Source organism: Thermobia domestica, chromosome 12 (assembly GCF_964235325.1).
Source record: "Thermobia domestica chromosome 12, izTheDome1.hap1.1, whole genome shotgun sequence".
NCBI classification, from domain to species: Eukaryota; Metazoa; Arthropoda; class Insecta; order Zygentoma; family Lepismatidae; genus Thermobia; species Thermobia domestica.
In genome coordinates, this window is record NC_137465.1 from 87,787,212 (window position 1) to 88,940,644 (window position 1,153,433).

At 37.1% G+C, this 1,153,433-nt stretch overlaps 3 protein-coding genes and 1 pseudogene across 3 annotated transcripts; 2 read left to right on the top strand and 2 right to left on the bottom strand.

Annotated features, from left to right (window-relative positions):
- The first annotated feature begins 211,189 nt into the window (after window positions 1–211,189).
- LOC145666021 (putative gonadotropin-releasing hormone II receptor) lies at window positions 211,190–895,035 on the top strand. Its single transcript, XM_081733125.1, has 6 exons — window positions 211,190–211,256; window positions 232,243–232,307; window positions 233,846–234,050; window positions 424,541–424,740; window positions 727,329–727,459; window positions 894,044–895,035. The coding sequence occupies exons 1-6, from the start codon at window positions 211,190–211,192 to the stop codon at window positions 894,324–894,326; spliced, it is 951 nt and encodes a 316-aa protein (XP_081589251.1). The 3' UTR covers window positions 894,327–895,035.
- LOC145667127 (uncharacterized) lies at window positions 579,653–593,645 on the bottom strand. Its single transcript, XM_081734871.1, has 5 exons — window positions 593,585–593,645; window positions 586,534–586,733; window positions 583,476–583,566; window positions 581,946–582,064; window positions 579,653–580,027 (listed from the first exon to the last, which is right to left on the bottom strand). Exons 1-5 carry the CDS (start codon window positions 593,643–593,645, stop codon window positions 580,019–580,021), a joined length of 480 nt encoding a protein of 159 aa, XP_081590997.1. The 3' UTR covers window positions 579,653–580,018.
- On the top strand, window positions 684,503–687,474 carry LOC145665744 (uncharacterized). Its single transcript, XM_081732880.1, has 2 exons — window positions 684,503–687,255; window positions 687,355–687,474. Exon 1 carries the CDS (start codon window positions 684,579–684,581, stop codon window positions 686,958–686,960), a length of 2,382 nt encoding a protein of 793 aa, XP_081589006.1. The 5' UTR covers window positions 684,503–684,578; the 3' UTR covers window positions 686,961–687,255; window positions 687,355–687,474.
- A 2,579-nt stretch (window positions 895,036–897,614) lies between the features above and the next one.
- LOC145666022 (uncharacterized) lies at window positions 897,615–898,496 on the bottom strand (annotated as a pseudogene).
- Window positions 898,497–1,153,433: the final 254,937 nt, after the last annotated feature.

Consider the following 1,153,433-nt stretch of genomic DNA (forward strand, 5'->3'; position numbering starts at 1 on the left):
TAAAAATAACTGGTTTTCCAACTAAAAGTTTTTCGAACTAGATATTTTAAATCAAGTATTGGACGTAAAATTTCTAACCGAAATCTTGAAACTAAGGAAGTTTGGAACCAAGATACTTTGGAACAAAGATGTTTCACTTCGAAATCTTCAAATGTAAACTTCTGGAAAGATTTTCCAACAGAGGTTTAAAACGATCATTTAACCAGATTATACCTTGGAAATAAATGGTTATCAGCATATAAGCGTTTTCGACTGCATTTAATCTAAATATTCACAGTGTAAATTTAATAGGTTTCAAGCTCGAACTGGAAGTTAGAGGCAGGTGTTAACCAATTTTTGGCCAAAGTTAAAATTTCATCAAGAACTATCCTATACTCAAGTACTATACTCATAAAGTTCATCATTTTAGATCAGGTGAAACCCTCATAAAATTGAAAATTTGCCAATGATCTGTTTGCTCATAACACATTTGATAAGCCATAACCATAGCCCTTTATTGATTTTAAAATTTGAATTGTCTTTGAGAACTATTCAGGACTAAGGTTGAGACGATGAACTGTTCGGTTAGCTATGGCCTGACTGGTACATTGATATTGCTTGAAGCGTAGTTTAATCAAGCATTATCTCGTCAGACAAAGTGTTCGAACAGTTTTGGCGAACTATAACCTTTCATTTGTTTAAGATCAACGTCTACGTGGTGCGCTAGTTAGTCAGCCATAACAGAATGTTTTGTACCTTCATGAAAGCAAGTGAAGATTCTTAGAACGATCTGGATGAACAGTCTGGCTGGAAATAGCCTATAGCCTCTACGATTTTTGATTAAGACGTGAAAGCGAACCACTATGATAGAAGATACATAAACGTGTATTCCGTATAAACGTTACATCCTTACCTTGAATCGAACCCTGGCTCTTTCTAAGGGAAGGGTACTTAGCAAAGTGTTTCATATTCTATAAGTTCTATAAGTTCAAAATGGGGCGCGGTGGCTCAGTGGTAGAGCGTTCACCTCCGGTGGACTTTGTGGTGGGTTTTCACTGAAACCGGTTTCGGTTTTCTTCAAAACCGGTTCGGTTTTCTCTAAAACCCGTTCATCTTTTTATCGGATTCGGTTTGGGTTTCTTCAGAAGTGGTTCCGTTTTTTTCAAAAAATTGTTTAATTTATGACCAGAATAGTGTTTCGTTGTTCTCCGGAAACTGAATCCGTTTCCACAGAAATAGTTTAATGTGTTTTCCAAAAGTTTTCACCGAAATCAGTTTCGGTAAAAACCGAACCGGTTTTGAAGAAAACTGAAGCCGGTGTCAGGAAAAGCGAACCGGTTTTCGAAGAAGACCGAAATGTCGGTTTTTCGTTTTTCGGTTTTGCTAGAAACCGGTTTCCGGTTTTTACAAAATAACCGATTTTTCTCATCCCCAATTTTATCACTTCTACGCTAAACCTAAGTGTAAGAATCTAAAAGTCACATTTTAGGTTCCAAACAATACGTCTGGTAGGTACAGAAAGCATTGGCTGGGATATGCTCTCTTTATTTTGTTGTAAAAGTGTTTGTTTCTCTTACTTATCTTGGATCTATTTCAGTGGTCGCGGAACTTATGAATCTTCTGAGCTACAGTACCACTTTTAAATCCTACTGTAAGCTACCAATCAATAGAACTACCATTTGTTTTTGAAATCTTAAATTTGTTTAAGGAAGAATCAGTGGAAGAATCAAAGTTAACCAACCGGAGCGTTAACGCGATATACGTAAAATGTCCCCGCCAGCTACTAGTAGAAATCACGATCGATGGTTAGGCAATCACTGATCCATATGGTCTTTCAATTTTTCTCTCCCGTAAACTTAAACAAAAGTTTCAATTCTCTCTTTCATTATAATATATTTATAAGACAATGCAAAACATAACTGTAAGTTCCAAATGCATCACCTGAATTGGAACCCAGTGGAAACAAACGAACAGCAAACATTGACGGAAATACGTCATGCTTATTTTATCCATTGTACTGGTAAAGCTAGTAAGAGGATCCCGTTGACAAATAATTCAAGCAAATTTAGTTAGGATATACTAGCATTCTAGTCGTCTCCGTGCCCCCGAATTCTAACTTGCCGGAGACGCCCATGGTGCCGTGTATTAAAAGGGCGATTGCAAACTCATTTTTAATTTATGCCAAAGCCAGAATTATTTCTGTGACAATTAAGTCTATCTGTAAAATTTCCTTATTCTCAAATTTTGCAATTTATCAAAAATTATATATTTGTTCGCTCTTAGAAAATCAATGAAGAAAAACCAAGTCTAGAAAGCTTTTCTTGTTTCAAGTTCAAATATTGATAGTTACTAGATTACTACATCTACTTCTTCCTTGAAACATTAGCACCTGTCAATGAATTAGCACTTTGTAATTTCTTATGATCCATATTAATCAACTTTCCGTAATCAACAAGTTGTTTTAAATTCTAACTGTCAATCAGAATGCTCAACTCGTACTTCCGTATTCGTACCCAATGCTTTTATCATTGAACAAGATATTTTCAGACCAATTTTTAAGTATACACAAGAACACTGACTTGCAGTGCCTTCAACTTCGAAAATAGGGCAAACCTGAGTGTCCCCAATCACACCTGCTTTCTCATAACATAAAACTGACGGAAAACACAGATTTTAATATTCACTTTGAGTATTGCTACTGCAAGAAACACATCCGTGATTATCTGTGTTCGTAAGTACAATAAAATTAATTATATCTTTTTCTCATTATTCTACCTGATGCACTTTTGGATCGGGCTACGAGTTTTTCATCAGCACTTCGTAATAAGCATATGTAAGAAGTAGTGATCATAAGTGTAAATCAAGAAAGGACACTACAGGAACTCGATGTTGTGTCAACTTCAGACAATACATCAACCCACTGGAAGCCATCTGCCAGGCCATAGGATTTCATAGGCTATATCTCAAGGAATCGGATTACTAACGCAAATAAATAAGTTTTATAACATTTGCTATGGATTCAAGGAATCCTTTATAAAGATTTGAATGGCGTGACATATTTTGGCTGGAGTTAAGAAGATGAGTTTTGTACCCACTTTCGGTATATTACCTCAAGGCAATAAAGTGTAATTACAGAAAATGATTTTATGAATAAACATATTAAATGTATATTTACTTAAGATGACCTGGTTTTATCAGTGATTATACAGAATTTGTAATTGTAATAATTATTCTACGCGTGGTAATTGAGCTTAGCGAATCGAAGTATGTATATCCTTAGTTTACGTTTTTCTCAGCGTATACACCTTAATATAAACACCAAATAGTTGACAAAATTCCAATTTTGCTGTGATTGGGAATATTGATTATAAGCTTTACAGTAAACTGTCTCGATTTAATCGTATTTACAAGGAATATTGACCGAAAATCTGTATCTCTTTAGATTGAAATTTGTAGTTCATGTATGCATCAACAAAATGGATAAATGTATTTTTGGTTGCGTGCATACATGTATCAACAAAATACATGAATATATTGTTGGTTGCACCAAGGTTTAGGATTCTACGTTCAGTATGAAATATTTCAACTCTTACTTATTTTTCAAATTGACGAGTAGGCAGGAAATGAGCGGGGTGGTCTGCTGTCAAGTCTACCAGAAAGAGAAAACTTCCAGAAAAATTCTTATTTTTTCTTCTAACTGCACAGTTTTTACCATTGCCAATGTTTACGATAATGATTAACAATCGTTACAATCTTATTTGTTCCTTATAATTATGGATAAAATCATCATGGAACTGATCAGAAAATTTACAAGCAATTCTGTTCTTATTGGTGTGAGTGCATTTTTGTCACAATCGAAGCTTTTCCGAATTCTGATGTATATCTTCCATTCGCTAAATTATATTCATGTGATCTGACATCGGTGAAGATTGAAATTCAAATATTACCTAAAACTTTGAAACGATACGAGGACCAAAGTGGTTCATTTATTGGATTTCATCCGCTTCTTAAAGTGCAGGTCGGCATTCTATAAATGATACAAAATTACACCCGTTTCTCTGATAATTCCAGTCTCCCGAGCTGCGTGTGAAAGAACGTTCTCTTCTCCGAAGCAAATTATGAGCCTTGCTTGTAATAGAAAGCTGGATATAGTGTTAACGAATTTGGCTGTCCTGACTATAGAAAAAGAAGAATGCACACTTATATGCTCTGTTCAGCGCATAGCAACCAAAGACGCCGATCCTGGGGGGTAGGGGCCCGAGGCCTCCCAAAACTCATGTGGGTCCCCGCATTATATTTAAGAATATACAATATTTGACATAATTTGAATGGAATTTGTCTTAAAAATCCTCATATATGCCATCTGCATCTGAATGCCTCCCCAAAAAAAAAAATTTACAGAGAAATCGTCGCATTGATAGCAACATATGAAGCATAATGTCTTCTCATTAACATTTTTTATTATAACTTCGGAATAACAAAACACTACTACGTACGATATAGATGAATGTGACTTGTAGTATACGCGACAGTCATTCACTTTATGTTTAAGCTATTAAAAGTTGCATTAAAAAATATTTCATGCGCGTACGTTACCTTATTTGTTAGGTGCAAATTTTGCTTGAAATAAGTTTAATTTATAACTATATAATATGAAAACACCAACATAATACAAGTTGTACTCTTATGTAAGTCAAACAATATAAAACTATCATTTTGGTACGTAAAAATAACCGTCCGCCTAAAAATGTCTCTGCCCCTCCTTTGCCCCCGTAAGAAATTACAGCTGGCGTCGTCATTGCAGTGTAGCATTGTAATAAGACTGCTCTAGTTAATTCCTTCTTCCTGAAAGCGAACCAGGGTTATTATCAAGTTAACTCACTGTAAAATGACCTTGTTTTCTTTCTTTCCTTTCTTGTTTTTTTTTAATTTTTTTTAAAATATTACACACGTTCCAGACATTCCGAGACATTGAACAAGTGCTTAATGAGATACTGTATCTCTGCTGACTCGCTGCCAGTTTGTGCTTGGGAATAAAATACGCAACACTGTATGTACCCTATTAACGAGCGTGTGAGTGTGTGTGTGTGTTTCTCTGAGAAAAAAGTGTATTATAACTTATGCGTTTTCCAGTAGTAAATGTTGAAATTTTTAGTTATGCATTCGTTACAACCAGAGTATATATTAGTCGACGACAAGAAAAGTAATTAGTATGCTGTAACTTACGTGAAATTAAAGCAAACATTGTCACTGCCATTAGACCAAATAAGTTATCAGATCTAATTGTAAAACAATTAATCACCTTATATAGTACAGTATTATTTACCAACTTAAAATCTACTTACTGAGAAATCATTTTGTAAGATGAATACGTATCAAAATCAGTTTTGTGGCAGGCATATTTTTAAGTAAGTACTGTTTTGCATTAAAATAAGTGTATTTTTGTAACAATTTTATTGTTACACGAGAGCCAGTACCTTAATCTACTTTTCTATGTAGTTTCCACCCATATTAAGGCACTTATCCTATCGTACGTATCGTACAACAAGCTTTTGAATAAAATTATCATAGAAGTCTGCTGGCTGATTTGACAACCACTATAACACTGACGTTTTAACTTCATCATCATCATCGTCGTCGTGATGTTGACCACTCAGATCCTTCTTCGAATGCTAGAACATGCGATAGTCAGTAGGCGATAGATGGAGTCTGTATGGTGGGCAATGAAGCTCTCTCCAGCCAAATCATGTTGTGAGATTTTGAGTTTGAGTTTCCGCATATACACGGGCATTATCATGAAGAAAACGATCGTCTTACTCGGCAGGCTATGTCTTTTGTATTAGATTCTACAGCGTAAGTTTTGTAATGTCTTAAAATACGTTGTAAAATTTGTCGTCACCGCCAGACAAAAGAAAAAACACAAACAACACTCCGTTTCTGTCCCAAAATACAGCACACATGATTTGATTTTCTCAGATAAAATTGTTTGCTTGAGCTTAATTTTCTTGGGTGATGTTGAATGCCGCCATTTCATTGATTGTTGTTTCGATTTTGGTGTAACGTAAGTAACCTCTGTTTCATCACCTTCACCTTCACTGTCACATTCACCTTCATCATCATCATCCATTCATCATCTTCCTCAGTGTACCATCAAGAAAAGTAAACCCATTGGTTTTATGCACCGCAGTCAACAGTTTCGGTACCCAGCGTGAACACAATTTTCGATAATTTAAGCGTTGAATTACAATTCTGTAGAGAAAATTTCTCGAAACCTGAGGAAACTTATCAGATACAACTAAGTCGTACAGCCTCTGTTGTTTTCCGATTTTTTTTTTTTTTAACTTTTGCGCCAAGTCTTTAATGATGACAATAGGTAGCCCATTTCGTTCCTAATCATGAACATTAGTGCAGCCATCTTCAAAAGCCATGACTCATTTCCCTACAATTCCATCGCTCTGTTAGTATGTTTTCTGCGTACACTTCACTAATCCGGCGATGAATTTCAACTGTTTTCATGCCATACTAACAGAGTGAATCCCAGCGTATGTTTCACAATCGGCGGAGGAATTTTAAATACACACACACAAATGTAAACATGGGCGAATGTTTTCGTAATGGCGTCTGCGCCTTGTCAATAGATGCAGGTACACAGCGCGCATGCACGAGATGCCGACCGCAGAACTGTCTCAATCGTATTTCGAAACGGTAGTTACTTAAAAAATACATCTCGTAGATAATACATAGAAGTAATTTTTAAAAGTAATTTTAAGAATATCTCATTTGTAAAAGATTTGGTACAATTAAAAAGGAACATTTCAATCTGTAAGTAACGCTGATTTCTAATAGTTAATAATCGCCGCTCCTCGATCGCTGTCTGCCTGCGTTTATTCGAAAAGTAGATAGTGATGATACTGAATATGAAAAAAAAATGAAATGAAATCTTTAAGTTTGACGTCCCACGGTTATGCTGGTTAGGCTAAAAGAGACGGTGATAATGAGAAATGAGTGAAATAGTGGTATAAAGAAAGTGAGAGGAAATGGGAGAACCCGAGAAAACCCACGAACACGATGTTTGTCCACCAGAAAGTCCACACGGCGCGAGCTGGGATTGAACCAGGGACCCGAAGCACCGGAGGTGAACGCTCTACCACTGAGCCTCCGCGTCCCCATGCTGAATGTGAACGTGTTTTCCTGTTTACTATTAGGACAAAGGTTTATTAAATGTAAAGATTGTCTTAATTATACTTAATACATGAATGTAAAATCAATGTGTATTTATTCCACGTCGAGCACAATATAATTGAGCTATTGCGCTATGTTAATACAGTATAAAAGCTGGTTGTTACTCCACTTTTAAATCAGTGGAACTCCATATAGGCTTTACTAGCAACCCGCATGCAGTTACTATCATCAGCACTCACTATTAGATGTAAATAAATAATGATTAATATGTATTATATAGTTAGTAATTATATAAACTTCATAACTACTTATTCCATGTTAAACACAATTATTATTATAAAACGAAATAGTTTTGTTTGTGAAAAACGCTAATTCCTAATAATTAAGTCTCCCTAATATGTGTCACTACATACGCTGCCTGCCAATAGATGGCACTAGCTTGCAGAATATGTACAGGTGGAAAACTATTGCTGTGCTTGAGATATAAACCAATATGTAAGAATATTCTTGCGGATAATACTTTCGATCGAATGTCTTTCTTCTACGGATTCGATCCTATCGCAGCTTGCGTAGCTCACTGTGCTTTTTGTAAAATATCTTCATTTTATTCATCCTGGGCATTTTTCTCTGCATTGTCAGAGGCCATGAGCGTCAGGCTTATCCAGGCAAGGAGGTTTCCTGACACCGTTAAAGTGGAGTGAGCTGTCTAATCTTTACGAATATCCGAACGGGTCGTCTCACCTACCATTACATTTCATTCATCACTAACTATAACACATGTGAGCTCTACCCATTAGGCTACCTTCATGATGGCGGACAATGGCATCAATCATGGTATACACACAGTCAGCAGACACAATTTACAAAGTCTCATTCCTGGTTTTTCTGGTGTCTCCACTAAGGTGGAAAAACGAAGAGTGCAGTCGAAAGCCAATTCTGGTCCTACCAGAAGCTCATCTCAAAGCTCTACCTCGATGGCTTCCCCCTTTAACCAATCATAGTTATTCTAACCACTTGCAATTTTCAGCATCTGCGAAGAAAGCACACACTACACTAGATAGAAAACACAGTACTACGAACATGGAAACATTCTACTGCAGCTTCAACTTTACCCCGCTCTTCATCTCAATCAATTTATTCACAAATTTCGATTCACGTTTCTTGACTGAGAAACAAGTTACTCTACAACTACAAAAGTACCTTCCTCGTGCTCCGCTCAAAGAAACTGTCAAGACTAGGAACGGTTTTATTTTCAAAACAGAAGATGCTTAGCACTATAAAGAACAAAGTACCTATAGATACCTTCGGTAAAATGCTCAACTTACTAACCTGAGTACATATCAACGCAAGCAAATACCACTACATCGCCCTCAACCACTCCTTTCTGAGGTGATTCGCGGTGTTATAACGATGAAGAGATTCAAGGGAAACTTATCTAGGCAGGACACACAATCTAGAAGTTTATAAAAATCGCACCACGTACATTGTTTGAGTACTAACTCCTTCTCAAACCACCATCGATACTCTTCTGACTAATGGAGCATTCATATATAACAAAGTCACAGAGTCGAACCTTCACGGTTCCCACCACCATTACCACTTTGATGTGAGAAATGTCAGTCGTATATCCAACACTCTACTGCAACGTGTCCAAATACCACTGTTGTGGTGAACACTCGTACATGTTCGAATCTGCATCAACCACCGAATTGTTCTACTTGCAACGAAAAATATCCAACATATAGCTACAGGTGCAATGGCAAACTTGTCCCTATCGAGGCTCACCCTGAGAACGTGGCTCCATTACGTATACATAACTATTCTGCTGACATTCCTCAATCACGATTATTCTTCAAAACATTCAACCATTTCACCGTTCACACGTCTTAAAATAAATCATCCACGCAGCGAAAGAAATGTTTCACTTCACGTTACTTATTCTTATCAAAATTTCTATTTTCATACATCTCTTTTGGAAACTACTGTCTAACTTGGTTAGACTCATCATGGATATGGTCTTTGTATTTCTCAATATTAGATCAATTTGCGGAGGAAATAGCTGTAATGATTATCCTTAACGAAACCTTTCTGTCTCGCTTTACCATTTGCCACCTACTTTTGATATACACTAATTCGACAAGATAGCACAATTCCTATGAGATGTGCAAATGTAGGAACAGCCGTGAGATTTTCTCCAAGTATCCTGTCACGTCGACATTTTTGTCAGCTATCAGATCTTCCTGATATATTATGCTTCCGTAACATAGCCATAACTGTTGTTACTATTTATACCAGATCTGCAAAGCTGCTATCAAGTGCATTCGTGCAACACATTTCCGATAATTATAAAAGATTCATAATTATGGCCGACTTCAACACGTACATCAGATCAGAGAGAAAGAGAGAGACAGATCTACCTTTCAAATCTTTGTCAAAACTCTCACGACTGACATCATTTATGATCTTCCAAACTTCACTAGGCCTATATCATAAACCACACCAGGTATTGTCATTACTTCCGCTAATCTCCATGGGATTTTCAGCTGTCCTCGATCCGCTATGAAGTGCCCATGTTCGGATGAAATTGCAACTCAGTATTCCTCCTACGCTTCACTATCCACAATTTCAAAGATCTAATTTCCGCTTCGGGAAAGCTAGGTGGGAACAGTCAGGTCCGTGCTGGGATACTAATGAGGGCGGTGGACAAGTCTACTAAAAGGGCGCCCATACAAACGGGAATATATATATATATATATATATATATATATATATATATATATATATATATATATATATATATATATATATATATATAGACTGAAAGAAAGTATGGATGCCTTTCTTTATCAAAGTCATCACCAAATTTGTTTTAACGTAAATAGCTAATTTGTGGAAACCTTGAATCGAAATCCTCTTTACTTGAGAAAAACTTTTTAGTTCCTTTAATAACATTTCTGTAAAATAAAAAGAAGCTAAATGTATCAACAACTTAATATAGCTCTATGGCCTATGGACACAGGAGGTTCAGTGCCGCGTTTACAAAAGCTCTTCATTGATTTCTATCCTTAGTCTACTGGACCCAGTTTCTACTTTATATTTCAATCTCTGCGAGAACCATTTTAATATTGTCATCCCATCTGCGCCTCGATCTTCATAATTTTCGTTTTCGTATTTGGATGTTCAGTTAGAACTTTAAAAGCGTTTCTAATTTCTTCCATTCTGGCTACATAACCTGCCCATTTCAGCCTCATAGACTTGATGACCCTAACAATGTTTTTGTAAACGGTATGAAATTATGCAGTTCCTCGTTATGAAGTTCCCGCCTCCGTTCCTATTGGAGTTTGAATATTGGTTTAAGAATCTTGTTTTCAAATACTTTCTGTCTGCGATTTTCCCTCAGAGTCAGTGACCATGTTTCGCAACCATACAGCACAACAAGCATGATTATCGTTTTATATTTTAAGCTACAAATTCCTCAACAGAATTGGCGACAACAAAAGTTTTTTAACTGAATAATAACACGAAATCCTTGCTTTCAGTTGACATCAATTTTTTTAGTGATTATGGTTTTGGTCTGTTAATAATGATTCTAGATATTTGAAAGTATCCACTTTGTCGAAAGAAAATATTATTTGGTATTTTAACGCATCCATAAAATGCAGTATTACAATCCCGACAAACTTCCATTTATTTAGTTTTCTCTGCATTTACTTTTAAGCCCATGTCTCTGCAAGCGTAAAGTAAGATTTCTGCATTCCTTTTTATTGTTCTATCATCTCCTATTAAATTTATATCATAGGCATACGCCATAATCTGGTAAATACAATTCAGCTCTAGGACCTGATTGCTGTCTTTGATTTTCCTTATAGTATTCTCAATAACAAAGTTAAATAATAATAGCCACAACGCATCTCTTTCTTTCAGGCCATTCTCAATGTGAAAGCTCGTGAACAAAAATTTCTCTACTCGAACCTTACTTTGGTAATTCAATTAACAATAATTAATCTACCTTTTTCGGTATTGCAAATTCTGTAAGCATGTTGTACAATGTTTCCCTCTTACCCTAGTCTAAAGTCAATAATAGTTGTGCCAGAATATTGTATTTCCATTTCTTTTTCAATTATTAGTTGAATAGTAAATATCTGGTCGATAGTTGATCGATTTTACCTACATCCTCTCTGATAATCTCCAATAATTTCATCTGAGTATGGAGTCAGTTTTGCTAATAGAATGTTTAAGAGAATTTATTGGATGCTGACAGAAGAGAAGTGCCTCAATAATTATAAAATCAGTTTTGTTGCTTTTGTTTCTGAACTGGAACAATGATTGATTCTTTTCACTCTTGTGGTAATTCCTCCTTGTTCCAGATAAGGAAAATGAGTTTGTGTATCTTGCTCTACAATTTTTCCCCTCCAGCTAAAATTAAGTCAACCAGAATTTTGTCTACACCCGGAGATGTGTGTTTCTTAAATATTATTAAAGCGATTTCTATTTCTGTCTGATTAGGTTCTGGAATATACGGTTATGATGTATGCATTTCACTTTCTCCACGCACATTAGTTTTTTGCTATGTGTTAAGCAAATCGTCAAAGAAATCTTTCTATCTATTTAAGATGCTATCCTGATCAGTGAGAACTGTCCCTTTAGCTTTATTTAATATATAAGCACTAAATTGATAGCCTTTCTTAAGTTGGCTAATGCATTTATACATGTCCCGAATGTTTTTTATTTTTACTATTATCTTTAGATTAATTAAATTTTATGTAATTATTTCGTTCGGATTTTGTAGCTAACGCTGTTTCTTCTGTTTTCTTTTTTCTGCTACTTTAGTGCATTCCTGGTTGAACCATGCTTTGTTCCTACATATTTCCGCGTGTCCTAATATTTCTTTTGCTTAAATCTTAATGTTATCTCTAATTTCAACCAAGTATCCTGAACACTAGTGCACTCCGAACCTTTTAAAACCGAGAATCTATTTGACACTTGAATTGGGCTCCCCTATCACCTGACTCTCCTCTAATTTCTTTAAATTAAACCGCTCCTTTTCAGACATTGAATATTTCCTTTATTCAACGATAATCTCTCTCTTATTATCATAATCAACTACTCTGAACGACCGAATATCAGTTGTGCTAAACTGTTTTCTTCTATCTGCTAAAACGTGATCGATTTGATTATGTGTTTTTCCGTCTGGTGAGGTCCAAGTATATTTATGAACGTCTCGATGTGGGAATTTTATAATCATCACAATAAAGCTTCTGGATTTGCAAAGTTCACGAGTCTAACGCCGTTGTCACAACCTTCCTTATGTAGACATTTATTCCTTATAATCGGTTTGAAAATACCCTCTCGTCCTACCTTCGCATTGAAACCGCCTAACAGAATTTTCATATGGTATTGCAATAGATGATCAAATACCCGTTCTACTCTTTCGCAAAAACTTTTTTAGTGTCATCCTTATCTCCTGTTAAGGTATGTACATTTAAAACAATAATATTATACCATCGACCCTTAAGAGAAGTAAAAGAAAATCTATCATTTACAAATTCAACCCATGTAATTGCTGATATTACGTATTCGTTTGTGAACGGAAAGCCCTGATTCTAGTTGGTAATTTTTAATTCGTTCCCCGTAAAAGAACGTAAAATTTCCCGACTTGACACCTCCATTACCTTCTCATCTAACCTCCTGATATCCCACTAGGTCCATCTTCTATTTCTAAACTCATTCGTTACACATTTTAACGTGCCTGCTCTGTAAAGACTTATCTTCCATGTTCCAATTCTCATGTCGATTTTACTTTGCTGAGTTCGTGACAAGTTATCAGTTCTGATCCGAGGATTCTGCGAATATATCTGAAGAAGCCTTTTTTTACAGGATGAGTTGTTAGCCCCACATCAAATCTCCAAACTGGAGGATCACCCCTTGTCTGTCCGCGACTGCTTATTCAGAATATTCGTAGCTAACCTCTATATCCCAGAAGCCTTCTCCTCGATTTACAACCTAAGGATGCGCCGTGCCGTGGTGAAAGGAAGACCACATTTTACGGAAATTAATATAACTACATTTTAGGGTTACAATAGTTACTGATTATCCAAACACTGATTTAAAAAACACAGGAACAATCAATATGCTCGGATATATGGATGCATATTAAGACTGAAAGCTTCGATGCAGTAAAAATCGTAAATTAGAGACTAGCGTCAATGTAGTATTTCATGAATGCATCTTACGTTTGACTATCCGAAATATTCTTGATGTATTACATTGTTTCGTTTTATAGCTACATAAATTTATAATATTTTTGTAAGTGATTATACTCTTTACCTGTTCTCTGCCAATAGCAACTGTATGAATTTATAATACAAAACGGTAACATACAAGAATATTAAAAAAAAAAAGATATTTCGCAGAGCATCTCATGTAAAGGGCGCCTTGCATTCTTCACAGCTTCTTTGTTAACAATCACTATTCGAATTTATTATACAAAGCTGGCACACAGGGTAACTAAAACCACTTATCTATAATGTGATGTTTCGTAGGACGCCTTATGTAGAAGTCGCACTGTACCTTTCACGGATTCTTTACCAATAGTAACTGTATGTATTTATTGTACAGAACTATGGTATACAGAAGAGTAAATAAAATCGTTCATCTTTGATGTGGACTCGCAAGGGCGCTTAATGTAAAGCGCGCACTGCACCTTTCACGGGTTCTTTACCAATAAAACTGTAAGAATTTATTACTAAATTTTGTGCCTTTATTTATACTGTGAGGTTTCGGAGGGCGCACCGGGACACGTCCCGGTGTCCCGGTGGGCCAGCACGGGCCTGGGAACAGTACCGAGCATATTTATCAAGTGTGGTAGAGCCTTTACAAGATCCTACATCAGAAGATGAAATGTATCATGACATACATACAATTACAACTTCTATGCAAGAAGTCAATTCACTTTATATACCACTCACTACATCAACGCCATACCGACCAACATTGCCACCACAAAATTTCACATTTATCTTTCGTCCTCGATAGTTTTATCGTGACTATAAACGGACAAAATTCCCGAATTACTCCGTCATCATTAGCAACTTCAGAGGATAGTTAAGAACTACATCCGTAATTACAAACTACGATGTTGGGTTAAAACCTATAATTCTCCTTCTAATGTCACTCATCTGAACAAGTACTGCAAGTGTATTAATGCTCTTTGTGAAAAAGATACTAAAACACCATATCCACTATTAAAGAGAGACTTACCTATAGAAAATGATTCAGCCAAGGCCGATGATTTTGCTAATCTCCTCCAAGACATTTTTACACTACCCAGTCCCGCACACACATATATACATCCAGCTGACACAGTCAATCTATCTTCTTCTTCATTACAACTTCACTTTCTTCATGATATTCCGCAAAATCAACTTCTTGCAGAGCCATTCACAGTTCAAGATATCACCACAGTTGTTCGCAACAAAAGGAACAGTGCACCTGGCTTCGATATAATAAGTGATCTCCATTAAAAAAAAAGAAAAGAAAGCCCGCATAAATTGCCTACCTTATTAGACACTACTTTCATTCTCCGAACTGGCTATTTTCCTGTCATTTGGGAAACTTCTAAGACGGTAATATTTCCAAACCCAAAGAAACCTCCCACCAACCTATCATCTTACCGTCCGATTCAATTAACGTCTTCTGTTAGGAAAATCCTAGAACGTATTCTAGTAACACGTCTGCATGTATACATCGAAAGCCACCAGATTGTTTCCATTCACCAAGCAAGATTTTGCCCAAGTTATTCCGTCAACGATCAACTACTTCGTTTAGCCACTATGGTTATAGAACAATATAACTCGGTTGAACCATCATGTCTTGTATTATTGAACCTCTAGAAAGCATTTAACAGGTTATGGTACATCGCACTCATGTATAAATTATCTCCTATTTCCTGTTCAATATATAGAACTAATCTGCAACTTCTTAATAAGCCGCCTCTCATAAGCTTCAATAAATAACTGTCTCACTTCCTATTTTGCTTCACTCTGGAGTACCTCCAGGGTCGGCTCTGTCACCACTTTTTTATATTCTCTATGCTGCAGATGTGCCTCCACTTCTTGGTAAAATTAATTTATTTCAATACATCGATGACACTGCTTTCCTTGCCTTAGGATCATTCATTCAGTCCATCAACACTGCTCGACAGTTAGCAATTAACAATTTTTTTCACTAGTGTCCCAGAGGGCAACTAACGATCAGTGCCATGAAAACACAGGCAACAGTCTTCATTCCTAAGAAACTAATATCAAGAGTCGATCAAAATCCTGACCGCCTTTCATTACACGTACACTCCCATCCAGGCACGTTTAACAGTAACCTACTTGGGGCTTATATTCGATAAACATCTCACTTGGAAACAGCACTTTCAAACAATCATAAGTAAAGCCTATAGTAGACTTAACATATTAAAAAGGCTCACCTGCTGACTGAAACCATATACAATTCTCAACATATACAAGGCTTTTCTACGCCCGGTGCTGACTTACGGAAATGTTGGATGGATTGCGACTACACGCTTGTTTCACGAGAAACTTTTAGTGTTGGAACGACATGCTTTCCACATTTCATATCGAGTCAAACTGCCTAGTCTTACAGTCGACTTATAGAACAGAATTCAGTTTCCTACACTCCAGTTTCATTTTGAAACTCTACGTCTCACATATATACGCTGTGTTATCAAACCCAACACCCTTTACTTCTGAGTACTACGTACCTCTCAACTCTCCATCCTTCTCCATCTCGATATTACGCTTCACCGCTATCATTACTCTTTAATCTTCACTGTTATACTCTACCCCACGACGTCTTAGATCAGCAACTCCTTACAGACTATCAAGTTCATGATCATCTTTCACTCATATTTCCATCATTTGCGCACTGAATCCTTCTGCTACTAAGATGGATTGTCTACATTAAAGCCTAGAGCAGTCCTTAAGCGAGAAGATAACTTCATCTGTCTAACATTTCTTAGTGTTGTAATGTGATAGCACACCTTGCCTCATCCTTCATGCCATCATTCACAATTTATACGAATATAATTTACCTATCCATTATATTAATATATTTACCTATTTATATCCATTATTCCTTACATATTACTACTATCTCAGTATGTACGATATTACTCTAACTGCACTTTTCTCATTAATTTCTTGCCAAATGTTAAGGATCGCAAAGGTGTTTAAGACCTTAGAAATTATTCTAAAATAATAATAAATGAAGAACGTCTCTGAAGCCGTCACTGAATCTCTTATATCATCTGTTTATGCATTACTCTTCCCTAAGAGACGGCGTGACCCTTCTGAAATGGTCCTAGTCATCAATGACTAGCAATAAACGACAAACAACACAATATTCTTGCTAAATAATATATTTACTTTAGTCAAACACAAAGAATCCATATATTGTAATATGTAAAAATTAGCTCTGTTACAATTTATCTGCAACTTAAAAACTGTATTATTCGAATTAAATATCAAAATAGGATAAAGATCGAAACTATATTTAGATTTAGGCCTACACATTAATAATTGTGTGATTGTACTTTTAACCAGATAATAAACTTATTTCGTGTATTTGGTACAGATATGGTTTAGTTCTTACAAGCACCATTATTTTGTTCATGTGTTCAAGACAAAACTAATATTTAATGTATTCTTTGGGTTCACCTATGTTGATGTGTCGCTTTTTCATAATATATTATTTCTACTGTAACGCATGTGTGGAGTTTAGTACATCATAATCTGCAGTAAAATAGTGATGATTTAAGTGCAACCTAATCTACAATAAAACACGTTGACATTTCGTCCAAAGATATTTGGTCCAAAGGAAATTTCATCCAAAAGAAAATTGGTTCAGTGACATTTCGTCCAAGGGACATTTCCCCCAAATGACACTTCGTCCAAAGGCATTTGGGCCAAAGGACATTTCGTCCAAAAGACAATTGGCCCAACGGATATTTCGTCCAGGAATGTTCAAAGCATATTTCGTCCAAAAGACATTTGGTCCGGTAACGCTTGCACTGAGAAAAATGATTGGGTCGAAATTGACCCTATTGGTGCATATTTTAACCCAACGACATGGCTAAAACTGCTCCGACCCAAATAGGGTCAAAGCGTTTAGTTAAATTGGGTTGAAATAAACTCAACCCAACGTGTAGTTAAATATAGGAGTCCAACCCAACGACCCAATTTCTTTAAAATCGCTTAACCGGTTAATACGTTTAACCCAACTTGGTGTACAATATGACCCAACAAAGAGTAAATTCCATTAACCCGATAATGCGTTTGACCGAACGTGTAGTTAGAAGTAAATAAACATGAGGTAAGAAATGACCACAGTGTGGGGTCGCTTGGAGAAGAGGAGTGTAAATAACCCACCAATGAGATAAAATTGACCATGGTTGAGTTAAAACATGACTAAATAATTTGTTAAAAGAGTAAAGGTCACATTAACCGTTACACCGATTTAACAAACCATGAGTTGGTTACAAAGGTGACCCAACACTACACAATATAAAATGATTATCACTTTAGCGTGTTACTTGGAATTTTATTCCACACCTACGTTTTTTTTTTTTTGCTAGTCGCGGTCGACTAGCTCCCGCCCAAAGGGTACCGCCCTTTATATCGGGAAGTGGAGTAATGGGATCGTGAGGATTTGGAGAGTGTGGATGGGTATTATTATTTTTATTAAACTTTATTCAACATCAGTTTATACACAATCATAAATACAGTGGGGAGACATTAATTCATTTGATTAAATAAGCATATATTGTGGAAAAGGTTGGACATTATGGCCTTTAACCATAACCATAAATTAAGGTGGATGGAATGAATGGAAATGAGGTCCACCAAACGTCACAACATCGGGTATAGTTAGCAAAACAGATGCGTGTTATCTTCTTATCCGGGGGCGACTCCGGATCTGATGGAGACAGGGGAAGCCCAGTTAGACAATAGGACTACTGTGCATAAGATGGAATGATGCAAGGTGATGCCGTGGCGGTGATGTAGTCTGTGATGAATAGATGGTCTGGACTGTCGGGGGGTAGGGAGAAGTGGTAGAGGGTAAAGAGGAGGGAAAGCGGGGTATGGCGTAGAAGGATATTGGAAGGATGTAAAGCGAAATGATGCATTGTGGCTAGAAGCATGGGGTGATGAGTTTGAAACCGAGAAGAAATGTAGCGGTGTCGCAATGTTTCGAGATGGTAAAGAATGTGGGGAAATGGAGTACGGTCATAGAGTTCGTTGGTAGGGCTGGGAAGGCGGATTCGGAAAGCTAGTCGGAGGGCATGCCGTTCAAGAATTTGTAGTCGAGTATAAAACGAGGGAGCAGCGGCAATCCAGGCAGTAAAACCGAAGGTAAGAACGGGACGAAGGAAAACTTTGTAAGTGGTTAAAAGTGTTCGGGTGTTTAAGCCCCAAGTTGTACCAGTGATGCGGCGTAAAAGATTGAGACGATTGTAGGCTTTGGCACATATGGATTTCAGATGGGCTGTCCATTTAAGATGTCTGTCGAAGACTATGCCTAAATATGTAACAGTGTTTTGTGGCTGGAGAGGAACGTGGTCGACATGGACAGAGAAGTTAGCCGGATTGCGATAGACGCGTGAGCGCTTGTTCGGAAGAAGAAATATGATTGTTTGTGTTTTGCCAGCGTTTAATTTCAATCTCCAGCGTCTGCACCAAGCGAGAAAGGTGTCAATTGCAATCTGCAGTGTTTGATTTATCTCTTGGACAGTGTTTGCGGTTGCGAGGAAGACTGTGTCATCGGCAAACTGATATAAACTGATATTGCCAGGTAATGGAGGAAAATCGGCTACATATAAGAGATATAATAACGGAGATAAAGATGAACCTTGAGGAACTCCAGAATGCAGGAAAATGGGGTGTGAGAGGTGGTTGTTGATAGATATATAACTAAGGCGGCAAGAGAGAAAGTGGAAGATGAAACGGATGTAACACAGAGGAAGACGGAAAGAGAGGAGTTTATGTATAAGACCAAGATGCCACACCTTATCAAAAGCTTTTTCCAGATCGAATAAGACAAGACAGGAAGGTTTGGATGTATTGAACTGCAGTGTAATATGGGTTGTAAGGCGCATAAGCTGATCATTAATACTATAGGAAGGGCGAAAGCCTGCTTGCGAAAGAGGAAGTAAATTATGAGCGGATAGATGACGGTGCAGACGCGTAACAAGGATACGTTCTAGAATTTTGCTGAACACTAGCGTGAGCTAAATGGGCCGATATGAAGAGACAGCATGTGTAGGCTTGTTTGGTTTGGGAAACATGAGAGTGATCGAGGATTTCCAAGAAGTCGGAATGAAGCCTGTGCGTAAAATAAATGTATAGATAGCAGCCAGTAAATGAAGAACAATATATGTTGCCTCTTTCACATGTCGGTAAGAAATACTATCAGCGCCTGGAGCCGACTGACGTTTTCTGGCGACTGTGATGTGGATATCTTCAACCGTAATAGGAGCACTAAGATCACTATTTGCAGGGAGATGGTGGCTGGAATTGGGTTGAAGGTCTGGTGTTGAAAGATTGAGATTATTGGCTGAATGGCGGCGTAGAGACGGATCAGGTGAAAGAGGAGTGAAAATTCCTTGAAGGTAATCGGCAAAGGCGTTTGCTTTCGCAGTATTGTCAGCAAGGGGTTGGTCTCCGTCTAAGAGTGGGTAAGGTGTGCGAGATGAGCGGCCAGTAAGTTGGTGAAAACGCTTCCAGTATTTTGTGGGATGAGTGGTGGTGGAAAGATCATTGCAGGTAGTGGTCCAGCGACGGCGTTTATAAGCAACTATGTAGTTATGGACAGTGCGTTGATATTGACGTTGGAGGCGGAGAGACTCAAGATTGCCTGTTGAGTGTAGTCTCTATAATGTGCCCGGGAACGCCTGATAAGCGTTAGATAATGAGGAGGGAGAGCTGGTTTGAAAGTATGAACGGTGCGCATTGGAATGTTTTGGGCAGAGGCAGTGTTGATGGCAGCAGTAATAGTATCGAGCGCAACATAAAGATCGTCTTCTGTAGTGGGTGCTTGGACAGTTTCTAATTGATGTTCGAGTATGGTGCGATAACCATTCCAGTTGGCTTTATCAAACATTGGATAAGAGCGAGGAGGTTCAGAAGTAGTACTAGAAGCAGGACGTGGCGTTGTGATGGTAAGAAGTATCGGTACACGATCACTGCCAAGAGGATCTAGTACATCAAGTCTACAACGAGTTAATAGAAGTAACTATTAGAATAATAAGTAATAGAATTAACAATATCTGGCGTTGTGTTACTACTAGGTCGAGTAGGTTTAGGTAATGGATGAAAGTGTCCTGAAGTACGTGTTAGAAGGTAATTGTGAAAATCTTGCTGTTGACGGGGAGTGCGACTGTGAAAATTGAGGTCCGCGAGAATGATGTAAGTGCGATAATTGTCTGAGATATATTGAATAAACTGATACGGAAGAGGATGTCCAGGTCGAATGTAGATTTTCGCAACCGTGATGTTGAGTTGGTTAAAATACAAGGTAATAACTAAATGTTCAGGTAATGGCTGAAGGGGAAGAGTAGCACGGTGGAAAGGGAGAGATGGCGAAAATCCAATAGCTACTCCACCACAAGCCCTTCTTGCTGGAGACTGGTTATCGTGTCGCAGCATGGTATAACTTGGTAGGTGTACTTGCTTGCGGGCCGTAAGATGAGTTTCGTTTAAGAGGAAACATGAAATATGTTTTTCAAAGAGGAGTTGTTCAAATAAGATCTTATGTTGCGGTAAAGAACTAATGTTCATAAAAAAATTAATATCCATAATAATTAAAAGCAGTATAATGTGTGAGAGAGTGTTAAACATCAGTTTGCAATGGATCAGAGTGGAAGTAAACAGTTTGGCCAGAATAAGTAGCGTTGAAATTGATGTTGAGGATGGTTTTGGCAGCTTGTTGAACTTGACAGAGGATATGGTTGCACAATGAAGGATGAATATTTTGAAGTGTAACAGTGATAAACGATAAGAACTGTGTAATTGTGATTGGCTGACAGACATCGTGGGGAGCGGAAGCTGTTTGAGTAACATGTGGTTTCAGTGGTACGGTTAATTCAGGCTTGAATGGATCCGCAGTAGGTTTAGCCTTGCATTTGTAGCTGTAAGTGGCATGTCCAGTTTCGTTACAAGTGGAACATTTAGGAGTTTCTTTGAGATTAGTACAATTGCGGGTGCTATGAGGGCCAGTGCAGAAACCACATTTGAGTTGATTAGGACATGAAGCGGTCGGGTGGTCATTATATACCTGGCACTTTTCACACCGCACAGGAAGAGGTGCAGGAGATCGAGACGGCTCGACACGAAGACGTTTGCGATAGATGAAGGCCCCATTTGAAAGAAGAGAATCGATGGTGTCGTGTGAATTGGTTAGTATACGAAACATGTATGTGTTTCCCTGAGCGTTTTTAATACGAAGACATTTGATGATAGAATGACCATCAAGTTTGAGTTCCTGAGCGATTTCTTCGTCTGTAAACGAGGGGTCAACACCTCGGATGACGACAGACAGAGCAGGTTGTTTGCGTGGTGGCATCGGTTGTTTGGCTGATGGAGTGTTGAGCTTAGAAATAGATGCATTCTTCCCAAAGATTTCGTACGAATAAGTATTACGGATAGTTGAAGCGAATTTATCGTCTGGAGTTTTAATGATGATGCCTTTCTGTGTATAGATGATTTGAGCGATACTTGTCCGTGGGATGTATTTGCACACCAACTTTTTTTTTAAGGTAAGGGATTAGGTTTGTGAAATTTCTTTAATCATCTATTCTGTTTATTCCATCATATTTGGTTTCATATTAAAACAAACTAACCCCAGCCATTAGAGGGTTACGCCCTCTCGTTGGCAAAGGTTTTCAAAACATGTTGGTGGTGCTAATACATATACAATAGGTGGTCTAAGTGCAGTGGAAAAACAACAGGAAATTGAAAAAACACGTAAAATTAGTCTGGAGAAAAGAACAATATATAATACAGTGCAAGGTATCATATTAATGGTGCAAATATACAAATATATATATATATATAATTAAAGAATAAACGTAATTGGATATATCATATTTAAACAAGTATGATAATGAAATGAAGTGCATTGACGTCACAATCACATTGGGAACATTAGTTGAGACACATGAAGGTTAGATCTTCTGTCTCGGGGCGACTCGAGACTGATGTAAGACGAAATGATAGCCCAATGTTAGTGATGAGTGAAGAACATGTGCTAAAATGGAAAAATATGAGGTAGATGATCTCTGACGATGTAAATGCCAAATATTGCTCTCTCTGCAGAGTCCAAATTTGTTGTCTGAATATAAAGTGTGGTGAGGATGTGGAGCGGTGAGTGCTGATATCGAAATGGAGCATCTGTACGGGCATCAACTCTTAACGTATCAAGATAGAGCGGATGAGCATTTGTAACGCGGGATTGAAAGTATCTTGTCCTTAGTGTAGCAAGATGCTCGAAAATAGTTGAAAAGTCTATATGTTCGTAGGTCATGTAATTTGGATATGGTAGTCGAATCCGATATGCCAGGCGAATAACATGGCGTTCCATAATTGCTAACTTCTCGTAGAGTTTAGGTGAAGCATGACACCAGGCAATGTGACCAAATGTGAGAAGAGGTCGAAGAAAAACTTTGTATGTCTTTAGTAAGACATCCGCACTTAGTCCCCAGGTCGTGCCCGTAAGGCGTCGTGGAAGATTTAATCGAGTTGATGCTTTTTGCGCCAGTTTTTTAAAGTGAGGTTTCCGGGTGAGTTTGGTATCGAATACCACACCAAGATATGTCTCAGAGGCGGTTTTTCGAAGAAAATGTCCGTCAACTGATACACAAAGATTAGTAGGATTTCGGCGCACTTTAGTTCTACGTTTAGATGCAAGGAAAACAAGGGCTTGTGTTTTCTCCGAATTTACAGTTAATGCCCCCTTCCTGCACCAGATAAGAAAATTGTCGAGTGTCAATTGTAAGCTTCTGCTGATCTGAAGCATAGTTTTCTCAAGTGATAAAAATGCTGTGTCGTCAGCATATTGGAAAATATAGACATTAGGCGGTGGTCTAGGCATATCTGAGGCATATAAGATATATAATAATGGACTAAGTGCAGAGCCCTGAGGTACGCCTGTATGAGGAAAAACAGGTCTAGAGAGGGCACTTCCTATTGAAATATACGCTATTCGATTACTTAGAAAAGAGTAAATGAGACGGATGTAACAAGTTGGTAGTTGGAGTGACTGTAGTTCGCGCAGTAAGCCATAGTTCCATACCTTATCAAAAGCTTTTCCTAAATCCATAAGGACTAGACATGATGGAAGAGCTTTATTGTACTGATTAGTAAGGACAGTAGTTAGGCGTAGCAATTGGTCGTTAATAGAAAAGGCAGGCCTGAAACCTGCTTGATGTATTGGTAACATATCGTGTTCTTTAAGATAAACATGTAGTCTGTTGACGAGAATCTTTTCAAATAATTTACTGAAGACAGAAGTTAACTGAATGGGCCTGTAGGAAGAAACATCATGAATAGGCTTGTTTGGTTTATGAAACATGCACACCTTTGAGGCTTTCCAATGTACTGGATAATAACCAATGTACTGGATAATAGCAAAGAAATAAATATAGGTGGAGGTTCTTTCAGCATGCTGTACGAGACACTATCAATTCCTGGTGCTGTGTTTTAGGTTTCCGTCGGAGAGCGGAATGTAATTCGAGAGCAGTGATTGGTCTGGTAAGAGGATGATTAATGTCTGTTTGATATGATGTAGAAGGTTGTAAAGAATGTATTCTTGAAATATCAATGCGTTCGCTCTGGCATGGAGACTCGGTTGGAGTGAACACTGTTTGCAGTTGGTCTGCGAAAGCATTCGCTTTATCTGCATCTGAAAGAAGTGGAATATTATTGATATGGAGCTGATATGTTGTAACAGTGTTTTTTCCCGTTAATTGATGAAATTTCGTCCAGTAGCGGGTAGGATGAGCCTCGTCTCTCAGCTTATTGCACGCACTTATTCAGTGCCTCCGTTTATATGCAATGAGATAGTTTTTAACTGCCCGTTGCCATTGTCTGTGACAATGAAGATGTACCTCGTTTCCAGTACGATGATACTCTCGAATGTGCTGCCTTGCACGTTTTACAATGGCCAGATATTGAGGTGGTAACTTTGGTCTGTGGGGGTAGATTTGTTCCTCAGGAATGGATATTTGAGCATTTGTAGTTAAGGTATCTGTAAGCCGTGAAATAGTGTGATCCAATTCAGGTTCGGTAGTTGGTGCTGCGAGAGGTCTGATGTCTTTTCAATGGTTGTTCTATATGTATTCCAATCAGCTTTATCATAACGTTTAACAGTCCGGAACACTGGAGTAGTGTGACATAGATGCCCCTTGTTGAGTGTTAGTTTTACTGGGCAGTGATCACTACCGATTGTGTCAAGAACCTGTATTGTACAGTCACCGACTAGATAAAGTGATGTAATGACAATATCAGGTGTTGTTTGACTACTTGGCCGGGTATGACTAGGTAAGTCATGGATATGCAAATGTAACTGTTGAGTTACGTAGTTCATAAAATGTTGTTTTTCCCGGTCGCTTCGACTATGGATATTGATATCAGCCATAATGACGACATTTCGAAAGTTTTGGGCAATATAATTGAAAAAATCGAATGGGATTGGATGTCTCGGCCGAATATAAATTGTAGCAACGTTTATGACGATGGAGGGAAAGTAAACTGAGAAAAGAAGATGTTCTGGATGATTCATACAAGCCTGTAAGTGATATTGTCTGAATGGTAATTTTGGTGAGAAACCTATTGCAACTCCACCTTGAGCTCTGGCAGCAGGTTCTCTATAGTCATGTCGGTGAAGGATATAACCTGTTAGGCGTGCTGTGATATCAGGTTTGAGCGAAGTTTCATTAAGAGCAAAAATATCAATTTGTTCCTCGAGTAAAAGATGCTCTAGAGGAGTTTGTGTTGCTGGAAAGATCGTATATTAATAAATAAGAAATTCATGACTACAAGCAAAAACGACATGGATTAAAACAATAGTTTCAAGAGGCGCGATTTGAAAATGAGCATATTGTCTTGAATATGTGCCATGCATATTGATGTTAAAGAACGACTTTGCAGTGGCAGTAATGGTGCGAAGTATATGATCGCGTTGAAATGGCATCACGTTCTGGAGCACTATGGTGAGATAACGAAGAAAATCTTCGATGCTGAGCGGATGTAGGATAGATTGGGCTGGAGGTGTTGTTTTATCGCTACTTCGAATAGGTGCAGTAAACTCTGGGCGAGTAGGTTCTGCTGAGGGTTTTGCCTTGCAACGGTAGCTGTAAGTGGGGTGCGCCGCTCCGCAAGTGGAACACTTTGGAGGTTGTTGTTGATTTTGACACAACTTAGTTTCATGTTGGTTGCCACAATATCCGCATCGCGGTTGATTAGGACAGTTGTTAGTAAAATGAGAGTTGTAGGATTGACATCTCTCGCACCTAAGAGGTACTGGCCCAGGAGTTTTAGAAGGCTCAACTCTATGGATTTTCTTATAAATAGGGGCACCATGCGCCAGAAGGTAATCAATAGCCTGTTGGTTTTGTGATAAAATGCGAACCATATATGTCGGTCCGTTATTGTTTTTTATGCGTATGCATTTGTCAATGTTGATGGCCTCTTGAACAAGCTCTTCGCGCACTTCGTCGTCCGTGAACTCTGGGAGAACACCACGAATAACGACAGATAACATTGGCGATTTCTTAGGAGGTGGTGGTTGTTTCGGCCTAGAATCTGACTTTTTTGTTAGTTTTGCGTTTTTCCCAAAGATTTCGTGAGATGCTTTATTACGTAAATAGGTTCCGAAATTAGGATCTTTTGATTTTATAATGTATCCGTTTCTAGTCTGGACTATTTGTTCAACATTAGCGCGAGGAACGTATTTAATGATTTGGAGAAAGATCATCTTAGGATGGGTGTATTTCGTGTCAAAATCGGTGAGGAGAAAATTGTAAACAGGTTCTGGAATTACAGAGGATGATTCTGAAGGTAGCGATCCAATGTCCATTGGTTGGACGTTAGAAGATTGAGATCCACCGCGAAATCTCTTTGCAGATTGGGTTGTCAGTAGATGGATGTCTTTCTTTAGACGTACTCGCTACAGGTTGACTACCCCATGAAAAATGTCGAGTGCGACCAGTAGTACCAGTGGGTGCAGCTTGGGCACGCGAAGTGCCTATATTTGTCGGAAGAGAAACTGGTAGTCCTGTATGTCGACCGAGAACCGATTGTCCGTTAGCATTGGCAGAGTCCGCCATCACTATGGAATTGCCTGGGGCCGAAGCCCAAAGGAAGATGAAAATGAATGAAAAGATGATGATGAGGTTCAAAAAGCAAGTTTGCCCTTCGAAAGTGAAAACTTCCGTCCACCCTCTAAGTGCTGTATGTGTACTTTAGCTCACAAATGCGTATTGCAACACTTGTGCACACCAACGATTTTTTTGTCCGTCGTCCCGTTTAAAGGGTTTTGCCCTTTCTTCGGGTAAGTGCTTCATGAATAGAAAGGTTGATTGCACTTTAATGTGGTTGGTCTAAGAGTTGTACATATTTAATATTTATTCATTTATTGAGTACACATACATACAGAGAGGTGATTGAAGGGTGAAAAATAACATATAATGAAAATCAAACATAATATGATGGGAGGCCAAGTGTGCCACAAAAATACTGTAGAAAATAAAACATTTATTAGCATGTCGTGATGAATTATGGCGAAGCAAAACTGAATGATTGTAGTGCAGGATGCAGTGGGCAGAGAAGTAGATGAAGATGGAATGCAGTGCTCTGAACGCCACACACAGGGTTATGTTAGTACTGACGAATGCAAGTTATCTTCTGGTCCTGGGGCAATTCAGGAACTGATGGAAATAGAAGAAGCCCATGTTAATAGGTAGTTACGGTGCATATGATGGGTAGATGAATGATGAGAGCTCACGTTGTTCATAGATGTGAAAGATTTCGGGATCCACTGCAGCATCATCTAGTTGTAAATGATAGAAAGTCATGAAATGCTGGAGAGGAGTATCGACGTAAGTTGGAGGAGCGTCGTGATCCCGATCGTACCGTAGGATATCAAGTAACATGGGATGCTGCTGGTCAATTCGCTTGCAAACGTACCGAGTACGAAGCTGTTCGAGATGATGCGATAAAGGTGGAAAATCAATCAGCTCGTAAAGTAGCCGTGTCGGATGCGGTAAGGTGATGCGATGTGCTAGGCGTAGAGCATGACGTTCTAGGATTGCCAATTTCTGATAAAATTTTGGCGGGGCGGATGTCCAGGCAGTGTGTCCACATGTTAATATGCTGCGCATTAAGGCATTGTAAGTATTAAGTACTGTTAAAGCTTTTAGCTCCCAGGTTGTACCAACTAAGCGCTTGAGTAGGTTGAGCCGATTTTGTGCTTGGCGTACGATCTTGGTGAGATGTGGATTCCAGGTAAGTTTGGCGTCAAATATGACACCAAGATAAGTCAGAGTATTTGACGCCAGTACAGGTGTATGATTTACGTGAAGGTTTAATCGACTTGGATTCCTGTATATTCGTGAACGGCGTCTACGTGGCAGGAAAACAATAGCCTGAGTTTTCGTAGAATTAATACTTAACCGCCATATATTACACCAGTGAACGAATGCGTCAATTGCCGTTTGCATGGTTTTACTGATTGATTGCACTGTGCGGGCCGCCGTGAAGAAGGCGGTGTCGTCAGCAAACTGAAATATGCATATGTTGTGTGGGACAACAAGGTCGGCAACATACAATAAGTATAATAGAGGAGACAGTGAGGAACCTTGAGGAACGCCGGATTGTAGGAAGATCGGATGAGAGAGTGTTCCGTTAATAGAGATATATGCTAGCCTCCCTAATAAGAAGAAATGTATGAACCTGATATATGAAGATGGTAGGAGATAGTTATGGAGTTTGTAATGTAAACCAGGGTGCCAGACTTTATCGAATGCTTTGTCTAGATCAAAGGCTACCAGACAAGAAGGAAAACCTGTGTTGTATTGATTATAAATAGCCGTGGATAGTCGTAATAGTTGATCCATCGCACTAAAATGAGGTCGAAAACCGGCTTGGTGAATAGGAAGTAGGTTATGAGTTGCAAGGTGATCGTGCATGCGGCGGACTAGAATTCGTTCCAAAATTTTACAGAGGCAACTAGTGAGGTGAATAGGGCGATAAGACTGGACGTCAGACGGAGGTTTCTTAGGTTTCGGGAAGAGAAGAACTTTTGAGTATTTCCAGTCGATTGGAAAAAATCCAGTTCGGAGGATGAAAGTATATATGGTGCTGAGAAAAAGAAGAAGGTGGAGCTTGCCTGATGAGTACATACGTAACAGAATCAAATCCTGGGACAGTGTTGCGTTTACGGAATAATGTTTGGCGAATGTCGTCTGGTTGGATCGGAGTAGTAAGTTGATTATTGGTTTCCAAAGAGTGGTTGATAGATGGGCGCAGAAGAGCAGAAGAGGGATCTGTAAGTCGGTTTATTGACTTTTGTAGGCGTTGCGATGTATGCCAACCTGGGAGAGGTATAAAAATATCTTGAAAAAGTGAAGCAAACGTATTAGCTTTATCCCTATGAGTGATGACTGAGGTATGGTGTGCGAGAAACTGTCCCTGTGAGTTGATGAAATTTGCGCCAATATTTACTAGGGTGTGATTCACTTGCAAGTGTGTTACAAGTCTGAATCCAATGGCGTTTCTTATATGCAACAATATAGTTATGCGTAATCCTAAGGTATTGGCGATGAAACCGAAGCGCTTCAAGATTACCTGTAGCGAGATACTCGCGATGTGCTCTACGAGAAGCGGATATGAAAGGTAAATAATGGGGAGGCAATTTTGGTTTATGCAATTGTATTTCTGTTGTTGGAATGGAGCGTTGTGCGGCTTCTTGAATAGATTCAGTAAGATTAGCAATTGTGTGACCAAGATCGTATTGTGTAGTAGGCATGAGCAAGTTATTAACAGCAGTGTCCAGATCGGAGCGATATTGTTCCCAATTGGCTCGTTTGTAACAGAATACTTTCTGAGGAGGTGTGTTAGATTGAGAGCGAGGAGAACAGTGAAGTGTAAGTTTGATAGGCACATGATCACTACCAATTGAATCAAGCACATCGATATGAATACTCTGCGAGAGAGATGTTGATGTGATGACAACATCAGGAGTAGTATTGCTGACGGGGCGTGTAGGTTTCGGTAGAACATGGAACTCAGCAACTGTTTCAGTGTGAAGAAAGTCTAAAAAGTTAGTTTTGTCCCGCTGTGACCGACTATGAATGTTTAGATCAGCCATGATAATGTAGTGCCGAAAGGTAGAATCGATGTATCGAAAGAATTCGTAGTTGATTGGTTTACCTGGTCGAAAATATATGGTAACGAAGGTAACAGTGCGGCCTCGAAAATAAATAGTCGTGACATTATGCTCAGGAAGGTGGAGTGGGAGCGGAAGTGGAACCGTGACTGCTCTATAAGGAAGGCGTTGGCTAACACCTATAGCTGTACCTCCGTAGACTATTGGACCAGATGGAGCATCATGTCGGAGCAAGTGATATTTCGGAAAGTAACAGTTCAAATGTGGTGCGAGGTGCGTTTCGTTAAGTGCAAAGGCTGCAATTTGTTCTTCCTGAAGAAGTTGTGTAAAGAGCACATGGTGTGTTAAGACTGATCGAATGTTAAGAAAAAGCAAGTTATAAGCCATAATGATACGTATTATTCTAGCGTATGCAGAAGTACCCATATTAAACGTAGACTTCGAGTGGTTGAATTGGGAACCGGTCAAAACCCCCACAGCCAAAACCCTCACACTCAAGAAATGTCAAAACGCCCACACAAATGGTCATAACCCCCACACAAATGGACAAATCTCCCAAACGCACGACCGGTCAAAACCCCCACAGCCAAAACCCCCACACTCAAGAAATGTCAAAACGCCCACATGATCGGTCATAACCCCCACACAAATGGACAAATCTCCCAAATACACGAACGGTCATAACCCCCACAGCCAAAACCCCCACACTGGTAGTCGGTCATAACCTCCAACGGTCATAACTCCCACACAAATGGGCAAAACAGCCACACATAGAAACGGTCACAATCCCCACATAAATGGACAAAACCCCCACACAAATGGACAAAACTCCCACATGCAGAAATAGTCACAACTGCCACACAAATTGACAAAACCCCCATACTCATGTATTGCCCTTGTACTTTTTAATAACATTTTTTATTCCACTTAAACTGATGTTGCAACTATTCTTCTTGGGCGTCATAAAGAGCCGCAATAAAGACGTGAAATGACGATCATTTCAGAGTGTGGGGGATTTGTCCGATTTTGTGGGAGTTTTGTCCATTTATGTGGGGATTATGACCGTTGCTATGTGTGGCTGTTTTGTCCATTTGTGTGGGGGTTTTGACCGATTGTGTGGGCGTTTTGACATTTCTTGAGTGTGGGGGTTTTGGCTGTGGGGGTTTTGACCGTTCGTGCGTTTGGGAGATTTGTCCATTTGTGTGGGGGTTATGACCGATCGTGTGGGCGTTTTGACATTTATTGAGTGTCGGGGTTTTGGCTGTGGGGGTTTTGACCGTTCGTGCGTTTGGGAGATTTGTCCATTGTGTGGAGGTTATGACCGTTTGTGTGGGTGTTTTGACATTTCTTGAGTGTGGGGGTTTTGGCTGTGGGGGTTTTGACCTAGACCCGTTGAATTTGAAAGTGAACTGTAGATCCGGAATATGTAGCATGAAGTTGTAAGTTAAACAGTAATTTGGCTGCATACATGATCTGATTCAGGATATGATTGCGATCAAAAGGATGGATATTTTGTAGAGAAATAGTGAGGATGCGTAATAGGTCTTACACAGTTATTGGATGGCGCAGCGAATTTGCTGGCGGTGTTGAAGTGTCAACAGAGCGTATGGCACAACGAGTTCTGGCTTACCTGGATCGGGTTTAGGTTTAGCTTTACACTTGTAGCTATAGGTAGGGTGTCCCTCAGAACATCGAACGCAATGTGGTGGCTCCTTAAGATTAGGGTAGCTTTTTGTGGGATGTTCAAGTGAACAGTAGCCACATTTGATGGTGTTCGGACACTCAGATGTCGGATGGGAATTGTATTGTTGGCATTTCTCGCATCTAACAGGCAGAGGTGCTGGTGTGCGAGATGGTTCCACCTTGTAACGACGCCGGTATATATATGCACCGTGGAGAAGCAGTTGGTCGATCAGTTGTTGTTGATCAGTAAGAACGCGGACTAAGTATGTTGGACCCTGGTTATTCTTGATACGTATACAACGCTTGACAGGTAGTCCTTCTTGATGTAATTCGGAGTAAATTTCCTCATCAGTGAATTCAGGTTCCACTCCCCGTATGACGACAGATAACATTGGAGGACGCCGTGGTGGATGTGGTGTTTTTCGTCCGCTGGAACTTAAAGTTGATATTTTTGCTTTTAACCCAAAAATTTCGAAAGTACCTTTGTTGCGGACATGTGTAGCGAAGTTCGGATTTGTCGATTTCAGAATGATACCCCGGCGCGTCTTGATGGTTTCTCGTATTTCTGGCCGAGGAACATACTTTACTAGTTGTTGAAAGACAGCGCGCACTGTGTCGTATTTTGGATCGAAATCACTTAGTAGGAAGTTATAAATTGTTTCTTGGTGTAAAGTTGACTGATTTCCAGTGGAAGTGGATGCCCAATCCATATTGTTGCTGACATTAGTAGCAGTAGGATCTATTATTGGTGTAAGCCGTTGTTTCTTGGGATCTAAGGTTTGTTCGCCGTCAGAAAGAGATCTGGATCGAATTCGTTGTCCGGTAGTGACACAGTTTGCATAAGTGGTAGGAACCATGGTGGTAGTTGGTACTAGCCTTGTAGTGCCGGTAACAATACGCGATTGCGTTTTTTGGCGACCATGTGGGCCAATGTTCAATGGAGTTGTTTGAACAAGAGTCGATGGACCGGAAGCATTGCCAGAGTCCGCCATAGGGATGAGAAGTCCTAGGGCCAAAGCCGAAGAGGAAGCACTAATAAAATCGGTATCCGGTGGAGGTGCCAATGTCGTCAATTAGTTTCGGTGATATAGGCCTCCGAAGAGAGAATATCAAAAACAAATCGTTAGCCCAAGAGAATTGCAACTTCGTCAACAGTAAAGACAATTAGATGTGTTAGCCTCCGTAGAGGCTTAAACCAATTCGACGGTTGTTTCCTTAATCCTCAGAAAGGTAAGTAAACCAACCGTATTTCAGAAGTTCGCGATTCAACCAATGGGGATGGATAATTCAGTGACTCGCTTATTTTTCTCCGCCAGCTACGGATACCCTATTTTTTTTACCTGGTTAGAGATTCCAGGTGGCCAGTTCGGATGACCAACGTTTTTTTTTTTTTGAAGTGCTAGCCGTAGGCTAGCTCCTTTTAGAGGTCTACACCCTCTCTTACGTGGGAGAAGTGAAGGTAATATGGTAAAGATGTAACGCTTGGGTGGGCTAAGAGTAATTTATTTATTTATTTATTTATTTATTACTAGAACTAGGACATTATGATCTTTTCGATCATAATCATACTTGAGTGGTAGGTATAGTTTTAATAACATAAGAGCAGTAACATAATAACGAGTATAATTGAACACAACATAAATATAAATATGATAATTATAGAAATATATATATAGGTGAGAAAACAAAGCAAAACATGAGAACAATAGAAGTGCCAAAAGTAAGATGTGATATATTATATAAATAGATGAATGAAACGAAACTTTACATATATATGGTTGTTAATAAAGGAAAATACATAAGGAAGTAATCAGACAGTATATTATAAGCAAAGAACATTAATGATAATAACGAAGGATTAAGTATAGCATGTACGATACGGATGATCTAGTAATGGGCGTGAATGATGTGGTGAGGTGCATACACAGGACAACACGTGGGTGATGTTAGTTAAACAAATGAGCTTATCTTCAGCCTAGGGTCTGCTCTAGGCAATGATGAAAACGAATGAGGCCCATGTTAGTAATTGATGGTAATCACTGTGCTGGAAATGATGGGTGAATGAGAGGAAGATGTTCATGAATGACGTAATCGGCGATGATAAGTAAAGCGGGATCTAACGGTGGTAGAGTATAGTGATATAAGGTGAAGAGAAGTGAAAGTGGAGAATGATAGTAACGGTGAGGTGTTGGGTGAAGTGCTAAATAACGCATTGTATCCAGAAGTAAAGGATGTCGGGTTTTGAAACGTTTGGTGATATATGTTAGCCGCAGCTTTTGAAGATAGTATTGTAAGGTCGGAAAAGTAATTCGGCGGTACAGTTCCTCTGTGGGACTAGGTAGCTTAATACGGAACGCTGTACGAAAAGCATGGCGTTCTAGGATTAAGAGTTTATTGTAGAATTTTGTCGGAGCAGCTAACCAAGCAGTGAAGCCGTACGTGAGGACTGGTCGTAAAAAACTTTGTACGTATTTAGTATGGTGTGTGTTTTAAGGCCCAAGTGGTACCAGTCAATCGTTACAAGAGATTAAGTCTATTATAGGCTTTAGTAGTAACATTTTTCAAGTGTTGCGACCAGTTAAGGTGGCGGTCGTATGTAATTCACAGATATGTAACAGTATTACTGAGTTGAATAGGCACCCCATCAACATGGAGAGAGAGTTTTCGTGGATTTCTACGGAATTTGGAAGTTTGTCTGGGTGGTAAGAAAACTATGGCCTGAGTTTTCGCTGCGTTAATAGTAAGCCTCCAGAGAGTACACCAGGTGTAGAAGCTTTCGATAGCAGTCTGTAAGATGGTATTGATTTGCTGGATAGTTGTTCCAACTGCTAGAAGGGCCGTGTCGTCCGCATATTGAAAGAGGTGTACTTTATCTGGTAATCGGGGCATATCAGCTACATACAAAATATATAGTAAAGGAGATAAAGCCGACCCTTGCGGTACTCCAGTGAATAGAAAGATAGGTTGTGATAAACTGCCGCGTACGGAGATATAGGTGATACGATTGGTAATGAAATTATATATGAGGCGGATATATGAGATAGGAAGCTGGAATTTGATAAGTTTATATATGAGCCCAAGGTGCCAGACCTTGTCGAATGCTTTCTCCAAGTCAAATAACACTAAACAAGAAGGTTGAGTTGAATTATAATGTTGTGTGATGAGCGTTGTGAGTCGGAGTAGCTGATCGCTGATAGAGAAGGCTGGGCTAAAACCTGCTTGTGTGGCTGGGAGTAAGTTATGATCGGCGATGAAAAGATGTAATCGTTTAACCAGAATGCGCTCTAAGATCTTACTGAAGGTGGAAGCAAGTTGGATAGGTATATAAGATGCAATATTCTGCGGCGGTTTGTGTGGTTTAGGAAACATAAGCGTCTTAGATGTTTTTCAAGCTAAAGGAAAGTAGCCAGTGCGCAGTATGAATGTGTAAACATTCGCAAGAAGAAGCAGAAGCGAGATAGGACTTTCTTTTATATTTCGATATGTCACGTTATCGAGACCTGGTGCAGTATTTCCTTTGTTATGAAGAACTTGTGAGATTTCCTGAACAGTGATGGGAGCAGAGACAGCAGCATTAGTAGGTAAGATATGACTAATATTTGGTTGAAGTTGTGGCGATGAGGTGTTAAGTCTGTCTGCGGCGTGTGGTGCGTTGTCAGTTGACGGTGTGAAAATTTCTTGTAAGTGGTCTGCAAATGCATTCGCTTTATATCGATCAGTAGAAATAGGTGTGTCGCCTAATAAAATAGGGTAGGGTGTAGTAGTAAACTTTCCACACAATGCATTAAAGCGAATTCAGAATTTTGTAGGATGCGATGTTTGGGAAAGATTGTTGCATGTCTTCACCCAGGAGCGAAGTTTATATGCTTTGACGTAGTTGTGAACTGTCCGTTGGAGTTGTTTGTGATGTCGGAGTGCTTCTGGATTGCGAGTGCGAAGATAGTCTCGATAAAACTGGCGTGAACGTTTGATCATAGTGTTGTATTGAGGCGGAAGCTTAGGTTGATAGGGAACGGATTGGGTGGTTGGAATGTATAAGTTGCTGGCTTCTTGGATTGCAGAGGTAATGATGTCTACAGTCTGATATAAATCATCGCTTGTGGTGGGTTCGGTTAGATCTCTGGTGAGGTCTGAAATATGAGTACGATATTGATCCCATTTAGCTCTATCATAACGCAAGCTCACTCGCAATGGTAACGAAGAACTAGTTGTAGCTAAATATGGTTTATAGACGAGCTTGATGGGTGCGTGATCGCTGCCCAGAAGATCAAAGATTTCGACATTGCAGTGTGAGACAAGATTTGCTGAGGCGATGACTATGTCAGGCTTGGTGTTTGAGATGGGACGTGTAGCTTGCGGAAGATCAAGAATGATTCCAGTAGTGTGCGTCGTTATAAAGTTAACAAAATTGGTCCGGTCACCATCGCTGCATATTGAAGTCAGCCATGATAATATATCTATTGAAGGTGTTGGAGATATATTGTACGAACTGCTCAGGTAATGGATAGTTTGGTCTTATATATATAGTTGCCAGTGTGATGATGATATTTTTGAAATAAACAGTGGCAATCAGGTATTCGGGAACAGCTGTTGCAGTATAGTGATGCTGGCGAAAAGGGATGTGAGGAGAAATCCCTATGGCCACTCCCCCATTAGCTCGAAGTGTAGATAGAGGGTTTGCAGAATGAAGCATGGTATATCGTGGTAAACGACAAGAGTGAGAGCTTGTAAGAAATGTTTCATTAAGTAGGAAGACTGTTACATGCTCTTCGAGAAGAAGCTGTTCAAATAAAATTTTGTTCTTTGGTAGTGACCGGATGTTGAGAAAGAGAAAGGTTAAAGCCATGATATTAATCTATAGTAGTAGCATGTGATTTATGGAAATGGACAGTATTGCCGGAATATGTCGCAGTAAAATTGACATGGAAGGTTGATTTTGCTGCTATAATGATTTGTTGTAGAATATGAGGCCTAATGAAAGGATGCATATTTTGTAGAGCTAGTGTCAGAAACGTTAGTAGCTGGTCCAATGTAACAGGATCGTCAATTTGATGTGGAGTGGTTTGAACTAGCGTCGGTGGTCGCAAAGGAACGACGAGTTCAAGATGGTCCTGAATAGGGTCCGGCTTTGCCTTACACTTATAACTGTAGACCGGATGCTGTTCATTACAAGTGGCGCATTTTTGTGGCAATTGTAAGTTGTTACAAGTCCGGGTGTTATGTGGACCAGCACAGTAGCCACATTTACTTACGTTTTTGCAATCAGATGTCTGATGAGCATTGTAAACCTGGCATCGCTCACAGCGGATAGGCATAGGAACTGGTGTTCGTGATGGCTCTACTCGGTGTCTATGATTATAAATGTAGGCTCCTGATGCCAATAGCTCATCGATGGTGTCTTGGTGGTTTGTGAGTACACGAACCATATAAGTAGGGCCTTGGTCGTTTCGAATTCGTAGTACTTTCGTAATAGTATGACCTTCTAGCTTGAGTTCCTCTTGGACCTCTTCATCTGTATAAGAGGGGTCAACCCCCCGAATCACAACAGATAACAATGGTGATCGTTTCGGTGGTGGAGGCTGTTTACGTGTGGAAGAGTTCAGTGCTTGAATCTTCGCGTTGGAACCAAAACTGTCAATAGGCACTTTGTTTTTTATTGTAGCGAGCAGAGTTGCGTCCGGAGTTTTTAAGATTATACCATTCCTCGTATGGACGATTTCTGATATAGCTGCCCGAGGGAGGTACTTGCGTAGTTGTATGGCGACAAACTTCGCATTGCTGAATTTTACGTCGAAATTAGTAGCATTGAATGAACGGAAGGTGAAGTAGACCCGTCAGAATTATTCGACGATGTAGCTATGTCCATTGGAACTTGGCTTACATCTGGATTTGAAGAGAGATGTTGCTTTTTCGTAGGCGGAGATTGTTGTAGCCGTTCGGCGTAACTGTGTGTCTGTTCTGATGCATGTGGTGATCTGCTGCGAACAGAGTCAGAAGAAAGAACCAAAGTGGCAGACGCAACTGAGGCTTGAGAACCTCGCCGCTGCTGCTGAGATTTACTAATAGTGGAGCCGACGTGACTTGGATCCCTGGGGGTCCTGACCTTCGTGTTGTTCTCGGTTGGTCCAGCTAAAACTTGCGGTAATCCTGTATGCTTGCCTTTCATCGTTTTGCCTGATCCTAGCCGTGGGTCCGTCATCGAAAAATCCGCCCCTGGGCTGATGCCCAAATGAAAGGATATGTTACGCTTATAGATGTATAGTGAATGATTTGATGACTCAGGGTGTAATGATAGGTTCACCCTCCAGCACTGAAAAGCACTGTCAATCCCAGTAAGAGCGTATGCGTGCTGGTCTCGATTGTGCGTGTGCTACATAATGTCCTCGAAGGCACGTTAACACTTCCCAGCTAGGCTAGGTTTTATACAAAAGACAGCCTATGACGTTTGGTACGTCTAGCTGATGAGAAAGTATGACCAAAGTTTTTTTTTTAATGCTTGCCGAGGCTAGCTACCTCTGACCAGGGAACTGTACGAATGGGGCACTCGAGGACGAGGTGCAGCACATATGAAAGAGGATGTAAAAAGATGTCCATATGCAAAATTATAGTGGCTGAGGGCAACATGGACGAGCGTGAGAGGCGGAAGAAGTGGGGCCTACAGTGGGACATAATAACACAGAAATATGCAGAATCACACGTTTCACTCTCGAATGGTGAAAGAAATGCATGTCAAATGTATAGGAAGTGGAACATGAGAAGAGGTGCTATATTGTGGGGGATATGTACATCATGATCGCCATCTTGAAAGTAGCCATCTTGAATTTGAATTCAAAATGTTAAATGAAAAGTGGGGCATGTATATATCAATTAAGACTGAAATTTTACCAGAAATTCATTGATGTGAAAACTGCTATTGTAACTGTCTTGTGAATTAGAAAAAAACGAGCAGGTAAGAAAGAGCACAGAGATGGGTAAACAAATGTCACATACCCATGAAACAAACCTTAAGAATAAAAAATCCAAAGGTAATTAGATTGAGGTTACGCCAGTTTCTGATTCGTATACACCGTATACTGTTTGTTGCATTACAAGCCTACAATGTTGGAATTTTGGCACGTAGGGGTTTGAACACTGGACAACACAGAGAATGTCGGAATAAGTGACTGATGTTATAATGCTGTGACTTATGACTTAATTGATTAATATTATAACATATTGTAATATAAAATATTGTAAATGTGGCTTTTTGTTGCATTACGTTCTAATTGCAATTTCAATGTAGATCATTATAAACTCTGTGGCTAGATGCAAACTAGTTATGCGTAAGAAAAAGAAGTTACAAACGATAGAGGTCGACCAGGTAGTACAGAGCCATCGACAACATTCTGTGCTAACAGAGAGAGACTGCGCGAGCGATATGAACAACTAACGTGCGTTAGCAGCAAGTAGACGAAAATATAGAGACAAGAAAGTGACTAGTGCGAAGTTTAATGTGACCTAGGTCGTTCACTTCCTGGCAAATAAGTGTTATAAATTGACGTTTTGTGTTGTAGTGCTTGAAGTGTAGAAGGTATTTGGGTCCTGTTCGTGAACATGAATCCCCAAGTAGTGGTAGCGTTATTAGTTCGTGAGTTTGGGACATCCGATAATAATCCCCGTCGAGAAGATCGTAATGCTTTTGAACGCATCAGACGCTTATTGGTAAATAACGATACGGTGCTCGAATAATATCAAACGTTAGTTATAGACAAATGTCTAGCAGATGAGAATGAGATTGACAGTGAGAGTAGTGACAGTGACCATCGCGAAGAATCTTGTGTAGCGAATGCGTCTACTCATTCTCCAAAAGATAGCAGTTGTGAGCAGAGTAGTAGTTCGGCATACGCCCCTTCTCCACCAAAACAACCTACGAAATGTACGAAGGAACAGTTAGAGAAAGCCTATAATTACTGGATTCAGACAGAAAAAAACATCCGGTAAAAGAAGAAAAGCATCGTCTGTATTTTCACGGTACAAATTTCTACAGGGGAGTCTGAAGCCCCTTCGTACTTTTGAACGGAACCTCAACAAAGCGTCCGTCAGCAAAATAAACGACGAGGTGCTATTACGTTTTAAACGAACGCGGGCCATGAGTGGAATAATTCACGATCGGACAATTCGAATGTGGGCGATGAATGTAAAGAAAGGCATTGATCCAACTGACACTCTTAACTTCAAAGCATCGTCTTCCTGGGTAGCAAAATTTAAAAAGCGTAACAATATTGTGTCACGGAAAATTACGCACTCTGTGTCCAAATCTGCCAAAAGTGAGCAAGAATTACAGAGAATTGCAGACGTGTTTGTCGAGGAAACAGAGGCTATAATCGTGGAAGAAAACCTCAATTTAGGCCAAGTGTTTAACACAGATCAAAGTCGATTTGATAAGGAACTGCATTCAGGCAGAACACTGGCAACTAAAGGCGTCAAACGGGTGTATTCTAGCATTGGATCACCGACAGCAGTTACGCACTCTTATATGATAATGCCGATTATAGCGATGGATGGTAAACTGTTATCACCATTATTTCTAATATCTGCTGAACCTACAGGTAAATTCCCCGCGAATATGCGAGACACTCCTTCGAATATCAAGGCATTTGCTCGAAAAACTGCAAATATCAGCAAGAATGATCTGCAGTTATTCCTCCAAGACGTATTTTAGCCAACTGTGACGGAAAATCGCCCTTTGCTGCTTGTTGATTCGTGGTCTTATAACAAAGATGCGCAATTGATACATTCTACTGTTCCAGATAATGTTGTCCTTCACAAACAACTCATACCCCCCAAATGCACTGGACTTATTCAACCTCTAGACGTTGGATTCTTTCGCACTTACAAGCAGTATGTGCGATTTATCACTGAAGCAGCATTGAACATTGATGGGTTCCATATCTGGCATCGAGACAACTTCATCCGTCTCCAAGCTTTCACTCATTTTCAATTTCGTGCTTCCCGGTTCATTAATTCCATTAAGCATGCCTTCTACGTAGCTGGATATCTTAAAGAACATCCGGGAAAATTCCAAACTCCAATGACCTTTTGTTTTGATTCTGACATAGCAGCAGATTGTCAGGAAGATCAGTGTACCAATCCCAGCTTCGTCAGGTGTGCACACTACGAAAATGTCTTTTGCTTCCAGCACATTCTTAACGATACCCTCCACATCAACTGTGTTTCATAGACTGGTACGGTATCTTTTTGCGCCTATATTTACTTGTAATTGCCTATGTTATGATTCATGTTATTGTATTTCAAACGACTCACGGTGTAATGAAACGTGCTTTAGGCAAGTACGTATATTGTTCACTCACAGACAGAAATCTTTATCCCCTGCAACATTCCCCGTGAATTGCATGTGAACACACTTTTTGTACTCTTCTTATAGAGGTGCATCCAGTGACTACATTCTGCAAATGGTTTAGATAATATGCTTTTCCACACGATCACTATCAATGTTTCATTTGGACTCAAATGAAACATTGGTTATAGACTATTGCCTAAGTCCATATATCCCTTCCAGACGTTGTTGCATGTTCGTATTTCTCAACTCACAATAAAGAAACTATAAAATTATTCACACCAATGTATATCTGGTAAAATTTCAGTCTTAATTGATATCTCACATGCCCCACTTTTCATTTAACATTTTGAATTCAAATTCAAGATGGCTACTTTCAAGATGGCTACTTTCAAGATGGCTACTTTCAAGATGGCGATCATGATGTACATATCCCCCACAATATAGCACCTCTTCTCATGTTCCACTTCCTATACATTTGACATGCATTTCTGTCACCATTCGAGAGCGAAACGTGTGATTCTGCATATTTCTGTGTTATTAAGTCCCACTGTAGGCCCCACTTCTTCCGCCTCTCACGCTCGTCCATGTTGCCCTCAGCCGCTAAAATTTTGCATATGGACATCTTTTTACATCCTCTTTCACATGTGTTGCACCTCGTCCTCGAGTGCCCCATTCGTACAGTTCCCTGGTGAGAGGGCTACACCCTCTTTCAGGAGAAGATTTGACTGAATAGTAGGATTTGGTTAAGGATGGCTGGTCTAAGTGAAGGTAATTTATTTATTTATTTACTTTATTAACTTTATTATATCCTTGTGTAAGCCATTATGATCTTTGCGATCATAATCATGAGGATGTGAGGAGGAAAACTACACATATATATAACTTAACAAACACATAGAAATTATATAGTACAAAATGACAAAACAAAAAATGAATGATAGGAACAAATATACATATGGATAATAATAGAAAATGGAAAAAATTAAGATATCTGTATGGAGATGCAGGCATAGATCATGGGTGACGAATGGATATAGTGGCAGAGAAAGGACGTACGTAAGCTTCAATGATATTATGTTAAATCGTGATAAAAGGATGAGCGTGAAAGATGAGATGAGGTGCAAGCACAGGACAACACAAGGGAGATGTTAAGAAGACGAATGCAGTTATCTTCTGCCTAGGGGCGACACTAGGCTAATGAAGACAGGAGGAGCCCTATTAGTTGCAAGAGGATTTACTCTGCACTATATGAAGGAAAAACATGAGGTAGATGAGCATGCAGACGATAATCTTCCAGAAGTGTGAGGTCTAGGTGATCAGGGGGAAGCGAGTAGCAATAAAGGGTATAAAGTAAGTGTAACGGTGTGTAATAATATCGGGGTCGGGTGGGATGGAGTGTAAGATAGTGCATAGTGGCGAAAAGAAGAGGATGATGTTGGGTGTAACGTGTGATGATAAATCTTTGACGGAGCGTCTCCAGGTGAAATTTGAGAATAGGAAATGTGATGAGTGAATACAGGTCACGAGTAGGACGAGGTAGAAATATGCGAAAGGCAAGACGGAAGGCATGCCGTTCGAAAATATCAAGTTGCTTATAATAGGATAGTGGAGCGGAGATCCAAGCTGGAAAACCATATGTGATGACAGGTCGGAGGAAAACTTTGTAAGTATTAAGGACTATACTTGGAGATAGGCCCCAGGTAGTGCCGGTGAGACGTTTCAATAAATTAAGTCTGTTTCGTACTTTGATTGTCACTGATTTGAGATGTGGGGTCCAAGTCAGACGGTGGTCAAAAACTATCCCAAGATAGGTTACTGTTTTTGAAGGCCGGAGGGGAACCTGGTTAACTGTAAGAGAAAGTAAAGAAGGGTTGCGATGAACTTTAGTGTGTTTGCGTGGCGGAATAAATACTATAGTTTGGGTTTTGGCAGCATTTATTGTCAAATTCCATTCGCGACACCAGGTTATGAAGCGATTTATAGCTTCCTGAAGACAGAGATTGATTTGTTGGATAGTTCGGCAGAGTGCCAGAAAAGCTGTGTCGTCGGCATATTGTAACAGATGAACATTGGGAGGTAATTCGGGAAAGTCTGCCACAAAGAGAACATACAATAAAGGTGATAAGGCAGATCCTTGTGGCACACCGCACAGTAAAAAAATAGGATGAGAGACTGCGTCATTGATAGCAACATAAGACAAACGACAGACGAGAAAATGATAGATGAGGCGGATGATTGTGATAGGAAGTTTGAGTTTAATTAGTTTATAGATAAGTGCCAAATGCCAAACTTTATCAAAGGATTTTTCAAGATCAAAGAGAACCAGACATGACGGTTGAACGGAGTTATAATGATTGGTGATAAGTGTAGAAAGGCGGAGTAATTGGTCATTTATTGAATAGGAAGGTCGAAAACCAGCCTGATGAGAGGGAATAATGTTTCGATATGCTAGATATGGATGTAAGCGTTTGACGAGAATGCGTTCGAAAATCTTGCTGAAAGTGGAGGTTAACTAAATCGTCTGTAGGATGAAGTTTCGGATGGTGGTTTATTCAGTTTTGGAAACATTAGGATTTTAATACCTTCCAATCTATCGGGAAAAAGCCAATGCGAAGTATAAAGGTGTATATCAGTGATAGAAGCATAAGTAGTGTGATGGGGCTTTCTTTAATATGGTGATAGGTGATACGATCGAATCCTGGAGCTGTGTTGCGTTTTCGCCGGACAACACAAGTAATTTCTTCGACTGTAATCGGAGCAGTGAGAACATGCTCAGGAAGTCTATGAGTCACAGCAGGTTGAAGGGATTTAGATTGAGTGTTTACTGCTTCAGCAGGATGAGGGTGAAACATATGATCAGGTGGAGATGGTGTAAAGATAGCTTGAAGATGATTGACGAAAGCGTTCGCTTTATCCTGGTCGGAATGAATGGCTGTATTATCTAGTAGAAGGGGGTAAGCAGTCTTAGTGAGTTTTCCACAGAGTGCATTAAAGCGTTTCCAGTAGAGCGTGGGATGCGATATTTCAGCAAGATGATTACATGTTTTGATCCATTGGCGTTGCTTATAAGCGGTAATATAGTTGCGAACAGTTCTCTGGAGTTGATGGTGAAGACGTAAGGTGTCAGGGTTTCGAGTGTGCAGGTATTCGCGATAACACTGACGAGAACGACGGATCATAGCGAGGTAGTGAAGTGGTAGTTTAGGTCGATAAGGTACTGATTCAGTTTGTGGAATGTAGAGGGATGAAGCTTGCTGAATAGCAATGGTTATAGTGGTAACTTGCGTCGAAAGCTCGTCAGGAGTGGTAGGTGAATGAGAATGGTCGATGGTAGAAGAGATGTAAGTGCGATAATTGGCCCAATCTGCTTTATCATAGCGTGGTGTGAGATGAGGCGATGATGCTGCTTGTGAAGGGACGAGACCAGTATGATATGTGATTTTAATGGGAGCGTGATCACTACCTAGTAAGTCTAAGACTGCCACAGTACAACGTGTAACTATTGTATTGGAGGTAATTGCAATATCGGGTGTGCTATTGGAAACTGGGCATGTGGGCGAAGGAAGGTTGAGAAGAATTCCTGAAGTGTGACATGCTATATGATCTTGAAATTGGGTGCGTTCATTAGCAGAGCGGCTATGAAAATTTACGTCTGCGAGGATGAGAAATTTTGAAGTTATTGGAGATGTAAGAGAAAAAATCTAACGGAATTGGAGTGCCGGGTCTGACATAGATAGTAGTGAAAGTAAGAGCGATGGATTTAAAATACAAAGTAGCTACGATGTGTTCCGGTAAGGCTAGTGCAAGGCAGCTATGTTGTCTGAATGGTAGATTATGGCGAAAGCCCATAGCAACTCAACCGTTCGCTCTTAACGCTGGTGTCATGTTATCATGGCGAAGCAGCGTATAGTTGGGAAATCTGCACTGCATGGACTGAGTCAAAAAAGTTTCATTTAGAAGAAAAGCAGTGTTCTTGTAGGAGTGCTTGGAAAAGAGTTTTATTCTTGGTGATTGAACGAATATTTAGAAACAGAAAGCTAATATCCATGACGGCCAAGAGATTAAACAGATGTTTCGAGTGGTGTAGTATGGAAGTGAACGTAATTGTTAGAGTATGTTGCATACAGAGCTACATGAAAAGTGGCTTTAGCGGCAAGAGTGAGTTGCTGAAGGATGTGTGGACGATGAAAAGGATGAATATTCTGCAGTGCTAATGTGAGAAATTCTAACAGTTTACCGACGGTGACTGGATCATTTACTGAAGTTTCTGTGTTGGTGGAGGTAGACTGAGTACGTAATGGAACTACTAATTCTGGGTGTGTTTGGTCTGGTGATGGTTTGCGTTTACATTTATAACTATAGGTAGGGTGGCGTTCCGCGCACGCAGAACATTGAGGTGGAAGGTTCATATTAGGGCAAACACGAGTTAAATGTGGGCCAGAGCAATACCCACATACAGTGGGGTTTGGGCAATGCGCTGTTGCATGATTGTTGTACGTTTGACATTTTTCACATCGTAATGGCAATGGCGCAGACGATCGAGAGGGTTCAAGTCGATGTTTGCGCTTGTAAATGAAGGCACCATGAGTAAGCAGTTGGTCGATCGTATCTTGAGATATGGTTAATACTCGCACCATGTAAGTAGGCCCAGTGTTGTTACGAATGCGAATAATTTTATCAACGGTGTGCCCCTCGTTGCGCAATTCCTCGTGTATTTCATCATCAGAATATGATGGATCGACTCCTCTGATAACTACAGATAACATCGGAGAACGTTTTGGAGGAGGTGGTATCTTACGACGAGTAGCGTTCAAGGAGACAAGTGTAGCATTTTTTCCAAAAATCTTGAACGAGGCTTTATTACGGACTGTAGACAGGAAGTTAGCATCAGATGATTTGAAAATAAATCCATTGCGGGTTTTTACAACTTCAGTGAGTGGAATGCTTGGCAGGTATTTTCGAAGTTGAAGGATGATGAATTTTTCATTGGTGAATTTAGCGTCAAAGTTTTGAAGCAAAAAGCAGTGAGGTGAAGAAGAAACAGGATGAACAGATGTTGATGATCGGCGTGCTGTCGGTGAAACGTCGGCTTCCATGTCAGATGATTCGGTAACATCAATATGGTGTTTCTTAGCAGGAGGCGAGTTTTTGACCCTATCAGAGTAACTGGGTTGGCTCCGTGGAGATCGAGATCGAGATCTAGAACCAGCTGATGTAGTGGAGGCGGTCGAGCGTTCAGAAGCTCGTCTTTGTCTCTCAGCATAGTCCTTCCGCTTCTCCACCTTCGTGGAGATAGCAGGTGGGCTAACGAAGACTGGTGGTAAGCCTCCATGTCGACTTTCTAAAGGTGTTCCACTGCCTGAGCCTGGGTCTGCCATCGTAAATAACGAGCTATTGTCACGAGACCTGAGCTATACTCGAGAAGGTGGATGATATGTGTTGATGAGCAGGTAGGACAACCCGTTCGGATAGTTGTCCAGGGGGAGCAGGTCCCCTGCCTCGATCTGTAGAACCGGCTGCCCTTGGCTTGATCAGTCTGACAGACGGTTCGCGCAAAAGAGACAGGGAAAAAGCTCAGGATCAGGAGAAGGAAGGATATTTACGAAACTCGTCACTGTTCTCTCAGTGGCGCTTCAGAGCAAAGCTCTGGGAAAGTATATATGACCAACTCTTTTTAGGCTAGCCGGAGGCTACCATCCTTTTAGAGGGCTACACCCTCTTTTAGGTTTGGGATGTGATAGGATAGTTTAGGTTCATAGGAACAATGGTTGGGCTAAGTGATATTTTTTGGAATCTTTATTATTCTTATTTATCTGAAACCAGGACATTATGATCTTTGCGACCATAATCATAACTGTGGGAAAGGTATTCTACGTTTATTAGCCAGAACTTGCAATGTAGATTAATTGCTGTCACACATAGAAATATATAATAACAACGACTATCACAAAATACATACAATAAAAATAACTATTAACGTAAGCGCAACATAATGGAATACAGTAAATGATTATTTGATATGAACACATACAAAATAATTAACATGTAAAGTATTAATCAATAATGAGGGCGAAGAATGGGATGAAGTGAAATGCACGGGACAACACAGGGTTTTGTTAGGAAGACGAATGAATGTTATCTTCTGCCTAGGGGCATCTCTAGGCTGATGATGACGATGGGAGCCCTGTTAGTCACAAGAGGTATTACTGTGCAGTAAATGAAGGGAAAATGTGAGGTAGATGGGCATGAAGTTGATACTCGTGTAACAGGACTCGGTCTGGATGATCGGGAGGCAGAGTGTAGCAGTAAAGTGTGAAAAGGAGACAAAGCGGAGAGTAAACGTACCGAGGACGGACAGGATGAAGTTCATGAAAATGCATACTTGCCATGAGTAGTGGATGCTGAGAGCTGTAACGAGCTGAGATGAATTTCTGTCGGAGAGACTCAAGATGATATGTGATGCTGGGGAATTTGATGAGTTTATAAAGTTCTCTGGTAGGGCTGGGTAGCTGAATACGGTGGGCTATGCGGAAAGCATGTCGTTCAAGAATTCGCAGCTTTTCGTAAAAGGGAGCGGATGCAGAAATCCAGGCGGGGAAGCCGTAGGTGAGAACTGGACGCATTAATGCTTTGTATGTATTAAGGACTACGGTCGGTTGGAGTCCCCAGGTCGTACCAGTGAGGCGCTTCAGGAGATTTAAGCGTTTGTAGGCTTTGGCAGCGATGTGCTGTAGGTGAGCTTTCCAGGTTAGGTGAGTATCATAAATGATGCCTAGGTAGGTGACAGTTTTGGTTGGAATGATGGGAGTATCGTGAACCTGAAGGGAGAGCAACGACGGGTTTCTATGAACCTTAGAACGTTTGCGGGGAGGAATGAAAGTGATAGCTTGGGTTTTCGCTGCATTAATAGAGAGGTTCCACTTGGTGCACCAACGAGTGAAGCGATTAATGGCCTCTTGCAGATGCTGATTAATTTGCCGAATAGTGTTACCCAAGGCTAAAAAGGCTGTATCGTCCGTATATTGAAATAAATAAATGTCAGGAGGAAGCGAAGGAAAATCGGCCACAAAAATGATGTACAACAGAGGTGATAGGGCAGAACCTTGTGGGACTTCAGACAGAAGAAATATAGGATGAGAGAGCTGGTTGTTGATGGAAACGTATGAAAGGCGACAGACCAGAAAGTGATAAATAAAGCGAACGTAAACAGTGGGAAATTTAAGGTGAATAAGCTTGTAAAGAAGTGCAAGGTGCCATACCTTGTCAAAGACTTTCTCCAAGTCAAATAGTAGAAGGCAAGAGGGTTTAACAGAGTTGTAGTGTGTTGTGATTAGACTGGTGAGGCGAAGAAGTTGATCGTTGATGGAGTAGGAAGGTCGGAAGCCTGCTTGATGAATAGGGACTATACTTTTAGTTTCGAGATACGGATGGAGCCGCTTAACAATGATACGTTCTAGAATTTTACTGAAAGTAGATGTTAACTGGATCGGACGGTAAGAGGATGTGTCGGTTGGAGGCTTATTGGGCTTTAGAAACATCAGAGTTTTTGAAGTTTTCCAGTCTGTTGGAAAGAAGCCTGTGCGAAGAATGAATGTGTAGATGATGGCAAGCAGATTCAATAATAATGGAGGACCTTCTTTGATATGTCTATATGTAATGTTGTCAAAGCCAGGGGCTGAATTTCGCTTACGGTTAACAACAGTAATGATTCGTCAACAGTAGTGATGGATGCTGTGAGTGGTTGATTTGGTAACGTATGAGAGACGTTAGGCTGTAAGTCTGGAGATGCAAGATTGATGCGGTTAACAGGGTGTGCATTGATGAAATTTGTAGATGGTGCAGGTGTAAAGATGTCCTGTAAGTAATCAGCAAAAGCGTTTGCTTTCTCTTTGTCAGTTTGGAGCGGAGCGTTATTGTGAAGAAGTGGGTAATGCGGCTTGGTATATTTGCCACACAGGGCATTAAACCTTTTCCAGAATTTCGTTGGATGGCTGGTTTCATTAAGAGTATTGCACGTTCTGACCCATTGTCTCAGTTTGTAAGCCTTGATATAGTTTCGAACGGTACGCTGTAGTTGCGTATGATGATGAAGAGTATCAGGATTTCTAGTACAGAGGTATTCTCGGTATAATTGACGGGAACGGCGAATCATAGGTAAGTATTGTGGGGGAAGACGAGGTTTATACGGTGTGGACAAAGTGGATGGAATGTAAAGTTCTGATGCATGAGTGATAGTGGAGTTAATGGTATTAAGACTGTCATATAACTGGTCTTCTGTCGCTGGAGGTTGCAGATGATGTAATGACTCAGAGATATGGTCACGGTACTTGTCCCAATTGGCTTTGTCGTAGCGAAGAGTTGGCCGAAGATGTGGCGGATTGGTAGAGTGAGAGACCTGAGAATGGCGGTACGTCAGCCGAATAGGTGCGTGATCGCTGCCAAGAAGTGGAAGCACATCAACGGTACAATAGGAGGCAAGAGTACTAGAAGTGATAACTTTGTCGGGTGTCGTCTGAGAGACAGAACGAGATGGTGCTGGTAGATCATGAAGAATGCCTGTGGTATTGGAAGTAACAAATTGATTGAAGGTGGTGCGTTCATTATCGGTACGGCTATGGAGATTGATATCTGCCATGATTATATAGTGCTTGTATGTGTTGGAAATATGTTGGAGGAAAGCAAGAGGTATCGGATGTCCGGGTCTTATATAAATGGTGACGAGAGTGATGGCAATTTGAGGGAAATATAGAGTCGTGATAACATGCTCGGGAAGATTTGGTAACGGGCAACTATGGCGCCGAGTGGGAAGGGTATGGTAAAACCCTATGGCTGCCCCACCATTGGCTCTCTGAGCGGGAAGAAGGTTGTATGACCAACGTTTTTTTTTTTTTTGGAAAGGAGAAGAGAGAAATGGCTTCTTATAAGGATGATGGTTTTCAAAAACTTTATTCCTTCTCCAGCCTCTCAGAGGGTTACGCCCTCTCTTTGGCATGCGGTTCTCTAAACAAAAATACAATTTGGAAAATAATTTGTTGGGCTAAGGGAAGTTTGGGTAATATCATCAGTTGAGAAAGGTTATATCATCATTTTATTTTCCATAATTTATGTTAATTAAACATATCTTTATTATAAAGTACACAAGAACAGGCTGTGAAATGGAGGTGCGAAAAGTGAAATATAATGAATTTTAAATATAAGATAAGAAAAGGATAAATACTGTGTTATAAGATAAAGAGTGAAATAAAATTGAAAAATAAGTGCAAATGTGCGATAAGACATAACTGTACGATAATTGTGGCGGTAAGCAAAAACAAAAGATAATGATGATGTAATATGAGATGAAGTGCCATCACATCACAAACACAAAGAAGTTAGTAAGACAGATGTAGGTTAAATCTTCTGTCCCGGGGCAACTCGGGACTAATGATCACAAGGGGAAGCCCTAGTTAGTTGTGAGGATGTGTGTGCTAAGATGGAAAAACATGAGGAATATGAGCATGGATGATATAATTGGCATAGATGTCGCGTTCTGCTACTGTGAGGTTTGCATGGCGAACATATAATGAAATGAGTATATTCAATGAGGTATGCTTGTAACGATATGCGGCATCAGTGAGAGCATCCGTTCGAAGAATATCCAAGAAAAGTGGATGACCCGTTTCTATGCGAGATGTAATGTACCGATTACGAAGTTGTGCAATATGCTCTGTGATCTTCGGAAAGTTGATGTATTCATACGTGAGCCACGTAGGATACGGAAGTTTAAGTCGGTGGGCTAGACGAATAGCGTGACGCTCCAATATGCAAAGTTTTTCGTAGAAGGAAACAGAGGCATTGCACCAGGCAGTATGTAAAAGGTGAGAATAGGACGTAGAAACATCTTGTAAGTATGGAGTAGAACATCGGGTTTGAGGCCCCACGTAGTGCCCGTGAGACGACGTAGAAGATTTAAACGAGTAGTCGCCTTAGTTTTCAGTTTTTTCAGGTGTGCACTCCTAGTTAGTTTGGAATCAAAAACAACGCCCAAGTACGTAGCAGTGCTGGTAGTGCGTATTTGGTATCCATGTAATATGCCATTACAGTCTAATGATATTATGTTCTTAATAGGAGGGTGCCCGAAATTTTTTGCACCGACTGTACCTGACGTTTAAGAAAAAATTTCTGGCTGTTCATATAATTCGTAATATTGTTCATTATTCTATTTCAAATTAACATGGAAAAACTGTAAAAAATTTCATTGGGAATGATAGTTTTGGGAATCAATATCTTTATTTATATTTTAAATTAGTTATAAGTCTTGCATATGTATATGTAAATGGATTATTACAATTCTTACGGTGTCAGTGCTATCCGAAAATATAGATCCACTATTGGACGGAACTTTCCAGATCAAATAACCAATCTAAAATTCGACAGAATTTTCGGGACCACCCTTCACCTCTCTTTTAGATACCCAGGTCCTTCTAAAATCTAGTTTGATCCAGATTTTACCAAATTTTATTCGTTTCAAAGCCCCACCGCCAAAATGCTTAGTTTTGATTGGCTGATAAACCCACGCTATGATATTAGGGCGCAATTATTCCATTCCCTGCAAGAATTCCACGCCGGAAAGTGCTACTGAAGACACTGGTTTTTGTTCGTCTAACTTAAAAGTCGAAAGGAGTGAGAGAAACTACAAATAAAGGTAATATTGTGATGTTATCAACGTCTAAAAAATCACTGGAAGTCTGAGGAGCCATAAACTGTTAAATTTCCTAGTCAAAACTGGACAAAAAGCAAAGATAGGAAGCATAACTCGGTGACGCCATGTTGTGCAGATATAGTTCGTGATGGACAGAATTCAGGATAGTGTGTGCATTTAATCTCCTTTCCCAAACCCAGTTTGCAGTTCAGTGAATCGAATAGTTAAATTTCCCTCTTGCCCCTCCTGAATCAGTGTAGGTTCGGTCAGACCTGTCCGTTCAGTAATCTGTTTATGTAGGTAGTGAGTGATTTCTTTTTTACATACATGGCGGTATTTAATTTTGTGGTAGTTAGAATAGTAATCACAATGCACGTGTAAATTTACAGTAAGGTCTCCTATCTGACTCCCAAATTGGGAGTACGGCTTCCAGCGGGATGAGTTGAACATGTAGTTTGTTCCGGGTTCCTGCCCCTTCAGGGCAGGGGTCCTATTGTTAGCTAATACTCCGATATGTCCCCTCAGGGCATTGATTAAACAGGTTAAGTAAAGAATGTGATTTAGTGAATACAGGGCCAGTTGGCCCTGTTTCCTTTCTTCCCCTTTCCTTTCATAGAGCCGATTTAAAATGGTAAAATATGAATGTTTTCTGTGTATATTTATTAGTATAACATGTATTAATGTAGTGTGTAGAATGGATGTGGCATGTATGTGTTCGTAATGTAGAAACATGTTCTAGTAGTAGTAATTGTGGTAGTTAAGTGATGAAAGAGTGTGTGAGATAATTAAATATGGACAGTGTAGTATTTACTATGCGATAAATTCTTTATTATTCCGTCATTAAGTGAACTCATACACAATATTCAAAAGTGAACGTAATATAGTATAATAATTCCGTGTACAAGGTCACATTCAGTTGTTCAAGGGTTAATTATATCGTCGCTAGCCCTAGTGTCAAAAGTCAGTACTAACCGCCATTCTTCTGTCGAGATGCTTAGTGATTTAGTTTTCATGAAATTGACCTTTCTTTCCGAAATAAAACCTAGAAGGTATAATTCACAGCCCATATGAATGTACAGTTAGGTCAAGTGACCCAAAATTAATATATTCTGAAAGTTTCAACATTCTGCATAGTCTAGAAATCGAGATATTTAAGTAAATAAACAATACGTAATTTTTTAACAGAAGTCGGGCGATATGATGCTAGCTCTTCGCTTTGAAATTATATTAAATGTCCATTTTTTCTTCGTGGCTGCAGAAGTTCATTGTTACTGCAGAATTTTATAAACATTAAATATTATCGCGGATAATTCTATTTTCAGTGAACATACGTAGGATTTTTTTTCTCGTTCTTAATAAAGCTACCAGGTATTACATAGTATTGTGTGTGTGTGAAAGAGTCTTGAGTTCGAGTGAGGTTGTCGTGCGGTGATCGGAATGGGAAATGTTTGTAGTGACTATAGATTTTAAAGTATTATGATGAAATGTGTAAATAGGCTGGGCGTAGATAGAGGAAACAGGGTGTTTGTAGAATATAGCGTCGTGGCAAATGAATATTAATGTGAATATGAATATAAAGTGTATGAATATTGTAGTAAATGAATATAGAATATAGGACACCCATATAGTTAAATATATAGTAGCCCAGTGAATACTTCGCCGTGTGTTGATATATACATATTGAATAGATACGTGTAGCTACAAATATCTCAGGTTCTGACCCCTGCACCATGATATCACGCGGACCGGAGGGCAATATATAGTCGGACTATGGTAATACTTTGTAGTTTAATATGTTATAGTAATAATCAACCATAGTAATACCATCTGATAGAATAGGTAGCATCATATAATCGCTGACTAGACATATTGAATAATAAATTATGGAAAGACAGTAGCAGTTATACAACAGGCCTGTAGTGAATTATATTTTCTGGTCGGGTTTTAAAATAGAATATCCTGCTCCGTGAGATTTTTTTTTCCTTCACGTTACCTACTCGGGCTAGCTTACAATGTTCATGGAGGCGACAGCTCTGACAGGGTTACAGAATCAAAACAATTAATTATTGAAATTTATTTTAGCGTACCCGGATGTCGACCCCTAGTCCCTTTAAGTATTTTCATTTCTTTTCTTAGTTTAATTAGACGAGGGAAATTAACGACATCCCAGACCGTGGCGTGTCTGCGCAGGGTAGCTATCGCTGAGGTTTGGCATAGAAATCACCGATCCAAAATTCAGTTTATTTAATTTTTTTTTCGGCAAATCATTAGTTAGGGATATCTTAGATAATACTTCTATTCTAGTTTCATTACTGTCCTCGAAACTTCTTAGTTTTTTCTAAGGGGTCGATTATTTTTTTTTTTACTTAGAGATTTCAAAATTGGGGACGCAGTTACCTGGTCCCTTTCCCCATCGTGGACACAGACTTGTCTCATCTTCGCAGACAGCTTTTTCGGCTATTTATTTGGTAAGCCGAACCCCTTTTGGCTATGGATTTTGTTGAGAGCGAAATTCGACTTCTATCTTTGTAGCGTTAGTTATTTCTTACTTAAGTCTTTGGCGCCTCTATTCTTCGTCTTCCTTCTTCTCTATCTCTCTCTCTGTCTTCTTACTTCGAGATTTTTTTTTCAAATTTTCAACCTTCCCCCCCCCCGATTTTGAACTTGTCACTTACGATTTATTTAACGTACAACTCTGATCTGAAATTACCAGCTGAGACGTTGCAAGACACGATTCATGGATAAAGTAGATAGTGATTGGGTCCTCCATCACATTTTGACCTATCGCTGAAATGAACAAAGACTTAGTATTTGACGACACTTCGATTACGTTCTTTCACCGTCGTTCCTCTTAAGTTTTTTTTCTTTTTTGTAATCCGTTGGTCACTTTCCTTTCTGTTTTGGTTTTCAATTACCTTGTAGTTAACCTGGGCCCAGAAATTGTACTTTGGTTTATCTAGTTATATCTTTAGAAATGCTCTGTGTTACGTGCCTGCCTCACAAAGTTTTTTTTCCATTATTTAAGCACGAATTGAATATATAAAAGTGAAAAAATTTATAGATGCGCGGTATCAGGTAGTAAAGCGATTTTTTTTTCATATGTAATGTCGGAAATCATTTGTTTTGGGACAATGTTTGCAACCTTGTAAAAAATTTTATTATTGGGGTGATTAATTTAAATGTGTGCGCATTTATTGAATATAAATATATATATATATATAGAGAGAGAGAGAAATGAATACGTCGAAATGTATATGTACTTAATATGTGAATATGATTTTAAAGTAAAAGTATGATATTAGATGTATTATGAGTATATGTAAGAGCGCTCGTGTCTGTCCCCCCTAAACGTATATTGGTTGCTATAGTTTGCCAGTGAGTTTTCCGACGAATTTGAGAATGTAGATTTTGTCATGAATACCGCCGTGCACTTAAGTAATTTTCCTTTTCTTTTGAATAAATGTAAATGATACCTCATGTAATTCTGTAATGGCATGTATTGGAAAGTAACGGCAGGTCTAAACGTAACCCACATCATAACGAATATTATCCCTGAACTACCAACCAAAAAACATTGTGGAAAGTGTACCTTGAATCCTTCTCACCTGCATATGTATCCTGTGACTTGACCAGTTTTTTTTTTATCCTCAATTTGAACCTTTATACTCCGTACACCTGCGGGAGATCGTTTTAAAAATCCGAATTATATACACATATGTACGAAAGTGATCCTAAGGAAAGGCCTCATAACGTGTCCCAGTGTTGCATAAATAACTTAAAACTATTCAATTAATAAGTTTGGAAATGGACCGTCTAAGAGGAGAAACGCCCTCTAGCGATAGTGATTTTCGAAATCCCTGGATGGGTATAAAGCGTCGCAGTGTGCGATTGCAGATATAAACTGTTAAAAGTTATAAACCAAGTATAGACGACGAATGGTTTTGTAAACCAATATATATATATATATATATATATATATATATATATATATATATATATATATATATATATATATATATACATATAGAGATATATATAAACACGAACGAAGTTAAATGGAGCGAAATGTTTTGGACACTATGAGTAGTGCGTGATCTGTGATTTGAACGCTCAAAATCATTAATATCTTATTACCCAATGTGAGGTAGAGACTCATATAAGTTCTAATACACCAAAAAGTTTTTTTTTCTTTCCTCTTTGTCCAATTTTTTTTAAGTGAAATAAGTGTTTTCTTTGCGTATGTCGCAAATCATAATTTTGTTTTAGCATGCCTAAGATATGATACATGTAATTATTTTTTTTCCCATTTGTCAATACGATTGAATATATAAAAAAATTACTAAAATATAATACTATGTACTCTATTAATATATAACCAAGAACTTGTGCTTTTAAGATTTTCGTTGTAATTAATTTTTTTTTTCACTATGAATGTAATAAACTAATTGTACCTTTGTAGTTAGTTGGTTTCCTTTAAACATATATACACTGTCCTGAGTGAGTGAGCGAGTGAATGCATGATAGATTTAATATAAGCAATTTTAGTGATATCATCTGTTGTATTAACATCTATAATATATGTGTCATGTTTTAATATATGTGTTAAGGTAAATAACTTAGGTCATGAAGGACCGTCACTAACGGTTTAAATCGGCTCGAGGAGTGAAGCAAAATAGCAGGATGAGCCTAAATCCGACATCTTTCTTCTAGGAAGTCGAACCTTTTATTGATACGATACATAAATTTATATTGAGTTAATAAGTTTTTTTTTCCCTCTTGGCTTATTCATATGTGTGGTCGATCCTAGAGAACAGAGTTCAGATGCTGGATGGTTATCAATCACCGGTTAGAGTAACAGTACAAAGAATTAAATTTCACTTTTCTCATTTCCAGGTCTAGGTCTGGGCAACCCCATGATCGTGGTGCCTGGAGCTAGGTCTGGGTGGTATGAGGGAACATGTGTCTATTCCGAAGCATTCCAAAATTGATTAGTCGTTAATAACATTTAGAATGATTCATCTTTCAACAACTTTTCCGACCTCTTACTATATTTCCGGAATTATCCAGTAATCTGTTTCTTATTAAAATACCCTATTTCTTTTCTTTCTTCTTTACCTACCTCCTTCTTTTACCCTTCTACTTTCTTCTCTTTCTTTCCTATTTCTAAATGAAAGAAAACGGAGTCATGATTGAGAGTAGTCGCTATTGGCACGGTCAATAAGTTGTTTCGATGAGTTTTCTTCGGGAGTCCGATATGGAATAATTAACAATAACAAAAGGTTTATTGGAAGTTACTCTATTGGAAAATAATCTGGATTTCAATCAGTATGTGATCTTTCGTAATCGTCCTCGTTAAAGAGAATCAATTTTTAGCGACTTCTCACCTCTCCAGTACTTTGCGCCTTATCTTCGTTTACTACTATACTTTTTTTTAACGTTTTCTTTCAATATTGGCGACCGTTGACATCGGACAGTTACCATGGAAACAATTGTTTTCCCTGGTAACGAATCTGAAATTATTTATTAAACACTGTTTAGGATCGAGTACATATTGACTTGGCCACAAAAGGTGCATAATTAAAAAGTTATAGTGAGATTAAATAGTCGTAGTCATTGGCTATTCTGCTATCTTTGTCTCTCTCTGTAGAAAGGGGGAAATGAAGGAATTTGCTAAAGTGACTTCTAAAATTTGAAAATGCTGGAAGTTGACCCAAGGAGGGAATTAGATAGGAGTCCCTTAATTTATGAATAGTACCTGATTAATAAGTATTGTTAGTTTATAAGGATATAATTGCATGTGTTTATATTGTGTCTTTTTATATGGAAACTATGGCAACCAATAGGGAAGTAGTATCACACGAGAACGCGGAAGTCTCATGTACACAATGTACTTTAGAAAGTAGTGAGAAAGGAGCTCGCGTCTCTCGTAGGCTAGTGAGGTGTCACGAATGTGGGCTGAAATGGATCCATTTCAGTTGTATTAATTTAGAGGATACTGCTGAAAATGCAGAAAAGGTCCGGGCTGGTGAAATAGTTAAATACTGCAAAGAATGTGAGGGGAAGCTCCACCAGTCGCGTGAACCCATGAGTTTATCCTCTGAAAAAGAAAATGAACATCCCGATTCGGACGGTGAGCGAGGGTATAGTACCCCGAAGAACCGAGGCCAAATATCTCCAGTGGAGATATCTGACCTCGATGATGATGAAAAAGATGGGGATCCAATTGGTGATAAACCCAAAGAAAAGCAAAAAAAGACTGTGTCATCTAATAATGACGCTCTCCTCCTTTCATTGCAACAAATGCTACAAGAAATGAATGAAAATAACCGGGAAATGAGACGCGAAATAAATGAAAAAATAGATAAGAATAGTCTGGAAATGAGACGCGAAATAAATGAGAAAATAGATAATAATAGCCTGGAGATGAGACGTGAAATAAATGAAAAATTTGACACCTCGAAACGAGAAACCGAATCTCGATTCGAGGTATTAACCCAGAAAATCGACAACATATGTTTGGACTTTGCTTCCTCAATAACCACATTGAGGCAGCAAACGTCTACTGAAATTGATTTGGTCAGATGCGAGGCTCAACAGTCCCTAAAGCAATTTCAGCAGGAGACTGAGGGTAAATTAGAGCATGTAAATTCTGAAATTGAACAAATGGATACCAAATTGCATAAAATCAACAATAAATTAGAAACACAGCAGGCCGAAATTGATAGTTTAAAGTCAACCTTGTCAGACTTATCATTGGAAACCAAACTGGAAGTAACTGACCAGAAAATTTCGAAAATTCAAAACGAGATAGCAAATATTCAAAAAGAAATGACAAAATCTAGTCGCGAAAAATCAGAGGTAACCTATCCTTTCCCCGGTAGCGATTCCTCAGAAATATTACCCGCTATAACAACTACCCGTGGCGCAGGAAAAGAAAATTTAGTGTCAGTTGATGCACGGGATATTGCGACGCACTACCCCATGCATCGGTCAGAACCAAAGTCGTGGTTCAATTCCAATAGTGTGCCGAATCAGTCGAGTGTTGTGACGACTACGGTCACTAGTGTGAGTGCTCCCTCCTTACATGGAGGTATACAATCACATAGCGTGTTGCCGGGAAGAGGAGATGGGTGCCATTCTGAGTCGTTGTTCATGGGTGCGATTGGTCCGGGGATGGAGCCCAACATATTCAATACGACCAACAAAATCCCTTTCACTTACATGGGTAATTATAACACCGCTACTACGTCGTCGGTGGTAAGTCCGGTGACGACTCCGATTGTGCAGGATAATATGTTAATTCCCACTAACTATTCCCCTACTTATGTTAGTATGAGCTCTAAAGTGTCCCTCCGGGATATTGAACGTTTTTCCGCGTTTGATGGGAACATTGCGAACTGGTTACCTCGTGTTTTCCTGCTACCTAACAGGTGAACTCACAATTTCCAGAATCTTAAACTTTTCAACTGTACTGAGGACAAAAAACGGGAACTTCTATCTCAATACCCAAAGTGAATGTTACACTGAGTGCATGAGAGTATGAGTGATTAGTTAGTTTATTAGTATTAATACATGTTAATTCTATTCAACAAAATTTTGTTATTCAAACAAAATTTTTTTAACGACGCCGGGGAACTGTAATATGCCATTACAGTCTAATGATATTATGTTCTTAATAGGAGGGTGCCCGAAATTTTTTGCACCGACTGTACCTGACGTTTAAGAAAAAATTTCTGGCTGTTCATATAATTCGAAATATTGTTCATTATTCTATTTCAAATTAACATGGAAAAACTGTAAAAAATTTCATTGGGAATGATAGTTTTGGGAATCAATATCTTTATTTATATTTTAAATTAGTTATAAGTCTTGCATATGTATATGTAAATGGATTATTACAATTCTTACGGTGTCAGTGCTATCCGAAAATATAGATCCACTATTGGACGGAACTTTCCAGATCAAATAACCAATCTAAAATTCGACAGAATTTTCGGGACCACCCTTCACCTCTCTTTTAGATACCCAGGTCCTTCTAAAATCTAGTTTGATCCAGATTTTACCAAATTTTATTCGTTTCAAAGCCCCACCGCCAAAATGCTTAGTTTTGATTGGCTGATAAACCCACGCTATGATATTAGGGCGCAATTATTCCATTCCCTGCAAGAATTCCACGCCGGAAAGTGCTACTGAAGACACTGGTTTTTGTTCGTCTAACTTAAAAGTCGAAAGGAGTGAGAGAAACTACAAATAAAGGTAATATTGTGATGTTATTAACGTCTAAAAAATCACTGGAAGTCTGAGGAGCCATAAACTGTTAAATTTCCTAGTCAAAACTGGACAAAAAAGCAAAGATAGGAACATAACTCGGTGACGCCATGTTGTGCAGATATAGTTCGTGATGGACAGAATTCAGGATAGTGTGTGCATTTAATCTCCTTTCCCAAACCCAGTTTGCAGTTCAGTGAATCGAATAGTTAAATTTCCCTCTTGCCCCTCCTGAATCAGTGTAGGTTCGGTCAGACCTGTCCGTTCAGTAATCTGTTTATGTAGGTAGTGAGTGATTTCTTTTTTACATACATGGCGGTATTTAATTTTGTGGTAGTTAGAATAGTAATCACAATGCACGTGTAAATTTACAGTAAGGGCTCCTATCTGACTCCCAAATTGGGAGTACGGCTTCGAGCGGGATGAGTTGAACATGTAGTTTGTTCCGGGTTCCTGCCCCTTCACGGCAGGGGTCCTATTGTTAGCTAATACTCCGATATGTCCCCTCAGGGCATTGATTAAACAGGTTAAGTAAAGAATGTGATTTAGTGAATACAGGGCCAGTTGGCCCTGTTTCCTTTCTTCCCCTTTCCTTTCATAGAGTCGATTTAAAATGGTAAAATATGAATGTTTTCTGTGTATATTTATTAGTATAACATGTATTAATGTAGTGTGTAGTATGGATGTGGCATGTATGTGTTCGTAATGTAGAAACATGTTCTAGTAGTAGTAATTGTGGTAGTTAAGTGATGAAAGAGTGTGTGAGATAATTAAATATGGACAGTGTAGTATTTACTATGCGATAAATTCTTTATTATTCCGTCATTAAGTGAACTCATACACAATATTCAAAAGTGAACGTAATATAGTATAATAATTCCGTGTACAAGGTCACATTCAGTTGTTCAAGGGTTGATTATATCGTCGCTAGCCCTAGTGTCAAAAGTCAGTACTAACCGCCATTCTTCTGTCGAGATGCTTAGTGATTTAGTTTTCATGAAATTGACCTTTCTTTCCGAAATAAAACCTAGAAGGTATAATTCACAGCCCATATGAATGTACAGTTAGGTCAAGTGACCCAAAATTAATATATTCTGAAAGTTTCAACATTCTGCATAGTCTAGAAATCGAGATATTTAAGTAAATAAACAATACGTAATATTTTAACAGAAGTCGGGCGATATGATGCTAGCTCTTCGCTTTGAAATTATATTAAATGTCCATTTTTTCTTCGTGCCTGCAGAAGTTCATTGTTACTGCAGAATTTTATAAACATTAAATATTATCGCGGATAATTCTATTTTCAGTGAACATACGTAGGATTTTTTTTTCTCGTTCTTAATAAAGCTACCAGGTATTACATAGTATTGTGTGTGTGTGAAAGAGTCTTGAGTTCGAGTGAGGTTGTCGTGCGGTGATCGGAATGGGAAATGTTTGTAGTGACTATAGATTTTAAAGTATTATGATGAAATGTGTAAATAGGCTGGGCGTAGATAGAGGAAACAGGGTGTTTGTAGAATATAGCGTCGTGGCAAATGAATATTAATGTGAATATGAATATAAAGTGTATGAATATTGTAGTAAATGAATATAGAATATAGGACACCCATATAGTTAAATATATAGTAGCCCAGTGAATACTTCGCCGTGTGTTGATATATAGATATTGAATAGATACGTGTAGCTACAAACATCTCAGGTTCTGACCCCTGCACCATGATATCACGCGGACCGGAGGGCAATATATAGTCGGACTATGGTAATACTTTGTAGTTTAATATGTTATAGTAATAATCAACCATAGTAATACCATCTGATAGAATAGGTAGCATCATATAATCGCTGACTAGACATATTGAATAATAAATTATGAAAAGACAGTAGCAGTTATACAACAGGCCTGTAGTGAATTATATTTTCTGGTCGGGTTTTAAAATAGAATATCCTGCTCCGTGAGATTTTTTTTCCTTCACGTTACCTACTCGGGCTAGCTTACAATGTTCATGGAGGCGACAGCTCTGACAGGGTTACAAAATCAAAACAATTAATTATTGAAATTTATTTTAGCGTACCCGGATGTCGACCCCTAGTCCCTTTAAGTATTTTCATTTCTTTTCTTAGTTTAATTAGACGAGGGAAATTAACATCCCAGACCGTGGCGTGTCTGCGCAGGGTAGCTATCGGTGAGGTTTGGCATAGAAATCACCGATCCAAAATTCAGTTTATTTAATTTTTTTTTCGGCAAATCATTAGTTAGGGATATCTTAGATAATACTTCTATTCTAGTTTCATTACTGTCCTCGAACCTTCTTAGTTTTTTCTAAGGGGTCGAATATTTTTTTTTTACTTAGAGATTTCAAAATTGGGGACGCAGTTACCTGGTCCCTTTCCCCATCGTGGACACAGACTTGTCTCATCTTCGCAGACAGCTTTTTCGGCTATTTATTTGGTAAGCCGAACCCCTTTTGGCATGTTAAGAATATTTTGGCTATGGATTTTGTTGAGAGCGAAATTCGACTTCTATCTTTGTAGCGTTAGTTATTTCTCACTTAAGTCTTTGGCGCCTCTATTCTTCGTCTTCCTTCTTCTCTATCTCTCTCTCTGTCTTCTTACTTCGAGATTTTTTTTTCAAATTTTCAACCTTCCCCCCCCCCCCCCGATATTGAACTTGTCACTTACGATTTATTTAACGTACAACTCTGATCTGAAATTACCAGCTGAGACGTTGCAAGACACGATTCATGGATAAAGTAGATAGTGATTGGGTCCTCCATCACATTTTGACCTATCGCTGAAATGAACAAAGACTTAGTATTTGACGACACTTCGATTACGTTCTTTCACCGTCGTTCCTCTTAAGTTTTTTTTTCTTTTTTGTAATCCGTTGGTCACTTTCCTTTCTGTTTTGGTTTTCAATTACCTTGTAGTTAACCTGGGCCCAGAAATTGTACTTTGGTTTATCTAGTTATATCTTTAGAAATGCTCTGTGTTACGTGCCTGCCTCACAAAGTTTTTTTTTCATTATTTAAGCACGAATTGAATATATAAAAGTGAAAAAATTTATAGATGCGCGGTATCAGGTAGAAAAGCGATTTTCTTTTTCATATGTAATGTCGGAAGTCATTTGTTTTGGGACAATGTTTGCAACCTTGTAAAAAATTTTATTATTGGGGTGATTAATTTAAATGTGTGCGCATTTATTGAATATAAATATATATATATATATAGAGAGAGAAATGAATACGTCGAAATGTATATGTACTTAATATGTGAATATGATTTTAAAGTAAAAGTATGATATTAGATGTATTATGAGTATATGTAAGAGCGCTCGTGTCTGTCCCCCCTAAACGTGTATTGGTTGCTATAGTTTGCCAGTGAGTTTTCCGACGAATTTGAGAATGTAGATTTTGTCATGAATACCGCCGTGCACTTAAGTAATTTTCCTTTTCTTTTGAATAAATGTAAATGATACCTCATGTAATTCTGTAATGGCATGTATTGGAAAGTAACGGCAGGTCTAAACGTAACCCACATCATAACGAATATTATCCCTGAACTACCAACCAAAAACCATTGTGGAAAGTGTACCTTGAATCCTTCTCACCTGCATATGTATCCTGTGACTTGACCAGTTTTTTTTATCCTCAATTTGAACCTTTATACTCCGTACACCTGCGGGAGATCGTTTTAAAAATCCGAATTATATACACATATGTACGAAAGTGATCCTAAGGAAAGGCCTCATAACGTGTCCCAGTGTTGCATAAATAACTTAAAACTATTCAATTAATAAGTTTGGAAATAAACCGTCTAAGAGGAGAAACGCCCTCTAGCGATAGTGATTTTCGAAATCCCTGGATGGGTATAAAGCGTCGCAGTGTGCGATTGCAGATATAAACTGTTAAAAGTTATAAACCAAGTATAGACGACGAATGGTTTTGTAAACCAATAGATATATATATATATACATATAGAGATATATATAAACACGAACGAAGTTAAATGGAGCGAAATGTTTTGGACACTATGAGTAGTGCGTGATCTGTGATTTGAACGCTCAAAATCATTAATATCTTATTACCCAATGTGAGGTAGAGACTCATATAAGTTCTAATATACCAAAAAGTTTTTTTCCTTTCCTCTTTGTCCATTTTTTTTAAGTGAAATAAGTGTCTTCTTTGCGTATGTCGCAAATCATAATTTTGTTTTAGCATGCCTAAGATATGATACATGTAATTATTTTTTTCCCATTTGTCAATACGATTGAATATATAAAAAAAATTTACTAAAATATAATACTATGTACTCTATTAATATATAACCAAGAACTTGTGCTTTTAAGATTTTCGTTGTAATTATTTTTTTTTCACTATGAATGTAATAAACTATTTGTACCTTTGTAGTTAGTTGGTTTCCTTTAAACATATATACACTGTCCTGAGTGAGTGAGCGAGTGAATGCATGATAGATTTAATATAATCAATTTTAGTGATATCATCTGTTGTATTAACATCTATAATATATGTGTCATGTTTTAATATATGTGTTAAGGTAATAACTTAGGTCATGAAGGACCGTCACTAACGGTTTAAATCGGCTAGAGGAGTGAAGCAAAATAGCAGGATGAGCCTAAATCCGACATCTTTCTTCTAGGAAGTCGAACCTTTTATTGATACGATACATAAATTTATATTGAGTTAATAAGTTTTTTTTTTCCTCTTGGCTAATTCATATGTGTGGTCGATCCTAGAGAACAGAGTTCAGATGCTGGATAGTTATCAATCACCGGTTAGAGTAACAGTACAAAGAATTAAATTTCACTTTTCTCATTTCCAGGTCTAGGTCTGGGCAACCCCATGATCGTGGTGCCTGGAGCTAGGTCTGGGTGGTATGAGGGAACATGTGTCTATTCCGAAGCATTCCAAAATTGATTAGTCGTTAATAACATTTAGAATGATTCATCTTTCAACGACTTTTCCGACCTCTTACTATATTTCCGGAATTATCCAGTAATCTGTTTCTTATTAAAATACCCTATTTCTTTTCTTTCTTCTTTACCTACCTCCTTCTTTTACCCTTCTACTTTCTTCTCTTTCTTTCCTATTTCTAAATGAAAGAAAACGGAGTCATGATTGAGAGTAGTCACTATTGGCACGGTCAATAAGTTGTTTCGATAAGTTTTCTTCGGGAGTCCGATATGGAATAATTAACAATAACAAAAGGTTTATTGGAAGTTACTCTATTGGAAAATAATCTGGATTTCAATCAGTATGTGATCTTTCGTAATCGTCCTCGTTAAAGAGAATCAATTTTTAGCGACTTCTCACCTCTCCAGTACTTTGCGCCTTATCTTCGTTTACTACTATACTTTTTTTTAACGTTTTCTTTCATCCATCAACTGTTATTCGTAGCAGTTTCGGGTTACGGTAGACTCTGGAACGTCTATGAGGTGGTATGAAAACCAGTGCTTGCGTTTTGTCGTTGTTAATGGTTAAATGCCATTTCTTGCACTAAGTGATGAAATTATCCAGAGTTGCCTGTAGTACAGCGCTGATTTGATGGATAGTGTTACCAAGTGCAAGAAAAGCTGTGTCGTCTGCATATTGGAAAGTAAATACATTACGTGGTACTGTTGGAATGTCAGAAGCATAAAGAATATACAATAATGGACTTAGAGCCGACCCCTGTGGAACTCCAGTAAGCGGAAATATTGACCAGGAGAGTGCTTTACCAACTGTGACATATGCAATGCGATTTGTAATGAACGAGTAAATAAGCCTGAGATAGCATGTGGGAAGTTTGAATGACTGTAGTTTTGTAATAAGACCATAGTGCCATACCTTATCGAAAGCCTTTTCCAAATCCATAAGAATGAGGCATGATGGAAACCCTTTGTTAAACTGATTTGTAATTATGGTGCTGAGACGTAGAAGCTGGTCATTGATGGAAAAACGAGGCCGAAAACCTGCTTGGTGGATAGGCAGTAGAATGGTAGTTTCAAGATACTTATGAAGTCGAGAGACAAGAATTTTTTCCAGAATCTTGCTAAATACTGATGTGAGTTGGATTGGTCTGTAAGAGCAAACAGAATGGGCAGGCTTATTTGGTTTTGGAAACATACACATTTTAGAGATTTTCCACTCAGAAGGATAGAATCCAGTTTGAAGTATGAAATTATATATTGTTGTCAGTATCAGGAGAAATGAGTATGGCGCTTCTTTGATGTGTCTATAAGAGATGTTGTCCATCCCAGGTGCTGTGTTCCTTTTCCGTTTTAGAGCTAATTGGATTTCGTTGGTAGTAATAGGTGCAGTGAGTGGGTGTTCCGGGTCAATCACATGTTCTGTGGAAGGTTGTAGTGCAGGAATACAAGACAGATCTTTCCGTTCAGAGCGTTTAGAGGCAGCTGTTGGCGTAAAAACGGTCTGTAGTTGTGTAGCAAAGGCGTTGGCTTTTTCTTCGTCAGAAAACAGAGGAATGTCATCTGCAACTAACGGGTAGGTTATCGTGGTGGTCTTGCCAGTAAGTTGATGAAATCGCTTCCAGTAGCGAGAAGGGTGTGCTTCCTCGGATAAAGTGTTACAGGTCTTGATCCAATTACGGCGTTTATAAGCGACAAGATAGTTATGAACAGCTCTTTGCCATTGGCGATGTTGATGAAGACACGCTTCATTCCCGGTTCGATAATATTCTCGAAGATGCTGTCGGGCTTTCTGGATGAGCGTAAGATATGTCGGTGGTAAAGCCGGTTTGTGGGAATACACTTGTTGCATCGGGATATTCTGATGAGCACTGGTTTGAATTGCCGTGTAATAGCTGTAAGACAGGTATTAAGTTCAGTTTCAGTATTTGGAGGCGTAATGCTAGAAAGTGAATGTTCCAGGTCTTCCCGAAAATGAGCCCATTTCGCCTTATCATACCTCGGAACCCGACGAGGTGTAAGTATAGGACGTGGGGGTTTTCCTCGAGTTAATGTTAATTTAACTGGATGGTGATCACTTCCGATGGAATCTAGAACTTCAAGCTGACAGTCATTAAGAAGATTGATAGAGGGGATGACGACATCTGGTGTAGTCTGGCTGATAGGTCTGATATGTGCAGGAAGAACATGAAGATAAAGCTGAAGATTATTAGTTATGTACTCGTGAAACTGTTTTTTCGCGATCAGCACGACTATGAATATTAATATCCGCCATGATGAGAATATTCCGATGGTTAGTGGCTATGTAACGGAAATATTCTAATGGTATAGGTTGTCGTGGTCGAATGTATATCGTACTGAAATTGATTATGATCGATGGAAAGTATAAAGTGTCTAACAGGTATTCCGGGAGATGCCCTAAAGCTTGCGGAGTATATGTCCAAACTGGATATTTTGGAAAATATCCGATTGCAACTCCCCCTTGGGCACGAGCAGCTTGATCTTGAAAGTCGCAGCGTTGTAATTGATATCCTGGAATACGAGCACATACATTTGGCTTCAAAGCGGTTTCATTTAGAGCAAAAGCACTAATATGCTCCTCTAATAACAGAGTTTCAAGTAATAGTTTATGTTGCTTAAAGGATCGAATATTGATAAATAAAAAAATTATCCCCATTATGAAGAAGACTGTGTATATGGTTTCAAACCGTGGTTTCCAGCGATCCAATATGAAAATGAACATAATTATTAGAATAAGTGGCATGAAGATTAATGTTAAAAAGTGATTTGGCTGCAGAAATGATATGTTGTATGACATGAGGAAATATGTTTTGCAATACTAGACTAACATAGCGTATGAGATCTTCAACTGTGAGCGAGGGTAATACTGATTGTGTAGGTGGTGTAGTTTTGTCTGCTGTTTTCAATGGAACAGTAAGCTCTGGATGCTCAGGCGCAGGTGCTGGTTTAGCCTTACACCGATAGCTATATGTGGGGTGAAGCCCACTGTCACATGTATTGCATTTAGGTGGTCCTTTTAAGTTGGGGCAAGTTTTGGTTTCATGAAGGCCGGACCAGTAACCACATTTAGGTTGATTACGACAATTGCCCTTAGTGTGGTCGTTGTACAGCTGACACTTTTCGCACCGGATTGGTAGCGGACCCTGAGTTTTAGATGGTTCGACGCGATGAATTTTCTTATAGATAGGTGCTCCAAATCTGAGAAGATAGTCGATAGTATCTTGCCGCTGCGATAGAACTCTTACCATATATGTAGGACCAGTATTATTGCGAATGCGAATACATTTGTCCACTGAAATGCCTTCTTGCGCTAATTCCTCTTGAATTTCGGCGTCAGTTAGATCAGGAGAGACACCCCTTATGACTACCGATAGAAACGGAGGTTTTCTAGGAGGTGGCTGTTGTTTCGGTCGCTTGTCCGTGAGTTTAGTGAGTTTCGCGTTCTTACCAAATTTTCATAAGAAGCTTTAATACGGATTGTAATTCCAAAATTTGGATCATTAGATTTTAAGATGTAGCCATTTTTGGTTTTAACGATTTGTACTAGGGTATCTCGAACTCGAGGAACATACTTAGCAATTTGTAGAAATATCATTTTAGGGTTTGTGTACTTAGTGTCATAATCAGTAAGTATGAAATGGAAAAGAGAAGCGTGATTTGATGAAACTGCAGAAGATACACCAGAATCTTGTCGTTCAACCTCTATATCCATGGATGTTATTGGTGAGCGAGACCGGATGCGTTTCGCGGATTGCGTAGATTCGCTTGATGGATGTCTATCTCTAGATGCACTGATCGGTTCATGACCCCAAGAAAAATGCCGAGTGCGAGTGGATGGTTGTGCTACTGAAGTGCTGGGAATTGAAGGGGATAAAGATGGTAAGCCAGAATTTCTGCCAAGATTCTGTGACCAACTTTTTTTTTTAGTGCTAGCCATAGGCTAGCTCCCTTTTTAGAGGGCTACACCCTCTCTTAGGTGGGAGAAGTGAAGGTAATATGCTAAAGATGTAACGCATGGGTGGGCTAAGAGTAATTTATTTATTTACTTATTTATTTATTTATTACTAGAACTAGGACATTATGATCTTTTCGATCATAATCATACTTGAGTGGTAGGTATAGTTTTAATAACATAAGAGCAATAACATAATAACGAGTATAATTGAACACAACATAAAAATAAATATGATAATCATAGAAATATATATATAAGTGAGAAAACAAAGCAAAACATGAGAACAATAGAAGTGCCAAAAGTAAGATGTAATAGAGTATATAAATAGATGAATGAAACGTTACTTTACATATATATGGTTGTTAATAAAGGAAAATACATAAGGAAATAATCAGACAGTATATTATAAGCAAAGAACATTAATGATAATAACGAAGGATTAAGTATAGCATGTACGATACGGATGATCTAGTAATGGGCGTGAATGATATGGTGAGGTGCATACACAGGACAACACGTGGGTGATGTTAGTTAGACAAATGAGCTTATCTTCAGCCTAGGGTCTGCTCTAGGCAATGATGAAAACGAATGAGGCCCATGTTAGTAATTGATGGTAATCACTGTGCTGGAAATGATGGGTGAATGAGAGGAAGATGTTCATGAATGACGTAATCGGCGATGATAAGTAAAGCGGGATCTAACGGTGGTAGAGTATAGTGATATAAGGTGAAGAGAAGTGAAAGTGGAGAATGATAGTAACGGTGAGGTGTTGGGTGAAGTGCTAAATAACGCATTGTATCCTGAAGTAAAGGATGTCAGGTTTTGAAACGTTTGGTGATATATGTTAGCCGCAGCTTTTCAAGATAGTATTGTAAGGTCGGAAAAGTAATTGGGCGGTACAGTTCCTCTGTGAGACTAGGTAGCTTAATACGGAATGCTGTACGAAAAGCATGGCGTTCTAGGATTAAGAGTTTATTGTAGAATTTTGTCGGAGCAGCTAACCAAGCAGTGAAGCCGTACGTGAGGACTGGTCGTAAAAAAACGTTGTACGTATTTAGTATGGTGCGTGCTTTAAGGCCCTAAGTGGTACCAGTCAATCGTTTCAAGAGATTAAGTCTATTATAGGCTTTAGTAGTAACATTTTTCAAGTGTTCGACCAGGTAAGGTGGCGGTCGTATGTAATTCACAGATATGTAACAGTATTACTGAGTTGAATAGGCACCCCATCAACATGGAGAGAGAGTTTTCGTGGATTTCTACGGAATTTGGAAGTTTGTCTGGGTGGTAAGAAAACTATGGCCTGAGTTTTCGCTGCGTTAATAGTAAGCCTCCAGAGAGTACACCAGGTGTAGAAGCTTTCGATAGCAGTCTGTAAGATAGTATTGATCTGCTGGATAGTTGTTCCAACTGCTAGAAGGGCCGTGTCGTCCGCATATTGAAAGAGGTGTACATTATCTGGTAATCGGGGCATATCAGCTACATACAGAAGATATAGTAAGGGAGATAAAGCCGACCCTTGCGGTACTCCAGTGAATAGAAAGATAGGATGTGATAAACTGCCACGTACGGAGATATAGGTGATACGATTGGTAATGAAATTATATATGAGGCGGATATATGAGATAGGAAGCTGGAATTTGATAAGTTTATATATGAGCCCAAGGTGCCAGACCTTGTCGAATGCTTTCTCCAAGTCAAATAACACTAAACAAGAAGGTTGAGCTGAATTATAATGTTGTGTGATGAGCGTTGTGAGTCGGAGTAGCTGATCGTTGATAGAGAAGGCTGGCCTAAAACCTGCTTGTGTGACTGGGAGTAAGTTATGATCGGCGATGAAAAGATGTAATCGTTTAACCAGAATGCGCTCTAAGATCTTACTGAAGGTGGAAGTAAGTTGGATAGGTCTATAGGATGTAATATTCTGCGGCGGTTTGTGTGGTTTAGGAAACATAAGCGTCTTAGATGTTTTCCAAGCTAAAGGAAAGTAGCGAGTGCGCAGTATGAATGTGTAAACATTCGCAAGAAGAAGCAGAAGCGAGATAGGACTTTCTTTGATATGGCGATATGTCACGTTATCGAGACCTGGTGCAGTATTTCGTTTGTTATGAAGAACTTGTGAGATTTCCTGAACAGTGATGGGAGCAGAGACAGCAGCATTAGTAGGTAAGATATGACTAATATTTGGTTGAAGTTGTGGCGATGAGGTGTTAAGTCTGTCTGCGGCGTGTGGTGCGTTGTCAGTTGATGGTGTGAAAATTTCTTGTTAGTGGTCTGCAAATGCATTCGCTTTATCTCGATCAGTAGTAATAGGTGTGTCGCCTAATAAAATAGGGTAGGGTGTAGTAGTAAACTTCCCACACAATGTATTAAAGCGAATCCAGAATTTTGAAGGATGCGATGTTTGGGAAAGATTGTTGCATGTCTTCACTCAGGAGCGAAGTTTATATGCTTTGACGTAGTTGGAACTGTCCGTTGGAGTTGTTTATGATGTCGGAGTGCTTCTGGATTGCGAGTGGGAAGATAGTCACGATAGAACTGGCGTGAACGTTTGATCATAGTGATGTATTGAGGCGGAAGCTTAGGTTGATAGGGAACGGATTGGGTGGTTGGAATGTATAAGTTGCTGGCTTCTTGGATTGCAGTGGTAATGATGTCTACAGTCTGATATAAATCATCGCTTGTGGTGGGTTCGGTTAGATCTCTGGTGAGGTCTGAAATATGTGTACGATATTGATCCCATTTAGCTCTATCATAACGCAAGCTCACTCGCAATGGTAACGAAGAACTAGTTGTAGCTAAATATGGTTTATAGACGAGCTTGATGGGTGCATGATCGCTGCCCAGAAGATCAAGGATTTCGACATTGCAGTGTGAGACAAGATTTGCTGAGGCGATGACTATGTCAGGCTTGGTGTTTGAGATGGGACGTGTAGCTTGCGGAAGATCAAGAATGATTCCAGTAGTGTGCGTCGTTATAAAGTTAACAAAATTGGTCCGGTCACCATCGCTGCATATTGAAGTCAGCCATGATAATATATCTATTGAAGGTGTTGGAGATATATTGTACGAACTGCTCAGGTAATGGATGGTTTGGTCTTATATATATAGTTGCCAGTGTGATGATGATATTTTTGAAATAAACAGTGGCAATCAGGTATTCGGGAACAGCTGTTGCAGTATAGTGATGCTGGTGGAAAGGGATGTGAGGAGAAATCCCTATGGCCACTCCCCCATTAGCTCGAAGTGCAGGTAGAGGGTTTACAGAATGAAGCATGGTATATCGTGGTAAACGACAAGAGTGAGAGCTTGTAAGAAATGTTTCATTAAGTAGGAAGACTGTTACATGCTCTTCGAGAAGAAGCTGTTCAAATAAAATTTTGTTCTTTGGTAGTGACCGGATGTTGAGAAAGAGAAAGGTTAAAGCCATGATATTAATCGATAGTAGTAGCATGTGATTTATGGAAATGGACAGTATTGCCGGAATATGTTGCAGTAAAATTGACATGGAAGGTTGTTTTTGCTGCTATAATGATTTGTTGTAGAATATGAGGCCTAATGAAAGGATGAATAGTTTGCAGAGCTAGTGTCAGAAACGTTAGTAGCTGGTCCAATGTAACAGGAGCGTCAATTGGATGTGGAGTGGTTTGAACTGGCGTCGGTGGTCGCAAAGGAACGACGAGTTCAGGATGGTCCTGAATAGGGTCCGGCTTTGCCTTACACTTATAACTGTAGGCCGGATGCTGTTCATTACAAGTGGCGCATTTTTGTGGCAATTGTAAGTTGTTACAAGTCCGGGTGTTATGTGGACCAGCACAGTAGCCACATTTACTTACGTTTTTGCAATCAGATGTCTGATGAGCATTGTAAACCTGGCATCGCTCACAGCGGATAGGCATAGGAACTGGTGTTCGTGATGGCTCTACTCGGTGTCTATGGTTATAAATGTAGGCTCCTGATGCCAATAGCTCATCGATGGTGTCTTGGTGGTTTGTGAGTACACGAACCATATAAGTAGGGCCTTGGTCGTTTCGAATTCGTAGAACTTTCGTAATAGTATGACCTTCTAGCTTGAGCTCCTCTTGGACCTCTTCATCTGTATAAGAGGGGTCAACCCCCCGAATCACAACAGATAACAATGGTGATCGTTTCGGTGGTGGAGGCTGTTTACGTGTGGAAGAGTTCAGTGCTTGAATCTTCGCGTTGGAACCAAAAGTGTCAATAGGCACTTTGTTTTTTATTGTAGCGAGCAGAGTTGCGTCCGGAATTTTATAAGATTATACCATTCCTTGTATGGACGATTTCTGATATAGCTGCCCGAGGGAGGTACTTGCATAGTTGTATGGCGACAAACTTCGCATTGTTGAATTTTACGTCGAAATTAGTTAGTAGCATTGAATGAACGGAAGGTGAAGTAGACCCGTCAGAATTATTCGAAGATGTAGCTATGTCCATTGGAACTTGGCTTACATCTGGATTTGAAGAGAGATGTTGCTTTTTCGTAGGCGGAGATTGTTGTAGCCGTTCGGCGTAACTGTGTGTCTGTTCTGATGCATGTGGTGATCTGCTGCGAACAGAGTCAGAAGAAAGAACCAAAGTGGCAGAGGCAACTGAGGCTTGAGAACCTCGCCGCTGCTGCTGAGATTTACTAATAGTGGAGCCGACGTGACTTGGATCCCTGGGGGTCCTGACCTTCGTATTGTTCTCGGTTGGTCCAGCTAAAACTTGCGGTAATCCTGTATGCTTGCCTTTCATCGTTTTGCCTGATCCTAGCCGTGGGTCCGCCATCGAAAAATCCGTCCCTGGGCTGATGCCCAAATGAAAGGATATGTTACGCTTATAGATGTATAGTGAATGATTTGATGACTCAGGGTGTAATGATGGTAATGATAGGTTCACCCTCCAGCAGTGAAAAGCACTGTCAATCCCAGTGAGAGCGTATGCGTGCTGGTCTCGATTGTACGTGTGCTACACAATGTCTTCGAAGGCACGTTAACACTTCCCAGCTAGGCTAGGTTTTACACAAAAGACAGCTTATGACGTTTGGTACGTCTAGCTGATGAGAAAGTATGTGACCAACGTTTTTTTTTTTTTTTTTTAGTTAGGGAGGAAGAGACAATATGGGTTAACTAGGATAGTTGAAGTCTATGATAAAACGATTTTCATCCTCCTGCCTCTCAGAGGGTTACGCCCTCTCTTTGGCATGCGACTCTTATACTCAAAATAGGCGCTAGGAAAGGTAGGTGATGAGCTAGGAGATATTCTTTATTAACTGCTGAGGTGGAGCATCTATTAAAGAAGTTGTGAACTCATCATCATTTAATTTTATGTTACCGGTATCGCTTTACATTTATTTTAATTTATGCTGAAATATATAATACATGGTGCAACAATAACTGTAAGATTAAACAATTATACAGTGCAAAAGGAGAAATATGAAATAAATGCAAAAGAAGAAAAGAAAACAAACATGTTTAATCATCAGTGCAACAAAATCAAAAATATAGAGTAGGTGCAACATATGGCCAATGAAATTATGAGAAGTGAAAATGATAAAGGAGATGAAGTGCTAGCACGTCACAAACATAAATGTGTTAATCAGACAGATGAAGAGTTATATCTTCTGTCCCGGGGCGACTCGGGACTAATGAACACAGTGGGAAGCCCTTGTTAATGGTGGGGATCTTCGTGCAATAAGGGAAAAAGATGAGGAATGTGATCGGCAATGAAATAAATGTCGTAGATTTCTCGTTCGTCCGGAGTCAAGTGTGTGCTGTTGATATATAGAGATATAAATATGTTTAATGGTGTGACCAACGTTTTTTTTTTAGTGCTAGCCAAAGGCTAGCTTTTTTTTAGAGGGCTATACCCTCTCTTAGGTGACAGAAGTGAAGGAATGGTTATCTATATAGGAGTAAGGCATAGGTGGGCTAAGGGTTTTTTATTAATTCATATATTTTATTTTTATTTCAGAACGAGGACATTATGATCTTTTCGATCATAATCATATGGGAATGGTAGGAATATTTGAAAAACATAAGAACATAACAACAATATCATAATATAAATATAAGTGTACACAAAAGAAAAAAGGAAATGATAAAGCAAAATATAAGCACAAGAGTTTCAAGGACATTGATGATATAAATAGATAAAGAATGGAGTTACAATACATATATATGGTTATTGAGTAGGTGATCTTGGAATGGTAGACTGCCAAACGAGATTCAATGAACAATGAGAGTGAGAGATGGGGCGATGTGCAATACACGAGACAACACAGGGTACATTAGTAAAACAAATGCGTGTTATCTTCTGCCTAGGGGCTGCTCTAGGCTGATGAAGACATGGGGAGCCCTGTTAGAAACAAAAGGTGTTACTGTGCAGTGAAGGATGGAAAGATGTGTGGTAGATGAGCATGAAGTTGGTAGTCTTCGAGCAGAAATAAATCCGGATGGTCAGGTGGCAGAGTATAGCAGTATAAGGTAAAAAGCAGACATAGTGGGGAATAAGCGTAGCGAGGGCGGACAGGATGGAGTTCATGATAGCGCATAGTATCCATGAGTAAAGGATGTTGAGTACTATATCGCGCTGTGATGAATTTCTGCCTAAGAGATTCGATATGGTGGGTAAAGCTTGGAAAGGTGATAAGGTCATAGAGTGCTCGGGTCGGACTGGGGAGTTGTATGCGGTGAGCGATTCGGAATGCATGTCGTTCTAGTATGCGAAGTTTTTCATAAAAGGTGGGCGGAGAGGAAAGCCAGGCCGGGAAACCGTACGTAAGGACGGGGCGCATAAATGCCTTGTACGTATTGAGAACTGTAGCTGGTTTGAGGCCCCAGGTAGTGCCAGTAAGACGCTTGTGGAGGTTTAAGCGTTGGTAGGCTTTGGCAGCGACTTTCTGAAGATATGGTTTCCATGTGAGATGCTGGTCATAGATGATGCCAAGATAGGTAACGGTGCGAGTAGGAACTATTGGAGTATCGTGGATGTGGAGGGAGAGTAACGACGGGTTTCGGTGGACTTTTGAGCGTTTGCGTGGCGGAATGAAAGTGATGGCTTGTGTTTTGTTTGGATTTATAGAGAGACTCCACTTAGTGCACCAGCGAGTAAAACGATTAATAGCCTCTTGCAGGTCCTGATTAATCTGGCGAATAGTCTTTCCTAAGGCTAGCAAAGCAGTATCATCCGCGTATTGAAAAAGATATATGTCAGGAGGAAGCGGAGGAAAGTCTGCTACAAAAAGGATGTACAAAAGCGGTGAGAGAGCTGAACCCTGAGGTACTCCCGACAAAAGAAAAATGGGATGAGATAACTGACCGTTATTGTAGACGTAAGAGAGGCGACCAACCAGAAAGTGATAGATGAAACGGATATAGGCAACGGGAAATTTGAGCTGAATGAGCTTGTGAAGAAGTGCCAGGTGCCAAACTTTGTCAAAAGCTTTTTCGAGGTCAAATAACAGAAGGCAAGAAGGTTTGACGGAATTATAATGTGAGGTGATGAGACTGGTAAGGCGAAGAAGCTGATCGTTAATTGAATATGAAGGGCGGAATCCTGCTTGGTGAATGGGAAGAAGATGTTTAGTTTCGAGATATGGATGTAATCTTTTAACGAGGATGCGCTCCAGGATTTTACTAAAAGTGGATGTCAACTGAATAGGGCGGTAAGATGAGGTAGCAGTAGGAGGCTTGTTAGGCTTCAGAAACATGAGTGTTTTGGAAGTTTTCCAATCTGTCGGAAAAAAGCCGGTTCGAAGGATGAATGTGTAGATGAGTGCAAGCAGATTGAGAAACAATAATGGACCTTCTTTAATGTGGCGATATGTAATATTATCAAAGCCTGGGCGGAATTTCGTTTGCGATTTACAACAGTCATGATTTCATCAGTAGTAACAGATATGGTAAGAGGATGATGTGGAAGTGAATGAGTGACGTCGGGCTGTAAGTGTGGAGATGCGAGATTTAGGCGATCTGTTGGATGTGGAGTGGAGGGTGCTGCAGGTGTAAAGATATCTTGCAAGTAGTCTGCAAAGGCGTTAGCTTTCTCCAGATCTGTTTGGAGTGGTACATTATTATGAAGAAGAGGGTAAGAAGGCTCAGAGTACTTGCCACAGAGAGCATGGAATCGTTTCCAGTATCTGGTTGGATAGCTGGTTTCGTTGAGGTCATTGCAGGTCTTAACCCAATTCCGCAGTTTGTACGCTTTGATGTAATTCCGAACAGTGCGTTGTAGTTGAGTGTGATGATGGAGGGTTTCAGGGTTCCTAGTACGGAGGTAATCACGGTGTAGCTGACGGGAGCGACGGATCATGGATAAATATTGAGGTGGAAGATGTGGTTTATAGGGAGTAGAGTAGGTAGTTGGAATATACAGTTCGGAGGCATGGCTAAGAGTCGAGTTTATGGTAGAGAGGCTGTCGTATAGTTGCTCTTCGGTAGCAGGTGGTGTGTGATGATGTAAAGACTGAGAAATGTAGTCACGGTATTTTTGCCAATCAGCTTTATCGTATCTAAGTGTTGGCCGAGGGGGTGGTAGATGAGCAGATTTAGTGGCCTGGGTATGACGATACGTCAGCTTAATAGGTGCGTGATCGCTGCCAAGTAGTGCTAGAACGTCAACAGTGCAATGGGAAGCAAGAGTATTGGATGTGATGACTATATCGGGAGTTGTCTGAGAAATAGGGCGAGATGGGGATGGTAAAGCGTGGATGATGCCTGTTGTATTTGATGCAACAAATTGCGTGAACATGGTACGTTCGTTGTCTGGACGACTATGAAGATTGATATCTGCCATGATGATGTAATGTTTGTATGTATTGGATATATCTTGGAGAAAATGAAGTGGAATCGGATGACCTGGTCTGACGTAAATGGTAATGAGTGTGATGGCTATATTTGGGAAATATAATGTAGTTATTACATACTCAGGGAGATTGAGTATTGCGCTAGAATGACGTCTATATGGTAGGTTGTGGTAAAAACCAATTGCTGCCCCACCGTTTGCTCGCTGAGCTGGAAGAGTGTTGTCACAACGGAGGATGTTATAGCGTGCTATATGGCAAGTATCCGATAGTTTGAAAAAGGTCTCATTGAGTAGAAATGCATTTACTTTTTCCTCGAGTAGAAGCGCTTCGAAGAGAAGTTTGTTTTTGAAAAAGGACCGGATATTAAGAAATAGAAACACTAAAGTCATGATGATATGCTGTAAGAGTTGGCTGTTAAGAATAAGACGGAAGGTGTGACGTATGAAAATGAGCATTGGTATTCGAGTATGTTGCGTTGAAAGAGACGTGAAAAATGATACGGGCTGCGTGAATGATTTGTTGAAGGATGTGAGGACGGATAAAGGGGTGGATGTTTTGCAAGGCAAGTGTAGTAAAAGCGAGAAGTTTATCTATAGTAACAGGAGTGGAGTGAATGGGGAAATCCGTGTTGGTAGAAGTATCATGAGTGCGAAGTGGAGCAACTAATTCAGGTCGAGTACTTTCAGGTTGAGGTTTTCCTTTGCACTTGTAACTGTATGTGGGATGTTGTTCGTTACAAGTAGCACAACGGGGTGGAAGTTCTAAATTCGGACAAGTACGGGTAGGGTGGGTGCCTGTGCAGTAGCCACAGATAGCAGTGTTGCGACAGTTAGTAGTGGTGTGCTGATTGTATGCTTGGCACCTTTCGCAACGAATTGGAAGTGGCGGGGATGATCGGGAGGGTTCTACACGATGACGTTTTTTATAGATCATGGCGCCATGTGCGAGCATGGTGTCAATTGTTTCTTGCGATGTTGTTAAGACTCGCATCATGTAAGTGGGTCCCTGATCGTTCCGGATGCGGAGTACTTTGGTGATGGTGAAGCCTTCTAGTTTCAGCTCTTCAGAAACTTCCTCATCCGTGTATGTGGGATCAACGCCCCTGATAACAACGGAGAGAAGAGGAGGCTTTTTCGGAGGTGGTGGTTGTTTACGGCGAGAGGAACTGAGGGTGTCAATTTTGGCTGTTTTCCCAAAGATTTCGAAAGAAGCCTTGTTTCGTACAGTAGTAGCGAAATGTGGGTCCGTAGATTTCAAGATTATCCCATTGCGGGATTTGACAACTTGAGTGAGATCAATACTTGGGAGATATTTACGAATTTGAAGAACTACGTATTTGACGTTATCGAATTTTGGATCAAAATTTTGAAGAAGAAAGCAATGAAGCTCTGGTTTTGATAATGATGGAATGACTTGGTTTTGACGTTGATATGAAGATGAAGAGTGAGCGATTTCGGCGTCCATGTCTACGGAAGTTGATGTGCGACTTAAATGTTGTTTCTTCGCTGGCGGTGAGTTCACTAAACGCTCAGCATAGGTCTCTGAATGAATTGGCGATCGCGATCGACTGGAGGCATTCAAGACGGTGGAGCGTTCAGAAGCTCTGCGATGACGTGTGCCATCCTTTCGCTTTTCCACCTTTGTGGCATGAGCCGGTGGGGCGAGGAACACTGGAGGTAGTGTGACCAACGATATCGCCTTCCGAGTATATAAGAAACAATTCGGTTCTAGCTGTGAATATTTTCATTTTTCATAGCCAGTAAGTTGTTATTTCAAAGCTTTTCTCAGTATATATGACATTTGTGCAAAGCAACAAATAACGTTCTAAGTTTTCTGTAATTGGTCAAAATAATCGTCTCTTAAACTTGTTAACAGTCTGATAATAGTTACACAGTAACGGTGGCGCCATCTGTTATTCTTATATGCTAGGACGTAAGAATAACTTTAGGAAAAAAGATTACAGCACTGCTATTCATGCATTGTGGTTTCGATGCAATGATTTTTTTTTTCCTTTTTGGCACTACTTTCTTCCTCCCTAGGCTTCCGCTTGGAACGGAGCTAACGTTGCTATTGTAATCGTGGTCTGTCAAGATATAACTCTGTATAATTTTGACTGAATAGACAGTAAATAACAAACATGTGTTGTAATTTTTGTAGTACTTAATAGTCCACTTAAATCAGCTTCGATTAGACTATATGTTTCACGTATCATGATACTTTACGTTAACCAGGTATGACTCAAGTGTTGGTTTAAAATACTCTACGGTGACATATAGTCATTGTGTTGACCCAACGGTTAATGCAGTTGGGTTGCAAGTGACCACCCATCGTTCCTAAAAAAAAAAAAAAAAAAGACCAATTTGGTTTAAATCTTTTTAACCACACCGCATGGTCACGTTTCCAACCAATCATTTTTCTCAGTGTGGGGGGCAGGGGTTTGTTTCTATTAGAAGACTAAAACTGATGCCTATAACCCTATCACTCAGTAGCTTCTTATTTCTAAAGGAAATTTGAAATAAAGATTTATTCCGCAATTTTCATTTCGATAGAACAATAGGCCTATGCTGAGATATTCAGAAAAACGGAAACGCCTGAAAACGAAATGACTTCAGCCACTGTGTCAAAATGGGGTGTTCTAAAAATTTTTTTTAGAATTTCTATAAATAATTTAAAAAAATAGATTTTTTTAAGATTGTCGAGTGCACATGCTGGATTACTTCGAATGTATTGACTAAATGCAAAATGTAGGGCACCTTTCTATGCTTTCATTAATAATTTTACAAAAATACACCCGTTGGTTAAGGAATTCGCCTGCTCCCGAAATAATGATAACAACCCTTTGAAGAGCAAAATCCCTCTTTATTTGGGGGGCAAATTTGCCTCCGCATTGGCATGTGAATCTTCTATTTGGTTTAAGACAGGGCATTCTTGATTCAGCTTTTCTGTTCTTAATTTTCCCAGGATACTTTGAGGCCGGTGACGTCACGTGGTGGTATTGCGGTATTTTTCAACAGAACAAGTGAAATGCTGCATAAACAATTACGCTAGTTTTTCAAGATGGAAAAAAACATCTTAATTTCGCATTAGCTTATTGTAATAACAGAGGAAGCAATAAAATGAGATAACGTTCTATCGATTCCCTAAAAATGATGAACTTCAAAGAAGATTAATGTTCCTCTGTAATCAAAAGAACACTTTTAATATGGGTAACGCATGAATATGTTCCCCTTACTTTTCACCACAAGATTATAAAAGGGTCTGAAAAATGAGCTTCTAGGTTTCTCGCAAAAGTAGTCTTTAAAATCTGACGCTGTTCATTATTGATTGAATCTTCATTATTGATACCAAACTGGCATGGGGAAAAGATAAAATAGACGCTAATCAAGTTGAAAAACAGGTGTGTAACAATAGTTTATTTTACTTTTATTGACATTTGCTTCTGCGGACTGAAACTTAAGGAGTTTATGTACGTAAAGCGAAGTGGAAGTGGGTACCAACGAGAATATAAATGTATACTATCATATATTCTTTAGTTTAAATGATATTCTTAAGTTTTGTTCAATATCTGAATCATTATTCTGGCAAAGTGCTTATAGTCCACTTTGAACAGAGCATTCATAGGAACATACTAGGAACTAAACTTAACCTAACCTAATCTTGTGAAACGAACCGTATATGTTACGTACAAATTACATTGATTTTGTTCCTTCTCCAATGCCACATCGTGTGACAAAATCACTTGTTCTGCTCGTGCAGTTTTACCATTATTCTTATAATTGAAGGGCTGATTAGGGTTGCCAGATTTTATAAACGAAATCCGGGACACCAAACTCAGGCTCTATATAAGGTGAAGGTTTCTACTCATTTGGTCAGAATGAATTAATTACCTGTCTTTTCCAGGTTACTACTCACAATTTTCCAATTCATTTTATACAAGTTAATACACATGAAGCCGCACAAAAGCTGTATAAAGAATGTGGAAAGGCAGTGGCGTATTTAGGGGGGGGCTTCCGGGCTTAAGCCCCTCCCGAAATGTTACTTACTATAGTAAAGTATATGAAATATCTTGCAGAATTTTCACATTTTCAGGCAAAGCCCCCCCCCCCCGAAAGTTGGCAAAGCCCTCCCCGAAACAAAATCGTAAATACGCCATTGTGGAAAGGTAACGTAAGTGGAGCCGCCTGCCGCTCCTTATTCCGAATTCCGATTTGTTGTGTTTAATAGGTCCTATATATTATGCCAATTACGAAACACCTGCCACTTGTGACTGAAGAGATATTTTTTCTTTGTTGCATCATCACCTGAGTCAGAAACACTACTATAAAAGAAATACTCTCCAAAAGTTTGGCAGAAAAAAATGAGTATTAAAATTAAACAAGACACCTACCTTTACTGCTTAACTGCCACTTCTTATGCTAGATAAAACGCTTGATTGTAAATTGTGGCTCAGAAGTCGCCATTGTTGATTAAAGTCCAACAATGAAGCAGTTCTGTGCTGCCGATTGAAATATGAAATAAGTAGTAGTCAAAGCCCGTCACCGGAAAAGAAAGTCGTCCTTTTCTATTGAAAGTGATACGAATTCAAGAAATTACTGTCATAACATATTCTCCCTCTTGAATATTTTTTTTTAAAAAATCCTTTTTTCCACTCTTGGAAACTAAGCAACCCATAGGACGAAAAAATGGATTCGATATTTAAACTCGTTGTTAGTTTAGTAAAAGTAATTGCCTACACAATTCTTCCGAAAACCTTCCGTTTTTAGGTGAGTATAGGAGATTTTGAGTTTAACGTCCCGTTCAGCAGCGAGGCTATATAAGACATGGACCTGCTGATTAACGTGGAATCCGAACCACATGAGCTCCCGCCGGGTATCGAACCCGGGTCTCCCACGCCAAAGGCACGTACGCTAACCGCTTAGCCACGGAGGAGCTCTCCGTTTTAGGTGAGACGTACTAGACCTTGCAGGTTGGATTTTTTTTTCAACCTGAAGAACGTAAACTGGGACAAACAGGCGTCCCGAAAGCCTTTCTCGAAACAGTTAATTCTTTCAGTGAAAACCGGGACGTCTGGCAACCCTAGGGATGACCGACAGAGGGTGCTAAGCCACGACAAGTAAATTCCAAGATATCGAAGGGTAAAGTGTAGGACAAGTTACTGCAATTTTTTCCTTGTGAAGGCGCTTTTTTATGTATGTATACCACTCTATAGTTATCTGTGAAACTTGTAACCTGTAAGACATAATGTAAAATGTTGTATTGAATAATAAACGAATATTAACACTGTCAAGAAAATATTTTGCAGGAACGATATCTGAGCGTTTGATTAATACACACTAAATACAATAGCTTAGGTTAGATTTCTAACCTAACCCTACCCAGGCACGTAGCCAAGGGGGGTCCGGGGGGTCCGAACCCCCCTTCGACACTAGAAATGAAAAAAAATAGGGATGGATGAAACAAAATGAAATGAGGAAAAGAAGGATCAGCGTTAAAAACAAATTACAGGAAGCTTTTGGTTACTCTTTCTTATGAGAAGATTTGTATTACGTGCAATACATGGTTACGAGGCGAGCGATATATCCTGGAAGAGTCAGGGAATTTTAAAATTTCTAGAAAAGTTGCAGAATTCTCAGAATTTCTGCTATTAGTCAGGGGGATTTCAAGCTTCCGAAAGCATAGTGCCGTTGTGTAACAGCGTGGACATTTTTTATCATAATTTTTCATCATCACATCCTTGCAATATCAAACATGTTATTTCAAAAACAATTTTCTACTGCTCCTTTAATCTGTCATTTGAAACAGACAGTAGTTGCCGGAATAATAAAATCAAAACTATATGTGTAAAGAAAGTTCTGTTAACGTTTGATTCAACAGAAAAAGGAACGCAGATATTGCAAAATGTTTTACAAGACATTATTGAGTATGTGTTTTTTATAATAGTGAATATGCACTTTTTATAATAGTACATAATGGAAGGAAGGTCATAATGAAATAAAAATTATTGTATTTGAATAAACAGTGGAAGAATGTAAATATTGTATAATCTTTTTCAATACTTTTTTAAAAATTTTACTCGAGATTTCTTCATAGATTATTAAAATACTTACCAGCATATCCTCACAAACCAATATATGTTGATAGTAAAGTAGTTTAGATTGATCGAGCTCTTGGGCCTTCAGAATTTCATGTCACGCCCCCCCTCCTCGTTACGAAATCCTGGATAAACGAACCAATATATGTTCCAGTAAAATTGTTTAGAATGATCGAGCTCCTGATGTGATGACCACAGTATTTCATGTCACGGATCCCCTTCACGAAATCTTGGCTACGTGCCTGCCCTACCTAACGAAATGAAGTTTGGTTAGGTTCGGTTATGTTAGGACAGATTAGATTTGGAACATAACCTATCCTAATACAATCTAACCTAATTTGCTTTGCATACCCGGAATCTCTGAGTACTTTGAATTATGTTTGCTTCATGTATTTTACTACCTGAAATGCTTTCATGGAGAGGATTGGTTTATGGAAAGTATTTGAACTCCTTTCCCCTTAGATTTTTGTCATTACACTTTCATTGAAACGTGAATTCTATGTCACCCCCTTCCCCACTCCCAAAGAGGATGAATTTCGATTTAAACGGTATCGGGACAGTGACCCCGAAAATTATGGACTGTGCGATTATTTGTCGTCTCCTTCCTATCTCCTCTCACCCCCTAGCCAAAAAAGGATAAAATCCTTTTTTAGGCCTGAGTGCATTAAAGTATCAAAAATACTTAGTATCTAAGTTGGTCGAGGAGGGGTTAGCAGTCAAAAATTGTTATAATGTTTTTTTTTATTCGATTAATAGAAAATGCCCTTTCTTCCCCTTAAAACGGAAATTTTCAAAACAGTGGGACGTTTTCCCTTAAGTTTAATGAGGAATTTATATACCGAGTTTCATCTTTCTAACTTGATAGGCTCGTGAGATACTGCATTTTAGGCACAAATTTTGAATATTTTCTACCCCGTTAGGATTCGCCTCTTAATCAAGGTAATGTAATAAAAAATCTTAGTCAGGCCAGGTCAACTCATGTAATAAAAAACATAAAAATCCGCCGAAAGGTTTGCGATAAGTTAGCGAGCAAACATTGTATTCATTTTTATTTGTATAGATAATTAATTATTATCGAAGGTACTTATTTAATTATTAAATTATATTGTCTCATCTGTGAGTAAAAAAACTCATTATTTGTATTTGGAAAGAAAAGGAAGTACATAATTATGTTGTGATTCCAGTTTTACGAATAAAGCTCGTTAGTGTAACAAGCAGGCAAGCGAAAAAATCTTCGCCGATACCTCCACATGACGTCATGAACAGGGAGCCAATCAGAACGCTAATCGAGAACTGGGGCTACCTGTTACTTTATACATCTTGGATTTAAGACTTCGCAATGGTGTACTATACTATACCGAGAAAATTAATATGAAAGCCAAAATATATACTGCATTTGCATTTTAATAACACTAAAATAAAAATACAAAAAAAATTAACAATTTTGGTTTGTCATACAGCTCTGTAGTAATGTAGAAACGTCTGCCGAAGTTACACAAATCAATAGTCTACGAATAGAAACCAGTCTTGTGGTTAACCTGAAAACAAACATATATTCTACACGAAATGTTCCAACTTTCACTTTATATTTGTCAATCACTGATCACAAGGTTGCAGCCAAGAATGTGACTGTTTATTATTAACGGTAAAAAGAATATATTTCACACATGTGTATTTTTTTGTTCTGAGAGTTCAAAGAAACTTGACACACATTATTTTTCGTTTTTCTAACACAAAGGTTTGAACACCTAATATTTCACTTACTCAAATTTAAACTCCAATAACTTTAGTTACCGGTGCTTATTTTAAGACTATTTCATTCACAACATTAAAATTTTAGATGTCATGTCTGCAGTTATTACAGCAACATACTTCAAACTCCAATCTTTCCCTCATTCCTGTTGTTCGACCATTTTGTTTTCAGGCGTTTACGTTTTTCTGAATATCCCAGCATATATTTGTTCTATCGAAATGAAAATTGTGGAATAAATCTCTATTTCAAATTTCCTTTAGAAATAAGAAGCTACTAAGTCATAATGTTATAGGCATGTAGTGTGCCGTCAGCGCCATGCCGAATTGGCACCAAAATTTTTGCCACACTCCTTAAATAATTAAACATTGCTACTTACGTATACAATCTTATTTTTCTTAAAATCTTAAAACAGGGAAAAGAAAAGAACAGAAAGATGTTAGGCATTCTCCTCGCACTGCTTCAGTTCCTTCCAGCTGTCTTATTTTTTTTTCTTAGGATGAAATATTGTGTCTATTCCAGGGGTGTAGCCAGAAGGTTTGTGTAGGGGGGCCCGTCGTTTTTGAGGGGGGGCAGCTACAATGTACAAAGCCAAAAAAAAGTGTTGCTGCCAGTGTTTTTGAGGCCTGAAAGAAAGGAAAATTTTGGTTTTCTTCTGGAAAACTAAAAACACTATTTTAGCTTATTATTATTATTATTATTATTATTATTATTATTATTATTATTATTATTATTATTATTATTATTATTATTATTATTATTATTAAATTATATTCAAGATAGTTTTTATTATGCTTAATCAAGAACTACTGCCCGGGACCAAACGCTGTACTTTTGTGCATAACTATAAAGATAACCAAGAAAGTTCTGTCCCTTTTCGTGGAAGTCTGTGTTCAATTGGACCTCACACCGTGAGTTGAATGCGAGTGGAGATAAGGTGAACGTCAGTTGTAGGTGTGGGTATATCCAACATACTACATGGTTGTGGCAATTCAGACACACCGTGAATTTGCGTAAAGACAGAGGGAACATGGGACATCTATAGAGCGTCATAAGACCATGTATGCTGAACGAGTTCAAATGGAGGTCAAACGCCGCTGAAGCGGGACAGACGATATTTGGTGAGGGTGTCGTGACGACGCGGACATTGCAGCGATGGTTAAACAAGTTTAAGGACAATGACGAAACACCCGAAAACACCACGTGCCAGAAGACCAACACATGTACAAAGAGGAACTGGGACTACAATTCAGTGTGTGGAGAAACCATTCGGCAGCACAACCATCAACTTGTGAAGCACTACAAGTTGGGTCAATGGGTCTCACATATTTTGACTCCGGGCCAAAAGGCAACGCGGGAGTCGTCTGTGTTTATTTACTGTTTCGGAACCATTTCTGGACAGGGCGTTGACATGTGATAAAAAGTGTCCTATACGAAGCTCCACGGCGCCGTCATCATTGGTTAGCATCCCATGACCGTTTTCAAAACAGCCGAAACCAGCACTGTACCAGAAGAAGGTCCTTCTGTGTGTTTGGTGCATCGTGCATCGGGAACTTCTACCAGCTGGTCAGAGTATCAATGCAACTGTGTAGTGTCAGCAGTTGAGCTGTGCTCAACAAAAACTCAAAACTCTGGAGCCGTCGCTTCTGAATTGCAAATGGGTCCTCGTTTACGGGACAACGCTAAGTCCCACGTGGCTAAGATGACTTAGGACACCATTTTCCGCCTTGGATGGGAAGCAATATTGCAACCACTATATTCCCTGGGTATTTTACCGTCCGATTATCACCTGTTCCATTCTTTGAACAATCACCTTAGAGGACGCCAGTTCGAATCCCTAGTAAAAGTCCAAAATGCACCTGATACTTTCTTCGTTTCACGGCCCACCAAGTTCTACCGCGAAGGATTCCATGGCCTTCCAGAACGTTTTCAGAAGGTCGTCGATGCTGATGGGGACTATTTTTGATCTTCCAGGTTAGGTGACATATCAGTGTTAGAAGGTGGTGGGTGAAAAAGCAACAAAACTTTTCTTGGTTACCTTTATATTTAAATTTAAGACCTTGTATACAGAACCTATCTACACAAGATTGATTTTCTTTGAAATTTCTTTACGGTTTCCTGACAAAAATATTTATTCTGACTAAAAAAAAAAAAACATAATTATTTTATTACACTGAGTAGAAATAAAAGAGAGAGCGAATGAAATCTAAATTGAATAAAAGCATTGTTTCTCGTCAAATTTTCCATCCTCTATGTCTTTCAAAACACTTGTTAAAGCATATAAAAATATGTTGTACTTACAAATCAGTTTAATACCTTTGTTTTATGGCTGTATTTGTAGAACCTTGTTAAAACGTTTGTCTTCAAACTGTCAAATATAAATCGCAGTAAACTGTGTAATCTGATGTCAGAAAAAAGTATCCTATTTTTCAATCGGTATAAGGAAGAGATACTATACTATTTTTCGATCGGTATGGAAAAAAAACAATATTTATCCTTACTATTTTACCATAAATTATTAATTGTCAATAAACTTTATTACTTTTAAATGAATGAAGCAAGATAATTTTACTATGATGTTTTAAAAGCTGGTCATTTGGGGGGGGCCAGGAAACCATTTGGAGGGGCCCGGCTCCGATGGGCCCCCCTTGGCTACACCCCTGGTCTATTCCATCCTCCCTTCGCCAGATCACTGTCAGCTTCGAAGGCAGTTAAACTATAACCTTTCTCGTTTGAGAAGATAACATTTTTCTTTTTACGAGAAAAGTAACAGATTCTCACTTTGGTTATTCACAGCTTTAAATAAATAGAAAAGAAGGGAATATTCTGAATTTAATTTAGTTTACTCAAAGGTTAAAAGGTTATTTTTACCAGCCAGCAACATATTCTGTAACACTGACACGAAGTTCCATTTCCTCGCAACACAACCACAAGTGTTATATTATAAATTTGATTATTCACTCTATTTTTGACATTTTCGTAATACAAATTGTCATAGTTCTTAAGTTATTATTTTTACAGCGCACTTGTAAAGTTTGAACTTTTAAACCCTCTAAACTTTATTGGAATCATAATGTGGTCATGGTGTAATTAAAAGTGTCCTACTAAATTTTACTTTCTGTAACCAGACGTGACTCTTTGTACATATGGGGTCGAATGTCAACCTCCTAAATTTATCAGGTTCTGTATAAAAAAAATTATCACATGTAAAGGAAGCTTTTAGGAAACGCCTTCTCTTGCCTGACGCAGAATCAGAAAACTCAAAAATTCGTTTTACAGATAACTAAAATCCAATCAGGTAACACCCTGGCTGACCCCTGTATTCACACGTCCCTACAATAGTGCCGTGCGAAATTGATAAGGGTAAACAAAACCTGTTGACATCCTCTCTTTTTTGGGGAAAAAGGGAAGAGAGAAGGCGGATTAACATCTAGTTATCGAAGAGGCACGAGGTCCATGCTCGTTGCCCCTTTCGGGGTAAACTCCGACGAACTTCAAGACGTGGACATACTGTCCGCCGTCTAAGGGAGAACTTACGCCGGGACGTTGACACGCTGACTTCAAGCCGTTCTTCGCTCGGGTGAAACTTCTAAGTTGCTGACCGGGACTCATTGTCCTTCACAGCGCCGACTTCTATCGGAAAGTCATCGGACTTTTACTCCGAAAGATATCTTGTATCTCCCGTCGTCACGTCCTTCCCCGACCTATTACTTTGTTGTGTCGGTAATGACTTTTAATTCCACCTTACGGCGTATTTAGCAAATACTCTACTACCACGGTCGCTTCATTAAGACTTACCATCTCTGAATCTTAAAGGAGCAGTGCGTGTGTTATCGCCAATCCATTATTAGTGCTCACTTCAAATGGACAGTACCATTTGTCTAATCGTGAGTAGGCAGTCAATCTAGAGCTTACAGTGTTTAGTACTAACCAGAATTTTTCTATCAACTTCTGAGAACTAGCTCTGCACGGATCTCTTAAAGATCCCTCATTAACTTTGACTGCTTGTGTTCTTGAATGCTTCGTACTGCAATAATAGTTAGTCTGTGCTAATGCTGATTTACAAGACTCTCGAAGACCTCATGTACGAAGTCACTTGTGTTGTATCAAGTCCACGGACTTTCTCGAGCCAACAAATAAAACTCTTTCTAACTAGAACTTGCGTCGTTTACGTCATTGAGAATTCTCAATACTTCCTTTTCGAAAATCCCATCATTTCTTGAGATCTCTATTAACGCCTCATACATCGACATGCCAATGTTGTAGTCTACTGGAGAAAGCAGACGACCTGTGGAATGAAATTCCGTTGGATATAATTCTATTTGAAGCTGAGTTCTACCATTCGTCCCACCTCTATTCCATCATCGATCCAGGAGAAGACCAGCCTGTGCGAAATTCTAATTGTCCTGTACGAAGCTCAGTGACGACATCGTCTTTCACGAAGTCCTGACCATCGTCCGTCTATCCTGCTCTTGTACTTCAACCGCTCGAAGTACAAGTGAGTAAATTATAACAATAGTTTCCTTGAGTGTTTTAAGTGATTGTGCTACCTGATGTGTACGAAATGGCTACAGCAACGTCGAGGTAACCCAGAGTTTTCCCATCTCGACTTGGAGTGCCTGGAGGTAGAACCACGGACCTCAGGTGGATTACCATAGTTTCATGTACGTATCACTTGCATTTCAAAGCGATTACTTTGTAACCTTTTAATTGCTTTGATATCGCTTATGTGAATGTTGACAGAGCGAATCCTAAGCGCTCTTCTCTTTTGTTGAATTGTTAATTACATTTGATTTCGAAGATCTCTTTTAATCCGAGCGATAACATCCTTGTTTATTTGTAGCGAGATATTGTATTTTGATATGATAATTGTTAAGTATTCTAAACTGGCTGATAGCAGTGGTATTCCAACTCGCTGAAGCCCACACATTAATATTAACTGTGTTTTGAGATCTAATTGGACTTATTGTTTAAACGTTAATTTATACTACTCATAATCATTCATTCTTTTGCGTACTAACTCCACTTGTCCTCATTCTAACGAGACCGCATCAACTCTAGTTATCTGTATTCCTGTGGGACCCTAGCGCTGTCCCCTTGACGAGTAGACATTCGATTGCCTATTTGCTTGAAATGGACATCCGCACCTTTGCACCCAGACTCGATTGCTGTTGAAGTTGTATGCTTATAAATCATCTACCACCTGAGCTGCATAGCTCGCCTTTGATAACAGACTAATTTAAAGTCCCAATATAAACAGTCTTTTTCAAGGATACCTCTTGCTCTTTAGTATTATTATTGTGTTGATAATGACCCCGCCACCAAGACAGAATTGGTGGCATGCGGAAGGATTCGATACCACCACCGTCTCCGACATAGAAATAGTGACAGTTCGGTGCCATGCGACTGCGCCCGATGGGCCCTGGTATAATTTACGATTCTCCAGTGTGGTAGATTGTTGTGAATTGCACTTATTATTTCATATTTACGCTCTGGCGGTATATAAATACTTGCTGTTCTTGGCTATCATTCTCTGTCTCTGTCTTTACGCCCTGTTAGTACGCCCTTACATTAGTTAAACGCTCGTGTATGTCAAATGGATATTTTTGGATTCTACCAGATCTTACTTGGGAGCGTGAAGAAACTATTCGCTATTCTTCGAATGCAAGTGATAGAAACGGTGCTCTTACAATTTCCAAACACTGAACATCCTACCAGTCGGCCACTAAAGTCTAGTTCCCCTTGAGAACGTTCGTGGGCGCCACAGGCATCACTCTTACTCTGCTAATAGAAACGAACCCTAGACCTCCAAACGTTACCGGACCAAATGTCCTTTGGACGAATAGTGCTTTGAACTAAACATCCCTGGGCGAAATGTCCCTTGGGCCAATTGTCTTGTGGACCAAATGTCTTTGGACCAATTCTCTTTTGGGCGAAATGTCCTTTGGACCAATTCTCTTTTGGACGAAATGTCCTTTGGGCGAATTGACCTATGGACCAAATGTTTTTGGACTAAATGTTTCTGGACTAAATGTCTATGGAGGAAACATCTTTGGACGAAAAGGTGGTAACCGAGTCAGAATGGTATAGATATCACTTTTTTACACTTATAATAGAAACAAACCCCGGACCTCCAAGCGTTACCGGACGAAATGTCCTTTGGACGAAATGTTTTTTGAACTAAATATCCCTGGACGAAATGTCCCTTGGACCAATTGTCTTTTGGACGAAATGTCCTTTGGACCAAATGTCTTTCGGCGAAATATTCTTTGGATCAATTATCAATTAAGAAATGTTCTTTGGACCAATTATCTTTTGGACAAAATGTCCTTTGGACGAAATGTCTTCTAGACCAAAAGTCTTTGGACGAAATGTCCTTTGGACCAATTGTCTTTTCGATGTAATGTCTTTGTACGAAATGTTCTTTGGATCAATTGTCTTTTGGACGAAATGTCATTTGGACCAAATGTTTTTGGAGGAAATGCTCTTTGAACCAATTGTTCTTTGGAGGAAATGTTCTTTGGACCAATTGTCTTTTGGACCAAATGCGTTTGGACCAATTCTCTTTTGGACGAAATGTTTTTTTGGACTAATTGTCTTTTGGACGAAATGTCCCTTGGCCCAAATGTCTTTTGGACCAATTGTCCTCTGGACCAAATGTCCCTGGACGAAATGTCTTTGGACTAAATGTCTCTGGATGAAATGTACTTTGGACGAAATATTTTTGGACGAAAATTCTGGTCACCTAGGCATTCCTTTGCTTATAAACATCAAACCTCCCCCAATTCTAGGATTTCTAAAAAAATTAAAGTTAAATCTTGAAAGTACTGTATTTTTAATTAAAATTTCGTTCACTAGGAAATAATCAAGTATCTGTAGAATAAATTATTTATTGCATTATATTTCTTGATCTTCTTGTCGGTGGTAATTCTAATTAGTATAATTTTAATACAATGTGAAATTTCAGATAGCACTGCAAGGAAGTCCGCAGATCACTTCCCAAATGAACGGGGGTCCGCGCTATTGGAAAGTTTGAGAACCACTACTGATTTAATCCAACAGAAAAAAAGTCTTGTTTTTGTGCTGGATAAATAACGCTACTCATTTTAATTTTACTGACATGCTTTTACTTGCTACACACCTGTGAATTCCTGACTAGAAAAGTGAAGAAAATAAACATAGCATTAATTACGTCATTTCTTCATAAACGTCATCAAAGCCAAGTTCATATGAGACAGAACTGCCTGTCACAGTGTGAACAATCTGATTCCTATTCGCTGTGTTTATGCATACAAATTACGACTAAGAATTCACTTGTAGATTAATGTCGTTCAAGAGGTGAGATTATACTCACTGATACTTAGTCATCTTTATGCATATCACCCAATGATTTGGTGGGAAACTGACTGAGCGCTAGTCATAGAAGCTCTGAAAACCCATTTTCCATCGGAATTCGTAAGCGGTGGCGTGGATAAATGTTATCTAATCCGTATGAACATCTGTAGTTGACAAGTGTATTGCACCAAATTATACAGTAAGATTATTGCTTTGGAAGCCGTGAACGAAGTAAATGTGATCAATTGAGGTCACGTACTGGTATCGAAAACCGGATACCAGCGAATATGAAACTTCCTTGAACAGTATTTCGAAGCGGAGTCTCCTTCATCATACATGTTTTCATAATGTGGTCCAGTTCGCGTCTTTCAATTTTGGATACAATCATGGGAGGCGATTAGGTGGAGCAAGAGGGGGCAGTTGCCCCCCACTTTTTTGAAGTGGCACCTTAATTTATATAGTTTCATTTGGAAATGTAAACAGGGTGTCCACACAATTTTGAGAAAAAATCTCTGACTTTTTCCTGACTTTCCATGACGAAAGTTCCAGATTTTCCTGATCCCTGAATAACTTTAAAATGTAGAAAAAAGAAAGAAAACCCAACCTTCACACTCCCCACAGTTGGCGTTGTCGTCTCCCGCCTCTGTTTCTTTCGTTTTTCAATTTTCTTTTTAAAGGAAAGTAAATTTACAAACATATGGATTAGGCCGATATTGATTAGGTCTACATGTTACACAATAGGTAAAATTACAAACGATACTGTGCAGTATACACAGTACTTAAGATATGAAAAAACCTACACATGATATGCTGTGCAGTATACACAATACTTAAAATATGAAAAAAATTACACATGATATGCTTACACATTGTAATATTCCTACCAATTGCACAGCATTGTAATATTGCTTATAGTAATAAACAGTTCATATATGATTTTACTGATCATTAAAAATAACACACACACACATTATGTAACACATACTTTTGCTTGTGCAGTTGCTAAATGTAACCCATTTAGCAATTTGTTTACATCCTTTCTCACATAGTTTTCTTCTCGTTGATCTGAATATCCTTCTTGTTGTCTCCACAGTTTAATTTTCTTTTCTTCTTCCTCCAACTCCTTTATTTGTTGCTGAATCTTCCGTTTTTCTCTCCTTTTCTCCTCTCCAGCATTCATTTCTCTTTTCTTTCCAAATACACCTTATATTGTCTCATTGAACTTCTCACTGAATTTATCATACCTCTTCTGATTGATTGTTAATCCTGATGAACCACCTATTCTCATCACAGAATCATATATGATCCGTTGAGCCACCCGAGATTCTTCTTGTAAATTCTCAACAATAAGAATTTTATTTATTGCGAAACTACTTTAAAAAATAGTCCGCGAAAGAAGATAAAACACAACTTCATAACTGACCATAAGTCAACGAAATTCTTCCCATTTCCTAAGACTAAGTTAAAAAAAGGGAAAAAACTCATCAATTCCAATACCATCTCCGTCACTGGCTATGAATTCATTCAAGTGTTCCTTAAATCCCTCAGTCTGAGCTTTCACTGTGAGCTGGAGATACTATTTCTACGCATTCTCAGCCACTTGTCCAGATATCCTCTTGACACCATGCAATTCTTCTAGAACAACGTCTACTCTTTTGAGCTAATATTCCAGGATGCAGTTAGATGTGTTTCTTGTAGAATATTAGCTCCAGCAACTATATCAGAGAACACTGATTCCCTCAATATCATCATTGGGAAAACCACATTTTGCATCCAGTAATCCAGTAACAGTAAAGGAATCAACCCTATTCCATAAACTTAGTAATTGAACAATGGATCTAAATCGATTTTTCAGTGATTTTTCCCTAACCAATCTGTCATTTCCCTGACTTCAACTGATACATTTTTACTTCCCTGACCTTTCCTTGATTTTCACTTATTTTTCAGAATGTGCACACCCTTGTAAAGGTTTTGTATGTCTTACTGTTTCATAGAAAAAATGGTGCCATATGATATTTGCCGTTGCGTGAGTACGTATTGGTTATTTGTCTTCCCATGGAGTTAAGAAAGCTACATGAATTGCGTTTTAATTGCAATTCAAAGCAATTAAGATTGCAATTGCATATTTCTTTAAATGTCATAGCATATGCTGCAGTAGTTACTGTATTTCATTTTCTAACAGTAATAACATTCATTTAATGGTATGTGTGGAATTAAAAGTCTAAGTTGTTCATTAATCCCCAGTTTCAATATAACTTCTGCAAAACAAGCCTTATTATTCATTACTATGATTAATGTTATACCTTCTATTTATTTGTTTTGCAAATTTATTAAATAATCTGATCACACAGTTTTCCGGACAGAATTCTAAGATGTACATGAGCGAGAACTCAAACCTCTTCTTACATTTTCATTGTTTAAAAGTGTAAAGAGCTAGTATCTACCAAGATAGTATACTATTACTTGTATAACCAATAGGAACAGTGTTAGAAACAACTAGGAAAACTACCATTGATATACAAATATTCAGATTATCTCTTGCCCTCCCACTTTTAAGTCCAACCGGCGCCACTGGATAAATCGCTGATGCCTTCATCCCCAGATTCTTTTAAATTGTAGCGAGGATTTGATCAAGTAACACGAATTTATAAGATTTATAAAATTTCAAGTAGCTGTGCTGCATGTTTTCCAGTATGGTCTTCATCTTGGTCTTGCAAAAGAAACGAAAATATTTGTCCTTTTTTGATTCCTCCCTGTCGTTTTGTATTAACTAAAATAATTGGCAAGAAATATTGCAAATGCAAATGTTGGTACCCCTGTGCATTGAATTGTTTCATAATGATAATGGAGTAAAATTTGTGGGACCGTATATTTCGGGTTTCATAATCATATAAGATGAACGGATTCCGATTTACTTATGGAATGAAAATGACTACTTATTTCTGGAAATTTGGAAAATCAAAGCCAATTTTTGTTGTGACAATATGTGGCGTTCACAATATTCGCTCTTAGAAATCAATATACTTCATGTTTTCTAGTGGTTGCCATAATTCTGCGGGATATAATGGGTGCAACAATGGTAATCGTCTTTAATATATATATATATATATATATATATATATATATATATATATATATATATATATATATATATATATATACAGGGTGGCCCACGAAATGATCCACCCTTTGTTATTTTTTTTTTTATCGTTTCAGGGGAACAAGAAATCGCAATGTACACTTTTACAGCAGTAGGAGTAAAGTTTGGAGAAACAGTTGGTGAGGAAATTGACACCTAACTCACCCTGCGGCCGCTAGAGGGCTAGTTTTCAAGATGGCTGACAAGAGCAGACTGACAACAGAGCAGCGCTCAACATTCGTGCTTTTGTTCCATGAATCAAACGTGTTATTGCTGCTCAAAGACAGTTTCGAGAGAAGTTTAATATCCGATGGGCTCCCTCCAACAAAACCATCCACAGACTGTATGAAAACTTTCAGAGAGAGGGAACAATATTGGAGCCGAAGCGTTCTCGACAGAAGCATGTGTGTTGGCCTCAGAATATTGAAGCTGTCAGAGTTGCAATGCAGAGGAGTCCCGGGAAGTCGAGAAGAAAGGCAGCAGTGCAACTTGGCATATCAAGACGTTCGGTTCAACGAATTCTGAAGAGTGACCTCCATTTTTATCCATACAAGATGACCGTTGTGCAACGACTCACAAATGACCACAATATGCAGAGATTAGTGTTCGCGCAATGGGCAGAGGGTAAGCAACGAATCCTTCACAACGTTTGGTTTTCTGACGAGGCGCATTTCCATTTGGACGGTGTGGTCAACAAACAAAATGTGCGTTTTTGGGCCAATGAAAATCCACAGTTGATTCATGAAAAACAACACCACGCTTCCAGGATTACAGTGTGGGTTGCAATTTCCATCCATGGACTGATTCGGCCGGAATAACTTTCTCCCGCAGTTGCTTGCTACCGCTTTGCCCCTCAACACGCAGTGGTTCATGCAAGATGAAGCCAAACCCCACATTGCGAATGTTTTCTTGGATTTCTTACACGAAACTTTTCACATGCGCGTTATTTCTGATCGGTTTCCAGACCGGTTTCATGTTGGACAATCTTGGCCACTTCATAGTCCTGATGTTAACTCATGTGCTTACTTTCTGTGGGGGTATTTGAAGGAAAAGAATTTTCCGAAACATCCCAACAATTTGGTAGAGCTCAGACGACTTCCTGTTCAAGCTTGCAGCGAAATTGATAAAAAACATGTGTCGTCCAGTAGTGAATAACCTCAGTGTTCGATTAAATGCAGTTCAGACCAATAATGGCGGCCACATTGAACATGTTTTGAATTAGAACATTTCTCCAAAGTACACTCTTTCTTGTGACGTGCATTTCTTTCTGTTCTGATTGTGAATAAAGTTTTTATTTAAAAAGAAAATTGTGGATCATTTCATGAGCCACCCTGTATATATATATATATATTAAGAAGAACTAAATAGTTAAATATCTCTTATCCCAACAAAAGTCCTTATATTCCATTTTCCTTACTACCATTTCCCGAGTCGAGTCGAGAGCGTAACCTTTGGTGATGCTAGCTTGAGCTAGCGAAAAAGCAGAAGTATAGCTGAGGTTCGTCTTTACGTATTTAAGTAATTTATTTCAATTTGCTGTACGTATTCTAAATAATTAAAGTTAAGAAATATCATATGTGTAGGTTAGCTATTTAATCAGTGTATCAGTCCTAAAGTCCACCCATCGTTAATTTCAATAGCTTTCGAACATTTCAACAATACGTTACATACTTCAAACACAATTTCTACATATCTTGAATAGTAAGCGTACTGCATAAAATTTCATAGGTCACGGTATTCTAATGAGCCAATACAAATAATTATAAACACACATGTTCTCAAATCAATTTAAGCTTATTTCATCTGGTATTTCATTTGGTTTAAGCATAACTAAAGGCGAAAAATCTAATACTGACAAATAATGCGGTAGAATTTTCCATCATCAAAATGTATAAAACTTGTATGGGTGTAAGGAACTGAACAGTTATGAATAAATTAAAATGTATATTTCATTAAAATGTAAGGGAAGCCAAAAGATTTTTGGCATTTATAAGAAGTAAACGCCTTTCTGATCTTATGGTACAATTTGTACAATCCGCGGCAAAAACCTGCAACATGAGCATATAAGTTTATTGTGAAATGACGAAGTCTTTTGCTCCAAAATAAGTGTGCACGGGAGGAGGCCGAGGTTTATTCTGGCGTGATTCGCTCCACTTAGACGTTATGTTCATTCCCTGTGCTGTTAGGCGTAGTTTCACAATAAACTTACATCCTCATGTTGCAGGTTTTTTGCCGCGGATTGTACCATACGGGTGTTTCATGGTACATTGCGTTATAACTCTCCTATTTGACCTTTGTCGTCCGTTTTTTTTTTTTTCAAGTCCAGAGGCATTGTAGAAGACGTTACATATGGTTTTACACCTTCCAGCGTCGACACATAGAAGGTGATGACGTCATAACTTTAAACAATATGTTTTCTTTTATTAAGCCTATGTTCATTATTTTTGGCGGGCTTATTGTTACACGTAGAAGATTGAAATTTTGCACAAACATTCAGTCCACCGAGTAGTATTTACCAGATTTTTTCAGATTTCTGCGTTCACATAAGAGGGGTCCAGGGGCGCAAAAAGTTTCAAAAAGGGATTTTTTTTACCAAAAAATCCCTTTTTCACTATTTTTACGCCTCAGATACATGATGGAGACACGTAAATGGTAGTGTCTGAAAGACAGTTTTATTCTGAAGAGAATGATGTGTAAACCATGATCCTGGGGTAATCAGGGATGTCTCAGGGAATTTTTACAAAATATCCTTCTGTATATGGGAATATGGGACATTGTCAGTATCTTTTGTTTGGCGGGCTTACTTTTGCACCTAGAAGCTTGAAATTGTGCACAAACATTCAGTCCACCTAGTAATATTTATCAGATTTTTTTCCGGATCTCTGCGTTAAAACACGGGGATCCAGAGGGGCAAGAAGTTGGAAAAAGGGATATTTTAATCCAAAAATCATTTTCTTTGGTATTTTCCCGCCTCAGAAACATGATGGACACACATGTGAGTCATACCGTCTGAAAGGCAGTTCTATTTTAAAGAGAATGATGGGCGAGCCATGATCCTAGGGTAATTAGGGATATCTCAGGAAATTTTTATTAAAATACCCTTCTGTATAGGGGAATATACGGTATTGTCGGTATATATATTTTTGGCGGCCTCACTTTTGCATCTTGAAGATTGAAATTGTGCACAAACATTCAGTCCACCGAGTAGTATACAACAGATTTTTTCAGATCTCTGCGTTAAAACAGGAGGGTCCAGAGGGGCAAAAAGTTGTAAAGTTGCAAGAGTTGTAAGAGTAAAAGTTGTAAGAAGTTTCTTCGGAATTTTCCCGGCTTAGGTACATGATGGAGATATGTGAATGCTAACGCCTGAAAGGCAGGTCTATTCTGAAGAGAATGATTGGCGGATTATAATTCTATGGTAAATAGAGATGTCTCGGGAAATTTTTTACCTGAGATCAGGGTCTTTTGCGATAATTCTGGATATTGTGACAATTCTTGATAAAATTTCTCCCAACATTACTATTCAAGATAGAAACTTGAAATTTGGCACACACATTAAGCCTACCGAGTAGTATTTATCAGATTTTTTGAGATCTCTACGTTCACACAGGGTCGTTCCAGAGGGGCCTAAAATCTAAAACAAAAAAATCCACCGATATTTTCCCTTTGACATCAGTTTTTTCCTCTCCTGGTATATGGCACGGCATGTAAGTGGTACCATTTGAAAGCCTGCTCCATTCTGAAGAGAATAAGGTATGAACTATGATCCTAGGATAAATAGCGACGATGTAGTAGCTGCTAGATTGAAAGTCTAAAAAATACCCCAAAAACCCAAGATTTTGAAAAGGTTAATAAGCATTAAGTAGTGTCTCGCGTATCTCCTCGTCCAGTGTTTCTATCATACAACCTAATAAGCTTTTGCCAATTTCAAAACTATAGCTACAAAACAGATGTATCTAATATATACCATCTTTCCTCCTAAATACAATTATAATTCATAGGATACTAACTTTTAATCACATGTATAGCTCTCAATTCGTTCTGTCGGTAAAATATGTAGTCCCAAATGCCGTAAAGATTTGTGTCAACGGTGTCTTCTATTCGAGAAATTGTACCGGTACGCATCAACGTAAGACAAATTTTCCGTTAATTTACAATAATGTTGGTAATAATTATAACAAATATTCAACATAATGATATGATACACACGTTCTCTCAAGAAAGCGATGTAGTTTCCGCCAAATTACTTAATTGTTTTACTTGGGATTATACTCAACGTAAATTAACATTGAATTTCTAGAGCAATATGGCGTCCTCTTCTCTACTCTAAGTGCATGCAGTAGCTTCACATAACACAAGTAATAGATTCATAAATTCAATTTTGATGTACTAAATTTAAATACAATTTCTTATAAAAGAAAACTTGCTCAAAACGAACGGTAAAAGCTTCCCAGACACAACAGTCATCCTAAGGTAAAATTTCTTTGTAAAATCAAGCACATGTATATAAATTAGGTCCGTGTTTAGGTAAATGGTAGTATGTGCTCGAGAACAGGGCGGCAAGATTTTGGAATTTTTTTAGGATTCAGAATAAAGTATTATTTAAAACCATCACACAAGCGTGAGAAAATATGGTAATATGTTTAATTCGCTCTAATTACAGTAGTTACTAATTAGCTCTCCCCTCCCTCAATATCTCCACCTTGCCGCGCTGGTGGGGGCTTGCGTGCTCTAATGATCCCATGAGCTATGCCGGAGATAGCTTTGCTATCAGAGGGCTTCCCATGCCGAAGAAGTCTTTAGGGGTAAGAGTCAGACGAAGAGAGATATTATGGTAGTGGGCAGCAGCTCTACCATTACCACACTGAGGCTGAAGATAATTGATATCGGCAAGGCTCAGATGTGGAGAAAAATAGGCAGGGACAGGATGCCTTTATCGCTATTTCGCTGCGAGATGGAAGGACCTGGGACACCACCACATTACTCAGTCCCTAGAAAACAACAAGGAAAGAGAAATAAGAGAATGTATTATTAGGGAATATGACACTACTGTTTCACAGAGGGTAGTACCCAAAAGTGGAGGGAAACACAGCAGGGCCTCCTCGGTCGTCATCAAACGAAACCCCTGCAGGATAGGAACCTGGAATGTGCGATCTCTGTTACAGTGTGGAGAACTGCAAAACGTGAAAAAAGAAATGGAGCGCATGAAGATAGATATCTTGGGAATCAGTGAAGTTAGGTGGCCTGAAGGAGAAGACATGCGGAGTGAGGACTTCAGAGTCATTTACTCATGAGCTGTAAGTGGTACAGCGCGGGTCGGTTTTTTCTTGAATAAGAAGATAAGACACAAAGTTGTAGGCAGCTGGAGATACAATGAAAGGATAGTAATGTTAAAGATAGCAACCGAATCGAGGAATATGACGATAATTCAAGTATATATGCTTTCATCAAGCTACACAGATGAGGAAGTTATGAGCAAATAGAAGTAGTATTGATAAAAGTTGAAGACCAGGACAATTTAATATTCATGGGCGACTGCAACGCAGTAGTATCTATTGAAGCTTTTCTGGCGACGTATTGTGAACAGGTCTTCTCGGGCTAGCAGCCAGGTAAATACTGTTATATCTTGCGACGTTTCGAGGGCTGACATCGTCCTCATCTTCAGGCGAGTATGATGGTGCAATGGAGTGTACGGAATATATATACTCATGTATGTGTGATTGGACTCTTCTGATTGGTGGTTGAAATGGCGGCTTCTGATTGGTGCTTGAAATGGCGGGATCTGATTGGTGTCCATGTTTTACTCAGTTGGAATCCTGTGTCTCTGTTAAGGTTCGTTTTTTCTTGTATGGTTGCAACGGCTTCTTTTATCCTCCTGTCCCAAACTCTTGAGCATTTTGCTATTATTTCGGCATCTGTGAACAAAATCTTATGTTGCTGTTTGATGCTATGTTCAGCCAGTCCGGATTTTTCTGGTTGGTTTAGTCTGATGTAACTGTTGAGTTCTTTGCATCTGGCTTTAATGGTTTGCAACGCAGTGCAGTAGTCGGCGAAGGCAAAGAAGAGAATGTAGCTGGGAATTTCGGCCTAGGAGAAAGGAATGTGAGAGACGCACAATTAGTTGAGTACAGCAAAAGCCATAATCTGACTGTAACGAACACTCTCTTCGAGCAACCAATAAGAAGAAGATACACATGGACAAGACCAGTAGACAAAGAAAGATATCAAATAGACTATATACTTGTCCGACAAGCATTTAGAAATCAGTTAAAGGACAGTAAGAGTTACCCAGGAGCAGACGTTGACTCAGACAATAATTTAGTTTTGATTAAGCGCGAACTCCGACTGAAGAGGAAGTGAATGGTAGCACCAAACAAAAGATGTAACATAATCAAGCTAAAGAGATGAAAACACGAAAAAAGAATTTGCAAATGCGACAGGAAAGAAATTTTCAAGGTTGCTTTAGCAGGTGATGACATCGACTCGACATGGGAAGCCATGAAAGCAGGGATTTAAAAGCTTCCGACGAGCGCATAGGAAGAGAAACGAGAACCCAACATGAACCCTGGATAACAGCCGAAATATTGGAAATCATGGAGAAAAGAGTAGTTCAAGATTACAAAGAAGAGGAATACAGAAGGTGCAGAAATCACATCAACAGAGAAGTAAAGAAGGCCAGAGAAAACTGGATAAACAACTTGTGCAAATCAGTTGAGGAAAATAGTCAAACGCAATACAGAAGCGGCATACTGAAAGGTTAGAAAACAGTTCGGTGAGAAAAAGAAACGCATAGACAAGGACTGAACAACGCTAATAGAATATGAGCAGATAACAAGAAGATGGAAGGAATACATTGAAGAACTCTACAAGGGAGACAAAGTGAACGAAGAAGATTTAGAGAAGGAAGAAGACGTCGATGAAAATGAATTAGGACAATCAATTTTACAGTGCGAATTTGGCAATGCTTTAGAAAAAATCCAACATGGTAAAGCCCCAGGAATAGATCAAATACCAACGGAAGTGATTAAGAATCTCGGAATAGCAACAAAGAAGAAACTATTTAATCTTGTTAATGAAATATACATCTCGGGAAAAATTCCAAGACACTTCGAGAAAAGCATATTGGTCCCAATCCCGAGGAGGAAAGGCGCACGGAAATGCGAAGATCATAGAACGTTAAGGTTGCTTTGTCATGCATAAAAATACTGTGCAAAATTATCGCACGACGAATAGAAAGGAAAATCGAAGAATCGCTATCGCAGGATCAGTTTGGATTCAGGAGGAAAAGGGGATCAAGGAAAGCAATACTGAGTCTACGGTTGATCATGGAACAGCACATCAGAATAAACACACCAATTGTGATAGCATTTGTAGGTATAGAGAAATCTTTTGACACCATAGATTGGAGTATCATGTTCAGAGCGTTGAAGAATTTGAAAGTGGATTACATAGAAGAATAATATACCAAATTTATAGGAACCAGACAGCTGTTATAGGAAGAGATAAGGAGGAATCAAGAATAAGTATAGAAGTGAGGCAAGGATGTGAACTTTCACCTCTCCTGTTGAACATCTACATAGAAGAGGCTGTGAAAGAATTTTTTTGGAAAAAAAAAAACGAGAAAGGTGTAAAGGTAAATGATCAGGTTTTCAGCACAATAAGGTTTGCTGATGGCAGAGCAATGATAGCGGAGAACGATGAATACTTGCAGGAAGCACTTTCAAACTTGAACGACCAACTGGAGAAAACATGCAAAATGAAGATAAATAAGAAGAAAACCAAAGTGATAAAATGCACAAGAGTAGGATAGAAAGGGGCAAACGTATGGCTAGATGGAGAGAAAATCGAAGACGTTAAAACTTTCCCCTACTTAGGAAGTATAATATCCTCGGACGGAAGAAATTAAAAAGACATAAGTTCCAGAATAGCGCAGGCTAAACAAGCATTCTACAGGAAAAGAGAACTACTAACATCAAGAAATGTGTCGCTAGACGTTCGTTAGCCTAACCGGCATAACCGTGGAACGTAAAACTCAAAAATTTCATTTTTTCAATCGATTAGTTGCTTCTACTAGTCAATACAACTCCTCCCTCTCCTCCACCTCTACTTGTCTAAAGCAGTGAGTGTTTTAAAGCTATATCGTTGTAAACCTGATTCCTGTTTCTTTTTCGTCTCAATGAAAAGAGTGTACTATGTCACAGTCTTTTCCATTCGTTTGTTCCGAAATATTTTTAACAGCCTAAATTTAAAAAAAATGTCACACAATGTTCCCAGAGCTTCATAAAGATCTCTAGTTTGATTCCTTCCCTTCTTTAAAGACTGCAAGCTAGTAAGATGCTCCCTAAGAAATCCATGGAAATTGCCAATAACGGCAGTAGATTTTGTGCTTCCTAAAGTCTGTAATGCACGCACAGAGCTCGAAAATATCTACTGACAGAAATGAGTGTTATTCAATGATTCATTTAATTTCTTTTCAGTAATTGCAAGCAAATGTTCCAGGTGCTCATTTGGGCAGGACAAGAGGTGTAATTTCCTCTCCCTTGAACTTCATAAATACTTATTGTTTGATCAAATGTATAGTAATAAACTAATAAAAAAAAGTGAAAATCTTATGTCGGCGGAGAATCCCCCCCCCCCCGAACAAAATCTAAAAGACGCTGCTTTTAGCAAAATACATATACAGTTATGATAGCACATTGCTAGAGAGCTTACATTTGGTTTCAAGAGTCGAAGGTTTGATCTCAAGTCATATGAGTTCCTGGGCGACATTGAGAGGGAGAGGGAGAGAGAGAGAGATTCAAGTATGTAGACAGAGGGGGATGATTTATATACACAGATTTAGAATTGGGGAAAAATGATCGGACAGCATTCGTATTATGACGAAAATTGTGATTTTGTGAAAAAGAAGAAGGGAAGGTTTCGAACTGCGAGGATCACATTACGCAGTTGTCGAATTAAGGTAGAGAACTCTTTTTAGAGCATCAGATGATTACGAAGGCAGAGAAAGACCCTGAGAATTGAGGAATTAAGAATCTAAAATATCCGAAACTTCTGAGAAGGGTTTCAAATCAACAAAGATGTAGTTATCTAACCACGACTTTATCCATTCTTCTACGGAGAACTCTATGTACTCCTTTACATACGTTTCCTTTAGGTACATTGAAAGCTAATTTAATAGGATATTCCAAAAGTTGACTTGGATGCGCCGTTCAGATAGGACGTAAACCTCTTGTTACTTAGTTACAATGTATCGTGGCGGATATAAATCATTGATCAGGTAATCGCGACTCCTTTGAAACAAATGCAGAGTATGAGAACTAAATCAGCCTTATCTGTGGTTTCGTGTGGAGAAGAGACAAACTTTTGAACCAAAGGCTTAAGAATAATTCAAGTTATTAATATAATCTCTACCGAAGATTATTAACTTAAGACGTTCTGAAACGAAGAAATACAACTGTGGAAGCGGAGGCAAAGAAACCTGAAGCAACCAGACTAAAGACGAACAATTTACCGCGTAGTGATCTTGGTTCAGTAGTCTCTAGGTTCGTGGTTCGAATCCACGTCGGACATTTTTTACTTTAGGATTTTTGATGGCGATTAATCGAAGATGAGACACGTTTTATTATATTGAGATATTAGAATACTCGGATGCTTCAATACTTGAACTATCAAATCTTCATGAATAATAATAGTAAGAATAATAAACTAATTATAATAATAATAATTATCTCGTACAAGATTAAAAGCTAGGAGCTAATTATCGCTCAGTTCATACCATTACAAGCAGAAACGTGACATTTGGCAAGAATATTTTGGTTTTGTTTAATGTTGCCCACGAGAAGAGGAATTCTTCATTTCGTTTCTAAAACAAACAAGAAAATGAGAATTAACGATTTACATTCGACACGGGACAAGGTTAACTCAAATTATCGTCTCGCTTTGGAGATGAGAATCGAGTCGAGACGAAGAGTATGGTAAACATTTCTCCTCTTGTCTCGATTCTCGAAATTGAAATACAAAGTAACTAAAAGCCTATAGGATTCAGTCTACAGAGCAATTGTTACTTAAAGAATGGTCATGCACTGAGCTCATTGAATTATGGTCTGTGTAATTGCTTTTGTAGCAAAGCTTTTATAATTACCTCTGCATATCCTAAAAATCAGTTTATTATATGCCTTAGTGTTGAGTGATATTCATTTATTTTTATTACAGTTATTTTCCTTAAAACATACAGTAGAATACTTTCTACATGAATCTTTAGTGGAAAGATTTTGTTTAAAATGTGGGTAGTTGCAGAGGTGTGTCTTGAAAGTACGGAACCCTTTCTCTAGGATCCCTACGTTTAAGTAAGTTTTGCCAAATTTTAGGGCAACTTTAAAACTTTTAATACCATTATTATTATTATTATTATTATTATTATTATTATTATTATTATTATTATTATTATTATTATTATTATTATTATTATTATTATTATTACTACTGAAGTGTTGTTACTTTAATGGTTCACCCTCTTCCACCTCCCGCCGAGTGGGCATTGTGCTGAACAAACACCCTGTGTGTAGGTTTTCTCCGGGTTCCGCTTCCTGCCACTTTCTTTATTCGAATCTTTCTTTCTCATCATCGACGTCTTCTGTAGCTTAGCCGGCATAACCATTACTTAAAAATAAATTTTCTTACGGCTCTTGTAAGGTCTGTATCCCTACTTTCTACATGAAATTTACCTCGAAACTTTCCGTTATAACATTTAGCTAGTTGTAGGTACGTATGCAGAGGGTGAGGGGCACGGTGGCTCAATGGTAGAGCGTTCACCTCTGGTGCTTGTGGTCCCGGGGTCGATCCCAGCCCCCGCCAAGTGAACGTTGTGGTGGACAAACACCGTGCTCGTGGGTTTTCTCGGGGTTCTCCCACTTTCTTCATTCCACCATTTCACTCATCTCTCATCATAACCGTAAAACTCAAAGATTTCATTTCATTTTTATGCAGAGGGTATGTCCTCATGGTCCTGACACTTCTCTCCAATCCCGGCTAGTTTGTAACTTCTGCCTAAAGCTACGGGCGATTTTACAGATTGTAATACAGTGTGTCCTCATACAGAATTTGTCTTCTATATTATTATTATTATTATTATTATTATTATTATTATTATTATTATTATTATTATTATTATTATTATTATTATTATTATAACTGTATATTTGAGACCTCAATATTACGTCCTATACCAATGGAAATTGCATACTTAAGTTAAAAAAATAAAAAGAAATGTTTTAGATCCTCTATAAGGATGAATTGCCTTATAAGAGATACTTTGGAAAGAAAGGAGGGGGAAAGCTGTCAGGTACTGGACAATATGAAAATCGAACCTTCGGATGCCTTAACAGAAACTAAGTAGGGTTTGTCTTTATCACGATACATAGTAACACCCTTTCTTTGGGTAAAAGACATTGGATTATGTGTGCGTTATATTGATATTTTAATAAAATATAGAAACAAATATATATATATATATATATATATATATATATATATATATATATATATATATATATATATATATAAAAGAATGGTTCCTATTTACCAATTTTTGTTGAACGAATATATGGAACGTTAAAAATGGCGAACGAAAATATTATTATTTCTAGTTAGTGTGGAAGAACTTAATAAGATTTCCGCAATGATGTTTCAGACAAATTTATGACTCATACTAGGCCTGAAGGATCACCCGTTTGTATTCATAAATTGTTTGCGAAACAGTCGAAGTTTTCAGACAGTAGGAATCGAGATTGTAGACTCTGACGTCATGTTTTTAGTTTTTCCCCTGTGAAGGAAGTCTCTTCAACTCTAACTTGTAAGAACGAGAGAAATTGACTATTTTTCATGTTATTATACTTCAGAAATATTTCCATTCTAAATTATAAAAAGTTTCTCAATATCGGCGTACTGACGCGAACCGTGGACCCGTAACTCACGAAACTAATCCTCAATCCACTACCCTAAGATCGCTCTTTTAAGTAAGAATCAAGAAACACTCGTCTATGTAGCAAATTGCAAACGTTTAGGATTCCAATATTTTGTTAACGATGAAACACTGATCTCGATTATGATAAAATAATATAGTCCTGAGAATTCAAGTTTAAATTTAAAAAAGGACCGAAAATATATCCGTAACTTATCTCTATTGTATTCGGTTAATCTCGTTTTACAGGTGTTTCCAGTAACCGTGAACGACAGGGACACGAACACAGACATAGCAAGGACATTTAATATTTCAAAGACTCTACCAGCGGGAATCGAAACTGAGACCCCGCCTACTGAACTATCTGATGGTTGGGGTTCCTGGTTCGTTCCCAAGGCAAGTAATCTTGAGACGGATATCGTGTTCGTAGGTTTTCTCGGGACATTCCCACTTTCTCATTCCACCATTTCGTCCATCATAATTCACTTGTTTCAATCATAGTCTTCCTCAACTTAATAGGTATAATTGTTGAACATTAAATGTAAAGATTAAATTTTCAAGCTGTTAACCCAAACAAATACGAATCGAAAAACAGTTGTATTTTCTATTGCTCATTAACGTTTTTCCACAAAAAATATGTAGAAAAAAAGATGGGGAATCGTAATTCCATTCACAAGTCACACAGCAGACCCATAATCCCTTAACCTAAAACGAAACCATTACATTTCGTTTTAACTTTTCCAAAATATATGCGCATATTCTAAAAAGTGGCAATATAGTGTCTATTTTGAAACAAAACTGAACCAAATTACGGTTCGTTTTCTGAAATAAACGGACACATCCTGTTTCAAGTTTAAATCTAATCCAAACCCGTTAACCTAGAGATGGCGTGGATCAATGGAACCTTGACCCAAAACCCACTGACCCAGAAACCACCGCGACCCACTCTGACCCATGAAACACAGTGACCCAACACCCACCGCGACCCACTATGGCCCACCATCCGCTATGACCCACTCCGACCCAACATCAACCTTGAACCACTAACTCACCCAAACATCGTGATTAACTCTGACATGATCCACGGCCTCTTTACCGACTAAAGAGTTTACACTTTGAATACAATCAGGTTGTGAAATTCTAACTAATCGGAGTTTGAATTTCTACTGTCAATCACTCAAGCACCGCTATTACAATAACGATGGATCGGACCTTTACGATATCAAATGGTAAAGTGTTTGTAATGGGTAAAATTACGAAAAATTTCAACTAAATTCTCATGGTCTAATTCTTTCCTTGTTGAATTATCGATACTTTTAAGTGGGAAAACGGATGAAATTTTTAAGTCCGAATTCAAGGTCAGTAAACCAACATAAAGAAGCTTATATATTGCAAATTTTATGTCTATTTTTCTCATAATAAAAATAATAATAATATTAATAATATAGAAGACAAATTCTGTATGAAGACACATTGTATTAAAATCTGAAAATCGCCTGTAGAGTTATGCACAAGTTACAAAATAGCAGGGACTGGAGAGAAGTGTCAGGACCATGAGGACATACACTCTGCATACGTCCCTACAACTAACTAAATGTTATAACGGAAAGTTTCGAAGTAAATTTTATGTAGAAAGTAGTGATACAGAACTCACAAGAGCCGTAAGGAAATTTATTTTTAAGTAATGGTTATGCCGGCTAAGCTACAGAAATCGTTGATGATGAGAATGAAAGAAATATTGGAATAAAGAAAGTGGCTGGAAGCGGAATCCGAAAAAAAAAACTACACACAGTGTCTGTTCAGCACAATGCCCACTCGCCGGGAGGTGGAAGAGGGTGAACCATTAAATTAACAACACTTCAGTAATAATAATAATAATAATAATAAATAATGGTATTAAATGTTTAGAAGTTGCCCTAAAATTTCGCAAAACTTACTTAAACATAGGAATTTCCGAGAGGGAGTTCCGTACATTCAAGACACACCTCTGCAAGTACCTACAATTTAAACAAAAGTTTTCCATTAAAGTTTCATATAGAAAGTATTCTACTTTTTTAAAGGAAAATAACTGTAATAAAAATAAATGAATATCACTCAACTGTAAGGCATATAATAAACTGATTTTTAGGATATGCAGAGGTAATTATAAAAGATTTGCTACAAAAATACCTACACAGACCATAATTCAATGAGCTCTGAAATACAAAGTAACAAAAAGCCTATAAGATGCAGCCTACATAGCAATTGTTACTTAAGGAATGGTCATGCACTATTTCGAGAATCGAGACAAGAGGGGAAATGTTTACGATACTTTACGTCTCGTCTCGACACTCATCTCCAAAGTGAGAGGATAATTTGAGTTAACCTCGTCCCGTGTCGAATGTAAAATGTTAATTCTCATTTTCTTGTTTGTTTTAGGAACGAGATAAAAAATTCCTCTTCTCGTGGGCAACATTAAACAAAACCAAAATATTCTTGCCAAATGTCACGTTTCTGCTTGTAATGGTATGAACTGAGCGATAATTAGCTCCTAGCTTTTAATCTTGTACGAGATAATTATTATTATTATAATTAGTTTATTATTCTTACTATTATTATTCATAAAGATTTGATAGTTCAAGTATTGAAGCATCCGAGTATTCAAATATCTCAATATAATAAAACGTGTCTCATCGTAGATCAATCGCCATCAAAAATCCTAAAGTAAACCAAATGCCCGACGTGGCTTCGAACCACGAACCTCCAAATTACTGAACCAGTGCCTTGACCACTGAACCAAGATCACGGCGCGGTAGATTATTCGTCTTTAGTGTGGTTACTTTAGGTTTCTTTGCCTCCGCTTGCAAAGTTGTATTTCTTCGTTTCAGAACGCTTTTGTATTTCTTTTATGATGTTATAAGAGAATAATCTTCGGAAAAGTTTATATTAATACCTTGAGTTATTCTTAAGCCGTTGGTTCACAAGTTGGTTTCTTCTCCACACGAAACCACAGATTTGACTGATTTAATTCTCATACTCTCCATTTGTTTCAAAGTAGTCACCATTACCTGATCAATGATTTATATCCGCCACGTTACGTGGTAACCAAGTTACAAGAGGTTTACGTTCTATGTGAACGGCGCATCCACCAAGTCAACTTTTGCAATATCCCATTAAGTTAGCTTTCAACGTAGCTAAAGGAAACGTATGTAAAGGATTACATAGAGTTCTTCGTAGGAGAAAGGATAAAGTCGTCGTTCGATAACTACAACGTTTGTGGTTCGAAACCCGTCTCGGAATTTTCAGATTTTTTAAATTCTTAATTCCTCAGTTCTCAGGATCTTTATCTGTCTCCGTAATCATCTGAAGCTCTAAAAGGAATTCTCCACCTTAATTCGACAACTGCGTAATGTGATCCTCGCAGTTCGAAACCTTTCCCTCTTCTGTTTCACAAAATCACAATTTTCGTCATAATGCGAATGCTGTCCGAACATTTTTCCCCAATTCTAAATCTGGGTATATGAATCATCCCCTCTGTCTTCATATTTGAATCTCTCTCTCTCTCCCACTCTCTCAATGTCGCCCAGGAACTCATATGACTTGAGATCAAACCTTCGACTCTTGAAACCAAATGTAAGCTCTCTACCAATGTGCTATCGTAACTCTATATGTTTTTTGGTAAAAGGAGTGTCTTTTAGACTTTTTTTTGGGGGGGGGGGAGATTCTCCGCCGACATAAGATTTTCACTTTTTTATTAGTGTATTACTATACAGTTGATCAAACAATAAGTATTTATGAAGCTCAAGGGAGGGTAAATTACACCGTCTTGTTCTGCCCAAATGAGCCTCTTAAACATTTGCTTGCAATTACTGAAAAGAAATTAAATGAATCATTGAATAACACTCATTTCTGTCAGTAGATATTTTCGAGCTCTGTGCGTGTATTACAGACTTTAGGAAGCACAAAATCTACTGCCGTTATTGGCAATTTCCATAAATTTCTTAGGGAGAATATTACTAGCTTGCAGTCTTTAAAGAAGGGAAAGAATCAAACTAAAGATCTTTATGAAGCTCTGGGAACATTGTGTGACTTTTTTTTTAGTTTAGGCTCTTAAAAATATTTCGGATCAAACGAATGGAAAAGACTGTTTTAAAGCTATAATGTTGTAATCTTGATTCGTGTTTCTTTTTCGTCTGAATCGAAAGAGTGTACTAAGTCACACTCACTGCTTTAGACAAGTAGAGGTGGAGGCGGGGAGGATTTGTATTGAATATGAGAAGCAACTAATCGATTGAGACATGTATTTTTGGATGCATAAGAAAACGGGGCAAGAGTTTGTTATTAATTTGGACTCAGATTTTTTGTAACAATTTCTATGCCGCGAACTGTACAAGCTACGGTAAAACTCACTACACAAATGGATTTCCGAGAAAATGTTACGTGAATTTGATGTATCGCTTGCACATATTCTATGCGGAAAACCGAAAGTTGAAACCAATGTGGCGGATCCAATATAGTGGCCGGGATGTGTTGCATATATTTTATCCCTGCCCCAGCCTAGCCAAGGCTCATTTTCATTGGCTGGTGGGATTATGTGGCAACCTTCTTTTGTCCGTCTTTCCTTGTATTCATTTTGGAACATGAGTCATGAGGCAGGAAGAATTGTATGCTTATAAGAGAATATAAAACAAGACGACGTGTGTATGTGTGGTGCCGCGGTGGCTCAGTGGTAGAGCGTTCACCTCTGGTGCTTGGGGTTTCGGGTTCGATCCCAGCCCCCACCAGGTGAACTTTGTGGTGGACAAACCCCATGTGCGTGGAAGGACCATTCTAGCGTAGAAGGATCATTCATTAACGTAGAAGGATCATTCTTTCTTTATTGTACATCTAATGTTATAGGCAATGTAACAAGTTATTATAACTTTTCTGCGAGTAACCATTTTTGCATAACTTTAGGATAAATTGAAAAATTGGAATCTGTATTAGGGGTCATATTCTTTTCATTGCCTCATACAACTTAACAGAGTAGAAATGTGAAAAAAGTGCTCGAATAAAAGGTGTTGGAAATTTCATAAGCTTTAAAGCGATGTATATATTGTCATTATATACAATGTTAGAGATGCGCAATGAAGCTTCAAACTTCATCGGACTGTGCACAGTTTCTGTAGAAACATACGAATGAATCATTTAACATGAATAAAACGATATTTAGTGACTGGAGATGCTTTTCATCGCAATTTCCGGTAAGTATCAACAGGTTTGGAAGTCCGGCTACTTTAGTTAATAGTTCGTAAACAGTGGTGTCGGCAAAGGTACGCAAGAACCCTGAAAGTAGACTTTCGCATTATCTTTTTTTTTTTTTTTTTTTTTTTGCAGGTTTGTGTGGGTGCATTGAAATTAATATTTGAGATAAACGTTTCAAAAAGATGAAATCTATTGAAATACGTTGTATTGATGATATCCTACAAAAAATACACTTGCGGGTTTTCCGCCTTTTAGGGTAAATAGCCTTTGTCGAGTGCAATTACGACAAAAATCGATCAAACTTAAAGATTTTTTTAAAAAAAGATTAATCCTGTTAGAATATGTTATATGCATTGTTATTATACTAAAACAGTCCCAAAACTCTAGTTGTTGGTGTTCCATAATTTTTGCGGCCAATTATTTGAGCAATATGTAAGGTTTATCACGAAACACTATGGTAAATAATGTATTGTATTTGTTGGTTATGATGGTGGACCTAGCGTAAAGGATATAAAACACTGGGCATTAACAAAGAAACCATGAATATGCGTAATCGTTGAGGATAACATCCACGTTGTTCGGTTGTCTCAACAAGAATTTCTTTCTAACACAAAGAACAAATCCTAATGATATCACATCTGACGAAAAATTTCGAGAAATCTGTTTGTACCGTACATCGGTCACCTGGAGATGCAGACACATTAGTTGTGTTAATCCCAACGAATCTTGCAAAATCTGGCTCTTCAGTAATAGTGGGAGAAGATTCAGATTCGCAACAGCTGAGACTTACATCTTTATTGCTGGCTCAAAGCCACCACATAAGATATACAGCAATACCAAACTTCAGAGAGCATTGGGAGATATGGTCAACCGCATTTTATTTTTGCATTCTGTGAACTTCCACACAGTAAAGGGAAGAAAGTTGAGTACAAAACACTGGGAGGAAATGAAGATCTTCGTCGAGAAATGGATGTTTACAACAACTCCACATCATCTGCTGGAGAAAAATGTTCTTAGCATTATATAGATTTGCAGAGAAAGAAAATCTGTATGGTACAAGATTCTGTATGTACAAAAGATTGTATCCAAACAACGTATCAGTGACACTTTCAACTTTGCAGAACTACCGCAAATCAGCTGCCGCAAATTAGCATAGTCTCCATGTGTTCTATCAAGTTCAGCATTGGAAAAATCAAGAGATGATTCCAACTGAATGGGGCTGGAGAATTTGTGGTGATTGTGGTTATTTGTAATAACATTTGAACAACCTGCTCCAGAAGATTTGTTTAAGTTTATAACATGCAACTGCCAGGCGAACTGCGGAAACAATTGTGGGTGTAAAAGAAGAGAACCAGATTTGCATTATTTTGTGGGAAGAGTAGTGGACACGGATGTAGTAATAGCACTTCTTTAATTGAAGATGTAGATGAAGGAAGTGATGACGAAGCTGTCACCAAAACCAACTTCTTTGAGAAGGAAATTAACGAAAACTGTGGACATTCAACTGCAAAACGCGATCGAGAGAAGTAATTCTCAAAGTATACTGGTATATTTAGAACTTTTGTTTAAGTTCATGTAGGCCTATCATAGCAAAGCTTTCTACGGTGCCATATACACTGATCAGTAGTGGAATTAGAGACAGCAGGACAATTGTAGAAACCGCTTTGCAGATGCTCCACCAGTACATGTGAATGAAATGCATCGCGAGGGTACTGCTGCCGTGTATTTCCTCTCTCGATATGCGTGCCAGTGTGTGATGGGCAAGACGAAGGATCTGAGTGGACTTGACTCTGGTCAAATCGTAGGGGCCAGACGATTGAGTGGTTCGATTTCGGAAGTGGCTGCTGCACTCGAATATTCAAAGGAAACTGTGTCAAGGGTGTATCGTGAGTACCTGGCTTCCGGTAAAACCACATGGGCAAACTGCCGCGTTCAGGGGCGTGTCGATGACAGGGGTAGACGCGGACTGGCCCGCATCGTAACAGAAGATAGACGGGTCACAATGTGTCAAATCGCGGAGAGGTTCAGTGCAAGACAAAAACGCCAACGCCGTGTCAGCAGCCACACAATTCGCAACCACCTTCTCGGCATGAGGTACAGAAGCCATCGGCCCAGGCAAGTATCCCTTCTAACAGCTCAGCACAGGAAACAACGTCTAGCATGGGCAAATGAACAGTGCCTCTGGACCGTGGAAATGTGGGAAAAGGTTGCCTGTACAGTTTCACATTGGTACCTGTCGATGACCGGTAAGGGTGCGTCACCAACCGCAAGAGGAAATGGATCCATCGTGACAGCAAGAAACTGTGCAGGCTAGTGATGCTGGTATTCTCATCTGGGGCGTGTTTACAAGGACTGAAATGGGTCCCCTAACACGTGCAACACATTCCCTTAAACGCTACCGCGATATTCTGGACGACCATGTCATGTCATTTGCTCCGCAGCTACATCCAGATGGTGAGCTCGTCCTGCAGCAGGACAATGCGCCGGCCCGCCGCTTTAGGATGGCAGCAAACTGGTTTGATGAGCATTAGGGTGCAGCGTTTCACCACTTTTTTCTCAGAACGAAATGTAATACCTGGCAAAAGTGGCCAATCCACATGGATATTTCAGATATAGATTTTTTTTTTAGTCAGACAATACCTTCTGTGAGAACTATTGCCTCAAAGTTTCAAAATTTACCTGAAAATTACAAAAAATACCAAAGTTGTTCATTAATTTTAGTTATTTTAAAGTAAACATATTATTGGTTAAATACATGTCAGTTGCTATGAAAACTGACATTCAAGTATAAAAATGCCAGTTATATGCACTTTGGGGAAATAGGGGTGCCCCCTCTGGGGCCAGAAAAGGGGCAAATTCAGTACAGTTAAGCGGTTGTGCAGTTCCTCGCTCACCTGGAAATATAGCCTGGCCAAGTGACCTAGAGCCCACCATGCAAAGATGGCTGCACCTAGGGCTCCTCCGCTAGGCCTATCCAATCAACCAACCATATGTTCGGCCGGATGAGCAGATCCGATTAGTCACTGTCAGGAAAAATTGTCACAAATTGAGACTTTGATTGAAATTTAGACGCAGCTTGCCTAGAAAGTAAGGTTGACCAGATTATTCCGCCTCTAGCATTACTGGCACATACTCGGGAGGCTTCTTCTTCAGTGACCAATTTCACTATCCGTTCTACTGCCACCGTGTGGCACGGATGGACGGTGAAGGACCATTCTGGCATAGTGTTGTCAGAAAGTGAAAGTTTGACCATGAGCTGTTTGTTTGGTACCGTTCATAGAACTTGCTGGTAATACAGTTATTGAAACATCACTGCTTTCCCAAACGGTCATTGCAGTGTAATCGTTTGCCTCAAAATTCAGTCTGGAAATGATGTTATATCTAATGGAGTTATGGAGATTCTCTGCTTCGTGTTCTCGAGCACTAAGAATCTTATGTAATGCATCTTGTCGGACAGCAAATCGACCATCAGTCATCATGGCGAGAAGAAATTTCCTGGGAGCGCAAAGAATGCATTCATCTGAATGGATGAATGGATTACAGCCTGGTATTCCCTTGTTAAGCATCTAGACCTATGAATGGTCTCAAAGACGTGAGAGTACCATCAGGAATGGAATACTATGTTCTGATACGGTATTGCATAACCACACTGACACGTAAGTATGAATGTCGCAATTTCTATTAATTTCTTGGTAGGTTTTTTGTTGCAATATAAAATGTTAAATTTCTGTTTGCACTAGTCAACCAGCTAGCTTTGTTTAGTTTGCCAGGGAACATAGAAACAACCTCTTCCGGGCATGCTCCGGAGTCAATGGCTTGAGATATCAGGAACAAGCATCTCAGTTCTTTACTGACTTTTCTGTGTTCTTCTGGACTATGATGAGATAAGTCATATTTTATTGGTCTGAATAACAACACTGAAAGCTTTTCACAGTTAGATAGTTTTGAATCTATGGGACCTGTCTAAGAATAGGGGCTTGAATAAGCGCCGTGAATATGCGTGAAGAGAGCGCTCGGAACACCAGTGCATTAAAATGCAAGAGACAAATAGCCCATTGCATAGGTTTTCCTGTTAGTTCCTCTAATTTTCGAAGAACAACTCCATTCCAACCAGTGTTAGTGTATTTCCAACACACCCAGGAACCTCAAGTTTATCAAAGCCAACTCTGAGTTGATTCATGACGTATTCGAAAATAGCTGTGGTTTCGTTATGTGCAGAGCCAGAGGATGGTGTCACGTGACCAACGTATTGAGAGTTAGGTTCAGCCGCAAGTGATAAGTGATATTTCACTGCTCTTCTCTAACGATGCCTGTGTGTATTTTAGTGTCATCCCTTCGATCATCAAAGTATAGGCTTTTAATGGGATCATCATTTCTAGAACTTTCTTTTAAATTCCGAGCAAGTTTAAGTTTCGCACGCCTTATTTTGTTCCTGTCTACAGTTAAAGCAGATGCTATGTCGCTAGATTTTTGAGAAGTTATGATTCCAGCCTTTGAAGCTGCCCGAAGCACAGTTGTTATATGTGCCGCAGCCCTCTCGCTTACATTGTGTCTCTGAGCAATCATAACAGTTTCAGTCAAATCTACGAAAGTCGTTCCGAAAGTAATGCCTCCTTTCTTATGGAAACTAATGGAGATACATAACTAACAATAGCACAGCTAAACAGAGCAATATTTCAGCTATAGACTCATTTTTCCACATAATTCCCACCATTTCTTATGCACTTTTGCCAACGATGTACCAGAGCCTGCATGTCGCGCTTGTAAAAATCGGCATTCCATGGACTGTCTTTCGGATTCCGGCTCGTAGTGATAACACCACGTATCATCTCCAGTGACGATCCTATCCAAAAAATTGTCACGTTCATCTTCATATTGGTCCAGCAGGTCCCGAAGGAAAAGGCAAGGATCAAAAAAGCTGTAGAAACGCTTAATTGTACTGAATTTACCCTCTTTTCCGGCCCCAGAGGAGGCACCCCTATTCCCCCAAAGTGCATATAACTGGCATTTTTATACTTGAATGTCAGTTTTCATAGCGTCTGGCATGTATAAACCTAAAAATATGTTTACTTTAAGATAACTTTACAAAAATGAACAATTTTGGTATTTTTTGTAATTTTAGGTAAATTTTGAAACTTAGAGGCAATAGTTCTCACAGAAGATATTATCTGATTTGAAAAAAAAATCTATATCTCAATGTCCATGTGGATTGGCCACTTTTGCTAGGTATTACATTTCGTTCCGAAGAAAAAGTGGCAAAAACGACCCACCCTAATGAGCACTCCTCTGATCTGGCAACACGGTCATCGGACCTCAATCCGATCTAACACATCTGGGACGCTATGGAACGACACCTTCGGCTGTGAACCCTCTTCCAACTAACCTCCAAGCTCTTTGGGAGACTTTGCAGCAGCAGATATGGATTGAGATTCCACAACAACACTTCAGGCGCCTCGTGGAGTCCATGCCGCGGTGGGTAGCCACCATTATCAAAGCAAAAGATTGTGTTTCACGCTACTAGGTAGGTGTTTGTAATTCAACTGGTGATCAGTGTATATTGTCTTCCTTTTATAACTACAATACTTTTAAGTTTAGCAGTTTAATAGATGCTCAGAAGAATCTAAGCACAATTATAAAAGCTAGTACGTATAGTGAAATAGTGAAAATCATGAAACAGAATATGATGGTATTTGCTTTAAATCGGATACAAAATGCATCTCAAGTAATTCCGGTAAGTACATTTTCCTTCATTTGTAATAATTAGTCCCTTGTTTAAATCACCATTTTTATTTTTTCCTAAGTTTATATTTTTAAGCACTTATAGATAAAACTTTAATTTACACTGAACTTTTGGTAAGGATAACGCCAACGCGGAGAAAGCGATCACTTATTATGTAACCTATAATATTAGAAGTATAATCAAGAAAGAGTGATATTTTTACGTTTATTGCCTTAGAAGTCATAAGACAAAAACTATGTATTAGGGATAATTTCAAGATGGCGTACTGCTTATTTAAAACCTGCATCTAGAGTTTTGGGACTGTTTTAGTATAATATCAATACATATAGCGTATTCTATCAGGTTTAATCATTTTAAAAATATCTTTAAGTTCGATCGATTTTTGTCGTAATTGCACTCGACTAGGGCTATTTATTCAAAAGGCGGAAAACCCACAACTGGATTTTGCAATGGTGATTTAAATAGATTCCATCTTCGTTTTGAAACGTTTATCTCAAACATTAATTTCAATGGACACAGGCCTACATACAAAAAGATAGTGCGAAAGTCTACTTTCAGTGTTTTTGCGTACCCCTGTCGACGCCACTGTTTACGAACTATTTGTTAAACTAGCCGAACTTCCAAACCTGTTGATACTTAGCGGAAATTGCGATGAAAAGCAGTCTTAAATCACTAAATATATTTTCCTTCATGTTAAATGATTCATTTATGTTTCTACAGAAACTGTGCGCAGTCCGATGACGTTTGAAGCTTCATTGCGCATCTCTAACATTGTATATAGTGACAATATATACATAGTTTTAAAGCTTATGAAATTTCCAACACCTTTTATTCGAGCACTTTTTTCATATTTCTTCTCTGTTAATTTGTATGAGACAATGAAAAGAATATGACCCCTAATACAGATCCCAGTTTTTCAATTTATCCTAAAGTTATGCAAAAATGGTTACTCGGAGAAAAGTTATAATAACTTGTTACATTGCCTATAATATTAGATGTATAATAAAGAAAGAGTGATCCTTCTACGTTAATTAGTTTAGAAGTTATGTGGCATAAACTAAGTAGCCTATATGTTAGAAATCCAAGATGGCAGACTATTTATTCAAAATAGCGGCAAACCCGCAACTGTTTTTTTTTTCTGGAGGTTAATGAGGAAAATATCACGAACAAATTCCAGAAGGTTCAATCTTTTAATTATAAATGTCTAAATTTGGCCCGTTTTTCATATAATTTGATTGGACTAAAGTATTTGAAATGGCAAATGAAAATATTGTTACTTTATTTCTAATAGTAGAACAAAAAGAAGTAGAACATTATGAACAATTCCACAATTATTAGGAAACAATAACGTTTGTATGTGCGTTATGCATTCATGACTTGTTTGCTAAACACGTGACATTCAGAAACAGTACGAATCTACGTTGTTACGTTTGACGTATTTTCTAGACATGTTGGTATTTCTATGGAGCAAGAATCGAACCCAGGACCCCACTTATGAAACCGATACTGAAGCCACTACTGGAAGACCGCTTTTAAGGCAGGAGGAAAATACTCAGCGTGAGATGTATTTAGCAAATAGCACATTTATACGATTCCAATGCTTTAGTAACGACGAAACACTCTGATTTCTGTAACTATAAAATACTAAAGTTTTCTGTAGAAACAATAATCCAGAGAATTGAAATTTAAATTGAAGGAAGAAAAAAACATGTAAACACGCAAGAATATGAAGAAGAAAAGGGTCTTTAACCCTTAACCCTTAACTGGCACTCCTCTTGACTGGAATCTGGTGTTTCGGACCGATTTTTTAAAAAGTGATTAACTGAATGTTCCTCAATAACTTAATTTCCCTATGTATTACTCGTTTTATTTAATTTTACCGTTTTCCCATTGACTTTCTTTAAGGCAGGGACACAAAAACCCAAACATCGAGTAGAGTTAAAATTTCAAATCTTGTCCCACCGGAAATCGAATCCGGGACCGTGTACACTAAAGGCACACGGGCGGCCACTAGACCAACGTGGAGAGCAACCATTGGATTATTTGTGAATAGCAAAACCGGAGCATAATAAAAAAAAGATGTAGAAGGACGATGTGAAACGAATGTTCCAATCGAAATGATGTCAAACAGAAAATGTCCAAAGAATGAAATATTAATTCGTATGTTACCTCCATATTTATTATTATTACTATTACTAGTAGGTAGTTGTAGTACTAATAGTTGTAATTGGTATTGTTGAAATATGAGTGGTAGCAGTAGTATTAGTGGTTGTTGTAGCAGGATTTAAATAATCGGAATTTTAGTCCCTGCTTGAGCATCGATGCTATATGTTATATGAAACTACAGTTTAAAAATATTTTTCGGGCATTTGTTTATAATAATATGCCTTCACAAGCCATTAATATTCATTGTATATTGCCGTGTTTAGTTTTTTATCCAGTCTCCTGGATAGTGGGTGAATAAAATGTGGAGAGCAGGCATATCTAACGGTTGGCCCGCGTCCTAAAACGTATGGTTTATACACATTTTCTGTTTACTAAGATATTTTGTATGGACGTTTTGTCGTAATTGTGAAAAGCGAAGAATTATAATTTAAACAACCTGAACTTAAGAACATTGGCTTTTAGACCCCAAGAAAAGCTTAAATAGTTTTGAAATAAATAACACCTGTATTAATAATATCCATCATGGAAAAAAAAACGTTAAAGCATGATGATATTACGAAAGTTGCCACACTTTTGCATATAAATGAAACAGGAGTAAATTTTAAATCCATATTAACAACTTCTAACATTTAGAGTATGCATAGTAACTATAAAACTTCAGCTTTTTGTATCTAATTTTTACAGAAACGTTGACATATTTTTAAACATGGACTTTGTAAAGAAGACTGCAGTCGACTGCTTTTATTGCTTTTCATTGTAGCCTTTAACATGATGCCCAACTGCTCAAATAGACGATGGATTGAAAACGACATTGGGCATTCTAACCTAGAGAGGGACCATGCTCTTTACCTTACATTTTATAGTTATGAGTATGGTATTCTCTATAGCATTTTAATAAACAGGAAATGTGTGTAAAACGTACGTTTTAGACGCGGGTTACTCATCATGGCTTCGCGAGCAAACCGTTAGACACGCCTACTGCCTACTCTCCAGATTTTCATTCTCCCAATATCGAGGAAACTGGACAAAACACTAAACACGACAATCTACAATATATATTAATGCCTTGTGAAAGAAAATAGTTATAAAGAAGTACCCGAAATATATTTCTAAACTGTAGTTTCACACAACATATAGCATCAATGCTCAAGTAGGGTATTAAAATCACCGGATAAACATCTACCGGCAATATTTACAAAAAATGTTAAATTGTAATATTTTTTAAAATTATGAATGGTGTAGAAGTGATTCGAATCTACGGTCCTCTTACTCGTAAACCAAAACACTACGTACTGTGCCACGAACCCAGCATGAAATACGAGCCACAACGAATTTACAGTGTATGTGGATATAACTACATGCCGTAAACGTCCCCAACACCTAGTGGCCTACTTGCCGGTAAATGTTGATCGTCGATATAGCGAAACGTCGAAGGATTACCGCTAGTGTGTCAGTGACGGCAGGGTTTCGTCGAGTCGAAACAGGTATCTAGAGTCGGAATGTTGAAGTTACAACCGCGTAGTAGCGAGGGCTTCATTTTCGTCCCCGGTCATTCCGTTCGTCGCGAAGAATCGCGAAGGGAATAACACGAATTATCGCCAGTCATGTGCCTGTGGTTATTATTATAATAATTTTTTCCTCATGAATTGTTCTCAAAGTGATCTCCGGGGGTCAAGAGTAACTCCTGCCTCAACATCATGAAGTGAAAAATCTTGAGATGAGTTCGTATAGTTGTATGAATTTAGATGGCAACTGTCAGCGATCATTAGAAAGTGAATATGGGAGAACTATCAAATAAAGTAAATAGACTCGCGATTCGCGTCAGTTTGTTATTAAGTTACATGGCGAACGCATTTTATCTGATCACAAACTTTTATCGTCGAATATAAACGGTTAAACGAGCACTCTGATTGACCAAATTGAAAAGATCTCAACCATTTATCACTCTACAAGCGAGATCTTCTTCACTGCCTCCGTGGCGAATTCCGAAGAATACGCGCCTAGTAATCATAATGTTGGTGGTTCGCGCCCACCCCGGAGTAATTTTTCAGTAGTTTTTAGACTCATCTCAATGTAAACAAATCACTCATATAGGCGATTTAACGTATTTTGGGGAGCTCACTCGCCTTAGGTCGTGTCTCTGCTGCTAGTGGTATAATTTTCGAAACGGAAGTGAAGTCACCGCAAATCGTCGCTACGGGGCAGCCAATTTTTGGGGAGAGATCGCTAGTTGCCCATCGGTGGTCCACTGACACTTAAGGCATGGAGGTGTGCAATTGAAAAGAACATAACAATTCCTCGTTCCTCTCAGCTTCACAACATTACACATACTTTTTAAAATATTTTTCATCTAACATTTCTGGGCATTTGTGAATCTACATCAGTAAAGAGAATTGTTTGTATTACGAATAGGTGCTATAAACATTGTCTAATGGTTTGGGTAAGACTCGAACTGCCAACAGTACAAAGTGAACACCAAGAAATTAAGAACACGGCTGCTAGAGAGTGATGTTGAAGCTGTTACTGTGACACATAGAAAGTGTAACGAGTGGAGAATAACTTTTTATAACAAGACAGCCTCGTCAAATCTTGTCTTGTGTGCATGAATATCAGTATTTACTTACTATCAAGGCAGACACGTGAACGGTCTAATGTTAAACGCCAAGCCGAAGTCCAACACGGACCAAAGAGTTCTGAACGTTTTTGGCGTACGAACGATAATTTTTAACCATTTTTGGCACAAGAGGGAATACATGCTTCTTCGGAACTCAAACCAAGAACCTCGTGAATGACATCTTTGCCTCCTAGAGTTCTTGATCCCCGTTGTCAGCAGTCAATCAGTGAACAAATACTGTACCTTTTAGTGTTCGCGTAATAAAACAGCCCATCTTTCATGTCTGTACGCGGTATTATAATAGAAAAGAAGAAAGATAGTAAGATATATGAAAGAGACAGAAACGAAGGTAAAGCTTGAAAGAAGGGAAAAATCTTATCAGTTTTCTTCTTGTTCCTGTTGTTGTTGTTGTTGTTGTTCTTCTTCTTCTTCTTCTTCTTCTTCTTATTATTATTATTATTATTATTATTATTATTATTATTATTATTATTATTATTATTATTATTATTATTATTATTATTATTGGTATAATTGCAGTGCAGTGGACATTAAAGTCCTGTGTGATCCTTCGTATTTTTGTACCTCACGTCCTCATCTCTTCTTTCCAGAGCACTTAAGACTACACACAGAATTTGCTTCGTTTTAAATGGACTCGACTTCAGTTGGAGAATTTTTTCGAGTCAAGTTTCAAATAAAACTCGCTCCAAATTGCCTATGCCCATCCCTAGGAAGCAGGATCAGTAATCACAGGAGCCGCATGTCTTCAAACACTGCCACACAAAAGTATGGGTGAATAAATACTTATTATTCACATTCAGTTTGCACGTCTTTACAAATAAACAATACTTTCATTTCCTTCCTATGATTTTTTGTTTAAAAATAGTTAATCATTTTTCAACAACTGTAAATGTAAAAGCTCATTAATTCACCATGAATCGAGTCAGCCAGAAGTGTTTTTGTAAGGAAGAAATAAAATGAAATATGAAAATCTTTTAACAAACTGTGGATATTTGAGAGTCGAGAAACTTTACACTTTCAGGTAGCGATTACCTCGAAACCCCGGTAGCCAGAATTAGCCCAGGATAAGCGACTTAGATTTAAAACAAATACTAAAAGACTTCTGCATTTTGCTGTGACTGGCAGACAGGGGTGTAGCCAGCAGGTTTATGTAAAGGGGCCCGTCGTTTTTGAGCGAAGGCCAGCTACAATGTATATACAAAGACAAAAAATGTGTTGCTGCTAGTGTTTTTGAGGTCTGAAAAAAAGGAAAATTTTGGTTTCCTTGTGGAAAACTAAAATCACAAATTTAGCTTCTTCTTCTTCTTCTTCTTCTTCTTCTTCTTCCTATTATTATTATTATTATTATTATTATTATTATTATTATTATTATTATTATTATTATTATTATTATTATTTTCTCCATAAATTACATTCAAGGTAGTTTTTATTGTGCTTAATCAAGAACTACTGCCCTGGACCAAACGGGACCCACTTTTGTGCATAACTATAAGGGTAACCAAGAAAGTTCTGTCACTTTTCGTGGAGGTCTGTGTTAAATTGGTCCTCACACCCTGACTTGAATGAGAGTGGAAATAAGGCGGTCAGTTGTTGGTGTTCGTATATCCAACATACTACCTATTTGTGTCAATTCAGATACACCGTGAACTTGCTTAAGGACAGAGGGAACATGGGACATTCACAGAGCGTCATAAGCGCATGTATGCTGAACGAGTTCAAATGGAGGTCAAACGCCGCTGAAGCGGGACAGAAGATATGCCAGGCCTTTGGTGAGGGTGTCGTGACGACGCGGACTGTGCAACGATGGTTTAACAAGCTTAAGGACGATGATGAAACAACCGAAAACACCACGTGCAGGAAGACCAACACATGTACAAAGAGGAACTGAGACTCCAATTCAGTGTGAGTGGATAAACCATTCGGCAGCACATCCATCAACTTGGGAAGCACTACAAGTTGGGCCGATGGGTCCCACATATTTTGACTCCGGGCCAGAAGGCAACGCGACAGTCGCCTGTGTTTATTTACTATTTCGGAGCTATTTCTGGGCAGGGTGTTCACATATGATAAAAAGTGGGTCCTATACGAAGCTCCACGGCGCCGTCATCATTGGTTAGCATCCCATGAACCGATTTCAAAACAGCCGAAATCAGCACTGCACCAGAAGAAGGTCCTTCTGTGTGTTTGGCTCATCGTGCATCGGGAACTGTTACCAGCTGGTCAGAGTATCGATGCAACTGTGTAGTGTCAGCAGTTGAGCTGTGTTCAAGAAAAACTCAAAACTCTGGAACCATCACTTCTGAATTGCAAACAGGTCCTCGTTTACGGGACAACGCTAAGTCCCACGTGGCTAGGATGGCTCAGGACACCATTCTACGCCTTGGATGGGGAACAATATTGCAACCACTATATTCCCCGTGTATTGCACAGTCCGATTATCACCTGTTCCATTCTTTGGACAATCACCTTAGAGGACGCCAGTTCAAATCCCTAGTAAAAATGCAAAATGCACCTGAGACTTTCTTCGTTTCACGGCCCACCATATTCTACCGCGATGGAATCCGTGGCCTTTCAGAATGTTGGGAGCTCGTCAATGCTGATGGGGACTATTTTCGATCTTCGAAGGTGACATATCGATGTTCGAAGGTGGTGGGTGAAAAAGCAACAAAACTTTTCTTGGTTACCTTTGTATTTAAATTTAAGACCTTGTATACAGAACCTATCTGCACAAGATTGATTTCCTTTGAAATTTCACTTTATTTCTTTACGGTTTCCTGACAAAAATATTTATTTATTATTCGTGACTAAAAAAAGAAAAAAACATAATTATTTTATTACACTGAGTAGAAATAAAAGAAAGAGGGAATGAAATCCAAACTGAATAAAAACATTGTTTCTCACAAAATTTTCCATCCTCTATGTGTCTTAAAATACTTGTTAAAGCATATAAAAATATACTGTACTTACAAATCAGTTTAGTACCTTTGTTTTATGGCTGTATTTATAGTACCTTGTTAAAACGTTTGTCTTCAAACTGTCAAATATAAATCGCAGTAAATTGTGTAATCTGCTGTCACAAAAAACTATCCTATTTTTCGATCAGTATGGAAAAACAATATTTTTCCATACTATTTTACGGTAAATTATTAATTAATTGTCAGTAAACTTTGTTACTTTTAAATGAATGGAGCGAGATAATTTTACTATTTTTTAAAAGCTGGTCATTTGGGGGGGCCTGGCCCCGATGGGCCCTCCCTTGGCTACACCTCTGCTGGCAGAGACAGAAAAAAAACACAAAAGATTGCAATCTCTACTTTCTAGTTCTATTAGTCTTGTACCTGTAAGTCTTAGGGAAAAGTACTGATAGAAATAAGGACAATGAAAAGTGATTATTTTCTAGAACATTCAACTTTAATATCACGGAATTTCATCTTCCGGTTTGCTTAGTTGTGGAAAATGATAGAGTATATTGCTATGCTTTGTAAAGTACATGTACTGTCGCACATTTGTGTTGATAATTAGAAACAGAACTAAAAGGTAAATTACAGTAATAGTTTTCTATTAAGCGGAAAGTATAACTACTTTTATTGTAACAATTTTTTTGGCTTAAAGTCTTTGTTTGGATTCAGCCCCTTCTCCCTCGACCTTGGATGCGGAAATGGAAGAAGATATTTAAATTTTGATTGTTGATTTCAGTATATTTCAATCTAGATTCACTTCCCGAAACTAGGCCTGTGGTATACGTCGATATATCGATATCTTCAATACCAATATTGACGTATATCAACATTCGATATCGCAGATATATCGACATCGAAATATCAACATCCTAAATTTTCGACATCGATGTTCGGAGGGGTGAGGTATAACGCCCTTAAGATAGCGATGGGTAAATAAATAAAATTTACTTTTTACAGTAATGTCTTGTAATTGCAATTTCTTTATTACCACAAATTTCAATATAAATAAATCCACTTGCAAGTTATGCAATATCATATGCTGTAATTTCTTAGCCGCCAGAAGTTTTCTCTCAAAAAAAAAAAAAAAAAAAAAAAACTTTCAGAAGCAAGTACTTCGAACTTTGACCTAGAATTTATCATAAGATAGTTTTTTTTTTCTTTTGTTCGTCTCTCTCGGAGATTTCCATTCCTTTTGGCTTTTGGGACCGCTCATTGACAAAAATTGCATACATACATCCATATGCAGACATGCTGTTAGGCAGAGTCAGAGATTGTAAAAGGAAACGAGCTTTGATTATTATTATAATTGACAATAAAATAATAATTAAAATAATATAAATAATAATTATTATTATTGGGTTTAAAACTAGGGCCCCACCTTCTTATCTTGCATTGGAGGCCCACAAGTCTGCTACGCCTCTGGTGTCCCCTATTCTGTGTTTCTTTCTCTTTCCATTTTGTGGATATTTGTTTTTGTGCTATTAGGTTTTTATATTAAACCTTTGCATCATGTTACTTTTTTTTACGATTTTTTTTTGGAGGGAAAGGAGAGAAAGTTCTTCCCTCTGAAATCTATTTGTTAACATTCATTCTGTTTGAATTGCTTAAGTAAGATCTTTTAGTAACTTTTTGTGTCATCCATCGCCCTCAAGATAAAGAAAGTCGTCGTTCTTAACACTTTATTTTATTTTATTATTTGCCATTTGCCATATTGATATACAGGGTGGCCCAAAAGTTGGTATACCGTACAGTCCCGTACTAATTGGCTCCATAATTTACTTATTGTTATCCACACAGGTATTGACTTAGTTTCTTCCTTATGTGTTCTTAACCCTGCGTTAGGCGCGTACGTTTTGGTTGCGCTATTAGGCGCGTGGGTGACAGGTGTCACCCACCTATTAAAATGTAACTAGAGTAAGTAAAATTATTTTTAAATGACGATTCTTTCGTTTGTTTGATAAAATGTTGATCACAGTTTATATTTTTGGTTGTACTCAGCGTTGTACTGAATATAACAGGCTTTTGTTTTATGACTACTAGACTGATTCCAAGCATGTTACACAAATGCCTTTGAGATGTTCTCCACTCATCCATCTCTTACATATCAAGCACCTCTACCTTTTAGTTTTGGCTCTACCTCTTCCATAAGTATGTGAACATCCTCTGGAGCATGATGGCTTCTTAACATTGACCATTTCTTCTTCTTTAACATCAAGTAACAGTCGCAGTCGCCCCTCTTCCTAATTTCGAGTGTAATTTGGGGAATACAGCATATTCGTTGTATCTGAGATTTAATCATTTCCCAGCCAATATCCTAAAAAAAAAAAAAAAAAAAAAAAAAAAATCCTTCGTGACAATTAAGGTGAATTGGTGTTGAATTTCAGGATACAAAGTGCATTAATATCACATATTTTTAGAATATCAAAGTATTACACAATGGACCATCTTGTTCCGACTCAATGTTGTGGTCACTTGCACTCACGTGATAATTTTCATAATCACTTTCACCAGAACACACCTCCAACCCCTCCTCTTCCTCCTCAAGCCACTCCAGAACAACATTCTTATATTTTGTCATCTCTGTCTTCCGGCGTTTCGACATTTTACTTGTTACGTATATAGGCGCGTGGTTGACAATTGTCACCCAAACACGCTGCTGCAGAGAGAACTTATTTCTTACAAACTATATACGGTAAACAGAAGTGTACTACTGCCGCCATAACAAACATCAACAACTAACGTTCAGCTACTGAAAGGCGCGACTCCGAATACCAACGCACAGTGTTGCAAATTTGAGATAAAAATCACTGGGTGACACCTGTCACCCACGCGCCTAATCTAGGGTTAATTGATTTTCACTCATACTTTAAACTCGGAAGAAACCAAAGCAAATAAATTCATTATCTTAATAAATTAAAATACCATACTTGATCGATGCAGGTCTTTATACCTACTTTTGTTCCACTCTATATTTCTAACAAAATTGAGGTTTGATTCAACGCTTTTCTAATTTTCAACTACCCCAACGACCCTGTCTTTTGGCTTGCCTACTATTGAAGAAATGGGAGAATTCCAGGAAGGATGTACTGTACTTTTGGAGTCGTGTGTACGTATTTTATTTTGAACTTAGTATTCATTATTTTTGAGCTGTAAATACTTTATCAAACTATATAGATGAATAAATGAATTTATGTATATTATTTTGTCGCTCTTAATAATTTACTACTGACTTTATTTCGTATAGGAACATCGTATATTATAAGAATTAGCTGGGTGCTAATAAAATTAAATATTACACTTATAAGTGAGTTTGCTAAAGCACTTATGTAGACGAAAAATATTTTGGAAAAGAACGAAAGTAGAGTTTACTACAAACCTAAAGGCTTGCATATCTTCCGCGTGGTTGAACACCAAGGTCACACATTACTCAAAGTATCACGCAACTCTTACTTTGCCTGGCATCCACCCTGTCGTTCATCCAGTTCACAATTCCCTCCCCTTTATTTTCCTTCCAACACGCAAACATGTTTCCGCAGCTTGAATAACACTCTCACTATGTTTAGATGTTTTCCACTTTTGTGGTCAGTCTTAATTGAATACTTTAAGAGCTCATTTTCTGAAGCGTAAAATAATCACTTGTACTTTTTAACAACAGAAAGGGGAAAATGGGTTTGTTAGCCGTTGGTTTCTGCTAACGTAAGACTAGTAAATTAGTCTTCAGCCTATAGGGTAGGATAATGACCGCAGGAATTTAGAATACATTTTACATGTACAGGAGCCATTGAAGTTACACTGTTGTGTTTATCTACAACAGACTTATGTTCTTAGCAATGTTACTAAGAGGAATTAATTTACTTGTTCCAAGGGTTATTTCATCTCACAAGTAAGATCATCTTAATCATCCAAGTCGATTTCGATTAAATTTGGCAGGTAGATACTACGAAATAAATGAATACGTGATTTTTAAATTTAATTTAATTTTATTTATTTTTGTGGGAAAATGGTTCCCAGTAGGGTTGCCAACTCTGGACAATAAAAACACCGGCTCCTCAAAATTCCCTGTGATATAGGTCTAAGTGTGAAGTTTGAACAAAAGTGCATTAGCGCCTGTATTCTGCATATTCTTAGGACATTCACCAATAAGCTTAATAGATACATTCTGACAGGGCCTTGCCTATCTTTATCCGTTGTAATTTTTTAGGAAGTGAGGGGATGACGTTCTCCCGCATTCCCCCTCAGTTTATCTCTGCATTGTGTTATAAATGAAAAACTGAAATCGGCATTGGTCATTTTATTGTATTTACCAGTAACTGCCATTTGTTTAAAATTATCGAAACAGACTAACAAAAGTATATTGATCTTTACATGACAATTTTGGATTTGGAAAATGAAATGAATTCTTTAAACTTATACTTCAACTACAGAAAATTGTTTTAAAAAGTCCATTTTCACTCTCAATAAATGTATAAAATTCCTTACAAGTAAATTTCAAATTTTCTCTGATACAGTCTCTGTAATCTCTTTAATATTATCTAAACAGATGAACAAAGTATATTAATCGTTGATAGTGAAAGGTGACAGTTAGGGATTTACAGAATAAAAACTACTTTTTAAATCTATATTTCGAAGTAGATACAAATATGAAAAAAAAAAAACGGTCATAAAGGGGCTGGTAAGAAATTTGTATCGGTCACCGGCTTTACTCAAAATAACAGCAATATTTCCGGCCAGGTCGGTGAAAAACCGGTCAGTTGGCAACCCTAGTTTCCGGAAACAAAAGCCCATCTAAACGTTTGAAATTTGAAATCAAGAGCATGAGAATAAGTAAACCGAATCGAAAGCAGTTGCACAGAAATATAGTAGGTGTAGAATAAGGAACCTTTGTTTAGGCTTACCAAGTGGCAGGTTTTTCACCGGCCTGGCCGGAAATATTGCTGTTATTTTGATTAAAGCCAGTGACCGATACATACTTCTAACCAACCCTTTATGGCAGTTTTTTTTTTTTTTTTTTAATTTGTATCTAGTTCGAAGTATAGATTTAAAAAGTAACTTTCATTCTATAAATCCAAAACTGCACCTTTCACCATCTATCATCGATTAATATATTTTGCTCATGTGTTTGCAATTTCCTGTAGTTGAAGTATAAGTTTAAAAAATAAATTTTATTTTCCAAATCAAAAATAGTTTCGTAAAGATTGATATACTTTTGTTCATGTGTTTCGATAATTTTAAAGAAATGTAACTTACTGGTAAATACAGTATAATGATCAATGCCGATTTCAGTTTCTCATAGCACAATGTATCTATTAAGCTCATTAGTGAATGTACTAAGGATATGTAGAATACAGGTGCTCAGAGGCGTATTTAGGAATTTGTTTCGAGGGAGGCGTTGCTAACTTTGTTTCTGGAAATGTGAAAATTCTGCAAGATATTTCTTTTACTTTAAAATCGTAAATAAAAATTCAGTGAGGGGCTAAACGCCAGAAGCCCCCCCCCCTAAATATGCCACTGCATGTGATAATTCACTTTCGTATTTCCTTCCGATGGACGAGTCCGAACCATGGCCAGCTTTAACTAACATGCACCATTCGTCAATGTGGCAACACCGCAAAAGGTCCGCCATGAAGGCCTACGGAGGCTATAAGAATACATAGGGAAATATAGGCTCGATAGCATATTTTAATTAATTTATAGGGGCAGTTATTAAAGTTGTAGCTAGAGAATAAAATGGTATAAATTTAAGGATATTTATTACTATTTGAATACCCTAGCATATATATAACTTACATATACATGTCAAAATAGGGTGATAAATAAGTGGCTATGGGTGCATGTTTTGATATGTAATCATAATGTAGGGATCACAAGAAAGAAAATAATTTTTAGTTAGTTACTTCGGAAAATCTCACAGTAAGAGGCCTGAGGGTATATTGATAAGTGTAATACAGAAAAATGATATCCATATAGTTCTGTACTGCGCAGAATGGTATGCAATGTACATGAAAGTATATCAGAATTGTATAACATCAGTATTATCATGGCGTAATGAATATTGGTATTAATTACTCTAGGGTATTAGTTTGGAAGATTTCTTGAACTAAACGTTCAATTCCATTTTGTGCTTCCATTCCAGTTCGTTTCTCGTGTGTTTACGGCGACATTTCCCAACTAGGTGTGCCTTTGTACTCACAGGTATCTGGGTACTCTAGGTTGTTTTTCTGTTTGTTGGGTCTGCTGCAGATCCGTCACTTCATCTCCATGGCCAACCTACTACTGATACTACATACTGACTGGACTGAACTTCCCTAGGCTAAGTTAATCCGACCTACTAGTTAGTATGGAGCGTCGGATCTGTACAGTATATTATCCTTTCAGCACCGAAACTATATCAAACGTGAACCTACAGTTTAGGGTGGAATCTGAACTATTGTAACTTCGAAGACTCTAAACGGGAATCAAACCCGCAAACATGTGCACTGAAGGTGCACTCGCTAGTCGCCGAGGAAGGCTCTGGTGTTGTGGGAGATGCATAAGTGGAAATTAAGAATCAGGATTGGTTAAAATACTCTGCACATATGTGCTATTATTATTTCAATATGTGCTAGGTATGCCTCCGGGCAGATTTGTTTCGCGAACCAGAATCAAGCGTGAGGGCTGGCAATAGCGACAGTGAAGAATGCAGGCAAGTAATTAAGGGTTACAGTGCCGAAGGCGCATGGGCGGGCGTTGTTCGCAACCACTGTAAAGATAAAAAAAACGATATGACAGAATCAATCTAATCTAATCTAATATAAATAACATAAAGTGTTTGTGCATCTGTCTGTCTCTGTGAAGTGGACCGAGAGTTACCAAACTTTGGTCATGGGTACCTCGGTACCGGCCCCAGACCAAGACGAAGCGATCTTTTTTTTTTTTTTTAAATTTCGAACCAGGAGGCATTTACCACGACATGTAAAAGTAGTAGAAAATGGACGATATTAGTGTCAAGTTTATCGATTTCGAGGTTGCTGAGATCAATGGTGACACTTCCATTAGCGATGACTTTCAAATTCAGCTACCATTGTATGCGGGCTGGGTGTCACCGAGACATGTAGCCTAAAAATAATCCAAAATGACCGATATTAGTGTCAAAGTTTCGCGGTCGCTCAGATGAATGGTGATTGTCCCACAGGCTATGACTTCCAAATACAGCCCCCATTGGCTGGAGGCCAGAGGCGTTTTTTAAAATCAAAATTCCAACCAGGGAGTCTCAGGGGGCGTTTACCGGAATATGTAAAAGGAGTAGAAAATAACCTATATTTTTTTCCTTTTCGTTGTTCAGTTTCTGGGGCCGCGGTGTCTCAGTGGTAGAGCGTTCACCTCTGGTGCTTGGGGTCCCGCGTTCGATACCAGCCCCTGCCAAGTGAATTTTGTGGTGGACAAACACCGCGTGCGTGGGTTCTCCTCAGGGTTCTCCCGTTTCCTCCCACTATCTTCATTCCACCATTTCATCCATTACTCATCGTGGGGATAACTGTGGGACGTAAAACTCAAAGATTTCATTTCATTTTTGTCAGTTTCTCTACACAGATATTTTATCTGATCCATGCGAAGAATGTGTATTTCAGTTTGTATATTATAAAGTAAGTAGAGGAATTAGAAGCTATCTTGTACGCTTTCCTCCTCCCACTACCAGTATACTTTTTTGCGAACATGATTTCGTTTTCAGGATCACTTTTCATTTTTATTTTCTTTAGTGACTGTATGCTATTGCACTTTTAGTTAATCAACAAATAAACTATTCACGTGCCTTAGTGCCTTTTATTTTATTTTATTTTATTTATTTATTTTTTTTGTATAATGTATCTTCTGACAACTTCTGGGTGTTTGTTATGTTGAAAAACTTTGTTCTCTTAACATCTTGTGAAATTTATTTGTCTTGATAAATACAGTATGTATGGTACTACGGCAAATAAATTCACTAAGGTAAGGGAGTTTCACAGAGGAACAAAAGCTTGAGGTCAGGAAGTTAGGAACGAAAATTGCACTCGATACTATCACAAACACACACACACACACACATATATATATATATATATATATATATATATATATATATATATATATATATATATATATATATATATATATATATATATATATATATATATATATATATATGGGCCGCGGTGGCTCAGTGGTAGAGCGTTCACTTCTGGTGCTTGGGGTCCCGGGTTCGATCCCGGCCCCCGCCAAGTGAACTTTGTGGTGGACAAACACCGTGTGCGTGGGTTTTCTCGGGGTTCTCCCGTTTCCTCCCACTTTCTTCATTCCACCATTTCATTCATTACTCACCATCACCGTCTCCTTTAGCCTTACCGGCATAACCGTGGGACGTAAAACTCAAAGATTTCATTTTACATATATTTATTTATTTATTTATTTATTTATTTATTTATTTATTTAGAGTATCCAAAGACCTGGATTTTCCCAGAATGGCTAGGGATACGGTGAATGCCATGTTTGTGAAGAAGTCAACTTAAAGATCGAATTCCGTAGCCTTGTGTTCTTCTCTGCAATGCACTTTGTGATTTATTTGTTACCTATTTAGATTTATTTCTATTTCCTCAAAATCAAACTATTCCGTTCATGTGGTTTGCGGTGAGTCAATAGCAGGGTGGTCTTTCTAAACCTTGGTGCATAAAACGGGTCAGCGTTGGCTCAGCTGTAGAGTGTTCACCTCTGACTGTGGGTTCCTCGTTCGATCCCAGCTTGCGCGAAGTTTGCTTTGTGGTGGACAAACACCATGTGCGTGAGTTTTCTGGGAGTTGTCCCATTTTCTTTCAGTTTCTTCATTGCACCATTGTTATCATCACTCTCTCTCTCTCCCGTTGTTTCGGAGCACAAATGTGGACCAAACAAACAAACAAAAATAAAAAAATCCGATTAGTTGTATCTGACAAGGAAGGAATCCCTGGTCAGAGGTAAGCAGACTTCCAGAGCCACTATATACTCTAATTTGATTCAAAAGTACTGGTATGGTCACGTGACCGAACATCAACGTTTCACCACAAAATTTTTCAATTAAAAAGTTCTACGCGAAAGATGATTATGAAGGATGAAGAGAAAGCATCGCCGTAGAAGAAAATGGATATACCACACACAGCTTCCATGGAGAGAAGGATATTATTTAGATCTATTGCACTAATAGTCGAATCTCTATGTACAGTCGAGAGCAAAAGATGCATTCCTCGTTCCCACATGTTATCAATAAATAAATAAATAAATACATTTCCCCTGAAGACTGCACAGGTGTGCTCGAAAGAAACAGTATTACTCGATATACAGGGTGACGCAAAAATAAATTTTCCCTAGGAGAGATCAAAATTATGGCACTTATATTAAGGAACTCTCTCTCAACTGAGCAGACTCTACACAAAGGCACTAATGTTCAACACAATTCGTCAGAGGAATTCTTAGAATTAGATATGCAGTTTTTCTTAGGGAAAATCTACTTTTGGGCCACCCTTTGCAGTGGGCAGTCTATGCTTCGATAAAATCTTGGAAGAAACTATTTTTGAGAAATATACATATATGAGTTGAGTTGATTTTGAGTTTAACGTCCCGTTCAGCAGCGAGGCTATATGAGACGTGGACCTACTGATTAACGTGGAATCCGAACCACATGAGCTCCCGCCGGGAATACATATATATGAATTCTGTATGTTGAAACACTCCAACACGAAGAGTTTATATATTTCTTTCAAGTATTGGGTACCTATGCATCGAATAAAACCTTGGAAGCAGTCAACCATTTATCATGTATATTTGAGGCTAGTACTGTCAGTGCTGAGCTTTCAAAAGATACCTAAGTAGTCAGTTTAGAGAACCAGGGAGACATGAGGTCCTTAGTTTGATCCCAGACCATATGAGTTTAAGGTGGACAACATCGTGTTCGTGAGTTTTCTCGAGGTTTTCCTGTTTCCACCGACTCTTCATTACATTATTTCATTCATCATCATCTCGGACTCCCTTAGCGTTGAAGCATAATCATGGGAATGTGAACTATAAAATAATTACATTTTGAACAACACCAGTATCGACAGAACATTGTTTGTCATTCCATTAGAGTAACTGCCAACCCATTAATTTATTTATTTTTCAAGTGACACTACGTCTGCTTATTACATACTTCAGATTTGCGTACTGAACGAATTCTTTTTAAGTTCGTTCCTTCCTATTCATCCGAAATGCCATTATCATGATTATGCATTCCACAGTATTTTAGCCCTGTATTGCCCCGTTCGTCTCAGCGTGATCACTGCTGTAGAAGCATTCAAACTACTTTTTGATGCTGTGATATCCTTACTGTGAAACAATGAATAACAAATTTGGTAGTATAACAATTTGTTTAATATGTAGATTTGAAATATGTAATAACCTGACCTAGTGCCATTTAAAAAAAAAAAATAGAACTTTATGTTGGATTAACAGCATTGTTGATCTGATAGTGATACGTTATTATTTGCAAGAGCGTTTCAAAATAAATGGTGCATCCTGTATATACACCATATTCTCTCTGGATGAAAATAGATGATAAGCCACCGCGCTAATGCACTTAGCTTTACACCAGCAATCATATCTCAACATTATTTACATATTTCCTTACTTTGCCTTTGTTCAACTAATTCAACGGACTGTACCGCAAATAACAACCCTGTTATCCGACAACCTAGTGAGTATAAGATTAATGAACATCCATGGTGTCTGAATGAAACGCCATAAAATGAAAGGAATCAGTTAAAAAAAATTCTCTGTATGTATAGGAATATGAAATTTGAAGTGCGAACATGGACTGACTAGTGACAGCAGATGTAACTAGTAACAGTTCATTACTACCTCAAGAGCGAAAATGTTCGTTTGCTGCGTTGTGGTTGCTGACAAAAACATGGTTACTTTAGGGTGATCAGATGCCCTGCTTTTGGCCGGATCGTCCGGCTTTTAGAGGTCTTGTCCCGTGTCTGGCTTAGTCGTCGAGCCGGACGCTCATTTGTCCTGCTTTTCAGTTGTTTCATTATAGACGATTAACTTTCCATTATAATAATGGCTCCAGTCTCGGACATTTCAGAATTCGCAAATTATTATCAGTGGATTTTTGTAAGTTGTATTCAAGGTGTTTCAAGACAAAGAATTCAAGATGTTTCAACCCCAGATATGTCCAAGAAGTGTACAACTTTTGAAAAAAGTTATTTAAAACTTTTCTAACGTGCGAAAACACCAAGCGAAAAAAGGTTGAGAATTTGAAGAAAGTCTATTCATATACCGGTATTCTTTCAAACAAAGTAGTAATGCTTTCTGCGAACAGGTATTTACATTAATGAATGCTGCTTGGACAAAGGAACGCAATCGACTTAATATCTCCAGAGTTAAGTCCGAACTTCAAGTTTGTTTCAACTTTGAAGGAAAACGTGAGAATGGAACACGTAGTGGGAAATTTAAAGAATTCTTACAGAACAAGCGTTTATGAGAAACCTATTGAGGAGGCAGAGAAATATCAATGAGGCAAGAATTTCAACATGTAAACGTAGCTCCATTTCCCTTCTTATGGTCATGTTACAGACAATTCAGATTACAAGAATAGTACTACAATTTACGTTCCCTGTACTTAGCCTTAATAATCATAGCTATACCTACGGGGTATACACAAGCACACCATAATAAAATAGTCTGATACTTTTTCTTTCTTCAGTTGGCATGCATTCTTTGTTATCTAATTCTTCAGTTTTTTAGTTTCCTTTTTACGGAGTCTGCTAATCTGCGTAATTGTATAATTCTAAAACAGTGGTTCTCAAAGTAGGGTCTGCGGACCCCTGGGGGTCCGCGACGCCTAAAAATTAAAGTGTGTTGTAATAAAATGAAACTTACATATGTTATGCAAAAAGTGTTTTTTCAGTTACTACAAAGAAATCAATTAGAAGTTATACCTACATTTGTAAATTTAAATGTTTTCAACTTTACTAAATTTCTGCCCTGTGAGTACGAAGAGCTGACTATAAAGGCATTGCAACATTTGATGCCCTTCCCTGTGAGCAGACCTTTTCTGCTCCTTGCAGTATTAAAGACTTAAAGCGAAATCGTCTTAATGTGGAATCGGACCTAACATTGATTGTGACAAAACTTATTCCGGATTTTAATGCAATTATGGGAAAACAGAGAATTTCATTCCTCATATTAGTGACCCCACATTTGATAACATTGTTTATCAAGTGAATTTCCTTAAAAAAAAAAAAGGAAAACAAAAATACATTGATTTTTAGTCTTGAAATTTACTGTATTTTCAAATCAAATTTCGTTCACTAGGAAACAACCATGTATCTTTCGAATAAATCCCTTATTGTATTTTTTTCTTGTCAGTGGTAATTCTATTCAGTATAGGCCTATTTGTAATACCATATGAAATTTCAGATAGTATGCACTAATAAAATATGAAACTGTTTACAAGTGTTGAAGCAATGTGTTCTTTAACTCAACACTACATAAGAAGTCCTATTTGTATAGAATGCTTTTCCATATCCTGCTTTCAGAATAACTAAAAAAAATACTCCTCTGTGATGTTAGTTTCAACTTCCAATAGTGTTCATAAATTTTCTATACCAAATCAGCGATAAATAACTTTCAAGAATAGGTGTGAAACAACCTCTGATGTTCAGAGAATGACCTTGAAGTAGAACAAATATAAACAGTAATAGCAAGAAGTTACAGATGATGGCCGTCAATAAAATTTCTTTTTTTAAATATATAATTTGTGGGATGCAAGATCAGTACTCTTTTTTAACATTTTATCTGATTTGTAATAACACTAAAAATCAGATAAAATTTAACATGTGAGAATGTAGTAGTGAGAGGTTGGGTTTTAATTACCTTTATGCATACCGAAATGAAAACTTGTGATTTAAAACAAGTACCTTTGTGCACACTCATAAAAAGATTTGGCTACGCCTACGCTAACGACTATATGTATTTCATGAACAACAGATTATATCCATGACATGCTATAAAAAGATACCACATACACACCATTAAATGTAGTATAGAAACAACGTCGTACAAATCATGCCCATAAGTTCTTGCTTTCGCAATTTGGGTTGCCCAATCATAATAGATATACAATGGCATAATCTACTGCTTGAATGCAAACTTCAAGACTGAAAATATGGTTAAGTTATCTTGAGCAAATTTTAGACAGCCTGATAATGCACCAAGAAAATAGTGGTCCATATGGAATCCTGACCAGGATCCTCACTTCTTAAATTTATGCAGGATATTTTCACACGAAATTACGTCTTAACAACATGTGTATTAATTTACTTAGAGACGTAAAGTGAAGTTAAGTAAATATTCCTTATACTCTGTATGTTCCCTGTAGTAGCCAAATAATTAGTAGCTCCTAAATGTTTCGAGAAGTAACAACTTTTTTTCATCAGCATACCGAAGGTTGTAGGATGTGCAAAAATCTTAAGTTGACACAGTAAAGAAAAGGGATATTTTCCCACATGATTGAATGGAAACCTTGTTCTGCTGATGAAAGACTGTCATACTTAAAATATTTAGAACCTGCTAGTTGTTTGACCACTACGGGGAACATAGAGGTGAGTAAAGTGAATGTGTACGTTAGTTAAGATTCGGTTTGAATATCGAACCATCACCTGTATGGTCACTGTGTTGTTATCGTAAATATAATACAATGGTTCCCAACCTGGGCACGAAGACGTGAAAACCAAGCAAGAGGGGAGGGGTGCAAGCTTCTGTCAAAACTGAACTGAATTCGAAAGTACAAATATTACACAAGTTGTAAGAAAGAGGCTCCAAATGAAATACGAAGTGAGTAAAAAGTATGGTTTCATTAAGAACAAGGTGGGAAAAATACAATACTGCACTACACTGTACCACAATTGTATGGGGAAGTCTTGTTGAAAATTAATATAAAGGGCCTAGCGGAATAAGCATGTCAAAACTGCCTCCAAGCATATCTGCACCAAATTTACAGTATCGATTAACATTTATGAGGAACTTAATCGCTTTTTCACAAACCTTTGCACTCTTCAAAAACAAACCGCGTAACTCAATTTGTATCACTCTGCGCACGAGTATTCAGCGATTGGTGCAGGAGAAAATGCTTCGTCTGTTTCCCGCAATATTTCTGCTTCTGCACGTGCATGTAATCCTTCACTGGTAACCTTCCTGCCTGCATGGCCATCATCAAATATAGCGCGCGCTCTGCGTATTTGTGAGTGGGTGTAGCTGTTTTCCTGTTAAATTTAAATTTTTGTGTAAGATGTCAATCCACATATAGAGATGTGCTTTTAATTGAAACTAAAATGTTCTTAGTGTGATTTAAAAATACAATAATTGCTATTTAGGTTGAACAAGTGGAATTTCTTGGGGACTATTTTCTTATGGAAGAATAATGGTCATTTGGCTCATTGCAAGTGTTGCTCACTTCTGATTATATTTCGTTTTTTTTTTTTTTTTTTTTTGTGAAGAATCGTAGTTAGACTGTTTAGTCAGTTTCAGAGAACTGGGATGCAAATGTTCATTATGTTACCCAAAAGAAAAACTGAGCCCTTGTACTAAATTTCTATTTAATATATTAAATGCATTATACTTCAGATAATTGGAGAGCCTTTCATTGGATATAAAAAGTTGTAGGCCTATTATTTTAAAGCTAAGTAAGAAATAAAGATAAAAGCAATTTCACCAATTCGAAGTAGCATAACGTCTGATGTTAATTCTGTATGTTATAATCAGAGGTAAAAGTGGATCTGAAAAGGTAGGGGTACGGTAGCAAGCGGCATGACGTCACGCCGTCCCCCCGCCTATCCTTACCCATTTTAATTTCTTAGGAACTGGGGGACATCGTACATATTTTTCCGAGGTCGGGGATGGCGTTCTCCCGCGTACCCCCACTTTTACCCCTGGTTATAATTCGCATATCGATTAAAAGAAACGATCGGGTTTAACTCTTAACATACCAAGCGGGGTCCTCTAGGAACCCCAGAGGGCGATATTTGGTGATACTGCTGCAACTATAAGAATCAATTTATTCTGGATTTTTATGTGTGTCCTGCATCCGTTTGGGATATACTATCTATTACATAGTTAGATCAACGATGCGTTCGTTAAAAAAAAATACAAAAAATAAAAACACACTTGAAAATGTAAAAGCTCCATTGTTAAACTTGTATTTCAGATTTACGAACACAAAAGTATAAGATTGTACGAAAAACTGAATATTGCTCAAGTAAACATAATATTTGATGTCAACAATGCTCATTTAACTTAGGTATGCTTTTAGACATCCAAAAAATAATAATTTGTGTTGCAATACTATGTTGAGATATTAAAATAATACTTGGGGTCCCCAGAAGACCTCAGCTTGGTAAACAACGTTGAAAAGTTAGGCTTGGTACGTTAAGGGTTAAATGAACATTTAAGAGTCGTAAGAATGATTGTCCGTTCTCAGGAGTAACAAAATATCTGAAAAAATCTTCAAGGGATACTAAAATTGTAATCCATTCAATAAATAAACTTTTTTTTTTTTTTTTTTTTTTTATGAACAATTATCCACATGTTCTCTTGCCTCTACTTGAGAGTCATGTAGTGATCCGAAACAGAGTTTTGAAATGGATGGAGGTAAAAGAGCATATGTTTTAGTACATCTGCTAGTCAAGCTAATAAATATAGTAAGACAACAAAGACTAGAGAACATAGTAAGATCCAATAGCTCTGATTCTAATTTTCTATGTTATCTCTTGACGCTATGGGCAGGCTAAATAAAATTTAGTAGTGATAGATTGAATATTTTGAACCATTAATGCGAACTCCCTGATATACAGAGGACGAAGATTTATCGTCAACCACGATTAGCCATGATTTGCAGTTACAGGGAAAATTTAAGAGATTGTTCAGCCCGGCTTCCAGGCATGGACATCCGCAGGACTTTTTCAAGGAGATAAAATACTGATTCCACGGAAGGGACAAAAGACCGACACACAAACTCAGTCGCGAATACACAATATTTTGATAAACGAGGGCACATAATACATCAAGTAAAACAACAGTTATTTACGCGCGTATGCTTATTAACTACAGTAAATAATCTATAATACCAGATACTATATTATTTAATATGAATATGTTAAGTGTTATAACATTTAAGTAAGCAAATTAGTATGTCTTGACATGCACTTCCAAAAACCTTTCAAAACCCAGGGAGGCAACATCCCCTTTGCCCCTTCCCCGCTGCGGGCAGCCATGCTTCCTAGTGTTCTTTGTCTATATTTATATGCTGCTTCAAAGATTCAGGAGAGAGAAAATGCATCTTGGTAATCTATCAGAAGTCCATGCCATTTCATTTTCAATCTCCCGCTCTTCGGTTTGTTTCTTAATTTGTTAGCTCGAGGTTTTCTATAAACTTTTTAGTCTGTTGGTTGGCAACATTTACACACTGCCGTCTGCGTTGTTTACAAGAGCTGCAAAGCTTCGTGAAAAAACGATTAGTTTCCAAAAGTTTCAGCCCCCAATCGCTTTAGGAGGAGTGTTAGGAGGAGGGAAGGAAAATTGATTTTTTTTTCCCTGAACGGCTCAACCGATTTGCATGAAATAAAGATGTTAGGTGTTTTCAACAAGCAGGGCCGCAACTAGGGGTGGGCAGAGGGGGCACGTGCCCCGGGCGCGTGGTTGGAGGGGGCGCCGGAAAGAAGATATATCAATTGTTTTAAAAATCGCACCCTTTCCCTTGAGGAACTTATTCTAGAGGTTAAAAGAAATCAAAAGTTCACTTGGCCTTTTCCATGGGACCTCTTTTCGTTGATTATATATATATATATATATATATATATATATATATATATATATATATATATATATATATATAGAGAGAGAGAGAGAGAGAGAGAGAGAGAGAGTCTCATCTAAATAGGTGTAATGTCATACATTAAAAACCTAATATTGCATGCATTTGTTCCCTTGGGCGACCACAGAGAATCCGCCCCCTTTCCTTTTCCTACCACAAGGAGCTGTTTGTTTGTATAATTCCATTGAGAACAGCTCTGAAGTTTAAAACGCTGTTATCAATAGGGGCGGGGGCGAAAAGTTCCCGATTTTTGTTGCTTGCTGGTGGTTGAAGAGTTTAGTTCAGACGCGCCCCCTGTAATGTTACGCAATTGCTGTAATGTTTTTAAACTAGAGGGCAGTTTTGTGGCGGAAAAGATAATTTACTTGTTTCTTTAATTGTTTCTTGTACGCCTACCAAGAAATTTTGCGAGTGAAGGCTGTATGAAGCTTTATCTATTAGTTTTGCTTGAGAGCTTTTCGAGGCATTTTGAATTATCTATCAGTCCAACTTATGCTTTATTATGCTTTATTGTTAATTTCAATCATTTTTTTACATTAATCGTATATAATGTATAATATTTACTATACATTAAATAATCTAAATATCTTGATCTATTTATTAATATTTTATGAAGCAATTTCTTTAATATTTAATGAACTTTCTAGTTAATGCACTGTAAAGAGAGATGCTTTGCTCGAATCAGTTTTTTCTATCACTTGTGTGCACCTTAGAGGTGCATATATACAGAAACAGAAAGTATACAGAAAGGTGGCCAAAAGGTACAGAAAGTGCTCAAGTTCGAGAGGTACACATAACAATATAGTGTGGAGTTCTTGTGTGCTTCATTGTTGATGGAAAGTTTTCTTCTTTTCTCCACATCAAAGGATTACACCGAAAAATTTACAGAAATAGAAATAAGCTTTTCATTGTTGCATTGTTATGTTCTCAATGATTTTGGATCGTAAATATTGGTTTTAAAAACATTTCTCATCAGAATTGGCATTTTGCAAACTCATTGACCATCTGATCAACATTCAAACTATAATGAAAAAACTTTGAAGCTTTGGAACACCCGTGACATCAATAGTCGCGCGGGCTACGTAGCCCATGAAACTTTCAAGCAGAATAACAATGAGATCCTTTCGATTTTACGTTTGACCACACCCTAAACACGCAGAATGATAGTTCATAGAAAGGTACACAGACACCCTTTGAGTTATCATCTCGAATTACTTTGCGGCAAGGAAAATAAAAACGCTGGGCTACAATGGTAGCCCGCGCGCGTATTGGAGGGTTAAAGTACTTAAAAATCGATATAACTGGTTTCATTAAGAATGTTATTTACAGTTGCAATCCATAAGTGATACTTTTCGACTAAACCTTGGAAGGGGGGGGGGGGCGCCGAATTGTGTGTTTGCCCCGGGTGACAGAAACCCTAGTTGCGGGCCTGTCAACAAGAGAAAAGACGGAAAATATTTTTTTTGAAATTTTTGGGGTTGAAAATTGGTTAAAATTTTTTTTGAAATTAAAAAAAATAGTGGAAGACTAACTGGGACATCCACAACTCTTTGCCAGTTTTGTCTTGAGAGGGTCCCTAACAACATATATTGTTTTCATTTTGTTTGCAAGTATATCTCATAGTGAAAAAAAGGCAAATATACATAGGCAGCTTCTATGTGGTATACGTATGATGCACACTGTACACCATTAGGATAACCAATACCTTTGAATGGAGGGATGAAGTTGTTATAACATTGGAATCTTATGGTAACAAATATTTTTTGTCTTAATGGTAATTGATCTCTGAGGATGAAGCGGGTTCTCGACCCTGTTCGCACCTCCCTTGTCTACGTCACTGTTGTACATCAACTGAAATTATACATTCCTGCATTTTGTGTTAATTTTGCACATAATCAATGTTCTGTGATATATATAGATCTTTATTTAGTAATTGTTCTTGTTTTGTAACAGTTGGTTAATAATATGCCTATTGCTAATGAGGCAGACTACTAAATATTTTTGAAAAGCTAACAAAGTTTCTTTTGCCCGTTTTTAGTAAATGAAAAGAGATAATGAAATGTAACTTACCACAATAATAGATAATGTTATTCTACATCTCAAAATACGAATCGGAAGAATTATCAGTGTTGCCATCCATAGAAATTACAGTGTGTCCAAAATTTGAATTACCCAAAAATCTAGGTTAAGGCAACGACTAGAAAAATGAACTCAACGGTAGTTGATCACTATCCATGTTGTCTTGGTTTTTTTTACTACTTTTTAAATAATGTTTGTATTTATTTTGTAATAACTTATAAGTTATTATAAATTATTGTGAACAGAATTAGTTTTCGTGGACAGAACTATTGGCTGCGGTTCTCGCGTTCCTGCTATGGTGTATTATTTATTATATGCGAGATACTTATCGAAAATCATTCGACCAGCTGAAATACTCAGTAAAATGTTCACGAAAGCCGAAATTGTTGCAGTAGTGCACGAAAACAGTGATGAGGATTAATTTCTTTTAATTCATTCTTTATTTGAGCATATTAAACACAAATATACAGTAATACAATCGAAACAAACTAAACACATAAATACCTATTAACAACAGGCATATTATTAACCAAATGTTACAAAACAAGAACAATCACTAAACAAAGGTCTATATATATATATCACAGAACATTGATTATGTGCAAAATTAACAAAAAATGCAGGAATGTATAATTTTAGTTGATGTACAACAGTGGCGTAGACAAGGGAGGTGCGAACACGGTTGAGAACCCCCTTCATCCTCAGAGACCAATTACCATTAAGACAAAAATACTTGTTATCATAAGATTCCAATGTTATAACAACTTCATGCCCCCCATTCAAAGGTATTGATTATCCTAGTGATGTACAGTGTGTATCATATGTATAGCACATAGATGCCGCCTATGTACATTTGCCCTTTTTCACTATGAGGTACACTTGCAAACAAAATTAAAACAATATATGTTGTTAGGGACCCTATCAAGACAAAACTGGCAAAGAATTGTGAATGGCCCAGTTAGGCTTCCACTATTTTTTTTTTTTTTGAAAATTTGAAAAAGAAATTTTGACTTCAATTTTCAACCCCAAAAATTAAAATAAAAAAAAAAAAACTATTTTCCGACTTTTCTCTTGTTGAGAACGCCTAGCATCTTTATTTCATGCAAATCGGTTGAGCCGTTCAGGAGAAAAAAAAATTCAATTTTTCTTCCCCCCTCCTAACAACCCTCCAAAAGCGATTGGGGGGCTGAAACTTTTGGAAACTGAGTTTCTCATAAATATTAATCGATACTGTAAATTTGGTGCAGATATGCTTGGAGGCAGTTTTGACATGCTTATTACGCTAGACCCTTTGTTGCAGTATGGCTATTATTATTGTTAGCTGAAAGCCCGTTCTTTTACGGAAATGATTATTTTATGGAAAATTTTTGAAAGGTTTATTTGAACATTGTTCCCCCTTTACAAAATTTATTTCAATAAATGTGAACTTATAAAAAGTATTCTGTGTAAATTACATTTTATCAATAGTAATATGTCTTGACTTGATGAGTCACTCTTGCTCTTTTATATAAATTAATACTAAATATTTCAGAAGACGGTCGAGTAGCCCATACAGATCGCCAGTCATGTTTCTTCGCAAACCCTCAGGAGCGATTCGAAAAATCATTGACCTTCGGGAAATTAACAAGTCAATTGTATTTCAAAGCGTACAACTTCCTCCTATCCAGGACATTGTTCAGAAACTTAGTGGTCATAAATTTCTGACATATTTCGATGTCACCAATGCCTATTTCCATTTGGACCTTCATCCTTCGTGCAGAAAATATACTGCATTTGCTATTCCTAACATTGGAGTTTTCGAATATTCTAAACTTCCACAAGGTCTAAACGTATCTCCTGCATTCTATAATAAATTTATGAGTATCGTTTTATCGAATTTGGAACCTCAATCCCTCGAATATTATTTTGATGATATTGTCTATTCAAGCGATTCGGAAGAACAAGCTTTAGTAACATTGGAAAAGCTGTTCAGACGTTTTCGCGTTAGTGGACTTCGTTGCAGCGTTGCCAAATCTAAATTCCTTTTCGATCACTTAGATATATTAGGCTATACTATCTCTCAAGACGGACATAGAATTAGTGAGAAATTGATAAATGCAGTGAAAGCATACCAACCACCTAAAAGCACGCGCCAACTTAGACAATTCTTAGGTTTAGCGAATTACATGCGTAGAGGAATACGGGACTATGCCAACTATGTAGCCCCTTTCCGTCCTCTCCTACGTACAGGTGCTAAATTCCACTGGTCCCCGGAAATGCAGTCCGCCTTTGAAACGATCAAAGACAAATTGGTCTCTTCCGAAGTACTAAAGCCCTATGATCGGAATAAACCTCTATGGGTATATACGGACAGCTCTGAAACTTGTATCGGCTCGATTCTCTTACAGCAAGAAAGCGAGTCTGACACTGAATTTTACCCAATAGCTTACTTCTCACGTTTGTTAACACCTAATGAACTCAAGTTGTCTATTCTCCATAAGGAGCTTTTATCCATCATTGCCACCTTCAAAGCATTTAAGTTCTATTTGCTAGGTAGGAATTTTACTCTTTGTTGTGACAATAAGAGTTTGACTTACTTACAAACTGCGAAAGAACTGAATTCGAAACTTTTACGCTGGTACATGACTTTCAGTGAATTTCAATTTGATGTTAAATTTATTAAAAGTAAGGACAATTTCCCAGACCCCCTCTCACGTTACACTATCCGCCCATGCGATACCGAAGATGTCACATTTGAACGTCTTGCAGCGGAAAATTGCTTTGTGTCGAACGCAAAGAAGACAAAAGGCATCCCCGATTTTAAGTTTTTGGACCCTGTAGATGTCGTAACAGCGCAGAAAAACGATTCCTTCTTTGGTCCGCTGTACAAATTGGTGAAAGACGATCAACCGCCTCGTAATCCCGCCGAAGCAAGAGCATTGCGAAGCTTCAAAATTGTTGATGACAAGCTTTACAAGATTGCTCGCTACACTAACTGTGAAAGATATCTGTTGTGTATTCCCGAGAGCCTCAGAGAAGAAGCGTTTCATCTCATACACACGCTTCCTGAACTTGGTAATCATGGTGGACAACAGAAAACATACGCGTTGGCCCACTCTCGTATCTTTTTTCCGAACATGCGTGAATATCTAAGAGAAAAAGTTCGCCTTTGTGAGTCTTGTTTGTTACACAAACGAAACTCCAATCAGAGAAAATTATATCCTCAAACTTATGCAACAAATGAACAGCCCTTCTCCACGCTTATTTTGGATGAGATAGGTAAATTACCAATCACAAAACATGGGAATACCTACATCTTAATTGTTTCTGACCTCACCACCAGATATTTGATTGCTAGCCCCATCCCTGATGTGAAAGCAAACACAATCATAGAAGCGCTTCGCACCCATGTCTTTCTTGTATACGGGTACCCTCGTATTTTAAAACTGGACAAATTACCAAGCCACTCCAGCAAAGTTTTCAAGGAATTTGCTGAGAAATACTCTATACAAACAGAGTATGCTACAACTCAAAACCATAACAGTATTGGCTTATGTGAGAAATATTGTGACATTTTGCAATCATCCATTCGGCATTACATAAGTAAAAATCGCGATGATTGGGATGAGATATTACCCGCTATCACATTTGCTATTAACACGTCTGTTAATTCCAATACTGGAGATAGCGCATATAGACTTCTTTTCGGCCACTTTCCCCGAACGGCTTTTGATGTCAAATTCGACACTTGCACCGATCCCGAAGTCTATACCGAACGTCTCAAATTATTGCGACAAATTCGAGACGAGGCGCAAGAAAAACTTAAGAACATATTCAAGAAAAGGCTAGATGCTTTTCACCCAAGTCCCCGTTCACATGACTTTGATATTGGTGATCCTGTAGCCATACTAGATGTCACGCCTAAAGTTAATGTGCCGCAATTTTTAGATTATACCTATAAATTCCGTGGACACATTATTGGCAGATGTCATGGCACGAACAAATATCTCGTTCGTTATGTCAATGGTAGAGGTATCCAAATTGAGGAAGAGATTGCAGTAGAACGATTGAAGAAACTACCTGCAAACCCCTCTCCCCCCTCACTTGGCAAACGACAAAACGCTCAACCTGCGAGTAATACACAAGGGATGTCCACAGACTCCGTAAACAGAGCTCCGCCTCTGAAACTCAAGCGAGTCCAAGGTCATTGGCAGACTGTGTACCCCATGGTAACCGCAAACTTGCTGTCAACCCCTCTCCCTGTGTTTTACCCTCGCCTCATTCCTGTTGTGTAGCCTTCCCCTTGGAACTATGCATCCCGCCTCTTCTCCCTCAAGTTCGAACAAAAAAAAAAAGTATTCAGGCAATACTTAGAGGACACTGATTTGGAAAACGAGTACTGGAAACGGAAATCGAGAATCAACCCCTTCCCCCACCCTGATCGAGTGGTCTGATCAACGACGCCTTCCCAACCCCTTTCCTCCCACATTCTCATTTCCTTTTCCCACTCACATTTCCTTCCCCGTCGGAGAAGAAAAGGAGACATTCCCCCCTTGAAAGACACAAAATAACTCGACGTTATTACGTAGGACTTTCGAGACGAAGACAACAGAGAAACAAAAGGGTAGTACAAGACAAATCGCGTTAGACATGCGAATGGAGTATGTATGAAACACCCCCCTTGCTTGCAACAGTGCATCCAAGAGACCATGTGAATTCCATTGACACTTTTGTATATAGACTATACCGGGAGAATTAATGGATATTCATCATTCTTTTCTTTCTGTCTTCACTTCTATTCATGTCAAAACCTGAACTCAAATTTTAACTCTACATATTCCTTTATACACACGAGTAAAAGGGCATATGAATATCAACGTAATGTTTTACATGCACAGATCCGACTCCTGCTTGTTTCTGTTGCATTCACCTCGCACGACTTCGTGCTTCTCTGCGAAGAGCTTTGCTGACAGCGCTCGCTCGCTCACTTATTGTTATCTTGTCATATGTTGACCTTGAGTTGGAGTGAACACACATGTTTGTTCTCCCCTCCTCTCATTCTAAGAAACTGTAATATGATTTTGAGGATTCTTGTCTTTAAATGATTACTATTAAGATAGGTGTCCGTTCCACGAACAGACATTGAATCTACTTAATAGAGACATGATTTTCAGTGCTACAGTAATATACAAAATGACATTGACATTTTGCAATTGGCAATGAATTAATTTTATTCCATTAGTGTAGAATTCGTGTTTTGAGTGTGTTCATGTAACACAGGACTCTAGAAGCGAATATGATATCAATTTATTTACATGTTATTTTAGTTTGATTGATTTTTAAACTCATTTTGCATTTTATTTTAGTTGGTAATATTCATTACCCATAACTACTTAGTGCTTGCTGAAATAAGTATGTGCTCATATATTTTTCATTTCAGGTACATTGATTTAAATTTTTTTGTCGTACCTTTCGCATATATTTTATGTTCATTTCATGTTTAATTTTCAATTTACTTTTGATTATTGAATGATACATATATTATGCAATTTCAAGAAATCATTTCCAGATTCATGCGTTATACTTTTATGCGATTTTAATAATTTTCATTACTTTCAGCTTTGATTTTATATTCAATATTTGCTTTTATGATTTGATTTTGATTATTGCATGTTTATGTCATAGTTAGTCTTACACTCAATTTACGTGTTTACGACCAGAATGATATACAGGGCTTTCCATTTCAATTCGCCCTTATTTTGAGTTTACATTTTCACATATGTATATGTTTCAATTTTCTTTCAAATTCAAGTTTCATTCACTTTGTTATGTTTCAGAAACTCATTTTTTTCGTTTTACTCCGTATTGCATATTTTCAACTTTTCATTTTTGTATTTGAGAAAATTGCAACTTCGCGGAGGGAGCGTAAAACAGATCTAATTTGTAATTTCTAAAAGGAATACAAAATAAATCAGAAAAGAGTAAAAAGGAAATAAAGATACGCGATTATTCTAAATTTAATTTTACATTGCATAGAAACGATTTCTTTCGCGTCTCATGCAATTAGCTTTCAATCATTCAACATTAGCCGGAAGCAAACATGCAGATAGAGCAGAATAGAAAAAAAAAAAAACACACACAACGAAACTGCAGACATAGGATGGAAACACACTGAAGAGAACGTTCTCATCACAGGCAATTGATTTGCTGAGATAGGGACGCCAGATCCTTCGAACAACGCCGAGCGAACTTACAAATAGAAGCAAGGACTTGTAACACTAAGCTTTCTACCTCGGCATTTCAAACTCGCAACACCTCTGTGCGCGAGCTACTCCGATTTGTGTTATTTTGTTATCCAAGTATATATGAATCTGAAGAAGAAAATACCTAAAATGAGAAAAGGACTATCATAGACTTTTAGGGTATTTCAGATCCTTAGAAGACACCCTCGTGGTCCGCCCAAACGAGGGAACATCACCGAAAACTTCGCCCATAAAGGAAAGAAGGAAGAGATGATTGCCTAGCTGTCTACGATGCTGGAGTCCAGATTTATAATTGGTCGTCGCCCAGAGCTAATCTCCAATCAATTTAGATGCTTGATGGACTAAAAACCTTCCCACCTCAGTTTTCGGACTCGTGTCACTTAACAATCTTCAAGAACTGTGTATTAGTGATGTGCTAGTGTGAGTGTTCATACAGACTACTACGAACTGGAATGGATGGAACCAAAGCCGTAAGTAGTATTCATTTATTGGCAAATCCGAGTCAATTGCAGTTTCTATACATATACTCTCCATTCTGCTCTAGTGTCTGAATGTTTCCTTTTAGGCTGTGTTGTTTCCAATCTAACACCAACCCAAAATTTTGTCGGGAATTAAATTTCAAATTAGATTCGTTTTAAGAAACAAAGGCACTCGCATTAAAGCCTCACACATTGCCTTTACTGTGAATGAATATTTCCTTTCTACTCGCTCTTTTCCTCCTCGAAAACTGTGTACCTTCATTCACCCCAAAATGCTCTCCCAATAACTTAGAAATGAAGATACGTTCTAGATTGAAGGTACGGAAACCTCATCTAGACAAGAACGTTTAATGTGCGCTGTGTCCTGAGTCCAGGTAAGACTCAGGAGCATATGCACACAACGATACTGTCTGTATCTGAGATTGTAGAAAGGGACAGACGAGAAACACGTATGGTCTACAAGCGCGAATGACTGAGGGTTGATGAAGTATGCATGGTTTACGAAAAGGGCGCCAGGTATAAAAGGTTGGGGACCACTGGTGTAACAAATGCCACGAAATTATGTAATCCACAGTATTAGGTATCAACACAGAGTCGAGAGCTTTGCTTTTACACTCATTTTCTTTTGTTGTATAAAATCATTTCTGTGTCTTCCGTAGTTATTTAATAAAATGTTACAGATGTTCACCACCCTGTTGAAAATTTCATTGTAGTTTTTCCCACACACACATACATCGTTTAGAACCTCCTTTATTACTGGTGCTGACACCAAGGCTTTTAAACACAAATCCATTAAAATTTTCCTATGTGTCTGGAATTCAAAAGAGAGAAATCTCTTCATTTTCTTCACAAGATATTAGTGCCTGAAAGATAGAAAATATATGACTACCAACTTCAACAAGAAGATCGGAAGGAACGGTAAGCCCATCTCTATTTATCGTTGCGAAATAAATACCGTCATCGTTTGTATCACTTGTTAGCAACAAGTTACAGACGCAACACTTAATAAAGGAAGACATTTTGTAAGCTACATATCCACAGACATACAGAAAGCCAGGTTCATTATTAAGGCTCTCAATAACTTCGTATGACGACTCAGTTACACCAAAGTTTTCAGTATCTGTAGAAGGTGATGCTTCTTCGCTTCCACCTATTGCTTTTAGAGTCAGTTTGTCGACATCTAAATTGAAAGCTACATGTCCATACTGTGTAGAACGAAGACCTAAAATGCTTTTGATCCTAATGTTGCATTACCGTACATAGAGTTGGCATAGCACTGAAGGCAACTTAGAAAATGTAAGAAAATCATTGCTCAACAGATTGGGGATGTTGTCTCCACCACCAGTTTTTGTGAAAAGCTGGAAACATGAATAATTAAATTGTATATTTCTTTCATGAAAATGCAAGAGTGCTAAATTCGGGATGTAGCTTTAACAGAGCTAATATTGTACTTATAAATGAAATACACAAAATAAATATTTTAAGAGATGCAGCAGAATTTGGGTAGGTAAACGAGAATGTTAGGTCTGCAAAATGTAATGGTTTGTAATGTAAAGTTCCTTCAATATGTCAGCTGATTACAATACCTTCAAGTATCGAAGTAGCTCCATGACCTGTCGTCTCACGATGTTATCTCCGTCAAAATCTTATACACTCTTCCCCGACCATCTCGGTGTTCGTGGTTTTATTCAAAGGCTGGTTTTACAAAACCCAACCTCTTTTCTTCTTTTGTCCATAAAAGGTAACAAAACTTCAAATGTTCGGGAACACCCACAATCACGTTGTTTTGACGTAATATCGAAAGTTTTAGAAGGTTTAGGACAAAAACCTCCGAAGTTCAGTACCACAAGCATTACCCTCAATTGATCTCACAGGAGGTGACATCGTCCAACGTGAACTCACCAATATAGCTGATAACAAAGAAAATAAGTATTTCCAGAATAAAATAATGTTTATGTTTGCGGATATAAATCACTTCACTCAATAGAAAGAGCATTATCTGGCATGTTAGTCAATATCAGAATATTGACTCAACAAAATAGCAAAACAAAGTATAGCTGACATATAACAAGATGTGTAATGTGAAAAGTAGCAAGTAAGGGGAAAAAGGGCAGGACAAGGACTAAACTGTAGACATGTGCGGAGTAAAGGACTTTTGTCATTCCATCTAGTTTAATGAACCATAAAAAGTTACAAATTGCTTCAAAGAAGCTTGAGGCTACATGAGTTCAAATCTTCTTGGGGAAAAAATAAATGTTACATCCACCAGAGTCGAACGACGGACTTCCTGGACCATATCTCTGATCATGTAACGTGGCCGCCACCAAATTTATGTTTTTAGTCCATGAAACGAGAAAACCGCAGAGTCTGGACGAAAAACATGAAATCTGAAAAAAAAAACTAAACGAATTTTTAAATAATTGATATTCAAAATAAACACAAGATGAAGATAAAAAAGAATTTTGACGTAATACCAAAAATGACCTGTAGATGGCAACTAAGTACAGGTAATCACAATAAGTGTACAAACCCAGAAAGAATGGCGCTGGTATCTTGTAGAAGGAATCGGTCATTCAAGAAAGCAGTCTCCCGACTCCAAAGGAATTGATCAGTATGAATCAGAACTCAATCGTAGACTCACAGAGTCAAGCATGATGATTCACGACTCGCTGGGAGTAAACTTGGCATCAGCGTAGCACAGAAAAGTAAGAAAGAAAAAAAATAACGGTGATTAGAAATAAAAGTGGGACTAAAGGCTGCACTTAATGTTCAGCATGCTATTACTGCTATACCAAAAACGATATTGAGATGATCCATACCAATTAACAAACCTTATTCTTTTGTCTATAAAACAGACTGGGTAGATCTATTGTGTATGCAAACATTTATTTTATTGATATTTCTGTATAGAAATTCACAAACTAATTATATTATTTGTTAAAATATTCTTCTATGTACATATGGTTTCTATTGATTGTAATTAATATTTTAAATAAGTATAATTAGAATGTATATATTGTTATACACCATAAAAAATTAATAATTACAAATAAAGGTATGATAAGTAGAATAAAAAAATAGCTGAATAATTATCAAAATGATTTCAAACATAAATCTTAGACTTGTATGTGTAAAAATGGTATAAGTGCAAAGAGATGAGTGTGCACACTTTGATAAACAGCAAACATACGCTATAAGTTGTAATTAAAAATGTATATATATATTTAAATGCATTGAAAAACACGAATAAAGGGGAAATAACAACCAGCAGGGTAAAACTGAAAACAACAGGGGAAAGGCAAATCTTAAAGTGCAAATGGTCCTAGTACTAAACTGTAGGGAGGGAGTGATGTTATATTATGAAAGAGTATAAATAGTGCAAAGAGAATGTAAATTATAATAAGCATATTAAAAAAAACTCTAATTGAAGAAAATCACTTTAAGTTGGTATACGGGCTAAGTAGCTAACCAAAGAAGATAGAAGATGGGGGGAGGGAGAATAAAAAACTGAGAAAGGGTTTCAACTCTCAATCCTCGAAAGAGAAAAACTTGAGGTGTTTTAAGTCTCAAGTGACCGAAGGATACAGGTTTATTGCGACCTGGGCTCGCTTGTGAGGGTGGAGAGAAACGAAAGACCATCACCACTACTATATATAACTAAACACGGACTAATTCGAAGAACTATATCAATATGAGATAATAACTGTAATTCATAAGCTTGTAGTCCAGGAAATACCAGTGTAACATAATCAGCAAAGTGTCCGTAAAGTAAAATACATCCATATTTCTACAATACGCTGACAACAAATTCAAATTCTGCACCCATAATATCACTGTTAACAGAGGGTAGCGTAATGTTAATCAAATTCCACAAAATCGAAGAAAACTTATCGTTTTCTTGGCCCTTTTCCTACTGTTTAAGCTGTACAAACGACGTGTTCTTATTCGAAGAAACACTCACCTTGTTCGTGCATCAAGCTTGCCACCACCCCCTCGCTCTGCTACTTCTAACACCAAAAATGCATGATCATCTACCAATATTCCTATGTCTGTGTGTTATTTGAATAATTATACTACGTATTATTAACCGGTTTTACATCCTGCTCTTATTTATTATAGTTGAATCTATTTTATTGTTTTGTTGAATATTTAATTCATTCTTATGCATATTTGGATTTTACTGTGTATATTTTATATTTTGTGGTGGATTTTAGAAATAAATATATATATACATTTATTTTATTTGCACTATACGCTTTTTTTTTAAAAAAAATAAATGTGACATCCACCAGAGTCGAACGACGGACTTCCTGGATCATATCTCTGATCATGTAACACTAAGCTTCTTTTCAGATTCAAATATTTCCTCTACACTCACATTGTAGTTTCCTCCTGACAGTTGCCGGTATGAACTAAATCTTCTCTCTAAATTGTCCGTCTGAAATTTACCAGGTAGTACGTAGCTTACTTTATAATTCTGTATAGATAAGGTTATAACATCAGTAATAACGGATATACTCCAATACATAGCGTCAAATGTGTCCTTTGTTAAACTATTCTCAGGCAAATTCAATTCTCTCCACCTCTGTATCCACTGCAGGAATCTTCGAAGAAAAACAAGTCTCCAGTCATCTACACTTGTGAAAGGACTTTCGTATCGATTCCTCTTTTTTGTCTCTACAATAATGTCTTTTGTGTTTATAATTGTCCACCACTTGAGACACTGGCGGATTAAACCAATTGTCTTGGAGGGGGGCTCTTTGTTGTGGAGTGGAATATGTTCCCATAAATTACCCCCCCCCCAAAAAAAAGAAAGGTAAAACGGATTCAGGGAAAGAGGGTAAAGATATAATTGCTACGGAATTTTCACCACAATGCCCCCTCCCCCAAAACGATATTCTATCTACAGGCCTGGTCGTGGCTATGCTTTACTAAATATTTCGCTAGAAAAATATCAGATTAAACATTTCTTAGAACGCTCATAAGGTTTCTGTATTTTAGCAAAATGAATTAGACAAAAGGACAAAAGAACTTACGAGAAGTTACAACGCAAAACGCGCTTTTTGGTGAATACCACCCAAGGCGTATCTGTCGATATAATATTGTCGCGATCTACGACGATGCTCCTGAGATTCAAAAGTGCTAGTCCTCCTACTTTCTCCATTCCACCATTTCATTCATTGCTCATCAGCACTGTCTCCTTTAGCCTAGCCCGCATAACCATGGGACGTACAACTCAAAAATTTCATTGTCATTTTTTCCATTCATCCGCTTTTCGCCAGAACGAGATCGCAACCACGTTTTCAGTCGGTGCAATGTGGATTGAGATCGTTCTGCACTGACCACACTCGAATGCAGTGTTACAAGTATGCACAGCAGTTTTTGAATAGTCACGCAAAGATCTTCGTCACTGGTGGCCAAGGCTTCCAACGCAGTCCGTGATAGAGTTTCACCTTCCTCTTTAATTCTGTTCCATTTAGAAGTACAGATTGCAAATTCAGAACTAAGGAGGGAAAACAGCATTTTTTTCTTCAGTTCCGATAGTTTTAGAACGCGGAGGTGTTGCTCAGAGTTTTGTCAGTTGTACCTGTTGGCAATAGAATGTTAAGTCCGTATACGTTTAAAACTTCGGCGCAAGACGCATTTTGAGGTCTTCTACGACCGACTCTATCAACGGAATGTAGACAGTTCTTCAGTAGTAAGATGTCTTGTCATCTGCCCTCAAGTGAGTACGATGTATTTGTCTTTGGGTGAGATGAGGATTTCGAATCTGCACGTCGACACTGGCAGCCATTCTGGATATTGCTTCGAAAATTGCCTTGAATTCTTTGCTGTTTGAATGCTTCTTGTTTAATGCTGCGATAGTGTCCTGAATGACATCTGACGCTGCGTTCATGTCTAAATCTGTCTTCTGCAAAAGTCGATGAAGGAGAGAGTTATCGTGAGAACATCGTGAAGACAAGTAATAGTTATGATAAACTCGTTGTCGTGCATGGCAGAAGAAAGTGCCCGTGCTTTGGCTATGTCTAACTTGGATCACTTGGAACACACTGTAGAGCCTCAATAATTTTTTTGGAATTTCAAGTGGAATTGTAACACCATGTCGTTCCGTTCAACCCGTCTCGTTTCACAAAATGTCTCCAATTGGCCACCAAGCGTAAGTTTAAGGACAGTATTACGTTTTGACGATGCGGTGGAAAACACAATGATCTCTTTCATTGTTCCCAGACATTTCCTCACGCACTATACTGACGATGACCTGAAGATGGACAAGTTGAGGCTATGATTGCAATATGAACAGTACAGCGCGTTTGAAGCCTCCTTCTGGAACTCCTGCACTGCCCCGCGACTTTGAGAGGTAATAACGGCGCCACCATCTGCACCAATACCAACGCAGTTTTTCGGGTCGAGTGAGAAATCTCGTAGCAAAGATAGAGCAATTTTTTCAATTTTCTCTCCAGTCAGTGAGAGTTCGGGCGGTTCTGCGTCTTCGGATTTCGAGCTCGAACCAATGCCCTCACGTTTCATCTCTGCTGATCGAGGATCAATGAAACTGAAGCAGTCTTCTCTTATTTCACCCATGTGTTCGCTCCTTAGAATCAAAGACAGCTGAGATGTGTGCGAAACGTCCGTATTCTCATCAAACATAATAGAATAAAACTGACCCTCCCGCACTTGATTGACAATATTATAGATGTGATTTCTCATCCACAACCCTCAATGAGGGCATTTTGTGTGGTTTTATTGGCAAAAATTGTCCTTTTCGATGCTTTCTTCCAGTGATTCTTTAAAACATCGTTACCACAAGTCATTCCAAATTTGCCCAATTCTCGAAAATTGCCCTCGTTGAACTTAGTTTCTACACCGTCACCATCTGAGATCCAGTTATCCGCACAAGCATCTTCCCTGTGGCCTTGAAAAGCAATGCCTTGCCTTCCAAGGAATATTACATTCTACAACATTAATTTCAGTTTGTCGCGATTTAGGATTACTTGTCTTCTTGACTAGTTGATTTAATTCTCGACTGATTTCACTGGTTCCCAGTAGTTTTTCAGAAACGTATTTCCGACCTCAACAGCGTTAATGTACTATTATGCCTCGTTGTGTTTCTAAAATACCGTAGAAAGTAACGAATTTCTTCAAAGGTTTAGTCACAAGAGTTTGGAGAGGCATGTTTATTCGATAGCCCCCAACCAAACCCGTTGCAAAAAATGAGCAATATTTACCCAAAAAAAAGACCCTCTCATGGGAAAGAACCAGCCATGGATAGAATTTATGGCATGCTGGACAGACACAATTTTTTAATAGAATTTAAAGAACTAACCCTCTTTTGAAATAACGCAAGAACGATCCCAAATTTTCGTTCGTGTGGCGGTAAGCTACAAGCAGCAATGTGTGTAATTTTAATATTTTGGAGGGCTCTTGGGGCCCCCCTCGTCCCCCTTTAATCCGCCCCCTGACTTAAGAATTAAGTCTATAAACACTGCTGTTTCATTACAGCCTGAAGCAACCAAAGCAGCATGTGTCTTCTCGTTAAATACATTCAGTACTAAGCTTATGTTTTGCCTTTCTATATTACTAAGATAGACACTCTAAAAGCTGAGACTTGGACAATTATTAATCAGCTGTTTTGATTCCTCCATGTACAACTCTCTGATATCAGAAAACGTTGCTGTTAGTATAATGGGTTGCTCACCGTGAGTCTAATCGAACTTAGGGAAACAGAATATTTTTTTTTCGTTGCTTTTAAGATTTTACCAATTGTTCCGAACATTTTTCAGTATATGAATAGTGTCAAACATAAAATAAATGAAATCCGATATAGGGGTGAACTGAGTTTTGAACCTGCCAAATGATTCTGTAAACATACGAAACATGCTTCTATTTATTCTATTATTGTCTGCAATTACTGCCAACACCGTGAGTCTACAGTTGTGCAACAATACTAAGACCTTTTTGGTCAATTTATATAGATCAGCAGCTCTAATATTTCTAACAGGTGCTAATGACACAACCTCGCTGAATTTGCCGAGTGCAGATGAAACGAGAAATGCCTGTACAGTTGTTGATCCTACCTTAGTCATTGGAAGCATAACCTTTAAGCTCACCACCTTTGTAAGAAATTCCTCATTTGCATAAATCTCATCAAGCTGCAAAATCACAATTTTTTCCCGATTAGTTAAATCTCTTCACAGCCAGATGTAGGAAATGACTATTTTGACCGTCTTTGGCAATTTTGGAATGCAAAAGCGCTTTCCACGCAACATGTTCTTTATTGTGGGGAATTAAAAAGAAATCACTGGGGCTAAATCAAAGGAATAAATTGGATTTGTCATGAATTCAACGTTTTCCTAGCCAGAAAATCACCTGTGACATCTGCTGTGTGCGAGCTGGCATTGTTGTGATGCAGAATGATTCGACGGTTGGGGTTGGTCTGTCTGCTCACATTCAATACTTCTGTTGTGTACCATTCTGCATTGACTGTTCTACGATTCTTCAGTGGGACAGTTGCAATATGATCTGATTTACCAAAAAAATGATGCAATCATTTGTTTGGAGTCATTGCGTGCAGGAACAACGTTGGTTAGTTTAGGTTCATTACGGAACACCTACAAACTAGATTGTCTCTTTGTTTCCAGTTCGTATGCATAGAATCACGTTTCATCACCTGTTATTTGAAACTCCAAATTAGATGATGCAGGCTTGAACCGTTTCGTAATAGCTTTGCACCACTTCACACGGACGTCTTTTTGTGCTTGAGTTAAATTGTGTGGGATCGAACGAGCGCAAAGTTTGTTTACCTGAATGATCACGTAATATTGTTTGTATTTGTCTCATGCCAATGCCTAAGTGTCCCATGAATTTCACGATAAGTCACATGTCGATCAGTGTTAATTAATTGACGAACATATTCAATGCTTTTGGGTACAATGGAAGTCGATGGACGACCTGCACGATCCTAATCACTCAGGCTGACCTGACCACATCTGATGAAATCACCTGTAAATTGTCGTCTGCGAAGGGGGTCTCATCAGGAAAGTAGTAGTCATCCAACGAACACACTCTTGTTATGTTAACCCTTGGCAAAAATCGTAATAAATTATGGCACATAAGTGCTTTCTCGTCACATCCATTTTTGATCACGATTACCTCACTTCAAACTGGTGCCCTGCAACGATAAAATTCCTAGTTACATACAGTTTTGCATTCAGAGTGTACAAAGATGACAATTTATAATTACAACAAAATCTAACGGGTATTGTTCTCAGTATGTGATTCCCGAAACTTTCAGTGCAACCCTCGTATGACGTTTACTTCTAACTTCTTGTTATATACATTAGTTTCTGCAGAACGTTTTTTTAAAATCCCTGTTACATATTACAGATAGTCTAACGAGGGTTCTAGTCTTCAAAAAATTTAGAAACACTAGTCTGGGAACTAGTTTTACTTTTATCATGCTTCTGTTCTTAATTTTTTTTTCAGTGTAGTGCAAATACATTTCGTCTATTCATTGATATTTTCTTTCCTTTCGTAGATGCCTAACAAATGCTGCGTGCCTGGGTGCAAAAGTAACTACAAATCAAATGCAAAAGAAGGGCACATTTCCGTTTTCAGGTTTCCTGAAAATGAAGAAATGAAGATTAAATGGATACAAAGTATACCGCGAAGAGACTGGCAACCAATTAAAACTAGTGTTGTGTGTGCTAAACATTTTACAGAGAAAGAAATTAGTAGAACAGAAGTGCGGAAAGATAAAGATGGTATCACCCACGAGGCTGAAAGAAGCAGGCAATACTACATCCACACGTTGTGCCGTCGTTATTTCCCGGTCTGCCAACGTATTTTAGCAAAGCTGGAACAGTAAGTCGAAGGGACCCTGCTGATCGTAAGGAAAAGTATCACGTTGGAGAGGAAACTGCACTGGAGACTTGGCTGTGTGAGATATCATTCAAAACTTCGAAAGTTTTGTTGAGAATTATGAATCAAAATTTGTCGGAGATCTTGCATGTGAAACAGCTCTTTCACCGTGTTTTGAATGGTGTGGTATTATTTTATGTACTTGATATTGGACATATTCCTAAGGTGAAGTTTAGTGTTAAGGTGACATGCGACCACCTGCTGAGCTTCAGAGTTTTAGGTAAAATCCATGAAACATTATTTGCACATTCGATTAAACCATCTTTCACAACCTGCGCTGACATATTGCATGTCACCTTAACACTAAACTTCACCTTAAGAATATGTCCAATATCAAGTACATAAAATAAAACCATACCATTCAAAACACGGTGAAAGAGCTGTTTCACATGCAAGATCTCCGACAATTTTGATTCATAATTCTCAACAAAACTTTCGAAGTTTTGAATGATATCCTCACACAGTCAAGTCTCCAGTGCAGTTTCCTCTCCAACGTGATACTTTTCCTTACGATCAGCAGGGTCCCTTCGACTCACTGTTCCATTTTTGCCAAGGGTTAACATAGCAAGAGTGTGTTCGTGGGATGACTACTACTTTCCTGATGAGGCCCCCTTCGCAGACGACAATTTACAGGTGATTTCATCAGATGTGTTCAGGTCAGCCTGAGTGATTAGGATCGTGCAGGTCGTCCATCGACTTCCATTGTACCCAAAAGCATTGAATATGTTCGTCAATTAATTAACACTGATCGACATGTGACTTATCGTGAAATTCATGGGACACTTAGGCATTGGCATGAGACAAATACAAACAATATTACGTGATCATTCAGGTAAACAAACTTTGCGCTCGTTCGATCCCACACAATTTAACTCAAGCACAAAAAGACGTCCGTGTGAAGTGGTGCAAAGCTATTACGAAACGGTTCAAGCCTGCATCATCTAATTTGGAGTTTCAAATAACAGGTGATGAAACGTGATTCTATGCATACGAACTGGAAACAAAGAGACAATCTAGTTTGTAGGTGTTCCGTAATGAACCTAAACTAACCAACGTTGTTCCTGCACGCAATGACTCCAAACAAATGATTGCATCATTTTTTTGGTAAATCAGATCATATTGCAACTGTCCCACTGAAGAATCGTAGAACAGTCAATGCAGAATGGTACACAACAGAAGTATTGAATGTGAGCAGACAGACCAACCCCAACCGTCGAATCATTCTGCATCACAACAATGCCAGCTCGCACACAGCAGATGTCACAGGTGATTTTCTGGCTAGGAAAACGTTGAATTCATGACAAATCCAATTTATTCCTTTGATTTAGCCCCAGTGATTTCTTTTTAATTCCCCACAATAAAGAACATGTTGCGTGGAAAGCGCTTTTGCATTCCAGAAGAAGCCAACGAGGGATACAAACTACATGTTTTCCAGGTATCAACTTCGAGTGGCGTACTGTTTCAAGATGCGGTTGTATCGCATGAAACAGTGCATTGCTGCATAGGAGTGGTACTCTGAAAAGCAATAAAAATTTAATGTACTGTGCTTTAATGTCCTTGGGTTGTATCGTTTTCCCGGAACTTTCAGTGCAACCCTCGTACGAGCCAATTGAGATTAAGTCAAATCGCATCATGTGAATTAAAATTAAGAAAAAAAATTAAGATCTTAAATGTTACTTTTAAAATGTATGCCATCAAGTTATACGGAAATATAATTAGAGAAATAGTGGAAGAACTAGCGGAATGAGAATGTCGGAGGAAATAACGCCGTGAAAACACAATGACACATGACGTCCACTACAAATACATCCCACACAGCAATGAAATATTTTCAAAACGTTTTTAAAACGTGCCATCATTTTCCTTCAGAAAATGTATCCTACTTCCCTTAAGGAAATATATTCCATACGTTGTTGAAAACATTTTCCAATTAATACTGAAAATATTCTCGTAATACACTCAAAAACGTTGTAGAAATATTTTATACGCCGTTAGAAAAGTTTTCCAAAAAATGTTTTCCGTACGATTTCCAAACATTACTGAAAATGTACTTGAAACGTTTTATACAATGTTAACGGAATGGTTTTTAAAATGTTTCGCATGGAATATTTTAAAATTATTTACTAATAACACAGAAAATAATTTGTCAAGAATGAAGAAAATTGTTTTCTAAATATTTTTTAAATGTATTGCGTACATTAGTTGAAATATTTTCTGAAGATTTCTAATTCATTTTTAACAAAGATTAATGATCTGTAAAATAATAATTTTAAAATGTTTTCCATACATAACAAAAAACATTTAGTGAATATTTCCTGTATATCACAGAAAATATTTAGAGAATATTTTCTGTATATGACAAAATATTTAGAGAATATTTTCTGTACATGACAGAAAATGTTCAGAGAATATAGGGTAGACATATCAAAAGCATTTTCAAATTAATTTCCTTGGTGTTCTGTAACAGTAGAAAATGTTTAGAAAATACTAAACTAGTTTCAGATATGAATTTTTGATAAAGAAAATATTTACGAATTATTTTTCAAATTGCAATTGATATGTTTTTGATTTGTTGTTGTATGTAGTTTCAGATCTTACTTAAAATATGTTTCTAACATTTTCTAGTTTTCAGAGAAAAATATTTTAAATTCCTTCTGAATATTTTTCGTCATTACCACAATAACACCTACAGTTTGAAATACATTTCTTTCTTCAAAACTGAAGGAAATGCATATGAACAGTTTTCCAACTCTTGTGAGTTAATATATCTTGATTTCATTTATACAAATTCATGGGGTGGTAGAAATTTGTGTATGCTGGAACCGGTTTAGAATACACGGAAACTTCTAGCATCACATAAATTTGTGGAAATAAATTCTAGTATTTTAACTTACAGGTTAAAGAAAGAAATGTATTTCAAACTGTACGTGTTATCGTGGTAATGACGAAAAATATTCAGAATTTAAAATATTCCTCTGCGAAAACCAGGAAATGTTAGCAAAAATATTTTAAGTACGTTCTGAAACTACATACAATAATAAATCAAAAACATACAAATTGCTATTTGAAAAATGAATCGTAAATATTTTCTTTCTTAGCACAAATTCATATCTGAAACTAGTTTAATATTTTCTTAAAAGTTTCTACTACTACAAAACACCAAGAAAACTAAATTGAAAATATTTTTGATGTGTCTACCTTATATTATCCGAATATTCTGTCATGTACCTGGGATCCCTTAATATTACAAGGCGACAAGACAGGGAACACTGTACAGTATAAGTGGAGAAAAACTAAGTCATCTTGGACACAACACATTCTATATCTATTCATTGAAAGATATGGAGGAACAATAACAATCGGAACAAATCACATACATTTTGAGAAATGTATTTATAATGGAACTCCTAAAAAATACATTACATAAGTATTAAAACATACGAAACTTACAAACACGTGCATATAGTGAGTTTTTCTTTTAAGGAGTCATTATGAAACGTGATCATACCACCATGCAACCACTTTATTGCACCATGTCTCTCAACATAAGGACGACGTGGACCACTCAGATGTTCACAGGTGGGATGTCTTCATTGTTCTCTTCGTTGTATGTTTTACGCAACACTAAAATAGCTATTGTAGTGCGGAAAATAAATGACTGAGCACAAGAAAGACACCCCAGGTGTCAACATGTGAGTGGTTCATGTCGTTCTTGTGGTGGGTTCACTGGTGGTTAGATATATATATATGATAAATGGAGAAAGTAACTGATTTTATATCATGTAAATATTTAATGTGATATACAATCGATTACTCCCTTGAGTTATCGTATATAATAAGAGAAATTAAACCGTTTATCCTTAAAATTATCTAAATTCCAACATCCTACATTACTTAGATTGCGTAACAAATCGAAAGCCAAACAAAGGAACGAAGGTTTAAAAGACAATACACAAAATAACATCCTGTACATTTATTGAGAATAATTTCTTAATTTTACATCAAGTATGAATTTGTTGTACACAATATACTTAATGTGAATACATAAACAAAAAGTCTATAATAATTTAAGTCTAGTAATTGCATACCGTATATTAAAATAATTTGAAATGTATATACACCTCATCAGTGTAATGTTAAGTAGTGTTACATAACATTTTAAAAAAGCACTTACTCTGTAAGAACAGTTCAAATAGAGTTGCAGCTTATATCCATTTTCAGTCTTGTCCCCACATCCTAGCATTGTAGTTCAGAAGATGGCAGTACCAATCACCGAAAACCAAGCCCCAGAATCATGCGTTTACTTACGTTTCCCTCTCCTTCAACACACACCCACAATATAAGTTAAACTATTTCTTGGAAAGTTCTCTGCTACCTTCTTCTAAGAATATATTTAACGATACCAAATAGGTATATTAACATTACTTTAGCATTTGAAGTGTGATTTAACTGCCATAAATTAAAACTGATCACAATATTCATGCAAATTAGCACTAAACGAACTACGCCAATAAAAAAAAAATCACAGTCAATAAGAATTAGATCTTCAGTATAGATTTTTAAATTGCTGCTATGTTGATGCTATGAATTTTGGGCTTCTCAACCCAAATGTCTCTATGCCAAACGTTTTTGGTCGAAGCTGTGAGCAAACCGCAGGCTAACGATCGGATGATGATGATAGCATGCAGGCTGATGATAGTTAATCACTTATAGGAAGACAGTTCGAAGTACTAGGTGAGACAGAACACTCTTCTTTTTCCTGGGATTCATCCACACTTACGGTCAAACTCAGTACCGTCTATGTAGTATCTATGTGCGGTGCAGCTTGAAATCATCTCGGTTGATAGCCTCTACAGTGCACTTCTAAAATAAAGCAATTGTTTTAGAATTATAATTTGCAGCATGTGTGGCAAAATTTAAAAACGAAATACATCTCAGAATCAAGGCTAAGTCAAACGAAGCGATATATGGGTATTTTTTTTTATCTTACCACAGGCTATCCAAAACACTAAAACATTGTTTTCTATACTTTTGGAAGTTATATACTAAATATCTTAGTAGCTGACAATCAAATTTGGAACGCTGAATAAGTTGTAGTGTAGATATACAATTGAGGCTATGATACAAACATAAAATAATGATATTACAAATAAATAAAATTATCTTAGGATGAAAATGGAAGCTGTAGACGCATGAGTATTACTGAGTGAAGGAAGGAAAGTAGCAACGTAATGCACCTTCAGCTGGGTTACGAGTTTGACACAGTTCATACACAGAAATCGTTCGGTGGTTTATATTTCCTGGTTCGACTTAAAAGATAAAGAAAATTCGCTCGCTTTAAAAGAGTTAAAAGGTAAAAACTTTAAAAAGGTTTAATTTATTGTATTTTTGTTAATGTAAATAAATAATGTAGAAAACTGACACAGAGCTTGCCCGCTGGACCTTGGCGCCCTAATCCAACTGCCATTTATATGCCTGCCATAAACTAATAAAGATATAAACTTTTTTAAAAAGTGCAGATTAAAGGTAGCTTAATATTTACATTTTTAACGATACCTATAAATTAATAAGGTAGAAGTATATGTGGTCCTTCTCACTATGCTTACTTATATGCCTTATATATATCTTAAAGCCTAGTGATAAATAATACCAGCCCTCTGCTCCTATATCACCCTGTGATACCGGAGCAGGACGTTTGGACGCAAAGCCATATAAGCCTACCTAAATAGGTTAATCTACTTAAATAGGTTATAATGTATTTCATAACCAGAAACCAGATGATTACGTACTAAAAGCCTTAAAAATAGGCACTAATATCACAAAAACTCTTAAAAAATAACTGCACAAGCTAAAATCAAGAAGTTCAGAAAGGTGAAATTTGATCCAAATTTTCTTTAAAATGCCATCTTCAATACTCTAAGTTTTCGTTATGTTATAATATGTCCTATGGTAAACAGTCACTGAAATTCTCAGTTGCAACAAATGCTTAATTTAGTTCCGAAAAATTTTTGTGTGATGCAGAAAGAAAACATATGGGTCTAATTATTTTGTTTTTAGAATGACATATTCTAATTTCAGGAAAATCGGAGAAATGACCTGCAGAATGTCTTTTTCAGCATGAATCTATCATGAGCTAAAATAAAACTTGCTGTAGGCATCCTGTAACACCCCAAAGTAAACTTCAGCGAAGTTACCTTTATAATATCTCTAACATAAAAGATATTCATAACTTCATAGCAACTCATAACATTGCATTACTGCTTATTACTATGTATTTGCAACAGAGATACTTGGAAAAGGAAACAACAGTGAAACCAGAAGTAAATAGTGATATCTATTATACATATTGAATAATTTATTTTGTCTTATGTTACAATTACCATGACATTATCATTCCATGACGGAATTATGGGCCAAATCCAGCATTATTCTACAATTTCAAAAGTTTCAAAATTCTGTACGGCGAATTCTTTCATCTGCCTGAATATATTTCCTTCTTTTGAGTTGATTTTAAGATTAACGTCCCGTTCAGCAGCGAGGCTATATGAGACGTGGACCTACTGATTAACGTGAAATCCGAACCACATGAGCTCCCGCCGGTAATTTTCTTCTTTTCTTGGGCGGATCTTTTCTCGAAGCATTGCCTCGTACACTAAGTCCTGCTTTTTTTTTTTTTTTTTTTTGGTCTGAAATGCATCAATAAAGCGACAAATCGACCAATATCGTTCCTTTACGTTAGATATACTATAAAGAACAGAAGTTATTTTATTTTGGGGTATCACAGCCTGCCTATTTCTATCAAAATTTATTAATATTATAATGTCTCAACTTTCTATTAATACAATAGCCTCCACTATCCGGTCTAATGGGCATATCGAATAACAAAAAAGTGCCTTCCATTTCAATTCAGGTAGAGCGTGTACCATCACCATCTCAGATATTGATGAAACGTTTTTTATGGCAACTAGACATGCTTTTAAGGGACTCGTATTTTTTGCTTTGTTTTGTAGAAAAAACTTTTCCCGCCAAGTAATGGGCATCAAAGATGGGGAGTACAATTTATGAATTTTACAAAAAATGGAAACGGTCAATTTCGGAGCACCACCATTCAGCTATGGAGGCAGATAGAGTTATAATTCTTGTTGTGGTATGTACATAAGGATATAAGTAAATATATTTTATTATAGTTTGGTTTGCATATTTGTATCTTTCTTATAAGTTAACAAATGAAATCCAGTTTATCTGAAAAATCGAGGTTTGCGATTTTTTCGAGCACTTCCGGTTCGAATTTTAAAATTCTGTTTTCACGGTTAGTGAGACCTAGTTACCCGCTTTCCGAAAAAAAAATTGCATCGCTTCTGTGTGCAACCGTTTTGGCGCAAAAAATTCGAGAAATCGTCAAATTTTTAAAAATTGTCAATTTTGGGTGCCGTTTTCTCGAAAACACCATAATTTAAAATTCTGAAATTTTGTCAATGGTTCAACTTTACATGAATAACAAACACACCAAATAGCATTCTCGACCATTGGTTCATGAATTAACTACAGCCTTTTGAAGTTAGAGAAGATTCGTTAACTTTGATGTCACAATTGGCAGCACTGAAAACAATGAAAGTGCAACAATTTAATGATGCTTTTGGTTCACATTCACATTGGTTCACGTTGGCTCAATGATGCTTTTATTGTTAAATAATGAATAAAAAGTTTTCCTGGCTGCTTTTTATTACTTTGATCCAAATGCCTCTCTGAAATGGTAAAATGAGCCTCCAACTACTCCATCTTCTTAAATCGATCTAATCTGATATGGAAATTACGATTATGAAACACACACATTTTAAGTTTACTCTAAACGGCCATCCAATAGATCCTGATGATCTACAAACAAACTGAACTATTACCTCAATAATGAACTGGAATGCTCCAGACAAAATCCCAATAAGTGCGATGTCATTACAGTGATGGAAATTGACAAAAAGTTAAAAAACCGAAAGATTTTCTTACGCGTACTATCAAAGAAATTTACGGGCTGTTTAAACAGATCAATACCAGCATAAGAATGGTTCACTCGAAATTTCATAGTATTCGACCAAAGTGGGTCAGTCCGCAACCTGCGAGGGAGGTGTTTGTGTGTTGTGCAAGTTTTAAGTTAGCTGCTACTGCGTTGCAACAAATCAAAGGAGCAGCCTGTATTGAAGCTGTTATGAGTGACCTATTTCCATTAGTAGTATGATTCGTATAAAATGACAGCTGTCTTCTTCAATAATGTGGTGATTGTCATGGAGCGGAAGGAGTAAGTGTGGAGTCTTTAATTATTGATCCTGATGAAAATGAAAATATTACATATACCATATGGGAAAATAATGATCTTGTTAAAAAAAACTGATTTTTGAAAAAAAACACGATTCCGCTCGTACTCATAGCCATGGATAAGATTCTAAAAAATACTTGAAGAAAAGCGAAAATATAGGTTTTAGAAAAAGGTTCGAATACGTGAAGATAAGTGTGTAAAATTTATCAAACCGTTTCAGTGATTTCTAATGGTGCTGCATCCCACTTTAAAAATTGCTTTCAGATGTTCGAGACGCGGACAGGTCCGATAAAGCAGTGGCCTTTTCAGTGAAACCGGCCGAGGCAAGGGTCTCTGCGACGGTATTGGGGGTGTGAGGGGAAATGTATAAAGAATGTGGCAACACGGCATTACCTTAGGCAAGAACAGATTCACAATATTAAAACTGCAGAATAATTCCTGAGTATAGTGCAAGTACAAACTCCGGGTATTACTCTCGTAATGTTGTCAAGAACCGAATTGGAGAATTTTCAAAAAAAAAAAAAAAAAAAAAAAAAAACAGAATGGGAAAGTGTGCGACCGGTAACTGGTATTCGACGAAGTCATCTTTGGCTTTTATGGCAGTAACGGGTCACCATTGGACTAACTTCCTGCTTTCCCCAAAATCGAGCTTCTGCAATTCAAAGTGTTTTAAGAAATCTGCAAAAATGACTGCATACATGCATACATGATAACCAGTGATGGATAGGAGAAATATTATCAAAAAAATCATGAATTACATGAAGTTGAAGTGTTCTTTATGTTTCCACATAGACCTTCAACAGGGTACAGGTTTCAAAAAAGGCATAAGAGAAGTAAAAATAAGTGTTCTGTGACTATCGACAACGTGCTAAGCGTTGTGAGTGCACCAACACCTATTAGAGCATCTGCACGTTTAGATGCTATTAGCGAAGAAGACACTAAGCAAGCAAATAATTACTTCAGTGTGATAAAGTCAGTGAAACTTTGATTTCGAAAACCATTTTAAGTAAGTTAGTATAAAATTTGTGTGTTTCGTAATCGTAATTTTCATCTCTGATTACATCGGTTTAAGAAAACGAAGGAGTAGGGGGAGGTTCATTTTACCATTTCAGAGATCCATTTTGATCAAAAAAATAAAAAGCAGCCTGGAAAAACTTTTATTCTTTATTTAATGAATGTGAACAACAAACATCATCAAATTGTTGCACTTTCATTGTTTTCAGTGTTGCCAACTCTGATATTAAAGTTAATGAAACTTCGGTAACTTCAAAATGCTGTAGTTAATTCATGAAGCATTGGTGGAGAATGCTATTTGGTGTGTTTATTATTCATGTAAAGTCGAACCATTTGACAAAATTTCAGAATTTTAAATTATGGTGTTTTCGAGGAAATGGCGATTTTTAAAAAATTTGACGATTTTTTTTTCGACAAAACGGTTGCACAAAGAAGCGATACAATTTTTTTTTCGGAAAGCGAGTGGAAACAGAATTTTAAAAATCGAACCGGAAGTGCTCGAAAAAAATCGCAAACTTGGACTTTGCAGATAAACTGACGTTCATTTGTTAACATATGTACAAAACGATACGTATGCGCGAACCAAACTATAATAAAATATAGTTTATTTATATCCCTATGTACATACCACAATAAGAATTATAACTATCTGTCTCCATAGCTGAATGGGGCTGCAAAGTTGACCACTTTCCATGTTTTCTAAAATTCATAAATTGTACTCCCCATCTTTGATGGCCCATTACTTGGTGGAAAAATTTTTCCGACAAAACAAAATATACGGGTCATTTAAAAACATGCCTAGTTCCTATAAAAAAAGTTTCAATAATATCTGACATGGTGATGGTACATTTGGGGGGGGGCTGAGAGGATGGTACAGTTTTTTTGGGCTGTTACGAATACAAAAAAAATCCCTAAAATATAAAAAAATTACTCTTTTCTTTATAATAGCACTATCTTATTCTAGATTCCTCGCTCTACTAAATGAGGATTCGAACTTATGAAAGATCAATAAAAACTGTATTCTATAACCATAGCCGCCCGCTGCAGGGAACAGTTGCTTTCCCCATGGATTTTCAAAATACGTAACGAAATTTTAAATTTTCTTATTCACACACAACAGTTAGTGAAGTTAGCAGTGGATGTAAATAATTGTTTTTTACATTAAATATTATATGGTTCTAAGTATCTGTGTTCGTGACTTTCCTCGTATGTCGGTCCTTTTGCCCCCTCCCCCTGTAAAATATACTTTGGGAGTTACTATGTCTAAATTTCCCTTTAAAATTCGCTTATATACTACATATATATCTATATAGCAACTAGTTTTTAAAGATGAATATATTTATGATTACACCAACCAAAACGATTAAATTAATCGAGAACCGTAATTAGTAGACACTACTTACTCGGTTAGTGCATTGCATACATGACAATGACAACCAGCATATCTGAGAATGTTTCATACTGTGAAGAGATAAATTTACTTCGAAATATCCCATACTGCAGCTAACTTAATATTATATAAGAATTTCGATACTCGAAAAGAAAGATCAATTGAGACGTGTTAATTTAATCTGAATAACCGAGTCCTGTAACCAAGGAAGAGTGGTTAAAATAGCTAATTGTCTACAACAGCTCAAGTGCCCGGCAATAATTAAGTGCAATGAGCAATTACAAAGAAGAGACGATTATGGTTACTCCTATTGCTTAATGTAACCAGGTAAGTTGGTTAACACCTTGTGCTCTTTTTCTTGGTAACTAAAGTCCAGAAGGTATAACGTCATTGACTTCCCGCACTTGGACATGCTCGTCACTGAGGGTGTGGTAAGAGGATAGCCAATCACCAGCCACAATTCACCGCACTCAGCGAGCCATGAGTAACCAAGTTAGCAACTCCGCATAAACGTCACTACATCTTTTCGCGGGAAGCAAACGACGTTATACCTTCCGTATTATAGTAATCCAGGAAAAGGCAAAGTGTACTTTCACTGAAAAAAATGAAATATTTAAGTTTTACGTCCCACGGTTATGGCGGTTAGGCTAAAGGAGACGGTGATTGAGAAATGAATGAAATGCTGGAATGAAGAAAGTGGGAGGAAACGGGAGAACCCCGAGCAAGACGTTTGCCCAATACGAAGTCCACACAGTGCGAGCTGGGTTCGAAGAGGGACCCCAAGCGGCGGAGGTGAACGCTCTACCACTGAGCCACCGCGACCCCCGGATTAGACTTGATGTTAAGGCGGATCGTCACTTAAAAGTTTCTTTTTTTGATCCTGACATTTCCAAGTTAGTGGCTGAAAGATAACACCACCCATCATATTAATGAAGTTGTGTATCTCGGTGAGTCATACACTTAGTGTCAGGTTAATTTGTTGAAGCTAATACATTTTATATTCTTCCAGAAAAAAATACGTTTTTGTATACTGCACCGGTAGGCTATTGTGGTTTTGTGTTGTTTACGTACTGGATTTATTTGCAACATCTTAGTCAAGATATCCGGCCTGAGATTTAAAACCAAGGACCACCTGATTACGCGATTGGCATCATACAACACTAACATGATTATACCACTGCAAAGAAAAACAAACACACCCATATATGCACTAACATGGGAAAAAAATATAAATACTAACCGTATATTATTGCAAGGAGTCCTTCACATGCATTGTAGACTCTAAAGTAGGCCGCAGTGTGGCGTAAAGGTTGGGAAAGGCTGCTCTACGATATCAAGGGTTGCGGTGGCTCAGTGATATAGCGTTCACCTCTGGTGCATAGGGTCCTAGGTTCGATCTCAGCTAACGCTATATGAACTTTGTGGTGAACAAACACTGTCTGCATGGATTTTCTCGTGGTTTTCCCTTTTCATCCCACTGTCTACATTTCACCCTTTCGGTCATTTCTCATCATCGTCTCCTTTAGCCTAGCCGGAATAATCATGGGACGAAAAATTTTCACGATATCAAATAAAGAATATATCAATTAAATAAATTTCCGATATATCACATTACAATTGTTAGCATATATAGGGGCCAAATTTTTACTTTGATTCGGACAGTAACTCCAACCAATTCACCTGACCCGGTTCCCGAAGCAGTTTAGGAATCACAGTCAAGTTGCTCCACCAGGTCGTGATGTAAGGTCATGTGGTATTATCATGAGGTAAAAGTGGAATAAAACGATCTCTGCGGGATTTCTAACCCAATTTGCTCGCTGACGCTCGCTCAGCTACGTTTCGTTGCGTAAGTAAATCACTTATTTTTTCTTTCTTAAATCTGTGTTTGCAAAGTGGAGCAGCAAAGGCATGAACAATTCCAACAAGTGACTGAGGCACAAAACATTTCCAGGAAGTGACTGAACCTATAAGAACCGATTGAAGTTACTGTCTGACTCAAAGTAAAATCTTGCCTAATAGGTATACTCGAGCAGACGGTTCTAATAAATTTTGACACATTTCTTGTAGCCTATTTTCAGGTTAGGTAAGCGTTCACTAAATGAGGAGCTCCATTAGTACTAGCAGATTGACTTACGGAGGGCTCATTATAAATACAGTGTGAACGTATGTCATAAAAAGTACAGTTCATAAAACACAAACGAACTTGTGCTATGTGGACACTAGAAACCACAAATGCTATCTAACCAAGTCAGGGCAGGAGTGAAGCAGGGGCAAGCGTTAGCGAGGGAGTGAGTCCGTAGAGAGCTGGTGGGTCAGCGAAAATGAAAATAGTGGAAGAGAACACTTACACATACAATACTTTCACTATCACTCAAAATTCATTTCAATATACTGTGCACTGACGGTAATTACTTATATACACACTCGCATCCCCTCACGAGAAATGTTTCACATAGTATTTTACCTTTAAATTTTCTATTTGCTAGTACCGTCTGCTCGAGTTAACTTTATGTCGGCTCTTTGTGGCCCAACATTTTTGGTAAAAATTACTACATTATTAAAAATTGGCTAATTTTGGTTAGGTCATGTTAGTTTAGCTTAATTTAAGCCAGGTCTAGTTTGCTATTTCGTAGTAACGTAAATTTGTACAAATAGAAAATTTATAGGTAAAATACGATGTGAAACTTTTTGTGTGTGTGAAGTAATGACCGTGTAAATATAACCAACTGTCAGTGCACAGCATATTGCAATGAATTTTGAGTAACATTAAAAGCATTGTATGTTTAGTTAGTGTGCTCTTACACTATTTTCGTTTATGCGCATAACCCCCGTCGCTGACGCGCCTGCTCCCTACGGACGCACCCTCTTGTCGTTCTTGTTTCCGTGCTGCACTCCTGCCCTCACTCAGTTAGGTAGCATTCGTGCTTTTCAGTGGCCACACAAAAAACTGATTCGTGCTTTATGCACCGTAGTTTTTATGTCTTACGTCCACACTGTACTAGTACTGACCTCTCCTGATGTCAATCTTCAAGTAGTAATGGAGCTCCTCATTTAGTGCATGGTGTTAATAGAAATACAAAGCTCTACCCTAACCTGAAAATGGAAGAAATGTGTTAAAATTTCGTACAACCGATTCCTCGAGTAATGCCATTAATCTTCCCAAAAGACCAACTCTTCACTTTGTCCAACGTCACCTACTTTCAATTGTTTGCGTGTGGATGTCAGTTTATCATTTAATAACTTATTATTATTTCGGAACACCTTAGCATTGCGTTTCTATTGTATGCAGCACTTCACAAATTTTCCACACATCAATTACCCTTCCAGTGCACGAACTCATTTCTCCTGTAAACAATGTTTTTTTTTTTTAACCTACTTTTGGTCCCAAAAAGACGATATTACACAATTGTCAATAAAAACAGTGGATTTTACCTTTGATGTCTTCTTTGCTTGAATACTTCGGTTGGTCAATTCTCTCCTGTCACAAACCTCAGTTCAAAAATAGCCGAATTTGCCTGTTTTAAATATACTTGTCTTTACATTGTAAGATATATTTACATATATATCACACAACACAAACCTATACTTTAAAGTTCACCCCACCACTACGACATTCATTTGTTTTCAAAACTCGCTCTGAATTCAGTGATGCCAGTTTTGTAACAGCGAAATTCCCGTCCGGAACTATAAATTTCCCGATTACATACAAAATTTACCGTCTACTCCAGTAGATATAATTTACAATATCTATAGCAGGCCAAAATTAAAAATAAATAAATAAATAAATAAATAAATAAATAAAATAGAATGTACACCATTTTTACGAACAGTATGGTGCTTTTTGCATTTTGGAAGGGTTGTTATGTTCAGCAAAGCAACACTTAATTAAATTGTATTAACCTTAACACGATTCTGGTGTTGCTTGCACACCGCTTGTTCCTTGCATAAAAATAAATAAATAATTATTTAAAATGTTTAAAAATGCAGAGATAAGTAGGGTATTTTCCAATAGTTTACATTAGCTTGATGTTTCAAGTCTTTTGTGTGTTTGTAATGTTCACTTTTACCCAGGGATAACGTAGATCTCAGAAGGTAGGGGGACACATTACGTAAAGCCGTCTCCTATACCTATCTTTTCCCATTGTAATTTTTAGAGGCGTGTGATGCCACAGATATTTTCTGGAAGTGAGAAGACGATATCCACCTGCGTTCCCCCTCACTTTTAGCCCTGCTTTTACCCACGGGTAAAAGTGGATCTGAAAAGGTGGGGGGACGGTAGCGGCATGACGTCACGCCGTTCCCCCTGCCTATCTTTGCCCATTGTAATTTTTTTAGGAATTGAGGGGACGCCGTATATATTTTTTCGAGGTGGGGGGACGGCGTCAACGCGCATTCCCGCACTTTTATCCCTGCTTTTACCAAGAAAGAGCTGAGTGTTGCAGGTTAGGTTGTTGTACGCCTAGAAAAGTTGAGAATGCAAGAATTTCCCGTTTTCAGACTATTTTTAAAAAACTCCGCATTCCCGTCAGTGCTCAGAATTTTACGTTTAACGGGAAATTTCCCGCCCACTGGTATCACTGACTGAAGTTGAAATACTTGCTCCCTGGCGCTGCAAACTACATGTAATAGAATTATGTGTAAAAAAAACTTCCACATGTATCTTAACATCGTCATTTTTGTTATCATTATTTAACGTAACAAATGACGTTATATTTCTTCGCCTGACGTCTTTGGAATTTCATGACCAACATTTGACGTTGTTATGACGTAAGTGTGCTACTGAGGCCGAGTTCGATTCCTAGCGGGAGCTCATTTAGTTAGGATTCCACGTTAATCAGTAGGTTTCTTTAAGAAAATTTCCCTCGAGTGACAAAATTTTTCCTTTTCTTATGAATTTTCCCTGGTTTTTGAGTGTCCGATACCTATGACAGAAGTTATGTACAGATATGCCACATTGACTTGATCCCTAGTCTTCCGTTGCAAGCGCTGCTATCGGCTGAAGGAATTCCAATCCCTTTCTCTTGCTTTGCAACAGCTGAACCCTTATTGGCTCAACGCGTGGGTGTGTGAGGGTGTGAGCTTTAGTTCGCATTTTTGCCACGGCTCAAGACATGTTGGCAGCACAATAGTAAGATTATTTTAGCTATATTAAAGGAACTACGAACCGCATTTGTTTTATTCATTTGCTTTTTGCTTCTATTTTTTCGTGTATTTTTCATGCATTTTTTAAAAAATATACACCGAAATACACCAAGCCAAAAAAATGAAATGAAATCTTTCGGTTTAACGTCCCACGTTTATGCCTTTAGGCTGAGAGAGACGAGGATTAAAGCAAGTGAACGTTAATGGAAGAATTGGTTGAATGAGAAGGTAGAACAAAACGAGGGTATCCCGAGACAACCCACGGACACGATGTTGTTTACAACAAGTTTACTTGGCTGAGGATGTAAAAAGGGACCCCACGAACCAGAGATAAGCGCTCTACCACTGTGAAACCGTGCCGCCCCCCATTCAGCCAACAATGGTTGCAAATTATGCTACTTTCAGCACACAAAATCTATATCTATTGTATTGGTTTACTTATGAAGAACAAAGAAAAATTTAAACATTGATATTTGAGAATTTTCCTGGATTTTTCACCTTTCTGTTAAATTTACCTATGAAATTTCCCTAGCTTAGGGAAATTTCACTCAAACTACGAACACTGATCAGTAGGTCCACGCCCCGCTCCTTACAGGAACGTTAAACTCAATATTAACTCAACAATATATATATGTGTGTGTGCTTATGTGAATTTCCTCGCGTCTGTATGGTTAGCACATACGCCTTGAGCGCGGGAGACCATGGTTCGATTTCCGCTGGGAGCTCATGTAGTTGTTATCCCACATTAAACTGTAGATCCATGTCTCAAATAAGCACACATATATGGTATATATCTTTGGTACACTTATATTCTGATCCGTCGAAAATTTCGGAACACAGTGTCCCGCAGACCGAAAAGTGAGTAGCATGGGTACAGAGAAAACTTGTCATGGAAATTTAAGCTAATTCATATGTTAATCCTTACATATAATGAAACTAGCTTGGCCAAGTTACAATGGAAAAAATGCAATCACCTGCAATACCCTGATAGCAGAAAATATTCTCCAGTTATTATTATCCCCCTCTCCGGCAGAATGAAAGCCCTGAGTTAAACGCAATATTATTTACATATAACTACAACCTTATAAAACTAACTAACTCTATAGCCTATGGAACCCGGAGGATCAATTCCGCGTTCACAAAAGCTCTACACTGACTTCTATCCTTAGTCAATTGGATCCAGTTTCTACTTTGTATTCCTATCTCTGCGAGATCCATCTTAATATTGTCCTCCCATCTGCGGCTAGATCTTCCTAATGGTCGTTTTCCGAGTGGTCTTCAAGTCAAGACTTTGAAAACGTTTCAACTTTCTTCCATTCTAGCTACACGACCTGCCCACCTAAGCCTTCTAGACTTAACGACCCTAACAATGTTGGGTAAACCGTATAAATTATGTAGTTCCTCGTTATGAAGTTTCCGCCATTCCCCATTCCCGTTCCTCTTGGGTCCAAATATTCGTCTCAGGATCTTGTTCTCAAATACTTTTAGTCTATGTTCTTCCCTCAGGGTAAGCGACCATGTTTCGCAACTATACAGAACAAAGGGAAGATTATCGTTTTATATATTTTAAGCTTCAAATTCCTCGACAGAATTCGCGACGACAAGAGATTTTGAACCGAATAGTAACTCGAATTCCCTGCTTTTAGTCGACATTTAATTTCTTCGTGAATATGATTTTCGTCTGTTAATATTGATCCTAAATATTTGAAAGTATCCACTTTATCAAAATTATTATTTAATATTTTCACGCATCCACAATTTGCCGTATTACGGTCCCGACGCACTTCCATGTATTTAGTTTTCTCTGCATTTACTTCTAAACCCATGTTCCTGCAAGCATTTAATAAAATCTCTGCATTTCTTTCTATTGTTCTCCTATCATCCCCTATTAAATTTACATCATCAGCGTATGCCATAACCTGGTGAATATCGTTCAGCTCTAGGCCCTGGTTGCTGTCCTTGATTTTCCTTATAGCGTATTCCAGCACAAAGTTAAACAATAATGGCGACAACACATATCCTTTTTTCAGGCCATTTTCGACATGAAAGCTCGTGGACAAAAATTTTCCTACCCGGACTTTACTTTGGGATTCATTTAAACATGGCTTATTTGATCTAATTAGCTTTCTCGGTATTCCAAGTTCTGTAAGAACGTTGTATAATGTTTCTCTCCTAACCGAGTCGTACGCCTTTCTAAAATCAATAAATAGTTGATGTACCGGGGTATTGTATTCCCACTTTTGTTTCGAGTATTTGGCGAATGGTAAATATTTGGTCGATAGTTGATCGATTTTGTCTAAATCCGCACTGATAATCTCCAATAATTTCATCTGCGTATGGGGTCAATCTTGCTAATATAATATTTGAAAGGATTAAATAGGATGTTGAAAGAAGAGAAATGCCTCGATAATTATTACAGTCAGTTTTGTCGCCTTTCTTGTGAATTGGAAAAATGTAACTACAACCTTACTTTGTGTAATATACCAAACAGTGGCGGTTAGAATCCAGTCTTTCTTTTTTTCAGAGATCCCTCCGAGGGTTCGCTTCCATCTCCCCCTCCCCCAAGAACTAAAATAAATAACAATTGCGATTACTTTTTATTTTAGCACAAGGGACGCAATTAAAGTCGCAGTTCAGCACCTTCACACTTAGATTTTGACCCTGGAAGAAATCCTATTAGCATTGTTTCTTGGTTTCTCATATGATCTCACATACATAAACAAAGTATAAGAGTGTAGAACTTCATATGCCATAGTTAATGGAAATTTTCTCCTGAAATCAGGAATTCGTATACGGATAAAATTAAAGTCCCAGCTCAGCACCTTCACACTTAGATTTTGCCCCTGGATGAAATGTTCTGGAAGAAAACCTATTAGCATTGTTTCTTGGTTTCTCATGTGATCTCACATACATAAACAAAGTATAAGAGTGTAGAACTTCATATGCCATAGTTAATGGAAATTTTCTCCTGAAATCAGGAATTCTTACACGGATAAAATTAAAGGATGGAACATGTTTAGAGGGCTTGCTCGTGACATCTAACTATAGTTCTCAACAAATGTGTTACAAATGAAGATGTCTGACTTGCCTCTATTTTCTGGTACTTACGTTTTATTTATTTTATGTTCCTCAAATTCATTGGGAAGCAAGTAAAGACTATGCCTGTGTGCGTGACAAAACATAAATGTACCGGATAATTATTTCTTCACTTCCTTGAAAAAAAATACAAATTTAGTCCACCTCATATCTGCTAACAAAAGGAGGTAGCAGACCAAAGATAGCCGCTGTTTATTAAAGGTCGTTACCTAGCAGAGGATTCATTCAGTCAGAGAGGAAAGAAGAATAATTGGAAGTTTCTATAATCGTTCGAACTGCAATATACAATTATTTTAAGAACCATTTCCTTGCTATTTGTCTGCATCAGGAAGGAAACGCCATAAAAAACACTAGAATGTGCAGATTTACCTGAAGTACATACTAGATCACTATATCAATAGCAAATGTGGCATATATATTAGAGACATGCAAGAGCCGAAGTTTTCGCCCCAAGCCTAATCTGAAAAGCAATAAAAATTTAATGTACTGTGCTTTAATGTCCCTGCGTTGTATCGTTTTCCCGGAACTTTCAGTGCAACCCTCGTACGAGCCAATTGAGATTAAGTCAAATCGCATCACGTGAAATAAAATTAAGAAAAAAATTAAGATCTTAAATGTTACTTTTAAAATGTATGCCACCAAGTTATACAGAAATATAATTAGAGAAATAGTGTTAGAACTAGCGGAATGAGAATGTCGGAGGAAATAACGCCGTGAAAACACAATGACACATGACGTCCACTACAAATACATGTGGCTTAGGAACGAAAATGAAATGGAATGAAATATTTCGTTTCACGTCCACAACGCACTGAGGTTAAGGGAGACGGTGATGATGAGATATGAATGAAGTGGTGGAATGAAGTAAGTGGAAAAATAATCCGGAAAACCGCGAGAAAACCCACGCACGCGGTGTTTGTCCACGAGCTGGGATCGAACAAGGGACTCTACATAGCGGAGGTGAACAGTATACCACCGAGCCACTGCGGCTCCGGCTTAGGACTGAACAGGAACCGACACCGTTTCTACTACTGCTGAGACAACTTTGTCTCTCATTGTTTTCGTTGTTGCATTTGAAACTTCATAAAAGACAACTATGTAATATCAGTATTTAAGGCTAAGTCATACAAGGGAGAAAACTTCAAACTGACGAACAGGGATAAAAGGGTCGTGATTTTTTAGATGGTTTTTGCGTGGCTTTTATCACTGACGTAGCACAATACGTCACGAGATTGACAGAGATCCTCTCAGTCGAAGTCCCTTTCACTTCCACAATGGTCAGAATCCGACTCAGGAAATAGTCCCTACATTCTACACGTTGGAGCCAACTGCTGAGCTGACGAGGGAGTAAGTCTTGAGGAGAAAGAATCCTGCGGAAATCGTGGGCAAGAGGCCGTGAAAACCCGGCGAAGACCTCTTTTGTCCTGTGTGCTCGCAAATTTCCGCTTCTAAACACAACAGGCAGGGGGAGGGAGAAGTTGGCACTTGCTTGCAGGGGGTGATGCTCAAAACCTGTTTGAGACTTCCAGCATCAAGTGCTCGTCAGCCTACGACACGAATTGCCACTACGCATAGAAGAGCCAGTTCGAGCTGTTCAAACTATTAGTCCAGTAAAGATAGCCCAATTTTCTGCCAAGAAAGGAACAAATTAGTAACAAGCTGAAAATTGGTATGGAAGTAAGGGGATGTATCAGGAATAACATACTAAAAGTCCCCTAAAATCCCACTGTAGCTTTTCCCTCAATTTTGAAAAATGTCCGCCATCTTTAGACGACTACAAGGAATTTATGGAAATCGTCACCCTTTATATTTATTCCTCTAGCCACCGTTCTAATTATCACAAAACCATGAATCATATATGGTTGGAAAGCTTGAAAGACAAAAAAATCTAAGTAAATAACATATATGCCCATCGTGCTAAATTTCTAGAAGAAGAGGAAGAAGAAAACAGCTTTTTTATTTAAAAAAGATATATTTTCAGAAATCATGAGAGTTTGCAACACTGACAGTTATTGCACATCAACGAAACTACACCAACAGATGTCCTTGATATTCATCTCAATCATAGCGAACAATGACACAAATCGGTGCAATACAAGCTGAGAAAAAAGATACAACTAATGTTACTTTCTGACCTCTTTGTACAAAAGTGCATAAGGTGACATACACTTTCACGGTTCTAGTCACCTTCTTTTATCACATAGGACCAAGAGTTACATATCATTGGAAATCTTAAGAAACGTAAATTCGAACGAGGTAATACTTATACTAATCAAGCCCAATTTGTGGAAGAAGCGGAAAACCCAAAATTTCGGGACAAAATGTGATTTTCGCATAAATTCTTTAAAACTTGCAACACTGACAATTATCGTATGCTAACAAAACTCAGTCACCGTTTTCTCTATCATCATTATTAATTTACATTTAAAATGGCCAACGTTTTTCCCAATGGAGTAAGCATTTATCACACATAGTTTTACATCAGTTAAATATAGCACAACAATTATTTATTGACAGCGTTAGAAAGTACCAGAAATTGGTAGTCTCCTATTCATAGGAAAATCGTAATTCACATACTTGAAATCACTCTCAACTACAATAGTCATTTGAGTATATTTTTTTAAAAAATGTCTTGTTTATAACTAGAATGCAATTTCTGCTTTCCGACAACCATACATACTTTCACAGCCCTTTTTACAGCTACAGGATATTACACGTAGCGGGTTCCTTGGTCATTCTTGCTGGTACGAGAATACCTACTAATGTTGTCCATCCATATTCAGTCGCTTGCAAATCATTTCCACGGTACAATTGAACCTGATGATATGGTGTTTCACAGCGTCATTGGTGGGTGGCAATTTTACCAATTGTATTTCGTTCTGAATGGGGAGCGACTTACTGCAAGGATGTATGAATGATACTGGAATTCATTCATTGTTGGAGAATCGTAGTGTGCTAGTAGAAATGATGTGCCAACTTCATAGATTGTACACTAGCATTATCATCGTTCAAAACTTCAAGTGGTCGGCATAAATCTTCCCGTTTTTGAAGTAATAGCAATGGCTTTTTCTTTTCCTGTCGATACAAACCATATGATGTGTCGCATCCAGTTAAAGCATGGTAAGTGAGCAAAACAGTTAGTATATTTGTCTGTGTATCTTACAACTTCTTAGTACTAAATTCTTTACTCACGTCTTCTCCACATCCAAGCTTTCGAAATGTGATGTACTGATTATTACCTTGTTCAAGCAAAATGATTAAAATGTCAACATCCTCGCCAATTACTACGACGTGCCTACAAGGATTTAAAGACTTGGCTACAGCAGTTTTAGCTATAAGTGCGTCAGCGTCACTTCTTGCTTGCTGGGTTTGAATTCCAGCTTGTGTCAAATGAACCATCAACTCACGGGTGAAACAATCCTTATTTTTTATTAAATTATCCTTATTTTAAAAAGAAGCCAGCCTCCATCTATAAAGTACACAGTGTTTTCAATTTGAGTTTTAAAATCTATCCGATATTCAAACATGTCGTACAAAGCAGACTTTTTCGTTTTTCTCATGGATATTTCTGTGCAAGCTCGTAAGCAAAACACTGCTGGAGTTCTTTTTCGGATTTCTACTCATATGATTCAGTTGAAGTATGGTGTTTACAGCCAGTAGCTCATCACAGATACGCACTACATTGTACAATATGGACAGTGGGATGACTTTACCTTTTTGTTTAAGTTTCACATTTCCAAAAGTCTGTCCAAACATTCCTTCCATAGCAGCCAATCCGATTTCCTTAGATTTATCAGTTGACCATTTAATTATTTACCATGGCAGTGCTTAGGGACGCGAGCTTCGGATATGAAGGGAATTGAGAATGCTGGCAAAACAATTGTAATATATCACGCGATTGACTGCTTTGGTACAGGTACACATGCCGACCAGTGTGAAGATCATGCCTATCTTTGTTTAATAATTTTTCAAGACATTCTCGTAAGTGGCACGCTGCTGGCAAACTTGACACACACCTAGATATTATCTTTTCAGTCATGCCTCTCCCATGGGTCAGTCCCCGCTGCTCTTCATTGCTGTAGCCAAAACCTGCTCAATCGTCATATCAGACCATGTACCACTCCAAAATATATCTGTTTTACGAATAGTGAAGTAACCGTCTCCTGTAAATAACTGGAACTCATGAAGATCCATTTCATTCTCCAACCGCAACATTTCTTGTAAGTACAGATGTGCGTATTTGGCATACAAAAGATACCCAGCTGCATAGAAGTATGGTAACAGTTCTCACATGCAGTGAAGATGAAGATTCAAGTCTCCAGTTCTTTCGAATTAAAAGACGCATAATTTCTACGTGACTAAGCACGCTTATTTGCTTATTTCCTGCACATTCTTTGCTGGCAAACATAAGCGCCGAGTATACAGCATCCATGCTTATTTGCTGAAGATTGATGAAAGGTTGAATTGCTACTTGATATGTTTGGTACTTATGGTTGTTGCTTGTCACCAGCTGCATAAATCCATTCCAATTCGGGCAAGTTGGTGTCTTCAACCACTTGAGAATCATCCATGTTACATCGTACAGACGGTGGATTTCAGTTTAAATATTCAGAACACGAAGGTATCTTATATCTTCAATGATTAAATCTGAAAGGCCATTACCTTTGCGTGTGTACGTTAAAAATGGTATATTCCATTCATTCTTTGACAGTGTATGTTTTTTGAGCCCAGGTATTGATCAATGATATGCGAGCGACTGAATATGAATGGACAACATTAGGAAGTATTCTCGTACCAGAAAGAATGACCAAGGAACCCGCTCCGTGTAATATCCTGTAACAGTAACAAGAGCTGTGAAAGTATGTACAGTTGTTGGAAAGCAGGAATTGTGTGCTCTAATTTATGTCAACGTCGAGGAATTGGATGTGTGAATGCAAAACCAAATTATGAAAACCATGGAGATGAACGAGATGATGATAACCTCATTGATTTCCAATAAAATAAGTCCGAATTGACTACTTACAAAAATGTTCTTAAAGTGCATACTAACATCTAATGTAAGTATTCAGTTGATTTGAAGAATACTAGGAGGAAAATTGCATTCTAGTTATAAACAAGACATTTTAAAAAAATATATACTGAAATGACTATTGTAGCTGAGAGTGATTTTAAGTATGTGAATTATGATTTTCCTATAAAAAGGAGACTATCAATTTCTGCTACTTTCTAATGCTGTCAATAAATAATTTTTGTGATATATTTAAGTGATGTAAAACTATGTGTCATAAAAGCTTGCTCCATTGGGAAAAACATTGGTCATTTTAAATGTAAATTAATAATGATGATAGTGAAAACGGTGGTTGAGTTTTGTTAACATACAATAATTGTCAATGTTGTAAATTTTAAAGAATTTATGCGAAAATCACATTTTGTCCCGAAATTTTTAGTTTTCCGCTTCTTCCACAAATTGGGCTTGATTAGTATAAGTGTTACCAGGGGCGTAAATAACTGCCCCGCGGACCCCGCATTGCAGGGGGCCCCAAATTGTGAAGCGGGAAGTAGAGACGGGGCCCCATTCCGCGCTGTCTGCGGTGGGGCCTCCAAGCCTTTAGTTACGCCACTGAGTGTTACCTCGTTCGAATTTACGTTTCTTAGGATTTCCAATGATATATAACTCTTTGTCCTATGTGATAAAAGAAGGTGACTAGAACCGTGAAAGTGTATGTCACCTTATGCACTTTTGTACAAAGAGGTCAGAAAGTAACATTAGTTGTATTTTTTTTTTCTCAGCTTGTATTGCAGCGATTTGTGTCATTGTTCGCTATGATTGAGATAAATATCAAGGACATCTGTTGATGTAGTTTCGTTGGTGTGCAATAGCTGTCAGTGTTGCAAACTTCTCATGATTTCTGAAAACATATCTTTTTTAAATAAAAAATGCTGTTTTCTTCTTCCTCTTCTTCTAGAAATTTAGCACGATGGGCATATATGTTATTTACTTAGATTCTTTGTCTTTCAAGCTTTCCAACCATATATGATTCATGGCTTTGTGATAATTAGAGCGGTGGCTAGAGGAATAAACATAAAGGGTGACGATTTCCTTAAATTCCTTGTAGTCGTCTCAAGATGGCGGACATTTTTCAAAATTGAGGGAAAAGCTACAGTGGGATTTTAGGGGACTTTTAGTATGTTATTCCTGACACCCCCCCTACTTCCATCCCCCTACCTCCCCCTACTACCAAATAAGCGTAACTACATTTTATCCCCCCCGCAAGGTAATACCCAAGAGTCCCCGATCCATGATCAACATTTTTCGTAGTAGAATTGTAGATAATTTAATTATAACTAGGGCTAGAATGTATATAATTTTGACCTTTTTTTATTTGGTAAGTAACAAAATAACAAAAGGGGACCGCGTGGCTCAGTGGTAGAGCGTTCACCTCTGGTGCATACGGTCCTTGGTTCGATCCCAGCTCGCGGCAAGTTAGCTTTGTGGTGTACGTGGGTTTTCCTGGAATGTCAAACGAAGTGACAATCCTTCCGAAGTTTCACTAAACAGGTGTCAATTTGCACTAAACAAAAGTTCAAAAGAACTTGTTTTGTGTGACAGAGGAATAACCTTCCGAAGTTTGTCGTATAGATCTTGTAAGAACCCGTATATTATTACTAATTTAGCTTCCTTCAAGTATAAATGCAATAGAAATGAGACAGTTCTAAGTGCCAAAATATGCTACACTAAACAACAAAAACATAAGTCATTAGGTGAATAATGGCAGAAACACATAGAAGAAATACATGCAAACATATATATGTTTCTGAAATTCGTAGGAAACGGTCACTATGCAATACAGTATTAATAACATTGGCGTAGGAGACCCGGGTTCGATTCCCGGTGGGAGCTCATGTGGTTCGGATTCCACGTTAATCAGTAGGTCCACGTCTCATATAGCCTCGCTGCTGAACGGGACGTTAAACTCAAAATCAACTCAACTCAACAATATTAATAAGTTTAAAGTGTTCCTATCTTTCTCCACATTTCGTTTCTTAAGCTTCATAACACCTTAAAAACAATTTAATAAATTATATGTACATGTATAGAATGTTACAATACCAACGCGAAAAACCTTTGGGCAAGTGCGCCGATTTGTCTGTAAATTTGGGGGGGGGGGACATTCATATGCAGAAGGTATATATATGAAGATTTTAAGACAAATTGCACTCAAATTATGCCAAATATTGTATATTCATAATTACAATAGGGGGCCCACGTGAGTTTTTTGGGCCCCCCAGGATCGGCGCCCTTGCCTTCGGGGCTTATTACGGTAACAAAACAAGAAAAACGTCCCCCAAAGAAGACCCGGACAATATGCCAAGCAAAGATGCGTTCTATTTGAAATCCCTTGCGCACACAATGCGGAGTTCTGAAAGTTTTTTTTTTTTTTTAATAGAAAAGATATGATTTCGACGGTGATTAATGAAACTGCACTGTCTACGATGGATAGTTTTTAAAAATATAATTAGGCCTGTAAAGTTTATTTTCCGACACATTCGACATCTTATAGCTCCGAAACTAGTTTCACTAAGCAAAAGTTCAGAAAGGATTTTTCGTGTGTCCGGAATAACATCCCGAAAATTGTTGTGTAAGTTTTGTTACACCCTGTAGACCTATAATATTGTCGGTGTTAAAGAAAAAGTCATTAACTGTAATTTTTGTTGATTTTAAGTTCTTTGTTATATTGGATAATTTTCAGTATAAACTTCATGTTGATCATCGAGATCTGCTAATAGTTGGAGGTTGAAACAAATGTAGTTGATGACTTCTTCAGCATGAAGTTTATGCTAAAAATGATCCAGTATAAGAAATAACTTAAAATCACAAAATTACAGTTATTGACTTTTCCTTAAGGTCGACGATATTACTAATTTAGCTTCCTTCAAGTACAAGTCACAGAAATGAGGTAATTCTAACAAAATAAGCAACATATGTTATATTGGAACCAAACAACAATAATAACATTGAATCATTAGCTTAACAATATGACAAACACATACACGTAACCAGTAAGGTTCTTGAAATTAGTCTACAGAAAACGTTTACTATGCAATGCAGTAAGAATAAATACGCACGTACATATCAACATTTTTTTTAAAAAAAAATAAGGATTTCTTATCTTTCTGTATATTTAGTTTTCTAAGCACTATAATACTTCAGGGAGAACTTACATGATATAAGGGTAAGTCATAAGTCTTGCAATATTCTGGTACACGATAATTTGAATACTTTATTTGAAAGTAATGCTCTCAACAGGTCGAGTCGAGCCAAGGTATCCTCGTCGCCAAAAGTGCCTTTACATCGCCGTGACGGGTATGTGACCACGCAGTACTCCAAGGAAGGGATGGTTGCATAAGAAATTGTGAATAATTTTGAAGAGTTTTTATTTTGACTAGGGAAATAACGTATGTATAAGGAGTAAAAGAACATATTTAAAGCATCAGTACACTGTCATCTCTGAAAAGATTCGTATTCTCAGTTTTTCAGTTTATTATCTTCTATGTTCAGTTAATAACTGCTAACAATTGCTACTAGCGCATGTCACTCTTCAGGAATTTACTACGACATGTTCGCAGGACACTTTTCTAAGTCCTAAATGTATGCATAAATAAATTCATTCATCTCACTGTCCATATTTGATAATGGAAACTGATTGCGCTGAACGTGAATATGTTTCGCTGTCGTAAAGCAAGGTCCGTAATAAATGTAAATAAGGTTCTTCTTATTAAATAGAATACAGATGTATTTATTGTGTGCATAGCACAATATAATACAGTAAGTAAGCAACATGATAATCCTTAACAACAGCAAGATTTTTCCAACAGGAGGGGGGAGCAAAAGGCCGATATAGAATTTTTCGATTTATTGCGCTATATATATTAAGTTAAAATTCATAACATTTGTAATTGATAGGATATATCGTCTTACTTTTTAAAATCGCCACTGTAGCCTATTAGTCAGAACATTCATCTCCAGACATGATGTAGAGAGAAGAGAAAGAAAGAGATATGATCAGTAGCGTAGCTAATTTTACTGCACCAGGGATCGATTAATAATCGATTTACTCATACCCGCCGCCTGCCCCACGCATTTCAGCTGCTGCGTTATATATATGGTTCTATGTGAGAAGGGCCAGACGAAAGGGCGACGACAGAAAGGCCGGAGTCAAAACAGGAACGATCAGAAGGACCCGCGACATAAGAGCTCAAGGCAAAACGGACCCGCATCAAACGGGCCCTTGTCAAAAGGACCCTACGCCAAATGAACCGGTGTCAAAACGGGCCCCGCAACTAAAGGGCCTCAGTCAAAAGAAAACTGCTCAAAAGGCCTCCGAAACAAAAATACCCGAGCCAAAACGGCCCCGTGTCAAATGGGCCCGGGTCAAAATGGCCCCGAGTTAAAAAAGCCCGGGTTAAAAGGGCCCTGGTGACTGCCTCCGCGACAAAACGCCCCAAGTAAAACCGGCCCCGGGTCATAAGCTCTCTGCGACAAAGGGGCCCTGTGCCAAAAGGGCCCGAGTCAATACAGCCACGCATCAAAGGAGCCGGGTCAAAAGGGCACGGGTCGAGAAAACGCGTAACATAACGGACCGAGTCAAAACGGACCCGAGTCTAAATGGCCTGGGTCAAAAGGTCTCCGCGACGAAAAGCGCGAGTCGAATCTACCCCGCGTCAGAAGTGTCCGGTTCAAAAGTGTCCTGCGTCAAAAGAACCCGGGTCAAAAGGACCCCGACTCAAAAGGTCCTGGGTCAAAATGATTTCGTGACAAAAAGACTCGAGTCAAAAGGTTTCTGCGTCAAACGTGCCAGAGTAAAAACGCCCCCGCAATAAAAGAGCGTAGGTTAAGATGTCTGCGAGTCAACAGAGCTCGGGTAAAAGAGCCCCGAGTAAAAACAGCCTGGGCCAAAAGATATCCGTGACAAAACGGCCCCGCGTCAAACGGTCCCGCAACAAAAGGGCCCTAATCCAAAAAAGGCCGGGTTAAAAGAACCCGCCTTAAAAGGACACCGATCTAAAAAGACCGCTACAAAAGAGCCCGATTGAAAAAGGTTCCGCGTCAAAAAGGCCTGGGTCAAAACTCTCCGCGACAAAAGTGCCAGAGTCAAAACGACCCCGCGTCAAAAGGTTCTTAGTCCAAAGGGCTCGAGTAAAAAGGGCACTGTGTTAAAAGAGTGCGGGTCAAAACGACCCCGCCTCAAAAGGGCCCAGGTCAAAAGGACCGGTTTCTAAAGGGCAAGGGTCAAAAGAGCGAAGCAACGAAAAGGCCCGAGTCAAAACGGCCTAGCGTCAAAATTGTACAGGTCAAAAGGGATCAACTTAAAAGGCCCTGTGTCAAATGAGCCCGGGGTCGAAAGGAACCCTCCTCAAAAGGACCCGAATCAAAACGGCCCTGCGTGAAAAAGGTCTGGGTACAAAGGTAACCGCGACAAAAGAAAACGACTCAAAACAACCCGCCTCAAAAGGGCTCGAGTTAAAAGGGGCCTGCGTAAAAAGAGCCCCGGTCAAAAGTATCCCGCCTAAAAAGGGCCCGTGTCAAATCCGTACAGCTTGAAAAAGTTCAGGTCAAAATCGTCCTGCGACAGAGACCAGAGTAAAAAAGAACCTCGTGTTAAGAGAGCTCGAGTCAAAAGGGATCTACGCCAAACGGACTGTGTCAAAAGAGGCCCCGCTACAAAAATGCCCGAGTCGGAAAGGCCCGGGTCTAAAGCTCTTCGCAAGAAACGTTCCTGGATCAAAACGGCCCCGCGTCAAAAGAGCTCGTGTCAAAAGTGTCCTGCGACGAAAAGACCCGAGTCAAAATGGACCTGCGTCAAACAGGCCCAAGTAAAAAGGGGTCCGCGTGAAAAGAGCCCAGGTCAATAGTGCTGGGATAAAAGAACCCCCGACAAAAGGCCTGGGTTCAAAATATCTCTGCAAAGAAGGGCCCAAGTCAAAAGGACCTGTGTGAAAGTGTCTCCGCGACAGAAGGACCCGAGTCAAAATGGCCCAGGTTAAATGGGCTTGAGTTAAAAGTTCCCTGCGTCAAAATAGCCCGGGTCAAAAGGATCCCGCGAGAAAAATCCCGAGTCAAAAGGTTACTACGTCAAACGGGCCCGAGAAGAAACGGCCCCGCGTTAAAAGAGCGCAAGTCAAAAAGTCTGCAGGTCAAAAGGGCCTAGCGACAAAAGGCCCCAAGTAGAAACGGCCCCGCGTGAAAAGGAGCCGAGTCAAAAGACCCCGCGACAAATGGTCCCTAGTTCGAAAGAGGCCGGGTCAAAAGGATGCAACTCAAAAGGGCACGTTTCAAACCAGCCCCGCTAGAAAAGAGCCCGCGTCAAAAAGGCCTGCGTCGAAAGGTCTCCGCGACAAAAGTGCCCGAGTCAAAATGACCCCGCGTCAAAGGGCCCGGGTCAAAACACTCCAGAGTGAAATGTCTAGGTCAAAAGTCTCCAAGTCAAAATGACCACGCGTCAAAATGGCCCTGGTCGAAAAGGCTTGAGTTAAAAGTTTCCAGGATAAAACGACCGAGCGTGAAAAAGACCTGGGTCAAAATGGTCCCGCGACAAAAAGAACCGAGTCAAAAGAGCCCTGCGTCAAACGAGCCCGAGTATAAACAACCCCGCGTCAAGGAACTCTAGAAAAAATAAATAAACATTCGCAATAATGTTACCTCGCCGTTTTAGAATGCTTAAGGCACCGGCTGAGAGTTACGGGGCTGAGCGAATGCAAAAAAAGAGCTCAGGTCAAAAGGTCTCCGGGTCAAAAGGCCCAGCGAGAAAAGTCTCCGAGTCAAAAGATCTCCGCAACAAAAGGGCCTGAGTCACAACGGCCCCGCTACAAATGGATACGAGTCAAAACAGTCCGCGCCAAAAGGGCTTGGTGAAAGGGCCTTGCGACAAACGGGCCCTACATCAAAAGAGCCCGGGTCAAAAGGACCCGCCTCTAAAGGACACGCTACTAAAATAGCCACGCTTCTAAAAGGCCAGGGTCAAAACGGCCCCGCGTCAAAATTGCCCGGGTCAAAAGGAATTGAGTTAAAAGAGTCCTGCGTCAAAGCAGCCTGGGTCGAAAGAACCCTGCCTCAAAAGGGCCCGAGTCGAACGGCCCAGCATTAAAAAGTCTGGGCGTAAGTGCTCCGCGACAAAAATGCACGAGTCAAAATGGAACAGCGTCAAAGTTACCCGGTAAATACGCTTTCACGTGTAAAAAGCCTGAGATCAATGCAAGAGTGAAAATCAGTTATGCACGAGGGGATAATATCCCCTTCGTAAGTTGAAGTGATTGTGCAAAAGAAGGAGAAACATCTGTAGTTATTATTAACAAATAGTAAATTTGAATGGTGATATTAATTTTGTTTTTTGTTAGTTGTTCTGCAACAATATCTATCGCTTAAGTCGTTTTCCATCAAAGTTCGCTTGCACTTCCGAATTTCTGAATCAAACCTTATCTATTATTGACTTTCCCCTTAGTTCTAAAATTCAATTTCCACCCCTGGATCAAAGTGTAGAATGAAAAATATTCTGTGGAAAAGATTAGTTTAATGTTGCTCTGAGAAGACATATGTGGATCTGTATACAGGGCATTGGGACAGAACAATAATATAGAGTTTTCGATTTATTGTCCTATATATATTAAAAGTCATAGTTTATCATTGATAGCGTATATCCTCTTACTTTTTAAAATTGCCACAGTAGCCGATTAGTCAGAACATACATCTCCAGATATAATGTAAAGAGAAGAGAAGGAAGGAGATATGCCCAGTGGCCTAACTAGTTTTACTGTGCCCTGGATCGATTCATTCCATTGGTGATCGATTTGCTCATACCCTCCTGCCCCACGCGTTTCAGCTGCTGCGTTATATATATATATACTAACAGTATACAAAGAACTTCTTATTTTTCTATATATATACTAACAGTATACTTCTTATTTTTATTAAGAAATCTAAGTTCTTACTTATCTTTTTCCTAAGTTATCACTACATACTTAACTCGTAACTACTATCGTAGGGGATCAAATTTGACCTCAGCAAACACATTTCTAGCTGTGGAATATATATATATATATATATATATATATATATATATATATATTGTTTCACTGAGGCTTCAGTCGTCTGTTCTCAGTTGACCTTGCTAGGGGGCCGCGGTGGCTCATTGGTAGAGTATTCACCTCTGGTGCATGGGGTCCTGGGTGTGATCCCAGCCCCGCGCAAAGTGAACCTTGTGCTGGATAAACAATGTGTGCGTGGGTTTTCTCGAGGTTCTCCAGTTTCGTCCCACTTTCTTCATTCCACCATTTCATTCATTTCTCATTATCGCCGCCTCCTTTAGCCTAGCCGGCATAATCGTGGGTCGTAAAACTTAACGGTTGCATTTTTTCAGTTGATCTTGAGATTTCGTAGCGACTTGTTGTTCGTGTCCATGCACTTTGTGGTTTCGATAGTTTCGGACCTCTGGGGTCGAAATTTTCCCCAGGATAGTATTTGCGCTATACGTTTCCTGCATTATATTTTTTCTGTGTTTTTTTTGGGGGAGTGTTACAGAGATGTGTGCAGAACTCGGAACTGGCAGATTTTGCAGAAGGTGGTTTCTTGCAATTTTCTATAGAATACTGGACGTTGCATGCTTAAGTAGCCTTGTTTTTTTACCATCTTTCCAACGAACCAAGAAGACTTCAGAGACTAGACTTCATGAGGAGTATTACGATGACTCTCGCTCAAGATCACCTAAAAGTAAGGGGCGAATGCGGAACACTTTCTCGTAGGCTTTGGCAGTCATTGTTACGACTAACTGATAGGAACATCAATAAAGACTGTCCGCAAACAGATTCTCCAGCTAAAAGGAGGAGATGTGCTATTTGTCCTCGAATTGATGACATAAAATGTTCTTGGATTTGTTCTATGTGAATAAGGGTCAATCAAGAAAAATCACTATATGTACTGACTGTCAGTAGAAGAACTAAAGTGTCTATATTTGTTTTGTGTCTAATGGATATGTGATTAAGATACATTTAGGGGTCGTCCACATATTACGTAACGCGGCAAGGAGGGAAGGGGGTCCGGCCTTGCGTTACGAAGAGTGATAAGGGGGAGGAGGGGCTTTTGATCTTCGTTACGTAAGAGTTTTTTCTGCTGTATTTTTTATTTTTATTCTTTAATAAGCAATCTTTTAAACAAATAATTTTATTGTTTTTTCTTTTTTATAAATTAGCTAGAATACCCGTTTTTCATACGGGGAGAATACGTTTCATTTTGGATATATAGGGCACCAAAACTGTCTCCATCAACTTACGGACTCCAAAAACTATGGATTCGACACAAATATCGGTCATATTCGACCACTTTTATATATCTCCTCTTCCCCAAGTTGCATGGCCAAATTTTAATTTGAACGGCATCGAAAGTGTTACTCTTCATCTCAGCAACCCCAAACACCATGGTCTCAACTCTAATGTCAGTCATTTTTGAACATTTTGTATATGTCATCCTCCACTTTACCCAAGTTGCGGGGTGAATTTGGATTTAAACTGCATCGAAAGAGTCACTGTTTATCTCAGCGACCCCGAAATCTATGCATTTGACACTAACATCGTTCATTTTCAATCCTTTTTTATATATTCCCCCTCCCCCAAGTTGCACCTTCAGCGTAAAATGATAAAAAACATCCCAGGTCAGAACTTCATCTATGTTGAAAATTTGAACGAGATCGGTCGCGTGGTTAAGAGTTATTAAGTTACAAACATAGTCACTTTCATTTATATATATATATCAATATAGATAAATAAATATTCCTATTGTTTTGGAAAATTGCGAACTATAGCCTATATAAATTGAATTATACAGAAGAGATTCGAAAACGCACTAGACACCAGCGTAAATGGTGGCGAATCCTGCATGTATTACAATACAATAAAACTCCGTTTTGTGGCTATCGCAGCATTGGATTTAGGGAACACGCTTTTCCGGAGTTAGTTGTTAGTGATCGTAACCACCGCCTGAAAATACCCTCATGTTCCCACTAGTATTGCTATTTCTGAGAATGTTATCTGAAACCTTTGATTTGAATCATTACTCACTATTCTTCTAAGGGATTTTGCATGGGAAACAGAAGAAATTCTTTTTCGTGAAATTATATTTTCCGCGATGGAACGATCCAGGATTTGTAGATCAAAATAAGATAGGCTATAGGCTATAGATAGAAAATCTAATTCGTCGGATATTATCTCGTACTTAATTTTTGATTTTTGAATTTGAATATTTCTAAACAAATTGAGTCTATTCGCATTCTCGCACTGATTTAGGACAAGAAGAATATGAAAAGAGGTAAACTGAAGTCCGAACTCCAAAAAAGATGCTCGAGAGCTTCTTCACAAACGAGATGTCCCTGCTTCTTCACATGCGCAGCCACTTTGAATCTGTGGTCGACGAGGAAGGCAACTTTGCATCGTCGAAACTGGCGAACTTCAAATGCACGAAGCATCCTGGATCCCTGAAAAAGAAATCGATGTTAGTTATTCAGATCCTGTTCCACCTTCATCTTCCTTGTCAGTACGAGGGTCACTACGAAAGTTTTCAGATGTGAAATAACTTACTTAAACTCAATTTAACACTTACATTTTCTCAAAGTATTCACCATTACACTGTACATACTTTTGCATCCTCGAAAGCCACTTTTGGAAGCAGTGCTGCCAGCCTTTTTCTTCAAGTGTTGAAAGTTCGTTCTCGTAAGCCACTACACCTTCTTCAGGGCTGCAAAATCTCTTCCCACGCATGCGATCTTTGATCCTGGGGAACAGAAAAATGTCACACGGGGCCAGGTCAGGGCTATACGGCGAATGAGACATAAGTTTGACCTCCCTAGATTCTAAAAGCTGAATTGTGACATTGACCGTGTGTGCGGACGCGTTGTCATGATGAAGCAGGATCCCACGCAATCCAGTTCTTTGACGCCGTTCCCGAAGCTTCTGGAACACTTTTGTTTAGCAAACAGTAGTGTACCATTGAGCAGTAACAATCCTTTGTTCTTCAAGTGGAACAGTCGCAACATGGCCAGATTTGGAGAAGAAAGTTGCGACCATATTCTTCCCCACACTTCGCGGTCGTTTCACTTTCGTGGGTGGATTTTCGTCTGGAAAGATCCAAACTGTAGACTGGCGTTTATTTTCAGAGTCAAATTGATAGATCCAAGTCTCATCAGCAGTAACGATGTCAGAGACGCGTCGAGAATTGCCTCCATGAAATCTTGCAAGCATTTTTTCACACCATTACACACGCATGCGCTTCTGCTGTTCAGTCAAAGTGTGAGGCACCAAACGAGATGAAACTTTCATGAACCGAAGATGAACATGAAGAATTTTTGTCATTGCTGGCGATCCAATGTTCACTGTAGATTCAATGTCCTTGAAAGTTGTTCGAGGATTTTCTCGAATCATTTGTTCCACAGCGGCAATGTTTTGATCTGACACAGCTTTTGCAGAACGTCCAGCTCTCTCTCCATCTTTAAGCGATGTCCGGCCTCTTCTGAATTCACCAAACCACCGAAAAATTGTAGCACGGGAATTATCAAGGTCCCCAAATGTCTCCTGCAAATGGTCAAGGCTTTTTTCCGAGTCGGAACTTTTCTGAATTCCGGAATTTTTCCGAATTCCGGATTTTTTCTGAATTCCGGAATTTTTCCGAAATCCGGAATTTTTACGAATTCCGATTTTTTTTGAATTCCGGATTTTTTCCGAAATCCGGAATTTTTCCGAATTCCGGATTTTTTCGGAATTCCAGATTTTTTCTGAATTCCGGAATTTTTCCGAAATCCGGAATTTTTCCGAATTCCGGAAAGTAAATTTTCCGATTCCGGAAAACAAAATTTACGGAATCCGGAAAATTTTGGCCATCCCTATTATATACCTAGTTTCACCTTCCTCTTACACCACACATGTTAATGAATGTAATATTATAAAAATCCGATTGGAGCCAAATGGTACATACAGTATAGTAAAAAAAACTAATTTAAAGCAGATCATCCGTTTTAATGTGAACACAAGATATACAAGCTCAATGTCATCATTCTTAAATGAATAAAAGTTATAGATATTGACCCTCTCCTCACTTTATACCGAAATTTATCAAATTGCTTGGATACATGCTTACTCGTTTTTGATAAGGATTTTATATATCGTAGGACAGAGTTACTTTGCACATCAGGGGTTACTTTGCACAAAATATGAAAAGAGTTTCACAGTCCTCTGTTGGCAAACAATGGACAGAAGAGAGGAAGTTTCAACTGCCCCCGTAAGGTAGAATATTTAACTGTATTTTGGCTATGATGTTGGCGGTTAACATCAGTTCTAATAACCAAGAAGCTCATTGTTGTAGAGGTATGGAAAGCAGTCAATGTAAAGGCCGCCAAAATTGGAAAGATATCACGTACAGCCACGAACATTAGAAAGTGGAGGTTGGAATAATAAGAAATGATAACTTTTTCCAGTAGCAGCACAGCTTCACTGTATGTCTAATAGTTGGACAACATGACACCAAATACATGCCCGAAAACATAACATGCCAGGATATTCCTCCACTTGGGGGAAAAAGTATTACTATCTGAGAGCATCCCTTAGACAAACAATCACGAGATAAATCTGCAGAAATTCCATTCACTTTAAGTTCAAAGAGATAGAAATTAATGCAAAGGAAACGAAAAGAAGAATGCACATCATGAAGAGACCGAAAAAGTATGAAAAGCTAAGCAAAATGAAAATAGAAGGAAAGAGGGAAAGGAAAGAGCAAAAGACATAGGAGTAAATTAAATTTTAACTCTTAAGGATAAAAAGTCTCCGTCTTTCCCCATGACCCCTGTATTGTATTGGTTTTTCTCCCTTCATACGATAAATCTCTCTCAGTATCAAACGCGAACATCAGGTATAGTGTTTAATTCCTTGAAAAAAAAGTAACTCAGTCTAGGCTGAGACTCGAACATAGAATGCTTAGAACGACAGTCACACATGGTACCCACTTATCTACGCAAGCTCTATCAACAGCGTTTATAAATCAGCCATTACACGCGCTCTTATCAAAAGTGTTAAATCAGTCATTGTCGGTGAGTTACCCCAGTTACACTTGAAGTTTGAATTTTATTTAAGGCCTTCAGCCATCTACGGCAACAGGTCTCATGTTTTCATTAACAGCATTTGTCCTGTAGATTAACATCAAGAATAAGTTAATCATTTATGAATTAATCTCTTGGGTGCACCAAAACACACACACGCATACATCATATATATATATATATATATATATATATATATATATATATATATATATATATATATTATAGGATTGATTAAGGATTAAATAAGTTATTTCGTGAATTTACGAAACGAGTCTTGAAGACGTTGGTCGCACCAATACTGACATCTGATAGCGTTGTTACGTAACACGCAATATAAATAAAGCTTCAAAACCAAACATTACAAGTTCTGTTGTGGTTAAATCGGTAAAATGTCTGTTTCTTGAGTGGGGAAACGCGGGTTCAAATCTCGGCTGATTCATCTTGTTTCAGCTCTGATTCACCTGATAAAAGCCAAAACTGGTATTGAAACCGGAAGTATTAATAAACTTAAACCATTTTCAATTTTAGTAGAGTATTCTGGATTGCAATGATATGTCGCTTATACACACGAAATGCTTTACGGAAATAAACATCTTCTAGTTGTATGTTGCTGTTTCTATCTATGGGTTAAATGTTAGAACCGGAAATAGCTAATTTAAACCACTTCTGGCTTGAATATGGAGTTAACTGATGGTATGGTACCTATTCTTTGGATGCAGAATCAATGGCAGAAAATCACTTCTCGATATTACTTACTGTCTTTGCCGTTCTATCTATCGACAGACATACGAATGAAACCACTCTATAAGACTTCCGACTTCTATGCACGGCATGTTTGGAAGTTTCAAACCTGTCTTCGGTTTTATAAATATTATTAACACTAACATATCAATGATACTCTTGTGTATAATTGAAAAAGTTAGCCGTGAAATTTGTGCTAGATTAGATGCAGTTGTGGGAAGGCCTCTTTCTATATAAAATTTGTGGGTGTTCAGGTAAAACCAATATAATGTTTCTATTTTACATCGGGTTAATAATGCATAGGTCATTTCTACTGTATATCAAGTTCCCGGAAAAAAGCGACTCGTGACTCAGAAAAATCGTATGTTAAGATGGAAAGGTTAATAGAAGATCGTGGAGCATGGCAGTTTCTCAGCCGCGGTAAGTGACCCGCTGGTAATGGCGGATTACTTGTGATATAATAATGCCGATGATGCACAGTAGAAACAGAAAAATCCACTTTACTGTCATTACTAATACGAATCATAATGCAAATTTCTACAGGCTGTCAAAATGCCTTGCTCTAAAGGCTGTAGAGATCTATCTGTTACTATGAGAAGGGAAATCATAGGTCGAGTAACTATGGAACAAACTGCCATTCACATAGCTAGGGGTATGGGCTGTGACAAGAAAACAGTGAAGAAATTGATGTAGTGATATGAAGAAGGTGGTGAATATTTCACATCTCGGCCAAGAAGTTCCAATAATAATAATAATAATAATAATAATAATAATAATAATAATAATAATAATAATAATAATAATAATAATAATAATAATGCAAGGTATTTATATTTATTTAAAGCAAATCTTTAGCATACCCTTGTAGTACAGTATTATTTTTAGACAGTCACTATAAAATTGTCAAGCTAAATTTTAAAGAATCATTACAAGTGGTGCTTTATTTATTTATTTCACAATTCATTTCTGCCAGTAGCTTTCGCCCCCTTACTCCCTCTTCATGTTTCACCAGGAAGAAGCTACGCGTCCTCAAGTTGGGAACCACTACTTCCTTTGACAGCCTGTAGAAATTTGCATTGTGATTCGTATTAGTAATGGCAGTAAAGTGGATTTTTCTGTTTCTATTGTGCATCATCGGCATCATTACATCAGAAGTATTCCTCCATTACCAGCGGGTCACTTACCGCGACTGAGAAATTGCTATGCTCCACGATCTTCTATTAACCTTTCCACCTTCACATAAGGTTTTTGCTATTTTGATATCGCCAATAGCCTAATTCTGTTTCTATATAGTCTAATTAATACCCTCCCTCTCTTTCGTGCCACCATACCCTCTACAACATCCCTCATGATACAGTTCCTTCTTAACCAATATCCCAACCAGTTTCTCTTCCTCTTCTTAATAATATTTTTTCCTTCCATTTCTAACGCACTCTCTTTCGTTTTCCTCTCGACCCAGCATTTCTCTCCATTCTTGTCGACGCACATATTTCGAAACCCTTCAATTGTTTCTCATCATTTTTGCATTATGTTCATGATTCTGCCTATAAATACAGTAAAGTACAGTACACGAAGCATTTTATGAGTCTTTTTTCAACTCTAATCAATGTCGCACAAAATAGTATTTTCTTCATCCTAAAGGCTTCTTTCGCCATTTCTATCCTTGCTTTTATTTCACGTTCGCATATATGATATCATTACTAATAATACTATTGAGATATCGAAAACTAGTCATTTGTTCTTTTCCCCGCTCCTACTTCTATATTTGACACCGATCGCTTCGTTTCAATCACCATGGATTTTGTCTTTCTAACATTTATTTTCATCCCATATTCTTCAGAAGCCTTTCTCAAGTTTTCTACATCTTATTAATTTTCTTTTTAGATTCTGCAACAACAATTATATCAACCCCAACCCGTATACACCTCATCATTTCATCTCCTACCGAAATTCCATCTTCATTAGGTAGACTCGTTTCGCTATCTCTTCTATATAGCTATTAAATAATGTCCGCGAAATACATAATCTCTGTTGAACTCACCTTCCAATTACACTGTCCATCTACTGTGCATGCACAAGCGAATTTCCATGAAAGATCATGAATAATTCTGATAATTTATATAATATTTATGGACGAATACGTAATAGAACCTATATAAATAACATATATCGTTCCTCAAAGTGACGAATACGGTAAATATAAAAACATCAGTAGACATATTACATCAGGGCGAAATAGGCATAAACTTCAGACATTTCAAAACAGATTTCATGCGTTCTTCTCGCTGATGTAGTGGCTAGCACGTGTGCCTTTGGTGTACGGTGTCCCCGGTTAGATTTCCAGTGGGGGAATTTTAATTGACCTAAATGTTGCATTTTTGCATTCGTGTTCCTGTCGTTCAAGCTTAAAATAATTTATTGTAAAACGTGTATAGCCGAGTAGAAAATAAAGACAAATTGCTCAGATACGTTCAGTGAATCAGTTAACTTAAAGACAAGAAACAAAGTGTCTAAGCCATTTGTAACTTGAAAGGAACTCTTCAAGGTTAGTTCCAGTCCCACCAAAGTAACATTTTTCTTTTACCAGTTCTCGAAGTTTCTCTTTGTATTTCTATCGGATTCGAATAAATAGAACTTCTAATAGAGACCACGTTGAATTCATTTATTGAGTATGCATAAAGTTCTTATAAGATATGGCTATGATTTTATTATTATTATTATTATTATTAAAGTACGAAATTTCAGGCGATGCAGTATTTACGTAAGCTAAATGATAATTTCTTTGAAAATATTCACTTGCCCACTATACATTTGTGAGGTTTTGTTTTGGGAAATGTAGTGTATAGGACATTGAATAGTAAAAATATTATAATAAAAATATATTATTAAATATTTTGATTAAGTAATTGGAGTTAAACATGTTTTCCAGTAAGAATTATATATAGAGAGGATTTACTTTAAAGTGCGATGCAAACGAATATTCTAGTTTTAATCCGATTAGAAACCGATAACTTACACAATATTATTTACTTCATTAGTTCTATAAACCTTTATGCTTATCGTATTATAATTATCTTTAAAATTATGATTTTGTCATTTCAAAACGTAGAACGAGAAATAAATGTAATATTCTACCTAGGTATTTGTTAAGGAAACCTTTGAAACAGTGATGATTTCAGGGATGACCTGTGGGAGAATTTGAGATCCTGTCGGCATAAATTCGTGGCCATATCTTCGATCATGCTCAAAGTGGACTAATAATGTTCTATCAATTTCCTCTCATTTATATATTGAACATTACATGGAGAGAATCTTCTGAAATCATCAATGCTTATAATTAGTTTTTCATTACAAATCAAAAGATAATAATGAAATATTGAACATACTTAATATTTTGTTTTCAGTTTTGGATTTTAAATTTGCAATTCATATAATGTTTCCTTCTAATAGAATTTGAGAGAAAAGTAGTTGCCAAAGATTTATTCAAAGAAATGTTTTCAGTGTTCTGATGAAAATAAGGAACAAACACACTTTTAAGGAAAAAATACAAAACGAATACATTCTAAAGGGTTTGAGAACATAAACGTATGATTGATAGACAACTGATTCAAACCGCTTGGCCAGGTCGTACGTCTTCACTGAGTTTCTTTAGACTTTTGTGTAAAGTAGTTTCCTGCTACACACTTTTTTGTTTATGTCGATACCACTATAACTTTGTGGTGAATATTTAAGCGTTACAGGTCTTGCAATGCATAAAGGTCTTTTTAGTATAAACTATATTCAATTTTACATCCTAATAACTTATATGCAACTGGTTGAATCTGTGAAATGATTGGGGGAGTGATCGTAAATGTTTTCGTAGTTAGAAGCCTGGATATGGAAACCCGCTTAAGGATTTACTATTGTGAAATTTGGTATATTCTTCAAGCATATTACATAGACAGTATAATTATTATCAATGACACTACTACTACTACTACTTTTATTATTATTATTATTATTATTATTATTATTATTATTATTATTATTTGTAACAACTCTGTATGTAAACGTGAAAGATTGGCGGTTTGTATTTGAATACTGAAAAACTAGTTGAATCAGAACCTCGGTAGTCTTGAAGTCTAGGAGTCAAGGACATTGTTCACTAGCTTCTGAATTTGGGTTGATGGTCTAGGTTGAGTATTCGGGCTCGAGCGAAACACTGTTAAAAGTTATAGGTCACTGGCCAAATATCCTCAAAACTGCTCGGTCCGGGTTTAGTATTGTCAACGACTCGAGCAGCTCGGCTCACAGCTCATTTACTATCGACCCGAACCGAGAAGTGAGCCGAGCCAACAGCTCACCCAACGACTCGGCTAGAGCCCTCTTCTCAGTTGAGCCGAACCGAGCAGATGGCTCATCCCAACCAAGCCAGCTCGAGCCGATGGTTCACCGCAAGTGAGCCGGCTCGAGCCATCCTCTCAGTTGAGCCGAGCCGAGCTGAGCTTGTTATGAAAAATCTCTCGTGGTTTCGGTTTCGAGACGAGGCAAGATGCGAGCAGTGTCCCCTCTCATGAGCAACACTAAAAGTATTCCATATTACTGTTTAGCTTACATTTCTCATGGCTTTCGTTTTGCAGTGTAATCAGACCATGATTTCAAGACGAGTTAAAACGAACGAAGTATTTATCAAACTCGACTGAACTCGACGCGAAAAACTGAATCGGCTCGGAACTCGACTCGAGGTTATTACCTTTGACTTGAATCGAAACTCAATTTGAATTCGAGTCGAGTACTCTTAGCTTGAATCGTGCTCATCCCTATGCGTTAGAAAAAATGGTTGATTATTATTATTCTACTAAACTAATTATATAATAATAACAATGTTCTTATGTAAAATTAAAAATACAGAATATAGAAAAATATTACAATGCAACTAATAAAATGAGAACACATGAACTGGGAATGAATAAAAACTTGTCAGTAACTAAAATCGATACATGCTTTTTAAAGCTAGTTTCATACTCTATAATCTAGGGGACTCTAGGATAAGCAAACTGATCTGAAAGAACTCGAATATTACAAACCATCAGCAAACTATTTTCTAGTAATAAAGTTGGCCTGCTCATCAGAACTCAGTTTATTCATATTAACCCCTCACTATAAATCGTTAATTATGGCACCCTAGTTGTTGATAACTATTTTCCGCCGGGGTAGTTCAGACTGTTTACTTGTAAATTTTGTTTACCATCATCCTCAGCTCTTAAGAAAAAAGTATTCTTTCAAATGTTCGAACGGTAAAATATTTTCGTTCTCCATCTTTATAAAAACAACACCAATCAAAGTAAAATAGAGTACCGGTATCATTGCACTCCTAGTTCACTCACTGAATGTATCGATTTGGAGCTGCCAAATCTACGACAAAATCTTCCAGGTGCTTGCAATCATTACACATGGTTTCCCTAAGGCTGTCTTCATCTTCCAAAAACAACAAGTGGCACTACGAACTTCGGAGCACATGGTATTTGCCTCCACCCAGCTATAACCAATGCACTCAATTTCCTTCGTGCAGTTGAAACCGATTTTCCTTCAAGCTGTTACACAACGACAATTAGTCCAGTTGTCTACGTGTTGACCTACTGAGCCAAAGGACGAGGGATAGAATCTCGGAGAAGGACATGAACATTTTTATTACTTGCAGAATTATACATTTCACACATAATAAAATGAGCATTCAAACAGTTTGTGTTTCCGTGGAAAAGTAAGAATTTATTTCAAGTTAAACTTGTAAGCAGTGAAGCAAAACGAATTGGGCTCATGGTTGTCTGAATACCTGATGGTTTGAGTAAATCATACGACACGCCTTTAGTATGGAGTTAAAGAGCTTTCTGATAGGTATAAAGAAATCTACACATCCTATCCTCTTTCAAGTTCAGTTCCACATGCCATTCCATTTAGTTTCATATATTCTGTTCGATTACATACACATTCATCAATCTCTTATAATATGTCTAAATTAACAAAACGGTTCTCTTGCTTTCTTTCTAATAATGATTATTTAGATTTCAAGACAGTTAATTTTAAATAAACATGCAACCAATTTGTTACTTACTATGAGCATTCACTTCTTCCTCATTGTGTGTTAAGATATATTCTTCAGTGTTTACATTCTAATAATAATAAATATTTATGCCAAACTTAGGTATAATTGCAATATACGAAGGTTAAGTGGGTAATAAAGCAGTTCAAGCCAATATCTTACTTCAATCTGTATCGTAGATTACAATTACCGTTAAAAGAAATATAATATTCGTATCCAAAATTCATTTTATATAGGTAGAGTGGATAGGGATGCGCGAGGCAAGATTTGAGGTCGTCTCGTCTCGACAATATGCTGTAAAAGTGATGCCTCGACTCGAAAAATTTATTTTTTTCTATTGGAAGAGCTGTGTGTCGACTTGAGTTTTGTCATGAAAATTCTGTCTCGACTCGACTCTGCGCATCCCTAAGCATGAACAGTTTGAAGAGCCCAGTATTCCAACTCTGGCGGGGTAACTAACTACACCATTACGCAACATCTATTTCGGACATAACCATTATTATATACTTCATTTTCAGAAGCTTCTTATAATAGGTATATCGATTTCCTAGTTAAATTCAATTATAGATAATTGTTTCTTATGTAGCAGCTAATATTCATGCTATACAGTATAAAACAAGTACAAATTCAATGTAAATAAATGAAAATGTAAGATTTTACAAATTACTGGCGTTGCGATTTTATCCGATTTTAAGCAGTACATACTTTCTAAATAATTGTTCAAATTACTTTATAAGAATCCTTATTATGAGACACCCTAAGGTTTTGTAATTCAAAAAAAAAATACAAGAATATATATATATATATATATATATATATATATATATATATATATATATATATATGTGTGTGTGTGTGTGTGTGTGTATTTTAGGGGTCTTCCGAGCTTGATCCCCCCGCCAAATTTTATTTTTGTTCAAATAAAATATTGTAAAATTAATGAAATATCTTGTAGAATGTTCACATTTCCAAGAATGAAGTTAGCAATGCCCCCGAAATATATATATGAATAATTTTCATTTTGGACGTGTGGTTTTAGGTATTCAACTGTGTTCACATTTCTCATTTCAAGCGTTTTCGTGTATGAATCATGGACATGGTGGGCTAGTAAATGTGACAGGGAATTGAAAAGTGACTGTTTGTCGGATAATGTGTTTCCAATCAGTTCACAGTAGAAATGTATATTTATAAAAAAATTCTCATATATTTAAAAAAAAGGAAGAAAAACTTTAAATTTTCGTACGAAGGCTCTAACCGTCGCTCTTCTTTTCAGATATGTCAGTAGCAGTACTAAACATGCTTGACCACAGACGCAACTTACAAGAGCTTGTATTATAATATTGATAATAGAATCGCTCCAGCACAGGTTTCCACTTGGAGGTTTAAATATCCATTTTCTGTCGTTTTCAACCATTTCTGCTTAAGATAATGGTTGATTTTGCATATTGGAACTGTGCATGAGGTGTGCAATCAATATTAATAATAATAAAAAGGTAGTTTGATTTTGTTTTTACATTTTCACATCGTTCGGATGACAGTACGATTTGTAGCTAGTGTCCATATAAAGAACGGCGGGAACATGCAAGTCCCTGCTTATAGATCTGCGGAAATTGTGACGGATGTAGGCTTAGTTTCTGAACGAGTTTCCAGCTGTTTGTGTACAGTTATTTCCAGTAACCTTGAACGACAGGGACACGAACACAGATACATCGAGGACATTTAATATTTCAAAGGCTTTCCCACCGAGAATCGAAACTGAGACCCCGCCTACTGAACTATCTGACGAATGGGTTGCCTGGTTCGTTCCCAAGGCAAGTAAACTTGTGAAAAATCTTAGGAAGTAACGTAACGCAAGTAACGGGTTACATTTATCCAAAGTAACTGTAGGGGTAACGCGTTGCAAATTTTTAAGTAACGTACCTAGTTTGCGTTACTTTTTTCGCGTTTGGAAACAAATGTTTCTTTCCTTTAAGTGAATTTCTCAGAATGAAACAATCGAGCATGAACTACGTATGTCAGTGACCGACAGTCACAAACACACAGAGAAACAGATAAGTTCGTAGTGTCACTTGCTGTTTTTGGAAGAGCAGGAAGACGAGATGGAAAGTGTTCCTTTGTTTAAAATTATAACCGAAGGGCACTATTATGTGCAGCACTAATTCCCTCTCTTTCTTTCTCTCTCTTATGTTTCACAAGTATTACATGTTTCGGGCATTTTTGAATATTAGCTATGTTTTATGTCTGATTATTTAGCCGTAGTTTCTAGAAGACGGTTCTTCCAAATAAATCTTAACTAACACAGTAGTAACCAATGTTTTGTTTACTGATTTTCTGGAGGGTAAAGAACTTAGACTCTTGGCTAGCTTTTGGCAAGTTAAAAATTGCGGCTCCCCTCCTGGGCCAGGGGTGGCCATTCCTCCACATGCTTGAGAAAAACAGGTATGTCTTGAGGTTTTGGTTTGGAGGTGCTATATACTGTAGCAAATGAAGTTTCGTCACTGCAATTCCATTATACGACATTTTCTTCCTATGGATATGTGCCTGTCTTTACAGGTATTTCTTTACCTTATATCAGTAACGAATTTACAAGAAACCCTTTTTATTAATCTCGGAATTGGCGGAAAGGAATGCAGTTTTTAAATATATATATATATATAATTAACAGTAGCTTCTTTTTTCTAATAAGCCAGAGTGTAATTCTCAAATAAATATGAATAACTTACCCGACATTCACATTTCAGTTGCTATTTTCTTCCACTCTATTTAAAACGTGTCTATTATGATGTTTTGTGTTTCTTATCCCATATTGCTGGAACATTCCTCACTAGTTCTATTAATATGTCTTTCATAATCACATTTAACAGTGCAGCAAAACCTCTCGAGTATAGACATACAGAATCCTCTGCAGACGAAATTTTAAACAAATGAAGACTTTATTCCTTGCAGAGCTTCAAGGAGAACCAAAGAGAACATGAGCCACAGCGGTGCTTCCGTTGAACATCGATGTAAAAACAAACTCGGTTGTTTATCATCGCGACCACTGATTCACCCTCGCGGTCGACCTCTAGGTCGCAATGTAGCGTACTCGCATGTGCATACCCATTTGAATCCATGTGTTTGTGCCAGTATCGAGAGTGACACCTCGACCTCTTTCGCGAGGTCTCTTCAGTATTTTTCTACAATTGGGCCTTATTTTAACAACTTGTGCAAATGTCCGGAGGTTCCAGACCTCCTGGCTCCGCCACTGATTGGTAGCATGCATTTCTCTGTTCACTTCTACCTCCAGCCATAATTTTATTCTTTCAAGCCAAAGAGAATACATTCGTTCTCCTTCGCATTTGGCATTCTTAAAAATAAAATTATGTTATAATTAAACGTGCGATTTTGCCATTTTCAATGGAAATTTCTGTCCCCTCCTCCGCAAAACAAATCTCATGGGCGCAACTTGCGTGTGTGGTCCCTCTGTTCCAAATAGAAAAATTGATTTTTTTTCTATATTTTCTGCAAGACTATTGCCAAAATATAGAATTTCATATCTAGTATTTCTGTTTACTTGGTACTGGAATTAATAAAATTGGAAGTAATTGTTTTGTGTATGTATAATTGTGCAGAACAGCCATGGATAAATATTTTGTGCTGCTATATATAAATGTATGAAAATTGTTAGGAAAGTTTCTAGAGGGTGGAAAATATTCTTCCCAGGCTGGGACAACAGTAATTAAGTTAGTGCCAGGGAAAGAAAAACTAGAGGCGGGGAATTTCCTTAGCTTTCCCCCTTACAAAAATGTTTTGTAAGTAACAAACGTGTCTGACGTGTGACTGCCTAGCGTTTAGTGTGGCTCCGTGGGTGAGTGAGTAGTCCTTGCTTAGTATTATAAGTTCCGTGGTTCGAGTCTTGCTCAGAGCAGTCCAATTTTTTTCATTATTTGTTTCCCATATCTGAAGATGTTTCTCCCCCTCCGTAATCATCTGGTGCTCTCAACTAAGTTCTTCACTTGAATTCAACAATTGGTAGTGGAATGCTCTCAGGTTTGGGCGAGTTTTTACATGTCTACTTACCAAATCAAAATTGTCGACAAAATATGGATGCTATCCGATCATTTTGTCTCAAATTCTAAATTTGCGCATGTGACTGTATGTCTCTTTCATCATATTTGCATTTCTCGTTCTTCAATGTTATTAGCTATGGCATGAGATGGCTTGGGAGCAAAACTTGAAATCATAACAGTGCCGTACCAATGGGCTCACACTCACTAAGCATTTAATTAAATGTATGTGTTTTCACACTAAAGGAGGGGGTATCCGCTCTTCCTACCCTCCTGAAGTGACATAATATTTATTCAGACTCCGCAAAGTCATTTCAGATGAAACGACAGAAAGAGTGTTCATTCCAACAGCAACAGGATTGGACTTTAATTTTTTGCTTCAATTTATCGTCTCAAATAGGACAAATATCAAGTAATATGTTTTCCATAAGAAGTATACGTCTAAGATTCATTTCATTTGGAGAAATGATGCTGTAGACAGTAGTGGGAATTTTGCCCAAGTGTACGGGAATTTTCTGCTCCTGGCGATTATGTCCCCCCTTCCTTTACAGCTAATTTGGTTGCATACTTCCCGGCAAATACTTCGGACTCAACTGGTGGAGCACCTTAACCGTAAATCTCCATATGGTTGTACCATCCAAAAGTGTCCCTCGCTGTACCATCCAGAAGTGTCCCTCGCTGTACCATCCAGAAGTGTCCCTCGCTGTACATGTAAACAAGCGTGGGACACAAACAATTGCAAGTGTGTTCAGGCTTCAGTGGAGTGCATGAAAACCTGTAGCTGTAATGGTAACGAGTGTTATAACTTACTTATAAACACTTATGTACCAAATAATGATTAATCTGATGAGGATTCAAAAGACTAAGGAAATATGCAATTTTGCACAGGTTCGATATGATGATGTAGAATATTATTATAGTTTAGTTGTTTCCAGTAATTAGTAAGTATTTAATCAAGTTCGATGTAATATTCAGAAAAATTACATACAAATTGAATTTTGAGGTTTCTCAAAAACATTTTTTAAAATGACCACTGAGTAAATAAGGACCATTCTTGATTTTAGAAATACCCTTCAGGTTTACAACGATGTTATCAATCACCCTATATATCACCTGTAAATGGTGTTTACCCTCGCTCAAGGCAGCTTTACATATGTTCTTAACTTATTTATATTTTCTGTTTTTTCATTATGGTAAGATAAACGATTTTGTTAAAGAAATAAGGAATTATTTTCAACGACCTGTGGTAATACTGCACAAAAATAGAGTTGAAAAATCCGCATCTACCTGAATATCAACTGTAAATGGATATCTCTACTTACCTAAAAATTTTGTGACCCTTAACGCATGGTCGTATCAAGTGCCGGAGATCCAGAAATGATCATGACAGTGCAGGAGAGCTCATCGGAGAAGGGTGAGAACTGATTTTCAAATACTGGAGGAAAAAATCAGCTTTTACCTAGGAAACAAAACATTTATTGACTGACGTGAGCTGAAATTCAGTGGTACTATTCGGAGCATCAGCATTCAAATCAAAGTGCGCTTTCCTTCAAACTTTCCTCGCTGTACGGCTATTTTTGGAAGCAAACCTAACAATATTGGTGCCGTTAGAAAGATAATTTAATGCTCTACAAATTAAACTAGGGATGTTTTCTCATTTCTCAACTCATTGGGAGATACAGAGCAAACATAAAATATTAAGAACAAAATATATCAGTTTTTAATGTTAAGTCAAATTATCCGAATACCGGCTGGGTCTGTCCAAAGCATGAAAAGACAAAATCGTAAAGCATACCTTCGAGATAAAACCGGAAAAAGAAATTCATTAATATCTTGATTAGTTTCGGAGATATGGCCTTTTATTGGAAACGCTCATATTTTAGCTTAAGTAGAGGGGAGGGGGTGTATGGGGGAACGTTCCGCTCGCATGAAGCGACGGCGGTCTAGAAATAATCAGGGTAGTGGACTTGATGATTTAGAACCACCGGTTGCTTTTTCTCTCTTGGGTTGATCCAACTTCTTACTTTGGAGACTTTCCCAGATTCTGCCTCCCGACTATAAGTCTTATATATATATATATAATATCTTCTTATATGTTAATAATTATAAGAAACGATATGTTGAAAACAACTATTTTGAAAGCTCATCACCGATATCGTTCTTATAATTTGCACTATAATACAAGACGAGATTTTTTTCGAGTCTCGTGAGCAACACCAGTTCACCCAAGTCTTAGGCCCGTTACACAGTCACGCGGAGTCCCGCATGGCAAGATTGTTCTATTGATTCTTATGGGGCATACATAGTCACGCGGAGGCCTCCGCGCGCGGAGCAGCCTCCGCGTGGCCCTATCCGCGCTCCGCGAGGCAGATAAGGCCATTGAGCAAATGGGTGCTTACATAGTCAAGCGGAACTCCGCGCGCGGAGCAGCCACTTCTCTTTAAAATTTAAATAGAACGTGCATGGTAGCAAAAGCAAAATGCAAATTGATCCAGATTTCTTTTCTTATTTTTGATAGTGAGTTGCTAAATAATATTTTATACTGTTCTATAATACTATTTTCATATTGTTTAGTGTTATTTTTAATTCAGCTATATTGTCTTCGTTTAATTGGAACTTTCAATTAATGTCTTTGCTTAATTGGAACTGTACATGTGGTGCCTCTAACATACCACTGTTAACAGTACGTGACTATTGTAATTTTTGGACTTTCTTTCAACAAATTTCAGTTTCAGTTTCAATTATCACGGAGGTTAAATTAACACCATGTTAATGGGATCCCTCTTGTGAGGAATAAAAAGACCTTACATTCGTGAACAGGCATGGAACGAGATATGTAAAAGTTTTTTTTTTTTTTGTAAAAATGAAGGTATGGGCAATGAAAAAAGATAAATTGAGGCAAATAATTTATCTCTACTATTAAATAGTTGATTGGATGTGAAGTTCTAACCAAATGTACAAACATAGGTTATTTTCATTTGTTAAAAAACAGTATCTGTTAAGTGCTGTATTTTAAGAGCGTGCATATGAATTTTATTTAAATTGCATTTTTATAATTTCCAATGATTTTTTTTTTTCAATTAGGTCATCGAACGACTGAATTGACGTACGGAAATTATTGAAGTACTTCTCGTCTTCTCGCAAATCTATATACACAGACGTAAAGCTCCCTTCAAACTTCTTTGAGAAACTAAGGGGTGAATCTTGAGACATTTATTTTTCTGTGTTCTTCGTTTTCTCTTCTTACAGAAATATTAAGATGCCACTATTGTCGTTTCGAACTTTTTATGTTGATTCGCAACACTGACTGAGAAGAATCCTGTATATAATCACGTGACGCGTAGCGCGTAGCTACGGATGACTGTGTAAGCACACACGCGTAGTGCGGAGGGCGGAAGACGGGACGCGGAGCGCGGAGCTCCGCTTGACTGTGTAACGGGCCTTAGGTCTCAAATACTATTTTAGTGCTAAATGATCCGTATGTAAAGTCTATAAATTAGCAAAAGTGATTGTACAGTCACAATGAAGAACATTTAAAGATACTCAAATCATTACACAATATATTCCAATAATAAATATGGTTTAAGTATTGTTTGACCCTCTTACACCTCTCGTGATTTAGAAGGATTCTGAGAACTTCTAGATAAGGGAATACATTTTGTATGTAAATTTACTGAACGAGACGAGAAGTGAGTCGTCGAGGATCGAGACAATAGAGAAGTTTCCAACAATTGAGACGAAACGAGCCTTGTATAAAATTTAATAGACGAGACGATAAACCTTAATTCTGGTGTCCTCCCGTCTCATGGGCAACACTAGTTTGCACCGAAAGATATAAAGGAAACTGTTCAAATTGTAAAAAAAAAAAAAAAAAAATCTTTAAGTTTAACGTCCCACGATTATGCCGGTTAGGCTAAAGGAGACGGTGATAATGAGAAATGAGTGGAATGGTGGAATGAAGAAAGTGGGAGGAAACGGGAGAACCCCGAGAAAACACACAACCACGGTGTTTGTCCACCACAAAGTCCACACGGTGCGAGCTGGGATCGAACCAGGGATCCCAAGCACCGGAGGTGAACGCTCTACTACTGAGCCACCGAGCCCCCCGCTGTTCAAATTGTATGTGAACATATTCATGGTAGTATTAAGCGTGGAGTAGTTAATAATTTGTTCCATTTTAGGTGATCCGGCGAAAGTTATACGATGGTATGTTTAGTTTTCTTTGTTTAGAACGTGTGCTAAGGAAATAATTTACCAAATAGGATAAAAAATTCAGGATATGATCCTCACGACGGAGGCCCTCCTCACCCTGAATTATATGAGGGCGAGCGAGGGCGAGGGCCAACTTTCGCTTCTAGAGCGAGGAGAAGTTTCTAGCACGAGGGCGAGGTCGATGGACTATTCCCATTGCGAGGGCGAAGGTCAACTGCCACTCCGAGGGCGAGGGTGAGTGAGGTAGGGGTAAAGTAAAACTCTATGCATTACACTATTACCATCTGACGGAACAAGTACACTAAGAGACCAGTTTTACTTTTCTTCTTACTTTACAAAATAGTAAAAAGTACGAGTGACGGCGATGGTATTCTCGAGAGTGAGGGCCAACCTTCACTGCGAGGGCGCGCGATGGCATGACAAGCTTCCAGCACGAGGGCGAGGGCGGTGGACAATTGGCTAATTTATACCAGTTAGCCACTAGATAATTGTTTATAAATTTATTACTTCAAAGATTGCTTGCTGAACATTGCGAAAAAGGAAGTAAGTGTAGCAGTTAATGTAGTTATGTAATCAATGCGTAAAAGAAACACACTTCTGTTCATTCACGAACCTCAACGAAAAATGTGAAACAAAATGATATGTTTAAACTGAAAAGATTGTATGCATCTACCTGAATTCAGAAAATATTACTTCAATTACTTCTAACCTATATACGTCTCTTACTTAAACGTACTCAATAAGTAGTTGGTCATTAACAAACGTAAGTGGAAAACAAGAAGATGCTATTTAAAAAATAACAAAAATAAATACTTATCTATAACAACGAGATGATGTAACTAATACCTAGAAAATCTAGTTGGTTAGTTTTAATTCAAGTGATAAAACATCCTTCCGTCTTCCCTCTTTTACCTTTTGTCCCATTACATGCTTTAAGTTCGTCATTATAACTTAGTGTAGTCATCGCAAAAGTACAGTAAACTCGAATAAAAATACGCAATAACAATATACAAGCCACCAGATAATTTTGCCCTGTACAACTAGAAACTTCCATTAGTTTAAATATTTTTTGAATAATTCACAGTACTAACTTAGTACTTATGATAGTACGAAATACTACGAATCTGATATTTAATTAACAGGCATTTGACACATTAATTTTTACTAACTAGATATCTCCTATGCTTCCGGAATTACAGCTATCAGCGAAAAATTATTGAGGATGTGTCCACCTTAAAAAATATTCCATCCAATAAATGGTAATTTATCATTATTGATCTACTTCTAAAACCTTCAAATAGAAACTGGTGACCCTGTCTTTAAGAATAACAAAAAGATGCAAACCACCTCGACAGATTTTACTAAGGCTTTTGTGAATTACGATATACCCCATCCTTTTCTCATGACATTATTCTGGTACAGACAAGACATCAAGCCAACCTCCTTTGTAAAGTTACAATATTCACACTTTTGTATTTGCTACCTGGCGCTCACAATTACGTATTCCTTTGCATATACATTCAGTACAACTTCATTCATATAAAGATTTTTCTTTTAGTAAAAAGAGAGTGTATGATCTAGGATGTCGGGACCACACCCTTCATGTAAACGCAACACCCTGTAGTATATTTAGAAGAGAAGCTTAGTCTGTCCAGCTACACGTAGGTAGTCCCACTAACGTATAGTCAGCACACTGTTTCCCTCACATTAATGATAAAAAATTCTATCATCACGAATAATATGGTACAAACGTTCCATTTGGGTTAATGATGATAAGTTGCTTAGACAATTGGTGACATACGTGTGCTAACCAATGATGACGGCACCAAGGAGTTTCGTACAGGACCCATTTCTTATCACATGTCAAAACCCTGTTCAGAAGTGGCTCCTTATTCAGACGAGACAGCAAAGAAACACGGGTGTCTGCTCGCGTTGGCTTTTGGCCCGGAGTCAAATCATGTGTGACCCATCGACCCAACTTGTAGTGCTTCTCAAGTTGATGGAGGTGTTCCCGAATTTTTTTCCACTCAGGCTGAATTGTAGTTCCAGTTCCGCACATGTCTGGCAACAGTTCGACTGAAGATCTTCAGTTTGTACGTGTGTTGATCTTCCAGCACGTGGTACGTGTTCAAATGTTTCGTCAATGTCCTTAAACTTGTTAAACCAGCGCTGCACTGTCCAAGTAGTAACGAGAACCTCACCAAACTCCTGGCATATCTTCCGCCCCGCTGCAGCGGCGTTTAATCCCAGTTTTAACTCGTACAGTATACACGCCCTTATGATTCTCTGTGGAGGTCCCATGTTCATTCTGTCCTTACACAGGTCCACAGTGTAACTGAACTGCCACAACCAGGTAGTATGTTCGATATATCAATACCAACAACTGATCTTTCCTATAGCTCCATTAGCATTTAACTCGCGATGTGAGGGGCAATTGAACATAGACCTGCACAAAAAGTGACAGAACTTTCTTGGTAACCTTTATAAGAATTAACAAAAATCATGCTTGGCATTGTCAACCCACGCACAGACTTAAAGACTCCCGTATTTGATCCCAAATCCAATAGTATGTGTTCAGTCACCATTTGTGTTTCATGTCATTCTTCATCCCCATTTTTGGAATAGGATACTTGGAATAGGCATTTTTCCCCAGTCACCATTTAGTTCTCCTGCAGGCAGGAATCTGACATCTGTCTCCCAGTAAGATCGTACCGCATACTACGTATACGTTGTAGCATGGCTACCCTCGGAACCGAATGGTACGTGTAGGGCACCATTGGAACTAACCACCACACTCTTCCTCGGTAGGGTCCTTCAAGCAAAACAGAACTTCCTCTCATTGCGGTACAGGTACACCGTACATTATCAGACCCATTTATTGATGTAGACTGTCTCCCTTTAACCCTTTTAAATTTTTTGGCCTGTATACAGGCCATGGCGTTGACCTTCGGAATTTGTTTTATAAATCTATAGTAAAGCTTTTCACACCGGGTTTTTTGCATTTATTCAAGTCTGGAAGCATCAAAGAACATGTTTTATGGGCATTTTGCAGTCACGTGTGCGATGCCTGGGGGCAGTGACGTCACTTTTAAAAAAGGGTAAATTTTAAAGCTTTATTTTTAAAAATTCGTGACGCATCCCTATTCATCTTAGAAACATAGTTTGTAAGTTGTTGGTTTCGTTATAAAGCAGAGTTTCCTAATGTAGCACTCAAATTTCCCTATTATGTACCAGAAGTGGGAAAATCCCGCCCAAATCGAAAACAGGGATTTTTTAGGAGAAAATTTTCCTTTTTTTTTTTTAATTTCTCCCCTCAAGGATATAGAGACATATTAGAAGTGGTACCATTGGAAACCTACTCTTATTTGGAACAAAGCGAGATACAAATCATGATCCTAGAATAAATAGAAATGTGCCAGGAAATTTTCCAATTTTTGAATTCTTGCCTTATTTATACATTTTTAGTCAATTAGTTCAGTAAAGTATCTACACTATTATCACTATTTATCCTAAAATCATAAATCGTATCTCGTTCTCTTTGACATGAATCGGTCTTTCGAACGGTATAACTTGATATCCGTATCGTGCATCTGAGGGGGAAAATTCCCCTAAAAGGGAAATTTTTGTAAAAAAAGATCCTTTTTCTCCAATTTTGGGCCCCTCCGTGCGCCGCGGGTGGTAACGCTCAACACCCAAAATATTCCAAAATATACTACATAGTGTATGTAATAACTGTACGAAATACCAATCTCGTATCTTAAAAACTAAGGGCGAGAAAAAATATTGACCCATGTCTCAACAATACGCATGTTCCCCTATAGCATAAAACAAAAAACGCCGAATTCTAGATAAAAATTTCCTGACACATCCTTAATTGTCGTAGGAATACGAATCATACCTCACTTTCTTTGGCATGAATCGGCCTTTTCAACGGTAGAACATGCATATCCGTATCGTGCAGCTAAGGGGAGAAACTTTCCCCAGAAGGGAAACTTTTGTAAAAAAAAAAAAAAACATTTTTAAATTTTGGGCCCCTCTGTGTGCCCCGGGTGTTAACACTCAACGCCCAATGTAATAACTGTGCGAAATACCAATCTCATATCTTGAAAAGTAAGGGCGAAAAAGTATTGACCCATGTCTCAACAATACGCATATTTCCCTATAGCATGAAAAAAACGCCAACCTCTAGATAGAAATTCTCTGTAAAAAAAACTTTTTTTTTCAAAATCATGCATAACAGAATTATAACATTAGGAATTATAACAGCAAATTGTACTTACTTTATGGAGCTTGATGCAAGTCCTTCCACCATGCTCCATCTTCTGACACGCAGTAGTACACTGCACTTCAAGCATATGTGGTATGTGTTGAGTGATCTCTGCTTTGTCTTATAGCAGAGTTTGCACCTCCTCTGCACTTTAGTTTTCACAGGCGCATGATCTGCAGCCTCTGGAAAACTACTCCCAGATGTACGAGGGCCATTCGCCCGTGATGGACCAGCCATACCACTCTTTCCGAATTCCACCAACTCATACAGCAGAATTGTTGAGACAGGGTTAAATATTTTTTCTCGCCCTTAGTTTTCAAGATATGAGATTTGTATTTCGCACGCTTATTACAAACACTATGTAGTATATTTCCAAATATTTTGGGCGCTGGGTGTTACCACCCGGGGCTCACAGAGGGCCCAAAATTGGAAAAGATGATTTTTTTTTTTTTTACAAAAATTTCCCTTTTGGAAGAATTTTCTCCCCTCAGGTGCACGATACGGATATGCAAGTTATACCGTTGGAAAGGCCGGTTCATGCCAAAGAAAACAAGGTATGATTCGTGTTTCTACGACAATTAAGGATGTCAGGAAATTTTAATCTAGAATTCGGCGTTTATTTCATGCTATAGAGGAACATGCGTATTGTTGAGAAACGGATCAATATTTTTTTCTCGCCCTTAGTTTTTAAAATATTAGATTGATATTTCGTACAGTTATTACATGCACTATGTAGTACATTTCAAAATATTTTGGGCCCTGAGCGTTACCACCCGGGACGCACAGAGGAGCCCAAAATTGAAAAAAAGATTTTTCTACAAAAATTTGCATTTGGGGGAATTTTCTCCCCTGAGATGCACGATACGGATATGCAAGTTATACCGTTCGAAATGCCGATTCATGCCAAACAAGACGAAGTACGATTCATGTTCCTACAACGATTAGTCTTTATGCTGAAGCGCATTGGATAGAAATTGACTGAAAGTGTATTGTAGAGGGAAAATTGGTAAATCGGCTATAACGTCAAGACTATTTTTCTCCGTACATTCTTCGTTCCTCATTATTTTCACAACGAGGTAAAGTTTTTTGGTACCATTCGTATGTGCATGTCGTATACCTGAGCGGAGAAATTCGCGATAAAAGAGGATTTTTTCCCAAAAATCCCTTTTTCCCACTTTGAGCGGGAATTTCTCACATTTGGTACGTAATAGAGAAATCGGACTGATGCAGTTGGATACCTGCTTCAGTACAAAAAAACGAGGTACGAACCATGATCCTAGCGTCAATAGTAATGATATTGTAGCTGCTTGGCTGAAAGCCTAAAAATTACCTTAAAAACCCCAAAATTTAAAACAGTTAAAGAGAATGGGAATGTTGGAGCGGCAGCTTTTCTAGTAGAGTCGTGAATCCTGCACCCAGTAAATATGTACGAAAATCTGAGACGAAGGATTATATCACTAACTTACTTACTTCTGAGGTACGAGTGTGCGTTATAATACAAGAGCACCATCCCATACAGTAGTAGTGGTCGACGTATATCTCGCCGAGTCAGCAAAAATTTCTCGATTCTGATTGGCTGAGAGAGGTCACGTGACGTTAGGCCCCGCCCACGCGGGAAATTCAAATTTTCCAGGTCACGTGGTATGACGTCATGAGTCACCCTGCGGGGAAATCCCTCACTAATTTGTTTGCTTTTACGGGTAAGATGTGTGTTTCTGATTGGTTGATAGCTGTCACGTGATCTTAGACCCAGGGATATTTGAAATTCGTTCCCTTTTACGGGTAACATGAATGCTTTGGTACCACGATGATGATTGGCTGACAGAGGTCACGTGATCTTAGGTTGTGTGATATTTGAAATTTGTTCCCTTTTATGGGTAAGATGAGTGCTTTGATACCTCATTCTGATTGGTTGACAGCTGTCACGTGATCTTAGGCTCTGGGATTTTTAAAAATTCGCCCCCTTTTATGGGTAAGATGCGTGCTTTGATACCTGAGGTCACATGATCTTAGACCCTGGGATTTTTGAAATTCAGGTATCCTCTTTGATGAGTACTTTGGTACCACGATGCTGATTGGTTGATAGAGGTCACGTGATCTTAAGCCCCTGTGACTTTTGAAATTCGTTCCCTTTTTACGAGTAAGATGAGTGCTTTGGTACCTCGATTCTGATTGGCTGATAGAAGTCACATGATTTTAGACCCGCCACACGGTGAACAGATTACGTGGGAAAAACCCCCTCACTCATTTGTTTCCATTTTACGGGTAAGATGATTGCTTTGGTACCACGATGTTGATTGGTTGATAGAAGTCGCATGATCTTAGCCCCCCCCCAGTTCATGAGGGAAATACAGAGCGATATGACGGCGATCCACCCTAGACCTGGATTTTAGAATTTGTTCCCTTTTTTATGGTTATGCGTAAAGTTCCCATGGAGGGTTCAACCTCCTCTTAAATAACCTTTTTTAGGTATCATGATATTGTACTGAAGTTTACATTAAATATTATCGTTCTCTTTGGCAGATAAGATGATTACCAGCTTTTTTACTTTGATGGAGATCCTGTCCTTGAATTAGTAGCCTATGTCTCTGGAAGTAACAATGGTGAAAGAGGGTTGTCGCTTGTAGATTTCTTATAACACATTGTTGTGAGTTTAAGCGATTTTTTAAACGCTCAGTAAGCGCTTCATTAATGGAAACAGTGTTGCCAGATTTTTCTTACCTAAACTGCTCTGATTCTTTTCGAAACGGTTCCGCAGAGTGCAAGAAATTTTAAACTAAAAATTTTTTCGAACTAAAAAAAAAATTTTAAACAAAAATTTTCAAACAAAAAATTTTCGAACTAAAAATTTTGAAACAAAAATTTCAAAAAAATTTCGAACTAAAAAATTTAAACAAATTTTTTTTTGAACAAAAAATTTTAAACTAAAAACTTTCGAACTAAATTTTCAGATCAAAAATTTTTCGAACAAAAAATTTAAAAAAAAATTTCGAACCAATTTTTAAAAACAAGTTTCGAACTAAAGTTGTAAACCACATCTAAAAATTTTCAAATCCAAATTTTTTTCGAACTAAATTAAAAATCAAATTTTGGACACTAAAAAAATTCTTTAATTATTTTTTCGAACAAAATCATGTAAACCAAATCTTGAATATATTTTCCACCTTAAATTTTCAAGATTACCATGATTTGAAAACAAGTGTTCAGGGTTTCAAGAAATAATAAAACATATTTTTTTTAACTTGTTGTATTTTAACGAAAAGTATGTGCTCTTCCTATACATGTTTATTAACATAATAAATACAGGATCTAGTTTAATGAATATGTTGGACGTGTCATCATCTTCGAATGTTGTAGACGTATCCTGTAAAGAAAAAGAAGAAACGACGGATTACTTTAAGAATTTCTTTTTTTTCTGAAACAATAAAAACGAGTCAATATTGATAAGAGAGAAATAAAACTTACTCGTAAATGATGGATCTGTTTAGGCTCATCTTCCTCCTCGGGTACATTTCATCCACTGATGGATGTTTACGAACTCTTCTGGGTACTGCATTTTTCTAGGTGTTGCTGCTTTATGGTCAAGGTTCCCCCTTGGGTACGAGATTCTGCATTTCTTCCACTGATGGTGGTGTTGGTGGTGATTTATGAACTCTTGTGGGTACTTCATTTTCTTCTTGGTGTTGCTGCTTTGTGGTTAAGGAAGGGAAAAAGAAAAGGAAAAGGAAAAAAGAAATGGTGGCCTTATTGGGTATTTACAGTTTTTTCTTTTTCATCTTCTTTTTCCAGTTCCATCTTCTGTTTTTTAACGTACCCGTACGGAACCGTATCATAAGAATTGAGTTCTTTAAATCGACGTTTTGTGTACTGGATACTGTACATTTTTTCTTCCTTTCGTGTGATGATGGTATGGTCTTTGGTCCTGCATATCTTATGGGGGATAGTGATGGTGACTTGTCCACGGCATTGATTTGTAATCATTTCTTTTAGCGTGTTGAAATTTAATTGTTGTCCTGCATTGTAGTTTAATGTAAATCCTCTAATTTTACATATGTAGCTGGTGACGTTGGTATCCGGATTGTATATTTCTAGGCTGTAATTTTTTGGTCCTCCACTGACAAATGTTTTGATGTATGCTCGTGGTCCGTAAGACTCCATCTCATTCGATAAGCATCCCAAGTACGTAGAAGGTTCAATGGTTGACTCCCCGGGCTTCTCCGTAAATATTACAGAATCCGTGTCGAAATATAAAACACGTTCCTGCAACATTTCCAGGTACTTGTACAGTTCCAGACGTGCCTGACATGTTGTAAATACACCTAACACGACATTGGTGTTTCGGTTTTGAACAGGCACATGTTCATTGTACTCCCAGAACGCATACAACATCGTATCATTGATGGGTACAATTTGATGGAGTTTAATGTCGGGGGAAGTGAGTTTTTCATAAAATTCTTCCGGCCGATCAATAATTGTGGTCTGGCTAAAGTTTGTACGCTGGCAAAGCTTTCCCCATAGAGAGTTCCCACAAAGCTTAGATAAACTTCTTCGTGCAGGATTATTTTCAATTTTGGTCGGATCCAATGCAATACCTTCACGCTCCAGGACGGTTTGTATGAATTTTGATTTGTCTTCTTCGGTCACACAGGAACTGGGCCAGCCAGACGCTTCCATTTTTGATTTCAAAAACGTATTGATATATTCCGTGAACAAGCCACCTGTTTTCGTGATGGGATCATATTGTTCAATGTCATAATCCCAAATTTCAAAAATTTCCACTGGTTGATATCCTAATTCTACTGCTTTCTGGATTTCATATGATACCCATGTTCCAGTGAGGCACCGCTCCTGATCGTTGTGCGTACACGTTGCTGTAGGGTCTGGGTTCATTTCTTCGGCACACGCAGCACACAGTGGAAAGAGTAGTTTCTTGTTACATCGGTAAGGCAGGAGACCATGATAAAGATGGCGACTTGGTAATATCGTCATTTTGATTAGACCATTGACTTTATTTATTGGTGGTATATTTTCATCACCCTGTAGATAAATTCGTGGATGCCCTACAGGGTATTTAGCACACTTATTTATGTAAGGATAAAGCGAGACAATATCGTAATATTTTATTACTTCCCCCGCTTTTTCATCGACTTGGTGGTACAATTTCACGCAATTGGTCCTTCCTCCAAAAAAGCTATCTCTTGGATTTAATGGTCTGCGGTTCATGTACGGGTGATTCTTCAGATACGTCGCCATTGCAGGATTTTGTTTTAAGAACTGATTAAATTCGCACTCCCACATTTCATGTACAATGTACCCCAATTCACGCAGTCTTGCATTTTTTCTTTGCGTTCGTTCATAACGGAATTCCATGGTGTCTTCTGGATTGCCATAGATGGGCTGATTACGACCTGTAGTAAAACATACTTTACACCCGTGATAAAAGCAGCCGGCATGCTCGTAGACGTGCTCCTCTAACGTCTCAGGATCTTGGTAGTACCCATCAACATGGAATCCCGCAATAAACACTTCTTTTTGTCGGGCCGCATGTAAGATTTGTTTTTCTTCGGTTTTTTCAATGTAGGCCAGCCATTGCATTGCAGCGATCGATTGGGTACTTCTCCATCGATAGCCATGTGCCGGTAGAATTCCAATGGTGTTGGGTTTAAGGAAATTCCGGCGGAATACTAAATTGGAAGCACTTGCAATCGTGATCGTCTCCAAGAAGGGATTCACTTTGGTTTCTGTTTCAAATGACGTCATAAACGAAACGCATGCTTGTCGCAGTACATTGACATCTTGAATACAATACTTGATAATTTCTTTCTGAAAATCAAACGTGTCATTACGATGATCGTTGTACCAATGCATGAACTTGTTTCTGTCTTCGACGGCCATTTCATCTGCACCATAATACTTCGTTTCTGGAAGTGGTCCAATATACGATTGATTCTCCTTGGTGTTGAAGAAATGCGGGAAGTAGCCTTTGGTTGCGGGTAAATTGAACGCTTTTGACAATTTACTTAATGCCATAGGTAGGAAGTTCAACGAGTCAATGAACGTCAGATTATTCAAGGTTAAACTCAGTATCTTGGGCCCATTTAATATGACGTCATGTCTCCATTGGCATTGTTCTACCATGGTCTTTAGGATAAAATGTCCATCGTATCCCTTAGCGTTGTGCGCGACACAGAAAATCCTATTTATATTGGGACGACGTTCCCGCAAGTACTGGAGAAAATCATAAACTGGATCCTCTCCTTGGAAAATATGCTGGCGCTGACCACACGTACTGCAAGACTGCTGGATATTATTGTTTTCAACACATGCATAACATACTTGTTCTGCAACCAATAAATTTGGAATGTGTACATACGTATTATCGCCAATATTTTTGTCCTGCATAGATTCTATATCATAGAATATCAACAAGGCTTTCTTTGCGTGCATGAGTGAAGGAACACCAGGTTTCAAGCATTGGCGATCAGGAAGCATAAAACATTGATGCGATCCTGGAACAATCTTCTTACATACATTGCAAAAGATCTCATTGCAATCATGAAGTCGTTGTCCTGTATGCACAAAAGAATATACTCTGTAGCATTTAGTACATTGCTTCACCATTTTGCATACAGGTTCCCCATGTTGATATACAATATTACGATGATTGTTAAAACATTGTTCGCCGTAAAATTGACGATTGCAGTCTTTGCACAGCACTAGCGTTTGGTTCTTGTCGCATAGAGGTCTCTGTAGACATTTGGAGCACGTAACAGGACAATTTTTCACATGTCTGTTACGCTCACTATATTTTTTATGGCACGCCTCACAGTAGAAATTGGTTGCAAAACAAGCAGTTAAAGATTGGATGATGTCAAAATGGCCAGCCAAACAAATCAAATTTATGGGAGTGCGATTTTCATCGTTGGGCCCCTCGTACATGATATCATGGCCTGTGCAACTGGTATACACTGTAATTTTATATTCTTTGAGGTATGCCTGGAATTGTCGAATTTCATTTACACTGGAACCATGATCCAAATTCACTCCTGCATTTGCACATAACGCATCGACTTCTTGGTCCACAATACATTTTCTCTGATTTTGATACTGCTTATGTCGTTTCATATCTGTATTCTTGTATTTTTTCAGGCCAATAGCAATAACAAGGGCGTACGCCAGACACCTCGAATCTTGATTTTTTACTCGTACAATCCCTCGCTTGATTCGTAACAATTCTTCATTTTGAAGTATTCCTTGCCGCAAACCGCCGTAGCCACGTGGAATATCGACACGATGAAAATGAACGGTGAATGGTTCGTGCAGGAGAAATGCATTGTTACTTTGTAACACTCTTTCGAACGAGGCCCACATCGTTTCCAGTGTCAGGTTTCGTGCTTGGCGAAAACTCACCCAAAATGGTTTATTCGTGTTGCGTGGCGATATTACCGATAAACCAACCATCGCCTCATCGTCGACATTGGCTAACAAATGGTCCAGCATTGCTTGGAAACTATTATGTACATACTGTATGATATCGGTTCCTACGGGCGGTGCATTGAATTGAACTTCGAGCATTCTGCCTTCAATGTTAAATCGTCTATAATGACGAGTGATTTCATTGCGAACAGTAAAACCCGATTCGGCCATGTTAATAAAAGGAGAAAACAAACAAACAGGTACAATTACGGTAAAACAAATATGTAATGTGGGGAAAAAGGAATTATGCAGTGTGAGTTTACTACAAAAGAAAAGAAGAAAGAAAAATATTAATCACCTGATAAACAGGAAATCATAACATTCATGATAAATTCTTAACTAAGCAATTCATGTAAAGGTCCTGAGTTTGATTCCTGGCGGTGACGTTCAGAATCTCATTATGAAAGCATATGTACTAGAAATCAAAGTTTTTTTTTTAAATAATTATGTTACTGAAATGAGTGTTTTATTGCTGTCAAACTCGAGAGCATTACATCAGCATGTAACTGACCTACCATTCTATAGTGATAAAAAGAATGCATGAATGAATGTTTCATCAGTACTGAGATGTTAGAAAGTACGCGTAAGCATTTTTTTTTCCCCACTCACAACGACCTTTAAATGATGCGTTTGCAAGTTGAAGAGATTCATCAAACATTAACGATACCCATGCGTAATTGTCAAAACAAAATCTGTATAGCGTATTTTTTTTATCATTATTGTGACTAAGCGGTTAGCGTACATGGTTCGGACGTGGAAGGTCCTGGTTCAAGCCTCGATGGGTTTGCTTTCCACGTCGGGGCATGTCAAGCCTATTCTGAAATTTAATATTCTCACGCGTTATCATACATTCTTTTCAAAACTAAGCTAAATGGTTGACGTACACCTCATAATACATAAACGTACATAAATCGTCTATAATGACGAGTGATTTCATTACAAACAGTAAAACCCGATTCGGCCATGATTAAAAATGAAAACAAACAAACAGGTACGGTAAAACAAATATGTAATGGGAAAAAAGGAATTGAGCAGCGTGAATTTGAGTTGATTTTTTGATTTTTAGTTTAGCGTCCCTTTCAGCAGCGAGGGTATATGAGACGTGGACCTACTGATTAACGTGGAATCCGAACCACATGAGCTCCCGCCGGGAATCGAACCCGGGTCTCCCACGCCAAAGGCGCGTATGCTAACCGCTTAGCCCAGGAAATCATAACATTCATGATAAATTCTTAACTAAGCAATTCATGTAAAGGTCCTGAGTTTGATTCCTGGCGGTGACGTTCAGAATCTCATTATGAAAGCACATGTACTAGAAATCAAAGTTTTTTTTTTAAATAATTATGTTACTGAAATGTGTGTTTTATTGCTGTCAAACTCGAGACCATTACATCAGCATGTAACTGACCTACCATTCTATAGTGATAAAAAGAATGCATGAATGAATGTTTCAACAGTACTGAGATGTGATAAAGCACGCGTAAGCATTTTTTTTTCTACTCACAACGACCTTTAAATGATGCGTTTGCAAGTTGAAGAGATTCACCGAACATTAACGTTACGCATACGTAATTGTCAAAACAAAATCTGTATAGCGTAAATCTTTTAACCAAATATTCATGCACTCTTTTTTATTTAAGCGGTTAGCGTACATGCTTCGGATGTGGAAGTCCCTGGTTCAATCCTCGGTGGGGTTTGCTTTCCCACGTCGGAGCGTTGTCAAGCCTTTTTTGAAATTTAATATTCTCATGCGTTATCATACATTCTTTTCAAAACTAAGCTAAATGGTTGACGTACACGCCTCTGGCCTTGGTTCAATCCCAGGTGATTGCTCGAATATCACGTTAAGCTGAAGGGACGCTAATGGTTTCAAAGGGTATCGAACCATATTATTCTCAGGCATAGTTTCTGAAATTTTGTAATGTATTCTTTTCAAAACTAAGCGCACACATCTTTGGCCATGGTTCAATTCCCGACGGGTGCTCAGATTCAACATTAAGCTGAAGGGACGCTAAACATATCATTTATCGTGCTTACTTCTAATGTGTGGGGATTCCTGATTCGTACTTCCACTTTCCCATTCCACTAATTCCTTCATAGCATAAATATTTCGTACTAAAAGTAAAACAGTGTATTCGTGATCCGCCCACAAATATAAAATAAAAATGATTTTCGAATCTTGTGTGAAAAATAAAATCTCACTGAACTTACCTCAAATTCAATGAACGAAAAATCGGTGCAGTAAAACTTCTTAAATGAAGACACTTTTAAAAAACAAACCTTATCACTCGATAGTTGAGAGCAATGTAGGATTTGAAAAATGAAATTTAGATTTTTATTTAGGTCGCTGTGAAAACGATGTCACCGTCAACCAATCAGAAACGAGGAAATTTATAAAATGACATCACAACGAACCAATCAAAACGCTCGCTGCTTTTGTCATGAATCACGAACCAAAACGATGTGTAACAATCGATCGTGACGTCATTCACGTTTCTCAATAGTATCGCAATTCCGATGCCAATTCCCTTCTGCCAGGATCATGTCACTACTTGTCGTAACTGTGACGACATTTCATTTTCCTCATATTCCATACGAGAATGTCAATGTTTGCTTTTTTTCCATGAATCATGCTGACACGTTCGTAGTAAAACAAAAAGTAATGCGATCCGCTGACGTTTGCATTTTTTCAATCATATGTGCTTCTATGTCGTCACACAAAGAAGTCTATCAGCATTTTATTTTAATCCACGAACGGAAGCGTTACACTGTCAGATTTATTTTCTTAAAGTATAAGTGTATCCTTTTCAAGGACCATGGTTCGAAACCCACCAAGCATGATTAAATCCGAATTCATTCATAGCTAAGCGGTTAGGATACACATCTTTGGTGTGAAAGACCTGAGTTCGATTCCTGGAGAAACATTTCTTAGGATTTTTCTAAAACTTGGTTTAAATTTCTAGTTCGAAAATTTTAAAAGTTTAGTTCGATAAAAAGTTTGATTTGAGAAGCGTTACACTGTCAGATTTATTTTCTTAAAGTATATGTGTATCCTTTTCAAGGACCATGGTTCGAAACCCACCAAGATCGATTAAAACCGAATTCATTTAAGCGGTTAGCATACACATCTTTGGTTTGAAAGACCTGAGTTCGATTCCTGAAAAAACATTTCTTAGGATTTTTTCTTAAACTTGGTTTAAATTTCTAGTTCGAAAATTTTAAAAGTTTAGTTCGATAAAAAGTTTGATTTGAAAATTTTTAGATGTGATTTACATCTTTAGTTCGAAACTTTTGTTTTTAAAAATGTTTTAGTTCGACAAAATTTCGTTTCAATTTTTAGTTCGAAATTTTTTTTTGGGTTCGAAAATTTTTTGTTTGAAACTTTTTTGTTTCAAAATTTTTTAGTTCGAAAATTTTTTTTTTGAAAATTTTTGTTTAAAATTTTTTAGTTTTGAAATTTTTTTTAGTTCGAAAAAATTTTAGTTTAAATTTCTTGTACTCTGCGGAACCGTTTCGAAAAGAATCGGAGCAGTTTAGGTAAGAAAAAATCTGGCAACACTGTTTCCATTAATGAAGCTCTTACTGAGCGTTTAAAGAATCGCTTAAACTCACAACAATGTGTTATAAGAAATCTACAAGCGACACCCCTCTTTCACCATTGTTACTTCCAGAGACATAGCCTACTAATTCAAGGACAGGATCTCCATCAAGGTAAGAAAGCTGGTAATCATCTTATCTGTCAAAGAGAACGATAATATTTAATGTAAACTTCAGTACAATATCATGATACCAAAAAAGGGTTATTTAAGGAGGAGGTTGAACCCTTCATGGGAACTTTACGCATAACCATAAAAAGGAACTAAATTCTAAAATCCAGGTCTAGGGTGATCACCGACATATCGCTCTGAATTTCTAGCATTGGGGGTGGGGGTAAGATTATGCGATTTCTATCAACCAATCAACATCGTGGTACCAAAGCAATCATCTTACCCGTAAAATGGAAACAAATGAGTGAGGGGGTTTTTCCCACGTAATCTGTTCACCGTGTGGCGGGTCTAAAATCATGTGACTTCTATCAGCCAATCAGAATCGAGGTACCAAAGCACTCATCTTACTCGTAAAAAGGGAACGAATTTCAAAAGTCACAGGGGCTTAAGATCACGTGACCTCTATCAACCAATCAACATCGTGGTACCAAAGTACTCATCAAAGAGGATACCTGAATTTCAAAAATCCCAGGGTCTAAGATCATGTGACCTCAGGTATCAAAGCACGCATCTTACCCATAAAAGGGGGCGAATTTTTAAAAATCCCAGAGCCTAAGATCACGTGACAGCTGTCAACCAATCAGAATGAGGTATCAAAGCACTCATCTTACCCATAAAAGGGAACAAATTTCAAATATCACACAACCTAAGATCACGTGACCTCTGTCAGCCAATCATCATCGTGGTACCAAAGCATTCATGTTACCCGTAAAAGGGAACGAATTTCAAATATCCCTGGGTCTAAGATCACGTGACAGCTATCAACCAATCAGAAACACACATCTTACCCGTAAAAGCAAACAAATTAGTGAGGGATTTCCCCGCAGGGTGACTCATGACGTCATACCACGTGACCTGGAAAATTTGAATTTCCCGCGTGGGCGGGGCCTAACGTCACGTGACCTCTCTCAGCCAATCAGAATCGAGAAATTTTTGCTGACTCGGCAAGATATACGTCGACCACTACTACTCATACTTAAGAGCAGGAACGAAACGCTCCTAGACCCTATACCATCCCCCCGGTAGGACGTTCCGTCCCCTGGGCATACCAACTACCCTCTTTCATACGTGTTGGGGTACACGTAGTTTTATCTTCCGGACCCAAAGGCACGACCAAGCTGCCCATTTTGGAGGATATCCGAAGCCTCATCTCCGCCGGTAGGGACGGTAGTTTGCAGTACCTACATCGATGAGAACATGACGAGCTGGCACGTACTCTCACAGATCCAAAGACTCGAATTAATAGCTCATTTCGGAGGTTAGCCGAAGCCTCACCTCCGCCGGTAGGTTGTTGCACGACGTAAAAAGAGCAGTCCATTAATGAGACGACGCCTCCAGAGCGGACATACTAGACTATAACATATTTTCACGCACATCCTGACTACTTTTACAATTTTCAGATCTACAGGCCACCACAAAGTATGTGAACTGATTCTTGGCGAGGAAGGGGGTTCTTGGGCCTTTTTCTCAGCACGGGCTTGGAAATGGCCATGACGGGGTGTCTTTTTCTACTGGGTACCAGGACATGTTACTATTAATGGAAATATGCGTGCAAACACAGCATCCAAGAACCCCACTGAAAATTAACATAAGTTAGCAAGCATGTTTAGTGTCGTCCATGCCAACGATAATGTAGTTAAGCATTATCATAAAAAGCAAGATACATCACTGAATGCTCTATCGTCTTTTTTTTAGGTTCGACTGTCTGTCGAGAATGACAGGACTATAAAGCAGTGCACTGGTGGCTCTTGTTTAATATGCTCTATTAAAGAGAAAGATCATACCTCGAAGATTTTTTTCTTTTGGAACTACATTGGGAATGGCATCACTATTTAAGCAACTTGTTTAGTTTTCTTTTTGCGCAAACCGTGAAGAAAGCGCTTCTTTCGCAAATATTTGCTCTCGATGACAATTACTAACGTAATAGAATAGTCATTAACCGATATAATGGATGTTCATCCACATATATGTATTAAACAAGTGGCCCCAAATAGCGAGACTTCCTTCAAAATCAGTATGCATGCCAGTAGAAGCTCTATTCACTTATTGGCTAATAATGATTTATTTGATCTGACAGCGAGAAAGACAATGGTGAAGAATTATTGCTAGATTTCAATTCCCTCTTCTACTACAGAAAATATTTTTTATATAGCTTTGTTAATTGATTAATAGCCAAGCTGTACACATATTACTGAACAAGTGCTAGCTGTAGAGAGTCATTGCTGGGAGCATTAGTTGATGATATTCCAAAGGAATGATTCAGGGTATCTAGTGTGCATCTGTATATTGTATCATGATTCAAATTGCTCTTGAACGTAGGGCACACATCAGGATGACTTGGCGAGTTCACCCGATGTCATTAACCGAGTGCTTATCGTGGACCTGCGGAATTCCTGATGATCGTTCGGAGAATCGTGTAACAGGTTGCACCGGAAGTGTATATGTGTATCAATGTTGGCGTCGTTTATCTGAGGAAGGTGCATACACATTTAATCCTAATTCGGACATCAGCAGGATATGAACATAATCATAGACATTCACGTCAGATGAGCTACTTTTGGAATAGCGTAGTAACTGTTTCACAAATAAGGATCAATGTCAGAGTCAGCTATGACGATCTGAAATTACCAAACGAAGGATTGCAGTCGCTGATAACTCCAAACCTTTTTTCCCTTCAGGCCTTGCTAGGGTGCAGGCCGCGTCAAGTGGAGTAGCAGAATATGAAACTCAAGGTTTGAATATGGCACGTTATTATGTGCTGAGTGATGTCACTTGGTTCTAACTTGTCACTAGTGATGATTATTTTGTGAGGTATTCACTGTAAGTGCTACCTTTTATGGAAGAACACACTACCACCAAAGTCATATTTCTAAAGCCAAAACTTACAGAAACCTTCTCCTCTGGCGGTCTTCAACGCAAAGTTGGTAAGTGCAGCATGCATCCAGAACATTGCACAATTCGTTCTGTTGCTGTTCTTGTCTCATAGGAAGATATACTTATCTAGTGAAAACTAACACTGTCCTCGACACCGACGTGTTATCCAATGTGGTTTCCAGCGTATTTATATGAACTTCCCTGTACTGCAAAATCACCAGACTTGTCCTATTGAGCTTTTCTGGAAATAGATTTCTACAGTTCTTTCGTTGCTGTGAAGTTTCGGATACTTGTCGCTGGAATTGAAGTCTGGAAACAGGCTTCCAATCCACTTCGCATAATGATGTCTACCTCTACCATTTCCATACCTGCATTATATAACGCACATGATCTTTTGACACACCCTGTATGATGTGCTTATAAGTGTATGGCCCTAAGAGCGATTGCAGTGTATAAATGTAGAGACTTTAGGCCTATGTAAAATTCCATTTCGTGGGCCATAATTTCTGCGTGTTGGTCCTCCATCTTCTGCTGGTGAATTTTAAAAATTTACTTTTAAATCACAAGCTTCAACACCTACAATTCTTCTTTTCATTTCCAAGTCCAAAACAAGTTCTCATCAACACCTCTCCTTCCATTTTAAGTTTTAACCTTTAAGTTTTTCTGTGATCTATACCTTTTAAAAATCTGTATTAATAGAAGTAAAACACAAGAACTAATAGTGAAGAATTTATAAATTGCCCACTATATTCTACCAGCGAAATTGTGAAGATAATTTTGCCAAAATTTTAAATGCACCAGCTTCAGCATTGCCTAGGATCAGAAAGAAAGTAGTTCATTGAGTTTTGTTCGAACTTTTCAAGTTAAGTTAAAACATCATTATAAAAACTTATATTCGGAATATGATAGGGGTAGGGTTATTGTGTGTAAAAATCGTATTTTAGATTTACTATTATTATCATTAGTGTAAGCATTATTTATCTAGTTTTCATTATTTCAGCATATGACCTCTTGAGAATGAGAAACAATTACTTTAACTTCATTGTCAGTTGTAAAATTGATCATAAATCAGAAGATAACATGGAATTGACCAAAAAATGATTAATACTCAGAAACCCTTTTTCCTGTTTCCAACATCATTCTTGTAGATTAGATTTAAGTATCATCATATTGAACGGACACGTCATATACACAAAAAGAATACTTAGAATACATGGTAGTCTTCTAGCCTCACTTAGGATTATACGAGGGAACCACACAGAAAAGGGAAGGATGTAAGCTTAATAAACGAGTAGTATTGGTCCAAAGAGCTCTGAAAAAATGCATATTACATTTAATGAAACTTCTTACGTGTTTACTCATCGCTCTATTTTAGAGCTTTACTTGTAATTAAATAATATTTAACAGAAATATGTTTTTGTTTTTCAGCTTGTGATATTTCACATTGGAAAAGGACCATTTTATGAGGAATTCTATCAATGTGTTACATTTGGATTCTACACAGCAAGGTGGCAAGAGTTCGTTTACACTACGTTTACGTGTGTCTTTACATATATTTTGCCACTTCTAATTCTCATCTCAACATACGTGTCTACATTCATCACAATAGCCCGTAAGTATAATTTGTTGTTTATACTACTGATAATTGTACGGTGTTCTGAATACAATTCAGTATTATCATAACCTATATAAGGTCTAATTTAGTATGGAACTGCATAATTGCATTAAATATTACTTTCATCAACTTCTGATATATTAGACCTTTTTAAAATATTCAGCTGTCAGGACCTTTTTGACTAGTTTTTCTTATGTTCGAGCCTGAAGATGTTCCTTTCACCTTTCTTGATCTTCGGCTTCCTCTTTGAACTCCGAAGATTTCCATAGTTTTTCAAATTATCGATCAATTGTTTTCTTCTCCTTTCTACTCCTTGTCTTCTTTCCATCTTTTCCTTTATGGTACAATTAAGAAGGCAATCTCCTCTTAAGATGTGTTGAATCCAATTTCCCTTCCTAGGAAGAATGATGACTATAAGCGTGCTCTTCCCTCCTATGCATTGTAAAATATCTTCATTTGTTACTCTTTCCGTTTTATCTTCTCCATCTTCTTCCAACACCACATTTTGAAGCTCTCTAAAACATTCTTCCTCTAACTTCAGTAATATTTAAACATAAGAACCACATAGTCCAATACACCATATATAGCACTTGACCAGCTACTTTCTTAGTTCAATATTAAGTCTGCTAGTTAGGATTTATATACTCTTGCTGAATGCTTCATCGGCTTCGGCCTTGTGTTGGAATTAGTATGTTGAAATAAATTCTTGGAGATCCACAAGGAAAAACCATAGCCGTTGTCTGGAATTCAAGTGAATAACCAACTTCAATTATTTCCGGGCACGAGCAACTTTTCTTATTTTTGATTCTGCAATATTCTCATTATTTCTCTATTTTAACTTCTGTTATAGAAATGTCCATTATGATGTATTAGTTTCGCGAGAATCGAACGGTGCTGGAAAAGTATGTCGTTCGTTGGCAATGTTAATTAGCAACTTACTATAGGCTATTTTTATGTGAAAAATAAGTTATAAATGACAATCACAATAGCCCGTTGTTTGTATTCTTTTACCAGTGACAGTCATGATTGAAACAATTATACAAATAGGAGAGACGGGGGCTGGTTGCCACAGTTTTTGATTTTTGGAATGTAACTCCGCAGAAAAAAAAGTTTTTCAAGTATTGATAGTTCTGTATTAACTTCGGTATCTATTTCACACAATACCACGGTTTTCATTTATAAATGTTACTGCGAAAGAGGCACTTTTGATGTTCGAAAAATATCTTTCGAAAGTGACCACCTGTCCCGTCTCTGGGTTGGTTGTCTCACTGAAGAGGATCGGTTGTCCCAGCTATTTTAAATAGAAAATACAGTAAATTTTAACTTCAATCAAAATAATTTATTTCAAAAGTGCAGCAAAGGAAACTCAGAAAATTGTTCATCCGTAAGAAATTTTAAACTATAAAACATAATACAAAAGACATACTTTGTGCAAGAGCAGTTGCTTCAGGTATTAGTGGATCTTAAAATTGAACTTTACCTTTATTAGGACAATAATAAAAAAAAATATGATTAAAGAAACCAGCAAATTTTATGCCTACAATAATAATAAATGTGAATTAGACATAATAAAGTTCGTAGAAGAACAAATAATACGCATTGAAGACAAAATAACTTGTGTTACTTGATTCATAGGCCTACTAACGTAACTAAAATATAAGTACGAAAGAAGAATAAAAGACTGTTATTCAGCCGATTAGTCAGATTCTGCGCAAGAAATAGAGGACTCACAGTTATGACAAACATAAGAACTAAATACTGGATAAGGGATACATTGATAGTGGGACCATTCTTTACATTCAATACATTGCCCCAACCTTCTCTGGGCAAACTATTTGAAAATGATTCTGTCAAGATAGCGGTTTCTCTTTTGTGAGTGTTTTTTATTTATACCACGCTGTTCTGCTTTCTGCAGTGGCCTAATCATTTCAGGGGAAATTTGTAGTGGTTGGCTTACTACATCATTAGGGCTTCCAACTGAACTGGTTATCTTCGTCCGAATTACATCAGTGTAGGTAGGCCTATGTATTTCAGAGTTGTTTCTAGGTTGAAGTTGATCGGTATTGTATGTATGGATGTCAGGGTTGTCACCAGTTAAAAATTCAGGATTAGGTCCAACATCAGAATCAATTTGGTCCGAAGTATTATGAGATAACTTTATTTGTGATTCTGGTCGTTCAGTTACTTACAATGGAAGGAAGTTGGCTTCAGAAAATACCAGATTGAATGTTTGCTGGTGTCATAGCAAGGGGATAAGAAGTAGCCATTATCTTAGGGATGTCATAAATAGTCATCATCTTACCAGGATTGTTGAGCATCCAAAAGTAACATGCAGAATTAATATACTTTTTTACTTGTCCAAACACAGTTCGGTCCAAGAGCTGTAGGTAGTGGGAACAATGTGGTACAATAACATGAGTACGCTGTGTTCCTTTGCGAAGTCAAGACCTTGAATGCTTAGGTGGAAATGTGGTTGTTCAGGAGCAACAAAACTCATTTCTCAGGTGAGCATCGAACTACAGAAACAAAGTGTTGAAGGAATGTAACAAAGCGTGATTCTGTCATCCATCCAGACGAGTTAGTACATTCCTTGAAGCCTGGAGGTTCACGTGCAATAAAATGATCCTTGAACATTGAGATAATATATAGACCTAGAGGTGCCCTCCCCTATGCCGCAGTATTGATTCGAACGTACTGTCGATTGTAGCGTTCGATTCGAGTTTTCCATACGTAAGATGGTGTATTCCGCAAGTTTCAGTTAGCTGATATATGTAAAGAAACAATCAGAACTCCATTTGTATACAATGTACAGGCATCAGATAACCAAAATGGTGTTAGTGTATCTAATTCGATTATCGATTTTTTATCCATTCGGGCGTGAATGGATACAAAAGTAGAATAAAATTAAACTATGTTTGTTATAAAATATGGACATGCACTCTAGCAGACGGGTGTTACCAAATTGAACATTTATATTGGCATTACTCGAGCAGACGGTTTTACCAAATTTTGACATTTTTATTACATTTTCAGGTTAGGTGAGAGCTTTGTATTTCTTTTAGCAGAGCATGCACTAAATGAGGAGCTCCATTACTACTTGTAGATTGATTTCAGGAGGGCTCTGTATAAACGCATTGTAGGTTTATGGCATAACAATTGCAGTGCATAAAACACGAACTTGTGGTAGGTGGCAACCAAAACGCACGAATGCTATGTAACCGAGTCAGGTCAGAAGCTCAGCAGGAGGCCCGAGCGGAAGCCAGGGAGTGCCAGTAGAGAGCAGGTGCGTCAGCGACGGAGGGCATACGCATAAACGAGGATAGTGCAAGAGCACATTTACGCATACAATGATTAACTAGCCTACCATATGTGTACTATGAAAATTTATAGGTTAAATACGATGTGAAATATTTTTCGCGAAGAAATGGAAGTATGAATATAAGTAATTACCGTCAGTGCTCAGCACATTGAAATAAATTTTGATTGATAGTGAAAGTATTGTATGTGTGTGCTTTTCCACTATCCCTGTTTATGCGTATACCCTCTGCCACCGACGAGTCTGCTCCCTACGCACACACAACATCGCATACCGCTCGGGCCCCATGCTGCGCTCCTGCCCTGACTTGATTGCATAGCACTTGTTCTTTCCAGTGGCCAAGTAAAACAAATTTGTTCCGTTTTATGCACTGTAGTGTTTATGCCATACATCCACTCCGTATTATACAGAGCCGTCCTAAAGTCAATCTGGAAGTAGTAGTGGTGCTGCTCATTTAATGCATGCTCTGCCGAAAGAAATACAAAGATTTAACCTACCCTGAAAATGTAAGAAATATGTCAAAATTTGGTAGAACCATCTGCTTGAGTAATGTCAATATAAATTTTCAATTTGGTAGAATCTTCTGGTAAAGTAAACGTGAACCCATTTGCAAATATAATTTTTGTACAGAATATTGATAAATAACGTACGACTTGTATAATTGATAGGGCTATTGTTACTTTAAACAGTGATTGAGGATTATTTTATGCAGTAATTGACATCATTAGCAATTTTTAACGTAGGCAGAGTAGGTCTTCTCCACACAGTTGCGTTGCCAAGGTGTCACAGAACACTCGTAGCTTACATAATTTTGGCAAAATTACCAACAACTCATAAACATACATTTCATAAATAAGCAAACTTAATAATAGTTTGACAGTTCTCTAGGTACTAGTCTTTACGAGCCTTTCGACATGAAATACAATGCATATGCCTGTTAAGCCAGTATTATTACAAGTACACAACCAAGTTTTATTATCGATTTAAATTAAGGGAAGAAAATGACTTTAAATATTATGAAATTCCAAAGAAAGCTGATTTAATTCGCCCTAAATTTCTCTTCGGAACACAGATAATCAACAAATAACACAAAAATGATTTATTATTGAGCTTTACATGAAAACGTCTCTTTTTCCCTACATAATATAGCGGATCGATTCGATATATGCGAGTTCGATACCGTCAAAGATCTTGCGTTAGGGCACCTCTAGGTCGTTATATTATCTCGATGTCCTTGAAAGAAAAAGAAGGGTGGTATGTGATTTTCGACTGACGAAACTGCTGTAGCTAAAGTTACTAAGTTTCTCCTTTCGGCCGAAACTATGGCTCCCACATGCTTGAATCCTCGTCGAGCGATTACTTTGTCTGGTCTCTTTCATCCATATTCCAAATGTCTCGCGGCAAAACTTGTGCCTCTTCAAGACGTCAGGAAGATTGGGTGAAATCGTTCTATATTTGTGCGGTTGAACGCTGAAATCCTTGCTAAACTAGTTGTCTCTGGTACAGGAAGAGAGAGTTTAGGACGCCTCTTCAAAAAAAAATAAGTCAACCAATCTGACGGCATTTTAAGGTTATTTGCTTAATATATAATAATTCAGTCTTCCTGTGAGTATTAAAGGAAAATGGCGAAATTAAACTTAATTAACTGTGGATGAATCATGACCAAAGTTCCAGTTTTAATAATTTATATCTTTTTTTATTATATAAGCACAGGAAACAACTAAAATGTATACCTAAGATGTATTTTGACAAATACAGTTGAAACATAAAAGTCGAAATAGAATAAAACTAATAAGCTTTAAGTCTAACATTATCACAGGTTTGATTTTGACAGAGATATGCTCTTACACTTCATTAAAAGCATATTTAAATAGTGTTTTCTAGTGATACAAATATGGTAATTAGCTTAATTTCTCGTTTTCTTTGTTACTGTAAAGTTCATGTTATAAAGACACTTTTCGGGCTTTCAATTTGGCAAAATCTCTTATTTATTTATTTATTTATTTATTTAATATACAACACAACAGGCTTAATACCAAATTACAGTGTTGTGTACATACAGCAAATGTTACATATATAAATTTCTTAATTATTTCTGCAGAAAATTTCTTGTTTCACATATGATCTGAATCTGTTTTCTGAAAGACTAAATACATCCACTTTATCAAGCTTATATACAATATCATTGTATAATTTACACAGCCTCCACATAGGGGATTTATATAATATACACTGTATTGCTCCTGGCTTTTGCACAATAAAATGTCCCTGTATTTTCTACTCTGGTTTTGCAAGTGGGAATCCGCAATATTTTCGAGACCAACTCCATACAATCAATCTTATTATTTAATAACTTGTATAAGAATAACAAGTCCAACATCCATCTTCTTTTTTCTAGAGTTTGAAAATTAAAGTTGTTTACTAGATCATTGTAGGAAAAATATTTGGGATAATAATTAGTTTTTTTTGTATGTAAGCATTTTCAATTGGATGTTTTCTATTTCTTGAGAGTATTTTTTATTATTCGGGGTCCATATATTAGAACAATATTCTAATTTTGATCTAACATGTGTAAAATAAAGTGATGTAAACGTTGTCTCACTGGAGAAATCTTGCCCTATTCTGTAAATTAAACCTAAGTTTCAATATGCGCTGTTTGTGATCATACCTATGTGTTGATTGAAATTTAGTTCAGGATCAAAAATAACGCCTAAATCTTTGACAGTACTTGGTTTAGACAATTTAGTTTTTTTCAGTGTATAGTCAAAGGTGATAGGGTTTCTTTTTCTCGTAAAAGACAGAGATTTACACTTGGATACATTTATTACTAATTTGTTGTCATCGCACCATGTTTGAACTCGCTGTAGGTCTTGTTGTAATTGTATGCAGTCTTCAGTTGAATTATTTCTAGAATATAATTTGAGATCATCAGCGAATAGGAGAATCTCAAAGTTTTCAATAAAAAGTGGAATTTCATTAATAAGTAGGAGAAATAGCAGAGGACCCAGATGAGATCCTTGAGGAACCCCAGACAGAGTAACAAACTTTTCGGTGACATGCCCCTTGTATAGAATAGATTGTTTCCGGTTACATAAATACGATACAATATATTCTATTGCCGACTTTGAAAAGTTTAGACTTGCTAGTTTCGCCATTAGAACATCATGATCCACGACATCGAATGCCTTACTGAAATCGGTATAAATAACGTCCACCTGGCCGCCTTTGTCTAACTCCGTTGCTATAAAATTTGTTACAACTGCTAGGTTTGTTGCAGTAGACCTATTGTGTAAGAAACCATGTTGATGTATAGATATAATTGGCTTTACGTGATTCATGATTCGTGTAGATAAAATACTCTCAAGAATTTTGGCAAAAGGAGATAATATAGCTATAGGTTTGAAGTTTTGTATTTCGCTTTTATTTCCAGACTTTGGCACTGGACACACTAAACTTTCTTTCCATAAGTCCGGAAAAGTGCCTGTTTTTATGGACATATTGAATATAGTATGGAGCGGATACTTGAATATATCAATACAGCCCTTGACAACATACGGAGGAATACTATCCGGTCCACATGACGCTTTAGATTTGAGTGCCTTTATAGCCACTTCAATTTCTCGCAGTTGTATTTCTCCAAGTTGAAAGTTGTCCAACAGGCTAATGCATTCCATCTTGTTAGATATAAAACTGTCTACGTCATATTTTGCTGAGACATTGTTATAAACAGATTGAAAGTAATGCGCGAAGGCCTGAGCAATCTCACTGTCCTTATTTAGTTCTTTCCCATTGTAAGTAAAAGAGGCTGATGACATATGCTTGGTTTTGCTTTTGACAAAACTCCAAAATTGGCCCGGATCGTTATGAATAGAAAGTTCAGATTCTAGAATGAATGTTTTATACGCAATTGATGTGTCGGTCTTTATCTGTTTACGTAACTAATGAAATTTTTCACGATGATATAGGCTTGTAGTTATTCCACTTTTCCATTTTTTATGATGATATGATTTGGATTTTATTTTTCTAATTATACTACAAGTGAACCAGCTCGGATAATTTCCATTAACATGTTTCTTAGTGGGAATACACATGCTAAATACATTATTAATCATGTTGTAAAAGTTGGATAGCACATTATTGATATCATTCATTTGCGAAAGAGAGCACCAGTTTATTTTGTGCAGTTCCACGTATAACTTTTTGAAATCAGCCTTCTTAAAGTTGAAACCAGATACTTTTGCTTCTCTGTTTTCGTTCTTTGTAACGTTTAATGGAATAGAGACACTTATTGCGGAATGGTATCTGTCTTCCCTAGAAACAAGAGGATAGTCTCTTTCAACGAGAACCTTATCAATATTTGATAATACCAAATCTAAAGTTCGGCCGTTACTGTTACGAATATTATTAATTGACGCTAAATCATATTAGGACATAAAGTTATATAATTTTTAACAATTTGTTGTTAGTAGTAGAAAATGGATCGATCTGGGCCATATGAGGCCATATTAGAACATATTAGGCCAACTCAGGAGCCCCTGCGAAATCGAGCATCGTGAACCGTCAACCACGGTCTTTTACGACCTCCATTTTAGGGGTGTATTTGTTCCCTTTTATGAGCACATTTTTAGGGGTGAACTCGTTCCCTTTTATGAGCATATTTTTCAACACACACATATTTCCACACGTATTTTAAGGGGGCCACTGCTTCCCGGGAGGAGATCAAAATAATACGTCTATAATATAATAAATAAAATAGTACAAGCAGTGGCCCTCTGAATACTGTGTGCCCCCCGGAATATTTTTTCTGAATGGAACACTACACCTATTAGGGATGCCCACGAGACACGATTTGTGGCTGTCTCGTCTCGAAAATGTGTTGTAATAGTGATGGATCGACTCGAAAAATGTATATTTCTCTATTGGAAGAGCCGTGTCTCGACTCGAACTTTGTCTATAAAATCTTGTCTCGACTCGTCTCGTGCGCATCTCTAGCACCTATGTCGGTACATCCCTGAACACAAGTAACTAATAATCAAAACTCTACTTTGCATTAGAATTATTACTAATTTAAAATATCGCTCCATCTAAACTTAATAATAGAGAATGGATTAATAATTATTGTTATCTGTCATAATAAAACGAGCATCTGTATACGCTGCTGTGATTGAAAGTGAGAGTACTGAAAAAAAACTTGACATCCAAATGACCTTTCGTCGCTTTCGATCATATCCTTTCAAGTTATATACTTATATGCCGCGTGAAAACTAATTGTATTCAAACAAATTTTGAAATACATGAAATTTAATTCAGACCCATAACCGAAATGACTGTATCGTTCCATTTTAATTCAACAATTAAATTACTGCAATCAGGTAAAATAAATTTACAGCTTCCAAAAAATGTCGACCTGCAAATGCTTCGTTAACAGTGACTGATATTGACAACTCCCCACCTCAACATTTGTATGATTTTGTCCAGAACTCGAAAGAACCTTTTTTAGAGCCTTCGGTTGCCTCTTATCTTGTTTCAAGTTTTTAGCTTTCTTTTCCGATAAAATGCTCACTTGGTTTTATATCGTTGGTCATTATTAATACATAAAAAACAAAGTACTATTAAAAAGTGAAAGCACACTTCATTATAAATTGAAAATATAAACAAAAAGGAAACGACTTAGGATAGAAATGAAAATGTTGACGGATGACAAATGGACTAATAGATATTAACAAAGTGAACATTAACCAGTAGACAGCGATTGTGAGTCATTAGTTAAAATTTCCCTCATTAATGATTTTTATAAAAATGCATTTGTACCGCCCGTCTTTTCTTAGTATTCGCTCCACTCCCTCGACGAATGGACAAGAAAAGCCTACTTGCTTGCATGGGGGCCCGAAGAATGTTTTAGGGGGTCATCTCCCTCGTTACTATATTACGTTTGGTATTTTTATTTGTATTAAGAAAATCTTAAGAAATTATACATATACATTATACTTGTCTAAGCCAGGTGGGTCCCGGCCCCTTCGTCCCCTTTTGGGCGACCATGCTTGCTTCAACTTTGATAATGTGAATTTCATTTACGGTGATCTTTCTGAACTCTTAACTGTTGAGAAAGGAGTGAAGAGTCTGTTATATTTGTATTTTGTGCATATGGTGGGATTGTGGAAAGAATACCACTGTCTTTAGCTCTACGGTCATAGTGCTTATACAACATCTATTGGAAAGCTAAATTTACCTTCATTTTTCTCATATTCGTAAAATATCCCTTTTACCTCTTTAAAAGATCTATCCTGTGCCGTGGAAATTTTTCTCAAACTAGCACCTCTTGTGAGTGTGCCATTGGCATCAATTGATGGACGAGTCCATTTCATTTGTAAAGGGGTGTTTTACAGCCAACCACGCAAAGATTCGACTTTATTGTTCTTTTGATGTATTTCATCTGTATCTTAATCTGTACAATGTTTATTTGAAGTTATATGAGGAAAATTTTTCATCATAACATTTTTTAAATAAATATTTACACTTAAAACAAAATTCATTTTGCTAATTTGGCGCCTTCTGCGAACGCGTAATTCGCAGGATTCAAGATCCGGCCCTGCAGTAACAATTCTGTATTACTGCCCGACTATCGTTGTTGTGAAAACATTCATCATGATGCAACGTAGGAAAATGAGTTACATTAAGGTTATAAGATCTAATATCAAAGTTGAAACATCACAAGTAAAACAAAAACATATAATAGCAAATAGTTTTGAAAATAATTTCAGTTTAAGCTAGCTGCGACCACATTTAATTCAAAATTGAACTTCTGGAGCGCAACATATGAGCGTAGCTAAAAGGAAAAATCAATAAGAACAGTCGGGATTTGAACCTAAGTCATACAAGTAGGAGTCCCTTATACTAACCATTCATCTACTATATTTTGTTTACTAAAAATATTTTCCATGCAGCAAAATGCCATTTCACACTGAAACATTAACAACATAAGAGCGAAGTTTTCAAGAAAATTTGCCAAAGCTTATGTATTAAAAGTATTCCGTTATTCGCCTAGTGGTACTGCAAAATCACTAGTCAGGATACCTCGTATCGAAATTTAAACCTGGAGACTCCCAATTACAACGCTAACCAGTAACCTACGTTGCTCAGTAAATGTCATGAAATTACTTTTCTGTAATTTTTTTGGAAAATGTTTATTATTTTCATGAAGCAAAGAGTGCATCTTCTATTCGGGTTGAGAACTATATCTACTACACTTCTAAGAGTCAACTAATAGTTGATGTTCATTATTTCCGTTGATTTTCTACGTCTACTAAGTTATTTCAATTTTTTATAAGTTTTCCCTTCCGGTTATGACAATGATTCGAAATGAAGGCTACTCTTCTTATACAATTCTTGATCATTGTAACATTTTTTAGTCTTAATTTCGAATTATTGAAAATCTTTAAATTAGTTAAAATGAAGAGGATAATACTAAGAAACATGAGTAGAAAAAAAGAAACATTGTTCTTTAACGAATTGATAGAAAAAATCTTTTCCAAAACATAAAAAATACTGTATGCTATGGGATGATCATGGAAAAAGTAAAAATAACCATCGAGGACACACTAACCAACCACTGTACGCAGATAAGTCAAGGTTCGTTAACTTGGTAGACGTATATGAAGAAATCACTAACAGAAAATAGCTGACAGCTTTACGCCTAACCATCTCAGCGACCTCGAAACTATGTACTCTACATTAACATCGGTTGTCGTTTTCGATCATTTTATGTTACTCCCTTCCAAGGAATGCAAGGTGTCTTGCCCCTTATCCCAATGCATGAAAAGCAAATGATATTTTCGCAAACACAGCTAGGAGCAGGGAGGGAGTAACTCAGAACGCACACAACTCGCTGTATAGCTTTAGGACAAATACCTAAAGGCACAAGCAATAGGCCACTTGACCAAGAGCAATGTTGCCAAACGTAAGACAAGGTAAGCCCACGCTCAGCCTGTTCGACACAAAATCACTGACCTTTCGAACAAGACAAAATTGTCGCGCTCTCAGAGTCAGGTTTTAATTGCATTTGTGTTGAAGTAGGTTTAATTTGGTTTTTAAACATTTGATGAATTTCTTACACACTATTGTGTATGATATTTTCTATGTGGAATATTATGGTATATTTTGTACTGTACATATTGTGTAAATAGAACTCATCTGTATTTCTTACATTGACTTTGAAAACTTTAGCAATGCCCTCATGCGCTGTGTACGGCTTTAAAATGAACACACGAAATTGAAAAGTTGGTGAAGAGAATGTCACGTTCCGTTCATTTCCAAAGCAGGGAGATTTACAGCAATTGTAAAGCAATAGGGGTGTAATTTTGTCATCTGTGGTTGGACCCAAAAAGCCGTAGGTCCACGATGCTTATGCCATTAGCAGAGCTGAGCTGATTTTGAGTTTAACGTCCCGTTCAGCAGCGAGGCTATATGAGACGTAGACCTACTGATTAACGTGGAATCCGAATCACATGAGCTCCCACCGGGAACCGAACCTGGGTCTCCCACACCAAACGCGCGTACGCTAAGCTTGTGCCCTTAGTTTTATGAATTTTACCAAATGAATGGATATCTACATATTTTAACAGTATATGAGTTCTTTGCTATACTGCTTTTGTAATAATACTTTTGTCATTTATTTGCTTATTATGTATCTTTCTATATAAAATAAGTTCTGGCTAACTGATTGATCAACGCCCAGGCCAAACCGCTTAAGCTAGAAACTTGAAGTTTAGAAAGGGCATATGATTTGTAATGTAAGGTCCCACTAAAAGAAGAATATTTGGAAATTTGAACGGAAAATGGAGAAAGAGGAGTGACAATTATTATCTTAAAATGCCCATAACTTGGAATCTTTGAGTGTTAACGACATGAAATTTGATATATGGACTTCTCGTTTAAAATAATTATATATGTATGTAAGCGTTTTTATGATATTTGCCCTAGAAAGGAAGAAAATAGGGTTCTGTTACTATTGTTATAATTAGATGGTCATAACTCGAAAATCGTTAAGGTTATTGACATGAAAATGGTTGAGTTGAGGTGATTTTGAGTTTAGCGTCCCATTCGGCAGCCAAGCTATATGAAACGTGAACCTACTGATTAACGTGGAATTCGAAATACATGAGCTCCAGTCGGGAATGAAAATTGGTGTTTAGGTTTTGCATGTAAAACAATTAAAGACATGTTTCTTCATGTTTCCTTAGAAAGAAAAGGTTTAAATTATAATTGGTAAAGTAGAATGGCCATATTCCGAAATCCCTTAAGAGTAAAAACATCTTGATTGAAGATGTATTTCAGCGTTTTTTGATATTACGGTTAGAAGAAAAAACAGCAGAAAGACAAAGTTGGGGGTTGAAATTGTTACAGTAAGATAGCCATATCTCGAAACCACTTAATATCAGAGATCTTAGGGATACAAGAAGTGAGAGGCCGGAGAAAGAGAAAATGCAAGCGTCTGGGGGCGGACTCCCCGCCTAGTCGAAAGCTATGTAGTTATGCAATTAAAAAATTTGCATCAGTTAGACTTTACACGGCGGTTTCTGGGTGTTGGTTTTTGAAGCTCCAAGTTAATCACGTAACTTCAATTTACATGTGTTTATTTTCTGAAATTCAGTAGTTGTTTAGAAGTGGGTATTTTGGACTCAAATTTTACATTTAAATTCATATGTTTTTTCGTAATTTTTTAACATTTTCAATGATTAAATTTATTTTCATCAAATTATATCAATCAGTGTTATTACAAGAAGCAGACAGTCAAGAGGATAAGGCTAGACTTCTCGCCTCCTCATCAGCAATTTCAGGTGCTTGCCTACAGGCATTACCTTCACACACGCTAGGACTGCACCTTCCAAACGAAAGTTTTCGTATTGCAGTTGCACTTCGCCTAGGAGTAGACATCTGTGAATCACACAACTGCTCTAAATGTGGTGCATCAGTCAAGCAGAATGGTCTACACGGTCTGTCTTGTATAAGTAGCTCCGGAAGACATGTAAGGCATTCGAACGTGAATGACATTATCTGGAGAGCACTCACATCGGCGGAAGTTCCATCTGTTCCTGAACCTTTGGGGTGTAACAGATCTGATGGCAAAAGACCAGATGGCATGACGCTGGTACTATGGAAGAGGGGAAGGATTCTTCTCTGGGATTTCACCTGCTCTGACACTTTCGCGTCATCTAATCTCACTCTTTCTTCATCTCGAGAAGGAGCTATTGCAGCCCGCAGAGAATGCGAGAAAAGAAGAAAATATAAAGATCTGCTCAATAGATACATTTTCGTGCCCGTAGCCATTGAATCGAGCGGCATTTGGGGCCTCGAAGGGCTCAATTTCATCAAAGAAATAGGCCAACGTATAGCACACGTTACTGGTGACAAGCGGGCTACTACTTTCCTGATACAACGTATCAGCATAGCAGTTCAGCGAGGAAATGTGGCTTCCATTTTAGGTACATTACCTCCTGGAAAATTATTAGAAGAAGTTTTTCTTTTATAACTAACTATTCAAAATTTGCTGTTTATCTTGTATATCTTTTAAAATAGGTATAAAGGTCAAGATGTATATTTAAAAAAAATTACAATTAACATGTATTAACAATGTAATTATATAATATTATTACATATTATAAATTTAAAATTTTTTCAATAAAGAAATGTCATCTTCATCAGAGATTAATTAGTATATATGTTCATAATATTAAAATATTATTGATATACAATATTAATCAAAAGAAAAACTATTTTCGTAATTAATATATGGTATCAACTTTATTTTCTTTATCAGAAAGATAGAAGCTAATTTATCAGAATATTTTCATAGCTGAGGGTTTTGTTATGCAATAATTTCAATCTTAAGCACTCTCCCTTAATATGTCACATTAGGGAGGGCCAAAATATAAAACGAACAGTAGCCGATTGTCCACAAGGTTTATTTTATTCCTTATGATGTATACAAATAACCAACGAAATTTCAGTACAATTAAGTCACATTCACAGGTCGCTTCATTTTGCCTTTTTTAGTTATTGTAGTATTAAAAGTGGATCTGAAAAGGCATGGGGACGCATTCGGTCACGCTGTCCCACGTGCCTATTTTTGCCCATTGTAATATTTTAGGAAGTAGGAGATGACACGTACGGCGTCCCCACATTCCCCCTCACTTTTACCCCTGATTTGTTGCCAAAACTTTTAGAAAAATGTCACTATTTGTATCCTCAATTTAAAAAACGCTTTCTTCAGTGGAGTGGAAACATTTTAAAGATGGTTTTCGACTGATCGAAGAATAAAATGTTTCTGTTCCTAGTCTTTTGTCAAGGCTTCATTATACTTTTGGAAGAAACTGATACCCCTTTCAACCACATGATTCACCACAACTATTTATTATGATAATTCACAAAATTCTTGAAAAAAGAAGTATTATCTCGCCAGCGGTATAGTGATTGTTTGAGAAAATATTGAGACTTCTCTTTGCCTTTTTCCATTAGGACATCAAATATTGAGTGTTCTCGCTGTTACTAGATCCTCCAAATTAAGTTCTTCGGGTTTCTTTGTCAACTTAAGTCGTAGTGGAATGTTTGGTAATGCTGGCCGCTGCAGGCTTTGGACCATCTTTTCCTTTGTTTCTTTTGATACTCTCTTATCAAAAAAAAATGCTAATCCTGATAAAAGTTCAGACAAAAACTAGAGATATCTTGAAAATGCTGCACATGCACTACTAGAAATGCAGTCCTCTGGGTAAGTTTTCAGAACTGACATAAAGTTAGTCATTGAGAGGGGTTTGGTTGACAAGGGGAGCTTCATTCCACTTTTTCACATAAACAAGGCTGACAAACAGCGCTTTAACATGTGATAATTTTGCTTTCGCGCACAGTCATCCTAAATTGAGACTTTAAAAAATTCAATGCTTAAATGCCTTTCCGCATCCATCTGGCGTGATGTTGTAGATCTCGAGCTCGAAATGACTGATTGTCGTTGCATCCACCAAGAAATATGAGAAATAGACGCAAACGTTCCTCATAATCATCCCTAGGCTTCTTGGCTTAAGGAGCACTTGGTAAATATTTTAACATCTGATATGTTTGTGCATCACTGGATTTCGTGAATAACATCTGTGCATCACTGGATTCTCAAATAGGTCGTCAGTTGTCTTTGTAAATCATCCTGATTTATTGATGACCACTGTTTATAAAATCGTTTGAACGATAAAGTTGATAGAACTTCTGCTGGACTAAACAAACATTTTAAGATACTAGAGAGGGGCCGTGGTGTGTCAGTGGTAGAGCGTTCACCTCTGGTGCATGGGGCCCTGCGTTCAGATTCTGCTCGCGCTAAGTGAACTTTCTGGTGGACAAACAAAGTGTGCGTTGATTTCCTCGGGGTTCTCCCATTTCCTCCTACTTTCTTCTTTTCACCATTTCATTCATTTCTCAACATCACCGTCTCCTTTAGCTTAGCCGGCATAACCGTGGGACGTAAAACTCAAAAATTTCAATTCATTTTTTAAGACACTAGAGAGGACTCCTTCCATAACATGATACCATATAATAATCACAATGAAAGCTACGAACTTATCCGGCTATTCGCCTATTAGCACAGCAACTGTGTTAAATTACATTATAGTCTTGACGCCTATAATATAGTATACATGAATATAATGGAGCGTATAGTCATTACCAACCTAATATTTTTATAGTGCAATATATATTTAACTTAAATTTACGAACGAACGAGTATATACAGAGAAGAGCATACGCTATATTTTTGAAGACGGTCCAGCGTATACCTCAGAAAACATCTAGCGTTAGTTCATTGGTAATACTACATAAACGAAAAGATTTAAAATCGAGCGTCCTTTAAATATTAAGCAATAGAGCTGAAATGAAGCAGGTAAGTAGCTTATGGCTAGAGGAAAAAAATAAGCCTTGGACTATTATTTTGAACAAGTTGAATTTTTACATTTGATTTTGGACCACCGTAATGTTACATGTTTCATTTAAAAAAAAAAAAATAATCCTATTCTTTCTAAAATTATTTATGTAGATCAAGCAAGAGAAAGAAAGAAGTAAAATTCGTCCTTTTCCGTTTGTATTTCAGCTGTGATTTGTTCCTTTCATTTTGTAGAAGAATCAAAGTACAGAATTGGGCAGGAAAATTGCTTTTGACAAAGGAATTAAATGAAGATTGTTTAGGAAATTGAAAGGGAATCACTTGCGGTATCGGCATTTGTGATACTGCAACAATTGCGGTTCTTCGAGTATTGACTTTTGCGGTACTATTTGAAATAACTTCTTATTCTCTTTGCTAAGAGAAAATATTTTCGAGTGTCCAGTTACAGGATAAGGACGCAGTATCAACTGCTACACAAAGACCAAATTTTATAACATTGATGTAGCTAGCACTTTGTTCTAGGGAAAAAATAACATGACTGTTTTAGGAGACTCGGGATTTTGTATACTAAAAGCATACTAAAAATCTTCTTTCAGAATATGAAACCATTATTTACTCACACGCATGCATACAAACTTTTCTCAAAACACTAACATGTAAACTCAAATATAAGGATCAATTATACAGAAAAGTGAAAAAAAAACATTTACTAGGATACATGGTAGCCGAAAGATGTAAATAAATGCTTGTTTGTGATTGGACAAAACTGGAAAATGTAAACAAATACTTATCTCTCATTGGTCAAACCCTTGACCATAATATTTAAAAGGAACTTCTAGAAATATTTCTATTTTTGTTTTCTTTCATAGTTTTCATTAACAATTTTCCAACAACTACAGAAAATTATGATTTAACAAAAGAGACACTGACCAAAGCTTAAAACTTTACTTTATTTTAAATTGTAATAAATTAAATTAAATTAAAATTATGATGGGTAGATTGAGGCAACTTACAATCACAATAATAAAAATAATAAACAACGTAGCCTCTCTTCTGGGACAAACAATAATTACTCCAACTTTTGAATGTGTACCGTTTTCCTCAAGAATTTCTTGACATCTTTTGAGGATACGTAATCAGTTAATGCTTTTTCTATTCTTTCGTCCAATTCTATGTACACTTGTTGTCTACGTTTCCCTTCAATGTTTAAAGGTCTTCCTTGATACAGCTAGCTGCTGTACACAGCCTCATTTTTTAGATACCGTATTTGCGGGCTACTTGGACCCAATTTTGCAGTAAATTCGTTCCTACGGCCTGTTTTCATCTACGAAAACTCGAAGTTATTGTCATAACCCATATTAAGTGAAACTACAGGCTTTATTGTATTATCTGTCAGGAAACTAAATGTACAACTATTTTTCGAGTCTGGCATTCCTGCGCTCCATCCGTGGAGAGTATGAGAATTAAATCAATCAAATGTTTACTGAGGGGCAAATAGAAAACTTTAATCTGAATAAGACATTGCAGAGGAGCACAAGCTGTGAATACGAATAGTGCATAGTGTAAATAAAGGATGACACCGAAAGAGAAAGCCAGAAACAGCTGTTAAACTTGGAAAAAAGAGTAAAAACTGTTGAAGTGGGAACATAAAACACAAATACAACAAATACGCCGACAACTAAACGTTCACCACGCCATGATCTTGGTGTAGTGGTTAAGGTGCTAACTTACAAATGAAAAGAACGCGAGTTCGAATCCCCGTCAAGGACGTTTTTAAAAAATTTTGTTAATAATACATACAGCTCATGAGAGATGGTAAAAGAGGTCGTATTTAGTCTTTCGTAGCAATTATTATTGGTAATGTTTAGTACTGATAATACTTTTTGTCTTTGCGTATTGCTTTTATTCTCTTCTTAATTTTGAAAGAGAAGAATATCCAAACAAATGCCACCAAAATTCCTCATATTTTGAATGTAAACGACATTTGCAATTAATAAAGAATAAAAATTGAACGTTCCGATGTAGCTGCAAAAAGTAAAAAGAAAAACATGGAAGTGGAGTGTTCGAATCCATACTCATGGTTATTAAAAATACAATTTTTACATGCTTTACACCTCCCGACCACGTTTCTACGTTAGCAATTAAGAGGTTTGTGTTTAGGTTAGGCTGGTCAATACGTTTTGCAAAGGGGCCCGGTTTAGCTCTGACGCACCACAAGTGCGAGCAGGGAGCAAAACAGCTTTTCTCTCTCCCTCTGTGTGTCTATTTATCTATCTATCTGTATATATGTATAACGCTATTTGTGAATGCCATAACCACCCTAATTTTCAGCGGATTGAGACGAAACTTGGCACAAACATTAATTGTTGAAATATCTTGATGAGTTCGTTAACCAGAATAATCAGATGAAAATGTTCAAAATGGCGGCCCTTCAAACTCTTAAAAGCTTCCAAGGGAACCAAATTTCGCCCATAAATAGGTATTCAGAAAGTTTGAATAACTTTTCCTCTTTTACTGAGATATTTATGTGCAGGGACTTATTGAAATATTGGATCCGATTAATCGCATAAACAAGGTTCACGCCCTTTCGCTACGGTCGGGCTGTTTTTTTTTATTTTTGCAGGAGGGAGTTATTTTCGTATCGGAACAAGATGATTGTTAGTGATGATATGAAATTACACATTGAAAATGAAGTAACTTGTGAAACGTGTTATTTGAAAGAATAATATAATAAATGTGCTTTCCCCTAACACAGAGAACTGTAAATCATGTATTTCGAGTTCGGGAGCGCGAATGGCGGGGAGTGTTATTTGATTTGCTTTTTAGTAACACATTGCATTGCAAATAAAGGTAGGCAACATTAGTGGTAAGTAAATTATTATTATTATTATTAATAATAATAATAATAATAATAATAATAATAATAATAATAATAATAGGTGTTGTTTGTGGCAAGGCAATATCTTCCTCAATTCTTCTTCAAACGTAATAATTGTAACGCCATATCTCCCTTACAAACAAAATATTAGCAATTTATATCGAGAGAACGGGAAATTGTAGAGTGATGGGAGCAACGTTGGACAGTATGCACTCATAGTAATCAGAAAAGTAAGCGATTTCAATGCAAAATGAACGAAGAGTCATTGTCATGGGTAGTCATGGATCTACGGCAGAGCCCTCTTTAGGCAAAATGTCGATAACTTATATCGAGAGAACAGGAGGTGACAGTGAGATGGGACTAACGTTCTGCCGTGTCATGACAAAACGCTGTAACTTTGGTGGAGCAGTTTTGCGAAAATGAGCCGTAAAGTTTTCATCCGAAAATGTGATCTGTATCGTGTAGAACAAGTGTAACTGGGCAATAATGGTCAACCAATCAATTTTCACCAAATTTAATCACACAACATTCATTTTCATAACATTACATGTAACCACGTGTTTCCAAAGTCAAGATACACTGGTTCTACACGATACATTTTCTGATGAAAACTTTACGGTTCTTTTTCGCAAAACTGCTCCGCCAGAGTTACAGCATTTTGTCACGACACGGCAGCGTTGGACACTGTGGACCCATAAGGCGCATCGAAAAAAATTAGTGGGGGGGGGCTCCAGCCAGCATTACTTATTTCCAGGTAATAATATAAAATTATATTGTCGAAATACACACACGAGTTAGCTAGTAATATTTGATATTATTATTATTATTATTATTATTACTATTATTATTATTATTATTATTATTATTATTATTATCGACAGCGTCTTTTCATTACGTGTGCATGTTTGTCATGAAGGCAAAGAGAAAATCCATGATTCGTAGAAAGAATAAGAATAGTCAGTTACTTTAACTGTGAACGACAGCGAAAAATACGAAAAGCGAAAAGAAGCGATACTTTCTCTCAAATCGATAAAAAACCAAGCCGAGATAGACTCGAACTCACATGGACGGCGTGAAAAGTCAGTGCTTTGTCCACTTTTTTTTTTAACTGAATCGAACGTGTTTCAGTAACTTACTTATTGCTAATTTTACTTGCTTCGCTCGTTTAACTTGCTTTTTCTAATAACTTATAACGACAGAGACACGAATACAGAAACATAAGAACAGTTAAAAATCATAGATGCTCTCCCGCCGGGAATCGAACCCGGGACACCAAACACCAAATTCGCACGTGGTAGCCACTAGACCAGAGGGGAGGGCACTCCTCACTCTCTGTGTCGTTAGGGATTAGGACCACTGTATTGCCAGCTATCACTTCTGTGGGTTGTATACTATGATCACATGTTTCTTCTTTGCTGGAAGAGTTAAACCTATTTGGTCTAGGAATTAATTCGTTCGGTTGATACGCACACATTGAAGCTGTAGTACAAACACAAAATACATAAATACCTTAAGAAAAATATTGTCCATCGCTAGCCACCACTTTCGCCCATCTGTCAGGCAATGTACGGATTTCGTGGCGAAAGAAGTCATCCTTGGAAGCGATCCAATCAGAGACCCATGTTTCGATATCTTCTGAAGAAGTAAACCGCTGTCCAATCAAATCGTTGTTCATGCAATCGAACAAGTAGTAGTCCGAAGGAGCAAGGTCTGGTGAATACGGCGGGTGGGGTAAAACGTCCCATCCGACATTTTCTAAATAGGTTTTGACCGGTTTTGCGACATGTGGGCGAGCGTTATCATGTTGAACAATAAGTTTATCATGTCTGTTCTCCCATTCTGGTCGTGTTCTGGCCAGAGCTTGCTTCAAACGCATTAATTGTCGTCGATAACGTTCTCCATTCATAGTTTCACCCGGTTGCAGCAGCTCATAGTACACCACACCTTTCATATCCCACCATATGCACAGCATAACCTTTGCACAGTGAATATCTCGTTTTGGTTGTGATGGACCTGGTTCACCTGGTTTCACCCAGGCCTTTTTTCGTTTAGGGTTCTCGTAATGGATCCACTTCTCATCACCCGTAATAATTCGATGCAGAAACCCCTTTCTGCTCTGTCGTTGAAGCAGCAATTCGCAAATGGTTTTTCGTCTTTCAACGTCTCTGTCTTTCAATTCATGTGGAACCCAATGTGACATCTTTTGAATCATTCCCATGGCTTTCAAGCGTTTGGAGACTGTTGTTTGATCAACGCCTAATGCTGCTGCAAGTTGGTCCTGCGTTTGACACGAATCCTGCTCGAGCAATGCTGTCAATTCTTCGTCTTGAAATATTTTTGGCTGTCCAGCTCGCTCTTGGTCTGCCAAGCCGAAATCACCACTTCTAAACCGTGCAAACCACTTCTGACACGTTCGCTCAGCTAGAGCATGGTCACTATACACTTCCACCAAAATACGATGACTTTCAGTCGCACTTTTCTTCATGTTAAAGTAATGCAGCAGGACACCCCGCAAAAACACTTTATCAGGCACAAATTGCGCCATTTTCAATTAACTACAAACTGGTGTTGTTGACGCTTTAATCCACTGCCCTATACTACGAACGATACGCGATGACAGGGGTTTGCAACACAGGGGTTTGCAACACATCAGAAATATTTATCTACGAGGCATGCGCAGTAGTATATTTCAGAATAGTTACTCCTTAGTTCAGTAAACGAAGAAAGGGGTGTAAAAAAGCAAATATGTCGCGTCAACGAGACCGACCAGAGTTGACAGAGGCGGAAGCAGATGTGTAGTAATACAATAACTTGGTTAAATTGATAATTGGTTCTTTATTCTGTAGTAGATCGTATCACAACTTTACGGGAGAGCAGAGAAAGACTTACTAACGCTGTCATATAGTAAGCTTTAGTAACACGATCATATAGACACAAATGGATGTAACTGTGAGTACTACAACTTGGATTTAACGAAAGCCGTTTATATATTCAGTGGTTTGCAGAGTTGTATAAGACACAAAAAGATAAGACACAATACAATTCTTCATACCTCAGCTTCCAGTAACTAGATACATGCAATTTCTGGTTAGATACTGAAACTACTGTCGGATTTTAATACATGACGTATTGCAGGATACAAAATGCTTTGCATTACTTGTTTGTTTGTAGACAGCTACTAGCTTAGCGTTCTGAAAGGTTGTGTATAAACTAGGGATAGCAAATTCCGGAATTATTACTTTCCGGACTCCCGAAGGTAAAACCGGACAAATTCCGAAATTCGGAAAATTCCCATTTTGGAATAATTCCGAAATTCGGAAAAATCCGGAATTTAGAAATTTCTGATTTCGTTAATATTCCGGAATTCGGAGCAATCCGGATTTCTTCGAAATCCGGAGTTTTTCTCAATTCCGGAATTTTCTAAATTCCGGATTCTTACCGAGTTCCGGAATTTTTCTGAATTAGGGAGTTTAACTGAATTCCATACTTTTCCGAAATCCGGAAAGTGAAAGTTCCGCTTCCAAAAAATGAATTTATTTTGGTTAATATGAATCGTGGCGGAAATAAGTCTTTGAGCAGGCAATGGCGACTGCTTTGAAAGAAATGGGGTGTATGAGAATGCAACTGTCATATTTGTAGTTTCGTGTGGAGAAAAAACAAACTTGTGAACCAGCGGTTTAAGAACAACTCAAGTTATTAATGTAAACTTTTCCGACTTCATAAAAGAAATACGGAAGACATTATGAATCGAAGAAATATAACATACAAGTTTACAAGCGGAGACAAAGAAACCTAACGTAACCAGACTAAAAACGAATCTTTTACCGCGTAGCGATCGCGGTTCAGTGGTCAAGATGCTTGTGCGAATGCACATTTTTTTTTTATTTTAGGATTTTTGATGGCGATTGATCGGCGATAACATACGTTTTATTATATTCAGATATTTGAATACTCGGATGTTTCAATACTTGAACTATCAAATCTTCAGGAATAATAATAGTAATAATAATAAACTAATAATAATTATTATTATCTCGTAGAAGATTGAAAGCTAGGAGCTAATTATCGCTAAGGACATACCATTACAAGCAGAAACCTGACATTTGGAAATAATATTTCGGTTTGGTTTAATATTGCTCACGAGAAGAGGAGTTTTTCATCTCGTTTCTAAAACAAATATAATAACATGAGAATTAACATTTTACATTCGAGACGGGTCAAGGCTAACTCAAAATTTTCGTCTCTTTTTGGAGATGAGAATCGAGACGAGACAAAAAGTATGGTAAACATTTTCCGTCTTGTCTCGATTCTCGAAATAGTGTATGTCCATTCTTTAAGTAACAATTGCTCTTTAGACTGAATCTCATAGGCTATTTCGTTACATTATATTTCAGAGCTCATTGAATTATGCTCTGTGTAGGTATTTTGTAGCAAAGCTTTTATATTTACCTTTGCATATCCTAAAAATTAGTTTATTATATGCCTTACTGTTGCGTGATAATCAGTTATATTTATTAAAGTTATTTTCCTTAAAACATACAGTAGAATACTTTCTACATGAAACTTCAACGGAACGTTGTAGTTTAAAATGTTGGTATTTGCAGAGGTGTGTCTTGAAGGTACGGAACCCTTTCCCCGAAATCTCAAATTTTAAGTAAGTTTTGAAAAATTTCAATGGCAAGTTTAAAACGTTTATTATTATTATTATTATTATTATTATTATTATTATTATTATTATTATTATTATTATTATATCAACACCGTGTATAATCTTTAAAAGATATACGGATTGTATCTGAATATTAAAAGCCAATTGACTGTCGATCTCGGTCGTCAAGAAGTCTTCAGGAGGGAAGGACATCGGTCACGTTCTGGGTTTGAGTTCCGAAGGGGCAAGTATTCGGGCTCCAGCCAAAAATTGTTAAAAGTTATTAGTGTTGCCACGAGACGAAGCGAGACGAGACTTTAGGCTGTCTCGTCTCGTCTCGTGTCTCGTCCCAAAACAATGAGCTCATCCCGTCTTGTGTCTCGTCTCGAGAGGATCTGTCCCGTCTCGTCTCTTCTCGTTTGTCTTGTTTTGTCTCGTAAAAAATATAGCAGCATACCATGGGAACGAAAGTAAAATGTAGCAGGTTGCACCATGCTAATCAAGATACAACGAAGTTACAAGTATTACCCAGAACACACAAGACAAGAAATGTCACAGTAACTACACTCTGAAGCCTTCACCTCTGGTGTATGTGGTAGTCGGTTCGATCTCGGTTAGTGCCATGTGAGCTTTGTGGTGGACAAACATTGAATGTGTGTGGGGACCGCGGTGGCTCAGTGGTAGAGCGTTCACCTCTGGTGCTTGGGGTCTCGGGTTCGATCCCAGCCCCGCGAAGTGAACTTTGTGGTGGACAAACACCGAGTGCGTGGGTTTTTCTCGGGGGTTTCCCGTTTCCTCCCACTTTCTTCATTCCACCATTTCATTCATTACTCATCATCACTGTCTCCTTTAGCCTAACCGTGGGACGGAAAACTCAAAGATTTCATTTAATTTCATTTCATATTTCGAATGTGTGTGTTTTCTTGAAGTTGTCTAGTATCCTACTACTTTCTTCATTCCACTAATTTCCCCATCATCATCCATCCCGCCAAAGTTGCCTAACGGTCTTAAAAATAAATTCAAATAAGCTCACAAGGCAAGGACAAATAATTTACAAGATAATATATCTCTGCTGTTAGTTGTCTGAGGCTTCTCGACCCTGGCTTTTTTTTTTTTTTTTTTTTTTACATTCTGAAACATTGAAATTTGTTTCACGAGTTTTAATACACGAATATACAGTAAATTGCTCATAGGTACGTCGAAGATGAAGCCACTAATGTCAAATAATGTTTACACGACAAGCAAAGTTCGATGTAAAGGTGTTACCATCCCAGACACTACCGTATACTATCAACCCACTTGCTTTATAGTGTATGTATATATGAGAGAGAGAGAGAGAGAGAGATGGAAAGATATATAGATAAATAGAGAGATAGATATGTGTACACTTTGATTTCATATATTCCAGCCTTTAGGTTTCACAGTGTTAACCCATACCAATCAAAAATTACTTTCCATTTTAGCATGTTTAGATTTGTTGCAATTATTATTATTATTATTATTATTTACAAAACAAGCTCGGAACCAAATAATTTTATTGAGTAATGGAAAGTATTTGATTGAAATTTTATGTTACTGCACAGTAAGCTCTACTTAAAGTGTCATAGTAATGGGAGCTGAACGACACATCGGACGAAAGAATGCTTGCGGCCAGTCTTCACCTCCATGGTTCAAATCTGTTCCCATAACCGCGGGGTGTGTGATACTATGTGGTGGTTGCCCCGTTTGTGTAACGAACTCATGACAGCCAGATTAGCTACTGGTCTAAAAAAAAAGTTGATTTTTGGGTGACCATTTTGGATTAAAGTTTCTTATATTGTCGTGATCTATTCGCAATCATACAACGTACATCTTCATACCAAGCCGAGCGGTCTGCGGCGATAGACCACCGGCTTGAAGGCCCCGAGTTAGTCCCGGAAGGGTCATCTGTATGGATTTTAACAGCATTTGTTTTTTCGTATTGTGTCAGGCGGAAATCGTACGGAATACAAGGATTTAAGTCTGAAAAAATTGGAGAGAATATCCTCCCCAGGATACTTTCATGGGAGTAAGGAATTAGTAAAAATATAGGATATACATTTTATAGCAGGTTTAAAAATATGGTTTGGGTATCCTATTTCTTTTCTGTTAATTATGTTCTTCAATGTTCGAATTCTCATTCTCATGATATTTTCTGCTTTCAACGGAGTTCCATGAATATTATACCAAATGTTCTTTACATTTATCAAGTTCGAAAGATTTTATGCGCCTGAAAGAAACCATTTTTGAAGATAATTCAGGTTCTACTGAATATTATTCACTAGGAAAGGGAAGTATTCCCCTCCACTCAACATGCAAGCAGAGGGCAATTTCGCACTCTGGTCAGATCAAACATTTCCTCGTAACAAAAGGAAGGCCCTTTGTAAAACCTCTTCAACTCCAGTGGTATTGTTAGTACCATAAATTTGCTAAAAGCAAACAATTTGAAGGGTTCGTCGACAATATTTTTGCTGTCTTTGTCCTTTGCCCGGCTTCCAAACGAAGAGGTGAATTGTACAACATGACTGCTGTATAATAAGCGAACGATTGGTAAAATGGTAAAAGTGTGTTTTTATGTGTATGTGTGTGTGTGAGAGAGAGAGAAAGAGAGAGAGAGAAAGAAGATAAAATTTTAGTTGCAAGATGACATACTTCAATTGCCGTTTTCGGTTCATACAGCAAAAGGAATACCGCCACCAGAGAATAAAGACAAGTGTAGTCTGTTCTGTTCTCTTCCGCCATCTCAGCCAGAACTTTCAACTACAGCCTGTAATGAATGAAGACCTTACCCAGTTTTCAAATTGAATAGATGGTGGTGGTAGTTCGGTTTCTTGACCTTGTAAAAATCTTCCCTTTCCTTGATTTTGTTTGGCATCGTTCCAGCCAGAAATGAAAAAAATGAGAATTCCTCAGTTTACAGCAAGAGGAATTGGGGACAAGACATTAAGGATGATATTCTTGGAGGCTCATGTATCACGATTGTTTCATTTAATAGACAGAGGACACTTTTCTATGAAGGCTTTTCAACATGTTTTCTCACAAAGGGGATTTTCCTTTTGCAATCTATTATACCACTGGCAATTTCAATCTTGGCCATTCCAGCCAACGTTTTCATTTTCGAGACACGAGACGAGACGAGACATTTCACGAGAAGTACTCTGTCTTGCCTCGTGTCTCGTGTAAAAGGGTTCTGTCTCATCTCGTGGCAACACTAAAAGTTATAGGCTTCAGGCAAAAATGTTCAATTCAGCTGGGACCGGGTTTAGGCTTCTCAACGGTTCGAGCGGCTCAGCTTACAGCTCATTCACTATCGAACCAAACCGAGAAGTGAGCCGAGCCAACAGCTCACCCAACCGAGCCGATTTGAGCCATCGCCTTAGTTCAGCTGAATCGAAACGTGCCGATGGACTAGTTTCAACTTAGCTGGCTTGAACCGGTTCACATGAGCCGAGTAGGGGACCTATCCCAACCGAGAAAGCTCAAGCCATCGGCTCAATTGAGTTGAGTCGATGGCTCGTTCTAACTGAGCCGGCTCGGGTCATCGGCACATCCCAACCGAGCCGACTCGAGGTGTTCGCTCAGTTGATACGAGCCGAGCCGGTTGATATCACTACCCGAGTTGGACTTCTGCTTGGGCTCAAGAATTCAACAGTGCAGATCTCAGCCTTGATTTTAAGAACTACAGTATATACTTATATTGATGATTACGACATTTGAGGCTGTCTCGTAAAAAAGAAAACTCTTGTCTTCTCGTTATCTAGACGAGACGAGGTACACTAAAATTGCCCCACGAGATGCACTCTAATTACGAGACTAGACGCACCCCTGTCGTGAGCAACGCTAAAAGTATTCCACATTACTGCTTACATTTTTCATGGCTTTCGCTTTCCAGTCTAATCAGGCCATTATTTCAAAACGAGTTAAAACGAACTAAACGCGCGAGCGAGCCATTATCAAACTCGACTCAACTCGAAACATGCCCTCGAAAACAGCTTGACCTTGATCGCTACGCGGTAAACGATTCGTCTTTAGTCTGGTTACGTTAGGTTTCTTTGTCTCCGCTTGCAAACTTGTATGTTATATTTCTTCGATTCAAAATGTCTTTCGTATTTCTTTTATGAAGTCGGAAAAGTTTACATTAATAACTTCAGTTTTTCTTAAACCGCTGGTTCACAAGTTTGTTTTTTCTTAACACGAAACTACAAATATGACAGTTGCATTCTCATACACCCCATTTCTTTCAAAGCAGTCGCCATTACCTGGTCAAAGACTTATTTCCGCCACGATTCATATTAACCAAAATAAATTCATTTTTTGGAAGCGGAACTTTCACTTTCCGGATTTCGGAAAATCGTGGAATTCAGTTAAACTTCCTAATTCAGAAAAAATCCGGAACTCGGGAAGAATCCGGAATTTAGAAAATTACGGAATTGAGAAAAACTCCGGATTTCGAAAAAATTCGGATTGTTCCGAATTCCGGAACGTTAACGAAATCAGAAATTTCTAAATTCCAAATTTTTCCGAATTCCGGAATTATTCCAAAATGGGAATTTACCGAATTCGGGAATTATTCCAAAATGGGAATTTTCCGAATTTCGGAATTTGTCCGGTTTTACCTTCGGGAGTCCGGAAAGTAATAATTCCGGAATTTGCTATCCCTAGTTTATACACAACCTTTCAGAACGCTAAGCTAGTAGCTGTCTACAAACATACAAGTAATGCAAAGCATTTTGTATCCTGCAATACGTCATGTATTAAAATCCGACAGCAGTTTCAGTATCTAACCAGAAATTGCATGTATCTAGTTACTGGAAGCTGAGGTATGAAGAATTGTATTGTGTCTTATCTTTTTGTGTCTTATACAACTCTGCAAACCACTGAATATCTAAACGGCTTTCGTTAAATCCAAGTTGTAGTACTCACAGTTACATCCATTTGTGTCTATATGATCGTGTTACTAAAGCTTACTATATGACAGCGTTAGTAAGTCTTTCTCTGCTCTCCCGTAAAGTTGTGATACGATCTACTACAGAATAAAGAACCAATTATCAATTTAACCAAGTTATTGTATTACTACACATCTGTTTCCGCCTCTGTCAACTCTGGTCGGTCTCGTTGACGCGATATATTTGCTTTTTTACACCCCTTTCTTCGTTTACTGAACTAAGGAGTAACTATTCTGAAATATACTACTGCGCATGCCTCGTAGATAAATGTTTCTGATGCCAATAGTTTCCGTTTTTTCCAAGGAATGTTCTTTTTCTTATTCCCAGCATGACCCTTTTATTACATTATATGAAGAGCATGTAGGTCTAAATACCTCATGTATTACATAGGATGTAGGTTTAACTCTTCCAGCAAAGAAGAAACATGTGATCATAGTATACAACCCACAGAAGTGATAGCTGGCGATACAGTAATGCTAATCCCTAACGACACAGAGAGTAAGCAGTGCCCTCCCCTCTGGTCTAGTGGCTACCACGTGCGAATTTGGTGTCTGGTGTCCCGGGTTCGATTCCCGTCGGGAGAGCATCTATGATTTTTAACTGTTCTTATGTTTCTATATTCGTGTCTCTGTCGTTATAAGTTATTAGAAAAAGCAAGTTAAACGAGTGAAGCAAGTAAAATTAGCAATAAGTACGTTACTGTAACACGTTCGGTGAGTCAGTAAAAAAAAGTGGACAAAGCACTGACTTTTCACGCCGTCCATGTGAGTTCGAATCTATCTCGGCTTGTTTTTTTATCCATTTGAGAGAATGTATTGTTTCTTTTCGCTACAGCTAATCACTCTTTTCGTATCTTTCGCTGTCGTTCACAGTTAAAGTAACTGACTATTCTTATTCTTCTACGAATCATGGATTTTCTCTTTGGCTTCATGTCAAACATGCACACGTAATGAAAAGACGCTGTTGATAATAATAATAATAATAATAATAATAATAATAATAATAATAATAATAATAATAATAATAATAATAATAATAATGTCAAATATTACTAGCTAACTCGTGCGTGTATTTCGACAATATAATTTTATATTTTTATGTGGATATAAGTAAGCCTGGCTGGCGCCCCCCCACTAATTTTTTTCCGATGCGCCTTATGGGTCCACAGTGTCCAACGTTGGTCCCACCTCACTATCACCTCCTGTTCTCTCGATATTAGTTATCGACATTTTGCCTAAAGAGGGCTCTGCCGTAGATCCATGACTACCCATGACAATGACTCTTCGTTCATTTTGCATTGAAATCGCTTATTTTTCTGATTACTATGAGTGTATACTGTCCAACGTTGCTCCCATCACTCTACAATTTCCCGTTCTCTCGATATAAATTGCTAATATTTTGTTTCTAAGGGAGATATGGCGTTACAATTATTACGTTTGAAGAAGAATTGAGGAAGATATTGCCTTGCCACAAACAAAACCTATTATTATTATTATTATTATTATTATTATTATTATTATTATTATTATTATTATTATTATTATTATTATTATTATTATTAATAATAATAATAATAATAATTTACTTACCACTAATGTTGCCTACCTTTATTTGCAATGCAATGTGTTACTAAAAAGCAAATCAAATAACACTCCCCGCCATTCGCGCTCCCGAACTCGAAATACATGATTTACTGTTCTCTGTGTTAGGGGAAAGCACATTTATTATATTATTCTTTCAAATAACACGTTTCACAAGTTACTTCATTTTCAATGTGTAATTTCATATCATCACTAACAATCATCTTGTTCCGATACGAAAATAACTCTCTCCTGCAAAAAAAAAAAAAAAAAAAAAAGCCCGACCGTAGAAAAAGGGCGTAAACCTTGTTTATGCGATTAATCGGATCCAATATTTCAATAAGTCCGTGCATCTAAATATCTCAGTAAAAGAGGAAAAGTTATTCAAACTTTCTGAATACCTATTTATGGGCGAAATTTGGTTCCCTTGGAAGCTTTTAAGAGTTTGAAGGGCCGCCATTTTGAACATTTTCATCTGATTATTCTGGTTAACGAATTCATCAAGATATTTCAACAATTAATGTTTGTGCCAAGTTTCGTCTCAATCCGCTGAAAATTAGGGTGGTTATGGCATTCACAAATAGCGTTATACATATATACAGATAGATAGATAAATAGACACACAGAGGGAGAGAGAAAAGCTGTTTTGCTCCCTGCTCGCACTTGTGGTGCGTCAGAGCTAAACCGGGCCCCTTTGCAAAACGTATTGACCAGCCTAACCTAAACACAAACCTCTTAATTGCTAATGTAGAAACGTGGTCGGGAGGTGTAAAGCATGTAAAGCATGTAAAAATTGTATTTTTAATAACCATGAGTATGGATTCGAACACTCCACTTCCATGTTTTTCTTTTTACTTTTTGCAGCTACATCGGAACGTTCAATTTTTATTCTTTACTAATTGCAAATGTCGTTTACATTCAAAATATGAGGAATTTTGGTGGCATTTGTTTGGATATTCTTCTCTTTCAAAATTAAGAAGAGAATAAAAGCAATACGCAAAGACAAAACGTATTATCAGTACTAAACATTACCAATAATAATTGCTACGAAAGACTAAATACGACCTCTTTTACCATCTCTCATGAGCTGTATGTATTATTAACAAAATTTTTTAAAAACGTCCTTGACGGGGATTCGAACTCGCGTTCTTTTCATTTGTAAGTTAGCACCTTAACCACTACACCAAGATCATGGCGTGGTGAACGTTTGGTTGTCGGCGTATTTGTTGTATTTGTGTTTTATGTTCCCACTTCAACAATTTTTACTCTTTTTTCCAAGTTTAACAGCTGTTTCTGGCTTTCTCTTTCGGTGTCATCCTTTATTTACACTATGCACTATTCGTATTCACAGCTTGTGCTCCTCTGCAATGTCTTATTCAGATTAAAGTTTTATTTTTGCCCCTCAGTAAACATTTGATTGATTTAATTCTCATACTCTCCACGGATGGAGCGCAGGAATGCCAGACTCGAAAAATAGGTGTACATTTACTTTCCTGACAGATAATACATATCGAGGACAGTTTTAGTTACATATCTTGAAAACAAGGCACAGGCGATTATTGTAAAAATGGGTCGTAGTAAGACTCGCGTTCGGACTACTTAAACCCACCCCCATATTTTCCTACAGAAAACCATTGAAATGTGCTCTGAAACTAAGTAGGACATAGGTGCTCCAAGAACAACACTTTTTATTTACTACCAACCACAAAGAGAACATGTTAAGAGGTACTACCAAATATAATGACTATAATACCTGATTACGTTTTCTTCTACAGCTGTACGAGCCCTATCTATATTAGCAGCAAATCTAGTCGTTGACTGGAGGTGCAGTTTCTAAAATAACTTCACCCAATCTCGACTGAGAAGATTGTCTTAGAAAGCAATGATAGTTCTCCCATGCATGGCTAAATAGGACTTCATAATAAATCTGAAATCAAGTTAATCAACGAGGAATCCTAAATCACAAACTTTATCAAGATGACTAGCAAAGGCTAATTATTCTTCTCCAGTGAACACTTTCAGATGGCCCGGATTCTGCCTTGACCTGTTCTTTAATCTTCTTTTTATAGTGGAACGACTTATCTTGAAGTGAACTTCTGTTTCTTTTCGGGACATTTTCCCCGACTGAATTGCTGGTAAACATTCTTCAAGCTGTTATGGAAAATCAGCATATTTTTGACCTGCAGGCAATCTTATATATTGATGTATCCTCATCCGCAAAAAAAAAAGTTCGCATATACTGTAACTTCCACATTTTCATTAATAACTCGCTTTTCTGACTATATTATCGCTTCTTTGTGCTTTCCTTAACAAAGCCGTTTAATAATGCATAATTATTTATTATTTTAGACAAAAAATAAAGCAAAATAAGAAAATTATAAGCAAAAAAACCTTTAATCTTATGAAATGTTAGTGTGTCAAATAATTACACGAAGAATATCCCGTGGGAAAAAAGAGGGAAAATGACACAGGTATTAGGAAACACTCACTAACATGTGAAGCTATTGAACAGAAACATGAACTGAAGAGTCAACTACGTATTTCTGCGTTTAATATGCAATTCACACTTCATGCACAGTTCCAATATGCAAAATCAGTCAATATCTTCAGTTGAAATTACTGATATAGGGAGAAAATGACTATTTAAAACTTCAGGTGTCAACGTGCGCTTGCAGCGATATATGAGCATTAGTACAGCATATTTTTTCATGAATTGTCTCGGTCAGTTCAGCGCTCGCAACGAGGCGAGTAACATCGTCTCTGCCGTCGCTCCAGTTGCGCGTGTTTCTTTACATCGCTACTTTCTTGTGTGAAGTTAAAGTTTCAGTGTGACTTACTTTCAGTTTAAAGTTATAACTTTATAAACATTTTCAGTGCATATTTATTATTGTTCATAGTTTGGTGACGTTTATCGTCGAATTAGTGCCATGAGTTGTATACGAGCTAATACATTGCGCATCAACTTTGTCACGGTGAGTCAAAAGCCCACGTCTATTGCCGTTCATGAATGGATACGTAAGGTATTTAAGTTAACTGTTGATCAGGTGTTGTCCATTCAAATGGACTTTATACGTAAGAACTTATATCTGAAATTAATTAACAAAGTGTTATGTGAACAAATCCTAGCTAATACTAATGGAGTAGTGACCTACTCAGATAATAATGGGGACCATGTGTTGCCTATTGATTTGGCGGATAATTCTGTGGTGATAGTCAAGGTGTCCTTGTGCCCCATGGAACTTAGTGACATGCAATTATCCCGTGTGCTCTCCCAATATGGCGATGTCACTAGTATTGTCGACGAACAATATTCAAAGGAACATGTCTATGCTACCAGAACGGGTCGTAAGCTTGTTAAAATGACTATTAAACGAAACATTCCTTCGTTTATCACGGTCTGTGGTTTACGTTTGTTTACCAGCTTTCCTGGTCAAATTCAAACTTGCGCCATCTGCAACTCCCCCGACCATTTTGTTCAGGGGTGTTCCAAGAAGAGGAATTCACGTCTTACTGTGCCTTCTACATCAACCAATTCCATTTCTCCCATTGTACGAGTACCTCATAATTTACCAGTGGATCCATCAGCTCCTGACACCGGTAGTTACAGTGTTTTTCCCGTGCTTCATAAGAATGTTCTGGAATCAACTTCTTAAAATCCACCGAATAAAGCAGACAACCAGCTAACAGATTCCGACATTCACTCCGAATCGGCTCCTGCAGAAGCTGCACCTTCTAATACCATGGAAGTGGAAGAAACTCAGGATACTAAGATTATTCCAGCACCCATCACACCCAGCACCGCACCAGCTGTTTCAACAGTCGTAACATCAGTTTCTACGGTAAGTGATTCTGGTTTAGTCGAAGAAACTTGTCCCGTCTCGCAGACTGTACCTTTAGCTGTTACACCAGAATTCCTTTAGCTGTTACACCAGAATTAACTCTCAACTTACAATCACGCTCTCGCGGTAGTGACTCCACAAGTGACTCAGATACAGAAATGATTCATAGTAATAAACGCAAACTCAGTAAACAAAAAGTACTCAGTAGTGTGTGTGGTAAGGACTTGCGTCCCATGCACGATCATGCACACCAAACACGAGCTTTAACAAAAAAGTTGAAATCAGTGGTTAATTCCGAAGGAGGTGGGCCCTAAAATTGTAGTGGCATCCTAATACTGTATTGTTTTCTTTTTCTTTATTCTTTTTGCAGTAATATTACATTCTATTTCTCATGTGGTGTTGCGCTTGCATATATTTCTGGTCTCTCCTCGTTTTTATGTTTACGTTCCGTTTAGCGACTGTTAATTTAAATAAGTTCACTTCTCTAGTTAAACAACATGCCCTGAGTGATTTTATTCATCAAGAAGAAATCGATGTTTTGTTCGCTCAGGAAGTCGCAGTCACGGAATTCCATTACCTACCCAATCATTCTCATGTTACCAGTGTTAGTGAAACAGCTTCAGGAACCACCATTATTTATCGCAGCGATCTCAATTTCTTGACACCTTTACAACATCCCAGTGAACGTATTACCACCGGAGATTTACAACATATTCGTTTGTGCAGTGTCTATGCTAAATCTGGATCTTCGTATAAACGAGAACGAAATAATTTCTTTGCTACTGAACTCCCACCGGCTTTGTATAATGGTCGCTCCCCATGCATTCTTGCGGGGGATTATAATTGCACCCTTTCTCCCCTCGATGCTTATCCTCATTTCAGTGATTCGTCTGCTCTACGTCAACTAATAACAACCTATGACTTAGTGGATGTGTGGCGACATTTCCATCCTAATGAACCAGGACATACATTCTTCACGTCTGGATCGTCTTCCTCTCGATTGGACAGATTCTATATCAGTAAGTCTCTTCTTCAAGGGGTTCGAGATGTACAAATTACACCCACCTGCTTTAGTGACCACCTGGCAGTTACAATGACCATCGATCTACCCGTCTCAAAATTTTTAAAACGAAGTGGTTTGTGGTATTTTAATACATCCATCCTCCAGGAGCCTGACTACATCCATCTTATTCACGAAGAATGGGCAGCCCTTTTACACCGTCATCAATATTACAAAGGATCCCTTATGCATTTCTGGGAACAAAGAGTCAAACCGAAGTTTTGTGTGGTTACCCAACAATATTGTAGGGATCGGAATGCTTCATATTGTACTCAGTATCAATATTACACCAATCTCTTAAGAGACTACATGAAAGAACCACTTCAAGGTAGCAATTTTCGACCTCAAATTCAAGAAATCAAAGCCCACTTATTAGCCATGCACAAACGACGCATCCAAGGTTTCACGACTCGCAGTAAAATACATCAATATGACGACTTAGAAACTCCCGGAATTGTACAAATCAGCAAAGAACTCATGCGCGGAAAGCAGAAATTTATATCTCAGCTTAAAGATGCCACAGGTCACGTGTATGTCGGTGAGGAAGTAATACATTGTGTAACAAATTATTATAAACAGCTGTATGCCAAGCTGTGACAGTCCTTCCTTCTGTGACAGTCCTGAAATTCCCAACTATCTTCCTACAGTCTTACAGGAACAGGATCAAGAATATTTATCTAGTCCATTTACAGTCGACAAGGTTAAATCAGCCATTGTTTCCGGCCGTCGAGGAAAATCTACGGGGATTGATTCCCTACCTTTAGAATTCTATATAACCTTTATCGATATATTAGCACCCTTTCTTACAAACCTTTTCAATGAATATAGGCAAACTCTTGTTCTAGGTGAATCTCTCCGCACAGGTGTTACAGTTTTAGTACCTGAACATTCTCGCACTTACAGTGTTAATGATTTAAGACCTATTTCCCTTCTGTGTTCGGATTAAAAAAATTTAACACGCTGTCTTACTGCACGAATAAAAGTGTTTAGTGACAAACTGCTAAGTTCACATCAATATGGAATAGACCAAAAGAACCCGATCTATAAGGCATTATCAAATCTTAGAGATTTCATTTCCTACCACAAATCCACTGCTCCTTCACCCGTTGCTGTTTTAGCCACGGATTATTCTCAAGCTTTTGACAGGATTAACCATGAATACTTATTTTAAAGTCCTTGAGAAATATGGTTTCGGGTCCTCCTTTATTTCTCTTGTACGAGGAATTTATACGCATAGATTGACAAAAATCAAGGTTAACGGTGGCTTAAGTAACCCAATAAACATTAATAATGGTATTTTGCAAGGTGACCCAATGTTAAGTTTGTTATTCAGTTTGTCCCTTGCACCACTTATGCACGCGAGTGAACGTTTACTCCCTGGTGTCTCTGTCTACAATACCAAACTAACTGTACAAAGTTATATAGATGATTCCCACTATTGTTTACAAAATCCGGCCGACATACATTGCCTACAACGTTTATTAACCTTGTATCAACAGGCTTCTGGAGCGCAACTCAATCACAGAAAAACAAAAATATTATGTATTCATCCAGAATACAATGCTTCATATAGCAACTACTATGATACGGTGCAAAGTGTCAAAATACTTGGTGTATGGTGGTACAATAATATCAACCAAACCGTAGAACAGTCATATCATCTTACAGCAAATAAAATCCGAAGTCTTCTTGTTATTCATAGACAGCGAAACATGAACATTTTTAGTAGAAACTTATTTCTCAAAACATCTGTTTTTAGTATTTTCAGCCACATTGCACAGATTTTACCAATGCCAGTTAAAATATCTAACCAGTTAACCAGTCAGGCTTTGTTTTTCTTATGGCATTCCAAAATCTTACGCGTGACTAAGAATCAACTCTACCTCCCCTCACGTGAAGGAGGCATAGGATTTTTGCACATAGAAGCACAGGCACGTGCCCTTCTTATGCGCAGAAGTTGTAAGCTTGTCTGTGAACACGAGACTTCGCTTACGGCTGCTATTATCAATGTCTGTTTCCACTGTTTAGACCTTCAGGCGCCAGTACACGTGTTTCCTTGGAGCTACAAATTTCCTCATTTACGTGATGTCATACTTGATATGATATACGCCTTGCTAGCAAAAGATCCCATTGAAACTGGTTCGGTCAACAACCTTTACTGGCGCTATGTTCGCTTGTGGATTCCTAGTATACCTACTGTCGTGTTAAAGCACCCACACAAAAATTGGAATGCTATATGGAAAAACATCAACGCTTCATTTCTCACCCACAACCAACGTACAACCTGGTATTTCATAGTCAATAATGTATACGAAACATTGGAAAAACTTCACAATATAGGTATTGTAAATAGTAATATATGCCCATACTGCAACTATCTCGATACACTAGAACATAAGTTTCATGCCTGTTCCAACGTACCAATCATCTGGACGTATTTTTGTATTTTAATTAGTAAAATTTGTCGTCTTTCACCTCATAGTTTTACTGTAACAAAACTTATCTTGTGGCCTGATTTTAATTATTTTCCGACAGTCCGAGAGTCTTTGTCCACGCATAAAATAAAACACAGATGAAGCAAAACTAAAACAAAGAAAACGTAATATTAAAAAAAAATGATGAAAACTCTATAATATACCTTTGTCACATCAGCTCCTGATAATGTAGGAATAACTCCTGGTAAAACTACTAATGATAATGTAACTTGCCTGCCCCGTGCAGACATCTCTGTACATATACATCGTTTTTGTTCATTATGTCATTTTGTTTCTTGTTTCTCAATAAAGAAGATTAAAAAAAAGGTGGTCAAGCGTGTTTAGTAGTGTTCTTGAAAGTCTAGCATCGGAGGGCGGCAGTTCGAATCTGCCTCCCGGCAGTTTTGATTTTTTTCAACATATGGAAACATTTCTTTAAATATAAAGTTCTTTTTCGAAGTGCTTGAAAAAAAAATCAGATGAACTATCACGTTTCAAAGCCAGTTACATTTGTTCACCCTGTCATCATTTATATACGAAGACGCTAAAATGAGGAACGTTAACATTGTTATAATGGGAACTACTTTCTGATTTGAATACCAACCACACGTCCAAAATGAAAATTTTTCATGTTCTGATACCTATTGTAATATACAGGTGTGTATATATAGAGAAAGAAAGAGAGAGAGAGAAAGTATGTGAGAGAGATAGAAAACAATATATGCTGTAATTTTAATTACAACGTAAAAAGTTATTGCAATTCATAATCTGGATTTTTACAAAGCGATTTGAACGCTTGAAGCGACTTAATATTCATAAAGCATCTTTTTCTTGAAGTGTCGCAAATAGTCCGATGCTTTGTAATATGTGCCAAAGAAATAAATGCATGTTTTTAACAGGATAGTATCGTCTACCTTTTGCTTCAATTGATGGTATAAAATAATGTTGAGTTGATTTTAACATCCCTTTCAGCATCGAGGCTATATGAGACGTTTACCTACTGATTAGCGTGAAATCCGAACCACATGAGCTCACACCGGAAATCGAACCGGGTCTCTTACGTCAAAGGTGCGTATGCTAACCGCTTAGCTACGAATGAACTCGGTATGAAACTAGAATAGCACACATTACAACATATTATTTCACCGAAAGATTTCTGTTTTATGATCAGTTAAAATAGTATTTCTGGACACCGTAGCGAAAAATGTATTTGCTTTTTCAAGTAGTGTACGAAAAATACAAAGAATAAACACAGTAGAAACGAAACTAAGAAATGAATTCAAAGTAAAGTGCTTTGCCTCTCTCGAATAAATCACTCAATGTATTACAAGTGCATATCTCGTGCATTTCCAGTAGAATTATTAAAACGCGCTGGTTTTATAACTTGGCTGTGTGGTCTAGTGGCTAGCATGTGTGTTTGTGGTGTACAGGGTACCGGGTTTGATTCCCGGTGGGAGAACTTTTGGAATTTTAAATGTTCTCGACGTGTCTGTGTTTGTGTCCCTATCATTCAAGGTTACTGTAAAACGTGTATAACCGAGTAGGAAATATACAGAAAGTACTGATAAGGGGAAAGTAGACTTTGGTAAGTGAACTTCGGGGCCGCCTTTCGCGACGTAAATTAAGAAGAAAATAAGTGGGTTTAGAGAGGCGCTTGAAATTACAGTAATGATTGACGGTTCGGTTCCCAGTCCGATTTTCTTTCAATATAAGGATATTTTATTTTTTCTAAATACGTTACAATTTTAACATTTGAATTGGTTATAAAAACAAAATCAGATAAACTGTCAGCTTTCAAACCTATGTCACTTTTATTCATCATCTGTTTGTATACGAAGATGACGCTATGGAAATGCTAGCACTACCAAAGTTCAAATAGATTTCTAAGTTAATATCAAATTGAAAACACACGCCCAAAATGAGAATATATGTTTCTGCTTTATATGTATAGTTCAATTATACCAAACAAAATCCGCTATCCCCATTCCCTTTGGCGGTAGGGGTAACTTTAAAATTTTAAAGTTGGACCCCCATTTCTTATTGGACATTTCAATTCTCCAGAAAACAGTGACTGATTTCGCCCAGAATTGAAAACAATTCCTTCACGGATGGCACTTTAATCGATACGGGAAAAGGAGGGGTAGCAAAACGTTATGAAAATGTTTTTTGTCAGATCCGTTCTCTGTGGTCATACAGTTAGCATACTGGACTGCACAGTCAGAGATCCTGATTTCAATTCCTAGTAACCCTAGGGGAACACCAAATGAGTACATAACAAGTAGTGACTATTTTCATGAATATATGCATAATATAAAAATCGCTTAAAGTTTGATACTAAGATATTATTATTATTATTATTGTTATTATTATGTTACATATTACTTGAGCTTATAATTAGGAAGACCTAGGCGCAGATGGGAGGACAATATTAAGATGGATCTCGCAGAAATAGGAATACAAAGTAGAAACTGGATCCAGTTAGCTAAGGATAGAAGTCAGTGGAGAGCTTTTGTGAATGCGGCATTGAACCTCAGGGTTCCATAGGCCATAGAATTAATTAGTTAGTTAGGAGGGTAAGTGTGCCTAAAGTCAGTCGTCTCCAGTAGTCAGCCATTTTTCAGTAAAAAGCATATTAAATAAACATACAGTAGCTTGTTATCAAACAAATAATCAACTACAACTTAAATCAGAGCTCCAGTATTCAACCTCATTTGTTCTGGCCTGGTGTGACTCCTCGTGGCAGAAAAGAAAAATTATCATTTGAGGTCTGCGGATGCAAGTGAGCAAAGTGCGCATTTTGTTAATAAAAAAATAAGGAAGAAGCTTTACTTCAAAGTTAAGTTAAAATTATATTATTGTATTGCATTTTTGATAACGTTTTCCGGTAGTCAGCCATTAGGGGCTGACTACTGGAAATGACTCTTCACTTCAATTTCCAATGGTCAGCCCCCCCTTACTTTCAACGGATGACTACTGGATACATACACTACAGTAGTCATCCACTTATCATTCACTCAATTTAAATGACACATGACATACAACTAAGACACTTAACTAATACGTAGAAGACTTTTCTAACGATTTAATGAAAAAGTAACTGTTATGATGTCACTAATTGCATCATACAAGTATAATACAGTTATAAAGTACGGGACAAAATTAAACGATCGAAAATGCCATTAAAACTTATGACGATGTTGGTCGTTTATTTTTGTCCCGTACTTTAATATCAGTCTGGTATTGTAACCATTTCAATTCTTGTATTTTTCTAGAACTGAGGGAAAAAAGGTTCAGGATTTATGGCTGGTCTGAATTATTTCTCTAAAATTTAAAAAGGACAGGTAATGAGTATTTATTTTACCCTAAGCATACGCCCTACATAAGCTTTGGGGGCCCGGGCCCCCGGCCCTAGCAGGATCGACGCCCTTGACCCTGATCATAGCTTAGTCTTTTAATCTAAGGTAGCTATGAGGAAGTAAGGGTTATCCATATCTAATTGATTTATTTTTTTAAATTACTCTTCACAATGTCGCGTTTCTGCACGTTTTTAATTCCAAGGCTGCAATTGCTCTTCAACTATTATTATTATTATTATTATTATTATTATTATTATTATTATTATTATTATTATTATTATTATCCGTTCTTATCTGCTCTGTTCCTAGAGTTGCCTGATTGCCGAAACAATACAGAATAATCATAAATATTTACATTCTAACTCACTATGAGCGTGAGGAAAATATGTCTAACAGTTTAAGAACGCGTGATTTAGCGTTTCTTTCAACCAGTCCAAAGACATCTACTGCAATAGACTCAGTGTCAGATGTTTTTGCAATCAGGTGCGTTGAGGATACTCTATCCAAAGAGTCTTCTTATTCTACACTAATGAACACATATAAGGCTATTGTTCTGTCCGAAGAGGATCGATCTGCTATCAGTAGATACTTGCTAGTGAAATGCTCGATATCTTAGTCCTGGAACATACCAAATTTTAGCAATTGACCGTCTAGAGCCTACAAATATATCTTCGATATCAGAAATAGACGTTACGTCTGACTCAAACCAGGAAAACAACATATCCGTTATGGCATCTTGTACTGAAGCGACGCAAGGTGAAAGGTCTGCTTCTGTTTCTACAGTCAGTAGAGCCAGAAATAACTCCATATGATCTAAGAAGAAATTCAAAGAAAACCTTCGTAAAATACTTCCATATCATCTGGCTTTGATTAGCATCTATTCTGGCTAGCTCCAATCAAAAACAAAACTACCAAACATGTGCCCAGAGAAAAAGTTCAAAGTGCAGTATCCTCCCAAGCATGGAGAAATTATCAGATGGTAAAGAATGAAAAGAAAAGAAAACTAGAAGAGGAATGTCTAAAATGAAAAAGGGAGAGAATACAAAAGAAAGAAAAAATTTTAAATCAAACAAAAAGAAAAGGACTGTCAAGCCAAGTAGCACTAGTAGTTAAAAAGACGAGACGCAAGAAGTTGCTGAAATGCCGTCTAAGGCCTGAAGAAGGATTCATAAGTGATATTGAGAACGATACGCTTAAATATATTGGGTGTCACTTTTGTGATCACTGGTACCACTTAAAATGCACGTGCCTCAGTGTATTATCGTACGAGGAACCTGCTAAACAAGTGCTTATGTGTCCTGAATGTGCTTAATGAACTTCATATTAAAGGGTTAATGTCATAGCTAAATATAAATATCAATGTAAATATAAATGTAAATATAAATAGGCCTATATATTAGTTTTAAATAGGCTAGTCTAGGCCGAGGCACATTTTTCTTAGTTTATGGTAAATATCATACAAGAAGTATTTTTTCCTGTATCGCAATATATTTTCCACCAGGCCTGCTTCTAGCCACAGAGGTTTGGGGGGGCAAAGATATGTTAGTGGGGGGGGGGGCAAGTCATTAAAAATCTCTTACACATATCTAAATTGTGTTTTTTGTGTTGAGGTCTGGAGGGGTCACGAAAAGTTTAGGAGGGCCAGGCCCCCTAGCTCCCTCTAGTTGCGGGCCTGTTTTCCATGTAGTTTTTCTTTGTAGGAACTCTGAGTGCAATATATTTGTCCCTTAATTTGCTACTGAGGAATTGATCTCTAAAATTCCATTAAAAAAGTCAATTCTATAGTGTGGCTGAGTACTGGTTAAAGTAATGGCTGACCTTTGGTTTTCATAGGCCGACTACTGTTTTTTTCAGGGTTTCTGGTATTTTCTTTTTTCTGTGTAATTATGTATAAAAGATTTCCTATGCGAGCTACACAAACGTAAAATTTAAACACTGTTCTTTCTAATGACATATGCAGTAAAAGTTATTAGTAAAAAATGATTTTTTTATACTTTAACAAAGTTGAAAATCTCCTTAAATGGTCGACTACTGGCACATTTACCCTATTACTTGAGATGCAAACTATAGTTGCAATTTTTTGAAGGAATGTTACCTAACTGGAAAGTAGAACTTTACATATTGTTTTGTTCGTGAAACATATGCTTGTTTAGCTTTATTTGAAAGTGTTAATTTTGCCAAAAATATTGAACGTTGGAAAACCGCAATAGCATTTCCTTATAGGGGCCAAAAAAAGAGAGCTGATATTTCTAAAGGAGGCAATCGTAACAAAAACGGATAGGAGCTAAACATAAATCGAAAATGTTATGTTGAAAAGATTTTCATTGATTTTGTCTTCTGCCTCAGGCACTGACAAGGTCAGACAAATATTGTCTATTACGTTTAAAATTGCCTAAAGGAAAGTTGAACAGAATACCACAGATCTTATCACTCAGTAATCAGTTGTGAAGTGCTCCCTTGTAGTCAAACAACATATATCGAAATAACGTGTTTTCTGCCTCTTAGCAAATAAAAACTACGATCTTACTAGCTCTTGGAGTAACCAACTGCGCATGTCGTTTAATAGCTTCAACTAAAAGGGGTGCTCATTCAACGTGCAACTCGTGAAAAGGGTAGAAGTCAGAAATGGCTGAGAATAGAAAAGAGCGTGTTCTTGCTTTAGTGCAAGAAGGCTATTGCGCTGCACAAGCCGCTGAAAGGTGTGGAGTTTTACCAAGAACAGCACAGAAGTGGATAAAGCGTTTTCGAGAGACTGGAGAAACTATGCGACGCCGAGGTAGTGGTAGGCGTCGTGTGACAACACCTGAGCAGGATGCCCAGCTTGTTGCTGCTGCGCGACTTAATCCCAACACGACCGCCAGACAACTTCGGCACGCATCAGCTTTTCCAGGCTCTCGAGATACTGCTGTACGGCGTCTTAGGGAAGCTGATCTTCACGCCCGTCGTGCTGCGGTGAAAGAATTCCTCTCGGAAGAGCATATAAGACGACGGCTTCACTTTGCGGAAGAAAATGTGAACCGTGATTGGAGACATGTTGTCTTCACAGACGAATGCACATTTTCTTCCTCAAATAATGGCCCAGTAGTCGTGTATCGTCCGAGAGGCTCCAGGCATGATCCCAGATACGTTTTCCACAAACGTCACTGTGGACGCGTATCTGTATCTGCTTGGGGTTTCATGACATCACAGTGTCTTGGAGTACTCCATAGGGTAGAGGGGCGTCTTACAGGTGAGCAATATTTACATATCCTTCGGGATGTTATGTTGCCATCTGTGCGTTTTATCTACCCCGATGGAGTAATCCAGTTTCAGCACGACAGGTCTTCGGTTCATATGTGTCAATTAGTTCAGAATTGGCTCTCGCAGCAGGCTGATTTAGAGGTCCTAGCTTGGCCACCGTGTGGAGCCGATATGAATATAATTGAGACAGTATGGGCAGAGGTCAAAAGGGTGATGAAGGAGAACTGGCCTAACCCGCCTCCATCCACAAAAAATCAACTATGGGAAATCGTTGAAAACAGCTGGGAGGAAGTCTCCCGTAGTGAACGCTTTCTCCGCAGACTTACCGAAAGCATGCCCAGAAGGCTCCAAGCAGTCATCGATGTAGATCATTGGACCTCCTATTAGACACTTATATATAAACAGCCCTTTTCAGGGCTACGTATTCCCTTCCATTTTTTTTGAATGCCAATGAAAATGTATCTACGTCACTTTCACCGTTAAACAATGAAAATGAAAAAAAACACAATAGCAGTGGACAAGACTCGATCGTGCGAACTTGTGTATTGTAATCTGTCACTTATCCCCTGAGCTACGAAGTAACACGTAAATTTTTTGAAAAAGATATTAGTAGTTCATAACAACACACTCCCTTTTTATGTAATTCATGTGCCCCTTGCTGCTATCGATGGCGTGAAAACAAAATGCTACACATTACCCCATATCATTTCACCAGTAGAATGCTGTTTTCTGATCAGTTAAAACAGGATTCCTGGATATCTAAGCGAAAAATGTATTTCTTTTTCATGTATTCTACGAAAAACCTAAAGAGTAAACAAAATCGAGACAAGCAACTTTCTCGAACAAACCACTCAATGTATCAGTGTCATTGCAAACAACGTCTCGCTGATGTAATGAATAACAACATGTAGTAAAGATCATGGGGTCTTCAGATCAAATACAGCTTGTCATATGGTTTTGTTTTCTTCAGCACAATAGAATTTTTTTAAAAAATATCCAGTCATGTGAGAAAAACAAATTTTGCAGAAATATAACATTTCGGTTTGAGAGGCGTATTAGTACGAAGAAATAGTTTTATTTCTTGCAATCCAAACCGTGAAGAATGAGCTAATGAATAGCGTTTATGGGTCTTTCAATAAGCATCATCCAGTGTGTTGTCGTCGGCAACGTTACGTTTTTCCTTTTCTTTTTTTCTCGTTTTCGCGCATCACATTCTGTTTTTCAATGACTTCTAATGCTAAATTTTAATCCGCTGTTACTACGTTCGTCGTTTTCACTTCCACCTACAATATTAGATTTAGGCATAGCTGACTATCTAATTTGTATCGAAGTTTTGTCAAGTTTCTAGTGAACGTCAGCTAACCATTTTCTTCCAAGTACTAAATGTATTCAAATATTTATTTCAAACGGCTGATTTGATTTCCCGTGATGATCGGACAGAAAAACACGACGTCACTTTTACATATTGACCGCCTTATTTGGAACTTGCCCCATTTTCCCCTCAAAAGTGGATTTTTAAGGACAACGGAAGATGGGCTCACATATTTTAAAATAAGGGGTTTATATCCATCTGTTCCTCTTACGACATATGTGTTAATGAATCCGACTGGACCAAATGCTAAATACCGTATATTTAAAAGATAATTTCAAGTGCTTCATCCGTTTTGCTGTGAAGACAAGACACAATCTCGATGTCATCATTCTTAAATATTGAGCAAAAACGATACAAATTGCCCCTCTTCTCCATTTAGTACCGAAATTTCTAAACACGGTCGGACACGTGCACACTCGTTTTAAATAAGGAATTTATGTATCATATGTCATCTCACAAACGTGAGAGATTCTATTTTTGGCATACATTTTAACTCCCTCTCTTCTGTTTGGATACGCATTTCAATAAAAATGGTGTGACAACAACCCAGTCCGAGGTAGGTGTTAACTATGTTAATAAAATTCATTTCAAACGGTTCAGCCATTTTTCGTTATGATAAACAACGTGTTTTTAATTTATATACTATGCAAATATTAATAGTATTGTTCTGTCTTGTTATTTATTTATTTAAGTTATTTATTGATATAAAATTGAGGTGTTACGTTTAATGTTTAACAATACCTAGCATTTACCATGTTATCAACCGTGAAGTAGCGAATTCTGTGTCTAATATTTATATTATATTCAATTTAATGTGTCACGCTAGTAGCAAATTAAGCATAAATGCGAAAACATTGTTCACTTTCAGTTCTCAAGAGAATTTCTTTCCTGTCTTCTATTATTTTGTCAATAGCTTACAAACCACTGGCATCAGACTTTTGCAATTATATTTTTTAACGTTTTTCCCATAAACTCCCCTGAAACTTTAACCTGAATCGACCCTTACCGGGAATCGAACCCAAGACTACAAGAACCAAAAACACTCGCGCTAGCCACTAGACTTTTTTTATTTTTATTCCACGTTAATTAGTAAGCCCACGTTTCATATAGCCTCGTTGTTGAAAGTGTTACGTGAATATAGACTAGACCAAAATTAATTATTGGTGTCCATTTCAGGATCACTCAGTATTATGTTTTTAAGTGTTAGAGTGTTACAAAATCCAACACTTTTCAGTGCCTTATTAAACAACTTATTTTTTAAAAAAAGTCTTGAATGTGTATTCACGGATACAATAAGAATAAAAATCACTATTAGAAACAAACATTTGCAGTAAAAGGAAAAGCAGAAACTATTTGTGTAATAAAAATGTATATCTTTGTCAAAATATTTGTGACTTGGTGTAATCTCTATTCACGTAACATTCCTCCACTAAAAACATGCTACCGAGTGATCCTGAAATGAACACCAGTAAAAAATTTTGATCTAGTCTATATTCACATAACAAAAGGAACAAGAAACTAAAAATCAACTCAACACTACTTTTATACCACCAATAGCAGCAAGGGGCAGACGATACTATCCCGAAAAAATGCATTTATTCCTTTGACCCGCATTGCAAAGCATCGGACAATTTGCTACATCAATTACAAAAGCTTGAAGAGAAAGAATCTTTATGGACAATAAGTTTCTTACATACAATATTCAATTATAAAATGCCTACTACTTATCTTTCTTATTTAATTTATGGGGCGCGATGGTTCACTGGTAGAGCGCTTACCTTTGGTGCATGCGGTCTCTGGTTTTATTCCGTTCAAGTAAGCTTGTGGTGGACAACATTATGTCCGTGACTTTTCTCAAAGCATTTCCTTTTCCTTCCACTTTCTCATTCCACCAATTCTTATATCATTTTCTTACTTTAATTATCTTCTCCCTTAGCCTAAAATAGCAGGATTCTAGAACACTGGTCCGTATACCAATTGAGTGGTGATGAAGAAAGCAATCAATCTGGTTAACCTCCTTCATTCGCTATCGCTTGCTCGACATTACTATATGAATTGCGTATTGAGATTTGATAAAGAAAAGAACCAAACTGGTTACTAATCCAAATTCTCCTCTATGTGAGGACCAGCAATCTAGAACCTTCCCGCCTAAAGGGCATAATAGTGGGATGTTAAATATTTCATTTCATTTTCTAATTTAATTTAGCTCTTCCACATAATATTTTATCTGAAATAATAATAAGATATTATCAAGTGCTCGCAAAGCTGGGAGCGATCTCGGAATCTACCGTAATGTGCGGTAATCTTATTAAATATGTTTCACTACTAGATCAGTTGTTGAATGTTTCATAATGCTATACTAAATTCCATAAACATTCAAGCGAAATAAGTAAAATTGATGAGATTGACAATTTAAACCGCACAGTATTACAAAGCTGGCGGTGTAAATATTTACTCCATTACGCAAACTCTGTTTCAAATACAACCATTATTATACAGTTCATTTTCATAAACTTGTTCTTATAGCAACTATATCATTTCTTATTTAAATTCAATTTATAGATAATTTTGTGTTACATATCAGCTGATACTCATGCTATAAACTATACAATAAGTTAACATTCGATGTAAATAAATAAGAAATGTATAATGTTACAGATTCTGGAATTGTAATTTAATTCAATTTTAAACTGTATACATTTTCTATATGATTGTTTCATTTACTTTATAAAAATCCAGATTATGATTTACACTAACTGTTTTAATTAAAAATACAAGCTTATACAGGGTGCGGGGAAAGTCCCGGAACGGTCCAATATCTCGCGAAATATACAGACCAGCAAAACAAAAATAACACGTGTTAAACAGTTTTGAAAAATCTATCCAATGATACCAAACGCAACCCTCCATTCCCACACGGGGGTAAGTTTAAAATTTTAAATGGAAATCCCCATATTTTGTTGCACATTTGGATTCTTCAGAATAAGTAACAGTGATTTGACCCAAAATTGAAAACAGTACCTTCACGGATAGCACTTGAATCGACACATAAAAAATGGAGGCGGCAAATCTTTATGAAAATGTGGCCTCTCAGTGTCGAGCTCTGGGCCATGCGGTTAGCGTACGGGACTGCGGCATGAAAGGTCATGAGTTCGATTTCCACGCAGAGAAAAATTTTCATGTGATTTTTTTACCCACATAACGAATTCATACATTTTAACTTCCATAAAATAATGCATTTGTCCATATTTATTAATTTGCAAGAAAATACAAATGGCTTATTTTTGTTGTAAATAACCCTACTACTAAGAACTACTTCATAAAGCTACTTTGCAAAACAATTATCGATATTGTATTCCATGTAACTTCATCTTCGCACACACTGTTTTCAATTTTTGATCAAAACACTATCACTTTTTCTGGAGAATCCACATATGAAATAAGAAATAGGGGTTCCCATTTAAAATTTTAAAGTTATCCCCCGTAGTTCCCAAGGAGGTAGGGATAGGTGATTGTGTTTTCTATCATTGGATAGCTTCTTTAAAACTGTTTAACATGTGTTATTTTTGTTTTGGTGATATTTATACCTCGCGAGATATTGGACCATTCCTGGAATTTTTCCGCACCCTGTATACAGTATTTTATCTCTCTCTTTCGCACTCTCACTCTCTATATTACAACTGAGTGTTGCAATAGGTATCAAGAACATGAATAATTTTCATTTTGGACGTACGGTTTAAGGTTGGTATTCAGATCACAAATCTGTTCTCATTATAACGGATGTGGTATTAACGTTAATAAGGATCGTTAACGTTCCACATTTTAGTGTCTTCGTATATAGCCTAATTGATGAACATAGTGAATAAATGTGACTGAGCTTTGAAAAGTGATTGTTCATCTGGTCTTGTGTTTTTAAGCACTTCAAACTAGACATTTATATTTTAAAAAATATTTCACTATATTGGGAAAAAAAAAAAGCGTTCCGCACTCATGCTCGAACTGCCACCCTTCGGTTCTAGAACTTCAACAGCATTGCTAAACCCGCTTGGCCACGCAGGCATGTTACGAAATAACTCGTTCTGATATTAGAAATAGACTCGCTCCAAGCGCAGGTTTACACTTGGAGTTTTAAATAGCCATTTTCTGTTTTTTTTTTTTTTTTTTTTTTTCAGTAATTTCAACTGAAGATATTGATTGACTTCCCATATTGGAACTTCACGTGAAGTGTGAATTGTATGTTCATCTCAAAACTACATTATTTTCTGTTCCTTCAATTTTACGTATTTGTGAGTGCTCCTAATACCTGTGCATTGTATGGAGTGAATTTCCCTCAGGATATTCTTCGCGTAATTATCTGACAGACTAAAGTTTCATGACAATCACAGTTTTTTGCTTATAATTTTCTTATTTTGCTTTATTTTTTCACAAAAATCATAAATAATTATTCATTACTACACTGCTTTGTTAAGGAAAGCACAAAGAAGCGATAATATATTAAGAAAACTGAGTTATTAATGAAAATGTGGAAGTTACAGTATATGCGAACTTTTTTTTTTGCGGATGACTATACCATTTTGTACCGGTATCCTTAAGGAAGTACTGAAAAGTCCTTACTTGTGTGACACGTGAAAACAGACCTTTATTTCTCATTGATAAGGATAACAAAGGATGGGGTGGGATAAAGATAACAAAAGATGTGGTGGGACAAAATATCCATGTTTTCCAGGTCATATGTACACACTTCATAAATAATGCAATTACTCACACATCTTATTGTATATGAGAAAGTTTACCATGTCAGTTTCATTAACCAATATGTAACTACGTATGTGTATACTTAGCATTGGTTCCACTACCTTGCAAATAGTGTCCACTAGTGCTCTCAACGGGTCGGGTCGGGTCGGGTTGAAGACCGACCCGACCCGTGACCGAATTGACTGACCCGACCCGACACGACTGACCCGAACCGTGTTCCGACCTCATTGACCTGACCCGACAAACCGATTCGAGCTGACCCGATTGACTCGACCCGACAACCCGACTCGAATATCCCGACCCGAGCTGACCCGATTAACCCGACCCGACAACAAGACCCGAATAACCCGACCCGACAACCCGACCCGAATAGCCTGACCCGACAACCCAACCCGAGTTGACCCGACTGACCCGACCCGAGCTGACCCGATCCGAGTCGGGTCGGGTCGGGTCGGGTCGGGTCGGGTCAACCCGATCCGTTTGAGAGCACTATGGTGACGACACTGGGTGAACGCCAAAATGCACTCTCATTGGGAATTAAAACCGGACCACGTGTACCGAAGTCCTACACGTTAACCACTAGCTAGATCAAGCGGTGGATTTGTATATGCATCTTAATGAATATTTGATACTTTTGAGTTTGAGTTTCTTTTTATAACTGATACGAATGTCCGACGTAGGAGAAGTTTATTTTTTTCTTGCTTTAGTTTTATGTGACGAAATTTTTATTCAAGGTCAGTGTTCTCACCTGCTTGGACGGCAGGGGTCTTCTCGGAAGGCAATAGCAAGAGTCTCTTGGCGGAGACATAAGGAAATCGTTTAACTACAATGATAAGGGTTGAGGAAACCGGAGAACAACTGTGATTTTTTCCAAGCCTTCAACTTTCATTCCAAAATCGGTTCTTATGATTCCGGGACCCGTGCCACTTTGATTTTTCTTTCTTGGTAATTAAAACGTACTTTACAGTATATATAGTTGCACGTAATAAGATACATAATATGAATTTTGTAATTTAAAATTTAAAAATACAAAAAATTAATTGAAATCTTTGAGTTTTACGTCCCACGATTATGCCGGTTAGGCTAAAGGAGACGATGATGATTAGTAATGAATGAAATGGTAGAATGAAGAAAGTGGGAGGAAACGGGAGAACCCCGAGAAAACCCACGCACGCGGTGTTTGTCCACCACACAGTTCAGTTGGCGGGGGCTGGGATCGAACCCGGGACCCCAAGCACCAGAGGTCAACGCTCTACCACTGAGCCACCGCGGCCCCATTTCAAAATACATTATGATATTTAATTACAAAGTACTAATTTTATTTCATCACTTTCAGCCCAACAAGTGGAATTCAAACAATTCGCTCCCTGGGTCTTGGTCATCAATACTGCGTCTTATTCTTTGTCTTGCAGTCAAGTCTTGGTCCTGCATTTCGTAGTTTTGGTGGTCTTTCATGCTATACAAGAGGCAAGAATGCTCGCCTCATCGGTACAAATGAAGACCAAGAGTGATTTTGGTTATGGTCTTTCATACTATACGGAAAGCAAGAAAATATGCTCATCGCTACTTGGTGATCACCAAAACAAGGCCAAGAGGAAGATTACAATGCAATTCGTCTTGCATATCCAATCTTTATCTTGTTCTTGTATCGATGTCCTTGGGCTTGGTGAAATAAAATGAAATACCGTATTCAGTTAAGGTCCCTCGATTCTGCACCGAGGCTAAGGGAGAACGTGATGATGAGAAATGAATGAAATGGTGGAATGAAGAAAGTGGGAGGAAACAGAACCCCGAGAAAACCCACTACACGGCGTTTGTCCACCACAAAGCCTACTTAGCACAAGCTGGAATCGAACCATGGACACCATGCACCAGAGTTGAACTCTCTACTACTGAGCCACCGCAGCCCTGCTTGGGCTTGGTGGTCCATATCCAATCATTCTTCTAGCCTTGCTTAACACGTTAGCTGCCATGTGGGTCCGATCGGACCTACTGGAGTGATCTAAGAAAATGTTCTTGTAGGTCCGATTGGATCCACAATTTCTAATTCGTCGAATTGACGTTAGAGTACTTGTATTGTTAAATCATGTCTCTACTGTTATTGAACTGTAGTGTTTTTATTACACATGTAGGTTTTGGTCTTTGATATTGATTATTAACGCCGTTAGGGGCGCCAAATACCAAGTAACAAGCATTTGTTGCTTTTGTAGACCCGATCGGACCTATGTTTTGCTTTTTCAGTGACACGTTAAAAAGTTTAACAATGGATTCATTATTTATTCTAATTTATTTTCACAAGATGTTAGTGTCCCTGTCATTTGCTGAATTTTCAGAAAAGTCTAGATCACTACACTGCTATTACTAATGAGATCGAGTTCTGCGCATATTTCTTCGTTTTTCACTGCACAAAGATATTACTTATTAGCACTAAAAGCAAGATGAATATATCCACACTTCTTACTTCTGTACATGTAGTAATAAACAAATAACTTTCTAACAGAGTTGCCAGTTGAACTGTAATTTATCCCCTTGCCCATAAACAAAATATACACACGTAGGTCCGATCGGACCCCCAACTTTTATGCACGCGGATTCACTACCATGCCTTAGATTATGTTTCAATATTAATATTATGTTTAAAAAATATGAACAAAACAAGAATAATGTAAGTAAGTACGCTTAGCACTCTACCGGTGAACAACAAAATTCACCCTTGGCAGCAACGTGTTAAACAACTTCTAGTTTTGTTCTAAATCCAGACTCCATATTGGCGTAGATATTAATATTACACTCGATTGGTAAAATCAATCTTCCACATTTACAAATTAAAGTACACACGAGTACAGAAATAAGCATTTACCATAAAAACACTAGCTGCAAGTGTTCAAAATAGATTTATGGCTTGTATAAAATCAATTGAAAATTGCTATTTTTAATTAGGCAGCTAGTGAAAAACAGCAGCTTTCGACTCCAACCGAGTTTAAGCTCAACCTAAACTCAGTTGACCAAAGTTTGCTTACCCGAATGACCCGACCCAATAACCCGACCAGACAACCCGACCCGATTGACCCGACCCGATAACCCGACCCGAGCTGCCCCGATTGACCCGACTCGACAACCCGACCCGAATAACCCGACCCGACAAGGCCCGCTTGACCCGACCCGACAACCCGACCCGAGCTGACTCGACTGACCCGACCCGACCCGAGTAACCTGACCCGACAGCCCGACCCGAGCTGACCCGACCCGACAAACCGACCCGACAACCCGACCCGAGCTGACCCGACAACCCTACCCGAGCTGATCCGACTGACCCGACCCGACAACCCGACCCGAGTAGCCTGACCCGACAACCCGACCCGAGCTGACCCGACAACCCTACCCGAGCTGATCCGACTGACCCGACCCGACAACCCGACCCGAGTAGCCTGACCCGACAACGCGACCCGAGCTGTCCCGACTGATCCGACCCGACAACCCGACCCGAGTTGAGCTGACCCGACCCGACCCGTAGCCCGATCCGTTTGAGATCACTATTGTCCACACATAAAAGTTTGGCTGTCAATGAATACACTCTTTTCGTCAACGACTTTTCTCCCCGATGCTGCTCAATCGTAGGCTACCACAGAACTAGTTTCAATGTGTGTACGCCTGCATTGTGATCCCATCTAACGGATCTAACTCTGAACTCACTCATTATTGCATTGCATATGGGACTTAAAACGAATTTTTGGTATGGGTCCAAGTAGCCCCTTAAGGTTTCAAGTAGCTCGCAATTACGGTACTTCTAAACAACACACTTAGGAGTGGATTTACTTATTAATGATTTGAGTCTGTAATTCCACCTTCAACAGCATTATTTGTTCTGTGCTTTTGATTCGAGTAGTTTCACATGAATATGTCAATATCAGTATTAACCGGCGTTATTACTTAATCACTATTCTGCAAGATAATCTAAAAACCTAAAGTCTTTCATGATGTGATGCATCTTCGATAATGGAAAGCCACCCAATATCGATATCATCTACAGGGAGAAATGGTAGGGCAAAAGAAATTCTGAGGCGGAGCCTCACGTCTGGAAATGATTTATAGTTATTTATGAGTCCTAATTCCTGAACCTTCCTGCAGAAGCACTGATTAAAATGGAACTTACACCAACTCATGTGCGTTTCCTGGAACAGTGTTCTTCGAGATGTTATTGCAGTTTGCTCGAACGTAATTTGCTTAATTTCGGATTCCAATAATAATATTAACCTTTATTATTATTTGTCATGAATTCACGTGTGTATGTCAAAATCAAATGGATGCTAAAGGTCTTCATGCATTGAGTTGCATTAGAAGCAGTGGGAGATTTTCACGCCACGGAGAATTAAACCAAATAGTAAAGCGAACTCTCGCCAGCATAGACATTCCTAGCATTTTGGAACCAACAGGAATGTTACGGGATGATGGCAAAAGACCAGACGGAACTACTTTAATTCCCTGGAAAAGAGGCCAAAGTCTAGTGTGGGATGTTACATGCGTAGACACTTTCGCACCCTCATACATAACATTAACCAGTGAGGAAGCAGGAAGTGCAGCCGAGGCAGCTAGTAAACGAAAGCATTCGAAATATTCAAAATTAAAAGAAGATCATTTTTTCATTGCTTTTGCTGCTGAAACCATGGGTGTTTTTAGTAAAGAAACAAGTAAATTTTTGACAAATTTGGGGTCAGCTTTAATTAATAAATCAGGAGACCCTAGAAGCAAACATTTCTTGTTCCAACGGGTAAGCCTTGCCATTCAAAGAAGCAATGCAATAAGTGTTTTAAATTCATTCCCATTCACACACAAAATGGATGAAATTTTTTATTTAAAATAAATCCTAAAATATTTTGAAATAAAAAAAATTACCGTATTGTAAGTTTGGTTGAGAATTGTCAACAATTATACATGAGAAGCTCAGAATAGTACACGTGTACAAGATGTTCAACATGCACCGTTAGAAAATTAAATACACATTGTTTATAATACAATGATTAGGAAAAAAATTAAATTTGACTGTTAGAATTAAAACAAAATTTGTTTTCTAATAATCATCTATGTACAATATTTTTGAGATTATATGAAACCCTACTGAAAAATGTAATATATTAACCTTCACCAAACTGAAAAACTCTGATATGTCTTACTATGTCTTGCTTGTAAAAGGCCCAAGTCCAAGGGACAATATTTGTTTCCTCCAAGATATGTTCCCGTCCTTGAAATTTCAATATTGTCTGTACTGAAAACCCTGATGAAAAACGCATGGTTTCTTCCTAAATGTTTCGATTATTGTGATAGTTTCCATTAAGCAGCCCGCGTGATCTCTTATATATTCATAACCTACTAAAATCAGCCAAACAGAATGAATCACGTATATTAGGCTGTTGCATCTGCATACCCAACCTCTTTATTAATGTATTCATTCTAATTTAGATTAACGGGGCTGAAACGGATGATTTCGGCGCACGTTCCACGGTGTGTATCGCAAATGTCCTCCTTTTTAAGGGAAAGTTTTGAATAGTACCGCAAATATCTCAGAAAAACTAGTGTTCTGGTTTTACCGCAAATGTCCTGATACCTAGAAAACTAATGAGTTCAACAATGACCATCCGGATTCTCGAGGATTTAAGTACAGACTAAGAGGGTATATAATGAAAAAGCATCCTACGGTAAAAATGTTGAAGCCATTGAAGAACCTATTACACAGCAGGAAGCATTAATATCTGCATTAATTGAAGATATATATACTTAAAAAACTCGGCACTCCGTGATGAATTATTACAGCAGTACCAGTGTTGTCAACGGCTTGGGCGGATCGGATCACGGCTCAGTAACCTTCGAGCCGAGCCGAAAATTGAGCCAATCCAACAGCTCTCCCAAGGGAGCCGGCTCGAGCCCTCGGCTCAGTTGGGCCGAACTGATGGGTCACCCGAATCGAGCCGAACAAAGCCGGTTGGGCGCAACATTGTCCTGATTAAAAACAAAGAAAAAATACAAGTTCACTTAAAAATATTTTTTCAGTTATTGATAAATAAATGGAAGTAATAAAACAAAACAAGTATCTAGATAAACACAAAAGATGCCTTTAAAAACTACAAAGATGCTGTTACACGTCCTTAACAATAATAGTTTTTTTCGTACTCGAACTTTTACATATTTGTACTAATATTTCATTAGTTTAATGAATGACATTTACAACAGAGATCAAACTAGTGCCCACTGATTTAATAGATTTATTAACGAATCAGTTACTACAAACTCAAATATAAAACATTTTGTTTGTCTTCACGTAATCTAACTTCGAAAATTGGGCTTTTGTTTTAACGTTTCGTAGCAAGTAGTTAGCAACTTTAATCACAGATTTATTTCATTGTAAAACAACCAATTATCTCATTAAACTGCATGAAGTATTAACTTTATAATTACAAAGGTTATGACAAAATAACCAGATGAATTTGAAGAAATACGAAATTTGATGAATATATTCTACATCACTTTTTTACTTGTTACGTGAGCGCACTATGGTTGAATGTATAACACACCTATGTTAGACGCAGAAGTAATCAGGTTTTGATTCCCAGTTGGGGCGAAAGGAACACAGTCTTGGTGCTGGTTTCCATAATAATAATAATAATAATAATAATAATAATAATAATAATAATAATAATAATAATAATAATAATAATAATAATAATAATAGTTTATTTCTTATGTTTACTACAAGCAAGAAAAAGCGCTCCGAAACAATCGTCTTTAACAACTACACGTTACTGCTGATTTGCAACGCAGGTTTATCACTCTTTTCAAGTTTTGATAAAATGCGATGATCTCCGCATGTAAGTTTGTTTCCAATGGGCCAACAACCAGTTTCTACTATGTTTCATTCTTAGCAATTTTTGGGCCGATTAACTCTGTCACATTATACATACGGAATGCAATATGAAACCCATCATTCTTTCCTCAGTTGGGTATTTCAAAAGATTACGATTATAACTTTTGCTTCTTTAACAAGAACCTACATTCTCCTAATTCCCTGTCTTTCCCTATACCTTAAACAGACAACATAATTTAAAAAATGATGACTTTAACCTCTGTATCCTTCGTTTGTTTATAAAGGAAATAATTTTTGGAAGACTGCAAGACTCTCGCAAGTGGGTCTCATTCTTGTCCAAATCTTGCGGACTTGGACTTGTTTTTGCACACTTGATTTTGGTCTCGGTCTTGCATATAAATACTCGTCTTGGTCTTCGAAAAAGGCAATTTTCACCCAAGTTAGCACTCTATCAGTTCCATTGGTAATTGGAGTTCGGAGGTTGAGGTCGACGGAGAATGATTTATTGTTGGAGTTTGAAGGTTGAGTGGTACTTATAGTTCGGAGATCGAAATCGAACCGAATGAAGGTCAAGGAGCAATCGGAGTTCGAAGGTTGAGATCGTAGTTTCCTGTAACTAATGTGATAAACGGCTCGAGTGGCTCGGCTCAAGGCTGTCACAACCAAGTCGAGCCAACAGCTCACCCAAACGAGCCGGCTCGAGCCCTCGAGTCAGTTGGGCCGAACAAAGCCAAGCCGATGGCTCACCTAAGTCAAGCCGAACCGAGCCGATAGCACACCTGAGCCGAGACGACCCGAGCCAACGGCTCATCGTAACCGAGCCGGCTGACATCACTAAACAGCACAGATGTAGACGCATATTTTACCAGAAGATAAAAATGAAAATTGAAGATAAAATGTATTCATTTAATACGCACGATCTTGAAAAACAAAATCTTATATTTATAGCTGAGAAGCTAGCTTTCTAATTTAAAATCAAATATCCACAGCTCTATGTCAAAGAACCTCTTCAGGAACTACAGTGCAACTGGACAAAATTTCTCTCAAAAGGAGGACTAACATTGTCATCAAAGGAACTTGTAAACCCAATCAAAAAAGCTAACGAATATTTTCTTGAAGAATGTAATAGAGAATTTATTCGCAAAGGAAAGAACATCATTATAAAATTAACAGGCATCATAAAAAATGAATTTATTAGCAAGTGTGAACCGGAGGTTTTAATATTTTATCCCATCTAGAACATACATAAGAACAAATTAACTAAGCAAGCAACTGAATAGTTCTTCTTCCAAAAGAACATTAGTAGTATAGAACCTTATTCTCACGAAAATTGATGTACAGACCGAAAATCTCACGAAAATTGATGTAAATTCCCCTCATTTTTCACGAAAATTAATGTACAGACCGAAAATCTCACGAAAATTGGTGCAAATTTCCTTCATTCTTACGAGAATTAATGTACAGACCGAAAATCTCACGAAAATTGGTGCAATTTTCCTATGATAAAAAATGGCCGGTTTTTATTAAATTTTTACGAATTTTATTCTATTTTTCAATACAATTTATGGTGATTGCTCACTGTTGTTTCCAAACCTTTAAGAAACTTCTTTTTCTTCTTTTTCTTTTCTTATTCCTCACAAAAGTGGTGAAGAATAGCTGAATGAACTTAAGAGGATGTCCACAGAGGTTTCTGTTAATCTTAAATAGAGTTGGTGTTGGTATTCAAGAAACTAATTGGAAGGAAGAAGACACATATGGTGAAGGAATGTGAGGTTCTAAGGTGAGGTAACCAGTGGGGGAAAAGAGTAGGAAGAGGGGGAGGCAGTAGTGGTTGGTTCTAAATGTATCCAACGTGTGTGGCCGGGAAATAGGGGGTGGGAGATAGAGAACCTTAGTATTTCAAAGAATACACTATTATCTTGTTGTTACCTAAATTTCGCCGTTGTGGTTTTAATACAATAGAAGTTATTGACACTTGAAATTGATAGATTGTTTTGGGTGAATGCTGAACTCAAAAGAGAGCAGAATAGTCTTTTATGTATTTGTCATATAAGTTAATTGCTTGTATTTAGAAGTTTAAATGTAAAGAATACAGTATTGTTTAAATGACAGAATGATAGCTAAGAGGTAGGAGACGGAAAAGGTGTAGAGAATTCTTTGACGGTCTGTAAAAGAAAAGGAAAGAGTACCAGATGGTTGAATGTTGGTGGTCCAGGTGGTTGGGGGTGAAGTGTGAAGTTCCATCTTGAGTAAAGAAACGCTCTTTAATTGGTTTGTCACTTGTCACCCAGTTTGTCAACGACCCTACCACCTGAGGTTACAGGACGATCGACCCTTCTTACCTGAGTTTGAATAGAATAAAGAATGAATAAAATCTTTACGTAAGGTGAGTCTTCCTTTTTTGCTTTTGGAGGAACGCTTGAAAGAAGCTTTCTTGAATATATTTCTGCAAAAATTAGTTTATTTTTTTTTAAAAAAAACTAGATTAATGAATTAATTATTTATGAATATGAATGAATTGGTAAAGAAAGGGTTACAAAGAATGATTTTTCGTGTTTATCGTATATTTTAGAGGTATATTGAGGTATATATAGTATAGAGTAGTACATATTGCACATAAATGTATGAGATATTGTGGGAGGAAACAGACGCAGCAATAAGAAAACTATTTTATGTATTTATATGGTATTTTCACTAGCTCATATGAGATTTTAGGATACAATATTATGTTTTGGATGATCTAAGGTATATAGGTGTACGAAAGGCAGATGAATAACAAATTAGATGTATATATGAATATATGTGTATATATATATATGAATAGTTTGTGAATGAGTGTATGTATGTATATTGTTTCTGATATCTGGACAGGAATTTATGTACCATATTGTAGATATATTATCTTTCGTTTGCATGTAAGTGTTTTAAGCATGTGTTGTTGGGTTGCATAACCTCTTTGATATAAGGATAGGATGGATAGCTTGTACCTCTTGGTTTGTATTGTAGAGTTATACATTGTGACTTTTTATGCATGTAACTTATTTAACGTAATGTAGGGTTGCATAACTTGTTTTGGTGATATGCTAGGCTTCATAACGTCCAACTTTAGGTTTGTATTGTAGGGTTATGTGACTCCTTATGTATATAAGTGTTTTGACATTACCTTGAATACAATGTTGGGATATATATTGTGATTGCAATTTACTTATTGATATCTTTCAACTAAAGTATTCTAATGAAAGTATTAGTACGTTTAATTATTTCTAAGATGCTTCATCTTGTAGAAGACATTATAACGTGAGCATGGTTTCCAACTTAGGATGATTTATTGTAAAAACATAAAATATTATAAATAAGTAAAAATAACCTTATATATATATATATATTTAAATGAGATGTTTGCTATACTTACAATATTCTTTAATTACTTATTCCCATATTTACATTACATATACGTAGAAGTACCAACTGGAGAGTCTTGTGAAAAACTTATGAACATATTTTAGGATATTATGACTATGTTACGACACCATGTTACCTTTACACAGTTTACTATTTACATATTTACTTATATATACAGAATACCAATTATTTAACACACTTAATACTTTGATAACCATATGGCAATGTTCTATAGTCAGTAATACTGTTATGATGTAATCGTCGTCTTTTATTTTAAACTTTCTGATGTGTTTTAGTTTCAGACTTGGATTCGATGACAAACCCTGGTTTACGTACAATTCTTCCTGGATTGTTTAACTGTTTTTTGTCAACTTTATCCCGAACTAGTTGATAAAATGTTCTAAGTTAATTTCTTGTCGTGTACGACGATTTAAAGTTATTCCTCTAATTTTAAGTACATAATCTCCTTTCCCCGTTTGAACTTCTTTCATTCAATAATCATAATTTTTTGGCCCTAAGCCTATAAATGCATCAATTTCCCAGCCATCAGGAACTTCATTAGTTAGTTCCCCCATATAGGAACCCAAAGAAAGTGGAGGCTTTTCATTACGTCGCCGTACAAACATAATACTATCAGTGTCACAGTACAATACATGATCAGGATGTACAGCTGTAAGTAACTCGTAAAGTTTTAGACGTGCCCACGAAGTGATGAATGCTGCAAGGACAACATTTGAAAATTTCCATGGTATGTTTTTGTTTTCAATGTTTTTATGATACAATGAGATGTTGCTCTCCAATAGGAAATACAGTTTGTACCCCATATTGTGGTGCCCATAGATAACTTAAAATTTTTTCTGGAGTATCTACAATTACAGATTGAGATAAATCTGTTCGCTGTCCCCATTTTCCATATAAGGAATTGAGGAATATTTTGGAAATATACCTTAGACCAGGATTTGATTTAATGTTATTTTCCGTTAACTGAATGCATTCATGGACATAACAGTCTGCAAGATATTTCTCTTGGTCTTGTTTAGTTTTGCACCAGCTAGGAAACCCTGAAGACTCCTGTTTCATTTTTAAGAAGAAATTGACATAATCTTTAAATAGGTTATATTCTGATCCGGATAATTTGTATTCCCAAATTTCGATAATTTGTAGAATTTTGTATCCGAGATCTATAGCTACATGAAGTTCAGGAGTACAGTATGTACCAATAATGACACGCTCGGTATCGTTATGCATGCAATTGTTATTACTTTGTTCCATACACGTACGACATAACCCAAACAAAAGGCGTTCATTACACGTATATGGAAAATTGGAAAATATAAGTCTCTTGGAGGTAAAATGGTGCATTTGACTAATCCATGAATACTTTTAACTTGTGGAAAGCTTGGTCCCTTGTATATTTTTGGTTTACCTATAGGCAATATCTTCCGTGCCATCACCCAAGGATATAACGAAGATACATCATAATATGCCATAAACTCTTCGCTGGTACATTCGTATAATGCATTGAAACATTCGGTACGTCCACCATGAAAACTATCTTTAGGTACCAGATGATCGACAAGATCATGACACTGTGCTTGAATAAACTGTTGTAATTTTTTGTCATTTTTTACCATCGACCTTATACCTCGCAAATCGTTTTTCCAAGCCATTCCCAGAATGGAGAATTTCATTACCAGTAGTACGTTCTAAGTACCGTACCCAATACAATGCCTTTAGACTTTGACGATCGCATTGATCAAACGCATAGGGTGGAATAATTGGAATAATTTCCTTGGGTAAATATAAGGTACGATACGTTAGTATTGCCAAACTAGCAATAGTTGGCGCGACAATGAAACATTGGATACCATTTGTTTTGTCTTCAATTAAATTTGAAAATTTAATGACAGCCTCTGCTAAAATTTTAACATCATTTCTACAATATTGCATCATTTTCTTTTGGAGATCATACTCCTCATCACTAGCAGCACGTTTTTCGTGCCAGATGATAAGTTGGTTTCGATTTTCAGTGCTCCTTGAATCAGGATCAAAATAGTTTAGCTCAGGAATTTTGCCTATATAATTTTGGTTGTGTAATGTAGTAAACAAGTATGGGAAATCTCCCTTTTGTAAATTTGGAGAAAGACTTAACGTCTTAGGTAATTTTGATAATTTAACTCCCATATACAAATATGTGTCACGGAAGTAAATCTTTTGTCCTAAACGCATTTCAACAATTTTTTGCCCCGACATTATTACTTCAGGTGTAAAATGATGGTTTATTATCGAAGTTTTAGCATAGAATTGCATATCAAAATTACTGCCATTACGTGAAAGTACAATGATTTTTAAACATTGGCCGAGTTATTAATACATGATTAACAAATTCATCAATGTTGTGGAAATCAAACGAACGGAATCCATTCTTATCGCCGCATACAAAGCATGTATCATTAAGTTTCATGTCCTCACAGTTGTAACAGACGTGAATACAATTTACGAAATTCACGTGATGTTATTGTTCTCCCTGTTCATTTTTAGGAAGCAACATTGTTTCTACATCAAAGATAATGTCCATAAAAGTATCTACATGCTGCATCGTAGCCGTTTGAATAAAACAAATATGGTCAACGCTTACATATGTATAACATGTTTTACAATAACGTTCACCGCATTCTTGTATTCTATATAAGATAAAGGAAGAATATGTATGCTTCATATAAGGTTATTTATACGTGTTTATAATATTTTATGTTCCTACAATAAATTATCCTAAGTTGGAAACCATGTTCACGTTATAATGTCTTTTACAAGATGAAGCATCTTAGAAGTAAGTAAACGCACCAATACTTTCATTAGAATACTTTAGTTAAAAGATATCAATAAGTAAATGGCTTATACTACAGTCATATCATTTGTGCTGAAAATACAACTAGGACATGCCTAACAAGCACCTACATACATAAAAATCACAATATATATCCCAACATTGTATTCAACATAATGTCAAAACACTTATATACATAAGGAGTCACAATATATAACCCTACAATACAAACCAAAAGTTGGACGTTATGAAGCCTAGCATATCACCAAAACAAGTTATGCAACCCTACATTACGTTAAATAAGTTACATGCATAAAAAGTCACAATGTATAACTTTACAATACAAACCAAAGAGGTTATGCAACCCAACAACACATGCTTAAAACACTTACATACAAACGAAAGATAATATGTCTACAATATGATACATATATTCCTGTCCAGATATCAGAAACAATATACATACATACACTCATTCAAAACTATTCATATATATATGTACACATATATTCATATATACATCTAATTTGTCATTCATCTGCCTTGCGTACACCTATATACCTTAGATCATCCAAAACATGATATTCTATACTAAAATCTCATATCAGCTAGTGAAAATACTATATAAATACATAAAATACTTTTCTTAGAGTTGCGACCGTTTCCTCCCACAATATCTCATACATTTATGTGCAATATGTACTACACTATACTATATATACACCTCAATATACCTCTAAAATATACGATAAACACGAAAAATCATTCTTTCTAACCCTTTCATTACCAGTTCATTAATATTCATAAATAATTAATTCATTAATCTAGTTTCTAAAATATTAAACTAATTTATGCAGATATATCTTAAAGAAAGCTTCTTTCAAGCGTTCTTCCAAATGCAAAAAAGGAAGACTCACCTTACGTAAAGATTTTATTCATTCTTTATTCTATTCAAACTCAGGTAAGAAGGGTCGATCGTCCTGTAACCTCAGGTGGTAGGGTCGTTAACAAACTGGGTGACAAGTGACAAGCCAATTAAAGAGCGTTCCTTTACTCAAGAAAGGACTTCACACTTTACCCCCAACCACCTCGACCACCAACATTCAACCATCTGGTACTCTTTCCTTTTCTTTTACAGACCGTCAAAGAATTCTCTACATCTTTTCCGTCTCCTACCTCTTAGCTATCATTCTGTCATTTAAACAATACTGTATTCTTTACATTTAAACTTCTAAATACAAGCAATTAACTTATATGACACATACATAAAAGACTATTCTGCTCTCTTTTGAGTACAGCTTTCACCCAAAACAATCTATCAATTTCAAGTGTCAATAACTTCTATTGTATTAAAACCACAACGGCGAAATTTAGGTAACAACAAGATAATAGTGTATTCTTTGAAATACTAAGGTTCTCTATCTCCTACCCCCTATTTCCCGGCCACACACGTTGGATACATTTAGAACCAAGTACTACTGCCTCCCCCTCTTTCTGCACCTTTCCCCCACTGGTTACCTCCCCTTAGGACCTCACATTCTTTCACCTTATGTGTCTTCTTCCTTCCAATTAGTTTCTTGAATACCAACACCAACTCTATTTAAGATTAACAGAAACCTCTGTGGACATCCTCTTAAGTTCATTCAGCTATTCTTCACCACTTTTGTGAGGAATAAGAAAGGAAGAAGCAAGTTTCTTAAAGGTTTGGAAAAAACAGTGAGCAATCACCATAAATTGTATAAAATCACCATAAATTGTATTAAAAATAGAATAAAATTCGTAAAAATTTAATAAAAACCGGCCATTTTTTAATATAGGAAATTTGCACCAATTTTCGTGAGATCTTCGGTCTGTACATTAATTCTCATTAGAATGAAGGAAATTTGCACCAATTTTTGTTAGATTTTCGGTCTGTACATTAATTTTTGTGAAAAAAGAGCGGAATTTACACCAATTTTCGTGAGAATGAGGGTCTATACTACTAACATTTTACAAGGAAATGAAGAAAGTGGTAAAGTGAGAGAATTAAAAGTTCAGGAAAGAAATTCTGATTGACAAACGCAACTGGATTAAGCCAACTGGGGATACAGTTTAAGAAAAAAATGAAAAATGAAATTTTTGAGTTTTACGTCCGACGATTATGCTCAAAGGGACGGCGATGATGAGTAATGAATGAAATGAAGAAAATGGGAGGAAACGGAAGATCCCCGAGGAAACCCACGCACACGGTGTTTGTCCGCACTTCGAGGGGACTGGGATCGAACCCGGGACCCCAAGCACCAGAGGTAAACGCTCTACCGCTGAGCCACCGCGGAAAAGAAAAGAAAAGCGCACCACAGACAATACTTCTAGAGTTGTGGGGAAACTTGTCCCAATAGACTTTTCTTTTTATTTACTTTTAAAAAGAAATAAAATATATTTCCATGACGGAATAGAATTCCACTAATATAATAGACATCTAAATTAGAAATAGCAAAGACAGCTGAAACTAAGGAGAAAACAGTAATTTCACATCAGGTTCCAAAGATAATACGCAGCAGCAAGCGAGTAAGCAGACAGCAGCGTTAGTCCTCCTGTGGTCCTATCTCGAGCGTGTGTCAAAGGTGATGTCATTGCACGAGTAGGACGGAAACGAATTCAGTGGTGAACTTACGAAGACAGTTACTACTGTATTTACGCCACGGAGTCCGACACTCTATAAAGTGCCTTTTATTATACAGGATTATGCGCGATCAATATTATAAATGTTACATTTTTCATTCTCTGTTGCAAGAAAATAATTGACATAAAGATAGGACCTGTACTTAAACGCAAAATTACATAAACCGTCTGGTTGTTTTAGGTAGAACAATCAACTGGAGGTGGGTAAGTTCTCAAATATTTAAATATAAACGTCTTATGTAGGTGCACTACGCAACCAGTTACTAGAGAACAAGCCCCGAAGTAGGACAGGTATCAAAACGAGACAATACGAGACTACTTACAGTAGTCTCCTTTTAATCGACAAATAGCGGTCTGTCTCGTCTAGATTGTTTCGAAATAAATTGTGTGAAATTATTCCACACTAAATTCGACAGTAGATAATTAAAATATACCTCCAATAGTTCTCCCTATTACTCAAAATATATCCTCGATGCACCATTTTCTACTAGATAAAGTATGAGTTAGAAATTCATATACAACATTCAAAAACACACATGTCTATTTCCATTAAATATACTCATTGTTTCTTAAATTATTTATTTACTAATTGAAATACCCGGCGTTGCACGAACAGAATAGGCTTATATTTCAAAGATATATTTGAGATTAGTTTTCCCAGTAGAATATATATTTGAATCGGAATGAAATAGTACGAATCCATTTCCAGCAGGAGCAACTGAATAAACTTGCCGCTAACGAAGAATAAAGCCTTGGGCTTCTATGGTATCGGGCCTGTCACTATTCACTTCAGCAACCGCAAAAACTATTGAATAGACACTCATATCTTTCAATTAGGAATTTTTAGGACCTCGAAAGCTATGGATTTAACATTAATATCGTTCATTTTCGATTATTTTCACATGTTCCTGTGTCTCCCATGATAGAACTAGAGGTGATAGATTCCCGTCAGGAGTCGTGTAGTTCGGGTTCCAAGGTTAAGTCGTAGATGCACGTCTTGTATAGAGCCGTAGCTGAAAGACACGCTAAACTCTATATCACCTCAGCTTGTGAGATATTCTACATTTGCATAATTTCTAAACCACTTTTATTCTTTGAATCCCCTCCTTCTTCTTAGGAGACGCATAGGTTCAAACCGAAACATTCTTCACGGTTGGAGGACGCAAGGCTACTGTACCATACGCGTACAACCCTTATGGGACTACAGTAGTGAGTTACGCAGTTTGAGTAGCACGCACGAATAAACCACGCTTACATTTATTATATATAATTAATAAAATCTCATATTAGGACTTACTTCGCACGTCAAAAATTTAACAAATGCGACACTTAAATTCTTCTTCTTCTTTTATTTTTTATTATTATCTATTATTATTATTATTATTATTATTATTATTATTATTATTATTATTATTATTATTATTATTATTATTATTATATTATTGCAATAGCTATATGAAGCAATTTTCTCGGCCAACTTCGTTAATACACACCATTCAGTAACCGGTAGTTGTAGAAATCAGGCTTTTCCAACAGAAGTTTTTAGCTCAATTGGTAGAGCGCTGAATCATGGATTCAAAGGTTGCGAGATCGAATCTACTCTAAGTCAAAAGACTTTTTTCTGATATAATTCTTGAAATGGAAATGTTTCTCTCTTCACCTTTATCTTGTAATTCTGAATAGGGATGTTTGGATGTGAAAGAAAAAGTATACTAGAATAAGAAAAGAAACATAAATTACATAACACCTTTTGCTATTTTTAATTATATGTTCACCTATCTAGGACGTTTCTAAAAAGTTCAGATTTCTAGACCTCCTTTTCGCTCTCTTATGTGTCCTTTAACTAATTTCTACAGTTACTTAGTGAATCACATATACATATATTACAGATGTCGTATCTCTTCCTCTTCTCTCTACATCATGTCCGGAGATGAGTGTTTTGACAACAGGTTACAAACACGATTGTAAAAAATAATACGATCTGCGATATCAGTGATACATATTGTGGTGTTTAACTTAACATATAAAACAATAAATAGAAAAACTGAGAATACGAATCTTTTCGTGCACTGATGCTTGAAATCTATGTCTTTACTCCCTTCACCTATGTTAATTTCCTAGTCAAAATAAAAGCTCTTCAAAATTAACCACAAATTCTTATACAACCATCCCTTCCTTGGAGTACTGCGCTGTCACATAACCGTCACGGCGATGTAAAGGCACTTTTGGAAACGAGGATATATATACAGAAACGTACGCAGGAGATGAGTCCTGATTGGACATTTCCGAAAATGCAGACTTTCAGTAAATTTAGTCTAATTTTTTAGGTGATTTTACGAATCTCAAAATCCTTAAATTTATCCTTATATTGAGAAAATTAATGATTTAAGCTTTCTGTACGCCAATAACCCACTCCTACATATGTTTTTTTTCTTGCGACGTTTCATTTCGGGCAAAAGGTAACTTTTCGCTTTTTCTAACTATTTTTTACTCTATATCGATCAGGATCAAAAACGAAAGATATTGACTTCTACCAAATCTGGTTTGAATAGAGGGTTAAGAGAAAATATAATGTATATTTTGAGAATGATAAATCGATTCCAAAATAAACGTTTCTTGCTATCTATTATCATTTATGATCTATGATGATAAATATTGAAACCAGAAGTTGTAGTGATATTTATCACTTGCGTTTTAGTAGAGAATTAAGAATAGAGTGGAAACGTATTCTTCCGATTATTAATCAATTGCAGATAAGCGCTTCTTTCTTTAGTTCTTTGTATAGTGGTCAACATTAAAATTAGAAATATTTGATATCCAGTCCTTCTGGTGAATGGACCACCTTCACCAGCAATTAGAATTCTAACTCTTGGCCTTTTACTATCCTCAGGAAAATTGATTATGATACGTGTAGCAGATTTTGAGATTTTTATCTGCCGAACGGCCGCGCGGACAGACTACATCTATATATTTAGAAGTTTTCGGTGAAGCAAACTCCTTGAGAACGATACATGTATTTGGAAATCATTTGCGAATTGTACATTTGAAAACACACTTATCGAGTGAGTTGTATAGAAATATTAGTCTTAAATGTAGAGAAAAGGGTTTCCTTAAAAATAAGTTTCAGTTTTTACAACTAAATACACTAAAATAATTCTAGATCTTGTGTGACTTTTAGTTTCGACAGTAAGATTACACTCGGGATATATATGCTGTAAAGAAAGATTGTTTACAACGCTTGGGAGGTGATTCTACAGATGAAAACAAGTAAAAATGTCTATGTAACTCAATGTCCATCTCGGCCTCCTAATCGAGTTACGGACGTCCAAAAGAGTGGGAAAATGAACTTTGAAGACCAATTCTGGCAAAACGGCAAAAGATAGAAGAGCAGTGTTAGGCGGCCCACACAGACACTCAACACGGACTATCCAAAGATACTAAGATTAGATATATAGAACGCGAGGGCAAGGGATTCCCCAAACGATGCGAAGCACGCCGCGGACGTTATGAGGGCAAAGTGAGGTGAGAGGGTGTGTGTGAAGTGTTCATGCATACAGAAACGAATAGCTGAAGTGTGTATGCGTATGCAAGGTGTCGGGAGAGGTGCGTGGTTGCACAACCGTACAGGAAAGAAGCGCAACTTCGACAGGTTTATTCAAAACATGTGTTCGAGAAAGCAGAAAGGGCAGTCCGACAGTGGGATAGGGATATACAGCGCTCTACATAGGGTCGACAGTTGTGTAATTAAAAACCGCTGATAGGGAGGTGATGCAACGTTCACGATAGAGCAACCGAAACGGTTCCGGTGATAGTACTCGTAGAAGACAAGCTGCAGCTGATTACTACAGTTGCAATACAAACAAAAATAATGAAAAACTGAGTAAAGAGATTCACACAGTACGGCAAGATGCCGAGGTACAGCAAAAGTTTGAACAGAAGAAGGAGAAGAACAAGAAGAAGAAGAAGAAGAAGAAGAAGAAGGAGGAGGAGGAGGAGGAGAAGATGTTGAGGAATACGAATGAAACGAATGTATTATTGTATTAGTATTTAGTATTAGTATTTAGTATTAGTATTAGTATTAGCACCGTCACTACAGCAATGTACTAGCTACCTGTTGTCTCAAATGGACCTACATCAAACTACAATGACCTCTTTAAATATTACAGATGCATCATGTGCCTCTCAATGTTCTGTGCGCATGCTTAGAAAGATTCTTCGAGACACTCAGCGTGTGTGTTGAAACTATCCTCCATGAACAGCATTGCACAAGTGACATCGGTTAATAAGACTGCCTGGTACTGCCAAATACTTCCGGTTTATCGGAAATTCGCGCAGCGGCAATCGAAATACGAGCTACGAGTTCTTCGGCTGTTTGCACAGGTGTTTCATAGACAATCCGTTTCATTTCACCCCGGAGAAAGAAGTGCATGGATGTGAGATCTGGCGAGCGAGATGGTCATAATACTGGACCACTTCTACCAAGCCATCGATTACCGAAAGTTTCATGCAGGAATATCCGTACACGTTGGTCACAATGAGCAGGCGCGTCGTCATGTTGGAACCAGAGCCGCTGTCTCAATGCCAAGGATACATCCTCGAGAAGTAGAGGTAAGACCTCACGCAAATGGTAAGATAATTGCCACCAGTCAGACGATTAGGTAAGATGTACGGTCCAATCAGGTAGTCATGTATGATGCCACACAAGACATTTACAGCAAACCTGTGCTGCTGCTGCTGCACAAGGGTTGCGTGAGGATTACAATCAGTCCATACATGATTGTTTAGGACGTTTAGTACGCCGGTTGTGGTGAATATACACCCGTCCGTCCATAAAATAACTGTTGGGAAGTCTGGTTTAGCAATATTGTGCGCTGCAGAAAGCACTGGCTGAAGTCCACACGCGGTTAAAAGTCTGCAAGGGATAAATCATAAACTTTTTGAAACTTAAAAGGTTGCCTTCGTTCCTCGTGCACAACCTGCCATACAGTCGTATGACTTGCGTTTAGCGCCTGACCTACGGAGCGCGAGCTGGTTTCAGGATGAGACGTAAATGCTTCCAGCACGTTTTCCTCAAATGCAACAGTTCGCACACTTCTATTTCGTTTACTTCTTGTCGAGGTTTTTGTAGTGATCCTGTGTCCCGAAGTCGGCGATCGATGGTTTGAAAGAAGACGTGGGACGGTAATTGCCTATTCGGGAACCGTTCTTCATACAGACGCCTTGCCTACCGGCTGTTACTTCTCGCGTCGCCATATATGAGATGCATATCAGCAAGCTCAGTAAAAGAGTAGTCCGCCATTCTATCAGTTGCACTGTTGTTCACGGTTCTGAGAGTACCACAATGATAAGCGGTAAAACTATTTAAATGATTATTGTTTCTATAGTTTCAACTATCATTCACGTGCGAGTCATCAGTTGCCCAATTCTATACACTGAGGCCCTTATACACTTTATGCTAACATTCACACACGCACACAAACACTCACACAGAAGCACTAAAATAGCATTTACTCGACGGCATCAACTATCAATGCAGCTCCAACTAATTGTGAAATTCAGTTACGAGCCCTGTGCATTCGATACGCCACCTAGTGTCAAACCAGAAAGAACCACGTATGTTGCTTAGTGAACGAAGAAACTACGTCACTTGCAGCCCGGGGACACAATTTCGTATTGAATTATGGAGAAACTTACTTATGGATCCTGTCATTCATAGCGATGTTTGTGTAGGGCAAAATTAACGAGTGATAAGATATTTTTTCAGAAGTACTGTAATTAGATATAAATTTACAAAGGTATTACTGGTTACATGTAAAGATAATTTGATTTCTTTTTTTCTGAGCTCCTAAACTCACCTTTGCGACTACTTGTAGCATGAACGTTGAACAGCTTTGGTGTGTTGTAAATCTGGATGATTTCTCATGGTGTGGATAAAATAGATGAATGCAAAATCAGCGCTAATGTCTTCGTGTTGAATTATTTTCGTTTCAGTGTTTTACCTTAAAAGGCTCGATACTTAAGCATAGTGCTCTCAACGGGTCGGGTCGGGTTGAAGAGTGACCCAACCCGGGACCCGAATTGACTGACTCGACTCGATGACCAGACCCGACCCGACAACCCGACCCAAGCTGACCCGACCCAGTTTCACGACACTGGGTGAACGCCAAAATGCACTCACATTGGGAATTAAACCCGGACCACGTGTACCGAAGTCTTACACGTTAACCACTGGCTAGACCAAGCGGGGATTTGTATATGCATCTTAGGGAATATTTGGCACTTTTGAGGTTTGGTTATTTCTTTTTATAACTGATACCAATGTCCGACGTGGAAGAATTTTTTTCTTGCTTTAGTTCTATGTAACGAAATTTTTCTTCAAGGTTAGTGTTCTCACCTGCTCGGAAGGCAGGGTTTCTTCTCGGAAGGCAGTAGCAAGAGTCTCTTGGCGAAGACAAAAGGAAATCGTTTAACTACAATGATAAGGGTTGAGGAAACGGGAGAACACCTGTGATTTTTTACCAACCCTTCAACTTTCATTCCAAAATAGGTTCTTATGATTCCGGGACCCGCGCCACTTTGATTTTTCTTTCTCGGTAATTAAAACGTATTTTACAGTATATATAGTTGCAAGTAAGAAGATACATAATATAAATTTTGTAATTTAAAAATACAGTATGATAATTAATTATAAAGTGCTAATTTTATTTCATCACTTTCAGCCCAACAAATGAAATTCAAATAATTCGCACCCTGGGTCTTGGTCATCAATACTGTGTCTTATTCTTTGTCTTGCACAGTCAAATCTTGGTAATGCATTTCGTAGTCTTAGTGGTCTTTCATGCTATACAAGAGCCAAGAATGCTCGCCTCATCGGTACAAATGAAGACCAAGTGTGATTTTGATTATGGTCTTTCATACTATACGGAAAGCAAGAAAATGTGCTCATCGCTACTTGATGATCACTAAAACAAGGCCAAGAGCAAGATTACTATTAATTTCGTCTTGCATATCCAATCTTTACATTGTTCTTGTATCGATGTTCTTGGGCTTGGTGAAATGAAATTAAATATTCAGTTTAAGGTCCCTCGATTCTGCACCGAGGCTGAGGGAGAACGTGATGATGAGAAATGAATGAAATGGTGGAATGAAGAAAGTGGGAGGAAACCGGAGAACCCCGAGAAAACCCACTACACGGCGTTTCTCCACCACAAAGCCCACTTAGCACAAGCTAGGATCGAACCAGGGACACCACGCACCAGAAATGAATACTCTACCACTGAGCCACCGCGGTCCAGCTTGGGCTTCGTCGTCCATATTCAATCTTTCTTTTGGCCTTGCTTAAACAACTTCTAGTTTTGTACTAAATCCAGACTCGATATTGGCGTAGATATTAATATTACAGTCGATTGGTAAAATCTATCTTACACATTTAAAAATTAAAGTACACACAAGTACAAAAATAAGCATTTACCATAAAAACACTAGCTGCAAGTGTTCAAAATAGATTTATGGTTTCTATAAAATCAATTGAAAATTGCTATTTTTAATTAGGCAGCTAGTGAAAAACAGCAGCTTTCGACACCAGCCGAGTTTAAGCTTAACCTAAACTCAGTTGACCAAACTGAACTGACCCGAGTGACCTGACCCGAGCTGACCCAACTGACCTGACCCGATAACCCGACCCGAGCTGACCCGATTGACCTGACTCGACAATCCGACCCGAATAACCTGACCCGACAACCCGACCCGAGCTGACCCGTTCCGAGCAGCCTAACCCGACAACCCGACCCGGCAACCTGACCCTAGCTTACCCGACTGACCCGACCCGACCCGTTTGAGAGGACTACTTAAGCATAGAGTTCTGCTTTTTATATAAGGCCCTTCTAAACGCTCCCCACAACTTTTCTCCCCGATTTATGAAATTCGTGTGAAAACTGAATAAATTATTCAGGTTTTGGAAAGTGCGCACATAGTAGTTACGGTACTCATAAACTAAAAAAAAAATTCAAATAAAATTTGAGACATTTGATAGAACAGCCTATGACAATCATTTGGCTGCCCTCAAAGGTATCGAATATCTCTTCTGGAAATCAATTATTTAAGATCACTTCACAGAGTTCCATAATTCTTGTGCGGCCGAATTTTCAAAATTCGACTACTTTCTTTCGTTTTCCCACAATTTTCAAAAACCAAGAAACGTTGAGGGGAACGATTATAGGAGCCTTACTCAGCAATGGGAAGTCCTTAAATTCCACAGTAACCTTGTCATGTCGTGGATAAAACTTGGAATAATTGATTTGCAGTGTATCAAATTATGTTAATAAGTAGTAAACATCTGGCTAGACGTGACGCTTAAGAAACGCGATCACACTTAAGCCATAGTCTGTCGGTTATAAAGAACTCTGCTTCTTCCTTTCGTAATGACAGGCAAGGTTGCCAGATTTCCAACACTCCTCAGAAAGCTATTCCTAAATCACGTGGTAACTTTTCGCTTTAGAGGTGTTTTACTGCTTCATAAAACAGTGGGTGCTGTTGGTTGCCCGACGCGTCAAGTGGGCGAGAGGATCATTTATTACACTGTTCAACAAATTTTGATGGAAAGTATGTAAATTCTTTGAAATTGCGATTTTTACATTCATTTAAGCATAATATGAAAGGAAATGATAATAGAAGAATTTTCTTAGCTCAGGTTGTGAAAAAAACGCCCTTGTACAACAGTAGCTGTATATATACAAATGAATTAATATTTACAGAACATTTAAGCAAAATCCTTGTAAAAACCTACATTTCACTTTTTTTATCTATTTCACTGTGATGTGATAAGCTGGGGAGTTAAGAAGTACCCTAACCTATAGCTTTCTATACCCTTGTACTTCCTTTTTCAAAATTGCGCAAATACCAGTTTCACAGCGATACAGAAAATAAAGTAACCGTGGTCAAGTTAAACATTAACTATTCCGTAATAAAAATCAGTATTAACATCAAAATATGAAAAATATGTACAAATACCTTTTTGTGCAAGACCTACACTGCAATGTAGACAAAAGTTTCAAGTGATCCCTTGTACAGGATTATGTTTATTTTATTTTGAGCGCCTTCGCTTGGCTTGCCTTTTGTAGGTTACATCTGGAGCATCCCTTGCAATAGTCCAACAGTAGTCGGCCAATATGTTAGAACTTCACTTTCCCTCATATCTCTTCTCCATGGCTGCAATATCCTGATGGAAACACTCACCATGTTCGTCACTTACTGCTCCACAATCTTCGGGAAAGAAGTCTAGATGTGAATGAAGAAAGTGGAGTTTCAGAGACATATTGCAACCAAGATTTTCGTAGCACAATAACAACTTTGCTACCAGTTGTTTGTAATTTGTTGCTCGGTGTCTTCCCAAAAACTGTGAACAAACACTCTTCAAGCTTTCCCACGCAGCTTTCTCCTCACCTTGGAGAATTTCGTCGAACTTGTGATCTTTGAATAGTTGCCTAATCTGTGGCCCTATGAAAACACCCTCTTTAACTTTGGCATCACTTAATCGAGGGAATTGTCCTCTTAGATACCTATAGGCCTCATCCTCTTGGTTCATGCTCTTAACAAAACTTTTCATAAGACCTAATTTAATATGTAGAGGGGGAAGCAAAATTCGGTTACGATCTACCAGTGATTCATGCTGCACATTTTTCACTCCCGGCTGAAGAGTTTCTCCGGTACTCCAATCACTTTTGCGGTAATGAGATCCACGATCTCTACTGTCCCATTCACATATAAAGCAACAATACTTTGTATACCCTAACTGCATACCTAGCAATAGTGCTATTACTTTAAGGTAACCACAAATGAGCCACTGAAAATCGTAATATTTAATGGCTTGAAGTAAACGTTTCAAGTTTTCATAAGATTCCTTCATATGAACTGCGTAACTTACAGGAATTGAAGGAAGTCCATTTCCAATATGTAAAAGCACTGCCTTTAAACTCACCTTGGACGAATCTATAAAGAGCCACAACTCCGTAGGTTCGTAATTAATTTTAAGTGCCCTCATGAGGCCATTTGCATCTGTACATGCCACAAGTGTGTCTTCCATAGTAAAAAATGAAGTGAACATCTTCTCCCTATTCCGATACACTGAAATATTTACTTTTTCCTGCCATAAATTCCATTGCTTTAAGCGTGACGCTAAAATTTCGGCTTTGCTTTTCGAGAGGTCCAAGTCTCTGATTAGATCACTTAGTTCCTCTTGAGTAAGTCTATGTGGTTCACATGGAGGTTCTTCTACAACAAACGTAGGGTCCTTCGAAGTACTTGATTCAGGAGCTTCAACTTCTTGATCATCACCAGAAAAAAAGATCGTATTCTTTAGGTGGGTCAGGAACAGGTAGTCCTTCTCCATGAGGAACGGGGCGCATTGCAGAAGGAATGTTAGGATAGATCAAGGCCCGCTTCTTCTTCGTGGAAATTCCCTTCTTGACGGAAGGAACCATACAAAAATAACAGTCTCTGATGTGGTCGCTTGGCTGCCTCCGAATCATGGGCACTGCAAAAGGCATTGAGCGCCCCTTCCCATTAATCCAATTTCTTAGATTGCTGGCACAAGTGTTACACACAATGTGGGGCGCCCAAGATTTATCTTGGTCTCCAATTTTACAACCAAAGTATTATTGATAGGCTTTTCTTATTAGTGGTGCTATAGTCTGCTTTTGTGAGGAAAATGTCACTTCCCCACACACGTAGCAGAAGCTATCCGCACTGTTTACACAATTTCGCGGCATTTTTGTTTATTGAAATCCTCAAAATATCACTTGAAATAGTTCCGACAACTATTTAAAGATATACATTCGAAATACCAGTATTTTTGCGTACTTGTAGTTGTATTTTTATGTCCTGCACTACACAAACGTCACACCCAAAACGCTGATAACTGCACTAAACCTGCCTTTTCTAACAATAGCAGAACACTACTGAGATAAGGAACACAATGAAACCAAGCGTTCATATAGTTTCTCCAGTGTTGCCGGATCAGCGTAACATTTTACCCCAAACGAAGCGAATATATTTATTTTTAAAGCGTGATTATTAGACATGCCTGTAAAACGAAAAGTAGAGCTAATATTCGAAAATAACTTTCAAATTCGTGATCAGCACCACAAAATCAATAAGAATTAGCTTATTTTGTTCAATTTACATTTTCGTTGTTGAACAGTGTTATTATTATTATTATTATTATTATTATTATTATTGTTATTATTATTATTATTATTATTATTACTTAAATGCTCATCGAATTGCCCGTTCACCCACATGCTCAATCCCGGATGCCAGTTCCCACTGCTGCTGTGTCTCGGCATCTTGTCGCACTGTGTGAATCTCTTTACTGGGGAATTCCACCTGAAGAACACATTTGTGTGGATAATTTCGTACAAACAAAAAGTACTTTAAAATTGTGCAGTCTCGCAATATCTTTTATACTTCTACCTACACTTTGAAAAGCATAGTCACTAAATAAAACTTGCTTTAATAATAAGAGACAAGTAGAACCACATTTCAAGCTCAGTTCATTATCGAAAACCGTAACTTCTCATTCAAATGCTCTTTTTATACAACAATGGCAATGATTAGGAATATTTTACTTTTTTTCAATGCATAGTTCAATGCATAAGTAATCTACAATTATCCGAATTCTCAACTTTGTGTGATCCATAGTTTCGTCATAAATATCCTCAAACGTTTTTTACATTCAAACGCAGTGGTCGAATTCAGCCTTAACTACTCAGTTTTTCATTCCTGCTGTTTGTATTGCAATTGTTGTAATCAGCTGAAGCTTATCTTCTACGAGTACTATCACCGGAACCGGTATCCTCTATCGTAAACGTTGCATCACCTCCCGATTAGCAGTTTTTAATTACACAACAGTCGACCCTATGTAGAGCGCTGTATGTCCCTATTCCACTGTCGGACTGCCCTTTCTGCTTTCTTGAACAAATGCTTTGAATAAACCTGTCGAAATTGCGCTTCATTCCTGTACGGTTATGCAACCACGCACCTCTCCCGCCATCTTGAATACGAATACACATTTCAGCTATTCGTTTCTGTATGCATGAACACTTCACACACACCCTCTCATCTCACTTTGCCCTCATAACGTCCGCGGCATGCTTCGCATCCTTTGGGGAACCCCTTGTCCTCGCCTTGTACACATCTAATCTTAGTATCTTTGGATAGTCCATGTTGAGTGTCTGTGTTGGCCGCCTAACATCGCTCTTCTATCTCTTGTCGTTTTGCCAGAATTGGTCTTCAAAGTTCATTTTCCTACCCTTTTGGACGTTCGTAACTTAGTTAGGAGGCCGAAATGGACATTGTGTTACATAGACATTTTTACTTGTTTTCATCTGTAGAATCACCTCCCAAGCGTTGAAAACAACCTTTCTTTACACCCTGTATATGATCACCTGTTGTCTAATTTTGGTATTAAGTTTGTCTTACAGAATTTTACATTGCCTCGGGAAATGGTTTTCTATTCTTTCAAGTCACATTTTTTTTCTTTTTTTCCTTTTAAAAATGTGATTACGTATAGTATGGAAATAGGTTATTGCATTCCTAATTGGTGCTGAAAAAGCTATTGTTTACAAGCCGTGACTTTAATTTTGTAGGTATGGAACTTTGTTCATCAACCATTGTTTAACTAAATAAAGCAGTGATTGTGATACAGTTTCCAACAACCTTTCATGTTACAGAAAATAATTCGACAGGAGGTAAAAACAAGAGCAAATAAATAGACTATCAGCAGGAGATTCGGTAAGGTTTATGTTCCAGCACAAGGTCAAAAATTTTAATAGTCTTTTTTGTGGTGCGTATAATGCCCTCATTCAAATACAGTAGAGGGACAGATGCTTTCTGCAAAGCAACAGAATAGCTCTGGAAATTATGAACTGTATGAACTGTATATATATATATATATATATATATATATATATATATATATATATATATATATATATATATATATATATATATATAAGTTTTACAAACTAAATTTAAAAAATGAATACAAATAAAATACAGATATTACTTGATTGTACGCAGGCACGTAGCCAAGGGGTGGGTCCGGGGGGTCCGGACCCCCTCCCCTTCGAAACCGTAAATGAAAAAATTAAGGAACGATGAAACAAAAAGAAACGGGAAAAAGAAAAATCAGCGTTAAAAATATAAAACTACAGCAAACGTTTGGTTACTCTTTTTTTTTTTTTTTTTATTATTGGAACGGAGCATTCCGAGTTACATCTAACTCCATGCTAATCCTATGGACTACAAATGACAATCAATGAATCGGTTCGATCAGATAGACTTTCAGGTAGAACTTAACAAATTCCCACAATCACCAATAAAATGAGCCTGGCAACATAGATTCCAGTTCATGTATTAATTCCAGTTACACGCGCATTTTCAATTTCGCAGCAACACAAATGCATTTTATAGGATGTCTTTACTGCCAAAGAGATCTCATTGCTATCCTTGAAGGCATTAAACGAAGATAAGAAAAAAACAAGAAAGAAGACAAGACGAACCGAGTTCGAATGACCTCGAAAGGCTATATGTTTTTCAATATTTTTAAAACATTCTTTTACTGGAGATTTCTTTATAATTTGTTATTAAAATACTTACTAACATGTCTTCATTTTATTGTCCTAATAAACCAGTTGTCCATGGGTATGTTGCCAGTAAAATAGTTTAGATTGATCAAGCCTGGTGTGTAAACACAATATTTCGTGTTACGACTCCCCCCCATTACGAAATCCTGGTTAAACGAACTAATGTACATTGACTCAAAAAAGTATTGGTCTGTCAAGATATGTAATACGTCAGGGTGTAAAATGGAAGGAAAATGCAATAATAAACGAACATTCACTGTACTTCCAGCTTATGTATTATCCCATGTAGCAGGTAAGATAGGAGAAACAAAGCAGTAACCGTGTCAAAAGGGCAAAACTATAAAAATAAAATAAACTTATCACAATTGCCACCAAAAAAGTATTGGGCAGTCAAGAATTATTACCATTTTTTAAACATTTCCACCATTCTTAGTGCTTGGTAGGTCCTTCGTTACTTTTGATGACTGCACACAACTTCTCTCGCATCGAACATACCAAGCTGTGTGTGGTCTTACGATAAGATTTACCCCATTTTACTAGTAATGCACTTTTCAGGTCCTTTTTGTTAGAGATGACATGTTTGCGAATATTTTGTTCCAAGTAGTGCCATAAATTCTCGATTGAGTTGATATCGGGTGATTATGGTGGTATTTCCATTCAACGAGGTGTGTTATATAACAACCAGAGCAAGGTATTTAGGGTTGTATGCTTGGGGTCATTATCTTGTATGAAGATATATTGGAGGGGGAGACCAATTTTTTCCATACTTGGAGAAAGATGTGTCATTAGAATGTTTATGTAAGCCTTGTGGTCCATGTCTCTTCAATAAAGCATAAATCACCCACACCATTTGTACTCATACAACCCCATACCATAACAGAACCTCCTACATCTTTCACAGAGGTTGTAAGATTTTTCTCATCTAGTTCTGCATTCTCCTTCCTCGACAATATCACACGTCCGTCTGACTTCAAGACATTAAATTCACTCTCATCGGTAAAAATGACTGATTTCCAGAACCCATAAGTGTCAATTTTGTGGTCTTTCAGGTACGTCAATCTCTTTTGCTTGTTCGTCTTGCTTATGTAGGGCTTTCGACGTGTTGTTCTTCCCATATATCACGAAGCACATTTCTGATGGTTTTAATTGCACACAGTCATTCCCACATCACGTTCCACTTTAGCTGCTAACTTCGGCGCACTTAACTCGGAAAGTTGGCCACTTGATGCACAATGTTTCGTTTTGCTGTCACTGAAAGCTTTGACGGCCTGCCGCTTCTCAGTGCATGTATCTACTCTTTTCGTTTACCTATACAATATATTCTTATACAATATTCGTGAAAAGTATTATGAACCATTTTTCCTGGTATTCGAATAGTTTTGCTGGTTTCTGCAAACGATTTTCTGTTCCAAAACAGCTCCACTACAATCTTCCATTCTTCCTCCGTTGTTGCCTTCGCCTTTCCCCCATTGCTGCTTCACGAAAGGCACGATGTTACTGCTGTCCACTTTCCTACAACTAGAGTCTTTTGTGTAGAAAGACACACGGGTCTTCGAGGGTGAAGCTACCTCAGAGAGCGCGTCTTCATAATCAAGATATTTACACGCCCAATATTTATTTGGCGTTGAATGCCGCCCGATCTCCAATATTGCTGTTCTGTTGGAAAACAAAGGTATATAAGCCGATTATCTGGGTATGTACGTGACATACACATGTACATGAATGTTCTCCATAAGTTTTACGATCACACGTAACATGGTTGTTCTACTATTCCTACTTTTGTCTCATACCTCTTATCCGCCCAATACTTTTTTGAGCCACTGTATGTTGCCAGTAAAATAGTTTAGAACGATCCAGTCCCTGGTGTGATAACCATAGTGTATCGTCACGGAGCCCCCCCTATTACGAAATCCTGGCTACGTGCCTGTTGTACGGTATTTTATCTAACCACTCTTTGTATCCACGCAATTATAAACGTGCGAGGTTGTTTACTTTATGACCTCAAGTAAAGTTGAATTGAAAGTGACTTTATTCATGAGGCGAGTTCAACCGTAGGCTGCTCTACCACCTAACCTCACAAAAGTACAATTAGAAATGTCACATGGGAATATATATAAAGATATTATACATGTACATATATAACGACAATAAACATATAGGGCCTTATGCAGAGTCATTCTGAAGCATGATTTGTGTTCGAGTAACATATGTTTCCTGCAATAGCCAGGTTTTAGTATGACGCTAATCATTCATCAAAACGACTCTGCATAAAGCCTATAGCGTTTAGTTAACTAACTAACTAACTAACTCTATGGCCTATGGAACCCGGAGGTTCAGTGCCGCGTTCACAAAAGCTCTCCACTGACTTCTATCCTTAGCTAATTGCATCCAGTTTCTACTTTGTATTCCTATCTCTGCGAGATCCATCTTAATATTGTCCTCCCATCTGCGCCTAGGTCTTCCTAATGGTCGTTTTCCTATGGGTCTACCAGTCAAGACTTTGAAAGCGTTTCTACTTTCTTCCATTCTAGCTACATGACCTGCCCACCTAAGCCTCCTAGACTTGACGACCCTAACAACGTTGGGTAAACAGTATAAACTATGTAGTTCCTCGTTATGAAGCTTCCGCCATTCCCCATTCTCGTTCCTCTTGGGTCCGAATATTCTTCTCAGGATCCTGTTCTCAAATGCTTTCAGTCTATGTTCTTCCCTCAGAGTAAGCGACCATGTTTCACAACCATACAGAACAACAGGCATAATTATCGTTTTATATAATTTAAGCTTCAAATTCCTCGACAGAATTCGCGACGACAAGAGATTTTGAACCGAATAGTAACACGGATTTCCTGCTTTCAGTCGACATTTAGTTAACTACAAACTAATATTATATGTTGTAAAAGATTATTAAGATTTCTGTTGATGTAAAAGATTATCTTTTACCCTACGTTTGAAGGTCAAGAATCCTTTGCACTCGATTATAGCGGAAGGTAATGAATTCCAAGCTCTCACAGCTGAAATAGAGAATGATTTCGCTGCTTTTGTTAATGTATGCCACGGGATGTCAAGTGTACGGGAACGTTTTGTTTCGTATAGATGGATTTAATTTCGAAACGTCAGCTTACTTTTAAGATAAAGGGGGCCATTATTGTGTATGACCTTATGTATCTGGCAGTACAGATGCAACAAACGCCTCCTTGACATTGTTAGAATATTGTCTTGATTTAGTAAGGGCAGTATATGTTCACATTTTCGCGTTATAGATAAATCTCATGCAGGCATTTTGAACTTTTAGAATTGATATCGCTAAGGATTTAGTAATGGCTGGTCCATATACAGAATTGCAATAGTCGAACAGTGGTAAAATAAGCGTGTTCACTAAATACAGTTTTGTGTTCTGATTTAGAAAATCATTATATTTATATAATAATCGCAGAATTGATATTGAGTTATTAGATACAGTAGATATATGTCGCTTCCAGTTTAAGTCACCATCTAGTATTAATCCGAGATTTTTTACTGAAGGTGAGTAATCAAACGTGTCTCGAATGGAAATATGAATTTGTCCAGTTTCCTGTTTCCTAAGATTTTCTCTTGTTCCCATGACTGTAAATATGCATTTACTTGCGTTTATTTTCAAGGAATTGGACAAGCACCAATCACTAAATACTTCTAAGTCCCCATTGATGAGGGCTGCACTTTGTAAGGCGTGCTCTGGAGACGTGGCTAAGCACAGTTGTGTATCATCTGCGTACAGATGTATTCTAGAGTATAGCTTTGATACGTTTGCTGTATATAGACAAAATAGCAGAGGTCCTAGTATTGATCTCTGTGGCATTCCTCTTTGAAGAGTGATTCGGTTTGATACCGCAAGTTTAGGATCTCTTAGTAGCACTCTTTGTTGCCTATCTGAAAGATATGATCCGAACCACTGTATCGTGTTGATGGAAAAGTTATAGTATTTAATTTTAGCTAGCAGTAAGTCGTGATGTACTGAATCAAATGCTTTATTAAGATCTAATAGTACCAGGAATGATATCTGGCTGTTATCTAATGCTCGAAAAATGTCGTCAGTGATATGAAGTAGGGCTCTGGCAGTGCTATGTGAATTGCGAAAGCCTGATTCGTGTAGGGGTAAGATATTATTATTAATGACGTAATCATTACGTTCCAAATAGTGATTCGATGTATTTTCACACATACAATATTGATTAAAAGAACGTGTAATGTGTGTTCCTGTCACATTGCAAGATGCGTCCTGAGGTTGCGGATCGAGTGGAACTTCTTTAAATATAGAGTTTAGGCGTGAATATACTGAATAAACAGTCTCGAAGAGACGACAAGGGGTGGTCCTCCAGCTTGGGTGTTTATCGTCAGGATGACAAACTCTTCTTGTAAAATAAAAGGCACTTGTTCAGAAAAAATCATAGAAGCCTTGGACCAGGACTGGTAACTTGGCAGGATCTCAGCAAAGTAAAATGGACATAAGATTTGGAACATGGAATATAAGAAGTCTTTATAGGGCAAATGCGTTAAAATCCGCAACGAGTGAGTCAGGGATATACAGGATGGACTTAGTAGAAGTTCAGGAAGTTAGATGTTAAAAAAATGGAACAGTGAAGTCCGGAAGTTTTACGTTATTTTACGAGGAACAAAAAAAGATCACCAACTACGAACAGGGCTTTTCGTTCACAAGCTAATAATATAAGCAATTAAACGGGTTGAGTTGGTTAATGATAACTTCATCCCATCACAGATATTCTGCCATTATTGGCAGGACATCTGTCGGAACTGAGAAGCTTCCATGCTCCACGGTCTTCCGCTGACTTCGTCTTCACGTACGATTTTTCTGTTTTGATGTTGTCCATTAATTCTGGTCTTCTTTGCCCCTCTCTCTCTTTTCTGCTACCATATCCTCTAGCATGTCCCTCATGATACAGTTCCTTCGTACCCAATGTCCCAACCAGATTATCTTTCTCATCTTAATAATATCTAAAATTGTTCTTTCCCCCACCATTTATATCACCTTCTCATTCGTTTTTAGCTCGACGCAGCCAATTCTTCTACACACCCACATTTCGAAAGCTTCAAGCCGTTTCTCATCATTTTTGCATAATGTCTATGTTTCTGACCCATACACCATAATACTCCACAGTCTTTTTCTCAACTCTTTGTTCAAGGTCCCACAAAGTAGTTTTTCTTCCTTCTAAAGGCTTCTTTCGCTATTCCTATCCCTTGCTTCTATTTCACGTTCGCACTGCATATCACTAGTAATACTACCCAGGTATCGAAAATGAGTCACCTGCTCTATTTTCTCACCTCCTATAGTCGACACTGACCGCTTCGCTTTATTCACCATGCTTTTTCTAATATTTATTTCCATCCCATATTCTTCGCAGCTCTTCCTTGAGTTTTCTGGCATCTTATTGATTTTCTTTACCAATTCCGCAACAAGCGCCATATCATCTGCAAACCATATATACCTAATCATTCTATCCCTAACTCAAATACAGCCTTTTTATGTACGCTCTTTTTCACTATCTCTTGTAATAAGTAGAGTGGTGTTATTCATTTTTTGAACAACCGGTCATGTATACATATAAATTCATACTTATATATGTATATATATATATATATATATATATATATGTGTGTGTGTGTGTGTGTGTAGGTATATGTATGTATGTATATGTATGTATATAGGCCTAGACGGAGAGAAAGAATATATGGATAGGTAAATAAGTAGATAACTTTGTTAGGAAACAACTGTACAAGATGGACAAAAGTAAATTTCTTACTGAATACTTCAAGTGACAAGTAGAGACTTACGCAGCATCCTAATACAGTTAGGTGTGACGAAATTAGGTAGCACTGATATCTTGGAAACAAATTATTCAAAATAGACGGTTGCCAAAAAGTATTGGAAAGACCTTAATCCAGCAATGGATCAAATTGTTGATTAGTAATATGTACCCGCTTCGAACATAAATAATCCTCACCACTACACACGTGTGATCCCAGTTCTTATTCTTGATATCTGAGTATTTGAGATTAAGAAATAAACATTTATCCCTTGTTCTGAGAAATCATAGTTAACCCTGTATCTGTAAGAGTTTCTGAAAACAAAGATAGTTAAACTGTTCCTGGTTATAACTAGATAATATTTACTGTTATGTCTGCGTATAAAAATGGGCATATCAAAAACATTCAGGACATATGTAAGTGTATCAAGGAATTTAAGAAAGGTTAACTTCTCGCTTATATATTAAAGCAAGCCGACGGAACAATTCTCAGTAATACAGATAGCATCTTGAATAGATGAAAAGATTCCTTTCATTTGGTTATCACGCACAGGGCCTGCCTTAGGTGGGGCGGGTCCTCAAGTTTATAACTAACTGGTACCAAGAAGTGTAAAACACACACACATATGAGGTAGACAAAACCTCAAAACTAGAATTTTTTTGTCACGACTTTCCAAGCTTTCAGCCCATTCTGAATTTTACCTGTTAAGGGCTTCATTTGGAATGCCGAGATTATTTAATTTCCTCCGATGCTCTCCATCTTGGAAGGAAGATGCCCTATTGGAAAAGTATGACGATACTCTTAAAACTGGTCTGGAATCCATCCTCAATTGTTCTCTTAATAACAACTCTTGGATACAAGCTTCTTAACCAGTCAAAAATGGAGGCCTTGGAATCCGTCGCGCCACAGATATGGCTATTCAGTCTTTTTTTTAGCGTCTTTCTACGGTGCAAGTCAAATAGTTAGTTCTCTTCTTCAATGGGATAACGACGAAATCACCAATCCAGATGTGATGGACTGCATAGCTAAATGGACAAATTTAGTTGGGTTAGACCCTCCGGCTCTCGAAAATCGTAACAATCAGTCGGCTTGGGCGAGCCCATCGTTAATTGCCAGGCAGCTTCTTTATTGCAGACTACAAATAACATTGAAGATAAAGCCAGACCTTTAGCGCTCATGTCCCCAGAAAACGGAGCATGGCTTCAAGCTTTACCATCACCATCTCTGGGCCAACACCTATCCAATGAGAGCTTCCGAGTATCAGTTGCACTACGGTTGGGAGCAGATATATGTGAACCACACCACTGCCCCATTTTTAACACCTTTGTAGATAAAAAAAAAAGGATTACACGGTTTGTCGTGCAAAACCAGTGCAGGCAGACACCAACGTCATTCAAGTGTAAATGATATAATATGAAGAGCATTAATATCAGCAGGAGTCCCAGCAGTAAGGGAACCGATTGGATGCAGCCGATCTGACGGAAAAAGACACGATGGTATGACATTAGTACCTTGGAAGAAAGGAAAGGCATTGATTTTGGACTTCACATGTTCAGACACCTATGCCCCCTCAAACCTACAATATGCCTCAGTACAAGCTGGACTCGTAGCTGCTCGAAGAGCGAAAGAAAAAAGGAATAAATATAGCAATCTACTCGATAACTATTGCTTTGTCGCAATAGCAATTGAGTCTAGCGGTTCTTGGGAAGAAGGAGGCCTCAAATTTATAAAAGAAATCGGCCACCATCTATCGATTAAATCAGGAGATAATCGAGCAAAATGTTTCCTGATTCAATGCATAAGCATAGCCATTCAACGTGGGAACGTGTCGGCTATAATGGGAACGTTACCTACTAGTAAAGAGCTAGAAGAAGTCTTTCTTCTGTAATTGCGAAGGGAGGTTAGGAGTAAAAACAGACATCATTGGTGTATCAATTTATGTAGCAACCGAGCAAGGAGTATGGAGAGACAGCTCACAGTCCATAAGTTTATATGTAAAATTACGGCATGAATGCTGTACCGTACGTCAAGACAGTGACATAACATGACAGGTTGGAGCCTTTGAAAGCAGGAGATTTAGTACTACCTGGCGAACATTATGGGAACAAAGTACCGAAGAATAGATATTTACTGTTTCATTTTAAATTTTCATTATAACAGTTTTTAAATAATCATTATTTTAAAAATTTAAAAATGTATAACAATATATCTATATATTATTGAGAAAAAAACATTATTAAATTGTTTTCCCGAAATACAGTGTATACTGAAGAATGAATATATAGTCTTCCAAAAGTCCTGCAAAACAGTAAAAAGCTGTAACTTTGTAACCGTTTATTGTATTTGTACAAAACTTTTAGTGGACTTGTAAGAAATTTTGTTTCCAAGCATTTTTTCCAACGACAAACCTCCAGCTGAGCACCATTTACGTCCAAACATTGCTGAAGTCTTTTCGGGAATCCAAGAATGGCATTTCGACGTACTTCATCCGTAATACTCCCAATCACATCACGTATCTTCTTCCGTTGGTCCTGAACACCTTTCGGTTTTTGCTTGTAAACTTCTGTATCATTTTCTTGCGAACGATATTGTGTAGCGTTGTCATTCGCACTCGCAGCTCCAGGGATCTGCATTTCAACGATTTCTTTGGACTTCGCAACACGCTTTCCTGCACGGACTGAATCACATCAATACTGGTTGTTGGCCTTCTGCCACGAGGCAAGTCCAAGACACTTCCGGTAGCTAGGAACTTATCGTACCATCTCTTGATACTTGAACCTGCAGGTGGTTGTTTCTGATATTTTTGTCGGAATTTTCTTCTCACCAAAACACTGGATTTTAACTCACAAAACCACGCCACACACTGCTCTTTATCTTGAGTAGACGCCATCTTTGTTACCGTGGTTTGCGGTTATGACGTCAACGTTTACATACACTCATTGTTGCCAACAAAAATTTTAACATTTCCACTAAATTTTAACAAAAGAGACACTGACCAAAGCTTAAAACCCACTTTATTTTAAATTATAATTTGTATCTGTTTCGGATATCTAGCATATCCTTCTTCAGACACTATCGAATTTTTTTTTTTTCGATAGTGTCTGAAGAAGGATATGCTAGATATCCGAAACAGTTACAAATTATAATTTAAAATAAAGTGGGTTTTAAGATTTGGTCAGTGTCTCTTTTGTTAAAATAATCAATCCAAAGCCATGAATAGTCTTACTATTTCCACTAAACATTACAAACAAAATACAAGATTGTAAGTAGTACTTTCAAAGTTACAACTTTTTACATTTTTGCAGGACTTGTTATATATATATATATATATATATATATATATATATATATATATATATATATATATATATATATATATATATCAGTATTTCATAGTTTTCTTCTCTTACAAGTTAACCTATCCATTCGAAAATAGTTTCTTGATCAAACTCGGCAGAGAAGTGTGAAATATCAAGAAACGAAAGCAGAATTTAAAGTGCTTCCGTCCATAAAGACGGCCGCAGTGGTCAAAAACCTGATTGATCAAAATAAGCCATAACAATGTGTTTCAAGTTTGAAAATTTCATTTTATTTGTAAAACAGGTAAAGGGATGAAAAACAAAAAATACATTAACCGACACCGGGAGGAAGTAGACATTTATTTGGGGGTACGCTTATAAAATTGTCGCCATCTTAAAGTCGGCCATCTCGTATCTCGCTGTACTTTTCTTTTTTAATAGGAACGGGGTCATGTAATGTATCAAATTGGGCTAGAATTTCACAAGAAATACAATGGTGAAGTCTATGTTTTCGTAAGTTTATATTTGTAATATATAATGAAATGTACATTGAAATGAATCCGTTGGTTCCAAGATTTCTTAACAGCTCTATCTTTTTGAAAATAATTCTTTAAGTCAGGAAAACCTAATTTAAGCTAGTGAGAACATCGTAGGTAGCTACTTATCAAAGGTATAATCAGCTTGAAATCGTTATCCGCTGCAGACAAATTGAAATTGTGATGAGACGATCACAAACCTTAAGGAACTGGCGGAAGATGGATGGCATATTTTCCATTGGATTATTCGAGTTATAAGACAAACCTTCACAAGCAACCACCTATTAAGTACGCACTAGTATACATTCGGTTTTCCTGACTTGATTTTAAAAATACATCTACGGGATTTTACGCAGGAGAGGGCGAAGTTTGTCCTCTGGTTTTGTATTTTCAATATAGCTATAATAAGAGAAAGAATATGCAAAGAAGTCGCACTGAGGCTGATTTATTTGATACTATCTCGATATTCATGGTAGTATCACATGACATAATCAGTAAGAACGCCAGAAACTTTTACTTACCAGGGAAGGTCGCGGGGTGTTACTCTGACTTTATATCGATACTATGCTCAATCGACTCCTTTTTATACATGAAATGGAGAAATCCTCGATCGCATGTGTGTTTGAATTACGAGCTTTAAAAGACCAAAATTGAACAGATTTTGCAAAACGTGAAGAAACTATTTTTGAGATAGAAACTTCATTTTTGGTATCGTGGGCTTCCTTTAGGTCGAAACGAACACATTTTACAAGATTAGGGCATTTATTAGGAAGCAGGTGAAGGGTACTAGAGTCTTACAACTCGCAAATTGCCTCCTGTTTGGCACACCAGGTCGATAGGCTGACAAAATGTATTTGCCACCCCTATTCCACTGTATTGTCATTCAAATATCACTTTCCGGTGTGGCCACCTTCAAAATTGAACAATGACATTTGTCTTCAAAACTCTTGGCAGCGGAACTAACGTGAACGGGACTCCGAACCCAGTCGGCTTCTGCTCAGGGGCGGATCCAGGACGGACTTCTCTGGGAGGGGAGTTAAATACTGCTACTTAGACCTACGTTTAAAAGCTCCAAACTCTGGGGTATATAAAATACAAGTTTCCTCTTCTGGGGAGGGGCGATTGCACCCTGAATCCGCCTCTCCTGCTTTTGCATTTTCGAAGACAGTATTTCAATAATTCATAGCTAGCATTTTTTAAAAATTTTCAACAAATTTGAATGGTGATTGTTGGAAAACAGTGTCTTATCTTCAGTAAATATTTTACGATAAATCGGCGATAAATGTGACCAAGAAACAAATAATCGGCCAGCGACGTTGTATGCAAACATCGGTTTCTCCGGAACAAAAGCCACCTTGTTCTCAAATTTGAGTGCACATTCCTGCTATTTATTGTTTATTTTATTTTATTTTATTTTTCGGCATATTTTATCGCTGAAAACCTTCAAATATTCTCTGGAGTTTGGCCAATATTTTCGCATAATTAGGATTAGAATTGGAATTTCAATTTGCAAAAAAAAAAAAAAAAAAAAAAAAAAAAAAAAGTAAAGCGATGGTGTATTGAAACACATCTTAAAAGTTAGAACCAAAACTTTTTTTTTTTGTTATAATTATTTAACCCGTAACCAAAAATGTAAAATGCAACAAAAAAGAAAATAAAGACGAAATGATCTTAGGTAACTGCAAGGTCATCCCAAGCGCCTTCTACTGAGTCATTACTCACATTGAATATCGAAGAAAACACACACTAAAATTAAATAATATGCTGTTATCAATGCAAAATTATGAATATTAAACAACTTTTTTTACTAAAATATCTTCGGTAGATTTCGTTGTGAGACAGGTTACAAGAAGTGCATAGCAAAATCTTTCTCGCGAGTCGTGACTCATCTTCATCTTCGAAGAGCATCCATTCTAAAATAAGGCAATTATCTGCTTCGTAAAGCAAATGGAGAGTGCAAAATATTTTTATTTTTACAAATCTCTTGGATAAATTTTGTTGTGAGTCAGCCCAAAGGAAAACCATCTCAAACCCTTTGTAATGAGACATGACTCACTTCTATCTTGGAAGCGCATCAATTTCAAAATGAAAAATTATGCGCCACTTAAAGCAAAAGAAGAATTCAACGTTATTTCATTATTAGAAATCTCGATAAATTTTGTTGAGTCAGCACACAGAAACACCATCACTAACGGTTTTTAATGAGACATGACTCACCTTTACCTTTGAAGTGCATCGCTTCTACAATTAGACAGTTATCTGGAATCTAAAGCAAATGGAGAATGCAAAGTATTTTTATTGCTAAAAATCTCTTCGATACATTTTGTTGTGAGTCAGCTCAAAGGAAGACCATCTCAAACCCTTTGTAATGAGACATTACTCACTTCTATCTTCGAAGCGCATCGATTCCAAATAGGGATGGTATCGAGACGAGACGAGACTTCGTACAGTCTCGGTCTCGTCTCGGTTGATAAATAACGGTCTCGGTCTCGGTCTCGTCTCGAGTAAAAAATCACCGTCTCGGTCTCGGTCTCGTCTCGGTCAACAGATGCTTGTCTCGATCTCGGTCTCGGTCTCGAGTACCAAATCTCGGTCTCGTCTCGAAAGTCTCGAAAGTCTCGAAATAAATAGTGTGAAATTAAAATAGTGAAAGTATTATTCTCGTACAGTCTGTCGTTTCCGCTTATTTTTTCCTTTCATTTTGACAGAATTATGGTATGGTGTAACTCTTCATAGCTAATTTGCTAGTGCTAATGCTTTCCATGTATTCCAGGTTCAATGATCAGTGTGTATATCACCCTAAAACCCTACTAGAACCCATATTTCACTTTCAGTAATAGACTTTGTCTCATATAGCCTCAGAACTGCCTATATAATTAAACTCTATTAAATTAACTCCAGTACTATACTGTAGTTTATTTCCTTCCTTTGAATCAGAATTGTTCAATACCTCCTAACGGATAACCCAACACATAGCAGCATGAATATATTTAATCGTACCGAAATTGAAACTTTACAATTTCTCATTTATTATTCAATACATTCTGCTTTGACTGTCATTTTAAAAACAATATAACGTTCATTATCTTAACAAATAGGGTAAATTATTACTACAATATACGTATTTTGTTTGAAATTGATGAAATGCTTTATTACCGTTTCACATCTCCGTGTTTAATTGACACTTTATAACACGAACGTCCTGAACCATGTGGTGGGAGCTACTACACTCATCTTTGCTATGTGAGGTCTCGAGTTGGATCACAAAACAAGTTAGGTTCAAAGTCCGATGTTTCGCATAGTTCGCGTCTCATTTTAAGTGCATTCTGTTTCTTATACAAGTTCATAAGGTCGTAATGCATTACGTAAGCACATATCCAGTGCCGTAACATAGATTAATCTTATTCCTGAGCTCTCAACGGTGCATGCAATCTTTATTCGAGAAAACTAATCTTGCGTTCATTACGTTGAAATTTTATATTGATTAAAAATTACTTGCGAAACATGGACATACATATTATATAAGTATATAGGTAATTCGAGTTATCTGTATCTATTTTTTCTTACTCGCCAAAACATGTGATTCTTAACTTTCTAGTTTTCTTTTGTATTAATTTTCGTAGTTTTGCTGCAACATTATGAATTGAATAGTCAAAAATATTTTTTTCGCTCTATGATTTTCATTAAATTTTGGATCCATTTTTACACTACCTTACCTAGTAAAATTTATATATTTAGTCTTAGTTGAGGAACCGGTTTTTCGCTTCTGTAAAATTACGAAATTATTACTTGGTTTAGTTTACCTCCGAGGTCCAGATATAATAAAATCATCACCATCATCATAATCAACCATTATCAATCCATTGCTGGATGAAGGTCTTTTCAAGTCTTCTCCACAACTATCTAACTTGGGCAATTCTTTTCCAGGTTACTCCTCAGTGGCTCTTAATTTCGTCACACCTTCTTGTATGTGGAGGTTTCCTAGGCTGTTTTTGTCTCGTGGGATCCAGTCTAGAATTGTTTTCGTCCGTCGATCATAATTTCTTCTTTCAATACGACCAGCACACTTTCCAGCTCATATTAAATTATTTCATTAGCACCATCAGTATTCATTTCTATATATTTGGGCTACAAATAGTTCAAATTCGCTACTTTCGGAGTACAGACACGCTACTTTTTAATCTTCGGATCTGGCAACACTGACTGAATGATTTAAATCAACACAATGTGAGGGCCCCCATTTGGTCTAGCGGCTAGCACTCTTGATTTCGTTTCGCGTGGTCCCGAGTTCGATTTCCGGTAGGGGTAAAGTTGAACGACCGAAGTGGTTCGGATTCCACTATAATCATTAGCTCCACGTATCCTTTAGCCGCCCTAGCATAAGTGTGGGACGTTAAACTAAAACAAAACAAAACAATAGTGAACACTGTGTATTACTAACTGTAAGTCCTTGAATAATTGCATATAGCTATATGGTATGGATCGAGTTTGAGGTGGTCGGTGGTCAAACTAAAGCAAGTGAAATGTAATTAGGGTGTAATTAAAACTTTTAATTAAGCACGGTCTTAATCTAAAGTGTACACCAGGCCTAAGGCTTAGGGGGAACAACTAGTGTTACTGAAAATGTATCAGTTATATTTAATTTCAGTTACAATTTGCATTTACATGTATTGCTGGAACGAAGACTTAAACATTAACATTATAAGTAGCCCAAAGACTATGAAAAACGTCGTCTCTTGAAAGTATTCTTGCACTATGAAACAAATTACGAGTAATTTTAAAATATTTTGCAGTTTATCTACGTTATTTGCACATATTTAGAATAATATTTAGCAATTTATTTAAGTGGGCAACACTGCTTAAAATAATGTAACTGCGACTTGTTGTAATTAAAACCACCAAAAACTATTGTTGTAATGTTATAGAAGCAAAGGAAAGCAATAATCATTATAAAAATTTAATACAAATACGACATTTTAACCAGTATAACAATCACATGGCGTTATAAGCATTTAAGTCTTTTGGAAGCATCTGCATGATGAGTCGTGATATGTCAGCGCGTTTTCGAAGTAAAGTCTTTAGAAACATTTAAATTTTCCGTTTCTTGTAACTTTGTTCCTTCATTCATTCGAAATATATTATACCATGATCACAGTATTTGACGCTAAGGTACAGTTGATGCGCATTGCACCATCCATGCCATTTGAGTTATTAGAGATTTCCAAGCTACACTAAATAATATATGGGCTATTTTGGTTTTGTTAAATAACTAAATTAGAAATAATGTAATACTTTACGTAGCGCAATTTGAGAAAATACAACTTTATTTTGCTTTAGCAACATTGCTTGATTATCTAGTGATATTGCAGAGTATCAAGAAGAATTCCCCAACTTGGTACAAAATTTCAGCATTTTATATATATATATATATGTATGTATGTATGTTTGTATGTATCGCAATGGATAAAATGGGCTTCAATCCTACTTTCTTTACACTGGATAAAGCGGCAAACTATAGTTTAGCCCCTCCCTTGATCATATACTGGGTCCGTGGCTATATATATATATATATAGCCTATATATCCAGGATGGCCCATTTTAATCTTTCCACGGAGATATCTCGAAAACAGTTGAACATAAATGAACCGAACAAAAACTCGAATAGGAAATCCCATGGGGCACACCGAATGGTGTTGTCGCGGCGCCTCCCGGGGCCGCCTTTCATGGGGTACCAGGGACCAACTTTAAAAATTTAAATGGAAACACGGAGCGAGTAATACCTTGTTCCATAGATCTTTAAAAAGTAAAAAGCGTTGTGGCAAAAGATTTTTCATATCGGTCACCGTATTCAAGATGGCCGCCAAGACATGGTACCTGTATCTGATAAAACGTCCAGTACCACTTATATGAAAACAGTTGGAGATAAACGAACAGTCAGAAAGTGAAACAGGAAAGGCATGGGGCGCGTCGAGTAATGTTCTCGCAGTGCTCCCAGGGCTGCCTTTCAAGGGGGCCAAACTCAGTAATTTTAAACCGAAATATGGGTCAAGTGATACGTCGTTGGATAAATCTTGAAACACTAAACAGTGTTGTAGCAAAAGATTTTTCATATGGGTCACCGTTTTCAAAATGGCCACCAAAACATGGTGCCTGTATCAGATAAAACGTCCAGTACCACTAATATGAAAACAGTTGGAGATAAATGAATGGAATAAAACTCGTATAGGAAAGCACAGAGGATATTTATCATTCCACGGCTCGAGTATAATGCAGCGGAGAAAACGATTATTAAAGTATAATTGACATGATGTAAAAAAGGAAATGATAGAAAATTATCTTTCCGATCTCTGTCGGTAAGTAGGTAAAGGGGGAATGACTGGTAAAATCTCAAATGAGAACCTCACTTTTATTTGCAATAGATATGGTTTGTCTGAAACACTTGTGGGTACAAATGACTGGTACTATAATGAATAAAAAATAGAGTGAAATAAGATGAATAAAATAAGGTGAAATTCAAATTTAACAACATTTTACCCGCCCCTTCGCTCCTGATAATTTAACGCATTGCGTGCAAGATTTTTGGGACATATCTGTATCAGTATGTACTGTTTCGTTACTAAGGATCACAACTGAAATTACCGTTGAAAGTTATTCGGAATGTAACTGTGGACATCTCAGTGAAACTCATATTCTATCACATGCAAGAAGACATAGATGGAAAAGAAGCGAACCAATATCATGCACACGGCTAGAGAGAGAGAGAGAGAGCGAGAAACAGAGAGAGACAGAGACAGAATTCTATTTGCATCAACAGTGGATTTTGTAATCATTGTTCTAAAATTGCATTGTTCGACAAATTTGTTTCGTATTTCAGTTGATTCATTTTTGCATCAAACCATTGCCTGCAATCAAAATGGAAGGTATCATTTAACAAGAATTTTACTTACTTTATCCCATTACAGAGACATTTATCTCTTATTAAAACACATTTCAAATAACTTTGTTTCGTAGATACAATCTGCAAAAACAATATGTCTCATTTGCTATTTCACCGATCCTTCCCGCTTCACTCACTTACGGAGTGAGGTTAGGATAAATTTCTAGGAGTTAGATTTCTTCCTTTCCATTATAGCACTTTCACTCTAATCATCTTTTCGACTGTTGCAACATTCCCGAGCTATAGAATGATAAATATCCTCTGTTATTTCCTATTCGAATATTTGTTCTGGTGTTTTCATATTAGTGATACTGGACGTTTTACCTGACGCAGATACCATGTCTTGGTGGTCATTTTGAAAACGGTGACCCATATGAACAATCTTTTGCAACAGCACTTTTTAGTTTTGAAGATATGTCGAACGAGGTATCACTCATCCCATGTTTCCATTTACAATTTTGAAGTTGCGCCCTTGGCCCCCATGAAGGGTGGCCCTGGGAGTCTCCGCGACAATATCAATCGATGTGCCACATGACATTTTCTATTTGAGTTTTTGTTCGGTTCATTTATGTTCAACCGTTTTCATATTAGTGGTACTGCACGTTATACTGTCGGTCATATTGAATACAGTGCCCGATATTAAAGATCTTTTGGCACAACGCTTTTTAGTTTTTAAAGGTCTATCGAACGAGGTACCACTCATATCTTGCTTCCATTTAAAATTAAAGTTGGGCTCCGGGAACCCATCAGGGTTGACCTGGGTGGTACCGCGACCATATATACACACACACACACACACACACACACACATATATATATATATATATATATATATATATATATATATATATATATATATATATATATATATATATATATATATATATATATATATATATATATATATAGAGAGAGAGAGAGAGAGAGAGAATTCTATTTGCATCAGCAGTGGATTTTGTTTCGGGAGAGGCTTGAGGAACGAGTAAGAAACATTTGCGTTGTACGTGCAATGCAAAAAAATATCACAAATTTATTTCGGGAGGGGTTTGAGCCCGATAACCACCCCCTAAATACGCTAATGTACATCAGTCAACCGTTCTCATATTATCTAACACAGCAACGAAACAAATTTTGAGTGAAGGCAATTTTAGTATCTATCAATATCAATATTCGAGACGAGACCGAGCCTGACCTAAGTCTCGTCTCGGTCTCGTCTCGATTTATAGAGGTCTGTCTCGGTCTCGGTCTCGTCTCGGTATTTAAAAGTCCGTCTCGGTCTCGGTCTCGTCTCGGTATATAAAAGTCCGTCTCGGTCTCGGTCTCGGCACCATCCCTAATTCCAAAATGAAGAAAATACACTGAGAAAAATCCATTATCCGGACAGCGGTATATTGTACAAATACAAGGATTCGTTATGTTTACTAAGGAAATTGTACGGAGCGTACTTTATCCATATGCTACACAGGTATTGCCTTTTACCCGCTTAGATATTACATCATGTCGCTGCAGGATGTCTGACATCTAACAATCTTCTGTATTTTACATACGTATACGTATGTTAAATACTTCAGCTATATGTTATATACGTCCATCTGTGTGTGAGGTCCTGACCTCCTATAGACACATCTTTCTTGCACCATAGATGACGTCATGAAACAACGGTCGTTTGCTTGCGAGTTGGTTTATAAACGAAGTTGTTTACAAACGGAAAAGAAGAGTGGAAGGAAACAAAAGCCTGGGTAAGTGCAATAGTAAACTATCACTTTAGTTAAATATTCCATTAATTATATATTCCTTTAGTATAACTTGTTTTAATATAGTACTAAACAAGTAATGTGATATATGACTACAATTCTTACTATTGTAACTCGTTAATGGTTGAGGAGAAAGGAATGGGTTAATCTGAATTTTGAGAAATCTTTGAATATTAATGTTTTGTAACTTTTTACATTTCAATGTACTCAAAATGAATGTTATGTGTTTATTCATTCCTTTTTATATGTGACGGTTTATTACTTGATGGAGATTTACTACAGGACTGCTTAACATAATTGCTAAGAAACCGTTTTCAGCGCGAACATTTTCTTGTGTAGTGAATGAAGATTTAGGATTTAGATTTCTGGGCTTTCGGCATCAATGACCTTGTTAGCCCGTCACATGTGAGTTATGACGTCCCTCGGTGAGCACACTATCCGGGGAAAGGGAAGGAAGCAAACGGCCTGGGACCTATATGTTGGGTACCACCCGGCATTTGCCTGGTGTGAAATGAGGAAAACCCAAGAAAGCCTCATTCAGGATGGCTGGACTTAAAAGCTTTTGATACTTTTTCGACCGAGTGCTTCTACCGGAATCGAACCTGGGTCCGCTCGTACCGAAGGCGAGAGCGTTAGCAACTACGCTACGCGGAGCCACTTGTGTCTAGAAAATTTATTTTTACTAGGATATTTGCAACAAAATTTATTTCATTTCTTTGTTTATTTTTCTTTTTCTTTTTGTTTTTTAACAATAAAACAAAACATATTTTACAGCCTCACTGAAATTTAAAAACAGCAGTCAGTTCTTTTTGTTTTGTTTTGTTTTGCTTGTTATGTTCTCTAGTTAACTAATATTTGAGTTACTGAGAATTAAAACATTATTATTATTGTTTCATAATTTTGGAACCAAAAGTTAGATGTTTTTCTTTTTTTCCTTGTGTTGACGTCATTGTGGCAAGTTGGGGTGTTTGTATCGTACCTTGGCATTAATTTGGTTACTAGCACTTAGTTTCAAGGTCATAAGTTGCAGACTGCTTGAAACAGCCACTACACAGCTTGAAGAGTTAGGAGTGTCAGGCGTTTGACTTGCAGCTTTCGTTACAGCGTCTAAATTGCAGTATTGGATTGCATCCAGCTTCTATCGCTGGTAAAAAAGTTATATCGCTTTCGTAATATGGTAAGAAATACAATGTAACAATTAGGTATAGTATATATGACTAGTTTAATCAGTCGGAAATTACTCTGTTTCCTTGTCTTATTCTTTCGATTATGTTTAAGTACTGTGACTTCATAGTATTGTTTCACTATTTCTAGAAGGAATTAAGTATTAACGAAGTAAAGAATAAGCAGAAGCCCACTTTGATTGATCTTTACTATTTCTCATACTTCATTGAGAATGTTTTGATCCCCAATTGCGCAAACTTCTAGTATATGTATATATATATATATATATATATATATATATATATATATATATATATATATATATATATATGTGTGTGTGTGTGTGTGTGTGTTTGTTTCTTTTTTTGTTGTTGTTGTTGCTTACACTGCTTTAGAAATGAGCTCCTTCATGGCTAACTGGTTAGCGTACGCGCCTTTGGTGTGGGAGACCCGCGTTCGATTCCCGGCGGGAGTGGTTCGGAGTCCATCAGTAAGTCCACGTCTCATACAGCCTCGTTGCAGAAAAGGATATTAAAATCAACTCAGCACTGCTTTATAGATGGAGTTGTTTGATTCAGGGTTCGAATGAAGCTTTTTACGGGAAGCAGGCACGTAGCCGAGGGGTGGGTCCAGACCCCCCCCTTTGGATCCAGAAATGAAAAATATTAAGGAAAGATGAATCAGCCTCAAAAATATAAAGCTACAAGAAGCGTTTGGTTACTCTTTCTTACGAGGAGCTTTGTGTGGAGGAAACGGGGGGGATCAAGTTGAAATTGGATATTATTGTAACGGAACATTCCGAATTCCATCTAGCTCCATGTTAACCCTATGCAGCGGCGCAAATCTGTCTTCAACATTGAGAGGGACGCGTAAGACAGTTCTCATAATTTTTTTAAAGATGTTCAAAATATTTATGAAGTTGAAAAACAATGCTGCGGAGGATCAGGGGAGCAGAGTTGTCTTCAAAATTGTGAGGCGGGCAGATTGAAGGCTTATTCTGGGGTGGGGACATCATTTCATCTTACTTTCCTTTGTGGCAATCGGACACAAATCATCACATTTCTCCCCCAAAAACGCATTTCAAATCGGATTATTGAGGGGAAAGTCCCCCCCCAGTTCTAAGATTGGAGGGAACATGTCCTCATCCCCCCGGGATTTGCGCCGGTAACCCTATGGACTAAAATGACGATCGATAAACCGGTTCTTTCAGATAGCCTGTCAGTTAGAACTTAAGCAATGCCCAGAATTACCAATAATATGAACCATTTTGATTTTCGCGGCAACACTAATCCATTTTATAGGATGTCTTTACTCCCGAAAGAGATCTCGTTGCTATCCTTGACGGCATTAAACTAAGATAAGAGAAATAGAAAGAAGACGAGAAGAACCGAGTTCGAATGACCTCGGAAGACTATGTCTTTGTTAATACTTTTTTCTATTCTTTTACGCAAGATTTCTTGATAATTCTTTAATTAAAATACTTACTAACATATCCTCATTTTATTGTCCTAACAAATCAATATGGATATGTAGTCAGTAAAATAGTTTAGATTGATCGATCCCCTGGTGTTGTAACCACAGTATTTCAAGTCACGCACCCCCTTCCATTACGAAATCCTGGCTAAACGAACGAATATATGCTACCAGTAAAATAGTTTAGAATGATCGAACCCAAACGAAGCAGGTAATTAACACTAGTACTAGGTATGTGTAGAGTAAATGAGGTGATTTGCTTCGTGACCCTTCGAACAATGTACGAAGCGGATGCAAGCAGTTAGTACATGGAGTTAGCTTACCTAAATTTAGATTTTGCTTTCCGAAATCTTAATGGATGTATTAAGTGATTTCGTTACTTACACTCTCAATCTCTAAATACAAGGATTCAAAACACATTTTCGATTCCAAACTATGACTCTGCTAGACAAAGAAAGCATAGTCCAGTGTATGTTTTACTTCATTTTCATATACGTGCTTGTAGGTTTTCTCGGGGACTTGGTTTCCTCCCACTTTCTCATTCCACCAAATATTCCATAACCATTAACTTGCTTTAATCACCGTCTTCCTTAGCCTAACAGCATAATCGTGGGACATTAAACTCAAAGACTTTATTTTTATTTTCAAGTAATTACTTTTCTCTCCCTTATTTATTTTTAATTTAATTTCTCTTTCAATTTCCCTCTTTTAGGAACATCAACATAATTTGCAATTCTTTCTCATTATAATAACACTATTAAAAGTCCCATATGCAGCTTACCACGTTGTAACCCAGCGGAAACGGATGAACAACGAATATTGTCGAAAATATGCATTGCTTACAGCGGCGTAGCGAGCATTACAAGATTGGGAGGGGGATGAAACTTGAAATTGCCAAGTCTTGGTTTCTTTTTTTAAAAAATGTCAAGTCTTGATAAAAAAAAAAAATTGCCAAGTGTTTCGAAAATCTTACAAACCCTGTGGAAAACTATTACAGGAACCTTATTTTCATATTCGTTCCATTCCATGCCCTGTCTGAGACACGAATAATAACAGCCCTTGTTCCGCTCTCGAGTCCAATTTAACATCTAACCTCAGGATCATTATCATCACCCACGATGCACAACTGTTCATTTGATAACTCATGGCTATGTTAGGTAACCTCCGCCAGCTAATCTTCACGAGAACCTTTAAAGTTACAATCAGTTGTAGAAATGCATTTAAAAACGTAGAATAAGGTAGGTTATATTTACTGTTTGTGATGTAGGAGTGCCTAATGTACATATTAAACATTCAATTGAGGGGTTCAGTGAGGACCAGGCTAACCTACATCCAGGTCAAGATTGAGATTTTGACGGAACAGCATACCAATGTCATTAATTGACCTTTGCCTCAACCACTTGTCGGTGTAGCTTGTCCTGAGTTAGGGGCGGATCCAGGGAGGGTCTATCGCCCCCAAGAAGAGGAAACTTTGTGTATTTTAATATAAAATAAAATCCACCCAGAGTTGAATCTCTTAAAAGTAGCGATAGCTTGTAAGTAGTGGCATTACAACCCACCGCCCCCCAGTAGTCCATCCTGGATCCACCCCTGTTGTATACTAAGCCAAACTATGAATATCAGACGTATCCCTTGTAACGTGCTGTTTTCATTTGTTTCCTTTTCTTTCAGAAAGTTAAAATTGTCAATTAGCCTAGTCTCTCGCTAAACTGTCAATTGTGACAAAACACACCAATAATTGTTGATGCCAACTAAAACATACATATCTAAAGCCTACAAAATATATCACATTATTTAAGTTTTTTTTTTTTTTTTTAATTGCTTGCAATGTTTTTCTTCGTGCCAAGCATCCGAATGTCATCTTGAATTCTGACCTTCTCATTTCACTACAATTCTTTGAAGTGTAAAACTGCACAGCTTTTTTTTTTTTTTTTTTTTTTTTTGTTTGTTTGTTTGTTTTTACCTCTCTCTCGCTCTCTTCAGTCCTTCAGTCTCCTCCACTTTGATTTCATGATTTCGCACTCTGATGAAAAGTATTAAACACCAAAACGGAAAAGTACTAATATATAACCTCTCTTTTAGTAGCCCCTCCAACCACGCGCCCGGGGCACGTGCCTTGCTTGCTCGCCCATAGCTCTGTGAGCTATATAAGTAACATACAATGCGCGCGCATATGTAAACTTGGTGCCAGCTTTGATTCTCGCTGAGAGAGTATACATATAATGTTGGTTCGAATTCCATCAAACCATAGGCTCATTTTTGTGTAACCTTGGTAGTGAAGAAGACAGTAGACTTCAACAAATATTCCTGTCGGGCCTCGATGGCTCAGTGGTAGAGCGTTCACCTCTGGTGTTTGGGGTCTTTGATTTGATCCCAGCTCGCGCCAAGTAAACTTTGTGGTGGACAAACACCGTGTGAGTGGGTTTTCTCGGGGTTCTCCCGTTTCCTCCCACTTTCTTCATTCCACCATTTCATTCATTATATCATCATCAGCGTCTCCTTTAGCCTAGCCGGTATACCCGTCGCACGTAAAACTCAGATTTCAACAAATATTCCCTTTTCAGCAAGACATTAGGTTAAATTGGAAACAACGATCTAGATCACATACTTCCAACTTCATTATTGATACAACTATTATATACAGGATGCATCAGAAGTCCCTTGTCATCCTTTCTGAAATCTACAGGGATGTAGTTTCATTGAATGCGAGATAAGAGATACACATTAGGCCCAGAAAGATACTTTCGGATTACATCACGCGGACGGTTACCACCTTAGATTCGAAATTGTAATACGGATGATAAGTGGGTAGTGTGATATATGGCCATGCACTAAAATGTTCTGAGGATGTCAAATGTGCAATCAGATATCATTTAACTTATTCTGGTGAAATGTTATTGGCAGTGAACCAAGTGAGACTATATGTAGTGGTATGTCATACCCTTCTGTTTTTTTGTTTTTTTTTTTTTCAGTGATAGAGACATACCGTTTCTGGTTTTTTAGTGATCAAGATATACCTTCAGGGAAGAATAAATGCTAAATACCTTTAATAAATCCATTTTTATATATTGACAAAGATTTTATTTCTCATGTAGAAGTAACTTCTAAGTTGACAATACTGACATTTTTTTACCTTTTTCTACCTTTTGTTTGTAAAATGAGGTGTTTTCAAAGAAGTTCATTAGTTTATATTTTGATGTGCCATATTGAATTGTTTCTTTCGTATGTTGGTATGTGTCGTCTTGTCTGAAGTCTTGAAAGCGTCGTGGTTTGAGCGTGGGCGGATTTAGGGGATTGCAGTGGGGACGAATCTTACGGGAGTTTGAAATACCCCTCATTCGAGTGTGTGGTCCAGGAGTTTTCCCGCTGGAAATTGTTAATATTAAAAGTCGGTTTTTGAGCACTTTCGTGTATAATTCCCTGATACAAGGTAAGGGGCTATTTTTATTTATTTTTTTTTCAGAAAGTTGTTCACGACGGATGGATCAGTCTCTCCATTTTTTCTCCGTAACTAAAGAGGCTTTCCAGTGGTTTTCAGACATTATGTAAATAGAAATGCAATCTTGTAGGCTTCACACTTCACTGCATTTGAACATTTAGATAGCCGATATGTCGAGTCAAAATCGTAATAAAACGCACCGCCTCTGATTGTTCCCACTTCGAACACATTTCCCTGTTATAGTCAGGGGTAAAAGCGAGGGGGACACAGTTCCTCACCTCGAAAAACATGTACGGCGTCTCCCAGACCCTAAAATGGTACAATGGGCAAAGATAGGCAGGAGGAACGGCGTGGAGTGATGCCGCTACCTACCGCCCCCCCACCTTTTCAGGTCCCCTTTTACCCCTGGTTTTAGTATATGTTCCACATGTTCCTACTGAGCAATAAACATTTGCAGAAGCTTCTTCCAATTAATGTGGACACAAAGTAGGATATAGGGTCAAATTCGTGCACAGACGATGGCGGTACTTTGTTCTAGATGATAAAAATTATGAATATTTACTGCACAAACCATAGGCTTAACATGTCCACAAAGCTAGAAATTGAACAGCGTTAGGTCCGGTGATCGGGCAGCCATTCAACTGCCTCTCGTCGATCAACCCATGTTTTAGGGAATTGTTCAAGTAGTGACGCACCACGAATCCATAATGAAGAAAGCGCCATGGTGTTGAAAAAACTGCGAGAATGTACCATCCTCGGGCATCGCAGCTCGCAATATCTATCCCTGTACGAGCGTGAGGTATTATTCCGCAGTTAATTTTATGGAATGAAAAAGTGACTGATTAGACGTATTCCTCATTTATCTGCCAACACCATAATTAATTTTCTTTGCGCTGGTCATGTTGGAGGGGTCTTGCACGCGGGGTTGTCCGGTGACCAATTGTGCATGTTCTGCCTATTAACCTTCCTATTTACGTAGAGGTCAGCTTCATCTGAAAAGAGTATTTGCATAAAAATGTTAGAGTTTAACCATAATTACTCGATAACTCGGTCACAAAACTGCACTTGGCGATCAAGATCGTTCTCGTGGAGATGTTGCTTCATTTGCACCTTGTACGGATGCACTTATACACGCGCAGACCCTATGACTCAACCCACATTGCATTAATAAATGACATGTGCTCCTTTGTGGCCACATCGAGAAGGAAGTCAGCACTGCCGTAGGCGTTGCTTCATCTGTAGCTGTCTAAGATCGTCCGCTACGACGTATGTCCACGAATGTGCCCGTCTCCTCAAATTTAGTTAATTACTGTGACACTGCAACATGTAACGCAGTCACATTGTGGATGATTCTGTTTGCAATCGGTAACCACTGCACAGGCACTCCTCCCGCCCCACAGTTTGAATATTTCGATACATTCCTCACGTTCTAACGGTATGGTTCTACATCTAGAAGAAAGAGGTAAATACAACGTTCAATTGGCAATAACTTTTCACCAAATTGAGCTCCATGGAATCTGATTGCATATTTGACATACTGAGAAAATTCTAGCCCGTGGCCATATATATGTATCACATTACCCACCAATTTATAACAAACAAATTTAATCCAAAATGGCGGCCATCTGTGTGAGTATTCCCAAGCGGCCTGATGTATCATCCATCTCACATTCAATTAAGCTACACCCGTGTAGAATTTAGAAAGGAACTTCGTATGATGTATACAGGGTGTTTCGAAAGTCCCCTGACACAGAGTAACTCTGTTATCAGAGTTACAACAAAATGTAAGAGGAAAAACCATTTCTAAATATGTTGTTTTCAATCTAAAGTGAACACTTTTTAAATCGGAGGAGCCGTTTGGGCTGTACTCTTTATGCGCCCAATGTGGAATGAAAATGCAATGTTACCATTTACCTGGACCCACAACATATGTGAATGAAGTTACTGTTTGAAATGGGCCATCGACATGTTAACGTAAAAGACAGTAACTTCATTCACTTATGTTGTGGGTCCAGGTAAATGGCAACGTTGCATTTTCATTTAACATTGGACGCATAAAGAGTGTACAGCCAAACGACTCATCCGATTTCGAAAATTCTTTCAACTTACATTGGAAACATCATATTTGGAGACGGTTTCCCAATTACATTTTGTTGTAACTCTGATAATAACCGAGTTACATTATGTCAGGGAACTTTTGAGACACCCTATATATCTTATGGAATATATGTTTGATGTCCCTATAACTGTAGTATAATTTTGTTTAAATTTACAAGTTATTACAAGTAGATTCTGACTTACATGCGTATGAGTTTGTATGTAACTAACTAATGAATTGTATTTCATGAAATTTACATTAAAATATTTAACACAAAATCTTTTATATTCATGCTTAGTGACTTGGCTTTGGACTGCAACTGATTATTGTACCCCATTATTGCTTGAGAAGAAAACCGATGTCCGAATCTTCATTTGGAGAAACCAAAGTTCTATTGGAATGCTGAGGATTGCAATTATTAATTTCTAGACTTCAAGGTGCGTAAATTATATCTAGGTATATTCTGTGTTTATTGTTATAATTACTATTACTATTATTGGGTTTAGAATCAATCAAGTACTTCATGATATTTTAGAGGGATCAAGATGGCTGCCAGATAGATAAATATTTGAGCGTCAGGCCCTTATTTCTTTTCAATTTTATATTTAATCAATGTCTATTTTTCCCCCTCATTATTCCACCAAATCGTATTCCAAGATCATCAATATTCAATACTCATTTGTGACTGTCAGCATACACAGCATAACCGTAGGACGTAAAACAAAGATTTATTTTTATTTTTCGTTTTCATGTCTTTTCTTCATAGCTGTGAAAAATAACGCCTTCAACATCATAAATTTGTATGCTACTTGCCTGCATTCGAGCACAGTAATAAACTATTTGGACATTACGAAGCAAAGCAGGTCTACTTTGCAGTTAGCATAGTTTTGAAAGGACGTGACATAATGATATTGGTGTTGCGATGTTCAGCACCGTAGATAATTAAACAGTGCTAGTAAATAAATCTGTAACAATTGTATTGGTGTTTAGCTTACATGACCTCCAGACGGGCCATTTTTTTTACAACATATTGTTACTTGTACTCTATATGAGGGGCCGCGGTGGCTCAGTGGTCCGAGTTCGGTCTGTGCAGTCGCGGTGTGCACATCGCTCGTCTGCTGTGTGCAGTTGCGAACGCTTCGTTTTTGTTCCTCGTGTTTTGCACATTTGTGTGTGGTATTGGACTGTGAACGTCTTTATTACGACCCAGTGCTATTCTTTTGGTCTTTTGATAACGGTTTTGCGACATGGTTAGTTTACGAGTGAATACTATACGTATTAATTTTCGTCCTGTCAGTAATCGTCCCACGTCGATTAAACTCCATGAGTGGATTGCTTCAACCTTCAAATTATCCCCGGACCAGGTTATCTCAATAGAAATGGACTTCAACAGGAAAATATTGTATATTAAACTCTTAAACCAGATTACTTATGAGCAAATACTACGTGATTCACAAGGTAAAGTTGTGTACAAAGATGATGACAGTGAATTTGTTCTGGACCTTGATTCTGCTAGTAATATGTCGCAATTAGTTAAACTACACGTATGTCCTAGTGAACTAGATAATGCAAAAATCATCAGTGTGCTTTCTAAGTACGGTGAGGTGCAACATATTGAAGACGAATACTATGATGCAGGTCACATTTATAAAACTCGTACTGGCAGGAAGTTGATACGCATGAACATTAAGCATTCCATACCTTCCTATGTGACAATCGCAGGTTTACGATTGTGGGTCACATATAATGGTCAAATCAAGACATGCAGTTTCTGTGATAGTCCTCTACATTTTTTCCAAGATTGTGATAAGCGTCGCTCTAGTACCCTTCCCCTATCCTCTCGTCCCGTACTCCGATCTTCCCCTTTGTCACGCCCTGCTCCTGTTAATCTTCCTTCCGCAACGCCCACACCAGAATTACTTAATTTCAACACCTTCCCACTTTTGACCTCGCCTCGTGACATTCCTGCTGTCAAATCGCCCGATCCTCCCGTGCACCTTCCTTGTGATTCCAGGATGCATACAGCTCCGTCGACTTCTGATACTATGGATTCTGCCAACGGCACAGTGAATATTGAAGAGGCCCCTCCCATTAGTGATGACCATATTGTTGCGCCTCCACAGGAACCTGATACAGGTTTATGTTCACTTTCTGATCAACGTGTTCTCAACAGTGATGACGTTCCCTCTGTGCACCGCCAATCTGATGTGACAACTCTCACCTCTCTGTCCCCTTCTGGTGCCCCACCTAGTGTCAACGCCCCACCTACTAGTGATAGTGTTTTGCCCAGTGATGTGGTGGTTTCTACTGCTAGTAACCTTAGTGCAAGTGAAAATGTGTTTTTGTCCCAAACCCGGCGCAAGAAAAAGAAAACTGAAAGTGGCGACAGTGATTTTTCTTTGAAGTTAATAAAGTCTCAAGATAGTTATATTGTAGAGTCCGCTCGTACCCGTTCAAAATCTCGTCCTAGGAAAGGGATTGACAGTGCATCGGATCTTTCGTAATATCCCCTCTCTCTATAATGTCCTCTTCTTTCTCCTTTCTACAAGTTTTTTTTTCTTTGGTGGATCCAAATGTATAGTTTTCGTATCGCCACTCTAAACTTAAACGGTTTAAGTTCCTTGGTTAAGCAACATGCTTTGAGTGATTTCATCCGTAAAGCAGAGATAGATATCCTCTTCACACAGGAAGTGGCTTTGCCTGAATTTTCCAACCTCTTTACTCACTCCTGGTGCTCTAATTTTAATCCCCAAGGCTTAGGGACTGCAATTATATATAGAAATGATATAGACTTTCTTGAACATCCTACTCCTCTGACTGATAGACTTACTGTGGGCCAACTACGGACTATACGGTTATGTAACAGTTATGCTCCTGCTGGGAACTCTCAAACTAGGGCACGGAACAATTTCTTCGAAACTGATCTCATGCAGGCGTTATATAATGGGTCCAACCCCTGTATCCTCGCTGGAGACTTCAATGCAGTACTTTCAGAGATAGATGCCCAGCCTCATTACCCCTTCTCACCTTCCCTCCACAAAGTGATTGAAACATATGACCTCGTCGATGTGTGGCGTTTCTATTTTCCCAGCGTTCCGGGTCATACTTTTTGGACATCCCATTCATCCTCGAGACTTGATCAAATTTACGTCAGCCGCATCTTATTGCCTTACGTCAAGGACATCAAAATTGAACCTGTGATTTTTAGTGATCATTATTGTGTCGTTATGACTATCAATTTACCTGTAACAAAATTCCTTAAAAGTAATTCATTGTGGTATTTTAATACGTCGATCCTCGCTGAAGCGGACTATCAATCTGTCATCCGTGCTGAGTGGGCATCCTTAATGGAGGAGAAACGCAGCTATAAAGGTACTTTTATGAACTTTTGGGAGAAACGTGTAAAACCTGTGTTTCGTTTTGTTAGTAAACAATACAGTATTCATCGTCATCAGGCCTTCTGTGAACAGTATGCATATTATTCTAAGCTTTTACGGGACTATGTGAAGGCGCAGGCTCAAGGAGAATCTGTTCGGCCTCAAATTAATCAAATCAAGGCTTTTCTTCTCTCTATGCATCGCCGACGTATGTACGGCCATATTGTTCGTAGCAAGATTCCTTCGACTGATTCCACAGAATCTGTTAGTACTGTCCACGTACAGCGAGAACGTAGTAGAGGTAAACAACAGCTGATTTCGCATCTTAAAGACCCCGATGGACATTTATATGAGGGACCTCACGTGACTGCATATCTTATAGAACATTTTAAACATCTCTATGCCACGCCTTCTTTGTTTGTCAGTGATGATACTCTTTTTGAACACATACCAGCTACCTTAACCGATGGTGACAGGGAGCGTCTTAGCCAGCCCTTCACGGTAGACGAGGTCATGACCTCCATTAAACTTGGTAAGCGAGGCAAATCCACTGGTGTCGACTCCTTGCCCGTGGAATTCTATGTCACTTTTATTGACATCCTTGCTCCCTTTCTCACTGACCTTTTTAACGAGTATCGTGATAGTGGCATTTTAGGAACCTCCTTACGAACGGGTATCACTGTGTTGGTTCCCAAACATGCAAACGCCCATGACGTTGATGCCCTTCGACCTCTCAGCTTACTGTGTACGGACCTCAAAATTTTGACCCGTTGCCTCACTCTGCGAATGAAAACATACATTGAAGATCTCTTAAGCCCCTGTCAATATGGCCATGGACAGACTCGCCGTATGTATGAAGCGCTATCCAATCTTCGAGATTTTATAGCATATTATGAGTGTAGAACTGATCATACAGTGGCTATTCTTTCAACGGACTACTCTAAGGCTTTTGATAGAATTCAGCATCAATATTTGTTTAATGTGTTAACTCGCTTTGGTTTTGGTGACAAATTTATCTCTATGATTAAAGGTGTCTATTCTCAGAGAATCACTAAGATGAAGATTAATGGTGGCTTAAGTGTAGCGATTCCTTTTAATAACGGAATCCTTCAAGGCGATAGCATGTCCAGTATTTTATTTAGTTTATCTCTGGCTCCTTTGTTATTTTCTGTTCACTCTCTTTTACCAGGGGTCCCTGTATATAATACTAAAATTGTTGCACAAAGCTATGTCGACGACACACATTACTTCGTGAACAGCCCTGTAGAAATTCAACATATTCTGTATTTACTAACCAAGTATCAAAGAATATCTGGTGCAAAATTAAATGACAGTAAAACGAAAATTATGTGTTTAAATGACAATTGTATTCAAGAGTATGGGGTTTATTTTGCGGTTGTCGACTCTCTTAAAATACTAGGAATTGAATGGTTTCCTAATACCACACGTACCATTACTACTAACTTTGCCCACGTTGCTGCAAAAATTAAAAATATTCTTTATTTTCATAAACATCGTCATTTTAGTTTATTAGGCAGAATGTTGTTTCTTAAACAGACTGGGTATAGCGTACTCTGGCACCTCGCCCAGATTTATCCCCTCCCCCACAATATCGCCCGCTCCTTACATAGTTCTGCGTTGTTTTTCCTTTGGCACGGCAAATTATTACGTGTGTCTTCCACTCAGTTACGTTTGCTTCCCAAGGACGGGGGCATTGGCTTTCTAGATGTAAACATTCAAGCCAAAGCTCTCTTGTTACATCGCAGCTGTCAGGTCGCGTGTTCTACTCACAGCACTGTCTCTGCAGCGGTGTTTGCAGCGTGTTTTGCCTGTATTGACCTTGAGGGACCTATCAATGCCTTCCCGTGGAGTTGGAAATATCCTCACCTGAAAGACGTCATAATAGACATGGCTTATGCACTTTTGACAAAATATGAAATAGAATGCATGTCTGTTAAGGACTTGTATTGGTACTATTTAAACATTCATCCCGCAGTTACACCACATATAATAGTCAAGCAACCCTCTCATAACTGGTCTAGTATCTGGTGTAATGTTCATGCTAAATTTCTGAACTATACCCACAAATCTCTTTGGTATGTTATTGTTAATAACGCATATGAAACAAAAGAACGTTTGTATCACTTAAACATTGGTGCTGATAACTTGTGTAATGTTTGCCAACAACCTGACTCTCTTAGTCATAGATTCGAAACTTGCTCCTCAGTCACTAGTATTTGGCAGCAGTTGTGTGTACTTTTAAGCAAAATATGCCGTCTTCCTCCTTCCTCTTTTCGTGCCACTGCTTTAATACTTTACCCAGATTTTAATTACTACCCTGTTACAAAGAATAATACTGTTATTTGGTTTGTGGCACACACTATTGTCTATTTGTTAACCACCCCCGGACCTTATCACCCTGATCTTTACCTTGCTTTCCTAAAATCCGCTGCTACCAGCATTTCTATTGCTCGTAAGCGAAAATATTTTGCTAATTTTTTAACAGTCTTAACTTAATCGTCTGGTCTTTTGTATATACTATCAATATGTATTGGTGAGTTTTTTTTTTAATGTTAAACCTTCCTGTGATCTTAATGTACTACTAAGCATGTAAATAAAAGTTTAAAAAAAAAAGTTAAAACAAAAAAAAAGTGGTAGAGCGTTCTCCTCTGGCGCTTGGGGTCCCGGGTTCGATCCCAGTCCCCGCCAAGTGAACTTTGTGGTGGACAAACACCGTGTGTTCTCGGGGTTGTCCCGTTTCCTCCCACTTTCTTTATTCCACCATTTCATTCATTACTCATCATCACCGTCTCCTTTAGCATACCCGGCAAAATCGTGGAACGTAAAACTCAAAGATTTCATTTCATATAAACTTTGGTGCAAAGTAACCCCATAGATGAAGATATTTTGCAACACATACAAAAAAGTATGTTCAACATAGTAACATAATGTTTGTCTGCAATGTTTTCTCTCCTGTATTTATACATTTCACTTTTTACACAAAACTGCATGCAGTCTACAAATATTGATGTTGGAATTATGGTACCGGTATCAGTACTTAGTATGAATTATCGATATTTGTAAAGAAAATTGTGTATTTTCTGGTACCGAAATAGGAGCCACATTCTGATAGTTTAGCATGGCCCACAAAAATGGCAACTGAAAAACAGAAAAAATCTCCGTGAGCAGATTTGCCTTGGTTGCTCTTTATATCCAAGAATATCATCTCAACCGTAATCAGTGGAAGATTTACGGGATTTGGGGCTTTCAGGCTGAAGCCCACCCAAATTGCACGATTTCTTTTTTAAAAAATCTAATTTAGTCATTCCTATGCGTATGCCCGTCAAGCCCTTCAAAAAGTCTAGTGATTTCTAAATAAACGAAGTATTTCTGTGTGAAGTCCCTCTCAAACTATTCTTCTGAATCCGCCACTGTTCGTAATTTATTTACCAACAAGAAATCCATTTCGACATCTACCTAAAGAGGAAATTTTCCTAAAGTTAGACGGGAGGAGGTGCCAGTAGTAAGAATTTCCCATTTAAGGGGTTACGTTGACCCGGTGCAAAGTAACCACGATTTGAGGCTCAAAACAGCCTTCTCCCAGTTTTATTTTTTCTATGACTTTACAATGTTTCACCCTTCAGTTTCAACTATTGCTTGGAAGTCCCATCATACACAGTAGAATTCTACGAAACCGACTTAACTTTGACGGAAATTCTTGTAGGTGATATCTTCCAAATTTTGTCTGCATTTACAGTGAGTGCTTTCCATACCTCTACAACAACAAACCCTCCAGGTGATTAGAACTGATGTTAACCGCCAACATTATAGCCAAAATCCAGTTAGATGTTCTATCTTACGGTGGCAGTTGAAACTTTCTCTTTACAGTTCATGGGTTTACCGACGGAAGACTGTGTAACTTTTTTCGTATTTTGTGCGAAGTTAACCCTGAAGTGCAAAGTAACCCCGTCTTAAGGTACTTACAGATTACCTAGGTAGTTAGCAATTTTCACATTCTTTTTTAAGGTGGTAACAGTTGGAGCCAAGGAATGTGCGGGTCTAGGTCAAAACCCCCACAGCCAAAACCCCCACACTCAAGAAATGTCAAAACGCCCACACGATCGGTCATAACTCCCACACAAACGGACAAATCCCCCAAACGCACGAACGGTCAAAACCCCCACAGCCAAAACCCCCACACTCAAGAAATGTCAAAACGCCCACACGATCGGTCATAACCCCCACACAAATGGACAAATTCCCCAAACGCACGAACGGTCAAAACCCCCACAGCCAAAACCCCCACAGTCAAGAAATGTCAAAACGCCCACACGATCGGTCATAACCCCCACACAAATGGACAAAACTCCCACACATAGCAACGGTCACAATCTCCACATAAATGGACAAAACCCCCACACAAATGGACAAAACCCCCACACAATCGGACAAATCCCCCACACTCTGAAAATATCGTGATTGCACGTCTTTGTTGCTGCTCTTTACGACGCCCACTTTAGTGTTTCTGTCATTACAAAACTGTGCAAGAAGAATAGTTGCAACATCGGTTTAAGTGGAATAAATTATGTTATTAAAAAGTACAAGGGCAAGACATACAACCAGGATCATTTCAGAGTGTGGGAGATTTGACCGATTGTGTGGGAGTTTTGTCCATTTGTGTGGGGGTTTTGTCCATTTATGTGGGGATTGTGACCGTTGCTATGTGTGGCTGTTTTGTCCATTTGTGTGGGAGTTATGACCGTTGGTGGTTATGACCGATTACCAGTGTGGGGGTTTTGGCTGTGGGGGTTATGACCGTTCGTGTATTTGGGAGATTTGTCCATTTGTGTGAGGGTTATGACCGATCGTGTGGGCGTTTTGACATTTCTTGAGTGTGGGGGTTTTGGCTGTGGGGGTTATGACCGTTCGTGTGTTTGGGAGATTTGTCCATTTGTGTGGGGGTTATGACCGTTTGTGTGGGCGTTTTGACATTTCTTGAGTGTGGGTGTTTTGGCTGTGGGGGTTTTGACCGGTTCCCGAATGTGCGATATTTCGATCGAACGATTAATATTTTCAAATATCAAACTATCGATATCGAAATTTTTGACCGATATATCGATGTTTTTGATCTTTATCAATTTCTATATTTTCGATTTTTGATATTGCTTATATTTTGATATTGCTGTATTTTTTGATATTTCGAACAAGTTTCAATAGTATTTCAATTTCGATTATCTATTTCAAAATTTGGATATCACAAAGCCCTATCGAAACCCCTCCGAAATGAAGTTTTTGTCTATGGCCTGATTAGGGTTGCGCACGGCACGAGACTAGACAGAATTTTTGTTACGAAATTCGAGACGAGACATAGCTCTTCCAATAGAAACAGATACAGATTTCGAGAGGAGACAACTTTCGCGACATCTTTGCGAGAGGTGACAGTCTCAAATCATGTCTCGTGCGCACCCCTAGCCCATATCGTGCGTTATCAAAAAGCATGTTAATGAGAAATAACAACATGTAAATGCAATGTAGGTAGTTAAAAACATTTTTGTTTTCATTCTTCAGTAATGCATTATTATTAACCTCAGTATTTTATAGTCCCTTCTTAATCTTAAGGTGATGTATAATTAAGTTTTGAATTCGGTTAACTGATTTTGTTTCTCAAATTGTTTTAAAAATGTATGTACAAACATGTTTATTTTCATTCTTGAGTGCTTAAAGTCACTATAGTTATTAAACATAGTATTTAATATTGTACTCTTAACGTTAAAATAATATACAGTTAACTTTTGAATTCGGTTAACATTTTTCTTACTGAAATTGCTTTAAAAAAGTATGTAAAAACGTTTTTATTTTCTTTCTTGAGTGCCAAAAGTGATGCACATTAGTACTTTATACTCTATTCTTAATTTTAAACTGATAAACAGTGCGTTTCTGAATAAATTATGTCAAGTTATTTGAGTGACGAACACTGGTAGAAAATTCTGACTACTAGTGGAACATTTTGATTTTAAGCTGACGACTACTGGTGCAAGGATTTAAAAATATTGTTTTTCCTTCAACGGGTACTCCTTTTTGAATTCTGACTACATGGTCATTATAGGAAAGATCAGTGAGTCTTTCCAACTATGGTACAGCTCCGACAGATTCACGATGCTCAGAGAAGAGACAAAATAGTATGTTTTCAACCTTAAAGTGAGAACCACTGGCGTTTTTACCCTGCTATGCAAAAGTAAGTGGGTACTCCAATCGGGTTCCAATGCGGTACCTAATTTCTGCATTTTAGATATATGGAAATGCATGTGTCTAAAATGTAAAGAACTGATATTTGTTTACTGAAAACTGCAACTCAGTAAGCCTTACGGATACCGAGATATGGGAAAATAAAGAGCGACACGATATGTATGTGGGGCTTGGGGCTTGCATACTTGAAGGTACAATTTGGAAAATGAATTAAAATATGACTAAGGCTTTCAAGATATTGTCAAATAAAGGGAGGACCAATACAAGTATGGGATTTTCGTGTTAGATGATAAAATTTCCGAAACCGGTCATGGAAAGTTAATAAGCACCAGTAGCAATTCCATCTTCAAGTAATTAGATATTTCCATGGGGTGTTAGAACATCTTACAGTCTACTAAGATTAAATTTTAAAAGCTTTTGAAAATATAACTTGACATTTGTAAAGAGTATTAGAAATATGTAAGTATAAATATGTTTACCTAAAACTTTCAACCAGTACATCTAACATATAGAGAAACACCGTAAAATAAAAGAGTATGAGATGTTGAAACTTCGGAAAAATTATTGGTCCCAACAAAATTAAATAAGATGGTACTTCTATGGGTTAAGTGAGTACCTCATTACAATTTCGATGGAAAGATTAGTTCTAGGTTTTCTTCAGGCAGTTCCAAAGGTTCATCGAGCCGTGTAAGAGAGTGAAAATTCCCTGTGAATATCTAATATAGTAACCAAAATATAACGAGTCATATGTTTTATGACGTAAAAATAGAGATCTTTTAGGATTTGTACTTCTGGGTCTTTGCTATAAGAAAGAAATTCAAAAACCTACTGTATATACCTTAATAGACAATTAAATCAGTGAGGACACAGTAACTTCGTGGTGGGGTGTTTACCTAGTATGTTTTGCAGAAACTACACTGGAGTATTCTCTTAATCCACAGAGATACGATCACACTTAACCGCCCATTTAATTTTAAAATGAAATTAAGGCAAATGAATGTTGATGATAGAATTGATGGAGTGCAAAGGTGGGAGGAAACGGGAGTACCCCGAGAATACCCACGAATACGATGTCGACTACAAACTGACTTGGCCGCTGATCGAACCAGGGACCCAATACACCAAAGGTACGCACTCTACCACTAAGCCACCGTGCCTGCACCCATTTAATTGTCTATTAAGGTATATACGGTAATTTTCTGAAATTTCTTCTTCTTACAGCAAAGACTCAACAGTACAAATACATGTGGGTCTCCATTTTTACGACGTCATAAAATACATAATTACTTATATCTCGGTTGCTATATTAGATATTGACAAAGAATTTTCATTCTTTTTGTACGCTAGGAATTATCACGCTTGGATTTACCCGAAGAAAACTTCGAGCTGAATTAATCTTTCGATCGGAATTGCCCTGACGACTGTGAGGTACTCACTTCACCCATATAAGTACCATCTTATTTAACTTTTATTAAGATCAAAAGTTGTTTTATGAAATTTCAAGATCTAATACTCTTTTATTTCACGGTGTCTCTCTAGCTGTAAGATGTACTGGCTGGAAGTTTTGGGTAACTCTATTCTCTTTTCTAATACTCTTTACAAATGTCAAATTATATTTTCCAAAGCTTTTAAAACTTAATCTTTTTAGACCCATGATGTTCTAAAACCCCATGGAAATACCCAGTTACTTTAGGATGAAATTGCTACTGGTGCTTATTCAGATTTCATGACCGGTTTCGGAAATTTTACCACCTAACACGAAAACCCCATAACTGTGTGGGTCCTCCCTTTATTTGACAATATCTTGATAGCCATTAGTCATATTTTCATTAATTTTCTAAACTGTACTGTCAAGTATGGAAGCCCCACATACCTATGGTGTTACTATTTATTTCACCATATTTCGGTAACTGTTAAACGTACCGACTTGCGGTTTCGGTAAACACACACCTGTAACGTTCTTTATAAGTTTATTAAGATATATTTTAGAATGTTTAGAAATGGGAGGTCTGTGAATGCCATAGTACCCGAAAACCCCCATAAGGACGTGTGTGTAGTGTATTGAATTGAAACTACTTTTGAGGTTGTTGTTAGCTCTCAGTAATTACGTTTTCGAAACTGCACAATCTGGTACTCAAACCTCACACTTCTATGGTGTTGTTCTTTATTTTCCCATACCTCGGTATCCATAAGGCTTACCGAGTTGCGGTTTTCTGTACTAAACAGATATCAGTTCTTTACATTTTAGAGACATATATTTCCACATATCTAAAAATGCAGACATTAGGTACCCCATAGTACCTCGAACGCCATTGGGTACCCACTTACTTTTGCATAGTAATACATTTCGAGTTGTTCAGCATCAATAAACACTTTTTTTTAATTAATCGTTTTTCTACCAGAAACCCAAAAGTCCATACCTGACTGAACAGATTTTGTCCATTTAATTTAAAAAAATGTTAAATATTTTAAAATGTAATATTTTAAATATTTTTTGGATTTTTGTTTCAGGTATTTCATGCATCAAAACAAAACCAGGATTCTGCATGAAAGACAGCGAAAAGAAGCAGTGTAATTTGTGGCTAAAAGCACGTCCTTTCTGAAGACAGACCCGATTATATTTACATTCTTTTGTACGAATATGTAACCTTAATAAATATACTGCTCCACAAATTATTTCTTTCTTCCATAAATTAGAATAAATGTATGTCTGTTTAAAGAAAATGTTTGTTAGCGTTAAGTCCTTTCAACTCTTTTTCTCTGTAAATAAGAACATTATACCTTGCAACATTTTTTTTTATCATTGCGCAATTCCGATTGGATAAAGTATCTGCACGAAGCACTATTATTTCAGACATACATTAATAACTAATGTATTGTTCTGTGAATAAGGCAATGGTATAGTGAACATGTTTTAACATAAAATCTGTAACTCAGCTTTTCAGTAGTCAACTTTATTGAGAATCCGAAGAAAGAAAGAAAAAATGTTGGACTTAATAACGAATTTCAAAATTATTTTTGTTCTAATTCTGGACTCATCCAAATTATCCAGAGAAATCATTTATGTTGCTCTCTACAGATGTATCCTTTATCCAAATCGTATGAAAAGGAGACTTCATACATCGCTATATTTTGTATGAACTATGTTTCGTATTTATTTAATCACTTTGTACCATTCTCTAGTGTTGACAAGGCCGCAAGTGTCAATCGAATAATTTAGTGTTTCACTCATGTAACCTTGTGACTAACGTACGTCCTGTCGGTATATATATGTTACTGGGTTCGATTAGCGACAAACAATTTTTAGTGTTAAACAAATACAAAAATCTACACGCAATGAGATATGATTATCTTTGCCTCATAGACAATACCAAGCAACTAACGGTACTGAGTGTGGTTGAGTTTACTAGTGGTATTATCTGGCTATAATCAGTGTTCCGAGAGCTATACTTCTTTTTGTACTCTGAATTGCAAACTTTGATATAACCGTTTTAAATTATTGTATATCTATCTATCTATCTATCTATCTATATATATATATATATATATATATATATATATATATATATATATATATATATATATATATATATATATATATATATATATATATATATATCATATAAAATTGTAAACTAGAAACTTCCGAGTAGTTCTGAGAATCATCGCTCTTTCTTTAAATAATGTATGAGACTATTACACTGCTCGTTACTTAAAATGTTGAACTAAGAAGGATACATCCAGGAAAGTCCAAATTTGCAGAATGTATAGAGCAGGGAAGGATAAATATTTTTGGTCGATGGCTGCACAGCTTCTCATACCTGTGAACTCCGCCAGCTACAGTTGATGAGCTGTGGCATTGGATCGTAAGACGCATGGCTTACCATACCAGAAGAGAATATCCTCTCGATGTCTCGCTGTGTTACAGTCGTTCTGGTTGTCAATGTTGGGTCAGTTCTGCTCCTTTGTCACCACGTTGTCACACAGCGAAAACAGCGGTAAGTTTAACCCTTAAGAGCCTGCCTTACTAAAAATAATACGAAATTTACCATTTTTATTTTGCTTGATTATTCATCAGTGAAAGGAGATAATGAAATACAAGTCACCACAATCATAGATAATGCTATTCTACAACAGAAAATATGAACCTGAAGAATGTTCAGTGTTGCCATCCATAGAAATTACAGTGTTGCCAGAAAAACAATTTCCCTAAAATCTAAGTTAAGACAAAGAGTAGAGAAATGAACTCAACTGCATTTGATTACGTATCATGTTGTTTTGGTGTATTGTGAACTACTTTTTAATTAACATTATTATCTAGTTGTAATAACTGTATGTTAAAACTATTTTGTTTATTACAAACTAAATACAACTATTATTTAAAAAGTAGTTCACAGGAAACCAAAACTATATGATACGTAACCAAATGCAGTTGAGTTCATTCCTCTACTCGCTGCCTTAACTTAGATTTAAGGGAAATTGTTTTTCTGGCAACACTGTAATTTCTATGGATGGCAACACTGAACATTCTTCAGGTTCACATTTTCTGTTGTAGAATAGCATTATCTATGATTGTGGTGACTTGCATTTCATTATCTCCTTTCACTGATTAATAAACAAGCAAAAGAAAAATGGTAAATTTTGTATAATTTTTAGTAAGGCAGGCTCTTAACGTACCAAGCCTAAGTCGTCAAAGTTGTTTACCAAGCTGGAGTCTTCTGGAGACCCCAAGTATTATTTTAATTTCTCAACATAGTATTGCAGAGGGTTACTCCAACTATTATTTTTTGGATGTCTAGAAGCATACTTAAGTTAAATGAACATTGTTGACATCAAATATTATGTATATTTGAGCACTATTCAGTTCTTCATACAATTTTATATTTTTGTGTTCGTAAATCTGAAACACAGGTTTAACAATGGAGTTTTTACATTTTCAAGTGTGTTTTTATTTTTTGTATTTTTTAAAGAAACGAGTCGTTGATCTAATCATGTAATTAATATCTCAAAGGGTTGCAGGATACATATAAAAATTGAGAATAAATTGATTCTTATGATTGCGGCAGTATCACTAAATATCACTCTCTGGGGTCCCTAGAGTACCCCGCTTGGTATGTTAAGGGTTAAGCATATTCGACACTTACTATTAGATATCGGCTTGGGAACTTTGGCGTAGCTACCCTGTCTCCCTGAAGTTGCATTTTTAATGGCAAGTACTGTAGGAATCATCTTGTGAGGGAACACGTTTTCAGCTGACACCATGTTTTTAATTATAGCGTCATTTAAAAAATAACTTATCTGTTAATTAAAATGTGCAGAGAAGTTATTTCTGGAAAATCCTATTCACGCCTCTTGTGGTAACAACTTCTGCATTTTGGAAGAGGATATTATTAAGGAAAAGAATGAGGTAAAGTCGTCTTTATATAGTACACACGGAAAAGAAAGTATTTGACAGTTGACAAATTTTCTTTTGCCAATAGCTCGGGAACAAATGAATTTATTTGGATCTTTTTGTTGTTATTCTTCGAATAATTATAACTTGACAACCTGCCAAAGTCGGTATTCTAATAGGTTAATTTATTGTTGAGTTTCTAGGAAAACAAATTTTGTCAACTGAAGAATATTTAATTTCGCGACTGTACAAGCAATGGATGATAACGGCTTAATAAATGACTGTACGTAAGTTTGTTTGAGTTTGAACATAGGATTGTACATAGCTGTGCATTTTGCATTATTATTGAAGTGCTGCAACTAAGTTATTGCAAAAGGTATGATAAATTCTTACAGTAATATTGTCACATATTGATTTACTCTGTATGAAAACTAAAATAGTTTAACATATGGTTAACCTCCTTTGTGCCAATAATTTTAAAATTAACGCTTGTGCCACTTTTCAACCTTGGCTTTGCAGTAGCTTTCCAAAGAATTAGCAGGAAGTCCAAACTTACACCCTGCAGGTAAATACATTTCTCTGGACATTTCACGGCTCCAAACTAAGATTGAAAAGTGTAGTATTTTTAATTTTATTATTATTGGCACAAAGGAGATCAACCATATTTTAAGCTATTTTTGTTTCCATACAGAGAAAAACAATATGTGACAACATTACAGTAAGAATGTATCCTGCATTTCTCAGTTAGTTGCAGCACTTCAATAACGGTGCACTATACGTACAATCTAGATCCTGAATATGTCCAATCCATATATTACAACAAGGCAATACGTATGCGATACAGGTAAAATCCGTATATTTCATACGGACAATCTATAAGCTACATACATCCAATCCATACATTACATATGGCCAGCCTGTACGCGACATACGTATAATCTACATACTGCATGCACACAGTCTGTAAGCTGCATATGTGCACTCTGTATGGTGCATACGGATATTCTGTATGCTGTATCGGGACAAGCTGTGTGCGACATAAGGAAAATCTGTATAATACATACGTACAATACGTATACTGTATCTAGTCGTACGTACGGGGCACAAGTACAATATAGATGCTGCCTCGGGGTTGAACGCAAGAAACACACGTACAGAACGTATATTGCATACTTCTTGAAATTATGCTCCGTCCTGATAGTCAGTGAGTGTCGTCATTATTAACCCACATGCTACATACGATCGTGACGACACAAAGCTAGATATTACCTCCGTATATACTTGTTACTGCAGATGACGTCACACGAATGACGTCATTGCACTTATGCAGACAGTATGTATAATACATACTTTTTCAGCTATACGTTTGCTGCAGGATGTTATATACGGTTGTACGTTAAGTCCGGAAACTACAGGAATTACGAATGTAACCTACGTTTTTAAGTATGCCACCTACATTTTTTTTCTCAGTGTATATGCCACTTAAAACAAATGAAGAATTAAACGTTATTTCATTAATAAAAATCTCGATAAATTTTGTTGTGAGTCAGCACAGAGAAAAACCATCAGTAACCCTTCTTAATGAGACATGACTCACCCCTACCTTTAAAGTGCATCGATCCTAAAATTAGGATATCATCTGGAATCTAAAGCAAATGGAGTATGCCAAATATCTTTATTACTAGAAATCTCTTCGATAAATTTTGTTGTGAGTCAGCCCAAAGGAAGACAATTTCAATCTCTTTGTAATGAGACATGACTCATTTCTATCTTCGAAGCGTATCGATTCCAAAATGAAAAAAATTATGTGCCACTTAAAGCAAATGAAGAATTCAACGTTATTTCATTACCAGAAATCTCGATGAATTTTGTTGTGAGTCAACCCACAGAAAGACCTTCACTAACGCTTTTTAATTAGACATGACTCACTTCTATCTTCGAAGCGCATAGATTCCAAAATAAGCCAATTATCTGCTATGTGAAGCAGATGGAGAGTCGAGCGTGTTTTATTACTAAAATTTTTCCGATAAAATTTTTTTACGAGTCAGCCCAAAGTTAGACCAGCCCTTTTTACTGAGAAATGACTCACTTCTATCTTCGAAGCGCGTCGATTCCAAAATGAAGAAATTATGTGGCACATAAAGAAAATGAAGAAGTAAACGTTATTTCATTACTAGAAATCTCGATAAATTTTGTTGTGAGTCAACATACGGAAAGACCATAAAAAACGCTTTTTAATGAGACATGACTCACTTTTACCTTTGAAGTGCATCGATTCTAAAATTAGACAATTATCTGGAATCTACTGCAAATGGAGAGTTCAAAATATCTTGATTACTAGAAATCTCTCCCAAAATTTTGTTATGAGTCAACCCAAAAGAAGACCATTTCAAACCCTTTGTAATGAGACATGACTCACTTCTATCTTCGAAGCGCATAGATTCCAAAATAAGGCAACTATCTGCTACGTGAAGCAAGTGGAGAGTCGAACATATTTTTATTACTAAAAATCTTTCCGATAAATTTAGTTACTAGTCAGCCCAAAGGCAGACCATCTGAAACTCTTTTTAATGAGAGATGATATATCTCTATCTTCGAAGAACATCGATTGCAAATTGAGGAAATTTGGTGCCACTTAAGGCAAATCAAGAATTCAACGTTATTTCATTACTAGAAATCTCGATAAATTTTGTTGTGAGTCAGCACACAGAAGGAAAATCACTAACGCTTTTTAATCAGACATGATTCACCTTTACCTTTGAAGTGCATCGCTTCTAAAATTAGACAATTATCTGGAATCTAAAGCAAATGGAGAATGCAAAGTATTTTTATTGCTAAAAATCTCTTCGATACATTTTCTTGTGAGTCAGCCCAAAGGAAGACCATCTCAAACCCTTTGCAATGAGACATTACTCACTTCTATCTTCGAAGCGCATCGATTCCAAAATGAAGAAAATATATGCCACTTAAAACAAATGAAGAATTAAACGTTATTTCATTAATAAAAGTCTCGATAAATTTTGTTGTGAGTCAGCACAAAGAAAAACCATCAGTAACCCTTCTTAATGAGACATGACTCACCCCTACCTTTGAAGTGCATCGATCCTAAAATTAGGATATCATCTGGAATCTAAAGCAAATGGAGTATGCCAAATTTCTTTATTACTAGAAATCTCTTCGATAAATTTTGTTGTGAGTCAGCCCAAAGGAAGACCATTTCAAACTCTTTGTAATGAGACATGACTCATTTCTATCTTCGAAGCGTATCGATTCCAAAATGAAAAAAAATATGTGCCACTTAAAGCAAATGAAGAAAAATGAAATGAAATCTTTGAGTTTTACGTCCCACGGTTATGCCGGTTAGGCTAAAGGAGACGGTGATTATGAGAGATGAGTGAAATGGTGGAATGAAGAAAGTGGGAGGAAACGGGAGAATTCAACGTTATTTCATTACTAGAAATCTCGATGAATTTTGTTGTGAGTCAACCCACAGAAAGACCTTCACTAACGCCTTTTAATTAGACATGACTCACTTCTATCTTCGAAGCGCATAGATTCCAAAATAAGTCAATTATCTGCTATGTGAAGCAGATGGAGAGTCGAGCGTTTTTTATTACTAAAAATTTTCCGATAAAATTTTTTTACGAGTCAGTCCAAAGTTAGACCATCTGAAACCCTTTTTAATGAGAAATGACCCACTTCTATCTTCGAAGGGCATCGATTGCAAATTGAAGAAAATATGTGCCATTTAAAGCAAATCAAAAATTAAACGTTATTTCATTACTAGGAATCTAGATAAAGTTTGTTGTGAGTCAACCCACAGAAAGACCACCACTAGTGCTGTTTAATGAGACATGACTCATCTCTAGCTTTGAAATGCATGGATTCTAAAATTAGACAATTATCTGGAATCTAAAGCAAATGGAGATTGCAAATTATTTTTATTACAATAAATCTCTTTGACACATTTCTCAGTGAGTCAGCCCAAAGGAAAACCATCTCAAGCCCTTTGTAATGAAACATGACTCGTTTCTGTGTTCGAAGCGGATCGATTGGGAAATGAAGGAAATATGTGCCATTTAAAGCAAATGAAAAATTAAACTTTATTTCATTACTAGAAATCTCGATAAATTTTGTTTTAAGTCAGCACACAGAAAGACCACCACTAGTGCTGTTTAATGAGACATGAACTGAATATTTTGCAATCTTTGAACTGAATCGACTCTAAAATTAGACAATTATCTGGAATCTAAAGCAAATGAAGATTGCAAAATATTTTTATTACTAGAAATCTTTTCGATAAATTATGTTGTAAGTCAGACCGAAAAAGACTTTCTCACATCCTTTGTTATGAGACATGACTCATTTCTATCTTCGAAGCGTAAAGATTCCAAAATGAAGAAATTATGTGCCACTTAAAGCAAATGAAGAATTCAACGTTATTTCATTACTAGAAATCCCGATAAATTTAGTAGTGAGTCAGCACACAGAAAGAGCAACACTAACGCTTTTTAATCAGAGATGACTCATCTCTATCTTCAAAGAGCATCCATTTCAAAAGGAGACAACTATCTGCTATGTAAAGCCAATGGGAAGTGCAACATATTTCTACTGTTATAAATCTCTTCTATAAATTTTGTTGTGAGTCAGCTCACGTAAATACCATCTGAAACGATTAAACGATTTTAATGAAACACTGCTCATGTCTATCTTCGAAGTTCCTCGGTTCCAAACTGAGGCAATTACGTGCAACGTAAAGCAAATGGAGAGCTCAACATATTTTTATTACTAGAAATCTCCTCGATAAATTTTGTTCTGAGTCAGATCAAAAGAAGATCATCTCCATACCTTTTTAATCACCCATGGTTCACTTCTATCTTCGAAGGAAATCGATGCCAAAATAAGGCAAATATCTGCTATGTAATGAAAATGGATAATCGAACATATATTTATTACTAAAAATTTTTCCGATACATTTTTTTGAGTCAGCCGAAGGGACGACCATCTTAAACCATGTTTAATGAGACATGACTCACTTCTATCTTCAAAGCGCATTGATTAAAAAATGAAGAATTTATGTGCCACTTACAGCAAATGAAGCATCCAACGTTATTAAGGACTAGAAATCTCGATAAATTTTGTTGTCTGCCAGCACACAGAAAGACCACCCATCCCTAACGCTCTTTAATGAGACATGACTCACTTCTACCTTTGAAGCGCATAAATTCCAAAATAAGTTAATTGTCTCCAACGTGAATCAAATGAAGAGTCGAACATATTTTTATTACTGAAATCTTTCTGATAAATTTTCTTACTAGTCAGCCCAAAGGAAGACCATCTGAAACCCTTTTTAATGACAAATGACTCACTTCTATCTTCGAAGCGCATCGATTCCAAAATGAAGAAATTATGTGGCACTTAAAGCAAATGAAGAAGTAAATGTTGTTTCATTACTAGAAATCTCGATATATTTTGTTGTGAGTCAACATACGGAAAGACCATAAAAAACGCTTTTTAATGAGATATGACTCACTTTTACCTTTGAAGTGCACGAATACTAAAATTAGACAATTATCTGGAATCCGAATCAAAGGGAGAATGCCGAATATTTTTATTACTAGAAATCTTTTCGATAAATTTTGTTGTGTGTCAGCCCAAAGGAAGACCATCTCAAAACCTTTGTAATGAGACACGACTCACTTCTATCTTCGAAGCGCATCGATTCTAAAATGAAGAAATTATTTGCCACTTAAACCAAATGGAGAATTCAACGTTATTTCATTACTAGAAATGTCGATAAATTCTGTTGTGAGTCAGCACACAGAAAGACCATCACTAACACTTTTTAATGAAATATGACTCACCTCTATCTTTGAAGTGCATCAATTCTAAAATTAGACAATTATCTGGAAACTAAAGCAAATTGAAAATGCAAAATATTTGTATTACTAGAAATCTCTTCGATAAATTTTTCTGTGAGTCAGCCCAATGGAAGACCATCTCAATCGCTTTGTAGTGACACATGACTCACTTCTATCTTCGGAGATCATTGATTCCAAAATGAAATGGTGTCCCACTTAAAGCAAATGAAGAATTCAACGTTATTTCATTACTTGAAATCACGATAAATTTTATTGTGAGTCAGTACACAGAAAGACAATCCCTAACGCGTTTTAGTGTGACATGACTCTCCTTTGCCTTTGAAGTGCATCGATTCTAAAATTAGACAATTATGTGGAATCTAAAACAAATAGTGAGTGCAAAATATTTAATTACTAGAAATCTCTACGAAAAATTTTGTTGTGAGTCAGCCCAGAGGGAGACCATCTGAAACGCTTTGTAATGAGATATGACTCACTTCTATCTTTGAAGCGCATCGATTCTAAAATGAAGAAATTATTTGCCACTTAAACCAAATGAAGAATTCAACGTTATTTCATTACTAGAAATCTCGATAAATTCTGTTCTGAGTCAGCACGTGCAAAGACCATCACAAAAGATTTTAATGAGATATGACTCACCTCTACTTCTGAAGAGCATCGATTCTAAACTTAGACAATTATCTGGAATCTAAAACAATTAGTGAGTGCAAAATATTTTATTGCTAGAAATCTCTTCGAAAAATTTTGTTGTGAGTCAGCATAGAGGAAGACCATCTGAAACGTTTTAATGACTCACTTCTATCTTTGAAGTGCATCGATTCTAAAATGAAGAAATTATTTGCCACTTAAACCAAATGACGAATTCAACGTTATTTCATTACTAGAAATGTCGATAAATTCTGTTGTGAGTCAGCACACAGAAAGACCATCACTAACACTTTTTAATGAGATATGACTCACCTCTATCTTTGAAGTGCATCAATTCTAAAATTAGACAATTATCTGGAAACTAAAGCAAAGTGAAAATGCAAAATATTTGTATTACTAGAAATCTCTTCGAAAAATTTTTCTGTGAATCAGCCCAATGGAAGACCATCTCAATCGCTTTGTAGTGACACATGACTCACTTCTATTTTCGAAGATCATTGATTCCAAAATCAAATGGTGTCCCACTTAAAGCAAATGAAGAATTCAACGTTATTTCATTACTTGAAATCACGATAAATTTTATTGTGAGTCAGCACACAGAAAGACAATCCCTAACGCGTTTTAGTGAGACATGACTCTTCTTTAACTTTGAAGTGCATCGATTCTAAAATTAGACAATTATCTGGAACCTAAAGCAAATGAAGAGTGCAAAATATTTTTATTACTAGAAAGTTTTTCAATAAATCTTGTAGTGAGTCAGACCAAAGGAAAACAATCTCAAACCCTTTGCAACGAGACCTGACTACCTTTGAAGTGCATCGATTTTAAAATTAGGCAATTATCTGGAGTCCAAAGCAAATGAAGAATGCCAAATATGTTTTAATAGAAATCTTTTCGATAAATTTTGTTGTGAGTCAGCCCAAAGAAGACCATCTCAAACGCTCTTTAATGAGACATGACTCACTTCTACCTTTGAAGAGCATCGATTCTAAAATTAGACAATTATCTGGAATCCAAAGCAAATGGAGACTACGAAATATTTTTATTACTAGAAATCTCTTCGATAAATTTTGTTGTGAATCAGCTCACATAAATATCTCTTAAATAACTTTTCAATGGGACATGACTCACTTCCATTTTGGAAGCGCATCACTTACAAAATGAGGCACTTATGTGCTACGTAAAGCAAATAGAGAGTCGAACATATTTTTACTACTAGAAATCTCTTCAATAAATTTCGTTGTATGCTCACAAAAATATCATCTCACAGCCTTTTTAATGAGACATGACTCACATTTATCTTCGCAGCGCATCGATTCCAGAAAACGGCAATTATCTTCTACGTAAAGCAAATGAAAATTCAAACTTATTTTATTACAATGAACCTCCTAGATAAATTTTCTTGTGAGTCAGCCCAAAGGAGGATCATGTCAAACCATTTTTAATGGGACGTGACTCATTTTTATCTTCGAAGCGCATGCATTCCAAAATAAGGCAATTATCTGCTACGTGAATCAAATGGAGAGTCGAACATATTTTAATTATTAAAAATCTTTCTGATAAATTTTCTTGCATGTCAGTCCAAAGAAGACCATCTCACATTCTTTGTAATGAGGGATGACTCACTTCTATCTTCGAAGCGCATTGATTCCAAAATGAAGGTATTATATGCAGAGCCATAGCTAAGGGGGGGGGGGCAGCGGGGCGCCCTCCCCGGGAGCTGAGAACAAGGAGAAAGAAAAAGTTATGTTGGACATGAATAAAAGACGAGTCGCCCCCAGAAAGTAGTGGCGCCTTATTAGATCAATATTGCTGTCGGTTATCAATGAAATACGTAGATTTCTTAAAAATTTTCTTGCTCGCTTCGCTCGCAATCCAAAAGTTTAAATAAGTCACAACAAGTTTTTACTTATTACTTAAAGAGTTATAAATGATTTCTTAATGACATGTGGTATACAAGGTGCCGAGTAATGACTCATAGTGTACGCAGGAGCATTTTTAAACTCAGAAACGAGCAAAGTCGTGTTCGGCGTTTTGACAGTGATGAGTTTGCTTAGTTCAAAACGTTTTTCTACCCCTGGGGGCTCAGTGGTAGAGCGTTCACCTCTGGTACTTGGGGTCCCGAATTCGATCCCAGCCCCGCCAAATGAACTTTGTGGTGGACAAACACCGCGTGTGTGTGTTTTCTCGGGGTTCTCCCGTTTCCTCCCACTTTCTTCATTCCACCATTTCATTTGTTACTCATCATCACCGTCTCCTTTAGCCTAACCGGCATAACCGTGGGACGTAAAAATCAAAGATTTCATTTCATTTTTTTTTCCTATCCAATCCGATTAATCACGACGCACAGTGGAGCCAAGGCACTGAACTCTTGGCAAAAATAAGAATTCGCAATATGAAGCAGAAAATTGAAAGAAAACCAATTAGTTTGGTGTGTACAGTGGCTACAATAATGTTATTTCGACATTATTTTATCAAAAACATAGAGTGTTACATCATACAAGGAAATATTCCTTATATTTGCGCCTAAATAATATAACAGATTATATGATTGGCATAAACAAACGCGTGGGCAATATGCTTTGATTTGGCAACTTACGATTGACTTACATTCTTACGCATGAAAGGAAAAAGTGTACTTATTCTTTTTACAACTGAAGAGTAATAAAATTGAAGAAAAGTTCTTGCTTCTCAAAATTATTTCCAAGTTGTGGAGGATTCGTTATGACAATGAAGATGCAAGGACGCATCAATACATAAAAATTATCTCATCACAAGTTCTCGATATATTATCAGATGTATTAAACATATTATGATTTACAAGCTTCAGTAACCTGTTCAGCTTGTTTCATATATTGCATCGTGCATTACGTGGGCTGATTTCAGGGCTTGATTGGAACACTCTGAGCTGGAGCGAGCGGGGGCTCATTACAGTTGATTCCAATGTCACTTCTGTGCACGCATCACATCACAAAAAAACGCAATACCAAATTGATCAACACCATTTTAAATATGGTTCTACCTTATGGTCCATAGATTGTTTGGCAAACATTGACGTTTCAAAATATCGCCACCATTAATCACACATGTTTAACTAGAGTTTAGTTCTGTCGGCGAATGCCAGAGAAGTATGATTGGATGTTGGTAACAAGATGGATCCTAGGGGGCGAAGCACCAAGTAGGTTTGGCGGCAAAATTCCCAGAATCGATCTATATTCAACTTTGTCACTGCGTGCATGGGGATCACACGTCTAATAATCTAACACTTGCTCTCACATTCATCCCACCTCAATTCGAAAGCAGCATTGCATCCAAAATGCGGTTTTCCTCAAACATTTTCATGCGCTATATTTCCCAAAATTGCAAATATGTGCAGGTTTTCACTTTGCATACAGTAAGAACAATGTTTCCGCTACGATATATTAAAAAATCACAGACATAACATTATTATGCCATATTTTCTACTAAAATGCCATTCTATCGTTTGACTACAGTTTATATGCTTTCAGTACCACAGCATTTTCCAAATATGATATTAAGTAGGGGATTACCATAGGGATATGATACTGATATTAACATCATTCCAAATATGATTATTGATTACATATTACCTCAACAATCTAAATATACAAAACGATACATACATGTTAGTCGTGTCACCATGTTTACCAGTCACGGAATATCTACACGCAATGTAGGAATAGTCACATTCAAAGTCAATTTCCTATCTTCTGTCACTAAGCAGCACCTTTCCTGCTTCGGTGGATAACCAAATTTACACGTCCCATGAGTTCATTGTAAATAGCTATCACTTCTTTCCCTGCACACCTTCTTATGTGTACACTATTAAGGTTTCATTATAGCAAATTATATCAAGTCAATCTTTTACTTCATTCTTCGAGTTTTTGCTAAGAATTGCCTGGTTTGGCCCCACTGTGCGACGTTGAGAATGAAGGTATGAAAGTGAAAAGAGTGAAGAGACACATTCAAGCTGCTGTTTGCGCGGGAGTATTAAAAATAAAAGTAAACGAGGGAAACAATAACATTTTCGAACTTCAAGCAGTTGTAGAATAAGGGCCTAAGGGATCAGAACTTAGCCCGACGAAGTTCGACTTTTTTACACACACTAATCACTACCAATGATTTATTTTAAAATTCCATTGACATATCAAATGCTTCCAATTTGGAGGAATTTATTGAGGTCATTTTTCATCAACTTTTTATATCGGCACCATATTATTTTGTGTATGCGTGTCTAGTTGTGTGATGCTTTTATCTATCTACATACATACAAAACATAAGTACACACATTCTTCATATATGTACGTGTTAGTGTATTTTAATATGTTAATTAATAATAAGTACCTTAAATTCGGAACTTTCATTCATTAAGAAATTAAGTAATTACTATAATTTCAGACATATGTAGTAGCCAAAGTATATTTTGGATTTTAAGTACTAACATTGAACATATTCTTCACCTCCATCGATCAATATTTAGAAATTCACAAAGAAGGATCCTTCTGAATTTCCATTACATTTCACAAAATATTTTTACCGTTAAGAGATCGAAATTAACATACTATTGATGTGGTCACATACAGAATAAAATTAAAAAGTTTACAATTATTACTGGAAATTAATACTGTCACCCATTTGGAACAATTTAAAAGCACATAGTTTTTAATGTATTAAAATTTCATTTCTTATCAATAGTATGAAATGTTGTAAATAGTAGTAACTTTCCATAACTGTTCTCCTAGCGAATTTGTATACAACCAAAGGTAGTTTTGTCAAGTTTAACAAAAAGTCCAAAATAAGACTCTCGAAAACAGCTCTTATTTGGAAAAGGATACATAATGATCGTTTTTGGTTGTTGTAATTGTCTTTCCAAGAAGATTAATAAAAATTCAGCGTAACAACAAAAGCTGCTTTTCTTATATATATATATATATATATATATATATATATATATATATATATATATATATATATATATATATATAATGATTGCTAAAGTGAGTGTAGGGGCGCTGAATTCTACTTCGCCCCGGGCGCAGAAATCTAGCTACGGCTCTGATTATATGCAACGTTAAGCAAATGAAGAATTAAACGTTATTTCATTACTAGAAATCCTGATAAATTTTGTTGTGAGTCAGCACACAAAAAGACCACCACTATCGCGTTATAATCAGAGATGACTTAATTCTATCTTCAAAGAGCATCCATTAAAAAATGGGACAATTATCTGCTATGTAAAGCTAATGGGGAGTGCAACATATTTTTATTGTTAGAAATCTCTTCTAGAAATTTTGTTCTGAGTCAGCTCACGTAAAGACAATCTGAAACGCTTTTTAATGAAACACTGCTCACCTTTATCTTCGAAGTGCATGAATTCCAAAATAAGGCAATTATCTGCTACGTGAATCAAATGGAGAGTCGAACATATTTTAATTATTAAAACCCTTTCCGACAAATTTTGTTGCGAGTCAGCTCGGAGCAAGACCATCTCACAGCCTTTGTAATGAGACATGATTAACTTCTATCTTCCAATCGCATCGATTCCAAAATGAAGAAATGATTTGCCACTTAAAGAAAAAGAAGAATTAAACGTTATTTCATTACTAGAAATCTTTACAAATTTTGTTGTTAGTCAGCATACAGAAAGACCATAAAAAACTCTTTTTAATGAGATATGACAAATTTCTACCGTCGAAGAGCATAAATTCTAAAATTAGACAATTATCTGGAATCTAAAGTAAATGGAGAGTGCAAAAGATTTTTATTACTATAAATCTCTTCAATAAATTTTGTTGTGAGTCATCTCACATTAAGACAACGTAAATCACTTTTTAATGGGACATGACTCCCTTCAATTTTGGAAACGCATCGCTTCCAAAATGTGGCACTTATGTGCTACGTAAAGCAAATAGAAAGTCGAACATATTTTTACTACCAGAAATTTCTTCGATAATTTTCGTTGTGACTCAGGTCATGTAAGTACCATCTCACAGCTTTTTAAAGGAGACATGACTCACATCTATCTTCCAAGCGCATCGATTCCAAAATGAGACAATAATGTGTTACATAAAGCAAACGGAGAGTGCAACATGTTTCTATTACTAGAAATCTCTTCGATAAATTTTGTTGTGAGTCAGTCAAATAGAAGACCAACCCACAGCCTTTGTAATGATGCATGACTCACCTCTATCTTCGAAGCGCATCGATACCAAAATAAGGCAATTATGTTCTACCTTAAGGAAATGGTGAGTTCAACATATTGCTAGAAATCTCCTCGATAAATTTTGTTTAGAGTCAGCACAAAGGAAGACAATGTCAAATGCTTTTTAGTGAGACATGACTCACATCTATTTTCGGATCGGATCGGATCGTTTCCAAAGTGAAGCAATTATATGCTACATAAAGCAAATGGATAGTACAATATATTTTTATTATTACAAATTTCCTTCATAAATTTCCCTCTAAATTAGCCCAAGGCAACGCCATCTAAACCCTTGTTAATGAAACATGACTCATCTCTATCTTCGAAGCACATCCATTCCAAAATGAGGCAATTATCAGCTACGTAAAGCAAATGAAGAGTGAAACATACTTTTATTACTACAAATCACTTTGATAAATTTTGTTGTGAGTCATCCCAAAATAAGACCATCTTAAGCCCTTTGTAATGAGACATGACTCACTTCTATCTTCGAAGCGCATCGATTTCAAAATGTAGAAATTATGTGCCACTTAAAGCAAATCAAGAATTAAACGTTATTTCATTACTTGAAATCACGATAAATTTTCTTGTCTGTCAGCACACAGAAAGACCGTAACTAAACCTTATTGATGAGACATGACTCACCTCTATCTTCGAAGTCCATCGATTCCAAAATGAGACAATTATCTGCTACGTAAAGCAAATTGAGAGTGTAACATATTTTTATTACTAGAAATCTCTTCCATAAATTTTGTTGTGAGTCAGGCCATATAAGTATCATCTCACAACCTTTTAATGAGACATGTCTCACCTGTATCTTCGAAGCGAATTGATTCCAAAATAGGACAATTTATGCTACTTAAAGCAAATTAAGAATTCAATGTTATTTCATTAGTAGAAATATCCTCGATAAATTTTGTTGCCATTCAGCATACAGAAAGATGATCCCAAACCTTTTATATTGGGCCATAACTCACTTCCATCTTCGAAACACATCGATTGCAAAATGAGACAATTATGTGCAACGTAAAGCAAATGGAGAGTTCAACATATTTTTATTACTAGAAATCTCCTCGATAAATTTGGTTCTGAGCCAGCCCAAAAGAGCACCATCTCAAACTTTTTAATGCCCACAAATCACTTCTATCTTTGAAGTGCATAGATTCCAAAATAAGGCAATTACCTGCTACGTCAAGCAAATGGAGAGTCGAACGTATTTTTATTACTAAAAATCTTTCCGATAAATTTTGTTACGAATCAGCCCAAAGGAAGCCCATCTAAAACCTTTTTTAAGGAAAGACGACTCACTTCTATCTTCGATGCGCATCGAATGCAAAATGAAGAAATTATGTGCCACTGAAAGCAAATGAAGAATTCAACGTTATTTCATTACTAGAAATCTCGCTAAATTTTGTTGTGAGTCAGCAGCACACAGAAAGACCATCACTAACGCTTTTTAATGAGACATGACTCACCTCAACCTTCGGAGAGCATATATTCTAAAATTAGACAATTATCTGGAATCTAAAGCAAATGGAGCGTTCAATATATTTTTATTACTAGAAATCTCTTCGAAAAATTTTGTTGTGAGTCAGCTCACATAAAGACCAACCATCTCGTAAACGTTTTAATGTGAAATAACTCACCTCTATTTTCGAAGCGTATTAATTCTAAAATGAGGGTGCTACTTAAAGCATATGGAAAGTCCAACGTATTCTTATTACTAGAAATATCCTCGATGAATTTTGTTGTGAGTCAGCCCAAAGGAAGAACATCAATAACCCTTTTTAATAAGACATGACTCACCTGTATCTTCGATGTTCATCGATTCCAAAATGAGACCATTATGTGCTACGTAATGCAAATGGAGATTCCAACATAATTCTATTACTAGAAATCTGTTCGGTAACTTTTGTTTTGAGTCAGTTCGCATAAAGACCAGCTCCCACCATTTTTAATGAGACATGACTGACTTCTGTCTTAGAAAGAAATCGATTCCAAAATGAGGCAATTGTGTGATACTTGAAGCAAATGGAGACTCCAACATATTCTTATTACTAGAAACCATTTCGATAAATTTTGTTGTGAGTAAGCCCACAGGAAGACCGTCAGAAACCGCTTTTAGTGAGACATGACTTACCTGTCTATCTTCGAAGCGCATCGATTCGAAAATTATGCAATTATTTGCTACGTTAAGGCAGTGAAGAGTCTAACATATTTTTATTACTAGTAATCTGTTTGATAAATTTTGTATTCAGATCATCTAAAGACCATTTCAAATACTTTTATGCCTACAATTGGTAATCGACACGCACAAACAAAGCGGAAACGACGTACTTTCTGAGTATCTCTAACGAAGACTCTGAACAGTAAGCGAACATGTCTAAGTTAGTAAGTAGTGGAGAATGTAAGTACAAATATTATTCTCTACCTAACATTTTTCTAATTATAAACATACAACGTAGAAATATTAGTTTTCATTTTTCAAGTGAAGAAATTATTGCAACTGATGGGGAAAATTCCTATATCGAGAACGAGAATATAGATTAAATAGAAGCGACTCAGGAATTATAATAAGTGATAATTAGAAGGCTAATAACTGTAAGGCTAATAACTGAGCTATACTACATCGTATCTTTGCTGTCCCCGCCAAGTGAACTTTGTGGTGGACAGACAGCGTGTGCGTGGGTTTTCTCGGGGTTCTGCCGTTTCCTCCCACTTTCTTCATTCCACCATTTTCATTCATTACTCATCATCACCGTCTCCTTTAGCCTAAGCGGCATAAACGTGGGACGTAAAACTCAAAGATTTCATTTCATTTTCATTTCGTATATATGCTAACATAGTCACTCTTTTCACACACACACACACACACACACACATGCACGCACACACATACATACATACATACATACATGCATACATACATACATACATATATATACATGCCGATCATATATTCGGCGTATACTTATAATATTAAGTAAATTTTTCTGTCCCATAATATGTAAGTTATGTTTCTTCGTTACTGTAAGAATAACAACTAGGATAAATAATTTACCTTATTATGAGTGATAGAGGTACGCAAGTAAATACATTTAAAGTATATAAATAATAATGACCACAATTTTTCGAACAGCCGGGGTTAAAAGAAACAAAACGATTATTTACTCTTTTTTCATGAATGTTCGTTCGTCAGTAGGACCAATCAAAGACTCCAAATTTGAATTTTAGGGAACTTTATGTGAAAAAGGGGCTAGGAAAGGCGTGGGATAGTGGAAACAAGTTGGATACATTGTTATAATAAGGTGAAATTCCATTATTTGTATTGCAGTACGCAGTTATTGTCTTGCAAATAAACTATCCACCTGGAAACGATGCGCTTCAAAGAAAGAGGTGAACCATGTCTCGTTAAAAAGGTTGTGAGACGGTCTTTCTATGAGATACTAAAACCAAAATTTTTCGAAAACTTTTCTAGTAATAAAAATATGTTGGAATTTCCATTTGTTTTACGTAGCAGATAATTGTCTCATTTTGGAATCGATGCGCTTCGAAGATAAAGGTGAGTCACATCTCATTAAAAAGTGCTTTAGGTGGTCTTTACGTGAGCTGACTCAGAACAAAATTTATCGAAGAGATTTCTAATAATAAAAATACGTCGCACTCTCCAATTTTCTTACGTACCATATAATTGTATCATTTTGGAATCGATGTTCTTCGAACATAGAAATGAGTCATATCTCATTAAAAATGGTTAGTGATGCTCTTCCCTTGGGCTGGTTCACAATAAAATTTATCAAGGAGATTTGTAGTATTAAAATAGCTTTGAATTCTTTATTTGCTTTATGTAGAACATAAATGCCTTATCTTGAAATCGATGCACTACGTGGATGCAGATGAGTCATGTCTCATTGAAAAGTGGTTTAGGTGGTCTTTATGTGAGCTGACTCACAACAAAATTTATCGAAGAGATTCCTAGTAATGAAAATATTTTGGAATCTCCTATTGCTTTACGTAGCAGATAATTGCCTCATTTTGTAATGGATGCGCTTCGAAGATACAGGTGAGTCATGTCACATTACAAAGGGACTGACATGGTCTTCCAGTGGGCTGACTAACAACGAAATTTATCGAGGACATTTCTAGTAATAAAAACACGTTGCACTCTCAATTTACTTCACGTAGCATACAATTGTCTCAATATGGAATCGATGCTATTCGAAGATTGAGGTTAGTCATGTCTCAATAAAAAAAGTGTTATTGATGGTTTTTCTGTGTAATGAATCACAACAAAATTTATCGAGAACATTTCTAGTAATAAAATAACGATCAATTCTTGATTTGCTTTAAGTGGCTCATAATTTCTTCATTTTGGAATCGATGCCCTTCGAAGATAGAAGGGAGGCATGCCTTATTACAAAGGGTTTGATGTGGTCTTCCTTTGGGCTGACTCACGGAGAAATTTGTCGAAGGGATCACTAGTAATAAAAATATTTTCCATTCTCTATTTGCTTTAGATTCCATTTAATTGGCTAATTTTAGAATCGATGCACCTCAAAGGTAGAGGTGAGTCATGTCTCATTAGAAAGCGTTAGTGATGGTCCTCCTTGGGCTGACCCACAACAAAATTTATCGAAAAGTTTTCTAGTAATAAAAATATTTTGCACTTCTTATTTGCTTTAGATTCCAGATATATGTCTAATTTTAAAATTGATGCACATCAAAGGTAGAGATGAGTCACGTTTCATTAAAAGTGTTAGTGATGGCCTTTCTGTGTGCTGACTTGCAACAAAATTTATCGAGATTTCTAGTGATGAAATAAAATTGAATTCTTCATTTGCTTTGGCACATAATTTCTTCATTTTGAAATCGATGCGCTTCGAAGATAGAAGTGAGTCATGTCTCATTACAAAGGGTTTGAGATGGTCTTCCTTTGGGCTGACTCACAACAAAATTTATCGGAAAGATTTCTAGTAATAAAAGTATTTTGCAGTCTCCATTTGCTTTAGGTTCCAGATAATTGTCTAATTTTAGAATCGATGCACTTCAAAGGTAGAGGTGAGTCGTGTCTAATGAAAAAGCGTTAGTGATGTTCTTTCTGTGTGCTGACTCACAGAAAAATTTATCGAGATTTCTAGTAATGAAATAACGTTGAATTCTTCATTTGCTTAAAATGGCACATGTTTTTTTTTCATTTTGGAATCCATGCGCTTCAAATATACAAGGGAGTCATGTCTCATTTCAAAGGGCTTGAGAATGTCTTCCTTTGGGCTGACTCACGGAGAAATTTATCGAAGGGATTTCTAGTCACAAAACTATTTTGCACTCTCCATTTGCTTTAGATTCCATTTAGCTGTCTAATTTTAGAATCGATGCACTTCAAAAGTAGAGGTGAGTCATATCTGATTAGAAAGCGTTAGTGATGGTCTTCCTTTGGGCTGATTCAGAATAAAATTTATCGAAGAGATTTCTAGTAATAAAAATATTTTGCACTTCCTATTTGCTTTAGATTCCAGATATATGTCTAATTTTAGAATCGATGCACTTCAAAGGTAGAGGTGAGTCACGTCTCATTAAAATCGTTAGTGATGGTCTTTCTGTGCTGACTCACAACAGAATTTATCGAGATTTCTAGTAATGAAATAACGTAGAATTCTTCATTTGCTTTAAGTGGCAATATTTTTTTCATTTTGAAATCGATGCGCTTCGAAGATAGAAGTGAGTCATGTCTCATTACAAAGGGTTTGAGATGGTCTTCCTTTGGGCTGACTCACAACAAAATTTATCGGAAAGATTTCTAGTAATAAAAGTATTTTGCAGTCTCCATTTGCTTTAGGTTCCAGATAATTGTCTAATTTTAGAATCGATGCACTTCAAAGGTAGAGGTGAGTCGTGTCTAATGAAAAAGCGTTAGTGATGTTCTTTCTGTGTGCTGACTCACAGAAAAATTTATCGAGATTTCTAGTAATGAAATAACGTTGAATTCTTCATTTGCTTAAAATGGCACGTTTTTTTTTTCATTTTGGAATCCATGCTCTTCGAATATACAAGGGAGTCATGTCTCATTTCAAAGGGCTTGAGGATGTCTTCCTTTGGGCTGACTCACGGAGAAATTTATCGAAGGGATTTCTAGTCATAAAACTATTTTGCACTCTCCATTTGCTTTAGATTCCATTTAGATGTCTAATTTTAGAATCGATGCACTTCAAAGGTAGAGGTGAGTCACGTCTCATTAAAATCGTTAGTGATGGTCTTTCTGTGTGCTGCTGACTCACAACAGAATTTATCGAGATTTCTAGTAATGAAATAACGTTGAATTCTTCATTTGCTTAAAATGGCACATGTTTTTTTTTCATTTTGGAATCCATGCGCTTCAAATATACAAGGGAGTCATGTCTCATTTCAAAGGGCTTGAGAATGTCTTCCTTTGGGCTGACTCACGGAGAAATTTATCGAAGGGATTTCTAGTCACAAAACTATTTTGCACTCTCCATTTGCTTTAGATTCCATTTAGCTGTCTAATTTTAGAATCGATGCACTTCAAAAGTAGAGGTGAGTCATATCTCATTAGAAAGCGTTAGTGATGGTCTTCCTTTGGGCTGATTCAGAATAAAATTTATCGAAGAGATTTCTAGTAATAAAAATATTTTGCACTTCCTATTTGCTTTAGATTCCAGATATATGTCTAATTTTAGAATCGATGCACTTCAAAGGTAGAGGTGAGTCACGTCTCATTAAAATCGTTAGTGATGGTCTTTCTGTGCTGACTCACAACAGAATTTATCGAGATTTCTAGTAATGAAATAACGTAGAATTCTTCATTTGCTTTAAGTGGCACATATTTTTTTTTTTTTCATTTTGGAATCGATGCGCTTCGAAGATAGAAGTAAGTCATGTCTCATTACAAAGGGTTTCCTTTTGGACTGATTCACAACAAAATTTATCGAAGAGGTTTGTAGTAATAAAAATACGTTTCACTCTCCATTTGCTTTACGTAGCAGTTAATTGCCTTATTTTGGAATGGATGTTCTTGGAAGATAGAGGTGAGTCATGTCTCATTAAGAAGGATTTGAAATGGCGTTCCCTTGGGCTGATTGTCATCGAAATTTATGAAGGAGATTTCTAATAATAAATTGATTGATTGATTTTGAGTTTTACGTCCTGTTCAGCAGCGAGGCTATATGAGACCTGGACCTACCGATTAACGTGGAATCCGAACCACACGAGCTCCCGCCGGGAATCGAACCCGGGTCTCCCGCGCCAAAGGCGCGTACGCTAACCGCTTAGCCATGGAGGAGCTCTTCTAATAATAAAGTATGTTGTAGTCTCCACTTGCTTTTCGTAGCATATAATTACCTCATTTTGGAACCGATGCTTTTCGAAGATGAAGATGAATCACGGCTCGCCAGGAAGATTTTGCTATGCACTTCTTGTAACCTGTCTCACAACGAAATCTACCGAAGATATTTGTAGTAATAAAAACTTGTTTAATATTCATAATTTAGCATTGATAACAGCATATTATTTAATTTTGGTATGTGTTTCCTGCGATATTGGATGTGAGTAATGACTCAGTAGAAGGCGCTTGGGATGACCTTGCAGTTACCTAAACTCATTTGGTCTTTATTTCCTTTTTTGTTGCATTTTACATTTTATAACCAAAAAAAAAAAGTTTTGGTTCTAACTTTTAAGACGTTATTGAAACATCGTTTTCCGCAATGAATAAGCATAGACCGTCAGAGTTGGAGTACCGCTCAAGATAGTCCCAGAGGCAGCCGATGCTCTGGTGCTTGCGATCTTTTTGAAGCAACAGTTCTTCCAAATTGATTACAAATAAAATGACAGTAATGTAAACTGATATTCGTATTCACTGTCAGAGCCATCCTGTGGTAGATAATTTATTTAGTTTAACTTCATTTTAACCTTAAACTAATTTTTATTTTACACATATGATACTATGTTGTACGGCGCAAAGTGCAAAAATTTTTGTTAGACAGCTGACCCGGGCAAAACAACATATTTATGACAGAGTCTCTTGAGAAAATGTTGGTCCCACTCTTACCTTAAAAAAAAAAAAAACATCGTAACATAGACTATCACAAGATTAATTATGAATCAAAGCCCTGCAAACCCAGGCCCGGTCCGGCCCGGCCCGGCTGGATCTGTATTCTGTGCCCTGTTCAACCCGGCCCGGCCCGAATCTCGAGCCGGGCGGGTAAAGGGCCGGGCTGCAACCGGGTCGGACTATAAACTGGCCCGGCACAAACGGGCCGGGCGCAACCGGCCTGAGAACAACCAAGTCGGATAAGTCAAGTCAATCCTTCAATATGCAACGGAAAATGAGAAATGTGTCGTCATAATATTGCAATGTCTATTTGTCCTTCCGGAATGGGAAAATCGAGTGAAAGGTTACCCAAGGTTTGTTTTCTATATCCTTATTCTCTGTCTGTCTACGTGCTATCTGTGCTTGCTCTGTCCAGCCATGTTTATATACTTAGGTAGAATAATACAGCTCATGGACGTAACAGTCTTACATTACACTCATTAGTGCATTACGAGTAACAGAGATGATATGTAAAACTGCTGGACCATATGTGATACTAATACTACAACAACTACTGCTAATACTACTATTACTATTACGATTACGAATGCTAGTGCTAATTCCACTATTGCTGCCACTGCTACTACTATTACTACTACCACTACTGTTACTACTCATTACTATACTAATACGACAGCGAATACAACTACTCCTATTACTAGTATTACGAAAACAAAGCAATGAAAATGAAATCTTTGAGTTTTACGTCTGACAGTTATGCCGGCTAGGCTATAGGAGAAATTGTGAATGAATAAAGTGGGAGGAAACGGGAGAACGCCGACAACCCCTTCCCCACACGGTGTTTGTCCACCACAAAGTTCACTTAGCGAGAGCTGGGATTGAACCAGGACCCCATGCACCAGAGGTGAACGCTCAACCACTGAGCCACCGTTCCAGCAACAGCTAATCGACCCTGGAGTCTTGGTGATTTATTTGATCATTATATTTAGTTATATTTGTAGTATCATACTATAAACAATACAGGAATATGTAACACCATTTGGTATTTCCCTTGCTAATTGAACATTACTACAAATTGCGCTGATCTTATGAACACGCCAGTTCACGGTTTTGGCGTCCGTGGTCTAATGGTAGCGTACCAAATTCTACTGAGTAGGTCAAGTACTTGACTTTATCATACGTTCTTTAGGTAACTACGCCTTAGGGCGTATGGATGATGATGGGATGAATTGCAGGAATGAAAACAGTGGGAGAAAGCAGGACCACCCCGGAAACTTCCACGCACACGGTGTTTGTCCACCACAAAGCTCACATATCACGAGCAGGGATTGATCCGACGACCTTTAGCACCAGACGTGAGTGCTTTTCCTAATGAGCCACCGTTGTCCCTCGTAAATCAAGCATCGGTTCACATTCTACGCAGACCAGCCATAGTAACTAGTATTTCTCCTTTTTTCTGTACTTAGAAGGTAAATTCGGTACCACCAGACGTGTCAACTCTGACGCGAAGTCGTAGCAGTTGTAGTAGTATTAGCAGTGGTCGTAGTAGTAATAGTAGAAATAGTAGTATTAGTAGTAGAAGTAGTAATAGTAGTAGTATTACATTACTTTGCGCTCTTGAATAAACAGTCAGTTTCCCAAACACATTACGATTAGCATAGGCTAACATTAGTTTCCGTTCCGTCTTTCAGAGTGTCAGAGTTAGAGCCCGGTCCAGTTTCAAACGGGCAGGGCCGGGCATATTCCGGGCCGAACCGGGCGCGCCCGGCTCGTGCAGGGCTCTGTTATGAATAAAACGACGTTCTTTAATGAATGTCTCACACCTGGCAAAAGTTTCGGAAACAAATGTCATTGTTTAATTTGATGGTGGTCACACAGGAACGTGATATTATAATGACAGTACAGTCGAATAGGGGTAGCAAATACATGTTATTAGCTTATCGACACGATGTGTCCAAAAGGAGGCAATTTGCAAGTTGTAAGACACTATTATCCTTTTCCATCTTCATAAGAACTGCGCTTATCTTACAAAATGCGTACGTCTTGACTTCACCATTATGCTGGGCACCCAAGAAAACACTCCGATATAAAAAATGAAATGTCTATCTCAAAAATAGTTTCTTTAAACTTTTTTACAAAATCTGTTCACTTTTGAACTTTTGATCCTCGTATTTCAAACATACTTGCAATAGAGGATAACTCAGTTTGCGTAATTGTGCCACATGTAAAAAGGATTCAATTGAGCATAGTATCGATATGAAGTCAGTGTAACACCCCGGGACCTACCTAGTTAATGGGATGTTAAAAATAAAGGAGGGTGTACACCCAGAATAATGATACACATTTTTACACAAACTCAAAGAAAACAATATTTTTACGCCGAGCGGTGTGTGTAAAGAAGTTTGGGGAAGTGTTAAGGATGTTGTGGGTGTAGAGAATACTTACTGGACATAATATATATTTTTACAACAGAAGTTGTAAACGTAAAAAATAAAGAAATTACTTCAATATTAAATTCAGAGAATATCTGCTTATGCAAGGAAACTTAATACAAACTGTTCATTTATTTGTTAGGGAAAGGGGATACAAACTATTCATTTACTTGTTAGGGAGAGGCCCTCCCTTGTGGGGTTCATGCATATAACTGTATTGCAGTATGTTGTGTGTACTTGACAACTGACAGTAGCAGAGCCACTTGGCTGGGGGCCCCGCGAGCAGAATGGCATGGATTATTACGTGTATTAGAAGCAAAAATTAGTCATAGGGACTATAACACACTTGTCTGCTCTGGGGCGTAATATGCTGTTTAAACGGCACTGAAGAGTAGATTAGACTGGACAGTAGAGTAGACGGCACTATTGCGGGGTCCCCTTACGCGCGGGGCCCGATTGGGAGAAATCGGTCCAATTGGCTTACGGCCGGCCCTGATCACGCAGCCAAAATGTAATGTTTGTGGAGAAAGGAGAACGTACACAGCAATACCATATACTCCAGAGGCTGAAATCGTTGTACAAGAGAAGAAATCGTTGTCAAGAAATTAAAGAAAAACAAGTAATTGTGTATAGACAAAATTTCGGCTGAGTTAGTTTTAACTGGGGGGAGGAGAATCTTGGAAAAAGGTATACAAACTCATTCTCCTTATCTGGGACAAGGAGGAAGGAGGAAGGTGGTGGAAAGAATCGTTCATTATTCGAATTAAGAAGCAGAGCCGTAGCTAGAGGGGACGAGCGGGGCGGTTGCCCCTGGCGCTGATAGCAAGGGGGCGCTGAACGAGCAAGAAAAACGGAAAAGCGTCGGAAAAAAGTAAACGACGCGACGTCCCGTAAAAGAATTGGTGCTCTATTAAATCAATATTGTTGTCGATTTGCAAAGATATACGTTTGTTAAAAATTTTCTTGCTTGCTTTGCTTGCAACCCAGCATTTACGATAAAACCACAACAATCTTTTACTTATTGCTTAAAGAAAGTTATTATATATGATTTGTTAATGACGATGTGATATACAAGGTGTCGAGTAATGACTTATAGTGTACGCAGTAGCGTTTTCAAAATCAGAAACGATCAAAGTCTGAAATACGTGTTCGACGTTGTGATGGTGATGTGTGCTTAATTAATCACGAATCGGATTAATCATAATCATGAGAATGAAGGTGTGAAAATGAGAGCAGTGTAGAGAGACACACTCAAGCTGCTGTTTGCGCGGAAGGTCAATAAGGGGAATAATATCATATTCGAAATCGTAGAGTAGGGGCTAAAAGAAGAATTTCGCCTTTTTCAAAGACTACTCATTATCAGTGATTTTTAAATTCCATTGACATGAAATTCTTCCAATTTGAAGGTATTCATTGGGATCACCTTTCCATCAACTAGTTGTATCACCAGGATATGTTTTCTGTGCATACGTATCAGCTGTGCCCTGTTTCATCTATCTACATACACACAAAACACAAACCTTTTGAACTTCCGTAAAATTTCACAAAACATTTTATACCGTAAAAGAACTAACTAACTCTATGGCCTATAGAACACGGAGGTTCAATGCCGCGTTTATAAAACCTCTCAAATGACTTCTTTACTTAGAATCCAGCTTCTACCTCGTATTCCTATTTCTGCGACATTCATCTTAATATTGTCCTTCCATCTGCGTATAGGTCTTCCTAATGGACGTTTTCCGATTGGATTTCCAGTCAAAACTTTGAAAGCGTTTCTACTTGTGGTAATTCCTCCTTGTTCCAGATAAGGAGAATGAGTTTGTGTATATTGTTCCACAATTTTCCCTTCTAGCTATAATTAACTTACCGGCAATTTCGTTTAAACCCGGAGATATGGTTTTCTTTAATTTCTTTATAGCAATTTGTACTTATGTTAGGCTGAGCTCTGAAATTTGTGGTTCTGCTGTGGATTTTTCTTTCCCCACGAATACTAATATTTGGTTGCGTGTTAAGCAAATCTTCAAAGATATAGAGATGCAAAAAAAAGCCGGCTTTTCTGAATAGATGGTTTTTTGCACATAAAGAGCCGGCTTTTTGGGAAAAAAAACGAGAATTTTGGAAATTTTGGCTTTTTTCATTTTCATGATTTTTCTGTTTAAATAGCTTTCTTATAGTATACTTTAAAGTTAAATAAGTTTCCATGACCTAAATGCCCTATTTCGCTCTGAAATTTACCATCATGATGGATGGAGTGCATTGTTTATGAATTAAAGTAAACAATTTTAGAAGCTATTTAAGTTTATTTTAACTTCTGAATTATCGACATTTTTTCTTCTCTAGATCATTTCTTTTTAGTCATCCGTGTTTCACTTAGAGCTTAGTACTCTAGCTTCTAGCACATAATTAAACTTATGTTTTTCAATATATTCATCAGAGCGTACGTTTTTCAATATATCTGTCAGAGCGTACTTCCACATTCCCATTACTGTAGCTGTGCAATGATTTAACAATAATCTTCCGGACACAACCTTGAATATCACTTGATAGAAATAATCAAAATCGGATTTAGAAAAATATTTGGGAGGGTTTTTTCTGAATAATGTTTGGTTTTCTAAAAATTCCTAACTTTTATTTAAGAGGAGCTTAAGTTTATAAGTACAGGCATAACAAATATTTCGTTTCGTTTATATATTCAGCTATAATCTTCCAGATACAACATTGAAGACCATTTTATACTGATAATTAATGGTGGATTTAGAAAAATATTTTGGGAGAGGCTTTTCTTATTAATGCTTATTTTTTCTAAAAATTCCTATTTTTTTTATTTGAGGACAGGTTGAAGTTTATGAGTAAAGGCAAAACTAATATTTTGTTTGTTTTAGAAATTCCGTAATTTCGGTGTAGCGGTTTCAATCCGAAAGACATCCCCACCCTAACCCTCTTCGCAAATCCATCACTGCTGGTAATTAGAAATAACAAAGATTAAAAAACGATTAGAAAGGAAGTCGGCCAGGACTCACAGTACACGCACTATCTCTACATTCACAGATGGAATTGAGAAAAACGTTTGTCAAATTGGTCGAATGCGGGGTTGAATCCTGGACTTCACGACAGAAGCGCGAAAGCTAACCAGTCGCTAATGTTTGTTGTGCAGTTGTGCTTAACTTACACGTATTCTCTCTCTTCTCTATGGCCACAAAAAATCTCTCCATTGATTCCTGTCCTTATCCAATTCAATCCAGTTTCTACTCTGTATCCCTATTTCTGCTAAATCCATCTTAATATTGTCCTCCCATCTCGGCCTAGGTTTTCCTAATGGACGTTTCCCGATTGGATTTCCAGTTAAAACTTTGAAAGCGTTCCTACTTTCTTCCATTCTGGCTACATGACTTTCCCACCTGAGCCTCCTAAAATTGATGACTCTAACGATGTTTGGTAAACCGTATAAATTATGTAGTTCCTCCTTATGAAGTTTCCGCCATTCCCGATTCCCGTTCCTCTTGAGTCCAAATATTCGTCTCAGAATTTTATTCTCAAATAATACAGTCTGAGTTCTTCCCCCAGCGTAAGCGACCATGGTTCACAACCATAAAGCATAACAGCCATGATTATCATTTTATATATTTTAAGCTTTAAATTGCTTGACAGAATTCGCGACGACAAAATATTTTGAAATGAATAATAAGAATTTCCTGATTTCAGTCGACATTTAATTTCTTTGTGGGTATGATTATGGTCTGGTAATACTGATCCAAGATACTTGAAAGTATCCACTTTGTCGAAAGTATTCATTAATGTTTTAACGCACTCATAATTTGCCGTATTACGATCCTTGTGAACTTCCTTGTATTTATATTTCACTTGCATTTACTCACGTCCCTGCAAGCGTTTAATAAGGCCTCTGCAATTCTTTCGATTGTTCTTCTATCAGATTTACATCATCAGCATACACCATAACCTGGTGAATACCATTCAACTCTAGGCCCTGGTTCCTATCTTTGATTTTTCTTATAGCGTACTCCGGAACAAAGCTAAATAATAACGGCGATAACGCATATCCTTGTTTCAGGCCAATCTCCACCTTTCTCTCGAACTTTACTCTAGGATGCATTTAAACACTTAATAAATCTAACTTTTTCGGTATTCCAAATTCTATAAGAATGTTGTACAATGTTTCCCTCCTAACTGAGTTGTAAGCCTTTATAAAATCAATAAACAGTTGTACTGGGTAATATATTCCCATTTCTTTTCGAGTATTTGTCGAATGGTAAATATCTGGTCGATTTCGACTAAATCCACACTGATGATCTCCAATAATTTCATCTGCGTATGGGGGCAATCATTAATAGAATGTTAAGAGAAATGCCTCGATAATTATTACTATCAATTTTGTCATCTTTCTTGTGAATTGGAACAGTGATTCATTCTACCACTCTTTTTAAATGTATTCCATAGTTTTTTTCTTTTTAGTAAAATAAAAGTTTCGTAGTGACATGTCAAATTTTCTTGTTAAAAATTCAGAAACCTTCACTACTGGGTAAACCGTGATGGTGGTTATATGTTCTACAGCCTAGGAAACTATACGCTCAGATGAACTGTCTATTACGTATATCATCCATAAACAGAAAATTTGATACTTTCCCGATTCTGAACAAGCTTAAGGAACAATCAGTGCATTACAGAATTTGGAGCTTTACCGATTTTGCAGATCCGAAGCACCTGATAGGTGGTAACAGATTATTACGTATGTTATCTCTTACGTTATGTTATCTCTTAGATTTCTCTTATGTTTTTCTTTATTTTGCTTCAAAAAGAGGGCGTGTGATATTTTGAAGTAAAAATACTACATACATTTTTGCTAGTTATTTGTGTATCATTTTTCAAAAGTACTTATTGTATATAAGAGGTTAAAATATTATTACATATATTGGTAGTATAGGAAAATTAGTTCGAAGTGCGGAAAAATAGTATAACAACAAGCTGAAAATTGGTGGATGTATTCTTTGGATACCCCTGATTAACATACTCAAAATCCCAAAAAATCCCACGTGGGCAACATGCCGCCATCTTGGAAAATGGCCACCATTGAATTTTTTTTTACTTAGGTTCCTTTTGAAGGCATTAACATCGGACACAAGAGAGATATTGATGTGCGGTTTGCGCGAAGTTATCGCAGACACTCCAGACTATTCACTGAAAACAACATTTAAACCTTTAATTGGACAACTATGTAAACAAACTATATAAAAATTACAACTGTGAAAATTTTTCGATACATATTTTCAATGCAACTCGATTTTCGCTCTTTTCCGTCCGTTTTATCATAAAAAGTAATGAAGCAAATGTTGTAGAGCACACAAAAATACACAAGAATATATCCTAGTTTTGTCCAAAAACTCAAGTCTGAATGGTTTAATAGAGCGCGCAGTAAACGCAGTGTCACTTGCTTAGCCTTAGTTAGTTGCTGCACAAGAATGTAACAAAACAACTTCCAGATGGGCAATACTTCCAAATATTTTACTTCGAGCGTTTTCTTTTGAAGGAACCTACGGATTTAGAGCATCCACGTCGCTTGCTTGCGGTTGATATCAGGTTCGGCATTTCGTTATCGGTCAGGTCTTCATGTTCTTCTTCATTGATCATTGAATCTGCAGTATCCTCTTGATTTGTACATCCCTCAATTGCACAGTTGCTGCAAAATGGTGAGCATTGAAGTCCATCTTTCCAACAACCAGAATATTTTTCACACCCTACGTGGCAATTGCAGCTTACAAGGTTCATCAGCATATCTGGAGCTGGAGGTTGAGTGCTAGGGACAGGTATTAACTCACCATTACTGTTTTTCTTCCAGCCCCATTCGACTGGGGGAAGGGACACACCACGCCATTCCTGAACCTGATGATACACTCTTAAGCAATGTTGCTTCGCTGCTGCTGATGTTGGAGGAAGGGTTGCACCTATTTTCTGTTTAGCAACAGTCCTGACGTAGCACTTATATCGAGTTTTGTTAAGCCCATCAGAAATTTTTCCACCGTACATAGCGACAAGAAATTCTTCACCAGCCGTCACGATCCCATCAACTGCTGCATTCTCCTTATTAAAAATGTCCACTTTCTTGCGAAGGTTTGGAGATGCTTCCAGTGTCTTAAAGGCGAGTATTTTTCCTCTTTTGAAAGGTGCCGATCTGGTGTCACAGCCAGATATTGCGTGAAGGAAAAGCATATGATTATATATGTCACCCAGGGCCAGCTGCAATTTCGTAGATTCGAACAATTTTGGGGGGTGCGACTTCGAGCCCGGTATAAGCAACCGAATGTTATTATTTGTTGGTGTAAGTGCCGTAAGAAGTACTAGCATGTCGGTGTCTGTGTCCACAATTGCAGGGTTTTCCTCACTTTTCCCCAGTTCGATAGCAGTAACTACTATGAGAGGGTCAGCATCACCCGAAGCGTTGATCACAGTAATTCCATTTCCTTTTAATTGTGATCCTAGAAGCGCTATGAAGCTTGCCTTGTTCGCCTCATTTCCTAAAAATTGATGCTGTTAAGCACTTGCTTCAGTTTGCAGCTCTACCAGCACTTCTGAAGACGAAAGTTGTGATCTTCGTCGCATGCGCTCTGTGACTTTTGTTGTACATTCCGTATAACCATAAAAAACTATCGTAACCTGTCCTTTATAATTTGCTTTGATGAATGAAACATAGCTCTGACATACATCACTGAAAGTCCCTTGTCTTGGCCAGTGAACTCGATGCAGTATATCTCCTCCGTCTAGAACAAAGCTTGAAGTTTCAGAAAAGGTTTCAGATGAGGGGCATATTTTCTCCATAGCACCTCTTAAAGTTGACCTTGTGCCTTTCCTAAGCATAGTTGCGTCGAAGAGTGCTGGTGGCATCGATGCCAGTTCGTAGTTCATACAACCTTCCAGTTCCTCTTCACTTCGAACAACGCATGCCATTCGATGGAACAGCTGGTTAGAATTCACAGGAATTAATTCACCCCGAACAACCATGGCATTCGTCATTGCTGCAAGAGTGACTACCTCGTCCTTCCGTTGAAGCTTGATGTCCGCAAAAGATTTCCAATCAAGCTTCTTTAAGGTCTTAATTCCCTGCTAGTAAGCTGAATCACAGTTCACTGTTTCGTCTGCTATAACACCACTGTGCAAAGAAACTAGAAGATCGGGAGGTTTCTCAAAAGGAGAATGCGTTCGTAACCACATTGCGAATATTTCTGTGTGCCTTAAGTCCCTTTTTTGGCAGGCTTGTCCAAGTTCTACATGCTGTTGTGATATTGCGATAGCTGCACCTGCGAAATCTTCCAATTCATCCAGTACCTTCATTGATGCCGGCATAAAATGTATCCAGCGTGCGAGAACAGAGTCTGACCAAACTCCGCTCCAGAATTTCGATTTTCGTCGTATAGTGAAAAATTCCTTCTTCACGAATTCTTCATAGTCGGAAGATGACAAATATGATTTCAGCTTTGTCATCTGCTACAAATACATGTGAGCAGATTTCGCATAATTAATATGGCCACCGGCATGCAAATAGGGAAGCATTTTTTGTACGCTGAATAAGCGCAGTGCCCAATCCCCTGTGCATTCTGCTCTAACAAAATTACGCATGATTTCTACCTGCTCAAAGTACTGGACCCATAGTTTGCCTGTCCTGCTTTTCAGAGCTTCTACTTCTAAAGCTGTTTTAATCGATGAAATAAGCTTTCTCACTGCATCGGTGCGTATAACATCATCTACTTTCTTCTTCCCCTGGAATAAAAGTTCATAATCTTCTTTAACTTCTTTCAGTCTTTCTTCACACAGCACTTCATCGTTAATGATTTTGGTCACAAGCAATAAGCAGAGAGCATTTTGAGTTAAGAAGTGAGCTCGTAGTGCTCTAGCGTAAGAATGTCCTGTCAACATATGTACTACAGAGTTTTTCGCAAATAGTTGCTGCCAAAGCTCTTGTAAACCACTGCCTTCCATAATTTTTCCAACGGCACCCATGAACGATATTAACAAATGGAATCCTCCAAGACGTACAATCACTTTTGAGAGCGGGCTGTCAACATTTGCTGCTAAAACGATGTCCATAGCTTTAACGTAATGTGGCTGGTCAAATGTTACGATACATGATGACTGATTTTGTTTCTTGCACTGCTCCGATGCAAACTCCAAACAGGAGTATACAGTCGACATGTTACTGGGTTCGAGGTTCACTATTGGAAGTGGTAGTACATCAGATATTTCCACACACTCCTCGGATTGCATTATTGTTTCCATGAATCCGCTCCATCCTACAATATTTGACACTTTACAACTTGGTCCAGACATCCATAACAAGTCGATATTTCTAGCGAATTCAGCATTCTGTGGCTTAATGTTAAGTATGCTAACATCCTCCATAGAAAAATGCTTGAGTCCCTTTTGTAGTGCTTCTTATACGTCCTAATCTTTGTGTAACCAAACCTCCCGATATTGTTGGAAGAAGGCACTGACGCTGGACGAAGAACCTCATTTTCAACTTTCACAAAAGAAGCTGGCGTTGCACAGACGATTCCACCCATTACATGAAAATTACCATATCCGTCAACACTGCTAACGTTGTGATCTATGTTATCGAACACATACTGAACGAAAGCTCTGTCGTCTATTAATATCGGGGCATGTTCCGTTACTTAAGATTCATACTTAATCGCTTCACTGTAAGATAAACACAATCCCATGGCACGGAAAAGGTCCATAATTGAGCGGCACCGAAACCTTCTATGCAAATAAACTGATACACCCAATTGAATTGGTGACACGAATGATCTTGGCCGTACTGCTGATATAATTGCATGGGCTACAGTCAGTGTTGTTTGTGATTTGCAGTAATGTTTCTTCTCTGTTACTGTTTCCAAAAACAGTTGTAAATTTTCTGGAACCATGTCAGCACCCCCTTTTCGAATGTCTTCAGCTGATGGATATGTATCAGTCGTGTATACAACAGAACAAATATCTTCTTTGATAATCTCAGCTGCCATTTGCACTATTCTCTTCTTTTCATTCGAAAGATTGATTTCCACACTTTTAAACCATTCGTCCGTTAGTACACGGCTCACTACACTTCTAAATGACACTACCATACCCGATTTGCCTTTGATGTGTGAGAAAATTACTCTTGGGCCAAAATGTTGCTGCAGTCTTTCTTTGAGGCGCCTTTCACTGTACAGTTCTACACCAAGAGACAACTCACTCATTACCCGATGAAGATCGGCTAAACAATATTGGCACTCATCATCATTTTCCATGAATTCACAGTTTTGCAAACGCTGTATCCTTTTCCAACTCAGGCCCTCTGCTGTGATAACCCACAGATGGACGATTTTGATTTTTCTCTGCAAACGTAGAAAAACATTTTCGGTGATACTTAGCTTCAACTGCAACAAGGTCAATCACAGGGCAGACCCGTAGAAGAACTTCGCTTCCCTATTCGTCATTTCATCTTTTTGCCTGTGCAATGATAGTTTCTTTAAATGGCCATGTAGTAACACAACTAACTGCGGGAAAACGTTCGGGATGTTTTCTCGATTCGGCAAACTGGGTTGGTTTTCCACACAGCAAGCAGTGTGCCTTGAAATCAAACGCATCGACACTTTTACGTAGGTTTATGCTAAAATCTTGTCCCTTATCTGTAACTTTCTTAATTCGACGTGTGTAGTCTTTCCTACATTTATTATGGACTGTCACTTTTTCTTTGTCCACTAAACTCTTATGCAAGTCATCTCCTTGAATTAAGCTTATGGAACGAATAGTTTCTAACCCTTTAGTCACGATCATAGCCTCATTTTCGGATATCGAGTCTTTGCATATCACACATACAACACTCTCCATCATATCCATTTTAAACCCTATTCAACACGAAAATTAGCACAGTTTGGTACTCATTTTCAAGCCAAAACCACTGATCCCACCAAACACTGTTCACTAGTCAAGTTTTTTTTTAACGCTGTCAAAACTGCATATAAAGACAGAGTTACAAACAAAAACATCGAACCGTTGTAGATACAACAACGCTAACATGTGTTAACGCTGTTGCCAAATTTACGCGTTGCCAGTTATGCATTATTAAAGAACCTAGCTTATCAAATTTTCTTTTCCATATTTGGGAAAATAAATATACTCACATACTTGGTTTTCTCGTACGTAAGAAACTAACGAACTTATAATTTGTGAAGATATAGTTTTGTACTTTCAAGTGCAAATATTTTGATTGCTTTTCATATAAATGAAAAAGGCACATAACCGGAGAAAAAAATACTGCACTACACTTGGTGCCGCGTTTACTGTGCGCTCTATTAAACCATTCACACTTGAGTTTTTGCACAAAACTAGGATATATTCTTGTGTATTTTTGTGTGCTCTACAACATTTGCTTCATTACCTTTTTTGATAACACGGACGGAAAAGAGCGAAAATCGAATTGTATTGAAAATATGTATCGAAAAATTTTCGCAGTTGTAATTTTTATATACTTTGTTTACATAGATTTCCAATTAAAGGTTTAAATGTTGTGTTTAGTGAATAGTCTGGAGTGTCTGCGATAACCTCGCGCAAACCGCACATCAATATCTCTCTTGTGTCCGATGTCATGGCCTTCAAAAGGAACCTAAGTAAAAAAAAAAATCAATGGCGGCCATTTTCCAAGATGGCGGGCATGTTGCCCAGGTGGGATTTTTTGGGATTTTGAGTATGTTAATCAGGGGTATCCAAAGAACACATCCACCAATTTTCAGCTTGTTGTTATACTATTTTTCCGCACTTTGCCCAATTTGGGCCTAATTTTCCTATATTATGGTTAATTCTTTGGAATTTATAATGTAAATATGTTAAGAATTAAAAAAAAAATCTTTTTGAAATTCATGGTTTATTTTCGAGGTTTCATATTATTATCTGTATCAACCACTAAATAAATGAGTTTTTTATTGTAGAGAAGCGAAATAAAGTCTACTTTATCAGTTTAAAGCAAAATTTTCAAAAAAGCCCAAAATTTCCCAAGCAAAAAAAGCAAAGGAGAAAAAACCGAGTTTTTTCCAAAAAAGCCGGTTTTTTTTTCGAGCCCTTGCATCTCTACAAAGATACCTTTCCATCTATTCAAGATTCTATCTGTATCAGTAAGAATTGTTTGGTCGTCTCTCTTTGACGCGCGAGGTTGATACAATTTCTTAAATTCGTTGATGCTCTTGTACATATCTCGATTTTTTCTTTTACTATTATCTTAATGTTCATCAATTTACGCTTTCAAAAATCACGTTTGTCTCTTCTAAACATTTTGGAAGTTTCATGTCTGATGGAAACTAAATTCAGGGTAGTTATATCGTTCGGATTTTCCACCCAACGCAGTTCCGCCTCTTTTCCCTTCTCCGTTAGTTTGATGCATTCGTAGTCAAACCATGATTTGTTCCTACGTATTTCCGTGTTCCTCAATGTTTCTCTTGTTGAAATTTTAATGCTATCCCTAATTTGAACCCAATTATCCTCAACATTAGTGCCCTCAAAACCTTCTAAAACCGAGAATCTATTACACTTCAACCTGGTATTCCCCTCTAGCCTGGTTCTCTTCTAATTTCTTTAAACTAAACCTCTCCGTTTTCAGATGTTGAATATTCTCTTTATTCAACGACAACCTCTCTCTCTTGTTATCTCTGCTACCAGATAATTATCAGTGTCACAGCCTTTTCCCTGAATGAGCGAACATCAATTATATCAGACTGTCTTCTTCTATCTACTAAAACGTGATCAATTTGATTGTATGCCATCTGACGAGGTCCATGTGTATTTACGAACGTCGCCATGTGGGAATTTTGTACTCTTCACAATAAGGTATTTGTATGTTCCAAAGTTCACGAAACTAACTTATTTGCCATTACCTTCCTTATGCAGACTTTCTTTCCCTATAACTGGTTTGAAAATATCCTGTCGTCCTATCTTCGCATTGAAATCCACTAATAGAATTTTCATATGGTATCGCGGGACTTGGTCGAATACTCATGATACTTCTTTTTAAAAAGTGTCTTATATATCGTCTTCCCTATCACCTATTGGGGCATGTACATTTAAAACAATAATATCAAACTACCGATCCTCAAGAGTAATAAAAGAAAGTCTATCATTAACACATTCAACCCGTTTAATTGCTGATATTAAAAGAATCGAAATTAAAATGCTATTTGTGTGGTCATATACAGAACAAAATTACAAAAGTTGGCAATTATTACTGGAAATTAATGCTGTCACCCATTTCGAACATTTTAAAAGCCATAATTTCTAATGTATTGAAATTTCATTTCTTATCGATAGTGTGAAACGTTATAAATAGTTGTACTGTAAATTTCCATAACTGCTCTCCAAGTGAATCTGTATACTAAACAAAAATAGCTGTCAAGTGTAACGAAAAGTCCAAAATACGCCTCTTGAAAACAGCTTTGATTTGTAAAACAATACATAATGATCGCTTTAGGCTGTTGCAATGCTCTGTCCAAGCAGCTCGATAATAATAATAAAAATCAACATAGCATATACTGTAAAAATCTCTCTAGTTTAAATTACCAAATATCAATCTAAAATCATATAAAATATGCCATTCATTTTGTAACTTGATATACGAGGGTCACTACGAAACTTGATATAAGAGATGTGAAATAACTTACATACTTAAAATCAATTTAACACTTCTATTTTCTCAAAGTATTCACCATTACACTGTACACTCTTTTGCATCCTCGAAAACCACTTTTGGAAGCAGCGTTGGCAGTCTTTTTCTTCAAGTGTTGAAAGTTCATTCTCGGAAGCCACTACAGCTTCTTCAGGCCTACAAAATCTCTTCCCACGCATGCGATCTTTGATCCGGGGGAACAGAAAAAAATCACACGGGGCCAGATCAGGACGATACGGCAGATGAGTCATAAGTTTGACCTCCGTAGATTCTAAAAACTGGACTGTGATGTTGGCCGTGTGTGCGGACGCGTTGTCATGATGAAGCAGGATCCCATGCAATCCAGTTCTTGGACGCCGGTCCCGAAGTTTCTGGAACACTTTTGTTAGGCAAACAGTGGTGTACCACTGAGCAGTAACAGTCCTTTGTTCTTCAAGTGGAACAGTTGCAATATGGCCAGATTTGGAGAAGAAAGTTGCCATCTTCTTCCCCACACTTTGCGGTCGCTTCTCCTTCTTCGGTGGATTTTCGTCTGGAAAGATCCAAACTGTAGACTGGCGTTTATTTTCAGGGTTAAATTGATAGATCTAAGTCTCATCACCAGTAACAATGTCAGAGACGCGTCGAGAATTGCTTCCATCAAATCTTGCAAGCATTTCTTCACACCATTCCACACGCATGCGCTTCTACTGTCCAGTCAAAGTGGGAGGCACCCAACGAGATGAAACCTTCCTGAGCCGAAGATGATCATGAAGAATTTTTGTTACTGTTGGCGATCCAATGTCCACTGTAGATTCAATGTCCTTGAAAGTTGTTCGAGGATTTTCTCGAATCGTTTGTTTGCAATGTTTTCATCTGACCCAGCTGTTTGTAATGTGCCATTACTGTAGGTGTATTGGAATTTTTTGTAGGGAGGACCCCAGTAATTTTTTTTAGGTACTGTATCTAGTGAAGTTTCTAAATTTTATTTTCGGTTTAACTAAATTACGTATTTATCTTCTTCTATTCAAAATTAAAACAAGGAATTGAAATATTTCATTAGAAACTATATTTTTAGGAAATAATATCTTTATTTACATTTTAATATATCGTAAATCCCACCTCTAAATATGTAAATTGAATAGTTACAAGTTTTACCGCTCTGACGTTATAAGGAAACAGTCCCACCATTGGATATACATTTTCGGAATTTCCGACCAATGTAAAATTTGGCAAGGTAATTTAAACCCTCCTCACCCCCTCTTAAGATTCCATGTTCACCTACAGATCCGGTTATATCCAGATTTTACTATTTTATTTATTCGTTTTGTATTTTCGCGGCTGAAATGCTTTGTTCTGATTGGAGGAATCTACCCACGTTATCGTTCTGGGAGCAATTACTCTCGTCCCAGAAGCTGAATTATTGAGGAGAACAGGATATAATTGCTTGTCCGAAAGATTTGGGAAAAATGACCGGAATATAGAGGAATTATAAGGTAACATTAGTTTTATTCAAAATATACACTCAGTGGCAGTAAATAGGAGCCTGGAGGAACTAGATTACATCCGGAAATTATCCAAATCAGTGAAATATATATGTGAGTTCGATTGGACGCCATGTCTTGCTAATAGTGTTACGAGATATCTGTAAGGCCAGTTTCTTTCAAAATCATCATTACTTTTCAAACAGTGTGAGTGACAGTGACGGCAAAGAATTTTTTGTAGTATTAGGGTTATTGCTCACACCTAGTATTAACGTGGCTTTTCAGCAGTTTTGGGTACTGTGATGTGTGACTCTAACATGACGATTAGATTAAAAACAAGGGCTCCTATTTCCTCCCAAATTGATTTATTTCTAGCGGGGATGGGCTAAATAGCGTTTTAGCTACGGTCATTCTCCCCTTCAGGGAAGGGGCCCCTTAATAATAGTTGTTGACGTGTTCCCGGGCATTGAAGATTTATAAATATGATATGATTTTCGGCAGGGTCAGTTGGACCCGTTTTCCCTTCCATTTTTCCCCTCGAAGTGTAATAGAGCCGGTATAAAATAGTGAAACCTGAATATACAGGGCAGTGTTCGTAACCAGCATTTTCACTTACTAGTCTGTTAAAGTTCTTAATATTTTAGTATATGTATTGTGTGATTTAGTGATTACATAGCAAGTAGTGTCTGTTTGAATCAGTGTTTTACTGGTGCCAGGACAGTGTATCGTTTGTCTGTGAATCTATTACAACCATGTTACTATACTCAAAGTCTTTATAATCAACTAAAATTCATAATATCGTATCGTCAACCGTAGTGTAAAGGTTATATTTATAGTACAGGGTAAACTGTTTCGCTAGCAGCGCCATTGTGTTCACTTTTGGTATTAGCAATTGGTTACGTTACGTCATCATATGGATTAGTGATTTAGTTTGTTTAAATTTGATCTTTTATTCCTAATTTACACCAAGTAGCCATAGTTTTCAGTCCAAATAAATAGACATTTATATAAAATGGAATGACATTGAACCATTCTGAAAGCTACATTCTGCTCTGTTTGGAAACCGAAATATACAGATAAATAAAGAATACCTTTATCGCTAACTAAAGTCAGCCTGCGTGATGCTACTTTCCTTTCTGAAATTACAATATTAAATTCTCTTTTCCCGTGGCTGTAGTATAAACTCCATTGCCGCTTTCATACGCTTATCAAATTTAAATAGTATTATCGTGGATAATTATACTTTCTGTGAACGTGTATATGAATTTTTTAACTGCGAAGTAAATATAATATGGTGTGTGATAAGAGAGTCTTAGGTTCGAGGGTGTTTTGTGTGGTGATCGAGGCGTGAAGGAGTATAATGTATACAATGTAACGTGCGTACAGTCTGGGCATAGGTATGGGAAATAGGGTGTCTATAAAGTACGGCGTCGTGAGAAATGAATATATATATGACTAAAATGATAATGTAGATATTTCATGAATATATTGTAGTAAAAAGTAAATATATGATGGGACACCCATATGCCTACGTATGCGCCCAGTGTATCCTTATCCGTGTAGTGATATATATTGAATAAATATGCTCAGTTATAAACCTTTTGCGTTTCGACCCCTACACTAAGGCATCACGCGACCATGTTCGTTATGTGACAGTAATATCAGTTTGAATTATATTTTGCCTCGTAGTTAGGTATCTCATAACAATAGTATTTGCTCATAAGAATCTCGTCTGACAGTAGGGGGGTAGCATCATACAGGAATCGATTCTAAAGGTTCACTGTTTGGTTACGAAACAAAACGGCTGTTAGAGAAAGCTCGGACTGTTGAAAATTACGTTTCGGTTAGTTGTAGCTATAATATCCATTGACATTACGAGATTTTTTCCCACGTCACTTACATGGATTATCACACAGTGTTCATAAAGACTACAGGTCGGATATTGCAAATCAAATTAACTGGTTACGGAAGACTTTGTATCGTTCCCAGATGTCGAACTTCCCTTGCCGCTTAAGTATTTTTTCGTTTTCTTGCTTGGTTTAATTAGTTAGTTATCGGAATTAATCGACATCTCAAGACTTGGCATTCTTGTGAATGGGGACTCCACTGGTGAGATTTGGGAAATAAATCACCAGTACAAAATTCAGTTTATTTATTTTTTTTTTTTAATTTTGGCAAATCATTAGTCAGGAGTATCTTATTTATCAGTCTTACCTTAGTTTTCATTACCGTCCTCGAACTTATTAGCTTGTGAGGGGTCGGATGTTTTTTTTCGGAGATTTCAAAATTGGTGACGCAGTTACCTGGTCCCCCTCCCCTCTCCTCTTACCTTGTTGGTCTGGGCCTAATAGAGAGTCGGATTTCAATCTTACAAGCGGACCCTTGTGGGATTGGGATCTGACGGCCCACAGACTTGCACCTTTTCAACAAGGTTCCCCTTGGGCTACGCATTTGAGTGAGCCAACCCGCTTTCGGCATGTAAGAATATTTTGGCTGCGAGTTTTTGTATATTAAGATTCGACCACTTGTCTGTGTAGTGAGTGGGTACCTTAATTTTCTCTTCTTTGGCACCACTATATTCTTCTATCTGTCCTCTCTTCCGTTGTATCTTAAGATTTATTTTCTCAACCTCCCCCCACAGTTCTAAGATTCATGAAAATAGAATATATATAGTATAAATATGTTAACTTAAATTACCAACTGAGACATCGAGAGACACGATTCGTGTAGGTATTCAGTATTTTACGGCAACGGAGGACCTTCTTCTATAACTTTTGACCCACTACGGGAGTGATGGAGGGACCAGTACACTATAACATTGCATTCTAAATTCTTTTTTCTTTTGTGTCCTTTCTCTTTCATTCACCGTTGAAAATTCTCGCTTAACTGGTTACAATTTCTGATTTTCTTTCTATTGACCTTCCTAAATAGTAATGGTGTTATAGTAGCTTTGGGCCCAAACATTTAGAGTAACCTCTGTTTTTATATTTCTCTCTCTCTCTCTCTCTCTCTCTCTCTATATATATATATATATATATATATATATATATATATATATATATATATATATATATATAGACTATATATTGGGATGTTACGTGCCTGCTATATTCATCAAAACCTCTTTTTCGATGTAAATTTATGAAATGTTGAATTGATCGTTACACGCGAACAGTAGTATATTCAATTTAATACAAAATGTCGGGACTGTATATGTAGTGTAGCAACCATATTAAAATTTGTTTGTCGCGGTCATGGAGCCAAAGAGTGTAAAAGTTTATTGAATTTGAAAGAAATATATGTGCTGATAGATAATTATAGACGAAATGTGACATTGATATTAAAGTGAAATTAAGTAAATGAAGTTATATGAAGTTATGTAAATGGATATGTGTATGAAGGGCTCGGTATCTATCCCGAACGTTTAGAGGTTGTCATAGTTTTGAACACCCTGTAGGAGTAACGCGTAATTTGTAGCGTACTGCCGGTACTGTAAACGGTAAGATTTTGTAGATTTCGTAATATAATGCATGTAACCATTAACTGTTTACGTTGTGATTGAAATTGCATGTAAATAAAATAGATGGCAGGTCGTGACAATAACCCTAAATCCGGAATTGAAGTTCTCTTGTGGAATAATAAACCTAATAAATTATGGAACAGTGTGCCCCAAATCCTCCCTGTACGACTTGAAAATATAACTATTGGCTCTTACCAGTTCAGTGATCCAAATCTACGATTCGAAAATGAAATAAAATTTTGGTGCTCCCGAATTTGATTTATAACTAATTCGATACATTTCCAAATAGTATAAAGGACCTAGGATTTGGTCCGAAGACTTAATTCGCCAAAATGATTCGTAACGAAAGATATGCTCTCTACGATTAGGTATACACTTTTATCTAAAGATTTAATGTGTCAAATATTTATTTGGTAATTGTGAATATGGACTAAACCTTTGTGGAGTGTATTGTGTGATGCAACCATATATATATATATATATATATATATATATATATATATATATATACAGGGTGACCGCGTGACTATGTTACAAAATTTAAGGGATGATTCCTGACACGGAAACAAGAAAAAAAGTTCAAATAAACTTCTGTCCAACGTACATAATTTCGGAGCTACAAGGTGCCGAAAGCGTGGGAAACTGACATTCAAAGCTCTATAGCTCGACTATGGTGAATGATAGAGCTAATGCGGCATGGTCACGTCAAAGACACCGAAGCTGCTGTATTCAAAAATGCTTAGGTCGAGATCGTGCAATTCGTGCACAAGGGATTCCCCAAAGGAGCGTAGGGATTCCCGGATAATCTGTCAAGAAAGATGGGTCGAAAAGGATACGGATGAATAGCTGTCTCAACTGCTAGCAATAATGCGTCTGTACTAAGTCGATATCTCGGACAAGCACAAAATGGCGAACAGTTTTATACGTGCCATGTGTGGTTGCATAACGCGCACTAAATAAGAATGGGAAACATGAAAGGAAAATGTGAATAATTTAGTACAAATGTTAAATATATAATATTACGCTGTCCTATCATTGAACATACGCATTTAATAAAAGGCAATAGTCATGAAACGTTCTAAAATGTTGTAAAAGGATCACACTATTAGTCTTTCTTCCATGTATTGTTTTCATTGAAAACAAATAAACAAAACTGAGCGAAACAACCATAATGCAAAAGAGGTTGTTTCCTAAAAACAAAAGTCACAAGAATGGGAATAATGTCTTCAATCAACATTTTACAGCAGGATTGAATGCAGCCAAGAACATCATCAATTACCTGTAAACGAGACAAATCTCCCAATTATCCTACAATAGGTGATGGACATGGCGTCCCTCTACTTCAACACAGGCGTTACAGCGTCGCAGTAAGATCTGACGCATCCGCTGTAACAACCCAGGATCTGTTCTTATAGTATCACAGACAGCGAGTATTCGTGCTAAGTTCTTCTGCGTTGTCTATAGACGTTTCATAGACAAGTGTTTTGACATGACCCCACAAGAAAAAATTAAGTGGATGCAAATCTGGGGAACGTGCATGCCAATTACAAGGACCGCCTCTTCCAATCCATCTGTCACGAAACGTTTGATTCAAATACTCTCGAGCACTAGCTGAAAAGTGGGCTTGGGCGCCATCATGTTGAAACCACATCCGTTGATAGTGTTGCCACGAGACGAGACGGAACCCTTTTAGACGAGACACGAGACGAGACAGATTACTTGTCCCTTCTCGAAAACGAGACGAGACGGGACGGGACGTCTCGTGAAATGTCTCGTCTCGTCTCGTGTCTCGAAAATTAAAACGCTTGCGGGAATGGCTAAGATTGAAATTGCCGTGGTCATATAGATTGCAAAAGGAAAATCCCCTTTGTGAGAAAACATGTTGAAAAGCCTTCATAGAAAAGTGTCCTCTGTCTATTGAATGAAACAATCGTGATACATGAGCTTCCAGGAATATCATCCTTAATGTCTTGTCCCCAATTCCCCTTGCTGTAAACTGAAGAATTCTCATTTTTTTCATTTCTGGCTGGAATGATGACAAACAAAATCAAAGACAGGGAAGATTTTTACATGGTCAAGAAACCGAACTACCACCACCATCTATTCAATTTGAAAACTGGATAAGGTCTACACTCCTTACAGGCTGTAGTTGAAAGTTCTGGTTGAGATGGCGGATTCTCTGGTGGCGGTATTCTTTTTGCTATATGAACCGAAATTAACCGAAAACGGCAATTGAAGTATGTCATCTTGCAACTAAAATTTTGTCTTCTCTCTCGTTCTCTCTCTCTCTCTCTCTCTCTCTCTCACACACACACACACATAAAAATACACTTTTACCATTTTACCAATCGCTCGCTTATTATACAGCAGTCATGTTGTAAAATTCACCTCTTCGTTTGGAAGGCGGGCGCAGGACAAAAAAAGCAGATATTATCGACGAACCCTTCAAATTGTTTGCTTTCAGCAAATTTATGATACTAAAAATAACACTTTAAATGAAGAGGTTTTACAGGGGGACCTTCGTTTTGTTACGCGGAAATGTTTGATCTGACCAGTGTGCGAAATTGCCCTCTGCTTCCAAGGTTCGTCGACCCTACTGTTCCTTTCCTCTTTTAAGGTCGCGTCATAACTACCCTTCTTTGAAAACCGAAGATGCAGTGAAATTGTGACGTCACGGCGGGAGCAGAAACAGCTTTCGCCCAAGGTCCTTGTCATTCACCCTTGTTTGTTTCTTTGATTATTGCAGGAAAGTGAGTGATTCTTGCTTTCCTGTATTAAGAAAACATTAATTACTGTAGTGCTCGTGTTAGCCTATAAGCATGTCGAATTCTACATTAAGTACTTGTCGCAATTATAGTAGAAATACTACGGGTTCCAAAGTTATTTATCATGTATTTCCCTTGGTTCCTTTGCGGAAAGTTTGGCAAAAGAAATGCTGTCGGAAAGACATCTTTAAAGTTGAAAACGCCAGCGTCTATTCCGATCATTTTATTCCCGAAGCTTATGGACATAATTTAAAATGTGAGCTTCTAAATATTCTACCCAAGAAAAAGTTTAAACAAGACGTGCCTTCACTAAACTTACCTTTACTATACGGAACCGTGTTGATGTAAATAATGAAAGAATTAAATGTACGGAAGTTAGGTGTTTAAAAAAAAAAACAAATCAGACATTGGGGTGCAGCCAGATGAAATAACTATTGTGACTGAAATAAAAAATAACTCTTTGTTTATGTTATTTTTCGTTTGTTTTGTGGAGAGTGAGGGGCATAAACCAAAAGAAGAGCTCTCTTTTTTGTGTAAAGAGAACGAAAAACAAGTCTAACAGTATGTACAAAGCCAAAATAATATGTTTACAAACGAAGTTAAAAGAATTGGAAAGCAAATATAATAAAGAATTAATTTCGAAGGCCAGTTCTAAAATATAATATTGTGATCGTTTCAATAAAGTGGTTAATAACCGGTGGTGGATATATTACGAAAAAGTTTTATACAGGGCCAAGTAAATATGCTAATGGATGGCAAGAAAAAACTAAGATGGATTGATTAAGATATCATTCGTGCATTAACACAACACGCCTCATTGATAAATTATACAATCATCTGCGGTTACAAGTTCGAATCCCCGTACCCAATGTGTCAACATTTCGACGTTGTATGCAAAAATTACCGTTTTTTCCTGGTATTCCTACCCCAGTTTTGAAAATTTTGACTTAGCAAGGGCGCTTAAGAGTGTGGAAAAATTTTCAGTGCTTATATTTGATGAATTGAATGTTAATAGGCGTGTATGCTATGACCAAAACGTTTATATATTTTTAGGACCACACAGAAATGTACAGGTGCCAATGATTCGAGGCTTAATAGATGTGTGGAAACAGCCAGTGTGTCATGATTTCGATAAGACTATGAAAAGTAAAAATTACTCTTCGAAATCATATCGAAAGTTGAAGTCTCAGGATTCAAGTTAGTTGCGATTCTTTCGAAGTTCAATGGTGGCAATATGAGGCTATGTGGTGATCTCGTTTCACCTTCTTCCAGGTGGATGGAAGCAATAAAATAGTATGAAGTTATATTTCGAATATTTCACGAAAAACTGAAATCGAAGAAAAGAAAAAGAATGTGATTGGCTGACCGTTTTATGACCTAAGAAAGACACTTCGATTTTGAAACTATTCGACAAGGCTAAGACATACTTCAGAATTCGGTTTTTGAGTAGAAAAACACAGGAACTCCACAGGAGGAATGTTCTTTAAGACAGTGGATGCAAAGCTGTTCTTCAAGTGATACTCAATGCTATAGTGAGTACATATTGTATCTGCATGTAGTCTTTACTTTTATTGCATTTAAAAATTTGTTTTCTTTTGCAAATCGCTAAGGCGGAACATACGCTTACCACACGATATTTGTCCCTGCTTCACCACGGTGTCGTCACACTACAGCTGGAGAAAGTGGCTACGCAGAAACAGCGAGTTATGAAGGGACCTGAAAAGCGCGGAACAGTAGGGTCTACGGACCTTGCTCTCCTTTCATGTTGAGAGGAGGGGAATACTTCCCTTTCCTAGTGAATAATATTCATTAGGACCTAAATTATCTTCAGAAATGGTTTCTTACAGAGTATAAAGAACATTTGGTATAATATTCATGGAACTCCATTGAAAGCAGAAAATATCATGAGAATGATCAAAATTCGAACATTGAAGAACATAATTAACAGAAAAGAAATAGGATACCCAAACCATAATTTTAAACCTGCTATAAAATGTATATCCTATATTTTTACTAATTCCTTACTCCCATCAAAGTATCCTGGGGAGGATATTCTCTCCAATTTTTTCAGACTGAAATCCTTTTATCCCGTACGATTTCGCCCCCTGACACAATACGAAAAAACCAATGCTGTTAAAATTCATACACATGACCCTTCCGGGACTCAACCCGAGGCCTTGAAGCCGATGGTCTATCGCCGCAGACCGCTCAACTTGGTATGAAGATGTACGTTGTATGATTGCGAATAGATCACGACAATATAAGAAACTTTAATCCAAAATGGCCACCCAAAAATCAACTTTTTTTAGACCACTAGCTAATCTGGGTGTACTGTCATGAGTTTGTTACACAAACGGGGCAACCACCATATAGTGGCACACACCCCGCGGTTATGGGAACAGATTTGTACCATGGAGGTGAAGACTGGCCCCAAGCATTCTTTGGTCCGATGTGTCGTTCAGCTCCCATTACTATGGCACTTTAAGTAAGGCTTACTGTGCAGTAACATATAAAATTTCAATCAAATACTTTCCATTACTCAATAAAATTATTTGGTTCCGAACTTTTTTAAAAAAAATTATTGCAACAAATCTAAAGATGCTAAAATGAAAAGTAGTTTTTGGATTGGTATGGAAACCTAAAGGCTGGAATATATAAAATCAAAGTGTACACACATATCTATCTCTCTATTTATCTATATATCTTTCCATCTCTCTCTCTCTCTCTCTCTCTCTCTCTATATATATATATATATATATATATATATATATATATATATATATATATATAATATACTGACACTATAAAGCAAGTGGGCTGATAGTATACGATAGTGTCGTGGATGGTGACACCTTTACATCGAACTTTGCTTGTCGTGTAAACATTATTTGACATTAGTGTCTTCATCTTCGACGTACACTCATGTCCAAAATGATTGTCGCATATCTATAACTGTCTTCTTGTAAGAATATAATTTGATAATGATTTTGCAGGGTACTTTTAAAACTGATACTATGTGTATAATCGGGAAATGTATATTTGTGGTGAATTTCATAGGAAAAGAATTATAAATACGAAAATTAGAATGAATAAAACAAAATATTGCTAAACTGACAAGAAAGTTTTCTTTTTGTTTTATTGTTCTTATTTACTGCTCTTTTGATATTAAATTTGCCACATACATGTTCTTACCAATTATACATATACTAACGTTATAAGAAATACCGGGCGAATTCGTTATCAAATTATATTCCTACAACAACATATTTATAGACATGCGACAATAATTTTGGACATGAGTGTACCTATGAGCAATTTACTTTATATTCGTGTATTGAAACTGGTGAAACAAATTTCAATGTTTCAGAATGTAAAAAAAAAAAAAAAAAAAGCCAGGGTCGAGAAGCCTCAGACAACTAACAGCAGAGATATATTATCTTGTAAACTATTTGTCCTTGCCTTGTGAGCTTATTTGAATTTATTTTTAAGACCTTTAGGCAACTTTGGCCCACCCCGAATGGATGATGATGGGAAAATTAGTGAAATGAAGAAAGTGGTAGGATACTAGACAACTTCGAAAAAACACACACATTCGAAAAATGAAATGAAATATTTGAGTTTTAGGTCCCACGGTTATGACGGTTAGGCTAAAGGAGACGGTGATGATGAGTAATGAATGAAATGGTGGAATGAAGAAAGTGGGATGAAACGGGAGAACCCCGAGAAAACCCACGCACACTGTGTTTGTCCACCACAAAGTTCACTTGGCAGGGGCTGGGATCGAACCCGAGACCCCAAGCACCAGAGATGAACGCTCTACCACTGAGCTACCGCGGCTCCCACACACATTCGATGTTTGTCCACCACAAAGCTCACATGGCACTAACCGAGATCGAACCGACTACCACATACACCAGAGGTGAAGGCTTCACGGTGTAGTTACCGTGACATTTCTTATGTTTGTGTTCTGGTTAATACTTGTGACTTATTTGTATCTTGATTACCATGGTGCAGCCTGCTACATTTAACTTTCGTTTCCATGGTATGCTGCTATATTTTTTACGAGACAAGACGAGACAAAACGAGACAAACGAGACGAGACGAGACGAGACGGGACAGAACCTCTCGAGACGAGACACGAGACGGGACGAGCACATTTTTTCGAGACGAGACACGAGACGAGACGAGACAGCCTGAAGTCTCGTCTCGTCTCGTCTCGTGGCAACACTATCCGTTGACGAACACCGAGAGGGACATCCTCTAATAACTCTGGAAGTATGTCTCGCAGGAATCTCATATACACTGGTGCAGTTAATCGTGATGGTAGTAAATATGGACCTATTATCTGATCACTGATAATACCCGCCCACATATTTATGGTGAATCGGTCTTGGTGGCCCCTTTCCACAATTCCATAAGGATTTTCGTCTGCCCATACATGACTATTGTGACTATTAAATATCCCGTCTTTCGTAAAACAAGCTTCGTCTGTGAAAAGCAGGTAGGAAGCAAACTGTGGATCAATTACAGAGCGTTGGAGAAACCACTCTCAAAACCGAACGCGAGGTTGAAAGTCAGTTGGACGTAAGGCCTGAACCCTCTGCGGGTGATAGGGGTGTAACTGTTGCTCGTGTACTACTTTCCAAAAAGTATCTTGTGCTACTCCCCTTTCACGTGCTACTTTCCGGGTACTTACTGTTGGGTCTTGGGTGAAACGGTCAAGCACTTGTTCTTCAAAGTTCGGAGTACTTGTGGTTCTTCGTCTTCCTTGGTCGTAGTATTGAGGTTGTAAATTCCCCGTGTCTCGTAAGCGTTGAAAAAGTCTGGCAAACATAGTATGGGCTGGATGTCTTCTTTCTGGATACTTCAGTCGATATAACCTATTAGCTTGTCGACTGTTGCCATTTGCTTGACCGTATACAAATATCATGTGCGCAAGTTCTGCTATCGAATACTCCATTTGATCTCACATTCGAACAAGCAAAGCACAAACTGCACTAAGGAACTCGTACGCTACGAACAAAACCACATGAAGAATGACCTTCCACCTTCCACAACACCTTCTAGTAGGGTTGTCTTATACTTTCCTTACCTTCCATTGTTTTCTACGACAGAAGTAAGAACAAATGCTTGTGATCGAACCTGCAAACTGTGGTGTACTTCAGGTGATAGCACCGTCTGTGAAAACAAAATATCTTCTAAACGATAACAATACGACATGTTAAGCATTCTAGACAAAATCTCGGAATTAGTCCTGCAAAACATCGGAAGCAGCGACTAAAACAAACGTCCTGATAATTTTTTTTTTCCTTGTTCTTTTTCAATGTTCGGGTAACGCACATTACGGCTAATGATAAGAAACGGATATTTTACTGTTGTTCTCTGGCAGTGGTCAAATTAACATGGGACGGCGGAAAAATCCCCCTCTCGTAAAAAGTATCCTCGGCTCGTATCATCAAATGAAATAAAGTTTCTGCCTGGAAGAAAGCACTCATATCCCCCGGTTTTTCCCCTTAGTTTTACTTGCTTTCAATGACAAAACTACATGAAAGAAAACAACGATAGTGTGATGTTTGTACAACATTTTAGTACGTTTCATGATTATTCCCTTTATTAAACGCGTCTATACGTACAATGAACAGGACAGTGTACTATCATGTATTTACCATCTGTACTAAATTATTCACATTTTCCTTTCATATTTTCCCCACTCTTATTTAGTGCGCGTTATGCAACCACACATGGCACGTATAAAACTGTTCGCCATTTTGTGCTTGCGCGAGATATCGACTTAGTACAGACGCATTATTGCTAGCAGTTGGGACAGCTATTCATCCGTATCCTTTTCGACCCATCTTTCTTGACAGATTATCCGGGAATCCCTACGCTCCTTTGGGGAATCCCTTGTGCACGAATTGCACGATCTCGACCTAAGCATTTTTGAATACAGCAGCTTCGGTGTCTTTGACGTGACCATGCCGCATTAGCTCTATCATTCACCATAGTCGAGCTATAGAGCTTTGAATGTCAGTTTCCCACGCTTTCGGCACCTTGTAGCTCCGAAATTATGTACGTTGGACAAAAGTTTATTTGAACTTTTTTTCTTGTTTCCGTGTCAGGAATCATCCCTTAAATTTTGTAACATAGTCACGCGGTCACCCTGTATATATATTCTCCCTTAGATACATATGTCTTTCTTTCTGACGACTGAACAAAAGTGAATATGAACACTATAAATGGTCATTTGAAATACTGGTTAATAACGTCTGTGTCGACGTATGAGAGAGGACTCAAATGTCGAAATTTCTTCTTAAGAGGCAGAGACTCAAGTAAATCTCTATTAAAGATTTTTATATTCAAATAAAACTATAAATTCGTAATGGATTTTTTCTTTTTCTTTGATATGTAGCTACTTCAAATTGAATCTAGAATATCTAAAATGCCAATTTTTCTTTATTAATGTAATGACACTCATTAATATATATAAAGATGTTCTACTTGATACTATTGCGCAAAAGGGTGGAGCGAAAAAAACTTAATTTCACCAAGCAAACCGCCTGGGGTCCAAAAAGTTGCGTAGTGGCCTGGTGTCAACGGGTGTAAAATATTTCCTTGATCGGTTGATATCTTCAGGTTGCGCATGCGCACTGAAATTTGACGAAAATGAGGGGAATTTGAAAAAATAGGATATTTTAATTTATTTTCTTTTATTTTTTTTGTCACCAAGCAAAACGCCTGGGGTCCAAAAAGTTGCGCAGTGGCCTGTTGACAACGGGTGTAAAATATTTCCTTGATCGGTTGATATCTTCAGGTTGCGCATGCGCACTGAAGTTTGGCGAAAATGATTAAAATTTGAAGAAATAGGATATTTTAATTTATTTTCTTTTATTTTTTTTTGTCACCAAGCAAAACGCCTGGGGTCTAAAAAGTGGACAACGGGTGTAAAATATTTCCTTGATCGGTTGATATTTTCAGGTTGCGCATGCGCACTGAAGTAACATCCTTTTTTGCTTTACCAATAAATGCTATTATTTCATTAAGCCCAATTCGTGCACTGAAGTTCTGTTAACAACATTCATGTATTGTTTGTAAGAGTAAGTTAAGAAGCAGTTAGTTAATTATTAATTAATTAATTAATTAATTAATTAATGATTAACATTGGCGAAAGTCTTTCTTAGTTTCAAACTTCGACATCACGAGCCGATTCAGAAGACGTGCCCGGATGAAACCATCGCGCCTGTTCTGTCCACAGACTTGAGTTGCAGCTTCTGTCACCACACGAATGCATCGTTCGACTGCTTGCGTATGGCACGATAGATCCTTCCACCACAGATTTTGAAGTTGATCTTGATCCAGGCTATCTTCTGGCAGTCCAATAACGAGTGGCGGTTCGGTGACAGCGAGGTCTTGCCAAAAGATGATGTCTGTGTAATCCTTGGCGCTGAAGTTCAACGGTGGAACTTCGAAAATTCGAATCGAGCCGCCAGGACCAGGAGGAGTCTCTCTTGCCTTCAGGATTCGTTTCTTGGCCAAAGTACGAATATGAGGTCTCTCGTCATGCTGCATCGCCAGTAGGAGGTTTTCGGGATGTGCGGCGAAGGCGTTTCTCTGCATGGTGTCGTAAACGATCTTCTTTAGTTCCGGATCGAGGTACTGCGACAACTGCATGGAATGCCATAGATTCTTTAGTGCATCCGTGATCTTCCAATGACGCTTGATATTGAACAACATTGGCGCGTACACGCGGACCACGAACGTGGACAGGATGACTAGGTTTTCAGATGGGATTTCACTCGCCACATACAGCCGCAAGATTCGATTTGCAGTAGCCAACCATCGTGGATGGGACAACATGGCAGGACTTCTTCCTTCCAGCCCTTGCGGGAATTGCCCGGTTGCGACAGCCCGACAGATGGTCGGTGCTGAGGTATGGGACGACGTCGGGAAGAATGCCTTGGATAGGCTGGAACTCCAGGACAGGAAGGTTCTCGCAAATATGAAGGTTCTTTGCGAGTGATCCCGTATACCCTCGTGGGCTACTCGTAGGTCCCTCTAGATACTCGATGACGTAGGGTAAGCTCATTGAAGTGGAGTTGACAGACTATCCAGTGCAATGGCTTGCCCAGCTGAACTTCCAGGCAATGGATAACCCCATTTCGCTTTCCTGTGTTGACAGCAGTACCGTCGCTGCCGATCGCCTGTAGTCCAGACAATTCCATGTTCACGACGGTTGCGTAGTCCAGGATTGCATTCGTAATTGCTATAGCAGATCCGGATTTTGGTGTCACGTGTCCAAAGTATGTAGACCCTGGTTCACTGATTAGGGACACGTGTTCCTCCACAATCTCCCTGCGATGTAATTTTCTATCAGCCATCATTTCAACAGACATCGTTTTGTCCTTTCTCCCGTCGAAGTAGAGTGCCCGCAGTGGTTGGAGCTGGAGAGGCGGATCTTGTAAACCCTCCCTCATCTTCTCTCGCTCTCGCCTGACTTTGCTTCTGTCGATGACCGTACTCTCAGATGACAGATGGGCTGTGCTGTGTCGTGCAGAATAGCAGAAGCAATCGCTGCGGCAGACCGGTCAGCAATCCCATATCTGTCTAACACCTGGGCAAACGTGGGGAGTTTGAGACTGGTACTGGGCGACTGTTTTGTGGATTTCCGGGTATCGAAGGTTACTGATTGGTCAGTTGTCTCAGCACTAGCAGACTCCGCGCAATCGACGCCATCGTTGGAATCCGAATAATTAGCTTCCGTGTCAAATTGGGAACATGGACCGGGGTCTTCCTTCCGCTTTTTTAAAAGATCTTGCTCTGGCTGCTTCGGACTTCTTCCTACTTAATCGTTTCTGAATGGCCTTGGTGACTTTGACGTCCAGTCTCCCAATGAACATCTGCCGGGCTGTTCTCTGGTCGACAATGAATTCTTGCTCCTGTCTGGGGACCTTCTTCCCTTTCTCGCACTGACAGAGGGAAAATTTCTGACATTTGCAAGCGGCGATGTCGAACAACTTGTCATTTTCATCTAGAAATGAGTCCAGCGATTTCTTGAAAGCGTCGACGTTCCTTCGACTTAAGGAACACTTCTTCAGCTTCTGTACTTTCTCCACATCCTTCTTAATTAGTTCCACGACTCTCTGGTGACTCCCTGTCGGAATCGATGCCTTAGTCCATACCTCCTCTACCTGACAGGCCACTTCGTCTGCGATGAAAGACAGAGGCGGGTCTTTCTTGTTCAGCTGCTTCTTTTCTTCACGCTTGAATTCCACGTACTTCAGGACATCTAGATGTGTGGGAAGAACTGCATCCGGTAGGCGGGAGGTACTCCTTACAACCGGGCAGTCAACCTGACGTCTTCTTTTCGAAAGATTATAAGTTTTCTCAGTCATTTTTTTACTGTGTAATTGTCCGTATACCCTTCTACCTGTCTCGGAACATAACTGCGACTGTTGAGCGTGGACTCTTTGTTCATTTCACTTCCTCAGCTAACTATACGGCAACAATCGCTCTCTGCAACAAAGAAAAATGCGTATTAGATTAAATATTTAAATAAGAAATAAATGAAAAATAGTAAATACACATATTTCGATAATGAATGAGAAACGACAAAAATATGGTGTAACAGTTTTATTTCATTTCACATTTGGTGACAAAAAAATCAATTAAAATATCCCATATTTTCAAGTTTTCCTCATTTTCGCCAAACTTCAGTGCCCATGCGCAATCTGAAGATATCAACCGATCAAGGAAATATTTTACACCCGTTGTTACCAGGCCATCCTCATTTTCGCCAGACTTCAGTGCGCATGCGCAACCTGAAGATATCAACGAATCAAGGAAATATTTTACACCAGTTGTCACCAGGCCACTACGCAACATTTTGAACCCCAGGCGTTTTGCTTGGTGAAAAAAAGTTTTTTTCACTCCACCCTAATTCGCAATAACGCATTTCTGTGCATGTTAATGACATAAATTTTAACAATTCATCTATCCATAATGTTCTGTTTTTCTTTTATTTCATTTTTTTTTAAACAGATGTAAATAAATGTTTATAAAAAGTAGCTAGATTAGTTTACCTTAACTAAATATAACCCGGTTTATGCATTGTCCTGTGTGAATGTGTGTGCGATTGAATAGTAGATTTAGTTTTAAGTTGTGACGCTAATATTAATTCATTGTACCAGAGGCGGCCGGTGGATTGTAGTTTCGGGTGTTGCAGTACGAACGATAAGATACAGAAGATATAAAGTTAACTCATTGACTAATCAGCATAACTCTAGGTGCAAATGCTATGTGACATGTCAAATAAAATTCTGTTTTTTAAAAAATAAAAAATGAAGAACATTTAATCTGATTAATTACCTTAGTTAAGTTCAGTCTCCTCTCTTTAATTGGAGCAAATCTGTCTAATACATGCTGGTTGAACTCTGGTATTCTTATTGTCAGGTCTTTTTCGATGGAAAGCATAACCAATGGTGATAGACTTTCTTGGGACATTCAATTCCTTGAAAGTGTCAACTCTTTCTCATGTGGAAAAAACTTTTCGTCTTATGCTGACGCCATAGGTACAGTTAGTATTAATTTCAGAAGCTTTGTTGATTCACTAAATATTTTTTCTAGATTATTGCGAATGATTCATTCTAGCAAACTCTGTCCCTGACAGTGACCCGAATTCCTCTTCAGCGTTGACTGAGGAGAGTTAGTAGCAGAGATTTGTGTTATGAAAATATGTACATTGAACACACTTTATTCACAGTTTATGAAGGAAAATTTAAAATAAATTGAGGAAATGTATCTGGTGCAAACAACACTACTGCTGTAAGATATCCTGTAAATTTAAACTGGAATTTTTTTGAACACTCTCCTGAATTGCCCTTGGCATGTTTTGTCTAAGCCTTAATTGCAAATTTTTCCTCGGTTGAAAGCTGGTCAATATTTTTTGTAAGTTATTTACAGAAGTCATGGTATACAATTCATTCAGAATTTGTAGGTTATTTACAGAATTAAAGCACACACAATAGAATTATACCTAATAATTAAAAACCAAAACAGCTGATACAAAATAGGTACTGGTATATGAATTCCGAATGTCACATATTCATACATCAACACACACATATATGCGTAAAAGAAAAAACTACATTCCAAATCATCCGTCTTGGTTGTTACGCAATGCACAATGAACACAATACACTTCCACATGAGGCGAAACAATGCTTACCAATGTGATGTGTTCTGGAAAGGAAACCTCGAAACTCGCCAGATGAAGGATCAGCATGTAACAGAAGCCAAAAATCAAAGAACACCAAAACAAACAGTTCTACACCCAGAAATGTTAACTGGGAGGGGTCCAAAGTATTTGAGGGAGGTCCAATACGTCTACATAATATGGAACCTGTCTTATACTGGACCCGAAAGGACGATAAGTAATTCTTACTTACTGTCATCTATATTTTTAGAAAAAATGATAGAACGATTATTTTTGTAAGAAAAGAAAGAGTACATGATGAGGAGTAAAGTAAAATATTTAGCTTACATCAATCATTTCTCTGTTAAACAAGTATAGTTTGTAAGGAAAGTCTACAAATGTTAGTCAAGTTTCGAAATTTTTGGGAGGTCCGGACCTGGTGGACCACCCTCGTGGCTACGCCCCTGAACATTGCTAACTAGTCCTAAATTCAATGTGGCTTTCCCCATCATACAGTTTTATGTGGAAATTATCAAGAGTATAAAATATACTTATTTTATAAAAGAAATGTGTTTATACTAAAATACTATCTATAGAAGGGGGCAGCGATTCTACATATTGACTTATTAATATTTGATTCACAAATTACTGTAGAAGGAGCCTTCATTATCAATATAAGCTAAGAATTAACTTGTAAATGCGGGTCTACTTTCATTTGTTTTCTCCTCTACCAAATATCTTCTTTCTTATTTTGTAATTCTGCAATCACTTTTTTAAATTGTCATTATATTGATTTGCTTCATTATGGTTCCGTAATTTTAAAATATGAATGCATAGATACAAATTCCATCTGTTTATTGCTAGTGACAAAAATTCAGAAATCTTATTTAGCGTGAAAAACCTTCTCGTTCACTGGAAACCGTGCTGTGTTGCAGAAGCACTGCAACGACCAGTCCCTTTAACTTCTGAGATAGGGGAAAGGAGACTTAACATTTGCTCCAATTGCCGCGCTGAAGGAATCTGGTCGTTGTATGCTCGCTGCAACACAATATAAATTAGAGACTCTGTGACGGATTATTTTACGCTTTTTAAAACGGATTAACGGAACGGACAGTTACAGAAGTAAAAAGTATGTTATTTAAAGTGTATATATATGCAAGTATTGAAAAGTATTTTTTCTGTTCTTTACTACTATTGATAATAATAATTTTTTCTTGAAATACTTTGGTCGTTGCGCAACGCTGCAACACTAACATTAGCCGCCACTGCATTGTACTAATTTCCATAACATATGTGTAATTGTCTGTGATAAACAGTAGTTAACAATCATATTTACTAAAGATGAATACTAACTTAACTTAAATCGGCTCTATAGGAGAAGCGAAGAGAACAGAAAGAGCCGGAACAAACGATCATCTTTTGGGAATCTCCGAATCCATAATCTACAAAGAATATGTGTTAGTTCAATGGTGTCTTTCGTGGTGTATGTGTCTTCTAGCGTTTCTAATACATGTTCAAATCGTTTTCTATAGTTCTCTAATTGACTATTAATACTGCCTCCTAATGGTCTAGATTGTCTTACGTTAACAACATTATTTAAATTCTCTAGTAGTTTTAATTTATCTTCACTAATATCAGTACCACTTATCCTACTTTTAACATTACCAAAGATATCCATATTTATTACATAAAAATTTATAACTATTTAACAGCGAGAACAGTTATACAAACTCAACCAAAATCAATCAAATCACCATTCTCATCTCGAATTGAAACTTTGAAATTATTTAATTTGTAGTGATATATTGGGGAAAATATCTTTTATCTAGACTCATATATAATTAGTTCTCTAAATTCTGCACTTGTTCTAAATGTTGCGATTAAATCTGTTTTGTTGATGTTGGTATCGTTATCTTTTGAAATCACTTCTTCTGCTAAATCGCAATGGATATTAATAATGTCAAATGGATGAAATTTTGGTACCTTATCTCCAATATATTCTCCAGAGTTAGATAAATTCTCACTAAAACCTAATACAGAACCAATAGTATCTAAACGTATGTTCACTCCACAGTTTCACTCTATTTTTTACCTATCCTCACTTAGCGTAACATTCTTCTGTCCTGATTGCTGTATATACTCTTCTAGTTCTTTTAAATTGTACTGACCTGGAGGAACTAATATTTCTAATACTTTACTGTTAGGTAGATGAATTGTTAATTTATTATTTTTTTCTAAAATGTTTGGTGTTAAGTACGTTGTGTAAAACCTTGCAAGACCTACTTATAAATTGTTTTCAAATGGATAATGGTGATACATCTTTAATACAGACGAATAACCATTTAAATTAAATATTCTCATTTATTATATAAAACAATTGATAACTGGGATAGTAAAGTAAGTTATACAGAAAGAACAACGAAGAGAAAGAGGAATGGTGTATTACTTCCTAACAATATAGGATGTTTAATAGTTGGGCCTAGTGGGTGCGGAAAAACAACGCTAATGATTGATAATTCTTCTTAACACCTGTATGGTTAAAATATGGAAATGTTAGTATCTATTCTAAAAGTCTCAATCAATCTAAATACCAACAGCTAATACAACTTTTTCAAGATATAGAATGTGATATTAAAGATAGAGTAGCAGTAATAAGAAGAAACAATGAAGAAATTATTCCACTAGATGAATGTGAGGATGATTCTTTGGTAGTTTTTAATGCTTTCGTTTTAGAACAAAATTATGTAAGAGAATATTTTACTCGAGGTCATCATAAGGCTTCAAACTGTTTCTATCTAGGACAAACTTATTCTAAAGTATCAAACAATTAGAGATAAACTTTCTTTGTATCTTTGGACAGAACAATGTGAATCTAAAGAACATTTATGATGAATTTGTTGGATCTCATATGTCGTTTGGAAAATACGATTTTTATACAAAAAGTGTTGGGAAGAAGAGCATGCTTTCTTAACAATAGATATGACTAGGAAAACGAATAATGGTAAACAGAAATAACATTAAAATGTTTTAGAAGTGTAAGTTAAACGTAGATAAACGTGGATAAACGTAGGTCAACGTGTATGTTGTGTTACGTTACGTTATGTTATGTTACGTTATGTTGTGTTGTGTTTTTTATTTTTCTTCATGTAATAAATGGATGCCCATAAAGCTAAGAAATATATAAAAGTTAAGACAAGAACTTGTTAAAAGATTTATGGAAATTAAACAGACTAATCGAAGTAAATATGAGAAATATAAAAAACAAGATCAGCTGTTATCGATGCAGTTAAAGATTTAGGACAAGATATATCAAAAGTAGCAGAAGAAAATATAAATATAATTCTAAAGGTAGTTCCAGTTTTACGTAAAAGTGCGAAAGTAGATTCAAGCTTATTAGTAACACCTCCTGTGTATGAGGGTTCAATAAGTAAAAGTGATACACCTATAACAGAAGAAATAAAATATATGAAAAAGCAAATTAAGTACAAAGTAAAAGGAATAGTCTTTAGCAACTACTCATTTTGGTAAGATTGCTTCAACATATTGTGCAATTAGAGATGATAAACGTTTTGGAATACAGCCATATGATGAAGATGGGAAAATCATATATATGATAGGGGATACGGAAGATAAAATTCATGTTAATGATTTAGTTATTAATAATCGGCATTACAGAGGAACAGAAGTTTTATGGGAATTACTAACAAAACATAATGCAAAAACTATAATGATAATGACCTAAAAATATACACAAATAGTCATTGATTCCAATGTAGTATATCATAACAATGATCAAATACAAGAAAACAACGAACTAGTAGAAGCGAAATATATAAAGAAATTATGAAACCTATTTGGGATAGATATATCAAACCAACTATGGCTCCAACACCAACAAGAAAGACAACAGGAGGGGGAATCAAGATATATAACGAATTACCAAAAGAATACGTATGGATGGATGATGTGAGGAAGCTAATTGATCGATTAATAGTTATTGACGGAGAGGAGAAATCTGGAAATGTTAACTTTTATAATGAGAAAGTAAGTATAATGGATATGATTAATTCTAAACTCTCAAAATTTATTCCTAATGATCCAAAGGGTATAGGTTACTTGATAAAGATATTGAATACGTTGCCATCAAAATTTTGGAATAATGAGAAGTATGGAAAAGGATTAATGAATAGGATTTTCAACATGAAGGGAATGCCAGAGTTACATATACCAGGCTATGAATATTGCGAGCCTTACACGAAGCTACAAGAAAGGTTAGAACGAGGAGATAAAGGTATTAACCTACTAGATGAAGCTTGTAGAGAACATGATATTTACTACAGAGATGATAAAGATACAGCTTCTAGACATATTGCGGACAAAGAATTAGAAAAAAACATGGAAAAGAGCTTTTGCTAGAGATGCAGAATTTATAGCAAAACGATTACCAGCTTTAGGAACTGCTTTGGCTATGAATACAAAAATAAGGTTTGTTTCAGGTTTAAAAGTATTGTGTTTAATTTTTATGGATTTTCCATAAAAGAAGTTTTATTAGTTTTATAATAAATATATAAGTATGAACATATATATATATATGAAGTACTTTTACGTTTACAATTCACCACAAGGAACTTAAACAATTAAATATTGATCACATTTTAACCAAGAAACAAATCAAAGAAAAAGAAGCGAAACTAAAAAAATGGCAACGTATGTCTTTAACACTTTCTATAACAACTTAAGAAAATGAACAAAGAAATAAAGAGAAATGATAATAAAGTTTATTATAAACGTTTTATATTTACAATTCCAACCATTTTAGCTTTAATAGGTGCTCTAGGTTCTGCTGCTACCGGAGCTGATGCTACAGTCAAAACGATATATGATGTAAAAAAGAATAAACAGGACTTAGAAGAAGGAAAAGAGACAACTTAGCAATGGAAGAGAAACAAAGTGGTGAGCTTCCAAGAAACGGAAAGCCCAAAAAATGAAGAAAAAGAAGTTATACCTTCAAGTAATTTGTACCTAATACATCTTGTTAAACTACTTTAGAGGTGTATTTATGAGTTATGAATTGCCTAAACAACCAAGGAAGAATGAGTATGTTATTATCAATTTTGATACATCTAAAAATATAGGAACACATTGGATTTGTTATTGGAAAGAAAGAAATTGAAAGTATATGGTTGATTCATTCGGAGGTTATCCACCAAAAGCACTCATAAAATATCTTGGTCATAAGAAAGAGTATAGTTGCAATTGTATACATTTTAATGAGGTAATCTGTGGATATTTATGTATTACAATGTTAAAAAGGATTACAGATGGGTACAGTTTTAAAGAAATTATTAGTGAACTAAATAGAAATAACGGTATTTGGAGAAAGTATTTTTAAGTTGCGGCGTAAATCAACATGCACGGCAGTGCATGGAAGCCAAGTTCCGCGAAGAAAGTGAAAACTGGCCTGCACTGCCGTAAGCATATTATACACGAACAAGAGTTTTGGGTAAAATCGCCGATTTCGAGGCTTTGTAAAAACGATTCTATTAAACGTAGAAAAATGAAATTTAGAATGTAAAGAGATACTCCACAGATGTACTCATATGCCAAATTTCACATTCTTATCTTCAACCATATTTGAGTACTGGACCCCAAAATATGCAGTTTTTAGGCTCACTGACTCACTGACTCACTCATCAAATTGATTAGGTACTTTCCAATGAGATAGAGACGTGAAACTTTGCATAAAGGCACCCTACAACGACTCAAGTATGGAAAAGGTCCGAAATCTGAGGAATGTGCTATGGGAAATTTTTTATGGGCAAAAAACTGTCCTTACCAGGAAAAAAATTGTTTCACTCACTCATCAAAATGATTAGGTACTTCCCAATGAGACAGAGACGCGAAACTCTGCACAAAGGTACCTTAAAATAACTTGAGTATGGAAAAGTCCGAAATTTGAGGAATGTCGTATGGGAAAGTTTTTATAGGCAAAAAATGTTCTTAGCCAAGCAAGAAATCGATTCACTCCCTCACTCAACAAATTGATTAGGTACTTCCCAATGAGACAGAAACGTGAAACTTTGCATAAAGGTACCCTATAACGACCTGAGTATGGACAACGTCCGAAATCTGAGGAATGTGCTATAGGAAAGTTTTTATGGACAAAAAACTGTCCTTAGCCAGGAAAAAAATTGTTTCACACTCTCACTCATCAAATTGATTACGTACTTTCCAATAAAATAGAAACTTGAAACTTTGCATAAAGGTACCCCATAACGACCTGAGTATGGGAAAAGTCCTAAATCTGAGGAATGTGCTATGGAAATTTTTTATGGACAAAAATCTGTCATAATCAGGAAAAAATCGTTTCACTCACTCACTCATCAAATTGATTAGGTACTTCCCAATTTGATAGAAACTTGAAACTGCATAAAGGTATCCTATAACGACTCGAGTATGGAAAAAGTCCGAAATCTGATGAATGTGCTGTGGAAATTTTTTTATGGACAAAAAACTGTCCTTAGCCATGAAAAAAATCGTTTCACTCATTCACTCATCAAATTGACCAACATGCATGACAGTGCATGGCAGCCAAGTTCCGCGAAGAAAATGAATCTCTGCATAAAGGTACCTTATAATGATTTGAGTATGGAAAATGTTCGAAATTTAAGGAAGTGCTATGAAAAAATTTTATGGGTGAAAATTGTCCTTAGTCAAGCACAAATCGGTTCACTCACTCGCTCATCACATTGATTTTGTATTTCCAATGAGATAAGTCTTGAAACTCTGCATAAAGGTATTTTATATTGATATGAATGTGGAAAAGGTCCGAAATGTGACGAATGTGCTATGGGAAATTTTTTATAGACGAAAAATTGTCCGTAGTCATTAGGTACTTCCCAATGAGATGAAGATGTGAATGTCTACACGAAGTTAGCTTATAATGGCTTGAATATGAAAAATATCCTAAATTTAAGGAATGTGCTATGGAATTTTCTATGGACGAAAAACTATCCATACTCAAACAGAGATCGGTTCACTTACTCACTCATTATTGATTAGGTGGTTCCAAATGAGATAGAGAATTGAAACTCTGCATAATGGTACCTACCTTACGTAATGACTTATGTAAGTAAAGGTTCCAAATTTAAGGAATGTACTACGGGAATTTTTATGGGCGAAAATCTGTCCATAGCCATTAGGTACTTCTTAATGAGATAAAGATGCGAAACTCTCCATAAAGGTACCCTATAACGGCTTGAAAATGAAATTTGAGGAATTTGCTATGGAAAATTTTTCATTAGCAAAAAGCTGTCCTTACAATCAGAAATCGGGAACGATTCCGTTATTGAACACGTCATATGCATAGTGATAATGTTGTCAATCGTCTGAGTGGTCATGTTGGTGCCCTCCTCGCTGGTCTATTGGCTACCATGTGGAGAGTTAAGATTCCCGAGGAGAGTTAAGATTCCCGATGGAAGAGCCATTGGAATCTTAACTTTCCTCGATGTTTCTGGGTTCGTGTCCCTGTCGTTCTAGGTTAATAGAAAAATGAGCTAAGGTCACTGAGAAAAATCCGTTATCCGGACAGCGGTATAGTGTACAAATATACGGGATCCTTATGTTTACTACAGAAATCAATACTTAACATACGTTATCCATATGCTACATACGTACTGCCCTCTTTCCCGCTTAGATGGTAGACAATGTCGTTGCAGGATGTCTGACATCTAACAGTGTTTCGTACATTACGTACGTCAGCTATAAGTTACATACGGCCATCTGTATATGAAACCCTGACCGCCGACATACAGTCTTTTCGTTCGTGCGGAAAATACGTTTATTCGGAACACTTATACGGAAAGTATGTTCAAATATACTTTTTCCATTATACGTTTAGTGTACGTTAAGTCCAAAAAACTACAGGATTTACACATATAAAAACGTTTTTACGTACACCACGTACGTTTTTTCTCAGTGTGCGTGTAAAATAAGTGAAAGCTAGTAATAAGTAGTTAAGCAAGTTAATGAGGCACGTTCTGTGAATCAGTTAACTTTTAAAAACGTGGGCTAAGACACGTACATACTGCCGTAAATTTTGTGGTTGGAAACCCAGACAAGGAAACCCAATATTTTGTCTTTTCCCGGTGAATATTTTTCCTTTATTGCAGTCATTGCTATTAAATAGATATTGAAATTAATTTGATAAATAAGATAATGTAGAGGTGAGAATATTTAAAATTAATGAAGTTTTCGAAGAAATGAGAAATCCAATTGTTCGAATTTATGTGAGATATCAACAAAATGTAAACGATTTCGTAAATATATTGGCACCACCAGTTATATTATAGTTACCACAGTCGTTATCTAAAAATGTTCTTGATGCTTCGTGTCTCTATCTGTGAACAGTGTGAGAATCTCTTACGTATCAGCCTTTTCATCAACAGTGAATTTCGTGCCTTTGCTCCTTATATTTCCTGAATTTGCCCTCCAGGGGTTCGCCTCCACACCCTCGCCTTTGCTCGGCCTTCTTCCTCACACCTCTTAAGCTTACAATTCCCGAATTTCAAGTTTCTTTTCCTATTTCAAATCTCTAAAAGATAAGATTTTGTATTCCAGGAAAAACGTCTATTTAAATAACATGGTGATTTCTTCATCTCCCTTCAGACTCCTTAAAAATTAAAAATATTCAATTTTAGCAATTTTCCTGTAGGTTAGTCCCGGGAGGCTACAATAGTGCCATATTTCATCATTCTAGTCCTGCCGCAAGTGCCTAAACATTTTGAGGTGTAGAAGACGTCCAATATAAATAACATGGAAAAGGTTTTTCTGTTTTCCATAAAACCACTCTAAATTTGGAAATTTTCATTTTTACTGACTTACTTAGGTAATACTAACGAAAACGTTGAAGCGTACCGAATTTCACGTTTGTATTCCAATTCCAAGTTCCTAAAACATGAGATTAAATGTCCAAAAGAAAAAAGACCCATCTAAATAACATGGGAAAATTCTTCATCCCCCTTCATCATTTCAACTTTCCACGTCAACCGCAAGCACCCCTTTAATTTATGTCAGTTCATGTAGTTTTATATACTGTTAGGATATGTTGGTGGCAGATATTATTAAGTTTACAAGCTATTTGAAAGGTGTATATCATTGGAAGGAAAACCCGAGGCAGTATGAAACTGCGCAACATGCGCGTCATGTAATGAACTCTGTAATTTCGCAATGTGAAAAGGTAGAGAACAACTAACTATACTTAAACACCAGCTATGTCTAGTGATGTAGCAGCGAGGATTCAGCATCAAGGGTTTTGGGCCCTGTTGATGCTCTTCGTATTTAGATAATGAAAAATGAGATGTTAGCGATCGTGATTTTGTAGTTCGGGTAAATGAATTAGAATCTCGTTTGGACATAACTCTCTGACAGATATTAATAGAATAAATCCTCCCCACTGTTCTAGTGGCTAGCTTGTGTGCCTTTCTTGTACAGGGTCTTGGATTCGATTCTCGGTAGGAGAGCCCTTGGGAACTAATGTTATATGTGACACATTATGACTCCTTTAAAAATATACAATTTTAAATTTAAATCCAGCAATATGCCACAATTGAGAATCCCAATATACGATATTGGCATGGTGAACTACAAAAAGAAGTGAAGAGCTCCTCCGTGGCTAAGCGGTTAGCGTACGCGCCTTTGGCGTGGGAGACCCGGGTTCGATTCCCGGCGGGAGCTCATGTGGTTCGGATTCCACGTTAATCAGTAGGTCCACGTCTCATATAGCCTCGCTGCTGAAAGGGACGCTAAACTAAAATCAAAAAGAAGTGAAATATGAACAAAAACACCAGAGGTGCAAAAAGTGCAGCCAACTTCGTCAGCCTCAAAAAGTATTGAGATGAGGATGGATGAGCCAAGTTCCTTGGCCACTGCATCTGAAACAAACACTGGAACTTGGCGGGAGGTGTCAAGGAAAATGATGTTAAGGAGCCTTAAGGATAGTAGTGGTGAAACTAAGCCGTGAAACTAAGAACAGACATCTTAATGTATTCGAATATGTTAGACACCTCGCGCCAAGTTCCAGTGTTCGTTTCAGATGCAGTGGCCAAGGAACTTGGCTCATCCATCCTCATCTCAATACTTTTTGAGGCTGACGAACTTGGCTGCACTTTTTGCACCTCTGGTGTTTTTGTTCATATTATTTTTTTCTTTATAATAAATATGGATAAAATGTAGTCATATGAATTACAATCTTTTAAATCTAATCAAAAGACAGTCGAGAATTTAAATAAACGAAACAGATCTATTGAGTTTGATATAGATGTTGGAGATGAATTTGTTCATCCTTATTATGCTGATATTTATGTAACTTTTGAAATTAGAGGTAGAGACGCTGATGGAGAATATACTACTGCTCAAAATCTTAGACTTATTAATAACTTCTTCCCATATCTGTTTTCTCAAATACAAGTTAGTAAACATTGACAGATATTGGATATTATAGATTATCCTGGTTTAACTTCAACACCTGTAAACACATGTACGATTTCAAAAAAAGAAGCAAATCATTATGATTAATGTAAATGGGAAGGAATTACATGGTGAAGAACACATGAAGAAAGTGTTTTTGCTAAAACTTTTACCAAGATTTTGTTCAGATTTTAAAGGTATTATGTTTAAATGAGGATTCAAATACATATTTAAAAGAAGTGGCTTGGATGATAATGCATTTGCTATTTGGAAAACAGAAAAGCAGGATGGAACATATGAGAATGATCAACCACATCCAGGTAAAGTTAAGATTACAAATATGGAGTGGAGAATGCCCGTTGTTAATCATGAACCTAACTATGCTACCTTGCTAACATCTAACATGTTAAAACAGGGTAAGATTGCTACTTCTTTACACATATCAATGTTCTTTCTTTTAAGAAGTAATTCGGTTAAAATTTACAAAAATTCATCAGACCAAAGAGCACAATAAGAACTCAGTTTCATTCAAGAGTCCTATTTGTTGCAACAGAAACGCTTCATGATGATAGATGTGTATGCAATTGTAAAAGTTCTGTAATTAATGTACAATCAGGAGTAAACGACTAAAAGACACATAAAGGAAATGAGTGCAGACTATTATTTTCCAAGAATACCTGGTAATTACAATACCTATTTAGTGTATTTTCGAATGCTTCTTTTTCTTTAAATATTTACAATATTGAAATTTCACAACTTACATTTTTTACGCGTTCGAAAATAAACTTCTATTACTAGTAAAACTAACTGATAAGAAGATTTTTGTTATTTTCCCCACTTTTTAATTTTTCCGGAAAGAGTCCGGAAAAAACTGTTTTGTACCAGTAGGTTCAAAATTTCCGGAAATTTTACACTATGCGTGACACAGAATGACACAAAACAATGTATATTGTTCACGCAACTATGTCTATTATGCGTGTAACTATAAAAGCAATAAAAATGTTTTATGTTTTATGTACCACAAAGGAATTTCCTCACATGATTCTGGTAACAGAGGAAGTAATGTTATTATTGTTTATGTAACAACAAATATGTTTCCAACGGCCATACCATGTTCAACTATATTTGTATGGTTCTCATAACGTACTCCTTTTTAGAGTACATAATTAAATTACCCCTTTATGTTTCGTAAATATCTCGTACATGAATGAAGTGGAGCAAAAAGAGAAAACGTAACATTGACGAGATTGCCGCTCAGAAAGGTCATTGATCGTGTTGCTAATGGTGAGAAGTTGTCTCATATTTTAATTGTGATCCCAGAACTGTGAGGAAACAGCTGGATGTCACGCTAAGGAGAGAGATAGAGAGTAAACTAGGAATAGATGACCACAGGCAACATCAGTGACCTAAGTTCAAATTCTGGCTCAATAATATGTCACTACTTTGTGCCTTCGAAGACAAAACCATGAGACGTCCACGTCCAGTCACTCACGTTCAGTTCAGATATAATATGAAATCTAATTATTTTACGCAAGCTATCTTAAGACATATTTTCAAAACTTTAGGGAGGGACTTACATGCGTTCCTTCTCCTCGATTGATTCTATACCCAAGCATTGGGGGACGACTGGAAAGCTTCAGCCTCAGATACCCGTATTCGATATTCCACAAAACTGAATATGTATTTACGAATGTTATCATGGAACATTTTTATCGGTAAAGTAAATCAATGCCTTATTTTAACTAACTCTTACTGTATCCAGAGGAAACCATTGGAAACCTTATATACGTGTATTTCATTGGGGATTTACCCTTAAATTCTTGACAGAGTTTAACTCCACACAAATTGGTGATTGGGAAGCCTAAAACAAACTATACACCATATTGGATTAAAGTACAATCATTATTGTCAAATTTTTTTCTTAATATCATATTTCAATAAGGAAACTACGAAGTTTTGCGAACTTTGAGATCTTTCACCAATTTTTGCTTGATCGGTTTCAATTGCAACCATTGGGATGTTTGGGACACCTCAAAGAGAGTATCCACTAAGTTTTATGAATTCAAATCATATTTGCGTAGTTCCTACCAAAATATAATTTTCTATATGTGAAACCTTGCAGCATGGGGAGGATTTTATTCCCTTTCTCACTCTTAATTTTAATCGATTCTTGTAATTTCAAACAACAATGTTATTTCAAAAGATTTGAGGAAGGCATATACCATGTTTCATTAAAATCGAATAAATTTTACGAGAAACAGACAGATGGACGGACAGGGACACAACTGCCGGTTACGTTAATTGGGAGACATCTGTTATTTTAATTTCAATTACGTGTAAATTTAGTTTGGGCTGTAAGTTTATTTCTATATTTTATTGATGGACAAGAACTAGATAATCCTTACTTTTGATCTGCAATCATACTTGTAGCCTTATATTATTCCCTTAGAATAAAATATGAATAAATATAACTGAATGAAACCACATCCAAAACTGTAATGCTACGTTAAATAGCTGTTCCTTCGACGAAAAGAAAAAATATTACATTGAGATTCGAATATTAATCGGGATCAGGATCGGGTAGCGTTTCGCATTTCATCCTATACGCACGTGCTGCATTTCTGCTGTACACTTTAAACATGCAAGTTAATTCTATCTTTCTGTTGTGTGAAACTTAGAATAAATGTTGTTTGTCTTTTCTTTGCTTGTTATACTGTTTGTGGTACTTTTTGTGTAGATTGCATTTGCAAACGTAATATATTTCGTTATTTTACCAGGATCTACAGCTTTACAAGTTTTAATAAGGTCAATTACATAATCAAGCGATCGGATTTTCTCATATCTTCCATTACTTCAAGGGGCGAAAGAGACTGTGCCGCGGAAACATGACTTTTTGTGACAGATAATACAATAACTATATGTAAAATTTGTTTAAAACGGTAAGCCATTTTGCCGTTTTGCAATCACAAATAAGGTTATTTTCAATTTTGCCGTTATTTTTCTTTAATTGCTTTGTTTAGAATCGGCTATGAGAATGCATAAACAGATTGAAACTATAATGCATGTTTATATAATTCTTATGTGGTTTCATTCATCATTGAACAAGTAATTATTGGTAATACTTACGGGAATTCCACATTGATGGACTTATATGCTGAAAATGATGGATGAATTTAAGACTGAATGACGTTTGATGACGACACTGAAATGTAATTTATGACGATCGGAGTGACGGTGGATAGAATGTGAGAAAATTGTCTTATTACAAATATTATAGAAAGTATGGCAAGGATAGGAGATAAAGGGAAAGATGGTAACAGCAACTGACAGACGATATTAAAGAGAGAAGTTCGTATATCTGACGACATTGAAGAGAAATGGAGAACAATAATACACTGGTGTTTTTAAATTGTAGCAGTTGACGTACCAATTGTATTAAAATACTTATGATCATGATAACTTAATTAGTTCACTTAAGAGCAAAAAAAAAGGATATATGGTACATTCAGAAGTTGTTTTCAACCCAAAATGGAACTATAGATTTTAAGTTATGATAAGTCGTGTAACACGTATTCGCACTTCGCTAGAGAATTTAACTTTAGTCCATTGATTTATTCATTTACACTCGGCATTCAATTGTATGTGACAGACTCTTGCAAGAAGCATTGTCATACATAATTACAGGATATGCTGCTTTCTATTTCGAGTATAGCCTTATCTAAGTGTGGTTATAATAAACGTTATTTCGCTACATATATGCTAGAATTAAATGTACTCACCATAACTCTCGTTTAACATAAGCAATACCAAACCAAATGTTTTTTATGTTTTTATAGGTAATGAGAAAGTGTTCAGGATAGAAATCGCCAGTCATGGTCAGTATGTACCTCCAGACCTCAATCGAAGACGATTAATGAGGCGTGCTAAAATGAAGTCACTTCGATTCTCTGTTGTCATAGTGATGGCCTTCATAATTTGTTGGACACCGTACTACATAAGGATGATAATCCATATGTTTCTGGATCATGACAAGACTGTAAGTATTTCTACAATTGTATTTAGGTTACTCAAAAATAACTAGGACGAAGTATGGATGCTCGGAAATAGTAGAAAGTAGTTATGCGCTGCAATGCTATTGTCATGTTTTATTCCTCAATCATAGGGTGGTGGGCTACAAATTTTAGAGCTTTTCTTCGTCTTGGAAGAGTTGTTTTATATTTTAATAAAGTATCTTCTTCGTAACTGAATTTCGATATTCCATCCTTGGTCTTCCTGGTTTTCCTTCTCTTTCCCCCTTTGAGAACTGTGATCTAATCAGAGTGCCGAATAAGATGGCCAAGCATGCGGTTTCCTCTTTTTCCTATTATCTTCATAATCTGTCGTCCTTCATTAGCTTCCTTTAGTACGTCTTAATTTATTTTCCTTTCGGTACATGGTATGCGCTAGATTGGGCACCAACACCACATTTAAAATGCTTTCCACTTGGATATTTCAGCTTTTCTCAACGTTCCCTTCTTTGATTCGTAAAGCACCACACTCCATACCAATCTTAATAAATCGTTTCCGAACGTCGAATGACATTTTTGATATTAGAAGTCCTCTTTTCCTACTGAACGCTTGTTTAGTTTCTAGAACTTACAATTTATTACTTCTTCCGTCCGAGGATATTACACTTCCCAAATAGGGGAACGTCTTATTGTCTTTTCTCTCCATCTATCAATAATTTTTGCCCCTTCCTGTCTCGCCCTTGTGCATTTTGTCACTCTGGGTTTCTTATTTATCTTCATTTTGCATGTTTTTTCCAGCTAATAGCCGAAGTTTGAAAATGAAAGCCCTTTTCGTTCTCCACTATCAGTGCTGTGTCATCAGCAAGCTTTAGTGTGCTGAAAACCTGGCTATTCACCTGTACCTTTTCTCACTCTTCTCAAAGAATTCTTTCATAGCCTCTTCGATATAGACGTTGAAGAGGAGAAGCCATTCCTTCCACTTGCCATTCCTTAATTTATTTTTGTTTCCTTCTGATCTCTTCCTATAAAAGCTGTCTGGTTCCTGTAGAGTTGGCATATTATTCTTCTATCTCTGTAATGTACTTTCAGATGCTTCAGCGCTCTGAATTGAGTTGATTTGATTTTAGTTTAGCGTCCTGTTCGGAAGCGAGGCTATATGAGACGTGGACCTACTGATTAACGTGGAATCCGAACCACATGAGCTCCCGCCGGGAATCGAACCCGGGTCTCGCACGTCGAAGGTGCGTACGCTAACCGCTTAGCCACGAGGGAGCCCTTTCAGCGCTCTGAACATGATATTCAAATCTACGTCATCAAAAGCTTTTTCTTTATGTACAAATGATATCACAATTGGTTTGTCGTGGCTAAAATTTCGACCAAACACGTTGTACATCCACGAGAAGTTCTCATCTACTTATGTGACAAAAATTTAGTTAAATCAGTTGTTACACGAGTCTCACCAAGACTTATTCTTAATTTTTACCTTTTACGAATTCTGTGGAATAACTCTATTTCTTAAAAACAAACTTGGAATGACGACAGATGTTAAGAGTGGTTCCCTTCCGTCGCAGACACTCTTCCCAAACCTTACGACCAATTATGATACGATAAGATTCTTTTTCTTTTCTCCCTTTTAAAATAACTTCTCTGTTTTACTGTGAATCATCTTACAATGTACAACCATAGATGCGACCTCCTGACCTTAACGCTTAGATTAGTCTATCCCCAATGTGTCGCTATTACTCACCATATCTGATATTAATGTTACCAAACCCTCTTAGAATATTACTCAGAGTTTTAAATAAAACTCTATATTTAGCACTGACTCAATATACCTTTACAGCTGCTAAACTGACCTTTGAACTGAACACTTCTGGTGACTATGCGTCACCTCTTCTGGTATAATGTTGTGCAATATTAACCAGTTGCAGCTGGAACCCATGTCTGTATTCTATTTATTTTTTTACTATGCGTTATTTTTCTGAGGGTGTGAGAATCGGAACATATCAGAGTCACTAAAATATTCGCGAGCCTATCTTAAATAAGATGAGATCATCCCCAGTCAATTAGAATTCACCAAGTGGTCCAGACCAGTACCTCACCAATAGCCTATCAACTTGTAAACAATCATCTCTAACTATTGCACAATCTGATGCAATACTGACACACCTATGCCCAATCGAAATAAAACCTCGGAATTGGGATCTCTCGGAGTCATTACCGTCGACACACACGATGTGCGTATAACGCGCGTCTTCACTCTCTCCCTCCACGGGAGGCAGGGCTCTGCAACTCCTGCAGAGTTCAGATACTTTATATTTTTCTTAAAGGAGACGCTGGCCTATTGTCTAAGCAAGCATTTATACTGGTGTGATTGTTTCAACTAATGGACATCTTCCGCCTTGTTTAGTTAATTATGTGAACTGTGAATTGTGTGTGCATACTTTATAAGTGTGAGATGGCCGCCACCATGCCCATCTCTAACATTTTTTCTGTTTGCGTTTCGACTGTAAGTACTAATCTCTCTCTGGTCCACATAGAGGGCTGTTTTACATTTATTCACTATCGCCTTAAGTATTCTGAACTATTTCGTAAACTAAGTTATCTATCTCCGCGCCGAGTCTTTGTAAACATTGAACTATTTTCATTATGTCGACTTCGATATCTGCCAGAATGCCACACCTACTCCTAAATTAACTGCTCCTTGGAAATTTGTGAACTGTGATCTTATTCTGTGATTTATCAGCTGTCTGTGAATTCTCCTGTAGTACGACCTATCAAGAAGTTGAACTCGTTAATAAATCTTCTTGCAACACAGTCGTTCTATTGTTAATATCCTCTTTGATCCGACAGATTTCTATATCAAAATCCCAAACCTCATTGTAATTAAGTGACTAGGTAACGCCTCAATCTGGTATCACTCGCTGCGAATTAAGTGATAAGCCACCACGTGGTGGGCCGTCGTGCTTGTTGTTTCTGCAAGTTGTCTAGTGCTTCAGAGTCCTGTTGACTTCCGGGGAATCGTTTGTCGTCGAGGGACATCTCCTGCTAAGTTCCACCGACATTCTGGCTCGACTAAGACGCATGCAGTTGACATCTCCTATACGCCCATCTAGAGGTAAAAACTAGACATCCATTAACCAAACCACTCGTGCTACCAATAATCACTGCCAGTCTCCTTCTTCAGGAATCGACTGTTAGTGTGTGAATTAATTTCGTCAACTATGACAAAGTGTTGTGATTCGATTCGCAGTTTGTGTTGTGTATGCCACCTGTGAATAGTTATGGGGGGCTTTGGTGGGAAAGTATCTCTTAGTGTAGATCATGTGTTCGTCATCCTCATTTTTATCTCAACGTTGCCGTCTTCCTATCCTTGCGATTATGAATCTTGTGCTTGTGATCTAATATTTTAAATGGCTAAGGGGAGACGCTTCCTCAGTTGGTCTGTTATTTGATGTCTAAATGAATAATCCTTAAGCCTTCATAATTTACTTAATTACGTTAATAATGTTCTTTGTCCCAACTGTTTGGTCGTTCAATTACCTTCCATCCTTAATTGCCATTTGCTTGAACCCTCTCATTTACGGCGAGGTGCACTCTTGCATTGTTGTTTCGTCCGCCTCCTTTGATGTAATTAGTGATATCGGGATGTGTTGGAACTCCCCCTCTTGTATTGTACGAGACGTGGAGATGACTCCTATCGCCACCTGTGTGGCCCACTTTCCTTATAAGAATTCATTGTGTGTTTAACTTACAATAAACGGATATAATGTGACAATATGGCGGGCAAGTAATTTCTAAGTATCCATTTGTTATTTTGTGTTAGGACTTTCGCCGGTTCCCATGCTTTATTGCACCGCTCTCAGATTCAACGACCGATCTTTTCTTGAGGCTTAGCCTCTGACCTTAGAATTATAAATCACACCGCTTCTTGTTCAGACCAATGCTATCGGTGTGATTCTTAGAGAAATTATCTAGATAATGTTTATTATGTTTGTTGCATTTGTATTGTCTTATGAACCTCAATTATTTGTGAGATTGAGGAAGCGACTATTCGACGAGCTTTTTACCTTCCACGCAAGGATAGAGGTTGTATTCTTAATATCAAAAGTTAAACAAAAAGTCCTACTGGTGGCTTCGCTGAGGGCCCGGCCACTGAGGGCCTGTCGTGGCTACAGAATTGGTGTTCAGTGGTGAGATCCGATTATTAGCTCGTCATATAATAAAGTGTTATTTCTTATTGCTTCATGTAATGCTGTGTTGTTTTAGAAAATGAAAAAGCAGGAGTATTTATATTATTACTTTAATTTGTGTTACATCATTTGCTTAAGGTCACATTTTTATTCTAAATGGGTTTTGTATAATTTAAAGTTGTAAGTATGTTTTTAAAATGATAGGTTTCCCATAAGTTGTTTGAAATTTAAATTTAAGAGTGAAGTTTTTGTTCATGTGTTGCACTGGGCAAATCCCCCTTCTATTCTTAAGCTTATCTATTTTTTCTTGTTCTCAAGAAGTCAAAAGGGAAGGAAAAAAGAAATAGTCATATATCAAAAGACAGGTTCGTTCCTTTTTCTTCCGCACAGAGAAACCATCTGTTCTCTGTCGTTTCTCGCAGCTGGGCGGAACCAAGAAAGGAGGAAAAGAAAGAGCAAGAAAAATGTTGTGTGTTGATTAGAGTTCTCGGTTTGTTGTAATATTTTAGTATACTTAAAACTGTAGGAGAAATATCAACACAATACCTTGAGAAGACTTTGTGGCGCCAAATACTTTCTTCTCCACCTATTGAGATGAAAGCTATTCCGTTCTGTGTTCAAAATTTCTCAAAGTATTCTTTGTTCGATTCTTGAAATGAATTTTCGTGATGTTCATTTCTAGAATCACTGGCCGATTGGCTAGTGCATCAACTCCACGTATTAAGATTCTGCTTGTGCAATTAATGAACAAGCGGAACTCACTTGGGCTCGTGCTCACTTATTTTATTGAAGCGTCCGTTCGGTTGAGTCCCGATTAAACCCGAGCCCGGTTGAGCACGAGTTCCGAGCTCACGAGTTTGGACACCTATAGTGCACAACGGATACTAAAACGATTCAAGTGCATTTCATAGCGGATATTAAGAAATATTAAGCATATATATATATGGAAATTACAATTAATTTTACTCATATTGATAAGGCCTTTTTCACTACTTGATATCAAAGTAATATATATATATATATATATATATATATATATATATATATATATATATATATATATATATATATATATATATACAGGGTGTTTCAGATAAAACGTCCAGTGCTTATAAATCCGAAACGGCTGAGAATAAAAAGATGAAACACAAACTGAGATAGAAACGATGATAAATCATATCAAGTGATGTTGCTCTGGTGACCCTCAGGAAACTCAGTGAATGGGGCCTTGGTGCCAACTTCAAACCGATACAGGACTTTTTGCTTCCATTTTGAAAACGGTGCCCCAAATCGAAAATTGTTTCCTACAAAAGTTGTTTCGTTTTTCAAGGACTATTGAATGAGGTATGATTCAATACATGTTCCCATTTGAAAATTTGAAGTTGGCCCCTGGGCTCTCTTGAAGGAGGGCCCTGGGGGTCACCACGACAACACCATGTGATGCGCCCTATGACATTTTCCTATCTCAGTTTTTGTTTTATCTTTTTATTCTCAGCCATTTCGGATTTATAAGCACTGGACGTTTTATCTGATATAGGACCCACTTTTTGTGGCCATTTAAAAACGGTGGCCCAAATCGAAAATTGTTTCCTACAAAAGTTTTTCGTTTTTCAAGTACTATTGAATGAGGTATGAATCAATACATGTTCCTATTTGAAAATTTGAAGTTGGCCCCTGGGCCCCCTTGAAGGAGGGCCCTGGGGGTCACCACAACAACACCATGTGATGCGCCCTATGACATTTTCCTATCTCAGTTTGTGTTTCATCTTTTTATTCTCAGCCGTTTCGGATTTATAAGCACTGGACGTTTTATCTTAAACACCCTGTATATATACATCACAAATGTAACTTTGTAGAATATGGTTTTCTATTGTATCGTGGCGGACCAGATAGTGTCGACTGCTTTAAAACAAATGCAGAGTATGAGAATTAAATCTGTCATATCTGTAGCTTCGTGTGGAGAAGAAACAAACGTACGAACCAAAGGTTTAAGAACAACTCATGTTATTAATATATGTCATAAAAGAAATGCGAAAAACTTTTTGGAACGAAGAAAAATAACATACAACTTTGCAAGCGGGGGCAAAGAAACCTAAAGTAACCAGACTAAAGACGAATCATTTACAGCGTAGTTATCGTGGTTTAGTGATCAAGGCGCGTGGCCAGTAATCTGGAAGTTATTCGATCGCTTCCACGTCGGACAATTTTTTTTTACTTTAGGAATTTTCATGGCGATTGATCGGCGATGACACACGTTTTATTATATTCAAATATTTGAATACTCGGATGTTTCAATGCCTGAACTATCAAATCTTCAGGAATAATAATAATAATAATAATAATAATAATAATAATAATAATAATACAATCTCGTTATAGTTATTATTATTATTATTATTATTATTATTATTATCTAGTAGAAGATTAAAACTGTAACGTTTCTGCTTGTAATGGTATGACTTGAGCGATAATTAGTTTCTATTAGGCAAAAAATATTTCCGTTTTGTTTAATGTTGCCCATGAGGAATTTCTGATCTCGATTCTAAAACAAATCACACGAAATCGGGATGAGACTTAACATTTTACTGTCGAGACGGGACAAGACTAACTCAAATTATCTTCTGGCTTCGGAGATGAGAATCGAGGCGAGACGAAAAGTATTGTAAACATTTCTGGTCTTATTTCGATTCTCGAATTAGTGTATGCCATGTTTAGGTAACAATTGCTCTGTAGACTAAATCTTATACGTTATTTTGTTACATTGTATTCCAGAGTTCACGAAATTATGGTCTCTGTACATATTTTTACAGCAAAGCCTTTATAACTACATCTGCAAATTCTACAAGTTGCTTTATTATATTCCTTACTGTTCAATGATATTCAGTTATTATTATTATAGTTATTTTCCTTAAAACGTACAGTAGAATACTCTCTATATGAAACTTTAGTGGAAAGCATACGTACAGATTTGGGTAGTTGCAGAGATGTCTCTTGAAGGTATGAACCCCTTCCCCAAAATCCCTACGTTTAAGTAAGTTTTGCCATATTTTAGGGAAACTTTAAAAGTTTTAATACCTTTATTATTATTATTATTATTATTATTATTATTATTATTATTATTATTATTATTATTATTATTATTATTATTATTATTATTATTATTATTACTGAAGCGTTGTTAATTTAATGGTTTCCCTGCTCCAATCAGCTCCCAGCTAGTGGGCATTGTGCTGAACAAACCACGTGTGTGTAGGTTTTCTCCGGGTTCCGCTTCCTCCCACTTTCTTTATTGCAATATTTTTTTCTCATTCTCATCATCGACGTCTTCTGTACCTTAGCCGGTATAACGATTATTCAAAAACAAACTTTCTTACACTATTGTGAGTTCAGAATCCCTACTTTCTACATGAAATTTGCCTGGTTACTTTACGTATAACATTTAGCTAGTTGTAGGGACGTATGCTGAGGGTATGTCTTGATGGTCGTGGCACTTCTCTCCAATCCCGACAATTTTGTAACTTTTGCCTAAGGCTAGGGGCGTTTTTACAGATTTTAATACAATGTGTTCTAATTTGTAATTTGTCATTATTATTATTATTATTATTATTATTATTATTATTATTATTATTATTATTATTATTATTATTATTATTACTGAATGTTTGAGACATCAATATTACTTCTTATTGTAATGCAAATAAGCATTACAATAAGAAAGGGTGTTACTATGACGACAAATCCTACTCACAGTTAGTTTCTGTTAGGGCATCCAAAGATTCAATTTTCATATTGTCTAGTAGCTGACACCTTCTTTTTCCCCCCTCTTTTCCCTTTTTCCCCCTCTTTTCCTTCCAAAGTATCTCTTATAAGGCAATTCATCCTTCTAGAGGGTCCAAAAAATTTCCCTTCATTTTTCTTAACTTCAGAATGCTTATTTGCATTGGAATAGGACGTAATATTCAGGTCTCAAATATTTGCTACTACTACTACTACTACTACTACTACTACTACTACTACTAATAATAATAATAATAATAATAATAATAATAATAATATAGAAGACAAATTACATATGAGGACACATTGTATTAAAATCTGTAAAAAATCGCCCCTAGCTTTAGGCAAAAGTTACAAAATGGTCGGGATTGGAGAGATTCGTCATGACCATCAGGACATACTTTCAGCATACATCCCTACAACTAGCTAAATGTTAAACGGAAAGATTCCAGGCAAATTTCATGTAGAAAGTAAGGATACTGAACTCAGAAGAGCCGTAAGAAAATTTGTTTTGAGTCATGGTTGTGCCGGCTAAGCTACAGAAGACGTCGATAATGAGAATGAATGAAATATTGGAATAAAGAAAGTGGGAGGAAGCGGAACCCGGAGAAAAAGTACACACACGGTGTTTGCTCAGCACAATGCCCACTAGGCGGGAGTTGGGTGGAACAGGGTGTACCAATGCTTCAGTAATAATACTACTACTACTACTACTACTACTACTACTACTACTACTACTACTACTAATAATAATAATAATAATAATAATAATAATAATAATGATTACTTTGAACACTCCACTATATAAAAGTTCCTGGCGTTCTTACTGATTGTCATGTGATACTATTGTGAATACCGAAATGATATCAAATAAATCAGCCTCAGTACGACTTCCTTGCATATCCTTTCTCTTGTTATAGTTGTATTAAAATACAAAAGCAGAAAACAAACTTTGCCCTCTACAGTGCAAAATCTCGTGCATGTATTTTCTTTAAACAAGTCAGAAAAACCGAATGTATGCTAGTGCGTATTCAATAGGTGGCTGCTTATGAAGTTTTGTCTTCTAACTAGAAAAATCTAATGAAAAATATGTCATCCAACTTTCATCATCTCATCACCATTTCATTTTGTCTGCAGTCGATAACGATTTTAAGCTGTTTATGCCTTTCATAAGTAGCTACCTACGATGTTCTCAATAGCGTACATTAGGCTTCCCTGACTTGAATTATTTTCAAAAATAATTAAAAACTGTTAAGAAATCTTTGAACCATCGTATTAACCATCAAATAGATGTCTACTTCCTTCCAGTGTCGGTTAATGTCCTTTTGGTTTTCATCACTTTACTCGTTTTAAAAATAAAATGAAATTATCAAACTTGAAAAATATTCCGATCAATAAGCTTTTTGGGCACTGCGGCCGAGCCATTCTATGTAAAATTAACCAAATTTTCAAAGAAAAAAACCTTGTCGTCTCAGAATTTGATGGGACTTGGTGTACATGTAAGCCCCTATAAGAGATGATCATGCACCTAATTTTATTTCTGTACCTCCTGTAGTTCCAGAGTACAGGCTGATAACAAATGGACAAATTATGTTTTTTGTAGGATCTTGTTAGCTTCAATTGGTCATATCTTCCGTAAATATTGAGCTAGAAAAGAAAAGTAATATACCATTTTGAAGAAGAAAGAATAGGCTACAAGGTATGTCAGTAACATTTATTTGAAAACCAGATATCATTTTCCAGGAAGTTTTGAGAAAATTTTGGATCAGTGACATCTCAGAAAGTGTTAACTTGAATTCCTTGAAATTGGGTACGAAGGTAGCCCATATGTCCGACAGAAGTGTGCCAAATGTCAACTTGGACCAAGAATGGACCTGGAGCCTACAATGATCATGTCGGGAAACATACCTATGGTGTCAATGTGGAAACTTGCCAATTTGTCAGTACTGATAAAGTAAGGTGTAACTGACCTAGCAGTAATGTTTTTCTGTGCAATTTGTAATTCCGTAGTCGTATGGAGATCTTTGGAACATTCCATTATCAATCGTTCAGTTGAGTTGATTTTGAGTTTACCGCATTTTCAGCAGCGAGGGTACATGAGACGAGACCTACTGATTAACCTGAAATCCAAACCACATAAACTGCCGCCGGGAATCGAACCCGGGTCTCCCACGCCAAAGGCGCGTACTCTAACCTCTTAGTCAGGAAGGAACTCATTTCAATCGTAGTACATTGCATTGAGCTAAATATGTGATGCAGCGCGACAGATTCCTGGAACCCATAGATTTCATTCTATAAAGAAAAAATATTTTTCTAAGCCACACTTTAAGGAAGAGATAGTAATTGCAGCAGATGTCTCACAAGCGGACATTAGCATTGATAGAATCGGGGGCTTCGTTATTTGCACTTCTGGGTGGCTTCTGGTGGCTTGTTTGTGTGTATCAACAGCAACGTAGTGTTTTCTGAACCCTAATGGACCAGCAGCTTCCTTTATATATACAAATATACCAGATGTGTTTGCACTGTCAGCTTTTGATCTTGTGACATCATCTCTCTTTTTGATCCCATAGCTGAAACTGGCCATACATATACGCCCAGCATAAAGATATGGAAGAAGCCAGTCCATTGTTTCAACACAGGCACCACTGACAATTGATCACTTACAGCAGGTCAGTAATAGCTAAATATCTCTTTCACTTTACTTCAGCAGTATTGACAAATTGACAAGTTACCACATTAGCATCCCAAGTGTGTCTCCCCATATGGTCACATGAAAATCATTGCAGACTCCAGGCCCATTTTTGGCCCAAGTTGACATTTGGCATACTTATGTCGACATATGGGGCTACCTTCGTACCCAATTTCAAGGAAATTAAAAGCACACTTTCTGAGATATCACTGATCCAAAAATTTTCCAGAATTTTCAGGAAAATGATATTTGATTTTCAAATAAATATTCCTGACATGTTTTGTAGCCTATTCTTTCATCTTCAAAATGATATATTATTTTTCCCTCTAAGCTCAATATTTACGGGAGATATGACCAATTGAAGCTAACAAGTTTCTACAAAATACATCAACTTTGTCCATTTTTATCACTCTGTACTCTGAAACTACAGTGGATACAGGGTAACAATTTGGTGCATGATCATCTCTCATAGGAGTCTACAAGTACACAAAGTTTCATAGAAAGCTGACATCATGAGGTTTTGGGCTTGGTTGATTTCACATGAAATGATCCGCCCGTCTTTATGAAAGGAAGCACTAAATTTTGATTATATTCGTTTCTTGATGTTTCACACTTCTCTACGAAGTATTTTCAAGAAACTAGATTTCAACATCGATAGGTTTACTTGTAAGGAGAAAACACTATGAAATAGCGGTACAGATCCTTCTGGAAAAATTGCGAGATCAAGGGTGAAATATACAGGGTGTTTCAAAACAACACCGACAATGTTTGGGAGGTGATACCTGACACCAAGATAAGACAAAAAGTAGAGAAAAACCGGGGTGCATAAATGCTTCCTTTCGGAGTAATAGGCTGAAGAACATTAAAATTGAATTTTAAAGGTTCATAGCTCTAAATCTATGGGAACTACCGAAGTCGGGTCAAGACTTCACTTCGGAACTAGTAGTGCCATATGCATAAATTCATGTTTCAGAGTCCTAAGGTACTCACACAACAATTTTTATAGGAGTGTGGTTACGCACATATAATTTGAAGTACTCACCAACTACCTCTTTAAAAATGATTTCGGAAGTAATGCAGCATTATAAAATATGGATATTTGGATAGCGCACATATTAGTTCGTAAGTGAAGTATTGACCCAACTACGGCAGATCCCATAGTTTTCGAGCTATGGATATTTGAAGTTCATTTCATCATGTTTTTGCCAGCCTATAACTCGGAAACCATTTGTGCACCAAGGTTGGTCTATACTTTTTGTGTTATCTTTGTGTCAGGAATCACCTCCCAAACGTTGTCGGTGTTGTTTCGAAACATCCTGTATATTATAAAATTTTTCGCTGTCTGCATTACCATTTGAGTTTTCTTCTGAACAATTAGCCGCTATAAGCAATGAACAGAGTTAGCGTTGTCACCAGAACATTTTCTAGATGGAAAAACGTTATAAACGAAAATGGGTATAACCACTAGACCAGCAAAGAGAGAACTATATATATATATATATATATATATATATATATATATATATATATATATATATATATATATATATATATATATATATATATTGGAGTAACCGGCTACAATAACGCCGTTTGTTTTTCAGCTGTATACAGCACAGAAACTAAGTACGTGGCAGCAATCTGCAATGTGTCAATGCATAGCAGGCACATCTGTCGTTTTCGCGCATAAGTTGATTTTCTGTGGTGCAACGTGTGTGTTGTGCAGTTTTTCTGTTATCAATTCAGCCCAGAAAATTGAGAACAGAAAACGTAACTAAAGTTTTTGAAGTCCTTTATATTAATATCCCTATAGCCGCCTAATGTGTAGAAATTTTAATGGTATTTTCTAATAGAAGAGCGTGGTCAATAACGAGTGTATCGACTGTATTTGCATGAATCAATGTGTTAATAGATAACAGTGGAACGATGATATGTTCATCGTGTTGTGTGGCTGCAATAACGCCCAACGCGATTGATGAAATAATGTTACTGTCTGGGTTAAAGCTGCCACACCTCAAAATGCAATATCTGCTTTTCAAGCTACTGGCAAATACTATTCAATCATTTAGTACTCCCAGAAACAAAATTTACGCTTAGTACCATCTCTTCATTGTTTCCGACACAAGCACCTACTGGAACTGCATTGGACAATAATAATCAGCCATCCACTGAAGATACCAACAGTCCTCCGTCGTCAACATCATCTCCTTGTATCCGTGATCCTGTAGCTAATGCTCCGTCTCAGCCTCCTCACTCTACATCCTCCAGTAACAACTATTTCACTGAACTTACCCCAAATCCAAAAATTAACAGATCTCTTCCTGGAAGATTGGATGAAAAAAATGTCCAAGCAGTAGTAGTGACTAGAAGTCTGTTTAACAAAACTCCTAACGTGAAAGATAATGAGTCAATTTTTCAACCGGGTGAACGAAAGAAAGGGGATACTTATAAAAAGAATAGCGAAAAGAAAAGTTCGAAAACGTCATCGCGAAGATAGCTCCTACTATTGCGTTACCTGCAAAGGGTACTGTTACGATGATACTGGTAAAACTATTCATTGGTACCAATGTGGAGTCTGTAAGGGATGGTATCACGAAACTTGTCATGACATATTGCCTGTTACTGGACACTGCTCTTCTTATTGCAACTAATTGTACTTGTTCCAACGTATCTCAGTAAAATCGTTTCATGATAATATGAATAATAATAACCTGGTGCTATTATATCAATAGTGTATGCAATTTTTCTGTATTACTTGTACAACATTTTTTTTCAGGTTCTTTGCACTATGTTGTAATCAGTGAACACCAAGTTACTAAACAATGCAACATTTATTTTTTCGGCCAAATATTAAATGTGAAATCCTCGAAATATTAAGAATGGTGGCGTTATGGTAGCCTCGCTCTCTCTCTCTCTCTCTCTGTATATATATTGAGGTTCTACAGACCTTGGTGCAAGTTACTTGTAAACCTGGTCCCCGCGAAAAGTTCCCAATCGGGCCCCGTACCACCTAAGGGCGGCTCAGATCCCCAACAAGTGCATCCGCAAAGGAACTTTTTTTGGTATATACCATCATGTGCAGCAATGTAAGGGAAATTCATTACAACCTGCAAATTGCGGATGAACAGAATCTAACAACAAATTGGTGCAGGTTTACTCAAATCTAGAACCTGCTCCTGCTAAGTTATTTCTTCAAAATCCTTTTTAAACAAATTAGCCACAGATAGTAAGAGAGATGATAACATGACAACTCCACCGGTTTGTTCATAGTATTGTCCCTCATAGAGAAATTCCGCCTCTTTCCTGCCAATATCTATATAAAAAAGACTTCTGTTTCTGTTCTCCCATACTTCACCCTGAAGACGAGAACAATGTTATAGGTTCTCGAAACGTTGAACGGCATAGAATTCGCCTGGCTGATTGCCCGAGAACAATTATATCCATCACAACACTAGGGAAATTTCACTTCTGGTCACTGAAGTTTTTTCAAGGAGTGTGGAACCATGAAACATTATAAGGGTTGGAAAGAACTAGACTGAGCAGACATAAGTACATGCACTTCTTAGTAATAATAAGACTTGAAAGAATGACGAGAGCAGTGGTGACCTAACTGAATAATGGCATGCGGGGTTTCCATCGGAAGAGAATAACTCTGAAATTCGGAGTATGAAAATAATGCCTATAAGAAAATTAGGAGGAGAGATTCTTCTACAGTGCGCTTTGCAAAACTTAAAAGAAATTTGAATAATGTAGTTAATTTAACTTGACGGATAAGCACTAAGTTTCAAAGTGGAAGACCAGCATCAGTTAGTTATTGATCAACTTCTTACAAGGGATCACACAAAATCTCGTGTCACACGAAATGTAGAACGAGACTATGTCAATCAATTTGCGTTAGTGAACAAGAAAATGCATACGTGGGAAAAAACCTCGATCGCAAGCGTTCCGTACTTATGTGTGGAGTAGGGGCACTGGCAACAAAACAAGTTGTGGATAATGAAACGAAATAAGGAGCGAGTTCGATGAAAATATGCATAGAAGCGTAGTTAAACATACACTACAAAGTGACATTACATTCGACAATACTCTCACAAGTGAGGGCAGAGGCGTAGAACGTAAAGACAGAAGAGGAGGGCGGGTAAGCGTGGATTATAGTGTAGAGGTTTGTATGGGCTCGGCTCGTCGGGCCTACAAAACATATGTTACTCCGGGCCCGGGTCAGGCTCACGCCGTAAATTGTTAAATATACAACCATATTTCTCGGTCCTTTTCGGGCCAACTTTGTAAATATCCTGTACAACGATATTTATTGGACGGTTCTTTCTGGAGTACTTTTAAAGCACAATTGCAAAATTAAACCTCTAATTGCTGTTTATAAATACAAGTTTACGTTAATTACTGTTTCTGTAATTCGGGCCTATTTCGGGCTCATTTGATTATCACACGAGCTCGAGCCTAAATGCTAAAACATAACGTGAGGCATAACCCGAGTCCGAAATATAAGTAATCCGGGCGGCCCAGGTCCGGGCGAAAAATTCTTGCCCGTGCAGACCTCTAGTATAGTGTAGGGGAAAAGTTCCATACATGGTAACAATACATACGAGCCGGACTTGAGCTGAATGTCATAGTAATGTATCATGGATATGATCAAGTACATGGATAGAGACTAGAAATACAAGAGAGCAACGGCCCCCGCCTTCCTGAACTGATCTTTCAATGTATAGTGGTGTATCGGACTTTCTCTGTCTTGCCTTCCACCAGTGCCATCATTCAAATGCGACCCGTCGTCCACGCCACTGTAGCATCAAATCACCAACACTAATCAATTAAGTCATACGAATGTAATAAATCACAAACGATAGACAGGCTAGAGACGATACGATACGAGACATCGACGTTATCACAGCTATGTACTGTCATGTCCAAAATTATTGTCTCGTGTCTATAAATATGTTATTGTAGGAATATAGTTTGATAAGGAATTCGCCCGGTATTTCTTAAAATGTTAGTATGTCTATAATCGGCATGTGGCAAATTTCATGTCAAAGGGGCAGTAAATAAGAACAATAAAACGAAAATAAAAGTTTCTTGTCCATTTAGCAACATTATGTTTTACTCGTTCTAATTTTCGTATTTATAATTCTTTTTCTATATAATTTACCACAAATATACATTTCCCGATTATACACATAGTATTAGTATGAAAAGAACGCAGCAAAATCATTATCAAATTATATTCTTACAAATAGACAGTTATAGATATGCGATAATTCTTTTGGACATGAGTGCACATGTGCACAGCTGTGTTGTTTATCTGCAGTATATTGTGCTTCTTTGGTGTTTTGTAGTTCATTCACACTGCAGTATATTGTTGTCTTGGTTGATCAACTGCTAGATGCATGGTTGATCATTATGCATGGTTGATCAACTGCTAGATGAATGTCTCTGCAATACTTCTCCACAAACATCTACTGTGGGCAGTCCATTATGTTGCACTACATTTTTTTCTACTTTATATTTTAGTCATACTTCTCTATCATACTTATTCATGTTAAATGTATACTTCCAACTAAGCACGTAGCAAGTCAGGACTTTAGGGGAAAGGGAGGATCCTAGCAATGTTGAGTGGTTTTATAGACAGTATCAGGTGCTACAAACATATAAAAATGAATGCCTACATGTATTCAACAGTCTACACACATCGAACTTTACGACGGGAGGAGGTCCGGACAGTACGAACAATCCCCTCTATAGCTGTCTTTCTTCCATTTCTGCTTCACGGTGTCGTCTACAGGCTGTCTATAGTTTGTGATTGATTGTTTGAACATGTATTTTACTGTATCATTCTCCTGACGCCTCGCTTCTCCGTTATCCCCCATTATATGACCATTTTTACTTGAGCTTACCCGCCCCCACCCGCAATTTACGATTTGTCTGTAAATTTGGGGGTCATTCACATGCAGAAGGTATATATATATATATATATATATATATATATATATATATATATATATATATATATATATATATATATATGAGGATTTTAAGATAATAAAATGCATTCAAATTATGCCAAATATTGTATATTCATAAATACAACAGTTGGCCGCATACAGAAGCTTTGAGGGGGCCATGGACCCTTGGTCCCCCAGGATCGGCGCTCTTGGCCCACCTACGTATTCTGTCGTTTCGTGTTACGCCTCTGCCCTCACTTGCCCGAGTACTGTCGAATGTAATGTCACATTGTAATATATGTTTAACTGCGCTTCTATGCATATTTTCCTCAAACTCGCTACTTATTCCGTCTCATTATCCACAACGTGTTGTGTTGCCAATGCCCCTACTCTCCCCATAAGTACAGAACGGTTGCGATCGAGGGTTTTCCCCACCTATGGATTTTCTTGTTCACTAACACAAATCGATTGACCATAGTCTCGTTCCACATTTCATGTGGCACCAAAAAAAGGTCCCTTGTTAAAGAAAACTGTATGTGAAGGTAAGAAAATTTCTTCCGCAGTCTGTTGGAAGTACTACTGAGTTTACTCTATCAATCGAAGTCAACATACTTCTATTGCAGTTTGCTCTTCAGCGAAAAAAAAGCTATGGAAGTTTGTAATGTACGATAGTTAAATCAGTAGCATTAGAGTTAGAGATTCGATTGGGTGGGTAATGGTACTTCTCATATTCAGTCTCCAGAATACATATTGTAATATCCTATCTGATGCTGTAAACAAAGAGTTCCAAACATCAGGGTTTACAAACACTACCACGTGGCTCGGTAAGAGGATCTCCCACCAGATGGATCTACAGTCACATGCTTCTAGCCCCTACCACGGAGCAGAAGACGACATCGGAGCAGCAGCCGCACCGCCACCCAAGGAACCCTATAAATCGGATGGACGAAGACAACTCGATACCAGTTTTCTGGTGACCCTCCTCTAGTCTGCAACGGCACTTTTGGAGTAACCTAACCACAGGCCTCTAGTCTGCTACGGGACTACGCCTATCCTATCTCCTGGCTTAGCCTGCTACGGGGCTCTGTCTGGGAATCCTAACCTCAGCCGCTTAGCCTGCTACGGAGCTCTGTTGGCCACTTAATCCGCCTCTGCTTGCTACGAAGCATTGGTTCCTTAAACCCCTCTGCTTAGCCTGCTACGGGGCTCTGTGGAGATCCTGTCTGCGACCTAACGGTCAAAAACTACCTATTTCTACCCTTTCATATTATAGAGATTATTTTGTATAGTATTTTGTGAAAATACTCTTATAGTGGAAGCTTTTATAATAAAGCTGGTAGTGGGAGTCGATTCCGGACTCTGTTTTTATTAAGTGCTCTACCTACAACCTATATGAGACAAAGTTTTACATGGTAGATTCTTTGACCGGCTCAGTATCAATCTGGTTACTCCCCTACCGGACAGTATTTTTATTGACTGAAAGTGCTCTCTCTCTCTCTCTCTCTTTTTTTTTTTTGGTAAAAAAAGTATGGGCTTTCCTTAAGTGTACAATTAGTGAATCGGACTTGACTTTATTTAGTGCATTCCTCAAACTAGAACTGGAAAGAACACTTTCCCGGAGGACGGTACAAATATGGAGCAGAATTCGCGCCCTTCTTTTAATATACTACACCTCACTAAGTATTCGGGACACCTTACGGAGGATCCTGATAGATTTTTTGTGCTTTTCGACAATCTTGCATTGCTGCATTCGTGGAATGGACAGGAAAAGAAAGAACTATTACCTATGTATTTTATGTATTTACAAGGCGTAGCACTTGATTTAGTCCTAAATTAAAGGCCCAGAACCTATTAGATGCACTTAATTAGAAGAATTAAAGAATAAATTAGTTGAATTGAGTAGACCAAAATTACCGGCATATCGGGCGGAAGTTGAAATTTTTCAAGTCCAACAAGGTAAAAATGAGCCAATAGATGCGTATTTTCTTAGGAAACTGAGAGTTATTCTGCAAGTTTTGCCTCCGGCCACTGAGGAGCAGAAAATACATTATTTACCCTTAGGTTTAAGGAAAAATTTTTTGCAATAGATAGCGTTGGAAACATTTACAACTGTTCACGCCTTACAAACACATTTACATAATCTGGAGAAAGCAAATGATTTAGTGAAGAAACGTGATTACGTGGAATTACAACAGGCAATATTTTCACTCTGTGATCATAATTCACCAGTCAGCAATTTACACTCACCAGCAATTGCTGGCGCTTCCTTCCCTGTGCATCAACAACAACTGACTTATCCATTATGTAACTCAACACCTAATTGGAATCAATACCAGCAACCAGCTCCAGTCTTTCCTACACCTCCAGCACCACAGCTACAGGGTGCATCACCAAATCAATTAGCTCCAAATCCTTCCACCCAGATTGCTAATCCGAATCCCCCTCCCGAACCCCCAGCGCCTAGCACATCTAGTAATTCTAGCAAAAATAATTCATTAGACTTCACGAAATTAGCAAATCAAATGGCTGAAATGCTATAAAGAACTCACAATTTAGGAGACGTGGCCGTAACAATTATAGGTCAAAAAAATACAAATAATGGTAATCAAAATCGACAGAGAAATGGAAATAAGAACAGTTCTAATAATAATAATTAAAATAATAATAGTAATCCTACGCCGGAAACAGTTACAGTATGCCGCACATACTATAAAAAAGGTATTCCTCCAGTACATGCTATAAGAAAAATCAGCAGGGAAACGCCTAGCAGGGCCTCAGGAAAAACCCTATCAAGAACATGTTCTGAGGGTGAAAATCAGCAAAGAAATGAACAACAAAAATTGGCAAATACATCACTTTATGCAGTGGATCTGTTATCAGATAGAAGGGACAACATTAAAATGTTAAGTCAGGAACATAAATTATTAATTAATGTAAAAATTAATAAAAAATATCCTGTAATCATTGATACAGGCAGCTCATTGAGTCTATGGCCTAAAAATTGGCTTTCTCCAAAAAAAAAAATGATTCCTTTTAGCACTAATCTACGAGGAATTGAGAATTCCGTCGTAAATTTACTCTTATTTGAGGGCACATATTAGAGACTTCACGGAAAAGGTGGTACCATTTCAAATTCTTTTGGACAAAAATTCAAAATGTAAATGAACAACACAGCATGATGAGCTATTTGAAAAACTTAAGATGGATATTATACAAGCTCCATCTTTGTTTCATTTTGATCCATCCTTGGAAATCCGAGCATATTCAGATGCATCGTCAACCTCCGCAGGCGGCATATTGGCTTGTTATGATAATAAAACCAATCAGGAACGTGTTGTTTCCTATTGTAGTCGCCGTTTTACCGAAAGCGACAGAAGAGCCTCAACATGGCAAAAAGAACTATATGCACTGTTAAATTCCGATATTTCTTACTAAATAGAAAATTTAAATTGTTTATAGATGCTAAATGCTTGGCTTCACTCAATACCCAGCCGGACAAAGTCGGGAAATTTAGTCGCTACAAAATATTCTTAGCGAATTACAATTTTGAAATTCAACACATTAAAAGTCAGTAGCATCCTGCAGACATTTTAACCGCTTAAAAGACAAGCAAGATATACAACAGGATGAGAATCAAGAAGTTGATAATTTCTCCGACACAGAAGACGTTAAAGTTTTTGCTTCGCACTCTTTAGAGCACACCTTTCAAATTGACCAATCCATTATGTTACCTCATTTAGCAGGTGAACAAAGGAAGGACACTTCATTTTCGGACATCATTACTGTTTGGAAAATAAAGAACCTAACAAGATATCTACCTCCGTGCCGCGAAATACTTTTCTCTTAAGAATGGATTGTTATACGTATAGGACTCAGAAACACCCTCAATTAGGACTCTGTATTTACCTTGCGTACCGAAATCTTTACTGGGCTAATGGTTTGAGGCTATCCATAACAACCAATGGCACCGCACTTCGGGTATTCCAAGACATACCAGTAGGCGCTTAGGAAATACTATTTTCCTAATATGAAAGCTTACATAGCCAATCGAATAAAGGCATGCAATCTTTGCCGAAGGCTCAAGAAGTTACCAGCTAAACCGGCGGGCCAATTGCTGCTTCACCCATCTAAACGCATTGCCACTGCCTGGCAGTACGATTCAATTGGGCGATGCCGGTCGCAGATGGAAAATCTAAACACATACTACTTACTATTGAAATGTCCACGCGATACTATGTAACCAGAGTTGTAGACAACATCACAACAGAAGAAATTCAACAATTTCTTATATATGACATTATTCTTAAGTACGGACCTTTTTCGTATCTGTATTTGGACAGACACCCTGTACATAATGCTAAGAGACTGCAGAAACTAGCAGAATTCTGCAATTTTGAATTTAAATTCTGTCCGACGTATGACCACAAAAATCTGGGTGTAGTGGAAACGTTCCACAGAATCATACAGAACGCTCTTAATTTTTTGTACAGGAAAATAAAAATCATTGGCCAAACCTAGTTCCATACATAACATTTACAATTAATACATTCGTACAAGCTGCAACTAAGTATTCAAGTTTTTTTCTTATGCACGGTTACGAACCTAGGACCATCTCTGATATAGCATTAGCCTCAGCTCCGACGTTATTCGTCGACAAAGAACATTTGAATAAGATGCGATTAAATTATCCTGTAAGATCCCACGTAAGTTATAATAAAGAGAAAAGATATTTTGACCGCAGACATCAACAAACTAATTTTGATAAAGGTCAGAAAGTACTTGTATTTTTCCCAATCCTGAAATTTGGATATCAGAATCCTTTTCGTCCAAATACGTACCTCTGGAAAATATCGAAAGAGTTAATCCTAATCTTTATAGGATCAAATTTCCAGACTCATCTCGTCAAACAATATAGGAGTTTTCAGTAGACAGAATTAAGCCATTTTATGAAGATAAAGAAGACATAGAGCAACAATAAATAACTTCTTTTTATTTTTTACACGAGCGAAGACTAAAAAATAATAATGATAATAATAAAAATGTATATAATAGCCAGGGCAGAGCGCAAGATATACTATATGATTTGGAATATCTATCTTTTACATGTTTCTCTTCTTTCGATTGGCAGCTCGAAAAGAAAAGAACAACATAACGAAATATCTAAATTATTTAACTCAATTGGCAAAGAATATTGGATAGCATAAAACATTTAATCATTCTCACTTCTTAAATAAAAAAACACTCACCACTAGGAAGAAGAAAATACGAAGACAACACTTCAGACGGATAAACATTTTTCATAACGATGCAAACATTCCTTCCTCTTTACTTTACAAAAAGCTGATTCATTATTCTACGGCAGAATGAAAGAATACTGAGATTTGCATTTCCGCATTTAAAAAGCAACTGATCTTTGCAAGGATACCTAACATAATTCTACATATTCATCGATAATTTTTTTCTTTTCATCTGTGAAATAAATATTGTCAACGACATTATGCAACTTGAATATTTTACGGGATCAGTCTTACATTATACAAGATGACCAGAAATTCAGGACTATCATTATCATCACTATTGCCTTTTAAAATTGGATTATTCTACTGAAATACATATATTTAATGCAAATATTTTAGAAATTTTACAACTTGTACAGGGTGACCAAAAAATCACGCCGTTCATATAACGGACTTCCCGATATAAATTATCTTTATATCTCTTTGTTAATTGCTACCTTTTAGTACTTGTAATTCTTATGATTTTAAACATATTATATATCCGTCTTTCCTCAATACCAAATATATCCAAAACTTCTCCCTTAGAAATATCTCCTCCTATTCCGATGGACACATTTAATACCAATAATATAACTAAGGAGCAACCGACATTACAGGCTTCAACGCCACTCACTATAAGTGCATTAATATATGTGTATTAAGCCAAAGCTTAAAACAGCCCTACCTCAAGGGAAATGAAGTGAAATATGCTCTGAACCGATCCTGCCTCTAATTAGGGACTAACTGTTTCGTGCTTTCTTCCGCTACTTTATTACTGCTCCGAAAAGTGATTTTTTTCAGTGTTGCAAGTGTTATTAATGTTACTAGTGATTTTTGTGTGATACATCAGTGGTGCCAACCCTCATATAAACAAAAATAACACTTCGGCTAATTTTTAAAACAAGCTAGGGAGTATAATATCCTATGTGAGGTTGAAAACAAACAGTTCCACACATCAGTGTTTACAAACTCCACCATGTGGTTCGGTAAGAGGATCTCCCACCAGATGGATCTACAGCCACATGAAGACGACGGCTTCTACCCCCTCCCACGGAGAAGACGACATCGGAGCCGCAACCCCACCGCCACCCAAGGAACCCTATAAATCGGATGGACGAAGACAACTCGATACCAGTTTTCTGGTGATCCTCCTCTAGTCTGCAACGGCACTTTTGGAGTTACCTAACCACAGGCCTCTAGTCTGCTACGGGACTACGCCTATCCTATCTCCTGGCTTAGCCTGCCACGGAACTCTGTCTGGGAATCCTAATCTTAGCCGCTTAGCCTGCTACGGAGCTCTGTTGGCCACTTAACCCGCCTCTGCTTGCTACGGAGCATTGGTTCCTTAATTCCCTCTGCTTAGCCTGCTACGGGGCTCTGTGGAGATCCTGTCTGTGACCTTACGGTCAAAAACTACCTATTTCTAATCTTTCATATTAGAGAGATTATTTTGTATAGCATTTTGTGAACATTTATAGTGGAAGCTTTTATAATAAAGCTGGTAGTGGGAGTCGATTTCGGACGCTCTTTTTATTAAATGCTCTTACTACACCCTACATGAAACAAAGTTTTACAATATATATAAACGTTCCTTCGATTCGGTTCATTCTTTTGCTCTTACTATGAATTTTCGTCGCGTAGTTCTTAGAAAAAGTGTCGATGACGCCACAGGAACAATTCTATTCACTAAGGCACACTCATTACATTTAAAAGGATGACGCAGCAATTTTTCTTAAATCGGCTAAAAATAGTATTTGTTTCAGCGAACAGATATTTTAATGCTCTTTAACGCCCAGAGTTTAAAACCCTAAATTACGTTTATCGATTCTGATGCAACAATAAGGTAGCTGATTTTTCAGTTCTTTGGTGAAATTTGGTTTGAAATCTCTACTAGATAAACGTCAAAATTACTGTAATGTAATGTTTCCTAAATCTTTCATGGTTTGAACAACTTCAAGGACAAATTTCCTTTACATAATTCCAGAAGAGAGTTTTCTTGCTCTCAACATGTCACAGTATAAGACGAATTGCACTGGTAGAAGACGAGATAATCACTTCGAAATAATGATAAGAGGTAACTACCAATGATGAATAAGTCATTAAATGGACCCAAATAACAAATACTACTTTCCAGATATTTGTCAAAACTATAAAAACGAAGTGTTTATTGTGGACAGTATTTAAAGACTTTTTCTTTAGTTTACATATGGCTGAACCTATCTCAAAACATTCTATATTCGTATCATGATTGTATTCCATATTATGAAAATCGATATTTTGGATATTAATCTTTCTATTCACAAGCGTGTGAAATATAAATAATCTTAATATGCATACTCTTAATGAATTGTGTATACAGAACTACAGAAATTCAATTTTTCAACATTTACTCGTCTCAGTAGAAACACAAGAAAAATGTTTGCACTGAATCGAAAAGCTTTGTTTGCTAGTAGAAAATTACTACTACCTAAACAGAGAGAGACCATGTCTTTACATTGACAACAATTTCACATGGTTTTAGTATATATCAAAGAAGATGATTAGGCATTTTACATTAGAAATATATTTCAAATTTGGTGCAGTGCGTTATACTAAAGTAACTAATCTATTTTTATCTTCTATTATTTTCTGTACAGCTGAGAAAATAAGTTCAGGTACATTTTGTACGTTTATTATTCCATTCATGCTATATCTGAGAACAACAGACAATCAAAATGTGGTAGGTGAAACACTAGTCATATCGTCATAGGTATTCTGCCTTTATTGGCAGGTCACTTGCCGCAGCTGAGAAGCTTCCATGCTCCACGGTCCTCCGCTAACCTTTTCGTCTTCGCGTATGATCTTTCTGTTTTAATATCATCCATTAATTGTAGTCTCCTTCGCCCCCTCCCTCTCTTTCCCGCCACCATACCCTCTAGGATGTCCCTCATGATACAATCTCTTCTTAGGCAATGTCCCAACCAGTTTCTCTTCCTCTTCCTAATAATATCTAGAAGTGTTCTTTTCTCACCCACCATTTCTAACACTCTCTCATTCGTTTTCCGCTCGACCCAACTAACTCTTTCCATTCTTCTCCACACCCACATTTCGAAGGCTTCCAGTCGATTTTCGTCACCCTTACGCAATGTCCACGTTTCCGCCCCATACAGCACAACACTCCACACGAAGCATTTTATGAGTCTTTTTCTCAACTCTTTGTTCAAGGTCCCACAAAACACACTTTTCTTTCTTTTAAAGGCTTCTTTCGCCATTCCTATCCTTGCTTTTATTTCACGTTCGCATTTCATGTCATTACTAAGAACACTACCCAGGTATCGAAAACTATTCACTTGTTCTATTTTCTCCCCTCCTACTTTTATATTTGACACAGACCCCTTCGTTCCAATCACCATGGCTTTTGTCTTTCTAACATTTATTTTCATCCCATATTCTTCAAAGCCCCTTCTCATTTTTTCTAACATTTTATTAAATTCTGCAACAAGGGCCATATCGTCTGCAAATCTTATGCATCTAATCATTCTACCTCCTACCGAAATGCCATCATCATCATGTAGGCTCTTTTTCACTAGTAATATGACTAAAATGAATACAACTTCCCTATAAATCATGATTCTCAATGGAAGTGAACTTGAAAAACATTCATATTTCAGAAACATGATTCTATTATTTAATGTTACACATATTACAATAAACTTCGTAGCTATTAATCTTTCTGAGTTATTGAATGTGTCGGTTTGAATCAGTTACATGCAACTTGGTAGTTGTAAATCTGTTCCCTGCAACGTATAAAAGACCTGGGTTTTGTAAAAACCTAATAAGACCAACGAGGAAAAAGTAGTCTATATTTATTTTTTGATATCATAGTTATGTAAATTTAAAAGAAATAAGTATGAAGAAATGTTATCATGCAAATTTATTTCAAAAGCAATAAGTTAACAAATTACGTTGCAAAAATTAATTTACATAATAACCTAAACATTTTAACACTGTTCTTATTATATATGACGAAATTGCTATGACTGTCAAAAAGTAAATTTTGAGAAGAACAACGATGCTTAACGGCATTTGTTGATTAAACCACAAGGTAATCAGCACACATCACATATCAGTTATAAGATTCAGAGTTTTTTGCTGTGGCTAATACGCAAACCGCATTTGAGAGACATGAGAAAATTCAAAAACCTGTATTAACCTAGATTTAATTAAATGTGGTTTGTTATCACATTTTACCCGCTACTAAATGTGGTTTAATCCAACAGGAATATTTTTAAAAACAAGGTATAATTAACGAAACCAAAGTCTTCCTGTTCTATACTCGCACTGAACCAGATATACAGTTGACTAATGATGCGTTCCTCTTCTCGTATATAAGAAAACATCGAACAAACTTAGAAACGTAACTAGCTAACAGGATTTGATTTTTCTTTTAGTATTCGTCGAATTTAGAAAGAAATATACACATCATTTCAATAATCACCACAAAGAGAAACAAAGAATGAGTATTCATTAGTTTTAGGTACTCAATATACATAATTAGTACCGGTATAGATACGAATTTTACGTGCTGACTCCCAGCTTCTTTCTTTCTATTGAATTGCCCAAATTTGGTTGACTTGCAAAGAAAACATAAAAATCATAACTATAATTTGGTTGCTCCTCTTTTCAAAGCAAACACCATCTTGTTTTTTTCTCAGAGTATTCACCTCTCTGCACTATTGTAAACATTTAAACATTTTTTTCTCCATTTTACTTCTATCATTATTAAATATAGAACACCGAGTGTGTGCAAAACCACATTACTTTCACTTTACTGTAGTCTCATTAGGTATACGCTATTGAATAGAAAGTAAAGTGAGGTTGCAAAGTGAACGGATGGATTGATTACTTGGTTGACTTGGACTTTAGCGTTTAGTTTAGCTTCAAGGCTATATGATACGTTCCCCTAAAGCCTAGCTTCGAATCCGAAACAGAAGAGCTTCCACCAGAAATCGAACACCGATCTCTTGCGCCGAAACTGTGTACCCTAAGCATATAGCCACAACTCTTTCTTAGTGACTGGAGATGCAATTCCAGTCACACAAAAAAAATGAATGTTAAATTTTACCTGTTTATTGCTTTCTCGATTTGTGATTGGCTTTAGGCAAAATATTTCATACATTACTAAATTTTCAGTTTTATACTGTTATGTAATTAGCTTTGATACCGTTTATAGAGTTTCGATCTGTAATTTGCTCCTTCTCTTTTTACATTTGTAACTAAAATTTTGCATTCAAAATTCCTTTCTCTAGTAACTACGTATAGATTGTGATTAAATTAGAATCACCATATAGGTGAATTAAGATAATATTCCTCCAATATGGTACAATTTATATGTCCTCTACAATTCCGTAAAATTATTGTTGAGGTAAGTTTTCTTGGATAATTTTCCCAGATACAGTTTAAGTAATTTTCTTCATAACCCATAAATCATAATAACACTTACTTTATTTTATACCTTCTCGGAATTTTTCAGGGACCAGTTTTCCGAGCGCTTTTATTTAAAAAAAAAAAAAAAAAAAAGATTGCTCCAGGCAATGTGCTATAATTTCATAAATGTACTTCATTAACAGCTGCAAAATGGCAAAAAGTCAGGGGTTAGGAGATATTAGGGTTTTTTCTCGAAAACTGCTGAAATTAGTCTTCTGTAGTTTATAAATAATTATTTTTCTAGCGAATTCACAATACAACAAATAATTTCCCTTTGGAAGATTCAGGAAAGTTTTGAATGAAATTTTCTGACTATTTAAGCAAAAGTCTTAGGTGATTTTGCCTATTATTCATATATAAGAAAAGAAAGTTTAGTTGCGGTGGCCGACAACGCTTATTAAAGTATTTTCCATTTTCCCCTTGGATTTCCAAAGATTTTTTCCCTAAGATTTTCCGATATAAAACTATACAGTCATTTCATGTTCTAGTTCAGGAAGACATGACAGAGACATCTGCTTACTTTAGATGTCATGGACTTTTATATTCGATAGCAAGTTCATATTGAACATTTCATCATTCTTTTACCTCCTTTATACATAATGTATACACGACTCCAAAAGTGCATTACCACCTGCAATTCTCGTTTTCCTGCAATAGCAGGCAACCCAAAAAGCTCGGCGGTTGGGTTGGTTCCGAATTCGAAAGGCGTTGGACCAAACGTCAATTTTGTTAAAAATATATCAGTGTGGCAAACTGAAAAATAAGGAAATAAAACAAATTGTTAAGAATGATAATTTTATTGTCGTGACGGAGTTGGATGACATCAAAAGTTACAAAATGATCTTACTTAAGCAGTTCAAAAAAAAATGAATGGCAAAAGACACATATCAGAAAAAACATTTCTCTCCTTCTCCCCCCCCCAAAAAAAAGAATTTTAAAAAAGAAAAAGTTACATAAAGTAAAGGTTTAATATAAAAGACTCACCCAAAATTTTGAAAATTGACACGCGAAAGGCAAGAATAACTAAACCCAAGTGAATAAAATTGTGCAGAGATATTGCAGACGTAAAATGTGGGAATACAGGCTTCATATTTTCCTGAAAAAAAACGGTAGGGTGGGGCACGGACCCCTCCAAACCCTTGATCACGAGATATCAAAAATGCTTGTAACAGTGTGTCAGATGTGTGTAAAGGACATGAAGAATTGTAACGAAACTTTTTCTATGGACAACACGTAAAAAATAAAGGAATACGAGGTTTTAATTTTCTGCGGAAAGCAGTTTTAGGGGGCAAAAGCCCCCACGAAAAATTTTGAAATTTGACGTCCGAAAGGTAAGAAGAAGTGAACCGAACTGAATGAAATTCTGCACAGATATTATAAACATAAAATGAGGGAATACGGGTTTCTTATTTTCCTTTAAAAAACGGCTGGGTAGGGCGCGGACTCCTCCAAACATTTGATCATGAAATATCAAAATTACTAGTAACAAATGTCAGATGGGTGTAAAGGACATGAAGAATTACAACGAAACTTTTTGTATGGACAACACGCAGAAAATAAAGGAATACGTTTTTTTTATTTTCTGCGGAAAGACAGTTTTATAGGGTAAAAGAACCCACCCCAAAATTTTAAAGTTGACGCGAGAAAGATAAGAAGAAGTGAACCGAAGTGAGTGAAATATTGAAAAGATGTCGTAGGTTTAAAATGAGGAAATACGGGTTTCGTATTTTCCTGCAAAAAAAGGTTCGGTGAGGCACGGATCCCTCCAAACATTTGATCACGAAATATCAAAAGTGCTAGTAACAGTATGTGAGATGTGTCTAAAGAACATGAAGAATTGCAACGAAACTTAATGTATGGATAATATGCGAAAAACATACGAATACTGTTTTTTTTTATTTTCTGCGTAAAAATGGTTTTACGGGGAAAAGCACCCACCCAAAGTTTTGAAAGTTGACGAACGAAAAGCAAGGACAAGTGAATCGAAATGAATGAACTTGTGCACACATATTGTAAACGTAAAATGAGTGAATACGGGTTTCGTTATTTCCTGGAAAAAACTGTTGGAAAGGGCACGAACCCTTCCAAAGTTTTGATCACGAAATATCAAAAGTACTATTAATAGTGAGGTGTGTGTAAAGGAAATGAAGAATTGCAACGAAACATTTTGTATGGAAAGTAACCATAAAATAAATCAATACGAGTTTCTTATTTCCTGCGGAAAAACTGTTTTAGGGGTCAAAGGCTCCTACCCAAAATTTTGAAAGTTGACACCCGAAAGACAAGAAGAAATGAGCCGAAGTGAATGAAATTTGCACAAGTACTGCAGACGTAAAATGAGGATAAGGGTTTTATATTTTCTTAGAGAAAACAGTTAGGTGGGGCGCCGACCCTCCCAAACGCTTGATAACAAAAAATCAAAAATAATATTAATAGTATGTGAGATGTGTGTAAAGGAAATGAAGACTTTCAACGAAACTTTTTGTGTGGGAAATGTGCTGAAAACAAAAAAATACGGGTTTTTCATTTTTGCGGAAAAATGGTTTTATGGGGCAAAAGGCCCCACCCCAAAATTTTGAAATTTGGCACCGAAAGGGAAGAAAAAGTGAACCGAAGTGAATAAAATTTTGCGCAGATATTGTAGACATAAAATGAGGGTATACGGGTTTCACATTTACCTAAAAAAAAAAAACGGTTAAGTGTGGCACGGACTCCTCCGAATCTTTGATCACGAAATTTCATAAGCGCTAGTAACAGTATGTCAGATGTCTGTAAAGGACATGAAGAATTGCAACGAAACATTGTGTATGGAGAATACGCAAAAAGAAAATGAATACTTGTTTCTTATTTTATGCGGAAAAAATATTTTGTGGGCAAAAGAACCCACCCCAAAATTTTGAAAGTTGATGCCCGAAAGGTAAGAAGTATTGAGCCGAAGTGAACGAAATTGTGCACAGATATTGTAGGCATAAAATGGGGGAGTATGGGTTTCGTATTTTCCTTGAGAAAACGGAAGCGTGGGGTGCCGACCCCTCCAAACCTTTGATCACGAAATATCGAAAGTACTATTAATAGTATGTCAGATGTGTGTAAAGGACATGAAGAATTCCAAAGAAACATTTCGTATCGACAATACGCAAAAAATAAAGGAATACGGGTTTTTTATGTTCTGCGGGAAAACGGTTTTAAAGGCTATAGCCCCACCCAAACTTTTGAAAGTTGAAGCCCGAGAGGCAAGAAGAAGTGAGCCGAAGTGAATTAAATTGTGCACAGATACTGCAGACGTAAAATGAGGATACGGGTTTCGTATTGTCCTGGGGAAAACGGTTCCGTAGTGCGCCAACCCCTCCAAACCTTTGATCACCTACTAGTAACAGTATCTGAGATGTGTGTAAAGGACATGAAGAATTGCAACATATCTTTTTGTATGGACAATACGCAAAAAATAAATGAATACGGGTTTATTATTTTCTGCGGAAAGACTGTTTTATGGGGCAAAACAACCCACCCCAAAATTTTAAATTTGAAGCTGGAAAGGTCAGAACAAGTGAACCGGAGTGAGTGAAATATTGCACAGATATTGAAGGCTTAAAACGAGGGAATACGGGTTTCGTATTTTCCTGGAAAAAGGGGTTGGGTGAGGCACGGACTCCTTCAAACATTTTGGTCACGAAATATCAAAAGTACTAGTAACAGTATTTGAGATATGTGTAAAGGACACGAAGAATTGCAACATAACTTTTTGTATGGACAATATGCAAAAAATAAAGGAATATGAGTTTCTAATGTTCTGCGAGAAACGGTTTTAGGGGGCAAAAGACCCCATCCAAAATTTTAAAAGTTGACGCCCGAACTGTAAAAAGACATTAGCCGAGGTAAATGAAATTCTGAACAGATATTACAGACGTAAAATGAGGATATGAGTTTCGTATTTTGTTGAAGAAAAAGGTTGGGTGAGGCACCGACCCCTCCAAACCTTTGATCACGAAATATCAAAAGCGCTAGTAACAGTATGTCAGATGTGTGTAAAGAACATGAAGAATTGCAACGAAACATTGTGTATGCAAAATAACCAAATAAATAAATGAATACTGGTTTCTTATTTTCTGCGGAATACTGTTTTAGGGGTCAAAATCTCTCACCCAAAATTTTGAAGTTGACACCCGAAAGAAAAGAAGAAATGAGCCGAAGTAAATGAAATTTGCACAGATATTGCAGACAGAAAATGAGATTACCGGTTTCGTATTTTTCTAGAGAAAAAAGTCGGGTGGAGCGCCGACCCCTCCAAACGTTTGATAACGAAAAATCAAAAGTGCTACTAAAAGTATGTCAAATGTGTGTATAGGACATGAAGAATTGCACCGAAACTTTTGTATGGACAATGCACTGAAAACAAAGGAATACGTTTTTTTTATTTTTGCGGAAAAACGGTTTTATGGGGCAAAAGACCCCATCCCAAAATTTTGAAATTTGACGCCAAAAAGTAAGAAAAAGAATGAAATTTTGCAGAAATATTGTAGACATAAAACGAGGGAATACGAGTTTCGTATTTACCTAAAAAAACGGTTAGTTGGGGCCCGGACTCTTCTGAACCTTTGATCACGAAATATCAAGAGTGCTAGTAACAGATTGTCAGGTGTGTGTGAAGCCCACCAAGAATTCCAAAGAAACTTTCTGTATGGACAATACGCAAAAAATAAAGGAATACGTTTTTTTTTATTTTCTGCGGAGAAACAGTTGTAGGGGGCAAAAGAACCCACCCAAAGTTTTGAAAGTTGATGCCCGAAAGGCAAGAAGAAGTGAGGCGAAGTGAATTAAATTGTGCACAGATATTGTAGACATAAAATGAGGGAATACGAGTTTCGTATTTTCCTGGGGAAAATGGAAGCGTGAGGGGCCGACCCCTCCAAACCTTTGATCACGAAATATGAAAAGTGCTAGTATGTCAGATGTGTGTAAAGGACATGAAGAATTGCAACACAACCTTTTGTATGGACAATACGCAAAAAATAAAGGAATACGGGTTTTTTATGATCTGCGGGAAAACGGTTTTAGGCGGCAAGAGACCCACCCAAAATTTTAAAATTTGACGCCCGAAAGACGCAAAGAAGTGAACCAAATTGAATCAAATATTGCACAGATATTGTAGGTTTAAATTGAGGGCAAACGGGTTTCGTATTTTTCTGAGAAAAACGGTTAGGGGGCTCGGACCCCTCCAAACCTTTGATCACGAAATATAAAAATTGCTGGTAACTGTATGTCATATGTGTGTAAAGGCCACGAAGAATTCCAACGAAACATTTTGTATGGACAAATACGCAAAAAAATAAAGGAATGCTTTTTTATTTTCTGCAGAAAAACAGTTTTATGGGGCAAAAGAACCCACACCAAACTTTTGAAAGTTGACTCCCGAAAGGTACATGTTGTCTCAAAGGTCGAGGGCATTCTTTATTGCTATTTTAAGGAAAAAATTTTCTAAGTCCAGCTTCGGGTATCTTCGGGAAAAAGTAAACCAGGTTCGTACCTCGAAGTCAACCTTTGCAATCGGGAGAAATTTTGCAGATGTCTTTTTCTTCTTTTAAATATAATAAGACTTGTTATTAATTGTATAAAAAAGCAACATTGATTGAAATACTTAATAATTCAATATTTCGAAACTTTGTATTAATATCAGCACATGCCTGTTTGTCATTTAGCTCTCCATACGTAATGAAACATTTAGATACGTAAACGAATCTTTCCATATGTGAAAGAATGCAGAAAATTAAGACATAGAACACAATTCTCGTCTGAGTACTAAAATAAAAGTCAAAATGGAACAAAAACAGCGTTTGCAGTGGATATGAATCAGAGCCCTGCACCAGAGCCCTGCACGGGCCGGGCGCGCCTGATTCGGCCCGGTGCCCGGCCCGGCCCGACCCGTTTCAAGTAATATCAAACTGGACCGGGCCCTAACCGGGCCGGGCACATTTCGGGCCGAACCGGGCCGGGCACATTTCGGGCCGAATCGGGCCGAACCGGGCCGAGCACATATCGGGCCGAGCCGGGCCGGCCCGATAGTCTGAAAGACGGTTCGGAAACTAATGTTGTCAGCCTACTTGTTTTTTTAATGTCCTCCACTACCTCTATTTTTGCCGTGTTTGTACGGTCTTACTGTCAGCCTATGTTAATCGTAATGTGTTTGGGAAACTGACTCTTTATTCAAGACTGTGATGTACTGGTAATACTATTACTATTACTACTTCTACTACTACTATTACTACTTCTACTATTACTACTACGACCACTGCTAATACTACTACAAGTGCTACGACTTCGCGTCAGAGTTGACATGTCTGATGGTACCGAATTTACCTTCTAAATACAGAATAAAATTGAGAAATGCTAGTTATTATGGCCGGTCTGCGTAGAATGTGAACCGATGCTTGATCTACGAGGGAGAACAGTGACTCAGTAGAAAAAACACTCACATCTGGTGCTAGACGTCGTCGGATCAATCCCTACTCATGCTATGTGAGCTTTGTTGTGGACAAACATCGTGTGCGTGGGAGTTTCTGGGGTGGTCCCGCTTCCTCCCACTGTTTTCTTTCCACCAATTCATCCCATCATCATCCATTCAGCCTGAGCCGTAGTTACCTAAAGACCGTATGGTAAAGTCAAGTACTTGACCTAGTAAGTAGAATTTGGTACGCTACCATTGGACCACGGAGGGCAAAACCATAAACTGGCGTGCTCATAAGATCAGTGCAATTTGTAGTAATGTTCAATTAGCAAGGCAAATATCGAATTGTGTTACATGTTCATGTATTGTTTATAGTATGATGCTACAAATATAACAAAATATAATGATCAAATAAATCACCAAATCGCCAGGGTCGATTAGGTGTTCCTGGAACGGTGGCTCAGTGGTTGAGCGTTCATCTCTGGTGTATGGGGTCCCTGGTTTGATCCGAGCTCTCGCCAAGTGAACTTTGTGGTGGACAAACACCGTGTGGGGGGTTCGCGGCGTTCTCCTGTTTCCTTCCACTTTATTTACTCCACTATTTCATTTATTTCTCACCATCGTCTCCTTTAGGCTAGTTGGCATAACTTGGAACCACCTACCAAGAAGAATAAACTAATGGATTGGGAAGATAGACATTCAGTCTCTGGTGAATTTGATGATGAAGTAGACATCTACCTCAACATGTCATCATGTGTAAGAGAACTAGATATACTGCAGTGGTGGAAGCAACAAGAACAAACATTACCAAAATTGTGTAAATTAACGCGTCAGTATCTCGTCATCCCTGCTTCTAGTGCGTCTACTGAAAGAGATTTTAGTATTCAGGAACGGAGAAATGCTCTAAAGCCTGAAACTGTTGAATCTGTTTCCGTGCTATTCGATGCGTACAAGGACATACAGTAAATCGATGTTCATTTTGCACTATTGGTTTCTTAGGAAACCTTATATTTTCATTTTCTTAATATCAACTATCCCTTCTATTATATGTGATGTTAAGAGGCATTTTTGATAGCTGATATCTATACATTTTTCTTTCAGGGGACTTTTGAGGTATTTTTTGATCAACAATGATATGTGTGGATTTTGTTTTGATTTACTGCCTCGCATTCCGTCATATAGCTCTGTTATTTACTTGTTACGCACCGTTCCAGGAACATTTCATCGATCCTGGGGTCTGGGTGATTTATTTGATCATTGTTTTTTGTTATTATTATTGTAGCATCGAATTATAAAGAATACAGGAACATGTAATATGATTTGGAACCTGCCGTGCTAATTGAACATTACTACAAATTGCGCTAATCTTATGAACACGCCAGTTCATGGTTTCGGCCTCCGTGGTCTAATGTTGCGGAACAAATTCTAATTAGTAGGTCAAGGACTTGACTTTCTCATATGTTCTTTAGGCAATTACGGCTCAAGACGTATGAATGATGATGGATGAATTGGTGGAATGAAGACACTGGACGAAAACGGTCTAATCCAAAAACTCCCACGCTCACGATTTTTGTCCACAACAAAGCTCACATAACACGAGGAGGGATCGATCCGACGACCTCTAGCACCAGATGTGAATGCATTCTACTGGCCAGATTACGCAGACTGGCCATAATAACTAGTATTTCTTCGATTTTTTCTGTACTTAGATTGTAAAGTATGAACCACCAGACATGTCAACTCTGACGCTCGTAGCAGTTGTAGTAGTAGAAGTAATAATAATAATAATAATAATAATAATAATAATAATAATAATAATAATAATAATAATAATAATAATAATAATAATGATAATAATAATAATAATAATAATAGCAGTAGCAGTAGTAGTAGTAATAAGAATAGTAGAAGTACAGTACTTTACAGTCTTGAATAAAGAGTTAATTTCCCAAACACCAGTGGCGGCGGTTGGACGTTAAAAGTGAGGGGGCAAGACATTATCTGAATATTTGTATATAAATGTTAGTTTTCTGGTTGTTTCTAACATTTTGTTTGACGAAAGTTTGTATAACTAATAGGATACTATATTTTCAGTTAAAATACCGTATATCGTATATAATAGTTTATTAAGTAAATTGAGAAGAACAACGCAAGTAGATACTAGCCCTTTGTACTCTTAAACAACGAAAGTGTAAGAAGAGATTTGATTCCTTGCTCATGAACATCTTAAAACTCTGTCTGGAAAATTGTGTGATCAGATTATTTAATAAATTTGCAAAACAAATAAATAGAAAGGATAATAATTATCATAGTAATGAATAATGATGCTTGTTTTGCAAAAGTTAAATTGAAACTGAGGATTAATGAAAAACTTAATATTTAATTCCAAACATGATATTAAATGTATGTTATTACTCTTAGAAAATGAAAGACAGTAAATACTACAAGCATATGATACGACATTTAAAGAAATATTTGCTTTTGCAACTTCTTGAAATATGTTCGTTGCCATTAGGTGCAGATTTCACTTTCTTGGAACACATCAAAACACAACAATACTTACAATCCACACTTCAGTTATACAAAATAAACTTAAAACCTAGAATTATGTTCAATTTACTAAATTTTATTGTATATACACTCGTACATCCTTAAACACAACACTTCACTCGTATATTACACTACAAAACAATGGAAAAGGTAGAAGTTGTTTCTTATCACGCTCTTTTTAATCGATATTCCTTACTTTAGAAAGAAGAAAAGACATTTTAGGAACTGTCAATTTTTGTGCAATTAAAGAATAACTTGTGAAATAGGCCCTACTTTTTTGCATAATGTTCTTTCGATTAGCTTCAAAGCGGCTCACTAACATATCGAGCCCTTGTAAGAAGAAATGAAAGTATGCCGAAATTGTGCTCCAATAGGTTATTTTTTGGGGTTATTTTCTGTGGCGATTAAAACTCAATTACTGTAGCTTTCTTTACTCCACGGGAAGACAACCAATACGTATTCACGCAACAGCAAATATTATATGGCAGCATTTTTTCCCATTAATCAGTAACACATACAAAATCGTTACATTTCCAAATGAAACTATATACATTAATTGATTACTTAAAAAAAGTGCGGGGGCAACTGCCCCCCTTTTCCCCCCTAATCGCCGCCCATGCCAAACACATTACGATTAACACCGGCTGCCAACATTAGTTTCCGATCCGTCTTTCACAGTGTTCGGGCCGAGTCTGGCCGGCCCGGCTCGGCCCGATTTGTGCTCGGCCCGTTTCGGCCCGATTTGTGCCCGGCCCGTTTCGGCCCGAAATGTGCCCGGCCCGGTTAGAGCCCGGCTCGAGATTCGGGCCGGGCCGGGTCGAGCCGGGCACAGAATTCAGATCCATTCGGGTCGGGCCGGGCCGTCTTCGGGCCTGGGTTTGCAGGGCTCTGCCCTGCACGGGCTGGGCGTGTCCTGTTCGGCCCGGGCACAAATGCTATAGGGCCGAACCGGGCGCACGTATTTCCGGGTTGGAACCGGGCACTCAAGGACGGATTGGAAACTCTTGTTGTCATTTTTTCCCTTAAATGTCCTCCACTACCCCTGCCTTTGCCGTGTTCGTACGGTCTTACTGTCAGTCTATGTTAATCGTAGTGTGTTTGGGAAACTGACTCTTTATTCAAGACTGCAAAGTACTGTAATACTACTAATATTACTACTACTTCTATTATTACTACTACGACCACAGTTAATACTACTATAACTGCTACGATTTCGCGTCAGAGTTGACATGTCTGGTGGTACAGAATTTACCTTCTAAGTACAGTATTTTATAACAAGACTTGTCAAACAGGGTGAAATATCCATATTTTCATTTTCCAACCATTTTTGACCATAAATCGACTTTTGCGAGGTGAGAAAGGAAGATACGACAGAAGGAAAACAAAGTTATTGTAGAAGCATTATCATCAATATTTTGCATTCCAAAATACGGAATGTTACTTAAAAAACATAACTTTAAAAGAAATATCTACTAAAATGAAAGAACAATCCTGGCATTTTAGGCGTGTGCGTAACAGTAATATACAAAATAAATATTACAATACTTTTGAGGGTCTAGATCATTTAGATTAGACAGGGGTGCCCACAAGGGGGGGCTATGACGCAAACTGCGTCATTGAAATATTTGGGGGGGGTTAAAAATCTATATAAATATGTTTGACGGGGGGGTTAAAAATTAATCGAAAAGATTTTTTTTATGGAAGAATACCTATGGATAGACAATTGCGGGGGGGGGGTGCGTCATGGACATAAGGGGGGGTGAGCACCACTGGATTAGATATTGGTATTCCAAAGGTAAACAAATGGATTTTTTTTCTTTTGACTGAAAACGTGATTTTGAATTTTATATATATATATATATATATATATATATATATATATATATATATATATATATATATATATATATATATATATACAGACTGTTATACAATTCGTGTAATTTTCTACAGCACTGGGAGAAGATGAAGTTTTCACACCATTAATATAAAATTTGGCACTCTTATTGAGAAATATCTGAATTTTTCGAATTTCTAAAGGAAATAGAAGAAAATTAATGTTTAGATCCCCTTTTGGAAGTGTAAACACAGAAGTTCATTTTCCTTATGGGAGGTTCAATGTTAAATTTTGGAAGCAGTTTTCTCCAATAATTATTCGTAAAGATTTTGTGGCAAATGAGGTGTATTTGTTACGAAATGCAAAAACACTCATTCACAAAGCTAGTAAAGCCGTCTCAAACATTATTTTGGGAAGGCCCCCCTTTGGGGGGCAAGGGCCGTGAAAAGCTGGTGGGTGATGTGTTACCAAATTCCAAAATTTATTTTCGGAGTGCCAGTAAACGTCAGATTAATCACGAATGTCACATAATTAATGCTCCAATGCTCCTTACATGTAAGAGTGACTGATAATGGGGCTACAGCCCCCTTTCAAAAGTAAGAAAATCACCAGAAATATCCTTAGTAGGGACATACGAGAAGAAGGTTTTTTTGTTAATTAGTGTGAAATTTGGCGTCATTGTAGCAAAAGAGTATGAATTTTTGAAATATGGAATGCTATTTTGGTAACGCACCGCCTTAGGGGGGCACAGGGGACGAAGCATTAGATGATGTACCTTTATAAAAATTCAAAATTTTGTTCCGGAAATGCCAGTGAGCGTCAGATTTTTCACAAATGTCACAGAATTAATATTCTAATGCTCCTTGCATGTGCCAGTAACTTGTGTGGGGCTATAACCCCCTTTCATAAAATATCCCCATAATTCTTCAATTTATTTGAGGTGACCTTTGTGCTGCCTCTGTTCCATATCGGGTTGTGCATTAATGGAAGCCATGGCTAAAAATAATATACATTTCCTTTCCCCCGACTTCGATCCGACATTTTGTTCTCGAGTTACGTCTGTTTTGGGCATTTTTCCGACTGGTTTTTGGCTGGTCATAGCGCCAAAAGGAAGCATTGTGCACCCAGGTTGTCTTATCACGGTGTCAGGAATGAGCTCTCAAACGTTGTAAGTGTTGTTTTGAAACACCCTCTATATTTCTATCCTGTTTCTGATTAGCTTCTCTTTGCCAATCAATTTCCAGTATTCCCAAAATAAACCAAAATTGAACTAAGTTCACTAAATCGGCTTCCCCCTATGTTTTCTTCTTGTATAGTACTTATATATATTTATATTGTAATTGACAGAGATTGCCAATATTGATTGAAATATCTGGTTAAAATTCTATTAGAGGAATTCCCTCTTCAGTACAGAAATTCCCTCCTTGCATCCTACCGCCATTTTAGGCGAGATGGGATTAAGTAAGATGGAAATTCCCATCTCGCCTAAAATGGTAGACATTCTTATTTTGGAGATATAAGGGGCTGATAAATCGTTAGGCGAGGTGGGATTAGGCTAGATGGGATGGAATCATCTGAAAAGGTAGGGGTACGGTAGGTAGCGGCATGACGTCACGCCGTCCCCCATGCCTATCTTTGCCCATTGTAATTGCTTAGGAAGTGGGAGGACGCCATACACAGTTTTTTGGAGGTTGGGATAGGGTCCCCCGCGTTCCCACGCACTTTAACCCCTGCTGCTAAGTATTAATTGCTGTGAGGACTAACGAAAAATATTATGTGATAATAATAATAATAATAATAATAATAATAATAATAATAATAATAATAATAATAATAATAATAATAAAGTATCTGAATGATACAGATATTTTTTCAACTTTTATTACAATTGCTGTGGGTTCCCATGAATCTGGTTATATTGTTTTTGAAAGGAATAAATAGGCTTCAAACAATATGATTTGTATAAAAGAAAAAAAGCCTTATCAGTTGCAAGAACTGACAAGTGGCCTTGTGTCTGTTTCTTTAAACACAATGTTACGAGGCACAGAAGCCACCACGCCTGCGGTGTGCTTGCTTTTTTGCCTCAGGCAGCTTCAGTACTAAAATTAAGTCTTTGCTTCAGGCAGACAGTACTAAAATTCTGTCAATTTATGTGTAGCTATCAGCAACCACACAGGTTCTTTGAAACGCTGAATTTTACAAGAAAGGTTTTGTCCATCGGATAGGAAGCGAACGAAGCCCATCGTACGTTGTAATCCCTCCCCTCTTTTGCACACTGTGTGAAATTTAACTTGTATACTGTAGTAAGTTACAGAAAAGAGAATGCTATTTTTTTTTAAAATGACATTATCGAATAAGATTGACCATTATTACAATATATTCAAGATGAAAAATATTCTTTTAACAGTCGTCGTACTTAGTTGTCTGCACTGAAATTCCCATAATGTGCTTTCTTCTTTTCTAATATGAGCTCCGAGCTTCTTCGTGTCTAAGTGGTTAGCGTACGTGCCTTTGGCGTGAGAGACCCGGGTTCGATTCCGGTGAGAGCTCATGTAGTTCGGGTTTGTCAATTAATCAGTAGGTCCCGTCTTATATAGCCTCGCTGCTGAAAGGGACGACAAAATCAATTCAACTCATATTGAGCACCATAGGAGATATAACTCCGAGGTGAATTTTGTCCCTGGAAAACCTCTCAAAATCATCAACGGTACGAAATATGTCTGCAATGCAACATGTCCATCATTTCCAACTCTATGCTCTGTGATCTAGTTTGCTTTTCATGTTTCCAGTAAACTAGACAGACAAAAGGAAGAATAGAGGCTTTCTTCCAGAAAATTGTGTTCGAGGGTAGGGGGTCACACAGGCTCGTATCCACGGGGAGTCTAGGGGGCCGGGCTCACCAAAACTTTTTACATTAGAATGATTTATGAGCATTAAAGTAGTCAGCCATTAGGATTTTTTTGTTTTAGGATGATACCAGAATCGACTCCTGGTGTAAGCTCAACTTTCAGTATTGTGTCATTTGCAGGTCTCGTCTCATACAGATTCGTTGAAAAACCTCTAAACATGTGCTATGACTAGTATGCGAACTAAAGTTTTTTTTAGCAAAAGAGAGAGAAATTTCTTGCTTTAGACTCTGCCCTGTAATCCAGTTTTTCTGGAGGCGAGATAGTATGGTTGGGAACGACCTATCAGATTCAAGTTCCGAACCCACATATAAAAGACCTTCCTTTATAACCTTGGTGTTGTATAAAGACGAAAAACAAAAATATACTGATAGCTCCAGTAATAGATATTATAGCAAAGAGATTTAAAAAATAGGTGGTTTTGAAATAGAGAAAGGACAGTACCTGAGCTTTATTAGTATTACTAGCATATATTACCCGCTTTGGTAAGTTAAAATGAAAATTTTAAAGCACAACTCCGTATTTCATGTGTTTAGTACCCGTGAAATATGCTGTTTTCGTTTTTAATGGCATCGATTTAAACAGCATCGGAAAGATCATTGATCAACTCGGCGACCCCAAAAATCATGGATTCGACACCAATAATGGTCATTTTCGGTCATTTATATATATATTTCCTCCTCCCCTATGTTGCGGTCCATGGCAACGAAAGTGTCACTGTTCATCTCAGCGACCCCCCACAAATGTGGATTCAACACTAATTAACGGTCATTTTCCATTATCTTTAAATATCTCTTCCTCCCTTTCCCCCAAGTTGTGGGGTTGAATTTGAATTTAAACATTATCGAAAGTACCATTGCTCATCTAAGCGACCCAGAAAACTATAAATTTGACACTGATAGTGGCCATTATCGATCATTTTATATATCACTTTCTCCCCTTCCCGCAAGTGGCGGAGCTGATTTTGCATTTAAACCGGATCGAAGATGTCACAGTTCATCAGAATGATCCCGAAAACTATGGATTAGGCACTAATATTGGTTATTTTCGATTATTATTATTATATATAGCTCCCCCTCCCCCGTGCTCCGGGACACGAAATCAGAATTGTCACTGTTAATCTCAGCTACTCCTAAAACTATTGATTCGACACTAATATTACTCAGTTTCGATCATTTTTAAACGTTTATCCCCCTCTCCTCCATTGTACCCTCCACCTTCCCAACTATTAGGGCTGAACTTGGATTGAAACAGCATCAGAAGTGTTACTGTTTGTCTCATCGGGCCCGAAAACTATGGATTCAACATTAATATCGGTCATTTTTGATCATTTTTAAATTTCTCTCCCTCTCGCCCTCCCCTAAGCTGTTTCGTGAAAGTAAATAGCCCAAAGTAATCCCTGCCCCTATACTCATGTATATTGAAAATTTGATTTAGATCGGTCGGATGGTTCAAGAGTGATGAAGTCACAGAGACAGGCATTTTTATTTTTATTTTTTTTTACATATATCTGCCCCCTCTCCCTCCCCTACGTTGGCTCGTCAAAGTGAAATGATAAAAAAATACCCAAGGCCCGACCCTCATATTTGTTGAAAATTAGATCGAGACTGGTTGGGTGGTTCAAAAGTTATTAGGTTTTATTAGTTTCTATTTATACGTTCCCCCCTCCCCCCTAGGATGTACCGTTAAAGTAAAATTACAAAAATGTTTCCAGATCCAAACCTCATACATCTTGAAAATTTGATTGCGATCGGTCGGATATTCAAGATATAGTTCAAGAGTTATTAAGTTACAAAAATAGTGGCTTTCAGTCTTATATAAATTGATTTTTATATATATATCTCCTCCTTCTCCGCCCCCACGTTGCTTCGTCAAATTTAAATAACACGATCCCAGTACTGAGCCTCATCTATGTTGATAATTTGATCAAGATTGGCCGAGTGGTTCAGGAATTATTAAATTTTATTTATTTTTACACCCCCCCCCCCCTAAGTTTTACCATCAAAGTGAATAGTCTAAAACCAGCCCAGCCGTAAAACTCATCCATGTTTCAAATTTGATTAAGATCAGTGGGGCGGTTCGGGAGATTTATAGTCACAAACATAGTGTTTCTCAATTATATAGTAGTGTCGAATCTAGATTTTTTCCTATGGGGGCAACGTAAAATTTTACGGCACATTCCACCAGCCCCCCTTCCAACAGAACGGCGAATATGCATCGTTTTTACCACTACCACTCTACATTGAGACTTTTCCCAAATAGGCAGTACTGGCTTCGATAGAAGGAAAAAAAAGTTTGAAGGGCCGGATCGGGACAGTGAAGAGAAGAGTGGCAGTGTTGGGCAAATTTCAATTGAATTGACAATTAACAATTAATCTGTAAATTTAATTGTTAATTGCAATTGACAACGGAAGTAAGTAATGGTTAATTGTTAATTGCAGTTGCCCATTAATAAAGGAGAATCAATTGCAATTAATCAATCGATTGAAAGTAATTGCAATTGAAATTAATTAGCAATTAATTCAATTGCAATTTTTGATTTCCACAGCAATTACTTTCAATTGATTGATCAATTGCAATTGATTTTCACTGATTAATTTTCAACACTGTAGTTCAGAGATACCTCATACACAGTAGTTCAGAGAGAGTGTGGGGCAATGAAAACTTTAGCCACGACCAACTGACCCACCACCCATCGTGACCCATGACCCACCGTGACCCACTCTGTCCCACCATCCACCATGAACCACTGTCACACACTGTGACCCAAGACTCACCGAAACCCATTGTCATCAACTCTAACCCATGAATCATGCCCTCTTCTATACTGACTAAAGAGTTTAAACTTGTAATAAAACAAGGCTATGAAATTATCACTCATTGGATTTTAAATTTCTACGATCAATCACTCAAGCACCGCTCTATTACAATAACGGTGGATCTGACCTTTCTAATATAAATAAAATAGAGTTTGCTTGAGTGTCTGTCTCTCTATCTGTGTGCGGCCCGTGGACCAGACTAGTGGACGAAAGTTTTTAAAAATTTGGTCGCGGGTAGCTTGGTCTAGGCCACAGATCAAGACGAAGAGTTTTTTTTTTTTTCAACCGGGACCGGCCTGGGAACCAGACAAGTTAGCAGAGAGTTGCCAAATTTTGGACACGGATACCTTGGTTCAGGTCCCAGACTAAGGTGAAGCGTTTTTGACTAAATTCGAACCAGGGGGGTCTCAGGAGGGCGTTAACCCAGACATGTAAAGTAGTAGAAAATGACCGATATTAGTGTCGATTTCATAGTTTTCGCGGTCGCTGAGATCAATGGTGATACTTTCATTAGCGATGATTTTCTAATTCAGCCACCATTGTATGTGGGTCGGGAGTCACCGGGGTGGAGAATTGCGAGACATGTAAAAATAATGGAAAATGACCGATATTAGTCTCAAATCAATAGTTTTCACTGTCGCTGAGATGAATGGTGATACTCACACAGGCGTTGACTTCCAAATACTGCCCCCTTCGGCTGCTGGCCAGAGGCATGGTTTTTTTCAAAATTGGAACCAGAGGATCATAGGGGCTTTTATCGGAATATGTAAAAGTAGTAGAAAATGGCAGATTTTAGTGTCACATTCATAGTTTTCGCGGTATCGGCTGGAGGCCAGAGGCGATTTTTTCACAATTCGAACCAAGGGGGTCTCAGGGGGCGTTTACCGGGACATGTGAAAGTAGTAGAAAATGACCAATATTTGTGTCGAATCCATATTTATCGGGATTGCTCAGATGTATAGTGAAAACCCCGATAGTGTTTACGTTCAAATTCAGCCCCCATCGGCCTTCCCAATGAAAACACATGTATATATATTATTTTGTTTTCCATGTAGTTAACATTAATGTCATAGTAGATTAAATGATAAAATTCGAATTAGTAATTCTGTTTTACATTGCTCCATACATACACTGGAGCAAATCCCGGGGGGATGAAGGGGACATGTCCCCTCCAATCTTGGAACTGGGGAGATTGTCCTCCCCAATAATCCGATTTGAAATGTGTTTTTTTTTTTGGGGGGGGAGAGAAATTTGATTATTTGTGTCCGATCGCTAGAAAGGAAAGTGAGATGAAATTAATGTCCACTCAGAATAAGCCTCGAATCTGCCCGCCTCCCAATGTTGAAGACAATTCTGCTCCCCTGATCCTCTACAGCATTGTTTCTCGGCTACAGAAATATTTTGAACATCGCTATATATGTATATATATAATATGGGAACGATCTTACCCGTCCCCCCCCCTCCCCTAATGTTGAAGACAGATTTGCGCTGTTGCATACATACCTGTCGTTTCTCGTTTCTTTTTGTCCATGAACTCAAAATCCTGGACAAGGCTTGCATAAATTTCTCGCCGTGCTTTTTGCTTTTCAATCCTGTCCTTGAAAGAGTCTGTTATCTTATCCCATATGCAAAGTCTACATTCCACAAGTTCAATAACGGTTAAAATATCGAATGGAAAAATTCCTGCCATCTCTAAAAATCTAAGCAAAACTAGAAAGGTAACAATGCAATAACACACAACCTTTTGATCCAGTCACTGTAGCTAAAATGCAGAACTCTATCAGGGGGTCGATCCCGGTACAAAGGGGAGAGGGAAAACTTGGATACATAGCTTTGGTCTTTGTTTTCAATTGCCATTCTACACATTATTTTTTAAAATGGGAGATTTGGGATAGTTTTGGAAGTGAGAGAAAAAATCTGTAACAAGTGAAGCATGAAGTCACATCCCTATTGTTGAGATCACAATCAAGAAAATGCCAAGTGAGTAACTTGTCCTTGGAGCTTGGGAAAGAGTGTTTGATTGTGTTGGTTTCGTTTCAAAATAATAATTCTACTTTGACTTGTCAAAAAATATTGTATTCAATCACTGCTTATTGAGTGGAACCGGGAAAAGTAATCTGCACACAATTCTAATGAAAATAAAAGGAAGTAATAATAATCAGGATTTTTTCCATATGCTTATGTTCACAGTGTATCAAAATTTGAAAATTACGCTTAAATTAATTTCCAGAATGTATTGAAATTTAAATGCATAAATAGATTAAAAAATAAACCATCAAAGAGTGTGTGTGTGTGTTAGAGAGAGAGAGAGACAGAGAGAGAAAGAACAAAAATTAAAAATTAGTGGAAAATAATCAAGAACTTGGTTATCTAAATTTTCTATATTCTATTTGGTACACTGAGAAAAAAAAATGTAGGTGGCATACTTAAAAACGTAGGTTACATTCGTAATTCCTGTAGTTTCTGGACTTAACGTACAACCGTATATATCATCCTGCAGCAAACGTATAGCTGAAAAAGTATGTATTATACGTACTGTCTGCACAAGTGCAATGACGTCATTCGTGTGACGTTATCTGCAGTAACAAGTATATACGGAGGTAATATCTAGCTTTGTGACGTCAGGGTCGTATGTAGCATGTGGGTTAATAATGACGACATACACTGACTATCAGGACGGAGCATGATTTCAAGAAGTATGCAATATACGTTCTGTACGTATGTTTCTTGCGTTCAACCCCGAGACAGCATCTATATTGTACTTGTGCCCCATACGTACGACTAGATACAGTATACGTATTGTACGTATGTATTATACAGATTTTCCTTATGTCGCACACAGCTTGTCCAGATACAGCATACAGAATATCCGTATGCACCATACAGAGTGCATATATGTAGCTTACAGACTGTCTGCATGCAGCATATAGATTATACGTATGTCGCGTACAGGTTGGCCATATGTAATGTACAGATTGGATGTATATAGCTAATAGGTTGTCCATATGAAATATACAGATTTTACCTGTATCGAATACGTATTGCCTTCTTGTAATGTATGGATCGGACATATGCAGGATCTAGAGTGTACGTATAGTGCACCATTATTAAAGTGCTGCAACATACTGCAAAGTGCATGATACATTCTTACTGTAATGTTGTCAAATATTGTTTTACTCTGTATGAAAACAAAAATAGCTTAAAATATGGTTGATCTCCTTTGTGCCAATAATAATAAAATTAACAATACTACACTTTTCAAATCTTAGTTTGGAGCAGTGAAACTGTCCAAAGAAATGTATTTACCTGCAGGGTGTCCTATAAGTTTGGGCTTCCTGCTAATTCGTTGGAAAGCTACTGCAAAGTCAAGTGTTGAAAAGTGACACAAGCGTTAATTTTAAAATTATGGGCACAAAGCAGGGGCGGATCCAGGACGGACTTCTGGGGGGGGGGCGGTCGGCGGTAATACTGCTACTTTTAAGAGCTCCAAACTTGTTATGGATGGGTTTATTTATATATAAAATAAGAAAGTTTCCTCTTGTGGGGGGGGGGGCGATCGCCCCGATCGCCCCCCTCTGGATCCGCCCCTGGCACAAAGGAGGTTAACCATATATTAAACTATTTTCGTTTCCATACAGAGTAAATCAATATGTGATATATTACTGTAAGAATTTATCATATGGTTTGCAGTTAGTTAGTTGCAGCACCTCAATAATAATGCAAAATGCACAGCCTTATACAATCCTATATTCAAACTCAAACAAGATTTACGTACAATCATTTATTAAGCTGTTATCATCCATTGCTTGTACGATATAAAGATTATTTTACCTCATTCTTTTCCTTAATAGTATCTTCTACTAAAGTGCAGTTGTTACCACAAGAGGCCTGAATAGAATTTTCCAGAAATAACTTCTCTGTACATTTTAATTAACAGGTTTTTTTTTTTTTTAAAATGTCGCAATAATTAAAAGTGTGGTGTCAGCCGGAAACGCATTCGCTTACAATATTATTCCTACTCAGTACTCGCCATTAAAAATGAAACACCAAGAAGGAGACTGGGTAGATGCGCCAAAGTTCCCAGGCCGATACCTAATAGTAAGTGCAGAATACTCTTAAACGTTCGCTGTATTCGCTGTGTGACAACGTGGTGACAGCGGAGGCGTTGTGCAGCCATCGACTAAACATATTTATTCTTCCCTGCTATAGACATTCTGCAAATTTGGACTTTCCTGGATGCATCCTTCTTAGTGCAACATTTTAAGCAACGAGCGGATTAACAGTCTCATACATTGCTTAAAGAAAGAGCAATGATTCTCAGAATTACTCGGAAGATATTATATATATATATACAATAATTTAAAACTGTTATTTCAAACTTTGCAATTCAGAGCACGAAAAGAACTATAGCTAAAGGAACACTGATTTTAGCCAGATAGTAACTAGTAAACTCAATCACACTCAGTACCATTAGTTCATGGTGTTATCCGTAAGTCAGAGATCATGGTATCTCATTTCGTGTAGACTTTTGCATTTGTTTAATGCTAAAAATGTATTTTATCGCTACTTGAACCCAGTACCATATATATATACCGACAGGACGTACCTTAGTCACAAGGTGACATGAGTGAAACACTAAACTATTCGATTGACACCTGCGGCCTTGTCAACACTAGAGAAAGTTACAAAGTGATTAAGTAAATACGGAACATAGTTCATACAAAGTATAGCGATGTATGAAGTCTCCGTTTCATACGACTTGGATAAAGGATACATCTGAAATAGCAACAAAGAAATATATAATGATTTCTCTGGATAATTTGGATTAGTCCATAATTCGAACACACACACGCTGGTAAGTCCAACATTTTTTTTTTTTTTAACTTCTTTCTTCGGATTCCCAATAAAGTTGACTACTGAAAAGCTGAGTTATAGATTCTGTATTAAAACAACACCTTCGCTAGACATGTTCAGTATACACATTGTCTTACATACAGAACAATACATTAGTTATTAATGCATGTCTGAAATAATAGTGCTTCGTATAGAATTTTACTTCATCCAATCGCAATAGCACAAAGATAAAAAATATTGCTAGGGATAATGTTCTTATTACAGAGAAAAAGAATTAAAATGACTTAACATTAACAATCATTTTCTTTAAACAGAGATAATATTTTATTATAATTTATGGAAGAAAGAAATAATTTGTAGTACAGTATCTTTATTAGGGTTATATATTCGTACAAAATAATGTAAGTACAACTGAGTCTGTCTTCAGAAAGGGCGTACTTTTAGCCACAACCTACACTGCTTCTTTTGACTGTCTTTCAAGCAGAATCCTGGTTTGATGCACGAAATACCTGCAACAAAAATCAGAAAATATTTAAAATGTTATATTCAGTGTGCTTAATTTGGTTGTACTTAACAATACAAAGTATCTTAACATTTTTGAGATTAAATGGACAAAATCTGTTCGGTCAGGTATGGACTTTTGGGTTGCACGTAGAAAAACTATGAAGTGTTTATTGATGCTGAACAACAACTCAAAATGTATTACCATTCAAAAGTAAGTGGGTACCTCAATGGTGTTCGGGCTACCATGGGGTACCTAATGTCTGTATTTTTTAGATATATGAAAATATATGTCTCTAAAATGTAAGGAACTGACATCTGTTTACCGAAAACCTCAACTCGGTAAGCCTTATGGATATCGAGATATGGGAAAATAAAGAGCGACACTACAGAACTGTGGAGTTTGCGTACTAGATGGTGCAGTTTCGGAAACGTAATTACGAGGGCTTACAACAACCTCAAAAGTAGTTTCAATTAAATACACTACACACACGCCCTGATGGGGGTTTTCGGGTACCATGATATTCCCAGAACTCTCATTTCTAAATATTCTAAAATATGTCTTAATAACGTTTTAAAGAACGTTAGAGGTGTGTGTTTACCGAAACCGCAAGTCGGTACGCCTAACAGTTACCGAAATATGGTGAAATAAAAAGCGACACCATAGGTACGTGGAGCTTGCATATTAGACAGTACAATTTAGAAAATTAATTAAAATATGACTATCAAGATATTGTCAAATAAAGGGAGGATCCATATAGTTATGGGGTTTTCGTGTTAGGTGGTAAAATTTCCGAAACCGGTCATGTAAAGTTAATAAGCATCAGTAGCAATTTCATCTTAAAATAATTAGGTATTTCCATGGAGTTTAAGAACATCATGGGGTCTACCAAGATTAAATTTTAAAAGTTTTGTAAAATATATTTTGACATTTGTAAAGAGTATTAGAAATATGTATTTACCTAAAAGTTCCAGCTAGTACATCTAGCAGCTAGAGAGACACCATACAATAAAAGCGTATTAGATCTTGACATTTCAGAAAACAATTATTGATCCTAACAAAAGTTAAATAAGATGGTACTTATATGGGTTAAGTGAGAACCTCAGACTCGTCAGTACAATTTCGATCGAAAGATTAATTCAGCTCTAAATTTTCTTTGGACAATTCCAAGCGTTCATCGGGCTCTGAAATAAAGTGAACATTTTTTGTCAATATCTAATATAGCAAGCGAGATATAAGGAATTATGTATTTTATGACGTCGTAAAAATAGAGACCCACATGGATTTGTACTTTTGAGTATTTGCTGTAAGAAGAAGAAATTTCAGAAAACAACCGTATATACCTTAATAGACAATTAAATGGGCGGGGGCACAGTGGCTTAGTGGTAGAGTGCTTACCTCTGGTGTATTGGGTTCTTGGTTCGATCCACGGCCAAGTCAGTTTGTAGTGGACATCGTATTCGTGGGTTTTCTCGGGGTACTCTCCTCCCACCTTTGCATTCCATCAATTCTGTCAACAACATTCACTTGCTTTAATCATAATCTCCCTGAGACTAAAATGCATAATCGTGGGTCGCTACACTGAAATATTTCCTTTTATTTAATTTTAAAATTAAATAGGGAGTTAAGTATGATCGTATTTCTATGGATTAAGTGAATACTCCAATAGTTTCTGCAAAAAAAAAAAAGATTAGTTAAATACCCTACCACTAAGCTACTGTGTCCCCGCCCACTGAATTGTCTATTAAGGTATATACAGTAGTTTTCTGAATTTTTTTTCTTTTAGGAAAGACCCAAAAGTACAAATCCATAAAGATCTCTATTTTCACGTCATAAAATATATAATTCCTTATATCTTATTTACTATCTTAGATATTGACAGCGAATTTTCATTCTTTTGCACAGCTCGATGAACCCTTGGAATTGCCTGAAGAAAACCTAGGACTGAACTAATCTTTCGATCGAAATTGTACTGAGGTACTGATTTAACCCATAGAAGTACCATCTTATTTAATTTTGTTGCGACCAATAATTGTTTCCGAAATTTCAAGCTTTTATTTCACAGTGTTTCTCCAGATGTTAGATGTACTAGCTGAAAGTTTTGGGTAAATACATATTTCAAATACTGTTTACAAATGTCAGATTATATTTTCAAAAGCTTTTAAAATTTAATTTTGGTAGACTCCATGATGTTCTAACACCCCATGAAGATATCTAATTACTTTAAGATGAAATTGCTACTGGTGTTTATTAACTTTCCATGACCGATTTCGGAAATTTTAGCATCTAACACGAAAACCCCTTAACTGTGTTGGTCCTCCCTTTATTTGACAACATCTTGATAGCCGTTAGTCATATTTTAATTCAATTTCCGAATTGTAGCGTCAAGTATGCAAGCCCCACATACCTATAGTTTATTCCCCCCCCCCCTAAAAAAATCAGTTCTTTACATTTTAGAGACATGTATTTCCATATATCTAAAATGCAGAAATTAGGTACCGCATTGGAACCCCATTGGAGTACTCACTTACTTTTGCATAGCAAGGTAAAAACGCCAGTGGTTCTCACTTTAAGTTTGAAAACATACTATTTTGTCTCTTCTCTGAGCATCGTGAATCTGTCGGAGCTGTACCATAGTTGGAAAGACTCACTGATCCTTCCTATAGTGACCATGTAGTCAGAATTCAAAAAGGAGTAGCCCTTGAAGGAAAAACAATATTTTAAAATCCTTGCACCAGTAGTCGTCACCTTAAAATCAAAATGTTCCAGTAGTAGTCAGGATTTTCTACCAGTGTTCATCACTCAAATAACTTGACAATTTATTCAAAAACGCACTGTGTATCAGTTTAGGGTTGAGAATACAATATAAAGTAGTAAGCTTAATAACTTTGCATCACTTTTAGCACTCAAGAAAGAAAATAAAAACGTTTTTACATACTTTTTAAAGCAATTTCAGAAAGAAAAATGTTAACTGAATACAAAAGTTAACTGTATATCACTTCCACGTTAAGAGTACAATATTAAATACTATGTTTAATAACTATACGTCACTTTAAACTCTCGAGAATGAACATAAACAATTGTACATACATTTTAAAAACAATCTGAGAAACAAAATAAGTTAACTGAATTCAAAATTTAATTATACATCACCTTAAGCTTAAGAATACACTATAAAATGCTGAGATTAATAAAAAATGAAATCTTTAAGTTTAACGTCCCACGGTTATGCCGGTTAGGATAAGGAGACGGTGATAATGAGAAATGAGTGAAATGGTGGAATGAACAAAGTGGGAGGAAACGGGAGAACCCCGAGAAAACCCACGAGCAAGGTGTTTGTCCACCACAAAGTCCACACGGCGCGAGTTGGGATCGAACCAGGGACCCCAAGCACCGGAGGTGAACGCTCTACCACTGAGCCACCGCCAACCCCTGAGATTAATAACAATGCATTACTGAAGAATGAAAACAAAAATGTTTTAGCTACCTATATTGTATTTACATGTTATTTCTCATTAACATTTTTTTTTTTTTTTTGATAACTCATGATCAAGTCTAGGGATGCGCAAGAGAAAAGATTTGAGGTTGTCTCCTCTCGAAAAGGTGCCGCGAAAGTTGTCTCGTCTCGAAAACTGGATCCGTTTCTATTGGAAAAGCTCTATCTTGTCTCGAATTTCGTAACAAAAATTGTCTCGTCTTGTCTCGTGCGCATCCCTAATCAGGTCCATAGCCAAAAACTTCATTTCGGAGGGTGCTCGATAGGGCTTTGGGATATCCGAATTTAGATATAGATAATCGATGTCGACAAACTATCGAAACTTGTTCGAAATATCGAAAAATACAGCAATATCGAAATATAAACAATATCAAAAATCGAAAATATAGAAATATGAAAGAGATCAAAAATATGGATATATCGAACAAAAATGGATATATGATCTTGGAATACGATTTGGTGGAATAATGAGGGAGAAAAATAATCATTGATTAAATATTAAATTGAAAAGAAATAAGAGCCTGACGCTCAAATACTTATCTATCCGGCACCCATCTTGATCCCCATAAAATATCATGAAGTGCTTCATTGATTCTAAACCCAATAATAGTAATTTAACAATAAACACAATATATAATTTACTACGCACCTTGAAATGTAGAAATTAATGATTGTAATCCCCAGCTTTCCAATAGACCTTTGATTTCTCCAAATGAAGATTCGGATATCTTGTTTCTTCTCAAGCAATAATGGGTTACAATAATCAGTTGCAGTCCAAAGCCAAGTCACTAAGTTAAGCATAAAAATAAAAGAATTCATTAGTTAGATGCATACAAAATCCTACGCATGTAAATCCGAATCTACTTGTATTAAATTGTAAATTTAAACAAACTAAATTATACTACAGTTATAGTGACATCAAACATACATTAAATAAGGTATACAGGGTGTCTCAAAAGTCCCCTGACATAGGGTAACTCTGTTATTATCAGAGTTACAACAGAATGTAGGAGGGAAAAGCATATCCAATTATGATGTTTTCAATCTAAAGTGAAGGAATTTTTAAAATCGGATGACCCGTTTGCGCTGTACACCTTCTATGCGCCCAATGTGAAATGAAAATGCAACGTTGCCATTTACCTGGACCCACAACAGAAGTGAGTGAAGTTACTGTCTTTTACGCTAACATGTCGATGGCCAGCCCCCGTTTCAAACAGTAACTTCATTCACTTATGTCGTGGGTCCAGGTAAATGACAACGTTGCATTTTCATTTAAAATTGGGTGCATAAAGAGTATACAGCACATTCATCTTGTCCGATTTTTTAAAAAAGTGTTCACTTTAGATTGAAAACGTCATATTTCGAGATGTTTTTCCTCTTACATTTTGTCGTAACTCTGATAATAACAGAGTTACCCTATGTCAGGGAACGTTTGAGACATCCTGTCAGTGGCGGTCGGTGACTTATGGAATGAGGGAAGCAATTGTTATAGCAGCTAATACTACAAACAACTGAAATATTTTATAATATTACTCACTTGTCACTTAAATTTTTCCATCGTTTCCTGACAAATTCTTCGTTAATTACTCGATTATAAAATTCACCATGTTACCTAAATTTTAAGTCTATTCGTCTTCTTTCCTGTCAAATTCTTCAATCATCCGCTAAAAAAAAAAAAAAAAAAGTTACCACTGTTTAACACTTCACTTAAATGTTAAGTTTATTTTACTTCCTTTCTTGTCAAATTGTTCAATTACCCGATCATAAAATTCACTATGTAACTTAAATTTTAGGTCTATTATTTCTTTCTTGAAAAACTCTTGAATCAACCTATTATAAAATCCACTACCTCACTTAAATTTTAAATCTGTTCTCCTCCCTTTTTTGTCAAACTCTTCAATCACTCGATTATAAAACTCATCATCACTTTCAGCTTGTTGCAATTTCACCAGCTTTTTTTCAATAGATATCAAGGATAGATCAGACAATCTCTTTTGATCTTGAGTGTTTCTGCAGAATGTGTGAATTAGTCTAAGTGCAGAAAAAGAGCGTTCAGCAGTAGAACTTGTAACTGGTATTGTGGCAATCAGACTACAAAGTTTATAGAGTTCTTTGGAAGCAGACGATGACAATCCAGTCCTTTTCAAATAGACAAGAAGTTTTGGAACACCCATTGATAAATATTCATTTGTAGAATATGCAACGCAGAGTTCGCTTCTGAGCCGGGCAAAATCGAAGTATTGGCCATAACTTTCTTTCAGTGAAGAAAATTCTGCATCTGGGAATGGTTTCTGTATGTTCTTTTCATCAAGTTACTGAAGAAATGTCAATTTTCCTAAATTACTGAATGTAAGCTCAATCTGGCTGCATATGTCGTCATATATTTCACAATATAAACGACGATAATGTGTTTTCATATCACTACCGTCATTTGTGCAACGTCTTTTCCTGTGAGGGCCTACATTTGCGACACGATTGTTCCATACTGAATCAAAATTATTTCTTTTGACTTTCAAGAATTTCCTCCGTTTCCTTCATTTTTTAAGGCAGTAATTTATATCAAGTGACTTGGTCTGGAGTACGTAGAGGGAGCCCGTTAAACAAAATATTTCGCTGAACATTAGTAGCAAGAAGTTAAACTCAAAGTCAGAAAGGACATAATCAAATCCTCGGGCTTCAGGATATGTGTCTTTATCCCATTCTCGTGGTACTCTACTATTGTTTCAATAAGCCTTGAATTGTAATTCCATCTAGTGTGACATACTTAAGGAAATCTCTTCTTAACTTCTGAATTTAAAGCTGCCATCCGTTTTGTGGAATTGGAAAAGAAAGAGGCAAAACTACTAAGTGTCATCAAAAAATTTTACATTCTTTGATAGCCGACACTGACTGAGAGAGTACTAAATTAAGCCGGTGTGGTAAACAATGAATAAACAATGCATCAGGATATTTATCCCTAACTTTCTTCTGAAGGCCATTAATTTCGCCAGACATGACTGCAGCACCGTCATAACACTGAGCGACTAGTTTGGAACCATTATCATACTTCTCGAGGGTTTGGAAAACGTGTTGTGCAAGCTCTCCATCGGGAAGAATGTACCTTACAACTGTTGAGAGTTGAGAATGTGATGATATATCACTCGTTTCGTCTAGTATCACAGAAATGAAAGATGAATCAGCTATTTCCTTTTTAATTTCATTTATTATGACAGTGGCAACGCTTTGAATCAGGTCATTTTGTATATGTTTTGACAGTCCCGAAAATACTGTAGCTGTTTGAAAATGATTGTCTAAAACTTCATCATATTTTCTTAATAACTGAAGTAATTCAATATAGTTCCCCCTGTTAACCGAGTCTATCTTCCACGCGGCCTCTGAAACTAAGTTCTTGACAAGACAAGAATATAACTACATCAATCATTCGTCGTACAATTTTCCTATTATTTTTCACTTGCTCGTTATACTTGATAGTCTCTTGCTTAAGTTGCTGGTCTAGCTGAAAGTCTATTCGTACTGAGCCAAAAGTTGTGAGACAGATTTGCGATCGAATATGATTTTGTGATTGCTGATGACGTTGCATAGCTTTCAATAAATTGTTTATGTCATCCAACCCTGACTGATTCCAAGTGCCTTTTTTCGTTTGAAAATAACAGGCAAGGCCAGCAGTACAATTTTAAAGTTTTCCTACCGCAAATAACCAGTCTGTCTTTTCACACTGTTGCTCACTAAAATGACGAATACAGCATTTTGATTTTGTTTGTATATGTGGCAGATCGGGTGTATATCATCCTTGTAAAATTATTTCTTTTTTATCTTGAAAACTAAAGGTATTAAATGACTGCCCTTTTAAAGTTTCTAACACGCATACACAATCTTGTATTTCCCCCTCCCGCTTTCCTCACTGGCTTGCGTCGACGCTGCCATAGGTTAAAGTTGATGGAATGCAAACTGGACAGTCATTCCCTTCCTAGCATAGCCGCCACAAGTATTAGGAAAGAGATGCACTTTACAAACCTGCGAAATAATCCAAGTTTTTCTTGAAGAAACCAAGTATAATCCTGAACATCCAAATTTTAACTCATTAAAATAAATATTTACTCCGCGAAACACTTTAGGCTATTTCAATTTGCAGTTCGAAACGAAATATATATACTACTCCCGCACACACTTGTTACTACGGAATGCTTACAAAAATGCATTCCCACTCGCAACACCACGGCACGGCAAGGCAATTGAGCCGGCTCGTTCCGACTAGGTCGCGCTGCGCAAAATGCATCAAAAGAGCTACGCGTTGGAATGACTATCTACGTTAGCTTCTGGCGTTATTTAAACTTAGAAATAAGTAAATTAAAAAGGTTTTAACATAAATAATTTGCAGTTTGAGTAAACTATTTCAGTACTTTATAATATTATTTTATTCCTATATCACAGGGGAATGACTCATTCCCTTCATTCCATTGAGTGACCGCCCCTGCATCCTGTATACATCATAAGAGGTTCCTTTCTTAATTCTACACGGATGTGGTTTCATTGAATGTGAGGTGGGTGATACACATTAGGTCTTTTGGGAGTACGTCACACGGACGACCGTCATTTTGTGTTCAAAATTTTTATGAACTGGTGGGATATGTGATACATATGGCCACGGGCTAGAATTTTCTCAGTATGTCAAATATGCAATCAGATTTCATGCAGCTTAATTTGGTGAAAAGCTATTGCCAATTGAACGTTACATTTACCTCTTTCTTGCAGATGTTGAACCATGCCGTTAGCACGTGAGGAATGGATCGAAATAATCAAACTGTGGGGCGGGAGGAGTATATGTGCAGTGGTTGCCGATTGCAGAGTCATCCACAATGTGACTCTGTGTCACATGTTTCAGTGTCACAGTAATTAACTAAATTTGAGAAGACGGGCACATTCGTGAACATACATCGTAGCGGTTCAAACTCGCGGGACCTTGTTCCTTCCCCATTTTGAACCGGTACATGAAAATGCCATTTACTCCATGTTTGCCTGCGCCGATTTTGAAAATTCCTTCACTAATCGATTTTTCCCGTTGAGTACTACAAGAACCAGTTAAAATCTCGCGGGCCCTTTATTCTTCCCCATTTCGAACCGGTACATGAAAGTGCGATTTTTTTTCATGCTTGCCTGCGCCGATTTTGAAAATTCCTTCACTAGTCGATTTCTCTCGACGAGTACTACAAGAATCAGTTAAAATCTCGCGGTCCTTTTTTCTTCCCATTTTGAACCGGTACCTGAAAATGCGATTTTCTTCATGTTTGCCTGTGCCGATTTTGAAAATTCTTTCAGTAATCTATTTCTGTCTTCGAGTACTACAAGAATCAGTTAAAATCTCGCGGGCCCTTTTTTCTTCCCCATTTTGAACCGGTACATGAAAATGCGATTTTCTTCATGCTTGCCTGCGCCGATTTTGAACATTCCTTCACTAATCGATTTCTCTCGTCGAGTACTACAAGAATCAGTTAAAATCTCGCGGTCCTTTTTTCTTCCCCATTTTGAACCGGTACATGAAAATGCAATTTTCTTCATGCTTGCCTGCGCCGATTTTGAAAATTCCTTCACTAGTCGATTTCTCTCGACGAGTACTACAAGAATCAGTTAAAATCTCGCGGGCCCTTTTTTCTTCCCATTTTGAACCGGTACCTGAAAATGCGATTTTCTTCATGTTTGCCTGTGCCGATTTTGAAAATTCTTTCAGTAATCTATTTCTGTCGTCGAGTACTACAAGAATCAGTTAAAATCTCGCGGGCCCTTTTTTCTTCCCCATTTTGAACCGGTACATGAAAGTGGGATTTTTTTTTCATGCTTGCCTGCGCCGATTTTGAACATTCCTTCACTAATCGATTTCTCTCGTCGAGTACTACAAGAATCAGTTAAAATCTCGCGGTCCTTTTTTCTTCTCATTTTGAACCGGTACCTGAAAATGCGATTTTCTTCATGTTTGCCTGTGCCGATTTTGAAAATTCTTTCAGTAATCTATTTCTGTCGTCGAGTACTACAAGAATCAGTTAAAATCTCGCGGGCCCTTTTTTCTTCCCCAAGCCAATATTTTTTTGTATATTTTGAATGTATTCAAGTATGGAACAAAAGTATTATATAATTCCCTTAGTAGGCTTCTCAACTTAATATTTTTCAACTTAAATTTTATTTATTTTAATTATTTATTTTCTTGTGACTCAATATTTAATTGCAATCGTTCATTGGGGAGAAGGGTGGCCATTCTCAAATATATAAATATAGTATTCTTAAAATTTATGTGTTCTCGTACTATTAGTTTCTTCCACTAGACCTGGAAATTGCAAAATTAATACCTGGAAAACCTGCAAACTTCAGGGAAATTGAGTTCCATATTTATGTATGAACACTGCTATTTACATTTTTTTTTTTTCGAATAGGGAGAACTGTACGAAAGGGTGGTTTGAGAATAGTATAACAGTAGGTTTCTGGGAGTGTTGTTCGAAATGAAATCTTTAAGTTTTACGTCCCACTATTATGCTGGCTAGGCTCAAGATGACGGGGTGTTGTTCGGTGGGGGTCAATGTTGCCAATTTTGGGTAAAGTCGCTAAATAAGGGGAATTCGACCTCAACGATAGCGCAGGGTGACCATAAAATTTTCAGTTAAAAACGGGACAGGTTCTTGCAACACTAGACTTTTAGATCTACCTTTGTTCTTATCAGTGCCTTGATATCAGAGTTCCCCCTCTCTCTCTTCGTTACAGAGCAGGTACTTATGAAAAAGGAAAGACACGTTGAAGTTTGTTTAACACACAACCAACTGCTAAAACCTCTGCTGCCTTTCGAGCAGTACTGCGAACTATAGAGTATGTTTAATATAGGGATTTTCAGTTCAATTTTTGCCGCTTTGTTATTATTAATACTTTTAAAAGGAGTAAAGGTACTGGGTTAGTTATTTACTTCTTTCATTTGCATAAAACGGGACGAATACTACTTTTTTCCATCTACTGACGGGACGGCCGCGACACGCCCCTAAAACGGGACTGTCCCGGTCAAAACGGGACGTATGGTCGCCCTACGATAACGAAAAAAAAAAATCCGATTGGAGACTTTTTTGGGTGATTTTTAAATAACGATTTACCTACTTACACATTTAGCGACTTTTTGCTGCAAACAAAATGTTCATCTGTAGAGAAGCATTATTAGTTCAAAACAGTTTTTACGTTCTTTTTTTCTGTTTGTTTGTTTTAATCAGCGCAAGTGATGAAGAGTTTGGAAATACAGCGTACTCACTACTCCACAATCCTGCATTGTTATGTTACCCTTGCCCTCTAACGAAGAATAACTACAAACTTGATGTCCTTTAGTTCGCAGAGTTTCCGTTGAGAGACACACGTAATACATCATTACCGATAGCAACAAGATTAGCTATAGATGCGTGAAAAAAGGCGAAGAAGGTGTTTGTTATATTTGTCCTCTGGGGTCTTTTAATTATTCTGCACTTTTTCTTTTACAAAAAATTGCTTAACGTAAGTACTGTAGTGTTAATTATTTCGGAACTATTTTGACCAGAACATGAACAAAAGTAACCGAAACAACCTGAAATGATCCCTGAATTAAAGGATTGGTTGCGCCCTGTTTACAAAGATGTGAATAGAACCAGCGGCGCAAATCTGTCTTCAACATTGGGGGGAGGGGGGGTAAGACCGTTACCATACTCTTTTTGGCGATGTCCAAAATACTTATGAAGTTGAAAAACAATGTTGTGGAGGATCAGAGTTGTCTTTAGCGTTAGGAGGCTGCAGATTTGAGGCTTATTCTGGGGGACATCTCACGTTCCTTTGTAGCAATCGGACAAAAATCATCAAATTTCTCCCAAAAAACACATTTCAAATCGGATTATTTGGGAGAAGTCCCCCTCAGTTCCAAGATTGGAGGGGACATGTATCCGTCACCCCCCCCCTGGATTTGCGCCAGTGAGTAGAACATATTGTTTAGTTTACATCTACAACTTTTACAATGCTTATAGACAATGAATTTCTCGATTATTTCTTATAGCGACTTTTCACCCAAAATTGGAGTCGTCACCTCTCGTTTCGCAAACTTATTGCCAACATTTTAGAAACTGGTTGCGGGGAGAGCTACAATGGATGATTCAAGTTATTTCGTCGCTTCCGCTGTGAACCTAAGTACAAGATTCCAAAAGTCACATTTTTTTGGTTCCAAACAATATGTCTGCTGGGTGAAAGCATAGACTGGAATGTGTTGCCTTTCCTACCTTATCTTTAATCCCATAGTAGCTCCTTTCCCAAAGTTAAAAAAATGCAATTCTTCCTTTCTTAATAGTACTTATGACCCAAAGTATTACGTAAGCATTGTATGTTACTTATGTAGCTCACAGAGCCGCAGCTATGGGCGAGCAAGCAAAGCACGTGTCCCGGGCGCGTGGTTGGAGGGGCGCCTAAAAGAGGGGTTATATATTAGTACTTTTCCTGGCGGTATTTAATACTTTTCATCAGAGTGCGAAATCATGAAATCAAAGTGAGAGGAAAAAATGAAATGAAATCTTTGAGTTTTACGTCCCACGGTTATGCCGGTTAGGCTAAAGGAGACGGTGATTATGAGAAATGAATGAAATGGTGGAATGAAGTAAGTGGGAGGAAATGGGAGAACCCCGAGAAAATCCACGCACACGGTGTTTGTCCACCACAAGGTTCACTTGGCGGGGCTAGGATCGAATCCGTGATCCCAAGCACCAGAGGTGAACGCTCTACCACTGAGCCACCGCGGCCCTAAAAGTGAGAGGAGACTGGAGGAGTGAAGAGAGAGAGAGAGAAGAAAACGCTCGCACTTTTACACTTCAAAGTAAATTAAGTCATTTATTTTTTCTGTCCCCCTCCTCCCCCTCCCCTAAGTTCTGTCAAAGTAAATAGCTAAAAACACTCCCAGGCCAGAACCGCATCTACGTTGGAAATTTGATCGAGATCGGTCGGTCGGTGCAAGAGATTAAGAAAAAATGAAATGAAACCTTTGAGTTTTACGTCCCACAGTTATGCCGGTTAGGCTAAGGGAGACGCTGATGATGAGCAATGAATTAAATGGTGGAATGAAGTAAGTGGGAGGAAATGGGAGAACCCCGAGAAAACCCACGCACACGGTGTTTGTCCACCACAAGGTTCACTTGGCGGGGCTAGGATCGAATCCGGGACCCCAAGCACCAGAGGTGAACGCTCTACCACTGAGCCACCGCGGCCCCCGGCCGGGAATCGAACCCGGGTGTCCCACGCCAAAGGCGTGTTCATTAACCACTTAGCCACGAGGGAGCTCATCTGTGAGGCAGTGTAAACCCCCCAAAAAAGAAAGAAAATAAACGCACACTGGATGTTTGCGCAATTGAGGATCAAAACATTCTCAATGGAGTATGAGAAATAGTAAACGTCAATCAATGTGTGCTTTTGCTTATTCATTACTTCGTTAATACTTAATTCCTTCTAGAAATAGTGAAACAATACTATGAAGAAACACTAATTAAACTAATAACAATTACGTTGTATTTCTTACCATACCGTTTTTACCACCCATAGAATTTCAATCTAGCACTATACTGCATTAGTCACGCCGTAACGAAAGCTGAAATTCAAAGACCTGGCACTCGTTAACTGTTCAAGCTGTGTTGTAGCTACCTGTATATCACGCGGCCTGCGTTGGTACTCCTCAACATAAATACGTCACAGCCCAAAGCCAGGAAACATCACAAACAGAAGACAGGGGCACAAGCAGTGCCTGACACTTCACGAACTCAAACCCACCAAGACTCAACTCAACATGACCTTCAATTACGTTCTAGAAACCAAACCAGTGCTAAGGCACAAACTCACCAACTTCCTATATGAAAACACAAGAAAAAAATCTAACGTTTTGGTTCCAAAGTGATGACATAACAATAATACTAAAAAGGTTTTAATTTTCAGTAACCCAAACATTAATTAACTAGGGAACATAACAAAGCAAAAATAAATAAATAAAAATAAATTAAATTAAAAAATAAAAACCTGACAAGTAAGCTCTCCCTGACTACTTTTTTTTTTAAATTTCAGTGAGGCTGTAAAATATGTCAATATCTTCGTTATATATATATATATATATATATATATATATATATATATATTCATTGTAAACAAGTTCTTTAAACAAAAGAAAGCTCTGAGAGCGCTTACCTCTGACGCGGTAGGTCCCTGGTTCGATTCCTGCTCCCGACAAATAGGCTTTTGGTGAACACTGTAGTTGTGGTTATTCTTAAGACTTTCCAGTTTCCTTACATTTTCTTGATTCCACCATTATCATGTATCTCATCGTCACCTTCTCTCTTACATTGATGTACAATCATGGGGCGTTAAACTAAAAGAAAAAAAAATCTTGCAAATATCCTAGTAAAAATGAGTTTTCTAAACTACACTAGTGGCCCCGCGTAGCGTATTCGCTAACGCTCTCGCCTTCGGTGCGAACGGTCCCGGGTTCGATCCCGGTGGGGGAACTCGGTCGAAAAAGTATCAAAAGATTTTAAGTCCAGCCATCCTGAATGAGGTTTCCTTGGCTTTTCCTCATTCACAGCAGGCAAATGCCGGAGTGGTACCTAACATATAGGTCCCAGGCCGTTTTCTTCCTTTAGTTATGCAATTATGTTAAGCAGCCCTGTAGTAAAACTGCTCCAAGTAATAAATCGTCACATATAAAACGGAATGAATAAACACATAACATTCATTTTGCTACCTTGAAATGTAAAATGTTTCAAAACATTAATATTCAAAGATTTCTCAAAATTCAGATTCACCCATTCCATTGTCCTCAATCATTAACGAGTTTTACAATAGTAAGAATTGTATTCATAAACTACATTACTTACTTAGTACTATATTAAAGCAAGTTACACTAAAAGAATATATAATTAATGGAATATTTAACTAAAGTAATAGTTAACTAGTGTACTTACCCAAGCACTTGTTTCCTTCCTCTCTTCTTTTCCGTTTGTAAACAACCTCGTTTCGCAAGCAAAAGACGGTAGTTCAATGACGTCAGCCATTTCGAAAGAAAGAGTGTCTATAGGCGGTCTGGATCTCACACACAGATGGACGTATATAACATATAGCTGAAGTATTTAACATACGTATTCGTATGTAAAATACGGAAGATTGTGAGATGTCAGACATCCTGCAGCGACATGATGTAATATCTAAGCGAGTAAAAGGCAGTACCTATGTAGTATATGGATAAAGTACGCTCCGTACAGATTTCCTTAGTAAACGTAACGAATCCTTGTATTTGTACAATATACCGCTGTCCGGATAATGGATTTTTCTCAGTGTAATAGCTATTTAGAGGGAAACCAGTACTCTTCAAACTTCCCACATTTTATACTTATTTAATAAAGGGAATTAGCTACTCCAAAACAGAGACTGTAAAAAAATAATAAGCTGTTCCGAAGTTGTTTATAGGACAAGATAATAATAATATTATTATACAATTATAATAGAAAAAAATGGAAACAACAAAATTCCAAAGACAAGAAACGAAACAAAAATATACAGCGCCTTGTCACTCACTCTCTTCATCTAACCCACTGGCCGGCCGACATTATCGGCCACATGTGCATCCAATCATAAGAAAACATTGCCACCGACAAAATCGGTGTCGGCGATACCGCCGACATTATCTGGGGCTTGGCCGACAGCATCTGCGTGTCGGAGGATCGGCCGATAATATCGGTGGCGTGTGTAAGCTACGATTTGAGTACATTGAACTCGATTTCACCGCCGACATTATCGATGCTTCCACCGATATTATCGTTGCCGTGTGCAAACGCACTAAGACTTCTCTTTGATCTGTATGTAAATTTTGTCAGTTGATGCAAAAAATAAGTGAGTTTGTTCTACGCTCTACATTTCGAAACTGATTTTATAAGATGAACAGACTCCCCACACTTGAAAACAACATAGACAGATTTTCTGAAACTTTCGTATGTTGTTAGCTGCAATATTCCTGTACAGGTAATTATTCGCGGAGATGTTTACATAGAATCAAGGAAATCTTTACGATCTATGAGGAGAAAGAAAACAGACTTTGTTCTTATTTGCTGTCAATCTGCATTCCATCGGTTTCTTTTTCTCCGCGGACAATCCTAAGTTCACGCACGTGACCTAGCGAGGGAAGAGAGAGAAAGAAATCTACCTGGTTAGATTCCTATCTGCTGTTCTGCACTGTTGCAAAATGCAGTCAATATCTTAAACAGCTTTTAAATGGAAGAAAATTAATTTTTAATTAGCGCGCTATAATATTACCTTAGCAAGAAAAAGTAAAAGTGAACATGCAATATTAATACTAATAAACATTTGGCCGAATTTTGAACTCTATAAAATAAATAGTTTTTATAAAATTTTGGAAAGAAATATGCTATGTTATTATATATATTAGGGATGGCAAAAATTTTCGGATCCGGATATCCCGGATCCAGTGAGATCCGGATCTCGGATCCGAATCTCAGATCCGGATCTCGGATCTGGGTCCGGATCTCGGATCTGGATCCGAAATTCGAATCTCAGATCTTGATTCGTATCCAAACCTACATCTGAAATTGTGATCTTATAAAATTGAATATCTAAAATTCGTTAAAACTTTTTTCGGATTCACTGATACATATAGTAGGTTGCTGTGCTTTTAAATGTTTCCGTAACACGTTTGTGCTACCTTTGTTCTTTATTTTATTTTAACCTTGCAATATTTACATGTTGCACTTTCTGTCGAAGTCGCTTTAGTAAAATGTTTCCAAGTTTGATTTCTTCCCATTTCAGAGTATAGTGAACTGTCTGAAAACTGATGTAAATGGTAACAAATTCTCCTGTTTAGCTCCTCTTCGAAACTTAATGTTAGCTTCACATTGATAATATTTACTTTATTCTTAGAAAAGAAACTTTCTCCTTTTCTCAGACACAAATGAAATATATTTTAGATAAGGCCCTTTTAATCGCAGGAATACTAGACAAAACAAACTCTTTATTAATAGTAGTTTCTGACTCACTAGAGTCCAACCATCAACAAATGTAATAATGAATATCTTTCACTTCGAAGGTATATACAACAAAAAATATAGACTGGTTGGCGTGAGAATTTCAGGAGAGCGATATGGTTGTGTTCGTTGTATGACTTTATTACCTAACATATGGCTTGCCCTTCTGAGGTCGGTCGTTTGTTGAAGGAGTAAATATAAAAGAGATTTCTATTATTTTTTCTTCACCCTCTATGTTTCTTTAAACATACATTGCAGGAGGTAACCAAAACATATCCATGCGTCGTATCATTGAAGCGTTTTGTGTTTTGTATATTAAAGTGTTCAAAAATATTTAACATATTCGCATTTGTTCATGTGATCTCAGGTTCAATTCTCGGTGGGAACATACATGAGAAAATTGAAAGCTGAAGCAATATGAAAATAGTATTTAAAAGTCAGGAATTTGATATTAAAACTTTAGTTATATATTGGGACTGTAAGGCTGTAGTTAAATTAACCCACACGTTTCGTGAAGATATATTACGTCGTTATTGTTTTTTTACTATAAGCTACCAGATACATCCTCAGAGGCTACTTTACACTGTAGTAATCAACAGATGAAAACATTGGAAAAGGAATGGAAGGAAGGTCTCCAGAGCCTTAGATCAAGGTACTAACCTAGCATTTGCCCAGTATAACTGAGAAACAAGCCTGGAAAATCCTCAGTCAGGAATGCTGGTCTCCGAATTCGAATCTGGTATTATCCAATTGCGAAGCAAGAATCATAACAAGTAGCCTGAGCTCGCTCCGTATTATTATTATTATTATTATTTAATTAATGTAATGTTTTAAAATTAGTGCAAATTAAACCGTACTTTATTTATTGCTGATGTTATAGTTAATACGTCTACATGAGACATCAGTCCGCTATCAAGAAAGAATACTAGAACTGGAATTCAGGAAGCGGAGGTAAAGAGATTAATGAGGATGAGGAAACTATGTACGATGCAAAAACTGAGTAATTATGACTTCGTCACAGATCTATTCACTTACATACGTCAATTAATATTTCTCTGATACAGTGCACTCTTACTTTCTATAGTGGCAGGAAAATGGCCCGCTTTTGTAAACGAACACACTAAGCACGTGGGTATAGGTGCAATGTCCGTGCAAAGAAATATAGGTAAAACTAGAAAAAAATAGGGAAAGCGAGGAGAAATGATAAACCGCCCTTCAACTTTAAAAAAAAACTAAAAATAACTAAACTTAGAGTTACGAAAGACGCGAGACGAATTTTATTGAAAAGATTGTTTTTCCTTAGTGATTAGTTCTTCTAACTATGAACATGAATTAAAAAGAAAACAAGTAGCTAGCTCCGAGTTTCGCAAACTAGTTGAAAAGAAAATATTGGATAAAATTTAATAATAAGGAAGGCATTTATGATAATTAAAACAAACTAAATTCTTGGCACGACAGTCCTTTGGTTCCTACCAGCGGCCTTACGTTCAAAGTGGGGATGTGTAGTCAACGCTTCGACACCCGAAGTCCTTATGCCGGCTTTCTAGACTGGAGTCCGCTACCTCTTACTTAATATAACTCCCCCACGATGCTGGGTCAACATCGAAATTGTTGAGTGCCTCTCCGGAAATTGAACCCATGACCACGGGCACCGAAGGCAGGCTTTCAGTCTTCTATAGATGAAAAGCTATAGTTACACACATTATCTAATACAGAAATAAGTTCTGATTCTCTAATAGCTGCTGATGGTGATAGTCAAGGTTCACCGAAGCATGAACCCAAACCCAAACTGATATATTGATGTCACTACAACGCCTGAAAAGTCATTGTGGGTAAGTGAATTGCCCGGATGTCCGGAATTGTCAGGATGAAGGGCGATGGTGATGTGAAATGCGGGGCTGTCAGAGGTACTACTTATGATAATTGGATTTATAATCTATGTTGCCATAAACCCTCTTCAAGAACATAACTGTTAATCTTAGCTTTGAAAATGTTACATAAGGAGTTTTATTGCTATTATTAGGTTGCATTAGGAATTATCGGATTTATTTTAACGCTTAATTTTTACATCTCTTCTAATTTACGAATATTTAAATCGCAATTATACCCTTAAGGTCAATTAGTGATATTTTAAATCATGAATTGAAATGAAATCTTTAAGTTTAACGTCCCGCGAATATGCCGGTTAGGCTAAAGGAGACGGTGACAATGAGAAATGAGTGAAATGGTGGAATGAAAGAAGTGGGAGGAAACGGGAGAACCCCGAGAATACCCACGAGCACGATGTTTGTCCACCACAAAGTCCACACGACGCGTGCTGTGATCGAACCAGGAACCCCAATCACCGGAGGTGAACGCTCTACCACGGAGCCACCGCACCCTTCATTTTAAATCATTTCGAACCAACTTTATATACGGTTAGTCTTACTATATTTGAATAATTGAGACCAGAAGCAGTCTACACGCTAAGTCCGAAAGAATCTTGGCCGACCTTCTGATAAACCACGTCTTTCAGAAAGGTGAATTGTGGCAATTCGATACCCACATGAGGAAATCTTCGGTTCAGTGTGAAAGCTTCCATAAGAACCAGCACTCTCATCAGTGAAATGTGCTTTGGTAATTTTTATTCAATGTGAAAGTACCTAACTTTATTGCTAAAAAAATGGCATTTATTTCAAACAAGTCGCCATTACAGTTTTCGTATTTAAACACAACACTCATGAAAAGTCATGTTAAAGCGCGACTTGCCCCTGAAAATATATATATATGTTTTTAGTTTCTCGTGTTCCCCAAAGTACACCCGGACTTAGTGCAAGTGCCTTCCGCTCGCACTACCTAGGTACAAACGGCTACGATCTTGGTACTAGCACTTGTTTCGGTTTCCAGATCTCAAATATTTATCTTTCAGCCTGATTCTATGTATGAATCCGAAATTTCAAATCTAGATAAGGGGCACCAAAATTCATAGTTTATTCTCGGTGCTCATATTGTGATTTATTAAATAATTATTAAATCTAATTGTAAGTTATACATTTGATATTTTGAGCAGACTGAGCAAGATAAATATAGGTAAAAACTAGTCAATACTTGTCTTAACTGTTTATGTTTTCTTAACTGTCAATGAAATAGGTGTATTGAGGAATTTTAAATATTCGTGTTTTGTATTCCGGTTTCAAATATAAATATGTATGTATTTCATCTCGGTCCTGCAACCGGGTGGACTTAGATTCGACATTCGAACTCTCATCCGGATCAAATCAGATTATTTTTTAGTTAGGCAAGCATTTAATCGTTAGTGTAGATTGAAGGAGACAAATAGACTTGCCAGTATTCTTCTTAATTTTCTGTTTTCTTCTTCACTGTCAGGACTTCGTGAAATTTCTTTCGGCGAATTTTTGATATTCAAGTTTATCACAATTGAATAAGAATCAAGATCTGAGATCCGAATTTCGAACCCAGATCCGAATTTCGAATCCAGATCCGAGATTCGAGATCCGGACCCAGATCCGAGATCCGGATCTTCGAATCCGACCAGATCCGGATCCGGCCATCCCTAATATATATAACGTTACCCTCGCGTTCCCCCTCAGTTTTACCCCTACTATATATGAGAATTAACATTTCCCTTTATACTTATTATGGACATAACAAAATGGATACTCAGAACAGTTTTGGTTTTCAAACACTAATGCCAAGAAGCAAGCATATCTCCATGAAACAAGCATATTGTTTTGTTTATTTCTTTCTTTCTTGACTCTTCGATCTAGTCGATCGCCTGAAGGCAAAACATCGCACAGCAAACAAGCTGCTTCGACACGTGCCAACGACAGAACGAAAGTCTTGATTTTAGTACTGAAACTACACTCAGGCAAAAAAAAGCAAAATGCCCGCACGCTTCTGTGCCTTGTAACATTGTGTTAAAAAAAAACAAACACAAGGTCAGCTGTCAGACACCTGATAAGACTTTTATACAAATCGCCGTTGTTTGAAACCTCTTTATTCCTCATAAAAACAATATATCCAGATTCGCGAAAGCCCACAGAGATTGTATTAGAAAGTTAAAAAAATATCTTTATCATTTAGATCATTTATTATTATTATTATTATTATTATTAGTAGTAGTAGTAGTAGTAGTAGTAGTAGTAGTAGTACTAGTAGTAGTAGAATTACCACATAATATTTTTCGTTAGTCCTTACAGCAATTAATACTTAGCAGCAGAGGTAAAAGTGCTTGGGAATGCAGGGGACGCCGTCCCCCACCTCCAAAAAATGTGTACGGCGTCCCCCAGTTCCTAAGAAATTACAATGGGCAAAGATAGGCATGGGGGACGGCGTGATGTCATGCCGCTACCTACCGTTCCCCTACCTTTTCAGATTCATTTTATCTTTGCTTAGCAGGAAATCGACACAAGAGTTAGTAGGACAGCCACTCTTTATTGATAAAAATCGTAATTTGGCGTTATTAAAAACAAAATTTCTGTGTCTAGAGGTAGAAGAGAGGGAACCATGGAAGTTACTATTGCCACGTACAAAAATAAAACCTGTATTCAACACTGACTACGTATAATTCAAGGATTTTTTTTAAAGCAAAATGCTTACACCTTTTCAAAAGTAAACTTAAAATAATTACTAAGAAATACATTCATTGAAAAACTCAGGGGTGGCAAGTCCACCGTTTTAAATCTGCTGCAGAGCGTTCGAGTCCAAATTTAAGTAAAGTTAACGCATGGAAGACCCAGGTTCGATTCCCGGTGGGAGTTCATGTGATTCAGATTCGACGTTAATTAGTAGGTCCACGTTTTATATACCTTCGCTGCTGAAAGGGACGTTAAGTTCAAAATCAACTCAAGAAAAGTTAAAACAATGAGAATGTTTTCTACTGTTTTGTCGTATGCAATTCTATGTTAAATAAAACTACATACACTATTTCATAATGGAAGCATCGTCAGAAATACAGTATCCAATAAATAAAACTTTTCACGGAGGGTTTATCTGAAGATACATACAAATATTGAAAATAGTTTAAAAAGGTGCATAATGCGGAAATACTATTTTATCGCGTATGAACTTAAGGCTTCTAGAACAGCAGGTTCTGACCAGATATTAACACCACAGAACCAGAATATGATCAAGGGATGGACTAAACCAGCGTTTCCCAACCGGTGTGCCGCGAATGGGTCGCTGGTGTGCCGCGAGGAAATCGGAACAAAATTATTAATTCTATAGCAATCAAATTGCAAGACATACAGAAAAAGGTATATTTGTATTTCAAATTACTACTATGAATCTAAAATTTAAAGTTTCATACTGTGTTACTTTTCTGTAGAACATTTTTCTGTACATTTCTAATTTTGAAAAAAAAAGTATTTGTTATCATTGTTATGACCATTATTGCTTCTTTATTGTTGCAGACTATTTCGTAACTTGAAATTTTAAAATATTATTCAATCCTTCCGGCAAAGTAAACATGCATACGAATTACCTATATTTGTGTTTTAAAAGTAAAAGAGATTCGTTTGTTCGTTCGTTATTTAGTGATCCTCCTTCTTAATGAAAGGTTGGATACAGTTTTCGAAAAAAAAAATTTTTTTAACAACTTGAGCCCTATATCTGATTGTAATTGTTTTCTATTTTTAAATTAAAATGGAAAATAAGCATAATGATTTACCACGGGGAAAAAACAGTGGTCTAGCTTGCTTCTCTGTGAAAAGGATGTCAGTAATCAGAAAAAAATACTACAGTATTTTATATTTTCAAATAATAATAATAATAATAATAATAATAATAATAATAATAATAATAATAATAATAATTATAATAATATGTGTGCCGCGAGAATTCAAGTTACCCTGAAGTGTGCCGCAAGTTGAATAAGGTTGGGAAACGCTGGACTAAACCACAGTTTCTAACTTTACCCAGTGTAAATAAAGTAGGATTGAAACCCACTCTATCCAGTGTACACCTGAGCGTCATGGGGGGGGGAAGCTGTATCCCTATCCCCTATGAAATTCCTCTTGGATCCGCGCCTGTTGAAACCAATTCATATTTCACAACTTCATACACGGCACGATCAAGCACTGAATCTATTGAAATCTTACTACATAAAATAATTATCGAGTGTCTACACTTTTTCTATTAAAGCTCATAGTATATTCTATCATAATATAAATTGTCACTCATGTAGTGTGTGCTAATATAACTAGGGATGCGCACGAGACAAGATTTGTGGCTGTCTCGTCTCGAAAATGTGCTGTAAAAGTGATGTCTCGACTCGAAAAATGTATATTTCTCTATTGGAAGTGCCATGTCTCGACTCGAATTTTGTCAGGAAAATCCTGTCTCGATTCGTCTCGTGCGCATCCCTAAATGTAACTCATGACAAAAATGTTTTGTTTTAAAACAAAATTAAACGGTTGAAGTGGACTCTGCCGAGTAGGAGACATCCAATTTATTAAACCGCCTCGCAACTCACTTGGCAGCACACTTAGGTTACACTCTTCACCTTTTTCCCATGCTATCTAAAGTATCGGCTAATCTTAAATTCGCATTGCCGATTCGGGTTTTCTAACAAGAATTATTATGTTGCAACTTAATTTGGATGTGAAATCCTGACTTAATTAGCATTTAAGAACTTCTAAGTCTGCATTAAAATCATGACAGAAATATAGTTAAATCTCAGTTCTAAATTTTATGTCTACCTTGCATCTAAATACTTGTGCTGTTATTTCTTTCAATGTTGGTAGGAGCCGAAGTTCCAATTGATCCCAATTTTTCGCTTTAATTCCCTCTATTTGTTCATAAAATTTTAGAGAAATATTATTATTAACAAGCAACACTTCTGAAGTGTAACACTCCGATCTTGATAAAATTTGGAAGGTAGATACTATACATGAAATAAACGAATACGTGTTTCTTATTTTCTGCGGAGAAAAGGGTTTTAAGGGGCAAGATACCCCACCCACAATTTTGAAAGTTCACGCCCCAAAGGCAAAAACCAAGGAAACCGAAGTAAACGAAATTTTACACACATATTGCAGATATAAAATGAGGGAACACGTGTTTCGTATTTTCCTGGAAAAAACGGTTAGGTGGGGACCGGATCCCTCCAAAACTTTCATCACGAAATATCGAAAGTGATAATAGCAATATGACAAATGTGTGTAAAGGACACAAAGAATTGCAACGAAACTTTGTGTATGAACAACATACCAAAAAATAAAGGCACACGGTTTTTTTTTATTTTGTGCTGAGAAACGATTTCAGGGGGCAAAAGCTATCACCCAAAATTTTGAAAGTTAAGGCCCGGAAGGCCAGAGGAAGTGAACCGAACTGAATGAAATTGTGCACAGATATTGTCGACATAAAATGAGGGAATACGTTTTTCTCATTTTCCTGAGAAAAAAAAGAAAACCCTTTTGGTGGGACACACACACCTCCAGAACTTTGATCATGAAATATCAAAACTGCTAATAACAGAAGTGTTTGAAGGACATGACGAATTGGAACGACACATTGTGCAGGGACAATACGCAAAAAATAAACGAATACGGTTTTTCTTTTATTTTCTGCGGAAAAACGGTTTTAAGGGGCAAAAGCCCCTATCCCAAATTTTGAAATTTGAGGCCAAAAATGCAAGAAGAATTGCACCGAATTAAATGAAATTGTGCGCAGATATTGTAGACGAAAAACGATATAATTGGGTTTCGTATTTTCCTGGGAAAAGCGGTTGAATGAGACACGGACCTTCTAAACCGTTGATTACGGAATATCAAAAGTGCAAATAAGCATACGCAAAAGTTCCTAAAGAATATGGAGAATTGGAACGAAACTTCGTAAAGGGACTATTTGCAAAACAGTATATGAAACGTGTTTTAATTTTTGCGGAAAAACAGTGTTGGGGCCTACGTCCCATCCCCCCCCCCAAAAAGGAAATATTACCGTAATAGCTCAGAAAGGAGTGGACCCAAGCAAATCAAATTGTGTGTAGACATTATATGTAAAATAAGGGCTCTCGTGTTTCTCAAGTGTTCCTATCCGTTTTGCTTCAAATTTGGCATACCAATAGCAAACTGGAAATAAATCGACACGTGATTTTCTTTATGCTGAAAATACATTGCAAGGGTTAAAGGTGCCTCCTGAAATACTATAAAATACGCTATACTGTTTGTGTTTGCTGTTACTTGATCTGCCAAATTTGAAGAAATCGGATGGAGACACGACACTTGTGAAACACGAGAGGCCATATTTTACATATCCAATATCTACATACAATTGCTTTCGCTTCGGTCCACTTCTCCCGCGACTCAACGCCTCGGTTCACTCACAATTTTTTTTTCTTTCAGGAAAATACGAAACACCTCTACAATATTAGTGGACATTTCATTCACTTCGGTCCACTTCTTCTTCTTGTCTTTTGGGGTCAAATTCCAAAATTGTAGACGGGGGCTTTTGCCAACCAAAACCGTTTTTAACCAAAATTAAAAAATGTATTCGTTTATTTTTTGCGTATTGCCCATACTCGCAGAGCTCCTCCGTGGCTAAGCGGTTAGCGTACGCGCCTTTGGCGTGGAAGACCCGGGTTCGATCCCCGGCGGGAGCTCATGTGGTTCGGATTCCACGTTAATCAGTAGGTCCACGTCACATATAGCCTCGCTGCTGAAAGGGACGCTAAACTAAAATCAACTCAACTCAATCCATACACGCAGTTTGATGCAATTCTTCATGTCCGTTACACGCATCTGATATACTGTTACTAGATATTTTGATATTTCGTGATGAAGGGTTTGGAGGGATTCATGCTCCAACTGGCCGTTTTTTCAAGGAAGATAAGGAAACTTATTCCCTAATTTTGTGTCTACAATATCTGTCCAAATTTCATTCACTTCAGTTCACTTCTTCTTACCTTTCGCGCGTCAACTTTCAAAATTTTGGTTTTGGGTTCTTTTGCCCATAAAACCGTCTTTCCGCAAAAAAGAAAAACATATTCTTTATTTTTTGTCCACACAGAAAGTTTTGTTGCAATTCTTCATGTCTTTTACACACATCTAACATATTGTTACTAGCATTTTTCATTTTTTGTGATCAAAGCTTTGGAAGGGTCGGTGCCCCACCCAACCGATTTCTAAAGGAAAATACGAAACCCGTATTTACTCACTTTATGTCTACAATATCTGTGCACAAATTCACTCCCTTCGGTTCTCTTCTTTTTGCCTTTCGGGAGTCAACATTCAAAATTTTGTTTGGGAGGTTTTGCCCCCCAAAAACCGTTTTCCCGCAGAACATATCAAAACTCGTATTCATTTACTTTCTGCGTATGCCCATACACAAAGTTATGTTGCAATTCTTTATTTCCTTTACACACATCTGACATACTGTTATTTTTACTTTTGATTTTTCGGAATCAAAGGTTTGGAGGGGTCTGTGCACCACCCTACTGTTTTTCCCAGGAAAGTACGAAACGCGTACCCTCATTTCACGTCTGCAATATATGTGCACAATTTCATTCACTTTGGCTCACTTCTTCTTGCCTTTCGGACGTCAACTTTCAAAATTTCGGGTGGTGGCTTTTGCCTCTGAAACCGATTTTCCGCAGAACAAAAAAAAAGGTATTCATTTTTCTGCGTATTGTTAATACACAAAGTTATGTTGGAATTCTTCAAGTTGTTTGCACACATCTGACATACTGTTGGTAGCACTTTTAATATTTCGTGATCACAGGTTTGGAGGGGTCCATGCAGCACCCAACCCTGTTTTCCAGGAAAATAGAAAACCGTATTCCCTCATTTTACGTCTACAATATCTGTGTAGAAATTCATTCACTTCGGTTCACTTCTTTTTGCCTTTCGGGCGTCAATTTTTAAAATTTTGTGTGGGAGCGTTTGCCCCCTAATACCATTTTTCAATAGAACATAAAAGAACCCGTATTGCTTTATTTCTGGCGTATTATCCATACAAAAAGTTTCATTGCAATTCTTCATGTCCCTTATACACTTTCTACATACTGTTATTAGCATTTTAATTTTTTGTGATCAAAGGTTTGGAGGGGTTCGTGCCCCACACGACTATTTTCTCCACGAAAATATGAAACCCGTATCCTTATTTTATGTCTACAATATATGTTCACATTTGCACTCACTTCGATTCACTTCTTGGGTCCGCGGTGGCTCAGTGGTAGAGCGTTCACCTCTGGTGCTTGGGGTCCCGGGTTCGATCCCAGCCCCCGCCAAGAAGTGAACTTTGTGGTGGACAAACACCGTGTGCGTGGGTTTTCTCGGGGTTCTCCCGTTTCCTCCCACTTTCTTCATTCCACCATTTCATTCATTACTCATCATCACCGTCTCCTTTAGCCTAACCGGCATAACCGTGGGACGTAAAACTTAAAGATTTCATTTCATTTTTTTTCGATTCACTTCTGTTTGCCTTTCGAGTTCAACTTTCAAAATTTAGGGTGGGAGCTTTTGCCCCCTAAAACCGTTTTCCCGCAGAACTTAGAAAAACCCGTATTCGTTTACTTTTTGCGTATTGTCCATACACAAAGTTATGTTGCAATTTTTCATGTCCTTGACACACATCTGACATACTAGCACTTTTGATATTTTGTGATCAAACGTTAGGGAGGGTCCGTGCCGCACCCACTTCTTTTTTCCAGGAAAATAGCAAACCCATATTCCCTCATTGTATGTCTACAATGTCCGTGCACAATTTGATTCACTTCGGTTCACTTCTTTTTGCCTTCCCGGCGTCAACTTTCATAATTTTGTGTGAGAGCTTTTGCCCCTAAAACCGTTTTTCCGCAAAAAAAACCCTTCTCCATTTTTTTTTTTTTTTGCGTATTGCCCGTACATAAAGTTTCATTGGAATTCTTCATGTCCTTTACACAAATCTGATATACTGTTACTATCACTTTTGATATTTCCTGAGCAAATGTTTGGAGTGGTCCGTGCCCCACCTAACAGTTTTTTCAGGAAATACGGAACTAGAATTCCCACATTTTATTTTCACAATATGTGTGAAAAATTTCATTCACTTCGGTTCACTTCTTCTTGCTTTTTCGGCGTCAAATTTCAAACTTTTGGGGTGGGTTCATTTGCCCTCCTAAAACCGTTTTCCTGCAGAACGTTAAGAAAACGTATTTTTTCATTTTTTGCCTATTGTTCATACACAAAGTTTCGTTGCAATTCTTCATGTTCTATACACACATTTGACATATTGTTACAAGAACTTTTATTTTTCGTGGTCAAATGTTTGGAGGGGTCCGTGCCCCACGCGGCCATTTTTTCCAGGGAAATACGACATTCGTATCCTCATTTTACGTATTCAATATCTGTGAAAACTTTTATTCACTTCGGTTTACTTCTGCTTTTCAGGGGCCGCCGTGGCTCAGTGTTAGAGCATTCACCTCTGGTGCTTGGGGTCCTGTGTTCGATCCCAGCCCCCGCCAAGTGAACTTTGTGGTGGACAAACACCGTGTGCGTGGGTTTTCTAGGGGTTCTCCGTTTCCTCCCACTTTCTTCATTCCACGATTTCATTCATTACTCATCATCAACGTCTGTCTCCTTTAGCCTAACCGGCATAACCGTGAGACGTAAAACTGAAAGATTTCATTTTTTCTTCTGCCTTTCGGGCGTCAACTTCCAAAATTTTGTGTGGGAATTTTTCCCTCTAAAACCGTTTTTCCGCGGAAAATAAAAAAAACAATATTCATTTATTTTTTTGTCCACACATAAAGTTTCATTGCAATTCTTCATGTCCTTTACACACATCTCAGATACGGTTACCAGCACTTTTGATATTTCGTGATCAAAGGTTTGTAGGGGTTAGTGCCCCACCGAACCGTTACTTCCAGAAAAATAATAAAACCGTATTCCCCCATTTTATATCTACAATATCTGTGCACAATTTCATTCACTTCGGTTCACTTCCTTTTGCCTTTCGGGCATCAACTTTCAAAATTTTGGGTTTGAGCTTTTTTCCCTTAAAACTGTTTTTTTCACAGAAAATTTAAATAAATGTTTTCCTTTATTTTTTGCGTATTGTTCAGAGACGCAGTTTGATTAAATTCTTCATGTCCTTTACATACATCTGACATGCTGTTACCAGCACATTTGATTTTCCGTGCCCCACCTAACCGTTTTTTCGAGGAAAATACGAAACTCGTATTCTCATGTTACGTTTGCAATATCTGCGCTTAATTTCGTTCACTTCGGTTCACTTCTTGCCTTTCGGACATCAAGTTTCAAAATTTTGGGTGGGAGCTTTTGCCCCTAAATCCGTTTTTCCGCAGAAAATTTAAAAACGCCGTATTCCTTTAGTTTTTGCGTATTTTCAATACAAAATGTTCCGTTGCAATTATTCATGTCTTTTACACACTTCTGACATACTGTTACTAGCAGTTTTGATATTTCGTGATAAAAGGTTTGGAGGGGTCCGTGCCTCACCCAACCGTTTTTTTCAGGAAAATACGAAACTCGTATTCCCTCCTTTTACGTCTACAATATCTGTGCACAATTTTATTGACTTTGGTTCAGTTGTTCTTGCCTTTCGGGTGTCAACTTTCACAATATAGAGTGGGGCTTTTATATTAAAACTTACGTAACTTTATGTAACTTTTTCTTTTTTATGAGATTCTTTTTTTGGGAGGTGAGGAGATAAATGTTTTCCTCTGATATGTGTCTTTTGCCATTCATCTTTTTTGAACTGCTTAAGTAAGATCATTTTGTAACTTTTGATGTCATCCATTTGCGTCGTGATAATATTATTGTCATTTTTAACAATTTGTTTTATTCCCTCATTTGCAGTCTGCCACACTGATATATTTATTACAAAATTGAGGTTTGGTCCAGCGCCTTTCGAATTCGGAACCAACACAACCGCCGAGCTTTTTGGGTTGCCTGCTATTGCAGGAAAACGAGAATTGCAGGTGGTAATGCACTTTTGGAGTCGTGTATACAACGAAGACTGGCATTTTTCCTAATCCCCACTCTGACTCACACTCAATCAATTCCATCAGACTTACACTCAACCGCCCTCATCCTCAAATACTATTCACGCCCTAGTCCTCATTCACACTAAATCTCAATTGATTCTCCCACACTCACACTCACTCGCCCTCACATTCAAATATTGTCGATACCCTCATCCACCCTCACCCTCAATCGACCCCATTACAATCACACTCACTCGTCCTCACACGGAAATATTGTTGATGGCCTCACCCTCAATCGAATTCCTGATATTATATTCATATACTCAGCCACACTCACCCTCAATCTATTCCCTCACCCTCACACTCAGTCGCCCTCGTTGACTACGTAACACTCACCGTCACTCACATTCACACACATCTATCGAAATGAGGATGAGTGTTACCGCCATTAAAATAATGAACTATATAAAGGATGAGTAATCGTATATAAGTCTTTATTCGAGTGAAATTTATTATATACATTATACTTAAATTATTATTTAAATCCCAAATAGTATATTGTATTGAATTGTTAAGATTCAAGTTTTGAAATATTCAGTTTCCAATTACATAGCAACGAAGTTTGTATCGTTGCAGACATGTCTTTGACCAGGTAATGGCGACTGCATTGATACAAATGCAGAGTATGAGAATCAAAGTAGTTATATTTGTAGTTTGGGATGTGCGATAGTTCGATATATCGACCGATCGATCGATATTTTGTGAATATAGAAATTTCGATATTTTGTAAATATCAAAATCGATATATCGATACTTCGATATTTCGATACTTCGATATTTCGATATTTCGAGATTTTTCGATAATTCGATATTCTTCGATATTTCGATATTTTCGATACTTAAATATTTCGATATTTTTCTATATTTCGATGTACTTCGATACCATTCGATATTTTGATGATAGAGGTGGTCTCCATAATTACTAGAAAACATGTTTTAATTACAAAATATAAACATAAAAATGTTAAGGTGCAGTTTGCCCGTAAATAGATGGCTGAGCGCCGCAGATCAATAACTGATATCAAGGCATATTTTGAGTTCTATACTGAAATGGCTGTAACATATTCTGTGTGCCAAACACGATCAAAGCCCAAACAATATAGTCAACATGATGCCAGAATCGAGAAAATGTGGCGATCCATAAGGGCGCATATAATCTGCAAGCCTTATCCTTAGTTTTCTCGAAACTTCTTTGATGTTAGTCAGTCATCTGTGGCGCTGAGCCGTTCAAACACGACATTGTTGAGTTGAGTTGATTTTAGTTTAGCGTCCCTTTCAGCAGCGAGGCTATATGAGACGTGGACCTACTGATTAACGTGGAATCCGAACCACATGAGCTCCCGCCGGGAATCGAACCCGGGTCTCCCACGCCAAAGGCGCGTACGCTAACCACTTAGCCACGGAGGAGCTTAAACACGACATTGTGTAACAGGAAAAGAGCTGAATAACGAGTACCTGCTGTGTTTATAAACTCTCGTATAATTGGATAGAATAGATATATTTATACAATATTCCAGATATATTTATACAATTTCTGCATACTACTCCTCTTGTGTTGTCAGAAACGCAAAAATTACGTGAACTACAACTAAACTTGCACACAAACTTTTATAGTATACATACTACGAATCTTTATTTCTTACAAATGAGTATAACTGGTGAACAGGAAACTTATTGAAGTGAATATACAAGAGAAAATGAGATTTTCGTAAAGATAATTCTCACCATCGTGATAGTAATAAAAATTTAAGTAAATGCTCAAAACTTGCACTAAATAGGAATTAAGATTAACTTTCTCTTCCTTACACAAATCTCATTAAAAAAGAAAAAAACAATAATGTTATACCACCGGACTGGATAAGCGAAGTCTTACTTAAATGTTACAGTGCTATCTTTAAAAATTACACAGTACTCTTCTGAAATCTAACATGTTTTTGTAAACCTGACAACATTTCAATTCTTTTTTAAGAGTAGGTAATAAAACCTTACCAATTTTTATTTTGTAAAGCATCATACAATTATCATATTTGTCATATTTACAATATGCTATGACGTGTTCACAACTTCAAAAATCAAATATTTTAATATTTATAAAAATGATAGCTACATTTTACTATATACCAAATAATTCAATCAGTTCTGCTTAAAGAAATTAGTGATGTAATATAGACAAATAGACTTGTATGTCAGTATATCCATAAAATTTATAATTTTACTTATAGGGTGTGACAATGAATCGGGCCATTTTAAAAACGTTATTAAGAAGAAATGATGAAATTTATTTGGGTATAACAAACTGGAATATAAACTAGATATGAAAGCATTTACTTATTTGTGAATTTAAGTCACCAGACAGAAAACAATCTTGCACAAAAAAGAAAAACAGTGTTGCACCAAAAAGTTACTGTCCAAAAATATCTTGCCGATGACCGCCATTTTGCACTACACTCTCAGTAAATCTCTTCCTAAGGTCACACTTTACTCTCTGCAACATATCTAGGAAAACCATGTTATCGCTAGATTATGGAACATCCCACTTCACCCGAATTTGCAGGAAGTGTTTTTGCTTAGGAAGCATCTGAAATTCAGTCTTCAAATTTACTGCACCACATACAATTCCAGAACTAAAGCGTTGCATTCAGAATGAAGTTGCAAGAATTTCCCCAAGATATGCTGCAAGGAATAATAAATTACCTTAGGAAGAAGCATAGTGAGCATGTAATGTAAAATAGCGGTCATAGGCAAGATGTTATTTTTGGACAGTAAGTTTTGGTGAAACATTTTCTTCTTTTCCGTGCAATTTTTTTTCTGTCTGGTGACTAAAATTCACAAATAAGTAAATGCTTTCATGTCTAGTTTGTATTGCAGTTTGTTATACCCAAATAAATGCCATCGTTTCTTCTTAATAACATTTCTAAAAATGGCCCAATAATTCACTGCTGCAGCCTTCATTTACAGTAAATATATTAAGACACAGAGAATACTGATACGCCCTTCACAGACTTAATATTATAATGTCCACTATCATTATCAGTACAATTGGTTAAGAAATACAGCAAAACAAATATTTCTGAAATAACCAAGAACAATTGAACATCAACGCCACTAATAATATTAAATACCGAGGTATATACAATGCTGTTTTAAAATGTATTGAATTAAGAGCACAATTTCTTTTTCATTTTCACTAACATTCTGAACCTTTCAAAAATTCCTAAATTAGAGTAGACGATTTACATCTAAACATTTGAATATTTGACTTTTAATGTAAATGTACTTCTTATATTTTATATTGTTTAGAACTGGATAACTTACCTACATCCAATTGGATTTGTTGTTACCTGAATAAACCTTTAATCATTCAGCACTGGGGAACAATTTTTTTGTTCATTACCAGAAAAATCAACTGCTCAGCATGAAACCCAGTAAGAGCAGTTCGGTTGTCTGTTACATTTCCTCCACTATTGAAAACACGCTCACGTCAGATGGAACGCTGGTACCTGGTACACACAAATATTTTTTAGCGAGTTTGCTCAAGTGTGGCAGAACTGACTGGTGATTACGCCACCAAATAAGAGGATCGTCATTCATACAGGGCTGTGGCATTTTTAGATAGTGATCAATCTCTTCTGCAATTTCATCCTTAGGAGTTTTCGATACTGGTGTTCCTTCTTCTTTCTTTTGGCAAACACTGCCTCAAATCTAGACAGTTGTTTTTCTGAACGCGTTTCACATGTCGGAAGTACCTCCATTGGCTGATGAATCTGGAGAAAGCTCGTCAATTATTGCTGATCTCACCGAAGACATTTCGTTTTCATTCAGGTAAGTTTCTCTGAAACGGACGTCCAAAAACGTGCTCATTTGCAGCAGTTTACATGGAGGTTTCAAATCTTCATGTTCATTTTCACTTACATCACTGTACCTTTTCTTCAGAGCGGAAAGGACATGTTGCTTGATTTCTGGTATCAGTGGATCCTCAGCTGTTGGTCTTGCATCCAATTCGATGCCAGGTGGACTTCTATTTTCATCAGCTGAGCCACCAGACACTTCCGCATCGTCAGATTCTTCAATTATCGACAGAAGTGGAAGGATTGCACTTCCTGTGACATGAATCTCCACTCATGTGTTGAGACATTTCCTCTAATGGTTTCAGAAGTGCTACAACTTTCTTCAGCAGTTTCAACTCTGAGGGATCAAGCAGCATTTCACTATATTTGCCCTTATAATATGAACTGAAGTGCTCGACTAACCCACTATATTGAGATTCTACAGCTTCCAGAAGGTGCAGAGTGGACCACCAACGAGTAGGTACAGCTGCTGAAAGTAGTCTTGGTTGTTTGCTCAAACTTTCCATGACATTTTTGAAATTTCTTCTCAGTTTGGAACATAATGAAAGTGTTGTCTGTATTTTCTTACACTTAATGATCACATTAGATAGTGGTTCATCTTTCAAGATCTTTTCAATTCCTATTTGAAGTGTGTGACCGAAACAGCTAATGTGGTTAAATTTCATTAACTTCATTGCTGAAAGAATATTAGCTGCGTTGTCTGTGGTAAAGGCAACAACAGATGCTGTAGCTATCACAGTCATCGAGTGCACTTAATAGGGCATCCTTTAGGTTTACAGCCGTGTGATCCATATAAAGGAGTAAACAATTAAGGCACACACTTAGTAGTTCCCAGTTGTCACTGACAAAGTATGAAGTCAATGAGATGAAAGGATTTTTCGCAGCAGAGGTCCATGTGTCAGTAGTTAAAGCTACTGACTTCGCTTCTTTCATTAACCTTGTTACGTGATTTTTTGTTTCTTCATAAAGTCTTGGAATGTAAGTATCTGTCATAGATCGTCGCCCTGGACATACAAAACCAGGTTGTAGACATTTTACCATGTAACGAAACCCTGGCTTATCCATAGTATTATATGGTTGCATTTCTGTAGCAATGAAATAGGCCACGCCCCGTGTACACCTCTCCTGTGTTCTTGAGTCCAGTGGTCGGTAATGTTGAAGTGTACGTTGTTTTAACTGTGGAAATGAACTCCTATCCTCTGCCCTATGCATTTGATTGACAGTTGTTTGCTGAGAACCAGAAAAAGATGATGAACTTTTTCTCCAAGCAAAACACGGAAATGATTAATTTTGCGACATGCATGTTTAAATCTGCATATATCTTTCATTAAACAATATATTTAGGCTGGAATTTTGGTAGGAGGAGGGAATTCGGAAATGTTACTTGTAATTCCACTACATTAAAGTACCCCGCAAGAGAATTCGGTTAAAATGGAGAAGTGATATAGTGAAACCGTTATTATGCCCAAATTATAGGGAAATTCTGGCCACATTGTAGTTCCTTCTATTTCTCCAGCTTTGCATTGTTTTGGCTGTCCCATGGCTGTTTAGCTGCGGGGAATGTTTTTAAGAAAAAATAAAATTGGTGTTTAGCTTAAATTTGGAATAATGGGCATTCGAATTTGCCGTTCATTTCCATCAAATTCGACATACAGAGCTGAATATTTTACGAACTGCTTATGCAACAGAATGAAGTCAAATGGTAGTAATGATGGGACAAAGGAGAAACATTATGACGAGTTACGGTCGTCGTCCGCCACCTTGGTGGCGACCATATTGGGTTCAACGTTATGTCAAATAAGAACATTGTCATGCAATATATCAAATGACACCCTCTTTTAATGAAAAATCGAATAGAGCAATTTGTTTTATGATATCTGTAACGTGTTTCACTTACTAACCATGTTATGGTACGTTAAGGTAGCTGAAACACAATTATAGCAATTTGTAAAATGAACTACGCCATTCTATTTCTCATTAAAAGAGGGTGTTATTTGATATATGAGATGGCAACGTTCTTAATTGAAATAACGTTGAATCCAATATGTTCGCCACAAAGATGGCAGATGACGATCATAACGTCATAATGTTTCTCCCTTGTCCCATCATTGATAGTATTTGATTTCATTCTGTCGCATAAGCAGTTTGTAAAATATTCAGCCCTGTCCCGACTTACACTAATACTTTGTACTTAGAGTTTGATGGAAATGAACGGGAAATTCAAATGCCAATTACTCCAAATTTAAGCTAAACACCAATTTTATTTTTTCTTAAAAACTTTTCTCACAGCCAATCCACAGCAAAGCAGCAGAAATCGAAGGAACGTATAATGTGGCTAGGCACCCCCTATAATTTGGGCATAATAACGCTTCACTACTTTACTCTTCATTTTTGACCGAATTCTTTTGCGGGCTCCTTTTGGAGTGGAGGAATACTGATAAGATGTAACAAATTATTGTCCAGAATCTGATCTGCAAATAGTCTTATACATTATTTTCAAGACATCAGCAAGTATCACCTACTGATCAGTGATCAACACTATTCTAACAAAAATAATGAAAATATAGTCGCTACCACATGTGTGTCAATGTAAAAGTCTATCAATTTAAATACAAAGTCAAAAGGTTATACTGATCTTGTAGCGACTGGCTGTGTTACTCGATGGAAATCAGATTATAAATTAATATTTCGACTATTCCCAGCATGAAAATGAAGTGGAACATTCACTATTTTATTACTACTGCTGTCACATAACATTTCGAGGGAGCACCATTTCTCTCGCCTTTAGGTGGTCTTTTTAGTTTTCATTTTTTAGCTAACTTCCGCCGGTGACAGGAAACTAATAGGGGAGGAGCCAGAGGGCCTCCAAATGCAACACCACCCTCTGCTCCTTTGGGACATATATTTCTATATTACCTACAGTTCAAGGAAAATTTGTAACCATGTTCCCAAAAAATAAAACTGATGCTACTATAAAATCGCGGATCTTTCTTTGTTAACCCACAGTGATTTACGGAAAGCGTATACCTTTACGTTGACGGTCCTAGAAATTCCCTTAATTATGACAGTGCCATGAAAAATACCTACCTCGTTGGAAAGCTTTTTAATTTGAAACCCTCTTCTTATGGAAATCAACCTCATGAAAACGAACATAGTTTTGGTTGCAAGTAATTGAAAAACAGCAAATGCAGATAAAAGTAAGTAAAATGTCAATAAATAAATAAAAGCACTCAATAAATAACTACATAAATAAACGAATGAAATAATATATTTTTTTTTTTTTTTTTGCAGAATACCAGAAAAGTCACGGAACGTAACAAAATTTACTTCAGATGGTTCTGTCAATTCTATGTATGTTTTGTTTGTATTATCCGTTTTAATGTACATTATCAGTGTGCTTTCCATTAATATCTGGAGGTATTCCGGAGCTACACCATGCATACCTTTGTCCTGTATTAAACGATTTGACAGGAATGAAACATCATAGATATCTAAACACCGCAGGCAATGCATTGCTGATTAACTTCTGTACACCTTATGCATTCAAAAATTGTAAAGAAACCGTTTATGTTGACAACCAATCGTGATTGGACTATATTGATATGTTGTCTTTATTATTAACGCATGCGATGGATCAACGACAAAGACAGTACTTTTCTAGACATCATCTGATATGTAAATTAATCCTAGAGCAATCAGTTAAAGTCAGGGTGCTCACGCAATGTGCCTATGATCGAGAATGAGGAAAGCTTTTGTAACACACTACGATGAAAACATAAGAAATATATATATATATATATATATATATATATATATATATATATATATATATATATATATATATATGTGTGTGTGTGTGTGTGTGTGTGTGTATGTATGTATGTATATGAAAGTAAATTATTCATACCTCAAATCTGCACCCTGCTGTTCTCTTTCTGAACAACCTGGATCTCCAGAAGAGACTTCGTCTTCAGCAGATACATCCAGAATTAACTGATTCGCTTTTTGAAGCTCAGAATATTGGCGCGGGTAATGTACACGCAGATGTGACTTCATGTTAGAAGTATTTCCACATTTGTCACTAAACATTTTGAACATCGCACACAAGGCCCACCATATTTAGTATCTGTCCATTTTTCAAAATATTTCCAGAGATACATTTCTTTTTCCTGTTGAACTACCACAATCTGCGTTTTCTTCAGCCATTTTTATGATCCCTGCCTCTCGTTCCAAATAGTAACTACTGGTATGGCATTTCAGTCACAACACAACTGTGTGAGATCCAACAACAATCACAGAGATTGTCACGGTTACCAAATTTACGAGGGGAAAAATTAGCGAAAGCACTGGATTCTTTCTGCAAGAATTTGATTTTCAGAAACTCTTACTTGATACATCTATCTGGAAGAAAAATAATAGTTCTTATCTTTGGGGGGAAGGGTATGAGGCGCTTGGTAGCACTTTCTTCTTTAAAATGAAGAAACAAAGGTGTAGGCGCCAACAAACAATTTGTAAATTAAGAAATCACTGTTTTGCATTAGATAGCCTTTAATCAAGTTGGCAGAGACAAATTAAATCATACAACAATCGTGTTGAAGCCAAAATGTTAAACCGGATTCTGAAGTTGTATTGTAATCCACATGTCTTAGTTGTATAACTCTTACCTCTGACCTTTGAAATTTCCCACACAGAAACAAAATGTCCTAGGTGGCAAAGAATAGTAATGATATTGGTTTGCTTCATAGAGAGAGGTTTCCACCTTTGCTGCAAATGTTAAACTTGTCTCTCCCCTCCATAAGGCTAAAGACAAGCAGTGCTTAAATACAGCGGGTGCCTCGAAATGTTGATAACCATGAAGGACCCCGGCACTTTTTTTCGTCGTTAATTTAACAACTATAAAAGTCAATCCGATGCGGTATTGCATTTGTTAAGGAAGGTAGAGAGGGTAATTTCATATACAGTGAAAGTCATAAGTATTCGTACACCAACTGCAAACTATGAATAAATACCTGTAGCTCTGATTTCCTTGGAGATAGAGCATTGAAACAAACGGCACTGCATTCTGCAGTAAGATATTTAGTATTTACAAAAGAAAGGTTCCGTGAATGTGCAAACATAGATAAATAATAGCAAAAAGAAACAAAAGTGGACGTGGTTTTGATGTGTCAACAGTATTCGTACACGTACGAAACGTCCAGAAAGAAAATGATTGTGCATGATTCAATACTTGGATGGGTACCCTTTGGCCCTAATTACAGCTAGAAGGAGCTTCGGTATCGATTGCGCCAAATGTCGAGAATCTTCGAGAGTTATAGAAACTCATTCCTCTTCAAGTGCATTTTGTAAAGAACGTTTACTCGTAATGCTGCGATTGCGGAGCTTCTTTTCGACTCAGTACCATAACACTCAATCGGATTGAGGTCAGGCGATTGATGAGGAGTGGCCAGTTGCTTTGGCACATTGCATAGTACCCAGAGCCTTGTATTGTGTGCTGTATATTTGGAATCATTATCCTGTTGAAATATAAAGTGGTCGTGTAGGCCCATTTGATCAGCACTAGTACGTAGATTTTTCTTCAAGACATCAGTATACATATGCTGGTATATAATACCGTTGATAATTGTCAATTTCCACACTCCCAAAGCACGCATGCGCCCCCAAACCAGCACTTCTCCACCTCAATGCTTGACGGTTTGCTGCAGATATTTCGGGTTCATCTCTGTATTTGGCTCCCGCCACATTATTTTTCTACCGTCGGAGCCAAACATACTAAATTTACTATCATCTGAGAATATCACTTTTTCCCAGAAAGCTACATCTTTGTTCACGTAAGCTTTCGCAAACCAGAGCCGCTTCTTTCTATTCATCTCGGAAGCAAAAAATTTCTTTCAAGCAACGCCCTATAACCTTGTTAGTTTCACGCACGACGCACAGTACTTTCCGAAACTAACATACCTGATTTGGCTGCTTCTGCCAGCATCTGTGGAGCACTGATTCTTGGGTTCTTCTTAATTTCATTCAGTAGTATGTGCTCACATCGTCCAAAGATCTTCCGTGTACGTCCACTTCCCGGCATGTTTTTGACTGTGTTTGTTTCGCAGAAGCTATCTATGATTGACTGCACGTTCGAATGTGGTCGTCCGATAACATCTTATATCTTCCGTAATAATTTGCAGTCAATGGTAGATCGTTATGAAGCCTTATAACTATTTTACTTTCTGCATCTGTAGTCTCCGTTCCTTTTTGACCCATTACGTCTTTCGTCTTGTATAACTCTTTGAATTTGTATGATATTTTGCTTGCCTGTAGTTGCATTTAGCTTTGCAAACCTCCAGAGAGCGTTCTATGTCAACAACAGCTAGAACAGCTGGACGTTTTTGTCTTTAATTTCAGTGTAGGAATACTTTTGACAAATCAAAACCATGTTCATTTTCGTTTCTTCTGCCATTATTTGTCTATGTTTTCGCACTCACGGAACGTTAGTTTTGTAAATAATAAAGAACTTAATGGAGAATGCAGTACCGTTTGTTTTAACGCTCTATCTCCAACAAAATCGGAGCTACAGGCATTTATTCATAGCTTGCAGCCGGTGTACGAATACTTATGACTTTCACTGTATTTATGTGCATAAAAAGCAAAAGTTTTAATCACGTGGAGGCAGGTAAAAGAGTGTTTGTTTCATGACTTTTTGTGCAAGAACAAGAAAAAAGAGCCAAGAAACAACTTGGAATTTAAATACCCAGTGTTTTTATTACATATTCTTTCATCACGGTCGAGAGAAAAAATAAATAAAAAACAAGAAACAAACGAGTCTCTTTTTAATAGTACTGCTGTAGTTTTAAAAGAATCGATTCTCGTTATCAGTAGACAAACTCCCTACTAAAGAATAGAAGGTTTAACAAATGCAGTTCCCCACTCCGATGATATTTTGCTTCTCTTTTGCCCTTTGAAGTGTGTTTGTGAAGAGAGGAAAGATAAATCTAACAGCATTTCTATTACCGCGATCCCGTCCTACAATCCCTTGATATCTTTAACCGTCGGAAAAGTTAGAAAGATGTCGCAGCAGTAGCGCTGAGCGCTCACTTTACCCAAAATAACACATTAGTACTGTGATCGGTTGTATCATCCCGTTGCCTTATCTGACGGTTAAGAGATATCGACACATTTTATTAGAACTGGCCCTGAAAGTGGCTGGAAAGCTTAGAAGCAAGCACTGTCATGCCCTACTTTCTAATATCCATAGCATTTTTTCTTCCATATTTTTCGATACTTCGATATTTTTCGATACTTCGATATTTTTCGATACTTCGATATTTTCGATACATCGATATTTTGATAATTCGATATTTTTCGATATTTAGATTTTTCGATATTTTGACACCGATGTTTTTCGATACTTCGATATTTTTCGATATTTCGATATTTTTCGATATTTCGATACTTCGATATTTTTCGATATTATCGACCGATATATTATCAAACCTTCGATTTTTCGATATTCGATATATCGATCGACTTTCGATATTTGGTCGATATCGAAGTTCGATATTCAAAACCGGATATCGCACAGCCCTATCTGTAGTTTCGTGTGGAGAAGAAACAAATTTATGAACGAAAGTTTTAAGAACAATTCTCGTTATTAATATAAAAATTTTATGTCCGTGAACCTGGCCCCACCCACATCGGCACTAATTTTAAAACATAAGCCAAAAATTGGTGCCCAATTAGTGCTGACGACCTGTAATGTTAAAAAAATTTGTGCCGTTACACAGACTAAAAAACAAAAAATATTCTGGGTGGGGCTAGGTTCACGCTAGCCCCACCCACTCAACCGATTGAGATGAAACCTATACCCAAAGTTAGTGTTAAATTAGTGCTGTCGATACCGCATAAAAAGAAAATTAGCGCTATTATCAGAAGACCAAAATATATTCGAAAATGTTCAATGGCGGTATCATCAAAGAAAAGAAAAGATCCCTCATTTTTCTGATAAGATATATAGCACTAATCTTCTTTCTATGCAGTATCGTCAGCACTAATTTAACACTAACTTTTGGCATAGTTTCCAAAGTCAGTGCTGTTACACAAACGTCAAAAAACCAAGTATATGTGGGTGGGGCTAGCGGGAACCTGGCCCCACCCACTCAACCGATTGAGGTGAAACCTATGCACAATGTCAGTGTTAAATTATTGCTGTCGATACCGCATAAAAAGAAAATTAGTGCCATTATCAGTAGGCCAAATATATTCGAAAATCTAATATGGCGGCATCATCAAAGAAAACAATTGATCCTCATTTTTATCATACTATACATAGCACTAATTTTCTTTCTATGCGGTATCGTCAGCACTAATTTAGCACTAATTTTGGCATAGTTTTCAAAATTAGTGCTGTTACACAAACGTCAAAAAAACCAAGAACATATGGGTGGGGCTAGCGTGAACCTAGCCCCACCCACTCAACCGATTGAGATGAACCCTGTGCACAATGTTAGTGTTAAATTAGTGCTGTCGGTACCGCATAAAAAGAAAATTAGTTTCATTATCAGTAGGCCAAATATATTCTAAAATCTAATATGGCGGCATCATCAAAGAAAACAATCGATCTTCATTTTTATCATACTATACATAGCACTAATTTTCTTTCTATGCGGTATCTTCAGCACTAATTTAACACTAATTTTTGGCATAGCTTTCAAAATTAGTGCTGTTACACAAACGTAAAAAAAACCAAGAATATGTGGGTGTGGCTAGCGTGAACCTGGCCCCACCCACTCAACTGATTGAGATGAAACCTATGCACAATGTTAGTGTTAAATTAGTGCTGTCGATACCGCATAAAAAGAAAATTAGTGCCATTATCAGTAGGACAAATATATTCTAAAATCTAATATGGCGGCATCATCAAAGAAAACAATCGATCTTCATTCTTATCATACTATACATAGCACTAATTTTCTTTCTATACTTTATCGTCAGCACTAATTTAGCACTAATTTTTGGCATAGATTTCAAAATTAGTGCTGTTACACTAACGACAAAAACGGCACTAATATTTTTGTTATTTCTGCCAAGTTAACGCTGTTTTCAAAGATTTTGTATTTACTTGTAGCACCTACATTAATAAATCAGGAACGGTAGGTTGTTGTGCATTTAGAAGCACTAGCGATGCACTAACAATTGCGCTAGAAGGGATCATCAATGCTTTTGATTTTGGTGGAAACTTAACGCAATGAAAACTTCCCCATGAATTTCCTATGGAGTTTCGTGACATGTAATTAGCCATATCTACATCAATAGTTAAGCATTTACGAAACTATGTGTGTTTTCTAGAAGCAGAAACGATGCATGAACGAATGAAACTTACTTTCCGTTAATGCTTAAAATGGGAGCCAAATTCACGCTGGTCCCAAATGTTTTTCTACTTGTAGAGCCTACACTAATGGAGCGCTAACGTTAGTTGTCAGTGCACTAGGGAGCACTAACGAATGACACTAAGTTTTTCATTAGTACTTGGAATTTTAGGTGCAGCGTCAACTTGGCGCCACAAAAGGTTTTTATTTGTAGCTCCTATAGTAATAAAGCATTAACGATAGGCGTTAATGCACTAAGAATCATTAACGATGCATTAGCGATTGACACTAAATTTATCGTTAGTGCGTTATGTGGAGGTTATGTTCAGGGACGTCGTAAGTTCTTCTTAATGAAGGTGTGAGAAGGAAAACTCTTTCGTGAGACAATTTCTCGCTGCTACAGATACTTCAACCACTAACGAAAAAATTAGAGCCATTCATTAGCGCATCGTTAGTGCTTCTTAATGCACCAACACGTAACTTTAGTGCTTCATTAGTATAGGTGCAACAAGTAAAATACTTTGGGAAATAGTATGAACTTAGGCCCTACTATAAGCACTTAGGAAAAAATTAGTTCGATTCGTTAGTGCATCATTAGTGCTTCTAGAAAAAGTTTCGTTAGTGTTTATAAGAAATTTATGAGGAATTTCTCAGTATATCAAAGTTCCACCACATTTAAAAGCACTCATGACCTCTTCTAGTGCAATCGTTAGTGCAGTGTTAGTGCTTGTTAGTGTATCAACCCCTAACGTTAGTGCATCGTAAGTGTAGGTGCTAAAAGTAAAATATATTTGGAAGTTGGCTTGAACTTTCTCCACTTCAAGCACTAACGAGAAAGTTAGTGTCATTCATTAGCTCTAGAAGACACTAACATGTTGTATACAATTTGATATTTCTGTAGTTTGTCCCCACCGAAAGCCTTGAAGAAATACCAAAATATGGTAGCACTAACGTTATTGCTTAGTGCGTTTAAGGGCACAACGATGCACTAGTGATTACCGTTGACCCTATGTTTCTACGTCAATTTATATGGAATTTGATATTTCTGAAGTTGCCTCCGCCAAACATCTTGAATAAATCCCAAAATATGATAGCACTAACGTTAGTGTTTAGTGCGTTTAAGTGATCTATTATCGATGCACTAACGATTGCCGTTAACTCCATGTTTCTACGTCAATTTGTATAGATTTGGATATTTCTGAATTTGCCCCCACCAAAAATCTCCAGTAACTCGTAAACGCTGATAGCACTAACGTTAGTGCTTAGTGCGTTTAAGTGCACTTTCCATGCACTAACGATGTGCGACGTTTGGTATAATTTGGGAGAGGTGAGGGGTCAAATTCAAGCACGTGTATACATAGCAATATTTTTATTTCTATGCGACGTGTTTGAAGTTGCCCTCTCCCTACCTCTACCAAATTACAACAAACGTCGTACATCGTTAGTGCATCGTTAGTACACGATAGTGCAATCACAATTTACGAGATATTGAAGATTTTTTTGTAGGGGCTAACTTCATATGTAGTTATTTTCCCCACTAAAGATGGATTAGTGATTGCCGTTAACCCATGTTTCTACGTCCATTTGTACTGATTTTGATATTTCTGAAGCAGCCCCACCACCAAAAGTATTCAATAAATCACAAAATATGATGGCACTAACGTTAGTGCTTAGTGCGTTTAAGTGCACTAACGATGCACTAATGACTGGCGTTAAATCAATGTTTCTACATAAATTTGTATGGAATCTGATATTTCTGAAGTTCGCCCCTCACCAAAAATCTTCAATTACTCGTAAACTCAGATAGCACTACACTTTGTGCTTAGTGCGTTTAAGTGCACTAACGATATGTGACGTTTGGTGTAATTTAGAAGAGATGGGAGCCAACTACAAGCACGTTTATACATAGCACTAATATTCTTTCTATGCGACGTGTCTGAAGTTTGGCTCCCACCTTCCGAATTACAAGAAACGTCGCAATTGTTAGTGCATCATTAGTCCACTAAACGCGCTAAGCACTAACGTTAGTGATATCAGAGTTTACGAGTTATTGAATATTTTTGGTGGGGGCCAACTTCAAAAATATCAAATTCCATATAAATTGACGTAGAAATTTGGGGTTAATGGCAATCCTTAGTGCATCGTTAGTGCGCGTAGACGCATTAAGCACTAACGTTAATGGTATCAGAGTTTACGTGTTATTGGAGATTTTTGGTTGGCGGACAACTCCAGAAATATCCATATCTATACAAATTGATGTAGAAACATGGGGTTAACGTCAATCGTTATAGCATTGTTAGTGCATTTAAACGTACTAAGCATTAACGATAGTGCTACCATATATTGTGATTTATTGAAGATTTTTATTGAAGGGCCAACTTCAGAAACATCAAATTCCATACAAGCTGTTAGTGTTTAATGGAAGCACTATCGATATACTAATGAATATCACTATTTTTTTCGGGGGGGGGGGAGTTCAAGCATACCTCGAAAGATATTTTACTTTTAGCACCTACACGAATGAAGCACTAGCGTTAGTGGTTGCTGCACTAAGAAGTACTAATGATGCACTTACGATTGCACTAGAAGAGATCATTAGTGCTTTTGAATTTGGCGGAAATTTGACGCAATGAAAAATTCAACATACATTTCTTACCTGTGTTTTCTGACATGTAATTGGACATAATTACACTAACAGTGAAGCACTAACGAAATTGTTAGTGTTTCATACAACCACTAAAGATGCACTAAGGAATGGTACTAATATTTTCGTTAGTACTTGTAGTGAGGGCGCCAAGTTCACGCACGGTCTATACTAACGAAACAATAACATTAGGTGTTGGTGCACAAAGAAGAACTAAAAATGCATTAACGATTTCCTTAGAAGAGATTTATAGTGCATATTAATTTTTCGGGAACCAATGCAATGAAAATTCCCCATACATTTCTTATGTGAATTTTGTGACATGTAATTGGCCTTAACTAAACTAATAGTCCAACATTATTGCAACTGTTAGTTTTTTGAAGCACTAACGATGTACTAACGAATGCGACTCATTTTTTTAGTTAGTACTTGAAGTGGGACAACTAACTTCACCCTAACGTTCAAACCTATTTTATTTGTAGCACCTATATTAATAAAGCATTAACTTCGGTTGTTGGTGCACTACGAAGCACTTACGAATCACTAACAATTGCAATACTAGAGGTAATTAGTGCTTTCGAATGTGATAGGATTTGGAACAATAAAATATCCCAATGTATTTCATATGGGAGATTCATGACATATAACTCAGCACCTACAGATAAGCAATAAAGGAAATATTAGTGCGGTTTTAGCAGTTTGTGTAATAGCACTGATTTTGTAAATTATGACAAAAATTAGTGCTGACGATACCGCATAGAAAGAAAATTAGTGCTATGTATAGTATGATAAAAATGAGGATCGATTGTTTTCTTTGATGATGCCGCCATATTAGATTTTTGATTTTATTTGGCTACTGATAATGACACTAATTTTCTTTTTATGTGGTATCGACAGCACTAATTTAACACTAACATTGTGCATAGGTTTCATCTCAATCGGTTGAGTGGGTAGGGCTAGGTTCACGCTAGCCCCACCCACTTATTCTTGGTTTTTTGACGTTTGTGTAACAGCACTAATTTTGAAAACTATGCCAAAAATTAGTGCTGACGATACCGCATAGAAAGAAAATTAGTGTTATGTATAGTATGATAAAAATGAGGATCGATTGTTTTCTTTGATGATGTCACCATATTAGATTTTCGAATATATTTGGCCTACTGGTAATGGCACTAATTTTCTTTTTATGTGGTATCGACAGGACTAATTTAACACTAACATTGTGCATAGGTTTCATGTCAATCGGTTGAGTGGGTGGGGCCAGGTTCACGCTAGCCCCACCCACATATTCTTGGTTTTTTGACGTTTGTGTAACAGCACTAATTTTGAAAACTATGTCAAAAATTAGTACTAAGTTAGTGCTGACGATACTGCATAGAAAGAAGATTAGTACTGTATATCTTACCATAAAAATGAGGGATCTTTTGTTTTCTTTCATGATGCCGACATTGAACATTTTCGAATGTATTTTGGCCTTCTGATAATAGCACTAACTTTCTTTTCATGCGGTATCAACAGCACTAATTTAACACTAACTTTGGGTATAGGTTTCATCTCAATCGGTTGAGTGAGTGGGGCTAGTGTGAACCTAGCCCCACCCAGAATATTTTTTGTTTTTTGAAGTCTGTGAAATTAGTGCCGATGTGGGTGGGGCCAGGTTCACGGACATAAAAATTTTGCCGGAAATTATTAAATTCTATCATCATAAAAGAAATAGGAAAGACTTTTTGGAACGAAGAAAAATAACATACATCTCTGCAAGCGGAGGCAAAGAAACCTAACGTAACCAGACTAAAGACGAATCATTCACAGCGTAGTTATCGCAATTCAGTGGTCAAGGCACGTGGCCAATAATCAGGAGGTTCTTGGATCGAAAATTGAAGAAGCAGTTGAGGTTAAATTTATATCATGGCAGTCAAGATATAACAAAACGAACGCTGCGGGGCTTCCAACCCGTTCTTACTACTACATGGGGAATCGTAATTCCATTCAAAAGTAAAACAGCAGACTTACAATACCTTAATCTTGAACGAACCCATTACATATCGTTTCAAACTTTTCCAAAATATATACGTATAGTCTGAAAAGTGGCAATATAGTGTCCGTTTATTTCAGAAAACGAAACGTAATTTGGTTCAGTTTTCTTTGAAAACACACACATTCTGTTTCAAGTTTAAACCGAACCGAAACCAGTTAACCCAGAGATGGCGTGAGTCAATGAAAACTTTACCCAGCATTCACTGTGTCTAACGACTCACCACCCACCGTGACTCACTCTGAATGATAACTCACCATGACCAACCACCCACCGTGACCTACTCTTACCCATCACCCACTATGACCCACTCCGACTCACCATCCACCATGAACCACTGACGCACCAAAATACATCGTCATCAACTCTGACGGCCTCTTTACGGCCTCGTCATCAACATGATGCACGGTCTCTTTACCGACTAAAGAGTTTACACTTGTAATACAACCAGGTTGTCAAATTCTAACTAATCGGAGTTTGAACTTCCATCGTCAATCGCTCAAGCACCGCTCTGTTTCAATAACGATGGATCTGATCCTTACGATATAAAATGGTAAAGTGTTTGTCATGGGTAAAATTACGATGAATTTTAATTAAATTATTATTATCTAATTATTTCCTTATTGCATTATCAATACTTTTTAGTGGAAAAACGGATGAAAGTCCAAATCAAGGTAAGTAGACCAACGTACAGAAGCTTTCATTACAAATTTTATGTCTATTTTGCTCACAGCTTTATGAGTTGACTGCCCTGTGCTCTAAGCCCTCCATATAATAAACAAGCTTAAGGCTGTTGCTACCTCTTTGTCAAGTCGAGTTTTCCCCTATCTAATAACATTGGAACTTTTTTCGAATTTTTCTCAGTAAGCAATGAACAAATCCCTACAAAAATTTGCATGGAGTCAGGTCAATAATAAAGGATTCCTTGTATGAGCTTATAATTTTACTAAAAGCCTCCAATTAAGATATTCATTCCCCCCCCCCTTTTTATCATGTGAAGATTCTCAACAACGCATTGACGACACTCGGTTCTCTCTTCTAGCAGGTTGCGGAGGGTTACTTTGAGGTTGAACATTGTCCACAGCTGCGAGAGGACCCTTTTCAAGAATGACATATTTATGGCATTTCATTGAGGAGGCGTTGGAGTACGTTTTCTTTGCTGAAAGCAGAAAAAAAGAAATAAAAACAATGAGAACAAATCCATTCTTCTTTTACATTAGCTTTTCCCCCGTTCATGGATAGACAGTTGTAAGCAATTAGAAGCGAACTGTCTCTATTGAATAAAGATACTTTTAGGAGGTGGCTATTTGAAGCGATCGCAAAGCGCATTTATTGCTCATGCGTAAGCTTGAAATACGCTGACCATGTATTTAAATCTGAGCGGCTAAACAGGAACGCGAAAGCAATAAAATCGCAGAGAAAACGTCGGCTCGAGCGTATTTGGTGCAGGTCGGAACAATAGACCGCCTGCTGTTAAAAAGATTTCAAAAGGAAGAACAGAAAAAAAAGACGTGTTGCCAGGCAAGGGGGATTGTAGCAAGAAACAGCTGCTTGGAAGACTCTTTGTGCAGAGAATGGAACTCTGCTATTATAAAGTATGTGTGTATAACAAAAGAAAATTCACAAAAATAGAAGGAAATTCCGAAAAATAGCTAATCACAGAAAAATCTATGTAAAACGGTGATTTCTCGTGATACACTTGATTGACAGTTAGCTGGTGCCATGGTAGGCAAAAGATGAAACAACGAAATAACTTGAATTTGAGCCCCTATCTCCGGAGCTCGAACTCCGCTCCCAAACAGATAACCACAAGTGTAATCACAAAGAGAAATTTTCAGTTGTGTTTGAAAACGTGTCCTGTGTACATCTCCAATCATGATTAGTGTGTTTAACACAGAGGCGTTTATAATCGAAATAAAAAAAAAGGCCATGCCTATATAATTTAAGAGATCCGAACTACATGAATCGTGACTTAAAAATAAAAATGTGGAGAGAAGTGGCTGCGATATTTGTTCCAGACTAGGAGGGAATGGAACAGAATTCTCAGAATGAAGAAGGAAGAATATTCTTATTTTATGATTTCATTTAATACGTTAAGTAGAGCTACATCGAGCTAAATTGTATGTTCACTATGAATAATAATAATAATAATAATAATAATAATAATAATAATAATAATAATAATAATAATAATAATAATAATAATAATAATAATAATAATAATAATAATAATATACTTTGTTACAGTTGTGCCAACTTCCAATATACCTAATATATACCAAACCTTAAGGCGCAACAGCCCGAAAGGGTCAGGGCCGGCTATGCGGCATTTTATGGGGTGGATATGTTAGATGATGGAACAATTGACCTTAGATGGTCTAAGCCATAGATGTGTTCACAAGAAAAAGGCGAAAAATGCCTCTCTAATAGTTTGGTACTTAGGTATATCGAAAATGTTTTAAACAGCAAAGACCATAATTTTAAATTGGGATTCAATACATCTTATTCTCTTTCCAGTCTTTGAAATGACCGAAAAACTACGTTGCCAAATTATTTCGAAACTTAGTTTTGTAAAACAAACACATAATGTTTCAGTTTCCAGACATTTCTTTCCATGCAGCTTAGAAATATTCCTGGGAAAGATATGTAATTTTATTTTATTTATTTATTTTAACTGCAACTGCTCGTGTTTTATCAACTTTGTTCTGAAACTGAAAATAAGGTGCTAAAATTGGTAGAGAGTAGGAATTTCAGAATTAGCCTAAATCATGAGAGGAAAAAAATTAAAAGATTAAACCAGAGAATTGGTTAAAAATATCATGATGTAAATTTTATACTTGGTGTCTTGGAATTTAGCGGTCCTTTCAGCACCGAAGCTATACAAGATGTGAACCTACAGTTTAAGGTGGAATCTAAACAACCTTTATGCGCTGAAACTTTTCAATGATCTCCCACAGGATTCGAATCCGGAACCCCATTCTCCAAAGGCACGTGCATAGCTAGTAAAGTATAAAGTAGTGTAAATGTTGGAATTTATTGATTGGGGTCTAATATTTGTTTTCGATACAGAGGATATCTTAGAAAAAAATGCCTCTTGCTCCGTCTCTTTCGACTATATCAGCGAGGCTACATCAGACGTGAACTACAGCTCAACGTGGGACCCTAACCTAGGGTAACCATCCGTTCACTACCATTCCCGGCGTCCCGAAAAATTTTCCCGGGACGCCAAAATGTCCCGTATTTACGTACACTGGGTACAAAAAACTTTCCAATCTAAAATTTCCTAATTTATATTATTATTTTCTAAGCTATGTAACTATATTGGAATATGTCTAATTACTGAGCAACGTCATTACGACGTTTGCGATATTGGATGTGGTGGTTGCACTGTTTTCCCTCCTAGGCCTCCCTCTCAAGACTCCCACTGCGCAGATGACAGTGCAACGGGCTGAAAGTCTTATAAAAAACAAACTGTTTTTACTCTCTGTTTTGGGGGTGGAAGACTGAGGCGCTGTCATCAGAACAGTACAGTTTTTCCGTGATTTAACTAAGATATAATATACTGTCATTTACGAAAGGGGAACAAAGTATAGAACAATAAAACTGAAAGTAAAAAGAAAACTAGTTCTAAGTGAAATAATGTTTAAAAGTAAGAAAAAGAAAATAAAGCTAGTTGGAAGTTGAGAGTAGTTCGTTATAAATTCTGCCAGTGACAGATTTTGTTGTTGACATATTGATGAGTGTTTCATATATTTTCAGTCTTCTTGTTCACCTCAACCATAGGTTGGTGGGCAACATGGATATTTTAAAACTTTTCTGTCGCTTGGAAGAGAGAATGTTTTCAAAATTTGTTTTTTTGTTAGTTGCTGATAGTTACTTGTTATTTAATTAATTCCACGACCTTTTCAATAGGTTTTAAAACGAAAAAGTGTAAATTTGCCTTTTTTGTGAGAGATACAGAGAGAGAGAGAGAGAGAGAAAGAAAGAAAGAAAGAAAGAGAAAGAAATAGAGAAGGGAGAGCCAAAATATATATTTAGGGGAGCAACCTATCCAAAAGTAAAAAGTTGTCCCGTTTTTTCTAGTTGATGATTTGATCACCCTATCCTAATCACATAACCTCCTGCCTAGAATCGAATCCAGGTCTACCACGCCAAAGACACGTACGCTTACCGCTTAGTCACGAAGGAGCTCCATATATTGATGGAAACGAGACCGAGATTAATACGATGTTTTTCGACTCGAGACGAGACGGAGAGTGTATTGAGTTTCATCTCGTCTCTATACCATTCCTAACATACATACACATCCTTTTTATACAGATACACAGATTAATATGGATGTAGGAATAAATTGAAAAAGCAACAATCTAACACCAACTGAATTGTTTTCCAAGTTTGATTAAGATAAAGTAAGCTGTTTTGGTCGTTTACTTTGTCTGCACTTAGTTTCCTCTGGGTCTTTTTTTCTTTACATAAGAAGAAACTGCAGCTAACACCAATACTTCTTCGATAACCTTCATATCTTGTCACAAGAAACCAACTGAAGCAGTTCATTCTCATTCTACACTTCTGGCGCGGGAAGTGAAAAGAAAAGACCTGGAAACCCTGACTGGCTCATAGTATGATTTACAACTCTGGTGAAACTAAAATTACCGTGTAGCCACCTAGGCCGCGTTCGCTCTGGGGGGTAACGCTCGCTCGACTAGCCTAGTACTTAGTCCCCGGCTACTTTAAGCGATCGCAAAGCGTATTTATTGCTCCTGCGTATGCTTGAAATACGCTGACCATGTATTTAAATCTGAGCGGCTAAACATGAACGCGAAAGCAATAAAATCGCTGAAAAAACGCCGGCTCGAGCGTATTTGGTGCAGGTCGGAACAATAGACCGCCTGCTGTTTAAAAGATTTCAAAAGGAAGGACAGAAAAGAAAGACGTGTTGCCAGGCAAGGGGATTGTAGCAAGAAACAGCTGCTTGGAAGACGCTTTGTGCAGAGAATGGAACTCTGCTATTATAAAGTATGTGTGTATAACAAAAGAAAATTCACAAAAATAGAAGGAAATTCCGAAAAATTAGCTAATTACAGAAAAATCTATGTAACACAATAGGGTGATTTCTCGTGATACACTTGATTGACAGTTAGCTGATGCCATGGTAATCTATAAGCAAAATATTTGGCTTTAGGCAAAAGATGAAACAACGAAATAACTTGAATTTGAGCCCCTATCTCCGAAGCTCGAACTCCACCCCCAAACAGATAACCACAAGTGTAATCACAAAGAGAAATTATCAGTTGTGTTTGAAATCGTGTCCTGTGTACATATCCAGTCATGGTTAGTGTGTTTAACACAGAGGCGTTTATAATCGAAATACAAAATATGCCATGCCTATATGATTTAAGAGATCCGAACTACATGAATCGTGACTTAAAAATAAAAATGTGAAGAGAAGTGGCTGCGATATTTGTTCCAGACTGAAAGGGAATGGAACGGAATTCTCAGAATGAAGAAGGTAAGAATATTCTTATTTTATGATTTCATTTAATACTGTTAAGTAGAGCTACATCGAGCCAAATTGATGTTCACTATGAATAATAATAATAATAATAATAATAATAATAATAATAATAATAATAATAATAATAATAATAATAATAATAATAATAATAATAATAATAATAAATACTTTGTTAAAGTTGTGCCAACTTCCAATATACCTAATATATACCAAACCTTCAGGCGCAACAGTCCGAAAGGGCCAGGGTCGCCTATGCGTCATTTTATGGGGTGGATGATGGAACAATTGCCCTTAGATGGTTTAAGCCATAGATGTGTGCACAGTAGAAAGGCGGAAAATGCCACCTCTAATAGTTTGGTACTTAGGTATATCGAAAATGTTTTAAACAGCAAAGACCATAATTTTAAATTGGGGTTCAATACATCTTATTCTCTTTCCAGTCTTTGAAATGACCGAAAAACTACGTTGCCAAATTATTTCGAAACTTAGTTTTGTAAAACAAACACATAATGTTTCAGTTTCCAGACATTTCTTTCCATGCAGCTTAGAAATATTCCTGGGAAAGATATGTTTATTTTATTTTATTTATTTATTTTAACCGTAACTGCTCGTGTTTTATCAACTTTGTTCTGAAACTGAAAATAAGGTGCTAAAATTGGAAGAGAGTAGGAATTTCAGAAGAAGCCAAAATCATGAGAGGAAAAAAATTAAAAGATTAAACCAGAGAATTGGTTAAAAATATCATGATGTAAATTTTATACTTGGTGTCTTGGAATTTAGCGGTCCTTTCAGCACCGAAGCTATACAAGATGTGAACCTACTGTTTAAGGTGGAATCTAAACTACCTTTATGCGCTGAAACTTTTCAATGATCTCCCACAGGATTCGAATCCGGAACCCCTTTCTCCAAAGGCACGTGCATAGCTAGTAAAGTATAAAGTAGTGTAAATGTTGGAAGTTATTGATTGGGGCCTAATATTTGTTTTCGATACAGAGGATATCTTTAAGAAAATGCCTCTTGCTTCGTCTCTTTCGACTATATCAGCGAGGCTACATCAGACGTGAACTACAGCTCAACGTGGGACCCTAACCACATAACCCCCTGCCTAGAATCGAATCCAGGTCTACCACTTCTGGCGCGGGAAATGAAAAGAAAAGACCTGGAAACCCTGACTGGCTCATAGTATGATTTACAACTTTGGTGAAACTAAAATTACCGTGTAGCCACTTAGGCCGCGTTCACTGTGGGGGGTAACGCTTTGTCGACTAGCCTAGTCCTTAGTGTATACGAAAGGGAATATCACTTTATTATTATTATTATTATTATTATTATTATTATTATTATTATTATTATTATTATTATTAAAAGTTTTTTGAATAAAGTGGCATACAAAACATATAAAAATAATACAAAGGCCATAATATGCGTGGCTTTGAAAAATGTGCAGAATTTGTGAAGTTCCCACATGAAAGTCGTAAAAATACATAAACCTTCCATTATTTCCATTTCCTCCCTTTTCTCTGTAACATCAAAACAAGAAACCCTTTTACCATTTTCGTCTTCAGCACCCTTATCCAATAATGTCTGCTTATGTCTCCGTTACACAATACCTACTAAAGTTTGGAGAATAGTGTAATTTTTAGATTCACCCTTTTCTCCGCGACAATTCAAAACAAAAACTAATCTCGCTTTTTCAATGCTATTTTCGTGTTTAGCACTCTAAAATTGTCCAAAAATGGTTATTCATAACTCCATTAGAAAATCTATACTGAACAACGTTATTTACTAAAGCGTTTCTAGGAGCAGATTTTTATGTATAATCACTATATCTGTATCCGGCAACTGTTCATTGTCTTTTCTTTCCACCTGAAACAAATTTCAAATTCATTATCATCATATTTCATGCATAATATAAATTACTGCATATGTATAAATAACTGCCTTTGCAGTTATAGTCACAACTTCGTATACTATTTTAAAAGCAAAGCTACCTCTCAAAAAAAATTGTTCCGCACTTTTATACTAATTACACTCCAAGAAACTTAACGGAAACTACCACAGATTTCATATTACAGAAGTAAAACTGTTAATTTGCCCACATCTCTAAGTACGTTGGGTAAGGTTACCATACATTAGCATTTTTACAGACATGTCCACATTTTGAGAGTTAAAATTTCCATCCACATACATTTCCTGACCAAATTGTTTCGTTGTCTTGAACATGGCTAACTCTAGTCACACAGGGACTCTACTTCTTACTATTGTGTTTAGTATAAGCTTTCCGCATATTACCCAGGTAAGGAGGGGAGTACACGTAGAACTATGCTCACATTTTGACATTTCAGAATATGGTAACCCTAAAATTGGCCATTTTCCCAACTTGACCTTAGTTTTGTAGAAGTTTCATTTTCTCATTGATCAAGACATGCATTACATGCTACCGTGTAAATTGATTATCTATCTATCTTGGAATTCGGCCGCATTGAAGCAGTCTCATTTTCGGGTGTTCCCTACCTTTGGGCTCCTATTTACGTTTATATTGGGCACACGGTATAATATTTTCTTCATCTCTTAAAAACCTTGAACGAGAAGAACATCTATTACTGTTGTTTTCAAAGGTCAATATATCAAAGGTAGTAAGAGGGAAAAGCTGCTCATTAAAACTAATTCTCCCAAAAATACGAGAGACGCTAGTAGTGTTCCTTGGTTTCTATGTTAACTGTAAGTGATTTTTGAACATAACGATACCAATATTATACGACATTGCAAATAATTTTGTATTCCAGTTGAAATGGATTTATTGAGCTTTAGATAACCTATTATTTTCTTATTGGAAGACAATTCCGTCTGGAAAACACAGGAAATTTATAACAAATAAGGGCCAGTTCATATTGCAAAACGAAATAAAAAAAATTAACAGCATAGCTCCTTGTTGGTTATCTATCAAAAGTTTAAATGTTTCACAATAGGGATCGCTGCTTTACGTACTTTGCTACTTAGATGGTGTTTCGAATTTTCCTTGAACCAGAGATCTTATTTGCATGTAGCGTTATACGCGGAAGAAATGAAACTCTGAAAAAAGGATGTACCATAGATGTGATTTCTCGGTAATAGCATGTTATATACTTGCCACGTTCAAATCATCCCCAACGGGCTCCCTTGTACTTAAGCAGAAAGTTTACCCTAATTGTATTCATAAATAACACTCGAAACAAACTATAAACGGCACTAGCTAGGGATGCGCACGAGTCGAGACATGTCTCGAATCTCGACTCGAATTTGAGTCGAGACACACTTTGTAAAATTCGAGACGAGTCGAGACAAACTTATTTCTCGACTCGAATTTTCGATTCAAGACACTAGTCGAGTAGAGATTGCTCGTAAAAATCTCGACTCGACTCTAATGTCTCGAAAATCTTTCTATAATTTGTAATATTATTTTGAAGAAAGTATTCGCTCCGAAACAGTTTTGAAACCAATTTCTGGGAGCATCCATGTGTCTAGTGGAGCTCGAGCAAGGCACCACAACTGCCCAGGCGTCACACTGTTTGCAGACTACGTACACCCCTTCATGACGACCATGTTTCCCAACGGTAGTGGCACTTATCGACAAGATAATGCACCATGCCACAAGGCCGTTGTTATCCGTGCCAAAGGTGGACATACTGACAATTAGGTAGATAGTCATAATGTTCTCGCTGATCTGTGTGTATATTTTAACTTGTATATTTTTTTGTCTCGACTCGAATTTCATTAATGTGGTAGCTTGATGAAACAGTATTCCTTCACATATTTTTATACTCATGCGAAAATGTTTTAGTTGAATAAGTATGACATTGACAAACGGGTGTACTTCAATAAAAAGTAAGGCCTGTATTTTAAAATGAAGCATCAAAAGATAATGTATAAAATTAAAATTAATCTGTTAATAATATATGGTGTACTATTTGCATAATACTGTATGTGTTGTAGCCATATATAAAATTTCACTTCCACCGTTTGGAAATAAATATTCCATGTGTAGAATGCGTAAGTTTCAAGGTTATTATTATCAGGTTACACTATATCCTGTAACCAAGAAATAAATCCCTATTCATATTTCGAAAAGTTATAATAATAGAAAATGATATTTGTATCTACATTAAAAGTACCTATTTCATTATGTATAGATGTATTTCTTGTGTAATAAAAGAATCCCTGATACTACAGTTCACTTTCTCCTACAAATGCGCTCTGTAAGAAGGGTAATGTGTGGTCAGTTCCTCAATTTCCCAATTGATTCGCTTTACTGAATCAATACCGAAAAATTTGTCATCACTAGCAATAGAATTCGACAGCATTCACGCTAAGAACAAATTTGTGTAACAAAAGAAGGTTTATTTCTAAATTTTCTTCGCATGTGGTAAGAAAAATGATTACTATTTAGCATAAAAATTCTATAATAGTATTCAAAGTTGTTAAAGCGATACATATTATAATTATAATTATTAGTCCAAAATGCTACCTTAACTGGTTTAGCTGTTTCCGTGAGGTTACAAAAGTGAGAGAGCGCTAGTGTATTCAATGTGAAAACCCAGCTGGTGTCGGCACGGAAACAATGAATTGATTTTAACGTCCTTTTCAGCAGCGAGGCTATATGAAACGAGACTACTAATTAACGTGGATTCCGAACCACATGAGCTCCCGCCGGGAATCGAATAAGGATCTCCCATGCTAAAGGCCGCAGGGAAACGAACATTACCGGCAAGGGAGAACCGATGTGGTGACCTCACATTTTAACTAGGTTGCTAGTGTCAAAGCCGCACCGAGATTCCCTGCTCCTTACAGGCTGTTGTTCCACGGATTCCCTATAATAATAATAATAATAATAATAATAAAATAATAATAATAATATTTCACACAGGAGATTCATCTAGAATCACAGCCGTCTGTTAATTTATATTTGTATAACCAATCACTAAATCTAAGACTTTGAAATACACGAGATGCAAGAGGCACCTCGTGCTTGCTAGGTTTGAAAGTAACCACAAAAACTTCCAATAAGACTTGACGAATATACTAAAAGCAATAGGTTCAGCAAAGAAAATAGAGAGAGCCCACTCTTCCTGAGTGCCATAAATCTGTCCTCGAAAAAGGCGACAGGGCTAGAAACATTCATTCCGCAGATGCGTTATGGACAGAGTTTTAAAACCTGTTTTAAATGGCTAGCCCAAATTTCTCGCACGCTGCTAACACAAACAGGAAGAAAGCGAGATCGCACTGTTGCAAATCTTCACATGGAAAAAAAAGGGGGAATGAATAACTTAATGGGAAGCTTTTAGTAAAATTATAAACTCATATAAGGAATCCTTTATTATTGACCTGACTCCATGCAAATTTTTGTAGGGATTTGTTCATTGCTTACTGAGAAAAATTCGAAAAAAGTTCCAATATTATTAGATAGAAGAAAACTCGACTTGACAAAGAGGTAGCAACAGCCTTAAGCAATTATTGTAGTAGAAAGCGCATGGTAAGGAGCGAAGGACCCAGGGGGCGATCGCCTCTCAGAAGAGGAAACTTTCTTCTTTTATATATAAATAAAACCTAGAGTTCGGAGCTCTTAAAAGTAACCCTAAGTAGCAGTATTACAACTCACAGCCTCCGCAGATGTGCGTCCTGGATCTGCCCCTGATGGTAATCATATATGGATATATAACGTGAAGGATTGTATTGTTTGTGTCTTAACTAATATAGATCGTTTTCGATTATTTTTACAAACTAGCCTACTATCAATTTACCATATATAAAAAGTGCCGCTCCTACCCAATAAAGGAGAAGTTTAAAAAATGCTAGATGTATTGCTCATTTTCAATAAAGAGTTAATATACTGAATTTCAGCTCTGTAGGTTGAACGACTTCTAAGATACTGATTTTTTTTCGCAAAAATTCGGATCCCTACTATACTTTAGGGGATTTTTATAATGAAAGCAACATGATAACATCGAAGTTTGATTTAAGGCCTAACTATATATCAAAAGTCATTTCATTTGATTGCAATTTGGCCGTAATTATTGGGAACACATAGTTACTTCATTTTCAATATAATAATTTATATATCACAGTGATTCAAAAATGTATTTTTTGTAGTTAGCTCCTCTGAAAACTCATAGTCTCCAAAGCCAAGTAGTAGTTTAAGTCCTATTGCTATTATTACAATTACAAATATCAATATCCAAAATTGAATCAAGTTCTTTTTTCACCTAGAGATACTCATCCCAGGTAAGTAAACAGAAACAAATGAAAAAGGGAAATGGAAGCCTTGAAAGTAAAACGTAGAGAAATTCACCAATGTTCAGAAATACATTTTTAAATCACGCTCGACCCTACTCATAGGAGGTAAATACGCGGATCTGCTTAGTTGCAGTTATCGTTTTCTCCCACGTAGCATATATAAATATAGCAGGAATCAAATAACTGTTACTGGCGGTCTTTGTGGCCGTGCATAGTAGTGCAATGTGCTAGTAATTATAATTGCTCTTGGCGTGGGTTCAAACCCAGGTCAAGGAATTTTTCAATTTTTATAAAAATATAATACCCAAAAAGTGATTTACTTAAGTTACGTTTGCAGTTTCGCTATACTATTCCACTTTATAAGAAAAAGAAGGAGAAAAAGAAGAAGAAATAGAAGTAGTAGTAGCAACGGATTGGAAGCCCCGCATTGCTCATTCTTTTCCACATTGACTGCCATGACATAAATTTAAAATCAACTGCTTCTTCAATTTTCTTCTTCAACTCCAACAAAGTGACAATTTTCTTCTATTAAAACTATAATACACAACATATACACCAAAAGGTTTGGACCAGGCCCGCAACAAGCCAATGAGCTGAAACGACACCCTTCGTAGCGGAAAAACTAAAAACATGACGTCACAGTATATAATCTCGATTCCTACTATATGAAAACTTCGCGTGTTTCGCAAACAATTCATGCATACAAACGGGTCATCCTTCAGGCCTAATATGAGTCATAAATTTGTCTGAAACGTCATTGTGGAGTTGTTACTAAGTTCTTCCACTCTTACCAGAAATAATAATAATATTTTCGTTCGCCATTTTCAACACGTTCCATATATTCGTTCAACCAAAATTGATAAATAAGAACCATTCTTTTTTATATTTGATTCTATAATTTGTTAAACAATCAATGTAACGCATACATAATCCAATGACTTATCCAAAGAAAGGGTGTTTTTATGTATCGTGATGACGACAAATCCTACTTAGTTTCTGTTAAGGCATCCAAAGGTTCGATTTTCATATTGTCCACTAGCTGACACATTTTTCTCTCCCCTCTTTCCTTTTCAAAGTATCTCTTATAAGGCAATTCATCCTTATAGAGGGTCCACATTTTTTCACTTTTCTTAACTTTAGTGCGCTTATTTGCATTAGATTGAGGTCTCAAACATTCAGTAATAATAATAATAATAATAATAACAATAATATAGAAGATAAATTCCATATTAGAACACATTGTATTAAAATCTGTAAAATCACCCCTAGCTTTAGGCAAAAGTTACAAAATTGTCGGGATTGGAGAGAAGTGTCACGATTATCAGGACACACCATTATGAGTGTATCAGGATTCAATTCTTTTACGTCCCTGTTCGGGAAGACATTTTATGACTGGTTTCAGGATCAGTGTCGAGCTATTAGGATAGATTAGGGCATACCTCCGGGTACCCACCCCCATTGACGAGCCACATAATACGATTACAACTGAACAATATGTGTGATGGTCTGACCGTCTCCAATAGCCTGGGTTTGCAAAACAATCATGTTTCGCAGCCTCAAGAGACAATATACAAAATGTAAGTATAAATAACTCGCGCACGCAGAGGTTGTCTGGAAAAGAAGTGTAAAATCGTACTGCATAACCAAATGTGCATGGCAAACAAACCAAAATAGCATCACACAAATATATTTAGAGCTTACCTGAAATAAGATTTTATCCGCACCACAATACGAATACATTCCAAAAATAAATAAACAACAGAACACTTATGACACTTATTAATGGCACTATGTATGCAATTTATAGAAATGATTTTCAACACTGAACTTTAAAGAAAAATTAAATTGATATGAAAGCTATCGATTTATTATTATTTCACCTTCCCAAACAACACTTCAATTTTACATAATGACCATATATTATGTGGGTATTTCACTCCCTGGCCCATCTTCTAACGAGCTACGGTCACGTTATTCGCGTCGCATAAGTAAAACGAAATGACATCGATGATGAGAGAATCCAAAAACAATTCATCCATCGCTTCATAGTGAAAGGTTCCCAATTTCTTGTCCGAGCTGCTGCTTTCCTACTCTTACTAGATTATCGCTTGCCCATGGTTTAGAGTATGCAAATATATAAAATTTATAAACTAGCTTCTGGGTTTTTGATGTGGGTACTTAAAACGAAATTTTTCATTTTAATACATTGATAACTTTTCTACCTTTATACGTTGCACCACAAAATTTATAAAATTATATTGAGTGAGAGTCGCAAGGAATGACGTGTTGAATTTTTGAGTTTTAAAGTCTCACTGCTCACGCTTTCTCTCAACGCTTTTCTGCAGACAAAGAGAGCGGATTGATACGAATGTTACTAGGATATAGTTCCTATGATACTGCACATTATTTTTAAACATTTTAGCCAATTAAACGCCATTAGGAGAATTATATGTCAGTCAATTGAGCAACTAATATGTAGACACTGGATAATTCACTAAATATCAGTCAATTACTGATAACTGAACATGTTAATACTTTGGACAGCAGACTGCGTAGGAGTGAGTGAGTGAATGAGCAAATACCTTCGCAAATCCGGTTGGACGAAAGGTGCTGAAATGTCTTGAGAAGAGAGACACATTCTGGGTAGAAAAATTCCATGGTTTCGCTCTTCTGCGAATTTCGTCTCGTTAAGCACTACTTTTAAAAATACCAGGGGTGGATAACTTAACGTAACTGTAACGTAACGAAAATAGCTCTCTGTAACAAAATTATTGGTTATTTAATGTTGGTAGATACAAGATATAACACCAATTTTCGTTACGACGCTGTAACGTTATTCGAGGATGTAACGTTATTGTACCGTAACTAATTGAAGGAACGAATCTGTTTCGGATATTCCTTGGCACACTTGGTGGGAGAAAATCGACAACGGATACCAGCAGATTGAGATTCTTTCCTCTGCGGGTATCTAATGGAACGAATATGAGCAAAGCAGAAGCTATTTTGTTACAAATACTATTTGCCACACGAATAACACAGATGAACAGACAGGTTTGGTAAAGGTATTGTGTTCATCAGTTACAGATCTTATCAGATCGTTGGAGAGCTCCTCGGACATGGTATCAATTGTATTGTTCTTCAGAGGGTGACACTGAATTTCGTTCTTCAGGTGGTGAAGCAGAACGAAATTTCATTTTCATATGTTGTTATTGCAAATCTAAAGTAGAGACAAGGAGAAAAAAAACACTTGAACTATTTCTGTGAATATCATAGGAGAAAATCAGTCACATACAAGGAAAAAGGCAGGTGGAAGGGTTTGCAGGGCCAGGGGGAAGCACAGAGTGAGACAAAAATAGCAAAAGGGAAGGAAAATAGACAATGTCTTTCATTCTTCATCTTGCTCTGTTTTCATAGCGCTCTTTGCTGTCCACAAGAGTAGGATTAATTGATGTGAGACCTGTTCCATGAAAGAGGGCGCAAGCCTGTGAAAATCATATTATTATTATTATTATTAAAACAAAGCCCACAAAATAGGTAGGAAATTGCGTGATGCATGGCCACGTCATTGGCTATCAGTCTGCATTTTTTTTGTGATATTTCACCGTTGTTTGCTGATTCTTAATCCATGCACACTCCCAATTTATTCACTATATTGAGTCAAACTATATTATTATTATTATTATTATTATTATTATTATTATTATTATTATTATTATTATTATTATTATTATTATTATTATTATGTCTAGCTAGCGTAGCCTAGTGGTTAGTGTTCTTCCTTCGCAAAAGGGAGATCCTGGGTGCAAAGCTTGTGGCCTGCCACCCTGACCAGTTTCACCAGTTTTTTCGCAGTTCCACAAGGTGAATGTAGAGATGTTATCTTTAAGCATAAATCCTTCCTTATTTTCTTCTTTCCTTTTTCCATTATTGATGTTAGAATATTCTGTTGTAAATTTGCTTAGAGGCTGCATTTTAAACATTATCACACAAATAAATGAATGTTTAGAGCACGCCAGACACGCACCCAGAATTGTTTTGTTTGGAAGGATCCGAAGATTTTTGCGGGTCTAATACGTATATGTAGTGTTGAACCTGTGTTATTCAACACCCGAAAAGACGATAAGTAATTGTTAAATAGTGCCTTCTATTAAAAATGTTAGAGCTAGAGATATTAAATAAAATTTTTAGGCTGTATCAATCATTTCGATGTTAAACTAGTACACTTATGTTGAAAAGTTCACATATGTTCGTCGAGTTACGAAGTTTTGTGGGGAGGAATCTGAATCCGGTGGATACCCATGTAGGTCCTGGTTTCAATTCCCAGTCGGAGCGAAAGTATTTTTCGGTGTTGACTCAATATCTGGAGACAATGAAAAAGCTTACGGTAAACTAGCGGAATCCGATTACGTACTATGCGCCTTCCTTTTACTTGCATTAATAATGCTGTTGTTTGGGGTTGCAATTCATCAAGTATAAAAGGGGAGGGGAGGGGAGTTGGTAAAATCAATCTCACGTTGAAAGTTTACACATGTACATGGAAAACAATATTTCAATATAAAATTATTATGACAAAACTTGGTGTATATTTTCTTTATGACATCGTGAATATCCCTCAATTTGAGGTTAAAATCTGCCAAGAATAAAACTGTAAGTTCACCTCCCCCTAAATTATATATATATATATAATATATTCCTAAATTTTATATTCATTGACTGATGCCCTTCAAAAAAAAGCAATCCACATATATATATATATATATATATATATACGATAATTTTCATTAGAAAGTATTCGATTTTGGCATAGTATGTCGTACTTTTCTTTGAGGCTTCTCCATTATTCCCTATGCAGTGAGTTAACATCAGCAAGAAATAAGTTAGTGGGTTTACCCTCGTAGCCCCCCTGCATGTCTTTTAGAGGTCAACGATAATTTTTTTTTCCAATTCATTCGGTTTCGATACAATATGATGTACATTTTGTTTGACTCTTTTCCGTCATCCCATGGCTTGGGATTAAAATCACCCAAGAACGAATGGTGAATTTAACCCTCTCATGTAGTATGGATTACCCTCTTCCCTCGATTTAAATATATATATATATATATATATATATATATATATATATATATATATATATATATATATATATATATATATATATATATATATATATATATATATATATATATATATATATATATATATTTATTTATTTATTTCTCGGTAATTTCCGTTACAGCTGCTCGATTTTAGTGTAATATTACCCTCTTCCCTCGATTTAAATATATATATATATATATTATTTATTTATTTCTCCGTAATTTCCGTTACAACTGTTCGATTTTAGTGTAATATGTCATATATTCCTTAAGGCTTCACAATCATTTCCACTACTTCGATTTAAACTGAGTGAACTTACCTCCCTCTCACCAGGTTAATACATAAATTACTAGCTGAAATACTCGTACTTCACATGGATCAGATAAAATATCTATGTAAACAAACTGAACAACGAAAGAAAAAATATCAATCATTTTCTACTACTTTTACATATCCCGGTAAACTCCTCCTGAGACTCCTTGGTTCGAATTTAAAAAAATCGCCTCTGGCCTCCAGCCGATGGGGCTGTATTTTGAAGCAAATGCCTGTGCGAGTATTTCTGCGACCGCGAAAACTATGGATTTGACACTAATATCTTTCATTTTGGATTATTTTTACATGTATCGGTAAATCTCCCTCCGCAGGTGATTCCCTGCCGCATACAATGGTAGCTGAATTTGAAAGTCATCGCTAATCAGGGTGTCTACTAAAATTCCAAAATGAAATTTCGTGACTTTTTCATGACTTTTTCTTTCCCAAACCATAAAATTTAGTAACATTCTCAAGAGCAAATTTCGGTGCGAATGTGGACAAATTTTCATGCATGTGATAGAAGTGTGCTTTGCTTGCGATTTGGTAGCGTCTAAAGCCGACGAAGACATTTTTGGTGGTGAATTTTGACGTTTTATAGAACAAAAGTTGTCCAGTCTATACTTATATTTGTACAGATAAAAAAATCGTGACCTAAAAGCTTAATTACGTGACTTTTTCTTGACTTTCATGACCGTTTTCTGATTTCGTGACTTTTTCATGACTTTCGTGACTTTCGTGACCGATAGACACCCTGCTAATGGAAGTATCATCATTGAACTCAGCGACCGCGAAAACTATGATTTCGACACTTTGTTATTTTCTACTATTTTTTACATGTCTCGGTAAACGCCTTTCCCCTTCAGAAACCAGGCGGCACACAAACAAACACAAAAACAAACTCTTTATATCTATATCTATATCTATCTATCTATCTATGTGGATGTCTGTGGAAGTGTTCAGTTACATTTCACTCTGTGAATTGAAATGTGTATTGGTGGGTAATATTATTTGCACATTTGCATAATTTATGTTATTGAATGCCAGAATATATCTGGCAGTCTAATATAAATGGGTAACAATTAATTTCCCCTAGAACGGGATATATAAATAAAAAGAATTTATAACTATAAATTTGTTGACTAGGAGCCAATATGGCTGCCATGGCAACAACGTCTACTACTGATATTAATACAGATAACTTGGTAAATAACGGAAAACAAACAGGATTGAATATGCAACCTAATAAAAAAAATTCTGTGGTATTCGATAGTACTCCTGGTTTAGTCTTAGAGGACTATTTAGTGGCTGTTGCAGATAAAGTGCAAGGTATAAACATTGCTTATGCTTCTGGAATTAGTGGTGGCAGAGTTTGTATTTATTTAAATAGTGAAGATAATGTTCAAAAGCTTATTAGTGCAAGTGGATTGTCAATTCAAGGTATATTTGTGCCGGTTCGGCGCTATATCTCACCTGCAACGAAAGTTGTATTATCAAATGTTTTACCTGGCATACCAAATGATTTATTACTGAATGTTTTGAGTAAGTATGGAAAAGTAGTAAGTACGATAAGGCATATACCTGTAGGATGTAAACGTCCAGATTTGCAACACGTTAGATCTTTTCGACGGGTTGTGTATGTGTTGTTTGAGAATCCAAATGTGGTACCAAACTCTTTTCCTTTAGAATATGATGGTACTCATTACAGTATATTTGTTTCTAAGGACGATGTGCAATGTCTAAAATGTCATTCATACGGACATGTTGCACGAAATTGTTCCCTTGTACCAGAAAAGCCTTCAGTATCTAATGAGAATCAACATCAAGTTACGTTGGCTGATATTGTTAGTTCTTCCCAACAGGCAAGAAAAATTCCGGAAGTTAATGACAACAAAAATAGAAGTTTTCCAACGCCAATGAAATCTCAGCCAGAGAATGTACAATTAAGTGAACCTAATCCAATTGTTCTTCCAGTAAAAATAAAACCCTGAGTTCGACCAATGATCATAAATAGGCCTATTTCAGATATAGAATTCCCTCCATTAACTCCAGTTGAGGATAACGAAGACATATTCACTGATAAATCTAATTCAAATAATTGCACTTCGAATTTAAATTCTGGTAATTCAAAATCTGAGAAGGAGCCCAACAATCAGACTGATAGTCCAGATAATATGAATACTTATAATAGTATAGTTTATCAAAATGGTGGTGATGTAAACGACGATACAATTAACGATTCAATGTCTGACGATAGTTTTATTCCTCCAGGACAACACGAGAAATCTATTTCTAAAGAAATCACGGATCAACAAAATGATATGTACATCACGGGTATAAAACGAAAGCAGATCAGTGATACCGTAGATGAAGTATTATCAAAAAAAAAAACAACCGGTATCAGTATCCGATAATGAAAATAATGAAAATGATGATCAATTATCCACAATATCAGCAAGTTCTGACTCGTCATTACAAAAAGACGAAAAAAAATTAGAGTTTAACCTAATGACAGAAACGCCTTTAAGCCAAACTCAATTCCAAGATTTTCTAACGAATGTTCGTAGTTTTAAGAAGGCCATGCCTATTGCTAAATCTTTTACTAGTGACATTCCTGGTCTTATTGTACAGCTAGAACAGGTCAAATCATCTGGAGTGGAATATAATTTACGAAGGCGTCTTAGCAGAATTACTAAATCACTACATAGTGATATGTGAAGTAATATGTCAGAGAATGTTCATTTTATGTAAAATAATTTGCCTATTTCTTTCGATTTTAATTATGGTTAATTTTTTATCTTTAAATGTGAATAGTTTAGCAGATGAAAAACGACAAATTAGTTTATATCTGTATACACAAAAACATAATGCGGATGTACTGTTTCTTCAAGAGACAAATGTACATGCGGAACCTACATCAAAAACTCTAAATGATTATGTTTTTTATATAAATCCTGGCAAACATGCTTTTTCTGGAACTCTTATTGGAGTTCGCAAACAATTTTATATCCAGTTGAGTGAAGTATCTCATAACATTAGATTTGATGGACAGGTACAAGTGTTATCGTGTATATACAATTCCCGTAGGTGGCATTTTATTAATGTATATATACCTTGTAACAGTCCAGCAGCTATGAAAGTAGTGAAGTCAATAGATGAATTTTTGTCTACATTACCTTCTGTTGATTATGTTATTATGGGTGGTGACTGGAATGTAACTTTGTACCCAGAGGACCGGAGTAATTCTGTGGAAAGAAATGCAACACTGGCTAATGTACTACGTGATATTATACAACATAATCATTTACAAGATGTATGGAAACATCTTTTTCCAAATAAATGTGGGTATACATATGTGGGAACGCAGTCACACTCTCCAAGATCTCGTCTTGATCGTTACTATACGTCATATTCAGTTTTACCTCGGATTTTAGACATAAAAATATTTCCGTCATTTTCAGATCATTCTAGTGTATTAATGTTTTTATCTGGATCAGAAACTCTAAATCGTCCTGCATATTGGCGTCTGGATAATGATTTACTTCATAACCCTTTGTATCGTGAAATTGTGGTTAATTACATTAATTTTTATGTTTCTCAGTTAGTTCGTGTTTCGGATAAAATTGGATTGTGGGAGTCTTTTATTAATGAAATTAGACGTATTTCTATTCAATTCTCAGTGTCTTGTAAGGACGATATAAACAGAATTAATATAAAACAAATTGAAGCCATTTGCAATGATTTCCTATGCAAAGATAATGTAAATCATGAAGAAATAAATGCATTTAATGAGTGTAAAGCTATGCTGAAAAATAAGTATGCGGTGCTAGCAACAAGATTAATTAATACTAAGAGGAGAGCCTTTCAACACACTAATGCTAGTAGTTTTTCCAATATAAGAGCTCTTCAGAATGATTGCAATAGAATTTCACATATTTCAAGACTTCGTGTAGGTGAGAATATAATATCTGATTCAAAAGCGATTGGAAAACGCATCCGGGATCATTTTCAAAGTCACTTTCAAGGCACTGACTGTCAAGATATTAAATTGTTTCATAGAACGTTATCAGAATTGCCGAAGCTATGTGACGTAGAACGGAATATTTACGAAGAACCTATTACAGAAGATGAAATTACGTCTGCAGTTTTTCAAATGAACAAAAGGAAAACGCCATCATGGGATGGTTTAACTGCAGAATTTTATATGTGTTTTTGGTCTCAATTAAAACCATTATTTATAGAAGTAATTCGTAGTTGTCTAACGGAATATCGTCTTCCTCCATCCATGACTATGGGAGTACTAGTTCTTCTACCAAAAAAGGGAGATCTTTTAGAACTTAATAACTGGAGGCCAATCACATTGCTAAACACGTCATATAAAATTTTTTCTCGTGTATTAGTTAACCGGATACGTCGAGTAATGCATTCAATTGTTCATGAAGATCAAACATATGGAGTATCCAACCGTTCAATGTATAATAATATTCATCTTATACGAGATGTTATTAGTTATTGCAATATAAAAGACCTCCCACTTGCATTACTTAACCTAGATCAATCATCTGCATTCGACAGAGTAAATCATTCATATCTTTTTGAAGTTTTAAATGCTTTTGGGTTTGGCCCTGGTTTTATTTCATGTATCAGATTATTGTACCAGAAGGCATCAACAGCAGTGCGTCATGGATCTGTATTGTTAGAGCCTTTTCTTCATCTTTGTGTTGTACATCAGGGTGATCCGCTGTCAGGTCCTCTTTTCGCTTTATCTATTGAGCCTTTTTTGCATATGTGTCGACGTCATTTAATCCAATATGGATTATCGATTCCAAAGCCTCTTCATATATCGCCTAACAATGTTGAAGAAAACAAAATAATTGTTTCAAGTTTTGCCGATGACGTAGTGTTATTCATAACACAGAATGAAGGTTTTAATGAAATTTATAATTTATTTTCTGAGTACAGTGTGGTATCTGGAGCAAAGCTTAATCTTCAAAAATCATGTGGACTTTGGGTTGGCAGTTGGAAACATCGCAAAAACGCACCACTGAAAGCCACATGGACTTCAAGATCGTGTAAATTTTTAGGAGTACACTTGGGGAAGACAGAACACGATGAAAGAGTTGACTGGGATAATCTAGAAAGCAAAATAAAGAAGAGTCTTTTAAGGTGGCAGCACTTTTCGTATTGCACTTCATATTATAGTCGTCGCCTATTATTGAATACGTTTGTGGGATCAAAGTTGACACACGTGTTTACAGTTTTACAACCTCCGTTGGATTTTTTTTTACAGCGAATAGATAAATTATTTTTGAATTTCCTCTGGAATAGACATCATTGGCTACATCCAAATTATGTATTTTCTCCAGTAATGCAAGGTGGTTTAGGAACAGTGCATATTTATAGTAAAGTAATATCGTTGCGATTACGTTTTATAGCAAATATTTTACGATCAAATTTTCATTCAGTTCTTAATGATTTAATTTTGTTTCATTTATCATCCTGCTGTACACATCCATTAAACCCTGTCCATTTTTTTATTATGGATTTTAATACAAATAGCATTAATGGTGTAAATTCTTTCTACTCATCTGTTATTAATTCATGGAAGCATATGAATGTCTCTGCAAATCTGGAAAAAATTACATTGGATTTCTTTCGTTCTTTGCCCGTTTGCAACTGTCTAATATTTCGATCAAACACAGGTTTGATTTCTTTGAGTCCTGAATGGAAGCGATTATCTGTATATACAGTTGGAGATTTAATATCTGAAACTGGTAGTTGGTACGAAGAGGACCATTTTGATTATTCAAATCTCACAAAATGCTCCCAACGTGTCTTGACACTTGGCTTAAGAAGATTTAAGAATTTACTGGAACAATTTTTGACAAGAATTGATCATATGGCTGAAAATAAGATTGAATATACCTTTCTGCGATTTGGAACAAACGATACTATACATTTTCCAACAACAGCAAAAACGCTGTATCGACAGGTACTTTCTCGATCATTTCTCCTAATTCAATTACAAATAAATGTCGTTGGACGAATGAAAGGATTCCGTGGACTGAAATATGCTGATTTCCCTCAATTGGATATGATGCTCAGAATTCATGGAGGTTTCTCCATGATAGACTAATAACTCCTGAAAGACTGCATCAATGGAAGAAATTAGATGGTCCGAAGTGTCTTTTCTGCCCGCAAGTCGGTACAGGTTTACATATAATTTATGAATGTGATGCTGTTCAGCCAGTTTGGAAATTTGTAAGCACTTTAATCTGTAAAGTTTTGGACTTAAATGAGATACCTAATAGTAAACTCATGGTAGGCTATTTTAACTCTAAAAAGTCAACTGCTATTTCTCTCTCTAACTTTTTGATTATTTTAGCACGTAGTACAATATATATTGTATATAGATATCATTTATATTGCAGTTTCAATTGTCCTCTGGATTTTTTGAGTATCTATATTCGCCATTTAAAGTATGCTATAAATAATGCTTATAAAGAAGCTGTATCTCAAAATAATATTGTAGCCTTCGCAAATATATGGACATACAATGATGTTCTTTGTACCTTCAACGAGGAAGAACTTGTGTATAAAATATAATATGCACTTATACGTTGAATATAAATACGAAAATTTAAATTTGTAGAACAGTGTACAGTCTAGTTTATAAAATATTGATGATAAGATTACCGATGTAACCTTATTGAATGGAAATAAAAAAAATCTATCTATCTATCTATCTATCTATCTATCTATCTATCTATCTATCTATCTATATATATATATATATATATATATATATATATATATATATATATATATATATATATATATATATACAGAGAGATAGATAGATAGATATAGATATAGATATATATATATATAGTATGTGTTCTGCGGTAACTCTCGTCTGAGGGGAGAAAAGTCCCTCCAATCATTTTGTTATTGGGCCAAAAGTAAACGTTCATTAATTCAAAGCATGAGCACCAGAAAAGATTAGAGGTATACACATACGTGCATGATCTCAGCGAAAATTTGTATCATGCAAACAATATACACAAAATAAGGGAATACGCTTTTCTCCTTTCCCTCAAAAATCAGATTAAGGGGGCAAAAGCCCTTCCGGAAGTTTTTTTTAGCTAGTTTTAAATAATATAGAAAACCACATCCAATTTACTTGAATCTTAGTGCAAACATCGCAACAATAAATAAGGGACATTCATTTTCCTTTTCTGTGAAAACTGGTATAAAGAGTTAATGGCCCCTCTCGAAATATTTTGTAGCTAAATCCGAAAACAGATCAATATGACTAATTCAGTTGTAGTTTCATTTATATGTACATTACAACGATAAACTAAGATAATATGAAGTTTGTCTTTCAATGCCAGTGCGAGAAAAGGTAGAACACGTCCAACTCATTTAACTTGTATATACGTACACTCATGTCCAAAATGATTGTCGCATATCTATAACTGTCTTCTTCTAAGAATATAATTTAATAAATATTTTCCATGGTACTTTTAACCCTTATCCGGGCAAGACATTTTTGTAACGTAAACAGGCAACCGGGGTCTGTGAGGCCCAGTATCTATTTTAAGTGCAGAATACACAAAAATCAATGCCTATTGTCACTTACTGTTCAGACTAGTCTAAAATGTACCTTTATATATTTTTGTCAAGTAGCGAAACTTCGTGTCACGCTTTTGTAAGCCGACTAAGCAGAATAGCAAATCAGGCCCAGTATATATTTTAAGTGCAGAACACTCAAAATTCAATGTCTGTTGCCGCATACTGTTCCGACTAAAGGTTACAATAGTCACGTGTTCAATATATAATTATGTGACAATTTGATCTAATATTTGACAGGAATTTCACTAAAGTTATACGGGGCCTCGTAGGCCCCGGTTGCCCGGTTACGTCAGGAAGATTTTCAAATTAAAAAAAAAAAAAAAGCTTTACCAACTCGATATGTTTATGATTTTAACTTCGACGAAAGATAGAAGAATTCAGTATTTTGTGTCTTAGAAATATGTATGGTTATTGAGAAATTTTAGAAAAATGAAGCTACTGGGCCTGGGAGGCTCCGGTTGCCCGGATAAGGGTTAATACTGATACTATGCGTATAATCGGGAAATGTATATTTGTGGTAAATTTCATAGGGAAATATTTATAAATACGAAAATTAGAATGAATAAAACAAAATCTTGCTAAATGGACAAGAAAGTTTTATTTTCGTTTTATTGTCATTATTTACTGCTCTTTTGACATGAAATTTGCCACATACATGCCTTTGCCGATTATACACATAAAACATTATAAGAAATACCGGGCAATTTCCTTATCAAATTATATTCCTAAAACGACATATTTATAGACATGCGACAATAATTTTGGACATGAGTGTACATACCAACTATAAAATATGAACGCTTTTTCCTTTCCTGAGGAAACCCGTGAAAGGAACAACACATCTAAACATTTTGTAGCTAACTCCGTAAGTGGCAATATCCCCTTCGAATTATTAAGCAGAGATTGTCGAATATGTCATATCAATTATGTACCATTAACTTGCAACTTGGTACAACAGCTGAACAGGAATGAATCCAGAGGTCAGCCTGATGGAAAATACCCCAGAAGTTCAGAATTCCCCCGGGAATATCATGTAACAATTTTATATTATCTGGGTTTTAGTTTTATGTATTTTACACCGAATGAAGCAAAAATGTAAAAAGTAAAATTTCTGTGTTACTCTACTTATAGTATAGTAGAATCTTAACAGATACGAAGCCAATTTATAGCCACTATTATTATACTAGGGTATCTCCGAGATTTTACTTTATGTCCGTTGTTTCTAGAAAAATGAAATTCTATATTATTTTCTAAGGTTGCTAAACACATCGATTTATACAGAACACTCACTCCTTGTAATAATATTCTTGGCCTGGACTGGGTTGGTATCGTCTCGAATTATAAATTTGTCTCGTCGCATCTCGAGACAGTATTGTTCGTCACAGTATAGGTGCCATCTTTGCTTTGAAGAAAGGTGTTTTATGACTCGTGTTTATTAGAAAGTTTGTCTCCTTTGCTATAATGAAGTGCATTGCATACTTGTGTATTTTTCTTCCGCAGGCTGTATATAATTGCTGAGTGTATGGCTATCAACAGTATATAGCTATGAAGATGACAGCGCCGTAGCTGGGAAGTTTCCCTGGAAGGGCAAGAACTAATATTTGGGTCCGCAGAATTTAAAATCTCAATAAAAATTTGTATTACTTCTAGAAGCACCAGTTGGTGTTTAGTGGAAGTAGAGTACGAATTACATTTATTTTATACTTCATTTTAGTTGTATGTTTTTAAAAGATAATGTTGGGCTAGCAGCAGTATTATAAATTATTTTCAATTCTTTTAGAAATATCATAGTGGTTCCAGATAAGATCATTGAAAATATTCTCTACAAAGTGCTGGAGGCAGAACGAGAATGAGTTGGAAAAGGTCTTGAGAGGGGGGAGGGAAATCCCTGCCTGTGAGCAGCACATCTGTTCGCAAAGATCAAATTAGAGCTGACAACCTTCAATGTTACCAAAAAATGTTCCTTACTCTTGATCTAAAATTAAGCGTAAAATTGAAATAATCATCTAACTTCTATTGCTTTTCTGTGTATATACAATTGGAGCATCTTTCGTTGTTGAGTACCATAATTCATTAGATATTCACGAAGTAAAATTTACGTTATCTTATGAGGACTGAGAAACCAGTGGTAAAAGGTATAAGATCCTTGATATTTATTAGCCAATGCGCATTCCGTGATGCACCTTCACGATTCTGTTCAATGACAGGGGGCTGCGGTGGCTCAGTGATGGAGCATTCGCCCCTGGTTCGTGTGATCTTCAGTTCAATCCAAGCTCGCGCCAAGTGGGCTTTTGTGGTGAACAAGCCTTGCGTGCGTGAATTCTCCCGTTTCTTTCCACTTTCTTGCCGTTGAAATCAGTAATAATTTCTCCTCGACACAGAAAGACATGATGGATCACCTTCACCATAAAACATTATCATATTAGCACCTTCTGCGGGTGGGTGGTGGTATTGAAAATATGTTCCTGAAGTGATCACGATCCTACTACGGTCCTGACCGTTTCCGATTGTTGTCTAAAGTCCTGATTGTTTACAATTGCAGATCTATTTTTCATAATCTAATGCAGGAAAACTTCTCGGTTATTCCATACACTCAAAGAATGGTATACTTTTCAACGGTGATATTAGCCGATGTCAACTCATGTAGCCATTAATCCAACTTTTTCTACTTGCTAATTGTGTGGAACCTCGAACAATAAATAGTGTCATGATCTGTATCAAATTCGTTTACAATTTTAGGAATACTTTTTCGAAGATCTGCTTTCACAGCTATCCTAAGGAGCTCATAAGAATATGCCGTTGGTCGGTGGATGCGGGGTTTATTTTTCAATATTTTCACTGGCACGAACGTTTACAAATCAATACCATATAGTGTGTTTATTCATCACTTCTGGAGCAAATGCACCGTTTGTATTTCGCGCTAGATGTGAAGAATATTTTAACTTGAAGTCTTGAACAAAATACCAATCACATTTATGCGTTCTCCATGATGTATTTTCGCACGATCCTGTTCAACGACAAAGGACCGCGTGGCTCAGTGACAGAGCATTCACTTTTGGGCGTGGGAGAAGGTAACACAAAGTTATACGAGAATGACAACGCATTTTGGGAGTATTTGGGAACTGTGTCGGACATCTTGAGCTTAGTTCCGTAGCGGTTTGCGTCAACGCAATGCAAATTTTGTGTTTTACAGTATTTTCTGATAGTCGAGGTAATTGTAATTACATGTTTCATTATTTACGTTACCTTGCCAAGGCTCTTGTAGATTGGCTCCTTTGTTGCTAATCGCATATTTCAGCGTTCTTTATAACTCGCACACAGTGACACACCAACGGGGTCCAACGGGTCTGGACCCCCTCAAAACATCCTAACTCTATATATATTTGTACACTTTCTCAATAAAACTATATTTGTTCAACATGGAAATGATTGATGTAGCATGAAAATTTGATCTTACAATTCAACTGTACTCTTTCTCTTATAAGAGGCAGCGGTGGTTCAGTTGCAGAGCGTTCACTTCTGGTGCATGGGGTCCCTGGTTCGATCTCCGCTCACGCCAAGTAAACTTTGTGGTGGACAAACACCGTGTACGTGGGTTTTCTCGGAGTTCTCCCGTTTCCTCCCACTTTCTTCATTCCACCATTTCATTCATTTCTCACCATCATCACCGTCTCTTTTAGCCTAGCCGGCATAACCGTGGAGGGTAAAACTGAAAGATTTCATTTCATTTCTTCTTTATTATTATTATTATTATTATTATTATTATTATTATTATTATTATTATTATTATTATTATTATTTGCTTGTTTGTTCGATAGAAGTGTTCACCGAGCTACATTGACATACTTCCGGTGTAGCACCGCGGCTACAGGAGGTGTAGACCAATAGTCTAAGGTAGGATCTAAACCATCGCAATGCCTTCAACCTCTTCCACCGAAAATCGTCCCAGGACCACGTCCATCAAAGGAGGGGCTCTAGGTTTTTAGACCAACAGCAGAGATGGAGTGGGTCAGTGGGTCAAGTTTTCTGAGTGGGTCGTGGGTCAACAGCATGGGACCCACCACCTATTGTGACCCACTGCGACCCACCACCCACCATGACCCACTGCGACCCACCGACTCAGTATGATCTACGGACCCACTCTGCTCACTGCATTGTAGACAGTATCTTCTGAAGACTGGTAAATTTTACTTCGTTTTACTTTCAAGACCTTCATTTCCTTTCCTTTTCCATTTGTTTCTGTCTACTTACCTGAGGTGAGTATATCTAACCAAGTAAAAAAAAAAAAATAAATAAAAAACCTTCAGGTACTTTTGGATATTGATAATTGTAATTGTAATAATAGCAATAGGGCTTAAACTACTACTTGGCTTTCGAGACCTGAGTTTTAGAGAAGCTAACTACTGAAAAAAATACATTTTTGAATCACTTTAATATATAAATTATTATATAAAAAATTGAATGTAACTATGTATGCCTGATGATCACGGTCAAATTGCAAAGTTAAATGAAATTATTTTTATATATAGTTAGACCTAAATCCAAACTGGGATGTTATATTGCTTTCATTATAATACATGATATCCTAAGGAGGTAGTGAGGATCCGAATTTTTGCAAAAAAAAAAAAATGAGTATCTCGCAAGCCGTTAAACTTACGGAGATGAAGTTCAGTGTATTAACTCTTTATTGAAAATAATCAGTGTGTATCCTAGCATTTTTTTAAATTCTCCTTTATGGAGGGGGCACTTTCTATATATGGAAAATCGGTAGTGAGTTGGTTTGTAAAAATAATCGAAAACGATCGATATTAATTAAGAAAAAAATCAGAAACAAAAAACACAGTGCTTTGCTTCATGTATCCATTGCTTTCTACTATAATAATTGTTGAAGCTTATGATTACTATATGGAGCGCTTACAGCACAGGGCAATCAATCCATAAAGTTGTGAGAAAAATAGGCATAAATTTTGTACTGTAAGCTTAATTACAAGGAAATTTTAAGTTTGAATTGTACGCATAATTATTTGGAAAATTTTACTCTTTTTTTTTTCCCTTACGTTGGTCTACTTACCTTGATTTGGGACTTTCAAATTTCATCCTTTTTTCCACTGAAAAGTATCGATAATTCATCAAGGAAATAATTATACTATGATAATTTAATTGAAATTCATCGTAATTCATCCCATGGCAAACAACAGTGTGGTAATTGAAGGGGAAGAAGGAGGGAAATTTCCATTTACCTCTCAACACTTTCCAGGAACCTCGTTCCCTTTCGCTTTCTAGAGGAGGGAAGAAACTTTGTAATGTCATCAAACCTTCATGTGTAATTACAAAAATTAAATTTATAAACAAGTAAATCATCAGTTTATCAGTCTTTAATTGATAATTTAGGCACAAGATTCCCTATCGAAGGTGTGGTAGATGAAATTTCTGTTCTCCATGAGTCGACATTCCCAACTGGTATGGTCGATATGGAAAAGATGTTGTATGGTGATAGAGAGATGATACTTCTTGCTGAGTATTTAAAAACTGACCGAGAAAAATCGTTATCAGACTGAAGTCTAACAAGCAGATTGTCGATGAGGAGTTGCAGAATCGGGTAGAAGTATTATCAATTTCTACGACAGAGTGCAAACGGATATTTCCCCTTATGAATTTATAGATGACTGATATTAGAAATAGACTAAGTGCTCAAACATTGTCTAACTTGTTCATCAATGCTAATGGTCCACCGCTAGACAAGCTCAAAGTAGACGAGCTAGTTATTTCTTGGCTGAAGGATGGACATCATTCCGCTGCGGATGGTTTACCACGAAAAAGTTCTGGAGGCCAATAGGAAAGAAACCCGATTTCAGATTTGTTTTAAGGTGGCAAATTACGAGTTAATAAATAGAACATAAATAGAACTTAATAAATAAAATACAACATACAAGGCAAGCCGAGCCGAGCCTGTCGCCGACCAAACTCGGCCATCACATGTAGTGATCTTTATTCCTTAGATGATTGGGTACTTGTGCCTCAAATTTGGTTTAAATTTAGGTGGTAGTTACCGAGGAATAAAGTACTACATACACATATACTTAATTACATCTGCAGTAAAACTACAAGCCCCCTTATGCTTACTAAGGAAACTAAAAGGAAAAGTTCTAACATTACAAATGGAACATACGTACTTCATGTAAGCAGAATCCACTTTCAACATTACAACACTAATGGGGGGAGCTTGAGCCGGGTGAGCCCCCCTGACTACGCCACTGTACTTTTGAGACACTTGAGAGCTATTCGATTGGAGAAAACTGCTTTCATCTATCTTTTATCGCTCTTGCTCTATGTAGACCAATATTTATTGACACGAGAAACTATAGTTGAATGAACCACTTCCGGTTTTAGTAGAGAGTTATTATTAGAGATTAAATATGTTCTTACGAAACAGAAACCTAGATCTTAATACGTATTACGTTTTTCGATCTATGATGATCAATGATCAAACCGGAAATGGTTTATTTAAACCACTTTCGGTTTGAGAAGACTATTTTAAATAACAAACTCAATTCCTAATTCTTGATTCTTTGTATTTTTGCCAAATTTGGTAATGATCCATGAAATACTTTATTTATTTATTTATTTATTTTTGTCACACACGGATACACGCGAATATGGTAAATATATAATGGAGTTTTGATAAACCAAACTTTAGTTATTCAAAAAACTTACAACGAAAACTTGATTTTTGCCATCCCTGCACACAATTAATCCGTTCTAACCACAGAAACATCGTACTATGTGTTTTTGTGATAAATATTATAAAATGAAAAGAAATCTATCCTTCCAGAAAACAAAAGAAATAAGCAAATATATAAGAAACATTTAGACTTTTTTTGGTTGTACATTCGTGAGTGGAAGAGATTAAATCTACTGCTTCCAAGGAGAATCCATCCGTTTGAAGCAACAAAAGATGTAGAAAAGCAATTGGAAAGACATTCCATACTGAGGTTTCAAAGATCTTTATTCTACGAAATATTTTGTTGACACGTGAATCACACCAACTTCCGCCGAAAATGCAAATTCAAATACTTGCCGTCGTAAAGTTGTGGGAACTCAGTAGGGAAGTGGGGGTGGGAGTGGGAAGAGAGACTGCTCAAGGCGTAAATTATTATGAAACTGGACGGGTAGACACGGGTTTCACTTTTCAAATTGTCATAATACATCCCTCCTCAGCATTTGTTCTTCAAAGAATGTCATCCGTAGTAATTCATGAGGTTTGCAAGTGGTGTTTTGACTCTACCTGCAGTAACTCAATATGGAAGAATGCATTACAATTAATCCAAGTAATTAGGTGCAAAATTTTGACAGTCATCTGAATCGTATTACTCTTTGGCAACAAAATTGCCATCTTTGTACAAAATACAAGTTCCTAAATGCAGTATTTTCGAAGATATTTATGATTTAAATTTTACATGTTATCTTATGAAGATTCTGAAGCCTCTGATGATGGGAAGACATCCTCTTAAGCTGTAGGTCATGTCTGACAGTGACGTAGTCAGAGAAGATCACCCGGCTCAATCCCCCCCCCCCCATTAGTGTTGCGATGTTGAAAGTGGATTCCGCTTACATACAGTATGTTCTATTTGTGATCCTGGAGTTAGGACTTTTCTTTTTAGTTCCCGGAGTAAGCCAACCGGATGTTGTAGTTTTACTCCAGATGTACTGTAATTATGTATGTGTGTATGTAGTACTTTATTCCTCGGTAACTACCAGCTAAATTTAAATCAAATCTGATGCGCAAATACCCAATCATCTAAGGAAAAAAGATCACTACATGTGATGGCCGAGCTCGGCCGGCGATAGGCTCGGCTCGGCTTGCCTTGTATGTTCTATTTTATTTCTCCGTTAACTACTGGTTTAATATCATCCAAATATGGTGCGCAGATAGCCTATTGTCTAAAGAATAAAGATCGCTATACTTTACAAAGCGTCAGGGCAAAGGACAGGTTCGCCTTTACAACAACACAAGAACTACGAATATATTTTGTTTGACGGAAGGGGAAGGAGTTGAAGTATAATCTTGGGTGTGAGAATGTGTTCATTTGGCCCTGTACATTGTCAGTTATTTGCTTCCAACGCCATATTTCTTACCTTTTCATGCCGGCATATGTAATGACTTCTATATATTGATTTGCTATATATTACAGGCATGCCACGAAACCTCAAGTCTGAATCCAGAAACAAGATCATAGAGGTTTTTTTTTTTCAAGATATAATTTATGCAAATGTCTATCACCAAACTGAAATTTTCAGTCACTAGTGGCGACCTGGCGATCGAAAATGCCAACCTGGCGACCAATTGGTACATGGTTTTGTTTTATATTAGTTAGGCAACAGATCAGGGTTGGAAAAATTACAGTCTTATTTTTAAAAAAAGAACAAAACGTGTTTAAAACATAAAAAAGATGTTCAAAATGTTTTAAAGATGTTTTAAAACACAGACAAAAAAACATGTTTTAAACATGATTTTAAACATGTTTCAAAATCATGTAATAACTTATTACTTAGGACTTTTTGCTCTTTACTTGCAACCGACCTTTTCATTTATTTTATCCTGGTTAATAACACTGTGCTGGGTACAGAATGTTTCAGTATAGATTAGTAATTCTCAACTTATTTCATATCACGACCCCTTTTTATTACACCCTCTTGCCAGTGATTCTCATAAGTACTTTCGTGGTTGTAATTAGCTTTTTAGGTAGATTTTAAAATCTGCCTACTGTGGAGATTTCACACAATCTATCAATATGCATGGTAAAACAAAAGTCCTCACCACCCTTGTGCGTTGAGAACGGGTTGAGGGAGAATGATGAAACTTTTAAGTGGTCTGACACATCAGATAGTGCTATCAAGCATCATGGCTGCCATCTTTGATTGGAATTTAAAATTTCAAATACAAATGGAGTCATGTTACGTGTTTTAAGCCTAGAACTTTACCAGAAATACGATTGTGCGGTTATTTTAGCCTTCAAACAAATAATTTCGGAGTTACTGCTTCTGAAAATTTCCTAATTATGCTCTTAGGGGCTAGGATCGCGTTTCTTGGAGGCGGGTGTAATTTTTAGTTTCAAAAATTTGATTACTATTTCAGAACACTCATCCTAATAAAATTATCTTAAAATAATAAATTTTCGAAAAGTAATGATAGTTTGAAGCAGACTTCATGTTGTGCTAACTTGTTGTGTTTCTAGATTTCTTTGATATCCTCAAATGATGAACACCTTTTTTCCATGGGCGCCCGATAGGAAGGCAGGGGTCGCCCCCTGGCTCACAAAAATGTATACGTAATATAGCAAACCATGTATATTAAATACCATATATACCAGACGTGATACAGCAACCATAGAGATGCCCCTCCCTAAAAAATTTTCTTCGGGCGCCCCTACCTCATTGATTTCTTTCTTATGCCATAAACATATTCAATCTAAACTTACGCTCCGTATCATTTTAACATGAAATTTTTTATTATATTAGAATCATAGATAAAGGCGGACCTACTCTAAATATTTAGTTAGTTGTCCCCTTGATAGAGTTAATGTATTCATAGAAATCAATTCAAAAATATAATATTAGGAAAAACGTATAAAAGATTGTTAATGTAATGAGAACATTCTCACGTATTAAATTCAGGTAGAGCGAAATGTTTCATAGTACATTTTGTTAGGTTCTAAATCACATTAGCATGAAACAAGTTAAAGAAGAGAGAAACTTATCTTCTTCCATTATCTTAGTATGAACGAATCGGTGACTCATAGGGCAGTTAACAGATCGAATCGGTCACTCATAGGACAGTTAACAGTTCTTGTCGCTAATAGGACCGTCGCAATTGGGAATACACCGATTTATTGGGGTGCAAAGGTGCACGTGTACCCCCCTTCCTTGTAAATATACACTACCTAAAGTGAGAAGCTAGGAGTGAAAATAGCAACACTTTCCGAAATTTTCTTCTGTCATGTTTCGATTTGGGCTTAAATCAAAGGGAAGTTTAGCAAAATCGATAGTTTAAGTCAATTTTCTAAAAGTTCAACAAAAGGATTCACCGAGAACAGATACTTAGGATTTCCAGGGCATTTCCTCATTCACACCACAGGTGTCTAAAGTCATTTAAAAAATTCCAATTCAATTTAAATGTACTGGTAGTTATTGGTGCACCCCCTCAGAAAATCCTTTCTGCGACCCTGTATATATATAATGCTTGTGTGTTGGCCCCCCCTTGATGAGTTTCTCGCTATGCCACTGATGTATGATATGTATTTCATTTATAAACTAAATTGCTTGCAAGCAAATGAAATGTCTTTCCTGCTTCCCTGGGGGTCAGTGTATGTGTAACTTTGGTGTATGTAGCTCCGGTTTCTATCCTTGATGGGAAGTGAGCTCGAGCTTCAACCACATTGGTCAGTGCAAGTCTGTTGTAAAATAAAGATATATGGTGACTACCGGCAGTGAGCTCCTTCATAGCTAAGCGCTTAGCGTACGTGCCTTTGAGCTGGGAGACCCGGGTTCGATTCCCGGCGTGAGCTCATGTGGTTCCGATTCCACGTTAATCAGTAGGTCCTGTGTCATAAAGCCTCGCTGCCGAAAAGGACATTAAACTCCAAACCAACTCAACTATCGGCAGTGTCATCACAAGAAGTAAAAGTCTTAGCAATAAGCTTATATTGAAAACTTCACTCTTTGATCATTTCTCTTTTTCCTCTTTTTAAATACAGAACAATCAAAGTAATGCTATTCCCAAAGGACATGTGCCTGGGGGCCTAAGGTGTTTACTGAATCTTAAGTATGAGGAAAAAGAAAACAGACTGAAAAATGTGGAATTTATTTACTAGTATAATGGAGATTCTTTTAAAGCCAACCTTAGACCCCCTGTCGGCAAGGATGTTTAAACGTTATACAAGCGTAACTCCAAGACCATCAGAATTGAAGAAGATGAAATACAGGTACAAAAGGTAACCGATAAAGAAAAGAAAAACATAGAAATGGTACTCATCATAACAAAAATATATCTACTTACACAAAAATGTTCTGCAGCATTCAATACGTTTCATATCGCTAAAATCAAGGAACAAAACACTTTGGGTTCGAGAGAGAACTGGTATTCATTGGAACTAGTTTTATCTTAACAATCTCAAGCAGGTACGAAATAGGTGGGTGTTTCGAGTAACGCTAATCCCTTGGCGACCGTAACTACAGCACCAAAATGCAGAATGTTCCAGTGAGTAACGTTATTCATTGTAACGTAATTCAGAGCGTACCATTTTAAAAGTTACACTGACTAATAACGTTATTAACTAGGTGCAGAAATGGGATACAAAATAGTAACCGTAACAGATAACGAATTGTAAATATTGCACATTTCGTTAAGTTATCCACCCTTGAAAAATACATTTTGTGAATACGAGGCTTGGTTAAAGAGTACACAACTTTAGTGTCACACCCTCAGAATACGTCCCTACAACTAGCTAAATGTTAAACGGAATGTTTCCAGGCAAATTTCATGTCGAAAGTAGGGATACTGAACTCACAAGAGCCGTAAGAAAATTTTTTTTCAAGTAATGGTTATGCCGGCTAAGCTACAGAAGACATCCATGATAAGAATGAAGGAAATATTGGAGTAAAGAAATTGGAGAGAAGCGGAACCCGGAGAAAACATACACACACGGTGTTTATTGAGCACAATGCCTACTAGTCGGGAGCTAGGTGGAACAGGGAAACAATTAAATTAACAACGCTTCAGTAATAATAATAATAATAATAATAATAATAATAATAATAATAATAATAATAATAATAATAATAATAATAATAATGGTATTAAACGTTTTAAAGTTGCTCTAAAATCTGGCAAAACTTACTTAAACGTAGGGATTTCGGGGAAGGGGTTCTATACCTTCAAGAGACACCTCTGTAGCTACCCAAATTAAAACGAAAGCTTTAGACTAAAGTTTCATGTGGAAAATATTCTACTGTACGTTTTAAGGAAAATAACCGTAATTAAAATAAATGAATATCATTGAACTGTAAGGCATATAATAAAGTAACTTGTAGAATATGCAGATGTAATTAGAAAGCTTTGCTATAAAAATATATACACAGACCATAATTCAATGAACTCTGAAATACAAAGTAACCAAATAACGTATAAGATTCAGTCTACAGAGCAATTGTTACTTAAACATGGCATACACTATTTCGAGAATCGAGATATGACCAGCAATGTTTTACGATACTTTTCGTCTCGCCTCGATTCTCATCTCCAAAGTCAGACGATAATTTGAGTTAATGTAAAATGTTAAGTATCTTCCCGATTTTTTTTTTTTTTGATTTGTTTTGGAATCGAGAGGAGAAATTCCTCATGGGGAACATCAAAGAAAACCGAAATACTTTTTGCCTAATATAACGTTTCTGCTTCTAATGGTATGACCTGAGCGGTAATAAGTTTCTAATTTTTAATCTTCTACGAAATAATAATTATTATTATTACTATTATTATTCCAGAAGATTTGATAGTTCAAGTATTGAAACAGCCGAGTATTCAAATATTTGAATATAATAAAACGTGTGTCATCCCCGATCAATCGCCATGAAAATTCCTAAAGTAAAAAAAAAAAAAAAAAATGCCCGACGTGGATTCGGTCGAAGAACCTCCAGATTACTGGCCACGCGCCTTGACCACAGAACCACGATAACTACGCTGTAAACGATTCGTCTTTAGTCTGGTTACGTTAGGTTTCTTTGCCTCCGGTTGCAAAGTTGTGTTATTTTTCTTCGTTTCAAAAAGACTTTCGTATTTCTTTTACGATGATATATGATAATAATTTTCGGCGAAGTTTATATTAATAACATGAGTTGTTCTTAAACCTTTGATTCATAAATTTGTTTCTTCTCCATACAAAACTACAGATATGACAGATTTAATTCTCATACTCTGCATTTGTATCAAATCAGTCGCCATTACCTGGTCGAAGACTCATGTGCGCCACGATATGTAATTCCGTTGCTATGTAATTCGCAACATTGAATATTTCAATACTTGAATCTTAACAATTCAATATAATATACTCTTTGGGATGTAAATTACTCATTGTTTATATAGTTCATTATTTTAAGGGCTGTAACACTCATCTTCATTTCGATAGATGTGGGTGAATGTGAGTGAGGGTGAGTATTACGTAATCAATGTGGGCGAGTGAGTGTGAATGTAAGAGAATTGATTGAGGGTGAGTGTGTCTGAGGATATGAACAATATTTTAGTGTAAGGAAGACGATTGAGGGTGAGCACCCTAAAAAATGGTATAGTTGGCATAACCATTAAATGGTTAATAATACCAGAATAGTATTGCTTATATAGGGACAGCTATGCTTATGGCCAGTAATAGCATACAGGTATGGCTATTAAATCCGGGTTATTGTTACCATACATATGTGCAATAGTGCCATATTTCTGTATTGTAAATTTAACTATAATCGGAGTTAATAGTCAATATTACCATGCAGATTACAATACAGCTACATCCCAACTATACCTTTATAGCTCTGCCTACAATACCATATTCGTTCGAATACTATACCGTATAGGTATTGCAAAGATACTAGATGGTTGGACAACAGGTGGACAACCATACCGTATAGTCATTGTAACCATTATATATTGTTGTATTTGCAAGACTAAATTACAGTACCTACAATACCGTATGGCTATTTTAACAATACTGTCTTATTGAGACAACCATATAGCAGGGTAGGTGCACCAAATTTTATACTTGATGTAACCATACTATATTGCTGTAGTTGCAATATTATATGACTATATCTACAATACGGTATGGCTATGTGAACAAGAACGTCTTGTTGAAGCAGCCATGTAAGATGGTAGATGGAACAACCTGCATAGGTACTATAACCATATTATATTGCTATGGTAGCCATGCCGTATTGTAATATTGAAGATAAAGTATGTTTGCTGTTACCATGCTAGATTGTTGACAGAACAATCTAGCATAGTGTGTGGAACAATTTCGGAATTGTTATAGAAACAACACGCATAAACACACCACCTTGATTCTGCTTCATATTAAACTTCACAGAAGATAAGACAAAGGTATTATTAGAAACAGTTTCAGTAACCATTTCAATACTTCTTTAAATGGTTAATGGAAATGTTTCTAATAATACTTTTGTCTTATCTTCTGTGAAGTTTGATATGAAGCAGAATCAAGGTGGTGTGTTTATAGCTATCGTAACCATGCAGTGTTGTTTCTATAACAATGGAACTGAGGTGGTATGCAATGTAGATCAGAAATTACACAGCATTTATAACAACTACTTTTATTTTCCTTTAATCAAGTATACATTACAGAAAAATTAGAAATGCAGCACAGTAATACCAAAAAAGGAACTTTACAATAATGCAGTTATGAAAGTATATAAATCTTTTAATCAATGCAATGAAAATATACCACATACTTTTGATTTACATTTCTTTCTTAATATTTTTACACGTATTTTATAAAATGTGGATGTTACTAAATAACAGTTATTCCAAGTAACTGAACACGGAAGACACATATTGATGATGTGTCCAAATTAGAATTATTTTTCATCTTACAGTTTCAGTGTACATCTGACACCATCTTCAGAGAGAGGAAATAAGATGGCAAATAATGGGTAAGGAAATTGAGAAGAACTCGAAGTATTCAATTTTGTAATCCATTCTTTTCCCATCCTATTTTTCTCTATCTGAAGATGCTGTCAGGTGTACAACCAGACTGTTAGACAAGATATAATTCTAATTTGGATATTGGACTTATTTTTAATTTATTTTCCACATTCCTAATACTGATACAATAAATCATTTTTCAACCAAAACTGCTAAGTTTTATCTTAGACAGAAAACCAAGAAGAAAAAAAAATGAGTACAACTTAACAAATATACACAATTCTTTTGAAACTTGGTAACCGTTTGCATTAAAAATGTAAATAATATGAAAAAAATACAAAACATGTTACAAGACTGCTTTTTTTAAATGGAAAATTTTGTAACTACCATGTAGTTCTTTAGTGTCAATACCTACATCACAATAAATGTGTTTCTTCCTACGTTTCATAAATAATACGGAAACATGCATAAAATAAAGCTTAGAAGATTGAACTGAATTAGTGTTTCGCTATGTTAACTGAATTTTCCTTATCATTTTATTATTATTTTTCAAAAAGCTTTTTGGAGTTGGTAGTGCGTATTTCTTATGTCATTTAATCTCTCAATTTTTTTTCTTTCTTTCTAAAGTGTACCGTATATAACGGAGTACTGAAAAGTTTTCAGAATAGTTTTGCAGCTCGTGAAGTTTAAGCTAGAATGATTAAACACCACCAAGCAATTCCTCGTACATCCTTTGTGAGTCAGTGCCCTAAGCGGCTTTGTCCTAGGAAGTCGCATTTAGTTTTTAAGCGTATCTTCCCCCAGTTATGCGCTGAGCAACAGCGAAATTGAAGGTGACGAAATTTATGAAACTAGGTAAAGCTAGAAAATCTGCTTCAGAAACACATGAAATGTTGAAGTCAACATTTGGAAAAGATGCTTTAGGCCATGGTCAAACGTAAGAGCATGTTAAAAGTGACAGAACATCGGTTGAAAATAATGTCCGTTCAGGATACCCGTCAATCGGCATAGGATTTTGTACCACGAAGAGAACATGGGAGGATTACTGTAAAGGCTGTGTAGAGACTTGCTGTAAAGACTGTGAAAAAAATTATACTACTAACTTTCCATCGGATTTACCCAACTCTGCACCGTGTAACATTTTCTTCTTCTTCAGAATGGAAATCAACTTCAAGGGCCGAGGATTTAACAGTATACAACACTCAAGCGAAACTGCCATCACGAAACACACGAGTGGAAATATATGCAAAAATTAAACGTGATCTTCTAGCACAAAGTCGCTTAAGCATTGACCACCAAGTGATGCACGAGGAGCCATCTGCCGGAATTTTACTGTACAGACACTGCGGAAACTGAGTACCCCATCATACACATGACATTATTTAACATGATAAACGCAAACAAAAATTTACATTAAATGCCCACACAGACTGGATTACAAACGACACAATTTCACGACGAATATTTCCGTTAGAAGTAATTATTATTATTTTACATTTTCTGAAATTATTTTCTTGGTACAATATGCATTATTTGCATCTAACAATAATACGAAAGTATTTGCTAAGCAGTAATAAGACTTGTAAGAAAAGGCACAAGGACAAATAAAATACTTAAATACAAGGGACAATAATTAGAACCATCGTTAGCGTAACGTTTCGTAACACATAATATAAACGTTACAATACGAAAGAATATCAACTGATTCATGTTCTATCATAGGTTCGCTACATGTTTCCGTACCTATCTCTTTTTAAGAGTTAATGGCATTTGATTTTCGCGACGTCACGCCTGTGGTTTTCATTCCTTAATAGTATTCGATTTCTCCTAGAAACTTTCCTTATTTTTATAAGTTTAAAATAAAATGAGGAGACAAAATGTATAACAAAGAAATTGGGGCAGCTCCTGAAAGTATCTACATTTTAAGGAGTAAAAATTTTGTTAGTGCACCAAGGATCAGAACAGGAATCGTCAGGCTGACGTCCTAGATTCAATCTTACGTCCAATAGCATATTTTCAACTCTAAAATTAGAACAAAGTATAGTTTGAACTCAGTAAAGGTTATAGTAAATGGTTTATGTAATTCAGTGAGATTTTGAATGAAGAAATATTATGACCACTAGCAATGTATTTGCAATCAATAAAAGCTATTCTTTTCGACGCACGACACATCATACTACCATATAATATTAATCGGAATTTAATGGCATCATATGTTTTTTTCTTAAGACGGACACCTTCCCAAGATACGGTTCTTGACTTTGACACATTTATATTAGAATTACAGAAACCTATTAAAAACTGCTTTCATAAATATCTTTTTAGTAATTTAAACTTAGTGTCACATGACATCCTTCCCAATTAAAAAAAATACTTAGAATTAAAGATGGCAGACAACGATTTACCTTCCTTTCTCGCAATATTGTTTAACTTTTGTTTTAAACCCATTTCGGTAACACTAAATCCTTTTCATTAGCAAATCCAAGTTACATTCTTATAAAGGAACCCGAACCCATACAAACTTTTGCGACTGGGTACACGGATTCCTTTTCCAAAGCGGTTTTATATATATCGGGTGTAAGGAAAAGGTAGTACACGCAGACAGACTTGATTCTACAGCTAAAACGATACGAAAATGTCTTTATAAAGTTGTCCTTTAAGGCCCCCTTTTGGAAGGGAGAGACCGGTAAACTTTGGTCGATATGGCAATATCGCACGGGTTGTCCGTAACAACACTTGATAGCAGCGACTTTGGAATGGTGTTTATCGTGGAGTAGAGGAAAGTGCCGTACTTCAAACGAAGGTACCTAACTTCAAAGCTCTTTGTCATTTTTCTTTTTCTTCTTCTTTTTTTAAAATAAAAGTATGGAATATCGGATGCAGCAAAAGGTCTGAAATGTGGCGGGAAAATGTGAAGAGATGAAAACGTACATTTAAAATGTCAAATTGAATAAATGTCGTACAAAAGGAAGCTTTCTGTGCCCAGATCATGACAAAACATGCCGTTTCAAATCTAGCCATTTTGTTGTTAAAATAAAAAAAACTGATTTAAAAAACCTTAGATAACGAAGAAGTTTAAACTAAACTCCAAAGCCGAAATCACGTGTTCCTACAGAGTACCGCAAGGTGTTACCTCATAGTCCAAATTTTACCTGTCTGTCACTTCAAAAGGGAACCTCGAAGGACAAAATATCGTAAGACATTTTCGTTTCATTTCAGCTGTAGAGTCAGATTCTGTCCAAGCTGTGCGATCTTTTCCTTACACTCGATATGTAACCTTTTTCTATTCCGAACAAAAAATCTGTATAAAATTTACATAGAACCAACCATGTTTTTTAAAAGTTTAGTTCCTACTTCGGTGGCCATAGGACCATGCAGGCAAAACATCTAGTAGTACAGGAATGTATGCTTCATTGCAAATGCTTTGCTAGTGGATATAATATTGTTTGACTGAAAATCACATGGATTAAGAAACATTTTCTTATGCTCGAGCCCTATTACGATTATGTTAGAAAACACTGCCCCACATGCAACACAAAATCATACCGAAACAGAAACATATATGTTGTCATTATCGATTATCTTATAATACGTAGGAGGCCCTGCAAAATTCAAATTTACTGGTATGCAGATCCACTCTTGCGTGAAAGACAAATGATATGCACAGTAGTGACTGTCATAGCCAACTGTTTTCATTTTCTTACATAGAAGGAAAATGTGCGACTCTTCGTCTAACAAAATTTTTTTTTATATTATAAAAGTTTAAACCATCTTCATGCATTTCGAACGCTACCATGCAACACTTGAACACAAATCCGTTGTATATGCACCAAGCTACTGACCGACAAAGTTTCAACAACGAAGGAGGTAAACACATTGAAAACAATGGAAAATTCTGATCTTGTGAAAGGTATATCTTTGCTCCAGGTCCAATTTCTTGTTGAATATGAAAACCGTTTTTCTGAAAGAACTTATAACATATCTGCAATTGGTGTTTCAAACCTATAGTTTCTAGAACATTCTTTCGACAATAAGCAATACGGGCCGCAATCTTGGACGGTTGGTGTTTGGATTCATACCTCATACACCATGTGAAAACAAGTGGTCCTATATGTCGCATTAAACGTGGATAGTGAACCATATGATGATGCTTAGGTTTTAATGTATCCTGAAAAAAAGATTTGTATATCTCATGATGTTCTTCAATTAATGTACAAAGTAATTCAGAAGTGTTTACGTGAATAACTTTTGATGTTAATATGACTGTTATTTCTCTTAGCAGAATATAAAATTTCCAAACGATATTTTCCTCGGGGATTAAGTCACCCATTATCAAACCAAAGTACCTTATGAGAAATAACATTTCAGCAGCAGACAAGTTTAATTTATTCTTTTCAAGATTTTCAGAAGATAAAGGTGCCGGCTTATTTACGTCATCTGACATGCTTGCAAAGGCCGAAATCCTACTGTTTAAAATATCCATTGTGAAAAGACGTGTTTCGTTGATGTAGTACTTCAAAATATGCATCATATCATAGTTCCCCACCCCTTCCAAAAGATCATGCATCACGTCCACACTGTAATTTTTGGTAACATGAAAACTCGGCAACATGTTCCAAGTGCTATTCTCTTTTACTCCTGTCTGTGAAGCATCTCCGAGAATTACATGTAGTTCATAATTCTCAACGTCCCGCAAATTCCGGACGTTTTCTCTTGACTGCGCCTGTAAATCTGATTTTGATGTAAGGCAAAACCTGCAAGGGTACTTAGCAGAAAATGACTCTGTAAAGCCAAGAACGGAATTCAATCCAAGATTGTCACCTGTAATAACACACAACTTAAAATAAATCTGTACTTCTAAACCATTATACATTACACATATACCTTCACATTCTAGGAAACGCAACTCTTCAATAAGAATTGAAAAGGTTGCTTTATTACCGAAAGTTTTTCTATCATTTGAATGAAAGAGTAAGGCGAGAAATATGTTCTCTAGTTTCGCGAAAAACTCCGGTGGAATACATGCAATTGTATAATAAACTACCCCTATCTTTTTTGTACCAGCATGCCCACTTAAAGGATTGTTAATTTCATAATCGTCAAAGTAAAGAAATAAAGGTAATATCAAACGATCATCAGAAACCCTTACCTCGTTTCTCCAATGCAGTCCTTGCACACTACTGAAAAGTACTTCAGTCTCTTGTTCTGCACTGTTCTTGAAGTGGAGTAACGTTGACAGAACATTCGGTAACTCCAAAAATCGTTTAAGCATTTTTCGCATAGGCACAAACTTTCCAAGCACTTGTAGTGTTTCCACCGAAACCTCGCCTTTCTTTCTCTTTGAAGATAATTTCTGTCCAATAACATAATCAATTGGTTTTATCAAACTGCCCATTGTCTCTAACATGCCAAGTCGCCTATATTCGGTTTCCAAGCTATAAAATGGACTGGACATTATACTAAACATGTTCATTACTTCAGTTACTGTATTATCATCAACATGATTTCCTCGAAGCGTTTGTAGAATTTTCTCTCTTAGCAGTTGCATCACACTACCGCCCATAAACCCGTGTACCCAGTCGCAAAGGTTTTGTATATGAGCTCTGGTTAAGTTACATTGACTATACAGTTTAGTAATAAAAAGAAGGGCTTCCTCCTTTACAGCCTCACGGTAATCTTCAAGAGAAAGGCTTTCCACAGAAGTTTCAATTGGTATATCACCATTATCAGTCAACTGTCTCTCAACATTGATGTGACACACCTCATTTTGGTATCCACGAAAAGGCTGGTTCCCATCACCACCCGTACTTGTTCTTTCGTGTTTCAGCAAGTGTTTGCGGAATGAATTGGCGTTATCAAATTCGCGTCCACACAATGATTCCCCACAACGAAAGGGGCTCATGGCACCTAATTTGTGACAAAATTTTAAATGAAGTAACAGAGACTGACTCGTTCTTAAGTCACTATGACAAACAAAACACTTAGGCATCTTCTTACAAACTAAAAAGAACGTATATACATGAAAAAACTATTTTACAAACTAAATGATTAACGGAAAACAACCTTTCCCGCCATTACACGGTACTAGATCTTTGATATTTCAGAGATAAGCGTGTTCACTGAAGGAAAATTCTTGTCGCAGTCATTTTCAACTTTGTACATATGTTTCTGCACAAATGTCCACACCTGTTCCGATTCCTTCGGATATTCTGCATCCAGTACTTGAAACGACTTGAATGTGCTATCGATTGCTTTCAGTGGAGTTTCAACTCTGTAGAGATTATCCTCAATACTCACGTAGAAGGCTTGAGGTTCATCTATTTTTGAAGCGACAACGACGGGCATGGGCTGCACACTACATCCAAAGCGCTGCATCTTTAGATGATGCCTTTCTAACTCTGTTTGAAGATCGGACGCTTCCTGTAAGTCATGTACACAGAATTATTATCACGTTACACACCTATTAACACGTTATCAAATTCCAAAAACTACAAATACACGTATAATTAAAATGAGCTTGTATTTTAAACACGAGGTGCACCAATAATATATATAGCAATCCAATTAAACTGCTACCAACTGTTTTCAGGCATTCTTCTATACTAGAAATGTAATGTAATGAGGTCATAATTGACGCGAGTCGCTTCTACGCGATATGAAATGTCTTGAAAACTAATATAGGTTAATATGACAGTATTTCGAATGTATTATTATACCCCTTGAGTTGTACATTTTTAATACCGTTCATTGTGTTTGTATTATCCGATGCAATTAAGAAAAGTTCTGGAAAAATTAAGTAAAGTTCCTTAGAGGAATCTACCCTTTAGTATAAGGTTTGAGAATAATCACAAAGAAAACAATCTGAATTATTGCACTTATAAACTTGACAGTAGTTACGTGAATAGATAACTGCGACATAAATAAAATTGTCCTAAGCTTACACTTAATGGTTTACATTTACAGTAATAAATATTTCAATTAAATGTGGCAAACTTGGAATCACATCCAGACATAAAGTAAGCACGGATATTTTAAAGATAAAATAAATTTAGATCCTGTACGTCAATGACCGCAATTCTTGACGTTACAAATCTCCAGGAAGAAGAAAGAAAAACCTTTGCGGAAATTTGAAAAGCAAGGATGCTACAATATTAATGAATTAGTTTTTAAAATAATGATCGCGAAAAGGTTGGTGCCGTTTCCCTACGTGCTGTTTAGTATTTTTATAAGATTGATATTACACACATATCATTACCTCGAGTATAAACACTTCTTACTTATTTATGCCATAAAATGAAGAAAGGAGTGCTATCATAGTTCCAATATTTGAAGGGTTGAATGAAGAACATTTTTAAAGACACTGGGAAAAAGCTGTTTTGAGCCAAGTAAACATTTTATCCATGACCATAAACATATTCAACCTCTACTTATGTTTTAGAAAGTTTACATAGCATTCACCGAAAGTTTTACAGCATTTTTACGTTTACTATTGTTATTGGAATATAGGGTTTCATCACGGGAACTTCATAAGGCATAAACCGACAGTGGAACCGAAAATACGAATAACATCCTAAAATCCCCTCCCCCTTCCTCCCGGGAAATCGAACGCAGTCGCCCAACAAAGGAGATAAGTGTACTAGCAACGAAGGAGTAACTTTTAGGTCGGCCTTAAGTTCGTCACGTTTGAGGAATGTCGTCCCTCGGAGAGCACACAATCCGAGAGAGGGGAAGCAAGAAAGGAATGGATGGGGAAGGAAGCGGTCTGGGACCTGTGTGTTAGGTACCATCCCGGCATTTTTAGCATCGTTCACTGTGTTTATATTATCCGACGCGATTAAAAAACAAAAAAAACTCACTCAACCCAGGAAAAAACACTCAGGATGATTGGCCTGAAAAAGCTGTTACACTTCTTTGATCGAGTGATCCCACCGGGAATCGAACCCAGAACCGCTCGCACCAAAGGCGAGGGCGTTAGCGACTAATAAATATTGTGTTTTGGGCCATTCCACGCGAAAGTGAGCCTGAACCCAAATTTTCGAAAACTGTTAAAATCAATGCATTTTTACGTATATATGAAGTAAATAGAACGAAATTTACTTTTTCACAAACAAAAACTTATTTATACTTAGAATTCACGTAAAATTTTAAGTCTAAGTTGTGAATTTGTAACATGTCAGCTGTGAGGAAAATTCTTATTCTTGTTATCGGCAACATTTTGCGGTATAATGTGCATGTTTGGCTGAAGTAACTTCGAGCTATTCAAGATGCTTCTTTTTGCTACAAGCTGCAGTTGAAATAGTGTTTACAGGATAAAAATTGTTTATAATATCATTAAAGATATAAACGTCAACTTGAGTGTTCTGCCCGTGACAGAAAACTACCAAAAGTTATTGTACTGAATTACTAAATTTGTGAATGTGGTTCGTACTTAGTAGAAGTAACAATTTTCACGTGTACTTCACATTTACCAAATTTTGGACTAATTCTAACAATATATTTCGATTTATTTCAATTTGAAAACTTGTCCTGCCCGTGACAGTGGGCATGCCACTGGTGGGATAGTTTGTGTACATTGGTTATTCACGATAGAAAATTATTCCATGTGTACTAAAATAAAGTTTTCTAAGCATGAACATTATTTACTTAAATAGAGGATTATGTATTACTGTCAGTATGATGTTTTAACTTAAAATAAATGACATAAATATTATCATTAGTGTCACCTTTCTGTTCGTTTCAAGGGAGCAGTAGATGGGATTGAAGTACGTACAAAACGGCCAGTATGGAACTTTGTGAAACAAAACAAAGTAATTGTAGAATGTGCTGCTAATTTCGTAGCAGCTTTAAACTCTTCGTTTCAAAATATATCTGTTTTACTACTATTATCAGCAGAATTAAAAAAAAAAAAACGTTTTAAATAAAAGACGGGAAAATGCTCTTGTCAATTGAATGTCCCCAATCAAAACAGTTATTCCTGCAATTTGACAGTGAAAATTTGGTAGTTTTCAAACTTTTAAATTAGAGCTTCATCCGTATAAAATCTTTAAATTTCTAACAGACTTTTATTCAGATTCTGAAAATGGTGACTCCAAAAGCCATGAAGGTATCCTGAGGGACGACTTACAAGGCTTGTGCATGTTAACAAGGCTTGTGTTAGACCAGCTGTTGAAGATATAACACAATAAACATTTTTGTTGATGGAATTTTTCTCTAGTTGACAGAAAAAGAAAACATAGACATGCAACTATCGCACAAAGCCCAGTAGAAGAGGACGAAGAAGTCAAGGAAATTCGTATGAAAACCGTAAGCGATTGCGGTAAAATTTTCAAGACTGTTGAAGATGTGTCTTACGTGCATTTCGATTAAATAATACCTTTGATACCAGCAGTGCTGTGCTCTGGGGGGGAGGGGGCGAGCGTGGTTACGGCCCCGGGCGTCAAAGTAAGGGGGCGCAAAGTTCAGGAGGAAAAAATTATATATATATATATATATATATATATATATATATATATATATATATATATATATATATATATATATATAAAATGGAAGGAAAACAGTATTAAAAAGTGCTCAAAATTAAGGAAAAGCAGAGTTTATTTTTGAAAATTTTCTTACGCATCGCGCCAACCATGGTGACGCTTTGCGGCTGGTCTGTCGATCTCACTCATATTTACGGGGGCGCCGTCGCGACACGTCGTATACTCTCGCCCCGGGCGCTGATTTTCCACGGCACGGGCACTGGATACCAGCACCTATTTTGTATACTGTTAGACAGTGTTTTGTACGAATTTCCCTACAAGGTGGGTGTAAATGGGCAAATAAAACCATTTCCTAAAGTGTAGGTCGTGAGAAATAAGTGTACGACATATTATTATTTTTATGTGGTAAAAGCGAGCCTCAACTAAAGTAAATATAATTATTTATGTAAAATGCTATAACAGAACAGCAGAAATTAACTAATTTTCCATTTTAGTTCATTTTTAAAATCATTCTTATTGAGATGTTGTGTGTTGATTCACACGGTGTCCTGCCCGTGACAACCATGTGTCCTGCCCGTGACACAGTAAAGTTTAGTTTATTCATTAAATAAATATTTGGCAAATTTCTATTATGTGAAGTTTGTTTAAAAATTTCATCATTTATACATTTCCGTTTAAATAAAAACATTTTGAGCTAAGAATTCAGAGAGTTTTGTAACACTCTCTTGGTGTGTCGAAAGTCACTTCTCTTTTTTGTCCCCACCCGTGACAAACATTTAGGAATTAATATTTTCTACTCTAAACAGAAAAAAATACTGGAAACATCAGCTACATATACTCCTTAAGTCTGTACTGCTCATATATCATACAATTAGCAGAATTTATGTTGTACTTTTAGAAATATACAACTTTAAAGCATCAAAAATGTAGTGTAAATGTCCTGCCCGTGACGATGGAATGGCCCTTTTCCTATTTTATGCATATTCCTTTCTATCTACACAACTTAGGTTCACGATATCTTCGTAAGATACAAATCGCGTCACATACACCGATATATGCTTTACTAATTGCATGAAGAAGAGTCATGTATATTGCAAAATATGGTTGATAGCTCACTCCACCAAGGGCGTGCTGTCCCGAGGGGGCCTTTTCTTAAACAAACTTTTTTGTTTCCATGTACTACCAATATGATCCTCTTGATATGGTATGGTAATCATATCAATTGAGTGCACATCAAAGATGGAGCGGGTCAGTGGCTATGGATCACGTGGGGATAATTTTGAGGATCTTGGGTTACATTTACATGTTCCACTGTTACGTATGACTACGCTAACCCAACAATAACAACTGACTCATTGTAGTCCTCAATATAACACATTCCACTTTGATCCACTCTCGACATATTCGGTCAGTAGGTCGAAGTAGATCAGTAGATCATGGTGACACGTGGTGAGTCAGAGTGGATCGTGGTTTGATGAAAATGGTGTTTGCTTACACAATATTTTTGTTTGAGCATAGCAGTTTTTCCAGAAAAGCTGATTTTTTTTTGTTTGTTTGTTTGTTCGATAAGGTTTCGTGCAATGTTCTCCATTCTCCAATCACTAATTAAATGTTAATGACATATTTCGTTGTAATCAAGTGTAGATATTAATACATTATATTACATAATGGTACATACTCTGACGTGAAAAAGGAATCCTTGCTGTGCCTCGTATTTGGAAGGCTTCCATAATCCACCTCCGTCTTTCCTTTTGATACACGTGGTCACAGATGGGAAATATCTTCCAAGAAGTATTAATATTACGACTGTTCTGGCATCTGGAAAAGAATGAAATATCAAGAACATTTGTAGGTAATTAATTTACGCTTATATAGCGAGGTCCGGAAGTGGGCGTACCTCTAATTGGTGTTTTCTGACGGTTTTTGGTTTTACCTACATTTGTTTGGTAACACTGCTTGGCCTTGTCTGGTAACATTCCTTTGCATTGTCTGGCAACATTGCTATCCATTTGTTTTCTGCTTGGTAACAGTTATCAGATCAGTTCCTGAATCAGACGTTTCCTGGCCGCTGGATTGGAAGAGGTTGTGCATCCAGCTCTTTGCCAGGCCTCCAAGAAGTCCCGATCTGACGATATCAGACAATGCTCCTTGGGCTTTCATGAAGCAACACGTAAGAAACACTCGATATCACACAACGCAGGAATTACGAGCAGCTGTGGAACACGCCTTCACCCTCGTTGACTCCGGAGTATCTCCGCAAAACATCTGCCAGAACTTTGTGCAGAACTCAGTTGTGTTATGACATGGATGGTGATCATACCTTTGTTTATGACTCTTACGACTTCAAGGTAGCTGTGTACAGAAATTCTACCATAACTAACACTATACTGTTGAAACTAAAGGGGGGTACGCCCACTTTTGGACCACTTTATACTAATTTATTTGAATGTAAGTGCTAACTTTCTTACTGCATTCATTCTCATACCTGCAGAGGTTTGCTCTGTGATACGCAATGAATACGGTATATTACTTTAATAATCAAAGAAAAAAGGAAATTACATTTTGTAAGCAATGGACAGCAGTCTGAAAAAAAACACACAAAAAGTATCATCTTTTGTAACTACACCCAGATTCGGCAAAGGGATAATGCGATGTTTCTTATATGCAAATATTGGGTCCAAATAATGGTGAAAACTAATCTTAATACGATACTTATCTATCGCCTATAAGTACGTGTATAAAAGCTGTACATGAAGTATATTATTTCAAGAACCAAAGGTTAAAGTCAACGTATGTATTTCTCTTTGGGAAGTTGCAACAGATACGGATAAAAAGAGAGAAATTGAACAGCTTAATGAATCAAAATAGACAATTAACAACAAGTTAAAGACTATACGCTGCGGAAAAGCTCTTTCGTCACAAATTCTAAACATTAGTTTCATTCATTGCTACAAAAGGGATTTCATATCTGCTTATTAACCCTACTGAATCTATCTTCTTCATATACTGTTATTCAAGTAAATACTGATTTCAGGGATGTAAACTGGTCACTGAAGTCAGTATTTCAGACTCTTTGGGAGATTAAACGAAAAATGTTCAATTACTATACAGCAGTTGAAATATTTCTCGTGATCGGAGCTCAAAAATGAAACAAAAGAATAACAGAGCTTTTTTAAGTGCTCGATATGTTGTCGATTTACAATTATCATTTATTTTTCTTCTAGATTTTGATTTATTCTGCTCGGACTTACGACTAAAAGGAGACAAGGGAAAATTGCCGGAGCAGCTGTAATTGATCTTTTCTTTGCTTACGGGAGTAGGCTGAACAGTGTTGCGTTTTAATAATTATAGTGAACAATACTTAATGAAATAATAAATAATGTGTACACCATTTCTCCACAGTCACAACTTACTTCCATGCACTTCCACCAATGGCGCAAATCGTCCCATAGCGTCGTCACGGTAGAGTTCCTAACCTTTGAAGCGACATCACGATCACAGCGCTGGAGATCCTCATCTGATAAATAGTACGTTTCCTTAAAGTGTTCCTTCAGTTTAGGATAGATGTAAAAGACGCTCTATGCAAGATCAGAATGAGGAAGAAGTAATACTGACTTGTGAATGGCGTTGTCCACAGAGTTTCTTCCCAAAGGTATACGAGCGGTACATCGAACACTAAAACACTAAAGAAGTTGAAAGTTTGACTGACGCGCGTCAGACCTGAGAATGGAGCCTTTCTTCACCGGAAAGGTGACCACCGACACAATATTAAAGCTTGGATACACTACACTCCATACAGCCCTGATCTTAAACTTAGTGACTTTTGCATCTTTCCTAAACTGAATGTACACTTAACCCACAATTTATCAGAGAACAATGTCCACCGTGCGATACGATTGTGGTGTTGCTCTATAGGCAAAGCATTCTACCGCGACGCCATTGAAGGTATGATGCGCAGTTGGAGAAGTGCGTGGAAGTGAAAGGTGACTATGTAAACAAGTAATGTTTCAGAACTGAACCCTACATGTCAATATGCTCTTGTTTTCTTCTTTTTCAAATTATGTTCACTATAACCCGATATATTAAACAACAAGCAAAAATTTTCAGCCCACCTTTGTAATAAAAGTGAGATTTCCGCAATCTGAAATACGGTATTATTATACACGATTTTGCTTTCGTAGTTCACGGTCTTAAGTCAGAGTTTTCATAAAATTGCAAGTTTTATTAATAATCTAACGAGTTTAGAATATATTTACAGCTGTTCTGGGACAGACTGTTAAACTGTTGTTACATAAATATTGAGAGACATCAATTTTTTGTTTAAAACCGTTGTTTTTGTGGCATACACCTTTCGCATACGGAAGTTCAAGTTATAGTAGATCTGAGTGCAATATTTTCTTTTAAGGGGAGGTCTACCCGCTTGCAAGTGTTTTAGGATCCCTATAAGATAACACGTAGATATTTCTATGTGAATATTTAACAAGATATTGCACTTACCGTCTCCAAATTTTCTATGATATTTTCCAACAGCAATACCTATATGTTCATGGTTTCTGTTTTTGATTTAATGCCCCAGATCAATTTAGATTAAGTATAATGTATACTTCCGTTTACACTTGGCAACGTAGAGGATAGAATTTCTCCAGGAATTGAGAGCTCTCTGCTGAACCTCTAGCCCTAATAGTCTTCGCGTCACGTGGTACTGATTTATGAGCGCTTCTGGCTAAAAACAAATGTTGTCTCTGTTTCTTTCTTTTTCTTTTTTTTTTTTTTTTTGTCAAAAACTTGTTTTGGGCAGCTTTGTCCTCAGTTTTGTCCACTGCCTCTATAGAAATAGCAGTTATACAATGGAGATCATTTCCAGATCTCATAGCAGATAATGTAACATTATTTGAAGAAACTCGAAGACTGACATACGAACCGCGTGACAATTTGGGGAGGGAATCTGGAGCGTTGCAATTTTGTGTTCTGAAGTCCGCCTTATCACACAAGACGAAATGACCATAAACAAGAGACTTGTGAAGGAAGAAGGAAAATGTTCTTAGTAATTGTTGTGTAGTATTCTTAGTGGTTGTGTAATAATAATAATACTGTATAAGGAAAAGGAATGAAGACGTACTAAAGGAAGCTAATGAAGGACGACAGATCATGAAGATAATAGGAAAAAAAAGAAACACTTGCTTGGACATGTTATTCGGTACTGCGATTGGATCACCGTGTTGATAGGGGAAAAGGCAGAAGGAAAACCAGGAAGTGGAAGACCAAGGATAGAAAAATCTATAAGTTTTACGTCCCACAGTTTTGCCTGGTAGGTTAAAGGAGCTAGTGATGTTGAGAAAAGAAGGAAATGCTGGAATGCAGAAAGTGGAAGGAAACAGGAGAGCCCCGAGAAAACCCCCACACATGGTGTTTGTCCTCCACAAAGTTCACTTGGTGCGAGCTGAGATCGAACTAAGGACCCCATGCATTAGAGGTGAACGCTCTACCACTGAGCCACCGCGGCCCGACCAGGGATAGATGCAGTTACGAAGAAGAGACCTTATCAAATTATAAAACAGCTCTCCCAGAGGAGAGAAAAGTTTTAAAATTTCCTTCTTGCGCATCAACCTATGATTGAAGTGAGAAAGATGATGATGATGATGATTATGATTATTATTATTATTATTATTATTATTATTATTATTATTATTATTATTATTATTATTATTATTATTATTATTATTATTATTATTATTATTATTATTATATCGAGAATATACTTCTGGGTTTCCTCCTTAAAAAATACACACACTATTTCCAATTATGGTTATCCTACTTTTTACAAATTTGTCTTTTTTCCCTCTGTCTTTCATTCCCATCATGCGATGGGCGGGCCATAGAAGGTGACGCCTTCTCTGTGGCCAGAGTGATCAAATTTGTCTAATTCAATATTGGTTTTAATAGTATTAGTTTTCAAGCTACATATATGAGTTCTTTGACTAACTGAATAGTGCACGCCCCTTCTGGCTCACTCGCCACTATTTAACATTAAATTTCAGATGCCTCGATATACTTGCATAAGTTTATTATTTCTAAAATAAACATTACGTAAACGTTTATTCAAATTGATATCAAGTTTTTCTGACATTTGTATATTACGCATATCTTTCTTAATTTTCATTACTCACATTACCCCAGAGAACGAACAAATTTTAGAGTTCTGGTTTGAACTTCTCTTACAATAATAAGCAAATATACAAGGAAAAAAATTACCATTATTGACGATGCGGAGGGGAGGAGACTTTCTGGTCTAGGAAGGAATGTGTCTGGATGCAGAGCAGAGGTCTGCACGGGCCGGAATTTTCAGCCCGGGCCCGGCCCGTGAATTTACAATGTGAAGCCCGACCCGAGTCCAAAATATGTCTTAGCATTTAGGTCCCGAGCCCGGCCCGAGCTTGTGATAATCAAATGAGCCCGAAATAAGCCCGAATTGCAGAAACTTAATTATTAATGCAAAATTGTATTTTTATTTACAGTAATTCGAGGTTTGATTTTGCAGTTGTGTTTTAAAGGCCTCCAGAAAGAACGGTGCAATTTGTATCGTTTTACACTATATTTACAAAGTTAGGCCCAAAATGTCCGAGAAATATGGTTGTATATTTAAAAATTCACAGCCCGAACCCACGGGCGTCATTTAGGGGGACAGGGAGAGGCATTTGCATCCCCTGAGTTTGAGATTTATATAGATTTTATCAATAGAATAGTAGTAAATCAGTGAAAAACGCGAAATTTTACATATATCAAGGGGTCTTGGCCCCCCAATCCAAATCTGAAATGACGCTACTGCCCGAACCTCTCCCGGACCCGAAGTGATACATTCTTTGTAGGCCCGAGCACGTGCAGATCTCTAGTGCAGTGGCGTTTCAAGTGGTGGGCGACAGCCCACGGCCTTGCATCTTGAGGGACCTCGCAAAGACCAACGAGCCTAAATCGATTTGGCACTCACTTTTGTCGATGCAACAATAGAAACAAATATGAATTCGGACTTATTTACAGAAAAACAATACATAAGGCTTCAAACTAACTTTTCATTTATTTGTATATATTAGATCGCTAGCATACGCGACAGGCGGCGAGTTTATTTTAAAATTGCAATAATGAATGTGTATAAGTCTCTATCGTTGAGATGAATTGTTTTCGATAAATTTTATTATAATTAGCAATTTTTAAAAAAGGGGGCAGGAAGGACTCGTAAACCTTATTCGCCTTCTGTGCAGATGGTATGGTAAAAATCAATACTGGATAATGAAAGTGTAAGTGTAAAGGCTAATATGGAACAGAGAAACAAAAGAGAACTTCTTCAGAAGGGAATTGGGAGGGGAGGGGATGAGAGTACAATGCTGTAACACTTAAAATGCGTCTTGATTTGTATACTTCAAAAAACTTTTCTTATTAGATTACGCAATTTCTAGTTTCTTACTCCGATTATTCAAAGTATTCAAATGTTCTCGGAGGGAGTGACCGCCCCTCCCTTTAATCCGTCCGTGGTGTCATTCGTTTGGCTTTTCGCTACTAATTCAAAATGCTTTCCGAAACAAGTTGTCTTCTTGTGACAGCAGGGGGTGGAAGAAACAAAAAACCGTGAAAGGAAGAAAGAAGTGGTTTTGGGCTCTTCCAGTCCAGACCATTCTAACCACTGAGAAGTGAGAATCACAACTTGATTTTTCTGGTAAGAGCGTCCTTTTTAAAGCAGCTAACAAGCAAACAGATGGTCAGCCCTCTTCCCTCTGCAGCATACTTTTTATTCTCTGTTGCCAAACTTACTGAAGAATATATTGCAATTAATCTAACGCATGTAACGTAAATTGGAGACCGTGGTTGGATTTATATCGGTCTTGTCTATTTGTATTAAAAATTTTAAGTCATTACCTACAATACTTTGTTAGAAATTACCATATTAAAATTTACATGTTTTCAAATGGGAAGTTAGAAACATAAGCGAAGAGGTAGAAGATCCCCTTAATAAGAAAAATAATTACCTTCCCTGATGCTCTCCTGCAGCAAAAGTTCTACTAATGTGGCTCCGTCATTTGTTGTTTATTTGGTCGTGGTAAGTATATGCTGAATCTTCTTTAAGTCTGCATTCTACGTTGAAAAAAATGTTATATCTTTCCCAGGATATAACTGGCCAAAATCAATGTCGATCTGAAAAGTAAAAGAAATTGTTGTCACATATACCTAACGCTGTTTGATGATATAATGTTCTATGCTTTCTTCTCTTTATACAAAAGTTTGGTAGTATAGTTTTCTTTGAAGTTCATTAAATAATCTTTGTTTCAACAGAGCGTTTTTAATCAAGTTATGAACATCAATGGCATTCACCCCACTATAGTATCCATTTTCAGAAAATACTATGTCTGATTGAAAAAGAAATCCCAAAGTAGGCATGTAAAAAACAATTACTTAGAGTGGAACTGATAAAATACACGCAAATATAAAACAAACTTCCAAGCGCTTTCGCATTTATGGAGTCGTCATACAGGGACGCAAAGACGAAAGTGTAATAAGAAATAGAGAAATACACAAGGACCGCGCCTATACCAATAGTGATTTCTCCACAAGGTTCTCTACTTTCTCGTATGAGTACTTGACAGCAGTCACGTGATCACATGGCCACCATAGCACCTAGCAGAAATATGGCAAAATGAAATGAAATGAAATGAAATCTTTGAGTTTTACGTCTCACGGTTATGCCGGTTAGGCTAAAGGAGACGGTGATGATGAGAGATGAATGAAATGGTGGAATGAAGAAAGTGGGAGAACCCGAGAAAACCCACGAGCACGAGTCCACCACAAAGTCCACATGGCGGGAGCAGGGTTTGAACCCGGGACCCCAAGCACCGGAGGTGAACGCTCTACCACTGAGCCACCGCGCCCTTTACCATTTAAAATTTTCAAGTTGACCCACGTACCTCCATAGGGGGGTACCTGGGGTGGACTTTTTATAGCTCAAAATTCAAGCCCCTTAAAATAATGATAGACGTGTTTTTGCCTTTTCTCATATTCGCAGTCGTTTCAAAGATATAGAGGGTGGCAAATTTTTAATATATATATATATATATATATATATATATATATATATATATATATATATATATATATATACACTACAGTATCAGAAAGAAAAATAAAAGTTTTTTCTTCCTCCACAACTTCCCTTCCAACTCCACTATCGTCATATATACATCAGTGGAAAGGTACTTCCATTGCCGTTCAAATACGCCATGCGTCATCTCTCTAAAGTACATACAGGATGAGTAATAAAATTTTGTCCTGAACAAATTTGTATAAAATATTTACCAACCTGTAACTATCAGACCGTTGAAAATTGAACATATTCTTATGGGATCATTTTTGCTTAGAAGTACATCAGCTATTATCTCCAAAAGTTGTCAGTATGGTTTCCGCACACTCTTCAAAGAATCATAAAATACTCCACGATTTTTAAAATTTTTCCAGTGAACGCAAAGAAAAACGAAAAATTAGCAATATACAAGAATTCCCTCACCTAACTGAATTTTACACAAACCTTGTTTTCAGCCGGAAACAATCGTACAATCGCCTCACTTATTGAAATGAATGACTGTCTACTGATCCTGTAAGACAGAAAATGAAATTTCACAAAGCAATTCCCATAGAAGTTTGAATAAATATTAAGAGACGACGCTCCATTGGGGAGGAAAAAAAAAACACTTGTTTATAAATTTTGTAACACTGGCACTAAAGAAAGAAGTGAATGTTTAGTTTCATTAAGTCAGGCAAATAAACGAACTGTAATATTTAATACAACTCAACGTGTTCCAAGTTACTGCAAACAGCTATTAATCAATCCAAAGGGTGCTATGCAGTCATCAGAACACTTTCAAATTCCAACTGATCCATATTGTTGTGTACCACAATGAGCAACTAACGAATTAATGCGTTTGAACTTTTGCTTTGATAATTTCAATGCATTTTGAGACCAAATTAATCCTAAAAACACAACTACAAACATACTTGTAATATAGATCATAAGTGAAAAATACTGTCACGGTGATAAACGCAATCAATACCGTCAAATATGTGCCATGTGAAAACGAGATTCTACTCGGAATTCTTAGTGAAGACGATAAATGTATAGGACAGCAATTACTTAATATTTAAGACTATTGCATTTACATTATCTTTAACATACGATACCACAAAATTTAACGAAACGATCTGTACCTTTTATCTGTGCCAATATATCGAACGATGACATCTGTTAATAAACTGCGAGCTCTGCTATTAAGATGTCCCAAATTCTTGTGCGTAGATAATACTTCTTTTCCTTGCAGTGAACTATTCAGAATCTTCTGCAAGTCCTAGAACAAGGTACTTGTGATCATAGAATTTGAAATAAAACAAAACTTAAACAACAAAAGCAAAACTATAAAATAATTTGATATCACTTATGTTAAGATCACATAAACGTGAATGCGTATAACCAGACGAATTTTATTTCAAAAATTTACAAAAAGAAATTCTTGTTTTCTACGAAAAACAAAAACTAGCATGAGCATGTATGTGTAAAAGTACACATATGTCCCAAATTTCGTCGAAATGGGTGCAGTATTTTTTATTTATTTATTTATTTATTTATTTTTTATTTATTTATTTATTTATTTATTTATTTTTTTTTTTTGCTATCTCTGGTGATTACCTGAAAAAGAATTTCATTTTCAACGCATCACAACTTTGACAATTTTTCACATGGAAATTTTATTTTGATGTCACTTGCAATCTTTTCTACCAGAAAACAAATGTTTTAAATTTCATTCATATCTGTTTCGTAGTTTTCGTAAACGAACAACGCCGAAATGCCATTTTTTGTATTCTAGAAGCGTAAGCACTAGTCGATCTACTTTTTAAAGCCTTGCTTGCAGGGCGACCGTCCTGCCTGATAACGTAGAGTTGGTTTTTAGTTTAGCGTCCCTTTCAGCAGCGAGGCTATATAAGACGTGGACCTACTGATTAACGTGGAATCCGAACCACATGAGCTCCGGCTGGAAATCGAACCCGGGTCCCCCACGCCATGCCTGATAACGTACACGTAGAAGAGTTTAATAACAGTCTAAGAGCCGATTTGAATGAATGTGGTATCAAATGAGTACATTAAATAAGGTTATAAATAATATGAGTTATGTTTACATTGAGTTCGTCCTACCAAACACATGCTCACTCTTGCGGTCATAAAAGATGTGTGACTAACTGATTATTACGATCTGGAAAATTAAACTTTAAATCTAGTAACGGTTACACAAGCTATACCAACATACTTATATATACGTAAATCTTCTATGGAAATACGAAGAATAGGTAGTCTCTTTGAGGATAAACGGACACTTACAATCAGTTTTATTTGTCTATTTCATCTGTGAAGAACCATTCAAGTGAAAATATATCTTTGGATGTGAATTTTCATCAATTTCATGGGCTCTTTACGTGAAATACAAGGTAATTTTACACCAGGAACAATGTGTTGTGAAAACTTACGAATTCCTCTTTTGCTGCACTTTCCTTCACTTGGGGGTCTTCCATCAACGGGCTATTTTTGCAGATATCTACATCTGTGGATGTATCTCTTGATCCTGCCGAACCACATACTACATCAACTGGAATACACAATAAATAAATAAATAAAATAATACTGTAAGAATTCTATATTAACCTATCCTTATTCTCTCTCTCAAATAAATTAATTGAAGTACCTTCATTACACGTAAAGCAATCACCCTAAGCAAACAGAAATGCATGCTAGCGTTAGGACTTCACACTTTGACATATTTTCTTTTACAAATCACAACCAGGAGTGGACCGTATATACCCATGTAACGGCTGCGCTTAAGTAATACTTGCACCCACGCTTTAAAAGTGAATTGAAACAAAAGTGGCCTGCTCGGACTGCCATTCTGATGGAGGTTTTCCTTAGTCGTACCAGGATAATGGAAGCAAGAACTGAAATATTTCCAGGTCACTACACCTCTGTCCCAGTTCAAGGGAACTCACATAATGTCTACATCCGAAAAACGATAATTTTCTCTACTGGAATATATAATTAAAAGTTTAAAATCATAAAATATGAATACGCAACTTACCACTGTCCTAATTGCTAATATATATTATAGTAGTGTAATATTTCAAGAGCTTTTCGACTGGCATGTTCACGCGAATCTTCTGTATATTAATAACATGTTATAAAATGCGAGAGATGTTCAACTCAAGATAAGAAATAAGAAGTAAGGAAGAAATTAACAATATTTATATATTCATTTGAAGACACAATTGAACTCACTTGTGAATGCTCATCGCATCACTGTGTCTTACACCATTTTTTTTAACAATTTGAGGAAAGTATCTCAGCAACCTGATGCTTTGATCATGGAATCTGTTTAAAGAAAGAAAAATAGTATATATTGTTTCTTTTCTTCCTTTTTTCTTAAAAAAAAATTCAGTTAAAAGTCACTTGCATTTTATAATAAGTTTCTCATATGCGGGAGGACGGTAGGAAAGTTCTCGAAATAAGGGCTATTTCAATTTATACGAGCGACTGGGACACTTACCCTTTAATTATCTTACCTATTTATTAACAACATTCCAAATACAGCCGAAAGGCATTTCACATTGAAACAAATAACAACAAAGGAAGGAAAGGAGCTTCGAAGTCGGCGAGGCGGGTCATATATTCAAGGTACCATCCAGACATATGCCTAATGAAACTAAGAAAAACCCTGGAAAACAATTGTTACGATGGCCTGCCTCAGGATTCGAACCAAGGACCTCTGCATACGCTAACCACTCACACACGCTCGCTCGGTTAACTATTAGCTGCAATAGTACACAAAATGCTTATCTTTAACTATTACCATTTTTCCATGCTCATTTTTCATTTTCATGCAATAAAACAGATAAATATTAATCCGAAAATAAATGTTTAAACATGTTTTCTAGCGGTGTTAGTTGGATGTGTCTAATTAAAAATACTTTTCTACGTAAGTCATTGAGATAGAATTACAATCTACTCACAAGGTTCCTCGTAAAAATACAATGTGCTTCCATTTGCATTGCTTATCCTATCTCCACCACCAACACTAGGGAAAAAGGAAATAGTTGTCACCTGGAATAAAAGTTTATTATTAGCTTCATTAAATACAATGATTAAAAAATATAAATGCATATAATTACATAGCGCAACTGCGTACGCGCGTAATTTCCTTTAAAGTGTTAACAACTGTTGATTGCCGTTACTTTTATTTTTTATCTTATGACAACGCACAGATTCAACAACTTCAAGATGCCTTTTCTTGAACGTGTGCTGATCATAACCAGTTTCATGTCAATTTTATTAATGCATTTTAGTTCAGTTTGTGGCATTTCATGTTAAGTGAACCAATGGTCCCCACTCCACCATCTATAATTTGTTTAAACTTTTGCTCCAATGTTACCTGACACAAAAATGAAGATTAGTCTTTTGTAGTCCGGCTATCTCAAAATAACCCTTGTAACAGCAACAATAAGTACTTTTTTTTAAGTGCTTGTCATTGTTCACTGAAAGGTCTAACAAACTTCAAAACTTGCTACCTGAGAGAGAGAGTTAGTCATCAATTCCCATGGATGCGCAGAATTTGTACATAAAATTCACAAAGTTTGCTTAAAACAAAGTGTGTGTGTGTGTGCAAGTGTAATGAGTGACAACGGTGTATGAAGTCAATTTAGTAGACTGATACTTGAAATAAATAAAAATGGTAGATGTACTATAGAATAAACAAAACCTCAAATCTGAAGCACAGATTGTTTTAGGGGCATGCGATCTTATAAAAAGGAAAAGTACAAGATGTGAAAAATGAATGCTCTTCGTATCTCAAAATGGTTATGTTGCCAAACTTGCACCAAATTGGAACCATAACCAATGGAAAGAATACGTTTTCATATAATTGGAAATACATTTTTACGTAGATAACTTTCTTGGTTTCTGGATGGTGGAAAAATAGCTATTAGGTCATTTCACACTGAATTCACTACCGACAGAATTTGCATACCATGTCGATGCAAGTAGTAATATTTGTAACAAAGTCGTAGGAAAGAAGAGAAGAGATGGGGATAAAGAATGGATGGAGAGAATGATGAAAAGGGGATAGAGGAATACAATACATTTTAGTAACATCATGCCAAAACTTACATTGAAGCCCTCCTCGCCTGTTAGTGAATAGAGTGCGTGAATAATTCACGCAGTCCCGGGTTCAATTATCAGTGGAAGAGCAACGAACACATTACAGTGTTTCTGATTTCACTTTAAAATGTAGTTTCACGTCTAATATAGCGTCAATGCTAAAATGGGACATTTAACTACAATTAACTAAATAACTTACACTAAGGCCAAATCTATGTCTTTCAACTTAGTAAAAAGGAACATTTGGCTATTTTGATTGCTGTTACATTAAGTACCCAAAATCACGATCTGCAATACAACATCGAGCATGAAAATTGATATGATCACCGAACCTTGAAAAAACTGGCTGTATTAACTTGTTCAATCTTTGCGTTATTGTAAAAATGAAAGTAAACTAACTAGAAACTTGATAGGTATTCCATATTCTCCAATATTATCTAACCAAATAAAAATTATTCTCAGAAGGTATTTCATCGACGCTTCCGATATTCTTTCAGAAAACATAATATATTTCTCAGAGGATTGACCCTCTGAAACAATCTGGTATCTATCAAGTCGAATGCAGTTAAGGACAGAGATATACCTTGGTGAAACAGAGATATATTTATTAAGACTAGAAGAACCTGTTAGAGAATCAAATCAAACCGTCATTTCGGGACTTTCGCTACATTTAGGGCTCTCAATATGATATTCGTACTCGTAAGTTCTTGTATCTCTTTCATTTACCAAACTTACAATTAAGTTTACATTTACATTTTTCTGCTATCTTTAAATACATGTAAAACTGCTGCACTGTGCGCTATAATTTAAGTATTAAATTGCAAACATTATTACATGGATAATTATTATATTTTTAAACATTGTCTCTTTTACGGATTTTTTTCCTGGAATCATCTGAAATGGATTACAATTTAACGTTTCGTTCAGAATATTAATTTACTGCGTTGAAGAAAGTATGTGCATTCGATTTCTTGGTTTAAGTTTAGCGTCTCGTTCAGTAGCGAGGCTATATGAGACGTGAACCTACAGCTTAATGTCGGATCGGAACATGAGCTTCCGCCGGGAATCAAACCCGGGTCTATCGCGCCAAAGGCGCGTCACTAACCACACAAGCACTGAAGACCTCGCATGTGCACTCGAGTTTGAAAAAACTAGGAGGGCAACAAAGAAAAGATTTAAATCATTAGTTTCCTTGTTTTGTTCTGAGTTAGTAATAGTATGACTGGGTTTGGAAAAAGCTTGCTAATATTTTTTACGAGTGAATTAAACGTACAAAATTGTTTTCATTTTTTTCTTTCTTTTGCGAAGCATCAACTTTTACACTTACACATTGACACGGACTAATCTTTACAAAATGCAAGTACCATAAGTAACTGAACGCAAAAGACAAATTTTAAAACATTAAAGTGTAATAATTAAAATTACATCTTCCTGACAGTTTCGGTATATTCCTGACACCATCTTCAGAGAGGGAATAGAATGGAAAAATAGTGGTAGCCTTTTCTCATTCTATTCCTCTATTTGAGGATGGTGTCAGAAGTACATTGAAACTGTTACCAATATATTTTAATTTGGGTTAATTTGAGTTTAACGTCCCGTTCAGCAGCGAGGCTATATGAGAAGTGGACCTACTGATTAACGAGGAATCCGAACCTCATGAGCTCCCGCCGGGAATCGAACCCCGGTCTCCCACGTCAAAGGCGCGTATATTTTAATTTGGGCACTGTAAGGTGTTTATATTTACAAGTAAAACACTTTGCTGAAAAAAATAGTGAGTATTATATCCAACACTTTCTCTACCGATTAAAATCGTAATACGGTTGACAATACACCTATGAATACGGTATTACAGGTACAATGATAACAAAGTACGATTATATTTGAGAAAAATAATAAGATATCAGTTATTTCTACCTCGCTATCACTAAAGGTACTGCGTTCTGAGCTGTGTGACAGGAAAGACACAGGGGATGAAGAAGTAGGAGATTTCATCTTCTGTTCGTTGTACAATTTATATTTTGATATAAATTTCATTCGTGGTCCAACTTTAGGAATTAATTCCTTTATTGCATCCACAGTTAAATTTTCGAATGCCTCATCATCGATTTCTTCCTCTGAAATAATAACAAATGTTTGTTCAATGAAATACACAGATTGCACAAAGCTCCTATTTAACGAACAATATAAAGATTATATCGGAATCTAAGGTACACGATGCTGGGTGAACATAAATTTTGAGCTCCTTTCGGGAATCGAATCCGTCACTCCTCACACCACAAGCGCTAGGCAAAACAAACTGGATGTGAAGAAGGTCTAAGGAAGTAAAGAAATATGAATAAAACTTCCCTGAAATAAGAAAAAAATTTTGAATCCTGCAACTCTTCATTCTTTCAATTTAATTTTATAAAACGACATGATAAAATTAGGCAGATTATACAAATATGTTCAACTTTTTGTCACGTCTTAGCTATTTTCATCAATGTCATTCAAACCGGTTAGCATCTTAAAATATAGGTCCTGAGCGACATATTTCCCATATTCCTATCTTTCAGTTGTGGGTCAGCTTCTTTAAGCCAAATGGCACTTTAAAAAAAAACTATTCGGAAATACAGCTTAGTGATTGCATGTAGAAAAAGTATTTATCCTACTTGGAAGTTGGGATACAAATAACTGAAGGTCTGTCCTGAAGAGGCAAAGTAGAACTAAGGAGGTACTGTTCTGTGCCTTTTCTCTTGATATTATTTCTTCATTTGTTTGGTATTTCGGAAAATCTTTTTTTTTGATGACTTCAATATGTGAATGGAATGAAGGATCTGTCAATGCTAATGAGGAAAGCATAATTACTATTGCAAAAATATTTTTAATTGAATAAACAGGAATGAAGTATAAACATCTAGCTTCATGTACCGCAGTTATGCCCTGTATGTTGATGGAGAAGAATCAACAAAGAAACAGCTGCTAAATTAAGAAAACCAAAGACAGGTCTTTTGTAATGGAACACCAAATCTTGGGAGTTACAGTTATTGTGATCTCAGAAATAAGCTGAGAAGAGGTAGAATATGCTTTAAAGAAAATGAAGACAGGGAAAGCAACTACAAGCTAAAACATGGGTGCTTAGGACCAGAAGTTGTCCTACCGCATACTATGGGATCTAATGAAAACAGTTTACAGACAAGAGAAAAATGCCAAGTCAGTGGAGAGAGAGAGAGAGAGAGAGAGAGAGAGTAGTACTGTATCTATATACAAAGAGAAGGAAGATGTACAAAATTGTGAAAATTACCGAGGAATCAAGCTGATGCCACATACAATAAACACTTGGACGATGAAGATTTAGAAAGAAAAACAACAGTTGAATCCATGCTACAGATGAGTACAACTGATACAATCAGTGGCGTAATTAGCTCTTAAATATTAGGGGGGGACACATGATATATCTCACATGTGCAAGTTATTTTCTAATTACATATTATGATTTGGTTTAATTTTATCGAAATAAATTAATGATATACCGTAACTCATGCAGTGCAAATAATAATAAAAAAATAAATAAAATACTGGCCAGCTGGTAACTTTATACACGACACAGAAAATTACGGGGGGGCATGTTCCCGTCACGCTAACGACGCCCGTAGATGCAATCTTATTAAAGCAAACAATGGAAAAGCGTCAGGGAAAGCAATAAGGATGCAGTATTTACTGAATGGGCAAAGACGTAAGACAGAGTACCAAGTCAGGAAGTTTGGAGGTATATGAAAGGAAAATGGAACTCCAGTAAAGTACAGGAAGATTGTTTAAGATCCGTATACAAGAGCTAGTGTCCCGGTAAGAAGCAGTGTAGAAATAATACATCTTACTGCATTTAGAGTTGGACTGCACTATGGTTCGGAAGTGAAATCTCTATCTGGTAGCCCAAAACGCAACAGCCCAATACGAGCATAACCTAACCGTAACTACCCTACGCCAGAGGTCACAAAACTATCTGGATATGTAAGTCCCTCAATAATGAATAGGCACGAAACGAATATAATAAAAACGTAACTAACTCAAGGAAGCAGTCACAAAACTAGCTGTGTGTATTTTTGATTATTATCTATCAGAGTTGGTTGGTGTAAACCAAGATGGTTTAAATTTTTAAAAAATCCAATTGGTTTAAGCCTAAAATATAAAATAAATGGTTCACAGCCAGAGTGAACACAAATTATTAGTATCTTTATTCACTTCTAAGCAATTTAAATTAGGACGCTGTACTTCGGATGCAGTGAACTACTTGAATTAAAGTAATCTTCTGTAATCTGTATAATCTTTTGAAATTGTCCATTTATATCAATTATGAAATGAAATATTTAGTTTAACGTGCCACGCTTATACACCGAAGCTAAGAGAGACGGTGATGATGAGTAATGACTGAAATGGTGGAATGGAGAAAGTAGGAGGAAATGGGAGAACCCCGAAAAACCTACGCACACGGTTACGGCCCACTGGCGCGAGCTGGGATGGAACGAGGGACCCCATGCACCAGAGGTGAACGCTCTACCACTGAGCCACCGTGTCCCCTTATTTCAATTATAAGTCTGTAAAGTGATTTCACTTATGCAGTTGTCCTGAAGTGACGGAAAATATGCACAAGTATGCAAATCGGTTAAACATATTTCTATCACGTGTCCTAAGGTTTAGTCTATAAACTCATCGCCTTTCTAATCAAGGGATCCCGAGTTCAAGTCCAGGTGAAGAACAATTTCTCTTGGATGTAAACCGAGTAGTGATTCAGGTCCAACCTTAAACTGTATTTCCCGTCCTTCATAACCTCACTGTTGAATAAGTATATATGGACCAGACATTTTCATTAATATGTAATCTCAACAAATAAAGTTTAAAGTGGAATAACGATGACCCCTACTATTTTTTTTTAAAAAAAGGAATAAAGTAATTTGAGGGTACTGGTGCTATTGAGCTCGATTTCAACCCCTTTAGAAAAAACAGTAACCCGGTCAAACTCGAAGGCAAATGTCAACTAGCTCTGTTTTCCTCGCAATCGATGACTTCCAATTCCAACATGTGCAGCAGCTGTGCGTGTTACTGAAGACTAGCCTTCGGCTAGCTGGAGGTCTCGCACCTTATAAACCCACAAGTATGCCAAATGTCATCCGCAAATGTTCAGGAAAAGTCTAAGCATTTTGAGATGTAGAAGATATGATATTAAATAACTGTGAGTTTTCAGTTTTCTAAAATAAATAATATATAAATAAATAAAAATAAAAAAATTAAAAAATCCCTCTATAACTAGTTTTTGGTCAATAACTTGCATATCGCTATCAAAAGCTTGCAAGCATACCGAATTTCAAACTTTTGTTCCAATTTCAATTACCTAAAACATGAGATTTTATGTCCAAAACAAACATGCATTTAAATAGCACCGGAAATCTTTCTCTTTATTTTAGAATTACTTTAAAAACTAAAAATATTTACTTTTGATATTTTTTGTGAGTTACTTCCAGAAGGCTACAAACATGCCAAACTGCATCACTCTAACCTTCGGGCTACATAATTTAACTTAATAATTTTTAATAATTTTGGGCTGTAGAAGGTATCTCCATATAAATAACAAAGGAAGATTTTTCACTTTCCCAAACAACCTCACTGAACTAGGAAATGTATAGTTTTGGTGATTTACTTAGTTAATTTTATGAAAACCCTACATGAATACCGAATGTAAAGTTTTTACTCAAATACAATTTCCTAAGACTGTTTTTTTAAAGTACACCGAAATAAGATGGGATTTTTACTCATTCTTTCTTTTCACCTACTAAAAAGAAAAAAAAATCCTGTATATTTTTCTCTGAAGGCTATATGTATGCCAAGTTTCAACTTTCCACGTCAACCGCCAGTTCCATTATTTTGTCAGTTAATGACACGATGAAAAGTTTGAAACTTCCGGCTTTTATCCTAACTTAACGTACGTTCTAATGCAACGTGTGAACCAGATAATTGCTAAGAAGAAGTTCTAGAACAAAGGTTCCCCATATAGGTTAGCAAGGTTGGTTCCTTTCTGTACCAAAATTTAAGTTTTATTTTACATAATATTGCTAGCGATCGTCAGCAAGTGAAAGCGGGTTAGAAGACCGCAGGATACGTTGTTTTCTGTTTTTATTACAGCTAAATGGGAAGTGGGACATGTGTTCTAGAACCTTGTAATTTCTATGACGTTTATATTTTCTTCTCGCTTATTACAAAGCTAAGGCATTACTGCCGCATCGCCGGACCAGTATTAAAATCGAAAGAAAGTACCAAAATGTACTGTATACGGTTATATTTCGTTGGACTACATTAACTTACATTAGATTACCTCACATTAGGATAAGGGCATAAAAAACTACAGTGCAAAAAACACAAACCAACTTGTGCTAGGTGGCCACTAAGTGCACGAATGCTATCTAACCGAGCCAAGGTAGGGCGGAGCTAGCGGACCAGCGCGGTAGTGTGCCCGAAGGGGGCAGGCGCGTCAGCGACGATGTGTACACGCGTAATCGAGGGTACTGAAAACATCTGGTTTCCGCAATCATATACATTTCAATAGCACTTGCCATGGTATCATACTAATAATGCTTTACTTGCAAAAACAGAAGTCACTTACCTTCAAAATCGTGAACAACAGTTTCTTGGGGTCTTCTTTCCTTAAACAAGTACTCAGCTAAATAGCCCTCTAAATGGTTTTCCTTCTTCCCTGACGCTGTAAAATAATACATTTAATTCATTCAATTCATTTCCACATTTTCCACACACCGTCAACTTTTTCAGTATACTGGTCTTTCACAAAATTTCAACAACTGTCGCTCGTTATTTTTGAACAGTTCTATGTACGTAACACACGACATGTGACAGCCTTGACACACACGAGCTATTTTCATACTCCTCTTCGCGCCACTACATCATAACAACTATATCCCTCCGCGAAATTGTCCATCCGCCTCCACATACAGTGTCGCTTACAACATCAAAAATAACCAATTTCTTCATTTTTACTATTCCCCTTACATGACTTTCACTCATTCTTGCTCATAAACAAACAAACAAAAAAAAAAAAAAAAAATTCCAACTGACCTGGCAAATTTTCTAAAACTGTTCCGGTGATACACCAGTTAACCCCAAAGCTAAATAAGCTCCATTTCGTGGGAACAATCACATACAAAATCATTATGAATACTTGACTAATTTCAGTAAACTGTGAGATCAACTAAGTTTATATATTAGTTTCATTAGATCATGGTCCCTTGTACGAAGGTACTGAATGGTTAAACTTAGGTCAAGCTTCAGTACTGCTGAATGGGCTGACTGGTAAATAATTTGTGAACTACTGGTACATCATTTGAGGAATTAGTTGACCTCTGACCGAGTCTGATCGGGTTAGATCACTTCTTGAGGTCAAAACCGAGCACTCAATCCAATCAGCGCCCCACCTTTACTTAGTTTTAAATAGGGACTTTGTTTATTCCACTTTAATTTAACCTAAATATATTTTAAAAAATGAACTGGTTCAAACAACATATCGGATTTAAAAAGAAAATGGTTTCTGCAAAACCTGTTATTTATGTGCTTTGAAGTTGGACATCACCATCATGAATTAAATTAAAAGTGCAAAGGTGGTGCCACTTAGTGTAACACAAAGAGAGAGGCCTTCTGTAATAATTTGAAAGCGACAGAAGCACACTTAAAAAGCATTAAATCGTAACCTATCGTGTTTTCTTTTTGCTACACATACCTAAACTAGCCTATCTAACCATACTTTCGCACGCTGTCGCTTGTTCAGCATTAATTAGTAAAAATTAAGGGTGAATTATTATTAAAATTCTTGATCCCACCAGTACTGTTTGTAGAAAGTAATAACAATTACAAAGTATAACAATTAAGGGGTTAAATTCCAAAGTTGGACGTCCGTTTTCAGCAAAATTTTGAAACTTGCACGGAAGATACGTATAATTTGATCTTAATTTGATCTAATAATATATAAGGATAATACAACAACACTCTCTCTATTTGTTATATATAATTGGTTATAAACATGGGACTACTAAGCGAGCGAAGAGAACTACCTCGCGCAAGGTAACCGAATAGTTGCATTGTGGGAAAGTAACGAGCATTCATAATATCAATATTGCGGGTAATATACCGAATCGCTGTACGGGATGTGAACTGACAGTGTTGAATTTCGTGAAGCTCCCGTCGAAGGGTACTTCTATTATAGATCCTAACGTAACCTAACCTAACCTACACTTTCTCCCAACTCGCGAAATTGAAAAATTATACATTTTAATAGCTTTTACGCAATTTTGGTAGAAAAGTATCGGACGTCCAACTTCGGAATAAATGCCCAATTAAGTAAAACTCAACGTAGAAATATCAACATAGGATCACTATGATCCTCAAGCATCGAATCGTTCTGCAAAAGCTTAAGCCTCTTCCAAATAGTACGAACTCTCACATTAATAATAACCTTTCTCTCAACTTTTCACACAAACATCTTACAAGAAGTCTTAAATCATTATTATACCTTATATAATTTCATCTGTACATTTTCGGGCTTAAGTTTAGATTTGCCCCTCCAGTTTCCAACCTACAAAAATGCAGTTAAAACATTAAAAATTGTTAGGTTAGGTTAGTTTAAATTACCTGGTAAGACTTTAGTTAGACTAGAACAGTGACTGAAACAGGTTCTAATATCGTAATTCCGAGTAAAAACGGGCTAGAAACTCTAAACTTACCCTCAATTGCGTGAACACATCGTGTCTCTATTTTGAAGTATTTTGATTTGGTGATAATAAAAATAATATTTTGGAAGCGTCATAAATGCTTAATAATACACTATTTCGTACAAGGGACTTTTGTTGCTTGTGCGTAATACAATTCAAATAAACATTTAGAAATACATATCTTCAATTTACATATTGAAACTTACTGACTATCCACTTACCTTGAAATTTCATTATTAGGGTTTCTAAACCCCAGTCTTTTAGAATATTTTGGTAATTCATATTAACTAGTATAGTTCTGTATAGTTCAGAGCCTGGTGTACGAAAACCACACAAAACTTAGCATTTGGCTTGTTCCTCTTTGTATTGACAAGAGATAATGAACTCTAACGTATTCCCATCACAGAACATGATGTTTGACATAAGAAGATCTGTATAAGAATTGTCAGTGTTGCCATCCATAGAAATTACAGTGTTGCCCGAATAAAAATACCGCCAAAAGCTTGGTTTGCAGCGAATGAAAGAGTAAACACAACGGTGTTTAGTAACATCATATTTTCGTGGTTCGCACGGAACTACGTTTTACATAATACGTTATTTAGTTTGTAAGAATCAAAGTAGTTATAATATACTTGTATTAACATTACAATATACTTGTATTAACATTATCTCTTCGCGTCGCTGTTATCGTCCTATGTGAATATTGTACTAACTGTTTTTGTTTATATCACTCGATATTTTCTGCTCTTCATATCAATTGTGTGGCTTAACACTGTCATTTGCATAACTATCTCCCCTTCCCAAAAAAATACCATTTGCTATTGCATAACACAAACAGGTTATTCCTTCTGTTTGCCATAGTCCCTCATGTTCACTTGGCAGCCCCATAATTTTGCCCTACCGGTGGACTGCAGCTAATAACGTGGTCACTTCATGATTGATGCTCTTTCAGAATATACTTTATAACCCATATTGTTGAATTCAAGTTCCGATCACGTACTATTTGCTTGCAAGCTTTTCGAGGTATTCTTATTCTGGTAACACTGTAATTTCTATGGATGGCAACACTGGCAATTGTTCTCATACAGATTTTCTTATTTCAAACATCATGTTCTGTGATGGGAATACGTTAGAGTTCATTATCTCTTGTCAATACAAAGAGAAACAAGCCAAATGCTAAGTTTTGCGTGGTTTTCGTACGCCAGGCTCTGAATTATACAGTGCCATAACTTTTTCTCTACTGACGGACTGCAGCTAATAATTTGGTAACTTACTAACTACCTGATGCTCTTTCTGTATATGTAACTCTTATTGAGCAATTTGAGTCTCGATATCGCGCCCCTTGCTTGTAAGTAAATACTTGTATGTACAAAAAAGACACAACTATACCGACTGCTAATAGCCGTGATTGGTCAGGTTAATGTTGCAACCTCACTTTACTTTCTATTCAATAGCGTTCACCTAATGAGACTACAGTAAAGTGAAAGTAATGTGGTTCTGCACACACTCGGTGTTCTGTGTTTAATTGTGATACAAGTAAAATGAAAAAAAAAAGTATAAATGTTTAAAATAGTTTCTCTTTGTGGTGATTATTGAAATGCTGTGTACATTTGTTTCTAATTTTGACACATACTAAAAGAAAAGTCTAATCCTGTTGGCTAATTACCTTACTAAGTTAGTTCGATGTTTTCTTATATATATATATATATATATATATATATATATATATATATACAGGGTGGGCCATTTTAATTAATCCACGGAAATATCTGAAAAATGATAAAACATAGAAGAAATGTTTCAAGTACACGTTATATATTGCTAAGGGGGAAACCCAATTCCGCCAAAAGTACCCCTCCCCGCCCCCACTAAATGGGGGTAACGGGGGGTAGCTGTGAAATGTCAAATGGGAACATGGGTCGAGTAATACCTCGTTCGAAAGGTCTTGGAAAACTAAGTAACGCTGTACCAAAAGATGTTCCATATTGTGCACCGGTTTCAAAATGGCTGCCATAATATGGTTCGGAAATTCCAGTACCCGTAGTGTGAAAACCATGGAAGGTAAAGGAATGGAACAAAATTGAAATACGTAAATATCATAGGGCATATCGAATGATGTAATCCCTGTGATCCCAGTGGCCTCCCTGAAGGGGTCTTGTGGGCTAACTTCAAAATTTCAATGTCCGACCGGACAACGGTTCGGGCGTACGCTTGACCTACCCAATGCTGTTTGGGAGGCAGACTTCATGCATAGAGAATTGGTGCACTAAGTTAACGCGGATGGCCACAGTTACATTTTGATTAACTATTAGCATTCATGTCATATTGTGAGCTTGAGGGACGAAACGGTGTGTACGTATATCCCCGAAATGCTTTCTGAATAACCACACCAGCACGCATTGCATAAAAGTTTCTCTTTTTTTAGTCACTTCAGCGTCATCCTTACAAACAAATATTTCAACCACACCATACCTATTTGTAAGGTTAGCCTTAATTTACGAATTAAAGTAGATTTCTCGTTTGAACTTTCACTTTACTTTCCACCCGACTCACATACAGAGCGCAGGGTGAGATTATTTTGCAGGACTTGGATTTCTCTATATACATTATGGCAATTTTACTCTAATATTTTTATCTCTGTTGTATTATTCTCGAGCCTTGGAACGCCTCCGTGGTTTTCCTACTTAATTTTCGTTATTTTCATTTATGTCTAACCGTATTCATACTATGGGCACTAGACGTTTTCTTAGACACAGTCACCATGTCTTTGCGATCATTTTGAAAACGGTGTCTCATGTCGAAAATTTTCTTACAGAAGCTGTTTGATATTAATTTGTCTATGTAACGTGATGTTACTCGCTTCAAGCTGCTATTTGACATTTTCAAGTTGGCCCCGGATACCTTTCAGTTGGCCCTTGGAGTCACCCCGACAACACCTCTCGATGTGCCTTACGTCAGTTAGCTACTCCAGTTTTTCTTTTGTTGATTTATCTCCAATCGCTTTCATACTACGGGTACTAAACCTTTTCTCTGACACGGATACTATGTTTCGGCGGCCTTTTGAGAACACTGCCATTTCACATCAATCGTTTTCTCCTGCAATATGTTAGATTTTGCAAGATTTATCGAACGAGGTACCACTCGACTCATGTTACTATTTGAAATTTTGAAGTTAGCCCCCAAGACCCCTTTAGGGAGGCCACTGGGATCACAGGGACCACACCGTTCGATATGCCCTATGATATTTACGTATTTCAATTTTGTTCCATTCACTTACTTCCATGGTTTTCACACTACGGGTACTGGAGTTCCCGAACCATATTATGGCGGCCATTTTGAAACCGGTGCATAATATGGAACATCTTTTGGTACAACGTTACTTAGTTTTCCAAGGCCTTTCGAACGAGGTATTACTCGACCCATGTTCCCATTTGACATTTCAAAGTTACCCCCCGTTACCCCCATTTAGTGGGGGCGGGGAGGGGTACTTTTGGCGGAATTGGGTTTCCCCCTTAGCAATATATAACGTGTACTTGAAACATTTCTTCTATGTTTTATCATTTTTCAGATATTTCCGTGGATTAATTAAAATGGCCCACCCTGTATATATATATATATATATATAGGTAGATAGATAGATAGATATAGATAGATAGATATACAATTAGAAGAACACATCATTAGTGTACTGTATATCATAGGGTTAAAAATCTGGTTCAGTGCAAGGAATAGAACAGGAAAGCTTTGGTTTCGTTAATTATATCTTGTTTTTATAAATTGTCCTGTTGGATTAAACCACATTTAGTAGCGTATTGAATGTGGTAATAAACCACATTTAATTAAAGCTTGATTAATACAGGTTTTAAAATTTTCTCGTGTCTCTCAAATGTGGTTTGCGTATTAGTCACAGCAAAAAACTCTGAATCTTATGGCTGGTATGTTTTGTGTGCTGTGTTATGGCTGGTATGTTTTGTGTGCTGTGTGATGTGTGCTGATTACTTTGTGGTTTCAATCAACAAATGCCGTTAAACATCGTGGTTCTTCTGAAAATTTAATTTCTGACAGTCATAGCAAAGTAACATGCTAATTGAAGAGCAGATATCACACAAATTTCCTCATATATAATAATATCAGTATTAAAATGTTTAGCCTATGATGAAGCTGTAAATTTATTTTTGCAACATAATTTGTTAACTTATTGCTTTTTGAAATAAACTTGCACGATAAAATTTCTTCATGCCTTTTTTTTTAAATTTACATAACAATAATATCAAAATATAAATATAGACTATGCTTTCCTTGTTAGTCTTCCTACATTTTACAAAACCAAGATCTTTTATACGTAGGAGGGAACAGATTTACAACTACCAAGTTGCATGTAACTGATTCAAACCGATACATTCAATAACTGAGAAACGTTAATTACTAGGAAGTTTATTGTAATTTATGTACCATTAAATGATAGAATCATGTTTCTGAAATATGAATGTTTTTCAAGTTAACTTGCATTGAAAATCATGATTTATAAGTAAATAGTATTCATTTTAGTCATTTAATTAGTGTTTCACCTATCACATTTTGGTTGTATGTTGTTCTCCGATATAGCATGAATGGAATAATAAATGTACAAAATGTACCTGAACTTATTTTCTCAGTTGTACAGAAAATAAAAATAGATTAGTTACTTTAGTATAGCGCACTGCACCAAATTTGAAAAACATTTCTATTGTAAAATACCTAATCATGTTCTTTGATATGTACTAAAAGCATGTGAAATTGTTGTTAATGTAAAGACCTGGTCACTTTCTGTTTAGTTAGTAGTAATTTTCTACTAGCGAACAAAGCTTTTCGATTCAGTGCAAATATTTCTTTGTGTTTCTACTGAGACGAGTAAATATTGAAAAATTGATTTTATGTAGTTCTGTATACAATTCATTAAGAGTATGCATATTAAGATTATTTATATTTCACATGCTTGTGGATAGAAAGATTAATATTCAAAATATCGATTTTCCTAATATGAAATACAATCTTACAAAGAATGTACAAATATGGAATGTTTCAAGATAGGTTTAGCCATATGTAAACTAAAGAAAAAGTCTTTAAATACTGTCCATAATAAACACTTTCTTTTTTTATAGTTTTGACAAATATCTGGAAAATAGTATTTGTTAGGTAGGTTCATGTAATGACTTATTCATTACCTCTTATCATTATCTCGAAGCGATTATCTCGTCTTCTATCAGTGCAATTCGTCTTATACTGTGACATGTTGAGAGCAAGAAAACTCTCTTCTGCAACTATGTACAGGAAATTTGTCCTTGAAGGTATTCAAAGCATCAAAGATTAAGGAAACAAAGCATTACTACAATTTTGTCTTTTATCTAGTAGACATTTGATACCCAATTTCGTCAAAGAACTGAAAAATCAGCTACCTTATTGTTGCATCACAATCGATAAACGTAATTTAGGGTTTTAAACTCTGGGCATTAAAGAGCATTAAAATTTCTGTTCGCTGAGCCTATTTAAGAAAAATTGCTGAGTTATCCTTTTAAATGTAATGAGTGTACCTTAGTGAATAGAATTGTTCCTGAGACGTCATAGACACTTTTTATGAGAATTACACAAGGAGCCTTCATAGCAAGAGCAAAAGAATGTACCAACTCGAAGGCACGTAGATATATATGGTCGATCCTCACCACCACTAGTGCGTAGAAATCAACTTTGAAAGTTGACGTTGGTCGTCCCAACGGTGCTGAGATAACTTTTTTATGTATAACTGCAGTTCAGGGTTTCATCGGTAGGTGCGCGACAGTCGCGAGCGTATAGTTCTATATACATCAAGGCGCGTTGGACCACCGGAAGTTCTCATTTCGCAGTTGTCAGCTGTGCTCACCATTGGCTCGTGCATGCACTTTGTTCTGTTTGCAGATAGATATATTTCTCACGGTTTCGGAAGCTAGAAGAAACAACATGAATGAAGGAATCAAACAATGATTAAAAAATAACTAAAAAAAACTGACAGAATATTCTATATAGTAATATACAAGACGATAAGAAAAAGTAACAATGTTTTTTAGCTTGTACATAGAATACATGTGGCTATCTACAAATAATTATTATAATACGTTGTTTCAATTATTATCATACATATTAATCGTTTGGGATGTCAAATAATTTTACAAGCAGAGTTGGGTGTCTTTGGGCCACTTTCACATAATAAAAGCCGAAAGTTACTGGCAGAAGTTTAAAAATGTTTTATATCCATTTATAAGAAAATTGTCAATCGTTTTATACTAGTTTCCTTAAATCTCGGATCCGTTGCTCGCAGAGCAGTAGCTAGAAGGGACGCGCGGGGCGGTCGTTCCGGGCGCTGATGACTAGAAAACGCCGAAAGAGGAAAAAGAGAGAAACAGTGCTAGAAATGATTTAAAAATTATTGACGCCCTATTAAATCAATGTAGTTGTCGGTTTCCAAACAATAGAGTTGTTAAAAATTTTCTTGCTCGTTCGGCTCTCAACACAAGAATTTCACTCACAGTTCCAACAAGTTTTTACTTTTATGTAACAGTTTCTAACTGTAACACTCCGATTTTGATAAAATTTGGCAGTTAAATACTACACATAAAATACACAAATACGTGTTTTTTAAAAAATTTTCTGCGGAGAAACAATTATTAGGGACAAATGCCCCTACCCAATATTTCGAAAGTTGACGCCCGAACGCAGTATGAAGTAGACCGAAGTGGATGAAATTGTGCACATATATTGTTCCTAGTAGATGTAAAATGAGGGTATACTTGTTTCGTATTTTCCTGAAATAAAGAAATAAATGGGTGGGGCAAAGACCCTTCCAAATATTTGATTACGAAATATGAAAAGTGATAATGAGTATACTTTCGAAGTGCCTAAATTATCGTACATAGAGAATCGCAACGAAAGTGTGTTAAGAAACAATACACAAATTATGCTAACCCGTGTTTTGTAGTTTGTGCGGAAAAACTGTGTGGATGCCAAGGTCCTCTCCTAAAAAAAAACTACATAATAAAGCAGAAGTGCAGGAAAGAGTGGACCGAAGCGAATGAAATTATACATAGACCTTGTATATGTAAAATAAGACAATACGTGTATCGCAAGTAGCTAGGGGGCGCTAACTTCAATCTTTGAACTTGAACTTTTGAGGGCAGAAACACGAAACACTCGAAATTCACTGTATTGATTCCTACTTTTAGGTCATCTATCTGTTGGTAAAATTTCACTATTTTTATACTAGTTTCTTCTACCTATAGCGTATTTTCGGGTGCGCCTTTAACCCTTACAGTGTTTTGCCCATAAATAAAAACATGTGTCGATTTGTTTGCTGTTTACTGTTGACAGGGCCGGATCTACGGGGGGGGGGGGGCAATTCGGAAATCAATCAAAGATCTGAAATTTGTAATTAATTTAGTATTTTGGGACTTGGTTTTGCATGAAATAAATGGAGATAACAAAGAAATACAGAATAAGCTGTATTTCTTTTAGAAAAAAAAATGTTCCTTGGGGCACACTTAGTATTTGGAGGGGCACATATTATTTTCACACGGTACTATTCTATTTAGTATTATAGACGTATTATTTTGATCTCCTCTGGAAGAGCATTCTGAAAGCTCCGGTGGGTAGTGCCCACCTAGAAACATGTCTGGAAGAAACACTGAGGATGAGGATTTGATTTTGCAAAGGTTTCTTGATTGGTTACCTGATCTTTTGAACACAATCTCTAGGTTTAGAATTATGGATTTGACAGATGGCTGTAGGAAGCGAAGGTTACTTTTAATTTGATCGATGTAGAAGATCAGTTCAGAGAAAAGTGTATCTTGAAGAAGTAGAGAATGTCAGCAGAGGATGAAGCAAGACTTTTTACAGAAGAAGATCGCCTTAGACAATCTTTCTTCAGAATTATTGACCTCTTACGGGAAGAACTCTTTAGTAGAATGGACAGGCTGAAAGAAGTAAACAAGGACTTCAGCTTCCTCAGAGGAAGCTAGTTGTGTGAAATGCCTTCGGAGGACCTGAAAAAATCGTGCGCGCATATCGCTTTGAAATACCAAGACGATTTGAATGCTGTGAGAATTATGTGTAGAAATTGAGTGTCTTAATGACCAGGCTGTTGTATTCTTGCCGGACCTCAAGAAGTCCACCCCAAGGAATATACTCGACCTGATTACAGAAAATGGCCTTCAAAGTGTCTGTGTGGCTTTTAAAATTTCCTTATCCTTCCATGCAGTGTGGCAACTTGTGAAAGAAGTTTCAGCAAACTAAAACTCATTAAAACATACTTACGTTCATCTACGGGACAGGAAAGGCTCTCAGATTTGGCAACATTAGTCATAGAGAGCAAGGTTGCTAAATCAACATCTTATGAAAAAAATATTTAAAACTTAGCACAAAGGAAAGCCAAAAAACTATTTTTGTGAGAGCATGTTACAAAACGAGAAGGGAATTATATAGAATACTGTCATTAATAGATACCATAAATAAAAGAATTTGTTCTCTATATTTATTGTTACATATAAATGGATGTGAAATGTTAACCTACCTTAACGTTACCATATTACTAGAAGAATTATTAACACACAGGTGAAAGGCCCACATACAGGGGTGTAGCCAAGGGGGGCCCATCGGGGCCAGGCCCCCCCAAATGGTTGCCTGCCCCCCCCCCAAATGTCCAGCTTTTAAAACATCGTAGTAAAATTATCTCGTTTCATTCATTTAAAAGTAACAAAGTTTATTGACAGTTAATAATTTATGGTAAAATAGTATGGAGAAATATTGTTTTTCCATACCGATCGAAAAATAGTATAATATCTCTTCCTTATACCGATCGAAAAATAGGATATTTTTTGTGACAGCAGATTACACAATTTACTGCGATTTCTAGTTGACAGTTTGAAGACAAACGTTTTAATAAGGTACCACAAATACAGCCATAAAACAAAGGTACTAAACTGATTTGAAAGTTCGGTATATTTTTATATGCTTTAACAAGTGTTTTAAAAGACATAGAGGATGGAAAATTTGGGAAGAAACAATGCTTTTATTCAATTTGGATTTCATTCGCTCTCTGTTTTATTTCTACTCAGTGTAATAAAATAATTATGTTTTCTTAGTCACGAACAATAAATAAATATTTTTGTCAGGAAACCGTAAAGAAATTAAGTGAAATTTCAAAGAAAATCAATCTTGTGTAGATAGGTTCTGTATACAAGGTCTTAAATTTAAATATAAAAGTAACCAATAAAAGTTTTGTTGCTTTTTTTACCCACCACCTTCGAACATCGATATGTCACCTAACCTGGAAGATCAAAAATAGTCCCCATCAGCATCGACGACCTTCTGAAAACGTTCTGTAAGGCCATGCAATCCATCGCGGTAGAACTTGGTGGGCCGTGAAACGAAGAAAGTATCAGGTGCAGTTTGGACTTTTACTAGGGGTTTGAACTGGCTTCCTCTAAGATGATTGTCCAAAGAATGGAACAGGTGATAATCGGACGGTGCATTACCCGGGGAATATACTGGTTGCAATATTGTTTCCCATCCAAGGCGAAAAATGGTGTCCTGAGTCATCCTAGCCAAGTGGGACTTCGCGTTGTCCCGTAAACGAGGACCGATTTGCAATTCAGAAGTGATTACTCCAGAGTTTTGAGTTTTTGTTAAGCACAGCTCAACTGCTGACACTACACAGTTGCAATGATACTCTGACCAGCTGGTAGCAGTTCCCGATGCACGATGCACCAAACACACAGAAGGACCTTCTTCTGGTACAGTGCTGGTTTCGGCTGTTTTGAAATCGGTTCATGGGATGCTAACCAATGATGACGGCACCGTGGAGCTTCGTATAGGACACACTTTTTATCACATGTCAACGCCCTGTCCAGAAATGGCTCCGAAACAGTAAATAAACACAGGCAACTGCCGCGTTGCCTTCTGGCCCGGAGTCAAAATATGAGAGACCCATCGACCCAACTAGTAGTGCTTCACAAGTTGATGGGTGTGCTGCCGAATGGTTTCTCCGCACACACTGAATTGTAGTCCCAGTTCCTCTTTGTACATGTGTTGGTCTTCCGGCACGTGGTGTTTTCGCGTATTTCGTCATCGTCCTTAAACTTGTTAAACCATCGCTGCACTGTCCGCGTCGTCATGACACCATCACCAAAGGCCTAGCATATCTTCTGTCCCGCTACAGCGGCGTTTGACCTCCATTTGAACTCGTTCAGCATACATGCTCTTATGACGCTCTGTGGATGTCCCATGTTCCCTCTGTCTTTATGCAAGTTCACGGTGTGTCTGAATTGCCACAACCAGGTAGTATGCTGGATACACCCACACCAACAACTGACGTTCGCCTTATCTCCACTCGCATTCAACTCACGGTGTGAGGTCCAATTGAACACAGACCTCCACGAAAAGGGACAGAACTCTCTTGGTTACCTTTATAGTTATGCACAAAAGTATAGCGTTTGGTCCCGGGCAGTAGTTCTTGATTAAGCATAATAAAAACTATCTTGAATATAATTTATGGATGATAATAATAATAATAATAATAATAATAATAATAATAATAATAATAATAATAATAATAATAATAATAATAAGCTAAAATAGTGTTTTTAGTTTTCCAGAAGGAAACGAAAATTCTCCTTTCTTTTAGGTCTCAAAAACACTACTAGCAACACATTCTTTTTGGCTTTGTACATTGTAGCTGGCCCCCCTCAAATACGACGGGCCCCCCCTACACAAACCTGCTGGCTACACCCCTGCCCACATATAGAATGAAGCCAATATACACATGCGAGAAAAAGATAATATAGACACGTGAAAAGCCAATATACACATGAGGAAAGTCAATATCACTTGAGAAAAGTTGATTTTGAGTTACATACTTATCTACACTAAGGTGGAAGGCTCGCACATAAATTGAAGCCAAGAATACAACTGAAAAGCCAATATACATACACAGGGGGAATCATAAAGTAAATCAATGAAGAATTTCCTGACAAGGGAACCTTCCGAAAATGATAGTTGCAGTGAAAGATATGGCCTATGCCAATTGAAAGAGCTGTAACAGAGATGAGCATTCCCAAAAAATTAGCTGCTCATGGCAATAGGTTCAAGAAATATAAGGGGTGGAAGTTCGGGGAACAGCAAGGTTGGAGAAGGGGGGAAAGTGCAAATTCCGCAAAAAGGGGGGCACGGCAAAATACAATGCTGGCAAGTGATGTATAGAAAGAGACTTGCCACAATAGGGAACAAATGGAGGCCACCAGTGGGGTTACCAGTGTTGCCAACTGCAATGAAAAGTACATGTTTTGCAAAGAGCACTATATGTGGTGAGTGCAATATTCAGTGTCATGTTGAACATAAGATATGGCGTGTATAATCAGTGGTACAATCTAACAAAAGAAAATAGAAGTACGAAAAATACGGAAGAGACGAAGTTGACCATAATGCGCCACATTTGATCACGAGCTGTGCATATTAGAATGAACAAAACAAGAAGCACCGGCTATGCAGGAAACCGACGTACCTAGAGTCGAAAAGAAAAACGAGTTCCAACGTTGGCAGCACTGGTCATGAACATACAGTCAAGTCTAATATAGTTAGGCCACGCGCTTCACAAAAAGAAAATTCCGGTAATAGGCATCACTCAGAATGCATCAATGCTAGAGTGATTGAGGCAATGCCAAGTCGGGGAACATGAAATGGTTGGGTTGAGCCAACAACCTATAATAGAAGTAAACATTATGTCATGGTTGGGTCGTATGTGTGCCACAGGGTGTCCCACTAAACATTGTGACCTGAAAGATTTGAGAAACGAACAAAAATGTGATGGATCCAGTTGTGCAGGAATGTACCAATGTCAGGGGATGGTAAAAGTTTGTGAGAAGCAAGTGCCCCCAGGATCCCCATCATAGGGCCCCAGGAGCCAACTTCAAACTTTCAAGTGGCAAAGGGACCTAGTGGTACCTCTCTCGATAGATCATGGAATGTGCAACAACAAATATAGGAAACATTTGCTATATGAAGCATGTTTTTCAAAATGGCCGCCACAAATATATGTTGTGTCTGAACATGGCATCGAACATTGTGATCTCAAATTGCTGCGAAGGGAAAAGAGATGTTGCAAATCCAATTGCACAGGAATGCACTCATATCGAGGGCCAAGAAAACTTTGTAAGAAGCAAGTCCCCAGGGTCCCCATCATAAGGCTCGAGGGGTCAACCGCAACATTTCAAATGGGAACAATAGGCGGATGATATTTCTCTGGATAGATACAACACCGCGTATAAGAAACATTTGCCATATGAAGCACGGGTTTCAAAATGGCCGCCAAAAATGCACGTTGTTCTTGTCACTGAGCAGATATTTTTGGCGGCCATTTTGAAATCCCATATAGTAAATATTTCTGATATGCGTTGTTGCATATTCCATGATTTATTGAAAGAAATATAACTCGACCGATGGTGCAATTTGAAAGTTTGAAGTTGGCCCCTGGGACGATATAATGGGAGACTTGGGGGCACTTGCGTCTCACAGAAGTTTCTCGCCCGCTGACATGGGTACATTCCTGCACAACTGGATGTGTCACATTTTCTTTTCGCTTTGAAACTATTTCAGTCGCAGAGTTAGGTGGGACATTCTGGATACATCATATAGGCGGTGATAGTACTGCAAACAGCAACACACAGCAGATCAAGCCTTTGATTATATTTGCTTTCTACTGGTGTGGATATGTGATAGAAAGACCACAAAAGTTTCCGACACCTGTAGAGTACTGTTTCGAGACATTCACAGGCGATCATTGTACCATGTATGATGGCTTGGCAGTATTCCGCTGTGCTCACTGCAAATGTATCTTCCGTTTGGACCATTGTCTCATCGAACAATTGCACGTACAATGTGGACGAGCATGTACAAATGATGCGAAGGCTAATGCCTCTTGCCGGAATTTTCTTTTTGTGAAGCGAGTGGCCTAATTATATTAGAATTGTTTGGTTTTTCATGGCCAGTGCTGCCAACTTTGGAACTTGTTTTTCTTTTCGACTCTAGGTTCGTCGGTTTCCTGCATAGTCTGTGCTTCTTGTTTTGTTCATTCTAATATGCACAGCTCGTGATCAAATGTGGCGCATTATGGTCAACTTCGTCTTTTCCGTATTTTTCGTACTTCTATTTTCTTTTGTTAGATTGTACCACTGATTATACACGCCATATCTTATGTTCTACATGACACTGAATATTGCACTCACCACATATATTGCACTCTTTGCAAAACATGTACTTTTCATTGCAGTTGGCAACACTGGTAACCGCACTGGTGGCCTCCATTTGTTCCCTATTATGGCAAGTCTCTTTCTATACATCACTTGCCAGCATTGTATTTTGCCGTGCCCCCCTTTTTTGCGGAATTTGCACTTCCCCCCTTGTCCAACCTTGCTGTTTCCCGAACTTCCACCCCTTATATTTTTTGAACCTATTGCTATGGGCAGCTAATTTTTTGGGAATGTTCATCTCTGTTACAGCTCTTTCAATTGGCATAGGCCACATCTTTCACTGCAACTATCATTTTCGGAAGGTTCCCTTGTGAGCCAACAGAAGAAGAGGAAGCTACAGATTATCAAGTTAAGGGCCCGTATTTATAGAAAAATGTTTCTAAATATAAAGGTAACGAAGAAAGTTCTGTCACTTTTTCACCCACCACCTTCGAACATCAATATGTCACCTAAGATGTACCTGGAAGATCAAAAATAGTCCTCATCGGTACCGACGCCCTTCTGCCAACGTACTGGAAGGCCATGAATTCCATCACGGTAGACCTTGGTGAACCGTAAAGCGAAGAAGGTGTCAAGAAGGTATCAAAATGCACCTCTACTAGGGACTTGCACTGGCGTTCACTAAGGCGTCCAAGGAATGGAACAGGTGATCATTAGACGGTGCGGTGTCCGGGAAGTATGGCGGATGTAATAGTGTTTCACATCCAAGGCGGAGAATGGTGTTCTGGGTCATCCTAGCCACGTGGGGCTTAGCGTTGTCCTGTAAAAGGACGATCCCTTTGTGATTCAGAAGTGCTGGCTCCAAACTGCTGACAGTTCACAATTGCATTAATGCTCTGACCAGCTGGTAGCAGTTCCCGATGCACGATGCTGCGAGCAGTCCATCAAACACACAGGAGGACCTACTTCTGGTGTAGTGCTGGTTTCGGCTGTTTTGGAACCGGTTCATGGGATGCTAACCAATGATGACGGCGCCGTGATGCTTCGTACAGGACCCACTTCTCATCACATGTGAACACCCTATTCAGGAATGGCTCCTTCCTCAAACGAGACAGCAAAGAAACAAAGGTGTCTGCTCATGTTGCCTTCTGGCCCGGAGTCAAATCATGTGGGACCCATCGACCCAGCTTGTAGCGCTTCCCACGTTGATGGGGGTGCTGCCGAATGGTTTTTCCACTCACACTGAATTGTAGTCCCAGTTCCTCACACGTCTGACCACTGTTCGCCTCGCTTGCAGCTTGAAGATCTTCGTTTTGTACATGGGTTTGTTTTCCGGCACGTGGTGCGTGTTCAAGTGTTTCGAGTTCACTCTGTCCATACGCAAGTTCACGGTGTAACTGAACTGCCACAACCAGGTAGTATGTTGGATATATCCACACCAACAACTGAACTTCATCTTATCTCTATTCGCATTCAACTCGTGATGTGAGAGCCAAATGAACACCGACCTCCAGGAAGAGCGACAGAACTTTCTTGGTTACCTTTATAGCTTGTTTAAATTATGTATTTCTTTTGTTTTTTTCTATTACAACACTAATATTACTTTGCGTTAAAATCTGAAGGACATTTCACAATAGTCCCAATACATGTATGTAGCAAAGTTGCATCTTCGACAACTATGGATTTCTTACAAGGAAAATCTTGAGAATTTTGTTTTCATTATAAAGGAGTATTTTATTTTCGTAATAAATGAGCTTCAACAAACGAACCGGTTTCAGAATTTAAGTTTTAATAAATATCATAAATCTATTATATAAATAAAACGTAAACATTACATAATATATCGGTTTGTGCTTCGATTAAACGAAAAAATTACTTCTAATACTTCTCACTTTTTAACTATGTATCCTACGCTTCCTAATTGATTTGAAGCTCGTATGTGTACACACATTTGGGTAAAAGCTATAAAAGGGAGAATGATGGCAATAATTTTAACTTTTTAAAAATATATATACTTTAACACAAGATTTGTTCCAAATACCTAACATAAAGTACTTAGACTTGGGAGGAATTGGGCGCCAGAAAAACTTCTTTGCCTCGGGCGCAGTATTTCGTAGATCCGGCCCTGACTGTTGATGTGCAAATTTGAAGCAAATCAGTACGGGACACTTGGGAAACACGAATCACTTTATTTTACATATACAGTATCTACCCACAATTTCATTCGCTTCGCTCCACTCTTTCTTGCGCTTCTGCTGTAATATTTACTTTCTCCGGAGGGGCCTTGGCCTCAATACTAATTTTCCGCAGAAACTAAAAACATGTGTTCACTCATTTTTTGCCTATTGTCCCTACACAAAGTGTAGTAGTAATTCTTCTTATCCTTTAGGCACTTCTAATATATACTTATTCGCACTTTTGATATTTCGTAATCAAAGGTTTGGAAGGGTCTATGCCCCACCCACCTGTCTTATGTGTTTTTTTTTTTTTTTTTTTTTTTTAAAGAAAGTACCAAATACGTATTACTCCGTTTTAATTCTACGGTATCTATGCACAATTTCATTTATTTCGGTCCACTTCTTCTTGCCTTTCAAGCTCCAACTTTCAAAATTTTGGGTTGGGGCTTTTCCACCCTGAAACTGTTTTTCCGTAAAAAGAAAATACGTATTCATTTATGTCATGTGTAATATCTACCTGCCAAATTTGATCAAAATCGGAGTGTTGCACTTGGGAAGTGTTACATGTTAGTACTTAAAAAAAGTTATTGATGTATATGATTTTTAATAACGATGTGATATATATAAGGTGCTAAGTAATTAATTATAATGTACTCAAGAGCGTTATCAAAATCAGAAACAGTCAAAGTCTGAGTCTGAAATACGTTGACGGTGATGAGTTTGCTTACTTAATCATGCTTTTCTACACAATGGGATTAATATTTCTGTGAGAATAAAGATACGAAAATGAAAGGAGTGAAGAGACACGAGAGATCATGCAAGTTGCTGTTTGCGCGGGAATATTAAAATTGTAGGTAAAGAAGAGCAATAATAACACTTTCGAACTTCAAGAAGTTGTAAAAAAAAAAAAAAAAAAAAAAAAAGGGCAGGGAATTTCCTCTTTTTCAAAGACTGATCACTACCAGTGTATTTCTTTATCCCCTTGATAGGCTATGTAAAATGCTTCCAATTTGAAGGAATTTGTTGGAATCATTTCTCCATCAACTACTTGTATCGCTAAGATATTTTCTTTTGTGCACACGTATCTAGTTTTGTGGTTTTTCTATCAGCATACATACCAAACGTATACACATATATAATATATATATGTGTGTATGTGTGTTAGTGTATTTTTAAAATGTTAATTAATAACAAGCAACCTTAAATTCAGAACTTCTATTCATTAAGAGATTAAGTAATTACTATTATCTCAAAATGTTGTAGCGAATTATATTTTGGATTTGAAATACAGCATTAAACATATTCTTTAGCTCCATAGATCAATATTGAGAAATTCGCAAAGAAGGCTCCTTCTAAATTTCCATTACATTTCACAAAATATATATATATATTTTTTTTACCGTAAAAGAATTGAAATTAAAAATCCTATTAACCTACAGAATAAAATTACAAAAGTTTACAATTATTACTGGAAATTATAATGCTATAATTCATTTCGAACATTTTAGAAACACAGTTTCTAATGTACTGAAATTTCATTTCTTATCGATAGTATGAAATATTGCAAATAGTTGTACTGTAAGTTTCCATAACTGTTCTCCAAGTGGATTTGTATAGAACCAAAGGGAGTTTTGTCAAGTTTAACAAAAATTCCAAAATAAACCTCTTGAAAGCAGCTCTTGTTTGTAAAAGAACACATAATGATCGCTTTTGGCTGTTGTAATGCTATTTTAAGCAGCTTAATAAAAATTCAGTGTAGCATAATAACAAAAGCTGCTTTTCTTATGTAAAAAAAATAAAAAAAATAGAAAGCTAGGTAAGGTGTCTGTACTGGGTGCCGAATTCTACTTCACCCCGGGCGCCGAAATCTCTAGTTACGGCTCTGGTTCACGGTATTTTTTTTTTTTTTTTTAAAAAAGAACATGTTGACATGTAAAAAGTTCGAACGGAGTGCCTAGAAAGCGGAATACCGAGCTCATTCATGGTGTACGGCATGCTTTAACAAATGAGAAAGGCAAATAACTTTAAAACGTCGGCATAATCAAGCCCTTAAATGAGATATGAACTTCCTTTTCTGAACATTTGTAACCTCTAGGTTAAAATTGGTAAGGTTAATTTTAATTTTTCATTGTTGGGTAAAGACAGGAAGATTGTGCTGATATATTTACTAGTACAGTCAACTGCTTTCGAGCTTCTTTAAAAGTACGAGTAATTTCATGTGTTTAGGTACAACTCTTCCTCGTTGTTCATCACTTATTTTTCTTCTTAATTATTCTTTGTTTTTGGCTGGGGTTAAAATAATTGAAGTAAATGATGTAAGTTGGTTCTCAAAATAATTTTGTGGAAACTACTACATAATTATTGGTTAAGTAATTAAGTTCTATTATTGACGGTTTTAATCAAAGTAACTTATAATCATTCATACTGCGGTTAAATTGAAGAAACTTTTTCCAATAAGAAAGTAATTTCTCAATATTTGTATTTTCACTTCCAGTATGTATTTGTGATAATGTTTGTGACATTTTACACGTTACAAGCTTTGCTTACTTAATATATATTAATATCATCACTAAGCAAATCAGAATGTTTTAATTTAGAAAGTTGAACATTACATTCAACTTGATAAACTAGTCCTATTTTGCCCCGACCGAAGAAGAAGAGAGTTGTTCCGTTGACAGATCTCATGACTTATTTATACTTTTCCCGAGTAATCTTGATGAGTATGAAATTTTAATTATGTTGTGCTCACTACCCAAACTCAATGAAAATTCTTGTGATTACTGTATCTTGTTTTCTGGTTTGTTGAAGTGATGTCTGAATCTCAATCAGCCTTCACACTTTTGAAGACTTGGACTATGATGACCTTCTTTCCAAGAAAAGTCCCCAAAGGATATAATATCTGCACCAGAGATGCACCAGTAGTGAGTGCTACTGGTCAGTTTGTACTACCGCTCTTCATAGTCGTATTTCCGCGCCAGAGAATGAGTAAGGGACTGTTGGTTGATACTCCACCTGAGAGTATTGCTGTAGCACGAAGTACTGATTGGATTACGGGTGATACTTTTTTTAAAACTTCGTTGCAATACTGTGAAATTCTGTCCTCCTTCTCCTAACATCCCAGTTCTGCTAATTGTTGATGGACATGGCAGCCATAAAGAACAGAAAGTGATTAAATATGCGATGGATCACAGGATTCACTGCTCAGTACTCCTTTACATATCACTCACAAGACTCAACTCACTGATAGGTGTTTTATGAAACCATTTCAAGACGCGTACAATGATGCTTGTTCACTGTGAATGTGCAAGAATGCTGAAGTAAAGACATCCGAATACGGTGTAGCGGATCGTGTTTCAGAGGCATACCAAAAGGCTTGGTATCCCTCAACCGATTTGGCTTCACCAGAATATATTCACTGAACCCTCAGATATTCACAGACACTGACTATCTGTCCGCAAACGTCCACAAGTATCTGATCGACACTTTGTGTGCAAAGGATTGGGCACGTCCATCCTCACCACAAAAAACGCCTACAGATCAGGAGCCATGTTCAGGATAAACGGTCTCCTGACATCCTTGATGCAGTCCATATGGTTCCCTAAATCTCAACAGGACGATTAGCTAGGGATGCTGCTATGAGCCACATAATGATTTGGAGGATTGTGCACAATAACGCGTTAAATTCTTATCATGTTCGTCTGCGCAAAAAACTCCGAGAACAAGATTTCCATAACCATCTGGAGTTTTGTCAATGGGTGAGCGCCAGGAACCCATGTTTCACCAGAACATTCTGTGTACGGATGAGGCGACCTTCAAGATTAATGTAGATCAACGTACACAACGCTCACTACTAGTCCAGCGAGAATGCTCACTGGGTACGTGAAGTTGACAATCAACATATCTGGAGTCTAGATGTCTGGTGTGGTATAGTGGGAGGCCAAATTGGTCCTTATTTCTTCGAAGGTACTTTAACAGAAGTAGGATACGCTAATTTTTTGTCAGATGTTCTTTGTGAGCTCTTGAAAGAGGTCTCATTAGCAACTCGTGAAATAATGTGATTACAAGACGGTTACTCTGCTCATTTTGCAAGAGTTGCAGGACAAACTGTTGCTCATTTATTTCCAAACAGGTGGATCGGAAGAGGAGGCCGTTTACTGGTCAGCTCGTTATCCGGACCTGACTCCTCTCGATTTTTCTTTTGGGGACGTGTCAAGGAGCTGGTTTAGCAAGAGCTTCCTACTACAAGGGAAGACATAATGAACAAGATCTATAATGTCTGCCATGGACTAAGAGGAAATGAAGTGTTAAGAGCAATCTACAGTGTCCAAGTGCGCATTCAAATACGCATCGCACGTGCTGGACAATCCTTTGAACATTTATTGTGAGTTTTATTTTTGGGGGGGAAGTACGATATTTTGGTGAGAATGTTCAGAAACCGCAGTTCATGTTATTTTATTTATTATCTTCAGTTTGTTTATTTGTACTATTCTTGAACAATCGTTTATGCAATGAGTTCCGAAAAGTGATTTATTAAAATGTTTACATAAGTTGAGAATACTAAGAGAGTGGCAGTGGTTTCGTAAGTTTGATTTCTTTTGGGAAAGGGGTTGTTGTTGGACTTTACATCCAAATTTCTTTCATACGTGGTTTAAAACCAAAGAGTGTTTTTCTCTGTTTTTCTGTTTTAAATTGGTTCAGATTCCGAAATTTAAACTAGTACTGTCCTGTAATATTGTTTTCGTTTGTTGATAAGTAGACGAGATATGCCCTAACGTTTGATACTGAATGCTGTAAAGAGTTTTCAACAACTATTTAATAGAACATATGCTATCTGATGTTCTTTTGGAGTCATTACCAACTAAAACTGTTGTTCTTAGTTGCAATTCAACAGCAAATAATACATAGATGCCAAACCGTAGAGTTTAACGAAAAATTTTCCTGTAAAAGTTGTTTTCTTTTCAATAATACTTCCAAATAAATCGAAATTGGTACCACTCTCCATTTGAAACTTTGGAGTTGATCCCCCGCGGAAGTATTCTCGCTACGCCACTGAATATGAAAGAATCACAGTTTGATTCTTCACATACGATTTGTTCATTCATTTTTTGTTTGTATGTTTGAAGTTTCTACCTGCACTACGAAGTACGAACTGAGAAAAATGCGTGGGACGGGTGGTCTGATAGCAATTCAACAACAAATAACACAGCAATTCAACAACAAATAACACACATAGATGCCAAACCGTGGAATTTAACGAAATGTGTTTCCTGCAAAATTGTTTGTTTTTCAATAATACTTCCAAAGAAATCGAAACTGATACCACTTTCCATATAATTTTTTTTAAAGTTGATCCCCCGTGGAAGTATTCCATTTAAAATTTTTGAAGTCCATCCCCCGTGGAAATATTCCCGCTACTCCACTGGATACAGAAGCACCACTATTTGATTCATCACATACGATTTGGTAGTTCATTTTTTGTTTGAAGTGTCTACGTGCACTACGAGGCGAGAAAAGTGCCTGGGAAGGGTGGTCTGATACTCCTTGTATATAGTAAAAAGCTGAACGAACAGAATAAAGACCTCGTCGCTCCATCAGATCAATACATACATATCTGTTACCATAACTAGAGGTGCGTAAAACATCTATACACAGCTTCGTCGGAAGTCCGCTTCATTGTAAGGCTAATTGGACTCCCAAGCAAACGTTGGTACTTCTGCTTGAATGGGTGCAGAAATTGCCTGAAACTGTACGCAAAAAAGCATCTATACTGGACTCCGAAGAGGTACTTCAGTGAATTGTCTCCAGAAGAACGCCAGTTTGGGAACAGGCAGAAATACATCAGTTTTGAAGAGAAAAAGTTGACTACGGTGTCATCCTCAATGTCTAGAGACGATATATCCAAAAAAAAATAATTCTATACTCCAGCCGTTCTACCGGTTGCAAAAAGGATATGTTTTATGACGGTCCCCATATTGGTACAGGGATTTAAATATATATATATATATAGTAAGACTATTCATGGTTTTGGATTAATTGTTTTAACAAAAGAGACACTGACCAAAGCTTAAAACTTTACTTTATTTTAAATTATAATTTGTAACTGTTTCGGATATCTAGCATATCCTTCTTCAGACACGAAACAGTTACAAATTATAATTTAAAATAAAGTAAAGTTTTAAGCTTTGGTCAGTGTCTCTTCTGTTAATACATATATATATATATATATATATATATATATATATATATATATATATATATAGATATATATAGATATATACATTCTGGAGACTGAATATGAGAAGTACCATTACCCACCCAATCGAATCTTTAACTGTAATGCTACTGATTTAACTAGGAGAATGCAATATAAGTATGTCGACTTCAGTTGATAGAGTAAACCTAGTAATAGTTCCAACATACTGCGGAATAGGGATGCGCTCGAGTCGAGACAAGTCTCGAATCTCGACTCGACTCGACTCGAATTCGAATCGAGATTCGAGTCGAGACACATCTTGTAAAATTCGAGACGAGTCGAGACAAACATATTTCTCGACTCGAAAATTCGAGTCGAGACACGAGACGAGTCGAGACGGCTCGTAAAACTCTCGACTCGACTCGAATGTCTCGAAAATCTTTCTATAATTTTTAATATTATTTTGGAGAAAGTATTTACTCAGAAACAGCCTTGAAACCAATTCAAGTGAGCATCCATGCATAGACGTAACTGACGGCGGGCAACTGCCCCCCCCTATTTCAGAAGTTTATTAGGATAGTCATTCAGTGTTATCTATGAACTGAGCTGAAGCGAGTACAGCACCGTTTTGCCTAATTTTATGATTTTGTTTCACAGTAATAAGGTCTTTATGCGCTAACCAGGCCAAGAGAAAGGAGGGGCAAAGAAGTGGAAAGACAGCGACCCTGGCCTAACAAAAGGTATCAGGTAAAACTTCAGTCAGGATGGCCGGTCGGAACATGGTTCGATGCTCCACCTTTAAAATACTGCTCGTTAGGCATACACACTGTCCAGGGCTTAAAGTGGCTTTAGTGAATAGCCACCTCGCCAGAATGCTTATCCGCAGTGATTTGCGAGAACACAGTAAGCAATTAAAGTAAATAATCCCTGATTCATGTTCCTGATGTGGTTTGATAACTCATTAATAGTCGTTTCATAGACGAAACCAAAATATGCATTAAAAATTAATGCACTGTGTTTGTAAAGTGACAAATGTTGCACATAAACTAAATTTTGACAGCAGGCTGATTTGTCTGAACGCAGCGCCGGCGCGTTCCGGCTCACTTTAAGCCGTGATACTGCCTCTCTATTACTAGCTGGGTAATTGTCACTCACTTTCGATGCGTGTGATCTGAATTGGTTCGATTTAGACTCACGCTTTACAACGGTAATAATAATTTATAAACCGTATCGTCAAATTCAGGATTTCTTTATTTTTCTGTTACATGAGAAATGCTTGTAATTTGAATAAAGATAGGACTTATTCTGAACAGTTTTGGGGGGACGGGGAGGATCACAGAGGCAGTGTAAAATTGTGATTGAACTAATCTTTTTTTTTTTTTTTTTTAATGTTAATGTTCAGAGATGTTTATATACCTTCTCCTTTAATGATTCTGGCTGTTTCTTAGGCAATGGACAGTTATTAAAAATTGTTTTATCTATGCTCATATTATTATAAAATGTTCGAATAAAGTTCTAGAATAACCGGAAATGGAACTCTGCTTTTAACCATATTTGGTAATGTCTTGCAATAAATGTTTTGCTACATCCATCTTAATAAAGGTCAGTGAACTTGGAGTGTGCTGGAGAAAGGGGTTGCGGTGTACGTTGATGGTCAAAGGAAGTACAGGTCGGTCTGTTGTCTGGGATACTGTGTGTGTTTTTATAAGGATAAGCAGAAACATACAGAACTCTGCTCTTTTTCGGAAATCTTGTGGTCCTAAATACAAAAGATATTTTATTGCTTTCCCTGTAAGTCACAAAAATAGCAACATCTGGTATTGTTGTAAAGTGGAAAGGGAGAATTGTAAGGTTAAAACAACGAGTTATTTTTACTAATGGCCATCCTGGCACCCCAATCAAAAATGATAGTTTGTGTTTGCAGTGAGCAAGGTCGCCGATCCTGGGGGGGGGACGGTGGGACCTGGGACCCCCAAAGCTCATATGCGCCCCTATGTATTTTTCTGAATATGTATGTTTTATTTGTATTTTGTATTATTATATGTATTTTTTATAAATATACAAACCCACATCTAATGCTCCCCTCCCCAAAGTTACAGAGAAATCGGCGCCCTTGGCAGTGAGCAGTTCGTTTGAAGTTTTTTTCTTTTTGTATATATAGCCTTCACGTGTATTGGTGTATAGTGGTTTCATTTTTGTATATTTTATCTGTGGTACCTGAACATTTCTCAAGATTCACAGGAAGTTGTGACTAATACGCAGTGCTCCAAAAAAAAAAAAAAAAAAAAAAAAACAACTTTGTTCGACTATTTTAGTAAGAAGCCGAAACTTAGCAATATTGATAGTGCCAGCGGAGATAATGAGTGACTAAACAATCTAATTCTTGCGTTTCAGAAGATAAAAATTCAAGTGCTAGTATGAAAACAGTGTCAGAAGATAAGAATTCAAATGCCGGTACTACTGCTGAAACAGTGTCACAAGAAGAAATTTCAGAAGATCGTGATCCAGTCAAAGATGTGAAACGGTAAATACATTTCTGGCAGTAGGTCTAGGTTCCTTTCAACCGCAATTGAAAACATACCCCAATAAAAATAGCCGTCGGTTCTGATCTGAGTGGTATAGGCAACTTAGTTGGTTAGAATATAGCATTTCTCGAGATAGTGCTTTTTGGTTTTATTGTCGCACATTCTCCGAAAATATTCCAAAATCTGAAGATACCTTTACTAAGGAGGGTTTCCGTAACTGGAAGAAGGCCGTAGATAAATTCGGTACTCATGAGGCAAGTAATGCTCATAAGACTTGTATTTCTCAGGCTGCGGAATTTCGAAACGCACTATTGCACGGATTTTTGCGCGTAAATTAGACGAACCAAATAGTTAACGGCAATAGAATATATTTGAAGCACTTCTAGATAGTATTTGTATTGTGTTCGCCGATGTGTTCCTCTTAGAGGCCATAGGGAAAATAACGAAAGTGAAAATAAAGGCAATTTACTAGAACTCTTATTGCTAAGATCCAAAGACAATGACGTGACTTTTCTGTATTATGTTAGCAAAGAGAAAACCTTTAGATACATTAGTCCCGAATACCAAAATCAATTTCTAGATTTTATGTGTGAGTATATGCTGGGAAAAATAATTGATCGTGTGAAGACTGCAGGTATATATAGTGTCATCATGGATGAAACTCAAGATTTGAAGCGACATGAACAAGTGTCAATTGTTTTGCGATACTGTGATGAAACATTAAATGTTCACGAAAGTTTTATCGGGTTTTACAACACAGAGAAAACACGGTGAAAGTTTATCCAAACTGATAACAAATGTGTTAATATCACTGGGTCTGAAAGTATATAACATCCGAGGGCAATGTTACGATGGTGCAGCCGCTATGCGTGGTCAGTACTCTGGTGTTGCAAAGAGGATCAGGGACATGAACGATTTATCCATTTATATTCATTGATACGCTCACATTTTGAACGTATGCATTGTCGATGTGTGCAGAGAAGTGTCTGGGATTCGAAATATATTTGATGTTCTGAGTAGTTTGCATTCCTTCGTAGAAGCGTCGTCAAAAAGGCACGCTATTTTTGAAAATATTCAACGTTAAGGAGAAAACTTAAAGCATTTGATAACATTAAAATCTTTGAGCGACACTAGATGGAACTGTAGATTAGGAGCTATTCGTGCAGTTTTAGAAAAGTTTGAACCAGTAGTTGAAACTTTAGAGGAAATAGCAGATCACGATCAAATTTACGGCCCAGACACGCATTTCCTGTTAAAAAAAATGTTCATGACTTTTTATTTCTGTTTCGTCTTAAAGTGATGGGACGTGTTTTTGAATACACGAATCAACTGTCCATGCACTTACAGAATACACGTGTCAACTTTTCTACTGTGAAAAATTTGTCGCAAGCCACTATCTGCAGCCTTCAGTCCTTACGGAGTGAGAAAAGTTTCAATATGCTGTGGACAGAAACAGAAGAAATTGCAGAAACCATGGGGTGCAGTGCACCGAACGTTCCACGAAGAACACGAGTCTCACGAGCATTGGATGGTGATGATACTTCTTCCGAGTGTAAGACAGCAGCTGAATATTACAGACGCGAAGTGTATTATTCCGTTATTGACATCCTTGTGGCAGATATTAGGGATAAAAAATCAAAGAAAATGATATGCGGGTTCTTCATTCCCTCCTAGACATCTACACAAGCCATCAGCAGAAAGTATCACAATTGTCAGCAACACCTGCAAAATCCCCAAAGTGGAACTGATATCAGAGTTAACAGTTTTCTCCAATTTGTGTGCAGAGAGATAGACTGAAAATGATTTTTCATCGCGTCTATTTTTTGTTTTTTAATTGAATCTTTACGAATTCTTCCCAAACTTGAAACAAGTTTATAAGACTTTTCTAACCGTGCCTGTCATTTCCGCAACCAGTTCCTTTTCGCGCCTGAGACGGCTAAAAAACATACGTTCGTAGCACTATGGGAAAGAAAAATTTCGTAGTTTAGCTGTGTTGTGCTTAGAAAGGTCTTACGACATTAACGTTTCTCTATCGACACATTTGATTCAGAAGCTACACTTCGAGGAAGGCGACTGCATCTCCATTTACAGTTCAAGTCCAGCTTCCATATCATTACATTTAGCAGTACGCGAAATATTAACTTATTAAATCAAAATTATAAATGTGATATTTACTGGCTAATATTTGGATTTCCTAATATTGTGATTTCCATGTATTATTGATAAGCAGTATTTCTTTCAGAGGGTGAGCCGGGCCTACCCCTCCATACACACACACTCAAGTGCAAAATACCATTCAGGCTAATTTTCAGAGAAAATCAGTATATCAAGAAACATATGTTTAACTATAATTTCCCCATTTATTTTTAAAATACCCTCTTTGGAAATTTTTTCTGAAAGAAACACTATTAATGAGCTGGGGTAAACAAATATATGGATATTGTGCTGATAGGTTGTTCCAGGTAATTCCTTAACAACATTAAGGCTTAGGTCAATATGACGGTTTGGGCAAAGATCAGGGGAACATTGACTAAGTGGGGCTTAAAATGGGCCGGAACACACAAGTTCTGCGTTCCAGTAAGTCAGTGTGGTGTCCGAATTCAGTTCCTGTGCTTTACTTGTCTCGCTCCAAATTTGTATCTTTTCAGTTTATTATTTTCATATTTTACGCAGATTAATATCCTATTAAAGCACGATAAAGAACTAATCTAGAACTTTTCGTTCTGGGTCATTGTGTACCGCGAAATTATTCTAGGGAAAGGCGTTCCGGCTATTGACTAAAACAATTTTTAGCACAAAGGCAAAGGTTTAATTTTAGGTCTCATCCGCAAAAACTGACGAAAGTTAGGCTGGATATCTGCCGGAGTAGTATTTATATCGTTCCCACACTCCAACTACGTAATGATGATACAAAATCAGAGAGGGTTTCTCGAAACTACGGTGCTAAATATTTGGTTAAAACAATAGAAGCAAATGTATGGTTGGTTTCAAAAACTGACAATTTAAGGTCGAAGACTACCTACCCAAGTGGAAATTTGTGAATATATTTTTATCGAAACAAAGAAGAGTTTACACATGCATAAGTGAACAATGTATATTATATACTTCTAATTACAGCTTGTGAATCTTACAGTCAATAAATAAAACTTGTTGTCTCTTAATAATGAAAGAAAAGAAGAATCGCAGTTCACGCTCATGCCATGTAGCTGCCACCGCAAATTCAAACTTTATAATCAATTTTTATACTAAAGGCAATAATTTGAAATATGTTGCTGCTTCCAATCTAAAGTAGGAATTAAAATATACACTTGGTTGAATTCTCAACTTTCTGTGATCAGTTGTTAATGTATAATGCTCTTTCTTAAACTTCCATAGGGAGAGAGCATACACAACTCAAAGAAGCATTGAGAGATCTATGCTTGCAATAACCCGGAGAGATAGAAAAAAATTTACATGGATCAGGAAGATGACAAGAGTGACCGATATCATCGCGAAAATAAAAGGACTCAAGTGTCAGGGAGCCGTCATATTGCAAGAAGAACTGACGATAGGTGGACAAAAGCAATCCTTGACTGGATCCTAAGGGAACGAAAACGATCTAGAAGATGTTGTAATACAATACGGTGTGAAGAAATTAGGAAGCAGTGTGGAGTAACATGGAAACGAACTGCCGAATATAGATACATGTGAAAAAGAATTGGAGAGACCTTCATCCAGCAGTGGGTCGACAAAAGTTGACAATAATATATATATATATATATATATATATATTTATATATATATATATATATATATATATATATATATATATATATATATATATATATATATATATATATATATATATATATATATATATATATATGTGTGTGTGTGTGTGTATGTGTATGTGCACGAATGTTTTGCCCCCCGACCATATGGGCCAAGGTTACGCTTATGCATCCATGTGTCTAGTGGAGCTCGAGTAAAGCACCATAACGGCCGAGTCGTATCGCACACTGCTTGCAGACTACGTACACCCCTTCATGACGACCATGTTTCCCAACTGTAGTGGCAATTTTCGACAAGATAATGCACCATGTCACAAGGCCAGGAGTGTGATGGAGTGGTTCGAGGAACACAGGGCCGAGTTTCAAGTAATGTGTTGGCCCACCAACTCGCCGGATTTGAACCCAATCGAACATATTGGGATATGATTGAACGTGACGTCAGAGCGCATCGCCTCGCTCCCCGGAATTTACAGGAATTAGGTGACCTGTGTGTGCGCATGTGGTGCTAACTCTCTCCAGCGACTTACAAAGGATCATTGTGTCCATGCCAAGAGCATTGCCGTTGTTATCCGTGCCAAAGGTTGACATACTGACAATTAGGTAGGTAGTAATAATGTTCTGGCTCATGTGTGCGCTTATTTTGTCTCGACTCGAATTTCTAGACGTCTCGACTCGAATTCGAGTCGAGTCGAGACAGACACCGTCGAGTCGAGACACGAGTCGAGACGGAAACATATTTTCGAGTCGAAACACGAGTCGAGACAACATTTTCTCGAGACGAGTCGAGAAAGGCTTAAATCTCGACTCGAATCGACTCGTGCGCATCCCTACTGCGGAAGAAAATTTCTTACCTTCACTTACAGTTTTCTCTCACAAGGGACCTTTTTCTGGTGTCACACAAAATGTGAAACGAGATATGGTCAATCGATTTGTGTTAGTGAACAAGAAAATCCATAGGTGGGGAAAACCCTCGATCGCAACCGTTCCGTACTTATGGGGGTAGTAGGGCATTGGCAACACATGTTGTGGATAACGAGACGAAATAAGTAGCGAATTTGAGAAATATATGCATAGAAGTGCAGTTAAACATATACTACAATGTGACATTACATTCTACAATACTCTGGCAAGTTAGAGCAGAGGCGTAACACGAAACGACAGAAGACGTATGGGGCCAAGAGCGCCGATCCTGGGGGAACCAAGGGCCCCTGGGCCCCTCAAAGCTCATGTGGGGCCCCTATTGTATTTATGAATATACAGTATTTGGCATAATTTGAATGCAATTAATCTTAAAATCCTCATATATATGAGGATTTTAAAATTAATTGCATTCAAATTATGCCAAATACTATATATATATATATATATACAATACTGCAGAGCACAACATTCTGCAGATAAACAACACAACTGTGCACGTGTCCAGTCATGTCCAAAATGATTATCCCATGTCTATAACTGTCTTCTTGTAAGAATGGAATTTGATAATAATTTTGCAGGGTAATTTTAATACTGAAACTGTGTGTATAATCGGGAAATGTATATTTGTGGTAAATTTCATTGAAAAATAATTATAAATACGAAAATTAGAATAAGTAAAATAAAATGTTGCCAAATGGTCATGAAAGTTTTATTTGCGTTTTATTGTTTTTATTTAGTGTTTTTTGACATGAAATTTGCCACATAAATATCTTTGCCGATTATACACATACTAACATTGTAAGAAATACCGAAGAATTTCTTATCAAATTATATTCCTGCAATAACATATTTGTAGACATGAGACAATAATTTTGGACATGGCAGTACATATCTGTGATAACGTCGAAGTCTCGTATCGTATCGTCTCTAACCTGATTATCGTTTGTGATGTATAACATTCGTATGATTTAATTGATTAGTGTTGGCGATTTGATGCTACAGTGGTAGAAACGACGGGCCGCATTTCAATGATGACAGTGGGGGAAGGCAAGGCAGAGAAAGTCCGATACACCACTATCCCCTTCGGGATCCTATGGTACAATTTGTACCATATGCACTTTTCATGGTACATGCGTTATTTCTCTGCTATTTGAGCTTTTTCGTCAGTTTTTTTTTGTTTTTCAAGTCAAGAGACATTGTAGAAGACGTTACATATGGTTTCAGACCGTCCTGCGTCCAGACGTAGGAGGTGATGACGTCATAAGTCAAAAATTTCTTTTCTCATTTTCTAAGCCTATGTTCAATATTTTTCGGCGGGCTTATTTTTCTACGTAGAAGATTAAAATTTTGCACAAACATTCAGTCCTCCGAGTAGTATTTACCAGATTTTTTGTTCCGATGTCAGTGCTAAAACAGGGGGGCAACCAGAGGGGCAAAAGGGTAAAAAAAAGGGATTTTTTACCCCAAAAATCCCGTTTTTCTTCAGTTTCTCGCCTTACATACATGATAGAACCACGTGAGTCATACCGTCTAAAAGGCCGTTTTTTTCTGAAGAGAACGACGGTCGAATTATTATCATAGCGTAATTAGAGATGTCTCAGGGAATTTTTAAAAAATATACTTCTATATAGGGAAAAATGGGGCATTGTCGGTATATATATTTTTGGTGGGCTTATTTTTGAACGTAGAAGATTGAAATTTTGCACAAACATTCAGTCCACCGAGTAGTATTTACCAGATTTTTTGTTCCGATGTCAGTCTTAAAACAGGGGGGAACCAGAGGAGCAAAGGGTTAAAAAAAAGGGATATTTTTACCCCAAAAATCCCGTTTTTCGTCATTTTCCCGCCTCACATACATGATAGGACCACGGAGTCATACCCTCTGAAAGGCCGTTCCATTCTGAAGAGAACGACGGTCGAATTATTATTCTAGGGTAATTAGAGCCGTCTCAGTGAATTTTTATCCAAATATACTTCTGTATAGGGTAAAAGTGGGGCAAAGTAGGGAAATTTTTTCTTGCGGGCCGATTTTTTCACGTAGAAGATTGAAATTTTGCACAAACATTCAGTCCACCGAGTAGTATTTACCAGAAGTTTTTCTCGATTTCTGCGTAAAAACAGGGGGGTCCAGAGGGGCAAAAGTTGAAGAAAGGGATTTTTAGACCAAAAAATCCCTTTTTTGAGAATTTTCTCCCTTTACATACATGATAGAGACACGTGAGTCATACCGTGTGATAGGCAGTTCTGTTCTGAAGAGAATGATGTGCGAAACATGACCCTAGGGTAATTAGGGATGTCTCAGGAAATTTTTTCCCTGAGATCATGGTATTTTGCGGTCGTTTTGGGCATAGTGGGAATTCCTGATAAAATTTCTCCCGCCCTTACTATTCAAAATAGAAACTTGAAATTTGGTACACACATTTAGTTTACCAAGCACTATTCATCAGATATTTTGGAGGTCTCTACGTTCACAGGGGGGGGGGGGCAGGGAGGCCCAAAAGTGGACCAAAAAAATTTCCCATCAAAATTTTCCCTTTGACATCAATTTTCCCTCTCCTGGTATATGGTATGGGCATGGATACCATTTGAAAGCCTGCTGTATTCTGAAGAGAATGAGGTATGAACCATGATCATAGGATAAATGGTGACGATGCAGTAGCTGCTTGACTGAAAATCTAAAAAATAGCCCAAAATGCCAGGATCCGGAAAGGGCTATACATTGAAAGATCAGTTCAGGAAGGCGGGGGACTGTTGCTCTCTTGCATTTCTACTCTCTATCTATGTATTATCTGTCAGGAAAGTAAATATACACCTATTTTTCGAGTCTGGCATTCCTGCGCTCCATCCGTGGAGAGTATGAGAATTAAATCAATCAAATGTTTACTGAGGGGCAAAAGAAAAGTTAAATCTGAATAAGACATTGCAGAGGGGCACAAGCTGTGAATACGAATAGTGCATAGTGTAAATAAAGAACGACACTTAAAGCCAGTAACAGCTGTTAAACTTAGAAAAAAGAGTAAAAATTGTCGAAGTGGGAACATAAAACACAAATACAACAAATACGCCAACTAAACGTTGACCATGCCATGATCTTGGTGTACTGGTTTACGTGCTGGCTTACAAATGCAAAGGTCGCCAGTTCGAATCTTCGGTGAAGACATTTTTAAAAATTTTTGTTAATAATATATGCAGCTCATGAGACATGGTAAAAGAGGTCGTATTTAGTTTTTCGCAGCAATTATTATTGGTAATGTTTATTACTGATAATACTTTTTGTCTTTGCGTATTGCTTTTATTCTTTTCTTCATTTCAAAAGAGAAGAATATCCGAACAAATGCCACCAAAATTCCTCATATTTTGAATGTAAACGCCATTTGAAATTAGTAAAGAATAAAAATTGAACGTTCCGATGTAGCTGCATGGAAGTAAAGAGAAAAACATGGAAGTGGAGTGTTCGAATCCATACTCATGGTTATTAAAAAAACAATTTCTACATGCTTTACACCTCCCGACCACGTTTCTACGTTATCAATTAAGAGGTTTGTGTTTAGGTTAGGCTGGTCAATACGTTTTGCAAAGGGGCCCGGTTTAGCTCTGCGAGCAGGGAGCAAAATACTTTTTCTCTGTCCCTCTGTGTGTCTATTTATCTATATATCTGTATATATATAACGCTATTTGTGAATGCCATAACCACCCTAATTTTCAGCGGATTGAGACGAAACTTAGCACAAACAGTAATTGTTGAAATATCTCGATGAGTTCGTTAACCAGAATAATCAGACGAAAATATTCAAAATGGCGGCCCTTCAAACTCTTAAAAACTTCCAAGGGAACCAAATTTCGCCCATAAATAGGTATTCAGAAAGTTTGAATAACTTTTCCTCTTTTACTGAAATATTTGTATGCAGAGGCTTATTGAAATATTGGACCCGATTAATCGCATAAAGACGGTTCACACCCTTTCGCTACGGTCAGGCTTTTTTTTTTTTTTTGCATTAGGGGGTTATTTTCGTATCGGAACAAGATGATTGTTAGTGATGATATGAAATTACACATTGAAAGTGAAGTAACTTGTGAAACGTGTTATTTGAAAGAATAATATAATAAATGTGCTTTTCTCTAACATAGAGAACTGTAAATCATGTATTTCCAGTTCCGGAGCGTGGATGACGAGGAGTGTTATTTGATTTGCTTTTTAGTAACACATTGCATTACAAATAAAGGTAGTCAACATTAGTGGTAAGTAAAACAACAACAACAACATCAACAATAATAATAATAATAATAATAATCATAATAATAATAATAATAATAATAATAATAATAATAATAATAATAGGTTTTTTTTGTGGCAAGGCAATATCTTCCTCAATTTTTCTTCAAACGTAATGATTGTAACGCCATATCCCCATTACAAACAAAATATTAGCAATTTATATCGAGAGAACGGGAAACTGTTGAGTGATGGGAACAACGTTGGACAGTATGCACTCATAGTACTCAGAAAAATAAGCGATTTCAATGCAAAATGAACGAAGAGTCATTGTCATGGGTAGTCATGGAGCCACGGCAGAGCCCTCTTTAGGCAAAATGTCGATAACTTATATACAGAGAACAGGTGATAGTGAGATGGGACCAACGTTGGACACTGTGGCCCATAAGGCGCATCGAAGAAATTAGGGGCGCGAGCGCCAGCAAGCCTTACTTATTTCCACATAATAATATAAAATTATATTGTCGAAATACACACACGAGTTAGCTAGTAATATTTGATATTATTATTATTATTATTATTATTATTATTATTATTATTATTATTATTATTATTATTATTATTATTATCGACAGCGTCTTTTCATTACGTGTGCATGTTTGACATGAAGCCAAAGAGAAAATTCATCATTCGTAGAAAGAATATAAATAGCCAGTCACTTTAATTGTGAACGACGGCGAAAAATACGAAAAGAGCGATTACGTGTAGCAAAAAGAAACAATACTTTCTCTAAAATGGATAAAAAATCGAGCCGAGATAGATTCGCACTCGCATGGACGGCGCGAACAGCCAGTTCATTGTCCAGTTTTTTCTTAACTGACTCACCGAACGTGTTTTAGTAACTTACTTATTGCTAATTTTACTTGCTTCACTCGTTTAACTTGCTTTTTCTAATTACTTATAACGACATTGACACGAACACAGAAACATAAGAAACAGTTAAAAATCATAGATGTTCTCCCGCCGGGAATCAAACCCGGGACACCAGACATCAAAGGCGCACGTGCTAGCCACTAGACCTGCGGGGAGAGCACCGCTGTCTCCCTGTGTCGTTTTGGATTAGGACCACTGTATTGCCAGCTATCTTACTATGATCACATGTTTCTTCTTTGCTGCAAGAGTTAAACCTACATTCTATGTAATACATGAGATATTTAGACCTACATGCTCTTCATATAATGTAATAAAAGGGTCATGCTGGGAATAAGAAAAAGAACATTCCTTGGACAAAACGGAAACTATTGGCATCAGAAATATTTATCTACGAGGCATGTGCAGTAGTATATTTCAGAATAATTACTGTTTAGTTCAGTAAACGAAGAAAGGGGTTTAAAACAGCAAATATGTCGCGTCAACGAGATCGACCAGAGTTGACAGAGGCGGAAGCAGATGTGTAGTAATACAACAACTTGGTTAAATTGATAATTGGTTCTTTATTCTGTAGTAGATCGTATCACAACTTTACAGGAGAGCAGAGAAAGACTTGCTAACGCTGTCATATAGTAAGCTTTAGTAACACGATCATATAGACACAAATGGATGTAACTGTGAGTACTACAACTTGGATTTAACGAAAGCCGTTTAGATATTCAGTGGTTTGCATGGTTGTATAAGACACAAAAAGATAAGACACAATACAATTCTTCATACATTAGCTTCCAGTAACTAGATACATGCAATTTCTTGTTAGATACTGAAACTGCTGCAGGATTTTAATACATGGCGTATTGCAGGATACAAAATGCTTTGCATTACTTGTTTGTTTGTAGACAGCTACTAGCTTAGTGTTCCGAAAAGTTGTGTATAAACTAGAGATTGCCAATTCCGGAATTATTACTTTCCGGACTCCCGAAGGTAAAACCGGACAAATTCCGGAATCCGGAAAATTCCGATTTTGGAATAATTCCGGAATTCGGAAAAATCCGGAATTTAGAAATTTCTGATTTCGTTAACATTCCGGAATTCGGAACAATCCGGATTTTTTTCGAAATCCGGAGTTTTTCTCAATTCCGGAATTTTCTAAATTCCGGATTCTTCCCGAGTTCCGGAATTTTTCTGATTTAGGGAGTTTAACTGAATTCCATAATTTTCCGAAATCCGGAAAGTGAAAGTTCCGCTTCCGAAAAATGAATTTATTTTGGTTAATATGAATCGTGGCTGAAATAAGTCTTTGAGCAGGTATGGGCGACTGCTTTGAAAGAAATAGAGAGTATGAGAATTCCATCTATCATATTTGTAGTTTCGTGTGAAGAAAAAACAAACTTGTGAACCAACGGTTTAAGAAAAACTCAAGGTATTAATGTAAACTTTTCCGACATCATAAAAGAAATACGAAAGACATTTTGAATCGAAGAAATATAACATACAAGTTTGCAAGCGGAGACAAAGAAACCTAACGTAACCAGACTAAAGACGAATCGTTTATCGCGTAGCGATCAAGGTCAAGCTGTTTTCGAGGGCGAGTTTTGAGTTGAGTCGAGTTTGGTAATGGCTCACTCGCTCGTTCAGTTCCTTTTAAGTCGTTTTGAAATAATGGCCTGATTAGATTGGAAAGCAAAGCCATGAGAAATGTAAGCAGTAATCTGGAATACTTTTAGTGTTGCTCACGGCAGGGTTGCGTCTCGCCTAGATAACGAGAAGATAAGAGTTTTTTTTTACGAGACAGCCTCAAATGTCGTAATTACCAATATAAGGATATACTGTAGTTCTTAAAATCAAGGCTGAGACCTTCACTGTCGAATTCTTGAGCCTAAGCAAAAGACCAACTCGTGTAGTGATATCAACCGGCTCGGCTCGTATCAACTGAGCGAACAGCTCGAGTCGGCTCGGTTGGGATGAGCCGATGACCCGAGCCGGCTCAGTTAGAACGAGCCATCGACTCAGCTCAATTGAGCCGATGGCTCGAGCTTTCTCGGTTGAAATGTGTCCCCTACTCGGCTCATGTGAACCGGTTCAAGCCAGCTAAGTTGAAACTAGTCCATCGGAACGTTTCGATTCAGCTCAACTAAGCCGATGGCTCAAATCGGCTCGGCTGGGTGAGCTGCTATAACAAGATGGATTGGCGTGAATTTTTAAACCAACCCTCGTATTATTCCAACATCAATTCTTGGAAATGAAATGCGACTAATCAACAGTTGGAGAAGAACAATACTCAGGAATTTGTCACCCAAAAGGTACCTCACTTATCGAGACAGCTCTGCTTCCTCCCGTCAGCCCATATTTGGAGGAAAAATTTAGCTACTCTCGAGAGAAACGCCCACGCAGTGAACTCTCATGATGATGACAGAGTTTTACGTGACAATGTGAAAATTATTAATAATCGCCAATTCTACAACTTATTCGAACAATCAGTGTTTTAATGTGATTTCTATTAACCTGTGGACCATTCATTATATATTATTAACATTATAATAATGCAAAAACTCAATGCTCTCTACGAACTATATTTTAGTTTAGTCAGTGTATTCTCGCGCTGTGAACTGGCAACGATGGGACGCCGGAAGAGAAGTGTGCGTGTCTTGTTTGAGCCACCATATGAGCTGAATGTACTGTTTCTGTCTTCACGAAAATTATTGAAGTATGTAAAGTCTTAGTGTTTAATTACCGAAACTAATCATTGCCTTTTGATATACCAGTGAATAATGAAAACGACATAAGAAAATAATGAAATCCACAATTCGCAATGTCAAGGAAAGCATCGACTTCTTCACCAGTTGTAGTTGACTTCTTCGAATGAGGAAACTTACAGAAGATGACGCAAAACTCATCCTTCTAAAACAGTGGACTAGTGAGTTGTATTCGGTATAGTCGCCGGAACCGTCGTGCGCGTTTACAGATCGTCGCGAAATCCTTCAAGGGCCAATTTCTTTTCGAGTGAAATGTTAAAAGTAATATGAAAATCTTAGTATTGTTCTAAATCATATGTAGTGTAACCCACATAGTGCATAATAATACGAAGTTATTTACAATTCTTGTTATCATTTTTAAAAGTGATGATAGTGCTAACCAGATGTGTTTAATATGTTATGCCCTTTTTTCTTAGTGATTGAAATGTGTACCAATTAAAACGTACACGATGTGAAGTGTTTGTCAGAAGGTAAGGTATCTATCAGTAGAGAAGTTCAAACATTTACTTTCGTCTCCCACTACTCGTCTGGTGTCAATCACGCATGGCTATCCTACCTTGCACTTTTTTACAGGTATTGACCAATGTATCTTGGAGCTGACGTAACAGCGATGGTGGGTATATGGCTTAGGCCTCTGATACATGTAACGCCCGAATCTTAGGACCGTGGAGGAGTGAAGATACTTGTTTATTGCCAGTCTCTTACGTCAATTTACTAATTTGTGTATTTGAATGAAGTTGTAAAGGAGACTTTGAGAGATCCAAGGTTCGAATCCCAATGTTATTATTATTAGTCGGTCTTCTCGAACTGGAACAAACGAGTATCGAACCCCATTCCCCTTATATCTGGCGCTTCGAACACGGACATCCGGAACTCGAACCCAGGACCGGCTCTCCTCTTATACAATGACGCACCGAACAAAGACAGATGTTTTAGTGGGGAGAAAGCGAATATTTGAACTTCACTATTTTGTTTTCAATGCCATCTCAGTGATTTTTGTGTTGTGTTTTGTAGTATAATATTTCACAATGTCAACTTCTAGCGAAATAGAAACACTGCTTGAAGCAGTAAAAAAGCTGTCCGCAGATTTAGCCAATACTAACCAAGTGATAAAAGATAATCATAATGAGTTAGTCAAACAAGGTAATAGTGTAAAAGCAGAAATTATAGAGTTACGTGAAAAAAATGAATTTTCAACTCAGGAACTTACGAATGGTATACAGAGAGTAGACGCTGAGTGCAATGCCTTTAAAGTAGAAATTAAAGTTGAAATTGAAAATTTGAAACATGAAGTTAGGGATTTTAAGGCAGAAGTAAATGATCGTTTTAATGAAATGAAAATTCAAACGAACAATCAGCTGATCGAGACACGGAATGAGTTGTCATTAGCTATCCATCAGGTTGAAGCCCAAAGTTGTAGTTCACTAACTCAAATGAAGCATGATTTTCAACAGATTTCTAACACGTATGAGTGTAAAATCGTAGATCTTGAGGAGAAAATACGTAGCAATCGAAATTCATTGGTAGACATTGAAAGTAAAATTCAAGCTCACCAAGCACAGGTAGTCCAGTGCATGCAAAAGGTAACTGTAAATGAAAGTAGTGTAAACAATTGCGGCATGGAAGTTGATCGGATTAATCAATCGTTACTTTTTCTCAAAAATAGAGTAGATCGTTGTAACAACATTGTAGTAGAATTAACAAATGATAGGGAAAAAGAATCAAAACAGTATGTGCAGATCCAGAGTACTGTTTTGGAGGTTAAAAATGAAATTGGTAACCTCAAACAAGAACTGCAAATGTTACAAGCTCAACTAACCTTAACGCAAAAACAAATTTTGAACTTGCACGTAGAATCTAGACCTAGTAGCATTGCTAATACTCGTAGTGTAACTAATTCACTATACAGTAGTGTAGCTAACACCTCATCAACTCGAAGTTCCACTAGCCGTAGTAGCAGTAGCGGCACTAACACAAGTTATGAATCTAATAGTAAACCAAAATCTAAAAGTAAAAATCGTAGTCGTATTCATCACAGAAAACCAGTTCAGATTACGAATGCTAGGCCCATTAAGCGTAGTGATATTGAATCGTTTGAAAAGTTCTTAGCACACGAAAGCGAAATCACAGCTTCAAACTTCTTGGAACTGTTTGAGAAAAATGTTAAATTAATGCAAATTCCTGAAGAGCAGTATTTAGATATTTTAGATTTTTTGATGCAAGGATCTTCCAAATCTTGGTTCCTTACTCGTAAACCTGACTTTAAGTCATATAGTGATTTCGTTTGTGCTTTCAAGCAACAGTTCGAATCTCCGCAAGTCGTAGCTGGTAAAATGTCAGTATTGCAATCCAAAAGGTATGACCCTAAAGTCGACGGTACAGTTTACCAATTTGTAGCAGATCGCTACCATAAAATTCTAGAATTGAATGAAAACGTTAGTGAAGCTTTTATTTTGAATACAATTAAATTGTTATTGCCTAATTATTTTCAGAAACAATTGGTTTTGTTAACATCCTTAGATTTACAAAGTATTTTAAATGTTGTTCAAAATCTTGAAACATTGTCAAAAAACAATGACAACTTTAGAACAATTAGTGGATTTCTTAAGAAACAGATTCGTGTAAATCAGGTTAATGTCCAAGAAAATGAAAGTAATGAACATAATCTTAGAGAATCACAACATCAAAGCAAAAACAAAGGCAAAAAGCAACCCCAAAACAAAGGTAAAAATCAACATTTTAAGAATAAAGGTAAATCGAGGAACGTTTATTCTCAGCGTAATCCTGAAAACGATAATCAGTATGATAGCCAAGAAGCTATTCATTACACTGAGACTAGGCGCGCTGATAATGGTGGGCACACGCCTCAACCATTTCCAACTTTTCATCCTGGTAACCAACCACCTTTTATTTCAAATTTTAATCAACCTCGTACCTTCCCTCCTCCTACATCATCAGGTAATCAGAGTAGACAAACACCGTTAAACTAGAAACGCTCTGCCGAGAGAGTGCTTCTGGTAGAGCTTATGAGAACTTTAGTAATAGTCACGATTTTAGTAACGAAGATGCACTCACCCCAATTTTTCCTGTGGAATATGTAACGTTGAGTAAAAATATTAATAATGTTGTTAATTGGGACTTAGATATTTCTGAAGATGAAATATAAATCGATGAAAATGTAAGTAAGGGTAATAACACTCGCACTGCAGAAATTTATTGTAAAGTATTAGATACTCAGTTGAAAGCATTGTGCGATACAGGGGCATCAGCATCTCTGATCAGTTTTGAGGCATGGAAACGTATTTCTTCCGTAATTTCACATCCGCAATTAAAACCTGCACCACATATTCTCTTGGTAGATTATTCTGGTAAAAGAAAAAAGCAGGTTAAGGGTGAAGTAAATATTTGTGTGGAAATAGAACACTTGATGTTCGACATAAGAGTTCTGGTAGTAGATGAATTAAACACAGAATGCTTGTTAGGTCGTAATTTCCTCACAGTCGCCCATGCGATGATAGATTTTTCGAAAAACGTAATTAGTTTTCTGACGGAAAAGAAACTGTTGTTGTTCCCATGCTCATTGAAAAATCACATAATAAAGAAAATAGTTGTTGTCAACCTAAGAAGATTTTGACTTATGCTGATCGAATAAATAAACTTGTTGACACTGAGTTTGGTATTTCTGTAGAAAATAATAACTTGTCAGATGAAAGTTCAGAGTTTGAACCCAATCATGACTATACATCTTCAGCATGTCCTGTAATTAATAACTTGGTTTCACAAAAAGGTAAATTAGAACAAGAGTGGATCCGTGTTTTACATGAACGAGATCAGGCGTATTCACAGTTGAGAAAAGAGTCGAAAAATTTTCGAATAAAGGATCTTAACATAAATCAAGCAGTAGAAGAGAATTTTTTACTCGAGTATTATGGTTTACAAATGTCAGAGATTGATAATGAGATTCAAAATGCTCATGGTAATATCCAAAGTAAACAGGAAAGTTGTGGGGATAAGGTATCAAATGATAATGTTATTTTTGAAAATGTGTGTGCTGTAGCAACAATAAACGAAATTAGGGAAAAGGTACATGAATGTGATCATTTAAGTAATGAGGAAAAACACCAATTACTTGATTTGTTGGTAAAACACCGTGATATATTCACAGATTATCCAGGCAGGTGTAATTTATATGAATATTCCATAGACGTTGACACTACTAACCCCATAGTAAAACGGCAATATACGTTACCCTACCATTTTAAAGAAAGCATTGACAAGCAAATCGATGAATGGTTAAAAGTAGGTGTCATTGAACCAGCAGTGTCGATACATAGCCACCCAATTTTCTGTGTACCTAAGAAAAACACCACTAAACCTAGAGTCGTAGTTGATCTGACTGAGCTCAATAAGCATGTTAAATTAAAACAATTGAAAGTAAACCGAATTGATGATTTGTTGAAATTTCAGGGTGCTAAATTTGTAAGTTCAATTGATCTTGTGTCATCGTATTCACAAATTCCTGTGTCTGAGGAATCTCGTGATTTCATTGCCTTCTCTTGGAACGGTCATATGTACAGATTTACTGTTATCCCATTTGGATACATCAATGGTTCTGTCGCTCTCATAGATGCATTACAGAAGGTGCTAGGTTATGCATTGTATAATAAACTTGTTTCATACATCGACGATTTAAGTATTCCAACCTTTTCTTTTGAAGAACAATTACATTTATTAGATCAGTTGTTTACTAAGCTAACATGACTGTTAACCTTTCAAAATCTTCATTTTGTAAAACTAGTTTTAATTTTTTGGGTTTTGTCGTAACACCTGAAGGTATTTGTAAAGATCCTTCTTACGTAGAAGTTATTCGCCAACTACCTCGTCCAACCAATATAAAACAATTGCAACGAGTTTTAGGCCTTTTCGAATGGTGTTCTAAATTTGTACACAAGTTTGCTGAATTAGCTGTTCCTTTATTTGAACTTATCCAGAAAGGAAAAAAATGGATTTGGACTCCAGAATGTGAATATAGTTTTCAGTCCCTTAAAGACAGTTTGGTTCAAGATGTACTACTCACTCACCCAAAACTTGATTCCGATTTTTCATTGATCACCGACAGTTCACAGGTGGCCGTGGCTGGCATACTTTTTCAAGAAATTGGTGGTAAACGTAACATTATTGGATTCTGTAGTAAAACTTTAAACAAAGCGCAGCGTGCGTATACTACAACTGAACAAGAGGCGTTAGCAATAGTGATTTCTATTCGTAAATGGGGACATTTACTGTATGGTAAACATGTTAAAGTGTATACTGACCATAACTCTTTAGTGTACTTACATAAGATTAGAAATTGGAATTCTCGTTTAGCTCGTTGGAGTCTCGAATTACAGAGTTTTGATTTAGAAATCATTCACATTCGTGGAATTGACAACAAAGCCAGTGACGCCTTGTCACGTATAGTTTTAGCTCCTAAAACTGAAACTCATACGGTGAATAACCTCGAAGTGTTACCGTCATTTTTCGGAAACATGACCATACAGGAACTAATCGAAAAACAACGTGAACATACAGAATATGATTCAATCATGAAATTTCTTCAAAATCCCAATGACCCATACTCTAAGGTGAAAAACCGAAATCTTGAAAAATTTTATAAACTTGAAAATGGTGTACTTTTGAACAGAAATTTTCATTTCCCAAATTCTTGGAGAATTTGCATTCCACCTTCATTAGTTCGTACTGTTGTAGAACACATGCATTGTCAACGAGGTCACTTTGGAATTGAAAAAACTTTTGGTTTTGTAAATGAAATTTGTTACTGGAAATCCATGAGAAAAGATATCAGTAATTTCATCAATGATTGTATTGTATGTAAAGAAACGAAAGTAGAAACATCACCTCCGGCTAGACCAATGGAAAGTATTACTGTCAACGGTCCTCGTGTGCTTATTTCAATTGATATTTTAGGACCATACGTTTCTTCTTCCTCAGGTTATAAATATGCATTGTCAATTTTAGATGTTTTCACTAGATATTACACTTTGTATCCTATGCGAAATGCTACCACCAAATGTGTTTTACGTTGTTTAGAATCATTGTATTTTTTGCATTTAGGCATTCCTAGTGCTATTCTGGTTGATAATGGTAGCTGTTTCATTTCTCGAAAATTTAAAGAAAAAATGTCAGAATATGGAATCAAAATACATTACGTAACACCATATCACGCTTCTTCCAACCCAGTTGAACGAATCCATCGCGAGACTAATCGTCTATTTAAATTGTTCTGTAGTGAAGATCACACTGCTTGGGAAAAATTTATCCCTCAAATTGTAATTTTGTTATATTATTCAATTTCAAGTAGTTTAGGTGTAAGCCCTGCCAGCTTGCATTTGAATGTAAAACCATCTGAATCAGTATTTAAGCATTTTGGTATTGTGGTTACTGAAAAGGATACAGATGAATATGTTTTGTGGGATAATAAATTAGTTATGGCAGATCTGAAAAGAACTGAAATAATTCGTAAAAGAAATGTTAAGCATAACCTGAAACAAGAAAGTAAATATAAGGTAAAGGAAAATGACTTAGTTTTCTTAAAGCAAACGAATTTGAGTTCAGCCATTGACAAAAGAATCTCAAAATTTCTTTATCTGTACAAAGGTCCCCTGTTGTGTTCTAAAAAGGTCTCAGAAAAGGTTTTTGAGTTAACGGATCCACTCACTGGTAAATGTTTAGGATTACATTCAGTTGATAGATTAAAAGTTTGGAAACCTACTAAAGAAACGAAGAGTATTTGGCTTAATTTAGCTACTAAACACTGTGAAACCAAAAGTGATGAAATCCTAAAAGAACAGAGTAAAAGTTCAGAGTTGAATAGTTGTATTGAAGAAGTAACCTATGATTCTATCAATGCTGTAAGGGTAAATCTTTCAAACCAATGTGATTCCAAAATTAACTCCAATAGAATTGCCAAAATCCTTGATGAAGTTTTAGAATTAGATTCATATTTAAAATATCTCACTGAATCATCATGGTGTAACGTACATAACTTAGAGTTTGCATTGACAAATTTTATTAATCCTCTCGTTTTGTTTAATTAGCATTCTGCTAAGATCACAGTGATCAACTTAGAATGACTGACTCCTACTGATGTGGTGGGCTACCGCAGCCTTGTTTTCCAACTAAACACGCCTACGTGGTGAACCACTGAGTCACAAGCGGGAGAATTAAAAAAAAAGATCACAGAATCAATGTTCCAATGCAAATGTGAGATTAGTAAAATGAATACTTACGTGGTAATTGTTAGCAACTATTGTTGCATTTACCTTGTATTAATCTTTTCGTTGAATACGAAAACATTTCAAGTAGTACTTGAAGACATTGAAGCAAAGGTCCCTCCACTATTTTGGGTTATTCATATTATGTAATGCCCGGAGTAGGCAATTTTCTTATTAGTCCCCTCTGTATTATTTTTAAATTTTAACCAAACATTCTATCTTTTCACTTTGCTTCGGGGATGGAAACATATTAATAAATAATTGTGGTAGGGTCTTGTGAATTTAATGCAGGCAGTATATTTTTATATACTTCGAGCGTGACGAGCTCGCATATGCCTAGTTTATTTCATTTCATAGTAAATGAAATATTTTTAGTGTTATATTCACACATGTGCTTTTAATATGTAATCTTAATAAAGTATGAACCTATCGTGTGCACTATATCATATGTTTTAGGTGTGTTGAATTATTTTGAATATTCTTGATAAATATTTTGTGTTAATATGTCAATGAAAGTACATTTTTGAATTTTATGAATAATATTGGTGTTTCAAATATAATAAATTTTTATGCATTTAGCCGTAAGGAATATTTTATCTTTATGAAAAATAAAATCATGATAAGTTGAATTACTTAGTGATATATGCTATTTTGTGTGATACTGTGTGTTTTATCTTAGAATTAAGAAGTATTATTGCAGAATCTTAAATCAATTTTACTATTTTAAACTTATTGGTATACATTTAGTTTGTGTTATTGTGCATTGTTAAGTATGGCATTGAATACAATACCTTACCAATATGCTTTATTGAATATATTATTGTATTGAATATATTAATATGTTTGTGTAATTTGGTTTGAATTTTGAAAAACATTATGAAGTACAATGCTGAATAGTATTTTGAATTACAAATAACTATTGATTTATATTCAAATATTGAAATTATTTTGTTTATATTTCAAGGAATAATTGAAATAAATGAAAAATATAAACAAATAATAAAAATGAAAGGACTCAAAAGACATTTACGAAATGGCCCTCGCGTTATCGTAAATGGCCCTCGCGTTCGTTATTCTTCGAATTTCCCGATCATGTGCGTTCGAGTGAAGCTAAGAACTGTCATCCTTCAGTGTGAACGAACTTGAATGACATTAACCCTCTATGGACTAATGGAGTGCTGTGATTGCTGTTGTGTTGCAATGTGGTTAGGAAGATTTGGATTCCAGGGTTCTTGCCCACTTCTGTGATACCTTCAGTGGACAGTCCGTCCGGCGCCATCTATAACAAGATGGATTGGCGTGAATTTTTAAACCAACCCTCGTATTATTCCAACATCAATTCTTGGAAATGAAATGCGACTAATCAACAGTTGGAGAAGAACAATACTCAGGAATTTGTCACCCAAAAGGTACCTCACTTATCGAGACAGCTCTGCTTCCTCCCGTCAGCCCATATTTGGAGGAAAAATTTAGCTACTCTCGAGAGAAACGCCCACGCAGTGAACTCTCATGATGATGACAGAGATTTACGTGACAATGTGAAAATTATTAATAATCGCCAATTCTACAACTTATTCGAACAATCAGTGTTTTAATGTGATTTCTATTAACCTGTGGACCATTCATTATATATTATTAACATTATAATAATGCAAAAACTCAATGCTCTCTACGAACTATATTTTAGTTTAGTCAGTGTATTCTCGCGCTGTGAACTGGCAACGATGGGACGCCGGAAGAGAAGTGTGTGTGTCTTGTTTGAGCCACCATATGAGCTGAATGTACTGTTTCTGTCTTCACGAAAATTATTGAAGTATGTAGTCTTAGTGTTTAATTACCGAAACTAATCATTGCCTTTTGATATACCAGTGAATAATGAAAACGACATAAGAAAATAATGAAATCCACAATTCGCAATGTCAAGGAAAGCATCGACTTCTTCACCAGTTGTAGTTGACTTCTTCGAATGAGGAAACTTACAGAAGATGACGCAAAACTCATCCTTCTAAAACAGTGGACTAGTGAGTTGTATTCGGTATAGTCGCCGGAACCGTCGTGCGCGTTTACAGATCGTCGCGAAATCCTTCAAGGGCCAATTTCTTTTCGAGTGAAATGTTAAAAGTAATATGAAAATCTTAGTATTGTTCTAAATCATATGTAGTGTAACCCACATAGTGCATAATAATACAAAGTTATTTACAATTCTTGTTATCATTTTTAAAAGTGATGATAGTGCTAACCAGATGTGTTTAATATGTTATGCCCTTTTTTCTTAGTGATTGAAATGTGTACCAATTAAAACGTACACGATGTGAAGTGTTTGTCAGAAGGTAAGGTATCTATCAGTAGAGAAGTTCAAACATTTACTTTCGTCTCCCACTACTCGTCTGGTGTCAATCACGCATGGCTATCCTACCTTGCACTTTTTTACAGGTATTGACCAATGTATCTTGGAGCTGACGTAACAGCGATGGTGGGTATATGGCTTAGGCCTTTGATACATGTAACGCCCGAATCTTAGGACCGTGGAGGAGTGAAGATACTTGTTTATTGCCAGTCTCTTACGTCAATTTACTAATTTGTGTATTTGAATGAAGTTGTAAAGGAGACTTTGAGAGATCCAAGGTTCGAATCCCAATGTTATTATTATTAGTCGGTCTTCTCGAACTGGAACAAACGAGTATCGAACCCCATTCCCCTTATATCTGGCGCTTCGAACACGGACATCCGGAACTCGAACCCAGGACCGGCACTCCTCTTATACTGCTGGCTCGGCTCACTTCTCGGTTCTGTTCGATAGTGAATGAGCTGTAAGCCGAGACGCTGGAGCCGTTGAGAAGCCTAAACCCGGTCCCAGCTGTCTTGAACATATTTGGCTGAAGCCTATAACTTTTAACAATTTTTGGCTCGAGCCCGAAAACTTGCCCCTTCGGAACTCAAACCCAGAACGTGACCGATGTCCTTCCCTCCTGAAGACTTCTCGACGACCGAGGTCGACAGTCAATTAGCTTTTACTATTCAGATATAAATTGTATATCTTTTAAAGATTATACACGGTGTTGATATAATAATAATAATAATAATAATAATAATATAAATAATAATAATAATAATAATAATAATAATAATAGTAATAATATAAATAATAATAATAATAATAATAATAATAGTAATAATATAAATAATAATAATAATAATAATAATAATAATAATAATAATAATAATAATAGTTTTAAACTTGCCGTTGAAATTTGGCAAAACTTACTTAAAAGTAAAGATTTCGGGGAAAGGGTTCCGTACCTTCAAGACACACCTCTGCAACTACCAACATTATAAACTACAACGTTCCGTTGAAGTTTCATGTAGAAAGTATTCTACTGTATGTTTTAAGGAAAATAACTGTAATAAATATAACTGAATATCACGCAACAGTAAGGCATATAATAAACTAATTTTTAGGATATGCAGAGGTTAACATAAAAGCTTTGCTACAAAATACCTACACAGACCATAATTCAATGAGCTCTGAAATATAATGTAACGAAATAGCTTATGAGATTCAGTCTACAGAGTAATTGTTACTTAAAGAATGGACATACACTATTTCGAGAATCGAGACAAGACGAAAAATCTTTACCATACTTTCGTCTCGTCTCGATTCTCATCTCCAAAGAGAGACGAAAATTTTGAGTTAGCCTTGACCCGTCTCGAATGTAAATTGTTAATTCTCATGTTATTTTATTTGTTTTAGAAACGAGATGAGAAATTCCTCTTCTCGTGAGCAACATTAAACCAAACCCAAATATTCTTTCCAAATGTCACGTTTCTGCTTGTAATGGTATGACCTGAGCGATAATTAGCGACTAGCTTTTAATCTTCTACGAGATAATAATAATTATTATTAGTTTATTATTATTACCATTATTATTCCTGAAGATTGATAGTTCAAGTATTGAAACATCCGAGTATTCAAATATCTGAATATAATAAAACGTATGTTATGGCCGATCAATCGCCATCAAAAATCCTAAAGTAACAAAAAAATACAATGTGCATTCGCACAAGCACCTTGACCACTGAACCGCGATCGCTACGCGGTAATAGTTTCTTTTTAGTCTGGTTACGTTAGGTTTCTTTGTCTCCGCTTGCAAACTTGTATGTTATATTTCTTCGATTCAAAATGTCTTTCGTATTTCTTTTATGAAGTCGGAAAAGTTTACATTAATAACTTGAGTTGTTCTTAAACCGCTGGTACACAAGTTTGTTTTTTCACCACACGAAACTACAAATATGACAGATGGAATTCTCATACGCCCCATTTCTTTCAAAGCAGTCGCCATTACCTGCTCAAAGACTTATTCCAGCCACGATTCATATTAACCAAAATAAATTCATTTTTCGGAAGCGGAACTTTCACTTTCCGGATTTCGGAAAATTATGGAATTCAGTTAAACTCCGGAATACAGAAGAATTTCGGAACTCGGGAACAATCCGGAATTTAGAAAATTTCGGAATTGAGAAAAACTCTGGATTTCGAAAAAATAGGATTTTCCGAATTCCAGAATGTTAACGAAATCAGAAATTTCTAAATTCCGGATTTTTCCGAATTCCGGAATTATTCCAAAATCGGAATTTTCCGGATTCCGGAATTTGTCCGGTTTTACCTTCGGGAGTCCGAAAAATTAATAATTCCAGAATTGGCTATCTCTAGTTTATACACAACCTTTCAGAACACTAAGCTAGTAGCTGTCTACAAACAAACAAGTAATGCAAAGCATTTTGTATCCTGCAATACGTCATGTATTAAAATCCTGCAGCAGTTTCAGTATCTAACAAGAAATTGCATGTATCTAGCTACTGGAAGCTGAGGTATGAAGAATTGTATTGTGTCTTATCTTTTTGTGTCTTATACAACCATGCAAACCACTGAATATCTAAACGGCTTTCGTTAAATCCAAATTGTAGTACTCACAGTTACATCCATTTGTGTCTATATGATCGTGTTACTAAAGCTTACTATATGACAGCGTTAGTAAGTTTTTCTCTGCTCTCCTGTAAAGTTGTGATACGATCTACTACAGAATAAAGAACCAATTATCAATTTAACCAAGTTGCTGTATTACTACACATCTGCTTCCGCCTCTGTCAACTCTGGTCGATCTTGTTGACGCGACATATTTGCTGTTTTAAACCCCTTTCTTCGTTTACTGAACTAAACAGTAACTATTCTGAAATATACTACTGCGCATTCCTCGTAGATAAATATTTCTGATGCCAATAGTTTCCGTTTTGTCCAAGGAATGTTCTTTTTCTTATTCCCAGCATGACCCTTTTATTACATTTTATGAAGAGCATGTAGGTCTAAATACCTCATGTATTACATAGAATGTAGGTTTAACTCTTGCAGCAAAGAAGAAACATGTGATCATAGTATACAACCCACAGAAGTGATAGCTGGCAATATAGTGGTCCTAATCCCTAACGACACAGATAGTGAGCAGTGCCCTCCCCTCTGGTCTAGTGGGAAGTACGTGCGCCTTTGGTGTCTGGTGTCCCGGGTTCGATTCCCGGCGGGAGAGCATCTATGATTTTTAACTGTTCCTTATGTTTCTGTGTTCGCGTCTCTGTCGTTATAAGTAATTAGAAAAAGCAAGTTAAACGAGTGAAGCAAGTAAAATTAGCAATAAGTAAGTTACTGAAACACGTTCGGTGAGTCAGTTAAAAAAAAGTGGACAAAGCACTGATTTTTCACGCCGTCCATGCGAGTGCGAATCTGTCTCGGCTTTATTTTTTACCAATTTGAGAGAAAGTACAGGTTCTTTTCGCTACAGGTAATTGCTCTATTCGTATTTTTCGCTGTCGTTCACAGCTAAAGTAACTGATTACTCTTATTCTTTCTACGAATGATGGATCTTCTCTTTCGCTTCATGTCAAACATGCACACGTAATGAAAAGACGCTGTCGATAATAATAATAATAATAATATCAAATATTACTAGCTAACTCGTGTGTGTATTTCGACAATATAATTTTATATTATTATGTGGAAATAAGTGAGGCTTGCTGGCGCCCGCCCCCCTAATTTTTTCGATGCGCCTTATGGGCCACAGTGTCCAACGTTGGTCCCATCTCAATATCACCTCCTGTTCTCTCGATATAAGTTATCGACATTTTGCCTAAAGAGGGCTCTGCCGTGGCTTCATGACTACCCATGACAATGAGTCTTCGTTCATTTTGAATTGAAATCGCTTATTTTTCTGAGTACTATGAGTGCATACTGTCCAACGTTGCTCCCATCACTCTACGATTTCCCGTTCTCTCGATATAAATTGCTAATATTTTGTTTGTAAGGGAGATATGGCGTTACAATTATTACGTTTGAAGAAGAATTGAGGAAGATATTGCCTTGCCACAAACAACACCTATTATTATTATTATTATTATTATTATTATTATTATTATTATTATTATTATTATTATTATTATTATTATTATTATTATTATTGTTTTACTTACCACTAATGTTGCCTACCTTTATTTGCAATGCAATGTGTTACTAAAAAGCAAATCAAATAACACCTCGCCATTCACGCTCCGGAACTGGAAATACATGATTTACAGTTCTCTATGTTAGAGAAAAGCACATTTATTATACTATTCTTTCAAATAACACGTTTCACAAGTTACTTCACTTTCAATGTGTAATTTTGTATCATCACTAACAATCACCTTGTTCCCATCCGAAAATACCCCCTCTTGCAAAAACAAATAAAATAAAATAAAATAAACAAGAAAAGAAAAAGCCTGACCGTAGAGAAAGGACGTGAACCTTCTTTATGGGATTAGTCGGGTCCAATATTTCAATAAGTCCCTGCACACAAATATCTCAGTAAAAGAGGAAAAGTTATTCAAACTTTCTGAATACCTATTTATGGACGAAATTTGGTTCCCTTGGAAGTTTTTAAGAGTTTGAAGGGCCGCCATTTTGAACATTTTCGTCTGATTATTCTGGTTAACGAACTCATCGAGATATTTCAACAATTAATGTTTGTGCAAGTTTCGTCTCAATCCGCTGAAAATTAGGGTGGTTATGGCATTCACAAATAGCGTTATATATATATATATATATATATATATATATATATATATATATATATATATATATATATATATATACAGATAGATAGATAAACAGACACACAGAGGGAGAGAGAAAAAGTGTTTTGCTCCCTGGTCGCACCTGTGGTGCGTCAGAGCTAAACCGGGCCCCTTTGCAAAACGTATTGACCAGCCTAACCTAAACACAAACCTCTTAATTGATAACGTAGAAACGTGGTCGGGAGGTGTAAAGCATGTAGAAATTTACTAATTGCAAATGGCGTTTACATTCAAAATATGAGGACTTTTGGTGGCATTTGTTCGGATATTCTTCTCTTTCAAAATTAAGAAGAGAATAAAAGCAATACGCAAAGACAAAAAGTATTATCAGTAATGAACATTACCAATAATAATTGCTACGAAAGACTAAATACGACCTCTTTTACCATCTCTCATGAGTTGTAGGTATTATTAACAAAATTTTTTACAAACGTCCTTGACGGGGATTCGGACTCGCGTCCTTTTCATTTGTAAGCCAGCACCTTAACCACTACACTAAGATGAGGGCGTGGTGAACGTTTAGTTGTCGGCGTATTTTTTGTATTTGTGTTTTATGATCCCACTTCGACAATTTTTACTCTTTTTTCTAAGTTTAACAGCTGTTTCTGGCTTTCTCTTTCAGTGTCGTCCTTTATTTACACTATGCACTATTCGTATTCACAGCTTGTGCCCCTCTGTAATGTCTTATTCAGATTAAACTTTTCTTTTTGCCCCTCAGTAAAGATTTGATTGATTTAATTCTCATACTCTCCACGGATGGAGCGCAGGAATGCCAGACTCGAAAAATAGGTGTACATTTACTTTCCTGACAGATAATACCTGACATATCCATGATACATTACTATGACATTCACCTCAAGTGCGGCTTGTATGTGTTGATATCTTGTACGGAACTTTTCCCCTGCGCTATACTAGAGGTCTGCACGGGCCAGAATTTTTCGCCGGGGCGGCCCGTAAACTTATATTTAGGACTCGGGTCATGCTTCACGTTATGTTTTAGGATTTAGGCTCGAGCTCGTGTGATAATCAAGTGAGCCCGAAATAGGCCCGAATTACAGAAACAGTAATTAACGTAAAATTGTATTTATATACAGCAATTAGAGGTTTAATTTTGAAGTTGTCCTTTACAAGTTCTCCAATAAATATCGTTGTACAGGATATTTACAAAATTGGCCCGAAAAGGACCGAGAAATATGGTTGTATACTTAACAATTTACGGCGTGAGCCTGACCCGGGCCCGAAGTAATATATGTTTTGTAGGCCCGACGAGCCGAGCCCGTACAAACCTCTACGCTATACTCCACGCTTACCCGCCCTCCTCTTCTGTCTTTACGTTCTACGCCTCTGCCCTCACTTGCCAGAGTATTGTCGAATGTAACGTCACATTGTAGTATGTGTTTAACTACGCTTCTATGCGTATTTTCATCGAACTCGCTCCTTATTTCGTTTCATTATCCACAACTTGTTTCTGTTGCCAGTGCCCCTACTCCACACATAAGTACGGAACGCTTGCGATCGAGGTTTTTTTCCCACCTATGCATTTTCTTGTTCACTAAAGCAAATTGATTGACATAGTCTCGTTTAACATTTCGTGTGACACGAGATTTTGTGTGATCCCTTGTAAGAAGATGATCAATAACTAGCTTATGCTGGTCTTCCAGTTTGAAACTTAGTGCTTATCGGTCAAGTTAAATTAACTACATGATTCAAATTTCTTTTAAGTTTTGCAAAGCGCACTGTAGAAAACTTTCTCCTAATTTTTTATAGGCATTATTTTCATACTCAGAATTTCAGAGTTGTTCTCTTCAGATGGATACCCCGCATGTCATTATTCAGTTAGTTCACCACTGCTCTCGTCATTCTTTCAAGTCTTATTATTGCTAAGAAGTGCATGTACTTATGTCTGCTCAGTCTAGTTCTTTTCAACCCTTATAATGTTTCATGGTTCCACACTCTTTGAAAAAACATCACTAACCAGAACTGAAATTTGCCTGGTGTGGTGTGAATATAATTGTTCTCGGCAATCAGCCAGGTGAATTCTACGTCGTTCAACGTTTCGAGAACCTATAACATTGTTCTCGTCTTGAGAGTGAAGTATGAGTGACCAGAAACAGAAGCTTTTATTATAAATATGTTGGCAGGAAAAGGGCGGAATTTCTCTATGAGGGACAATACTATGGACAAGCCGATGGAGTTGTCATGTTATAACCTCTCTTACTATCTGTGGCTAATCTGTTTAAAGAGGGTTTTGAAGAAATAACAGAAGGAGCAGGTTCTAGATCTGAGTAAACCTGCACCAATTTGTTGTTAGATTGCGTTCATCCGCAATTTGTAGGTGGTAATGAAGTTCCCTTCCATTCCTGCACATGGTGATATAAAGCAAAAAAAAAAAAAGTTTCTTTGCAGATGCACTTGTTGTGGATGGGGGTAGTACTGCAAGGTCAAGTCTGGAACTGATGAAAAAATTGTACTTACAGCAACAATACTCATCAAGGCCCTGGCTTTTTTTGGCACAATAGAATTAAAACAGAAATCTTTCACCAGTTTCGGCTGTTGTTTCTATGGTAGACAATGGATCATTGAACACTAAAACTGATGTCCTCAATTCTATATTCCTGGAGAAGGCGCATGCCTTGAAGTATAGATTTTCGATATATAACAGTATCATAACCTGTTGATGCATGCAGAAACAACAGTGCATTCTGTTTCTTAGTCCCAGAAACAGGCCTTAGAAACCACAAATCACATTTTTGATTCTGTTAACAGCATTAACAAAGGCAGAGAGATCAGCGTCCTAATCGACAACAACAACAGGCATTTGACATATTCCATTTTCCAACGCTACATCTTTCCCTTCCATTTCTTTCATTATTCTATCAAAAGATCCAATATGTTTCAGGCAAAAGTTCTCTTATATCTGCAGAACTACATATAGTGTAGCCAAACTCAAACTATCACTTAACTCAGTATGATCTGCTTATTCCGTAAAGATATGAAAACTCAATTTATTTGCCGTTCAAAAATTTTTGGCCCCTGATCCAAAAAATCCAATATATTCCATTCAATCTAAAATGTTCGTGTAGGTATTATATCTGGAGAACTACATACAGAGTAGCCAAACCCAAACTATCACTTAACTTAGTATGATGTGCTTACTCCATAAAAATACGAAAACTTGATTTACAACCCGTTCAAAAATTTTGTAGCCCCTGATTCAAAAAGTCCAATATATTTCATTCAATCAAAAAAATTCTTCAAGTAAAGCTAAACAATAATCTGTTTCACAGAAAAAAAAACACTATGTAAAGTTTTAGTTTCCTGTTTAAAATTTAATCCTTTTCCAGTGCTAAACAGTGCTTCATTTGGAGGAGGAGGTTAAATAATTACTGCTTTCTCAGGGTGGAAGGGTAGATCCACCCCTTTAGAAACCTAACAATTCTCATACGCGTTATCAGTTAGGCAATATTCCTTCTACAATACTGCAACTATAGTTTACATAACTAATATTTAAAATAATAATAATAATAATATTTTAGTATCAGACTTGAAGAGATTTTAATATGATATATGTATTCGTGATACTAGTCACTACTTGTTACGTACACAGTTGGTTTTCGATTCCCGGCGGGAGCTCATGTGGTTCGAATTCCACGTTAATCAGTAGGTTCCGTCTCATAGCCTCACTGCTGAAAAGGAGTTAAACTCTACAATGAAATTAAATCTTAAGTCATACGGTTATGTCGACTAGGCTAAACGAGGTGATGATGAGAAATTAATGAAAGAATGTAGTGAAGAAACTGGGAGAGCTCCGGGAAAACCCACGCACACGGTGTTTGTCAACCACAAAGTTCATTTGCCGCGAGCTTAGATCGAATACACCAGAGGTGAACGCTCTACCACTGAGCCACTGCGGCCTGGTTTAAACTCTACAAGTCTAATATGCAACACTTCCCAAATGTAGCACTCGGATTTTGATAAAATGTAGGAGGTATACACTACACATAAACGAATACGTGTTTTTTATTTTGTGCGGAAGAACGGTTTTAGCGGCAAAAGCCCCCACCCAAAATTTTGAAAGTTGAAGTTGGAAAAGCAAGAAGAAGTGGGCCGAAGTGATCCACAGATATTGTAGACGTAAAATGTGGAAACATGTGCTTCGCATTTTTCTGGAAAAAACAGTTGGGTCGGGCATGAACTCCACTAAATTTTTGATCACGAAAATCAAAAGTGCTAGTAACAGTTTGTCAGAATTGCCTAAAGACCATGAAAAATTGCAACAAAACTTTGTATAGGGAAAATACGCAAAAAATAAACGAATACGGGTTTTTATTTTCTGCGGAGAAACGGTCTTATGGGCAAACGACCCCACTCAAAAGTTTGATAGTTGACGCCTGAAACGCAAGATTGGATCAAAGTGAATGAGGTTGAGTACAAGTATTGTAGACGTAAGATGAGGGAATACGTTATTGGAATTTTCCCATTAATAATAATAATAATAATAATAATAATAATAATAATAATAATAATAATAATAATAATAATAATAATAATAATAATAATAATAAAATGGTTGGGTGGACCGAAGCGTTAGGTGGCAGAAGCAGTGGACCGAAGCAAATGAAATTGCGTGTAGATATTATACGTGTGAAATAAGGCATTTTCTGTTCAACAAGTGTCCCCATCCGATTTCTACAAATTTGGCATATCAACAGTAAACACAAACACTATAGCGTATTTTGTAGTATTTCGGAAGGCGCCTTCATCCCTTACGATGTTTTCGCATAAACAAAAAGACGTCGATTCATTTCCTATTTACTTCAAGTGCCAGATTTGAAGCAAATCGGATGCGGACAGTTGGGAAACACCAGAGACCTTATTTAATATATACAATACGTACGCACATCCTTCATTTGCTTCGGTCCACTAGTTTCCGCGCTGCTATGGTAAAATTTACTTTTCTCGGAGGGGGCCTTGGCCCCCAAAACAGTATAGGGTTCAAGGCCTCTTCCGAATCGTACTTTTGATATTTCGTAATCAAAGGCTTACCAGGGAACTGTACGAATGGGGCACTCAAGTTGCCGGACGAGGTGCATCACATGTAAAAGAGGATGTAAAAAGATGTCCATATGCAAAATTGTAGCGGCTGAGGGAACATGGACGAGCGTGAGAGGCGGAAGAAATGGGGCCTACAGTGGGACTTAATAACACAGAAATATGCAGAATCACACGTTTCGCTCCCGAATGGTGAAAGAAATGCATGTCAAAGTATAGGAAGTGGAACACGAGAAGAGGTACTATATTGTGGGGGATATGGACATCATGGACGCCATCTTGAAAGTAGCCATCTTGAATTTGAATTCAAAATGTTAAATGAAAAGTGGGGCATGTGGTATATCAATTAAGACTGAAAATTTATCAGAAATGCATTGGTGTAAATAATTTTATAGTTTCTTTATTGTGAGTTGAGAAATACGAACATGCAACAACGTCTGGAGGGGATATATAGACATAGGCAACATAACCAATGTTTCATTTGAGTCCTGTTAAGGTACACGTCAATTGTTCAGCAAAGAATACATGACAAAAAGATATAATGTACGCATATGACAGTGATCGTGTGGAAAACCATATTATCCAAACCATTCGCAGAATGTAGTCACTGGATGCACCTCTATAAGAAAAGTACAAAAAGTGTGTTCACATGCAATTCACTGGGAATGTTGCAGGGGATAAAGATTGCTGTCTGTGTGTGAACAATATACGCACTTGCCTAAAACACGTTTCATTACACTGTGAGTTGTTTGAAATACAATAACATGAATCATAACATAGGCAATTACAAGTAAATATAGGCGCAAAAAGATACCGTACCAGTCTATGAAACAGAGTTGATGTGGAGGGTATCGATAAGAATGTGCTGGAAGCAAAAGACATTTTTGCAGTGTGCACACCTGACGAAGCTGGGATTAGTACATTGATCTTCCTGACAATCTGCTGCTATATCAGAATCAAAACAAAAGGTCATTGGAGTTTGGAATTTTCCCGGATGTTCTTCGAGATACGTAGAAGGCATGCTTAATGAAATTAATGAACCGGGAAGCACGAAATTGAAAATGAGTGAAAGTTTGGAGACGGATGAAGTTTTCTCGATGCCAGATATGAAACCTATCAATGTTCAATGCGGCGTCAGTGATAAATCGCAAATACTGCTTGTAAGTGCGAAATAATCCAACGTCTAGAGGTTGAATATGTCCAGTGCATTTGGGGGGGTATGAGTTGTTTGTCAAGAACAACATTATCTGGAACAGTAGAATGTATCAATTGCGCATCTTTGTTACAAGACCACTAATCAACAAGCAGCACAAGGCGATTTTTCGTCACAGTTGGCCAAAATACGTCTTGGAGAAATAACTTCAGATCATTCTTGCTCATATTTGCAGTTTTTCGAGCAAATGCCTTGATATTCGAAGGAGTGTCTCGCATATTCGCGGGGAATTTACCTGTAGGTTCAGCAGATAGAAATAATGGTGATAACAGTTTACCATCCATCGCTATAATCGGCATTATCATATAAGAGTGCGTAACTGCTGTCGGTGATCCAATGCTAGAATACACCCGTTTGACGCCCTTAGTTGCCAGTGTTCTGCCTGAATGCAGTTCCTTATCAAATCGATTTTGATCTGCGGTAACCACTTGGCCTAAATTGAGGTTTTCTTCCACGATTATAGCCTTTGTTTCCTCGACAAACACATCTGCAGTTCTCTGTAATTCTTGCTCACTTTTGGCAGATTTGGACACGGAGTGTGTAATTTTGCGTGACACAATATTGTTACGCTTTTTAAATTTTGCTACCAGGAAGACGATGCCTTGAAGTTAAGAGTGTCAGTTGGATCAATACCTTTCTTTACATTCATCGCCCACATTCGAATTGTCCGATCGTGAATTATTCCATTCATGGCCCGTGTTCGTTTAAAACATAATAGCACCTCGTCGTTTATTTTGCTGATGGACGCTTTGTTGAGGTTGCGTTCAAAAGTACCAAGTGGCTTCAGACTCCCCTGTAGAAATTTGTACCGTGAAAATACAGGCGATGCTTTTCTTCTTTTACCGGATGTTTTTTCTGTCTCAATCCAGTAATTATAGGCTTTCTCTAACTGTTCCTTCGTACATTGCGTAGGTGGTTTTGGTGGAGAAGGGGTATGATGAACTACTACTCTGCTCACAACTGCTATCTTTTGGAGAATGAGTTGACGTATTTGCTACACAAGATTCTTCGCGATGGTCACTGTCACTACTCTCACTGTCAATCTCATTCTCATATGCTAGACACTCGTCTATAACTAATGTTTGATATTCTTCGAGCACCGTATCGTTATTCACTAATAAGCGTCTGATGCGTTCAAAAGCATTACGATCTTCTCGACGGGGATTATCATCGGACGTCCCAAACTTACGAACTAATAACGCTACCACTATTTGGGGATTCATATTCACGAACAGGACCCAAATACCTTCTACACGTCAAGCACTACAACACAAAACGTCAATTTATAACACTTATTTACCAGGAAGTGAACTACCTAGGTCACATTAAACTTCGCACTAGTCACTCTCTTGTCTCTATATTTTTGTCTACTTGCTGCTAACGCACGTCAGTTATTCATATCGCTCGCGCAGTCTCTCTGTTAGCACAGAATGTTGTCGATGGCTCTGTACTACCTAGTCCGACCTCTATCGTTTGTAACTTCTTTTTCTTACGCACAACTAGTTTGCATCTAGCCACAGAGTTTATAATGACCTACATTGAAATTGCAATTAAAATGTAATGCACCAAAAAGCCACATTTACAATATTTTATATTACAATATGTTATAATATTAACCAATTAAGTCTATAAGTCACAGCATTATAATATCAGTCACTTATTCCGACATTCTTTGTGTTGTCCAGTGTTCAAACCCCTATGTGCCAAAACTCCATCATTGTAGGCTTGTAATGCAGCAAACAATACATACGAATCAGAAACTGTCGTCAGCCTCAAACTAATTACCTTTGGATTATTTATTCTCAAGGTTTATTTCATGGGTATGTGACATTTGTTTACCCTTCTCTGTGCTCTTTCTTCCCTGCTCGTTTTTTCTACTTCACAAGACAGTTACAATAGCAGTTTTCACATCAATGAATTTCTGGTAAAATTTCAGTCTTAATTGATATACCACATGCCCCACTTTTCATTTAACATTTTGAATTCAAATTCAAGATGGCTACTTTCAAGATGGCGCCCATGATGTTCATATCCCCCACAATATAGCACATCTTATCATATTCCACTTCCTATACATTTGACATGCATTTCTTTCACCATTCGGGAACGAAACGTGTGATTCTGCATATTTATTTGTTATTAAGTCCCACTGTAGGTCCCACTTCTTCCGCCTCTCACGCTCGTCCATGTTGCCCTCAGCCGCTACAATTTTGCATATGGAAATCTTTTTACATCCTCTTTCACATGTGATGCACCTCGTCCGGCAACTCGAGTGCCCCATTCGTACAGTTCCCTGGTTAGAAGGTCTGTGCCCCGCCCAAATTTTTTAAAGGAAAATACGAAACAGTATTCCTTAATTTTACTTTAACAATACCTGTGCAGTTTCATTGACTTCGGTCCGCTTCTTCTTTCCTTTCATCCGTCAAATTTCAAAAATTTGAACCCACATTTCCTCTTGTACATTTGGATTCTCCAGAGAAAAAAATGATTCAATGATTTGACCCAGAATTGAAGGCACTTGAATTGATTCAAAAAATCAAGCAAGAAAACGTTATGAAAATATCGGTTATCAGTCCCGTAGTCTGTAGTCTGATGGTTAGCGTACTCGAGTCCTGCTTCCGAGGTCTTGAGTTCGATTCCCGCGCAAGGCAACCCCTTTATATCTCCCAAATAGTAATTTTATACATTTTAGCTTCAACTACTATTTTATTGAAGTTACACACAATACAAATTTTGATAGTTGTTTTGCAAACTAGCTTTATGAAGTGATACTTAGTAATAGTGTTACTATGATTAGAGGTCATAGGGTTATTTACAACAAAAAGAAAAAAATTTTTCTTGCAATTTGTATTTTCTTGAAAATTAATAATTTACGATTAAATACATTATTTTTATCAAAGAAGTTATTGTTTGAGTACAAAAAGTACACATAAAATTGTTACTTTGCGCGGGAATTGAAACTAGGATCTCTGATTCCGCTGGCCAATTCGCTATCCGTATGGCCACACAGCACTAGCGTGCCAACTTACATTTGCATAACGTTTTGGTTCCCCTCCTTTGCTTACGTAAGTGCTTATTCACATGTCATGCATAGCCCGTCCCCGAAACAAAATCCTAAATACGCCACTGTATATTGATATCACTAGATATATTATTGTTACCACAGTCTTTGTGTAGAAAATTTTCTAGATGCTTTGTGTCTTTATTAATGGACAGTGTGCTAATTACAAGGAGAATAAGGGAAAATCCCCTTTGGTAATGCTGGATGTATGCTATGACCAGGGGCGTCATTTCAGACGACAATAGCATGTAAAACTTTAAGAGTTGTAGCTAAGGGCGTCATTTAGGGGAGCAAGAGGGGGCAATTACCCTCGAAAAGCTTTAGGAATACATATACAGAATCAATTGTCTATTAATACATTAGTACAAAACGTGGAAGTCCTTTGCCGGTGGGCTCTTGCCCCTCAAGCGAAGCCTGAAATAATGCCTCTGGTTGTAGCATATATCCCGTATTACCTAAGGGGATTTCCCCCTCATATCCCTTGTAATTCGCATTGTCCACAGATATGAATACGAAGCGTGAAAAACATTTTCTGGACAACGACTGTGGTAACCATAATATATCTAGTGATATCAATGTACAGTGACGTATTTAGGATTTTCTTTCGGGGAGGGGCCATGCACAACACGTGAATATGCACTTACATTTTTCCTTTCGGTTACCGACAAATTTTAATGAAATTGTGCATATACAAAATTTATTTCGGGGGACTCTTCCTAAATACGCCACTGGCAATATATTTACGGATACAACTGATTTGAATATTTTTATTGTTGTATGCATTATAAACATATAGTGAATTAATTATACTTGTAGTTACAAATGGCTACTTTAATGATTACAACAAGAAAAGTGACTGAAGCGGAACCTTTTGCGCGTAAGGTGTAGCTACTCCTTACTCCGCCACTTAATAACGTAATAATATATGCGAAGAGTCAGAAACTTTAAGACGGGTTTTCTGTTATTGCAGTTTGTAATATTGTCGCATTAAATGTGCATTCTTACCTCGCGAAGAGTAGCCCCGAAGTTCATTTTCCAAAGTCAGCTTTCTCCTTATTAGTAATCTGAGTTCCTACTCGGTTATGCACGTTTTACAGTTATTTTCAATAACTTCAAACGACAGGGACGCGAGCATAGACACACTGACATTTAACATTCTAAAAGATTTCACACCGGGAATCGAGCCCGAGATTCCGTCCACCATAGAAGCACGTGCTAGCCACTAGACCACACGAGCAGGTTATAAAGCCAGCGCGTTTTAATAGTTCTACTGGAAATCCTCGAGATATGCACTTACAATACATTGAGTGAATTATTCGAGAGATGCATAGCGTTTTACATTGAATCCTTTCCCTTGTTTCGTTTTTATTGTGTTTATTCTTTGTATTTTTCTTACAGCGCATGAAAGAGGAAATACGTTTTCCGCTACGGTGTCCCGAAATGCTATTTTAACTAATTATACAGTAAAACAGAAATCTGTCGGTAAAGTAATATGGGGTGATGTGTAATATTCTATTTTTATACAGAGTTTCTTCATGGCTAAGTGGTTAGCGTACACACCGTTGACGTAAGAGACACGGCTCGATTCCCGATGTGAGCTCATGTGGTTCGGATTCCACGCTAATCAGTACCTAAGCGTCTCATATAGCCTCGCTGCTGAAAGGGAAGTTAAACAGAACATCAACTCAACATTATTTTTATACCATCAATAGAAGCCAGGGGTAGACGATACTATCATCCTAAAAACATGCATTTATTTCTTAATACATATTACAAAGCATTGGACTTTTACGTTGTAAGTAAAAATTCAAGTATATATTGTTTTTATCTCTCACAGTCTTTCTCTCTCTCTCTCTCTCTCTCTGCCTCTCTCTCACAAACTCTCTCTTTCTCTACATATACACCTGTATATTGCAATAGGTATGAGGAACATGTATAATTTTTATTTTGACGTGTGGTTTAAGATTGGAATTCAAATCAGAAATCTGTTCCCATTATAACAACGTTAACGTTCCTCATTTTGGCGTCTTCGAATATAAATGATGGACATTGTGAATCAATGTTACTCAGCTTTGAAACGCAACGAAACGAATTGATTTTGTTTTTTCAGGCGCTTCAAAACAGAAATTTATATTTAATGAAATGTTTCCTTATATTTTAAAAGGACCTTCCTGGACCTTCAAACTAGTAGTCGAGCGCCTTGACAACTGGGCCACGATTACTACGTGTTAATTGATTCGTCTTTAGTTTGTTTACGTGTATAATATAGGCGCCCTATTTGATTCAAAATAAAGGAATTTTGTATTTTGTTCTTTCGAAAATCTGAAATGTTGATAATTTAGTGCATTCAATGATGTAATGCCCTGCGAGTCCTCAATTACATATTTCTCTGTTTTGCCAATGAGTTTGACTATAAACATGTTACTGATTTGAGCGAACAGAAAGGTCTCTTCATTTAGGCAAGGCAGAGTAAGTAACGCTTTAGTTGAATGAGTAGCGTTGTGGTTTCCTAATTTTCCGATCCGGGTTCGATTCTCATCCTCTTCCTTTACACTGTTTCACATGTTTTCCTTTCACAGGACTGAGCTCCAGTTGCATGCTGCTAATCGAAGATAATCCCCAGTGGAGAAATTCAGTGATGATGTAATCCTAAGGAAGAAAAACGAATTGAGAAAACGAGTTACAGAGTTAAATATGTTAATGCTTATAACTATATTTGATATTATCCGTTAATTTCGTGCATTTTTAAATTGTTGTTAATTCACAATATATTCTTCTTTTTTCTCCTTGTGTCTCAATTTGTAAATTTTCACAAATATTATACAAATCAAGGACCCTCAGTTATATTTGCAACCTAAGGAGAAATACGCTTATTACGGATAAGTTCTCCAACTCGTTTGACTGTTATCGAATCTTTCATTTTTAATATTTACAAATAAATTACTGCGTACCAATATTTATCATGTCGAAAGTCAACAAACGAATAATGAAATCAGACAATGTCTTCTTTCGAAGTAGTATTATGTATCAATCAGTGGCACCGGAACAAAGAAGCTCAGGCCCTGTTAGAGCCCCAAAATTTTCACTGGAGTCCGGGCTCTTCCTCCGAATGATAGATCAGTATTTTAATTGATTTACAGTTTGGACTATTGTTAATATTTCAAAACTCAGCGCAAGGCTTTGTGTTTACTTTAAAAAAATAACCAACTACATATATGCGCATAATCTATTCGTATATTATTTGATACACATATATGTATTGTTATTTGAAGTAAGTTAACTTGTTTATAATCCCTCATTTGGGTTAATTATAAGATTATTTAAGTTCTCTGACGGTTACCTTCTCATCGGCGCCTCTGATGTCCGTATATTTTTTTTTCTAGTATTGTGCTGTACAACGTTCCAGTGGAAAAAAGGGACGACATCCAGAAACAAGAACTTTGTCATACATTTCAGTATTGACCGGGTGTATTTCGTTAGCATGGGAGTATCACGTTCCAGTGGAGAGAAAGAACGATATCCAGAAAAAATCACTTTTTCTTTTTTTCATTCAAAAAGTTCTAAGAGGCACTAAATGCTTTAGTAAACAATAGAAAAAATACAAAGCAAAAACAATAACTGTCCTTAACATGGAAGAGAATTCTTCGCAAAACTATTAACAGCCACTGCACAGAAAATCTAATAGTCTTTGAGTGACGTCACAGTCAAAAGAAACAGAAGAAATAGGTTCTTCGACGAAAATACATCTGAGCGTCCTCATTACCAGATGGATGGAAAGCGGTGACCAAGTTTAGAAATATAAAAAATAATATTTTGGCCAAAGTGGAATAGCATACAGGGCTATGACGTATTTGGGTCAAAGTTACGGTTTGTAATGTTAAAAAATGAAATGGTTTATAACGACTTGTTTCGTTTCATTCGAAAATCAGTACGATTCAAACCCATGCGTGAGCTGGATCTCTCCGCACAGTCTATCGCGCTTCAAAACCCGAGAAGACCCATCCGTGGTCTGTAGGGCAAATAAATAATCAGCTCCGAGATTTATCTCACCTAGCTAAATTAACTTACGGCCAAAGTGTACTTGTGTTTAAGTCACTTTGTGTAATCGCGTATTTTACTCGTCGTTACATTTTGTTTTAGAGCGTAAAAAATGGTTGTAATTATGTAAATACAATAAATCCTTTATAACAAGTATACATAACTAATTAATTAAAATAGTGCAAAATAAAGTTAATTAGATCTCATTATGACGTTGGCCGCGTGTATTCTGGAGTAGATAGGGAGCTTAATATCTCTTTCTCCCAAAATTCGTCTTCATGGCAAATAACTCTTTAAATACATTGATAATTACACTATATAATATTTATATTACATGTTAATGCTGTCAGTCAAGGTTAGGTGTAGAAGCTGTTTACTGTGAGTACAAGTATCCAAAGACTCCTTTTTGTCAGTTCGTCAGCCAGCGTTTGGCCTCACTCCTACACAAAAACACACTTTAGGATTTGTTCTTTTAATAGGTGGGGACAACTTCATGCTGCTGTTCTAGCTACTCTACCAGGCGTAATTAATCTGGAGCGGGCGTTAGTTGGGTTGCCTAACTCACGGATTTTGTACCTCAAGAATTTATATGGCCCATTGTACACTTTTATGTATTAACGATACGTGATTATTTTTGAAAGAAAGAATGATAGTAATTGTGTCTAAAGTGCAACTTATAATCTATTTATTAAAGATATTTGGTTACTTGTGTGTTTAATTTCGTTTGCAAGGAATTGTGTGCAACGCGAAATATGGCTACGCTATGTTTCAAGTTTGCGAGTCGGGTGCTAGATGACTTGGAACCAAGTGACCATGTAGTGAGGAATTCTGTACTTGAGTGGAGAATGGAGTTGAATTTTGCAGTCGAATAGTCGAATATCTTTTTATGTTTTCTAATTTCTTTGAAAGTAGAGGAAAGAGTATTAAATTTTTCTGGAACTAAGCATAAGTATTGGTCCTGAAGTGATGATGTTTGCTAATTTATTTCACTTTTCTTGTATCTTTTCTCGTATGACTCGTTGTAATGTGAAGTTTAATGTTTCGGAATAATTGTGATCAAAGGTGCCAATTTAAATTGTCGCCTTTGCAGTAAAATGGTGTACGACTAAATTCTAGTGATACCAGTTCTAATTAATTTTGCTACGAATTAATCCAGGGTGTTTCAAAACAACACCGACAACGTTTGGGAAGTGATTCATGACAACAAGGTAAGACAAAAAGTATAGATCATCGTGGGTGCACAAATACCAACTTTAAAGGTCCATAGTTCCAAAACTATGGGACCTACCGTAGTTGGGTCAAGACTTCACTTAGGAACTGATATGTGCGGTATTCAAAATTACATGGTTCAGCATCCTGCGGTACTTCCGTAACAACTATTATAGAGAGAGTTTGGCTACTGGCACATAATCTGAAGTACTCACCAACTACCTCTATAAAAATCATTGTATGTGTATCACAGGATTCCGAACGTTGGTTATTTGAATAGGGCACTTACTACTTCCTAAGTGAAATATTGACCCGACTACGGTAGGTCTCATAGTTTTGGAGCTATGGAGAATGGAGAATGGAGAGTTCATTTTTTCATATTTTCAACAGCCTATAACTCCCAAAGGAAGCATTTGTGCACCGAGGTTGGCTATACTTTTTGTCTTATCTTGGTGTCAGGAATCACATCCCAGACGTTGTGGGTGTTTTTTCTAAACACACTGTATAATTCTCCCCTGCTTGACAATAGATATTTTTGTACTCAGCCCCGTAACTTAGATTTTTTCTAGGGGGCAAGCATTAATACGTGTATTTGGGCCCCCTAGAAAATGTTTTTCTAATTATTGGGCCCCTCCTTCCATCTTTCTCCTGCTCTTTATGGGGGGGCCGCGGTGGCTCAGTGGTAGAGCGTTTACCTCTGGTGCTAGGGGTGTTGGGTTCAAACCCTGCTCCCGCCAAGTGAACTTTGTGGTGGACAAACACCGTATGCGTGGATTTTCTCGAGGTTTTCCCGTTTCCTCCCACTTTCTTCATTCCACCATTTCATTCATTACTCATCACCGTCTCCTTTAGCCTAACCGGCATAACCGTGGGACGTAAAACTCAAAATTTCATTTCATTTTCTTGCTCTTTATGGACACCCGAAGCCTGTGGGCCCTTCCGCACTGCAAGGTCTGCGGGGCCGGTAGTTACGCTCCTGGGCCCCTTCCATACATGACAAATTAATTAAGGGGACAATATTGACAAATCTGAAAGCCATACGAATAATAATTATTTTAGGGCCCTTAATAGTAGACATTTTTTACTGAAATGGGTCCACGACTCATTTGTTTTAAAAAATTAGAAAATCTTAGAAAGATATGGGTATAAAATGTGCAAAGAATTATTTTCCACTCTAGAAACATTCTTTTTTATAGATGGAAAGATTCTCCAGAAGGCCTTTTATAAACCATAATCTCATAAATAGATGTCACCTAGATTATACAAAGTACGGAATACACTGAGATAGAAAATTGTTTTGCACCTAAGGGGTCGTTTGTGGAAATTGCCTTGCAAGATATTATGACGTTATTATTACGCACCGAATATAGCTGAAAAATGACGTTAAGCATGAGACAAAAAAATGAACATAAACTGAACGGACCAAAATAGTGACAAAATTTACGATGAAAGTGGGACCAAAAACAAACCTGCACTATACGAACCATAATAGTGACAGAAGTGACGTCGAAGGAGACACCAAATTAATTAATGAAACACGCATGCGCAAAAGTCCCGGCATTGGAACGGTCGTATTTGTATGTTGTGTGTTTTTGTTGTCATTGAATTCTTATGAAAAGTTACTGTATTTATTTGAATTTGAATAAACACGTATGCTGTAGTTCTAGAAGATGCATCTATGGGAGAAGGGAATGCGATTGCAGTTATTAATTTACGATGGTTAACGCCGCGAAAACCGGATGTTTTCTTGCCACCTTCAAGTCGTCATCAAAATTCGAAACAGCTATACAAAACAGTGAACCTCCAAATGAAGACGTACCTGAATGCCCACAATATGACGTCCGTTCATGACGTCCAGATGACGTGATATTTGGTGACATCAGGACGTTATTTCATGACCATCAGAAGACCTCATTAATGACGTCCAGTGCTACCTGGGATGTTGTGTGTTTGGGAAGGGGGGCTGTACAAAGTCAAAACAGGATGATTTACAGGAGAAAGAAGTGCACAGTTGTGACCGGTAATCGATTTTTGAGTAAAGTGTGATGAAAATAACCTAACTTAACCTCGCCTAACCAGGGGCGTCATTTAGTGGGGGCAGGAGGGGGCAATTGCCCCCCCCCAAGAGTTTGAGGAATACATATACTTTAATCGATCGTCTACTAATACACTAGTACAAAACGCGAAGGTCTTATGACGGTGGTGCTTTTGCCCCCCTCAAGCGAAGTCTGAAATGACGCCCCTACGCCTAACCTCACTTTACATATAGAACCATAAAACGACCGAATGTGAGTAGAAAATCGCAAAAAGTAGATGAGAAAGCTGGCTTTCCAGCACTAGACAAAGACCCTGTTGGCTATACTACATTATTAAATATTCTAGAACGGTTATGCAATTTAGATTAGGGTTATATAGTGGCTAAATATTCTAGAACGGTTATGTAATTTAGATTAGGGTTATATAGTGGTTAAATACCTACTGAACTATTATTCAGTAATAGCTTAATACTGTATTTTTATCCCAAGATACGTAATTTCTTTATATGCGCTCCTGTTCCTTTAAACCTCAAATATCGAATGCTGCACATTTCCGTTTGTATTTGTGCTCTATTACTAAAGTTTTTTTTCTTTTTTAAGTATTTCTTTCGCATTGTATTTTCAACACAAATTTTTTATAGAAATTTTACTTTCTTCTATTAAGACTGGTTTGTTGGTCTTATTAACAGTAGATGGCAGAACACATTTATTAATTTTAAGAATAGAATGTTAGCATAATTCTTAAATGTAGCCTTCCAGTTTCGCATTTTACTTAAGTAGAAATATTAAACTTAGTTTTGTAGTTTAGACTTAAGTAAAGTATTTGCACGTTCACATTTGAGCAAAGTTTAATATTAAGCAGTCGGCAATAGCTGTGTTTGAATCAGGATTACCAACCGTCCCGATTATGTCGGAACTGTACCGATTTCTGACTTACTTGTCCCGCGTCCCGACCGGACACTCTTCGGGACGCATATTGTCCCGATTTATCGATTTTGAAAGTCAACCCTTTTAAATTATGGCTTTTTTGTGGTAATTTGTTGACTTTCACTCAATCATCTATTTCGTCGAGACTATTTATCGTAGGATCATGGTTCATAACCCGTTTTGTTTTCTAGTAAAGCAGTGTTTCCCACTACGTCCGTGAAATTTCCCTAAAGTGTACCAAATGCGGGAAATTTCCGCTCAAAGTGGGAAAAAGGGATTTTCTTTTTAAAAAAATCCCTTTATTTTATCGCAAATATCTCCCCTTTGGTATACGATACGATCATGCGAATGCTACTAAAAACAACTTTGGTTTATGGCAAAGAGAATGAGATACAAAGAGTGGCATTGGACTGAATAGTTTTGATGCTACAGCCGATTTACATATTTTCCCTTGATAATACCTTTTTAGTGAATTTTTATACTATCATCATCAAGACAGTTCATTGTGGGAACATGAATTGTACCTCGTTTCCTTTGCCATGAACCAGTCTTTCATACGATACCAATCGCATGTCTCTAGTATGTACTATAGTGGAGAAAATTCGCGAAAAAGTACATTTTTGTCAAAAAAATCTCTTTTTTACCCGTTTTTGGGCCCCTCTGACCGGCCCCTGTGTCAACCCACAGAACCCCAAAAAATCTCAAACATACTACATACTATGTGTAATAACTTTACGAAGTTTCAATGTTATATCTTAAAAAATAAGAGAGGATTAAATATTGCCCCATGTGCAAACTGTATCAACTTTCCCCTATGTAAGTAATGGATAACCCAGTTTTATATAAAACTTTCCTGACTCATCCCTAATTATCGTAGAGACATGATTGATACACCGTTTAGTTTGGCCAAAACCAGTCTTTCAAACGGTACCAATCGCATGTGTCTAGTGTGTACCATAGTGGAGAAAATTCGCGAAAAAGGGAAATTTGAGTCAAAAAATCCCTTTTTTCCTTTCTCCACCACACGCTAGAGACATGCGAGTGGTTCCGTTTCAAAGACTGGTTCATGCCAAAGAAAACGAGTTACGTATCATGACTTTAGAATAAATAGTGATAATACTGTAGATACTTTACTAAAGTAATTGACTAAAAATGTGTAAAAAATGAAAAAAAAAATAAAGAAATCGAGATCTTTTGACACACGTCTGTCGACTCTAGCAACCTGAGTCATACCTCATTTACTTCAACGTAAGGCAGCCTTTCAAATAGTACCACTCAAATTTTGCTATCGTGTACCTGTGAAGAGAAAAATGGGGAAAAGGGAAATTTTTCTTTTAAAAAATCCGCTTTTTCCATTTTGGACGAGATTTTCCCGCTTCTGGTACACGATAGGGAAATTTGAGTGGAACATTTCGAAAGCCTGTCTCATAACGAAACCAACGAGGTACAAACTATGATTCTAGGGTAAACAGTTATGTGTCAGGGATTTTTTGAATAAACTTCGCAAATATTCCCTTTTTTAAACCCATCGTTCATGTTTGTGACGTCACAGCCCGCAGACAGAGCACGTGAGGCTGCAAAATGCCCATAAAATATGTTCTATGGTGCTTCCATATTTGAATGAATGCAAAACACCCGGTCTAAAAAGCTTTACTAGAGACTTATAAAGTAAATTCCGAAGGTCGACGCCATGGCACCGGTGTTGTGCCATCATAATTTAAAAGGGTTAATTAATATTTTACTGGGCAATTTTACAAAGGAATAACTTATTCTTTTACATGCACAGTTTTATGTATAGAATCAATTTATCAAATTTGTGTTTTAATTTGACTTATCAAAAATAGTTATTAGTTCATCTTTAATTTATAGTTATTGTCTAATTATTTTGAGTTGGTAATTAAGTTAATTATGATGATAGTATATTCCATGCAGGAAAAAAAAAGAAAAGAAAAGAAAAAGGTATCGCATTCATTCAGGTTTGTGTTATTCAGCTGATTATTTACGTTGTTTTCAACGACTTGTTGTTCGTGTATTCGTCTCCGAGTGGGGAGTGGGAGTTCCAACAACGATTGATCCGTCCCGATTTTTTCGTGAAAAGTTCTATCACATTCTTGTGTTAGAGTGTGCTTCGATTTTATTCAGTTAAAGTCAATGTGTTTTTTTACATGCTATGGCTGGCCCTGCGTTTCTCGTTTCTTTAATAAATAAGAAGCTATTAGGTCATAATGGTTATATATATATATATATATATATATATATATATATATATATATATATATATATATATATATATATATATATATAATTTTTACTTGTGTAACAAAGACAAGACTATTGCTATTGGCGTTTCGAGAAAAAATCAATTTGTTCTGTTCGGTGCATTACTACTTGTGACGATGACAGGTTGGAACCTCTTAAAGATGGTACAAATGATCACTTTCATGGGACGACATTTACAGAATCGAAAATCCGTCAAGTGAGATCAACTTTGAAACTGAGTGCTGAAGCTCATCTTAATGCTCCCCCGCGAGGAATTGTGGTCGGGGTTCAAGATGAAGTGCTTGTACAAATGCGCGATAAAAACACACTGACGAAATTTGTAAAGCGTCATCAGCATCATAACCATCCTCGTCTGCTCCAAAACCTTCAGCAATATGAGATTGTTCCACCATATACAGTTATTGAGGTCGGCGATATCTTCTTCCAGTTTGATCTTGGACTGAATGATCCAAATCGAATCTTAATGTGGTTTACCCATAATGACTTTGTGCTCCTCTCCAACAAAATTTACGGCAGTACGTTTAAAACTGTACCTATATTGTTTTTGCGGATTTTTACAATACATGGTGTACTTATGGACCATTGCTTTCCATTCGTATATTGTTTCACTGTCAGAAAGACTGAAGATACATATTTACACATTTACGAAATATTCAAGAACTATGGCACTGAACATGGAATACCTCTTCATCCAAGAAAAATCTTAATGGATTTCGAAACAGCTGATATAAATGCAGCACGAGAGGCGTTTCCAGATACAAAGGTCGAGGGATGTTTATTCCATTTTACACAAGCCATTTGGCGTCAATGTTGTAATCATGGACTGGTACCGCAATACAATGACCCTCAAAATCCAAGAGTGAGAAACGAAGTGTGCATGCTAGTTGCTTTGCCCTTCATTCCATTGGATGATTGTTAAATATTTTGATAATATAACTGAAGATATGAGCGATTCAGTTCAAGATGTCGTTTCTTACATGGAATCCAATTATGGCAGAGGAAGAAGAGGACCTGTCCCTTCACGTTTCCCGCATGAACTGTGGAATGTTTCTGACAACACACTTCAAAACGAAGAAAGAACCACAAACGTCGTTGAATACTTTGATTCGAAGTTTCCGAAGATTGTGAGTGTTCATCATGCAACAATATGGAGATTACTGGAAAATATGAAGAAGAAACAAGGAGACGTAGAATAATGATTACTCAGTTGCACGGTGGTCACCAACATATTCGCAATGCTCTCTGAAAGAATTCTGTGACAAATCACAAAAAAAAAAAAAAACACACAAACAATCGTTCAGAATTACAGAAATTACAGAGATGATGTGCGCAGGTATCTTTGTGCCATCAGCTACCACTTAAAATTACCTAGTTTTCAGAACGAAAAACAGGAATGAGGTGGAGTTTGGAGTGTGAAGTATGTTGCTGCAGTAACTGCTGACATGACATCTAAAATGTTAATGTCATGAATAAAATAGTTTTAAAACAAATAAGTTTAGCTAAAATTAATGGAGTTTAAATTTGAGTAAGTGAAATATTAGGTATTCAAACCCTTGTGTTAGAAAAGTAAAAAATAACGTGTGTAAAATTTCTTTGAAATAATACTGAGAATAGAAAAATAAACATGTGTGAAATATATTCTTTTTACCGCTAATAATACTCTTAAACAGTCACATTCTTGGCTGCAACATTGTGATGAGTGATTGCAAATATAAGATGAAAGTTGGAACATTTCGTGTAGAATATAGGTATATTTTCAGGTTAACCACAAGTCTGGTTTCTATTCGTAGACTATTGATAGTGTGTAACTTCGCAAACGTTTCTACATAACTACTGAGTAGTATGACAAACGAGAATTGTTCATTTTTCTTGTATTTTCATTTTAGTGTTATTCCTTATGCAAATACAGTATATAGTTAGGCTTTCATATTAATTTTCATATTCATATTCATATTCATTCATATGGGGTACCGTACAGTACATTTAAGATATCCATTGTAAAGTTTCAAACCAAATAGAAGATTCCCATGACCATGTGGAGGCAATGTTCTCTAATGAAGAGGGAGTTTGCTTTTCAAAGGGTTGTTTATCATTATTTCGGGAGTAGGCGAATTCCTTAGCCAACGAAACTACAACTGTATTTCTGCGAAGCTAAAACTGTATTTTGTAAAATTATTAACGAAAGCAAAAGAAATGTACCCTACATTTTGTATTTAGTCAATCCATTCGAAGTGATCCAGCATGTGCACTCGACAATTTAAAAAAATCTAATTTTTAATGAATGTATATCCTGTATAAGGGTACTTCAAAACCACGAAAAAAAATTTTTACACCTGATTTTGACGTAGCGGCTGCGGCCATTTTGTTTTCATGCGTTTAACTTTTTTCTGAATATCTTAGCATGTTCTATCGAAATGAAAAGTGCGGAATGAATCTTTATTTCAAACTTTCTTTAGAAATAAGAAGCTACTGAGACATAATATTATACGCATCACTTTTACTGCTCTAATAGAAACAAACCCCGACTCCCAAGCGTTACCGGACCAAATGTCCTTTGGGCGAAATATGCTTTGAAGTGAACATCCCCGGACGAAATGTCCTTTGGACTAATTATCTTTTGGACGAAATGTACTTTGGACCAAATATCTTTTGGACGAAATGTCCTTTGGACTAAATGTCCCTGGACCAAACGTCTTTGGACTAAATGTCTCTGGGCGAAATGCCCATGGACGAAACGACCCCCAACCGTCTATATCCTGTAAAGCTAGTATATTATTATTCTGTATCTGTAATCCACTTTCAGATTCTTCAACGCTTTGAACATATTTCAATCTACGTTTCGAAAGCTTTCTCTATATCTACAAATGCTATCACAATTGGTTTGTTTATTCTTATGTACTATTCCATGATCAATCGTAGGCTCAGTATTGCTTCCCTTGTTACCCTTTCATTCCTAAATCCAAAATGGTTCTCCGATAGCCGTTCTTCGATTTTCCCTTCTATTCGTTGTACGACAATTTTGCACAGCATTTTTGATGCATGGGAATGCAAACTTAACGTTCTGTGTTCATCGCATTTCCGTGCGCCTTTTGTCTTCGGGATAGGGACCAATGTGCTTTTCTAGAGGTCTCGGTTTTTTTCCCGAGATGTACATTTCAATAATAAGATAATAGTTTCTTCTTTATTGCTATTCCGAGATTCTTAATCATTTCCGTTGGTATTTAGTCTATTCTTGGGGCTTCATCGTGTTGCATTTTCTCCAAAGCATTGTCAAATTCGCACTATAAAATTGATGGTCCTAATTCATTTTCATCGACGCCTTCTTCTTTCTCTATTTATTCTTCGTTCACTCTATCTCCTTTGTTAAGTTCTTCAATGCATTTCTTTCACCTTCTTGTTATCTGCTCCTCTTCTATTAGCGCTGTCTCATCCTTGTCTATGATAATGTCTGTGCGTTTCTTTTTTTCACCCAACTGTTTTCTAACCTTTCTATACACCGTTTTTGTATTGCCTTTGACTATATTTTCCTCATTTTCCTTTTACAAGTTGTTTATCCAGTTTTCTCTGGCCTTCTTTATTTCTCTGTTGAAATGATTTCTGCACCTTCTATATTCTTCATTGTGTGTTACCTTGAACTGTCTTCTTTTTTCCATCATTTCCAATATTTCTGCTGTTATTCAGGGTTTATATGGTATTCTCGTTTCTCTTCCTATGTGCTTGTCAACTGCTTTTGTAATCTCTGCTTTCATGGCTTTCCATTTGGAGTTAATGTTGTCACACTCTAAACCTACCTTAGACGTCTCTTCGTCTGTCGCAGTAGGGAGTTCCATTTTTGTGTTTTGATGTCTTCTTTGCTTGATTGTGTTCCATCTCTTGTTTGATGCTCCAATTATGTTCTTCTTTAGTCGGAGTTCGATACATATATGTTTGCGCAACAGTAAATTCCCAAGAGAACAAATTATTCATTCTTGATTTTAATTTACAGAACAAATGCTTTTTTATGAATGCAAGGGGCCTGCTGGACATAGATGGCTAAAGGCCGTAAATAAAATTCAAACTTTAAATGGAAATGGGGTAACTCGCTGACAATAGCTGATTTAATAACACGTTTGATAATAGCGTGCGTAATGGCTGATTTAAGAACGCATTTGATATGGCCTATGTGGCTACGTGGACAGCGTGTGTTCTTGTTCTAAAGGTCCTATGTTCGATTCCTCGCCTGGAGGTATAGTTACTTTCCTTCAATGAATTAAATATTGTATATTATGTTCGTGATTGATACTGAAAGAGGGTTATCCCATAAAGGGAGAAAATTCCAAGACAGGGACAGGGGAAGGGGGAGAACGCTGATTCTTTATCCTTAAGCGTTAAAATTCTATTTATTTTCATTCATTAATTCATTTATTCATTTTGTCTTTCTCTCTTATCTTGTCCTCTTACCTTCTTTTCTCATTGTGTTTCGCTTTCCATATTTTTTCGGTCATTGCATGATGCATATTATTCTTCTGGTTTTCTTTGCCGATTCGGACTTTCGTGAATGGAATTTCTGTATATTTATCTCGTGATTGTGTAAGTGATGCTCTCAATTATTAAAACTTTTCGCTCCACATGAAGAAATATCCTGGTATTTTATGTTTTCAGGCATGTATTTGCTGTCATGTTGGTTGTCCAAATATCAGACTTACAGATATCCTACTCTGTTATAGGAAAAAGCTGTCATTTCTTATATTTCCAACCGCTGCTTCGCATCGTTAGAGCGCAAAGGTTCTATATCCGATTTTTGAAATTTAACAGGAGAGCATAAATAAAGTTCGGCTCTTTTTGAAAATGACAAATTGTTGTATTAGCTGAAATAAATTCCAAATTGTAATTTTATTTGACTTCATTAAAAGTTTTTAAAAATAAATAAATAAATAAAACGACTCGATGCCTAGAGCGACACTTTCACCAAGAAATTTTGCGGATTCCTCGTGGGAAGCATCAACTTAAATACTTCCAAATACTAAACACTAATGTTTAAGAAAAGTTCAATGGTTCCTCGTAGAGAGAGGGTTGATTATCCTTCAGTTTGTTTTATGGTGTTATTAGTATATTTCATTTTAATGTCTTACAGTAGGAATACTTTTTCTAGTTCTTTGCCTTTGGGCATGATACCCTGTATTGAGGTGACATTACCTCTTAGAAATGCCATACTTATTCTTTGTATGAGGAAAGTGCTTGCTCTATCATCTCCAGATAACTGCGTGATAGTCTGTCTATATCTTTTATAAAGTTAATACCTTCTCTGCCACACGAACCACTGGGTTCAATAGCGATAGTTAAAAAATGATACTTCTCCGCAAGATTGCAATATTTTCTCCTTTCTTCCGTTTCATTTCGGCTGACTATATTTCCCGCATGAATTGAAGAAAAGGGGAGATTGGAAGGAGTGAACGTATATGAAGATGTAAAGTCCCAAATTAGAGCTTTACCTCTCTTCCACGATAACAGAGTCATCTCATCTGATCTAATTCCATTAGTTCTGCTACACCCAATGGGTTCTCTTATTGCAGGTATGCCGGCTGATATTAGTGCTCTCATTATAATGTCACTAACATTTGAGTAGGGAGAGTGTCTACCTGCGGTTTTGGAACATGAAAGGCCATATAAACCTTTTTCTATTTATCTCACTCTTACATGCTTGACATTTGTGGGCTTCACATATATCTGCCTCTAGACGTAACGCAATGGCTATTCGGAGGCATTCATTGCGTAGGTGAAGACCAAGCGTGGGCGAAGATAGGGCTTTGAGCCAAGCACCTGCTTCTAAGAAGGAAGCAGAGACTTGTCTGGCTTTGTCTTCTAAATTGTCTGCTGACTGGAGTAAAAAGGAGAGGTGTGAATCAATGATAGGCATATTCCATTTGATTTGTTTTGATCAATCAGTGATTCTGTTAGGCATTTGGAACCATAGAATGATGCCAAGAAGGCGGGAATAGCTATATCTAAGGCTCATAAGATGCCTAATCCTCCAAAATTGATCGGAAAAGATGTCTGAAGCTATGCATAATAAGGAAGAAAACAGTTAAGGATGGACTCTAATCCAGATTTGATCGAGTTATCGTAACATTCAGGTAGATTTTCTTCTCTCCACGAAGGTGAACATCGTAGAAAATATAGTAACCTTGGCATGGTAAATGAAGTTCTTAATAAATAAAAAGCTGAGTGAGCCGACATTAATGAAAATCGTTGGAAATAATTCTCAAGCTTAGCAGGCAGTCTTCTCAATTAATAAAGATCTTCTTGCTTGAGAAGAAAGAGCAGAACCCAAGAGAAAAGCATTTGAAGGCGACACTAATTGAATGATTGGGGCCGCCTCATTAATCATGGTGAAGAATATATTTGTTCGTTCTGGAGATGTTTCCAGGAAGCTAATCTCACATTTGGAGTAGTTTAGTTGGAGGCCTATTAAAGATGCATTTCTATCGATATCATTTAATGTATTTAGTATGGTATCCGGATCTCCAGCTATAGTGCCATCCTGCAAGTACCATATATTTAAATATGTATTTATAGTGTTGACGATTGATTGTAGCATAAAGGCAAATATTACAGGACCTAAAGGGTCTCCTCTTTGGGATAAGATAATGTCTGTGCCTTATAATAAATAACTGGCTTTAGCATAACTCTGGAGCACGTAAGGATAGATGGATGAAAAACTGTCCTTAACGGCAGTGAGCATTGCATTCCGGTCTAATTCGTTAAACCATTTTTAAAATAAATCTTTAGGAAGGCTTCTGATGAGGGTAGCATTAATACATACGTGCAACTTCAGCCCCGTGTTGAATGCCTACTCCTAGTTGGTATGGAGAAATGCTTTGAAGTACCTGGCTTTTCATTCTCCCGCATATTATTTTAGAAGAAAGTTCTGTCCATGTATTTCCTATGACGATTGGTCTAATCCCTCCATAGTCCTTTTTCAATAGATGAGAGAAGCTCCGAAGAAAATTTATTTTATTTCTATGGGCACATCTCCTGACAAAATGAAAGAGAGAAACTCGCAAGTGATCTTAGTAAGGTGATCTTTAGTTATGAATATTGTAAAGAATTAAGTTCTTGAGAACTGAAGGGCGTATGCTGTCTATTCTTCCAGCTGAACCAGAAGGAAAGGATTTGAGCGGTTTTAGTAACTCGTTGGATAAAACTTTATTAACTGTAATATTATGATTTGCTACGCTAGATGCAGTAAATGTGTAAGAGTGCGGAGGATGTTTTTTTTTTTTTTTTTTTTAAGGATCTTAAAATAGCAGGATCTGATGAACCAAAATAATCCTCAGAAATGAGAAGTCTCAGAGGACCATGTATGTCGCCGTCAGCTAATTTATTTTCGGTATGTTTATTAATAGTTACACTTAGGATGGTAATTAAAAGTTAAAAATAGCAGCAAATAACACTCTCATTTTTGTGTAACGTTGCCTATCCTAGTTATAACGATTATAATGTGGTAAGAAAGAAACGCTTTCAAACAATCTCAAACTGTTAAAGTATCATCTACTAAACGAAAAAAAAGTAATTCTAAACGAGGGTTATAATACGCGTATGAATGTAGATAGTATCAGTAACTGTTTTGAATGAATTGCTCAGCATTCTTCACCACTGTCACCTTCCATCACGTAAAGCAAAGCGTTTTCCACTTGAGACGATGATGGTAAGTTGTTGTAAAAGTGATAATATTCTTGAGTAATTACTTCGATATTTAAGGTAGACCAGAGCTGCTGATACTGCAAATTGATTGTTCACCAACTGAGTGACTCCAAGATGAGCTGGTCTACCAGAACTCCTACGGTCACGAACATGAATTTCACGGAAAGCATATTACCTTCCCACACAAAAAAAAAAAAAAAAAAAAAAAATTGCCACGACGGGATTTGGACCCAGGTAGCTGCAATGGGAGTTTCCTTCTTTCCCATTTTTTAAAAAATAAGTCGCCCCACCGGGGTATTGTTCACCATTGACACCTCATGTCCTTTCTACATATTTCAAACACTACAGGGACACGAACACAAAATACCGAGGACGGTTGAAATTGTGTGTGAAATTCTTTCCTTGAATTGAATTACGTACTCTCACAAACCGTAACCAATTGATAGGCATTTAAATTATACTGTTTTTCATTGTATTTTTTGTTCCGTTCATAACCATACAAGCCCATTTTTTTTAGCCCTTTAGATTACAAACGTCTAACTTTGTAGGGATATTTTCTACAAGCACCAACAATGACAACCTCCCATTCACGAGTCGTGAAAACCTTTTGATACTGCGTTGCTCTTTCCACTGAAGAATGAATTAAATCAACTTGTAAGCAGCTGTGACCTTTCCCCATGAATTTCAAGTCAATAATGTTCAGTGTTGGATGGTTTGTTTACTATTTCACTGTCACTAATATACTTGATGCAAGACATATTTCAATGCAAGTACAATTAACACGTCCGTGAACTTGCCCCCCCCCCACTTTGAGCACTAACGATAAAATTAGTGTCAATCGTTAGTGCATCGTTAGTGCTTCTTAGTGCACCAACCCCTAACGTTAGTGCTTAATTAGTGTAGGAGCTACAAGCAAAAAACCTTTGCGGGGGCCAAGTTCACGCTGCCCCCCACTTCAAGCACTAACGAAATAACTACTGCCATTCGTTAGTGCATCGTTAGTGCTTCCTAGTGCACCAACCAGTGACGTTAGTGCTTCATTAGTGCAGGCTCTAGAGCCAAAACAATGATACACGCTGGCCCCCCCACTTCAAGCAATAAGGAAAGGAATAGTGCCGTTCGTTAGTGTATCGTTAGTGCTTCTAGAAAATACTAAAAGTTTCGTTAGTGCTTTAATATTAGTGTGGTTATGGCTAATTACATATCACGAAACTCCCATAAGAAATGCATGGGGAATTTTTCATTGAGTCAAATTACCGCCAAATTCGAAAGCACTATTGACCTCTGCTAGTGCAATCGTTAGTGCATCGTTAGTGCTTCTTACTGCAAAAACCGCTAACGTTAGTGCTTCATTAGTGTAGGAGTTATAAATGAAAAACTTTTGGGGGGGCAAGTTCACGCTGCCCCCCACTTCAAGCATTAACGATAAAATTAGTACCATTCGTTAGTGCATCGTTAGTGCTTCTAGAAAACACTTATACTTTCGTTAGTGCTTTAATATTAGTGTGGTTATGGCTAATTACATATCACGAAACTCCCATAAGAAATGCATGGGGAATTTTTTATTACGTCGAATTACCGCCTAATACAAAAGCACTAATGAATTCTTGTAGTGCAATCGTTGGTGCATCGTTAGTGCTTCTTAGTTCACCAATCTTAACGTTGGTGCTTCATTAGTGTAGGAACTACAAGTGAAAAACACTTTGAGTCTAGCGTGAACTTGCCCCCCCCACTTTGAGCACTAACGAAAAGATTAGTGCCATTCGTTAGTATATCGTTAGTGCTTCCAGAAAATACTAATAGTTTCGATAGTGCTTCACTATTAGTGTAGATAAAGCCAATTGTATGTAACGAAACTCCCATAAAAAATGCATGGGGAATTTTTCATTGCGTCAAATTACCGCCAAATTCAAAAGCACTAATGACTTCTTGTAGTGCAATCGTTAGTGCATCGTTAGTACTTCTTAGTGCACCAACCCTAACATTAGTGCTTCATTAGTGTAGGAACTACAAGTAAAAAACCCTTTGAGCCTAGCGTGAACTTGGCTCCCCCACTTTCAGCACTAACGAAAATATTAGTGCCATTTGTTAGCATATCGTTAGTGCTTCCATAAAATACTAATAGTTTCGTTAGTGCTTCATTATTAGTGTAGATATAGCCAATTGTAAGTCACGAAACTCCCGTAAGAAATGCATGGGGAATTTTTTATTGCGTCGAATTATCGCCTAATACAAAAGCACTAATGACTTCTTGTAGTGCAATCATTAGTGCATCGTTAGTACTTCTTAGTGCACCAACCTTAACGTTAGTGCTTCATTAGTGTAGGAACTACAAGTGAAAACCCCATTGGGCCTAGCATGAACTTCGCCCCCACTGTGAGCACTAACGAAAAGATTAGTGCCATTCGTTAGTATATCGTTAGTGTTTCCAAAAAATACTAATATTTTCGTTAGTGCTTCATTATTAGTGTAGATATAGCCAATTGTAAGTCACGAAACTCCCATAAGAAATGCATGGGGAATTTTTTATTGCGTCGAATTACCGCCAAATTCAAAAGCACTAATGAATTCTTGTAGTGCAATCGTTAGTGCATCGTTAGTACTTCTTAGTGCACCAACCCTAACGTTAGTGCTTCATTAGTTTAGGAACTACAAGTGAAAAACCGTTTGGGCCTAGAGTGAACTTGCCCTCCCCACTTTGAGCACTGACGAAAAGATTAGTGCCATTCGTTAGTATATTGTTAGTGCTTCCAGAAAATACTAATAGTTTCGTTAGTGATTCACTATTAGTGTAGGTATAGGCAATTATAAGTCACGAAACTCCCATAAGAAAAGCATGGGGATTTTTTCATTAGGTCAAATTCTCATGAAATTCAAATGCAGTAGTGGTCTCTTCTAGTGGCATCGTTAGTGTTTCATTATTGCTTGCTAGTGCACCAAGACCGAACATTAATGCTTCTCATCGTGAATGTTTTTATTGGCTACCGTAGTTAGCTTCCCCTAAGTTTTATTTTCTACCGTCCATGCTGTTGATGCACTAATGTTTGGAGTTCTGCAATAAGAGGTACTAACACTACACTACACCATAACCATTACACTATATGTAGTTATTAGTGCTTTTAAATATGTGGGAAGTTTACAAAATTAAAAATGCTAAGTGTCTAAATTTAGCCCCGCACGATTCTCAAGTGCTAGTAAAACTATTTGCATGTTTAGTGCTAAGTAATTTCATATTAGTGCGCTAAACACTAACGATAGTACTATCATACTTTAGAAGTTATTAATGAATAACTCGTTCGGGGCTAATTTTAGATTTTTCAACTTTTACACATTTTTTTAGTAATTGTGCCTCAAAAGTGGGACTAACACCAGTGGGCAGTGCATTAATAGAGCCCTATTAAACACTGATTGCTATCATAGTTTAGGAGTTATAAGTGAATAACACATTCCGGGCTAAATTTAAATTTATCGAAGTTTAAAATAATTGTCTCACAAAGGTGGAATAAACGTCAAAGGTTAGTACAGTGTTAATACTCCAAAAAGCTCTAACGTTAGTGAAATCGTAGTTTGGGAATTATTAATGAATAACTCGGACGAGACTGAATTTAAAAGTATCGAAAAACACTAATTTTCTCATAAAGGTAGGACAAACGCAAAAGGATAGTGCATCCTTAACGCTTCAAAAAATAATAAGTACTAACGTTAGTACTATCGTATTTTTGGACTTATTAATGAAAACTCAACCCGGTCTAACTTTAGGTTTTTCAACTTAAACAGTTTTACACTAATTGTACCACAAAAGTGAGACAAACACAAGCTCTTACTGCATTGCTAGAGCTCTATAAAATATTAAGCATTGTCGTTAGTGCTTTGATGAATAGTCCAGATAGCATTTAATTTTAATTTTCGAACTTCACACTAATTGACCCACAAAGGTAAGATAACCACCGAAGATTAGTCACTGTTAGTGCTTCATGAAACACTAATCACTTAACGTCAGTGCCGTCACAGTTTAGGAGTTCTACAAAATAACTCGAGCGGGGCTAACTGCAGGTTTTTCAATTTTTACACAATTATTGTAAAATTAGATAAATTTTAATTGAGTTCCGTCCGAGTTATTCACTGATAACTCCTAAACTATGATAGCACTATCGTCAATGCTTAGTATTTTTGAAGCACTTAGCACGCACGATCCTTTAGCGATTATCCTACCTTTTGATTGACAATTATTGTAAATTTCGACAAATTTGAATTTAGGCTCGTTCGTGTTATTCGTTACTAACACTTAAATTATGATAACACTACCATTAGTGCTTATTCAGCGGAGAACTAAACGCTGGTTTGCTCCATTTCTGTCAGACAATTAACGTAAAATTGTACAAAATTTAAAGATCTAAAGTATAACCCCCCCGAGTTATTCATTTTTAACCCCTAAACTATGATAGCAGTAACATTAATGCTTACGTTAGTGTCTTTCGGAGTACTAACGATGTACTAATCTTTGACGTTTATTCCACCTTTGTGGGACAATTATTGTAAAATTCGCTAAAAAACATTTAGCACACAGTGAGTTATTCACTTATAACTCTTAAACTATAATTGCGCTAGCACTAATGGTTCGTGTTTCGGAAAGCAATAAGGATGCATTAACTTTTGACGTTTATCTCACCTTTGTAGGACAATAATTGTACAATTAGAAAAAATTCAATTTAGTCTTGCAAATAACATTCACTAATATAGAGTTGAATCAAAGCACTAACGTTAGAGTTTAGTGTACTAATGGGAACTAACGATGCACTAACCATGTCAAACGTTTCTTTTTTAGTACTTGAGATGCTTGCAGGGCTAAATTTAGACACGTAGCATTTTCCATTTTGTAAAATTCTTCCACCAAATTTAAAAGCACTAACAACCATATAGTAATGTAATGGTTACTATTACGTTCGGGAATTTAACACAATGAAAAATAACCCAAGCATTTCTTATGGGAGTTTCGTGACTTATAATTGGCTATATCTACACTAATGTTAAAGCACTAACGAAACTATAAGCGTTTTCTAGAAGCACTAACGATGCACTAACGAATGGCAAAAATCTTTTCGTTAGTGCTCACAGTGGGGGACCAAGTTCACGGTAGGCCCAATGGGGTTTTCACTTGTAGTTCCTACACTAATGAAGCACTAACGTCAAGGTTGGTGCACTAAGAAGTACTAACGATGCACTAATGATTGCACTACAAGAATTCATTAGCGCTTTTGTATTAGGCGATAATTCGACGCAATAAAAAATTCCCCATGCATTTCTTATGAGAGTTTCGTGACTTACAATTGGCTATATCTACACTAATAATGAAGCACTAACGAAACTATTAGTATTTTCTAGAAGCACTAATGATATACTAACAAATGGCACTAATCTTTTCGTTAGTGCTCAAAGTGGGGGGGCCAAGTTCACGCTAGGCTCAAAGGGCTTTTACTTGTAGTTCCTACACTAATGAAGCACTAATGTTAGGGTTGGTGCACTAAGAAGCACTAACGATGCACTAACGATTGCACTACAAGAAGTCATTAGTGCTTTTGAATTTGGCGGTAATTTGACGCAATGAAAAATTCTCCATGCATTTGTTATGGGAGTTTCGTGACACACAATTGGCTTTATCTACACTAATAGTGAAGCACTAACGAAACTATTAGTATTTTCTGGAAGCACTAACGATATACTAACAAATGGCACTAATCTTCTCGTTAGTGCTCAAAGTGGGGGAGCCAAGTTCACGCTAGGCTCAAAGGGTTTTTTACTTGTAGTTCCTACACTAATGAAGCACTAATGTTAGGGTTGGTGCACTAAGAAGTACTAACGATGCACTAACGATTGCACTACAAGAATTCATTAGTGCTTTTGGATTAGGCGGTAATTCGACGTAATAAAAAATTCCCCATGCATTTCTTATGGGAGTTTCGTGATATGTAATTAGCCATAACCACACTAATATTAAAGCACTAACGAAACTATAAGTGTTTTCTAGAAGCACTAACGATGCACTAACGAATGGTACTAATTTTATCGTTAATGCTTGAAGTGGGGGGCAGCGTGAACTTGGCCCCCCAAAAGTTTTTCATTTATAACTCCTACACTAATGAAGCACTAACGTTAGCGGTTTTTGCGGTAAGAAGCACTAACGATGTACTAACGATTGCACTAGCAGAGATCAAGAGTGCTTTTGAATGTGGCGGTAATTTGACGATGAAAAATTCCCCATGCATTTCTTATGGGAGTTTCGTGATATGTAATTAGCCATAACCACACTAATATTAAAGCACTAACGAAACTATAAGTGTTTTCTAGAAGCACTAACGGTGCACTAACGAACGGCACTATTCCTTTCCTTATTGCTTGAAGTGGGGGGCCAGCGTGTACCATTGTTTTGGCTCTAGAGCCTACACTAATGAAGCACTAACGTCACGGGTTGGTGCACTAGGAAGCACTAACGATGCACTAACGAATGGCAGTAGTTATTTCGTTAGTGCTAGTAGTAGGCCCCCCCGTATGGCCGAATGACTCATCCTCACTCTCTTTTACGACCGGGATTTTTGAACTTCGTTCCCTTTTACGGCTAAGATGAGTGCTTTGGTACCTCGATTCTGATTGGCTGAGAGAAGTCACGTGACGTTAGGCCCCGCCCACGCGGGAAATTCAAACTTTCAGGTCACGTGGTATGACGTCATGAGTCACCCCGACCTCACCCTGGATTTTTGAAATTTGTTCCCTTTTACGGGTAAGATGTGTGATTCTGATTGGTTGATAGCTGTCACGTGATTTTAGACCCTGCGATATTTGAAAATTCGTTCCCTTTTACGGGTAAGATGAATCCTTTGGTACCCCAATGCTAGAGGTCACGTGATCTTAAGCCCTGGGATTTTTAAAATTCGTTCCCTTTTTATGGGTAAGATGAGTCCTTTGGTACCTCGATGCTGATTGGCCGACAGAGGTCACGTGATCTTAGACCCGCCACACACCCCATGAGTGAAATATAGAGCAATATGTCGGTGATCACCCTAGACCTGGATTTTTTTTTAATGGTTATCCTTAAAGTTCCCATGAAGGGTTCAACCTCCTCCTTAAATAACCCTTTTTTGGTATCATGATATTGTACTGAAGTTTACCTTAAATATTATCGTTCTCTTTGACAGATAAGATGATTCTTACCTTGATGGAGATCCTGTCCTTGAATTAGTAGCCTATGTCTCTGGAAGTAACAATGGTGAAAGAGGGGTGTCGCTTGTAGATTTCTTATAACACATTGTTGTGAGTTTAAGCGATTTATTGCTCAGTAAGCGCTTCATTAATGGAAACAGTGTTGCCAGATTTTTCTTACCGAAACTGCTCCGATTCTTTTCGAAACGGTTCCGCAGAGTGCAAGAAATTTTAAACTAAAATTTTTTCGAACTAAAAAATTTTAAACAAAAATTTTCAAACAAAAAATTTTCGAACTAAAAAAATTGAAACAAAAAATTTTCGAACTAAAAATTTTGAAACAAAAATTTCAAAAAAAAATCGAACTAAAAAATTTAAACACAAATTTTTCGAAAAATATTTTAAACTAAAAACTTTCGAACTAAAATTTTCGAACCCAAAAAATTTTCGAACTAAAAAATTTCAAAAAAATTTCGAACTAAAAAAATTGAAACAAAATTTTGTCGAAGTAAAACATTTTTTAAAACAAAAGTTTCGAACTAAAGATGTAAATCACATCTAAAAATTTTCAAATCAAACTTTTTTTTCGAACTAAACTTTTAAAATTTTCGAACTAGAAATTTAAACCAAGTTTTAGAAAAATCCTAAGAAATGTTTCTCCAGGAATCGAACTCAGGTCTTTCAAACCAAAGACGTGTATCCTAACCGATTAGCTATGAATGAATTCGGTTTTAATCATGCTTGGTGGGTTTCGAACCATGGTCCTTGAAAAGGATACACATATACTTTAAGAAAATAAATCTGACAGTGTAACGCTTCTCAAATCAAACTTTTTATCGAACTAAACTTTTAAAATTTTCGAACTAGAAATTGAAACAAGTTTTAGAAAAATCCTAAGAAATGTTTCTCCAGGAATCGAACTCAGGTCTTTCAAACCAAAGACGTGTATCCTAACCGATTAGCTATGAATGAATTCGGTTTTAATCATGCTTGGTGGGTTTCGAACCATGGTCCTTGAAAAGGATACACATATACTTTAAGAAAATAAATCTGACAGTGTAACGCTTCTCAAATCAAACTTTTTATCGAACTAAACTTTTAAAATTTTCGAACTAGAAATTGAAACAAGTTTTAGAAAAATCCTAAGAAATGTTTCTCCAGGAATCGAACTCAGGTCTTTCAAACCAAAGATGTGTATGCTAACCGCTTAGCTATGAATGAATTCGGATTTAATTATGCTTGGTGGGTTTCGAACCATGGTTCTTGAAAAGGATACACATATACTTTAAGAAAATAAATCTGACAGTGTAACGTGGATTAAAATAAAATGCTGATAGACTTCTTTGTGTGACGACATAGAAGCACATATGATTGAAAAAATGCAAACGTCAGCGGATCGCATTACTTTTTGTTTTACTACGAACGTGTCAGCATGATTCATGGAAAAAAAGCAAACATTGACATTCTCGTATGGAATATGAGGAAAATGAAATGTCGTCACAGTTACGACAGGTAGTGACATGATCCTGACAGAAAGCATTTGGGTTCAGAACTGTGATACTATATGATGTAACTATTGAGAAACTTGAATGACGTCACGATCGATTGTTACACATCGTTTTCGTTCGTGATTCATGACGAAAAGCGAGCGTTTTGATTGGTTCGTTGTGATGTCATTTTATAAATTTCCTCGTTTCTGATTGGCTGACGGTGACATCGTTTTCGCAGCGACCTAAATAAAAATCTAAATTTCATTTTTCAAATCCTACATCGCTCTCAACTATCGAGTGAAGAAGATCTCCTTTTAAAAGTGTTTTCATTTAAGCTTCATTGCACCGATTTTTTATTCATTGAATTGAGGTAAGTTCAGTGAGATTTTATTTGTCACACAAGATTCGAAAATCATTTGTGGGCGGATCACGAATACAGTGTTTTACTTTTAGTACGAAATATTTAGACTATGAGGAATTAGTGGAATGGGAAAGTGAGAGTACGAATCAGGAACCCCCACACATTAGAAGTAAGCACGAGAAATGATATGGTTTAGCGACCCTTCAGCGAGCGCCCGTCGGGAATTGAACCATGGCCAGAAAAATGTGTGTGCTTAGTTTTGAAAAGAATGCATTACAAAATTTCAGAAACTATGCCTGAGAATAATATGGTTCGATACCCTTTGAAAGCATTAGCGGCCCCTTCAGCTTAACGTGATATTCGAGCAACCGCCCGAGATTGAACCTGGGCCAGAGGTGTGTACGTCAACCATTTAGCTTAGTTTTGAAAAGAATGTATGATAACGCATGAGAATATTAAATTTCAGAAAAGGCTTGACAGCGATCCGATGTGGGAAAGCAAACCCCACCGAGGATTGAACCAGGGCCTTCCACGTTAAAAGCATGTACGCTAGCCGCTTAGTCACAATAATAAAAAAATACGCTATACAGATTTTGTTTTGACAATTACGTATGTGTAACGTTAATGGTTGATGAATCTCTTCAACTTGCAAACGCATCATTTAAAGGTCGTTGTGAGTGGGAAAAAAAAATGCTTACGCGTACTTTCTAACATCTCAGTACTGTTGAAACATTCATTCATTTCATGCATTCTTTTTATCACTATAGAATGGTAGGTCAGTTACATGCTGATGTAGTGCTCTCGAGTTTGACAGCAATAAAACACACATTTCAGTAACATAATTATTTAAAAAAAACTTTGATTTCTAGTACATGTGTTTTCATAATGAGATTCTGAACGTCACCGCCAGGAATCAAACTCAGGACCTTTACATGAATTACTTAGTTAATTATTTATCATGAATGTTATGATTTCCCGAACTAAGCGGTTAGCATACGCGCCTTTGGCGTGGGAGACCAGGGTTCGATTCCCGGCGGGGAGCTCATGTGGTTCGGATTCCACGTTAATCAGTAGGTCCACGTCTCATATAGCCTCGCTGCTGAAAGGGACGCTAAACTAAAAAATCAAAAAATCAACTCAAATTCACGCTGCTCAATTCCTTTTTTCCCATTACATATTTGTTTTACCGTACCTGTTTGTTTGTTTTCATTTTTAATCATGGTCCAATCGGGTTTTACTGTTTGTAATGAAATCACTCGTCATTATAGACGATTTATGTACGTTTATGTATTATGAGGCGTGTACGTCAACCATTTAGCTTAGTTTTGAAAAGAATGTATGATAACGTGTGAGAATATTAAATTACAGAAAAGGCTTGACATCGACCCCGACGTGGAAAAGCAAACCCACCGAGGCTTGAACCAGGACCTTCCACGTCCGAACCATGTACGCTAACCGCTTAGTCACAATAATAAAAAAAAAAAAAATACGCTATACAGATTTTGTTTCGACAATTACGTATGTGTATCGTTAATGCTTGATGAATCTCTTCAACTTGCAAACGCATCATTTAAAGGTCGTTGTGAGTGCGGAAAATGCTTACGCGTGCTTTATCACATCTCAGCACTGATGAAACATTCATTTCATGCATTCTTTTTATCACTATAGAATGGTAGGTCAGTTACATGCTGATGTAGTGCTCTCGAGTTTGACAGCAATAAAACACTCATTTCAGTAACATAATTATTTTAAAAAAAAACTTTGATTTCTAGTACGTGTGCTTTCATAATGAGATTCTGAACGTCACCGTCAGGGAATCAAACTCAGGACCTTTACATGAATTGCTTAGTTAAGAATTTATCATGAATGTTATCAGGTGATTAAGATTTTTCTTTCTTCTTTTCTTTTGTAGTAAATTCACGCTGCATAATTCCTTTTTTCCCCACATTACATATTTGTTTTACCGTACCTGTTTGTTTGTTTTCTCCTTTTATTAATATGGCCGAATCGGGTTTTATTGTTCGCAATGAAATCACGCGTCATTATAGACGATTTAACATTGAGGGCAGAATGCTCGAAATTCAATTCAACGCACCGCCCGTAGGAACCGATATCATACAGTATGTACACAACAGTTTCCAAGCAATGCTGGATCATTTGTTAGCCAATGTCGACGATGAGGCGATGGTTGGTTTATCAGTAATATCACCACGCAACACGAATAAACCGTTTTGGGTGAGTTTTCGCCAAGCACGAAACTTAACACTAGAAACGATGTGGGCCTCGTTCGAAAGAGTGTTACAAAGTAACAATGCATTTCTCCTGCACGAGCCATTCACCGTGCATTTTCATCGTGTCGATATTCCACGTGGCTATGGTGGTTTGCGGCAAGGAGTACTTCAAAATGAAGAATTGTTACGTTGCAAACGAGGGATTGTACGTGTACAAAATCAAGACTCAAGGTGCCTGGCGTACGCCATTGTTATTGCTATTGGTCTGAAGGCATACAAGAATGTAGATGTGCAACGTTATAAGCAGTATAAGCGTCAATCGAAATATGTTGTGGATCAAGAAGTCGATGCGCTATGTGCAAATGCAAGAGTCAATTTGGATCATGGTGCCAGTGTAAATGAAATACGACAATTCCAGGCATACCTTAAAGAATATAAAATTACTGCGTATACCAGTTTCACAGGCCGTGACATCATGTACGAGGGGCCCAACGATGAAAATCGCACTCCCATAAATTTGATTTGTTTGGCTGGCCATTTTGACATCATCCAATCCTTAACTGCTTGTTTTGCAACCAAGTTCTACTGTGAGGCGTGCCATAAAAAGTATAGTAAACGTAATGAACATGTGAAAAATTGTCCTGTAACATGCTCCAAATGTTTACAGAGACCTCTATGCGACAAGACTCAAACACCGATATTATGCAACGACTGCAATCGTCAATTTTACGGCGAAGAATGTTTTAACAATCATCGTAATGCTCCATATCATCAAGGGGAACCTGTATGCAAAATGGTGAAGCAATGTACTAGATGTTACAGAGTATATTCCTTTGTACGAAGTGGAGAACGCATTCATGATTGCAATGAGATCTTTTGCAATGTTTGTAAGAAGATTGTTCCAGGATCCCATCAATGTTTTATGCTTCCCGATCGACAATGCTTGAAACCTGGTGTTCCTTCACTCATGCACGCAAAGAAAGCCTTGTTGATATTCTATGATATAGAATCTATGCAGGACACGAATATTGGCGATAATACGTATGTACACATTCCAAATTTATTGGTTGCACAACAAGTATGTTATGCATGTGTTGAAAACGCTAATATCGAGCAGTCTTGCAGTACGTGTGGTCAGCGCCAGCATATTTTCCAAGGAGACGATCCAGTTTATAATTTTCTCCAGTACTTGCGGGAACGTCGTCCCAATATAAATAGGATTTTCTGTGTCGCGCACAACGCTAAGGGATACGATGGACATTTTATCCTAAAGACCATGGTCGAACAATGCCAATGGAGACCTGACGTCATATTAAATGGGACCAAGATACTGAGTTTAACCTTGAATAACCTGACGTTCATTGACTCGTTGAACTTCTTGCCTATGGCATTAAGTAAATTGTCAAAAGCGTTCAATTTACCCGCAACCAAAGGCTACTTCCCGCATTTCTTCAACACCAAGGAGAATCAATCGTATATTGGACCACTTCCAGAAACGAAGTATTATGGTGCAAATGAAATGGCCGTCGAAGACAGAAACAAGTTCATGCAGTGGTACAACGATCATCGTAATGATACGTTTGATTTCCAGAAAGAAATTCTCAAGTATTGTATTCAAGATGTCAATGTACTGCGACAAGCATGCGTTTCGTTTATGACGTCATTTGAAACAGAAACCAAAGTGAATCCCTTCTTGGAGACGATCACGATTGCCAGTGCTTCCAATTTAGTATTCCGCCGGAATTTCCTTAAACCCAACACCATTGGAATTCTACCGGCACATGGCTATCGATGGAGAAGTACCCAATCGATCGCTGCAATGCAATGGCTGGCCTACATTGAAAAAACCGAAGAAAAACAAATCTTACATGCGGCCCGACAAAAAGAAGTGTTTATTGCGGGATTCCATGTTGATGGTTACTACCAAGATCCTGAGACGTTAGAGGAGCACGTCTACGAGCATGCCGGCTGCTTTTACCACGGGTGTAAAGTATGTTTTACTACAGGCCGTAATCAGCCCATCTACAGCAATCCAGAAGACACCATGGAATTCCGTTATGAACGAACGCAAAGAAAAAATGCAAGACTGCGTGAATTGGGGTACATTGTACATGAAATGTGGGAGTGCGAATTTAATCAGTTCTTAAAACAAAATCCTGCAATGGCGACGTATCTAAAGAATCACCCGTACATGAACCGCAGACCATTAAATCCAAGAGATAGTTTTTTTGGAGGAAGGACCAATTGCGTGAAATTGTACCACCAAGTCGACGAAAAAGCGGGGGAAGTAATAAAATATTTCGATATTGTCTCGCTTTATCCTTATGTAAATAAGTGTGCTAAATACCCTGTAGGGCATCCACGAATTTATCTACAGGGTGATGAAAATATACCACCAATAAATAAAGTCAATGGTCTAATCAAAATGTCGATATTACCAAGTCGCCATCTTTATCATGGTCTCCTGCCTTACCGATGTAACAAGAAACTACTCTTTCCACTGTGTGCTGCGTGTGCCGAAGAAATGAACCCAGACCCTACAGCAACGTGTACGCACAACGATCAGGAGCGATGCCTCACTGGAACATGGGTATCATATGAAATCCAGAAAGCAATAGAATTGGGATATCAACCAGTGGAAATTTTTGAAATTTGGGATTATGACATTGAACAATATGATCCCATCACGAAAACAGGTGGCTTGTTCACGGAATATATCAATACATTTTTAAAATCAAAAATGGAAGCGTCTGGCTGGCCCAGTTCCTGTGTCAGCGAAGAAGACAAATCAAAATTCATACAAACCGTCCTAGAGCGTGAAGGTATTGCATTGGATCGGTCCAAAATTGAAAATAATCCTACACGAAGAAGTTTATCTAAGCTTTGTCTTAATGCTCTTTGGGGAAAACTTTCGCAAAGATCAAACTTTAGCCAGACCACAATTATTGATCGGCCGGAAGAATTTTATGAAAAACTCACTTCCCCCGACATTAAACTCCATCAAATTGTACCCATCAATGATACGATGTTGTATGCGTTCTGGGAGTACAATGAACATGTGCCTGTTCAAAACCGAAACACCAATGTCGTGTTAGGCGCATTTACAACATGTCAGGCACGTCTGGAACTGTACAAGTACCTGGAAATGTTGCAGGAACGTGTTTTATATTTCGACACGGATTCTGTGATATTTACGGAGAAGCCCGGGGAGCCAACCATTGAACCTTCAACGTACTTGGGATGCTTATCGGACGAGATGGAGTCTTACGGACCACGAGCATACATCAAGACATTTGTCAGTGGAGGACCAAAAAATTACAGCCTAGAAATATACAATCCGGATACCAACGTCACCAGTTACATATGCAAAATTAGAGGATTTACATTAAATTACAATGCAGGACAACAATTAAATTTCAATACGCTAAAAGAAATGATTACAAATCAATGCCGTGGACAAGTCACCATCACTATCCCCCATAAGATATGCAGGACCAAAGACCATACCATCGTCACACGCAAAGAAGAAAAAATGTACAGTATCCAGTACGCAAAACGTCGATTTAAAGAAATCAATTCTTATGATACGGTTCCGTACGGGTACGTTAAAAAACAGAAGATGGAACTGGAAAAAGAAGATGAAGAAGAAAAACTGTAAATACCCAATAAGGCCGCCATTTCTTTTTTCCTTTTCCTTTTCTTCTCCTTAACCACAAAGCAGCAACACCAAGAAGAAAATGAAGTACCCACAAGAGTTCATAAATCATCAACATCACCATCAGTGGAAGAAATGTAGTCATCTCGTACCGAAGGAGGAACCTTGACCATAAAGCAGCAACACCTAGAAAATGCAGTACCCAGAAAAAAGTTCGTAAACATCCATCGGTGAAAAAAAATGCAGTGATCCTGTACCCGAGGAGGAAGATGAACCTAAACAGATCCATCATTTACGAGTAAGTTTTATTTCTCTCTTATCAATATTGACTCATTTTTATTGTTTCAGAAAAAAGAAATTCTTAAATTAATCCATCGTTTCTTCTTTTTCTTTCCAGGATACGGCTACAAGATTCGAAGATGATGACGCGTCCAACATATTCATTAAACTAGATCCTGTATTTATTATGTTAATAAACATGTATAGGAAGAGCACATACTTTTCGTTAAAATACAACAAGTTGAAAAAAAATATGTTTTATTATTTCTTGAAACCCTGAACACTTGTTTTCAAATCATGGTAATCTTGAAAATTTAAGGTGAAAAATATATTCAAGATTTGGTTTACATGATTTTGTTCGAAAAATAATTAAAGAATTTTTTTAGTGTCCAAAATTTGATTTTTAATTTAGTTCGAAAAAATTTTTAATTTGAAAATTTTCAAATGTGGTTTACATCTTTAGTACGAAACTTATTTTTAAAAATTGGTTCGAAATTTTTTTAAAATTTTTAGTTCGAAAAATTTTGATTTGAAAATTTAGTTCGAAAGTTTTTAGTTTAAAATATTTTTCGAAAAATTTTTAATTTTTTTTTAGTTCGAATTTTTTTGGGTTCGAAAATTTTTTGTTCGAAAATTTTTTGATTTGAAAATTTAGTTCGAAAGTTTTTAGTTTAAATTTTTTAGTTCGAATTTTTTTGAAATTTTTGTTTCAAAATTTTTTAGTTCGAAAATTTTTTGTTTGAAAATTTTTTAGTTACAAATTTTTTTTAGTTCGAAAAATTTTTTAGTTTAAAATTTCTTGTACTCTGCGGAACCGTTTCGAAAAGAACCGGAGCAGTTTCGGTAAGAAAAAATCTGGCAACACTGTTTCCATTAATGAAGCGCTTACTGAGCAATAAATCGCTTAAACTCACAACAATGTGTTATAAGAAATCTACAAGCGACACCCCTCTTTCACCATTGTTACTTCCAGAGACATAGGCTACTAATTCAAGGACAGGATCTCCATCAAGGTAAGAATCATCTTATCTGTCAAAGAGAACGATAATATTTAAGGTAAACTTCAGTACAATATCATGATACCAAAAAAGGGTTATTTAAGGAGGAGGTTGAACCCTTCATGGGAACTTTAAGGATAACCATTAAAAAAAAATCCAGGTCTAGGGTGATCACCGACATATTGCTCTATATTTCACTCATGGGGTGTGTGGCGGGTCTAAGATCACGTGACCTCTGTCGGCCAATCAGCATCGAGGTACCAAAGGACTCATCTTACCCATAAAAAGGGAACGAATTTTAAAAATTCCAGGGCTTAAGATCACGTGACCTCTAGCATTGGGGTACCAAAGGATTCATCTTACCCGTAAAAGGGAACGAATTTTCAAATATCGCAGGGTCTAAAATCACGTGACAGCTATCAACCAATCAGAATCACACATCTTACCCGTAAAAGGGAACAAATTTCAAAAATCCAGGGTGAGGTCGGGGTGACTCATGACGTCATACCACGTGACCTGAAAGTTTGAATTTCCCGCGTGGGCGGGGCCTAACGTCACGTGACTTCTCTCAGCCAATCAGAATCGAGGTACCAAAGCACTCATCTTAGCCGTAAAAGGGAACGAAGTTCAAAAATCCCGGTCGTAAAAGAGAGTGAGGATGAGTCATTCGGCCATACGGGGGGGCCTACTACTGTGCTTGAAGTGGGGGGCAGCGTGAACTTGGCCCCCCAAAGGTTTTTTGCTTGTAGCTCCTACACTAATTAAGCACTAACGTTAGGGGTTGGTGCACTAAGAAGCACTAACGATGCACTAACAATTGACACTAATTTTATCTTTAGTGCTCAAAGTGGGGGGGCCAAGTTCACGGACGTACAATTAACATGCCTGCGTTTGGGTTTTTGAACATGATTATTGTCAACACGCGAAAGATTTTATTTCCTTTGCTGAATGATGTTATATTGAAGTATTCTTAAGTATAATCGGCATATGTTTAGTGCTTTCTTCTGTAATGTATGATAAAGAACAAAACTTATGAACTTTTAAGAACTTAAACAAATTTTGGAGTAATGGTTTGTTTTTTCGTAGAGCTATTAGTACCATTTAGTGTGCTTAATTAGAATAATACAACAAGACAAAATTTACGAAGTACTGGTGCACAAGGTTCTATGTCCCATATTTGGAAGAATATACTGGAACGAAAGTTCTATGTCAGGACATACAACCGCTTTGCTCTAAGAATTTTTTTCAGAAGACATAAGACAATATTTCATTCATTATTTCTTATAAACAATAACGATTTCGAATGTTTCTTTATCGCCATGTTAAAGAGCACATTATGCGATATCTATATGCATAAAACACTCAATTAAAGAAAAGGACTTAGAACCTTTGCGCTCTAAGGACGCGTAATCTTTCTGCCTGTACAATCATACATTTGGAAGACATGTACAGCGAACCACAAAAGTCTCTACCCCTAAGTGCTCTTATTCCATTACTTCGGGACCAGGTAATTTGCAGTTTGTAAAACGCGTTGAAAGATGCAACCGAACTTACATATAACTTTTCTCGGCACTGACAGCACTTGATAGCACTTACTAGTTAGTCACGTCTTTATGTAAGTAAAATTGTGAGTAGATGACGCAGGAAACATTTCTCCATTCTGAGATGAATCGCTCTGGTTCAGAGCGTGTTGTGCAATAAACACCATATATTAATCTCAATATTGCTGTGTATGTAATGTATTGTTTCATTATATAACTGTTACTGTATATTCAAAGAAATAAAAACACTGATCACACATGAATCAGAAAATCCTTGAAAGTAGATCAAATCTAGAACAACTGCTGGAAATAAGTTTGTAAATTACTGTCTTCATTGACAGACCTTCCCCAGTTCTTCTTATTCTGACATCTTTTTCTTTCTAAGGAAGAGATATTGCTTCTCACACTGAGTATGATTGAAATTGAAATTGAAACATTTGAAAAAGTTTCAGGCTGGTCGGGATTCGAACCCAAGTCTACCGAATAGAAGTTCAATGCGCTACCCACTCACCTACACCGCCACTTCAGCTTGCACCCCAACTAGTACCTAGTTAAAATCGTTTCATGGATCACTAATGCTTATGTGAGTGTCTTAATGACTTAATCAAGATTTCCTTGTTTAACTCAAAAACAAGTTATAGAGACGTTCCTCAATGAGTAAAATATGATAAAGAAGAAACGTAATGTAAATAACGACCATACGTCAAACCGATAACATAGCCTCAATTTGAAGAACGTTTCGCGATAACTTCTAATTTCCAAAGAAGAAGAGACGACATAATTTATATTCACATTCTTTGAATAATAGCAGCACGTATAGAAATAGATAGTTCTATGTTTATGTTCCACAACTGCTAGTTTATTTTTTACATTCATATGAAGAATTTGTGTTAAATTGAACCGGTGGCACTAGCAGAATGATCTTGGGCGTTCGGCTTTTGATCATGAGGCGCAATCCACTACGGGTTCGAATTCCTCTGAAGAGAAAGGTCGGAATTTTAACTGTCCTCGATATTTCTGTGTGTGTTGTCCCTGTAGTGTTTGGAATACGTAGAAAGGACATGAGGTGCCAGTGGCGAACAATACTCCGGTGGGGCGATTTATTTTTTAAAAATGTGAAACCAGGAAACTCCCATTGCAGCTACATGGATTCAAATCCCGTCGTGGCAATTATTAATTTTTCTGTATGGGAAGGTAATGTTTCTCTAATTGGTATTGTAATTGTTTTCCTTTATTATTATTATTATTATTATTATTATTATTATTATTATTATTATTATTATTATTAGTAGTAGTAGTAGTAGTAGTAGTAGTAGTAGTAGTAGTAGTAGTAGTAGTAGTAATAGTATTATTATTATTATTATTATTATTATTATTATTATTATTATTATTATTATTATTATTATTATTATTATTATTATTACAGAAGGAAAGAAAAGTCACATAGTCGAAGCTATTCATAGGAACAGGAAATATATACAATGTGTCAGATGTTTCTTTAGTTTACACATGAACGCAATAAATGGATTTACAGGTAGAATTATCATTTTATGACAACAAGAAGTGTAATATAAATATTTTTAGGTGATAACAGTAATGCATTTTGTTTCGCCCTTTTTCTAGGTAGAAAGGTGAGGTGACATCTTAAATAGGATCACTCTCTTGATTAGACTTGTAAATTCGATCATATTTGCAATTTGTGCACAGCTAGGAACAATTTCTACGAATTCATTTTTGGCACATAATAGAGCAGTAAGGTCATGTTTAGCCCTTATGCGTTCATCAATTCTTCTCCAAACACGTTTCGTTCCCAGACAGCACGAATCAAGGTTGATACATATGGCGTAACTTTGTGTTGGCATTTCACGTGTGAAGGAAGTCATCTCAACTCTGAGACCCAGATAAACTGGATATTTTTGATGTTACTATATATCAGAAGTTTCAATATTGCAAATTAAAAAATTTCTTAAATTGCCTCAGCGGGAATCGAACCCGTGATAACAACATTATGAAACTAACGCTTAAGCAACTACTCTAAGATATCAGTGTTCACGAGAACGAAGAAACTGGATGTGCTGTGAATTGCAGTGAATTCAGTAATTACACACTTTTACGATTCCAATCTAACAATGATGAAACTGTGATTTTAGTCATGATAAAATCGTAAAGTATTATGCAGAAAGAATAGTCCAGAGAATTCAACTTTAAAGAGACAATTGAAAAAGACATACAAACATACAAGGAATTGCAGGAGAAATTGGCCTATAGAATGCTTAAACCCTTAACATGCGCAGTGCCGTACCTTGACGGGAGCCACGGACGCCCAAGTAAGGGAGCGCAAAAATCGGGAGGAAAATGGAAAGAAGGAAAAAGTATTAAAAGTGCTCAAAATCAAGAAACTAGGGTTTATTTTTGATAATTTTTTTACGTCAATCATGGTGGCGCTTCTCGGGTTTTCTAGCGACCTCTCTCATATGTACGGAGGCCCTGCCGTATGCTCTCGCCTTGGGCTTTTCATGGCACGGCACTAGAAAGATACTCATATTGATTGCAATCTGGTGCTTCACGGCACAGGGTTAGTTTTTTAAAAGTTAACTAGTTTAACGAATCTTCCTCAATACCTTATCTATCTATATTATAAAATTGAATGTGACTATTTTTGTGACTCTTAATCTCTTGAACTGCCCGACCAAACTCGTTCAAATCTTGAAGGTAGATGCGGTTCTACCCTGGGAGTGTTTTTAGCCATTTACTTTGACGGTACAACTTAGGGGTGGGGGAGGAGGTAGGCATAGATAAAATGAATAAAACTTAATAACTCTTGAACTACCCGACCGAACATGATCAAATTTTCAATGTGGATGAGGTTTGGGACTCTGATGAGTTTTATAATTTCACATTGACGGAGCAACGTATTGGAGGGGGTGGAGGGGAGGTAAACAAAAATCAATAAAATATAAAAAACAAAAGTGACTATATTCGTGAGTTAATTACTTTTGAACTACCCGATTGATCTCAATCAAATTTTCAACATATATGAAGTTCAAACCTGGGAAGCTTTCTTATCATTTCATTTTGATAGTAGATCTTGGGAATGGGAGAGGGGAGGAGGGGAAATACATGAAAATGAATAAAAATAACTCTTGAACCGCCAGGCCGATCTCGATCTAACTTTCAACACAGAAAGGTTCGCACATGAGATGTTTTCTTCATTTCATTTTTGCAATGCAACGAAGCGGAGGGAGAGGGGGGAGATAATGTCAAAAAAGGAAAAATAAAAGTGACTGTCTTTGTGACCATCACGTTTAAACCACCGGACCAATCCTAATCAAATTTTCAACATAGATGATCTTCAGATATGAGGTGGTTTTTATCATATCACTTTAACGGTAGAACTTAGACGAAAGGGAGGGGAGAGGAGAAATCTATATAAAAAAATAAAACTTAACTCTTGAACCACCCAACCGATCTCGATCAAACTTTCAAGATAGATAAGGGTCGGCCCTGGGATGTTTTTCTCATTTCACCTTTACAGTGCAACAAAGGGGAGGGGGATTGGGAGATATATTTAAAAAGAATAGAAATGAAAGTCTATGTGAATTCATCAGGCTTTAAGCACAGAACCGATCTTAATCAAACTTTTAATATGGATGAAGTTCGGACCTGGGGTGGCTTTGATCATACCACTTTTGCAGTAGACTTTAGGGCGGGGGAGGGGAAGGGACAAATATATAAAATAAATAAAATTTAATTACTTTTGAACCACCCAACAGATCTCGATCAAATTTTCAACATAGATTACGTTCGGGCTTGGAATAATTTTTGTCATTTAACTTAGACGTTGCAACGTAGGGGAGAAAGAGGCGAAGATATATGTAAAAACACAAAAATGAAAGTCACTGTCCATGTGAGTTCACTCTTGAAATACCTAACCGATTGCGATCAAGTTTACGACATATATGAGGTTCGGGTTCGGGCATATATTCACTTTGACGATAGAACTTAGGGGACGAGGTAGGAGGGGATAGACATTTACAAATGATCGAATATTACCGATATTAGCATCGAATCTATAATTTTTGAGATCGCTGAGATGAACAATGACACTTCTGATGCCATTTAAATCCAAATTCAGCCCCTCAAAGATTATGGGAGGAGAGGGATATAATATATATATATATATATATATATATATATATATATATATATATATATATATATATATATATATATATATATATATATATCATCAAAATGACCAACATTAGTGTCGAATTCATACTTTTCGAGATCGCTGAGATGAACAACGACAGTTCCGATGCTTTGGCCCGCAACATGGGGAGGAGAGGGGACATATAATAATCATCGAAAATTTCCAATATCAAGCAGCGCTTTAGTGATAGAAAAAAAGTGTCTGACTAACGAAACATTTTGCTACTTTTCCTTAATTTAACCCAGCGAAGTGGGTAATTGGTGCTAGTGTTTCCTATTTTTACGCGTTTTACTCACTTTTACAATTTTTCCGTTAACTCTTTAGGAAGAACAAAAACATTGAGGACAGTAAAAATCACAAAACACTATTCGCGCGTTCTTTCTTTGCGTGAAGTAAAATGGTGAACATGCAATTTTTGGTCTTCGATTTTCTATGTGTTGTAAAATCTCTAAAAACAAACCAAACAAAGAGCAATATTAATACACATAAGCTCAACATCTTAGCTATTCATAACATAACTTCTGCATGATCCGCGTAACTCCAGTATATCAACAAATCATCATTTGTCATATTTTATCAAAATACGTCATGACTTTTCTGACAATCTGATACTTTAAATGTTGTTAGCACGCAAAGTTCATTGATCTCATCACTTATTAACTTAAGGAGTGCGATTTAAGTTAACGTTACTGGCAAAAAGAATGCATGAAACAAAAGTAACTCCTTCAATCTCAATGAAAGTTTTACTCTTTGCTCGTCATAGTATCTCACGAGTGCACGGTAAGTATGAGGGCGTAAACATGAAGGGGAAGCAAATGACAGCCGAACAGGCCAAGGCTGTCTGCAAGCAGCTTATCCAATTTTAGGAGAACCAGTACTTGCATGACTTTACGGCTGCTTTAAACCATTTTAAGAATGAATACCCTTATAGTGAAGTGCATAGAATGTTGAAAAATTATGTGTAGCCTGCAAAGCACCAAGAAAGAAGAAATCTGGTCGCCCAATTTCAAAATGTACACAAAAAGTGAAAAGTGCGATTAGACGAGAACTCTTGAAGAACCCTAACTTGTCAAACCGTTTTTAGGACGAAAATATAAATTTCTCAATTCAGTGTAAGCAAGATCAAGAAAGAACACGTATTAAAAGTTGAAAAATATAAAAGTGCAACATTTTATACAGACGAACAGAAGAAACGAGCTAAGATCAACTGCTGCAAACTCTCCAACAAGCAGTTCACGAACAAAATTGTGATCATGGATGATGAAGCTTACTGTCAAAACTTAGTGTTCGCTCATGTTTTCAAGTATGTATCGTGCATTGATAAACGTGAAATTAGTCCCAGCAAGTTCGTAACAAATAAAGACAGATATGCGAAAGAATTTTTGATCTGGCAAGCGATGCGGCAAACGGCAAAGTTTCGACTACTACTATTGTTCGAAGTTGGATAATCAATGATGACCGCTATTTAGAGTGCATTGAAAAGGTTTTGATTCCATAGATACAAGAAGAATTAACCGGACATGACATTGTGTTTTGGCAGGATATGGCATCCTCACATTATGTGAAAAAAGTACCAGGCGCTTACTGACGTTGGTATTGAGTTTGTCGGTAAAAACGAGAACCTGCCAAAAGTTCCTCAGACTAGGCCCATTGAACGTTTTGGGGCTTTAGTTAAAGGAAAAATGGCTAAAAAGCATAATTTCATCAAGGATCTGAAAGATATGCAAAAGAAGTGATCGGAAATATCAAAAGAATTGTCAGAAAGTAGTGGATAAGCTCTTTTCAGGAAGTTCCGGTTCAAGCTTCGAGAAATCGGCCGCAAGAGTGTCTACAGCGTCAAATAGTAAACTACTTTCTTTTTCGGTTATCATTTATTTATTATATTAAAATGTGTTGTGATTTCTCAAGAAATAAAAAAGTTATTAAAAAAATTCAAAGTTCCCTTAACTTAAATCGCACTCCTTATTCTCTTATGATCATCACAACCTTTAGGGTACTTCACGTAGATATAGAAAGGTGAAATGTATTATCCAGACTTGGTGTGGTGCGCAAGTAAACAAACAAAAAACAACAGGATGATATTTCCCTCCCCCAAATCCCCTACAATGAAGCGTGTTGAATATTTATCAAAAAGACTTGAAATCCAATCAGAAAATTCATAAAATTTGTAGCGAATTATCGACTTGGCAATAATAATAATAATAATAATAATAATAATAATAATAATAATAATAATAATAAAGGAATAACAGAATTACAATATCAATTACGTAAACAATACATTACAATAAAGAAAAAATAATATATGCAAGAGTGGCATTCTAACCCGTGTCGCTGTAATGGCGGTTCTCTCTTTTCACAATTTGCCATGAATTCCTCATACAAAGGTAAGAAAATAAACTAGTAGTTATGTCACACAAAGAAAGCACACACTATTTTTACACCTGTTGATATAATTCAAAGAATGTGAAATGAATTTCTACCTTATTTTCTTCTTTGGAAAGTAGAAGGTAAAGAAGAAATGTACGGTAAATCCTGAACATCGCTGAAAACGATGACGTAGCCTTAACTTGAGGAACATTTCGTGATATTTTCCACATTGAGAAACGTCTGTATAACTTGTTTTTGAGTTAGAGAACGAAATTTTGAGTAAGTCATTGTGACACTCAGGTATAAATCGTTGAATATTTTTAATTTGACCAACAGAGTGCTCTTTTAATCGTGTATATTCAACGATAACCGATTCGGATAAAATAAAATGTGTTCGCCATATAATTGTATAACATAGGTGTCCAAACTCGCGAGCACTACGCTCGTGAGCTCGGCACTCACGCTCAATTGGGCTCGGGCTCAATAATTGAGCGCGAGCCCGAGTGAGTGCGAGCCCACTTAAGATTAGTGAGCGCAAGCCCCAGTAAGCTCGAACCCAATCGAGAGAAGTGAGTGCGAAGTAGAAGGATTTTAAATTGTATCCTTGAAAAGACTTGCCGCCATGTTTAATCATGATATGTGATGTCTAATGTATTTAATGATTGTGTTATATATTGTTTGAACATTGATAATTATGTCATCATGTTATATAGTGTTTGAACATCGATAATTATGTAATTGCGTTATCTAGTGTATGTTTCACAATGACGATAATGTCTGATGAAAGTAGGTTACTGTAAAAGAAGTTTTAATGACCTTCCTGGTTAAAGCATGGCCTCTGGATTTGCAGGACCTTTCGTGTAGCCCCTGAAGAATGGTTCCCAGGACTCTTCCTGCTTGTGGTGCCCCTGGCCCTCCAGGAACCACAACCTATACGGAGGAATCTATGATCCTGACGTACTGATATTAATTGTTATTTAAAATAATAATCATTGTTAAAATATAATCCCCAGCTTATGTATTGGTTCGTATTATTTAAAATAATACTTATTGTTAAAGAATGACACCCCTGGCCAGCCAGGGAAAGTTTTGTAGGAAGAAAATAAAAAATGGGGATCGAGTCCGGGACCACTAATGTGAAAGCAGTGCACAATATTATTTTATTTCTTTTCTCTTGTATTATTTAGTATAATACTTGATATTAACTTATTTGTTTTTCGTATTATACAATGTTTCGTAGGAATAAAGTGAAAACGGAGGCGTAGTGGATCAGTAGGGAAGGAATAGAGAATTGGTATGGTTAAAATCTTTATTTACTCATAACTTTCTCATTCATTCCTATTTTTTTATTTTCTCGTTTTCATTAATTTTAAATTGAATCATTTACTTTGTAAATTCAGAACACTTCGTGTGAACTGATAAAGAGTTCAGAAATATTAAAAGTCGTCGAACAATCTTTGATACTGATGGTATTAAAGATGGGAGGGAATTAACCTTATTCATGCGGAACTTGTTATTTCGACGGATCGTATGCATAAGCATACTCGTTGTTAAAAATTCCTTTGGAAAAGTCATAAGGAGAAATTTGTTACGTAAATACAAATATGTGTGAAGGTAATAAGATGCTTGATGCTTGATGCCTGATGAAGTGAGGATATTGACCTTAGTACCATTAGATAAACCTGTTGACGCCACGATAAGTTATCATGAAAGAAAACGACCGATGCATTACTAAACAAGATGGCTAGAGTATTGACCTTAGTGCCAGGAGATAAATCTGTTGACACGATTAACACGTTTGATTTTACATAATGTGAACTGTGATTTCCTTGTGGGTATATTAATACATTAAATACAGGGCGTAATAGACAAAATATATAAAGATACATTATGCAGTCGTATGAGGAAAAGGATCAGTGCAATAGTGATATTGAAGTATCATCATTATCATCATATGATGTTGAAACAGAATTATACGAATCATCTTCAGATGAAGAATTAGATATTGACGCAATAGATTCACCAGGGTTAACAGTTTCAGAAACTCCACCATCATCACCACCGGTATTATTAAGAACATCAAGATTTTGGAGTGTAGACTATGGTTGTAATAATCAAAAAGTGGACCGAGAATGCATAAAGAAGGCTATGGAAAAATAGGAGTTCCACTTTACTTTAATATGCGATCGATGTAGAGAAAGATCATATCACGATTATGATCACGGGAGTATGAATGTACTCCCAGAATCATTGGAAATCCGTGCCTGGTGTATTATAGCAAGCCCTATCGTTGATGATGTGTTTTACCTGTATGCCAACACGCACATTATTGGAATATTAACAAGAGAAAAATTTTATGAATCCTATTTGAATTATTAAATGAAACAGACTATCACCCGGAATTACTAGAGGTTCTATTAAGAAAAGACATACGTAAATCGGACATTGCAGAGTGAAAAATTTATCCGAATAGTGTTAGTGTTTCATGTGTGTTATGTACTGTAGAAAATATTAATGTGAATTGTGTATTAAAAACAATCAAAGTATACTTACGTGACAACAATCCGATTGGATGTATGGAATGCAAATTAAATATTCTTCATGATTGTAATCGTCTTCATAATACTGGATCATTTGCATCGAAGTATTTATCTCTTGATAAAACTCTTGGTGAACTTTTTCAAGCGTATGACAAGAACATAGTGAAATCTCATTTATATGTTTTATGCGTAAAACTTGTGATCTTTTGGAAAATACAGAATTCGTTGGTCAAATTGTACCATTATTCATTCCGGGCAAAAATGAAATTTCATCATGCGTAAATCAATATATTATTGATATTCAAGGTTTTAAAATATCTGAAAACGAATTTATTATTCATGAGTTCTGTCTAAGCGCATGTGATGATACAGTAAATTTCCATTGCTTGATAAAATCACCAATAGAATATAATTAATTGTCATTAGGTTCCCAAAAACAAATTGATTGTCTGACATTAAATTTACACGGTTGGAACTGGGATAGTAAAACTAGATATATTTTATCATTTATACTCAAACTTGTATAAAAATATGTGCAATGAATTCAAGCTTTTATTAGAGGATTTAGAGGAAACTCTTTTGATTAGCAGATTATTTGCATTAGATAATGTTATTGATACACAAACCAAACATTGTCCTGCATTAAATGAATTGTGTGGAAATACATTTAATGGATATTGATTTTTCGCAGAAATGTTGTAAAGAAAACAGGATGCGCATATCGTAACGCACAACAATTGAATTATTGGTTGAAATATGAAAGATCAACAGCATTAACTAATGCATTATCAAGATTATAATGAGGAATTGTAAATACAGGAATATAATTTTAAAACTTTATTGTAAAGATTAAAAATGTATATAATAAAAATAAAAATGAAAAAAATATCTGTTTTCTTTTCAAGATTTTGTTTACATGATTATAAACAATATCATCATTCTTTTAAAATTTTTGTTGTTAAACAATTCTAAACACTTTTCAAATGATTGAGTGGGAATAATATAATGCAAAAGAATAAAACAAAATATCCGCGCAACACAGAATCATCGTCTTGATACTGTTGACTGTTTGTAAGATATGTTTTAGTATTTTTAATTAAAAGTTTTTTATTTCTTTGGGAATGTCGATAGCTAGACTATCAAAGTAGAAACCATGTTTTTTCTTATCAACGTATACTGTGACCTAGTGCGAACCATTTGAATCAGATATATCAAGAATTATTACAAGTGCTGCACGTGGTTATACAATTACAAGAAGTTTGTCAATAGGGTAAATTCCAGTAACAATTGCACCAGTCACTTTATCAATCACTAACTTTTAACAATTCGTCAATATACATGATTATTTTTTCTTAATTATAGTACGTATGAAATTCCCACTGTTATTCATATGTGCAACACAACCATACACTTTTATATATTCACTATATAGTAATGCTTCATGAACACTGACGCTATATTGTCCAAAACGATGTTTATTATGCGCACACGTGTGAACGTGAAAACTTAATGCGGTATACTTTGGACAGTCTATTTCTTCTAAATATGTAATATTTCTTTGAAGAATGTCTTCAAGAAAACGTTTTCTAATTTTCCATATGTGTAAATACTTCTAGTATTTGAACAATATGATTGAAGTATCTCCTTAAGATGTGAATACTCTACATCGCCTTCGTGCCAGGTAATACCATACACATTATCACTTAGATATTTGTTTGTACTTATGATTGGGTCAGGCAACTTATTTAATGTTTAAATATCCAATTTTGGTGAAAGGGAACGTCAGGATTTACAATTACTAGCTTCTTTACAATAAATGCATCATTATCATTATCGTGGAAAGCGGTGGTAACTTAGAAGGTATAAATCATTATTGAAATCAGGAGTTAGGGGGTTAGGAGGAAACGATTTTGCACTAACATGTAATTGCAGTTTGTTAACGTTAAAGTTTTGGAATTCATAGTGATTAAGATGTGATTTTTCTATGAAAGCTGTGTTGGAAATGAAACCAATAACCCGGTTTTTAGGAGCATTACCCAGAAAGTGATTATCAAGTTTATATGACTTGACTTGTGCAGGAATAACATAAGATCTTGTTTCTACCATTGTGAGAGGTAGCTTGGCAGTTTCTGAAACCATTCGCGTATTTAATTGCACAGCTAAATCTGTAGCGACATCAATGCGTCGTATATGAAGAATAACTTCCTCAAGTGGACTTTATAAAATCTATTTTCAGGAGACATTAAGCAAAAGTTATCTTTACTGTGGTGTAACTTTACACGTAAACTTAGTTTATTGGGAAGCATACGATCTAAACTTACAATATCAGTATGAAGACGTTTATATATTACAAAATATTTAGAATTTTTTATTGGCACTCTTTTGAAAACCATCATTTGTATTATCAAATTTATTAAAATGTTTTGCATTATCTTTATGCTACATGGTACATGATAAATGTGTTTGACAATCATAAGAATAATTTAATAATGTTTCAATGTATGCACGATAAGGATAAGATCCTGATAAACAACTAATTAATTTATCATTTAACGAAATATCGATTTGACTAAATAATGAATGAAGGAAACCATGTACTTGTGCAACAGTATCATCACCAGTTACATTTGTACCATCAGTATTTGTAATTTTAGAACGTACATAAAGATATATGTATGCAGGATGAATAAATTCTCCTGTTTCTCCATGAATAACATATACAATAGGTACTTCTGATGTTAATGTAGAAATAGGTCGATATTCAGCATTTGTAGTTGCTTCAATAGCTGCTTGTGTCATCGGTATAGAAAATAATTCAAATTCATCAGTACAGCATTCTGAACTATCGGAATTTAGGAGTAACATTATGAAAAGATATCGTTTATATGTTTACGTTTTGCCGGTGGTCCATATTTTATAGTTGTAGGAGCGTGACCGTCTCTTACCGCTACCAGTTAGCAACTGCCCAACTTTAATATTGACTTTTGTCTTTAAACTATCAGCAGCTTCTTTTACACGTTCGCAAACAAATTCTTTAAGTGGTCGATTTTCCAATACATCACCCGCGACTTGTATACCGGTTTGTAATGCTTGACGCCCTACAGTTTTTGCACCTTGTTTAAGAAATGGTGAAGCAAGACGAAATAACCCTTTAAGGAAACTACCTATACCATGTCCCCTCTGATATACCGGTCCTGAAAAAATATGGTATTCCACGTCCACGATGAAGAGTAACACGTCTATATCTTATCTTTATTATTATTATTTAACAGATGCAGGAGAGCGTTTGAAATGTAGTGTTACGGTCAGTGTCCCAGATCGAAATGGTAAATTTCGCTCTGCGTGATCTGTTAATAGTATTTCGATTGTGTTAAAACAAAATTTTGCAAGCGGCATATAATCAATATCTTCAAAAGTAATTGTATTTAATACTGGAGATTGTTAATATACGAAGTAATGGTGCTTTTGTATCACCTAAAAATTGATATCGTATAATATCAGTATACATAAAAATTTGATGTGGATATCTAATATCAACGTATGGTTGTTTGAATCCGCAACGTTCTTTTACAAGATCTGATTTTTCAGAAAAAAACTATTTGTAGAGCTAATGTGGGTGACAATGTATCAGATTCTACACGTTCATCGCATTCAACATGTACAATATTTTAAAAGCTAAATCTCATAAATCTTTATACCGCATTTAATTCATCTACTAAATGATAAATGAATGGATAATATCCAAAGACAACTTTACTTTTCATAGACTCTGTATTTTTAAATTTGTGCCATACAACATTTTCATCTTCGGTGACATTAAAACATGTTAATGGAATATGTGCTTCACTTAACACTGCTTACCAATCAAATTTTGATAATCGTATATTATTTTTTAACTGATTAATAAAATGTGTTGGACTATTTGTAGGATATACATTTATACTAGCGTTTGAAAGTAATGAAATGAAAACTATCATCAATACTTTCTGAAATCATTTTCATTTAAAGTGACGGGTCGAGTTTGAAGTCCCCAAGCGAAATGGTAATTTTAAACCGTGTTCATCTTTTAAGTTTACTTCTATCGTAGAAAATATTTGTTTTCAACTTTATCATAATGCGGTGTACGAAACACGAAAGGTTTTACATGACCGTGTTGCACATTATATACACCATCGACCCGATATTTTGTTTTTTTTACAATATCAACACATACATTAATTGTATTGAGAATATCATCATCTAAATTACATGGAAATTTACCACGTGTTAATATTAAATCAACATTTCTAACTTTTGTGTATACTGTATCTTTAATATCAAGTGTATTTTCATTAATAAATGCAAAAATATGTTGTAATCCCAGTGTCATACCAATCATACATTGATCTTCTAATTTTAAAGAATGTTTAATTACAATTTGATTTTTATGTTGTAAATAATGTAACATACGAACAGTTTCAAGAATTAACTGAAGAATAGATTCAATAGAAGAATAATATCCTAGTGTTATTCGAACATGATGACGCTCAACTTTATCATCGATAACACTAGTAAATACACTCTGTACAGAAAAAATAGCGACACCTCAATTCTCAAACTAACTTACACAGAAAACCATAGTTGCAGCCCGTTAGAAGAGGAATAGAAGGAAATGAAGAGTGGGATAGTTCATTTGCGTTATCTGTGACACCTGTGGTATACGACATCGCTTGCCAATTGTTTGTGTATCAGTAATATTTTCGATAGATGGCACTGAGTGCGTCTCGTAAATTATTGTAGTGACAATTCTGCATTGCATTTGTGATGTGTAGACTGAGGTAAATAGCATTTCATGATTGTTCTTTGCTTTCTCATTGTTTGGACAGTGTCAAGTGGCAAAATTGTTTTTGTGCAGCGTTGTTTGTGTGTGATATTGTTGCTACATGTTGACTGTAAACAAATAAGATGGGTAACAAATGTGACTTGTTGCCATGTGAACAAGACATAATTCTTGCTTTGCGCACCTAAGGCAAATCTCTAAAGGAATAAATGGAATACTGAAAATCCATCATTCTACGGCAGGAAGAGTAATTCACAAGTGGAAACAGCATAACAAATCATCCCTTCGTCAACAGTGTGAAAGAAAAAAGAAAGCATCACCCAGAGCAGATTGCTAAATGAAATCAATAGCACCGCAGATTTAAGGAGTCATTTCCCCAAAAATCGCTTCTGTAGTTTGACATGATCTTGGAACTGGAGTTACTCATACAACTGTATTGTCTTGACTGTATGAAGAGGATATTACAAAGAAGAAACCGCGTAGAAAGTGAAAACTGACAAAACACAAAGGACTTCAAGATGTAGTTTTGTGAGTCGCTATGCAACTTGGACTTATGACAACTGAAAGCACGTCGTTTTCTTCGTTGAAAAGAAGTTTAGAATAGTGGGAAACGATGGTCATGTGAAGTTGTGGATACGAACAAGCAAGGAACTTGACAAGGATTTTGTTTAAGAGATGCAAATATTCAGTTACTGAGTGCTGGTATGGGCATGGTTCACCGTTAAAGACGTCAGAACGACGGATATATGTGAAGGATCGTTTGATGCAGGAAAATATCTTCAAATTCTGGTACGCAAAGTTCTTACAAGAGCTAAAGATAACTTTTCTGAAGAAAATTTGGACTACTTCTTTTTCCAGGACGATAATGCTTCATGTCACCGAGCGAAAATCGTTAATACGTGGTTCAAGAATATGACTATTTAGAGACTCATGTGGCCTACAAACTCACCCGACATGAATCCAGTTGAAAATTTGTGGATCAATATGAGTAGAAGATTCAACAGACAACTATCTAAAATAGAATGGAATTCAAGGAACAGATAATCCGGGTGTTATTCGGTGATATCGAGGTTGCATTTTGCAATAGCTTTGTTACCAAAGTGCTCCGATGATTCGCTGCACTGCGGAAAGCCCATGGTGCACATACAAAATACAAGTTTGGTGTATCGTACTTCCCAATGTTTGCACATAATATGTCTTACCCTTAAGAAATTCAATTTCTTGTTTTCTGCTATTGTTGTTGATCTTTTTCAGTTTTATGTATAACTCTTCCTATAAACGATTTTGCTCAAAACACACATAGTTACTTATATATGCATATAAATTCATTAAACTCATGTCAAAGTCCTGAAACTCTGGTGCAAGTATTAAGAATGAACTGCTCATAACGAATATGCATTGTAATATTATCAGAAATTCATGTTAAAAATCATATTGATTAAAGTATGTTGCGAAAACCTTTTCTGAGCAAGTGTCGCTATTTTTTCTTTACAGAGTGTAGTATTTCTTCATTTTCGCCAACATTAAAAAGTCCACGGAATATTAATTTGTGTTAATGCAACACCCCATTCCCCATCACTTAAATCAAAAGGATGTGCCAACTTAACGCGAAATGAAGGTGTTGTATTATTATCAAAATGTATACTACTGGCATTTGAAGGAAGAGTAACGTAAAAGTCATGTGCAAAGTTTGAATTCATCTTCCAGACTGAATAGAATATGATCTAATCCACGAATTTATACTTTACGGATGTCCCAACCATTTTACATAAATCCACTCATTTTTACCTTTTAATACTTTTTCAATTAGATAAGTTTTCTTTGAATTTATAATTACTTCTTGTAATTCTTGTGCGTAAAATATTCATTTAATTCCTTCCCCATTCCAATCTTTTAATTTATAAGAGAAAGGATTTGATTTAAAATATTTATCTACAATAAATATTTCTTGTGACCATTTAGGTAAATATCCTTTTTCCAATATATATTTTTTACTTACTAACATGAACATAGTCACCAAGGCTAAGTTTACAAGTTGTATTCTTTTCATTTACAGTATTTCCGTATAATGTTTGCCACATTTGATTCACACTGGAATCATTTATTCTGCAGGCGCCATTTTAATACTTGAATGATATGAATGATTATACTTATTTACATATGATTTAACACATTATTGTAACGATAAGTATTCTTTGTAGTATAATGACGATACAATCTTTTCTTTTAATGTTCTTACAAATCGCTCTGCTAATGCGCATTTAATTTCAGAATGAACACCATAATGATTAATTTCATATTCTTTAAACAATTTATTTACATGAAGGTTATAAAATTCTGTATAAAAATCGTTTTGTAAACTAAATACGGCTAACTTAATATTTAAAAAAAATTCTTATTGCTTTTGCCATTTCAGAACATTTCTTTGTTTTTAGGGGGACAGAATATGCATAACGTGTAAAAATATCAATACAAAATAATATATATTTATAAATATTAGACTTTGCAACACTTTGCATATCTGCTAAATCCATTTGTAATGTTTCATTTGGTGTACTAAGATAATAAGTTTTCCGTTGAGAAACTTTACGAGCTGGTGCGTGTAATTTATATGCATCTTCAAAAGCTAACCAATTTTTAGTGTTCTTTTCAGACAACTTTGTTTTACGATGTAATATTTGTATATTCTATAAAGAATCAGGATTTGAATAATCATATTTTTAAAAATTTTGTCATTTTACACACTATATTCTTTCCAATACTTAAATAAATTAGATACTGCTTTAGGACTGGATGATTTTCTTATTTTACGTATACGTTGTCTTTTACTAGTACTACTATTACTTCTAATATTCAGTTTTGATGCTGGTGTGCCAATAAATTCTTTAGGAACATTAACATCATCTAATAATTTTTTTAAAAACACGAATTCCTATAGGGTTTCTTGAATATTTTCTTGTACGAAAAACATCATTTACTAAATCTTTAATATTTGAAGCAAATATTGTTTTCCTTGTATACGTACTATATCGCACTTATCCCACTGAATTTTATCAGTGTTTGTCAACTGCTTTAATAATAGATTTGTTTTCCTACGTAGTGTTTTCGTTACTGATTGTAAAATGTCTGGTGCAAATAGTAAAATAGAGGTATTATTATCATGTTGCAAAGCAGATGATTTTTCTTCTTCGTGAATAACAGTTAATGTAATAGGCTTATGTGAAGAAGATATATATTATAAATATCGATGCAAAGCATGTTGATACAATTTCCACTTTTGTTGTACACTAAGATCATGACGTTTAAAAATACTATTCATTTCTTCACCTAAACGTGATTGATGTGAATCTATAGATTTAAAATTGGATCGAATTTCATGTTCGGCATTTTCAGGAACTAAAGTAATTTTACGTAATTCTGACATGATTATTGACTAAAAATACTACTGGCTACTGCTGCAGGAAGTTGTAGCAAGATTAATGGTAGAATCACACGACCTTTTTGTACTAACAACTTTTTCTTCTTTAATGCTGTACGTTGGTGAGATAAAGCGCGCAAGATCTTTTTGTCTACGTTGCTTATTAAATCGTTGCTGTTGACGCGGATTTAAATAGATGTTTCCTTTTATTGCGCTTTTAGCTTCTTGAGAAATTGCTCTTATTAATTCCCCTGAAGCATTTTGTAAAATTTGTTTGCGTTTTTTATTTTTCCATTTGCACAGAGCACGGAGCGTGTTGTAGTGTTGCTTCGCCTTCAACATCTTGATTCAGACTAAAAAAATTGTGTATGCACGTCTCTTACGTTAGCGTAGACATGCATTATTTCAGTAGGAAAATGATTTGTACGTGTTCGCAATGCATCGTTTGTTTTTGGGTTAAGTCAAATAAAAAATAAATATGAGGCTGACGAGTTCGTCGAATACATTCACAATTTCCTTACTATATCGAGGGATAATTTGCCATGCTAAATATTGTATTTCTAATTTATCACGCGGATTTTTAAATACTATAATATAATGTGCATTTAAAGTAATATCACGTGCATGTTTTCCACTTGGAAATACATTTTGAATAATAAATATTACAGTCAACTTTTTATGATCTGCATACTTTAAAAACAAATTAACAACACCACCGTTGGTTTCTGACATTAGATCATCAAATATTAATAATGAATTTTCTTTAAATTCAAAATTATTCATGTCAGGTATGTAAAGACAATTTTATACTACACATTTGATCACGTTCATTAATTAATCGATTTACAAAACATGTTTTCCGCGCTCTTGACAGGCTTGCAATTTAAATAGTAGAGGGGTGCTGAAATTTAAAATGATGTACTCAAATGATGAATACAATAGAGACTTTGTTTTATATATACACACACTCATATGGAAAGAAAGAAAAAGAAATCACTGGAAATATTAAATCTATTTCAAGTTAAAATTAAAGGTCTCGAGGTTTCGCAGAAACTAATCTAATAAATAAATAAATATTAAACACTGAGCGTCTGATGAAGCGAACCGTAAAAGATGGGAAACAAGAATACAAAAGATAGGAAACGATTCAATAAATAAGATATGGTTTCGCAAAAACCATTAAATAAATAAATAAATATTTAACACTGAGATTCTGATGAAGCGAATTATTTATATGTTCACACTTATAGAGTGTATAAGTTAAAGAGGGAAAAGAGACATTCATTCAGTTCACATTTACTCGTTCGTGGGACTATATGCGTAAGGTATATTTTTACGTTTTCGTATAGGTATATCGTCAGTCACGTCATGTTCGTCAATACGTTTACGTTTTATATTGACCTCACGGTGTGTCTTTGCCTTTGTACAGCTAAAGGTACGGAACCCCGGTTTACGCATAATACTACTTGGATTTTCTATTACTGTGTACTCTAATTGTCTAGACACTAATTTAAAGAAACTCTCAAAGTTAATTTTTTGAGAAGTCCTATCGTTTAGTGTTATCCCTTTAATTTTGAGTATGTGCCGAACATCACCTTTAGCATTAATTAGCCTATAAGCATAGTTTTTGGCGCCTAAACCGTAAAAGGTTGTAAACTCCCAACCTTCTGGAATCTCATTTGTTAGATCACCCAAATTGTTTCCAAGTCGTAACAAGTGTTCCTCATCTTTTTCTGTATATACATAATACTGTCAGTGTCACAGTAAATGGCTCTCTCTGGTCCTCCATTCGTCAGTAGTTCGTACAGTTCAAGTCTAGCCCAAGAAGTTACAAAGGTGGCCAGAGTTACATTGGAAAACGCGAGAGATGTGTTTTCTGTTTCAATGTCACTGTATGAGATAATTAAATGATCATCATTAATTGCGACCACACCGAATTTCATACCCTGCCGTTGTCAAATACATAAGAAACGTGACTTCGTCACTGACGATTACACTATGTGACATATCAGTAGGCTGTTCCCATTTGCCATATAATGAATTGAGGTAAAGTTTTGCACATTGCCTCAATCCTGGCTTCTTCCTTATCATAATTCAACTGTATGCTTTCATGCGCATAATAGTCCTTGATATATTTAGGTTTGTCTTCTTCAGTTTTACAATAAGCAGGAAAACCAGATGCTTCCTGCTAGATCTGAAGGAAGAAATTCACATAAGTTCCGAACAAATCACCTGAATTCCCCTCTTCAGGACGCATGAGTTCGAATTCCCGTATTTCATGTATATCGAGTATTTTGTATCTCTTTTTGAAGAGCCAGGTGTAACTGTGGAGTACAAAATGTTCCTGTAAGAGCATATTCATCGTCACTATGAGTACAATCGTTAGTTTTTCCGTCCTCCATACATGTACGGCAAGGCAAGGACTGAAAAGTAATCGGCCTCCCACATCGTACTGGATGATCGAAAAAAAGAGGTCTTTCGGGGGCAATATACTGGATTTTACTACACCAAGAATAATTTCTGCATCTGGAAAGTCGTGCCCCGTATGTATCTTAGGTGATTTAACAGGCATAGGTTTACTTGACATTACATAGGAATATAGACTTTCAATATCGGCATAGGCAATTTAGTCATTACCCGTACAATTAACGTAAGATTTTACATTTTAGTGCGTCCGCCATTGTATCAATTCTTGGGAATAAGGAAATCAGAGAGGTTACTACAAAGGAAATCAGAGAGTTACTACAAAGTTACTACAAAGTAGGTTACTTTAATAAACCTTTGTACGTCCTTATCCGTCTTTCCGATCTCATCAGGAGAACATTCCCAGATTTCGCATAGGTTTATACCTAAAAATTTCAGATACTTCCTGGGGAGCATTGTTTGTTCTATCGTATAGTACGACTTGAGCATCATGCAAAATGGCGTCGCCTTTCAAAGTGTAACAACGAAGACAGGAATGTCAGTAACAACCCATAAACTCGAAGGCAGCGATGTCCTTCGTGCAATCCATCGACTTTGTACCTACTAATATATTTCCCCAACTCTCCTAGCATGCTGGATTTCTATTTCTAATTGTTCTTCCATATACATAAGCCATTGCATAGCTTTAGTACTATACTTTGTCTTATGATGGAAACCCAACGCGGGAATTAGGGGGTAGTATTTTCAGGTAAGTACAAAGTACGATATGTGCGCATCGCAAGACTTGGAGTGGTGAATGGTGGAACGAAACAATGCAAACATTTCATTTTCTGCTCAATAATGTCACTAAATTAGATGATCGCTTATGCTAGAATTCTAACATCATTTTCACAATAATCGACCACTTCCTTTTCTAGGTTAAACTCTTCCCCCCTTAGCGTACGTTCTTGGTGCCAGGCTGTTAATTGTCCTTTTCTTCTGTGCTTCATCCTTAACGGTCATAGAATTCAAGTGGGGGATAGGGACCAACGTAATTTTGATTTTCTTCTCTATGAAGCAAATATGGGAAATCTCTCTTTAAATTTTGACTATTGCCTAAAGTTTGGGGGAGTTTGCTTAGTTTTTTATCCAATAAACAAAGAAGTATCACGGAAGCAGTTACGACTTCCATTGATGATATTAAAAATTTTCGGACCCTGAATAAGTACATTAGGAATAATATGGTGCTCCTCTATTAGATTTCTGAGAGAGAAGAGACCATTATATCAGCTGCCATTGTGCGCCACACAAATTAATCGTCTAACGTCATGTAGGTCTACTAGTACATGATTAATAAAGTCCGTCATTGTCTTAAAAGAAAACGAACGATTTCCATTATTATCACCACATGTCTTAGAGGGCTCATCGATGCATTTCTTATGCAATTGTAGCAAAAATGCTTACAGCATACCAGCACTACCACGTGTTCTTCTTCACCGCGCGCATTTGGTGCCTTTAACATTGTTTCTACATCATAGGCAATGTACATAAACCTATTAGTATGTACGGGCATTTGTCATTGTACAAAACATGTATGGGTGATATCAACATCCATGTGGCATGTTGAACAGAAATGTTCACCACATACATGATCTGATTTTTGACGCCTGTTATCAAAACGGACACCACAATCACGGCAGACCTTAACATTATCACAAACAGATCTACCCACTTTATTACGTTTCACATGATTATCAAAGCAGGCACGCTCAGTCAACTCTCTATTGCAAGCATTACATTTAATTTTCTCACTGCCATAATTCCGTTTTTGTTTGCATTCGCAAAGAGAACACAGTTTCACACTTATGTCTATAAGCCAAACAATTATACGCTTGCAAACAACAATAGCAATTTTTCTGTTTCCCAAGAAAACGTTTAATGTTAGGGATGGGTTCAAAATTGCCAACACTGTCACCTCTCTTATAATAAATAAAGATCTTATTTTCAGCATACTCTCCTGGGTAACGCACTATATATTCCCGGTTATTATTTCATTTTTCCCATAAACTACAATTTGATATTCCCCATTCATATATGACTGAAAAATATTGAGATCTTTAAAATCACAACCTCCTTTACATTGAACGTTAACTCTTGCCATCTCAAAGAGAACTTCTGCTTTAAGAAGCCGTGTATCATAATTTATTGTTCTTAACTTATAGAAGCTTTGTCTACTTGCAGTGTCTTTCGTAATCCACAACACAATTGCAATGGGGAGATAATGCATATTTTTGGTTTCTTTGCGTATTAAACGCTTTTCTAAATAATCTTGGTGTTTTGATTATTTTTGAAGACATCCTTTTATTAGTTCTTCCTTCCCTATGCATACTGTCGGTCAAGTGGAAAGGAAAGAGTACTTCATGCTACAAAAGGAAATCCTCATTTGAATTTAAAACTCGTTCATTTCGAGCGGAAGGGATAGTTCTAACAGAAAAACCGTGCTTTCTTCTAAATGGAACATAAACTGATTTGAATTTCTATTATTACTATTATTCTATTGGACTATCTCTGTATAGTCCAATATAATCCGTGGGGCGAGCGCTAGATAACACATGTTCTAACGCAAAATTAAATAAACTTTCAATATAGGCGTCTGGATTATCAATACGTTTTTCATTATCCACAGGTCTAACCACGATTTCAGGGACACTAAGATGAAACTTACGAATCCTTTTTCTGCTTTCTCTAACAAATTCGAAATTACTATTGCTCTGATTTTACCCGTCATTATTATTATTACCATTACTAACACTTGTACTGCTACTATTAGTACTACGAGTAGTACTACATGTGCCGTTATCATTATTGCTCCCATATCCAACCAATAGTGGATCAAGGGCGTAAGGCGGGCCAGTTTGAGGATCAGATTGGGTCCCATGATCATCCTGTACACAATGTTTAGGCGATGGATTGTATACAGGACTTTGTCCCTGGACCATTTGCATGGGTATAACCACAGCCTCGTCCATATTTTAAACCAATCGCCTCAGTTCATCTTCAACGGAATTAGATGCACAATTTAAATCAATAATACTCAAGTTATGATTTTCTTGAGGGGTCACGTCTATGGGTGTGTCAGATGGGATTAAGCATGGTTCCGGAACAAACCTCGTCCCAAGTCCAAAAAACTGGCTAACTCTTCATCTTTTATTCTATCCACTTGCCCTTCTTCGCATGACCATAAATACATGAGTTTATTCTGAGCACAATCATATAAATTTTTGTACGGAAAAATCCGTAAACAAAGAAATCTAAGATGTCAGCACTGCTTACGCAGTGCTGTAAAAATAAAATATCATTATCTTTAAAAGCACGAAGGGCGCGTAATAATCCCTTGCATCTCTCCATTCCACGATGCCCCAGCGGTTACAACTTCGTAATAGCTTTCCACGTGCTGAAGACACGGGGGTAATCATTAACACCGCGTAACTTTTTTTGAAGGTAGATCACATCAATCATATTGAACTATTCTGTGGGGCAGAAGAAATTCATCTAAAATAGACAACAGAGAAACAGATTTTGACTTCACTTTCCTCAACAATAAATGCGTAATAAAATTGAATCTGACCAGAACAGTAATAATGTATTTTCGATGCACAGTTAACTAGCAGCTATAAAAGGTATCAATGACAGTTTCACCTTACAATTACTTATATTAATGAAGAAACTGTACGGGAAACACAAGAATCAAACTAGTTATTCCTTAAACTTGAGTGCAGTTTTAAATAAGTTTTAGTTGGTGACTTAACTTTGGGTTAAACAAAAACAGTGATATTTTCAATGAACAGTTAACTAAGACCTAAAGAAATGATCAGTGACTTAGTATCACCCTAAAATTATATGTATTCATCAAGAAACTATACGGGAAACACGTGTTATTGCAGGCACTTCAGTACAGTTTAAAAAAAATTTGTTTACTGACTGTTAAGTACTTGTTAAAACAATGCAAGGAAACGTATAAAATGGATAATTTCTTTTCCTAAATATTAAATAAGTATAATAATTATGAAATACACACCTTTTAATCCCTAGCTGATTAGAAATTAAACTAAATCAAACAAACAATGTCGTGCCGAAGTCGCTACATTTTTGCAGGTGAAGAAGTTAAAAGTATCCTCCTTGTTTCTGCTACTGCAGGTTTTACTAAGAGTCCAGCAAGGATTACCACACTGTAATATAGTGATAATAATATTAGACTTTAATAAACCCTTTACAAATCTTAATATTTTATTTTATTTTAAAACGATTGTTTAATCAAAGGCTGACAGAACTCGTATTCAATGCTACACTGTGACAGCGTACAATAAAATGATATCAAATGAGATAAAGTGTTAATTTATATATATATATATATATATATATATATATATATATATATATCATTGCAACATCTAGCGACAAGTTCTACGTATTTACCGCAAACGGCTAGTAACTGCTGCGCTCGAGCGGGCATTTGCGAAAGCATGCAGTACATTGTCCGTTTCATTTGAAGTGAATCATAGAAAACATGTGCTCCTAGCAAGTGCTGCGCCCTACGGGGCAATTGCAAAAATAGTCAGTACAGCCAGCGTTTCATGTGAAGTGCATCATACAACATGTGTTCTGAGGAGTGGTTAGTTTTAATTAAAAAAGTTTTACTATTTTTTAAAAACGTTCACATTATAATAACAAGCTTTTCGAGTTCTCATTTTTTTAACAAGGAGTATGCCTTGGCATACGAAAGAATAAATAATTAACAATGAGTTTTCCACAAAAAACGAACCAATTAAGAAGTGTTCAAATGTGTTCACAGCCAATGACTGCGGCATGAGTAAAATGTAGTACATGTTTACGTGGGGCGACACATGTAATGTAAGTATATTGTTTTTACATTGGTTAGCATTAAAACATGTATTTAATAGTGAACATTAATTCTACCATATGAAGTGCAAATGGTTAACACTAGGGACAAGCACAGAGAATAATTATCAAAATTGTATGAATTTCGGTTTAGTGTGCGACATAATATTTCATTTATTTATTTTTACAGCATACCCTTTCCTCTACTCATATTCAAAGAGCATCTCTTTTAGTTAAGAGCTAGACTTCCCTGATTAACAAATACATTTTTAGTAAAGCGCTAGTTTCCCCTTATTAACAAAATTCTTTCTTAGTAAATGCATTTAAAATGGTCTGCATTTCTTTAAAACTATTACGTTTTTCTGATGGTGGGGGGCGCGTTCTTTTAACAGCAAACTTTTTTATTATATCAAAAAATCATAAATTCTTCAAGGATTAATCCAAACGAGAAGTGTACCGTACATTACTATAATCAACATGAAAGACTGGACATCTACGTTACAATCGCAATTTTTACGCAATATTTGCGAATTTGCTTGATCGTGAGCTAAAGCTCTTTTATTTCTTCCAATCTGTATGAAATTGCATCTGTATAGCTAATAAATCAATTACATAGATCCACAGTAAATTATGAACGTCAGTGATGGGTTTTGAGGGTGATCACAATCACCACCCATTTTCGTAAGCAAACACAAAAAGTATATGTTCCTGCATACTCTTAGTTATAATAATACAGTTCTGTTCACTTCTACCAATGTTTCATACAAAGAATGCTCACTAACACTAGATAGTACCTTATCCAAATCGTTTCAAAAGCAAATCTCTCGTTCTTATGGATCAGGGGTTTTTTCCTTAAGTTTGAAAAACATGAAGGGTCCCCCAAGTTTGGCAAGCAGAAGGGCGATTCTCAATTCTCAAGCAGTGTAACTTAATACCGATTAATCCTTATTACGAGTCGTTAAATATAAGCTATTTTTCAACGTGTTAGACTTCTACTGTGTCGTTGCGTTTTCTCGGGGTTCTCCCACATTCTCATTCCACCATTTCTCAAACACTGTAACTTAATACCGACTAATCTTATTAGGAGTCGTTAAATATAAAAAACTAACTTACGTTTTTAAGTTGAAAAACAGTCAAAGTCGAAACAACTTCGAAACTTTAGAAGACACACACACAGTATATAAGTGGCACTCTATAATATTAAATAGGGTAGGGATTCAGGGACTTTATATATATTCCTTTATTTGAATATTGGGTGGGTATATACAGTGGATAAGTAATTCAAATTTTATTTCGTATATCATAATGTGATTAAGAAATATCTCCATGTGTTTTTATGATATTAAGCTTAATCAGGCACGCATTCGATTTGCAACAGTGTACATATTTGTGTGGCCTTGTATTTCCTTGTATTCTAAGGACAATAATCTCTGTACAAATGAAACATGATAAGCTTGAAATCTGTATTCTCTGTGTGACTAACATAGTAATTTATTTACAAGTTCGCAATAAAATTTGGTCCGTTTTGCAAAAGACAGAAATGTTCTTGTTCACAAGGATTTATCTGTGAGTAGGTATTTGATCAGTTAGATTTGTATATTAACGGCAGGTAGATGTAAAGTCTTTGATTGCTTATTCCTCTCTCGCTCATATAGGCTTAGCGCTTATAGGGTTAATAACTATGGGGCTATGAGGATTTAGAGGTGCTCTTACGTTAATTATTGCACATGGCCTGTGTTATTTGGGCTTATTCTGTTTTGCAAATATTTCTTATGAACGTCTGGGGAGCCCGAATCGGGGACGTAGCAATTTTGTTAGCTATTGCTTGGATGTTGAATTATGGTAGCTGAAGCTGTGTCTTTTGTTTACATAGAGTTTTAAGTAACAATGAAATAGTAATTATATCTAGCTTAGTTTATTTTACCTCTTCTCATTAACTTTTCTTATTCCCTTATTCTTAGTCCTCATTATAACTATCGACCCCCTTCTTCTACCAAACATAATTTCAATGCCAGACCCCCATGTTTGTGTAACTAATTACCAAGAAATTCCCGGTACAAAAGTTTACACTATTCCATGCCTTACTTTCGGCATAAATATATTCCCGTTTACACCCGCTCGTTTTGTTACCCCCAACCCAAATTTAAAAATAACGTAGGAATTAGCGAGCCCTCACAAAATAAAACATAAACAATCTAGAAGAAAATATTGATTTATTACAAGTTCCCAAATACAGTTTGGTCCGTGTTGTAAAAGACAGAAATGTTTTTTTCATGAGGATTTATCTGTGAGTAAGGTAGCGATAACGTATTTTTCCATGTTTTCCTGTGTGTTTCTGTTGCAATGACAAATAACCGTCACATGCACACGAAAACAAGTTTGTGCAAAATCATTTGGAGTTCTCACCATTATTTCCTCATTCTGATAAATATTGGCTTCATTATCATTGCTCAGGTCAGTTAGATACCATTCCAAACGCTACACAAATACATGATAAAAGTCATTTGACGTCACCGGAGCGAGAGCAGACGATTCTGTTGACAAAACCGACTCGCTTCGCTTGAAGGGAAAGAGGGGAAGTAGCGTTCATATGACGTCAGCACAGCCAGAGCATGCATCTCTAGTCACAACACAATTCACTTCTCTCACCCGTGGAAGAAGATGGTCTCTGAAAACTGCTCCGTATGTAGTATCGGGAGTGAGCGCGAGCCCAATTAAGATAAATGAGCGGGAGCCCAGTTCAGAGAAGTGATCGCGAGCCCGAGTGAGCGCGAGCTCAACTAAGAGAAATGAGCGCGAGCTCAAGTGATCGCGAGCCCAGTTCAGAGAAGTGGTCGCGAGCCCAGTTGGGAGAAGTGATCGCGAGCTCAAGTGAGCGCGAGCCCAGTTGAGGGAAGTGAGCGCGAGCCCCAGAGAGTGCAAGCTCAGTTGAGAGAAGTGAACATGCACCCGAGCGAGCGCGAGTTACATTCTGTGCGAGTCCGCGCTCACTTCACACTCACGTGGACTCATTTGCTTTAGAGTCACAAAAGAGGAAACTTATTCCATGTAAAAAATATGTCACAACGTCTTTCAGCTTTTACCAATGTTTCCACAAGAAGTTTTAAGAAGGAGCTCTGAATTTGCAAAGTAAATGAACCAATTAAAGAAAAAAGTTCGACATGAATAAAGATGTCCCATCTCACAATGTGTCCCGCATGCATAAAGATTAATCCCACCCATTTATAACAACTAGTTTCCTAAGAAAACGAATGAATGAATCCAAGTCCCACATGACTAAAGATTTCCCATCTCACAATTTTTAACAAATAGCTTTTGGACTTTTCACACGTTGTTCGAATATGTTATACATGTGAGGGATTAAAAGATACGAAGCAATGAAATTATGAATGAATAAAGATTTCCCATCTCACATCTTCACATGTTCACACAATGTTCGTATCTCTATAGTTCGTCCCTGGTTGCTCAGAGCCATTACAAGCAGGGGGAAGGTTCTCGGGTTCAATTCCTGCTCTGTGGTACAATGTCTACCACTTAATAATGGGGTCCCAGGTTCGTTCCGTGGCATCATCTCTATAAAATGTCTTGAGTTTGCATGTATATTCTTATTTCACATAGGTATACAGTAAAATTTCAATTAAATATTTAATGCTCTGGGATGCAGTGGCTCAGGGCTGTGTATAGGTGGTGGTGGTCCCGGGCAAGCCAGGGGCCATATTTTAACATTCAATATTATTCTGAATTAATAATTAAAAATTATTACGTCAAATCATAGATTCCTCCGTATAGGTTCTGGTCCCTGACAAGCCAAGTGCTATATTTTAACAAGGAGCTTTTCGATTTCTCACACATTGTTCGAGTAATTATTACAAACCATTACATAATCTAGGGGTCAATCACCGTGTCCCTGGGGACCATTCTTCATTGGCTGTACATAAGTAGGAGCCATGTTTTAACCAGGAAGGTCATTCATTCAACTTTCTCCAGGAAAAAGCCTCACACACTTTCCTCAGACATTAAGAAATGGTCTCATGATTGTGACACACTAGATAACATACCACATATCAATAGATTATGTCATTATCAATGATTAAATAATAGATATCACATATGATTAAACATGGCGGCAAGTCTTTTGATGGATACAATTTAAAATCCTTCTACTGTGCGTGCTCGAGTGAGCGCAAGCCTAGTTAACAGAAGTGATCGCGAACCTGAGTGATCGCAAGGCCAGTTAAGAGAAATGAGCGCGAATGCGAATGAGCGCGAGCCCAGTTGGGAGAAGTGATCGCGAGCCCTAGTGAGCGCGAGCGCAATCCTTTTTAACAGAAGTGATCGCGTGCCCGAGTGATCGCGGGCCCAATTAAGAGAAATGAGCGCCAGTGCGAATGAGCGCAAGCCCCGTTCAGAGAAGTGAGCGCGAGCCCAATTAAGAGAAATGAGCTTGAGCCCAGATGGGAGAAGAGATTGCGAACCCAGTGCAGAGAAGTGATCGCGAGCCCAGTTGAGGGAAGTTAGCTCGAGCCCGAGTGAGTGCAAGCCTAGTTGAGAGAAGCGAAAGTAACCCCGAGCGAGCGCGAGTTACATTCAGTGCGAGCCCGCGCTCATTTCACACTCATGTGGACTCATTTGCTTTAGACTCAAAAAATAGAATTCATTCCATGTGCAGAATTGTAAAGGAAGAATGAAAAAACTTTGAGAAAAGAAAAAGCACATTCTTGAGGTCTGAGCTGTCATTTTATTGTCTAGAGGACTTCAAAACCTTTGGATAGAAAACCGATGTTTTCATGGTTATTATGAGAGGATGGTATTTGTTTGAGGCGGGTATTTATTTTTGTTGTTTTAGTAACAACTTCCATGACCTAAGCTTTCTTGTGAGATCATATAGTAAGGAAAATACTTGAGCTTGCGAAGTAGGAAATTTATTTACTAGCAACTAATTAAGCTGTGCGTTCATAGAAAAGTCGAGTGAAATATTTATGTATTATTTAATAGTAGCTTCTTTTAATCCCAATAAAGAAGAGTAGGTCTTTAGAATGTTCATAATTTGCACCGTAATGATATTCAGCTCATTAATTTTTATGAAGAAACATTGTTTTAATTTTTTGAAGTACAAGAGTTTTAGCCTGTTAATTTTACTAGCTACTTCTTCTTGAGATCTTTAAATGTATTCTATGGGAAATTTAACTACTGTATTATGTAATTTTAATATATACCGGTATAAATAAAAACTAAAGCAATATTGCATTGAAGCAAGGAACCCTTAAATAGGCAGGAAGAAGAAATTAGTAAAATTGAATGATTAAAGTCTCGTCTATTGAAAAAAATACTTCCTCATATAAGTCAAATGGCTACTCATAAAAAGAAAGATAGCAATTCAACATCCAAAAAATAAGACACACACACACACCTCCTTTCATTAAAGTCTCTTTTCGAAAGCTACCCTGAAACGATGGCGTATCGTTTGTTACAACCAGAGTTAAAAGTGAGGGAAAACACGGGGGACGTCATCCTCCATTTTCAAAAATATCTATGGTGTCCCTCCACTTCCTAAAAAATATAGTGGTCAAAGATAAGCACAGGGGACGGCATGACGTCCCGAACCTTCTCAGAGCCATTTTTACCCCTGGTTACAACTCAATTTTGATGTTGTTTGACACAATAATTTCATTGCGGATTTATCAAATCTTATTACCGTGAAGATTAGCACATAGCTAAGGGTTGCCAGCACTTATTCATATTCATTCACTGTGAATAAGTGGTAAGTATTCCTATCTTCCAGACGAGCGAGATCTCATATAACCTCACTGATGAAAAAGAATATTAAGCTCCAAACAAACAACACAAAGCATTCTGAGTTTCACGATTGCTTCGTAAATTTACATAATTACATTTCCTCTTTTAACGTAGTCCTTAATATTACCTCATTTTATATAAGTACTATTTTTCCGTTATGTTCCCCTGTTTATTCCCCTGTTTATTCAAATATAAAAATTTTCCTTTCATTATGACCTTAACTATTATAAAAAGTACATTTTCACTATTATAAAACGTGCATACTCAATAATGTCTTGCAAAATATTTTAGAATATCTGCTTTCCTTTCTCTGTTGAATTAAATGCTAACAGAACTTTCTTAACACATAAATTTTTGTTTTTATTATTCCTTTAACTACTGTTGGTTCCAAGTGAAGGGTTAAAGGATGAGTAGAAAATTGTTTTTTAAATAACATGTTTGATAATGCAAGGATGCGATGAAGAAAACTTACTTAAAAAATATCCACGCTGTTACACAACAGCATTATGCTTTCGGAAGCTTGGAATCTCCCTGACTAGTAGCAGAGATTCTGAGTATTCCGTAACTTTTCTAGAAATTTCAAATTCCCTGACTCTTCCAGGATATCTTGCTCACCTCTCCACCATGTATTGCAAGTACAGTAAGAAGTCGAAAATCCGAACTAATTGGAACTACAGGTTATTCGGATTATCAAATTGTTCGGATTTTCTAAAATAGCCAAGAAAATGCTATTTAGGTTCAAATATACTGTACGGTATGCTCTTTTATCGATACGGTGGTTATACAGTACATACAGTAATTACAATACCGTACGTAAGGCTACTTACTTTTAATGTTTCTGAAGAACCTGCTCGTACACTAAATTACACAGTTCTTGCAACTCACACGTAAAATTTAACCTGTTTAAACCTAAGGGAAAAAATAAAAATATGCATGAGAAACAATTACATATTAATGAGCTTTTGTAAAAACACTGATTTCACGCAACGGCGACGGACAACCCTATTGTTTGCTTATCGCTAGCATTAACACGAGAAGGACCAAAACTTTTACCCCCCCTAGAAGTACCGAGCCGTCATTTTGACGGCTATTTAATTCCAAGAGATGTATATAATTTTTCTTTATATTTCTCATATTTTAGCTTGAATTTAATCTGTTTAATCGACTAGCTTATGTTTTACGTAAGTTTTTCTCGTGATATAATACAGGGTGATCCACTAAACCCCGTCAATATATTAAATATAATATTAATAACGGAAGTTCGCCCACAGGACAGTGACATGAAAAGTTAAAATAAAGGAATAATATGTATATTCCTATGTATGAAATCCTTTTCATACTAGTCACGTGATCACCCTACCTGTCCTGTAGACATTGGCTGGGCTACTTTTCTTTAGCCAAATGAACCAGTATAATGAACCAATATAATTAGTTTTATGTCGGTTTTTCTTACATGGAAGTGAATTTACATTTTCAATACATTTTTCTATCAACTTGTATGCACTGAACTCAAGACAGCAACACTTTTCTCGCGCTTACATTTGTGTACTGTGAGTGGATTTCCTGATTGCAATCCATAAACGTTTGTAGTGAACATATCCTTTTCTTCCTGTTTCAAGCACATTTTGAGAAGTTCTCTATTTGGATGAAGACAACCAATCAAGGTCATCTGTTTCTTTTTCAAGGATTCGGCTCATTTTTAACCTTTAAGAAAAGTTATCGCAAGTAACATTCAGTCCTCTGTTACTGAGAAAAGATCCATCGTTTTCAGAACAATATATTCGCCTAAATGTGAGTCCCGACGTCGTTCTTAGTCGTTTCCCAGGTAGGGAAAGACTTTTAGTTCATACCGTAACTTTACAACTGCAAGCAACCAAATTTGAATCCAAATTTTTCAGGCTTGTTAGGCATACATTACATGAATTTGCATCTCATCTTAGTAGAGAATAACTGTTCATCTACACAAACACTGTCGTGGGTTTTATAGTGCCTGATACAATTTTCAATGAATAAGTTCTACACAGATGAAGTTTGCTTTTGGCTTTGAAGAGCTAGGATATTTTTCTTCAAATCAAAGATACTTGAAATACCTTTCTTTCCATAATCTTTTTGAAAACACTGGTCCACAGCTCACGTTCTATAGTTCCTTTACGGGTATATCTGAAGCTACGAAATATCAATATTGCTAGAAATGAAACGAGTTCTGCAATTGACAGTAGCCAAAGAGAATCTTGACGCTGTCTGAGCTTCAACAACGGTGCATTTCAGAATGTTTTTCAACATTGTTTCGTCTATGAACAATCGAAAAACACTACCAAATTCATCATTTTCAATATGATGTAACGCATACTATAACAAACAGGTTTCTCGCGAAGGATGTCGTGTGAGGCAGTACGCCCAGCTTTGTTCTGTCTGTCCACTTTACTCCAACGTGTCCCGTGAGCTGCTCTAAAAATATTTGATCGATTACTTCTGGATACTTCTGTATCTGTTTCCTTCCTTCTATCCGAAGAAGTAGCTTGAAACACTGCATTCTCGCTACTACTGTTGTCTTCATCGAAGCAGTCTCCCTGTTGTTCTTCCAAGCGAAATTCATTTTCACTCAAATCTTAGAAAGCACGTAACATTTTATCAGGTCTCATCTTGCTTTTGTAATTATTCATATGTACCTTCAAGAAAACATTTATTTCTACAGAGAACAATGTTACAAACGAGATACGAACATAATTGAAGAAGAATGTCATTCAAAGAAGTGACATATATACTTTTCCGTACAGCCTTGAAAAGCAGAAAAAAACATATCAAATAGCAAACTCGTTGGAAAAAAATAATGTAAAATATTTCAAAATGTATTATTTCCAACAGAGATACTACCATATAACGTACAACCTATAAAACAGTCCACATCAACAACAACATATAGATTTTTAAATGAGGCAGTCAAATTGACGGTCTGGTCCTTCTATGGGTATACAACAAAAATATGTATTTATTTAAAATAGACACACAATGTTTATATGCTATATCAAACCTCTCTTTAAAATAATAAAAGTCCTAAAGTATGGTTGCGTAAGTCAAAGAAATTTATGAGATATAGAAGATTGTTTTACGTGATGCAGACAAAATGACGGCTTGGTCCTTCTAGTGTTAAGACAAAATGTAAAAAGCTTCTAGGGACCACGTTCGGATTATCGACGTCCTACTGTAATACAAATCTCCTCATAAGAAAGAGTAAACAAAAGCTTCCTGTATTTTTTTTTAATTTTAACGCTGAACCTTCTTTTTTCTCATTTCATTTTGTTTCATCCTTCCTTAATTTTTATCATTTCTGGTCTCGAACGGGGGGCGTCCGGAGTCCCCCTTGGCTACGTGCCTGTGTCAAGTCATGCTTTCTCTCGATTCTTGAGAGCACATCTACTAATATTTTGTGCATTGTTTTATTACTTATATGAAAGATATAGTGAATTAAAAATCAATTATATTTTAATACAAAAATAAGAGACAGTGAAGAGCTACTTACGAATGAAAAGTCATTGGCAAAATTAACATTGTCTGAGGCATGTGTTGAAGTGGTAGGTGACTTATATAAAATCTGTACAAGAGCAAAGGAAAAAAGTCGAACCGCAAAATTGTGGCTTCTGTATGTGAGCCAATTGAAGCTGGTCATTTAATTCATTGCAGCGGAGAGAACTGGAAACTGGAGAATGCATGTGGAGATATTTACGTCCTTCCTGTGTTTATTCCTTATGATCCCTACCTTTCATGCATCAGGCCATAATTTGTACGCAAAAGATGCTCACCTGTATATTCAGTTAGTACTTGAATACGAACATCGAATGTCAGCACAAGACTTCGAAAAGCTTACAGAAGAAAGATTATTCTCCGTTCGTTATTCTGAAAGATATTGATCGGCAGTATCAAATGATATGGTTATAGAGCAATCACTGAACCGCTCGATAAAATCTATAGGTGGACTTACTCATGGTAGGGGCATAACAAATGAGACTTTGTTACGAATTTCTTCCTTAGCACATAGTACGGGAAATATCAAAAGCAGTATAGAAACTAACAAACCTTTATAACTTATGAGCAGAATAAGTAAAAACAAACCTCTCGATAGATTTGTGATTACCGGGAGACGGAAACTTTTTGCAAGTAGCTCTTGAAACATAATCCATTTTATCACAAATCTGAAGATCTAATCAACATCGCGTCAGGACTGGTTGCAGGCAATATAGTAATTAGTGATCAAGCCATAGAAAAGAGAATGGCTTCCTTAGCAGCAAAAGAGGGAAAAGATTTTGGGACTGTAATCATTCGCAGGAAAAACAAAGTAATTCCCCTTACAGAGTTAAACTCTGGAATTATTATAAACAATGAAACAATACCTATCAATATCCAGCAACCTTTTAGCAGGATAATTGTTGTTGTTAAACATCCTCAGGAACTTAGAAGGTGCTTCAAGTACAAGTTTGTACCAAAACTACCATCCTTATTTGACACTGTATCATTAAGAAAAAATAGAAAGGCGTATCTTTTCAAATCTTTTAAATCTACCGATATGTCGTATTTTCCCGAAGACTGCGTTCACGTTGTTGATGGTGTTACTTACTTCATTGTGTGGTGTGACCCAGACCTACAACTTATTATAATATTTTCAAAAGCTATATTTCCTACATAAAATCACATTATGGAGGATCATGTACGGTACTATCGTGTTTGGTGGATATCCAACCAATCCCATCATTACGAGATGTGAACAGCAAAGGAGAGCTGCTAAGAGAACATCTATAAATCTAAACTCTTCACCACAAGTCACTGCCGAGAATCAAACAGATATATTTATCAAGCAGAAACTGATGCAGGCAGTTTCATTGTCTCAGTAGCCATAGATAAAGTAAACACTGGAACGATTTGCGTTATGGTTGGTCAGGATATTGATTTTCTTCATCTTCTCACTGCTAAATCTTCTCTGTCTGACAAAATGTATTTCTTCAAACCAGTTTCAAAGCATGGAAAAGATACAAAAACTCAATATTCCAATATTCCAGACCAAAAGGCTCTTCTGCGTGAGGTTTGTGATGTTCTTCATTTTGCTCATGCTATTTCTGGATGTGATGCAACTTCTGGCCTCTACAACAAAGTAAAACAAAAGGTCTAATGTCGGCCGAAGTTCGAAATCTTTCTGAAAAATATTTAAAGCTTTTCAATCTGTCTTCAACTTCGAAAGATGAAATTACTTCATCAGGAGAAAAAGTTCTACTTCAGTTGTATAAGTATACCGAGCATTTGATCTTGCTATGCTTCCATCGAATAGTGATGCGACTTCACAGCAATCATACTGGGTCTATTTGCAAATCCAGCATTGGATGGGGAACATGCTGGACCCAACATTATGGAGATGGATGATCAAGAATCCCGTGATTTTTTCAAAACAACCTGCACCACCCGAACTGCTGAAACAAGTGTTCTGTGTACTTAAAATATTATAAAATAGCAAATATTGTGAATGTTTAAAATTGGGAGTGGCCTGTTCTCCAATGTGTGCGACATGTTAATTACTATCTTGTGTCCATCGTAAAGAAATCTTGGATAATGTTTTGGAAGATAATGTTAATGACAGCCTTTAGATAACCATAGGGTTAACCTATGATATGAAATAATCCATACTATATTGTCGTAGCTCGATAACACTTTCTGCTATCAAGATCGGGAATATTTTTTTTAAAAAAATGTAATATTATAAATTTATCTACCTCTTCTTTTGTAGCTTTTACTTGAGAAATGTAAAAAGAGGTATAACAAAATCTTCAAAACTTTTCAAATAAAAATTTTGAAGAAATGACATGACAAAGCCTTCTTGACTACGATTTCACTTTTTCTTTCGTATATTACAATACAGTAAGAGCTCGACTACTGTGATCTCCCATCGTTGCTCAAAAGACTGGACACTTCCAAAGTTATGTATAATATTTCTTAATGTCCATTTATAATTTTTAGATCTTGTTTCTATGCAGTTTGCTTCTGTATAACAGCATTAATTCAAAAAGAGGGAATTTTTAAATTTAGCTTTCGGAAACTTCCCTCCAATACTTCCTTGTATTGAAACACTTTAGACAACAAAGGCACACCAATTTAATGCCTATTTTATTGTGATTCGAGAGATGAGTAACTCATTTATAGCTGCAGGTGGAATGGTGAAAAAAAAATATTTTTACAAAACGTTATTATGAAGTTCTTTACGCAGTTCAGACAAACGCAACTTTAAGAACTGCAAATTATTCTTCCCTTTGGTTTCATCGGAATGATGTGTAACTTTCAGAATATATTTATTATATATTAGTGTACTTGCACAATAATTTTGTGTATGAATTCCATGCGCTGTTGCCATGTTACAGCTGAAAATATACAAAAAAGGGAATTATAAGCACTCAGTCTTAAATATTTCCCGTCATTACTTCCCTCTAAAAGGTACTACGGACTTTTGCTGTATGTCATATGAAAGCTTATTTTATTGTGATTCTAACGAGGTATAATTTGTACTAATTGACTAATTAGTGTGCTTGCTATATTATTTCAAACCTAAATTTGCGACTTCCCTCGTCAATATTGGGTGTTCCGCCATTTTCCAAAATGGCGGCTTGAGCACAACTTTTATTTTTGGGGACTTTATATATTTTGAGTACTAAAAGTATATACAATGTTTATACAAAATCCCTTGCTTGTATGAATTTTTTACTAAAATTTCGTATAATGAGTGGACAATAGGTGAATTTATTTTTCAAATCTTTGTTGTTTGTAAATGATTTCTGTATCCACTTACGTGTTGATGACTGCTTTTACGGAACCAGTAAGAGAGGAAGTAATCAGATTAATGAGTGCAAATTAATTCATCTGTGATATTATTAGATTATGCATTTGTAATAGTCTAATTTATTTAAGTTATTTGATGTCCACCAACATGGCTCCTAAGTAAAATATGTACTTCACATACTATATTCCAATTCAAACGATTTGTGCAACCGCTTAATTTTAATTAAACATAAAATCAATGCCTACTAATAAATACTGAATTTTATTATGTTGACATTTCAGGATGACGACGATCTTCAGTCGAGCATCTTCTTCTTCGGAATGTCCAACAGTGTAGTCAACCCCCTTATCTATGGAGCCTTTCATGTTTGGAGACCTCGAAGAAGAAATAGCTTTCGCTCAAATGGATTACGGTGAGTGTTTCCTGATGCATGCTCTTTCGATCTACACTCCGCATCACAAAAATCAGGGTTGAAAAAAACATGATTAAAAAAAAGAAGAACCTTTTTTATGTTTAAAACATGTTTTTTTGTTTAAAACGTTTTTAACGTTTAAAACAAAGTACTTTGTTTTAAACAAAAAAAGATGTTTAAAATGTTTATTTTGTTTAAAACAATAATCTAAATAGGCATATATATATTACATTTTTGCACTCTTAGGTATTGCTTGTCATCTATATTCAACCACTAGATCAAATTTCGGGAACTTCCCTAATTTCGATCCGCCCAAATGTTCATTTCCGGAGAAAGAAACCGGGAATTTCCCAATCTCCGTTCACAGAATATGTAGTTTACTTTCTTTGTGTTACGTTCTATCAGGGCTTTAAAACTCAATGGCTCAGTCTTAAACCTCAAATTAAGGCTGGAAAATGGTTTTGGTACCAATTTATTCCTGAAAGATGCAGCTTTGCTGATGTATATTTTATGTATGTGGAAGGAGGGTAAATATCGTGCTTTTTTTGTTTGTTTGTTTTTTCAACCGTTTTTTGGGGGCCATTCCCCCTCTTGGGGGATAGATTTATAAAAATTGTTACGTGAAGTAATGAAGTAGGCCACTACATGGTAGTATCGTGTATTTGGACTTCTTACTTATATGGGGTAGCAGGAACGGGGCAAAATTAGCCAAATTTTAGATTTTTTTCTTTGTTTTTTTACGTAAGTTACATTTATTTTTACAACAAACATCAATAGCTCAGTCCTTAATTAAGCTAGAAAGATGATTTGCTACCAAAGTATTTTTGAGGGATGAAGCTTTCCGTCAGTTGCATTTTATGTATATAGGGGGTACGTATGTACCGCCGAGAGAGGGAGGATGAAGTTTTTTTTTTTAATTTTTCATTAAATTTTTTCATCAGGTTTTGGCGGGTATTTCTCACCCCTTTGTGGCACATTCCTAAAAATTGGTTTGTGAAGCAATGAAGTAGTCCCCTACATGATAGTAACTTGTATGTGTAAATTTGGTTAATTTACATTTATTTTCGGGACGGTCCCATATAACACAAGATATATTTCATTGAAGTGATCTAGAAGCATAATTCTTGTTCGTGTACATGATGTGTGCAGCAAAAATGATTGCAACAATTACTGAATGGACGTGGTACTATAGTGGGGGAGGGGAGAGAATGTCTAATTCAATGAATGTTTTTCTGCGCATATTTTTTAAAAATATTTCCTACATAAAACGAATTCATTACGCAATGGCAGCAATGGCTACCATTTCTTATATTATTGTCACAAGTATGTGACCTACACATTAGCATCATTTTGTCAGCGTAGGGAGACTGCAAGGGTTGCCAGGGACCCGCAAAGTCAATATTTTCATATTTTTAATGATTTTTTATGTCTGTTCTTTTTCTACGAATACGGCGGGAATTTCACGAATGTTACCTCGTTGGAATTTTAGGTCTATAAGCTTTCCAATGGTCTATAATTCATGACTCTGTGATAATTAGGGGGTTACCAGAGCTCCGAACATGAGAGTCTACAGTTTTGTTAAAATCCCTGGCGGGTGTCTAGAGTTAATTGTGTTGTTATGCCGTAGACAGTAATCATTATTAGCTACCCATGTTGCAGATAGAGATGTATCTTGAAAACTGTTTAGTTAAAATGTCATTTGTTCCTTGCAGGCTAGTCACTGCTGTTAAGCCGTTGGGTTTCAAATCGTAAGGCTCTGAGTTCGATTCTTATCTGGGCCAATGCTTTTTTATATAAAACACTATTTTCCGCAATGCATGAAAGTTATATAAAATAATTACATAAAATAATTATATAAAATAATTACTGTTATTCTTGTACTCAGGCGAGAATTATGTTCTATGTCTTGACATTGAGCATTCTTTTACATATGGAAACACTCCTTTACGTATCTCAATACTCCAATACGTATGGAGAGATAAATGACAAACAAGCATTTGCTGACATTAATACAAGATTTCGAAATATTGTATCATTAAGTATTTCAATCATTGTTGCTTTTTATCTACACTTGGTAACAGTGATGTCCCCTCCCTCAATTGTCTATCCGTAGGTGATCTTCCATGAAAAAAAAATCTTTTCGATTTATTTTTACACCCACTCAAACATATCTATATAGATTTTAACCCCCGTCAAACATATTTATATAGATTTTTAACCCCCCAAATATTTCAATGACGCAGTTTGCGTCATAGCCTCCCTTTGTGGGTACCCCTGCTTGATAACAAGTGTTATTATATTTTTGAAGAAAAAAAAACACATCTACAAAATTTTTCCCGATTGGAAAAGTTGGTTTGGAGGTTCGAACCTGGTTTACTTTTTTTTCCGAAGATACATGAAGTTGAAAGCAATAAAGAGTGCGGCCGAGCTTCATGATCAAGGTGTACTTTTTGTCATGTCGAATTATGCAATGAATATATTTTGGCTCTTGTATTAACAAATCCAATTTAGCGTTAGTATTTGCACATTGAGGTGAGATCATTCATTGTCTTTTATATTAACGTAAACCAGTCTGAACGAAGCGAGCTCAATAACAAATAGAAAAGTGAAACCACAAATACAATTTTTAATATACTTTGTGCATTATGATAAATTGAACGCAACAGAAATTGTAATGTTTGGAAATTTGTATTGTAATCATGACAAATCATCATTTGCAGGAACTTTAAACATACAACCATAAAGACAGTTTCCCGGACCCTGTGTAATGCAATGTTTTATTTTTATTTTTTATTATTTTTTGTTTTTTAATTTTTATTATTTTTTGTTTTTTACTTTAATTATTTTTATTTTTGCTTTCTTTTTTGTTTTTTCACTCGACGAAAGAGAACATTGAAGTAAGTCTTTAGTAGCAATATACATGGAGTTAGATACATTACAGGCCATAGACCATGTTTTGCCAAAATACAATATGCAAATGCGCTAGATGAATTAGGTAGCTGTTATAGGTGAATTGTTGGCAGATATGTTTATTTAATAGCGAGTGTAATCGCCATTAACTTGTATAACTGCTTGCAGTCGGTTTGGGATGGAATCAACCAGGCGAGCAATACAGTTTCGCCGTGTACAGTCCGTTCATGTATGTTGAACCAGCTCCCATAATTCATCTCCAGTGCGTGGTGGATTCTACGGCCAATTTTCTTGAAGTTTTCTTACAACGGTACTCCAAACGTTTTCTATTGGATTCAAATCCGCTGCACGAGGTACCCAATCGACTAGTTCTATATGTGGTTCCCGTTGTAGATATGCCTGAACATGATTGGAATCGTGTACAGAGCTATGATCCTGTTGTAAGTGTACGATTTCGTCAGATAATCGAGCTCGTATCTCAGGAAGCGCATTCTCCAATTGTTCCAAATATTTCTGACCATTAAGTCGACAATTAATGGGGTAGATACCACCACAAGCAGCATCTTTACATATCCAACCCCAACAATGAATGGTAACATGTCCCATTCTACGTGAACGGGTCATGTATCGTGGTTCATATCGTGTTCCAGGTGGACGATAGACACGCCGAGGCCCATCGTTTGCAGTAGAAACAACTTTCTCGTCTGTAAAGACAACACTGTCCCACATACGACCGATATATTCTTCTGCAAACGCCCGTCGATCGACCATGTGACTATCTGACAGTTGTTCTTCCTTGCAGCCCGGAACGACCTCAGATTTGCATATCTGAGGCGGCGCCGAACGGTGTTTACATCACCTGGAAACCCTTATGCTTCTTTTAGTTGTCGGGCAGACATGAAAGGATGCCGACGGCAATATTCAGTTAGAGAGTAATCTTGAACCGCAGAAGAAACTCGGGGCCGGCCAGATCCAGGTTTTCGGGCTACATTTCCACTTTCTTGATGATGTTTCCACCATCTGTACGCAGTAGCACGATCGACGCCATATTCCAGACCTGCATCAGTAACACTCATGTTTGCATGTTAAATGAGAGCTATAATACCCTGTTTAACAGCACTGTCGTAATGACGCGCCATGCTCCCAGAGTCCCAGCACACCACAATGCATAATATCAGCTAACGATAATATGCATTCGATTGTGACGTTGTGAAAACAACGCAGGCGCATTGTATTGATTCGTACTCAAAAAAGTATCTTAGGATTGGATTTGACCTCATATGTCTCTTTTCCGCGAAAGCGTATCTTCTCCTATATTTTCTGAAGAATAACCTTACTGGCTGAAGTCGCCTAGCATCAAACTTATCTCCACATTTACCACCTCTCTAGAATAAGGAACGAAAATAATCCGCACAAGCTTATTATTTTCTTACGACTAACCATCATAATCACGGGGTTTCCGGCACTTGCTTGTTGTACTTTTGGTGTCCATGAGCATGGGTTAGAAGCCCGACGCTCCCACTTTTTTATTTTATGCAGCTATGTCGGAACGTTCAAATTTTCATCTTTACATTCGAAATAAGAGGAAGTATGATGACATTTATTTGAATATATTTTTAAAACGAAGAAAAGAGTAAAAACAATACAGCAAAAGAAACACTATTACCAGTACAAAAAATTACTACGAAAGACTAAAACGAACATCTAGGCTCCTAACGACGGGGCTTGCAATTTGAGCTAAAGTGGGTTAAGAACTACTGTGGTCAATAGTCCTCAACTGACTCAAACCCGTGTCCACGTGCAGCAAGACGTAAGTAAATATTTTGTGTATCGCTTTGCGCAAGCTTATTCTACAATAATACTTTTAGTACTGTTCTCGACTTTTATGTATACGTAAGATAGATCCCTCCTCATGCCATATAACTTTATTTTGGATAAACACCATGTGTGTGGCCTTTATAGAAACGGAAATGAGACAGGAGCCTAATCCCAAAAGGATCGTTCGCAAGATAGACGCTGTGTGACTTGCTCGTGTGTGGACACGAAAATATAATAGGATATTAATATTACTCTTCGTTGAGGTGACATCTTATGGAATGAAGGTTAAAATGTCTTGGTATTATTATTATTATTATTATTATTATTATTATTATTATTATTATTATTATTATTATTATTATTATTATGATTGTACTTTTGAATGTGCACTGGGAAATTACTGCATAACTTGGTATTATTTCTGAAATTTTTCCTCCATTGTATGTTATTTAGTTTATTACTGGGCACTATCTTGTCTCCAGGTCATCGAATAAATGAATTTCGGCGTGTATTGTTACGTGCCAAATAGCATTACAGAAAGAAACTAGTTCTTTCCAAACATCACGGCTGAACGTAGTAATATTTGGTTTATGTTTTGAGCTGCCAAGATAGTGTAGGGGTAACGTGTGGGACTCATGAGTAATGCAGCTAGGCAACATAGGTTCAAACCTTCTTGAGGCCAACCTTTGTTTTTTCACAAAGCGATCGTGAGGAATCGAAGATTGACTTTTCATACTAAATGAGGAATCGTTAAGAAGGAGGAAGCACACATCTGTAACACGATAGAGACAATTTACGAATGTTGGTTGAGGATGAGCAAACAACATTTACAGGAATTACTAGAACGGATCGAACCTATTCAACGATCTGAAGTATCCACTTTTCACATTACTGGTCTTAGAAAGCAACACTACAATATTTGTTAAAAATGTTTGGGGGGGAATAATCTGTGGAGTAGCGGTAGCATGCTGGACTTGCAATTGGAAAACCTCGGTTCGATTCCCCATCAAGTAAATTCTTTTTCTCATAACATAATGGCTAGAAACAGAGATTCATCTGCCGTTGGAGAACTTACAAAGCATCACTTGTGAGAATATGAGTAATGACTGTATGCGTTCTTTGTCATACAGTATAATGATAAGTAGTGTTCATTTATAAATTCGTCTTTCTCTGTGTGTCTAGTCCAGAGATGGGCATTTTTGCTAACCCTCACTCACCCTCACCCTCAGTTGACTCCCTCAGTCACCCTCAGCCACCCTCACCTTCAGTCGACTCCCTCACTATCACCCTCAGCCACCCTCACCCTCAGTTGGCTCCTTCACACTCACCCTCAGCCACCTTCACTCGACTCCCTTACCCTCACCCTCAGCTACCCTCACTCTCAGTCGACTCCTTCACCCTCACCCTCACTCAACCTCACCCTCAATCGACACCTCCACCCTCACCCTCAGCCACCCTCACTCTCAGTCGACTCCTTCACTCTCGCCCTCAGTCACCCTCACCCTCAGTCGACTTCTTCACCCTCACCCTCACTCACCCTCACCCTCAATCGATACCTTCACCCTCATCCTCAGCCATTCTCACCCTCACTCGACTCCTTCACCCTCACCCTCAATCGACTCCCTAACCCTCACCCTCAGACACCCTCGCCCTCAATCGACTCCCTCACCGTCAATCGACTCCCTCACCCTCAATCGACTTCCTCACCCTCAGCCACCCTCTATCAACTCCCTCACACTCACACTTTCTTTCATGTACTAAATAAACAATAAGTAAGGGTTAATATGATTCTCATTCAAGTGATTAAAATTTATATATTGCAATATACCAAGATATACATTATATCAACTGTATAATATTATTTATATTTCATATACTTGTATATATATATAATAGATGGCTATTTTGCACTAGGATCGCTCGCGCTCGGGTTCACCAAGACAAGAAAGAATATCAAAGGGTCGCGGACATAAGCTCACTGGACATAAGCTCACCGACAATAAGCTCACCGAGCATAAGCTCACCTTTGTTAATGGAAAAGCGGACAAAAGCTCCCCGGACATAAGCTCACCACTAATAATATAATTATATTATAAGATAATTAATGCAATAAAGAATACAATAATGAAAACTAAATACATTTATAGGTTAACTAATTTAATTGCAAAGGAAAATAAACCTGAATAAAACAAAAGAAGATACTGAAAAATGGCAAACAGAAAATATGACAAAAGTGAAAACCACATTTTGAATGTTAATATTAAGTAGATTTTGAATATAACTAACTAACTCTATGGCCTATGGAACCCGTAGGTTCAGTGCCGCGTTCACAAAAGCTCTCCACTGACTTCTATCCTTAGCTAATTGGATCCAGTTTCTACTTTGTATTCCTATTTCTGCGAGATCCATCTTAATATTATCCTCCCATCTGCCCCTAGGTCTTCCTAATGGTCGTTTTCCTATGGGTCTACCAGTCAAGACTTTGAAAGCGTTTCTACTTTCTTCCATTCTAGCTACATGACCTGCCCACCTAAGCCTCCTAGACTTGACGACCCTAACAATGTTGGGTAAACCGTATAAAATATGTAGTTCCTCGTTATGAAGCTTCCGCCATTCCCCATTCTCGTTCCTCTTGGGTCCGAATATTCTTCTCAGGATCCTGTTCTCAAATACTTTCAGTCTATGTTCTTCCCTCAGAGTAAGCGACCATGTTTCGCAACCATACAGAACAACAGGCATGATTATCGTTTTATATATTTTAAGCTTCAAATTCCTCGACAGAACTCGCGACGACAAGAGATTTTGAACCGAATAGTAACACGAATTCCCTGCTTTTAGTCGACATTTAATTTCTTCGTGAATATGATTTTCGTCTGTTAACATTGATCCTAAATATTTGATAGTATCCACTTTTTCAAAAGTATTATTTAATATTTTAACGCCTCCACAATTTGCCGTATTACGGTCCCGACGCACTTCCATGTATTTAGTTTTCTCTGCATTTACTTCTAAACCCATGTCCCTGCAAGCGTTTAATAATATCTCTGCATTTATTTCTACTGTTCTCCTATCATCCCCTATTAAATTTACATCATCAGCATATGCCATAACCTGGTGAATGCCGTTCAACTCTAGGCCCTGGTTGCTATCTTTGATTTTTCTTATGGCGTATTCCAGCACAAAGTTAAATAATAAAGGCGACAACGCATCTCCTTGTTTCAGGCCATTTTCGACGTGGAAGCTCGCGGACAAAAATTTTCCTACCCGGACTTTACTTTGGGATTCACTTAAACATATCTTAATTAATCTAATTAGCTTTCTCGGTATTCCAAGCTCTGTAAGAACGTTGTATAATATTTCTCTCCTAACAGAGTCGTAAGCCTTTCTGAAATCAATAAATAGTTGATGTACCGGGGTATTGTATTCCCACTTCTTTTCGAGTATTTGGCGAATGGTAAATATTTGGTCGATAGTTGATCGATTTCGTCTAAATCCGCACTGATAATCTCCAATAATTTCATCTGCGTATGGGGTCAGTCTTGCTAATAGAATATTTGAAAGGATTTTATAGGATGTTGACAGAAGAGAAATGCCTCGATAATTATTACAGTCAGTTTTGTCGCCTTTCTTGTGAATTGGAACAATGATTGACTCTTTCCACTCTTGTGGCAATTCTTCCTTGTTCCAGATAAGGAGAATGAGTTTGTGTATCTTGTTCCACAATTTTTCGCCTCCAGCTAAAATTAACTCAGCCGGAATTTCATCTACACCCGGAGATTTGTGTTTCTTTAATTTCTTTATAGCGGCTTCCACTTCTATTCGATTGGGTTCTGGAATATACGGTTCTGCGGTGTGTATCTCTTTTTCTCCACGCACATTAGTTTTTGGCTGCGTGTTCAGCAAATCGTCAAAGAAATCTTTCCATCTATTTAAGAGGCTATCCGTATCAGTGAGAACTGTTCCGTCAGATTTCTTTAATATATAAGCACGAGGTTGATAGCCTTTCTTAAATTCGCTGATCCCCTTATACAGATTTTGAATATAAAAATATAAATTGAAAACGGATTTGGATAAAGAAAGAGTGCTACTTCCTTTTACTGAAGAAAGTAATCCAACCCTCTCCTCTATGCTGAAACTTTCGGTGCAGGAAATTTTGCAGCACAGAAATATTGGTAAACGAAATTTTGGTGAAAGGGTGTCTCCTTGTTATATTCTTTTTTTCTTTTTTTTACTATGGTTGAAATCAACTCAGAAATATTTCATTTCTTTTTAGAAAAAAATGAAATGAAATCTTTTAAATTTTACGTCCCACTTTTATGGCGGTTGGGCTAAAGAAGACGGATGAATAACGAATGAAATGGTGAATGAAGAAAGTGGGAGAACCCCGAGGATACCCAAGCCCAAATTAGTTGTCCACCACAAAGTTTGCTTGGCGGGGACTGGGATGGAACCCGGGACCGAAGCACCAAAGGTGAAAGCTCTACCAACGAGCTACCGCTCTCCCTTTTAGAAAAACGCATGATGGGTATGAAAATAGAGCTACTAATGCTATATATCAGTTGTCAGATATCAGAATAAAGTAATAAGAATGTTGCGGGGTTTAATGTGTTAAACGTGGGTTGACTTTGAGGCACTTGTAATAAAATGCTCCGGATATTTAAATCTGGGCTTTGACTACTAGTAGGCCTACCTTCTCAATAGAAATAGGAGTTATCAAACATCAGAATAAAATATTAAGAATGTTGCAGAGTTCAAGTCTTAAGGCTGTTATTATACTTGCAGACCAATACTAATCAAATGAACCTCTTTCTTATTTTATTTATTAAGAACAAAACAACTTATGAACCAAAAGAAAAACCTTTGTGTTAGTAAATAAGAAAGAGATTTCTTTGAGTGTTAGGCTGCAAACACGACGACAGCACTAAGAACCAAGGCCTAAATACATCTGAGTATGATGAATTCGTTAAAAAAAAGTCACAAACCAGCATCACGAATCCTGTTAAGTAACCAAATTCTATTATGTAAGTATGCATGCCTAATCATGAAAATATTTTAATGCAGTGAAATTGGTTGGATTGTCCGCCATATAAGAAAATTTTGGTTCCAAAATTTCCAGGGCAAAAATTACGCCTACTGTCGCCCATGCTTAACACATTAAACTTGCAACATCTCTATCTTATTCTGATATCTGATAACTGCTATACAACATTAGTAGCTCTGCTTTCTACTGAATTCTTAGGCCTATTTGTAATTGTAATCAATGTCTAGATTTTAATATCCAGGGTATTTTGTTACAAGTTCTTCCAGGTCTGTCCACGTTTAATACAACGCAACTCCCAACGTCCTTATTATTATTATTATTATTATTATTATTATTATTATTATTATTATTATTATTATTATTATTATTATTATTATTTTACACCTGATAAGTGATATAATATAGTAGCTCCATTTTCCGCTTAGGAAGTAGCCAACGCCTAAATTTCAATATTATTAATATTATATTCAATATTAAATTTCAATATTATGTGAATTTTATTAAAAGTCGGTGAGCTTTTGTCCGCGCCTGTAATATAAGACTACCGATCAGCTTATGTCCAGTGAGCTTTTTGTCGGTGAGCTTATGTCCGACGGGCGGCGGTAATTTTGTCACCGGAAACTTCGTTACCAGAAAGTTCGTCATGGTAATTTCGTCACCGGTAATTTTGTTACCAAAATATTACCACATAGGTAATTTCGTCACCAAAAATTTTGTCACGATAATTTCATCACCAGTGTCTTTTAGAACATAATACAAGTACAATGAATGAATCGAAAAAGCTTTTGAAATTGCTTTCTTTAATCTTCAACTGAAGCAAATCGAAATATATAATAATAATAATAATAATAATAATAATAATAATAATAATAATAATAATAATTATTATTATTATTATTATTATTATTATTATTATTATTATTATTATTATTATTATTATTATTATTAAATAGTTACATATTTTAGATATCGTATTTGAGGTAAGAGATAAAAGTTTCCAGTAATTCTATCACAGAAATACATATCATATAGGAAATTTTGTCATGGTTATTTTTTTATCTTTCTTGAACTAAGTAGAGGCAAAGTAAATGACCTAAACAGTTTACGTTATTTTAATCAAACTTGGAAAACAATTCGGTTGGTGTTGAACCCTGCAAAATGTAAGTTTCGGGTACTCGACGCACGAGCAAATACAAGAAAATAGTGCCAGCTTCAGCAAATGTTAAAAGCAAAGGCAACGTAGGGAACTAATGGGTTTATATATCACTATTTCCAAATATTAAGTTTCGCCAATATCAAAATTTCAGAACAGAAAATTGCAAACAAATATGAGAAGATATGCCAATCCGTTCATTTTCCCGCAAAGTAGACGAAAATTTGCATCGTTCTTGTACCGTTCTCTGAGCCCAAACACTTGGACCTTCCTCCACGTTAACTGAGTCATGTGAAAACAGTGATCTTTTCTAGAAACTATTGAAAGAAGAATGTTATATTTCAACTCTGATTAAACATTGGCGAATTGTTATTGGATATATATGTGAAGAAAACAAATTTATATAAAGGGAAAAAAACATAAATATTTCTAACCGTTTTCTTTAAATATAGCCTTATGGAACTATTCAGAAGTGAAATATGGAAGGTGGACGGAAACTTTTCAATGACTCCTTAAAAATATCACGCAGGCCCTATATGTTATTTGAGGTGAGACTTCCTTTACTAGGTGTATGCCCTAATGCAGAACAAGACACAAAATTCATATGAAGAACTGTTTCGTGCGGTGGTGTATCAGTGCAGTGAATTCAGTGAATACCCGGACCCTGTAACTGTGGTTATGGATTTCGAGATAGCGGAAATGCAGACTGTAAAAGCAACGTTCGGAAACTCAACTCGTGTATAGCATTGCTTTTTTCACCTGACTCACTCAACGTGGAGAAAGGTCCAGGAGATTTGATTGGTGATGGGCATTTTTGCTAACCCTCACTCACCCTCACCCTCACCCTCACCCTCATTCACCCTCACCCTCAGTTGACTCCTTTCCCCGCACCCGCAGCTACCCTCACCCTCAGTTGACTACCTCACCCTCACCCTCAGCCACCCTTACCCTCAGTTGATTCCCTCATACTCGCCCTCAGACACCCTCACCCTCAATCGAATTCCTCACCCTCACCCTCAGACACCCTCACCCTCAGTTGACCCCCTCACCCTCAGACACCCTCATCCTCAATAGACTCTTTCACTCTCACCCTCATCTACCGAAATGAGGGTGAGTGAGGGTGAGGGCGGCCCTCTTGAGGGCAAAAATGAGTGAGGGTGCCCATCTCTGGTCTAGTCATCTTCATCTTCGTCTCCTATTTATTACTTCTCTCTCTGGTAAATCTGTTCTTTTTCCTCCAGGTTGCCGTGTCTCAATCGAATCACTGGGTCAGTACGGGTTCGAATCTTCGACGCAGTGTCGGTCCATAACCAATCCACATCACCCAACTGATGCAATGGCCCACTTAAGCTCTGGTGCGTTCATTCTATCTGTTCGAATTAGAAAGTTATATTCACAATAGGTGAAATCGAGAGTGGATGTTCAGAACAGATAAATCTTCAGATATAACTAGAAAATGGCCCCTTTTCTGCTGATTCAAGAGAAGATTTTATTTATATTAGTTTGACAAAGTTCGTTTCCATCCTATAATTCAATGTATTTTATTCACGTTTTCAATGTAAAACATACAAAGTCTGTTACGTTTATAAAGAACATCCAATTTTTGTTTTGAACATCTGTAACTTTTCATTATGATACAGTTTGGACTTCTAATATTGACTCTTTCTAATAGAAATTTAGCAGTAAAATAGCAATCATTCATTTATTCTTTTCTTTGTTTCTTTTCTTTATTTTTGTTCAGTTTGTATTAGTAGTCCGGAATGGAGGTATTACTGGGTTTATTATAATGTATTTCGTATCCGTACGTTCAATGAACACCACCGAATTTGCTACCGAAACACGTGAAACAAATCACGTGTGTTAAACTATTGACATTGTTCTATATGTGTTTCAGAGCTCTACAATTTCACAGGAAATTGAGTATTTAATTTGACCTCCAAGTTTGGTATTTCTTTTGAAAGTGACTTAATGATTGTTTCCTGTCTCTTCTATGTATTCGAATAGTAATGAAGAAATATATAATCCAAACTTACTTCTATATTCCTGTTGGATCTCTGGAAACGGAACTTGATAATGTTAGGTTCTTTCTTTTTAAATACTTTTAAATTCCTTATTTTTATTTGTGTTCAGTTTTCTTCTTCTTCTTCTCTCCCCTTTCCTCTCTCTATCTCACTTCTGTATGTCTGTCTAGCAGGCATACATCGCTTTCAACTGTTCATTCTGTGTGTGTTTAAGTCTCTCCCTACATTATCTTATGAATCTAGTTTCGTCTCGGTTTGATTGTTTCATTTTGTGTATACTAATATATGTATATTTTGAAATAAGAATTGCACTCATCTTTTTTGCTGATTTTAGTATGGGAGAGAGGAAAGGAGGAGTGAGAGGGGATGTTTTTACCAGACACGATTATGGGATAAGAAGGTGTATATTGGGTGGCCTAGCTGTACGGGGTTAGCTGTCGCAATTTTTTTGATGCGGAATGTACGTTTATGTGTATTTTACAAGTTAGACTTCCAGAGGATCTAATACTAAAATAAGAAGAGATACTATGTAATTACTCCTTCTTTTCAACTAATAATCTGTTCGTTTGTCAGCAAAGGCAAAAAATGCATGTTTTGTTTTATTATTATTTTCAAATGTCTCAGAAACAATGAACAGTGAACCTAATAGGATTCAGAGAATTATTTTTCCTGTAATTGGTTCCGAATGACAATTTGAAATTTTTTTCTATTTTTCTTTTCTATTACAACGCATCAGTATGTCAGTACAAAGAGGGAACGTTGCATCAGTTTTGGGAACGCTACTCTCTGGTAAGGAACTGGAGGAGATCTTTTTTCTTTAATCTCGGTGAAAGTTTGAAAATGCTGTTGCAAAGCTTATCACAATAATGTATATTAGTAAATAATTATATTTTAATATTCTGTAAAATATAAATTTCAAATAATAGTTTTCGGAACTTTGATTAAAAAATTGCAGTTAAAGATGTGTTAAGTTAGTAGTGATACTGGGAACTAAATACGAATAGTAATATAATTATGAACACTAATAAATTATTAAAACTTAACGGTATAGGCTTTACTAGTGATTACATGCGTATTACTAGTATATGCGGTCTGTTCAGAGATGCATAGACTATCTTCACGAGAGAAAGTAAAGAAAGACCCTAAACCTTTACGAATTTCCTTTAGGTCTGACTCATTTTCCCTGTATTTCTGTCAAAGATAGGGGTGAAAATTCATCGATAATGTGGCAGTATGTGTATGATAATTTTGTAAAAGGTTAAAAAGAATAGTTATAATGCAGGACGTTAAGATAATCTATTACATTTGTGACTTCAAATTATTTATATGTGAGTTTTGTGGTGGACAAACCAATGTGCGTGAGTTTTCTTAGGATTGTCCCGTTTCTTTCCACATTTTTCATTAAACTATTTCATTCATTTCTCATCATCACCGTCTCCTTTAACCTAGCCCGTAAACCTAAAAGTACCGTATTTTTCATTATTTATATATTCAATCTAGAACGATTTAATAAGATTGAAGTAAGGCAAATATCATAATTCGAATATACTACAGTGATTAACCATCTGCACTAAGCGATTTGTTAATTATATCACTGCCAGTTCTGGTGTCCCCAAAATGTACTTTTGTCCAGTTACTTCCCTTGAAGCCAAACAAAGGGGAACTTTATGAGAAGTTATCGATATCAGCAATTTAAAAAGCAAGAATACTTCAAAACATCTTGCTGTTTTCTTATATAACATGTTATTAATCCTACCCGTCTTTTGCATTGAAGGTTGAGAGGAACTGGACTTTGTTTCCAAAAATGTTCGAAATCTCAAGGAACAAAGTAAAATCAATTTACTTGCAATGTCAGTAATGCAAGTTCCATGCCACAATAAAGCTACTTCATGGTAGAATATACTAGAGTAGAAAATAAACAAAAACTTGAATAAATTTTGCTGTGCATTAGGCGAATTACATTTCTTTCTTGCTTTTATAAAGATGGACTTTTAAAACGATATTTTTTTCTTCGTGAAAGCAGATGAAGACTTTTGAAATTGATTTTCTATAAACTCTTTCAGTAAGTAGCTCCGTAACTAATATTGAAAATAAACATAAAATCATGATGGGAAGAATACTTAAAATTATGAAATATACCATAAAATATAATGATTTATTTATTACTTCTATTTCTGTCGCGCGGCACTCCTGAACTTTGTGATGGAAAAACACCACAAAGGTGATTTTTCTCGAAGTTCTTTCGTTTACTCCATTTTTCATTTCACCATCACCATCCGTCTCATTATGAGGTTTTTTTTTAAGCCTCTGTGCAAATTCATGATTTGTTAAACCGAGAAATGTTCTTCGATTTACAAATTAAGACCTAAAAATATTTTAAGCTAACTTCACAGCAATTCACCTTTTGCCCAGGAAGAGGAATTTGATTTTTTTTAAGCAAGAACAATGCTGATATTTCATTATGTAAAAATAACCTTTGCACATTTTGAAGTAACAGAAGAAGACTACTGAAAGGAAGATACGATGTTTCTAAAAGCATTCTTTCTGAGAAATTCGATAGCTTATATTTATGTATATTTACGTCACTTATCACTTAATGACGATCCCGCTAGAAACAACATAAATAACAAACTGGGCAACTTCTTTTCTTGTTTTCTTTTCTAACATAGACCACCGCTAAACTGAAGTTCATAACTTCATCCATGTTTAATTTAATATCTACTTTAATTTCTTTATTTGTCTTAGACTGATGTATCTACACATCATATTCTCTTTTAGTGCATAATTTAATGTTGTACAGTAGCTTCTTTTATCGTACAATAATCACGCTCAATGTGTGCATGTTTTGATGTTTATAATTTCGAACTCTGGGATAACCGAACTTAACATTTTAACATTCGTTCATGAATTCTTTAAGATTCCTTTTTTGTTGTGAAATTATATTACACGATACCTGCACTATCACAAATTCGTATCTATACTAAATTTGCAGATATATGAAGAAACCTTGAAAATGGCTTTAGCAGAATACAATTTGAATATTTCACTCACAATCTTTCTATGTGAAGTAGCTAGGGAAGAGCACAAAGTAGTGAAAAATAGTCAAACCAAAATGATGACACCAAATATTAATGGTTCGAGTACACCCTAAGACACATACACATTTTTGAGTAGAAGTATGGAAAAGAAAGATGAAATTTATGATTGATAGTATCTTAGTAAAAACATTTCAAAATGATTAAATTTTTCACCAAGAAATACCAGCCTCATGTCAAAAGAATAATCTGTTTCATGCCAGAAGAATCAACTATATTAGAAATTAACAAATTTGAGTCCTTTCAAGATTTGGTTACTCTAAGTTGAAACGAGCGAGATCATAGCAGTATACTATAGATTAAGTTCTTAACTGTAGGATGAATGTATTCTAAATCACAATGAGTGTCTATCTACTCAATAGATTTTAAAAATTTTCCTTTTAAAAGGTTTTATTTTTGGATCAAAGGGTCCAATACATTTCAGGAAAAAAATTTTCCAAGCCTTATATCTCGGGAACTACATATAGTATATCCAAACTAAAAATACCGATTTAGGCATGTCAGTATGATGCACTTATTCCGTAAAAAATAAGAAAACTCGATTTAAATGCCGTTGAAAAATTTTGTGGCCCCTGATCCACAAAATACAATATATTTCACTCAATCAAAGATTTTCTTGTACGCTCCAAAATTTGAGAACTACCTATAGTGTAGAAAAATCAAAACTAAATATTTGCTCAGTATGATGTGCTTTTCCCGTTAAAAAAATATATATGACAACTCGATTTAGGTGCCGTTCAAAAATTTTGTGGCCACTGATCTAGAAAATTCAATATGTGTTTCACTCAATCAAACATTTTCTTGTACGCCCCATAATCTGAGATCTACATACAGTGTAGCCAAACCAAAACCACCACTTAACTTAGTATGATATGCTTATTCCGTAAAAAAAAAAGAAAAAAAGTGAAAACTCGATTTTGGTGCCGCTGAAAAATTTTGTGGCCTCTCATTCAAAAAATTCACTATATTTCATTCAATCAAATATTTTCTTGTACGTCCCATATTCTGAGAACTACATACAGTGTGCCAAACCAAAACTATCACTTAACTCAGCATGATGTGATTATTCCGTAAAAAAATAAAATAAAATAAAATAAAAAATAAATAGAAAACTCGATTTGGTGCTGTTCAAAATTTTGAGGCCCCTGATCCACAAAATTCAATATATTTCATTCAATCAAACATTTTCTTGTACGCCCCATTATCTGAGAACAGTATAGCCAACCTAAACTATCACTTAACTCAGTATGATGTGCTTATTCCGTAAAAAATATGAAAACTCGATTTAGGTGGCGTTCAAAAATTTTGTATCCCCTGATCCACTAAATTCAATATATTTCTCCAATCGAATAGTTTCTTGTACTCCCCATGTTCTGAGAACTACATACAGTGTAGCCAAAACAAAACTACCACTTAACTCGATACGATGAGTAGAAAAGGATGAGACCCTCGTCAACAGTAGGGATATTGTCTGTTAATTATATTATTGGTGTTGACTACTTTCTTTTGTGTGATCGGACAGGCCCTTAGAGGATTTTAGGAGGGGGAGGGTTTATTTCCCGACCCTTAAGTGGTCAGACCGGTTCCTGAAAAGGTAAACTGTTAGAAGTAGTTTCTAGAAAGGTTGAATGACCTCTATAAAGTAATTACTTTATAGGGATTGTTTCTATTAAAAAAACTGAAAGGAATTATATTCGAAATATTAAAAACATGATGAACAATCTCTGATTGTGATCAAATTAATTATTTTAATTCTTTCGTATTTTAATTTAATCATTTATTTACATAATGTAGATCAGCTAATCTGTGATCAAATTAATTATCTTTTATTGGATCGTATGCTAAAGCATGCTTCATAGAAGAGCTATACTGTGATCAAAGATGGGGAGGGAATAAACTTTATTAAAGCGGGACTTGGTTTTATTCATTCATAATATGTAAAATATTACTCGTTTTATGGAGTACGTATGCTTTTGCATGATACGCTATGCTGCATGAGCAATCGTATGCATAGCATACTCGTCGTTAAGAACTTGGGAAGATTTTCGTACTGGTATACACGAGTCCAAAAGTGCATTACCACCTGCAATTCCGCTTTTCCTGCAATAGCAGGCTACCGTAAAAGCTCCACGGTTGGGTTCGTTGCGAATTCGAAAGGAGTTGGACCAAACCTCGATTTTGTAACAAATATATCAGTGTGGCAAACTGCAAATAAGAGAATAGAACAAATTGTTAAAAATGAAAATTTTATTATCGTGACGGAGCTGGATGACATCAAAAGTTACAAAATGATCTTACTTAAGCAGTTCAAACAAGATGAATGGCAAGAAACAGATATCAGAGGAAAGAATTCCTCTCCTTCATACCCAAAAAAATCCCGTAAAAAAAGTTACATAACGTAAAGTTTTAATATAAAAGCCCCACCCTAAAGTGTGAAAGTTGACACTCTAAAGGCAAAGACAAGAACAATGAGTATACGAGTATACGTAAAATGAGTATACGAGTTTCGTATTTTTCTTGAAAAAACGGTTGGGTGGGGCACGGATCCCTCCCAATCTTTGACCACGAAAAATCAAATCTGCTGGTAACAATATGTCAGATGTGTGTAAAGGACATGAAGAAGTGCAAAGAAATTTTTCTATGGGCAATGCGCAAAAAATAAGGGAAAACGCTTCCATTACTTTCTGCTGAAAGACGGTTCTAGGGGTCATAAGGTTAATCCAAAATTTTCAAAGTTGACGCCCGAAAGGCAAAAGTAAGTGAACCGAAGCAAATGAAATTGTGCACAGATATTGTAGACATAAAATCAGGGAATCCGTGTTTCGTATTTTCCTGGAAGGAACGGTAGGATAGGGGACAGACCCATCCAAACCATTGATTACGAAAAATGGAAAGTGCTAGTAACAGTATGTCAGATGTGTATAAAGAACACGAAGTATTGAAACGAAATTTCTTGTATGAATAATTGGAAAAAATAAAGGAATACCAGTGTTTCTATATTCTCCAGAAAAACGGCTTATTGGGGCAAAGGTTCCCAAAAAATAATTTAAAAATGGACACCCGGAGGGCAAAAAGAAGTGAACCGAATAGAACGAAATCCTGCACAGATACTGTAGACATTAAGTGGTGGAATACGGGTTTCCAATTTTCCTGGAAAAAATTGTTTTGTGGGGGACGGACCCCACGAAACCTTTGATTGCGAAAAATCAAAAGTGCTAGTAAGTATGTCAGATGTGTGTAAAGGACATGAAGAATTGCAACGAAACTTTTTGTATGAGCAATACGCAAAAAGTAAAGGAAAACGGATTTCTTTATGTTGTTCGCAAAGACGGTTTGAGGAACAAAAGAACTCGCCTCAAAAAATTTTGAAACTTGAATACGGAAAGGCAAGAATAAATAAACCTATGTGAATAAAAATTTGTACAGATATCGCATACGTAAAACGAAAAATTGAGTTTAGTATTTTTCTGGAAAAAACGGTTGCGTGGGGCACGGACCCGTGCAAACCTTTGATCACGAAAGATCAAAAGTGCTAGTAACAATATGTCAGATGTGTTTAAACGACATGAAAAATTGCAACGAAACTTTGTGTATGGACAATACGCAAAAAAGGAATATGTTTTTTTTAATGTTTTGCGGGAAAACGGTTTTAGGGGCAAAAGAACCCCTCCAAAACGTTTGAAATTTAACGCCGGAAAGGCAAGAAGTGAATGAAATTGTGCATGGATATTGTAGACGTAAAATGAGAGAATATGGGTTTCGTATATTTTTTTAAATAAGGGTTGGGTGCGGCACGGACCCCCCTAACCTTTGATATCAAAATATCAAAAGTCCTCGTAACAGTATGTCAGATGTGTGTAAGGAACATGCAGAATTGTAACATAACTTTTTGTATGGACAATACGCAAAAAGTAAACGAATACGGGCTTCTTATGTTCTGCGGGAAATTTAGGGGGCAAAAGCTCTCACTCTAAATTTTGAAAGTTGACGCCCGAAACGCAAAAACAAGTGAACCGAAGTGAATGAAATTTTTAAACATATTGTAGACGTAAAATGACGGAATACGGGTTTTGTATTTTCCTCGAGAAAACAGTTGGGTTGGGAACCGACCCCTCCAAACCTTTGATCACAAAAAATTAAAATTGGTAGTACTGTATGTGAGTTGTGTGTAAAGGACATGAAAAATGCACCGAAGCTTTTTGTATGGATAATACGCAAAAAAAAAAAATAAAATAAAATAAAAATAAAATAAAATAAAGCAATACGTATTCTTTTATGTTCTGTGATAAACATATGAGAGTACAGAAGCTCCCAAACAAAATTTTGAAAGTTGACGCCCGAAAGGCAAAAGGAAATGAACCGAAGTGAGTGCAATTATTCACAGATATTGTAGACATAAAATGAGAATGCGTGTTTCGTATTTTCCTGGAGAAAACGGCTGGGTGGGGCATGAACCCCTCCAAAGTTTTGATCGCAAAAAATGTAAAGTGTTAGCAACAGTATGCCAGATGTGTATAAAGGACATGGTGAATTGTAACGAATCTCTTTGTATGGTTAATACGCCAGAAATAAAGCAATATGGGTACCCTATGTTCTGCGGAAAAACGGTATTAAAGGACAAAAGCTCCTACTCAAAATTTTGAAATTTGACGCCCGAAAGGCAAAAAGAAGTGAACCGAATTGAATGAATTTCTACACATATATTATAGACGTAAAAGGAGGGAATACGGTTCCCTATTTTCCTGGAAAAAATGGTTGGGTGCGCCACGAACCCCTTCAAACCTTGGATACCGAAATGTCAAAAGTTCTAGTAACAGTATGTTAGATGTGTGTAAAGGACCTGAAGAATTGCAACACAACTCTTTGTATGGACAATACGCAAAAAGTAAACGAATACGAGCTTCATATGTTCTGCGGAAAGACGGTTTTAGGGGGAAAACCCCACCCAAAATTTTGAAAGTTGAATCCCGAGAAAAAGAAGAAATGATCCAAAGTGAATAAAATTGTGCATAGATATTGTAGATATAAAATGAAGGAATAAGGATTTCGTATTTTCCTGGGGAAATGGTTGTGTGCGGCACGGACTCCCCTAACCCTTGATCACGAAATATCAAATGTGCTAGGAACAGTATGTCAGATGTGTGTAAACGACATCAAGAAATGCAACATAACTTTGTGTATTAACAATACGCAAATAATACGTTTCCTTCTGATCTGCGTGGAAACGGTTTTGGGGGCAAATGCCCTCTCCCCAAACTTAAAGTTGAGGCCCGAAAATCAAGAGGAAGTGAACGGAAGAGAATGAAATTGTGCACAGATATTGCAGACGTAAAACGAGAATAAGTTTTTCGTAATTTCCTGAAAAAACGGCACGCTGGGGCACGGACACCTCCAAATCTTGGATCACGAAAAATCAAAAGTGGTCTTAACAGTATGTCAGATGTGTGTAAAGGACATGAATAATTGCAACATAACTTTGTGTATGGTAACACGCGATACGTAAGCGAATACTGGTTTTAAATGTTCTACGGGAAAACGGTTTTAGGGGCATAACCTCCCACCCAAAATTTTGAAAGTTGACTCCCGAAAGGCAAAAAGAAGTGAACCGAAATGAATGAAATTATACGCAGATATTGTAGACGAAAATAAGGGAATACGAGGTTGGTATTTTCCTGGAAAAAACCGGATGGGTAGGGCGCGGACCCCTCCAAACATTTGATCACGAAATATCAAATCTGATACAACAGTATGTCAGATGTGTATAAAGGACAAAAAGAATTGGGACGAAGCTTTGTGTATGAACAATAGGCAAAAACTAAACGAATACGTTTCTTTATTTTAGGAGAAAAACTGTATTAGGGGCAAAAGCCACCGCTCATAATTTTGGAATTTGTCCCCGAAAGGCAAGAACAAGTAGACTGAAGTGAATGAAATGTTCGCAAATATTGTAGAGATAAGATTAGGGAATACGTGTTTCGTATTTTCCTGAAAGGAAAAAAAGCTGTTGAGTGAACCGAGGCGTTGTGTGGCGAGAGGAGTAGACCGAAGGGAATGAAATTGTATGTAGATATTGGATATGTAAAATATAGCCTTCCGTGTTTCACAAGTGTCGTCGCTCCATCCGATGTCTTCAAATTTTACAGACCAACCAACAGGAAGCGCAAACAGTATAGCGTATTTTATAAAATAGTATTTAGGAGGTACTTTTAACCTTTGCAATGTTTTTCCGCATAAACAAAAACAAGTGTCTCTTTATTTCCAGTTTGTTGCTGATCCGCCAAATTTGAAGCAAAACGGATAGGGACACTTGAGAAACACGAGAGGACTTATTTTACATAGGGTCTATATAATATCTACACACAATTTGATTAGCTTCGGTCAACTCCTTCGCGCGCTATTGCAGCAATATTTCTTTTGTTTTGGATTGGGCCTAGGCCCTAACACTGTTTTTCCGCAAAAATTACAACACGTTTCATATGTGGTTTTGCAAATAGTCCCTTTACGAAGTTTCGTTGCAATTTTCCATATTCTTTAGGAACTTCTGACGTATGCTTATTTGCCCTTTTCATATTCCGTAATCAACGGCTTAGAAGGTCCGTACCTCACAACCGATTTTTCCAGGGAAATACGAAACCCAATTATGCAGTTTTATGTCTACAATATCTGCGCGAAATTTCATTCAATTGGCTGCACTTCTTCCTGCATTTTAGGCATCAAATTTCAAAATGTTGGTGTGGGGGCTTTTGCCCACTAAAACCATTTATCCGCAAGAAGTAAATTAAAAACGGTACTCGTTCCTTTTTTGGGTATTGTCCCTACACAATGTGTCGTTCCAATTTCTCACGTCTTTCAAGCACTTCTGACACACGGTTATTAGCAATTTTCATATTTCACGATCAAAGTTCTGGAGGTGTCTGTGTCCCACCTAAAAGGTTTTCTCTTTTATCAGAAAAAAAAAACGTATTCCCTCATTTTATGTCTACAATATCTGTGCACAGTTTTACTTACTTCGGTGGGATCTTTTGCCCCTAAACCGGTTTTCAGCACAAAATATAAAAACATGTCCCTTTTTTGGTATGTTGTTCATACACAAAGTTTCGTTGCAATTCTTTGTGTTCTTTACACACATCTGTCATTGTTACTAGCACTTTCAATGTTTCGTGATGAAAGCTTTGCATTGGTCCGTTCCCCACCTAACCGTTTTTTCCAGGAAAATACGAAACACGCGTTCCCTCATTTTATGTTTGAAATATGTGTGTAAATTTCGATTACTTCGGTTTACTTCTGTTTGTCTTTCTTGCATCAACTTTCAAAATTGTGTGGGGGGCTTTTGACCCCATAAACAGTCTTTTCCACAGAAAATAAGAAACACGTATTCGTTTATTTCATGTGTAGTATCCACCTCCCAAATTTTATCAAAATCGGAGTGTTGCACTTCGGAAGTGTTACTTGTTAGTAATAATATTTCGTTAAAATTTTATGAACAAATAGAGAGAATTAAAGCGAAAACTTGGGATCAATTAGAACTTTCGGCTCCTACCAACATTCAAAGAAATGACAACACAAGTATTTGGATGCAAGGTAGACATGAAATTTGAAACTGAGATTTAGTTATTTTTTGTCATGATTTTAATGCACACTGCAAAGTTCATAAATGCTAATTAAGTCAGGATTTTATATCGAAATTAAGCTGCAACCTAATAATTCTTGTTAGAGAACCCGAATCGGCAATGCGAATTTCAGATTAGTCTATGCTTTAGATAATATGGGAAAAAGGTGTAGAGTGTAACCTAAGAATTTGGCCAAGTGTGTTGCGAGGCGATTTAATAAATTGCATGTCTTCCACTGGGTGGAGTTCACCACAACCGTTTCATTTTTTTTAAAACAAAACATTTTTATCTTGAGTTACATTTAGGGATCCGCACGAGACGAATCGAGACAGGATTTTCCTGACAAAATTCTAGTCGAGCCACGGCTCTTCCAATAGAGAAATATACATTTGTCGACTCGATACATCGCTTTTATAGCGCAGTTTCGAGACGAGACAGCCACAAACCTTGTCTCGTACGCATCCCTATTTACATTACCACACATTACAACAGTGACAATTTATATTATGTTAGAATAAACTATGAGCTTTAATAGAAAAAGTGTAGACACTCTATAATTATTACGTAGTAAGGTTTCAAGAGATTCAGTGATTGATCGTGCCGTGTGTGAAGTTATGAAATATGAATTGGTTTCAACAGGCGCGGATCCAAGGAGAATTTTATAGGGGCTCAGGTATACCCTGGATAGAATGGGTTTCAATTCTACTTTATTTACACTGGGTAAGATTGGAAACTATGGTTTAGTCCATCCCTTGATCATATCCTGGTTCTGCGGTGTTAATATCTTGTCAGAACTTGCTGTTCTAGAAGCCTCAAGTACATATGCGATAAAATAGTATTTCTGCATTACGCACCTTTTTAAAAGTACTTTTAATATTTATATGTATCTTCAGACAGAACCTCCTCGAAAAGTTTGCTTTATTGGATACTGTATTTCTGACGATGCTTCCATTATCAAATAGTGTATGTAGTTTTATTTAACATAGAATTGCAAACGCCAAAACAGTTGAAAACTTTTTCATTCTTTTACCTTTTCTTGAATTGATTTTGAGATTAACGTCCCTTTCAGCAACGAAGCTATATGAGACGTGGACCTACTAATTAACGTCAAATTCGAACCACATGAACTCCCACTGGGAATCGAACCTGGGTCTACCATGCCTTAATTTTACTTGAATCTGGACTCGAACCTTCTCAAGCGGATTTAAGAGGGTGCACTTGCTACCCCTGAGTTTTTAAATGAATGTTTTTTTTAGTAATTATATTAATTTTACTTTTGAAAAGGTGCACGCATTGCCCTTTTTTAAAGAAAAAATCCTTGAATTATACGTAGTCAGTGTGGAACAGGTTTCATTTTTATACGTGGCAATACTAACTTCCTTGGTACCCTCTCTTCTGCATCTAGACACAGAAATATTGCATGTAATTACTGCCATATTATGATTTTTATAATATGGCAGTAAGGAATAAAGAGTAGGTGTCGTACTAACTCTTGTATCGATTTCTTACTAAGCAGGGATAAAGTCAATCTGAAAAGGTAGGAGGACGGTAGGTAGGGCATAAGGTCCCGCCGTCCCGCATGCCTATCTTTGCCCATTCTAATTTCTTAGGAACTGGCGGGACGCCGTACACATATTTTTGAGGTGGGGGACTGCGTCCCCCGCGTTTCCAAGCACTTTTACCCCTGATGCTAAGTATTAGTTGCTGTGAGGACTAACGAAAAATATTATGTGATAATAATTATGATGATACTACTACTACAACTACTCCTACTACTGCTACAAATAATAATAATAATAATAATAATAATAATAATAATAATAATAATAATAATAATACCACTACTTCTACTACTACTACTACTACTACTACTACTACTACTACTAATAATAATAATAATAATAATAATAATAATAATAATAATAATAATAAGGATTTGAATGATAAATATATTTTTCAACTTCCTATTACAATTCCTGTGGGCTTCCGTGATTCTGGATATATTATTTTTATAAGGAATAAAGAGGCTTCAAGCAACAACGATTTGTATAGAAAATCTTATCAGTATTTTCCAAAGAACAAAGCAACTGACAACTAACCTTGTGTTTCTTTTTTAACACAATGATACAAGGCACAGAAGCCATGCCTGCGGGCACCTCGCTTTTTTCCCTGAAGGTAGCATTAGTTCTAAAATCAAGACTCATTCTGTCGTTGGCACGTGTCGAATCAGCTTGATTGCTGTGCGATGTTTTGCCTTCAGGCGATCTACTAGATAAGAGTCAAGAAGGAAAGACAGAAAGAAAACGATATGCTTATTTCATGGAGATATGCTTGCCTTTTGGCATTAATTGTTTGAAAACCAAAATTGCTCTAAATATCCATTTTGTTATTTCATAACAAGAAAAAAGGAAAATATTAATACTCGTATATAGTAGAGATAAAACTAAAGGGGAACGAGGGGGGAGGTCACCCCTACACTTCTAAAAAATGTCTGTGGCATCCTCCACTTTCTAAAAATTTACAATATCCAAAGATAGGCACGGGGGACGGTGTGACTCATGCCTCCCCATACCTTTTTAGATCCAGGTTTACCCCTGGTATATAGGAAGAAAGAAAAAATATATTTCACGCAAATAACAAAATATTCTTCTTAACTTCCCCTTGGCCTTGTGTATTTCAAAATTGTTCGTAATGTTTTTCCTAACGCCAACAGAACAGTGATGGTATAAAAAGAATTGTTAATTCCTATCGAAAAAGAAAAAAATATAATTACATTTATAAAACAAAAAAAACAAGAAAAATATTTCAGTCTGTCTTTGCAATTGCAAATGCTTAGAGCTATCTTTCCGTTCTGCTCATCAACACCTCAAACCAGGCCCGTATCCAGGGGGGTCTAGGGTTATTCGGTCCTCCCTAAATTTTTGCATCCCCATAAAGGTTTTACAGTAGGCTTGCAAAAGAACTATAATACAGTGATGAGCTATCATATGGTTCTATCGGCCCCCCTATCAGCTGGCCCCACCCTACATTTTTGGGCTGGCTACGGCCTGCTTCAAACTAATACTAGTCTTGAAGAAAAAAATTTCAATAAACATAAAAATCTTATAATTTTAAACCTAATAGTGCGTCCACGAAGCATTATTATCTATCACATCATTCTTTCGAGGAGGAATAGAATCAATTAGTGACGAAGGAATGGAAGGAGGTGAATTGGGACCTTTATGTTATGTGCCATCCCGGCATTTGCCTGGTATGAATGAGGAAAACCGAAGAAAAACCTCACTCAGAATGGCTTGATTGAAAAAGCTGTTACCCCTTTTCGACCAAATGTCCCCTTGCATACAGTGAATGAAACCTCTTGTTTCTCAACACTTTCAATCAACTGTTTTCTTAGAGCGTTTTACATGACATCTGATTCTTGATTATTTAATGGAAGATTAAGATGCCTGGATCATTGTCCATTTGAAAATAAAATTTTTCGTTTGGTGTGGGCAGCATAATATTCAACTACAAAGTCTTTCTTATTCCTGTTACCTAAGGGTCTTTTTCCTTTTTTCTAATTTTTTTTACTACTTCCTTCAAGACTAAGGACGATTGTTCCTTAATCTCTGAATCCCACTTATAAAGAATTTGTGATCCAAACTTACCCCTTAACAAAGAGAAATAATGAAACCTGTTGAGTTAAACGCTTGAAACAATATTGGTGAAAATTTCACTAGCAGCAATTACGCAATAGATGATTAGGATATTTAAAACACAACTTATACGATACTAGAGGTCCTACAACTATCAGATCTTTTGATTGCAATGTATGACGAGTAAACGACACGCTATAATACTGAAAACTGATACACATGCTATTTACTCATGTGTATGTTATTGTGTGTAGGAAGTAGTGTTACTGAGGAGACGTCCAATAGAAATAATTAAACCTTTTTGAAAGGGAAATTGAATTTCTATGATACTTCACGGGACGAGAGAGACCCCCTTAGTGAACAACTAGGGATGTGCACGAGACAAGATTTGAGGTGGTCTCATCTCGCCAAACCTTTGATCACGAAATATCAAAAGTGCTAGTAACAGTATATCAGATATGTGTAAAGAACATGAAGAATTGCAACGAAACTTTGTGTATGAATAATAGGCAAAAAAAAAAAAAAAAAAAAAAAACGAATCCTTTTTATTTTCGGGGAAAAACAGTTATGGGGGCATCAGCCTCCGTCCAAAATTTTGGAATTTGACCCGAAAGACAAGAAGAAGTGAACAGAATTGAATGAAATGTTCACAAATATTGTAGAGGTAAGATGAGGGAATACGTGTTTCGTATTTTCCTGAAAAGAAAAAAAAAACTGTTGCATGGACCGAGGCGTTGAGTGGCGGAAGGAGTGGACCGAAGGGAATGAAATTGTATGTAGGAATTGGATATGTAAAATATAGCCTTCCGTGTTTCACAAGTGTCGTGTCTCCATTCGATTTCTTCAAATTTGGCAGATCAACTTTACAAGAACAAACAGTATAGCATATTTTATAGTATTTCGGGAGGCACATTTAACCCGGGATACGGACAAAATCTCGCGGCCGAAACATCGCCGCCCAAAATCTTGCCGGCCAAAACCTCGCGGGACAAACGCCGGGCCAAAACCTCGCGTGGCCAAAACCTCGCCGCCCAAAACCTCGCGTGGCCAAAACCTCGCCGCCCAAAACCTCGCGGGACAAAATCTCGCCGGGTCAAAACCTCGCGTTGCCAAAACCTCGCCACCCAAAACATCGCGTGGCCAAAACTTCGCCGCGAATGAAACTTTTCTTTAAAATTTACCCAATGAGTTTCTTAATATGCAATTCCACATTACAAATAATAATAATAAGAAGAAGAAGAAGATGCAAAACATCGTGTGCGTGGGCTTTCTCGGGTTATTCCCGTTTCCTCCCTCTTTCTTTATTCGATCATTTCCTTCATGCTGGTCATCTACGTCTCCTTTAACCTATAGGACATAATCAAGGGACGTCGTAAAAACTCATATATTATTTCATACTTTCATAAATATTATTAGATTTTTGTTGAAATTTGAAGTTTTTGGATGTTCCAAAGGTCACGAAACTAACCCCGTTAGTTGTCATTACTTTCCTTATGCAGACTTTCGTTCTCTGTAACCAGTTTAAAAGCATCCTGTCGCCCTACCTTCACATTGAAATCCTCTAATACAGAAATAGAATTTTCATATGGTATCGCGGGACTTGGTCAAATACCAGTGATACTTTTTCTGAAACAGCGTCTTTTATACCGTCATCCTTATCATCTGTTGGAACATTTACATTTTGGTCAGGCGAGATTTTGGGTATGGCGATATTTTGGGGCGCGAGGTTTTGGCAAGGCGAGGTTTTGGCCCGGCGAGATTTTGGCCCGCGAGGTTTTGGCCAGGCGAGATTTTGGCCCGCGACGTTTTGGGCGGCGAGGTTTTGGCCAGGCGAGGTTTCGGCCCGGTGAGATTTTGGGCCGCGAGGTTTTGGCCAGGCGAGGTTTTGGTCCGCGAGGTTGTCGCCGCGAGATTCTGGCCGCGAGGTTTTGTACTCAAACCATTTAACCCATACAATGTTTTTCTGTAAAAACGAGAACGCTTGTCGATTTATTTCCAATTTGCTGTTGATCTGCCAAATTTGAAGCAAACACGAAACTTGAGAAACACGAAAGGCATTCTTTTACATAGGATCTATATAATATCTACACACAATTTCATTTGCTTCGATCCACTCCTTCCTGCGCTATTATGGTAATATTTACTTTTTTTTTCAGATAGGACCTAGGCCCAACACTGATTTTCCACACAAATTAAAATACGTTTCATTTATTGTTTTGCAAATTGACCCTATACGGAATTTCGTTCCAATTCTCCATATTCTTTAGGAACTTCTGACATATGATTCTTTGCACTTTGATATTTCGTAATCAACGGTTTAGAAGATCCGTGCCTCACTCAACCGGAACTTTTTTCCAGGAAAGTACGAAACCCAATTATCTCACTTTACATCTACAATATCTGTCCACCATGTCATTCAATTCGGTGCACTTCTTCTTGGCTTTTAAATCTCAATTTTCAAAATTTTGGGTGGGAGCTTTTGCCCCTAAAACGTTTTTCCGAAGAAAATAGAAAAGATATTCTTTTATTTTTTTTTCTATTGTTCCTACACAATGTGTCGTTCCAATTCTTCATGTCCTTTAAGCACTTCTGACATACTGTTATTAGCAATTTTGATATTTCATGGTCAAAGTTTTGGAATGGTCTGTGTCCCACCTAAACGGTTTTCTTTGTTTTTCAGGAAAATGAGAAACCCGTATTCCCTGATTTTGTGTCTACAATATCTGCGCACAATTTCATTCGCTTCGGTTAACTTCCTCTGGCCTTTCGGGCCTCAACTTTCAAAATTTTGAATGGGGTCTTTTGCCCTCTAAAACTGTTTTGCCGCAGAAAATAAAAGAAACCGTATTCATTAATTTTTTTGCGTATTGTTCATACACAAAGTTTCGTTGCAATTCTTCATGTCCGTTACACACATCTGACGTACTGTTACTAGCAGTTTTGATATTTGTGATCAAAGGTTTGGAGGGGTCCGTGCCCCAACCAACCTTTTTTTTTTTTTTCAGGAAAACTCGAAACACGTATTAACTCATTTTATGTCTACAATATGTGTGTATAATTTTGTTGACTTCGGCTCACTTGTTTTTTGCCTTTCTGGCGTCAACTTTCAAAATTTTGGGTGGGGCTTTTGCCCCTAAAACCGTTTTTCTGCGGTAATTAAAAATAAAAACATCTATTCGTTTATTTCATGTGTAGTATCTACCTGTCAAATTTTATCAAAATCGGTGTGTTACACTTCGGGAGTGTTACTTGTGAGTAATGAACTCATGGCTGACAAATTCTAAAAGGAAAATGGCCTTTGAATTGGTTCGAGATTGCAATATTATCTCAAAGTGAAAGTGATGCTAATATTCAGAAATAAAGTTTCACTCCGGAACTTGAAGTTTATTCTGAGACTGGAGGTTTATTGGCACTCTTGGCATCTCTTATCACCACCATTTATACGCACTATGTTGTTTAAAATAAATTCGCACGGCACAACTATTTTACGAGCATCTTATATTACCTTTATAAAGATGTAATTGTAATAACGTATTAATTTGAGAACAAAAACTATTATAACCATTTATATATATTATAACCAAATCTAACCATTTATATCTATCTAACTATCCATCTATCTATATATGTATATGAGATTATTGTGTAGTGGAATTTTGAAGATGGAGTATTCTAAGAGTAAAACTAAATCAGTCAATTAAACGTATGCTGCATGCTACAGAAGGGATTTGTGGAGACAGAAAGAGGAAGAGAAAATAGTAACAATAACAGCAAAATAACAACTTAGCACAGTGTGTACCAGTGTGAATTTCCTATTTCAAGAGAGATAATTGATATTTGAATATACATCAGTAGTGTGAGAAGAATTAGTCATTTTCAATTTTTGTTATGAAACTTTGTTCTTCCGAGATATACTCGTACGATATTTATATTACATTTTCTAATTATTAAGTGAATAAGGAACACTTGTCTGTTGAATACGATTGTACTGATACTGGGAACTGTGGCGTGGTTCTACAATGAAGATAGTATAGTAGGAAAGGATCTGCTCTTCTGCGGAAGCCGATTTTGCATAATAATAGTTAATGCACCCGCACACTTCACCGGATTTCAGTTCCGGTTTGTTTGGAAGGCTGTCCTCCATTAACTTGGTAATACATACGGATGTAAAGAAAATATAAATCAATGAGCAGTCAAAATTAACGAATAAACAACGAAAAGAACAGTGAAACACTAAGAACAATAAAAAGAAAAATTTCTCACTATATGCATGTATTCAACCAACTTAACTTTTTATTCAATACTTCTAGAAACGCTCTTTATTCGGACGGGGAAGGTAGGTTTAAGGAAATTATTTGAATCCCTTCTCTCCTCTTACAATACACATTACAATGAAAGTGTAATGATAAATATCCTTAATGCCACCCCTTTTCATCTCTAATCCCCTGCCAATGGACTTACAGGATCAGGAGTGTCACCATTCATCCCAATGACCCTAAAAGTTATAAATTAGGCCCTAATATCGGTCGTTTTCAATTATTTTCAATTATGGCATCCCCTTCCATCTTCATCCAAATGTTTATGGGAACTGAACTTGAACTTACATGGTATCGAGACTGTTATTATTCATTTTACCGCCCCCCCCTAAAAAACTTTATATCGGCCACTAATGTATGTCGTTTTCGATTACTACAGTATCTAGTACGTAATGCTACTTGACAGAAACTTACATTCACTTCTGTATAATAGATTTAAAAAGTGAAGTTAATATCCTTCCTGTCATTTTCTTAATCCAGTAATCCTTTATTACGTTGTCATTAAATCGGTCGTAGATTCAGGTATACTGTAAACTGCAATATACAAGATATCCGAAGAGTCTGGTTTCAAAGAGAATATTGAAATGCCGTAGATTTAGAATATATACAGTTGAATAAGTAGAATGGCTATTATTTCAGGTATGAAAAGCATTATGACAACGATTGTTCAACTTGATGCTCTTCTTCAGTCTTGCAGGTATTGAATAAGCAATGAAAGCGTCTTGTTCATTGCATACATTGTAAAAAGAACTTGTTATTCTTTTAATTCAATATTCCTATCTGCAAAAGAAAACATAAAATGTAGTTTTTAATATACAGATTGGTTGGAATTTAAGATCCCATTTTACCAATGATATAATGTGATATATGGATCTACAGTTTGAGATAGAACACAAACTATCGAACGCGTTCTAATTTCAAGATTCTCTCACTAGAAATGTAACTCAGGGCCCGGTGTAACAGACACACAACACTAAATCAACGGGAAGGGTAGCTTTAAGTCTGTGTAAAGTTAGTATTGAAAGTTTAAACATTTCAGAGTTACGGTTTGTATAGATATCTAGGCGAAATATTTAGATGTTCTTAATCTTTATTATGAGCGCAAGGAGTCTCAGTCTACCAATCATGCTCATTCCTAATAGTTCACAGTCAGGATAATAGTTGTTGCTAACTGTACTTCCTCCTGTTCATGTCACTAGTGCGCAGACAATTAGCAGACGAGTCGAAGGTTGACTAAAACAGCTAGTTACTATAAAGAGAAATAGATCAGAATCAGTCTTCCTGATATCAGGAACAGTGTTTCTGAACCAGATATAGGAGAAGCAAAAGTCATAAGAGCAAAACTTTCAAATATCAATCACGTATCCTGGTAAAGTTCACAAATTACTAACCATCCACTATAGACGGTGAATCATCAATACAAAATTCGTTAATGCCATAAGACAACTCTAGATGCCATGTGAAAATAGATCTTCGTACGAAATACATAACTTTTTTATTTTTATGTACGCACAAAGGAGCTTACTCCATCAGTATTGGGATAGCAATTGTTAGTTGAAGGTACACATCTCAACAAAGAAGGATTTTCGAAAATTTAATTTGAGTGTTTCAGAAAATTAAGCTGGTGAAGCATTATAATAGTGTAGATACATAACTGTTGAAATATATGAACATAAATTATTGTGTGGTGAAGATGAAGCTGTGAATAGGATGGCTGAAAGCTTAATCAGATTTTGTGTAACCTCTTCTAATGATTCACTCTCAGCGCCAAGAGCATATTTCCTGAGGTTCTATCACTAGTATACATCCTTTGCGGCTTTGAATTCTATTACGTCAATGTGCCTTATCATTAAAAGTGAAATGACAGTCTCTGCTGTGATCATCTACTCGTAAAATGAGCTCTGGACCACGGTAATGAACAATCACTGGCGAACTAATTTACATCACCAATGTATTCCTAAGATGAACGTATAGAATCGATTTAAATAACCTCCCAGGTAAATTGACATTATATTGAATAATGTAAGAAAATATACCTTTTACGTTCTCATTGTTTTAGAATCTGGGTCAAAAATGTTAAATGTGCAACCACTTTCAATTAGCGTATTTAAAAAATGTACAGGAGAAACTATGTTTCAAGTTAATGACAAATTCAAATTTCCCTAAGGCAGTGAGTCATAGCATCTTGCTTTCGAACAAGAAATCAAATATTTGTAATAAAAATTAAAGATATGATTGCAAACAAACTAGCGTTGTTAAGAATAAATATGAATCAATATTCTTTCAAATTCCGACATAAGCCAGTATCAATAATGAAAATATGTTATAATGCTTTCTATGGCACTAATTTTAACGTAAGCTTCGTTTGCAACTAAAGATGAGAAGTGTTTTTTCTGATCCTCATACCATGTATGTAGAAGTTTGGATAGTGATTGTAATAAGGTGTGTACCACAAGAAGAGTCACAAGCTACAAATGTTTAGAACGATTAGTCACCTTGGCTGGACAACGTTGTGCAGGTACTGCAGATGGTTGGTATCTCTAGTTGTATTCTATGTACAGTAGTGTGTGGTACATGAAGATAAAAGTTACTGACTAAATAAGTTTACGACAACGATCTACAGGATATTGGGCAAGCATAGTAAAATAGAGGTAATACATCATTCTTTTTTTTCTACAAAAGTGTTGGTCGGAGTACAATATACAACACGTTTGAAGGATACATAAAGACATGGCCCTGAAAGTAAGAAATCGGTTGAACCACACTTTTGGACCACCGAAAGCGTGAGCTATAAAACAAAGCAGCGGCAAATTGAATTGGGATTGGTGCCCATAAAATTATATCCAAATTCGAAGCCGAATTCTAGGAGGCTCCCAAATAGAGAAACAGAAAGGCTTACTCACCTATGGCAGTCTGCCCTTCCACCACTAGTTGTATCGTAGTGACGACAGGTATTCTTAACGATTCCCGAATAGGGCACTTTCCACAAAAAATTTTTCTTGCATGTATACAACAGTTATATTATTCCATTTCTGCTGAGACGCTTTCTAGAAGTCAGAAGATGTGCGTACTTTATGAGAAAAAAGGCGGTTTTCCAGAAGTCAAGAGGCACAGTAGTCCATTAAGATGGCATCGGCATGCTTGACTGGAATGTTGTTGATGTAAATAACACGAATCCTAACCTTACCTTGCATGCATCTGTAGAACACCAGCGATGAATTAGGTGTGCGACTGAAAATTTATCCTGATGGAGTTCCACATAGTTAATTTGAGCTTCACTTAGTGTGGGGGTTTCGTTGATGTAAATATTCACGAAAATCTCTCTGGAACTACGTGTGGTCGATTTCACATTATTGGCAACGCGACGTAGCTTTAACTTTCCTTGCAACAAAATCTAGTCAACACTTTGAAACTATGTGGAATAATTATTCACTCTTCAAGCACCAATTCACTAATTGATGAAATTTCTTCGTAATTTTAAGACGTAACGTTTTCTGAATGGTATAGGGATGCTAGGTTGAGGTACACAGAACCGGCTATTCATAGTGTGCTATAACGGTGGACTCTCTGATGCTGTCAATGTCTTAATTCTGTGTAATACTTGGTTTTTCATCATCTTAATGTTACTTCCGAACGTGACTTAGCCTATAGAGTCTATGATGATACTAGCAAACGCAATTCCCTTCTGGCTGTTAAATTCTTTAGGTCTGGTCCACTACTTTTCCTTTCTATGTAACATTTCAATCTGCGCCAGATTCTTGTCTCCAAACCGGACCACACAGGTTCAATTACGCTCATACCTGGAGTGGGTTGGTTCCGAAGGTTTCCAACTTGATTCCCATGTCTCTGAAACCGCGCCACAACAATCCTAGATGTCTGAGTCACTGCAGTATCATCTTAGAGTATGGTGTAATTGTCCGGAAACAACATCTGGACCATAAGACGCACATAGTCTCTGAAATAGTGATATAATCACAGAAAGTGATATGATCGATAAGCGTGAGCACAAGGACACACTGGAAACCAGGATATTATGGTCCACAACAGCACAGAACTGTCTCCATTTGGTTGGACGGAGATACCCCGGTTCATACGCTTCATTTAGCGTGCGCTAACATAAGCATAGCCGCTGACATAAACATGACCCACAGTTTGAAATAAAGTGAAAAATCATACACTCGTCAGACCATATAACAGATTTATTATCAGCAATCTATGTTCCATTTACACGACACCGTTGACGTCCTGTTAAAACGTTATAGTCCCTTATTAGCAATTTTGCCCGTGGAACCCAAGAACGTATATTCCTGTTATGTAACTCACGATGGACTGATTGTCGAAATAGGCTGTGGAAGTTGCTGCTTGAACCTCTCTCTTAGTTGCACTGCAATCAGAAGATTATTCTGAATGATAATCCGCTTTTAATGCTTGGCGGGTCCTGCAATTGTTTTTGAGCATTATTTTTCTTCCACAATGTGATTTTCCCGTCCGTTTAGTAAGTTAACATCACGGAAGACACTCTATCGCTACGCACCCAATACTGTTACATTCGTGACTCTCGCATTAAACATCTGAATTCAAAACATTTTTCCTCTTTCGAAATAGAGATGTCACCAATTTTATCACCGTCTGCACAAATCACTGCACCCTACCGTTCTACTCTCCTCACTAATACGAAGTTTGCCCTAACACCACCAAGAATCGCCCTGCGCTGCAGTCGCTGTTTGACTGTTGCCAATCAATATACTGATATGTTTGAAATCCCAGGAACCTTATCATTTTAAATGAAATCTGCATATTGTAAGGATCCCCACATCATAACAGAAGCACATGTTAATACAACGTGTGTTATTGATTACGAACAAGGAACCAGACAAGAAGTCAATACAGAAGACACCGGAGAAAGCCGAAAGGTGACGGACCTCACGAAAGGACCCGAAGAGGACAAATAAAAGCGCAACCACGGAGGGACCTGGCATCAGTCGACCAACTGATCAACCATCAGTCGACCATCACCTGCTCTGAGGTCGCATTGGACTAGGAGTACACCTTTCCTATACCCTATGTCGCACTGGACCAGGGATTCCATCTTCAACTGAAACCTTGCGAGGCTCCCGTGAGCTGAGGGGGTTATCCACAGTCTCACCTACACACCTTGCCATTGTTCTGGATGCTGCCATGAGTGGAAGGGGCACCCGGCAAAACATCGATATCCCTTCATCTGGTCATTAGGGAAAGACACTATTTATTCTTTGTAATCAAAGACATTTGTAATTAGAACTTTGTAATGAATTTGGTGAAGGGAAAAGACTCGACCGGATCGTTATTTAGTCTCTACCTATAAAATCATTGTGATATACAAACAATCCTGAAACTATATTATCTTGGGAGCACGTCCTGACGAAATTCTGAGTAAGTGATTGGCAACAGTTTAGTAAGACACATGGAAAATGCTTTGTATTAATTACTTTGATTGTTTCCCTGTTTCTCTCAAAAATAAGGTCATCGATTATTTTCAGTTTCTATCTGAAAGCACTAAACGTAATCTCGAAAACAATGTTGCCTTTCCGGAATCACTGGTCGCATCGAGTTGAGTTGATTTTGAGTCCGTTTCAACAGCGAAGCTATATGAGACGGGACCTACCGATTAACGTGGAAACCGAAGCACATGAGCTCCTGCCGGGAATGCTGGTCGCATCGAACAGCCGTGTACTTGCATACCACAAGTATAAGCTAGAGGACTTTCGATTGAGTGAATTGTGTGAACAGGTTTTCAGTGTATTTTATCTCATTTGTAAATTGAAATGTACATTCAGTTTTTACGTCTCATAAGTAGTAAGCTCGTTAGTGCAGGTAAATTGCTCTGATTGGCTACGAAATGACGGAATGTTAGGAGTCATGTGACAAAATGGCGAGAATTTTAAATAAATTAGGAAAACTTAGGAATGTATCCAAGGGATTATAACTTATCATTTACTTCTTTAAGGCAGGTGAATGATGGGTAGTTCTTGCACCTGTAAGTAGTCACTCATCTGAAACCTTTGAGGTTGACTGGCTTAAGAACAAGGTGATCATTGGCCATTGAGATCAAAATGATTGATACTTCATTAAGCACGTTCCATTCTCGATGGTTTTATTTGAAAACATGGTGATGAGACTAACGTGATTAATTAAATTATATAATTAAATTATGTAACACAAAGCCTTTCGTAACAACTCTTCTAGGATTAAACTTTACAGCATTACAAGCATATGAATATTATGAAGCCCCATTTACTATTGCAGACGCAGTATACGGCTCAACGTTTTTTATGGCAACAGGCGTCCATGGACTTCACGTTATCATTGGCTCCACACCTTTAGGTATCTGTTTACGTTACCTTCTATAACATTTCTCTCCCACACACCATTTTGGGTTCGAAGCTGCCGCCTGATACTGACACTTTGTAGACGTAGTATGACTATCCCTTAACATTTCTATTTATTGATGAGGAAGTTAGCCTGTTTAATATATAAAGTTATTTGACTCCAATCGAAAAGATCATTCAAATGAAATAGACAAGTAAAACAATTCTAACAACTGCCCTCGTTATTATTATTATTTACAACTGCCATTATTATTTGTTTCATCGTCAAGCCATCTCAACTCTACTGTCAAAAAAATAAAAATAAAAATAAAAATAAAAATAAAAATAAAAATAAAAATAAAAATAAAAATAAAAATAAAAATAAAAACTATCAATGACCGAGAAGAAAGCTAACACTTCGAATGTGGCTTTCACTCTAAGTCATCTGCCCGAATTCCCTTCTCCCTACGATTCTTCCTCATTACAGTCATCTTCCTCATTTTTGATGTTGTAATTGCCTTCCTCCTGAATATAAAAACTACTACACATTATCTTGGTCACTAGTTAGACTAAAATTCTTATTAATTCTTCTTCTAGGCCTTTACCACGAATGAAATCAGAGGTCCATAACATGAACGGGATAATAGTTAAATATAATATTTGGGCTCCATCCAAAAGGTGTTGTTATCGCCCTATCACAAATAGAAAGCAAATAATTGCACTCAGTTTCGAGCTGAACTTCTGGTCACCTCTTTCCCTTTTTGCGATGGTTGAAGCCAAAAAGAGACATTTCATTGTTAATGATATCACTGAGACTTGGTCCCCAACTAAGGAGACGTGAACATTCAAGAAGAAGCTGCTAACTTCTATATTTACCGGATAGTTCGTTAACATCTCTCAAGACCTTAACAACAATTATAAAAGTAAGAAGAAAGTTCTGTCGCTTTTTCACCCACCACCTTCGAACATCGATATGTCACCTAAGACTTCTGGAAGATCACAAATAGTCCCCATCAGCATCGACGACCTTCTGACAACGTTCTCGAAGGCCATGCATTCCATCGCGGTAGAACTTGGTGGGCCGTGAAGAGAAGAAGGTATCAAATGCATTTTGCACCTCCACTAGAAATTTGAACTGGAGTCCTCTAAGGTGATTGTCCAAGCAATGGAGTTGAGTTGAGTTGATTTTTAGTTTAGCGTCCCTTTCAGCAGCGAGGCTATATGAGACGTGGACCTACTGATTAACGTGGAATCCGAACCACATGAGCTCCCGCCGGGAATCGAACCCGGGTCTCCCACGCCAAAGGCGCGTACGCTAACCGCTTAACCACGGAGGAGCTCTGTCCAAGCAATGGAACAGGTGATAATCGCACGGTACAATGTCCGGGGAGTATGGCAGATGCAATAATGTTTCCCATCCAAGGCGTAGAATGGTGTCCGGGGTCATCCTAACACGTAGGTTTTAACGTTGTCCTGGAACAGTAGGAACCCCTTCCTCCAGTTTTTTTTTTTTTTTTTTTTTTTTGAACACAGCTCAACTGCTGACAGTACACAGTTGCATTGATACTCTGACCAGCTGGTAGAGACCTGCACGGGCCGAATTTTTCGGCCCGAGCCCAATCCGGCCCAACCGTGCCTAGGCCCGGCCCAGCCCGGGCCCGAAAAGTTTTGGAGATTTTCGGCCCGAGCCCGGCCCGGCCCGATATGTTTCTTAGAATTCTTGGCCCAAGCCCGGGCCGGGCCCGATCAATTTTAAAAGGTTATGGCCCGACCCCGGCCCGATAAATTTTTAAAAAAATTAGCTCGAGCCCCAATCTTTCTCAAAATTTAGTACTAAATTTGACCTAACCCTCAGAAACATTTTCTAAACTCTGGTTCACAACCTGACCCTTGGCTCTCGAATGGTACCATTGCCTCCTAGAAATTTGCCTGTCATCGAGAGAACAAAAACTCCATTCCCTGTAACACAAATCTAACTTAATTGATTTTTAGCATAAAGTGAAGATAGCAATATTGTTTGCAATATTTGATAGCAAAACATTCCCACCCCTTCTTGTTATATTTTGAGTTCAGTGAAGGTCAAGGTCAGAGCTCAATTTACCGCATAATGACTGCAATCCTCTATAGTGAAAGTGGAGCCGCTAAGCAACACAAACTGTAAATAGCTATTGCATCCTTTTGTAACATTTTTCACGGACACACTTCTTCAACGTTTGGCTTTATTCCAATTATCGTTTAACGAAAGTCAATAATTATTAAAGAATTGCAATTGATCGACCCCAGCCCGGCCCGATCTAAAGAGAAATCAGTGTCGGCCAGCCCAAGCCCGGCCCGGCCCAAAGAAATAACAGTGTCGGCCCGCCCAAGCCCGGCCCGGCCCAAAGAAATAGCAGAGTCTGCCCGCCCAAGCCCAGCCCGCCGGCCGGGCCGAGCTTCGGGCCTCGGGCCAGGCCCGGCCCGTGCAGGTCTCTACCAGCTGGTAGCAGTTCTCAATGCACGATGCCGCGAGAAGTCCAACAAACACACAGGAGGACCGTCTCGTGGTGCAGTGCTGGTTTAGGCTGTTTCGGAACCGGTTCATGGCATGACAGCGACGTGGGTCTTCGTGCAGGACCCATTTCTCATCACATGTTAACACCGTGTCCAGAAATGGCTTCTTCCTCAGCCGAGACAGCAAAGAAACACAGGTATCTGCTCTCGTTGCCATCTGCCCGGAGTCAAATCATGTGGGACCCATTGAACCAAATTGTAGAACTTCCTAAGTTGATGGAGGTGCTGCCGAATAGTTTCTCCACTCACACTGAATTGTGGTCCCAGTTCCTCATATATTTGGCCACCGTTCGCCTTAATTGCTGCCTGCAGATCTTCTCTTTGTACATGCATTGGTTTTCCAGCACGTGGTGCGTCTTTGCGTGTTTCGTCACCGTCCTTAAACTTCTTAAACCACGGCTGCACTGTCCGCATAGTCACGATACCCTCACCAAAGACTTGGAACATCTTCCGTCCTGTTGCAGCGGTGTTTGGCTCCAGTTTGAACTCGTACAGCATGCATGCCTTTATGATGCTCTATGGAGGTACCAACTGATCTGCCACAACCAGTAGTATGTACCCACAACAAGAACTGACCTTCGCCTTATCCAGATTCGCATTCAACTCACGGTGTTAAGGTCGAATTAAACAAAGACGTCCACCAGAAACGACAGAACTTCCTTGGTTAGCTTTATACATAAGCTTTTCGAGGCAAAAAGAGGAGTATTTCTCAAGGAGGAAATATCCAGATAAATTATTTCCTCTTCGTATCTTCAACACTGTGCTTTCCTTATAAGCTATCTGATTAAACAAATATTAAAAAACACTGGAAAATAGTAAAGATTAAAAATTTAATAAATACATTTTGAATAAATTGTTCTGCGATTCTTGGACCAATATCGAACCGCCCTAAAAAATGTCATGCATACCCTGAGCCCTCACGTATTCACTTCAACCTTGATCAACATTGTTACAATATAGGATTCCCCCAACCTGTAAAGGAAACTTAATATAATTAGTTGAAAGATTATTGTAGAATTAAAATAAAACTGTATGTGCACTAAAGACTAGCTGATAGAATGGCTAACTAATAATGCACCTACTCAAAGCCTATTACACAGACAAGGAAAGCACCTATTTACAAATATAAGAGTAACACAACGTAATTAACAGTGGAAAAAATAATCAACTTAACTTTGTACATCCGAGAATTGTTATCACTACTAATCCTAACATACCTTTACATATAGTTCACCCTCATTATCACTAATAGAATAAATAATAGCTCCGCCATACCCCCTGACAGTTAAATAGAATCTTAAACTAACAGAATAACAAACAGTCAATACAGTAGAAAAAATAAAAGGAAAAACTTACCACATTAATCAAAGCTAGAGAAGAAATTTCTAAAATTAAATTCTTAGAATAAAATACTGCTAAAAGTGGCGTGCCACATAGTGCTAAATTAGCTACATTGAAACGTGACAAAGTGAGAGGAATTTGTCCTACAAGTGCTCCTATTCTGTGAATGTCCTGAGTATCTCCTACGCCATGAATAATTGCGCCAGCACACAATAAACCAATCCGTCGAATAACTACATGAGTAAGGAGGTGAAAAACGCCAACACAGGAAAATGCAATAATTGTCTTTAAATCATATTCACAACTAGCTCCTATGCCAGCCATAAACATAGTTAATCCCTTCAGCAGCAACAATACGTCTCTACCATGTGCATCTAATAAACCATCTCTAAAGCGAATCACTTATTAAACACCGCAGTTACAAGAGTAGAATAATGAAGTAATGCAGATACTGGGATTGGAGCAGCCATTGCTGTGGGTAATCAAGCAGAAAAGGGAATCTGAGCATTCTTGTTATAACGGCTAAAATAATTAAACAAGATATAATTATTATATCGTTATTACTCTGAACCGTGGGTAAACAACAACATAATTTCAACTACCGTAGTTTACTATTCAAGCGATAGCTAATAAAATTGCTACATCCCGAATTCGAATAGAAAGTGCAGTTAATATACCAGCATTATACCTAATAGAACATTTTTATAATAAATAACCTAACAATGTAAAACTAAACCTACTCCATCTCACCCAAGAAAGTAGTACTTGGTGCTGTATCTATACAAAACGGGGTTGGTAAAGACAATAGAAACCCTTTGTATTCGTAACAGAGACCCAATGTGTAACTGTCACATAATTTCATCCTTGTGTCATTAAAAGAAAAGAAGATATTGAGAGTTGAAACTGATAGATAGGAGTCGTACAATAATTTAACTGTGGGAAGTCAAAAAGACAGGTCACATAACTTAGTTAAATGTATTTAGAAACAGCACAAATGTAGATAAAGAACAATTGTTAAAAGGACAGCTAAATGATAGCTAAGATGTGTTGGGGAGACTCAAAAGAGGCAGAGAATCCTTTGACGGCATGTAAAGAAAGGAAAGACATCCAGATGCTTGAATATGGGTGTTCCAGGTTGTTGGGGAGGTGAACTGTAATGTCCTTTTTGAGTAAAGAACCACTTTTAATTGGGATTGGGAGTTGTACTTTATGGAGAATGAAAAGATGTGGAAAAAATAGCACTCATTATTGTGAAGGACAGAGATTTTTTAGAAACACCTTGGAAATGTTACATGTCACTTTGTGAAAGTTATTGCAATGGAAACCGAAACCCACATACTGTTGGACCACACATAGTATCGGGGGGCGAACTGTAATGTCCTTTTGTGAGAAAAGAACTTGTTTTAATTGGAAAGAGCCTTATTACGCATTTGTTAAGGACTTTGCCGCCTAGAGAGAGAGAAAGAGCGAACCTTCTTACCTGACTTTGAAAGGAGATAAAGAATGAATGAATTCTTTACGTAAGGCAACTTTCCCTTTTTGCTTTTGGAAGAAGACTTGAAAGAAGATTTCTTTAAGATATTTGTGCATAAATAAGTTTAATTTTTTTTAAAAAAATAGATTAATGAATTAATTATTTGTGAATATTAATGAGGTGGTATTGAATATTAATGAGATGGTAATGAAAGGGTTAGAAAGAATGATTTTTTGTGTTTTTCGTATATTTTAGAGGTACATTGGGATATATGTAATATAGAGTAGTACATACTGCATATAAAAGTATCAGAAATTGTCGGAGGAAACGACCACAACTCTAAGAAACGTATTTTATGTATTGATATGGTATTTTCAGTAGCTGATATGGGATTTTAGCATAGAATATTATCTTTTGGATACTGTATGGGTCTAATGGTGTACGAAGCTTAGATGAATGACAAGTTACATGTATATATGAATATATGAATATATGATTAGTTTGTAAGTGGGTACATGTATGCATGTATATTGGTTTTGATATTTGGACAGGAATATATGTATCATATTGTAGACATATTATTTTCGTTTCCATGTAAGTGTTTTAAGCATGTGTTGTTGGGTTGCATAGCTTTAGGCGCTATGGTAGTATGGATAGCTCGTACCTCTTGGTTTGTATTGTAGGTTATATATTGTGACTTTTTATACATGTAGCCTTATTTTAACGTAATGTAGAGCTGTATATCTTGTTTTGGTGATATGCTAGGTTGCATAACCCCCAACTTTTCGATTACATTGTAGGCTAATATATTGTGACTCCTTATGTATATAAGTGTTTTAGATTACCTTGAATACAATGTTAGGATATATATTGTGATTTTTACGTACGTAGATGCTTGTTAGACATGTTCTAGTGGTATTTGAAGCACAAAGGATATCACTGTGGTATAAGCCATTTACTTATAGATATCTTCTCACTAGAGTATTCTAAGGGCATATATTGATACCTTTACTTAATTATAAGATGCTTGTTCACCTTGTAGAAGACATTATGGTTTCAACATAGTTTCCAACTTAGGATGATTTCTTGTAGGAACATAAAATATGATAAATACGTATAAATAACCTTATATGAAGCATACGTATTTTTCCTTTATCTTATATAGAATACAGATACTTCGTAATATATCAATATTTTTTTGTATATAGGCGTAGGAATAAAACATTATTGTAAATTGTAACGCTTTATTGTATTTATATAGTGTACAATATTCTATTTCAAATATTGGCATATTTATATACATATATAGATATATTTAAATAAGATATTTACTATACTTAGAATATTCTTAATAACTTATTCCCATATTTACATTATATATACGTAGAAGTACCAACAGATAGGTCTTGTGAAAACTTATAGAGATATTTGATGATATTATGCCTATGTTATGATTTCATGGTACCTTCAGACAGTCTACTATTTACATATTTACTTACATATATACAGAATACCAATCATTTAACACACTTAATACTTTGATAACCATATGGCAATGTCCTATAGTCAGTAATAGTGTTATAATTTAATCGTCGTCTTTTATTTTGAACTTTTTGATGTGTTTTAGTTTCAGACTTGGATACGATGACAAACCCTGGCTTACGAACAATTCTTCCTGGATTGTGTAACTGTTTTTTGTCAGCTTTATCTCGAACTAGTTGATAAAAATGTTCAAAGTTAATTTCTTGTAGTGTACGATGATTTAAAGTTATTCCTCTAATTTTAAAAACAATCTACTTTCCCTGTTTGAACTTCTTTCATTCTATAGGCATAATTTTTTGGCCCTAAGCCTATAAATGCATCAATTTCCCAGCCATCAGAAACTTCATTAGTTAACTGACCCAAATAGGAACCCAAAGAAAGTGGAGGCTTTTCATTACGTCGTTGTACAAACATAATACTATCAGTGTTGCAGTACAATACACGATCAGGATGTACAGCTGTTAGTAACTCGTAAAGTTTTAGACGCGCCCACGAGGTAATGAAGGCTGCAAGGACAACATTGGAAATTTCCATGGTTTGTTTTTGTTCTCAATGTTTTTATATGATACAATGAGATGTTGCTCTCCAATAGGCAATACAGTTTGTACCTTATATTTTGGTGCCCATAGATAACTTAAAAATTTTTCTGGAGTATCTACAATTACAGATTGAGATAAATCTGTTCGCTGTCCCCATTTGCCGTATAAGGAATTGAGAAATATTTTGGAAATATATCTTAGACCAGGATTTGATTCAATGTTATTTTCCGTTAACTGAATGCATTCATGGACATAATAGTCTGCAATATATTTCTCTTGATCTTGTTTAGCCTGAAAGCCTGAAGACTCTTGTTTCATTTTTAAGAAGGAATTGACATAATCTTTAAACAGATTATTTTCTGATCCGGATAATTTGAATTCCCAAATTTCGATAATTTGTAGAATTTTGTATCCGAGATCTAAAGCCACATGAAGTTCAGGAGTACAATATGTACCAGTAAGGACACGTTCAGTATCACTATGTGTGCAATTGTTGTCACTTTGTTCCATACACGTACGACATAACCCAAACAAAAGGCGTTCATTACACGTATATGGTAAAATTGGAAAATATGTCTTTGGGAGGTAAGATACTAAATTTGACTAATCCATGAATACTTTGCACTTGTGGAAAGTCAGGCCCCTTGTATATTATAGGTTTACCTATAGGCAATGGCTTACGTGCCATTACCTAGGGGTAAAGACTGGTAACATCATAATATGCCACAAACTCTTCGCTGGTACATTCGTACAAGGCATTAAAACATTCTGTACGTCCACCATGAAAACTATCTTTAGGTATTAGATGATCGACAAGGTCATGACATTGTGTCTGAAAAAACTGCTGTAATTTTTTGTCATTTTTTACCATATGGTCCCATTCACACTCCCACATTTCAATGACATTAAGATTTGATTTTTTAAGAAATGCTATTTTTATGGTAGTGTTTTCATACCGATCTTGTAGAGATGTACCTTGCTTAGAGGTTGAATCTAGGGACACGTGTCGTAGTGTAGGATAACAGTTTAAACACCCGTGATAGTAACAACCATGAAATTCGTAAACTCCATTTGTTTTACTTTCAAATCCGTCAACCTTATACCTCCCAAATCGTTTTTCCAAGCCATTCCCAGAATGAAGAATGTTATTACCAGTAGTACGTTCTAAGTATCGCAGCCAGTACATTGCCTTCAGACTTTGACGATCACGATGGTCAAACCCATAGGGTGGAATAATTGGAATAATTTCTTTGGGTAAATATAAGGTACGATATGTTAGTAGTGCCAAACTAGCAATAGTTGACGCAACGATAAAACATTGGATACCATTTGTTTTGTCTTCAATTAAGTTTGAAAATTTAATGACAGCCTCTGCTAAAATTTTAACATCTTTCCGACAATATTCAATCATTTCCTTTTGGAAATTATATTCCTCATTACTTGCAGCGCGTTCTTTGTGCCATATGATAAGTTGCTCTCGATCTTCAGTGCTCCTTGAATCAGGATCAAAATATTTTAGATCAGGAATTTTGCCTATGTAATTTTGGTTTTCTAATGTATTAAACAAGTACGGGAAATCTCCCTTTCGTAAATTTGCAGAAAGACCTAACGTCTTAGGTAATTTAGATAATTTAACTCCCATATACAAATATGTGTCACGGAAGTAAATCTTTTGTCCTAAACGCATTTCAATAATTTTTTGCCCTGACAGTATTACTTCAGGTGTAAAATGATGGTTTATTATCAAAGTTTTAGCACAGAATTGCATATCATAATTACTGCCATTATGGGAAAGTACAATGATTTTTTTAAACATTGGTCTAGTTATTAATACATGATTAACAAATTCTTCAATGTTCTGAAAATCAAACGAACGGAATCCATTTTTATCGCCGCATACAAAGCATGTATCATCAAGCTTCATGTCCTTACACTTGTAACAAGCATGAATACAATTTACAAAATTTACGTGATGTTTTTGTTCTCCTTGTTCATTTTTAGGAAGCAACATTGTTTCTACATCAAAGATAATGTACAAAAAGGTATCTACATGCTGGATCATGGCCGTTTGAACAAAACAAATATGGTCATCGCTTACATATGTATAAGATGTTTTACAATAACGTTCACAACATTCATGTTCAGACTTGCGTGAACGCATGTCAATCATAGTTCCACAATGGACACAAATTTTCTTTGTTTCGGATAAACTCTTTCCGCAAACATTTATCGTTCTATGATTAGCAAAACATTTTTCTGAAGAAAACAGTCTATGACAATCAATGTACTCGACTTTAATATTATTATCATTATTACAAACATTGTGATACTTTCCACACATTGGACATTTGAAGTTACACTTATGATTATCTGTATGATGATAACCTTTCAAACTATACTGACAATATCCCCGTTTGTTTAATAGTGTTGTAATGTTGCTAATTAATTTGTAGTGTCCTTAACTGTACAAAATCAAATTTTCTTTGATGCATGTATTCCACGATAAATTACATTATAGTTTCGAGTCAAACCATTCTTTTCGTAAATAACAATTTGATAATGAGACGCTAGCTTATTTTGAAACTTTTTTACATCATCAATAGTACACCCATTACGGATTTCAATGTCAACTTTAGCACTGACACACAATGGCTTTGCTTGTTTCATCAATTGTTCAGAATGATTTTTCAATTCATATACGTAGTTATAACGATGATCAGCCCTACCCATTCCAAGAATAATATTCTTGGGAGGACAATACACATCCTTTTCTACAGGAGTAGTACATTGTTCCAGGTGTGTTATAAGATTAACAAATTTTGATGAACCCCTTGTTCGTCCCCTACCTTTACGTGAATCAACAATATGAATTTTGAAATTTACTTTATCACCTAATAAATAATTTTCATTACTATTTAAAACATTTTCAATATTACGAAATAGAATGTCGGAGCTTAAATCCGACTTTTGACGCCACGAAATGTATATCGGTTTATTAAGCGTAGAAGCAGAACTTTCTGTTGTTATACCAACATACATATCATCATCGGCATCATTTGAAACGTGCTCCTTTACAAATTCAAATAACAACTGAATATATTTTTCAGGATCATCTATTCCGCTAGTTTGCATACGTTCAATTGTAACTTCCTTTCCTCTAAGTCCAAAATAAGTGTATTGTTTGATTGTACTATTAACAATACGAAAATATTCATTTGTTTTACCACTCCCATACATGGTAGGTTGTGATACAGTATTAGTATTAGGACTTGGAAAGTTTATAAAATTTTCCATGAACACGCTAAAGTCATCTGTAATTAAACTATCAGTTTTTCCTTTAGACACAAGTTCCATAAACTTTTCACGAGCTAAATTCCTTATATTATCTTGACGAAAGAAGCCTACATGATATAAATCAATAATATCTTTTGCAGACTTACATTTTTTCAAAAGAACATGAGGATCACAACCAAAATGTATAAACAAGCCTGCAATAGCTTGGAATAAGCTTCAGTGCTTACCCTTGCACCCGTAGCATGACATTGTGTTAACACTTCCCATGTAAATAAAACTTCGTTTGGATTTTCATATCCACGTGCTTCTTGTGCGGACAACATGGTACAGATGACAGATTGTCCTTCCATTGTATTATTTACACACAAAATTATGTAATTGCAATTTGAATTATTGTTTCTTAAACAGTAAATATTTTACACAATGATGTTCTATAAATAAATTAATAGTGTTATTTACTGTACACACAGAACTTTGATAATTGTTTTCGCAGTTTTCAAATGACAAGGTTTCGTAAGTAGACTTTTATGATATGATTCACAATGTGTTGACCAAAGATACACTTAAGTTAAGAATTTTTTACACTTACCAGTAAATGTAAATTACAATGTTCCGTATCTTTTTAAGTTTACCGAAAGTACATTTGAAAGCTTGTCGGGAATTGCACTAACAATTGCCGTTAACTATAATCATAAAACTTCCCGTAACATTTTTCAGTTTAGTATCGATGCACTAACACTTGCCACACACTAAACATATTTTTAGTTCACTGAAGATATACTTTTAAGTTTATCGGTTAATCCTTCAGTACTTTCCGATAATTGTAATTTACAAATTGCCGTAATGAAATTGTTTTAGACTAATTGCACTATTCAATGTAAACTAGAAATGTGTTTACTTTTCATTGATTGTTTATTATCAACACTAATAATTGGAAATTCCAAGAACTCCATACGAAGATTTCCGAAGATTGCCGAAGTTTCCCGACGTTTTCCGAAAATTGCCGAACCTAACCGAAGATCAACATAAGAGTTTATCCAGAATTTTTGTACATGTTGATAAATGTACCACAAGAATGGTTCCGAAAATTGCCGAATTTAACCGAAGATGGAGATAAGAATGTATTAAGAATTCCTGTACACGTTTAGTAAATGTAACTTCCAAAGGACTTGTAACTTTAAAGATCACCAAATATATACTTCAAAGTTTATTATTAGATGTAACTTTGTAACAAAATTAGTATTTTAAAATAATTGATTTAACAACACAGAGTATAACGATGATTGGCTTTACTTTAACACTAGTAATTCTATATTGCGCGGCGCGGCTTGCTGCACTGGATTTATACTTTTAAAATTTAATCTCGTACCCAAACGCACTTAGTTTGTAATCTCGTACCCAAAAGCAATTAGTTTGTAGTCTCGTACGCAGGTGCTTTAAAATATTTTAAATTAGTAACAGTAATAGTACGAAATGTATTATAATTTACTCGAACAATTTGTAAATGCACTACTAAGTTTGTAACACTTCAAACTCATAATTTTTAATGGTTCGCTTCACAGAAAACTCAAAGGAATTACATTTTCAAAATATGAAAAATTGCTGTGAACTTGTAAATAATTTGCTTCCAAAAAAAGTTCATAAAGAGAAACGATGTTTGAAAATACTAAAGTGTGATTATATTAAAATCGCTGTCAACATACAAATAATTCCGAAATTACTAAAACTGTAAACTGGTAAATAATCAGAAATATTAAAACTGATAAGTTAAAACAAGAAAAAATTATTTTTTTAGTAATGCTAGGAATTCCTTTTGTTTGCCTTGCTGCATGTGTTTAAACCGGTTTAAACTAGTTTATTGTTTTTCTTTGTGAAAGACTCATTTGCTGTGCAAACTCTTTTATTTATTGGTTCGTTTGTTACACAAACTCTTAATTTTTTATTGGATCGTTTCCATAGGAAGCTCAGAGGAATTACATTTCGAAAATATTAAAAGTTGTGTCAACCTACAAATAATTCCGTTAGAAACTGAAAGTAACATAATGGCAATTATTTTATTCGTTCGCTTCATTAGAAGCTTAACTATTTTTTGTTAACAAAACATAAACTTGAACATAACAAAGTTATTTTTAACACAACACAAGACGATTAAACTTAAAATTTATTACATGGAACTTTTTGATTGTTAAATGGACAAGTAAAATTTAAGTCAGTGTTGCAATTGAATACACAAACTAACAGTAAAAGATCAAGTTAAGAAATAAAAGTGCAGAAACATAACTTAAAACACAATGTTGCAATCCAAATTGCAAAAGAAAAATTAAAAGTACAAGTTAAAAAATTGAAACATTCAAAGCTAAAATAAAAATACGGAAGCGAAACTTAAAACGTAATGTTGCAATCGAAAATGCAAAGCTGAAAAATACTGAACCAAAACTTAAAACAGTGTTGCAATGAAAAATACAGGAACAAAACATTTAAAACACAATGTTTCAATCCAAATTGCAAAAGAAAAAATTAAAAGTACAAGTTTAAAAATTGAAACATTCAAAGCTAAAAATACAGAATCAAAACACAATGTTGCAATCCAAATTGTAAAAGAATATTAAAAGTACAACTTTAAAACACAATGTTACATTACAAATTCCGAATAAAATAAAAATTACAAGTTAAGAAATAAAATTGCAAACTGAAAACTAAAAATGCAGAAGCAAAAAATTTTAAAGAACACAATGTTGCAATCCAAAATACAAGAGGAAAATAAAAGTACAACTTTAAAACACAATGTTACATTACGTTACAAAATCCGAAACAAAATTAAAATTACAAGTTAAGAAATATAATTGGAAACTGAAAATAAAAAATACCGAAAGAAAATTCAAAACAATGTTGCAATGCAAATTGCAAAAGAAAAATTAAAAGTATAAGTTATGAAATAAAATGTTAAATTAAAAAAATAAAAAACACAGAAACAAAACACAATGTTGCAATCCAAATTGCAAAAAGGAAAAATAAAAATACAATTATGAGACATACGAACATTACATAGTAGTATATGGGCCTGGACTTTTACCGTCATTATTTTAATGACATGAGTTTGCAACATATTTTGGGGAGATAAGGCTATGATGCAGCATGTAGATACCTTTTTGTACATTATCTTTAATGTAGAAACAATGTTGCTTCCTAAAAATGAACAAGGAGAACAAGAACATGACGTAAATTTTGTAAATTGTATTCATGCTTGTTACAAGTGTAAGGACATGAAGCTTGATGATACATGCTTTGTATGCGGCGATAATAATGGATTCCGTTCGTTTGATTTTCACAACATTGAAGAATTTGTTAATCATGTATTAATAACTAGACCAATGTTTAAAAAAATCATTGTACTTTCCCATAATGGCAGTAATTATGATATGCAATTCTGTGCTAAAACTTTGATAATAAACCATCATTTTACACCTGAAGTAATACTGTCAGGGCAAAAAATTATTGAAATGCGTTTAGGACAAAAGATTTACTTCCGTGACACATATTTGTATATGGGAGTTAAATTATCTAAATTACCTAAGACGTTAGGTCTTTCTGCAAATTTACGAAAGGGAGATTTCCCGTACTTGTTTAATACATTAGAAAACCAAAATTACATAGGCAAAATTCCTGATCTAAAATATTTTGATCCTGATTCAAGAAGCACTGAAGATCGAGAGCAACTTATCATATGGCACAAAGAACGCGCTGCAAGTAATGAGGAATATAATTTCCAAAAGGAAATGATTGAATATTGTCGGAAAGATGTTAAAATTTTAGCAGAGGCTGTCATTAAATTTTCAAACTTAATTGAAGACAAAACAAATGGTATCCAATGTTTTATCGTTGCGTCAACTATTGCTAGTTTGGCACTACTAACATATCGTACCTTATATTTACCCAAAGAAATTATTCCAATTATTCCACCCTATGGGTTTGACCATCGTGATCGTCAAAGTCTGAAGGCAATGTACTGGCTGCGATACTTAGAACGTACTACTGGTAATAACATTCTTCATTCTGGGAATGGCTTGGAAAAACGATTTGGGAGGTATAAGGTTGACGGATTTGAAAGTAAAACAAATGGAGTTTACGAATTTCATGGTTGTTACTATCACGGGTGTTTAAACTGTTATCCTACACTACGACACGTGTCCCTAGATTCAACCTCTAAGCAAGGTACATCTCTACAAGATCGGTATGAAAACACTACCATAAAAATAGCATTTCTTAAAAAATCAAATCTTAATGTCATTGAAATGTGGGAGTGTGAATGGGACCATATGGTAAAAAATGACAAAAAATTACAGCAGTTTTTTCAGACACAATGTCATGACCTTGTCGATCATCTAATACCTAAAGATAGTTTTCATGGTGGACGTACAGAATGTTTTAATGCCTTGTACGAATGTACCAGCGAAGAGTTTGTGGCATATTATGATGTTACCAGTCTTTACCCCTAGGTAATGGCACGTAAGCCATTGCCTATAGGTAAACCTATAATATACAAGGGGCCTGACTTTCCACAAGTGCAAAGTATTCATGGATTAGTCAAATTTAGTATCTTACCTCCCAAAGACATATTTTCCAATTTTACCATATACGTGTAATGAACGCCTTTTGTTTGGGTTATGTCGTACGTGTATGGAACAAAGTGACAACAATTGCACACATAGTGATACTGAACGTGTCCTTACTGGTACATATTGTACTCCTGAACTTCATGTGGCTTTAGATCTCGGATACAAAATTCTACAAATTATCGAAATTTGGGAATTCAAATTATCCGGATCAGAAAATAATCTGTTTAAAGATTATGTCAATTCCTTCTTAAAAATGAAACAAGAGTCTTCAGGCTTTCAGGCTAAACAAGATCAAGAGAAATATATTGCAGACTATTATGTCCATGAATGCATTCAGTTAACGGAAAATAACATTGAATCAAATCCTGGTCTAAGATATATTTCCAAAATATTTCTCAATTCCTTATACGGCAAATGGGGACAGCGAACAGATTTATCTCAATCTATAATTGTAGATACTGCAGAAAAATTTTAAGTTATCTATGGGCACCACAATATGAGGTACAAACTGTATTGCCTATTGGAGAGCAACATCTCATTGTATCATATAAAAACATTGAGAACAAAAACAAACCATATAAATTTTCCAATGTTGTCCTTGCAGCCTTCATTACCTCGTGGGCGCGTCTAAAACTTTACGAGTTACTAACAGCTGTACATCCTGATCGTGTATTGTACTGCAACACTGATAGTATTATGTTTGTACAACGACGTAATGAAAAGCCTCCACTTTCTTTGGGTTCCTATTTGGGTCAGTTAACTAATGAAGTTCCTGATGGCTGGGAAGCTGTACCGAACCGTTGGATTGGTCGTCAAGGAGCTGGCGACTTAGCATGTCTCAGCTGGCCTCCACGGTAACCGGATTTGCACCCTGTGGCTTCTTCCTGTAGGGTTTAGTTAAAGACAACGTTTATGCACCACCACTCCCACGGAACCTGGAAGAGTTGAAGAACCGGATCCGTACTCCCATAACACCAGTGACGCAGGACATACTCGGGCATGCCCGAGTATATTGGGAATTTAAATATCGATGTGATATTGTTCGTATCGCTGACGGAGAACATATTAAACATCTGTAATTTGAACTTTAAACTGTAATTTTAACTTTGGACTGTAATTTGAACTTTGAAGTGTAATTTGAACTTGAGAGGTTCGGAAATATGTGTGTAAAATTTCATATTCTTATGTCTTAAAGCTTAACAAATATATGCATTCGAAATACGTATATTCCTTTTGAAACACCCTGTACTTGTTCACGTTCAGCCAAGAATTCTATTTAATGAACTAATTTCTCCTAACAAATTCAACCTAGGTGGGGCAGCCATATTAGCAATTCTTAATAGGAACCATCAAAGACTTAAGCTGGGTATAAAAGATAATATCCTCCGATTAATTAGTAGTCTCCGACTTCCTAAATGTTCATAAGAAATATTTGCGAGACAAAATAATCCAGAAGATCATAATCTATGTGCAATTATCAGTGTGAGTGCTCCTCTAAACCCCCACAATCCCATAGTTATCAGCCCCATTACCACTAGCCCTATATGGGTCACAGAAGAAAAAGCAATGAAAGACTACATTATTCTCTGTTACGCATAAACTGATAGGAAAAAGAAGCCCCCCCCAAGCTCAAGTACAGGTGAATGTTGGTGTTCCCTCTTCCACCATCACCTCCCTTGCACTAGGAGGCATAGAACGTATCTAAATACGTCTAAATAATAATTTACAACTTTCATAATATCACTACGTATTTTAAACCAATTACATTTACCTGTATTCGTGACGTAAGTAACACATGTGTTATTGTAATGGAAATTTTATTGAAGAGTTGTATTGTTTATTTTCCTTCTTTTTTGGCAGTCGGGGTTGTGACATAATGTTGGAATGGCAAGGGATGGCAGGCACAATATAAAATCGGAAACCAAGTACAATATGTATGAGTAAATTATCAGAGCGTTAAGATGATAACAATAGAACCTGAAATAATAATAATAATAATAATAATAATAATAATAATAATAATAATAATAATAATAATAATAATAATACACTTGAACAAAGCACCTGAACTCAGGCGAATGCCCTGATTTCTATTGATTATTTTTCAATAAAATCATTCTCCTACGTTTTCTCTTCGTACGTTCACCTGATCTAATGGTGGCAAAGTATATTTTTATTTGTTTGTTTGTTTGTGGTTTATTAATACACGGCGTTAACTTTACAGTAAAACATCACACATACAAGATTAATCAACATTGAAGTCTTCCGAGTTTATTAAGGGAAAAAACATTGTTATGGTTGACTTAGAAAAAACAATTCCAGATTGATTGATGCCTGACACGAAGTAGTAACTACAGATGCGACGTAACTTGAACAGGACCCTGTCTGAGTCTGCCGTTTGTAAGCAAAATTATAATTATTGGAGCTTAACCATCATAGTGAATTTGGCGACCCTAAAATTCCCTAAAATTTTTCGCCTTGTGCGGTTGCAATCCTCGCCCAGCCCTTTTGTCGGCCTTGAGTCGTCAATTGATAATTGAGGAAATTCACTTTTCAATTTTTACTTGACTATTTTAATAAAAACGGAGTTGTCAATAGTGCTGACGATCGTTGTGGGGGGAGGGAGAGTAACAGAAGTTTGGAAATGAAATTCAATCTTTGAGTTTTACGTATCGCAGTTATGCCGGGTAGGCTAAAGGAAACTGTGATGACAAGAATGAATGAAACAATGGAAAGAAAAAAGTAGGAGGAAACGGGAGAACCCCGAGAAAATCTGCGAAAACAATCCTTGTCCACCACAAAACCCACTTGGCACGAGCTGCGATCGAACCAGGGCCTCATGCGCCAGAGGTGAACACTCTACCACGGAGTTACTAAGATTCCAACAAAAGTTTGGAGTTCTCACAGAACAGATGTCTGGATGTCAATGCAATTAATGGGTGCTTACTTGCATTGACTTCAAATCCTCTATAAAATCAACATATATAAATACACACGGAAGGACAAATAATACTGAGTAAAAGGTATTAGTATCAGTTTCTGCTCTCCAGAGGCTCTGTATTCATATTTTGGTCACTCTCGTCAGAGTCGTCACTGTTGTCTCCAATGTTAACGATTTGTTCCTGTAACTTCGACAATTATTCTGTCAGTTCCCAGTATTTTGTTTCTTCCATTTCCGCTACATGTTGCACACAATCTTTTCACTTTTCACCTGTTACCACTTCTAACCCTTCCTTCAAAAGATTCTTCACTTCACTAAGTGTAAAACGTTTATTGTTTCGTGCCACATGTTACTTGACTCCAAATTAGTTCAATTGGATTAAGTGTACAGCAGAAGGGGTGGATATTCTGAGAACTTCCCTACCTGAAGAGGCCACCATTTTGTCCACTTTATATTTGCAGCATTCACTTTTGACTGCAAGAGGTATAAGACTGACTAATTAACTCAGTTTTAACGAACGAGTCGTCATAAGAAATGCTTTCATTTTGAAGCCATTCTTTTACTTTATTTTTTGTCCAAGACATGGTGGGAACCCGGTCTACCTTTACACTGTGATAAGATGTGTTATCCATGACTTTCGCGCAGTTCGGTTCTAGCTGTGGAAGTATGTTCTGAAACCAAGGTAACATTTTATTTAACTTTACCGGTAGGGTTCTTAAGTCCGGTGGAGAGTCCAGAAAGAAAGGCTTGTTAACTAGAATTCACTGTTTTATCTACAATTACCCTTGACACAGTATGAGAAGCATTTACCCATATCTAATCAAGATAATAGATTTTTCTACTTTCTGCTCTGTGCTTTTTAATTAAACGGAGATATTTTCACCTCCAAAATACTATGCCATCCCTGTCAACTACAACAGACCTTTTATTGCGCGATACATACATCAATTTCTTTATTTTCAACAATCTATGAAGAGTTGTGTGAGAAAAGCAGGGCAGTTCCTCATCGGTATTTACAGCTACCAGAATTTTATTTACGTTGGCAATTCATTACGGAAAAAGAACTGATGTACCTTTGATCGAATTGCCGATTTCGTGAAGTCATACTTTTCCCAGAAGGAAATATTGTACGCGTACTTTTGGGACTTTGAAATTTATTTTCATCAATTTTAGCCTCCCGCCCAATTCTATAACCAGTTGCCTTTCCTACACTTGCCTGTTTCCCAGTCATGTCGGCTAATTCTTAAACAGTTAAATTAGGGTGTTGCTCTCTTAAAGCATTGAATACATTCAAAATGCAACGCATCTCAACACTTTGTAACGCCTTCCCGGGCTCATGTTTTATCAGAGAACTACTGTAAGCATCATGAATTGTCGCTTCACAAAGCACTAAATACGCAATTATTTACAATTTAATATGGACTAAAATTTGTTTCAGATAATATAAACTCTACAAAATATAATGGATACAAAATACAATTTAATATGCATTAATTTCACACGACACAATTATGCAATGTAGTCACCACACACGCTAAATTCATACAATACTTGCACAGGTCGACAGTCTGCGTACTCGATAATTAGACAACCAGAACATTACCTTCCTTGAAATTGTAAATAAAAACAGAATGTCGACAGGATTGGTTTGCTTCCACTCCCGATTCTTAAGTAAAACAATAATGGAAATTAACTTTATAACGAATTATTTATTTCTAGAAATGCAATTTAATAAAAAGGACTAAAGCCAAAACTTTAATACATAAATTGAAAGAAAACTTTTCTTAAAAACCAAAATTAGGAACACTAATTGTTTGTTACTTGGGGTTGATGGCTAAAAGGAATAGCAGTGCTTTCTCAACATCGGGTGCGAGCGTATTGACGTACGAATTTAAAGTGTACACGATTCTGTTTATTAGAAAAGCTTCCCCCCATGTGAAGGTCAACGGCTTGCTTTTCCCCTCTGTATTGGAGAGTGGGGTTTGGGAGGTGAGTTTCCTATCAGGTTGCCTGGAATAGATAATAGAAAAGTCTGTGTAGGTGAAGGAGTTGTTCAAACTCCGCCTTTGATCGAGTCCGTTTTAATCAACAACGAAAAAAGAAGTGCGATAGTAGTTTTACGTGACGTAAAGACGTTCGCATCGACTTGTAGGTGCATTGAATGGATTATTGTCTGTGATACCTCCTCCGTCTTCCTATGTTCTTTTAGAAGAGTAGACTTCCTTAGACTTTTAGACTTAGAGATGTGGAATTTCAATGCAGGTCAGTAGGAACGATGAAACTAATGACCATCAAAGAGATTGCCCCCTTTGATAACAGATAAGTAATCTACTGTTTGACTATGGATAAAGGAAGATACGTAGTATGTTTCACTAGTAGGAAGCTGATGCAAAAGGCTGATGAAATTGAGTTAGGTTTTTTTCCTGGTGGTAATTGAATGACCTCCAGGCCCCATGACCCTTCCCTGGAAAGCAGGGCCACATCGCCCCAGGACCCAGGCCCCAGGATCCATACGAACAGCATGTGAGAAATTTAAAATATGGTCCCTGCCCCCAGCTATATAGAGGAATTATATTATTTTGTATCTTTTGTTCATTATTTTGCTTCATTAAATTATTTCCCTCATAATTATTTGAAAAGTATGTGAAAAGTTAAAAATATGGCAACCCATTCTCCTTGTTAAAATATGGCCCCTGATCCAGGAGACCCCCCATGGACCACCAATATTACCCATACAAATAAATCTATGATTCTGATGTACTAAAAGCTTGAACACAAGGTGTGAACGATTAAAAATTATTCCCTTATAATAATTATGAAAATATTAAAATGATATCCCATATTACTTGTTCTTTCGTGTCTTTTAATACCTCGTAATAATTACTCGAACATGGTGTGAGAAGTTAAAAAGCTCTTTGTTAAAAAAGGAGCACGGAGTTCGGTGTATAGGGAAAGGATTGGTAGGGGAAAAAAGGAATAGGTGTATTTCATTTATTTATTCATTAACATTATTAAAAGCTCTTCGAGCAACTTTCATTTTATCGTTTTATTAAAAGCTTATTGTAACTCTCTGAAAACTTATTGAACACTTTGTGTGAACTGATGAAGAGTTCCGAGACATTTAAATGATGTTATATTGCAGAGTAAATTGCTGGCTGAACTGAAGGAACGAACTGAAGTTTTCGCGCGCTTTTGAAACCCGGATGAAATGACCTTAGTACCATTAGATAAAATTGTTGACCGTTGATACATGATTACGCCATGATGAGTAATTATCAGACGAAAGCCGTGGATGCATAAGTAAATAAGATTGCTAGGGTATTGATTTTACTATGACATAGCGATAACTAAATATGACCGTTGATACATGACTAAAGAACATGTGACCCATCTACGGTGTGTAATTCTGACCGTTGATACATGACTAAACAGCATGTAACTACACCACGATGCCTAATTATCAAACGAAAGTCATCGATGTATAAGTAAATAAGATTGCTAGGGTATTGATCGTAGTATGACATAGCGATAACTAAATATGACCGTTGACGTATGATTAAACAACATGTGACCACGCCACGATGCCTAATTATCAAACGAAAGCCATCGATGCAATAATAAACAAGAATGGTAGGGTATTAACCAATAGAGAATCATGTTGACACCGCGATAAGTAATCATGATCACAAACCCATGACTTTACTATGAGTAGAGAGACTGTTGACGTGATAATAAACAAGAAGATTGGTTCAATGTTGCATTGAAGTTTGAAATGATGTTGAATATTCAATAGAAAAATATGTTTTATTTATACTTGATGAACAATAATATTATTTGTAAGTCATAGATTTATTTTGAAATTAATATTTGTAAATGGATGGTGAAATGAACAACAACATTATTGTTTTTTTGCTTAAGACATACAGAAGATGCGAATGACCGGAACATCGCCTTATCGTATTTTCTTTATGAAAACTTCTTGTTTTCGAAATAATATTGTAGTGATAGGACGGTTTCACGTGATATGATATTATTGATAATGTGAATGATCGGAAAATGATATCGTGTTGTTGTTGTTTAAGAGAGCACATATTTTCTTACGACTGCTTTGAATAAATGTAGTAATACAACTGATTAAAGTACATTGTGATATGATAAAAAAATTTCTTTATATATGGCGTTTCAAAAGAGCTTGATCATTCTATCATCATGGACTCGTCTGCCAGTATAGTACAGCGAGATATTAAACTTTGCAACGTGGTAGACTGGGATTTTTCATCTGACTATGTTGAATCTCCCAACAAAAAGTTCAAATCGACTAGAGAATCTCCGGACTTGTTTATTGATGAAGAAACTTGCTATTTTTCTCCGGCTTCCCCAGATGTTATTATAGAGGAAGAAATTATTGATTTAAGAGAAGACCCAATACTAATTCCAACTTCGCCTATTGGATCAAGAACACCTTCATCAGTACCAGTAGCAGGAACACCGGAGCAAAAGTTTCAACTTCCATCGATAAAAGGACACTTGCTGAAGAAGTAAAATAAGAAGAAAGACCATCATCTCCTTATTTATTTAATGAGGAAGGGGAGGAAGAAATTTGTAAGTAATTCAGTGAGATAGATCAGTGCAAACCCAGCACACCTTCACCAAGTGTTTCACCACTGGATTTTTCAACTTCACCCCAAAAGGCCCAACTCTATTTGCGTGTGCAAACAAAAGAGTGCCATTGCAACTGTAGTAGTGATTTTGTAAGTAAAACATGTGTTAAAGACAGTATTTTAAAGTGGGAACCGAATACAGTTTTACTTTGCGTGGGAAGTACCCTAAGTTATTTCAATCAGTTTTGCCAAAGGTATCTTCTTGTGAATATATTAACTCTTGAAGCAGCAGCATGGAAAATTATGGCCAGCAAAAATGTGAGACAAAGTGTATGAAAATTATGTGAAATAGCATTTTACTAACAAAAGAAACGAACAATTATTTAATGAACTATGACAACTTATTAAAAAACCCAAATTATATTGAAGGACTAGTAGACATCTTACTAGAAAAAGATAGAAACGCTGCAAAGTGATTTTTTGTATATATGTATATAATATTATTTGCATATATTTTCCACAGTTGTGTGTGTGTGTTATTGTGTTTGTACATATATATATTATTTTCTATACTTATGTTTGCTTGTATACATCTTTATATCCAAATAAATATATATAAATATCATTTCTTGATTTTTATTTAATAAAAGCTTTCCTAAATAAAAGGTATCATTGGTATTTTACAAGGTGAAAGTTATTTATGTATACTATCGTTTACTTTTGGAAACTCGTTTAAAAATTGGTATTTGATGAGTGTTTTATATTTTTTCTTGATTTTACTAGTACTTTGAAGTATTTAAAAGTTGAGTGTGTATTTTACATTGAATTATTTACAAGTTTGCGATTTTTGAAACATAGTTCCTCAAAGTTTGTGTAACAACAAACATACCATAGAATAAGAAGAGATTATGTAACGAAAGATTCACATAAATAAATAAGAACGAATTTGTGGAACAATTATTTGACAGATTACATTCTATGAGTATTGCGTTAAGTAAAGTAATCAGAGTTTCTGCAAGAATTTTTAATATTCACAATCATAGATTGTTCAGAGCTTACAAAGAAAGAGATCCAAAAATTACGATAGAATAAAATATTCACAATCAAAAAAATTATCACAGAGTTTTCAATGAGAAATGATTTTCTAAGTTTACACTTAAGTGTCCTTAGCAGTTTACATAGTAATTATGTAACACTACATAACTATGTTGTTGTAAGCGTATTACTGTAAGTAATACGAAATAATAAAATAGGAAGATTGTTCATCGAGTAAATTTTACAAGAGATTAAAATATTCACAATAAAAAATAATACCGACTTTGCAACGGCAAAGGAATATATATATATATATATATATATATATATATATATATATATATATATATATATATATATATATATATATATAACAGAAACTGATCTAATAATGAATTTTAAAAAACTCTGTAATATTATAGTGTGATTTATATACTTACCTTACAAAATGCAACAAGTTTATCACATACATGTAATATAACATGCACAAACTGTTTTTACATACACGCATCATAACATGCAGAAAGTTTTTCACATACATGTGGTATAAAATGCCGAAAAGTATTTTCAAAAACAAAATACAGAAACGTAAACTAAAATGTAAGTTGATAAAATGAAAATTTAACTTTCAATACTAAAAATGCAACTTACGAAAATGAAAATGTAACTTTCAAAACTAAAAATGCAACTTACGAAAATGAAAACGTAACTTTCGAAATTAAAAATGCAACTTGTCAAAATGAAAATACAAGTTGTCAAAAAGAGAATGTAACTTGTGAAAATGAAAATACAAGGTTAAAAATGCAAAAACGCAAACTAAAATTGTGAAAAGTTTTTTCCACATGCATGCATTATAAAATGCACAAACAAATTTTATGTACGTGGGTCATGACATGCGGATTTTTCATGTTATAAAAATGCGAAAACTTTTCATTCGCACATGTTAAAGTTTTTAGTTGCATGAAATATTTTTTTCTGAAAATCTTTTAAGTGTGATTATATTTTAGTAGTAAACTATTTTCGAAATTTTTTGTAAGTTCATAGCGTAACCGCTCTTACGACTTTTTAATATTTTCACAATCAAAGATTGTTCAGAGTTTCCATAGGAAACGAGACGTTGAAAAAGACACGATCGAACTAAAGTTAACACTGAGCTTCTGATGAAGCGAATTATTTAATGGATCACAATCTACGATTGTTCTGTTAAGAAAGAAAAAAGGTATGAAAGGAAACAAGAAATATATAAATAATAATAAAAATTTTATTCACAAATTTTCATTAACATATGCCTTAAAATATTGTATAATATATTCAAGATTTGTATTATTATTATATGTACAATTACATATTGGCAAATTTAGTGCTGAAAGTCTTTTACTTTTGTTTTTTGGTAATTTACACAAAATGGTTTGTAATTGATTAACACAAGTTTTCATTTTCCATTACAACTTTTTAAAAATGCATATTATAATGTAAATCTTTTTGTAAGAATAATTCAGTAATTAATTGAATGTTGTCTTTGTTTAACAATATGTTATATAATGCATATGTAAATTCCCAGTCTCCAATTTCGATATTGCTGTACACTGTTGTAAATTCTTCATATAACGCATCAAATGTTTGCATAACTAATAAACGCCACGCATTATAACATATCATAGTCTAAAGTAATACATTCATACTCATCTACATTACTGCGATTTTGAAAATGTCCATAACACAAAACTTTATGTTCTCGTTTCCATCTTGCAATACACATTAACACACACTGTTCATTTACATAGAAAAAATACAATTATATTTGCAATGGTTGTATGTATTTAGGGAAATACACTGACTCTCACACTGGCGATTGTTCATACACATATTTATCATGCTCAGGATATGTTTTTGTTAAACCAGAAATGTGATTATCATTAAATGTAATTTCCTGATAAGTATAGTTAAATTTGTTTATAAGATATGGAATAATGCTGGTATCTATATATTTGACATGAATTTTAAGATATTGTTTTAGTATTTGATCACGCGTTGATTTTCTAATTAGGAAATTCCACACAGCAGTATTTAATTCTTCATCAGTTTCACTGACACATTTATGCACAGTTTCGTTTTTACTACGAATTGCACAACTTTCACAAAGTAAGGGTTCAGAAAGTTTATAATTTTCTAGTAAATGTTTTGCACAAACTTCACTTACTTCATTAGGAGTACATTCACACTTCAGTTCGTTGAATATTAAAATGTCTTTAGAAATTGTATTTTGATCTGCTACTTCCTCTTCAAATGGTATTTCATTTGGATATCTGAAACTTCGCCTGTAAACTAAGTCTTTCATTGGCTCTTGCTTAGGAAAAAGAATTTTACATGTATCATCATCTTCAGGAATATCACGATCATTTGGATGCACAAGAATAATTTTCTTTTGTTTTTCAAGTTCAAAACGTTTTTCACGTGGTGAAATATACTTAGTATACACTACTAATTTTGGATGATGATAAAAGATTAGTTTGAATTTCACCTTTTCGTTTTTTAATATAAGAAGTTGAAAATGGTTTTATATGTAGTGATGTATTTCTTTTTCGTTTTGCGGAAACATACTGCCTTTGACTGTACATCTTATCACGGTAGAATCCGCTTTATATCAGTACGAACCATGACCTGATTTATACTCACAAACCTGCGCAGAAGACTGCGCATTACTATATTTAATTTTGTACGTACATTGGTTTTTATTTTCAATGAACTTTATGAAGATTTTCTTTTGTGTGTGAAAATAGACATTTTTTAATAAACTACATGATACTATTTTAGTAAGATACAAATATTGTACTTATATAACATTAAACCATATATTATTATTATTATTATTATCAAGTTTAATATTCTCAAGATACAACTTGCAAGGAAATTTTGTTGGAAAACAACACTAGAAACTCTGAGAACATTTAGATGAGAAAATATCAAAAATTGAACGCATTGCGACACTAAACGTCCCATTACTAACACAATCTGTACCCCTAAACTTCATAACGCAATACAAGTTGGATACTCGCCATTAAAGAAATATGGGACTACTTGGTTGGAAGAAGGGAAAAATTCGGATGGTCTTTTCCACGACTATGTGAAATCATTCCTCCAAATGAAACACGAAACGTTTGGATTTCCTAATTCATGCAACAATAAAAGATAAAGAAAAATATATTGCTGATTATTATTATACTCATGAGGACAACAATTAAATGAGAAAAAATTGGAATGAACTCAGGACTAATGTAGATACTTACAATATTCAACAGTTCGATTTATGGAAAAATGAAGACAAAGACTAAACTTGTCATAATCAGTAATTGTTAACACGATACAGGAATATTTTCGTTTACATGGGAGGTGGTAACGCAATGTCACGTATTAGGGGTGCGTGTGTTTAATGATAGTTATGTTAAGTCACTACATGCATTATGGTTATAATCCACTTGTTATTTTGACACGTTGCAAGTCCGCAAAGGATAATATTGGTTTATAACATGCGTGAATTGGGGCGCGAAAAATTTAGAGAGTTGGTATTTGTAGGAAAGACGACTCTGTCGAGTTAGTACAAGTTTTGCGCCAGAACATAGTATATGTTTTACATTTGAACCTACATTGTATGGTTGAGGAACAAATGATATTTTTTGCATTGTGAATAATAGAACCAGACACCATCCTTATTTTGGTTTGCGGGGAAAGGAAATTACTATAAAGCGCATGCGCACTACTGGAATCGAAGACTTGGTTGATTATTTGAAGAAACTCTGAGTATGTAAAAGAGCATCCGCTAGAAGACAATATGTATATTGGTAGTACTATTAAAATCTCCGTCAAAATTAAACATTTCAACATACCATCTTAAATACCAATGAACACATCATTTTTATGGATTCAGGGTATACATTGTAACTCCCCTAATAAAAAAGAGGGCACATCTGGAACAAAGTACCATCCCGTTGCACATGGACATATACTGTTCTTGGAAGGTTAAATACAATTATCACCAACTATATAGGTTGAAAAAAATCATCTGGAACTACAACTGAAGCATGCAGAACATTTATTTAAACGTTTACATTTTTTTAGTATTTTCAAAATTATTTGATGATTCACAGCGTAGCTACTCTTACGAGTATGCTTTACCATATGATCCAACTAAAGTTAACAACGATTTTTAAAACGTTCACACAAATAATTAACACTGAGCTTCTGATGAAGCGAAAGATGAAAAAATGCAAATGAACCAATTTAAGATGAATAACACGAACGAATTATTTAATAGTTCACACTCATACAGTGTTCTTACTACTCTTTCATAGAAATTTAAATGTTCGCAGGGTAGCTGTTCAGAGTTTCCTACGAAAACCAATTAATTGATGGTTTACAGCGTAGTTTTTCTTATTTTAACAATTTGTGTTATAAATAACACGAACGAATAAAATAATTTGAAGTCGATTCGTAAAAATTAAGTTCTAATTATATGCATACAACGTTTTCAAGTATATATCTTTTAAAATCTTTTTCTAAGAATATTTTTATTAGTTCATTAATAAATTCATCATTTTCAATTGCTTTTTCATATGTGTTAAAAATTGTCGTAATGTTGTGAATGTTTTGAATGGGATTTCTGAACTGTTGTAGAATTTCATCATGGATGTCAATATTAGTAACTAAACATATCACTTTTGTTTTTAAAATGTCCTTATGAATTACCAAGCATTTGTGTGATGCAGAATGTTTATAATTATCTGAACACACATCGAACACTAACGAACTTCTTTTCTTAGGCTGCCACAAATGGAATGTTTTATTAAACACTGAATGTTAATATCATTATTATTATTAGTATGACATTCGCACGCGTAAAACGTTTCATCTGGCATGATTTGTTTTCTATTCAGCAATACGTAGAAACAGATATCTAATAAAGTCGATATATACACAAGCAGAAAAACGATGGACACTGATTTGTTCATTTTTAACGGGGTATTTATATACAATGTTATGACCTCGTTCAGGAAGTTTAATGGAAACGCCCACTTAAAAACATGTAACCAATAGCTTTCATTCTCTTTTGAATCGCTTTTCTTTAAAATCTCTTTTGTTAGAAGTCTGTAATATTTTAAAAATATTATTATTTTAGTAGTATCACTTTACCAAAACTTTATAGCACTACTACTACTATTACAAATAATAATAATAAATTTGCATCCTTAAATTACGAGAATTATTTTTGAATTACCAACTAACTGTATGAAACATTGCATCGTGCTCCGTTAATTTTTGTTAAATTAAATCAAACGTTTTATTGAAAAAAAAATTTAATTTGGAACAGCAACCACAACAGATGTACGTATTAAAACACCGTACGTGTGTATGAAACTTTTTACTAGGGCAAACTTACAAGAGTAAAACAGGCAACATATATAATAATAATAATAAAGTTATAAGTTCGTATGATTGCCAATTAGATCGGAAATGTAAATATACTAAAGAATATATATTCTAATTTTAAAAACAAGAAAATACTTAGACATGTAAATGAGATAGAGACTCCAACTACCATGAGACATAAAAATCTAGAGTAAGGTTAGCTTGGGTTAGGTTCTGCGTAACAACTAAAATTGCATAGCAAGGGATCCGTAAAAATATTAGGAGAATACAAATAAGAACGACTTTCTATATGAAAGGAGAGGTTAGAAGCAAAAGATAATTAGAAAACGTACAAAGCAAGGACAAACAGAACAAATAGCCAGGAAGAAAGATAGCTATGAAAATAGGTAAATAGAAAGAAAGGAAATACTTGTGTATGGCAGAGGTAAAGAGCAATGAAGACAGAAAATGCAGATGAGAATAGATACAGAGGAAGAGATGAAATACTACAAGTAGCGAAGAAAGAACAAGAGCAGAAAAACCAAAGGATAAAGAAAGGAAACACTGAAAAAAGTTAGTTTAAATTTAGAAGTAAATGAATCAAATAAATGGAGGGAGAACTAAGAAAAACAAAAAATACCATCATCCAGAGAAAAGAAAAAAGCCAAAGAGAAAACCAAAAGATACATAAAAACTACAAAGTAAACTGTGGTTAGGTTAGGTTTAGAAGTTAATGAATCAAATAGAGGAAAACAAAAGACAAATAGTTAAATTGTCAAAGAGGGAGAAAGAAAGAGGATATAGTTATGTAGATTGTAGTAGGTAAAAGAAAGAAAGAGAGAGAGAGAAGAAAGTAAAGAACGTTGGAAATAAACAAATCTTCATGTAAGAAGAAGAGTTGGGGTAATAACGAATTATTTACAAGTTGACACAGACTGAAACGATGCTCTACTATAATAAGGATAGAGAATTTTTAGTTTTCGAAATTATTTGTACGTTCACAGCGTAGCTGTTCTTAGGAGTATGCTCTGGCATAAGATCCAACTAAAGTTAGAAAAATTTAATGTTTGTATAATTGACCGTTTTCAGAACTAATAACTCATGTATATCCTGTCTTAAATAAATCTTGAAATGCGGTTGTAAGCCATTTGTATTAGCACTTTTCGTGTAATCACGTTTCCCCACTGCATGTTGGCTCACAATTGTGGTCAATTTATATATATTGTTCTACAGTATTGCTTTCCATACTTAGTTTATATTTGCAATTCTTTTTAAACACTAATGTATATTTAATGGACCCAATAAGATATGTTCTTCCGTTCCTTGATGGTATGCATTCCAACACTACGACAATGTCGCACCTGATTGCCTAACCTCATAGAATAAAACCGTTGGTCAGTCCCTATATTCTTGACAAATATACCTGTAGGGTACCCTCCCGCGTACTGTGTAGTATCCATGTAACTGTACTTGCTTAACCAATTCTAAAACAAAATCGCTGCCAAGTCACAATCCCATTTTCATTAAACCTCCCCTACTTTTTTATTTTGCACCGCTCCCTGTAACTTACTTTCACGGAATTATTTGTAGGTTCACACTATTTTAACAAGGAGGTTCCCAGCGTAGCTGCTCTGAGCTTGTGTACCAAGCGAAAGAATGAAAAAACATACGATTCGTAAAAAATATGAAATGATTGAACAAAAAGAAAAAAATTCGTATCACGACTTGTCCAAGGATTGAACCAGGATTGACTTGTCCAAGGATTGACTTGTCCAAGGAGTGTGTGAGGCAAGAGACTTACTACACCAGAATATGCGGATGGAAGCGTGCTGAGTCAAATGTGTACCGCCTGATTGTATCAACGTATGCAAGTTTTCCATTTATTTTAAATACAATACTAAATTGCTTTTTTTCTTATTAGCAGCACTGTTCTATAAACAGTTCCTACTCTCATAATTTTGACAAATATATCTATAGGCTGCGAAAACGTACAGTGCACTCTCCCTATGTTTTTAACGTTCATAACCTAAAATCCTGCTCTCACAAGCACAGTGATCATTTAGTATTTTATTCTATTCTCAATTAAGTTTATGAATCTTGCTAACTTTTTTCCGACATTCCCTGTGATTTCCTTCTGTTATAAGTTTTCTGGTATCTTCCGTGAAAAAAATCTTTTACAAACTCCTAACTTAATCAACTCAATTTTCAATTTTTGAAATTATTTATCCACGGAATTATTTCTAGGTTCACAAGCTATGCTTGTTCCGAGCTTCTATAAAAAGCGTAGCAATTAGAATTGCACAGCAAACGATTCCATAAATAATTAACGACTTTTCATAGAAAGGAGAATATGAAAATATGAAGCGATCGAACTAAAGTTAACGACGTGTGTTATAAATAACACGAGCGAACAAATAATTAACACCGAACTTTAATGAAATAATTGAGGAAAAAAGAGAAAAATTCTTATCACAGCCTGACGAAGGATCGAACGCAGGACCTTAATACATGAGTCTAGCGCTTTACTTACTAGGCCACGGAACGACGCGATCTCAACGCTACGCTTTTCCGGGTGGCACATGTTTGTATCAACGTATCCAATTTCGGTATTTATTTTTACCACTGTTAGAATTGTTTCAGTTTATTTGTCAAATTATATTTCTGCTTTCAATATGGTAGTACATTTGGTTTCTACACTGTTTCAAACATGGAATGTTTCATCTAATTTTTATGACGATGTATTTTAAAAACTTGGAAGAGAAGTTTGTACATTAAATATGTTTCAATTAATTAATTTTTCTCACCATATGCAAATTAATTTTATATCCTAGTATACTAGTAAGTTTCCCATTACTGTAACCCATGCCACCATTCCTTACTTCTCATGAAATTGGAATTTATTCGTGTGGATCTGTATTTTCAAACATGTATGTGTATATATAATACTGATACTCTAATGTGGTCGTCATTCTACACTTGTCTACAAAATTTCAATCTAGTTTATGTATGAACAATTCATCTTGCTAACATGTAAACGTATTTTAGGTATATGGCCCACAATATCCGTCAGCCCTAACTTTGTGGTGCAAAACAGAAAAGAACTTTAAAAACTAGGCAGTAAGAACTATAAAGTTTAGTAAATCTTTGCGGAGTGTTTGCATTAGCATTATCCATTTGTCTTAGCTTTTAAAATATACAATTATATTCCAATAAACTGATTGAAAGTTAAGTGTTCAAGATATTTCCATACAGTACCAGACTTTATCCATACACCATAGTAAGTAAGTAACTTTTTATTTCTAAGAGACAGTTTCTATTTAATCTTCACAAATATTGAGAGTTCGATTCCCGGGTGCACAAAGAAAATATTCTGAAATTTAAAAAAATAACTGGTGGCAGTATTAAATATTTGAATTGAACTGAAGTTCTTCTTTGGGGACCTGGGGTTGCTGATTCGATGCCAGCTCACTCCAATCATTTGAACATTGTCATGACAAGCATCAAGTTTTGGATTTTGTGGTGAATAAACACTATGTCCCTGTGTTTACTCAGGCTTGCTTTCTTTCTTTCTATAAAGTTTTTAAGAGCTTTTATAAAAGCTATAATACAACAAATCACCGTAGCCTAAGTGTGAGACTGCATTTCATTTTTCAAGTTTTTCTATAATCCAACTGAATAAGTGGTATCTGAATTAACATACAGGTTATAGTTTGTCCTACACTGAGACCCATCATCAATACTTTACCTTAGATAGCTGAATATTATTATCTTTTTGCAGAAGATTTCATATAAAATACCCTGGGTCGCAAATTCACATCTTCAAACTCGAATGAAATACCTAATTAATTATTCAAGGAATGAAGAAACTGATCTCAATATATGTTCCCTTTTACCAAGTAAATTTTAGTGTTCACAGAAGAAAAGTTTTCAAATTCTTTAACTTGTCTGCATAATATTTCTCGAATTTCGCCCGTTTCCTCCCAGTTTTCACTACCTGTATTTCATTTATTCATCTTAAACTGATCTACTCTGATTTGACCAGGAAGTAAAATTCAAAGATTTCTCTTTCAGTATACTGTCATTTATCAGCAACAAACTAATTAGTAAACGAAAACCTTGTTTTAATTCATATTTATGGAATATGTGCAGAAGCAATTATCCCAATTAGTTTGTCTCACCCTACAATTGTATATATTGGTCAAAATATAAGAAAAACAAACTAGTTATCATGAAAACTCAAGTGCAATTTAAAAGCTATAAGAAAATCAAACTAGTTATTGCACACATTGCATCAAAATTTTAAAAAAAATATTTTCATTGGTAACTGTTAAATAATAGTGCATCATAATGAAAAAAACATGAAGATTTTTTTCCTGATTCTTTTTTTAAAAAATCTAACGACAATCCTTATTCTCAAAATTTCCTTTGCGTTCTTCAAAACGTTGCTGTTAATAAAAGACATGTATATGTTTCATTACACAATATTTAGCAATATAAGTTCAATATGATCAGGAAAGAAAAAAGTTAGACATTTATGAAGTTTCTTAAGAAGGTTTAAAAGATTCAAAGGAAAGAAAACTCAAGTTTTCCCTTCACCGACAAAAACATATTTTATTTACATTATATATATATTTACAATTATTTACAAGTATTTTACAAGCCCAAAATTAACTCCTCTCCCTCCCAACCCTCTTCCTCTTCCAATTCTTCCTCCTCTTCTTGTTATTCCATAATTTCCCTCACCCGCCCCTCTAAATCCCATGGTAATCCTAATATCTCCTTCACCCGTTGTTCTTTCTCTATGTCATATTTAAAAATCAAACTAGCTAAGTCTAGATTCTCACACGTTCTGCATATGTGCCACCTTTCCTACGTTTGATTTTTAGGGCACTCGTATGAAAAATACGGAGTAAATTTAAATTTCTCAGTATCTTTCCTATGTTCATCCATATAAAAATTAAATGGCGTATATTCTTTGAAAATAATTTCAGCCATTGTCTTCTGAAAATAAAATAAAGAAAAGTATTATTAGTACAACTTATTTTAAGCAGAATGGAATCAATTATAATCTACACTAATAAAATTCTATTATTCTAATCACAAACTCAATTACGTTGTTTAACTTGGACAACTTATGTATAATTTTAGAAGGCTAATCATCACAAAAATTTCACCGACATGTACGAAGTTGTGTTTGATTCCCGGTGGGAATTTTATGGGTCAAATTAGCGCTAAAATTTTTCCACGACCAAAGTTTTAAAGTTGTGTGTGTTTAATTTTCAGTATTTTTAAAATAACACTCTTAAATCAAGTCTAGTGTTTCTGTGTAGCCTAACATAGCCCTTAACGCTAATAATCATGCTATTGGTACAAACTGTTCCGGCTTCAATTTCCGGTAGTGGTAAAATACTAGTTTCCTACAGCCACACTGCTGAACGGGAGAGCAAACTCAAAATCAATTCAAACTTAACCGTTAACCTACGCGTCTTTGCTCTCAAAGTTCCGAGTTCATTTTCCAATGATCGCTAATAGGTTCACGTCTCATATAGCATCGCTACTGAACGCTTGGTTAACTAAAATTAATCTACCGATAATAAATCTTACAATATGTTCGTGAATAAAAACTGTCATGTAAAAAAATTCAGGCGCTAATATTTTGATGTTCGGTGCTAGCGGACCCGTGTTCAATTTCCGGTTGTATCCCAAAAGTTCCACGTTAAGGCTCTCGCCTTTGGTAGAAGTGGGTCCAAGTTTAATTTCAAGTGGTCTCGAATGGTGTAACCCCTAATGCTTTCGCCTTTGGTGCAACGCGACCTGGGTTCAATTTCCGGTGCCGTATGTAATAATAGCTAAGCCTCTCGCCTTTTCTTATGACGGTTCCGAATTCAATTCGCAGGGGGTCCGCGTAACATACTTGTTGTTCTTCCGATGCTCCCGAATTCAACTTACAATGCAAAGTGTCGCGACCGAACCAAAATTCAATTTCCGGCAAACTATTCACGAAAAAAGTGTACAAAATTTTGCGTCAACCATAAAGCCTAATTTTTTCTTATTCTTATAATTCAAGTGATATTAGGACGTAACGAATTAAATGAACATGAATGTCAAAATACATAAAATCAGGTTAATTCATTCTTAGTTATCAATTTCCTCAATGTATGAAAACTAAATTTAAATGTTAGATACATCATCGCTAAGTGATTAGCCTACATTTTTTAGCGTAGAAAATCTGACTTCAATTTCCAAATGGTTCGTAAGCTCTAACTAAAATTTTTCTTATTCACATGAACTACTATAGGTTACAACCCATTTCTTTCCCGAATATTATAATTGTCAAAAACCCCTCAAAGCATAACAGGATAAAACAGTTTTATTGTTAAAAATAACATTCTTCAAACATAATCAATTAAAAAGGTGGGAAATGCATTCACTTTATATGTTTACGCTTTATTCTTCAATTTTAATTCACCTCAACTGAACAAACACTATATATCTGATTCCTGAAACTATATTAAATAAGTGTCTTAAATGCATTAATAATACATTGGGTTCTATTTTTTGAAGAAATACTTTATATTTTTATACTATTATTATTAATATAATAAACTGGTACTATTAGTGACACCTAACGGTAGAATTATGAAATATTTAGTACAGGACAAACTGTTCTACAATGATAATGCGTGTTTAAAATTCTCTGTGTAATTTTTATATATTTTTAAAAGGTAAAGTATAGTATTGTTTATTTCAATAAATGCTATATTTCTTTTCTTAACCATTAGTTAATATTTAAAGAGGTAAAACGTCAAATTTTCTCTGTCTTTCCTATAATATTAAAGCAATTTAATATCGCCATAAATAGACGTGCATGTTCTGGTAATCATTTCAGCCAATGGGAATGGGTTCTATGATTTCGGTAGTACAAGTATTGGTAAATTAATCTTAATATAAAGTTAAAGTATTAGGTTAAATAAGTGCTTCGCTTTGGGAAAAAACATCTACCATAATAAATATTCTTCATTCACGTAAAAACTTTAGGTGCACTACCTAACAATAGTGATAATGCTGTCCTTTTTCAGTCAAAAGGGTACAGTTTGCTTTGCTGAAATTATTTAGCAAAAATAAATAACCATTACCAACAGTTGCATAAACATATTTTCTCTTAGCAACACATGTATGATTACTGCAGTTTTCTCCTAACAACATTTCATATAATTGAAATACACAGTTCCATATTACAAAGGGAATTCTCATCAGTACTTAACCAAAGATATAACTAACACTCATAACGCAATATTTAATTTCAATTACTACTAAAAATTCAGTGGAGAATGCAATACTCATAGAACAAGTCTAAGTACGAAAAAAATACACGTTAATCAAAATTTCTTACAGGTCTTTCGTGGCTAAATGATTAGCGTATCAGTTTTAGCGTGATGAGGTCCGGGTTCAATTCCTGGTAAATGTTCATGTTATCATTATCATTATTATTATTATTATTATTATTATTATTATTATTATTATTGTTATTATGCAAATCTTTCTTGTGAAGTTCAATTCTTGGCGTGGTTTAGGTACTTATGTTTTAAATTTTTCCTTGATCGCAGCCTGTATGTGTATTACCAACAACCCGTACGATGTAAAATATTTAAAATTACTGATTTTTTAAAATTATGTATCCACTATCATTTCATACTTTTTAATCAACTTAAAACATTAAAATCCTCAGTCAAATACATGTTGCAAACATTGCTTGGCTTAAAACTTTTCAATATTAACAACGAGTTTACTTAGTATTTTCGAAATTATTTGTGGGTTCACATTTTTATGTTCGCAAATACAATTTGCTCCGACTAATTTATTAGAATACAAATAACAACGACTTTTCCATTTTAACATAGAGTGTTATAATAAATAACACGAACGAATTATTTAATTGTTCACACTCATACAGTGTTCTTACGACTTTTCCATGGAAAAGGAGAATATAAAAGTATGAAGCGATTGAACAGAAAGAAAAATATAAAGCGTACCATCAAAAAATGCAAATGAACCAGTAAAATAAAATAACACGATAATATCCAAAAGCTGAGCGAGCGCGCAAAAATGTGTGTGGGCTGCCATTTAACTTGTACAGTATTTCGAGTTTGTGCGAGTATATGCATTTAATTTAATCAGTATTCCGTTAGGGTTTCAGTAAGTAATGTGAAATTAGGTTAGGTTAGCTTAGCTCTTCTTAGGAGCATGCTCTGGCATGTGATCCGTAAAAATAAGTTGCTTAGCAAGGGAGCCATTAAAAATATTAGGAGAATATAAAAAAGATACGATTTATTTACAGGCTCGCAGGGTAGCTGCTCTGATCTTGTGTACCAATCAACCATGGACAACTTATGCTAACTGGACCCGTGGATTTTTTTATTATTATTACTGTGCGCAAGTAAATTAATTATGCAGTATTCCCGGGGGCGCGTTAGCAATGGTGGGTAATGTACTGCCTTGCATGTCAATTTTCAATATGCAATTCCAAAGACACGTCAGCGAATGAGAGTATGCAAGTATCTTGCAAATGGTAACTGTACCCGTTAATTTATTATTATTATTATTATTATTATTATTATTATTATTATTATTATTATTATTAATAATAATAATAATAATAATATGCCAATCTTTCTTCTGAAGTTCAATTCTTGGCGTGGAGTTTAAATTCAACGTTAAGCTATAGGTTTACGTGTTACATTCCCTCACTGTTAAAAGACGCGGTAAATAGTCAATCAAATATATTTTATTATTATTATTATTAATAATAATAATATTATGCCAATTTTTCTTGTGAAGTTCAATTCTTGGCGTGGAGTTTAGATTCAACGTTAAGCTATAAATTTACGTGTTACATGGCCTCACTATTAAAAGACGCAGTAAATTCTCAATCAATATATTATTATTATTGTTATTATTATTATTATTATTATTATTACTATTGTGGTGGTTGTCCAATTATTAATGTATCCACCACATTATCATTATAGTTGTCTTTACTGTTGGAAAGTTATTTTTCATTCCCGCAGTGAACTTATGTGGTTTGGATCCCACCCCCAAAATGCAGGTTCACGTCTTACATAGCCTCACTGTTAAAAGACGCAGTAAATTCTTAATCAATATATTATTATTATTATTATTATTATTATACTTGTCTTTACTATTGAAAATCAAGTTTTCATTCCCGCAGTAAACTCATACGACTCGGATCCCACCCCCAACTGTAGGTTCACGTCTCACGTAACTGCGTTGCTAAGAAACGCCACTAAAGTCAAAGCCAATTATTATTATTATACATATATTTCATGTGAAAACCCACTGTTCATTTTCCGATGAGTATCTACAAAATATAACCATGCTGTTAAAAGGTATGTTAAACTAAATTCAATTCAACTTTATATGAAATAATAACATTTACTTCTATCTATCACACGTAATACAATAATAACCTCGAAACAGGTTTCTTTTAAAATAAAGTTTCCCATCAATTAAAAAAACTCTGAAAGAGAAACTAATTAATTGAATAATCAAAGAAAAAATAACTTACGTTTGTAACTTCAAACAGTCAAAGTCAAGAGACAACTCAAGTCGAAAAATTCTTTCAAACACAAAAACACACACGCAGTAACTTGGTATAAAAACAAGAATAATTAATATAATAGGTAATGGAAGGTTATTATAATCCTTTATTTCATTATTTGTTGGGGGGATAGAAACTTCAAATTTTATTTTTGTATGCCATCATTTAATTATCATATTGCGTGCAATCTTAGATTATTCAGAGCCACAATATCTCTGAGTAAGTTGTTTTCAATTTCAGTATCTATTGCAAATCCAATGAATCAGATTTATCTCTGAGTAAGGTACTAATTAAGCATTTGTCATTTCTTCCCCAATGCTTGTTTACATGTCCACAAATACAGTTAGTAACAAAACAAGTGATCGTGAAACATCAGCTTATCTCTGTGTTTAATCATCATGATCCAAGTTCTAAGAAAAACATGTAAACACAGTGAAACCTGTCTATGTTGGCCACCATCGGTTCCATCGAAAAGTGGCCAACTTAGACAGGTGGTCAACTTACAGAAAATAAGTGTGATTTGTGTATTTTTAGAATAGGATTTCTAGTATTACTTGATTGTAAAATTTTAATAAGCAGTGGCACGACAACTACTTATAAATAATGTGTATAGAGTAATCATAAAAATATACAGTACTAGAAAATATTACTATAGTATGCAAGAGCGCCGATTTCTCTGTAAATTTGGGGGGCCCATTCAGATGCAGAAGGTATATATATGAAGATTTTAGGACAAATTGCACTCAAATTATACAAAATATTGTATACTCATAAATAAAATAGGGGCCACATGAGCTATGGAGGGCCCGGGCTCCCTCAATCCTCCCAGGATCGACGCTCTTGATAGTATGTTTAATTTATATGCATACCTTTCTCTTCCTGAAAACTAGTTTGGTACATTGGATTATGAGGATTGAAAACACAATAACACAAACAACCATGAAATAGAAGTGTATGTACGCAGTTTATTGAAATTGATATTATAGCACACTGAGTTATTCAGATTGAAAACAAGAAAAGCTAAGTTATAAATTGACAAATTCATATGCAATTTATAAGACTTCTTTTCAGTTGTTACTGAATGGTGGTTCATTCTAGACATACTTGCTTTTTTCTTTTTGGCAGATATGCACATTCTAATATTGTAGTTAACTACCAGTTTTTAATGAGCTAGAAGTGTTTCCCTCGGAGCACAAGATGTTTTGAGAAAATCTTGAGGGAGTTCATATCTCGAAACCTCTGCTACCTTTTGACATGCAGTCAGGTGCCAATAAATTACAATTGAGCTTTAAGCTTGAGAATTTTCTGGAATTACTAAAGCTTCCCACTGATGAAAGGAACCGATATAGCTAATGGATTTACCAAATCAGACAGGGTGAACAAATACGTACAACCATTTCCTGAATTCCTGTACGTGCTTTTTTATATTCACATCTTCCTACACCCTATTATGACCCCTTTTTTCTGGCCATTGACCTCCAAGAACAAATCATGCGAATCTATGCTTGTTTGTTCCCAGTCACAAATACAGAACATCTGCCTCTCATATGAGAATTCGAAAGAGTTAAGAAAAATAACAAAACTGTATTTTTCGTGGCCAAGATACGCAGGTAAATTTATCTTTATCATCATAGGGTAAACATTGCTTCAGTGTGACCAACTTCCAAGATAGACAGGTGGTCAACTTATAGAGTAGTAAGTAACGAATGGCTTATGGGAAAATGCAGGTTCAAGACGAACTATGCCAAGATAAGCAGATGGCCAACTTAGAGAGGTGGCCAAGTTGACAGGTTTCACTGTACATAATATCAGTCAGGCAAATAAAACAACGGTCATATGTACATGATTTCATCCTCTCGTGGTCATTTGATTAAGTCAGTCAGGCAAATAAAAACAACGCTCATATGTACATGATTTCATCCTCTCGTGATCATCTGTGTATCAAGCCTTCGTCATCAATCCGATTAGATATCACCCGCGCCAGTACAAAGGTCATGTGACGTCAGTATGTCGTGAGTCCAGCTCTTTCTCTAAAGTCATTTCAGTCTGATAGCCTGTAACGGAAGGATGTCTTTGCACAGTTGTCCATAGACTCGAAAACTTCAGTTCATGTCTTGAGTTCTTTGGCGATGGATGTACAAAAACAACGCTCTGTATATGTAGCTACTCCGTATACAACGTCTTTCAAATTATAATTCCCCAGAGTTTTCTTTGATGAAAACTAAGCAATAAATGATGAAGTCCCGCATGGATAAATAAAGATATGTCCCTACCATCTTTATCAATGTTTAACAAGTAGCTTCTAATGAAGCGCAAAAATGAAAAAATATGTTCAAACACTGTTCGTATGGGCCCTGGGGTCACAAACCAAGGGAAGGGTTCCCGGGTTCGACTCTTCGAATAGGTATTATGAGCTTTTCTAAGTTCTCACACACATAGTGTATAAATATGTTACAATATATCATTTTTAATTCATTCAGGAGGAGGGGGTGTCATTGGCAGGGGCCATATTTTAACAAGGAGTATGGCTTGACATACGAAAGAATAAAATTTACGTGCCATTACGTAAGCTGGGGACCATGGTCTGGGGGCCATCCGGTGTGTCCCTGCAAATCAGGGAAAGGTCAGGGGCTATATTTTAACAAGGAGTATAGCTTGCCATATTTTTAACTTTTCACATATTGTTCAAATAATTATGAGGGAAATAATTTAATGAAGCAAAATAATGAAAAAAGATACAAAAGAATATAATTCCTCTATATGACTGGGGGCAGGGGCCATATTTTAAATTTCTCACAAGCTGTTCGTATTGGTCCTGGGGGTCATGGGTCCTGGGGTTATCCGGTGTGTCCCTGCTTTGCAGGGAAGGGTCATGGGGCCTGGAGGTCATTCAACTACCATCAGGAAGAAAACCTAACTCAATTTCATCAGCCTCTTCGATCAGCTTCCTATGTGTGAAACATACTACGTATCTTTCTTTACTCATAGTCAAACAGTAGATTACGTATCTGTTATCAAAGGCGGCAATTTCTTTGATGGTCAGAAGTTTCATCGTTCCTACTCAGGTCATTTTAGATAAAAGGCGAGAAAATAAGTCTTTGTAAATAAATAAATAAAATCGCCATCTGTTAAGGGGAAGTAGTGTGAAAAAATAGTGTTTCCTATTTTGAATTTAAGAAAAGCTACGTGCTTCAATACAATGACTTTGTTAGCGATGACTCTAATGAGAGTTTTGAAATATATTAACTTACAATTTGAAATCAAATTTTTCCTAGACTGTAATGACAATGACAGCCCGTATCATAAATCATTGGAAGATTGTTTGAATTAATGTTGACGTTGTCAAAATGACAAATTATTACTTATTGTCAACGTTAATTCAAACAATCTTCCAGTGATTTATGACGGGTTGACATTGTCATTATAATCTAGGAAAATATTGATTGAATAAAATTTTCCTCCGTGCAGTTGGACATTTCTGTTGTACTATTTCGATTGTCTTTCACTAAGTTTATATTCTGAGTATGTTGATTGTTGGTATTCTATAACGGTGGCTTTACTGTATCGCCCGCGTGGCGGCCCCCTATATGTTTCTCAAGTTAGAATTTTGAGGATTATTCCAACAATATGAAGCACAATGTTCCCTTTTGTTGCATATAGCATATACAGAAATCTTGTCGCCCTTCTCAAAACTTCTGTTTTCTTTATCTTTTTGATAGTTCCTTCCAACATTTTATATGTCGTTCCTTTGCTTCAACCTCCATTATTGCGTCTAAAATTATTCTTCATAGCATTTTATGAGACAGTTAATGAAAGTTCGGCCATTTGGTTTCCTATCTTCGATCATTATTAGGATGATGTGAGGACGGTTTTGGCTTATTTGGTGGGAATTTGGAATTAAAACTTTAGGTAATTGTTGTGGTTGACCGGTAGTGCACTGCGGTGCTGAAGTGTTCTTCATTGGCGGTGTGTAGTGTAAAGGTTGTGAGTATTGCGTCTGTGGATAATTTGTTATAGGTTGAGGTTATGCACAGTAGAAAAGGTCTGTTATGCGGGTTAGTATTGAAGAGCTAGGGATCGCAGGATTATTATATTTGCTTATAAAAATGTTGAAGAATGGTGAGGATAGCCGAAAAGGGAATGAATCGCCTGCGACAGCTCCACACATTTCCTCATTTTCATTAGCTTCTGGGCAGCTACCAGAGCAAGGAGATGCTCTTGTAGTGTCTGCACTGTCTGAAAGGTTTTGAGATATATTTTCTGTAAGAAATTTCGTTGTATTTCTACCAATAGAAAGTTAATATTCTGCTCGTCTGTGGCCTCTGGCGACTTGCCCTTAATGAGTGGGTTTTCTCGGGGCTCTCCCGTTTCCTCCGACCTTCTTCATTCGACTATTTCATTCATTTCTCATCATCAGCGTCTCCTTTTAGCCTAGTTGGTATATCCGTTGGGCGTAAAACTTAACGATTTCGTTTTCTCCTTTTTCTTTTCGGACGACCACGATTGAAGTGCGGTCAAATGATAGAATAGCATTACAAAATTATGTCGAGATCGTGTGTTGTGTGACTGGAATACTTTGTTAAATGAATTATATTGAAAAGTAAGCGAGGTAGTCGGCTTTTGTTAAATTTTCTTCGCTATTTGAGTAAGTAATTTTTTGCTTGAGCGAGTTATCGCCATAAATATTTGCCAGCCAAACGAGTTAATTGTTACCGTTCTAAAGAAAATGCTATAATAATTGTATCGACGTTTCTTCATAACACGGATTCTATAAGATTATTTCTATAGCACTATATATTACTACAGTACGCTAATATACACTATCATGTTAACTTTCATACCAGTAGGGGGCCGCGGTGGCTCAGTGGTAGAGCGTTCACCTCTGGTGCTAGGGGTCCCGGGTTCGATCCCATCCCCCGCCAAGTGAACTTTGTGGTGGACAAACACCGTGTGCGTGGGTTTTCTCGGGGTTCTCCCGTTTCTTCCCACTTTCTTCATTCCACCATTTCATTCATTACTCATCATCACCGTCTCCTTTAGCCTAACCGGCATAACCGTGGGACGTAAAACTCAAAGATTTCATTTCATTTTTTTTCATACCAGTAAGAACATACGTGTATGAAAAAATTGTAAGTCCGTTTTTCTTTTTTCTTTCTTTCTTTTCTCTTTTTTTGTTCAAAATTCCGTACCCAAAGGAAGTTCTAATAAAATGTCTGTCGTAGACTATAAACGCCGACGCTTCTACCATCCAAAGTTTGATTTTAGGGAAAATGGTACAAATGAAGTGTAGACTTTCTTACTTTTATTATTCCTCCTGTGTACAGTAATAATAATTACAGTTTCATATACTCAGTCCTTTGAGATGTTTTGTGGTTTTGTTAATGAGATTACAAGGATCCAGAGACCGAGCGTGCTATATGAAAGGATCTAAGGTTACTTCTGGCCAAGATGTGATTTAGTTCTAAGAGACACATCCTAGTGAGGATGATACAACTCAAACAGCAAGCATCTTAGAAAGTAGTGAGTTTATTGCGAAGATCAGGCGTCCTAGAGAGTCGAGATGACAATTTATCAGTGAAGAAAAAGTGCAAATTCTTTACATTTTTTCTCAAGATTTTATATGACAAAGAAGACAAAGGAATACAGGAAACACCTACAAAATATTAGATCGGAATGAGAATAAGTTCACCTCATTAATGGAATGTATCCTCTGATCACCTACTTAAACTCCAACTAGGTTCTTGCGAGTCCAGCAGCGTTTTTCACAAGTAAGAAGAAAGACTAAAAACAAGATTAAATGGTGATTAATCAATAATGGATGAAATTACTCTCTCACACGGAAAGGTCCCACAAGTTGTCGCTAAAATCTGATTGCCACATAGCACATCTGATGGAGCATCATGAGAAATTGAGCAAAATTTAAATTGCTATGGATCAGAAGGATAGGATCTAGGGAGCTTCAAAATTTGAATATGCAAAAGATTATATCATGAAATTAAGTACGTTTAAAGTAAATATCTTGAAAACCTTTCAACCAATCAAAACAAAAGTTGCACAATATAATGAGAACAAAATGCCCTATCGAAAACCACAAATAGTGTTGTCATAGATGGAGCAGTGTGATCAACTCAGCATAAAAATATTTTATTTGAAATAGCACAATATACAAGTGTGCACAGATTTGAAATGCACTATTATCAGTGAACCTAACAGTGAAGTGTAGTAGTACAGTGTTGCACACTATTGGGGTTACATGTACTGAAAATGTACAATAAAGAAGTCTGAAATGTGACAACAAAGGGTAATAAAGGAATGGATTAGAAACAAGTAAGGATTTTGCATTATACTTCTGAAGCCCCGATGAATAAGCAGACAACTCGCGAAAACAAAATGATACAAGCGAGGAAAGATATACGTTTTCTAATTCTGTAAACTGGTTCTCGATTAGCTTATCAATATTTGGAAGAGTATTTTCTTTGTTTCTGTCTTTCGTGTTGAGTGACATATGTTTTTTATTTCCTCTCCTACATACCATATGATTATGTTTGTACACTGTAATATTACCATATTCACATTGGAAATATTTTATTACTGCCTCATTTCGTTTTTAGTGGGCCAGGATAGCAGGCTAGGCAACGGACATATTGAGCATCGCGGGTTGCAATCCCACCTCGGATATGTATAGTAATCTTTCTCTTTCATAGTGATTTTTTATAGTATATCTCTTTCATAGTGAACTTTACACTCCTATATAGCTTCCGAGCTGACAAAGGACGTAAAAATGGCATCACTCAATTTCATTTTTCAAATACATCAATATTTTGTGACACTGCTGACATTTTGTTATGTTATACTATCAGTGTTATGCAATTGAACTAAATTTGTAATATGAGACCCAGATTCTTTTACTACCATCTATTGTCACATATCAGACTTCTCCATTGTACATTTTCAGCACACGTAACTCCAATATTGTGCAACACTGTACCACTACATTTCACTGTTATGTTTAGTGATTATAGTGCATTTTAGAACTGTGCACACTTGTATATGGTGCTATTTCAAATAAAATATTTTTATGCTGAGTTGGCCACAGTGCTTCACCTATGACAACACTGTTTGTGGTTTTCGATAGGGCATTTTGTTCTCATTATATTGTGAAACTTTTGTTTCGATTGCTTGAAAGGTTTTCAAGATATTTACTTTAAACGTAGTTAATTTCATGATATAATCTTCTGGATATTCACATTTTAAAGCCCCCTAGCTCCTATCCTTCTGATCCATAGCAATTTAAATTTTGCTCAATTTCTCATGATGCTCTATCAGATGTGCTATGTGGCAATCAGATTTTCGCGACAAGTTGTAACATTGTGTCAGATTCAACCCTTTACTCGTGGTGAGATTGCAATATTTGAAGCAGACTATATACCTTCTACGGATTTTTCTTTTCTTTTTGCGTTATCGGCAAGTGAGTTTTCTTATACAGTAATTCCAAAGTGAGCAATCATTTTGATATGCATGTAAACAAAATGTTTTTATTCTTTAATTTAAATATTGTGTTATTGACCTACCTACTTTTAATAGTAGGTAAACACTTCAAAGCAACATATCTGCACATTCCACCATCTAAAATATTTGGAGATTTATTTTTATATGCGTGATTGAAGTTAGATAATGCAGTGGTTTTATAATTAATGTATAGAGAAATCACTTTTAAAAAATCAGCAGCATCTTTCTTCCAAAAATAGACGCATAAAATCACTCGTTATTAATATTATTTCTAGGTTAGTATTGCTAGCGTAAATACGAGGGCTGTCTAAAAAAGTATCCGACCTTTGGCCAGAAAAATAGTTGCGAATACCTGACAGATTTGGGACCCTAATTCCCTTCAAAGTAGGCCCCTTGTGCTTCCACACACTTAGCCCACCGATCCTTCCACTGCTGGAAACACCGCTGGAAGTCTTCTTTTGGAATGTTGTTCAGCTCCGTCGTCGTGTTCCGCATTATGTCTTCTCTACTCTCAAAACGGGATCCCTTCAGAGGCGTCTTCAATTTTGGAAACAACCAGAAGTCACAAGGAGCCAGGTCTGGAGAGTAGGGAGGTTGGCGAACGGTTGTAATTCCATGTTTGGCTAAGAACGTGTGGATCAATTGGGATGAATGTGCTGGGGCGTTGTCATGATGTACGTGCCAGTTCTTCGCTGTCCACATGTCTGGTCTTTTGCGCCGGACTGCGTCACGGAGTCGCCTGAGAACATCTTGATAGTACTCCTTTGTCACTCTTTGTCCTTCCGGTGCGTACTCGTGATGCACGATTCCACGGGCATCGAAGAAAACAGTCAGCAACACCTTGATTTTGCCGCGCTTTCTTCGGCCTTGGAGAATCGGGATGCTTCCATTGAGACGATTGTTGTTTTGTTTCTGGGTCGTACCCGTACACCCATGACTCATCTCCAGTTATCACGGAACTCAGATACCCAGGATCAGTGTTGGTGGTGTTCAGAAGGTCCTGTGCAACGTCAAAACGGGTGTCGTTTTGTTCCTGAGACAACAACTTGGGTACAAATTTAGCAGCCACTCGTTTCATGTTCAAATCGTCACGCAAAATTGCATGTGCAGAATCTTTACTCACTCCAACATCTTCTGCAATCTCCTGCACTGTGAAACGGCGATCTGCCATCACCAAATTTCGCACCCGCTCAACAACAGCTGCATTCCGAGCAGTTTGGGGCCTGCCGCTACGCTGCTCACTCTCGACTGATGTGCGGCCATCTTTGAATCGGTTGAACCATTGTTTAATTTGTGTTACACCCATCGCATCTTCTCCAAACACCTGCTGAATCTTACGAATTGTTTGGCTTTGAGAATCACCCAGCCTTTGACAGAATTTGATGCAGTATCTTTGCTCAATTCGTTCAGTCATCTTGCAAGAAACACTAAATCCGACGAACACTACCAACAGCACCTCACTTCGCGACCACCAGCTCACGACTGGCACACGCGAACGCGGTGAAAAAATTCAAGCATGCGCATTAAGGTTCCTCCTTCCACCGTGCACGGTGGCGCCGCCTGAGAATCACTACTTTGCGTGGAAAAAATTAAGGTCGGATACTTTTTAGACAGGCCTCGTATAAGCAATCGTACGTGTGAAAAACTCACACAGAATCGCGAGTCGTCTATCAATGGATTATTTTAGAAAATAATGATGGATAAATTGATCGAAATTTACTTTCATTCATTTATCTAAGTCGTGAATTGAGTTAATCTTCAGAATCGAAAGCCAGATGTAAAGTTAAAAGAAAATTTTGGCTTCTATAAACACAAAAGGAGGTTATGGTAGCTTAGTAGCAGAACGCCATCTTGGTTCAATGTCAATTTTGTAGTTCAGAACATACTGTCCATTTGTTTCCTACAAGTTTTCTCCCATCAGTCTAACGTACCAATTCATACCCATTCATACATATATCCGTTTACAACGTCATCACACACGGAGCCCAAAGTATGTTGTTTTGGCATAAAAATATATGTGAAACCTGTCCGTAACAGGACACAAACACATGTCGTAATGATATGACCAGAATGTCAAACTGACGACGTTGATATGTCACAAGTCGTAACTCGTATATGCAAATAGCATCGTTAATAACATCTTTTATGTTAGAATTGTCTTTGTGTAAATAAAATTGTAATTAAGCATTTCAAGGTAAAACAGGTTCTTTTACTTAACTTCTACAAAGAAAAGATTAGAACTTACCCCTTATGCACAGATACGACAACGTGGGATACTGTCAGTCAGTAAATAATATAATCTGAAGTCATCTACCATACGTAACTAAATATAATTAATCATTTTTATTAATCAATAAATAGTTGTTTGGTAGATAAACTCATAATAATAATAATAATAATAATAATAATAATAATAATAATAATAATAATAATAATAATAATAATAATAATAATAATAATAATAATAATACCAAATCATTTAATGGATGCTATGCATTTGTTCTATGTCGCCATAATCAATGGAAATCAATTACTTAGTGTACGAAGTCTTTTTTCGTCCAACACAAGTGTAATGTTTTACTGCAGTGCATGTTATTTGTAACTATGCATATCATATTTTAGTATGACTTTCAACATTGAAGCGAATGAGAATGCCGACTGATTTTCTATTTTTCTGGTTGTTTGTCAAAAGCAAAGGAGATAACTAGATAATGGACAGAGCTAAAATGAATGTCCAGGTGGTGAGGTCAATGCAAGCATCCCACAGATTTCCGGGAATTAGATCTTCCCGTACTACAAATTAAAACGAGTGGAGCTACTTTATTCGGAACGCAACGGTATTCTGCAGTTCGTAACTTTGTTGTCGAGAGATGTTTAGGAAGTAGTTTCACTTGTAGCCACTGTAACTCACCGTTTGTCGACCTATAATAGCATCATCTGTGTGGGGAGCCACTAGGGGGGCCAAGAATTTGAGCAAGGGGGCATGACCCCCTTGGCCCTCCCTTGGCTCCGCCACTGATGGTGTCCATGGTTCGATCCCAGCTTGTGCTAAGTGGGCTTAGTGGTGGAAAAACGCCGTGTAGTGGGTTTTCTCGGGGTTCTCCTGTTTTCTCCCACTTTCTTCATTCCACCATTTCATTCATTTCTCATGGTCGCCGTATCCCTTAGCCTCGGTGCAGAATCGAGGGACCTTAAACTGAATATTTCATTTTATTTCATCAAGCCCAAGGACATCGATACAAGAACAAGATAAAGATTGGATATGCAAGACGAAGTGCGTAGTAATCTTGCTCCTGGCCTTGTTTTGGTGATCACCAAGTAGCAATGAGCGTATTTTCTTGCTTTCCGTATAGTATGAAAGACCATAATCAAAATCACACTTGGTCTTCATTTGTACCGATGAGGCGAGCATTCTTGGCTCTTGTATAGCATGAAAGACCACCAATACTACGAAATGCAGGACTAAGATTTGACTGTAAGACACAGGATAAGACGCAGTATTGATGACAAAGACCCAGGGCGCGAATTGTTTGAATTTAATTTGTTGGGCTGAAAATGATGAAATAAAATTAGTGCTTTATAATTAATTATCATACTGTATTTTTAACTTTTAAATTACAAAATTCATATTATGTATCTTCCTACGTGCAACTATATATACTGTAAAATACATTTAATTACCGAGAAAGAAAAATCAAAGTGGCACGGGTCCCGGAATCATAGGAACCTATTTTGGAATGAAAGTTGAAGGGTTGGAAAAAATCACAGGTATTCTCCCGTTTCCTCCACCCTTATAATTGTAGTTAAACGATTTCCTTTTGTCTCCGCCAAGATACTCTTGTTACTGCCTTCCGAGAAAACACCCTGCCGTCCGAGCAGGTGAGAACACTGACCTTAAAGAAAAATTCCGTCACATAGAACTAAAGCAAGAAAAGAAATTCTCCCACGTCGGATATTGGTATCAGTTATAAAAAGAAATAACAAAACCTCAAAAGTGCCAAATATTCATTAAGATGCATATACAAATCCCCTGCTTGGTCTAGCTAGTGGTTAACGTGTAAGACTTCGGTACACGTGGTCCGGGTTTAATTCCCAATGTGAGTGCATTTTGGAGTTCACCCAGTGTCGTGACTATAGTGCTCTCAAACGGGTCGGGTTCACCCGACCCGACTCGGATCGGGTCAGTTCGGGTCGGGTCGGGTCAGTCGGGTTAGCTCGGGTCGGCTTGTCGGGTCAGGCTACTCTGGCCGGGTTGTCGGGTCAGCTCGGATCGGGTCAATCGGGTCAGCTCGGGTCGGGTAGTCGAGTCGGGTCAACCGGGTCAACTCTTGTCGGGTCAGATGAATTAGGTCGGATCACGGCTCGGGTCAGTCAATTCGGGTCACGGGTCGGATCGGGTCGGTCTTCAACCCGATCCGACCCGACCCGTTGAGAGCGCTACTTTAAATTGAGATCAGGGTCTTTTGTGGTAATCTGGGGCATTGCGGGGATCATGTAAATTTTTTCCCGCCCTTACAATTCAAGATAGAAGCTTGAAATGTTGTACACACATTTAGTACACGGCTTAGTATTTTCCAGTTAATTTTCAGATCTCTATGTTAAAATAGGGGATCCAGGGGGTCTCGAAATTTGAAAAATTCAGAGAATAATCCCTTTTTCTTTCAAAATTTCCCGCCTGTGGGACACGATAGGGAAATGTGAATGATACTGTTTGAAAGGCTGCTCTTTTGTGAAAAGACGAGGTGTGAACCATGATTCTACGATAACTAAGGATGATGCTGTATCCGCTTGACTGAAAGTCTATTATTTACCTAGAACCTAAAAGGGCTAAAGGCGAAAATGTGGTATTACGCTTTGCTACATCTACTATCAAAGATCACATGTTTCTTTTTTAGCTGAAATATGTAGCATACTTATATGTAATGACGAATTCGATTGGTTGGTGTTTTTGTAAAAAAAACACTTAACCCTTAAATGCATAACATGGGTCTCAGAGGCTCGGCCCCTTGAAGAAAGTCCAATAATTTGGTTATTTTTTAGATTTGAATGCTATATGTCTCTGACATCTTCCAAAATATATTCAGGGCCAGCACCATATAAGCAATTTACTTCAATTGCCAGAAATAATACTTATATTGACTGTTTTTCATTTATACCCCGTTATTACATAACATGGGTCTCAGAGGCCAGCTAATGCTTTTACCCTAATTAGTCTAGCATTTCTCACGGAAACGTTTTGTTTTTCCTTTCTTATGTTATACTTATGTACTTTCCTGCTTTACATGTCTCATGTTTTACCCGAAAATCCTCTTGCTACGCCTATCACTGTAACAGATATCAACTCCGTCACGGCTCGCAAACGCAATACTGCCCCTGATCTGGACTCAATCACTTATCGTCATGTCAAAGAAACGCCTCTCGCCTTACTAGACCTTTTAGCAACTATATTTACGTTTATTCTCCGCACAGGTTATCTTCCCCCTCAGTGGAAGACTTCCAAACCACTCATGTTTGCTAAGCCACACAAACCACTAAATTCCGTATCATCTTACAGGCCCATACAATTAACTCCGACTTTCAGTAAAATATTGGAACGCATCCTTGTCAAAAGACTTCACACTCACTTAACAGCGAAAAATTTGCTACCTTTACATCAAGCTGGTTTCCGACCAGGATATAGTATTAACGATCAGTTACTTCGCCTCACCAACATGATCACTAGACTTCGGATCGACATGCACTAAAAAACGGTAAAATATGCATGCAAATATGCGCTAAAAATTACGAAAATATGCACTGAAAATATGCAAATATGCACTAAAAATTGTAAATATGCACCATTCAAAAGCTAAAGTTAATTAAATGAGGAATTATATTATCTGTCGAGAAAAAATGTGTATTACATGAACTACATATATTTGGTGTATAACTATGATGCATTTATGCTACAATACACAACTATGTACTTTTCAATGTTTTCTGGCAAAAGCCTGCATTTATCTGTCAAAACATTACTGTATATGGAAAATGTTCTTTCCATGTCACGGACAGTATTTCAAAGAAGCAATGTTACTAGCCGATGAATCTGAAATTCGTGAGTCATTGTTCCCAAGAACACATTATTTACATTAGACAAGAATTTTATGCCAGGATTTATCGCGTCTATTGACTGTGCGTTTCGAAGAAATTCTTGTCCGATTGGTCTTGGAGGTGGCTGTTTCGTTATTGAACCGAACTGCTCAAATGCACTACAAAGTCCTAATCACCGCTTTTCTAATCTCGTTATGACCTTTGAAATTGAACTAAAGTGAAAATGAAATGAAATTTTTGAGTTTTACGTCCCACGGTTATGGCAATTAGGCTAAAGGAGACGGTGATGATGAGAGATGAATGAAATGGTGGAATGAAGAAAGTGGAGAACCCCGAGAAAACACACGCACACGGTGTATGTTCACCACAAAGTTCCCTTGGCGGGAGCAGGGTTTGAACCCGGGACCTAAACACCAGAGGTGAACGCTCTACCACTGAGCCACTGCGGCCCGCATGAACTGAAATGAGTATTGATAAACGCAAGGTCGCTTTTAATATTTTCAACTCCGCAAGCCTCCAAAGATTCTTGAATACATTTGGTTTCTTCGGGTTGAAACAGGTCACAGGCGTATGTGAAATATTATATACAAATAAAAAAGACTGCGCCTAGTATCTGTCAATAAAGAATAAATGTACTCGGAGAAACATTTCTGGCATAAGCATATAATAAAAGCTACGTAGCAAAATTGAACAGAACTCTCAAAAATTTCCGTTAAAGGTTTTAAAGTAAACGAAGATAGATGTATGTTTTAAAAAAAAAAATAGTAATGTACAGTCTGCAGCAAAAAAACAAAAAAAAAAAAACCTGCAACATGAGCATGTAAATTTATTATGAAACGACGTAGTCTTTGCTCCAAAATAAGTGTTCAGGAGAGGACGCCGAGGTTTATTCTGGCGCGATTCGTGCTTAGACGTTATGTTGATTCCCTGGACTGTTAGGCGTAGTTTCGCAATAAATTTACATGCTCATGTTGCAGGTTTTTTGCTGCGGACTGTACATACATAAAATGGATATAGTGAGATAAAGTAAAATATTGTACATAGGTATAACTAACTAACTAACTAACTCTATGGCCTATGGAACCCGGAGGTTCAATGCCGCGTTCACAAAAGCTCACCACTGACTTCTATCCTTAGCTAACTGCATCCAGTTTCTACTTTGTATTCCAATCTCTGCGAGATCCATCTTAATATTGTCCTCCCATCTGCGCCTAGGTCTTCCTAATGGTCGTTTTCCGATTGGTCTTCCAGTCAAGACTTTGAAAGCGTTTCTACTTTCTTCCATTCTATCTACATGACCCGCCCACCTAAGCCTCCTAGACTTGACGACCCTAACAATGTTGGGTGAACCATATAAATTATGTAGTTCCTCGTTATGAAGTTTCCGCCATTCCCCATTCCCGTTCATCTTGGGTCCGAATATTCGTCTCAGGATCTTGTTCTCAAATACATTCAGTCTATGTTCTTCCCTCAGAGAAAGTGACCATGTTTCGCAGCCATACAGAACAACAGGCATGATTATCGTTTTATATATTTTAAGCTTCAAATTCTTCGACAGAATTGGCGACGACAAGAGATTTTGAACCGAATAGTAACACGAATTCCCTGCTTTTAATCGACATTTAATTTCTCTGTTTCGTCTGTTAATATTGATCCTAGATATTTGAAATTATCCACTTTATCAAAAGTATTATTTAATATTTTAACGCGTCCATAATTTGCTGTATTCCGGTCCCGACGCACTTCCATATATTTAGTTTTCTCTGCATTTACTTCTAAACCCATGTCCCTGCAAGCGTTTAATAAGATCTCTGCATTTCTTTCTATTGTTCTCCTAATTCCGTATTCAATTACAGTATTTATTTGTGCTACGAATTAATACACATAAAACTTACAGGGAGGTATTCAGACCGAATTCGTTAATCGAAGGTTAGTCACAGACTAGTTAGTAAGCATACTAAAGGAAGGTGCACGTTATGGTATTCAGAGTCTACTTTGAATACAACTAAAATGATGATTTGGGTATGATTAAATTATAGAACCCCAATGCATCGGTGAGTAAAATAAATGTGGCAACTACGGAAAAGTAGATGAGCGCATGCGTAGTCTGTAAAAATGAAAATACATGAATTACGAAATACGAAATGTTGTGTCGCACGCTAAACCGATTAGTCTCTGCTCTAGATTAATTAGTTGCATGTGATTTAACTTCGTCCAATACTACGTCCTAATCAGAGACTCTGAATACAATTTTGATAACCATCTTATAGTCAACTCCATAGTATGGTGTTAATTAGACGTCAAAACGACTCTGCATAAGGCCCACAATGAACAAAAAAAGCCTTACATACGGTTTCAAAGGCCAAGACAAAAAGTAGATGATATGCCCTTTTCAGCGCTTCTCCCTCTACTGTTGGCTCCCTTTTGAACAATTGTGTATATTATGCTCCTTAATTCATGTCTCCAAACCAGCTACAGAACGAGTATTGGAAATTACTATATAAATTGCACTTCGTTCAAAAAGTCGCACAGTATCTAGGGCCTTACATGGCGCTGGACTAAAGGTTAAATGTGTAGGATAATAAGTAAATGAAGACCTTTACAGACAACGTAGTTCATATATCTAACTTCTTACAAAATGTCGAAAAATTTTCTAAATGCTAAATTCCGGAACTTGAAAATTTCTTAAAATATATATGTTAACATCCGTTCTTCGTAACACAGGTTCCGCCTAATCAAGAGAATTTAACCATGTTCTTTTACCTTTAAATTCATGGGACCGTGAAATATTTCCGTTTAATAAGGGACCTGTTGAAGGCATTTTTACTGTATTAAAAGCCTGTGTTCAAAAACCTTAGGTTCTAGTTTAAAAGAAAATAAATCCACTTGAAATTACTTTTTGCATCCAATTATGCGTAAATCCTAGAATATTTTCTTCTAGCGTAACATTGTCCGTTTCAAAACGTAATAATTTACAATGTATAACATAAATACTTTAAAATGGAATAAAGTGATTTGAGCGAGACATGGAGCATGAATAGAAAGAAGGTAAAGTTATCGAAAACATAACAGAGGACTTAGTAGGAAAGTTACATTTCGAGAGACCTGGGTGCGTATCAAAGCAACACACGTATTTAAATACTCTCATAAACTCCTTAAAGGAAAATTTGGAAACTTATCTCAGAAAGTAACTGCTGTGGCAAGTTTTAGAAGCAAATATTTTAATTAATTTAGAGCTCATTTCCAAAGAGTTGTTCATTTCCCGAAATACATCCTTCAACGGTTTCTTTGGGATGAACTCTGTCGAAAATAAAAAAAAAATATGGGTTGTTTCACAGTTGTATAAACTTCTTGTTAGGCTTGAAACTGCTATGAAAATATAAGAAGAATAAAGAATTGAGCGCTGCTGAAGTTTGAGCTTTTGCTGTCGAAAAAAAAAAATAATAGAAATGCCCTCTTCTGAAATCAAGCTTAGGAACTTATTATTTGTTTAGCATACATTTTGCATAGTATATTTTCTTCTTGAATTGTTAACGTCCCTCAACTTCAATCCATTGTTTCAGAAAACTTTTTAGAAGATTTTTCGGGCCCATTTAGTTGTAGTGCGAAATCTTTGTCCAACTTTTGTCTACCCCCCCAAAAAATGTGCCATTCAAGTTAACAAAGGAGGGCCATTTCAAAATTTCGGCCACTTTGATCACCCGTAGTGCGATATTTTCAAATTTGAATTTTAACCAGCTCAGAATTTTGTAAATTTTTTTCCACCAAGAAATAGAATTGTATCATTCGAATTACCAAAGGAGGGCCATTTCAAAATTTCGGCCACTTCGATCACCTCTAGGGAGACATCTCTAAATGCGAGTTTTAACTGGCTCAGAATTTTGTCAAATTTTTGTCCATTTTTGTCCACCCAAGATCAAAATTTGTACCATTCAAATTAACAAAGAGGGACATTTCAAAACTTGGGCACTTCGATCACCTGTAGTGCGACATCTTCAAATTTGAATTTTAACTAGCTCAGAAGTTTGCCCAATTCTTGTCCATTTTTGCCCACCTCAGAAAAAAATGGTACCATTCAAATAAACGAGTGAGGGTCATTTCAAAATTTGGCCACTTCTATCACCTGTACTACGACATCTTCAAATTCGAATTTTAACTAGCTCATAATTTTGTCCAATTTTTTGTCCAACGAAGGAAAACATTTATGCCATTCAAATAAACGACGGAAGGCCATTTCAAAATTTCGCCACATCGATCACCTGTAGTGCGACATCTTTAAATTCGAATTTTAACAAGCTTAAAATTTTGTTAAATTTTTGTACATTCATGTACCACCAACAAAACATTGTGTACCATTAAAATAAATGAGTGAGGGTCATTTCAAAAATTAGCCACCTCGGTTACCTGTAATGCGACATCTTCAAATTCAAATTTTAATTAGCTCAGAATTCGTCCAATTTCTGTACATTTTTGTACCATCAAAAAATTGTACTATTCAAATTAACAAAAGGAGGGCCATTTCAAAATTTTGGCCACTTCGATCACCAGGAGTGTGATATCTTTAAATTCCAATTCTAACTATCTTAGAATTTTCCCTATTTTGTGTAGACTTTTGTATCACCAAAATAGGTGAAATTCAAATTTGAAACTGTTTCACTACAGGTGATACAAGTGGTCAAATTTTTAAATGATCATCTCTGGTTTATTTCAATAGTACAGAATTTATTCTTCGTGGTACAAAAATGATCAAAAATTTGATACAATTCTGTGCGAATTAAAATTTGAATTTGAAGATGTCGTGCTACAGGTGATCGAAGTGGCCGAAATTTTGAAATGGCTCTCCCTTGTTTATTTGAATGGCACAAATTTTTTGAGGAGTGGACAAAAGTGAACGAAAATTGGACAAGATTCTGAGCTAGTTAAAATTCAAGTTTCAAGTTTTTGCACTACAGGTGATCAATGTGGACAGATTTTAAAATGGCCCTCCCTCCTTTATTTAAATGATAGAAATTTTTTTCTTGGGTGGACAAAAATGGGCAAAAATTGTACAAAATTCTAAGCTAGTTAAAATTCTAATTTGAAGATGTCGCACTACAACTAAATAAACCAAAATTTTTCTTTTAGCATTCTTATACTGCCACACGACCACACAATTTCAAATCTACACACACATAACAGTAGGAACCACCGAGATAAGTGACGTGGAAATTTTGTTGTAGATGATTTGACATTGTTATTTATATCTTCTTCCAAAAAGCTGACATTCATGCATCATTGCCGGGAGGATGATGAATCACTCACCCTTTTATTATTCTCCTTTCACATAATCTTGGAAGATATTCTAAACCGACAACAATGAACCATTTAAAGATCTTGGGTCTATTTGTATTAGAAACTTGAAATTCCGTTTATAAGGAAAGTTGCTGGACGTTAAAAATTATCTATTTGGTCGTTCCTTTAAATATGCATTTATATGCAATAACGACATAAACATGCACTAACGTCCGAAATATGCAAATATATGCACTAAAACTCTGCTATTTTACCCCAAAACACCTGAAACGAATTTCTGTTTAAAGAGCATATTGATATCACATCAGGAACAGAACATGCAAATATGCAAAAATCCGAAGTCTAATGATCACTAATCATTACAATTCTTCCAAGCCTGCCTGTTTAGTTTTATTCGATCTCGAAAAGGCATTTGATAAAGTATGGCACCTGGGACTTTTATTCAAGCTTCTGTCTTTCCGTCTTCCAATCACGTACATCCGCTTCATTTTTAATTTTCTTTCAAACCGCCTGGCTTATATTTACATCAATGACAGTGTCTCTTATTCTGTTTTTCTTCATAGCGGCGTTCCGCAAGGCTCTGCCTTGTCCCCACTACTGTATCTGCTTTATGTCGCTGACATGCCGTCCTTACCGCAAAACATTCATACTTTTCAGTACGCCGATGACACGGCTTTCCTGGCGTTAACGAAGACTATCTCTCAAATAAACACTGGGATGAATGAAGCTATCCGTCGCTTTAGCGATTGGTGTCGGACGTGGCGCTTAACAATAAACGCTACCAAAACTCAGGCCATAGTCTTTATTCCACCAAACCGTCGCTCACGAGTTCATCGAAACCCAGCTCGTCTTGCCCTTACCGTCAATGATGCTGCCATACAGCACTCAAAGACAGTGAAATACTTGAGTATAACATTTGATCATCATCTTACATGGCGTCCACACCTCGCTACCGTTGTAAGCAAAGCCAAAAATAGATTAAATTTACTTAAATGTCTGATAGGTACAACGTGGGGTCTCCATTCTTCTACGCTCATCAACACCTACAAGGTCTTCCTCCGTCCCGTACTTACATATGGTTTTACCTCCTGGATATCAGCAAGCGCAAAACATCACGAAAAGCTGTTAATAATGGAACGACATGCTCTCCGCCTAGCCTACCGCATTAAATTACCAAGTCCAACTCGTGAATTGTACGACCGCATCACATTTCCTCACCTTCTTTATCATATTGAAGCTCTTCGTATTAAATATATAACTCAACGGTATGACAGCGAACACGCTTTATTTTTTGAAACCGTTTACAGCGACGCTCCCTACACTCACAGCCATCAACACACTTCTACACCTCTCTCACTGCTTTTCGCATTATATAAATATACCGTACTCCAAATCATCCGGACTATAACATCATCAGTATCCTCAGCACATCACACGTACCGGCCCATATCTCACCTTCATATCATGCACAGTAAACCCGCTTGTCACTAACAGGACCTCCTCACGTATAATAAAATAAATAAATAAATAAAACTTATGGCGGTTTAATACAGTTCATAAATGTCTCTTTGCCCAACAGAAAATATTTTTTTCGACATAATAATGTTAAATCTCTTTCCCAAAAAGAGGGTGTGGCCCTCGCAATGGGTGCTAGCTACACCATAGCTAGCTAACTTTTAAAACAAAAAAAATCCTGCTTTAGAAGTAAATAGTGTCTTAGAAGAAGAAACTCCTGAGGTTGTGATGCACCGGTGATACTGTACGGAGGACAGTACCGTAAGAAATTATCATGTTTATATGTATTGTTTTCTGTCAATTTCAGTTATCTACCTATTAAAATGCTACAGTAGCAATTAAGGGTGTTTTTTTTCGGGTACAGGAATAGGGTAACATTGAAATCTTTATTCATCAAATTTTGTTTTATCCTTATAAAATAAGTTCCTACTCCCAGCCATTAGAGCGTTACGCCCTCTCTTTGGCATAGGTTACAATACGTATTGATGTTGCTAATACAAGGACAATAGATGGTCTAAGTGCAATTTGGTTACACGGGGAGTTAATCATCATTTTATTCAGGTTCTATTTTATTTGTTCATGGAATTAAGGGCGATTTTGTTCATGCTAGCCAGAAGGGCTAGCCACCTTTAAGAGGGTTATGCCCTCTGTTAGGAGTGAGGTGCAGTGATAAGATAGGTTAAGGTTACTGTTGTTGGGCTAAGTGTTTCATTAAATATTTATTAACTTAAAACTGTCAAAATGATTGTAACATGGTGACTTAAGGAACTTTGATCCTTAACATTTGGTGAGGTGAAAAAAGAACCAAGTTAAATATACAAAAAACAAAAACAAAAACACAATGATTAGAAATACGTGAAAACGTGCATTGAAAAATGTGCGTAAAATATAAGAATAGAAATAATAATACAAAACATTTCAAAATATTACAGTAAGCATGAAAGATGAGGCGAAGTGCAATACACAATACAACACTTTAGGTGATGTTAGAAAGACAAATGAGCTTATTCTTCAGCCTAGGGGCTGCTCTAGGCACTGATGAGAACATAGGGAGCCCAAGTTAATAAACAAAGGTTGTTACTGTGCGGGAAATGATGGATGGATGAGAGGTAGATGATCGTGAACTACGAATTCTGATATGAATCGCAAAGTTGGGTCTGGTGGTTGAAGCGTATAGTGATATAATGTAAACAGTAGAGAGAGTGGTGGATAATAGTAAGTGTAAGGTGTGGGATGAACTGCTAAGTAATGCATTGTATCTTGAAGTAATGGGTGGCGAGTTTGAAAGCGTTTAGAAATATATGTTAGCCGCAGTTTTTCGAGGCGAAATTTCAGAATTGGATAAGTAATATGGCGGTAGAGTTCCTCCGTAGGGCTAGGGAGCTTAATGCGATAAGCTATACGGAAAGCGTGGCGTTCTAAGATGAAAAGTTTATGATAGTATTGAGGTCGGGTGGCTATCCAGGCAGTGAAACCATATGTCAAAACTGGTCGGAGGAAAACTTTGTAGGTGTTGAGGATTGTGTGTGGCTTCAGACCCCAGGTAGTACCAGTAAGACGTTTCAAAAGATTGATGCGATTATAGGCTTTAGTAGTGACTGTTTTCAGATGTTGCGACCATATAAAATGCGATCAAAGGTAATTCCCAGATACGTTACTGTATTTTTGGCCTGAAGCGGTACTTGATCAACATGGAGAGATAAGCGACGTGGGTTTCTGCGTACTCTGGAAGAGCGTCGTGGAGGTAAGAAGACCATGGCCTGTGTTTTTGTTGCGTTAATTGTAAGTCTCCAGTGATTACACCAGTTACTGAAACGATCTATAGCAAGCTGGAGAACGGTATTGATCTGTTGGATAAAGTTTCCGAGTCCAAGGAAAGCCGTGTCATCGGCATATTGAAAAAGATGAACGTTATCAGGTAGTCTGGGCATGTCAGCGACGTACAAGAGGTAGAGTAAAGGAGATAATGCAGACCCTTGTGGCACTCCAGTAAGTAGAAAGATCGGATGCGATAAACAGTCATGAATGGATATGTAGGCGAGACGATTGGTGATGAAATTAAATATTAGGCGGATGTAGCACATGGGGAGTCGAAACTGTAGAAGTTTGTATATGAGCCCGTGGTGCCAGACTTTATCAAACACCTTCTCTAAGTCAAATAGGACTAGACAGGATGGTTTTGCAGAATTGTAATGTTGAGTAATAAGTGATGTGAGTCTCAAAAGCTGATCGTTGATAGAAAAAGAGGGTCTGAAGCCGGCTTGTGTGATAGGAATTAAGCTGCGATCGTTTAGGTAGATATGTAGGCCCTTGACCAGGATGCGTTCTAGGATCTTACAGAAAGTCGAAGTTAGCTGAATAGGACGATATGATGAAACGTTCTGGGGTGGTTTATTTGGTTTTAGAAACATGAGTGTCTTAGAGATTTTCCATGTTAAAGAAAAGAAGCCTGTGCGCAAGATAAAGGTATAAATATTAGCTAGGAGAAGTAATAACAAAGCGGGACACTCTTTGATATGGCGGTATGTTATATGATCGAGACCAGGTGCAGTATTTCGTTTATTGTGGAGAACCTGAGAGATCTCGTGAACGCTAATAGGATTAGATATGGCTGTGTCTGGCGGTAAGAGATGGGCGGCGTTTGGTTGTAGATGCGGTGTGGACGTGTTAAGCCTATCTGCAGCGACTGGAGTATTGCCGGATGATGGCGTGAAAATCTCTTGCAAGTGATCTGCGAAAGCGTTTGCCTTATCACTATTGATGGGAACAGGTGTGTCGCCTTGGAGAATCGGATAGGGTGTGCTAGTGAATTTGCCACATAATGCATTGAAACGGATCCAAAATTTGGTTGGATGAGAAGTCTCGGATAGATCCCAGACAGCATGTTTGCTTACCGCAAGCTTGCCTGTTGCTTTTATTTGATTTTATTTTACTTTGGCTTATACACAAAAGCTTATTTCTGCTTAGCGCAAGCTGTAGTGCGGGCAACCCACCCTTCACTTGCGAGACGCTTTTCTTTAGATTGAAGTAAAAAGCCAGCGCGCGTTCGATTTTCAGTTGTTCTCAAAAACCACGTGACGCTGACCTCAACTTTCGGCGACAAGGTAGTGTTCGCGTTGTTAGCGTCTTGTTAGCATTCAGCTTGAATAAAGGACAAACTTAATTATTTTTTTTAATTGTGCCGTCTAGTACTCTAGTCCAGGTACCTATAATGTCGCTCTTTATTTCATCATACTTCGGTAACCATGAGGCATAACGAATTATAGTATTTATGTATAAAGCATAAATGTGAACATAGATGGCAGCAGATTTGAGCCTACTTATTTCGCGAAATAATACAGAACTGTTGCAGATATTTTAATATAAACTTCAAGTTTAACTCACAGTATAAACTTCTCTGAATGCTGTGTTTAAAGTATAAACATTTTTCTGCGTTTTTATATAAAAAAGGGTAGAAATTTCAAGTACTCGCGGCTAATATAACAACGTATTAGATATTTGTACGAAGCAACGGCGCGTTGCTTGTCATACTGACTTTGCGACTCTAGACGAAAGTCTATGTGTCGTGCGATCTTAGCTCATCTTGTTATTCATCTCGTTGTTCAGCTAAAGTGCGGAGGATTCTGTTATAGGGTCGACATCGGCCTCACGGTCCGAGCCGCACAGTCTCTTTGCGGAGGATTCTCTTATAGAGTCGACATCGGCCTCACGGTCCGAGACGCACATTTATAGTCAGGGCCTTTGTTACTAACTTGGTCGTACAGTCTACTTATACCTGTGTGGGGCGCTACACTTTTAGTGTGCGAAACACCAGGCACTTACTAACATCTACTAGTTGGCGACGTAACACTTCGGTGTTAGCACTCTCGCCTTTTCATTACTGATCATGCCGGGACCTCCTAACCCCGCTGACAATCCATCAGGGCGTCATACTCTCCCTGCAACTGTGATGGGGCCACCTCAGGATCGTCGTCCACGGCCACGAGAACGAGAACGCACCTCCTCAGGAGCTTCTTCTGTCTCTCTTGGTTCTCCTGTTCGAGATAGAGATCGTTCCCGATCACCGACTCACATCAAGAAACTCAAATATACTGAGGCTCTCTTCAGTCCACCAAAGCCTAAACCGCCACAACCATCAGTAGCTTCTGCTTCTACTTCATCCACTGAGGAGCCTATCATCATCGATCAACCATCTACTTCTAATTTTACCATCCTCTTCAGTAATTTAAAACCAGAGTACTTCAACATCAAGCCAATGTACCTCCAGCTCATGCGCTACTGTACACGCCTTGATCTTCAGCAATTAATCAAAACCCAAAATGGCATCTTACTAAAAACAACCAATCTGGCTTATATGACCATCTAATTTACAAGGTCGGACCAGCTATGTTTGGCACCAATGCTAAGATTACTCTTCTGAAAACGCCCACTCAGAAAACACCACCGCCGCCACGTCGCACACCCTTATTATCCGTGGTGATTCGTGGTGTCGATCCCAGCCTAACAGAAAAAGAGATCTTGGACGAACTGAAAGAGGACGGCTACCACCCAACACGAGCCTTACGTATTAAGAATGCTACTGGTCCAACTTACATGGTGCGCCTACTTACAGAAGACCAGACGCTTATTGACGAACTTCTGCAGAATGGCGTTTATATCTACCGCTGCCACCATAGGGTGGAAGCGTCACGTACTCCACCGCCTCTTTCCATCCGCTGCGAAAATTGTCTCGCCTATAATTCACATCCTACAAACAAATGCACTCTACCATCCGTCTGCCCCCACTGTAAAGGCACCCATAAGCTGAAAAATTGTCCTAACTTACAGCAACCTGCTAACTGCAATACCTGTGGTGGACCTCATCCAACTTACTCGTATCAATGCCCGCAGAAACCGAAGCCTTTACTCGATAAACCGGAAACCGTAGTGCCTCTTCGTATTCATCCGGCAACCCAGGTCTCTATAGGCACCCAAACATCACTCCTACCGCCACCTACAGTCGAAACCATGCTGCAATTCATCACTCTCGTTCTTCAGAATACCTTTCCCTATCAACGGGAAGCTATTCTCACTCATGCCACGAAAGCAGCCCATGACATCTTCCACCTCCATATGGCTGCTACATACTCTGGGCTTTCAACTTACTTTCATTTCCATTCTGATGCTCCATCATGAATATTCGCACCCAGGGGAAACGGCCAATTAAATTACTATTTTCCAACATCCGATCCTTACGGACCAATCGAGTCCTTTTAGAAACCATGGCGGCTGCATATACCGTTGACTGTATCCTGCTCAACGAAACTTTCTTAAAGTCCAGCGAACGTTATTATTTTCCCCACTATCATCTTACACGCGCAGATCTATCGACCCATCCAGCTCGCGGGGGAGCAGCTATAGCGGTTAAACACTCTATTCCACGGCGTCATGTTCTACCCCCTAATCCACAACGCTACTCTGAACATGTGATCCAAACCATCTACTTTCCGTCTATTACATTCACAGTTGCCACTATTTACGTCCGCTCTACCCAGCCGTTACCGTACCATTTTCTCACTTATCTTGACTTGAACTTCCGTACGTATATACTTCTCGCAGATATTAATTACGCCTCTCGCACTGCAGAGCAGCGACAGCGATTTACCGATTTCCTGGCAACTACCCATAGCACTCTTCTTCCCCTACCTCAACACACTCGACCCGCTAGCAATACCACCCCTGATGTAGCCATAGTGTCTAACAATCTTTTGTCTCGGACGTCCGTGGAAATTCTTGGTTCTGTGGGCAGTGACCATCTACCGATCCTACTGACTCTCACACAGACTATACCAAAAACTGATGACATCACTTCAACTCCTAAATATAACTTTACTGCAGCAAACTGGGATCGTTATCAAGAGCTTATCACCACCGACCTCGGCAACCTCACTCCCACACTGGACTCCATTGCCAACGTCGATCAACTTTGCGCTACACTTGAGACCGCAATAAACCACAGTACTGCATGTTCCATTCCAAAATACTCTCAACCTAAGAGCCGTCCAAATCTCCCTTCTGGTGTGTTAAATATCCTCGCACGATCCGATCAGTATTTGACTGAATATCACCGCACCAATGATCGTCACTTCTTACACTTACATCGCCAATTCCAGCGCATGGCAAAACATTATATTATTGCACGGAAGAGACTGAACTGGCGACTATCATGTAACCAGCTACGTGACGAGCGCAACCCCACTCGATTCTGGAACCTCTTCAAACGCCTAACATTCCAGAAGCATAGACCCCAATATCCGTTAATTACTAATGGCACTGCCCCTACTACAGACTTGGAGAAAGCCGCTCTCTTTGCCAACCATTTCGAGGCGGTTTTTACCACCCACTCATCGCCTCTCTATACTCATCCTAGTGATCGGCACATAACTGCAGTCGGTGATCCAGAACAAGCACGCTTTGCGCCGAACTTCATTCAACTCCCTCAACCCGACGATCCACTACTGGCACCCATTACTTCAATCGAAATCTTAGAGGTCCTCAAATACCGCCGCAATACAGCACCAGGTAATGACAATATCTCATATCGTCAACTTCTCCATGCGCCTGCCGTTTTTCTGCTCTTACTTGCACAGCTGTACTCCACAATACTAGCAACCGGCTATTTTCCTACGGCGTGGAAGCTTGCTAAGATAGTGGTCTTTTTAAAACCGCAAAAAGACCCCTCCTCAGTGGCATCATATCGGCCGATCAGTCTCACGAATGCTTTTAGTAAAACATTCGAACGTATCCTTATGAAACGTCTGCAGCCATACATTACCGACAAGGCAATCATTCCCCCTACTCAAGCTGGTTTCCGACCTTCCTTTGGCATTAACGACCAACTAGCCAAACTATCCTCCCTGCTGGTCAATCATATTAACAAACGCCTCCCGTCAGTCCTAGTATCACTTGATATCGAAAAGGCTTTCGACACTGTTTGGCACGCTGGACTAATTTACAAACTTACCTCTCTTCTGCCGTTTCCCTACGTGCGGATAATAGCCCAGTTTCTCCACCATAGAAGAGCATATATTCAGATTAATAACAGCAAATCCCCAACCTTTATACTTCGTGCCGGCGTTCCCCAAGGTTCCGTGCTCTCACCTCTCTTATATTTGCTCTATGTCGCCGATATGCCTCAACCATCGCCTCCAGTCCATATGCTCCAATTTGCCGATGATACTGCGTATCTCGCACTTGGGTCTTCCGTTGACCAAATTAATCACATCCTTCAACGTGCGCTGGATAATCTTGTTGCCTGGAGCCTCAAATGGAAACTGAAACTGAATCCACTGAAAACCCAGATGACCTTATTTGGCCTCAAGAGGAATAAGTTCTGCCCTACCCGCAATCCTGAGCGCCTCACGATTACCCTCTTAGATTCTCGTCTTCCGGTCCACGATACCTTAACATACCTTGGTGTCACATTCGATAAACACCTTACATGGAACGCCCACCTTCGTACTTTGGAAGCCAACATTCGCCGTCGGATTAATCTCCTTCGACATCTCAAAGGCACTACGTGGGGTCTAAATGCTAAATTACTTCTCTACACCTATAAGGTCTTCGTCCGACCGGCACTGACGCATGGCCATCTTGCCTGGCTATCGGCGACTACCAACTTTTATGCACGCCTCCAAATCCTCGAACGCCGTGCACACCGCATAGCATATTCTCTACCGCAGCACACACCTACTGCCGAGGTCTACCGACGCACCACTATGCCTACACTTCTTCCTCATCTCCGACGCCTTCGCAGCCGCTACATCTTCCAGCGCATTTCAAATGCCCATCCTATACTTCACGAACTCCTGGACCAAACACCTACGGAGCCCAGATACGCATATCCGCCTGTCGATCATTTACTGGCCATTTATGAACAAGACAATTCGCCTGCGACACACAACCCACTTCGCCGTATCTATCGCCACTACGGCCACATCCATAATCCATGATTCCACACATGGATATCTCCGTAGTTTAGCTTCCACCGTCTGAACACGACCATATTCCAATCTATGCAACATTCCATGCTCATCCCTACTCGACTTACCTCTACACATCTTTATTAGATGACGTATTTGCATCTTCATTGCATAACAGCCTGAGAGCCTTCTCATATACATTCGCCACACCTTTTCCTCAATCACTGGCCATAGAGACGGCATAACCGTCTGCGGCCCGCCCATCCCCGGATGGGAATGAAAGCCTTGTGAAAAAAAAAGCGTTGCTTGTATCATCATTCTGAATCAAGGAGCCTAGCCTCTCTTGTGTCAGTTAATGTGCTAGCTAAGACCAAGTGTTGCAATACGCATTTGTGAGCAAAGCACGTATACAGCACTTAGAGGATTGACGGAAGTTTTCACTTTCGGAGGGCAAACTTGCTTTTTGAACTTCATTTCATCATCTTTTCTTTCACATTCATCTTCATTTGGGCTTCGGCCCTAGGTTACCTTCTTACGATGGCGGACTCTGGCATCACTGACGGGCAATCGATTCTCGGTAGACATATAGGATTACCAGCCTCAGTTCCTACGAACGCAAGCTCTTCGTTTGCTCAAGCTGCATCCGCTGGACCTTCGAGGCGCACTAGACATTTCTCATGGGGAAGTCAACCGGTAGCGAGTTCATCTAGGGATAGACATCCATCCACTGAATCTACCCAGTCTGCCAAAAGATTCCGCGGTGGACCCCATACTACTAACACTCAACCAATTCACGTCGACAACGCCATGGACACGGGACCACCATGTTCAGAATCATCATCACTTTTTATCGGCAGAACTTCAGACCCTGTTTACAATTTTCTACTTACCGATTTTGACGCTAAATATACACATCCAAAGATGATCTTTCTGCAGATCATTAAATACGTCCCACGTGCTAATGTTGAGCAAATAGTTCACACTAGAAATGGCTATATCATAAAATCAAAAGACCCGAACTTTGGAACCTACTTGAGAAACAAGGCATCCTATGAAATCTTTGGAAAAAATGCCAAACTTGCTAAGAAAACGGATTCTAGGATCAAACAACCTCCACCTCCGAAGAAGATACCAATGCTGTCTGTGGTCATTCGTGGCGTCCTACCTGAATTTACCGATGAAGAAGTTCGTGAAGAACTTATTCAAGAGGGCATCAATGTTGACAAATGCATTCGTATCAAGAATAATTCAGGACCTCCTTATATGGTTCGGGTATTATCCCAAAACCAACAAGCTATTGATCATTTATTAGCCTACGGTGCACCCATTTACAAAAAGATCCATAAGGTAGAACCGTCAAAGACTCCTGGACCAGTGCCTATTAGATGTGAGAAATGTCAAGTTTATAATTCTCATTTTACGAACTCGTGCCCTAATCAACCTAAATGTGGCTATTGCGGTGAACAACATAACACTAGATTGTGTAAAAACCAACAGCAACCTCCAAAATGTGCCACGTGCGGAGACTCACACCCCACTTACAGCTATCGCTGCAAGGCAAAACCTCAGGCAGAACCTACTCGTCCAGAGTTTACAGCACCCCTCCGAAGTTCTGACAAGCCAACGCCACCAGCGCAATCAATTTTACACCCTGTCAGTGTTGAGGATCTTCTCCGCTGTTTAACTATTGTGCTTCAAAACATACTGCCTTTTCAACGTGATCATATCCTTCGCACTATTAGTGACACAGCTAAATCACTCTTCAATATCAATCTCCATGCTACCTACTCCAGACAATATGCCCATTTTCAAATCGCACCACTTGAAACAACCGTATAAAACTATGGCACTTGTATTTCTCATTATGGCAATTATGAATATTCTATTTCTTAATATTCGATCGTTTCTACAACATAAACTTCTACTGGAACAGCTACTGCTAGAGGAACACATTGATCTATTTGCATTAAATGAAACTGCACTCAAACCTACCACCATAGTACGTCTACCAGGTTATCAAATATATCGCCATGACTATTCAGGGCATGGTGCAAGAGCACAGGGTGGGGTCGCAGTTGGGTTTTCCCCTAAGGTATCGTTTCGCCAATATCATCCACAGATTTTCATCAATCATCCGGAGCATCTTCTTTTGTCAATTTATTACCCATCGCTTGTTATCAATATCGCTACAATCTATATACGGCCGCGACACCCCATCCCATTTGATTTTCTTCATTACATAGCACATAACTTCCGAAATGTCATTATCATGGCCGATATGAACATTCATAGTCGAGGCGACAGAGAGAAACAACACTTCTTTGACTATGTAACTCAAAATTTGAATTTACATGTACATCGTTTACCTAGTCATTCACGACCAATTAGTCAAACAACACCCGATGTAGTGATAACATCTCTTAATCTAGTCAATGACTGCACTATACAAATTCTTGACACTATAGGCAGCGATCATGCACCAATTAAGCTATCATTGACTAGGGGCCGTTGCCCACAGTCTGAAACCGAATACCGTACTGTCAAGCGATATGATCGAGCAAACTGGAGCACATATAGGCAGAATATTGACAGAGATATTACGGATATTGCTGCACCAAGTAGCGAACACGAATTATATAATACTCTCACTCATCTTACTGACACCTTAACAACAAACGCACGTGTAAGTATTCCTGAAGACAAAATAAGCGCGTACAAACCAAAATTGCCACCTCAATATCTTGCACTTGTAAAACGCTCACGTCAACACATTAGAGAATATCACCGAACTGGTAATGTGGAAGAGCTTCTTTATCACAGGCAATGGCAAAGAGCAGTTAGGAACTACCTTATTGCATACAAACGGAAGCACTGGATTAGTGCTTGCAACAAACTGCGAGACGAAGTACATCCAACCCGATACTGGAAGAAATTTCACCAACTAACGGGTAAAAGTACAATAAATACGTATCCGCTTCAACTTAATGGTGTACCACTTCACACTGATATCGGTAAGGCAAATGCTTTCGCTGACCAATTACAGACAGTCTTTACTCCATCAGAATCGCCTTGTCGTGATGAGCGGATTGATCTCTCCACCATCTGTTCTCTACAGCCTTCTACATCACATCACATTGATCACAATCATCCTCTTACAAGGCCTATTACACCGAATGAATTTCATGCAGCTCTTAGTAGAAAACGAAACACAGCACCAGGCATGGACGGAATTTCTTATAGGATGATAAAAGAATCACCGGTCTCGTTTATCACTTTGTTAATTTCAGTTTATAATTTCATCCTCTCAACTGGTTATTACCCGTTACAGTGGAAGGTTTCCAAAGTATGTATGTTCCATAAACCAAATAAGCCCATTCATGATGTCAGTTCATATCGGCCGATTCAGTTGACTTCCGTATTTAGTAAACTATTCGAAAAGATTCTAGTAAATAGACTTCATGCACATATTAAGACATATGATCTATTACCAATACATCAAGCAGGTTTTCGACCTAACTTCTCTATCAGTGATCAACTGCTTCGTTTAACTACAGTCATCACAAATCAGTACAATAAAGGACTTCCATCCTGTCTAGTCCTCATGGACTTAGAAAAGGCATTCGATAAAGTGTGGCATTATGGCTTACTACGTAAACTACAGTCACTCCGCTTGCCCACTTGTTACCTTCGACTCATATACTCCTTTATAAGTAACCGTATCGCATATGTTTCAATAGGCAATGTACTATCAATGCCCATTTTCCCACATACAGGTGTACCACAAGGTTCCGCCCTTAGTCCATTATTGTATATATTATACGCTTCCGACATGCCGAGCCCACCGCCTAATGTGTACATCTTTTAATACGCAGACGATACTGCCTTTTTATCGCTTGGGAAAACAATCCTTCAGGTCAGCAGAAACCTACAAATAACTTTAAACAACTTTCTTAATTGGTGCAATAAATGGAAATTAACTGTTAACACTGCGAAAACACAAGCTCTTGTTTTCCTCCCTTCAAAACGACGCAGTAGAGTATACAGAAATCCTGGAAATCTTCGTGTGTCAGTAGATGGTCATTTCCTTAGACCAGCAGTTTCTGCAACATACTTAGGAGTGGTCTTTGATTCGAAACTCTCTTGGAAACCTCACTTCCAAAAACTTGCGTTGCAAGCAAAGCGCAGATTAAATCTCCTCCGTCGTCTCACTGGCACAACTTGGGGGCTAAATGCAAAGTTACTACTCAATACCTATAAAGCATTTTTACGACCTATATTAACATTTGGTAACATTGCCTGGTGCCATGCCTCACCTACGCTATACGAAAAGCTTGCAATTCTCAAACGCCATGTTATTCGCCTTGCATATCGTATTAAATTACCATATCCAAATTACCTCACGTATGAACACATTGATTTTCCCAACATCATTGATCATCTCTCTACTCTTAGGGCACGATATATACAGTCTCGAATCACTACTTCTCATCCCTTATATCTCGATACATTACGAGTTGATGCCCTTACCGACGCACCGTACAGATTTCTACACTCCCCACTCAACATTCTAACAACGATATATATTCAAACATCGAATCTGGACGCAGCTGAAAGAGATATCTTTGCCATTTACATGATTCACGAACATTTACCTCACATTCTACCATCTTAGCACTTGTTTTTCATTCATAATTAACATTGGGCTTTCATCCTGTCTACATCAGTCTCGAGTCGCCCCGAGACAGAAGATATAACCCTCATGTGTTTAAACTAACTTACCCATTGTGATTGTGGCGTGAATGCACTTCATTTCATCTATTCATATCCACATTATATTTATTTACACTTTAAATGTATTATTTTTCATATCCAGCACCTTAGTACCTTGAATGTATTTCCTGCACTTATGTTTTCTCAGTATTCTTATTCTTATTATTCTTATTATTATTCTTGTTATTGTTATTATTATTATTATTATTATTGTTATTATAAACATTTTTTTCTCATCAAGATTAATGTATTTATATTTTGTGTTAAATATTAATCTACTCATAGTCGCACTTAGACCAACTACAATAGTTTAACTGCAATTAACTTGTCTTAACATCTGTGCCAAAGAGAGGGCGTAACCCTCTAATGGCTGGGAGTGCAACATCTCTTCCTCAAAATGGATGCTCAAAAATGATGAATAAAGATACATATTTTATACCTCTACTCCCTCACCTTAAGAAAACAAAAAAACAAAAAAACGTTGCTTGTCCACATACTCACTCAGAATTCAGAATCGATTATCGATTCACAGGTCTGAGGTCGATTGCTAACGCTCTACGAGCATTGTCTAGCATTTTTTGTTCATTTAGGGAGGATTGTACTGTTACAGACAATCGACATCCCCTTGCAGTCCGTATTGCTGACTCAAGTGGGAGCCCGTGGCCATCATCATATTCGTTTTCTCATCTCTTTTGTGGAGGCCCAGTGCTTGCACTGACTGACATCTCCGCGAGGACGTATTGTTGCCTCAAGTGAGAGCCACAGTGGGCTTCCTCTCGATCGAGGATGCTTTAGAACTTCATTTCATTGTCACTTTCATCCTCTTCGCCGCAATCTTTTGCGCCCATCTGGATGGCGTCAGGTGGCCATCCGGGACTACCACAGCAACCTCCTGGGCCGTCTCTGAATCCCACGTTAGTGGGCCAGGGGACTGACCGAAGGCATACATCTGCTTCTCAAAGCAAAAATACTGGTAGATCCCGATCACGCACACCGGAAAAACATAACACTTCCTCAACTCAGCCACCGTCTAAGCGTCATCACACCGTGAGTGAATCAGAACAGTCTGTCTCGTCCATGAACCTTGACGACGGTAATGAATTTCCTTCTCTGCAAGATTCCTCCAAACCTCGTCTCCATTCATTCTTACTAACTAATTTTGATGCCAAATTTGAAAACACCAAGCTGGCTTTCCAACAGCTCATCAAATATCTACCCCGCGCTTCAGTCGCTCAAATTGTTCGTACACGAAACGGAATAATCTTCAAATCGTATGAGTCAACATTCTTAACCACTGTACGTAACAAATGCAGCTTTGAAATTTTTGGCAAGCATGCTCAAATGAAGCGACTCGACTCCAAGGAATTTAAACAGACGCCACCACCACGAAAACCACCGGCTCTGTCAGTTGTTATTAGGGGGGTTGATCTCTCCCTCACAGACGAAGAGATTCAGGAAGAACTCACTCTCGAGGGTCACTCCATACTTAAGTGTATCCGCATTAAAAGCGATCATGGAGCCACGTACATGGTACGAGTTTTAACTAATTCAAAAAGCACCATTGATGACCTGTTAACTTATGGCGCTCTTATCTATAAAAAGAAGCATAGAGTCGAGCCGTCCAAATCACCGCCACCTTTACCACTGAGATGTGAACGCTGTCAGGCGTACAATTCTCATCCGACTTCGAAATGCACACAACCTAGCAAATGTGGATACTGTAGTGGTGCCCACGACACCAAGGCTTGCACTAACTTAGTTAAGCCCCCTCAATGTTCTACATGTCCGGAGCAGCACCCGACTTATAGTTATCGCTGCAAAGCACGGCCTACAGCTGAGCCTCTAAATCCGGAGCTAACTGTGCCGTTAAGACCTGTTTTACCACCAACTCAGCAAGCTCTACCACCACCAACTGCCGACGAAGCTATTACTATCCAACAACTACTTTCATTTTTCACTATCGCTATGCAAAATATCCATCCTTTTCTTCGCCAACACATTCTCGGCGTGGTCAACCACTCTGCTCGCCTCATCTTTAAGTGTTCCTTTCAAGCCACATACTCTGGCCCACACGTTTATTTTCATGTTACCCCACTTGAAGAACATGCATCCCCCGAAACTTCCAAACCTTCTGCTGTATCGTAATTATGGGTATTTCTCTATTATTTGTTAATATCCGGTCACTAGCCTCTCACTATACCCTTTTTGAGCAGCTTCTCTTAGAAGAAACCATCCAAGCCTTTCTCATCAACGAAACTCATCTTACCCCATCCATGTCGTTCAAAGTACCTCGATATACATTTCTTCGTTGCGACTCTGCGATAGCAGCACGCCGAGCAAACGGGGGTGTGGCCATCGGCTTCTATCCTTCAATCAGTCATCGCCAGTATCATCCAGACCATCACCTCAGTCTCATCCATCAGTCATCACCTTGCCTAATCTGCCAGAGTATCTCATTATTACTCTGTACTTTCGCTCTCTTTACCTTACCATAGCCACCATCTATGTACGCTCTGGACATCCAATCCCCTATTCATTCTTTCAATATATATCCAATACCTTTAAATACTATATCATCATGGCCGACATCAACATTCATAGCTGTCCGGATAATCAAAAACAACGTTTCTTTGATTATATCACTACTCATACCACAGGCAATATTTTTCATATCCCCAAGCCTACTCGACCTATCACTGAAACCACACCAGACGTAGTAATTTCCTCTATCAACCTTTCACAACGGTGCACTCTTGAGGTACTAGATTCCATTGGTAGTGATCATCTTCCCATCAAGCTCCACATAGATCAACCACAGGCTCCTACTCCTCGAGAATTACCAGAACCTCGTCGTATTCCACGCTTCGACCAAGCAAACTGGGAAGATTATCGTTCAACCATTACCGCCGACTTACCCCATATTGAGCCGCCTACAACAGAAGAGGATCTATATAATCGTATCTCCGACATCACCAGCTCTATCCGTCATGCTTCTGACCTCCACATACCAACCACTGCACTAACCAGGTATCAACCTCGCTTACCACCAAGCTACTTACCTCTAATACACCGTTCCCGTGAATTCTTCCATGAGTTTCAGCGCACTGGGAACTTAGAAGCTCTTCGACATCATCGCAAGCTCCAGCGCACAGTCCGAAATTATGTCAAGGCATATAAACTCCGTAACTGGGTAAAGACTTGCAACACATTAGCAGAAACTTCTCACCCAACTAAGTACTGGAAGCGTTTTAATATGCTAACGGGCAAGCTTACCCGGACGCCTTATCCATTGCTAATTAACGACTGTCCGCTACATACTGACGAAGAAAACGCCAACGCTTTTGCCGACCACCTACAAACTACATTCACACCCTTTTCACCAGACTTTCCCCGGAGGCATCCTACTGACATCTTAAACTTATCAGCACCATATCTACAACCAAGTGAAACGCATATCCTCCCCGGTAATAATCCTCTTACCGCTCCTATCTCTACTGCTGACATCTCATCTGTTGTAACTCGCAAAAAGAATACAGCTCCTGGTCTGGATCGGATAACGTACCGCCACATCAAAGAAGCACCTTACTGTCTGCTCCTCCTTCTTTCTTATATATATATTCATTCTCCGTACCGGCTACTTTCCCCCAGACTGGAAAACCTCATCTACCCTCATGTTTCTAAAGCCTAACAAACCTCCAGCTTCTGTTGCATCCTACCGACCAATTCAACTAACCTCCGTATTTAGTAAAATCCTAGAACGCATCATTGTCATCAGACTTCATCTTCATCTCACTACCCATAATCTGTTACCTGTGCATCAGGCTGGTTTCCGTCCTAATTTTAGCATCAACGACCAATTACTCAGACTCATAAATCTCATTACGAATCATTATAATACTGCACGTCCGTCTTGCCTAATTCTTTTCGATCTCGAAAAAGCTTTTGATAAAGTCTGGCACTTAGCTCTCATGTTTAAACTTCACCGCTTCCGGCTTCCACTCTCTTATCTCCGCTTCATCTTTCATTTTCTTTCTAACCGCCTCTCTTACGTAACCATCAATAGCTCTCTATCTCATCCTATTTTTATTCACTCTGGTGTACCTCAAGGCTCCGCTCTTTCACCCCTTCTATACCTTTTGTTTGTAGCTGACATGCCGGCACTTCCTCTCAATGTGCACACTTTTCAATATGCCGATGACACTGCTTTTCTCTGCACAGCCCGGACAATTCAACAGATTAATTCTTCTCTCAGCATAGCGATTGACTCCTTCCTTCGATGGTGCAATACGTGGCGACTTCACATCAACTCCACTAAGACGCAGGCAATTGTCTTTATTCCACCTCGCAAGCGCTCTCGAATACAAAAAAATCCGAACCTTCTTAACATCAGAGTCGATGGCACACGAATTCAAACCGCCAAACAGGTTACTTACCTAGGTCTCACTATAGATCATCACCTAACTTGGCGGCCATATTTGAAAGAAATCATTCGCAAGGCCTACAATCGACTAAATCTACTTAAACGTCTTATTGGCACCACCTGGGGATTACAGCCTAATACCTACAAGGTATTTTTACGTCCCATCTTGACGTACGGCCACCCTGCCTGGGTTAGTGCTTTGCCTTTTTTCTATGCCAAATTGAAAGTACTCGAACGCCACGCTTTCCGTTTAGCTTATCGAATCAAGCTCCCGAGTCCAACGCAGGAGTTGTATGACCGCATAACTTTTCCTACCATACTTCATCACATAGAAAAGTTAAGGCTCAAATTCATTACCACCCGATTTCAGCAAAGACATCCTTTACTTCTGGACACCATGGACATCGACCGCCACTACGATCTGGGATATAATTTCGTCACTTGCCCTCTATCATTGCTCTTCTCCCTTTATCTGAAAACAATTCCACCTGACCACCCCGATCATTTTGTCGCTTCTGCCTCTCTTCCGACCATCTTCCCCATCACGTTTCGCCCACATATGTTGCACTGTAAACTCATCATACTAACAGGGCTTCACATGTCTTCATCACTGTCCAGAGTAGCCCCTGGACAAGAAGATAACCAGCATTCGTGTTTTTAACAACTTGTTTGTGTTTGTCCTGTCAAGTGCACCTCATCATCATCTCTTCCTGACCCAATGATTATGATCACAAGATCATAATGTCTAATGGATACTTTAATAAAATGAAATAAAGTTGAAATATAATAAAGTGCTACTTAAATAAATGATGTTCCAGTTCTCCTACATCCCATAGACCAGCTCCAATCTCCTTACTACCCCAATACTTTCACCACTCACCCCGGATAGAGGGCGTAACCCTCGCAAGGGACCTAGCCTTCGGCTAGCATTAAAAAATAATAAAAAAAACGTTGCTTGTCAGAACTGGCCACCTGGAATCTCTAACCAGGTAAAAAAAATAGGGTATCCGTAGCTGGCGGAGAAAAATAAGCAAGTCATTTAGTGTGTCCATCCCCACTGATTAAATCGCGAACTTCATTAATACGGTTGGATTACTTACCTCTCTGAGGATTAAGGAAACAACCGTCGAATTGGTTTTAAGCCTCTACGGAGGCAAATACTGCTAATTGATTATTACTGTTGACGAACTTGCTATTCTCTTGGTTAACGATTTGTTTTCGATATTCTCCTCTTCGGAGGCTGATAACACTAAAACTAGTTGACGACTTTGGCGTATCTACCGGATAACGATTTATTTTAGTGCTTCCTCTTCGGAGGAGTAGGCACGTTAAATAAATTCACCCTTAGAGCATTGCTCTAAGACACCAAGTATACAGGGGCGATCAGTACCCTCTTTTGTGGTAAGCTGGCGCCATCTCCCAGTTTAGTTATTAAGATGGCTTCTCAGAAGCCAGCAGCAAAGTCAGATAAAAAAGTTCCATCACCCCGGATTCCAGGTCTCAGGGGCAAAATAGCAAAACCAACTTACAAACCAGAAGATTTTCTAGTGCCTTTAGGCAAAAAGAAGCAAGTAGCCGCCCCAGCGAAATTGAAATCCACTACACTTAAGCAGTCCAGTGCTTCACAACCATCCACTTCGAGTAAGCCTGAAGACATGGACTTCACGGTAGTAGGAACGCTGAAGCGACGTAGGTCTTCTTTAGCAAACATCAAGACAGAACACCTCACTAATAGTGTCTCCGACTATCCACCTCTTCCACTCAGTAATAAGTTCGAGGTCTTGTCCCCAGCACAATCAGATAATACTAGTACCAGCACTAAAGCTGCCACGACCAAACAGCCACCCAGTTTCAAGCCTCCTCCGACTTTTGTTTACGGAATTACTAACACCTATACATTTATTAAGACTTTGTCACGAGCATTGAAGGAGCCCCCTCTAGCTCAGTCAACTAAGGAGCGCATTCGGATTCAAGCGGCAAACAAAGATGACTACAATTCTATCAAGGCTTACTGCGATCAAACGAAAACTGAGTATGCCACAGGGGTAGCAAAAAATGAAGGCCTATTAAGGTGGTTGTCCGAAAACTGCCTATTGACACTGACTTAGACGATCTGAAGGATGAATTTATCCGACTGGACTACAAACCAACAAGCGTTCATCAAATGTCTCGCAAAAGCAAGACAGATAACAAGAAAATTATGATGCCACTGTTTTTGATTGCTCTGGAACGAAGTGCAGCTATTAAAGAGATCTATGCTATCAACAACCTACTTCATTACAAGGTCCAAGTCGAACCATATAAGCCTCCCTCGGTGCTACAGTGTTACAGATGCCAACGCTTGGGGCATTCACAGGATACCTGCCAAGCGCATCCGCGCTGTCTCAAATGTGGTCAATTTCATTTTACTTAGTCCTGCAGTAAATCCGACTCCTCCACACCCGCCACTTGCGCAAATTGTCAGGGAGATCACCCGGCAAATTACCGTGGATATCCAGTATTCAAATCCTATTCTGAGGCTCTTAAATTGCCGGCACAGCAGCCGAGAAAACTTCAAGATAAAGCGGAGAAAACTGTCAACAAACCAGCAGTAGAGACAATTCCCGATCCCACTATTATTAATGTCCAACCTATGGCTACGGACAATGAAGACGCTGCAGCCCCTCCTGCTTCCCACATCCAATCAACTTCTGCCGAAAAACAGGAGAGCCCCAAAGAAGACCTGGACCTAAAGTCTATTCTTTCATTCCTCAAGGGGTTACATTTCCACAAAATCATAACGCATGTTAAACGTGGTATTACCCGTTTTCGTCAAGCAGCAGACTCAGCTTCCAAGGCTGCAGCAGTAATAGAAACAATAGCAGAAATGGTTGACGATGGCTGTTTCTAACTCCAGCGTCCTACATCATACACTTATCCTTGCTACATGGAATGCAGATGGTCTCGAGGGGCAGAAACAAACGCTAATTAGATTTCTCACACATCATAGAGTTGATGTCATGTTTGTGCAAGAAACACACTTTACTGCTCGGATCACTACTTGGCGACTACCCAATTACATTGTCTATCGTCAGGATAGAGTGGGCAGACAGAAAGGAGGATTACTACTTATAATCAAAAAGGCTTTCCCAGTCAGGTTGGTTACAATACCACCCCTACTTACTTTGGAGGCACTTGCTGTTGAGCTAATAACTCCAGGCGTTCCATTAGTATTGGTTACCGGGTACAGGTCCCCGGCCACACAACTACAGCCCACAGACTTCGATGTCATCGCAAACTTAGGGCCAAAGGTCATTTTAGCTGGAGATCTTAGTGCTAAACATGGAGAATGGAACTCGATTACTTCAAACAGTGCTGGAGACGACTTACACCAATACCTCCTCACGTCCAATTTCAACATCAGTGCTCCGCCAGACCCAACTCATCATCCGAAGTTCGGCGGACAACCCGATGTGCTTGACGTCGCTCTTTGTAAAGACGTATCCTTTACTGTCCATCCTTATGTCATCTCAGATTTAGACTCTGACCATGATCCAGTCATTTTTCACGTCTCACACCGCAGCATTGCCCATTGTGCCCCTATCTTTAAGCAAATAGAAACCGATTGGGATATCTTTAAACAAAAACTAAACACTATGATCGATCTCCGAGATCGGCCAGCTACTATTGAGGACATCGACCAAGCGGTTTCTCACATCACATTAGCACTTCGAACAGCAGAGGCAGCGAGCTCCACTACCAAAATCTTTCCAACGCACACAGGACAATGTGACAGTCTACATCTGCAGATCTATCTCCATTTAAAACGTTGGGCTAGACGCCGATGGCAGCACACACTACATCCAGCATACAAAACATTATGGAATAAACTGCGTGCGAAGCTCAAGATGCTCACACAGCGACAAAATCAACAGTACTGGGAAGATACTTTTCGAAATATCACAGCAAATGATCGAAAAATTTGGACATTCTCTAAATCCTTTCAGCGTGCTACAAATGCTTCCAGAGCTAGAGTCCTTCAAGGCCCACAAGGACTGACTCAAGACCCACAGTCGCAAGCGGACATTTTCGCTGACTCCCTGGAAGAACAGTTCCAGCCTAACAAATCACGTCTTGATCCCTATGTCAAACAGCACATCCGAACCACACTACATAGCCTAACTACACAAAACCCTATACATGACACCATCTTAGTTACACCTCGAGAAATAGAAAGACACATCAAATGTCTGCCGGCGAAGACAGCATCCGGGCCCGACAGGATTCGATCTGATATCCTAAAACATCCAACCAGAAAACTACTGGTCTTCCTAACCTATTTATTCAATGCCATCTTTCACTTATGCTATTTCCCGAAGACCTGGAAGGAAGCTCGTATTATCACCATCCCCAAGCCCGGGAAGAATCCACTTCTCCCGGAAAACTATAGGCCAATAAGTCTTCTGTCACACCTAAGTAAACTCTTTGAACGTATGTTTCTCTGGAGGCTGAAACAGTATGTAGCTACTAGAGACCTTCTACCATTTCATCAGTTCGGGTTTCGTGCACAACATAGCACTACTACACAACTCGTGCGAGTAGTGGATCATTTAACAGTGGCTTTCAACAGGAAACAACACACCCTTGGAGTATACCTGGATGTCTCAAAAGCCTTTGATAAAGTCTGGTTAGCTGGACTTTTATATAAACTATACACGCAAGGTTTTTCAGATCGTCTTCTGCATTTACTGCGTTCCTTCCTCATTGGCAGAAAATTCCATGTGTCTGTTGACGGTGTTAAATCCACGTCTAGACCTATTAAAGCAGGTGTTCCACAAGGCGCTGTACTTTCACCGCTTTTATATAATCTGTACACAGCAGATATCCCGACCTTACCCCATTGCTTTATTGCAACATACGCCGACGATACTGCCTTTTTAACGACCAGTAGCTCACTTGCACAGTGTTACATATACATGCAACGCCAACTCATAGCTTTTCAAGAATGGGCAAGACGTTGGAGAATCAAAATTAATGCAGACAAAAGCTGTGCTGTCATCCACAGTCGGAGACGCATCCGGGTCCATCGAAATCTAAACTATGAGAACACACGCATTCCTCATGCTACGCACGCCAAATATTTGGGTATAACTTTAGATCGTAGTCTAACGTTCGCCGCACACACTAGAGACATAAAACAGAGAGCATTACGAAAAATCTCAGCGTTGTACCCCATCTTGCGCTGTAGCTCCCTTTCTCATGAGGTCCGAGTTCACATCTTCAAAATGATAATCCTGTCTACCATCTCTTATGCATGCCCTGCCTGGCAACATGCTTCCCATAGTCAAGTACAAACTCTCGAAAGTGTGCAAACTCGAGCTGGTCGTATAATCACTGGTCACGACAGATATACACGAAACAGCCAGATCCTGGAAGACTTAGAGCTACCCACTGTCAGAGACGTTCTACGGAATCTCCACAATAAGTTCTGGCGTACTTTACCCAGACATATAAACCCAGCTATAGCTAATATCGGCACCGAATGCGCACTGCGGAACGTCCATCGAACACTACGCATTCATTTAAAATCTCTCCAGAACTGGTAAAGAAGTCATAATCAGCTACTCTGCGACAGTTGCAGATGTAGTCTCCCATACATACCAAAACAATAGTAACATCCAACAAACCACCAGCACATCTTGATATATTCTTTATAACATATTACTCATGGAGTCAGGGGCTCCGGCCCGATACTCTATACATAACCACAAAATTACCGTGACCGTGTACCGTTACCGTTGCTTGTGAACTGGCCACCTGGAATCTCTAACCAGGTAAAAAATAGGGTATCCGTAGCTGGCGGAGAAAAATAAACTAGTCACTTAGGCGTTCCATCCCCATTGGTTTATTTTAGTCGCGATCTTCGTATATACGGTTGGATTACTTGCCTCTTTGAGGCTGAGGAAACAACCGTCGAATTATATTTAATACCTCCACGGAGGTTAACGCACCAAATTGATCTTTTCTGTTGACGACCTAGCTATTCCTCTTGGCTTAACGATTTATTTTGATACTCTCCTCTTCGGAGGAAGAGACAAGCGAAATTAGTTGACGACTTAGGCATCTCTACTGGTTACCGATTACTTTTTGTGCTTCCTCTTCGGAGGAAGCAGATTAACAACCTACAAACTTAGAGCATTGCTCTAAGAACAAACCATTTCAAAGGTACACTGTTACCCTCTTTTGTGGTAAGCTGGCGCCATCTCCTACTTTAAGTATAAAGATGGTCTCTCAGAAGACACAAGTGAAATCTGAGAAAAAGGCCCAATCATCCAAGATTCCTAATACCAGGGGCAAAATAATAAGATCAACATATAAACCAGAAGACTTCCTTGTGCCTTTAGGTAAAAACAAGCAAAGGACCGCTCCAGCGAAGTCAAAATTGAAACCGAATACAGTTAAACAGACAAGTAATTCGCAGCCATCAACGTCGAATAACCCGGAAGACATGGATTTCACAGTAGTGGGAACACTTAAGCGGCGTAGGTCTTCCTTGGAAAATCTCAACAACGCTGAAAAACTATTTAATAGCACTCAAGAATATCCACCTCTTCCCACTAGCAATAAGTTCGCTGTTCTATCATCCGATCAAACAGACAATAAGAGAGCCATTAGCACCACTGCGCCGAATAACAAGCCCTCCAGTTTTAAGCCCCCTCCAGTTTTCATATATGGAATTACAAACACATATACCTTTATCAAGACCTTGTCACGAGCATTGAAGGAGCCCCCTCTAGCTCAGCCCAATAAGGAGCGCATTCGGATCCAAGCAGCAAACAAAGATGACTACAATTCTATTAAGGCTTATTGCGAACAAACAAAAACTGAGTATGCTACAGGCGTGGCGAAAAATGAAAGGCCTATTAAGGTAGTTGTCCGAAAACTGCCTATAGACACCGACTTAGACGATCTGAAGGAAGAACTATTGCGTCTCGGTTACAAACCAATAAACGTCCACCAAATGTCTCATAAAAGAAAGACGAATGACAAGAAAATAATGATGCCACTGTTCTTGGTTGCTTTAGCACGAACTGCAGCAGTCAAAGAAATATACGCTATAAACAACTTGCTTCACTACCGGGTTCAAATTGAACCTTACAAGCCTCCCTCAGTCTTGCAATGTTACAGATGTCAACGCTTGGGGCATTCGCAAGACACCTGCCAAGCCCACCCGAGGTGTCTCAAATGTGGGCAATCACATTTTACACAGTCATGTGCTAAACCAGACACATCCACACCCGCCACCTGCGCAAACTGTCAGGGAGATCACCCAGCAACTTACCGAGGCTGTCCGGTATTTAAATCCTACTCAGAAGCTCTCAAATTGCCGGTGCAACAACCGAATAAACACCCAGGTATACCTAAGAAAAATTTCCACACACCATCCTCAGAGAAAATTTCCATTCCCACTGCTGATAATATACAACCCGGACTAAGGATAACAATGATGATGAAGCTCCCACTTCTTCTCACACCCAACCAGTTACTGCCGCCCAACAAGAGAACTCTAACGAAGATGTTGACTTAAAATCAGTTCTTTCATTTCTCAAGGGCTTACATTTCCGTAAAATACTTACACACATTAAACGTGGTATCACACGTTTTCGACAAGCTGCAGACTCAGCTTCCAAGGCTGCAGCAGTAATCGAAACAATAGCGGAAATGGTTGACGATGGCTTTTTCTAAATCCGGCGTCCTACACCACACACTTATACTTGCCACGTGGAATGCAGATGGTCTTGAGGGGCAGAAACAAACGCTTCTTCGCTTTCTAATAAAGCATAGAGTTGATGTCATGTTCATCCAAGAAACACATTTTACTGCTCGCATCACTTCTTGGCGCCCATCTAATTACATTGTATACAGACAGGACAGAGTGGGTAGACAGAAAGGAGGATTGCTGCTCATAATCAAAAAGTCATTACCAGTAAGGTCGCTTACAATACCACCACTACTTACTTTAGAGGCACTTGCTGTTGAGCTAATAACTCCAGGAGTTCCATTAGTACTGGTCACTGGTTATAGGTCTCCGGCCACACACTTAGAACCGACTGACTTCGACATCATCGCAAATTTAGGGCCCAAAGTTATCTTAGCTGGTGACCTTAACGCAAAGCATGGAGAACGGAACTCCATTACTCCAAACACTGCTGGGGACGCTTTGCACGAATATCTCCTCACGTCCAACTTTATCATCAGTGCTCCACCAGATCCAACTCATTATCCAAAATTCGGCGGCCAACCTGACGTGCTTGATAACAATGTTGACGTTGCTCTTTGCAAAAACGTATCCTTTAGTATTCATCCATATGTTCTCTCGGACCTAGACTCAGATCACGATCCAGTCATTTTTCATGTCTCCCACCGCAGCATCGCCCACACAGCTCCTATTCTTAAACACATAGAAACTGATTGGGATTTGTTCAAACAAGAATTAAACACACTGATCGACCTAAGAGATCGGCCCGCCACCATTCAGGACATCGAACAGGCAGTTTCTCATATCACTGTAGCACTTCGTACAGCAGAGGCAGCAAGCTCCACTACTATCATCTCTCCAACGCAAACAGGTCAATACGACAGTCTACATCTGCAACTCTATATTCATTTAAAACGTTGGGCTAGACGTCGCTGGCAGCACACACTTCATCCAGCCTACAAGACACTGTGGAATAAACTGCGTGCAAAGATCAAAATGCTGACTCAGCGACAAAACCAACAGTACTGGGAAGATACTTTTCGCAACCTCACAGTAAATGATCGTAAAATTTGGACATACTCTAAATCCTTCCAACGGGCTACTAATGCTTCCAAAGCCAGAGTCCTCCAAGGACCACAAGGACTGACTCAAGACCCGCAGTTGCAAGCAGATACTTTCGCTGACTCCCTGCAAGCACAGTTCCAGCCCAATAGAGGCCAACTTGATCCTTATTTCCACCAGCACATTAGAACTACCTTATATAGTATACGAACTCAAAACCCTACACATGGCATCAACCCAGTTACACCTCGAGAAATAGAAAAACACATCAAATGTCTACCGACAAAGACAGCATCTGGGCCTGATGGGATTCGACCTGAGATACTGAAACATCCAACTCGAAAAATACTGGTCTTTTTGGCATATTTATTTAATGCCATCTTTCAAATATGCTACTTCCCAAAGACCTGGAAGGAAGCTCGTATCATCACCATCCCTAAACCCGGAAAGAATCCGCTGCTTCCGGAAAACTATAGGCCGATAAGTCTTCTGTCACACTTAAGTAAGTTATTTGAACGTGTGTTCCTGTGGAGGTTGAAACAACATGTCGCCAACAGTGATCTTCTACCCTTCCATCAGTTTGGGTTTCGTGCTCAACATAGCACTACTACCCAACTAGTACGAGTAGTTGATCACTTAACAGTGGCTTTCAATAGAAAACACCACACCCTTGGAGTATACCTGGATGTGTCAAAAGCATTTGATAAAGTATGGTTAGCTGGATTATTATATAAGTTATACACTCAAGGTTTTCCGGATCGTTTTCTGCATTTACTTCGCTCTTATCTAATTGGCAGATCATTTCATGTGTCGGTTGATGGTGTCAAATCCTCGTCTAGGCCAATTAAAGCAGGTGTCCCACAAGGCGCTGTACTTTCACCGCTCTTATATAATCTCTATACAGCAGATCTTCCGACTTTACCAAACTGCTTTTTCGCAACGTATGCCGATGATACCACCTTTTTCACAACAAGTAGTTCACTTGCACAGTGCTACATCTATATGCAACGTCAATTAGACAGTTTTCAGGAATGGGCAAGGCGCTAGAGAATTAAAGTAAATGCCGACAAAAGTTGCGCTGTCATCCACAGTAGGAGACGCCTGCATCCGCGCCCCTCGAAATCTAATATATGAGAACGCACACATTCCTCACGCCACGCATGCGAAATATTTGGGTGTGACATTAGATCATGGGCTCACGTTCGTCCCACACATCAAAGATATAAAGCAACGAGCATTACGGAAAATCTCGGCATTGTACCCCATTTTTCGCTGCAGTTCAATCTCTCATGAGGTTCGCGTGCACATATTTAAGATGATAGTCCTGTCCACACTTTCTTATGCATGTCCTGACTGGCAACATGCTTCTAATAGCCTTCTTCAAACACTCGAAAGTGTGCAAACGAGGGCCGGTCGCATCATCACTGGTCACGACAGATATACACGCAACAGACAAATTCTGGAAGATTTAGAGCTGCCTCCTGTTAGAGAAGCTCTACGGCATCTCCATCATAAGTTCTGGCATACTTTACCAAGACATGTTAATCCAGCTATAGCCACCATCGGCACCGAATACGCTCTACGGAATGTTCATCGCACGCCACGCATTTAGTATCTTTCCATAGCTCGTAATAACAACATCAGCTACTCTGCGACAGTTGCAGATGTAGACTTCCAGACATAACAAAACAATAGTAATACACAACTAGCCACCAGCACATCTATCTATATTCTTTATGCCATCTTACTCATGGAGTCAGGGGCTTCGGCCCGATACTCTTCACAAAACTTCAACATTACCGTGACCGTGACCGTGACCGTGTTGCTTGTCACAACTAAAGCGTAACAATTTTGCTTATTTTGATGTTTTGCAAAACCGGATGGGAGAGTTGGCTGTTTTCACCGTTGTTGCATTTGCTTCAATAATTGGGAAGGCAAGGGGAAATTATATTGTAGCAAGATTTAGTCAGACGGTAAAATTATACTGATTTCATACTGTTTTATCTAAATTCGCTTACTGCAAGCTTCCATATAACTTGTTTGGCGTGTTTTCTCTTGCAATAAGCTTAATAAAGCTTGCCATTGATGAGAATACGCTTATACCTTGGCTTGCGTTTGAGATAATTTGACTTGTGTTTAACTTGTGAAGACAAGCTTGTGCAAGCCTTGTCCAGATGTAACTAACTAGCTTGCTACAAGCTTGCAGCAAGCTAATTGGCTTGCATAGTATAGCTTGCGGCAAGCTAATTGACCTTGCGACAGCAAGTTTGTGGGAACTTGCAGCAAGCTTAAATTGCTGTCTGGGATAATTGCAGGCGTTTACCCATTTTCGAAGTTTATACGCTTTAATGTAATTGTGAACTGTGCGTTGTAGTTGGTGATGATGACGGAGTGCTTCTGGGTTGCGAGTGTGAAGATAATCTCGATAAAACTGGCGTGAGCGTTGGATCAGCATGAGATATTGCGGCGGGAGTTTAGGCTGATATGGACGAGATTTGGTGGTTTTAATATATAAATGACTGGCCTCTTGAATAGCTGAGGTAATACTATCAACGACAGCAGTTAAATCTTCACCCGTATGTGGTTCAGTAAGATGATCTGTGAGGTGAGAGATATGTGTGCGATAGTTATCCCAGTTGGCCTTATCGTAACGAACGCTTAAACGGAGTGGTGCAGATGAGCTATGCCTGGTGGTGGTATTTGGCTGATAGGTGAGTTTAATTGGGGCATGGTTACTTCCCAACAGATCAAGAATGTCTACCGTGCAATATGAAACGAGGTTTGCGGAGATGATGACTATGTCAGGCTTTGAGTTAGAAATGGGACGGGTTGCTCGTGGAAGATCAAGTATGATTCCAGTGGTATTGGTCGTAATGAAGTTAACAAAATTTGTCCTCTCGCCATCGGTGCGGCTATGCATATTGAAATCAGCCATGATAATATAAGTCTTATAGGTATTAGATATCTATTGTAGGAAATGCTCTGGTAGAGGATGGTTGGGTCTGATATATACTGTTGCCAGTGTGATGATGACCTTTTTGAAATAGGCAGTGACGAGGAGATATTCCGGAAGAGGTGTCGTTGTATAATGATGTTGACGAAACGGTATATGCGGCGAAATTCCAATGGCCACTCCCCCATTGGCTCGGAGTGGAGGTATAGGATTTTCAGCGTGCAACATAGTGTATCGTGGTAAACGACATTTTCGAGTTCTTGTCAGAAAAGTTTCGTTTAGTAAGAACACTGTGACATGTTCCTCAAGAAGGAGCTGTTCGAATAAGAGTTTGTTTTTGGTTAAAGACCGGATATTTAGAAACAGAAAAGTAACAGCCATCTTATGAAGTAAACTAGTCGAGAGTAGTTGTTTGAGATTTATGAAAATGAACAGTGTTTCCTGAATAAGTGGCTGTGAAATTTACATGGAAAGTGGTTTTTGCCGCAAGAATGATTTGCTGGAGTATGTGAGGCCTGATAAAAGGATGGATATTCTGTAGAACTAAAGTCAGGAAGGTCAGGAGTTGGTCTAACGAAACAGGTGCGTCAATCGGATGTGGAGTGGCATGGGCTTGTGCTGGCGGTCGTAGTGGAACTACGAGTTCTGGGTGATCTTGTACAGGTTCCCGTTTTGCTTTACACTTGTAGCTATATGCCGGATGCTGATCGTTACAAGTAGCACATTTAGGTGGTAACTGTAGGTTGCTACAAGTTCGGGTGGTATGCGGGCCTGCACAATATCCGCATTTACTTAAGCTTTTGCAATCAGATGTAAGATGAGCATTATATACTTGACAGCGCTCACAACTAACTGGCATAGGAACAAGTGTCCTCGATGGTTCAACACGGTGTCTATGATTGTAAATGTAAGCACCTGCTGCACTCATCTATAGTGTCTTGATGCGTGGTTAGGACACGAATCATGTATGTAGGTCCTTGGTCATTACGAATTCGCAAGACTTTAGTGATGGTATGACCCTCCAGCTTGAGCTCGTCTTGTATTTCGTCATCTGTATAAGATGGGTCAACCCCACGGATGACTACAGATAATAATGGTGATCGTTTCGGAGATGGAGGCTGCTTGCGAGCGGATGATGACAGTGCTTGAATCTTTGCATCCCGACCAAAGGTATCAATACGCACCTTGTTTTTAATGTTAGTAAGAAGAGCTGGATCGAATGTTTTTAGAATGATGCCATTTCTAGTATGCAGGATTTGTGTAATCGCAGCTCTTGGAAGATATTTACGTAATTGAATTGCGACGAACTTCGCGTTGCTGAACTTCGTATCGAAATTGGTGAGTAGCATGGAATAATTAGAAGATAATGAAGGCGCGTTGTTATCGCTTGTAGATGCAGCTGTGTCCATTGGAAGCTGATCCAGATCAGATGTAGATGCAACATGCTGTTTCTTTGATGGTGGAGATTGCTGAAGGCGTTCGGAATAGCTAGTGTTCCGAGCTGGTGGTGATCAGCTGCGGACGGAATCCGACGATACAATGGAGGAAGCAGAAGCAATAGAAGCTTGAGAACCTCGGCGTTGCTTCGATTTACTGGATGAATGGCATTGCCTGGGATCCTTCCGAAGCTGAGTCTTCCTAGGATTCTCGGATGGTCCAACAAGAACTTGAGGTAATCCCTGATGTTTGCCTTTTGTCGTTTTTCCTGTGTCTAATCGTGAGTCCACCATCGTAAAATCCGTCCTTGGGCGAATGCCCGAATGAAGAGGTCTGATGCGTCTACAGGTGAGTAACAATGATGATTATGAAAGATTTCACCCTCCAGCACTGAAAAGCGCTGTCAATCCCAGTGAGAGCGTATGCGTGCTGGTCTCGATGGCACGTTAACACTTCCCAGCTAGGCTAGGTACAAAAGACAGCTTATGACGTATGGTACGTCAAGCTGATGAGTGTTAAGGGCTTAGCTTAGCTTAGCTTAGCTTGAAAGTGTGGTTTGGTGTCGAGTATCGGACAAAAGTCCCTGACTCGATGACAGCTATAGAAAAGAAAATTATTAGACCTGTGGGGGGTGAGTTAGAATATGAGATACGACGACGTCATGTGACCTTCAGCTGCAACTGTCGCAGTGAGGGGGAGAGTGTGGGTAAAGAGTTATGCTACAACCGTGGCGTCCTGTAAGTTCGTCGGTGTGTATGCTCTGTGCCAATGGCTGCTATAGCGGGGTTGACGTGGCGGGGGAGGTTGGCCCAAAAACGAGTATGGTGTTGATGTAACACGTCCCGGATAGGATATATGTTTAAGTCCTCTAAAAGTTGACGATTACGCGTGTATCGGTCATGGCCTGTTATGATACGAGCTGCCCTGGTTTGCACACTTTCGACCGTGCGCAAGTGACTGAGTGCCGCATGTTGCCATGCTGGACATGCCTAGGTGATTGTGGACAAAATTACCATTTTAAAGACGTGGAGTCTTGTTTCATGACTTAAGGCACTGCAACGCAGAATAGTATAGAGGGCAGACAATTTTCGAAGGGCTCGGTGTTTAATGTCCCTGATATGAAGACCAAAAATAAGGCCTCGATCTAATATAACTCCCAAGTATTTAGCATGCAGACGGTGCGGAACTTCAATGTTGTCATAGTATTAACGATGGATGGCTCTGCTGCGTCTTTTGCTATAGCAGACTGCAACGCTCTTATCCGCGTTGATTTTTAGGCGCCAGATGGTAGCCCAACGTTGAAAGACATTGAGTTGGCGCTGCATGTAGTGGTAGGAAAGACGAAGATTGCTGCTGTTCGTAAAGAAAGCAGTGTCATCGGCGTATGTTGCAGGAAAACAGTGTGGCACAATGGGTAAGGCTGCGGTGTATAAGGTGTAAAGCAGAGGCGAAAGAACCGCGCCTTGAGGCACACCAGCTTGAATTGGTTTGGGAGCAGACTTGGACTGTCCCACAGAGACATGGAAAAAGCGATGAAAAAGGTATGAAGTGAGGAGTTTGAGACAAGGTAAAGAGAAGCCTTGTAAGCGAAGTTTATAAATGAGGCCTGGTAACCACACTTTATCAAACGCCTTCGAGACATCAAGGTATACACCCACAACATATTGTCGTCGATTAAAAGAGGTAGCCAGGTGGTCGACTACCCTCACCAATTGGCTTGTTGTGCTGTGGTTAGCACGAAAACCAAATTGATGGTGGGGGAGTATATCTAGAGTGGTGACGTGCTCGTGAAGTCGGGCGAGAAGCACTCGTTCGAAGAGTTTGCTCACATGAGATAATAGGCTAATTGGTCTATAGTTTTCTGGGAGAGTCGGATTTTTACCTGGTTTAGGTAGAAGAATGATTTTCGCTTCTTTCCAAGCACGGGGAAAGTAGCAAACCTGAAGGATGCCTGTAAATAAAACAGCAAGATAGAGGAGTAGCTTCCGTGTCCCATGCTTCAGTAGTTCAGGGCGGATCTGATCAACTCCAGGCGCTTTTTTGTTGGGCAAGTGACAAATTTGACGCTCAACTTCCCTTGGTGTTACGACTTCAGGCAGGGGAAGTATTGGTTGAAAATGGAGCATGCGCATAGTGGCCCGAACGTCCTGCCGAATGTGAGGAATGACAGGAGTCGCATTAGGTGTAAACTGGCGCTCTAGAGATGCAGCAAATAGGTCTGCTTGCCCTTGTTCGTCATGTATGACCCCATGCGGACCTTGCAGTATTTGAGTTTGACGAGAAGTCTCTCGGCGCTGAAAAAGGCGGGAATACTGCCAGATTTTAGTGTCATTAAGTGTGACCCCACGAAAAAGTGTCTCCCTGTACTGCTCGGTTTGTCGTCTAGTGATGGTTTTGATTTTGCGGCTTAAGGTGTTCCATAGTGTTTTGTAGAGTGGATGTCTGGTGCGCTGGCAAGTACTTCGAGCCCAGCGTTTGAGATGGATATAAAGACGAAGTAATGGAGAGTCACAGTGTGGTTCGAACTGCGAGTCAGGAATTATTGATGTGCTGAGGGAGTCAGCCGTACGTAGGGCAAGTGTGAGATGGGCGACCGCCTGATCAATTTCCGCAGGAGAATTTGGGCGAGCGGCTATGTCGAGCAAAGAGTTTAATTCCTGCTTAAAGACATCCCAGTTCGTAGTTCGGGAGATATGAGTGGGTGCAGGACGGGAGATATGACGATACGAAATTTTGAAAAGGACCGGATCATGATCTGAGTCTAGTGCTGAGATCACGTAAGGACGTGTAGCTAAGATGGTATCTTTGCTTAGAACTATGTACAACACATCCGGTTCTCCGCCTGCTTTAGGATGGTGAGTTGGATCAGGTGGCCCATAGGCAATGAATGGAGATGTGTGCAGATACCGGTGTAATATTCGTCCGTTTTCGTTGGAACGTCTGGAGTGCCATTCCCCATGTTTTGCATTGAAGTCCCCTGCCAATATGATTTTGGGGCCCAAAGTCGAGATGATGTCGAAATCATTGGGATCTAAGTCATGTGCTGGAGAACGGTAGCCCGTGACCAATATGAGAGGAATCCCGGGGAGGAAGACTTCTATAGCAAGAGCTTCTAGTGTGTGTAACGGGGCTAAAAGGGGTTGTCTAGCCTTGAAACTTCGTTTCAGGGCAATCAGTAATCCTCCTTTCCGTCGTTGAACTCGATCGAGGCGAAATAATTGGTAGTTGGGCAGTCTCCAGTGTGTAACCTAGGCAGTGAAGTGAGTTTCCTGTATAAGTATGATATCTACCTGATGTTCTGCTAGAAAACGAATTAGAAGACGCTTCTGGTCGGTAAGACCATCTGATTCCAGGTTACAACAGTTATAGTGTGATGAATGAGTGGTTGGTTAGAAGCAGCCATCAGCAATCATGTCAGCAAATGTCTCTATGACGACAGCAGCCTTGGACGCAGGATCCGCGGCTTCCCGAAGTCTAGTAAATCCTTTCTTGAGATGAGAGATAATGCGGCCAAAGTTGAAGGTTTTGATGTAAGTGAGGAGTGAATGGAGATTAAAGTCATTAACGGATGGTGTAGACGCACTATCTGGTGTGCTGGACGTAGAGGGAGCATCCTGATTTGGTGATGGAGGTCGGTCGCTGCGAGGTGCCTTATTGTCCAGTGAAGTTGATACAGTAGGACCGGAGCTGCGGCCAGAAGGAGTTGATTTCTTGAGAGCATCTGAGTAGGAGCGAAAGACTGGACAACCGCGATAATTGGCTGGATGGTCCCCTCCGCAGTTTGCACAGGTTGCTGGCGTAGATGCATCTGGTTTGGCACAGGTTTTCGTAAAATGACTTTGCCCACACTTGACACACTTAGGTTAAGCTTTGCAAGTGTTTTGTGAATGACCAAGACGTTGGCAGCGGTAACACTGCAGAACACTCGGCGGCCGATAGGGCTCAAATGAAACTTTATAATGAAGCAATCCTGATATGTTGTAGATCTCCTGTATATTTGGAGTTTTCTCGAGGGAGATGAGAAAAAGTGGCATGAGGACTCTATCTCCACCAGTGGGGCCCCGACGAGACATTTGATGAATCGAGAGCGGCTTAAAGCCTAAAGTGAATAGTGCAGACTGAAGATCAGCGACGTCGGTATCGATGGGTAATTTGCGAACGACAACCTTTACGGGTCGGTCACTCTTGGCAATGTCAGTAGCGTATTCAGTTTTCGTCTGTTCGCAGTAGTTTTTTATAGTTGTGAAATCGTCCCTAGAAGATACCTGAATCACGATATGTTCTTTGTTATACCGAACCTGAGGCGATTCTCTGAGGGTCTTGCAAAGGCTTTTGGTAAAGTTGTAAGTATTTTGGATGCCGTAAATGTAAATAGGTGGTGGTTTAACCTCTTTTGTGGGTTTGGGTCTTGGCTCTATCACAGGAGACCCGTCAGATGTGAGAGTAGAGAGTTTCAAATCTGTTGCTCATTGGTAAAGCAGGGAAGTCTGATGATTGTTGTTGGCTCAGTGTGGACTCCAAGGACGAGCGACGTCGCTTGGGTGTAGTAACCAGGGTAAAGTCCATGGCATTGTCGTCCTGCGGTGGAGCAAGGGATGGAACGTCAGTCGTCGACCGGTTAGTCGAGGATGATCGTGACTTGGCAGTAGCGCCGGAGGTGGAGGGCCGCCCCAGCGGAACAAGGAAGTCCTCAGGCCGGTATTGAGATCGGCTGACTATCTTCGTTGGGATTTTGGTCTTCTTTTTCGAGAGGACTGGCTTGAACGTAGCCATCATAGGAGCTCAGATCATGAGTGAAGCTGAGATAACAAAAGTATAAGTTACCCTCCGAAGAGGAGAGTAACTTAATAAATCGTTTAGCCAAGAGAAATAGCAAGGTCGTCAACAGATAATATCAATTTGATGCGTTAACCTCCGTGGAGGTATTAAATACAATTCGACGGTTTTTTCCTCAGCCTCAAAGAGGCAAGTAATCCAACCGTATATACGAAGATCGCGACTAAAATAAACCAATGGGGATTGAATACCTAAGTGACTTGGTTATTTTTCTCCGCCAGCTACGGATACCCTATTTTTTTTTACCTGGTTAGAGATTCCAGGTGGCCAGTTCATGTTAAGGGCGATTTTTTTTTGCTAGCCGCTTGCGGCTAGCACCCACCCAAAGGGTCACACCCTTTATTGAGGGATGAGGGAGGAAAGGAAAACAGAATGGAGATTGGTAAAAGGTGGGTGGTTAGAAACCAGTTTTTATTTATTTCTTTATTTCCATATAAAATCAAAAAAAATCAAAAACAATGTGGAGGGAAGCATCAATTCGCAGCAGCGGGACTTTCTTTGAGCTGCAAGGACATTATGGACTTTGACCATAATCATTCAATTAGGATGGGATGAGATGACAATGAGGTGCAATAGACATCACAACAACAGGGAGATGGTTAAAGTAGACACATGCATGTTATCTTCTGATCAAGGGCTACTCTGGATCGTGATGTAGACAGTGGGAGGCCTAGTGAAACAGTAGGACTACTGTGCCGTAGATGGAAAAATGAAAGATGAATCAAGATGCGTGATGAAATCTGCTACGAGAGGAAGGTGAAAACTATCTGGCGGTAGGGAGTAGTAGTAGAGTGTAAAGAGTAAAGATAAGGGAGTATGGCGAAGTAAGGTTGTTTTGCGGAAGGTGGCGTCGAAGTGCATAGTATCGAAGAGAAGCGGGTGGTGGTTCTGGAAGCGCTGAGAGATGTATCGTAAACGGAGAGTTTCAAGATAATAGAGAAGATGGGGAAATGGTGTACGGGCGTGTAAGTCACGGGTAGGGCTAGGAAGACGTATTCGGAAAGCAAGCCGGAGTGCATGGCGTTCCAGAATTTGAAGGCGTTTGTAGAAGGGGGGAGGAGCATCAACCCAAGCTGTAAAGCCATAGGTGAGAACTGGTCGGAGGAAAGCTTTATAGGTATTTAAAAGTGTGGTAGCAGAAAGACCCCACGTAGTACCGGTCAGGCGACGAAGAAGATTAAGGCGAGAATAGGCCTTTTTACAGATATACTTGAGGTAGGGAGTCCATTTGAGGTGTTGATCAAAAATAACTCCTAAGTAGGTGACTGTTTTACTGAGAGTAATAGGAGTGTGAGAAATGTGAAGATGGAGGTTGGCGGGGTTACGATAGACTCGGGACCGTTGACCAGGTGGTAAGAAGATGATCGCCTGAGTTTTTGTGGCATTGATGGTAAGTCGCCACGTGTTGCACCAAGAAAGAAAGGAATCGATGGCGGGTTGGAGTAAGAGATTAAGGCGAGACATCGTATTGCCTGTAGCAAGAAAGGCAGTATTGTCGGCATATTGAAAAAGGGTGACATTGGCGGGTAGGGTAGGAAAATCTGCGACATAAAGAAGATAGAGAAGGGGTGAGAGAGCCGAGCCTTGTGGAACACCGGAGTGAAGGAAAATGGGATGAGATAGATTATTGTTAATGGATACGTAGGTAAGGCGTCAGGTTAGGAAGTGATAAATAAGACGAATGTAACAGTAAGGTAGATGGAAGTGAAAGAGTTTATAGAGAAGGCCCAGATGCCATACCTTGTCGAAAGCTTTTTCGAGATCAAATAACAGAAGACAGGATGGTTTGGAAGTGTTGAACTGGTTGGTGATGAAGGTAGTGAGGTGGAGAAGTTGATCTGAGATACTAAAGGAAGGGCGGAAACCAGCTTGATGGAGAGGGAGTAAATTATAAGCAGTGAGATGGGTGTGGAGACGGGTGACAAGGATACGTTCAAGGATTTTGCTAAATACTATTGTGAGTTGGATGGGGCGATAAGAGGAAACTGAGTGCGCTGGTTTGTTAGGTTTCAGAAACATTAATGTGGTAGAGGTTTTCCAGGATATGGGATAAAAGCCAGTGCGAAGGATGAAGGTAAAAATAACGGAAAGGAGATAATGTAAGATATAAGGACCTTCCTTGATATGACGATATGTGATTTTATCTATGCCGGGGGCAGTGTTCTTTTTTCGAGAGACGGTTTGACAGATTTCCGGGACAGTGATGGGGACAGTGAGTGGGTTGTTTAGAGGAAGCTCATGATCGGGATGAGGTTGTAAGTTCGATGAGGAAAGATTTAGATTATCAGTAGGATGGTGGCGAATAGTTGGATCAAGCGCAGTTGGAGTGAAAATACCTTGAAGATGTGTTGCAAAGGCGTTGGCTTTGGTGGTATCGTCTGAAAGAGGATGATCGCCATCGAGAAGTGGGTAGGGGGTACGGGTACTTTTGCCAGTGAGTTGATGAAAACGCTTCCAGAACTTAGTGGGATGAGAGGTGTCAGCAAGATTGTTGCACGTTTTTATCTAGCTGCGGCGCTTGTAAGCCACGAGATAATTATGTACTGTACGTTGGTACTGGCGGTGGAGACGAAGGGATTCAGGATTTCCTGTACGGGTAAAGTCCCGATATAGTTGGCGGGAGCGTGTGATGAGCGAGAGATAGTGGGGTGGGAGTAGCGGTTGGTGTGGTTTGCTTACAGATTGTGGGATGTATTTCTGCGACGCTGAGTGAATGGTGTTGGTGACAGTGTCAAGAGTCGTATAGAGTTCTATTTCTGTAGTTGGAGGCGAAACCTCAGACAGGTTTTCAGACATGTAGGAGCGGTAATGAACCCAGTCAGCTTTATCAAAACGAGGAGTGGTTCGAACTGGAAAAGACTGGGTATTAGAACGTGATTGCCGGAGAGGGATGGTAAGTTTTACCGGGACATGATCGCTCCCAAGGGGGTCCAAGACCGTGATCGCACAACGTGCGGAGAGATTGGCGGATGTTATTACCACGTCTGGGGTGGAGTTACTTTCGGGACGAGTTGGTTTGGGAAGTGTATGAATGAACCCAGTAGTGTGAGTAGTGATATAAGTTTGAAAGTCTAGTTTCTGGTGGGCTGAGCGGCTATGGAAGTTCAGATCGGCCATAATAATGAAAGAGCGGAGATGAGAAGAGATGTAGTGAAAGAAGTCTTGCGGGATGGGATGACCGGGACGAACATAAAGAGTAGCAACAGTGACGGAAATATGTTTAAAATAAAGCGTAAGAATGAGATCTTCAGGAAGATTAGGAACAGTAGAGAGATGTTGGCGATAAGGAATACTGGGTGGAAATCCGATGGCGACTCCACCATTAGCACGACGTGCTGGAAGAGCATTATCATGTCGAACTAACTGATAACCAGAGAGACGTGGATGGAGGCGCGGGGTCAGATATGTTTCGTTTAAAAGAAACGTAGTAATATGTTCTTCCCGTAGTAGTTGCTCAAAAAGAGGTTGATGTTGTGATAGGGAGCGAATGTTCAAAAACAGAAAGTTCAGTTCCATGATGAAAATGACAGCGAAAGTTAGTTTATGTGAGAGATATTGAAGAGAGTCACACTGTTGTTTGGAGTACATCGGAGTGAAAATAAACAGTAGGACCAGAATATGTGGCCTGAAAGTCGACATGAAGGATGGCTTTTGCTGTCTGTTGAACCTGTTGTAAGATGTGATGACGAAGGAAAGGATGGATATTCTGAAGAGTAACGGTGATGAAAGACAAGAATTGATAGCCAGGCTGTAAAGCCATAAGTCAAAACAGGACGTAAAAAAGCCTTGTAGGTGTTTAGAAGTATCTTAGGTTTCAGACCCCAGGTAGTCCCAGTTAGGCGTCGCAGTAGGTTTAGACGGTTGGTCGCTTTAAGAGCAAGACTTTTGAGATGAGCAGACCATTTCAGATGGGAGTCGAAGATAATGCCTAGATATGTGACTGTGGGACTAACAGAAAGTGGTGTTCCTGCAATCTCAATACTGAGATTGGATGGATTGCGATGAACCCGACTGCGTTTACCTGGTGGTAGGAAGATAATGGCTTGTGTTTTATTGGCGTTAAGCTTGAGGCGTCAGGTTTCGCACCATTGAATGAAAGCATCAATGGCAGGTTGAAGGATGCGATTGATGTGTTGAACAGTATTTGCCGTTGCCAGAAAAGCCGTATCATCCGCATATTGAAATAGACTGCCGTTCGTAGGAAGAGCAGGAAAGTCAGCAACATACAGTAGATAAAGAAGCGGGGACAGAGCCGATCCTTGAGGGACACCAGAATGGATAAACACAGGTTGTGAGAGAGCAGTATTGATGGAAACATAGGTCAGGCGACCGGAGAGAAAATGGTAGATGAACCGAATGTAACATATTGGAAGGCGGAAAGAAAATAGTTTGTATAGAAGACCTAGGTGCCATACTTTATCGAACGCCTTTTCTAAATCAAAAAGGACAAGACAGGAAGGCTTAGATTGGTTAAACTGAGCTGTAATGTACGTGGTCAGGCGGAGAAGTTGGTCGTTAATACTGAAGTTTGGACGGAATCCAGCCTGATGAAGAGGAATAAGGTTGTGAGCGGTGAGATGGACATGCAAGCGTGAGACAAGAATTCGTTCGAGTATCTTGCTGAAAACAAGGGTGAGTTTTATTGGGCGGTAGGAAGACACAAAGGGAGCTGTTTTTTTCGGTTTGAGGAACATTAAAGTTTTTGATGTTTTCCAATCAGTAGGGATAAAACCAGTACGGAGAATGAACGTGAAAATGAGTGACAGAAGATAATGGAGAATATACGGTCCTTCTTTGATATGACGGTAGGTAATAGAATCTAACCCTGGAGCAGTGTTACGCTTACGAGCTATAATGGAAGTAATTTCTGTGACAGTGATAGGAGCTGTTAAAGGTGAATCGTCGGGCAGAGGATGTTCGGTGTGAGGTTGAAGTGATGGTGTGTTGAGATTCAGTCGAGCTGTAGGATGTGGGCGAGCTGTAAAGGCAGGTCCAAGAGGCGTGAAGACCCCTTGCAGCTGGTCAGCAAAAGCATTGGTTTTTTCCTCGTCAGTGTGTAAGGGCGTATTATTAAGAATGAGTGGATAAAAAGTACGAGAGGATTGACCAGTGAGCTGGTGAAATCGTTTCCAGTATTTAGTTGGGTGGGCTGTATCGGAGAGAGTATTACAGGTTTTGATCCAGTTCCTGGTCTTGTAGGCAACAATATAGTTATGGACTGCTCTTTGGTAGTGGCGATGTTGCCGAAGCGATTCCAGATTACCTGTGTGAGTAAAATCTCGATAGAGCTGGCGGGAACGGCGTATTAATGGTAAATACTGGGGCGGTAGCTTAGGTCTGTAGGAAGTTACTGTAGTCTGGGGTATGAATTCAGCGGATGCCTGATGTATACTTTCGGTGATGGTATGTAAGGCATCGTAAAGTTCAGCCTCTGTAGTAGGGGCTGATACAGATGTGAGGCTATTAGAGAGGCATTCCTTGTACTTAGGCCAATTTGCACGGTCAAAACGAGCTACTGAACGGGGAGGAGCAGTTGGAGGTGGTTGAATAGGTCCCTGTTGTTGAATAGTGAGTTTGATAGGGACATGATCACTCCCCAGAGGATCAAGTACAGTCAAGTTAAGTTGTCAAAGAAGGTTGGGTGAAGTTATGACAATATCAGGAGTTGTGTTGGGTGCCGGCCTTGTCGGTTTAGGGATATGGTGAAAGAAACCAGTCGTGTGGGTCTGAAGATAGTTGCGAAAAGTAAGTTTTTGGTGATCTGTGCGACTGTGGTAGTTAATATCAGCCATGATGATGTAGGTGCGAAAGTTGTCCGATATATACTGAAAGAAACTGTGAGGAATAGGTTGGCCGGGTCGTATATAGATGGTGGCTACCGTGATGTAACAATGTTTGAAATATAAGGTGGAGATAAGATGTTCAGGCAGTGTTGGATCGCCGGTAGCATGTATCCGATGAGAGATAGATGATGGAAAGCCTATAGCGACACCGCCACTAGCACGGCAAGCTGGGACGGTATTGTCGTGGCGAACAAGATGATAAGATGGAATTTTAGAGGATATTTTTGGTGAGAGGAATGTCTCATTAAGTAGAAAGCAATGTATGTGTTCCTCAAGGAGCAGCTGTTCAAACAAAGGCCTGTTTTTCTGAAGAGAACGAATGTTCAGAAATAAACAATGAACTGCCATAATGAAGATTAGAGAGATTAGATGAAGAGGGAAATTATACTGCAGATTCACGTACAGTAGAATGGAAATGTGCGAAGTTGTTGGAGTAGGTGCCCGTAAAATTGACATGCAGGATGGTTTTTGCGGCTAGTTGCACTTGTTGAAGAATATGTTGACGGAGGAAGGGATGAATGTTCTGCAATGTGACAGTAAGAAATGCCAAAAATTTGTCAATGGTAATCGGTTGATTTGCAGAAGTAGGGGGTGGTGTAGTAGAATCGGCGTTATGGATGCGTATAGGATCAGTGAGCTCTGGATTAAGTATTTCTGCAGCAGGTTTGGCCTTACATTTATAACTGTATGTAGGATGCTGATCCGGGAGGTTGAGCATTGCGGTGGATTAGTAAGATTAGTGAACGACTTAGTCGAATGTGGGCCGCACAGTACCCACATTTGAAAGGGTTCCTGCAGTCGCTTGTATGATGCGAGTTATAGGATTGACATCGCTCACAACGCATTGGAAGTGGAGGTGGTGAGCGAGATGGTTCTACTCGATGACGTTTTAAGTATATAAATGCACCGTTACTAAGGAGATCGTCCACGGTCTCTTGGTTATTTGTTAGAACACGGACCATGTAGGTGGGTCCGGATATGTTCTTAATTCGAATGCATTTAATGATCGAATGACCCTCCATGTTGAGTTCCTCAGCGATCTCAGCATCTGTGTATTGTGGATCAACTCCTCGGATAACTACAGAGAGAGCCGGAGGCTTGCGAGGAGGTGGAGGCTGCTTCGCTTGTTGAGAAGTAAGCTTTTGAAGGTTTGCCGATTTGCCAAAGATCTCAAAAGAGTAAGTATTGCGAAGTGTGGTTGCCAGGTTGGGGTCTGTGGATCGGATGATAATACCATTCTTGGTGGGTATGAGCTGCTTGACATCCGAGCGTGGCACGTACTTCAGTAAACGTAAGTAGATCTGCTTCAAATCATGGTATTTGGCGTCGTAGTTTGTTAGGAGAAAAGAGTGCACGAGAGGTTTAGATGATGTATTGGCAGTGATCTCGGTATCCATATTGCTAGATGTTGATGACGACTCACTCAAAGTATGATGTCGTTTCGTTGGAGGTGTCATCTGTAGTGCAGCAGCAAAAGTAGCAGGTTTTGCAGATTGACCCGTTGGACTGCTCGGTTCTGACTGTTGGCGGGCTTTGCGCTTATCAAGCTTTGCCGCCGTCAGAGAGGGGCCCTGTACAACAACAGAAGGTAATCCAGAATGACCGGGGCCTTGTCCAGATGCCATAGCAGGGGTCGTCTAGGTTACAGGTTTGAAGACCACCCGCTTGGATAGTGGTCTAGGTGGGCCAAAGATGCTATCAACCTGCGAAGGTATCTGATGAGTTGGGCTAGATTAGTCTCTCAACCGATACACACAGAGATCCGTGACCAGGATAGAGGATAGGAAATTACAAAACTCGTCACTATGCTCTAGTGGCGCTTCAGAGCAGAGCAAAGCAAAGCTCTGGGAAAGTTGTTAAGGGCCACGGTCAAGGTCACGGTCACGGTAATGGTGAAGTTTTGTGAAGAGTATCGGGCCGAAGCCCCTGACTCCATGAATAAGATGACATAAAGAATATATATAGATGTGCAGGTGGCTAGTTGGGTATTACTATTGTTTTATTATGTCTGGTGGTCTACATCTGCAACTGTCGCAGAGTAGCTGATAATGTTATTACAAGCTATGGAAAGATATTAAATGCGTGGCGTGCGATGAACATTCCGTAGAGCGTATTCGGTGCCGATGGTGGCTATAGCTGGATTAACATGTCTTGGTAAAGTATGCCAGAACTTATGATGGAGATGCAGTAGAACTTCTCTAACAGGAGGCAGCTCTAGATCTTCCAGAATTTGTCTGTTGCGCGTATATCTGTCGTGACCAGTGATGATGCGACCGGCTCTCGTTTGTACACTTTCGAGTGTTTGAAGATGGCTATTAGAAGCATGTTGCCAGGCAGGACTTGCATAAGAAAGTGTGGACAGGACTATCATCTTGAATATGTGCACGCGGACCTCATGAGAAAGCGAACTGCATCGAACAATGGGGTACAATGCCGAGATTTTCCGTAATGCTCGTTGCTTTATATCTTTGATGTGTGGGGCGAACGTGAGCCCATGATCTAATATCACACCCAAATATTTCGCATGAGTGGCGTGAGGAATGTGTGCTTTCTCATATATTAAATTTCGAGGGGCGCGGATGCGTCTTCTACTGTGGATGACAGTGCAACTTTTGTCGGCATTTACTTTAATTCTCCAGCGCCTGGCCCATTCCTGAAAACTGTCTAGTTGTCGTTGCATATAGATGTAGCACTGTGGAAGTGAACTACTTGTTGTGAAAAAGGCGGTATCATCGGCATACGTTGCGAAAAAGCAGTTTGGTAAAGTCGGTAGATTTGCTGTATAGAGATTATATAGAAGCGGTGAAAGTACAGCGCCTTGTGGGACACCTGCTTTAATTGGCCTAGTCGAGGATTTGACACCATCAACCGACACATGAAAGGTTCTGCCAATAAGATAAGAACGTAGTAAATGCAGAAAACGATCCGGAAAACCTAGAGTGAATAGCTTATATAAAAATCTAGCTAACCAGACTTTGTCAAATGCTTTTGACACATCCAGGTATACTCCAAGGGTGTGGTATTTTCTATTGAAAGCCACTGTTAGGTGATCAACTACTCGTACGAGGTGGGTAGTAGTGCTATGTTGAGCACGAAACCCAAATTGATGGAAGGGTAGAAGATCACTATTGGCGACATGTTGTTTCAAGCTCCAGAGGAACACACGTTAAAATAATTTACTTAAGTGTGACAGAAGACTTATCGGCCTATAGTTTTCCGGAAGCAGCGGATTCTTTCCGGGTTTAGGGATGGTGATGATACGAGCTTCCTTCCAGGTCTTTGGGAAGTAGCATATTTGAAAGATGGCATTAAATAAATAAGCCAAAAAGACCAGTAATTTTCGAGTTGGATGTTTCAGTATCTCAGGCCGAATACCATCAGGCCCAGGTGCTGTCTTTGTTGGTAGACGTTTGATGTGTCTTTCTATTTCCCGAGGTGTAACTGGGTTGATGCCATGTGTAGGGTTTTGAGTTCGTATACTATATAAGGTAGTTCTAATGTGCTGGTGGAAATAAGGATCGAGTTGACCTCTATTGGGCTGGAACTGTGCTTGCAGAGAGTCAGCGAAAGTATCTGCTTGCAACTGAGGGTCTTGAGTCAGTCCTTGTGGTCCTTGGAGGACTCTAGCTCTGGAAGCATTAGTAGCCCGTTGGAAGGATTTAGAGTATGTCCAGATTTTACGATCATTTACTGTGAGGTTACGAAAAGTGTCTTCCCAGTACTGTTGGTTTTGTCGCTGACTCAGCATCTTGATCTTTGCACGTAGTTTATTCCACAGTGTCTTGTAGGCTGGATGAAGTGTGAGCTGCCAGCGACGTCTAGCCCAACGTTTTAAATGAACATAGAGTTGCAGATGTAGACTGTCGCATTGACCTGTTTGCGTTGGAGAGATGGTAGTAGTGGAGCTTGCTGCCTCTACTGTGCGAAGTGCTACTGTGATATGAGAAACTACCTGATCGATATCCTGAATGGTGGCGGGCCGATCTCTTAGGTCGATTAGTGTGTTTAATTCTTGTTTAAACAAATCCCAATCAGTTTCTATGGGTTTAAGAATAGGAGCAGTGTGGGCGATGTTTCGGTGGGAGACATGAAAAATGACTGGATCATGATCTGAGTCTAGGTCCGAGAGGACATATCGTGTGTTAAGGGCGATTTTTTTTCACAAGGCTTTCATTCCCATCCGGGGATGGGCGGGCCGCAGACGGTTATGCCGTCTCTATGGCCAGTGATTGAGGAAAAGGTGTGGCGAATGTATATGAGAAGGTTCTCAGGCTGATATGCAATTAAGATGCAAATACGTCATCTAATAAAGATGTGTAGAGTTAAGTCGAGTAGGGATGAGCATGGAATGTTGCATAGATTGGAATATGGTCGTGTTCAGACGGTGGAAGCTAAACTACGGAGATATCCATGTGTGGAATCATGGATTATGGATGTGGCCGTAGTGGCGATAGATACGGCGAAGTGGGTTGTGCGTCGCAGGCGAATTGTCCTGTTCATAAATGGCCAGTAGATGATCGACAGGCGGGTATGCGTATCTGGGCTCCGTAGGTGTTTGGTCCAGGAGTTCGTGAAGTATAGGATGGGCATTTGAAATGCGCTGGAAGATGTAGCGGCTGCGAAGGCGTCGGAGATGAGGAAGAAGTGTAGGCATAGTGGAGCGTCGGTAGACCTCGGCAGTAGGTGTGTGCTGCGGTAGAGAATATGCTATGCGGAGTGCACGGCGTTCGAGGATTTGGAGGCGTGCATAAAAGTTGGTAGTCGCTGATAGCCAGGCAAGATGGCCATGCGTCAGTGCCGGTCGGACGAAGACCTTATAGGTGTAGAGAAGTAATTTAGCATTTAGACCCCACGTAGTGCCTTTGAGATGTCGAAGGAGATTAATCCGACGGCGAATGTTGGCTTCCTAAGTACGAAGGTGGGCGTTCCATGTAAGGTGTTTATCGAATGTGACACCAAGGTATGTTAAGGTATCGTGGACCGGAAGACAAGAATCTAAGAGGGTAATCGTGAGGCGCTCAGGATTGCGAGTAGGGCAGAACTTATTCCTCTTGAGGCCAAATAAGGTCATCTGGGTTTTCAGTGGATTCAGTTTCAGTTTCCATTTGAGGCTCCAGGCAACAAGATTATCCAGCGCACGTTGAAGGATGTGATTAATTTGGTCAACGGAAGACCCAAGTGCGAGATACGCAGTATCATCGGCAAATTGGAGCATATGGACTGGAGGCGATGGTTGAGGCATATCAGCGACATAGAGCAAATATAAGAGAGGTGAGAGCACGGAACCTTGGGGAACGCCGGTACGAAGTATAAAGGTTGGGGATTTGGTGTTATTAATCTGAATATATGCTCGTCTATGGTGGAGTAATTGGGCTATTATCCGCACGTAGGGAAACGGCAGAAAGGAGGTAAGTTTGTAAATTAGTCCAGCGTGCCAAACAGTGTCGAAAGCCTTTTCGATATCAAGTGATACTAGGACTGACGGGAGGCGTTTGTTAATATGATTGACCAGCAGGGAGGATAGTTTGACTAGTTGGTCGTTAATGCCAAAGGAAGGTCGGAAACCAGCTTGAGTAGGGGGAATGATTGCCTTGTCGGTAATATATGGCTGCAGACGTTTCATAAGGATACGTTCGAATGTTTTACTAAAAGCATTCGTGAGACTGATCGGCCGATATGATGCCACTGAGGAGGGGTCTTTTTGCGGTTTTAAAAAGACCACTATCTTAGCAAGCTTCCACGCCGTAGGAAAATAGCCGGTTGCTAGTATTGTGGAGTACAGCTGTGCAAGTAAGAGCAGAAAAACGGCAGGCGCATGGAGAAGTTGACGATATGAGATATTGTCATTACCTGGTGCTGTATTGCGGCGGTATTTGAGGACCTCTAAGATTTCGATTGAAGTAATGGGTGCCAGTAGTGGATCGTCGGGTTGAGGGAGTTGAATGAAGTTCGGCGCAAAGCGTGCTTGTTCTGGATCACCGACTGCAGTTATGTGCCGATCACTAGGATGAGTAAAGAGAGGCGATGAGTGGGTGGTAAAAACCGCCTCGAAATGGTTGGCAAAGAGAGTGGCTTTCTCCAAGTCTGTAGTAGGGGCAGTGCCATTAGTAATTAACGGATATTGGGGTCTATGTTTCTGGAATGTTAGGCGTTTGAAGAGGTTCCAGAATCGAGTGGGGTTGCGCTCGTCACGTAGCTGGTTACATGATAGTCGCCAGTTCAGTCTCTTCCGTGCAATAATATAATGTTTTGCCATGCGCTGGAATTGGCGATGTAAGTGTAAGAAGTGACGATCATTGGTGCGGTGATATTCAGTCAAATACTGATCGGATCGTGCGAGGATATTTAACACACCAGAAGGGAGATTTGGACGGCTCTTAGGTTGTGAGTATTTTGGAATTGAACATGCAGTACTGTGGTTTATTGCGGTCTCAAGTGTAGCGCAAAGTTGATCGACGTTGGCAATGGAGTCCAGTGTGGGAGTGAGGTTGCCGAGGTCGGTGGTGATAAGCTCTTGATAACGATCCCAGTTTGCTGCAGTAAAGTTATATTTAGGAGTTGAAGTGATGTCATCAGTTTTTGTTATAGTCTGTGTGAGAGTCAGTAGGATCGGTAGATGGTCACTGCCCACAGAACCATGAATTTCCACGGACGTCCGAGATAAAAGATTGTTAGACACTATGGCTACATCAGGGGTGGTATTGCTAGCGGGTCGAGTGTGTTGAGGTAGGGGAAGAAGAGTGCTATGAGTAGTTGCCAGGAAATCGGTAATTTGCTGTCGCTGCTCTGCAGTGCGAGAGGCATAATTAATATCTGCTAGAAGTATATACGTACGGAAGTTCAAGTCAAGATAAGTGAGAAAATGGTACGGTAACGGCTGGGTAGAACGGACGTAAATAGTGGCAACTGTGAATGTAATAGACGGAAAGTAGATGGTTTGGATCACATGTTCAGAGTAGCGTTGTGGATTAGGGGGTAGAACATGACGCCGTGGAATAGAGTGTTTAACCGCTATAGCTGCTCCCCCGCGAGCTGGATGGGTCGATAGATCTGCGCGTGTAAGATGATAGTGGGGAAAATAATAACGTTCGCTGGACTTTAAGAAAGTTTCGTTGAGCAGGATACAGTCAACGGTATGTGCAGCCGCCATGGTTTCTAAAAGGACTCGATTGGTCCGTAAGGATCGGATGTTTGAAAATAGTAATTTAATTGGCCGTTTCCCCTGTGTGCGAATATTCATGATGGAGCATCAGAATGGAAATGAAAGTAAGTTGAAAGCCCAGAGTATGTAGCAGCCATATGGAGGTGGAAGATGTCATGGGCTGCTTTCGTGGCATGAGTGAGAATAGCTTCCCGTTGATAGGGAAAGGTATTCTGGAGAACGAGAGTGATGAATTGCAGCATGGTTTCGACTGTAGGTGGCGGTAGGAGTGATGTTTGGGTGCCTATAGAGACCTGGGTTGCCGGATGAATACGAAGAGGCACTACGGTTTCCGGTTTATCGGGTAAAGGCTTCGGTTTCTGCGGGCATTGATACGAGTAAGTTGGATGAGGTCCACCACAGGTATTGCAGTTAGCAGGTTGCTGTAAGTTAGGACAATTTTTCAGCTTATGGGTGCCTTTACAGTGGGGGCAGACGGATGGTAGAGTGCATTTGTTTGTAGGATGTGAATTATAGGCGAGACAATTTTCGCAGCGTATGGAAAGAGGCGGTGGAGTACGTGACGCTTCCACCCAATGGTGGCAGCGGTAGATATAAACGCCATTCTGCAGAAGTTCGTCAATAAGCGTCTGGTCTTCTGTAAGTAGGCGCACCATGTAAGTTGGACCAGTAGCATTCTTAATACGTAAGGCTCGTGTTGGGTGGTAGCCGTCCTCTTTCAGTTCGTCCAAGATCTCTTTTTCCGTTAGGCTGGGATCTACACCACGAATCACCACGGATAATAAGGGTGTGCGACGTGGCGGCGGTGGCGTTTTCTGAGTGGGCGTTTTCAGAAGAGTAATCTTAGCATTGGTGCCAAACATAGCTGGTCCGACCTTGTAAATTAGATGGTCATATAAGCCAGATTGGTTGTTTTTAGTAAGATGCCATTTTGGGTTTTGATTAGTTGCTGAAGATCAAGGCGTGTACAATAGCGCATGAGCTGGAGGTACATTGATTTGATGTTGAAATACTCTGGTTTTAAATTAGTGAAGAGGATGGTAAAATTAGAAGTAGATGGTTGATCTATGATTATTGGCTCCTCAGCGGATGAGGTAGAAGCAGAAGCTACTGATGGTTGTGGCGGTTTAGGCTTCGGTGGACTGAGGAGAGCCTCAGTATATTTGAGCTTCTTGATGTGAGTCGGTGATCGGGAACGGTCTCTATCTCGAACAGGAGAACCAAGAGAGACAGAAGATGCTCCAGACGAGGTGCGTTCTCGTTCTCGTGGGCGACGATCCTGAGGCGGCCCCATAACAGTTGCAGGGAGAGTATGACGCCCGGATGTATTGTCGGCTGGATTAGGAGGTCCCGGCATGATCAGTAATAGATAGGCGTGTGTGCTAACACCGAAGTGTTACGTCGCCAACTAATAGATGTTAGTAAGGGCCTGATGTTTCGCACACTAGAAGTGTAGCGCCCCACACAGGTATAAGTGGACTGTACGACCAACTTAGTAACAAAGGCCCTGACTATAAATGTGCGGCTCGGACCGTGAGGCCGATGTCGATTCTTGAAGAGAATCCTCCGCAAAATAAGAGCTAACTAAGCGAACAATAATAAGCCTGGATAATTAGTACGAATATAGACCAACAGATGTCTATAGTCGCTAGGTGAGTATGTTAAGGGCGTTTTTTTTTTTTTTTTTTTTTTTTAGTTAAGGAGGAAGAGACATTATAATTACTCTTAGACAGAATTCGAGTCTGTGGGTAATAGATTTTATCCTCCTGCCGCTCAGAGGGTTACGCCCTCTCTTTGGCATGTGATTCTTATATACAAAAATAGGTGCAATAAAAGGTACGGGATGGGCTATGAGGTATTCTTTATTATCAGCTGAAGTGGAACATCTATTAAGAGGGTTGTGAACTCGTCATCATTTAATTTCATATCAACATTTTACATTTATTTTATTAATGCTAATAAACATAATATATATAACTAGAATAACTGTAACAGTACATAATGATATAGTGCAAAAACATATATATATATGATATAGTGCAAGAGAATCAAAGATAAGGAATAGGTGCAACATGTGGCCAGAGAAATTGTAAAGTAATGAAGATGAGAAATGAGATGAAGTGCTAGAACGTCACAAACATAAATGTGTTAATCAGACAGATGCAGGGTTATATCTTCTGTCCCGGGGCGACTCGGGACTGATGAACACAGGTGGAAGCCCTTGTTAATGGTGAGGATCTCTGTGCAATAATGGAAAAAGATGAGGAATGTGATCACCAATGAAATAAATGTCGTAGATTTCTCGTTCGTCCGGTGTCAGGTGCGTGTTGTTGATATATATAGATATAAATATATTTAATGGTGAAAGTTTGTACCGAAAGGTGGAGTCGGTGAGAGCGTCGGAGTGAAGGATGTCTAAAAAGAGCGGATGACCTGTGTTTATGCGAGAGTTGACGTATCTAATACGTAGTTCTGCCAGATGTTCAGTAATTTTCGGAAAGGAGATGTATTCATAGGTGAGCCATGTGGGATATGGTAGTTTAAGGCGATAGGCTAGACGAATCACGTGTCTCTCCAGTATGGAGAGCTTTTCGTAATATGAAGCAGAAGCATTGCACCAGGCCGTATGTCCATAAGTGAGGACGGGGCGGAGAAACGCCTTATAGGTGTGAAGCAAGACATCCGCTTTGAGGCCCCAAGTTGTTCCAGTGAGTCGGCGTAAGAGATTCAATCTATTTTTAGCCTTATCTGTTAGTCTCTTCAAGTGGGCGTTCCAGGTGAGTTTGGAATCGAAGACCACGCCTAAGTAGGTAACAGTTGATGTAGGATGTATACGATATCCATCTACGGTGACTCGGAAAAGAGTTGGGTTCCTGTGAATTCTGGAACGTCTTTTAGGTGGCAAGAACACTATTGCTTGTGTTTTTTCTTCGTTGATAGTTAGATGCCACTTCTTACACCAGGTGATGAAATTATTAAGTGTAGTTTGAAGAGCAGTATTAAGTTGATGTACAGTTTTGCCAAGAGCAAGGAAAGCCGTATCGTCCGCATATTGAAAAGTAAATACATTGTGCGGAGTTGGAGGTATGTCGGAAGAATAAAGTATATAAAGTAAGGGGCTAAGAGCTGATCCCTGAGGAACTCCAGTAAACGGAAATATAGGCCAAGAGAGCACATTACCAACAGTGACGTAAGCAATACGATGTGTAAGAAAAGAATGAATGAGCCTCAAATAGCACATAGGAAGGTTGAGTGACTGAAGTTTTTGAATTAGTCCATAATGCCAAACCTTATCAAAAGCCTTTTCTAAATCCATGAGTATAAGACATGATGGGAATGCTTTGTTATACTGGTTTGTGATTATAGTGCTAAGGCGAAGCAATTGGTCATTAATTGAGAAACGTGGTCTGAAGCCTGCTTGATGAATAGGTAGTATGTTGCGTTCTTCCAGATATGAATGAAGCCGGCACACGAGAATTTTCTCTAGTAGCTTACTGAACACTGAAGTAAGTTGGATTGGTCTATATGAGCTGACAGAATGTATAGGCTTATTTGGTTTGTGAAACATGCAGACCTTCGATACTTTCCATTCCAGTGGATAGTAACCAGTTTGTAGGATGAAATTGAAGATTGCAACAAGGAGGACCAGTAATGATTGTGGAGCTTCTTGGATATGACGGTAAGAGATGTTATCAATTCCTGGTGCTGTATTCTTTTTCCTCTTTAGTACGGTGTGAAGTTCAGCAGTGGTGATAGGTGCTGTAAGAGGATGTTCCGGATCTATGACATGCTCTGTGGAGGGCTGCAGAGCAGGGATGCTAGATATATTTATCCGTTCTGAACGTGTGGAAGCGGCAGAGGGAGTAAATACTGACTGTAACTGAGTAGCAAAGGCGTTTGCTTTATCTTGATCCGAAAACAGAGGTGTGCCATGGTCAATGAGAGGATAGGTAGTTTTGGTGTTCTTTCCAGAAAGTTGATTGAAACGCTTCCAATATCGAGAAGGATGTGCATCCTCAGATAAGTTGGTACAGGTTTTAATCCAATTCCTGCGTTTATATGCATCCAGATAGTTCTTAACTGTGCGTTGCCATTGACGGTGGTGCTGAAGAGATTCACGGTTTCCTGTTCGATAATAATCGCGAAGATGTTGTCGCGCCTTCTGTGCAAGTGCGAGGTAGCTTGGAGGCAATTTCGGTTTATAAGGATGAACTTGTTCTATTGGAATGTGATGTTGAGAGCTATGTTGTATTGCAGTAGTTATAGTATTGAGACAAGAAGCGAGGTCGATATCATTCGTAGGTGGTGTTACATTATGAAGAGTATCCTCAATTTCTTGTCGGAATTCAGGCCAATGAGCCTTATCGTATCTCAAGACAGAGCGAGGCGCAATAACAGGACGAGCTGGAAGTCCATATGTTAACGTTAGTTTAACTGGATGATGGTCACTACCAATAGAATCAAGCACTTCAAGCTGGCACTTATTTATGAGATTCAGAGATGTAATGACAACATCTGGTGTAGTTTGGCTTATAGGCCTGGTGTGCTTAGGAAGAACATGCATATAAAGATGATGATCAGTTATATACTGTTGAAATTCATCTTTCTCTCGAGCACTCCGACTGTGGATATTAATATCTGCCATGATAATGATATTGGAAAGGGTATTCGCTATGTATGTGAAATATTCTAACGGTATAGGTTGGCGTGGTCTAATATAGATTGTGCTGAAATTTATGGTTATTGATGGGAAGTATATGGAACAAAGAAGGTATTCCGGGATATTATCGAAAGCTTGTGGGGTATATGTTCTAATCGGATATTTTGGAGAATGTCCTATTGCGACTCCACCTTGGGCACGAGCCATGTGGTCATGATAATCATGACGTAGTAGTAGATATCCAGGAATGCGAGCTAATATATTTGGTTTCAACGCTGTTTCATTGAGTGCAAATACATTGATATGTTCCTCGAGTAACAGAGCTTCTAATAAACGTCTATGTTGAAAAAATGATCGAATATTAACAAAGAGAAAACTAATCTTCATAATGAAAAGTATATATATGAATTTAGACTGCAGTTTCCAGAGATCCAACATGGAAGTGAACATAATTGTTGGAGTAGGTGGCATGAAGATTTATGTGAAAAATTGACTTTGCGGCAGAAATGATATGTTGCGTAATATGGGCTCTCTGGAATGGAAAAATGTTTTGAAGAACTAAACTGGTGAAGCGGAGAAAATCTTCTACTGTGAGTGGAGGTAATATGGACTGATTGGGTTGAACTGTAGTGTCTGTTGTTTTTAATGGCACAGTTAATTCTGGACGTTCAGGTGCTGGTGCTGGTTTAGCTTTGCAACGGTAGCTGTACGTGGGATGAAGTCCACTACCACATGTGTTGCATTTAGGTGGCCCTTTGAGATTAGGACAAGTTTTGGTGTCATGGAGCCCCGAACAATAGCCACATTTCGGTTGATTAGGACAGTTGGCTGTATTATGGTCATTGTATATCTGACACTTTTCGCAGCGAATCGGTAATGGTCCGTTAGTCTTAGACGGTTCAACCCGATGGATTCGCTTATATATAGGTGCACCAAAACGAAGAAGGTAATCAATTGTGTCTTGTCGCTGTGACAGAACGCGGACAAGATATGTCGGGCCATTATTATTTCTTATGCGAATGCATTTGTCGACGGAAATGCCTTCTTGTTTAAGTTCCTCCTGAATTTCTGCATCTGTCAGATCGGGTGAAACACCTTTGATCACAACTGATAGAAAAGGCGGTTTTCTAGGTGGCGGAGGCTGCTTCTGTCGTTTGTCCGTTAGTTTCGACAGTTTAGCATTCTTACCAAAGATTTCGTAAGAAGCTTTATTCCGTATAGTTATTCCAAAATTTGGATCCTTTGATTTAAGAATATAGCCATTTTTGGTCTTAACTATTTGAGCTAGGGTGTCCCGTACTCGAGGAACGTACTTCATTATTTGAAGAAAGATCATTTTTGGATTTGTGTATTTAACGTCGTAGTCAGTAAGAAGGAAGTGATGAAGTTCGATATTAGCTTGTGTTGAAACAAGATTTGAAGACACCGCAGTAGTGTTGTGCTGTGGATCGACCTCGATATCCATTGAAGCGAGAGGTGAACGAGACCGTATACGTTTCGCAGATTGTGTAGACTCGTTAGATGGATGCCGATCTTTAGATGCGTTTGGCAAAGGCTCGTTTCCCCACGAGAAATGCCGGGTGCGAGTGGATGGTCCTCGGTATGCCGGTTGTGATAGTGAAGTGCTTGGATTAGTATGAAGAGTTTGAGGTAAGCCAGAATGTCGACCAAGATTCGATTGTCCAAGTGAATTGCCAGAGTCCGCCATAGTGATGATGAATCCTAGGGCCGAAGCCCAAATGAAGATGAAAATGCAAGAGAAGATTATTAATGAGATTCAAAAAGCAAGTTTGCCCTCCGAAAGTGAAAACTTCCGTCAACCCTCTAAGTGTTGTACGTGTGCTGTGCTCACAAATGCGTATGCTACACTTGGTCCTAGCTACCACATTAACATACACAAGAGAGGTTAGGCTCCTTGGATCAGTATGAATGCTTTGGTTAAGGGCGACCGAGCTCTAACCTATAACCTTAGCTTTCAAACCTTTGATTTACGGTTATTTGTGATATCACGTTTATAACAAAGACAAATATTTTTAAAAGAGTGTACTTTAAATAAATTACTTAAAGAAATATTTTTCACAAAGTTTATCCTTTTAACTTATTGTTCAAAGGCCTTTGCCTTTAATAAGCCTTCTCCGAAATAAATGCAAATGAATTGTGCTGCCATCTTTGGAGCTCTTTTAAACTACATTTATATGTTTCTGGCCAATCCTTTCGACAATGAGATCTCGGAAACTACAGGCTCCAGAAAGATGATGTTTTCACTGATCGATCGCAAATTTCATGTAGATTGTCCAGATCTAATTGAATATTTAAAAAACATGGGCACTATTTCTTAATTACATTTTTACGGGTACATTGGAAGTGTTGAAATTAAAAAAAAAAAACTAAAGCATCACAACCTAAGCATTATACATTCGAACACCACACTGTTGTCTATAGGGGTTGTATATGTCTCAGGCGTTTGTTTCATGGCCAAATAATAATGGAAAAGGAAGGATAACCATTTCTCCAGTCTACGATGCACCATTTTTTGGGAGTGTTTTGCCCAATGAACACCATATATAACTGACATTATAATTAATTGTGTATGTAATGTATTTGCTTATTACATACTGCATGCAAGAAGAAAGAAAACACTGGTGATACATGAATTACAAACTCCAACCGGAAGCAGGCTCAAATTTTGCAAACAGTGCGAGATATTGAGAAAAAAATCATCGAAAAAGTCTCCACTTTATGATACCCCTTGGCTTTTTTTAAAAATCAATACGTCTTTCACTTGTGTCTCTAAAGGGACATGTACAGATGTAGTAAGGAATGATAAGGAGATTTATGCTCATATGCGAATGATGCGCTGTGTAGAGAGCGCAGGTTCAGCTAGTATATATATAAAAAGATTAGCAGTTGAGAACTAAATTACTTGGATGGATGTAACTATGAAAGGTTTCATTGGAATATTAATATTGACGGGAGTTGAAAATAACGGAGAAACTTCAGGGCGTGAGCTATATTGTTCTTCTGATGGTAATGCACACTATCGAGCATGTATATCTTTGAATCGATTTGAAACAATAAGAAACATTTACAGTTTGATGATAAAAGGACCAGGAACGAAAAAGTAAAAACAGATCGGTTGGCTCCTTTTCAATACGTTTCGACTCTTTTCTTGAATAACTGTAGAACAAGATACGTTCTGGGTGAAAGCGTGTCTATTGACAAACAGCTTATTCCTTGTAGATGGTGATGACAACTCGTTCATAGATGCCTAGTAAACCACCCAAGTATGGATTTGAAATATTTTGGTTGTGTGATACGAAAAGTTGATATGCATAGGACGGAATGATATACACGCAAAGAGAGGCAAATAACCCTGTAGCAAAAGATTTGCGTAAAAAACTTAGTTCTTGGAATAATAAAACACGTTGAGAATTCAGGAAGAAATGTTACTTTTTATAATTATTTTTCGTCGTTTTCCTTAGCAAAGGAACTCCTTGCAAGAAAGTTGACTATGGTTGGAACTATAAAACAGAACAAGAAAGATGTTTCACCCATCATGAAAACAAACAAGGAACGTCCAGACCAGTTGTCTGAATTTGGCTTTTGTGAAAATATGACAATGGTAAGTTATGTCCCCAAACGACATAAAAGCATAGTTCACAACACACAGACAAAAATATTATTCTAGAGATTTAAAACAAAACCGGAGATAAACATATATTACAATAACACAAAAGGAGCAGTAGATTGTCTGGACCGAATAACAAGAAACTTCACCACAAAACGAAAATAAAAAAGATGGCCATGTATTTTGTTTTTCAACATGCTACTTGTAGCATCTGTAAATAGTTTTCTTGAGTATGAGTCACATGTGGATTTCTTTTGAAAGAATTCATCCAAGAGAAGAATTTTGTTTAAAAAGCTGGCAAGAGAATTAATGTTATCCTACATCCAAGAAGGAAATCAAAATGTTCATCTTTCGGAAACAATAAGAACTGCACTGTAACTCTAAGAACTCAATTCCCTTGAAGACGGACAATGAAGGAAATGCTATAAGTGTCCAGCAAGAAAAGTAAAATGGTATATGTTGATTACGAACGAACTGTATGTAGTGAGCACAGCATAATTGTGCTTAGTGAATGCAAGCACTAATGGCTTAGCTTCAAAATGAAATATTTGCTGTAGATGTGTCACTAAGAAAATTAAACAAGTGTTATTATGTAAACGAACTGCAAAGTTTACTGTAGATGGTAAATGAGTATGTTACCGCAAAAATATGCTGTGCTATATTTATTAGAAAACGTTCAACCAAAATTATTATTTATTAATACACTTTGTGATATGTACATAAAAATATCGGCTGGCCCAAAAGGAAGTATACTGTCCCGTACTGATCTGCTCAATGTATATCGTATTATTTCTTATTTTTATCAAACAGGTAGACCTAGCTTCTTTATTACTTGTTCTTAATGTCTTTTTACTTATACCTTAAGCCCGGAACAGCCGAAGCAAAAAAAAAAAGAAAAAAAAACAAGCTAGAATTTTATATTCGATCAATTCAGGAGTGTATACCTACTTTTGGATCACCCTCTATATATGGTAAGAAGAAAAAAAAACAGTCGTTTGACTTTCAGGTATGTTAACCTCTGTTCCAGTTCTGAAATATAATAAAAATTATAGAATATATGCATATTTTTCATTTATTTGAAATGCGGGCCTGAGAGACCTATGTTATGCATTTTTGTAGGAAAACTTTGCCATTCATTATAGGGTTAAAGTGAATCTGCATCTGGAAACGCAAACCCCATGGGGAAATCGCAGTCGAAAAGCAGAAGAGCCATCGTGGACGGTGGCGGGTTATCGGCACCCGCCCGCGGCGGATCATACACGACTATGTACAGAAAGACCATCTTTTTGCCAGCTCGGATCACAGGTGGCAGGTAGCCGCGACACCGACGCCTGCCCGATTCTGTTCCGACTGTATGTCGGCAAAGGCGCGACGTCGCGGTAGACTCTTTGGTGAAGAAAATGAAACCCTCTGTGCTGCCATCGTTTTTGTGACGACTTAGCCGCTAGGCCGCCTACTTCCCGACCCTAAACTAGCCATCGAAATACCATACTGCCTACTGCTACATCGCCGTTTTGCCGACTGTAAATCATATATATAAAATGTTTGTATATGTTTTGTATGTATGTAGATAGATAAAAACTAGATAGATCACAGAACTAGATACTACGTATGCACAAAAAAGAAACCTGACAATACAAGTATATGATGGAGAAATGGCCCCAATAAATTCCTTCAAATGAGAAGCATTTCATATGTCAGCGGAATAAAAAAAATCACTGGTAGTGATCAGTCTTTGAAAAAGATGAAATTCGTTGGGTTAAGTTCTGACCTGTTAGACCCCCATTCTACAACTACTTCAAATTCGAAAATGTTATTATTCCCCTTGTTTACCTTCACTTCCCACTCAAATATATTAATATTCCCACTCAAATAGCAGCTTGCATGTGTGTCTTCATTTCTCTCATTTTTCATACTTTCATTCTCACTTTCGTGATTAATATTATAAGAAAAGCGTCATTAACTAACCAGACTTATCATCATCAAAACGCCTAACAGATATTTCAGACTTTGAGCGTTTTTGATTTTGAAAACACTCCTACGTACAATAAAAGTCAATACTCGGCACCTTGTATATCACATTGTTAACAAATTATATCATAACTTTCTGTAAGTAATAAGTTAAAACCTTCTTGAGAGTTTTACTGAAACGTTTGGATTGCAAGCGTAGCGAGCAAGAAAATTTTTAACAAATCTATTTGTTTGCAAACCGACAACAATATTGATTTAATAGGGCGCCAATACTTTTACGAGGCACCACATGGTTTACTCATTTTCAACATTTCTTTTTTCTTAATGCTTGTTCGGCGCCCTCTTGCTATCAGCTCCCCACCCCCTACGGCTCTGGGTGTGGTATCTTCTCCGTCACGATGTAGGTTTTGTACATTTGCTAATCGTACGCATAAATATCATTCTCTGACAGGAGAGTTGCAGTAAGTTGCAATCTCGCTATCTTCGATTCTGGACAGTGAACACAAAGGCGAAGAAACGTCTACCATTTCCCAATTTAATTTCGCCTTATTTCATCACCATACGGCCAGCGAGTGTGTTTACAGAGGTAATGGAGGTGTACACACGTGAGGAATTGGCAGACATTGATCTGGCATACGGGAAAGCGGACGGTAATGGCCGTGTGGCACAACGGCTGTACAGACAACAGTTTCCTAATCGTAGAATTCCACACCACGCAACATTTTCCGGTGTAGATCGAAGATTACAAGAAACAGGATTGTTGGAAGCACACAGGCCCAATGCTGGACGAAACAGAACCGCATTAACTGTGGCTTTTGAGGAGGAAGTTCTTGCTTGAGATCAGAGAAAACCGTCCACCAGCACACGAGTAGTAACCGCTGAGATTAACACCCATCATCTACAGGTTTAGAACATGCTTCACGAAAATCAGATGTACTCTTTCCATGTCCAAAGTGTGCATGGATTACACGCCATCCACGTAGGTGGGAGTCTGTCCACGCTACGCGAGCAATGCTAATATATCCCGCTTCATATTTCGTATTCTCTTCAAAGATAAAGCTATGTTTTCCCACGATGGAGTGATGAACAAACACACTCAACATTTGTGGTCTGAGGCAAACCCATATGGAGTGTCAACTTGTGCCTTCTGTATGCAGTCCCGTTATACGATTTGGAACCAGAAATATCGGCCCCTGTTACAGTATGTACAAATATCGTGAATGGAAGGAATATTTTGTTTCACATCCGTCAGTTTAGAAAATTGATGAAAAAAAAAAGTACTGTAGTCGCATTTGTTTGGTGTACTGATCGAAATAAATGTACTAAAACTGTTATATTATTATTATTATTATTATTATTATTATTATTATTATTATTATTATTATTATTATTATTACGCGTTCTTTATTTGTCTGTAGTTCTTGTTCAACCACTGTAGTTGCAAAGGTAGATGCGTTCTCAAAAGCGTTGCGATATCATTAATATGAGCAGATCAACAATCGGAATTTCTTTATTTTCTGTTACTTATGGGCTTGTGCCGTAGGTATTTTTACATTCTAGAAACGTAAAGTTTCCAGTGAGTTCTTGTACAACGACTTTACTAGTACTTTTTGAGGAGGTATGCAACAACACACAGTAATTTTTACTTCGTCCACTGTCTTTTATCTTCGTGTATGAGTACTGACCTGCCACGTAGTATTATTTCCAGGCAGTGAAATGTCCTTTGCACGTTGTTGTCCACTAATAACAAATATAAGCAGAAAACATAATTACGCTTGGTTTTGTGTATACTGGCACCATGCTTTCGAGGGATTTTTAGTAGCAGAGCACGATTGCGAAGGGAAATTGACAATAGGCAGTGAACGAGGGGCGATAGGCGAAGGAAGGAACTGGAAAGTGGAGTAAAATATTGAATTTATTGCTTTAAACCTAGTGTCTAGATGGTTTGCCAAATATAAATTAAATTCTGTAACTAAGATGTCGTACGAAAATATAGAATTAAACAGAAAAACTCTTATCTTAAGGTTCGAAGCGATGCGCACCATGGTTATGAGCACTATTTATTAGAAAAAAAGAGAGCAAACAAAACGTAGTCTCCGTGGATAGGTGGATAGAGTGGCGGACTAGCAGTTGTTTTATTATTTTGACACGAGATCGAATACCATCCCGCGCCATATATATTACAAAACATTATAGGAAGTGTATAATTTTGATGTTAATAAGAAACGAAACAATATAATGAGGAAATAACTTATTGATAGTATCCTTTAATCGGCGTCTTTATTCAGACGACCCACTATTGGAAACAGCGATTGCTTTCAGTTTATGGTTTTGTATTTTACACCTCCCCTGCCTGTTCTTGAACAGCAGACAACTCATTTCGGATTTGTGTGTCAGGAACAGGAAAAAGAACATACGTGACCTTGACGGTCTTTCCAGTCTTACCCCTTGTTACATCGACCTGATGTCAAATTATTGTTTATTTGTGTTTGTACTTGTGCTTTTTGCTTATTAGAGTATTGACTTTCTCTCTCGCTTTTTCATATCCACAAGTGCAAGAATGCTTTCGTTGAACGTAACTAAATTATATAGATCTATGTAAGCGGAACACGAATATTTCCAAACGATAGCATGAATATGAACGATAATCATGCCATCTTTCTACATTATATAATAGCGTGAAAAACTGATATTAAAAAAGATATAACAAACAAGCATAAGCTATTTTTTCTAGCATTACAACACGTTAAACGTAAATCATTAAATTTTGGGGATTACAAATTATTTATTAACATTTAATGTTGTGTATTCCTATTTGTTTTCACGTTCGAGCGACGAAAGAAAAAATTGTAGTGATAGTGATAAAATTCGAATTCGAGATTTCAATGAATTCAAGTTTCACGCCCCCACATATCGAAAAAGTGATTATGATGTCTGTCCATCTGTTCGTGTGTCGGTTCGTCACGCTTTTACATGCATTCAAATGGAGGCCATATATTCGACGTATGTGGACAGAATTCTAGATATTAAGTTTTTATAAAACTTTACCGTTTCGAATTCTATATCCTCCAACACCTACAAATAAGGGTAGTTTACTGAAGGATGGCAATTTAAAATAATTGAATTGTCTCAAAAACAGCTGTAAAGATTTTGCTTATTTTTTTTACAAATATATAATTTATTAATAACCCTTTACCGTAGTATGAACCATTGCTCTGAAAAAATACAGAAGGTGTAATTTACTGTATGGGATGAATTTTTCGAACAATTTTCTCAATCACATTTCATAAATGAATGTAGCATTAATAACCTAACAAGATGACAACTTGTTTGTCCTGTAAACATTCACAAGGGGTTGTTTACTCTTAGTTTACTCTTCTCCGACAATTTTCTCATTAACGCCTGACGCAATTTTGTTCATATTTCATAAATAAATGTTACATAAATAAACTAACGATATGGTATAATTCCATCATCCTAAAAAGCTAGAAGTGGTATATTACTTTTGGGAGTAATTTTTACCCTACGATTTTGTCGAGACGACTCAGGCATTTTGTTCGCATTTCATAAATAGCATAACTCGTTTGTCCTGAAAAGATATACAAGGGATATCTTATTCTTGGGGTTGACTTTTTTGACGATTTTCTCAGAAAGTACTCAGACGTTTTTGCTCATAGTTCACATACAATTATTCCCTTAATAATTCTAATATATGACATAAGTTTTTACTAATAGAAACATGACCATGGGTATTTTACTTTTGGACGTAAGTTGCTTCGAACAAAGTTTTCTAAAACATTATTTTATTCGCATTTCCCAAATAAATGTTTCAGTAATCGCTGCAGCCTAACATGAGTCAGTTTAAGAAATTCGAGCGTGAAAATTCAGTGCGTTTCAATACGTACCAATTCTTAAATAAATTTTTAAATCACAATTTTCCTAACAAAATCGAAACTTGTTTTTAAACGTACCTCGTTGTGGCCAAATGGCTCAAGTGCATTGATTTTGGATTTGATTCCCGGTGAGAGGTAGTGTATTTTTATCCAACGTTAAGGTATAGGTAATAAGCAGGTGCAAAGAGAAAAGTGTTTAAACAAGCCTAATGAAGCTAATGAATAATAGAAAGAAATAATACAATATTACGAAGTTATAGAAGAAACTTTGTTAATATTAGATATTTGCGTGTGAAATGTTCAATCGATGACTGTCAATTCTAAAGGAAAGAAAGTAAAACATCCAATACCAGGTTAATCAGTGGTCTGTATGTAAAGCTACTAGGAAGTGATTGAGATACCAAATAATGTTGTAATCGCTGGGAGACATGTTAGGATAATACAGTAGGTGAGAGAGTTTAATGCTGCAACTCATGAATAGTCTGCACCTTCATTGAGTATTGAAGTGCGTAGGCCTATGTAGGTTTGCATTGAAATGAGCATTAATACACAATATCTGGTGAACATTACGAGGGGCTTGCAGACAGGTTTGCGGTGCATTTCACGGAGTTCGATATTGTAACGATCCGAGCGAACTCCCGAGCCTTCTTCACTGTATACTATAAGTTAAATTCGTGCTTAATTAAAACTCTATCTGTTTAAATTTAACACAGTTAACCGTTATCACCTGTACACTATGAGCAACAATTCGCCAGTAATTCTTTATTTTTGCCCTCTGTTTTAGCGCCATAAATGTCTTTGCTCATAATTTCTTTTTGTCTATGGTTTTGCATATACGTAGCGTGGACGTTAAATTTTGACTTCTACGCCATATGCATCTAATTACAAACACACCTATAACACGAACACAACAAACTTGGAATATATAGTTTGTGTATGGAAAATCTTACAAGAGGCGCTGTACGGGAGAACCGTGTGCATACATATGACAGTCAGCTTCCTAAGAAATTAATAATAATAATAATAATAATAATAATAATAATAATAATAATAATAATAATAATAATAATAATAATAATAATAATAATAAACAGAAAACAAAACAGTTATTTACATAATTTATTTATTTAAGCATGAAGGTGGAATGGACTTAAGTTATTTCTCTCTCTCTTTGAAGGCAACAACCCTTAGGGTGCCAAGACGTAGAAAAGGACTTGTGGCACTCACGGTGGTGTGTGGTTGGCACATCGGGTTCCTTTGTTGTTAGTTCCAGCTTTCTAGACCGGATGCAGTTATTCCCGGTAGAAAATACAAGAAAATATACCTTTCTATTACTATTTAAGTAAATAATTACAGTCATTCCGTCAATGTGATACTTGTTTGTTCAACTGTATACAGACAGCTGAACCGTGGAAGAATCGTTGATAATAATAAATAAAACAAACTCGACAAATATTCTTGTAAATAATAGGTAAATGTTTGCGTCACACTCTTCATTTTGCTGGGCACGCCGGTGTGCCGTGTTATCTGGTTGTGGCACACTGGAATATAGGGTGTGGTTTTTGAATTTTTCCCAATTATTTTAACTGCTTCAATTGAAATGAATCTATAATAATAACAGTGAATTTGGTCTTCTTGCCCTTCGATTTAGCAATAAGGTCCGCTAGAATTGTTTTTGTAACCGACCAAATCGTCACAGACAGCATTGATCGAGATCTTTTGTGAGTCGGTGTACAGTTTCATCGCAAATTCTTGTGCACGTGCTATCGTCTCATCCACATTACCACATCCTATGTTACTTAGCAAGTATGATTTTTTTACAATATACATTCCAAGTTTTTTTTCAATTCCTGCGAACTGACTGGTGGTGTCGCTTCCACTCAGTACAAGGAACGCCGGCAAGGAATGGCACTTCATCGTTGAGCTCATTCACAATTGTGTGCATTGGATAAATTGTGATTTTATTGCTGTTCTAATAGACATCCATATTCCTCCGACTTATTGTTTTAAAAAATGTATAAGGAGAACAAGAACATCGGTGTCTTTGGATTCAATGAGCAGCTACTTATAACCGCAGCTGAGAGGATGGTATGCGCGATGTATTATCCTCGTATCACCCTATTCTTGATTATATTTCAGAAACGGTAGGTCTTCTCCCTGTGATGAAAGTAACCCTGTAAATCCACCCGATGTGATAACTAACTGTTTGACTACAGAACCTAATCAGCTCTAAAAAAAAAGAAAAAAAGAAATGCTGCGAGGTCAGATTTTTTTTTTCAGGCAAATCAATAAAACATGTTGAGGAATCGGACCAATCTCGATCTTCATTATTTCTCCTGATGAACAGTAAATACTTGCTGTTCGTATAAATCTTGTATCTCCTTTAATAGAACATGGACTGTAATAGTCGAATTCGTGAGCACGCCCTGTTTAGAAAGTTTATCACACATTTAACAAAAATATCCGCCAAATCACCACTAGTCAGTTCGCAGACATTGGGAAACAGAAAGCATGGAATGTATATTGTGAAAAAATCATACTTGCCAAGTAACATAGGATCTGGTAATGTGGATGAGACGATAGCACGTTGCAGAAGAATTTGCGATGAAACTCTACACCGACTCACAAAAAATCTCGATCAATGCTTTCTGAGACGATTTGGTCGGTCACAAAAACTCAGACCAAATGATATGTTGTAGCTATTGTAATCCTGAGAGAAAGTCTTAATGGGCATAATCACCAATCACTGATCATTTAGCCGCTACGAGGCCGCTTTTTTGAAAGCAGCCGAAGATAGAGATATTCTGGATTTCGATGAAAATGACTGAAACTGTGATATGTTGTAGATGCTGTGATACTGAGAAAAGTTTTAATAAGCACAACCACCAATCACTGACCAATTTAAAACAACCGGGTATAACAATATTTTTGATCTTGGTGTAAATGAATGAAACTGTGATACATTGTAGATGTAGTGAACCTTTGAAAAATTTTCTAGGCTTTCCAGGGTTTTCCTTTTTTCTAGATCAACATCTGAATGTTGTGTATGCTTTAATGATGTTGGCCGCTACTCTACCCATTCCTTTTCCAGGCTGTAGGATAGGATATTTCAGGGTTTGAAACAATTCTACCAAAATTCCAGAGTATCCCTACTTTCTGCTGTTTTTAAAAAATGTGGCTGCCAAATAGTCACTGATTGGCGGTTGTGTCCATTGATACTATTTCGCAGGATCACAATGTCTACAACATATGGCAGTTTCATCAATTAAACCGAAATCCAGAATACCGTTATCTTCTGTCTTTTAAGTGGCCCTGTAGTGGCCAAACGGTTATTGGTTGGTGGCTTAACCTGTTGAGACCCTTTTTTTCTTTTTTTAGAATTACCATATCTACAACATATCACGGTTTCAAGCAATTCCAGCAAAATCCAGAATACCATTACCTTCAGCTTTTTTTTTTAAAAAAAAAGAAAACAAGTGGTCCTGTAGTGGCCAAACGGTCAGTGGTGGATCGTTGTGCAAATTGACACTTTTTCTCATGATCGAAATATCTACAACATATGACGGTTTCAAGCAATTCCACCGAAATCCAGAATAACGCTACCTTTTGCTCTTCTAAAAAAATGCCCTGTAGTGGCCAAACGGTCAATCCCTGGTGATTGTGCTTATTGATACTTTTCCTTAGGATCACAATTAGGGATGCGCACGAGTCGAGACGTGTCTAGAATCTTTACTCGAATTCGAGTCGAGATTCAAGTCGACACACACTTTGTAAAATTCGAGACGAGTCGAGATAAACGTATTTCTCGACTCGAATTTTCGAGTCGAGTCGAAACTGCTTGTAAAAATCTCGACTTGAATGGAATGTCTTGGAAATCTTTCTATAATTTGGAATTCGAGTCGATCAGAAACAACATTATGACCACCTACCTCCTATCCATATAAACCCGTCCAGGCGATAGCAGAGTCACCTGCCGAGGAATGCCTGCTAGTCAGACACGCGTACGGTGCATGTAGTATCAGTGAGAGCGCTGATCGTGTGTAGAATGGGGAAAGCGCGCGATGTATCTGAGTTTGACCGAGGGCAGGTTGTAATGACCCGAAGACTCGGCAGGAGAATTTCGGAAACTGCAGGCCTTCTCGAATGTTCGAGAAGTGCTGTGATGAGTGCCATCAACAAGTGGCAAAACCAAGAAGAAATGACGTCCAAAGGTCGAGGGGTTGGACGCCTCCACTTTATTACAAATGTCGGACGTAGTAGGCTGAGCAGACTGGTAAAACAGGACAGGCAGCGAACTGTGGTGGAACTAACATAAAACTTCAATACTGGGCAAAGTACAAGTGCGTCTCAACACACAGTGCATCGAATACTCCTAAGAACGGGCCTCAGCGGACGACCCATCCATGAGAGAATGTTAACACAATGACATAGGCAGCTACGACTGAAATGAACACGTGACCATCGCCACTGGACCTTGGCGCAGTGGCAGTGTTGCATTGTCTGATGAATCCCGATACCTTCATTATGATGATGGATGGAAGGGTGTGAATCCTCCCTGCTCCAAGGGAACAGCATCTTGACACCTGTACTGCGGGACGGAGACAAGCTAGCGGGGGCTTCATTATGCTCTAGTGAACATTCCCATGAGCATCCACGCTCTAGTGGAGCTTGAGCAAGGCACCGTGAGGGCCGAGGCGTATCGCACACTGATTGCAAAATACGTACACCTCTTCATGATGACCATGTTTCCCAACGGTATTGGCATTTTTGGACAAGATAATGCACCATGTCACAAGGTCAGGAGTGTGATGTGGTGGTTCGAGAAACACAATGGCGAGTTCCAAGTAATGTGCTTGCAGGCTCGTAGCCAGCCCCAAAATTTAGGGGGGATAGAAGTTAGGGAGGCCGACTCAATCATATTATACTTTATCACCATATTATGGTTAATTTGCAAGCCTACCGTGAAAATTGTAGGGGGCTAGCCAAAGTTTAGAGAGGGCCCGGACTCCCTAGCCCGTCGTAGATACGGGCCTGTGTGCTTGGCCTCCCAACTAGCCGGATCTGCACCCAATCGAACACATCTGGGATGTAGATCACTATTTAACGTGACGTCAGAGTGCATCGCTCCCTCCCCAGAATTTACGGGAATTAGTGTCTGTGTGTGCACATATGGTACCAACTCTCTCCAGCGACCTACAAAAAACATTGCGTCCATGCCAAGACGCGTCGCCGTTGTTATCCATGCCAAAGGTAGACATACTGACAATTACGTAGGTAGTCATAATGTTCTGGCTGATGTGTGCGTATATTTTAACTCATATATTTTGTCTCGAGTTGAAATTCGAGATGCTTCGTTTCGAATTCGGGGTCGAGTCGAGATGGAAACTGTCGAGACACCAGTCAAGACAAACATTTTCGAGTCGAGACAATATTTTCTCGAGACGAGTCGAGACAGCCTTAAATCTTCACTCGACTCGACTCGTGCGCATCCCTAATCACAATATCTACAACATATCACAGTTTCAGTCATTTTCATCGATATCCAAAATATCACTATCTTCGGCTGCTTTCGAAAAAATGGCCTCGTAGTGGCTAAACTATCAGTGATTGGTGGTTGTGCCCATTAAGACTTTTTCTCAGAATCACAATTGGTACAACACATCACGGTTTTAGTAATTTTTACCGGAATCCAAAACGTCTTTCTCTTCGGCTATTTTCAAAAAAATGACCCTGTAATAGCCAAATGGTCAGTGATTTGTGATTGTGCTCACTGAGACTTTTTCTCAGGAACACCGTATCTACAGCATATCACGGTTTCAAGCAATTCCACCGAAATCCAATTTCCATAAGGAATGTGCGGAGTTCTTTGTGATATCGAAGGGGCCCGTTGATCCCCGTAACCCTTTTCTCGCAAAAACGACAAAACCCGTATTTCCTACTTTGAAGTCATCGTTCCATCGGCAGAGTTTCGTTTCTTTATTGTGCCCATTTTAATCAGGTGACCTTTGCCCCCCTTCACTTATTTTCCGACCAAAAGAAAAAGAATACGTGTCGGTTTATTTTCGGTCTAGTATATAGGTGCCACGTTTGAAGAAAATCTGATCATGAGAAACACTTGTAAAGCTATCATCTCCTTTACACTTTCACTTTTTTGACTTGACGGGGTTTTGCCCCAAAGTTTTCAATTCTTGTTACTTATTATCCACCCTCCTACTGTGATTTATTATTATGGTATTTGTTGTACTGATGTGATAGTGGGAAGTCTGCATTTGATGTTTTGATTAGGCTAAAGGATATAAATACAGTTACCAACTGGTCAATATTTGTTCTCATTTCATTCTTTCTTCTTTGATTTTGTAAGATTATTACATTGAAGTCGTCGAACAGTGGACATTCTTTCAGAAAATAGCTGACTTTTTATTAAAAAACTTTGCATTTTTAAATGTAAATTTGAAAACATTTTACCTTATAATAGTGTAGATGATGTTGAATCTGCATTGGTTCTTGGATCAGAATGATTACTTCTGTTATCTACATATCAGTCATCTAATTCTACAGTTCTGCCGTGAGCATTTGATTTAAGTTTAGCGTTCCTTTTAGCAGTGAAGTGTTATGAGACTTGGAACGAGTTTATCATGTGATCAGAACAACATAATCTCCAGCTGAGAATTGAATTCGGATATCACGGACCATGAGCTCTTTGTGTCATTGTACTTTTGAGTATATTGCTCCGTAATGTTTTATTTATTTTTTGTGGTTCTTTGTACTTGCTATAGCCTTGCTATAGCCTATTACTTTTAACTATTAACTGTAACCCTTATAACTAAATTATTGTCTGTAATATCACATTGTCAACATGAAATATACTTTGTAAAATGAAGAAATTGTAAATACGTAATACATAAGAATCGTAATTAATTTGTATCTATTTTTCTTATTTAAGGGATTCTATAAGACGCAGCACTGCAACCAACTATAGCATACGATGCTCCCCGAACAGAGGAAGGTCTCTCAGGCCAGAGGAAACTTCTCTTGTGGTCCTCGATGACGAAACTTTCAAGCAAACCAAAACTGATCCTGGACTATTGGGAAATAGTGAACTACAGGAATCAAATAACGGGCATGTACACTACAATGGAAAATCATCATCAAAGAAAAGATTTGCTTCCACATTTATAAACTACAAGCCTGTGTTACCAGAAACCGATCAACAATCTTGTATTTAATCTTGAATTTAACACGTCTGTGAATAAAAAGAGCTGCTATTCTATGAGATTTGTTCTTTAGTGCGATATTTGAAAGTCTTCATTCAATTTTAATCGAGGGTTTTTGTTCTGCTCATAACATGTAATCTAAATATAAGATATGTATGATTTTTCAATTACATTTTCTATGCTGCTGAACAACATAAGCTGCATCAAATAGAAAAATATTGCTGTTTTGCACATCCAAGTTTCATTACAAGATAGACACATCATATAATGCTTTGATCTTAAAACATTAGCCGTACTGTGACTATGAAAATTATATGAAGAAGAAAAAATAAATATGTATGTCTTAAATATTATTATTATAATGACTGGCAGTATTGTACGCTTTCAAAGTACTTTAATTTGAATGTTGACATCGTAAGTTGTTCATGAAAGTGAATAAGTAAAGCTACTCAAGATGCCTAACAAATTTTCTGTACGTTCTGTGATGAATATTTCACATACATTAAATATTCATCAATGAATTATATTTTCATGTTGCTTTCATATTCATCTTCTTACGCCTCCTTAATATTCTAATTGAATGCCACTCATTCTAGCTTTGGAACTTCTCGTATTAATTAAAAGACAAATTCTGAAGAAAGACGCTATTATTTATTAGTTAATATATGCTTTGGTCAGAATTTGCCTTTTAATATTCTAATAAGTAAGGATTATGATGATATTGAGACTTTATATAGTATATATAAATATAATATATAGTATATATATAATATATATATTTATATAGTATATATAAATATTATATATATATATATATATATATATATATATATATATATATATATATATATATATATATATATATATATATATATATATATTATAATATTGAGACTTTATAGACAGCATAGTATAATATTTTTACGCTGGATAAGATTATATATGTTTTGTTATCACTACTGTTTCTGTGTTTATCTTTTAAAAATTTCTAAACTATAATGCACTCTAAGATTTGTTTTAGACCTTCGTTAAATATTATAGACTTCAAATTTAATGCATGTTTTAGAAAACTAATTTTAAATATTAAATGTCTAGTAGGCATTAAGGACAGACCTGCATATACGGGCAAGTTGAAGTGGTTTTCTACTGAAATTAACATACAGTATATTCCTGTTGAATCATTTATACAAAAAAAAAAAAAAATACTTTTATTTCTATTTTCATGTAGAAGTACCATGACGTTTTAATTAGTGTTGTAAAGGCTTCGAAAGAAAACGAAAATTTTGGGTAAAAAACAGTTTTTTTTACCGTTTTTCGCGAGCTTGAAAAAAACGGAAATATTGGGAAAAATTGAAATTTTCGAATATTTTACTACATTATGTCTTTAAAATAAAAACTGTTTTATATTTACTGTTTCTTTCATTAGAGTAAGCAAATTTTGTGGCAACAAATACATTTCTACCACTCCTTTAACTTTAGCACCGTGATAGTATGGAATTATGACTACAAGAGATCCTAAAATATAATCCTAGTTAGATTAATGAATATACACGCATTTAAATTATCTTAAGTAATCTTATAAAGTTACCGTTTTATGGCAGGGAAGTGTTAAATAATAGTGCCAGAATCATTTTATTTAATACCAGTATGTTAAAATCAAATATAGTATATATTTTATGGAGATACTTATTGTCCTTGTGCTGTGTAAAATTTCCGGAAATTTTGAACCCATTAGAAAAAATCTTTTGTTCGGAAATATTGGCAAAACCAGGAAAATATAATTTAAGAACTATTTCTTTGCCTAATACTAATCTTATGTGCTGTAACGTGTCTCCAGCATATGTGCTACGTATTTCGCTAGCAGAAAAACACTTAAAGCAACAGGTTTTAATTTTACTCTTTAGTTTTCTGATTTCTGGTAAAAATCCCTCTTTATTATTTGTTTATCTTCGAACAACTCAAAAAGAGAGATGATCTTACTTACATATAGGGAAACGTGGGGCATAATGGGGAAGCTAAGATATTTGCTTGTATAAATTGGTAACCAATATCTCAATTGCAATATATATATATATATATATATATATATATATATATATATATATATATATATATATATATATATATATATATATATATATATATATATATATATATTGCGGTAGACACGTTGAACATTTATTGTAATATTTCAATCAGCAAATCCTTTCAATAATATTGTTTTGGACCTTTTTGCTTAGCTTATTCCAAAAATGGCTCTTATCCCCATTATGCCCCCTACGCGGGACATAATGGAACATTGGATTTCAGTAAACCCCATTATGCCCCTACCCCATACTGCCCCATACACCATTACATCTATAATATCCAGCTCTAATATGGGCTTATCATTATAAAACAACAATATATGATTACCATTATACAACACCACTTGAATTTTATGAAATATTTATTAAACTCAATAATCAAATATAACAAAAGATGAATACTCTTTTTAAAAAATGCTGATAATTACTTCAAAAAGTATAAGGTACATTCTGAATTAGGCATTATTAAGAAAAATAAAAAAATGTGATCATTGGGAATTGTAGTACAAAATTTATGCAGATTACACCGAACTATTGTCAGTTAAATCTTAATATTTCCTGACATGAAATCAACATAAATTTTGAAATTGAGCATGAAAAACTTAAACAAAACTGCGAATTCGAAACTTATATATAAATTTATACGAGGAAACCAAAAATAGACAAGTATACAGTACAACTATTAAGTCTGAAGTAGATGTGAAACATTGGTAGAATCATGCTTTTTCTAACAGAATTTACAATAGTATTCAATTTCATCGTCATCGCTAATAACCCCGGCACACGAATTGTGGGCCCACTGATGGCATCTCGCGCATGAAATCCAGCCCTCATTAGATTTGGACCAAAGGTTGCCACAATGAAGACAAGCTGCGTCATCGTCTTCTTCATCGGACGAGCTTGATGACTCTTTAACTAGTTTCCTTTTTCGACCATTCTTTGGTAGGCATTTGTTTGAGGTTGGTTGCGCTATCGTACGTTTTTTTCTAACACCTTTGGATTGTTTGGAATTTTCTTGAGCTAATTGAAGTTCCTTTTTGTACGGAGATGCAGTTTATATGGCTACTTTACCCCTTTTACGGTTTGTACGTTTTGTTCCTTGCTTAATTTTTGGAATAGCTATTATGTTTCGAGGCGAAGCAGAAGGAAAACTTGATGTTGATGGAGATTGTTCTTTGTAAGAGCATCCGGGAATTTCTGCGTCAATGGAAGATTCAGATGTATTCGACTGTACGCTTTGTGCGTGTGGTTTGAAGAGGGATTTGCTAGGTGCATTTAGTGTAGGGTTTTCATTTACTACTGACTCAGTGACATTTAGGCCTATGTCTGTTGCATCTGCAGGTAGAAAGTCTTCATCTGTAAACATGGTCATGTCCAAAGGCAAATCCCAGTTTTCCTGAAGGCGTTAATTGCGTTCAGCATTGATGCTGCTCGCAAAAATGCAGGGCCAAAGAGTTGAGAGATAACTTGGAGCGTAACAACTTTTGGGTAATTGGTTCTAATCAATTTTCTAACCTCATCTTCATAGAACTTGCTGAGTGGCCTCATAAAGCCGACGTCAAGGGGTTGAAGTCGGTGAGAGCAATGAGGAGGCAGACAAAGCAAAACGACTCCATTTTCTCTTGCCATGTCAATTAAATCCAAGTTTTTAGTGTGGGCTCTATGACCATCCAGAAGAAGAAGAACTGGTTTACTTATAGATTCTCCTGAAAAGATTAGGAATTTCTTGAACCATTTGAGAAAGAGTTCTTTTGTAATCCATCCAGTAGCACTAACTTCTGCCCATGATCCAGGTGAAAGGCCCATCTCAAATTCCTGCTGCATCCTTGCTCTAGGATAAATCATCATAGGTGGCATGTAAGCTCCAGCAGCTGAACAACAAATTACTGCAGTAACCTTCTCTCCTCTCTCTGTTGAAGTTACAGCTCCAACTTGACGTTTCCCTTTTTCTGCGACAACCCTTGTATGTCCTTTAGGATTCACGGTTACCTGTTTCATCTACATTATAAATATTTTCTGCAGAGAAATAATGTTCAACAATGACTCCAGCCAAAAGCTCAAAAAACTTGGAAACAGCTACCTTGTTGAACCCCATCGCGCGAGCTCCCGATGTAGATTCTGGTTTACGAAGTGTTATTCAGGGTGACGCTTAATAAATTCTCTTAACCAGTCAATTCCAGCCTTGTTAAAAGGGAATTTTTTAATTTTGTTTCTTTCTGCCAATTGAAACGCTAATTCTCTCAGTTCATTGTCAGTTAGCCCAAAAAGTCGCGTCTCCATTTTCACTAAATAATCTACTAACTCGCACTCCTGTTCATAGGTAAACACAAACTTGGAATGTCCCATTTGTTTCTGGAAAGATCCAGGGTTTTCTCGTTCCTTGTTACAACACCGCTCCAGCATAGTCTGGGGAACGTTGAACTGCCGGGAAGATTTATAATATCCCGTTTCACCACGTATTACACTCTCGATGGCCGCCTTCATCTTTTCTTTCTCCCAACTTTGCCTCGTTGATTTCCTTTTATATGTGCGAACCATCCTAAAATGACAGCAAACAAGAGCTTATGTAATCCCAGTATTAACAAGAAATGTTTCGAGCTGGATAGTAAACTACACAATCGATACTCTTACGGGGCATAATGGGGTAATGGGGTGGTTCCAATACCGTTTTGCCCCAGATGAGTTGTAGTGTTAAATCAACAAGTATCTTTGTTATAACCTACAAACCGTAAACCTCAAAAACACACAACAAACACAGAAGAAATATTCTTTCAACATATCAATAGTTTAAAAGTGTGTAAAAAATAACTTGCCTTACCTTGACAGAAGAAGAATCACAATGGTTATATGCCACAGCTCGAAAACAAAGAACTGACGCACAGCATTGTTCCTTTTCAACTGATAAGAACGCTACTCAAGCGCGATAGCCCTTTGTCCTTGAGAATGTTGTTTAGGTACTTATCGCTAGATTGCAGTAAATTACAGTTCGAAAAATACCGATACCCCGTTATGCCCCCCTTCCCCGTTATGCCCCACGTTCCCCTACACACACACACCGCAGAAGTGCGTAAATTTAAGCAGCGACAAATATATTAAAGAATTTGACATGTGAAATTTCCGTTCGTTATATTTAAAGACTAACAGAATACTCATTCTTCGTACGGGGAGAATACGTTTCATTTTGGTATAAAGGGCACCAAAACTATCACCAATGAACTTACGGGCCCCAAAAACTATTAATTCGATAGTAGTATCAATCATTTTATTTACTTTTACATGTCATTTTCCCTCTTTAGGAGTAACAAATGGGGGCTGAATTTGGATTTAAACTTCATCGGAAATGTCACTCTTCATCTCAACCACCAAGAAAACAGTGGATTCGACACTAATATCGGCCATTTTCGATCGTTCTTATATATCTACCACTCCTCCTTCCCCCAAATTGCGGCACTGAATTTGATTTAAACAGCATGGGAAATGTTAAATGTTCATCTCAAGACCACAAAAACCATGGATTCAACACTAATACTGGTCATTTTTGATAATTTTTTTTTATATATTTCCCCTCTTCCCCGCCCCCAAGTTACGAGGAGGAATTTTGATTTAAACGGCATCGGAACTGGTGCTATTCAGTTTAGCGACCACAAAAACTATGGATTCGACACTAATATCGGTCATTTTCGATCATATTTATATATCTCCTGCCCACAAGTTGCGTGGATGAATTTGGATTTAAACAGAATAGGAAATGTCGCTGTTCATCTCAGCAACCTCGGAAACCATGGATTTGACACAAATATCAGCCATTTTCAGTCATTGCTATATATCTGCCTATCCAAGTTACGGGCTTGCATTTGGATTTAAGCGGCATCGGAAGTGTTACTGTTCATCACAACCCCAAAAACTGTGAATTCGACACTACTAATGGTCATTTTCAATCATTTATAAATCCCCCCGCCCCTAGGTCACGACTTTGAATTTGGATTTAAACGGCATTAGAAGTGTCACTGTTCATCTCAGCAACCCCGAAAACCATGAATTCGACACTAAGATCGGTAATTTTCAATATACTGTATATCCACACTTCCTTCTAGGGATGTGCACGAGTCGAGATTTAAGCCTGTATCGACTCGTCTCGCGAAAATGTTGTCTCGACTCGAAAATATGTTTCTGTCTCAACTCGACTCGAATTCGAGACAAGACGTCTCGAAATTCAAGTCGAGACAAAGCATACGAGTTAAAATATAGGCACACATCAGGCAGAACATTATGGCTACCTACCTACAGTATGTCCACCTTTGGCACGGATAACAACGGTGACGCGTCTTGGCATGGACGCAATGATTCTTGGTAGGTTGCTGGAGAGAGCACACAAAGGTCACCTAACTCGCGTAAATTGAGGGGAGGGGGGCGATGCGCTCTGACGTCACGTTCAATCACATCCCAGATGTGTTCGATTGGGTTCAGATCTGGCGACTTGGGGGCCAGCACATCATTTGGAAGTCGCCCCTGTGTTCCTCGAACCACTCCATCACACTTCTGGCCTTGTGACATGGTGCATTATCTTGTTAAAAATGCCACTACCGTTGGGAAACATGGTCGTCGTGAAGGGTTGTACGTATTCTTCAATCAGTGTGCGATACGCCTCGGCCGACATGGTGCCTTGCAAAGGTCTATTAGACACATAAGTGCTACCGTGAATATTCCAGAGAGCATAATTATGCCAGCGCGAGCTTGTCTTCGTCCTGCAGTAGAGGTGTCAAGGAGCTGTTCCCTTGGAACACGACGCATTCGCACCCTCCCATCGTCATGAAGAAGGTATCGGGATTCATCAGACAATGTAACTCTCTGCTAGTGCACCAAGTTCCATTGGCGATGGTCACGTGTTCATTTCAGGTGTAGTTCCCGATGTCGTGGTGTTAACATCACACCCGTAGCTAGAGCTTTCGGCGCCCGGGGCGAAGTAGAATTCGGCTCCCCTACAGTTAACAAACCAAACTCTTCCTTCCTTTTTCTTTTTTACATATAAGAGAAGCGGCTTTTGTTGTTATACTATGTTGATTTTTTTTTTAATCAAGCTGCTTGGACAGGCCATTGCAACAGACAAAAGCGAAAATATATTCTTTTATAAATAAGAGCTGTTTTCAAGAGGCGTATTTTGGACTTTTTGTTAAACTTGACAAAACTACCTTTGGTTGGTATACAGATCCACTTGAAGATCAGTTATGCAAATTTACAGTGCAACTATTTGTAACATTTCATAGTATCGATAAGGAATGAAATTTCAATACATTAGAAATTATGTGCTTTTAAAATGTTCGAAATGGGAGAGTGCATTAATTTCTAAAAATAATTAATAAAGTTTTGTAATTTTATTCTGTATGTGACCACACAAATAACATTTTAGTTTCGATTCTTTTAATATCAGCAATTAAACGGGTGAATTTGTTAATGATATACTTCCTTTTATTACTCTTAAGGGTCGGTGGTATGATATTATTATTATTATTATTATTATTTTTTATGTACATGCTCCAACAGAAATTAAGGATGGCGATATAAAAGACACTTTTTTAGAAGTATAACGGGTATTCGACAAAGTTCCGCGATATCTTATGAAAATTCTATTAGAGGATTTCAATGCGAAGGTAGGGCGACAGGATATTTTCAAACCGATTATAGGGAAAGTCCTTATAAGGAAAGTAATGACAACGGCGTTAGTTTCGTGAACTTTCGAACATCCAAAAACCTTATTTTGAATTGTACAAAAATCCCATATCTTGACGTTCATAAATACACACGGACCTCGCCAAATGGAAGAATACACAATCAAATTGATCACGTTTTAGTAGATAGAATAGATAGAAGAAGTGTAGCATAATTGATGTTCGCTCGTTTAGAGGACCCGACGACTGTGACACTGATCACTATCTGGTAGCAGCGATAACAAGAGAGAGAGAGAGAGAGAGACTATTGTTGAATAAATAGAATATTCAACATCTGAAAACGGAGAGGTTTACCTGTAGTTTAAAGAAATTAGAGGAGAACCAGCCGAGAGGGAAATACCAGATAGAAGTGTAATAGATTCTCCTTTTTTCGGAAGGTTTTGAGAGCACTAATGTTGAAGATACTTGGGATAGTATTAAAATATCAGCAAGAGAACAATTGAGGCACGCGGAAATATGTACGAACAAATCATGGTTCGACTAGTAATGCACCAAACTAACAGAGAAGGGAAAATAGGCGAAACTGCGTTGGCTACAAAATCCGAAGGACATAACTACACTAAATTCCGCTGACATCACACGGGAAACTTCCAACATGTTTAGAAGAGAGAAACACTATTTTTTGAAAGCTTACATTAATGAACTTGAACATAATAGTAAAAGAAAGAAATCCAGACATGTTCAAGGGCACCAACGAATTTAAGGAAGGGTATCAACCTCGCGCGTATATATTAAAAAGAGATGACGGAACAATTCCTACTCTTATAGATAGCATCTTGAATAGACGGAAATATTTCTTTAACAATTTACTTAACACACACACACACACACAAACACACACACACACACACACACAAAACTAATGTTCGTGGGGATAGGGAAATGCACCACAGAACAATAAATTTCAGAGCCTAACCGAACAGAAGTAGAAAATGCTACAAAGAAATTAAAGAAACACAAATCTCCAGTTGTAGAAAATTCCGCCTGAGTTAATTTTAGCTAGAGAGGAAAATTATGGAACAAGATACATAAACTCATTCTCCTTATTTGGAATAAGGAGAAATTACCAGAAGAGTGAAAAGAATGAATCATTGTTCCAATTCACAAAAAAGGCGACAAAGCGGATTGTGATAATTATTGAGGCATTTCTCTTGTGTCAACATCATAATTTATAAAATCCTCTCAAATATTTTATTATCAAGATTGATCCCATACGCAGATGATATTATTGAAGAATATCAGTGTGGATTTAGACGAAATCAATCAACTATGAACCAGATATTTACCATTCGACAAATACGCGAAAAGAAATGAGAATATAATACCTAGGCATGCGCTCGAGATGAGTCGAGACAGGATTTTCCTGACAAAATTCGAGTCGAGACACGGCTCTTCCAATAGAAAAATATACATTTTCGAGTCGAGACATCACTTTTACAGCACATTTTGGAGACAAGTCAGCCACAAATCTTGTCTCGTGCGAATCCCTAATAATACCCCATACAGTGAGAAAAATTAGTTCTCCAGACAGCGGTATATTGTACAAATATACGGAACCATCTTGCTTACTACACAAATCAGTATGGAGCACATGTTACCCATATGCTACATACGCACTGCCATTAGATGTTACACCATGCCGTTGCAGGATGTCTGACATCTAACAGTTTTCCGTATATCAAATACATACACTTATGTTACATTCCTCAGCTATATGTTATATACGTCCACTAGTGTGTGAGTTCTTGACCACCTATATTGTTTCATACGGAAAGTGCGTATATATGGAACACTTATTCAGAAAGTATTATAAAACATACGTTTTCAGTTATACGTCTGTTGTACGTTAAGTCCAAAAACTAAGCATCTAATTTACCTTTTTAAGAATGCCACGTACACTTTTTTCTCAGTGTACATCAATAGATTTTAGAACCGATCTTTCGAACTTGCAACCCGATCTTTCTATTTAATGTGTACATATTAAAACTTCTTGAAAGCAAGAAATTTATTTCCACCTATGCAGCACTGCACTCTAGTGGACAACCAGTGAACCTCCTCAGTAAAAACGTGTATTTTGGCGCACTCCTCCTCCCTGTCTAAAATAATCCGTTGTTTCGGAAGCGGCGATTCAGGTAGCAAGCAAGACGTCCCCGAAATTTGCATACTGTTCGAGTTCTTGCAAGTTGGAAAAAATGTTTTATGACCCTTTGAAGACTATGTGTACATAATGAAATATGGTAGGGTTTCAAGATTTTTTTTTATGACAGCAACAAGTTCTTCTAACATGGCAACCCCCTTTAAAAGGAAAATGTTGTTTTTCCAAAAAAAAAAAAAAAAAAAAAAGTAAGACAGGAAACATCGCTCGATGAAAACGTTATTGTAAAACAAACAATGCTTGTTTTGTTATCTATGAAATGGGAAAGATACAAAGCCCAGAGGAAAAAGGACTAAATTTGTTAGGGAAAGGAAGATCTTTCGCATAGATTTCTTGGCCATACGACTGATTTTCTAGGATTCCACCAGAAAGCAGTTTATTGCGGGAAAAAAAAAAAGAATTTCAAGTTCAGCTTGAAGCTGTTCTGTTTGATGGTCTGCCTACAACGATAGCGTTGCAATTTATTTGTAATTAATTTATAATTTATTTGCAAATGTGCTTAAAATATACCAGTACCAGTATATGAATATGGATTCGCCTATTATGAATATGGATCAGAGGCGAACTGTGTGAGCAGTTATTTGTAATTGAAAGAAATATGTGTTAATCTTATTTTCGATTGCCATTTTTTACCGTTGCTATGGTGATGTGTAATGTAATAAGTTGTAATATCCGACATGTTGTGTAAGGAATCAGTCAACGAATAGAATTATTCGTAAGTTTTAATAATTAAATAATATAAAAGCAAATAATTATATTGACTTGTCTTATTACATATTGAACCAGGTAGTTTAATGGTGTTACGTGAACCTATACTAGTTAATATATTTGTGTGTTAAAAGTAAATAAACTGTATATATGAAACCGTAACACTTCTATATACAATGGAATAATTTATTGTTCCATAAATAATGGTGCCTTTCAACCGCGGGACCCTCTGTATGTCTTGAAGTTAAGTAAAGACGGGGTATTGTAAATTTGTAATAAGACGTATGAATCTTCTGTTTACATATTTACGCAGTGGTCGAAAAATCGAACGTAAAGTAAATATGGCAATTAAACAAAATAATGATCAAGTACTGTCAGACAATACTCAAGAATCCATGTCTCAATCTGTGGATAATAATCAAATTTTGCAAATGTTTGACCAATTAACACAAAAAATGAATGATCTTAAGCAAGATCAAACACAGAAGTTTGAACATTTTCAGCAAAGTCAATCGGAACAAATCAATGATCTTAAGCACGATCAAACTCAACAAATTAGCGATTTCAAGGAAGACCTTAAAAATAGGGTTAAATCAGCAAACTCTAGACTTTGAAGAGAAGTTTGAAACGTTACAACATTGTCATGAAAATAAACTGAAAGCTATTCAACAAGAATTTGTGCGTATGAATCAGAGTATTGTGACTAAATTTGAAAAATATGATGAAAAACTGGAAGAAGTTGAACATAAGATCGGTGAATTTCAAGATTCCATAAATGGATTAGAATCTATGGTATGCGTACATGAAACTCACATCAAGCGACTACAAGAAGAAGTCAACATTATCAAAGGGAAATGTGTTCCTGAAAGTACATCGCAAGAAGATGGACCTAGCCATATAATACACCCGGTGTCTACTAATCGTCACCCTAACCACCAGCGTCGCCAAGTGTTGGAAAACAACAACTCTACCAGTGGTGATGAGGATAGCACTGATTTTGAGAGAAGAGTGAGACCGCCATCTAGACGTAATTTCAATAGGCAGGCGAAAACAGTCACAGGTAAATTTATAAAATTCAGTGAGGTTAAGTCCCTTACTAAATTTAGTGGTGTGCCTGAAGATATTCCTGCAAGATCATTTCTCGAAAAATTCGAAGATGAATGTGAACTTATTGGTGTAGATAAGTCACAATATTTAAAATTATTGCCTCACGTGGTGTTACCGCCTTGTTCAACTTGGTTCAAAGCTATTAGGGGTAATTTAAGTACTTATTCTGACTTTAAAAATGCTCTCTTGTCGAACTATGAGAATGATTTTATGATTCCAAATAGAGATGTAGTTTTAAGAACGAAAAATTATTCTCCAAAACTTCATGGTAGCATTACTGAATTTGTAGTTTCTACTTATAATCAATTAAGATCCTTAAACCCAACTTATCCCGAATCACGTATAATAGCTTCTATTAGGATTTTGCTTCCTTTTAGATTACAGCAACTGTTGATGTCAGCACAATGTATTAATTTCAACCATCTGATCATGCTAGCTCAAAATTACGAAAGCCAATCTGTAATGCATAATAGTAACAATAGAATTCAAGATAGAGGGCAGAACAATTCTCGACGTAATCCAATTCAGTATGCAGCAGTTCGTAATATCAGTGTGCAACCTGATAATAATGTTAATGTACGTAGTTTCAATAAAAGGAGAAATGGTTGTAATAGTACCGGTAATCAGACTCAATCTAATTACAGAAATCAAGCTGGAAACCTTAGAAATTTGAGGAATGGCAACCGGAATTTCAACAGAAATAATAATTATTGCAGATTTTCACATAATCGCTTTGCAGATGGCAGGAGTTTTGTAAGCAGAAATCCAAATAATGAACTATGCCTATTCGGCAAGGTAGTACTACAGATTGCGGGATACAATGTGATTTAAACGAAGATGTAAGACAACATAATTTAAACTAGGATATGCTGATATGGGAGGGGTTGAAACCATATCAGCACCGTGTACTTCTAATCAATTTTCAGATTATGAAACTGATTTAAAGTTTTTTGATACAAATGTCTCTTACCAATACATACCCGTGGCCAATTGCTCATGGAGATTTGACGATGATGTAGAATTAAACCCAGATATTATTGATAAAGATTTTGTCTTTTTAAAATCATTCTGTACAGCGAGAATTAATATAACAGTTAATGATGTTAGCATTTCCGCTTTAATAGATACAGGAGCTACAGTGTCACTGTTATCTTATACTTTATGGCGAGAAATCACTAAAGATTATTCAAATCCCAGATTACAGAAAATAGATAACTTGTTCATGGTGGATTATACGGGAAAACATAAAAAGAAAGTATTGAGCAAAACACAGGTAGAAATAGGTATACAAAATTTTAAGATTGTTATACCCATATTAGTCATCAATGAATTAAATGAGAATATATTGATTGGATTGGATTTCTTAACTCAACTTCGCACGGTATTGGATTTTGAAAATAAAACTTTTTCTATTCGCACAATAGATGACGTAGTAATTCAAAAATTAATCCCAGCTACCGATAGCATATCATCTCAATGTTTACCTCTAGGAAATAATATTTTAAATATTCAGTGTGATGAGTTAAGAGAAAATCTTTCTGAACGTAGGATAAAAGATCAGTCAATGGTAGAAAGTGATGACTCTACTCAAATCTGCGAATGAAATTTTAAATACATTAATGCTTACTGATAACAAAATAGCTTCATCGTTCAAAGATATTATTTACAAACATAAAAAGGTAAAAGGAAGAATGTAGTATTTTGTTGATATATAATGTAATTCATTGAATGTGACTCTGTGTTATTTTGTCTTTAAGATTTCCATTTGGTTACTTCAATAATTCGAGAATTTATTATTATCAGATTTGTTGTAAGTTTCTTTTTATAATGTTAATTACGAATTTGTTAATTTATATTTCTTGTCAAAAAAAAGAAAGAAAGAAAGAAAATATAATTTATTGCTTCTTGATCCTACTTATGTTAGTTATTATAAAGATCTTCATTTATACTTAGTGGTGCTTACAAAAGGTTACTTAGTACCCTGAAGAAAATTGTTATATAATTTTAAAATCTGAATAGCCACATTAATATTAATGTTAAATTGACACTTTTATTATATTGATATGATGTGAAAATATGGAAAATAAAATGTGTTGTTACAATGTAATATAATGTAAAATATTTATATTGATGTGATGTCAAATATTTAAGGGCTATTCGAAAAGTAAGTCAACTTTCATTTTATATCCAAGGTGCTTTCCTACGTAGTTATACTACTACGGAATTCCGCCTTCGAGCTCCATTTACAACGATAACGTTGCAATTTGTTTGTAATTAATTTATAATTTATTTGTAAATGTGCTTAAAATATGCCTGTACCAGCTATTATGAATATGGATCAGAGGCGAACTGTGTGAGCAGTTATTTGTAATTGAAAGAAATATGTGTTAATCTTATTTTCGATTGCCATTTTTTACCGTTGCTATGGTGATGTGTAATGTAATAAGTTGTAATATCCGACATGTTGTGTAAGGAATCAGTCAACGAATAGAATTATTCGTAAGTTTTAATAATTAAATAATATAAAAGCAAATAATTATATTGACTTGTCTTATTACATATTGAACCAGGTAGTTTAATGGTGTTACGTGAACCTATTCTAGTTAATATATTTGTGTGTTAAAAGTAAATAAACTGTATATATGAAAACGTAACACTTCTATATGCAATGGAATAATTTATTGTTCCATACCACATTTAGAATCATGGGAAAAGACTTTTCTGTCTATATCGCAGAACCGAGAATAATTGTAGACTTTGGGGCAAAAAACCGTCAAGTTCAAAAAGTGGAAGTGCAAAGGAGATTGCTTCACGAGGATTTCTCTTCATCCGATTTTTTTTTCAAACTTCGCACACATATACTAGACCGAAAATAAATAGACACATATTTTTTTTGTTCCTTTCGGAAAAGAAGTTAACTGGGTAAAGGGCTGCTTTTCAAAAACGGGTACACTTGATTAAAAGGGCCACATTAGAGAAACGAAACTCTGCCGATGCAAAGATTACTTCCAAGAAATACGGGTTTTGTCGTTTTTGCGAGAAAAGGGTTGCAGGGGTAATGGCCCCCTTCAAAATGACAAAGGACTCCGCACAATCCTTATGGAAATTGTATTTCAATGGAATTGTTTGAAACCGTGATATGTTGTAGATATTGTCTTCCTGAAAAAAAGTCTCAATGGTTACAACCACAAATCACTATCCGTTTGACCATTAGAGGGCCACTGTTTTGAAAACAGCCGAAGATAACGACATACTGGATTTTTGTAAAAATGATTAAAACCGTGATATGTTGTAGGTATTGTGTTCCTGAGAAAACGTTTCAATGGGCATAAGCACCAAACTGACCGTTTGCCCATTACAGGGCCACTTTTTCGAAAGCAGCCGAAGATAGTGATATTCTTGAGTTCTATGAAAATGACTGAAACTGTGATATGTTGTAGATGTGATCCTGAGAAAAAGTCCCAATAGGCACAACCACGAATCATTGACCGTTTCTTCACTACAGGGTTGCTTTTTTGGAAACAGAAGGTATTTTGGATTTCGGTGGAATTGCTTGAAACAGTGATATGTTGTAGATATTGTGACTCTGGGGAAAAGTCTTAATGGGCAAAACTTCCAGTCACTGACTGTTTGGTCACTACGAGGTCACTTTTCTGAAAGCAGCCCAGCCGAAGATAGTGGATTTCGGTCAAAATGTCAGAAACCGTGATATGTTATAGACATTATCATCCTGAGAAAAAGTCTCAATGGACACAACAACACACCTCTGATCGTTTGGTCACTACAGAGCTACTTTCTTGAAAACAGCCGAGTATAACGATGTTCTTGATTTCGGTAAGATTCAGTAAACCTAAGATATGTTGAAGATTCTCTCATCATGAGAAAAAGTCTTAATGGATACAACCATTAAATTATGACCGTTTGGGCACTATAGGTCCAGATTTTTTTTAACAGATGAGTATAACGATACTTTTGATCTCGGAGTAAATGAATGAAACTGTGATATGTTGTAGATGTCGTGATCCTCAGAAAAATTGTCTAGGGCTTTCCAGGGTTTTCTTTGTCCCGCAAAATGAACATCTGAATAGTGTCTATGCTTAAATGTTGTTGGCTGCTACACTCCCCATCCCTTTTGCGGGTTGTAGGATAGGACTTTTCAGGGTTTCAAACAATTCTATCAAAATTTCAGAGTATCCTTACCTTCTGCTGTTTTTAAAAATACGGCCCGTAGTTGCCAAATAGTCAGTGATTTGTGATTGTGCCCATTGAGACTTTTTCTCAGGAACACGATATCCACAACATATCACAGTGTCAAGGAATTACACCGAAATCCAATTTCCGTACGGATTGTGCGGAGTCCTTTGTTATTTTGAAGAGGGCATTGCCCCTGCAACCCTTTTCTCGCAAAAACGACAAAACCCGTATTCCTTACTTTGAAGTTATCTTTGCATTGGCAAAGTTACGTTTCTTTAAAGTGGCGTTTTAATCAAGGGGACCCCTTTTTGAAAAGGGGCCCTTTTCCCCCCTTAACCTATTTTTCGAAAGAAACGAAAACAACGTGTCGACTTATTTTCGGTCTAGTATATATATGTGCGAAGTTTGAAGAAAATCGGATGAAGAGAAACTCTTGTGAAACTATCTCCTTTGCACTTCCACTTTTTGGACTTGACGCGTTTTTGCCTCAAAGTCTTCAATTCGTGTCCGTTATGAAGAGGTTATTGAAACGTTTGGGTTAAAAAAGGACTGTCCGCGTCCGTATCTGATAGTGTCCGTAAAAGGGAGGGTTTTGTTCCGTAAGAGAACATATATTTTTGCCGGGACAAAAAATTATATAGGTGTTTGTTAAGGGAGGTTTCACTGTACTGCAAATTATGGATGCTTCAGAGTACCAATTGGTAAAGTGGATACTTTCAAGTATCTAGGATCAATATTAGCAGATCAAAATCATATCCAAGAAGAAATTAAATGTCGACTGAAAGCAGGGAATTCGTATTATTATTCAGTTCAAAATCTTTTGTCGTCGCGGATTCTGTCGAGGAATTTGAAGCTCAATATATATAGAACGATAATTATGCCTGTTGTTCTGTATTGTTCCGAAACATACTCGCTTACTTTAGGGGAAAAACGCAAACTGAAAGTATTTGAGAATAAAATCCTGAGATGAATATTCGGACGCAAGAGGAATGGGAATGGGAATGGGAAATGACGAAAATTTCACAACGAGGACTTACATAATTTATACGGTTTACCAAACATTGTTAGGGTCATCAAATCTAGGAGGCTCAGGTAGGCAGGTCATGTAGCCAGAATGGAAGAAGGTACTGGTAGGAAGCTTTCAAAGTTTTGACTGGAAATCTAGTCGGAAAACATCCATTAGGAAGACCTAGACGCTGATGGAAGGACAATATTAAGATGAATCTCGCAGAAATATGAATATAAAGTAGAAACTGGATTCAGTTGGGTAAGGACAGAAGTCAATGTTGAGGTTTTATGAACGTAGCATTAAACCTCCGGGTTCTATAGGCCATAGAGCTCGTTAGTGAGGTCTTTTACGCTAAAAAAAAATGCATTTTTTGAAATAAAACGGAAATTCAGAAGGTTTATATTTTGTCTGTATGTAGAAAGATAAAACAGAGCACAATTGACACCAATGCACAGAAAACATATCCTGGCGATACAACTAGTCGGTGGAGAAGTAATCTCAATAAATTTCTTCAAATTGGAAGCATTTCATGTCAACGGAATAAAAAAAAATCACTGGTAGTGATTAGTCTTCGGAAAAGCGGAAATTCATCGGCACAGGTTCTGATTCTTTTAGCCCCTACTCTACGATTTCTTATATGTTATTATTCAAGTTGTTTACCCTATTTTTGATATTCCCGTGCAAACAGCAGTTCACGTGTTTTTCTGCACTCCTCTCATTTTCATACCTTCATTCTCACCATCGTGATTACTCCGATTGGGTAGAAAACCTTGATTAACTAAGCAAAGTCATCGCCATCACAACGCTGAATGCGTATTTCAGACTTTGACCGTTTCCGATTTTGGAAACGCTCCTGCGTACACTATAAGTCATTATTCGATACCTTGTATCTCATATCGTCATTAACAAATCGTATATTATAACTTCCTTTAAGTAATAAGTAAGAACCTGTTGTGACTGATAATTTTGGGTTGCGAGCGGAATAAGCAAATAAATCTTTAACAAATGTACATTTTTGCAAACTGGCAAGAATATTGATTTACTATGGTGCCAATTCTTTAACGTTGCGCCGCGTCGTTTACTCTTTTCCGACACCATCTTTTTCTTCTTGCTCGTTCGGCGCCCTATGCAATCAGCACCTGGGGCAACCTCCCCGATTGTCCCCCCCTAGCTACGGCTCTGGTTAACATTCGCACATGGATGGGTCGTCGGCTGCGGAGGCCCATCGTTAGGAGTGTTTGGTGCACTGTGTGTTTAGACACACTTGTACTTTGCCAAGCATTAAAGTCTGATGTTAGTTCCGCCACAGTTCGTTGCCTGTTCTGTTTTACCAGTCTGCCCAGCCTACGCCGTCCGACATTTGTAATGAGGTGGGTGCGCCCGAACCCTGACGTTTGGACGTCGTTTTCCCTTGGTTTCGCCACTTGTTGAAGACACTCACTTCAGCACTCCTCGAACACCAGACAAGTCCTGCCGTTTCCAAAATTCTCGTACCGAGTCCTCGGGCCATTACAACATGCCATCGGTCAAACTCAAATAGATCGCGCTCCTTCCCCATTCTATACACGGCCAGCACTCTCACTGATACTGCATGCACCGTACGTGTGTCTGCCTAGCAGGCACTCCTTCGCTGCTATCGTCTGAATGGGTTTATATCGATAGTAGCTAGGTGGTCATAATGTTCTGCTTGAGCGGTGGAGCTGAAAACTAAATCTTGATCTCGAAAGATTAGCTATTAAGTTTATGCGTTCTGTACCATTCTAAAGCAATAAATGCTGGAATTAGTATCAAAGCTGATTCTGAGTGAGTATTTCCTTCAAAATAATGTTAAAAATTATGGAAAAATTTTCGAGATATTCGAGTCGAGATTTTTACGAGCAGTCTCGACTCGAAAATTCGAGTCGAGAAATACGTTTGTCTCGACTCGTTTTGAATTTTGCAAAGTGTGTCTCGACTCGAATTCGAGTGGAGATTCGAGACACGTTTCGATTCGTACGCATCCCTACTTCCTTCCTCCAAGTTGCACTTTCAAAATGAAATGGTAAAATTCATCCCATTCCCAAAACCCACCTATGTTGAAAATTTTTATCGGGATCAATCTGGTGGCTCAAGAGTTGTTAAGGTAGAAATATAGTCACTTTCATTTTATATATGTAGTTAAATTGTCGCATTAAAAAACAATTATTTGTTTACATACAAAATTTTGTACATAAAGTTTATATTAAAGTATGTATTTGAATATTAAATAATAGTAATTATACGCCTTAGTGCATGAGTATTAGTGAAACTTGCCTACTGCTCTTTCTTTTAAGAAGTAATTTGGTTAAAATTAACAAAATTTCACCACATCAAGGAGCACATTAAGAACTCAGAGCCCTATTTGTTGCAACAGAAACGCTTCATGATGGTAGATGTGTATGCAATTGTAAAATTTCTGTAATTAATGCACAACCAGGAGTAAACGACTAAAAGGCACATAAAGGAAATGAGCGCCGACTATTAATTTTCCAGAATAATTGTGTAATGGAAATGGAAAAGGCTGAAAGTGCCACAAAGTAAAATTTCCAGTATTCAATAAAAACATCCTAAAACTGTACTTTATCCTTTAAGGTGCTGCTCCTTGCGAGTGCTCTAGAAACTAGTAGGAATTTTTCTGGCACTTTGGACCTTCTCTAGGTTATTGGCGATGTCGTTTACAACACATTCCATGCAAAAAATCGATTCTTTATTTTTTGGCACTTTCAGCCTTTTCCATTTCCACTACACAATTACAACTGTTTTATTTTCGAAGGTTCTTTTATAATATTCACAATATTGAAATTTCTCAATTTACATTTTTCACGCCTTCGAAAAAAAAACGGTTCCATTACTAGTAAAACTAACCTAATACAAAGATTTTTGCTTTTCCCAATTTTTCCGGAAAGAAACCGAAAAAAAACGTTTTTTTACCAGCCGCTTGAAAATTTCCGGGAATTTTACAACAGTAGTTTTAATACACTATATGTTAATATGTAAAGAAATTTATTTTGTTGGCTAATACTAAGCTTTAAAATATACAAAAAAGCATAAGGAATTTTAATTAGTGGCATTTTATTATAGTGTCCATTTTCTCTGAATTTTCGCATTATAAATATACCCTCAAATAATAAGTCCCTCATTGGTTCGATTGTAAATGAGATCTATGAAAAATCGAAAAAAAAAAAAAAGAATAACTGCAGCATATAAAAGTGAAGAATTTGCTTCGTTATGAAGTATGTTGGAATGCAATGTGTGATATCCATAAAACTAAGTTTGTGATTGAAAATCGTACTCTTCAGCAGCGAAATTACATTAACCATATGTTTTATTAAATTCCATCTGATTAAATTGTAACCGACCAATTACTGTTTATAATATATATTATTAAATATATTTCCTTAGAACTCGTTCAGTGTTTATATTTCAATCTATTATCATTGTGACATTCCGGTGATTTGTAAATATATAAAGTTTGATACAGAACATGTATTTTTTAACGTAGTTATAAAATCCAAGAATACATATGTTGAATGCAAACTAGTGAGGTAATCACATAGAAATTATGTAAATATTACATTATAAATGTGTTATGTTATTAAGCCTGCCATATTTTTTCCATGAGAATACGGGACACCTTCGATCTCCCCCCTCCAGACCCCCAAAATGTGCCCAAAAATGTAGGGAGGGCGAGTAGAAGTTAGAGAGGCCTGCTTGTAGTTCATCACCATATTATTGTTCGTTTACAAGCCAACCGTGAAAATTGTAGGGAGGCAGTAAAGGTTTAGGGGATCCGGCCCCATGAACCCGCGGATACTGTCCTGCTCCCCTTCCATACTTTCCAATAGAATCCAATTAACTGCAGCTCTGATTTTGTACAGCAGTATAGTGCTGAATATTTCTTTATGAATACGTCAACACAAACAAAACCTCAAAGAAAATAATGTTTGAATAGTCATCTGGAAATGAGGTATACTGATTGGGATTCTATTTCTGATTACTCTTGAAATAAGACTGGAAAATTTACAGATATATCTGGATTATCCCATACTCTTTTTTGGTGATAGTGTAGTTAACTCATAACAAGCGGAAATACTACCCATGCAAAAGCAGAATGTTCCATTGCCTTGGTACTAAGAAAGGGTGGAATTATCACTTGCCACTATGAACCTCACTGGGTTTGATGCAACGAATAATTGTTTCTTTAAAAAAAAGGTACGTTATGAGATTGCTTAAGGCCCTGTCTAACGTTTTCAGCTGAGATCATCAATCCCTATATAATAACATGGTGAACTTCTTTCCAAAATATTGTTAAAACTATTTGTCTTATGCAGTTCAAAATTTCTCCAGATATTGACCTATCCCAACACTACATGTTAACTTCTTTTATTTGTAATCTAGCTCTTATAGTTCATCAACTTTTTAGAAGGTAGTATGTCAGCGCTGGATAGCACATAAGCAGGTTTCTTTTCCTGTCTGTGGAGGTGCAGATACCTGGTCCATTCACACCATTGATCCTCACTGATCTTCAAAAAGTTGATAGGGAAGGGAAACAAGTTACGTAATGAGATAAGATCGTTTATCTAATAATGTGGAGAATGCATGTCTTCGAAGTTGCGTTAGTTGACAACGTGATCATATGGTTCGAAAGAAGAAAGGGTTGCGGGAGGTAAGACAGGCTACTGTCAGAAATGAAACAACTTTATCTACCTACTGTGAAGTGCAGTCTGAACTCAGTAGCTTCTTATATTTTAATATAAAAATTATCCTATTTGGATATCTGTATTTAAATTTGTATGTTTGTTTATTATGTAATCACAGAACAAGTTTAAAATAATATGTTAATTTTGTATGAAATAAATATAAAATGTTATTCTTGGGATTTATTCCGAATAAAATTAAATTTGAATATTGAATGCGACTCCCTACGACAAGAGCGGTTAATCTCACTATTTCTTCAAAATCTCTATATAGAGCCCTTCATGCGAATTCGGCGGAAGGGGGAGCAGATTTTGGTGCAGACGAAAATCATGTCCTTACCGAACAGTGGAAAATTTGAATATTATTGTACAATAAATATTTATGTCAGGTATATTAACTTATAGAGACACCATACCTTATAGCTAGTATATCATTCTATTTTTCATTTTTATGCTATGTGGTATGTGTTCACATTTTATTTAAAAACTTTCTTGGTTCTGTTTTAACAGACTGCTAAAAGAGCAGACACACACACACACAGATACGCTGAGAGAGCGAAGTTTTGTTGATCCATGTAGGAGGAGAGGCAGAAGGGAGTTGAACGAACCAGCCGTTTCTTCTTTTCTGTAGTTATTTTTTTAATATTGTTTTAATTTATATATTAAAAGTTAACAAAGTGTTTGATATTATTATGGTCAAGGAAAAGAGTATGGGAACATAAACTGAAGTATGTTATATATTCATACGAACTTGAAAGTGTTTCCTTCATTTTTTTAAAAAAATATACATCAAAAACCAAATTCGTTAACAGCGCCTCAAGGACAGTGACCATCGAAAGCAAGGGTGGAATCTGCCTGTGGAGCGGCTCTGGACAAATTCTTTGGAAGAAGGGGAGAAAAAACGGTTGGAGTGGACATGAGAGGCGGAGCACTTCTCCGGTTTTAAACTTTAAAAAATAGGGAGAGATCTGGAGAAGAAGGAGTGGCTTCGAAGGGGAGAGGTGCTTGAGCCAGGGAATAGTTAACACGTGAAGATAATTCGTGTGAAAAAAACAATGTGTTCTGAAATATTAAATCGCCGCTTCTGCAAGTTCAGAAAGATTAACAAAAACGAAATACGGTGAACTAGTGCTATATTTTTCACAAGTTTAGTGTGTATTATCGGAGTATTATTGAAGAATTTTTCTTTCTTTTTTTTTTAAAAAAAAGGGTGCTCAACCTTGCTGGCAATTGGAAGACTAACGCCTACCAGACATTTTCAGGGCAATGCAGCTCCCTTGGTTTTTGGGAGAATAATGTGTTGTTTCACATAACACAACTTCGGCGGATCACACACAGTGTAAAAAAATAGTTAACGTCAAGGAGAACGAAGCTGTTAGTTCGTCATAGACAATTAAAAGTTCTAAGAAACATCTTGTAACAAATAGACGGTGTTTGCAGAGAACTAAGAAGGGACTATAACCCTGACTTTAAATATATATGTAGTTTTTAGTGAACTTTGACTTTTCCTTTTGAGTGACATAAAAATATTAAGATTGTGTGCACATCCTAGTTAATCGAACTTTGTACCAAAATCGCTTAACAAACTAATATTAACATCAACTAGATACCTATTTTATTAAGTAAAACTTCTATGTATAGATATATGTATAGACATATACAAGGGTGGTAATTATCCCTGTCCACAGTGGAAAAAGTGTGAAATGAAGAATATAGATGTGATCCAGCAAGAATTATAACAACTTTTTTGTTTTCATCTAAATTTTGCTATTAAATAATATCTAAGCGAAAATGGCTGGTTCATACCTGAATTTCTCCATGGTTCTGAAATTGGTGAGTACACTGATTTTTAGATGTTCCATATCCTGTTTTCTTGTTTCAGCTGAAATTGTATGAAGGACTTCTCAGTGTTTCCCGTATGTAGTGTCACTTCCTAACGGGGCACAGGAAGTAAAATTAGAACCCAAGTATTGACACCAGGAGCAATATAGTAACGGAGATATTTTAAAAAAAAGTAGAGAGTGTGTACCATTTCGGTATCATTGGCAGTACAATATATTCTTTTTATTTTCAATTTTTTTAAAAAATTATATGTGACCATTAACGCTACTCTCTTGTTTCTCATGATCGGATATCAGCTTCATAGCTCCTGCATTCTATCTTTTTATTTGATTCTCAAAAGTCAGTACTCAGCCCTGTACTCAATGAAGAAAATATAAACAGTGTATTAATTAATTAAGCATTATGTAGTAGCGCTCTGAGGTACATCCCAGTAACACAATAAAGTAGTAGGCTAGGTGCAATGCTATACTCAAGTGAATCCTCTTTAGGGGCTCTTCACATACAATTTGGCCCTTTACTGCCATAGTGTCATTCACAAAAATTAGGCACCCAGTGTAAAAGGCAGTTCAATAGTCACAAGTTTTTACTTGTTTGACTAGTTGAAAATATGACAACATAGGGAAACACTTTTCGATCAGTAGTTTACAGATTTTGTGTGGTTAAGTCCCAATTAAGAAATATAATTCCCAGAATAATATGAGTTTCAGTGTGTTTGAATTTTGTATTGTATTTATGTGTGTTAGAGTTTCAGGAAAATTAGTATATCAGGCATCATAGTGTTTGGGGCGAAAATACTTTTATTTTCAAGTAACACTAAAGTAAATGGTCAGAACGCGACTGCAGATAAAGAAAATGGAACAAGATTTACGGTCGCTTGAACTCGCACAGCGAGGTGATGAGTTCTCTGAAGTTGAGAAAGGAGATGATACCCCTCTAGGCATCGATGAAACGCCACTGGAGGTCACTCCAAATACAGAAAACGCAAAAATTAACAGCGGAGCTTTATAGTTAGGGAATACAGGTAACTTGAATTTAACTATGCTTTTAGAACAAATATTGAAGGGACAAAAACAGTTCGAAGAAAAGCCGGAATCAAGTACTAAGAAGATGGAGTTAAGCGGTAGAAATTTAGAATCCGGACTCGGGCAGGTGCGAAGGGAGAATAGAAAATGTAGCAAGTGTTAGAAACCAGCACTAGTAATTTAGAACAAGGTTTAGTCCAGGTAAAAGAACAACTAGGTCAGAGCGAACGACAGCAACGGGAAAGAATAGAGCAAAATACGAACGAGTTACGAAACAAACTAGAAAGTACCACGGAGGAGGTGAGTTCTCAGATCAGTGACATTAATAATAAAATAGGACAGTTAGAAGACAATGCCGAAAGAGTTGCAAATAAGGAAGATGAAAATTATGTTGAGTTATCAGAAGGTTTGGAACAGGTCTCAAACCGGGTTGAACAGACTCTTGGTTGCGTCACTGAAAGAGTTATGAACGTTGAAAGTTCGGTGATAAGAACTCATGAAAAAATGAAGCGCGTCGAAATAAACTTTAATTCGGAGATATCTCGGATCAGGGGAGAAATCCACCAAGACACGCCTCTAGAAGAGATTCGCTCTAAGTGCAACAGCAGCATTCAGAGAATGCAAGAGACGGTAAATGGTGTGTGCAAGGAACTGCAGGGAAAACTGACCCAGTGGAAAGAGACAATGCAGCGTGAGACAGCTGAGATAGTGGACGGGAGAATCGCCTCTATGTCAGCTGGAGCACATAGATCCGACTCGCCGTCCTCTGCACATCACCTCTCTTTTGGACGCGATTTGGAGGGTTCTCAATCTGCAAACCTCGGAAATACCCAGGAAGCACTGTGACGCGAGCAACCATCGTCACAGAATTGTCCTAATGATCACTCAAACCGGATGCAGTTGGCAACTGCACTAGGCTTTTTGCATCGGGATCTTACCCTACCCACTTACCACGGAAACGAGAGTGAGACGGCTACTCATAATTTCCTGATTGACTTAGAGAGGTAGTTTGAATTAACTGGGGTGCCGAATGGGTTACGGCTTAATCATGTATCTAAGTGTGTGTGGAATACTGCGGCACAGTGGTTTTTAGTGACAGCGGGGAAGATTCGAACATATGAAAAGTTCGTGAAACACTTCCGTGACGCGTACTTGAGTGAAGAGAGGTTAGCCAACCTCCGTGCCACCATATTAACTTCCCACTACGACCAGTGGATTCACAAACTTTCTTCTGATTATCTGCTGGAACTGCTGCATAAAAATAGCATACTTTCACCTACTATTTCACCTGAGACATTGTTGAAGGTACTTCCTCGCCAGCTTTCAAACTCGCTTTTCAGATCAATCGTGTCCTCAAGGCCGAAACGTATAACAGAGCTTTTGAATCTGGTTCAAGAACTTCAAACCTCCATAAAAGATAAAGACTATTATGGAAACAACAGGAAAGATGTACACATGCTAGAAGTCAAAGTAGATCGCAGACCGGAAATCTCCACTGGCAAGAGGGGTAGGAATTCTCAACGGAATAACAGGAGATTCCGAAGAGTGTTCCGTACCAGAGACAAGGCGATCATGAGAGCGGATGAAATAGTCCTCCTTGCCGTGACAACGCAAACGTGAGTGTACCTGCATCACACCACCAAATAATAGAGGACGATGAGGTGGTACAAGGTCATTCTCCAATCCTGCGACATCAACATATAGGAGGTAAGAGCAAGTACAAGTACTTGAGGCCCATGACGAGCGAAGAGCAACAGAAACAACAATGGAAATAATTTTCATGACATCACAAGTCGTGGGAACTCTGCCTCCAGCAATGAGGTGTTCCGGCATACGTTTGGGAAGAGGGTAGGTCAGTGAGACTAACGAATACTCTGGCTGAGTCTGCAGATTCAAAACCCGAGTGTGTGCGTAATAGAGAATGGAAACTAAACACTGATGACCAAGAAACTTCAGTGAAGGAAATTTTGACTTCAGAACAGGAATCTCGAAATTGTAGTACTTGTGAGGATATTATTAAGTGGAAGTATTTTTATAAAGAAAAGTTAAATTTATAACATTGTTGTCGAAAAATGGGAGGGAAGTTAGAGTAAACAAAACACTATTTGAGGAAACTCATCGATTTTTGACAATTTATTAGATACAAGTCATGAACCTTTACCCAAGAACAATGTTATCACTCTCTCGGAGATTCATGTAGTAGTATTTTCTCAAGTAGTAAATGCCCTATTGGACACGGGATCAAGCATCTGTGCATTGTCAACACAACTCTGGGAAAAAGTCAAAGGCCAAAACACAAGGCCAGCTTTCTTGAAGGCCAATAACATTCGTGTCACCTCCGCGTTTGGAAAGAAATCTGCTACCATTATGGGTCAAACTATGCTAGAAATAGTGGTACAAGGGAAGATCTTCTATAAAGTGGGGTTAATTGTAACAGGGTTGAATAGGGCTCTCATTATAGGATCAAACTTCTTTAACGAAAGTCGAGCCATATTTAATTATGATAAAGGAGTTCTACATCTGAAGCATCCACATGATGTAGAAATAGCGCTTAGAGATATTAGCGTGGAGACAAATGATTTGGTGTTGCGTAGCCTGGAATGGGACTTGGACTGCAAGAATCTGTGGGTTTCCATGAGGGAGCATGAAAATGTATCAACGTCGGATAAAGCATCCGATGCCATGCCACTTTTACTAGCCCATCTGGAGGAAGGTAAGACCGAGAGAAATACGGCAACTCCAAGGCTGAGGTTGAATGATGGAAGATACCCAACCACGTTTGAGCTGGCAAACCACATATATCCACCTTCCGAATGGGAAAAGATGAGAATCCAAGTAAGCATTCCCGAAATAGAAGAGTATGTAGATGGCTACAGTGATCTCTCTCCGACTGAGAAATTGAAATTGAAAAATCTCTTAATAAAGCACCAGTCGCTGTTCGATGTTAAACCTGGTTGCATAAAGAACTATGTGCATAAAATAGAGGAACAGAGAACCACCCTGTGAAAGCAAAAATGTATCCGTCCCCTATAAAATATAAAAATCAAGTTGCTAACGAATTTAACAGGTGGTTATCGTGCGGAATCGTAAAGAAACAACCCACTGCCTATTCAAACCCTCTTGTTGTCACCTCAAAGAGTGATGGTAGAATAAGGTTATGCATAGACGGAAGAGCACTAGGAAAATCTCTGTAACGGAAAGTAATAGACCTATTCCACCAGTGTCAGTGCTACAGGAGAATTGTGATAAATCATGGTGTAGCTCCGTCGATTGTGTCGAGTGTTTCCTGCAAGTAAGAGTCAGGGAGAGTGACCAAAAGTATCTAGGATTTCTCAATGACGGAATTTCCTATGTATTTGTGAAGCTTCCATTCGGAACAAAACAAAGTCAGAGAATTTTGCGGTCTGTACGTGGATGATGTAGTACTCGCTGATAAAACGTTGGATGATCACATTAAACACCTTGGTAGAGTGTTATCACTGTTAAGTGAGGGAGGTCTAACCTCAGGCTAAAGAAATGTGACTTCGCGAGACGAAAGATCAAAGTGCTTGGGTACCAACTTGCTCAAAATGGAATCGGTAAATATCCTGAGAAAGTGAGAAAGGTTATGGACTTTAGAACTCCAAAAAACGTCCGAAAATTACACTCGTTCATTGGCTATTGCCAATATTACCGCTGCTTTAGTCAGAAGTATTCGGAAGTTCTCTTTCCACTTTTTGGATTACTTAAAAAGAATGTAAAGTTTGAATGGCTGCCTTTTCATCAAGAAGCGATGGATAGGATCAAAAATTTTTTCAGGAGGTAGTGGTTCTGCAGCGTCCCATACCTGATAAGCAGCCCATATTAGAAACAGATGCATGCGTCGTAGCGTGTTCATCTCTACTGTATCAAGTTGATGACAAAGGTGATATCAGAATAATTTGATTTTCTTCGAGGGTGTTCAACGCCGCAAAAAGAAATTACTGTATCAGCGAGAAGGAATTTGCAGGGTTGATCGACAGTGTGACCAAGTTTAAACACTATCTGATTGGAAATAAATTCAAAATTAGTTCGGACCATCAAGCTCTTAAGTTTATATTATTATGCAGACTTACCAACCGAAGGATCACGCGCTAGGTTTTAGCATTGTCGAACCTTCATTTTGAGTTTGAATATGTGAAGTCTAGTGAAAATTTGAGCGACTACAACTCTCGATACCCTCCAAATATAGAGGACAGTGTAGAGATTAACAAGAAACCAATGCTGAAGGAAACACTAATGGATATTTTAACAGAGGTTCCGTGCGAATTTCGGAAATTGATCGCAATATTGCCGGAGATGCAATGCTCTGATCCCACATATGGAAAAATAAAGAAAGAAATTGAAGACGACACAAATTCATCGAAAATATGTGGAATGTGTCATCGTTTCGAAATTTTTTACGGAAAGGTTTTTAAGCGAGATCGTGAAGATATCCGTATTTGTATTCCTGAAGTCTTAGTAGCCGCCGCTTCTAGACTATTACCATTCAGAACGAGGACACGTATCAGCCAGTAAACTACTTCCGCTCCTTTCAGAATACTTTGTCTGGCCGAAAATGCGGGCAAGTATACAAAAGTATTGTGCATCAAGCATAATTTGCCAGAAAACAAGTCCACCGTACTGCTATAATCCAGGAATACTCCATCCTATAGTGGTAGACCGACCGAACTACATGGTCTGCATTGACTGGTGTTGTCCTCTCACCAAAGGAGTAGGAGGAGTGAATTACATTTTCGTGTTCTATGATGCAATTTCTAAATTTGTCTGCCTCTATGCTTGCCGAAAGGCCAACACAACAACAGCACTGAGAAAACTCAAAGAATTCTTGAAACTGTGTCCCAATGTGGAAGTAGTCTTAACGGACAGAGGCTCTCAATTTCAGTCGGAACAGTGGAAGAAGGAATTATCCAGTCCACTTCATGTCCACGCCATACTATCCACAAGTGGAGATGGCGGAAGTAGCAGTAAAGGCAAGAGTACGTATGTTGCGTAAATACTGCTATGATAATCAACGGATGTGGCCCAAATACTTGGATAAGGTTCAGAGATGCCTTAATTCAGCAAAACACCTGACTGCTAATGTGTCTCCTTATGAAGCACACTTCGGACAGTCCATGTCCAGGGATGTTGCAAGAATTTTTGAAGTGCCGGAAAAAGAGAAACCCAGAGACGTTCAGTTTTACATCGATATTGCAGGGAGAAACCTCGCAAAGGCTGCTGAGCGGAAAATGTACTTCGATGAACATCATCGTACGGTGGAGTACAATGTTGGGGAACAGGTGCTGGCTACGATTTTTCCTAAGTCAGATGCCTTACCAGGTGTCCCAAAGAAGCTGATGATTCTATACTCAGGGTCTTGGCTTATAGTAGGAAAGACAGTAAATAATGTATACACATTGGCAGACCCAGTTTCAAAAGAAATCAAGATGAAGCGAAACACATACCTACTGAAACGTTTTATTGAAAGGGAGAATGCAGAAACAGAGCAAGTGGTGTCAACCCAAGAATAAGAATATTCCCCGATTTTGATGACAATTATAACAAAATTGATATATATAGGTAAATTATAGTTACATTAAATTGTTAAGGTTCTATATGATGTCTGATATTAGAATTGTTTAGCGTGGGAATTAAAGATAGGGAAGACTTGGCTAATGTAATGTATTTCATAATTAATTTCAATTTAGTATTTATGTATTATGTATTTCATAATTAATTTCATATTCAGTTATTATGTCATAATTACTTTCATTTATGTAATGTATTTCATATATAATGCCAGCACTTCTTACGTACTCTGGAAATATGAAACGTTGTAGTTACCACTATACCACCTTACGTTGTAGTTACCAGTTGTATATCCATACGAACTTGAAAGTGTTTCCTTTATTTTTTAAAAAAAATATACCACATCAAAAACCAAATTCGTTAACAGCGCTTCAAGGACAGTGACCATCGAAAGCGAGGGTGGAATCTGCCTGTGGAGCGGCTCTGGACAAATACTTTGGAAGAAGGGGAGAAAAAACGGTTGGAGTGGACATGAGAGGCGGAGCACTTCTCCGGTTTTAAACTTAGAAAAATAGAGAGAGATCTGGAGAAGGAGTGTCTTCGAAGGGGAGAGGTGCTTGAGCCAGGGAATAGTTAACACGTGAAGTAAGATAATTCGTGTGAAAAAAACAATATGTGTTCTGAAATATTAAATAGCCGCTTCTGCAAGTTCAGAACGATAAACAAAAACGAAATACGGTAAACCAATGCTATATTTTAACAAGTTTAGTATGTGTTATCGGAGTATTATTGAAGAAAAAACGGTGTTCAACCTTGCTGGCAGTTGGAAGACTAACGCTTACCAGACATTTTCAGGGCAGCTCCCTTGGCTTTTGGGAGTATAATGTGTTGTTTCACATAACACATCTTCGGCGGATCACACACAGTGTAAAAGAATAGTTAACGTCAAGGAGAACGAAGCTGTTAGTTCGTCATAGACTATTAAAAGTTCTAAGAAACATCTTGTAACAAATAGACTGCGTTTGCAGAGGACTAAGAAGAGACTATAATCCCGACTTTGAATATATATGTGGTTTTCAGTGAACTTTGACTTTTCCTTTTGAGTGACATAAAAATATTAAGATTGTGTGCACATCCTAGTTAATCAAACTTTGTACCAAAATCGCTTAACAAACTAATGGTAACATCAACTAGATACCTATTTTATTAAGTAAAACTTCTATATATAGATATATGTATAGACATATACAAGGTTGGTAATTATCCCTGTCCACAGTGGAAAAAGTTTGAAATGAAGTATATATATGTGATCCAGCAAGAATTATAACAATTTTTTTGTTTTCATCTAAATTTTGCTATTAAATAATATCTAAGCGAAAATGGCTGGTTCATACCTGAATTTCCCCATGGTTCTGGAATTGGTGAGTACACTGATTTTTAGATGTTCCATATCTTGTTTTCTTGTTTCAGCTGAAATTGTATGAAGGACTTCTCAGTGTTTCCCGTATGTAGTGTCACTTCCTAACGGGGTACAGGAAGTAAAATTAGAACCCAAGTATTGACACCAGGAGCAATATAGTAACGGAGATATTTAAAAAAAGTAGAGGGTGTGTACCATTTCGGTACCATTTTCAGTACAGTATATTCTTTTTATTTTCATTTTTTTAATTTTATGTGACCCTTAACGCTACTCTCTTGCTTCTCATGATAGGATATCAGCTTCATATCTCCTGCATTCCATCTTTTTATCTGATTCTCAAAAGTCAGTACTCAGCCCTGTACTCAATGAAGAAAATATAAACAGTGTATTAATTAATTGAGCATTGTGTAGTGGCGGCTCTGATGTACATCCCACGAACACAATAAAGTAGTAGGCTAGGTGCAATACTCTACTCAAGCGAATCCTCTTTAGGGGATCTTCACATACAGTTTAACCCTTTACTGCCATAGTGTCATTCACACTGCACATCTTTTTACATGTATTTTATAAGAAGCCTTCTTGTCAAACAGGCTGAACTTTTCCTATTTTCCTATTTCAACCATTTTTAGTCCTAAATTTTGATTCTTGCGCGGTGAAAAAAGAAGCCATATCAGAAGAAACGCAAAACTAAAAGCATTACCATCAATATTTTGCTTCCCAAAATAAGGAATGTAACTGTAAAAAATAAAACTTCAAGGAAATATCTGGGAAGATAATAGAACAAATCATGGCATTTTGCACGTTAGCGTAACAGTAATAGGAATATACAAGATAAATAAATACATATTACAATATTTCTGAGAGTCTAGATCATTTGGATCCGATATTGGTATTCCAAGGATAAGCAAGTAAACATTTTTCACTTAATTTTGACTGAAAACCTGATTTACAGAATTATATCTATCTACCTACATATCTATCTATCTATCTATCTATCTATCTATCTATCTATCTATATATATATATATATATATATATATATATATATATATATATATATATATATATATATATATATATATATATATATATACAATGTGTGTGTGTGTTAAATAGTATTTTGAGTCAGTTTCCTGATCAACGTTACGTTACATCTTAGGAATGTACAATTACGAGAGTTGTCTATCCTTGTTTTACTTATGTATAAATAGTTCATAACATTTCATAATTTTAGGATTGGATTGGATTTTTTAGTTTAGCGTCCCTTTCAGCAGCGAGGCTATATGAGACGTGGACCTACTGATTAACGTGGAATCCGAACCACATGAACTCCCGCCGGGAATCGAACCCGGGTCTCCCACGCCAAAGTTCATAATTTTAGGGAAAATATCTGGCAACGAGTATCACTTCTACTCTCCTGATTCATTTAAAGAACCAATTACCGGTTGGTCGCGAACTTGAATTATCATTTTCGGCTGTGGAATCTTATCAAACCTTTAATTAAATTTGTCCGATACATAACCGTGTAGCAAATTGGAATGATCACAAATCGCACGAAATCAATAAAAATATATCCACAGAAAGTTATATTATTCCCTATACCCACATACGGCGCGGTGACTCAGTGGTAGAATGTTAACCTCTGGTGCTTGGGGTCCCTGGTTCGATCTCAGCTCGCGCCATGTGGACTTTGTGGTGGACAAACACCGTGCTTGTGGATTTCCTCTGGGCTCTCCCGTTTCCTCCCATTTTCTTCATTCTACCATTTCACTCATTTCTCATTGTCACCGTCTCCTTTAGTCTAACCGGCATAAATGTGGGACGTTAAACTTAAAGATTTCATTTCATTTTTTCCATATACCCACATTCGTGCATACTTCTATTTTGTAGTTGACCATCCATCACAACAGAGTTAATACTTGATCTGTTGATGATTTGCGGGTGAAACATCTCAGCCAAAATCTCGCGGCCTACAATCTTGCCTGGCGAAAAATTGGATAATGTGTAACTCATATAACTGAGGTATAACACTGAAAAATTTGCTTCATCATCATGATATTATTCGATGTGAAAAATGCAATGAACATAAGTAATTAGTAACATTACGAGGTCGGGATGAAATGTTCTCGGCCTGACAATGAAAGACTGCGAATTTCAGTTCAAAAATGATTTTATTTTTCGACATAATCTCCCTTAACTTCCAGCGTTTCTCCATCAGTATTCTTTCCCGGAAGTGAGAGGCTGGAAGGTTGTGAAAATAGTCATTCACGATCCTCTCAACTTCTTCATTCGATGTGAAGCTCTTCCCAAAAATAAATTTCTTAAAGTTTGGTCCGTTGGTATCAGACCAGGAGATATTGGGGATTGCCGAGCAAATCCCACCCCAAATCCCGCAGTTTTGCCATCGCCAACGCACCCTTGTGCACAAGTGTGTTGTCCTGGTGAAAGATGATTTTCTTCTTCTTCAAGCCACGCCTCTTCTCGCGAATTTTGGTATCCAGCTGGTCAAGAAGGTTGCAGTAATCTTCGCCTGTAATTGTTCTCCCATTTGCAAGGTAATCAATTAACTGGATTCATTTCGCTTTCCAAAACCTCGCAATCATCCTTCCTTTGCATTCCTTTCGCACCCATCGGCCATGACCTTTCCGACCGATACGATCGTCTTCACTTTCTTCGGCGCTGCACCACCGGCTTCCACCCACTGCTTAAACTGCTGTTTCATTTCTGACGTGTAGTGGTGAACCCATGTCTCATTCGTCATCACAAATCGCCTCACGAAATCGGTCGGATTCCTTTTGAAACGGTCAAAAGATTGCTGCGAAAATCGCTTTCGCATTTGCTTTTGGTCGGCAGTCAGCAAATGCGGCACACATTTTGCGCAGAGCTTTCGTATCCCTAGTTCTTTGTGCAAGATGTTTCTCACCCGTTCCTCCGATATCCGCACACTCTTACCTATCTCACTTACCTTCGCTCGCCTGTCGTCCAACACGATATCATGCACTTTTTCGATTGTTTCCGGTGTGCTTGCAGTTTTCGGCCATCCTTCACGCGGGTCATCTTCGAGGGATGTGCGACCACGTTTAAATTCAGCTGCCCAAGTGCTTCCCAAGTTGATGGATGTGCTGCCGAATGGTTTCTCCACTCACACTGAATTGAGTCCCAGTTCCTCTTTGTACATGTGTTGGTCTTCCGGCACGTGGTGTTTTCGGGTGTTTCATCATCGTCCTTAAACTTGTTAAACTATCGCTGCACAGTCACGACACCCTCAGCAAAGGCCTGGCATATCTCCTGTCCCGCTGCAGCGGCGTTTGATCTCCATTTGAACTCGTTCAGCATACATGCCCTTATGACGCTCTGTGGATGTCCCATGTTCCCTCTGTCCTTACGCAAGTTCACGGTGTATCCGAATTGCCACAACCAGGTAGCATGTTGGATATACCCACACCGACAACTGACCTTCGCCTTATCTCCACTCGCGTTCAACTTACAGTGTGAGGACCAATTGAACACACAGTGATAGTGACAGAACTTTCTTGGTGACATCTATAGTTATGCACAAAGTGGGTCCCGTTTGGTCCGGGCAGTAGTTCTTGATTAAGCATAATAAAAACTACCTTGAATGTAATTTATGGAGAATAATAATAATAATAATAATAATAATAATAATAATAATAATAATAATAATAATAAGCTAGAATAGTGTTTTTAGTTTTGCAGAAGGAAACCAAAATTTTCCTTTTCTTCAGCCCTCGAAACACTAGCAGCAACACATTTTTTGGCTTTGTACATTGTTGCTGCCCCCGCCCAAAAAAAAAAAAAAAAAAAAACGACGGGCCCCTCCTACATAAACCTGCTGGCATAAAAATTTTGCTTTCTGTTTACTGAGTCCTAAGTCTCGCACTAAATCATTTAAATCCTCCTGCTGTAATACACGTGGCGTGGGCGTACGCGTGGCTTGATAGGGGGATCCCTTCTTTTTTCCGAAGAAGGTATATTCTGTAGTGCTACTTTCTTCACTATCACTCATCTCTTCTATATCTGTGGGCCTAGAAGGAACTGGCGAAGCTTCAGAATATGCCACAGGTCGTCTTGCAGACTGCAAATCCGGATAAACAATATGTTTCTTTGATTTGCTGTTCGTGAATCCCTGAATTTTGGTTAAGCAGAAATAACAGTCTGTCAAATGGTCCCTTGATTCCCTCCAAACCATCGGTACAGCAAATAATGAAACATTTTTTCCTTGATACCACTTAATTAATTTACAATAACATGTAGCACAACACATTTTAGGTGACCATTTCTTATCAAAATCACCAGCTCCGACGCCAAAGTACTGCTTATATGCTCTCTTGATGGTGGGTGTGATTTTCTTCCTGTTCCTCACGAAGGTGAACTCGACACAAACATAACAGAAGTTCTTAGCTGCGTACTTACAATCACGAGTGCGAGGCATTTTTTTCTTTTTACTTCACTTAAACACAAACAAAATTAATCTACAGCATTCAGTTTACATACAGTAAGTAGTACTAACGCCCGATAAAATACCACATTCACACGCTCAGTTTAACTCACAAACTACTCCCAACTTCAGATTGCAACAACAAAACATTGTCGGACAAGTTTAGCCAACCTCTGAAAAACGAAAGCTGTCAATGTTACAAGGTCTTACTTCCCAAATTCCCTTTTGTCACCATATACTGTGTTTGGCATGTGTATGAATATATGTAGTACATGAATGCTTGAATTACTCGTAAACTATCCCTGACGGATCAAATCGGATGTCTCATTTGAACTTCCATGTCACATTCCTTTCATAGTACAAAATTTCATTTCAGAAATACAACCCTTGTAAAAAAGTGTTATCAATGATGCTACTACTACAACTTGTTATTATTATTTTACGCATTATTATTATTATTATTATTATTATTATTATTATTATTATTATTATTATTATTATTATTATTATTATTATTATTATTAATAATAATAATAATAATAAGATAACAACACCGTATATAACAACGAAAGATAGGCAGTTTGTATCTGAATACTAAAAGTCTTCAGAGGCAAGGACATCGTTCATGAAGTTCTGGGTTTGAGTTCCAGAAGAACAAGTATTCGGGCTCGAGCCAAAAATTGTTGAAAGTTATAGGGTGCCAGCCATACATGTTCAAAACTGCTCGACCCGGGTTTAAGGTTGTGAACGGCTTTAGCGACTCGGCTCACAGCTCATTCATTATCGATCCGAACCGAGAAGTGAGCCGAGCCAACAGCTCACCCAATCGAGCTGGCTCGAGCCGATGGCTCACCCGAGCCAAACCAAAGCAAGCTGATGGCTCACCCTAACCAAGCCGGTTGGAGCCATTGAGTCGAGTCGAACCGAGCCGATGGAATAATTTCAAGTGAGCTTATTCCAATCGAGCCGGCTCGAGCCATCGGCTCAATTGGGCCGAATCGACAGTTCGTCCCAAGAGACCCGGCTGGAGCTGGTCACTCAGTTGAACCAAACAGAGCCGGTTGACATCATTACCCGGGTTGAGCTTCTGCTTGCACTGAAAAATTCGACCATGAACAGTGGTGTCGGAAGTATTTTTCAGCTGGGTGGAAAACTGCTGTCTTGAAAATAGACACGGGAATGTAACATATATAAGATAATACGAATATATGTTCGTCATGTAACAATAATTTGGTTTAGTTGGATAATAATAATAATAATAATAATAATAATAATAATAATAATAATAATAATAATAATAATAATAATAATAATAATAACAATAACAATAATAATACAGCTGTAAACAGTTTCGTGAGAGTGAAATTTCCATTTATGAGAAGCGTCTTGGTTTGTATCTTTAGTGTCAGTTTTGTGCTGGATTTGGTCTGATGCAGAAATTTTCAAGCTCTGAAATCACAATTAAAAACATAAAATTGTAAAAATTGTACTGCTTACAATGTTCGTAAGTACAATTTTTACCATTTTATATACCGGTACATATTTTTAACTATATTGGAAATGTCCGCTATTAAAGAATCTTGAAGCTACTTAAATCACTTGGAAACGAGGAAATTAAAGTTATATTTTTTATAAATCTAGTTCTGGTGTTACAGTACACTCTAATATTAGAAATTTCTATTTAGAACTACAAACATTTTAGTACTTTGTAGTAGAATGTAACTTCAACATTATAAAACAGGCTGCATAATCAAGTAAAAAATAAGAAAAAAATATTTTTTTTCTACTTACGTGCCAGAAATGGAAAAATGGCATTTTCACTAAAGACTTCATGAAATTTATATAGAAAATTCAATTACACTAATTATCCAGAGTTACTTGTATTTTTTTTTTACTACACTTACTTCAGTATATCCAGTTTGTTATTACATTCACCTCTCCTCCTAATGCCATTATATTTACTTCACTTCACACTAATAAAGTACTACACAATTAACAAGGAATAATTCAAATTTATATTGAATTTTAGGTGCTATTTTGTAATATAAAGAATTGGTTATATAACGCTTAACATTTTCACTTACTTGATTCTAAATTTATTTCTTTTCAAAATTGACCAAAAGTGGCTTTCCTTTCGCTTGTTTTTGATATGAATTCTCTTGCAATGGTGTTTAAATCTCACATTGAAATCTGGTCGTTACGCACATGCATGAGAGAACCTTTTCTACGTCATGGAAGTCCTCAAATATATCTTTAGACGGCGCAAAGAGCTGAATCATCTTTTGCAAGATGCTGAAGAAGCTGGCAAAGTGAGAACGAGAGTCTCTAGACAAACAATTTGGTCGAGGAGGCTGCGAAGAGTTCGGGTTTCAGGATTAATAGTTTTTAATATGCTGGTGGTCGTCATTGAAGTATGTGGAAGCAGTGAGAGCTGAGCGCATAATCTGTCCAGGTTAAAATCCGACGCATGAACTCCCAATTCCTGCCTCAAATAATCTCTTGAGAGATGCTCACAACATACAGCATCTTCACAAAGAATCTTGTCGAGTTATACGAGTTGTTTGAGGCCTGGATGATTGAAACGATGATGTACTTCATTCAACAAATAGTCAATGATTTCGATGTACGTTTTCGAAGAACTGATACCGGTTCTAGGGTAGCTGCCATAGAAGGATTATCAGTCTGCTCCAACCTAATTGGTGTTCTCTTTGATCCTGATGAAGTGGGCAATTTTAGGTGTAGTCTTTCTGCATTTTCCTTTGCTTCCTTATAGATGTTTTCAAATGCACTGCTCATTCGTAGGTTTATGTTCATTGTAGTATTTCCTAGAATCGCTGTTGCTTTTTCAGCTCTAGAAGCAGAAGCTTCAGAATTTTGAAGCACTTTTGCCAGTTGTTCGCAAGGTACAAAAGCACAGATACTGATTATCAATATATATATATATATATATATATATATATATATATATATATATATATATATATATATATATATATATATATATATATATATCATTCCGAATTTTTCATTCTTTTCAAATACCCTTTTAGTATTACTTTTTGACCATCATCTGGACCACTTGTATTACTGATGATTTTTTTCAACGTGATTTGAATTCGTTTGTAGTAGATTGAAATCTGATTAGAGATGTTCGTTAACACAGCATTGAGTAGGACAAAGAGGCAAAAAATGTTTAGGATGACTTTCGTTGTTAGTTTTACGGATTCAATAATGATGTCGGCGTTTGTTGTCTCTCTTTTTGCAGAACCCAGGTTGATGATGCAAACGTCTTTCACTATGGCCGGTACGTCACACAAAGATGAGCATTTTCGTGCTACTTTCTGAAAAGGAAGATCTAATGCATTATTACTGCAATGAATGTATACAGCTTTTTGATGTTGAGTCAAAATTATCTTCACACCATTCACTCGTCCTAACATATTAGCTGCACCATCTTAACACTGAATGCAGAAACACTGATATTTTCTGCATTCAGGTTAAGTCTCGTTAGAATATCTTTGATCGCGAATTCTAATGTTTCCGATTTTGTGCCATGTGGGGTAATCATTCCCATAAATATTTTTTTGGGTTTTATGAGTCAGAGTCAACACAGTGCACACAGAGACAACTGATCTTTCTTTGAAACATCAGTCGTGGAGTCGGCTATGATTGCATAAAGTTGAGACTCTTTAACTTCTGCTACCAAGCCTGTATGTATTGCATGTGTCATAATCTTCAAAATTTCATTATTTCAATCAGCATTAAGTCAGTTATTCTGTCGATTAATCAATTGGCTGAGAACAGGCACATCCATTTTCTTTTATCCAGGAGCGACATCAAATAACCCATACTATGCAAATTTCTACTGATTGCTTGACCACTGTGAGCTAAATATCTAAGACTACTAATTATTACAAGCAGCGACTGTCTTCCTTATTCTTGCTGTTTACGAACTTGGAAAGTAGAGCTGAAATAGGTGTTCTGTTTCTGCACTCATATCTTAAACGACCGGAATGACAATGGACTTCGCATTTTTCTTGTGCTCTGAATTATTAATCCTACCTCATACATATTTGCTCCTCTATAAAACTTACTGCACTCTGCATTTTGTTTGTAAGAACATTAATTTCACTTTAAATGTCCTGTTACTTATTTAAACTGTTATATTTTTTAAACTTTAAAATCTCGCTCAACGACTCCTTTCACATAGCAGACTTACGATTACTTAAACAACAATTTTTAAAGAATTTACAGTGTTTTGAGAATGTAGACCAAAGGAAATAAATATAATTTTCAATTCTTTTTCCTAAATCTTTCTGTCTAACATGGGGTTAGAAAAAGCGCCCGGTCCCATGTCTCCAAGAGAAAGATGAATCTGAAATAGAGAATTTTTTCACATTACCATAGAAAGCAAAATTTAGTTCATATAATCACTGTTGTGTGATGTTTTTACAGTCTGAAAGTGAGGGGGCAAAACGAGTATCTTGTCCCCTTTAAAAGTTTTAGGGGGCAGCTGCCCCCCTTGCCCCGGGACCCGGACAAATCCGCCAAATGACAAATCTGCCAATTACCAAATGCGCCAAACGCGAAAATGACCAAATGTGCCAATTGTGAAAATGGACAAATCAGCCAATGGACAAATCTGCCAATTGACAAATCTGCCAATTACCAAATGTGCCAAACGCGAAAATGACTAAATGCGCCAATCGTAAGAATGGACAAATCAGCCAATTATCAAATCTGCCACTGGACAAATCCGCCAAACGGAAAACACCCAACTCTGTTTGTATTATCATCAAATAACTGGATAATCTAGTAAAAAGCATACAGAAAGAAAGTATATATGAATATCAAGCAAGAAACTAAGAGTAATTAATAGAAAGTAATCAAATCATTTCCCAAATATTTGAGGATTTGAACGAGGTAACCATTTACAATAACATTAACGTTTACTTAGTGGGGGAGACCGGGGCTGGTTGGCAGGAGGGACTGGTTGACGAACTGCATGTAACTCCTTCATTAATTAACATAATGAGCTATTGCTGCTGTCATAAAAGAGCGACCTATGAATGCAGCTGCAGCTTCATATGGAATTTGTAACTTGCGGATTATGGCGTCTACTAAATGAAGATTGTTTTTGCCAGTCTGAAGTATTTTTTTCAGTTGTCCTTCACATCACAGAATCGTCCCTACCTGGAGTACAGAGGTAAGTAATATAGCATTAGTTAGATCTGAACTTTGTTTTTATGAATATTCAAACAATAAAACGTAAATGCCAAACAATTTCTGAGTAATTACGACTTTGTTGCACAACATGGGCTTGGGGTTAGTTGGCGTATAGCATTTGGGGTTCGTTTGTAAGTGTGCCAAACAACCTCGTGTGAAATTTTATTTCATTTTACTTTTATTGTTATATTGTTTGTTTTATTGTTATGTAGTTTACAGTTCTACTAATATTTTACTTCAATGTTATAGAAGAGCATGCACGTATTGGATTACTGTCAAAATTTAGAAATCGAGATAGGACTGTATGCTGGACTCTGAATTTTCTGAATAGGCCTAATTCTCAGGATCAAGAATATTTTGTATGTGTTCTTTTGTTACAAAAATAGAGGCCTAGCTATTGCTTTTTCTTTCTTTGTGGAAAGTAGGAAATAAACTGCATTTCACGATAATTCAGCTAAAACGTATCTGTTTCTCTTAGGTACTTTGTAAACAGCGGGAAATAAACTACCTTTTTTTGATAGTTTAGTTATTTTAATTACATTTTGAAATAATATGAAGAATTAATCTACACCAAATCATATTAAAACGAATGTGGTTTGATAATCTTGTAGCTTTCAATGTCATGACAACCAAGCTAGAATGAAAGAAAGAAGTTTTCATATTTCATAATGCTGGTTCTTTTAAATGTTGTGAATAAAAGTCATTTCAAACTTCAAATAGCCTATTAGCCCCACAATATCAGCCAACCAGCCCCTTAGTAGGGATCGGTTGGCATACTCCGTTTTAAAAGAAAGAAAATTTTATTTCTCGAAAACTGTAAGCAACAAAACAAAAACAAAAATTGAATTTATTAGAGGAAACATTGGTCTGACCGTACACATCTATTACATTGCAATACAGTGCACAATCTGCTCGTACAAAAATAAAGAATGAAAAGTTCGCCAACCATCTCCGGTCTCCCCTATATGCTTAAAAAGTTGGTTATTTTGTAAAGACAGGAGAGACATATGATGTGAAAGTTCAATAAATTGTACATGCTCTAACGCAATGAGAGATAATTTGCTTGTAATTATGTGTTAATTTTGATGAATTTATAACTGTTAAAAATGAATGTTCTTGTTATTTGTTGAAGTGATTGCCCCCTTTCTGCACTAAGGTTATATCTTTGGGGCGCCCGACCTCTTGGACATTACCAAATATACATGTTACAGTTGGCAATACTTCTTAAAATGACGTAGTTGCGCGAAATTTTTAAAGCAATCGTTGCTTGTTTTCGTACTTTTGACACTTGACCAACAGTTATTGGTAGTTGCAATTACCACATATTCTCCTAATTTCACGACTTTTAGCAGTATTGCCAAATTTAACATTCATTATCATATCTCCTAAACGGTGTAAAATATCAAATTGCTGTACACGGCATTATGATCATTACATCTTTTTGAAAATAATCCACGTAATTAGATATGATACTTATCTCAGCTCTTTTTCGAAATAACGCCCTTTGTAAGAAGTCAAGTTTTGAATTCCTTGTAGCTTTTTTCTCCTGTTTGATAGAAATACACCATATGCTGACCATAGTATTCGACACTAAGGTGCTTTCGATGTGCGATGCACCATCCGTCTCACTTGCGTCATTACTGTTGTAGAGACCTCAAAAATTGGGAAGTTTCTGGATTTTTGTGATATTATAGCATAATTAGTTTGCAACACTGAACAATAAAAGTGGTATAGTTTGTTTTCGATTTGTGTGTAGACTTAAAATTTGTAATAACTTAACGTAGTGCTATTTAAGAAATACAACTTTGTGTTGAGTTGGCAACACTTCCCATACCAGTGGGGGCTATATTTTACGGTAATGGAATTGGGAGTCACCATTCATCTTCGTGACCCCGAAAACTAAGAGTTCGACACTAATACCAGTCATTTTCTATTATTGGCATATGTCATCCCCCTGTGACCCTCTTGGGGATAATAGATGTATCTCACCCCTACAACATTTTTTCCTGGTTATAAGTAATATGTGCATCAAGTTTAATTAAAATTGCTCCGCACGTTCCAGAGTTATGCTAGACAATATATAGATACATACAGACACACCTACATACATTACTTTTTACATATCATCATCCTGTGACCCTCCTAGGGATGAAAGGGGTATCTTTCGCCGATAATGTTTATTTTCTCACTGTAAGTAATACGTGTACCAAGTTTGGTTGAAATTGCTCAAGGTGTTCCAGAGTTATGCTAGAACATATACACCCACACACATAGGGTCTACATACGTTCATACATTCGTCTTTTTTTATATACAGTACATCCACGTTTATCCAGACTATCTGGGACCAAAGGCAACCTGGAAACCCGAATAATCCTGATAATATGGATAATAACCAAAACAAATCCTGAGTCAATTCACTTCAACGTCTTGTGAGTAAAGCTTTCTAAATCTCGATAAGAAGCATTTTATGTACAGTATTACCATAATTTATTGTGAAATCTATACACGGACTGTACATTTAATCAAAATAAAAAGAAAATGTTTGTCGTACTTATGGTTACGTTTTTGCTATCATAGTTAAAAATTATTATTTATGGGAACATTAAATTTTAAAAAGTTTCTACAAATCCGGTTTGGATTATCCGGAGATCCGGGGAACAAGGACCGGATAAACGAGGTTATACTGTACGTAAATTAAAAACATCAAACATGTTAAGGCATTATCTCGGTGTATAAAAGGATGTATGTATGTATGTATGTGTGTATGTATGTATGTTCAAGCATAACTCTCGAATGCCTGGAGCAATTTCAACCAAACTTGGTACACGTATTACTTACAGTGAGGAAAAAAACACTATGCACAAAAGATACCTCTTTCATCCCTAGGAGGGTCGCAGGAGGATGATATGTAAAAAGAATAATGTATGTAGGTGCGTCTGTATGTATCTGTACATTGTCTAGCATAACTCTAGAACGCCCGGAGCAATTTTAACGAAATTTGGTACACATATTACTTATAACCAGGAAAAAATGTTGTAGGACTGAGATACACCTATCATCCCCAAGAGGGTCACAGGGGGAAGACATATAGAAATAATCGAAAATGACTGGTATTAGTGTCGAATTCTTAGTTTTCGTAGTTACGGAGATAAATGGTGACAATCCAGATAGCGTTTCAGTCTCAGTGGAGGTCAGATACGCTTACCATCCCTAAGGGGGTCACAAGGGGAATGACGTACAAATAATCGAAAATGAGCAACATTTGTTTGGAATCCATGATTTTCGGGGTTGTGGAGATGAATGGTGCCATTCCTGATGGCGTTTCTGTCTACATGTGGCTAAGAAATCCTTATCAATCCTTCGGGATCACATGGGGGATGACATGTATAGTCGGGATGAACCGTGTAATCAATTATTAAAATGTATATTGTTAGGGTAGTTGGGAGTTCAAATATTTTTATAAACCTGATCTCCCCGTTCCAAGGACGGGCATTTCAGCTAGTTTAACCAATAAAATACAAACCAGGGACATACACAGGCGATAGGTTCTGGTAGTCTGGACTCAGCTCCCTTCCCCAAAAGCTGCTTTTCTGTAAATTTAGTCTAATTTTAGGGGCGATTTTACAAATTTTAAAATTCTTTATCCTCAAATTGAAATTAACCCCCCCCCCTCTAGAAAGAAATTGTTGCGTATGCACCTGATACAAACAGTAGAATGAAAGTGGGTTGGATTGATTGTAACTATCGTTTTAAGAGTGATTCGTCAAATTAAATAGTGATATTCATTGGTTAAGCTCAATTTAGGTGACAATAATTTTCTCCTCTGCATCGATCGGCATCAGAGTGGATAAATTTCGAAATAAATTCCAGCGAAAAATTGTATGAGTGCTGAACGCCTATCAACAATCCTCTATAAATATTTGATCCAGAAGCGCCCATCTAATTAGTTAATTATTAGTGTTTAGCGTTTCTTTCCAGCAACTAGGCTATATGCAACTTGGACCTACAGTTTGAGATGGGATCCGAACCAACGCAATGCGCTTAAACTTAAAACCTCTCCTGCTGGGAATCGAACCCGGGACTTCCTGTGTGGCAGACATCTCCTAGGCACTAGACCTGTCTCAAATTCAGTCTTTTGTGTAATTATAATATGCGCTTATCCTAGACACTTTTGCCTGATTATCAAATGAAAACCACCGGTTAAGTTGAAAATTAAGTATATATATATACAGTTACTGTCAGCAGTAACGAAAGTTGTGTTTAATTGTATAGATGAAAATTCTTTGTACCTCCTTAACATGCACAACAATATATTCAAAGAATATTTCTAACGTTAAATAAACCACCTGTAGACCTTGTAAACATATTTTATATTTAACTCAATAGTCGTAACAAGGTACTACACTTTTTAGTAAAAACACTGTATAAGATGTGAAGTTTCAATACTATAACAGTATCTTCACCACACTTAAACACAGTTATCTAGTGTGGATAAGTGTGTTTAAGTCTGATGAAGATACTGTTATAGTATTGAAACGTTACATCTTATACAGTATTTTGCTAGAAAGTGTTGTACCTTGTCACGACTATTGAGTTAAATATTTCTAACGTTAGTAGAAACTGCATTTTTTGTGAGGATCCTGCTATGATCCAAGCTCCCAGCAAGTGCGCCTTGTTGGCAAACATCGTGTAGTTTTCTCTAGTTATTTCCGGCTCCTCCCACTTTCTTCATTTCACCATTATCGTCTTCTTTTTTAAATTTGATACATAATCACTGGGAAAAGAATCAAAATGTTGTTTCTACTCTTTCTACATCTCGTGGTGTAGGTCAATGTTGTGGTTGCAATGAGGTACCTAAAAGAACACCAAAAGCGATTCTACTAATGTAATACCCGGGTTCGATTCCCGGCGGGAGCTCATGTGGTTCGGATTCCACGTTAATCAGTAGGTCCACGTCTCATATAGCCTCGCTGCTGAAAGGGACGCTAAATTAAAATCAACTCAACTCAACTCTACTAATGTAATGTCATATAATGCATTGCCCTTCTTCCTAAGATGCCTCTGTTGACACGTAATGGGTTCTAATAACTTTATCAAGAACGTGGTATGTATAAGCTTTAATGTATGACATTTTAACGAACATTCGTAAGACATTATAATATTTATACATGCCATTAAATGTGTCATTGTGACTCTATATTATGTTTGCAATTGTAAAAAAAAAAAAAAAAAAAAAAAAAGTACATTTTTATCTAAAAAAAAGGTGAGTGAATGAGAAATGGAACAAGAATACATGTTGATTTCGAAGTTACGACTACTTACTTTATAAATTTATACTTTATATCTATTCTCAGGTTATCGAAATGACTAATGAAAAAATATAACTACAGTAGTTATGTAAATCAAAGAAATATGAGTCGAAATGTTTTGTGTAAATAAATTTATAGTTATAAACATATTTATAAATAAATTTATAAGTACAGAAAAAGGAACATGCCATACACATCGTTATTTAGAGAACCTAACCTATTCATTGAAAACCATAAAGTGAAAATTGTATGTAAGAGAATAACACACAAATAATAAGAGAATATATATACTGTATTATAAGTAGGCAATTTGTGATACTTGACGTTATAGCATTTGTTCCAAAGGACCAAACTGAACATGCCCATGAATATATTATAATGAAAAGAAATACAAAAGAATATGAAGATAAATATGTGAGTAATGTATTAGCTTATTGTATATTATTTAATCTTAAAAAGAATGTAAATGTATGTCGAGGAAATATTATCTTGTAAAGGACAAACTGCGTTTCTTTACTCATATGACCGCAAAGAGGGTAACCGTAGTAAATATTGTTGGAAAACGGGTCTTTGGGGAGCCAGTTTATTTCCTTTCTTTCTTTATTTTGTTATTCAGTTATGAGTATTTCAAGTTTGAAGTTACCGACGAAGTGCCTGTGATGCACCAACTATGAGAGGGATACACTTTACACAAAAGCTCTTTCGATTTTCAAAGGGCCTGTGACACATCCATAAGGTGTCTTGCCCACAACAATCGATTTTGATGAAACTTGGTAGATTATTAGGACACTTTTCAAAACTAATGTAACTAGCAGGAATTTGTCGAAAAAACTGTAGTTTCTGAGGTACAGTCGATTCATTAAAGACGACATTTGTCGTGATATCTCGGGAACGGCTCCACGGAAAACAAGCAAACTTTGCAAGCCATAGTACATACATGATAGCTTTAAAATGAATTAAAACGAATTTTCTGCACCTGCGCAGAACTGCGCATAATGCGCAAATAATTGTGCGCATGCGCATATCTCGAAAACGTGAAGACTGTGATATATTTTTTCTTGCTTAGATTGAACTACATGACAAGTATAACATAATGCAAGAAAAAAAAACTAGACTCAAAGGTGATCGCTTTCAAGCAATTTAGGTGAGAAGATGTTGGGGTGGTCTGCTCCCGGATACAACGCTATGTTGTATTCTTTATTGTATACTTGTATTTTCTTCGAGCAATAGTTGGTTTATAAATAAGTACAATCCAGTTTATTTTATAGAGGAAGAAAAAGAAGAAAATAATATAAGATTATGTATTTCGAATAAATAATTGGAATGTTGATATGTAACCAGAACGACGAACTGATGGTTGTCATAGTAACAAACAAACATGATATTAATGATACATGATATAGTTTCGCTGTTACATTGTAAAGTGAGTTAATGTTTACGAAGCATCTAAAGATAATAAAAGATTTAACAAGGTAATTTAAGAATCAGTCAATTTACGAACCAGTGAGTTATATAGTTTGTGATTGATAAATATATAGTTTGTTACATTTAATTGGTGCCGAAACGACGGGAAACTGTGATTTTGATTAGAAGAATAGTAAATCTGTATCACCATTGACCGAGACGTAAATTTCACTTTACTTCGTAGTGGAACTAAAATATACAGGATTATAAAGATGAGTGTCCCGAGAAATGATTCTATTGAGAATATAGGTACGGAAGATGGAATGAATACTTCTGAGAATGTGATTAATAGAATGCCAAAAGAAACAACTCAACCGAAGGTTACCTTGGAAGTAATCCTTCAAAAGTTGGACCAACAAAATAATCACATGAACCAACGATTGGACCAGATGCTACAGCGAATTGAGGAACGGTGGGAACAAATGCAAATACAAATTAAAAACGATTTTCAGCAATTATCTGAGCAAATTGACGGTAAACTAGAAGCTATGAATCAGCAATTTAGTGCGAAAACGGAGTTACAAGGAGGTCTGCCAATTATGGAAGAAACTCCATTATCAGTCAGCAGGAATGCGATAGGATTGAGTACAGCCCGCTCCCCCCAGTGATATTTAACGAATCATAGTGACTCTAACGATTCATATTAGTTCATAATGAATCGGAATCGCATGTTATAAAGATTTAAGATGTAAACTTGTGGTAAGAAAACTTTAGTATAAGTAGTAGTAGTAGTTGTTGTAGTATTAGTATTAGCGGTAGTATTAGTATTAGTAGTAGTAGTAGTTAGTAGCAATAGTAGTAGTAGTACTAGTAGTAGGAACGGGTTAGAAGCCCCGCACGGGTTAGTTGGGTAGTTCTCGATATAAGTAGTAGTAGTAGTAGTAGTAGTAGTAGTAGTATAGTAGTAGTAGTAGTAGTAGCAGCAGCAGCAGCAGCAGCAGCAGCAGTAGTAGTAGTAGTAGTAGTAGTAGTAGCAGGAATAGTAGTAGTGACTCTTCCAGTTCCGGGGACAAAGAACTAAAAGGAGCGGGCTATACACAAGCCATGCGATAAATGAACCTGATCATTCTACAGATCCTGAAGTTGCATCGACGAAGAAATATGACATTATTGATTTGAATGTGTGGATAAAATTAGCTGAATGTTCGCAAAAAGATACAGCAGTATTGGTTGGATCAGATTATTCTAACTTCTTTCCTCATTCGAATGTTTTTGACTGCTTTACTGATGCTGTGTTTAACGAAGATTCTGGTATGTATCAGTGTGTGAAAAGTTATGATCATTTTCGTCTTGGGAACGCTATTGACTGTCTGTATTCCCAGTATATTCCATATGATATTAATCCTGTGATTCGTGTAGCAGGAAGAAAATTGATTGCAGTATTCGTGAAATGCAGAAAGAAAACTTGTGTTCCTACTAATGTTTGTAGTGATTGGCCGGTTGAGTTGTATCTGTTGAATTGTTCATTCAACGAAAAGACCAAAATGATGTTAGTAAACAATCCGATGATGTTTTCACAGAACGTGATGCAGTGCATTGACTTTAATAATCTAAGCATGATATTGCAAAGTTTTGAAAATCCATCAATGTTGCAATACAGTACTAGCCTGAATCAAACTAACCTTAATCGAAACCAAGTTCGAAGTGTCCATGTGAGATTAAAGTGTAAAAGGTGATGTTAAATCCATATGTACCGATAATGTAATCGAACCTCATTACAGAAGAAACAGAAATCATTGCAGGATAGACTACCGTGGATGTCATGTAAAGAACAAGTACAGATCCGTTAAGAAACACGATATTTCACCACCAGTGAAACGAACCAGAACTGAACCTAATTTTACCGGTAATACAACACATCTAATCACAACAGAATATGGTTTTTCAAAAACGCTGCGTAGATGGCAGAAATTACGGTAATAAAAGTAAGAAACTAAGAACTGTAGAAGTAAAGAACGCGGAAAACCGTATTCCGATTTATGATTTTCAATGCAATTTGAATGAATTTGTTGGCCATGTAACTTAGGATGGGGTTCCGATGTCCGGTAAGACCGAATTCAATTGGTTTTTCTTTAAAATGCCGTTGTGATTTTGTTTGTTATTTATACCTTATTTGAATTCTATAAGGTTAATGTAAATGATATATAAGAGATGGCATTCAGTTTCGAAAGGAGAGAACTAAGATTTGTGGAGATATATAATGCATAATGTTATATTTTAATTTATTATCAACGTTTCGTCTTCGTTTTGTATTTCTTTTGTATATATTTATGTTATGATTATTTCTTGTTTAAAGTATTACATAAAGATGGTCCTTTCTTCACCGAAATGACAACAAATTGAGAGCCAAAACAATAAATGGTATAATGTTTTAGGTATCAAAGCAAAGTATAACTGAAATAACTTATAAAATATATCTTTGTCAATCTTCCTTTTGATTCTGCTCGAATAATTTTGATTTGCTAATTAACATCTTTAGGGCTTAAAAACGGACCTAAAATAATTATAAACTGGACTTCTGACGTGCCCTATCGTCGATATAAAATGTAAAAATATAATTAATTATGAAATTGAAAATAAATATAATATTATTATTGATGTAAAATAAGTAGAACGAAAAATAATTAGGATACGAACTATAATTTGTATATACAAGGGTCATCTAAAATGTGTAAAAGTTAACGGTCCAGAGTTCTTTTTTTAAGTAGTAAACTAATAAAAGAAAAGTCCGTTGAGCGCAATATACAACGGTATGTTGTATTCTTTATTGTATACTTGTATTTTCTTCGAGCAATAGTTGGTTTATAAATAAGTACAAGCCAATTTATTTTATAGAGGAAGAAAAAGAAAATAATATAAGATTATGTATTTCGAATAAATAATTGGAATGTTGATATGTAACCAGAACGACGAACTGATGGTTGTCATAGTAATAAACGAACATGATATTATGTTATGTAATTATTTAGTTTCGCTGTTACATTGTAAAGTGAGTTAACGTTTACGAAGCATCTAAAGATAATAAAAGATTTAACAAGGTAATTTAAGAATCGGTCAATTTACTAACCAGTGAGTTATATAGTTTGTGATTGATAAATATATAGTTTGTTACACGGACATCCGCCTCTAGTTACGCACTTTGTCTGGCTTGTCAGTCATACATTTCCATTATATCTGTGTAGAAGTCATATAGTTAAAGTTAATAGTCGCCATATATATAGTGATATCAAGTACTGTAAGTCATCAATGTTACACAACAGTAACAAAGTATTAAGAGAACGTAAGGAAACACTATCAGGCCTATAGTCGCGGTCTATTCGAACACATCAGTGTGATGCAGGCATCTATGCTTCAAAGAAACGTGCCAAAATCATAGGTCATAGAGTTTACTTATATATAGTTAGTGTGGCCATGAGACGAAACCTTTGGTGTTGTCTCATCTCGTCGCATGAAGCAGTCTCGTCGCAAACATGAGATGCTGGTGTCGTCTCGTGTCTTTGTCTCGAAGCCTGTGCCTGGTGTCGTGTCGTCTCGTAGAACATTACAAGAAAACTTGTGATAAAAATGGAGGGAAAACCGACTATATGCTAGTCGTGACCCTAACAAGCCTGCGTAACTACCGTCGTGGATCTCTTACGTTAGCCTTTGCTTTATACAACTGGGTAGTATTGCTACGAGACGAAACGGGATATTGGGCCTGTCGCATCTCGTCTCCTTACAACACTGCCGCGTGTCAGGTCTTGCAAATAATAGACAGGTCTCGTCTCGAAGTGTTTGCTCGTTATCGAGACGAGCGTCGCAACACTAACTATATATAGGTAACTCTATGGGCTATGATTTTGGCATGTTTCTTTAATTCATAGATGCCTGCATCACACTGATGTGTTCCAATAGACCGCGATCATAGACCTGATAGTGTATCCTTACGCTCTGCGCAGGTGCAGACAATTTGTTTTAATTTCGTTTCAAAGCTCTTATGTATCTACTATGGCTTTCAAAGTTTGCTTGTTCTCGGTGGAGCCGTCCCCGACATATCACGACAAATGTCATTTTTAATGAATCGACTGGCTCTGAATCGAATCTCAGAAATTACAGCTTTTTTGACAAATTTCTGCTAGTTACATTAGTTTTGAAAAGTGTCCTAATAATCTACCAAGTTTTATCAAAATCGAGGGTTGTGGCCCAGACACCTTATGGATGTGTCACAGGCCCTTTAAAAGTAGTAGAAGAAATAATAAAAAAAGGACTTCAACCATATAAATATTGTTACTTTACTATTGCAACAAAAACGAAGTTACAACTGTGCTGACGACCTTTACGGGGATGGAGATTTCACAAGTTTGGCAGGACCTCGCATAGAATTTGTGTGAAAGACCACGAAATTTACCCCTGTCTATGGCTGACCTAATTCATTAAGCGGACGTCAGCTTCTTTTTTATATTTTCGAAATAAACCAATATATGTATTCCTTATTATAAGTAGAAGAATGCAGTTGGTAATGAGTTAATAATAAAAAGTCTTCAATAAGAAGCTATAATCTTTAACAGAAAATGGATAAGGAAAGTAAGAAGAAACGCAATTATTATAGCAAGAATAACATCGTTAATAAGTAGGCAGTAGTTAGTATAATCATGACTTGTTTACAAACACGTATCTTGAGATCTTCTTTGAGTACTGTCTTTAGAGAGTTTAGAATATTTAGCTTTTTTCATATAGTTCACTGAGAGTCAGCTTTGTTGGGTTCTCAGATTGTAGGAACTTTGCCCTACAGTCGTAAAATTTAAAACCGAAAGTTATAATAGAATAAATTGTTTTACGACTATAAATTTTGGTATTTATTTTTGAACCATCTTGTAGTGAGTGAGAAATTTTAATTTGTAATTGTGAAAGTTGCAATATTTGAAAGAATGTGAAGAAATATTTTTTCATAGCCTTGTAAATAATAAATAAAGTTAAAATTTTAAGTAAACACTTTTGTAATTTTCTTTTAAAAGATTAAAGTGACGGCTTATATTTTGATATACTTATTCAAATTACCCGTCCCGAAAACAGGTTCGCATTCATTTTAATTAATTTGAAAATACTTATTACCAAGACCTTTTAATTAACTTGATTGTTATTACCTACGATTACAACTAGCATGTTCGAAAAAGTGTATGTGTGTCACGTTACGAAAAGACAAGCAAGCTGCTAGTTCGCTACTGCCAGGACAATGAATGAAAGCTGTCACTGATCATTGGCAACGAAAGATTCAGTTTATTTTTTATAAACTAAACATGTCAACTTGTACTCGAGCATCTCATTTTATTTGGTTCAATCTGATTTATCGATTTATACATATATAATGTGTTTGACAATTTTATTTTTAAAGGAAGAAAATCAACCAGCATTCTGAACTATATCTCATTAACTGAGTAATGTAGTCGTAGAATTAGTGTAATAAAGATCTTAATGACAGCGACGACGACTTCTGTATAACTTTGGGGAGGCATTGAAATATGTGTAGTTCCTTGTCACAAATTTGAAGAAAGATACATCCAGGGAGGCGAATCCCCAAGATCAGCGCGCATGGTTAATGACGATATAATTCAGTTTCACTTTTATATCACTAAGTAGCTATAACAAAGCATCAATTTTCATATCTACGAATAGGATATTTTATTACATGTTCTAGAAAAGTTTACATGGGTTTTTACACGCACGTATAACATTTTGTTTACCTCAATATTATCAATGGAATGATATATGTCTTGTCATTGGAAGACTGTTAGGACTACGCGTGTCATTCTTGGAAATATGTGTGTCAGTGTTAAGAGAAATCAAGCAACAAACGGTACAATCCGATAGTTAACAGTTAATATTTTTCACTTTAGGAATCTGTTATCCGGATCACAAAATTATTTTATGCACTAAGCATACAAATTACAAAACCCTAGTTACTGAAGTGTATTTACTAATAGATGAAAAGTGAACTCAATTATACTAATTTTCTTTTTATATCAACTAATCTTGGATCATATTTAATCCACATTAAACGTTTTAACTACATAAAGAGAAACTTGCTCTGAAAGCACTTATTAACAGTGAAAATGCTTCGGAGATAAAACTAACCAATTCTTACTAATTTTAGGGTGCTGATAACGAATATGAAATTAGTTTTTGAAGATTGGTTCGGGTTTCAAAGAAATACGTTATCACCCGATGTGCTCTGCTGGGCAAATTAAGGGTTCGTGGCAACAGAAGCTGTCTACTTATTTCAATAAACTTCCATTGTTTGACGGTTAGTTTCATTGCTATCCTCAGGGACATACGCAGGGGTGGGTCCTGAAGGTCTTGACACTCCGACTTGTTTGTAAATTTAGTCTAATTTCAGGTGAAATTTTACAAATTTTAATATAATTTAGCTTCAAATTGTATTTGGACCCCCGAAAAGCTTAGGGCCCCTCCCGAAATAAATTCTTGCGTAGTGTCTGGCTATCCATATTGCTCGCACTTCATCGCTAACACATAAATATCAACCACTTCACGGTTTAGCTTGTATTGAAGTTTGCCAGAGAAAACATGTTGTGTAGCGTTCTTTTGTAGTTACAATTTGCCATCTCGGACGTATTGTTGAGATATTGGGTGGGTGGGTGGGTGCTGTTATTATTATTATTATTATTATTATTATTATTATTATTATTATTATTATTATTATTATTATTATTATTATTATTATTATTGCTATTATTAATCTTTCTATGACTATATTAAGCAGAAACATGTTGCGTAAATGTGTTTGCAGTGCAGAACAAATTGTTCTTTTCAACGAAGTGAAGCGAAAAGTGGAATTTCGCTCCTGTCATAAAGAAAGCCTATCACTTGTACTATGGCTGTAAAGTGGGAGATGTGGACAAGAAGTGAGCACCACATATATGTTGTAATACTTGTTCTACAAATTTGCGGGACTACAAATTAAAGGTCTATCCAAAAAAGAAAAAAAGTGGACTGCCACTTATTGAAATATTCCTTGAAACGTTTGTCACTGTGCAACACTCTGAAGAACTAAAGGTTCCACAACTTCGTGTACCTTACTGCGGTGTTTCACCCGATGAAGAGCAAAAGGCGAACAATGTCGACCCACATTGTCAAATTCTGCTGCAGATTCATCGTCTTCCACCGATCCTAACCTCACAAAACCAAAATATCATTTTCTATTCTCCATATGATTCTCAACTTGAATTAAATTACCTGTGGTTGTCAAAAAGTGGCGCAGAACTGCTGGCATCCAAACTCAAGGAATGGGGAGCTTATTCTGAAGATCTAAAATTGTTCGTGTTTTGAACACGTCAGTATCCCTACACAGTATTTTCAGTGGAAAGTGACATATTGCGTTGTAACAATGTAGGCCTAACTGGTTTTATGAGTAAACTTAACCTAGACGATGATCTCGATGAATAGCGGCTATTCATAGACACATCAAAACGTTCTTCAAATATATTCTTCGTAAACTTCCACAAATTGCTGAAACTAAAGTCAGGTAAGAATCCTTATTGGCACTCAAATTCGCTAATTACTCAATAATCCTGAATTTGATGCAATGTTAGAAAATGAGGAGAGAACTGAATGAGATTCTTTCCGAAAAGTGGTGACGAATGTTTTGGTAAACGAGCGGTCTCAGAACTACAAGGAAGTAGAGGAGCACCTAATACCTTCTACCAAGCAATAGGGTGTAATGTATCACTAAAAATACATATATTGCAATCCCACATAGATTTCTTCCCAGAAAATTGCGGAGCAGTCATTGATGAACATGGGGAACATTTCTACAAAGTTATATCTATGATGGAGAAACGATATCACGGCTACTGGAGAAACTCTGCTCTTGGATTGTTGTTGGACGGAAAATTTCCAATTTTACCAAAATTTCCCCTTTTCTCGTACAACACAAACACACACACACATTATCATGGTACCATTTGAAGGCCTGTTTTATTCTGAAGATAATGACGTATAAGTCATGATACTGAAATAAATAATAGAGGCCGCGATAGCTCAGTGGTAGAGCGTTCACCTCTGGTGCTTGGGGTCCCTGGTTTGATACCAGCCCCGCCAAGTGAACTTTGTGGTGGACAAACACCGTGTGCGTTGGTTTCCTCGGGGTTCTTCCATTTCCTCCCACTTTCTTCATTCCACTATTTCATTCATTAATCATCATCACCGTCTCCTTTAGCCTTACCGGTATAATCGTGGGACGTAAACCTCAAAGATTTCATTTCATTTCAAATAAATAATACTGTTCGGATTCATTTGATTTTATAGTAATCTCACTTTCTTCCTATATGAAGTTTGGTATTGTCTAGCAGAAATGAGAAATATTTTTTCCGTCACAACTATTGTAGGTATTACAATGAAACTTGACACATGTATCACTTATAAACTACAGTAGTTTTAAAGGTATATATATTTGGGTGCCTTTAGTCGAGGCCGTTGTAACGCCCCTTCCACCTAGTATCCACGTAAAAAAAATATCTATTTCAGATTCATCTTTCTCCTTGAGATGTGAGCCCCAGCGCTTTTACTGACCCTATGATAGAGAGAAAAATTTAGGAAAAAGAATTGAAACTTTACTTTATTTCCATTGGTGTACGTTCACAAAACGCTGTAAATCGAGATATTAAAGTTCAAAAAAGATAATAGTTTAAAGGCGTAACAGGACATTTAAATACATTTTCTATAAATTTAAATTGTTCCCACAAACAATATGCGGAGTGCACTAAGTTTTATAGTGAGGAAATATGTATCCAGGGTGTCTACTAAAATTCCAAAATGAAATTTCGTGATTTTTTCGTAACCTTTTCTTTACCAAACCATAAAATTTTGTAACATTCTCAAGAGCGAATTTGGGTGCGAATTAGGCTGAATTTTCATGCATGCGATAGAAGCGTGCTTTGCTTGTGATTTGGTAGCGTTTAAAGCCGACCAACAACATTTTTGGTGGTGAATTTTGACGTTTTATACAGCAAAATTTTCCAGTCTGTACTTATTTTTGTACAGATTTTAAAAAATCGTGACCCAGAAGCTAAATTTCGTGACTTTTTCTTGACTTTCATGACCGTTTCCTGATTTCGTGACTTTTTCATGACTTTCGTGATTTTCGTGAACGATAGACACCCTGGTATCCCTTGTGAGCACTAACGAATAACAGCATTTAGGACATTCTTGCTTGAAGAGTGGAGAGGGCGGGTCATCTTCACAAAATGCAGCAAGGACACTTCCGACAAAGATGTATGCGAGGGTAGGTACTGGGAGTCTCCCCCGATATCCTGATTTTTTCCATATTTAATTATATAATCTATCCTTGTGTTGGATTTGGACCCTCGAAACAATTTGGACCCCTTCCGAAATAAAATCCTGCGTACGTGCCTAACTTCGGAACAGAATTTACAGCGAGAAAGCTTGATTTCCTGAAAGGGGGTGGGCGGGGTTTCGCGTGTTCCAAGTCCTGTTTTTCTGTGAAAAGTTTTACTGTTAATATTATGTCAACATCGTAATATTGGTAATGATGTTTCCTTCATGTTTCCTGAATGCATTCCTTTAATGCATTTTTGTATTAAAAGTGCAAGCATGAGGTGAAACGATATGCCTATGATATATGACTTTTCGACAAAGAAAGAGTAAAATAAAAATACAGAACTGGATGTATTTATTTTCAGAGAAATGAGTAACCTTCATTCTTAGAAAGTAGCAACAGTCTATTGTAGCGTTTGTACAAACAACTGTATTTAAGCAGTAATTGTTATCTCTATCAGGCCCGTGCTGGGATACTAACCCTGTCGAAACGAAAGTACAATCCATCGGCTGGACAATTCTCCGGCTAGACAATACGAATACAAGTAGGAACGGAACCTACTTTAGCTTGTAGAGTGGATACGTTGACCACGCCCCCTATCGCGACTGCAATCATTTCCTCCTACAGTCTTTCCTACTGTTGTTGCCTTAAAATTCCACACACTTTTATGATTTTTTCTTCCTACTTTTTTAACTTTTTTACTTTTTCTTTTCTTTAAAAAGAAGAACCATATCCAACCAAACCAATGATTCTAACATACTCTATAGTGACTCTTATAACATATTAAGATTTTCTCAATCTATTTTACAGGGCTTTTTTCTTTTATTAGTTTAATTAATCTTGTGTCGTGTCCATATTCGTCGGCCTCATTCCGCACGAAGACGACACGGCACATCCATTAGCCCTTTACAAAAAAATTCTGCTCCAGAATTTTTTAATAATGGAATCTATAAATACAGAGAAATGTAATTAACATACAAAATATAAGTAAATATCAGATGAATCTACAAGAATATGTCAAACTACTACACTACATAATATACAAAGATAAAATTAATTATTATATAGAATACTCTATTCACAAGAATTTTTGATAATCACGGCCGTGATTAAAATATATGAATAAATATTTACAATTGACTAGTAGCACTTACATAATATATCATTATATACAAATTTTTAATATATTCAATTTTCTTTTATCATTTTTTAAAATTTTCGCTTCCAGCATTCCATTTGACTTTGAATTCCTTTGGACTCGATAAATTTTAATCTCGGAGACGTGACTCCGCTCGTAGGAATCAGGAGTATCGTTCTCGTCCGAAATTAGAACAGTATTTGGTGTCCAGAACCTCCTGACTATGAATGGTCCATTCCATTTATCACTGAGTGATTTAGCAAACTTGTCTTTCAAAGAATTCACATGCGATCGAATTAATACTTTTTCGCCTACATGGAACGCTACTTCTCTTCTTCTCTGGAACATAAGTCGTTTTCTTCTAACCCAACTCTTTTCCATATTCTTCATGGCATCCGACCATAAAGCTTTTGTTGACTTTCCGGAAATATCTGCTTCCGAGATGTCCCATCGATTTTTAATAGGGTGTAAGAAGGACGTCCTAAAATACTTCGATAGGGCACATCTTAAGACCGGAATGCTCGCTAATATTGATCGTATACTGAAGGTCTGGTATTAGAGACGACCGAAGATGTTGCTTGTCTGCAAAGTAAGCTCGAATGGAGGATTTTAGCGTTTTGATAAATCGCTCCCCAGCGTTCGCTTTAGGGTGGTATGGACTTAAAGTAATATGCTTTATCCCCAGTCCGAACAAGAATTTCTTAAAGAATTCTGATATAAACACAGAAACGTTATCGGTGGAAATAGCTTCTGGATATCCGAGACAACTGAAGATGTCAGTCATTTTGTCCATTATCGAGGCTGACGATAAGGATCTTAACTTCTCTAGCACAACAAAGCGGCTAGCGTTATCAACCCCAATTAATATGTACTTAAATCCCTTTGAATTAGGCAATACACCGGTAATGTCAAAGTAACAGTGTGATCCGATCCTCTTATTATATTCTGATATCAGTAACCCCATTTTCTTTTTTATTCTCTTCCTTTGAAAGCTGACACCTATGGCAACATCTTACAAATTCAGCCACTTCCTCTTTCATATTTCCCCACGTGAATCGTTTCATTAGCTTCTTTAGAGTCCGATATGTACCACCATGACCTCCTACAAGCTTATCCTCATGGTAATACTCTTCTTAAAGCCTTAGTGATAAATATCTTAAAAGGGTTATGGACTGAATTAATTCTTTTCATAAGAATCTTTTTATTTAAAACAAAACCAGGAATGTTTTCACTTTTTTCTAATCTATCTATTATTGCTTTCAATTCTGGGTCTTCTCTTTGAAGATCTTTTATTGGTTCCTGTATCAGAGGCAACTTATATCTATGAGCTAATCTCAAGTTGCTATCAAAAGCTGCTAATCCTAAAGGTCCGTCTACTAAGCTAAACTCAAAAGGATCATAAACTCTTGTGAGAGTGTCAGCTATAACGTTATCTGCTGATCTTAATCTTGAATGAAAACTGACAAAGTCTCAACAAGAGGGCCATACTTTAAGAGACGCTTTGAGTTGCTTAAGATACAGTTCAGGGCTTTATTATCTGTCAGGACGTTAAATTCACTAACCAAATAGTGTTTAAATCGGGACATAGCTTTTACCAGGCTTATAAACTCTATTTCGTATATGCTTCTATGTTTGTCTGCTTCTGATAGTTTCTTACTAAAGAAATAAACAGGTTGAAGTTCCCCGTTACTATTCTTTTGAGACAAACAAGCAGCTATGCTTTTTCCTGATCCGTCTACATTTAAGACAAAACGTTTATTTAGATCTCGGGTCTTTAATACAATATTTTCCACCAATATTTCTTTTAATTTGTCTAGAATCCTTTGGTGTTCCGGACTCCAGACAAATTTATTCTTATGAGATTTTAATTCACTGAGATGTCCCATTATTTCCTGGAACTCAGGAGCGAATTTCCCGTAATAACTGAAAAGCCCCAAGATCTTCATAAGACCTCTCCTATTCCGTGGAGGTGGTATGTTTCTAATTGCTGAAACCCAAGCCGGGTCGATTTCCGTCTGATCTTCCGTAATAATATACCCAAGGTAATTAATCTTTGACTGATATGGTAACGATAAATTCTCGAAATCTTTCTAACACCTTTATTATAGTATTTTTATGATGTTCAATAGTATCTGAAAATATGAGAACATCATCAAAATATGATCGTACTCCCTCCCCCTCCAAATCTCTAAGTATTTTATGCATCACTCGGTTAACAGTTTTACTACCAGTTTTAATACCTACTGGGACTCTCGTAAACTGAAAAAGACCCTTCGGCGTAACAATTGTAGTGATGTCACGTGAGCTAGAATCAAATACAATTTGAAAATATGCTTTCTTTAAATTCTTTAAATCTATCTTTGAATAAAATTGCTTGCCAGATAGGCCAGCTAAACCTTCCTCTATGTTTGGAGACGGAAAAGGATCATTTACAATCAATTCTTTAGCTTTAACAAAGTTCCCTACTATTCGATAACTATTATCCTTATTCTTAACGAAAAAACAACTACTGGCGTAGTTCGAATGGTCAACTTTAATTAGAATACCCTGACTAACTAATTCTGAAATTTGAGCATCAAATTTTTTCTGTTTATTCTTAGGAACAGGGAACGGATTTTGCTTAAAAGGTTTGTTTTCAGCTAGATATTTTGCCTATACAACCTTTAATACATCCGATTCTATTGGTAATTACATCAGAGTACTGATCTCTTATCGAACCCATGAAAGAATCTATATCAGAATTCCGAAAACTCCACTATTCTCGATTCGAGTTTTTCACCTGTATATTTTCTGGGTTTTTCACCTGCGGGAATCGATCTAAATTGTTAACTGAATCTCGATTAATTTCCTCCCCAATATATTTCTTATTCCTCTTTAACAAGGAGTGGAATTTCTCTGACTGCTCGTTGTCCACGTCAGAAGCCTCCGAAGAACTAGATGGATCATTGTTCTTAACTTTAGAAGTCGCTGTAGGAACTAAAACAACGTTCCTCTTTTCCTTTTCACACACAACACTTTGATCGCTCTTAATCTGTTGTTCATTTGCACCATCTATGATGTTTTTTCGTCTTTTTTTCTTTTGCTTCTTCTTCTTCTTCTTCGATGGTTTCTGTTTCTTAACATTGGGATCCACCTCTGAACAGTTTAAATGTGGAACAGTCTGATAACCAGTGTCACACTTTATATCTTCCTTGGAAATGTTCTTATCTCCAATGTCACCAACATTTGTCGAGATTATCGCTAAGTCCACAGAAGATCTACGATGTAAGCAATCGTGGTCACTATCCACTGACTTATGGGTAATGGAAGATGTTTCTGGACCAACTTGATCAGTATCCAACGTCCGAATTTGTTGGTCTACACTAATGCTGTCTCTCGATAACTCTCACTCAATTAAATTTCGTAGCCCAAGAAGCTGCGAAGCATCAGGAGCATTTATAGTCAATAAATGTTTTTCCAGATGTTGAAGATCGAGGTCACATTGCACACCCATTTCATTATGACGGATTGAATACGAATCTGCCCTAATAAACATAGAAGATATTCCAGTTGATATAGTTGGTAAGTTCTTCTTTCGAAACTTTCCACCAGTCCATTCTTGTTTACTAACCTGCTCACCAGATCTAAATCCCTTTCGAAGTGATTCAACAATATCCCTGCGATAATTAAGTCGCACACGCTTCTTTCCAGTACACAGAACCAAAATATGTTTATCGTAATCTACTAAGGCCGACGTTGAACGCAGATATGGAATTCCCAATAAACAGTCGCAAGGAAGATTATCAGTTACTCTAAATATCACAGATTGAAAAAATCCGGGTAAGTTTATCACCAAAGTCACCTCTTCATCCGTAACAAAGTTAAGACCAGAAGGCGCATTGATGGTTCTTTCTTCCACCTTACGAACATGTTCTTCCACTTTGCATCTTTCACTAAGTCTCTATCAACTAAGTTGAAGCTAGAGCCCCCATCGACACAAATATTTGTTAAAATATTATTTATTTTGCCAATGACGAATGTTTCCACAAATCCGTCCATTTCTGATGGGACACTATTATTCTTTTTAACTGGAGGAACAAATCGATTCCTATTAAATTTCCCAGAAAATCTTGAAGCATCCGAAACCCTAAAACTATTCTTCATGAGATTCGATTGTACATTAGGTAAATTAGAATACGGATTACTATTACAATATTCTTTCTTATTTATTGAAGAACCTATATTCGAACAAGACATTTTCTCCTTGCTTTTATTACTCTTCAGCAATTTAATGTACTCAAATTGTTCTCTATTGTGCGAAACATATTGTTCGGATATCTCTAGCAATTCCTGTCTATTTGATGGACAATAATAGTTTAACATCCGAAATCGTTGATTCGGATTCATACCATTTAATATGATACCTACTAGTTGACCTTCATTTAAACCGAGTTGTAAAATATCCATAGATATCATTACGGATTTAACATAATCGTTAATTAATTCTGTCAACCCTGTTTTCTATAGACTTTTTCACTTATTAGTGAATGCAAAACTGTGGGCATAATATATCTAGACATAATATTATTCCTAAAATAAACCCAATCAAAATTATTATTCAAAGCTGATGTAACTTCCTTTAATATTATACCATCACATTTAGAAAGAAGTACTGATAGAACTATATTAAATGAATAGCTAGTATCCATTAGTATTTCTTCGATTTTAAATAACATATCAAAAGTTTGAATGCTATTATTTCCACTAATGTTCTTAAATTCTGACAGTTTATTCTCTAAATATGTTAAAGATTTATAACAGGTATATTTAGTCATCAGCTTGTGTTCTAAATTAAGATCTGAATACACATGACCTTGTCTATTCACAGAAAAGTTATTCTGTGAACTCTATCACCTTCAGAAATATTCTGGTTCCTATAATTCGGATTACGACCATGCATTCCAAGACTAGGATTTTTTAAACCCACTTTCGGAGTCGAACTCATTACATTAGAAACTCTTTTATAATAATTTCTTAGGTTAAGGTATCTATTCTGTGTATCAACTCGTTCTCCTGAGTTATTACTAGAAGAAATATTCGGAATGTTTCTACTCAAAGGCGGTTCCGAAAAAGTCACTCTAGGATCATTTCTCTCAATAAGACTATTGGATGGATTAGCCATACGACTGGCTCTATCTAGATCAACTGAGTTCATCAATGATTGATTAACTATATCATTATTAATAGGAACACTAAACGATCTTACATTAAAACTATTTTCTAATGGAGGAGTAAGTTCCATTTAATATGACCAAAACTTGAATTTCGATCTAATCTAGGATAACCAGTAGCGTCTACTGTTAAGAAATCTGCATTCGACATGTCAATACTAACATATTCTGGTCGAGACTCCATTATTTGATCAAGATTTAAACAAACAAGATTATAAAGAACAACAAAATAATATAAAAATAGAATACTATAACTAAAGATATTCAAATACTACTATTTTCTACTCTACAATAGTAATAAGATGGAAATCTACTCGACCAAAGCAACAACGCTGGAAGGAAAATCGAAATTGTTCAAATATTCCAATAATTATAATAATATACACAAAATTTTTCAAAGGCTGGAAGAATATTTTTGTCATAAAAATTCTTATATTCAATAAAAATATTTTATATTCAATAAAAATATTTTATATTCAATTGAATTAATTTGATTGAGTCTCTATAAATTTCAAAAAATAAATCTGTATTTAATTCTGTATTCCAAACTTCAAAAAAAAATTCGGTGGGAACATAATGTTGGAGAAAAAATATTTTCCAATCTCAATTTCAAAATATTTGAATTACTAAAAAATTATTTTTAAATTAAAATTTAATACTCAAAGAAATTATTAAAGACAGATCTATTCATAAATATTTACAATAACAACAATACTCTAAACTAAATATATAAAAAAAACAAAAAAACTACTTGACTTGTATTCGTATCTTGTAACGCCCCTTCCACCTAGTATCCACAGAAAGCTTCCAGTCCGACAACTATTACCATTCAAAGTAATAATAATAATAATAATAATAATAATAATAATAATAATAATAATAATAATAATAATAATAATAATAATAATAATAATAATCGTCAGTCCGAATGCAATCCGCTAACACCTAGTCGATGGGACTTGGGCCGGAAGATTTAGGTCTCCATCCTACAATTCGTCAGTGTGGAATTTAATTATTTTTCCAATATTTCCAAATACCACAGAAAAAATCAAACATATAGGAAATAAATATAATATATCAAATAAATAACCACAAAAGAAATTCAATTTTATATAACAATTTTATTAAACAAAACTAGGGTTGTGTATTTACACTATTGCGTTAGAATAATGTAGATACGCTAACGAAATAATATAACAAGAAAAAATATTAATATAAAAAATATTAACGAAATATCTGAATGATTCTAATATGCAATAAATTCTTTAATCTTCTTGAATTCTAAATAGAACGATAATTTCAATTTTATTCCTCAAAAGAAGATTCTATTTCATAAGCAAATATTACTGGAACAATTTAATTAAATTTCCTCTTTATTTCAAATATTATTCTCAATATAATTCTATCAACGTTACTTCAAATCTGAATTCATGAAGTAAAGTGAAAATTTAACAATTTACTGACGCGCTTCTAATTTCTTCACTTTACGAAGACTAACAGGATCCTAGTTAATGAGACAATTTAATTTCAAGCAAATAAGTATGTATAAAATCTCCTAATCTGTAATTAAATAACTATTTTCATTTAAACTCTTAGTCTCAAATCTAGAACAGTAGAATGACAGTGTTGCAAACTTCAATTCTCAATTAACTATATCTTAATCAACATTTCAATCAACTCGCAGTCAATAATGTTTTCATATCACTCATTTAAACTTTTCGATAAATGTGGAATGAGAATGCTAGAGGAAAATAATTTGCAGTCTGGCTTTTTACGATAAAAATACTCTGGAAACTCAATATATACCCAATATACACTGTAAACTGAAAGGAAATCAATTTAATCTGGAAATATTGGAATTATAGCGATTTGAACAAAAAAGGTGATGTTTGTCCCGCCTTACTACTTAGCACTCCGCGAAGATCAAAATTGCAGAAAAATCTGGAAATTAACGCAAGGCTGAAAAAACGTTAAAATTGCATTAGCAATACGACCTGGAGTGGATCACAAGCTACACAACCGGACAAACACAAATTTAAACAAGCCACAGTGACTACTTGGAATAAGTTAGAAATTTCACTCACCTTTACTTGTTTCAAATACGGATTTACCTTCAATGAGTTAACCTCTCTCTCTTTAGGTAATATGGCTTCAGTTTGAGCTATTCTGGTATTTGAATAAAATCAAATTGGTAGAAAACGTCAGTATTCTTATGTAACGTAATTCCTCACAAAAATCTTTCCGTGCCTTAGTTTCCTCACAAAAATATAAAGCATGAAAGATTTATTACTGGTTTTCAAGCAAACTAAACCAGGCCCAATAGGAATTACTATTAACGTGATCTAATCGGGCTGTCACTTGGCACAAAAGGCCCCGTACTACACTGCCCTTTAAATGCACTATTTCTCTGCACAGAATTAAAAGAAATTGAGAACATAAGCTTATAAAGCAAATGACTATCTGTACTATCAATTCACAAGCATTTAACACACTTTCAAAGAAAGCATTCACACTTTGTTTCACTATCATAACTTAGTAGCCACAAAAAGAGGAAACAAAAAGAGCCCGTTTGAATTGCCACTAAGTCAGCTTGCGAGAATTGAAAAATCAAGGAATAAAACATTCCTTTTCCACTGATCACTTTGTAATATATAACTGACATATTACCAGTATGACTTTATCGATACTCATCGATAATACACAAATCACACTAACAAGAAGAACAACGGTGAACCATTCTCCAATAAAGAGAAACCCTGTCGAAACGAAAGTACAATCCATCGGTTGGACAATTCTCCGGCTAGACAATCTTTCGGCTAGACAATACGAATACAAGTAAAGTAGGAGCGGAACCTACTTTAGCTTGTAGAGTCGGATACGTTGACCACGCCCCCTATCGCGACTGCAATCATTTCCTCTAACAGTCTTTCCAACTGTTGTTACCTTAAAATTCCACATATATTTATGATTTTTTTCTTCCTACTTTTTTAACTTTTTTTTTACTTTTTCTTTTCTTTAAAAAGAAGAACCATATCAAACCAAACCAATGATTCTAGCTCCTCTTCAAATGTAAGACGTAAAATGTAAATAAGAAACACATAACATAGAGTACAATATATATAGAAAATTTGTTATTATAAATAAGAAATACAGTAGAAAATAATTATAAAACATAATTTTGAAGGACAAACTTTTTTAAAAAACTATCATACTTCAATTTAAAATATACTTTTAAAACAATTTTCCATTTATGCAAGACTATAAACAAGTGAGGAGTGCCATCTGGTAGCCACTATTCATCTCTTCGAACCAGAAAACTAAGAATTTGACACCAATATTTTTCGAATTCTATTACTTTTTTACTTGTGACCCCTTTCCTCCGTAGATTGGTTTCAGTGTCTCAGCCCCCACAGTAGATTGTTGAGATGGTAATTTAAACGTATAGTAAATTCGTTTGGAATTCCTCCAAGATTCAATGTTGCACTGTACGTTTTTTCTAAGTCAAACTTTCTAAATATATATACACACATTACAGTAAGAACTGACTTTGTATTGACGCCTGACTGTCGTCGTTGTGCAAACATTCATGATGATATGCCGTAGAGAAATGAGCAGAGATGCAAAAAAGCCGGCTTTTTTGAATCGATGGTTTTTTCACATAAAAAGCCGGCTTTTTTGGGAAAAAACGAGAATTTTGAAAATTTTGTCTTTTTTCATTTTAAAGAATTTTCTATCTAAATAGCTTTCTTATAGTATATTCTATAGTTAGATAAGAATTCCATGACCTAAATGTCATATTTCGCCCTGAAATTCACCATCAAGATGGATGGAACACATGCTTTACGAATTAAAGCTAACATGAAGAATGTAGTATTTGAGGGCAATTTTAGAGGCTATTTAACTTTATTTTAAATTTTGAGTTATCGACATTTCTTTTCTTCTCTAGATCATTTTAGTTTGTCATCCGTGTTTCATTTCTAAGAGCTTAGTACTCTAGCTTCTAGCGCAAAAGTTAAACTTACGTTTTTCTAAATATCCGTCAAAGTGTACGTTTTTCAATATATCCGTCAAACCATACTTCCACATTTCTGTTATGATGTAGCTGTGCAATGATTTAGCAATAATTTTCCGGATAGAACCTTCAATACCAATTTATACAAATAATCAGTAGCGGATTTAGGAAAGTACTTTGGGAAGGGTTTCTCTGATTGTTTCATTTTCTAAAAATTCCTAATTTTATTTGGGAGGTGCTTGTAGTTTATGAGTACAGGCATAACTAATATTTCGTTTCGTTTATATGTTTAGCAATAATATTCCGGATACAACCTTGAAGATCATTTTATAGTGAGAATCAGTGGTTGATTTAGAAAAGTATTTTGGGAGGGGTTTTTCTTACTAATGTTTAGTTTTCTAAACATTCGTAATTTTTATTTGACGGGAGCTTAAAGTTTATGAGTAAAGGTATAACTAATAGATATTTCGTTTGTTTTAGACATTCCGTAACTTTGGGGAACAGGCTTCAGTCAGAAAGACTGCAACCCTAATCTTCGCAAGACCGTCACTGCTGGTAATTAGTAATAATAACGATTTATAAACAATAAGAAAGGAAGCCGGCCAACTCACAGTACATGCACTATTTCTACATCCACAGATGGAATAAAGAAAAGCTTTGTCAGAATGGTCGAATGCTGGATTGAATCCCGGACTTCCCAATAGAAGCGCAAAAGCTCAGTCACGTTTGTTGTGCAGTTGTATTTAGCTTAACTTAAATATATTCCGTAAGTCTTTTTCTTTGGGGGAAGGGGAGTTCCGTAATGATATGTTGAATCCCTCTTGTTAAAAATTCAGAACACTTGAGGATGGGGTAAACCGTGATGGTGGTTATATAAAACTTAACTGTAGATTTTCAAGAATATACAGAACCAAAAACTCTGGATGTGCAGCCTTTAAGTGTATCATATAAATCTAAGTATCTCTTATTTTAATTTTATTTTGTTTCAAAAAGAGGGTATGAAATATTTTGAAGTAAAAATACTATATACAATTTTGCTAGTTATTTGTGTATCTTTTTAAAGAAGTATTACTTTTAGGGTTGGCTGGTTTACATCAGCTGTTTTTCTTTCTTTCTTTTTTTTTTAAATAACTGGTTTAAACCAAAAAAATAATAAAAAGAACGAAAAATGCGAATCGTGTGAACTTCATGGTGACGTTTCCACATATCAAACCATCTGCATTAGTTTTATTTCCTTTTCATCTTTTAATTAAGGTGTTCCATGTTCAATTCTCGGTCGAACCACAACCGTTTTTCATACGTAAATCAAGTAGCGGTTCGGATGTCACTTTAAGGGAAAGTCTTCTCCTTGATAACACCGGTATTACGTAAGGATGTTGAAATTTAATTGTATATTTCTGCTTGCCTTAATGACTGTTTTATAAAGAAGCCAGAGTTGCTTAAATATATTGATAGAAGTTGGTAAAATTTATCGATTGCCTACGTAGCTTCCAACATTAGCTTGGCTTGGACTTTCAATATCTACATATTAAATTTGTAATTTAATACCTTAGTTTTAGCGTACTGATTATGATACATTGACCTTAAATCTTACATGCAAAGCAATAACAGGATTTTTCCGTTATTGTTTTACATTTAAAATAATGACGGGATTTTCCCGATGGCTAGGGCGGGAGTTTTTCAATTTCAGAAATTTATTGACCGCACTTCTTTAAGCTTATGGGACCTCTTCCAGCATAACCACGTTGTTGCATAATAGCACCACGGCGAAACAAACTTATTTCTGTGAATATGTAATATAAACACATAAAGCAAAATATCTAAATCAAACAAACCTGGTTTAAACAAACAAACAAAACTGGTTTAAACTTCCACAAAAAAACGGGTTTCTGGCATTTTCAAAAACAACCATGGTCCTTGCCAACCCTGCTTACTTTTGTATATAAGAGGTTAAAAAAATCTTTTTATATACATTGGTTAATCCTTTGTCAGTGGAGAGCTTTTGTGAACGCGGCACTGAACCTCCGGGTTCCATAGGCCATAGAGTTAGTTAGTTAGTTAGTTAGTTAGTTAATACTTTGGAATTCATAATGTAAATATGTTGAAGTAAAATTGTTTCAAATATCTTTAGAAGTGTTATAGAGAAGCAAAACAAAGTCTGCTTTATCAATTTAAAGCACAATTTTGGAAAAAGCCCAAAATTTCTGAAGCAGAAAAGCGAAGCAGAAAAAAACGAGTTGTTTTTTTCAAAAAAGCTGTTTTTTTCCGAGCCCTTGCATCTCTAGAAGTGAGTTACATTAAGGTTGTAAGATTTAATATCAAGTTTGAAACATCGCAAGTTAAAGAAACGCATGTAATAACAAATATCATATTTGAAAATAATTTCGAATTAACCTAGCTGTGACTACATTACTTCCAAATTAAACTTGTGGAATGCACAGTATAAGCGTAGCTCAAAGAAAATAATCAAGAAGAATTGTCTTGATTCGAAGCTTGGACCATACACGTAAGAATAACTCATGTTAACCATTCACCTAACAGACAATGATGAGCAGGATTTGACACTACTTTATCATATGGTTATATCAAATTAACACAATAGTAACAAATTTTACTGCCCTAAAAAGTGTTCTGAACAAGAAGTTCATTATGCAGATTGTACCTAAGTTACAAGAGGTTTATATCCAATCAAAACGGCGCATCCACCAAGTCAACTTTTGGAATATTCCATTAAGTTAGCTTTTAACGTAGCTACAGGAAACGTATATGAATGAGTATAGAGTTCTCCGTAGCATAATGCATAAAGTCATGGTTCGATAACTACAAGGTTCGTGGTTCGAAACCCGTCTCGGAAGCTGTAGATATTTTAAATTCTTAATTCCTCAGTTCTCAAGGTCTTTCTCTCCATTCGTAGTCATCTGATGCTCTCAAAAGTGTTCTCCAACTTAATTCGACAACTGCCTAATGTGATCCTCGCAGTTCGAAACCTTCCCTTCTTCTGTTTCACAAAATCACAATTTTCGTCATAATACGAATGCTGTCCTATCATTTTTCCCCAGTGCTAAATCTGTGCATATAAATCATTCCTCTCAGTCTGCATATTTCCATCTCTCTCTCTCTCTCTCTCTCTCTCTGTCTCTCTCAATGTCGCCCAGGAACTCATATGGCTTGAGATCAAACCTTCGACTCTTGAAACCAAATGTTAGCTCTCTAGCAATGTGCTATCGTAACTCTATAGGTTTGTTGCTAAAAGCAGTGTCATTTTAGATCTTATTTGGGAGGGGGGGTGGCTCCGCCGATAAAAATTTTTCACTTTTTTATTGGTGTATTACTATACATTTGATCAAACAATATATATTTATGAAGCTCAAGGGAGGGGAAATTACACCCTCCTGTCCTGCCGAAATGACGCTCTTGGAACATTTGCTTGCAAGTACTGAAAACAAATGAAATGAATCATTGAATAACACTCATTTCTGTCAGTATATGTTCTCGAGCTGTGTGCGTGCATTAAAGAGTTTAGGAAGCACAAAACTTACTGTCGTTATTGGCAATTTCTATAGATTTCTTAGGGAGCATCTTACTAGCTTGCAGCCTTTAAAGAAGGGAAAGAATGAAGCTAAAGGTATGCTATGGGAAGATTCTGAGACTTTTTTTTTTAAATTTAGGCTTTTAAAAGATACTTCAGAACAAACGAATGAAAAAGACTGTTTTCGAGCTATAACATTGTAAACTTGATTCCTGTTTCTTTCTTCGTCTGAATGGGAAGAGTGTACTACGTCACACACACTGCCTTAGACAAGGAGAGGTCGTGGAGGGGAGGAATTGAAGTTGTATCGTACTAGAAGCAACTAATCGATTGAGACATGTATTTCTGGATGCATAAGGAAACGGGACAAGAGTTTGTTATTAATTTGGAATTATTCTAGAATTTTTGTAACAATTTATATGCTGCGAACTGCAACTCAAAGATTTCATTTCATTTCATTTTTTTTTTGTTTTTGGATCGGTTGTTCGCTTTTTCTGTAGTTATTACTCATTTTCAAGACACACAGGTGTCATTCTTAATCAAAGCTGGTTGCACAGAAAGAAATGTGTCATTGGTCCTAGGTTACGATGCATTCCTGCGGTTTTAAACAATGAGGATTCCTTATCGGGAAATCAGACACTATTCTACAGATATGTGTTACCTGGAGAAAACTTAAACCTTTCACCTTCGAGCTGGTAAAGTTTGTATTCTCCTAGTGGGATAAATATATCAAAATATGGGTTTGTTTTTCACACTTCCGTTGCTTCAGGCAGTCTGCATACGAAGGACGACAAATGTCCAGTAAGGAACTGAATGTGAAATTGAAAAAGTCTTTCTTATTCAATACTGAACAGACATTGCTCTTTATCTTGGAAGCAAGTATGGATGCGCACGAGTCAGACGTCTTGAATCTCGACTCGACTCGACTCGAATTCTAGTTGAGATTCGAATCGAGGCACAATTTGTAAAATTCGACACGAGTCAAGACAAACGTATTTCTCGACTCGAAAATTCGAGACGAGACACGAGTCGAGTCTAGACTGATCGTAAAAACCTCGACTCGACTCGAATGTCTCGAAAATCATTCTATAATTTTTAACATTATTTGGAAGGAAACATTCACTCAGAAACACTCGGCACGAGAATTTCGGAAACCGCAGGACTTGTCGGGTGTTCGAGGAATGTCTTCAACAAGTAGTGAAACCAAGGGGAAATAACGTCCAAACGTCGAGGGGTTGGGCGTCCCCAACGTCATTACAGACGTCGGACGTAGTAGGCTGGACAGACTGGTAAAACAGGACAGGCAGCGAACTGTGGCAGAACAAACATCAGATTTTAATGCTGGGCAAAGTACAAATGTGTCTGAACTAGTTTTGAAAAGTTTCCGGAAATTTTGATCCTGTTGGTAAAAAACAGCTTTTTTCTTATTTCTTTCGGGAAAATTTGGAAAAATTGAGAAGTAAAAATGTTTTTATTAGGGCAATTTTACTAGTAATGGAATCTTTTGTTTCCAACGCGTGACAAATATAAGTTCAGAAATATCAATTTTGCGAATATTAAAAAAGCACTCGAAAATAAAACTATTCCAATTATTATCTATATATTAAAATGCTAGGTTTATATGTTTGTCTCCACAGAAAAGCTTATATGTTTGTCTCCAATCCTTTCGACAATGAGATCTCGAAATCGAGAAGTGCTAGAAACGTGCCTTTTCACTGGTTGATTCCAAATTTTGTGTAAATTGTCCAGTTCCAATTGAATATTTAAAAAAAAAACATGGCCATTAGTTCTTTATTACATTTTTAGGGGTATACTGGAACTTCTGAAAATTTTTAAAAGAGTAATGCATCATACCCAACGAGTTATGTACTCCAACATCATATAGTTGTATATAAGCTTTGTATATCTCTCAGACGTTCGTGTCACGGCCAAATGACAACGTCTACACGCTAAATTTAAGAAAGGTTGGTAAATTTTAAACCGTGCCGCACAGACCTTGAAATTTATCATTACTGTCCAATATTAAGCATTGGTGAAATAAGACGAAATGCGCTGCCTACAATAAAATGGAAAATATTCTTACTGTGGTATTTATTTGAAGCTATAAGAAAATACAATATTGTGTAATGTGTATTGACTACATTGTTCAATGTGCATTATTGACCCACCTTATCCCGTCGAGGCTTCTTCGCGTCCGGAAACTTGTGCCGGTGTTCTTCCATAACTTGCAGCATGTATTGTTTTTGTTCTTCATCCTTTGTAAGTATGCAGTTGAACTCCTGCATCAACGCAACTCCCCGTTCCGCAAAGTCGTTCACAACTTTTAGCTTTTGTACGAATTCCCTACTAGCGTTATAGTCAGGTCTTGTTTTCCTATTCTTCCGGGTCGAATGCAAGAAAATCGCTTGGAATTTCCAATATTTCGAAAAAGCGACGAGATGCTTTTGTAACAAAGTTAGCGACCGTCTTTTTGCCTAAGTTTTGTAATTCTGGTTCAGCTTTGATCCTCTTCATCACATCTCCTGAGCTCTCATTCTCAGATAATGCTTGAACCATCTGTCTTTTTAACAAGACAGTTATACTGGGATCAGAGAACGCGAGAGAGACCAGTACTTCACTTAAGTACCACATGTGACGGGAGAAGGCTGTGACCGCTGCTTTAGAAATATGCTTGTCCTCATATGAAATAAGTTGCTTCAAAAGCGAGAGATAATTGGAAGGAACAGCTGCAGCAAGAGGGGCCTGGAACCATGCGCGAATGTACACTCTGACTGAAAACAAAGCGAATCTCTGCATAGCCGTGAGCTCTCTCTTATTCATAGAGAACTGAGAGCGGAAAAGACAAATTTTGATAGCGTATATGACTCTCGCCATCCACCTTGCCTGGTGGAGTGCTCCCGGCTTATAGAACCGTATCCCTCTATGAGGAGTACCTCCCAGGTATATTAATGCCAGTTCAAGCATCTCCTGGCAGTAGTCACGAGGTTGGGTGTTGATGAGCTGATTCTGGCAAAAATAAATTATGAGTTCTGTCTCATTAACTTCTTCCTCGATCGGCAGATAAGCTTCATAATTTATATTCTTCCACGCCTGCTGGAAACGTTGGAAGATTGCGATGTTGGGGCCTGATGAGTAGTTATGACATTCGGTGAAGACCGCACTTGCGATGATCTCCATGATGTGGTGTCTGCATGCTAGATGGAGTAACTCTCTGCCTAACTAATTTTCTATCAGAGTGCAAGCTCCGCTCTTTTTTCCAGTATTGCTGACGGTTGTATCGAAGCACAATCCTCGCACTTTGTCAATTAAATTCCAATCTTTCAAGCATCCCATCACTGCATTTGCCATAGCTAAGCCAAAACCTGTACCAGAAGGAATACTAGGAGCACCGAGTAACTTGTTTACTTCTCCCACAGACACAAGCACAGCAATGCGATCAATTTTATCGTAGCCAGTTACAGCTGGTAAGGTCTTTCCATCAAAGTGTACAATGAGGGAGATATCCGGGGAGAAAGATTCTTTCATAACGTCAGCTGTTATCTTGCGATTTTGCATCCTCTTCCTGCGTATTGTGCTTCGATTAAGTGCCAGTTCGTCGACGTCTTGGCCAAGGCTGGAAGAAGCAGCAGACAGAATATGGACAGCATCGCGATCACTCACTTTCGTACGGTCCAAGGCAGCTGCCAAAGCCGGTGTAACAATGGATTTTGTTCCTCGTTTCTTTCTTTTCAGTTCAGAAAGCGCTGTTCCTTTCTCCTCTTCGCCGTCTTCAGTACTGTTACTGGAGGAATCTAGTTCAGCTAAGGCGTTCAGCCCCTTACTACTTCCTTCCTCTTTCTGTTTCCTTTCTCTGAATCGTCGATACTTTTCTTCTCTTTCTTCCTTTCGATCTTCCTGGTTAGCCAACTTCTTGTCAATTCCCGCTATGTACCCTCTCCTTCCTTCCTCTCGCTGGGCCAACAGAAACTCTCTATCCTCTTCAATTCTAATCATTTGTAAGGCATTTGCGTGTGCAATATCAAAGAGATTTTCCAAATCCGCTTTAAAATCTGTTTCCATTTTTACCTGTGATGCCGATCGTCGGGATTTGCTTTTCTGAAGAGTTCTCCAATTCTCATACTCCTTCTGAACCTTATGGATTATGGATTATATTATATGATGCCATGGTGGGTATCCGAGCCATCTCCCAGAATTTCAGCACCTCGTTGACCACATAGGTGTAGGCGTCTCTCAGTATATGGCCGTCTTTTCGAATTAGAAAAAACAAAAATCGAAGGACATCGCCTTTGGAAGGAAGTTTCCTACCACCAATCGAGCAAATTGGTTTTCCGATTAGCCGAACCTCCGTATTTGTCCGCGTATTCCGCGTGCTTGGCTTGGTCCTGCTATTGGCTCCTTGGTGGCCATTTCAACATTGTATAAAAAATCACTAACTCAGCGGCCCAATCATATGTAATGTAAACGTTTATTTTACACAATTAAACCTTTTACCACTACGACAGAATTATAAGGAAACCCTTCTAATACTAAAACAAGAACAACCACTTTGCTGCCATGAGTATTACCGGTAATAGTTATTTCGGAATCACTAATGTACAGTGAGTATCACCGGCGATACTCATAAGCAACATTAGGGTATACACCCTTTTTATGTTCGGCATGCAATCACAGTTTCAGTCGTATCAAGATTGGTACCTGAACAATCTATACTACATGCAACGTGGCTGCCATACATCGTCAATTTTTTCGAAATTTCGGGATTTGCTTACCTATTATTTGCTTTGTTTTATTCTCTGCTTCTGGGCCAATGCTAACATTTTAGCGCGAAGAAACGGAGCGAACAAGTGTTTTAAGCGATGTTTTTCTGTTAATTAGGTTATAAATAACACGATTCTACGAAAGTGTCTAGTGTCCACATACCCATCTAAACCTCAGAAGGACTTCCCAATTTCAGGGTCGATGCGACACGGTTTAAAATTGTGTAAAGAAGTTAAAATTTTGTTTACTTACGTTTTTCATAAGAGAGAACATATTTAAGGGGTAAGACTCGGAATAATTTAACAACAAAAAAATTCTTGTATATAAGGACCACCCTAATATATATATAGGGGCTATAGTCCCCCCTTGGCGCTCAGGTATACACTGGATAAAATGGGCTTCGATCCTGCCTTACACGGGATAAAACGGCAAAATATGGTTTAGCCCCTCCCTTGATCATATCCTGGATCCGCCCCTATATATATATATATATATATATGGTAACTTCGGCAAATAACGCCAGTCGGGTAATAACGCCATTTAAAACTTTCCGCAGTGCTAACATGAACATCTGGTACGTAGGTTGGCCACTTACGGGTGTGTGATAAGCAGTGATTCCTGTTGTATTTACAGACAAAAGATTAGAGGCCAGCCACTCGTCAGTAGAGAGAAAGCAGTGAACAAATGTTGACGTGGCAGCCGCGGAGTAGAGGAAAATGCTCGCAAATTTTTAGTGCGTCAAACGAGGTAGGCGAATTGTTTGTGTAAAAGTAAGATTTTTCTATTACTAAAGGTATGTGTCGAAAGGCTCATACTTGCATAACAGTATGATACAAATAACATATGCAGGACCACTATTCTTGGTATAGAAAGAAGGGTCAAAACAAGACCTATTGTTTCTGGAAATAACGCCACTATCGCGTCGGGAAATAACGCCACTTCATCTAATCGCTAATCGAAACTAATACTGATGTTAAAAGTTTTTTTTTTTTTTGTCGAAGTAGCTATGAAATGTGAGACATCTGATGTTTTGTTCATTTTCTTTTCCAGATGGCAAGGAAGTATCAAAACATACGGGCCAGGTGGTATGAAAATGATTTACGTCAAGCTATCACGACCATCAAGTAGGATATGAAAACTGCAAGCGCTGCATGTGCGTTTAACATTCCTCGCAGATTCGGTAAGAATCTGGGTAAAACGAAAAGACAAGAAACCCATTCGAAAACTTGGTCACAGCTCTGTATTGTCACACGAACTGGAAAAAGAATTAAAACAGAGAATAATTCGTTTACAAACAGTTGGATTTGGTTTAACTAGAAAAAATGTTAGTGAGGCCGAGTATGGAATATATGAAGAGGTAGTGGTAGAGCCGGAAAAGACTAGTTTTATGCTTTCATAACAAGACACCCGAATATCATACGCAGAAAGGCGGAAAATTTGAGCTATGGCAAACTTATGCGTTTCAACAGAACTATAGTGAATGAACTGTATGCGCTATTGGAAAATACATTTGATGCTATGAACGTACGTGACAATCCTGAATTTGTTTACAATGCAGATGAAACTGAGCTACAACTAACGGACAACAGCAGCCTAAAAATGCTGGCATATAAAGGGAACAAGCGAGTACTTATGCCAAACATGGAAAAAAAGGTTAAAATGCGAGTGTTATTCCGTGCACCAATACATAAGGTTCAAATTGGATCCCACCAATAGTGTTATACAAGGGAAAGTATGAAAAAAATAGCTTGATGATGATCTTCCTCCAGGTAACAGCTATGGAATGACATCTAAAGGCTATGTTACAAAGGAAGAATTCAGTACATTTCTGGAACATTTTAACAGACATCGGATCCCTGGCCGAGCACTGCTTATTGTAGATTGTCATCGCAGTTATCTTGATATTACCGTTTTAAATGCTGCTGAGATCATGGATATTTAACTGCTGTACTTGCCTGCACATTGCATCCATGTATTTCAACCGCTCAACAAGAGCTTCTTCAAATCGTTAAAAGTGTACTGCTCTGAAACAGTTGACAGTTATCGACGAACACATCCCGGAAGCTACAGTTTCCAAAACTGTTTTCACAGGCATGGTTCCGTTCAGCAACATCTCAGAACACAATTTCAAGCTTCAGCGCTACAGCGCATTCTTTTAACAAAAATGCTATACTCGACGTCGCTTTTTCCAAAACTGATGTCTCAGAGCAACAGTAACCTTCACCAACACCTTCAAGCATATGACCGGCCTCCATCTCTCCTTCAACACCAGTGAGTGCCCACTCCACGAGCTTCTGCCTACACCTAAAACAAGTAGGTGAAAATCTCATCCCTGGGTGCGTTCTCTTACTGACAGAGGAGTATTAATAACACCAGACCTCTTCGCAAGAGTCCTTCCCCTTCTTCCGGCATGAAGAAACAAGCATCCTCTAGAAAGAATAAGGATGGAGACATGCTCGGTAGAGACTGTGAAGGATATTACTATGATCCTAGGTAGGGACTCTATTACGTGGATTTATTGTATTGAATGCAGGATTTGGTTTCACGAATCATGTGATTCTGGTAGCATTTTTAAATGTGGTTTGTGAACATTGTGTGACGCTGGTTGTGCTTTGTTGTCTGGCTCCGACGAGTAGTGCTCCATATTACTACAGCTGTTATGTTAAGAGGTTTGCAATCATCACAAGAGTACCAGTCAACGACATGTAGTATGACTATGAATTTTGTGTACCAGCAAAACAGGAAGCAAATTGCCAAGAACATTGTTATTTGTGTTCAAAATGTATTTCGTTGCGATTCTAACACCTTTCCGTTGTTGCAAAGCAAGTGGCGTTTTTTGCCGACACATGTGATAATAACGCCATCTCATACTCACTCCGATTCTCAGTGTATTGTGGTCGACATTGTGTGTGTAGAATGTTTGTTTTCTCATTGTATTATAGCGGAGGGTTCACTCAATTTTCGAAGTAATTTGCATGGTTCTAGATGTAAAAACACTTGAATACCATTGTATTATAAAGGAGGGTTTACTTAATTTTCGATGTAATTTGTATTGTTCTAGATGTAAAAACACTTGAATACCAGAACGATAGGTTGAATTGGTGGCGTTATTTGCCCAAGTTATCGTATATATATATATATCTGGAGGTACGCAACGGTACGGCTTAAAGGCATCTTTTTATTGAGAACGGAATATTTCCTTTTCTGTCTTAAAAATGGGTTGACAAGAAACTTAAAAAATATCAAATAGTAAATTATAGATTTATAGAAAATCAGTGTGTTTTTGTTTTCGTTTTCATTTTTTTTCTTTCTAGAGAAAGAGGTGTGAATCTTTCTTCCTTCTTGAAACCAGTTAAGAGTATTCAGGGACTAGAAATATATGGGTGCTTGTGTCTTTCGCTCGCTGGTACTTCCTTGTGCTTCCCTTTCTTCATTCCTTTTTTGCACGATAGTATAAACGATAAAGGCTCTGAACCGACCATTTTTTTTTTCTGAAAAGAATGACGTCTCACACAAAATAATCCTAACAAATTTGTCTGTCGCTAAAGTTCAATGGCCATTAGAGATGGAAAGTGGAGGGTTGAATTCCTGAAATAAATAAAGCAATAAGGCAAAAGTGGACGGTGAGCAAAAGTCAGTCTCTCTCTGTCTCTCACGCACACATACATATCCATACACGACATGGGCATTCAGTAAATGGAAATGTGCATTCAAGATGCAGATATACTTGAAAATTTTTATTCAATTATCTATATTAGCCGGTTACGAGTCTTTTGTTTTGGAAATGGGTGCAGTCCCAACTACCCTTTTTCCTCCTACCAATTTTACAATTTAGGATCGAGCTTCTTAAGGGAATTGTAGCATACCGAAGGACTACACAGATGTTATCGAAATTATTGTGCTATTGTTTCTTTGTATGCTTTGACATAAACTTGTTTAGATATCGATACCCGCTTACTTTTGTTACTTGCTGACACATTGAGAAAAACACAATTTAGTAAACCAAGTTTTGTGTCTAAAAACCTTTTTTCGCGCTGGATTACAGCCAGAAGAGATATAAGTTCCGACCATGGCGGCTCAAGAGATCCTGTGAATCTGAATATTTTGCAAGCAGCTTCGGATTCGGGGACACTAAAACGTCGGAGGAAGGATTTTCAGTAATTAAGTAATCTTTCATTTAGTTGGTTGTGTGTTTTGTTGTGTGGCGTGGCAAAAAAGAAATCTCTAATATTTCCGAATTATGAACATCTTAATTGAATCTTAAACATATAAATGTGTAGTGTGTACAGAAACGTCGAGTAGTTACCTCCAGATATTGCAAAAAAATATAGTTGCTTTATTAAAATTGCCAAGGACCGTGTGAGTACATTTCTTATTTTATGAACCATGTTTTAAAATATTATGCTGACTTTTCGTAATTTACATTGCTGTCTGGAATAGGCTTTAAAACGTAGATATTTCAACAGGGACGTACGCAGGAGATGGGATTTGGAAATCCGGACCCCTAAAAACCCCGATTTTTGAGCAACTTTAGTCTAATTCTAGAGGCGAGTTTTCAAATTTCAATATAATTTATCCTCAATTGAATTTGAACCCCCCCCAAATACCTTTGACCCTTTCGAAATAAATTCCTGCGTATGTGCTTAAATTTCAATTATCTTTTATGAAAATGCTGTTCTATTCAAAACTGTAGGGTTTCAAGTCTGAACAATGGGACCTAATTGTGCTCATTATATTATTATTATTATTATTATTTAATTATTATTATTATTATGGATAGCCTGAATGGTATACAACCAACTTTTCAAAGTTTTAACCATTGTGAACGTGAGGTCCAACGTATAGCCTCCCACTTCACGCTCAGGTATACACAGAAAAGATGGGATTCAATCCTGCTTTAGACTGGATAAAACGGCAAACTTTGGTTTAGTCCCTCCCTTGATCATATCCTGGATCCGCCACTATATATATATATATATATATATATATATATATATATATATATATAAATGATCGAAAATGGCCGTCAAATGCGTGCTTTTCGGGGTCGCTGAGATGAACAGAATATGCAGTTTAAACCCACAAATTCAGACCCATTATTACTTCTAAGGAGGGACGGGAACATGTAAAGGTAATGAAACATTACCGACATTAGTGTCGAATTCATAGTTTTGGGGCTCCATAAGTTCATTGGTGAGAATTTTGGTGCCCTTTATGCCCAAAATGAAACGTATTCTCCGCGTGCGAAGAACGGTATTCTTCTAGTCTGTAATAATAACGAACGGAAATTTCACATAATCAACTATTTAATATATTTCTCGCTGCTCAAATTTACTCACTTGTGTCGTATATGTGTGTATGTGTAAATAAGATCATATCTCTTTTTGAGTTATTCGAAAAATATACAAAGAATAAAGACAGATTTTACCAGAAATCAGGAAACTAAAAAGTAGAATTAAAACCTGTTGCTTTAAGTACTTTTCCCGTTACCAAAATACATTGTGTATATGCTGCAAACATATTACAGCAAGTAAGATTACTAGCACCAGACGAAGAAATAGTCTTTTAAATTATATTTCCGGCTTTTGATAATATTTCCGAACAAATGAATTCTTAATAATGGGTTCAAAATTTTCGCAAATTTTACCGACCTCGATAAAATTTTGAACATAGATGATGTTCGGGATGATTTTTATTATTTCGTTTTGTAGGTGCTACTTGAGGGAAGGGGAAAATGATAGATATTAGTTCCGAATCCATGATTTTCGGGTTCGCTGAAATGAACAGTGACACTTCCGATGCCGTTTAAATCCAAATTCAGACCCATTAGTACTCTAGGGGGGGGGTTGGTGACATGTAAAGATAATTGATCATTCATATGGGCACGCATGTGTCTAGTGGAGGTGGATCAAGGCACCATGACGGTCGAGGCGTATCTTACACTGCTTGCAAACTACATACACCACTTAATGACGACCATGTTTCCCAACGGTATTGGCATTTTTCGACAAGACAATGCACCATGCCATAAAGCCAGGGGAATGCTGGCCCTCCAACTCGATGGGTCTGAACCCAATCGAACACATCTGGGATGTTATTCAACGTGACGCCAGGGCGCATCGCCCCCTTCAACGGAATTTATGGGAATTAGGTGACCTGTGTGTGCACATGTGGTGCAAACTCTCTCCAGCGACGTACCAAGGATCATTGTGTCCACGCCAAGACGCGTCGCCGTTGTTATCCGTGCCAAAGGTAGACATACTGACAATTATGTAGATAGCCTTACCTCTTTAAACCTGCTGAAGTCACCCAATGAATTGTTTAATAGTGATTTATATTTAGAGGTTATCTTCTCTTAGGAAAGAAAAACAATTGTATGTCAGTGGCACCATTTAGGGAGAGCCGGGGGAAATTTGCCTCTGAGTTTGAGAAATATATTTACCTTAATCAATTTTCTACGAAAATACTAGTTAGAAAAGTGAAAACTCTTATGTCGGTGGAGGTCTTAACTGTCAAACAGTAGTACCGCTAGAATTTCTTTGTTTTTTTTTGTTTTTTTTTTGGGGGGGGGCTGAGACTCTTTTAGGCCAAAGCATCCAGCAACTCTGAAATTTCATTTAGTATTTTTGAGTCATGTCCAACCAAGGACACAGTGAAATTCTCTTGCTGTGGAGGCAACAGAATATTGTTGTTCTATGATTCCAAATTTTTTGGGGTATCTTAGTCATGTTTATTTGTTTTATCTTTATTATTACAGAAATGCGCATTCTAATTTTTCAGGAATTCATTAAGATACACACACGCCATTTTGTTCTGCTTTTAAAAGGCATTGTTTCTCAAACTACTTTATGGGAAGCTTTTTTCATCAATGTTTTTATTTTTATTTTCGACTTCTGATCTCCCCAAAACAGTGCAATACTATGATAAGGTTTAAAAATAGTCAATATTAAACAGCATATAAAATTATGCATAGTAAAACTAATTTTTAACAGTAACATTTTTTTGATTTGAAATTTGGAGTGGCTTCGAAGACATTTAGAGGGTTTGAGCCCCGTCAAATAAGGCCTAGTGACGCCATGTTGTCGAAAGTAAGTGAACGGCTAGCGTTGCAGAGTAACTTTGTACCATAGTTCTTTTTTAATTATTTGATTTAAATTCAGTTAGCGTCTCGTTCAGCAGCTTGGCTATATGATATACGGACCTACATCATAACGTGGAATCCAAACCATATGAGCTCCCGCCGGGAATCAAACCTGGATAATAGTCAGGGGCATAATTAGGTTGTAAATCATGACAGAGTTGAAATAGGAGAATGGGGAGATGGAACAGTAAAAAATGATCCATTGAAATGTTTTGATGTTGAGAATTCAGTTTTCGATATAGAGATCGTCTGTAATTAAACTATGAAATATTAGTTGCCACCAGAGATGGGCATTTTTGCTAACCCTCACTCACCCTCACCCTCAATTGACTCCCTCACCCTCACCCTAAGTTGACTCCCTCAGTCACCCTCAGCCACCCTCACCCTCAGTCGACTCCCTTACCCTCACCCTCAGCCACCCTCACCCTCAGTTGACTCTCTCACAGTCACCGTCAGCCACCTCACCTCAATCGACATCTTCACCCTCATCCTCAGCCACCCTCACCCTCAATCGACTCCCTCACCCTCAGGCACCCTCACCCTCAATCGACTCCGTCACCTTCACCTTCAGACCCCTCACCCTCAGACACCCTCGCCCTCAATCGACTCCCTCACCCTCAATCGACTTCCTCACCCTCAATCGACTCCCTCACCCTCAATCGACTTCCTCACCCTCAGCCACCCTCTATCAACTCCCTCACACTCACAGTTTCTTTCATGTACTAAATAAACAATAAGTAAGGGTTAATATGATTCTCATTCAAATGATTAAAATTTATATATTGTAATACACCTAGATATACATTATACAGGGTGCGGCACGTAAAACCGGCCCGTCGTAATATTCTGGTATATTGTGTTTTTGGCAACACTTAAATAATCTACCTTCCAACCAAGAGATTGCGTGTCGAGGTCGGGTCGACTTACGTGGCCTGCACCAGTCACGTGCAGCCGCAGCCAGTGAAACTTGTCGAAACCAGTTTAGAAAAAGGCCTCGCTGTGTTAAGCCGGGTGAGTGTCAGTGTGTGATAATGCCGTATTCGATACCCGAGCGTGTTGCCATTGTTGAAAGGTTTATTCTCACTGGATCTTTTGTGAAAACAAAGAATTTGTTTCGGGAGAAATTTCCAGGACGTTCTGTGCCAGCAAAAAGCACCATTCAGGAATTGATTGAAAAATGGCGGCGTACAGGATCGGTTCAAAATGCTCCCAGGAACAGACGACCATCTGTCTGCACACCTGAATTAAAGATGCAAGTGGAGGAGATAATGACAAGAAGTCCTCGAAAGTCAACCAGGAGATTGAGTCAACAGGTTCATGCGAGTGAGAGAAGTTGCAGACGTGTTTTAAGGGGACTGAAGTTAAAACCGTACCAGGTAAGTGTTGTGCAAGAACTGAAGGAGCCTGACCTGCAGAAGAGGGTGCATTTCTGTTCATGGCTGTTGAGCAATGTTGCCAGTGGTTTCTTGGATCCACTAATGAAGTGGATAATGAGTGACGAGGCGTGGTTCCACCTGTCTGGGTACGTAAATTCTCAAAACAACCGGTATTGGTCGACAGAAACTCCACACGCAATCCACCAGGTAACCTTGCATGATGAGAAGATTGGTGTTTGGTGTGCCATTTCCGCCACACGCGTTATTGGGCCCATATTCTTTGAGACGACAGTGAACAGTGACGTGTATATGGGAATCCTGGAGGAGTTTTATACACACTTGACCGAAGAGGAGCGTCAGTTATGTTACTTTCAGCAGGACGGTGCAACATGCCACACATCAGCTGCATCATTGTCCCTTGTGCATGAGATGTTTACACCAGAGAGGACAATCAGCAAAGGCTTGTGGCCTCCTCGGTCACCAGACTTGTCCACGTGTGACTTTTACTTAAGGGGACTGTTAAAGGGAAGAGTATACGAAACAAATCCACACACAATTGAAGAACTCAAGACCAGGATCCAGGATGTCACCAATAGCATTACAACACAAGAACTGACAAGGATATATATGAATCTCCTCAATCGTGCTCACATGTGTGTTGAAGTGGGCGGAGGACACTTTCAGCACCTGCTGTGAAGGCTGTTGTGAAGGTGAGTAGTCATATTCAATACATTACATTTCATTTATGTGTTGTAGTTAATCATATTTAATACATTACATTTAATTTTATGTGTTCACTTTACGGGCCGGTTTTACGTGCCGCACCCTGTACCTACTGTATAATATTATTTATATTTCATATACTTGTATATATATATATATATATATAATAGAAAGCCATTTTGCACTAGGATCGCTCGCGCTCGGGTTCACCAAGACAAGAAAGAACATCAAAGGGTCGCGGACATAAGCTCACTGGACATAAGCTCACCGACAATAAGCTCACCGGGCATAAGCTCACCTTTGTTAATGCAAAAACGGACAAAAGCTCCCCGGACATAAGCTCACCACTAATAATATAATTATATTATAAGATAATTAATGCAATAAAGAATACAATACTGATAACTAACTACATTTATATGTTAACTAATTTAATTACAAGGGAAAATAGACCTGAATAAAATAAAAGAAACAACTGAAAAATGGCAAACAGAAAATATGACAAAATTGAAAACCAGATTTTGAATGTTAATATTAAGTAGATTTTGAATATAAAAATATAAATTGAAAACGGATTTGGACAAAGAAAGAGTACTGCTTTCTTTTACTGAAGAAAGTAATCCAACCCTCTCCTCTATGCTGAAACTTTCGGTGCAGGAAATTTTGCAGCACAGAAATATTGGTAAATGAAATTTTGGCGAAAGGGTCTCTCCTTGTTATATTCTTTTTTTTTTTTTTACTATGGCTGAAAACAAACTCACAAATATTTCATTTTCCTTTAGAAAAAAATGAAATGAAATCTTTTAAATTTTACGTCCCACGTTTATGGTGGCTAGGCTAAAGAAGACGGATGCATAACGAATGAAATGGTGGAATGAAGAAAGTGGGAGAACCCCGAGGATACCCACGCACAAGGTAGTTGACCACCACAAAGTTTATTTGGCGGGGACTGGAATGGAACCCGGAACCGAAGCACCAAAGGTGAAAGCTCTACCACTGAGCTACCGCTCTCCCATTTACAAAAACGCATGATGGGTATGAAGAGGTATTAAAATCTAGACTTTGACTAGTAGTAGGCCTAATTCAGTACAAAATAGAGCTACTAATGCTATATATCAGTTGTCAGATATCAGAATAAAATAATAAGGATGTTGTAGGGTTTAATGTGTTAAACCTGGGTTGACTTTGAGGAACTTGTAATAAAATGCTCCAGATATTTAAATCTGGGCTATGGCTACTAGTAGACCTACCTTCTCAATAGAAAGTCATATAGGAGTTATCACACATCAGAATAAAATATTAAGAATGTTGCAGAGTTCAAGTCTTAAGGCTGTTATTATACTTGCAGACCAATACTAATCAAATGAACCTCTTTTTTATTTTATTTATTAAGAACAAAACAACAACTTATGAACCAAAAGAAAAACCTTTGTGTTAGTAAATAAGAAAGAGATTTCTTTGAGTGTTAGGCTGCAAACACGACGACAGCACTAAGAACCAAGGCCTAAATACATCTGAGTATGATGAATTCGTTAAAAAAAAATTCACAAACCAGCATCACGAATCCCGTTAAGTAAACAAATTCTATTATGTAAGTATGCATGCCTAATCATGAAAATATTTTAATGCAGTAAAATTGATTGGATTGTCCGCCATATAAGAAAAAATTTGGTTCCAAAATTTCCAGGGCAAAAATTACGCCTACTGTCGCCCATGATTAACACATTAAACTTGCAACATCCCTATCTTATTCTGATATTTGATAACTGCTATACAACATTAGTAGCTCTGTTTTCTACTGAATTCTTAGGCCTATTTGTAATTGTAGTCAATGTCTAGATTTTAATATCCAGGGTAGTTTGTTACAAGTTCCTCCAGGTCTGTCCACGTTTAATACAACGCAACTCCCCAACGTCCTTATTATTATTATTATTATTATTATTATTATTATTATTATTATTATTATTATTATTATTATTATTAAATAGTTACATATTAAAAATATATCGTATTTGAGATAAGAGATGAAAGTTTCCAGTAATTCTATCACAGAAATACATATCATATAGGAAATTTTGTCACGGTTATTTTTTATCTTTCTTGAACTAAGTACAGGCAAAGTAAATGACTTAAACAGTTTACGCAATTTAATCAAACTTGGAAAACAATTCGGTTGGTGTTGAACTCTGCAAAATTTAAGTTTCGGGTACTCGACGCACGAGCAAATACAAGAAAATAGTGCCAGCTTCAGCAAATGTTAAAAGCAAAGGCAACGTGGGGAACTAATGGGCTTATATATCAATATTTACAAATATTAAGTTTCGCCAATATCAAAATTTCAGAACAGAAAATTGCAAACAAATATGAGAAGATATGCCAATCCGTTCATTTTCCCGCAAAGTAGACGAAAATTTGCATCGTTCTTGTACCGTTCTCCGAGCCCAAACTCTTGGACCTTCCTCCACGTCAACTGAGTCATGTGAAAACAGTGATCTTTTTTAGAAGCTATTGAAAGAAGAATGTTATATTTCAACTCTGATTAAACATTGGCGAATTGTTATTGGATATATATGTGAAGAAAACAAATTTATATAAAGGAAGAAAAACATAAATATTTCTAACCGTTTCCTTTAAATATAGCCTTATGGAACTATTCAGAAGTGAAACATGGAAGGTGGACGGAAACTTTTCAATGGCTCCTTAAAAAAATCACGCAGGCCCTATATGTTATTTGGGGTGAGACTTCCTTTACTAGGTGTATGCCTTAATGCAGAACAAGACGCAAAATTCACATGAAGAACTGTTTCGTGCGGTGGTGCATCAGTGCAGTAAATTCAGTGAATACCCGGACCCTGTAACTGTGGTTATGGATTTCGAGATAGCGGAAATGCAGACTGTAAAAGCAACTTTCGGAAACTTAACTCGTGTACAGCATTGCTTTCTTCACCTGACTCACTCAACGTGGGGAAAGGTCCAGGAGATTGGATTGGTGATGGGCATTTTTGCTAACCCTCACTCACCCTCAATCAATTCCCTCACCCTTACCCTCATTCACCCTCACCCTCAGTTGACTCATTCCGCCTCACCCTCAGCTACCCTCCCCCTCAGTTGACTACCTCACCCTCACCCTCAGTTGATTCCCTCATATTCGCCCTCAGCCACCCTCACCCTCAGTCGACTCCTTCACCCTCACCCTCAGCCACCCTCACCCTTAATTGACAATTTCACTCTCACCCTCAGCCACCTTCACCCTGAATCGACACCTTCACCCTCACCCTCAGTTGATTCCCTCATACTCGCCCTCTGACACCCTCACCGTCAATCGAATCCCTCACCCTCACCCTCAGTTGACCCCCTCACCCTCAGCCAACCTCACCCTCAATAGACTCTTTCACCCTCACCCTCATCTACCGAAATGAGGGTGAGGGCGGCCCTCTTGAGGGCAAAAATGAGTGAGGGTGCCCATCTCTGGCTGCCACTAACCAGCGGTTCATTTCCTCTCAACCTTGCATTCCCAAACTGACTTCGAATTCACACTCACTCGACCTCACGATCACAAGCAGAATTGGACTTCGCGACTCAACCGATGTATCCTCGCGCTCACGATGGGGAAACGAATTCAAATTTACTCGACCTCCTGTTCAGTCTCCAGTAAGGACCTCACGCTCTGGATGGAGAAACATATTCGAAGTCAATGGGTCTTACCTTCACTCTCCATTCAGGACTTCGGTCTCACTCGACCTCGAGTTGACGATGGGGAAACAAATTCGAACTCACTTGACCTCACCCTCCACTCAGAACTTCACGCTCACTGGACCTCACACTTACATCACTTCAACATCACTCTCACATTAACAGTCTGACCTCAAGCTCACTCGGCTCAAATGTTCTGCTCCGTTCGATATCATGCTCACACCATTATTTCGAACTCACGCTCACAATATTCAAACTCACTCTTACACCATCGTTCAAACTCACGCTCACTCAACTTCACGCGCACACTCAACTTTTGTTTCATGGTCTTAGGGTTAGCCTCCCTAGTTTGAAAACCAGTGGAGTATTGGATCTGTTAAAAATTACACTTCGAGGATGCACACTTGAAGTTTACAAATGGAGTGCAGACAAAATAGTGTACACTTCGTCAAATTAGCTTTTTATCCACACTTGTTTACAGCGCCTCATCGTGGTTGAATATGGAACATTGATAACAAAGGAAAGGAAATTTTCGAGTACTAGAAAAAACTAACATGCTTTTTGTTTTTTCGATGAATGACTTTCCAGTTATATTAAAGATAGATATATATCGTTCAGATTGACAATATAGGGTAACGATAAAATGACTTAAGAGTTTCTTTCATGTATGCCAAGAGCTTCAGCTTTGCCGTATCTTTAAATATTTATCAGCATAAAAAACAGTAAACTATTGGCTATGTTCTATTTTATTAGGCATGCTTGCGCGACTGAATATTTATTAATCCCCCGGAAAAAAAGTAGCACTGGTGGTTAGGGCGCTGATGACGCTGTTGCGAAGGAGCTTAGGAATTTTATTGCACGTGAAAGTAGGCAATTTGCAAGAGCGTTAAGACACCGAAAGTACTGAGGGGAGCGCTATTTACAATAATGTTGCTCAAAACTACTTTGGGAGAGAGTTCATATTGAGTATAATTCCTTTATGTACGGTAGAAACACAACAATGACACTATAATTGTCGTCGTTCTACTGTATCGTAAAACAGATCTAATTTGTAATTTGTAAAAGGAATACAAAATAAATCAGAAAAGAGTAAAAAGGAAATAAAGATACGCGATTATTCTAAATTTAATTTTACATTGCATAGAAACGATTTCTTTCGCGTCTCATGCAATTAGCTTTCAATCATTCAACATTAGCCGGAAGCAAACATGCAGATAGAGCAGAATAGAAAAAAAACACACAACGAAACTGCAGACATAGGATGGAAACACACTGAAGAGAACGTTCTCATCACAGGCAATTGATTTGCTGAGATAGGGACGCCAGATCCTTCGAACAACGCCGAGCGAACTTACAAATAGAAGCAAGGACTTGTAATACTAAGCCTTTTTCCTCGGTATTTCAAACTCGCAACACCTCTGTGCGCGAGCTACTCCGCTTTGTGTTATTTTGTTATCCAAACATATATGAATCTGAAGAAGAAAATACCTAAAATGATAAAAGGACTATCATAGACTTTTAGGGTACTTCAGATCCTTAGAAGACACCCTCGTGGTCCTCCCAAAAGAGGGAAAATCATCGAAAACTTCGTCCATACCCAAAAGAAGGAAGAGATAATTGCCTAGCAGTCTACGATGCTGGAGTCCAGATTCATAAGTGGTCGTCGCCCAGAGTTAACCTACAATCAATCTAGATGCTTGATGGACTAAAAACCTTCCCACTTCATTTTTCGGACTAGTGTCACTTAACAACCTTCAGGAACTGTGTATTAGTGAAGTGCTAGTGTGTGTTAATACAGACTACTACGAACTGGAATGGTTGGAACCAAAGCCGTAAGTAGTATTCATTTATTGGCAAATCCGAGTCAGTTGCAGTTTCTATACATACATTCTCCATCCTGCTCTCATATCTGAATGTTTCCTTTTAGGCTGTGTTGTTTCCAATCCAACACCAACCCAAAAATCTATCGGGAATTAAATTTCAAATTAGATTCGTTTTAAGAAAAAAAGACACTCGCATTAAAGCCTCACACATTGCCTTTGCTGTGAATGAATATTTCCTTTCTGCTCGCACATTTCCTCCTCGAAACTGTGTACCTTTTCATTCACCCATAATGCTCTCCCAATAACTTAAAAATGAAGATACGTTCTAGGTTGAAGGTACGGAAACCTCATCTAGACAAGAACGTTTAATGTGCGCTGTGCCCTGAGACCAGGTAAGACTCAGGAGCATATGCACACAACGTGGTGCCGAAACCCGACTTACACGAACCGTGGTGCCGAAACCCGGTCTATATCCAGCGTGGTGCCGAAACCCGCTCGTACACTTGTGGCCGCTGGCTCACAACGTGGTGCCGAAACCTGCTCGTACACTTGTGGCCGCTGGCTCACAACGTGGTGCCGAAACCCGCTCGTACACTTGTGGCCGCTGGCTCACAACGTGGTGCCGAAACCCGTTCGCACACTTGAGGCCGCTGGCTCACATCGTGATCCCGAAACCCGGTCTACTCACAACGTGATGCCTAAACCCGATTTACACGAACCGTGGTGCCGACAACCTCTCTTCTACCGCTAGGAATTGAACCCGTGGTCCTTCACTCACAACGTGGTGCCGCACCCCGCTCGTACCCTTGTGGCCCCAGGCTCACAACGTATTGCCCGAAACCCGCTTTTCCCGTGGTGGTCCTGCGGACAAACAACGTGATGCTGAACCCGATTTATCCACAACGTGGTACCCGTGCTTTGTATGCACCTTACTTTTGTAATGCCATTCGTACCTAGGGTCTTTAGTATACTTTTACGGCTCTTCGCCTTTACGGATTTTCGACTTGTTTATGGCTGAACATCAGAGTGTTTCTTTTACTAGAACGACGCACTCCCAATGCTCTTGGATTTTGTGGCCGCGGTTCCCCGTTCATTCCCCGCCAGGGCACGAGTCCGAACCCGCTCAACTTTTTGGTCGTTGTCGCCCTTACGCCCTAAACGTGGTTTTGTGCGAGGTTCTGATACTTCGTTATCATGCCCCCCCTGGATCCCCTTTTCTTGGCCGCACTAGCTTTTCTATGGATAACTCGTCTCGAGTTCGACGTCCGCGTACATACTATTTTTGTGGTGTCTGTACTTCTTCAGGTTTTCACTGAACTAAGGACCATGTTTAATACGTTATCCGTAGACAGACCATTATAGTTAGCGTAAGTTTTATCGCGATTGTTTACTATGCCATATTCATGCTGTCTAACCCATATCCTGCAATTCTCTCGTTTTGTCCTGTCAGCTTCAGCTGAGTTACGTGCAGACGCATAGACTTTTACTTGCTTTAGGTGAATAACCTTCTTATCATCATGAAGCATGTCATCTTGCTTGTTTGTGTAATTGTCTTCATAGTTAGTACTGGTAGTTCTTTCTCAATCCCGCTGTCCGCGCAGTATTCATTCCCATCTCTTGGAACAGTGTTTCAATCCCAGGGCTTGGCCCTTCTTTATTCGAACACCTATTTTGTACCTGTTCGTATCCATTTGGATTTTGGCTTCCACACTTATCGATTATCTGGTTGCCCCACTTGGAATAGACATTTGTCGTCTCATAGAGAAACGGATCGGGAATTTCGTGACAGGATTATTTCTCAAATCCCTTGTCATTTTCAACTCGCGGAAAAACAAGACGCCTTAACTTCTTCCACTCGTCGTCCGAAAAGGGCTGTTCTTCCCTTTTGACTTGGTATTACCACCTTGGGACTATCGTCGTACAATACTTACCAAATACACAAGATTAATGGTGTGGTCAACTCCTTAGAAAAACATGATCAAATTTTAGCGTCGGAAATAGACTCTCTTAAACGTACGCTTCACAGGGAGATTTCTATCATGCATGTTAGACGGACTTTGGCCGGTATTCAGTCTTCGTTAGGAGCCTTGTATTGTCATCTTGCGAATACAGAAGGCTTCCTTATTGCTAATTTGACTCATGTCTTGACTAGGGAAGACATACTTCGTATGTTTGAAGACATATATGCCAATCGTTTAACTATGCATTTGTTGCCATCCCATGTTGCTCGCCAATACATACAGGGAAACAAACAATTACGTGATACTGTATACCTTTCGGACATAGGTTTGTTTTACTCCGTTACGAAGGTCTCCTTATTACAATATTCCCTTGACCATGATGTAATTACCATTCTATTGGAGATCCCTCTCGTATCCCACACGGATATAGCTCACCTCTATTCCATTGTTCATACCGGAGTTTTATCTGGAAACACGTTAACATCTCTAGTTTTACCACCATTTGTTTACCTGCATAACACCCATTTTTATACTGTAAATATGGCCCATTGTCAATGGCATAGTCATATCTTCCTTTGTCGGATTGATGTCGTCTCTCCGGAACATCCTTCGCTTTGTATTAATGGTTTATTGTTGTCCGACTCTACATCCAATTGTGAATTTCGTTCCGTTCATACTTCGGAGAAATTTGTGTATCGCTATACCTTGGCTGGTTTGTTATTTACATCTCTGTTGGATGTACACATTATTAAACGCTCTCACAATAGACCGTTTTATACGAACATGTCAGCAATGCACGGTTTGACCCGATTTCTCCCTTATGACAATTTTACTACCCTTATGGCTGGTTCCTTTCTTTTAGAATCGAGAACCCCCTTGGACGTTAATCATACCGTCGTTCCTGTTGTAATGCCGACTTTCAACTTTTCCGCTAATTTTGACGAGTTTACAGTGAAATTGGATATTTTGAGTGACGAACTTAGTAACTTGTCAGTTAATAGTCAATTACCAACTTGGTCCAACTCTACGATCGTTACTTATCCCGCTTTATCATTGGCATTCATTTTCATAGCCATTTTAGCAGGTTTGTTGGTCTATGCATTTATTCGCATTCGTTCCATCACTGTCGACCTTCTTCAAGTTATGAAGACTTATAATGAATCACATCCTATGGCGGAATCGCGCGATGTAGAAGCGCAATAATATCTTTCAGAATGTTCATAACCGTTCCTCCTAAATTCCCCCTTTTTCTTATTGGCTTCGTAAGACTTGATTCTGTGGTGAATAGATAACCCTTCTTTGGTACCACAATGCTAGCCCACACTGTTCCTTCAGTTTTGGAGGTGAACCTTGGATTTCCCACCCATTGTGGCGTTCCAAAACCGCTCCCGCTTGCCAAGCCAGGTTCCATTTCGAGTGTTCTCTCTTACCCACATTCGTAGTCTTTCTTAGGTTTGGTCTGGTTTTCTTCGTAAGGACATGGCGGTTATTCGAATAGGTTCTTAATTCCGTTCTCTACAGGTTCAGCTGAAAACATTTCCATGAGAGGTTAACATACTTTGTTCAACGACATGGCCGGTTATTTTTGTCTTTAAATCATCTCTAGTTGTACACTTTCGAATGCTTGGTCATTCTCGTGTAGGGTGATTTTCTTTAGACAATTCTTATACCAGGTTCAGCTCGTGGATTTTTCGGAGGTTTTCCTACTCGTAGGTTATACGACATGACCGTAGGGAATTTACCATTTCGATTATAACACGTTCAGCCACGTTGGTATGGAGGTACATCGTTCACATTTCGTAGTGAGGGTATTCAGGCTTACTCTTGGTTGTTCCTCTTTTCAAATACATTGTGGAAGTTACGAATCTCTTCAGATCATACGCCTATTTCGAAACTCATTTCGATTAATTTTTGTTTTCGCGTTCATTTTCAATTCTTCCGATTTTTTGATTGTTCCGACTGACGTTTTTTTTGAACATTTCGAAATTTACTAGTTCCTTCAGTACACCGTACTTTTGCCACTGTTTCGAATTTGTTCTTTTCTTTGAGTTTTGTTACTTTGTTTACTTCGAATCACATCATACGCCGTAATCTGTGATCCATTTTTTAACCCATTTTTTTTGATCGGTTATGTGCCCCCTTTCTTTATGCGATTCCCCACCTCCTAGGTCGTTTATGTCATCTTTGCGAATCCATTTTTTCGTTATTTTGTTCAGTAACCTGCTTTTATACTTCGTGTTTGGAAGACTTTGGACTATTCAAAATTTGCATTTGGGATATAAATTTCAGAGTGCGCTTAGGTTGCCTTGATGGTACCGTGTACGATTTATTCCCCCTTTTGATGTATACCACGCGTGCCCTTTGTCCGCTTTGTATACACTTATACAATTTGTTTTGCTCTCCGTTGTCTTCCTTTCCCGAATTGTTTAGTAATTATCCCATGTGGGAATGACATAGGCACTTGCATTGTATTCTCTGGTAGGAGCAAACTGATCATGTATAGAGGTTCCATTCTCATACTTCAGTTTACTTCGTAAATATATATGTTGTCAGGTTCTTTTCCGTACCTTTCAGCATCCAGATGAATCTTACATGTCATCCTCGTGAGCACTTTAAATAGGAATGACATGGTGATCAGTCTTACTCAAATGCGCGCATCCTTTTGTTAGTACGTATGTGAGTCCTACTATGGCATTACCGAACACACCTCTAGACTGTATCACGCAAACCGGAAACTCAACTGTGCGAATGTTTGTTTGTGTATTTCTCGTTTCCTCTCCTTTTGTGCACATCCCCGTTTGCCTATCGGGCTGATCCTGTAGTCAGACCTTTCTTTCTTCTCCTTTGAGAGACCGGAATACGCAACCCTACATATCCGCCAGTTTTGCGAAAAAAACAGGCATATGCATAACGTAAAAAGGGTGTTAGACACACTCAGTAGTCAATGCACGCCATACAGTAACCTTCCCAATCCCAATCGACGTCACCGACTTTTGACAAGTCAAACAAGTATGTTGGGAACGCAGTAGTTTCACGACACGTTAACTGGAATATTAACCCCTGGTATTTTGAACATACCTACGCAGTCTTCTAGTTTTCGTTGCCAGTAACTTTAGTTTAAGTTAGGTTAGTTTACAGGGATCGCACCTTCCCGCTAGTCATTTGCTCATGTCATTCTGCTCTGCTTCCACATGTGGATACTCGGACGTACTCGGTGAACTTTGTAGATCCTCGTTCTGTTGTGTTTACGTTGTTCCAGTTCTGGAATTCCGCGGATACATTTGAGTCTGTTTCTGTTGGATACGGATACTCTTTCCATAAGGATTTTTGTTTGTATCCTTACCTTTTGTTTCCGTTCCGTGTGAATAAGCTTACTCGTCTGTGGTCGTTTCCATTCAGACTCGCTGTCCAATTTGCTATTCTTAGGATTTTGGTTCTTTTGTAAGCATATTCACCAGAAACTCCTATTATATATATATATATATATATATATATATATATATATATATATATATATTGGCCGGCTTTTAGATAAATACTTAAGTCTCACACGGTGCCGACTCAAATAGGTAATCTGCCGTTTTCTGCGAACCCTACTTGGATTTTCCATAACCCTTTTAATGTTTTACGTTTGTTGACGCTATTTAGCGTATTAATTTTTACTTGTTGTTTAGGTTATGATAGGAAAATCGATTCCAAGTTTACGCGTTGTTTATTTACATATACGTTTTAATACTCTTCGTATACGGGAGACTAAAACGTTTGTTACTTTCTGCGTTTTATTTGTTTTAGATTTCCTTGGAATCCTTCCCTTCCCCTATCCTTATAATAGGGCTTTAAGGAAACATTTATTTACGCTATATATATGCTTAATTTGTAGCAGCGCATGCTTATCACAGGAAGTTGATTAGATACCCATGTGTGATGATCTGTTTGCTGTTGTCCACACACACATGTATCGCATCATTTTCTCTCCATGCAGCACTACCGTGCTCCTCCTCTCTTGTATGCAGCGCATGCACATTTGTTTATCTTGTCATATGTTGCCCTTGACACAGTGACGGAGTGGAAACATCTTAGCATTTAAATCCCTCCTCTCCTTATAAGAAACTGTAATATGATTTTGAGGATTCTTGTCTTTAAATGATTACTATTAAGAGATATGTTAGTTCCTCAACCAGACATTGACTCTACTTAATAGAGACTTCATTTTCAGTGCTACAGTAATATACAAAATGACATTGACATTTTGCAATTAACAAGGAATTACTTTTACTCCATTTGTGTAGGATTCGTGTTTTAAGTGTGTTCATGAAACACCGGACTATAGAAGCGAATATGATTTCACTTTATTTACATGTTCTTTTAGTTTGATTGATTTTAAACTCATTTTGCATTTTATTTTAGTTGGTTATATTCATTATCCATAACTACGTAGTGCTTGCTGAGAATTTAAGTATGTGCTCATATAATTTTCATTTCAGGTACATTGATTTAATTTTTGTCGTACCTTTCGCATATATTTTATGTTCATTTCATGTTTAATTTTCAATTTACTTTGATTATTGAATGATACATACATTATGCAATTTTAGGAAATCATTTCCAGATTCATGCATTATAATTTTATGCGATTTTCATTATTTTCATTACTTTGAGCTTTGATTTTATATTCAATAGTTGCATTTATGTTTTGCTTTTGATTATTGTATGTTTATGTCATAGTTCGCCTTGCACTCAATTTACGTGTTTACAACCTGAATGATATACAGGGCTTTCCATTTTAATTCGCCCTTATTTTGGTTTTAATTTTCACATATATATATATATGTTTCACTTTTGTTTCAACTTCAAGTTTCATTCACTTTGTTATGTTTCAGAAACTCATTTTTTTCGTTTTACTCCGTATTGCATATTTTCAAGTTTTCAATTTTGTATTTGAGAAAATTGCAACTTCGCGGAGGGAGCGTAAAACAGATCTAATTTGTAATTTGTAAAAGGAATACAAAATAAATCAGAAAAGAGTAAAAAGGAAATAAAGATACGCGATTATTCTAAATTTAATTTTACATTGCATAGAAACGATTTCTTTCGCGTCTCATGCAATTAGCTTTCAATCATTCAACATTAGCCGGAAGCAAACATGCAGATAGAGCAGAATAGAAAAAAAACACACAACGAAACTGCAGACATAGGATGGAAACACACTGAAGAGAACGTTCTCATCACAGGCAATTGATTTGCTGAGATAGGGACGCCAGATCCTTCGAACAACGCCGAGCGAACTTACAAATAGAAGCAAGGACTTGTAATACTAAGCCTTTTTCCTCGGTATTTCAAACTCGCAACACCTCTGTGCGCGAGCTACTCCGCTTTGTGTTATTTTGTTATCCAAACATATATGAATCTGAAGAAGAAAATACCTAAAATAATAAAAGGACTATCATAGACTTTTAGGGTACTTCAGATCCTTAGAAGACACCCTCGTGGTCCTCCCAAAAGAGGGAAAATCATCGAAAACTTCGTCCATACCCAAAAGAAGGAAGAGATAATTGCCTAGCAGTCTACGATGCTGGAGTCCAGATTCATAAGTGGTCGTCGCCCAGAGTTAACCTACAATCAATCTAGATGCTTGATGGACTAAAAACCTTCCCACTTCATTTTTCGGACTAGTGTCACTTAACAACCTTCAGGAACTGTGTATTAGTGAAGTGCTAGTGTGTGTTAATACAGACTACTACGAACTGGAATGGTTGGAACCAAAGCCGTAAGTAGTATTCATTTATTGGCAAATCCGAGTCAGTTGCAGTTTCTATACATACATTCTCCATCCTGCTCTCATATCTGAATGTTTCCTTTTAGGCTGTGTTGTTTCCAATCCAACACCAACCCAAAAATCTATCGGGAATTAAATTTCAAATTAGATTCGTTTTAAGAAACAAAGGCACTCGCATTAAAGCCTCACACATTGCCTTTGCTGTGAATGAATATTTCCTTTCTGCTCGCACATTTCCTCCTCGAAACTGTGTACCTTTTCATTCACCCAGAATGCTCTCCCAATAACTTAAAAATGAAGATACGTTCTAGGTTGAAGGTACGGAAACCTCATCTAGACAAGAACGTTTAATGTGCGCTGTGCCCTGAGACCAGGTAAGACTCAGGAGCATATGCACACAACGGTATTGTTTCAGTTACAGGCATACTGATTAGACTATTTCTACCATATTGTACTAATGTTGAAGTTCCTTATATGTTACTCTTTCTTTGTGAATGTATAGATTTTACCCGTAAATCTTCATAATAGTGTCTCCTTATTCTTAATCTACACCAAAAGTTAACACTTACAAGAATAACAAGGAAAGAAGTGATGGAATTGAACAACGTGAGGATCAAAATTTACAGGAAAAAGCTATTATGTCACTATGAAATACCAATTTATAAGGATCACGTGTACTCAAAGTGGATAACCCTATTAAAGTAATATGTAAAAAAAAAATACTATTTTATAAGCCCGCTTAAATTGAGTTCTATACATTGTATACACTTCAACATTTGCGTGCACTTCACTATGCTTTAGGCGCCCTACATCTTTTTTGAAATATACCCCGCTGTCTCCCCTACATGCTTCCCACTACGAAAATGGTTACTCAGTAACGAAACAAATCCCTTCGTCCAAATATACTCATAAAAAGCTACTATTAATCTAATAAGAATAAGAATTTTATGAAATTGAAGAGACGGTTTTATGAAAAAATGCAGTATGCAATGTAGTGGCTCGATTGTTCAACTATACGAAAGGAATTATTTGTTCATAATCAATTCATAATGGGTACCGTAATGGAGTTATATGAATTAAAAGGAAGGCAAGTCTTTACTTCGGCCATTTCATTCAGTGAATCGTTCAATGAACCGATTCGTAACCAAGACTGAAAAGAACGTGTCCTCTAACCTGACTGCACTCGCTTACGCTCGCTCGGCAATAATATGTGAATGAAATATTAAACTTTGGTATAGAAAGAAACCACCTAGTTACTAACTTATATATATATATATATATATATATATATATATATATATATATATATATATATATATACGAGCTAACAGGCAACTTCTCAAAACCGGAACCGAAAGATCAAGTAGCTGAATCGAAGAATCAAAAAAAAAAAAAATGGCCAAAGTAAACACTTACCAAGGGGAATTTGTGAAATCTTTGATAAATGTGGAGAAAGAAATTTTTGATCTGTATTTCATTTTTGGGCAGCTGTCAAAAATGCAAAATGTATGGTAATTGGTATATTACAGACTCTCAAGTGGAAGGAAATATGGTAGCTTTGAAAGGAATTTGTTTAAAATCAAAACTAGAAAACTAGGCCTATCTACCTACGAATTAACATTTGCAGCTGCAGCTGTAGCTTTAGGTATAGAGAAATGAGTAATCTAGATATTCATTATTCTATGATAGAACATTCATACGGCATTAACATTTGTCTTTTACGTGCAAATAGTTCCAGTACCGATAGTATAATTATTTCAATTAATCTACATAAACCATGTAATATTTAAACACAAATGCCTTTATAGCATTGTCAAAGAAACTATTTGGTTGCTTTCCCCATACAATTTTAAATTCCATTTCATACTTAAAGAACACAACGTAAATACGTTTGTTATTTGCGTAACATTTTTATTTTCCACTTGAAAAATCAGTAATTTGTATATTTATCAAGTAAACTATTATTAGAACAGCCCACAAATATATTAACCTCAACAAAAATATTAAAAATATATATCTTTTAAAATTTTATTAAGTCACTTTGACATTATTGTTGTTTCTACTACGAACTCCCATCTAAAGTACGCAAGTGTGCTAACGTAGTGTACATCCTCGCACACTACGTACTATCCACTCGCAGACTTGTGAACTTGGACCTTTTGACGCACACTAGATGACGTCAGTTCCAGAAATAAGCGTACTTCCAATGCACACTTGTATCTTTTGGACACGGCCTAAGTTTCATAAGAATTGCATTATTCTTTCTAGAGAAATAAACATACAGGGTGAGTCATAAGTCTCCATACAAATGATGATAATGCTACCGTACAGTTATAAAATATGTTCCACATGTTTTCCTTGCATGTCGAGACAAAATGACAGGCACTCCAACTACTTCCGACGAACATTTGTCAATGTTGCGCTTGTTACTTGTTTGCAAGCTGCACTGATTCTTTGTTTAAGATGATCCAAATCCCGAATTTTCTCCTGGTACACAATCGATTTCAGGTGGCCCCACAAATAAAAATCCATGGTAGTGAGGCCTGGTGATCTTGGTGGCCACTCTACCGGATCACGTCGACCGATCCAATGCCCAGGAAACTGCTGGTCCAGCCATCGCCGCACTTCAATGCCGTAGTGGGGTGGTGTTCCATCCTGCTGAAAAAAAGCAGGGAAATCCCCACTCTCATCCAAGATTGACATGAAGATGTCATTTTTCAACATGTCAAGATAACCTTTGGCGTTAAGGTTTCCTTCAATGAAAAAAGGACCAACAATCCTGTTATCCCATATCCCGCACCACACCATGAGTTTCGCTGCACCTTGCTGTTTGGACTCAGACATCCAATGTGGGTTGGTATCACTCCAGTACCTCACATTTTGCCTGTTCACAACAACACTAACATAAAAATTTGCCTCATCTGAAAAAAGGATGGTACTAACGAAATCATGATCACTATGGTACATGTTTATTGCCCATTCACAAAACTCTGCCCTGCTATCAGGATCGTCTCCTGACAGCTTCTACAACATTTGTAGCTTGAATGGGTGTCCCTTATTAGTATGCAAGATACGCATGACACTACTTTGGCTGATACCAAATTCTGCAGAGAGGTGTCGGGTTCTTTTTTTCGGACCCTTGACCATCGCTGCCAGCAACATCGTTGATTTAACTTCATTTGTTGCCGTCTTCGGTCTTCCACATCGAGGTTCGCCGGCCACAGAACTTGTCGTCTTGAATTTTTGAATGAGTTTGGCCACTGTGTTATGGGTTATCTGCGTTCTGTGTGTTTCATTGCTACATGACGCGCAGTACCAATACCAGCCAACAGAACGATGTCAATACGTTCTTCCTTCGTAAGTGGCATTCTTTCGCTTCTTTCACTTTGGTTCAACTACCTGGAAAATAAAAAATAAACATTAGTCATCTTGTATGGAGACTTACTAAATGGAAAATACGTAAAACATAAACATTAGTCATCTTGTATAGAAATCTACCACCTGCAATATGAGAATGAACATTACTCACCTTGTATAGAGACTTACTACATGGAAAATAAAAAATAAACGTTAGTCATCTTGTATGGAGACTTACTACCTGGAAAATCAAAAATAAATATTAGTCATCTTGTATGGATGCTTATGACTCACCATGTATTTATACAAAAATATGCTATGCGTACTGTTCATTTTACCATATTCATTAGTGCAGATAAAATCACATATGACGTCCACGAAAATTACAATATATGCACGGTATATACCTCATTGGACTTGAAATAAAACATATTTTCAATGATGTATATACCGTGTCACCATTTTTGTATGAGGGAATTTCTAGAGGGATTTTGTGGAAAATTCCCTCCAAAAAGTAGTTTATAATTTTTTTTGTCTTAACTTGCTATTTGTATATAGTGATACAGAAACAGGAACTGCACTAAAACATAATTTTATGCCCACTTAATAAATAATACAAAAGAAATGAGTGGTATCTTTTTAATAAATGAACACTTACCTTAACTTTAGTTGTGGACTTTCTTCTCTGTTTGGCTTCTGGAACATCTCTTTTTTTTGAGTGCCCAACAGTAATCAGCTAGCATTTGTGAACTTCATTGTCCTTGGTATCTCTTCTCCATGGAGGAAATGTCCTGATGGGAACGTTCCCCATGCTGATTACTAACAGCACCAACGATTTAAGGAAAGAAATCCAGGTGGGAGTCTAGAAAGTAAACTTTAAGGGACATGTTGCAACCCATTTCTTTGAATGATTGCAGGAAATCACTCACAATTTCACTGTAATTTGGGGCTTTCTGGTTTCCTAAAAAATCTCTCTTAGACGTTTAAATGAACACCAAGCTGCTTTTTCAACCGAAGTTAAGAGATACTCAAGTTCTTGGTCACGAATCAAACATCTTATTTGGGGACCTACAAAAATCCCTTCCTTGATTTTAGCGTCACTAACCCGAGGAAATGTTTCCTTGAGGTAACAAAATCCTGCATTACTTTTGTCCATTGCCTTAGCAAAGTTTTTGAAGAGCCCCAACTTTATGTGAAGAAGAGGTAGAATTATCTTATCAGGGCTCACCAGTGAGGAATAAACAACATTCTTCTGTCCAGGAGTTGATACACGCTTTGGCCATTACTTCTTGATGTAATGTTCCGCTTTGTTCTTGCTGTCCCATTCGCAGAGGAAACAACAATTTTTCGTATAACTAATCTGCAAATCCATTAACAAATAAATAACTTTTAAATCATAGCAAATGGTCCACTTGTATTTATCATACTGAATTCTTTCTAACACTTCGATATTTTCATAGGTTTCTTTCATATTAGTGGCATAAGCCAAAGGCACTGAAGGAAATTTGTTGCATTGTGCAAAAGGACAGCCTTCAAACTAGTTTTGGAAGGGTCAATAAACAATCTCCACTCTGTACTTATATGTGCATGTCCGAGTGTATCCACTACAGCACAGACATTATTACAATACACTTAATCACTTTTTTGAGAATAGTAGTTTTGAAACTCTGTATGACGGTTTCGAAAAATACACACTTTAGTGTCACGATGGAGCAGATTCCAGCCTTTAAGTCTAGAAGCAAGAAGCTCTGTCTGCATCTTGGAGAGTTTTAAATCCCGTACGAGGTCATTTTGTTCAACCTGACTTATTAGATGCGGATCCAATGTAGATGTGCTTCCTACATAAGTAGGATCATCTTCATTTGGAACTTCAGTAGTTGCCTCAAGTACGTAATCCTCATTTACCGTAAGATGAGCAGGAAGTACTGGTACAGGTAATTTTGCATTGTGTGGAAATGGCCTAATTGCTGATGGCAAATTAGGCTACTGTAATGTGTGCTTAGATTTACAGGTTATTCCTTTTATCTGTGTCATACAAAAGTAGCAGTCTGAAGAGTGATCCTTTGGTTCCCTCCAGATCATCGGTATTGTGAAGTTCATGTTTCGTTCACCATTTCCCCACTCAGTCAGACGTTTCACGTACAACAAATGTAGTGAGGAGCCCAATTCTTATCTTGGTCTCCTACACAGCAACCAAAATATAACTGATAACACTTCCTCACAAGTGGAGTAAAACATCGACGTTCGATTTACATGTTAGCTCCCCACATACATAACAGAAATTGTCCGGGTGATTTACACACTTCCTCGGCATCTTGTATCCTGTAAGGTATGACACACACATACACACACGATTCTACACTCTATCAATCATGAAGCAGCACAAACGTAATTTAACTCAGTGCATCACCACACAACACAATCTATTCGAACTCCATAATGCACAAACACTTCAACTTACACGCGGCCACAAGTAAAACACGTTCAGCTTGGACCGTCACTCAACCCTACTAACATTCATCAGGCTACGTGAGTCATCAATTTTTTATGCATTGTTGCCAGATCAAAACATTAAAAAGTGACTTATTTTCCACAGAAAGCATGTATGTATTTGTGCTTGTATTTGAGTATTGATTTATGTGCCGACAATAGTACGTCAACGTTAGGTTTTTGTGTTTGGTAAAAGTCTTGCATAGTGTATTCTTTATTATCTATAAATAGACACAATAGTTTATATCTCTAGACAGAATAATGCGATTCACATAAAATTAACATTATTTATTAAGTAGACATAAAATTATGTTTTAGTGCAGTTCCTGTTTCTGTATCACTATATACAAATAGCAAGCTGAGACAAAAAAATCTTATAAACTACGTTTTGGATCGAATTTCCCACAAAATCTCTCTAGAAATTCCCTCATACAAAAATGGTGACATGGTGTACACATTATTAAAAATATGTTTTATTGGAAGTCCAATGAGATATAAACCGTGCTTATATTGTAATTTTCGTGGAAGTTATATGTGATTTTATCTGCACTAATGAATATGGTAAAATGAACAGTACACATAGCATATTTTTATATAAATATGTTTATTTCTCTCGAAAGAATAATGCGATTCTTATGAAACTTAGAGGGCTTACTAAGTATAAATTAAGCTAACATACAACACAATTTGTGTGTTTTATACCTAAGGGTACCGAGGTACAGGTACAAGAATTGTAAAAAGCAAAATAAGGGGGGAATTCGAGCGGAAATTTCCCGAAAATCCCTCTGTCACGGAAAAACTGGGGCCGATGGGGAAAAATTGATTGCAAATTCGAATTCTACGTGAAAAGTTCTATTAGAGTCATGTACTTTCATTTCTGTACGAAAATCTTGTTGACTTGTGTTAAATAAAAGTTACGAAATGTTGTGATTTATCTTATAAGTAGTAAAACGTCCGTACGTATTGATAAAAAAATAAAGGCCACCACCTATGTTGACAGTATCATACTTACACGACGTTACTATTGGCGAATTGTAGAATTTATTCTTTCTTATATCCAGAGTAAAATTTACGTATAGAAACCATAAAATTTCTAAAAATCAAAACTTGCAAGACTCTTGCAAACAAGACCAAGAGGAAGACTGGGTGTGCAAGACCAAGACCAAGACCGAGGGCTCCAATGCAAGGCCAAGACCAAGACCAAGACCGCCCCGAGTGGTCTTGGTCTGGCATTTCCTCATCACTAATTTAAAAATAAACTACTGAAATTGATTGTTTTATCTAACACTAAGTACATCTGCATGTAATAGAATGTTTTTTAAGTAGTCCTGACTACTTGAATAAATTCTCTGTGGATACATAAGGTCACTCTTTCACGATTGGTTCAATATAAACAGCCATTTTAGAAAAGTTGAATCACAAGGAAGAGATTTTCTACCTAAAAAAAATATGCTAGTGTTATTTTATGACATATATTCTAGGGAAGACTTTCGTTAATCCTGATTAATGGATGAAGAAAACGTAACATCAAAGTTATTTACCCTATGAACTAATTCTTCAGCCTCCATGTGGTCGAATAGTTACGGTGCATGTCAGCGTTGTGAATAACTCAGAGATTGATCCATGTTAGTTTTGACCCATTTACAGTATCGTAAGACAGCTGGCAACAGTGAAGACAACAGCCTTAGTTTTTTTTTTTTTAAGTGGGTAAAGGAAAAGGCAGAGAAATTTTGGGGAGGGAGAGCAGCTACAGTTTTAAAGAACCGAAAAGGCTAGCTTTATATTATTTGCCTAACTTTACAATACAACTTGTCTGGAGGGTACATGTATTTCTATCGAAAAGCACTCGCACCCTTTGGCTTCATCACTGATTGTGAAGTTGCTTGAATTAAAAGACAACATACTCGGAAGTATTCTAGTGAGTTCAGTTGTATTCTAGTGAGTTCAGTTTGGTTCTTATGAGTATTTCTATGTTCAAATCTTTGATTTTTTAAAACTATATATGGTATTGTCTCGAACATTCATTCGAGTTTTTGAACTTTAATTTTCCCGTATGAAAATCTTGTCGCGATGAATTCCGAACATCATGGTTAGATTTTCTTTTCTACTATATATAATGATATAATAATAACTTAACATATTTAAAAATGAATACAAAATCATGTGTATCCTAAAGCGAGAAGAAATTGGATTTTTGAATCTCGTTTGATAGAATTCTGTGTACGCTACTAGTCAGCATATTTTATTTCGTTTTACAAAATAGTACACAAACTGCTTGACTGAAGCTCGTAACTGTGGAGGCTCAAATGCAGATTCGAAAGCCATTTATGCTGTCTTTTATTGAAATGTGAGTATTAGTTTCCACAGGATGAGATGATACAAGAGATTGTTTAGAAGTCTAGTTTCGACTTGATTCTCAGACAATTTTCTAATCCAGTTATGAAAATGTATGTACGAAATTTGTGCTGTATTTTTTCTTAATTTCATCTAGAATTTATCAGAACTTTTCCATATTACAAGAGGTCTATAATGAGTGTGATATAATAACATTTACTAGTGGAGTATCTTTAAACGATAGTAAATGCTTTTTCATAGTACTCGTGCAATCACTTTATCAATTATAATTTTTCTACCGTAAAACATGTTACACTAAAAACAGTCTTTGAGTTAATTTGAGGAAACAAGCGTTGTGTACAACACTCGTGAAATTTCCCGTCTAACCTTAATTCTCCTTTCAAAATATACTTGTCTTCTCGTGGGCAATAATAAGCGCGAGTAAGCAGCCTTCTTCCATTTCATTTAACATACACTTTAATTCCTGTCTATCCACCGTAAATTTCATACAATCGAACAAATTATAACGAAAATTGATGTGTGCTTCCTTTCACAATTAATCGGAATTCATTTTTTTTCTTTGAATCAAGAACCTATCGAAAGTATCGAGAGCAAAAAACAGATAAAATCTATTTCATGTTGAGTTTCCATGTTCACATAATATGATAATAAATTACTTTTCCACTATAGGGTCACTACCCTCCAAAAAAAGTTGATTTTACGCAATATGGTGTAGGTACAGTCCGCGGCATAAAATTTGTTACAAAAATTCTAAGTCCAAATGAATAACAAACTCTTGCCCAGTTTTCTTATGCATTCCCGCAATACATGTATCAATCGATTAGTTGCTTCTAGTATTTATTCCAACTCCATCCCGTCATCCACCTCTCCTTGTCTAAAGCAGTGTGTGTGACGTAGTACACTCTTTCCATTCAGCTGAAAAAGAAACAGGAATCAAGTTTACAACGTTATAGCTTTAAAACAGTCTTTTCCATTCGTTTGTTCTGAAATATTTTTAAGAGCCTAAATTAAAGGAAAGTCACACAATCTTCCCAGAGCTTCATAAATATCTTTAGTTTCATTCTTTTCTTTCTTTAAAGAGTGCAAGCTAGTAAGATGCTCCCTAAGAAATCTATGGAAATTGCCAAGAGCTCTAAAATATCTACGGACAGAAACGAGTTTTATTCAATGATTCATTGAATTTCTTTTCAGTAAGTGCAAGCAAATGTTTCAGGGGCGTCATTTGGGCAGGACAGGAGGGTGTAATTCCCCCTCTCTTGAGCTTCATAAGTACGTAATTTTTGATCAAATGTACAGTAATACACTAATCAAAAGTGAAAATCTTATGTCGCCAGAGAATCTCTTCTCCCCCCCCCCCCGAATAAAGTCTAAAAGACACTGGTTTTAACAACAAACCTATGGAGTTACGATAGCACATTGCTAAAGAGCTTAGATTTGGTTTCAAGAGTCGAAGGTTTGATCTCAAGCCATATGACTTCGTGGGTGACATTGAGAGAAAGAGAGAGAGAGAGAGAGAGAGAGAGAGAGAGAGAGAGGGATTCAAGTATGGAGACAGAGAGGGATGATTTGTATACACAGATTTAGAATTGGGGAAAAAATGATCGGACAGCATTCGTATTATGACGAAAATTCTGATTTTGTGAAAGATAAGAAGGGAAGTTTTCGAACTGCGAGGATCACATTAGGCAGTTGTCGAATTAATGTGAAGAACTCTTTTTAGAGCATCAGATGATTACGAAAGGAGAGAAAGATCTTCAGAACTGAGGATTTAAGATTCTAAAAAATCTGATTTCGGCGACGGGTTTCGAACCATGACTTTATCCATTCTGCTACGGAGAATCCTATTACTGGTTCACATACGTTTCCCTTAGCTGCGTTGAAAGCTACCTTAAGGGGATATTCCAAAAGTTGACTCGGTGGATGCGCCGTTCAGATAGAACGTAAACCTCTTGTAACTTAGTTACAAGGTGTAAAATGAACTTCCTCTTCTTCAGGACACTTTTTAAAGCTTTACAATTTGTTACTATTGTTTTAATTAAGTTACATTTGATAGAACCATCTGATAAAGTAGTGTCAAGCCCTGTGCGTCATTGTCTGTTAGGTGAATGGTTAATGTAAGTTACTCCTACGTGGATGGTCCGAGCTTCCAATCAAGACCATTCTTATTGATTATTTTATTTGAGCTACGCTCATACTGTATATTCCACAAGTTCAATTTTGAAGTAATGTAGTCACAGCTAGTTTAATTCGAAATAATTTTCCAATATTATATTTGTTACTAAATTTACATCACTGTTTGTAGCCCTGCATAATTGCAAAATTGTTTTAAAAGTATATTTTACTTTCAAGTTTTATTGCTTTTTTTAATTGTCCTTCAACTTTATTTTATAATTATTTTCTATTTCTTAATTATAACATATTTTCTATTTATATTGTATTCTATGTTACACGTTTATTATTTATATTTTATGTCTTACCTTTGAAGAGGAGCTTTTGACAATTCAGAGCAGCAGGGACATACACAGGATGCAGGCCTTTGCAATCAAGAGCTTTTGCCCCAACGAAATCACTACCTTTTTTTTTTGTAAATTATATCTAATTTTAGAGATGATGATAGCAGGGACGGATTCAGGGGAGTGCGTTCGGGCGATCACATCCCCCAGAATAGGGAACTTTTTATACTTTTTATTTTAAAAATAAAACATATCCAAAGTATTTTTTTATCTTTGTATTATAAACTTAAATTAAAACCTAAAGTAGATAGGCCTTACTTTCTTAAGAAAGTTAATTCTACAGAAGAGCTACTTCTCCTTTTCTAAATTTGTTTTTTCTTTTCTTTCTTTCTTTTTTTGTTGAAATCCGCCCTTACCTTGATTTGACTTCGAACGACCGCCCCTCCCAAACAATCCTCCTGGTACCGCCCCTGGATGATAGACATTTTAGTAAAATATGCCCTCAATCGCTGAAATAAATTCCTGTCAAGCTTTCGATCGCTGAAATAAATTTCTGTCTACGGCCCTGCAAAACAGTGACGATTTTAGGGAGCGATCAGTTAGTAATGCCTCCCTGGAGCAACGACACTTCCCCAGAAGTCATATCTCCGATAATTCAGAATGTGATTTGTGCGTTATCACTTTTCACTATCAGTGTCTTGAAACGCACCAAAAAGGAACTGTTCTGAAGTATTTACTGGTTCTCCCTATGACCCCATTTCAATATGGCCATCCTTGGACATATACACATCTGAAATGTCACCTTTTATGTCAGTGATCCCGAAAACTATCCATTCGACACAAATATAGGATATTTTCCATTCTTTATTCCTGTCACCCTCCCATTGTCAACTCGAAGCCAACCAAGGCTTATTTTGGACTTACGCAGCATCCACAGTGTCACTTTTCATCTTTGCATATGAATTCGACACTAATTTCGTTCGTATTTGACTACTTTTACATGTCACCTTCACCTCTTGGTAGGGATTTTTTCAGTATCTCGCCCCCACAACTATGGAGAAATTTTAACCAACTAAGTATAATTATAAATTATCATCTGAAACACAACAGTACGGGTGATCTTTTTCGCAGAGGAATTCGTTAACTACTGTTTCAATATCAATGTATTGGCTTTTTTTGCTGTCCATCCTGGAGATTGCCAAAGAGCTAAACTTCATTCTGTACTATTGTGCTATGAATATAGTGGTTTAATTCACTGAATACTCGCTTAGATGATGCTCTCGTCACAGGAAAAGTAAGATACACTTATAAAAGAAGAACGAAACGAAATATTTAAGTTTTACGTCCCACGTAATGCCGACTACGCTAGTGGAGACAGTGATGGTGAGAAACGAATGAAATCGTTTAATGAAGAAAGTGGGAGGAAACTGGATAAACCCGAGAAAACTCATGCACACGGTGTTTGTCCATAATAAAGTTCATTCAGCGCGAGCTGGGATCTAACCAACAACTCCATGCACCATAGGTAAAGTTATAAAAGAATAGGCGTCTAAACAAATACGGAACACTACTATCAAAGAGAGTTGTATAAGATTAGATTTTTACTTATTTCATTCTAAGTTGAAATTTCAATCAATCTTGATCTTCATTACTGTTCGAAATCCGGACCAACCAGTATTCCCTACTAGGGTAAAGATTAATTGATCGCCAACAGAAATCCAAAATCCTCTGTAAAACCCCACGTTCCATTATTCCATATACACAATTAAGAGTCCAGCGTAATCTACCAGTTAATAAGTTTTCTTCTTATTATTATTTTTAACACCTCAAAAAATAGGCTCATAATTGAACCACTGATTGGAAAATGGGAATAAGTACATAAAAATATTTTTTCCACTTTTAAGCTTTTCTCACCAATTGCAGTGCTACAATACAAGATCCTTCTTCTTGTCTTAGAATTTGTCAGTTCTTATGCTACAATTAATCAGTTATACACGTGCTTAAACAAATACAAATACGCCTCGGGAAGGTTTTTTAGCGTTTCTGAAAACTTAGGTCTGATGTACTTATTCCCTTTTGCTGGAAATAGTTGCTGGAAATAGTTGCTGCAAATAGTTGCTGCAAGGACGTGATAAATCTTTTCGGTAGACTTCACAGCCTATAGCTCCTTCAAAACTTCCTTTTCATCTAAGGCTAAGTAGTTACATTTTAGACATTGAGGAAAAAGTGTGAAATTAATTAAAACCCTTCAAAGTGGAGTTACGAATCTTCAATGGACCCCATTTTGCTGTTGGCCTCGCTCAACGCACTCCCGTCACTGTTCAGGGTGCACGATGAAGTTTCTCCCTTCTAGGAATACTTTCTAACACAGTACTGGTTTTTTTTGTTTTTTTACAGCTGTTTCAATTGAGTTGTATTTGCTAGAACTGTCGGTTAAAGGAAACAAAAGGTCCTATACTCAAACACAAATCACCTCTCTAGAAGCTCTAATGGAAAACGAAACGAATCGTCGTAAACATGTTACGTTCTTGAAGAGGAAAACAGCAAAACATTGATTGCACAAACGTATAATGGCATCATTTGCATGCAAATTTAAAACTTATAGAAGTTGATGGCTTGTTAGGTGAGGGGTTAGGGAACAGGATGTTTGTACTGGTGGTCCAGGGTTCGAATCTCTTCCGTTCTTCTTACGTTTTGTTTCTTTAAGCTACGCTGAGTTTTTTCATTCGAATTCTTTAAGCTTGAATTAAATCTAATACCAGTTAGTGAATTAAAAGTAGCTACCATTATTTTCAAATACGAGACGTTATTACATGCTTGTCACTAGCTCACAATACTCAACTTTGATATAAACTCTTGCAGCCTTCATTTAACTCATTTCTTGACGTGTTTTGTTACAAAACTCATGAATCGTGGCGAATAAAATTGCTTTACCAGATAATGGTGACTGCTTTGAAACCAAATGTCAAGTATGAGAAATAAACGTATCATATCTGTAGTTTGGTGTGGAGAAGAAACCAAATAGCGAACGAAAGGTTTAAGAACAACCACGTTATTAATATAAACTATGCCAAAGATTATTGACTTATATGATTTAAAAAAATCGAAAGAACTTTTGAAAGAACGAAAAATACTAACTTAGAATTTTGTAACTGGAGGCAAGGAAATCTAATTTAAACATACTAAAACATACCATTTAGAGCATATAGAGCATAGATCTGTGCTCAAGGCGCTAGCTAATAATCTGGAGGTTCTCAAGTCGGAACCATGTGTGAATATTTTGTTTAAATTTAGAATGTTTGGTGATCATTAGTCGGCGATGACACACGTTTAATTGTCTTAAGGTATTTGAATATTTTGATCTTTCAATATTTGAATGATCAAATCTTCAATAATAATAATAATACTAATACTACTACTACTACTACTACTACTACTAATAATAATAATAGTTATTATTATTATTATTATTATTAATATTATTATTATTATTATTATTATTATTATTATTATTATTATTATTATTATTATTATTATTATTATTATTAGCAAAGTAATTCAATAACACGTTAATATCTTTAATTATTTCTCGATAACTACTCGAACTTAAGACGTCCTCGAATCTAAGTCGCACCCCGATTTCGCTGGGCTAAATTAAAGAAAAGCAGTAATATGTTATGGTTTTACTATTACTAAAGCACTCTTTGATATTGGTCATTTTCGATGATTTTATGTATCCCTCTCCCCTCTCCATGTTGGGGGCACGGTATGACAAAAATTATCCCAGGCCCGAATGTCATGTACGTTGAAAATTTGATCGAAATCTGTTGGATGGTTCAAGAGTTGTTCTATTTATTTTTATACATTAATCTCCCCTTCTCTTATCCTCTCCTATGTTCTACCGTCAAAGTGAAAATATTAAAACAAAAGTTTCTAGGCCCGAACGTCGTCTATGTTGAAAATTAGATCGAGATCGGTCAGGTGGTTAATGAGCTGTTAAGTTTTATTCATTTTTATAGATATCTCCCCTTCCCTCCTCCTATCCTACGTTCTACCATCAAAGGGATATGATAAAAACCACCCCAGGTCCGAACCTCATCTATGTTGATAATTTGATTAAGAACAGTTCGGTGGTTTAGGCGTGATGAAGTCACCAAGACAGCATTTTTATTTTATTTTTTTTACATAGTCCCCCCTTCCCTTCCCCTACATTGTGCCGTCAAGGCAACAAATGAAAACATCCCAGGTCCGAACCTTATCTATATTGAATGTTTGATTGATTGGGATCAGTCGGATTGTTCAAGAGTTATTAAGTTTTATTCATTTGCTTATAATTACCCTCCCCTCCTCTTCCGCAAGTTCTAATATCAAAATGAAATAACAAAAAGCTTCCCAGGTTCAAATTTCATCTATGTTCAAAATGTGCTTGAGAAAGATCGGGTAGTTCAAGAGTTATTCACCACCGAACATTGTCTTTTTTATTTTTATATTTATAGCTGTTATGTATCTTCCCCCTCCTCTCCATCCTCTACGTTATTCCGTCAAAGTGAAATGGTAAAATCCATCCCTCGTGTTAATCGAGACGGGGACATATAGCCTCATTGCTGACGTCCCCATTAATCTCCCTACTCATACCCTTTAGTGTGTTTAAGTTAGTTTTTGTTTTCTCTTCAGTTGGAAATTTCTAAGTTATTTTTCTTTGTTTCAAAATTCTCGCATTTCTTGTATGATAATACAAGTTAATAATCTTTGACTTGTTTTATATTAATAATCGGAGTTGTTCTTAAACCTTTGGTTTCCAATTTTGTTTTGTCTCTACACGAAACTACAGATATGACAAATTTAATTCTCATACTTTACATTTGATTTCAAAGCGGTCGCCATGAACTGCTTAAAAGCACTTTTTCCGTCACGAAACACCCAGCAGAGGGCGTGCGAAAGCGTCTACAGCAATGAGAGGAAACTCCGCCTTGTTACGTGACGTCACAGGAAGCGCGTTCCGTTCAAACACCTAAGCAAAGCTATCATTTTGCTTCTGGTGTGAAAATGGCTCACTACGAAGCTTCTGTTAAAAGCAGCGTGATTGCTTTAATTGAGCATGCGGGCATGAACTATAGCGAGGCAGACGCGAGATACGGCGTTAACCGTGCTACAGCACGGAGGTGGTGGAGGAGATATGAGGAAACAGGAGATGTAAGACGTAAAAGAGGAAGTGGGCGACAAAGAGTTTCCTGTGCCGAAGAAGATTAGAGTGTAATTGCCCAATGCCATGAGCACCCTTTCATGTCTGCCCGACAGTTACGAGAGGAAACCAATTTCCTAGGTGATGTTACGACTGTGCGTCGTAGACTCAAATCCTTTGGTTTGAGATCATACAGGGCAGCTGTTAAGGAGCGACTAACAGAAGACCACATGGTTGACCGTCTGGCGCTTGCACAGTTAAATATTGCACGTGTGTGGGACGAGGTCGTTTTCACAGACGAAAAATATTTTCCAGTGCAAACTTCGGGCCGAAGCGTGTTTACCGCCACCCTGGAAAAGGTATGCCTCTGAATACGTTTCCCGTTCTGGTCGAATGGGGCATGTAACTGTCCACTGTTGGGCATGGATATGCAAGGCTGCAAATTTCGGAGGAATCTACAGGATTCCTGGTCGCCTAAACGCCCACAAGTATGTGGAACATCTGGATGAAACGCTTCCGGAAATAAAAGCTCATGTAGGTGACGGCATATTATATTTGCAACAGGACAATAGCTCGATACATAATTCAAATGTGGTTCAGACATGGTTGCAGAGGCAACCTGATGTCGAAATAGTTGACTGGGTTCCTCATGGAGCAGATCTGAACCCTATTGAAAATATGTGGGCCTCTGTTGCAAGAACATTGCGGGAAACCTGGTCGAACAATCCTCCACGAACATCTAATGATCTTTGGGAGCGTGTTGAAGATGCGTGGTCGATCTGTTGCACCCAACGCTATATCTCTCGCTACGATTCAATGCCACGACGTATGGCAGCTGTAATCGAGTTCCAAGGGGACTATACACACTATTAATAAATGCTCGCCCACAACACCATCAGCCCTCTCGAGGGCTACCTAATTCGACCCACTTATTAACAAAATTTTATGAAATACATTACGCGACACCAGTGAATGTAAGTGTCTCAGTATGTACTGCATTAATAAAGAGGCTAACGTGCGAGACTTGGTGGCCGAGTGGTATTATGCTTGCTATGTAAACCAAAACCGCCTGTAACAGTGGTTCGAATCTACTTTTTATCACCAGGGATATTTGCAATACGCCTCCTGCTATGTCGCCTTCGTACGGTTTATTATTTGACACATAATGTGGACCGCCATAAGTTTTTACTTAGTAAACAATTTATAAATATATGAACAAATACCTAGGTATATTAGAGTAACAATGGAATATAGTACTTTCGTCCGACTGACGTCGCTCTGCAAATGTTCATTGTATTACACCGGAAGATGAATTAAATAAAGACTGGAAAATTTGATACGTAATAAGTTAAAGACAAAATATGTAATTATAATCTCATATATGAAACTAATTTCGACTACAATTAATTCTCTACCTGCTTTCATAAATAATCCAAACCAAACTTCGAGGTATGGAATGCACAAAATAAGTGTAGCTAAGAGAAAAAAGTATCAAGAAGAGCAGAGATTCGAACCCACGAACACCAGCGTAAGAATTCCTTTTGCTAACCCTTCATCTATCAAACCATGACGTGAACGTGATTTTGTAAGTTATAAATTTGTATCCAAGAAACACCATTAAGCGTATGTGCAACTACTGCTTTGCTCTTTTTCTCTTGAAAACCGTAACATGTTTAGGACGATTCGTTTCGTTTTCCATTAGAGTTTCGAAAGAGATTATTTGTGTTTGAGTGTAAGATCTTCAGTTTCCTTTAACCGACACTTCTAGCAAATACAACTTAATTCACACAGCAGTTAAAAAAACTCGTACTGCCTTAGAAAGTATTCCTAAAAGCAGAAGCGGCATCATGCATCCTGAACAGTGACGTAACTAACGGCAGTGCGTTGAGGGAGCCCAGAGTAAAACGGGGCCCATTGAAAATTCGTAATTCCACTATTTTTCCTCGATGTCTAAAATGAAACTACTTTAGCCTTACATGAAAAAGAAGCTGTGGAGGGGACTGCGAAGTCTACTGAAAAGATTTATCACGTCAATGAAGAACAAGATTGATTGAAATTTTAACTTAGAATGAAATAACTAAATCTCTAATCTTATATAACTCTCATTGATAGTAGTGTTCCGTATTTGTTTAGACGCCTATTCTTTTATAACTTTACCTATGGTGCATGGGGTCCTTGGTTCGATCTCAGCTCACGCCGAATGAACTTTATTATGGACAAACACCGTGCGCATGAGTGTCCTCGGGTTTCTCCCGTTTTCTCCCACTTTTTTAATTAAACAATTTCAATTATTTCTCACCATTACTCTCTTCATTAGCGTAGTCGGCATAATCGTGAGACGTAAAAATTAGATATTTCCTTTCATTTTTCTTTTATAACAGTATATCACCTTTTCTGTGACGAGAGCAACATCTAAGCGAGTATTCAGTAAATTAAACCACTAAAACCTATATTCATTGCACAATAGTGCAGATGAAGTTTAGCCCTTTGGCAATCTCCAGGATGGACAGCAAAAAAAGCCAATACATTGATATTGAAACAGTAGTTAACGAATTCCTCTGCGAAAAAGATCACCCGTACTGTCGTGTTTCAGATGATAATTTATAATTATACTTAGTTGGTTAAAATTTCTCCATAGTTGTGGGGGCGAGATACTGAAAAAATCCCTACCAAGAGGTGAAGGTGACATGTAAAAGTAGTCAAATACGAACGAAATTAGTGTCGAATTCATATGCAAAGATGAAAAGTGACACTGTGGATGCTGCGTAAGTCCAAAATAAGCCTTGGTTGGCTTCGAGTTGACAATGGGAGGGTGACAGGAATAAAGAATGGAAAATATCCTATATTTGTGTCGAGTGTATAGATTTCGGGATCACTGACATAAAAGGTGACATTTCAGATGTGTATATGTCCAAGGTTGGCCATATTGAAATGGGGTCATAGGGAGAACCAGTAAATACTTCAGAACAGTTCCTTTTTGGTGCGTGTCAAGACACTGAGAGTGAAAAGTGGTAATGCACAAATCACATTCTGAATTATCGGAGATATGACTTCTGGGGAAGTGTCGTTGCTCCAGGGAGGCATTACTAACTGATCACTTCCAAAAATCGTCACTGTTTTGCAGGGCCGTAGACAGAAATTTATTTCAGCGATCGAAAGCTTGACAGGAATTTATTTCAGCGATTGAGGGCATATTTTACTAAAATGTCTATCATCCAGGGGCGGATCCAGGATGATTGTTTGGGAGGGGCGGTCGTTCGAAGTCAAATCGAGGTATGGGCGGATTGCAACAAAAAAAGAAAGAAAAGAAAAGAAAAGAAAAAGACAAATTTAGAAAAGGAGAAGTAGCTCTTCTGTAGAATTAACTTTCTTAAGAAAGTAAGGCCTATCTACTTTAGGTTTTAATTTAAGTTTATAATACAAAGATAAAAAAATACTTAGGATATGTTTTATTTTTAAAATAAAAAGTATAAAAAGTTCCCTATTCTGGGGGATGTGATCGCCCGAACGCACTCCCCTGAATCCGCCCCTGCTATCATCATCTCTAAAATTAGATATAATTAAAAAAAGTAGTGATTTCGTGGGGGCAAAAGCTCTTGATTGCAAAGGCCTGCATCCTGTGTATGTCCCTGCTGCTCTGAATTGTCAAAAGCTCCTCTTCAAAGGTAAGACATAAAATATAAATAATAAACGTGTAACATAGAATACAATATAAATAGAAAATATGTTATAATTAAGAAATAGAAAATAATTATAAAATAAAGTTGAAGGACAATTAAAAAAAAACAAAATTGAAAGTATAATATACTTTTAAAACAATTTTGCAATTATGCAGGGCTACAAACAGTGAGTAGTGCCATGTAAATTTAGTAACAAATATAATATTAGGAAATTATTTCGAATTAAACTAGCTGTGACTACATTACTTCAAAATTGAGCTTGTGGAATATACAGTATGAGCGTAGCTCAAATAAAATAATCAATAAGAATGGTCTTGATTGGAAGCTCGGACCATCCACGTAGGAGTAACTTACATTAACCATTCACCTAACAGACAATGACGCACAGGGCTTGACACTACTTTATCAGATGGTTCTATCAAATGTAACTTAATTAAAACAATAGTAACAAATTGTAAAGCTTTAAAAAGTGTCCTGAAGAAGAGGAAGTTCATTTTACACCTTGTAACTAAGTTACAAGAGGTTTAGGTTCTATCTAATCGGCGCACCCACCGAGTCAACTTTTGTTATATCCCCTTAAGGTAGCTTTCAACGCAGCTAAGGGAAACGTATGTGAACCAGTAATAGAATTCTCCGTAGCAGCAGTTGAGCTCGTTGTCTCGAGCTGTTCACTTCGTGAGTAGTGTTGGTCCCATTGGAGTGCCTGATATCGCTACTCATACGTTAGTTGAAAAGACTTGTGCTTCTTCCACAAGTTTTGTGCTTTAGTGTGCTCGGTGAATCTCGCCCTGTGTGTACAGTGTTTTGCAGTTTAAATAGCTTGTGGTAGTATAAAATATAAGGACTTACAATTTCAATTAATATTTGACCGAAGATATAGAAATGTCAAACCTAATGCTAGTCAAGTATATCAGTGGTTCGAAAATAAGTTTCCTCGTATCTTCGACAACATTTGTGCGCTCCAGTTACATGCGGAATCATATAGCATATATATTAAGTTTAAAGATTTACAAGCCTATGAACATTTCGCAGCAACAGCTCCTTCGTCTGTAAAATTCACGCATGTGTCTGGGGAAACAAGCACAGTAAGGATCGTCCCCGCTGATGACCCCATTCGGTTGGTGCGTATATATGACTTTCCTCTTGAATTACCGTTATCATTCTTAGAAGATCATTTCAAAAGTTATGGTAAAGTGCGCAAAGTGGAACCACAACTATGGAGTGGCCCTTTTCCCCCAGGCATAGACAGTGGCGTACGTATTGTTCATATGGAAATACATAAGCATATACCGTCCCGTATCATAGTGCACGTTTGTAAGGTGAGTGTGTCTTATGAAGGGCAGCCTATTACTTGTTTCAGATGTCAGAGTAATTTTCACACGATTGCCACGTGCCCTTTGAAGAACGCAAAACCAACTACGGCCGCCCCTGAACAGACGTCTCTACACATGACGGAGATTGGCAAAGTGCATCGCTCTTTTCCCTCTTCTGGCTCGCCTTCGCTCTCTGTCACTGCCCCCCGGGCCCCTGATCAGAGTTCCTCAGGCTTGCCTTCATTGACTGATACCAACGAGTTTCCAGTGTTAGTACGAACACCCCAAGTGAATTCATCTCTAACGAATAATGCCCTAGTTATGGAAGATTCTGAAGTGAAACTGCGACCCCCGCCTTTACAGAATACGCCTGTGGATGTCATGGAACTTGACTCGACTCGTCCGTCGGAGCAGGAAGTGTTAACAGTTCCGTCTGGTTCTTCGTCTGAAGTGCTAGACAATAATGTCCCGTCTTCAGCTGAACATACTGTTACTTCTGTGCAAGCTGATTTTTCTTCACAACAAAAAAGAAAAGAAAGTTACTCGAACGTCTACACGAAAGAAAGAACAGTGTGCCCTTGATGTTACACGAGGGATAGACCAAGCTGAGCCACGCGAATTACGATCACAACATCGGGCAATATCTGATTCAGAATTGCCCTTCGGCGTGGTGTGTTTACTCTTCGCTATTGACCTTCACACCTGCTTTCCAGGGCTTCGTCCACATTGGAGGTTATGATGTATTTGGCAGTGTTAGTGTTTGTGTTCGTACAGGAAAGTTCACTCGGTTTGTTTTCTATTCGTCTCAAAATGTGTCACTTTACTAGTGTTCATGGGAAAGAATCCCTTTCACCTTTGTAAGTACTTTTTTCTTTTTGTTATAGTTTTCTTTTTGAGTGATTTTCTAATGTTAACAGTAAATTCATTTAAGTTAATATCACTCAATATTCATAGAATCAGTTCCGATCATAATAAGGCCCTTTTAAAACAGTTCATCGAAAGCCGCCGACCAGACGTTTGTTTTCTACAAGAAATAAGTTCTCTGCTTACATCTTTGGATTTTCTTACCAATTATCAAGTTATTATTAACCGCGACCAAGAGACTGGGGTTGCGATTTTGGTGCGAAAGGGTCTGAGTTATGATCGTGTTGTGTTAGCCCCTGAAGGAAGGGCTATACGTTGTTATATTCAGAACATTTGTTTTATAGCATTATATGGTCATTCTGGCTTTACACGTGTAAAAGAGAGGAATGAGTTTTATGCAACTACCATTCCTTCTTTACTTCCTCCGGGAATTCCTCATTGTATAATTGCCGGAGATTTCAATGCAATTGTTGATCCCCGAGATTCTCTGACGCCTACCACGCCTTGTCCTACTTTGTCAGAGCTTATTCGTGTCCTAAAGTTAAAAGACGCTTTAGTTGTGTCAAACTCTAAGCATGTATTCACCCACTGCACTACTACGACGAAGAGTAGAATCGACCGAGCTTACATTTCAGAGAGTTTATGCACTGCGGTGATACAACAAAATACAATTCCTGTGGCGCTGTCCGATCATGCAGCGATTGAAGTAGCCTTTAAAATGCCTTTCTTGCTACCACCGGCCCGGGGCCCCTCCTATTGGAAGATTAATAATGACATCATGTCTCGCCCGCAGGTTGTAGAGGAATTCTCGCGTCGCTTACCTTATTGGTGCAGCATGCAGCGGTACTACCCCTCTGTTATTTCCTGGTGGAATTTATATTGTAAACCTAAATTACGCAGTTTTTTTCAATGGCAAGGGCGGGTCGCGAGGGAAGACAACCACCATTTACATGAATTTTTATATCAAGCTCTCTGTGACTTTTGGAATGCTCCGCCTTCGCTGGAGAACCTGGCTTGTATTAACGGTATCAAACACCGATTGAAAACTATTTACTCCCACACGTCGATTAGTGCGTATTTGTCGGAAGACTTTTATCATCGCTTTCCGGAGGAGACTATAACTATTTATCATGTTGATTGGATTTTGCGACAACGGCGTTCCACCGCCATTCATTCTCTCATTCTGGGAGATGGCACTACTACTACTAATTGTTCACAGATTTTACAAGAATTCACGCGCTACTATACAGACTTTGCACGTGCGCGTCTCATAGACTACTCATATGCCCCGGAGTTTTTGTCCACGTTATCTCACCATCTCACGGATGACGAGTGTCAGACATTGATCAATCCCATTAGTGCGGAAGAAATTTTCGCAGTCCTCAGGCGGGCAAAGGGCCGTAGTGCCCCCGGAGAAGACGGATTAAATATCCAGTTTTATAAACAGTATTGGTCTCACCTCAGTCCCTCTCTTACCGCTTTATTCAATGCTTGGTTATGAGGCGAAGCAGTGGGTCGTAATACCGCTATCTTAGTTCTCATTCCGAAATCCCGCGCAGCGCATTATGTTCAGGACTATCGACCTATTTCTTTATTGCCCGTCGATCTTAAGTTGTTCACTAAAGTGCTTACAGCCCGACTTCGACCAATCATCCGTCACTACATTAGTCCTTATCAGGCAGCACTCCATGCTACGCATAATCTTTCCTATACTCTTCGCTCTTTACGCGATATTTTTGCTTATTTTCATTTTCGGCAGGTGCCTGCGGGCGCATTAGCTGTAGATTTAGAAAAAGCGTACGACAGTTTAGATCACAGTTTTTTGTTGCAGGTGCTGGAAGCCTGGAGGTTTCCTTTAGCCTTCCGCACAGTCATTAACAATTTATATACCACGGCCAATTTCCGTATACAGATTAACGGACACCTGTCCCCTCTTATTCCGCTGAAACGTGGATTAAGGCAAGGATGTTCTTTGTCAACGATACTTTTTGCACTCGCATTAGATCCTTTACTTCGACAGTTGGCCACCCTGCACCCCCCTGGACCCTCCCGTTTCTTGAGTCAAAATATATTCGGGTATGCGGATGACGTCACCATCACCGGCGTGGATCCTGTTCGTATGGCGCGGGTTTTTGCAGTGTTGCAACGTTTTGCACTTTGTTCCGGATTACAGTATAATGTACAGAAAACTAACCTATTACAGTTCAATGGTTTTCATTTACCTGCTAACGAGCCTGGGGTGCCGTGTGTACCCCACGTCACTTCCTTGAAGATCTTAGGTATCCCGTTTACGTCACAACCTACTCCCCTTTTCGAGGAGATTTGGTCCCCGTTGTTGTTACAAATTCGCCAGCTTTTGTTTTCTCAGCGTTTCCGTCGCCTTCATTTAATTCATCGTATTCACTTTATCAATATTTACATTGCACCTAAGCTGTGGTATCGGGCTCGAATTTTCCCCTTACCGGAATTGTTCGCTAAGCGGTTTGACTCCTTATTCCTATGGAATATATGGCGTATCTTCTATTTTCGTATCCCACGTGCAGGACTCTATCTTCCCCGTTCACAGGGAGGGCTGGGTCTAGTACATCTCAGATTGAAATGTCAAACTCTGTTTATGCTCGATTTCTATGCTGCAGTTGCTATTAACGAATCCTTCACACAGCAATGGATACGATGTTTTTGGCCTAGTTATGAATTACCTGTGAGCCCCCCGTTTATTAACTTTGCTGATTGTTGTCCGGCGTACATTACTTCACTAATACGTTATTGGACATACAGTGGTGTGGTTCTCTGCCCTACGGGATACAATTCTCGCACTTTGTATAACTTCCTTCTCTCGTTGCCTAACGATCAGATTATTCTCCGAATTCCTCACCGATATCCTCAGACTACGTGGTCACAGGTATGGGCTAATATCTCTGCCCCGGTATTACCTTCATACCTACAGGTTGAATGGTTTCAAGTGGTGCATCAGTTGGTGCCTACGCGCGCTCGTTTATTTGAGCTGAAACGTGTTCCTGACCCACTGTGTTCTCGATGCACCAAAGAAGATACACTATCCCACCGGTTCGATCAGTGTGTGGGTGCTCCAGCTATCTGGAACTGTCTCACGTCCTTCTTAGGACGAATTTGTCGTCGACCTCCACACCAGTTCACAGTATCCTATGTTTCGTTTCCGGATTTTCGTTATTTTCCACAGACCAAACACCACGCTGTGCTTTTTCTACTGGCGTGTACAATTGTGTATATCCATCGCCATGTACCTTTGCTGGATGCTCGCACCTACTTGGATTTTTTAAAACGCACTCGCCGAAAGCTCTTTTCCCCCGAGTTGGACAGGCAGTATTTTAGTAGGTTTTTAGAAGTGGTGTTGCAGTAATCTCCTTCCTTCTCTTAAAAAAAAAAAAAAAACACGCTACAACTCATTATGTAGGTTTATCTTTTCGTTTTTATTTAATTTTTTTTATTATTTTTCGTGATTATTGTTATACTTTACAATTTCCTTTTCTTGTATGTAAGACATATTGTATTGTATTTTATTATATTGTATTCCTAGGAGTCAGTCTGGTTCTTGTACACTTTTTGTATAAAGACAAGGACATGAACAATAAAACTAGTAGCAGAATGGATAAAGTCATGGTTCGATAACCAGAAGGTTTGTGGTTCGAAACCCGTCGCCGAAATCAGATTTTTTAAAATCTTAATTCCTCAGTTCTGAAGATCTTTCTCTCCTTTCGTAATCATCTCATGCTCTAAAAAGAGTTCTTCACATTAATTCGACAACTGCTTAATGTGATCCTCGCAGTTCGAAAACTTCCCTTCTTATCTTTCACAAAATCAGAATTTTCGTCATAATACGAATGCTGTCCGATCATTTTTCCCCAATTCTAAATCTGTGTATACAAATCATCCCTCTCTGTCTCCATACTTGAATCTCTCTCTCTCTCTCTCTCTCTCTCTCTCTCTCTCTCTCTCTCTCTCTCTCTCAATGTCACCCAGGAAGTCATATGGCTTGAGATCAAACCTTCGACTCTTGAAACCAAATCTAAGCTCTTTAGCAATGTGCTATCGTAGCTCTATAGGTTTGTTGTTAAAACCAGTGTCTTTTAGACTTTATTCGGGGGGGGGGGGAGAAAGAGATTCTCCGGCGACATAAGATTTTCACTTTTTATTAGTGTATTACTGTACATTTGATCAAAAATTACGTATTTATGAAGCTTAAGAGAGGGGGAATTACACCCTCCTGTCCTGCCCAAATGACGCCCCTGAAACATTTGCTTGCACTTACTGAAAAGAAATTCAATGAATCATTGAATAAAACTCGTTTCTGTCCGTAGATATTTTAGAGCTCTTGGCAATTTCCATAGATTTCTTAGGGAGCATCTTACTAGCTTGCACTCTTTAAAGAAAGAAAAGAATGAAACTAAAGATATTTATGAAGCTCTGGGAAGATTGTGTGACTTTCCTTTAATTTAGGCTCTTAAAAATATTTCAGAACAAACGAATGGAAAAGACTGTTTTAAAGCTATAAAGTTGTAAACTTGATTCCTGTTTCTTTTTCAGCTGAATGGAAAGAGTGTACTACGTCACACACACTGCTTTAGACAAGGAGAGGTGGAGGACGGGGAGGAGTTGGAATAAATACTAGAAGCAACTAATCGATTGATACATGTATTGCGGGAATGCATAAGAAAACTGGGCAAGAGTTTGTTATTCATTTGGACTTAGAATTTTTGTAACAAATTTTATGCCGCGGACTGTACATTTTCCGCAGACTTTTACGCTAATCTTACTGATTGGGGCCAAAATGCTGCCAGGAATGAGACAAGAATTAATTTCTTACAATTCTTGTAGAAAATGTATCAAAAAGAAATTGGTAAATACCTTTTACTTTTATTGCCTTGTAACAGTTGACATTTATCTTGATTTTTCACAATCTGGTTGGTGATCACTGTGGAAAATTCGTGGCTGGCCTTTTGCGATATAAAGTTTTCATAAAATATCCAATCTGTTTCTAAATACAAAAGATAGCATCACGCATTAGTCAGTTTCTCAGAAAGACGCTAATCACATGCAAAAACTTCTCTTAATATAGTAATAAACTTAATTTCTCCCAATTTGGTTGGTGATCGCTGTGGAAAACTCGTGACTGGCCTTTTTCGATATAAATCGTTGGTTAAATGTCCAATGTGTTTCTTAAAAAAAAAAAAAAGATTGTATCACACGTTAGTCAGTTTCTCAGAAAGACGCTAATTACACCAAAAAACCTCTCTTAATATATTAAGTAATTTTTTTCTTTAAAGCTGGTTGGAGATCTCTGTGAAAAATTCTTCTCAGGACTTTCCTTATATAAATCGTAGATAACACACCAATGTGTTTCTAAATACGGAAGATAGCCTTACTGCTATTCAAACTCTTAGAACAACTGTAATCACACACAAAATATCTCTTAATAATGCAATTAACTTAATTTCAGCAGATCTGTTTGAAGATTACTGTGGAAAAGTCGTGGCTAGCCTTTCGCGATATAAATTGTTGATAATAGAACCATTGCGATTCTAAACACGGAAGATGGTATTAAATGTTAAGTCAAGCTCTTATTTAGTACCACGTTAATCACGCGTAAGGAGACCGATTAATATAGGAATTAACTTAATTTCTCCTAATCTGTTTTGAAGCATTAATGGGAACTGGGGATTTGAAGATTGGAGAGGAGATCATTAATATGATCAGGTATGCAAATGATGCGGTTATTATAGCTAGAACCAAAGAAGAACTACAGGAGATGATTGACAAAATGGTTGACATTGAAAAACTATATGGAATGGAAATCAACATCAAGAAGTCGAAAGTCATGAGAATATCTCGAGGGAACGCTCCCTTACGGACCAGAGTGGAACAAAATGAATTGGAAGAGGTCGAGAATTTCAAGAATCTGGAAAGTACTTTGACGAGAGACGCTTACTGCATCTAAGATATCAAGTCAAGAATAGCCATAGCCAAAGAAATATTCAACAATAAAAGATCACTTTTAACTAGCAGACTCAATATTGGACTCAGGAGGACTTATCTGGAGCATTGGACTGTATGGTTCAGAGACTTGGACATTACGGTAGTTAGCTTCGAAATGTGGTGTTGGAGGTAGATGGAGAAGATAAAATGGAAAGAAGCTACGTACGAAGATGTTTTAAGAAGGATATTAGACTAGCTAGCACTTATAGCTAGCATCCTTCGTAGGAAGGTCAATTGGATGGGACACATCATGCGAAAAAATTGTCTTCTTCATACCGCCAAGGAAAGAAAGCGACGAATACAAAAAGAAGAACACAACTGATGGATGATCTGAGAAGCGGAAGAAAATATTGGGAGTTAAAAGAGAAAGCTGAGGATCGAAAAACGTGCCAGAAATATTTCCGAGCCGAAATCTAAAATTAAAAAACGAATTCTTTAGTCTCAGGACCTGCCAAAAGGCAGAATAGTTAATAATAATAATAATAACAATAATAATAATAATAATAATAATAATAATAATAATAATAATAATAATAATAATAATAATAATAATAATAATAATAATAATAATAATAATAATAATAGACTGTTTCGAAATAGGTGTGCAGAGTTCGTGGTTGGCCTTTTTCGCTATAAATCGTGGATAATAAAACCAATGTGTTTTTACAAGGATCGTTCAAGGTTCACCTGGGTTTTCGTACGTAAATAATCGATGAATAGCCGGATCATGATGAAACTTGCGGGTGACGTAATGTATTTCTTCTCGAGTAACTAGCGCCCGGTATGACATATTTGGCGCACGCGTAGCAGTTGCAGAGAACATGTTCGGCAAGCAGTGTCTGTGGCTTTCGAGCAGCGGTTTGTAATCAAATTTCTTGTGAAGGAGAAAAATAAACCAGCTGTGATTTTCAGAAGATTGCAAACACCGTATAGTGAACCAACGATGCCAAGAGTGTACGAATAGTGTTAACAGTTTCGCGAAGGACGGGAGCTGGTGACAAATGAAATGCATGGACAATTTGCCTGATTGCAGTCACACCAGTGAATATCGCACGTGTTGAGCAAATGATTCTTCAAGACCGGCAAAACCATTGCGGGATATTGCTGCCGAGATGAGTATCAGTGTCGGGAGCGTAGAGACAATCATCCACGACCACTTACGATTCCGCAAAATCTGTGCAAGGGGGTTTCCCTGCCAGCTGACATTTGATCAGATGTGGACACGCATGACGGTCTATGGACAACTTCTGAATAAGTTACGAGCCGAAGGTGATGAATTTTTGCACTCCATCATGACGTGTGATGAAATATGGTTGCACACTTCAACACCAGAGACAAAAACAAGCAGCATAGAGTGGCGGCATAAAGGGTTCCCGCCGCCCAAGAAAAGCAATACGCACCCGTCCGCTGGAATCATGGCAAGTATCTTCTGGACATGTGGGTTTTCTGGAGAAAGGCAGCACAATTAATGCCCAGTATTACTCCACATTTTTGAGTGGTTCTGTACGATAGTCCATTCGCAAGAAAAGACCGGAGATGCTGTCTGGAAATGTCGTTCTTCTCCATGACAGTGCCCGTCCTCACACGGCCAATGTACCAAAAATAATTCTGGCCGATGGAAGTTCTGCGTTATTACCCCTACAGTCCAGATTTATCCCCCAGTAGTAGGGGAGATATGTATGTTTTGCCCCACTTTGCCCCTCTACCCCGTAACTGCCCCAAAAATTTATGAAGCCGCCACTGACCATTGAATTTTAACACAGAAGGATACCCCCAAGTGAGACTGAATATGCTTTTATGACATTTAAAATCATAAAAACTTACATCTAAAAACTTATAACTAAAACTACACTACATATAATTACATCTACTCCTCTTCTATCTTATAATGTCCCCAAGCTAGCGTATTTACGCCCTCTCGCGCTATATATCTTTTATCGTCCGAGGAATCTAGTGCCAGCTTATGAACGGTTATGCTATATATATCGTGCTTATAACTTCTAATGAGGTTTATATCCTTATACGTTTTAACATTTTTAAATAAGCTTTCTTTATAATCATCAAACTGCAACTCCTTAGCAACTACGCATTTAGTTACTCCTTTAGCTTTTTTCTTTTCTTTATTTTCTACTCTATAAGCATACATCTTTGATCTCAATCCAATAAACTCTGTCATTATCTTACCTTTATTCTCATCTTTCATCTTACCTAATACTTTTTTGTTTATTAGTGGTAGTCCATATATGTTATTTTCCTTGTATTCACTCGTGTCAAACTGGTCAATTATTTCTGCTATATCTTTGTAAAAGTCTTCAGTCTCAATCTCATATATAAAGCTATCGGTGTCCATATAACATAAATCTATATTGTTTCCATATTTCGGCTTCATCGTGTTATAATGAAAATCATACATTAGCAGTTTTGATAGTTCTAATACACTCATACCAACATATATTGGCTTATTAAACGTTAATCGCTCTTTTTTCATATGTATAGCACACAAATTCTCACTAAATATTGTTCTGTAATCAAAGTTAGGTTTAGCAATTAATGCTTCTACCCTCTTAGGATCACATTCTAATTGTATGGGCTGTCTCTTTCTAATATTTTCCATTGTTTTTCCGAATACCGAGTTATTCATGAGCTTATAAAAATCTTTTTCGAACTCATTTTTAGCTTGTGTTCTCATCTCGGTATTTAAATCAATGTATTTCTTTAGCCAGTTTGATTGTTTAAACTCTAATACCCTATGCACTTTCTTCAACCTCATTCCGAGTGACATATAAAGTTTTAAGTTTCTATAGTGAATTACATATCTTTCCTTATTGTAAAGCGTTGTTAATAATTTCGATTGTTTTGAGCCGGGTGGACACATGTTCTCTGGAGCTAATGGTAAATCAGAATGCTTGTTATGTAAATGCTTTGGATATTCTAAATCTACTTCTAATATGTAGCCAGTTTCTGAGTCATCTGGAATGTTCTTTATATCTATGTATGGTTTAACCCACTTAAAGTCTTTATAAGGCATGTATTGACTCATCGCCCATCCATATAAGTTGTTTGCGTCTAGATACGCTAGGTATGTTGAACACTCATCTTTATTATAATCTTGCATATATTTGTTGTTAGCTTTTACATATCTTTTACTACACTGTGAGATTCCTCCTCTTATACCCTTTTCTAACATTAGTATTTTATCATAATCAGTTAACAATTCCAAATTAATCTTAGTCATCTTTAACATTGCATCCCACGATAGACCTGGTGCTGTATATTACCAAGCAGGATCTAATCCATATGCCTTTAAACACACATCTCTAAAGTTTTCAAATATATCTGTTAATTGAAGGACATCTGTTTTGTTATAATGTTCAGTTAAGTCCTCCAATAACTCTAGATAGAATTCTTTACAAACTCGCACATGAAGCTTATGACGTTCAGGGCTCATTTTTTCTCCTGTTAATCTGTTTGTAAATTTGTCTGGAGATAATGGAACAGGTTCTTTCAATTTTTCAAATGAATCAACATAATCAAATGGATAATCGCCCTTTGTAGTAACTAGATCAAGCTTATCAATTGGAAAAAACTTTAATGTTTCACGAAATTGTTCTGGCTTTAAATTCTTTGTTAGCTCTGCTAAACTCTTTGACATAAATCTAAATGATTCAACAAATCTTAAATTTATTCCATCTTTTTCTGATCCTGCTTTTACATATTTTTCATATGTTATGTACCTTTCCTCATTATTAGCGATCAGTTTAATTTTCTGTGTATCATAAGCTAACTCCTTAATAAACAAATGCGTATCATAGCCAGTTAAGTTGTGAAGAAATACAGGAACAAAGTTGGGATTTTTATAGTTTAAATTGCAATAACTGTGAGCTGCACCTCTAAACTTTCCAGTTAAATGATCATGATCTCTCACCTTAGCTTTGTTTTTAGTTATCTTATATAGACATTTTCTTAACTCATGCTTCCATTCTTCTACTTTTTCACTCATATCATCTTTATCCTTGTAGAACTGTATTTTCTTCTTCAATATATTTATTTTTTTCTCAACAGCTGGTGGTAAGTCATTCAAGTTTTTCTCACATATATGACAAGTATCCGAACTGTTATAAACTTCTATTTCCTCCTCACTAAGCGGGATCATATTAACTACCCTTTTATATATTTTCATAATTTCTATTGCTTCTTTTTGTAACATTTCAATAAATACTTTCGCAGCATCTGGACCTATATAACTAACAGGGGCTTTGTAGTCTCCATTTGAATACTTCACATAGTAACAAAAACTCATTGGTTTATGCTTTTGATATTTTACTGTTTTACTACAATTGTGCTCTATTTTTAACTTACATAAGATACATTCAAAGTCAGCAATTATCGTAAATGGAACTCTTAATGATCGATTATAGTTTTGAAACTTTATTTGATTGTCATATGGTTTAGGAAGTTCTATTCTAACAGCCTCATGCTCTTTACAATACAGCTCATGGTTTTGCAACTGCTTCTCATTTCGAAAGTGTCTTGTTAAACATCTATCACAAAAGTATAACTTCTCAGTATGTTTTGTCACTTGACTTCTTATTAATCGTGATAAGTCTTTTATCCAGCAAAAATGACTGTTCTTTTCATCTTTTACATATAATAAATTGATATGAGTTTCCTGCTTATTTTTTGTGATTTGAAGTGGATATACATTATATTTCTTGTCATAACCGTAAACATTGATGGAGATATTACTTCTTCTTTCAAATTTTGGAATATCTTTTAACTGTACAGGAAACTCAATACCATCACAATATTTCTTTTGTAGTTCATTAACAAGTTGTTTATAATGAGAGGATCTTTGAGGATTTTTTGAAACGGCTCTATCAATAGGTTTTAAATAACTTGCAATAGAATATAAGAAACATTTATTATCTTTATTTTGAATATTTATTACTGCTTTCTTATCTTTAATCTGCTTTGGAAGTTCAATATAGGAAGAAGCTCTTAATGGTACATACTTATTTAATCTGATTTCTAGGTGTTTAATTTGATGTAACGTCCATCCTGATCCTCGGCCTTGAAATTCTTCCATTTCTCTACGAAGTTTTTGTTTTGCATGATGTATATATTCACTTAAGTCAGTTGATTCTAATATTCTCTCGTTTGATGTTTTGAAATTGCGCTCTTGTATTTCTTTATCTTTAATATAGTCACAAATGAAAACAAGGTTAACTTTAACAGGGTGAAATTTTAATTCCTCTTTGATTTTGTTAATAGCAACTCTTCCACTTGCATCTAAAAATTTTATTGGGTCTTTATATCCTCCTGTGTTTTCGACTTTAATGGTTTGTAAACGCTTCTTGAGTGCTGTTTCTTCTAATTCTACTTTGATGGGTATACGTGCTGGCTTCGGTTCTTCAATTACTTCTTGTTTAAAGGGGAATATATTTCTAATCTGCCTTCTGCTTTGTTCATCGTCATGTTGTTTGAGAAGGTCTATCAGTTCTGCTTTTCGTAATCGGGAATATCTTCTGATTCCCCTCTCTTTACATTGTCGCCTTAACTCTATTACAGTAAATCTATTGTAATTACTCATCTTATTTATTATATAGAAAATCTTCGTTAGTACTCTTCATCGGGTTATTTCAGTTCATTTTCATTTGTCCTAGTACAACGCTTAACATTGTACACTCCTGCCATTGTCTACATATTAAGCGTTGTATTAGAACACGGCTTTTATGGGATTAACCCATCAAAGTCACATATACACATTTAAAACTGATTCATTTTTGTAAGCTTACTCATCATCAGTATCATCATAATCATCACTACCATATTTGTATTCATCATCACTACTCAAATCAGATGTTTTTTGTTGCATTACTAATAACTCTTTTTCCTTTAACAGTATTTGCTTCTCTAGTAGTGTTGCTAAGAGTTTAAGATCTTGATGAATTAGTTCAAGTCTATCATGTAATAAATCAAAATCTTTCTCCATATTTGTTATATAGAAAACCAACAAAAATGAAATAAATTTAAAAATCTAAGAATAAAAACAAACATGACTAGTGCTAAGGAAATATTGTCTTACAAACCCGTATTTGATTGTGTATGTAAATATTTAGATATTGGTGGTTATAATGATAAAGACAAAATAAATTTTAGCGTGTCCATAGGTATGTTAGATCATTTGTTCAAGAAGGCCACTAAAGAAAACAACTCATTTCTTACACAAAACATTCTCTATGCGAACGTTATGAACTTGTCAGATGAAATATTAGATTCACTGACTGATGAACAATGGCTATCTATAGGCCATGATGATTATGAGGAGGAATATAACTATGATCACATTACAGAAGACTTCATACGTAAATATCTACAGAAAGTTAATTTGATTGAAATATGTTTATGGAAAAATTTATCGGAAGAGTTTATAAGAGAATTAGCTGATAAAGTTGATTGGGAGATTATTTCAGGAAGCCAAGACTTATCAGAAGACTTTATAAGAGAATTTGCAGATAGAGTTGATTGGAAAGAAGTATCGTATCACCAAAAGCTATCTGAAGAATTTATTAATGAGTTTATAGATAAAGTTGATTTTGATGCTATATCTTACAAAAACGAACTCTCTGAAGTTTTTATACGAGAACATGCAGATAGAGTTAATTGGTGGTACATATCTGGAACTAAACAATTATCAGAAAACCTTATAAGAGATTACGCTGACAAAGTAGATTGGGAAATGATTTCAATGTCTCAAAATTTAACAGAAGAATTTATTGCAGAGTTCGAAGGTAGAGTTCATTGGCGTAACATTTCAACTTATCAAGACCTATCTATAGACTTTATATATTCATTTAGACATTACGTAGATTGGAGAGCTATAATAAGAAAATATCATAATAATCCCAATTTAGGTGATATGTTGAATGTAGCATTCGCTGTTGCAGCAGAGGGTTAATGCATAACTAATTATTTTTTATGACTATTATACCATAAAAGTTGTATGTTTGAAAGGGAGCCAGTGCTGGTGGCCCCCTCAGTTGTAATTAAATCTTCTTCTGGCAGGGATGTTCAAAACTCATTACTTTTACCTTTACAAATCTCTTATACTCAAAAACAAATCAACAACAAACTCATCGTCGTATTCTCCTTCAATATCCACGTGACAACCATACGAAACAACACAGCTGTATTTTTCTTTCACTTTGTTTAGGAGGTTGACTGAGTTTGGATCTTTGGTTTCTGATAACACTGACATTCTTGGGTACTTTTCTTTAAGACACTGAAGTCTTGCTTTGATGTTTCGCTGCTGAATCCTTCCAACCCAATATTTGTATGACTCGTAACGCCTAACCTGATCGTGTTTGTCTGTGTCGTACTTGTCTACTATGTCTTGAAGCTGACCAGCTGTGAGGTTCTTTTTAATAATAACTAGCTTGTGTACTTTCCCTGGATCTTCTGTATGTTCAGCTGCGATTGATTTAAGGTGTTGATTTTCAGTTTCTAATTTCTCATTGTTTATACATAACTGATTCATTTGTTGTTCTATCTCTTGCACTCTTGCTCCTAGTTGCTCCTGTTTATCCTTGTATTGTTTAAAGTCTTTCGTGTAATAGTCGATAACGATTTGATTGCATTTAAGGTAAAACTCAGGAGAAACCCATCGAGATATATCTAAAATCAACTCTTTACATACATATGTTCCTCTTATTTCGTTCCATGTTTCACCTTTACCTCCTGTTACTTTTCTAATAATTTCATCCCCACGAATTCGTTGCAATGATTTTATATAAGAAATTAACTCTCTAGATTGTTTATTTTCTAACCATTTATAAAATTTCTTTCCTCCATCTTGACACAACTTGGTAGCATTAAAGTATCCTGTACTCTTATCTATAATCAACTTGAAATCACCAAACAGACCATACCAGTAATCATCTTTAATCTGCTCGTAACAAATATCGTTTAAACTAAGAGAACTATCCATAGTACTCATATTTATTAGATAGAAAATCTTTATTTTTAACTTCATTTTCATTACCACCTAGTTTTACTGTGTAAGATGAGTTTCTGAAGTTCCTAGCTTCGGAGGAACTTATTTCCCCATGTGCAAAATCCCACACAGCGAAACCAAACGAAGCAAGCAGATGGTACTAAATTTCAGAACATTTTTAGCCCCCTCTGTATTCGGAGGTCCAAAATGTTCTTAAGGGTGAGCAATACCGACCCTGGAAATATGCTATGAGGGGTATCGTTTCGTTATCCCCTTATCTCGATCAAACTATCCTTTTATGGCATAATAACCATAAAAGACAAACATTTATATTTACACTACAACATTACTTTTATCTATCCAACTATTATGCGAATCATCAAACCCTAGCCATTTGACATATACTTTGTCACCTTTCTTTCTCAACACCTTTTCTACCAAGTATTCATCTTTGTGTTTCGTCTTTAATAGTTCTGGTTCGTAAAATCTACCTTGCACATCCTCTTCTTCTAAATCTTTAATTCTATAGGTAGGCGGATTAGATGGAATAACTTCACTAATAACAAATACTTCTATTGACCAATTAGGTGTATATCCTTTCTCAAATAACCCTTTCGACTTACTTATACGAACATGATCACCTAACTTGTATTTGGGCTTAACACGCTTATATTCTTTTTGATACACTTTCTCCAATATTGCTCGCTCATTCTTTTTGCTAACTTCTATAGGTTTTAAACCAATTGTTCTATGAATTTGATGATTATACTCTTTAACTAGTGTTGGTAATATCTCTATCCATTTGTAGTTCCCTTGTGTTGTGAACCTTTTCCACATGTTCTGCTTAAGCGTTCTATTGAATCTTTCAACCACAGAAGCTTTCTTACCACTATAGGTTGAGTAGTGATTAATCTTATTTTCCTCCATTAACTTCTTAAACTCTTTATTGTAAAACTCTTTACCTTGATCTGTTTGTAAGTTACTAGGCTTTCTCGTTCTTAATATGGATTCGAATGCTTCTGTAACATTCTTCCCACTCTTATCTTTAACAGGAACAAAAAACGCATATTTCGAGAACACATCTATAATCGTTAGCAAATATTTATAAGCTTTATTGATTTTGGAAACGCCTTTTAATACTCCGCTATCCATTTCTACAAGATCAGCCTGCCAAAGATCATCGATACCTTTTATAACTACGCTTAATCTGTCAAAGTTTTTTCTAGATGGTTTGTGAATTTCTTCTACAATGTCTTCTCTAACACCTTTACCTTCTTCTAGTCAATCAGGCTTTTTAACGAATTGGGTTTTAGTAACACCACATACAGAACAAATACCTTTCTTTAGATATCTTCCATTCTTTGTTTGTTCAATTCTAATGGTATCTTTCTTCGTATCTGTCAATTTCTTACACTTAACACAATACATCCTGTTTATTATATAGAAAATCAATAACTATCGCTGTTTAATATTATGCTATCAACATTCTCACCATCATCATCACTATCTTCGTCTTCTCTTTCTACATGCATAAGGAGCAATAGTAATTTACCATGTTTCAGATCAGAACCTTTAGATGGTCTAACTGCTAAATTATCATTTGTATTAAAGTGCAATGGAAAAGTTTCAACTAGAGAATCATTTAAATATAGATCTATATAATACGTATTGTAAGATGACTCTATATGCATTAACCTACCTTTATAAAGAAATTTGTATGTGATAGAGAGATTATGTATTAAAAAGAACGGAGTTTCAACATTTTCTGATATCAATCGACTATGAAGCTCTATAACATGACTCCGTTTGATGAAGTTAAGCTCTTCTTTTAACATAGCAATATCTTTTCTCACAACTGTACTATCTAACTCTGATGTCATTTTAACATTACCAAAGATATCCATATTTATTATATAGCAAACGTCTTTAGGAAAGCTCTCTTTCTATGTACATTACAACAAACAATAATTGTCCTTCTCCCATAGCAGAATTTTTATTTGGTTTAATCGTAATTATATCGTTCTTCTTAAAGTCAAAAGGTATCTCTTTAATCAAAGTATCACCCAAATATATATCTAGAAAGTATTTATCCAAACTTAAGTCCATGTGCATTATTTTCCCATTATAGAGAAATTTGTAACCGTTAGAGAGATTAAATATTCTAAAGATTGGCTCCTTAACGTTTTTAGCTCTTAATCGATATAGTAGAGGCATGGTTTCTTTCTGCATAACCAATCTAGTAGTATCCATTCTAATCTTTTGAAAATCTTCTTTCTTTATGTATGTGTCTTGCAGCGTTTCTAATACATCTTCAAATCGTTTTCTATCGTTCTCTAATTGGGCTTCTATTGACCTAAGTTGACTTACGCTAACAACATCATTTAAATTCTCCAACAATTTTAATTTTTCTTCACTAATATCAACATCGCCTTTTCTATCTTTAACATTACCAAATATATCCATACTCATTTATTATACAGAAAATGCCCATCCCAGTTTTTCAAAATATTTATTTAGCATCTCTATTTGTCTAGGTGAGAGTATAAAATCAATATCAACATGAACATCGTGCTTTCTCAACAGATAGTACAATACACATTTCAAGTTAATAAACGATGCTCTTTCCGGATACAGCTCCCTAAAGACCTCGTGTAAGTTTTCGAAGTCGTTTATAAGTGTTTCCTCCATATGTCGTAAGTTTAATGGTTTTTGATCGGTAAGGCGATAATGTATTAAATAGACATCATCATAATATTTTGTGTATTTGTTTTTCTTTAGTACTTTTAGAACATCTTTTGTTGATATTAAATCTCTTGGTATATCTCTAAGTTCATCATTTAACACCTTGAGCACCTCTTCGGGAATAATTCTATCCTGTAAAGCTTGCAAACGAGATAGCTGTAACTTAAATCTTTTTATAGTATCATACCATGGTTTTCGTACGCAAGCAGCTTTCGTTTCTTCACAAGTACTGTAAACCCAACCACTCTCTACACAACAATCATCACAAATGTAACTACTCATACCTTTTGTTAATGACTTACTACCACAATAACTGCATTGTAATGGCCTAGACCTATAACTCGACAACAAGTCCTTTAAGGTAATTATTGGACGTAACTTTCTCAACTCTTCTTCCGTGTACAAAACTTTTGGTATTAACCTTTTCCATAGATCAATAACATTGTATACGTTGTTTTTATCGTTTAAGTCTATCTCGCTAACATCCTGAAAATACTGATAAAAATTATATCTATCTATTACATCTAGTTCATCTTCATGCTTCTCAAAATAATCTAAAAATCTATTGTGTATAGCTTCCATATTTATCTTAAACAAAACTTTTATGGATACAAACCATAAAAGCACTTAATCATTTTTAATCATATACATAACGTCACTAAAAGAATGTCCTTGATTTAGAAGATTTAAGACCTTAACACAAAGATGACCACATATAACTGAGTTAAAGTCTTGTATTCGTTCGTCATTGTAGAATAAGTTTTCAGTACCAAGATATTGTACCAGTGGTTTAGGAGGAACACCACCATAAGAATCGAACACGTACTTTATGTTGTTATCTTTCCAATAGCATATCCAATGAGTACCAATGTTTTCTGATTTATCGAGGTTAACTACACCACACTCATGTACATGGGGTTTTTGTGGAAGTTCATCACTCATAAATACACCTCTAAATCGTTTTATCTTTAATTCTTTAGCCAACCTCTCTATATCGAAGTTGGTTAATGGTTTTAGTTTTTTGACTTCTTTGGTTTACCTGCTCCCTGCTTTTCTTCCATAGCCATATTGTGTCTTTTTTGTTCTTCAAGTTCTTGTTTGTTCTTCTTAGCATCTAGTACAGTTTTAGTAATCGCTGCTGCACCACCTGCTAATGAGCCAACTGCTCCTAAAGCTGCTAGAATGGCTGGAATTGTAAAGATAAAACCGCCAATATGCTCTTTCTTAATCTTTTTCATTTGTGCAGTAGTTAAAGTTAAATTCATTCCTTTACCTTCTTTAATTTTCTTGGCTTTATCGTTTAGTTGTTTCTTTGTTAATACATGATCAATATTTAGATCCTTTAGTTCGTTATAAGGAACACTAAACATACAACCTTTAATGGAGCACATCTTCTCTATTTATCTAAGAGAAAATCTTGGTTTGCAAAAGTACAGTTGTTGTTGCTCCACCAAAATCAATTAAGGAATCATTCTCATCTGTTATCCTTATCTCAAAATTATCAACCTTGTCTTTGGATATAGGGAAAAATAATGGATAAGTAGGCTCGTAAATAATACTATGTTTGAACTCGGCATTTGTTTTGAATGATGCTATGATCCCTGTTTCTCTATGTGTGTATTCTGTATCTTTAACAAACATGCCATCTGCTATATTACAGTGAACATTTATAGTATCAAACGGGTGAAACTTTGGCAACTTACTTCCAATATGCGTTTTGTTCTTTTCTAAAACTTCAAAAACATTAAACTCGAGGACAGCGCCTATACTCCCTATTGTAACATCATTACTATCAGTTTCAATTTTAACTCTATTTCTTAAATGATCTTCTGATAATGTTATATTGATGGATTGAGATTTTAAATATTCATTAAGACTGTTTAAGCTGTATTGTCCTTCTGGTATAAAAACTTGTCTATCACCATATGAGAAACTGTTTTTTTGTGTTGTTATGTTTGGTGTCAGATATGTACTGTAAAACCCAACTAGTCCTATACTTAAATAGTTGCTCTTGTTGTCTAATTCGTAATGGAGTTTCTTCTTTAAAACAGAAGTATCACTCGCTAGCTTAAATACCTTAGCCATTTATTATATAATAAATGAACGAGTTTGATTTACCTAGAGATATTCCGAGAGAGAAAGTAATCAAGTTAATAGAAGATGTCATTCGAAAGTTAGAATGCAGTTTAAAGAAGAAAAAGAGAAAACTACGAATTGTTAAATATGCATACTACACTTTGATTACGTTGTCGGTTATTCTTTCTGCAACAACTGGGTTTATTAATATTTTTATACCTGTAACAATTTACTCGATATTGACAACGTCTCTTGCAACTGGAAGTGCTATAGTAATAACAGGTTTGTCTTCGAAGTTAAACATAAGCAAAAGAAAAGACGAATATAAAACCATTGTCACTTGTATTAACTCAATTGAATGGTGAAATGGACGGCGAATATATAAAGGATACGTTGCTTAAGATCAGAGAACAACTTAAAGATATAAGATAGGCTATGTAAATACAAGTCAAGTCTCTAATCCTTGGCCCTTCACATATGTAGGGCCTAAAAGTCTTGTAAACGTTTCAACTGTTTCCTTCGCATCACGTAAGACAGGCGCGAGTTTAAGTCTTTTACAGACGTCGGGAAAATCGACGGCCGTTGTGATGGTAAAGCAATCTTCATCAACGAGTCTGACCTGTACTCTCTAATCATAAAAGAACGATTTTCTCTATAATAAATGAGTAAGAAAAGTATTAATTGGGATGTAAAAGAGATGATAAAAGAAACAACAGCTAAGAAAAGAAATGGAGAGCTTATACCTGATGATGTTCGATGCCTTATCGTGGGTCCGTCGGCGTGTGGTAAAACTTTTTTGCTATTTAACTTCTTATTACAGCCAGGTTGGTTAAACAATAATTACTTCTACATATATTCTAAAAGCATGAATCAGCCAAAGTACGAGCAGCTAAAAGATCGATTTGAGAAGGCAGAACTAAAGTTCAATAAGCATATAGCAACGTTCTTAAGCGATAATGATTCTATTGTACCTATTGATGAATGTGAAAAATACTCTGTCGTTGTGTTTGATGATTACATTTTAGAGAATCAAGATACTGTTAGAAATTACTTTACAAGAGGTAGGCATAGACATTTAGACTGTTTCTATCTTGCACAAACATATTCAAAAGTACCTAAACAGCTTATAAGAGATAACGTAAACTTCCTATGTATATTCAGGCAAGATGATACTAATCTTAAACATGTGTATAATGAGTTTGTTGGAGGAGATATGTCTTATGATAAATTTAAAGAGATATGTTCAAAATGTTGGCAAGAAGATTATCTTTTCATAGTAATTGATACGACAAGGAAGGTAAACAATGGTAAGTATAGGAACAAGATAAAACACTTCTTGAACGTTTGATGTTTATTGACGTTTGACTTTTAACGTTTGACGTTCTTTGACGTTTATTGACGTTCTTTGACGTTCATTGACGTTCGTTTGCTATACAATAAATGGATGAGAAAGAAATTGATAAGAATATTAAGCTGAAGGAGTTCTTGATAAAGGGCTTCAAATCTTGGAAGAAAGAAAGAGCAGGTATATACGATAAATTTAAGACACAAGAGCAACCTGTAATTGATGCTATTCAAAACTTGGGAAGTGAGATCAAAGAAGTAGCAGAACAAAATAAAAATCTAATAACTGATCTTGTTCCAGTTGCACATAAGACGGCTTCAATAGATCCCAGTCTACTAGAAACACCTAAAAAGATAACTTATGATAGTTCTCCAAGTAGTAGTGATACGCCTATAACGGGAGAAATAAAACAAATGAGAAAACAAATTAAAGACAAAGTGGAAGGAGTAGAACCTTTAACAACAGCACAGTCATTTGGGAAGATTGCGACGAAATATTATAGTAAAAGAAATGATGCTGTGTTTGGAATAAGAACTGTAGAAGAAGATGGAAAAATAATAAACAAGATAGGAAATTTGGAAGTTAAAGTGAATGGCGATGATTTGATAATTAATGGTAAAACTTATAAAGGAACAGAAGGTCTATGGGAATTGTTAACGACGAATACTAGTAAAACCATTGAAGATTATGATGATGACGATTTTGAACAGTACAAGGAAATAATAATAGACTCAGATGCTGCCTTCCAAAAATATAATCGAGATAAAAAGGTAGCATCTAGTAGAGGTTCAAAGTACATTAATATTATCAAGCCTATTTGGGATAATTATATTAAACCAACTTTACCCCCAACTCCTAAAAAGAACACGACACCTAAAACGACTGGTGAAGGAATTAAACAATATAGAGATACCTAAAGAATATATATGGATGGATGATGTGAGAAAGTTAATTGATCGGCTAATAGTTATAGATGGAGAAGAAAAGGCTGGAAATGAGAACTTTTACAATGAGAAAGTAGGTATAGTGAGTATGATTAATAATAAGCTTTCACAGTTTATTCCTAATGATCCAAAAGGCATAGGTTATTTGATTAAGATCTTAAATACGTTACCACCACGATTCTGGAATGATGAGAAGCTTGGGAAAGGACTAATGAATAAGATTTTAAACATGAAGGGGATACCAGAGTTACATATACCAGGCTTCAGATTTTGCGGGCCTTTTACGAAGCTTCAAGAAAGGTTAGAGAGAGGTGATGAAGGTATTAACCCATTAGATGAGGCTTGTAAAGAACATGATATATACTACAGAGACAATAAAGATACAGAGTCGAGACATATTGCAGATAAGGAACTAGAAACTAAAGCATGGAAAAGAGCATTTAGTAGTGATGCGCCAATTGGTGAACGATTAGCTGCTTTTGGAATTGGTACTGCTATGAATGCTAAGGTTAAGTTGGGATGGGGATTATAAGTTTCAGAAAATTTTTCCTCGGTCGACTTTACGACAATGCTAATATTTATATAGCTTGATGGTGTTTACCATAAAGCGCTGTTTCAAGATTTTCTTTATAATAAATGGATAGTGTTGAAAGTTACGAGTTACAGAGTTTTAAAGCTAACACAAGAACATTTAATAATTTGAATGAAGCTAACAAAGATATTGAGTTCGATTTCAACGTGGGGGATGGTTTTATACATCCACACAAAGCAGATTGTCATATGACTTTTGAAGTTGTTGGTGCATCAGCTGGAGGAACATTTGGTGCAAATGATACTATAAAACTTGTAGATAACTTCTTCCCATTCTTCTTTTCTCAAATTGAGGTTAGAAAGCATGGAGTTGTTATAGATAAAATTGAGCTACCTGGATTAACATCTACAGCTGTCGGAACATTAAAGATTTCCAAGCCAGAAGTTGAATATTTAAAACAAGCAGGATTTGAAACAGATGATAAACTTGGTCTAAGAAAGGACTTTAGTGTTTTGTATCCATTAAGATTAATTCCAGGCTTCTTAAGTGATTATAAAGAGGTTATGTGGAAAGGTGGATTGAGAATAACATTTACAAAAGCTAACAACAATAACGATGTCTTGTATAAATGGACTGGATCGGGAGCAGCTCCTCATGATGGAAAAATAACAATAAAAAGTATGGAGATAAGAATGCCTATTGTTGAATACGAATCTAATTACGAAAACAAGTTAAAGTTGAATATTCTTAAAGAACCAAAAATCATGTATTCATTCCATACTTATCAATGTGTTCAAAAGGCTGTTGTAGGTTCTTTCTTGGAGTTTGATGTTACTACTCAATTTAATTCTAGACAATTTGATATGCCTGATTTCGTAGTTGTAATTTTCCAAACTGATAGAAGCGGCAAACAAACAGCAGATGCAAGTAAGTTTGATCATTGTAAGGTAAAGAATATCTATCTTAAGAATGGGAGGAATGAGGTATTTCCAAAAGAATCAAGAAACTTAGATATTGCTAACAAGGATTATTTCAAGATGTACGAAGATTATACTGCATTTAAGAGAATAACGTGTGGCAACACCGAAATGTACTATGACCCTAAAGAGTTTATAGACAACAGACCAATGTATGTGATTAATTGTAGTAAGAGAAAGAATGTATCAGTAAACGAGAGAACAAACATAAAGATTGTTGTAGACTTTGCAGAAGCTGTAGCTGCTGATACTATATGCTATGCGATTTTAATTGGACGAAAGAACTTTACATATGATCCCAAGAATGAGAAAGTAGTAGAAGAGTTTTAGTTAGTTAGCAAAATATCAACGGACATATAGAGATTTTAAGGGTGAGCGTTTTGCTCACCCCTTACGGTTCAAGAATCTAAGAGCCAGTATCACTGGCCCTTTATCAGTTAGCCATAAGCGACTTTAAAGGGTATCGAAAAGATACCCTTGCATCCTCAAACTGTTTTCATTAACGATTGTTTTATGGAAGTTTTTCCATCAAACGAAATTAATAAAAATGATTAAATATTTTTTGGTGAAGATAAAAATTGAAGATTGATTTTCTATATAATAAATACGATGGCAAAACACGTTGATTTTTTAAACAAGCTTGGAAGTCTTGAACAGAAACAAGTTGTTGGATTAAGAGAATTGGAATTAAATACAGAATATAAGATTGTGAAAATGGAAAAGATTAAAACTAAGTTTGGAAAGAGCATTTTGGTCGAGTGTGAGGAGTTCAAGGTTTTTCTTCCACCTAGATTTACAAAACACTTAACAGATAAAATGATTGATGAGATCGTTAAAGATGGGATAAAAATCAAATACACTGGTCTAAAAGAAAACTATCCAACTGTTGAGTTCTGTATGTAAATCCAAAAATGAACGAAAATGAACAAAAATATGTTGTCAGAAGTAAAAAATGGAGTGTTTAGAAATGGATCCCCAAAAGAAGTTCATTCTTACTAATAACTTCAATGTAATTGTGAAAAATGTGCAAACCGAAGTTCAAGTAGTTTTTGATATTAACGGTTGTCTATTCAGCTTGAATTACGATCAGTGGACAGAGTTTAAGAAGTCATTGTTTCCTATAGAGAACGAGGTTAACAGAAAATTCCATTATCAATATCCGAACTTGTAATTTTAAGTATGTTCTAAGTGTTTTATGGTGATAAAGCCATAAAACTAAGATCATTATACAAGCACAATGCATAAGGAGAAGCAGTACTTTTGAATGTCATTCGAATTTTAAATATTCATACATAAATAAGAGATTTATTTGAGTTTTTGTAATTATATCCTTAGAGTTATGCAACCTACAATACATTCAAAAAAATTCAATTTATTTCTCTATTGATTGACGTTTGAATTTTGAAAATCGGTTAATATTTGACAATGTTACAGCCAATTCAAAATTTCGGGAATTTTTTACGGGTTTATTTTTGAGTTTTCGGGAAAATGATATTCTTTAAAAAAGTCTTAGAATTTTATGTAGATTATGCTAGTATTTTTCATTTTTTAAATTTATGAATTTTACTTTTTGCAGTGTTGCAAACTTTGGACCAAATTTGTTACTAGACTTAGTGATTTTTTAATTTTATAGGTTGGCAACACTTATGGGTCAGCCAAACACTAATTGCCAAAAATTAAATATCAACCCTCTATCTCTTATAGGAACCAAGATATCCACAATTCTCTTATTTTTCGTTTTAAATTTGCCGGGCAGGTGAACATATTCAAGCAGTTACTCACCTACTCAATAGATGGCGTTACATATCACTTAGTTTATCAATTCGCTAATAGATGGCGTTGCTTGTAGAAGTATTTGTTCATATATAAGGCCCGATTTTCACTTGATTTCTTGAGCGTAGTGTTAGCCGAGCTCGCTCGCTTGCAGTCTGGCCAGCTGTAAGTAGTTATCGGCGTGGACGTCGCAGATTCGAGTCGTCTCCAAGCCAGAAGAAGGATTTTCACTCTCTCATCTATAAGCAGCAAATCAAATTGAGTTGACGTGAATGGAGACTAGCGCTAGTCGGGAAAAGAAAACGGAGGCACAAGAGAAGCAGCAACAAAAAGAAAACGGAGGCACAAGAGAAGCAGCAGCAGAAAGAGAAACAAACAGAAAAAGGAGCCTGAGAGGCAGCCAAAAGCAAACCAAACAAACAAATAAGAGAAAGGCGTAAGTCCTCTCAGGTCTCAGGTAATGTGCACAGGTTTTGCTGCTTTTTACTTTGAAAATTTATTTAAAATGTCATAAAAGCCTATGCGACATACTAACCTTTATCTTCTTATAATTCAGCTATTTCTGAACCGATTTCGATCAAACAAAAACTATTTTTTCAATCAAAGACAGCGCTATAAGTTGTAAGTTTTAGATGTAAGTTTTTATGATTTTAAATGTCATAAAAGCATATTCAGTCTCACTTGGGGGTATCCTTCTGTGTTAAAGTTCAATGGTCAGTGGCGGCTTCATAAATTTTTGGGGCAGTTACGGGGTAGAGGGGCAAAGTGGGGCAAAACATACATATCTCCCCTACTCCCAGTCAATATCATTTCTTTGCATTCCTTAAAGACCATCTGATAGGGTAGAAATTCACGACAGATGAAGCACTGGGAATGATGCCCTCCAGTGGCTACGACAACATCCAAGTTCTTTCTACGCTTCACGATGACAACGGTGCCTCGACGCGCACGGAGAATACTTTGAAAAACTGACATAGTATGCTGCTTCTTGAGCTATCTGTTTCCTGTTAACAAACAAAAGTCCCGGTCAACCTTGAATGACCCTTGAAAATATGGAAAATAGCATCTGGAGTTAGTAAAATTCTTAGAACGTTGCAAATGACATGTAAAATATCTCTTAATATAAGAATTAATTTCCCCTAATGTGTATGGAGATTCCTGTGGAAAAGTGTGGCATAAGTCGTTGATAAAAATCCAAAGCATTTCTAAATATAGAAGATAGTTTTATATGTTAGTCAAACTCTTATTTAGTACAAACTAACCCACGTAAGGGCATCTCTTAATACATTAATTAACTTAATTCCTCCTAATCTGTTTATAAATCGGCGTGTAAAATCGTGGCTGGCCTTTCTCAATATAAATCGTAGTTAATATAACCAATGTGCTTTTAAATACGGAAGATAGCCTCACTGTTAGTCAAAGTCTTAGCACAACGCTAATCACACGTAAAATATATCTTAATTTTGGAATTAACTTAATTTCTCCTAATGTCTTTCTCGTTTCCAGTGGCAGTCCTGGCTATCCTTTCCGATTTAAGTCGTTGATATCCAATGTGTTTCTAAATACAAAATATAGCATCACGAGTTGGTCAATTTCTCAGAAAGACGCTAATTACATGAAAAAGCCCGATTAATATAGGAATTAACTTCATTTCTCCAAATCTGGCTGGAGATCGCTGTGGAAAAGTCGACGCAAGTCTTTCTCAATATAAATCGTGGATAACTTAACCAATGTGTTCCAAATACCGAAGATAGCATCCAATGTTATTCAAACTCTTATTTACTACAACTGTAATCACACGTAAATTATATTTTAACATAGATATTAAATTAATTTCTTCTAATCTGTTTGGAGATTCCTTTAGAAAGGTCTTGCCTAGCCTTTGTCATATAAATCGTTGATAAAATATCCGATGTGTTTCTAAATACAGAAGATAGCATCACGCAGTAGCCAATTTCTCTGAACGACTCTAAATACACGTAAAAATCTCTCTTAATATAGTAATTAACGTAGTTTCTGCCAATCTGGTTGGAGACCGCAGTGAAAGGAACGTTGCGGATCATTTTGAATATAAATCATGGGTAGCATAACCGATATGTTTCCAAATACGGAAGATAAGGTTTCCACGTTTTGAGTTTCTTAGATTTTGATAATTTTACCATAAAATTGAAGTCTGGACTTTTTAACTGAACTTCTCAATCCTTTTAATGAAGTGCTATTGTGAGATCTGTGCCTGGGTGCCAGGGTTTGAAAAAACCCGGGTATTTTTGAAAAAAACCAACCCACCTGGGCCCATGTGGGTTTTTTCGGGTATTTTCGGGTTTTATTGGTTTTTTCGGGTTTAATTGGTTTTTTTCGAAATATTTCAATCTCTTTGGGGTAAAAATGTTAAAATATGATTTACATTTTATGAGTATCATTGTCACAACTTGCAACAACTTTCTATTCACTGCTGTTTTGAAAAAATTGCCACCATTTTGAAATTTTATATTGGATCTCCGAAAAAATCTATACAGCAACTTTAGGTCTTGAGCTTCTACCCTCAAAATATCAACCTAAAAAGTCTGAAAATTGCACCCTATAGCATGGATACCCGCTATTTTGAAAAATGGTCGCCATTTTGAAATTTTATGCCGCCAAAATATATACAGCTAATTTAGTCTCTCGTGCTTCTTCTTTGAAAATTTCAACTTGAAAGACCTAAAATTGCGCTTTGTAGCGTGGATATCAGCAGCGGCGCAAATTTGTCTTCAACATGGGGGGACGGGTAAGACGGTATATATATGCGATGTACAAGATATTTATGAAGGAGAAAAACAATGCTGGGGAGGATTACCCATGTCGGTCCCTGCGTCCTCCACAGGGGACATAAAATATGACATTATTATTGCTTTACAACTTTAAAATCCGACTGGCAACATTGAAAACTGTTTACAAGGGATGATCCAAATATGATCATTCCCTGTAAACAGTTTTCAATGTTGCCAGTCTGATTTTAAAGTTGTAAAGTAATAATAATCTTGGCTGGTAGACCCATAGGAAAACGACCGTTAGGAAGACCTAGGCGCAGATGGGAGGATAATATTAAGATGGATCTCGCAGAGATAAGAATACAAAGTAGAAACTGGATGCAATTAGCTAAGGATAGAAGTCAGTGGAGAGCTTTTGTGAACGCGGCACTGAACCTCTGGGTTCCATAGGCCATAGAGTTAGTTAGTTAAAGTAATAATAATATCGTAATATTTTATGTCCCCTGTGTGGAACTCAGGGACATGGGTAGGGGAGCAGAGTTGTCTTCAACATTGGGAGGCGGTCAGATTTGAGGCTTATTCTGGGAGGTATCAATTTCATCTCACTTTCCTTTGTGACAGTTGGACACAAATCATCACATTTCTTCCTAAAAGACACATTTCCAATCGGATTATTGAGGGGGACAGTTCCAAGATTGTAAGAGATATGTCCCCATCATCCCCCCGGGATTTTCGCCAGTGGATAACAGCTATTTAAAAAAAAATAAGCGCGCCATTTTGTAATTTTACGTTGGTATGCTGCCAAAATCTAAACAGAAAATTTATAGTGTCTCTGGTTTGTATCCTGAAAATTTAAAAGACCGAAAGTTGAACTGTGTGGTAAAGGCAGACAAACGAACAAATGTAGATCGAGTCAGTGTTCGCCAAATATGAATACCAAATAGCTATATTAATTTAAAACAAAGACATAATTCATCAAAAAGTCTTAAATATTTTTCAACGTAAAATAAATGGTCTTATTGTTGAAGTTCACTTTCGTTGCTTTGTGCATTCAATTACGGGAATTACCCGAGCACTTGTTGCAAGACCGTTCTTTTCCGAAAATTAATTTAAAACAATTAACAAAGATAGGCCTATAATTCATATTTTATAAAGTAAATGTTTCAAAATGTCTAAAATGAAATGAAATATCCTCCAGCGTAAAATAAATAGTTTTATTGTTGAAGTATTCACTTTCGATGCTTTGTGGGTTCAATTGCGGGAATTTCGCGAATACTTTTTCCACGACGGGTTTCCCCTCAAAATGCAGATTGCTTTACTGTACATCGAAACTTCCATTAGTACTGAAGTTTGAATGCAGCACTTAAAATAGTAAGCGTTACGTAGTCTTCGGAGCTCCGAGCATTAAGCTTCTTAATTTTGACAAGAATTTTTACGTTATTGCTAGTGTTGATTCTACAGAATGCTTATTTGAAGGCTAGCAACAAATGACTGAACTTAACTGTGTTGTTGGAAAACAAAATTTTACTGAATACTTCTGTTACCATCAAAGGTAAGAAACAATAGTTTTACTAATGTATTTACATATTTACTGGTAGTACCGGCACCTATGACCTTAAACCCGTCAACGTATGAGGGATAAGTCCCTCGGCGGTGCCAAGTCAGGAAACATACTATTCATGGAAAGTATTTTCTAAAATATACAATCGCTTACTTTACTTAAATAGGCTATAAGCATAATCCACACATTAATTTGTTCTACAATTATCTCAAGCTAAGGTGAGGGTTTTATTTATTTATTCATTCATTCAGTGCATTTAGAGCTTTATAAAGGTCTTATGTTGAATATTGTTGTCTATCTTAACATGAAAGCATATAATTCGCCCAAAGGAAGTTTAAAACCTGATAAAAATAACTTTCAATGTGATCACCTTAGTTGTACCAATAATACACTAACAAAAAAGTCAAAAACCCAGGTGGGTTTTAAGATGGGTTTTTTCAGGTGGGTCCAACCCGAAAAAACCCGGTGGGTTTTTTCGGGCTGGGCCCACTTGGGCAAACCCTGCTGGGTGCCCTACATCAGTATGGTGTTCGGTAAGTATGTTCACCGGAACTGGTGGTATGCAAATCTTCCACTTACTAGGATGATGAAAGTCTCGTTTGAGCAGGTTGTTATATAATTAATAATGTTGTTTTCAACATGTACTATTTCGAAAAACTATTTCGAAATTCTGTTTCCTACACGGTACCTTCTATAACACGAATGAGATTTACACGATCATGACAATCTCTTTGAAGATCTGCCAATCATTCAGGGGAAATATTAGGAATTTCATCTTGCAATACTTGGAATGAGTGTACTTTAAGTAGTCTGTGTTCATGTGATGGGAACAATTTACTGAGAACGTCACAAAATTTGTTATTTTTTCCTCCACAAGTTCTACATCGTGTTATAATTCACTAATTTCAGCGCTCCAACGCGATAACCTATTATTACATGATTCAATAGGTTTAAGGAAGAGAAGAGCGTGGTGGTCAGTGATAATGATCATACTTCTACCTACTAACATAGGTCTCCACATTCTTAGTGCTTATATAACTGCTAGGCATTCCAACTCAGAAATTGAGTACCGACGTTCGCATTGGGTCAAGGTATGGCTAATACATTGGATACTTCGCTTTCCGCCAGCCTGTTCCTGCCATAATGTACAGCGCAACCCGCAGGCATCCACTTGGACGTAAAAAAGGCTTGAGAAAGTCTGGATGTACCAACAAAATGTTAATGCAAATATCTTCTTTAATCTGATTAAATGCTTTTTCACATTGTTTAGTCCGCTGCCGTTTCCGGCCTTTAGATTCCAATTCGTATAATGGTGCGGCTTGAGTAGGTTAAAAAGTTCTGACACCACGGAAATAATCCCAATGTGCACTGCAAACTTTTAATATTAGTGGAAGTGGGAAACTTCTTGACTGCTTTGATAATTTTTCCATCCTTCCTTCTTCCCTTTGGGCTAACAATATATCCTAAAAACGGCACTTTCGGTGCACAAAACATGCATTTGTTGATATTCAGCGTGATATTATGTTAATTAAACTTTGCAAATATTTGCTCCAGTAACTGTAAGGGGTCTTCGTATATGTCATTCGTGACCAAATTGTCATCGATATATTGGATGATTTTACTGTGTAAATCCGGGCCTAGCACGTGGGGTTAAGGCTTGTCCGCCATTATGATATCCGAAAGGTACTGACTGATATTGGTAACACTGTCCTTCAAAATTGAACGCTGTATATGGTTGAGACTTAGGGTGCAATGAGCACTAATGATATGAAGAGTGAAGACCCAAGACAATGGTGAACGGTTTTCTCTGCAATTTAGCCAACAAATCATCTATTCTTTCCGGTTTAATTTGCCGTAACACGGAATGTTGATTGATCGATCTCAGATCGATACGTAGCCTCTGATTATCATTGTTTTTGGAACAAATAAAATAGGGTTACTGTGAATAGATTGGCTATTGCTGATAATTCAGAATTGCAATAACTTTAATCTCACGTCGTACAAAAGATAAGCGTTTGTAGGCAGTCGGATACTTTTTTTCGAACCAATAGTTCATTGGTATCGATTTCAATTTCGGACTGAAAGCCTTTACACCTGCCGGAGTAATTCGTAAAAATTTCTCTATAATGAAACAATAAATTCAATAACTGCTCTTTTTGGTTTGGATCTAGTGTGCTGGCACGACTAACAGCAGGTTTTAATTGTTCTGCCGACGAAACTCTTTTAACAACTGTATAACCTTGACTACAACTAATATTGCTAATCTGTGGGCGTTATGTGTTGACCTTTTACTCATCAGCTGATTCGACCGAAGCATCGCTGCCATCATCACAGTTTTTTAATCCAATGGGGAGAAGGGAGACTACTACTCTAATGTTATAGTATTCTTATTGTATTGTATTGTATTGTATTTTATTGTATTGTATTGTATTTATTTTATTGTATTGTATTTATTTCGTCCTTTTTTCATACATTTAGCACTGTACTATTACGATGCGTATGAAGTGGATACGTCATTTACATATGAATACAAAAGTGAAAGAAACAATAATAGTGAAAATTACACACAGTAGGTTAATAATTATGCCTTACATCTTACACCTTATTATACAGTACATTTTATATGACAATATTGTTAAAAATAAAGTTAGAGTATGCAATTATTACTTTCAGTGTATTTTGAAATCCCCAAACAAATATCTAATGCTAAAAGCAAGTAATGATACTGATTTACTCTTCATCATATAACATTTTTATTCACTTAGCGGTTCATGTATTCCTCTACCGAGTAAAAGCAATGTTGTAATAAATATTTCTGGAGTTCTTATTTAAATTTAGCAACAGAGTCCTGAGTCTTTATATGTTTGGGAAGTTTATTGTAAAGCATGATACCCGCGTATTTACAACCTTTTTCATATAATACTGTTCTGTGTTCTACAACAGGAGAGTTTTGTTTGTTTCTTGTATCATGATCATGTTGCTGTTCTACTCGCGTAAGGACACCTTCTAGGTGTCTCTTTACAAGTATAAATAGATTTAAAATATACAGACAGAGTACTGGAAGTATACGAAGCTTTCTAAACATTGGTTTGCAGTGATCTTTTGGTTTAGCAGTTGCCATCACTCTTATTCTTTTCTCTATTGCCAAAATTACTTTGGAACTGTATGTATTTCCCAAAAATATAATACCATATGTTAAATTCGACTGGAATAATCCAAAGTAAATTGTTTTTAAAGTAGATTTTTTTAAAAAATTTTTAAATACTTTATTTGCGAAATATATTTGGTTTAATTTTTTACTAAACTTAGTTATTTGCACATCCCAGGAGAGATTTTTACCTATCCAAATTTCTAAGAACTTGGTTAAGTTTCCATAGTCTATTTCGTTATTTTGAATTGTGTAATGGAAATGGAAAAGGCTGAAAGTGCCACAAAGTAAAATTTCCAGTATTCAATAAAAACTTCCTAAAACTGTACTTTATCCTTTAAGGTGCTGCTCCTTGCGAGTGCTCTAGAAACTAGTAGGAATTTTTCTGGCACTTTGGACCTTCTCTAGGTTATTGGCGATGTCGTTTACAACACATTCCATGCAAAAAATCGATTTTTTTTTATTTTTTGGCACTTTCAGCCTTTTCCATTTCCACTACACAATTACAATATTCATAGGCTGTGTATGTTTGTTGTGCATGAGATGCAAATTGCTTGCTTGTGTCTTTTTAATATTTAAGATTATTTTCTTTAATCCAGTGAGATAGTTTAGAAAGGATTTCGTTTCCACTACCTTCAACAACCTCATTTGTTTTACCTTTTAATGTAATATTAGCATCATCTGCATAAAGGGATGCTTCTGCAGGAGCAATATTACTTGGTAGGTCTTTACTATATATCAAAAATAATAGCGGCCCTAATACGGTTCCTTGTGGCACTCCACATGATATTTCTTGTTTCCCTGATATGTAGTAGGTATGTAGCTTGGTTTGTATCTGTTATTGTATGTAATTTCTAATCCTTGCTCCCGATTTTTAAATGCGATTGAAACCATTTGGATGCAATACCTCTTGTTTCATAATCTTGTACTTTTGAGAAAAGATTTCTATGTGACACTAAGTCGAATGGTTTCGAAAGATCAAGGAAAACACCTATACACTTCTCCTTACGATCTAAACTTTTATGTACACATTCTACGAAGTTATAGACTATATTGCGGTTTCCGTTGACTACTCTTTTAAGAAGCCATGTTGCTCGTATGTTATTAGATCATGTTTAATTAAAAGAATGCTAGCCAGACACTCATTATGGTTTCTATGATTTTTGAGAAAGTTGAGAAGAGTAAAATAGGCATATAATTTTCAAGCGCTGATTTGTCGCCTTTTTATGTATTGATTTTACTTTTGCAATTTTTAATATACTAGGGAATTCTCCACTTGAGAACGACATATTTATAAGAAAACACAGGGGATCAGCAATACATTTAATGTTTTTCTTTACAATACTTGACGGTATGCCATCTACGCCAGCTGACCATTTACTTTTCATTTTCTTCACAACTATTATTTCTGCATTAGTAGCTGGATTTAGATACATTGTATTGTTGGATTTTTTTTAGAATACTTTCGAAGTGGACAAGGCTGGATCATTACTGTACGTTTGTGATAAGTTGGTGTAATAATTATTAAGTAGATCAGCTATTATACGAAGATCTTTTATTATGTTGCCATTTTTAATTATCACTAAATCACCGTCATCGTTACGAGTGTTTAAACTTGTCTCGCGATGCAGTAGTGTCCACAACGCCTACGACTTATTATCTGATTTTTTAATGATTGTGCCATTGTGTAATTTTTTGCTGCTTTCAGAATCAGTTTATATATCTTCTTGTATCTTTTGTAATATGTCTCTGTACATGTTAGATTTCCTTGTGTTTTAGCCTTGTTAAGAAGCCTCATTTCTTTACTTGCTATTCTGATCCCTTGTGTTACCCAGGGTTTTGATTGTTTCGTTGAAGTTGCACATTTTACAACAGGGAATGCTAGATCGAAATAGAATCTTATGGTGTCAATGAAATAACTGAAAGCTTCATTGACCTGCTTATATACCGTGTATATAAAGCTCGTTTCAATTTTCTTTCCTAAGAATGTGATTAAAATATTGTATATCTTCGTCATTAATTTTTTTTTTGTACGTTGCATTACTTGCTCTTGCATTACAAAAACTTTTATTAGGAGTTACATGTAATTCGAGTACTTGGGCAAAATCCACTGTTGAAGACGTCATCTGTGTTGTAGTTAAGATGTTTGCTCACCATGAACTGGTCAGGTGCACATTTGGAGTATTTTGTAATACGTGTGGGACCTTTCAACAATCATCATATGTATTTTGACATTATTGTTTCCTGTCATTCTTTCGTTTTTCGGCTTTCACATGTTTTTCTGTTATTGTTTCGTGTATTTTCTGTTTATATAGGAGAATACCCTGTATATTTTCAAATTCACTATCCTAAGCAGTATACTAAGTATCTATTATTGTTTTCAGTTTCTCAGTGTATACGCAAAATATCCTATTCGTGTTTTTCCTACTTATCTACATTATGTAGCTTATTATTTTGTATTTCAATTGGTTTTTCTGTATTTGTGTGTCTGTTTGTTCAGTGCATTGATGGATACATGTAACAATATTTAACAACACTATAATATATACACATATATATCAGTTTATCTCGGTTAGTCGTTAAATAAAAATATAAATGTACATTATTCTAGCTTTATTTCTTTATCTTCTCTTCAGCAGCATCTTCTTCATGCTCTTCGTATTATTTGTTTCTACACATTAAGAACAATCTTTTCAAATATCAGAAATTCAACTTCTAACTTTTCACTTGTTCTAGAAAATTATGTCACTGACACGATAATTAAATAATAATAAAAAACAACAATATTTACGTATGTTGCTGAAAATAAGTTCAATAAATCTACGGCGCATTGGGAATAGATCTTTTCAAGAAATGTCACTTTTTGTCACTTTCAAGAACAAACACATTGCTGAATAACCAGAAATTCAAATTTGTTCCTTTGTAATGTTACTTTTGATTACTAACTCTAATTTTTACGCTCCGAATTGTCAGCTAAATTTCTATAGAACTGCATCTGAATTCTTAACAGATTTTCTTGTTCATCAGTATTTGCCATTGAAGACAATTCTCAATAATCTCGTTAGTTACGTTTCTCTTGTGTTGGCGCACAGTTTGTGAAAATATAAATAATATGCAGTGTTTAATAAAATAATAACAGCAGGGAATGATTAAGGATCAATTATTACATCTTAAACTTACAAAAATATTTAAGATGTTTGCGTAGGACCTGTATCAGCTTCTGAAAACAATATTGTGACAGAAACGTAACACTCTGAAAATAATGTAAAGGGCAAGGAAGACTACAGATACAGCTGAAAATGACATACCTCAGAGTGTAGCTTAATTACGGACGTTATAACATGTTGAAGCATCACACTTTTATTTTTAAAAAGTATAGATTCTTTTAAATATTACAATTACATAATACATTTAATTTATTTAATACAGTGCTGTAACTAAACTTCTGGTTCACTCTTTCAGTCGTACTACGAAAATCGAAAATGAGAATGTTACAACTGAGGCAAATTATAATATTAATTAGCAGCATAGAATAGAAAATCATTAAATACTTAAATATAAATAATAATAATTTGAAAACATGTGACAGCATTTCAATTGATGAAGAAGTAAAGTCCCATTCCCAAGGCACCGATCTCAAATCTTTGCCCGGTCATTCTTTTTCCCTCGTTCCAACCAGGTGAATGCCGAGATGGTTACTAAGGCCTTGATGACCGCTATCTTCCTCAATTTCTTTCCCACGGAGCAGGCCATACATACTACTTTGTCTTATACAAATGAATAATTTTGATAACGTTCCATTGCAAAGAATACCAGAACTCGCGAAAGTAGGAATAAATCATGAATTGCTCAAGAAAACTACAGAGGTTGTTCAGTCTACAATTGGCCAATTTCGACATACCTAAAAATTTAGAAGAATCTATGGCGAAAGGTCCATAACTGCTCGATGTGTTTCACTTGGTACCTAACAATAGCCCGACAACGTATTACAGCCCCACCATAATATTATTCTCTGAAGAACTGGGAAGGGAATCTTGTCCCATTTCCTTTGCACAGCTTTCCAAAGTCCTTCCACAGTTGTCACACGCCGTTTTCCCAAGGCCTGCTTCAGCAATCCAAATCCACAATAGTCCATAGGACTTCCACCTGGAGATTTAACAGGTACCTCGTTGAAGTGTATCGCCTGTATACCACTTGCCTCCTCCATCTTCCTGTAGAATGCGAGGGATTATCGTGAAGTATGTGATGAAGCCTTGCACCTGTGAATGCGCATCAGATTGCCGTCATTTCCGTACATTGTTGGAATGTCATGCTCGTAGATTAGCCGCATGATCTGCTCCTGAAAATACTGCGAATTTATTTTGCAGTTCTTCACCACTTTATGAATCTTCAGTTTACCTTGGTAACAGTAGCCAGTAATGACCATCAACACTTTTGGGAAGGATTTTTTACAGACACGGACCCACCTTCTGAAGTTCTTGGAGCCTTTTCTCTCGGTACATGATGGGTCTCGGTTTGCCGCAGTCGGAAAGGTAAATCTATGCTTCATCGAGCATTACGACGTACATCCACCTTTGTTTTGCCAGATGCCGTTCGTACAGCTTCCAGGCGTTACACTTTCGTTCCTTTTGGTGGGCATCCGTAAGAAGATGGCCGCGAGCTTTCATGACTTTTTCCAGCTTGAGTTGATGGTGTAACATCCGGCTCACAGTCCCAAAACACACGGAAAGACGATTAGCAATACACTTTTGTGTTGGCGGATTTTCTTGCATTTCCACTTTGCGAAGTTTCCTATGCATGGTGGAGGTGGTCTTGGTGCATTCCCACTTCCTAGGCAACTTCGTTGGTGATCCAAATGGTAAAGCTTCGTTGCCCTTGTACATTTTAATAACATTTTTTATTATGTTTAAACTGATGTTGCAACAATTCTTCTTGCACTGTTTTCCAATGACAGAAACACTAAAGTGGGCGTCATAAAGAGCCGCAACAAAGCCTTCCCAAAACCGGCTAAGTTTGGGCGGCATTTTGGTCACTGAACGGAAACCCACACTCGTGGAAACAAACTTAACAAAAGGCTCACAACAATGGTCCTGTTTTGTGCGTTATTTTCGTTCGCGCGGAAAAGCAACTCCGTTCCCAAGAAGCCACTGTAGGACGCCACGAGCCAGGTCGGGTGAGTCCATTCTGCCCGGGAGGGGGATGAAACGAAACCGGTCAAACGTAGGCTGAACAACTTCTGTACCAACATGGCAGAACACTTCAGTAAAAGGCTGAAATGTACTTTAGGCGTGAGCGAATGATCCACAACCTTAAAAATATCCGTCCAAATGCCATGAAAGTACTACAGTTTGCACACAAACAAAACATTTTTTTTTGTAAGACTAAGATTTAGAAGTAACTTTTTTTAAAAGGGAAAGAGCAAACCAATTTCTTGTGTCTGCTGGTGACAATCGCAGGTAGCTTACCCTTGTAACGTTGGAAAAATTTGACTCATTAACTAATGTAACCTTTCTCGCCCTTTTGATAGTTTTACATACACATTCACCTCTGTATCGCCGACATACATATACAGCTCTCTCTCTTCCACAGATGCTAAACTTGTCACTTGAAGATGGGAAAATTGCACAGTTTGCAAAAATGAGCATTCCCAACGTCTTTTAAACGTTACAACATGCTTTTGGGAAATAAAGTTTACAGGAAGACGGTTTTGACAAGTATTCATGGCACAATACACTAGACTCGCTAATCCGGCAATTCCTGACACATATGGATGCCAGATCATTGAGTGTATGACATTTATTTGATTTATTTATTTATCTTGTTCTTTTTATTTATTTTGAAAAAATAGGGGATATAGTGTACTGTATTTTATTAAATTGAAAGATATAATTTTAAAACATAGAGGATATACTTTATTAAATCTAAATATACATTAATTTTCAAAGAAAACTTAGTCCTTGAGTAGTATCACTCACTATGAAACATGTCCCTAATTTTTAACCATCGCAATGATAATACGCGACGGTGGCATGCTTTATCACGGAACCGAACTGTAAAGAATGCTACAATTCGAATACGTACAGTATATAAAGCTATGTTTAACTAAGCACTGTTGCGCAAGCACACTATAATTAATTGTGCACGTGTTTTTGGTTGGATGTGTGCCGTATTAGCGCGAATCTAGTGTATATATTTAAAGCCAAAAAATTGACATCAGAAGCTTTTCTTTGACAGTTTAACATAGAGTATCCCTCAGGTGCATTTCGCCAGCCCCCCCACCTTGGAGTTTCGAAAAAAAACCTATGCCAATCGTTTGTGCTACGTTTGTGCCGAAATGTACCGCAAAAATTTTCGTTTGTACCACTTCCGGTACGAAGTTATAAGGGTTTTAAAGTGGGGGGGCTGGGGAAACGGCAGCCCCCCACCTTGGAATTTCGAAACGAAACCTATGGCAATCGTTTGTGCTACGTTTGTGCCGGAATGTACCGCAAAAATTTTCGTTTGTACCACTTCCGGTACGAAGTTATAAGGGTTTTAAAGTGGGGGGGCTGGAGAAACGGCAGCCCCCTTCACCTAGGAATTTCAAAACAAAACCTATGCCAATCGTTTGTGCTACGTTTGTGCCAGAATGTACCGCAAAAATTTTCGTTTGTACCACTTCCGGTACGAAGTTATAAGGGTTTTAAAGTGGGGAGGCTGGGGAAACGGCAGCCCCCCCACCTTGGAATTTCGAAACGAAACCTATGGCAATCGTTTGTGCTACGTTTGTGCCGGAATGTACCGCAAAAATTTTCGTTTGTACCACTTCCGGTACGAAGTTATAAGGGTTTTAAAGTGGGGGGGCTGGAGAAACGGCAGCCCCCTTCACCTAGGAATTTCAAAACAAAACCTATGCCAATCGTTTGTGCTACGTTTGTGCCAGAATGTACCGCAAAAATTTTTGTTTGTACCACTTCCGGTAGGAAGTTATAAGGGTTTTAAAGTGGGTGGCTGGGGAAAGAGAAACCCCTACCTTGAAATTTCGAAACAAAAGGTATGCCAATCGTTTGTGCTACGTTTGTGCCGGAATGTTCCACAAAAATTTTCGTTTGTACCTCTTCCGGTACGAAGTTATAAGGGTTTCAAAGTGGGTGGGCTGGAGAAACGGAAGCCTCCAACTTTGGAATTTCGAAACAAAAACTATGCCAATCGTTTGTGCTACGTTTGTGCCGGAGTGTACCGCAAAAATTTTCGCTTGTACCACTTCCGGTACGAAGTTATAAGGGTTTTGAAGTGGAGGGGCTGCAGTAACAGAAGCCTGCAACCTTGGAATTTCGAAACAAAAACTATGCTAATTGTTTGAGCTACGTTTGTGCCGGAATGTACCGCAAAATTTTTGTTTATACCACTTCCGGTACGAATTTGTAAGGGTTTTGAAGTGGCGGGCTGGGGAAACGGCAGCTCCCCCACCTAGGAATTTCAAAGCAAAATTTATGTCAATCGTTTGTGCTACGTTTGTGCCGGAATGTACCGCAAAAATTTTTGTTTGTACCACTTCCGGTACGAAGTTATTAGGGTTTTAAAGTGGGTGGCTGGAGAAACGGAAACTCCTACCTTGGAATTTTGAAACAAAACCTATGCCAATTGTTTGTGCCGGAATGTACCGCAAAAATTTTCGTTTGTACCACTTCCGGTACGAAGTTATAAGGGTTTTAAAGTGGGTGGCTGGAGAAACGGAAACTCCTACCTTGGAATTTCGAAACAAAACCTATGCCAATTGTTTGTGCTACGTTTGTGCCGGAATGTACCGCAAAAATTTTCGTTTGTACCACTTCCGGTACGAAGTTATAAGGGTTTTGAAGTGGAGGGCTAGGGAAACGGCAGCCTCCAAGCTAGGAACTTCAAAACAAAACCTATGCCAATTGTTTCTGCTACGCTTGTGCCGGAATGTACCGTAAACATTTTCGTTTGTACCACTTCCGGTACGATGTTAAAACGGTTTTAAAGTGGGGGCTGAAGAAACGGCAGCCTCCAAACTTGGAATTTCGAATCAAAAACTATGGCAATCATTTGTGCTACGTTTGTGCCGGAATGTACCGCAAAAATTTTCATTTGTATAACTTCCGGTACGAAGTTATAAGGGTTTTAAAGTGGGTGGCTGGAGAAACGGAAACTCCTACCTTGGAATTTCGAAACAAAACCTATGCCAATTGTTTGTGCTACGTTTGTGCCGGAATGTACCGCAAAAATTTTCGTTTGTACCACTTCCGGTACGAAGTTATAAGGGCTTTAAAGTTGGGGGGGCTGGAGAAGCGGCAGCCTCCAAACTTGGAATTTCGAAACAAAACCTGTGGCAATCGTTTGTGCTACGTTTGTGCCGGAATGTACCGCAAAATTTTTCGTTTGTACCACTTCCGGTACGAAGTTATAAGGGTTTTGAAGTGGGGGCTAGGGAAACGGCAGCCTCCAACCTAGGAACTTCAAAACAAAACCTATGCCAATTGTTTCTGCTACGTTTGCGCCGGAATGTACCGTAAACATTTTCGTTTGTACCACTTCCGGTACGATGTTAAAACGGTTTTAAAGTGGGGGGCTGAAGAAACGGCAGCCTCCAAACTTGGAATTTCGAATCAAAAACTATGGCAATCATTTGTGCTACGTCTTTGCCGGAATGTACCGCAAAAATTTTCATTTGTACCACTTCCGGTACGAAGTTATAAGGGTTTTAAAGTGCGTGGGCTGGAGAAGCGGCAGCCTCCAAACTTGGAATTTCGAAACAAAACCTATTGCAATCGTTTGTGCTACGTTTGTGCCGGAATGTACCGCAAAAATTTTCGTTTGTACCACTTCCGGTACGAAGTTATAAGGGTTTTAAGGTGGGTGGCTGCAGAAACGGAAACTCCTACCTTGGAATTTGGAAGCAAAACCTATGCCAAGTGTTTGTGCTACGTTTGTGCCGGAATGTACCGCAAAAATTTTCGTTTGTACCACTTCCGGTACGAAGTTATAATTGTTTTAATGTGGGGGGGCTGGAGAAGCGGCAGCCTCCAAACTTGGAATTTCGAAATAAAACCTGTGGCAATCGTTTGTGCTACGTTTGTGCCGGAATGTACCGCAAAAATTTTCGTTTGTACCACTTCCGGTACGAAGTTATAAGGGTTTTGAAGTGGGGGGCTAGGGAAACGGCAGCCTCCAACCTAGGAACTTCAAAACAAAACCTATCCAATCGTTTGTGCTACGTTTGTACCGGAATGTACCGCAAAATTTTCGTTTGTACCATTTCCGGTACGAAGTTATAAGGGTTTTGAAGTGGAGGGGCTGCAGAAACGGAAGCCTGCAACCTTGGAATTTCGAAATAGAAACTATGCCAATCGTTTGTGCTACGTTTGTGCCGGAATGTACCGCAAAAATTTTCGTTTGTACCACTTCCGGTACGAAGTTATAAGGGTTTTAAAGTGGGGGGCTGGAGAAACGGCAGCCTCCAAACTTGGAATTTCGAAACAAAACCTATGCCAATTTTTTGTGCTACGTTTGTGCCGGAATGTACCGCAAAAATTTTCGTTTGTACCACTTCCGGTACGAAGTTATAAGGGTTTTAAAGTGGGTGCCTGGAGAAACGGAAACTCCTACCTTGGAATTTCGAAACAAAACCTATGCCAATTGTTTGTGCTACGTTTGTGCCGGAATGTACCGCAAAAATTTTCGTTTGTACCACTTCCAGTACGAAGTTATAAGGGTTTTAAAGTGGGTGGCTGCAGAAACGGAAACTCCTACCTTGGAATTTCGAAACAAAACCTATGCCAATTGTTTGTATTACGTTTGTGCCGGAATGTACCGCAAAAATTTTCGTTTGTACCACTTCCGGTACGAAGTTATAAGGGTTTAAAAGTGGGGGCTGGAGAAACGGCAGCCCCCCACCTAAAAATTTCAAAACAAAACCTATGCCAATCGTTTTGCTACGTTTGTGCCTGAATGTACCGCAAAAATTTTCGTTTGTACCACTTCCGGTATGAAGTTATAAGGTTTTAAAATGAGGGGGCTGGAGAAACGGCAGCCTCCAAACTTGGAATTTCGAAACAAAAACTATGGCATTCGTTTGTGCTACGTTTGTGCCGGAATGTACCGCTAAAATTTTCGTTTGTACCACTTCCGGTACGTAGTTATAAGGGTTTTAAAGTGGGGGGGCTGGAGAAACGGCAGCCTCCAACCTTGGAATTTCGAAACAAAACCTATGCCAATCGTGTGTGCTACGTTTGTGCCGGAATGTACCGCAAAAATTTTCGTTTGTTCCACTTCCTGTACGAAGTTACACGAGTTTTCAAGAGGGGCTGTGGTAACGGCAGCCCCGCACCCAGTAATTTCGAAATGAATCCTATGCCCACTCTTTACACTACTTTTGAACACAAACGTTTCCCTAAACTCTTTTCTGTACCACTTCCGGTACAAAGATACGAGAGTTTCAAGCTACGGGGCTGCCGTTTTGATGCCCCCTCGGAATTTCGAAACGAGACCAATGCAAATCGTTTAACAACATTTGTGTCGGAATGTATCGCAAACATTTTTGTATGTATCACTTCCAGTACAAAAGTATGACAGTTTTAACTAGGGGGCTGCCGTTTCGAGAACCCCCCGGAAATTCGAAATTCGAGATAAGACTATGTCAATCGTTTGTGGTACGTTTTTACCGGAATGTACCGCAAAAAAAAAATTACGTGCCTGAAGTTGGCCCCCCACCTCTCCCAAATCACACCAAACGTTGCACATCGTTAATGCATCGTTAGTGTACGTTAGTGCATTTAGAACTAACGTTAGTGCTATCAGCGTTTACGAGATATTGAAGATTTTGGTTTGGGATCTACTTCATATGAAGTTAGCCCTCCACCCATGTTTATGCAGACAGATTTTCACTAAACTTAGCGCATCGTTAGTGCATCGTTAGTGCACTTAAACACACTAAGCACTACCGTAAGTGCTACCATATTTTGGGATTATTCAAGATTTTCGGTGGGGGGGCCAACTTCAGAAATATTAAATTCTATACAAATAGAGGTAGAAACATGGGATTGACGGTAATCGTTAGTGCATTGTTAGTGCACTTAAACGCAATAAGCATTAACATTAGTGCTACCATATTTTGGGATTTATTCAAGATCTTTGGTGGGGGGCCAACTTCAAAAATATCAAATTTTATACAAATAGAGGTAGAAACATGGAGTTAACGGCAATCGTTAGAGCGTGATTAGTGCACTTAAATGCACTAAGCACTAACGTTAGTGTTACCACATTTTGAATTTTATTCAAAATTTTTGGTGGGGGGCAACTTCAGAAATATCAAATTCCATACAAAGTGTCAGTATTTTCAGGAATCAGTAACGAATGCACTAATTACTTTGTTAGTTCTTGAAGAGGGCGCAAATTCACGCTGACCACCAAAGATATTTTACTTGTAGCACCTACACTAATTAAGCACTAACGTTAGGGGTTGGTGCACGAAGAAGCACTAACGATGCACTAAGGATTGTACTGGAAATGATCATTAGTGCTTTTTAATTTGGCAGAAATTTGACACAGTGAAAAACTCCCTTAAATTTCTTATGTGAGTTTCCTGAGATGTAACTGGCCATAACTACACTAATAGTGAAGCACTAAATGCACTAAGCACTAACGTTAGTGTTACCACATTTTGAATTTTATTCAAAATTTTTGGTGGGGGGCAACTTCAGAAATATCAAATTCCATACAAAGTGTCAGTATTTTCAGGAATCAGTAACGAATGCACTAATTACTTTGTTAGTTCTTGAAGAGGGCGCAAATTCACGCTGACCACCAAAGATATTTTACTTGTAGCACCTACACTAATTAAGCACTAACGTTAGGTGTTAATGCACTAAGAAACACTAACGATTTCAGTAGAAGAGTTCATTAGTGCTTTTGATTTTGGCGGAAATTTGACGCAATGAAAAATTCCACATGAATCTCTTATGGGATTTTTGTGGCATATAATTGGCCATATCTACATCAATAGTTAAGCATTAACGGAACTATGAGTGTTTTGCAGAAGTGCTAACGATACATTAACGAATGGACTTATTTTTCGTTACTGCTTGAAGTGGGAACCAAGTTCACGCTGGCCCGCAAAGGTTTCTTACTTGTAGCACCTACACTAATGAAGCACGAAACTTAGGTGTTGGTGCACTAGGAAGCACTAATATTACAAGGAAAGAAAACTTTCGAATTTATCGTGAACTTAGCCCCCACTACAAGCACTAACGAAAAAATTAGTTTTATACGTTAGTGCATTGTTAGTACTTCTAGAAGATACAAGTAGTTTCGTTAGTGTTTCACCATTAGTGTAGAAATGGCCAATTATATGTCTCAAAACTCCCATAAGAAACACATGGGGAATTATTCATTGTATCAAATTCCCATCTCATTCAAAAGCACTAATTACCTCTGTTAGTGCAATTGTTAGTGCATCGTAATTGCTTCTTAGAGCACAAACACCTAACGTTAGTGCTTCATTAGTGTAGGTGTTACAAGTAAAAAAACCTATGGAGAAGTCAGCGTGAATTTCGCACCGACACTTTAAGCACTAACGGAAAAAATAGTCCAATTCGTTAGTGCTTCACTATTAGTGTAGTTATGGCCAATTACATATCACGAGACTCACAAGAAATTTAGGCAAATTTTTCATTGAATCAAATTTCCGCCAAATTCAAAATCACAAATGATCTCTTCTAGAGCGATCGTTAGTGCATTGTTAGTGCTTCTTAGCGCATCTACACCTAAGGTTAGTGCTTCATTAGTAAATGTGCTACAATTAAAATACCTTTTGAGGCCAGAGTGAACTTAGCGCCCCCACTTCAAGCACTAACTAAAACTTAGTGCCATTCGTTAGTGCATTGGTAGTGCTTCTGGAAAACACTAACAATTTAGTTAGAACTTCAATATTAGTTTACTTATGGCCAATTACATGTAACGAAACACATAATAAATTTATGGGAAATTTTTCATTGCGTCAAATTTCCGTCAAATTCAAGAGTACTAAAGATCTATTCTAGTGCAATCGTTAGTGCATCGTTAGTGCTTCTAGAAAACACTAACAGTTTCGTTTGTCCTTCAATATTAGTGTAGTTATGGACAATTACATGTCACTAAACTCCTATAAGACATTTATTGGGAATTTGTAATTGCATCAAATTTCCGCCATATTCAAAAGCACTAATGATATCTTCTAGTGCAATTGTTAGTGGTTCTTAGTGCACCAACCCCTAACGTTAGTACTTCATTAGTGTAGGTGCTACAGGTACAATATCTTTGGAGGGCACGGTGAACTTGCGTCAACTTCAAGCACTAAAAAAAATTAATGCCATTCATTAGTGTATCGTTAGTGCTTCTAGAAAGCACTAAATGTTTGTATGAAATTTGATATTTCTTAAGTTGGTCCCACCAGAAATCTTGAATAAATCCCAAAGTATGGTAATGCTAACCTTAATGCTTAGTGCATTTAAGTGCACTAACGATGAAATAACGATTGTCTTTAACTGCATGTTTCTACCTCTATTTGTATAGAATTTGATATTTCTGAAGTTGGCCCCCATCTAAAATCTTGAATAAATCCCAAAATATTGTAGCACTAACGTCAGTGTTTAGTATTTTAAGTGCACTAACGATGCACTAACGATTGCCGTTAACTCTATGTTCCTATCTCTATTTGTATAGAATTTGAAATTACTGAAGTTGTCCATCCCACCGAAAATCTTGAATGAATTCCAAAATATGGTAGCACCAAAGATAGTGCTTAGTACGTTTATGTGCACTAACGATGCACTAACGTTTGCCATTAACCCCATGTTTCTATCCCTATTTGTATAGAATTTGATATTTCTGAAGTTGACCACCCCAACAAATTTTTTGAATAAATCTCAAAATATAGTAGCGCTAACGTTAGTGCTTAGTGCGTTTAAGTGCACTAATGATGCACTAATGATTGCTGTTAACACTGTGTTTCTACCCTTATTTGTATACAATTTGATATTTCTGAAGTTGGCCCCCCCACCAAAAATCTTGAATAAATCACAAAATATGATAGCACTAACGTTAGTGCTTAGTGCTTATAAGTGCACTAACGATTCCCGTTAACTCAATGTTTCTATCTCTATTTGTATTGAATTTGTGTTTCTGAAGTTTGCCCCCCACTTTAAAACTATTATAACTTCGTACTAGAAGTGGTACAAACGAAAATTTTTGCAGTACATTCCGGCACAAACGTAGCACAAACGATTGGCATAGGTTTTGTTTCGAAATTCCAAGGTAGGGGGTTGCCGTTTCTCCAGTCCCCAACTTTAAAACCCTTATAACTTCGTACCGGAAGTGGTACAAACGAAAATTTTTGCGGTACATTCCAGCACAAAAGTAGCACAAACGATTGCCATAGGTTTTGTTTCGAAATTCCAAGTTAGGAGGCTGCCGTTTCTCCAGGCACCCAATTTAAAACCCTTAAAATTTCGTACCGGAAGTGGCACAAACGAAAATTTTTGCGGTACATTCCGGCACAAACGTAGCACAAACGATTGCCATAGGTTTTGTTTCGAAATTCCAAGTTTGGAGGCTGCCGTTTCTCCAGCCCCCCACATTAAAACCCTTATAACTTCGTACCGGAAGTGGTACAAGCGAAAATTTTTGCGGTACATTCCGGCACAAACGTAGCACAAACGAATGGCATAGGTTTTGTTTCGAAATTCCAAGGTAGGGGGTTGCCGTTTCTCCAGTCCTCCACTTTAAAACTCTTATAACTTCGTACCGGAAGTGGTACAAACGAAAATTTTTGCGGTACATTCCAGCACAAACGTAGCACAAACGATTGCCATAGGTTTTGTTTCGAAATTCCAAGTTTGGAGGCTGCCGTTTCTCCAGGCACCCAATTTAAAACCCTTATAACTTCGTACCGGAAGTGGTACAAACGAAAATGTTTACGGTACATTCCGGCACAAACGTAGCACAAACGATTGCCATAGGTTTTGTTTCGAAATTCCAAGTTTGGAGGCTGCCGTTTCTCCAGCCCCCCACTTTAAAACCCTTATAACTTCGTACCGGAAGTGGTACAAACGAAAATTTTTGCGGTACATTCCGGCACAAACGTAGCACAAACGATTGCCATAGGTTTTGTTTCGAAATTCCAAGTTTGGAGGCTGCCGTTTCTCCAGGCAACCAATTTAAAACCCTTATAATTTCGTACCGGAAGTGGTACAAACGAAAATTTTTGCGGTACATTACGGTACAAACGTAGCACAAACGATTGCCATAGGTTTTGTTTCGAAATTCCAAGTTTGGAGGCTGCCGTTTCTACAGCCCACCACATTAAAACCCTTATAACTTCGTACCGGAAGTGGTACAAGCGAAAATTTTTGCGGTACATTCCGGCACAAACGTAGCATAAACGATTGGCATAGGTTTTGTTTCGAAATTCCAAGGTAGGGGGTTGCCGTTTCTCCAGTCCTCCACTTTAAAACCCTTATAACTTCGTACCGGAAGTGGTACAAACGAAAATGTTTACGGTACATTCCGGCACAAATGTAGCACAAACGATTGCCATAGGTTTTGTTTCGAAATTCCAAGTTTGGAGGCTGCCGTTTCTCCAGCCCCACACATTAAAACCCTTATAACTTCGTACCGGAAGTGGTACAAACGAAAATTTTTTGCGGTACATTCCGGCACAAACGTAGCACAAACGATTGCCATAGGTTTTGTTTCGAAATTCCAAGTTTGGAGGCAGCCGTTTCTCCAGCCACCCCACTTCAAAACCCTTATAACTTCGTACCGGAAGTGGTACAAACGAAAATTTTTGCGGTACATTCCGGCACAAACGTAGCACAAACGATTGCCATAGGTTTTGTTTCGAAATTCCAAGTTTGAAGGCTGCCGTTTCTCCAGGCACCCAATTTAAAACCCTTATAATTTCGTACCGGAAGTGGTACAAACGAAAATTTTTGCGGTACATTCCGGCACAAACGTAGCACAGACGATTGGCATAGGTTTTGTTTCGAAATTTCAAGGTAGGGGGTTGCCGTTTCTCCAGTCCTCCACTTTAAAACCCTTATAACTTCGTACCGGAAGTGGTACAAACGAAAATTTTTGCGGTACATTCCAGCACAAATGTAGCACAAACGATTGCCATAGGTTCTGTTTCGAAATTCCAAGTTTGGAGGCTGCCGTTTCTCCAGGCACCCAATTTAAAACCCTTATAACTTCGTACCGGAAGTGGTACAAACGAATATGTTTACGGTACATTCCGGCACAAACGTAGCACAAACGATTGCCATAGGTTTTGTTTCGAAATTCCAAGTTTGGAGGCTGCCGTTTCTCCAGGAACCCAATTTAAAACCTTATAATTTCGTACCGGAAGTGGTACAAACGAAAATTTTTGCGGTACATTCCGGCACAAACGTAGCACAAACGATTGCCATAGGTTTTGTTTCGAAATTCCAAGTTTGGAGGCTGCCGTTTCTCCAGCCCCCCACATTAAAACCCTTATAACTTCGTACCGGAAGTGGTACAAGCGAAAATTTTTGCGGCACATTCCGGCACAAACGTAGCACAAACGATTGGCATAGGTTTTGTTTCGAAATTCCAAGGTAGGAGGTTGCCGTTTCTTCAGTCCTCCACTTTAAAACAATTATAACTTCGTACCGGAAGTGGTACAAACGAAAATTTTTGCGGTACATTCCAGCACAAACGTAGCACAAACGATTGCCATAGGTTTTGTTTCGAAATTCCAAGTTTGGAGGCTGCCGTTTCTCCAGCCCCCCACATTAAAACCCTTATAACTTCGTACCCGAAGTGGTACAAACGAAACTTTTTGCGGTACATTCCGGCACAAACGTAGCACAAACGATTGCCATAGGTTTTGTTTCGAAATTCCAAGTTTGGAGGCTGCCGTTTCTCCAGCCCCCCACATTAAAACCCTTATAACTTCGTACCGGAAGTGGTACAAGCGAAAATTTTTGCGGTACATTTCAGCACAAACGTAGCACAAACGATTGGCATAGTTTCTATTTCGAAATTCCAAGTTTGGAGGCTGCCGTTTCTCCAGGCACCCAATTTAAAACCCTTATAACTTCGTACCGGAAGTGGTACAAACGAAAGTGTTTACGGTACATTCCGGCACAAACGTAGCACAAACGATTGCCATAGGTTTTGTTTCGAAATTCCAAGTTTGGAGGCTGCCGTTTCTCCAGCCCCCCACATTTAAACCCTTATAACTTCGTACCGGAAGTGGTACAAACGAAACTTTTTGCGGTAAATTCCGGCACAAACGTAGCACAAACGATTGGGATAGGTTTTGTTTCGAAATTCCAAGGTAGGGGGTTGCCGTTTCCCCAGCCCCCACATTAAAACTCCTAAAACTTCGTATCGGAAGTGGTACAAACGAAAAATTTTGCGGTACATTCCGGCACAAACGTAGCACAAACGATTGGCATAGGTTTTGTTTCGGAATTCCAAGGTTCGAGTCTGCCATTTCTCCAGTCCCCCACTTTAAAACCCTTATAACTTCGTACCGGAAGTGGTATAAACGAAAATTTTTGCGGTACATTCCGGCACAAACGTAGCACAAACGATTGCCATAGGTTTTGTTTTGAAATTTTTAGGTGGGGGGCTGCCGTTTCCCCAGCCCCCACTTTTAAACCCTTATAATTTCGTACCGGAAGTGGTACAAAGGAAAATTTTTGCGGTACATTCAGGCACAAACTAGCACAAACGATTGACATAAATTTTGCTTTGAAATTCCTTGGTGGGGGGGCTGCCGTTTCCCCATCCCGCCACTTCAAAACCCTTACAATTTCGTACCGAAAGTGGTACAACCGAAAATTTTTGCGGAACATTCCGGCACAAACGTAACACAAGCGATTAGCATAGTTTTTGTTTCGAAATTCCAACGTTGCAGGCTTCCGTTTCTGCAGCCTCTCCACTTCAAAACCCTTATAACTTCATACCGGAAGTGGTACAAACGAAAATTTTTGCGGTACATTCCGGCACAAACGTAGCACAAACGATTGGCATAGGTTTTGTTTTGAAATTCCTAGGTTGGAGGCTGCCGTTTCCCTAGCCCCCCACTTCAAAACCCTTATAACTTCGTACTGGAAGTGGTACAGACAAAAATTTTTGCGGTACATTCAGGCACAAACCTAGCACAAACGATTGCCATAGGTTTTGTTTCGAAATTCCAAGTTTGGAGGCTGCCGTTTCTCCAGCCCCCCCACTTTAAAACCCTTATAACTTCGTACCGGAAGTGGTACAAACGAAAATTTATGCGGTACATTCCGGCACAAACGTAGCACAAACGATTGCCATAGGTTTTGTTTCGAAATTCCAAGTTTGGAGGCTGCCGTTTCTCCAGCCCCCCCACTTTAAAACCCTTATAACTTCGTACCGGAAGTGGTACAAACGAAAATTTTTGCGGTACATCCCGGCACAAACGTAGCACAAACGATTGGCATAGATTTTGTTTTGAAATTCCTAGGTTGGAGGCTGCCGTTTCCCTAGCCCCCCACTTCAAAACCCTTATAACTTCGTATCGGAAGTGGTACAGAGAAAAATTTTTGCGGTACATTCAGGCAAAACGTAGCACAAACGATTGCCATAGGTTTTGTTTCGAAATTCCAAGTTTGGAGGCTGCCGTTTCTCCAGCCCCCCACTTTAAAACCCTTATAACTTCGTACTGGAAGTGGTACAAACGAAAATTTTAGCGGTACATTCCGGCACAAACGTAGCACAAACGATTGGCATAGGTTTTGTTTTGAAATTCCTAGGTGGGGGGGCTGCCGTTTCCCCAGCCCTCCCCCACTTTGAAACCCTTATAACTTCGTACCGGAAGTGGTACAAACGAAAATTTTTGCGTACATTCCCGCACAAACGTAGCACAAACGATTGCCATAGGTTTCGTTTCGAAATTCCAAGGTGGGGGGGCTGCCGTTTCCCCAGCCCCCCCACTTTAAAACTATTATAACTTCGTACCGGAAGTGGTACAAACGAAAATTTTTGCGGTACATTCCGGCACAAACGTAGCACAAACGATTGCCATAGGTTTCGTTTCGAATTTCCAAGGTGGGGGGGCTGCCGTTTCCCCAGCCCCCCCACTTTAAAATTATTATAACTTCGTACCGGAAGTGGTACAAACGAAAATTTTTGCGGTACATTCCGGCACAAACGATTGGCATAGGTTTTGTTTCGAAACTCCAAGGTGAGGGGGCTGGCGAAATGCACCTTCACATAAAATTCCAGTTTGTTCACGTTTTATAAACAATTTATACGAAAAACAAAATGGGCGGTTCCAACTTCACGCAGTAGAACCCATTTTCAGAAATTGAAAATAAACAATGCAGATCGTTTGTTTATCGTTTGTTCACGATTGTTCACATAAAATTTTCGTTTGTTCACGATTTATAAACAATTTATACGAAAATCAAAATAGAAGGTGCCAACTTCACGTACCTCAAAATTATTGGAATTCGAAGATAAACTATGCAGATCGTATGTCCATTGTTTGTTCACGACGGTTAACAAAAAATTTTCGTTTGTTCACGTTTTATAAACAATTTATACGAAAAACAAAATGGGCGGTGTGAAATTCACGCAGCAGAACCCATTTTCAGGAATCAAAAATAAAGCATGCAAATCGTTTGTTCATCGTTTGTCCACGAATGTCCACATAAAATTTTCGATTGTTCACGATTTATAAACAATTTATCCGAAAAAAATGGGCGGTGCCAATTTCACGTACCTGAAAATTATTGGAATTCGAAAATAAACTATGCAGATCGTTTGCTCATTACTTATTCACGACGGTTCACAAAATATTTTATCCTGCAGAATATTGGAAATCGAAAACAAAATTTCTAATAATTCTCAGGAAAGTTTTGATGTGAACAACCAAGAACAAACGATCTGCATTGTTTATTTTCTATTTCCAGTATTTTTCGGCTACGTGAAGTTGGCACTGTCCATTTTGTTTTTCGTATAAATTGTTTATAAATCGTGAACAAACGAAAATTTTATGTGAAGAATCGTGAACAAACGATCTGCATGGTTTATTTTCGTCTTCTGAAAATCGGATCTGCTGTGTGAAGTTGGAAATGAAATGAAATCTTTGAGTTTTACGTCCCATGGTTATGCCAGTTAGGCTAAAGGAGACGGTGATGATGAGTAATGAATGAAATGGTGGAATGATAAAAGTGGGAGGAAACGGGAGAACCCCGAGAAAACCCACGCACACGGTGTTTGTCCACCACAAAGTTCAGTTGGCGGGGGCTGGGATCGAACCCGAGACCCCTAGCACCAGAGGTGAACGCTCTACCACTGAGCCACCGCGGCCCCCCTCTGTGAAGTTGGCTCCGCCCATTTTGTTTTTCGTATAAATTGTTTATGAATCGTGAACAAACGAAAATTTTATGTGAACAATCGTAAACAAACGATCTGCATGGTTTATTTTTGATTTCTGAAAATGGGTTCTGCTGCGTGAAGTTGGTACCGCCCATTTTGTTTCTAGTATAAATTGTTTATAAAACGTGAACAAACGAAAATTTTTTGTGAACCGTTGTGAACAAACGATGAACAAAGGATCCGCATAGTTTATTTTCGAATTCCAATAATTTTGAGGTAAGTGAAGTTGGCACTGCCCATTTTGTTTTTCGTATAAATTGTTTATAAATCGTGAACAAACGAAAATTTTATGTGAACAAACGATGAACAAACCATCTGCATGGTTTATTTTCGATTTCTGAAAATGGGTTCTGCTGCGTGAAGTTGGCACTGCCCATTTTGTTTTTCGTATAAATTGTTTATAAATCATAAACAAACGAAAATTTTATGTGAACGATCGTGAACAAATGGTGAAATAAAGATCTGCATGGTTTATTTTCGATTTCTGAAAATGGGTTCTGCTGTGTGAAGTTCGCACCCCCATTTTGTTTTTCGAATAAATTGTTTATAAAACGTGAACAAACGAAAATTTTATGTGAACATTCGCGAACAAACGATTTGCATGGTTTATTTTCGATTTGCAGTAATTTTCAAGTACGTGAAGTTGGCACCGCCCATTTTGTTTTTCGTATAAATTGTTTATAAATTGTCAACAAACGAAAATTTTATGTGAACAAACGATGAACAAACGATCTGCATGGTTTATTTTTGAGTTCTGAAAATGGGATCTGCTGCGTGAATTTGGCTCCGCCCATTGTGTTTTTCGTATAAATTGTTTATAAATCGCGAACAAACGAAAATTTTATGTGAACAATCATCAACAAACGATGAACAAACGATTTTCATAGTTTATTTTCGATTTCTGAAAATAGGTTCTGCTGCGTGAAGTTGACACCGCCCATTTTGTTTTTCGTATAAATTGTTTTTTAAATATTGAATAAACGAAAATTTTATGTGAACAATCGTGAACAAACGATGAACAAACGATCTGCAAGGTTTATTTTCGAGTTCTGAAAATGTGTTCTGCTGCATTATGTTGGCTCCGCCCATTTCATTTTCCGAATAAATTGTTTATAAATCGTGAACAAAGGAAAATTTTATGTGAACAATCGTGAAAAATGATGAACGAACGACCTGCATCGTTTATTTTCGATTTCTGAAGATGGGTTTTGCTGCGTGAAGTTGGCACTGTTCATTTTGTTTTTCGTATAAATTGTTTATAAATCGTGAACAAACAAAACTTTTATGTGAACAATCGTGAACGAACGATGAACAAACGATCTGCATGGTTTATTTTCGATTTCCAGTAATTTTCAGGTACGTGAAGTTGGCACCGCCCATTTTGTTTTTCGTATAAATTGTTTATAAATCGTGAAAAAACGAAACTTTTATGTGAACAAACGATGAACAAACCATCTGTATGGTTTATTTTCGATTTCTGAAAATGGGTTCTGCTGCGTGAAATTGGCTCCGCCTATTTTGTTTTTCGTATAAATTGTTTATAAATCGTGAACAATCGAAAAAGTTTTGTGAACTGTCGTGAACAAACGATGAACAAACGATCTGCATAGTTTATTTTCGATTTCCAATAATTTTCAGGTACGTGAAGTTGGCACCGCCCATTTTGTTTTTCGTATAAATTGTTTATAAATCATGAACAAATGAAAATTTTATGTTAACAATCGTGAACAAACGATGAACAAACTATCTGCATGGTTTATTTTCGAATTCTGACAATGAGTTCTGCTGCGTGATGTTGGCTCCGCACATTTTGTTTTTCGTATAAATTGTTTATAAAACGTGTACAAACTAAAATTTTATGTGAACGTTCGTGAAGAAACAATTTGCATGGTTGATTTTCGATTTGCAGTAATTTTCAGGTACTTGAATTTGGCATTCCTGTAGAATCCCCAAAAACCCTTCCTTAATGGTACCATACGTCTCAAATCCTACGTATTGTCCAAATTTCAAGTTTATAAATTAACCGGCTTGGCCTGTGCGAGTATCAGTCAGTCGTTACTAAAAACTGATTTTTAGGTGCTGGTTTACTATTGGCGCACAACATTTTGGAAGATCTAGAGGAAACGATTCTACCAAATTTTGACACATTTCTTGCACTTTCCGGTTTCTTTTTGCACAACATGCACTAAATGAGGAGCTCTAAAGACTACAGTACATAAACCACGAACCAACTAAAAGGTACAAATGCTATTTCACCGAGTCAAGTCAGAAGCGCAGCAATGGGGCCGGAGAAACAGCGAGAGGTGCGTCCGCAGGGAGCAGCACGTCTGCAACGGGGGGTATACGCATAAACAAGAATGTGGAAACACAATTAAAATACCTGTAACAATTCTTATCTTCAAAAACACCTAATTTCGATCCTTTAAAAAAAGCACAGCTGACACACGAGTGTTAGACTGTCTTCCTTTCTTACCTTTACGACATAAAATAGTGAATGTAGGGTTACTGTCTCTGTTCTTAATTTTTACTTTCCCATATTTTCCACATTTCAGGGGTAAGGGAACAAGAAAGGAATATCACAAAACTGCATTTTCGAGAAAACGGCGTTTTAATATTGAAACTGCGTACGAAATGAATAGGGGTAGTCAAATTTTTGTCCCTTTTGACATGGACATTTCTGCATCTACGCATGCATAGCATATACTATCAAATAGTACCAAGAGTTACCAACAGATAAGACAGCGCACTCGTTGAAGCACACACATGGATTTTTTTGTTTTTTCCCCTTACGCTTCATTTGATTCCATTTGACTCTAAATAAACTGTATAATCCTTCTCTCTTTTATCACACAATTTCTTTGAAATACATATATATATAAGTTAGCATTACATCCATCGCAGATGTCCATAACTGACGTATGAACGTGATCCGAAGTTTACTTCTACCCTATTTTGTTTTCGGTAGAACAGTCTGCTCGAAGGAACATAAATCACCATAATACTCATTAATTATATCGAGTGGCACGCCAAAAGTAAAACTGCGCGCAAAATTATTATAACCCGTCATTAAAGCGGTAATATACGCACATTTTCCCTTTGGAAGCATCCCCTCGCTCCTGCTCGGTCCTGTCCTAACTCGGTTAGATGGCATTGGTTCTTTTTAGTGTCCAGCAAGCACATATTGTTTCTTTTGCACTGTAGTTTTTATGCCAGACATAAGGACTTCATATATAAACGCAAATCTTAAAAGAATACTTGTAATTTTTCAGCGATCTCTTCTGACGGACCCCTTAAATTTTATCTGTGCCAGGTAAAATATTTGCATGGTGCCAAGCGCAAATCATTGAAGAGATAATGAGAAGGAAATTAGTGAAACAATTATAATTTTCCAACAATTATTTCGAGTGGCACGCCAAATGTAAACATGTACGCAGAATTAGGCATTACTGGAGCAAACGATTCTACCAAATTTTGACATATTTCTTGCACTTTTCGGTTTCTTTTTGAACAACATGCAATAAATGAGGAGCTATAAAAAGACTACAGTGCATAAACCACGAACCAACTAAAAAGCATGAATGCTATCTACCCGAGTGAAGGCAGGAGCGCAGCAGGGGAGCCCGAGCGGCAGCGAGAGGGCGCATCCTTAGGGAGCAGGCACATCAGCGACGGGGGATATACGCCTAAACAGGATGGTGGAAAAACACTTACATCTGCAATTATTCTTATTTACAAAAAACACGTAATTTTGATCCTTAAAAAAAGCTGATACACTAGTGTTAGATTGTCTTCCTTTCATACGACAGAAAAATAGTGAACGTAAGGTTATTGCCTCTATCCTTAATTTTTACACTTTACACAGTTGATTTTATGAAATTCCCGCCGTTTACTTCTACCCTATTTGCATTCTTGTGTTCTTCCGCCTTCTGCTTCAGTAAATAGTTACACATAGAATAAGTTCACTACAATTTAAAATGTATTTGAATGATATCCACTGACAGAAATTACTTATATTCACACTCTGCTTCTTTTACGAAAAGTGTTACATCGTATTTTACCTATAAACTTTGTTTTCGGTAGAACAGTCTGCCCGAGTCAACCCTAATAATTATAATTATATCAAGTGGCGCGCCAAAAGTAAAAGTGCATGCAGAGTTATTATGCTATTATGTGCGAGGGGTTGAATCACGGCGCTAGTTTAGCTTGCTCGAAGCATACCCCCAGCTCCTACTTCCACTCTCTTTTGTGCTTTCCCCTCTTTTCCTCCCCTCCTCGGTTCTGCGTCAGGGCTTCCCACTCCACTGCCGTCTGTTCAAGGTCGACCTTGAACAGGTACTATATAAGGGGTCGGAAACGGCCTTGATCAATTCCGGTCTTCATTTCTTCTTCGAATTCCAAGACGATCAGACGTGCTCTGGTAAGCTCCGATACCATTCAGGTATGTGTGGACTTAGCCGCTGCGCTGAGTTCTTCTATAAGTTGTAGTTTTCGAACTTAGAATTGGTGACCAACCTCGCCTTGCACATAGCCTGGGACAAGCAGATTTCTATGCCCCTCTGGAATAACTTGAATCGCTTTAACGTGATTTTACTTGTTTCTTCTTTCTCTTCTTTTTTTTATGATTTTTATCCTTTTCCCCGACTCTCAATAGAAGTTCACAAAATAATGGAAACGAGGACATATATGAGAACTTAGTCGTTTGGGATAGCCAAGAATCAATATTAGACCTGAACATGGTTCAACTAAGTAATCATAACCTTTGTAAGAATTTAGTATTTGTTTCATTCTGTCTTCTCTCTTGTACTCGTTCTGTATGCTATCCTTTCATTGTAATAAACTCTACTATTCTGAAATTTCTCTCTTCATTGAACTTCTCCTAAAGTAGAATAGATACTTGGTAGATTCAGGTACCGACAACGAATTAACTGAGCTACATCTTCGATGCGTTTTCTCTTTCAGACTTACTTCATACCAGCGAATCTATGAGGATAGGACTATTCGAGATTAAATACGGGATGTTATTTCTTTACAGCCCCATCTGGCTCGGCGAAGAAAGAGACAGAGAGGCGATTCCTAACTCCGTATAAGACAAGGCTCCGATTTTAAAACAAAATAACTGTGAGTTTTGGTGAGAAGTTAAAGCAACGCTGGCCAGACTTAAAGAAGTCGCATTGTTCATGTTCTCCCTCTGGCGATGGGAAACATCATTATATGTGGGATAAATATGGCAATGTGTATTGTGCATTCTGTAATAAAGTTATAGCAACAGGGTACGCTAGTCCCGAATTCGGCCGGTGGTTGCCTACTTATGCTCCGAAATATTTTGATACGTGAGATAGAACTTCGTACTTAGATCCTCCCACTCCGTCTTGGAATGTGCAGGAACCGCCTGCAACTGGTTGTGAAACAACCCCTTTAGCAGCTTCTAGCCCTGCAGGATCTGCGGTTACTCCTGCTCAAAGAAACGAGAAACCAGTTCCATTGCCTAGAACTTTAATGCTTGACTCCGAATTAGACGAAACACTGCCTGGGATGAATGCTAGGGATTTAAGGAATGAAAAGAATTTACAAGAAGAATTAGAAATAGCAGAATTAATTGTAGCAGGTCAGATTGATCCTAGAACCACCATTGAATTAGAATCTACACCAGGCGTTACCCCTAATATATGTTTGAATCTAGTTCATTCTGAAGAAACCGACACTGAAATTACACACACTGAAACTCATAAAATCGAAGATGGTAGTAAGAAAGACACTTTACTCTCTTCGTATACACTTGTCAGTCCGGAAACGATTTACTTTCCAGTGAAATATGAGCCGTCTGAGATTCCATCTCAACCTGTGTCAGAACAGTTTGACCTGGAACCTCCTAATGCAGATATTAGTGATGAAGTCAAAGATGCGGATACAAGCGTTGAGTCTCACTTGGCTAAGACGGGTATCGAACCCAGAACCCCTGAACAGGAAGTAAAAAGTGAACATAAGGAAAATGACTCGTGTTGCCCGAATAAAAGTCAGAAGGATGAGTTGGTAGAACAACTTTAGGACATCGTTACAAACTGTCCTATCGCCAGTGATAGGAGCCTTAATGCAGCCACTGATTAAAGGAAGGAAAAATTAAAAGGTACGGACCACCGTAGTTCGTTGCTCGGACCCGGATGTAGAAAAGATAGGATTGCTTTTTCAGGCAGATCCGATCATTTCCACCGAAGACTTCTTACTAACAGATCATGTAATAGGGAAATTTGATATTGAGGTTCATAGTGATTCTCCCGTGCGTTGAACGGACGCTGGTGTTCATACGGACTTTAGGTTTCCGAAAATGATCAGAATTCAGACGAATACAGGTCTCAAAGTTTTATGTAACGTTGCTACCCAAACCAATCCCGTTATGTTTGACACAAGTATGTCTCTAGAGGAAAAACTAGCACACCTAGACAGTATAGATAATCTGCTGGATGTAGTTAAGCGGGTTAGATGGTCGGATGGAGATGTTAGTACTCCCGAATCCGAAGACTCTAATACCGTCCGGGAATCTTGGTTAGAATATGAATTGAATCGATTACGAGCTGAGGATGAGTCTCTCTCACAAGGGAATGAAGGGAGAATTGATATCGAGTTGGAACGTTGTGCATACATCAATCGAAAGCACTAATGATGCTGATTATGAATCTGTAATAAAAAGTTTCCACATAAATGTATTGAAGGAGTTATGTCGATTTGTCACTTTTCACAGTTTTCGCACTTTTTCACGTTATTTCAATTCCAATCGCTACCAAACTCATAGAAACGACTAATTCACACACTAGAAATCGTTTGGAAATGTTTTCGTTACTCATATTTGAGGAAACATAACGTTTGGAGCATAACAGAATCAAATGTATTAGTTGACATAAGATGTGCAGTAATGATATTTCAGCACATACTCAGGGATATCAACAAGAAAATGGTTCAAGCAAAAAATGTCTTTGCACCAAGAGCAACGGATTCTGGCAAGCTTCTCACAATGCTTACAGTTGGCGACATCAAACATGAAACGAAATTTGCATGACGAATCAAAAGCAGGATATTCACCAGTCTTATAACCAGCTTTAATAAATGCATATTGACACAACCCAATGTATCTTGGCGAACTCATCTGATTTTGTAGAATCGAAGCAAATATAATGCGCTGGTCTCGTTGAAATATTTTATAGCCGTCAAGTTCGAGTTTCACATAGTGTTCAAGTTTCTTCAAATATTGTTTCCCAAACACCAAACCCATAAACGTCTAACGGCTGACAAAATCACGTGCAGTTTTTCGGAATATTCTCAACCTTCACCATTGCGCCATTTGACAAACACGCGGCAATTCGGGTGTGGTCTGTAAACGGACACCAATGGTAAAGTAGAACGATATTTTCTTCGTTCGGTGAAATCGCTGCAGACAGCAAGTCTTTAAGAAAGTTGTCGCGGCCGTCACTTGTCATGATGCCACTTTCCGATGCATCAAGCACTAGATTTTCGGGTTTCATCATTGATTCCCACACCCTTGGCCCAAATTTTCCGCTAGACTCTTGGAGTGTTACCATCATTTTGTCATGAAACAACTCCGCTCATCGCAACTATTGGCAACATAGTGAAAGAGTGGGTTGTAGTGTTTGTTGACTGCACAACTTTTTCAACTTTATCTTCTCCTTTGAACGCCAGAGTGCGGTTTCCTGTCATTTCATATTGAACACCACTCTGATCGGCGTTCAAAACGTTTACGGCAGCCGTGCGTTTTTCATTGATTGTGTTGCTGATGCGGGTCGCAAATTTGCCTGCTTCCGTTTTCAAAAGCTCCTGATCTTCGAAGCAGGGATTCGTCACGTGACTCGTGATTCGGTGGCTGGTAATTCCACGGGCTTTTTTAAACTGCTATACCCACCAAGACGAAGCCTCGAACGAATGAGCGAAATCAAGTTGGCTGCATTTTTCATCGCCCAGATTCGTATGTCGTCGTCGTGAATTGGATGCCCAGCCGCAGCAGATGCGTTGAAATCGGCAAACGTGTCGTCGCTTATTTGCCTCAGCTTCAATTCTCTATTGCCATCAGATGCGAATTACCTTTTCCACGCATGAATGACAGGCCAGTCTGGTGCACAAGAGTGTTTCTTACGGATAGCAGTGATTTTTCTGCATTTGCCTCGCGGTGTCCATGCACAATCGAGAACCATTTTCATCTAGTTGTCTGTGTATTTCCGAGTTTCTGAATTTTTCGGACGACCTGCTGATGTTGATGGTTCATAATCAGGGTCTTCATCTAAAATCGAACAGCTCCTTCGTGATGTATGCAAATGTGCCACTGGTGTTTCACGGTCAATCACGCGAAAGTCTGTCGAAACCAAAGTTTCTGAAATGACATTGCCTTTTCACAGCCTTCAATAATCATTTCACTAATGGCGGATGCGAAGTCAATTTCACTTGACGTTTGCTCAGCAGATTTGATCCGATTTCGCTGGATATAGTCGCTGACTTGTTCAGTTACAATTGTTAAGACGTTGGCAATATTCATTTACGGCATTTTGCACTTTGACGTAACAAATGAACTACATTTGAGTGCAAATCAAAACAAGCACCTTGTTACCTCGGCGAGAGCATACTGACAACTGTTCGCGTGTATTTACAGTCCAAAGCTATTCATGGGAGAATCGAAGTTGTTGCGCACTTTAGCGCATAGATGGCAGTACCACACAGGGACTTTATTATGCGTGCGATATGGCTTATGATGCTTTCTCACTATGCATTTCACATAGATGATTAGCTTTAGAAGGTAGCAAGCTCTGTGAGTTGAGTTCATCGTTTTGTTTTCACCTACTTAACTAATTTCAAAACAATAAAATCTTGCAAAATGTGAAAAGTGACAAATCGACATAACTCCTTCAATACATTTATGTGGAAACTTATTATTACAGATTCTTAATGAGCATCATTAGTGCTTTCGATTGATGTATGCAAAACGTTCCAACTCGATATCAATTCTCCCTTCATTCCCTTGTCAGAGGAAGAAAAAGAGCATGATCACGGAAGGAACCAAGAGTTAATTTCCACCTCGTTGAGTAATGAAGAGACATTGTTAACCCCGTGGAGCCCTGAAGATGACTTTACATATTCCAATCGGGACCCCCTCGTAGCGTCAACATCTCAGAGAACAGTCAGGGATCTAATGCTCAGTACGGACAGCGAAAAGCATGATGACGTCAACCATGACGTCGAAGCAAAATCTTCAGTGGTAGTGGATAAGGAAAATGAGGACCTTTCTTCCACTAATTCCTCTAACCAGGAAGAGGAAGTAAAGGATGCAAACAAGAGCGATTCACGGTCGGAATCAAGAGTCTTGGAAAATGGGAAAATATTTGAATATTCCGAATACGCGCCATCAATAGTATGCTTAAAAGAGATAGAAAAACCAAAATTTTCTTCACCCCTTCTTTTTCGCCAAGCAAAGTTCAAACAGAAATAGTATCAGACCTATTAATAGTTTATTATGTGCTCCTTATATCAACTCAGAACACAGTACTACCGAATGACTAGCCACCGAAGAGATGAAGAAGTATCAGGAAGTTGGACAGTATGACCCACTGAAAATAGTGTTTGTTTCTCCACCTAGTAGTGCAGGCTCGCCCACAGATAGTGGAGTCAACGGGTCTAGGTCAAAACCCCCACAATCAAGAAATTTCAAAACGCCCACACGATCGGTCATAACTCCCACACAAATGGAAAAATCTCCCGAACGCACGAACGGTCAAAACCCCCATAGCCAAAACTCAGACACGCAAGAAATGTCAAAACGCCCACACAATCGGTCATAACTCCTACACAAATGGACAAAACAGCCACACATAACAACGGCCATAATCCCCACATAAATGGACAAAACTCCTACACAAATGGTCAAAACTCCCACATGCAGAAATTGTCACAACTGCCACACAAATGGACAAAACCTCTACACAATCGGATAAATCCCCCACACTCTGAAATGATCGTGATTGCACGTCTTTGTTGCGGCTCTTTATGACGCCCACTTTAGTGTTTCAGTCATTAGAAGACAGTGCAAGAAGAATAGTTGCAACATCAGTTTAAGTGGAAAACAATGTTATTAAAAAGCACAAGGGCAAGACATGGACATGGATAGTGGTAAACGTTCTCATAAACATTACACGGCTAACTCTCCACGCCCGGAGTGGACGCAACAGATCACCTATGGTTTGGATAATTCAAATACAATTAGCGAAGTGATGCGAGCCTCGACACCGTCCAAGTGGTCTCGACGGCGTAAGCGACGTAGAAGAAGGAAGAAGCAGTATTTCATCATAGTCTCAATTCCTCAATTCTATTAGTTACATATTAAGACTTCTTATTATTATGTCATTTTATTTTCGTTCTATTATTTAAAAAAAGGGAAGAGAAGAAAAAGAGAAAGAAGTAAAGTGGGAATTAATGGCCGTTAATTATTTAAAGTGTGTGGTAAAACTCCTTATTTTATAAAGTGTTATCAGATACTGTGTTATATATGCGATGGTGCGATGCGCTACAAACAGTTTTGGTATATATACACTGCTGTTATTTAAAATAGCTGGAGCTTAAGTTGAGATTCTAACAAACATGGTCGAGTAAAATCACAGGCTGTAGTTACTGCTCCCTCTAATATACGGACTTACTCAGTATATTAGCGACATGTCATACTCCAAATATATATTAGGCGTATCTAAAATATTTCCATAAGTTCAATAACTACCTACAGGCCTTGGACCACTGATTCGGTAGGATGAATACAGGGACATTTTACTTCCTCTTTTTCCCCTCTTGCCCTCCTTTCCTCCATTGGTTTAACCCCAGTGGGGGTGCGCAACCCACTGAGGCCAGTATGACCATAGTCCATAAAGCTCGCAAATAGACACAGGCATGCTTTCCTTATAATGTACGAATTCTCTGTTAAGTGAATGTGTTCGAACACGAATGTGATTTTCTCTCCTACTATCCTTTTTGACACTATAAGAAACCATGCGTCGCTTCCGAGTGGTAAATAATAGAGCGGTACACCGCTCATGAGGTCTCTTCGTCCCAATACTCTATTTTTATTCATCCTTCATGACAGATGTGCCGTATTGGTAATGCGTTAGAAGCCCATAAATACTACAACAGCGATTTTGGTTTTCGTAGGCACGTCCTTCGTGGTCCCAATATGCCTCTTAAAACGACGCTGTTCGGCACCGTCAGTTATACCTGTAGTGAGTTTTCAAATCGAACAACCAACCAAGGGCAGAAAAAGAACTCAAAATATTGTTATGACCTACCTCACTTCAAGCGGCACTGTAAAAGTGGGCCTCCCTTCTCCAGATGGAGCCGGACTATCCGTCTGTCCACGAGTGGTCGCATCGCCGGAACCCCTCCTAGAAGTCCCGCAGCCACACATTTACCCCCCCCCCCAAGCCGGACGGCGAAAACCCCGTCATTTACACAAAAGGACGCGGAACAAACGCGGCGAAACCGTTCTGCCGTGTCGGGCGCCATCCGACACAAACCGTGACGTTACCGTGACAACCACACTCACAAGCGCCGCCAGGAATCCACACATAACTGTGATTGCTTTGGCGATAGGCTTGTAATGCGCACATTCTTCGCTCACTCAATTTCCTAACTAGACTATGGTCACTTACCAGAATAAGGGAACGTTGGTAGTTGTCCATCCGGATAGGTGATCTACTTTTAGTCACCACATCCTGTTCCCTGAACAGGACATCTGTTACTGCGATTTTCCGTCGAAAATTCTGTTCTGCAACTGCAGATAGTACATTCATGCAGACATGGATTTTTTTAATTGTTGAAATGGTATATATATCTGGTAGTGATATACATTTCCCATGGTATAACGTTTCTCATGCAATCTTGTTTTCCGCCGAGCGCTCAAGAGCTCAATCCTTAGTAGCACCCTTCTACTCTCTAGTCCATTATGGATGGCTTTCGATTTTTTTCGGGGAACTTCTGGCGGAGTTCTGCGGTCTTAAGCATAGCGTTATAAGATTGCCTATGGAACAGATTGATTATATATATATATATGCTTAAAACACCACAATGCTTAAAACACCACAAGGAAATGAATGGGTAAGGGATGGCTGAACGAATCTCATAGCAATGGGTGCAGATACAGATCATGCATGGTAACAATACTGCATTTGACTAAGTAGCCCTTTGGAAATTAACAAAGACAATGCAACTGGAATTGAGCACTGAAGGTAGAGCCTTCCTATAAAGGAAGAGCTACAGCATGTGCCGAAAGGTGAAACAAATAAATAAGCGACGGAATAATCCTTTGGTAAAGTTTTAGACCGCCTGTTTCCTTTCCAGTCACTTCCTGTGCTGTCTCTCTCTCTCTACAGTCGCTAATACTGCCTACTGATAGGATTGCTTATTTGCTACCTTTATAATTGTCATTATACATACTTTGTTTCATGTGTAATATATAAATTTATAAAATATTAATAGAATATTAAGGCCACTGTTATGTAATCACTTAGCTGACAATTAGTTGTAGTACAGATATATATATATATATATATATATATATATATATATATATATATATATATATATATATATACAGTGGCGGATCCAGGATATGATCAAGGGAGGGGCTAAACCATAATTTGCCGTTTTATCCAGTGTAAAGCAGAATTGAAGCCCATTTTATCCAGTGTAAACCTGAGCGTCAAAGGGGGGGGGGCTATGGCCCCGTAGCCCCCCCTTAGATCCGCCCTTGTATATATATATATATATATATATTGTGCACTAGTAAGAGGCAATAGACCATTATGATGGAGAGTATTCTCCAATAATTCTGGAGTATTATTTTAAACCAGAAACTACACATAGAATAATTTAAAATAGAATAATGTAAAAAGTTTATAGGACATATTCCTAAATATTTTTCTATTTTCCTAGCAGCATGTATGTTCAATAAAACCTTGAATAACTTTATCCCAGACTATCACATTTCATTAAAGCGAGTATTTAGGGAAAAAAATCAAATCATTGAACACCCCTAAGAATCAGAAATCGTAGGAATATTCGGTATAGAATAAGAAACCTCCTAGTTGGTAAGTGTTTCGTAGGGAAATAGCTCAACATTGCAGAGAAGGACCACTCACAACTTAAGAGGAAGAGCGATCTACGCTGAGCAACCGACACCGTGAAGGAGAAGCGATAGTAGCCTGGAACATATGCTTAAGTATAATGTATCATTTCTTTTTCTTTGTTTGTTCTTTTTGGTTAAAGTAAGTGGTAAAAAGTTCTTTAACATACTTCATATAGAGTAAAAATAGCAGAATCCTTCGATTGCAAAGAAGAAAGTGTATTGGCAAGATTACATTTGGATAGTTGATCATCACCCTATTATTGTGTTCCATCTTGATTAAAGAGCGTCTAGCAAGCAAATTTCAGAGTAATTGGAAACTGATTATAAAATTATTTGGAATTTGTATTATAAAATAAACTACTATGGAAAATTCTGGTAGATGTTAGCATATGTTTTCCTAAGTTGGCAATTTGAGATGCAAATTACGCGAATAAACAAAATAAGCAATGTCTTAATTGGCAATCCAAATCGTAAAAAGAAGGAAGAATACAGAATAGTTTATTGTTGTGTTCTCCTACTCCCTATTAGGAATGACTAGACTAACCTCATAAGAATAACGAAGAGTTTTAAATCCCAGAACAATAGCAACTTATATGAAGTTAAAAGGTAACGCTTATCTAAAGGATGAAGATTCTCTCTCCTTCCCGCGGTCGGTCGCTGACTAAGCTACAGTGAATATATCACCTGCTGTATACCGTTCCTCTTGGCCCATTGCCAGTTACAGCCCAGTCTATGTACCTGAAGGAAAATGCTAAAGACACTGACAGTGAAAGAAAAGTGCCGCCACCATACCAAGTATCCAGCCACCAGGACTCATTTTGCATCCAGTCATGGACAGTCAAAGGACTCCTTCAATCCAGAAAAACAACATGTGTCTGTGGCGATTAACGCTATAGCTATATAAACAGCTTCTTCCTCAATCAAGCACCTTGAATCGACATATCAGTATCAATTACTCAACCACGTCGTGGTGTCCCTAACTAGTTTAGCCCACTTCTACAACGTGGTTCCGCCCATGTGTGGAAGAGTTTCAGCTTAACCCTGATGCCGAAAACTATATTACCGCTGTTGAATAGAGACTTAAAACCTGAGAAGTCTAAGCCTATCTTAAGAAAATTCAAAGTTAAGCAGCAGTGCCACGGCTCAAACAGACAAAGCATGTTACTCATCGCCCATGTACTACTATGAGCAAAATAAATGACGCATCTCTTTATTTTGAAGTTTTTTGAAAATATCTCCGATTTCTTTATATGTTCGAAATTTCGGAAGGTTTCCCCAGCAGGACAGGTTAATAACAAACCCGTTTTTAATATTTGTGTTAGATATTAGCTTAAAATAAAGAAATTAGAAGCAAAAAACATTAAATCGACAGAAATCTCGAGAATTACCAACTCTGCTAAAGTGGGAAATTTTCAAGAACGCGAGGGAATTCTGCAGTTCAACACGAAGCAGCGACATCTATGTCATTGAGAGAAACGTGGATTAGATATACAAACGAAAATTTTAACGAAATATTTCTAATATGTCTTGTTATATGCATTATCAGCGAACTCCAAATATATGAATCTATGCTAAGTATTAACGTATAGATAGAGCAAATGGTGGAAATTGCCTGTGGAAAAGAACAAATTGTTAGCACAATCATAATGAAAAATCGTCTTTACTGTAGAACAGGTTCAGTTCACGTAAGAAAGCAAATAGCTCAGTTAATTGAAACAACGAGTCTGTATGCCGAAGGTAGTGGGTTCGGTCCTCATGGAAGTGCTGTCGTCATTTTTATCACTATGTTATTTTATTTATTTTTTATTTGGGAAAGAATCAAATTGTAACATATGTGTAAAACTCATGACGATACCAAAAAAAGACAAAATATCGTTGTCGCATTTGCATTTGTCTCTCTAATTTTTGTTTGGAAACAGTTTCGTAATTATTTCCCCTGTGCTCACTGCTCACTACATGCTCACTGATGCATAACGAATGTTTTTCAGTAAATATTAATTCTAACTTGGAGAATTTTATAAAGTTTCACAATGTTTCTCACTAGATAGTCTTCTATCTACGTGTTTGGATATTTTGATAACAGATTTCCCTATTAAATGTTTAATTTTCCCTATAAATATTTGTCTTAAATTGAAATTGTTTTGAATTTACTACATAAGGAAAGTTGCCCGAAGGAGAACTCAAGTAATTGATATTCTATGTAAAAGCAACCTATTGTAGAATGATGATGCTTCTTACCTTCAGCACATAATCTTAACGTTAGAGAGTCAGACAGAGAAAAATCCTGTTTTTTCCTCCATTATGACTACTCATCTTAAAGCTCTACATGTAATGATTCTTGTCACATAATTTCGGCTCTCCCAAAACATTCATATTTATTATTATTATTATTATTATTATTATTATTATTATTATTATTATTATTATTATTATTATTATTATTATGCCTGAATATGCCACCCTTACGTAATGTAGTAACTTTAGATATCTTAGTTTAAAGTGCTTTCTTTAGTAATAATTCGAGCAACCACGTCAAAATTTAAAATGTATGAGGGGACGACGTTTTATTTCCCCCCTCTCTTTTCAGCACTCTCCAACAGAAAGTATATAATTTCTGAGAAGCAGGGCTGAGAAAATGAATAAGAAATATATTTACAGCATCCTTTCCTCCTTCGTGAATGGAATATCACGTAGCATTTTTTATTCTACCGAAGACGACCCTAGGCCGTTATGGTTAGGTAACAAAAGAAATACCTAATGTATTTATAGCGCCCCTTGACTGTAATATTACCTCTTCTTTATTTGTTCGAGGCTGCCCTACACAACCAAGGGTGACAAAAAAAAAAAAGAATAGGAAAAGTGTCTACAGATTACAAAGCACTTTATATTTTGTCAGAAACAAGGCAGTATACTCACAGCATTGCTTTCGTTAACAAGTGTTTCACCCTTGAGTCGCTTATAAAATTAGGCAGAATAAACTTTTGCCGATCATTGTTCTAGAGGGATTTGTCCAGGATGGTTCGGTGTCGGGCTAATAACGATGAGTATGTTTATTTACATCACCGTTAAAGAAATAGCAAACTTTCTTAAAGGAACTTACTTAGGAAACATCAGATCTTCCTTCTACATAGCCAGAGCACACTCTGAAAAATTGCATCTGGCGATCTGAGTGAAAGTTCTATGGGACTATTAGAAAAATATATATATTCCCGTTTCCACGCTGATGGTAGAATTTCTGAAATAGTTATTGAATTACGTTCGAAGCATGGGGCGTAAATAGCACCCCTGCAACCCTGTGACGTGGGGACCGCGCAAGTCGCAAGGCCAAAAAATATACAGAAAGTACGCAGGGGAGGACCAGGCCAAATTTTCACACGGGCAAAGTGACTTTTTGGCACCCTCCCCCTAGTACTAGCCTATATTTTACATTTTATCATAGTGTTTTTAATATTTTAAACCCATTTTTCAAAAAGAAATTCATTACCTATGAAAATTTCACAAAGAATATGGCCCGCTATAAACAATATGAACTCCGCCCCCCTTTGCTTGGTCTAGTGGTTAGCACGCCTGCCTTCTGTGGTGCCGGGTCCAATTCCCGGATTACTGTTGAACGATAAAAGTGGTTCGAATTCCACTATAATTAGTATCCACATCTCCCCTGGCCATTAAGACAGAACCGTGGAACGCTAAACTCAAGCAAACAAACAAACAATACTTACTTCCCCGCCACTCTTTATTCTACATGCCCTCTCTCCATTTTTCGATACAGCCCCCTTAATACTATGAAACTCTCTTCTTCCATGGTGAAATGAAAAAAGATCATGTAATTGCCACTACTTTACAAGAATATAACCAAAAACGTCAGTAGAAAACACATTATAAAATTTACTTTTTGAGGCTCGTTTTGGCGCCCCTCTTTCTCTGGCGTCTCGGGCAGTCGCTCGGCCCTTGGTCCATCTCTGAAAGAACGGACGCATAACTAAGGACTGCGGAGGAGAGGTTAAGCTTCATGTTATGCCACTGGTTTGACGTGTTTGAAATGTTCAGTAAGTGATCGGTTAGTGAAATAATTTCGACGGCTACCTTCTCACACACTCGGGCTACACCTTTCTAATGAGAGCTTTCGTATTGCTACAGCTCTGCGCTTAGGTGCTAATATTTGTGAGCCTCACTTTTGTCCTGCTTGCAACGCATATGTTGATAATAAAGGATTACATGGCCTTTCATGTAAAAAAGTGCGGGAAGACAATCTCGACATCATATTGTAAACGACATTATTTGTAGAGCCCTCGTTTCAGCGGGAGTTCCTTCAATAAAAGAACCAAATGGTTGTTGCCGCTCTGATGGTAAAAGGCCTGATGGCATGACCTTGGTACCGTGGAAAAATGGAAAAGCACTAGTCTGGGATTTCACATGTTCCGATACGTTTGCTCCTTCCAACTTACCCCATTCTTCAATTCAGGCAGGTCTCGTCGCCGCTCACAGAGAATCAGACAAAAAACTAAAATACTCAAACCTATTGGACAAATATTGGTTTGTAACAGTAGCAATAGAAACCAGTGGGTCTTGGGGTCACGAAGGATTTAATTTAATTAATGAAGTTGGTCATCGAATAGCAATCAAAACTGGTTACCCCCGAGCTACTGCATTCCTTTGCATTCCTTTTCCAACGTATCAGCATCGCCATCCAGCGCGGGAATGTGTCATCGATCTTAGGCACATTACCTCCTGGTAAAGAGCTGGACGAGATTTTTCTTCTATAACACACAATAAGACGGAAGGAGACATATCCGAGGAGGCTGACAACCACTTTGACTATGTTCATGAAGAATGTTTTGAATCCAGTTTGGATAAATATACATTGTTGGAAGTCATGGCTAATACCCGGAACTGTATTAGATCGAATAGACTACAACATAGAACAAGTCCAAGTGCAGGTACAAGAAGGACTTCAGCAGCTGCAGAAAGCAGAGAAACATCAGAAAAGAAGTCGGAAAATGATGTGTGTTCTAGGAGTGGCAGCTTTTACAATCTTCTTGATGGTGCTGTTGATTGTGGTGAAATCTTAAAATGTTTTTATTTTACTAATTGTGCTTTGAACAAGACTGAAGAATAATTAATGATTTCGACGGTTACTGATGTTTAAAGTTTAGCTAAGACAAAGTTACCTACCCAAATACATTTGATATCGCGATGCCAAAATTTGATTTTTCCTCACATAAAAAAGATAAAAACAATAGTAATAAAAACCCTTACTCATACTGGGCTCGAACTAAAAACCTAATTCGTACAGACTAGTTGCTCTGACCAACTGAGTTTCGATTTCTTGCGCGAAAGAAGTCTGTTATATTACGAGGCATGCTTTTCATTATCAAAACTGTTCGAAGTAATACGAACACGGCTTAAGAACAGAGACGTAACTGAATTACCACCCGATTGACCTTGAGGGCAAATCACCAAAAGGTAGCTATAAACGTAAGTTCAGCATACATTTCTGTGGAGTTCTGTTCTGTATTCCTATCTGCCAATCATGCTTGGTCCAAAGGAGTAATATTTTACAAACCTAACACTTTGATAGAGCACAATGGCAGAGAAAGGGAAGGAATTTTTGCCCTTGTGAACGTGGGATACCACCATGAGCAATAAAACTCTCGCGTCTCCTTGAAGTGATATTTCATCGAAAACAACTCGTTTTCCTTTATATATCCGAAGTTTTTGAGGGTTTCAAAATGAGGAAACGTTACTGACAAACAAGGGTGCATTTAGGGGTGGGTCCAGGGGGTCCGGACTCCCTCTGAAATCCCAACTTTTCTGTAAATTTAGCCTAATTTTTGGGGGTTATCTTTTAAGATTTTATTATAATTTATCCTAATATTGAAGTCGGACCCCTCCCGAAATAAATTACTGCATACGTGTCTGCTGACAATTTTCAATATATTCGTTAAATAGTTGCCTAAGAAGAGATTGTATCATGAGAGACGTCCTAGAGGGTATGGTGGCGGGAAAGAGAGGAAGGGGGCGAAGGAAACTACAGATGATGGATGATATTAAAACAGAAAGATCATACGTGAAGACGAAAAGGTTAGCGGAGGACCGTGGAGCATGGAAGCTTCTCAGCTGCGGCAAGTGACCTCCCAATAAAGGCAGAATACCTATGATGATGGTGACGTTAAATAGTAAAGTAATATAACTAAATTAGGAGCAAAAAGCTTCATCACGGGCTAACTTTTGTCCACTGCCAATATCGTAAGAAGGGATATTAATAGCAAAAACTGTTAGTCAATGCTGAACCTTGGAACGTCACCCCGAACAACAAGCCTATTATTGAGAAATACATATGAAACATGTTATCAAAACTTATCCAGCTTTTATCTGGCATAAAATTGTTATATACACCAAAATTCACTCTCCTAAAATGTGTATCTAAACATTGCTCTACGTATGAAGCTATGAAGCAATGAAAATTTTTTTATCGAAATATGTGAGCAGGAAACTCCAACAGCCAGCCATTTTATTTAAATCGTAATAAACCTTGTAACCGTGCATTAACGTGAAGACAAAGCTTGGTCCATTGGTAAAGTGTTGGAAAAAGGAAAACTCAATGTTCGTAGATTCGAATCTATTCACTCATCACAACATTTTATTCTTATGTGTAACGACGAAATAAGAAAAAATGTATAACCGTTAAGACAAAACTTCAACCAAGTTTGAAGAGAACAATACTAAAATAGTAACACAATGACGTCAACTAAGAATTATTTCGTGTAGCGTTTGGACGAAATTACAGCTGTCAACAATTGCAGAAGTAAAAACAGGCTGATAGGTGAAATGCAGTTTAGACTTCTGAATGCATTTACTTCCTGAAAACTTCCGTCTCGTCATTGGTATGCCGTAAGTCATGGTAAAACCTTTCAATTGGAAGTGAAATGACAAAAAACTAAAACAGTTTTAAATCAATAAATGTCTATGTGTAAAAGTAGGTGTCTCTTATCTGTAGTTCTGAGTTCCTTTTACTTTGAAGTGACAAATGAAAGAAGAAAGTATGGTGTTCAAAAAAAATCAAATTTGATATTTCAACGAATTTACACGTATTAATTTATAGCTTCTAACGCCGAAAAAGTTATTTTTCGATACACGTCTATCTGTTCGTCCATCCGCTCGCTACACTTTTCTGTGCACTCGCCTAGAGGCCATACCGTTCAACTTATCTGCACCAGATTTTAGTTTAAGATTTTCATAGTATTTCCTAGTTTTTTTTTATTTCCCTCCTACTCCCAAAACAAGGGCAGTTTCCTGTACGATGAAAATAGAAAAACATATATTTTCTCATAACTGGCTCTAATGGTCTTGTTTTCTTTCCTTGTTTTATAAATCAATATTTAATTAGCAACCCTATTTTGTGGTATAAGGCATTTATCTGAGAAAAATCTACAAGGGGTAGTTTATACTAAGGAGTGAGTTTTTTCTCAGTGATTTTCTCAAAATGGACTCAAGTGTTTTCGTTCATATTTTATAAATATTTCATTAATAACTTAACACTATGGCATAACTCGTTTGTCCTAAAAAACTGCGAGGGGTAGTTTTTTTGGTGGAATGTGTTGTCTGAGCGATTTGCTCAAAAACGACTCAAAAGAGTTTATTCATTTTGCAAAAATAAATATTTCGTTAATAACCGAACATTATGGCAAAACTCGTTTGTCCTGAAAAAAAAAATATGCGAGGTGTAGTTTACTCTTGGGGATTTTTCCTCCACGGTTTTCTCAAAAATGAGTCAGAAATAAATATTTCATTAAAAACCTAATAATATGGAATAACTCGCTTACCCTGAAAGAATCCTTAAGAGATAGCTTATTCGGGGAGTTATTTTTCCCTCACGATTTTCTCAAAAATTACTCCAGCAATTTTATTGATAATTCATAAATAAGTATTTTAGTATAAGCCATTTCTATGAAAAACAATTACAACGGATAGTTTATTTTTGGGGTCAAGGTTTTTTCCCGACTATTTTCTCGAATGACAGGCGATTTTGTTCAAATTTCGCAAATAAATATTTCATTAATAACCAAAAGTATATCTTAACTCATTGTTCGAAACAATTCACAAGAGGTAGGTTACTCCTGACGTGTTCTTTTTGAACGACTTTCTCAAAAATGACTCATTTGAATTTTTTCATATTTCATAAACAATGATTGCATTAATTGGTATATTACATGTCTAATGAAAATGTGCTCAAAGTATGAGTTAGTTTTGTAGTGTGGATTTTCTTCAATCGAAGTTTTTTATTCGATAATCTGACATTCGATGTATTTGAATAATACGATAATTTTATTCGTATTATCCAAATACACACTTCAGTAACAACTGCGGCCTAACACAGTTAAGAAATTGAATTTAAAAAGTTTAGTGCGGTGGCCCTGTAACTGAGTATTTTTTGATAAACTCCCTAGCTTTTTGTGGTAAACTCAGGCGTTTCTTTTTCGAGCGACAAAAGAGAGAAAAAATATAATGATTGTGAAAATAATATATCAAATTCAGATTTCAACGGATTTACATGTTTCATGGCATCTACATACCGAAAATGGAACTTTTCGACACCCGTCCTTCTGGTTCGTCCGTTCGGTACACTTTTCTATGCACTTGCCTAGAGGCCATACCGTTCAACGTATCTACAGCAAATTTTAAACTTAGGGTTTACATAGTATTCCTACAGGAGATTTACCAATTTTTTTCCTACCACCTAAAATAAGTGTGGTTTACCAACAGCCGAAAATCGAAAAAAGCAATTTTTCAAAAATGGTTTTAACAATTTTGTTTATTTTTCATTAATCAATATTTAATTAACAACCCTATATTGCGGTATCAGATATTTCTCTTAGAAAAATTTCCGAGGGGTAGTTTATTCTTGGAGGTGACTTTTTCTCGACGATTTTCTCAGAAAACACTCTGGCAAATTTTGTACACACTTTATAAATAAATATTTAACCTTACAACATGGTATAAGTCAATTGACCTGAAAAATATATTAGTAGTTTATTCTTGGAGTTGAATTTATTCCCAGTGAGTTTCTCAAACACGACCAGTTGGCAACCCTGTATCTCGACAACGAAGCTAAATTCGAAAACTACAAGAGGACCATTTGTCTTCTTTTGATGTCACGAATCATCTCCTAAAGTTTGTGGGCATCTTTCAGGTTCACCCTTAATGAAGCTTCTTTTCGAAAAGCTAACTATTAACTTTAGGCATTGTTTATCTTTTTTAAATCACAAATGCCGTTATTAATTTTAAGGCAGAGAGCTATTCTGAGAGAATAGATCTTGAAAAATAATTTTAAAACTTAGACTTTTGTTTTCGAGACATTCCAGACAAGACGAGACATTTTACAAGCTATCTCGTGTCCAAAACATTTGTCTCGTCTTATCTTGGATGTCACAAAGCGCGTCTCGTCTTTCTCGAGACATGTTTTATCTCGTGCGCATTCGTTAACACTTGGAAAGGATTATCTTTGTACTCAAAGCATTGTTTTTATAATGATTGCATATTTATGATAATTGCTGTCAACATAAATTACAGTCCTTTCAGTTGAATTAATTTTTATTATTATTATTGAAATTAAAATTAAATGCAATATCTAGTTTAACGTTGCACGATTATGCACCTACGCTAAGGGAGAATGATGACGAATGAAATGGTGAAATGAAAAAGTGGGAGGAAAATGGAAAATCCCAAGAAAACCCATACCCATACACACGGTATTTGTCCACCTCAAATTTCACTTGGTGCGAAGTGGAATCGATGTACGGACCCCAAGCACCAAAGGTGAATGCTTTATTATTATTATTATTATTATTATTATTAGTATTATTATTATTATTATTATTATTATTATTATTGTTATTGTTAATAATAATAATAATAATTCAAGCGAGCTTAACGAGTTGAGTTGATTTTGAGTTTAACGTCCTGTTCAGCAGCGAGGCTATATGAGACGTGAACCGACTGATTAACGTGGAATCCAAACCACATGAGTTCCTGCCGGGAATCGAACCCGGATCTCCCACGCCAAAGTTGCGTACGCTAACCGCTTAGCCACCGAGGAGCTCCGGGCTTAACGAGCTTAACGAGTTTAAACCGTCCGACTCAACCAACGTTTGGGTGCCTGTTCGTTCGTCTGCTCCATGACAACTTCTCCCAAAAGACATTTCATTTTATTAGTAAGTGCCATCTTTTAGCTTTGCGAAGTAACTATTGCTTCGAATTTGAATCTGCAAAATATAAGAGGTTAAAGTAACCAAATGGTGCAAGTTTCCACTCATGTATACAAAACAATTTTGCAATATCAACTACGTGAATCTTGTCCCATAAAAAAGCCGAAACCCCTACACCGAAGAGCCCTCCGAGATTTAATCATTGTCCACACGGACTGAAATTGTCGTTTGAAGCCAAGACTTTAATATGAAGCCAATAATTTCTTTGAAATAGACGAAAAATTGGAAAGTTATAAGCATTTTCATATTTTTGCCTTTTCCCATAAGGGAGCGGTAGCCCCCTATACTGAAGAACCATTCCTTCCCCCGAGATTTGATCAGTGTCCACTCGGACTGAAATTGTCATTTGGAACCAACACTTTAATAAAACTAACTCTATGGCCTATGGAACCCGGAGGTTCAATGCCGCGTTCACAAAAGCTGTCCACTGACTTCTATCCTTAGCTAACTGCATTCAGCTTCTACTTTGTATTCCAATCTCTGTGAGATACCAACACCTTAATACGAAGCAAAATATTTCTTTAAAATAGACGAAAAATTCGAAAGTTATAAACATGTTAATATTTTTGCCTTTTCTCATAAGGGGACCGTATTAGCCTACACTGAAGAGCCCTACGAAATTTAATCATCGACAACTTGGACTGAAATTCTCATTTGAAACGAAAACTTTAATATGAAGCCAAAAATTAAATTTTTACATCAATTTAAACTGACTGGGTTCCGGTTCACCCCACTATTGTTTAGTTTAGTTAAGTGGTAATTTGTGACAGCTTCACATCATCAAAAGAATCTTTCACTTCCCCGCCCCCCCCCCAGAATTTCGTGCTGGATCCGCCACTGGAATCAATAGACCCTTTCCTATTCTTTTTGTCACCCTTGATTGTGTAGGGGCTCCCTCGTACAAATAAAGAAGTGGTAATATTACAATCAAGGGGCGCTATATATTAGGTATTTCTTTAGTTACCTACCCCTAACAGCACAGGGCCATTTTTGATAGAATAAAAAATGTTACGTGATATTCCAATCATGAAAGGGGAGAGGATGCTGTAAATATATCTTATTCATTTTGTCCGCCCTGCTTATCAGAAATTACTTTCTGTTGGAAGAGTACTGAAATGAGAGGGGCAAAATAAAACGTCGTACCCCCTCCTACATGGGTGCTCAAACAATTACTAAAGAAAGCATTTTAAACTAAAATATTTAAGATTTAAACTAAGAAACTAAGATATCCTTACATTATGTAAGGATGGCATATTTAGGATTATTATTATTATTATTATTATTATTATTATTATTATTATTATTATTATTATTATTATTATTATTATTATTATTATTGAATGTTTTTGGAGCACCGAAATTTTGTGAGACGAACAATGGTATGTAGAGGTTAAAGATGGTCATAGCGGAGGAAAAACCAGGATTTTTCTCTGTCTGACTCTCTAACGTAAAGATTATGTGCTGAAAGTAAGAAGCATCATCATTCTACAATAGGTTGCTTTTACGTAGAATATCAATTACTTGAGTTTTCCTCCTTCGGGCTACTTACTTTATGTAGTAAATTCAAAACAATTTCAATTCAATACAAATACATTGTAAAACTTTTCCGTAATTAAACATGTAGGGAAAATTAAACATTTAATAGGGAAATCTGTTATCAAAATATCCAATACGTAGATAGAAGACTGTCTAGTGAGAAATATTGTGAAACTTTATAAAATCCTCCAAATTAGAATTAACATTCGTTATGCGTCAGCGAGCATATAGTGAGCAGCGACCACAAGGGAAATAATTACGAAAGTGTTTGCAAACAAAATTAGGGACGCTAATGCAAGTGCGAGAAATTAATCATATTCATGGAGATATTAAATGTCGACTAAAAGCAGGGAATTCGTGTTACTATTCGGTTCAAAATCTCTTATCGCCGCGAATTCTGTCGAGGAATTTGAAGCTTAAAATATACAAAACGATAATCATGCCTGTTGTTCTGTATGGCTGCGAAACATGGTCACTTACTCTGAGGGAAGAACATAGACTGAAAGTGTTTGAGAACAAGATCCTGAGACGAATATTCGGACCTAAGAGGAACGGGAATGGGGAATGGCGGAAACTTCATAACGAGGAACTACATAATTTATATGGTTTACCCAACATTGTTAGGGTCGTCAAGTCTAGGAGGCTTAGGTGGGCAGGTCATGTAGCTAGGAAGAAAGTAGAAACGATTTTAAAGTCTTGACTGGAAGACCAATAATCGGAAAACGACCACTAGGAAGACCTAGGCGCAGATGGAAGGACAATATTAAAATTGATCTCGCAGAGATTGGAATACAAAGTAGAAACTGGATGCAGTTAGCTAAGGATAGAAGTCAGTAGAGAGTAGTGCTGTCGAAATCGGTTTTTGAAAAAATCGAAAACCGGTTTTTGAAAAAAGTGAAATTTCATAAAACCGAAATGTCGGTTTTGAAAACCGCATTTGCGGTTTCGATTTTGAAAACCGCTTTTGCGGTTTCGGTTTTGAAAACCGCTTTTGCGGTTTCGGTTTTGAAAACCGCATTTGCGGTTTCGGTTTTGAAAACCGATTTTCTCAAAAACCGAAAACTGCAGAATTCACAAAAATTCGAGAGCACTATTATCAAGTAACGACGAGGAAACAGCAAAGAATCTTTCCCATCTTCGGCTCACAGTTGCCAGATGGAGGGAAATTTCCCTCGGCGTAGGGAAATAATGCTAAAAATTTGCAGAGGTGAAAGAAGATATTTTTTCTTAAAATGTCTTAACGTGTAGGGAAATTCTTGTTTAGTATTCTTTTACAATTGGCAGAATAAAAAAAAAAAATAAGTTGCAGTTTCTCACAAAGAGGCACGGCTATCGTTATTGGGAAGTAAAAAGAATAAAATAAAATATGATCGGTGTTCCCTTCACGATATTGCAGGTGTCTGGGACTTGCGATAAGAAACCAGTCAACACATGCAAAACCACAACATTCACATTTATCGGAGTGGCAACAAATCAACAATAAAATTGTGTATTGCGATCTAAATTATTTTCTTTTCTTTTTTTTAAGAAAGGGAGGTGGTGTTTTTTTGTTAACAAAAGAAAGAGTGGCAGTACTATTTAGAAACAAAGTGAAAGAGTAATGATAATATAAAAGATCTCAGTCTAAGTGGATGAGATTTCAAATTGGATTTCATGGGTTGCAGGTGTAGTGATCTTAAATAGGGATATACCTTATTTTCTATTTAGCTTAGTGTTGTCATATTACCCGATTTTTGCAGGTACCATCCGATTGTCAGGTTCTATATTCGTCCCTCGCTATCTTAATCACGAAAAACCACCCGCTTTTTGAAATTGGAGAAAAATCGGGAACTGCTACCGGCTGGTCAGAGCAGAACATTAATGCAACTGTCTACTGTTAGCAGTTGAGCCGTGTTCAAGAAAAACTCAAAACCCTGGGGCCAGCACTTCTCAATCGCTAAGGGGTTCTACCGTTACGGGACAACGCTAAGCCCCACATGATTAGAGTGACCCGGGACACCATCCTACGCCTTAAATGGGAAACACTATTGCAACCGCCATACTCCCTGGGCAATGCACCGTCCAATTATCCCTGAACCATTTCTTGGACACTCACATTAGAGAACTAAAGTCCAACTCCGTAGTAAAGGTGCAAAATGCACTTGATACCTTCTTTCCTTCACGGCAAACCAAGTTCTACCGCGAAGGAATCCATGCCCATCCCGAACGTTTTCAGAAGGTCGTTGATACTGATGGGTACTATTTTCCCATGGGATGGATACTGATGGGTCGTTGATACTTCCAGGTACGTCTTAGGCAGGGGTGTAGCCACGGGGCCAGGCTCCCCAAATGATTTCCTGGCCCCCCTAATGACCAGATGTTAAAACATCATCGTGAGATTACTTCGCTTCAGTCATTTAAAAATAACAATGTTTACATATAATTAATAATTTACGGTAAAATAGTATGGAAAAATAGTATTTTACCATACCGATCACAAAATAGTATGGTATTTCTTCCTTATAGCGATCCGAAAATAGTATGCTATACTTTTTGTGATTACACAATTTACGGCGATTTGTATTTGACAATTTGAAGACAAACGTTTTGACAAGGTACTATAAATTCTATGAAATAAAATGAAATCTTTGAGTTTAACGTCCCACGCCTATGCCGGTTAGGCCAAAGGAGACGGTGATTATGAGAAATGAATGAAATGGTGGAATGAAGAAAGTGGGAGGAAACGGAACCCCGAGAAAACCCATGAACACGGTTGTTTGTCCACCACAAAGTCCACACGGGGCGAGCTGGGATCGAACCAGGGACCCCAAGCACCGGAGGTGAACGCTCTACCACTGAGCCACCGCGCCCCCCACTATAAATTCTATCATAAAACAATGGTACTATACTAAATCCTAAGTACATTATATTATTTATATGCTGTAATTAGTGTTTCAAGAAAACTTTTTATCAGATGGAAAATTTGGTGAAAAGCAACGTTTTTATTCAGTTTTTCAGTTTGGATTTCATTCGCTTTTTAAAATGCTATTTCGTGTAAAACAGGAAGTGAGATATAGCTGTTAATAAAATAATTATGTCTTTTTAGTCACGAATAATAAATAAAATTTTTTTCAGAAAATCTTAAAATAAATTAAGAGCAATTTCAAAGAAAATCAGTCTTATGTATAAAAGTAACCAAGAAAGTTCTGTCGCTTTTTGCGTAGGTCTGCGATAGTTGGCCCTAACTGGCGGTCGGGTTTCGTCGCTTCGAAACATATATCTCGCGTCGGGGTGTTGAAGTACCACCGCGTAGCAGCGACCAGCGAGAACTTCGTCTTGGTCCGCACTTCTTAAATTCTTCGCGGAGAATCGTGAAGGGACCAACACGAACTGTCGCCAGTCATGTGCATGCGGTTATTATTATATATTATTTTTTGCTGACGAATTGTTCCTAAAGTGAGCTCCGAGGGTCAAGAATAACCTCTGCCTCAACATCATGACGTGAAAAATCTTGAGATAAGTGCGATAATTGTATGAATTTAGATGACAACTGTCGTCGATCATTAGAAAGTGAGTATGCGAGAACTATGAAATAAAGTAAATAGACACGCGTCATTTTGTTACAAAATTACATGGCGAACACATTTTATCTAATTCCAAACAGTTATCGTCGAATATACACGGTTAAAGGAGCACTGTGATTGACCAAATTAAAAAGATCTTAACGATTTATCCCTTTACAAGCGACGTTTCCTTCATCGCCATCGTAGCGAAGTAGGAAGAACACTTGCCTAGTAATCATAAGGTTGGTGGTTTGAGTCCCCTTCGGGGTATTTTTTTGGTACTTTTTAAAAGTGTTTTTTAGACTCACCTTAATGTAACTAAATCACACATATAGCCGATTTAACATTTTGGGGGAGTAATTTTGTGGTTCATTGGCGTTTTTTCGCATCTCTGCCGCTGCTGGCATAATTTTCAAAACGGTAGAGGGGCCACCGGGGATCGTCGCTGCGGCGCCGCCAATGTTTGGCGTGATGTCGCTAATTGCCCATTTGTGGTCTACCGACGCTTACGGCATTGGGACAATTCAGTGTGAGTGGCGAAACCATTCAGCTGCACCTTCAACTGAGGAAACACTAGAAGTTGGGTCGATGGGTCCCACATAACTTGATTCCGGGTCAAAAGGCAACGCAAGCAGACACCTGTGTTTCTTTGCTGTCTCGTCTGAGGAAGGAGCCATTTCTGGACAAGGTGTTGTCATGTGATGAGAAATGGGTCCTGTACGAAGTTCCACGGCGCCGTCATAATTGGTTAGCATCCCATGAACGGTTCCAAGACAGCCGAAACCAGTACTACACCAGAAGAAAGTCCTCCTGTGTGTTGATGAACTGCTCGTGGCATCGTGCATCGGGAACTGCTACCAGCTGGTCATCGCATCAATCCAACTGTGTACTGTCAGCAGTTGAGCCGTTTTCAAGAGAAACTCAAAACTCCCAAAGGGGTCCTTATGTTACAGGACAACGCTAAGCCCCTCGTGGCTAGGATGACCCGGGACACCATTTTACGCCTTGGATAGGAAACACTATTGCATCCGCCATACTCCCTGGACATTGCACCGTCCGATTATCATCTGTTCCCTTCCTTGGACAATCACTTTAAAGGATGCCAGCTCAAATCCCAAGTAGAGGTGCAAAATGCACTTGATAACTTCTTCACTTCACGGAACACCAACCTCTTCCGCGATGGAATAAATGGCCTTCCAGAACGTTTGCAGAAGGTTGTCGATCTATTCTTGATCTTCCAGATACGTGTTAGGTGACATATGAATGTCCGGAGGTGGTGAGTGAGAAAGCGATAGAACTTTCTTTTTTACCTATATAGATCGGTTATGTGTATTGAAATAGTTATGCACAAAAGTATAATGTTTGGTCGGGGGCAGTAGTTCTTGGTTAAACATAATACAAACTATCTGTAATATAATTTATGAAATTACTATTATTATTATTACTATTATTATTATTATTATTATTATTAATAATAATAATAATAATAATAATAATAATAATAATAATAATAATAATAATAATAATGATAATGATAATAATAATGATAATAATAATAAGCTAAAACAGTGTTTTTAGTTTTCCGGAAGGAAACCAAAATTTTCCAGTTTTTTTCAGGCTTCAAAAACACTAGCTGTAACACATTTTTTTTAGATTGTAGCTGCCCCCCTTCAAAAACGACAGGCCCCTCCTACAGAAACCTGCTGGCTACACCCCTGCTCTTAGGTGACATATCGATGTTCTAAGGTGATAGGTCAAAAAGCGACAGAACTTTCTTCGTTAATTTTATACATACTATGTAAAACTACTGTATAAGTTCTAGTATCTCGAGTTCGGGAAGTCGGAATGTCAAAATTCCTTAAGATTCGTGTTCCTCGTGCTCTACTTTACAAAATATATAAAAATCAGGTGGGGTCCAGTTTGCTTCCCTGCAACCGAAACGTACCTTGGAAGTGTCATCAAAGAAGTAACTAAAAAAAAAAGTGCAAATGATCCCAGGTCAGTATTTGTAACACACAAGTTCACATCAGTACTTACGGAGTTCTAAACCGTAAGAAAGTGGGAGGAAACGGGAGCAAATAAAAAAAGTTGAAACACAGACATAAATCAATACAATTGTCTCGATCGATAGATGCTTTCACAATTGTTAAAAGGTGTAATTAAAAACATTGGTTTCGGTTTTAAAAAACGCATTTGCGGTTTCGGTTTTGAAAACCGCTTTTGCGGTTTCGGTTTTGAAAACCGCTTTTGCCGTTTCGGTTTTGAAAACCGCATTTGCGGTTTTCGGTTTTCAGAAAACCGGTTTTCTCAAAAACCGAAAACCGCAAATGTCACAAAAATTCAACAGCACTAGTAGAGAGCTTTGGTGAATGCGGCATTGAACCTCCGGGTTCCATAGGCCATATAGTTAGTTAGTTAGTTAGTTAATGCAAGTGTGACAACAACATTCTTTTCTTTTTATGGTATCGTCATAAGTTTTACACATATGTTACAATTTGATTCTTTCCCACATAAAAAATAAATAAAATACTCATACTGATAAAAACGACAACAGCACTTCCATGGGGACCGAATCCACTACCTTCGGCATACAGACTAGTTGTTTTAACTAACTGAGCTGTTTGTTTTCTTACGTAAACTGAGTCTGTTCCGGTAAAGATAATTTTTCATTACGATCGTGCTACCAATTCGTCCTTTTCCATAGATAATTTCCACTATTTGCTCTATCTTTACGTTAATACTTGACATATATTCATATATTTGGAGTTTGCAGATAATGCACGTAATAAGACATATTAGAAATATTTCGTTAAAAGTTTAGTTTGTAGATCTAATCCACATTTCTCTCAAGGACATAGATGTCGCTGCTTCGTGTTGAACTGCAGGATTCCCTCGCGTTCTTGAAAATTTCCCACTTTAGCAGAGTAGGTAATTCTCGAGATTTCTGTCGATTTAATGTTTTTTGCTTCTAATTTCTTTATTTTAAGCTAATATCTAACATAAATATTAAAAACGGGTTTGTTATTAACCTGTCCTGCTGGAGAAACCTCCCGAAATTTCGAACATATAAAGAAAATGGAGATATTTTCAAAAAACTTAAAATGAAGAGATGCGTCATTTATTTTGCTCATAGTAGTACTCACTCCCTCTTCCAGTCAGAACTCTCTGCCACGAACCCTGTCGTAATACCCACCTGCAGAGTTTGTGTGTCAACTCGCAGTGCATATAGCCCCGCAAGTGAACCTCTGTAATCCAAATCCAGTATGAACCAAACATATCTAAGACGTGATTCAACGAACACTTCTTGTTACTTAGCCTACCAGTTCATTAACGGAACTTTCCATCGTTTTCCTTCAGCCCAGAGACTTTCCTCAAGAATATTGCTAACCCGCTGCCTTCTTGGACATTCATATCTTCTAGATGTTCCAGATAACAACACATTAGGAGAGAAACCGTACAACCAGAACCCTTATAACCAGTGATAGGAGACGCGTGTAAATGAACTAACGAATTACTTGTGGTTTTGTGCCTCATTCAGCCACGGCGCTGATCAAGATGTTGAACTGTAAAAATGTTGACTAGTAACGAAATTGTAAATCCTTGTATTACTCTCAATCAACTACTAGGTTTGCAGTGAAAATACTATGTACCGAATGTTACATTGTACCATAAGGTTTTTTGCGCTTAGCCTTGTTGCTGAACAGACGTTGCACAGTGAAATTATAAGTGGTACTCTGTTATCTGTTTATGGTTATGAATATCTGAAACGGATTTAAACTGCTTATTTAATCTGTGACGTTTTGGTTGAATGTATATCAACCTGAGTAGTCTATCAACTTTACTTAATGATCCACGATAAATTCACATCATTCCTTCACTTAATTTCTTAGTGAATTCATAACACAACAAGGAGAGTTAAAAGAAAAAATAACTCTTAGCTAATAATTCCTGCATCAAAGTTCTGCTTGTAGTTGTGCGAACAGGAAATTTATATAACCACTTCCGTTAAACTTGATATTCGTTTTATATTTCCTTATACAATGTATGTAGCTTGTAACTAACTTAATATGCAGCCAACAAAATCTTATGGAAAATAAATATTTTAACGCAGTTTAAGAACGAAAATGAGGAACGAGAAAATCATTTAAGTCCCGATTAATCACATACAACTTTTGCGGTGTCACCTTTGGTTCTGTCTCTTTTCTCTTTCCTCATCCAAACTCTAGTAAAGGAATGCAACCGGATCTATACGGCGATCCACTTGAGGGGAAACGGGTGCGTGTGCCCCTTGTTCACATTTCTCGTTAATGGCGTTAATTGAGTATCCAATGTTTAAAAAAAAAAAACTCATCACGCGAAAATGCGTGTATGAATTTGACGCATTCCCTTACAAATGTCCAAACTTCTATAGATTTATGTCTTGTCAATTAATACATTTTCCCAAGTGCCCTATTTAAATCAAATGCCGTAAGCATTAATTTCTTTTTATTGTAATTTCAATCCAATGCCTTCAGCATCCAATTGTTTATCCTGGAATTCCTATATTGTATTCAACTAATGTTTTCTGTATTGATTGTAATGTTCAAACAATGGAATATGTAAAGGGTATTACTTTTGTATTAGATTGTTATCAGAGACAAATGGGCATTTGTTTGTTAAATGGTCCATAGCCTACGACTAAAACTGTAATGACAGATAAGGGTAAATGTAAGCGAAGTTTGATAACTGTTAGTTAACATAACTCCAGAAAAAGATGTATCTCACAATAGCGATATACGAAGTGGATAAAACGGTTCACATTATAATTCCACTTACCTTTCATAGCATTAAGAGCCGACTCGTTGGAATATCCAATGAACGATTGGGACACAGGAAGGTTTGAACCCGACCCACAGAGAAACCGCGACTTTGATTATATTTTCCGCTGGCGAGGTTCGGGATGTGAACCACTAACCTAATGTCCCAGCGTTCCTTTCTTGGGTATTATAGAGAGTTCGAATTATAGGGCCTACGTCATTGTACTCCTTAATTGTTGTCCAATTGCTAGTGCAAGTATTGTTTAAAATTATTCACTGTTCTTACTGGTTACTCTGTATAACTTGAATTACTATTGCTCTCCTTCCAAAGGGATTAAACTTTAATGATATATTAACTATTAATATGAGCTCCGTAGAAGAGCGCTAGTGTTGTACTGTTGTAAGAAATAAGGAAATCTTATTTGTAAAATCCTCGTGTGAGGATTCTCTTGGTTATTTTATGACTTTGTAAAACTGGTTCCATACCAACCTTTAATATGTATAACCCTTTTATTAAGTGTTTGTGACCAGTTAACAGTTTAGTACTAGCTACTAATATCATTACCAGGATCTGTACTTTGGCCGTAAATAGGGAACCCATTTCTACTATCTTATGGTTGCAGTCGAATTATTATAATTTAGCAACCCGGTCTAAAATTAGGCAGATACATTATTATTTTGCTTTTTCTTCTTTTCTCTGTGGTAATAATAATCTTCATTGTTGGTAATGCATTAATACTCATAACGGGTAACAATATCTTTGTTATGTAATAGTCGTTGTAATGTAACAATATAAACGGGAACACTCCCGTAAATATCAGAATGGATAGCCAGAATAGGGTTACATACGTAGGATCCACACTACGTAGCATCCACACTGCGTAGGATACACACTGCGTAGAATCCTAACTGCGTAGGATACAAACTGCGTACGATCCAAACTGAAATCGGCGTAGGATCCAAAACAGGTAATGTCATATGATAGAACAATTAAAAAAACAATTATTTTATAATCACAGAATATTAAGTAATAAAATTTTTTTGAAGTTATATAGGGAAAAACCGGAGTAGGATCAAAACTGTATACGACCGAAACTGCGTAGCGTCAAAACTGCGTAGGAACAAAACTGCATAGGATCCACACTGCGTAGGATCCAAACTGCGTAGAATCCACACTCCGTACGATCCACACTGCGTACGATCCAAACTGCATAGAAACGAAACTGACAAATAAAATAGTGACAAATATAATTAAATAATTATTACCCAGGAAGTTTTTCTTGGGGGACTATGACTTATTCAGGAGGGCCGAAAAAGCTGTCTTGTCTCAGCAGAGAGAAAGAAGGAGAAAGGAGAAACCTCACCCCAAAGTCTCCAACTTCTAATCAAGTTGGTAAATGCCTTGTTCAAGAGATTGTCGTTACATTCAATTGACTTAGCTTAACATTTTCTTAGTTACCTAGTTGCTGTGAATTGTCACTTCTTTTATAGACTTTGCAGGTGACACAATTGAAGGTTCATGTAATTAGTTCAAGTTTTTGCTAGTTTGGGCATCGTCCCAAATTTACTAACTTCCAGGGTTGTTTTGTTTAAAACCAATGATTAAAACTTGTTATAAAAAATGATTTTGTTTAAAACAAATTTTGTTTACGTTTTAAAAATTTTGTTTTAAACACCTGTATTTTGAAGAAAGTCTTAAACATATGTTTATTTGCATTTTATTTTATTTTTGACTAGTATAAAGTAAAAGTATTTTTGACTAGTATAAAGTAAGATTTTACTCGACCATGTTTGTTAGAATCTCAACTTAAGCTCCAGCTATTTTAAATAACAGCAGTGTATATATACCAAAACTGTTTGTAGCGCATCGCACTATCGCATATATAACACAGTATTTGATAACACTTTATAAAATAAGGAGTTTTACCACACACTTTAAATAATTAACGGCCATTAATTCCGTCTTTACTTCTTTCTCTTTTTCTTCTCTTCCCTTTTTTTAAATAATAGAACGAAAATAAAATGACATAATAATAAGAAGGCTTAATATGTAACTAATAGAATTGAGGAATTGAGAGTATGGTGAAACATTTTTTTCTCTGTCACGCATTACAATCCACCCTGGCTTACAGGCAGGCTTAGCGCTCTCCTTCATTGATCAACGAGTGTAGGATGCAGTTGGTTTCCTGCCCGTTGCTGTTCATCTCTCATCTCTGGAAAATGTGGAGCCAATAATACATCGAAGTATTTGTCAAATATTTTGTTAAATGGCAACTTAGCCATCACATCGGTTTTAATAGGTCGTATTTTTACACAACCAGCAAATTCTTTATCCACATCTGAATCAGCTTTAGGACAATCTATTTCAGATTCAGAGCATTCCGATAGGGTATCCCATTCATCAGAAGTATTCCACTCGTCAGAGCTATTTAAAAATTCAGAAAGAGAAGGAGAGTAACGGGACTTGGTATATCAACCGAGTCAAACTGTTCCGGTTCTAATGATGAGCTTTCTATTAATGCATTATTCACTTCTGATAATAGTAGGTTAGGTCGTTTCTTTCCTGTTTGTTCCGGGCCTGAAGTTGAAGATCCAGAAGGACTAGGAATTTCCTGTTCTTCTCTATAATCATCCGTGGCGGGATCCTCTCCAGGAGACGGAATTAGCCGTCCGACCACAAGGCGTCCCGGTAGAAATTGACTGGTATCCTTTGAACCTAGGCTTACTAGCGGTATGCTAATTTCACCCGTAGGATTTCTAACTGTTAATTTCGGAAATTTGCACTGGTACCACGTTTGGATACCGCTAAATGATTGAAAGTCCCAGTAATATATATCCTGCTGAGGGATATCAATTTTCATTATATATTATTTTTCATAATCTAATTAAGCGCTATATGGCAGTGCAATATCGAAGATTGGTAGGCCATCTATCGCCTGATTGTCTACTACCGGCAGGTGTTCTTTACCGTTTTCCAAAGCAGTACTAGAAGATTTCTCAGTAATTTGTAGTTGCCTTAACCGATTCCGTAGATTCAGTATGTTCAATAGCCTCCTCTGCGTGATTCTTTCCTCAATCTCAATATTATTTTCTTTAGGGGAAGTCGGTCGTGAAGACCTTTCCTTTGTAGTCAAATTCCGAGTTGTAGTTTGTGTTACTTCCGGGTGTGTTATTGTTAGTAGATATAGTAATGGTCCCTTGACTATCCGAATCATGTGCGTTGTCTTTACCGTCATTGGTAGTTAAGCCCCTGGGTAAAGTTTTGCAAAGGTTATTAGGTACGTGAGGTCGAAATTTGTGGGGGGAAAGTATTATTTTAACGTCCTCTCCAGGACTCACAGTGACCTCCGCTGGGATAGACCCAGTAGAACTCTCACTCACAACCTGCTCCTTGCCATCGGTGGTATCCTGCACTGTTAGTGACATCGACGGGTCACTAGGAGCGTGCTGCAAAGTGGAGGAAGTCACGGGGAGGGGATTTTCGGAAAGTTATCCTTTCAAAATCTGGGGTTTCTTCATATCGGTGCATCCCTTTCAGGAGATGCCGTGATCCTATTTACAGTCACTTTCGATGACTGACCATGATTTTCCGTACGGTTAGGATGCAACACTCCTTGCGCATCCCCTTAGTGAGATGAGTAGGGAGAGTGAGTATTGTCAAGGTTCGGTGTGAGGAAAGAAGAAGACTGCTTCTTCCTTCTTCTACGTCGCTTACGCCGTCGAGACCACTTGGACGGTGTCGAGGCTTGCATCACTTCGCTAATTGTATTTGAATTATCCAAACCATAGGTGATCTGTTGCGTCCACTCCGGGCGTGGAGAGTTAGCCGTGTAATGTTTATGAGAACGTTTACGGTAATTATAACTTGGCATAGTACGAGTAGCGGTGTTTGGGAACGGTTCTACTTTCGCGTCGGAATATTCATTCCACCGCCGACGCGGATATTGCTGGTTCGTCTTCCTTCTGTGTATGTGTTTATACGTGTCCTGATTACGCGGTACTCGTAATAAGTTAGTGTAATTAACCCTTTGGGGATCTTATGGTACAGTTTGTGCCATACGAAGTGTTTCATGGTACATTGCGTTATAACTCTCCTATTTGAGCTTTTTCGTCGTTTTTTTTTTCAAGTCCAGAGGCATTGTAGAAGACATTACAGATGGTTTCACACCTTCCTGTGTCGAGACGTAGGAGGTGATGACGTCATAACTCTTAAATTTATATTTTCGTGTCATACTTTTTGGGGTGGGTTTATGTAAAGTATTTTTGGCTGGCTTATTTTTGCACGTAGAAGATTGAAATTTTGCACAAACATGCAGTCCACCGAGTAGTATTTACCAGATTTTTTCTTCAGATTTCTGCGTTAAAACAGGGGGGATCCAGAGGGTCAAAAAGTTGAAAAAAGGGATATTTTTACCCAAAAATCCCGTTTTTCCTCATTTTCCCGCCTTAGATACATGATGGAGACAAGTGAATGGTACCCGGTACCGCCTGAAAGGCAGTTCTATTCTGAAGAGAATGATGTGCTACACATGGCCCTAGGGTAATTAGGGAAGTGTCAGGGAATTTTTATCAAAATATACTTCTGTATAGGGGAATTTTGGACATTTTCGGTACTATTTTTGTGCTGGCTTATTTTCGCACCTAGAAGATTGAAATTGTGCACAAACATTCAGTCTACCGAGTTCAGTTTACCAGATCTTTTTCAGATTTCTGCGTTAAAACAAGGGGGTACAGAGGGGCTAAACGTTAAAAAAAGGAAATTTTTACCAAAAAATCCCTTTCACGGGATTTTCCCGCCCTATATACTTAATGGGGACAAGTGAATGGTACCGCCTGAAAGGCAGCTCTATTCTGAAGAGAATGATGGGCGAAACGTGACCCTAGGTTAACTAGGGATGTCTCAGGATTTTTTTTTACCCGAGATCATGGTGTTTTACGGTAATTTGGGACATGGTGGGAATTCCTGATAAAATTTCCCCCGCCCTTGGTATTCAAGATAGAAACTTGAAATTTGGCACACACATTCAGTATACCAAGTACTATTTATCAGATGTTTTTCAGGTGGCTACGTTCACACAGGGTCGCTCCAGGGGGGCCGAAAGTGCGAGAAAAAAATTTTCCCTCCGAAATTTTCCCTTTGACATCATTTTCCCCGCTCCTGGTATAAGGTATGAGCATGCGAGTGGTATCATTTGAACGCCAGCTTTATTCTGAAGAGAATGAGGTATGAACCATGATCCTAGGATAAATAGTGACGATGCAGTAGCTGCTTGACTGAAAGTCTCAAAAATAGCCAAAAAACCTCGGATCTCTTAAGGGTTAACATTCTGTTTTCGTCTTCTCCTGGACGTCTCTTCCGTGGGCAACTCAAAATAAAGATCCTGAGCAGCATTTACAAAGGCGTCAGCAATTACCAGATGGTCCCGTAGTATAACTAAAACATCCCTATGTAAATAATCCACCCCAAGTATAACTGAATATGAACAATACTTGGGCGGAATTATCGCAAAATCTAAATATCGAAGCATAGTGTTGTTGAAATGATCCATGAAGTAGCACGGGACACGCATTACTCTTAATAAGTCGCTAGTCTTAGCACCGGCCTCTTTTATTCGGGTATAGCCTTTTGTAAACTGCTGGTTAGATACTGTTTAGGTACAAAATCGGCCCTTGCGAGAGATATAGCGGCCCCACTATCTATCAGTGCAGAGCAACAGTTGGGACCTATTCTTACCTTTACGGTGCACAAACTTCCTCCTTCCCGCCAATGCCAAAATTGTTAAAAATTCGATTGCGATAGGGTAGGAGGGAGCGCTTTTCGGGCTCTGCACCGATGTAATCCGATGGACAAAGGGACACAGGAATGTACGAGGGTTCATTGGCGCGCTTCAGCGCTGGCCAATCTATTCTATCGTTTCTCCACAGTATTTCTGGGTGGTCCCTCACATATATCGCGCGCTTGGCAGTTTCCAGTTTCCTAAGATAGTTAAGATAATTCTTACATTCATCTAAATCGTTCAAGTCTTCGACCCCAAGTTTTAGCTTCTCTAAAAGATCTGGCCGCTACTCTAATCTTATGCGCCATCTCAGTCTTATCTAAGTGTCCACGAATAAATTTGAGATCTTTCATTAATCTGAAGATGAAGGATAAACTATACTCGCCTGCTTTCTGTCTTCTATTTTCTAAATCATACTCAAAATTAACACGAAAATGGATAGACGGAAACGCCGATACTATTTTACTTTTTAGTTCGGAATAGGTAAGCATAGGCTGGTTTGCTATTTCTACAGAATACTACGCAGTGGCTGAGCCTGTCAAAGAAGGAGTAAAGTAATCTGCCATTTCTTGGGATATCCAATCATATATGCGTGCCGTGATTTCGTAGGATGACAGATAAATTTCCACAGCCTCATATCTACCTCCTGAAAATAATAGAATTTTCATATCCGGGTTAATATGATATGCTTGAGAATGAGTATCCGCACTAGTGGCGCATGGATCGCCTTCAGGTGGTGGTGATTGCCAGTTTTCCTTTAAGTATAAATTTAAGATCTTAGGCCTTTCTAGACTAGGCTGAGACGAAGGTTCTGTAACCGGACTAGTTTTAAATTCTCTTTCAGATGTTATACTAATGTTATCTTTGTGTCCTAAACTATTATCCTGCATCGAATCTGATTTTTGACTACTAACTATTTCCCTTGAATCACACTCTACGTAGAGAATTCAGTTTTTTTATCCTCTGACTTATCTGTAAGAGGATCGGTTACTGCCGATAGCGCCGCAGAATCTGACCTACTTAAGTCTCTACTCTGTGATGATGACTCTGGACTCTGTTCCGGTCAAAATGCCGTATACTAGTCGTATATAGATTCCTTTTTTTCATGTAGTTTTTCTTTCTTTCATCTCGGATACGTGGTTTTGAAAATATGACATTTTGTCGGTGTATTTTTGGACACATTCTGCATTTATGGAACGTAATTATGCATCATTGACTGCGACATTCGGAGCTTGATTTGTTAATCATTACGACGCTGCAGCATACACAATACAAGTATGAGATGCGCTTTGCCTAGCTAATGCGCTTTGTACTATGGTTATACACATATGTATGTAATATTGCCTGGGTCGCCACCACGCGTTCTGACGTGGAAAAGTGTTCTCAGAAGATTCTGGTAAGTGTCTGGATATTAAGTGTAACAACATCTGTAAAATAATCATATTGCGCGGGACAATGAACACCGCGACTTAAGTAATTTCTGTGGGTGATGCCATCGTTAATTTCTTACATTAAAATATATATTCAAAGAAACCCAATTGCAATTACAATAGCTTTATTGATAGAGATGCCATCCAAATTTGACCTGTTCCATGTACGAGTTACTAGAAACTGTATTTACACATACAGTAGTTATTCATTCAATACATATCAGCAATACATATCTTATTTGTCGCCATGTAATTTTATAATATCGGTTAACATAGCATTTCAAAGGTATCTTGTCATTTAGCAAAATGAATAGGTGCTTAGTACTTTCATCATTATCGTATTTATACATATTATGACAAGGTTAAAACTTCATATTATAAAAATTATTCGCTCATTTAATATAATAATTACTATTCATATTTATTCAACATATATATATATATATATATCATTTATACTTCATATTAATCATTTTTTTTTTAAGTAACATAACCTTGCCCAAACTTCACATGTTAAATAAAACAAAATGTTTAGCACCAGTTAATAAAAGAATCTGCTGATAGTAAAGCGGATAAGATGTTTCATGATGAAGGAAGCTATTTTAACATACTCAATATTTATTATGTATACCAGGCCGACATGTACATATTTTAGAATCAACCATTACATGGAGAAATATACAGATGCTCTATTCATTGTAAAAGGTGGTATTCGTACATAAACAGAAGCCGAAGAACACTAAAATTTTGAATTGGAGTTTTACATGTATATATAGATTACTATTTCCGCATTTTAAATTTTGGGTGGCATACGGTAAAGACAAGGGCCTCAGGCCCTAGACCGAACTTTCTAATACGACATAATGATCGCAGTTAGGCCTATAATCACTATTAATAATCAATTTATAACCATAAATATGATATACAGACAATCTACAGATTACGATCTTTAAACTAACTTTTGGATGTTCTTTTATATTAAATTTGCTTCAAAATTTGTTCTATTTACCACTTTTATAAAAAATTCACATGGTTCAATTTGATATTCAAAACATTTACAAATCTTTCTTTTTTTATATATCGATTTAAATCTTAAATCCTTCGTCTTCTTTTTCGGACATTTAAATATTTTATTAATTAATATTCTAAACAAGGTGTAATTTAGGTGCTGATAAAGAATAACATAACAAATTAAATAACTTAGGAAATTCTAAGAAATTCTAACTTTGGTAAATTAAACAAATTAGTATGAAATGCATTGCATAAACACAATAACTTATAAACTAATTCTGTGATTAAATAAACTGTCACGAGTAACAAATAAAACAGGACTGTTGGTGCCAGTAGTGGGGCATAACAGTTTTCCCTCCTGAATATGCTGATATCCCAAAATATAACATTGAAAGAAGAATGATATTGCAAGAATTATGTTGTGATATATTTAGCGATTACACAAGATAATAATTGAATATATGTTGTTACTGCTAAGGTACTGAAATATAGAATTTTGTTTATATTCAAAATTTACTAGCACAAGAATTTTGGCATTACGTATGAATCATATTATATATATATTTTAAGCTATTATTCGGTGGCTGACGACAGAAAGAAGGGCCTAAGACCCTAGAATGAACTGTCTAGCTTGACATATTAAATAGTATCATTTCACCGTCAAGATTCAATCTTAATCCTTAAAATAGTTGTTATTAGTAATAATTACGTGGTACTTCTCAGGGCTTGTGTATAGCCCGCTCCCCCCAGTTCTTTGTCACCGGAACTGGAAGAGTCACTACTACTACTATTATTACTACTGCTATTATTATTATTACTACTACTACTACTACTATTATTATTGCTGCTGCTACTACTACTACTACTATTACTACTACTACTACTGCTACTACTAATTTTACTACTCCGACTACTACTACTACTTATATCGAGAACAGAACCCAACCAACCCCTGCGGGGCTTCTAACCCGTTCCTACTACTACTAGTAGTAGTATTGCTACTAACTACCACCACTACTACTTCTACTACTACTACTACCACTACTACTGCTACTACTACTACTACTACTACTACTACCGCTACTACTATTTATACTAAAGCCTCCTTACCACAAGATTTACATCTTAAATCTTTATAACATGTGATTCCGATTCATTCTGAACTAATATGAACCGTTAGAATCACTATGATTCGTTAAAAATCACTGGGGGGAGCGGGCTATACTCAATCCCTTCTCAGATTTACTTAATTTTGTAAATATCTTTTCAGATATTTAGAAATTTTGTTAAATGTTTTCCCTTTTTAAAAAATTAACTTCAAGTATTACAATTAGTTGTTCACAATATACATATTAAAAACTTTTTTCTTTTTTATTCGAATTTGTTCTTCTTCTAGTAACGTAATTTTCTTTCTAAATCGGAAGTTTGAATAATTAATAAAACAATTAGGTACAGATCAATAATAACCTAACCAGTTAACATAATAAAGTTAGAACTTGAGGAATTAAACATTAAATATAACGTGAATAATTAATAAAACAGTTAGGTACAGATCAATAACAACCTAACCAGTTAACATAATAGAGTTAGAACTTGAGGAATTAAACATTAAATATAACGAATAATTAAACATATTAACCTGTTAAATATCATAAATAAGTAACTACATAATTACAGTTTACAAATTCGAGAGACACTGTTAGACCCAATGCTGGGGTATAACAGTTTTCCCTCCTGCCGCCAAAAAAAATTGATTAATTTTTTTATATATACTTCACGTTCATTAATTTTCTCTGATTCCTTTGGACATATCATGTAAAACGACGACGAACACGATTACTTCACAACTTTATAACTAGGTAGGAACCAACTCAATGTGAACATCTATATGAAATGTCAAACAAAATCAACTTGTTTATATTTTCATAGTCTTTTCTTCCTGATAGCAACTTCCTTCCTTGTTCTCTTTCAAAAAGTTATTTAAATTTCACAATTAGATATCATAACGATTTAAAGTAAATTTCGAAATAGCATAATTTTGTGTAGAATTTAGTTATCTGGAGACTATTGTGTTGGAATGTATGTAATTGACACTTCATTAAACAAATTAACAAACAATGCAACGATAATAGCAAAGTAACAAGAAATCAAATATTAAACATCATCTATTTCTCACCGATTTTTTTCGCCTTTTTCTACGCCAACTAAACCTTACTTTGTATTTCTTCTGCCTTTCTTTCCTTCTGTTTCGATTTCTTCCAATTATGCCTTTCTTCGCCTTTTGTTCTTTATTCCTAAGTTGTTTCCACATCTTATTGTCTTGTGCATTCTTTACTTTACTTTTTCGACGTTTCCACTGTTTTCTTCCTTCTGGACCTTTCCTTGCTTTCGTTTTGTTTGCACCGATCAAAATTGTCATAAATTTCAATTTTCTTCGCTTCGAATGCATTAACTTGCTCTTTCGGTTTCCTCGTTCTTTTCGTTTTATTTTTTTCTTCCTCCAAATGATATTCTTCTGATGATTAGTACTGCTATCTGTTTCTAGCGCATAAACCCCTTTCACATTCATTGCTCTTGATTTCATGCAAACTTTCAATTTTTTACTTTTCCTATATTTCTTCTTTCTTTTCCTCCAACTCCTATCTTTCCAAATTGTCATACCTGTTTTGTTACACAAGTGTCGAGGTTTCGCTAAAGTCTTAAGGTATCTTTCAGGTTGCCCATTCGGAGTTTTCGCTCTTTTACATGCTAAAACTTCATCCTGTATTTTTCACCAAATTTATCCGTATCTTTGATTCCATTGGCTGACTCCACAGGAGTGTTCTTCATACTATCTTCTTTTCTCTTGGGTATTTCTTTAATCTCCTTCTTCATATCTTCAACTCCAGCATTTAAATCATTCTTTATTTCTTCCCTTAATTCCTTTCCGAAATTTTCCAGTCGATTAGTGAAAGTATTTATGCCATTCAAAATCTCCGACTTACATTCCGAAAGTTGTCGCATTATCATTAATAACATTTGATGGTTCTTTACTTCAATTGGTATATTCGCGGCTTCTTCAGAATCATGGATTTCCACAAATTCCATTAATGTATACACGTCCTTTTCTTTTCCCTGATCCGGACTGTTTGGTCTTGGAAATGACTGTTCTTCACAAATCGTACTTCCTTCTATCTTTTCATCCTTTTCTTCATGGTTCTTTGTTTCTCTAGTTTGTTCTTCCTCATCACTTTTGTTACTTTCGTTGTCATCCAATTCATTTATGGGTTCAATACTTTCACCTTCTCTTTGTTTGGGCGCTTTCGAGGAACAGTCGTCACATGTCCATTTACCATCATCATCACTCATACTTTCACACTGTTCTTCGTCAAGATTCAGGCACCGGTAATGGAAAACATTTTTACATTCATCGCAAATAATTGTCTTATCGCGAGAGTTCACTTTCCTTTTACATTTCTTCACGGCAACTATTAGTTCATTACAACCTTTAAAGAGTTCCTTTTCTTTATTCTCCATTTCTTTTACAGTTTCTAGAGACTTCAGCACCTTTGTTTTCACCATTGCAGCACACCATTACTTTTCCACTAAATTAATGAAATTTCAATATATAGCTTATTGACACAATTCTTCGTAGTTTGTTAATATCGATTTAATTCACAGAAAAGATTTATATATTTTTCTTCGCAGTACTTACTTCGTATAACCTCATACATAAATCCTGGCTGAGGTTACGCCATTTTTGACATGTGCTCTTACTTTTCAGCTTGACTAAACTTCAACTTTCAATTCTGAAAATAGCCTGGGTCGCTACCACGCTGATATAAACGTGGACAAGTTCGAATCTGACTATAGATTACACGATCAGAAAAATCAGATAAGTGCAGAGGTAATAAAAGCAAGCACAGCTTAATTACGGTCACATCGCACGGGACATCAGACACCGTGACTTATTAATTTATATGGAAACTCTAATATTGACTGCGTGATTATTATTATTCTGTTCTGTGTACAAGAACTTAAACCAAATAGAAACATATTTATAGAATAATTTTCCATATCGTCCAAATTTGTGATTTGCATATCAAAAGTTTGCTGTATTTATTATTAAAGTGACAATCTTTAGCAGTACAACAAATAATCCTCTGTCCACATTCAGCTGGTTAACAAAATTATACAGATTGCTAAAGATCTTCTATTAAGAATAAAACAGCAAATCGCCTAGGTACCTAACAGTTAATTATTATTATTACTTAACTTTCCACAAGGTTCAAAATTCATTTCATATAAAAATTACTCCATTAAATTAACGTTTCATTCTATAACGCACTTAACTATTTTCATTCAAATTCATAATATTCATATGGATTAACATAACCTTCTGTATTTCATATTATTATTTTAGTATTCAATATTAGGTGTTTGGTACATTCTTTACAAGGTTGAATATGCTTATATCCCAAAATATAATATTGAAAGATGATATTGCAAGAATTATGTTGTGATATACTTAGCGATTACACAAGATAATCATTGAATATATGTTGTTACTGCTAAGGTACTGAAATATAGAATTTTGTTTATATTCAAAATTTACTAGCACAAGAATTTTGACATTACGTATGAATCAGGTTATATATATATACTTTAAGCTATTATTCGGTGGCTGACGACAGAAAGAAGGGCCTAAGCCCCTAGAATGAACTGTCTAGCTTGACATATTAAATAGTATCATTTCACCGTCAAGATTCAATCTTAATCCTTAAAATAGTTGTTATTAGTAATAATTACGTGGTACTTCTCAGATTTACTTAATTTTTTAAATATCTTTTCAGATATTTAGAAACTTTGATAAATATTTTCCCTTTTTAAAAAATTAACTTCAAGTATTACAATTAGTTGTTCACAATATACATATTAAAAACTTTTTTCTTTTTTATTCGAATTTGTTCTTCTTCTTCTAGTAACGTAATTTTCTTTCTAAATCGGAAGTTTGAATAATTAATAAAACAATTAGGTACAGATCAATAATAACCTAACCAGTTAACATAATAAAGTTAGAACTTGAGGAATTAAACATTAAATATAACGTGAATAATTAATAAAACAGTTAGGTACAGATCAATAATAACCTAACCAGTTAACATAATAAAGTTAGAACTTGAGGAATTAAACATTAAATATAACGAATAATTAAACATATTAACCTGTTAAATATCATAAATAAGTAACTACATAATTACAGTTTACAAATTCGGGAGACACTGTTAGACCCAATGCTGGGGCATAACAATTATAATGTTAATATCTTAAATTTATGGGCAAGGAGGGGGGAAATTAGCCCTCCTCCCCATTCCGTCAACGCCCTTTTCTAGCGGTTGTCCTATGAAACTCTAGTCCACACGCTTTCACGTGGTTTTGTGTTTCATTTATTTCATACCCTATGCTACGAAGATATTACGTTTGCTGAGCAAAAGTGAACCTTTCTGAAAATGGACTTGGATCCCTTGTGCTATAAATGTTGAGTTGGAGCCAAATTTATCCTGCAACCCAAGTTTGTTCGAAACACAAAAAAAAAATTAGTTTGTTTAGTTTGATTGATTACATCTTGCATCAGTAGCAAGGCTATATGAGATAGGACTTTTTCTTTAAAGTGGTATCCGAACCACTAATTTTGAAATTTTACGTGGGATCGCAGTCAAAATCTATACAGCAAATTCCGACGTCTCGTGTCTCTATCCTCAAAATTGAATGTTAAAAGACTCAATATTACACCCTGTAGCGTGGTACATACATACATACAGACGAACAAATTGTGATCAAATTGTCCCAGACCTTGACGTTCAGCACTAACGTTATAACAAGTGTCATATTTTAATGGTTAGTTACACGAGCGACGGTCATACCTTGCGTTTCTCGCCTGGTCTCTTCATACAAGCTATGCCAAGTTGTAACGTTTCAAAGAAAATTTAGAACTGTGGTGGGGAAGAGGTACGAAATAAAATTTTCATAATATAATGAAAAAGATATTGTTGTTACAAAATTAATTGTTACCTGAAGTTTCCAGTTACATCTCAGCCACACCACTGACGTTAGATTCATCAGAAGCAATTTTCGGATTAACATTTTTACATTTGTTTGGGTTTCCATTTTTTACCAAGCATTGCATTTTTCGTAATGATTTTCGTTCTTTGAACTAAACCACCCATTTCTTTCTTACAGTTTTGCAACAAGCTGGTATAATCGTTTACTTATCTGATGGAGTTTGAGTTACTCTAATAAATTTGTACCAAATCATGTCCTTTTTTTCTTCCCGTATAACTCATGTTAAACGATTCCATGTTTTACGGAAACTGAGAACCAACATGTACTGTACAAGCGAGTGCCTGCGATATTTTAATTTCAGAACTCCAACTTAGCAAATAATCTGTTGTTTTTTTTCTGAATACAACACAAATTTTTTTATTTATTTTTTAATATCAGTTCTACAAGTAGTCTAACCTACGACACTTCTCGCAAGTTAACTGAGAAGCATTTAAACAATACAATATACGTTAAAAATAAGGGGAAAAAGATACAAAATAAATTGTAGATCACACATTGACCTGCTGTAGCCACGAGAAATCAAAATATTCACGTGGAAAAAAATAGTCTTCTGATTGGGGAGCACTTTTGGACAGTTCTCTTGCTCTGGATTTTTTTTTCCAAAAATAAAATAAAATGCAAATAAACATATATTTAAGACATCTTCAAAATACACGTGTTTAAAACAAAATGTTTAAAACGTAAACAAAATTTGTTTTAAACAAAATCAATTTTTTTTAAACAAGTTTAACTCATTTGTTTTAAATATTTTGTTTTAAACAAAACAAGCCTGGAAGTTAGTAAATTTGGGACGAAGCCGAAACTAGCGAAAACTTCAACTAATTACATGAACCTTCAATTGTGCTACCTGCCAAATCCGTAAAAGAATTGATAATTCACAACAACTGGGTAACTAAGAAATTGCCAACTCGATCAGAAGTCGGTGACTTGCTCCCCCATTTCCCACCTTAGCGACGCCCATGGTCGTATGCAGTGTGGATCCAACGCAGTTTGGATTCTACGCAGTTTGAATCCTACGCAGTTTGGATTCTACGCAGTTTAGGTCGTGCGGAATCCATGAATATAACCCTAATTGATAGCTGCACAGGTTAAACAAATTAAAGAGATGATAAACAATATATATTTTTTGATCGTATGATTAGAACTTAAATTATTTCAGGGCAACGGCGTAGGACCAAAACTGCGTAGGATCCAAACTCCATAGAATCCACACTGCGTAGGGTTCACACTGCGTAGGATCCAAACAAGTTTTGAGCTGAATTTTTTGATTCTACGCAGTTTGGATCGTACGCAGTGTGGATCCTACGCCGCATTCCCTCAGAATACAAGGACATCCAATACTCAATTATCATAACTCGCTGTTTGTAAGTTTGCTGTCTATATGTTCTTGTCCTTGACTGGTTTTTCAAAAAGGTATTGTGATGAAAGGTCACCTTATGATAAAAATGATAATTGTCACATGCTGTATTTCTATCTAGATCGTATGGTAATTCATTACCGATTGTACGTAGAACGTATGTAGCGCAATCGTTTTCGTCTTGATATAATGGTTTAAATAGTACGTATTAATAAGGGAACATAAGCCTACTATCTGTAGTGAATTTCTTATTGATCGTTTACTGTACATTATGAGAACAGTGCTCCAGCAAGGTATTGGCTTATACATAATGCGTATTGTTGTTGTCCCGATTAACTACTGTAACTGCATGAACTTAAGTGTAAAGGCCAAGTTTGTAAGACTTTTTATTCAGAAGGCTACTCCAAACGACAACCTTACTCCCTTGGGGATCGACTTTTCTTTATTAATTCCGTCGACACTCCAATCCGATTCATTTCCGTTATGTTTCTTCCAATTTACTTTTTCCTTCCAAGTATCCACTGAAAGCGAGAAGTGAACTTGACCTTGCAGAAAAGACCGTTTAGAAAAAGAATGCAGCACTTCCGCACCGCTGTTTATTTTTTTCCGGTCTTTCCTTTCCTAGTCTGCTTGGTCGTGCCTATTTGTGTGCAAGGGTCATGCATAAGTATTACACCCCTTTTCTAGAAGAGATAACTTTTGACTTTATTTTTATTTTTTTTAAGTGAGTCGAGGAATTTTTTTTACATAAGGCGCATAAGCCTAATGGCCGGCTTTCGACTCCTGGATTGTGATCTCCGCGCTCCCTGTGGGGAACGTGGAGGCTTTGATAGAACGGAGGAGTTTGGAAATGACTGTATCAGAAACCTAATATAATTCCTGTTAGCCTGGTTAGCATAGGCCTTCAGCCGACAGAAAGGGCTTCAGGGCTGAGGAAATTATGCATAAATAATTAAAATAAATCGTACCTTGTGTAACACAATGGTTACAAACAAGGAAGTGAAAAAGCAAATGAAAGAAAGGAGGCAATATAAAAATGTGTAATATCGAAAATGTCCTTGGCGAAGCATTTCTGTAGCAAATAAAGCCGGTTGGATTAGCCGTTTAGCCCACCGGGTTGAAGCACAACGCTAGTTATCTTGCTCGAAGCATACCCCCACCTCCCTATTTCCACTCTCCTTTGTGCTTTCCCCTTCTTTTTTCCCCTCTGTTCTGCAACAGGGCTTCCCCACTCCACTGCCGTCTGTTCAAGTTCGACCTTGAATACTATATAAGGCCTACCGCTCACTGGCAACATTTTGTCGGGCAACTATCTTGTTGCTCTGGTTAAATGCATTGAGTCTTATGGGAGTCCGCTCACTGAGGCGACAGCGACAGAAAAGTTGCCGAGGTGTCGCCAAGCAGGGCAACATCTCGGCGACGGAACAGTTGCGCAACATCTAAAAATGCATTGAGTCTTATGGGAGTCCGCTCACTGAGGCGACGGCGACAGAAAAGTTGCCGAGGTACCTCCAAATAGAAAGGTAAAAAATAAATGTTTTCTACAAGTTTTTTTTTTCACGTAACAGTTCGTTCCATGTGTAGCGCGTGAAAAGAAGTGTTCGCAATGGAAACATACATTCTTTGATTTGTGACTAGCATGTCTTTAGTGATAAAGACTATGAAAAATTAATTGAGGATATAGGGCAGCGTTTCCCAACCATTTTCAACTTGCGGCACACTACGGGTGTAACTTGAATTCTCGCGGCACAATCATAGATAATAATAATAATAATAGGTCTAATAATAATAATAATAATAATAATAATAATAATAATAATAATAATAATAATAATAATAATAATATTATTATTATTATTATTATTATTATTATTATTATTATTATTATTATTATTATTATTATTATTATTATTATTATTATTATTATTTGCAAATATAAAATACCATGGTAATTATTTTCTGTGATTACTGTGCATCTTCTCACAGAGATGAAAGCTTGATCACTGGTTTTCCCCTACACAGAGAAAAATCCGTTGTCCGGACAGCGGTATATTGTACAAATATATGGTATCCTCTTGCTTACTATAGAAATCAGTACGGAGCATACGTTATCCGTATGCTACATAGACACTGCCCTTAGCTGTTACACCATGCCGTTGCAGCATGTCTGACATCTAACAATTTTCCGTATATCACATGCATATACATATGTTACTTTCGTCAGCTATATGTTATATACGTCCATTTGTATGTGAGATCCTGACCGTCTACATTGTTTCGTACAGAAAGTACGTATAGATGAAGCACTTATACAGAACGTATTATAAAACATGCGTTTTCAGTTATACGTCTGCTGTACGTTAAGTCCAAAAACTACAGGAATTACGCATGTAACCTATCTTTTTAAGTACGCCACCTACAATTTGTTTTCTCAGTGTATGCTAATTCATTATGATGATTTTTTTATTCTAATTTTAAAATAGCAAAGAATTGCAATGAAATATAGAACTCAGATTTTTAAAAATACGCTTTCTTTTTCGAAAACTGTATCCAACCTTTATCTAAGAACGAAGATCACTAAATAACGAACGAACAAACAAATGTCTTATACTTTTAACTTTGCTGTTTTTACCAAAATCGGTGCATATTATTGCAATCACACAGCTTGCGATACTTCAAAGTCAGAACATACCTGTTGAATAAACTGTTGTTCTGTCATTCACGTGCGAATGAGTGTTCTACGAACGTTCACTTGACGCGTGCCGTACAAGTGCTTTCATTTCTCGGTGTTAGTATAACTCTCAATTGAAGCGTAACATAGCAGCTAACCGTAGAAATGTGTACGAGCAGAAATACTGTCTGCTACATAGTAATAGATGTCAGGGCCTAAAATTCAACGAAATCACAGCTCCACACTGGTAAAAATTTTATATAATATAAAAAACTAGTTTAGTCAGCATTTGTTTAGACATATAATCAGTGTTTACCTGCGACCAATAATAATAATAATAATAATAATAATAATAATAATAATAATAATAATAATAATAATAATAATAATAATAATATTAGTTAGGAAAATTTTGGCATCCAGAACAAACAAAATTAAAGGCACATTAGGATACATATTTAATTGTATTGTATTAAACCATAAAATACAGGAAACAAACTGGTAAGAAAAATAGTCACACTGGAAGAAAAAAGTGACTTTTTCTTACATAAGAATTTCAGTGTCATTTTTCCGTAATCATCACGCTGTCTCTGTCTGTTTTCTGCCGAGGCAAATACACCGTTATACCAGGGCTGTTCCTTTGACTTCCTACCAACTTCAAAACGCCTTTCCTTTCTGGCCAGCCATTTCATAACAGCAGGGGTTAGGCTAAAATCTTCCAACGGACCCATATTTATATTAACGTGAAGGTAATTTTTCACAGTAGTGGGAGCTAAAGACAGTCTGTTATCTATTTTCAATATGTTGTAGTCACTTATAAGTCTTCCAACATCGGAAGAACATGGTTTCGAAGCAACAACTCGGGCTAGACTTGTTGACAGAGCATGAAATGACTGATTTCCACTGATTTTCATGAGAAGACTTTTATCGTCCAGACCTTTCAACATACTGCCTCTCTATATTGCCTTGCGAACTGCAAAATATCTGTATCAAGACAACTTTGTGGCATTCTCTTAGGGCATCACCAGTTACATACTCTTGCAAAACGCAAAGGCTCCAAAGCAACAACACTGTCTTCATACAGCAAACGCTGACTAACAAAGTTAATTATGGAATCCAGGACTTCGTAGCGTACTACAGTAAAATCTTTTCTCACTGACATATTTGTTATGGGATTTATTGCGACGTGTGTTACGATGAAGTTGAATACCATGTAATGAGTATTGTATTTCTCCGTTGACGTTCGTTTAAAAACTTTTTTTCCCACCTGCCTAACAGATGTTTCTCTTTCATACTCTCCAATTGTGCTATAGTTCTATTTTTGTTTGTTATTATGTCCAAAAGAAACATTTCATCACTCTCAAGCTTCTGCTGGCAGTCCTTGAAAACATATAGAGCGTCTGTCACAAGACACAGAAGATGAAGGCGATCTACTTCTATCCATTTACGCAGATGACCATTGGTTTCATTACATACATGGCTTTCCGTTTACAAGTAAAGGCAGCTTGGATACCGATTTTTTAGGAGAGTAGTGAGTATACTGAATGAAAATTTTGTCCACCTGCATTGGCGTCTCTGGCATGTAAAATTTGGGGGGGACATCAAAGGAAATGATCTAACTGCTAGTGAGTATCTAAATAAATTAAATTAAAATAAGATATTGAATATTTCGTCTTTCAAAATATTGGGGGGGACGCGTCCCCCCGTCCCTCCCGCCAGAGACGCCCATGTCCACCTGACGTCAAAAGATTCTGGGTAGAGCAAAACTTCTAAGTTATTTTCTGAAGCTACCATCGTTAAACTTTTCGTTCGCTGCCCTGAAGAGTGATAGAAAGCACACAGTCCAGATGCTGCTTGTATGAGAGATGGAACTTCTTGGACATTTTTGGTGACATCTCTCCATGCTAAATTAATGCGATGGGCAGAACACCAAATTTTCAACAGAGGCAACGTTTCACCTGAAGCAACTATTTCATCAGTTAATTTCCACATTCCTTTGTGTTCTCCTGTATTCATGTTTTCGCTATCAGTAACTATCGAAGTCACTCTGGGAAACATTGCTTTTTTTACTGGTTGTCGTAACGCTGTGCTTCGGCTAAATTTTTGGCGGTTATTGATGTATGTTATCTCTGGTAGTACATATTTCTATAACGGGTTCAAAGGATCGTGTAATTTTTATCTACAAAACAACACATTTCATTATATCGGAGAAGTGTAATGTCCTATTGAAACAACAGATAAACGTGCAGTTAGTTGCATATTTTATACTATATGAGTGCAACCGAAAACGTTTGAAAACTAAATATAGTTAAAAAGCTCCTTCACCACAAAATTGGCAATGGTTTTTCCTGCCATCTAGGAGACACCTATACGTATTAACTCTGGCTTAATGCCATATACTGGCAGTTATATGGAATTGAGTAACTTATTGTAGTAGGCCAATTAGGAAGTAGGCCAATAATGAATGTATTGAATCAGTAATACTTAGTTTGACACACTAAACACGTGTAAATGCATAATCCGAGAAAAGTAAGCTACTCACATTAAAACCACTCCACACTTTAAGAATTGCAGCTCCACACTCCTTTCCTACAGTTCCACAAAGTGTGGAGTACCCCACTCAATTTTAGGCCCTGATAGATGTAGAATAATATATTACAATTACAGAAATTTTTTCCATGGTAGAAATTCATAGTAATGTGAAATACAAAAAATATACATTTTTTCGTATGTCTTGCAATTTGGTTGCTATAGAATTAATAATTTTGTTTCGATTTCCTCGCGGCACACCATCGGTCCATTCGCGGCACACCGGTTGGGAAACGCTGATATAGAGAAACGCTCAGCGTTAAAGAAAAAAATATGGAAGGAAGCGTGTTTCGCTGTAATAGGAAGCTAGAATGAGCTTTCCAGCCAAGAAAAAAAAAACACAGGTAGGAACATTTTTCGATAATGACATATCGCTGTCATACTACACACTACTACTTTCATAATTTTCCATAACTAGAAAAAAAATACAGATAAAATTATCATTTTCAAGTTTCTTTCCATTTCTAATATAAAAAAGAAAAAACTGTACTGTATAAAAATGGCCGATTTTAAAACGTGAAGAATACGCGGGAAGAACGAAGATAGCCAATTTTTATTTTATGGCTATACATAGAAGATTGAGAGTACAGTTACTGTACAGTGTTGTCGGATTGCCGCTTTTGTTAGTTTTGTTCTGTTAGTTATTTCCAGTCGTTTTATATTTTCGTTATTCTTGTTATCTTTTGATTCAAATAATTGTTCCCGTTCGTATTAGCTTACACAATGCCGTTATTTTTGTCACTCATTGACGTTCAGGGACGTCATTTAGGGGGGGGGCAGGAGGTGCAATTGCTCCCCGAGAGTTTGAGGAATACATATACTTTAATCAATTGTCTACTAATATACTAGTACAAAACGTGAAAATCTTATGTCGGTGGTGCTCTTGCCCCCCTAAAGTGAAGACTGAAATAACGCCCCTGTTGAGGCTACCTTCGAAAGTTTATTTAAATTTATTTATTTAACCATTGAAATGGGCGGTAGTTTTTTTTATGTCCGAAACCAGCGATTATGTGAACTGTTCCGGTTGCCGATTATGTAAATTGTGATATCAAATGCTCGGCAACTTTTCTGTTGCCGTCGCCAGTGAGCGAGGGTATGGCAACAAAACTGTTTTGTCTCCGTGAAGTTGCTGACTGCAGGCGACAGCGACGAGATAGTTGCGCAACTGTTTTGTCGCCAGTGAGCGGTAGGCCTAAGGGATCGGAAACGGCCTTGATCAATTCCGGTGTGGACTTAGCCGCTGTGCTGAGTTCTTCTATAAGTTGTAGTTTTCGAACTTGGAAATGGCGACCGGCCTCGCCCTGCACATAGCCTGGGACAAGCAGCCTTCTATGCCCCTTCGGAATAACTTGAATCGCTTTAGCGTGATTTTACTTATTTCTTCTTCCTCTTCTCTTTTTTTATGATTTTTTATCCTTTTCCGCGACTTTGAATAGTAGTCTGGCAGCCAGTCCATAAGATTTGCAGAGTACCTTGCATTTTGGGGTGACCAAGGTTTTTTGAGGTTTTCATATAGATTTTGATGTGCTGAATCCAAAACTGCCCGGTGCAACTCTGGCACCCTTGAGCATTTCCCACAAACCTCACTAACGATTTCCCCTCCCCCTTTTTATTAAAAAAATCGTTGACTTCGCGAAAATTATCTGTAACTACTACAGTAGTTAACGTAGAACAAAAATTCAAACCTTTTTCTGCACCTAATTAAACTGTCTTTCCAACTATGTTAATCACTTGGGCTGCGACAAACAGAAAAGGGAAATAAAATGGGAAATTCTGGAAAATTTCTTCCCAAAGCATCATTCAGCTCTTAATATCCAAGAGCCGTACCTCGAATCTCCATCCGGAAAGAAACTATTTTTATATTTTCATGAACTTTGGACACTAGCAAACAATATTAGGAAGGGTACCGCCCTGGCATCCTTGAACAACTTCCCATCATTTGTATTTTACAAAAAATTATTGACTTCTGGGAAATTATCTGTAACTTCTACAGTAATAAACGTACAATAAGGGTTCAGACTTTGTTATGCTTCTGATGAAACTGTCTTTCCAACTATGCTAATCACTTGGGCTGCGAGGTAGAGGAAAGGGAAATAAAATGGAAAATTCTGGAAAATTCCCTCCCAAAGCATCTTTCAGCTCTTAATATACAAGAGCCGTACCTCGAATCTCCATCCAGAAAGAAAATATTTTTATACTTTCATGAACTTTAGACACTAGTATACATTATTAGGAACAGTACCGCCCTGGCATCCTTGAACATTTCCCACAAAACTCACAATTTCTCATCATTTGTATTTTACAAAAAAATTATTAACTTCTGGGAAATTATCTGTAACTTCTATAGTTATTAACGTAGAATAACGGTTCAGACCTTGTTATGGTTCTATTGAAACAGTCTTTCCAACAATGTTAATTACTTGGGGATGCAATGAACAGGAAACTAAAATAAAATGGGAAATTTCGGAAAATTCCCTTCCAAAGCATCTTTCAGCTATTAAAATACAAAAGGAATGGAGTGTATCTCCTTCCGAAAGAAATATTTTTATATTTTCATGAACTTTCTACATTTGAAAATAACCGTACACACTTGAAGTGTAACCGTGTGATACACACTTCAGTAATTAAAATTTAAAAGGAATTTACATTCATAGAATTGATAAGTAGCACAATAGATGGTACAATTATCTTCCTTATATAATTTGGGCAGTAGGATATATTTAGTAGTTGTATTGTTGATTTTAAGTTCAGTTTACGATTCCTGGCTAAAAGTTCATGGATCTTAATGTTTAAATTTCCTTTTATCTTTTCATTGTTATTAATTCTAACGTTCCTCCATGTATTAATTCAACCTTTTTGTATATCTACGGGTAGCAGCCATCACATAGACATAAGAGTTTTTAGTGATACAACTGACTAGTGACAAGTGAATAAATTGTTACTGTTTTATGTGTGTTAGCAGGTTTCACATTGGTGTTTCATAGTGCACTTTTTAAAAGCATGGCCGATAAAAGAAGTGCATTTTCACATGTCAGAAAACACAAGAGCGGCTTATGACTGGAGGACCAGCTCGAGTTCGATCAATTATGTTGGCAAGTAGTCTTAGACGTGACGGACGGTTTATTTCTCTTGAGGAAAATGTGCCAGTATACTTTCATAAGGACTGCGTATCAACATATACTACGCAGTGGCATATCAAGAGAGCCAAAGACAGTCAACTTCAACCTCCTCTGAACCACAGGTGAAACGGATTAGATCAGATGCAAAACCTTTCAATTTTTGTACTGACTGTCTATTCTGTGAAGAGATCTGTTCCGATCCTGATCCAAAAAATCCAAGTTGATGGCGCAGATATCACCTTCTTAGAACGGTCGATCGTCCAGGGCAACCGACTATTCAAGAAGCTATCCTCAAAATATGTAATGTTAGAAATGACGAATTATCCGAAGCTGTTCGAGTGTTTGCAAATGGAGCTGTTGGAGATCTACATGCGGCAGACGCTCGTTACCACAAAGGCTGTTACAATCAATTCTTGCGCAGTAAGTCAGCTAAAATTTGTTCACTGAAACACAGCATAAATAAAGGAAGTGACGGAGATGGAATCAATGAAGTCACGACAGCTTTAAAAGAGGACGCCTCTCGTATTTGGAACTCCACCGAAGTTTATCATCTTTATCAACAGAACGGTGGACCTAGAACTGATCGTATTGCAATTATAAGAGATGTTCAGCAAAGAATAGGTAAAGACCTTCTAGTATTCTCCTCTCCTGGTGTATCCAACATTCTTGCCTTTAAAAATCAAGCTGCTCTTGCCATGAATATTACCGAAGATGAAGACGATGATGGAGAAACAATAAAAGAACTAAGTACAAAAGTAATGAATGAAGTGAAGAAGCCTATGATAGATTGAAAAGTTACGAAACTACCCTCTCTGAAGACAATATTAAAAATAATGTTAGTGAAACTTTACTTTCCCTCTTAGAGATGTTTGGAATTACTGAGCTACCTGTAATACTCATTGGAAACTACCTGCAATATCGTAACTGCAGCATTGACAAAGCAGCCAACTATTTTCCAGGTTGCTCTTCCTATGCTTCTGAACAGCAAACGTCTCACTGACGAATTCTATAAGTTTGGAATCACTTGTAGTTACAGTAAGACCCTAAGATTTAAAGCGTCAGCTGCAGCAGAAGCCAGCAAAGTACCAACTTTGTAAGGATTTAATCCCTCAACAGACGGATTTGTGCAAGCTGTTGGTGACAACTTTACAACAGCTGGTTGGTTTCATCTCAAAATGGCCTACGTCAAACTCACAGTATGGATCTGCTGATAACTCAAGTGGAGAAGTCATGGAGTTGCAACAGAAACAAAATTTGTCGCATTACAAAGGAAGAAATGAAGGAACGTGTGACTAGTGGAGTGCCTGTACACCGGTACACAGGGCCAAAAAAGGCACTAATGCCCCAAAATTTCTCACTTGTCAGTAAAAGAAGTGCCAACTCTAATATTACTTGCATCTCAAGTTTATTCACTGTACAGAGCACAGAGAATAGATTTCGAGTTTTTAAAGTCCAGCACTAGGAGTCCTGAAGTCACTCCTGAATATGGTGGCTATAATACAAGAAAATCAACAGCCATTAAACAAGTGTTGAAAGGAGTTAGCTTGAAAAAATTTAGGTCTCAGGAAGATATAACCAGTGATATAGAACAAGAAGCAACTGACTTTGTAGCTGCGTGCTATGGTGAAGTCTATGATAGAAGTTCGTATTAACGTTTGCAAGAAAAAACTGCATCTGCTCACATAAGAGCCCCACTACTTTGCTCTCTTCCACCGACGTCGGAAGCTTATAAACTAAGTGTAAAGCGCGAACATCTACAAAGGCTAATTTGGCTGAGTGCAGAAGGGCAGACCCACCAAATGTTGATCCAATTTGTTATGGATGGACACGTGATGAAACAAACAAATCGTTAAGGCCAGTTATGCTTCCTCCAAATGTTGAGCCAGCTCCTGCTGATGTACTTCACCTCATCAAATGTTCCTGTTCGTCAGAAAAACCTTGTTTAACAAGAAGATGTAGTTGTGTAGGTAAACTACCTTATACAATGTTCTATAAATGCTTTGATGGTAGATGCTACAACAAACTAAACACGTGCTCACATAACGACGCTGACGAGAGTAAAGAAAATAGTGAGGAATAATATTACAAATAAACATGACATACTTAAGTCATTATGTAAGTTTATCTTGAATAACCATTTTTTACAGATAAGTGTAGCTTTTAGAATACCACTAGTACATTCATTTTCTAAGTGTGCGAAACCTCTCGAATTACAGGTGCTACATTTTAATCAAAATCATAAAAAACGAAGAAAGTTATAAGAATATATTTTTTTTTAACGTACGATTTATTATTACACTTTACTGATAATAGAAAATTTTCGAACAGTCTAAATACATTACATTCGTGCTTAATAAAAATGTCTCGAAATTGCAAATGTTGTCCTAAGGGCTGATATCGTTGGAAAGATTATTCGAACAGAAGCAGAAAGGGATGAAACATTATTCTTTGTTAATTTGTATAGAAGTTCAAGGTACATTTTCCTCAATGAACCATTTTTAATATAGATGATGGGAAATCGTGAGTTTAATGGGAAATGGTCAAGGTGGCAACCTTTCTAATATTGTTTACTAGTGAGAAAGTTCATGAAAATATAAAAATATTTTCTTTCCGGATGGAGATTCGAGATACGGCTCTTGGATATTAAGAGCTGAAAGATGCTTTGAGAGGGAATTTTGTGAAGCTTGTCTTAAGCAGAATAGTGTGTGCTCACGCTTAGTCACGAACACACACTGGGTGGTTTCTGTCACACGTCTTAGTTATGGTGGAGTCCCCGAAATGTTGGTGTTCGACCAGCGGTTCACAACCGGAGACCCGCGCTTTACTGCTAACCACATGTAATCATAACAGTTGGCGGAGTTTCGCCGGGTATGAACGGTTGAGCTTTACCACTACACCCCACGTAATCGTAACAATATATATACCTCGAAAAGCGTACAAATGGTATATGAGGGATGATCAGAAAGTAAGGTTACAAGACCTGCAGTTAAACGTGTATATATTATTTCATACAACCAATAAGTCAAGAGATAGTACACATATTGCGTTATTTTTCGACATAGACTCAATATTGGATGAGGCACTTGTCGCATCGTGGGACGAGTTTGAAGGTTTCCTGCTGGTAAAAATGCTATCATTGCGTGTTCAACCACGTTATCACAATATGTTTCACCTCACCGTCTGAAGCGAAACGCCGGCCTCGTAGGTGTTCCTTTAAGTGCGGTAACAGGTGAAGTAGCTTAGAGCGAGGTCCGAGCTTTAGGGTGGTGGTCGATGATGTCCAAGCGACAGTGCTTCAACAGCGTGGTGATTTTCTGGACTGTATGCTGGTGGGGATTGACTTGAAGGCAGATGATGCACTCGGCGAGAAGTCCTGGCTTAAACTTCTACCTGCTGTCGATGAATTTCAGCTGTGGTTGCATGTTGTGTCAACATAAATCCAACAACTGTTCGGGCTTCTTCGCAAGACTAGTTGTAAAAATAAGTCGCCACTTGCATTTACCTATAACTAGCGCCATAGGTGGCAGGTGGTTGAAACTCTGGACAGTTGCCAACTCCGTATACTAAAATAACTGCACTTTCCTCAATACTCTATAACAGACAAAACATTGCAAGGGCTAGGGTAAGTGAGATCGGAGTAAAATGAACACCTATGGATCTGTGTTTGTTATCTCTTAATTAATATATCTACCTTACTTGCTTCACAATACTGGAAACTTTGCGGAAAAAGAACAGGGTTTTTGGTAATCATTTTGGTTAACTGTCTACAAACAAACTCAATTACTATAATAAGTAAGTGTCGCATTTAAAGTCGTATTTAACATACTTGCTTCCCAAGGTTCATTAAAAAGCCACCCTATCAATATCAATATATACTGGTGTAGAAGGATTGAGACAGTTAAATATCAAAGTTGAAGAGGAAGTGGAAGTATTAATGTACAAAGTAACTAAGGTAACATTTAGGCTTATCCCAATGGCTGAATTGAATATTCACATAGACTATGATGTCACTGCTGAAGTTGCCTTAGCGTATTTTTCATAGACGAACATGACGATAACATCAGAATAATGAATGTTTTTCAAACTACCCTTTTGAAAATTTCGATACAAAGATTAAAGTAATGTAGACGTTCCTTAGAAAAAAGGAAAACGAAAATAAATCTTTAGTCGTTGTATTGACGATAATGAGCGTTCTGTGAAACTATTGGACATAGGGTTGCACAGCCACAAACGCAAGCTTCTATCTTACATGAATAAATCGATACTTGCTGTTTGAATATTGTTGTACGCACAAAAATCGCTTGTCATATCCATACTTGCGTGCATAATTAATTTTGAAATTTCCAAAACTGGAGTAGGAAAGAAATATGAGTCGAGACAATTTGCTGCCCCTCAAATCTTACAGCCCCTGGCCACAGCCCACGCTTAAATTACTAATTAGCATGACTTGTAATGACATTTCTCTTTGTGGGGCAAGGTGGTTCTGTTACAGACAAGAATGGAATTCTTGGAGTGTGTCCCTGGTTCGATCCCCGTCAAGTAAGTTGTAGTGGACAACATCGTGTCTCTAGGTTTTCTCGGGTCCTCCCGTTTCCGTCAATATTACACGTCACTAATTCTTCCATCATCATTCACTTGACTTAATCATCTGTCTCCCTTAACCTTATTGGCATATTCGTGGTAAATCAGAAAGATGTCATTTTTATTTCTCTTGGGAATTCCTTAAAATTTTCCAATAGTATGTTTAATTGTGCTTTCAAACGGCATACTTCCCACAGCATAAAATCTCTTGGGTTGGTAATCCTGAAACAAAAATTGTTAAAGTTCTGCAAGCTTAACATTTAAGGAAAAATATTGAACTTCAAGGAATGCAGAATAGCCACTGTAATAATCACACCTGGCGTAATAAGATGAAAACAAATGTCTAGAAAATAAAGTGTATTTTCCAGATATTAGTATCGTTCAAACGAAAACTCGTTGAGCAGTGTGTTTATATGTATATAGTGAAAAAGGGAGCTATTAAACGGAAGATTAGTGGTACAGAAGAGCTAAAACATCTAACCGTAATTGGTATTGCGATAGCCCCTCTTACTGCAATCGAAAGATTCTTCTTTCTCTTTATCCTTTTGAATAACCTACTTCACGCTTTTAGATCATTTGTCATATGAACTACGTGCTTCAGCTGAGAGCTTGAATAAAGTCGAATTAAGAACATGACACTAAAGGAGAATCTTAGGCAAGTGTTGTGTTGTAATAATTATTCTCTGATTTAGATAGAAAACTCAGAGATAAAAGATGAGTATGTCGCTAATTAGTGACTCACTGTAGTTCTTTCATATTAACTATTTTTTTCTTAACCATCGCATAGTTGGTAACACTTAACGATTAAACTTTTGGCCTATTCACTTCTAGATGCTTGACGTATTTGTGACTATATTAACAAGTAATTTTTAGAATAGAGGAAGGTCACAGAGAAAAATAGTATTAGTCCGGCCGTCAAACCCCTGATTTTGAGTGTACCGTGCATTCACGTCCGCATAAAATATTTTCACGTTTTCATAATCTTTTAACCCTACCAAGTAATATTAGGAAGGGTGTCGCCCTAACACCCTTGGGCAATTTGTATAAAACACGTTAATATGAAACGGCTGTCGCCATTAACGGAATTTCTAGTTTCATTAATCTCTTCCCAAGATCTTGTTCTATCATAGAAATATAGGTGCCTACACCTATGTTTTAATGGTCAAAGAATACTTCGAATAGTTTATCAATGCCGTAGAGTCAATATTTAAGGATGTATAATTTATGTATATACAGAAAATTAAAATAGAAAATATATTAACCATAGGAAATACAATATATGCATGGATACAAGAAAGCATTAATTTGTTACTAACAAAAAAAAATCTATGGACAATCATTTTAGGGCAGACTCTTCAAAACATTTTTTGGGTACAATAGTCATAAATCAGTGCACATATTTTATAGAAACGTAATGCATTAGTCATTGAAACCAGAGTTTGACGCCAGTATTGCATTGATATGCATAAAATAATTTGGTTTGTTTGAGTTTAACGCCCCACGTTTATGCATGGGCAGCTAAGAGAGACATGGACCCCTGATTATATTGGAATCCAAACCACATTTTCTTCAGCTGTACCCCCGACGGGAATCGAACACGGGACCACGCACACCAAAGCAAGCGTGCTAGCCACTATGCCAAGTGTATGCATATAATAAGTAATCATATTGATATTTAAATGAAGCAGAACACTATTTATACATTAGCTCGAGCATTGAAGAATATACTTATTTATTGTCAAAATCGTAATATTTAATACTGTGACGTTCAGCGTAATGTTATTGATGATAAACGTACCTAAATGCTTAACAGTGAGTGCTTATTTTTCTTTTTCTACTTCCTAAAATGTTTAACGTTGCGTTGTCTTCTTTCTATTTTCAGGTTTGATGTAGACTGAGAAATGGATGATAGATGTTTTTTCCAGCCATGCCAATCCAACAAACCGCTGATTAATGCCCGAACGGCACGTATTAGCACCATCATAGCAGCGAGCAAAGCGAGACAGGATGGAAAAGCAGCAGATTTGGCAGCACGTTTGGAAGCTAATGAGGAACTCGTTATCAAATGCCACAAGGATTGTGTTTCATCATATACGTCAAAAACCAATATCAGTAGAGTATTAAAGCGATCCAGGGAACATATCGAAGAAGCCCAAGTCAGTAAACAGGTTCGCCGATCTCACAGCTCCTCATTCCGCTTCAGGGAGCATTATCTATTTTGTGGTGATGCATGTGTGGTGGAGAAAGATCCCAAACATCCAGACCGTTGGAGGCCATCTTTTCTCTGTCGTACTGCAGAACGTGGAGAAATCCAAACATTTAAACAGCGTATTCTAGATGTTTGCAATGCCCGAGAAGATGACGTAGGCGAATGTGTTAAGATGAGAGTAATGGCAGCTGTTAGTGATCTACATGCTGCGGACGCTAGATATCATGACGACTGTCGGAAGAGTTTTATGTCCCCACGTTCCATTGCTTCAGCATCACGTAATCAAGAACAGTGTCATGAACCTGATCCCTCTCTAAGTGCGACTATTGAAATCATGAAGGCAGACATGTCAAGAATGTGGAACTCATGTGAACTTTTCGAAATGTATATTGAAAATGGCGGAACGTCTCTCTCGCGACGGTCCCTTGTGTCCAAATTGTCCGAAACAATAGGAGCAGATCTTCTCGTTTTATCAGGAAACGGTGTGGCCAGTCTAGTTCTCTTTCGCAGCAAAGCATCAGCCTTCCTTCATTTGGTGGATTCCGATCCTGACGATGATGATTTGGTTATTGATCAGATAGCTAAAAAGATCACCACAGAAACCAAACAAATGAACAAAAACAGCAATGAATACAAAACTAGAATAAACATGGACATTGCTCTGCAATCAGTTCCACTATGCTTGCTCTCTTGAAGAAGATATCAAATAAACTTGACCATTCCCCTGCCGGTGCTCTGATTGGAAATATTATCACCAGTGTGATATCCAATCAGCCTACGCCACTACAAATTGCTCTTAGTATTCTTTAAGCCGAAAAACACTAATAGAAGATTTCTACGAATATCGGATTTGCTGTTCATACGATGAATATCTGCGTTTTCGAGCATCTGCAGCCAAGGCAGCGGAAATGGAGACCGATCTTCGAGGTTTAGCAAATGCAGATAAAGGACTAGTTCAAGTAGTAGCTGACAACTTTGATGCAAATGTATCGTCACAAAATGGGTTACTGTCGACGCACAGTCTTGCTCTCCTACTTACAGTGAAAGATCAGAAGGAGATGGAGAAAGCAGAGACAACAATCAAACGTCTTTCACGAGAAGAGTTAACAGTTCCTATCAGTGATGATATTAAAGTACAGATATACCAAGGTCCAAAAAAGCCCCCCGTGCCAGCAGAACAAGCTAAATGGGAAGTTTTACCTCTGCGGGTGCTAGCTCATCAGGCTGTCCAACTATCAAGATGCAGAGACTTAGATTTTTAATTTATGAAGCAGATAGTAACTGAGAACGATACCCCAGAATTTGCTGGATTTAATACAAAATTGTGCCGCCAGCAAGGACAAACCGCTCAACCAGCAACAAGGGCCATATATACCCTCCTAATAGACATGGATCCTGCAGACCTCGACACTATGTTTACAGCAATGGTTGAAGCCATACGACTTACCAATAAGTGTGGACAAAATGTGACTATATTCACAAACGACCAGCAACTGTACAAGTTGGCTGTACACATCAGCTGGTTTTACCCCGAACGTTTTTCAACTTTCATTCCAAGACTTGGGGGAATGCACACATTAATGAGCTTTATTGGTTGCGTTGGATGTCTGATGACAGGAAGTGGTCTTGAAGATATTTTGAAGGCAGCGTTTGGAAGTGTTCCAAAAATGTTATCTGGTAAGATGTTCCCACAGAATTTCAGAGCTCTTCGATTGGTCGTTGAAGAAGTTTTGAGACCTATTCTTCTTGCGGTCAATTCGATGGAAGAGCTTATAAGTGTTCTTGAAAAGAAAGCATCAAGTAGTTCTACATCCAAACTATGGTTTGAAAATCTAATAAAGACTGTTTTTATTATGATGGTGTTTGTGAGAGCTGAACGTGAAGGTGAATGGCCACTACACCTGTGGGCAGTAAGACAGATGCTTCCGTACTTCTTTGCTGCTGGCCATCACAATTACGCAAGGTACGGTTTGTATTATTTGCAGTCAATGCAAAAACTTCATGGTGATATACTAGATAAATTCATAAAAGGGGAGCATGTTATGCGCCACAAGGAAGGGCTGTGGAACGGCATCTGGTCTGACATGTATATTGAAACGACATTTATGAGATACGGCAAAGGACCCCGTGGAATCATCGGACTGACAATGAAACCAGAAAGTATGAAGAAGTGGGCATACAGCATGCACATTTTTAGCCGTATTTTGCAAGATCTATCAGACTTGACCAACGACAGTCAGAGGGATCAAGTCACTACTCACAAAGAAGAGAAACCAGCAAGAATTCGAGCAGACAGAATTGACAGAGAGAAAATCAGGAGTAAATTAGAAACGTGTATTGATGCGTTTGACACGAAAGATCATTCCCAATCTCTTATCAACATAGTCACTGGCAGAATCGCGTCAGACAAGGTGAATGTTCACAATGCGTTGAATATTGGAATGGATCAAATGGCTAAATATTCAGGCACTTGGCCAAAAGGTTTCTTTCTACTCAACCATATCAAAGGAAGTTATAACAATGGCTGTTAACAGGAAGTCCATACGAATTGGAACTACAGATGTATGTGATGCCACATTGATCTACTCTCGTGTTCTTGGATTACAAGGAACAAGAGATATCAACTTTCAACATGTCCTCAAACATGAACTTGCCCCGGTACTAACTGCCATGTTTGATGACTACGGGGAGATGAGAATAACAAAGGGAAAATCCCTCATGACGAATCAGCTAAAAGTTGAGACATCTTCAAGAGTATTCTTCACACCAGAAGCTACAGTGATTGATGGAAGTGCTATCCTGTGGGTAGTGCACTGGCCGAACAATGGAACTGTTCATGACTATGTGAATAACGTATGCGAATATGTGTTTCAGAAGACAAAGTTCTGTCATGTGTACTTGGTATTCGACAGATACTACAACTACAGCATTAAGAGTGGCACAAGATTGGCCCGAGCTGGCCAGTTTGGTAGCAGGAGGCACAAGTTGAGTTTGTCAACACCACTTCCACCCCGGAAAGTTGTACTTACTGTCACCGAAAACAAGATACAGTTGACAGAGTTAATTATCCAGCAACTTCTAACTGATGTTCAGAATAGAAATCTGAACTACAAATTGGTCATAACCGGAAAAGACCCCACTCCGATCCAGATATGTAACAGGGAGATAGTATACAGAACTGATTTGCGGACAACACATGAAGAAGCAGATGTGATCATAGTGCAGCAAGTAGTGAAGATTGCCAAAGAGGGAGTGAAGAGTATCGCAGTTACGTGCGACGATACCGACGTTTTCATACTTCTCATGTATTTCTTCTTTACGCTTAAACTGTCGTGTGTGTTAACTATGGAAAGTACTGGGTCTAGCAGGACCATCATCAACATTGGTGCAAGCGTAGAAAAAAATAAGACATTTCTTTCAGATCTTCCAGGTGCATATGCTCTCACAGTGTGCGACACTGTTGCCCAATGTTTTGGCATTGGAAAGGCAGCGGCACTGAGGTCACTGCACGGCGGAAATAAACTCAAGCTACTTGGAAAATTGAATGCAAACATCAGCGATGTTGTAAAAGAAGCCACGTATTTCATGTCCGTCTGCTACGGAAGCAAAAAGAGAGAAAATATGTCTGATATACGAGTCGATATGTGGATGGCAAAGATGTCAAGGCAAAAGGCCACGTCAGCCCCTGATTTGAAAAGTCTCCCACCAACAACGGAAGCGTTCGAATTAAACGTGCGTAGAGCACACATTCAAACTGCCATATGGATGTCAGCGTGTGAATCTGAGCCACCCAAGTTTGATCCCACTTTGTATGGCTGGAAACGTGAAGATGTGTCGAAATCTCTTGTCCCTGTGCTACTGCCGTCAAATACTGCATTGGCACCTCCAGAAGTGCTGGAGATGATTCATTGTCGTTGTTCATCTGATAAACCATGCTCAACAGCTCATTGTCGTTGCAATGCAGCTAAATTGCCATGCACTGTGTTTTGTCTCTGTCATGACGAAGCACAATGTAATAACGAAAACACAGTTGCCGCCGCAAACACAAACGTAGATGAAGAGGAGACCGAATATATTTTTCATGACCTGTAGACTCTTTTTGCTCGCAGTGATTGTGAAAATGGAAGTGTTATTAGTTTCATACAGGAGTGTTCATGCCAATGCTAAAGACCATAAAATTAATTCAATGTTTTCAGGAAGCTAAGGATATTTTTACAGAAACTATATATATATATAACTTATTCTTCAACATAACTTTTGATAATAATAAAAAATAAAAAAAAACATTGAATGTACACATCGGGAAGTTTGTGGAAGGATAATAAATTTATGGTATACGTGCAAAATTTGATTTATCGGTAATGGAGGCAGCTGGTTTGCATAGTAACCCTTTCGAATCCAATGGCGACAAGACAACGTCGTGAAGTACTACAGTCAATTAGTATCACACATTAGCTGCTTACTTGTACCAAGGCCTGTAGTTTCTATCAAACCTAATTACGCATCAGTTTTTACTTGCACACAGGATTGAGAAATATTTTGTAATTACGTCGTTATATAAGATATCAAAATAGTAATTGGCATGAACATTACCAATATCACAATGTATTTTTAAAGGTATATTAGGGTATCCTGCTTTTACTCAGGGTCGCTTTAATGAGTCCCAAACGTCGAAAAAAGGATTTTTTTCAGAGAAATTTCCCGATTTTTTCTAAATTTCTGTTTTCTTGTACGTCGTAAGGGTATGTTCTGCATAGCATTTGAAAGATTGCATCATTTTAAAGAGAATGACATATGAACCATGAAATTGTGATGAATGGTGTTGAAACAGTGGTTATTTGAAGAAAAAGTCCTAAAAATTGCTTGACGTCATTGGATTCGAAAGAGTTAATGGGTATTGTGCAAAATGCCCAAGGGTGTAAGAGCGACACCCTTCTTAAAATTGCTTAAGAGGATGTAAAGGACATGAAAATGCAAAAATATTTTATGCGGACGCACATGCACGGTACCATGGGCTGACTGCCGGACTATATCTTAAGAAGAGACCGACAACCTCTCACCATTTTTATTTAATGCTAGCGAACACTATTACTGAGAATAATATTTTTGTTCTTCCTTCTGCACCTTGGAGGTATATACAGACCTGAAGTCTCATACTTGTATGAATTCTAATAGCTTGTATGGAGTGTTTAATGAACAGTACGCCGTCCTATTTCTTACCTTAGGAGAAACATAAGAAATAACACAGAAACAAGTGTACAATTATTTTAAATGAAAAGTCCAAATACTAAATTTCAGGTCTTTAACCTTAACGAATTTCAATATTCGAAAAGCTTGTTATAATAATCGCAGTCCTTATTCCACTCCACCTTTGCACTTCAAATTTCTGTATAAAATTTTAAGTTTCTAGCTTAAGCAGTTTAGATCAATCCAACAGCTAATATAGAATTATATCTAGAAGAGACAATAAAGAAGGGTCTGCATAATGAAGACGGTATTCCGATGGACGATAGAAATATTAGATGTATAAATTTCGCATATGATTTGGCTTTCGTTGCGGAATCTTAAGAGAATATTAGACAGTAGATTTGAGAAAAATCTTAACAACCTAAGTCGAATAAGTTGGTTACTTCTAGCGCACTTTTCTCTCTCCCAGTACTTTGGCAAATATTATTTAACACAGAAAGTTAGCGCAAGTACAATTCTAAAGTGAGATTGGGCAGGGTGCTTTGCGCATAGGCTTTTATGACATTTAAAATCATAAAAACTTACAATCTAAAATCTTACATCTAAAACTGCAACTCCTCTATCTTATAATGTCCCCATGGCAGGGATGTAATCCATGTTCTAGAACACATCTCTTATCATCTACACAACTTAAAGCTAACTTATTTACTTCTATACTAAATAGATCATGCCTGCAACTTCTTATCAAATTAATCTTCTGTTAGTCCCTTTAATTAAATAAACAGTCTTTATAATCGTTAAATGAAACTTCTTTACTTATAACATTTTTCTTAACTCCTTTTGCTTTTTTACAATATTTATCTTTTTCGAATTTGATTGAATACATTTTTGATCTTAAACCAACAAATTCTTCTATGATTGTTCCTTTAACCTCGTCCTTCATCTTACCAAGTATTTTCTTATTGGCCTGTGGTATATTATACCTATTATCTTTAGGGTAATCACTCGTGTCGAAGTAATCAATATAATTTTTCATGTCCTCATACACATCTTCTGTTTGAATATGGTATATATAGCTATCGGTATCTGTATAACATACTTCTAATTTGTCTTGGTATTTTGGCTTCATCACATTATAATAGAAGTCGTACATTAAATATTTTGATAGATCTAAGATGCTCATTCCAACATATATTGTTTTATTGAAAGTTAATTTTGTTTTATTCATTATGATTCCACATAGATTCTCAGAATAAAAAATTATATCTTTAAAATTTGGTTTAGCAATTAGTTTTTCTACTCTTGCTGGATCACATTCTATTTTGATAGGTTTACATCTCTTTCTAATATTTTCCATAATCTTTCCAAAAACTGAATTGTTCATTACCTTATAAAAGTCTTTCTCAAAGTCATTTGTTGCTCTAGTTCTCATCTGTGTGTTTAAATCTATGTAGTTCTTTAACCAATCTGATCGTTCAAACTCTATTACTCGATGAATTTTCTTACGTTTTAATCCAAGTGATAAACATTGTTTTAAGTTTCGAAAGTGAATTACATATTTTTCCTTATCGTATAAAGTTGTTAACAGTTTTGATTGTTTGGAACCAGGCGGACACATGTTTTGAGGTACTAATGGGTAGTCTTTGTGATAGTTATGTAATTCTTTAGGATATTCAAGATCAACTTCTAAAACGTAACCAGTATCAGAATCATCAGGTATATTTGTGAAATTTGTTTCTCTTATCTCGTCTTTACTTAACCATCTAAATCCCTTAAATGGAAAATATTAGCTCATTGCTCATCATACAAGTTGTTAGCATCCAAGTACATTAAATAAGAATCTTCTTTATTTCCATCGTAACCTTCCATATACTTATTGTTTGCTTTTACATATCTTTTACTACATTGTGAAATTCCACCTCTTATGCCTCAAAGATTTCATTTTCCACCTCTTATGCCTTTCTCTATCATCAAGACCATATTGTAATCTGTTATTAACTCTAGTTTTATATTTGTCGTCTTTAACATTGCATCCCAAGCTAAACCTGGTGCTGTCATATACCAAGCTGGATCAAGACCATAAGCTTTAAGACATGTTTCTCTAAAGTTCTCAAACACATCTGCTAATAACAACACATCAGTTTTTAGATATAGGTCATAGTACTGTCCGAGATTATTAACTTTAAATTTTTACCATACTTTCTTTGCATACTTATAATCCTCGTCACTTATATGTGTGTTGGTAAGCTTGTTGTAGAATGCTTCCTTTGGTGGTAATTGTCTCTGTCAAAACTTATTCCAGTCACTAATATAATCGTATGGGTAAACACCTTTTCTTGTTACAAGGTCAAATTTCCTTTCGATAGGATAGAAGTGTGGTGTGTGAGTCATTTGTTCTCTTGATATGTTTGATGATAATTTGTCTAAACTACGTGCCATAAATCTAAATGAATCTACGAATTTTAATTTGATAGTTCCAACTTTTTTACTGAATGATTAGGTATTAATTCTATTTGCTCTTTATTACATCCTAGTTCTTTTATAAACAAGTGGGAGTCACATCCTGATAAGTTATTTATAATCACTGGTACAAACTTAGGTACTCTAGCTTTTAGATTACAGTTGTTACATAATTGCAGTTACAAACTCACCTGTTACATGATCGTGATGTTTAACTTTATGGATTTTGGACAATATTTTACTTCACAGTAAGAGCAATATTTATATTTGTTGAACTCTTTTAGCTGTTTACGTGTTAATTTTAAAGGTAATTCGTTACTTTCTCTATATATGTTCGATATTTGTTTGGCTTCTTTCTTTAACATTCTTATGAACTTCTTAGCTGCATCTTTACCTCTATACAGAACAGGATCTATTTCACTTTCAATTCTTTTTACAAGTAATAGAATCTTTTATAGTAACAGAATCCAGATGGCTTATGCTGCTGATACTTTTTGGTATAAGATTCATCTTCTGGATAACATTGTTCGCAACTCATAACCTTATGCAATAGACATTCGAAATCAGCATAAATCACAAATGGCATCTTCATCGTATATTGATAGTTTTGAAATTCAACGTATGTATCTTCTGGTGGCATTTCTATCTTAACAGCTTCGTGAGTAGAACAATCTTTTTCGTGTTTATCTAATGCACTTTGCGAGTAAAAGTATAATAAACATCGATCACACAAATATTTTCGAGCTCTTTTTTTGTTATTTGGGTGCTAACTAATCTACGTAGATCTTTAATCCAATAATGATCTGTTTTATTTTCTTTTTTACATATAATAAATTTACATGTGTGTCTTTCTTGTTTTTAGTATGATATAAAACGTGCACCATATATTTTTCATCATTATATGTATAAACGTTAAATGACATATCAAGTCGTCTTTCAATTTTTGGGATATCACTTAGTTTAACAGGATAATCGATACCTTTTAATTTTTCTTCCAAGTCTTCAAGAACAGACTTGTACTTTGGTGGTCGTTGTGAATCTTTTTCAACAGGATGTAATGCAGAAGCAATTGAATATATGAAACAATTTTCATCTTTGTTCTTTACATTGATAACAGCCTTTTTTGTTTTAATTTCATTTGGTAGTTCTATGTATGATGATCCTCTATACGGTGCATATTTATTAAGAGCAAACTCTATGTAGTTTATATTTGTAAGAGCCCACCAGAACCTCTGGCTTGGAACTCATCCATTCTTGCTAGTAATATTTCTTTAGCATCATTTATGAACTCTTTTAGATTGGTTGATTGGAATACCTATTTGTTGCTAGTGTTGAAGTAAAAGTTTTGAATTTCTTTACCTTTCTTATATTGACAGTTTATCAAGTGATTAATCTTTAACGAACCATGTTTTAGTAAGCTGATGTTTAGTCTATTTATTAAAGCCTTTGATGTTGAAGTGATATATAGTTCTAGAGGATCATGTTCTTTGTAATCTGTTTTGAATCTCCATGTTTCTAATCTTGATTTAATTGCCTTTTCTTGGAACTTTACATCAATTAGTACTGATCCAGGTTTTACTCTTGGTTCTCCAAAAATATCTTCTTTAAATGGAAGCTCTCTTCCTACCTAATCTCTTAGGTTTTGGTTTTCGAAAGATGTCTTCTTGAAACGGAATTGTTTGCCTAAAGTTTAATCTGTTTTGTTCATCTTCATGTTGTGTATTACGGTCAATAAGTTCTGCTTTTCTTAATCGGGAATAACCTTTTATCCCCTTTCCTTTACATAAGTTTTTTTAATTCTACTACTGTATGCTTAATTAAATTCATAATTACTTTCTCATTTTTATTATACAAAAAATAAATTAATCATTTTCATTACCTAATACAACAGCTAATATTCATGTGACGTAGGAAATCTCGATGTCTATTAGCATATTGTGTTAGAACATGGCTTTCATGGGAATAACCCATCAAAGTTACTAATGATCTAATGAAAACTAATTCATTTTTATTGTTCTTTTACAAATCTACCTCATCATGACCATCACTATCATTTGTAGGCTCAAGTTCTTTATCACTATCCAATTTGACTCTGGTGTACATCTTTCTAATACTTCATTCTCTTTTTCTTTTAATAACATTTCTAATGGTGTTGTTAAAAGTTTAAGTTCTTCATGAATAAGTCTAAGTTTATTATGTATCAAATCACATTGCTTATCCATATTTATTATATACAAAATTTAACAAAAATGAATAATTATTTTTTCTTATTATAAAAAACGAAGTTATGGAAAGGAAAACTATCCCCCAACTTAAACAATACTGTAGAGAGAACGGAATACATGGTTATTCAAAACTTAGGAAAGCAGAAATAATAGCCTTAATCAACGAGCACAGAAATGCCAAAGTCTTTAGCAACAACTGCTGTAAATTAACAACAACCAAATAAACAAGATAAAACAATGATGAATAAAGATGAGCTTATAAAAGACAACTAACTAACTCTATGGCCTATGGAACCCGGAGGTTCAATGCCGCGTTCACAAAAGCTCTCCACTGACTTCTATCCTTAGCTAACTGCATCCAGTTTCTACTTTGTATTCCAATCTCTGCGAGATCCATTTTAATATTGTCCTCCCATCTGCGCCTAGGTCTTCCTAATGGTCGCTTTCCGATTGATCTTCCAGTCAAGACTTTGAAAGCGTTTCTACTTTCTTCCATTCTAGCTACATGACCCGCCCACCTAAGCCTCCTAGACTTCACGACCCTAACAATGTTGGGTAAACCATAAAAATTATGTAGTTCCTCGTTATGAAGTTTCCGCCATTCCCCATTCCCGTTCCTCTTGGGTCCGAATATTCATCTCAGGATCTTGTTCTCAAATACTTTCAGTCTATGTTCTTCCCTCAGAGTAAGTTACCATGTTTCGCAGCCATACAAAACAATAGGCATGATTATCGTTTTGTATATTTTAAGCTTCAAATTCCTCGACAGAATTCGCAACGACAAGGGATTTTGAACCGAATAGTAACACGAATTCCCTGCTTTTAGTCGACATTTAATTTCTTCGTGAATATGATTTTCCTCTGTTAATATTGATCCTAGATATTTGAAACTATCCACTTTATCAAAAGTATTATTTAATATTTTAACGCATCCATAATTTGCTGTATTCCGGTCCCGACGCACTTCCATGTATTTAGTTTTATCTGCATTTACTTCTAAACCCATGTCTCTGCAAGCGTTTAATAAGATCTCTGCATTTCTTTCTATTGTTCTCCTATCATCACCTATTAAATTTACATCATCAGCATATGCCATAACCTGGTGAATACCGTTCAACTGTAGGCCCTGGTTGCTATCTTTGATTTTCCTTATAGCGTATTCCAGAACGAAGTTAAATAATAATGGCGACAATGCATCTCCTTGTTTCAGGCCATTTTCGACGTGAAAGCTAGTGGACAAAAATTTTCCTACCCGGACTTTACTTTGGGATTCATTTAAACATATCTTAATTAATCTAATTAGCTTAATCTTATAAAAGACATGACTCAAAAATTAAATCCTGAGCATACTGTAAACTACTTTCAAAATCTTCTTTGTAGAAATATGGTTATAGATGCACTTAGTAGTCGAAAATTCAAAGAATGGAAACACATTTCAGAAATAAAGAACTTATCCGATGACTTCCCACATACCTTTGAAAACAAGATACGTTGGTGTTCAGTCACATCAAATCATAAACTGTCACTTTCTTTTATTGAACGTTTTGAAGAACACATCGATTGGGTCAGATTATCAAACAGAAAAGACTTAGTTAAACATGAAGACATTATTAATAAGTATGGTGATAAACTTTTCTGCGACAAATTGTGTGAACGAAAGTATGGTTCATGGTGTTATCATCATTTAAAACCAGAATTCGTACCAAAGCATAAAGAACATACAAGACAACATATTCATTGGGAAGACTACACGTATGAATACGCTCAACAAATGAGTAAAGATTTTCTTAATGAGTTTAAAGAAGAAGTTGATTGGCTCGTGTTTAGTGAAGAAAATAACTGGGGAAAGTATTCGCAAAAACAAGCTGTTGAGATTTGTACACAATTCCAAAAATATTAACTCTTGCGAAACATTTGCTTAAACTTACATTCCTAAAAATCTTTAAAGACAAACTGTTGGGATATAGTTTCCAAAAGTTGTCGCATCTCAGGAAAAGAACTAACAGCTTTCTTGAGAGAATTTGATTCTCTTATCGATTGGTATGATATTACACCACTGCTAGGTGAAACACATGTGAGAAAATATCAAAATAAAGTTTATTGGTCAAATGTTAGTTTACACAATAAAAGCGAAAAATTCATTCTCGAGTTCGAAAGCAAAGCTTTAGAGTTAAACAGCATAATACGCACTTGTTGCGATAGGAAGTTCTCTGAAAACTTTCTAATGAAAATCAGAGACAAGATCTATATGTTTAAATTCTTAAGAGTAAATAAGCATGTTCACGATTCCCTCAGAAACAAACTGATGTTACTCTTAACAGGTTTGCTTTTAATAGAGAACTCAGAAGAATATGTAAAAAACAAAAACTGAATTGTGTAAAACGACGTGTAACCATGGGTTCAGTGTTAAGAGTATACTTACCTAGTTAAGAAATAATAGCACTTGCCCTATGTGTAGAACAGTTATTATACTTAACAACAACAACAACAACAATGAATATTCTGAAGATCCTTATTTTGATAATTTGTTTTTTTTCTCGGGAAGAATGGGAAGATCCTGATTTTGATAATCCGTTTTCTTTCTAGGAAAGAATGGAACTAACAACAGCGAAGATTAATGTTAAGCTTTTATGTAAATACTAATCATAAAAGTTATATCGAAAGCTTTTACATAGAATTAGATGTTAACCGACAATATAAACAATCAATTTCTTTAACCAAATCTTCTGATAGGGATGTCCAAAACTCATTACCCTTACCTTTCAGAATATCTAAACAGAAAACTCGTTGTTAATTGTCTCTTATACTTAAAAACAAATCAATAACAAATTCATCATATTCTTCTCCATCCACATTCATTAAGTCTACATGACAACCATGCGAAATAAGAAAATCATAGTTTTCTTTTACTTTACTCAGAAGGTTAATCGAGTTTGGCTCTTTGGTTTTAGATAATATAGTCATGTTGGGATATTTTTCTTGGAGGCATTGTAATCTTGACTTTATATTACACTTTTGAATTCTTCCAGCTCAATACCTGTAACTCTCATAGCTCTGCACTTGTTCTCTTTTGTCTATATCGTACTTTTCTAATATCTTTTGTAGTTGAATAGTGGAGAGATTTCTTTAAATAATAACTAGTTTGTGTACTTTCCCCGGATCTTCTGTATATGGTGCTGCAATCGTTTTAAGATATTGATTTTCAGTTTGTATTTGTTCGTTGCTAATACGTATTTGTTCCATTGATCGCTCAACTTCATCTACTCTTCTTTGTAATTCTCCAATATTATCATGGTATTGTCTAAAGTCTTGGATGAAATAATTAATGACAATCTCGTTGCATTTGATATAAAACGCAGGAGAAAGCCATCGAGATATGTCAAGGATTAGTTCCTTGCATACATATGTTCCTCTTATTTCATTCCATACTTCTCCTTTACCACCTGTTACTTTCTTAATAATGTCATCGGCCGGAATTCCGGCTCTGGAAATATATGCTATGAGTTCTTTAGTTTGTTTGTTTTCTATCCAATGTTCAAATTCTTTTCCACCATCTTGACTTAACTTAGTGGCGTGAAAGTATCCTGTACTCTTATATATAATCAATTTAAAATCACCAAACAAACCATACCAATAGTTATCTTTAATCTGTTCGTAGCAAATATCGTTTAAACTATCCATAGTACTCATATTTCTTTTTTAGAAAATATTTTTTAACTTTATTTCGTTACCAGTGTAGTTTCGCTAGCTTTACTGTGTAAGATGAGTTTTTGAAGTGCCCGGAATCCTGGGAACTTCGAAGTTTGTTGTAGTAATCTAATAACTCTTTTGAATGTTTATTTTCTAACCAGTGATCAATCCTTTTACAGCGACTCCTAGAATTCCAGGAGTCAGATTTCTCATCATAGTATCTTATTAGTTCTTTTAAATGTTTATTTTCTAACCAAAACCCAATCCTTTTAGAGCGATCCTATGATCAGAGGAATCGCTCATTTCTAGATTGTATTAACTTTCCATACCAATAGCAATCTTTGTCCTGTTCGTAACATATGTCATTCAAACTTTGATCCATACTAACCTTTTATGGTTATTATTCCATAAAAGACAATATTTAAATTTACATTAAAACATTACTTTTATCTACCAAGCTATTATGTGAATCATCAAATCCTAACCATTTAACGTATACTTTGTCACCTTTCTTTCTCAAAACCTTTTCCACCAAGTATTCATCTTTATGGTTCGTCTTTAATAGTTCTGGTTCATAAAATCTACCTTGCACATCTTCTTCACCTAAATCTTTAATTCTATACGTAGGTGGATTAGATGGAATAACTTCGCTAATAACAAATACTTCTGTTAACCAATTAGGTGTATATCCTTTCTGAAATAACCCTTTCGATTTACTTATACGAACATAATCACCAATCTTCGGCTTAACATGCTTATATTCTTTCTTATACACTTTATTCAATGTTGTTTGCTCATTCTTTTTATTAACTTCTATAGGCTTTAAGCCAATTTTTCTATGCATACGATTATTATACTCGCTAACTAGTGTTGGTAATATCTCTATCCATTTATAATTTCCTTGTGTTGTAAATTTCTTCCACATGGTTTGTTTAAGTGTTCTATTGAATCTCTCAACAACAGAAGCTTTCTTAGCACTATAGGTTGAGTAATGATTAATCCTATTTTCCTCCATCAACTTCATAATTCTTAATTGTAAAACTCTTTGCCTTGATCAGTTTGTAAGTGATTAGGTTCTCTCGTTCTTAATATGGATTCAAATGCTTCTGTAACATTCTTACCGCTCTTATCTTTAACAGGAACAGCAAACGTATATTTTGAAAATACATCTATAATCGTTAGCAAATACGTATAGCCTTTGTTTAACTTGGAAACACCTTTTAATACACCACTATCCATTTCTACGAGATCTGCTTGCCATAAATGATCTACACCTTTAACAATAACACTTAACCCAGGGTAATTCTTTCTGGAAGGTTTGTGAATTTCTTGTATAATTTCTTCTTTAACATCTTTACCTTCTTCTAGTCAATCTTTCTTTTTATCGAATTGAGATTTAGTAAGACCACATACAGAACAAATACCTTTTTAATATACCTTCCATTCCTTGTTTGTTCTATTCTTAAGGTGTTTTTCTTCGTATCTGTTGATTTCTTACACTTAACACAGTACACCGTATTTATTGTATAGAAAATCATTTAAGTTCTCTTTCTATGTACATAATAACAATCAGCAATTGTCCCTCTTCGAAAGCTGAATTTTTATCTGCTTGAAACGTAATTATATCACCATTTTTAACGTCTAAAGGAAAAGTTTCAACTAGAATATCATTCAAAAATATATGTAGATAGTATTTATCCAAACTTAATTCCATATGCATCATTTTCCCATTATAGAGAAACTTATAATCGTTAGATAGATTAAATATTCTAAAAATTGGGTCTTTAACATTCTTAGTTCTCAATCGGCATAATAGATTTATAGTTACTTTCTTCATAACGAGCATATTTGATTCTTTGTTTGATTTTTGGAAATCTTTTTTTGTAACAAACTTATCTGTATTATTCATTTTAACAATCTTCTCTAACTGCGACGATATTTCCGCATTGTATTTATTGAATTCTGATATAGAAACCTAGGCACTAAACAAAAGAACTACGTTATTATTAGCCTTTTTGATTTCTTCCATATATTCTTTCCGTAAAGCGTTAATATCATCTATCTTTATGTATGTGTCTTGTAATGATTTTAATACATCTTCAAATTTGTTTTTATCACTTTCTAATTGACTATTTATTGGTTAAAGCTGATGAATATTACTATATCTTGATGGTCAATAGCATCAGCTACATTAACAAGTCTTTTTTTAAAAATCAACCCATGTTATATTATTCGTTGTAAGAACTTTATCTAAATCACTAAGGTTTTTGAGCTCTTCACTAATGACATCATTCTTCCTCTTTTAACATTACAAAGATATCCATATTTATTATATACAGAATTTATAACTATTTAACAGCGAGAAGAATAGTGATACGAGCTACACCAAAATCAATCAAATCACCATTCTCATCTCGACTTGAAACTTTGAAATTATTAAATTTCTTGTGACATATTGGGAAAAATATATTTTTTCTAAGCTCGTATATAATTGGTTCTTTAAATTCTGCATTTGTTCTAAACGTCGCAATTAAATCTGTTTCGTTATGTGTTGTATCATTATGTTTTAAAATCATACCTTCTGCTAAATCACAGTGAATATTTATGGTATCGAATAGTCGAAACTTTGGAACCTTATCTCCGACATGTTCTATGTTTTCGGCCAAGTTCTTCTCGCTGAAACCTAATACAGTATTAATGGTATCTAAGATTGTTACATCTCCCATTAAATATTTTAACTCTATTTTTCTCTCTGTCCTCGGTAAATTTAATGTTTTTAAAAACATCGAGGGAGTATGGAAGATTTGATTTAATATATTCTTCTAATTCTTTTAAATTATATTGACCAGGTTAATTTTGGGTTGTTTTGAAAGCGAAGATGACTCTCTCCAAAATGTTATTTTATTATTTCTTCCTGTAATGTTTGGAGTTAAGTGTGTTGTGTAAAATCCTTCAGGAGCTATTTCTAAGTTGTTTTCAAATGGATAATGGAAAGACATGTTTAATACAGATGAATAACCACTTAAATTAAATACTTTCATTTATTATATAATAAAAATTGATATGAATAAACGGGATACTCTACTAAGGTTATCAGACCAAACTGTAAAAAAGAAGAAGAATGGTAAGTTGTTACCTGATGATATAAGATGTTTAATTGCAGGACTTTTGGTTGTGGTAAAACAACACTAATGATTGATAACGTTTTACTAGCACTAGATTGGCTTAAGTATATAAATGTTTCTATATATTCTAAAAGTCTACATCAGCCTAAATATCAACAGTTAGTACACAATTTCCAAGACATAGAACGAGATATTAATAACACAATTGCAATAGTAAAAGGAAACAACGAAGAGATTATTCCATTAGATGACTGTTAGAACGATTCTGTGGTAGTATTAGATGATTTCATTTTAAAACAACAAAACCACGTTAGAGAATATTTTACTTGAGGTCGTCATAAAGGTTTGAACAGTTTCTATCTCTAAAGTACCAAAACATATTCTAAAGTTTCAAAACAGCTAATTAGAGACAACTTAAATTTTATTTGCATCTTTAGACAGGATAACACAAATTTAAAGCACATATATGATGAATTTGTTGGATCTGATATGTCGCTTGAAAAATTACAATCACTCTGCAAGAAGTGTTGGGAAGAAGAGAAGAACGTTTCTTAACAATAGATATGACTAGGAAAACGAATAATGGCAAATACAGAAATAAAATTAAAGAATTTTGAAAGTATAGACCGGAGTAAACAACGGAAGCGAATGTACTTGAAACGTAATTGAACGCACCTAAACGTAGATGAACGTAGATGATCGTGTATGTTGTGTTACGTTAGGTTACGTTTTTATTTTTTGTTTATATAATAAATGAGTCAGTTAAATGCTGCTCAAGCTAAGAAATATATAAAGTTAAAAGAAGACCTTGCTAAAAGATTTAAGGAAATTAAACAGGCTAATCGACGTAAATATGAGAAATATAAAGAACAAGATCTTCCTCTTATTGATGCAATTAAAGATTTAGGACAAGATATATCAAAAGTAGCAGAAAAAATAAAAATATAATTCAAGAGTTAGTTCCAGTTGTACATAAAAGCGCGAAAGTAGATTCAAGCTTATTAGTGACACTCCTCTGTATGACAGTTCAATAAGGGAAAGCGATACACCTATAACAGAAGAAATAAAAAATGAAAAAGGAAAGTAAGTATAAAGTAGAAGGAATAGAATGTTTAGCAACTACCCACTTTGGTAAGATTGCCTCAAAATTAATGTAAGTAGAGATGATAAAAGTTTTGGAATACAACCATATGATGAAGATGGAAAAATCATACGTATAATAGGAGATACAGACTTTTAATGGTAATGATTTAGTTATAAATAATCGACATTACACAGGTACAGAAGGTTTATGGGAATTGCTAAGAAAAAATAATCCAAAAAATTATTGAAGATGATCTAGAAAAATATACACAAATAGTCGTTGATTCTAATGTAGTATTTCATAACAATGATCCAAATACAAGAAAACAACGATCTAGTAGAAGCGAAAAATATAAAGAAATTATTAAACCTACTTGGGATAGATATATAAAAGCATCTTTGGGTCTAACACCAACAAGAAAGAAAACACCAAAGTCTGGAGAAGGAATAAAATTTACAAGGAATTACCTAAAGAATATATATGGATGATAGAAAGTTAATTGATCGATTAATAGTTATTGACGGAGAGAAAAAATCTGGAAATGATAACTTTTATAATGAGAAAGTAGGCATAATGGATATGGTTAATTCTAAACCCTCACAATTTAGTCTTAATGATCCGAAGGGTATGAGTTATTTGATAAAAATATTAAATACGTTACCACCAAAATTTTGGAATAGTGAGAAGTGTGGAAAAGGACAAATGAATAGGATGTTAAACATGAAGGGAATACCACAGTAACATATTCCAGGCTACGAATTTTGTGGACCTTTCACGAAGCTACAAGAAAGGTTAGAAAGAGGTATTAACCCACTAGATGAAGCTTGTAGAGAACATATTTACTACAGAGATAATAAAGATACGGCTTTTTGACATATTGCAGACAAAGAAGTAGAAAATAAAGCATGGGAAAGAGCTTTTGCTAAAGATGCAAACTTCTTAATAGAACAGTTACCAGCTTTGAAACTGCTTTGACTATGAATACAAAAGTAAGGTTTGGTTTAGGTTTATAAGTATTGTGTTCAATTTTTATGGATTTTGCCATAAAAGGTTTATAATAAATATAAGTATGAAGTTAAGTAGTTTTACGTTTACAATACCTAACGAAGAATTAAGAAATTAAATATTGATCACATTTTAACAAAGAAACAATTAAATGATAAAGCTAAGAAGATTAAAGAAGATAGAGAAATGAAGTTATCTCTTTCTATACCATACATGAAGGAAATAAACAAAGAAATGGAAACTAAAGACAATATTCACTATGGCGGTTTTATATTTACTCTTCCAACAATTTCAGCTATTATAGGTGTTCTAGGTTCTGCTGCTACTGAAGCTGCTGCTATAGCCAAAACGGTAAATGATGCGAAAAAGAATAGAAATGAATTAGAAGAACAAAAGAGACATAACTTAGCAATGGAAGAGAAACAAGGTGGTAAGCTTCCAAAAAACGTAAAGCCTCAAAGAGTAAAGACAAAGAAATGAAACCTTTAAGTAACTTGGATTCAATTCATCTTGTTAAACAGCTTAAGATAAGAAACTTTAGAGGTGTATTTATGAGTGATGAATTACGTAAAGAGCCAGAAAAGAATGAGTGTGCCATTCCTAATTTTGATACGTCTAAAAATATAGGAACTCATTTGATTTCTTATTGGAAAGAAGGAAATAGAAAGTATGTATTTGATTCATTCGGAGAATATCCACCAAAAACACTTGTAAAATATCTTGGTTATAGCGTACAGTATAACCAAGAGTAGTTATATAGAGTACAGTAGCAATCGTATGCAACATTTTAACGAGGTAATCTGTGGACATTTATGTATTGCAGTATTAAAAATGTTTACAGAATGTTATGGATATAGTTTTTCAGAAATCATTAGTCAGGTGAATAGGAATAAGGATATTTGGAGAAGTTATATTTAAGTTTGCTTTATGGGTTGAATTCATAAAACTATAACAATATTTTTTCTTTATAATAAATATGGATAAAATAGTCATATGAATTACAATCCTTTCAACCTAATCAAAGTACAATCGAAAATTTATATAAACCAAACGGATCTATTGAATTTGATATAGATGTTGGGGGTGGGTTTGTTCATCCTTATTATGCTGATATTTATGTAACTTTTAAAATTAGAGGTAGAGATGCCAATGGAGAATATACTGCAGGTCAAAATATTAGATTTATTAATAATTTCTTCCCACATTTGTTTTCTCAAATACAATTTAATAAACATGGACAAATATTGGATATTATAGATTATCCTGGTTTAACTTCGGCAGCTGTAAACACATGTACGATTTCAAAACCAGAAGCAAATTATTATGATGAATATGGATGGGAAGGAATTACATGACGAAGAACAGATGAAGAATTGGTATTTTTACTAAGACTTTTACCAGGATTTTGTTTTGATTATAAAGATATTATGTGGAAAGGAGGATTGAAATATACATTTAAAAGATGTGGTTCTGATAATTACGCGTTTGCTATTTGGAAAATAAAAAAGGGGGATAGAACATATGAGAATGATCAACCACACCCAGGTAAAGTTAAAATTACAAATACGGAGTTGAGAATGCCTATTGTTAATTATGAACCTAACTATGCTACTTTGCTAAGATCTAACATGTTAAAAGAGGGTAAGATTCCCATTTCCTTCAACACATATCAATGTTCACAGGCAAATACTTGGAATTCGATCTAACCACATAATTTAACTCAAGTGAATTTGATATGCCTACTTTCGAGATTTCATTTTTCCAAACTGATAGGAATAATAATCAAGAAGCAGATTCAAACTATTTTGATCATTGTAAAGTTCAGAATATCCATTTTCGTAATTCTAGAAATGAGTCTTTTCCTTTGGAATCTTTGAACTTTGATTTTGAGAAACATAAATATCTCAAAGCTTACGAAATGTATACGATATACAAGAGAGTTACAATTGGAAACACTGATATGCTTTATTATCCTAAAGAGTTTTTAGAAAATAGACCAATGTTTGTAATTAACACAAGCAAGCATAACTCAGTAACTGTAAATGATAGAACTAATTTGAAATTGACTGCTAATTTTGAAAGCGATGTACCAGATAAAACGATTTGTTATGTTGTAATGATTGATAAGGAAAACTTTGAATATGATGTGCAACAAGAAAAGATGATTGACAAGATATAAATCAATTATATGTTTATTAGATTTATTTAGTTTGTAAGTGTTTTATGGTAATATCATAAAAACTTATTTAATAAAATGAATATTCCAGATAACATTCCACGAGGGAATCTAATTGCGTTAATTGAGCATACTATATTAACACTCAAGAACTTACTAGCGAAAAAGAAGAAAAAATACAAGAGATTAAAATGTATTTATGTTGCTCTTATTGCATTTTCGATACTACTTTCTGCTTCAACAGGATTTATAAATATATTTATTCCTGTTACAGTCTATTCGATTATTACAACAGCATTTGCATCTACTTCTGCCGTTATCACTGGTCTATCAGCGAGATTTAATATAGCTTCGAAGAAAGAGTATTATAAAAATATGGTTACTCAAATTGCTATGTTTAAGGATGAGCCTAATATTATTAAAGTAATGAATGGAGAAATAACAGGCGAACATACAAAAGACATTGTTGATAGAATTAACTATATATATAACGAGATAAGGTCACTGTAAAAGTGAACAAGTTTTTAAAAGTTTTTGTACAATAAATAGAAAATGGCATCACAATTAAACAAGAAAATCAATAATACCATTTTAAAACTTGTTAAATTGCAAGATCTGGAAGGAGGAAAATCATACGAAAGAACCTTATGGAAATTGATACAAACGAAGTACACTGGTGAACGAGTATTAGTACATTTAAATGAGAAATACAAAACCATATTACACCAGAGATATAATGAGGATACTGATCAAGTTTTAAAAGGGATGAAAACTAAGAAACTGTTTATGAAGTATGAAGGAAGGAAAGATCTCTCTAATGGTTATAAATGCACCAACAATTCTTCAAGAATGAATCTAAGAAGTAACAAAAATGATTTTAAAAATTTTAAAAGTAATAAATTGAGTAGTTAGCATGCAACTTCAAAAGAAATCATTCTTAATAATAATTTCATTGTAATTGTAAGTGATGTGCAAACTCAAACGCAATTGTTATTTGACATTAACGGCTGTTTATTCAGCTTGAACTATGACCAATGGACTGAGTTTAAAAAATTATTGTTTCCCATAGAGAATGAAGTCAGCAGAAGATTCCATTACCAGTATCCAAACATGTAATTTTAAGTATGTCTTAAGTGTTTTATGGTTATAAACTCATAAAAACTCAAATTTAGACATTCACAACGCATAAGGAAAAGCAGTGCTTTTGAATGCCATTTGAATTTTAAAGATCCATATATAAATAAGAGAGTTATTTGAGTTTTTGTAATAATATCCTTAGAGTTATGCAACCTACAAGACCCTCAAAAAATAGTAAATTTATTTCTCTATGGAACTTCGTTTGAATTTTTAAAATCAATGAATATTTGGTGAAGTTATAACAAATTCAAAATTACGGGAATTTTTTACGGGTGTATCTTTGCGTTTCTAGGAAAATGTTATTCTTTAAAAAAGTCTTAGAATTTTATGTAGATTATGCTGCTATTTTTTATTTTTCAAATATCTAAATTTTATGATTTTGCAGTGTTGCAACTTACGATCAAATTTATGGGTTGGCAACACCTATGGATCAGCCAAAGAGTATTTGCCAAAAATTAAATATCAGCCCTCTATATC

What these genes read in the sequence shown, in the direction of transcription:
- LOC145666021 (XM_081733125.1), top strand. Translation starts at nt 211,190, where the DNA reads ATGGTCGTATCAAGTGCCGGAGATCCAGAAATGATCATGACAGTGCAG. An exon ending in AAACTCAAGGTTTGAATATG is followed by an intron (nt 232,308 to 233,845) that starts GCACGTTATTAT and finishes AATATTTAACAG; the next exon opens with AAATATGTTTTTGTTTTTCA. An exon ending in TTCTGGATCATGACAAGACT is followed by an intron (nt 424,741 to 727,328) that starts GTAAGTATTTCT and finishes TTGACATTTCAG; the next exon opens with GATGACGACGATCTTCAGTC.
- LOC145667127 (XM_081734871.1), bottom strand. Translation starts at nt 593,645, where the DNA reads ATGAATTACCAAAATATTCTAAAAGACTGGGGTTTAGAAACCCTAATA. An exon ending in CCTAATAATGAAATTTCAAG is followed by an intron (nt 586,734 to 593,584) that starts GTAAGTGGATAG and finishes TTATTATTTCAG; the next exon opens with AGGAAGAAATCGATGATGAG. An exon ending in GTACCTTTAGTGATAGCGAG is followed by an intron (nt 583,567 to 586,533) that starts GTAGAAATAACT and finishes CTTTTATTCCAG; the next exon opens with GTGACAACTATTTCCTTTTT.
- LOC145665744 (XM_081732880.1), top strand. Translation starts at nt 684,579, where the DNA reads ATGGTCGAACAATGCCAATGGAGACCTGACGTCATATTAAATGGGACC.